Source organism: Meles meles, chromosome 5 (genome assembly GCF_922984935.1).
Source record: "Meles meles chromosome 5, mMelMel3.1 paternal haplotype, whole genome shotgun sequence".
Classification (NCBI taxonomy): Eukaryota; Metazoa; Chordata; class Mammalia; order Carnivora; family Mustelidae; genus Meles; species Meles meles.
In genome coordinates, this window is record NC_060070.1 from 112628714 (window position 1) to 113672279 (window position 1043566).

General features: G+C 36.6%; 1 protein-coding gene, 2 non-coding genes and 1 pseudogene across 7 annotated transcripts; 3 read left to right on the plus strand and 1 right to left on the minus strand.

Annotated features, from left to right (window-relative positions):
* Nucleotides 1-49708: 49708 nt before the first annotated feature.
* Nucleotides 49709-793410, plus strand: ADGRB3 (adhesion G protein-coupled receptor B3). 5 transcript variants are annotated; one of them, XM_046006639.1, is made up of 32 exons: nt 49732-50463; nt 51876-52040; nt 53133-53904; nt 347099-347209; nt 353110-353271; nt 359175-359339; nt 371554-371718; nt 372163-372327; nt 390205-390306; nt 390681-390787; nt 419130-419324; nt 438159-438227; nt 441759-441867; nt 469509-469658; nt 470487-470562; nt 483973-484075; nt 497466-497509; nt 633000-633126; nt 634746-634849; nt 638750-638852; nt 723792-723942; nt 726738-726807; nt 729422-729488; nt 731967-732052; nt 738378-738476; nt 738802-738973; nt 749250-749345; nt 750811-750850; nt 755340-755983; nt 768141-768176; nt 783271-783375; nt 792605-793410. In XM_046006639.1, exons 3-32 carry the CDS (start codon nt 53148-53150, stop codon nt 792791-792793), a joined length of 4569 nt encoding a protein of 1522 aa, XP_045862595.1. In that variant the 5' UTR covers nt 49732-50463; nt 51876-52040; nt 53133-53147; the 3' UTR covers nt 792794-793410. The 5 variants fall into 5 exon arrangements, with proteins under 5 accessions (XP_045862599.1, XP_045862595.1, XP_045862600.1 ...); XM_046006641.1 differs by lacking the exon at nt 49732-50463 and adding an exon at nt 51667-51737; XM_046006643.1 differs by lacking the exon at nt 738378-738476 and having other exon boundaries at nt 49709-50463.
* On the minus strand, nt 579303-579465 carry LOC123942788 (annotated as a pseudogene).
* An 82040-nt stretch (nt 793411-875450) lies between the features above and the next one.
* On the plus strand, nt 875451-875555 carry LOC123942866. The gene has a single exon (XR_006818500.1). It is a non-coding gene; the product is annotated as a U6 spliceosomal RNA (small nuclear RNA).
* Nucleotides 875556-1023494: 147939 nt separating this feature from the next.
* LOC123942834 lies at nt 1023495-1023634 on the plus strand. The gene has a single exon (XR_006818479.1). It is a non-coding gene; the product is annotated as a U4 spliceosomal RNA (small nuclear RNA).
* Nucleotides 1023635-1043566: the final 19932 nt, after the last annotated feature.

Consider the following 1043566-nt stretch of genomic DNA (forward strand, 5'->3'; position numbering starts at 1 on the left):
CAAGGTTTGTTTTTTTATTTCTTCTTCTCCTTAAGTTTTCATTTAAATTCCAGTTAGTTAGCACATACCGTACTATTAAATTGGGTGTACAATATAGTGATTCAACACTTCCGCACAACATCCAGTGCTCATCACTACAGTGCACTCCTTAAATCTCCCATCACTTATTTAACCCATCCCCCACCCAAGTTCATTAAATTTGCATTTATATGAAATTACAATAACACTGAAATATCTTCATAGACTAGTGAGATTTGGGGTTTAATTTTCTGTTCATTCTTTTTTCATAATCATCTGCTCATTTTCTATTTTGGATGCTCTCTTCACTTTAGTAAAGGAATGACTAGCACATTCAAGATACATAGCATCATATTAGTTATAAACAGTGTCTTCTCCTATTTAAGCATCTACAATCTCTTTCACTGCATAAAATCCTCAATTTTTAAATAATCTCAATAGACTTTTCCTGCATGATGTGTGCTTTTGAAGACTGTTTAATATTTCCTCCTGCATTAGTCAACCAGTATTGTGGTGACAATATTTTACAGAAAGATAACTCATCATTAGAACAAAATGTATACTTCTTGGTATGAACAAGGAACTCAAAACAGTATGCTTCCCTCCTCCACTAAGCTTTTCCTCTATTCCTTTTCCCGGAAAAATACATTTAATATAGAGGAGAAATTAATGTTAGACATAGTCCTTTTATGATAATTTGTTTTAAGCATTGCTCCAAATAGTGAAACAAAAGAGATTTTTAAAAATCTTAAGTATCATAGCCAAGTCATTATTTAAGCCTCGACATAATGAGTGAATGTCAGTTTATCTTTGGAAAGTAATAAGCTACATATTTCATCAGGTCAAACATTAAACATTGGCACATAATTAATGACACTTAAAATTCTATAGGAGCAATAAGGCAATAATAAAATCCTAAATTGGCTGAATAGACAAAAAAATTAAAGGAATAGTATTGAATATAAGAAACATCATAATTATTAAATATACTGAAATAATTTTAATGACATTTTATTAGGAGCTAACTTGCTTATATAGCCTCAAATTTTCAATTTATTTTATTTTTATTTGTGCATGTAGGAAGAGAACATTGAGGATAACCATGACTGCTGAAAGTTGAAAAATAGTTTAAATAATTTTAGAAGAAACTATTCCAAAGGTAGATTAAGTTTAAAAATTAAATTAAAATTCATAATTGTAAAAAAGTATAAGGGCAAGTTATAATAACTGGGTATATAGTTTTATTTGTTTTGTCTTTAGTTTGGGAGGAAGGTTAAGGCAGCTTTATAGCCACAGGAAAGATAAGAGCTCTACTTTAGGAATGAAGTATTTCTTTAGAATAGTTACATTATTTCTTTTCATTTTTAATTCCAAGCTAAACATGTTAATCTCCAGTCACAGCCTTACTCATATACCAGATATTTTTAAATGCTTTGTGTGATTTAAAACTTCTTTTTCTATATTGGAAAGTTAGTTTTTATTAACCAAGGAAAAAGCTAAGTAAGTAAAATGATAATTTCCACGTTTTGCATTTTTCTTTTCCAGGTTTCTGTAAGCACAGTATTCCATAGCTCTGTGTGTGTGTGTGTGTGTGTGTGTGTGTGTGTGTGTGGTGCTTTTTGTTTGTTTTTGTAACCTTTGAATCATTCTTCTGGTTATGTTTGAAATGAATGGAAAGGTGCACTTTATACTATCTCTGGCTAATTGCCAGTCCCAGACACAGCTACCACTGTAGAAGAAAATGCTGTCATTTGAAGCTCAATGTGAATAAACATGGCTCCTACTGGTTACTGGGGTTAGTTGATTAAAGACACATGTGAGAAGTTACCGCCTTCTGCCATCACAGGTGCATGTATGTTTTGTTTTCTCTAACTATTTCATCAAAGATCGTGGCCTTTGCGGTAAAGGCAGACTTGTTTGTTGGTCAAGAAACAAACACTAGTTGCAATCCTCTGACAGAATTTTTAAGTGAACTTAAGGAAAACATGCCTGCACCAGCAATCAGATAAAATCAATTGAACCAGATAACCTACTACAGTAATTTCGCATTGCTGCTTTAACAAATTACCACAAAGTTGGCAGATTGGACAGCACAAGTTTATTACCTTATCTTTTGGGAAGTCAGAAATCTGACAGATGTCTCACTGAGCTAAAAATCAAGGCATCATCAAGAGGCATCAGGGCTGTATTCTTTTATAAAGGCTTTTGATAGATATGTCTCCTTACCTTTTCTAGCTTCTAGATGCTGCCTGCATTCCTTGGTTTGTGGGAGCCTTCCTTCATCTTCAGAGCCATCAAAGGTAGAGTCCTTCTCACATACAAACACTCCAGACTCCTCCAGAGTCACAGCCCATCTGATTTGACTGTCTCCTTCTTCCACTCTTAAGAACCCTTCTGTTTCATTGGGCCCACGTGATAATTCAAGCTAATCTTCCCATCTCAATTTCAGCTGGTGAGTATCCTTAATTTCACTGTAACCTTAATTCCACCTTGGCATGTAACAACGTATTCACAGGATCTGGGGACTAGGACGTGGATATCTTTGGGTGTCATTATTCTGCTTCTCATGTCTGCTATATATCTGAAGCTGATATTTCACAAAGTTTATAGCACCTGTTGCAAAATATTGTTGTACTCATCAATATTCATTAATTCAGTAAATTTTATTTCAGACTATTAAGTGGTTAGTACTTGATATGCAGCAGAAAGCAAAATAAACATGCTCTTTTCCCACCCTCTTGAAACTATTTCCTACAACAATTCTCTGCCAAAACAAAACAAAACAAAAAGAAATTGTATGAATGATTAATTATGGGCTGATTATTCTCTCTGCTATACATCTCTGTATATAACTTCAAAGAATTCCTGATATGAAATTTGTAATTGGTAAATAGTATTCAAATAGCAAACATCTCTTAATAAACTATATTTCTTCATTTAAATGAGAATACAGACTAAAAATAATAAAAGTTTTTCTCTATATTTCACTCAAAAAGATCTAAAGACACCCTATAGATTTTAAATGGATATTATATTTTATTAGAAAAGCTATATTTCCTTGAGCTTTCTAAAATCTGTTTTGGATTCTTAAGTGTTAGCACTTCTTTTAGTAAATTGGAAATAAACTATAAAACTCAGTACTTGGAAACAACCTGTAGTCTTGTTCTGAAATTTAAATGTAGTACTTAATTTTTTCAACTATGATTTTCCACAGAGATCCCTTTCCTCATTACAATACAAATAAATGACAAATTCTTTCAGTGGAGCTTCTAAACTAAGAATTTGTTTTAATATGCATAGGCCATTGGACTAGGTAAGGAGGGGAAGAAGATAAATATAACAAAAATAAATTACTTCAAAATAAAAGAGTGTATCATCAAGTAGCTATTGCTATATATACAGCCACAAAATCTCAATAGCATACAAAAATAAGTATTTCTCATACATCTTAATATATCTTAATCCATTTTAAGTTACGATTCCAGATGTGTTGGCTCCTCATAGCCTATCCATCTGGTCTACTTAATATGTTTTCCTGAAGAGGCATAGGATGAAGGAGCAGGCACTACTTAAGAGATGCTTTTTTCATAGGAATGACAGAAAAAACAAGCTCTAAGCCCCACTGTGTAGGCACATTCCAAATTTTGCTTACATCATAACTGCTACAATCCATTGGTCACAGCAAGTCACACGGTCAAACCCAGAGTCAAGGAACACATTTAACCTACCATGGAGCAAAAAGGACACATGGCCAAATCCAACGTATGTTGAGACAGGAGCACATTGCACTCAAAGGGGGAGTAGGAGGAGTGTAAATATTGTCCAAACAGTAACTTAAACTATTACAGCTTTTGAAACAAATACTCAGAAACAACATTCTTACATACTTTATTAGGCACAGGAAAATGAAGACATATATTTATCACTGGAAATATATAAGTTCTGTGATATAATTATTTAATATAAGTTGAGGATATTGATCATGAAGAAGTCCTTGTTTTAATTTGTTTGGTTGCATAACAAAATATCATAAGCAGGAATTACTGGATCATATGGTAATTCTATTTTTAATTCTTTGAGAACCTCCATATTGTCTTCCACAGTGCCTGCACCAATTTGAATTCCCACCAGCAGGGCCTGAGATTTCCTCCACATCATCACCATCACTTGTTATTTCTTGTTTTATTTTTTTATTATTTTACCAAAGAAAAAACAAAAACACTAGTTTGAAAATATATATGTACCTTATGTTTACTGCAGCATTTTTTACAATAATTAAGATACAGAAACAACCCAAATATCTATCCATAGATGAGTGGATAAAGAATATGTGATATACAGGGATGCCTGGGTGGCTCAGTCAATAAAGCATGTGACTCTTGATCTCAAGGTTGTAAGTCCAAGTCCCACATTGGGCATGAAGGTCACTTAAAAATAAAAATCTTAAAAAAAGATGTGATATACAAACATAGATATATAATGGAATGTTACTCAGCCATTAAAAAGAATGAGATCTTGCCATTTGCAACAACATGGATGGGCTTAAATAGATGCCAAGTTCAATAAATCAGTCAGAGCAAGACAAACACTATATGATTTCATCCATACGTAGAATTTAAGAAATTAATAAGTGGACAAAAAAGAAGAGTAAGAAAAAAAAAAAGACAAATACAGAGAAGTGATGGTTGCCAGAGTGGGGGTAATTTAGGGGATGGGTGAAATAGATAAAGGGTATTAAGTATAGACTGTCTTGATGATCACTGAATAATGTATAGAATTGTTGAATCATTATATTGTATATATAAAACTTATATAACACTGTGTGTTAATTATATTTCAATTTTAAAAGAATGAAAAAAATATATATCAGAAGCTGGGTGGCTTAAACAGCAGAAATTTATTTTCTCACAGTTCTGGAAGCTGGAAGTCTCAGAACAGAAGTAAGCATGGTCAGGTTCTGTTGAGGGCTTTCCCCCTGGCTTTCTGATGGCTGTTTTCTTGCTATGTCCTCACATGAAGGAGCACAAATTCTGATCCTCTTCTCTTCTTACAAAGACAAAAATTCCCTTATGAGGGCCCCATGTTCATGACCTCACCTAAACCTAACTATTCTTAAAGGTCCCATTCCAAATACGATCACATTCAGGTTAGAGAGTCAATATATGCATCTGGTGGAGGGGATACATTCAGTCCATAGCAACCCCTAAAGAGAGGACTCCAGAAAAACAAGTATCCCTTCCTTTCCAAAAGTTCACATTAAGCTATTTCACTTTTTAAAAAGATTTACATTAGTTTTTGTTAGCCAAAAGAAATCTGAAGAGGATTTTCACTTTTATGGAAAAAAAGTTACAGGGGCGTCTGGGTGGCTCAGTGGGTTAAAGCCTCTGCCTTCAGCTCAGGTCATAATCGCAGGGTCCTGGGATCGAGCCCCGTATCGGGCTCTCTGCTCTGCAGAGAGCTTGCTTCCTCCTCTCTCTCTGCCTGCCTCTCTGCCTAGTTGTGATTTCTCTCTGTCAAATAAATAAAATATTAAAAAAAAAGTTACAGTACTACTGCAGGTCTTTTACAAAAGCAAAATGTCCTAATGGAGAAAACTGTACCTAAGAAAACTATGTATGCATTTCTCCTTTGACCCAGAGATCTCACTTGTAAGTATTTATCCATGGAAATACACTACCACCTTTGCTGTGAAAAGTCACAATACAAGATTATTTATTGTGGCATTATTTGTATTTTCAAATATTTAAAATATTGAAATTTGGGGGCACCTGGTTGTCTCAGGCGTTAAGCGTCCACCCTCAGCTCACGTCATGATCCCATGGTTCTGGGATCAAGCCCCACGTTGGGCTCCCTGTTCAGCAGGAAGCCTGCTTATCCCTCTCCCACTCCCTCCCTCTGTCTCTCGCTGTTTCTCTCTGTCAAATAAATAAATAAAATTTTTAAAAAATTAAAAAAAACAATCTCAATGCTAATACATAGCTAATTGATTAAATATACTGTGATATTCATTCAACCAGGTACTATGTGGATGTTTAAAAAAAGAAAAAGTAATAATCCATTGTGTGTGTGTGTGTGTATGTGTATACCACATCTTTATCCATTCATAAAAAAAGAATGAAATCTTGACATTTGCAATGATATGGGTGGAACTAGCGAGTATTATGCTAAGCTAAATAAGTCAGTCAGAGAAAGAAATATATCATATGATTTCACTCATATGTGAAATTTAAGAAACAAAACAGAGAAACAGGGGAAAGAAGAAAAAAAGAAAGGCAAACCAGAACTAGGGAAAAAAGAAAAAAAGAAGGGCAAACCAGAAAACACTCTTAACTATAGAGAACAAACCAGGGATTAGAGCAGAGGAGGTGGGTGGGAAAGGGTTAAATAGGTGAGGGGGCGTGGTCAAGAAGGGCACTTAATGTGATGCACACTTCTTGTTACATGCAAGTGGTGAATCACTAAATTCTACACCTAAGACGAATATACTGTATTTTAACTAATTGAGATTTAAACAAAAACTTGAGGGGGAAAAAAAAGAATGAGAAAAAGCTCTATGAAGTGATGTAGAATGATATCCAGGATATCCAGGATCATTATATTTTTTAAAGAGTCAAATTGTAAAGTGTTTATATAATATGTTCCATTTTGTGTAACAAAGAAAGAGAAATGAGGCTATATATGAATATTTGCTTAATTTTAAAAAAGAAATACAGGAAGGATAACTTAGAAATTAGTGTAATTGGTTAGAGTGTAGGCAGTTTGTGAGAATGAAAGGGAAAGGACAAAGAAAAGAATGAAACAACTTTGAATTTGCCTCATTACATTGTGACTTTTTAACCATGTCAAAATTTTATATATTAAAAAAAGAAAATCAACAAAGATGGAGGTAAACATTTAAAATTCAATAGAAACAAAGCCAAATGAACCTAACTGCATATGAATTGACAACATACATGAAATTTTGTATACAAGTACAGATTTTCTTCAATTTTCAGTAGAGTTACATCCTGATAAACCCATCATAAATTGAACATACATTTAATATACCTAGCCTACTACACATCATAGCTAAGCATGCCTACCTTAAATGTGCCCAGAACACTTACATTAGCCTACATTTGAACAAAATAATCTAACACAAAACCTATTTTGTAATAAAGTGTTGAGTAGTTTATGTAATTATTGGAAATGAAAAAATGAAAGTTGTATGGGCACAGAATGGTTCTAATTGTAGTGGTTGCTTACAATTGTGGTTACATGGCTGACTGGGAACTGTGGCTCACTGCCACTGACCAGTATCATGAAAAATATCTCACTATATGTCACTAGCCTGGAAAAAGATCAAAATTCAAATTTCAGCATTAAGTTTCTATTGAATACATGCTTATGTGGCATCACTAGTTTAAAATTTATAAATTTGAACCATAATAAGTCAGAGACCATCTGTAATGTATACAAATAATATTGGCCACAGTTCTCTTACTACACAGGTTTAAGAAAACTAGTGTAAGCACAAAATGAACTACAGAAATATCTGAACCATACTTGGGTGAATAAGTAGTTGTGTTTTAATTCTAAAACCACTTTGTATCAAAACAGGAATGAATGAATAAATATATTAATAGTGTTTAGGACAAATGTTCTCAATGTGAAAGAAGAATGATATAAATAAGAAATGTAGGAAGGAGAGAAAGAACCTAGTAAATGACTTTGGACATGGAAATACCAACATGAATAAGTACTTTGCCAGCTCTAATCACTGAAAGGGTCTAGCAGCAATTATATCTCAATAGCAATACACATATTCAGTGTCCATATTTTGTTTACTAAATGCTTTTCACCAAAAAAAGTGGGGGAGGGGACAAGGATTACTGGAGAAATGGAAGATTCCAGGACTGTGTTATGAAAAGGGCAAGTCCAGTAAGCCTGGACTCTCTTGTTGATATATTGAGAGTAAGGAACTACTCAACACCTGAAGATGATGTATCACAAGGTAGAAGCTGGCTTGGAAGTATTCTTATTTAAAACACTTTGAGCATCAAAAATAATAATGACAGTAACGGAGTATCACACACCAAATATCTGCATGTGTGCGTGTGTGTGTGTGTGTTAACCAAGTCGTTTGAGATACTCAAAAAATACAATGGAGAGGATAAGGAGAAGCTGTTCGTTACAGAAAAATGATGAACAATAAAATTAGAAAGAATGACAGATTAAAAATTCCTATAAACACCATTAAAATAATAAATGATATAGAAAGGAATCATCAGTTGATACTAAAACCATTAGGTAAACGATTGTTGGGAAATAGGATATTCACAGTTATCTCAAAGATTTCATATTAATATATTACTTATTAATTAAAAGGAGAAAAGAGTACCTTAGCAATGAAAAAAACTGTCAGACATCTCAATCAACTCTTGAAATTAAAACTTCCAATAATAGAACATACCGACATTGTGTGTCTCCTGCTTTGATATACTGAGAAGAACACATTCCCTACTTAATGTTATTTCCAAAGAATATTTAATTTGAATATCATAAGGTACTCAGACAAATTCATACTGAGGGACATTCTATAAAACAAGTGGTTTGATTTTGTTTTTAATGCCAACATCATGAAACATACAAAAGGAAGGGAGTGACTCTTCTAGATAAAAAGAGATTGTACAACTAAACAAATTACTCAAACAACTAAACTGCTTCAAATTTCATTAGATTCTGGATATATTTTTTAAAGCTGTAAAGATTATTATTAGAAAAATGCAAATTTTTAAAAATGAAATTATGTTAGATTTCTGTATCAATATAAATACTTTATTCTGGTAAAGTGGTGATGTTACATGTATATTTCCCATCACGGCCAAATATCATGTATTACATATAATATAATGTTTATGAATTATTAAATTCTTGGTAATGTCTGAATATGATCAATAACGTTTTTTAGGACCTATTATATACCAAGGGAATTGAGGGGCATGTGAAAACCTCTATACTTGCTAGCTAAGAAATTAGCTAGTGAGGTAAACAATAGACAATAATATTGATAATATTTTAAAAAATCAAAGTCCATGGTATCAACTAGTGTTTCTTTAAAAATTGTATGTACCTATAAATCACCAAAAATCTTATTAAAAGGCAGTCCCTAATTAAGTAGTTCTAAAACCTGACCTGAGATCCTATATCTCTAATAAACTCTGTCCTTTGGATCACAATTTAAGTAGTAACTATATACTATAAGAGCTTTAGAAGAAAAAGTATTTTGAATTAGGGAAAATAAGAGTCTTCTTGGAGGAAATAAATCTTGATATTTTAACTCTTTTTCAAAAAATGAAGGGCAAAAGTAAAGATTAAAAGGTATTTTTAATAGCACTATTCATGTATTCGCTCTTTACCTTTGGTATTTTCTCAGCATCTAGCACATAAAAGGCACTGTGCACAGTAGTGAGGACAGGGTTTGGATCATTTTGTCATCTCTCACAGAGTCTTCTGTGGAGGAGGAGCTCATGAATATATTTATTAAACTCAATGTAATTTATGGCAGGAAAAGACCCTGAAAAAAGAATTAGAGAGAGAAATTACAGTGATGAAATTGTGGGCTGGTAAAATAAGTAGTTCTGATTTAAGAAGCATAATGTACCTATGTGGATAGGGTGAAGAAAGATTATGAATCATCTTAAAAGATTAGTAGAAGAGAGTACATTTGATATAGTTAAAATTTTCTGAATTAGAGAATGACGTTCTAAAAATCATGTTTTAGGACAATTAGTTTGGCAACAAAAGTAATACTTTTTTCTTCCAAGATTTTAATTAAATTCTAGTTAGTTAACATATTAACATGTAATATTGGCTTAAGGAGTAGAATGTGACTTATCACTTACATATAACACCCATTGCCCATGTAAGTGCCCTCCATAATCCCGATCACCCACCCACCTCCCTCCATCAACCTTCAGTTTGTTCTCTACAGTAGAGAGTCTCTTATGGTTTGCCTCTCTCTCTGTCTTTATCTTTTTTTTTTTTTCTTATTTTATTTTTCCTTCCCTCTGTCTATGTTCATATGTTTTGTTTTTTAAATTCCACATGAGTGGAATCATATGGTATTTTTCTCTGACGTATCTCGCTTAGCATAACACACTCTAGTTCCATCCACGTCATGGCAAATGGCAAAATTTCATTCTTTTTGATGGTTGAGTAATATTCCTGTGTGTGTGTGTGTGTGTGTGTGTGTGTGTGTGTATGTATGCGCGCGTGCGCACGTGCATTTCTGTTGGAATATACATATATAAAATCACATCTTCTCTGGCCGTTCATCAGTTGATGGATATCATTAGGGCTTTTTCCATGATTTGGTTATTGATGATAGTGCTGCTATAAACATTGGGATGTATATGTCTCTTTTAGTCAGTATTTTTGTATCCTCTGGATAAATAACTAGTAGTGAAACTACTGGGTCATAAGATAGTTCTAGTTTTAACTTTTTGAGGAACCTCCATGCTGTTTTCCAGAGTGGCTGTATCAGTTTGCATTCCCATCCACAGTGTAAGAGGTTTCCCCTTTCTCCACATCCTTGCCAACATCTGTTATTTTCCTGAGTTGTTAATTTAAGCCATTCTGACAGGTGTGAGGTGGTATCTAATTGTGGTTTTGATTTGTATTTCCCTGATGATGAGTGATGTTGAGCATTTTTTTATATGTTAGTCAATTTTATATCTTCTCTGGAGACATATCTGTTCATGACTTCTGCCCATTTCTTAAATGGATTATTTATTTTTTGGGTGCTGAGTTTGATAAGTTCTTTATAGACTTTGGATACTAGTCCTTTATCCTATATGTCATTTGCACATATCTTCTCCTATTCCATAGGTTGTTTGTTTGTTTTGGTTTTGTCAACTGTTTCCTTCACTGTGCAAAAGCTTTTTATCTTGATGAAGTCCCAACAGTTCATTTTTATTTTGTTTCCCTTGCCTTTGGAGTTGTGTCTAGCAAGTAGTTGTGTGGACTTTCCTCTCCTCTAGGATTTTAATGGATTCCTGTCTCACGTTTAGGTCTTTCATTCATTTTGAATTTATTTTTGAGTATGGTGTAAGAAAGTGGTCCAGTTTCATTCTTTTGCATGTGGCTGTCCAGTTTTCCCAACACCATTTGGATTTTTTAAAAGATTTTATTTATTCATTTATTTATTTATTTGAAGGAGATCAGCTGAGGGCAAGTTGGGGGAAAGGGCATCAGGGAAAGGCAGGGAGAGAGAGAAGTAGACTCCCCTCTGAACAGGGAGATGGACACATGGGGCTCAATTCCAAGACCCTGATATCATGACCCTAGCCAAAGGCAGACACTTGACCGACTGAGCCACCCTGGCTCCACCCAGCACCATTGGTTAAAGAGACTGTCTTTTGTCCATTGGATATTCTTTCCTGCTTTGCCAAAGATTAGTTGACTGTATAGTTCTGTGTCCATTTCTGGGTTTTCTATTCTGTTCCATAGATCTATGTGTTTGTTTTTGTGCCAGCACCATACTGGTTGATGATTACAGCTTTTTAGTCCAGCTTGAAGTCTGGAGTTATGATGCCTACCATTTTGGTTTTCTTTTTCAACATTCGTTTGGCTATTCAAGGTCTTCTGTGATTCCATACAAATTTTAGACTTGTTTCTTCCAGCTATGTGAAAAAGTGCTGGTGTTATTTTGATAGGGATTGCATTAAATCTATAGATTGCTTTGGGAGTATAGATATTTTAACAATATTGTTCTTCCAATATATAAATATGTAATGTTTTTCCATATCTTTGTTTCTTCTTCAATTTCTTTCATAAATGTTCTACAGTTTTCTGAGTACAGATCTTTTACCTCCTTGTTTAGGTTTATTCCTAGGTATCTTATGATTTGGGGTGCAATTGTAAGTGGGACTGACTTTCTCTTTCTTCTCTTTCTTCTGCTTCATTATTGTTGTATAGAAATGCAACATATTTATGTACATTAGAATTATGTCCTGCAACTTTGCTGTATTCAGTTTCTAGCAATTTTTTTGTGGAATCTTTGTGTTTGTACATAGAGTATCGTCATCTGTGAAGAGTGAAGGTTTGGCTACTTCCTTGCTGATTTGGATGTCTTTCATTTCTTTTGTCTGATTGCTGAGACAAAGACCTACAGTACTATGTTGAACAACAATGGTGAAAGTAGAGATCCCAGTATGTTCCTGACATTAGGGAAAAAGGTCTCAGTTTTTCCCCATTGAGAATGATATTAACTGTGGGTCTTTCATGTACGACCTTTAAGATGTTGAGATATGTTCCTGCTCTCTACTTTGTTGAGGCTTTTTATCAAGAAAGGATGGTATATTTTGTCAAATACTTTCTTTGCATCTCTTGATCCTGTATCACTTTGATTGATTTGGGGATATTGAACCACCCCTGCAGCCCAGTAATAAATCCCACTTGATCATGATGAATAACTCTTTTTTAAAAATTTTATTTATGGGGCGCCTGGGTGGCTCAGTGGGTTAAGCCGCTGCCTTCAGCTCAGGTCATGATCTCAGGGTCCTGGGATCGAGTCCCGCATCTGGCTCTCTGCTCAGCGGAGAGCCTGCTTCCCTTCCTCTCTCTCTGCCTGCCTGTCTTGTGATTTCTCTCTGTCAAATAAATAAATAAAATCTTTAAAAAAAAAATTTTATTTATTTATTTGAGAGAGAGAAAGAGAGCAAGCCCAAGTAGGGGGAATGAAGAGGGAGAAGCAGGTTCCCCACTGAGCAGGGAACACCAATGCAGGACTTGATCCCAGAACCCTGGGATCATGACCTGAGCCAAAGACAGACACTTAAACAACTGAGTCACCCAGGCGTTCCTGAATAATTCTTTTAATGTACTTTTGGATTTAATTTGTTAGTATCATGTTGAGAATTTTTACATCCATTTTCAGCAGGAATAGTGGTCTATAATTCTCATTTTTATTAGGATCTTTGTCTGGTTTTGGAATCAAGGTAATGCGGACCTCATAGAATGAGTTTGGAAATTTTCCTTACATTTCAATGTTTTGGAACAGTTTCAGGAGAATTGGTATTAACTCTTTAAATGTTTTTCGAATTCCCCTGGGAAGCCATCCAGGTATGGACTCTTGTTTGTTGGGAGATTTTTGATTACTGATTCTATTTCTTTGCTGGTTATATGTCTAGTCAAATTTTCTATTTCTTACAGATTCAGTTTTGGTAATTTATATGTTTCCAGGAATTTATCCAGTTCTTCCAGATTGCCCAGTTTGTTGGCATATAATTGCTCATAATATTCTCTTATAATGGTTTGTATTTCTGCAGTGTTGGTTGTGATCTCTCCTATTTCATTTGTGATATTATTTATTTGGGTCCTTTCTCTTTTCTTTTTGATAAGACTAGCAAAGGGGTTATCAATTTTGTTAATTCTTTCAAAGAACCAGCTCCTAGTTTCATTGTTCTAGGGGCGATTCTACTATTTTTTTTATTTTATATATCATTAATTTCTGCTCTAATCTTAATAATTTTCCTTATTTTGTTGGTTTTAGGCTTTACTTACTGTTCTTTTTCCATATCCTTTAGGCAAAATATAGGTTGTGTATTTGAGACTTTTCTTGCTTCTTATAGAAGGTCTGTATTGCTATATACTTCTTTCTTATGACTGCCTTTGCTATGATTGTGTTTTCATTTTCATTAGCTTCCATGTATTTTTTTCATCTCTTTTTTAATTTCCTGGTTACCCATTCATTTTTTTTAATAAGATGTTCTTTATTCCTCATGTATTTGTGGATGTTCCAAATTTTTTCTTGTGATTAACTTCAAGTTTCATAGCATTGTAGTCTGAAAATATGCATGGTATTATCTCAGTCTTTTTGTGCTAGTTGAGGCCTGATTTTTGACCTAGTATGTGATGTTCTGGAGAATGATCCATGTGTACTCAAAAAGAATTTCTGGGTGCCTGGATGGCTCATTTTGTTAAGCGACTGCCTTTGGCTCAGGTCATGAACCTGGGGTCCCTGGATCGAGTCCTGCATCAGGCTCCCTGCTCAATGGGAAGTCTGTTTCTCCCTCTGATCCTCCCCTTTCATGCTCTCTCTCTCAAATAAATAAATAAAAATCCTTAAAAAATATATTCTGATGTATTCTAGCTGCTTTAGGTTGAAATGCTCTAAATATATCTGTTAAGTCCATCCGGTCCACTGTGTCTTTCAAAGTCATTATTTCCTTGATCTTCTGCTTAGATGAGTCCATTGTTATGAGTGAGATGTTAATTAAAGTCCCCTACTGTTATTGTATTATTATCAATGAGTTTCTTTAAATTTGTTATTAATTGATTTCTATATTTAGCTGCTCCCAAGTTGAGGACATAAATATTTACAAATGTGTTTTTTAAAAAGATTTTATTTATTTATTTGACAGACAAAGCAAGAGAGAGCACACATGAGCAAATTGAACAACAGAAGGAGAAGGAAAAGCAGTCTGTCCACTGAGCAGGGATCCTGATGCAGTGCTCAATCGCAGGACCCTGGGACCATGACCTGAGCGGAAGACAATCAACAGGCTGAGCCACCCAGGCATTACCAATATTTACTGTTAGATCTTCTTGTTGGATAGACCCCTTTATTATGATGTAGTGCCCTTCTTTAACTCTTATTACAGTCTTTGGTTTAAAATCTAGTGGTCTGAGGAACACCCGGGGGCTTTGTTGGTTAAGTGTCCAACTCTTGATTTTGACCTAGGTCACGATCTCAGCATTGTGAGATTGAGCCCCTCATTGGGCTTCATGCTGACTTGGAAGCCTGCTTAAGATTCTCTCTCTCCTTCCTTTACCCCCTACCCCTCCTCCATCTTTCTCTCTTCCTCTCTAAAAAAATTAAAAATTTAGTTTGTCTGATGTAAGTATAGCTACTCCAGCTTTCTTTTGATGTTGATTAACATGATAGATCGTTCTCCACCCTCTTAATTTCAATCTGGAGGTTTCTTCGGGTCTAAAATGAGTCTCTTGTAAGTAACGTGTCTATGGAGTTTTTTTTTTTTAATCTATTCTGATATCATATGTCTTTTGACTAAAACATTTTGCCCTTTTACATTCAGAGTAATTATTGATAGATATAAATTTAACGTCATTATATTGTCTGTAAAATCACTGTTCCTATTGATATTCTTTGTTCCTTTGTTGGTTTTGGTCTCCTTCTACATTCAAAGTGTCCCCTTTAATATTTCTTGCAGAGCTTATGAACTCTTTCAGTTTTTGCTTCTGTTGGAAACTCTTTACTCACCTCCTACTCTGAATGAGAGTCTTGTTGGGTAAAGTATTCTTGGCTGCACATTTTTCTCACTCAGCCTGTGGAATATATCATGCCACTTTCTTCTGGCCTGGCAAGATTTTGTGGACAGAGCTGCTGCTAACTTTATGTGTTTACCCTTTTAAGTTAAAGACCTTTTGTCTATAGATGCTTTCAGAATTCTCTATCTCTGTATTTATAAGTTTCACTATGATATGTCTTGGTTTTGACCTGGTTTTTATGATTTTGTTGGGAGTTCTCTGTGCCTCTTAGACTTGAATGATTGTTTTCTTCCCCAAATGAGAGAGGTTCTCAGCTATAATTTATTCAAATAAACCTTTACCCCATCTTCCTGTTCCTCTTCTTCTGGGACTCCTATGTTATGGATATTATTGTGCTTTATGGAATCACTGAGTTCCCTAAGTCTATATTCATGATCTGATACTTTTCTTTTCCTCTTCTTTTCAGCTTCATTGTTTTCCATAATTTTAGCTTCTATATCATGTATTCATTCTTCTGCTTCTTCCATCCTTATTGTGACTACATCCAATCCATTTTGCATCTCAGTTATAGCATTTTTATTGGGGCCTGAAGAGTTTTGGGGCCTTTTATCTCTGTAGCAGGGGTTTCTCTGGTCTCTTCTATATTTTTTTTTTCAAGCCCAGCCAGTCTTCTTATGACTGTTTTTCTAAATTCTTGTTCAGATATATTGCTTGTATCTGTTTTGAGCAAATGCCTGGCTATGATTTCTTCTTGATCTTTCCTTTGGGGAGAATTCCTCCATCTTGTCATTTTATCTAGGTTTCCGTCTTTTGCATCTTATGAAAGTTTGTTTTATTTCCTGTTCCGGAGGGTAATGATATATTAAGAAGGCATCATACACTCCAGGGCCTGGTGCTTTTGGGAAGTGTTTCTGGTGTATGCTGTGTGCACTCTGCTGTTGTGTTTTCACAACTCTTTCCCACAGGTTAGCCCTCTGCAGAATTCCTCCTTGCTTGCAATAGGGAGTGTTTGGACCTTTAACTAAGTGTGCTTTGTTAAAATAAGCCTGATTAAGGAAAACAAACAAACAAAAAAACCCTGATCTAAAGAAAGAGAGGAGAAGGAACAAAAAAATTCAAATGACCAAACAAAAAACTATAAGTCTAATTTCAAAGAAAGAGAAAGAAAGAAAAAAGGAAAAAAAAAAAAAAGGAAGGCTGATCCAAAAGATGAGAAAAGGAAATTAAAAAACAACCAAACCAACAAACAAAAAGCTGTAAACCTGATTCCGAAGGAAAAAAGGGTGGGGGGGAAGGTTCTCTTTCCCCCAGAACTGAAGCTGATGCTTTGGAACACTCTGATCAGTAGACTTGGTACATGGAGGGAGCCTGTATTGGTCCTCTGATGGAGAGGCTCACTGCATTGGCTCAATCATACCTCAGTGAAGATGCCCCTGCAGGGCACAGCAGTATGGGTTTTGGTATAAGTAGCTCCAGCCTCCACTGTTGGTGATGTGCTGCTCATTGAAGTCTGACTGTCCTGGGGGCAGGGTAGGAGGTTGGAAATTGGCATCACCGTACCCTCTTATCCCTTGGGAGAGGAATTCACACCAATCACTGTTTAGGAAGCTTTCACAGAAAAGCAAAAATCTTCCCTCCTGTGTCTCGGGTTTCCTTCAAACCCTGCCCTCAACCTGCCTATGCTCAGTACATCAACACACTCCTGCCCTGTGTCACAGTTCTCAGAGGTTTGGGATTCAAAACTTCAAATCCTAAAGGAGCCAGCAAGGCACAGATCTTCTCCCCTCCCCCAGAGGAGAACCTCACAGTACTGTGCCTGGCCCTGTTCTCTCTCTTTGCTGACTCCAAAGCAGTCACATGACTATACAGGTGCTTGGAGTCTATGATGAAACACAGCAAACCTATGACCAGGTTATCTGTCCTCTGCATGTGCCTCTGTCCCCTGCTATTGAATGACCTCTCAATGACACCCACCAGTCCCTTGTCCTTGTAAGGGCAATACACCCACTTCCAAATGTACTCCAGGAAGGAGAATGTTCTCTCCCAGTGTAGCCCAGGAGATCTCCACATCACACTGTCCACCATCTGCTCCCAGATCTCTACCCACCCTCTCCCCAGGAGGACCATTGCCCACCCAACTTGACTTAAGTTGGCACAGACTTCTAACACCTCAGAGTTTGGGCTCCACTGTTTGAAAAAAAACTTGCCACAGTCAATTCCCCAGTCAATGTGTTTGGGGGAGTGTTTTTTGTTTGTTTGTTTGTTTGTTTGTTTGTTTTGTTTTGTTTTGTTGCATGAACCCAAATGCACTACTCTCTCCTCTTTTTACCCTCTCTCCCTGTCTTCTCTCAGCCAACAAAAAGTAGTCTTGATTGGAGAAGGGCAAAGCGGAGTCCAGTTGGAAGCTGTTGCATAATCCAAAGCAGTCATTCCTCCTTCTAATTTATCAATCTTTTCCTGGCTTCAGTAATTTTCTTTGACATTTCCTCTTTTGTCTATATCTAAGGTTGGGGGACGGGGAGTTATTCTAACTCCAGGACAGTAGGGCATTTGTAAAGGTGAGACCCTCATTATCTTTTCATTTTCCATGCCAAAGTTCTTATATGCACAAGCAAGTTTTTTTTTAATGTTTAAAAAGAGTTCTTTCTAAATTGACTTTAAAAGAACTTAATGTCAAAGCTAAACCACCATGTTAATCATTTTAATCAGTTTCTTTCTTGAATCATTGATAAACTTTAAGTAGCTACACAATTATTGATGTTAGCTTGTTAGGAACAAATATTTAAAGGCCTCTGTGCTACACCTAAGCCTGTTCATAAATATTCACATGTATATTGTGAATAATTTCTCTCTGCCCATGCCTTTCATTTTAATTTTCTTCCTGATATCTTTTGATAAGTAAAATGTATAAATTTTTAAGAATAATGACCCACTTTTCCATCTAAATCTAGTAAACTTGAAAATTGTCTAGGACGTTCTGGAAAATAAATGAAAAATGTGAAATTTTAATTGCCACATAAAAACACATTATAAAGTTGAACAGTTTAAACGTACTGATTCTTCCAAGAGACTCAATAACATATAAATATTTGGAAATGGAAATGTGGCGTTTTAGGTATCTGGGATCTATGCGTAGTCCTGGAAATAAGTAGTAAAGAATATTGGTTATCTGTTACTATATAACAAGTTACCATAAATTTGGTGGCTTTATAAAAGGGAAATAAATTTCACAGTTTCTGAGTGAGAAGTCTGGGTACATGTTATTGGGTTCTGTGTTCAGGATCTCACAAAGGCAAACTGAAACTTCAGCCCAGGCTACTATCTTAATTAATGTTCGTGGCCATCTTTCAAGCTCACTAGTTGTTGCAGAACTCAAAGGCTTGCAGGTATTGGCTGAAGTTATTCAGTTATTGTCTCTGATAAATTACCCTCTCCACAAGATGGCATAGTTGCTAACTCCATGATAACAGGAAAACATGTTTCCTCTTTGAGTCTCTCTGACTTTTTCCATTTCTGACTATTTCAAAGGCTTCACCTCAGTCAGACTCATCTAAGATAATCTTTGATTAATTTAATTGATTAGGAATACTAATTACATCTGAAAAATAATTTCATCTTGCCTATGACCCAATGTAATCACTGGAGTGTTTCTCATCTTATTTATTGATGTCACACACAATCAAGGGTTGGGATTGTATAGGATGTGTACATGAGGAAACTGTGTGGGGAGGAGGGGAAATCAAATAATTAAAGAGTTAGAAGAAAATATTTGTAAATATTTAGTCCATTCTATTGTGGAGTAAAACATTCTCTGTACATTAAAAAAAAAGTGGGGGAATCATTTAATAAAGAAGATAATAGGGACACCTGGGTGTTGTAGTCAGTCAGCTCAGATTTTGATCTCAGTGTCATGAGATCAAGCCCTGCCTTGGGATCCACAATCAATCCGGTGTCTGCTTGAGATTCTCTCTCCCTTTTCCTCTGCCCTGCCCACTCATGCTCTCTCCCTCTCTCTAAAATAAGTAAATAAATCTTTTTTAAAAAGAAGATAATAGATTTGTTAACAAAATTATTCTTAATTATGTAAATTAATTAAAAATATAGCAAAATTTGAAAAACTTGAAAAATATTTTTATGTTTATAATCTAAATAGTTCATAAGCAAATATCTCTTACAGATTAACAAGAAAAAAATAATTTAAATAGGAAAATGGAGTAATTACATGAACAAGAATCTTAAAACATAAAACATCATACTAGCTCATATTCATATTGATTTAACTCTGCTACGTTCTGTGCTAAGTACATGCTTTCTGTTAATCTTCCCAGTGAATTTGCAATGAGATAATATTATTATACCAGCTATAAGTTGAATTGGGTCCCCTCCAAAAAGATATGTTGGAGTTATAACACCCAATACTTCAGAACATAAAATTATTTGGAGATATGATCTTTATAGACTCAATCAAGTTAAAATTAATTCATTAGGGTGGGCCCCAATTCAGTATGACCAGTGGACTTATAAAAAGGGGAAATCTGACACAAAGATAGACATACATAAAAGGGAAAAAATGTGAACAGACACAAAGAAAACAGCCATCTATTAGTCAAAGTAAGAACCATCATTAAGTCTAAATGAGGCCTCAAACAGATCCGTCCCTTATAGCCTCTCAAAAGAAACAAATTCTACTGACACCTTGACTTCAAATCTTTAGTTGTCAGAACTGAAGAAGATATATTTCTGTAAGCTAACCATTTGTGGTACTTTGTTACAACAACTTTAGCAAATAAATGTAAATGAGGAGACACAGAAATATGTCCCAAATGAAAGAATAAAACAATATCCTAGCAAAGACATAAGTTAAATGGAGATAAACAATATGTCTGATGGAGAATTTAAAGTGATGATAAAGATGCTCACTGGACTTTAGAAAAAAATGGAGGGCATCAGTGATATCCTTAACAATGAGATTTAGAAGAATGAATCAGAGATGAAGAGCACAATACATGAAATTAAAAATACAGTACATGGGATAAATAGTAGACTGGATGAAGGAGAAGAAAAAAAATCTGTGACCTGGAGGACAGAGTAATGGAAAGTAATCAAGCTGAGCAGGTGAGAGAGAAAAAAATTATGCAAAATGAGAATAGACTTGGGCAAATCAGCAATACCATCAAAAGTAATAACATTCACATTCCAAGGATCCCAGGAGGAGAAGAAAGAGAAAAAGGCGCAGAAAATTATTTGGAGAAATATTAGATGAAAACTTCCTGAATCTGGGAAAGGAAACAGAAATCTAGATCGAAGATGCACAGAATTCCCCAAAAAAATCAGGCAGAGAAGATCCACACCAAGACATAAAAATAAAGATGCAAATAATAATAATAATAATAAAGATGCAAAAAGTAGTGATGACAGAATTTTAAAAGCAGCAAGGAAAAAAAGAAAAGAAGTTACAAACAAGGGAAACTCATAAGGCTGTGAATAGAGTTTCCCACAGAAATTTTGCAGCCCAGTGAGAGTGTCATGATACATTCAAACTGCTGAAAGTGGGATGCCTGGGTGACTCAGCCAGTTAAGCATGTGACTTTGGTTCAGGTTATGATCTCAGGGTTCTGGGATGGAGTCCTGCATCAGGCTCCTAACTCAGTGGGGACCCTGCTTCTCCCTCTGCTTACTGCTTCCCCAGCTTGTGCTCCTGGTTGTTCTCTCTCTGACAAATAAATAAATAAAACCTTTATTTTAAAAAGTCCTGAAAGGAAAGAATTTGAATACTCTATTCAGCAAAGCTAGCATACAAAACAGAAGGAGAGATAAAGAGTTTCCCCAGACCGACAAAAGTTAAAGGAATGCGTGACCACTAAACTAGCCCTACAGAAATATTACAGGGGACCTTTTCAGTGGCAAGGAAATTAAGCAGGATTAGTGAAAGAAGGAGCACAGAAATGGTAGAAATAAGTATATCTGTAAAATCAGTCAAGGAACCCACAAAATAAAAGGATGGAAATAAAAGAATGTAAATACCTTATATGTGGAAAGGGGAGGAGTAAAGAATGGGTTTAAACTCAAGCCACCATCAACCTAATATAGATGGCTATATACTAAAGATGTTGTATATAAACCTAGTAATAGCCACAAACCAATAACCAATAACTGATATGCAAATATAAAGAAAAAGAAGTCCAAGTATGTCACGTTAGAAAGCAAACTCTTCTTCATAAGAGAGGAGAGCAAGAGACAAAAAGATGAGAGAAAAACTACAGAAACAACTATAAAATAGGGAACAAAATGCAATAACTATATACCTAAATAATTGCTTTACATGTAAATGGACTAAGCACCCATCCAAAGACATAGTGTGATGAAATGGATTAAAAAAAATTAATAAGATCCATCTACTATGCTGTCTACATGAAACTCACTTCAGACTTAAAGACACATGTAGACTGAAAGCAAAGGGAGGGAGAAGCATTTATAATGCAAATGGATGTAAAAAGAGAGCTGGGTTAACAATACATATATTGGAAATAGACTTTAAAACAAACACTGTAACAAAAGACAAGGAAAGACACTATGTAATCATAAAAGGGAAAATCCAAGAAGATAACATAACACCTATATTTGTACACCATGGAGATACCCAAATTCTTAAAGTAGTTAATAACAAACATAAAGGAAGTAATAAATAATAATATAATAATAGTGGGGGAATTTATCATCTCACTTACATCAAGTGACATGTCATCCAAACAAAAAATCAGCAAGAAAATAATGGCTTTGAATGACACATTGGACCAGATGGTTTTAACAAATACAGTCAGAATATTCCATCCTAAAACAGCAGATACACATTCTTTTCAAGTGCACATGGAACATTGTCCATAAAAAAGTGACAATGTTAGGCCACAAAACAAGTGTCAACAAATTCAAAATATCAAAATCATTCCATGCATATTTTCTGACCACAGAACTATGAAACTAGAAATCAACCACAAGAAGAAATCTGGAAAGAGCACAAACTCATGGAGGTTAAATAACATGTTACTAAACAATGAATGGGTCAACCAAAAAAATCAAAGAGGAAATTAAAAAATACATAGAGATCAATGAAAATGAAAGCAAACAGTCCAGCATCTGTGGAATGCTGCAAAAATGGTTCTAAAAGGAAAGTTTACAGCAATACAAGGCCTACTTCAAGAAGAAAGAAATATCTCATATAACAGCCTAACGTTACACTAAAGGAACTAAGAAAAAAAAGAACAAAACCCAAAACCAGTAAAAGGAAAGAAATACAAAAGATTCAGACAGAAATAAATGAAACAGAAACTAAAAAACAAAATAAAATAAACAACAACAACAACAAACCAGTAAAAGATCAATGAAACCAGGAGCTGGTTCATTGAAAAAAATCAATAAAATTGATAAACCTTTTGCCAGACTGGTCAAAAAAAAAAAAAAAAGAGAGAGAGAGAGAGAAAGGATTAAATAAACAAAAGCAGATTTGAAAGAGGAGAAGTAGCAACCAATAATAAAGAAATACAAAAGATTATAAGAGAATATTATGAAAAAGTATATGCCAACAAATTAGACAACTTAAAAGAAATGGATAAATCACTAGAAACATATAAACTACCAAAACTGAACTAACAAAATGCACAACAAACAAAAGTCCAGGACCAGACTTCATAGGTAAATTCTAATAAACATTTAAAGAAGAATTAATACCTATTCTTCTCACATGACTCCAAAAATAAGAGAAGAGGAAGAAAACCTCCATATTCATTCTATGAAGCCTGCTTTATTACTCTGATACCCATATCAAATAATGACACTACCAAAAAAAGTAGGGGGAGAAATAGAGGGCAATATCTATGATGAACATAGATGCAAAATCCTCAACAAAATATTAGCAAAACAAATCCAACAACACATTAAAAACATCATTTACCATGATAAAATGAGATTTGTTTCCAGAATGCAAGGATGGTTCAATATTTCAAATCAATCAATGTGATATCTCATATCAATAAGAAAAAGCATTAGAGCCATATGATCATTTAAATAGTTGTGGAAAAAACTTTTGCTCAAATACAACATTCACTCATGATAAAAACCCTCAAAAGAGTAGGTTTACAAAGAACACACCTCAATACAATAAAACCCTTTTATGAAAAACCCACAAATAATATCATACTCAATGGGAAGAAAATGAGAGCTTCCTACTAAGATCAAGAACAAAACAAGGATATCCATTGACACCACTTTTATTCACCACAGCACTGTAAGTCTTAGTCATAGCAATCAGACATGAAAAAGAAATAAAAGGCATTCAAATAGGTAAAGAAGTAAAATTTTCACTATTTGCAAATGACATGATACCACATATAAAAAATCCTAAAGATTTCACCAGAAAAACTACTAGAACTGGTACATGAATTCAGTAAGATTGTAGGAGACAAATCAGTCTACAAAAATCTGCTCCATTTCTATACACTATTAATGACACGGAAGCAGAAGAAATTAAGAAAACGAGTCCATTTATAACTACATTAGAATAAAATATCTATGAAAAAACTTGACCAAGCAGGTGAAAGGCCCATACTCTGAAAACTGATGAGAGAAATTGAAGACAACACAAAAAATGGAAAGATAGTCCATGCTCTTAATTGGAAGAATGATTATTATTAAAATGTCCATACTACTCAGAGTAATCCACAGATTTAATGCAATTTCTGTCAAAATACCAACAATGATTTTCACAGAACTAGAACAAATTAAGTAAAATTTGTATGGAAACATAAAAGCTCCTGGATAGCCAAAGCCATTTTGAGAAAGAAGAACAAACCTGGAAGTATCACAATTCCATATTTTAAGATATACTACAAAGCTATAGAAATTCAAACAATATGGTAGGGGCACAAAAATAGGGGACATTAAACAATACACTCTTTTTTAAAAATTTTTTATTTATTTCTTATTTTTTTAATAAACATATAATGTATTTTTATCCCCGGGGTACAGGTCTGTGAATCGCTAGGTTTACACACTTCACAGCACTCTCCATAGCACTCTCCCCAATGTCCATAACCCCCCTCCCCCTCTCCCAACCCCCCCTCCCCCCAGCAACCTTCAGTTTGTTTTGTGAGATTAAGAGTCACTTATGGTTTATCTCCCTCCCAATCCCATCTTAAACAATAAACTCTTAACCAATAGGTCAAAGATAAAATCAAAAGGAAATCAAAAAATATCTTGAACAACCAAAATGAAAACACAGCATACCAACAATTATGGGCTACAGAAAGCAGTTTTGAGAGGGAAGTTTATAGTGACAAATGTTCACATTAATTAAAAAAAAAAAAAAAGTCATACAGCCTAACTTTACACCTCAAGGAACTATAAAAGGAAGAACACACTAATCCCAAATGGAATGGAGACTAGAAAAACAATAAAACAATCAACAGAATTAAGAGCTATTTTTTTTAAAAGTAAATAAAATTGACAAAACTTTAGCTAGACTTAAAAAAAAAGAGAGAAGACTCAAACAAAATCACAAATTAAACAGGAGACATTACAACTGGTAACAAAGAAATGCAAAGGGTCATAAGAAACTACTATGAACAATTACGTGCCAACAAGATTATCTATTCATAATTATACATCAACTAGGTTATCTAATAAATTAGAAACAGATAAAATCCTAGAAATATATAACATACCAATACTGAATCATGAAGAAGAGAAAATATGAATAGGCAATAAGGACTAAAGAGATTGAATCTATAAACAAAAATCTCCCAATAAAGGGAAATCCAGACCAAGTGCCTTCACTGGTGAATTCTACCAAACATTTAACGAATTAACATCAATTCTTCTCAAACTAGTCCAAGAAATTTAAGAGTAGAGAATACGTCCATACTCATTTTATGATGCCAAATTACCTTGATATCAAAGCCAGATTTATGCACTATAGAAAAGAAAATTACAGGCCAATATCACTGATGAATATAAATTTATATTTTTTAGTGTCAACCTGATTTTATAGATTTTCTTAAGAGTAGTCTGTGCATCCTGGATCTGGATGTCTATTTCCTTCCCCATATTAGAGGAATTTTCAGCTTCTATTTCCTCAAATGAATTTTCTGCCCCCTTGTCGCTCTTCTTCTTCTGGGACTCCTATAACAACAAATGTCATTACTTTTGCGGGAGTCCCTAAGTCTATTCTTATGTTGCATAATTCTTTCTCTTTTGTTCAGCTTTCTCCATTCATTATTTTGTCTTCTAGGCCACTAATTTGTTCCTCTGCTTCTAGCCTGCTATTCATTGCACCGACTGTTTCCAATCTCATTTATTACCTATGCAAATAAATCCAATACCCGTAAATCAATGAATATATGTAAACTGAGGCACTTATTTGTCTATTAGTATTATGTAGCTGAGTGGCGTCTAAAACTTTTAATCTCTTATAAAGTGTTATAATTTATAAACCAAAGTGATTTAAACATGTATACAATCTGTATTGACATATATTAAATCATAATTTATCTGAAGCCAAAAAAAAATAATAAAGCACATTAGTCTGCTAGAGACATAAAGAGTTACAAAGAAAGAAATCGTGTATAAATATAAAGAAGCAATGGGTGAACATAAAATGCAATTTATTTTCAAGAAAAAATGACATTTAAATAACTGACCTTTATTAATAAGGCAATAAAATTCTTTGAAATTGTCAAGCCATAAACACAGATTGGAAAAGGAAAGTAAAATGTGCTTAATTATCATGGTATTTGTTAAAATGACATAATGAGTTCTATGATAAAAATTCAGATACCTATTATTAATATAGTAAAACCTATAACAATTACCAGAGTACAGCTTCCAAGAGCTCAAGAATAGAAAACAGCTATTAGAGCAGAAGGCACAGTAGAGTCCTGGAACTACTGAATATTTTTATTTGTTTATTTGGAACCTCAATGTTGGTTAGCACAGTTGTCTCTGACTTTATCTTTCATAAACAACCCTTCTCACCTAAGCTTCCTTCTCCATTCCTGAGTTTTGTTTTTGAAAACATTGCACATTCCTATGGCAAAAGTTGCTTAACCTTGTGCTCTTCAGGACTGCTATACTGGCTGTGAAACATAATGCGTGGTATATAAATATGGAGTATTAGTCAAACCTTCTGTGTCTCAGTTTAGACATTTGTAACAAGGTTGGACAAACTTCTGTAAAGAATCAAAGAGTAAATATTTTAGGTTTTATAGGTTATACTTTTCTTTCAGGATACATTGCACTCCAAAGCAGCCATAAAAAAATACATAAATGCCTGGAACAGTTATGATCCAATAAAATTTTATTTACACAACTGGGTAATAGGCCAGATTTAGCCCACGGACCATAGTTTGCCAAATCCTGATCTGTGAAATGGGAATAATAATGCCAGTCCTAACTCTTTCACAGGGTCAATAAATACACAGGACCGGACTCCTTCATAAACTATAAATTGCTATATTCTTGCATGATGTTATTATTAGTGACCTTATAAATTTAGAATTCATTCTATGAGATACTTTTATGTTGAAACATCATATTATGATCCTTCAATACCATAGCAAATAACTTAACTCACATCCATGAGCAGCTTGATTATAAAATCTGCTCTATAATATTGAAATACAAAATCCTAGATTTTTAAATATAATTTTAAGTGTAAAATATCAATGCTTCATCTATGAAGATATATAGCATAAACACACCACTGTACTTAATTTGATTAATAAACATATGAAAATGGATTAAATTATAAAGAGAAATGAAATTAATGATACAAAATTAAGAATATATAATACAACACACTTTTTTACAGTACTACCTTAGAGAAATAGAATGTTCTGAAATGAATTTCTATCAAGAGTCCTAAGAGATGAGGCTATCCATTTAAATAGATTTTAATTCATTCTAAATTATAATTGAAATACAAAGCACATGAGATGACCACATTAAAGAGTCATTGTTGAGCAAGATGGAGCTTGATGGCAGTTTTGCTCTCTGCTTGGGAATGCTGAGCAGAGACAATGGCACTTTTGCTAGGAAATCTGGAAGAGCACATTTTATGGACATCTCTGAGGAGCAATTAAATTAACTGAATTCAATTAAAAATTGGCTTAAAATCAAGAGGATATGAACTTAGCCAGGAGAATAAAGCGATGTATTAAAATTTTTTCTTAAACCCTAGACTTTGAGGTAAGAGGTAGAGCATCGCTCTGACTCTTTCAGATGCTATCTCGAATAAGGTTGTGTTGTTGCAATAATTACAAATCATTTTAATAAGCAAGGACATTCAGGAATTATTTCCAAGTCACTACTTCAAAGGATTAACTAAGAAACTGAGTATGGACCTAGCCAATGTATTTGGTTAGAAATCTCTTATACACCACTGAATTCATTCTGATTACAATTTGTTTGACAGAAGCTAAATGTGCCTTAATCTACCGACGTGATACATATACTTTTCTAAGTTAATTATTTTGATCTAGTTTATTATCATAATTTACATATTTTTTCTACTTTACTCTTTCTTGTGTTAGCTGCATCAAAGCACACACAGACACCCACACACACACATACACATGCAAACGCACATATGTAAGAAATCGTGATTTATGGAGACTATGCCAAGATGATTGTCATTCTGTTATAAACATGTAGGTGAGTAGATAACAAGAATTACATATTGCCTTCTGTTCTTAATGCGAAATTTACTACTAAGTAATTGGACACCAAGGATGATGAAATGGACAGTATGTTTCTCTTCCTAGGCATTTTTATATTTACCTGTTAAATATATGCTATTAATGTTTGAGTTTGATTTGTGGACCCAGTAGAAATGCTTGCTTTTAGTGTAGTCAATAATAAACCATCTTATTTAATATTACTTACAAAATATTATTAAAATAATATAAATGAATAAATATAAATAAATAATTATAATTATTGGATATACTAAATATATAGAAAAATGTTACATTATCACTAATAGTGTAGCAATAAAATATATTGCTCACTATTGTGTGCCATGGGCTATTTACTGTACTAAGCATTTTAGTTGCATTTTTTTTCACTTATATCTCACAATAACTTTATGAAACAAGTATTATTACTATCTCCAACTTATAATGGAGGAACTGGGTATAATAATCAGTACTTAACACTCCTTACCATTAGTCCTACAACGACTCTATTAGGTGAACATTATCCTCCCCATTTTACTAATAAAGAAACAGGTTCAGAAGTTAAGAAACTTGGGATGCCTGGGTGGCTCAGTTGGTTGAGCTGCTGCCTTTGGCTCAGGTCATGATCCCAACATCCTGGGATCGAGTCCCACATCCGGCTTCTTGCTCGGCGGGGAGCCTGCTTCTCCCTCTGCCTCTGCCTGCCACTCTGTCCGCCTGTGCTCACGCTCTCTGTCAAATAAATAAATAAAATCTTTAGAAAAAAAAAGTTAAGAAACTCAAATAAATGATAGTACTACAAATTAAACCCAGTACTCTGATTTCAGAATTCACCTTCTTAGCCAATACAATATGCAAAATAAGATCAGTCATATCAATATCAATGTTGATACTGATTTTGTTATATAAGATTGGAATGATCTTTATAACTGGTACGAGAGCATTGATTGGGGAGGAAGTATCTTTTTTTTTTAAGGTTTTATTTATTTATTTGACAGAGATCACAAGTAGATAGAGAGGCAGGCAGAGAGAGAGAGAGGGAAGCAGGCTCCCTGCTGAGCAGAGAGCCGGATGCGGGATTCAATCCCAGGACCCTGAGATCATGACCTGAGCCAAAGGCAGCGGCTTAACCCACTGAGCCACCCAGGCACCCAGGGAGGAAGTATCTTATTTTGGAAAACTACACTGGTGAGCTGCCTGAGGGTAAGATCTCAATACAGGGGTACAGAGACATGATTGAAAACAAGTTAATTTTTCAGTCACATTTCTGGAGAGGAGGAGAAAAAAATATGCAAGAGGAAGATGGCTATACGATTAAAAGGAATTTTAATATAAATTTCTAATGTGGAATGTCAAATTACATGTGGTGGGGTTTCTGGTGTAATTACTCCACAGATGGGAAATTGGGTTTTAAGCATTTTTTTTTTTTTATGTTAGGCACCATATAGTATAACATTCATTTTTGATGTAGTATTCCATGATTCATTATTTGTATATAACACGTAGTGCTCCATGCAATACATGCCCTCCTTAATACCCATCACCGGGCTAAGCCAAATCCCCAGCCCCTCCCTTCTGAAACCCTCATATTGTTTTCCGGAGTGCATTGTCTTTCATGGTTTGTCTCTCCCTCTGATTCCTCACCTTCAGTTTTCCCTTCCTTTCCCTAATGTACTCAGTGCTATTCCTTATATTCCACATGTGAATGAAAGCATATGATAATTGTCTTTCTCAGCTTGACTTATTTCACTTAGCATAATCCCCTCCAGTTCCATCCATGTCGATGTAAGTCATGGGTATTCATCCTTTCTGATGGCTGAATAATATTCCATTGTATATATGAATCACATCCTCTTTAAACATTCGTCTGTTGAAAGACATCTTGGCTCCTTCCACAGTTTGATTATTGTGGACATTGTTGCTATGATCATTGGGGTGCAAGTGGCCCTTCTTTTCATTACATCTGTATCTTTGGGGTGAATACCCAGTTGTGTAATTGCTGAGTCATAAGACAGCTCTATTCTTAACTTTTTGAGGAAATTCTACACTGTTTTCCAAAGTGGCTTTACCAACTTGCATTCCCATAAATAGTGTAAGAGCACTCCCCTTTCTCCACATCCTCTCCAACATTTGTTGTTTGCTCCCTTGCTAATTTTTACCATTCTAACTGGTTAAAGGTGATATTTCAATGTTGTTTTGCTTTGAATTTCCCTGATGGCTAATGACATTGAACATTTTTTTTCATGTGTCTGCTAGCCATTTGTATGTCTTCTTTGAAGAAATGTCTGTTCATGTCTTCTGCCCATTTCTTAACATGATTATTCGTTTTTCAGGTGTTGAGTGTGAGAATTTTTTTTTAAAGATCTCAGATACCAGCCCTTTATCTGTAGTGTCATTTGCAAATATCTTCTCCCATTCTATGGATTGCCTCTTAGTTTTGTTGACTATTTTCCTTTGCTGTGCAGAAGCATTTTATCTTGATAAAGTCCCAAAAGTTCATTTTTGCTTTTGTTTCCCTTGCCTTTGGATACATGTCGTGAAAGAAGTTGCTGTGGCCAGTCTCAAAAAGGTTATTGCCTGTATGCTCCTGTATGATTTTGATGCATTCCGCTCTCACACTGAGGTCTTTCATCAAACTAGAGTTTATCTCTGGGTATGGTGTAAGAGAATGGTAGAGTTTCATTCTTCTGTATATAGTTGTCCAATTTTCGCAGCACCATTTATTGAAGGGACAGGTTTTTTTCCACTGAATTTTTTTCCTGCTTTGTTGAAGATTAGTTGACCATAGAGTTGAGGGTCCATTTCTGGGCTCTCTATTTTGTTTCATTGACCTATGTGTCTGTTTTTGTGCCAATACCATGCTGTCTTGGTGATCAAAGCTTTGTAATAAAATGTAAAATCAGGCAACATGATGCTCCCAGCTTTATCTTTTTCAACATTTCCTTGGCAATTCAGGGTCTTTTCTGGTTCCATACAAATTTTAAGATTGTTTGTTCCAGCTCTTTGAAAAAATGCCAATGGTATTTTGATAGGGATGGCATTGAAAGTTTAAATTGCTCTGGGCAGCACAGACATTTTAACAGTGTTTAATCTTCTAATCCATGAACATGGAATGTTTTTCCATCTTTTCTTGTCTTCTTCAATTTCTTTCATAAGTGTTCTATAGTTCCTAGAGTATAGATCTTTTACCTCTTTGGTCAGATTTATTTCAAAGTATCTTGTGGTTTTGGTGCTATTGTAAATGGAACTGATTCCCTAATTTCTCTTTCTACAGTTACATTATTAGTTTATAAAAAAGCAACTGACTTCTGTGCATTGGTTTTTTTTATCATGCCACATTACTGAATTGTTCCAAGTTTATAATTTGGGGGTGGATTCTTTTGGGTTTTCCACATAAAGTATCATGTCATCTGCAAACAGGAGAGGTTGACTTCTTCTTTGCCAATTTGGATGCTTTTTATTTCTTTTTGTTGTCTGATTGCTGATGCTAGGACTTCTAGTACTATATTGAACAGTAGTGGTTAGAGTGGGCATCCTTGTTGTATTCCTGGTCTTAAGGGAAACTGTCTCAGCTTTTCCCCATAGAGAATGATAGTCACTGTGGTCTTTTCATTGATGGTTTTTATGAAATTGAGGAATGTTCCCACTATCCCTGCCCTGAAGAGTTTTAATCAGGAAAGGATGGTATATTTTGTTAAATGCTTTTTCTGCATCAGTTGAGAGGATCATATGGTTCTTGTCTTTTCTTTTACTAATATGGTCTATCACACTGATTTACAAATGTTGAAGCACACTTGGAAGCCCAGGAATAAATCCCACCTGGTTGTGATGGATAATACCTTTAAGGTAATGTTGGATCCTATTAGTTAGGATCTTGTTGAGAATTTTGGTATCCATATTCATCAGGGATATTAATCTGAAATTCTCCTATTGATGGGGTCTTTGCCTGGTTTTGGGATCAAAGTAATGCTGGCCTCATAGAACAAGTTTGGAAGTTTTCCTTCTGTTTGTATTTTTTGAAACAGCTTCAGGAGAATAGGTATTATTTAAAATTTAATATTAAATGTAAACTTTTTTGATGATTATTAACAATCTGCTTTCTACTGTAAACACACGGCAGAAATTTAATTTTCTAATTCCTTGGGTTTTATTATGGAACCATTCCATTATACTGTCAAAGTCACATACTTTGAGTGTTTTTCAGAAGGTTATAAGTAATTTGACACTACCTAGAAATATTCATCTCAGGATAAAACTTTATATTCAAAGTCTCATCTAGCAAACTTTTTAATCACACGGATTGAAAAAAAACATGAAAATTGTTAACATGTGTCTTGCATCCATTCTTGTGTAAACCTTAAAAATAAGATAATCACTAAATAATCAAAATTGGAAAATAAGTTTAAGACTACAGTACCAGTTTGCGGGGGGGAGGGGAGGTAGGGAGAGGGTGGTGGGGTTAGAGACATTGGGGAAGATATGTGCTATGGTGAGTGCTGTGAAGTGTGTAAAAACCTGGCAATTCGGGGCGCCTGGGTGGCTCAGCGGGTTGAGGCCTCTGCCTTCGGCTCAGGTCATGATCCCGGGGTCCTGGGATCGAGCCCCGCATCGGGCTCTCTGCTTGGCTGGGAGCCTGCTTCCTCCTCTCTCTCTCTCTCTGCCTGCCTCTCTGCCTACTTGTAATCTCTATCTGTCAAATAAATAAATCTTTAAAAAAAAAAAAAAAAAAAAAAAACCTGGCAATTCACAGACCTGTACCCCTGGGGCTAATAATACATTATATGTTAATTAAAAATTTAAAAAATTATAGTACCATTGTCTTATATGTAGTAAAATTTAAAGAGATATTTTGACAGTTTACTATTTCTTCCATTGTCACTGAAATAAATTTGAGTAACATTTTTCTGAACTTTTTATTCATTTACCCAAGTTTGACTATATAAAATCATTCAGCATAATTAGGAATATATCTGAATGGTGGTATTATACATCACTAATAAATATATGCTATAGTTACATATGAGAACAAATTTATGTATATTTACTGCTTAAAAAAATTCACAGTCTGTCATACAAGAAATATTTTTTAAAAGAATTTAAATATTTTCAGAATTTACTAATACCCAGTCAGACTCCAAGATTTACTGCCTAAATGTTACTATCTCTAGAAAACTGTTTACTCAAATATTTTTCTTTTCTTTTTTTTCAAATATTTTTCTATAGTGGGATTTTTTTCTTTTCTTTCTTTTTTTTTTTTTTGCTTTTCATGGAAAGAAAAAACATATAGCTAAATAAGCTTAAATAATTATATTTTAATAATTAAACCATAGACACAAAGTAGGTATGTGTGTGTATATATATATATATATATATATATATATATATATATATTAGCTATTTTAAACTTCTCTCTGCAGGGTGTAAGGAATGTTTGATACAGCAAGTAGTGTCAAATCTAAATTAAATACAAGTAAATGACAATTACCTTGTGCAATGTGAAGTCTTTCTTCTTTCTCTCTGCTCAGTACTGTGTTCACTGTTCCAGGAAGCTTTTTCTTTGCCTTGAGGGCAAGAAACTTTTATATTTGTCATTATATCGTCAGCCATATAAATATGCTTGTAAACAGTGCCAAATGTTACCAGTCATTGAGGTTCTTCTCATTTTCTCCATCATATTTGACACCTCTCATGTGATCCTTATTCATGAAAATTAAATGAAGTAAGTAGTGTTGTCTTAATAACTAATTTTTTTTTAAATACTGAAACTCAGATGTGAAGTGACTCATCCATGTTTACACAGTCATTAGGAGGCTGACTCAGAATTCAAACGTTAGTCTGTCTTAAAGTTTATCCTGTGCACTAAGACATTTTAGTTATCTTTGCACTGTAGGCCTTGACAATAGTCTCGAATTATTTAAAATACTGTACACATGTTGCTGGAACAAAGGCACAACAAACATTCTTCTTAAATGGTCGCATTAATAAAATTCTATTGGTTCTATGACTAGCCCTCTGTGAATTTCATTCACAATTTTAATTAATTAATTGAATTAATTAATTAATTTCAAAGTGTGCCCATCAAAACTCTCAGCAGTTAAAAACATTTAATCTAAAAAAAATTAAAAGCATTTAACCTATCTAGGCCCAGACAAAATGGCTCACCAGGATAACTCCACATTGTGTGAAAGTTCCCACTCTCAGCAGCTATAATGCAGATCCCAATGCAGAAAGATAAACAATGCCTAGATTTTATCATCAAGTACGAGATGATAATGCTATGTAGTTTTGATGATATAATCTAATATCATAATAAAAACATGTACTTTGGAGAATTAGATGAATAATTAGCTCATTCAGAAATTAAGATAAAAATACAAAAATAGACATCGTTTTGGAAATGGTAAGGCTAGACCATAAAAAACTTAGCATTTCTTCTCAGTTCTGGCTAGATAACAGTGGACAATTCACTGTTGATGCCCATGTCTCAGTTTTCTTATCTATAAAATGAGAATCTTGAACTACACCATTCTTTTCCAAACTTGTCTGATCATAAGAATCACTTGGGGTCATGGTTACAAAAATAGCCTAGAATACCAATAGAATAAAAATCTTGAGGAATGGGCTTAGGATCGTGTACTTAAATGAATACCCCTGTTGCCACTGATGATGGGACAAGTTTCAGAAACACAGAATTGAAGTGTTTCTAGTGTTGGTTATAATTATGAAGATCTATAATTCAATATTATAATTCTGTGACAAGCTTTTATGTGGAAAAATTGAGAGTAGATAAACCAAATGATTGATCATTGCCAATATTTGTGCTTAGATTTTTTTCCAGGTTATAAATTATTTTCTTGAGGAAAATAAAATATAGCTTCATACATATTCTGTTGTTACTGGGGCACTACATGAGAACAGCAGGAAGAATGAAATTTTGAGTACAATAAAGTTGTATGTGTGAAACATGAAATCCTTTCTATGTTTAATGTCTTCAGTTACTCTGAGGGTAACAGTTGTTCAATAACGATGCTTCACTTTTAGCCTATGAGGAAACTGAATAAGCTGATATGGACCTGCATTTTTATATCTTAATACTAGATTAAAGTGAATTTTTTACTAGTTCTCATTCAGTTTGATTCAAGGGAAGCACGGAGGGAAAAGATTAATAAAATCCATGCTGAATCTCCTTCTCTTTCCTATAAAGAAAATGTCTTCTATTTCTTATAAGGAAAATATGAAGATACATTTAGATAACTGATATCAAATTAGTGGTTTGTTTTTCCTTTTAACTCACTGAATAATTTCTTAATAATTAATGTTTTAAGGATTAAAATGTCACCTGAATATTGTGCCTACAATCTGGACAGCATCAACTTCAGAGCAATACTGAGTGGACTCTGGGATATAGAGAAATTATTTCAGATATTAACACTGAAAGAGTCAAATAAGGTGGTTTAAGTGGCTTTTGAAAAAAAGAACAGTCTGAGAATTGTTTACCAATTTTTCCCAAAGTAGAGCAACTAAGATCATAGAAGAGAGTGTTGATATGGAAATGGAAAATTTGCATGAGATTTAACCTCCATAGTAAAATCAAAAGAGAACATATTTTTAAAAATTCCTTCTCAGGACATAGAGAAGGAATTTTTAAAAATAGGTTCTCTTTTGATTTTACTGTGGAGGTTAAATCTCATTTTGATTTTACTATGGAGGTTAAAGTCTCAGGACATAGAGAAGGAATTTTTAAAAATTTTTCTTCATGGTATTAAAAATCAGTGTGTGTATACACACACACACACACAGAGAGAGAGAGAGAGAGAGAGAGACACGAGATTTTGTAAACAAATTGCCCTCCAAAAAACTTTGAAAATTTTTGGGGCGCCTGGGTGGCTCAGTGCCTCTGCCTTTCGCAGGTCATGATCCCAGGGTCCTGGGATCCAGCCCCGCATTGGGCTCTCTGCTTGGCAGGGAGCCTGCTTCCTCCTCTTTCTCTCTGCCTGCCTCTCTCCCTACTTGTGATCTTTATCTGTCAAATAAATAAATAAAATCTTTAAAAAAAAAACTTTGAAAATTTTTATACATCACTTTATCTTTAAGCCGAAATATTTTTTTAAAGTATTAAAAAAATTAAATCACCCCAGATGGATAATCCACATAACTCCTGTTAATTTAGGCCAAAATTCTGAGAGACAGTCAGTTGCATCACTAGGAACTCTGAGACTTAGATAAAATTTTGTAAGGATATTTTTTCTGTCTGTCTGTCTGTCTCTCTTTTTTTAAGATTGTATTTCTTTATTTGAGAGACAGAGTGAGCAAGAGAGAGAGCACAAACAGGGACAGAGAGAGAGAAAGAAGCAAGCTCCCCTGCTGAGCAGTGAGCCCTATAGCTGAAATCCCAGGACTCTGGAATCATGACCTGAGCCAAAAGCAGATGCTTTGACCAACTGAGCCACCCAGATGTCCCAAAATTTTGTAAGGATATTAAAAAGAGAGAAAAATGTCCACATAAAGAAAGATAAAACAAAAAAGCTTAAATATGTAATAATAACAGGAAGTCTGAAGAAAAGTTTGTTCATGGCACAGAATGTTTAAGTATAAAAAAGACAAAGGGAAAGTAACTTTATTCAACTCCTATTTCTATTTCCTTTTCTACCAGAAAATGAATGATCTTTCACTTTAAAAGTACAATCTTGCAAAGTTTGAGAGAGATGATACTCCAGAAATCAAGAAAATAGTAAAAGAACCCTTAGATATTTTATATTGATTCAAATGTCCTCATCTCGAAAAATTGCATCACAGTATATGTAAAGAAAGTATAAAAGTTCTTTTGAAAGCTTTTCAATGATTTTTGAAAAATCTTGGCAAGGAAGTGGGCACAGAAAAATAAGACAGTTTCAGACAGTAGACACTGACTTTAAAAGGGGGAAAGAAGTTATTTCTAGAAATCATAGTTTAATGAATTAAATACTGATCCCTGGAAAAATTATTGAAAAAATTATTTAATAGATAGTTTGTGAAGATATAAAAAAACAAAATGGTAACAAGTAGGAATCAGCCTGGATATCCTAAGCTATGCTGGGATGTTATAAGAGAAGATTGTTGTAGACATAATGCAAATGTTTCTTATTCCAAAATATTTGACATCATCTGGCATATTCCTGCAAAGGGAGGATTAGCATGGGTTGTTTGGCTAAACAGCAAACTGTAACAATTAAAAGACTATCAATTAGTGTACTAGCCAACAAATTTTTATGGGTTGCTGTCCCAAAGGCTAATGCTGTGACATAAGACAATATTCCGGCCCTCTAAAAATGTATATTCTAATAGAAAAGATTCTAGTTGTATGTTACTGGACACTGTATTTAAAAGGGCTTATTTAACACTGTCCACTAACTTGGATAAGCACATAAGATATGGAGGTATCATGGATTATGAAATAATAATTAATGTTTTGAATGACATAATCCACTAAAATGTCCATAAACAGAGTGTGCACCTTGTATCACACATTCTTTATATTCCTTCCATGGACAGAGGTGATTGCATCAGGAACTAGAGACATTATTCTTAAATGCCCCCTCTTCTTCCACAGGCACCTTGAATCTGAACAAGCTTAGTGAACGCTTTGACTAATAGAATAATGTCAGATGTGATACTGTGCCAACTTCCAGACATAGGCCTTGATATACTGGCAGCTGTCTTTTTCTGAATACTGACTCATGGAAGGCAGCTGCAATGCCATGTGTAAGATCGAGTAGGCCTATGGAGAGGCCCATGTGAAGAGGTACAACGGCTCCTGCTGGGCTCCCAGCCAATAACCAGCACGAAATGTCAGTCATGTGAGTAAGCCTTCTTGGAGGTGGATTTTTCAGACACAGTTGAACTGTCTATCCCAGACAACTGCAAGGCATAGAAACAAGTTTTCCCACCAGAAGAAGGTTGCATATTTATGACAAAAGCAAAGGACTGGTATTATTTTATCATGGTCTTAGAGTCCCTTGGGACTCTCTCTTTTTAAAGATTTTATTTATTTATTTGACACAGAGAGAGAGAGAGAGAGATAGCATGAACAAAGAGGAAGGGGTAAGGGAAAGGGAGAAGGGCTCTCCCTGCTGAGCAAAGAGCCCATGCAGGACTCAGTCCCAGGACCCTGGGATCATGATCTGAGCTGAAGTCAGATGCTTAACCACCTGAGCCACCCAGTTGCCCCACCCCCTCACACACACACACACAGGATAAAAAAAAAAAAAAATCCAATTGTTTGTATGTATATACATATATACATATATGTATGAATAAATAAATAAAAACAAAAAAATAAATAAAAACAATAAATAAATAACTCCATCAAGTATTGTAATGACTGTCACTTCTTTATGAGCCAGCACTATACAGATTCACTAATAAATGCCCTTATTCAAATACAGTCATCCTTACTATAGCAAACCATTGACAAATTCTATTGATTTTACCTCTAAATGTCTTTTGGTTACTCTTCCTCCATCTCCACTAATGCCACCATTGTCACTAATATATTTGCCTCCTCACTTGTTTCTTCACATCCATTCTTACCTTCCTCAAATCACTCCTCATACTGAAGTGAGAATGAACTGTCAAAAATATAAATCCAATGTTTGCCATCCTTTAATCAATATTGCTATTGAAGTAAAGACCCATTGGTTTTTATCCTAATCTTTATCAACAAATTCAATTGCCACTGACCCCTTCATTCTTTTTATTCTCCTTAACTTTTCTTTCCTTTTCTAGAATGTGTTCTGTTCCTTCCTGCCTCAATACCTCTGTTTCCCTAGCCTGGAATGACTGGTACTCTCTTACTGTCTTTCAGGTCTCTGATCAAATGCCACTCTTCACATAAATATTCTCTGTCCTCTCACCCCAGGTCTCATATTTTCCTTCTCCCACCACACACACACACTCCACACCTCTCATAGCATTATATCTTTATCCTCTGAAACATATGACACATTGGCAAGTTATAATTAGGTAGTGGCTAACTTTTAATTAGCTATTTCTACCAATAGAAGCAATCATCACAGGGGCAGGGATTATTCCTGTTGCCTCTTAAACATCTTACAATGTGTCTTATGTGGAATATGTGCTTAGTAAATATGTGTTAAATACTTCAACAATTAGTTCATTTCTGGGAGTTGAAAGCTTTTTGTCCTCATATGGAAGAGCATCAGATATTCATCCTTGTAACTACAGAATTTGGCCAACTAGATACCTAGTGAATGTTTATTCGTTTGAACTGAACAAATAGATATTTTTTTGTTTCTATACTGGAAAGTTAAAATATGGAGTTCTTTTAACAATTATGACATCAAAGAGGTGTGACAAACTGAGACAAATCCAATGGAAAACAGCCATAAAGATTAGAGGCTCTGGAGACCAAGTCACATGAGAAAGGTCTGAAGGAAATAAAATGTTTGGTCCAGAAAAGAGACAACTCTAGTTGTGATACAAATATATATTGCATAGTTGCTAAAATTATACAGTTACATAAAATGAATCCAATGAGAAAAGCTAATGCCAGTATGTGTAATTTACCATGTTGCAAATTTTGAGCAAGTCCTTCACTATTTATTAAGCAGTTACAATGTGCTTTGCATTATGTTAGGCAAGAGTATGTTGTGATGGGCCAATGAGGAAAACAAAATAAAAAGCAATAAAAAATTAAAAATGAGCAAATACTATAAAACAGACAAATAATTATCTTGAAAGAGAATATAAGAGAAGAGACCATACATCAGGTGGTTTTAAAAAAAGAAAGCTTCCTTAAAGAAAGAATTTTTGTTAGTGAGAATGCAAACTGGTGTAGCCACTCTGGAAAGCAGTATAGAGATTCCTCAAGAGGTTAAAAATAGTACTATGATCAACAATAATCAAATTATGGAAAGAGCCCAAATGTCCATCTTTTGATGAATGGATAAAGAAAGTGTTGTGTATATATACAATGGAATATCACTCAACCATCAAAAAGAATGAAATCTTGCCATTTGCAACAATGTGGGTGGAACTAGAGTGTGTTATGCTAAGTGAAATAAATCAGAGAAAGACAAATACCATATGATTTCACTCATTTGTGGAATTTAAGAAACAAAACAGATGAGCATAGGGGAAATGAAAAACAAGAGAGAAGGAAGCCATAAGAGAATTTTAACTATAGAGAACAAACTGAGAGTTGATGGAGGGTAGGTGGGCAGGAAATGGGCCAAATGTGTGATGGATATGAAGGAAGGTACTTGGGTTGATCACCGAGTATTATATGTAAGTGATGAATCACTAAATTCTACTACTGAAACCAATATTACACTTTATGTTAACAAACTGGAATTTAAATAAAAATTTGAAAAAGAAAAAGAATTTTCAAAAAGAAATCTGAAGGATGAGAAAAGTGCAGTCAATGAATGCCATCCTAAAAGCAAGGGAAAGAAAGATCATTCCTTATATAGGAAGGTTATATATAGGAAAAAAAATTGGTGTCTTTTAGGCACAGAAAAAACGTTAATACAACTTGAGCATCATAAGTAAGCAGTAGGGTGGCTCAGGATGAAAGGGAAACAAGCATCAGATGATGCAGGGCACTGTGGGCCATGATTAAGGGGTTGGATTTATTATATGTGCCACTAGTAATAGGGTTAAAAAAATGAAACAAAAAGATTTTCAACATTTTTTGAAAGGACCCATTTTTCTTTCCTTTGAACAAAATTGATTGGGAGTAAATTAACAAAGAATATTTAACACCAGGTGGGAGGTTATTACATGGGGCTAGGTAAAAGCTACATGCTTTGGAAAAGAAAGATGGCAGTGAAAAGGAAAAGAATGTTAGAATTGCAATGTATATGTTTGAAGTGTGTTACTGGTTTAGTTTCTTTCCTCCCCAAATTCATATGTTGACTCTCTACCTTTAGTATAATAGAATGTGATTGTCCTCGGAGATAAGATCTTTAAAAAGGTAATTAAATTAAAATGAGGTGTGGACCCCCATCCAATCAGACTAATGTCCATATTAAAAAAAATAAGAGAGAGAGAGACAGAGAGACAGAGATTGGGACATGCAGAGACACCAGAGGTACAGCAGACATATTGAGACCACCATGAGAAGAAATAGCAAGAGCATGGCCATTTGCAAGCCATGAAGAGATCTCAGAGAAAATCCACTATGCTGTCACATTGATCTTGGATTGTAGTCTCCACAACTGTGAGAAAATTAATGGCTGTTGTTTGAGCCATCCAGGCTGTGATATTTTGTTATGGCAGTGCTAGCAATCTAATACAAAGTGGAACAGGTAGCACTCACCAAGGGAGTGAAGGTGAAAGTGATAGAAAAGGAGGCAGAAAGCAAAATTCCCATGTTTATAGGATAAATAATTGCGTGGGATAGTGGTATCATTTCCTGTGATGGGAAGATTGAAGAAGAACACATCTTTTTGGAGTAATCAATTTTGTTTTGATTACCTTAAATCTGAAATGACTGTGAGACTGAGAGATTATGAGACTGTGAGATATCAATCAGATAACTGACTACCTAAAAATCTAGCGCTCAGAAGAGTTTTTCCAGCTAAAGAAATACACATGTGTGACGATGTGTTTGTATGTAACAATATATGCGCATATACATTCTTTTTTGTTATTTTATTTATATATTTATATTTTAATTCCAGTATACTAAACATAGGTTATTATATTAATTTCAGGTGCACAATATAGTGATTCAGTAATTCTTTACATTACTCAGTGTTTATCATGATAAGCGTACTCTTTATTGCCCATCACCTATTTCACCCATCTCCTCACCTACCTCAGCTCTGGTAACCACCAGTTTGTTCTCTAGAGTTGAGTCTGGTTTTTTGGGTTTGTTTCTTTTTTTCTTTGTTCATTTGTTTTGTGTCTTAAATTTCACATACGAATGAGATTATATGTATTTGTCTTTCTCTGACTGACTCATTTCACTTAACCCACTCTCTAGATCTATTCATGTTGTTGCAAATGACAAGATTTCATCCCTTTTATGGCTGAGTAATATTCCATCTCCAGAGAAGACATACAGATGACCAACAGACACATGAAAAGATGCTCAATATCACTCATCTTTAGGGAAATGCAAATCAAAACTATAATGAGATATATCACCTCACACCTGTCAGACTGGCTAAAATAAAAAACAAGAAACAATGGGTGTTGGCAAGGATGTGGAGAAAAAGAATTCATCATGCATTGTTGTTAACAAAGCTAACTGGTACATCTATTGTGGAAAACATGATGGAGGATCCTCAGAAAATGAAAACTAGAATTAGTGTATGATCCAGTAATTCCACTACTAGGTATTTACCCAAAGAATATGAAAACACTAATTCCAAGAAGATATATTCACCCCTATGTTTAGTTTATTGCATCATTATTTACAATAGCAGCTTTATGGAAGCAAACCAAGTGTCCATGGATAGATGAATGGATAAAAAAGAAAAGGTGTATATATACAATGGAATATTACTCAGCCGTATATACCTCCTTACAGTGACATTTGGTATTAAAGGATATATTAGATCACTAAGGGAGAGATAGTAGAGAAATGAGGGAATTAGATTTAACAGTTATCCCTAAGGAACTGGCATTTTATGGTCAAAAAAAAAGAAGTGACTGGAAAGTCAGTGAGATCTAGAAGGGCATGGTAAAAAAGGAATCAAGATGGAAATAAGTGGTATAGGAAGCAAAATAGTGTTAAAAGTCGGGGTAAATGAAAAAAGAAATTTATCTATGAACTTGGCAACATGACGGCCTTTAGTGACCTTGGCCAGAACTTTTTCAGTGGACCAGTGAGGCTGGAAGCCAATTAGAATGAATTGAGAAATGAGAAGGAAGTGAGGAAATGAAATAATTGTGATAGACTTCTTTTTAAAGATTAAAGATGAAGGGGAAATAAGAAATAAGGATTGTTAATTAAAAATTGTTACAGAATGGCCATATTGCTTTAAAATATCTGCATACTGATATAAATGATCCAGGAGAGAGGGAAAGATTTTTGGCTGTGTGAGAAACAACAGAAATCTGAGATACTTATGGAGGGCATAGCTTTTGAGATAAGAGCAGTATCTCTGTAGAGACTATAAGAAAGAAGAAAATGGGCAAAGACATAGGTTTAATGATTTTATTATATAAGATGAGAGAGTTCCCATATGATCACATCTGTTTTATAAATGAAGAATAAAGAAAGTTATCAGAATTGAAGAGTTGAAGGGAAGACTTAAGATTTAATAATCAAGGAAAAGCTACAAAATATTCATTGGGTATAATGGGAGAGTGAGCTTCTAAGTGAAAGTTATGAGTGACAGCCTGTGTGGTGAGGCCATATGAACCTGGTGATTATGAATGCATAGGGGCATCAGATTGCCTAAGGGTGAATTTCTTCACCAGTGTTCTGCTTCATGGGTGTGGCTCAGAGACAGTGGTTGAGTACAGTACAGTGTGCATAGTGATTCAGCCACGGAAATGTAACAGAAAGTTGAAAGTTATAAGTAAATTATTATAATAATTGGCATGAAATCCATAGAATAGGCACTAGTTACCTATGGTTATATAAAAGGTTATCCCCAAATTTAGCAATTGGAAACAGTAAACATTTGATATCATATTGTGTCTGCAGATCAGGAAACCAGGAGCAGCTTAGCTGAGTGGTTCTCATTCAAAGGCTCTCATGAGGCTACTACCAAGATATTGGCCAGGACATCTCACAACCTGACTGGGGAAACTTTCATTTCCAAGCTCATGCACATAGCTATTGACAGGCTTGGAAGATAAGCTTCTAATCAAACTCACCTGGGGTTCTCCATAGGGCTGTCTCGCAACAGGACAAGGGGCTTACCTCAGATGAGTGCTATAAGGGAGAGTGAAAGAGCTCCCAAGATGGAAGATAGTCATTTTATATCCTAAACTTGGAAGCGACATCCTATCACTGCTGCCTGCTCAGTAGAAGCAAGTCTCTAAAGCTAGCTCACTCTCAAGTGGAGATGATTACACAAAGGCATGAATGACAAGAAGTAGGGATCATCGAGGGACATGTTAGAGGCTGCCTATCACAGAATATAAGGAGGAAAGGAAAGACAGGAGAAGAAAATAGTGGGAATGGATTAAAGATCTGAATTTTCTGGAAAACTTGACTCCATGTGGTCATTGACCAGGTGAGTTTACAAAAGTAGGAGACAGTAGGTATAGAATTAGAAAATTAAATTTGAAATATTGAAAGTGGTGCAGTCGTTGGTTATGACCTCTTTAGTTAAAGACCACAGGAAAATGTGGTTGAGCTGGTATGAAGGAAATACAGAAATTGATCTGAAAAGATAGACAGTATGCCATATAAGCCATCTACATGGATGTTGAAAACATGAGAAGACTGGAAGCTGGATGGAGAGAAAAACTGAGTGGCTAAAAGAATGCATGAATAAAAAGTAAAATTTCTAAGTCAGTAAGAAGAGAGCAAAAAGGAAGAGGTGAGGCTACCAAAGGAAAATTATATAATTTATATAATTTATATCCTTTCCAAGAAAAAGGGATATAGTGAGATAAGAAGTAAATATTCAAAACCAGTAATAAACAACAAGGACACAAATCCCATCCACCTATAAACCCTCGTTAATCAGAATATGGGAGAAACATGCATGTTCCACTTGACATGGTTGCAAGAGAATGCCATGTCCTCACAAAATAATGGGCTTTAGTCAGCGGAAGATATAGAGAGAACATTCTGCATCAAGGTGTGTTGGAATAAAAGAGATCTAAAAGTCCAAGCGGGGAATCTGGTGGGAAGAGAAATGGTAGGAAGAATGAGTCAGGACTGGTAAGGAACAGAGCTGGAGAGACCCAAGATTTCAGAAATAATAGGTGATCAATAGACCTCAATCTCTGGTGTTGATTCAGTTAAACAGATATGCAGGTCCTTACAACTTAAGTTGGGTTGGAACACAATCCAAGACCAAAAAAAAAAAAAAAAAAAAAATTGATCACAGCGAGGGAAGGCTAAGAATGTAGTAATGAGTTGTCTGCATTAGCAGGTGGCAGCCAGGAAGGAAGCGTAAAGCTGGTAAAGCTATGCATGTCTTAAAAATTAAGACAGAGTAAAACATTTCCAACGTTTGAGTGAAAGAAACAGTTTTGATTCTTCCTAGCCTAGAATTTTGTTGCGTTTTTCTCTCATTGCTTCCCTGCCTTGTGAGATGCCTTGTTTTATTTAGAAGATATGAAGAGGAACCATAGTCAAGCCCTTTCCTGTTAAGAAACCAAAGTCCAGAGAGTACACAGCTTCTTGTCCATAACTAGATATATAACTAGTATCAGGTTCAGGGTAAAAATGAAGAATCTTCATTTCTAGTTCATTTGAAATCCTACGAATTAAAGGAAGAGGTATAAATATAGCAACTTTTATATAAATAAGTAGATAAAAACAACGACAAGGGAAAAATTTGGGAGTGAATTTATATTTAACCACAAACATATTCTGAGCTTCTGAAGTCATATTTTCCAAGACACTTGTACAACACACACAAGTGACATTATATGTTACCTACCCATGACATTTCCTGAATCCCAAGTGAAGTCTTGGTAATTGATGGCCAAAACCTTTTTACCAATTTAAGTGTTTTACATGTGCCATTGTAGAGGGAAAGAATGGTAAAAATGGAAATTTGATGCAAACGGCCTCTGGTTAAAAACTGCTCTGGCTATGCATGTTTGGGGAAGGTTGTCTAACTAGCTCAGGATAACCATCATTTCACATATTCCTTTTTTCTATTCTACCCCTCTTCTTCCTTTTTTTTTTAAGAACTTCTGTCACATAGTTTCTATTCTGGGATGTCCGATTAGAAAATGGTCAATTTGTTTTTAGATAGGGAACTGAGAAGAATCAGCTTATTTTCCGAGAAATTTCATTATTTCATAATAAGAAGAAAGAAGAAGGGGAGGAAGAAGAGTAAGGGGAGGAGGAGAAAGAAAAATATGGAGAAGTTCTTTCAGTTCATAGTAAATATGCTAACTTTAGGCATAAGGTACGTACTCACCCATTTAATCATGTAGTATTTTGATCATTTATTAACACAAAATATTAATATATTAGTTGACCATAGTAAATAATAGTTAAGGTTCATATCTCTGAAGTTGTTACATTAATTTCCTTTTATTATGGAATTAGTGGTTTTCCAAAGTCTGTGGGTGAGTGTGTACTGGAGACATTAAGTATTGAAAAACTAAAACATATTGAAAAGGAATAATCTACAAACTTATTTGTGCTTTTCTTTATGTTTTTAAATTTTATTTATTTCTTTTTTATTTATCTTACAACCCTGAGCTCAAGACCTGAGCTGAGATCAAGAGTCAGACATTTAACCGACTAAGCCACCCAGCTGCCTGTTTGTACTTCTTAAAGCCTTACTGAAGAAAAGTTCTAAAATTTGAAAGTGGTAATATATTAATATTGCAAGACTATGAGAGAAAAGGGTGAGGGGGAAGAAAATACTTTCTAGAACTAAGTAAGCATATTCAAAACATATTCTTATCATTTGAGTCCAAGAATTGTGCAGGTGATACTAAATTTAGCAATGATCCTGGAGGATGGGGCTCTCTTTTTTTCCCCCAAGATAGAAGGAGAAAACTGCAAAAAATAAAAAGCAATTAAAAAAAAGATTATACTTGGAAATCTCATTTCTCTGAAGTAATCTTTAAAAATGTATAAATAGTAGGAGAGATACATTTAAAAGACTTCAGCTTTACATGCTTGGGCCAATTTAAAATACAAGTTTATATTCTGATGTGTTAACACTGGTTTCTTAATAGTCCTTTTGAAAGTTGGCAAGGAAACTTAAGTGAAAATTAGTTTATACAATTAATCTGGAAGTTTGGGGGTGAGACTACTTTATCACTAAAGAAAATTAAAAAGGAACCTAGGAAACCATGCTTCCAAATACATGTGTAATAACTGAAATACAAATGAACACATTATATATACATGTATGTGTATGCACTTAATATAAAATGTATGCATATGTACACACATGTATACATAATGTGTGTATGTGTAAAATATGGGTCTGTGTTTGTATATATACCAACGTATGTACACAGATACACACAGGCACTTGTGAAAGGCAAATGAAGGCTCATAATTGTAATCTGAAATGGTGACTTTTAAAATGTATTAAAGCGTAAAAACAGACCAATCTCAATAGGGAGGAAAGGACACAGAGAGCCTATAGTGCGTAAACTGCTGCTCTTTTTATTGTTGGGTCAATATGTCAGCAGTGCTTTCACATGGAACGTAGTGCAGACATGAATCAGGGTGGTTCTTCCTTGCTTTGCCTTGGATTGTGCTGTTGTCAGGGTCCAGAGACCAGATTCTCCATATATGATTCTTTTTGTGATTCTTGATTATGACCCCCTGAGGAAGTCAGACCAGCCTGGGGTTACTGGAGATGGTGTCTTGCTTGGCATATTTATCATCCACAAATCATCTGCTATAAATATACCTCAGCAGGATCATCATCAGGCTGGCTCAGTAGCCTGCAATTTATGAAGGTTATGGGAAACAGTGTGAAGGGTGAAGTGCTTTATTAAGGGTGGCTTTCTCCCTGACCCAGCCCTGTGTTCTACTTGAATATAAATGACCCTGGGAATGAGTACTCCTTTCCATTTAGGATTAAGTCTTTTTAAATTGTCCCTTTCAGCTGTTATTCTTATGTCACTATGTCATGACTTTAAGATTTTTCTAAGAAACATCAAAAGCACAGTGTTTGAAGATAATGTGAGAAATTACTAGATGCAAGATAGATATATATCTAAACCTCACATTGTTTCCTCTCCTTGTTCCCATTTTTGAGCATTTGTCATTAATCTCTATATTCGCTTGTGGCAAAATAACAGAACTGATCAAAATGTTTTGCAAATATCATAATTATAATCTCTATGGAAGTTGAAATAGAAGAAATGTGATTCTCCTTTGTATTGCTGAATGTTGTTTGTTTTTAAAAGAAAATGTTTTTGCTTCAGACACAATGTTTTGGATTATGCCCTCGACATAAACCTTATTTTCCTTTCACATTCCCCTAAATGAATAGAAAATATTGTAATGAACCAAAAATGACACAACACCAAACGCCACACAGGCTGCTCTCTCAGCCAGTGAATGTTCCTGGAACATAGTTAAAGCTTGTTGGTTGGGGAATGATTAACTGTTTCCCTTACAGGATGTTATTCTGAACACTTGTCCTAGAAGAGAAAGCCTTGAGGAGGGTCACCCCATTAATATGTATTAAGAAGTAAAGGGCCAATTTTAATATTTCAAACAACTTCAGTGAATAAAAGATCATTGGCACCTTTCTGTTTTCACTGTGGTCCTCTTTTAAAATGATGTTCTTCACTCTCCATTTGCCCCAAGGGAGAGGAACAACAAGAGTAAGAAAAATGCCGAAAGAGTGCAGAGAGAAAATGATGGAAATCTGTTTTATTCCACTTCACCTGCTGCTTAAGCCACTCACCCTTAGAAAGACTGAGACACTTTATATATGAATTACCCCTTGTGGTCTCCCTCACCATATTACCATGCTATTTTGCCACTTGTTTTGCAAACCACCAACTGCGTTTACAAGTAGAGACATAATCAGTAGGCGAATGACCTTTTGCAGCATTGTATCTGAAGCTCGCTCATCAAATGCTTGTCAGCCAACTGTCCAGGGGTCTAAATAAATAAATAAAGATGGGGAAATTTATCTCTTTTTGGCTGCTAAATTGAGAATCTGGTAGCCTTTCCTCCCCATTTCCCTCGTTTTCTTTTTCTTTCTTTTTTTTTTTTCCACCCCTGTCCACAAACCTGTTACTAGGGAAACTTGAAAAGGAATCAGATACATTAAGAAAACAAAAGTTTAGACCCCACAACCACGATCCCATTGCCATGCAGAAAGCAATGCAAGATGCCCAACCTCAGTCGCCGCACCGCGGTCCTGACAAAGCCTGTATCTAGCCAGAACAAATAAGATGTTAATTGCAGCCTCGCTGAGAAAAACTAGTATTGTTCCAGCCAGAGGGACACGCAGCGTTTCAGGAGCCGAGATATGCCCCCTCCGCTGAGGACTGGATCAATTCATCTGAATCCCGGTGATGAAATGACAGTTCTTCAGCTGCGACAAGTTCACGCTGAAAGAAAGAAAGACGATCAAGTCCAGTATTTACTTCCCACCCGGCAGAGTCTCCTTCCAGTCCTCCGCACCCCCCTAGTGAGTTTCTCTTACAGTTGATCGCCGCCAGCCCCAGCGGTGGGAACTGAGGATGCAAAAACCTCCCAGACGCAGAAAATACTGCTGTCGGGACGTGCTTGGTTTTGAGTAGCCGTGACGTGCAGGCTCACCGCGGCCCTGGCTGGAGCACCGAGGAGCCCCCCTCCCGCCCGCCTCTCTCCCGCCCTCCCGCCGGGCCTCCCTCCTTTCTCACCCCGCCGCTTCCCTCCTCTTCTCTCACACACACCCGCCCGCGCCCTCGGGAGGCAGAACTCCGGGAAGGCACCGCCGGCGCGCCGCGCTCGTCGAGCCTCGGGCCGGCCGCCTGGCGCTCGGCACGGGGGCTAGCACGGGGCGCGCGGCGCCCGGGGACGCGCGCGCGCACGAGCACGCGGGAGACCGGTGCGCGCGCGCGCACCTCCTCCCGCGCGCGCGCCCCGGGGAGAGCGAGCGCCGCGCGCCGGCGCGCACACCCGAGACAGAGCTTTACTATCTCGCTCCCTCTCGCGCCCCTCCTCGCTGGGCATTCAAACAGCTTTCCGACATCACCAGCCAAGGATTTTTTTCCCCCCTCTCCTTAGTCGCGGTCCGTCCATCAGTACCTGCGGGGGGGAGGAGGAGGAGGGAGGAAAGCGGAAAGAGGAAAAAGCATAAGCTTGAGCCTTCCGATCCGACCACGAATACTCCTGTAATAAACCCACCGCCCCAACAATCTGCCTTAGCAGCCGCTGCTGTCGCCGGCCACTTCTCGTCTCAGCGCTTTCTTTGCTTCTTGGCTATTCGGTTTGCTGGGGGTGGATTTGATCAAACAAATCCTCGCCTTTAAGCCACTTGCATTTTTTTGTTTGTTTCCTCAGAGTCTCTCTACGGGGGGCTTCTCCCCCGCCCCCCCCCCCACCTCCGTTGGAGGTTGGACTCAGTGGGATACGGCGTCAGGCTCCGGGGTCCTGGAGGCTTTTTTCTCCTACCTGTCCCCTCTTTTGATTGCCCCCTCCATCTTTTGCTTCTCTTAAGTGTGCATTTTTTAAAAATAAATCCTGATTTTTGAAGCTGAGCCGGGGAAAATGGGCAACGGTGATTGGGACCGAAGGGGAGTCTCTCCGTCACTGTTGCTGGGACGCGTGCCTGTGCTGGTGTCTTAGAGCAAGAGCCTCCCTGAGCTTTCGGAGTGGAAGGTAAGGAAGGGGGTCCGGGGTCACCTTCCCTCTGCCAGGGGTCGCCGCCGAGGAGCTCTCCGTCTAGGTGTGTGCGGAGGGAGGACGAGGAGAGGAAAGGCTGTTGCTGGCAGGTGGAGGGGCTGCGAGGAAACCCGACTGTCTGCATTTACTTAAACGCCGCAGTTGAAAAGTTAAGAGAAGTCTGTTTTTCCAGAGATGTGCTGGGTCGGAACGAATAGACAGGCAGACCTAGAAAATCTGGGGGTTGTGTGTGATTGGGGTGATTTTATGGGGAGAAATTTTTAGGTTAGAAGGAAGTTAAGATAAGGGGAGGCAGTGGGTCTTCTATTGGGGAAAAAAAAATTAGTGGAGTGATGGCGCCGTCTATGTTCGACTAAACTAAAGTGTCACCCAGAAAATCAGTTTTGAGAATAGCTAAACTAAATGCTGGTTTGCTTCTCAGCAGGCGACAAATAAATAAATAAATAATAAATAAATACAACATCCTTGAGACCTTGGTAGCCGTCCCTTAGACACCCCCCACCCCATTCTTTCTTTCTTAAAGAGGGAAATACAATTGTTTGAACTGGCCCTGCAGTCGAGGGCGGGGGTGGGGGGAACGGCAGAGTTCAATGATTCATTTTTGATTCTTTAGAATAAAACAAGGCTCCGTATACCAAGGCTTAAGGATTAAAATAAAGAGCATTATGTTGAGGGGGCTCTCTTGAGCAAGCTTGAAAGTGAAATCAGAGCTATTTCCTCACTCTTTCTAATCCTTGACGAGCACAGCAATGCAGACATGCACTGTCAAATAAATGGAAGCAAAAGTACCGGATTTCATTAGGAAAAGAAATACGACCTCTTTTTGAGTTACCTATTATAAAATGAAGCCCCCTTTCATGGATGGAATTCCTAATTTAGACACTTATTGTCACATTGGCTCTCAACGCCTACACTCTATCCTGAAGAACACTGCGCAGACCTGCATTGCCTGCAAAGTGCTACAGCAAAAAAAAAGAGGAAATTATTTCCAAAATTTCCTGCAACTTTACCAATTTTTTAACCTTTAAATGCTCATTGGCTTTATTTTATCAAGAAGAAAATGCATTATTCATTGAGCTGTATGCTTGAAAGAGAGGACGCTGTTTTGATAGTCCCAGCAGTTCTGATGTTATTTTAAACTGCTGCTATATAGAGATTTAGAGTTGGGGCTGTTTTCTCCTATATCAAGACATAGAATTTGAATTATGATCTGGAAAATGCAGATCTATCTTCAGGGACTTCGGTCACTGGTATTTGTGTGCATGCGTTGGTGTGTGTTATGCAATGGGAAGGAAGAGGGTTTTATCCTTTGGTTCAGAGAGGACCCAGGCAAAGACATGAAAACTCTTTAACTGTCTATATGTCTGTATGTCTGTCTCTGTTTACAGAACAGTGGAAGAGACTGCAGCCTAAAGACTTTTATAATTAACTTGGCATCACTTTTCTCAGCTCAAAGGCTAAACAAAAAAGCAGTGTCATTTATTCTAAGAAATAACTTCTTAAAGGTTAAAGCTGAAAAAATTCGAGTTATTTTTGGATAACAACTTACAGAGGTAAATATAATCAAGGATTACTTTATTATGCAAGGCCAGGTTAAAAAATATAAAGAAAAGGAGCTTTGGAGCTCTTGTTGGAAAGAGAACAATTCAGTAATTGAAATCTGCTAGGAAAGAAAATGCTCATGTCTTTTATCTACCATGTGTAAATCTTAAATTACAGTAGATAACTCTAGATAAAATAGCCCTAATTAAAAAAAAAATTAAAAGGCTGAAGCCGGCTCAATTACTGTGGTTCTGGGATTTTTCACTGACATCACCTTTGGATACAGATACTAATACAGTGATCCACTTTATGTATCCCAAGAGGGCATGTCACATTGAAATGACTGCCTTAAATCCTGGTTCTCACTGGTGATATTGAACAAGTCTTTCCCTTGTATCTACCCATCTATGCCCTTTTTCAGATGATGGTTTTAAAATTCTGTTAATCCACATGAATGCCAGTGTTTTTTGCACAGGAATTCCCATCAGTTCACATGGTGGTCCCTGCAAAGACAAGTATGGACATTTGGGAGATGATGTTTCATCCTCAACAAATTATCTTTCATGTTTTTTAAAATTGTGGCTATCCTTTATCGAAATTGCTTTCCATATTTAAAATAAAAGAAATAATGTGATGACAGCTGTTCCTAGATTATCAGATTAGATTTTGTGTGATGATGTTTACTGCAGGCCGAATGAGAGAAAATGTTGTATAGGTTGCTTAAAAATATTTCAAAAATTAAAATTTAGGTTATGATATTTTAAAAAGATATGTTTTCCTCTTCTTTCAATAGAATCATAATTCACTTGGAGGAAATCCTGGTAGATAAATTAGAGCATTCCTGTTAATCATCTGTTAAATATTATTTTTAAATTGCATGTGGAGAATTTGACCATTGTGAATGACCACGTGAGGGCGCTGTTCACACAGCAACAAATAATTTCCTAGCGTTATTAAAAAAAAAAAAAAATTACCTGCCCTTCTTTTAAAAAGGGTTTTTTACTGAAATCTTGAAAACAGCTGGCTGTAATATTAGAAGGAGTTTCTTTTTTAAATGCGCGTAGACTCCTACTTGCATTTTACTTTCATTGCCATTTTTACAGGCCAAATGACATAGGATGAAGGCTGTTCGTAACCTGCTGATTTATATATTTTCCACCTATCTCCTGGTTATGTTTGGATTTAATGCTGCCCAAGACTTCTGGTGTTCAACTTTGGTGAAGGGAGTCATTTATGGATCGTATTCTGTAAGTGAAATGTTTCCCAAAAACTTTACAAACTGCACTTGGACGCTGGAAAATCCAGATCCAACCAAATATAGCATTTACCTGAAATTTTCCAAAAAGGACCTTAGCTGCTCTAACTTTTCCCTCTTGGCTTATCAGTTTGATCATTTTTCCCATGAAAAAATAAAGGATCTCTTAAGAAAGAATCATTCTATAATGCAACTCTGCAATTCCAAGAATGCTTTCGTTTTTCTACAGTATGATAAAAATTTTATTCAAATACGTCGGGTGTTTCCAACCGATTTCCCAGGATTACAGAAAAAAGGGGAAGAAGATCAGAAATCTTTTTTTGAGTTTTTGGTATTGAACAAGGTGAGCCCGAGCCAGTTTGGTTGCCATGTATTATGCACTTGGCTGGAGAGCTGCTTAAAATCAGAAAATGGGAGAACGGAATCATGTGGGATCATGTATACAAAATGCACCTGCCCTCAGCATTTGGGAGAGTGGGGGATCGACGACCAGTCGCTGGTTTTATTAAATAACGTGGTGTTACCCCTGAATGAGCAGACCGAGGGCTGCCTGACCCAGGAACTGCAAACTACCCAGGTCTGCAATCTTACCAGGGAGGCCAAGCGACCGCCCAAAGAAGGTAAGTGCCCAGCAGAGAGGGGGAGATGGGAGGGAGGGGTGTTGGGAAATGGAATTAAGATGTGCTATTTCAACACAAGGGCTTAATCTTTAGTCTTTAACTCTGTCATCTTTGAAATCATTTGATTTGTGATCTTCACTAGTAAAGGTCTCTTAGGCTAGTTTTGGGTTTCAGGATTTTAGAATGGGGCAGTGAAGATAGGAAAGCCCTCATCAAGGTGCCCTGCTAGTGTGTCAAAAACATGGAGCCAGTTTGCAGTGGAGGTTGCTGAGGTGGGGGTGGGGGTCTTTATTGGCTGCAGCCCCTCGGGGAGAATCCACCTCTACACAATCACGCTCTCATGCACACTCCTTCAAAGGGATTTGTAGGATTTCTACTTGATGCTACAGCCCTGTAAAAAGTACACTTCCCTTCCTCTCACCTTTGCCCTCTCTGTCTCACTGTGTCAACCAAAACCCCTTTAGCTGTACTGCCCCAAGTTGGGAAAGCAGGACTAAAAGATGACACGAACTCAGTAAAGTACCTGTTTGGACTAAATGACTTTTTGGCACCTGAAGACAAGGGTGTCCCCCTCCCCAACAGCCCAATAATTTGAAAAAAAAAAAAAAAAAAAAAAAAAAGTGCTTCGCACAATAAATCCCGTGTGAAACCCCACTGGGAAGCGCAGACTCTGGGGTCTCCTGGCTGTGAAGCCACTTGGAGGCAGGGTAGAATTAAAGCACAGGCTGATCCTGTGCAACCTGATTGCTCTCTTGCGTGAATTTTGCTCTCCTTGGTCCCTTGTTGATATACACGAGGAGAGTGGGAGCGTGTCAGAGATGAACTAGATGGAACAAATAGTGCAACGGAAATGCAGAGGAAAAAGAGCAAAGTACAGGAGTGATTTATAGCTTTCTCTCAGTCCCCAGTGGGGGAGCTACTGGAGGATTTCAGATTGTGGATTACGTTTAATAATGCAAGAAAGCTGACATATTTTTGAGAAAATGACTTTCCTGTTTGGAAGGTTAACGGATGTGTTCCATTCCTTTGAGGACACGGCTGATGCGTATTCGTTCTCCCTCCCCAACCCTGCAACTAGAGAGTGTGTTGATTTTTTATGCAGGAAATGTTTTCTGATTGCCACAAAGATCCCTGTCTGTGGAAAGGGACAGCCAAGCTCCAGTCCCTCTTTCCTCCCCCTCCCCCAACAGAAGTTGTCTTTGTGGCCAATATAAAATTGACACGTTGTTGGAGAATTTTCTTTAAGAGTAGCCAAGGCTTTGTAAGGGGTGGGGGTGGGAGGGAAAGAGCGAGAAGGGCTTAACTAGCTAGATGCGGTTTCTCTGCTGAAAGCAATTTGGGGGATGGGGATTATGGAAGAGCAATAGTACATGGGGAGAAGATGTGTTAGAAAATAAATGCAGGCTAATGGCAATGAGAGAGGGTTGAAAACCTTTAAGATTTCTACAGGTCAGTGTTTCACTAACAGCTGTGGCTGAAGAAAACAAAGTGGTTTTAAATTACAGGAGTTCTTTTCTCTGGTAAAAATCCCAGAGAAGCACTTGCAACTGCAGGGATGGTATTTAACACCATTTAAAACTAATTAGTGTCCCCTAGAATAAGAAGCTACAGTACACACAGAAAATGTGATGCTACAAGCTGGCTAATAAGACAATTAACACCAGAAACTGGTATTTGTCTGTTTTATTGCGGTTTTAATAAAATCTAGAATCTCTTTTATCAGTGGTTACAATTCTATCATGAAATTGACTGCCCGTGAGGAGTGGGAAAGTGAATCTAGTTTGGGAAGCTTTTTTTATGAATGGTAGCAAGTCACGAAAACAAAGTTGTGTGCGCATTAAGCATGATTTTCAAAGATTTTGCAGGTCATGATCTTGAGATGTGGGCTGAAACAGTGCTAGGATTTATAGAAGTTGGACTCGATTGTCATTTGTTTTGTAAATGAGTAAGAATATGAGTGATTTTAGACATTCGGTGTATAACACGTGGGACCACGTCTATGTCTTTCGACTAATTAGTTGGCAAAATGAGAAAGGGATAGCTCCAAAACAAATAAGTGATTATATTAAAATTGTTATCGTGTTAATAGAACTGAACTAGGAGGACTTTATATAATAGGGGAAGAATATATGCTGTATCAGTAAAATTGAACAGTCTGTATTCTCTTTATTCTAAATGTGTGTTCTTTAATTTTTGGGTATTCTGAGTCAGAAAGGTAAGGATAAGTAATTCCTGATGACATAATTGTAGCTGATGCATTTATAAGTAGTTCTTATATATTCAGCATTCCTTACCTCATTCAAAGAAGACCTTTTTGACTATGCTGCTTTGTAGGAAAAGAATGTGAAAATCTGTAGACTCTTAATTTAGTAAGATTTATGCAAAATATTTTAAATCTTAAATATTTTATATAAACGCTATGTAAAAACTTATGAAAGAATTATTTAATACCATTTCAAATAAACTACCACATAATGATATTAACAAGGTTAGAGGTTAATAATTACATACAGTTGTGCTACTCATAATTAATTTTATTCCAAAATGTCTTTACTTTATATGGTAACATGTAATCCCAGGTTTTAAAATAAGTCTTTAAAAATTCTACTTACATTTTACATTAATAAATGATTTCCGTTTTGTATAGAAATATAGACTATCCTGTAAGTCATCAAGGGAATAAATACACAATTATTCTCCATAGTTTTTCTTTCTTTCTTTTTTTTTTTTTGGCCATAGTTTTTCTTTACTTCTGTTTTATTTACTGTAGTAAGTACTGAAAACCTTGAGTGGAAATATTTTCTACATCCATTACATCATAGAAGTGGCACAAATTGGACAGAAGACTCTTTACATGCAATAGATGCAATTCTAGCTTGTTTTGTGCGGTGCTGGTGGTGATGGGAATGGTGTACCAAATGCTGAATATTTTGAATGTGTCCATTGAAATCACAAAATCCTATTTAGTTAGTATTTGAGGAAATTATAGGCTCCCAGGACTGGGCTGTTAATTTTGTTGATGTACGATTTCTACTAAAATGTCTGTTAATAATACATTCATATACTGAAGAATTTCATAGCCAGAAAACAGCAAGAAGAAAACTACCACTGTTTGTAGTGATGACACCAGCGATAACAAATGCGATCTTGAATGTATTATAAAAGTAAATAATTGGACTGATGCTTTATTAAAGTATTAATTAGTTAAGTACTAATACATTTAAGTATCTTGTTTTTTAAGTTCATGTTTGACATATTTGAGGATGTTATATGATTATAAAAACTTAGTTGCCATTCCCCAGGTTTTATGTGAAACTTTGAAAACCAAGTAAACCAACAAAATGAAGCCTTTTAAAATAATGAAGTCTTATTTCAGGCAATATTTTTTAAAAAAAAACTATCTACATTTAATGTATATAACTTTTTTTTTTTTTTTTTAAAGAAAGCTCAAATGATATTGCTGTTACCTGGTTTTCAGATGTAAGTCTGGGAGGTATTGGCTTGTATTCTTGAGGCCTTTACTGGATTTTATAGGACTTTTTTTTTTCCTACCATAGATGATTCTGTATTAGTTAAAATATATATAGAAATATTAGTTAAAATATAAGATGTGCTATAAGATCTTACTTCTTACCACTTCACCTAAAATAAGCAACTAAAACAGTTTTGGCAGAAAAATTCTCTATCAGGGTATCTAAGTCACATAATAAACCTTAATGGAACCTTTGTTTCCTACTTACATCAATGGTGCTACTTATGTGAAGGGAAATTGGGATGCCTGTATAGATTCCAGGAAATCTGAACACACATACTCATTTGTCTTTTCACTCTGCCCATACTAATCCTTGATATTCTGTCACCCAAGGGGAAGACTCACTATGTGCCTGTGTAAAATCTAGCCCGGGGTTGTGTGTGTGTTCACAGTTCTAGGTACCTGTTTTATCGTCTAGAGCAATTTGTGTCTCAGTGTGTTTTCATTTCTTTCTACTCTTGCTTTTTTTACCCTCAGAACTGTTCAGCACTTTTCACCTTCCTCTTTACTGTCCTTGGATCTTACTTCCTTTGTAAATGCCATGGTCCCACACACTCTACTGGAATGTAGAAAGGCATATTGAGTCTGTTGTTCCTTGAAGATGCAGAGCCCGAGAGTTTCTCTGCCCCTTGGCTGCATCCCATAGTGCTCTGTACGAACTGTACTTCTGTTCTAGCATTTATCATACTGCGGTTTGCGGTGTATTTTCTGTTTATATTTCTGTCTCCCTCCACTAGACCTGGGAATTCTTCAAGCATAACGAATGGGTCTTCAGTTGTCTATGACATTCTTAATAGAGCTTCAGTAAATATTGAATGTCAAATGATCAAAACAAAAAAAGATCTCAATAGGAAAGATAGCAATACATGGGTTACAATCAAAAGAATAAAACTACCTCATTTGGGGAAAGAGGCCACCTTTTACTTTCTGTTTTTTTTAGGGGAAGATGGCTACCATTTATTTATTTATTCCTATTCCATTAATGTGTTATTTATGCCAGTTTCTGCTCTCAGCATATTATTTAACATCACTTTTTAAACAAGAAGATGGAACCATTAGGAAATATTCTTAATTTATATATATATTTATATATATATATATATATATATATTACAAGACTTACAGTCCATATAACTTTCTGCATTTGACTATCTACAAAAACAATGGTAGGAAAATTTGCCCGTTTCTGTTTACCTTTATGTATCTCTTTTCTGACTCTAGCATTACTTCTACAGTAATGACATTTCCCAGTCCTCTCTAGCAGTTTGATGACAAACATGCAAACTCTTCCCAAGAAAGAGGAAAGGAGGATTTGCATGTCAATTCAGTGCTTCTGTTATTCACACCTATTTAATAATCTGTAAAATGTAATAAGAGTGGAATATCATTAAAATTATTGTCCTGATCAAGTAAAATGCCATAATTTTTACTTTTGCCATTTTTGAATTTTGACAAACAATTTAGGATATCTTATCTATCTATCTATCTGTTAATAAAACAAAATTCCATTATATGGAAACATATTTTTTATGGGCAATAAATTAAAATATTAACATGAAAATTTGTGTGTGGGTATGCCTGGGTGGCTCAGTCAGTTAAGACTGACTGGGTGGCTCAGTCAGTTAATGGCCTTTGGGATGGCCTTTGGCTAGGTCATGATCCAGGGGTCCTGGAACTGAGTTCCTCATCAAGTTCCCTGCTCAGTGGGGAACTTGCTTCTCCCTCTCCCTTTGCCTCCCCACTTGTGCTGTCTCCCTCTCTGACAAATAAATAAATAATATCTTAAAAAAAGGAAAATTTGTTTGTGTGTACATATGTTCCATGCTTGCACACATTTGTCAAGATGTGTCAGTGGGTTTTATGATAGTTGTAGATATATGTACTGTAGGTTGGTTTTCTTCCAAAATTGACAAGGAAATTTTACTTAGAGTTCAGCTTCATGCTTTACCTTATGGACTTCATTTCCTAATAGAAGGAATTTTATTGTTAAGCTAAAGGCTTTTATAAAATATAATATTCTTTAGAATAACTGGTATACATTACCTAAAGTCATGTGGCTGTTGGATCTCAAATCAATGTTCCTTAAAAAAATAAACTTTTCTTATTTTTTCAAAATATCTTTGCTGGGTTTTAAAATCTACTGTTTCGAGTTTGAATCTACTCTTCCACATCATAATTGTTACTCTGTGTTACTACTTTCCCCTTCTCAGATTGTTAGTGATGCTTATTTCTAAGGGTGTAGGAGAACAGGAAATGACATCATGTATTGAATTTGAAGAACCTAATAAAATTAATGGCTTGGAATATTTTAGTTCCTGTCAGCTCTGTGGAAATTTCTTCCTAAATCAATTAACTAATAAAAATCAGAGAGGTATGCAATTTTTCTAAGTATATCACTTCATTGAAATGCAAGGTATTTGGGTGTACACTTGAGTCCTTTGAATGACTCAGCCTCCTGGTAGCATCTGTCAGGTGACTGAGCTTGCTTCATCCATCTTCAGTAGTAGAGTGTTGAATTAGACGAGATTGAACATGTCAAACACTTAGTCCATTGCTCAAGTTATAGTAGGCCCTCAATTCAGTTTTTGAATGTCTTTTTTATTCTTTTGGCTATAAAGGATAGAGGATTAATAATAAATAATGAAGCAGACTGTCATTTAATTATTTGAACTTGTTTAGGAATTTAAGACATTTAACAAAGGCTCATTAAGCATCTTGAATGTTTGTCTGTTTTGTATTAGATACAGAAAAGGTAGCATCTCAGTACCTGTGTGTTGATGGAGGCATGACTAATACGTCAAATAGATCAGGCTAGTGGTGTGTGAGTCATCCTAGGCCTGGGAAGATGTCCTTTGGATATCATTGCTGATAGCCTGCAAATCCATTTAAATTAAACAGTTTCATAAGTATTTTATTCTTTGCTGCGTTATGCAAAATTAAGTTCATGGTTTGAAATGCATTTTGAAAAAGAATTATTGTGAAATATTAGCCCATATTAAACTATTTGGAAAAAAAATAAGATCACTAGATTGTGATCACATACCAGTAAGCCCCAGGGTTCCCCCAAATGCTTATATATTCAGATATTGAAAAGAAAACAAATTTTTTTAGTACTCATTTAAAGATTCTGGTATTTTCTTGAAGGAAAATTACAAAATGTGATCCATAAGACTCCACAAAGTGCCAAATGCTCTATGTTCATTTATCTTTCAACTACCATTCAGAAATTTTGCTCACTTGCAGAGAATGACCTAGCTATCTGTTAAAGGTTAATAAATAATATATTTCTGCTATAGACAGAAAGTATAATAAGTAACAAATTCATAATGAATACATTAGTATGGAGCTGTTTCTCTCAAAATTAAGTGAATAGGAGTCTTTTCTGAAATCTTACATGTTTGCTGATATCCATTTTCACTATAACCACACCCATCCCCATCACATAATCATTAACATTTGGAACACTTTATAGAACATGAAGGTAAAATAGTTACTGTTCGGTTTCTACTATGTTAAATGAAATAACTTGCCTGCCAACCTAATCCTGGATATTATATTATCTGAATATTTCTTCTGGATAATAAGTTTCTTTGGGAGTATTCTGTTGTTTAGGAAAACAGAATAACTATGTGCATGGAAAAGATACTAGAGCACTGATAGAACCAGACTATAATGCAGTTGACCCTCAAACACCAGGGAAGTTATAGACACAGTTGAAAATCTGAATATAATTTTTGACTCCCCCAAAATCTAACTTCTAATAGGCTGCTGTTGACGGGAAGCCCTATCAATTATATAAATTATATAAATAACATATTTTCTGTGTATACACACACACACACACACAACACATGCTGTATTCTTTTAGCAAGCTAGAGAAAAGAAAATATTATTAAGACAATCATAAGAGAAAAAGCATTTATAATATAGTACTCTATATATAAAGAAATCCTAGCATAAGTGGACTCATGCAATTCAAGCCCATGTTCAAGGGTCAACTGATTTAGAATACAACTTAGATATACTTCAACAGAGTAAAAAGCATTAAAACATTTGGGGAGTCAACCTGAGAAGGCTACCTTGATGAAATTACTTTTTAGCAATAAATATGTTTAGGTGATAGAAACATCATATAAATATTATCTCTCCTGGGTAATTCATGCTGGGTGGGTGTTACACGGTATTTCTTTCATGACATTTCTACTGGTATTCCTCACTTTTAAGGTAATTTTAAAGTTTTTTATAATTTTTTAAAAATTAATTTCTATGCTTGTGTATCTAAACAATTTGTTTTCCAGTAAATGTTTTAAAGAGAAGCCTCCTCTAATACCGCTCCTGAGAAAAAGAAGGAAGTAAAGCATTATAATAAGCATTTTATAAATTTAAAGAATATATTAAAATCTAACATTGAGAAAATGCTTTCCAGTTTTCCAGGCTCTGTTGCATGTATTATTTTATTTCAAGAATAATTGTGTGAAACACATATTATTTGTTCCATTGAATATATAGAATACCCTAAAGACTATGGTTTTCCTTTCTCTAAAAATTTAATACAAATTGGTTCAAATGAAAAACTAGAGAAGTTTTCACCATCTTTGGAGTGCTTGAATCTGAATCACAAAGTCTCAGATATATGAGGGACTTTAGGTGTTAGGTAGTCCAAATCTTACCTGATTAATGGATTCCCAATCTGCAAATATATGATGGGAACATTATATCAGCTGAATTTAAGTCTTCTTGGAATTTATATTTAATACCATTTCTCTAACATGAAAGAGGCACAGTCATTTAGGACTGTGTGACAGTTCTACTGTTTGATTAAAAATATATATATATCTGGTATCTAGCCAGGATAATAATCAGAGTATACTTCACTATACTACTTAATACAGAGTAGTCTTTACAAATTAAAGCTTTGATCCATTAGATTTTTGTTCTATGTGGTATATATTATTGAAATAATCTGATGTCAATCTCACAGAATACTTTTCAGTCTAAGCTCCTTAAATTTAAAGAGCAATGTATTTCAAGTTCAGTGTAGATTTACTAAGACGGTTTAGCAACATCTATCTTGGGTTTTCATTTCGGTCTCATTTTCTAGGGAAATCTGTGTTTTGGGGGAAAAGCATGTCTTACATGTTTTAGTTATTCTGTGGTACACTGAGAAATAGTTTGTTGAGGGTGGGAGAAGAGAGAGGTTCAGACTCTCTTGTGTTGACGGTCAGAGCTTCAGTGAGGCAGGCTTACCCTTGGACCTCTGGCAACCCCCTCTCCTCTCACCCCTTTCGCCTATGGCTCTCTGCTGTTTCTAACCCTGAGTGCTGTGCTCTCTCTCCTTAGTTTCACCAAGCACTATCCATGCCTTAATATTTTCTCAAATTATCTTAACTGAGGACACCATTTTACCTTACTGGGACCCTGACTAGTATAGGGGTGTATAATTTTGGTGGTGAAGTGGTTTCTGATTTCTTTAGAGCATGGTCGGAAAACAGCATTTTAAGTTTCGAGCTTTTCTTTTAAGGGGTTAAAGGTCTTACATAATTATTAGCCCTTTCGCAGATTAGCATATAAACCAGCTCAAGTAAACAGGGAAATAATAAGAATTTAAAGAATTGCGTTAATGAAAATTAACATCAGTTGGCCATGTTTTTGGCTCAGTTGAAATGATATTTTTTTTACACTTAAACCTCTCTCTGAATCAACGTGTTTATCTTTATAACTCCTTGAATTTAGGCCCTACAAGTATCTTTGTATATATACTTGTTGGTTTGTGGATTACTTAGCTAATTCTTAAATTACATAATGCATATACATTCATATACAGCATATACATTCATATTCATATACAACATTTTCAGCATTGATGTGACCCCAGAACATTTAAATTGGCCTGGATATTTAAAAAAAAAAAAAAAAAAGAATGGGTCATTAAAAACAAATGACTTCAAGGGGCGCCTGGGTGGCTCCGTGGGTTAAAGCCTCTGCCTTCGGCTCAGGACATGGTCCCAGGGTCCCAGGGTCCCAGAGTCCTGGGATCGAGCCCCGCATCGAGATCTCTGCTCCGCAGGGAGCCTGCTTCCTCTTCTCTTTCTGTCTGCTGCTCTGTCTACTTGTGACCTCTCTCGTTAAATAAATAAATACAGTCTTTAAAAAATAAATAAATAAATAAATAAAACAAATGACTTCAAGATTCCCACATAAGACTTAAAAAATACTGACAGATTAAGATTTTGTTCTAATTTTATATCATTATGATGTAAGTAGAAGTGGAAATGATGGAAAATGTAAAATGAAAATAGAATTTCCGTTTCATTTTGCTTATTGATTTCACTATCCCCCTCAAAGCAAAACAAGAAGGCACACAGAAAGCATGTTCTTTCTTTGTTTCATTACAAAAACCAAATCGAGGCATCTAAGTTTGCCCTTGTAGTTTCATAATAAAAATTACAGTTTTTTACTTTTTTCTCCATGTTAGTCTGTTTGTTGCCTTTCACATCAAGGAAGGATCCCAAGAGGAAAAAAAAAGAAGTACTTTCCAAAAATTATGTGCAAACAAATTATGTTGAAACAGAGCTTTATGATTTTTCTAAATAAGTAATACATAACAAATATTTTTTATGTACTGGATGCTTTTAGAAATGTTTCTTCTTATGTGGCTAGTCATAATAATTGTAATGTGGAAAAGAGGGCACCTTGGGAAGACAAAAATCTGTTTATGTAGTCTTTCTACATAAATCTGGCAAACTTTCAAAGATCTGCTTCTGCACTGTAGACTGAGAAATTTGAGTTTACTTTGGCTTCTCAGAGAGGTCAGCTTTCTTTATAGATATGTCAGGCTGTGGTCAGCTCTCTTTGGCTGGCCTTGGTTTTTGTAACTTGTAGGGCAAACAGTGTGTATTTTTAATACATGTGCCTGAGAAATTAACCAAGCACAACCGCTTTAAAAAAAAAAATTCAGTAGGTTTTACTTTCAAATATGATGAAGTAAATAGCTGGGAAGCATCATTGTTCCATTTGCACAACAGAGAACATTTTAATCCCATTCTTTGTAATATAGTACAGTCTGCTCTCTTAAAAACCTATGGCTTGGGGCGCCTGGGTGGCTCAGTGGGTTAAGCCTCTGCCTTCGGCTCAGGTCATGATCTCAGGGTCCTGGGATTGAGCCCCGCATCAGGCTCTCTGCTCAACGGGGAGCCTGCTCCCCGCTTCTCTCTGCCTGCCTCTCTGCCTACTTGTGATTTCTCTATCAAATAAATAAAAATAAAATCTTTTTTTTTTTTAAAAAGAGAAAAAAACTATGACTTTTTTCTGTCTTAGTGATTTGCCTGGAATTTTCTGATGACCACATTTTGGTGTTCAATTGGTGATAAGGGCATAAATGAGTTCCAGGCATAAAAAATATGATGTGTACTTGCACCTGGCCTCTGGATCCGGAGACCATAGAAACCACAGAAATGGAGCAGAGGAGAGAGTTTGGAGGCAGAATAGAAGTTGATCCACTAAGTTGTTAGAACTGATTAAGATGAAAGAAATAAGTACATGTAGAATGTGAATTAATACAACATTTCCTTTTTCCTTAGCAAAGGAATATTTTTTTCTAAATAAAAGTCAATATTATTTTTAAAAAGATGTATTTATTTATAAAGATGATTTATTTATTTATTTGACAGAAAGAGACAGCAAAGAGAGGGAACACAATCAGGGGGAGTGGGAGAGGGAGAAGCAGGCTTCCTGCAGAGCAGGGAGCTCAATGCAGGGCTCCATCCCAGGACCCTGGGATCATGACCTGAGCTGAAGGCAGCTGCTTAATGACTGAGCCACCCAGGCGCCCCAGGATTTTTTTAAATGGAGCTGTTTTGGTAGAGGTGGGAAGGAGGCCTAGAGCCTGACCTCATCAGTATCCTTTCTTCCTGTGTTGGTCCCAGAGGCAACTCTGCTTGAAAAATTGCTGCTGAACTCTAAATCTTAGAAGACTCCATATGAAGCTGCATATAAGAAATTAATGGCAGAAACTTTCTTCCTCTGAGGAACTAAAATATTTAGTGTTTTGATCACCAAGAAAGTGTAAGAACTGTCATTTTGTTTTTATTGCATTTTGCTTAGAACAAAATTCTTTATTTGTTTGGAATCCATATGTCTGTGGCCCATTTATCCGTGTTTAATTTTTTTCCAACCCCTGCTCCTTCCCATTCAACCCTCTGAAGTTTGCCTGGGTCTAACTCTCCAACCTCAGGAAAGCCCTCAGCCCATTCCATCCTGCTTTTCAGGCATCTCTAATGCCTTGTGGGGATGTTCATAAGTTGACTCTTACTTTTCTGCCATGTGTCGTCCAATTTGCTGGTCATTTGCTACCTTCTGCCAGCCAGTACTGCTTCTGCCTATGCTTTACAGAGACCTCATGTGATGAACGCATGCTGTGTTTAGACCAAAGGTGAGATCCCCACCCCTTCTTTTCTTTCTGTCACACTCCCTGTATGAGACATGTTTATGACCCATTTTCGTGCCTGTCATATAAACATTTCTTACAGAGTTTCTCTGGGATCAGTGAGTCCTGGGGCTCCATGCGGAACTCAGGATGAATGCCACAATTCTTCATTTTTCCTTCTAGTCATTCAGATTGCAAACCTCTTCTACTGTAGGTTCCCAACCCTCCTGCAGATTTGCTTATTCCTGTTATGCCTCTTGCTCACATTCTAGCTTGCTCAGATAAAAATGAATATTATTTTAACTCTTTTGACTCTTTAACTTTAGTTGATAAATACAGAAGCCCCAATTTTAAATCTTTATAAATGTAATCTCTTTGGTGCTATGCATTCTGACACTCTTCCACATTGTTTGGTTATCCCCAAATAGTTCAGTTGCAAACTGTTAAACATCTTGGATTAAATAAGGATAATGGGGTAGTGAAAATTATTTTGAGTTCCATTGATTTTTCACATATAAGGGATATCCAAAACTGAAAACAGCTTATTAAAACAACAGTGAAAAGTTTATTAGCATTGGCGTTCTATCGATATGAGTGGATAATTGAGGTTTCTGGAGGTTCTTCATAGTGCTAGCCTTCTCCTATTCTGGGCACATGGAGGAATTGTGTTTCTGGTTGGGTGGACAAGAACATGAAAATCTCTTTACCTCTGGCATGGGAACCTGTCCTTGAAGAGAAGGCGCACCTCTGTCTTCCTGAGTCCTTGAATGTCTAAAATGAGAGGAGGCCTCTGACTTATGCTCTTACTGATCCTAATATTTGTGAAGCATGAGCAAGGAAGAACTTTTTCTGTTTTGAGACACTGGGAATTTTGGGTGTATCTTTGTTATACAGCCTAACCTAACATATATAACTGATATAATATCTGGTTGTGGAGGATAGGGGAGTAGTTGTGGTGACTGGTGTTGCTAAAAGTTGATTAGGCACATTGGTAACATATATTGTAATTCAAATGTAATGATATGACGGCCATGTCAGTCAGTGATATTTTGGGAGGAGAAACTCACCCACATAGTCCATAATGTACTCTGGGCAGCTGTATTTGAATTTATTGCTGGCAACACTGTGGAACTCATTTTGGATAATATTTATCAATGTGTTACTATTTTATGTTTTAGCCTAATTAAAATTAATACTAAAATAACGACAGTAATTTTATGTTTATATTACAAGAGACCATTCTTTTGTTATTTATTTAAAAAGTTGTTAGATTTTTCTACATTTTCAGACCTACCCAGATCGGAGAGGGTATTGTGGTAGTCTTTTGCTGAGTCATAATTATCATAGAGTGAAGTAAAAAAAAATTTGTTTTAGTATGGCAGTTCTTGCTGAAAGGTAAAACTTGTCTAGCTCTCTGTCCCTTCCCCCTTCCCTCTCTTTTCCCTCCCTCCCTGTTTTTCTGTTACTTCTTCTTTTTTTTTTTTAGATACATAGGCTATGATTTATATATGTTGATCTAGATTCCTCACTGCAGTGATCTGCAAAGAATCTGTTATCAATATATGTGTAAGTGTTTTTGGTAAACAAATATTTCTATGGTAGTTCACGGGGAGCTTGTAATCACTCAGTAAGCATTGCTTCATTAATCTTCACAGTTTTCTTGCGAGTTTAATTATGGAGCAATAATTAACCTTCCCTTTGAGTAGGTGGGGTTTTGTCACGTTGAGAAGTATTCTTAACCTCCCATGAGAGACAAGAGGGGAAGAGTAGGTAGCTATGAACTATGAACAAGCCCGTGTGAGCTCCTTCGTGGAGAGTGAAGAGTTCTCCCAATGTTAGTATGCACCGGCAAGTTTTGCTCTACTGGACTGTGCCTTCCATTATTTTTCTGGCATTCCCCTTCTCAAGAAGCTTGGATTATGGTATGCTCATTAATTGTAATAGACACACTTAAGGATTCAAAGAGGGCTATAGAAGCCATTGCGCAACTGAGAAATTAAAACAGAAGCACGAACAAAAGCTTTCTGGTTTGTTGGTGTGTTGTTGTTTTCAATCTTGTGTCTGAAGAAAATCCAGGGATGGAGGGAATGATCAATTCCCTTCCCACGTGTTCATATTGATAGGCAGCACACACACATACACGTACTCAATTATATGTGCATTTATGACATTAAATGATCACAAGTATTATGTATATGTGATTTGAAAAGATACACATTTTTCAGTAGTTTAAGAATATATTCCCTGTTAAGCTGCATTTACTAATTTAATATTTACTAAAAATAAATCTAACTAGAGTGACTTATAAGGAGATCATAGGAATGATAAGAATAAAAATACTTTTTGCAATGGAAGCTTTAAACTTGAAGTTAATCTGTTCAAAAATTCAGTTGAAGTGTTTTTAATAAGTAACATTCAGAGCAATATTCCATGGATCTCGGATATCAGAAACTGAAGTTTTACTTAGGATTTAAGAGTAAATCATTTGCCAAGCAGGTTTCTAAAAGTTAAAAACAAATGTCAGTTTCAAAAGTAGGGACTCCTGGGTGACTCAGTCCGTTAAGTGGCTGACTCTTGATCTCATCTCAGGTCTTGATCACAGCATCTTGAGTTCAAGCTCCACATTGGTGTGGAGACTACTTAATTAAAAGAAAAAAAAAAGTAAACTATTTGCTTTTACATTTCTGAAAAATTCACAAATATCATAACAAATTAATACTCTTATACGTTCTCTTTACTCATTGATTATTTTCTTCCTTTGGAACTTAGTTACCTCCTAGGTCCTACCCATCCCAGAACTGTAAATTCACTTTCAGATTTTAAATATTTCCCCACAGAACGTAATTGCATCGTGGTTGAATCAGACCTCCTGAGTTCATATCCCATTTTCTCTGCTTTTGTCTTTGTGGCCCTGAGAATTATTACACACTTTTCTCACCCTTGGCTCCCTTTCTCTGTGAAGAGGTGATTATTACAGTGAGGTGACTAAGACATTGAATAAAGTAATTAATGTAAAATACTTAGCATGATTTTTGGACTGTATAGTAGAGACTCAGTAATTGTTAACTTGCGCTAATTAGACAATTCTGGAACTCTTTACTGCGTTAGATTTCTTTAACACAACAAATTGTGTTTCATGATAAAAATAGTCAATTTGTTTCATTGACTCCAGAGAAATGAAAATGCCTCTGGATCATTTAGTCTATAGAAATGTACTGTATTCTGTCTTTAATCTTTTGTCCCTCTGAATATCCATGTTCCTGAGAAAAAAAATCCAAGCTAAATAAGCTACCATGTCTATTCTCCTTTATACCTCATTTCAGAAATGAACCACCTTGTTCATTGTTCACAACATCAACACTTTTCCTTTTAAAATGGACTGGTCAGTGATATTTACAGATTGTTTAACACAAGGTAATTGCCCCAACTGACTTTTTTTCCTGAGGACCCGAATCCACATTAATCAAGAAGCAGTGTTGATTTTGTCCTCCTAAGCAACTCCATCCTCTGAATATTTTCCTGAAAATATGTATGTCCCTTTGGTCTAGTCCTTTCTTCATAATATTATGGTTTAAGTAAATAAACCAATATGAATTTATTGGTTAAGTCAAGTTTAAGTCTATATGCTGATTTCTTTCTAAGGACTGATACACATATTAAAATGAAACAGACCGTAATTTATGTCTTGACCTGCAGTGAATCCCTTTTTCCTTCTGAGCAGAGTCAGATCTCCTGGAAAAATGTCTTGCTTTGCTTCCTGCTTTTTAAAAATTTGTTTTAAGGCCCAATGTAAGACAATATCAACACAATATACATCCATATTATATTTTTTAAAAGATCATACTTTTTTACATTCAATTTTTCAAAAAGATTTATTTATTTAAGTGACAGAGCTTTTGAATGGGGGAGGGGCAGAGGGGGAGAGAGAGTGCATCTCAAGCCAACTCTGGACTGAGTGTGGAGCCTGATGGGCTCTATCCCACCACCCTGAGATCATGATCTGAGCGAACATCAAGAGTCAGGTGCTTAACTGACTGTGCCACTCAGATGCCCCTTTGCTTTCAATTTTATCCAACTTTTACTTTTGTCATTACAAACAAGAGAATTAGCAACATGACATTCAAATTTCTACTGTCTATAGTCTTTTGTATTAGAAGGGCAGTTGGATTGGAAGACTGAACGACTGCCTTCTGGGTGAGATTTGCCACTGCTGTCTGGGTAACTTTAGAAAAGACATGTCACCTCTGAGGGAGCGTCACTGTGCTCAGATGTAAAAATAAAAATGACTGAAATGCCTAGAATTGTGTGGAGAGTCCAACTGTACTATACATGCAGGCCATTTAGAAAAGGAGAAGCAGTGGGGCACCTAAGTGGCTTAGTCAGTTAAGCGTCTGCCATCGGCTCAGATCATGATCCTGGAGTTGTGGCATGGAGCCCCAGAACCCCAAATCCAGCTCCCTACTCAGTGGGGGGTCTGCTTCTCCCTTTGCCCTCACCCCATTTATGCTCTCTCTTTTTCAAATAAATAAATAAAATCTTAAAAGGAAGACAGAAAAGGGGAAGTGGCATCCATAAATGCTCTTATTATTGTCAATGTTAACTTGTAAATGTGATTAGGTTTATTAGTTTAGTTCACAGTATGCATATGAAATAATGGTCTTGTCCTCTGATGATCAGTATCACAAATTGTTGGAGGCATTGTTAGGCTTGATATCTTAGGTAAGACTCTGATCATCTGTCAATGGGAAAACACTCTACTCCCTTGGTTTTTCTTTTTCTTTTCTGTAACAGTGGAGGCAATAAGTTTGAACTTCACATTCAAGCATTTCAGTTTGATTCCCAGCCCTGCTTTCCACTAGCTTTGTAACCTTTGGCCATTTACTTCATGTTTGTGAACCACATTTTCTGTTCTGTAAAAGAGACATCATCTCTATGCCATTTTTAAAAAATGTAGTCCATACAAAAAAACAGTTGTAAGACTAATAATGTGATGGAAGTGGTCAATTCTCCTAATTCAGCTTACGTGATTGAAAACCTTGAATTTTAGGCTGCTCAGAGTAAATTAAAGTATGACTTCAGTTGTGTTCAGCCCTAGCTTTCCTCACCAGCAGATGAAGATCAGAAATACAGTGAATCACTTCATTGTGAGATTCTACTCTTATGTCAATCAGAAAAAGTTAGAAAACAAACACATCTTTTCTTCCTTTTTGTTTCTTTGGAAAGTTGAGTGTTAGCATTAGAGGAGAATGAGGACAGATGAATGCTGGCCAAAAAGAAACTAGGAGAAGGTGTAATCTTACAGAACTACTTATTTTCCTCCAGGACACAAAGGCTACCTATATATAAGCAAGGGTTTCTGTGCCATGTCAAGTAATGAAAAGTTAAATGTATGAATCTTTAAGGAATAATTAAGGAAAATTAGGTAAATTTTGCATCATGTAAATTTTGAAACTGACTGAAATATAAAAACATGTTCATAGACTTCCATCATTCCAGGGAGTGTTTTTGTATCTGTTCTAAAAAGACTACAGATTGGAATCCATTCTTTACAGGTCACAGGTAGGAATGTTTCCGAGGACAAATGTGTTCTAGCAGCCAGCCAGTTTTGATGGGATTACTCATTGGATTTAGTAGATAAAATACCTACAGTTTACTTTTTTTAAAAGATTTTATTTATTTTTTTTATCAGAGAGCCTGAGCAGGTTGCAGGGGAGAGGTAGAGGCAGAGGGAGAAGTAGGCTCAGTTTTGTGCTTTTTGCCAAGCATAGCAAGCTTAATAGGTGGCACTATATTCAGATTTTTTTAAACAAACCTTGCTTAATTTAGGTTCTGTCACCCTAAATATTTGACTTGTAACTTTCTACAACTGGCATTGAACAGTTTAACCCCTAATGTCGTAAACTTAGTTCTGTTAACCTTACAGGGTGGGGAATGGCTACTTTAGAAATCCATTAATAGAAGTTTACCACAGATAGTGGAGATTAGCAAGGAAGTCACTTAGCACGGAAGGCTGAATGATAAGGCCCAGCGTCATGTTGAGAAGGGGAAGAGTTGAATTGGGCTCCCTTCTCTTAGTCCTTACAATGTATTGCCACTCTGTAAAGATAAATACAATCTAATATTTTTCAGTAGTTCAAATGGTGCTTACTTCATGCAATCCTTTGTAACTATGAGATATTTTAAAATAGTGTAAAGTTTTATCTTAAGCTCTCCAAAATACATTTCCTCATGTGTATTTAGTGGTTTAGTAGTCTCTCCTCTCGATGCTCCTCCAACTCCCGGTCTTTCCCAAACTGTAGACTGTGTGTAGAACCTCACCATTAAAGAAGCTTCTTCTTTAACCAAGTCCATTATTTAAGACCTCTTCAATCTAATCTCTCCCAGGGAATTTCCAAGTGATTAAAATGGAAGTATTGATTTGACCTGCTCTGAGACATACAATGCTTATAAAACACTTTTTACTCATAAATATACATATTTTTGAATTTTTACATTTGCAATTAATGTAAATATTCATTTAGATGTAAGTGTAGCTGTTTTTAATATTTTCTTCTATTAAAAATATGAATTTCTTAGGCTTCCAAAGTATAGATGGTAAAGGCTTTGATTTAATTACCTTGAACTTCACTTAGCACCACATTAACACAATAAGGTGCTTAATCTTTCCTATAATTACCATCATAGAAGATCAAAATAAAATTAGAATTACAATGATCTTTTCTTGTTTAAATTAATGATTTTAAGTTGGTAAAATGCCATTTACATTAGATAAAAATAGTTTAGAGTTAGATTAAGCATCTCTAATACTAGAAAATACAGCATACTTATAAAAAGAAACAGAGGTGAAAAGTTCATTCTCTACTTAGGGAATATGTTATTTAATCTTTGTCTTTAAATTAATTTTGTTAAGTTCTTTTTAAATTCTCAACTTTTATTTGCTTAGGCATTGAAAATGAGTGCTATCCAATTGGGAAAAAGAACAGATCCTGATCCATTCTGATTAAAATCATTCTTTGAATTTTCTTACTTGTGATACTCAAAATACTGAAAATCAAGCTGATGCCAACTTTTCTTTTTGAATGGTAGAGATTCAATGTTTTGGAAATGTAAGGGTTTCTTGGGAGGAAGTAATCAAAACAAAATTACTTTTCTTCATAAAAAGAACAGCCATTCCATTTATTCTAAGAAGGAGGATTCAGAGACTTTATGTAGGTCAATGTCAGTCATAAAACAAAAAAAGGAAAAGATAACTGAAAAATAATTATCTGAAAAGTGCAGGTATATTAGAGGATTTAGGATTTATTTCCATTTTCTCTTCATTTATTTTATGTTTTCTCAAATTTCTTTCGCATTAAATGTGCTAGGAAAACATATTCTTCAATAGATAGAATTTTTGTCTGTGTTTCTTATTGATTTTTATACATATTATATTTTTAATACAATACAAGTATACCTCATATTCTGTCAGCTGCATAATTATTTTTATACTTTATAAATTTAAAAAGTATTGTATTTGAATTCCAGAATTCTTTTGCGAACTTTGTAGCAGAACTTTAGGTACATGATTAAAATATTCTAGCATTTGCATAATTTAACAGATTAAGAATTTAAGAAAAACATTCCCAGGCAATTCACAACATCTATCTGGTTAACAGCTGGAGTAATGAAAGTTAACCCAGCAGTAACCATCTTTTACACTGATGCCCCATGTGCACACAAACACCAGGAAGGATTAACTACTATTAATTCTTGCTTTCTTTTGCTATAAGGATTTGCTTAAAAAAAAGAAAAGAAGATTTGAGACTCCTTAATTGTACAGTATCAGCTGAAATATATTTGTAAAATGTACATATCTGATTAATATGAGATTCCAATTTCATTAATAGAAATAGAAAAGAGAAAGCTAACTCTTGATTTGACACAGATAGTTGTGATTGAATTTCTTTGCAATTTATATAAACACATTTTAGGCAATAAACAGTATTATAGTAATAGCCACTTTCATATTTCATACAACCCTAATGTTGACTTGATTACTAGATAAGGGCTGAGCACACACCTTTTAAGATGTTTAATATATTTGTTAGATCACAAAGTTTGTATGTATAATATATAATATGTATCTATAGCATTTTTTAATACTGCAAGTTTTTACCTTTTCAAATGAACCTATTTTTATGTGTTATTCTTTTTTTTTAGATTTTTAAAATTTATTTGGGGGGGGAATGAAAGAGTGAGAGGGAGAGCAAGAGCAGGGGGAAGCTTCAGAGGGAGAGGGAGAAGCAGTCTCTCCACTGAGCAGGGAGCCCTACAGAGCTGGATCCCAGGACCCTGGGATCATGACCTGAGAGCAAGGCAGATGTTTAACAGAGTGAGCCACCCAGGCGCCCTATGTATTAATTATTCTATTTCCACTTAGTATGTTGATAACTTCGGGATGCTTTCATTAAAAATGTTAACTGAGCTTGCATGCTCAGATCCCAGTGGAAAAGTAAATTTTCAAATTTAACCTAAAAGATAATACTCCATTATCAGACAACATCAGAGTTGGTGAATTATCCTTTCAAATTCTTCAAAATCACTCAAATTGATATCCGTCCCTTTAAAATTTTACTCCTATATAAATCTCTAGCTGTATGTAAGGCTTAGTTAATAGAGTGAAAACAAAGATAAAGTTGAAATTTGTGTAAAATAAACCATAATGACCTTCTTTTAAAATGTCTCATCTTTGGGTGCCTGAGTGGCTCATTCGGTTAACTGTCTCCCTTCGGCTCAGGTCATAATCCCGAAGTCCCCTGGCTCAGGTCATGATCCCAGAGTCCTGTGGATGGAGTCCCATGTTGGGCTCCCTGCTCAGCGGGGAGTCTATTTCTCCCTTTCCCTCTGTCCTTCTCTGCACCCATGCTCCTTCTCTTTCTCTCTCTCACTCTCTCTCAAATAAATAAAATCTTAAAAAATAAATAAATAAAATGTTTCATCTCTAACTAAATGCTTTGATAGCATAGCAAGATTAGCAAGATATATTGTTTCATAGTTACTCTCATAGTAATTCTAGTTTTTAAGCTCTTGTCAAGGAATAGGATTGAGTTTTACCAGGTGCTTCTTCTCTTTAGCAAAAAGTTAATTTAGTTCATCCCATACAATGGTTGTAGAGGCATATAAATAATTTATATGTGATAAGTTGAATAATTGGCTGAAGAAAAATCACAATTCTTGGTGTTGTCCTTTTTCTTTAAGATTCTTTTGCAAAAGTAAGATCATATGAGGATGAACGTTTATATAGTTCACAAATATGTAACCACTAGCAGACACATAGGGCCTTAGGGTTCTATAGTGTACTGAGTTCAATTATTTTATATACAAAAATGTTTGTTTTAGAACTTTATTTTCCAAGAAGTATCTCTAGGTATGCCATAAGCAAGAAATGGCAAGCAGGTTGCATATGTTATATCTTTTTTTTTTTTTTTAAGATTTGATTTATTTTTATGACAGAGAGAGATCACAAGTAGGCAGAGAGGCAGGCAGAGACAGAGCGAGAGAAGCAAGCTCCCCGCTGAGCAAAGAGCCCGATGAGGGCTCGATCCCAAGACCCTGAGATCATGACCCGAGCTGAAGGCAGCAGCTTAACCCACTGAGCCACCCAGGCGCCCTGCATATGTTATATCTTGACCTTGAAATTAGACTCCTATAATACAAATTAAGAATATATTCAACATATACTCAAAATGAGAAGAATATTTAAGAATTTTGCAATTAGGGGTACCTGGGTGGCTCAGTGGTCAAGCATCTGCCTTTGACTCAGGTCATGGTCCCAGTGTCCTGGGATCTAGCCCCGCCTCGGGCTCCCTGCTCCGTGGGAAGCCTGCTTCTCCCTCTGCTACTTCCCCTGCTTGTGTTCCCTCTCTCACTGTGTCTCTCTCTGTCAAATAAATAAATAAGATCTTAAAAAAAAAAGGAAAAAAAAGATTTTTGCAATTACTGGGAAGAAGAAAACACTATAAGTAGTTAAAAATAGAAGACCCCTGTGGCCCATGGCCATTAGGATTAGACAGGGTTTTAAAAATGGGCAAGAATATAATTTAGATGGAGCACCTGGCTGGCTCAGTGGGTTAAGCCGCTGCCTTCGGCTCAGGTCATAATCTCAGGGTCCTGGGATCGAGCCCCACATTGGGCTGTCTGCTCAGCAGCGAGCCTGCTTCCCCCTCTCTCTCTGCCTGCCTATCTGCCTACTTGTGATCTCTCTCTCTGTCAAATAAATAAATAAAATCTTTTAAAAAAAAGAATATAATTTAGATGAAGGAAATAGCTTTAACAGAGGTTACATAGGAAGTGCTTATGGACTATTTTGAAAAGTGTAGAAATTGGATTATAAGAGGTATGAGTGCACACAGACTTAAGCGGGACAGATCAGAGGGTTCTTTATTTAGGCTAGGCACCTTGGATTATGATCTGAACGCAGTGGGAAGCTTTAGAAGGAATTTGACAATGGTGCAGTGTGAGGCACCCGAGTAATCAGGAAGAAGGTAGAGGTTAAATGTAAGCTAGTGGAGTTAGATATCTGGGAATGGATCTATGTACCAAACATCTTGGGGGGACTAGTGATGGTACTTATGCAGTAATCTAAAGATAATATGACTAAAACAGTAGTAATAGGAAAATAATGATGAACAACACTGTGATCACTTTGAGATACTTAAAATAGCATGAGGTGATAAATTTTCAAATGAAACACCAGAAGGGAAAAGTAAAAGGCCTGAGTTAGGATGATTGTGGTTTTGGTTCAAGATAGGAATTTGCAAAGAGGAGCTGGTTCAAGTTGAGTAAAGTATGGTTCAGAAGTGATGAGTCTGAGGTTTTGGCAGATAATTAAATTGGCAATGTCCTGTGAAAAAGCAAATAGACTTTCATATTATAGCTCTGTCACTTAATAGCTATGGAACTTGCCACATAAATAATTAAATAAGTGTAAGGACCTTCTTTTAAAATGTCTCATCTTTGGGTGCCTGAGTGGCTCATCCGGTTAACTGTCTCCCTTTGGCTCAGGTCATAATCCCGGAGTCCCCTGGCTTTAGTTCTTTTCATATAATGCATGTTTAATAATTTTGGAGAAAAAATAGTGAATAATTGTAGAAAATAGCCCAAGTTAATTTTCAGAAGAATAATTTGTTTCAGATGATCAAAAATGAAAATTACCTGAGAGAGAGAACTGAGGTCCACAGGATAGGGCCAGATCACTGGGAGCCCTCCAGAGTATCGGGGGATGAGAGGTTAAAACAGGATCCGGAGGCTTTAGAATTTTTGGTAAGGACTTTAAAGCTGTCATCATAGGACATACATTTTAGAAGTTGTATTTTTTTCTCAAAGCATTGTAAAATCTAATGTTGAAAGTCAAAATAGTACTATGTAAGGCAAAAAGAAAGCCAAGAATAGTCAGAATATGAAGCTTTTATATATATTATAGATGTTACAATGTTAGAATATAAAATCTCATAGAAAGTTTGTGCCACAATGTATCATATATAAGAATGCCATTTTATTCTTGTTAAAAATCTTTTATGTGTGAGGCTGGGTGGCTTAGTGTGTGGAGCATCCAACACTTGGTTTTTGACTCGGGTCATGATCTCAGGGTAATGGAACTGAACCCCACATACATCTCTGCACTCCACAGGGAATTTCCTTGAGATTCTCTCTCCCTCTCCCTCTGCAGCTCTTTCTCTCTCTAAAATAAGTAAATAAATCTTTAACAAAATCTGTTATGTATCACAAAGGAATCATGAAAATAGAGCTTCTTGTCTTTCTTTATTGACTGTTTCACAAATTAACAATAAGACCACTTGTCTAGAACTAGTCACTTAAAGGAGAGAATGAAAAGAGAAAAAAACTAACACCTGAGATTTTAAGAATTGATTTTATTTATATTGTGAAGGAAAGTCGCATTTCTTTTCAGATATGATATGATCTTGTTGGTCCAAGAGACAATATTCATTACATCTAGTTCATCATCTTTTAACATGTTACACAAAAACTAAAATGGTTAAGAAAAAATTTAAACAACTTAAAATTGCTTTAGCTTACCTCTGTTATTCTAATTCATTTTTCTAAAGTTTCATAAATAAGAAAACCATCTAGATTTTTAATAGAATTTTGATATTTTGATGGCTTTATTATAAATAGGTTGTAGTTTGTGAATATCTACATAGAACTATAACTGTCATTTCCCTATCAGTTTTATTTTGAAAAGATGTTGGAAATGGTGCTGAATTTTGGAATCAATTTTTTTCTTTTTAGAATTTTAAAACATATGCTTTACAAAAAATTTGCATAATGAATTATGTAGAAACACAAATCACACTTTAGTATATAAAAAAATTGTATTTATGAGTCATTTTAGGGATTTTTTTTAACTTGAGATTGATAGGATTAAATTATCATCAAAGCCCATGCAACCAGTTTTCTGCCTTTTAAATTGCCTGTTTGTTGAGATTTACCATTAATATCCATATGTTCTTCCCATAGAAGGAAGTGCATTGTAGGAATTCAGAGTTATGAAGCAAACATTTTGCCTTTAAAGAAGATAGGATTCAGAAATGCCTGCTTAACATTTTTGCTTTCATTCTTTGGAAGTCATTAATGGCTTTGAATAGCAATAATTTTAAAATAGAAATTCTGCAGCTATCAATGAGCAAATTGCCTTGATTTTAACATGAATTAAAAATGAAGAGCTGAACAGAGTATCTGGCCTTCCACTATTTCTTCTTCATCTAGAAACTTCATTATTAAATACGTGAAAGACAAAGATAATTCAAATATTTTAGAATACTACAGATGTGATCTTTAGAGTTAACATTATCTATAAATTACAAGTAGCCTAACTAAAACATCTGCAGTGTGGCAGTTTCTGTACAATTTAATTTTCACTAAAAGCATTAGAGTCAGTGAGAAAATCACCCAGTCAGCAGAATGAACATAGAAATTCCATTCGTGGAATAAAAGGGTAATTTTAAAATGGAGCAAAATAGGCTGAATGATATTTGTCATTTTGTTAATGATCATTGTTCTTATTTGTCCTAATTTATTTTATTTCCCCTATGGTCTACATTTATAAATTAGAATAATCACATTTTTATATTTTATAATGTCATTAGCTGTGTCATTCTCAAAATCTGTGTCTTTTTAGTAATATGAAAATGTTTGAGGTATGTTTGATAGTAAGGATAAAATATCTTCTCCCATTGTTTTCATGCTGTTCTGGCCCGCATGAGGAAACTGAGGGCAAGATGTTTTGTGTATTGCTCAAGACACCCAGTAGCATAATGGTGTTGATCTTCCCAGAGGCAGTCTATCTCCAGGGCATGTGCCATTCACGAGCATTTCCCTGCCTCAAAATATTTGTTAAAAAATTACATAGGGAGAGGGCATGTGAGTCAGTATTTTGGGGTTGGGGTGTGGTTGCTAGTGAATAAGTTGGAGCAGCTTCCATCAGAATTTATAGTCTTCCATACATTCTTACTGTATCTTTTAAAAAATTCCTTTCTGCTGGTTGCCGGGGATCATGTCTCTTAGTTTTTGTTGTTGATATGCCTAATGTGTGGATCAGATTGGATCTTTAAGTCAAGGGATTGCCCCCGTTCCATCTTCACCAGGTAGGTGTCCCCTCTGCCCTCTCAACTGACCAGAATGCTTTAAGGAACTCTGTATCTTGCCTGCTGGGAGAGAAGTGAAGTACCCCTCCGTACCAACACTTCACATTTCACGATACTTATAAGTTGTCTGTAGTTGGTGTTGAAAATGGAGAGTTAGTATTTCCCTTTAGATGTGTTTTATTGTGTCCATTGGGTTTCAAGGATTGAGAGGGCTTAAGAAAGATGGTGATCCTCTGTAATCTCTAACTGTAGTCCAAAATATTTTTCTTTTTTTTTTCTTTTTAAAGATTTTCTTTATTTATTTGACAGACAGAGATCACAAGCAGGCAGAGAGGCAGGCAGAGAGAAAGGAGGAAGCAGACTCCCTGCTGAGCAGAGAACCCAATGCGGGGCTCGATCCCAGGACCCTGGGACCACGACCTGAGCTGAAGGCAGAGGCTTTAACCCACTGAGCCACCCAGGCACCCCCAAAATATTTTTCTTAAAAACATTTTACCTAGGCTGATATTATAAGATCTTAGTATAATTTATATACTTCCTAGGATAAAAACAAAGTAATATTTATTGCACACACCTGTGTTGAAGTTTAATGAAGCAGGCAAACATGTGCAAAGTGTTTCACCAAGTACCACATACCTGATGATGTTTAGCTGTCATGAATAACATTATCATCACGTAGTTGGGGCTTTTGTGGGGAGGAGGGAGCTGATAGTAAATCTATTTTTGTTTGGATTTCACTTTAAATTTTGAATGATTTTAAATTAAGAACTCTGTTAATACTTTATTCTGAATGTAATACTTGGTGAAATAATTCCAGTAATTTTATTTATTTATTCATTAATTATCTCTCTCAGACAGAGAGACAGTGAGAGAGGGAACACAGGCAGGGTGAGGGGCAGAGAGAGAACCAGGTCTTCTGCTGAGCTCCCTGCAGGCTCCATCCCAGGATCCTGGGATCATGACCTGAGCGAAAGGCAGATGTTCAACCACTGAGACACCCAGGTGCCCCCAGTAATTTACATTTAATCATCAAAGTGGAATTTGCTATCAGTATAGTCACATAGTGAGCTTTGACATTATTATAAGCTGCAGTCATATGGATATAAATTTATATCACAAAAGCATCAATATATTAGTATCTAACTTCTGTATTCTTAAATTGAGCAATGCAGCACAATTTCTTAAAAGCTTACTTAACACCAACTGATAGACATATTCTTAGGCTCAGTCTAGTGTCATTTAATTATTTATGGATATATTTCAGCCCAGCTGGAATATACTTATAGGTTTTAATTATCCCGACCGCAGATGAGACACTAACTTTCTGTGAGTCTCATGTTCTGCATTATTAAATATCTCACAGATAAGTTCTAGAACCATAAATGAGCAGACCTGAATTTGTCTGGAGAAATGTTTTAATGTATCAGCTTTGTGTTTAAGGCATTTCTTAATTTAAATGTTTTCAGTCAGCGCATGGAGTAACAAGTTCTCTTCATACTGTGCCACTCGTTTTTGTTTATGTGCAGCTACTTCATACGTTTATGTGAGGTGTGTGACCACTGAAGGAATTTGGGGTTTTGACTTCTAGACCTTGTATCTCTTCAGTCTCTTCCAGCTTTAAGTATTTGTCTGTCCACGAGACACACATGGACAGTGTTCCTCTTTAGTAGAGAGTTGAAGAACCACCTGCCCCATCCATTATACTCTTTCATGGGTACCTGCAACCGTCATATTCCTTTTGAGGGGAATTGTTGTTCCTGTTTTGATCATGGTCTCAGAGACTAACATATTACAGTTTTTTAACATGCTTGATACTTTACAGTCTGTAAAGATAACTCAAGAAAAAAATGTGTATTATTAATTCACTGTTAAGAAAGTAGCAAATGTTGATTTTATCTTCTCAATGTTGTCACTTGCTGTTTTCATTATATTGTGTAGAATAAGGTATTTTCATTTTTATTAGACTAATTTTTGAACACTTGTGAATTTCAAAACTATAACTTATTTTGAACTTCAGAAGCATGTTTGGATGACTACTCCTTAAAAAAGTATGAATAAAAGATCTTGACATAAAAGTTATAGAATTTTGGTAGGCTAATGATCAAGATAATGAGGTAATTTAAAGGGAAGTGGTCTGTACTTTTTGAAAAAAAGACCCAATTTAATATTATGATTTTTACTATTTTATAAACATGAAGTTGACCAGCTACCATCAGTAGATCTGTTTGGAGTAATTAGAGTTGTGGTTCATAATCGATGACAGGCCTTTATATAGTTAGTCCTTTTTTTTTTCCCCCAATTTGGGAGGAAAAGGAATATAACTGATACATGAGGACCAAACATGGTCTCATTAGCTGAGATCACTTTACAGTCTTAAAATGAGTAAGAATATACTCATTACTTAAAAGGGGGACTTTGATAAGGTTTAACATGGTCATCTGCTCATAGTACAATAATACTAAAAATTCATTATTACAAATTTAAGCAAAACACATCAAACTACTTGGTGGTTTCCCTGTCTACTAAAGCTTGATTTGAATGAAAATATGAAATTATAGGTTGTTCTGTGCTTAAAGTCAGCAGTTCTGTGTCCTCTGTATTATTAAATATTTCACAGATGAGTTCTAGAACCATAAATGAGCAGACCTGAATTTGTCTGGAGAAATGTTTAAATGTGTCAGCATTGTGTTTAAAGCATTAAACGCATTGTGTTTGAAGCACTAAAACAAGGCAAGAGGCTCATAAAATAAACTTTAGGAGACATGTCAATATAAATTTGTATCATAGAACTTTAGAGAGTCAGCCAAACAATTCTTAGAATTAATATGTGTTCCAGATAAATATTTAAATCAATATGATAAAAATTATTTTCACAATAGAAAAATAGCAAAATTTTACAACTGTAGCTACAGAGTTAATAAAAGTTATTAATAAAATAATAACAATGTTATTATTTTATTAATAAATAATAAAAGTGTATTAAGAATATTTGAGGAGCACCTGGGTGGATCAATCAGTTGAGCATTGGCCTTTGGCTCAGGTCATGATCCCAGAGTCCTGGGATCAAGCCCTGTGTCAGACTCCCTGCTCAGCGGGGAGCATGCTTCTCCCTCTCCCACTCCCTCTGCTTGTCCCACTCCTCTCCCTCTGTCAAATAAAACCCTAAAAAAAAAATTGAAAAAAATACAGTATTTTGGTAAAGAATGCATTTTTTAATGGAGAAATATATTTTCTTAGAGGACATATCTAAGAATTATAAAAAATGTTAATTTTTTTCAAAGTTATATTATCATCTCAGTGGATTTTTTTTTAGAGGGGGAGAGAGAGGGAGGAAGAGGGGGAGGGGCACAGAGAGAGAGAGAATCTTAAGCAGGCTGTGTGCTCAGCATGGAGCCTGACATGGGGCTTCATCCCACAACCTAGAGATCATGACCTGAGCCAAAATCAATGGTTGGATGCTTAACCAACTGAGCCATCCAGGCTCCCCATCATTTCATTTTTTAAATAGAAAGTCTTGAAAATTTTATTATAATAATTTTTTTCAGTAAGAACTCTGAGGGAAACTCAATTATTAAGTGATTATAAAGCTATGAGAAAGAATTATATTTATCCAAGAAATGAGATGTCAGTGAAATTTAATATAAAGCCCTAGGGACCCTAGTATAAATTGGAATTTTGATAAGGCAAGTATCACAAACAAATACAGATGGAATTAGCTATTCAACACATGGAATTAGAGAGCTATTTGGAAAACTACAACCTTAATTTTAAATTCTCTTGCCAAATCTTATGCTAAAAGGGAAAAAAGGTCTGGATGGGTAAAATGGGTCATTGGGTTAAATGCATATGTATAATTATAAAATCTGGAAGAAACTGACATTTAAATAACTTCAGGATATTTAACCTTAGGGGGAAAAATTTATGCAAATACAAAATAAATGCTTAATAAAACTGACTACCAAAAAAGAAAAAGGGAAAAAGCATATTAGAAATGTTATAATCAAACTTAAAAGCCAATCTAGTAAGTGAAGTGTTTCTGGGTTCTGTGAGCCGCTGTAGCAAATTATCAAACCTCAGGAGGGAGTCTTAGGAACTCTGATTTATAGCCAGTTAGTTAGAAATACAGATAACAACCTGAGCTTGTGATTGGCACCTCAAATTTGTATATTGGGAACAGTCTTGTGGGACAGAACCCTTTAATCTGTGAGGTCTGATGCTATCTCTGGGTAAATAGTGTCAGAATTCAGGCAAATTGTAGGACACCTAGCTGGTGTTCCAAGAATTGCTTGTGGGTGTGTGGAACCCTCCTCCCACTCCACCACCACTGCCCGCTCCACTGAAATTGGTACCAGAACCTATTAAAAAGGTATAATAAAGGTAGCACTATAATCTGCCATATCTATCTCAGTAAGCATAGGCTCTTTTTTCCTTTTGGTAATTGTTTTCACTTTTGTGAATTTTAAGACTATAATTTTCTATACAGTTTGATAAAGGAATATATCAACATTTATTTTACTTTTGATAAAAGATGTAATCTGTCTTTAAATTCATAATTGATTAACTCAAATACCAAGCAACATAGCACTTATTCTCTAGGACCAAAGTTCCCTGCAATTTTCTTTTTGAAGAAATTTGAAATTGTAAGAAAGCCTCATTTTTACTCAGTCTTTATCTCCATTATCTGCCTAGCTATTGCTAAATTCCTTTATATATCTCAGGGCATACATGAAAGCTATTCCTTCTGCTAAGTTCTCTAGTTTCCCTTCTCCCCACCTCCAAAGTATAATTAACATATACTCATCCTTCAGTCCCAATCCAAATACCACTTTTTAAAAAGATTTTATTTATTTATTTATCTGACACACAGAGAGAGAAAGAGAGAGAGAGAGCGAGCGCACACAAGCAGGAAGAGTGGCAGAGGGAGGGGGAGAAGCAGGCTTCCCACTGAGCAGGGTGCCTGATTGTGGGGTTTGATCCCAGGACCCTGAGATCATGACCTAAGCTGAAGGCAGACGCTTAACCAACTGAGCCACCCAGGCACTTCTAAATATCACATTCTGAGGAAGGCTTTCCTTTATTCCCTGAACTTTGGCAAGGTCTCCTCTTGTAGGCTTGCATATTACTTCATTATGATCTGATGGGGAAAATGCTAAGTCCATTAATTTAAAGAAAAAATAGCTGCCAAAGGGGCTAGCACTATGAAAATACTTAATAAAATTTAGCTGAATGGATGTATAAGGCCTGTTCATATTCTCAGGAGTTGTCATCTTCCTATTTTCTGTCAGTGAAGAATTCAGCTGCCTGGTCTAAGAGGACATGGGGTTTCTGAGCTGAGCTTGTCTTGGAATGGGGTTACTGCCTGTGCATTAGAAACTGTGATGGTTAATAGTATGTGTCAACTTGGCCAGGGAGTGGTACCCAGTTTTTGGTCAAACACCTACCTCAGTGTTGCTTTGAAGGTATTTTTTAGATATGATAAATATTTAAATCACTGATTACTATGCCATAGTGTGGCTGGCCCTCATCCAATCAGTTAAGGCTCCAAGAGAGAAGATTGAGAGGTCTCTTGAGAGGAAGGAATTCTCACTCCAGATCATCCTCAGAATGGAACTGCTACAGCATCTCTTCCTGGTCCTCCTGCCACAGACATGCCCTGCAGATTTCGTACATGTCAACTCCATAGTCCCATGAAGTCCCATGAACTAATTCCTTAAACTGAATCTCTCAATCTCTCTTTCTCTCCTACACACACACACACACACACACACACACACACACACACACATCCTACTGGTTCTGCTTCTCTGGAGAACCCTAATACAGAGAGCAAATGGAGGGAAGCAAAGGAACTTTTGCTTGGATTTCTACTTACTATTAGTTATTTTAATTCCCATAGAAACCCTGGGAAGTTGAGTTTAACTATTATTGTCATTTAGCAGAAGAAAAACTCAGTCCCAGAGAAGGGAAGATGTGCAGCAGTACACAGCATAAAGCCATCCTGAGAACCCCACTGTGTCAGTCTTCAGACACTGCTATTCATAGATTATCTTGCTGCCTGCTCTGCCTGAGAGGAAGGGACTGTAAATCCTTGAGTAGCCAGAGAGGGCAGTTGTCCTAAAGTAAGAGAGCTCTGGGAATAGAAGAGGGCAAAGGATAAATTCTTAAATGTTAGTGGGAACCTAACATGATTGTCACTTGGGTTTTACTAGCAGTTTTTTCCTCTTATTGCCCTGGGTTTCAGAGATGGCAAAACAAATTCCCTGAGGAAAAAAAAAGTAGTATTTTTCTAGACCTTTATTTATTATTATTATTATTATTATTATTATTATTATTATTTACCTATTGGTGGATTGGAAAAGGTTTTTTTTTTCTTTTTTTCCCTTGTTTTCAAATTTATTGTTTCATTCCCTTGAAGCAGGTCCCACACTCTGATACTTCATGTAGGTTGGCCTACAACAAAACTTTAAACTACATGGAGGGTGTTTAGGAACTTTCTACTTATTAGGAATTAGTAACCATTAGTAGACACAATTGCTTGAAGAGTGGCCAAAGTAGGAGTAGCCTTAGGAAGGAAATGTAAAATTACTGCACTTTTTATACTCTAAAATATATATATGTAAAAGGAAGAATTTTCTGATATTAATGTGCCTTCTTTCATTTTTGTTTGGCATTCTGTCAAATATCGTAGATGAAAATATGTATCAGGTGCAGTATAACATGATTATAAAAGCAAATAATTTTAGAAGATGTGAGACATAGAAAATTTGGCAGAAAAGAGTATTTTTTCCTCCTGAAAGAGTTATAAATAAAAAGTTATAAATTTAAAAAGTTACAATTTAAAAACTGCCATTATACAAATAGGTACAAATAAATAGTTGGGGTCACAGAAGGAATTCAAGTAAAATCTTATTTTTGTATTTTTGAAAAGTTTATCATCTATTAGGGATGGAAAAGAAAATATGAAGGACTAGCATTTTAATGCATCTTGAGAGATGCCGCTCTTGGTTAATTATGCAAGGGGAAAAATGATTTCGAGTTTAGGTGATGTGTGAGGTAAAACTTGAAAGACACCTGTGATTTCAGTGTATTTCATTAGGAGAAACCTTTCTAGGCAGTGGTATAGCCCAGTGCAAGGATGGAAGCACAAAGAGCAGAAGGGAGAAGAGAACTACATTCACTGGCACCAGACATGAAAATAGTAGCTCAGGTAAGGACCTTCTCTCAAATACTAGAACCAATGAAGCAAAACAGGCAACATGGGAGTTTTTAGTTTCAGAAAACAGGCATTTTTCCAAAACTGTATTGGTAGAGCGGAGGAACATTCTCGGGGTTCATAGGATTAGTTAGGTTTTGTCTGGGACAGAGAGTATGGATCAAGAGTAAGAGAAAAAGAAATTTAGTTTGAAGTTAAGGTTTTCGATTCTATGTCAGAAGATGTCCTCATTCTGGTTAATTTTGCAAATATTGAGATTTAATATAGACCCGTCCTAACTTTAATGCTGTTTCGTTGCAAACAATTGATTGTCAGGTACTCACTTCTAAACCCATGGTTAGATGCTACGGTAGCTAGGAATAAGATAATCCCCATCCTCCTTAGTCTGACACATTGACATTCCCTCTTCCCAGCTAACATAAAGCTGGTAGTCACTTCAAAACAGAAGAGAAAATAGTGGATGTGAATAATTGACAAATTATTGCTGTGAAATTTGAGTTTAGGCTTAAGACCAGTAACCAAAATAAAATATAAAGAAGGAAAGAGGTACACAAAAGACTTAAGGTAAGAGATATAAAAGATTAAGAGTAGAGAGGAAAAAGAAAAATTATAACAGGGCTTAGAATCCAAAATACAGTATTTGCACACCTGGCTGGCCCAGGCAGTAGAGCATGCAGATCTCGTCTCAGGGTTGTGAGTTTAAGCCCGCTGTTGGACATAGAGCTTATGTTTTAAAAAATGCAGTAGAACTAAGAAAGATGAAAGATAAAAGTTAAAATAAAAGTAAGAGAAAAATCTAAGTGATGTTAGAGGCTTAAACATGGATTTAGGAAGAGAGCGTAGAAAAACTCATGGGAAAAGCTGAAAACCTAGCAGAAGTGAGATTAGGAACAGGAAGAAACAGCAGGAGCAAAGGGATTGAGACCAAAGATCCGCTGAGCTATCTGTGCTGTGGTCTTTCCTCCAGCCAGTGGTGACTTCTCCGATTCATCTTCCCCTACGGGTGCACCTGGAGTCCATCCTTGTGGAACAGCCCTTAGGGACCTACCCCCTTATCTTGTACCCATTTCTTCCTAGGAGAGGAGCATTAGGTGAGGTCTTCAGTCACTTTGTAATTTGGAACTTTTCTAATCACTCAAACCCAATTAGCAGTAATTGAAGAACCTGTTTTATGAAAGTCAGTGCTGCACTCTGATGACTTTCTTTTTTTCTAATTAGATTCATCCTAATTTAAAAATTTTATAAAATTATGCAAAGGCCCATTCTCTTTGCCAACTCACCCTTTTGTTTTCCACTGACCAAAACATGTTTATTTTTCTTTTGCCCATTTTAGCGTTTGTATTAAAATACTTTGTACATATTTATTCACAATGTTTTGACCTAAATAGTACCCTCCTTTAAAATTATTTTCCAACATTTTGTTGTTTGTTCCCTAAATGAAAGTGTGCCATTTTTACTGACAGTGTTAGCAATGCTAATGCTGTAATGAAAGGGTAATAAAACTAACTCATAGCCAAAGAACTGCTGTTTAAGCACCTACCTACCTTGTGAATCTCTTTCAAGCTACATTATTATGCACTTGCTTTTGTTTTCTATGTCTGTAGTCTTCCATTCCCAATTAGATTGTAAAGTCCCCCAGGACAGGGACAGTATCTTACCATTTTTATGCCCTCCATAGCTCTTGGTATAGTGCTGAGTACAACGTGCTTTTTAATGTATGTGCCTTGAATTAATGACAGTGCTTAGGAGCATATAACTTGAGTCACGTGACATCTCTAGGTTACTAAGGACTTTAAGCTTGCTAAACCTGCACTTAAATGGAAAGAGCTTCCTCAAAAGGACAAGTTTTTTCTGAATTCCGGTAGTTCCTAATTCAACGTGCCAAAGTGATGCTGTTCATCACTCAGGAGCCAAGCACTTCAGAATATTGTTTATTCTAATTGCATTTTGCTGTTTGATTCTAGAAACCTTAAATAAATCCTATTTAGCGCCATCTTTTTTTTTTTTTTTTTTTTTTGGCCAGGAGTGCACAGAAAGAGTAAGTACTCCATACACTAAATTTTGGCCAAGAATGCTTACTTTATATTGGCAAGGCTTTGTTGTTTCTTTTATTTAGATATTTGTGTTTCTTAAGAGCCTCACAACAAACCAAAACAGTATGTGTATTATGTGAAACTGAAAGTTTGTTTTTTTATGCTGCATATAGATTTCTTAAATAATAAAAGATGTGCTGTCTTCAGTACATTTCTATTGGCTTTGGTTCAGTATAAATCTTTGATAACTCTCAGTTTTCTGAAGAATTACTTTTTTTTTTTTTTAAGTTATTTTCTTCTTGTCCACAGGGTCTAGTGCAGAATCTTTTTCATGGGCCATCACTACTCTTTGCCTTTTATGTATGTTTCCTCACCAGAATGTTTCAAGGGAGCATTCAGAATTTATTGATATAAATGGGCTACATAAAAAGAAGCTTCCAAAGTTTTTTTTTTTCCTTTTACTTATTCACTACATAAAAATTAAAAGAAAATTTGATGGCATGAGGTATAATACTAAAAAACTAATATTGATAATCTATCCATTAATAAATCCATCATAGAAAAAGGCATCTTGTCTCTTTAGGGCATGCTAAATCAAAGGAAGGGCCAAAGTCTCCTTACTCCTGAATCTTTGCTTTTTATTTTCTTTACCAATTTAAAATATACTCTCAGTTATTTTCATATAAATAGAATCTTTAGAACACACATCAGGGCAGTGTCCAAAGTGTTTGCCTCCCAGTGTTTCAAAAATTAAGCTCATTTCACGTGTAGCTCTGGATTATTATTTTTTCTGAAAAAAAAAAAAAAAATCAAAAGCTTCAGAAACACTAGACCAGCATTCCCACAAAGCTTTGTCTGGAGACTGGAACATGTGCTCCTTTTAGAGGGGCCCTACCCTCCTCCATTGCCTAACAAGCCCACCACTCTCAGGAAGTAGAACCCAAAGGCACGGCTACTCCAGCCTCCTGTGACCCCCTGCTGTAGAACACGTAAAAGTTAGTATATAGAATAAAAAACTGTGGTTTAAGAAAAGAAAGTCTGAATTCGTTTGGAGTGAGGGTGTCCTCAGAGGAAGGTTAAGTGGAGTAAAAGGAGATTGGGAAATATACCCAGGGTCAGATCATTAGTTTCAGGATTCTTGCCTGTTGGATCTAACACATTTTGACTTTATCCTTTTTATGAATTTCTCATTTCATTAATTTTATTATGATTTTTAATATGCAAGATTGTTAGTATCATAACAATTTTAACACTCCATTAATTCCAGGATTCAGTTAAATCTAGAATTAGCAAATTAAAATAGTAATCCTACTAATTCTAAGAAAAAAATCAAAGGAACATTATAATAATAAAAAGAATTTCAAAAGGATATTATTTCAAGTTGTCCAGCGACTTACCTGACAGGTGTTTTGGTGTTAGGCACATAAATGCAAATATTAGCTTTTCTTAACTTGGTTTCTTTTAAATTTATAACCCAGTTTAATTCCATGTTAGGAGTTTTACATTTTCCATGAACCTTCTTTAAATATTAATCCTGGGATTCTCTAACTTTCAGATTGTATGGGAGGCACTTGTATAAAATGAAATATTTGTTAGATAACTATGAAAATATTCAAGTCTACAGGAAGAAATTCCTGAGATTGATAGTAGAGTAGTTTGGGTAACTTTTGTATTGAAACAAACTCCAAAGTTCTAGTGGCTGAACATACAGAATTTCATTTTTTGCTTATGTAACAGTTCAGTGAAGGGGTTTCTTGTTTTGGGGTGTCTTTCCTTCAGAAGGTGATACTAGGATTCATGTTCCTTCCTTTAAGGCTCTGCATCCCTTTGGAATAGGGTGCCTTTTGCATCCAGCCACAGCAAGGGGAAAGCTTGCAGAGAAAGCACGCCTGCTTCTTATGGGGTAGAATTGCTACTTCTGCTCACATATGTATTGGCAAAAATTAGTCTGAAACCTAAGTCTGTACTGATCACAGTGGCTCTGATAAGCAAGGAGTCAACATTATTTTCAATAGAGAAACTAGTAAAAACAACTTGAGGATACATTCAAAAGAAAGACATCATCAAAACACTTAAGGAATGCTATAGCAAATAATGAAAAATATTATTGATAGGTATTTTGTTGTCAGATAATTATAGGAGGAGGAAAAAAGAGTGCAACAAAAAGAAAAGAAAAGTCTTTTCATGTACCTGCTAACATTGGTAAGTTTTCTTTGTGTAAGTATCTATTCAGGTTTTTAGCCTGTTTTTTTAACTTGGTGATTGATTGATTGATTGATATTGAGTTGTTTGAGTTCCTTATGTATTTCGGAGATTGAGTCCTTATCAGATATAGAATTTGCAGATATTTTCTCCCATTTGTTAGTTGTCCTTTCACTCTGTTGTTTCCATTGGTGTGCTTAACAGTTTGATGAAGTCTCACTTGTCTGTTTGCTTTGGATGTCATATCTAAAAGAGTTATTGCCCAGACCAATGTCAAGAACCTTTCCCCTGTTTTCTTCAATTGGTTTACAGTTTCAGATCTTACATCTAAGTATTTACTCCATTTTGAGTTGATATTTATATATGATGTGAGATAAGGGTACAGTTTCATTCTTTTGCATGTATTTATTCATTTTACTCAATACTATTTATTAAAGGGTCTATCCTTTCCCCATTGTGGATATCCATTGACTGTAGATGCGTATTTTTTCTGGGCTTTCTATTCTGTCTCATTGGTCAGTATATCTGCCCTTATGCCAGTACAATACTGGTTTGATTACTGTGACTTTGTAATATATTTTGAAATCTGGAAGTGTAATGCTTCCAGCTCTGTTCATGTTCAAGATTACTTTGACTATTCTGGGTCTTTTGTGGCTCCAGATGAATTTTAAGGTTGTTTTTTCTGTTTCTGTAAAGGATGCCATTGAGATTTTGATAGGGATTATATTGAATCTGTAGAGCACTGTATGCAGTACAGACATTTTAAACAATATTCTTTCAATTCATGAACAAGAGCTATCTTTATATTTATATATGTCTCCTTTTAATTTCCTTCAATTGATATTTTATAATTTTCAGTATATAAGTCATTCAACTTTTTGGCTAAGTTTATTTCTAAGTATTTTATCTTTTTTATTTGTTATTGCAAATGGAATTTTTTTTCTTAATTTCCATTGCAGATAGTTTGTTGGCGAGGATGTAGAGAAAAGGGAACCCTTGTACACTGTTGGTAGGAATGTAAATTGGTACAGCCACTATGGAAAACTACTTGGGAGTTCTTAAAAAACTAAAAAATATAAACACCATATGATTCAATAATCCCACTTCTGGAACTGTTGAAATTAGTATCTTGAAGAGATCCACACTCTTATGTTCATTGCAGCACTATTTACAATAGCCATGATAAGGAAACCACCTAAATGTCTGTTGGCAGATGAATGAATAAGAAAATGTGGAATATACACACAATGAATATTATTAGGGTTATCTTATATTCTTCTTAAAGAAAAAGGAAATCTTTCCATGTGACAACATGGGTGAACCTTGAGGACATTATACTAAATGAAATAAGGTAGACACAGAAAGACAAATACTATGTGATCTTACTTATGTGTGGGATCTGAAAAAGTGGAACTCATAAAAGCAGAGAATATGATGGTGGTTGCCAGATGCTGGGAGTTAGGGGAAATCATGGGAGTCCTTGGTTAAACAAATTTCAGTTGTGTAGGATGAATAATTTCCATAAGTCTGAAGGGAAAACTGGGTCATTCCAGAAGCAAGTGACTTCCTAAATTACACAGGTTGATTTGGACTTAGAACCAAGGATTGTCTGCATCCAGAACCTAAACTCTTCCAGTGACTCCACTCTGATTTCTCATCTCAGAACAAGTCACATTGCAAATCAGTTCATTATTGTGTGGACAAAATGGTGACAGTAAGTTAGAAGGAAGTATCTATGATATATTTTGTATGTAAAGTTCTAAAAACAAATGTGTTTCCAAAGAACTTTTTGGAGAACATATTTTAAGTAAAGTACAATCTATTGACACTTAAGTGAGAAAATTCCAATTTCTTGGAACATTTATATAGATGGAAAAACACATTTCATGACTGCTACATTTATAACCACAGAATCAAGGACTCTGTCAGAAAATAACTATGCATTTTCTCTTGGTTCTTATTTTTTTAATAAACTTTCATATTGAGTTATTTTTTGCTCTATTGGTCTGGGTTCTCCAGGGAAACAGAAACAATAGAATATATAACGTAACATATAAATTTTGTGTATATATGGAACCAATAGAATAGATATAATAAGGAATTGGCTCATGCAGTTCTGAAAGTTGAGAAGTCCCAGCATCTGCAGTCAGCAAGCAGGAGAGCAGATGGTTTAAGTTCCAGTTGGAGTCTGAGTCCAAGAGCAGGAGGGGGAAAATGTCCTACTTTGGAGACAGTAAAGCAGAGAGAACAAATTCTGTTTTTTTCTATTTAGGCTTTCCATGGATCAGATGAAATCCTCTAACATTGGAGAGAACAATCTTCTTCACTTATTCTACTGATTCAAATGTGACTCTCATCCAAAAACACCTTCACAGACACACCCAGAAGAATGTTTAACTAAATATCTGGGCATTATGTGGCCAAGTCAAGTTGACACATAAAATTAACCATCAAAATTTCTAGGAAAATTTGCATCACTACTAGTTTTTGTGTCATTATATACCTAATATAGTTATAAAAATGTATTAAACATTTAACATATATCATAAATATAATTAACCAACTCATTTTCTTTTCTTTTTTTTTTTTAAAGATTTTATTTATTTATTTGACAGAGAGAGATCACAAGTAGACAGAGAGGCAGGCAGAGAGAGAGGAGGAAGCAGGCTCCCTGCGGAGCAGAGAGCCCGATGCGGGGCTCGATCCCAGGACCCTGAGATCATGACCTGAGCCGAAGGCAGCGGCTTAATCCACTGAGCCACCCAGGCGCCCCTAACCAACTCATTTTCAAAGCAAATAAAGGATGGAGTGCTCTATTTCTTTCACCACTTTTACTTAAAAATGCTTTTCTTTTTCAAGATTTATTTTTTCTTTGTTTTTTTCTTTTTAAATTACAAATCTAAGATCAGAAAGTTCATTATAGAAGTTAACTAGGTTCATATACCTTATGGCCAGGTATGTAACTGTAATGGTAACAATCAAAGCAACAATAATCAGGGCATGATCAAACTAGATACAAGATTAGTGCACTTTAGAACTTACTTTAATCAAGGAGAGAGTCTATAGCTATACATGTCAAATGAAGCTATGGACAAGTACCATATTCTTTCTCCCTCCGCAGTAGGCTTTTGTCCCCTCAAGTTTTTATTTAAATTCCAGTTAGTTAACCTATAGTGCAGTATTAGTTTCAGGTAATTTAGTGATTCATAACTTACATACAACACCCAGTGCTCATCACAAGTGCCCTCCTTAGTCCTCGTTACCTATTTAACCCATCCTCCACCCACCTGCCCTCCCCCAACCCTTAGCTTGTTCTCTATATATAGGAGCTGTTTTCTGGTTTACCCCCACCCCCCACCCCATATATTCATCTGACAAGTAACATATTCTTAAACTGGTCCTAGGAATCTATGCCTTTACCCTGTCTGGTGTGATAGCTGCATTGACGAGTTGGTTCTAAGTGAGAAATAGGCACTGATAATATAAAGAAGAGCTAGAGAAGGCAGGCAGATCAAATAGTAGGAAGTTACTGGGAGATTTTTTCAGTCAAGTGAGGGAAGTTCCTCTGTCAAGGCTGACACCAAGGATTTAAGGAAGAAATCACTGGACTGTGTATTTGGGGAACCTAGTGGCAAATGGGTGTCTTTCTATCCAACACTTAACAAGTGAAGCTCTGTTCCCTGAACCCATTATGGGTCACTTATATCTTTACTGACCTTCGGCCACCTTTCACAAGAAATCTCTTGAAAGTGATATTTCAAACACTTTGATGATAAGGAAGTATCTAAAGTGCGTCATTAATGCAGTCTGTTTTACTTGAAGTAATTTTATCTTACCTTGTTTTTACCCCCAACTCAGGAATATCCCTGAAGACAAAGCTATTATATAGATGCTGATAATAACCAGGGTGGCCCAAAGATTGAAATTAAACCTAAGAAAATAAATTCATAACATTAAATTATGTTAATGTTGTTATTTACATTGATAACTTTCTTTTTTTTTTTTTTAAAGATTTTATTTATTTATTTGATAGAGATTGCAACTAGTCAGAGAGGCAGGCAGGGAGAGAGAGGAGGAAGCAAGCTCCCTGCTGAGCAGAGAGCCCGATGTGGGGCTTGATCCCAGGACCCTGGGATCATGACCTGAGCTGAAGGCAGAGGCTTTAACCCACTGAGCCACCCAGGCGCCCCCATTGATAACTTTCTTTCAGTTGTGCAATGTACTACAAAATTTAATTGGCAGGAATAAAAGTTTAGAAACTCATTTCCTACCAAGTACCAGACGAAGTTTCAGAAATATTAATGAGTTATTAATAATGAACATTTATAATAAATAATACATAATTATAAATAACAAGAGACAATATAGTATTAATAAACAATATAACTTCTCAAGAAATTTATGTGACTATCTGGTCTTATCTGGCTTATCTGGCAGTGCTGCTTTTTAATCATAAGAAGCAAAGGAAGAAATCATGAGAAAATAGGTATTTGATTTATATATGGCTCTACAAATTAAATTTTTTTGGTATATACCAGTCACCTTAAATGAAATAAATGACAGATGACACATAAGTAGTTGACTCAGTGGTTTCTAGAAACCAAATAATTAAATATTTTTAAATAACAATATCCAATGCTGATTAGATTAAGGCTTAAGATACACTTTGATAGAATATGTAAATTGCTTTACCTATCTACGTTGTTAAATGAATTGGTTCACATTTCTTTTTTTTTTGTTTGTTTTTTTGTTTTTTTTGTTTGTTTTTGTTTTTTGTTTTATTTATTTTATTTTATTTTATTTTTTTTCCCATTTTATTTATTTTTTCAGCGTAACAGTATTCATTCTTTTTGCACAACACCCAGTGCTCCATGCAAAACGTGCCCTCCCCATTACCCACCACCTGTTCCCCCAACCTCCCACCCCTGACCCTTCAAAACCCTCAGGTTGTTTTTCAGAGTCAAGATGGGATTGGGAGGGAGACAAACCATAAATGACTCTTAATCTCACAAAACAAACTGGGGGTTGCTGGGGGGAGGTGGGATTGGGAGAGGGGGAGGGGGCTATGGACATTGGGGAGGGTAAGTGCTATCGTAAGTGCTGTGAAGTGTGTTCACATTTCTTTTTTGTGTAATTTCTCTTACAAAAATAGTCTGAGATATTAATATTATGTTGGTAGTATTTACTGCTTTGGAAACTGAGTACCCAAACATTGGACAGTAATTAAATTATGATATATCATAAGGCAATATATGACTACTGCAAAAAGAAGATGATGTCAAAAACTTTTTTCTTTTTTTTTTTAAAGATTTTTATTTATTTATTTGACAGATCACAAGTAGACAGAGAGGCAGGCGGAGAGAGAGAGGAGGAAGCAGGCTCCCCGCTGAGCAGAGAGCGCAATGTGGGGCTCGATCCCAGGACCCTGAGATCCACTGAGCCACCCAGGCACCCAAAAAAACTTTTATTGACATGGTAGATTTGTTAACATCATAATTATTACGTTTTAAAAAGCAGAATAACAAAGATATGTGCATTAAAAACCATCACAGTGATTATTTTAGACTGTGGAATTATGAGTATTTTTTCTTTTACATGTTTTTCTATTTTTAAAGTTTTCCACAGTGACTTTGCATCACTTCATATGAAATACATATTTATATTAAGACTATCGGGCGCCTGGGTGGCTCAGTGGGTTAAGCCGCTGCCTTCGGCTCAGGTCATGATCTCAGGGTCCTGGGATCGAGTCCCGCATCGGGCTCTCTGCTCAGCAGGGAGCCTGCTTCCCTCTCTCTCTCTCTCTCTCTCTGCCTGCCTCTCTGCCTAGTTGTGATTTCTCTCTGTCAAATAAATAAATAAAATCTTTAAAAAAAAAAAAAAAAAAAAAAAAAAGACTATTGGGTGAGTCACCGGACTCAAGACTAATTTTGTAGCCTGGCGGCTGGGGTTGTATTGATATTACACGGCCTTTGGTTTCCACTCAGAGTGAGATTTGGCACCGATGGAGGGTTGTGAGCAGAGGAGTGATACTGTTTGACTTACATTTATAAATACTTGCTAACACTTCCTTGCCCTTGACCTTTAAGGTGATTTCTTCTGTTTGTGAAAATATCTCATACAAGGCACAGCAAATGCAATGACCTATACGTATTACGTATTATGCAGGCACAACCCTGGGTGAAGGGGGCCAGGTTTAAGTGTAAGGGAATGCCTGCCTACACTGTATGAATAGTGGGGGCACCAAAAAAGTGTCTAGAGGGGACATCTGCTTCCTAGGTCCAAATGATTGCTGTCATTTGGAAATGGAGCAAGCATGACCTGATCTCACAGATTATTAAGAAAAACTAAAAGTCTAGACTTTCATATTAAAAATTTTGACTTTCAAATTAAAATCTAGACTTTCAAATTAAAAATTTTGCAACATGTGGCAATCCTGACATGGAGTAAGTGCAGCCCTGCAGTGTCGCTTTCAGTCCTTGTCTTGTTCTCATGCACAATGCCTTAGAAATTTATAATGTTCCAGTATTGTTTGTTCATTGCTCTTATGTCAGCCCTCCAGTTTTCTCTGGCTTTATTCTACTTTGTTTATCTACCTATCTTATCTATTGATACACTTTGTTCCTGAGCCCTTACCCAATGCTTTTCCTGGCTATTTGCTTCTTAATTTTAATTCCACTGCATTGCTTGTTACAGTTCATATTAAATCAGTTTTAAAAAGGAAATGAAAGCTCAATCAGTATTTTTAAAATCTTGCTAGTTCAGAGGCAAAAAAAGATAAAAAGAAGGTGTATTTTTTAGACCCTCAACAGCCTGATGCAGAATATGGCCATTTCTTAAGATTTGATCTTACATCTCATAATGGGGTCATTGAAATCTGAATTGAGATGTTTGGCCTACTTTTAATTAGGCCCTCTCTTTTAATATAGCCTTTATAAAAGGGACTTGATTTCCATTGGGAGAAAAATGAGAGCAATGTGATATAAATTGCAAGAATAAGAATGTGAATATAGGGGAATTTTCCAGAAAAAAAATTGAGGATGTGTTTACAGTAGATAAAGACTAGTTATACGTAAATAGATTATTTTTAGTAGTAGAGCTGATGCCATATAACATATAAACATATAGTTTAATTTTAAGTTAATATTTATCATTAAAATCACCATAAAATTCTCTTTTTAATAATCAGTATTTTTTTTTTTAAGATTTTACTTATTTATTTGACAGAGATCACAAATAGGCAGAGAGGCAGGCAGAGAGAGAGAGGGGGAAAGCAGGCTCACTGCCAAGCAGGGAACCCAATGTGGGGCTTGATCCCAGGACCCTGGGATCATGACCTGAGCCGAAGGCAGAGGCCTTAACCCACTGAGCCACCCTGGCACCCTAATAATCAGTATTTTTAAATAGAAGCCTGTAGTCTTAAAAAATAGAGTATACTTTAAAATATAGAAATGTGGGACCAAGGAATGTTTGGACTTGGCTTCCACAGTCATAGGAGGCTGGGATGACATGTTGGACAAACAGGGGATGAAACCACGTGAAGAAAGAGATCATGCTTCCCTCTTTTACTCCACTTGAACACAAATATTGGTACCATTTACATTCTTCAGTGGAAGACTGAACAGGAAAAAACTCAAATGAAAAGGGACGCCTGGGTAGCTCAGTGGGTTAAAGCCTCTGCCTTTGGTTCAGGTCATGATCCCGGGGTCCTGGGATGGAGCCCCGCATCTGGCTCTCTGCTCAGCAGGGATCCTGCTTCCTCCTCTCTCTCTGCCTGTCTCTCTGCCTACTTGTGATCTCTATCGGTCAAATAAATAAATAAAATACTTAAAAAAAAAAAAACCTCAAATGAAAGAGCTTCACATACCTGAATGTTGAATGTCTCTAGTCTGAAAGTTGAATTTGTATTTCTGTGAATCCCATTAACTGGACACTTCCTGCAAAGACAGGCAGTGTTGAGTCAACTGATTCAGTGCTTTACTTTTGCGTAAGTTAAGGAAAACCTCCAGTATTAAGAACCCAAATGAAAGGGAACTCAGAGGAAATGAAGAATTTCAGAGACAAAAGAACATACCAAGAAAGCTATCAATTATTATTCTGAAAGAAATAAAAGAATATATTGCGTCTCTGAAACAAAATGAGAAATATAAAAAATTTACACAGGAATTCTTAGGAATTAAAAACATGAGAAGCAAAATAAAATTTCAATATATGAACTTGAAATATAAAATTAAAGGTGATAGAAAGTTGAAAAAGTACAGATGTGGACAGTGAGGAAAAAAATTAAAAATATGTAGAATCAGTTTGTAAGATGCAATGTTGGATAGCCATTCCAAAAATAGAAAAATATCATAGGCAAAAAAAGAACATTTTTTTTTTTTAATTTTAGAAATGAAGAGTGAAGGACATGGTATCCAGATTTAGTCCCATTTCCCAACATAGTAAATTGTGGGGTAGGGGGGTATGTGAATTACAGGCACATCATTATTAATTTCTAACCTTTCTGAGTAAAAGAAAGGTCTTAAAGTTTTCCAGAAAAACAGGTAGCACATACACAGTAAGGATACTGGGGACTTATAATGTCATTTCATAGAAACGTTATAGACTAGATATAAAATAAATTCCTTCAAATTTTCATGTGTAATGATTTTTCTTGGAGAATCCTATTCAGGGGTTCCTGGGTAGCTCGCTCAGTTAGGCAGTTCAGGTCATGCCTTCAGTTAAGGTCATGATCTTGGCATCCTGGGATCGAGTCCCACATCGGGCTTCCTGCTCATTGGGGAGCCTGCTTCTGCCTCTCCCTCTGCCTGCTGGACCCTGCTGCTTGTTCTCTCTCTGTCTGTCAAATAAATAAAATCTTTAAAAAAAAAAATTTATACCTAGCCAAATAATATTCCAATATAAATGTTGATTGTTGATACATTAAGACCAAAACACTGCAAAAAGTTGCCTCCTGGGGCATCTGCATGGCTCAATTGGTTGTGTCAGACTCTTGATTTTGGCTCAAGTAATTATCTCAGGGTTGTGGGATCGAGCTGGGCATGGAACCTTCTTGGTATTCTCTCTGCTCCTCCCCATCTCGCTCTCAAAAAAATGTAAAAATATCACCTCCCAGTATTCTTTCTTATGAAGCATCTAGGTGGTATAGAGTAGAATGCAATGTAAACCAAGAAAGGGGATGATATGGGATCCAGAGACAGAATTCAGGGAGCGGTAAAGAGATTTTGCGAACTAAAGATAATGGGACGTGCTATATGGTAATCTGTATCACAAGCCTAGCAAGCAGTCAGCTCTGAAGGAAATCCCCAGAAAAGATTGCTCTAAGAGAAGAATACCTTAGTTATTGGAACAAACCTAAAACTGTACAGAATTCCAACTTAAAATTCTAAGACCTAGCTCAAATGTGATTTCCCTCTAATTTTACTCAATCCAGAAACAAATTAGTAACCCCTCATCCTTTCCATGTATTTACTAATTCATCATAGTTGGCCATGTAACACTGGATGGTTTTAAGATTCTTCTTTGTGTCCATACCTAATCCACAGGATTCTAAGTCACTAGAAATAGAGGTTTCATTTTATTTATCCTGACAACTTCAGGGCTTCTTAGAGAGATCATGGTATGGTAGGTCTTTAAAATTTGGCGACATGCTGGAGAGCATGTATTTGAAAAGTGTTTGGCTGTTATTTCAAATTCAGAAAATATTTTGCTGTGGTATATTTAAACAGAGCTCATTTTATATTCATTAAACTAACCACAATAGCTAACTCTTGAATATAAGGCAGATTCTATCTTATGGTGTTAACTCAAAATAAAAAATGTTAATTGTTTCCATGTACCAGTGTATATATAATATAGGTATGTGTATATGGATAAAACTTTGAAAAGAAAAATATGTGATATAAAATTTAAGTATCTTTCTCTGGAACTACTCCGGCTAATAGAATCTTATTTTTTTCTGACTCCAAGTTGGTATTTAGGCTTTTTCTCATATATTTAGACTATTAGAAATTTTTCCATATGTATATGAATATTTTCCTATTACAATATTTTCCTAATGCACATTAGTGTGTGTAAGTATATATGTAACCCCAGTCTACTAAAAGTCACTGAATGCATCTTATGTTTCAGAAAGCATATATTTTTTAAATCACTTCTTAATTTTTAGAGATAGCTTCTTAGATTGTTATATTTCTTGAGAACTAGAATCTTTTTAATGAGAGGATATATTATCTGCACTTCTTCTGCCAGCTATAAATAATTCAAGAAAATCGGAACCGAACAAATAAACTTAGTGTGTGCTAAGTACAATTTTGTTGGTTACTTGGAGAGAACAAGAATTCAGATGTAATTAAAGATTACATTAGGAATAGATGACAATAAAATTTAAAGTTGTTATATAAGAATTGCTATGTTTGAGGTGGAAATTCAACATTTCTGTACCCCTAATTTTAAGGATAAAAAAAATTTTTTTTTAATTTTATTTATTTATTTGACAGAGATAGATCACAAGTAGGCAGAGAGGCAGGCAGAGAGAGTGAGAGGGAAGCAGGCTCCCTGCCGAGCCGAGAGCCCAATGCGGGACTCGATCCCAGGACCCTGAGATCATGACCTGAGCCGAAGGCAGCGGCTTAAACCACTGAGCCACCCAGGCGCCCCAAGGATAAAAAATTTTTGAAAACATTTTTGGGCTAACTGGATTGTGGAAGACTATGGGATTTCTCTTTCTGTAGGTCTTTGAATATAAGATACGTTTTCAGCCATGGATGTTTGTGAAAAGTTGTGCCCATGCAATGGAAGTGAGCTAGCTAAGTCTTGTCAAAGAAAAAAATTATGCAGCCATACTGGTTTTATATTGTTGGTGAAATTCTGCACATCATTAACCAGCATTCATTCACTGATTCGTGAATAATCAACAAACACATACTGTATTGTGTAATTATCGTATACCTCTCCACATGCATCTTACCTTTTAGAGAAGATGTCGAGTATGTAACTTACACAAATTGAAATAAAAGTACAAATTTTGATACATTCTGTGAGGGAGAAAGAGAGTCTTATGAGAATGCAGATGTACTTTAATTTGCTTGATTTTCATGTGTAGAATATCTGGAGTTCCCAAGCTCATTTTCCCATTGTACTAGCATTTATAAAATGGCTTTTTTGAGATACATTTTTCACTAAGGTACACTTATGTTTTAGGGTAAGAACAATGTAATTTTTCACCCTTCCTGCCAAATACATGTAGAAAGAGAAATATATTGTTATCTCTATTTGTCCCTTGGGGAGATTGAGTCAAAGGCAGATTGAGTAACTTATCAAAGAAAACTAAGTTGTGAAAGCTGGAGCTCTTAACATCTGGACCAAGTTGTCAGGGTTGGCTTATGGATAGAGAAAGAACCCAAGAAATTCTACTCCAATCTCATCATTTTGTAGATGACAGAATTTAGATCAGTGAACCTGCCCACACTCAGAAAAGTACAGGAGTTTAACTAGTACCCAGGGGCCTCAGTTCTAAGCCTTGTGTTGTTTTTATGACCTTATGCTCTGATCAATAAGGTTGACTTCATTTTTAATTTTTTAAATATTTTATTTATTTATTTTTTAAGATTAAAAAAAAATTTTTAGGGGGACAGAAAAAGAGAGAATCTCAAGCAGGCTCCCCACTGAGCACAGAGCCTGTCACGGGGGTTCCATCTTAGGGCCCTGAAACCATGACCGGAGCCAAAATCGAGTCAGATGCTTAATTGACTGAGCCACCCAGGTGCCCCTAAAGATTTTATTTTTAAGCAATCTCTGCATCCAGTGGGGGGTTTGAACTTGCAAGCCTGAGATCAAGAGTCGGTGGCTCTACTGACTGGGCCAGCCAGGTGTTCCAATAAGGTTAGATTGGATTAAGTCTGTTAATTTAAAGTTTTACTTTTTCTTTACATTTAAAAATTCCATACTCTAAGAGATGATGATTTTCTCTTCACTTACCTGTGCTTAATTGGGTCGAATACTTGATATTCAACCAAACATGTAAGATCTCAAAAGGCTAAATCCCTAAGATTATTTAGAGTCATGATTTTATCTTTCTCCTCATGATCGGATTTCTATTAGAGAGAAAGAGAATACATACAACTCCACCTATTCCAATTTGTTCTTTCCAAAACACCAAGATATTTCATACTCACTTAAGTTTATAGCTTATATTATCCATTCCACTGATTTTTATGCAGTCACATGCTTCACAGTGTGATTATGGCAATACATCTTTTGTTTCCGTCTTGATTTTCTATGAAGGGCCTGTTCTAAATTTATATCCCTAATAATCCCAGTAAAGTAAACTATGCAGTGGATGTTTATACAGATGTTTACATAGATAGGATGCACTGAACATAAGCACTCAATGTTTAACTTTTAAAATAAAAAACTTTCTTTTCCATGTATTGTTTTCATTCTTTAAAGTTTTAGAAACATAATTGTTTTATTCATCTGAATTTTATTAACATACTATTGTTAACTGTGGGTTAGACATGAGTGCAAGGCAATATGTACTACTTCCTCTTAACAGAAATATATATTTTGTTACTATTAGGGCTAATGTTAACCCAGCTGGTGATCTCAGCTTCAACATTGGCAGGGAAACACAAGGAGAACAAAACAAAACAGGTTTTGTGGGATCTGAAACCTTTACCAATTTTAAAGTCCTTTTTAAAAAGAAAGAATACTGAAATACCACATTTAAGTCAAGGAAACGAATTCATAAGAAAATGAAAATTGCATGCCCTAATCATTATGATAGAAACACAAAACAATACTTTAAAAATTTTAGTAAAGTGAGATAGCTCTTTAAGGCATTTTTTCCCCTAAATTTTTGACTGCATATTTTTTAATCACTTCTTCATAAGACGTCAACTTTATATTTTTTCTCCTAAGGAAAATAGAAAGTTAATTCAGTCCTCCGTCTAGCATGTATTTAATTACTCATAGTTGAGATTAAGAAAACATACGACTTTGCACAAAATCACATTTGTCATTTGTGGTACTTTTTTTTTTTTTTTTTTTTTTTCTCATTTTATTTATTTTTTCAGCGTAACAGTATTCATTCTTTTTGCACAACACCCAGTGCTCCATGCAAAACGTGCCCTCTCCATTACCCACCACCTGTTCCCCCAACCTCCCACCCCTGACCCTTCAAAACCCTCAGGTTGCCCCAACCTCCCACCCCTGACCCTTCAAAACCCTCAGGTTGTTTTTCAGAGTCCATAGTCTCTTATGGTTCGCTTCCCCTCCCCAATGTCCATAGCCCGCTCCCCCTCCCCCAATCCCACCTCCCCGCAGCAACCAGTTTGTTTTGTGAGCTATTAGAGCAATACCATTTGTGGTACTTCTATAGTTTTTTGTTTTTTTTTTTCCTCTAAAAACTCATGTGCCCTGATAAATTCTATTTCATACAATTCTCAACGGTAAGAGCGAGAGTATGTATGTTTTTAAATAAGTGTATTGCCAATAGCCGAGAACTTCTGTTTTGACTAGGCATTGATGAGAACCAGATCTCTACTTGGAGTTTTATATGGGCCTGAAGATTGGGATAATTTCACACAGAACTCACCTCATAGTCTGTACCTTTCCCAGTCTTTTTTTTCCCGACAACCACATGCTTCTACTGCTAGGCATGTAGGAGATGTTCTTAATTGTGATAAAACCTTGTCACAAAGCTGGAAATTAACCAGTAGGAGAGTTCCAGGAATCCATCCTTACCTTGGGGAGGATAGCAGTATTGGATTGATTACATATGGAAATGAGTATGACTACTTAAACAGATTCCACAAAACCCAAACTAAATGGATAGCTGGATCTCAAATTGCCCGTGGCCATTGTATTGACACACAGTGGAGGGGACAATGTGATGGAGATAAAGTCGTCTTGGAAAGAGACAATACTCTTAACTGCTTGCAATTAAGATATCTAAGGTCTGCGAATTTTACTAAAATAAATTACCATACAAACTTGTTGCTAAGTTCCCTCACAAGGCCTTACTGGATCCTTGCAGATGCGGGGCCCTGAAACTTCCGATTCTGAGTTCGCTGCACTGAGCCTCTGGCTTCTGACAGCTTAAAATCAAATTTACAATCCACCTTTATCAAGTAGAAGGCCCTTATTTGAATATAATTCTGAAATCTGATCTTTTCTTTGGCATTATTTACTTCTTCCATTAATGATTTTCCATTGTTATGCTTATTGCTTATTTTATTTTATCGCTTATTTTATTTTGTCGCAATATTTTTTCCCAAAGAACTTTGTATTGAAGTCCCAGCAAAAAAACCAAACACCTTCCAGGTGTTTCCCTGAGGAAAGTTTAAGGAAGGGCATATTTACAGAAGTGTGGTCAGAGTTCATGTATGCATGAGAGAATTAGCAAGAGTGGGAAGTTGTCAACTACCCGACACCTGACAGGGAAAATGGAGGAAGTTGTGCTTTGAAGCCTGAAAAAGTTCAGGCCCAAGCAAGCCCCTAGCCTCTCCACCCCCACCTTAGGTCTCCTGGAGGTGCCTCCCAGCTGACTGCTGTAAATAGGAAGCTAATAGAGGAGGGACTCTGTGCGTTGCGGTTCATAGGGTACAAAGCAGAGCAGACAAATGAATATAGTAGGGAAACAAACCAAGATTAACCAGTGTAGGTCTCATATGCCCTTAAAGTAAGATCTGGAATTACGTAGATTACTATTTGATTATCTGGATACATGTTTATATGCGTTTCTAACACTATGAGAAATCTCTACCGCTAATTAAAACTCCAGGGAAAACTGCTAGAGGGTTTTTTGGGTGGTTGGTTTTGTTGCTTATTCTGTTGTTTGTTTAATGGGGGTTAAAGAAGCAGAACCATCAAAAACAAAAAACAAAAAAAAGTCTATAAGGTGCCATGAAATCATACAGCCATGTGGTACTTGGGCAATTATTGCTAAACATGTTTGTGAAAAATACATATTCTCAAACTGGGGTGAATCCTAATTTAAGCACAACATAAATCATTCTGCAAACAAAAGTTCAGAACAGTTTCCTTGCCTGCAGCGTGCACAAACCTCATCTTCACCATGTATTCGTTCTGCCATTCCGGATCCTTACCCTTACAATCCCTCTATCAGTGACTTCCTACAATCACTCCTTCCACTTCTTGGCGTAGTCCCTGTCCAGCATGTCCGCAGTGGCAGCTTAAGAGGGTTTGACAGTGAAGCCCTTCTCAGTGAGGGAGAGACAGCCTCGCCTTTCCTCCCCTGAGTTTGTGAATCCTGCAAACTGAAATGAGGTGAGCTATTAATGAGGTTATAAAGCATAGCCTTTAGGTGCTACTTAACTGACAGGAGCAATGGGTGGGACCTACCCAGCTCTGGTGGCTGTGGAGAGGTCTGTACCTGAAACTGTGGGGACATAGTACCATGTGCCTCTGTTGGTTTGTGTATTTTGAGGCATAAAAGCACAACTTAAACATATGTTTATGGGCTACAAGTTTCTCTTCTCAAAACTGAAATTGTGAGAGGAATAACGCCTCTTTGTGTCACATGATACTAGGTTTGTAGCTATCGGGATGAACGTTTCTGCCTACTGAAATGCTCTCCATAAACAGGATCAGGTTCCTTTATATTTTAAATATACAGAAAAACTAAGAAGAAAAGTTTGCGTTTCTAACTCCTGAATAATTCTAACATCAGTTTTCATGGAGTTATGGATAGAGGGTAGATTCTTGATTTAGGAAAGCTTAGTTTAGATTCATTTTACTAGTTTTGTAAAATTAAGCTTAACCTGGAAGTCTAACTTTCCACATTTATAATATGAGGTTGAATAACAGCTACCTGGTATAAAGGATAAAAACATTTACAGGAGTTACACTAATTCTGACTTGGTATCTAGCATATGGTTGGCACTCCACATATAACAGTTTCCTTCTTTCATCTTTTCTCCTGCTTTATTATTTTATTTTTATTTTCTTGTTTACTTCATAGAGAATGCACAGTGGGTTACATTTTTCTCAAGAAAAGGAAGAAATTATTCAAATACATAAAAAATACTAATAATCATCTCATAAACTGAGTAGGATATTTCTTCCAGACAACTAGTTACTTTACCCAACAATGCCACATAGTTTTACACATTTTAAGGACTTCATAAATGTGTGCCAAAGTTTTTTTCACTGATTTTGTTTCATGTGTTACTACTGCAAACTTTAGGATAAAATAGATTAAAATACATACAGGTTTAGGTATAATCACGTGCCCATCTTAATACTCGGGGCATCCATCCAGCATGTACTTGATTGGCTTGTAACAAAACTAAATGTGTTTTAGAGAGTACATGGCTTTTTTTTCCTTGATTAACTGCCTGAATTGTGGTAGACATGGCTGTAGGTTTCACATTATGTTTTCTTTCTTCTTTCTGAAAATAGCCACTGGCTTTGTAAGAGTGCTAAGTTACAGCTGCATGAACATACCAGGGCCTTGCAACAAGGACGTGGCATTTGGTCGATTGATAGATGAATGTGCAGTGTCTGAGTTTTATCCCTCTCAGGGAAATTTTAAAATTGATGTGGCTTTGGCTAGCAACAACTTACACACACTGTTGGAAGCTTCTTTATTACCAAGTATCTGAATTAGTAGACTCCCCAGATTGAGGACGTTAAATTTCTTTAAATTTTTAATTTATTATATACCCACCTAAGTGTAAATGATTTTTAATGCATTGATTCTTTAATCGCCACTCTCTTATCTAACAATTTTAGGTACTATGGCAGTCATTGGAAAGACATTAATTTAGTCTTATTTAATTCATATTTCCCATATTTAAAATAAATGTGTAAGTATACATTTCAGATCACAGATTATTTCAGTACATAGCTAGTTACAGGTGTCAATGTTGACAACTCGGTAATAATAGTAGGCACTTAAAGTGCCACCTTTTTCTACTCTGCGTGAGAGTACTATACTGAGCCTTAATTAAAATAACCGTGATTTAAAATATGTAAATAAATTTAGCTTCCATTTTAGAAAAATACACATCTGGATTGCTTATACATTTCAAATGCATTATCTTTTCCTAACAGATACTAATGAATTCAATAAAAGAAGCTAGGTCCTAATTCACAAACATATTATTAGTGTCTAGAGGATTGACAAAAGAATGACCATATTTACACAATTATACAGCTGTGTACATACACATTCATATACACAAAATCTATGATGAATTAATTTTAAGATTTCAGACCATGCTATATGTATGAAAGAAGGAAGATTTCATATCTATTCCTAAAAATAATTTCAGATATATCCCTAAGAAATTTAAAGCAGTATAAACATTTTCTAACATTTTAAATAACTGCAAAATCTCTTGAAATCAGTTTTTAGAGTCCATTAACTTTCATGTCATTTAAAATGCTGTTTACATATGGAATAACTACTTTGATTATTCTCTAGAAAGGCAATTTCGTGTTTAAAGCAATAAAATCTGCTTTCTTCCACATTTAAATTTACAGATGGAAAAAAAGAATACTAGTACTGCAAGCTAGGATACTGAGAAAAGTATAAGTGGCTCAAAGTATATGCTCCTGTCTTCTTTACCTTCTTCCTTCCTTCCTACCTACCTACCTTTAAGAAGTGAGGCAATACTACCTATGTTACACCGTTTCTGGACCTTGGTTTTAAAAAAAAAAAAAAAAGGAAAGAAAAAGTAAAATATACCATGGGTTACTTAAACCTGTATTCTAGGTACCCAAAAGCCCATGAAATACTCATTCACCAGCAGTGGTCCTTAACTAATGCTAAAATTAAACCAGCAAGGGAAGCCTTAGGGATATTTTGAAGTGGTTGTTTGAGACTAATATTGTCTGCTGGAGGTCATTGAACATTTCATTGCTGTGTTGTGTTAGTACAATTCTGAAATTGATAGAATTTTGAAATTCGATATCACTGTTCTAAAAAGTCTATCTTTTGACTCTACTACTTTGAACTGTGGGAAAATGATTTTTCCTACTGCATAGGGGGTTGTAAAGAGAAATGAAAGTGGTAGCTATTAGTGTAGAGAGAGTTGGCCTCTTAAAAATGTTAGTAATGTAATAATGTTTTTAAAAGAGCTCTTAAAATCACACACTTAAAAACATATACTAAAAAAAAAGTTATTGGGATTTCTGTGACTCTCAGCTCTATACAATCAATTTAAGGAAACATAGAAGCTGAAAACAGACAGCATGTTCAATTTTAACTGTGAGCTTAAGGAAGGAAATAATAGTGGGAAAATGCCTGAAGTCATATTTTTCCTAATAGAAATCTCTACTCTGGTGACTTCAGTGAATAATACACCAATGAATATGTTGACCACACTTTTCTCAATATGTCCCTATAATTCCAAATGCAGGTTTTAGGCTTATGAAAATTGATTTCACAACAAAAAGAATGAATAAAATAAATTGTCAGGCCTGGGCTATGGCCATCTTTTGAAACATACCCAAGTCTATCATGATCTAGTGAAGAAAACATTGCACTGCTGTATATTTTAGACATGGTCTTCCAGATTTAAGATATTTCAAATTATTGAAAAGATATTGCTAGAAACTTCCATGTTAAATAACATAAACCGGTTAACTGGAACATGATATATTGTTTTTCCTTGATTCCTTAGTCAGAATTTTAGAATTGCCTAGAAGTAAGTAATGCATGATATCTTATATTCTTAGTGTTTCTTTTCTCTGATGTGAACTTTGATTTTCATGCATATTTATTCCTATGAATTACCAAAACATTTTTTTTCATCCTGAACTTATGATATCAGCAGGACTGGATGTTCTATACTAATTGACAAATTAGATGGATATTAATCACCAGGAACACATGGCATCTACCCCCAAATTTGGAAAGTACTCAAAAATATCATTTGCAAATTTTGGATTGTTAACAAAATGGACTTTTTCTTTGCACAAGGCATGATGCCAGGGACCTGGTGAATTGACATATTGAACCCTATTTATAAGAAAGTATAAAGGATATGAATATCATTTTTTAACTTGGGTGGTAAGACATATATATCCATTTGGAATCACCATTCACAAGAATGACAGAAACCTAATTTCAGTGAATTTCTGATACAACATTTCTCCCTCAATTGCTTAGGATTCATCCAAGTTCAGGGACAACCAGTATCAAAGCACTGTCATGGAGGTGGGGAAGGGGAGACTATGTGTGGGAAAACTACCATCTTGTTTTCAAGTTCTCTGTCTAGGCACATAAAGGTCTGCTGGAATGTCCATCATACCCTATGGCCCTCAATTATTTTTCCTGTAGGTAACCCAAGAGACAGTCTGTGTTCTCATCAGAATGTGCTCTTAAGTTCTGGTGCTCTCTCCCTTTTCATGGTTGGCAGTAATTTAGAAGATTTCTCTAAATTTCTGGATTCTTTTCTACATCCCTATGAGTTTAAGCTTTTAGAAACCAAAGTCAGGAGTACTCTTTCCTTTCCTACATTGGACTATTTTATAATTCTTGTTATGAGACATTAGACACAGTATGCTATCCAATAAAACTTGTTGTGATGATGGAAATGTTCCCTATCTCTGTGGTTCAGTGTGGTAGCTACTAGCCACATGTGGCTATTGAGCTCTTGAAATACAGCTCATGTGATGGAGAAACAGAATTTTTAATTTTATTCAGTTTTAATTAATTTAAATTTAAATTGCCCCATGTGGCTAATGGCTACTATATTGGATAGGACGGGTAGCTGCTTAAAAGAAGAGAAACGACGAACGGGAGAAATATGAAGCTTCTAAAAAGTGACTGTAGTTGCAAAACATCAGAAATTCCTAAAATCGTATCTGGGAAGTATTGGCTGGCATGTTGAATTTGAATTTTACTCATTATAACTCAGATTGCCTGCAAGGGGGAAAAAAAAAAAAACTAAACTAAACTTTCAGGGAAAGATTTTTTTTCTGAGTAAATTTTCAGACTTTCATGAGAACTCTCACCTTTTCTTTCTAAGATGCCATCAGGCTGTGAAAGATGGCCCGTGGATATCCTTTTTGTTGATGGGGAAGGGGCCGCTTGATTGCATACCATGCTTAGGGTCTCTTGGTCTTCTAAAGTCTTGAGTTTGGGTAGTGTTGGGTCCATGGTCAAAGGAACGAGACTGATACAAAGTGAAAGACAAGCAAAGCTTTATTTCGTGCCAAACATCAAGAATCAAACCAACCGTTCGGGGCCACCTCTTACAGAGAGGGCGACCCCTCCCATCCTCACAGACTAACTTTTATAGAGAAAAGGCCATGTGGTTGAGCCTGGCCACACACAGGTGGCCCATGAGATTGCAACACACAGAGAAAGCTGCATAGTCACGCTAGGTCACTCATGGGTGGCCAACTGAATTACAACTCACCCCATAGTAGCTATTTGAACTAGCCTATCACCTTGATCAGAATTGGCGCCCAAAAGGCGGGGCTCACACTCCTTGGTAGCTAGGGAGACAGTATGCGCGCTTTACTGATTGGATGTCTCCACCTGGCCCGACTCATCCCTGCACTCAGGCTCTGTTACCTCCACCTGACCTGACCCACCCGTGTATTTGGACTCTGTTATTAGGGACTGGTCAACCATATTTTACTGGTTTCCCGGACTTGCTTTTATGTAAGTTCCCCGGGTGGGGGGGGGGGGCAGGGTCCGTTTAAGTTTTATTGCATAAACAACAAAATCACTGTTTAACCGGATGGAATCGCTCTGGCTAAAAAGGCCCTTACAGGCAGGTGTGATGATTGGGCAGTGGCTTCACCCCTGCTATTAACAGTTCATGATAAGTGGGACTCCTGGTCTGTTTTTAATGGTTCTTGCTGTGGGTGTCCTGTCCCGGTTTGACCACAATGTTGACAGGATCAAATTGCTGGCTCTGATGAAGATTTCTGACAGTCCAGATAGTTTCTGCTTAATTTCTCAGTGGTTTGGATTCTACAGATGCAAAATAGTTGCCTGTGCCACATTAAATGTGGTGGGGAAAAGGAGCCAAATGCTCACATATTCTTGGATTCTCCATTTGCACATCTGGAATTTCTGTTGTGGATTTTCTCAGCCCCTTGCTGTATTTGGCTGAGCCCCAAAGTGGTAGTCTTTTTTCAGGTTCTGTTTGTTTATCTGAATCTTCCCTACCTCTCCTCTGAAGGCTTTCCATTCCTCTTCCTGCCTGGGAAGAACTTCTCTTAAATCCTGTTATCAATGGTTCACAGTAAGCTTTTATGATCCAAATTAGTCAAGCTTGAATCTCAATATTTAAAAGGGAACTTCCAGAATCTCTCATTTTCTCTTTAAGGAAAGCCTGGCTTTCACGATTATTGTGTCACTTTGGAATCAACTGCCTATTTTTTAAACTAGAAAGTCAATATTGATTTTTTTTCTACATTAAAAATACAAAAAACATATACAATAATGTTAATAATGCCATCTATGAATTTGAGATTTTAAATTTTCTATACTTTTCTGTGTTTTTGAAAATTGACATTTGCTACTTTTGTATCCTAACAAAACAACATCTAAGAGGGGAAATTATGAAACATCACAAAACCGCGCTTTAAAGTATAAATCACAACTGAATTAATGTATTAAACTCTTGGATATGATATATTATTGTTCTGACAGAACAAAAACTCCCTATGAACTTTTTTTAAAGACATTTAAATTTATAACAAGAGTATAATATTTCACATTATATGAAAAATTCTGATTATAAACACATCTATGATCTTTGTTCTAATGATGATAAGTAATTAAGGAGCAGTTTCTAATCTAACTCCAAATAGTCGAACGTTAAATTGTTTTAGAGATCGTTGTGTATGGGTCCCTTAATCTAGAAAATTAGCCATTTTTGTATATTATAGGAGATCAACATGAAGCAAATTTAGTCAAATTTTAGTTAACCTTGTTTGTGCATTTGCTTTAAGGAAGCCTGGAAGGCCCCAGGACTTTTTGATTAATCAAAGGGAGCTTTCTTTCTCCTGTAAATTGATTCTATTATGTAAATCTCTTGTAGGGCAGTTCTTTTTACTCTTGAAGAATTATCACCTGTTCTCTTTAGTCAGATTAGTTAGTAGGAGAAAAATGAAAAAACCTCTGGTGACCAGAATCTTATGAAGTTAACTCTCTGAAGAACTGAGTGAGGGATGGATCAAACCTTGAGATCAAAATGTTCAACCATGATTTTTATGTTTAAACAAATACAGCTTTTAATATTTCTATCTCAGAATTAACACTATTCTTTTTTTGTGGGACGTCATTCTTGAGTTTATATTGACAAAGATAAATTTCATAAAATCACTGTTCCATTCTAATTAACCAGTTGCTTCCTGGTTCATTTTAGAATGGACCTCTTAAAAAAAGATTTTAGGTATTTTTGGCAGTTAAAAATTTTGATATGGTCTGTTTTTGATCATCTTTTATTGTCTATCCTGATCTAAGTGGCAGCTGACTGACTTTTTCTTCTTAGAGCATATAAACTACCACTCACTCACATTATTCTTTTAAAAACTCATGAAATATGTTTCTATGCTGATTTGCTTTTTTCTGTCATTTATTTTTGTTTTAGGAGGTTAAGTCCTTCATAATAACATTCTTTGGTGCTGATTATACTATTTATTTAAATAATTTTTTGACTTTATTTTTTTGTAGAGCAGTTTTAGGTTTGCAACAAAATTTAGAGGGAGAAACAGATTTCTTATTAACCTGCCTCCACACATGCATAGCCCCCCCCCCATGTCAACATCCCTAACAAGATTGATAAATTTGTTATAAATGATGAACTTATATTGGTACTTCATAAACACCCAAAGTCCATAGTTTACATTAGGGTTCCCTCTTAGTGTTGTATATTCTATGTGTGTACATAAGTATCATAGAGAATATATTCACTAGCTTGTGTTCTCTCTATTCATTCCTCCCCCGCCAACCTTGGCAAACACTGATGTTTCTACTGTCTCCATAGTTTTTCCTTTTCTACAATGTCATATAGTTGAAGTCATACAGTATGTAGGTTTGTTAGATTAGCTTCTTTCACTTAATGCTTTTATATTTTATCCATGTCTTTTCATAGCATGATAGCTCATTTCTTTTCAATGTTAAATAATATTACATTATCTGGATCTACTCACCCCCTGAAGGATATCTTATTTGCTTCCAAGTTTTGGCAGTTATGACTAAAGCTGCTATAAACATCTGTGTAAAGGCTTTTGTGGTACTTAAGTTTTCAGCTTCTTTGGGTAAATACCAAGGAGTACAATTTTTGGATCATATGGTAGAAGTATGTTTAGTTTTGTAAGAAACTGCCAAACAGTGTTCTAAAGTTGCTGAGCCCTTTTTGGTTCCCACTGGCAGTGAGTGAGAGTTCCTGTTGCTCTATGCCCTCATTAGTATTTGGAGTTGTGAGTGTTCTGGATTTTGGCCCTTCTAATAGGTGCATAGGGGTTATTTTATTAATAATTTAAATCATTCTAATGGAATGACTTAGCTATTTGTTTCAGCATAGTGGTGATCACTGTTTAGAAAGGATTCCATCTTCCTTTGTCGTCCTCGTCTTCTATTCAGTGAAAAATAGCATGTGGCGTGCTTGTTCATTCTTCTAGTGGACAGTGCCATTGCTTGCCACCTGTTATTTAATCTTTAACATTCGGTAAGACAGATACCTTTCATCGTTTTCCATATTGTCCTGATTCCTAGACACATGACTAGTTCTTTCCTATTAAATATTCTCAAAGGCCAGAGAATTTGCAGGTGGAGGAACTTGAGATTGAATTCTGGCTCCACCAATTAATATTCAAATATTCTGAAGATTAGTTATAATATAATCTTGAATTTCTTTTTCTTTGTCTGTAAAATTGGATTAATAATGTAATACCAACTATTTAGGGTTGTCATAAAGATCAAATGGATATATCGGATCATAGATAAATATGGATATAGATATAGATAGACTGTATATAAATTATTGAGTATAAAATATTTTAACTATTATAAAATATTATGATGCTTGTCATTTGTGTTGAATTTATAACAAATGGATTAATAATTATATTTTAATTTTTCTGAATGGTCTTTCAATTTAGAACAGTTTTAAATTGAAGGCTTTTTATTTGATTGATAGTGAGCAAAACTGGGAAAGGTCAGCAAATCAAAGAAAAGCAAGTCTTAGAGAAAGTTTAAATGAGGCAGTAACCATTTAAGAATGTGAAAGATTGTAACACAAAGAATAGAAACCAGGGGCGCCTGAGTGGCTCAGTGGGTTAAGCCGCTGCCTTCGGCTCAGGTCATGATCTCAGGGTCCTGGGATCGAGCCCCGCATCGGGCTCTCTGCTCAGCAAGAGGCCTGCTTCCTCCTCTCTCTCTCTGCCTGCCTCTCTGCCTACTTGTGATCTCTCTCTGTGTGTCAGATAAATAAATAAAATCTTAAAAAAAAAAAAAAAAGAATAGAAACCAATGGGAAAAGACCAAAAAGAGCTTCAATTACACCACGAAGAATTGAAATAAGTTTTTCACAATAAATACAAAACTTTCGTTTATAGATAAAATTGCCTATTATTTGCTCTATTTTGTTTATTCAATCATCTTAACTCATTTGCTTCATTTATTCTATTCATTTTTTTAAATTTTCTTGTTTATTTTAACTGACATCATTGTCTTACCACATGACAAACATAAAGCATCATCTTTACCTTTCTGAAGGTTAGTGATGGGCACAGGGACATTAAAAAACTTGGGAATAAAGAGAAATGGGATGAAAATATGTTTGAGAGAGGATGCTAGGAAAACAAATAGGAGAGATATTTTGGGTTTGGGTAAGGTTCATTGAGGAGATGATGTAATTTATCTTTGTGATGACCATGTAATACGGAGCAAGAAGGACACAGGGAACTGGGATAGGATCAAAGATGTTGCTTCAGACTTGTTGAGTTGGAATCTTTCATAGGTATTATTTGGTATTATTATATCACATGTATTATTTGTGCAAAGCTTCCCAGGATATTCTGATGGCTGTCAAGTGTTCTTTTTACTTCAACAAAAAAGTCTCTAACTTTTCTGTGGTTTTTTTCTCCAGAAAAAAAAATTCACAAAATGAATACAAAAGTTTTTTTTTAAAAGAAGTATTTACTTGTAATAAAATATTTCCTTACCCGCTATGTATTTTGTACCACAAATCCTGAAAAGTTGAGTCCCATATTATGAAGAAACATAAGTTTTTCCCTATTTAACAGTAACTGGGAAAACTTATTCTTTTAAATGAAGAGTTTCCAATTTGCAGATACTTCAGGCTAATCAATCTTATCAGATTGGTATATCTACTTGTACAAATTACTGCTATGGAGAGAAAAGAACAGCTATGTTAATGAGATAATTTTAAGGGTAAACCTAACCAATTTGTTCCTAGAAATTTTCAGAGATCAGTATTTCAAAAATTTTTATAACATCAAATAGATATTCTTGGTATGTAATGATTTATTCTGAATACTGGTGTAAGGGAATGAAATTATATAGTTTGGCTGATGAGAGTTTTAATATGAGGAATAATTTTAGAAGAAGCTGAAAATGTATTGTCTGCAGTAGTTGGTGGTATTGGATCCCATTTGCTTCTAATCAGAGAATCTCTTCTCTTACTATCCCGTAAGTTCCTTTGAATGGGCATTTCTCATTTGGATACCCAAATCAGACCTGTTGGCATGGACACAATCACAGAAAGAATACAAAATCCCCTGATTGTGTGTTAGAGTGAAAAAATAAGACAGGGAGAGAAAATGATTGCACATCCCCACCCAGAGCCATCAAGCAAGACAGCGGAGCTTCCTACTCTGTACCAGCTTTGAGCTGCCTTCCCAACTGTGGGGACATGAGTAAGACACACCTGAGTTCCCCTCTGCCCAGGGAGGTAGAGTTAGTGTTTCCAGCAGAGGGCAGTCTTCCACACTTGCATATGTGAGGTGCCTCTGGTTTTCAAAGCCATCTGCGCTCTTGACCTGTTACTCCAATTTTTCCTTTATCAACTAATGGTGAAGATAAGATGTCCACTACCATTTTTAGGAAATCAGTAAAATGCACAAATGCACACATACACAAACAAACCAGGAGTTAGAGGAAATGAAGAGGTAAAAGAAAAAGTGTATAAACAGGGTATGATCACCATAATGCAGAGTCAGATGTTTATATAAATAACACAAAAGCCCATACAGGTGTGTGGATCAGAGAGCAGGGACAGAGTGTGGTCCTGAATGAGGGCTTTCGTGTGGAGGCCCAGCAGGAATTCCAAGTTCAAAATATTTGTGCTCATAGCAAATTTTCAAGTAGGCATTTCATAGATATACCACCAAATCATTTATATTTCTTAAAGGCAAATGATACATTTTTTTTCCCTCAAGTAGGTCTTTTTTCAAAACAGAAAATTTCTGGTTTTTACTTACTGCAGTTAGTATGAGAAGAGATTAAAAAGAAAATCTCTGCTGAGTTGGATTCAATTTAGTGTTTCCCAGTCATGGGGAAGTATAAAAGAGATCTGCTATAATTTTTCTCTTCTAACTTCTGCCATTAAAACAAATACGGAACTATAATCAATGTTACTTTGTTTTATTTTGAACGCGTTTGTTTTTTTCTCATCCACCAACATCTAAACAGTTTAGTCAGTATAAGAAAAACAAGGAGAAAACCCTTCTATAAACCAATTGTTAGTTATGAAATTGAGCAACATTTGGATCTTTTCCTCCTTTGTAACTAAGATAAATAGTTTTAACATTTATAATTATATATATATAATATAATTATATAATTATATAATGTTAATTATAATTAACATTAGATAAATAGTTTAACATTAGTCCAGGAATTCTATAAATCAGATCACATGAAGGGAGTAGGTATCCTAATTGATACCTTTATTATGCTGAAGAAGCATGAAAAACATTTTGAAATAATTTGAATAACCAGTGGAACTTCCCATTATGATGCTGTCATTTATATATTTATTAAAGATTTTATTTATTTATTTGACAGAGATCACAAGTAGGCAGAGCAGCAGGCAGGGGGGTGGGGAGCAGGTTCCCCGCTGAGCAGAGAGCCGGATATGGGCTCTGAGATCATGACCTGAGCCGAAGGCAGAGGCTTTAACCTACTGAGCCACCCAGGCGCCCCTATTTATTTATTTATTTTTTTGTCAGCAAAAGAATGGCCTCTGAAATAAATCTTACAGTGTTGAAAAGGGTACTATATTAAAACGAAGAAATCAGTTCTATTAGTTGGATATTTCACAGCCAATGACTATAGTAATAGTCATTGTAATTTCAGATTAATTCATTGGTCGGGATTGACAAATAAAAACAAATCTTTGCTATTTCCTTCCGGCCTTTTTAACCACAGCCATGAGTCTCCACTCAAGGGTTCTTCTCCACCTGGCCCAAATGAGGACCTACTGTCATACTCCAAAGAGGCTCCAGGCTGAACTAGCACAACATATGTAACCTATTCACCTTTCTCATATTTTTGTGTATATATAATAATACTGTCTCTGTATCTACCTGTACATATATAAAATACTATAACGATATCTATGTATATAGTAAAATAATCAGAGGGAAAAACGCCTTTGTATGCAAGATGTTTGTTACTATGATTATAGCTCTGCAACATCTCAAATTAACAGAGATCTCCTTGAAACTTGTTTATTTTATTTAATGATCTCATTTTTACTGCATCTTGGTTCAGGGCTCTTGATGGACTGCTTGCAAAACACAGGTTCATTTTCCTCCTGTGCTTTGAAAGCCATTTAAATTGGCTGTTCATTATTGTTGTTCTGCCTCAAAAAAAGGAAATCCGAAGTTTCCCAGATCAAGTGCCGCAGACAATGGCAACAGGACAATCCTCCTTTTTCACATTTGTTCATTGACACCATCTCTCTTTAAAGATAGAAATAGTGTTCATAAACACTTGAGGTCTTTGGTTTGTGTTATATTTTTCCTGAACTACAGGAAGCAAAAGAGATGAGGGAAAATTGATTCTGGCTTGACAAGATTGATAAATAGTCTTAGAGTCTGTGAAATTTAATTTTAGATACAGTCTTTCAGTGAACTTATTCAACTCATCAAATTATATTTAAACCTCTTGATGATCTGAGTATAGGTAAAGTAGTCTGCAGTCCCTCTGCCCCACGGAATAGAACAAGAGCAGCCTAGGATGGGATCTGACACTTAAAAAGCAAACTAACGAACTGCTTTTTGTCAAATGTTGGAACTTCTTAGTATTTTAATTTCATTAATAAGAATGCATATAAAGCTGAGATAACCCATAATCAACCAAGATAAAAGAACCAATAAATATCTGTGGTAATATTTTGGTCTTTTGGAACCACTCAGAGTGGTTTCTGTTTTCCTAATTGGACTCGGACTGATGCATTTGACTGAATTATAAAACAAGTAGGATTTACTTTTATTTTCTGGATACACATATATGTAATTAGAACATGCATGCCATTTGTATCACTTTTGGCCATTACTTCACACAGTATTTAATTCAGATAGATCTATGATTTTTGAAATACTTTAAACTTGGGCTTTTAGCAATATTATTGAAAATGTTTTTAAGTAGCTGTAAGGTTTTTAAAAATAATTTAAAGATTTGAATAAATGCAGTAAACAGATGTACAATTCAGTATTGTCAGTGTATTTACTTATTTATTTATAGATTTATTTATTTATTTGAGAGAGAGAGAGAGGGGGTGGGGAGGTGCAGAGGGGAAGGAGGGATAGTCTTAAGCAGATTCCATGCTGAAAGCTCAGAGCCCTATGCAGTTCTTGATATCATGATCCTGAGATCATGACCTAAGCAGAAACCAAGAGATGGATGCTTAACTGACAGAGTCACCCTGGTGTCCCACTGTATTTTTACTTTTTTATTTTTTTATTATTTTATTTTATTTTTTCATTGTTCCAAGATTCATTGTTTATGCACCACACCCAGTGCCCATGCCACTGTACCCTCCTTAATACCCTCCACCAGGCTCACCCATCCCCCCCACTCCGCTCCCCTCCAAAACCCTCAGTTTGTTTCTCAGACTCCACAGTCTCTCATGCTTCATCCTCCCCCTCCAATTTACCCCAATTTACTTTTCTTTTCCTTCTCCTATTGTCCTCTGTGTTATTCCTTATGTTCCTCAAATAAGTGAAACCATATGATACTTGACTCTCTCTGCTTAACTTATTCCACTCAGCATAATCTCTTCCAGTCCCGTCCATATTGATACAAAAGTTGGATATTCATCCCTTCTGATGGAGGTGTAATATTCCATTGTATATATGGATCATATCTTCTTTATCTATTCGTCTGTTGAAGGGCATCTTAGCTCTTTCCACAGTTTGGTGATTGTGGCCATTGCTCCTATGAACAGCCCCAGTGTATTTTTAAATGCATCAGAAATAATATGGATTGGTGATTGGTTAGAAAGATTAGTAATGGATAGATACTTATAAAACAAGTATAGTAAAAGATTAATAGTAGAATCAAGGTAGTAGGTATAAAATTGTTTATTGTAAGATTCTTTGAACTTTGCTATAGGTTTAAAAATGTTCCAGATAAAATAATGGAAAAATAAAAAATTTTGTGGATTCCAAAACATTTTTTTGACATCAGAATCAATGATGGAGTGTCCTTAATATTTTTGCTCTTACTAATTTGGTAAAAATTAACAAGAAGCTTAAATAAAATTTAAATAATCTGTCCCATAAACTATCATTATTTATGGGTCATCCAAAGACTATAACTTTGAAATTTTAGGAGCATCATCTTATTGTTATAAGGGCCAGATTCAGACATGGAATGTAAAAAATTATCAATTATTCACTTCACTAATTTTGTAAAATAAATTATGACTATAATTAGGAACCTTTCCTATTATAAAGATTTAACTGATATTTTTACAAAATTCCTAAAATACTAAATACAGGAAGCCTATTCATTAAGATTAGTATATCGCTCTTGAAATACTCCATTTAAAGGAAGCCTTTCCATGAAGCTTGTAAGTCAATATATAAGTCACTAATACCTGTTAATAACTGTTTGATCATTTATATTTTACCATTGAATAGTGTTTCACTATTTTAAGTGTTAAGTTGTTATAAAACCCTGTTTGCATTTATTTTTTTAAATTGGCTTAAATTGACATACTCTGTAACTTTAAGGCGCACAGCATATTGATTTGATGCATTTATATTGCAATATGGTTGCCTTTGTAGGGTTAGCTAATACCTCCGTGGTGTCACGTGATTATTAATTCTTCTAGTCGTGGGAACGCTTAAGATCTAGTCACTTAGCAAGTTTAATGTTTATAATACAGTTTTCTTGCTTATAATCCTTGTGCTGTAAATTAGATCTCCAGGACTTATCTATCACATTTTTATCCATTCATCCACTGATGTACACTTAGGTTGTTTCCACGTGTTGACTCTTGTGAGTAGTGCTGCAATGAACATCAAAGTGCTCATATCTCTTTGATACCGTTTTCATTTCCTTTGGATATTCACCCAGAAGTGGGATTGCTGGATCATGTGGTAGTTCTGTTTGTAATTTTTTGAGAAACCTCCATACTCTTGTCTATATGTCTGCTTTTTTTTTTTTTTTAAGTTTTTATTTATTTATTTGGCAGGCAGAGATCACAAGTAGGCAGAGAGGCAGGCGGGTGTGTGTGGGGGGGGGGGGGGTGGGAAGCAGGCTCCCTGCTGAACAGAGAGCCCAATGCAGGGCTCAATCCCAGGACCCTGAGACCATGACCTGAGCCAAAGGCAGAGGCTTTAACCCACTGAGCCACCCACACGCCCCAATATGTCTGCTTTTAATTTAAAGGTATCCCAAGTTGTTTCTTTTTTTTTTTCTTTTTACAAAATGTATGAAAAATACTACCTGGAATATTGAGGTAAGCATGGTATTATTAAAGCATCAAGTCTATTAAACTCATATGTATCTTTGTTGTTGTAGAAGTTTCGCTCTGTTTTTAGATTTGGGGCATTTAGAGAATAATGCCAACCTGATTATCATTCTCAAGTGAGCTTTCAAGAGTTCATTAAAAGTTAAGAAGAGAACAGCATGCTCTAGGAAGCAGCTATTTTTAACAGCACCAAATTTGAATTCACCTACTTTGAAGCTTTTCCCTGTTTTTAGAAAATATTTCTATCAATAATTTTTAGATTACAAGTCTATTGAGGTCATAATTTGTAGCCTCTTATTGCAATGATCTCACATTTTTGCGTCCTGCAGAATTTATGAGGAACAAATTATTTCACTTCAAGAGCAGTCTAAATAGGGAAGCAGAGTGTACAGGTTTGCTCTGAATAAACAAGCAAAAAAGCCCCGAAATGTTTAGTTTAATTGGGAGTCCACAAGTATGTATACTTACGCATTGATTTGATAAATGACTGCGAAGTATTTTTACTGTATGAAAACATCACTTCATTAAAAGTGAAAGTTTAGGGACATCTGGGTGGCTCAGTTCGTTAAACATCTGATTCTCCATCTCAGCTCAGGTTTTCATCTCAAGGTTGTGAGTTTAAGCTGCATTGGGTTCCATGCTGGGTGTGGAACCTACTTTATTTATTTTTTTTATTTTTTTTTTCCTTTGGAATTTTTTTTTTATAAATTTATTTATTTTTTTCAGCGTAACAGTATTCATTGTTTTTGCACAACACCCAGTGCTCCATGCAATATGTGCCCTCCCTATTACCCACCACCTGGTTCCCCCCACCTCCCACCCCCGCCCCTTCAAAACCCTCAGGCTGTTTTTCAGAGTCCATAGTCTCTTATGGTTTGCCTCTGCTTCCAATTTTTTTTTTTTTTATAAACATATAATGTATTTTTATCCCCAGGGGTACAGGTCTGTGAATCGCCAGGTTTACACACTTAACAGCACTCACCATAGCACATACCCTCCCCAATGTCCATAACCCCCTCCCCCTCTCCCAACCCCACCTCCCCCAGCAACCCCCAGTTTGTTTTGTGAGATTAAGAGTCATTTATGGTTTGTCTCCCTCCCAAACCCATCTTGTTTCATTTATTCTTCTCCTATCCCCCTAACCCCCCATGTTGCATCTCCATGTCCTCATATCAGGGAGATCATATGATAGGAACCTACTTTAAAGTAAAGTAAAGGGGCGCCTGGTTGGCTCAGAGGTTAAAACCTCTGCCTTAGGCTCAGGTCATGATCCCAGGGTCCTAGGATCGAGCCCCACATCGGGCTCTCCGCTCGGCAGGGAGCCTGCTTTCTCCCTCTCTCTCTGCCTGCCTCTCTGCCTACTTGGGATCTCTGTCTGCCAAATAAATAAATAAAATCTTAAAAAAAAATAAAGTAAAATAAAACATAAAATCCTATTAAAACATAAAATCCTATAACAAGCTGTAATCTGGTTTTAAATTAAAGTGAAAAAAAAACAAGTCTTGAAAGATATCACATCTTTTTAGTAATTTAGCTATGTCATAAACAGTATATTTTTAAATGTATGTACAACTCTAATTATATCAATATAAATTATAGAAACACTGGAAAAATATTTTTATGATTACAAATACATTTAAGAATACTTATGAGGGCGCCTGGGTGGCTCAGTGGGTTAAGCTGCTGCCTTCGGCTCAGGTCATGATCTCAGGGTCCTGGGATCGAGTCCCATGTCGGGCTCTCTGCTCGGCAGGGAGCCTGCTTCTCTCTCTCTCTCTCTCTGCCTGCCTCTCTGTCTACTTGTGATCTCTCTGTCAAATAAATAAATAAAATCTTTAAAAAAAAAAAAAACTTATGAGGAAAAAATGCATTTTTGACATATTATGTCTGGAACAGATCACAAATCTCTCAGCTATTGTTTGCCTTATCTAGTATGTTCTTGCCTCTCTTACTTGCCCCCCTACTCTTCACTCCTTGGTACCAGCTTAGTTGTACCACTTCCCTGTGCCTGAAGATTGGCTTAGCTATGTTTCCCCCCACCCCAAGTATAGCGCTCTATAACACTTTCTTGTTATGTCTATGTAAACAAGTAAACATGTTTACTTGTATATTTTCTCCACTAGAATTGAAGCTCAAATCAGGGATGGATTTGTTTTATGGTCATTCATTTGACCATATGGTCAAATTTATGGCCCCCCCATGCTAAATGAATTGGCATAGTTGACTTATTCTTTGAAGCTTCCCTCTCTAAGTGTCATTCTAACATAAATTGACATTTCAGTGGTCTTGAAAGGGAGCAGACTAATTTCAAGGACTCCTTGCCTTTATTTTTTCATAATATATGTGTTTATTTGAGGAATCACAATGCAGCCAGTCTAGGTTAATTATTCTAGGTCTCTGTGTTAGCCAGATGGAAATGTGAAAGTTTCCATCGGAGAATGTTTAATAAATGGGGTTATTTAGAGGAGTGGGCAAGATTAGGTTTACCAGCCTGAGCTTGGAAGCACTTGAGAACTAGTATTAAAGAAAAACAGAGCTGGACAGTAGTTAAAATGGCAAAAACGAATGTTATTGAGGAACAGTTGCAAGAGAGAAAGTGGGACCTCAGTGTGGAACTGGGCTCAATTCCAAATACAACATGGAATTAGTAGCTAATACGCAAGGTGGGTGTCAATGGATGGAAAATTACTGAGTGCGAAAGAGGGTATCTGGCTAATCCGACTCAATGGGATTCTTGCTGAAGGTAGGCTAGGGTGATTAGATCCCACCTGGCGCATGGTGAGGCTAAGGAATTTGATCAGATATCAAGGTGATCAGACGTGGGTAGATTTCCTGTAAACTGAGATTACAGAAAAATTGGTAGAGAAGTCTAGAGGTTGAGAACTAGTTGAACAGAGGGTTCCAGGAACCTGCTACTGGATCATAAGATAGTTCCTCGATAAAGGAGAGAGCCTGCCACTAGCAATAGAGAAACAGTTGCTACCTCTAATACAGAGGCAAAAGGAAAGGATGTTGTAGGAGTGAGAGCTTACAAAATGTAGCCATTGCTAAAATTGTGACCCAGTAAGGAGGGAGCCGGACATGGGGAGGATTGGGCAGTGAAGAATGAATACCCCAATGGGTCAACCCCAATTGGAGGCCATTAAGCAAGGGAGCCCAAGTGTAGAGGTCAATCTCTCAGGCATAGAGCAAGACAGAGGAGGGTAAATGGAGACTGCAGGGATCAATGGAGAATAATCAGCACATGTTCTAACTGGCAGGTACCTACTTTTAAATAAATTACTTATTTTCTCTTAGCTTCTTTTCTCATCAATGAAATGTGAACAATAAAACCTAATCCCTAAGTACAAGATTAAAGGGAAGAAAAGATATAAGCCATGGTATGTTACATTAATATATTCATCCCTATAATTTCCTTGTTCCTGGTGTTCTGGGTGTGGACCAACAAAAACTACATCGCTCAGGTTCCTAAACTTTGAACTTTCTTCTGGTTTGAGAGTTAATATATAAATTGAAAATACCACGAATGAGCTAAAGAAGTAAAAGATATGGCAATGTACTTAAAGCAGAAAAAATTTACTTTGGTGAACATAAAATTTTGCTATACCTAGCCTACAGGGAAGAGAAATTTGTTGTGAATAATGGATAATGGAGGTGACTGTATGTGTTCAGCACTTCTATGTCTCTCTGTTTGTGTGGCAGCAGCGTGTTTGAACATAGGCTGTGAGTGAGGCTGGACATGATCATATTTTGGCTCTGCTACTTACTGTCTTTTTGACCTTGGGCAAGTTACTTAATATCTCTGTGCATTAATTTCCACATTTATGTAATGGGGATAATATTATTTGTTATAGGAGAATATGAGATATATAAATTAAGTTCTGAGAACAAGTCCTGGGATGTAATAAACACTTATTCCATGTTAATATCACAACAGGGATATGTAATTTTTAATGCATATATAATGTTAATAATATATGTAATATATTATTATATTATATGTAGTATATTATTATATTATATATGTAATATATAATTAATGTTAATAATATAATAATCCACCCATAATTTCAATTATAATTACGATTGTGTTGAACAAAGAATTTGCTGACAGTGACTATACCAGTGACTAAAAGCTCATGTTTGTTTTTGTATAGCCCATTTGACCTGATCATCTGTTAGATTTTACTATAATTTGTCTTAAAACAAAGCCAAAATAGAGTTTAAATCACATCTTCTTGAATTGTGTTCCATAGATAATTTCCTTCCTAGTACCATGTCTGCATTATATATCCATATAACTTAAGAAACTCCTTTAGTTAAATATTTTCTGTTAGAGTGAGGTAAAATCATTTGTGATGTCTATATGTATATGTGTATGTATTTAGAATGAAAATTATTTCAAATATATATAATTTATTATTATAAAAATCATACTCAGTGAAGAAATAAATGAGTTTGCTTTTACCCTTGTATCAATTGCTTCCAATTTGAGTGTTCAGTTAATATAACCAATCAAACGGGTTGAAGATTAAAATATAATTTCTTGTAAGTATGAGATAAATTGAATAATTATAAATTACTGAGAAATAATCTTTGTTCTCATTCAAAATAAATTCATCAAGTTATTATAATCACATTAACTAGTACAGTAAATGGAAGGATAAAATGTGGTGAATTATTTTTAGGAAGAACCCCAGCAATGTAAAACTGTAAGAGATTCGTTTGACCTTCCCTCTGCCCTGATTAGAGAGTGGGTCTGCCCAGGGCCTCAAGAGGGATGGCCAAAGGGATGCGGCTGGTAGGTAGGACAACCAGATTAAGTCAGTTCTCTCTGGAGATCTGAACAGGAAGGTTAGAGAGCCTCAGGGGCAAAGAATTTGTGTAAGTGGAAGTCTGTTCAAGATGCAGGAAAGTCAAGGCACAGAAAGAAGCAGAGACAAAAAGCCAAGGTAGCCTTGGAGATTGAGCAAGGGCCAGTGAGACAGACTATCTGGAGGTGTTCTAGTAAGTTTGAGGCCAGTGGTACCTCGTATACTTGAGATCCATGAGATTTTTATGTAAATCTCCAGAGCTGAGTCATATCGTTCTTGTCCACGAGGCACCTTTGACTATCTGGCTCCCTCACTTTTTAACCCCATTAAATGGGGTGAAACTCCAGAGCTGTCATTCTGTCTTTCTTTCTCTGAGAGAGAGAGAGAGATAACCCAAGGTAGATTATATTTATTTTTCTCCTTCTGATTATACAAGAAATTAAAACATTTTCTTGGGTCCCGAAGCCATTTCCCCCCATGCCCAGTGGCTAAGTCCACCCTAACCTGAGCTGCTTCTGTGTATTCTGTCCCCTGCTCACATATCTCTACCAAAGAAGATAATTGACTTCAGTGAGATTTCTAAAGGTTTCAGTTCATGGATGCATATAGTCTGTAAAGTTAATCGAAGTTTAGATCATCTTACATTGTTAGGTCTTTAAAACACACAAACTAAAGATACTTCTAATTAAAAAGGTCTTGAATTTAAAAGATCCTAACCAATGACATCTGTGCCGAATATTTAAAAATATATATATTTTGAATTATTTCAAGAATTGCTAATTAAGAACAAGATAATAGCTTGCTGTTGATATATATCAGATTTGAAGCTTCACTTGATTTCATTTTTTAAAGTTTTGTCTTACAGAAAATGAAGTGAATATTTCATACTTGCAGAAGGTATCTTAAGAACTTCTGAAACTGAGCTTTTTTTAGAGCTTGATTAATGTCAATGCCTATTATCAATCTGTACCTAATGTCATTTTCCTGCTTAATAGCATTGAAATCAGAAAAAAAAAAAATCCTTATACCTCACTCATTGGCACATACACTGGGGTTTTGATGAAAGGAAATGCATTTCACATGCACTGTTTTAGTAAGGATTTGTTTAAAATGTAGTTTCTACTTTAAAGCTCAATGCTCTGGACATTTTGAACCTTTTGCTTCATTAACTGCATTCATTCTAAAATACCTTTCAATTTAAAACAGGAGATAATTGTAATACCTTGAAGCAAATGAGATGTTATTGCAATAATTAAATCCAAAATGAGATGCAGATACTTTAGACCTGCTGCTGTTTCAGCTAGTTAATAGCAAATAACATTTCCATTGGTCACACTGATTTCTTTCTTTTCCAGTTGAGATGGAGTACTGCATACTAATCGTATTCTAATGTGTTTTACAAGAGGTAAAGTGTGTATTAAGCTCTATCACACTATTTCAAATTAATTTAACTTGACAAAAATTATAATAATTATATGACATGATGCTTTCATCCCATACAAATATACATCCGATTTATGAAAATAATTTTACATAACAATAAGATTACTTGAATACTAACTGCATGTTTTTCCATTAATGAATCTGTTGGTCAAATCAGGGAGCTTTTTCTTAGTTCTCTCAAGCTTCAGAAACTTTCAGTGTTTAAGATGTGTCTCAGTGTTTTAGCTGGAAGTGCAGGGCCAGTTGACGCGGTGGGATGTGGGATGGCTGTGTGGAGAGGAGAGAGCAGCTCTTCTCTTTGAATAGCGTGATTTGGGGAGGGGAGAAGAATATCATTTCCAACAAGGACACAACTATATTAAAATACTAAACTGGGGTACTTTATTTGTGTCAAACTGCATACGCAAAGGGAAGTTTCTGTTTATAGAAATGACCTAAATTTACCCTTTTTCTTAAAAAACTTTAAGTAGATGGATTTTTCTTTCGGTGAAGATTATTATGCTCTTTGGTTTCTGAGAAACTGAAAATCACTATGTTCTTCTTTCCCTTTATTTTAGTCCTTACTTACGGTGTTCCTTATTGCTTTTCCCTTTCTTTTATCTTAAGTGTTACTTTTAAATCATAATAATGGTAATAATAGTAATAACTGACATATATTAACACCTACTGAACACTCACTGGGTGCTGGACACTATGCTTAATGCTTTGAAAGATTGCTTAATCCTCACAATAAACATATAAAATAGATGATCTTATCTGTATTTTATAAGCAAAAAAAACTGTAAGTAGTATCTTTTAAAAGTATTTTGAATACCTATACTCTTATCAGAAGAACCAGGGAAACCTCATTTCCTGGAAGTCCCTTTCTTCCCCTGATTCTGTTTAAATATTATGAAATGCTTCTGCTCCAAAGCTGGTGCAGTGGGTTTCCATTTTCTTGCCTCGGGCTCACCATGCTTGTACCTGTACTGTCACATCTTTTATTTTGGGTGGTTCTTGGTATTTTGCTCTTGCCTTTATTACTAAATTTTGTATTAAGTTTGGCATTTTTCAGTGACTAGTGCCATCTGTTATTTGGGTTTACCTGACCCCTTTCTTCGTTGCTGATTTGCTTTTACTGAGTATTTAAAGAAGAACCAGATTCCATTTCCTACATCTACACTATTTTTATAATATTTCTGCCTTAAGACAGAACCTTCTCTCCTCCTGCCAAAAGGAACTTAAGGGGATGCATGGGAAACCGTCCCAGTGCACCACCTTGGCCCCTTCAGCGCGCATCTCCATCTCCACTGACCTTCCTTAAGGTGATTCCTTTGCAGAAACCACTCACTATTAAAGGGTCGCCCTGGCTCCTACCCTAGTTTCAGAGCCTTAGACTTGGAGATAACTATTTGTCCACTGTTTCTCCTCGTTTTCTTAGGATGGTTCAGCAGGTGTTCTATAGGGAAATTGAACTCTGAAGGTGTGCATGGGTAGTTTTGTATTCTTCTGAGGGCTTGCCTCCCACAATAATTTTTTTGGGGGGGCGGGGAGAGATTCCTTTTTTTCCTTCTCCCCTTCTATTTCTTGAACTAAATGCAAGATTTTGGTTGGGGGAGGGAAAAACTATCGTAGTTCCCATTATTCCCTTTCACCCTTAAACTGCTATGAGTTGAACCCCAGTAATTCTCCATATGTGTCTTTCCTTTCTTTGTTTTTCTACCCAGGTCATTCTCTTCATCCTCATGCAATGAGGGCAAGTGATGCTATCTTTATCTTTCCAGATCCCAGATCCACAACTCAAGACCTTATTTCTTTCTCTTACCAAGTATGTGACCTGCTTGTATTTCTCTCTCTCTCTCTCTCTTTTTCACCTTTTATGACACTTTCTTTATCTTGAACTCCTTTCCCCTTCAGAACACTGATAAACTGTAATTTCTAATCCATCTTTTACAATGCAGTTTTCAAAAGCAGCACATAAAGTAATGTCTAATTTGTGTGAGTTTTTATGTTTAGTTCATAGAAAGTAAACAGAATTTGCAAAGTTGGCAGTTAATGACAGTTATGGAAATGCCAGTCCTCTGGTATTGAAGGTTTAATTCAAAATGAAATGGGAGCTAAGTGTGCTTTTTCATCCTGAGATTAGAAATCCCTAATTCCTGAGATTGCCTCTTGACTTTCTGCATGGGTGTTCCCCTGCCAGCCTCTGGTTTTTATCTGGGGTCTCAGCAGACCCAGCAAAACAATGAGATTTTTAGCTCCAGGAAAAGTGAGGTTGACTTGGCTGCTGCGTCAGCTGTTAGCCCACCTGGTCCAGAGAGTGCTTGTTGGCCCGCTTTTCACTCTCTTTAGTTACTCTAATTCATTAATTCACACTCATGGCTTCAATCACCACAACTGCTATCTGCATAGTTACTCATCACATGACCCAAAGAAGCAACTTGCTTGGCCCTAAGTAGGTAAGCCTAATTAACATGGAAGTTTTTTGTGAGCTAAGCACCATGAAAATGCCTTACCTACCTAAGATGAGGTTGTGTGGGAAGGATTGGCTTTTGGGGGAACATAATTTGTTGGGAAGGCATAGTTTTAATGTGACTGTGTCTGAAAGGTTCTGTCAGTTCTTGGCTTGATATATGCTATGGGATTAAAGACAACTTGGGGGTGAATATTCTTAAAAACTAAGAACCAAAACTCAAAAAATAATGACCGAGACCAAAAATATCATGAATAAATTTATTGACTTCCAAAGTACACTAAAATTTTTATGAAGCAGAAGTTGAGCAGAGGCTTAATTTATGTGGGAAACATCATTATTTTGCAACTTATCTGAGTTCAGCTGAGATAAAAACCTTTTAATAAATAAAGAGGCAGCAATTTTTGGTGACTATGAATAAGAAGGCAAAGGGCATAGCTATATTAGCAATTTTGGTCTTGATCTACACCACAGGCATTTCAATAGCTACTATTTCAAATTCATTTTAAACTCCTTTTTTTACATTTTTGCATTTTAATAGCTTTGCTTCTAACACTAGAATGCAAATGTGAATTTTTGCCTGTGGCATATTTTATTCCTACCTTGTCAAAATCACTGGGAATCTACATTCTGATAATAGTACTCTCCTGCTCTTTTCATAGATCAGGGGAAGAAGGAATGTAGGGTAAAAGTGAGAGGTAAGGAAAGGACTCTTGGGAAAATGAGGCCAGGGATAGAGACAAAGAAATGGAAATACAAGAGGAAGGAATAGGAAGAAAGGAGACCCCAGAGAGAGGCAAGGAAAAACAAATTGAAAAGCATGAAAGAGAAGTTCAGTAAATTATGACTTTAGATAGTTAGACCAGCTGATTGGATTTTGCTTTCTCCCATTTGCTTGCATAATAAACATTCTCAGCTTCTATCAGTCCTGTTTGGAATGCTCACTTGTGTGACAGTTAAGAACATTCTTTTCTTCCGTGGAAGGAGCTTGCCACCTTGAGTTTGCAGAGTTCAAAATTTTGATGTTTTTAAAATAAGTCTTATTGAATACTGATGGTTTTGCTAATGAATGAAAGATTTTTATATAACTTTATTGTGGAATTTTACAGATTTTGGTCAATTTATTACACATATTTAAATACCTCTTTGACATTCAAACACTGACAGACGATCTCTTATTTTGTTTTGGTTTAGCTTTTGGATTATTAAGATTTCCTTATACTGAAATAGTTGAAGGTTATACTTTGAATCAGCAGATATTTTGTACTTCTCAGCCTTTCCTTTCAATTCAAACTCAGGTTTATGGTCTAATTAGGGTTGATGTATGGTATGAACAGCAAAAACAAAATGACACCTTGGTGGCACAGAAAGGTAAATGGATTAGGCACTTCCCCACAATTTTCGATTTTTGTGAGCAAATCATTCAAAAAATGTTGTTCTGAATCAAATAATCAGAGTGCCACCATTTGTCTACCTGTTCCCACTATAGACACTGTCAACCTCATATGTAAAAGATTCCAATCTCCTTTTCACTGATATCCTGGAGTTTGTGCTTTTCAATTCTTAGGCATATTTTATATGACAAAATCATTCTAGAGCAGTTTTGTCCGGTAGGTCTTGACCTCTGTTCTGTTTCTCCCTTTCAGTTTCTCTGTCCATTGCTTTCTGAATTAAATAGAAGTTTTCAGTTCTGCCTTAACATTTTCATTTGCTTTGCCAGCTTCACTTCTTCTGTCATTTCCCACTGTGATTTCTTCATGTCTAGGATTCTTGTTAACAGATTGCCTTCTTTTACCCCTATGTTGTAACTTCCCATCTAGTATCTTTTCTTCAGACTGAATACTCCAAGAGTAACAAAAGGTAGCTCCTCTTTTAGTTACTCACATAGCTTTCTACACCCCCCCCTTTTTTTTTCTAATGTGAAAGAGAGTTGGGAAAAGTAAAGTGCAGGCATGAAGTCCTTGAGAGACAAGAGAGAATGGCATCCAGTTCAGCAAGGAAAGAGTCTCTCTCTATCTTTAAATCCAAGTTAAAATTTTATTTTTATTCCTAGAAAGTTGAAAGAAGTATCTCTTTACCTGTAACATTTTATCTATATGTCTATTCTTTATATATATATTAATAATAAATACTATGTAATCATTACATAGGCATTATTAATAGGTATTATAAAATTTGCATTATAATGATTATTTAATTTAATATTTATGATTAATTATAGTTATTCTACATTTAAAATATAAATACTATATTTTATATAGAAGGATCATTATTATTATTATATGTAATGAAGGATCATTACAATTTTTATTAATTAAAAGGGCGGTAAATACCTGGTAGCTGATGTTTTAAAATAGTGGGGTTTTTTTGGGGCAACATACAATCTAAACATTATATACTTTTGTTCTTATCTATAAAACGTAAACTGTTGCTTGGGAATTCCCATGAAATATTTGTATGCCTTGGTGGTTTTAAGTTGTACTTCAGACTCTAATTGCTGATAAAATCTTTTGAATTAAAAAATCTTTAATTATATATTATTCACTGTAGTCTGTGGGTAACCTAAGCAATATTTTTTTTTCATTTCAAAAGACGAGAACATGTACGAGAAAACATATCCAAACAATTAAGAAGTTATTCAATTATGCTAAGAGTTTTTTGTCAGAACATTATTGCACGCACTCTATTTTTCAGTTGCTTCAAGTCATGTGGCATTATTGACAGTGTTTACAAAAGTTTCATCACCATATGGTGGTAGTGGGATGGCTGATGCACAGGGTGCATTGACCACACCGAGGATCATTTGTTTATCTTACCTCATGAATAATATAGAAAAAAATGATGACGAATATTGGCAAGGTAGGAAAACACAGCTTGACTGAATGTTCTATGTACCACAATACTATTGGCATGTTGAAAAGTTGTTTTGAAAGTGTTGTAATGTGAAATGTACATGTCATCATGATCAAGAGGAAAATACTGAAAAGTGTATAAAATGGCAGGCTGTGAGGCTATCAGCTTTATAGTTTCATATATGGCTTGTTTAGGAATAACAATGAGTCATTTCAAAGAAATGAGGAAATATGAAAACATTGTTTTTTTGGAATCCTAAATATCTCCTATTATGATGCAGTGAAGGTTTGAAAATATATATAGACTTTGGAATTAGATTTGAATATTCTTTTTCCTGACACTCCCAACTTTGTAATTCTTGAAAAGTAAATTTTCAAAAATTGAGTATTCATAATAAAATTAATATGATCCGTGTCTCATTTGAGGATATAAGGAAAATCAAATTAATCAATGCATATAAATTATATTAGAAAGTGCAGAAAGTGGTAGTTATCTTTGTTGTCATTATAGTTTTGCATTAAATAATTCACTTTTTGCAGCACCTGGGTGGCTCAGTCAGTTAAGCGTCTGACTCTTGATTTCAGCTCAGGTCATGGTCTCATGAGTCCTGGGATCAAGCCCCTTGTTGGGCTCTGCACCCAGTGGGGAGTCTGCTTGAAGATTCTCTCCCTGTGCCCCTCCCTACACTTGTGCATTTTTTTCTCTCTCTCAAATAAATAAATAAATCTTAAAAAAATCACTTCCCTTGGGGCACCTGGGTGGCTCAGTGGGTTAAAGCCTCTGCCTTCGGCTCAGGACATGATCCCAGGGTCCTTGGATCGAGCCCCGTATCAGGCTCTCTGCTCAGTGGGGAGCCTGCTTCCTCCACTCTCTCTGCCTGCCTCTCTGACTACTTGTGATCTCTCTGTCTCTGTCAAATAAATAAAATAAAATCTTTAAAAAAAAAATCAATTCCCTTTTATTTTTTACAAAACATTAAAGACTTTGAGCTATTTATTTCATGACAGACCACAAGCACTGTGATGAAACTGTAAGTCTGTTAAGAAAATAATTGGCAAGTATTTTAATATTAATAACGATTATACATCTGTACATCGAAATTGCATGAGAGACTTGAATGGATTACCAGGAATTGTAGTAGTTTCTATCAACCTCTAGTTGGTAGCTCCACAGAGGTTTTTTGTTTGTTTGTTTGTTTGGTTTGGTTTTAAGATTTTATTTATTTATTTGACAGAGAGAGAGAGAGAGACAGTGAAAGAGGGAATACAAGGCGGGGGTAGGAGAAGCAGTGTTCCTACTGAGCAGGGAGCCTGATGCATGGCTTGATCCCAGGACTCTGGGATCAGGACCTGAGCCAAAGGCAGATGCTTAACAACCAAGCCACCCAGGCGATGCAGCTCTGCAGAGTCTTTAGGACACATCTGCTGTTTATTTTATCCTGCTTCTAGACCCCTTCTATGTAGGGACTTGTGAAGAAACAGGTTTCCTGATGTTTATCAAGCCCCAGTTGTCTGTGAAATCTTTTCACTTACTTTTCCTTGGTTATTTCTCACATAATAATTTTCATTTAGCAAGTTAGGTCCTTTAGAATAAATGGACAACTGAGGTATTGGAGAAGGTTTGGAATTTTATGACTGGAGTTTCCCCCAGTCATAGGACTAATAAATGATGTACCTGTTCTGGAGCTCATTCTCATTGCATAGCTCATTTTTCCATTAATCTTTCATGCTATTTCAAAGATTATGATTTATCCATCCTTCTAAAATTAGAAAAGAAAGAGACGAAATGACTTAGTGGCTGTGTGGGCAGCTAGTGTACTTGGTTTCAAGCATTCCACTTGGTGCTTTACATATATCATGTTAAATCTCACCTGGACTCTCAGCCTTTTTACTCCTTTTGGTATCCATTAGTATACTATTGGCTACAATTAGCAGAAAATACCTGAACTAAAAATTGTATAACAAAAATGCAAGTTATTTTACAAAATAGTATGTTCAAAAGTAAGAAGAGGAATGGTTATTGGGTTGATAACCTGAAGGATCAATTACTCCTCTTTTATGGAATGTTTTGTTGTGGGGGATGTTGACAGAATTTGAGATTTAAAACATTACGAGCTTCAACTAGGTGCCAAGCATTATCCCATCAGGATTGGTATTATCTAGATTAAATAAATAAACTAAGGTTCAGCTAGGTCAAAAGAGTTGTTTAAGGTTACACAAATCTGGGCATCTGAATCCAGGTTTTTCTGATTTTAAAATCTGTTTTTTTTCTGGCGAACACACAACTATTCCTCCATTTGCTTTGATCTATTCATCTGTTTCCATTAATCTAGAGGGTAGATTTTGACTTGCTCATTTTGTGTATATATATATACACATATATACACACACATATCTACACATATACAGTATGTATACAGTATAGTATAGTATACATACTGTATATGTATACTATATTCATATATGCATGTATACTATGTACAGTATGTATATACTATATAGTATAGTATATACACATTGTATACAAATGTATATATACATATATACACATATATGTCATTTTACAAGAAGATATGTGAGAAATGATATAGATATACAGTGGGGAGATAGATAGATAGTATAGTCTATTTGAGTAGATTCGAAATCTTATTATCCTTCCTGATCCACATTCTTAGTATGTCCATGCTCATTATGAAAGAACCATGAAAATAATAAAGATCTAAAGTTGTGGACCCAGTTATACTGGTCCTGTAATGCAAACTGTTTTTTTTTTTTTTTCATGTTTATTTGTACATGGTAAAATCTGTATCACAGTTAGTTTTCCTTTCTTTTTTAAAGGTGTGGTGGAACCAACTCATACCAGCTCACAGAGCTAGCATTTTTTTCCAAATACTCATTCAAAGACATCACATTGATAGCTTGACGTCACACATAGGAGTGTCTATACCACAGAAGTTGGCAAACACTACATATTAGAGCTTCCTCTTCTCTTCCTTACCCATCTCCCATCTTCTGCCCTGGGAGAACCAGCTGTTACACTTTTTCAAACTCCTTACTGCTTTTAACTCTTAAACTAGGAAGTCTGCTGAAGTATTTGAAAGATTTGTGACAGTATGCATCTAAGCAAAATATTTTACCCTCCTGTTCCCTAGAGATAAGCTCTGACTTTTGCAAGTTATTTACTGCCTCTGAGCCTGTAAACTTAAGATTTAAATATTTTACCTTATTGTGGGATTTATTAATTTTCTCATGTTCTTTATTTCCATGAAGAGACCTTGTGATAGAGCCAGCTCTCTTCATTTCTCACTTGGGTGCTTATCTTTCTCCATGGGATATTCAGCAGTCTTCAAGTTCTACCCAAGAATGTTTTGTTTGAAAAGGCCCTCTTTTTCAAAAACCGCCACTATATTTTATAACATATTTGTAAATTGCTTCAATTTGCCTTGAACAACCTTTCAATAAAGGACAATCTTAAAGGGAAATTTTTATTTCTGCCATATCAACAGTTTTAAATGTTAAGTATGCACAGCTCTTAAGAAGGTTCTTATAGCAATAGACCTTACATAATTCACAGCATTTTTTAATAAATCCAAATTTAGAGCCTCTATAATACATGCTATTATCACCAATTCAAATCATACTCAATAAAAAGCCTTCACATTAAAAAATGATAAGAATTTAGAATGCTGCATCATAACAAATTCTGGTCTACAAGTATCTTAGATTTTCAAGATGATGAAAATAAACGTTATTTTGTAGGAAGTCTGAATGGGTAAGAGAAATAATGAGTTTTAGTTAATGCGGATTGGAGTGTTCCTACTGACAACTCACTTGGGTCTAAGAAAGCTCTTGAACTGGAAAAGGACTTGAAACATCCAGTTTTTTTGTTTGTTTGGTTTGGTTTTGTCTTTTTCTAACTTTAGTTTTTATTTATTTACTTTTAAGTAGGCTCTATGACCAGTGTGGATCCCAATGAAGGTCTTGAACTCATAGCCCTGAGATCAAGATCTGAGATGAGATCAAGAGTCAGATGCTTAACACTGAGCCACTCAGGTGCCCAGGTTTTTGTCTATTTATAACTGACACATTTCTATTGGTAAGAGAGGTCTTCACCTAAAGATGTTAAAAGTAACCTAAATTTTTTCTTATGATTTTATAAATTAATAAAGCCAAAGTGTCTATATGCCATGTTATGTAAACTTCATTAATATGTCTCAAAAAGAAATATGGATCAATTCCATTGGACAGGTGATTTGGTTAAGAAAATGTGAAGTGAGGGATGGATGTGAGTGAGAATAATGGTAAGGGGTTATATATTTCTTCGCATTTCATTCCAGAGGCCCAGAAAAGGCACCAACCAAAGTATAAAAATTCATCAGTGGGATGATGTGGTGATCACAGTCTCATTCTGTGAACTGAAATAAATTAGAATGAAAAGGAACTTCTTACAACCACTTGAAACAGGGAATAGTGAACTTTTGGAAACCTACTTCAAGAGAGGATGAATGCAGAAGACAGGCTCAATAAAAATTGTGAGACAATTCAGCCTGACTTAAATGTTTAGTTTGTTTTGAGTGTTAAAACTCTTCAGCATGTCTAAAATGATTAAGGAAATGTATTTAGAGATAGTTTAATGAACCATATATGTCAGTGGTTCTCAGATGTCCATGTGCCTCAGAATCACCGTGGCACTTGCTCAGAATGGAGATGTCTAAGCAGTATCACAAATCTGAAGTGCAATTTCTGGTGATTGGAGCCCAGGAATCTAAATTTTAAGAAACAGAGATGATACAGCTGTGTATGGACCAACAGGAGAAATCCTGCTTTCTGTTGACGTTTGGAAAGGACAACCTAGTATATTTTTCAAAAGAATGGTTGCCTCCTCCTGATGTGTGTTCTGCTGCCTCTGTCAGCCCCAGTTACAACGATCTACCATGGACTCATTAAACAAGTCCTATGCTGTTGAGCCTTTTGTCTTTTCTCATGTTGTTCCCTCTTGCAGAAATTCTCGTCTCTCTTTACTTATTGAGGTCCTAGTCATCTTTTTAAGACCCACTTCAAATTTTCCCTCTTCTGGGAAATTTTCCCCACTTCACTCATTCAGAATCTATCACTCAACCCTGTGTTTTCGAAGACATAAGTTGAACATACCGCATTTATCACAGTGAATCTTGCATCTATATAGAGTTCTTCACCTGTTATGGAAGTGCTTATCTATCAGGTAGAGCAGAGGTGGGCAAACCGGGGTCTGCAGGCAAATTCCAGCCCATGGCCCATTTTGTAAATAATGTCTTATGGGAACACAGCCATGTCCATTCGATTACACATTGTTAAGACTGCCTTTGTGCTATGACAGCAGAACTGAGTAGTGGTAGCAGGGATGAATGGTTTTCAAAACCCAAGGTATTTACCATCTCGTTCTTTAGAGTTTGCCAATGCCTGTGCTGTATTAACATACTAATTATGTATTAGCACTTAATGGAATATTTTGTGGAGATTTGGTACCCTGTAAATGATATAAAATAATTGGTGGAAGAATGAAGAAGTAGTTGGGAAATATATGCTTATTATACTAATAAAGGAAATATAAATTCTTCCCCCATTCTTGCCTTTGTTTCGAGGTCCTTGTTCCTGATTTTATTCAGTGCTCCAGTAGAGCTTCCTGAGAGGATGGGAAGTCTTCTCAGTCTATGCTGCTTAGTTCAGGAGCTATAGGCCACATGACTGTTGAGCACTTGACATGTCACTTATGTGACCAGATAACTGAATTTTAATTTAATGTTAATTAATATAAAATTAATTAAGATATACTAGCTAGTGGATGCCATATTGGACAATTTAGAGGAAAAAATAGACAGATTTATAAATTATTCCACCTAAAGACAAACAGCATGAAACGAGAGTGAGAGGAAGAGAAAAGAATTGTTTAATAAAATCCGTAAGAGAGTTCTGGTGCCTCTGTTTTGTTAATAGTTATATATTGGATATATATATATATTCCCTAGTTGTATTTTGGCTAAGTGCTCTAAGACTTGAATGTAAAAAATAAAAATACAATCAAAAAGTTAGACTAAAATTTTTACAGATATAAGCTGTTTTTGTTTCCATTTTTTCTCATGGTCTTTCTGTACTTGCATTGATTAATTGGCATTAATGGAAAGAGTAAATAGTCGGGCACCTGTGTAGCTCAGCTGGTTGAGTGACTGACTTGGTTTTGGCTCAGGTTATGATCTCAGGGTGGTGAGATCAAGCCCTGTGTTGGGCTCTGGTGCTGGCAAAGAGTCTGGTTGGTATTCTCCCCTGTCCTTCTGCCCCCTCCCTCTCCTTGCTCTCTCACTCTCTATCTCTGAAATAAATAAATCTTAAAAAAAAAAAGGGGGGGGCATATAGTGCCAAGATACAAGTGAATGAAGAATGAATAATTTATCAGTTCTACATGTGGGCTTGTTTGCTTATGCTGAGGTTGAGCATGGAGTAGCTATAAGGAACAAAGAGAAGGGAGGGAGAGGCTGGCCAAGGGCTTTGGAGGCATTCTCACTGGTAGTGGAGCAGTGGAGGGCGTTTTTGTTTCTCCAACTTATTTGGGTAGTTACCATCAATCCACCTGTGTTTATTGAACTTTAATTAAAACTTCTTGTGCATATGCACATATTTGATAAGAATCCCACAGCTGTGGAAAAGTGCAAATTCAAGGAATTGGTTGTAAATTGAAGTGTTTAAACCTATACACCTGCTTTGGGGCAGAGACACGAGACCTATCTAGCATATGAAGAAGTGGAGTGGGGTGGAAGGGAAGTTGTTTCTGATGTTACCTTGCAGAATCTAAGAGCAGTAAAACACTCATTGACTATTTTGTTTCATTGAGTTCTTAGAATTATCTTATCAAGCAGTGTAGACAAAGCCCAATTTAGCAAGATATTACTTTTTTTTCTTTTAGTAGTCATATTAATGTTTTAAGTAGTTAATTTAATATGGTGCTGAAGCTCTCTGAGAGTTTCCCATCTCAGTATATCTTTATACCTATATTTTATTTATACCTATATAAATTTAGATATTGTAAATATCATAAATATATATAGAGACATCTGTATCATTTGATGTGTGTACACACACACACACACACACATATTTAAAATGTATTTATGTATACTTTTAAAATAAAGTAGTCTGCTCTCCTCTAAATTGCCTAAGCAGAGCAAAGGAAAGGAAGACCATATTTTACTTCATTATTAAAAAAAAAATTTAAGTCTATATTTTAAGTAAATCTATGTACCTGAAGAGGTACAACCCCCAATATTAGGTGAATTCTCCTTTTCCAATGTGAAGATCTTTAAATTGGGGAGGGGAGAAGAGGACAACTGAATAAACGCAGAAATGTAGAGTAAGCATCTATTTAACTTATGGTATTTAATTTATTAATATAATCAAATGATCACATATTTTTCTTTATTCCCATTTGTGAAGCGACTTTCCTCATTCTTTTCATATGCATTTCTACAGCTGTGACTACATCATTACCAGGGTTATTTATATAATGCAGATTTACAGTATTATCACTTCCAACTTAACTATTTAAAATATAGCCCTTTTTAAATCATGTGTGATTTTATTCCAAGCCACAAGTGTTCATTTCCATAAAGCAAGAATTTACAAAATTGATCCTGAAGTTCATAAGTGCCACAAAACATTATTGCTATTTAAAAGGTGAGGTTATACTGCTTGGAATAATGAATGAATTTGTGTTAATTTTTCCCCCTTTTTCTAACCGAATCTATCAGATTACCTCTATATTCCACACCATCATTGCTTGAGTCATTTCAGGCATATGTATATTTCCAAGTAACATTTTATTTTGAAAAATAAAGTGACTAGTGATTACCCCATAATATGAACCAGTGTGTGAAGGCTCAAATATCACTCAACTCTCTCTTTCCTAGGGGATAATTTTAGGGAGTGGCCCCCCATCTTGTCTATATTTAATTGTTACTTATGGTGAGGTTCATTTAGAAATGAGGCCAAGAAAACAAACAAAAATGGCAAGGAAAAAAATATAGAAGTTCCAAGGAGAAAAATGTGTGCAGCAAAATGTTTCTGAAGGCATGGTGTTTTCTAGAGGGTTACTCTGAGGTCTTTTGAGGCTCTCATATGGCAGCATTCTTTCAGTGAACTTTTGCTGTATTCAAATAACAGTGCTTGTAGATATCAAACATATTGTCATATAACCAAATTTCGGTGTTCTGATTTTATGCTCAGTAGCGAACTTCTGATAATTTGCTTCCCATGTAGTTTGCTTATGAAAAGATAACGTGAAGATTTGACTTGCGAAAAGATAACATGTTACATGGAGTCAGTCTTTGTATGGTTAGACCCCACATTTGCCTCTATGACTTTCCCTTTTGCCTATTTTTCCCAGGTTGAGCAACTCTCTCTTAACTGTTGTTTTCTGTCTTCAGAGGTTAATACATTCAGTGAAGTTACAACCAAGCTCTTCCAATCTGGGAAACATTTGGCCCCTTCAGGATGACTTTTTATAGCTTCTGTCTTCTCTGTTAGATGATAATCTTGACAGTTTAAGTCTCAGAAAGTAATCTTATTTTCTACTTAGATGAGGCCTCTGTAATCCCTGGAGAGAAATGATTGTAAATTGTGTTGTCTTTCACATAAAAAATTATATGTATATAATTTTATATATACAAGTGGAACTTGCCTATAAGGAAGTGAGATGATGCTGGTCTTCTAAGTTTACTCAGGAACAAGGATAGGGATCCTCTTCCCTCAGTACTTATGAACTGAATATACCTTAGAACTAAGACATGTAATTGTAAGATTGCTGAGATAGACTACAACATGAACTCTTCAATACTAACACTCATTTTTTTTTTCAAGAAGCATATTGAATACTTACTGGGTACAGATGAGGTGCTATGTGGTAAATATATTAAAAAAAATAAAAACCAAGTTGCTCACCATCTGCAACAGTGGTTCTCAACTGGAGGTTATTTGGAAATTTTTGGAGACATGTTTGGATGTCACATCTCAGGGGAAGTAGGGTTGTTGCTAAACGTTCCACAATGCACAAGATAGCCCTCCATATCAAAGAAATATCCAGTCCAATAGTTCCAATTTGACCTAGATGTTAAAACAAATGTAAGTAATTTTTTTTTGCATGACATGTTAGTGTCTCTAACAGAAGTACACGTGACATGTTAAGGGAGCAGTCTGAGCAGAAGTGTTGTTTTTGTTCAAAAGATATTTATTTTATATGTTGCTTATTACAAACTGCTCTAGGAAATAGTGAAATCTCCGCAAGTGTTTTCAAGATTCATAGAGATGTCATGTTATCACGTTAGGAAGCTCAGCCTCCATACTTTAATTCCTTTTAGCTTTTATTGCACAGATTCCAAATCCTGACTAGAAACAGATTTTAACTGTAGCACAGAGAATATGAAATTAATTTAGAAGTTCAGTAGACCTCTACTGACTTTTGGGAATTGGCAAAATATACGTCAACTACATGTCAGTTCTCTAAGCCTCAATAGTCTATTGTTGTAGGAAGTATCTAATTTAATAACATCTTGCTTATGGTGAAAATAAGCTTTTCTACCTTGTGGATGCTACCAACATCTTTTAAAATAGTGATAAAGGGGCACCTGGGTGGCTCAGCCAGTTAAGTGGCTGCCTCAACTCAGGTCATGATCTTGGGGTCCTGGGATCAAGCTCCACATGAGGTGGGCTCTCTGCTCAGCGGGCAGTCCGCTTTTCCCTCTCTATCTGTGCTTTCTCTCTCTCTGTTGTTCTCTTTCAAATAAGTAAGTAAAATCTTAAATAAATAAATAAATAAAATAATAATAAAATAAAATGCTCCATACCCCCCAAAATCCCACAAAGCTGTATTAGAAGTAAGCAAAAATAAATAACATTAAAATTTTAATCTGATACTTAATTTTAATTTAATTTTAATCTGCCAAAATAAGAGAATTGATTACTGACTTTGCACATCTTTTTGTTTTCTAGATTTGTAATCTTGGTATATCCAGCCTAATGCATATAACAAATAAGCACAAATAAACATGAGTAAATTGTCTGTAAAAACTCGTATCTCTTGATAAGTTATTATGAAGAGCCTTTCTCATTCTTCTCTGTTTCTTTAGCTTTTGTCATTAGGGAGAAAAAAATCCCAGAACCATTTACTTAATTCATCAAGAAAATGCGTAAGTAGTTTATCAGGCATGAGGAATACAAACAAGAGCAAGACATGATCTGTGCACGTGCATTTAACAGAAACACAGTTATAATCAGTATAACAAAGGCACCAATACAGCTACCATACATACCAGAATTTCTAATGCTGTCTTAATGCTTAATGATCTGACCTATAGTCTCCACAAATATATTTATATTTGTCAGACCTCATGGCTGTGCTATTGAGAGCCAGAGAATTTAGGAACCAAAGAAATATTCACAGATTAGGAAGTGGTTGTAATATTCTAGGCAAAAGGGATGGGATGTTCAAGGACACTGCAGTATGAACATACATCACAAATTTTACCAAGAGTAAGTCTGTGCCCTGAGGCAAAAATGGAGTTTCAATCTAGGTTTTGAAATATGCTGCAGGATATATTAGGAATTTTAGGGTGTATCCCATATGCAATTTAGGGTCTTGAGTTTTTAAAGAAATGAGAATTATATCATCAGATTTTTTGGTTTAGAAAGATAATTCAGACAGTAGTTCATTTGATGGATTAGATAGAAGAAAAATAGAATGATGGAAATTAATTAGGGTCCCACTTTGGTAGCCTGTGTGCTGAAGATCCAAACTAAGACAAAAGGTGACACTACCCAGAAGGGTGTGTTTCTCAATAGGTTTACACCACAAATTGAATGGACTTGATGGCCAATTAGATGTCAGAAGTAAGAAAAAACAAGAACTCAGGAATGATGCCCTAGTTCTGGCCGGGGTGACAAGGAGAATGTAGACTGTAGAACTTCTTTGAGAGTAAAGATGGTTTTTTGTTGCCTGTATCACATTTAGGGAGCAGCCTGATGTGATCTTAGGAGAAAAGACAGAGTGGGAGACAAGGATTTACGATTCATTAACAACTACTGATGGTGGTTCTGATTCTGAGGGGATGAGGCTGTAGGAGTCCAGGGCACAGTGAAAAGGGGGATATTTGACAGAAGTTAAGGAAAGGACTGAGGAAAGGTGCCAAGAGTCTGAAATTAATTAAATTAATTAAAGAAATACAGAGTCTGGGAAAGTGTTGTCATAGTAGTCAGAAAGAAGGCAGAGGAAAGCTGGAGGATTAACAACAGTATTAAATTTTGCAGGGGCGCCTGGGTGGCTCAGTGGATTAAGCTGCTGCCTTTGGCTCAGGTCATGATCTCAGGGTCCTGGGATCGAGCCCCGCATCGGGCTCTCTGCTCAGCGGGGAGCCTGCTTCCTCCTCTCTCTCTGCCTGCCTCTCTGCCTACCTGTGATCTCTGTCTGTCAAATAAATAAAAAAATCTTTAAAAAAAAAAAATTTGCAGAAAGTTTAAGAAAGATAGACTGTGAAAGAGACCATCAGTATGGCAACTAGGAAACTATTAATAATATAATTATTAATATATAAACTTTTCCACAAAATATGTGGAAAAGAGCCATAGTGTGGGGTTAGGGTAAATGTTGGAGGGTTGCTGTTTATTTTAATTAGTCCTGGTGAAGATTATTTATCAAATACTGTATGCTATCAAACATTATGTTTTATTCCATGACTTTTTTTAAATCATCTTAAGAGAAATTTTTCATCCAAAGGTATGTACAGCCACATGAAAGAAAGAAGAGGGATACCGGAAAGGGAGTTTGTAGATTATTATCTACCTACTCAATTTAGAGAGAAGGAAATTAGAATAAAAAAGGTTAAGTGTCATACCCAATACATGCACACAGTCAGCTGCAAAACTGAGTCTGGGATTGGTTTCCTGATTCATGGTCTGGTATATTATGCATTACTCAGTGAACAGAAAGATAGAGGTCATTTCTATGCAGAGAAAAACAAATGAGCTGTGCCATTGAAGAAATGTTCTGCATGGTTTGCTGCCATCTGTCTTAAAGCTCAGTCTGGACTCCCAGGAATTGAAACTGCTGAACTGCATTTAGATGGACCATGTGACAGGGCATGGAAAATGTTTTATTAGGAGGGCTTGGTTATTCCCATATGTGGAATATGGAAGATACAAAATACTCAGGGCAAGATTAAGACCCTAGAGCTATGGAATTTTGAGGACTGACTTTGATTTCCTATTATGTAAGATTTTGGACCTTTATGTCTTCTTGTTAGACCTGCCGTATGTATGCATGTTAAAATGCTGTTGGAGTAAAATAATAAATATTGCTTTTAGACAGAAAAATGATAAAGCATACAGAGCACTAGGGTGGAAGTCAGGTAACTTGTATTTTACCCCAAGTGTGATACTTTGTGCCTCTGAGTACTTCACAGTTTCTGAATCTCAGCTTCCTTATTGGGCTAGGTCTGGGTTTGGAACTGAAGGTCTTTTGAAGTCACTTGAAGACTTGTTTGGTCAAGCCCAGACAACTTTTGGAGTTTTGATGTCCTTAACCAGAAATGCTTTCTCTAGGATACCTGAAATCCTCTTAAAGTATGTCACGACCTCGGTAAGCATCTGACTTTCTGAATCCTGATGTCTACTTCTTTTTCAGTTCAGCCATTCAGTGATTCTACAGTAGAAGGATTCAGAGTTGGAAGCTTTGTGGAGCCAAATCTTTGAAGTATTAAATTACTATGTTGAAACTGTCAAAACAAATGCCTTGAAACTATATCTGTGCAACAACAACAAAAAACAAATATAAACCTAGAACTGTTTTCCTGGCTTCTTATTTGTTGCCCATAACTTGCAAACTCCTGGAAAAAAAACTAACCTTTAGGTTAAAGAAATATATATAATTGAATGTAATTAAGATAATTCAAAGATTATCAGAGGAATTGCACCAAGGTGTGATCAATAGGATGTTCTTGGTTGATTGTGTTTAAACAGCCTTTCCAAATTACTTTCAGTCCTATTCTGTAAACTAGGGAGAAAAAGCCAAAGTGGTATACATGGGAAATCTGTGGTGGTACATTCTAACTTAACTCACTCTTTCCAAAATCACCTTTTAAGCTAAGGCATGATTTTCCTCATAAGGAGTCACTGCAATTCTATATTTTCTTTCATAGGGACTTTCTCAATTTAATTTTAAAGGGCTCATAAGAGTTGTTTTATATATGGAACATTGGGCTTTATATTCTATAGAGGCATATGTTGAAAATCCAAATGCCACATGAAAAACTAGAAAATTGGTGCTAAGAATTATTTGTGTGAATTTACTTAAGTGTATTACATCCAGCCTGTTGACAAGTGGTCTTTCTGGGAGAAAATGACAAGTTGTCATCTCAGTCAGACGACAAAAAAACAGTTCTCCAGAGTCCAACTGAACTCCTTCAGCAAGGAGGACTGTTGAGCTTTTAATAGTTTTTGAAAATGAAATAATCAGGCATTTATTTGTCAGAAGCTTAATATAAATATATTTCATTTGATTCTATCTGGGCATTTTTATTGAATCTTACTCGATTTGATTTTTCTGACTCTTCTTTGAGAATGGCTTTTTGCTTGTAAGTTTCACTCAAATTGACATTTTGATGGTTTAACACATTAATGAAATTCCTAGAAGATAGGCTATGTTCTTTGAAAAATAAAATATTGACAGAGAACACTAAAGGGACACTTTAAAGTACATTTTTCTTTCCTTTGCAGCTTGATGACATATTTGCTGCTGTTTGGTAGTTCCCTAAGCCATACTTGCTGCTACAGGTCCAGATGATACTTGACCGTGTTGCAGTACATCTTTCTGTATCTAGATTTATGTATGCAGATTGAGTTCTTGGCAATCTGTGAATACCACCAAACCTTCATCTCCATGTCTAGCAATATGGAACCAAAAAAAGTACTTTCTGAAACTATGAAGGGATCTTTTCTACAGCCACTGAATCTTCCAGACCACACACAGAGTCTAATTAGCTACACAAAATTCTTTAGTTTATTAAAAAAAAAATCCCACAAATGCATACATATAAACACTTTCAGGGCCCAGTGTCAGGCACTCTCCTAAATTATATGTATAACATGTTTCATTTGTTCTAGATAGTGTCCTTATGGTATAGGGTCTATTATTAGACCTCCTTTTAGATGAGGAAATTGAGGCACAGAGTTACACATCCAGCAAGAAGAGGCAGAGGCAGGGTTCAACGAAATAGCTTGCCCTCGGGATTGCTGAACCTAACCAATAAACAGTGCTATAAAGCTCTGACTTAAATGGACAGAATACTACGTAGGACTGTAGTTCTCAGCCAGACAGTATAATTATCAGAAGTTCGTACTCAAGCCAGAATTCTGCAATGTACTATTTATTTTCCATTAAGAAGACATATATAAGCTCTTTCTCTTTTCATTAGTGAGTAACAAATTAAGCTATGCCACTCCGACATAGGCCAAGAAATTAAGAGAATGTAAGGATAGAATAATCCAAACTTAAACTAGTAAGTAAACTGAGAATCTTTTTTTGCATTGTAAAGGTAAAAACAAACAAAACAAAACAGTTTAACAATATAATATTATTCTGCCCACAGGAGTTCTTGTTCTTCTCCCTGGTTGCCCTTCTCTGAGCCATGCTCTTGGATGGCAGAGCAGCTGTGAAAACTCTTCTTGTTAGTTTTGTTGGTGTCACTGATGCTAAATCTAGGGGTCAGTACCCAGGGAAGAACCTTTATCAGGAAAACACGGAGTCTCTTTGGAAAGCGTAATCCTGAATTTAAAATCCTTTCTACATGCTCAAGTTGTCCTAAAAAGTATTATCTAAGTATCAAAAGGCTTCTGTTCTTAATTGTTTTTTTTTTAAGATTTTATTTATTTATTTGACAGACAGAGATCACAAGTAGACAGAGAGGCAGGCAGAGAGAGAGGAAGAAGCAGGCTCCCCGCTGAGCAGAGAGCCCTATGTGGGGCTCGATCCCAGGACCCTGGGATCATGACCTGAGCCGAAGGCAGAGGCTTTAACCACTGAGCCACCCAGGCGCCCTTCTGTTCTTAATTGTAACACACTGTTTATCCTTCTATATTTTTTTTTTAATATTTTATTTATTTATTTGACAGAGAGAGATCACAAGTAGATAGAGAGGCAGGCAGAGAGAGAGAGAGAGGGAAGCAGGCTCCCTGCTGAGCAGAGAGCCCGACGCGGGACTCGATCCCAGGACCCTGAGACCATGACCCGAGCCGAAGGCAGCAGCTCAACCCACTGAGCCACCCAGGCGCCCTATCCTTCTATATTTTTAATAACCTTGACTATACTAAGGAGACAATTCACCATGTGATCTCTCATGCAGATAACCAGTTTGGGAGTGTTCTATCTAGTGTTGGAGAGCACGATGGAAACTGGATAAAAGTCCAAATGACCAGTATGCAGCAGACTCTGGAGGGATTTCTCTGGCTCTTATAGATCTATAGCCTGAATTTTCTATGGGGTTTTTGTGTTCTAGGGCAGGCAGTTAAGGGCACCGAGCCAGGCTGGGGTCATGAAGCATCCCTGAGAATCTCTTTCCCATGCTAACTACTTACAGAATCAGAGCCAAAGTTTCAATGATTGTTGTGTGGTTGTTGCAATTACTGTTGCTATTATGGTGGCACTTTTCAGAACAGTTAACATCAGTGCTGTGCTGAGGGAAGCATAGTCAGATAATGGCCTTTCTCCTTGCTTTATTGATTCTCCATTTATAAATACACATTTTTCCCCCTATATTCTTACAGTATGGATCCACTTCTAGAAGCCAAAAGTCTGTTGTGCCAAGTTATAAACTGGCAAAGCACTGTTCTCAGCCCTGGGAATACAAAGATGAATAAGAAACTGCCTTTGCTTTAGAGTTTAAAATCTAGTAGCAAAAGAATGTTTGAAATATAAGGCAATTGGTATTTGAAAATAAGGCGTATTTTATTCCATTTTTAAAAAAAAATTATTTTACCAGAGTTTTCATATATAGAAATACTGAAAGTTGAAAGTATTACTACAGGGCTTACAGTGAAAAGTAGCAATTTCCTGAGACCCTCTCCAGAAATAGCTATCTTCAGCTCATTTGGCTCTTTATTCTGATGTTCACCTCCAGATTTCTATTTTTTTAATTTTTTTATAAACATATAATGTATTATTAGCCCCAGGGGTACAGGTCTGTGAATCGCCAGGTTTACACTTCACAGCAGTCACCATAGCACATACCTTCCCCAATGTCCATAACCCAGCCACCCTCTTTCTACCCCCCCCTCCCCCTGGCAACCCTCAGTTTATTTTGTAAGATTAAGAGTCTTTTATGGTTTATTCCATTTTTTTTTTTTACTTGTCTGTCTATATGATTAAATAGTGAAATATTGGAAAATGGGGCCACTGTCTTGTTCCCTTTTATATGTACAGGGCCTAACCCATTTACAACCCTTTACAAAACTGAATCAGGTGAACATCTAAGTTCTTATGTTCAATTAAGTGTACAGTAAATTGGGATTTAAAATTTTAGTTAATTTTTAGCCAAATACAATCACGTGGCCTCACACAAGTCTTTTGGCTCTCTATACTTCTTGAAACATCCACAATAAGACAGAGAATGAAATTAATCCCCTAAAAGAAGTAAACTTTTATTTACATATAATATCTGTAGTGCTACACAGAACCTACATATTATCATGTATCTTTCCTCTAGAAATTTGCATTTTAAGAAGGAATTATGACACATACCCAGCAAACATCCAATATGGATGATGACTCAGGCACTGTGGACCTAGAAGAAAGAATTAGAAAATATGGACACATAAATATTGCAGTGATCCACACGGAGGAAATATACCTGCAATTAACTCTTAGTTATTACAGGATTGTGAGTTATAGAGTTACCTTTCGTTTTTCCCACTTGTTGTTTTTGGCCATTTTTGGCTTACCCTTGTAGCAGGTGGACAGGAAAGGAGGAAGTAAAACTTGAAAGACAATTCCATAATTTTTAACAACTCAGTTATAAAGAGAAGTAGTAGCAGAAGATGCTAGAAATGATGGTCTAAATGAAGCTTTTTAATTATATGTAGCTTTCCTTGGTGCATAAGTATTCTTGTTTTCAGTTAATCATAAATCTGTAGTAACTGTTATTCTAAATGTTTATCTGCAGATTGAGACAATGTATTGATCTGTAGCACTGCTACTTGCTTTGAGATCATTCATAGGCCTCAGGGTTTTGGTAGAATGAAGAAAAAAATCTTAATTATCCAGAAAAGCAAGGAAAAACTTCTTTATGGAGAAAACAAGAAGGAGTTAATGATTTTTCTGAACTATGGCCAAACAAGTAAGTCAAGTGCACTATTTCAGCAAGTTACCACAGGTCTATTATATGTTGTATTATTCCTATCAAAAAGAAATTTAACTTAATTAGGGCTTGATTTAAGTCATTTCTATTTGAGTTTTAAATAGGAATACGAAAGATACTTTGATGCAGTAACATAAACCGTAACATAATTATATTTCAGTGCATACCTTAAGCTCCATTTCAAGATGTCAAGATGAGTACAAACCAAATCATACGAAATGAGCCATTGGTCGAAAAAAAGCTTAAAATTTTAATCTATGACCTTAGATATATGATTTACAATGCTGACATTTATATTAGAAAGCTTAAAGTTTAGAACATAAATGTTTTAAAAGTTTGTATCCATCAAATAAATATATTTTGTACTTTCTAATATGTATCATTAATGTTCAAACTCATAATTTTTATACATAGTTTGGATTACTGAGGTTTTAGTTACAGACTAGTTTAAAACATACACTGACACAGTTTATTTTTTTTTTTTTTTTTAAAGATTTTATTTATTTATTTGACAGACAGAGATCACAAGTAGGCAGAGAAGCAGGCAGAGAGAGAGGAAGAAGAAGGCTCCCCGCCGAGCAGAGAGCCCAATGTGGGACTCGATCCCAGGACCCTGAGATCATGACCTGAGCCGAAGGCAGTGGCTTAAACCACTGAGCCACCCAGGCGCCCCGACACAGTTTAAAACATACACTGACATATGGTTAAACCAAATTATTATTATTTGCAGTAAATCAATGAGTCATATTATCTTAATTAACTTACAATATAAAATCATATTTAATTTCAAGGATGAGAAAGAAATGAGATCTCTGCATTTGGATATTACTCATTTATAGATAGGTGGATTATATTATCATAATGTACCACAACTGATCACTGTTGATAAACAGAATAATGGGCTTGGTTAAATTAAACAGTATTCCTTAATAACTTAAATACAAGTATATACACATATGTATGTGTATATAGATATATACATGCATACATATATATATTCAGTGCTTTCAGGTTGTTTTTCTATAATTTTATTGTTGACGAAGTAAAAAAACATCAGTAGTGCCTATATGGGTATATTTAGGTTACCTACTCATGAATGTACTATAGTTTTATAAATCAATTCAGTTTTATTATTACTCCTTATAATAATGAAATAATTACTTATGAAATAATTGGTCTTTTGAAAATAATTTTCTAATCTTAAAATTTTGCTCAATTACTTACAACATTTTAATATTAACTATTTTTAAAAGAAATTTGTTTCTAGTTATAAAAGCTATAACAACTTGAAATTCAGCAGTGACTAAAGAAGATTAAAGACCATGTTCTCCTATCATATGCCCAATGATAAAACTGCGGTGTGGTACTAGAGAGATGATGAGTAAGATGAGGATGGAGGCCTGAGGAATTGGAAAGCAAGAGGTGCAGGATAACTTTGCAGAGGATTCCACTGAGGAGAAGCAGGTTGAAGTGCAGGAGGTCTATGTGGGAGGCGAAGGAGACTGTGAGGTTCCACTCTCATTGTGTATCAGATTTTTTGAAAAACCTAGGGCTCTCACCAAAGATTGTATTCCTATGGTCTGTGCTGAGTCCTAGGTGGCATTACTTAAAAGCCAGATATTTTTTAATGTGCATCAAGGTGAAGGAAAATTATTCAGGTTTTCAACCTTTGGAGAGCATCAAAATCACCTGGCAAGCTGGTTAAAACCAGCTAAAGCCAAAAACAGGTTACTGGACCCCACCCCAGAGTTTCGGACTCAGTCAGGCTGGGCCTGGACCAAGATTTTGCGTTTCTGATATTATCTCAGGTTATGATGATGCTGTTGGTCTGCAGACCCCACTCTGAGAACCACTACTCACTATCCCATGAGAAATTTGTTTTAAGATGTAAGAGAGTGCTGTTCAGTAATTAGAAAGGGTACTTTCTCAAATCCTCCATGAAAGAAGTTATCTTAAATAGATATATAAACATATACACTTGAAAATAATAAACTTATAGAAATATTTTTATGCTAGAATATAGTTAAGAAAGAGTAGGATATGCAAAAATGTCTCATGGGACTTGAGAAGGAAGGACCTGTTCATGGTGCTGTGTATCAGAGAAATACAAATCATGGGTGGAAATGAGCAAAGTGTGGTTTTGAGCATTTCATTTTTGAGCATTCCTTTTCTATTTTCCCTTTTTTGAGCACTGCAAGCCTACTGATTATCTTCTATCCGGTTCTTACTCCCTATTCATAGCTAGGCATTCATATTTAAAAATTGCATTTTGTCCTTTTATCTTGTCTGGACTACCCTTTGGCGAAGGTAGCATTTGGTGGTATTTTAACTTACCAAGAAGACCAAGGAAGTCAAGAATGTGGAGTTCTGTGGTTTTAGGAAATCCAGGGGGCTAACGATCGAAACACTGTGGTGAGTGAAGGGAAATTATTTTTTTTCACATAACAATGTGGGTTAAGTCTTGGGCATGTGTGGAATGAGAAAATACAAGAAAACATTGAATTTGCAGTTATGAAGCTTTGAAAGGGCCATCCATCTTGGATATTAAAAATATATCCAAGGTGATGCTAATTAGAAGAGAAACAGGTTCAGTAAGAACATTGAGAAGTGGCCTGAATACTGGGTGGAGATGCATATAACCAGATGATAAGAACATTCAAGGCTTTAAAAGGGGGCTACTAGGCAATCTGGCTAGATAGTTTTCCCATCTTACAGAGAAAACAGAAAGAGAGAAGAGACTGCTGGACTGCCATTTTAACAAGACAATCGGAACAATGGTTAACTCTGGCAGTTAAGTTTATAGGAATATGGTATGGGAAAATCTGGGTTTGGGATCAGAGTAGGACTATTTATGGAAAATTTGGAGGTCAGTTTATCAGGCCACCTGCAAGATCTCCTATTTCTCTCATACTGATGGAGTCTAACCTGGCCTTCTGCTAGGGTGTTCAGTACTTGAATGAGGAGAATGAAGTGATAAAAATGTAGAGACAAGTACTGATACAGAAATTCAAGGGAAATTTCAAAAAGTTGTGATAGATTGTATCATTGACGATGTCACTCCTAATTCAGTATCTTTAGTTACTCATTGCAAGTAAAAAATAAAGATTAAAGAAGTAAATCTTCATATCTCCACCCTGACCTTGTTCGGCTACTTCCTCATTTGCCATTCTGTATCAAGCCATCTGGAGCTCATTTTGGATACTGAAAGTTCGCCTTGACTTTCCTGCCTAATGGTCTTTGTTCTCTCTGTCTTTTATACTCTCCACTTCACCTCTCTCCGGGACTCTCTTTAGGGTCACTAGTTCTGAGCTCCATGAACGTCTCCTTTATACACTTATCATGCCTGAGATTATTTGCTCAGCTCCTGAGTCTGTCTTACTGTTCTTTATGACATGTCTAGAACATACATTGCATATGATAAAAAAAAAATGCTAGTTTAATGAATGAATGATCAAGGTCTAGAACTTAGGTTGTTGAATAATGTGTAGAATGTAGATAGTCAAATCTCAGACACTTCTCACATGAAAAATAGGTTTACCCAGTTTCTGAAAGCCTATTCAATGCTCAGAACTTATAACTTTTCTCTGATGGAGGATAAAATGATGATTTGATAGCTATCAAAAGGAAATAAACTACATTACATTTATATGCTTGTAAATATATATGATAGAGCAGAAAATAGGAAAACATAGTGTTACAAATTATTGATAGAGAATACATCTATTTGGGGCACCTGGCTGGCTCAGTCAGTTAGGCGTCTGACTCTTGGTTTCGGCTCAGGTATTGATATTGTGACAAAATGAGGAGGGATGAATTTTACCTTCAAGCTGATTCTCTGGAAAGGTTCTAACCTGGCTGGTAGAGTTTACCCTGTCACCATGCCTTTCACGTAACTGTTTTTCAGTGGAGGCTTAAAACATTAGACCGATTTAATTTATAGAGAAAAAGAACTAGAGATTGCATAAGGCCATGTTAGGCGTAAATTCTTAAAGCCTACTTTTTTTTTTTTTTTTTTAATTTCTGTCTTACCACAGATGAATGGTTCAGATTTGGTGAAAGATTTTGAATGAAAGATTTATAGTCTGCATAACACCACTGAATTCTTCTCTCCCCCTAAAAAGGATTTTATGAAACTGTTTTCTCTGAATTTTGCATTTTGGGTAGAGAATGATGTGACTTTAAGTAGCTTATCAATATTTTATAGTGAAATAGACCTATTTAAATTTGGAATCATCATTATGATAATAACAAGGATTATTGGAATCATTATTTCCCTTATCAGAGTAACAGGAGGTTGAAATATAATTTCTCAAAATTGACAACATAAGTGGATGTGGATATCTCCATGAAAATAAAAATATATTAAACCGCTTTAATTCAAACTCCACTTCTCTACAACTGCTGATATCCATTAACAGCAAAGTTTGCTTCCCTACAATTTGAGGGGCTCTACTAATTTAGCCTTATTAATTGCAGATTTGTTACTGTTCTATGTAAATACTGGCAAGATTAATTTAATACTGACCCTAAGGTAAAGACCTCTGGATGGATAAGTAACAGGAGGATGGAGCGGGGGTGGGGGTCAGAACAGAAAGACTTGAGAAGTCCCCAAAACAAAATTAGGATCCTTTGTAGAGGGATTGGGCACTTATATGACTAAGGGAGAATAAAGATTGAGTTATGTGAAAATAAAAGACTGGATATCAAATAAAAAATTTTAGTTGTTTAATTAATATTAGCATCTTTGAATGTATCTACATTCCTTAGGGGAGTAGAAAAATTTTTTAAAAAAATTACTATTAATGTAGTAATTTTTCTTAGTATTTTAATAGTAATAGTAATTATAATTTTCATAGTATTACTTTTAAAGTAGTCCCAACATCCAGAGGCACTCAGCTAATAGTTGTTATATTTTCTGTCAGTCTAGCTCCCCCATTTTAACCATTCTTGGGTTATTCATGTTTAGCAATTTAATACCCCATCCCTTTCAAAAAGAATATTTTTCCTTAGGGGCTCCAGGGTGGTGCAGTTTGTTAAGCATCTGACTCAATTTTGGCTCAGGTCATGATCTCAGGGTCATGAAATCAAGTTCCACCTCAGGCTCCATGCTCAGCGGGGAGTCTGCTTGAGATTCTCTCTCTCCTCTTCCTTTGCTCTCGCTCCCCGCTCATGCATTCTCTGTCTCTCTCAAATAAATAAATATTTTTTTTAAAAAAAGAATCTTTTTCCTTAATACAATATAATAAGTACTTTCCTATATAATAGGAAATATTACAAATGATTATGATTCATTCTGTGAACAAACCATAATTTGCTTAATATTTTAAAAGATGTTGGTTATTTTTTAACATTTCAGTATAACAGGTGACAATGAGTATCTTCATGGTTAAATCTTTACGTGCACCTCAGATTATTATTGCTCATAACTGGAATTACTAGTATAAAGAATGATTAATACTCTTACAAGAGTTGTATCAAATAATTTTCCCTTCATGTGGAGCCAGTTCCCCACAACCTTCATAGCGTGGAGTATTTTCCAATATGTTAGTTAGTAGTGAAAAAATTGTATAAATATTGTTTTGCATTTATTTCATTAAGTGATACAGCACATTTTTCACATGTTTAAAAGTTGTTTCTTCTTTTTCTCAATGAGATTTTTGTTGTCAAATACCATTTGAAATGTAAATGCACTATTTCTTAATAATAAATCTTTAGCTCTATAAGGCTCTATAAGGTATCAAGGTTTGAATTCAGGTATCGAGGCTTGTAAAATAAAAGTTCTTGCTGCTTTCCCCATATGCAATATGGATGTTACTGTCAGGCACTAGACAGAAGGCAGGAGTGGGAAGGGGCACTGTGGAGATCCACGCTGGGAAACTGAGGGCCCTGAAACATCAGGATTCAAACAGAGATTGTCTCTCCTCCCTTGATGACTAGTAGTAATCTTAGAGGTCAAAAAGCAGCCCAGCTTCCTATAAAAGACTCTTTCAAACTAATGCTAAGAAATGTCGAACTGGAAGTCTCTAACAATAAATAATTTATTAATTAATAATATATTGCTATTAGTAATATATCATATTAATATTATTTTATTTAAAATTTATGTTAATTATTATTGATATCAATAAAATTAATATATTAGTTTATGTTTCCTATGGGCCAAGCACTGCTTTAGAGGTTAATGATACCATAGTACAGAAGTTACACAAGAGATAATGGGAGTCCATATTTTGGTGGGTGAGAGTCTACAATAAACACATTCATCAATTATTTCTAGAATCTGCCTGGTGGATGGAGAAAAATAAAAAAGAAACAGAGTTGCTGGGGAGAATGGAATAGAGTTGGAAGAGAGTGTTCAGTGGGCCTGAGTAAGAAAGTGATATGTGAACAAGAATCAGAAGGGAAAAAGGAGGCGGCCATGCTGCTGTTTTGAGGTAAATAGTTCCCATCAGAAGAAATAGTAAATGGAAGATATAAAACAAGAGCATTGCTGGCAAGTTAGAGGAAGCATGGCAGGCCACTTTGGCTTGTACAAACTGAGTGAGGGAGGCAGTAGTAGCAGGTGAAGTCGGAGTGGTAAGGAGAGAGTGAGAACTCGTATCATTACACAGACCACTGTGTCAGCTTTGGCTGTTTCTCTGAAGGGAGATGAAGTATCGTCAGAGGATTTTGTGTAGAGGAGTGGCATTTTCTGACAGCTATTTTAAGTGGATCACCATGGCCGCTAGGCTGAGAAACAGTTGGGAGGACAACACTGGAAGCTGGGAGACCACTTAGGAGAGAGACAGGAGGGTGGGTATTTCCATAACCCAGGAGAGAAAATGACGGTGCCTGCGCTGAAGGGGGGTAGTAGTTACGGTAGTCGGGAGAAGGTGGTGGAGATGGTGACAGATTACTGAGTCTGGCTATGTTTTCAGGAAGGAACCAACGGGATTTCATGACTGGTTAGGCATGGAATTTGAAGGTAAGTAGGTAATCAAGAAGAAGGTAAAAACCTCACTGATCTTGAGGTTTTTGTCCTGAGCAACTTATAGTTGCTCAGTTATTTACTGAGATGAGGAAGACCATGGGAGAAGCAGGTTTTGCAAGATGAGCACTAGTTTGATTTGGTTCATAATAAACCTGAGATATGTATTTCACATTCAAATAAAGGCATCATATATGTGACTCTGGAGTTTAGGAGAGGTCCAAGTTGTGATAAAAATATGGAGGTTTCCAGTGGATATTTAAAATTAATAAAATTGTGTTATCTTACCAAGAAAGTGGTTGTAGATAGAGAAGAGAGCTGAGGACTGTGACCTGAAGAGGTCTGTTTAATCCAGCATTAACTTTTGGACACACAAAAAAGATATAATGGAGACTGAAATGGACTGATCAGTAAGACAGAAAACTAAGAGTGTAGTGTCCTGTACTACATAAAGAAAAGGGAATGACATCAGCAAATGTTTCAGGTAATGCTGTTGGACAAGTAAATGAGGACAGATCACTGACTGATGACTTATCAACATGGTGGCGGTTGATGACCTTCCTGAGATTCTTCACTTCTGTGCATTTTTAAAGGGCAGAAATCTGCATGACATAAATGGATTAGACTTAGGGGTGAATAGAAAGAGAGTAATTGGAAGTAGTCAGTAGAGACACCTCTTCCTAGGAAATTTGTTGGAAAGTGGAGCAAATGAATTGGATATTAGCAAGGTATGTATGGTCAAGTGGGAGCATTGTTTTGATTTGTTTTTAAGGTGGGAAAAGGTTTAACATGCTTTAATATGCTGATGATAATTATACTGAAGAGAGGAGAAATTTGATGACAGAAGGAGCCAAGAGGATAAAAGCTTGCCTTTGAGTAGGTGAGAGACTGATGGTTTCTGGTACACAACTGGAGAACCTTTCTTCAGTGAGGAGCATGGAAGGAGAGGAAGGAAACCAGAGTAGTTACAGATGCGGGTAGATGGCACATATGCAGATGAAAACCCTTGGAGACCCAAGCAGATTTTATTTTATAACTATAAACTCAGTTGTGAGTGGGGATGGGTTGTGTTGAAGGTGAAGAAAGAGAGGGGCTATGGTTTAGTTGACCAGGAATGTGAATTTTCTTTCCTTGTCTCTGAATTTAAAAAAAAAAAAAAAAAAAATCCATAGTGCTAAACATAATTTACATAATGTTTACATATCAAATTGTAGGTTAATGAATAACAGACATTAAGCCATCCCTGTAGTTCACTGTACTTTAAGGTATCAATAGGCATTCAATTTCATTGTCTCACCTACTTGGTTATAACTAACTCTTTCTGCTTTGTTCAACTCTCTCCATTCCTGCTTGTAAAAGATTGTAGCTTGTAAAGGACGATGTTCAGTTAGCGTTTTCAAATGAACGACAATATTCATCAACACAGGCGAAACCATAGGAGATTTATGCTTATTATAGGCATGCGTTTTATTATTGTCCTCCACTTTATTGTGCTTTGCAAATACTGTATGTTTTACTGATTGAAAGTTTGCGGCAACCCTGCATTGAGCAAATCTATCAGTGTCATTTTTCTAACAAGATTTACTTACTTCGAATGTCTGTATCACATTTTAGAAATTCAATATTTCAGAAGTTTTCATTAGTGTGATATTTGTTGTGGTGATCTATGAATAGTGATCTTTGATGTTACCATCATAATGTTTTGGGGCATGAACTGTACCCATATGAGATGGTGAGCTTATTTAATAAGGGTCCTGTGTGTTCAGACTGCCTCACTGTCTTGCAGTTCTTGTCTCTCCCTGTCTCTTCCAGCCTCCCTATTCCCTGATACAAACCAGTATTGCAATGAGGCCAGTAACCTACAATGGCCTCTAAGTGTTCCAGTCAAAGGAAGACTACATGTCTCTCACTTTAAATAAAAAACTGGAAATGACTAAACTTAGTGAGGAAGGTATGTCAAAGGCTGAGATAGGCTGAAAGCTAAGCCTCTTGTACCAAACACTAGCCAAGTGAGAAGGCAATGGAAAAATTCTTGAGGGAAACAGACAATGTTAATTTCAGTGAACTTGAAAATAATAAGAAAGTGAAATTGTCTTGTTGCTGATATGGAGAAAGTTTGAGTCATCTGCACAGAAGATCAAAGCAACCAACATTCCCTTAACCCAAAGCCTAATCCAGAGCAAAGCCCTAACTCTCTTCAGTTCTATGAACTTTGAGAGAGGTGAGGAAGATTTAGAAGAAAAATGTGAAGAAAGCAGAGGTTAGATCATGAGGTTTAAGGAAAGACACTGTCTCCATAACATCAGAGCAGCAAATACTGATGGAGAAGCTGCCCCAGGTTCTCCAGACCTCACTAAGATAACAAACAGAAGCGGCTACTCTAAACAACAGGTTTTTAGTGTAGACAAAACAGCCTTCTGTTGAAAGAAGATACCATCTAGGACTTCCATAGCTAGAGAGAAGTCAGTGTTTGGCTTCAAAGCGTCAAAGGACAAGCTATTTCCATTGTTAGGGTCTGATGTAGCTGGTGAACTTAAGTGAAGCCTATGTTCTTTTGCCATTCTGAAAATTGTGGGGGGCCCATATGAGTTATGCTAAATCTACTCTGCCTGTGCTCTATAAATAAAATAACAACACCTGAACGACAACACATCTGTTCACAACATGGTTTACTGAATATTTTAAACCCACAGTTGAGAACTATTGCTCAAGGAAAAAAAAAAAAGCTTCCTTTGAAAATATGACTGCACATTGATAATGCACCTGGTTTCCCAAGAGCACGGGTAGAAATGTTCAAGGAAATTAATATTTTCGTGCCTGTTAACACAATATCCATTGTGCAGCCAGTGGCTTAAGGAGTGATTTTTCTTTTAAGTCTTATTATTTAAGGTATATATTTTATAAGGTTATAGCTGCCACCAACAGTGATTCCTCTGATGGATCTGAGAAAAATGAATTGAAAATCTTTTGGAAAAGATTTACCATTCTAGATCCCATTAAGAACATGTGTGGGGTGCCTGGGTGGCTCAGTCGGTTAAGCATCTGCCTTCAGCTCCAATCATGATCCCAGGATCCTGGGATGGAACCCCACAATGGACTTTCCTTCTGCTGCTCCCCCTACTTGTGCTCTCTCATTCTCTCTCTCAAATAGATGGAAAAAAAAAAAAAAAAACTTAAAAAAAAATGTGTGATTCATGGGAAGAGCTTCAAGCATCAACATGAACAGGAGTTTGGAAGAACCCTCATGGTTGATGTTGAGAAGTTCAAGACTTCCGTGGAGGAAGTAGCTGCAGATGTGGTGGAAACAGCAAGAGAAGTAGAAGTAGAAATGAATCCTGAAGATGGGACTGAATTGCTGCAATCTCTTGATCAAACTTGAACAAATGAACATTTGCTTCTTATGGATGAGCAAAGAGATTAGTTTCTTGAGATGCAATCTACTGCTGGTGAAGATGTGGGGAAGATTGCTGAGATGACAATGAAGGATTTAGAACATTGCATAAACTTAGAATTTAATTTAGAATATTGCATAAACCAGCTGTGGCTGGTTCAGATGATTGACTCCAATTTTGAAAGAAGTTTTGTGGGTAAAATGCTGTCAAATAGCACTGTAGCCTTCAGAGAAGTATTTGTGAAAGAAAGAGGCAATTGATGTGGCTAACTTCAATGTTGTCTTATTTTAAGACATTGCCACAGCCACATCAACCTTCAGCAACCACTACACTGATCAGGGAGCAACTCTCAATATGGAGGCAAGACCCTCCACCAGCAAAAAGATTATGATTTGCTGAAACTCATATTGATGGTTAGAATTTTTTTTAGCAATAAAGAGTTTTTAAATTAAGAACATTGAAAAAAATTAAAAATTAAATTAAGAACATTTTTTTCAACCCTCCTACACTGTTGGTGGGAATGCAAGCTGGTGCAACCACTCTGGAAAACAGCATGGAGGTTCCTCAAAATGTTGAAAATAGAACTACCCTATGACCCAGCAATCACACTACTGGGTATTTACCCTAAAGATACAAACGTAGTGATCCGAAGGGGCACGTGCACCCGAATGTTTATAGCAGCAATGTCTACAATAGCCAAACTATGGAAAGAACCTAGATGTCCATCAACAGATGAATGGATAAAGAAGATGTGGTATATATCCCTATGGAATACTATGCAGCCATCAAAAGAAATGAAATCTTGCCATTTGCGACAACGTGGATGGAACTAGAGGGTATCATGCTTAGTGAAATAAGTCAATAGGAGAAAGACAACTATCATATGATCTCCCTGATATGAGGACATGGAGAAGCAACATGGGGGGGTAGGGGGATAGGAGAAGAATAAATGAAACGAGATGGGATTGGGAGGGAGACAAACCATAAGTGACTCTTAATCTCACAAAACAAACTGAGGGTTGCTCGGGGGAGGGGGTTGGGAGAGGGGGAGTGGGGTTATGGACATTGGGGAGGGTATGTGCTATGGTGAGTGCTGTGAAGTGTGTAAACCTGGCGATTCACAGACCTATACCCCTAGGGATAAAAATACATTATATGTTTATAAAAAAGTAAGAAATAGGGGCGCCTGGGTGGCTCAGTGGTTTAAGCCTCTGCCTTCAGCTCAGGTCATGATCTCAGGATCCTGGGATCGAGCCCCGCATCAGGCTCTCTGCTCAGTGAGGAGCCTGTTTCTCCCTCTCTCTCTGCCTGCCTTTCTGCCTACTTGTGACCTCTCTCTCTGTCAAATAAATAAAATATTAAAAAAAAAGTAAGAAATAAAAAATTTTTAAAAAAATAACATTTTTTTTCAATGCTATTGCATACCTAATAGACTACAGCTTAGTATAAATCTAACTTTTCATTTGACTTACTTTATTGCAGTATTTGCTTTATTGCAGTGGTCTGGAACCTAACCCATAATATCTGTGAGGTATGCCTGTATTAAAATGTAGTAGATTTACACAAAGCTCTCTGGCACCTGTCTTTTGTCAGTTACTGTACATTTGATTAGGCCAATATTGTGTTTTCTGCATGACTTTTTTTTCTGTTAATCAATAAAGAATTCCTTTCAAAACAAATCTCAGTGTATGTCTAAGTAAGTGAAAGTCTGTGCTGCTTATAATCATACATGAAATTATTTGTTTGGACAAGCTTTTAAAAGGGTTCTGGTTATACTGATCCTTAAAGTGATAAATAGAAAACAGAGACACCTGGGTGGCTCCATTGTTAAGCATCTGCTTTTGGCTCAGGTTATGATCCCAGGGTCCTAGGATCTAGTCCCACATCAGGGTCCTTGCTCAGTGGGGAGCCTGCTTCTCCCTCTGCCTACTGCTACCCCTGCTATGCTCTCTCTCTCTGACAAATAAATAAGTAAAATCTTAAAAAATAAAGTGATAAATAGAAAACAAATAACAACAAATAAAATAGATAAATACAACACATTTTAGAAAAGCTTAATTTGTAGCATTAACTTCAGGAGGTACCGGAAGGGTGGGTTTAGAATTTGATACAGTGTTTTAAAAACATTCCAGTTGGCTAGTGAGAGTGAATCATAAATTTCACGGGAACCATGGCATATATTGGTCACAGTGTCAGTGTTCATTTTAAATGTACTTTCATATTAAAAATATGTCCAATAGTTGCAGTTATCTTTTCACATATTATATTTTTGTAAGACTTAATATTTACTTATATTAGTATGTTTTGAAAAACTAGCTTCAGTCCTTCAGAGGGACATCAGTAATTTCTTATAGAATTTAGATTAGGACCCAACCTTTTCTTTCATTTCTATTCTCATAAGAAGATTGACTTAATGGGAGCTGAGACATGGAGGCTAAATAAAACCTTCACATGATTCCACCTCTGCTCCTACTTGTGCAGAGGATGATCTGAGTTTTAGCTGAGGGAATTAGGAAATTGATCTGGATTATTACAAAAGTAAAAAAAGAATTATTTTGGTTTTCTAGGAAATACTGTTTTTATCCACACAATACAGATTATGAAACTGAGGCAGAAGAGACCAAGCAACCTCCCCAAATTTACACAGCTAGCAGGTGGTGATGCTGATATTTGAACACAGTCTGGGTTTCTTTACCACTAGGTCGTAGTGACTTTTCCATCCAGGTTATGTGGAAAGATAATCTAGTATCAAGCTGGCTTATCATGATGAATTCATGTTGTTAACTCCTGACAGCCCCAAAATATTTGCTTCTGATGAAGCATTCTTTTACATGTTCTTTTCTATCTTCCTATTTTACATTCTTTTCCTTATAATATTTTAGCTAAGTGTGGAAGTTCTCTCATCATCATTCAAAAGTGATTATGTTCCATTAGTAAGAAGGGGAACATGAGAAATTTCATAAAAATTTTGAACCCAATTCTTTTGTTAAGAGTTCAGTTAAAAAACTGAGCACACATGTATCTTATATGAAGAATTTAGCCTGAAAGTGAAGAAAGCTACACCGTGACACTTTCTCTGAAATAAGAGTTGTAAGGGTCAATGATATCTTCACAGAGTATACTGTTGCCTTGTAATTGACTTCTGGAATAATTCTGGAAAATAAATTGCTTGTGTGTTATTTTTTCAGTCTTATCATAAATCATTGCTAATGAAAAGCTTCTTCATGATGTAAAATAGTTTAAATTCAACATCCATTGTAGATTTTCCAACTCTTATTAAACTTACTGTTTATACAGTATATTGCAACATAAATTTCTGAATGAAGAGTCAAACCTTTCCAATAACAGGTGATATACATTTAAAAATAAATCTGGGGGTGTCTCGGTGGCTTAGTGGGTTAAAGCTTCTGCCTTCAGCTCTGGTCATGGTCCCAGAGTCCTGGGATCGAGCCCCTCGTCCGGCTCTCTGCTCAGCAGGGAGCCTGCTTCCTCCTCTCTCTCCGCCTGCCTCTCTGCCTACTTGTGATCTCTGTCTGTCAAATAAAAAAATAAAAAATAAAAAAATCTTAAAAAAATAAAAATAAATATGACAGTTTTCCTACTTTCTCTGGAATTTCTCTCTGACAGAGGAGAAAGAGAAAAATAAAAACAGTATATATGCCCTTCATTCCCAGAAATAAGGTTTTCTTTGAAAAATGAGTTGGTGGGGCACCTGGGTGGCTCAGTGGGTTAAGCCTCTGCCTTCAGCTCAGGTCATGGTCTCAGGGTTCTGGGTCCTGGGATCGAGCCCCGCATCAGGCTCTCTGCTCAGTGGGGAGCCTGCTTCCCCTCTCTCTGCCTGCCTCTCTGCCTACTTGTGAAATATATAAATAAAATCTTTAAAAAAAAAAAAAAGAAAAATGAGTTGGTACAGTTGAAAGACAACAGAGAAGGTTAGTTATTGTTTAATGGGTATAGACTTTCCAGAATTCAGAGATGAAATGTTCCAGAGATGTTTCACAACAGTGTGAATATATTCCGTACTACTCAACTGTACACTTGGAAACAGTTAAGAAGGTAAAGGTTATGTGTGTCTTCACTAAAATAAAAAAGTATTTTAAAAAATCCATATGTGTCCTTCCATTCTTCCACAGGACTTTTGTGCATCACATCTATATATGTCACATATATATTTATCTTACATCAGATATCTGTGTTTCTGTGTTTCTGTCTATGTGTATTTAGAAATGAATTTAGAACATACCTATTAATATAATAACATAATATAAACATAGCTAGTTCCTGTTTTTCCCCAGTGAGGTCTTATTATTTATTTTGTGCCACAGCTGGCCTTTTGCACTTCACAATCTAACACAACTCTCTGACTGTTGCGTTTTTTTATACTTTGTGATAGAAGTGATGTTGATGATAATGTTCCGGCTATTGGCAGCACAGCATTTGTCAGTCACTGCCATTCTTCTATTGTTGGCCATTTTGATTGTAAAAAGTGCTATAGTCAATGACTCTGTATAAATTTTCTCACAGATGCATTCCTGTAATTGGAATTCTCAATCGTGATATGTGTATTTATGTTTTTCCATTTTTTAAAGATCATTTATTTATTTATTTATTTGAGAGACAGCAAGGGAGAACACGAGTGGAGGTGGAGGGACAGAGGGAAAGATAGAGATTCCCCACTGAGCAGGGAGCCTGATGTGGGACTCGACCCCAGAACCCCTGGATCATGACCTGAGCCGAAGGCAGATGCTTAACTGACTGAGCCACCCAGGCACTCCTGTTTTTGTTTTTGTTTTTTTTTTTAATTTTAATTTGTCCCCAAATTAACTTTCATAAAAGTATTCCTTTCTGGTATTGCCTTGCCAACACAGGGTATTATCAACTTAAACAATTTATCTTAAAAAATTAACAATATTTGCTAAGTAATTTTAATGATCGTATTATTGTTTTAACTTACCTTTCCCTGATTACTGGTAAGAGGAGAAGTTTTTCCTATATTTATTAGTGATTTGTATTTTTTCTCCATACCTCTTGTTTGTATTCCTACATGACTTCTCCCTCTTTACTATGATTATTTATGTTTTCTTATTGATTTACAAGAAACTTTTTGTAATTTGTTAAGGAAGAGTCTCACTATAGAAATTGTCATAATATTTTATATAATCAGATAAATTCACAGTGCATAAGCCATAGTGCCTTGTGACATCAGTGTTGTTTCAGTGGCCCTTAAGCATTCTCTTTCTTTGGTTGTGAAACTGTTCTCCTTTATCACTCTTCCTTTCTCGTAGAGCATTTTATAATTCACCTTTGGTCTTTCTATCTTTTATTTATTTATATTTTCTTCTGTAGGTTTTCCAGGCTCCCAAAATCATTCATTTGGGGGCACCTGGGTGGCTCAGTGGGTTAAAGCCTCTGCCTTCGCTCAGGTCATGGTCTCAGGGTCCTGGGGTCGAGCCCTGCATCGGGCTCTCTGCTCTGTAGGGAGCCTGCTTCCTCCTCTCTCTCTGCCTGCCTCTCTGCCTGCTTGTGATCTCTATCTGTCAAATAAATAAATAAAATCTTAAAAAAAATCATTCACTTGATTTCTTTTGTAATTTTTTGAATCTCTAATCCTTTTAAACTAACATTTTAATTTTATTTAATACTCTGAAGATAATTTGATTTTCGTATACTCTAATGTTTCACTTTGTGTTCTTAGTCCTAGAGTCCACTTGTTTTCCCTAGTGGATTGTTGAATTTGCCATTATTGGGTAGTTATGTCTTTTGGACAGATTATATCTGTCAAAAAACAGCAGGCTCGGAGTCATCTTATAGCTTCCCTAAGTCACTACCTTGTTAAGGCTGCATGTGCTAGTGATGGTTTCATGCAAAGTTTGGGTAGGCCTGACAAGAGGCAGTGAGACCCTCAGGAAATAAGAAACAAAATAGTTTTCTGTGAATTAAATTATATAACCACATATAATATTTAAATTAGCTTATATGTAAGTATATATGTATATATGTTGACATTAATATGTATGATATATATTTATATAGATGTGTATTCTATATATATATCATATATATTATATATATGAGAAAATGCTTTAGATATGGAAATAGCCTATCTGAATGAAGACTGTTGTGTGGACAGAAAAATAGGCTCATGTAGATGTTCTGCGCTGCATTGCTTCTCAGAGAGCAACGAATCATCTGTACATGCATGGTACACAGCAAAAATGGTGAAATCACTCAAAGGCAAACATTTATATAACATTCATACTCATGACAGAGTTTGTGGTAATGGACCAATTGATTAAGAACTCCTTGTTGTGGGAGATAAAATTTTTAAAACGGAGAGTTATTAAAACTGCCAGATTCTAATGCAAAATAAATGAGAATGTTGTCAGCAGACCCATGGAACCCATGGACCCAGAGCACTTTAAACCTAGGCCTTGTTGGTATCACATTCTGAATCTCTACCCTGATGGGCTACTGAAATAAAACGGGAATAGCTCAGATATTTTGAATCCAAAACAAGGCTTAAGCCTTAGAGATTTTGGACTTGGGGCCTAAAAACACAGCTCCAGGACCTGGCACAGGAACCCCAAAGACCTCACTTTCCTGAACCATGTATATGGAATCAGGTTTTCTTGAGAGAAACTGTTTTCAACAGGCACAGAGCACAAGAAAAAGCTTCAAACTGATTGATAATGAGCAGAGTAATTGCTAGAAAACACCTCCTTTCCCTCACCACTGAGTACATGCTGGATAAAAACTATTTTTAAAACAGAACTTTTAAATATAATCACGAGTGAAGTATAAATATTAAATAAAATAAATGTCTGCCATACAATCATCATTATTTATTCTCCATGGTTGCGAATTCGTTCCTGCCCTTTATTTCTCTTCCAAATACTCATTTTACTTTTTTTTTTTTAAGTGACTATCACTGGATTAAATTTAAGTCTTTAGGGAGTAGAAGCTTGTGCCACCTACCTTTCTTAACATAAAGCCTCTAGTGAACTCAATTTTTTTTTTACCTTATTTGGCTTTTCAACCCAGAAAGAAGTAACTTCATTTTAAATAAAGGAGGAAGTTGCTTATCCTAAAAAAAGAAAGAAAGAAAAAAAAAAGACATCTCTAGTAGTTTGTAGTCAAGTGGCATGCTTTTTGATCAATTATTCTTTTTATCCATTTGAACCTATAGAATCCTTTCTCAGGCAACAGAAGGAATCTTATAGAATTAACTCAGAATCTGCATATGCCATTCCAATATACTTCAGCATATCTCAGAACTGTACATAAAATCATTTCAACAAGTTGCATTTGCAAATTTGGTGTTAATCATGGAGCACGAAAGAAGGTTGATATGAAACTATGAAATGGAAGAAACTTTAAATAGTTTAGGGGAGGTTATGAAGCCTAGAAATAGAATTATCTAGTTGAGAGTTTTTTTGGCAACAAAATGCCTGCAGCCTTCATATTACCATTTGGCAAAAATTGTCATTAGCAGTATTACTATTTCTTGGGCAATACTGCATGTAAATTAGTCCCATATTGTAATGTGGACTAGAAGTGGTTTCAAATAACTACATCACGATTAAGTTTTATGTCAGCGTGAATCTGTCCAATGACACTGGTTGTCAGGAATAGAGTGTTGTTACACTTCGTAAATCACCATGGTTTAATCACTGTGGTTACGGATTCTATATCCTATTCATTTTTGCAGTAGCTGCCGTGGAGTATTTGCAAGGTACACAAAAAAAGGACTATGCGGAGTCAGGGATTACGACCACTGAGGAATAAGTCAGAATAGTCAAACATAGAGTAAAGCCTTCGGTACCTGTTGTAGCAGTCAGCATTTCTACACAGCTGTCGGGGGACTGGTAGACATACATGACCCTATAATAACACGAACTCCAGAAACATAATCAGAATCCATAAAAACGTAGAATATTTATAACAAATGAGGAATTCACTATTTTAGTTCTCTCAAATTCTTGGATAATTGGTGAGCCATGTACAATATCTCTATGCAAACCAGGATATTTGATTAATGAGATCTACATTGTGACCATACTGGATCATTGAAGACAAATTACACCAAAATTTCAGCAGCTATATTATAAAACTGGGTTTATGAAAAGTCAGCAACTAACAATGCTGCCATCAACCTCAGTATTGACATATTTTGTGGCAAGAATAAAAAGTATTGCTCTAGAAAGAAGTAGCAATTTGTAGTTTTTTTATATTTAAGTTACTATTAAAACAAGGACCTTTTATTAAACACTGGGACTTCTTGTAATCACTGAGTTGTTATAAAAGCTTTTGTATGTTTCTGGACTACACAGTTCCAATCTGTGTGACTAGGGGGTAGGATGGATTTGTGGGAGAGGGTAAGTCGAAATAGGACATATGCATTATTGACTGCACAAGAACAGTGTTTTTGTATTCCTATTCTTTAGAGCCTGTGAATAAATGAATCCATAAATTAGAATACATTAGCCCTTATTTTTCCATATTATCAAGTGTAGTTCTTCTGTGTATTTGCACTGAAGCAAAATATTAACAAGAAACTGGTCAATTAATTTTTAATTTTATCTTGCTTACAACTTTGCATACGGTTTTTTTTTTTCTTTCTGGCATTTAACAACAGTTTGTTTATTCTGCAAGATTTCCATTCATTTCTGCCTTATTTTTAACAACCTCTTTTTCTGTGTGTTTTAAAACCTACCATTGACCAGCAGATGGAGTGGAGGTAGAGGTAGGGACTGACGAGGGGGTGGTATGGGATGACGGGAGATGTGTATAATAGAGGTCAGAAAAACAGCACGTTTTTAAAGCATTTAACTCAAATGTTGCAGACATCAGCCTTTAATGCCCAAGCAGCCATTTGCCTAGATTGCAGCCTTCCTAACTGCAAGAAGTGTGTCCTTTCTCAGGCTCCTTTTTTCCATGTATTTTTGGGAGTCCCCAGGAACTTGTACTTTTCCCACCCATCTGCCTGGGTTGCTCAGACTGTTGTCCTGCTTTTCTGAGGTTGTTTCTTGCGCCTCGAGTGCAGCTTCCCTCTCGTAAGATGGCTTTTCCTCCACCTCGACGAGCTGCTCTTCTAAGCTGGTTGCGCAGAGCACAGCTAAATCCAAGCTTGACTATCACAACAGTACTTACTGAAAATGCCAGACACAGGCAAGAAGGACCACAACTCAATTCTAGATATGACTGTTCTCAGGATCTGTAAGACTAGGTCCCTTGTTGAGCAAAAGTCCCTTGCTTTGCCTTCAACCACATTTGGTAGGCCAGTTTACCTCCCCTAACTAGATCACTCCCAAACAATTTATGACCACTTATCTTCCACCCCATCCCACTGCCCTTAATGTGCCAAAGTTTAGCAGAGGAAAGCAAGTTTCCACCTTACTTCCCTTTTGCGCAGTCACAGACCAGCCTTCATATTCAAATAAAATAAAACAAAGAGGCAGAATTGTAAGTTCATAGAGACAGGAAGAAACCTATTTAAAAATATATCATTATGCAAAATGGTTGTCTCCTAGGTATTATAACACATTTACATAACCAAAAGCTTATTAAATTTTCTCCCATATCAAGGAAGCATTTTGCATGCAAATAATTCAAAACGCAACCTGTTAGAGGAGTAAGAAAGGCTGATAGCTTAAAAAGAAAAACACAAATGTATCCTATCCTCACTCCTGCATCCGTGTGTAGTCATTGTCAAAACTGGGGCCCATTCACTGCTAGAACATTCTGTTTCATAGGTAGAGAGAACATAAGTGAAAGAAGACATGCCTCAGTTACTTTAAGTATTAAATATATATGATTATTTATAGAACACGGACTTTGTGTGTGACACCACTGTAAATCTGGTGTCTACAATAACATAAAGTTCCCTGTGGATGTAATGTAGAAATATGAATGACTGGGAACTAATTATATATTTCCTGTAATTCTGTGTTAATTTGATTCAGTTATCATTAGCAGATTATCCCACATCAGCCCATACCAGATACTATCAAAAATACAGACATTTATAACAAAGGTTCTAAATTTTCAGGAATCTATGATCTAATTGGGTAAAAACTTGTGCATGAAAATTAGAAGTAATAAAATAAGTAATATATAAATAAATTACAAGTTATGCACTGTAAGTATAACAAGAAACGAAAATTGGGATATGGAATCAACTTATTAAGAGATTATAGGAATTAGCTTAGCCCAAAAAAAGGTAATGGCTTTTTAGTTATAGTAGAATATTCCTGAAATATAGAGGCATGAATTAGCACGTCTCAGAAATATAAAGACTAAATAAGGGAAAAACGTGAAATGAGATGATGGATCCAGTTGATAGACACTTTTTTTTAAAAGATTTTATTTATTTATTTTTTATTTTTATTTTTTATTTTTTTAAAGATTTTATTTATTTGACAGAGATCATAAGTAGGGAGAGAGGCAGGCAGAGAGAGAGAGAGGAGGAAGCAGGCTCCCTGCCAAGCAGAGAGCCTGACGCGGGGCTCGATCCCAGGACCCTGGGATCATAACCTGAACGAAAGGCAGAGGCTTTGACGCACTGAGCCACCCAGGCGCCCCTATTTATTTATTTGACAGACAGAGATCACAAGTAGGCAGAGAGGCAGGCAGAAAGAGAGAGGGGGAAGCAGGCTCCCCACTGAGCAGAGAGCCCGATGATGTGGGGCTCGATCCTAGGACCCTGGGATCATGACCCGAGGTGAAGGCAGAGGCTTTAACCCACTGAGCCACCCAGGTGCCCCTTGATAGACACTTTTTAAATGTCAGACTGGGCTGTTGGGGTTAAGTTCAAGAGGCAACATTAAAATTCTTACTCCAGAGGGTACACGCACATACATTCCATGTTTGATTAATTGGTTTTGGTTGATAAAATCATATTTTAGTGAGTAAAGCCAGTGTATGCCTGTGAAATATTTTAGTGATGGAAGAAACTAGAAGCAAATTAACCTCAAAGATTCAGGTAGGCCTTCAGCCATAAAAGAATGGAGTTGGCTTTGGAAATATGTAAGTAGCTGCTGATGGAAAGTAAAGGAGTTGTGTTTACTTTTAACAGAGATATCGTTTGAGGTAGGACACAAGAAATAGGTACGTGTGGAAAATGTTGATGGGGATAGGCCTGAAAACATGACAAGTTATCTTCAACATTTTCATCAAAACCAGGAAGAGTGGCTATGGAAAAGTCACCACCATAGGTGATAGGATGGAGTATGGTATAATATATTATACTTGATTTATAAGGAGACCAAATTTGTACATGAAATATCAGTAACAATGTGAGGGTAAGGCAGTGAAAGTAAAGAAAAATCATTTTCCTAACCTCGGGCATTTTTAAGATGGTATGTCATTGACAAAAATAAAGTAGCCTGGTGCTGATTGGAGGGGCTGGTGAATCCCTAAGATCAACATGACAAATTTGGTTTGAAGTCTTGGAAGGGTACCAACTTGGAAATTTTTGCTAGACTTAGAGATGCAATTATTTAAAAGCACAAGGTCATTTTAAAGTGGGATTTAGAAATTAAATCACCTGAAATAGAAGGACTTTGGGAATCAGAGAGGCTATATTCTTCATCTGAGGTAACAGCTAAAAATATGAAGTGAATATAAATCTAGAGGAAATGTGAGTTCTATAAAGAGCAAGTCCCTGGGGAAGAATCTTAGTGTCACATTGTGGTTTGGGTCACTCATTCAGCTAGGAAGAAGTTCAGCTTTTCTCTAGAAATCAAAGATTAAAACTAAGGATAAAAAATATATAAACTGCTTTCAAGTACAATGTGTATTTGATCTTCATGTTAACCATGGGGTATGCAGGATAGACAGTGTTATCCCCATGTTGGATTAGGAAAACCAGACTTTCGTTGCTCTGTGAACTCCTTCTCCTTCTCTGTCAACCCTCTGGTTAGAGGAGGAGGATCTTGAAGACCGGGAAATGAGAGAGGCAGGAATTTGGATAATGTGCCTATGCAGGTGGACTCCAAAAACAAGCCCTGTGGTTTTTTTTTTTAAAGATTTTTTTTTTTTTTTTTTTTTTTTTTGACAGAGAGAGACCACAAGTAGACAGAGAGGCAGGCAGAGAGAGAGAGGGAAGCAGGCTCGCCACTGAGCGGAGAGCCCGATGTGGGACTCGATCCCAGGACCCTGAGATCATGACCTGAGCCGAAGGCAGCGGCTTAACCCACTGAGCCACCCAGGCACCCCCAAGCCCTGTGTTTTATTCGTATCCTTTACTTCTCAGTATTTATCATAGCACTGATGCGAGATCAGTTAAGTTTTCCTTGCATGCTCACTATCTGCAAAGTGTCGTTCCAAGGGAATTGAAGTGTACAAAATAGAAAATATGATTCCTAAACTCAGGTACCTTATAATCTAAATCTAGATGAGACTCTCTTCATTTGAAATTAGAATGCTTTCCTGTGCGATGTTACTTCTTGTGAGTGGAGAATAAGGAAGCAGAGGGAAATTTGCAAAACTGCCATTTGAGAAAATGTAGATATGAACATGGGTGCTCTTACAGAGCTGCAGAGCAGAAGATTGAGGACTGAGTCCTGAGCAGTATTCTTCACTGGAAGGGTCTTGGGGTAGGGGAAGGAGACACAGGGTGTCATTGTGAGCAAGAACAGCCAGACAAATAGACAAAGTAGTGAATGTGTGGAGAAAAACTAGACAAGTTGAGTATAATAGTGTCAAGCAGGAAGAAAACCCAGAGAGGGTGAGATGTGTGCATGTCTGCCCAGATGAGTTTTTGTGTGTGAGTGTGACTACACGTGTGTGTGTGTGTGGTTGAATGGATCTATAAACATGTCTGCATTCAACACAAATGAGTAGGAGCAGAGGACAGTTTGAAGGCACTAAGGAGAGAAGAACAGAGTCTCAGAGTGGCTACATGAATGAGCAGTAAGGTCAAGTGCATTTTGATGGTAGAGGATGATCCTTCGTCATATGTAGATCTGATTATGTTTAATGACATAAAAGAAGGAGACAGATGAATGAGACAGAATATAGGCTATCATTGATGAGGATAGGTCACCTCAGGAGGAGGAGATGTTGGTCAGGGGTCTGGGAAGTTTTGGCCTGACGGAGAAGGGTGGGCTGTCTCCATTTTTTGACACTGGAAAGGAGGAGAAAGATGGGAGAGGAGAATAGGATAAAGAAAGTATTGGGTGAAGTAGAGGGCAGCTTTGGTAATGAGCTCATGATAGATTTGATGGTCTGTCTGTATTTTTCTTGGAGAATTAGATGGTGAGGCCCCCTGCCTAGGATGAGGTTGATGCAGACTGAAAAGAAAGGAGGGTCAGTTGAGAATAGCCACACTGTGGGAGGTGATCAGTGAAAAACAAAGATAATGGGAGTTTGAAGGGAGCACAGATCAGCCCAGGGGAAATTGAATGTTCAGTATTTGAAGGAAGGAGGGAAGAAACCACAAGGGGAGAGAGAGATTCAAAATATTTATGATAGAGGAGAGAAGAGCAGGAACTGAATGCTTTGTTTGTCAGGCAGTGGAAAGGTCGCAGGCAGGGGAAATATGTTTTTGAAGAATTTACTCGGGGCATCTGCTTTATAATGTTGCACCTAAGACTTTCTATTTTCTGATAAACAATATTTTGTTGTTTTGTGCCAACCATCTGATATAGACGTGGTATAGACGTGGTCCATTTGTTTAGCTTCCCACTGAAATAAAATTCTTTTCAAAACTAAGCACTTTAAAGGACGATAATTCTCTGGTAGAGGAAAAATCCTTCTGCCTTTTTCCAGGCCGTTTTAGAAAGAGCTTTTAGAAAACACTGATATATGTGTTCTCCAAGTCTAGAGTTCCGATTAATGGGCATGTTGGCATGTTTCCGCTTCCTTCACCTGCTGGCTAACTCAGCTCTGGGAAATCTCTTCAGGTCAAATTAAGGGTAGAGGACAGAGTACTAATGCCCCAGGAGATGGCTGTATATAACTTCCATTTAAATGCCACCAATGAAAAAAATTGCTTTGGTATAATTTAAAACATTTGGTTAAGGAGAGAGTTACTTTATAATTAAATAACACTGCTTCCTTCCTATCTACCCCATGGGTATGAGAGTTAAGAACTAAAACAATTTAATAAGATAATATTTCAAGTGCATACAGTACTTCCCTTTCCATATGAAGAGCACTTTAAATCCAAGGGGAATGGTGTGTGCAGAGCAATATAGAAAGCCAGGCTTGTGGAAGAAAGCCATTGCCTAAATAAACACACAAAGTAGCAAATAAAAACACAGTCTCCTTGTTTTCAAAATCTGTTTGATAGAATGGCCATGGCTTATTTTCCTGTAGTGCAGGTGCTTACTTTACTGCAGGCCATATTCAATACAAAAAAAAAAAAAAAAATTCTGAGGGTTTACACAGTCTGCCCATGCTACAGAGACCAGATGGGAGCTTGGGGTTATTTTGTTTATCACATGGCTTTTAATGTTGGAGGAAGTTGCCTCAAGGAAGAGAGACTGTTTAATTCCAAAACCCTTGGTATTCTAATAGTTGCAGATATACTGCTTCTGCACAGAACACATTTTTACATTTATGGAGTGATTAAAATTTTGGGGGTATGGTTTTTCTCACAGTGTGATAATGGACATTTAATCACATAACATGTGCCTTCCATTTGTGAAATATCATGTAGCATTCAGCCAAGTTCATGGGGTTGTTGTTACCAGCTCCGTATCTCACGTCTGTAGCATGCCTTAATTTCCCCAAAATGGCTTTTGCATATCTTCTGGTTCTTCTTACACCTTTGTACTCTCTTCTCCACAGGGCCAGATTCCTGTCTGGGAAATTAGAAAACCATTTGTTGAGGATTACTTAAACTTCTTTCCAGTTTCGTCATCTGTATAGTTTTTATAGTCATCCCTCCCTTTCTTTATTCTTTATCAAAGAGGTATGCAGCCCCTTTCAGAGCATAATCTCTTTTGGCCAGGACCCTATCCTGGTCTTAAGGTCCTATTTCTCCACCTGCCTAGATGTGTGATTATTATCTCTCCTGATTTCCCCATTGCTGTGTTTTGTTCACCTCTTTCAACTTCATATGATCTCTTCATCTGCCTGCACTTTGAAAAATGATGTCATTCTTAGAAACTACCTTTTTTGAAGCAGAGCCTCTAAATTTAGTGCCTGAATCTTGACAGTTCCCTTATCTCTACCCCATTGCTGTAACTAATTCTTAGTCTAAGATTCATTCTCTACCTGACCATTTATTTGAAAATAAAATACCTTTAGTTTCTAAGTCTGTGGCTTTGGCGAGCTTAATTACCAGTGTTTTAATCACACACAGTTTCATTTCCCCAGTGCTATGCCCCTTCATTTTTTCCATATACTCTGGAAATTTTCTTCTCACTTCTTATAGTTTTTTTCTGCAAGCCCTGAAGATGCTTGAGACTTTCCTGTTGTAATAAGCAAAAGAGAAAAAAAAAAATCGGTTGGTTTTGCTTTTTTTCCTTTAAAATAACATCCTGTCTCTCCTAATCTCCCTAAAAACTCCTGGAGGCTTACCACCAATGTTTCAGTCCCTTATAGTCTGGCTTCCGTGGTTACTACTTAGGGAAACTGTTCTCTAACATCACCGACCTCTAAAATGGCTGATTTTAGTATTTGCTTATCATATTTATACACTTGTTACTTGATTCTATTTGAAACTTTGAAAGAACCTCCTCATTATATCCCCGGGCGTTTAGAGTATGTGCCCCTTTTCTATCACAAATAGGAATCATCATGGTGAAAGTCTAAATATATTGGATGCAGATTTGAAGGGCACATGCACATGATGTTTATAGCAGCATTATCAATGATAGCCAAGTTATAGAAAGAGTCCAAATGTCTGTCAACTAATGAATAGATAAAGAAGATGTAGGGGGCGTGTGTGTGATGGAATATTACTGAGCCATCAAAAAGAGTGAAATCTTGCCATTTGCAATGCCATAAAGCTAGAATGTATTATATTAAGCAAAATAAGTCAGTCAGAGAAAGACAAATACCACATGATTTCACTATATGTGGAATTTAAGAAACAAAGCAGATGAACATAGGGGAAGAGAATAAAGAGAGAGAGAGAGAGGCAAACCATAAGAGACTCTTAACTATAAAGAACAAATTGAGGGTTGATGGAGGGAGGTGGGTGAAGGATAGGCTAAATGGGTGATGGGCATTGAGGAGGGCACCTGTTGTGATGAGCACTGGGTATTATCTAAAAGTGATTAATCACTAAATTCTACTCCTAAAACCAATTTAACACTATAAGTTAATTAACTAGAATTTAAATAAAACCTTGAACATGGGAAAAATACATATGAACTGTAGAGCCTTTACAGACCTATCTTTCCATTCTGGCCTCTGATACTATGTGACCTTAACAGAGCTATTTAATTCTTCCAAGTCTCATTTATTCATCTGTGGTAGTTAAATTGTCTCCAGAGATTTGCTATTAACATTAGGGGTAAAGGGGAAAAAAAGATTAGTGATAATGGATATTAACTTTTAGCAAGTTCATGATCCATGTGAAGAACTCACTAAGCAGTCAGTGCTGCGCTGTTTCCTGACATCACTAACTCCACCATCACCCCACAATCACTGCGGTCACCATCACCGTATAACCACGATCATCACCTTTGTTTTCAGACAGCAAGGTCCTCTGTAGGCATGTTTTCACTCAATTATTCCTTTCTTGACACATCTGCTTCCATCAATAGTAGCACAACAACTGTAACAAATAGTGTTGCAAATAGCTTCATTGTATCACTTTCTTTGTAAAATAAAAAACAAAAAACTTCCAGTTATGACCCATTGCTTTATAATATGTCATTTTTGTCATCTGTAAAATACTATTCCATACATGTCTTGTTTCAGTCACAAGATATCACATACGTTCAGTTTTCTGCACCTTAGTTTTTATTGTCCTATCAGTCATTAATAACATATTGTCCTATGTTATTTGCTGATGTTTCCTGCTCATGCCGTCCAGCTGAATTATTATCTCCTTCTTAAAGCAATTTTTATAACTCCCCATTTGGGAATAAATGATTAAATAGTCCTTCTGTTATGTTTATTGAGAACTTTTTACAGTTTTATGGTATACATGTTATTCTGCTTTGTACTATAATGAGTTATTTATATGTCTATTTGACCACCCTTCTCCCTGTTCTGAAAGCTGTTTAGGATAACTACATTGTTTCATTCATTTTTAATTATAGCCAGCTTACCCCTGATTTCTGAGACTGACAGCTTTACATATACCTGCCTGCATATAATTTATACACATAATTTCAAGGGTATTTAAGTATATACACACAATTTCAAGGGTATTTAAACATTGTAATTGTCCAGAATATGAAATTCTGGGCCATGAACTCTTGTGGATATGAAGAACCTGAGAGACGATCCCATTGGAAGAAGCACCCATGATAAAATATCATAAAACAAGCAACCTGCATTGACATTTTCCTTACCTGCTGATAAAATGGTAGATACCTGCATTATATAAGATCTAGATAGTTTCAGTATATGTTACTTAGTGGTTTGTGGCCTGCTTATTGTTATATAGAGTACATAGCTATTCATAGCCAATGAAAAGCCTTTATTTTTCTCTGTATCTGAGGCAAAATGAAAAGAAAATATAAATGGATATAGTCTAAAATATTTAAATTAATTTACTATTCCTTTGTGAGTAAAAAAGGATTTATACATTACTGTGAATTTTTTTGTTTTATTTTATTCAGTTCTTGAAAGATAACTCACATATCCTTCTGAGTAATCCTTATCCTTCCTTACATGGCCTAATTTTATATCAAATAGTGCTCATGAAGTCTTTATATCAAATTGGTTTATTTGCTTCTAAGATGTTTCAAAAAAAAAAGGATTTCCTTAATTTGTATATTCTTTAAAAATACAATTTAAATATAGAATTTTTTTTTATTAATGAAAATCCTCTCAATATGTAAAAATAAGTTTTCTTTCCAGAAAAGTCAAGGAAAATAGGTCAACTGAGAAATGAAAAACAAGGGCTATAGTTGAAGAAAATGAATGTTAATAGCATAAATTATTTCATTACATTATCATGTATTATAAAATTTAACCTAAGAAAATTTTAGTTAAATTCATTGACTAAAGGAATATCTTAATTGTTTGAAATTATTTCTTTTACTTCAGTTTGGTTACTATATCTTTGGTTTCATCTTAAAGAGTTTCTACCTTGGAAAATTATACTTAATGACATAATTAGTGAATTAGGGTATTATTTTTTTATTAAAATGTGATTAAAAGCATAGGAGATAAGCAGAAACAAGCAACTGAGTACATTTGAACATCATATAATGTATATATGTACAGCATTTCATAATAAAAGTCTTTTATTGGTTGAAGATCATGTCAGCTCCTTATTTGGTCAAAGTTGAAGAAAAAAATTTGGTATTCAAGTTATTTCTGAGAAAGGCAATTACACACACACACACACACACACATCTCAGGGACATTTCTCTCGTAGGAGTGACTGGCATATCCTTCAGTAATGGAGACTAAATTCATTGTACTGAGTTGGATAGGGCTTTTCCTAACAGAGAAGCTAAAAGGTATTAAAAGCTAATTAGGAATGTATAGCAGGTTAATTTTCCATGTTAATAAGTCTTATTAAAGTAAGTAACCCATAAAGTATCAAAAGATTGTTTTGGACAGAACTAAATATAATGACGCTACCAAGTTATTGTTTCCTAAAAATAAAGTAGGAGCTAGAAAAAGCAAATGAAGGCAAAAACTCAAGTCCAGCTCATCTTGCTTTTTGTCAGAAGGAAAACAACAAACATAATGTCCACACAACTCTATTAAATAGTGGCTGCTGGCAAAGAATCTGTGAAGTAGCAGCTGTCCATGCAGGTGGACCGCATCCCTTTTAGAATTCTAGCTAGAAAAAATCATGCCATTTGCCAGGATAAATTTTCCCTCAGCAAAACCTAACTGGGTATGAATTCTAGCTAGATTCAATGTCCAATTACTGAGCCTACCACAGGACACTATAATAGCAGTATGTCCAGTTCTCTGAATAAATTTGTCAGCTGCATTCAACGTGCAATTTAGATATATGGCATATAGTAGAAACCAAGAGGAAATATTCAAATACTATAATTTTTCTTTTTGCCAAACTTATAATTTCTCAAATATATTAGCATCATTTTTAATCTTGCCTTCTAGCTAAATGGCTTGGGTTATTTCCCTGCTGGAAAAATAAAGTTGATTCCTTTGACACCCTTTCCTATTACCTCCTACAGTGGGTGTTCTCACTCCTTCTTGGTGGTCCTAGGGGACAGACAGAGCAGCTGCATACAGCAGCAGACAGCGGTGCAACTCCTGCAGTCCCAGTTCAGCTCCCACGTCCTGGAGGGCAGTGACTTCCACACCTCCTGGTCTCCGTATAAGAGGAGAAACAAGAGGCATACAGTGCCCTAAATATTTTCAAACAGGATGCTTTATTTACATATTTGCCTATGTCTTCCCCCTCCCCTTTTGACCTGCCTAGGTTCTCAGTTAGTAACTTCTTGAAGGTAGTCTCTCCTATGCCCAGTTAGTCCTGCAGTGCTGGCTCCTTTGCATCTGAATCAGACTTGGCCATCCACTGGTATTTCTCACACATGTCAGTGTCGCAAGGTTGCACTTAAGCATCCTTGGCAGCTAGGTTCAGTACCTGTGTGGTCTTTGCTTAGTTGTCTTCAATGTCCACATTATGCAGGAGCTACTTTTTTTTTTTTTCCTGTCCTGTCATCTAGACTATAGTTGGTGTTTTATTGGCCTATTTTTTTCATCACCCTTTTCTTTAGGTTCTATTATTTTTTAGGGAAGTACAAACTTGTTTTTCCTTCGATTAAGTTTTTAAACTACGAAAATGCTAATCTATTTTACTGCCAGATTATCTCCTCATCATTATACTTTCCTGTCTTCCAAGATGATAGTTGAAAATGGAAAATATTCTTATGGTGCCAATCAGATAATACTCTTGTCAAGTTTGCATTTATCTGGGAGATATTGTACGTGACCATTATGTTGCATAATATTTTTATATAAGAATGACAGAGTCTCATTATTATTCATATAGTGACTTAAGCCATGACATGGCAGTTAAAGTCTACTTTAATATAAAATGTCCACCTAGTAAATATAGAAAAACATGTAAATATTGTGGAGACTTACTACAGATGATCAAACTGAGTAATGTACAAATATCATTGTTTTCCAAAATACTTTATAGATTGGATGCAATCTTTTTAAGATTGACCTCTTTCCCTTTCTCCCATCTGCTTTAATCCCTTCTCCTCTTCTCTCTCTCCTCCTTGACCTTCTCTTCTCTTTTTCCTCCTTCTTCTTTTCCTCTTCCCTTTCCTACTCACTTTTTTTTTTTTAAGATTTTATTTATTTGACAGGCAGAGATCACAAGTAGGCAGAGAGACAGGCAGAGAGAGAGGAGGAAGCAGGCTCCCCGCTGAGCAGAGAGCCCAATGCGGGGCTCAATCCCAGGACCCTGGGATCATGACCTGAGCCGAAGGCAGAGGCTTTAACCCACTGAGCCACCCAGGTGCCCCCTTCCCACTTTTTTAAAAAAGATTTTATTTATTTATTTGAGAGAGAGAGAAAGCACAAGTGGGGAGAAGGGCAGAGAGAGAAGCAGGCTTCCCACTGAGCAGGGAGCCTCGTGCTGGGCTCCGTCCCAGCACCCTGGGATCATGACTTGAGTGGAAGATAGATACTTAACTGACTGACCCACCTAGGTGCTCCCCCCTTGCTTTTTAAGAACTTTGAAAGATAATACAGGAATTTATATGGAAGGGCAAGTAAGTGAGAAATAGCATATGTTTTGTTTTTTAAAAAGTGAGTAATAATGAGCAACTTGATCTACTAAGTGCTAAACCTTACTGTGAACTCATAATAATTAGCATTGTGCAGTTAAAGCATCAAGATAAGGAAAAATTAATTACCCCATCATTAGCCCAAGTATGAGTAAAACTATAGAGTGATAAGTGTGACCAGAGAAATTGATAAATCAAAGAATTATTCAGTAAGTAGAACTGGCAAATTAATTATTTGAAAAATAAAAAAAAGGAAAGATTGTTTTCACATCATTCACCTAAACACAAAAGCAATGAAATAAATCATAAATATATTTGCATAAATTTTAAGTGCTATAGAACATACTTAAAGTTAAGTAATATTATCATATAGTAACTGATAATTGGAACCCAAATAAAATTTGCAAAGTGTTACTTATAAATAATAAAATGAGAATTCTAGTGATAATGATAACATTATATTACTAATATAATATAGATTAATATTATACACAATTGTAATGATATAGTAACAAAATAATATATAAATAGTACTGTCATTTGCTGAAACCTTACATTCTGGAAAGAATTCTGATAAGTGTTTTGCTTATAATATCACAGTTAATCCTCTATGAATCATACATTATAATCTTTATAATCTTCAGGAAAAGGGCATTGGGTTTAGTAAACTCTGAGTCATAATTTAAACCTTAGCCTGACTCCTTACATTTTGTTGAAAATACTTACTGTGTAGTCATTTAGTTGGTTTCATTTGAGTGTTGTTATACTGCTGAGATGAGCTTTGTGATACACACACACCCATGCTTATTTAAGAGAGAATTATCACTTTTTTTTTAAGATTTTATTTATTTATTTGACAGAGAGAGAGATCACAAGTAGGCAGAGAGGCAGGCAGAGAGAGAGGAGGAAGCAGGCTCCCTGCGGAGCAGAGAGCCCGATGCGGGGCTCGATCCCAGGACCCTGAGATCATGACCTGAGCCGAAGGCAGCGGCTTAATCCACTGAGCCACCCAGGTGCCCCTAAGAGAGAATTATCACTTTAACTGTTGTGTTTTAACCATTGAAAAGAATAAAATATTCTCATTTTATTCATTTAATGTCATATTGATAGACATTCATATTGCTTGTTGATTTTTGCCCTCAACAAATAAATTAGCATGATAATTTTCTTCTATCTCTTGAAACATATTGAAGGACTTCTTTCTTCTAAAATTACTGGATGAAATGGAATGTACATTTTGAATGTTAACTAGGTGTTATTAGAAATGATGTCAGCTACCCCTATATTGTTTTTGATATTCATATATTGTTTTTGACTTTAATGGAAATACATCCAAACATTGACCATTAATCTCACTTTAGATTTGTTTGTTTTCAAGAAGTTACTTATTTTTGTTAGTTGAGGAGGTTGTTTTTATTCTTTTTTAAGAAAACTGACATTTTTAGGGGCCCTGTGTGGCCCATTTGGCTAGGCTAAGCTTCCAACTCTTGGTTTCGACTCAGGTTGTGATCTCAGGTTCCTGAGATAGAGCCTTGTGTCAGGCTCTGAGGCTCAGTATGGAGTCTGCTTGAGATTCTCTCTCTCCCTCTCCCTCTGCACCCCCCCCCCCCGAAATAAATAAATAAATATTTTTAAAAAGCTAATATTTTTTAGAAACAAAGAGGCATGGCTTTATAAAATTTTACTCCCAATTGTTCTCTCATATGATTCTTACAATCAGTATTTAATGCTAATACAAGACCTTATTGACAAAAGTTCTTCTAGTTCTGTTGAATGAAGTCCTGGAGCAAGTAAAAGATAGAACATGTTAGAATTTGGGAGCAAATCAAGATTTAGTTAGAAAAAGAAATGAAAAATACGGTAACTGATCTGTAACATCTCTGGATGCCAAACATACTATTATTCAAAATGAGAGTGAAAAGAATAAAAAGAAGTCTACATAACTCCTGTCAAGGGTATAAAAGCAACTTGAGGATCAAAATCCACCAAGCAAAAGATTGACAGAAGACAAAGAAGGGTGATTAATTCAGCTAAGGTCAGCAGGATATCAGATTGCTGTGGCTGATTCTGAAAGTGATTATGAAATTACAGGGTCAGAATCAAATGAAGATGAGGTCACCAGGAAGAGCCAAAACAGCAGCACTAGAAAAAAATAAATGAATTTGGCACACGTTTTCAATGAAGATGTAAAAGCCAGGATGATGGAGATGAAGCTCTTTTAAAAATGCCCTCTAGTATACAGAAATCTGTTACATCTGTACACTAATAAAGAGGCAGTAGAAGAAATTAAGAAAAAAAAAGAAATTAAGAAAACAACCCTATGTACAAAGGCAGCATAAAGAATAAAATGTATAGGAATAAATTTAACCAAGGAATTAAAAGACCTATAAACTGGGGCACCTGGGTGGCTCAGTGGGTTAAGCCTCTGCCTTCGACTCAGGTCATGAGGGATCGAGCCCCATATCAGGCTCTCTGCCCAGCAAGGAGCCTGCTTCCATTCCTCTCTCTCTCTCTCTGCCTGCCTCTCTGCCTACTTGTGATCTCTGTCTGTCAAATAAATAAATAAAATCTTTAAAAAAAAAAAGACCTATAAACTAAAACTATAAGACACTGATGAAAAAAAAAATAGAAGATGACACAAATGGAAAGATACATCATGTTCATGGTATCGATGAGAATTAATATTGTTAAAATATCCATTCTATCCAAAACAATCTACAGAATAAAAAATTCAACAAAGTTTTGTAGGTAAAAGTAGCAATAGTATTCTTCACAGAATTAGAACTAAATAATCCTAAAGTTTGTATCGAATCACAAAGAACCCAAATAGCCAAAGCAATCTTGAGAAAGAAGAACAAAGCTGGTGAGGGTATCACAATTCCAGATATGCTACAAAGCTATAGTAATCAGTATGGTTCTGGCACAAGAGAGACACATAGATCAATGGAACAGGATTGTCCAGAAAAAAACCCATACTTACATGGTCCATTAATCTGTGACAAAAGAGAGCAATAATCTACATTAATGAAAATACAGTTTCTTCAATAAATGGTGCTGGGAATATTGGACAGCTACATGTAAAAGAAGGAAACTGGGGGTGTATGGGTGGTTCAGTTGGTTAAGGATCTGCCTTCAGTTTAGGTGATGATCTTAGGGTCCTGGAATGAGCCCCACGTTTCCCTGGAATTGAGCCCTCCCCTAAGCAGGGAGCCTGCTTCTCCCTTTCCCTCTGCCTCTACCCCCTAGCCCCCACCCCACCAGCCACTTGTGGTCTCTCTCTTGCTCCCTCTCTCAAACAAACAAACAAATAAATATTTTTTAAAAGAATGAAACTGGGCCACTTTCTTACACCATACACAAACATAAAATGAAAATGGATTAAAAACCTAAATGTGAGATCTGAAACCATAAAACCCCTTAAAATAATTGTGTTTCCTCAGGTAAGGGAAACTAAACAGAAAATAAATTATTGGAACTACGCCAAAATAAAAAACTTGTACATTGAAGGAAGCCATTAACAAAATGAAAAGGTAACCTACAGAATGGGAGAAGATATTTGTAAATGGCATATCTGATGAAGGGTTAATACCCAAAATATATAAAGAACTTACTTACACAACTCAACACCAAAAAAACCAACCAACCAACCAACCAAACAAACAAAAAAACCCAAATAATTTAACTAAAAAATGGACAGAAGACTTGTATAGACATTTTTTCCTGACGAAGGCACATAGTTGGCCGACACATGAAAATATACGCAATATCATTCATCATCAGGGAAATCCAAGTCAGCACCACAATGAGGAATCACCACACACCAGTCAGAATGGTGTATCAAAAAGACAAGAAGTAACAAGTGGTGGTGAGGATGAGGAGGAAAGGGAACCCTCACGCATGGTTGGTGGGAATGTAAATAGAAAACCGAATGAAGGTTTCTCAAAAAATTAAAAATAGAAATACCATTGACCTAACAATTCTGGGTATTTACCCAAAGAAAACAAAACACTAATTCAAAATGATACATGCGCCCTATGTTATTTTAACATTATTTGCCATAGGAAGATACAGAAGCAACCTGTGTCCATCGATAGATGAATAGATAAAGATGTGGTATATGTTTACAGTGGGATAATTCCCAGCCATAATAAACAGAATGAGTTTCACCATTTGTGCTACAGGGATGGACTCAGAGGGTATAAATGCTAAGTGAAATAAGTCAGACAAAGACAGGTTTCACTCATTCGTGCAATCTAAAGAACAAAACAAATGAACACACAAAACACTCATAAGAGACAGGGAACAAACTGATGATTGTAGGGGGATGGAGGAAGTTGGGCAGTGGGGATGGGGATAGGTGAAATAGTGAAGGGGATTAAAAGGTACAGACTCCTGATTATAAAATAAATAAGTCATAGAATGAAAAGTACATGTTCAAAAAAAAGAAAGAAAGAAAAGTACATGTTGCATGGTGACAGATGGTAACTACCCTTTACATAGTGAGCATTGTGCCATGTATAGAACTGTCTAATCTCCATGTTGTACACCTGAGACTAATATAACATTCCATGTCAACTATATTTAAGTAATACAAATTTTTTAAAAAACTGTCCTTTAAAATTATGTTCTATACTTTGTTTTAATAACATTATCCTTATATCACATAAATGTTCTTCTAATAATTCCTGATGAGATTTTGATTAGAATTGAATTCATTGATTAATTTAGGTCAATTAGCATCTTCAAATATTTCAACATGTTACATTACCTCATTTATTCATGTATTTTTTATGTCTTTCAATAAAAATGTATAACTTCATTTGCAAAATGTTTCACATTTTGGTAAGCTTTATTCCAGTACATTTTATAAAATTTTATTCCTCAACTTTTCTGTACTAAAATTTATATTCAATTACTGCTGGTTTAATAGAATGTTATTAAATTGAACATGCTGACCTTTTATCCAGCAACTTTTTGAACTCTCTCATTATTCTAATAGTTTCTCCATAGATTCTCTGGGTTCACATCATGGTCATAAATGTCTGTTTTCTTCAAAATGTGTTAATTTTGACTCTGCTTTATGATTCTTATACCCTTTCTTTACTTTTAAAAGTTTTTTTTTTCCCCCAGACTATGTTTCTGGTATAATGTTGAAAAGCAGAGGTAATAGCTGGCATTAATGCATTGATTCTTGTGGAATGCTTATAAAGTTATACTATTAAAAGATCATATTTATTTTAGATTTGTCTGTTTTGGGAAGAGAGGAGACTATTTTTAATAGATTAAAGAAGTTACTTTCTATTCTGGTTTTTTATAATGCTTTTAGTCATGAATGGGCATTAAAGTTTATCAAATATGTTTTTTGCATCTATTAACATTGATCATATTTTCTGTCCTTTACGTGATGAAATTACATTGGTAGGTTTTCTAAATCTGGACTGTCATTGAAAAAACCCTTCTTGTCTGTGATATATAAATATTTTAAATATACAACTGGAGCAGAAGGTTGGTTAATTATGCTCCATAGTTCACAGTGTGTTATCATTATTGATCCCTGCAAGGTTCTTGTCTTGTTTAATTCATCTTTATTTATAAGTTTGACAAGCTTATAATTTCATTTACATGTGATGCCTTGTAGTCCTAAAATCAAGGTTATACTAGTTTCATGAAATTGGATACCTTTGGATTGTTTTCTATACAGTGTATATAAGGATTATCTATTTGTTGAAATCATGGGAAAAAAAATCTCTGCCAAGCCTTCTGGACTAGGCACCTGTTTTTATTCATAAGTCAGTTCTTATGATTTGTATATTTCTTATATGCCTACATATTTCTTGAAAAGTATTATTTCTGTTAGGTTTTCAAATCTAGGGACATAATTTAATCAAAAATTCCTATTTTAGAATCACATATTTATGTGTGGTTATATCCACTGATATTTTTTGTATTATGTGAGTTTTATTGTATGCTTTTTCAGTCTTGTGAGATATTTTGAGTGTTCTTTTTTAAAAAAAAAACAAAACAGGAAATTATTTTTATTGACCATGCCAATCGTATTTTAGTTAGTTTTTGTTTCATTTATTTGCTTTTTTCTCTTGTTTCTTTCCCAGTACATTTCTTGTGTTTATTATGTTTTTCCTTTTTAGCTTACTCCATTGAATGCTCAGATTATTTATTTTCAGGTTTTCATGTTTTCTGTTAAATTTTTTTTGGCTAAATATTTTTCAGAAGTACTGTACTAGCTGCTTCCTACATAGTATGCACTTTTTAAAGGACCATACACATATTCACCATTATTTTATAAAGACTATCAGTTTATACATACATCAGCTTCATGTATGAAAGCACATGGTTTTTGGTACCACATCATTTCTAGATCTGGAATTATACATCTGAGAAACAATTTTCAGTTTAATGAATAAAAATAATATGTTATTAGTACTTTAATGTGATTGCCAAGTTTTCTTAGGTAAGGCTATTTGGAACATAATTTTATATTTACTTGATTAATGTTTTCTTGATTGTTTTAATAAACTGTTTCTCTTACAGACTATTGTTAAGTACATTAAATAATCCCAATCAGAAGTTATTACATCTTTTTTAATTTCTTGTCCCATCCCTCTTTAGATACTTCATAGTCACTAGACCCTCTTGAAGTCTTTAAAAGATATACATCCATAGGTGTATCTTTATAGAAAAAAAGTTATAGTTTATTCATGATGCAAATATATCCTGTCTGTTAATGATAAACTTACAAAACAACTACTAATACAGAAATCAACTCAATGACATCTGATTAAGGAACCCATGTGTAATACACTGGTTTGTAACACGTCCTCCCAAGATAAATTGTATCAGCACACTCTTCTTCAGGTTCTCATATACATTCTGACTACACCTAGTTATATTTCCTAATGCCAGGTGAAGTAAATTCTCTCTATAGTACTTATTTTCTCCATAACTTTGGACTTTCTTTAAAACTTTTTTAAAGGCTCATTTTTTTTTAGCTTCTTAATTGTATGTTTTTAGAGGCATCAACTGTTTGTTTTAGTATCTACACATCACTGATACAGAAATAATCAGAGTATGTTGGCCCATTTTCCACATTTTATGAATTAGAAAAAATAACATTACAATACTGACTTAGTTGCAGTTAAATCGGGAAGTTGCCGCTTACGAGATTTCATGAGCAAAGTTGTACATCATTACTCCCTTTAAAAGAATAGTGTAATGTAACTTTTTGCTGAAAAACAGGTGGGTTTTAAGTTTAAATTAGGAAATTTAAACTTAGGTATTTGGGCTGTTAACATTTATAGTAAAAATAAATGGCTATCATATTTGGCATGTCAATATATTCTAGTTATTGACAATAAAGGGAAAATAAAATTGGAAAATATTAGTGAATACAGCAGTTCCAGCACGAAGCATATAACATTGAATAAAAGAATAGGTTAAAAAAAAAAGAAGAAGAAGAAAATGCACATCTCTTTCTAGCAAAGTAAGTGACATTAAAAATACTGACTTTTTAAAAAAAGAATAGTTATTAAAATATTGTGCTTGTTATATATTATGATTTCTACCTCACACTAAATTATTTTTATAGAGATAATAGCTGAATTTATTCTAGAATATTTCAAATTATTTTTACATTATGTAAATCTCCTTTAGGTTAAAGAAGGTAAAGAAGAAAGACATTCATTGTCAACACTTAAAAAGCTTCATCTAGAGGCACTTGAGTCGCTCAGTTGGTTATGTGTCTGACTTCTGCTCAAGTCATGATCTAAGGGTACTGGGATTGAGCTGGTTGGGCTCTGCGTTCAGCAGGAAGTCTGCTTGTCCCTCTCCCTCTGCCTCTGTCCCTCCCCATCCTCGTGCTCTCTCTCTCTCTCTTTCAAACAGATAAAATCTTAAAAAAAAAAAAAAGCTTCATCTAATTATAAAAACGAATATGTAAAACACACATGCCAGGTTTTTGTCCTCATTCTAATTTATATGTAAATAAAGTTAATTAATTTAATATACTGCATAAATAAGCTTATAGAAGATATTTTAGCCTGTATTAAGAACTCTAGAATAAAGGTTCATAAATCATTTCTATTATATTATAAGAATTTTGATCTAATATAATCATAGCATTATTGTTTCTGAGAATATTAAATATTCAGAATTAAGTTTCTTTAAATTTCTTTTGCTGTATTTAGGAAATGAAGCTCTGATAAAAAAATGTGAAATTGTGTTTATTAAAAAAGCTTAAGAGAAGCATAGCTATCAATGAGGTAAGGACTTATTTCCAGACTTTTACTCCTCTTACTCAACATAGAGGAAACTGAGAATTCATTGAGAGAATCCCCTAAAGTTTTAATGATTTCCTATTGCAATTAACTGAATCTGAATCATTAAAAACATGGCATGGCTTTTCTTTATGCTTTCAGTATTTTGAATTACTCTGGCTGTTGTTCATTTTCAACTGACAATCACTGTCTTTATCATCCTAATAGAATGAGAAAAAGAAATCTGCATACTTTGTTTTCTGCTGTTTAAACACAAAATTCAGTAATTGGATTCTGAGACTCCGTGCTCATTTTTATCCCAGGGCTCTTATTGATTATTTGGCCAGTAAAACAGGCACTCTGGAAGGAATACATTAAGGGAACAACAACACTGTCTGAGAAGTCCTTGCCCAAATCACTGATACCGTAATTTTGGTAATGAACATCTCTGTCTTGAGTTATAAAGTGGAGAATACGTAGACCCTTTTCTCATCACGTTATGTGTTATCTGTTGTCTTTTTACATCTTATTAGCATCTGCAATGTATTGTGAGCACCCCCTATCAAAATTAAAAATAACCAAAAGGAACTAAAACTTTTTGATAGAACAGTTGGTAGACTTTTATGTTTTTTTACTTGACCCATAACTGCTAACATCATACCCACAAGCAATCTAGATGAAATAATTAATTTTCTCTCCATGTGGGAACTTGTTACTAAACTGGGCTGAGGCAAGTAGGACTTACGTTCTGTTCTTCCTGTCGTGCAGGCATACCTCCATTGTTTTTCTTTTTTTTTTTTTTTTTTGGGTTTCATAGTCTTTCATTTTTTTTACCCATTTTCCAAATTTTATTAGAACATCTGTCATTTGTTATGGCCATTTTTTTTTCCATTTTACTTATTTTTTCAGCGTAACAGTATTCATTCTTTTTGCACAACACCCAGTGCTCCATGCAAAACGTGCCCACCCCATTACCCACCACCTGTTCCCCCAACCTCCCACCCCTGACCCTTCAAAACCCTCAGGTTGTTTTTCAGAGTCCATAGTCTCTTATGGTTCGCCTCCCCTTCCAAATTTTTTTTTTTTAATAAACATATAATGTATTTTTATCCCCAGGGGTACAGGTCTGTGAATCGCCAGGTTTACATACTTCACAGCACTCACGATAGCACTTACCCTCCCCAATATCCATAGCCCCCTCCCCCTCTCCCAATCGCCATTTGCAACGACATGGATGGAACTAGAGCGTATCATGCTTAGTGAAATAAGTCAATCGGAGAAAGACAACTATCATATGATCTCCCTGATATGAGGACATGGAGAAGCAACATGGGGGGTTAGGGGGATAGGAGAAGAATAAATGAAACAAGATGGGATTGGGAGGGAGACAAACCTCCATTGTTTTTCTAAAAGAATACATAAAGGTTTGTTTTCAGTTTTAAGAATATAATGTTGTGTTATTCTTTAGTTCTCATTTTATTATAATTAGAAGAGTATTTATCAAATGTTACCCACCTGTGAATGATAAATAAAAGGAAACTAAAGTTCCAAGAAGTTGAGGTTAGAGAGAGGGCTAGTCCTGGAACCCATATGTTGTGATCCCTGAGAATGGGCATGGGGTAGTGGGTTCATGGAGAGAGCTGAGTCCTTCCTGCAGTCAGACACACCTGGCTTCATATCCTTGATTCATTGCTTTGTGACATTGGGGAATTCATTCCTTCAGCAAATATTTGTATAAGAGTTCCTTATTACACACTAAAAAGTTCGTTACTGCTTCTGAGCTCCCTATTAGCATTCATATAAATTTAGAGAGGGTTATGTGCAGTGTGACTAGCCTAGCATGGGTGGTCAGGAAATGCAATTTCTTTCTCTTAGTCCACAAAACACTAAGTAAACGTTCTTTTATGAACGTGAAGAGTGAAGTGAAGTGAAGTGAAGAGTGCATCCATTAACGGATCATAGTGAACGATCTTAATATTTCATTACACTTTTGTTGTATAAACTTTTACTTTGATTATGGAAACGTTTCAGTTTTCATGCATCAGATTTTGGTGACTTCAAAAACAAAGTGAGCACAGAAAAGTTTTTGTTTGTTTTCTGTTTTGTTTTGTTTTTCCAAAAGGAACTGTAAAGTGAGCAGTAACAAAAATCAAATACTCAATATATGCACAAAATTTGATTTGATTCACCATTTTCTGGACACCTCTAATGTGTCAGAGACCATGCTGGGTTCTAAAGGGGAATATAAAAAAAGACGCGTGACTGTGCTCATATATAGATTACAGTCTAACTGGAGAGATTTAAATGTGTGTATCTGATTGTATTTTAAAGGCTAATATGATAACAGTCCTATTCATCCATTTCTCCAATAAATATTATTTTGGTCCTTAATTGGAGTCTAAGTTCTGAGAATACAAGAATAAATGAAACAAAGTCAGTGTGCTTAGTGAGTTTATATTCTAACAAAGACAGACAGACAATTAACAAGTAAGCAAGTTAATAACATCACACAGTTTCAAGTGCCATGTAGAAAAACATGGCAGCATAAAGAGATTGGGAATGGCATGCTAGATAGGATGGGTGAGGAAGGAGTGCTCTGATTGATCAGCAAGGTGGGGGAGAGACAGTAACACCAAAAACAATAAGTAGAACTTGAGGGAGAAGAGGTTATCTCCCAGGCACGGTTGGTCAGACTGTACGGGGTTTTGAGTTCTTGATAAAAGCGTACGGCCTTCAAAGGCAGTGGGAAGCCCTTAACGGCTGTGTTCATTGCTTGCTCCTGTGTATAAGCAGAGGATCACCGTGAGGAGAGTTGTACTTAGGCATGGAATACTGCTCCAATGGTCCTCTATGGGAGGAATTGGAAGAGCAAAGCCCAGCTCAAGTAGATCTGTTAAGAAGATTTAGCGACTCCCCAAGAAAGTGAGTAGTGAGATTGTAATGGAGAAGACTGATGTGAATCATTGCCGAAGCAAAACTGAAAGTGCTCACAACCTGATGTCCATGCAAGAGGAGGTAGGTGACAGGAATAAAAGCTGGGTGGACTGAAGGTTCTTCCGAAGTTTTGAGCCAGGGTAAGTGAAGGGATGGTGAAGCCATTAAGGGAGATGTGGAGGATGGATAGTCGAGCATATCTCAGGAGTCAGGACAGGCAAGTTCAGATTGGAGCTTTTGAGGTAATGATAGGGCTTTTTATTTGAGATATCCAGGAATCTCATTCAACTATAGGCTGAATTTTGGAAGAAAGTGTGAAATTCAAGACACAGATTTGGGAATGGAGATGTTCAGCATAAAAAAGCCCTATCTGGAACATGTGACTTTAAAACACGCCAGTAATTGATTATCATACTAGTTTCAGTTCTGAGAGATCTGGGCATGAAGATCTGGATGTGAGACAGAGGGGCAAAGAAAGGTTTTAAGGCTGAAGAGAGATAGAATGTTTTGGAACATAAGTGGTAAGTTGGGGGGTTCACATGTAAACTCAAAGAGGTAAGGTGGGGAAGGCGATGGAAGGCCCTGATGTCTAAACTATACATAAAATGATAGAATTAGATGCATTGAATTATCTTTGAAGAAGACAGAGTGATGTCAAATACATTTCAGATTTCTATAATTTTTTAAGTGTGTAAGGCTTATTATTACTATTTTTTTGGACTGTTACCTTGTGTGAACTGAGGATTTCCTTGAATAAGTAAGGTAGCCCTGTGATTCTTCCTATCATGATCTATTAAGTCATGGGGTCCGAGAAAGGGGTGGAAATAGTGGAGAGAGCAGTTAAAAATTGGATTTAATAATTCTGATAATTCATTTCTGTGCATGCTGAAGACTTTTTAGGTAGATAATGCTGAATTTCTCCTTAGCCTCTTTTCCTTTTTGGGGGGGGATACAAAATCACTGCAGTTTTGAGTGAACTCCTTTACTTTCCTTTAAAAGATTTTATTTTTAAGTAATCTCTACACCCAGTGTGGGGCTTGAACTCACAACCCCGAGATCAAGAGTCTCATGTTCTACCAACTGAGCCAGCCAGGCACCCCTTGAGCAGACTTAGTTTAAATGGGTCTCCTCAGGATTGCTTCCAGAAATATATGAATGTAAGCTCTAACAACCCCCAAATTAAAGTAGATTAATCCCCACCTGGTTTTGTTTTTTATACGTATACACATTTCCAGATATTTTAATTGCGGGAGAAGGATCATGTGCACTGGGCATGCAGTGGCATGTGGCCTTTTTATGTTTATTGCTGTTAACTTTTTCACTGATATTCTGTTCAGGAAAAGGTAGGTTCAGTAACATTTGTTTCTGAGAAACATTTCTCAAGATTGGAAGTACAATAGGAGGCCAAGAAATTCATCCCAGTTGGCCCCCAAAATATGTTATTTTGAAACAAATAGAAATTATAGGAGTAACATTTTATCAACAAGTCTGTTTATCCCAGGAGCAAACACATTTCTAGCAAAAACCTGTTCAGGATTCAACAAATGTATTCCAGACACTAAGCAAAATCCTGATCTGTAAATATGCCCTCATCCTGTAAGGTTTTAAGAGGAGGAGTTCTGGAAGAGAACACTTCTTTATAGGCAAGAGGCATTTCAGTTATTTAAGAGAGTAATTGAGCAAAAGATGTGGAGATCTAGGAGATGGGGAGAGGTTCACCTGTAATGTGGGAATAACAGACTTTCGTCGTGAGGGTTAATGAAGTCCCATAAATCCTTACTTACATATCTCTCACAGCAAATTGCTGGGGGGTGGGGGGCGGGCAGTGTTAGTTTCCTTCACTGAACCCACTTCAACGCCAGTCTGCACTTTTCAGTGGCTCCTGACACGAGCTGGAGCTGGGGGTGATCAGCAGAAGTCAAAACGACTGAGGAAGTAGGCAGAGGAAGTTAGTGTCATCTTGCATTTCTTCAACTTGAGAGAACACGACCTGCTGGCCCAGGAGCATAGAATGTGGCCGCCTTTGTGTGTTGGGCACCATTTATGGGCCCCAGGCTTCTACAGGTCACTGGACATGGCCGTGGAGGGTGAAAGCCAGACAGTGCCTTCTTTTAGGGGGAAGAAAGCAAGATTAAAGTAGGAACTTCAACTCCTTTGTGCAAATACCCACCAGACAGGATCTGGCTAGGAAAAACTTGATGCCATACTCTTTAACAGTGATCCCCCCCGCCAAGTCTTACACTTACCCTTGATGTCCAAAGTCGAATGAATGAATATTTATAAAACACTCAGAATAATGTCTGACATGGAGTAGGAGCCATGTAACTGTTTCAAATAGAATAAAAATAAGGAAGCAAGACTCCTCCAAGATTTCAATAACAACACAGCAATACTCCTTTTGTGCCTTACATCTTCTTTTATATGCCCTAGCCACAAACTTCTTTACTTCAGCCACTACCAATGATGACCTAACCATGAGAACCTTCCTCTCTTTTGATCCTCAGTTCATTTTGAATACAGGAGCCTAGTTACCAAAGGAGTTTTTCACTTTCTTTTCTTTTTTTTCTTTTAAAGAATACCTAGCTGATTTATTACAAAAACAGTTTATCCATACAGTATTCATTAAATCATATATTGTTATTTTGGTGTGTTGAGTGGTATTATAAGTAAGAATTTGGAATTCACTGTGGAATTGTGCTTTGTCACGCCAGCACACAATTAATACGGCCAAGTATTTTTCTTACATGCATTATTAGTGCATAGAGAGTGCATATTCAGTGATGATCCAGAGGTTGAGACAAATACAGGCTTTCTGTTACTGCGAGAGCTTCTGTTTATCTCACTCTCCCGTTTATTGGCCATTTCACTGCTTAATCGTACCTCAGTTTTAGTTGGATACAAAAAATAAGGGATAAGGGACTGAGACTTGTTATTTTTTCCTGGTCAGAAACTCTTTTAAAAGCCTTAGTGCAAAAACTCATGCTAAGAAAAAATTTACTTGCAAAATTAAGTCAGTGATGCTCTTCTTAACCCTCAGCAATAGACAACAGAAGAGGGATTACATAATGATTTTTAAAAGTAGGATATAGTTTCACCTGCCTGGAGCGGCTGAAAAATAGACTAGGAACTTGAAGATGGGGCATGGATGGAGTAGTTGACCTCTCTGGCTTCCTTTCACGTCCCTTGATGCCATAATTTGAATGCATAATTTCACATGCATTTATTCAGAAATATGTGCACCCAGACTACTTTCTGCTAAATGCAGACTCCCACTCTTAAACATTGGAGAGAGACGCCAGTTAACTGACATTTCCAATTTCAGGATGGCACCGTGTGGGAGAGAGAACTGCCAATCATTTCTGCCAACATCATTCTCAAGGGGAGTCTAAACGAAGCTAGCTTAGTCCAATTAAAAGCAGCAATTATGAATAATGGAAAGTAAACAAATCTAAGAGAAATGATAGTGCCGATTATAGCGGGTACTCACAATGAAAGGCTATAGTCTTAAGTGTCACCTTTGTTTCTAAAGCTGTTAATCGACTTTGATTTTCTTGAAGATTTTTATGAAATAATCAAAAAGAAACTGTTAATCTTCATTTCATAGCTAAGTAAAATTCATGGTAGTGGAAAAATTAAAAACCTCTTTACAGAGCTTTAATTAGGTCAAATTTCTACATGGCCTTTGGGTTAGGAAAAATATATAAAGTGTTACATCGTGACCCATTTAGGTGCTTGATTATAGAAAACATTGCAAAACAGCCTAGCAGACCTCTGTACTTTTTTTTTTTTTTTACTAAGGTTAAATATAATATGTGAAATCTGCTTTGTGCTGTAATATAATCGAACTATCATAAAATGTAGACTTTGATAAGCTGCATCTTTATGCCTTCCCCTTTGTGCAGGGAAAATGGAAACTTGCATTGTAATGGCTTCTAAGTGTGTGTTCTTATCTCTGAAAGCATGGTGGTTGAGTATTTTTACCATTGTCAACAAACTTTGTGTTAAATTCATTGACCTTAGTTCACTTGCACAATGATGCAATTAACAGATGTCTGCAGACATCAACATTTTAATTGTATTTCCTAAATAGAAAAATATGCCTGCCCCCAAATTTTGGCAGGAATGTAAAAATAATGTTTTCCAAATTATTTTCCTTCTCTGAATATCTCTATAGTTGGGTCATGCAGGATAAATTTATATTAGGGAGCCTAGTACAAACTCATAGTACCTACCAGTGATAACAGGAATGACCAGTGATGAAAGGCACAGGAGCAAGGGAAATGGTGACAAGTGGCTAAAACAAGAAACTCAAGACTTTTTAGTACCGGAAAATTGCTGATGGAACCAAAAGGAATAGGGAGCAGAATTGAGAACAGGGAGCAGAATTGGGAATAGAGGTCAATTAATTGATCTCTCTGGGAACAAAAAAACTAATGATAAGAATGGTTTGCTAACATGTATCTATGGAAAAGATTTTGAACTATCTTTTAAAGATGTTTACAGCTGACTCCCAGCGGAGGGAAGGTGAAGGTCCAGAAGACTTGTGTGCAGAAATGTATACTTTCTGCTTCAAAAATTCTAAATTGAAAGCTGAAGCTAAATTTTGATTTAGCTGATGTCAAGAGCATGCTGAAAAAATGCTATCTTGGGAAGCAAGGTAAAGCAAAATCATCTGATCTAATAAGCTAGCGTATTCTTACATCAATGACGCAACAAACCCTGTTGATGCTAGTTTCAGTAGTTAAAAGACTACAAGTGTGAGTCTACCCATCTTGTCTATGGAACTGGCCATTTAGCCCATCATAGGCATCACATCAGGCATCCTGAAGTAGATGCTATTTCATTAGCCTCACTTACTGCCAGCAAATGACATGGTCTTGGAGCAGAGCCAAGCTACTGGCAGGAGAGTTGTGTTAGTGATTCTGGACTGACTGGATTTCCCCAGGGAATGGATGAGAGCTACCTAGTCTGGTATTTGGTGAGAGATGCTGTGAGAGACAGATGAAAAACTTTACACAGCCCATGTTGTTGGGCAAACCTAGGTGTTTATAAATCCCCTTGTTACCACAGAAAGACAATTCCTTGAAGCTTGTTCGTACATGCGCACACATTCTAACTTAATTCTACCAGCAGTGCATCATCATGCCCACTTTCCAAATGAAAAAGTTGAGGCGGGGCGCCTGGGTGGCTCAGTGGGTTAAAGCCTCTGCCTTGGGCTCAGGTCATGATCCCAGGGTCCTGGGATCGAGACCCACATCGGGCTCTCTGCTTGGCGGGTAGCCTGCTTCCTCCTCTCTCTCTCTCTCTCCCTGCATCTCTGCCTCCTTGTGATCTCTATCTGTCAAATAAATAAATAAAATCTTAAAAAAAAAAAAAAAGTTGAGGCAATTTGTAGCTATGAAGCTGAGGTATATTTAGGATACAAACCACATGCAGATAGTGACTATAATCAGAGATTTGCACACATTCTGTGTTTTGTGGGCTTGTTTTCAACTCTTGCAGTGTCATGGAGCAGAGCTTAGGAGTCATCAAAATATTTTTAATTCAGGCAGTTTCAATTGTTTGCTTTTTTATTTTTGCAGAACAGTTGTGATGAGTTTGTACAAAACACCTACATTTCGTTTCTTACTAAACCAACCTGCGTATTTGTCAGTTTTTCCCATAGCAGAAAATACCAGAATTACATACATCTATATCCAAAATACTACCCACCCCAACCCCTTCTTTTTTTTCCGTCCTGATGCGGGACTGCCATCTGGTGGAACAGGGAAGGCACTTCTGGTTTGGACCTAACCAAAATCGTGGTTTCTATGTGAGGATTCCAAAGGAGCGGTATAGCAAAAGGAAACCCTGTTTCTGGTCTCAAAAGAAGAAAAGCTTACAGTGAAGAGAGGAGGCAATGATGATGATTATAGCAGCTGACAGGCTGGGAGCTGCACTGATAATATTGGGCAATGAATTGGCAAGAAGAAATCACTCAGTTTTATTAGTCCAGTGTTTTTTTTTTTTTTTAAATCATGTATGTGTATATATGTATTTATTCACACACAGTTACACATGTACATGCATTATGAATATATACATACATTATGGGCACATATATGTGTGTGTGTATGTGTGTGTAAAGGTAAAGAGCAACCAAAACAGAAAGAAAGTGGCCCTGAAAGTTGGAGCCGATGTGGTAGAGCTAGCTTTCTCCCCTGACCCTTCCCTACATGCCTCATGCCCACTCCCTAGAGCCCCTGACAGGGTCCCACACTGCCCAATGATGCTGCCTGGGCAATGCTGGGTCTCTGGATAGAAGATGCAATTCTCTCTGTGCTGCAGCTCTATTACTCTTAGGAAGAATGTCTCCATTGCAGAAGACTTAAAATGACAAACCATGAAGTACTGCTGGAAGTACTATTTATCGATATTCGGCACACCTGCTCTCGAAGCAAAGTTAGTGTGACCCATCTGTGGGAAGAAAGCAGAGTCAGTGCCCAGGTATTTTTCTGAATAATATGCCTACGTCTAACTCCCTAGTTTTCAGGAAAAGGGCTTCTCGTGTGCCAAAAAACCATGCCAAATTCATCTAAGCTAATCACAGATACTAGACATAAGGTTCTGTTTTTTGTTGTTGTTGTTGTTGTTGTTGTTGTTGTTGTTTTGTTGTTTTTGTTTTTAATAGAAGGAACAGAGTGGGGGTGCCTGGGGCTCAGTGGGTTAAAGCCTCTGCTTTCGGCTCAGGTCATGATCCCAGGGTCCTGGGATCGAGACCCACATCGGGCTCTCTGCTCCGCGGGGAGCCTGCTTCCTCCTCTCTCTCTGCCTGCCTCTCTGCCTAGTTGTGATTTCTCTCTGTCAAAAAAAAAAAAATAATAATAATAATAAAAGGAACAGAGGGCCTAAGAACTTTTTCAGTTAGACAGCATTCATTTATGTCACAGATGGTGTACTCCGGGCAACTTTTTACATGTGAAGGAGGAAATAAGAGGGAGAGTATATTGACTTTTTACTTTCCCCATTTCTTATTCAGGCTGTGCTGGTGGGACAGAAGTAACCTTTTAGAAGGTTAGAAAGTCCCACCACAGACTCTTTCCTAGCCTATAGAGTGGTTTTCTTATGAGTATGTTTGCTTTCTTGAAAGGAACGTCTTTGAAGTCAACAAATTTCATTCTCTCAAAGAAAAGAATGCATATACCATTTTCATCGGGAGGAAAGTCAAAATGATTGTGTGAAATTACATAATTGCCCTCCCTGGTAGAGCTGGGGTTGAGGTATCATCCTGCGTGACTGTAGGAATCCCTACACTCGGGCTGGAATCATCCCTCAGATAGCTACAAGTCCAGTCACAGACATGCGCAGAATGAAGACGGGACTGTTCTATTTGTCCAGGTGTTTCTTATCCTTCTCCCGCTCAGACAAACCGTACCTATAAACCAAGAAGTAAGTATCGTGAGGAACCGATCAGAGCCTCGTATTTGGCTGATAGTTATATGACCTGTTTGTCATTTTGAAAAGTGAGCTGTGGAGGATTTGGTGACTTGGGTTGTCCTTGGATCTTGCTGGGGGATGACTAAAGCTCAAGCAGAGGAGTTGAAATTACTTCAAACCCATGGCCAGATGAAGGATGGAACAGACAAGAAGACAGAACATCACCTAAATGATAAAAGACATCAGGAGGCAAATGTGACAGCATACCCAGTGCATCATGGCTTGACAGTACATATTTGTGGAGTGATTCTAAAAACGCATAAGGGTGTTAGTTATGCGGCAGAGGAAGAAAGGCATTTCTAATTTCATGCGGAAAGTCCTTTTAAGGCTTCGAAATTTGCACGTCAGCTTTTTCATGGATTTTTTTCTGAAATATTATACATCCTCTTGACATACTAAGCACAGTATTTTTTAAAATTATTTTGAAATAGTTTTGGATTCACACGAAGTTGCAAAAATAGTACAGAAGCGTTCCTAGCTTCCCCCAACGATAAAATCTTATATAACCAGAATACATTATCAAAACAAGAAAACTGACGTTGGTTCACTACTAACTTATAGACCTTATTTGTATTTCATCGTTATGCAGTTTTTAAAAAACATTATTCAACATGTCTTAGGTCTTAATTGTTATCTTAATTATTTTATTGTGAATAATAATTTTGTCTGGATTGTTTTATTTATTTCAGGTATCTGCTCTGTAGTATGTCTTTATTCAGAACTCAAAACTTTACGTGAAAGTTGGAATTTCTTACACAGAGCAAAGCCTTCCTATTTGCATTTGTGTTTTGCTTTTGTTTTTATTTGTGTTTTTCTCAAGTAAATGGGTAATATAACCTGCCATTGCATGAATTCTTGTGGAGTTTAATGTGGTTGCTCATCTGCAAAATTAAGACTTGGAGGAAAGTCTAAGGTGGCTGTCGTCCAAGTGGTTTCTCATCTTCAGTAAAATCATAATTTTCACTCTTTCTATCAATGTCTTCTGACTTATGAGCTCATAAATTCCTGCTATGCCAAACTCAGTTATCTTTTAGACTTTGTCCTCCCCTTTATTCAACTGTGCAAGTTACATGCATGGTGTCATTGGAAGACATCAGGATCCCTTAGAACATTACTGCTATAGGTCAGTGAAGCTAAGTTGTTTCTTTGCAAGCAAAAATATTAAGAGCAAATATTGTATTTGTGTAACAATTTATACTTTCAAAATACTTACATGTCCAGAATTTTCTTTGATCCCATGCAACAACCCTGTGCAATAGGCAGAGCAAATATTTTATCTGCACTTAAACTTTGTGGATCACTAAGACTAAAGGTCAGATCAAAAAAAAAAAAAAAATTCCTGGGTTCAGCCCGAAAGACATATCTCTGCCAGATAAATCAATAGAGGGAATTTAATGTGAAGAATTTAATATGTTAGAATGAAATGGAAGAGCTGAACGGGCAAGTAGAGGAAAGTGAAGCAATCCTAGGGTTAATAATGACCTCATGCTGTCTCCATGCCTGTTACTGGAGGAACAGAGAAGAGGTGTGGTTGAAGACTTGTTAGACCAGCGCCACCCACTGGCCAAACCTACCTAGAAGCCTAAGGGCAAGGAAGTCAGGAAACCGTTTCGTACCCATAGGTGCCCCAAGCAGGGGAAGGGAAGTGTTGGGAACTCACCTGAAAGCAAATGTACTGAATTGTGTTGTGCTGGGCGAACTCATTTTTAAATGCTACATGATGGCATGTTGCAGAGCACGGAGGATAAAGATGAAACGGATATTATCTCTGCTGTGAAGAAATTTCCAGTTTTATAAGGGGAGACGATCATGTAAACAACAATCTCTGTCAGTATTACTGCTGCTAACTCTTACTGAGTACTACTTTTACAGAGGATAAAATTGAGACTTTAAGAGGTCAAGGGTCACAAGGCTGTAGAGCCAAGATTCTGAGGTAGACTCTGCCTCTAAAATCTATGCTCCTTACCCTGCTCCATATTGATTGCTACCCTAAGTATAATAAGTGTCCAAAGGTCTAGGATCACTTCTACATCTAGGACGCAGCATAGGTGCAAAAGAAGAAGCAACCAATTTGCCCAGGTGGCAGACTTCAGAGGAGACCATACACGCAAGCTGAACTTGAGTGAGGAGTGAGGGTTTCTCCAGCTGGACCAAAAGGCAAGCACGGGGAGAGCAGAGCAGAGCAGCAGTATCAACATTGCATAACGTTTTCTAAGAGCCTGGTAAGCATGGCAACTGGCAGGTGATACAGAACTGTTGAGGCGCAGTCTGGGAGGAGGAATTTTGAAAAGAGAAAAGGCAAGGGAGACACGAGTCATGCAGGAGCCCTGTCAGACTCTGGAGACACTTGACGCACAAGACAGTGAGAAATTGTTGACTGTGTGCTGGGAGAGAGTCGTAGCCAGTTTGGTTTTAGGAATGTGACCCTGCCTGCAGAGTTAGGTGGCTATTATGAACTGTTTGTGGAATACATGGTCACTGTTTAGGACACCGAATGAGGACTAGAAGGATGCCCTGAAAAGTGGACTTGAGTTTAAATGGTCCCCTAGTAAAATGAAGTGCCACCAGCTCCATCCTGTCCTTTACCGTTCTTTTTCAACTTCTCAATGATTGAAAAATCGATGTTCTAGATAAGAACTCGGTGATATTTAGGCAGGCTTCACTCTAAATGCCTGAATGGGCCTTTTATTAATTTAATTTAAAATTACAACAATGGTATCTGAATAAATGTAGCTGTAGAGTTGTATACTTCACCACAAAACCTTCACATATATTTTCACATATAGTCCTCAAATAATTGAGTTTAGTGGCATAGCTGTATTTGCTACAATTTGAAGATGAAGAAAGTGAAAAGGAGCAAGGTGAAATTTTTGTCACAGACCTACTAAATAACAGAGCCAAGCCCATCAACCGGCCTATTTGTTCAACCCGTTGTTACTTTTGCATATTTCCACAGTTTTCTTGGTAAGTCAAATTATCTCTCATTATTCTCTCATAATTGTGCTATGTATGTGGTTAAAGGAATTAAATTATTATATAACTCCTCCAATTTTTCTGTGTATTGTTTTCCTTTCATATCCACATACCATTTATTACTTCTCAGTAATAGACTTTATGATAGATTTAATTTTTTCCACTGGCAGTCATCTACCTCTCAGAAATGTCACCTGTCAAGTATATCAATTTCTTCAGTAAACAGAAAGCTATTTAATACTTTTATACGAGCCTTAAACTTAGCTTCACCTGGTTTCCATTATGTTGCAAGGTGCTTTAGAGGTAGAAACGCGTTTTTACTCTGCTCACTAACAGGTGAAAAATTATTTTCCTGCCTTCGATTTTACTTTCTTGTCGGCACTCATTTGAGTTATACATCATCTGTATGAAATGGAGCTAGCTTTGTATCAGCAGAGCAGGAGTAATTTTTTTTTAAGGTTTTTTTTTTTTTTTTTTGACGGAGAGAGAGACAGTGAAAGAGGGAACGGGAGAGGAAGAAGCAGGCCCCAGCTGAGCAGAGAGCCCTATGCGGGGCTAGATCCCAGCATCCTGGGATCATGACCTGAGCAGAAGGCAGACACTTGACAACTGAGCCACCCAGGCACTCCAGGAGGAATTCTTGATACTGAAATAGTCCATGTCCCTTTCTTGTTTTCTTTTCCTTCACAGAGTTTAATAGTGTGTATTGTATTTACCTGAATTTCAAAATTCTCTAGATTACTGCCATGTTTTGTGATTTAAGCAGTTTGGATGAATGGAAAAGAGTAGAGAAGTGGCTGAATTTAATTATGGTTAATAAGTACATGATGAAGGGATGGAAAACCCTGATTCTCGTAGAGCTTCATCACCACTATTTATTTCACAAAATAACTTAGCATTGATGAGTTTGTATTGGAATTGACTTACGCCTGATGAAAGAAAAAAAATCTTAGATCCTTAAATGACAACGTAGTTTCCTTAGTAATATTTCTAACTTGTCAATAGGCTTCATTCAGAAGAAATAGTTCAAATTGTCAGTATCATGATTCTAAAATGAATATTCATTTATGTCTTTCTACACTGTGGTTACGTGCACATCTATTCCCAGAGTGATTCATGACTGTGCAGATAACGACTATACTATTGTTCTTAAAAGGAGTGAAAAGATTGTGCATGTAGATATTTATGTGTGAAATGTAAATCTTTGCAATATTAGTATGATGAAGATATACAATATAAAATCTTAAATTAGTTGATGATTTTTACTCTTCTTTTAAATTTTTTTACTCTTTTGGCTAATGTTGTTTCTCTGGAAATTGACTACTTAGGAAAATTTGGTTTCCTACTGGGAAAAATTTAATGCTGGGCAGTGTACAGACACTGCAGATTCTCGAGTTAGAAGACTTGAGCTTCACTTCTAGCTGTGCCATTAGCAAGCTTCTGGCTCTGAATGATGAAATTATGCCTTATTTTCCATGTATGTAAGTGTGAGCATGTCTTCCCAATCTGAAATGGTTTCTTGAAGATAAAATAAAATAAAGCCCACAAGAGATTTTGATCAACAAGGTAAAAGTATTATTCAAATTATATGTTGGAAATGATTTTTTTTTAATGTTTAAATCAGGTAAATTAGAAGTCAGTTAAATGTGACAGTGTACATTGTAGCCAAGCCCAGGATATTAAAACACTGTTTGTGAACAAATCTAAGTGATGGTTTGGAAGGCCCAGAAAGGCAAGTTTCTGAGTCGAAAGTCTGAAAGCTCACTGGAGGACTGGACAAGAGGTCAACCAGAGCAGTGTTGATATAACCTGTCGCTTAGCCAGAGACATAATCTTTATTAAGAAAGAATTTGGTAAAAAGATAAATATTGCTTTCCTTCTTTGCCATCCGTAGGCCCTAGAATCTTGGCTAAAGGCGTTATGTATGGTGTTCCTGAGTCAGGTATCTCTAAACATTACTTTACAAAAAAACATTTTAAAGGTCTGTGTGTTGGTGAGAGTGACTGACTGAATTCCACACTCAGTAATGATGCGGGAGTACAGCTTATTGGCTGTTGAATCTGTGTGTGCCTTCCTCCTCCCTGAGGAGCTAGCATAGACCGTAACCTACGAGCAGGAGACCTGACTTCCGGTTCCTTGAGAATCCTAACCAGCAACCGGCAGTGCTCCTGTCCCGAGAACTGGAATGCTCGGTTTTATTTCACCTCCCTTACTGCTAAGTCACAGGAGGTGCCTACCTTCTTTTTAAGTGGTCTATAAATTCTGACTAAGGTCTTGCTTTTCGTTCCCTGTGATTTGAAGTGACGGTTGCTCCGTGGTCCTGCAGTCCTCCATCGCTCTGACCTCCACGTCTGTGTCTGTGCTGCCCTGGCAGCTTTATTTGTGCTGTGCAATCAACGTTTCCTCTCCCTGTCAAGAGCCCTGGCATTTTAAACCCCTTTTGGCGGAAGCAGTTTAAGCCTGGAGTCTGCACTGTAAATACATCTCTTGGTGGGCAGAAACAAGGATACTCTGATGTTAATTTTCCCTCAACAGTCAATAACCCCCCACCCATGCTTCCACTCTCACCCTTGCCTGAGCGCTTGTTGCTCTCTGCTCTCCTTTTAGGCCTCTTTGTCATTTAGGAGGACAGGTCAGATTTTCAAGTGTTCTACCCGAAGCTCCATGACCACTAGCATGGGGAGGTGTGAAACGTGAAAATACCTCACTGTGTAGTCCATCATAAGGGTCCGTACATGCTCTCACCTGGGGTTGCCCCCCCCCATCCTGTTCTAGCATTCTTCTTCCACTCGCCCTCTCCTTCTGTTTAGACCCACCACCTCCAAAAAAAACACCCATTTCTGATCTTAAAATGTTAATACATATATACATTGTATAAATGTATATACAAAAACATATATACAATGTTAATACATTAATACAGTTCTGCATAGAGTACTCTTTAATATTAATAACTAGAATACTTAGCTCCCCAGCTGGAAGTGTTTGAATTCAGATACATGAAAAAATGCCTAGGCTTACCCCATGGACAGTATGTAATACCTCCGTCACTGTGAAGACCCAGCAAGGTAATCCTTGTACAAATATCATTCCTCACCTCCAGGAAGAACATTTCTGGCTATTCTAGAAAGCTGCTGCTTTTCCTTTGTTTGTTTTTGTTCCCTCATTTCTTGTTATCAAGCATTCAGAATTATTTCAGGTAATTTTTTTTTCTGTTCTCTTTAAAATATTTGCTTTATGATTCAGTTGGGGTTCCTTAATAAGCTTAACACAAGCCGTCATGGGCACTTACTTGTAGCTAAGTGGAGGGAGTCAGCACAGGTCTTCTGGGCTCTTTGGATATCCCAGTGCTCTGCTGCTGAGGCATTCCACTCTTGTGGGTGATAGCTGGATTTTGATGTTTAGAATTTACTGTATCTTTGGAATTCTTTGTGTGTGTGCATTATATACACTATTTATAGGCATAGATTATCCCTTTATCTATACAGTACAGTGTGAATTATGTTCTTAGCTCTATGCATGCATTTGTTCTTAGGACATCCATAATTTTCTTCAAGGTTATACCCTGTCTTTTAAATTTTTAATTGGATAAAATTATCACCCTATTTACAAATTAGTTTATATGAGTTACCATCTCATTCATCATTGAAATAATCCTTCCTATTTTAAATCTGCAAACTATGTACAGTTAGTGTTATTTACAGCCCTTCCATCCACGACGGAGCGAGCCATTCCACTACTGCTTTCTCAAGATGCATGTAAAGCTGTCTCATTAGAACCCTAAGTGTTAAAAATCGCCTGTGCAGTTTGGGACTTGTATGTGAGAAGCAGTATTTCAGCTTAAACATCTTGTTTCTTACTTTCTACAGGATAACCAAAGCAACAGTGGGACTCCGAGATGGTAAAATTGCTTATGTATATTAGCAAATTTTATGTATCCTTTCAATTTGGAAATGATTCAAAGCTATAGCCAAAGCAAATGTGGCTATCAAAGTATAATCCCTTAAGGGAGAACCATATGACATTAACCCATCTTTATATTTTAAGAGTGTGTATGTGTGTGTGTGCACGTGTGTGTGTTATTTCATACTAATCCATAAATACAGATTAATAAAATATAAGAATTATTAAAGCTGTGGATTCAGTGTGAAATGCAAGCCAACTCATTTTATTCTTCTATAAAATGAGATGCAGTGTGGGGAAGACATTTATGCTGTGGTAATAGCTGCAGCATATTGAGCTCATATCATGTATCACTTTATATGCTCATCTACTTAATATTCACAACAACCATATAAAGCAAGCAGTATTATTATTCCCACTTTACATATAAGGTGAGGCCTAAAGAAATTAAGTAGTTTACCCAAGATGTGGCAATTAGCACATCTAGAACCTGGTGGTCTTTATTTCCTTTGTAGTTTTGAAGGAAATGAGAGCTATAGTGATGCACTATATGCCTGATAGGAATACAGTTCAGTAAGAGGCTGAATCAAGGACTGAGAGCTCTTCTCCAGCCATTAATCCTCCCTGAGAGGTCTGTGTGCAGAAAGGATCATAAAGGTATTGGAGTTCTGTCGCTTAAATCCAGCTTGATTTTGTCCTCTATATGATTGTTAACTGTGCCTAGATAATTCTAAAAGTTTTAATGCCAGGCATTGTTGGAGTCCTAAGATGACAGAATATTGTATTTCCTCTTTCAATTCATGTAGCTCAAACGGACTCTTCTTCATTTCCTGAGGAAGTTCTATGAAGATTTTCATAAATTGTATTATTCTTAACCATAATTATTTTTGTTAATTTTGAGATTATATAAAATGCTGACTAAAGCCATAGGTACCTAGGTGGAGCCAAGTTAGGGTGATTTTTGGTAACATGTTCATGAAAGTGAAAGTGAAATCATGTAGAGCCATTTAAACTCCAGGGCCCCTGACCTGTCAGGTGTATCCAGTGATACTGTTAACTGTTCTTTCATGCATATGCCATTGGAAATTCATGACTTTAACAGTCATACACATCTTAAGTCCTGTAATCAGCCAACGGCATTTCATAAGAAGGTAGATAAAAATATGAAGTTAAAGTTATCTTTTATAAACTTTGGGTAAATGAAATTATCCTGGAGGAAAAAAAAAATATGTCTTGAAATAACATCTATAGTATAGAGAGGCACAGAGGTCCAAAATAAGGGAGATATTTTCTTTCCAAAGGAAAGTTGGTAAGATATTCAAGAAGCTAAAGGTTACTATGAAAAACAGGAGCAATTATATATTTCTTCTTAAAATAATCAGATGCAAGGATACAGTGATAAAAATGCAAATCGTAAGGTGCTCTTAGCTAGCTAGAGGTCAAATCAATGTTTTTCCTCAAATCAAAACATCAGAATTTTTCTTCAGTCAAGTTTTAATTTTTAAAGGTTGAATATTTATGGGGAATCTAAAAGCTAAAATTGTCACAAGTCCTTGGAAAAAGGTTAAGATTTAAGAATTAAGTAAACATGAAATGTTCATGAACGAACTTGAAGGTGTCCATGAACACCTTGAATTAAAATGCAAAGCATTCTGAAAAAGTTTGTACCCTTCATCAAATTCCCAACAGAGTCCAAAAATTCTTAGTAATTATTTTCCTAGAGCAGTATTTTTCTTTTTCTTTTCTTATCTCTCTTCCTTTCTTTTCTGATCCATCCATAAACTAGACAGGTTTGCAGGCTTCATACTTAGTGTGTGTTAATGGCTTTTTATAGTGTAGAATCTTAGATTTGTAGAATTTCAGGTTCCATCCTCATGAATCTCTTCTGGTATGGGTGCCAAGTAAATGATAAGCCTGTGCTTAAGAATCACTGGTGTGAAAAGTGTAAAGAGGAGCTTTGGAGCCAGGAAGATTTGAATTCAAAGTTTCCTCTGCTGCTTGGTCAGGTTTCATAAGCTTCTTGAATCCTATTGTTCTTCACTTTCCTAATGATAATTACATATCATAGGCTGGTAAGGAATTAAATGGATAAGTATATTTACCTCATATATATACCACTTGGCATTAGGTAGGCCTCCTTATCAGTCCAAGATATTTCATTCTGTGTTTTACCATTTATTAGCATATTCTGTACACTACATTATTGACTGGAATCTGCCTAGATGTAATTTTCCTTCAATTTCCTTGAAGGCTTGTATTCATACAAATCTAAATCCTATTCAGCCTGACAACTCCTCCATTCTTTGTATTCTCATTGTCTTTGCCATTCTTTTGAGCATGATGCATATGTTTTATACCAGAGTGTCTATACTCATTCTGCTACCAGACTTTCCAAGTGATTTCTGAGAATTTCCTATTTTGTCTGAAAGCTTCAGTTAAGAACTTTATGAATACAGATCTTCTAGGACTATGTTTGGCCCATCTTTGAGGTTCACTGCATAGGTCTCAGGTTGTCTTGGTGACAGTTCTACTATTATGACCCAAATTCAGAACACTGTGAAATGAAATGTTTGCTTCTATAACTTCTGATACAATCAGTCCAGGGAATACCTTTGCCCATTCATAACAATGTAGACACAATTCCTTCTGTAAATGAAATAAAATAGAATGAATTGCCAGACACTAGGGTGAGCTTTCTTAGGTATCTATTTGTAGGTAGCCTTTGTGGGGAAAAAATAGTGTAGAAGAAAAAGAAAAAAAAAACACATAACCTTTATATACATTTGTATTTGTTCTATATATCCTCCTTTGTAAAATTAAGAGAAAAGAATCTCATAGGTCATGATAGAAGCTATTGGAAAAATATTTCCAGAGACATGAAATATATCTTATTTCTATAAGTTCCTAGGGTTTTTGTTTGTTTGTTTGTTTGTTTGTTTTTGGAGAAAACATTCTATGACTAAAATGTCTACTTTTCTATATCAAGGCCTATCTAGCAGCTGAAGTAAGCCAATACGTGGGAATGAATGAACCATGGTGGTAATCTCTTATATCTGTCATCTCTGTGTTTATTCCACACATATGCATTAAGTGTCTAACATCAGTCAAACATCATGACAGAAGTGTCTGGTACACAGAGGTGGAGAACAACATGACTCCCACTCTCTCACTGTCTAGTAAGCAGAGACAGACATATGAACAACTAAGTTGTGGAAAACTATGTGCAGACATATTCAATGCTTCTTGGGGCAGTAATGGAAACGTTCTGGGAATAGTTTTCATCTGAGTCTCAGCAGTGAGGAGCAGGGACAAAGGAGGGCGTTTCAAGCAGAAAAGCTGCACTTGCAGATCTGCAGAGAGATGCCTGTGCACATGGAGACCTGTCAGCGCTCCAGCCCCACTGCAGTGCAGGGCCCTTGGTCCTTAGGAATCATTTCCCCATGTTACAGAAGTGAGAATGGAGCTTCAGGGTGGTTAAGGGCTTGGCATGGAGGCTCCACTTTATTAAATTTCCTAACTGACTTGGATGGAAGGCTTCCACCTCCTTGTCTACCAAATTCTTCTGCTCGCTTTGGCTATCTGGAGACAAAGCAACCTTCCTTTCCTCAAGTCCTGCTCCTCAGATCTGGATTTGGACTTTTTTTTTTTTTTTTTTTTCAGACGTGTATGCTTTCATCCCTGTTGAACAGTAGACATTAAGCAGAGAAGCTGAAATCATGTAATATAGTTAATTTATTGGTAACCCGTATAGAAGCATTTCAGTTTGGTGGGTTCTAACCAGTCACCAATGTACCTATGTGCCTTGCCTATTCTTATCTTGCTTTCCTTCTTCCTGCTTTCTTCTTGCGATGTTCCCATGGTTCTGATTTCCAGTATGAAGTAGTTCTCTACAAGATGTGCTTTAAAATTAAAGACCCTCTTCCTGCTACCCCCTCCTTAGTGACAGACTGATTTTGCAAGTCGAGGGATGAGACGTTTAAATAAAATTTAAAATAAACTCATTAAAATGGATGATTTATTGAAAAACAACTGACCTATACATAAGTTTATGGGAGTAAATTTTCATTGAGTTCAGCAAATATTCATGTATTCACAAGCCTTCTGTGCTTCAAGTCTGTTCTAGGTCTTCATCTAGAGGATCAGAAGATGAATAAAACATTGTTCTTGCCTCTGAAGGGTTCTCAGGTTAGTAGGAGAGGCAAACATTTAAGGTGATGAATGGGAACACTGAATACAACGTAAAACAGTGGAAGCATGGTTAAAATACAGAAATGATCCTGAAGAAAGAGAGACTCAGTCCAGAGACTAAGCGAAAGTTTCCTGGATAAAGGAACCTCAAAATTGCATTTTAAAAACTGCAAGTTTTCTAGGAGGAGGATGATAATAGGAGCAGGATATTCAAAGTGGAAAGAATATTCTATGCAAAGATGTTAATGGGCGAAATGTCATGTGTGGCTCCAGAATGCTAAGTCCATCGACTTTAAATTTCCAGCATGAAAGCACAAGAGGAAGTAAGGTCCTGCCGGGGATAGGGGTGAAAATCTTTAGACATCCATCTGATACCTCGGACATCTCCCTCTGGGCTCTTGGGAGACAGTGGAGGGTTTAGAGCAAGAAATATAACTGAACAAACGCACAGCATAGAAAACATTGAATACTTTTGGGTAAAGGGAGGGGGAAGGAGTCCAGATTTAGGTAAGGGAGACCAGTGAGGAAGTTGCTACACAATCCAAACACAGGTAATAAAATGTTAAAACAGAAACACACAAACTCACAAGCATAGTCACCATTACAGCAAGGGAGTGCCATAGAGAAGGGAAGAGAAGATTATTTTGGAGGGAGAATCTTACTAGAAACCACTGGCTCATTGGATTTCAGTAGTGAGAAAAACAGGCCACACATTACTTCTAGATTTCATTCTGTGGAGGAAGAAAAGAAGTGGTACCACCCACCAAGACAGGGAATGCACAATAAAGAGGTTTGGGGGAAAATAGTTAATCATTAATTTAACAAACACCGTTGAGTATTTACGCTATGTCAGTATTGCTCTAGGTGCTGTATATACAAAAAATAAAGCAGACTGATTTTCTGTTTACAGTTTCAGAGAAAACAGATAATGTGCAAAAACAAAACAAAACAAAGCAAAAAAAAAAAAAAACGATGTAATTCCAGGTAGTCGTAAGTTCTACTAAAAAAACTGAGGCAGGTAGGCAAATAGAAGGAGGATGTGCACTGGAGATGCTATTTTAGTGAAGACAGTTAGAAACAGGCCTCTCTGAGAGGGTGCTGTTTCATTGGAGGAAGGGCCGAAACGGTTACTGCATGAAGATCTAAAAGAACGTTTTAAGCAGAGTGAGCAGTGACGACCAACACCACGGAACAGAAGTGGTTTGGGTGTGGAACGGAGAGTGTCAAAGGGAGAGTAGGGTAAGAAATGAATTTCAGAGAGATAGGAAGTGACCTTGTGGTAGAGAAGAGTTTGGATTTTATGCCATTTGAAAAGGAAATCCTGAAGGGTTTGACCATCAGAGTGACATGCTCTGATTTGTGTCTTTAAAAGATCATGCTGGCTGCTGGGCATAGAGAATGGATTGTAAGAGGCAAGAGTAGAGGCAAAAAGACTAGTGAGAAAGCTCTCTCAGCATTTTAGGAGGGCTAGCATGGTGTCTTGGACTAGGGAGAGGGTGAGGAGCTGAGGAGTGTTTAGATTCAGTGTGTCTCTCAATAGATGGATATGGGAACAGATTCAGTTCAATGTGTGGGAAAAGATCCAGGAGAAAAACTAGATTTTTGGCCTGAGCAGTTAGAGTATGGGGAGAGCAAAATTTGGGGGGACTATGGAGGAGGGAAAATGAAGAGTTCGTTTTTGGATATGTTTCGCTTGTGATGCCTTCTGGACATTTATATAGGGGGGTTGGGTGTGTGGTTGGTTATCTTTCTCTGGAGTGAGGAGAGCTTCAGCTGGAGGCAATGTGGGAATCATCAGCATATCTTCAATTGAGATCACCTAGATTAGAGGAGGACAAATGATGGAAACACGCAGAGAAACACGGAGCCTGGAGGAATGCTACAAAAATCAGAATCAGGAAAGCACTAGCAAGGAGAGGGAGAAGAAACAGGGAGAAATTTGGAGAATCTTAGCTATGAATTTCAGTAATAAACATTTTACTAGAAAGAGGGTATGGGCAACTATGCCATTTGCTACTGACATGTCAGAGAAGTTGAACATTGTTAGGACAGAGTTTTAAAAAATTAACAGGCTTCTGATTTTGCACTAGCTCAAACATGAATCAAGACTAGTTTATATGAAATTATTGTACAAAAGGAGGAATATCATTATGGGTGAAAATAGCCGTCGTGGGACCAAAGACAGATGTGTGTCTAAACGGAGAGAGGAGGGGGAAGAACAAGCAGCTGACTTCAGAGCCAGAAATGCCTTTGGCCAAGTAGGCTTGCTTACTTACTTACCCCACAAACTGTGTAATATAAATACTTTTTCTGCGACAGAAGCAGAAAGAAGTCTGTGCTGCTGATGAGATCATGACCAAATTTAATTTCAGTTTTCTCTAGCTCCATTGGCCCGTGTGTATAGGCTTAATTAATATGTATAACATTAATTTAATTATTTTGATTGCTTGTTGCCCATGTGTATAATGGAAAAGTCCACTCCTCTGCCCTGGTGTTCCCAGGGCATGGGTTCATCAAACGTTCTGTTCTTAACAGAAATGTTTCTCTCCCCTGCTCGGTGTCGTGCTTTTTTCTTAGAGACTATCAGCATCACTCTCCTTCAGTTTGGGACTTCAAACAGATTCCAAACTCAGCAAAAAGAAAGTCTCTATCCTATCCTTTCCATTTTTGATCTCCCCAATAATTATTAACCAAGCACACAGTGCTCACTCTTTCTTTGTTAAGCCAAAGAAGAATACTCACATGGAATGCATAAATCCACTCCTCTCCAGTCTGTCCCATTAGCTTGATAAATGCGTCCAGACATGTCTGAACCACAGCAGAGGACACAGCCTACGATTAAGCGATTAAGCTGAACCTTTTGCCATGTAGATTATAGGATTTGCAAGACACTGAAAGCCCACAATAATGCAGCAGATTTTTAAAAATGAATGGTATTTTAGAGCCTCAGGCAAGGAAAGCAAATAATCCAGCTCCTTTATTTTTTGCTTGAAGAAATTGAAATACAATAAATTTAACTGATACATCTCAGGGCACAAAACTCAATTTTGTAGAACTTAGACATGTACCCAAATCTCCAAATCTCAGACAATTTCTCTTTCCAATTAAGTAAACAGACACGCACGTGCGCGTGCACACCCACACACATACACAAACACAAATGCCACAGTAACTGAATATGAAATACAGTCTAAATACATTGAGTAGGTGAATTAATTTTACTGTACTCTTGGAAACAAGAACACTACTTGATATGGGAAGCAAACATGGCAATGTGTGGTTGTGTCACATTATGTAAGCAGAAAGAAAAGTAGGATGATGCTTGGTTAATTTCTTTGTGTTTCAAGTTTCAAATTGTATTCGCTTGTAATGTGGAAGCAATGGTTTTGACCACATCTGATTAGAGGATGGGGAACTCAAAAAATGTTAACAGAGAATGTAAAATCTTAGTATTTAATTTCTTAATGTTCATGAGTCTTGTGAAGAATAGCATAGTGTAAAAAAAAATCATAATGATATGTATTTGCTGAAACAACTGTCAGCTGAAACACAAATCTAACTGAACTAATTATTTGATTAATGAATCAACTCAATTGGTTAAAACAATGGCTTTTGTAAAGCATGTTAGAGTTTTTAGAATTTATTGGTGTAAATGGCTGGAAATAAGATTTTCCAGGTAGATGGTTACATAAATACAGTCTCCATCAATCAAGTCTGACTTCCACATTCCTACCAGAGTTACCCTGTTAAAAATCCTCTGCTAATTCAATCACCTTATTAAAGCCTTTCCCCCTGTTTGCCACAGAATGAATTTCACATTTCTTTATGTGGCACTCGGGGTCCTCTCCATCTATCTCAGTCTATCTTTCCGGTGGTGTCTCTTGTACCCTTCTGGACATAATCTTTTTTTCTCTTCTTTTTAATATTCTACCATATACCTTTTATTAGACAACTGCCCCCATATTATTTTGCCTATAAATCTCACATACTTAGTCTTCCCTAGGCCTTTATGTTTATTTCTCTTACTGAAATGCCCTTATCATCTTTCCTTTCTTACTGAAATCCTTAACTTCTTTAATGACCCATATCAAATATCAGCTCATCTGAGAACCCAGTAACTACTATTGACTCCAATACAACTCATAATCTCTGTCTTCATAGGGTCTTCCAGGCTACTTAGCTGTCCCTTTTCCTATCCAAAATGGCATATATTTTCATTGCCCAAAGCAGCCAATTAAAATCTCACTACACCTTTCACTACTACACTTCAATCCTACTACTGTTACCATTCAACTAACTTACTGAAAAACCATTTGTTAGGTGTGAACTCTACCAAATTATATCCCTCAACCTCCAAATATCCCCATGTCCCCTCTTCCAGCTTCTCTCTCTCCCACAAAGTAGTGTCACCTTCCAAATTTTACACCTGTGTTCTCAGTTGCTTTCCTTTCCTCAGCTGGGATTTTGCCATTTTTCTCTCTCATACCTTTGATATCTTCTTTTCCACTGTCTCTCCTTCCTATCATTCTACAGAACCCTTGTTTTTTCTCTTGTTTATTTTAAACAACAGCGTCTTTCAGGATTTCTGCCTCTTTCTCAAACAACTGCCACATTACTCATTGCATGTTTTTTATTTGATGAGCAAATTTTTGGAAATGGTAGTTGATACACACAACTTCACCTTGCTCTGTATCTTCTTCAGTTCCGTGTACTCAGGCTTTTTACTTCCACAGCACCACAGAGATGGTGCTGATGTCCAAACCAGTGCTCCTCATTTTTGTTCTCATTTTCACTGTTCTCCATCATTCAGTACTGTCAAGCACTGTTCTTTCATGAAATATTGACAACTTTTGGTTTTAAGGGTATGGATCTTCCAGTATCCTCTCCTATTTCTGACTTTTTTCCTTGTGTGTTAGGAACTAAGGTTCTAGTTGGACAGGTTTGATAATTCATGCCCTTCATGAAATATCATCAGGGGCACCTCATTACCTACATAACAAACTTCATGGCCTTTCCCAATCTTAATACAATCTAACTTTCATACAGACTTTTTAAAAAATTTATTTTCAGTGTTCTTAGATTCATTGTTTATGCACGTGCCCTCCTTAATGCCCACCACCAGGCTCACCTAACCTGCCACCCCCCCCCAAAAAACCTTCAGTTTGTTTCTCAGAGTCCACAGTTTCTCACGCTTCATCTCACCCTGCAATTTACTCCACTTCTCTTTCCCTTTACTTCTCCTAATGTCCTCCATGTTATTCCTTATGCTTCAAAAGTGAAACCATATGATAATTGACTCTCTCTCTGCTTTTCTTATTTCACTCAGCATAATCTCTTCTAGTTCCATCCATGTTGATATAAACGTTACGTATCCATCCTTTCTGATGGAGGCATAATATTCCATTGTATATATGGACCATATCTTCTTTATCCATTCATCTGTTGAAGGGCATCTTGGCTCTTTCCACAGTTTGGCGACTGTGGCCATTGCTGCTATGAACATTGGGGTACAGATGGTCCTTCTTTTCACTACATCTGTGTCTTTGGGGTAAATACCCAGTAGTGCAATAGCAGGGTCATAGGGAAGCTCTATTTTTAATTTCTTAAGGAATCTCCACACTGTTTTCCAAAGTGGCTGCACCAACTTGCATTCCCACCAACAGTGTAAGAGGGTTCCCCTTTCTCCACATCCTCTCCAACACTTGTTTTTTCCTGTCCTGTTAATTTTGGCCATTCTGACTGGTGTAAGGTAGTATCTCAGTATGGTTTTGATTTGAATTTCCCTAATAGTTAATGATGATGAACATTTTTTCATGTGTCTGTTAGTCATTTTTCATACAAACTTTTTAGTAGCCACACCAGAAGGCCTCCAAAATATCACACACATTCATACCTTCAGGCCTGGGACTATGCTGTTGCATTCTGTCTAGAAGGTTGTTCACACTTTTCAACTTGATAAAGTCATGCCTATCTTGCAAATTATCTCCCAAATGTCATTCCCACTGTGTCACTTGCTTCCTCTGATTATTACATGGAAAATTAGTAACTGTCTCCATGTTGCCTTAGCACAATATATGTGAACTACAATTTGTAGTAATAATATACCATATATGGAAGTAATTTGAAAACTTTTTCTGTTTCCCATTATTCAGTTCCCTCAGTTAGATTAGGGTCTATATCAACCTTTGCATTCACTGTGCTCAGCACAGTGTAAATGACTGCTAAGTATTGATTTATTTGATGATAGTCTTTCCTCCATCAAAGCTTTTGGTGAGGGGAATTTTATAATATTCCTTCATATGACCTGTCTCCATAAAAGGAATTAATGATGGAAATTGAATTAAAAATAGTTTCTCTGCAATTTAAATAGTAAATTTGCAGTAATTAGGGGAAATTATTTATCTTCATAATTACTATAACAAAGTTTAAATCAATATTTTAAAGCATATTTCTCAATGTTTATTTTGCATGTTAAATCATTCCAATTCAATTAATAATAGCTGTAGTTCTTGTTTTTTTATCTTAAATGACTTGTCTTTTCTGACTTTTCTGATTTCTCATTCTATTTTAGTATGTAGACCATGGTTCTGAAAAACTGTCACCTTAAAATGAGTCAATACTCTGAATGCACACTCAACAAGATAGAATGTGAACATTTTATAAATTGTTAATCTCGGAGGCGCCTGGATGACTCAGTTAAGTGACTGCCTTCGGCTCAGGTCATAATCCTGGAGTCCCAAGATCAAGTCCCACATCAGTCTCCCTGCTTAGCAGGGAGTCTGCTTCTCCCTCTGACCCTCCACTTCTTGTGCTCTCGCTAGCTCTCTCTCTCAAATACATAAAATCTTTTTTTTTTTTTTTTTTTTTTAAGAAAGAGACTCTTTTTTTTTTTTTTAATTTTTTATTTCTTTGACAGAGAGAAATCACAACTAGGCAGAGAGGCACGCAGAGAGAGAGGAGGAAGCAGGCTCCCTGCCAAGCAGAGAGCCCGATGCGGGGCTCGATCCCAGGACCCTGGGACCATGACCTGAGCTGAAGGCAGAGGCTTTAACCCACTGAGCCACCCAGGCGCCCCTCAAATACATAAAATCTTAAAAACAAAACAACAACAACAACAAAAAACCACAAAACGAAAACAAATTGTTAATCCCCCAAAACCATTGATTACTCATCTGATAGCTTGTTTCTTTCCTCAGTCTGATTTTACTTAATTTACTTTCTTGAACTCCTTCCCACTAATGAGTGCAATTAAATGTTTAAGAAAGACTTGTATGGGGAAAATTCCATCTTATTTTATATTAACCCATGAACTAACCTTCCATCCCACAAGGAACAGTCTGCAATTTTTGTCCACTGAAGGCCTTGAGGCTGAAATAAAAGTTCATATACTTATGGTCATTGAACTGTTGGGAGAACCAGATCATACTGTTCAGTTGGCAGGGACAGTGTCTTAATGTGACTGAATAAGGAACTTACATGCCAGAGTCTAGCACAATGGCTGTGTATTATGGATGTTTGTAAATGAAATAATGATGCCACAGTAGTTATTTTCTACACTTAAACTCATTATATATTTCTTGTATCTTGTGTAGTTTTAGGATTCTAAGAGTGTTTGCATATTCAGTGTTATGATTGATATAATTAAGGTATTAAGTGTTGATGGATTACTTTTCAACTCCTGGGATTTGCTTTTGTCCTTTTAAAAATATATAGACATCATGCCATTGCCTATACACAAATATAAGTAAAATATCCATATGATTACACTTGTTAACTTTTAATCTAAATACTTAGGCTCATGTGGTCACTGCCCACATTCTAGTTTTATAGTCAGTAATACCTTACCCATAGACCAGACGTTCAGAAATAAAGAACTACTGAATGTGTAAGCATTAGGACAGCCCTTTCATATTTTTAACTATGATTTTGGATATACATACTTGAACTCAGACTTTTTTTTCAAACGGCTTTACAATGGTATTAACATTTAAAATGTTAAAAAAAAAACACACACACACAACAAAACTCAATTCCAGAACCTAGTACTAAATCATTAGTATCAATGTTCTATGTTCCATTCTAGGTAAGTTTTATATCCAAATTTGGACTCTTAGTGGGTATACAATTTTGTGTATTCACATTTTTCCAAACAATTGTTTATGTTTCTAAAATCTTTTAAATCTTTATATTAATTGTGATATTATACTCTAGAGATTTGGTATTTTAAAATTTACACAATACTCTCAAGATTGTTTATTTACAAAATACTCATGTTTATAGCAGAGCTATAAATCAGCAAGCATCCTGAATTAAAAAGAAAAAGTACTTATAATTCCATTTCCCAGACACAATAACTGTTAATATATTAGAATGTATTTTGAATATTTTAAATATCTATCTATCTTCCTTCCTACTTATACAAATGTGCATATAAATCTGTTATGTGTATATTTTTTAAAATGTGACTACATAACGCATAATAAGAGTACCCAAATTATAATCAGACATTTTATAATAGTACATTTTGACCAGTCTTCACATCTATGAGTCAGAATTATCTGTATAGTATTTTCTTCTTGGAATATATCATAGTTGTTGTTTTTTTTTTTAAGGTTTGATTCATTCATTTTAGAGAGAGAGAGTGGGGGAAAGAGCAGAAGGAGAGGGACAGGCAGACTCTGTGCTGAGTGCAGAGCCTGATGCAGGACTGGATCCCATCATGCTGAGATCATGACCTGAGCTGAAATCCAGAGTCAGACACTTAACCAACTGAGCCACTGAGCATTCCCGGAATATACCATAGTTTTAAAGTAGACCCCTACTTTTGCACTTTTAGAATGTATTTAATTCATTGCAGTGCTATGGTGAGCATCTCTGTCACTATGGGTGTTGCCTTTTTAGTTACCCAGAATAAATTTCTAAAATGGTGTCGAAGGTGTGCATATTTTTAAGGCTGTTATTTGTTGACTGAACAACATTTAAAAAATTATGCAGAGTTATACTCCTAACAGCAGTGATGTAACACGACTTAGCCTTTTTGAACATTTTTTTAAACTTTTTTTCTTTTTTTAAGTTTTTTTTATTTCCACTTAACATACAGTGTAATATTAGTTTCAGGTGATCAGTTTTTGTGATTATTGATTCAAAACAACAAGATCATTGTAACAAGTGCCCTCCTTTATCCTATTTAGCCCATTTCCTTACCCGGCTCCCTTCTTTCTAGTAACCATAAGTTTGTTCTCTATTGTTAAGAGTCTGTTTCTTGATTTGTCTCTTTTCTTCACCTATGATCATTTTTTTCTCTTAAATTCCACATATGAGTGAAATCATATAGTATTTTCTTTGACTTATACCACTTAGTATAAAATTCTCTAGTTCCATCCCCATCATTGCAAAGGGCAAGATTCCATTCTTTTTTATGCATGATTAATATTCCATGGTGTGTATGCGTGTGTGTGTGCATGCATGTGTATCTCACCTTCTTTATCCACTCATCAGTCAATGGATATTTGGGCTCTTTCCATAATTTGGCTATTGTTGATAATGCTGCTATAAACTTTGGGGTGCATGTACCCCTTCAAATTAGCGTTTTTGTATTCTTTGGGTGACTATCTAGTAGTGCAGTTGCTGGATGGACTTTTTGAGGAACATCTACACTGCTCCAGTTTGCATTCCCACTAAGAGTGCAGGACGGTTGCCCTTTCTCTATATCCTCGCCAGTACCTGTTGATTCCTGTGTTTTTGATTTTCGCCATTCTGACAGGTATGAGGTGGTATCTCAGTAAAACAAATAAAAAACAACAAAAACAAAACAAAACAAAAATCCAGCTCTTTAGCATAAGTTACAAATTTGCTTAAACGCATTATAAAATATCTCAAATAAAACTGTTTTAGTTATAAACAATTTGAGACAATGGTTATTTTGAAAATATACCTTTCATAGCATATTGAAATGGTCATTAATTTATCTTAACATGGCAGTGACTAGTGGTGTATTCTGTCACTTTATCAGAAATTTCAAAATAAAAGTAGAGACAGTGTGATAATGATATACAGGCAGCAGCATCCCTATTTTAAGTAGCTTGTAGACAGAATTCTTTCAGATTATAGCATTTTAAAAAGGTTTATGTGGATTTTACTTAAGTGAAGGTTCAGAAATCTGTGAAACATTAAGAAAAACAACTAGAGTTTTTTTCTAGGAGATAACGTGCCACTTTATAAGTGCAACCACTGAGAACAGCTCCGTGGTTAAATTTATCATTAGTTAATAGGTGAGATTCGTGGATGGAGAGTTATGAAAACATTTAGTAAGTATGTTACTTCCCATTTGCTTTTCCTGACTTTAATATCTAGTCACCATAACTTAGCTGTGCTTTTAAGAAAGCTCTAAAATATTTTAAAATTAGTTCAATAAGAATATTTCAAGGCCAGATGAATCTAATTTCCTTTTTATCCTTGGAAAAATAAAGCCAAATAAAATTAAATTGGGCTCTGTGGTTTCTAGTATGGTAGTTTCTGACTTGACATTTAGTGGTGTCAGAAGTACAATCAAAGGGAGAAGTGCTTGTTTTGTTGATGTCATTTATCACCTTGTCAGCTGGATACAAAGTAGAGTTTTGGCTTCTAGTCCAGATAATGCTCTGGAACAGTTCTCAGTCTGACAGGCTTATTACCAGTATGCTCTGGTCAGAGAAAAATGCCTCACATTTCAAGACCTTCCATTTGCTAGTTCTAACTAGCAAGTACATTTAAGGGTTTTGGGGGGTTTTTGTTTTTGTTTTTGTTTTTTCATCTAGTTCATTTTCAATACTATCCAGATTGTATCTTTTTTTCCCTCCAAACAGTCTTTATTTTGCACCTAAGTAATTTATGCTATGAATGGATGAAATGCAATATCAAGGTAGTCTTCCAATGTCATAATTATGTATATATTATGGTATCTCTCAGCATACATTAACTTCCAAGAGATACTATACAAGATAACTCATATAAAGTACATTTTGTATCTATTCAATGGAGACTATCATCAGGAAGGAGGGGGGAGAAAGGGAAAGATGAAAAAGAGATGGAAAGGAGACAAAGGGAAGAAAGAAATACAATGAATGCTTAGTGAATAACAGAAGGTCCTTACATAGGTAGCTGCTGTCAGAGAATTAATTAAAACAGGATTTTTTCCAAGTGTGTTCTGAAGACAACCTGGAAGGTAACACTATGGGTTTGTTAAAAGTTGAGCTTCTCCTATGCTACTCCATATCTGCTAACACAGATTTCTTTGGTTGAGGCTCAAGGATCTGAATTTTTCATGAGCATCTGAGAAATGATCTTCTTGCCACTGAAGTTTGCAATCTATTGAATTAAAATGTAAAGTTAATTGAAAATTCTGACCTATGGCCTGATTGAAAAAAATTATATTGGCTTAGAAATTTTATTAATATATAATGGCTTGTCCTTAAGCATTAAGAAGAGTGTAGAACACTGAATACTCTTAAGAAAATAAACTTTTTATGGGGAATCCACTGGAAAGCAGAAACACTGCAGACTTACTTCCCCTGTTCTGTTCACTACTTTTTGAAGGTGCATTCTTAAAACGCCAGCAGGAGAATTTTAGGATAAGATGACTTTTTATTTACAGAGTGATTTTATTTTAAGAGAATCTACATGATGAGTTTAATAACTAATGTTTAAGTAACACAAAAATTAAGCTGCTTAGGTACAGGCTCTCTCTGAATTTCTGAAGCATAAAAATTATTTTACGAATTTGAATGCCAACACTGTTTGCATGCCAACATATTTGCTATAAATCTATTGATGTTGAAACAAATTTTGTTCAGGCAAATACCTATATGCAATCAGAGTAATAGATAATGGTTGGTGCTTGATCATTGTTAGTAGTGATTTTCCTTAAATTAAAAAAATACATTTGGGGGCATATTTTAATTATGACCTCTGAGAGTATAACCCTACTTCTGTATTTATATAATTTAGATACATTTTCTCATTTAAGAAAAAAAATTAGCATAAAAAAGCAAGAGATGAATTCACAGTCCCAAAGGTCAAATGCTAATTTTGGATTTCCTTCATTTAAAAAATATTACCAATATCAGTGTTGAAAATATCGATTATTAATGAAAAAACACATTTCCTATGGAGCTCCTTTTGACAGGTACATTTTAATCTGTGTTAAAAACATATTAATCTCTGCCTCTTTTCCCTCTAATGTTTGAAGTTGAATTGCAACACAAGGATATTATGCAAATCAAGACAATTCTTTTCAAAGCTTTGAAAATTTAATGTCAAAAAATACATATTTTAGCATATATTATTTAGTGAAAAGTTCATTTTTATTTTTTCTGCAAAAGTGCTCTAAGCTTTGGAGTAAGAGAATTTTGTGGGTGCCTGGTTATACCATATGTGTTAGAAGTTTTAGCTTCCTCATAGGTACCCAAAGATGTTAATATTTAAATATTTTCTGGTACCGCACCAATTTCATGTTCATTCTGTTATTATTGTTATTATGAGAAGCATAAATGGAAAATCACTCACGAGATTAGTGACCAACAGCCATCTTACTCCTAGTAGGTAATTTAGGCTGTGTTGGGAGACTGTGGTTCCCGTGAGGAGTAATCACCAACCCCAGCCCATTGACAATCATTGCCATGAACACTACAACAATGATAAGACCTTTAGTTACTTACCATGGACATGGCCTGGCATGAAGTAGGTGCTTATCCAAAAATGACTGAGTTGTAGATTTTTGAGGCTGAGTGGCCACATGATGAAGTTTAGTGGAAGTCAGGAGACTTCCTGTGCCGTTACCACTGTCACTAACACTTTGACTCAGAGGAGGTCCACCCGTCTTTCCAGGCTTCACTTTTCTCCTTTGAGAAGTGGTTTGAGACAGATGATTTTGAATGTTTTCTCCGGTTGCACATTACACGCAAGAATCGAGCCCCACATCGGGCTCCCTGCTCTGCAGAGGGCCTGCTTCTCCCTCTCCCTCTGCCTGTTGGCCCTGCCTACTTGTGCTCTCTATCTCAGTGTCAAATAAATAAAAACCTTTAGAAAAATACAATGCATAGTGATGAGATAGACAATGATAAGATCACAATGAAGTTAAGTGAAAGAATATTAGGAAAGAATAATTAGAAAAATATTATGAGAAGAGTCTAAATATGGAACATGTTTGGGACAGAAATAAAATAGGTAGAGTAAGAACAATAAAAGAAGGGATTATGAAAGCATCTTTAAAAGTATGAAAGGAAACAGACACTGGTAAAAGGGTCAGGTGAAAAAGAAAAAATAGCAGCACTACTGGTAGTGAGTAGTTAGAAAGCAAATTAATAAAATGATATTTTTTAAAGATTTTATTTATTTATTTGACAGACAGATCACAGTTAGGCAGAGAGAGGTGGGGAAGTGGGCTCCCCGCTGAGCAGAGAGCCCGATGAGAGGCTCCATTCCAGGACCCTGAGATCGTGACCTAAGCTGAAGGCAGAGGCTTAACCTACTGAGCCACCCAGGTGCCCCTAAAATGATATTTTAAAAGGTGCTTTTCAACACATCTGCTTTAGGAATTTTAACTATGTTTTTAAAATTATTTGATAAAAATAACAATGTGGATTCATTCTATAGTTCCTCGCCCTTTGCTTTTTATGAGGACTATTTTAAATACAAAGATATCTTCCAAAATTTATTTAAAAAAAACCTCCATTTAACCTCACATGGTCAATAGCTAGTTAATGCCTGAATATACTACTGTGCTCTACCTTAACATCAATTTAACACATATCTGTTTCCATTCATTTGAACTATGCTCTTTTATATAATAATAATGTGGGATAATTTTAATTCCTAGACTCTTGCATTTTGTATGTATTGGAATCCTGTTGAGTTTTCTACATCTATATATGAACAAAGAAAATTACCTAAATTCGTATATGGCATAAACCTATATGATATGGATCTAGCTAGAATTTGTGTTTCATGATTATTATTATTTTTGGTATTGGCCTTATCATCATGACAAATCAGTCCATTTTTTTTTAAACAGTTGCTTAACATCAGAATGGACAAGGCACTTTTCTATATGCTATGGCATAAATGCGATATAATATAGCTATAGAGATAGATAGGTGATGGTAGATAATACACGCAAAAAACAGATGTATTATTAAATATATAAATATTCCTTGAGTGATCGAGTCAGTGAATATGAGTGTAGTTAGGAAGAGATCAGTTTTAGTTGTAGTAGATAAAGAAAGATTATTAACGGTAAAGTTAGAATGATTCAGCTAGTACTTTTATGGCTTGTGGGGTTTGAGCAGATGCAAGAGGTGCAGAGAGAAAGGCATGAGCAAAAGTATGAGCTTGCAATGTGTCAAGTGGTTTTTGGAGACACTGAGTAAATTAGTAGACTAATCTTGCTTTTGCTGAAACCTCACATGGGTAGTGGTATATACATACTACTATCTAACTGGCTGGGACCCAGTTATAAAGACTCTTAAATACCAGACTAGCAAAGCTTGACATTTATCCTGTGGTCGGCAGAAAGCTTATAGATAATAGAAGTATTTACATTATTAAATATGCTTGAGGGTAGCATAATTCTATCTTAATTCTTATTTCTGATTTCACTTTTAAAAAAGAATATCTACTTTGTAAATATGTGTGTTTCAGAGAGTTTAAATACTTCTGTATATTGGATGATTTTATTAATTGCCTATGGTAGTAGAAGAATTTTAAGAACTTTAACGGTACTTATAAATAATAGTAGCACTGTCATAGTTATTTATCCTTTGTGCCTTGCCTAATGTGAACAGTTCCTTTGGGAATGACTGTACAGGACAGTGGCCTGTATAATACAATGAGGCTTATTCTCATTATAGTCATTTATTAGGTGCTTAATTGTGAATGTTGCTCCCACAAGACAATGTACAAACATTGCTGCATAGGGGTTCTTTAAGAATTGAGTCCAGGGAATCTAAATGTTCTTAGCATCCTCAATATAGCACACTACTTCTCTAATCACTGGGCTAAATTGTGCTTGGTATAGCATCAGCTAAATATGTCAGATAGTCACAGGTACAAACAGGCTTCCAAACGTATAGATACTGGACCTGATAAACCATGTAGCAGGTATGTACGCTCGTACTAACTTAAGAGCATGCAGGTGCCAAATAGTGAAAAGAATTGGACTTTCCATGAATAATGGAGTGTTTTTATCGCATCTGTTAGCCTATCCGTAGGCCCCGTTGTTCAGACGCTCTGAGTATTCAATACAGTTTGAGTAAGAACTTAAATTTCAGTTCTTAATCTTTTCCTTTGTTTATGGTAGTCACAAGCTAAATACTGAATCTCAACACACGGGCCTTACTTAGTTGTAAATCTTTTTATCAGGTCATTAGAGCATTGGTTTCATTAGCCAACAGGCTACATTTGTCAAAGTAAACTGAACTTGTCTCATATTTCAGAAAGAAGTAAAACAGCATTCTCTGTAATTTTATTGATTTAGGAGACCCTTCTTATCAGTTTCCTAAAGAGAATATTTAGTTTCTTAGGTATTGCTTTTACTAACCCAGAAATACTTCTAGGACTAAACATTCATCTTTCAGAATATCCACATACGACTGATTTGATTACCATGAATACCTATATATATGTGTGTGGATGGTCCCTGTTTGATACAGTAGGTCCATGAAAACTCTTCCTGAATTATGAAATTCAGCCAAAGGAAAAAAACTCACACGTCTTACACATTTTGCACATATAATTGCAAAAAAATAGATGTTTGTTAAAGATATACAACCAGAAATCTTCCACAAAATTTTAATATTTGCATTGTTTTACATATTTTCTAAAACAGTGTAACAATTTGATTATGTTAGTGCTATATTCTGACACAATATGTAATAATGCATGTATTTATCATACTGAACTTGATAGATTTATTCACCAGATTCTTAAAATCATTTTATATACTGTCTTTAGAGCAATATTAAGCTTTTCAACTACAAAATGTTATCCTCCTCAAAATAAAGAACTTCCAAAGTGTCTTGTCATTTCTCTAAAATTATAGTGGTCCACCATGTCATAATTTTAGACTTTAAAATTCTTTAGAACAAAATATTTTTTAAAAAATATGATAATAGGAGAAAATTGTCTTTTGATGTTATAGTTTATCTAATAAAATTAAGAAGCCTTTAAAATTCGGATCCATTCATGTTTTTCAACTTTCTTTTCTATTTGTTGGAGCATATGTGCTTTGGTTTTAATCTGATTATTATAAAACTGTATATCTTGAAAGAAAATCTTTGATAGTGTGGGCAGATATGGGGAGGAAGGCTTCCAGCATCCTTTCTCCTGTTTTTAGCTTTGAAAGGTCCCAGAGAAATCAATCAAAGATCCATCCCTGGAAGAAGAATAGAATAAAATAAAATATCAAATAAAATTAAATACAGTGGACAAAAGCTTCCATTTAAAAGTATAAAACATTAGTTGATATTATATGAGAGGAAAATAATGTTAATTCATTGATTTTAAATTTGAAAACTAAATTGACTCTGAATAACCAATTTAGGTACTCATTAATATACTGAGATGCATTAAATCTGAAATAAACCTAGAAATATTTAGTTTAGAACAAATAGCCAATGCTTATTGAAATAAAAGTTATGATTATTTATTAGCATGAAAATGATTAAGAATCTGTACTGAGTAATGACACTGTTAAATGGAGAGTTATTAGAAAACATAACAGAGTATTAATATCTAATTATAGAAAATTGATTTGTAATTAGCTCTACAGGAGTGCAAAAATAATTCCTGCAGTATTAATGACAACCAGATTAAAAAGGAAAGCTTTTTCCTCCTTGCTGTAATTAGTTTGGTTTGCAAATTCTTATTTATGAAATAAATATGTTATTTATTTTCCTCTAAATGTTTATGGCTCTCAAGCTACCTTTTCTCCTGCATGAAAGGTTCGGTTGTGTTCTGCTTACTTTGCCTTAAAGTTACTAATGTAATCACACAAAGGGTACACCTAGTGAGAAGAAGAGAGGGCAAAAAACCGGACCCAAAGAGAAACCAATGTGTGAATTACTTCTAAATGTTCTGGTACTCCCTTTAGTACCTTTAATTGTGTATCCCAGTCACCTTCCAGTGTTGGGAGCTTCAGCACCCTCGCTTGCACACCACCCAGCTTGCCCTCCTTAGCCCAGAGCTGGGTTTTGCTTCTCATGACTCCCTGCCTTACCAAAACTCGGCTCTGTCGGATACCATTCCATTATGTCTTTCTAAATTTCTTGTTGGCAGCTCACTACTCTGATGTGAAACTGCTAAATGCTATTCTCTCAAATATTTGGGAAATATGTAGAGAAAATTTCCTAACCCAAAGAGACTTGTGAAGATAACCCTTGGTTTTCATCTCCACAACACCCTAGATCTTGTATATGTCAGTATTGCACGCTTTTCTTCCATGCTAGGCTACAATTTCTGAATGTAGAGCATCTGTTTTACTCACGTCTGTATTCCTTAGAGGCTAACCCAATAGCACTGCCATGTGCTTGGCCACTGTTGGCATTTTATACCTGTTTGTTGAATGAATGAGTAGAAGAAAAACTTAGTACCTAGTGTCAGTATCTCAGTATACAGAAAATGTATTTCAGTAACTGAGATAAATGCCAACAGTCAAGGGATTATTCAATGGTGAGGTAATTAATGATGAAAAGGTACTTACTCTTTCTATTGTCTTTGTGTGAAATTTGTAACTCTATTTCACATCCCTTCCCTTTAAGTCATTAGTTTATTCCTCTAGCTAGCTACCCACCCCCCACCATGTCTGAATACTCTTTTCCAGCTGGTGCCCCTGTACGGTATAAAAAGCCCCTTTAATGTAGAAATGCTACTAGAATGCTACAAGAGTGCTTACAGTTAAAGCATTACAAACACTGCATGTAAGCAATGCCTAGTGTAACGCCCAGCAACATCCCAAATGATTCTGTAAAATGGGCCTTCTAATAATCCTTAAGATGGTTATAAGTTTTGGTTAAAATGTTTGTATAGTATCTGGGATAGTGCCCGGCTTCCATGGGAAGTCCTAAATAAACGGTAGCTGTGATTGTATTTCATGCTGATTTTCAAGCCAGATGCATTTGTGAGCAGCAGAGAGGCAACTAAAAAGAATGGTTATGATCCATGTAGGAAAGTTGTAGGAGAGAACTTTGAGGAATAAACATGATCTGGTTTCACGGTTTTTGTTGTCATGTGCCTGCTCATTACTGTAAAATAACAGTTGTGCTGGTAGTTTAAATGTGTAGTGTCGTGATTTGTGTCTTTGGCTGGAGTTGAAAGGAGATAGAAAAGAAAATGAGTAACCGAATTATTCTCTCTCTTTCTCATTTTACTTTCTAAAACAGCCAATCTGAGGGAGTAGAATAGCTTTTTGTAACCGGGACCAGTTCCTCCTCCTTTGCTATGTTAGGTGAGAGGCTCACAGACCAGAGGGTCCAGAGGAGGCAAAAATGCAAACCAAAAGCATAGCGCTCTGCTGCTCCATCCACCCACTCTCTTTGCAGTCTGGATGGAAAATGAGCACAGATTTGGGAATTAGATACAGTTTGTTGGCTCAGACCTTTAGTGTTACGACACCTTCATGCAGAACGGGAAGCTCCGTGCCCACCTCCTTTAATGAGGATTCAAGGAGCCCGGGACTGATAAACATCTAGCAGCGTTCATGGCCCACAGCAGATCCTCAAGTCCCGCCTCCCTCCTCCTTCCTCTCCCAGTGTCCCATCCAAGGGGCAATGTGTGAAAGCACTGTTGGAGAAATGAAACCACAGTAAAAGGGGGAGATTTTAACTTAGAGTCAGTGGCGTAACTAATGTGAAAGCTTTACTGGAAAGGAGGAAAAGGCTCCAGTCTTGGCTCTGTCCCACCAGCTATGTAATCTTGGCTCTCAAAACTTTTTTGGACCTCATTTTTCTCCCATAAAGATACAGGTTTAATTATTTATCACTTGCAGCTCTAATTATCTGCCGTTCCAGAATGAACTGTCAAGTCTTCATAGCCTCAGGCAGATGGACCCAAGAAATGTTATGATATTTCGCTAATACAAAAATTTGAAATACAGAAAATTCAAGGACGAGAAAGCCTCTCCATTCTTTATTTAATCTTCCAGACTTTCTTTCTTTCAAATTCTTAAAGAAAGCCAACTCTCTGAGGAGAGAGAAATTTCAAGGAAATCTACGGTGTTTCTATAAAAGATTGATAAGTACATGTTTCAGTAGATAAAACATTTGACTTAAAAGGAACAGTGCACATGGCAGATGCTTCTTTATCTAGAAATTTCACAGCTGTCATCTGTTGTAGCAATGATGATGGAAGGAGTGGAGTATTGTTTATTCTGCTAAGGAAATTAGTCAGCCTGCAGTAGAAAAAGACTTCTTTCGTATTTCTCACCTTTATATCTGAAAGCAGTGGAACACACCTACCTTCACTGGTAACCAGCTGCGCATTGCCGGTTGGATATGCTCCCCACGGCACTCGCGCACCCTTTAAAAATCTGGCTTCCACCCATTTCCTTCCGTTAAAACTGCTCATTCCCCTTGCAATGACCATCTAACTGCCTGACCATTTTTCACCTCTCCCCTCCTCAATCCCTGCACTCTGGTGCTTCCTCTGCCCTTCTCCACTACACATGCTCCTTGGAACTCCTCTGCACATCCTGCGTGCACCCTCCCCTCCTTGTCTTCCCTGTTAGCCCGCCCTCTTCTGTCTGGAGCTAAGGCACCCTTAGAAGAGTGCTCCTTCTATAACTCTCTTTGGCATATGCATTCACTCCCATAAACAGAGTTTAGGTCAGCAACTCCAGGGCCTTGATTCTCAAAGCTCTATATGTAGTGGCTGACATCTTGCATATATATGCAGCTGCTCTTGGGTATTTCCGCCTGGAGGTACCACTGGTCCCAAGGCAAAACTCATTGCCCGTGGAAATTTATTTCTTCTTTCTTTTTCTGTTAATAGATATCAGCCCTGAAATTATAAAGCAAAACTTCACTTTCTCCTTCCCTTTTGCCTCTTGCTTGTTTGGGGCTATGAGGTTTTCCTTCATGACTTCTTTTCAAAGTCACTATGTACTTCTCCCCCGACTATCAGTATCCAACTTTTATTGCCTTTATGTTAACCTGACCTATTGTAAGCTCACATCATCTCTTTTCTTGCCCCAATCCATCTATAACTCTTCTAGGATAGAGTTATGAAATATTCAAATTGATTGTATAATTTTTCTGCCAATGTTTCCATTGCCTTATACATTGACCTGGAATGTACAGCCTTCCATGGAAGGGCTGGTCTACCTTACATCCAGTACTCTTCATCTCGTTAATTTAATGTAACTCACTCAGTTCTATTGCAACTGTAAACATTTCTGTATCTTGCTCATGTTTTTCTTTCTTTCTTTCTTTTTTAAATTTTATTTATTTATTTGACAGACAGAGATCACAAGTAGGCAGAGAGGCAAGCAGAGAGAGAGAGGAAGAGAAGCAGGCTTCCCACTGAGCAGAGAGCCTGATGCGGAGCTCAATCCCAGGACCCTGGAATCATGACCTGAGCCAAAGGCAGAGGCTTTAACCCACTGAGCCACCCAGGCGCCCCATGTTTTTCTTTCTTTCTTTTTTTTTTAAAAGATTTTATTTATTTATTTGACAGAAATCACAAGTAGACAGAGAGGCAGGCAGAGACAGAGAGAGGGAAGCAGGCTCGCTGCTGAGCAGAGAGCCCGATGCGGGACTCGATCCCAGGACCCTGAGATCATGACCTGAGCCGAAGGCAGCAGCTTAACTCACTGAGCCACCCAGGCGCCCCCATGTTTTTCTTTCTTTATAAAATTCTTCCTTCGCATTACAATAGTTCATTAAAATAATTCATTCCCTCTTTTCCTTCATTCCTCTCGCACTCCTTTTTTTCCTGTTTTCTTCCTCCTTCCGATCTTTTTTAGTTCAGTTGCCTATCCTTTTATTTATTTCTATGTCCACCTATTTGACAGAAATTTTTTGAGCATTTGTTGTGTGCCTGGCACAGTTTTGGATATTGGGAATAGAATGCTAGAACAAAACAAAGACCACAGTGTATTGTCTCTTAGAGTGGAGACAAAGACACAGACGATGCCCAAATAGTCACATATATTGTGGACAGTCCTGAGAATATGAAGGACAGTAAAGAATGTACAGCTGTCCTTTAGAGGCCTGGTCTCTTGTTCTAGGCTCCCATCCCAGGATTCCCTTTCTAATTACTTGGCTGGGATATGAATTTTATATACCCATAAAAATATATACTTCATTAAGGTGAGGATTTTTTTCCATTTTTAATTTAATTTTTATATTCTAAGCACCTGAAGAAGAAGTCATAGTGAATGCTCTATAAATATTAACCAAATAGATAAATGATTGTTAGGATAAAAGATCCTAGTTTTTTGTTTTTAATTTGTCCTGGGGCATTTATAGTACCATGTTTTATGCCATGTTTATTTGCACATTAATTTTATCCTCCATTCATCTGTAAGCACCAAAAAGTCAGGGACTATACTTTACTTATTTTTCTAATCCTGCGATGGCTGACCCAATGTACAATACTCTGAAGTATTTATTGAACTGAATAAACACTATTCATTCAAAACTATCTTAATTGATGTATTTATTATATAAATACGAATGTTAGTCAAATACTCTTGTACTCATGTATTGACAGTCTCATTTTGCCATTTGATAATATATTTTACAAAGGCATGATTTAATGGCCTCAACTATTTATTTGTTTCTATAAAAATTTTAAGTGTTGAGTGAAAATGACCATGTATATAACCTGCACTTTGCTTTTCTAAAATATTTACAAAAGCCAGCATAGCATCATAGGGCTGGGAAAAGAATTGCTAAGACTAATAAGCTCAAATGACAGCAGAATTGCATCATTTTATTTAAACTTTTGTTGCATGAGTGAAGTTAGGTATAAATTCCGGATATGTATCTTATTAAGAAACAAAAGAATGTTGTTCCATGATGCAACTGGATATTTGAGAAACTGCAGATAATACTAATGCTGTGTATGTGTCTGGCACTGTTCTTAAGACAGGTATTAAACCATTTAATATTTTACAACAACTGTGGGAAATGGCACTGTTATTATTTACATTTATGCATAGAGGACCTGAAATACCCAAGAGTTTATGTAAATTGTCCAACATCAGAGAGCTAGTGAATTCAGTAAGTCTGACTCCAGAGTAACTGCCCTGAAGACCGTTGCTGCACTGGCTGTCTTAGATATGTACGTGCCTGTGAGATGAGAAAAAGGAATGCTGAAGGCATTTAGAAAATAAAGAGAAGAGAGACTAATCTCAAGTATCTTCCTAAATATGTTAAATGCAACTTAACAGACAGCTTCTTAAGTAACCAATTCCATCATCCCCAAAATGATTAATACTAAAATTAAGGAGAAGACATAAAAAGAAGAAATTAAGGGAGAAATGAAATAATTATAATTTGATGCATATAATTTTAGAATTTATCAGAAAACCATGATCAAAAGCAGCCTGGTGAAATCAATTTTTTTTAAATTTTATTTATTTATTTAGGAGAGAGACAGAGAGCATGAGTGGAGAGAGGGACAAACAGACACCCTGTTGAGCTCAGAGCCCTAAGTAGGGCTTGATCTCAGGACCCTGAGATCATGACCTGAGCTGAAGTTAGAAGCTTAACTGACTGAGCCAACCAGTGTCCCATGATCTTTTTGATATTAGAGAATATGGTTCCTTCTTGACTATTTCCTCCTTTTCTCATATTTTGTTCCATTTATAATATCCATTATTTAATATATTTGAAATGCATTGTCTTAAGAGAGTGATTTAAAAGGTTTCTCAAATAGAGCTATTTTGTCCTCTGAAGGCTGAAATTCCTATTGTTTTTCTTATAAAAATTCAAAAGCTGCCATTCAAGATCTGTCTGATGTCTATTTGTATGCCAGATCTCATCATGAAGGAATAGCTGTTCATGTAGAATATATGAATATTATTTTTATATATTATTATATATTATATATATTTATATATAAAAGAAATATATATGTATTTCTTTTATAAGGTTGATATATATAGAGAGAGACAGAGAGTTGATTTTATATGTGTGTGTGTGTGTGTGTGTGTGTGTGTGTGTTGTGTGTGTGTATTTCTTTTATAAGGTTGCAGTTTTAGATCCTTGGACTCTACCTTAAGAAACTCTAGAGTGGGGCGCCTGGGTGGCTCAGTGGGTAAGCCTCTGCCTTCAGCTCAGGTCATGATCTCAGGGTCCTGGGATCGAGCCCTGCATTGGGCTCTCTGCTCAGCAGGGAGCCTGCTCCCCCGCCTTGCCTGCTTCTCTGCCTTCTTGTGATCTCTGTCTGTCAAATAAATAAATAAATAAGTACATCTTTAAAAGAAACTCTATAGTGATCTCCAGAAGTAGGAATTGTCATCCGATCATTTTACGAGGCACTTCATTTTAGACCCTGGATTGAATGGCTTCTCTGGTGACGCAAGTTAGTGGCAATTTGAAGAGGCTACGCTGCCACTAAGTTAAGAGTCTTTGGAAGCATCGTTTTCTTTTATATCCTACAAGAAAGCCATATGGCTTTCCAAGCTAAAGAATATGTCATTCCACTTGTAGGAATCTAACTGGAAGATAGAAACATAAAACACAAACAGTTTTAGACACAAAGATGAGGGCCAAGTCCAGTAATTTGTAGCCACTGAAGAGGTCTTCTAAAGGAGCAAAGGCAGGCAGGTGTTGTTCAGCTGGTGTAGATTATTATGGAGCCGGTGAAATGTGCTTTGTAAAGGTGCTATTCATCTCAGCTGGGAGGCTTAGAACACAACATTCTAGAGTCAATATGATCGTAATTCTGAAAAGTTGTGCATAGGAAAAAACAAAGTCAAGTATGGATACTTTTTATATTTAAAAATTGTTTACATTTTGAGTGAGAAAGTATAGCTTTTGCAATAAAAAAATGAAGTCACTTCCAAATGTTAGAGCAAGTTCTCCCATCTTACTGTTGGGGAGCTTACAGGCTAGATAAAGATAGAGAGGAAGATAAATAGGCACTAATATTCTGTGATTTCTTTTTTTTTTTTTTTAAGATTTTACTTATTTATTCGTCAGAGAGAAAGAGGGAGAGAGAGCGCGAGTGAGCACAGGCAGACAGAGACAGGCAGAGGCAGAGGGAGAAGCAGGCTCCCCGCCAAGCAAGGAGCCTGATGTGGGACTCTATTCCAGGACGCTGGGATCATGACCTGAGCCGAAGGCAGCTGCTTAACCAACTGAGCCACCAGGCGTCCCTATTCTGTGATTTCTTTAATAGTAGAAATGCTTATCACAGTTATGCAGAAGGAAGTGTGCTTTCTTTTGTATGCTCTTGTCCTCATTTTTTGAGACCTTTATAATAAATAATGATGAGCATTTTTTTTCCTGTCATGGTTATTATTCCTAGTTGTACACGGGGAGATTTTTCTTAGAGCTCTTCACGTTTTGGTTAATCTTGATGCAAAACCATTCATACTTGGTGTGTTCTGTAAAATGATGCAAGTAAGTTTGAAAAGATCTTTGGATTATGAGAGTCATGTTATGAAATAGGAAATAGAATTTAGTTGCTTTATGAAACTAAGTAATCATTACTTCTTACATAACCGTCTTTCCAGCACTTACAAGTTCCTTCAGTGAGTTTGTTAGTGGTAAACTTGGTTAGATTTTGTATAAAAATGTCATAAAAATTCCTCATTTCTGTATGATCATTTATTTAGGTATTTGGTTCTATGTTATTTTCTCTGAAAACTAAACATTTTACTCCATGACTTTCTGATTTGTTTTTTCTGTCTTGTCTAATAGTTATTCCTTTCGAGTATTTTTTTTTCTGTCAGCTTTTAATACTCTTCTCATTTGCCTGGTGTGAAGTTTTACTGCTCTATGTCTAGCTGTGGAATTTTTGTATTTGTCTGACTGCGGTAGATTATGCCTCCTACATCTGAGGTGGTTATCAATGATGTGAAATTTGTATCCATTTTCACTTTGAGCATGTCCCATCCTGCATTGTATCAGGTTTATCATTGTGAATCACACGCTCTCATGTTAGAGATAGGTGGGACTTGCCCATTCTCCATGTCCCTTACCCTCTCTTTCCTATTTCCATTTCTTTATATTTCAATGAAGAATTTTTTGTTGTTCTTCGGCTTTATCTTCTAAGTCGCTGTTTCTCATAGCATCATTAACCTACTGTTTACATCATCCTTTGCTCTTTATTTTCAAAATTTTTCCTTTCTATGACTTCCTTTAAGATCACCTTTACTGAGTATAATTTACGTAAAATAAACTTGACTAATATCAAGTGTACAAGTCATTACTTTTTAATAAGTATGTATATCTGTGCAACAACTACCATCATGGAAAACATTTCTGTCAGTCCTTTTTGTTTTACTTCCCAATATTTCTTAACTTTTTTGATAGTATATTATTGCTTTCACATATTTTTGTTCATTATTTTTGTCACTTAAATGTTTATCTTGTGATATACATACAGTTAGTTTTATAATCTGAACCTCTTGTGGTCTAATTACAGTTTAATTTTTGGTTTGCTTTGTTTTTGATAAACTATGCCTATGGTAGCTTTGCTTCTTGTATGTTTAATAAATGTTCACTGTGAGTGCATATTTTTGCACAATTTCATCTGATGATGAAATGACAGTTATTATATGGTCTTCAAGGGGAAATTTGCATTTGCTTTTTCTAGATGCTCCACAAGTATCCAAGACTACTTAAAAGTATTTTTATTGTGTAGTAGCTCACATTTAAGCAGAATTTTCATATATGTAAGGGAATACATACATATATACATGTATGTGTCATATGTAAATGAAACAATAATGAAATACATTTTTTCACTCCCCATAGATTAAGAAAGATAACTTCATATTATCACCTCTTACAATAACTTCTCAGCACCTAACTATATACTCTGGTCAGTTTTCTCCCTATTTTTGTACCAGAAAGTTTTTCTAATGAGGAAACCATTCATTTATATTTTCGGCAAAGAGTTAGTGAATGTGTGCTATGTGTCAGAGATGGTCCTCAGCGCTGGGAATGCATGAGTTGGCAAAACAAAATCCTCTGCCTTTAGAGAGTTCACATTCTAGTGGAAACAAGACAATAAAAATAAGTTACATATATCACATTTCTGATGGCAATAAATGCTATAGAGGAAAAAATTAGGAAAGGAGTTTTGAGAATGTTAGTGGGGGCAGGAATTAGACTTTCAAAAAGGAGGTCAGGGAAGGTCTCTCTGAGGAGAAAGACCTAAAGACGCTGAGGAAATGAATAGTGAAATTATGTGGAAGAGAAGTCGAGGTAGAGGGAACAGTAAAAGCAAAAGTCCTCATGGAAGGGCATGCACAGGGAAAAGTCAGTTTGGCTGGAGCAGAGTGATTATGGAGCTGCAGACCAACTTGGAGCTGTAACAGTGGCCAGACTGCGTAGACATTAAATGAAATTTGGCTTCAGTTCCAAGTGGAACTGGGAGCTTTTGAAGGGTTTTGAGAAGAGAAATGATGTCATCTGATTTGTTTTAATGGGATTTGCTCAGTTGCTTATGAGCTATACTAGAATTGCTAAAAGATAAAGCAGGAAGATCTTCCAGGAGGCTCTTGTAACCCAGATGACCAGGGGTGGTGGTTTGAGGAGGTGGTCAGATTGTAGAGCTATGTTTAAGGTACAGCCTACAAGATTTGTTGATGGACTGGTTGTGGGCTCTGAACGAGAAGAGTCGAGAATGTTTCTGGTCTGAACAACTGCAAGGATGGATTTTCTGCTAGCTGCAATGGGGAAGATAACAGGATGACCAGAATTTGGAGAGGAAGGCCAGTTTTGGTGATGTTAGATTGGAGATGCCTATTGGACATCCTAGTAGAGATTTCAAATAGAACAGTAGCTCAGAAGAGTGGTCAGAACTGGAGCTATACACTTGGATGGCATCACTTTATGGATTCTGTTTAAAGTCCTGACATTGGGAGCACCTGGGTGGCTCAGTGGGTTAAGCCTCTGCCTTCAGCTCAGGTCATGGTCTCAGGGTCCTGGGATCGAGCCCCACATCAGGCTCTCTGCCCAGCAGCGAGCCTGCTTCCCCTTTCTCTCGGTCTGCCTGCCTCTCTGCCTACTTGTGATCTCTGTCTGTCAAATAAATAAATAAAATCTTAAAAAAAAAAAAATAAAGTCCTGACATTGGATGAGCTCCTTGATGTAGTAAGCCTGGAAAAAAAGCTAAATTCTAGCGATTGAGTCTTGGGGAGCGCCATGTTGTGATTCTGGGAGATGAAGAGAAACGAGAAAAAATGGATTGAAATTAACAGACCATTTACTAGACGGGAAACCAGATGAGTGTAGTATCTGAGAAGTGAGTGCCCTGAAGGAGTCATCACGTGTACCAAGTGGTGTTGACAGTGTCACAGAGAAGACTGTAGATTTAACCACAGGACTTGTCACTTGGAGGGCAAGTTTGAGGCTGATTGCAGTGAGTTCAAGAGAGAACGAGAAGAAAGAGAAGTGATTCTTTTTTTTTTTCTTTTTTCTTTTCTTTCTTTCTCTTTTTTTTTTTAGCAAAGCAAGAAAATGGGGCCATGGCTACAAAGAAAAGTCAGATAAAAGGATTTTTTTCAGATGGTGAAAAGAATATCGTGTTGCGGGGGGGGGGGGGTGGTTGGATAATGCAGGAGAAGAAGGGGAAACTGCTGGGGCTTTGCTCTGAATGGATGAGAAAGCACGAATCTAATGCAGCAAAATTGAAGGAATTGGCCTTTGCTAAGTGCCCAGACAGCATTGTGTTTAAAAAGATGTGTTTTGTTGTCATTGTTCTTGTTTTAAAGATTTTATTTATTTATTTGAGAGAGAGAGAGGGAGAGAAAGTGAAAGAGAGAGAACAAACAGCAGGGAGCAGCAGAGGGAAAAGCAGACTCCCAACACCAGATCACGACCTGAGCCAAAGGCAGAGGCTTAACCCGCTCAGCCACCCAGGTGTCCCAAGGTGTTTCATGGATTTTTTTTTTTTTCTTATATAGTCTACAAGATTATCAGAAATGCCCATATATTTTTACAAATACAATGCATCATCTTTGTCAATGTTGCATAAAATGCCTCACATGCTCCAGCCCCTTTCTTCATAGTCCAGCCACAATGCCCCTTCAGTTTCTGAGAGTGTCATGCTTCCCGCTACCACAGACTTTGCACATGTTGTTACACCTGCCTCTAAGGTCACCCTCTCTCTAGTTTCATTCAGACCTTCAGAGCACTTTTCACAGCTATAACTTTAATGCCAGTCTTTATTATTAGGATTTAATCAGTCTTTACCATTAGGCTTTAAGTATAGGAGGCTGAGACTAGATCTCTTAAAATGTATAAAGAGCATGTAGAATATTGAGTAGGAAACAATGACATTCATTATTTATGGATTGACAAGCATGTTGTAAAATAATGAATATATAACACATATTAATATATAAAATATGTCTTTATTCAAAAATATACTTAATTTGTATTTATGTGATACAAAGTAAATAATGCAAGTGCTTTTGTTATTCAGTTTGTCTGCCTAGGTGGTATATAGACTAAGCAGTTACTTGCCATAATTGTGATTAGCTCTCTGCTGTCTGGATAACATAGTTTAATGAGGAAAATGTCTTCTCAAGAGAGCAGCGAGTGGTTTACATTGGAAGGGGATGTTTTAGCACTTTGTTCAAAAGAACGGAATGATTCATTCAGAAAATGGTATTTAGCCATCCCAAAATAGGCTTACATATAAAAACCTTTAATTGGGTTTCTGCAACTTAGAGAGGGCCCTGCATCCAATGTGTTTAATATTTGTTCACTAAAAGAAAGTTCACTGGTCTCTAAAAGCATGTTTTTAGTGGAGTGTGTTGATGTTGAATTTGAAGTTTGGGCAGGACTCTGGAAGCAGAGGGTCGCAAATCAAAATTTAAACAAAATAAAATTAAATCAGTGGCTCCATGTAGATTCAAATGTATATACAATCAAGAAAACAAGGAGTAAAACTGTGCGGCTAAAATGTTTTATCGACACACAAAAATCAAAAGACTTTCGACAATAATTAAAACCTAGTACGGGGCGTCTGGATGGCTCAGTGGGTTAAAGCCTCTGCCTTCGGCTCAGGTCATGATCTCAGGGTCCTGGGATCGAGCCCTGCATCGGGCTCTCTGCTCCGCAGGGAGCCTGCTACCCACCGCCCTCTGCCTGCCTCTCTGCCTACTTGTGATCTCTCTCTGTAAATAAATAAATAAAATATTAAAAAAAAAACCTAGTATCATAAACTATTGCATCAAATGAGGAATCAGATAAAATGAGTGTTTGGTCCTGACTCTTGCCTACTTCTGTGATTAGCAATAGAGTTTAGGGAACACAGTTCTGTAAGAAATCTGTAACAGACGAGGGAGGCGATGGCATCCCTCTGCATATGTGTACTTGTGGACACTGGCGAGTTCACAAGATAGAAGTGGAAATTGCAAGTATGGAGTTCCACAGAAGGACATTACCTACTATTATGCTATAATTTTTAAAAAAGTTTCCATCAATAAATGTACAGCCTCAAGGTCCATATTATCCCTTTTGTGGTTGTTCCAAATATCTCATACTTCAGGTAAAACAGACAAGGTTTTACGTACCTTTCAAATAACTGTTACAAGGTCATATCTGCAGTCCTGAAACGAAATTTAGCCCTAACAGTTTCTGGCTAAAATGAGTGGAGAATTTTATGATGCAAAGTCAAGGGAATGAAGGAATTAAGGTGGAATGAAGTATTGCATAAAATTGCTTGGATCTTTAATGTAATACTTTGCATTATTTTAGCATTAACAGAGCAATGTGGAATTAATTCAGCATTTTATAATTAACATCCATTTTCAAGGATGTGTTAATTTTAGCAAGTCGAATGTTGTGGTGGGTTATGTGCCAGGTTTAATTCTTTGACTTGAGTTGACTCAAAGCGAAGACCATCAAAAGTTCCAAATCATCTTGCTTAGTTATGACTTCTTGTTGAAAAAGAAGTTAATAAGCCATGAGGATGAGAAAATATAAATTATTTAACATGCTTTTGATAGAGCTGTATTAATGTCCAATATCCTACTTTTAGTGAGTATAAAACAGGAAAAAATTTTATTGACACATACATTTAGTAACTTCAGGTACTTCTTTCTTAGGATCTGCTTTTTTTTTTTTAATTATTTATTTATTTGACAGAGAGAGATCACAAGTAGGCAGAGAGGCAGGCAGAGAGAGAGGAGGAAGCAGGCTCCCTGCTGAGCAGAGAGCCCGATGCGGGACTCGATCCCAGGACCCTGAGATCATGACCTGAGCTGAAGGCAGCAGCTTAACCCACTGAGCCACCCAGGTGCCCCTTAGGATCTGCTTTTAAATTAATGGGTACTCAGAAGAGCTCACTTCAAACTCAGATGATTCAGGTTAATTTTTATTAATTTTTCCACATTCATATTTAAATGACTATCACGTAACAGAAGTCCTATTTTGCACATTGTTTAAAATAGAAAATAATGTTCTGAATGGAATTTACTATTATTAGAAGATGAAATGAGATCATCTCATATGAGATAGAACATAATGAGAAGAGTTAGTATTTGAAATAGAGAGCTACATCTGCTTTTCAGACACACTGAGTTTATAAAATTATCAGTGAATAGAATTATTATACATTGTTCAAGAGAAGCAAGAAACTGCTAAGATCTTACTATCACAGCAGAAGTAATGAGAGCTGTCTAAATTTCCACCTTCAAACAAAATATTGGTAGAAAAATTTCATCTTAAGGAAAATCTTGATTTCTTGTGAATCACAAGTATTTCCATACTCAGAGCCAGTTAACAGTCTCTACTAAGAAGTATTGTTTTTAATATTGGCAGTTCTATGATGGTATAGGAAGTGAAAATACCTTGCCCTTCATTGTCACATGGACCAAAGAAATTCTAGATAAAAAAGAAAAAAAAGGAGAAAAATTCAGGTTAACCAAAGTTTCATATTCAAAATTGGAATTTATAATGTGAACCAACTTTTCCTATAATATAATGTTTCAGTTCCAACTACAAATTCCTTTTCTAAAGGAGCTTCCTTCCTACTTCTCTCAGGTACATGTTATTTGCTTTAGGAGATGTCTTAAAGTAATAATGTCTTTCAGTTTAAAGTAAAACAACCAGTGTAGTAACATTTTTAAAAGTAAGGCAAATTCTCTTGCTGGACTTAATTTCATTGAATTTTTTTTTTTTTTTTTTTTTTTTTTTTTTTTTTTTTTTTTTTTTGCCCATGTGGCCAGAAATTATATAGGTAAAAATACCACAGAGCTGAACATGTCAGGAATTGACAGGAAGGGTATATTAGAGAAGGGACAGCTTTGCAAATATTATAGAGGCACAGTTGGAACAATGGTAATGAACTAAATAGGAGTATAAAAAACAAAGTTGCCAAAAATGGACACGAGGCTTTTTCCTCATTTATTAATTGGGCAAATGATGAATGTTAGAGAAGACAGAAGGAAAGACTGGTTTTAAAGATTTTGAGTATGTTGAATTAGAAGTATTCCAGATTTTTATGGAGTCTTTAGATGCAAGGTCATTCAGCAGTTGAAGAAATAAAATGAGTATAGAACTCAAGAGGAAAAACTAGGGTGTATTTATTAGATTACTGAAAACTGTGATTTTCTGTCTATGGGATATGCAGGTCTATCTTCTAAAGGTTTCAGTCATTGAATGTAAATAGTATTGAATAGAGCAGTGGATAAGATCCCCTAGAGAGAGCCCGTGGGCTGAGGCAAGAAGGTAATCAAGTGTGGAACACTGAGAAAACCGTTAGTTAGGAAAGTCATCAGAGAGCTAAGAAGAGAACAAGGAGAAAGAGAGACTTGGAAATCAAGGGGGAATTAAGTTCTGTTTTTGTTTTGTTTTTGTTTTTGTTTTTTTGTTTTGTTTTGTTTTTTGTAAGATTTTATGTATCTATTTATTTGACAGAGAGTGAGAGAGAGAGCACAAGCAGGGGGAGCAGCAGGCAGAGGGAGAAGCAGGATCCCTGCTGAGCAAGGAGCCTGATGTGGGACTCGATTCCAGGATTCTGGGATCGTGATCTGAGCCAAAGCAAAGAGTTAACCGACTGAGCCACCCAGGTGTCCGTAAGTTTTAAGAAGAAATAGTAAAAAGATTCAGATTCTTCAGGAAGCCAAATAGACTGAAAAATAAGTTGTACACTAAAGATTGGGGAATATACTTATCCTAATTATATCCTAAATTGCATCCTCTTGCCTCAAGTGGAATGTCCATCCATCCATCATTAGAGGGCCAAACTCTCTTTCAGAGCACACGTAAATTTTAACTTCTACCATATTTAACACTTTGAGTAGGCCCACAGTGATCTGAGCCCAACGGACGAACTTAATGGACTTAGAGAGCCAGTAATGGCATTTCTAAGAGGATCATGGGCGATGATTAAGTATGAACTTAACGGTTGCCTTTTTTTTTTTTTTAGGTTCCAATACTGAGCAACTTAAATCAGAATATTTCATGTTAATTGCCTATATGAACTTTGTATCTAAAGTATACAGAAATAAACTAAGGTTGAATAAAATTAACATAAAATCTTTAAGTTTATTTGACATAAACATGTTTGTTTTAAAAAAACCCAAAACATCCTGAAAGTATTTTTTATTTTTTTATTCAAATATACTTAATATACAGTGCTATATTAGTTTCAGGTATATAATATAATGATTCAACAATTGTGTACATCTCTCAGTGCTCAACAGGATTACTATGCTCTTAATACCATTTATCTATATTGCTCATCCTCCCCACCACCCCTCTGAAAACGATCAGTTCATTCTCTATATTTAAGAGTATGTTTTTTATCTCTTTTTCTTATTGTTTGTTCATTTGTTTTGCCTCCTAAGTTTCACAAATGAGTGAAATGATATGATATTTGTCTTTCTGTATTTCACTTGGCATTATATCTGTTAGGTCCATCCATATTCTTGAAAGTGGAAAGGTTTCATTCTTTTTCATGGCTAAGTAATATTTCATTGTATAAATATACTATATCTTCTTTATTCACTGATCTACTGATGATCCATATTTTGGCCATTTTAAAATATGCTGCAATAAACATAGAGGTGCATATGTCTTTTCAAATTAGTGTTTTCATTTTCTTTGGCAAAATACCCAGTAGTGGATTTACTGGTTCGTATAGTAATTTCATTTGTAATTTTTTTTGAGAAACCTCCATTATATTCTCCACAGTGGCTGTACCATTTTGCATTCCCACCTACAGTGAAAAAGGATTCCTTTTTCTCTACTCTTCCCCAACACTTGTTCATGTGTTTTTTATTTTACTCATTCTGACAGATGGGAAACGATAACTCATTGTGTACTTATTTGCATTGCCTTGATTATTAATGATGATCATTTCATGTGTCTGTTGACCATCGGTATGTCTTCTTTGGAGAAATGTTTATTCATTTTTAATCAGATTATTTATGGGGTTTTTTGGGTTGTTTTGTTTGTTTTTTGATGTTGAGTTGTGTAAGTTCTTTATTTATTTTTGACATTAAACCCTAATTGGATATATCATTTGCAGATAACTTCTCCCATTTAGTATTGTCTCTTTACTCTGTTGACAGTTTCTTTTCTGCGCAAAAGCTTTTTATTTGGTATAGTCCCAGTAGGTTAATTTTGATTTTGTTTCCCTTGCCTGAGAAGACACATCTTAAAAAAAAAAGTTTTTAAGGCCATTGTCAAAGAAATTATTGTGTGTGTTTTCTTCTAGGAATGTATGGTTTCAGGACTCACATTTAGGACTTTAATCCATTTTGAGTTTATTTTTATGTATGATGTAAGAAAGTGGTCCACTTTCATTCTTTTGTACACAGCTGTCCAGCTTCCCTACAACAGTTATTGAAGAGACTGTGTTTTTTCCATCGTGTATTCTTGCCTCCTTTGTCATAGATTAATTGGCCATATAAGTGTGGGGTTATTTCTGGACTCTGTATTCTATTCTATTGATGTGTATGTCTGTTTTTATGTCAGTACCATACGGTTTTGATGACTACAGCTTTTTAGTACATCTTGAAATGTGGGAATGTGATACCTTGGTTTTGTTCTTTTTTAAGATAGCTTTGGCTATTTGGGGCATTTTGTGGTTACATTAAAAGTTTAGAATTATTTTTTCTAGTTCTGAGAAAAATGATCTTTACATTTTGATAGGGATTGCATCAAATCTGTAGATTGCTTTGTGTGGTATGGACAGTTCAAGAACATTTGTTCTTCCAAGCCATGAGGATAGAATATATTTCCATTTGTTTCTGTCATCTTCAATTTCTTTCATCAATGTTTTATTGTTTTCAAAATACAGATATTTTACCTCCTTGGTTAAGTTTATTCATAAGTATTTTATTCTTTTTGGTGAAATTGTAAATGGGAGTTTTCTTGCTTTTTCTGCTACTTCATTATTAGTATATAAAAATACAACTGATTTCTATATATTAACTTTCTATCCTGTGACCTTACTGAATTTGTTTGTCAGTTCTAGTAGTTTTTGGTGGAGTCTTTAGAGTTTTCTGTGTACGATATCAGGTCATCTGCAAATAATGAACATTTTAATTCTTCCTTTCCAATTTAGATGCCTTTTTTTCTTTGTCTTGTCTGATTACTTCATCTAGGACCTGGATCTGGTACTATGATGAGTAAAAGTGATGAGAGTGGACATCCTTGTCTTATTCCTATCTTAGAAGAAAAGCTCTGAGGTTTTTTTGTTTTGGTTTGGTTTGGGTTTGGGTTTTTTGGTTTTTTGTTTTTTTTTTATTTTATTTATTTGACAGAGAGAAATCACAACTAGGCAGAGAGGCAGGCAGAGAGAGAAGAGGAAGCAGGCTCCCCGCGGAGCAGAGAGCCCGATGTGGGGCTCGATCCCAGGACCCTGGGATCATGACCTAAGCCGAAGGCAGAGGCTTTAACCCACTGAGCCACCCAGGTGCCCCTGTTTTGTTTTTACCATTGAGTATGATGTTATCTCTGGGTTTTTCATATAAGGCCTTTAGTATGTTGAGGTATGTTCTCTCTAAACCTATTTTGAGAGTTCTTATTATAAATGGGTATTGTACTTTATCCAGTGTTTCTGCCCCTGTTGATATGATCCTGTAGTTTTAGCCTTTCTCTTATTAATGTGATGTATCACATTGCTTGATCTGTGACTATTGAAGCACCCTTATGTCCCTGGTACAATCCAACTTGATTGTGGTGAATGATTTTTTAAATTTAATTTTAATTTTAATTTTTTTTAAGAGGAAGAGAGAGGGGTGGAGAGGGGCAGAGGAAGAAGAAGGGGGTGAATCTTAAGTAGGTTCCACACCCAGCATGGAGCCTGACACGGGGCTCAGTCTCACAACCCTGAGATCATGACCTGAGCCAAAATTAAGAGTTGTACAATGCCTGATATTCACCAGAACCTGTTGTTTCATTGGTGTCTCCTGATGTGGACTGCGTGTGCCCTACTATTGTAGCCGAGCCTCATTTGCCTTCAGTTCAGTTGGCAGCAATGGGCCAGTCTGCCTGTTGAGGGCTGGGTTTGGTCCCTGAGCTGTAAGGGGGCCAGTCTGGGGCTGCATAGGTTTGTATTTGAATGGTGTTAACAGTCAGACCAGATGCTTATTCACTGGGCTGCTGGGGCTGCAGTTAATTGATGGTTATGTCCCTCCCTTCCCAGGGTAGGCATTGCTTTGGTGTGATCCTTGCAGGATGAGACTGGGCAGGAGCAAATACAGAAGAACCTGGCCAAATGGGGCGTGTTGAATGGGGTAGATCCGCAGAAGAACACAGGGGTGAGATGCACCATGTTAGCAAGGTAGCTGCAGAGTGTTTGTGCTGGTTTCCACAAGTATCAACTATCTAGGCAGCATGGGTGTGGGGAAGTGAGAATGACACCTGTCAGCTCTTTTGTTCTTGGAGAACTCTCCTGAAGATCCCTACTGCTTCAGCACATGCTCTGAAATAAGTAAATTAATCTCCTTCATGTATATCCTAGATTAGTAAATTAATCTCCTTCATGTATTTCAAACTGCTGCTTCCGTGCTCTATCTAAGAGAGGTTGCTTGTTACGCTTTCTCTTAGAGGGCCAGGACTCAGTTTCCTATGGCTCTCTCAGCTCCCCAAGAGCTAAGCTGGCTGATTTTTTAAAGTACTTGGAGTTAACTCCCTTTGGTTATGAAGACAAGCAAAGCGAAGCTCCACTAATTTTCAAAGCCAAATGTGATGGGGACTTGTCTCCCTAGTGCAGGTCCGCCATGTCTGTGGTGCCTGGTATGATGTCTGCTGCTCTTCTTTCTCTGCCTGTGGTACCCTCCTATTTATACTTCGTTTTGCTGGGAGCTTGTTATATGACTGCATCTTTGCCCTTCCTACCCGTACAGATGTGGCGTCCTCTCTGTGATTAATTGTGGAAAGTCTGTTCTGCCAGTCTTTGGGTCATTTTCTGGATTGGTTGCTCTTGTGTGGCTCTTATCTAAGTGTGTCCATGGGACAAGGTGCTTAGGATCCTCCTACTCTGTCATCTTCTCCAGCAATCCTAGGTAGGATTTTAATGTGATAATGGTGCATTTAAATCCAGCTCATTTGTTAAAAACTATTTATACTTCTATAAACACGAATAAAGTATCATGCTGATTTTGTTTGCTTTTATTTTAAAGTCTTTATCATTATAGTCTCAGTGAAGACATTTACCTTTTTTTCTTTTGTTTTATAATTATTTTACTAGACATTTCACCTTTTCAACTAAGCTCTTAATTTATCTAGTGAGAAGACTCATATCTGACTCATTGTTGAATTTCTCATATTGCTTTGCTTCCAAACCCAGAGTATAAAATTAGAGATATAGTAAAATATCTTCTCAACTTATCATATTGACAAAAATGATATACCATATATCTGGTTTGTTGAGATTAATTTGGGTACTACCTCATTGATAACAGCTCACACTGTATTTTATAGTTCTTCAAATTATCTGGTTTAATGTAGTTTTCTCATTATGTCATCAACTGATTATTAGATTGCGTATAGTATGATACTAATACGATTTACCAAAGGTTTGAATTTAATGTGGAACTTTTCGCTGTCTTTCTCAGAGCCACAAATTCACTCTTAACCTCAGGCACATTTGCAACTATGCAATACTGGTTAAAAATAAAGGGGCAGTAGGTGGACAAAAGTGGGAAAATCATTACAAATCCATTTCTATGCCTGGAAAATGAGTTCAAAGAACATTATCTATTCTCTCTGGATCCGTAATATGTTTCATCTTCAGAGACAGCACATTTTATTTGCCCTGCCTTAAGATCTGAATCTCCTGTATTGATGATCCTTGATATTGACCTGTTGGGTTCCACCCACAGTGCACCTTGCTATGTGGTCTTACCAGCAGAATGCTCAGAAATACAATCAGCCCACACTTAAGGAATATAAGCCTATCTGAGGAGGATTTATAAAAGACATGTTTATTTCTAAGGCTTATGATTTTAAACCAAAATAGCCATCTCCATTCTGTATAGGAAAGAACATATGTAGGCAATTTAAAAATCCAAGATACCCTACTGTTTCTTGATTCAGTTTTATATTTGTAACTGTTTATGCTGAATTATTTCAAGAAAATTATTTTAGAAATGAAAGAAATTACTAGATAGGATGCAAAATTTTTTCATTAAAAATAAATTTTAATGTAGTATGTTTAAAAGGAACTAAGAAAAATAGTGGGTATGGGAGAGAAGCTTGAAAATATTATAGTTATTCACTTCATACTATTACTTAAATACTATAAAGTCCTTTCAGTGTCAAAGGAGCACAGTATATCAAGTCATTCAGTTTGTGGCTTTGGTCAAGTCTAAAAGTTTAAAATCTAATTGTAGAAATCAAGTATTATTACATTATTTGTATTTTCAAGTAGTTAAAAAAATCTGTATTTTAACTAGATAAATATTCTAATCTTTTAGGATTAAAATTATTTATTTAAAAACATTTTTTAGAGAGGGTGGAGGAGAGAGAGAAACTTAAGCAGGCTCCATGCACAGCGTGTGAGCCCATCGATTTTTAAATTGACGTGGGGCTCAGTCTGACAACCCTGAAATCATGACATGAGCCAAAATCAAGAGTCAGATGCTTAACCAACTGAGCCACCCAGGCTCCCCAGGATAAAAAAAAAAAAAAAAGCATTTTTAAGCTTGAATCCTCATTGTCTTTCTATTTTCCTGAAATCAGTATATAAATTGGCTAAATATTGTTTAACTTACTAAAGCAATAGAAATTCATTAATATTGTGAATTTATTTAAAATTGGTAACTTTATCAACATTTAGTCTTCTAAAAGCAATTTAGAAATTATAAATAATTATGATTTAACTCCAGTATTACTGGGGGGGGGGACCATATTCATTACCCTGCCCCCCCTCCAAATTAAAGCAAGTATTTTTCTGGAATTAGAAAAGGTAAAAAAAAGAAAAAAGAGAATGTTAGTTTGTTTGATAGGATAAACAAGTCAAGAGGAGAATCTTTTTCTTTCTATGAGAAGGTAAGCTCTATGCAGACAAGGACTTTTTTCTGCTTTGATCCCTGCAATATCCTTAGCACCAATAATAGTGCTTTTATATACAAATACTTGATATGAATTCTTAAATGAATGAAAAATGAATGTGATAGTCTAGAAAACAACTTTATTTATAAATCAACATAATTGTGCTATACAAAGAAAAGAAGAACATGTAAAATCAGACTACAGAATAAACTCTTTGGTATCATTTTGCACAACTCTGGTCAATATTCCAGTCTATACAATACCCAAAGCCTTATGCCGTTACAGCAGTATCTTGAGGTCCTCAGTGTTCTGCTCTCTTTAATTCTTAATATGTAGATGTCAAAAGTTGGTCTAAACAAAGTATGTGTGAATGAGAACAAAGTTAATAACAAAGTCATATATATAGATATATCTATATCTAGTTGAGCTGAATTCAGAGTTATAGAACAAAGCAACTTGAAAAAACAACACTTAGTGTGAAAAACCAGGAATCTGGGTGATTGCAGCCAAGCTGAAATTCTTCAGGAGAACACTTCAACCCAATATTTCTGTAGTCTTTTCTATCCCCAGTTAGGTTTGCTGAATTTATTCATGGATGCTCCATCTGTTCAGTGTAGGGAGAGTCTAGAAGAATATGTTTATGGGTGGCCTCTAGCTCCAGTCTGATGAGTCACTAAAGCAAGAAAGTACTAAGATCATGCCCAAATTGAGCAGGGTATGTGAAGGACTGTTTATAAAATAAAGTTCAAGACTTTATTTTGAAGAATCTGTGTCAGACCTTGAACCTTTAAGTTTTGGACAAATCAGACATAAATATCTTTTCTCAAACTAAAAATTACTACTTAGTTAATTTGAAAATATATGAGTTGAGAAAAACCAAAATCTAGGTCATTTAAAAACGATCAAACTTATTTATTTATGTAATCTCAGCCCTTAAAATATTTGACATACCCTATTAGAGAAGAATAGTAAGAGAAAGTTAAAAAAATATTGTCATCTCCTAAGCAAAAATATGGGCAGTAATCTTGTGGACATTGGCCTTAACACTGTTTTCCTGGATATGTCTCCTCAGACAAGGAAACCAACTAAAAATAAACTACTGGCCCTCCCCAATGTACCCCTGGGGATAAAAATACATTATACGTTTATTAAAAAAAAAAAAGAAAAAAAAAGAAAGAATGAATACCCAACTTTTGTAGCAACATGGACGGGACTGGAAGTGATTATGCTGAGTGAAATAAGTCAAGCAGAGAGAGTCAAGTATCTTATGGTTTCACTTATTTGTGGAGCATAACAAATGACATGGAGGACATTGGGAGATGGAGAGGAGAAGGAAGTTGAGGGAAATTGGAAGGGGAGGCGAACCATAAGAGACTATGGACTCTGAAAAACAGCCTGAGGGTTTTGAAGGGGCAGGGGTGGGAGGTTGGGGGAACCAGGTGGTAGGTAGTAGGGAGGGCACGTACTGCATGGAGCACTGGGTGTTGTGCAAAAACAATGAATACTGTTTTGCTGAAAAAATAAATTAATTAATTAAAATAAAATACTGGCATCACACCAAAATAAAATACTTTTGTGTAGCAAAGGAAACCATCAACAAAATGAAAAGAGCACCTACTGAATGGAAGAAGATACTTGCAAATGATAAATTCGATAGGATTTAATATCCAAAATATATAAAAACTTCTACAACTCAACTCCAAAAACACAAATAATCTGATTAAAAAATGGGCAGAGGACCTAAACAGACATTTTTCCAAAGAAGACATACAGATGGCAGATGCATGAAAATATACTCAATATTTCTAATCACCAGGGAAATGCAAATCAAAACCACGATGAGATATATTACCTCACGCCAGTCAGAATGACTACTATCATAAAGACAAGAAGTGGGGCACAAGGGTGGCTCAGTCGGTTGGGTATTTGACTTAAATCAGAACTTGGGGTCCTGAGATTGAGCCCTGCATAAGGCTCCGTGCTCAGCAGGGAATCCGTTTCCCCTCTCCTTCTGCCCTTCCCCGCTTTCATGTTGTCTCTCAAATAAATAAATGAATAAAATCTTAAAAAAATAAGAGACTATGGACTCTGAAAAACAACCTGAGGGTTTTGAAGGGTCAGGGGTGGGAGGTTGAGGGAACAGGTGGTGGGTAATAGGGAGGGCACGTTTTGCATGGAGCACTGGGTGTTGTGCAAAAACAATGAATACTGTTACGCTGAAAAAAATAAATAAAATAAGAAAAAAAAAAAAAAAAAACCAACCTGAAGGTTTTGAAGGGGCGGGGGTGGGAGGTTGGGGGAACCAGGTGGTGGGTAATAGGGAGGGCACGTATTGCATGGAGCACTGGGTGTTGTGCAAAAACAATGAATACTGTTACGCTGAAAAAATAAATTAATTAATTTAAAAAAAGACAAAAAAATAACAAGTATTGTGAAGGGAAAAAGGAACCCTTGTACATAGTTGTTGGGTATGCAAATTGGTGCAACCATTATGGGAAATAGTATGGAAGTTCCTAAAAAATTTAAAATAGAAATATTGTATGATCCAGCAATTTCACTGATGTGTATTTACTTAAAGAAAACAAAACATTAATTTGAAAAGATATGTGCACTACTATGCTTATTGCAGCATTATTTATTGTAGCCAAGATATGGAAACAACCAAAGTATTCATGGATAGATGAGTAGATAAAGAAGATGTGACATATATATATATATATGTGTATATATATATATATATATATATATATATATATATATATATACTCCAATGGAATTTTAATGAGCCATAAAAGCAGAATGAGATTTTGCCATTTGTGACAACATGAGTAGACATTAAGTGAAATAAACCAAACACCATATCATTTCATTTGTATGTAGAATCCAAAAAACAAAGCAAGCAAACAAACAAAAGTAGAAACAAACTCACAAATACAGAGAACAGAATGGTAGTTGCCTCGGGGGAGAGTGGTAGAAGGTGAATGAAATAGTTGAAGGAATAAATAGATACCTGATTTATTTATAAAATAAATAAGTTATGCTGATGAAAAGTATAGCACATATAGCCCACAATATTGTAATAACGTGGTGACAGATGGTAACTATACTTATCTTGGTGAGCATTACATAATGTATAGAATTATGTCTAATCATTCTGCTCTATACCTGAAGTTAATATAACATTGTATGTCAACTGCATTTCAATAATAATTTTTTTTTAGTCTGTTAACATCTGAACACTAGATTCTGACCTTATACAGTGGGACTTCAAGATGTTTGGTGTTAGTCTGCTAAAATAAGGAGATATTATTTGAAATACCTTCTGTGTATTCACATACTGCATTCTGATGCATACACTTTGCCAAGCTGCACAGAGGGACCAGCAATTTGGTCATCATGGACCAATACGATTTTCCTCATTCAGCTTGATTTTATATTATTGGCACATTGAAGAAGTTGATCTTCTGTGATTTAAAGTAACCAATCTTTCTATAGAGTTTATATTTAAACAAAATATGTACAAATGATATGTGGTGCTTCCTTACTCTTATTTTTTAAGAAGTGTGTCTTATGGTTCTTTTTCAGTTATCTTAGAAAAATAACTACCCTAAATGTAAGTGAAAATAGTCTAGATGAATTATTAAGGAACCAAACTGCATCCAAAACCCATATAAATATGAGGAATGATCCTATTATCTTTTTTTTTTCTTTTTCATTTTTACTCTGGCTTTTCCAGCTCAAATTTCATCTCTTGTTCATGTATTAAAGAAGTTACAACTTCTGCAATTTCTTAGATTTCAAGGACTGTTTATAGTTTCTTGTCTGTTTACAACACAATTTTCTTCTATTGATTTTTTTTTTATCTGCCTTTATTTTTCATGGCATTTTCTCTATGTGTGTGTGTGTCTTTTTCTTTTTTCTTTAATTTTTGTTTTGTTTTGTTTTGGTTTGGTTTTAGTTAAAATCTGTTTTCTTCCTAAATACTGCTCATCATTCAGTGGAGGTTATCTTTTTGCTAGCCCAGCAATTTTGTACATGTGATGTATGTAATGTAGGGAGATAAGCTGGTGGGGTATTAGTTGATCAGTTCTGGGACTGGACCTTCTTAGCCCTCTACCCTTTAAGGAGACCACCTCTGCTCTTGGTTAGTGAGGTCACTGGGCTAACAGTGACACGCGTTACATGTCACTGTTTCTGGGCATTCCATGTTACTTTTCTCTAATACTCCAAAAACACAGCTGCCTAGGTGACAAATCAAAACTCAAGTCGTATTGGAGAGTCCATGAACATACATTTTCTCAACTGACTCTGTGCTCCCTGTGGCCCTTTAATGAGAGCCTCATGTCTCCAAACACCTCGATTTTGTCTTTCTAGACAAGGGACACTGGCTTGGCCCTGAGCAGTTATATGCTGCCTGAGAGCTGGAGTGAGATGAGTTTACTTTTTTTTTCTTCTCTGGACCAGGTCCAATTTTCACTAGTTTTGGTAGGCTGTCTTCCTAGATCATAGTTCAAGATTGTGGCCATTTTCTAGTTTCACCCAAGATATGTGTTTCCTTCCTGTTTTTGTATTCTTGTTGGTTAGTTTCAGAAAAAAAGATTCAGGCTGGGACAGCCTCCCTTCAGTATCTTCAACTAGAAATTTCAACATTGAATTATGGTCAGTGTCCTTTAAATTCTGATGAACTTCTTGCTGCAGATACTGATAGTTGCTTAATCTACCATGGAAAAGTGATTTTTCCCAGTTTGTTGTGAACAGCAATGCAAACTTCTTCCCTTAGCTTCATGTACCTTAAAAGTCCAGTGTCTTGGAGTATATGTGTGAAGTGAAGGTAAAAGAAGCCATACATGGAAATACGGCGCACATGGGTTCAAACTTCGTTTTTGTTGGATCATGAATTCAGGGTATTAGAAGTCCTTACGTCTTCAAAAAGGTCACCTCCCTTTTGAAGATCCTAATTTAGAGAAATTGAATGACTGTTTAGCTTTCCCCTTCTGCAACTCTCCACTCATCAATCCAGCTACTGACCTTCTCCACCAGCTCTTTCCTAGTCAAACCTTTTTTTTTTTTAAGGGTTTTTTTTTATTCATTTATTTGACAGACAGAGGTCACAAGTAGACAGAGCAGCAGGCAGAGAGAGAGGGGGAAGCAGGCTCCCCGCTGAGCAGAGAGCCTGATGTGGGGCTCGATCCCAGGACCCTGGGATCATAACCTGAGCTGAAGGCAGAGGCTTTAACCCACTGAGCCACCCAGGCGCCCCTAGTCAAACCTTTTGATGGAAAGAAATGCATTACTTCATAGAATCATATACCTATACACCAAAACCCAGGAACTGGATGAAAAATTATTTTCTCTGTAACTTGCTGGCAGTTTTCCTGGGGCACAAGAATTAAATAAGCATTTTGATTCATAAGGCTCATCTTTTTGACACTTGCTATACCATGAGATGGGTATGTATATGAGAATAAATAAAGATGTTTGTAATTCAAACTATGATAGTAAGCACAAAAATAAATAAAAGTAATAGTGGATACATTTTTACATTACATTTACATTATCGAATAATAAATGTGTTTTGTAATTGGCATTAACTAAAATATGTTATTTTCCCAACTATTCAAATATTCTTATAAAAAATGGTAAAATTAATGTGTAATTTGTATGGCATGAAGGAGATAAATGCAATAATTTCTGTAAAGTGTGTATCCTTTAAGTAAAAATGGGTTATTGGTAAAAAGCATTGTTTGCTCTTTTTGAAGACTTCAAATGTGATGGAAACGTATTATGGAGGGATAGCTTATAGCCCTAGCCTGAGAAATAGATATGGGCTTAAAGATCGCCTATCCAAGATGGGATTATAGTCTTGTCATTTGAAAAATCGGTTTGGTGACCTGGGGGTCTATTTCATGGCTTGTGAAGGCCAAGTTTACCTCGTGTGGATTTATCATTTAGAAAGTTACCTATGTATTTAGACTCCCACTCACTCTCTCCAAAGAGAATACTGCTGCCTGAGGATTTAACCAGATTTAAAATCTATTTGTAGTAGCAACTACAGAACAGTAGCTCAAACTGAGCTGTAGGAGAGCAAATCAAAATTAACTTCCATGGCTCTTCTGATAATCATTGCCTTGATTTTGGATCTTAAATTTTCAATATCTAAGTTTAACTTTCACATGAAAAATACAGTCCTAGGGGGAAAGCAGTGTTCAGAAAGAAAAAAAAATAAAATGTATAGGGAAATACCAGGCTGGAAAATGATAGGTAAGGGATGCCAGGAACTCTACAGTTGTTACTAAGATACCAGAATCTGGCTTTAGAAACCAGTCAGTAGATGCTTGCTGTAAAAAGGGATCTACAGTACCATCATGTATTATCAGGGCTCATTTCCCAAAGTCTCCTTAAAACCAAAGAATTAGCATTGGCTCTGTCCATGACAGTTTCCTTTCAGAACAGATCAGAAGGACATCCTAACTGATTAGATGTGCCTGCTCTAACCCTGGACTCCTCTCCCTTTGTGGCTCATCTATTAACCACAACATTTGCAGAAATAGAACTCTTCGGGGCATATCAGTAATTGCCTCACTTTCTTTTCGTCCCTCTTAACACCGTGTTAGAGGAAACAAGCAATAACAAAAACAAGCTTCTGTTCCTGAGCTGAACTGGCTTTGCTCCATTTCTCCTCTTCTCTCTCCTTATTCCACAATGACCTTCTTTTCCAAAGAGTACCAATTTAGAGTGGATGTAACAGTAAATAATAATATATTTATTGTATTTGGTTAATTATTTTGTTAGTAAAATTAAAATTACTACAGAAATGAGATAATGGAAAGAACTTTGGTTTAAGTACGACTCAGGATCCTAAGTTTAGAGTTCTAGATCTGTTACTTACATACCCATACATACATACATACTTACATACCCATCTGGTTTATATGCGTGACTTTACTTCTCCATGACTGGTATGGATAGCATATTGCAAAGTGAATATGCTATTTCCACTAATTCAAACAGTTGTTTTGCCAATTATCTCATGTCTGTGTGTGTTTATTTTTTCACCCTCCTTTATTCCAAAATCTAATTGAAGTGGCATACAGAGGCATATAAAATATAAACGGATAATTACAACAAAATTAAGTAAAGACAAAACATGAGGCTAACCTGGCTTTCAGTGCCTCGAAGTCAACACAAGAAAAAAAACTGAAACGGGTACATGATCTGAAATTCTCCCTGTCCCCTTTGCTCTGAGTAGTCATGAACGGAATGGTTCAAATTTGAAACATGGTTTTCATTTGCTTGCTACTATCGAAATCCAAGTATCACTTCTGTCATTTTCTTTTGGCATTTCAACACCATGTAGCTTCTCACAAAGTTCGGTGAAGTTGTTTTATATTGCTGTCTGCTCTAGTGTCATAGCACATTGTAGCCAAAGTTTATCTGAAACCATGAACTTCAGAATGTATAGCTTCTTATATGATGACTTGATTATGTAGAATGTCAAAAGGCAGCACCATTCTAAAAGGTCAAGTTTACCATTCCAGTGTGAACATCCCTTATTGTCCTGGGGAATGTTTGCACTGTCATTCTTTCAAGTAGTCAGGAATAAGAATTTCTGTTGAACTAACTTTAGATAGACACTATCTTCTAGGCAGAAAGTTCCAATCACCTCTTGATGGTTTGGACATGTTCTATTCATAGCCTTACAATCCCTCTCCCCACTGGTCACTGTTAAAGAATATGAACTCAAAAGGTGTAACTAAAGTTAGGAACTTGAATTATACATCTGAGAAACTAAGTCCAAAGAAGTTATCACCGTAAAATATTTTTTAACAATGTGAGAGATTTGTTAAAATTTGTTAACCACATTGCAAAATTAAGTAACATATCATTAAATAAAAATGAGAAAAAGGTTTATAAATTGAAAGGATTAGAACATTTAAAATATAAAGAACTCTGGAGTGACAACTATTAAAAACAACATTTAAAAGAGCAATAAAGAGAAGTGTTAAACAAAATTCAACTGAATAAACTTGAAAGATCGTACTGGTTTTATTCAGTGATTCAGTGAACTAGGTAGCATCCCATCCAGCGGATAGAAGGTTGCTCCACAGAAAACTGTACAAATGGGAGATTTAATTGGCAAAAGAGGACAGGGACCAAGAAAGAGAAAATAAAGATGAGATCATCTTTATTTGGTGGCAGCAGGGGTCTGTATCTGCAGGATAGATTACCCCACCAGGCTAAACAGGAAATTCCAGATTTACATTTTAAGATTACAGTCCTGGGAAAGGTTGAAACTGCATTCAGGTTAGGAATTAAGTCTGGGTTTGCGGATAATAGAGTTTAGTACAAATGACTCAATTTGGGGCCTGTTGCCTCTTGCTTTTTTTTTTTTTTTTTTTTTTTAAACAGAAGAGTAGGGTGCCCGGGTGACTCAGTGGGTAAAGCCTCTGCCTTCAGCTCAGGTCATGATCTCAGGGTCCTGGGATCAAGCCCCACATCAGGCTCTCTGCTCAGCAGGGAACCTGCTTCCCCCTCTCTCTTTCTGCCTGCCTCTCTGCCTACTTGTGATCTCTGTCTGTCAAATAAATAAATAAAATCTTTGAAAAAAGAAAACAGAAGAGTAAAAGCATAAATCTTCTGTGTTAGATATTCAGCACAAGGCTTTCTTCACTTTTACCTTGCACTTTGGTAAATACTATATAAAGAAAAGACATTTTATTATTCCAATTAACAACAGCAACAATAAAAACTTTCTTCTAAAAAGCAGAGGGAACAATGCTGATCTTCACCCCTAAGAAATATTAACTGGGAAGACAGGTGGAAATTCAAGTTTTAAATGTGTTCATTTAAAATTAGCTTTACCTATGCGTATGTTGACTTTTGGGAGTAAAGTTTTATTTTTACAAACATGAACAGTATAGTGGTTATTGTTCTGAATTGATCTAAGAAACTCGCTGCCAAATACTTTTATTTTTAAAAGGGTCTTTTCTTTCTCAGGTTCATGAGATTTTTCCACCATGTTTTTTGTAATTTTACCAAAACCTCTTTAGGGTTTTTTGCATGTTTTACTAACTCTCAATTTCAAAATCAATAGGGAAAAGAAATATTCTGAATGAGGAACAAAATAATGTAAGTCATGTTTTTTTTTTTTTCCATTTTATTTTTTTTTTCAGCGTAACAATATTCATTCTTTTTGCACAACACCCAGTGCTCCATGCAAAACGTGCCCTCCCCATTACCCACCACCTGTTCCCCCAACCTCCCACCCCTGACCCTTCAAAACCCTCAGGTTGTTTTTCAGAGTCCATAGTCTCTTATGGTTCGCCTCCCCTCCCCAATGTCCATAGCCCGCTCCCCCTCTCCCAATCCCACCTCCCCCCAGCAACCCCCAGTTTGTTTTGTGAGATTAAGAGTCATTTATGGTTTGTCTCCCTCCCAATCCCATCTTGTTTCATTTATTCTTCTCCTATCCCCCTACCCCACCATGTTGCTTCTCCATGTCCTCATATCAGGGAGATCATATGATAGTTGTCTTTCTCCGATTGACTTATTTCACTAAGCATGATACGCTCTAGTTCCATCCACGTCGTCGCAAATGGCAAGATTTCATTTCTTTTGATGGCTGCATAGTATTCCATTGTGTATATATACCACATCTTCTTTATCCATTCATCTGTTGATGGACATCTAGGTTCTTTCCATAGTCTGGCTATTGTAGACATTGCTGCTATAAACATTCGGGTACACGTGCCCCTTCGGATCACTATGTTTGTATCTTTAGGGTAAATACCCAGTAGTGCAATTGCTGGGTCATAGGGTAGTTCTATTTTCAACATTTTGAGGAACCTCCATGCTGTTTTCCAGAGTGGTTGGACCAGCTTGCATTCCCACCAACACTGGAGGAGGGTTCCCCTTTCTCCACATCCTCTCCAGCATCTGTCATTTCCTGACTTGTTAGTTTTAGCCATTCTGACTGGTGTGAGGTGATATCTCATTGTGGTTTTGATTTGTATTTCCCTGATGCCGAGTGACGTGGAGCACTTTTTCATGTGTCTGTTGGCCATCTGGATGTCTTCTTTGCAGAAATGTCTGTTCATGTCCTCTGCCCATTTCTTGATTGGATTGTTTGTTCTTTGGGTGTTGAGTTTGCTAAGTTCCTTATAGATTTTGGATACTAGCCCTTTATCTGATATGTCGTTTGCAAATATCTTCTCCCATTCTGTCAGCTGTCTTTTGGTTTTGTTAACTGTTTCCTTTGCTGTGCAAAAGCTTTTGATCTTGATGAAATCCCAATAGTTCATTTTTGCCCTTGCTTCCCTTGCCTTTGCCGTTGTTCCTAGGAAGATGTTGCTGCGGCTGAGGTCGAAGAGGTTGCTGCCTGCATTCTCCTCAAGGATTTTGATGGATTCCTTTCTCACATTGAGGTCCTTCATCCATTTGGAGTCTATTTTCGTGTGTGGTGTAAGGAAGTGGTCCAATTTCATTTTTCTGCATGTGGCTGTCCAATTTTCCCAGCACCATTTATTGAAGAGGCCGTCTTTTTTCCATTGGACATTCTTTCCTGCTTTGTCGAAGATGAGTTGGCCATAGAGTTGAGGGTCGATTTCTGGGCTCTCTATTCTGTTCCACTGATCTATGTGTCTGTTTTTGTGCCAGTACCATGCTGTCTTGATGATGACAGCTTTGTAATAGAGCTTGAAGTCCGGAATTGTGATGCCACCAACTTTGGCTTTGTTCTTCAATATTCCTTTGGCTATTCGAGGTCTTTTCTGGTTCCATATAAATCTTAGGATTATTTGTTCCATTTCTTTGAAAAAAATGGATGGTATTTTGATAGGGATTGCATTAAATGTGTAGATTGCTTTAGGTAGCATAGACATTTTCACAATATTTATTCTTCCAATCCAGGAGCATGGAACATTTTTCCATGTTTTTGTGTCTTCCTCAATTTCTTTCATGAGTACTTTATAATTTTCTGTGTATAGATTCTTAGTCTCTTTGGTTAGGTTTATTCCTAGGTATCTTATAGTTTTGGGTACAATTGTGAATGGGATTGACTCCTTAATTTCTCTTTCTTCAGTCTTGTTGTTGGTGTACAGAAATGCAACTGATTTCTGTGCATTGATTTTATATCTTGACACTTTACTGAATTCCTGGACAAGTTCTAGCAGTTTTGGAGTGGAGTCTTTTGGGTTTTCCACATATAGTATCATATCATCTGCGAAGAGTGATAGTTTGACTTCTTCTTTACCAATTTGGATGCCTTTAATTTCTTTTTGTTGTCTGATTGCTGAGGCTAGGACTTCTAATACTATGTTGAATAACAGTGGTGATAATGGACATCCCTGCCGTGTTCCTGACCTTAACGGAAAAGCTTTCAGTTTTTCTCCATTGAGAATGATATTTGCGGTGGGTTTTTCATAGATGGCTTTGATAATATTGAGGTATGTGCCCTCTATCCCTACACTTTGAAGAGTTTTGATCAGGAAGGGATGCTGTACTTTGTCAAATGCTTTTTCAGCATCTATTGAGAGTATCATATGGTTATTGTTCTTTCTTTTATTAATGTGTTCTATCACATTGATTGATTTGCAGATGTTGAACCAACCCTGCAGCCCTGGAATAAATCCCACTTGATCGTGGTGAATAATCCTTTTAATGTACTGTTGAATCCTATTGGCTAGTATTTTGGCGAGAATTTTTGCGTCTGTGTTCATCAAGGATATTGGTCTGTAGTTCTCTTTTTTGGTGGGATCCTTGTCTGGTTTTGGGATCAAGGTGATGCTGGCCTCATAGAATGAGTTTGGAAGTTTTCCTTCCATTTCTATTTTTTGGAACAGTTTCAGGAGAATAGGAATGAGTTCTTCTTTAAATGTTTGGTAGAATTCCCCTGGGAAGCCATCTGGCCCTGGGCTTTTGTTTGTTTGGAGATTTTTGATGACTGTTTCAATCTCCTTACTGGTTACGGGCCTGTTCAGGTTTTCTATTTCTTCCTGGTTCAGTTGTGGTAGTTTATATGTCTCTAGGAATGCATCCATTTCTTCCAGATTTTCAAATTTGTTGGCGTAGAGTTGCTCATAGTATGTTCTTATAATTGTCTGTATTTCTTTGGTGTTAGTTGTGATCTCTCCTCTTTCATTCATGATTTTATTGATTTGGGTCCTTTCTCTTTTCTTTTTGATGAGTCTGGCCAGGGGTTTATCAATCCTATTGATTCTTTCAAAGAACCAGCTCCTAGTTTCATTGATTTTTTCTATTGTTTTTTTGGTTTCTATTTCATTGATTTCTGCTCTGATCTTTATGATTTCTCTTCTCCTGCTGGGTTTAGGGTTTCTTTCTTGTTCTTTCTCCAGCTCCTTTACGCGTAGGGTTAGGTTGTGTACTTGAGACCTTTCTTGTTTCTTGAGAAAGGCTTGTACCGCTATATATTTTCCTCTCAGGACTGCCTTTGCTGTGTCCCACAGATTTTGAACTGTTGTGTTTTCATTATCATTTGTTTCCATGAATTTTTTCAATTCTTCTTTAATTTCCTGGTTAGCCCATTCATTCTTTAGAAGGATGCTGTTTAGTCTCCATGTATTTGGGTTCTTTCCAGCTTTCGTCTTGTGATTGAGTTCTAGCATCAGAGCATTGTGGTCTGAAAATATGCAGGGAATAATCCTAATCTTTTGATACCGGTTGAGACCTGATTTGTGACCCAGGATGTGATCTATTCTGGAGAAGGTTCCATGTGCACTAGAGAAGAATGTGTATTCTGTTGCTTTGGGATGAAATGTTCTGAATATATCTGTGATGTCCATCTGGTCCAGTGTGTCATTTTTTTTTTTTTTTAATATTTTATTTTTATTTATTTATTTGACAGAGAGAGAGATCACAAGTAGGCAGAGAGGCAGGCAGAGAGAGAGAGGAGAAAGCAGGCTCCCTGCTGAGCAGAGAGCCCAATGTGGGGCTCGATCCCAGGACCCTGAGATCATGACCTGAGCTGAAGGCAGAGGCTTAACCCACTGAGCCACCCAGGTGCCCCTCCAGTGTGTCATTTAAGGCCTTTATTTCCTTGTTGATCTTTTGCTTGGATGATCTGTCCATTTCAGTGAGGGGAGTGTTAAAGTCCCCTACTATTATTGTATTATTATTGATGTGTTTCTTTGATTTTGTTATTAATTGGTTGATATAGTTGGCTGCTCCCACGTTAGGGGCATAGATATTTAAAATTGTTAGATCTTCTTGTTGGACAGACCCTTTGAGTAGGATATAGTGTCCTTCCTCATCTCTTATTATAGTCTTTGGCTTAAAATCTAATTGATCTGATATAAGGATTGCCACCCCAGCTTTCTTCTGATGCCCATTAGCATGGTAAATTGTTTTCCACCCCCTCACTTTCAATCTGGAGGTGTCTTCGCGTCTAAAATGAGTTTCTTGTAGGCAACATACTGATGGGTTTTGTTTTTTTATCCATTCTGATACCCTGTGTCTTTTGATTGGGGCATTTAGCCCATTAACATTCAGGGTAACTATTGAGAGATATGAATTTAGTGCCATTAGTAGCCTGTAAGGTGACTGTTACTGTATATTGTCTCTGTACCTTTCTGATCTACTACTTTTAGGCTCTCTCTTTGCTTAGAGGACCCCTTTCAATATTTCCTGGAGACCTGGTTTGGTGTTTGCAAATTCTTTCAGTTTTTGTTTGTCCTGGAAGATTTTGTCTATTTATTTGACAGAGAAATCACAAGTAGGCAGAGAGACAGGCAGAGAGAGAGAGGAGGAAGCATGTCCTGGAAGATTTTGATCTCTCCTTCTATTTTCAATGATAGCCTAGCTGGATAGAGTATTCTTGGCTGCATGTTTTTCTCGTTGAGTGCTCTGAATATATCATGCCAGCTCTTCCTGGCCTGCCAGGTCTCTGTGGATAAGTCTGCTGCCAATCTAATATTTTTACCATTGTATGTTACAGACTTCTTTTCTCGGGCTGCTTTCAGGATTTTCTCTTTGTCACTAAGGACTTGTCAATTTTACTATTAGGTGACGGGGTGTGGACCTATTCTTGTTGACTTTGAGCAGGGTTCTCTGCATCTCCTGGATTTTGATGCTTGTTCCCTTTGCCATATTAGGGAAATTCTCTCCAATGATTCTCTCCAATAGACCTTCTGCTCCCCTCTCTGTTTCTTCTTCTTCTGGAATCCCAATTATTCTAATGTTGTTTCGTCTTATGGTGTCACTTATCTCTCGAATTCTCCCCTCATGGTCCAGTAGCTGTTTGTCCCTCTTTTGCTCGGCTTCCTTATTCTCTGTCATTTGGTCTTCTATATCACTAATTCTTTCTTCTGCCTCATTTATCCTAGCAGTGAGAGCCTCCATTTTTGATTGCACCTCATTAATAGCTTTTTTGATTTCAACTTGGTTAGATTTTAGTTCTTTAATTTCTCCAGAAAGGGCTTTAATATCTCCAGAGAGGGTTTCTCTAATATCTTCCATGCCTTTTTCGAGCCCGGCTAGAATGTTCAGAATCGTCATTCTGAACTCTTGATCTGACATAGTACCAATGTCTGTGTTGATTAGGTCCCTAGCCTTCGGTACTGTCTCTTGTTCTTTTGTTTGTGGTGATTTTTTCCGCCTTGTCATTTTGTCCAGATAAGAGGATATGAAGGAGCAAATAAACTACTAATAGGGTGGCAAAGACCCCGGAAAAATGCGCTGTAACCAAATCAGAAGAGACCCCAAATTGTGGGGGGGAGAAAGGGGATAAAAAACAGGTTCTGAAATAAAAAGAAAAAAAAAAAAGAAAAGAAAAGAAAAAAATTTAAAAAATAAAACAAATTAAAAAATATAAAAAAGAAAGAAAAAATATATATATTTAGATGAACTAGTCAAAAAACGTTAAAAAAGAAAAGGGTAAAAGTTTTAAAAAAATTTAGCAGAAGAAGAAAAAAGAAAAAAGAAAAAAAAATTGAAAAAAGAAAAAAAAAATTGAAAAAAGAAAAAAAAATTGAAGTAGCCGCAAGACTAAAGAATCATGGGGAGAAAGCCATGAGTTCCGTGCTTTGCTTTCTCCTCCTCTGGAATTGCTCTGCTGTCTTAGGAATTGAATCTGCTTTCTCCTTGATAGATGAACTTCGTCCTGGCTGGATATTTTGTTGATCTTCTGGGGGAGGGGCCTGTTGTAGTGATTCTCAAGTGTCTTTGCCCGAGGCGGGATTGCACCGCCCTTACCGGCGGCCGGACTAAGTAATCGGCTCGGGTTCGCTTTTGGGAGCTTCTGTTCCCTGAACGCTTTCCGTAGAGTTCCGGAGGACGGGAATGAAAATGGCAGCCTCCTAGTCTCCGGCCCGGAGGAGCCGAGAGCCTGGGGCCCCACTCCTCAGTGCGCCCCCAGAGGACAGCACCCAATCACTCCCGTATCCCCAGCCTCTAGCCGCGCTCCGAGCTCACCCAGCCCGCGACCAGTTCAAGGTAACCCCGAGCTGAGAGTTCAGTCCTCGGCTCTGTCCTTGCAGCCGGTTTCTCCGTTCTAATACCTGCAAGCTCTCCGACACTCTGACACCCCTGATCCTTCTGTGACCTTGCGGGGCCTGGGGCCACGCTGGCCCCGCGTGGGCTTCACCCCGGTTTAGCCCCTGGAGCAATGTCCCTCAGTGGAACAGACTTTTAAAAGTCCTGATTTTGTGCTCCGTTCCTCCGCCGCTTGCCGGGAGCCGGCCCCTCCCCCCGCGGTCTATCTTCCCGTCGTTTTAGATTCACTTCTCCGCCAGTCCTACCTTTCAGAAAGTGGTTGATTTTCTGTTTCTAGAGTTGCTGTTCTTCTTCTCTTCGCTCTCCCGTTGGATTTGTAGGTGTTTGCAATGTTTAGATAAGCTATCGAGCTGATCTCCTGTTACCTGATGTAGTCTCAGGCTGCTACTTCTCTGCCATCTTGACTCCCCGTAAGTCATGTTTTTGTTTGTTTTACTAAAACTGGTTTCCCTTAAAAGTTGTTAATTCTCTCAACCTTTCCATAAAATTTATCCATTTCATATATACTAACATTAAAACCTTCTCCTGAGATGGTATTAGAATCTTGTGAATTGTCCATTGACTTTTGAAATCTGACAATTCAAAGACTAACCCAATTTTTGTTCTACTTTCTTAGCTATGAAAAAAGACCACGCATGCATTTTGCTAGAGGAAGACAGATTGATCTCCAAGGTTGACTAATTTTCTTAGAAAAATGTTAACGTACACTCAGACTTGTGGTGAGTGAAACGTTTGAGCTGTTTTTCAGGAAGGTTTGGAAAAGAATTAATATTTGCTTTGATCTTGAATCATGGTTCTTGAATCATGAGAAAGGGCTACGGGTAAACATCAATGTACTTAAATTAAATCTTTCCCATTGGAAATACTTCATGATATATTTTTATTAACATCATTTTTAAATCTGTATCTGGGGATTTTGCAGGAAAGTCCAAAGAATGACCAGAATGCAGAGACTGACATCTACATTGAAAAGACTGAATGAAAATTAAAATGATCTCTTTCTTAGGAAAGGAAATATCAAGGGATGAACAGCTAAACTGTATACACATAAGTGTTAAGCATACAAATTATCCAAATCAAACCTATGAATAATCTTCATTTAGCATTCAGCTCTTAAAAATTGGAATATTTTGGCGAGAATTTTTGCGTCTGTGTTCATCAAGGATATTGGTCTGTAGTTCTCTTTTTTGGTGGGATCCTTGTCTGGTTTTGGGAAATAAGTCAATCGGAGAAAGACAACTATCATATGATCTCCCTGATATGAGGACATGGAGAAGCAACATGGGGGGGTAGGAGATAGGAGAAGAATAAATGAAACAAGATGGGATTGGGAGGGAGACAAACCATAAATGACTCTTAATCTCACAAAACAAACTGGGGGTTGCTGCGGGGAGGTGGGATTGGGGGAGGGGGAGCGGGCTATGGACATTGGGGAGGGGAAGCGAACCATAAGAGACTATGGACTCTGAAAAACAACCTGAGGGTTTTGAAGGGTCAGGGGTGGGAGGTTGGGGCAACCTGAGGGTTTTGAAGGGTCAGGGGTGGGAGGTTGGGGGAACAGGTGGTGGGTAATGGAGAGGGCACGTTTTGCATGGAGCACTGGGTGTTGTGCAAAAAGAATGAATACTGTTACGCTGAAAAAATAAATAAAATGAGAAAAAAAAAAAAAAAAAAAAAAAAAATTGGAATATTAAGTTTTTCATACACATTTGATTCCAGTTTTTCTAAGATTTTATTTATTTATTTGACACAGAGAGAGAGATCACAAGTAGGCAGAGAGGCAGCCAGATTTGGGGTGGGGGGGGAAGAAGACTCCCTGCTGAGTGGAGAGCCCGATGCGGGGCTTGATCCCAGGACCCCGAGATCATAACCTGAGCTGAATGCAGAGGCTTAACCCACTAAGCCACCCAGGCATTCTGATTCCAGTTTTAAAAAAGAAATATTTCATTATTTTTAGCAAAATCTTATGTTTAAAGAATACAAGCAATACTGAGAATTAAAGATGAAAGATGAAATTTTGCCTGTCTAAAATGATCATCTTTAACATTAGCTGAACACCAGCCCATAAAACTCTCAATTCCCTTCTGTCTGCGCAGACACACAACTAGAAATTTGAATGCATGGGTGGGTAGATGGATGGATGCATACATGGAAACAGTTTATAATTAGGGAAACATAGTATAGATGTATTAATTAAAAACCAATTAGGTAATATTTATTTGAATTTCATAGAAGAAAAATAAATGACATGAAGTGAAGAAAATTGATGTCAAGTAAATGATTCTTCAATATAATATAGTACTTCTTAAAGTTTGCTGCTTGGGTTAAAGGGTTGGGGAGTATTGGAGAGAGGGGAGGGAAGGAAAGAAAAGGTAAAGGAGAAGAGGACAGATTAGGATTGAGAAGAAATTATAAACTTTTTTTTTTTTTAAGATAGGGTCATTTCTCAACACTGCCCATTTCAGTTTTAATTCCATTGACTCCCTGTTTGAAAGAAGGCTACATTAGCACTTTCACATCTTTTCATTTTATTTTATTTTATTTTTTTATATTTTTCTTTAAAGATTTTATTTATTTATTTGACAGAGAGAAATCACAAGAGAGGCAGGCAGAGAGAGAGGAAGGGAAGCAGGCTTTCTGCTGAGCAGAGAGCCCGATGTGGGACTCGATTCCAGGACCCTGAGATCATGACCTGAGCTGAAGGCAGCGGCTTAACCCACTGAGCCACCCAGGCGCCCTATTTTATTCTTTTTAAAGATTTTATTTATTCATTTGACAGAGAGAGAGATCACAAGTAGGCAGGCAGAGAGAGAGAGAAGCAGGCTCCCAGCTGAGCAGAGCCCAATGTGAGGTTCAATCCCAAGACCCTGAGATCATGACTTGAGCTGAAGGCAGAGGCTTAACCCAGTGAGGCACCCAGGTGCGCCACATCTTTTCATTTTAATAAGGTATATTATTATTCTTATATGACATGTAAGAATATGAAACATCTGTATTCTGTTCTGTAACCTCAGATCCCATGCTATTTCATTAACAGTTCTGTTTGTAACTAGTTTCAGCAGGCCTCACCAGTTCTTTTTCCCATGGGTTCTCAATTCCTCTGTATGTATTTTCATTTATTTCTTAATTGGGGGAATTAATCGTTTACTTGTTTCTGTTTGTTTGTTTCTGTTTTATTTTCTCAAGAAGAGCTTCTGGGCATTGCAATATCTTAGTTTGTTCCTGTTTGAGAATACCTACTTAGTGCCTTTACACGTAAGTAACATCTTGACAGGTTATGGAGCTCTTGGGTTACACTGTTGTTATCCTAGAACATTAGAGACATTGGTGTATTAATTACAAAGCACTGAATGCTGGAAATATCTGATGGTAGCCTAATGTTTTCCATCCTATTAAGTGATTTTGTTTTTTGTTTTTTGTTGGTTTTTTTGTTGTTGTTGTTTTTTGAGAGGAAGGATAACGGAATCCAAAGAGTCAGTAGGTTGACTATCTATGTCCTGGCATTGACTGTTCTGTTCTAAATTTATTTGAAATACACTGTGATCTTCAATGTTTAGTTTCAGGTTTTGGGTTTTTGTTTTTTTGTTTTTTGGGGTTTTTTTGCAGGAATTATATTATAGATTTAAAATGTATCTTCTTTTGCATTTGTTGGGCTCCGTACTTCACAGATATACATTATCTTTATGCTGGATTTCCTTTGTCTTGCTTCTATATTTGTTTTGTTCTAATCACTTTATTCACTTACATTAAAAAAAAAAACCACATTTACTATATAAACCTCAATGTTTCCTCAATGTCCTTATTCAATTTTTAGTCAAATCAGTTTTGTTTCTGCTGTTTCTTAATTATGATGGTTATGTAATGGTGGAATTTTGATCCTCCATTTGTTCCTCCTTTCCTCCTTCCTCCCTTCCTCCTTCCCCTCCTTTCTTTCCTTCTTTTTTTCTCCTTCCTTCCTTCTTTTTTTTTCTTTCTTTTTTTTTTTTTTTTAAGATTTGGTTTATTTATTTGACAGAGAGAGCTCACAAGTAGGCAGAGAGGCAGGCAGAGGGGAGGAGGGGAAGCAGGCTCCCTGCTGAGCAGAGAGCCCAATGTGGGGACCCTGGGATCATGACCTAAGCCAAAGGCAGAGGCTTACCCCACTGAGCCACCCAGGCGCCCCTCTTTTTTCTTTCTTTCCAGTGTAGGTGACACAAGATCTTTGACAACACCATACATTATGTTGTGCTCACCACAAGTGTAGTTCCCACTGTTCAGTCACTATACAGCATTGTTAGAACCTCATTGATTATATTCCCTGCGCTGCACCTTTTATTCCTGGGACTTTTTCATTCTGTAACTGGAAGCCTGTATCTCCTACTCTCCTTCACCCATTTTGCCCATCCCTTCCCCTCTGGCAACCATCAGTTTGCTCTCTGTATTTATGTCTGATTGGGCTTTCTGATAATCTGTTTTATTGCGTGTTTTTTTAGATTCCTCATATGAGTGAAATCACATGGAATTTGTCTTTCTCAGTCTAACATTTCACTTAGCATAATACCTCCTAGGACAATCAAGAATGCCTGACAAGGCTATCATTCAGATTTGAAGAAGAGCTGAAGAATTTCGCAGACAAACAAAAGTTAAAGGCGTTTAGCACCACTTAAGCAACCTTGCAAGAAAAATTAAAGGGACTTCTTTAAGTGGTAAAAAGTGGCCATAATTAGAAAATTACAAATAAAGAGATGTAAAACATGACAGCACTGGGGCCCCTGGGTGGTGAGTCTGCTGAGTATTCAGCTCTTGGTTTCTGCTCAGGTCATGATCTCAGGGTTGTGAGATTGAGTTCTGTAAATCAGTGAGAAGCCTACTTGGAAGACTCTCTCTCTGCCTCTCCCCCCATGCTTCTCTCTCTCCTCCCTCTCTCTAAAATAAATAAACCTTTAAAAAGAAAAAAACATGAAAACATAGACATAAAACATGGAGGGGGAGTAAAAAAAAAGTGTTTTTTAGAATTTGTTTGAACTTAAATGATCATCAACTTAATATACACTACTATACACTCAGTTTGTGTTCTTAAGTGTGTGATAGCCATTTTAATTCCGTGTATTTGTTTCTTCTACACCTTTGAGCTCATTTCGGCAGAATGCACATTCTCAGTGTTATTTTATATCATGAAATAAATGACTGTGAGGAATTCCATTTTGTTCCATGAGGTACTTTTCTTCTACCTTAAATACTTAAGTCTTTTTCTTTCTGTGCTTATATTGGCAATTCCAAAGAGACATTCTATCTGCTCTGATAAAATGTCGTTGACATGTTTACTCTCTTCCCACTGCCTCTGAGACCAGTTAGCTTTTCTTTCAAAGTTGCAGACTGGGGGCTGTGCATTTGCTTTTCTATCCATTCTATCTATAGCATGAGGTACTGGAAGAGCTAGTAGAAAGGGAAGGCTAAATTGAGATGGCACACATCACTGCTGGATTTTTTTCTCCATCTGAAATTTTGTCAAATGCTCAGTTCTGGCACTTCTAACATTGGGGGTGGGGGGTATATGATTCCTGAAGAGCTAATAACCCCTGGACTTGGAGTTCAGTCTCCAATTTATTGCCTATCTCCAGAGTCTTCACTTCTGCTCCATTTGACTAATATGGATGCCTGTTCATTTTACTTCTACACAGAAGAAGCACTATTAGTGAGGACTCTCAAGATTTGCGATTTTGCAGTGTAGACGGTGGAGGCAGAATTACATACTAGCATGCCAGAAAGGCCCCATCAGGGAGCATGTGTCTGGTTAATGATTTGTCTGTCCATTTGTCTCTCCCCCGCTCCTTGTTCCTCTTACTTTCTCTTCTTTTCCCAAGTCTTCCTCTGAGTCATTTCTTTCTCCCTGTCTCGATTATTAGTTTTTGAAGATTATCGTATTATGTTAGCCTATTTTGCTTGTCTGGGTACCATTGGTAATTTTTTATATGACTATTTGTTGTTCATTTTATTAGGTATCAGTGGAGAAAATTCGTATATTTTAACCATCTTAACTCAGAAGTCCCTATTTAATCTCTAAAGTTCTGCAAATACATGGTGAAATGATTTTTCAAAGACCATATATAATTTTGATGATCATTATATTTCAAAGACAATTATGCTACATGAACTGTGGCATTTTTAAATATCTTGCATTAAAAAAGTTGTTCTTAATGACAAAATTTATCACAGCATATTGGGGGCGCCTGGGTGGCTCAGTGGTTTAGGCCTCTGCCTTCGGCTCAGGTCATGGTCTCAGGGTCCTGGGATCGAGCCCCGCATCGGGCTCTCTGCTCCACGGGGAGCCTGCTTCCTCCTCTCTCTCTGCCTGCCTCTCTGCCTAGTTGTGACCTCTCTCTCTGTCAAATAAATAAATAAAATATAAAAAAAAAATTAGTGCCTTTATCACAGCATATTGGATGGTCCTTAAGTATATCCCTGGTTTTATTCCCCTGATGATTTCAGGTGGGTAAAATGACTTTTGAAGAGTTTTAACATGGGAAATAGAAGTTGCCTTAAACATACAATTTTCATGGAGACAGTTTAGTCCCTTTTTTGGTATCGTCTACTGATTCATAAACACATTAGCTATTAATTTACATTGGGCAATGAATCAAGGTTTCCTTTCTTACATGAACAAGATACAAGCACATGTTCAAACTATGAATTATTTATTTCAACATTGATTTTTACCCCTATTGTAGTAGATTCTTAAGTCTTTGCACTTTAATCCAGTGGTTACTATGCCACTCCCCTAATAAATAAACAACTTATATTTCCTCTTTTTTAAAAAAACAAGAGCTTAAAAATCATGTATCAAATGCCAGGTACTTACAAATATGTTCTAATCATGAGTGTCCAGATTTATCTACTTATTTTGTTGTAGCATTGAATTCTCTATTAAAAAATTATATTTGTATTTATGTCTTTTATTTCTAATTAGTATGGGCTCTGCAAATAAAAGCATTTTTGTAAAGAGGTTCAGGAGTCTTTAAATAGCTAAATTAGTCTACATTGAGCATATTAAGTGAAACTGATATAGGAAAATAAAAGAAATATCATAATAGATCTCTGATTAAAATGCTCAAATTATCCATATAATTAGTAGAAAACTGAAATAGTATGAACCTAATAACGTGTGTATCTTTAAATACTCTAGATAAACACTTTAATTATTGTCAAAAAGTTAACAAAGGCCATGGATTTCTTCCAGAGGTAAATAAATGCATTTTGGCTTCATTCAACATTTTGATGTAAGAAGAGATCCACCTTTTGGACTTATACCAACACCATCAGTGGCACCTTTTTTAATAGTGTCCCCCAGGTGGGGAAATTCTGCATAAGCAAGATCCATTGTGGTTTTTTTTTAGTTTTAAGCATGTATTTTTCTTTGTATAAAACCATGTAGCTTTCAATGTTTTACACGGTAACAGTACAATCTGTCAAAGTCTGGAGAAGCAATTTAGCTGGAAATGAATTAATGTCATCTTCATCTCATATTAATTTTGTTAGAATTGTGTCTCAAGTAGAAAATGTTGGCTCTGAGTATGGAATAATGTGTGACTTCTTTAGGCTCAATGAACTAAAATGCCAGGGATGGAAACCATGTCACATTTGTGACTAGAAAACGAACTGATGAGCTGTGTGTGTTGCTCAGCATCCGAAATCTCAGTTGGTCATTTTGGCCAATTGCCATACTTAAATTTATCCCCAAAATAATGTATAGTTTGCATAGTATACATTCTGTAGCCTAGATTTTTTTTTCAGAGAGAATTGATTCATTAGTGTATATAATTTATTTTACCCATGGGTAGACTTTTAATCTTGTATGCAATTATGACAAGCCAAAGCAGAACAAATTATGATATATTGTTGTATAATAGTATCTGACAGAAATTGCCCAGAGTAAGTATAAAGAAAAAATTTCATTTGAGGAAAAAAGCAATTAACTTATGTCATAATTGAGTGGAGATTTCATAGTCTATATTGTTTTCAAAAGATTTTAAAGCCTGGTATTTAATGATCATATGTTTGAGATAACTGAACATTTTCATTCATGTGTTTGGCAAAACATTTAGTAGTGTTTTCCATTCTGTAGTGATTCTTATCTTTCTAAGTTAAGAAAAGAACAGTTTATTATGAGAGAAAATCTGAAATCTGAAATGTTATTAGACAGAGAAAAGACATGTGGGCAATGGGGAAAACAACTAAAATCTTACATATCTGTTAATATTTTGAGTAAAAAATGTAATTATAAAAGACTTGTTTTGTTAAACATAGCACTTCTTATCTGCTCAGCCTGGGAATAGTCTCAGCATTTGTCAGCTTGGGATCTATCTCTTTCAAATATCTTTATTTAACAATAACTGATGGTTTTTGGTTTTTCTAACGTGGACTTACAAAATACAACCTAAATGATGTGAGAATGACTGAAATCACACATGGAATATAATGTTTACGATTTATTAGACAGTTCACTGAAATATGAATAAGAATCAAATAGATTACAAATATTATGGCTCTGATGTTTACTTCTAGTCTCTCAGAACCACAGAACTACTGGATTCTTTAGCTCCACATGGGCAAAGGGAATTTTCTTCAACCATGTATTCTGCAGATCTCATATTAATCATCTTAGCTCTTAATTCTGCACCACCTGCTCACTTCTGGCTGTGTTTGTTTTGTAGTGATCTATATAAGGATGGCTACTTCCTCCTATCAAGATGCATTCTAAAGGTTTTCTGTCTTTGCTTAATCAGAAGTTCTGTGTGCACAGACTCTGTCTACTGTCCCACTACAGCACTGATTGTTTCCTTTTCTTGTGCAATCTCTGCAGATCTCTGGCCGTGGCTGCTAGTTTTCTGGAAATAGTTTTTCCCTATTTAGTTTACATCTTTGCAAGTTCAAGAGCTCAGCTTTTTGAGTTCTGCTGGGTGGTGCAGAGAGGTGATCAGCCTGTGCGATGTTATCCTCATCCCTGCAAAGCGTTTGACTGTGGAGAATAGAAATGACCGGTCCCCACATTTTCAGATTTAGAGACTGAACTGCCAAATCTGATTCAAAGCATATTAAACTTCATTCTCTCCAACTCTGAAGCCTAAGCACACTCCTCTCTCTGTTTTTGTTGCTTTGCCTTTCTGATTTTAACTTGACCCAGTTCCTGCCCTCCTCTGCGCCCCACCTCTCCCTCCCTCGTTGCAGGCTTTAGGCCTCTCTCAGCTTCCTTTTGTCTCTTCTTAGGGCAGAAATATTCCTGGAGAATATCCTAGCTCTTGCTGGAACCTGTTTCTCCATGGAACTTCTCTCCCTGTCTCTGCTTAAGGAGCTAGACCCAGGCTGGACAGATTTGGTCAAGAAGGAAATTTCTTCCAAACTTATTACGACATAAAAGAGCATCCCCTGTGCCTCAGGTCATTTGCTGTCTATTGTATTATTAAATATAAACTTAATGAAGGTTTAAGTTTTCTGTTTTCACACTTTTATGACTGCCTCTTACTATATAGAGATGCTGACTATTTCTGAATATCTACAGCCAAGGTGATGGTGGACAAACTTTTTAAAGACAACAAGTAGTAAGTTTAGCTCTAATTTGTAGTGTCTCCAAATATTTTATGTCCACTGCTGGTAAGATAATCTACCACAATAGGAACTTTGTGATCCATACAGTTGATTTCAATACTTAACGTAAAACAAAACAAAAGTAGCAGCATTTTAATTACTAGCTAAACATCTTGATATTATTAGTGATTTCTTAAATGTATCTTGCTCAAAGTATGCCCTTTTTCCCTCTGATATCATAGATTGCTTTTCTACTTGAGATGATCAGATATATCTTATTTCCCAGTGTGTGCCATAATTAAATAAAATAGTTTTATAAGAGTGTGTGAGATGATTACAAATTCTACTCTGCAAAATATAATAGAAAATAACATTGTAGCAGTGCCTGGGTGGCTCAGTGGGTTAAGCCTCTGCCTTCAGCTCAGGTCATGATCTCAGGGTCCTGGAATGGAGACCCACATGGGGCTCTCAGCTCAGCAGGGAGCCTGCTTCCCCCTCTCTCTCTGTCTGCCTCTCTGCCTACTTGTGATCTCTCTCTCTCTGTCGAATAAGTAAATAAAATCTTAAAAAGAAAAAAAGAAAATAATGAAACTCATAGACTTCATAGTATTGCCAAGCTTTAAGAGTGTACTGGATTAGTAACAGTTCCACAGTGTTTATGCAACTAATATAGCCATTTAGAGCCCTTAAATAGTGGAATGACATATTTTTAATTGCAGTGTGAAATAAAACTTTTAAAGATTAAAAAACATAACAAAGCCCTGTACCTGTTACTAACAAAATGAAGGGTAAAAGTGTTGATATTTATTGAGAAGCTAATATGGGCCTGATATTCCCCAAGCTTTTTGGACTCAGAACTACTTTGCATCTTTAAAAATTACTAAGGATTCCCCCCATCGATTTTTTGTTTATGTTGGCTATATCCATCAATTGAAATAAAACCGAGCAATTAAAAATATGCAGTAATCCATTTAAAAGCAAAGATGCTAAATTTGTAACTTTTTTATAAGCAATAAAATATTTTGTGAACAGTAACTGTATTTTCCAAAACAAAACAAAAAATAGTGGGAAGAGTGGCATTGCTTTGTTTTTTGTTTTTGTTTTGTTTTGTTTTTTTAATTTATTTATTTGACAGAGAGAGATCACAAGTAGGCAGAGAGGCAGGCAGAGAGAGAGGGGGGAAGCAGGCCTCCCTCTGAGCAGAGAGCCCAATGCGGGGCTTGATCCCAGGATTCTGGGATCATGACCTGAGCCGAAGGCAGAGGCTTCAACCCGCTGAGCCACCCAGGTGCCCCAACATTGCTTTGTTTTGTTTTGAAAATATCTTAAATGTCTAGGTGTATGGAAAGTAGTTGGATTTCCCTATGTGTGTGTATAGTTCAGTATGTATAGTTTTGACTAAATATATGCTGTATGACTATGATGATATAGCTATATATATGATATATAATCTACATATATTCACATATATATTGACATATTCTATATATATTAGACTATGTCTGTGTAGATATGATGTTTTGACTATATATAAGAAGAAAGTCAATCCTCACACAGGTAGTTGAAAAAAAAAAAGAAAGGAATCTTAATATCCTTTTAAATAACTATAGGGAGTTTTTGGCAATACCCTAAAATTCAACATTGCACATCCCTTACCAAACCCATTCTTCTGTTGTGCACTTCAAATGGATCTTTTACCTACGTATGATTTTGACCTCATGGACCCCTGAAAATATCTTTAGTGCCACATGGAATTCCTGGGCCACGCTTTGAGAACCACTGTGTTAGTCCTTGCTTTTGCAAAGGAAAAGCACAATATTAAATAAATCTTGTTATCCTTTGTTTGCAGATAATGAGTTTGACTTGAGTACAGTGGATACCTAGACTTTATATTTCAGATGTCCTGGGTTTGCAACCCAATTTTACCACTTCCCAACTGTTCAACTAAAATATGTCATGTCCTTATTCCTCAGTAGAACACAGCCATGCAAATATACAAATACTTAGTATTTCATTTTCAAAGAGATCATATCAAAATTAGCTCCCCTCAGTTTCCTTATTAGTAAGTTACTTGATTTTGATTGAACCCCATCTTACGTGATAATTAACCCAGTATAATTCTTAGATAAATGGACTCTTGGAGACCAATTTTCTCAGTTTAAACCCAGATTATGTCATTTTCTATCTGTGTAACTTTTAGATTCCTCATGTACTTTATGAAATTGTGAGAGGTAATATATAAAGTGCTTAGAACAGAGTCTGCCATATTATAAAGGCTAGATTAATGCATGCTAATTTTTTAAACTGTTAGTCCCATTCCTATTACCATAATATCCTGCAGCCCTTGACCATTCTTGCTTTCTCAGAAGTGAGTCAGGCACTGTCCTGCACTGGCTCCCAAACACAAGGAATTTATTTCAAGATCTCTAATTGATCCTGTGGACCACTCAGTACCCCCACCATTGGGTTTGAGAGAAAGAGAAGGGACTCTGACTCCAGCAGTACTTTGTGGGGGGGTGCGAGGAGGGAATGGGGACCTACTATGACACTTTCCAGATAAATGTCTAAGCAAATCCCTCTTCTTCATACTCTAATCATCTTTGATGTCCTTGATCTACCCAGAAGTTAGGACATTGGTTTTCAACCATTTCTCCATAAAATCTGCCTTGGGGATATGCCTCTCACTCACTTCAATCTCTGCTATCTATCCTATAGACCCCATGGGTAAAATAGAAACAGAAGGTATCCCATCCTAATATTCCATTACACAAATAGTAATAATGCAGGAGAAAGCAGGAAGGGACTAAGATAGTTGTGATTGTTGTACAGCAGTGTTAACTCTTTACAAACATCTTCATAGGGACTCTGTGAAAAAAATATCCTATTTGACAGAGGTGGTTTGGGCACCAAAGCTCAGAGAGATTGAGTAACTTGTTGCGAATCACAAAAAGTATCAGAATATGACCCTGTCTGCCCAAGTTACCTTAGCTAAGTCTGCCCAGCTTTGTGTATTAAATTTCCCTTCCCTCACTTTCCTTACTTTTGTTCTTACTGTTGGTTTTCTAGGTCAATATATACAAAACATTGTTCATGAAACAACAATCCCTATCCTTCTCCCCTTTCCATTAAGGCTATCGCTTCTGGGTTTTTTGTTTGTTTGATGATTCATTTACCATTTACTTTCATGTCTTTACCTGACATGTTTGTATCGCTGCTTCTTGAAATGAAACAATGTTCAGAAATGATTTGTTAACTTTCTACCTACAAAAGCTCAGGACTGGTGCTTCTTCTTTGCCTGACAGTGACGCACACATGCACCCTTTCAATCTTCTTCAATAGGATTGGGCCATTCTTTTGGTATAGATGAGTATCAAGGATTTACATTATTAGTAGTTTACATAGTCATGTAAACATTATTCAAATTTATGATTTTTTTTTACTTTTACACACGACTTTTTGGTTTCCCTGAAGTAAATAATTATTATATTTTTCATTTCCTTCATTTTGTACATACTTACCACCATCTCAATCCCCAAATGTTTGCCAGTTATCTAAATTTTCCTATAAGGCATTCTATAAGAGTTGTGCAAATAAAGGAATGTTTTCCTTTCATTAATTTTCACATTCTATTTCCCACCTATTTGGATTTTCAGAGATATTTGAGTGATTAGAAATCCAATTTTATCAGAACAGATGAAAGAAATGATCTTATCTGTTCATTTAAGAAAAAAAAATTTAACACAAATTCTCATTCTAAATATCAGAAGTTAGTTGTTATTAAAGTTGCCCTGTGTTTGTAAAGTAATACAGTCTACAGTGTTTCTTGTTGCATATTGACTACAAGTTTGAGGTAATTTGGAATAGGTTAGCAATTAAGACAAGGCATAATGTTATTTCAAGGTAAAATGAATATATCTATTAAAATGACTATAATCCTAGTTATTAATATTCAGTAAAATTTATAATCCTTTTAAGTGAAATAAAATTAATTTCCAGTCTCACACATTTATAAATCTGTATATCCAAGTATATAGAAGTTGTTTATTGATGAACACACTTAAGAATATGAAATTAAACTCTCATCTATGTAGCTTATCTACAGAATGAATTGTCTGGATAGCTGAGTTTTCCAAAGGCCTGATGATTATTGCCTGTAAGTACAGAAATTAGCTTGACTTATCCACGCCAAAACTGCATTACATTTAACCATGCCTTCCTTAAAAGATCACAACATTTTTGAAAGCTCGTAATGAACTTTAGTTATTATTCCAGTGGTCCCTGTAGGATAAAATGATGAGTGAATGGCATGTGCCTTATACTAAATATTTCTAGAACTTTGTGCTGTTTGAGTTGTCTCTTTTTCTTAATTAGATTTCCTTTCAAGATACCACAATCTGGTGTATTTCCATTTATCATTTCTTTTCCTCTTTCTTGTATTGGTTACTTCTTTTTAACTGTGGGCTTTATAGCCTGTAATCAAAATTGTTTAATCAGGGTAAAAACTGCTATGCAGATATGGAGGGTTTTGTTTGTTTGTTTGTTTGTTTGTTTGTTTTTTAAAGATTTTATTTATTTGACAGAGAGAGATCACAAGTAGATAGAGAGGCAGGCAGAGAGAGAGAGAGGGAAGCAGGCTCCCTGCTGAGCAGAGAGCCCGATGCGGGACTCGATCCCAGGACCCCGAGACCATGACCTGAGCCGAAGGCAGCGGCTTAACCCACTGAGCCACCCAGGTGCCCCGATATGGAGGGTTTTTATGTAAATAAAGTACACCAAGCTTAGTGCATAGAGCCGTAATATTATTGGGACTGCCCAGAATATATTTATTACTTAATTCCTACTATGACTGTATCCATGTGGGGCTAAGCTTGCCATATAAGTGATGTGTTAGCAACTGCTGGTTACTGATTGTCCCCTTCTATAGTCTCTCCTATAATAATAGAACTTTCACTCTCAGCTGGGGCATGGGGGCCAAGAGGAGCAGAGCAGCTATGTGCCTGAGTTCTAGGCAATGAGACGGAGGGGAAATGCGCCATTTTCAGGATGCAGCCTTAAAGGAAGCAGTGAGGCTTTTAGTCCCCTCTTTCCAACTTGCTGCTTGGAACTCAGAACTCCCTCTTGAACCGAGAGAGGGTAAGAGTCACACTCCAGAGATGGTGGAGCAGAGAGCTGATAATGAAGCCACTGAACTAAGAGCAAAATAAACTACTTCTCTTTTGTTCAAGCCACTGTTATTTGGAGTCTATGTTATGTTTCTGCTCATTAATCCTAATTAGTATTAGTGAACAGTTAATTGTGTGAAGACTGCATCTTCTCTGCTCAGGGTACTGGCCAGCTCATTTGTTTTGGGAGCCCTTGGGTTCAGGAAAAACCTTGGTACATTTTGTCTAAATCCCACCTACTCAGGCCCTGCGGTTTGAGACATTAGTTTTCTGAAGATAGTCGGTTATCTTGAGGTTACTAATTTGTAAGGCAATGAAAAAGCAAGTAGTGCCTGAATGAGGTGTTTATTAGAACAGGACTCTTAAACTCCCAGTCTTCGTAGGCTCTAACTCCAACTGAAAAATGAAACAATATATCCTAAATTCTCCTTATTTTAAGCTATTGAAGAATTTGAAGGAATGATGAACTTGCTTGTCTTCTGGTGGCTAAATCTTGGTCTGCAGAGTTAATTGTATTTCTGGTTTCAGCTACCTTTTCTTCAAATATACACTCAAAAAATAAACAGACCAACAGGAACCTGAGCCTAGGTGTAAACCCTGCCCCTTTATTGGGGAGTTTAACTCAGCAAGATGTTTAAATATAAAAGCTTTTTTTTTCCCTTTAATCTTTGTCTTCAGACCCTTTCCCATCCCCTCAAAGTATTTTGAATATGTTACTCAGTTTTCCCGTGATTTGGTTACTAAAACCCCAATTCAGGTAAAAATTTTATTCTGAACCTAATTAAAGTGTTACTTTTTCTTCTTTCCCAAGCACAAACTTGACCATGAGTGAGAGGCCTGAAGTGGGAAGGGAAGGGAAAGATCTGTCTCTTCAGGCCTCATCTTGTTCTTTGGGGTTCAGCTTCTTTATGATGAGAAGATGGAGTTCTGGTGCTCTTGTGAGACACTTACGGTCAAACTGTGGGGGTCCTGCAGGGCATTCCTGCTACTCGGTTCCCTGGTGTGGGAGCAAGAGTCCTTCTGGAACACGACCCTTCAGCCCACTTGCCCTCACCATGGGTGGAACACTTAAACCCTCTAAATGCAGGAGTCCTTTCATCTGGTGAGCTGCTATTTTGGGTGGACTACCAGCAGACTAAGAAGTCCTCTGCCCTCCTCAGTATCCTTGTGGCCCATGGAAACTCACACATCTTTTCATACCAAATTCTGGGCATGAAGGTGGTCCAGTCCTGCCCTTCTGTGTACCCTCCTTGCTGTCTCCCTCTAATTCGCTTTTGCTCAAAGAGGCCTGAGTCAGATGAATTAGATCTATTATGTGAGCAGATACTCAGCCAGGCAACACCATGGTCGGTCTTCGTCCTTCTTCCCCCCACGACAAAGAGGCACTTGCCTCTTATGCATAGCATAAAAATTTTCACAGGACATAATGACTCTTACTCTACCTCTGTTCTTTTTTCATCTGCTTATGAGACAGGGATGGAGTGTGTGTGGGGGGGTGAAGGAACCTGTAATTTCTTGATTCTTAGAGATCAATGGTAGAGAGGTCTGGTACCAGTTATAGGTACTTCTCTTCAGAAGGTGGGTTTCTTTTTTTTTTTTTTTAAGATTTTATTTATTTATTTGGCAGAGAGAGATCACAAGTTGGCAGAGAGGCAGGCAGAGAGAGGAAGGGAAGCAGGCTCCCTGCTGAGCAGAGAGCCCGATGCGGGACTCGATCCCAGGACCCTGAGATCATGACCTGAGCCGAAGGCAGCGGCTTAACCCACTGAGCCACCCAGGCGCCCCAGAAGGTGGGTTTCTTAAAAAAAATTTTGTCCAAGTTTGGCGCTAATCCCAGTCAATATGTTGTTACTTCTAGGAGGACATTCATAGTGGGGACCACAGATCATTTTATACAGAGTAATACAATTTTAAACTGAAACACAAAATGGCTTAAGCAATAAAATAGTAGTTTCACAACACACATTGAAAACAAACATTTATTTTCCCTTGATCCCAAAATACGTTTTTTAAGAGAGCATAAAATGCTGCTATTTTTAGGTTTTATCTTGGAAAATCTAGTTAAGGGAATTGTCATAACCTTGATAACTATTATAATCTTTCTCTGAGATGTTTTGAATAAATATTATGATACACATTTGTACAATATTTCTGTGTAGGCATTTGCCAGATGTGTAATGACATGCTGCCTTGGAACACAATAATACAAACTCCTGGACGAATACTGAGAAGTATTTTATATACTAAATATAGAACTCTGGAGACAAGACTTGGAGATAGAGGTGTGTTTGTGTATGTGTTTATCTCAATGTGTGTGTGTTTGTATGTGTGTGTTAACTTCATTTCTGTATCCCAGCCAGCTCTAAAATTCTGGGCTTTGGTTTTGCTGATGCCCTCTCAATGCACAATGAATCCTTTCCAGAAGATCCCAATGAAACTAAGGAGTTTAACCTTAAGATTTTATCCTTCCCAGCAGTCAACTGGAAGCTGAAGTATATCAGAGAGAAACTAATTATAAAATGCTTGCATTTCAATTATTCTGCATTTATCATCGCAATTACTAATTCCATCTATCTTTCACTTGCTAAATATGGGAAAATGAAAAACAAAGACCCCTAATTTCATAATCCCTTCAGAAATGTAAATAGTCGAGATTCACACTTCTTTATAGATTTATCATTTTAACTATACCTAAAACTGTCTTTAAAATTATTTAGAGGTATTTTCTGCAGAAAGACATTAAGGGTACCTTTAGTGGTTTTAAGTATGCTGGATGCATGGTTCAAATTTAGAGTGATAATTACATCTATAAAAGTTTAAATCTTCTAGACTGGAAAAACGGGGAGCGGAATCACGCAAAAAAATCAAAGATCAATTTGTGCATTTTTTTTTTAAATTTATTTATTTGACAGACAGCGAACACAAGCAGGCAGAGAAGCAGGCAGAGAGAGAGAGGAGGAAGCAGCTTCCCCGCTGAGCAGAGAGCCCTATGCGGGGCTCGATCCCAGGACCCTGGGATCATGACCTGAGCCGAAAGCAGAGGCTTTAACCCACGGAGCCACCCAGGCGCCCCCAATTTGTGCATTTTTGATGAAAAGAATAAAAGCTGACAGTAAAATCTAGTGAACAGTATTTGTATAATCAAATCAGATCTTCCAATTCACAAATATGATGTAAAAGCCAAAATAATATAAAAAAACTGAGAAAAGAATTTATGTTTCAATTCATTTAGAGTTCTGAAATGAGTCCCATATGGAAAATCATAAACTCTACTTCATGTAAAGGACACATAAACACGCAGTTTTGAACAACAGGAAAAATTGTGCTGTGGAAAGCAAACTCATCCATTTAATATGGTTAGCCACATAGTTTTCACTGGATGACCTAGGTTGAAAACCAATGGCTTTATGTTTCCCTGAGAAACGGCTTTAAATATGTCACCACGTGAGTATTATAGATGAGTTTTAGGGCATTGGTTCTGAAAGAAATAGAACTCTTCTGGTTGAGAAATTACCAAGTGTTGGCTCATAGGAAGCATTTCAACCACAGCTGTACTTGGCCTTTTTAGTGTTTTAAACATTTTAAAATTTCACATGGAGAGAGATCTTGATTCTCAGCTTGTTCTGAAAATACACTGGGCTTGTCTAGCCATCAGGTGAAGCTGAGTTAACAACTAGTCTTTTTAGAAAGAGCACATTTCCGCCAGATTTCTGCAGTTCTCACCATCCCTTGTGTCTTACAAACAGTATACTCCATTATTTAGTGCCTGGATAACCTCCAAAGACATTTGAGTTTTTGACCTCCTGATCCAGCCCGTCCTTCTCAGGTGAAAACATTGACATCTCATTAACCTCCTGAGTTTTCTAAACAAGAAAATGCAATAGGTAGGTAAGATTAGCATCTCTGGAATTAGTCTACATGGGTTCAAATCCCAGCTCAGCTATTTCTCAACTCTGTGACCTTGAGCAAGTTATTGCACATTTCTGGGCCTCAGTTTCCTCATCTCTAAGGTGAGAGGGAAAATTATAGCTGCCTCATTATGTTTTGTGAGGCTAGATCAGAAAATGTATGTGGTTTGCTTACAATAGGGGCCTGGCAAATTTTATACTCTAAGTGTTTGATGTTGCTATTAAATCACTCTATCAACAAGGCCCAAATAACATGCTCAAAGGATAAATCCATCTGTGGCCAGGTGTCAAATTCAAGTACTGCTCATTTAGCCCTACCCATTGGATTCTTGCTTTTGGTCCATTCTATTTCAGCTCTTGAGTGTTTGAGGAAGGTGTATGCAGCATTGGTGTTTGTGATCGTCCACTATTCTTGGACAAAGTGATCTTGAATATGAGGAAAGTGCTAAGGTTGGTGGAAAAGTGAGTCCCAGCATATAAAAGATAAGGGGCAAAAGTGATCAAGAAGAATTAAGAATTAATTAAGACATTTATAAGTTCTACCTTCTGTTGTTAATTTCAAGGAAGAGGAAGAATTTCCTTTTTTTCCATTTTTATTTAATAAATGCATTATTTATACTAATGTTTTGAAAAGCTAGAAACAGACCACTCACTGAGGAGGGAAAGGGGGTGTGGCAGGATGATTTACATTCCTTCCCTTGCAAATTGATCTTTAACTTGGTTAGATGAATTTAAATGGTGTTTTTTAGAATTGTATTGATTGCATTGGAGGGAAAAGGTCTTTTTTTCCCTGACTATGCATATAATCAATTTCATATTCAATAAAGAATAATTCCATGTGATTTTGAACAGATATTTAGAGTACATCATAAGTGGTTTTCTTGTTGAAAGAGCTGTTTGTGGCAGAGTTTTAAAATACGTGCTCCCGAATGTCCTTTCCTATATTGTGTATTGAGATTGACTTCTGAACATTAATGTGGAGGCTATGTTCCTCTAAAATGTTCTTCTTTTCTAAGTAAATAATAAAGGATTAAAAAGTTTTTCACATGCACTTGTGTATGCTCTGACAAAAAGGCTTGACAGTCCTTCATATAGAGGAAAATTTTTGTTTTTTGGCTTTTGGGGTTTTTTTTAATTTTTATGTAAATTCTATAGTGTAAATATAGTGTAAATATTCGTTTTAAGTAGAATTTAGTGATTCATCACTAACCTATAATACCCAGTACTCACCACAAGTGACCTCCTTATTACACATCACCCATTTGGCCCACCCCCCTTCTACCTCCCTCCATCCCATCAACCTGCAATTTGTTCTCTGTAGTTAAGAGTCTCTTATGGTTTGCTTCCCTCTCTATTTTTTTCTAAAGGGAAATTATTTATATTCAGCAGATATTTATTGGACATATGTACTGGACATATGTCATCCTCATCAACATGTGGGACCTCCATTACCTCCAGTCAAATTAATTTTTTTTAATTACTCTAGAATCAAGAGAGAACCTTTTTATGGAGTGAGTAATATTTCACTAGAGTCAATTTCTTCTCTTTAATTTTAAAGTCTTTCTTCTTTCCATTAGTTGTTCCTTAATAAGATCGTTTCTGCTGCTTAAGCTTACGCTAAGGTTTTCTATAACAGATTAAATTATTTTCCACTGATTATAAATGGTTTTTATGATTATTTAAATTATAAATGGTTTTTATGATTTAATTAAATTTTATAAATTAGCTTTCTCCTGTGCTACCTTTCATATAAATAAAATGTGTAAATACCTATATGCACAAGGCTCTGGCATTTGGATAGTAATTGGAAAGCATACAATATAATTCAGTTAAGGCAGTATTTACAATATTTGTAAGTTAATGATTTTCTCCAAGTTGTAGGAAATGAGAACATCTTTGAAGATTAAGTCTGTGCCAGTCTTAAGTAGCATTTTTTGGCCTGTGGAAGTACTATGTAATGACCTAGCCACTTGTTGTTTCTTTTATACCATTCAATAGCTAGGTTGTTACTGATAGGAGAAAAAGAAAGAAAATATGGGGAAAGTAAAGATAACAATTGTTAAAAATGTATTATTTGAACAGAAGGAACACCTATGAAAATGATTTTTAATGGGAAATATATGAGAAGAGAAAGTGAATAATAGAAGAGCAGTAAATTTGTGGGATAGAAAGTCTGTTTTTTTTTAAGCTTCATTCCTTTAATTGCCTTAATAACATTATTATACTCCCCAGAGTCCCAAATTATGCGTTGCTATTGTTTAGTGTATGGTACATAATATCCCAGAAAGATTGGTCAAATGCCTTTGGGAACGAATACTTGAGTAATCCTGTGGTTTATTTTACCTTATCATTTAAATTAAGGACATAATTCTTAAAATAGCATACCCATAAAAACTACAGTGCAAGTTGCATTTATGGTTTATGTGGCTATATTTGCTCTTAAGTATAACCCAAAATATGACTTCAAATGGACTTTTTAGTGCTTAACTGCTCTCTGTTGGTATCACATCTGGAGACAACTTGACAAGTTCTAGGATATCATAGAATTTTAACATATTTTATTGTTGTTTGAGCAAGCTCAAACATTCTAGGATCATTTTTATATGTGTATCTCTGTGTATTGGGTATATATGTATATATGTGTATGTTTGCATATGTATGTGTATACACACACACGCACACGCACGCACACACACACACAGTGTCCCCTTCTATTTGAAAGCAGATTAGCAAATTGTTCCTATGAAACTTTTCAGAAGCCAAAATAAAATGAAGAAGCAATTAAAATTAATTTATATGGAAATATATTTGAGCATTCCCAGACCCCCAAATATCCTCTCTTAGGCTTTTCTGATACCTTAAGACCCATGTTGCTAATGGATACACACAGTAAGTGGAGATCAAGCACAGAGCTGCTTGATGCTGAGTGTAGTTCCTGAGGAGGGAGCTAGGAGGGGCCACCCTTGCTGCTCCCGGTGCTTGCTGTCTCTGTAGTAGTTCACGGCAAAACAAGCACTGAACGCTTTTTTTAAATTTTGTCTTCTTTGGATTTCTTTCAGTTAGTGAAAACAGGTACTAATGTAGGTTTTTCGTAAAAACAAAGTGATGCAATGTGATCTGATGAGCAACACTGAATCATTGAACAACAAATGAATCATTGAACACTACATCAATAAAACCAATGATGTACTATATGTTGGCTAATTGAACTTAATAAAATAAAATAAAAAGATTCAATGTGAACTTTCAAAAAGCAGGAGATACCTATATGCATATGTATGTGTACACACACACACACACACACACACACACACACACATCTCCCAAAGAAGAGGGTTTGGAAAGACATGTATTGAATATTTGGGTGTTTGGACTCATAAATGCACTTACCAAATGGCCACAGACTCATTCTTCCCCAGTTTCCACGAACTCAAGACCACATGTGTTTCTCTCTGTCCTTAGCTACTGGAAGACCTGCTGACTTTTGAAAACATCACTACTGAAAATCAAAAGAACTGAGATAGCCATTTATAAATTAAAAGTTTGCAATTACTAAAACTGTGACAAATCCTTCAAGATGTATTAAAATGTATAGTATTAATATGTCGTATAATAAATGCATTAGCTTTGTATAGTTCTGAACCAATGTCAGAAAAAATAATGATGAAAATCATTTCTAAACAGTAGGTGAGTGTATTCTGATTTTAGATTTGGCTACTTTCTATAAGATTATAGTTTGGATTACAGCCATTTTTCATGTATTTTTTTTTCTCTGAAAGCTAATGAAAATCCCCTAGATGTAATGCCATTAATCCGTGGAGTAGAAATAACTGGGACAACATTTAGTCTAACAGATGTGGTTGCTAAGTGCCAGTGATAAGATGGCAGTCAGTTTATTCACAATCAGGATTAAATAAGAAAAGCTGAGGAACAGCGAGGAAAGGTTCTGCCTGCCCTGAGGGAAATTTTGTGATAAAACAATGCCTTCAATTGTTATTTTCAATAATGTAAAAGTAATAATGCATAAGATTCAACCTTAAATTATTGACTATGCATTCCAACAGTGAAAAGTATAAGATACCATTACAAGATCTAAGGTTCTTCACCAAAGAAGCAATATTAATAAAATATTCACTCTTGGGGAGGGCAATGAAAGGAAAGTAAAATTACGATAACTTCATTATACATAGAATTTATATTAAATATTCAAGAAACTGATATTACATTTCTCTAAAGGTAATTCGGTATGTTTCAAAGGACATTTTTATTTTATAAAAATTTAGCATATATTCTGTCTTTATGCCACATTAGTTAACATAACTCAGAAAATTCTAAATATTAAATGAAAGCTCTAAAATTATATTGGTTGTTAAATAGTATAATTATAATGATTCAATACCGAACGTATCTGGATGTTAATATTCCACACATCACAGTATGTGCCGACTCTGAAATTTGACTTAGAGCTTTGCTGCCTGCATATATTTCTTGTGCTGTGACACTGTTGATAATGTTAAGATTTTCTAATATGACGCGATAATATTCTCTGTAATAAATGCTATCACTTATAAGTGTGATTTTGGCAAGTATAAAAATGTATGATTTCACATAAACACGACTGTCACTGTTTTCTTAAAACATGACCTTCTGGGAAATAACATGTTATGCTCTCATGATTTATTATTACATTTCCAGGTAACACCTCAAGTTTCTAGGCCTAAGTCTTCTGACTATAAATTCTACAAAAACACGAATTATGAATTATGGACTATAGACTATACTTTTTAATATTGCTACCTCAAGGAGCATTTAGTCTGGGGAACACCCTGCCTGGCCTCTTAGAAAGTTAGTAATAAATAAAATTTTCTGTTTTGTGAATAAGCTTTATAGGAATCAATACATTAAATTTCATATTTAGGCAAACTTGAAAACACTGTTTACATACCTTATACAAAAACCATATAATTTTAAGAAGATTGAGAAGGTAGATATTAATATTTAGCAATTCAAATGATAGACCCAGATCCTAGCAGAATACCATATATGAAATTCAAATAAAGCCTGTTAATTAATTATTAGCATTGATGACTGTGTATTAAATAACTATTAGTGGGGCGCCTGGGTGGCTCAGTGTGTTAAAGCCTCTGCCTTCGGCTCAGTTCATGATCCCAGGTTCCTGGGATCGAGCCCAGCATGGGGTTCTCTGCTCAGCAGGGAGCCTGCTTCCGCTGCTTCTCTCCCTGCCTGCCTCTCTGCCTGCTTGTGATATCTGTCCGTCAAATAAATAAATAAATAAGAAATAAATAAATATTAGGGACTTCCATGGAATTTGCAACTAAATTGTTAAATTAATCAATCCATATATGAATGTGTCTCATAACTTTGTGATCATGATTCACATAGTACATTTATTGGTGTTTGATCTTCAAAAATTTCTCCTTTTACTGGAGGGGAGGGGGGTGCGGGGTTGGGTGAACCTGGTGATGGGTATCAAGGAGGGCACATATTGCGTGGAGCACTGGGTCTCATGCATAAACAATGAATCTTGAAACACTGAAAAAATAATGAAATTTTTAAAAGTAATAGGTAATTCGAAAAAATTTTTTCTCATTTTACAATGAGGAGCACACGTATAAGTTAAAAGCAAGCTTGATCCCACAATGCCTAATGTTGCTAGGGGAAAAAACCAAATGCTAAGATAAGTGCTCCTGATGCAGAGAGAAGGCACTTCCTTTTCCTTCCAAGCCTTATGCCAGATCACCTCAAGAATCAGTGTGGGCAGATAGGAAGTATTTTCTTTTATTCCTACTTTTTTCTCCAAAGCAAAACTGTAAAGAGGACATTGAATCTAAGCTCTCTTTCTCATTGTTACTTACTTGAATCAGCAGATAGATTTGCTGGAGATAGACGGGAAGATGCTATTGCAGAGAAAGCAGGTGGTTTCCTCAAGATAATGATGTGGTCATAGGATCACATCTAGCAAAAAATGTACATAGAATTGTAAGAATTAGCTTGATTCAATTAACAGAACTTCTTCCTCTTCCTGACACATGCCTGTCATTTACTGAGATTTTACTTTGTTTCAATCATTGTTGTGCTAACATGAGCTTCCCATGAGGATGCGGATGTTATTATTGCTATTTTAAAGCTTAAGAAAACTGTCTTACTTAGGGCATACAGAAAGGTGGGATCTGGGGCATCTGCCTTTGGCCCAAGTCATGATCCCAGGGTCCTGGCATCCAGTCCTGCTGTCTGGCTCCCTGCTCGGTGGGGACTCTATTCTCCCTTTACTTCTCCCCCTGCTCATCATTTCTCTTTCTCTCTCTCTCTCTCTCTTGCTCATGCTCTTTTTCTCTCAAGTAAATAAATACAATCTTAAAAAAAAAAAATCAAAAAAGAAGTGAACGTTTTCCTCAGAATATTTTATTAGACAAGCAGTTTGAGGTTTTTCTTTTAGTGGGAAGAATGAGAAAATGCAAGCTTATTAATGTGAATGAATTTACCCAGTAAAATTACAAATCTATAGACTATAAGTTGAAATTAAGTTGTTAACGTTTCTTAATCCATGCTGAAGCATAAGCTAGAATGAAGCTTAGCACAAGTTATTTTGGATACAAATTTTAAAAAAAATTTAATATTTGAAACACTTCCATTCATATCTAATTTCATAAACAACTAAATAATCTTAAATTTTAAGTATAAAAATTCATTTAGTCATTAAATAAATAAATATGTTGAGTATACTAGGCATTGAGCTTTGAAGTTAAATGAACCAAGGCGCTTCCTATGTGGTGATTGCTACAGACATTCACAAGACGAATTGCAACTAAAAAGATATCAAACCAAAAGGTGACCTACTATTTTGTGAAGGATTCCCTACATAAAACTGTGTCTTGGTAGGCTCTGCAGAGCCTTCCTGGTGGTTCCGAAACTGAACTGTATCCATCTACCTAGTGATGGTCAGACTTTGATAAACACACCCATCTTAACTAAACTCGTAAGAAAAAGATATAAAAATCAAAGCAATATTTTATTCATTTCTGGAAGGTAATAACTTCATAGGAAGTGCACAGGACTTGGAATTATTACTAGAAAATTTGGTAAATATACAATCACAGTTAAGGGATTGAGATACTGTCAACAGATGGATAACTACATTTTCTTCTAGGTAATTAGCTCCAGTCTCTTCCTAGAATCCTTTTTAGTTGGACATAATACTCATATTTTCTAGATATTGTTAGTTTTTATAGGCAGTGATGAATAGATACTGAAAATGCTTACTGTACACTTTTTTCTTTGTGTTTAATATAATTTATTTAATTGGAAGTTTCTATAATTTATTTTTTTCCAGTTTATTGAGATATAAGTGACATATAGCATTGTATAACTTTAAGAATATTGTATTGTATTGCATTCTTTTTATGGGTTACAAAAACCACCATTACAAAAATATTAAATAGGCTAATAGTTACATTTAAATATTGTCTTTCTCTGGATATACCCTAACCATCTGAATTCGACCTGGACATTTGACTCTAGCAGAGTATTTGCAGACTGAGTATATTTAATATTTTTGCATATGGATAAGTTTGCTTTTTATCAATGATTTTAAGCAGTTTACATGAATAGCTTCTTCTGACCTTATCTCAAGATTGGAAATCTCAGTTTGTAAATGGCCCATAATGCATTGACAAAAATGGGTCTCATGTAACTGTTTCTTAATCTGAAAGGTTTAATCAACAAATAAGTACTTAAAACCTTTTAATTTGTAAATTCATCTATATAACATCTCTTTAATTTTTATTAGTCATAGTATTATTAGTGTTGGTATTATGTGGATACACATTTAAGTCATTTTTTATTTGTTTACCATCTTTTGCTAAGGTCATTGATAAAACTTTATTAATAATTTACATTTCTCCTGAAAAATTCATATAGATAAAATAGTTTACAGAAAAATTCAAGTAGATAAACGTATATGTAAACTAATGTTTGGGTATAATGAGATAATTGTATTTTTAAAATTAATTCTTTTCCAGTGTTCCGAAATTCATTGTTTATGCACCACACCCAGTGTTCCATGCAATATGTGCCCTCCTTAATACCCAACCCCCCACCTACTCCCCTCCAAAACCCTCAGTTTGTTTCTGAGAGTCCACAGTCTCTCATGATTTGTCTCCTCCTCCAATAACTGCATTTTTGTGTATCTTCCGGGTACTGTACTTTTTTTGTTTCTAGACATTATTTGTCTGTACCCAACTTTAACCTTTAGGTGGCAGCATTTGAGAACAGTTACATATAGAAAGTTGCCACCCTTTAGAGAAACATGATGAACAATAATAATACGTAGGTTCAAAAGAAACAGTTTAGGTTTTATCATACTTTTTATTAGATTCAAGACAATCCCCTATCAAACCATAGCACAGTGTCATAATTTGGTGCATTAAAAAGTACTTCCTTATCCACATAAAAATATTTTATTCCCATAAAAAGGCCATCATGTTTTTCACTGATGTTTATTCACTGCTTATGTTTTATTGAAGGCAAGGGTACTTGCAAATGGATACTCCCAAGCTGCCTCAGAATATGCCCAGGTTTAATGAGTCTTGGCTAATTAAGCATATCTGAAAATCCTTCTTCTGAAGTTAGTGAAGATAAAAAGAAATCGTTCTGTTTGCAATTCATTGGTTTAGAAATATTTCACATGGATGTATAGCAAGAGATAAAAGGGGAAAATACAGTTGAAAACTAATTTATAGCAAGAATTTGGGTAAATAATACATCTTAGTTATTAACTAGAATAATCATCTAAAGGTAAATTTTGTTGCATAAATGACAACTCCATCGATCTGATCTATAACTCAAATCCTTGTTTTCTTTTTCAAAAATTTGGGTTAAGTAACTTTATTTCACTATTCAAGCATCTAATCAGGATTAGGCCATACGTGACTAACTTCATTAAGAAACAAAATTGGGGCGCCTGTGTAGCTCAGTTGGTTAAGCAGCCAGCTCTTGATTTTGGCTCAGGTCCTGATCTCAGGATCCTGGGATCCAGCCCTGAGTCTGGCTCCACACTCAGCATGAGTCTGCTTGAGTTTCTCTCTTCCTCTCCCTCTGCCCCTACCCCAACTTATGCGCGCTCTCTCTCTCCCTCTGTCTCTACATTAAATAAATTAAAATCTTTTTTAAAAAAGAGATTAAAAATTGGCTAGAATCTATGATATTTAGTTGGATTGTGTTTTTAATATTTCTAGAGGATCATGTTAGCTTTCCCACAGTGACTATAATTCTTGCTGCTATATAAATTTTCATTTTATTAAAACCCAGAATTTAGGGCACCTGGGTGGCTTAGTCAATTAAGCATCTGACTTGGGCTCAAGTCATGACCTTGGAGTCCTAGAACTGAGCCCCGCATCGGGCCCCCCCACTCAGCAAGAGTCTGCTTGTCCTTCTGCCCTCATCCCACTCATGCTCTCTCTCTCAAATAAGTAAATAAAAATCAAAATAAAATAAAACCCAAAACTTATTTGGTTTTCCTCTATTTAGATTTTGATATATTCAAGAAAACCTTTGAGGGTAGCTTTTTATATAATAATTATTTTTCCTTTGATCCTACGCTTTCTTGGAAAATGTTCTAATATTTTTATTTTGGTTTGTTCAAAGATTTTATTAAAAAGTTATTTCATTATTATAGAGAGATATAAAATTTCAAGTAACTTCATTAAAAGCCCAATTTATGTATTGCTGCTCCAGAAGATTAAATAATCTATATCTGTTTGTCTAAAAAATTAAATAATTTTACAGAGCGTATAGTGTTTTCAGTGATGCCCATTGATATTTAGAAAATTGTTTTTTTTTAAGATTTTGGTTTTTTATTTGACAGATAGAGATCACAAGTAGACAGAGAGGCAGGCAGAGAGAGAGAGGAGGAAGCAGGCTCCCTGTGGAGCAGAAAGCTCAATGTGGGGCTCGATTCCAGGACTCTGGGATCGTGACCTGAGCCGAAGGCAGAGGTTTTAACCCACTGAGCCACCCAGGCACCCTGATTTTTAGAAAATTATAAAAAAAAATTCTCCATCACCCTGTAATTATCTTAAAAATTATAGACATAATCTGAACTGTAAATATACTTCATGTTTTAGATGTTCATTTCTGTGTGACTTACACTGGTGAAAATTTGAAAGGGATCTAAAGATCCAAATGTGGGAGAATGGATATTCTGTTGATTTACATTATGAGATGTATAAAGTCTTGTTGAATATAAGATATAAAGTGTAGATAGTCTTTTAGTACTTCATCTTTTATGGGGGTTCTTTCATTTGCATAGTTACTCAAAATGGCTCAAACAAGAAAAAGAATTTATTAACTCAATTAGCTAAAATTTCCTGGGACTTGAATGACAGGATCTAGATGCTCCAACAATAATATCAGAAATCTGACTCTCCATCTCTCTTCTTGTTTTCCTCCTGGTTGGTTTCATTCTCAGTAAATCTGTTCCAGCTGAGAAGTTTCCCACCACTCCAGACTGGCATTTTGGGCAGAAAAACCTTCAGTGTATGTCTTTCTAATGTGCTTAGTGGAAGTTCCAGGGAGGGCTTTCATTGTCTCAGCCTGAGTTACGTGTTCATCTCTGAGATTATCATCATGAGGAAATAGACTTTGATTGGATGGGCCAGGTCCCAGGTCTCCTGAAGAGGAGAACAAGGTTAGCATTAGCCTCATCAAAACTGCATCCACTAAGGCAGGAGTAAATATAGTTCTCCAGAGGAAAAAATGAGAATCTTTATTAGAAGAATGTGTGTATGTATGTGTACATATATATATGTATATGCCAGAGAACTAATGTAATAGACATCCACCATAGTACCTAAAAAAAAAAATTAAATGAGACTATTTTACTAAAAATTCTAAGGTTGTTATCATACCGTCTTTAAAACAGTTTTATCATAAAACCTTTGGAACAATTGCCAACTGTATGTATTGGTATATTAAAAGGCATATCTCAAGATTTTTTTTAAAAGATAGATCACATAAGAATTCTATGCAAATACAATTGCTGTAAAGGGACATAATGACAGAAACAACCCCTAAATTGGGGTAATTTAAGGTAGAATATTTACATTTGCTCTGGATCTACTTTAATTGTAATTGCTATAAAGGTACAATGTTTGTTATGAAACTGTTTTCTATTCAGCAAGATGAAGATAATAATAATACATTGCCGTTATGAATGAGATGGGATTTCAGCACAAAAACTCGCACATTGAGAATGTTCACCTAATAGTCATATATAAATAACACTTCTGTGGTAAAGATCATTAAAATTGTAATATCTGTCTTCTTTTTTTATTATATTATGTTAGCCACCATACAGTACATCATTAGTTTCTGATGTAGTGTTCTGTGATTCACTGTTTGCGAATAATACCCAGTGCTCCATGCAATATGCACCCTCCTTCATACCCACCACCGGGCTCACCCATCCCTCCATCCTCCTCCCCTCTAAAACCCTGTTTTCTTCCCGAAGTCCATAGTCTCTCATAGTTCGTCTCCTCTTCTGATGTGCCCTCCTTCATTTTGTCCTTCCTTCTCCTAATGTCTATCTTCTAAGACTCAGTGACAGAAAAATTAAATGTCATATATTTAGGAATGGAGGAAGATTAGGATTCAGTATATTCTTTTTTTTCCCCCCTTCTCTCTCTCTCTTTAATTTTACATCCCAAGACTTACTTATTTTATAACTGGACGTTTGTATCTCTTAATCCCCTTCACCTATCTCACCTACTCAACCACCCTCCTCCCCTCTGGCAACCTCCAGTTTGTTCTTTGTATTCATAATCTGTTTTGTCAGTTCATTTGTTTAGTTTTTGTTTTTTGATTTTACACGTAAATGAAATCACATGGTATTTGTCTTTGTCTGACTTACTTCACTTAGCACAACACACTCTAGGTGCAACCATGTTGTTGCAGATAGCAAGATCTCTTCCTTTTTATAACTAAGTAATATTCCAAGGTATGTATATCACATCTTCTTTTTTTTTTTCATTCACTTTCATTTTATTTATTTTTTCAGTGTAACAGTATTCATTCTTTTTGCACAACACCCAGTGCTCCATGCAAAACGTGCCCTCCCCATTACCCACCACCTGTTCCCCCAACCTCCCACCCCTGACCCTTCAAAACCCTCAGGTTGCCCCAACCTCCCACCCCTGACCCTTCAAAACCCTCAGGTTGTTTTTCAGAGTCCATAGTCTCTTATGGTTCACCTCCCCTCCCCAATGTCCATAGCCCGCTCCCCCTCTCCCAATCCCACCTCCCCCCAGCAACCCCCAGTTTGTTTTGTGAGATTAAGAGTCATTATGGTTTGTCTCCCTCCCAATCCCATCTTGTTTCATTTACTCTTCTCCTATCCCCCTACCCCCCCATGTTGCTTCTCCATGTCCTCATATCAGGGAGATCATATGATAGTTGTCTTTCTCCGATTGACTTATTTCACTAAGCATGATACGCTCTAGTTCCATCCACGTCGTCGCAAATGGCATGATTTCATTTCTTTTGATGGCTGCATAGTATTCCATTGTGTATATATACCACCTCTTCTTTATCCATTCATCTGTTGATGGACATCTAGGTTCTTTCCATAGTTTGGCTATTGTAGACATTGCTGCTATAAACATTCGGGTACACGTGCCCCTTCAGATCACTATGTTTGTATCTTTAGGGTAAATACCCAGTAGTGCAATTGCTGGGTCATAGGGTAGGCAAGGGAAGCAAGGGCAAAAATGAACTATTGGGATTTCATCAAGATCAAAAGCTTTTGCACAGCAAAGGAAACAGTTAACAAAACCAAAAGACAACTGACAGAATGGGAGAAGATATTTGCAAACGACATATCAGATAAAGGGCTAGTATCCAAAATCTATAAGGAACTTAGCAAACTCAACACCCAAAGAACAAACAATCCAATCAAGAAATGGGCAGAGGACATGAACAGACATTTCTGCAAAGAAGACATCCAGATGGCCAACAGACACATGAAAAAGTGCTCCACGTCACTCGGCATCAGGGAAATACAAATCAAAACCACAATGAGATATCACCTCACACCAGTCAGAATGGCTAAAATTAACAAGTCAGGAAATGACAGATGCTGGCGAGGATGTGGAGAAAGGGGAACCCTCCTCCACTGTTGGTGGGAATGCAAGCTGGTGCAACCACTCTGGAAAACAGCATGGAGGTTCCTCAAAATGTTGAAAATATATCACATCTTCTTTATCCAGTCACCTATCAATGTAAAAAGGCTATAGTGAACACAGGGATCCATTTATCTTTTTGAATTAGTGGTTTTTGTGCTCACTTTGGCAGCACATATACTGAATTAGTGGTTTTCATTTTCTTTGGAAAAATATCCGGAAGTGGAATTGCTAGGTCATATGGTAGTTCTGTTTTTTTAATTTTTTGAGAAACTTACACACTATTTTCCACAGTGGCTACACCAATTTACATTCCCACCAACAGTGTGCAAGGGTTCTCTTTTTTCTATATCCTCACCAACACTTGTTATTTCTTATCTTTTTGATACTAGTCGTTGTGACTGGTATGAGGTGATACCTCATTGTGGTTTTGATTTGCAGTTTCCTGATTCTGAGGGATGTTGAACATCTTTTCTTGTGTCTGTTGGCCTTCTGGATGTCTTTTTTGGAAGAGTATTTTGTTCAGGTATTCTGCCCATATTTTAATCAGATTGTCTTTTTGGTTATGAGTTATATAAGTTCTTTATATATTTTGGATATTAAACCTTTATTGGGTATGTCATTTGCAAATATCTTCTCCCATTTCGTAGTTTGCTCTTTGTTTTGTTGATTGTTTCCTTTGTTGTCCAAAAGCTTTTTAGTTCGATGTAGTCCCATTTTTTTTTGTAGTCCCATTTTTAAATTTTTGCTTTTGTTGCCCTTATCTATGGAGACAAAGCCAAAACATATCACTAAGGCGTATGTCCAAAAGTTTACTGCCTATGCTTTTTTAGAAGTTTTGTGGCTTTAGGTCTTACATTTAGCTCTTTAATCCATTTTGAGTTTATTTTTGTATTTATTTTTGTAAGACAGTGGTCCCATTTCATTTTTGATGTGTAGCTATCCAGTTTTTCTAACACCATTTATTGAAAATACTGTCTTTTTCCCATTGTATATGCTTGCCTCCTTTGTCATTGATTAATTAATCATTTGAGCATGAATTGATTTCTGGGCTCTCTGTTTCATTCCATTGATTTATGTGTCTCTTTTCATACTAGTACAACACCGTTTTGATTACTGAGCTTTGTGGTGTAGTTGGAGATCAGGGCATGTGATACCTCCAGCTTTGTTCTTTCTCAAGATTGCTTTGGCCATTTGATTGCTTTGTGGTTCCATACAAATTTTAGGCTTCTTTGTTCTAGCTCTGTGGAAAATGCCATTGGTACTGTGATAGGGATTGCATTGACTCTGTAGGTTGCTTTGGGTAGTATGGATATTTCAACAATATTAATTCTTTCAATCTATGAGCATGGTATATTTTTCCATCTTTTGCATCGTCTTCAGTTTCTTTCATCAGTGTCATAGTTTTCATGGTATAGGTCTTTCACTTCCTTGGTTAAGTTTAATCCTAGGTATTTTATTCTTTTTGGTACAATTGTAAATGGGATTGTTTTCTAAATTTCTCTTTGTGATGGTTTATTATTGCTGTGTAGAAACACAGCAGATTTCTGTGTATTAATTTTGTATCCTGCAAATTTAATGAATTCACTTGGTAGTTTTATGTTTTGTTTTATTTTTGGGTTTGTTTTTTTTTTTGAGAAATTGGTAACATTTTTTTTTTGTTTTTTAGCATCATGTCATCTGCATATAGTGACAGTTTTACTTCTTTCTTACCAATTTGGATGTCTTTTATTTTTTCTTTCCTGATTGTTGTGGCTGGAACCTTCTTTTATTGCCGTTGAATAAAAGTGATGAGGGTAGACATCTTCTCTTGTTCCTGTTCTTAGAAGCAAAGCTTTAAGCTTCTCACCTTTGAGTATGATGTGAGCTGTGGGTTCGTTATATATGCTCTTTAATATGTTGAAGTATATTCCCTTTATACCCTCTCTGTTGAGAGTTTTTGTCATGAATGGGTGTTGAATTTTGTCAAATGCTTTTTCTGTATCTTTTAAGATGATTTTTATCCTTCATTTTGTTAATGTAGTGTATTACATTGATTGATTCGAAATATTCTTTAAAATATAAACCTGTAAGGACTTTTTTAGACGCATCTAAATCAAACCCCTTAGTTTTCATCTTATAATTGGCTTGTTTCGAATGAAGTCAGTAACTACAGGGTGGCATGTAGGGTGGGGTAGTTGGAAGGAAGAGAGGGAAGGAGGGGAGAATGTGCATGGGGACTCAACTAGATGTAAGTTCCTTTCTCAATGACCTTGTCATTCAGTTACTTGCTTCCTCGTGATTATATTTCCTTTTCTGTATCTATAGCCTTGTATGAAAACATTTAGTTTTTCTGTAGTATGTTACATATATAGGTACTGAAAAATACCAGAAGAATGAGGTAATTAATCAACATGTTTTCTGAGTTCAGTCTGCGATTAGGCCTTTACACAAATTTTAGCTTATGTACTGCCCAAGTCATTTGGGGGCATCAGTTGATCTTCATGCTCAGTAAAATTTGGGGCAAATGAGCCAAAGCAAATATTGAGGCTTTTCACATTCTTTCCACTGGCATTTTATATTCAAAGCATGTCTACATGACAGCTTAACAAACTGTTGATTACAAACCAGTTTCAATAAAATGAAATTGTGTGTGTTGTAACTCCTTTGTAACAGTAGCTAGGTATGATCAGACTGCTTGAATCTCTGTAAAGTAGGCAGATTTCTAAATCAGAGGACACTGTTAAATTATCAGAAGATTTGGTATGCCAAAGATGCTGACTTTGGACTTCCAAATAGCGCAGCCACTGCCTAGGGATGAGGGAAGAGTGTGGTAGGGTGCTGGCTGATAGCTCAACATCATGTGATGTTAAGTATAGCCTACCCCACCTGATAATAACTTCTACAGTGAATGTGAAGCATGGCAATAAGTTGTAGTGTCAGAGATGGCTTGCGTCATCTGTTCCACCTGAATAGTGTCCTGTTTTCCTATACAATTACATAATGTTATCGCTTTAACAAAGAACATGTAAGTCAAAATGTTTCCTAAAGTGTAAAAATTCTTACACAGTCAAAGCTTCTGTTGCATTAAATTATCTTTTTTGCTGCCTCATCATCCTAAGCATCTTTTTCCACTCCATCTAACAACACTTTTATTTCAGGCTTGCTAGGTATGCTGTGAATACTGAGGAAACCACAAAGTTCTCCTAATTTATAGTACAGTATAAATAACTACTAAGTCGATTCTCCTCCAAAGGGCTTGTACTGCCTAGGGAAGAATTTTAAAGGAGATACCAGAGGGGACTTTGCAATTAAAATTCAGTGAGACATTTTTTAGTAGAGCTCCTACAGGAAAAAGAAAATCAAGAGAGCCATCATCCCCCAAAACAAATTAATATAGTTCATTCATGTATTTATTCTACAAATATTTAGTTGTGTATAATATTGTAGGCATGACAGATCTTTTTTTTTTTTCTTTTTCTAAATTGGACTTTTATTGGTTGGAAACTATGAGCAGAATTTTTTTTTTCTTGTTTTTCCACCAGGAAGTATCATATACTAAGAGGGATAATAGGATGGCACTCTATTGCAAGGTGAATGGATTTGGGACAAGAGTTTAATTATATGATAGCCCAGTTTTTAAACTACCGTTCTTCATAAAGTTATTTAAAAGAAATAATAAAAAGTATGTGTTGAATATTTTTACAGATTTAGGGTCAAATCCACAATTTGGGTCTGATCAATCACAAATCTTGCTTCCCTGCACTGGCACCAGGCTTTCAGCTCAGCGGGGAACCTGCTTCCCCCCCACCCGCCTGCCTCTCTGCCTACTTGTGATCTCTGTCTAATAAATAAATAAAATCTCTTTTAAAAAAAAGATGACTGAGACACATTCTTTCTCTTCATGTGGCATTCTGTTTAGTGTCTATGGGCATTTGAGCATAAGTCATGGCACAAATCCTGATATAAGGGAATACCACCGGGACCAAAGTGAGTCATTCATAAACAAACGGTTACAGGGATTTAGTCTCAGAGATCAGAGGTCATGCAACCTCTTGGAGATTAGAGTTCATTGTGGAACACTGAAGGTAGCTCTTTGAATAGCTAGCTTTGCGTTTTTGATAAATGAATAGAACATGGCTTTGTTTCCTTTATGCTTGTGCTTCAGTTTAAAAGAGTAAAAATGATTATCATGTTCATCTCTTTCAAACTGAGGTCAATAAAATATTTGATGTATACTTAAGTATTACTATAATTATAGTTTTCATTTTGTGAGGCAGGTTGCATCCAGATTTTGTGTACGCAGGCCTGTGATTATAATAATCCATTTCTAATTGCTTTTGTGAAATCTATGAATCCTTTTCTTGTACACTGTTGTATCCTCCTAGGTGTTGATAAACTAGATCCATTAGCAATCACTAATGTTCTCTTAAGGTTATTTGACTTTGACTTAGAAGTGTTACATTCCCATTCATTTCATGAATATTCCTCTAATGCTTTTTCTAAACCTGGGACATAATATGGATCTTATTTCCATAGAAAATTATGGATATTATCAGTAATTGCTCTATTACCAAAAGGAAAAAAAATATATTTAGATTGTAGAGTCTCAAGGTATTTCAAAAGATCTTTTGAAGCAGTGATTCAATATTGGTAATATATATAGTTTGCATACAAATAATAGTTATTATACTTTCGTGTATAACATTTAAGCTACAGGATACTGAAGCTCTCATTTCCTGTTGGGAGTTTTCCATGTAAATGTGATTCTGTTCTTTTATCTGAAGAGTTACAAATTTCCATTTATTGTATTAAGCATACAGTGGAATGATAATGTTTTGATGTGATTTTTTTTTAAATTACTATTTCAAAGGTTTTAAAAGAAGGCTCTGCTTCTTTCACATTGCATCCTCTTTTTCTGTTCTGTGTTAATACCCTATATAATTGTCTCCCTAAATTGAAGTTTACTCTGCGGATGGGCTCTGCTCTTTCTTTTTAGTGGCCCGTAGACTCCTCCCTTATCCTATTACCTGCCATTTCTGTTGGGGTTTCGTAAGTCAGATGTGAGGAACCAGCTTGCAGGCCAAGAAAATGTTCATGATGGCAAATTTGTCCTTCTAAGGTGCTCTGTGAGATTGCTCATATAGAAAGGCACATAAGAAGAATTAGTTTTCTGGGGCGCCTGGGTGGCTCAGTGGGTTAAGCCTCTGCCTTCGGCTCAGGTCATGATCTCAGGGTCCTGGGATCGAGCCCCGCATCGGGCTCTCTGCTCAGCGGGGAGCCTGCTTCCTCCTCTCTCTGCCTGCCTCTCTGCCTACTTGTGATCTCTGTCAAATAAATAAAATCTTAAAAAAAAAAAAAAGAAGAATTAGTTTTCTTATGTATTTCATTATCCTTCCTTCTTAAGTGACCATATTATAATCTTTTTCTTTCTTATATTTCTTATTATTCTTATATATCTCTTATATTTCTTATATTTTATAATGTGTCCTTCTGATATACTCAATAAGCTGCTTCGGTGAACCATTATACTATACAGATGGAAATACTGAGGCAAGATAGCTTTAAAACAACAGACATCTTATTTACTTAATTAAAAAGAGATTTAGTGAGGCTTGAACTCAAACAAGAAGTTAGGCATATGCCTAGATTGGTGTTATGTCAATGGATATTTCTTTAATCATATGTTATGGATAAGAATGGAAGAATTAAAAAATAATTTAACGGGAATGCAAAGTGCTTGATTTTAGTCCCTGCTTTGTCTCTCATTAAATGTGGGAGCCAAGCTCTCCCTCCATCTCTAAAATGAGATCACTGCTTTGGTTTCCAACATTTCCAAAATTCATCCAAGTTTAAAATAGATTTCATTTTTGGAATCAACATGGACCTTTTTTTTTTTAAGATTTCATTTATTTATTTGACAGACAGAGATCACAAGTAGGCAGAGAGGCAGGCAGAGAGAAAGGGGGAAGCAGGCTCCCCGCTGAGCAGAGAGCCCGATGGGGGCTCGATCCCAGGACCCTGGGATCATGACCTGAGCCAAAGGCAGAGGCTTTAACCCACTGAACCACCCATGCACCCCAACATGGACCTTTCTATATTCTCTCACTTATTCGGCAGATACTTTCTAAGTACTCTCTTTATGCCAGGCACCTTGCTAGGCACAAGGATGGAGCAGTCCCTGTGCTATGGGGCTCAGGGTCTAGGAGGAGACAAACATAATCACAGAAATAAATAGTCAAGTAGAAATTGTGATAAATGCTGCAAAGACGTCACGGAGGGTGTCCTGGAAGGTGATAAGAGAGTGAACCTAAATCAAATTGAGTTGGGACTTGTTTCTCCAAGAGAGCAAGAGCTTGAAGGTGAAACCTGAAGAAGGAGGAAGCCATAGCCAGGTGAAGAGTGTAGCCAGTATTCCAGATGGAAGAGAGAGTTCATAGAAAAGCCCTGAGGTGTGAAATTGCCCACGGGTCTAGCACATGGTCTGAGATGAAGTTGGAAAGAGGGCGGCACATATATCATGGGAAGCCTGAGGCAAGATTAGGGCTTTCATCTTAAATACAATAAAAATCTGAGAGTGACAGAAATTGAAAAGGGGGGGTAGGTGTGGAAGAAAGATGTGTACAATGTACTGAAGACAAGATTTGGGATGGGTGAGAGGTTTGGCTTTTTCCCCTGTTGTTTTATAAAGATTTGCCTTTTTTCAAAAGGCTGGGGAGCTATGAAATGGAATATGGAATATGGCTAATATGGAATTTAGGAATCTTAAAATGTTACTTAAAAGGCTTCATGTACCTCCCCAGCTTGAAGATTATTGACATAAAAGACAATGCCTGCTCTCAGAGAGTTTGTAATCCAGTTGGATAGAAAAGACATGAAAGTATGAAAAGTTAATTAATCATGAAAGATTTAAATAACCATGCAAGATGATAATAGAGTAACTATTATACGAAAGTCATGTACAATTCCTTAATCAACTGAGTAGACAATGACTTGTCAGAAGCCCATGATATTCAGGGAATTCTTTTGGGATTTTGAAAAACTGACAGAACATGAATGATTTGAAAGGAGGGGTTATGACATCTCAGGACTAACAGTATTGGAGATTATAGAAAGAAAAAAGTGGAAGATATTTTAAGGTGATTGGGATTTGGTGGAATAATCAGAAGTCAGGCAATCTGACTGCAAGGAATATGGAATGCCAGCCTTCAGAATCTGTGCTTTAGTATACAGGTCATAGGACCATTGTAGGCTGTGGAGTGGGGGATGCTGGAATCAAAAGGACATATCAAAAGTATCTAAAAAGAGCCTTAACAAAGAGATTGGAAAGAAGAAATGGTCATTTAGAAATTTCGAAGTCTTGAGTCAGAATCCTGGCCTGAGTCAATAAAGGGCTGGAGTTACAGAGTGAAGAATATGAAAATGGGAAGGAAGAAGTATTTTTGAGAGTTCAAATGAAAGTTAAAAGAAAAGAAAAGACAGGACTGGGTCATCATTTGTATATGGAACTCAAGAAAAAATTGAGGAGTCCTAAAAAGCAGAAATTTACATGTTATAAATTTGGGAAATGGTTTCTATGATCATTTAATCAACTGAGATGTTTGCTGAACTGTAATTCATTAAGTTAGTAACAACATTTTCCAATAAGATATATAGCTTAAACACCAACTGGAAATATTGTCTATTCCTAGCCTACGTTTCGCTTCCTTGTTATAATGGTAGATGAGAGCATCTGTATTTCCACTGTTGCCAAATCCTGATATTTTGACCGGCTATTTATAGGAGGCTGGTGTTTACCTTATTGGCCATTATTTACTCACCCCCTCACTAACTTAATATTTCTCATAAACTGGGAAATACAATACTCATTACTTACTGGCCGTACGTCCTTAATGAGATTTCCCATGTGGCTGTCTTCCAATGAGGTGCAATTTGGGCCGTGATGACCATATGTAATTATTTCTATAACTTTTCTCTGCCCAGAAAGTAAAAATGTAATACTAGTCAGAAGTATGGACACTCTCACATATATTCCCTCTTTGTCTTTATTCAGTAAGGGCCTTTCAAAAATCATAGTTCAACCTAACCATAGTTCATTTCCAAACAAAGAGTTATGATTTAATATAATGTCTACAAGAAAATATCTTATTTATTATTAGAAAATTTTTCAAAGTGGTTTTTAAAATAAATATTTTAATACAATTATTCCAAATTAAGAAAATATTAAAAAGAAAATTAGAATTAAAATTAGCCATAGTCATACCATCTAGACATAACTACTGTTAATGTTAGCATATATTCCCTCCAGCTTTTTTTTCTGCATATACCTAAAATATAACTTCTGTTAAAGAAGTATGATTCATATTTTATGTACTGAAGATGTGATCATTCTATATATACTGTTGTGTGACCTGCTTTTCTGAAGTCATAATTAGCTTGACTAACTGTAATCAGCATCATCCCTATAACGTCTATGAAATTTTATTTCAATGACTAACTGTAATCAGCATCATCCCTATAACGTCTATGAAATTTTATTTCAGTAACTTTCTTCTTTTGTACATTTAGACGGTTCTCAGTATTTTCTGCTATAAACTGAGTTATAAAAATTTGCAGTCATACATGTAGAGATGCAGAAATATTTTATTACAACACTGTTTAAACATATATACATACATACACACAAATATTCACACACTTGTCTGATTATTTTTTAGAGTGACATCATTTCTAAAAGTGACATTTTTGGGGTCAGAGTTTTACAACTTTAAGACTTGTCATACATAAATTCAGACTGTCTTATATCCCAAAGAGAATATGTAAATAGCCATTTCCACAACAATAAATCAATAACCAGTCTACTAGCAAGAACATATATCTTAGTTTGCATTTGGGAGGGGTGACGTGTAGGTGCACATCATATTCTTTATATTGCTGTTGTGTTTTTCCTATTTGAACTGCCTGTTCATATTCTTTGCCCATTTTCATGACTGTTCAAATCAATTTCTTAAATATTCTTTATGATAATCAACCAACACAACCAGTTTTTTAAAATATTTTATTTAACAAGATGGGATTGGGAGGGAGACAAACCATAAATGACTCTTAATCTCACAAAACAAACTGGGGGTTGCTGGGGGGAGGTGGGATTGGGAGAGGGGGAGCGGGCTATGGACATTGGGGAGGGGAGGCGAACCATAAGAGACTATGGACTCTGAAAAACAACCTGAGGGTTTTGAAGGGTCAGGGGTGGGAGGTTGGGGGAACAGGTGGTGGGTGATGGGGAGGGCACGTTTTGCATGGAGCACTGGGTGTTGTGCAAAAAGAATGAATACTGTTACGCTGAAAAAATTAATAAAAAGGGAAAAAAAATATTTTATTTATTTATTTGGGAGAGAGTGAGCAAGAAAGAGAACATGAGCAGAGGCAGAGGGAGAAATAGAGGAGAGAAACAGATCCCTCCCCCACAGAGCAGGGAAGCAGATGTGGGGCTCCATCCCAGGACCCTGAGATCATGACCTGAGCCAAAGGCAGATACTTAACTGACTGAGCCACCCAGGCACCCCCAACACAGCCGGTTTTAAAAGATTACTTGTATGTCGGTCCTTACATTACAAAATAATTTTCTGTACCATTGCAAAAAAAACAAGATACTAAATAGCTGGTATTGTTTAACATTAATAATTTAATGCTAATCTTAATAGTAATTTAGTGCTAACTTTACTAAGCTCTTTATTCACCATCTTAATTAAAATTAATAAAAGTAGTGACATTTCCAACATTATCTTTTTTTTGTTTGTTTGTTTGTTTTTTAATGTTTTATTTATTTGACAGAGAGAAATCCCAACTAGGCAGAGAGGCAGGCAGAGAGAGAGGAGGAAGCAGGCTCCCCACGGAGCAGAGAGCCTGATGTGGGGCTCGATCCCAGGACCCTGGGATCATGACCTGAGCCGAAGGTAGAGGCTTTAACCCACTGAGCCACCCAGGCGCCCCCCAACATTATCTTATATGTTATTTTTATTTTTTTATAAGGACTGTCTTCATAAAAACACCTAAATGTATCAAAAGAGATATATCTTACAAAAGTTATAAAATTAAGTAGTAGCCCTACACCACCACTAAAGGTGAACCTTATTTTCTCCAATATAGGAGCAGGTGGCATAATACAGAAATTTTCAAAGTTAGTTAGTGTGAATTGTCATAAAAATTGCATTTTCCACTCACACACCTGATACGCAAAAGGGACTGAGTTTTTACTCTTCTCATATTGGTACTTCTTCTCAAGTGTTGTGTTTACGGCTTGCCAAAACAATGCCTTTCGGTTTGACACAAAATCTTAGTTAATTACAGAGTAAGAGAATTTAGTCTTCACATAACTAGAGTTATAGGTGGAAATTAAGGGTACAAGAGCAAGTTGAGGTTGACCATGGAGGATCAGATTATGATGGTGTTCATGGATCGATCAGGTAAGAGCAAAGCAGAACAGACAAAGGAGGGTCAGAAGAAAATACTGCAAAGCATGTGTAACCACATTTCCCAGTGTTCACAGGAGCTCAGTGGCAAAAGTGGCTTATTAATGCAGCTTAATATCTTTTATGTATTAATAAGAGATGTGGTAATAGCATGAAATGATTTATTCCATAATTAACAGTTCGATTTATTTATGAACATAAATTTTCTATGTGACTATGGAAGTGGTATACATCATGAGTCTCTATGCATTTGATCATGCATGTTTGAATTGTCAAATATGATCAATTATTTTCGTCTCATTATTTATTCAATTGATGCTTATTTGTCAGATGTCAGACACATTTTGAGTATTGGTTACATGACAAAGAACAAAGCTCCCACCCTCCCCTTGCATTTTAATTGAGAAGTTGATAACACTTATAAAATACATTGAGGTTAATGATATTTTTCTCTGAAGAAAAATAAACCACAGTGAGGAGGTAGAAAGAAAAGGGGGCTTTTATTATTATATGGATGGTCAGTGTTGATTGCTTTTGAGAGAATGATGTTTGAGCACAGTTCTGGGAGAATTTTACAGGTATCTGAAGCAAAGACCATTAAAGCCTGAAAGAACAGCAAATAAGGAGTCCCCAAGACAGGCATATGCTTGGTTCTTAGCACCTTCAAGGATTATTAGGAAATTTTACTTATTAGGAAAGTTACTTCCTCATTTTCTTACTGAATTAATGTTTCTAGAATTTTATTCTGTAATTGGAACTGTAAATGCATTAATGGTTAACATCAAATCCATTTATTGGTCCAAATGGATATAAAAGTGATAATATAACATTTATGTTCATTAAGGGATTTGCTTTCAGACACACTGACTTTCCAATTTTATTTTTAATGTGAGAAATGACTCACAGATAAAGGTTCATTGAGGTAGATGTCAGAGGAAAGATAGGATCAATAAGAATAGGTAGGCCATGCCTCTCTGTCTACTTGTGATCTCCGTCTGTCAAATAGACAAAATAAAATCTTAAAAAAAAAAAAAAAGAATAGGTAGACCAGTGGGACAAACATATAATTTGTTAGTGTATAATTTTAGCAGAAATGTTTTAGTGGTGCAACAAATGACCTATAATCCCTAAATGAATTAACATTGTCCAGTTATCGAAATATTGAAACTAAGATCTGATTCTAGCTCAGCATCTTGATCTCCATGATTTAAGTTATAACAAGAAGAAGAAAAAGTATCATCTTAGAGCAGTAACTCTTCTAAAAATTACATCCACATTTGGTTCTGGGATTTTTACCGATAGCTAATCAGCCTGAGATTATAAGTGTATACAGTGGGTACCTAATGAAACCAGTTATGTATGATATCTTTATTCTAGACTCTGTGCTGTTTCCTGCTCCAGACTGACATCAGATAAGTAACTACTCCTGAGATCTAAATGAAGAGCAGTGGTCATGGAGCATGGAGCTTGACAATAGCACTTGCAGATTAATCCAAAATTTTGGAATACAATTTCCACATTTCTTTGTACTTACATATATGTGTTGGATATATAGCTATATATAAACTATTGAATTTATACATAGATATAAATAAGAAGTACTGTTGTGAAACCCTATACATGACCATCAACTAATTATGAATTTCAAAATATTTCAAATGACTTCTACAAAAGTATATGCAAGTAGTAACACCTCAATGGTATTTTCTGTATAATTTATTATTTAAATAGAGGCATTTATTTTCTTGAAATCCCTTCATTCAATAAAGTCCTAAGGAAATAATAAGGTTATTAGTTAATCAAGATGTCATCCTATCTGTTCTTCATTGCGTGTGCTGCCCATCAAGAGAACTGTGCTAAGAATCCAAGAGCAAATCATGACTTTTACATTCTCAGGCATTCACTTGGGCTAAAGAATTTGAGAATTGAAATCTTGGCAAAGGTTGCTTTACAGGTAAGTATAATCAGTTGAGAATTTCACATATGATGTTCAGTTTATCCTTAGCAAAAAACTTTTGCCCTGACAAAACAGAACATTTTATGCTTCTTTTCACAGGTAAGAATAAGCCATCTGAGTGACTCCAGCGTGATTGCTGACTTCAGTTCTCACTCCCAAACTTTTTTTAAAGGAACATTGTTACACTAGAAAAATCATTTTAAAGACACTTGACTTATTTTGATACTTATTTGATACTTAGATTAAGTCAGGCAGGATATTTCTTTACAGCCACAATAAAATCTGTAATGAATTTGAGATGTTTGTATATTCTATTTAATTCAATCCAATTAACTATAGTAGGTGCTGCCTGGGAGATAAATATGTTTATGCTCTTCTTACTGTAAGAGGTTATACATTATTAAATTCTGTGATGTTGGATGCGGAATGGTAGAGTCAAGAAAAAAAAAGGAATTTAAAAAATTGTACTGGAAATGAATCTGAGAAAATACCAAGTTTTAAATCTAACAGAGAGCAGGTAGTGTTTATGATGAGTCTTAAATAAAGGAAAGTTTGGGCAATCATAAATGGGGGTGAAGTGTCTAATGCATAGGGCTGCTTTCTGGAATAGCAAACAAGCTATGAAAAAAGTAGAAAATTAAAATTAGAAATCCAACATTATTTTTTATAGCAGTACTGGGAAAACATTATGTTTCTTTGAGGAAAACATATCTTTGAAGACCTTGGTTAAGTTTGAGAAGATTTATCTACCAATGCTGATTGGAAATGAATTTTATCAGGAAAATTGTAACTATGGCCTAGGCAAGAATTAACTGGGCAATATTGGAATAAAAAGCATTATGAATAATGCCTTTTTATAAATAATAAGAGGCATTATGAAGGTAGATTATTTATGATTTAGCAACCTGACTGAATGGAAAGGAAGGAGGACTGGTGATTTCAAGCTGGTGGCTAAGAGATTGGTGACACCACAATAAAAAATACAAGAGGAAGGACAAGTTAATGGTCTCAGGGAAAGACAATACATTTATAAACATGGTGAAACACTATGCAGTTGCCAACTTAAGAGCTCTGTGAGGTTGTACAACAGGCTGCCGGAAAGCTATGTCTGGAACAGAGAAAGAGGAAAGGGAAGAGCTAATGAGGAAAGAGACATAGAAGTAATCCTAGAAAAAGAAGAGTCAGGAATATGAGGAATAAGGATGAGGAAGCTAAGTATAACCTTACAGCTAATAGATTATTTAGAAATTGGGAGGAACTGAAGAACGGAGACCATGAAGATATGGGTGATGTTCCTCAGCAGAAATGCCTGGAAGATGTCCCTGAACTGATGGAAATGTCTCTATCTGTGCTGTCCAGTATGATGGCCAGCAAGCGCATATGACTATTGAGAAGCTGAATCTTGTCTAATCTTAATTAATTTAATTTTATATTGCCATATGTGGCTAATGACTATTGAATTGATAAGTCTCTACCATTGTAGAGACTTAAAACACTTGTCTTACCACAGTCACTTTTCCACTCAACCACCAAATGACATCCCTGAAATATAAATTGGAACATGTCCTTCCCCAGCTAAAATTCTCCATTGGTTCTTCAGTGTCTCAGAATAACATCCAAACTACTGAATCATGGCTAAAGGAGGTGTCTCTAACTTCCCTCTCCCCCACCAAAGCTCTAGCTACAACAACCAAGTTCCCCAAATTCACTGACCCTTTTCCAGGTCAATGCCTTTGTCCTTGTTTGCCCAAGCCTTCCTGCTATTTCCTTCTGCTTCTTGTGTACCCACTTCCATTTGGTCACTCATGTCTCTGTCATTTCTCAGAGACGTCTTCCTTGAATCCCTCATCTCTAAATTAGTCAGATGGCCTCTATTATTCTCCAGCTCAGCACTCAACTTATTTCCTATGCCACTGATGGTAATTTGTACTCATGCATTTGTTCTCTCAGCCTTCCTGCTGGATCGTAAAGTTCCTAAGGGCAGAGATCATGTGTGTCTTACAGTTCTCATCCCTATCAGAGGGCCTGGCATATGGTATGTGTGCAGTAATTATTGGTTGAGTGTCGACCAAATATCAAAAAAAAGACTGCCTGATGATGAAAGAATATGTGACTAATAAACACATTGTTGTTTCTGTTGTTGCTAAAGGAGCGCATTTCAGTAAATGAACACTCAGATAAACTTACACAGATTGGTAAAATATATACCTAGAAAATTCCATTTAAACAGCAGAAACTAAAATAATATCAGTTGAAAGACACAATTTGGATAGTACTTATGGGGAAGGAGTTTGCATAACTTTTATACTTTACAAAGCCTCAAGTCTAGAATTCTCAGCTTCTCTGGTTCTACGCAGTTTCTTCCAACCCTAGAGGAAGATTGTGTTTCTTAGCTACACCTCTAATGCCTGCTTCTGATTTATTCTTTGAACTTCTATGACCCTTGAAAGCACTGGAAATGTTTTGCTCAGGGTATTTTCTGGAATTGTTAATAATAATGGAAGGTAGACACTCCTGTTATTACTATGTAGAAAACAAAATAAAATCAAATCTGTGGTTCTCAGATTGGCAGTTTATTAGAGAGAGAGAAAGGATCTATTATAGCTTGGAAACGTATGGGAAATAAGGACCAGTTTATAATCCAGAAAAACACTTGTTTACTTTCATTGTACGAGTGAAATAAAGCAGCTGGCCTGTTGAATTTCTTTCATTACTAAGTAACCAGGGAATAATACTTTCAATAAAATTTTATTTCACTAGGAATGAAATTGATGGTGCAACATTTTTAAGTTTTTAAAATAAAAGATTTTTGTCTAAGATATATCTTTTAAAAGGTAAACATAAAAAGAATTACATATACAAAAATCAGGTTTTTTCCCCTCACCATTGAAATAAGTTTTTCCTCACCCTTGAAAATGAAAACATAAAATAATAATAATGATAATAAAAATTAGTAAATAAAATGAGGGTTCATGTCTGTTAATAAAGAAAAAAGAAACCCTGTCTCCAGATCAGCCAGCTGATATTTTTTTTTCAGTGCTATGCTTCCTGTTCCACTGCTATCATTGTTTTAAAAATAAAATGAAAAAAAAGAAAAAGGAAAAAAAGAGGAAGAAAGAAAGAACATAGTATAACCCAATAGTTTGTATGAAGTGGGCAAGTTTTTACCCCCAGAGTATGAGTTGAATAAATGCTTAATTTATTTCCAAGTCTAAGTTAATAATTAAATTCCATGTACTTAATTTTTATACCAATATATAGTCTTTATGAATATTAAGGGTCTAGAAATAAAGTTGGATTCTAAGAATATATTCTAACTTTAACTTTATTCAAATTCTTATAGATTCCCCTTATAGAGTCAGCAGGAAAATCATTTCCCATACATATCCAAATGGGTGAATACAGGAGTCAGTAGGAAAAACATAATTTCTTAAATGGGCATAGATAATATAAGTATAGATAACATATGTGATTTCTTTTTAAATGATATTTTAATAATATAAAGTTAAAGTTTCAATTATAAAAAAAAAGTTCAACTACAGCTGTCCCCAAATTGTAAGTTTACTCTTATGAATAATACTATAAAATATCTTTTCTTTTGAAATATTTTTCTAATTCCTTCATCTTCTTATCGAATTAAATATAGTCACCCCATAACCCCTACTTATTAGCAGGCTGTGTCTATTAAATTAGATAATCATAAAATTCCCCACATGGAAATACTGCACTTTCTGGTTAATGTCCTACATTAAAGAATGAAAGGAAAATGGGCCTTTGTTTTAGCAATCTGAATGATAACTTGGGACGTAAAAATGGGACATATTGTTTGAGCTATGAAAGGTTTTTCTGATATAATTGCTGAACTTTCAAAATGTCTATTCTGGGAAAGGATTCTTTCTTATATGATGTGAGTTACAAAGTTTATGTCATTAATTTGTTGCTCAAGTATGCTTTCTTCGGTAGAGAATTCGAGAAAATAAAAAGCAGATGACTCTCAAGTGGTGAAAATTACAGCATGAATCCTCAGAAGACTATGTGCTTCCTTTATTTGCCTCCCTTGCCCAAAGGGGCATGTTAGAAAGTAGATAATTACCTTGTGAACTCATGTTGTATACACAGATGGATTGGTTAGTATGGAAGAAAAAATGCATTAATGGCCTGTGAAATGCAGATGAAGTAATTATTTAGATAGCTCCGTCAAAACACTAACTCATTCTGATCTCAAAAATTTAAATGAGTCTAAGGAACATGTGGTGTGCCCCAGTAATTTTGACATAAACATTTCACTTCAAATCATAAGAGTTAAGATACAAGCTTAATTTGTTACTTGAAATAACTATTAATCTGCTTGCTGTGTGAAGTAACATATTTTTTATGTCAGTGTTCAGTGTGTATAATCAGACGAAATTCCATTTATCATTTGGTAATCCCTAACCAACTGCATGCTTTAGGTTATGGAAAGCATCACTTTTGGAGGAAAAAAGAAAACTCACTGTTGTCAAAATCATGAAATCCTAGATAGAAGGAGTTAGTGGAAAGATAATTGCTGTGGTATTATATATACATATGTATTTTAAACCCAGGAAACAAAAATTCTAGAAGGCATCCTCTTCTGCAACAGACCCTATTCATTAGCATAATCCTTCCCAGATGTTAATCTACTTTGGCATCCCCTTTTCCCATAGTTCAGAAAATATTCCATTGGCTTCGCTAGCTACTGAATCTGAAAAGTTTGATTTTTTTTTTCCTAAGTTCAATGTTGTGTGGACTATACTTTTGGAAGTTTCAAATTATTTGAAATTATTCACACTGACTCGAAATGTCTTTTACACTTGCATTTGCCTTTGTTTTAATTTTGCAAGTCTTCTGGAATGGGTGTGTGCTGTCTAGGATTTTGCAAAATTTTCGTGGTGCTAAAGAAGACATCATTCTGAGTTTGAGGTTCTAGAATGCATCAAGCGTGTAGAATTGAACAAACTGGTCCATGCAATACTCTGTAATTTGTAAAACGTAATTTGTACATTCTGCAGGAGGGGAGGTGTACTTGATGTATGCTCTTGCTTAAAAAGTTGACTATCCCACACATGAAAATATTTCATATCTTAAATATGAGTATATAGATATAAATCCTTGCTGTCTTGAAATTTTATATTGGTGAAGGATTAACACATTGCATGGCATGTCAGTTATTCAGATTAATGCTTCAAGTGTTTCCTCAGGATTAAAGTCACCAAGAAGTTTGTTAAAAATTTAAAAAGAATACACACACACACACACACACACACACACACACACACACACACACACACACACATATATATATATATATCAAGACCCACAGCAGATCAATGAAATCTAAATGCCTAAGGGTGGGGACCTGGGAATTTAAGTGATCATCTCTTGGATGATCATCAATTTGTATATCCCTGAAGAAACAGTTTATGTTATTAGCAAATCAGATCTGTACTAGTAGATAGAAAAAAAATATAAAGAGTCAAAGTAATAATTTTTACAAACAAAATACATGATTATTTGTTATTAAAAGAAGTTACAGAGCTGCAGGCAAGAGGCAAAACAACAATGTTATATCTTTGTGTGGGCAACAATTTCATGTGGAGAAGTTAAAGTTCTAATATAAAGACTAGAGTCAAAGACAAGGTTAGTACAGCCTTTTTGTGGAGATAAGAGATTGCTGGAACTAGAATCTTCCTTTAAGAGGAACATATACACTTAATGATGAACAAGAGAAGGATAGGGATTCAAGTGCAAGTAAGCCTTGAAAGCTATACTTCTCTTAGAACTTGCTGACCTGACACCTAATAATGATTTAGTCTTGAAAAAAAAAATGTATAAAAGAATTGGAGAATTTATAATAGTTTCTGAATGTCCTTTATGTCCTGATACATACTATGTAGAGGGAAGACCGGATTAAAAAAATCCAGACTACCTTGGGATCACCGTCAGAGATTGTCATGAAAGGTTGCAATAGTTTTTTTCATGCTCATCCTATAATTGCTCTCAGCTAGTTAAAAACAGAGAGACAGGGTGCCTGGGTGGCTCAGTGGGTTAAGCCGCTGCCTTGGCTCAGGTCATGATCTCAGGGTCCTGGGATTGAGTCCCGCATTGGGCTCTCTGCTCAGCAGGGAGCCTGCTTCCCTCTCTCTCTCTGCCTACTTGTGATCTCTCTCCGCCAAATAAATAAATAAAATCTTAAAAAAAAAAAAAACAGAGACAGAGAGACAGACACAGAGATACAAATAATTAGCCAATATTTTCCAAAAATGACAATTTTAAAGTTATATAGCAAGCAGAAAATGCTGAGAAGATTTTTGCTTTAGTCAAGAATCAGTTTTCTCTCTAACTGGCTACAATTTCTCCAAACTATTACCTTCCTGACTTAATTAGTCATACCTGCAAAGGTAAAATCTCATAGGTGTGTGAGTTTCACGGACACGAATCTGTTCCTTTGAAAGCAAACACAAAATAAGTAAGGAGAGAATCATTTAAGAGGAATGAGAAAGAGATGGGGATTTGAACATCTAATGTTTCACTAAGAATTTTAAAGAGAAGTAACATTCCAAATTGTCACCTGCTACAATCAAAGATAAAAATCGCTGTCCGCTGGCGCGGTACTTAATTCTGTTGCCGTCCGCACTAATACTGTGGCTGAGGAAACATGGTTTCTAACACTTACTTTGTGGAGTCAGAACCTATGTCTTTAAACAAACAAAGCGGGAAAACCCCTGGCCACGCCCAGCAGCCACTTCAGGTAGCTCTTCTAGGTTACAAGATGAACCTTAGGCTTTGTTTTTTCCCGGCTTTTTTGAAGTGTGCGACTTTAATCTCAGCCCTGCTTTACCCATGCTAGGACACACTTAGCCATAAGCCAACCAACGGATCTAAATTTGTGTGGGTGGCTAGTGGGAAGGTGGTTAGACATTGGAAGGAGGATTGCAGAAAGAAAAAGAGAAGCAGATAATTTTATTGTGGAACATCAACACTTCCGGTTTAATATGTCTACTACAAGAAATGTAAAGGAACACATTATAGCAAAACTTCAGAGTACTTGCTTTGAGACAAAAGTCATTTCTGGCACTATTTTAAAAGTAGTGGAAATAGAACATGACTCTCCACCTATTAGATGTGGAGTGCACATAGTGATTTCCTGCCAAAAGAGTACACGATGGAAAGAGGGGAAAAAATAACTTTACTGTGGAGAAACCAATGAAACACTACCTCAGACCAGTGATCAAGGTCAACGACAGTGATAAGTCAAGTTGACAGCATCTACCCTTGATATGATGTGATGAAAATGGCACTTTACCTCTGTGACCTTCCTCTCCAAATCCCGTAACTCCAGTCCAATCGTGAGGGAAATAGCAGGCAGACTCCAACTGAGGGACATTCTACAAAAGACCTGACTAGTACTCTTCACAACATTTAATTGACATTAAAACCAAAGAAAGTCTTTGAAACTATCTCAGCCAAGAGGAACCTTAGTAGACATGATGACTGAATCTAATGTGGTGTCCTGGCTGGGATCTTGGAACGGAAAAAGACCATTAAATCGGACTGTGGTAATAAATTGAAGATTTTTTTAAGTTTTTTTTTTTTAATTTTAATTCTAGTACAGTTTAACATACAATATTATATTAGTTTCAGATGTACAATATTATTCAGTGCTTATCATGATAAGTGTAATCTTTAATCCCCATCACCTATTTCACCCACTCCCCCACCCACCTCCCCTCTGGTAAGGTTCTCTGTAGTTAAGATTCTGCTTCTGGTTTGTCTTTTCCTGTCTCTCTCTCTCTTTTTTCTTCCTGTGTTTATTTTGTCTCTTAAATTCCATATATGAGTGAAATCATATAGTATTTTTCTTTGACTGACTTATTTTCTTAGCGTTATGCTGTTTAGCTCCATCCATGTTGTTGCAAATGGCAAGATTTCCTTCATTTTATGGCTGATTAGTATCCCAGTATATAAATATATAAATAAATAAATACACACACACACACATACATACATATAATGGTGCAGAAAGAATGAGAGGTATTCCATATATCTCTATAGTATAGATAGTATTTATATGTTTATATATGTACATATGTAATGGAAATATATAGCAATTAATGGCATAATTAATACTAATTATAGTATATAATGAAAAATATATATATATATCATTTGCTCTTTATTCATTCATCTATTGTTGAGCATAAGGACTCCCTCCATAATTTGGCTATTGTAAATGATGCTGCAATAAACACAGGGGTGCACAAATCCTTTCAAATTAATGTTTTTGTATTCTTTGGGAAAATACCCAATAACATGATTACTGGATCATAGGGTAGTTCTATTTTTTTTCTTGAAGAACCTCCATACTCTTTTCCATAGTGAGTGCACAAGTTTGCATTCCTACCAATGGTGCATGAGGGTTCCTTTTTCTCCATATCTTTGCCAACACTTGTTGTTTCTTGTGTTTTTTATTTTAGCCATTCTGACAGGTAGGAGGTGATAGTTCATTGTAGTTTTGATTTCAATTTTCCTGATGATGAGTGTTGTTGAGCATCTTTTCACGTATCTGCTGGCCATCTGTATGTCTCTGGAAAAATATCTATTCATGTCTTCTGCCCATTTTAAAGATTTTTTATTTATTTATCTGACAGAGAGAGATCACAAGTAGGCAGAGAGGCAGGCAGAGAGAGAGGAGGAAGCAGGCTCCCCGCTGAGCAGAGAGCCTGATGCGGGGCTCGATCCCAAGACCCCAGGACCATGACCTGAGCCAAAGGCAGAGACTTAACCCACTGAGCCACCCAAGCGTTCTGCCCATTTTAAATTGGATTATTTGCTTTTTGGGTGTTGAGTTGTGTAAGTTCTTTATTAATTTGGATACTAACCCTTCACCAGATATGTCATTTGCAAATATCTTCTCCCATTCAATAGGTTGTCTTTTAGTTTTGCTGGTTGTCTCCTTTGCTGTGCAGAAACTTTTTATTTTAGTGTAGTCCCAATAATTTATTTTTGCTTTTGTTTCCCTTGCCTTAGGGGACATATCTAGAAAGATGTTGTTACAGCTGATATCTGAGAAATTACTGCCTTTGCTCTTTTCTAGGATTTTTTATGGTCTCAGTTCTCACATTTAGGTCTTTAATCCATTCAGAGTTTATCTTTATGTGTGATCTAAGAAAGTGGTCCAGTTTAGGAAACAGTGTAGGGTATGTGGGAACTCTGTATGTGCTCTGTCCAACATTTCTATAAATCTAAGACTAAAATAAGTTTATTTTTTAAAAAAACTAGTTGACAACTACTTAAAACTTAATGTTAGAACCTTTTTGAAAAATATTGTGAGAGATAAAACTACTCCTTAGATAAATGCTTCTGCCATTCTTATATAATTATGATGATATATATACCAAACTGTAGGGTAAATGGACTACACCATTAAATATAAAAAATTAAATATAACAATAATAAGACTAAATTTGTCTCAGCAAAGTATTGTTCTAATGTTTAATGTGTTAGAAAGAAAAGAATTAAATATTAATATATAAATGTTTTTTAAACCTTTGCCCAAATAATGGGAAACATTATATAGCATAAGGAAAAGTTTAAAAAATATGTAAAGAAGTCCAATGAATTAGTATTTAAAAATTAAGAGTTCAACAGATGCATGAGAAAAATACATAAACATATACATATACTAATTTTATGATATATATGTAATTAATAAGATGGCAGTGAAATGAATGTATTCACATATTGTTGGTGACAGTGGAAAAATTAACAGTGCAAAAATAATAATTAAAAGTCAAAAAACAACATTAACTTTGACCTTGTAGTCTAATTTTTGAGAATGATCTTAATTAACCAGAAGTGCATAACCAGAAGTGCAGTTCTACAGAGGTTCATAGATTGTGACTAATGCTTGGCTAGATTATTGGGGACTTGGGAGGAACATAATTGGAAAATTGGTCATAAGGAGGTCTGGGTAAAAGGTATTTGGATAGACTTTTCCAGACAGGCAACAAGTTTGGAGATATTTATATCTCATTTGAATACTGACTAAAGGGTGACTTCAACAGAGGATTTTAATAAACAAGTGATTGGATGACCCATTCTAAGGACTTCGGTCAGTTTCCTTTGCCAGCCACTCCTGTCATTGTCTAATGGGCTCATGGGCAAAGTGGCCAAGGTGACAAGGATAGAGGATATGCATGGGCTCAGTAAATGGGCTTCTAATCCTGGAGAGAAATCTGGCTACTTCCAATGCTGCATGTTCAATCTATTAGCAGTAGAGCCTAACACTGAATCTATGATGTGTCATGATTCTCTAAGAGGCTGAACCAGTTGGACCGCTTCCATTACGGAAGTGGCAGTACTTATTCTTACTAAAATAAACACTTACTCTGGATATGGATTTGTCTTCCTTTCTTACAGCGTCTCTGCCAAAACTATCATCTGTGGGCTTGCATATAGAATGCCTTATCCACTCTAAAGAGCATCACTTCTAACATAGGAATTTGTTTCCCAGTAAATGAAATATATTGGTTTTCCCATGTTCATGGAACTATTATTCTATGTATCCTACATCTGTTCCCCAAGTCTGTATTAGTTAATCTATTTCTGGATAACAAATTACCCTAAAGCATAGCAGCTGGAAATGATGAACATCTATTATGTCAGTTTCTGGGGGTCAGTAATTTGGTTTCAAGTTTAGCTGGGTGCCTGTGGTTCAAAGTCTCTCATGAGGTTGCAGTTGGCTAGAATGCAGTCTCGTCTGAAGCATCAACTGGTGATGGTAGTGGGGAGGGTGGTTCTCCTTCCAGGCTTACTCACTGGTTATTTGCAGATCTGAGTTTATTACCACATGGGCCTCTCCACAGACCCTCACAAAACAGTGGCTGGCTTTCTCCAGGACAAGTAATCCAAGAGAATGTGAGTTCACACTTGGTAGAGGAATCCACAGCCTTATTCTATCCCAGTCTTGAAACCGACATCCCACTATATCTACTATTTCTTTCTTGCCTTGCTTTTGTCCAATGCTGAATGTCCAATCTACTGTCAAAAGAGCCTAACATTGAGTGTATGATGTCCATGATTCTCTAAGAGGCTCAACCCATTAGACTATTTCCATTATGCAAGGGGTAGAACTTATTTCTACTAAAATAGACACTTATTCTTGACATCTGTTATACTCTATTTGGTGAAAGTGACATACTAAATCCAGGGGACTATGCAAGATTGTGAAGACCATGAGGTAGAGGTTATTAGGAGGCATCTTAGAGACACCAAGTAAATAAAAATTTGTTTAAAATGTAGATATCATGTTATATGTACTTGTTACAATAAAGATTTTAAAAAGAGAAAAATATATTTTTAAAAAACATTCTTTTTATCATGACTTATAATACTGCTGTGAAATTTAACAACTTAAATGCCAAGGAATAGGGCAACAAATTCGTACATTAAAATACAAGTTTAAAAAAAAAACACTTAACATAATCATGTATACTACGTAGTATAATGGAAAATTCTTATAAAATGATCTTAAACAGAAAGACAGAAAAGAAAACTATCCAAATATATGTAAGGACAAAGCTTGGAAAGAAAATCACATAAAGCACACCAAAGGGCACCTGGCTGGCTCAGTAGGTAGAACATGTGGCTCTTGATCTGAGGATTGTGAGTTCAAGCCCCACATTGGGCATGGAGCCTACTTAAAATAAAAAATAAAATAAAAATAAAACAAACTTAAAAAGTGAAACAATGTGCTGAGTTAGACTGGTATTATTATTATTGTTAAGGTTTATTTTTCCCCCAAAATGTTTAATATTGTTAAAAATATTTCTTACGTATTTGAAAATGAGAGAAATGGTACTATGCTGGTAACACTTAGGTTAATTTTTTACTTCTTATCTGTAAGAAACATATTATTCATAATATATAAATTCATGTTAGGAACCATTATAAAATGGGCATGACTTAAGAGTATGGATGACTCACTGCAAACCTTTTATCACTATGGCATGAGGTTTTTAGTAACATCATTCCAGTGTGTATAGAATCCACAATTTTGTACCATGTGTTTTCTTATCTATTTTCTGAAACTGGTCTAAATGTAATTTAGGCATTATTCATACTTCTACCTCTCATTCAAAATGGCAGGTACAACCATACATATTTTATTATTTTATCCACTAAAGACTATGTCTATTATCCCACCAAAAAACATTGGGGAGGGGAGGTGAACCATAAGAGACTATGGACTCTGAAAAACAACCTGAGGGTTTTGAAGGGTCAGGGGTGGGAGGTTGGGGGAACAGGTGGTGGGTGATGGGGAGGGCACGTTTTGCATGGAGCACTGGGTGTTGTGCAAAAAGAATGAATACTGTTACGCTGAAAAAAAAAAATAAATATTATTAGTATATTAAAAAAAAAAAAAAAAAAAACATACTAACAAAAAGTGGGTTTGTTCCCTGCAACCTTCTTAGGACACTAAATCAAACCATCTGTAGTAATGTGGTTTTTTGTTGTTGTTGTTGTTGTTTTTCTGCTTGAGAAAAGATCATTAACATATGGCAGTGTCAAATGACTTTAATTTATTTTTCATTAAGCCAGAAACATATGTCATCTCTTCAGTAGCCTGGAGATTGTTTGTCTTTTTCATTATGAATCACTAATCAAAGAATATTACCCACTACTCTTCCCTATATGGTATCAGTAAAATTCAGAAATTCAGACTTGGGAGAAATATCTACATCATTCCCAAAGCCAGTGAATTTTCACTGTTATCTCCTATTGGGAGAACCCCTTTCCCTTTCTTGGTCATAGTTCCCTTATGCTCATCTTTTAATCAGTTCCCTGTAGGTGCTAGCAAAATCGGAACCACCTCCTTTATAGCTGCTGGTAAGGTATACAATCTCCTATTACATTTATTTAGACTTACAAAGATTAGGACCTTTCCAAATTTGTATTTTATTGACTTTTTTTTTTTATAATCCATAGACTTTTACAAAAACTTGTAAAAAAAAGAGTTCAGTGCCAATTCTTAAGATTTTATTACCCTAGCTGATAGACGAATATACCCATGCTCGTTGTAAAAACCCAAAAGAGTACGAGAACACATACTTTTTGACTTCTCCCATCTGACTGCTACAGATATCTGATACACAGTTGATGTGATTCTTCAGAGACATTTCTATATGTGTGCACCCATGCGCACACACACACACACACAATCTCACACACATTTTGGTGAAGATCTGAATAAATGGAATCAGGTGTAAGTTATCTGACACATGACAATGGATCTTGGAGTTCCCTCCAAGCCAATCACATAAATCTGCTTACTTTATTGTTTACAAAATATTCTATATCTTACTTTATTGTTTACAAAATATTCTATTTCTGTTTTTTGTTTGTTTGTTTGTTTAAGATTTTGTTTGTTTGAGAGAGAGGAAGAGAGAGAGCCTGAGCAGGGTGAGAGGCTGAGGGAAAAGCAGAATCTCTGTTGAGCAGGGAGCCTGATGTGCGGCTCAGTGTGGGGTTCAATGTGGGGCTCCATCTCAGGGCTCCAAGGTCATGACCTGAGTTGAAGGCAAACACTTAACCAACTGAGCCACCCAGGTGCTCTGTTTTTTTCCTTTCCTGCAACTTAATTTATTTAATTCTTGCTTATTGATAGACACTTAAGATGTTTCCATGGATATACTTTCAGCCATGGACATCCAGGAGCCCTCTGTTGTGAATTTCTGTTTTTTAGATTTCTCCTGTGATCCTGTTTTCAAATACTGAAACTAATCCTCCATGCCATTCCTTCCCCAAGCACCTAACCTAATGAAGTTTTATTGTGATTTCTATCACTTCAGCAGTGTTAAGACTTAAGAATGTCAGTCTTTCTTCCTTCTTAATTTAGAGTGAGGCATTTTATAAAATTGATGATGTTACCTGGGAATTGAATTTTACCCTATTTATAAAGATGGACATGACCACTGTTTATAGACCATGAATATGAGACACCTCAAATTGGGTGATATCATAATGAAGAAAATGAATGTTTAGGTTGTTGAGACTGTTCCATATTTTATATTATCTGATCAATGTAAAACATCATTATGAAAGAAATATATCTGTACTAACAGTCCCAAATAAGTGCCAAACCATGTTGTGGTTTTTAGAGCTCTATTCCTAAAGATGAAAAACACATAATTTAGGATACACGTCTAAGTGTTTTGTAATTCATCATCAGTTTACTTTGTTAATGCTACTCTTATCCTTCCTCCAGCTGATGTGAACTCCACAACGCCTCTTCCTCAGCCTCTAGCTTTAAGAATAATTGATAATAACTTAACCCTTTCCTCACTATATGACATCTTTTAATTTCCTTTCCATAAGAATTGAGCAAAGAAGTTCTCTTTATTGTGAATTTAAACTATAAGGCTAGGGAATAGATGTACTTTGCAACAAATATGTTGTGGTCTCTTTTAATCACAATAACCATCACAACACTAGCAGGCTTCCCTTTCTGCTTGGTTGGCCAAGCAGACAGTTACAGGTGTCCCACTTGAGAGACTACCTGCTGCAGGCTGGTCCATGACCTCCATCTTCAACCTCATCATTCCACAGCACTGAGCAGAAATGGTGATCACCCCCATGTCTCCTTGCTTCACAGCAGTTCTTTGTCTTCAAACTGTAAATGAGTTTTGCAAATTAGGTTAAAAAGTTTCCCAAATATTCAAACTCTAGTCTTCCCTCTAGCTATTGCCCCAATTTACTCCTTTCTTTTCAGTTACAGAATGAAAGAAATTGACCACTATGTTCATTTTTTCACCACCTACTCTCCTTAAATACACAAATTGAGTTTCTGTCCCCATAGTTTAGAGAAATTGCTAAACACCAATTTTCTCCCTCCCTGATTTTGAGAAATATTCTGTAATCATTGTGGATACCTGGAAAAGACAATGAATTATAAAGATGCAATTACAAAGACACAAAAATTATTTATGATCTTATAATTTATAATGTAGGCCTCTGTTTTTTTCTGTTTTTTGTTTGTTTGTTTGTTTTTTTAAGATTTTGTTTGTTTGAGAGAGAGGAAGAGAGAGAGCCTGAGCAGGGTGAGAGGCTGAGGGAAAAGCAGAATCTCTGTTGAGCAGGGAGCCTGATGTGCGGCTCAGTGTGGGGTTCAATGTGGGGTTCCATCTCAGGGCTCCAAGGTCATGACCTGAGTTGAAGGCAAACACTTAACCATCTGAGCCACCCAGGTGCTCTGTTTTTTTCCTTTTAGTTTTTTTTTGTTTGTTTGTTTGATTTTGTTTTTGTTTTTGTTTTTACTGTGCTTGTAAATGTACAAAACAATTTACTTTGCCATTAAAATTTCCTAGAAAATGATTTTCGGAGAGCCTGGGTGGCTCAGTGGGTTAAAGCCTCTGCCTTCGGCTCAGGTCATGATCCCAGGGTCCTGGAATCGAGCCCCGCATCGGGCTCTCTGCTCTGCAGGGAGCTTGCTTCCTCCTCTCTGCCTGCCTCTCTGCCTAGTTGTGATTTCTCTCTGTCAAATAAATAAAATATTTTAAAAAGAAAAAAAAAAGGTTTTCAAGTACTGCATTAATTTCATTACTGACTAGTTCTTCCTTAGTTTTTAAGAGTTTGATATTACAGGTGACTCTGTAATAAACATTTGATCATACGTGTTTGACCACATCTCTACTATTTTCAATTAGATCCTTTTAAGAAAGTAGAATTGCTGAATCAAAGGATATTGACAATTTTAGAGTTCCTAGTAAAAACTGCCAAAATGCTAAAGACAAAGTTTTGGAATTGTTTAGATTCCAATAGCATTCTTTGAGCACTTATTTCATGATTCTCTTAAAAGTACCGTTTAACTTTTAACTTTTGCTTATCTCACAGATTAAAATAATTATTCTTGGGGCACCTGGGTCAATCAGTTGAGCATCTGACTCTTGATTTTCGTGGTGAGATCGAACCCCATGTTGGGCCTGCTTTGGAATCTCTCTCTCCGTCTGTGTCAACGCCAACCCCACCCCACCCCACCCTGCTCTCACACTCTCTCAAAAAAAAAAAAAAAAAGTCATTCTTATGGTAGTTCATCTTATTTGGGTTGCTAGTGGAGTGAGCATGTTTATTTGTTACCTTCATGTTTTGGGTTTGTTAATGATGTACGAAGGTAACATCACCACAAGTATCTTCTCTGTTTTGTTATTCAATCTTAGATGCTATTTATGGTGTTTCTGATAAATGAAATCTCTTATTATGTATAGTACATCTCTCACAGTAGAGTCTGTCACATCCGTGGATATTTGCCTTCCCAGCAGCACTTTCTCTTCCTCTCTTTCCTTTACTCCATTCGCCCTCTCCCTGCCACCTCACTGTGAGACGTTGGGCAAGTTTTTCATCTTTCCAAGCTTCAAAGCAACATAAAACGTAAACAAAGGATAATTGAAAAGAATAAATAAGATAATATGGTGGGGGCGCCTGGGTGGCTCAGTGGTTTAAGCCGCTGCCTTCGGTTCAGGTCATGATCTCAGGGTCCTGGGATCGAGTCCCGCATCGGGCTCTCTGCTCGGCGGGGAGCCTGCTTCCCTCTCTCACTCTCTCTGCCTGCCTCTCTGCCTACTTGTGATCTCTCTCTGTCAAATAAATACGTAAAATCTTAAAAAAAAAAAAAAAAAAAAAAAAAAAAGATAATATGGTGAAGCAGTAGCCACAGTGTCTGACACACTAATAGTTCTGATTAAGATCTGTAGTTGTGGGCGCCTGGGTGGCTCAGTGGATTAAGCCGCTGCCTTCGGCTCAGGTCATGATCTCAGGGTCCTGGGATCGAGCCCCGCATCGGGCTCTCCGCTCCGCGGGGAGCCTGCTTCCTCCCCTCTCTCTGCCTGCCTCTCTGCCTACTTGTGATCTCTCTCTCTCTGTCAAATAAATGAATAAAATCTTTAAAAAAAAAAAAAAAGATCTGTAGTTGTGCTTCATATGGCTTCTGAATACTTAGTGTTAAATTGTTTGTTTCACACTTTGTTTTTAGTGTGTTTTTAGAAATTATTTGTAATTTACTGTTGATGTAACAAAGTCATTGAGTATTTTTTATCACATATTCAGACATAATGAACTCTTATTAATTCCACCAGTTTTAAAATTGGCCTTTCTAGCTAAGTAATTCTGTTGTCTGCAAATACAATTTGTTTCTTTTCCCATTATTGTCTTTGTATAAATGCTCTGAGTCTAATTGTGTTGAATTGACTTCCAAACCAATATGAAATAATTATTGTTATTATGAACGTCCTTGTTTTGTATTTATTACTTATGAAGATGTCTCCAGAGTTTCATTACTAAGTATGATAGGACTATTGATTTAAGACTTTTTATTTTTCCTAATCAGATTAAGGATTCGGAGTTTTAAAATAATTTTAATTAGGAAAAGTTGGCAAATTTCAGGCTTCTCCAGATCTATTTAAATGCATTTTTTTCTAAAAGATTTCTTGATATGAATACATATTTAATTCCTCGAGTGGACTGTACTTAATGTGAGAGGTTTGTTTTCTTTTCTTTCATGAACTATTGATTTCATCCTAGTATTTTATTTAGGATTTTTCATATAAATTATTTTGCTTTATGGTTTTTAATTTAACACTCTTTGTCATATTTTGCTATCCATGTTTTCCTAATTTTATAAAACAGATTAGGTAGCCTTTTATTATTTTCAAGTTCTATAACTTTTTGTGTATATATCAGAAAATAACTTTATTGTAAGTTTAAGAGTAAACCCCACCCCAATAGTCCTTATTTGCATATAGTTCTTTAAAAACATTTTTTGTTGTCTTAGTTTATTGAACAAAATATTTTTCTCGCTTCTTAAATTATTATTGCTGATCTGAAAATTATTAATTTCAAAAAATCCTAATAATATATAAAATATATCATCTTTAATATTAAAATCAATAAATTATGTAGTTATTAATGTCATTTTAATTTTACTTATATTTTTATTTCCTCATTGGATTTGTTAGAGTCTCAAAGAGACACATATATTGGGTTTATCAATCAATGATCAATTCTAAGGCTTTTCTGTTTCTAATCAACTTACTTCATTTTTATCATTTTGGAAATCATTTGATTCTTGTGGGTCAGCAATTTCCAAATCTCCTAACCTTCTGAATCCCTAAGAGCATTCCTTCTATTCACTGGATGTGTCTCAGCTGGACTTCCCCTGATGAAATGCTTCTAGTTTATCTGTCTACTTTCAGTATTTCTTTTCATCTTACTTTAAAGTTCTGCTTTCCTCTTCCAACCCCAAATGTGGGCTTTCTCCTAAAACAGCTCATGGTCCTAATTTGCCTTGGAGACCTCACCCAACCTCCATCCCAGTAAGAAGTCAGTAAGACTGTACCCTCATATTGACATTCTTAGTTCATCTGCTAACATTTTCATTAAGAAAATGTTCACCTTCACCTCAAAGCAAAGTCATACATTTCTCATAAGGAATTCCATTTGTGGTTTATTGATTGCTGACAGAATATAACATTTCTACTACTCCTAAATCTTTTTTGTCATAAATCCTGAAGTTTTCCAAACATCATCCCCTTTCCTCAGCCGCAGAAACTAATCCTCTCCTGTATTTGTAGTATAGTCTCATAAAAGCATCTCCCCCGGTACTCTCTCTTCTTCATCTGACAGCACTTGAGCTAGCAAGCAAGCCTGATGATTTAAGTGTATGTCCAATTGAGAAATGTTTTATTTTCCCCTAAATTTACCAGTGATTCCCCAAGGAACTCCTCGTTTTCTTCTTTTCTTCTTTTGGGGGAAAAATTTTTTCAGTACTCTTATCCTGGCATGACTGTCAATGGTAAAACCTACCCTTGTGTCCTGGGAGTCATTGAAGATTTTAATCCAGTAAATTTGTTCTCAACTGTGAAATCTTTGCACTATTAGTTAACTGCTGACCTAAGTTCTCAAGAAAATATCATAACATCTTATTCCATATGGAACCCCCCCAAAATGAGTCTACAACTTAGAAAATAATGGTAGTAAGAAATTTTTGGTACTAAGTAGGGATACACATAATATATATTTTTCTGGTGTCTTTATTTTCTATAATGCATTTGAATTACTCTTGTATGGGGAAAGGATACCCTGCCTTTCTGTATTTGCACTTAGTTTTATAGCACAAAGAACATTGGCCTTGAACACAGACATAAGTAATTTTGAAATTCAGCACTTTTATTTATACTATAATGATATTATTACATTTTCCTTCATTTCCTAAGTTTTAGGAAGTTGGGCGACAAAGTAAGAATTCTCATTTCACAGAAATATTGATGAAATGGAAAATCTGCTCTACCAGCAGGTAGTGCCACAGTAGGTGCTAAAGAAGTATTCGTATCAAAACGAAAGAAATGTTGTTATCCTCACTTAAGTACAAAAGAACGGAAATATTGACACACATTTATGTAGACTCTGAGCTTAATTTCATACGACCACAATGGGGTGCCTGGGGGGCTCAGTGGGTTAAGCCTCTGCTTTCGGCTCAGGTCATGATCTCAGGGTCCTGGGCTTGAACCCCGCATCGGGCTCTCTGCTCAGCAGGGAGCCTGCTTCCCCTACCCTCTCTCGGCCTGCCTCTCTGCCTACTTGTGATCTTTGTCTGTTAAATAAATAAATAAAATCTTAAAAAAAAATTCATATGACCACGTACCACTTTATGTTAACTTCATTAATGTATTTGTTGATATCACTTACTTATTCCAGGGTGGGATTTGAATGGTTGTAATTACCTTTTTTCAAATAATCTGCTGCTTAAAGTCTGGAGATTGTTTTTTATGGAATCAGTCTAAGATTTGGAGCACAAAAACCTGAAGTCAAAAGAGAGCAAACCATGTCTTTAGATGTCTAAGTCACTAAATTTATTGAGACACTCTGGATCCAGAATAAGATCTCTCCATCTTTAGAGGAGGCTGCAAGAGAAGGAGGTTTAGAAATTAAAAAGAAAATGTTCACTAGAGTTATCAAAACTGATTCAGCAGTATTGAAAAAGTGATGTGAGAACTGATGGAGCATTTTTACTTTATTTGGACATTTAGCTTCACTAATTTCAATGGTGCTTGTAAAAAAAAAAGGTTTATGGCTAGCAATTTCTTCTTTAGCGGGTGATGCTTTTCATCTGCAAATTGTTTCTGGGAAAGTTTGAATGTTGGCTTTTTGGAAAATGACTTTATTTGCTACACAAAGGTCATTCTTAAATGTCAAACATCATTTGGTAGTTGTTCGTGTTTCATTTTTTAATGTCTGGAAGGATATTTTTTCCAGACTTGTTTTTGAGGTCAATCTAGTGTTTTGAGGTAGTGGGAAATTCTGGTTCTCTGAAACCATAGCGTTTGAGAAAAACATAGAGCACTGTTACACAGAAAAATTAAATTCTTGTGTGATTCAGTTGTGACCTTTACAAGTAATTAACAGATTGCTTGTCTGGTAAAGGAGTTCAGTTCTTTCTCAGCCATTTACTAAGAAGAATTGAGTACTGCTGTGAGAGTTTTATTCTTTTATTAGAATTAGAATCTGAAAACCTTTATAATCTGTAAAGGACATGAAAAGTAATGCCTTTTCAGTTTCAGGAACCTAAGGATTGAATATATAAATTTCTCTGATTTTTCTATGCATGTCCTCCAGAGTGAATCTAATATGGTCTGGTACTCACACTTCTAAATCCTTCATTAAAAATATAGATGCATCTTCTTATTTATGCTCAATAAAGGAAATTTTAGTGAAGGCAAAATTGAAAAGACATCTGTTGCCAAGGGTGAAAACATTAAGGAAGAAGCAATATGATACATTATTCACCATTAACATGTTTCCATCATATCCAACCTCATGTTAATGACACTGTAAGATTTTGCTCTTTTTAGGGGGCATCTTAATATCAACTCATATTGTGAGGCTCTTAATTTAGCATATTTTTCTTCCCATGGAGTATCAAGGAAAACCTACAAAGCAGTCGGAAGGAACCTGTAGCTGAGATTATAAAACCTCTGAACATGTATTAGCCTGATTCTATATTCCACCATGATTAACACCATAAAGCTACATATCCCAATTTGGGGAGGTAAACCATGTAATGTGCAAGGAAATAAAATTAATTTTAAAGTTGTAAAGGGTACTAGTGGTCCTATGAACTACATGGCCTTACACATAAGAACATGACTTGAGGGTGCCTGGGTGGCTCAGTGGGTTAAGTCTCTGCCTTCAGCTCAGGTCATGACCTCAGGGTCCTGGGATTGAGCCCCGCATCAGGCTCTCTGCTCAGCAGGGAACCTGCTTCCCCCACCCCCCTCTCTGCCTGCCTCTCTGCCTACTTCTGATCCCTCTCTCCCTCTGTCAAATAAATAAATAAAATCTTTAAAAAACAAAACAAAACATGACTTGGGCAACAATTAGATGTGATTTTTTGAGTCCCAGACCCAATACATCTTAGCTGTAGTGATTTATAAGCACCATAACCTCTTAAAGTCTCATATTTTCTGTGTCTAAAATGGGTTTAATAACAAACCCTAACTCATGAGGAAGATAGCACCTAATTATAGGCCTAACTCTTTGGAAAGAATTTTAAAGCAACATGGCAGAACGAGCTAATGTGAATGGATCCCAGATCTACTAAAAACTCATGGGAAGGCTGGATAAAATGTCAAGACAGAAAAATGAGCCAAGCTGAGAAGAAAGGGAAATGTATACATGCCCATAAAACACAATAGCAACAATAAGAGATAAAAGATAATACTAAGGGTAAGCTGGGTGATTTTAACTGTTATTGTAAGTTCTAAATTATAAGTTCTAACTGGCTAAGAATTAGGATTTCAGTGCTTCTTCATAGAGTGGAGAGTGTCCTTGACCTATGTAGGTTTGGGGAACTAAATCAATCAAACTACATAAAGCCTGAAGCCTCACAGACTACCCTTTGTTTCAAAGGAGTTCTACGGAGACTTCACTCAGTAGCCCTGGGAAGCAGTGGAAAGGAAGCTTGCCTTCATTCAGGAGTCATGGTTGAGAAATAAAAATTCACCCCCCGCCAAAAACAGAAACAAATACTAGCACATAGCATGTGTGGGTACCACGTGAATTTATACTTTTTGATGTAGCAACCTAAAACCAAGAAATTTACTGCTGTGAAAGGACACTTTTACACTGAGGCCATATTGCAGTTTCACAGGGGGAAAATACTATGTAAGATGAACCCTGAATAGAAATAAGATAAAATAAAACAACATGAACTATAGGAGAAAACAAAGACCATGAAGGAGAATCTGCAGACGCAACGCAAAGAGGACACTAAAAACTGGGAGGGAAAAAAAGTCTTTAAACCATAAAAGATACATTTAAAATGATTTTTTAAAAAAGTAGAAACAATAAAGAGACAATAACAAAGAGTAAAGACTAGTAAAGAAAGAATAAATATAGAATAACATGGAAGAAAATACATTTGGAAAAACTAGAATTACCAAAAGTAAAACATAGTCACCGAAATTAAAAATTCATTAGATGGCTTAAGCACTAATTTGGACATGATCAAGGGAAATGCTTATGAATTGAAAGATAAATCTGAGGAATGCTATAAGATTAAAAAATGATGTCACTCAATAAAATTATAATAATAATGTCTCCTTTTCTTGCTTGTCTCCCTCCCCCACCACATTTCTGTTTTCCAAAGCATTTTTTTCAACCACTTAACAAGGTACAAGATACAGTGATGGACAAGATAGATAAGACTTCATTCTTATGAAGGTCACATTTTAGTGGGTTAATGAATACTATTATTAAAGAAATAATGAAACAAACAAAAATCCCAAAACAGCTATTGATACATCTTGTGCGGACAATTAAAATCAGCTCTTATAAAATAACTGTATAGGTACTTTGTTTCTGGTGGTCAGTGAGAGTCTCTTGAAGAAAGTAAAATTTCAGCTTAGATAAAAATGACAAGAATGAGTCAACCTGCCAAGACCAGAAGAGTTTCCCAGTTAAAGAAATCAATTAGTGTAAAGAAATGAACTATGCGTGTTTAAGAAACTAAAAGAAGGCCAGTGTGTCTAGAACATGGTGAGATGGTGAGTATCTATACTATCACCATCTCTGTGGTATAGTATCTATAGTATCATATAGTAGCATCTACAGTATCACCATCTCACCATGGGGAGATGAATGAGATGATGCTGGAGAAGTAAGCTGTGGCCGATCATACAGGGCTTTCCATCAGAGCCAGAATAAGGAGTATGAATTTTATTCTAAGAATTGGGAAGACATAAAAGGACAATAAGAGGATTTACATTATCTATTTTACCTTTTAAAAGACCTATCTGTTGTGCTATGTGGAAAATGCATTGTAAGCAAGGGAAATGATGGTAGGAGTGGGCAGTGGGACACTTAGGAGATAACTGCAATGGTCCAAGTTCTGGGGGTTAGCTGGCAGAGTGATAGTGGTGGGGATGAAGAGATTTGAATATCTGGAATATGCTCTGGGTGGAGATATGGTAGGAGTTGAAAACTGAGAGGATATGGGGTGCAGGGAAAGAGAAGTGTCACAAACTCAAGAAATCAGGGATAGATCCACATAGGAATTATCTCTACGATATTCATCAGTCACACAGTCATTGCTTATGCATTCCCCATGATCAAAACCCTGGTGCTTCATATGACCACCCATTCTTTTATGCACCCCAAATTGTTACAAAGTCCTTCCTATGCATTTGAGTTCTTAATAAACAATATGGCTACTTTATTTACAATCTTTCTGCTACGTGGTAGATTTCCAAATAATCAAAGAAAATTACCATTTCTTCTTTTATGCAAACTAAATATTCTCAGTTTTTTATTCTAATAAAAATCTATTTATATGGCACTTATAGCATTTATAAGTCTATACTAAAGTTTAAGTTTTCCTTAGCTGTCCTACTAGATTTGATTCCCTGAAGTGTCTTATCATTGGGTTCTCAAAAATTTATTTCTGACATTAAACTATAATTTTTGAGACAGTCCTCACCAATCCTCACGCTTTCACCCTTCTGATCACTCTTCTTTCTACATATTTTACTTTATCAATACTCCTCTTTTTAGAATAATGACGACCACAGCTAAGTGCTAAGCAACCCAAAAGTTCTGAATTCCATACTTTAAAAACTGCAGCCAAAGCTTAAATTGATAATTTGGAAAAACTATTCAACCATGTTGACTCATCAAACATTAGTCATCAAAAACCAGTATATCCATTTTAAAATAACCTGTTAGGTCAGGTGTGTTCCAGCTGGGAACACACATTCCAACACAAAATTCTAGCAAAGGAATAAAATATAAAGAATACATAGATTTGAAGAGAGATTATAATTAACTGGAAAACAGAAGCTAAAGCATTAAAAAAAATAAAAGCTGCAGCACAAAAGAGACATTATTTTCCTTCAGAGAAGAAAAATCATAATTGTTTCTCCCACTTAAGTCTTGGTGGGGAAGTTCACTACAATTGGGTAATCAGAGCTAGAGTTGCCTGTGAAAGCTGGGGTGTGGAAGGAAGAAAACCCCAAAACTGAAATAGGGAAGGATTTAGCATGTAAGAGATGCCATTTTTAACCCCTTTTGCCTGTCCTTGGCCACTTGGCCACTAGCCCCGTTGAAACTTCCACCTATGATAATGAGTAAACAACTTTAATAGACTCCTTGCTATATTATGTTAAGATTAACACATGGTGCTGAGAGTACAAAATCAGCAGAAGGACCATGTTTGATCTACATTACCAATATGAGCTACCTAGAGACCAATTTAAGAATGTCAGCTCATAATCCTGGAGTTGATATCAATGTGCTCCCAAATTCTTCAGCCTTCTGTGGACGATCTTTATTACAATTTTTAAACAAACAGTTGGCTTGATCTGCCACATAATTTAGAACTTGAAATTTAATATCTCCCTAATATTCCTAAGGATTCTTTGAGAGATGGGCTACATGTATTTCTTATATATTTTCCTATTCACAGGTATTTCTTATGTATCTTCCTATTCACATATTTTAGCTATATTATCAACCATTGCTTTGTAGTTTCCTTGTGGGGCCATTCTTTCTATTCTGCTCCCTGCAAATCTCGACATGAAATTAACTTTCTTTTTCTTTTAGCATCTTCTTTTAACTGTCGCTAACACTGGTTAAGTACGCTTTTAAATAAAAGTTGGCTCTCGGGGCACCTGGGTGGCTCAGTGGGTTAAAGTCTCTGCCTTCGGCTCAGGTCATGATCTCAGGGTCCTGGGATCGAGCCCTGCATCGGGCTCTCTGCTCCGCGAGGAGCCTGCTTCCTCCTCTCTCTCTCTGCCTGCCTCTCTGCCTAGTTGTTGTGATTTCTCTCTTTCAAATAAATAAAATACAAAAAAAAAAAAAAGTTGGCTCTAATGGAGAGGTAATTCACCCCCAGCGTAGTATACATTAAACCTTAATATCAGTGCTATTAAAATTGCTTCTGATAGTTCTTCCTCAAGGAATTTCTAATTTCTCCTCTGGTCTTATCCTTTTACCACTTTTATGGATAACTCTCTCTTTATTCCTCTCTCAAGACCTATTAACCTCATCTCCCCTCCTTTTTCTATGGTCCCCTATAAGACTCACCTTTTGTCCTTGACAGCCTCAGTAAATTTCAAACTATTACTGTGTTACATTACTCACCTTTCCAAGGTCTGGCCCTAGGGTCTATCTTTGCATAACCAAACTGGGCCCATCAAGATATTTTGATAAACCTAAAATTTTCTCCAGTATCTGGTTGGCTTTTAGTTTTGTTTTTGCTTACTCATTTGAGAGCTATTTATTTTGAGTACTGTATGTTTATTAAAGATATTTGAAATGCATAGCTAGGAGCAGCTCTCATAAGGAAAATAATTAACTTGTTTCCATAAATGCTAAGTTTGCCAGCAAAATATCTAGGTGACACTGTTGCACAGGTTTCTAGAAGATGTAGATTGGCCCACAGGAGTGAAAGACTGATAGTTGTTTTCCTGAAAGTGATACTTTAGTCTAGGAATAGTTGGAACTTCTGAGGGAAAGAATGTTAATGCAGGAGCTGTGTGAAAACTCACATTAAGGAGTGAAGAGTCACTAAGGCAATTAAGGAGGCAGAAAAGCAGGCAGGAGGGGGAAGAAATTCAAGTTGTCATTTTTGAAAGCCAAGGGAGGTGAGCATTTTAAGAAAAGTTGTGGGATAGGGAAGGGTGGGAGGGTGTCAAATACTGAAGGAATCAAGACGAGTGTGACAGTTTTTAAGAGGCAGCTGACTTTCAAGAGAGCAGTTTCATTCAAGGAAGGAGGTTGAAGTCAGATTGCCTGACATAGTTGGCTGAGTGGGAAGTGAGGAATTAGAGGGGACTCTTTGGAAAGGTTTCTGTAAGTAGGAAAGAGAAGTGTTCAGAGAACGAAATGGAGAGTAGTATGTTGTGCACTTAACTCTTTAAAAATCAGAAATTGGGGGTTCAATTTTCCCAGAGAAATTCTTGGTATGTAGGGGATTGAGATGGAAGCAGAATGTAGCTTGCAGTAACTTCCAAACTCCACAGTGAACATGGAATAAAACCAAGAAGAGGAGAAGCTGGTATAGAAGAGAACAAATACAGTGTGCTCAGCTAAAGTGCTGATCCTTGCAGTTAAAAGGAACAGGGAGTACCAAGAAAACTTAATGGAAAAGCCCAATGTCTAGACACATACTGGTTAAATTTCAAAACTCTGAGGATTAAAAAAAAAAAAAAATCTAGAAAAACTTCCAGAAAGAAAAGCAGATTATCTTACCAAAAGACATCTCAAAGGCAATACCACATCCCAGGATTCAGTGTGAAAGGTATCTTCAAGGTACAATGAGAAAAAAAAATTCTTGACTTTAAATTTCTAGGCCTAGCCAAAAGAAAATTCAAGTGTGAGGGTAAGATAAATCAATTTTAGACCCTCTCTGTTACAGGATATACTGAAGCAAAATTAAAAACAGTCAAAGAAAGAAGATCTACAAAGAAATTAACACAACTAATGGTTAAGTCTAAATTATTGAAGCAGTGTAAAAATATAGCAGTTGGGAAATAAATGATGTGAGTGTCAAAGTAGAGAACAAGTGACCACATACCCAAATTCTTATGTTGGTTTGGGAAAGAGTACAGATACTGATTCACTTAAGATATTGATAGATTTAGAAATACATTTCAGTACATGTGACAAAATTAGTATATAATGCTTGAATAATTGAAGTAAGAGATCTACAGGACAAAAAATTCCTATCAATCCAAAAATATTAGGAAAGGGGAAAAAGGAAGAAAAAATAAGATGCTTGCTTAAGAGAACCCCTAATATGAGCTGGAATAAATGAGTTTAACATTTTAACAAATATAATAAAGGTAAGTGGGTTTAATTTCCTATTAAAAAGAGGAGGATCAGATGGGATTTTTAAAATTCAACTATACATGTTACATATAAGACACACATTTAAAACCCATCTGGAATATAGTAAGGGCCTATTTAATGTTTGTTGAATGACCTGAATTCGTTTATTCCCAGATACCTTTGGAAGCATATCAATCTTCTTTTAAAAAAATCCCTCCCCAGTGTAGATGCTAGCTACAGCATAGATACATATGTTTAAATAAGTATTAGAGCGCTTGAGACCTCACATGCAAAGTAAACCTTGGTTTAGTGCTCAAACATGGATCAAGTTAACTGTTCAACACTGCTTGACTTAAGAAAATGTTTAGAAGCAACTACCACTCTGTTTTATTTAGACTCTAGTGCATGTGAGTCTGTGTACAGACCCATTCATCAAGCTTGGTCAGGTCCTCTAGGCCTGTTCCTCTGCTGAGAGATAGTCCGTATGTTCATGGGCCAATTTCTGACCTGAGGGGGGAAAAATGTAATTTTAGAGCTTAAAAAGTCTTTAGGAATCATGTTCCCAAAGTTCCCTTTTGCAAGAAGCGCAAACAGGCCAAGAGAACTTAAGGCTTGATGCTCTGAAATAAGAGCTGCACCTGCCAGTTGCCCATTGATTTTTCCGTTCTCTGTATTCAGCATTAGCCTATGTTTTAGTGAAAGTATATGAAGCACTGCTTTGAAGAAGCTAAACATTTTTAGTTCTCTATAAAATGCCACGTGGGCTTCAATACTAATAATGATAACTTACAGAAGCAAGTTTGAATGTATGTTCACTAATTTTAAGGATAATTAAATTCAAAACTAGAGAGCAATAATTTTCTTAAAATGTCTAAGTAAATACGTGATTACATATATATATGATATACATAATATAATATACACAAAGGTAACATCTATTAAAAATATCATACTAAAAAGTCTCATTTTTTTAAAGCATAGATTTCATTATAAAAGACTTTTCCTATAAACTTTTTGGGGCATTGGTCTGTAGTTCTCTTTTTTGGTGGGATCCCGAATGTTTATAGCAGCAATGTCTACAATAGCCAAACTATGGAAAGAACCTAGATGTCCATCAACAGATGAATGGATCAAGAAGATGTGGTATATATACACAATGGAATACTATGCAGCCATCAAAAGAAATGAAATCTTGCCATTTGCGACGACGTGGATGGAACTAGAGGGTATCATGCTTAGTGAAATAAGTCAATCGGAGAAAGACAACTATCATATGATCTCCCTGATATGAGGACATGGAGAAGCAACATGGGGGGTTAGTGCGATAGGAGAAGAATAAATGAAACAAGATGGGATTGGGAGGGAGACAAACCATAAATGACTCTTAATCTCACAAAACAAACTGGGGGTTGCGGGGGGGAGGTGGGGTTGGGAGAGGGGGAGGGGGTTATGGACATTGGGGAGGGTATGTGCTATCGTGAGTGCTGTGAAGTGTGTAAACCTGGCGATTCACAGACCTGTACCCCTGGGGATAAAAATACATTATATGTTTATAAAAAAAAAAAATTGGAAGGGGAGGCGAACCATAAGAGACTATGGACTCTGAAAAAACAACCTGAGGGTTTTGAAGGGTCAGGGGTGGGAGGTTGGGGGAACAGGTGGTGGGTGATAGGGAGGGCACGTTTTGCATGGAGCACTGGGTGTTGTGCAAAAACAATGAATACTGTTATGCTGAAAAAATAAAAAAAAGAAAAAATAAAAAAAAAGAAAAAAGAAAAAAAACTTTTTGGGGCACTGAAAATTGCGCTCGTTGCCAACAATTTGAACCCAGTGGTCCAAAGATGTACTCAGCATGCAGTAAGCTATGACTGGCCAGTGTTTTGTGTGTGGTTCTAATTCTTTATCAAGTGGGGGTACCCCCATCCACCACCCACCCAAGCTAGGAGCTTCCAGTAAGCTATCCATCAAACCTTCCTCTCAACCTGGTCACAGTCTTATATGGGCAATTGCAATAGCTTCCTCATCGTTTATACTGCCATAATTTTGTTCACCATAGTCGCTCTGGATTCCTCAATTAACTTCTCTAAAATTCAAATCAAACCATGATTCCTTGCTTATTGCTTGAAGCCCTACAAATATTTCACACTTAGTGAAGTAGAGATATATTCCAGGGTTCTTAGTAAGGCATAAGGGAGGTTTCTGATTCCCTCCCCACCAATCCCTTCAGGAATATCTCGTGGCCCTCTTCTTCACACTCTATCTTCCATTAATAATAACAACTTATGGTACTAAACCCCGAATACCCCGCTGCCTCAGTTCTCCCTATCTCTTACAACACATTTCTTAAGTTCTTAAATCATAGTTGGGGCCAGTTTCCCTTCAGAAAAATTTGGCTTTGCATCACTAGGTGACTCTTTCATTTTTGTCCTTCCAGGAAAGCCTGAAAGACAAGTCTTTTGTCATTTCCAAAGTAGCCTTCCCCTCCATTTGGAAATCCCTACAGAGGATCACTGTACATGTCAGAGAGCTTGGCAGGAGAGCAACCAAGCTCTGTTCTTGTTAAGAAAATATAGATATATTTATCCAGGGACAATTTAGTTTACTTTCTTATATGTTAGATTTCCTAGGATCTTTGGGGGCTACTCTGGCAATAGGATAATTCAAATCTTATACTGTAAGAGTTTTAGTCCTCTGCCAGAGGTGTGAAAGCTCACAGTAAAGCATCTTATTTTGCTACCGATATGCTAGTGTGTTAAATTAAATTCTAACACAGGTCAATAAGAAATACATTTGGCTACTAGTTTACTATTAGAAGTAGAATTGCATTTATCATTTATGTGTTTCTGCATTTATTTTCCTTATTACCAACAAATAAGATATTTTTCAAGCAAATCATTACTGGTAGTTTATAAAAATTCAATAGTTATCTCAAAAAGAGATGAGGTCATAAAATGCAATTGGCTAATGTATAAGAAATATTAACAAATAATTCCTACGTGATTACACACATTGATGATTTCTTACATGGACCGGTGCATCCAATTTACTAACATTTCCCAGAAGAATGACAAAATAAGAATAAAAATGATGATTTAAGGGTTTATACCCTAAATTTCTTGGAATTATTCTAAATAAGTTTTCATATACATATTTGAGGAGATCTAAAAATAAATCCATCATTATATGTAATTATTTCAAAGTTCCTATTTCGAATAAAGGTAAATTAAAATATAACATCATTGTCAAAGAAAATATGCACGAAGTATACTTGAAAATTGCCTCTACAATATATATTAAGTTTTGTAATTTAACAACTTAATTGAAAACTGAAAACTCCTGAACATTTAAAATTTTCTATAAACATACTAGCAGTATGCCCTTTGATGATTCCCTGTTTTGTCCACTTTTAGAAGTGGCACAAAATTACCCATCTACTTAACAGAGTCATGCCAACTACCTAATAAAATTATTTCTATGGGAGTATTTTGAAAAACAAGATTCTACTTTGTTATTGTAAGAAAGAGCCTCTTGGTTCCTATAACCAGGTATCTAACTATGGCAATGGAACTGAGAAATAATTTGAGGAAAAGAATATTAATTATCCCCTTAAATATTAATGATGGCTTTCTCTGATTTCTAATGTTTCTAAATATATCTTAATTTATTTTATTATAAATACTTCTTATTCAGCTTTCTCAAAAATTATTTTAAATATTTCCTGATATTTCCTTTTTTATTATTTAAATTCAATTAGCCAACATATTTCCTGATATTTCTTAATTTCTTATGTAGTTATCATTCTTGAATTCTTTGGAAATTGTCTTTTATCCACATATTCTATCCTTGTTTGGTTCTTGGGGAAAATGAAAATAGTATATTTATAATCAATAGTATTTTTAACCAGTATCCTTTAGGATTTCAACTAATGATGTCTAATTTTAATATTCTTTGTTTCTAACATCTTTGCCAGTCTAGAAATGTTTTTGATATTACAGATTGTAGTCTTTCCCCCAACATTTCTATCTTTGCATAAAGCACCTGACTCTGTAGGCACTCAAATAGGTGTTGAATGAGAGAATACAATTTTGAAGTCTGATCAAAGGTCACAGAACATTTTTTAAAAACTCAGAAAACAGGAAGGTATTGTAGTGACTGATAATCTGGACTGCTCTTCACTGTCTAAATACCTCCCAGCTATGATATGCACCAAATATGTGCATACAAAACAATTGTGACAACTCCATTTGCAAAAAGTGTAAAAATGAATGAACACATTTAGTAACTCATGCTTCTGACAAAGTACAAACTTAGAATGCTTTAAACCTGTTGGATAGTTTTAGCTTCCTGTGAACATTTGTAACCACTGCTTCAATCACGTCCCACCTCGTGCCACCTGCCACTGCGATCTGTCCTTACTTGTGAGCTTCTCCGTAGTGTGCCAGCGGCTGGCATTTTTGAGTGTAGTTTGATATTTTGTAATTGAGAGCTCATTTCAAAAGCAGAAAAAGACAAAAAATATTAAAGCAAGGAAAAGTGTCACTGAAAAAAATATATAATAATCTTATTTTATAACAATGTCTGGTTGCTTCTTAACAGACTTTATTTGTCTATACCACCATAATCCAGCCAGATGATAGAATCTTTCTTGTGCCAACCAGTTATACATTTAATATCCTTACTTGTTATGCTATGACAAATGACTGTCACTTCAAATGTCCAGTTGCATGGCTGAAAAGTTTTATTTTCTCTTTGAGACACATTAGCAAGCCATTCTAGTTAAGGGTGATATTTAGGAAATTAATATAAAAACTGGGTTTTGAGTGGAGCTTCATATTTTGATTAAAATAAATAATTTTATATATACCAAATGTTTGGGTTATGTTTAGTGGATTTGCATGGACTATGAACTTCAGAATAGCGGGGACTACTTTTCATTTATCTTTGTAACTTTAGTGCCTAACATGGAAGTAATTACTAAATGTTTACTGACAAAAATTAAGCTTTGTTTTTAAGGCATTAAAGTATTTTTAGGTTAGTGAGATTTAAGTTTCTTTTAAAAAAAGATAAAATTGCAATTATTTAAATAATAACCTAAATATATTTAATGGATAAAGAAATGTTGAGCATCATGATCATACATGACTACCTTTCAAGTACTTAACTAAAAATTTTATTTTTTCCCCATCGAACTGTTCACCAAGCAAGTTTAAGAAAGGGTTCTAGGCATCTAGAAAATTGCATTTCAGAGAAGCAACTCTTAACATGAATGGTATTTATAACATACATAAATAATGAATCCCAGCTAAGTACAAAGCAGGAAGTGATTTTAAAACTCATAAGCCATATTTCCTTCTCAAAGAAGTTTATAATCTAGTACAAGGAATAAAACAATCTGAAAATTAAAATGAAAGTCCATTATTGTGAAACATGAAATAGAAATTTAGAAAGACAGCCTGATTATGATTGGTTGCTAATTCAGGGAGTGGGACATGGGGAGGTGTTTTACCGCAGGCATGGATAGAAAAATGGGTATTTCATACAGAGAAAGATAATAAGTGGTTTAACCATCTCCAAGACAAAGAGTAGTGCAGGTTGATGATAGAATGTAAGTAAGGCATAATTTTGAGAATTCGTTGAGAAGCAGTCAAGGCCAGGCTAGGGTGGTTTCTATGGAAATGCCAAGGAAAGTTAGTTAACAAGTAAAGTTAGTATTTATATTGCAAAACAGATTGCAGTAACAACTTATCAGATAACCTGATGCACCACTTGCCTGCACATTGAAAAGTAAACACTTGGTAATAGCAAATGGTTGTGTGTATGTTTTCATTTATTGATGACTGTGATTTCATATTATTGTAACCCTTGATTTCCAGACAAAAACTTCACAATGAGTTTCTGACTGTCAAGAGTCAGTTTTCAAGTCTATTTGTTTCTTAATGATCCTCTTACATATTTCTGGCTGGGGCAGAAAAGACATAAAACTATTCTTAAGATAGCAAGTTTTTGAATCTTTCTTTCATGTAGCTTTGAGTAAGTCTTAATTCCAGAGACTACTGTTTTTTTATTAAGAAGCACATTGAAAGATTGTATGAGAAAAATGTGCCTAAATATGAAAGTCATCAGCGGTCATTTGAGTTTTTACATGCATACAGTTATGTACCCACCACTTCATCGATACCATCAATATAAATATATAGGAAATAACCCTGTATTTTCATAAGCCATGTACTGTATTTGCATACACAATATTATGCTGCACATTCCTTCATTTGATCTCATAACTTGCTTTTCATTGCTTACACAAAACAGATCATCTTTTTATTTGGTTATGCTATTTTCCTTGTGTAACTAATGTAGTATATTATCTTTGCCAACTCAGAATCATATGAATATAAATCAACAACCCATGAAGGACTTTTATTAACCAGAGAGTATGATATTCTTAAGGTTTACCTCAACCCACATTCACCACATAAGAAAATGAGAGCAAAACTAATACCTTGTTTTTTCTAAGTTTGGATGATCCAGCTGGCCTTTATTTTCACTAGAAGAAAAGAAAATCAAATCATCATGAAAAGGAGCACTCATGTTTTGAAAATATCCTATTGTGACATATGGATGGAACCAAAACATTTGTTATTAAATCTTACCATTGACAACAACCCTAAAACAAAGATGTATTTTTTTTCAAACACTTGGCACATAAACATTAGCAAAAGAAACTCAGATAATAGTTTACATGATTCACTTACAAATTCAGATTGTTTTAGGTCAGAAACAATTAGGTCTGGAACATTCAAAAAATACCACCATAGTGTTGTTTTTCCACCTGAGAAAAAGAAATAAATAGCACGTCTTCTGCCTTATAGGAAATTTAGAAATTTTTAGTTATATCAAGCCATCCTATTAGTTCTCATGTTTTAAAAGTAGTTTTCCAGATAAATTATATTGACAGAAACAATTAAAATTTTCATTTGAAACCTTCAGTTATACAAAAATACATAATCAAGGTAATAGATGATTAAAGAATTTCTTCTTAAATACTGTAACCGAGTGTTAAGTATCCCAGTATTAAGTAGCAGCTACTAATGGTCACATAACATTGATTTCTGATGATGAGTAGAATTGAGTAGAAGTGGCTACAGTGAAGAATACTGAAATTTAATTTGTATCATACCTGTTTGAGAGATTTAAATCACATTCCAGCTAATAATATGAAATAGTTCAGAGATGCTAATATCTGCTTTTAAGATAAGTACTTTACTTGTGTTTAAACTACAGAAATCATTAAAAATTTAATATGACACTCTTAAAATTATTTCAGCAGTGTCCGCCAACATACTTGGACCTGTAAATTTCAAGATTATAGTCCTCATACGAATAAACTCCCTATTCTTAGAAAACAGATTATAGGCTATTTTCATGCTGTCATTGACTTAAGAATTGTCTTCTAGAACAGGTAATAAGGTTACTAAAAGAAGTTGTAAGGAAAAAAAAAAAAGAAGCAGCAGCAGCAGAAAAAAAATAGTTGTAGGCATAGAAAAAAAAATTTTTTTAATATTCTTTTCCCTCCCAGTGCCAAATCTTTGTTAATGTGACCATTAAAGCCTGCAACTTATTTATGCATACATGTACTCTGACTTAAATGTTCTAAGTGCTAGACATGCACACAAACACAATTTAAATGATATATTCAAGAGAATGGAAGGTAAAACATAATGTTAATAAAAATTACTACTAAATTTCTTTTGCTGTTTCAGATCCCCAAAATTTTCAGTTATATATAATATTTTAAAATATTTTAAAATACTGGGTAGTATATAAGAGTCTAGATATAAACTTTCTAAGCAGTCAATTTCCAAAATCATTAAATGATATGTGATCATCAGATGCTTCTTATTAGCATAATGAAACATAGTTTAGGCAGCCTACATAAATGAATGGAATGAGAGGATGTTGGCGGCAATGGAAAATAATGATGGATTTTATAAGATTAAGCCAACTGACATTTTATGAAAGTTTCCATTTCCTGCCTTGGATTTTATCTAAACTGACAAAAACAAACACACATTTAGTTTTCTCGGATTTCTCTTGGGATGTTCTCTTGGGTAGAATATCTGGAAAGAATTTCTGACAAATCAATCTGTCAGGTGCCACACTTTAATTTTTATGTGAGAACTCACCAGGATGGACAAAAATGTGTGCTATAGTCTTTTCTCCTTACATAAAATAAAAATGTGGGTAGACTTAGTGCTTACAAAACACACTGCTCAATTGCACAAAGTATGTTGTATTGTTTTAGCAGAAGCCTAAAGATTAATTGGAAAAGGTAGAATTATGCATTCCCAAATGTTTATGTTGGTTCTGGCAATATATCTGTACTATCATTAGAACATGTTTTACTCAATCATCTTTGTCATGTATCCAAGTCCTGGTCTTAAGGGCCCAGCAATTGTCTTGATGGAATAGAAACACTGTGATAGCCTGCCCCTCAGGAATCCCCTTCCTCCTACCTTCCCTCCCTCCCTCCCTCCCCTGAGCCAGACTCAACAACTATCCCATAAATTTGGCTTTTGTCTTATTAAAACAGCACTGCTTTACAGCAACAGTGTCAGAAGCATGGAACTCTTGCAGAATTCCAAGCATATGAATTTTTCAAAAATATATTACATGGAGTCTGTTTTTTGTTCAACTTATTTTTTCCTCTTCCCCATTGTCACTGAGTTAGACCCAGATATTTTTGCCTTTCATAGGAAGTAGAACATTAAAGGATGAAATAACAGAAACCTGGAGCCATGCCTTTTTTAAACAGAACTTTTAAAAGAGAAAACACTGTCTTACATGTGGTTAGAAAATGGATGAGCAACTATTTGGACGTAGGTCAGGAGAGAATTAGAATCACTTCAGTATCTATGAGCTTTCAAAGGACATTAAGATCAACTCCACCTTTGGACAAATACTCCATTAAGTGAATGTTTGTTTACCTTAGGAAAGCCAGGTTGCAGGATTATTCATTCATTCCTCAAGAGTAAGTGTTGAAAACCTCAGGGTGGGGGTGGGTGGTTACTACTCAGCAGAGCAAGGGGGTATTATGCAGTCAGGATTCTCTCTCTGAAAAACAACAGTTAACACTGTGGTTGTATTTTTTCTGATGTATTGCTTGGAAACATTCAGAAAAGCGTACACTATTTGTTAATTAAGCTGACTTAAAACCTGATGTGTCATTCTATCAACTGTTACTGTTTCTTGAAACCTTGTTCTTGTTTATAGATTTTTTTTTTGACTTGAGTTTAGAAATATTCCAAGTAGATCAACCTCGAAAATTTAGAACTGTAAATTTAATCAGTAACTTCTAGGTATATGTAGGAACATAATGCATGAGACAGTAATGTAATTTGTGAGAAATGTCTACACACAAGCTTTCATATACCTTTATTCTGTCTTTAGAATTTGGAATGATGGGAGATCATACAATTAAAAGTCAGCGACCTCGATCTGTTCATGAAAAAAGGGTCCCTCAGGAACAAGCTGATGCTGCTAAATTTATGGCACAAACTGGTAATACGTTAGTTACATTTTTCTATTTATTGTTGTTAATTTAATGAAACCACTGCATGTTTTCATAATCTTTTGCTGCACATTTGTCAGTTTTTGGAGCTGATATTTTTTTGAGCCATTTTTTTTTCGTCACCAGTTAAAGTCCATAAATGAAGTAGCTTTGAGTTGAAAAGCGCACCAAAAAAATGTGTAAGATTTATGCTGTTTTCAGTATGGGACATTTAGGATTTACATATTATTATTTACTCATGTCAATTAACTTCTTAACATGCATCCTTAAACTTTTAAAGAAAGTCAACAGTTATTTCATCAATAATTGGTTATTACAGGACTTTTCAGAACTAGAATTTTAAATAGGACTTTAAATGATGAAATTTAACTGTGCAATAGATGTCGAGTATTTTTTCAAATGTCATACATCATATAAATATTAAATGTTAAAATGTATGGAAATTAGAAACTTTTTTCAGAATTTTCTTTATTTGAAAAGAGAGTTTTGCTGTATAAGCTTAATAATAAAATATTGATAGTCTTTATTAGTAAGCCATAAATACATTCTAAACAATTAAATATCAACAAAAATCATTTTCTGGTTGTAAAATTTTTAATCCTAAACTAATTAGATTACTTTCAAATACCTCCCTTGGGGGAGAATAAAAAATATATATATGTATATATATATAGCACAATTAAATGCATTCATATGTTGGTTCATCATCATAAATGGGCTGTAATTCCATCTGTTTACATTGCATGTAGTACATTCTTAGATGAAAATGTATTTAAACTGTGTTGTGAACATTTTTAGCTGTCACTTTTATTTCAGGAAATTGCAGACTAACAGTATTATCTATGTCTTTATAAAGTTTTATACATTCCAATCTGAATGATCTGTTTTACCGTTAATACTGAAGTTGCAAATACTTGACCAGCTTTTTGACATGATAATGACGGATTTTGATGAAATTCTCTTGAAGAATAAATATTTCCTTTAGTAATATTTTCTTACACTATTTATCGTGAACATTAAATTTGAATCTACAACTTAAAAATGCAAATATTCTTAATGGATTGTGCTCTTGGTAATGGGTGAGTAGTAGAGTTTAACACATTAGTTGTAAGTAGGTCAAAGAATTCTTCAGAACAGGAAGAACGTTTACAATAAATTCTACCTTAAGGACATATTTTTAGCTTATTTTAATATATATGTTGCAGCCAGACCCAGAAATGAAGAAAACTTGCTTGTCTGCATTGCTTTTGGTGCAGCTTCTTACTTAACGAAAGGTGACATATTTTTAGTATTTGCTCGAACAGGTCCAAAAGTGCATTGCCAGGGTCAGGTAAATTTTAAGATTCTTAAATGTATTTTTCTCCCTTTCACGGAGCAAAAAGTCTCAAGCACTGACCAGAGATTGGGGAGTATTAGACTCTAACTAGAGGCATAGGGCATGGGCTGATGACTCAGCCTCTTCCCAGTGCCATCTCACAGGGGCATTTCTGCAAGATTATAGATGTTCTTCCTTTTTGCACAAGAGGAGGCAAGCACTGGCTTGCTGAAATTTATTAAAAATGGGGTCATTTGGGAGTGAAATGGTGAGCCACGTTTTTAAATTCCCAATAATATGGTAAAATTAGTTGATGCATAAATATTATGCAGCTTGGCCAGGAGATTTTATATAAATTCAGTTTTTGCCTGTGACATAAACCAAGAGAATTCAGTTCTCAGCCAAAACCTTTTTTGCAGATTCAAATCACAAGGAACATGATGTTTTCTTAATGAGAAATTACTATTTTGTCTTTTCATTTACTTGTTCCTTTTCAAGCATTGTTTTGTATCTAAAATATAATAACACATGATTTGGTAAAGTAGATGAAACACTTCCATGAGGAGCATTAAAACCGTTTCCTTATATTGTTAACAATACTTTAGAAAAGGCAATGATAAATTAAAGTTCTGAAAATATAAAAAATAAAGTTCTGAAAAATTAAAGGTCTGAAAAATCCAATCTTGGATTGATGCATAATAAATACTTATTATTTTATTTTAAAGCAAAAATAGTTTAGGTAAATATAAAAACACATATAATATTTTTTAAAATTTAAATTACTACAATACTGATAGAAGACTGGGAAACTGAATGATTTTAAATAATGTTTAAAATATGTAATTTGACACTAAGCAACTAAACAGAGAGAGGCTGTTTTTTTCCCTTCAATACTTTCTGAAATTATACTCTCTTCAGGTGTTAAGGTAGTTAATCTGAATAAGTGCAGTAAGTAATAAAATCTTACAAAAGTCAAGGTTTACTTATAAAACTTTTCTGTTGGTCTTTCAAATCAGGAAACTGGTGTTACAAATAAACAATGATAATATTTGCTAACATTAATTTGAGAATGAAGAAAAATGTAATAGAGGTAAAATTGAATGAGGAAGACATTAGAATATATATTTTATATTAGTCATGAGGGAAAACGATGCAAAACCTATAAACCTTTATAATTAAGAATTACTTCTCAAAATGAATAACCTGGCCTCTTCAACCAATATGATTTGTAAATCCTGTGTCTGAAAAGCAAGCTTTCTATAAATAATAACATGTGTGGAAATTGTTTTTAAAAGAGTAACATTTGGTAAAATAGTGTTACTTTACCAAAATAACTCAATCATTTTGGTTAGTCCAATAATTGAGGTAAGCTAGTTTAAAATATAACTGAATAGACTATCTCCAATAGACTAGAACACAGTTTATATTGACAGTAAAAAATGAAATGAAGTGATAAGATACAGATATTTAATATAGACATCCAAATTAAATACCAAAAGATGAGTTAAGACAATTTAATTGCACTTACTTGTGCTTTTTAATATCATAGTCATCAAATGATCTTATAAACATGTTTAGGAAAGTGCTCCTGTAATCCAGTGGGGAAAATAGCCTATAGTAGTAAAGTTTAGCATGTTACCTAAAACAGAAATATAAAATTAAAAATATGTTTCTAATTTAATGATTTTAACATACTAGTGAAAATTTGTATCAATATTTTTTGTAATTTAAAATGCAGTCTTATATATTATCTCATTTAATCCTCACATGTGCATTTTGAGGTAGCTGTATTACCCAATTTATTGAGAGGTTCAGAGAAATAAAGTGACTTCCTCAAGGTCACAGAACTAATATAGCTTCCCGTCCAACACAGGTCCTCTGATTTTAATTACAGTGCTTTTCCAGTCCTCTTTCATGTTTCATGTCAGGTAAAGAGCCTTAATAGTGCCTTAGATACTTCAGTGTTCCATACCGTGTTTCACATGCCTTCTCTGTTACAAGCTAAGGAACCAGAGTAGTTTGTGCTATCACCAAAGACACATGTATTAAAACCAGTACACTTTGTATTATGCTTAGCTATTTTAATGTCAGTGAGTTTTAAAAATATACATATCTTTCTTATAAAGTATATGAGGTATTTCTCATAGTTACCCAAACTGCTGGACCAGAATAGTCTTCACACTTTTTGGAATGAAGAAGTGTCAGCGTGGAAATCACAACTAGTTAGTGGAAATGTCGCTTGAAACGATACCATTTGAAATCTAATGAGGTCATTTTGGTAGGTAGGCGGTATTTGAATGGCAAAATTAGATTCACAATGTGAAAGCCAATATGTATTTTATTCATTTGTTTATTTTGTTTTTGATCAAGAAAATGAACCATCAATTTGAGCGAGTGAAGGCCAATTTATAATGCTCAGAAGCAACCCAGATTTTTAAATATTTGTAAGAAATACATTTAAAAATGGATCTTGATCCTGATTCATTGCTCAATTTAATAAAAACATTTTAATGCCATCATAAGGCAGGGTAAGAGAAGGACTGCTTTTGTGGAAAACTATAACTATTTTATGCATAACCTTTATCATTTTACTTATAGAGTTGACATTGTTCAAGGTTTTCTAGCTCTTAATTAATAACATACAACATAATATTTCTACTTCACTTACTCTCATCACAACACAGGTTGAAATATCAAAAGAAAAAGACTTGCATTATATTTTTCCTAACTTTACTCTTAAATTCTTCATCCCTAAATATTTATGTTCATACATACATATATGTGTGGATATTTTTTAACCATTGCCATATTATTGGGTTCCAGAATAACGATTTTTAATTTTTAGAGTATTCTTTAATGTAAAAGAACAAATTATGAGGCCTGCCTTTAAATATTATTCAATGGTCATCCATTATTATGAAATAGTTAAGTATAAATTGGTGAAGACAGAAAAGACTAAAATAATTAGGGTCATCTATAGAGGACTTTCAGGACAAACACTGATCCAGCACTAAAAAAAAGTCCTATTTGATGTAATACATCATCCCAGTTACCACTGTCTGTGCCCTTATGATATGTATTTAATCATAAATGCCTTAGAATCTATGCCTCTAGGTGCATAACACCGACCAATATAAGAGCAAATCTTTATAATGGTGCTATCCAAATTGTAGTTGGTGAACCTGTGCTTATCTGTGAACTCGTTTTCCCAGGACCCCAAGGAGATAAGAGGCTTATAGCAGAATGTAAATTCAACTACTTTATCAAGCACATGTTTTATTTCAGCTAACTTTTTTGTTCGTCTGTTTGGAAAAAAGAAATTCTCAATGAAGAAATCAGCAAGTTGAGTTTACATTCTGGTCCAACCTCCTTCTGTCCTGGAGTACCAGTCTATGGACCAGCTGCCTTGAGCAGCACTGCAAGTAATTTCTATGTCATTTACTAACCTTTCCAAAGAAAAAAAAGATATGGACAAATAAATTATCATATTCTATTTTTTAAAGGATAAAGGCAAATTTTAAGCAGAACTTATAAAATATAAATTGTTCCTTGATTTGTATAGTCAGTGATACAAAGTATTCGGAAACACTTCACCTGCAAACCTTTCCCACAACGAAATAACGAACGTTAAGTTCTTCCCTGCTAGCAGATAAATGCCCCAATTTTGTATTTGGGGAAAAACAACTGCAAGTTTTCAAATCCGTGTTAAAAATCTATCCCGAACCTGATGTCAACAGAATCAGAAATCCATTGTGATGGTCTTAGGAATTCTTGACTTTAAGTCTTTTTTGGACATCACTTAGCTAATAATAGAAACTAGACGTAATTTTAGTGTGATGCTTACTACAAGAAAATTAATGAATTCAGACATTCAATTGGCTTTCTAGGGCCCTATTTTGAATAAATCAATAGAAATTTTTATTCCTTTTGAGTAAAATTTTCCTTCCTTTTGAGTAAAACTCACTCCTCTACATCATCAGGAGAATTGTGAGCAGCAGGTTTCTAAACAAATTATCACAAAACAAATAAGCCGTCATAGGATGAAAAAGTAAGAATTGCACTAGAAATAAATTATAAATGTCCATGTTTAACACAGTAAAAATTAGATATGCCCAAACTCCCACCTCATTCAGCGTTAGAAGGAGGCTGCTATGCAGTGAAGGAGTAGGGAAAAATACGTCCATATATTCCCGCTCCCTGAAGCGAGAGTACATTTAGCAACACATTTTGCTTCCTCTCCCACCCAAAGGACAAAGCCTTAGATCGGCTTGAAGAGGATCCCTTCAGCAATCATTGTTGAAAAATGCTGACTGGTCCCCTGTGCGTGTAGCACAGTGGCTTTGTGAAGAGTAGTTTTGCTTAACAAGGTTATAACAAACTTGGACCTTGCATCGGTGTCATATGTATCTCCCTTTATATCTATTTTTCTCTGAAATGTTTTCTTGTACCTTTTGATGTGATGTCATATTTTTACGTTTAAACTATTCGTGCATGTCATAATGCCAGTTTGGTATGATGCTTAGTAGATGAGTATTCAAAGCGGTATTTCATGTTTCTTTGTTGTCTTGCACACAGGTGAATCTGGTGTGGAAGAGTGGTCCCAGTGGAGCACATGCTCAGTTACTTGTGGTCAAGGGTCGCAGGTGCGAACCAGAACTTGTGTATCACCTTACGGGACACACTGCAGCGGCCCATTAAGAGAATCAAGGGTTTGCAATAACACTGCCCTCTGTCCAGGTAGTGTTAGCAGCAACTACAACTGTGGATGTTATTGAATTGTGTCATGCTACGCATTTGGAAAAATTTGTTGTGTTCGTATGAACTGGGTATAGACATTTTAATTAAAGTGGATAAGTTTAACTCGTATTCAGCTGTGAAATTTTGTCATATGTGTGATGATTTCTGCTTTCAGAGCAGTCAGGAGATTATGTAAGTGACTCTCCTACCCATGGCAACTTTATGCTTGAAATTTCTGTATCTGCGTCTAATAGGATTTTAAGAGCTTTCCTTGTTTCAGGTGGCAAAAATGTCCAATTGAATATTTGAGGAAATGTAACCTGCAGGCATACTGGAAATGTGACCTGTATCCATTGTTTAAGGCAGTGGTTGATACAGTCTTTAAAGCAGTCAGCTGTTTTCTATTACTTACTTGGCTCTATCAGAGAAAATAGTTCCCCTGACCAAAGGACGTTCTGTTAATTTATTTCATTCAGGTGACTGTCTTTATCCAAGCCATCCACTGCATTGTAAACTTTGAAGTCATTAATGGGGGAAAAAATCTTCAATGTTAAACAGGGCATAACCCGGTAGGCTGCCCAGGTGGGGTGAGCTTTTCCAGATGACATTAACATTTTGTTCTCATTTGAGGCCCACATGCATATTATAGGTATCTCCCCTTGAATTACTGACTTTCATGTAAAAATGAGTACAAAAGGAATTTGGACTTTCTTTCATGAAGTCCAAAGCACATGATATTGTGAATATCCTGGTTTATATTTTTGTTCAACTATTTGGTGGGTGGGCCATGGTCAAAACATATTGACCATTGCAATTGACACTGACCTTGCATCCACTAGAGGCCTCCGAAACGGGGTGGGCAACAAGAGAAGGATAGGCACTGCAGCAGGTTTTCATCTGCTACACTGTGGGTAAAAGTTTTCTGATGACTTCCATTTCCAGAGATGGCTGATTTTGCAGTTGCTAAAAGTAAGATTTGAGAGTGGGTGGCATGGGGGAAGGGCAGGGATAGTCCCAATTTCCCAGCAGAATGAGCAAGGGCAACCCATTAAAAGACAGTCTGGAGGAGTTGTTGTTAAATGGGTATAGGGATTTGCAAAATGAGTAAATTCTGGAGACCTGTTTTACAACAATGGGAATGTATTTAACACTACTGAATTGTATACTTAAAATAGTTTAGATGATAAGTTGTTTGTTACGTATTTTTTTTTTGTCACAATAAAAGAAAAGACAATCTGGAAGAAACAAAAGGGAAAGGAAATGGTGGGCAGAATGAGGAGAGCTGATGCATGAGATGGGAAACCCCTTTATAATGGAATTGGGAGATGCCGAGCAGCAGATTCAAGTAGAACTAAAAGCTAAACAGGGCAGAAAACTATGAGGAAGAGAAGACAGAATAAGCCGGAAGCAGCAAAATTTCCAGTGAACACAAGAAAAATCCATGAGAGTCAGTGGGAATTAAACTAGGTGAGAAGGAGCATCAAGTGGAAAAAAAAAAAAATCAGGGAATAAGCGCTTACAGAGGTAGTGGAAGGGGACGATAATAAAAAAAAAGATGACAAAACCAGGGCTGGGAGAGAAAACAGACTCTAGGTCTGTTAGGCAAGAAAAAAAATGAGCTGAAGGTTTTCGAAATTATCAAATTTCTCAGTTTTGTACCTAAAATGACCTCATGAGTAAATGGTTGTGGATTTTCAGCTAGGTGTGGGTATAGTCCATTGTCTCATATTTAAAGCTGGCCCCTAGTTACAGTATCAAAGTTCCTGTTCTGGGCAATGAGAAAAGTGTCACTAGAGGATTAAGCTGTGCTTGTTATATACATTTATCTTCTCAGTATCCCTCTGAAAAATCAAGTTCCCTTCAACATACAAGGGTAGAGTCTAATGGTAAATGGATTCTCAAGTGGAAGTCTGAGAGGGTGCTAAAAGTTTTCTCTGCAGTTCTCCATTCAGTGCTTACTTTCCAGCCACTCGTTATCCACAGTCGTATGGCTGACATATGGAAACTTCCATCTTTCTGCTAGGGACTGCTGATTAATCCCTTCACTGGGCAAGGAGAGCATCTGCAGTGGGACCAGAGTGCTCTCCCTTTCACTCTGTGTCTGACGTTTAGAAAACTGAATAATATTGGAATTGTAAAGTTTTCCTCAATTTCTTAAACCTCCTACCATTATAGCTACTGAAGAAATACATGCTAATCATTAGTTCCTCTTCACCTTCATGTACTATAGGTTTGTCTTTCTAAATTTAGTTACATAATATGATAAGAAAAATGTGTCTTTTCATCATTGTTAGCTCAGATGTTGAATTTTAGAGAATGGAGAGTTTTGTTGATTTCTTTTTAATTTTCTGAAACTGAACACTAATTTGGTAACTTTGCTATTTTAAAAACATAGAATAAGTATTTCACTATAAGAGGTAGGGTATCTTTTAGATGGTTATTGTATTCATTATGAAATATTTTGTATTCAGTATTTTGTTTAGGTACTTGCCATGCCGGTAAATATGCACTTTTTAAAAATATAGTATATCATGAAAACTGTATCTGAAAGTAATTTTTAAAACTTAAATAGTACCTAACCAGTGTAAATATCTTTCTAAAATAATACTTTAAATTCCCAAGTAGAAAATTAGCTCAGAAATCAATAGCCTAGTTGTCATACTATAGATATTCAAGTGTGTTTGGCATTTAATTAATGGAAATGACACAAGGACAAAATGAACGTCAAAGCCACTTTCCATAAAATATATAGAATGATAGAATTTGAGCTTTATTTATTTAACCTACTAAAGCCTAATCTAAAGTGTTATAAATTAGCTGCTTTTCACTTATATTATTCTAATTTCCAAAGAAGGGTTTTCTTAATTAAATTGCATAATAATGTGTTACTTCTAACATGGATCCTAAGACATCCAGCTTTTTGCAGATTGTTGCTTGGACATATAGCCTCTTCAAAAATTTCTATGACTCAGAGCAGAAAATGGTAGAGTTAAATAGCAAGTAAATTGAGAAAGTAAAGAGCTACATTAAATTATGTATTTACTGTCCTGGTTTCTGACTTACAGTTTTATGATCTCTTCCAGGGTTTCTCAACCTCGGTTCTATTGACATTTTGACATGGATAAATCTTTGTTGTGGGAGGCTGGACTGAGCATTCTTGGATGCCAGTAGAGTCCCTCCTTCCCCTGAGCTGTAACAATCAAAAATTTCTCTGGACATTGCCAAATGTCCCCTGGGGGGCAAAATTGCCCCTGGTTGAGAACCACTGGTCTACTTTATATGTGTCCTAATCCCTTACAAGTTTATTTGGGCTAAGGAACAGTTTGATTTTTTTTTTTTTTTTTTTTGGTACATGTCACAGTATCCATATCTATATATTTCATAAGGAAAAAACTTTTCACTTAAAGGAGTTGTTTTATACATCCCAATGTAAATTATAAGGTAATTTGTATGCTTATTTCAAAATCTGGTAATAATATAATTTGTATATTGTATATTCCTCATTTCATCTTTAGATTGCACAGAGTAGGAATGTGATAATATAGCTAGTGTCTAAGTAAAGAAGAAAACTATAAAGTTGGATTTATTTGATTAAAGTTTCTTGGTTTTATTAAGCATTTTTCCAAATGAACTAGATTATTTAGAGATTTTCATAATTTACTGAAAAGTAAAGAATTTATATAATAATTTGTTGATAAAATAAAAATATCTTTATTCTTTAAAATAAATCTTATGAATAGCATCTATAAAATTAAAGATATGTATTGTAATTTCCAACTAATTCAGTAATATCTACAATAAATTATTAATAATTTTGTTTTTTTAAGTATTTTTAAATATTTTTAAATAAATGATTTGGAGGAGTCATGAAATTTCACCATAGAACAATAGAGTGTTAAAAAGTAGGGAGTAACATACTTTTCAGAGGATTCTAGCTTCATGATTTAACTAAACCACCATGATTAATCAACATTTCTTTGAGATTAATAGAGAAAAATCTGCCAATTTAGCAGCTTTTTTTTCTTTTAGGCCTTGTTCATCGAATACAGAACAGTGTGATTTGATTGAGGAGAAAATTAACAGAACCAGCAATATGATCTATAGACTCTAGGGGAAGAAAAGTTTGTTTTTAAATGGAGAAATCTTGGTAATTAAAAATAAATGCAAAAATTGATTAAAGATATATGTTTTATATGACAAGATACATTCATATATAATATTTTAAAAATATTTTGCTATCATTGATCATATATACCTGTATGTAAATATAAGTATATGCATTTTTTTCCTTAGAATTGACTATAGACTCATTATTTAATCTTATGCCAATAGATACAAGGTTTTGGTTTTTCAACCTTAAATGAGAAAAATGTGAACATATTAATTTCTTTCACTCTTTGACTTTTTTTCTATGTAATATTTTAAAAATATATTTTCTAGCAGTTTTCTCAGAAACTTGAAGAATTTTTCACTGAGCATTATACAAACTAAGCTAACTTTTTCAATATTTCACTATATTTTCGCAACCAGTTGGGGCAACTCAATAGCATAAATAGAAGAGAATGGGGTGCCTCATAATTAAGGTATCATATGTTTTTAATATCATGTGTTTTTAAAGTAACAACTTGGTTCACACATACACACAAAACAGTCTAGGTAGACTATATTTACTCACATAACTCCTCTGACACTTTGTATGGAATCTGCTTACCCCTACCAAAGTTTAGGAGAAAATGAAATATTTTTCATCATACATTCTATATTTCTACTCTCCCTTCTCATTCTAGTGGGTGTCCCATCAGACTTCTGCTCATGAACTTCTAAGACCATACTAAGACCAGAGGTTCAACATTAAGACAGGAGCTTTTGAGCCAGAGAGCACATTTTGCCCAGCTTCCTTTTATGTGTATTATCCATAGAGTGTTATTCCTTACTATCCCAAATATTAAAAGGTGGTATGAGCTTGGTGATTTGATTGTGACAAAGAAGGGATCTATACTTTAAACTCTAGTGGACTTTATGTAAAAGATATCAATATGTATTAGGGAGGGAGCACAAATTTTGTTGATATTTCTGATTAGTTTGAATCCATCGTAATGGCATAATTGAAGTGTTAGTGTATGTATACTTATGTTAGGAATAATCCTAATTAGATCATTTGCTTTCTCTAGAAACTTTTGTTTATTAGGAGGATTTCCAGTGCATCAAGTTATTTTGCAAGAAAAAAGAAATCTTCTTATTTGCCACTCATTTTAAAAGAGGACAAAGAGGAGAATCTTATGCGAGTAGATAAGGTTTTTGAAAAGACAGAGTAGATAGAGTTTATTCAAAGACAGTGACTTTAAACACCAACATTTTTAAAATGGCAGAAATACATTTATTTTCTAAAATGTGAAGTTTATAAGCTATTTAAAATACATACCATTAACTTTCAGATTTTTTAAAATTTTTTGACAACATAGAAGTCATTAGTCCTGAAATTTTAAGAATTAAGTTGATCCTTATATATTTAAATGCAAACTTAACTCTAGAAGATCATATCTTTTATAAGAAATTTAGTTTTCTATACTACCTTATAAGTTTATATTACTTGTATTTAAAAAATAATTCATGGCAATTTTACTATGAGGGAGAGAGCTGCGTTTCCATTAAAAAGAAGAACACATTTAAAGTTTATGACAAATAACTGTTCAAATACAGAAAAAATGCACATGTCATATTGCATTATGTTAGTGAATTTTCAAATTAACCTTTGTATTCTTTTGGCAAATAGGAATGTTAACTGAGCTTTTAAAATATCTTAATATTGTCTATTTGATTATTTTTTTCTTTATAATTAAGAAAAAAAATCTTTGACTTTACCTCTCTGCTTTTGTTGTTGAAGCTTCTTTGCTTTATTACAGTACATGGAGTTTGGGAGGAGTGGTCACCATGGAGTTTATGTTCATTTACATGTGGTCGAGGCCAAAGAACAAGAACGAGGTCATGCACACCTCCTCAGTATGGAGGAAGGCCGTGTGAAGGACCTGAAACACATCATAAGCCTTGTAATATTGCTCTGTGCCCAGGTGAGCATATTCTGCATTTGGTGAACTTTGTATTTGTGTCCTTTGTAATGTGGCCCCTCATATACATGGGAAATATCATGAACACAACCTTTATTCAGTCGCAATGGAAAATGTGTCCTTTGGTTACTATTTCTTGCTTAAAACTGGGCACTTGCTTGATCTTATCATATGCAGTGGTTTATAATATTTCCTTGACTGAGTACCAAAGCTCACCTTTCTTCAGTTTCTGTAATTTATATTAAGTATTTCCACTAAGATTTTGTCCATACTCAGTTTTCCCTCCTAGAAAAATTATAAGGAGCCCCAAAGACATAAGATTTACTATTGCCTTGATACTGTAACTAGAGAGACTGAATTAGAGGCAGTCCTTCTCATTGTGAGTCATTGTCTCACATGCATTCAGTTAAGGAGTGGGGATTCACCGTGGATCATGTATGGAAATGACAGATATTTGTTAGAACAGACCTTATAGATTGACTGTTAGATTCATAAGATGGTTAGCTCAGAAATGACATATAAGTTCATGTGATTATGAAGACTATATAGTCTGTTCATAGAGTATATTTGGAATCCTAAATTTTAGTTTCCTTTTGAATGTTTCAATGCTGTTTTACCTGAACTCGATAACTTCACCAATTATTACAGAGAGAAGTCTTTATAATGCTGTTTAGATTGTTGAAACATTCAAACATAAAATAAATACCTAAAAACTTAAGAAGACTGATCAACTCAAGAGGCTTGCAACTTATGAGAGGAAAAACACATAGAAATGACAGAATCTCCTGGGAACTAGCCAAGGCATATTTTAGAGGAAGAGATAGACATGAGTGGGAAATGGCCAAAGCTAGAATGGCTAAGACCAATATAAATAACCATTGATCTACTCCTTGGGAGACTTTTTCATTATCAAGCAACATTGCTGAGATCATGGTAATATTCTCCAAACATATTATCCAGCTTACATTCAGTCCCATTTGTACTCTCAATTCCCCAAAGCAATATCCTATGACATGAATCAATGATTCAGTTTCTCTGGAAATTTTAAGTATCTACAACATCTTGAGACTGAAAGTCCTCCAAAATGTAGATAATATGCCCTGCCCTTTCTCCAAAGATTTGGGCAAGCTTATACAAATTTTAGAGTTTTTTTAAATGCTGAGCTGTAACATTTACAAAGTCAAATATAGTTCATTCTTATTTGTCCATGGAATGTGAAAAAATAGAAAATGTGGGGAAATGAAAAATAATAGCTAACTATAGAATCTCTTTTAATATATTAGTTTTTATTATTTCTTTTACCTTGGTAAATCCCCATGGTATAAAGATAAAAATGGCACTGATCAGTTAAAATGTTATCAACCATGTTTCACTTAGTCTACTTTCCATGAACTTTCTAGAAGTAAAATGCTTGGGGGTCAAGAGATAAGGATGCTGAGTTGTTAGAATTCAGATAAGAAAACTCATTTTTCTAAGTTGATATAATTGTTGTTTTATCACTGAAGTAGTAGTTGTGTTTTAGTTGTGTTTTAAAGTATTGCGCTGTCATTGGAATCACTCAGACCATTAAAATTAGGTCTTTCTTTAATTTTGGAATTTTATGTTTTTATTATTTGTAAAACTGGCCTAGCTCGTATTCTCTCATAGGCAGTCATTCTGGATATATATCAGGTACTTAATTAAATTATTTTTTTTACTATTATTTCCATTCTTGAATTTAATTGTATCATAAAAGATATAAAACTCTTACCATGTTTTATCTCAATTTCCTTACTATTCCAAAGGGAATTCTAATGGCTATGATTAAAAAAAAAAAAAAGGTTTTCTACTTTACTACACATTTTGACATTATGCTTTTGAAATATGTAAGATTTATTTGGTGCAAACATTTGGAATTCTCTTAAAAATAACTGTCTTATGGCTAGATCCAGGTGCCTTCACTATATATAAAAGCATCATCATGTGTCGACAAGGTGTAAGACACTACTGAGAAGAATATATAGGTCCGGACCTCAAGAAATCTGTAATCTCTTCGGAGGATTCAGACATAAGCATGTGAAAAGTTGAATGTAGTTCTGATAAACACGTATAATACTCCACTTCAGTGAGTGGGGATAATTTGAGAATTCAGTGATTTTAGCCTACATTTCTTGTAGCCATCCAACCCGAGATCCCAGAGACATCTTTTTAAGGTGTAAAGCTATGATAGGCAGTATGTTGGTAATGAAGAAAACATGCCAAGACCTATACAATTGGCTCCCCTTGGCTAGGCCAGTTGTCAAGTAGAGACCAGGGGAGAACAGAAGAAACAAGAGAAACAACAAATAGGGTCTCAACTCACCAACTTTACAAGCTCTGACCATGTGCCTTGTGGTGATGGGCAGTGGTATTTCAGGGTGGGATCACGTTGGAACAGCAAAGCAGCATCTAGCATCATACTTTTAAGAAATATATATAACCACCCTAACGAAGTGGATGCTACGTAGGGCTGATAAAAAAAATAATGAAATATGCTTTATTTATGCAAATTTTGACATCAACAAGTAGATGACATCCTACTTTCATCAGGTGCTTTCCTTAGTCAATGTCCAACTTTCTCCCACTTCTTTTGAGGTAAGGGAAAACTATCTGCCTGGGATCCATATAAGGAGAGAGGAAAGAAAAGAAAAGGTATTTCCTAGGAAATGTGGTATTTTCTAGTATGAGTTATCAGTCCCTAATGTGTATCATATCTAAGAACAGGGACCAGTGTTGATGGAAGGAGATTGGCAAGAGATATAGAGCAACAAGAGGGATCCACTATGATTCATTCGCTAACTATAAACATGTTACCCCATTATCCTCCTTTCTCATCTATACCAATAATTAAATGTGATATTCTGGAAGGGTATGCCTATGTATGTGTATGTCCAGTGGTCCTTGTGGTCTGTTTGTCTTATTGCACAAAACTTAGAATTTGTAGGTGTCCATGTTTTCTCTTTTCTCTGAATTTTCATTGCAATCCCTAATCAAACATCAAATTCATCATGGTATTAATTATATATGAGGAAATTCTCTTTCATTGCCTTTTTATCTCTCTGTGCAACTTTGTACTAACAGTATCCAATACATTACTGTTGAATGGGTTTTCTTGATGGACATGTCTAAATTTTTAGTTCTCCTCTGCCCAAAAATATTACAGGACATTTTCTGGGTATATTTAATAATAGATTGATGTGGTATAGTGGAAGCTGGCCTTCCACAAGAGAACACTTATTTAAATTTAGGTATCACCATTTAATACTTGTGTTCCCCCTCTATAAATGGGGACAATAGCATACCCACTTCACAGGACCGTGGGAGGACCGTGTGAGATGCTCTAAGGGAGATAACCTGGTAAACAGCAAACAGTGTATAACTATCGGTATTATTATTATTATTATGTCAGTATCCTAAAGTCAAAGTCCATTGGGATGACACTTATAGTTGAACAAGTTATATTCCTTACTCTTGGCATTGAGGGAAAATTAACATAAGGAACTCTGGGGCATCTTGGTAAGAGGGTGTTAGAAAGACTTATTAAGGGTTTAGACTTCTTTTGGGTGACTTCAAGGAGGGTTTTAGGGAGTGGGGCTTTGCTCTGGATTTAAATGTCTGGATGGGGGGGGCGGAAATCTATGACTGGGTATTTTAATGAATTATCCAGGAGGAGGGAAACTTGCTGTAATTGGTGAACAAGTGACAGTCACTCTTCCTAGCTGAGAGAAGAGAATGTTTGGAAATTTGTGGGCTGTCCTGTGACCACGTTTCATTTTATCTCACTGTATCTCAGTCTCAAAGTGACCTTGTCTGTTGTTCATGTTCTCTGTGATGGTCTTAGATTCAACAGGAGATAACAGCCTTGCTGTGAGCACCGAGCAAGCAGCTAACAGCACCAAATTTAGCTGTGTTAGACCAGTTCCTGGATGTCACCTGGATGGTGATTCCTTGTCTGGAGTGATTTAATCATTTTACCTGCTTCTGTTTTTAATGTTTTTGGTTTTTTTTAAATACTCACACGGAGAAAGAAAAGTGGACTGTTCATATTTTCTAGGTAGGCCCTTTCTTAAAATTATATAGACGCATATCCCCAAAATAAAATTGATACTGCATTTTCCAAAATTAAGTTCTTTAGGGAAATAAAATGTTAAATTCTTACTTCAAAGCCTCAAGGTTTATAGTGATTTTCTTTGTAGTATGTTACTTCAGAGTAATATATATATATAAAGTATATGAAGTATATATTTTATATATATAAAGTATATAAAGTTGTTTTTTGTTTTTTGGTGTTTTTTTTCCCCTGCTAGTTGAAAGACAGAAGGAACCAATGATTCAAGTTCAGTCCTCTTTGTTTCAGCTTTGACAGTTCTTATTCCGATATAATCTGTGTAGTAAAGTACAAATAATATAGCGTACAGGGGTAAGTAGTAATTGAGTGACAGACTGGAATTCAGAAGACACAGATTAATGTTCAGTTCTAATCTTTAATTATCAATATTTACTTAAGCCACATATTCATCTTCTCTGTGCCTCAGTTTTCTCATTTGTAAAATGGAGCCAGCATCCATTTCCCTGCTATCTCAGGGGAGTGTTACATGATTAAAATAAGGTGAAGGAATCCTGAAAAGTAAAAAACAACATAAAGTGGAGGATGTTTATCAGGATTTTTATGATAATATTACTTTAAAGTAAAGGATTTGGCTGGGACACCTGGGTGGGTCGGCTGGTTAAGCATCTTCCTTCAGCTCAGGTCACGATGATCTCAGGATCCTAGAATAGAGTCCCTGCTCAGCGGGGAGCCTGCTTCTCTCTCTGCCTGCCACTTCCCCTGCTTTGTGCTCGCTCGCTCTCATTCTCTCTCTCTGACAAATAAATAAATAACATCTTTTAAAAAAATAAAAGTAAAGGATTTGGAAGAAATAGGTAAAATAAATTCAGGATATGATGATAGTTTTTGGATAGTTTTTGAGCTCTGTTTCTTACAGACAGCCTTAATCATGGACTCAAAGACATTTGTAGAGGAGGATTTCATTTTCCCTTCTACCTTTCCAAGACTTCCAGCTCATTTAAGAATCAAAAGCTCAAAGTTTTATTACGTGATTACGTGTGCGCAGAGGCCCAATAATGAAATTGAGACCTAAAGAAATGACCAAGGCAGGCAGTTTTTGTACTTTTTAGACAAAAACAATAAATCTGTGAGGAAGTGACAGAACAAAGAAAACTTAATTTGGGGAGCTTCAATTAATAAGGAATTCTGAACAGAATTTGGGCCAATAACAAGAGTTATTTTATAGAACCTTCCAGGCTCTAAATTTCCTATCTCTGGTGATAAGGATATTTCTTTACCACCTAATACTGGGAGGGTACCTTTCACCCGGGAGATCTGCTCCTTGCTTTCTGGAGATAAGGGACAGGGACATAATATTCTTCTTGCCTTGGTTGTTTCTTAAGTAATTTTTATTTAAAATATTCGACATGGGATGCCTAGGTGGCTAATATGGTTAAGCCTCTGCCTTCGACTCAGGTCATGATCCCAGGGTCCTGGGATGGAGCCCCACATCAGGCTCCCTGCCTGGGGGGAAGCCTGCTTTCCCTCTCCCACTCCCCCCTGCTTGTGTTCCTGCTCTCACTGTGTCTCTCTCTGTCAAATAAATAAAATCATAAATAAGTAAATAGATAAATAAATAAATAATTGCCATGTCAAAGTGGCACATTTGGGGGTGGCCTGACCTTGGCCCATACAGATTACTTTTGCCTAGTTTGAACTTGGGAGAAGTACACATATAAGGGCTCATGCCATCTGTGGGGCTGAGCTGTGTCTCACTGGTAGTCCTGCATTTGAGAAATGAATCCCTGTGAATCCAGAACCTCATTAGAGAGAACCTGTCAGGTTGTATTTTTCAGGTATATTCATAGTCTCTTACAAAACCCAAGAAGAATGAAAACATCACCCAAGGATAGGTCCTCAGGAACACAGCTGGACCCAAATATCTCTGTTACCTAGAGCAAAAGGCTTCAGTCTCCTGTGGACCTAAAGTCTGATTCCTTAGCAAGTATGAGAGGGTGATGTGCCCACAATCCCTCTGCAGGGAATCCTTTCAATGAGGCTAGTAAGCAGGAAGATGCTAAACATTTGCCTGACCTTGGTTCAAAAGTCTCTGGTTGTCTCTGCATGAGAATGTTATAATTTGAAACTCAAATGTCACCTCATTAACCTGTTCTTTAATTAATTTGCAATTTGTCTTCTTAACCTTCTGGCTTATTGTGTGGCAATTGTATTCACTTTGTGTCATTTCATATCTTGACCATTGTTCTGGTGATCTTCCAGTGTTTATGAATTTTTAAAAAACTGTATCTTTATTAATTTTGGCTTGCTTTCTTTTATTATTTAACTTTTTTTCATGAAAACTTTGTCTTAACTTCCCAACTGTTTTTTTATTGTTCTTAACCTTACCTTAATAACTTGCTTCTATTTTTAAATGATATTTCATTTTGATTTTTCCCCTTTTATGATTTATTTTAAAATGGCAAATGGGAACCAGGTTTATGCTCTCCAGCATATGCCCAAAGCAAGAGGTTGGCTTTTGATTTTTCGGTGTTATACCATCAAGGGGTCTTTCCAGTTCCCTGAGTAACTTCCAACTCAAAAAAAAAAAAAAAAACAAAAAAAAAAAACTGAGCTTCCCAAATTTGCTATCACTAAATCAGATAGCTTCACACCACAGGGCAGAATTCTTCTCCCCAAACTCCTCCCTATTGTTAGTGTCATCAATTAGCAATAATCAACCCGAAAGAGTTGCCAAAATGATAGCTTTATTATCCAAAATATTCATGACTTTATCTTGTGATTGAAGTTCTCCAACCTATTCTATATTGTCACCAGTTATTGGTAAAGATGTGAAAATTGACTGAAACATGATACTTTCATTAAAATGTATCAGAATTTAATTTGGCCGCTGTACATGGCAGACAGGTAAACACAATTGTAACTCTGTATGTATGGCAGGAGGAAGTTCAGATAAAGTAAACCCCAGGAATCTAGCAATTTAACCTTTGCAATTTTAATTATTCTGGGTCCAGAAAATCTAGTAATGTGTCACATTGCTGAAGCGAAACTTTAACTGTCCCCAGGGTGACACTGTGGTTTAAGGAAGCACATTGCACTATGGGAAGACAGGCTGATCTCTCAGCATTCTTCTGCCTTCAAAACACAGCCTTATTGTTCTCTATTCTTAGTCACCTTTGTAGGATGGTTCATAAAGTAATAGGCATTTGCAGTTTCTAAATTGAAAAAATGAGACTATTAAAAAAAATCCAACCGCAAATGTTTATGATGGAAATGAAGAGAAGTTGAAAAAGTCTAAGAAGGTGTTAAATCTTAACCTAGCTGCGTATTACAGAAGAAATTATGTACTTTAATGCAGTATTTACTAAACAGTGCTCCAAAAAAAGGGGGAAAAGAAATGAGAGATGAGTACATTTCAAATACATTTGGGAGGCATAGTTTCAAGTAAAGTTAATTTAATGTAGGACTCCCTGCATCATGATTATAATGCCATCACAAATTCAATGTGTCCATAATAGACATTTTTGATTTCAGGGCTATATACCCCCTGGCCTGTTTGAATCCTGATCCAACCCAGTTCAGTAAAAGGGTCCACTATTTACCCTTCTCATAAGACAAAAATCTACAAGTCAACTGATTGTCTGGTTTTCTATATCCCACTACCAACCTATCAGCTCTACTTCAAGAAAATATCACAAATTCATACACGTCTATTTTGACTGATAATACCATAATCTAAGCCTGTCTAGAATACCATATAGTCCCCTAGCATCTTACAATACTGATTCTTGCCCCTGTACAATCCATTCTAATCACAACTGCAAACTTAAGTGTTAAAGTATAAATTCTGTCCCATCGCTTCCCTACTTTGAACTCCTCTCATGGCTTCTGATCTTACTTGGTCACGCGGACTACAGGGAATTGGCTTCTGCACACTATTGAGCCCATCTCCTGTCACCCTCCCCCCTCCCCCGCCTTTTGGTGATCCCCACAAGCACCAGTCTTTTCCCTTTTCTGGAATACACAACACTTTCTTGGCTCTTGTGTAGGGATTTTCACCGATCTTCACATTTCTGGCCCTCTGGTGACTCAGGACTCCGCTCTAGTGTTTTTTTTCCCTAGAGACGCGGCTGAGCATACACTATCACATTGCTCTCTTCCATCTCATCGCCCTTATAAAACTTCTGGCTGAAACTCTTGCTCATTCATTTATGTATTTGTTTATCATCTGTCCCGACCACTCTCTCAGAGTATATGTTCCTTGACAACAGAGCTCGGCGGGTCTTTATCACCACACTTTTCCCAGACTCTAGTAGGGTCCCGGTGTAGCTTCTTTGTGAATCTTTACCTGGGAGTGCATTAGAAGACTCCAAGAAGAGGTCTGGAGTGTTTCCATTTTCCCAGATTATTGGTAACACTTTTCTGACTGAATGACAAGATGTTAGTCATCTTTCAATAGGAACCCAGATTTAGACAGAACGCTTTGAAGTGTTTTCAGATTTGGGGGTTTGCACTGATTCTGGGGTGTATCTCTGACAAATGCTGGAAGTCTGTGGTACACAGGAGCGGGTGGGTGGTAAGGAGAAGGGTTGATTTTCTCTGTGGTCTCCATACTCAACCAAGTGGAAAGCAAACCTGAATACAAGGGCTGAAGGATGAGGCTAAGCATCAGATAAAAACAAACAAAAAAACCAGTCCCTTCGTTTCTTGTAGTACTTAGATAAATGGTCATAAAAAATATATTAAATAGATCATATGATGAATGGTTTTTATTTTTAAACATCTCAACACTCATGCCTGAAATATAATGTGTATGTCCTTCTTGGAAATGCTTAAATGTCTAAGACAGAACTCTAAATTTCCACTTCTCAAAAATCCTCCACTTTTTCCCAATCCAGTAAAATAACACTACCATTTCCTGAAAGGTCTTTTGGCTGATTTCCCTAAAAATAATACAATTACTGATTTTTTTTAAATTCTAGGATATTAAACTGGAAAAAAAAAGAAATAAAGCAATGCCCCACATTTGGCACTAAAAGACATACTTTCATGTGTATATGTCTGTTGTCTAATGCTTTAAATTAAATTGAAATATCTCTGTTTCTAACTTCTCAATTTTTCATTTTCCCAGTAACTTTGACTTATCACTCTGAAGGAATATTGAGTTTTTCTCTATTTCCTCAGTTACTTTGTCAAATCGAGTTTTTCATAATGGTGCAGTTAATGTTTAATAAAAGGAACTTCTAGTTCTGAGTGTAAAATAGAACACCAGAAACGTCCACTTGATATGTCTTCAGTTTCATTGCGGTATCTTTTCTGTAACTAACTTTATAAGCAAAACCATATGTACCTAATATATGTTTTAGGTACATATGTTTTGTTGATGTTTATGGTCATGATGATCATAAAAGGGACCTCAAAAGGTCGCTCAAATGTCTAACGTTAACTCAATCTTGAACTTTAATCAAAACATAAAATGTATACATTGGCAGAAAGGACTGAACAACTAATACTACAAATGTGTGAATTTAAAATATATATGTATATGTACATATATACATACGTATATATATGTATATGTACATATATACATACGTGTATATATGTATATATACATGTGTATACACATATGTGTATACACATATGTATATATGTACATATACACATTAGATAAATATATGTATATATGTATATGTACACATATGCATATATACACATATATTTATCTACATATGTACACATATGTATATATACATATATGTACATATACACATTAGATAAATATATGTATATATGTATATGTACACATATGTATATATACACATATATTTATCTACATATGTACACATATGTATATATACATATATATTTATCTAATGGTGATGTAAAGTCTTCTTTCAGGAAAAGCCTATTGAGCAAAACACTTTACAAATATTCTCATTTTTCCTAATCTCTTTTCAGCAAGATCTTTTCTTATTCCTCACCAATAATACAATACCCTGCCCAATTATCTTTCTGATTTCCACATATGACTTACTCATACCTGACTCTACATCTTAGCTAGAAAGACTTATCCTGTCTTCTTTGCCAGTGAGTCTGTAACTGTTACATTCATTTAAAAAATTAAAAAGAGGGGCTCCTGGGTGGCTCAGTCGTTAAGCGTCTGCCTTAAGCTCAGGTCATGATCCCAGGGTCCTGGGATAGAGCCCCACATCAGGTTCCCTGCTCCGAGGGAAGCCTGCTTCTCCCTCTCCCTCTCCCCCTACTTGCATTCCCTCTCTCGCTGTGTCTCTCTCTGTCAAATAAATCAATAAAATTTTTAAAAAATTAAAAAGAAAAAATTTTAAAAACTACAAGTTTACCTCAAACCAGAATTCTCAAGTACATCACATATTCCTTTATTCTAGTCACTTAGCATTGAATCAGGTTGAAATCCCCTAATTCATCTTTGTTTATGTGCTGCTTTCTGAATGTTTTCAAAAATTTGAATACCTGTACATTCTTTTGCCAATAGATGTTAAGGTGTATGTTTGAATCTTATTTTTTAAACTCTTCTAATAATGCCTAGGATAGTAAGGTTACATAATGCAAGCTCATTAAGTATTACCTTTGAAAGGCAAAGTTCTGAAATGAAAAATGCACTCATCTCCAAAGCCAAGCTAGAGAAGAAATGGACAATTTATAACATTCCATCGATTCACTATCCTTTTCTTGTTTGTCTGGTGAATGGAATACACGGCCAGTAAGAGTCTATCACGTAGTCTTATAAAGTAAAATGCTATAATTACATCAATGGGATGATTAAATTGGCATTTTGTGATTTTTAATCTCACAAAAGGTTTATTAAGTACAGCTAGATACCTATTAAACAATCTTCTTTTTTAATAGCTACCTGAAAAACCTGAAATTAGGTTGACAGCACTTACATCTATTCTGCCAAGCTTTTTTGTTTGTTTGGATGGGTGTATAGGTTTTCACAGCAGTATTATCTTATGTTGGAACTTTGGATTTATAGTGAATTCTCTTTCAGTGTAAGGAAACTAAGAACCATGGAATGATATAGGAAAAAGCAGACAGTTATATATGAGTGCATTTATAACATATTCTAGTTAATGCTTTCTAAATTGAGTAAATATTTTTGCCCAGTTCCTTTGTGTACTTGCATTTTGTGGTCTATGGAATTATGCCTTTGTGAATGCTGTCTCCTTTGTAAATTGTCCAAATCTCAGCATATTAATCTAGCATAATCACTCTAAGTCATTGTGATGCATCCTCTGAAAGCTTTCATGTGCCATGTTGTTACTGCTTTTAACCTTTTATTTACTTATTTGTGTGCATAATGTAATTCTTCTCCTAAATTACAAGATTTTTGAGGGTGGAATTCATACTCTTTTAAATTCTGTATTTCTCATAACATCTATTACATTATTCCTCAATATTCTGCAAGGCTTATCTGAAACTTCACTTTGTCAAGGAAGACTCCTCAGGCCATCTAATCTCTTACTGTCTTGAAATTATCCTTTGAAGTTATGTTATATAATTTATTTAACATTTAATTAATTGCTTAATTCATTAGAGAGGTTCCTTCTTTAAAACATGAGCTCTATAAGTTCTTGATCAGTATTTACTGCGTTCACTGATCTGTGTACTTCTCTCCTAGCCCAAGGTCTTGCATTGTTGAGTAATCAGTAAATATTTTGAAGCAATAAGTGGCTCAAAAGACTGGTGGGCACCTGGGTGGCTCGCTTGGTTAAGCAACTGCCTTTGGCTCAAGTCATGATCCTGGAGTCCCAGGATCATGTCCCACATCAGGCTCCCTGCTTAGCAGGGAGTCTGCTTCTCCTGCTGACCTCTCTCCTCTCATGCTCTCTCTCTCTCTCTCAAATAAATAAATAAAATCTTAAAAAGAGAGGGAGAGAGAGAGATACTGGATACATAAAAGGAAGTAGAAGTGAGAAAGTAACGTAATAGTTTGGGGGGTAATAAAAAAATTAATGCCTATGAGTTTCCATTGTATTCACTTAGTGTTTCTCGGTTGGGCCTCACCTCTGGGGTTAATTTTACTTTGTAGTTTCTGTACAGTCTTCTCTATTGGAACATCTCCTTACACTGTCTCTCTTTCTGCTTTGGCAGTTGATGGACAGTGGCAGGAGTGGAGCTCATGGAGTCAGTGCTCAGTGACATGCTCAAATGGGACCCAGCAGAGAAGCCGGCAGTGTACTGCAGCGGCTCACGGGGGCTCTGAATGCCGAGGGCCGTGGGCCGAAAGCCGAGAGTGCTATAACCCCGACTGTACAGGTGAGGCCCGATTACTACGTTTAAAGAATGCCTGCCGTTTATTAAATGGATAGAACCAGACAGTCATGGAATAATTAGATAATTATGTATTTCTGGTAAATGAAGCCAGTGGTACCAGAGTTCATTCTACTATATGTTACACTAATAAAGCAACAAAATTCAGGAGATTCTTAGATTAAAAATCGATGAAGTTGATAAGGTTTAGCACTGAACTGGTCCTTTTTACAAGTAAGTTTCAGTGTCTCTTTGAAGATTCTGACAAACTTATATAAACTTGAGTTAATCACAGTACTCTATATTTGACTAACAAGTTGAATGTTTGAATAGGGTTTATTCATAGTGGTAGATTAATAAAAGTTGAACAAACAATAACGGCCCTCAGATTTTAAAATTCTTAAAAGTTGCAGTAGGCTACTGCCATTGACCATGACACATTTCTTTCAGCCAATGGTCAGTGGAATCAGTGGGGTCATTGGAGCGGATGTTCCAAGTCCTGTGATGGCGGCTGGGAAAGGCGAATGAGGACTTGTCAGGGCGCAGCAATCACAGGGCAGCAATGTGAAGGCACCGGAGAAGAAGTGAGAAGATGCAGTGAGCAACGATGTCCTGGTAAGAACGAACTGAGATGATCTCAAGGGAAGCATTTTGTTACCGGAAAAAAAAAGGTTTAAAATTCTCGTCATTAAGGGCAGTACTTCATCCATTGGAGGGCCACTAACAATAATGGGCAATTTACTTTCTCCATAATGTATGGGGTTTCCTCTGTTTATGTGTCATAGACTATTTCTTCCATGGGTTTTTAAGTTATTTGCTGTAAAATCCCATTGAAAAATGTAATAATACAAAAGAAGCCACATTGAACAGGAACATGGCTAGATAGGATTTAAATTGGTTTGGGGTGCTATTTTTTTCACTACGTTCATGAAATATTTGTTTACGGAGAACACAAAACCAGTTGCCTTCTATAATTTACAGTAGAAATAGAAAGACGTAAGTGTTAGATAGTGAAGTGAGAAAATAAAGAGATGATGTTGGAATTCAGAACCTTTTAAATTCTGCTGTTAATTTGTCTCCATGTAGGACTTTGGACATGCCCATTTCCTTGCCCTTGTGCCATTTTCTGCTAGGAGGAACACATCTTGAAATGAAAACATGAGGTCTTAATTAGTAGTGAAAGAATGGAAATGCTGTTACAAAAAAGGATCTTACATATAAACATAGAAAAAAAAGAAAAGTCAAAAATTGCCCAGATTATCGATCATATATTTTTAAAAAATCATTTATGACAAAGATTCCTTCCAAATTGTGCTTACATTTCATAAAATATTATTGACACACTGAAGACTCAATAAATACATGAAAATTAGGATTTTAGAATGATATCATAGGCAAAGTTCCTATAAACATGCTAGAAAAATGATAGGATGAAATTTCTTCTTTTTTTTTTTTTAAGATTTTATTTATTTATTTGACAGACAGAGATCACAAGTAGGCAGAGAGGCAGGCAGAGAGAGAGAGGAGGAAGCAGGCTGTCCACAGAGCAGAGAGCCTGATGCGGGGCTGGATCCCAGAACCCTGGGATCATGACCTGAGCCGAAGGCAGAGGCTTTAACCCACTGAGCCACCCAGGCGCCCCGATAGGATGAAATTTCTAAGTGTCATAGCTGGGTATAAAGGAATGCGGTTTGAAGACCCTATTAGAGTCCTTTTGCTGCTACTAATGCTTTGTGGGCAAGCTAGCTTATCTCTCTGTTTCTGGTTCCAGAAGGTAGGGAGAGAAGAGCTGTTGAGTTTCCTTTTCGGTTCAAAAAGCAATAGATTTCTGCTCTACCAAACATGACTACATCAATTTAGAAAACAACAACAACAAAACAACAATAACAACAAAATAAGGCATTCTGAGAGAGAAACCTGAGTCAAAACTTTGTATTTCTCCATAGTCTGAATTCTAAAGACTTCTCACAGTCCAATGCTAATATCAATAGAAACTGGGCTAGGAGTAACTATATGTCAGTAGAATTTTTTTAGAGCTTAGAAAAGATCGAGAATTAATTTTGTTAATTCTTAAGGCCACATCATTCAGAATGATATGTATGAAGGAACCAACAAGTAGAATTTTGTTGAGGAGAACTACACAAGATAAGTACTGTGAAATTCCTCACAAGGTGCATAAGAATTAAGAATCATTTAAACAAAAACATGTATATGACCAGGAAGAAATTTTATTAGGGCAGTAGTCGTAACTAAATAAGACCCTTTTAATATTTGAAGCTATATAAACTAGTGTGAGCATACCGAGGTTCATAACTGGTCTTTTAAAACTGTCTTTCATCTGCATATATAGAGTTAAAATGGTGTTGCTGCAATCAAATTTACAAAGATTGCCACCTGCTGTTTGGAAAACATTTTACATTTCTATTTACTAAAAGGATGTTATACCTTATACCCTAGGTTTGTTTGCTGGCTTTCATGATTTAAGGCAGTGTGAAAAATTATCATATAAACCCATAATTATTTTTTATATTTTTATATATGTGATATTATATATTGGTGATATATTTTGTGGTATATATATATTTGGTATTAACCTTAACATTTTTATTTTACTGTCTTCAGTAATATGATTTGAAATCTCCTGAAATCACAAAGTATATAAATAACATTTTCTAATTAAAATGAATTACTGAATCAGCTAAATAATTCACAAATGAGTGCTTATATGGGATAAAATGAGTTACTATATTACCAAGGTTGTGAAAATATCCTAAACTGGTACCTTTATATGAATCAGCATTATCCATCAAGAATTATATAATGCTATTAATTTCAAATATGCCTCTGCCTCTTTCTAGAGTGTTTTTACCGAGATGAAGAAAGATTTCCTTTCTATTTATTCTTTACCTTTTCTGTGTGCAATCATCTCATTTCATATTATTTTGTCAAGAGGGCAGAATTTATAAATAACTCAGTTTTCCATAGTGGATTTGATTTATATATTGGCATTCCAACCTCTTGCACAATTGCTTCTCTATAGTCAATATATATTATTTTTGTGTCCAGCATACTGGACTCTGAGTCCAGTGTGTATACTGGTAAGTATACTTAAGTATACTAAGTATAACTTAATTTATACATAAAATGTCCTTTTGGAGTTACGGTTGCTTTATCTGCTTTATCTGAGAGTAATGACATGTCAATAAGATTTTTTGCAGCTTAAAAAAGATCTAAAATTAGTTTTGTTAATTCTTTAGGCCATCTGAATTCAAAATGATAAGAAGCCATCCTAATTTCCATCTTTACATTGCTCCAAATTTACATATTGACAATATAAATTGAGAAAATTTCAAAATTTTCTCAACAGTTATTAAGGCATTTTTCTATTTTTGTCACTGACAAAACCTCAAAAAATATTTCTTTTAAGACAATGTGTTTTTTTTCCTAATATTATTTTTCAAACTGTTTATCCTTAATTTTTCTTCAGATTGTTAGAAACTACTAGTATTTATTTCTATGCTTCACTTAATTTGGATGCAAAACAAATTAATTAAGTTTGCCAAGAGACCCTGTGTTGTCAGGAAGGAGAAGTATAACATACACACATCTTTGTCTGGATAATTAATGAAAATAATGATTAATCATCTGGATTTAATCAAAAGCTGTTATGATGTCTACTGAAAGTGGAAAATGAAAAATATTTTCCCAAAGAGAATAAGATTTTTTTTATTGGAAAATAGATAAAGTAAACGTATGAAGAAGAGCATCATTACCAAAAGTATGATGTTATTTTTGTCTTCATAAGAAAAGAGAATTAGAGGGATGAAAACAATTATAGATGTATACTTTAAATACTGTTACTTGAGAAATAGAATAGCTACAGGGAGGCAATTAAATTGCCTAACTTCTAAATTGGTCAAATTCACCAAATAATGATTTCATTGATCTCCATCACATTGAACATCCCCAGACTTTGAGGGTTAAAATAGTAGGAAGGTAATAGCTTCTCTGATTTTGTGTTGCTACAATGTGAAAACATACTATTTTTAGGCTCTGTGTCCCCCCCCCCACACACACAATATTTCCCTGGTTAATATCCTTCAGAAAGCAGATGTTGCTGACAAATTAGCCTATGTAAACTTGTAGGCTTCCTGGGAACCTCCTTGCTCTGTTCCCAGGGGAGTAGCTGGATATTCCTGGAGCTCCGGTTCTTGGATCTATTAGTCTTTGGTCGTTAAGAGTAATGCTAGTTGGGTCGTACCATTCATGGGTAGAAGTTAAACTTAATTTATACATAAAATGTCCTTTTGGAGTTACAGTTGCTTTATCTGCAAATGGTGAGTAAGGCCTACAGAATGAATGTGCTGAGAAAAACTTGGAAAATAAGAGAGCCATATCATGAATGTACCCAGTAATAGCAACTTACACCAGAAACGTAACAATGATTGTGATATTTAACTCATAAGTATTCGTACCAAAGGCAGTCAGCAGTAATGTTTGTAATCCCAAACTTGTCTTGAACATTGTACTGCATTCATATTTGAATTTGTGCTCTGTAATATGGTGACTATAAACTCCCCTCCCACCCCTGATGCTGCCAATTTAAGAGAAAATGCCATTCTGGGATTTATATTTCTTATCTCTATAAGATTGCTGTCCAATGGGATATGCTTTCTTTGGAGACCAAGAAAGATTTCATTTGGTTTCTGAGTGACTTTTCTTTTATTTAGCTTTGGTAGGAAGAATCACAAAGCTTGCTTATTTTGAGCTCCTGTACTCATTGTCCAGATATGCGCTTTCAGATTTTAGCAGACCTAAAAATCACCCAGAGAGTTTGTTAAAACACAGATTTCCTAAACAAAACCCCCATAGGTTCTGATTCAGTAGGTCCAGGATGGGCCTTCAAATTTACATTTCTAACAAACCCTTAGCAGATTACCCTTTGGGTTGCACTGGCCTAGAGTAAAAATAAGTCAGTGAGTAAATAAATAAACGAACGAATAAAAGCTAGGTGATAAAATTAACAGAAGAGTGGAAGACTGACCTCTGCCTCAGCTACACTGGTCAAATTGAGATATCTCCTGAACAAGATTGCAGAATTTTATTTTGTTTATACCACTTCATAAATACTGAGGGATTGTTCCTGTAATCAATTAATACAGGCAGTCCATTTCAAGTCTCCCTAGCCAACTCATTTTTCAGCCAAAATAAGATCTCTTTATACTTGTCACTTAAAAAAAATAAGACTATTAACTAGTCATTGTGGACAAAATGGGACGATTTACTCATTTTCGGATTTTCAGTTCTTCAGTTCTGTTGTTCCTGTTTCATGGAGAGCAGAGGAAGCAACTTGAATATCACTGGAACACGTTTGATATAAAGTAATGTCCTGCCAGGACACAGACCTTCTGTAGTCCTGCCATCCCATCCCCAGCAACTCTCTCCCTCATCAGGAGGACATTTTCACTGCCTCTTAACCTCCAAGGTTGTTTGCTACTATCTACCTACCCAGGTATATAATATTCAGAGTGGGGGGAACAAGTGTCAGAGAGCAGGATGAGGTCCTAGCTCACACGGACTTATTCTTTCCTCAGTTCCCATTTGGAGGAGTGGTGAATTAATCACCATCGCTACATTTGTCTTTGATAGAGACAAGTTTAGCAAGTTAATAAGTCAGTCTTCTAAATTGTATGGACCACTGTATTTTTAAGGTAAACATAATCCTTATCAGAAACCCAAATATGGGGGCGCTTGGGTGGCTCAGTGGGCTAAAGCCTCTGCATTCGGCTCCGGTCATGATCCCAGGGTCCTGGGATCGAGCCCCACATAGGGCTCTCTGCTCAGCGGGGAGCCTGCTTCTTCCTCTTTCTCTGCCTGCTTCTCTGCCTACTTGTGATCTCTCTCCCTGTCGAATAAATAAATAAAATCTTAAAAAAAAAAAAGAAACCCAAATATGTGAGTGTAAAATTTACATTTCTAAAGAGAAAAAAAAGGATGCTACTCTGTATTGAAATACTCATATACAAATCACATACATTTTTCATTCCAAACCATAAGGGTAATCACAAATAGTGCTTTTAAAAAGTCCGACTCCTTTAGGATTTTTATTTGTCTATCAGATGTCCTGTGTTTATCCTGTAAGGAATTATATTCTTACCTTTTCAGTTTCTAAAGGTTAAGGCAAATGTTTTCACTGGAGATTTTGAGACATAGCAAACAATGTTGCACCCAAGCATTCACGCCAGTCACTCACCTAAAACCAACCTCCAAGTTCATTGTTGACAGCAGGTGGCACTAGGTATTGACTTCTTTCATCTCAGAGTTCTATTTGTTCTTGCCAGGTCACCTCAGATATATTCTAAAAAGTAGGGAAATAAATTAGAACTTAAAGATACCCCATAGGCAAAAGAGATTACCTATTGCTTAATAAATATCTAAGAAAGCACGTGATCCTCCTGAAAAACATGGGTTTTATTACCTACTCCAGTCCACAGTTCTGCAACAAATCAGCTCAATTTTATAGGCAGAATTAAGGAAGAACTACTGGGTTCTAAAATAATCAATGTGTATACCAGATAGTATCACATGTTCATTATTCAAACCTGTTACTATGGAGTTAATAATTGTCATAATTTGTCTTATCGGGTTGCTCATCTGATAAGACTTTGGGAAAACTCTCACAGCTTCTGTCATGGCAGAAACCTAAAAAGCAATTTATTGTAATCTTATATTACCCTACCTGGTCCAACTTAGAAATATTTGGCAACATGCTGATCATTCTCAAATTGAAACAGAAATATTAAGCAGCACTTTTTACTATTTTTTATTTCTTCATTTCATCTGACATTGTTTTAAAATAAAAATAAATGTATGTTAGGAACCACTTAATAGAATTAAAATTAATGCAATTAGTAAAACTGCTTTTTAGGTTCAAGTTTACCAAGACACTATTATTATTATTATTATATTATTATATATTATATATATTATTATTATTATTAGTCTTTGACATTTCTCATCCTCACTTATTTCCCATTCCTTGCATGTCCTGACTTACTGATGACCCTAAGATCCTGCCCCTGGTGCTTTTGGTTGTTCTCTCTCTCTCTCCCCCCTTCCCCTCCCTCTCTCTCTCTTATTCTTGACTTCAAATCTGTTGCTGGGTAATAATTCTACCTACATTATTCATCACTGTTCTGTCCCGTCCCCTCATTTCCCCACCCTGGGGAAGTCCTGGCAAAGTCCTCTCTCTCTCTCTCTTTCAACTATCACTTGTGAGCAGCACCCACAAGTTTGCATCATTAAGTCTCATCTCCTGCAAATACCTGATAGAGCTTTTCAGCTGGGTTAGCCAATCATCCTTAGTGTCACCAGAAGAGCTTTTCTGTCTGACCTCCAAATCCGTCTTGTCATCTGAAGTAATTTCTACTTCTTACCTTTCCTAGTGACAGATTCCACCGCCATCAAGTCTTCCTTCAGTGACCCTGCTTTTTTCTTCCCCTGAACACCACCTGCTAGTGGAGAGGGTCAGTGAGACATTAAGAGCCTGGGATGTAGAGTCAAAGTTTGGCTTTGGGCCTCAGTGTCCTCATATGTAAATTGGGGATAATAAGATGTGCTCAGGTGATCATTTCATGTATAAAATTATGAAATGCTATAGGTAATTAAAATTACTAAATAATTCTAGTCCAGGTCATCTTTGTCCATTTAACCATTTTATGCAGCATCCACCTTTTCTAATCTCTTCCACACAAGTTATATCTGATTCTTTTCCCCTTTTTTACCTTAGTCATGGACTAGTCATGGACTTACTTATTTAGTCATGGACTCACTTTTTGCTTAAAAAGAAAAAATAATGCTATGACTCCTCATTACTTGCCCAATTCAGTGCATATTGGAACCCTTGGGATTCTAGTATCCCCATCTATCAGTTGATTAACTTTCGAGGGTCATCATCCTCTACTCATTTATAGATAAAACATATACAGAACATAACGGATCCCATCCCTGATCCTGGATATGGAAGCACATATTCTGTCCTTACTCTGCTGCTCGCACTTATTCACCTGGGCTCCCATCCTGTCCCAGTCCTGTCTCCACCTTCACTCGCTGACGTGGGAGCATCTTGAGAGCTCAACCCATTAAAAGCTGTCTCCTCCTTTAATCATTCTTATTTCTCCCACAATTGCATGAGTGCTTTCTTCTTTGAACCTCTATAGACTTGCTTTGTGCTTCCCTTTTTACATGTTGTTATTACATTTTATTATTATGTTATTATATCTCTTAGCTAGAATTCCAGCTCATTACAGATGAGTTTTCTATTTTCAGACTCCCAAATCCCTTTCTCTGCATTGAGCTTAGTTGAATGTAGACCACTAGACACATGCTCTTTTGAAAGTTTTTATTCCATATCATAAACATTGTAATGGGACCATTTGTATGAAGTACAATATACAATACAAAATACAACAATTTGTGTAAAAGCATGTGAATGAAAACCTCAAAATGACTATGATAGTAATTCCTTACCTTTTATAATCATTTTATTCCCTCAAAATACTGTTAGTTTACATAAGTAGAATTTGAATAGACATTTTTGCACACATACTATTTTTATTTTGTAGTTACAATTTGTGGCAGGAACTTTCCTTCTTTAGAAATAAATCATTGCAATGTTGGAGGTAAGAAAAAATAAGTATTTTTATAGCAAGTTCCTTGATTTCCCCAAATCTCAGCCCTGCATATACTTTTAGGCCAGAGCTCCTCAAGGCTGTCTCCTAGCCACCTGTCAGGCTAGGACTGGTCCCAGGTATACATAAATAGAGATTCCGAAAGCCTCGGGCAGCTGGCAAGACAGGAGGATGTGGTCGGCAGCCTCCAGCCTACAGTAGTCTTGCCCGTTACCCTAGTGTGCCTCCAAATGTTATCATTTTCTACATGTGCCATGACCTGGAAAAGGCAATGAAGCTCGGTTATCCTCAACAGTTCCTAAGATAATATAGAAAGGCAAATAAATGCAATGCTCTAGCAGCGTACCCAATATAAAATTTGTCTCACTTAAGGTTAGTAAATAGCCACTTAGAACTATTCGTCACAATTAAAGTTAGCTATCATTATTATTATTATTATTATTATTATTATTATTATTATTAATCTTGTTAACAGGTTGGAATTAGAGTGACCTTGTCTGCTAAATTGAAGTACAGGATTAAAACTAAGTTATCAGATTTTTTTCTAGGGTATATATGTATAAACACCATCCAGTCCTCAAACAGGCAATGCAACACACATTGTCTGCTAATGAATTTAAAGTTTGTGGTTTGCTACCTCCAAGACTTAAAGATAAACTTTTGCAAAATATATAAATACCTTGTTTACCACAACAACAAATGCTTGGTGATACTGTAAGATTCTCAGAGAATGGACCGAGAGTCTTGTTTTATTGATACAGGTCTACGGACCACCTCCTAGAGCAGTGATTTTTCTAATGCCTTGGTTTCCTCAAGTTTAAAAAGAGAATAACAATTGTATCTATTTCATTCTTATTATGAGAATGAGATGAATTTAAAAATGTAATGCACTTGGAAGAGTGTCTAAGTCACAGTGATACATGATACGTACATATTGCTGTTACAATTATACATTCTTTCATCCTGACACTGATAAAAACCATTTCTATGTGAGAAACGCAATTACAAAACATGTTCAATAAGCACCCTTCTTTTCCCCTCAGACCTTAGCAGCACCGTGAATTCTTCACATGGGTGTGTTCCCCTGCTGAAATTAGAGCTGTAAACTATGTGAGCACAGAGACCAGATCTATCTCATTCACCTCTGCATTCCCCAGCACGAGGAATTCCCAAAACATAAAAATTAATGAATTGCCAACAAGTGAAATTTGAAATTGAGGTCACGCATAGTGTATGGTTTTTTTCCTCCCTCCTCTCCTCTCCTTTCCTTCCTTCCTTCCCACCTTCCTTCCTTCCTTCCTTCTTTTTCCTGCATGCCAACTCTACAGTGTAGAATCAATTTCGCTTTAATGCTGAAATTCTAGCATAAGGGTGAAAAGTAATTTTCTACATCAAATTGATTTAAGCCCTGTATAATTTTTGCTATTTTTAAGAGACAGAAAATTAGTTTGAATAGACAGATTAACAGCTAATCACTAGGTAATTGCTACCTTGTTTTAAGACAGCATGCTAACTTCATACTTGTGACTCAAGTACAGTTGTATCTTACAAATGGGTTTTTATATCTTTGCACTAGTGATAGCAAACAGTGGGATCTTTCAGCTGATGAACAGAGTTGCTGTTGGCACAAAAAACAAGAGTCATATTGCCCTACAATAATATGTTTTTATTTTGCGCATACAGAGTGATGTGAGCTAATTGTATATTTTCTAATTTATAAAATATACATACATAGCATTGAACTGGGGGGAAAAAAACAAAAAACAAAAAATTTAACCCAAGTCTCTCTCTTTACCTTATCTTTTTGTCTTGAGCTTTAGTTCCATACACCAACTACCTTTTTGATAATACCAAGAGGTGCTCAGATTCTTCAAATTCAAAACCTATTTTCAGCATCTATCCTCCTAACCAATACCTCCCTCAAGTGCTCTAACTGAAGCTGTGGCACAGCAGTCACTCTTCCTGGACACCTGACTTTCATCTTTTATTTCTCTCTCTTCCTCACTTCCTGCATCCAGCCACGGAGCTGAGTCCATTCTCTGTCTTCGATAGATTTTTGAATCCGCTTGCTTCCCTTCCCATTGCCACTTGCGGTGATGTCATGCCCTTTCCCTAATTACCCCATTTAGATTGTCACAGGCCCCACCTTCAGTCTCACTTTCCTTCAATCCATTCCCCAAACTGCATGTATAGCATCCAACACATTATAATAAATTTTCCTTGCCCTTAAATTCAAACTCCTAGTTTCTTACCATTTGTCACCCCTCCCCCTCCAGTAATTACCCACCTCTGCTCATCCCCAGCTTTGTACTCTAGCCATTCTGAATGATGCCCAATTTCTTGGATATACCAGGTTCTCCTTGCTGCCTGGATCTTCCTGCATGTGGTTCCCAAGGCACACTTTCACCTTCCTCACTGGCCAACTCCTAAATATCCTTGGACATCCCTTTTGGAAATCTGCTGCTGCTGTAATCTCCCCCAAAGTACTCTTAGAGCAACCAGGACTTCTCAGATCATAGTGGGCATCCCAGTGTATTACAATTTCTCCTCTTATAGTCTCCCTCACCATCTTGGTAGCTGAGAGACCCTGATTATTTTTGTTCATTTTCTTTATGTGCAATATTTTACAAGGTGATAGGGACATTATGGGTGCTCAATAAATATCTGGAGAATGAATGAATTCCATAAGATGCACTGAGAAGAGAAGAAAGTTTCCTACTACTGAGGACTTCATAAACCTAAGGTGGAAGAAAATAAATTCTTATTTAATATCTAGGCTGTCTTGCTTTTGGTATGAGCATAAATACACCTGTTTTCTGAACTAAACTCTTCAAAGATATAATCTTCAATGGATGCCAAATGACCTTTGTTGAATTATTTAAAGCAGATGGGATTTGACATTACTACTAAAACGCTGAAAATCCTACAGATTTGCAAATCTGAGTGTATGATTCCCTTATCATCTTCCTTTCTTATTATTTGTGTACTGTGTTTCCATCTATAAGAAGTGCAATGAATCCAAAGTGCTGTGAATTGATGGTGGAGAAATACAAATTTGTTGACCTCCTTAAGTTTGAAAAATTACTGTGATATTGTTTGTTTGTTTTGTTTTTGGTCTGGTTGAGGTAGGCCATACTGATTTTCATTAGGGAAATGGAAATTAATAATTGATCACTGTGGTTGGATATATACAGATCACACTGGAGAATTCTGGACAGGGTTCCATGGACTCTTACCAAGTCAAACACAGCCCTACAAAAGTCAACCTTTGTCAATACCTTGTACCTTGGAAACCCATTTTTGTTAATTTTTAATAAACTATAGTAATTTAACCTATAGTAGGTTAGCCTCCCTCTCTCGACTATTGTTAACTTACTGCTCACTTAAACACATACATGCACACACTAACACACTGTCCTCAGTAGTTTGCAGAATCATCCTCATTTTTGTCATCTGCAGTACTGAGGTAATGGAAAAATAGGTCTTTTTAAAAATATATATATATATATATTTATTTATGTGAGAGAGAGAGCGCAAGCACAAGCAGAGGATAGGAGCAGAGGAGGGAGGTGCCGACTCCACGCTGAACAGGGAGCCCTATGCAGGGCTGGATCCCAGGACCTCAAGGTCATGATCTCAGCAGAAGGGGGATGCTTAACTGAGCCACCCAGGTGCCGCAAAAAAAGAACTTTTGAAAGTATTTGGTAATTTTTGGCTTAAAATATGTGAGTGTATCCATAGGCATCCACCTGTTATTTGCTAGACTCCCAAGTACGAAGTGCTCTCAGAGTGAAACAAAACAGAAAAATTATTGTCTATTCTAAGAATAGAATATGTCTTCACATTCTAGTAGGAGAAGGCAATAAATAAACTAACAATAATGATAATAATAATAATAGTACTGCAAAATAAGAAAGCTCGGAAAAAAGACGCAGAAGTTACAAGTATAACAATCGTTTTGGAGAAGAATAAAACAGAGGAAGGTGTAGGAGTGTTTGAGAGAAGTCAGGAAATGCCCGAAAAAGCAAGATTTCAGCAAAGATGAAAGGCGGTGAAGCCAAAAACCATGCAGATATTTGGGCAGGAGAGGGAGAGCTATCCTAGAAAGAAAGAGAAAGTGCACGGGCTCTGAGGTGGAAGCCCCCCTGGAAGATTGGAGAAGCACCAAAGGGGTCAGTGTCGGAGTGGGGGAGGGCAGAATGTGGAAAGAGTGGGGGCTGAGGTAGGGGGCCAAGACTGAAAAGCCTTGTAACTGAGGCTGGTTTTATCACTAAACGTCGTACTTACTGAAAAAGAAGAAATTTTATTTTTCCTCAAGTATCGTACCTTTAAAAAAAAAAAAGAGCTGACCCATATTCCCTAGCTGACAGTTGCTATCTTCCGCCCACCTTAATTTTGAACCTCATCAGTTTCAGCGGCGATCCGGGTGAACATTTCACCCTATTGGCCCATCCGTGCCATCTAGTGGTTAACGCTTGCAATTGCTAGAGTTTCTGACCACAGCCGACGGTGGGGGAAGGGCGTAGGGAAAAAGGCGAACTTTTGGCAGAATAACAATAGGTGTGAAAAGTTTTCTGAGACCACAAAGAGGAATAACAAAGTCTAGGGTGCAAATTGCTTCTTCATCGCTTTGTGTCAAGATTAAATCAGAAACAAAATTGAATGCTCTGGCAACCCGTTTTATGAAATGTATTTCAAATTTCATCAATGGAACTAAGTTTAAAAACACTGAAAAACAGAAAAAAATACAAGTGAAAGGGATTAAAAATGAAGAGTTAATGAAGGATATTTTGAACAGAAGTTGGATGTGTAAATTGAACCCAAAAAAAGATAATTAGGTGTAATGGTACTAATAGGTTAATTGCTGGTATATCTTCATTAAAAATGGGCTAGTTGTTTTACACGGAATTCAATTATGTAATAAAATGTGCATGATGTAGTTTGTGAGTTTTAACATTTATTATGATTTTCCTTTTTTTCATATTCTAAAGTAGTTTTGGTTGACATTTACAGAAACACAGGCGAATGTGACCTCGTGTGGAATATTTGGAGGATGACGATTAATTCTGTGTGGCTGATGCATAGGAGAATAAATAAGAACCATAACTGGAATGCTAGCTTAGAGCTTGCTAGAAGGGCCTTTATTTATCACAGAGAGCAGAGTTATCTTTATCCTGTCAGTACTCGAGAAGCATGGAAAGATTTTAAGCAGCAAGTTATGGGATTAAGCTTCATTTTGGAGATAACTTTGTTAATATGGCATGAAAATTGGATTAAAGGTAGAAGATACTAGAGAATAAATAGTTCCACTTTATACCCAGTTCTTCAGCTCAGAAGAAAGCAGGCATCATCCTTAACCCCTCAGTACTTCATTCGCCACATTATTTAGTCTACTACTTTCTAAACTTATCTTGTTCCCACCTTTTCTTTGTCTTTAATCTAAACATCCTACCCAAAGCCACCATCATTTCATCACTGAAGCACTACGCTCACCTCTTCGATTGTCTTGCCCTACCTACTGCTCTCCGATCCCTGTCACCCACAGAAAGCAAACCAATCTTCTTAAAGTTAAAAATTGAAATATGTTGATCTTTTGTTTAACCCTTCAGTAGCTGTAAGGCCCTGTAGGCACTAATGTTAGCCTGTCTCCCAGCCTATCATCACTCCACACTTCTCTTAAAATTGTTCCCTCCAGCTCCACTGGTCTCAAGCCCCAACCTCTTCTCCACTTCCAGGCTTTTGCAAATATTGTTCACTCTACCAAGAGTGCTTGCTGCCCCTCGTACAGGCAGTCACAATTAAGTATTGCTTTCCTCCAGGAAGCCTTCTTCTGTTCTTCAAAGTTTAGATGGAAGTAACATTCTGTACTTCCGTTTGCAGAGGTTATCATAGTTATACTCAAGTAACGGTACATGTAATTGTTTGAGCTCTGCCTCCTCCCTTTGACTGAAAGCTCCGTGAGGCAGAGAGTGCTGCTGAGAGCACCATTGATTCTCCCTAGAACAGAGCCTGGCATGTGTCAGGTCAATGCCGAACGAACCAATGAAGTTGTTCCCCTCATTCAACTGGAAGAGGATGGTTGCTTGGGTAAACAATGGAATTAGAATCATGGTAAGTTAATGAGAAGAGAACTATCCGTAGAAGATGAATCTGATGGTTTTAGTTATGGGCACAAGATTAGAGACATCACTAACAGAGTTAGGGAATACAAGAAGAGGAACCAAGCAGCCTTATGGAGAGAATGGTAGGAGTTGAAATGTAGGCAGATTGACTCCGAGATTTCTTTGGAACAGAAAGAACAAGCAGTAAGTAAATGTCACTCAGCATTTGGATATTCCAGTCTAAAGTTCAAGAAAGACATCTGAACCAAGGAAACACATATGTGTTGCTAATACACAACTGGAAGCAGAGGATGTACATCAGGGCTTGACTGCAACACAGCAAGTAACAGCTGGGATCAGAAGCCAAGCTGATCACATTCTTACTGTGGCTCCAACATGTGCTAGCTTTTCCTTCTTCCTACTATTTCCCCTTCATTGTCATTAATCTGGGCAACACCTAGCTGCGTAGCAGTGACTGACCTCCCTCCCACAGTCTTAACTCTAGGCTTTGTCTTTTCTTCCTGACACTGTCACCCCTCCTCTCAGGAGACACTTCCCTGGCCTCGTTGGCCATATATAGCAGGAGGTTGGATGGGATAACAGGGCTGTAAGCATCTGCTCTTCGTGGGGTGGGGATCAGACAAAATGGGCAAAGTGGTTCCCAGTTTACTAATCTCTGTGGTCAGTGTGGAAGTGGGTGGTTGCATGTTCTTGGCTGGTGGTAACTGCTGTCTCCCTTAATTTAGTTTTCTGCTGTTTCTATTCTTGCGATATTGGAGGAGGGAGCCCTGTGGAGGGGCTGTCCCTACCTTCTCTTGACTCCAACCATTTTTTTGGTGATTTTTAAAAAATTTTATTATTTTATATTTTTGATTTATGATGACTCCACCTCTATTCATCAGCACCACTCCCAGGCCAGACTCAGTGGCAAATCCTGGTCTTGGGTCCTAGGAAAGTGCCAGGCTAGTCCTGCCCCCCTGGAACAGCCTGGACAGATAACACAAGATAATGGTTTAAACATGTGGACATTTTAGAACTGAAAAGGCCATTGCAGATGAACTATCCCACCTCCTTCCCCTTTACAGATGAAGGCACCAAGGCCCTCAAATAAGAGGCTTATCTGAAGTTGTGGAGGTATCAGCAGGACTAGAGTCTAGAATCCTGACTCAGTAGCCTTTGCTTTGACTTCCTGCGTATCATCTTGGCTACTTCCAATTATTCAAGATAATTGCCCTCATGCTGAGTTAATAGTTGAGGTTCTCATTAAAATATTTAGGCAACAGTTCCCAATTTAGGGGATCTTTGCTTGGTGATGGTTTAGCAGTCGTTTCAACCTTTACCAGCCCCATTTTCATAAAATGTCTCCACCTTACCCCACTGGAGATCTCCTGAAGGCCAAACCTAATGTTCTCATCTTGGCATTACTCACTGGACTGTCTCCGTAGTGCTTTATACTCTGACTTCTCCCTCCTCCTTGAGAATACTTTCTTTGGGGTCCTAGAAAGCTATTCTCTATCAGGCCTCCACAAGGCACTTGGACAGTTTTTTCTTGGTGCTTGTCCTTGGTCTGAATGTCTTTTGCAGAATCATCTTATGACCTGCTTTTTCCTTTGTTAAATACTTTCCCTAGATGATTTCAGTGTATTAATAATAGTAGTAACAGTGAACCCTTATTAAAAGTCTTACATGCATGGACTCATTTAATCTTCCCCAATAATCTTATGAGGTAGAGATTAGTAGTCTCTTTTACCATACAGGAAACAGGCAACAGAGAGGTCAATAATAATAATAATTATTATTATTATTATTTTCAGATTCTAAACATTCTTTTTATTACATGTTTGTTCTCAGGGGGATTCATCACCACTCCTCCCCCTTCAGGAGCCAAGTGTGCCCTTCTGGCCTTTTTAACTCATCCAGGCTGTTGTAGGGGGCAGGACGGCTCAGGCTAGGGACATTTCCTAGGACCCAAGACCAGGATTTGCCACTGAGTCTGGCCTGGGAGTGGTGCTGATGAATAGAGGTGGAGTCATCATAAATCAAAAATATAAAATAATAAAATTTTTTAAAAATCACCAAAAAAATGGTTGGAGTCAAGAGAAGGTAGGGACAGCCCCTCCACAGGGCTCCCTCCTCCAATATCGCAAGAATAGAAACAGCAGAAAACTAAATTAAGGGAGACAGCAGTTACCACCAGCCAAGAACATGCAACCACCCACTTCCACACTGACCACAGAGATTAGTAAACTGGGAACCACTTTGCCCATTTTGTCTGATCCCCACCCCACGAAGAGCAGATGCTTAGAGCCCTGCTACCCCAGATAAAGAAAATATTGTTTCAAGAGTGTAATTTCTGAAATTGTATTCTTCTCCACCAGTAGTTATAATGTATCCTAATGAGCTCATAAATTCTGAAATAAAATCAGTAACTGTAGATTATGATTATCATGGATTAAATAGTATATTCTCAAAGGAAGGACTCTCTCCCTGGGAGTCACACTCGTATATATACATATATATGTATATGTATATACACACATATATATTAGGTACATATATATGTCTACACACATATACATACATATCTATTAGGTACTTTTGGGGGGTCTGTTTACTTATTAAAGGTATTTATATATTGAAATATTGCTTCATTTATTTATTCGATTTTGAACAACTTCTGTGTGCCAGACAGCCATTAGGTTCAAGATACTGAGGTGAGAAGACAACAAGATGCCAGGCAGCTGAGGAACACAAATATATGAGCATATGCGTGGCAGTGCTGTATTAAAAAGTACAAGAGTAGGGGCGCCTGGGTGGCTCAGTGGGTTAAAGCCTCTGCCTTTGGCTCAGGTCATGATCCCGGGGTCCTGGGATGGAGCCCTGCATCAGGCTCTCTGCTTAGCAAAAAGCCTGCTTCCTCCTCTCTCTCTCTGCCTACCTGTGATCTCTTTCTGTCAAATAAATAAATAAATAAAATCTTAATAAAAAAAAAAAAAGTACAAGAGGAGGTGTGTCCAGAGCAAGGACTGGTATGTTCTTTCTAGGAGCAAGGTACGAGGTTTAATGCAGAACAGAGGGTAGACAGACTTTACAAGTCTTTGGCTTCCTATTAAAATATTTCTGGTATACCTCTGTTATTCTTGGGATTCCCTTTAACTTTCTCACCTCAGGAATTAAATTGAGTTTTTGAAAATACGAAGGCCAATAGATCAAATCAGTTAGTTTTCATATGATGTAATGTGATTGACATCATTGCTCTTGTATGAAGAATAAAAAGTTACATATTCTTGCCCTTTATATCCTTTTAACACTTAGAGTTAATAATTCTAATATGGTTTTCAGTTTGTTGGAAGTAATTTTATTTCACAATATTTCAAAACATTATAAATATTGGAAAGATTTTTTTTATATGCTTGAATGTAATGCTCAATTTGTAAGCAAATTCAAATGACTTTTTTAAAAAGTCTCCACAGTAAGCACTTTCCAAAGAAAGAACATTTTTGTGGAGATTTCATAGATAATGAAATGAAACCTGGTGGGTTTTTGTTTATGAAGACATCGCTAACATCTCAGTAAAGAATATACTTTAAAGAAAATGAAAGAGTTCCACAGATAGAGAGATGCAATTGAGGACTGTTTATTGCCAATATTTAGAAAAACAAACACTGCTGGCATTCAAATCCCTCTGTTTTAAATTGCAGCACCTTATGAAATATGCCCAGAGGATTATCTGATGTCGATGGTGTGGAAAAGGACCCCGGCGGGTGACTTGGCATTCAATCAGTGCCCACTGAATGCCACAGGTAAAGTATCACGACCCACCAAAACCAAATTAGGATCGCCATCCACAAACAGCATGCTATGTTGGCTTATGAAGTCATCCTTTTGTCCTATATCCATCAATAAATCTGTCCAATAAGCAATTAATAATAAAGCAATTTTAGTAAAGTGCTTCATAGATGGAGCCAATGAAGAGACCTAGAAATTCTTGCTAATGCAATGGTTTCTCAGTGTGATTCACATGCACTATAAAAATAATCAATGTCATATTTTCGTATGCATGTCTTCTAAGGCAGGAAAATGTACAAACCCTTTAGTTCTTTAGCCTGCCTCTAGTTATGTGATGCCTTCTAGCATCTCTGTTAAAAAGCTTCTCTCTGTTCTTTGTGACGCACAGGCACCACTAGCAGACGCTGCTCTCTCAGTCTTCATGGAGTGGCCTTCTGGGAACAGCCGAGCTTTGCAAGATGCATATCAAATGAGTACAGACACTTGCAGCATTCAGTAGGTGCAAAGCCAGCTTTAGTACTTGCTCTGTTTATTTTTTCCTAATGATCACTGTGTGAGAATTTAACCTTCTGCTTTATAATCGAATCAGCCAAAATCCCTGAAAAAAATGCCTGAAGCAAAAGTGATATGACAGAAAGCTAATTTTTATAAGTCAGTGCCAAACTGCTTCATTCCTAGGGTTTGGGTTTTTATGGTTTCTGCTATTTAAATCAAAGAATTCCTTGTCTAATGCCGACAAGTCGTGAGCAAAATTTGTTATTCAGTTTTTATCCATAGGAGTTACATTATATATCATGATTAACACAGATCCGTGTTGAATAGTATATAAGACTTTCTTCAAAATACCATACATTTTTAAATTATATTCTTTTATATTTTAGTACTTAAGAAATGATAAGCTGTGTCACTTAGGTATCAAATTTCTCACTGCATTTTGACATTAAGATATTGAAAAAATGACAATGTTATTGCACCAGAAAAAATTAATTACTTGCAAAAGATTAAGTGGGCCAAATTTAAAAAAAAAAAAAGCCCCTCTGTTCCCACACATCATTGAATTATTCACAAAACAACGATGTATGAATATTCTGAGCACAGATGAATTTCGCTTGGTATTTTACAAGTGCAAGCCATTGTCATTATTGGAGACTGTTGTTATCTCATCCTGACAATTGGGAGGAACTCCATCAAGGAATAAACATTGAATAAACATTGTGGAGTTTATAACAATATGATCATGAGCCAGCTGGAAAGTTGAACATTGACAGGGTTGATGTTTAGTTAAAAAAAACTTTAACTTTTGTTGTGCTTATGCTTTCTTTTAATTTTTTACTGGCACTCACAAATATGCATAATTCTTAAAAAATAAAAAAAAAAACCCAAAAGAGGATTCTTGCTTGGGGATGAAGATTTAGCTCATAGAATAATAATCCATATTGATGAAGCAAATATATTCGATTATCCAAAAAAACAAAAAAAAATCGTATTAAGAAAATCTGAGGGGGGGCCCCTGGGTGGCTCAGTGGGTTAAGCCACTGCCTTCGGCTCAGGTCATGATCTCAGGGTCCTGGGATCGAGTCCCGCATCGAGCTCTCTGCTCAGCAGGGGCCTGCTTCCCTCTCTCTCTCTGCCTGCCTCTCTATCTACTTGTGATCTCTCTCTGTCAAATAAATAAATAAAATCTTTAAAAAAAAAATCTGAAAACCAAATGTTAATGTGTTTACTTATCAAATCAGTAATAGTAATTGACTTGATGAGTGTTTGACTACTTGGAGCCTTATTCTTGTTATTTATATATATATATGCACAGATACATACACATATGTGTGTTACACAGAAATACTGACATGTATGTCAGTTTATGCTGGCTACCCACAAATACCTCTATTTAATAATATATATTTATGTGTTTATTGGTAATTGATAATATTTCGTTTCACTGAGCCTTATTTCTGTCAAAATTAAAATATATATTTATATATATACAGAATATAATATATAGCTTTGTTTCATAAAAGAAAATATAAGAATATGAAGTTATTTTATTAATAAATGTGAACACTTAGACCAGTATATTTCAGAATAAAGATTAACCAAAAATTTCCTAATGAATTTAATTTTAATGAGTTTTACTTCTCCCTAATTGTAGACATTCGACTTTGTTTACTTAATCTTAATAACATCCGTATTCAATTCCTGTTAATCCAGAGTAATGAATGGGAGTAATTGCATGTATTAAGTAAAACATAAGTCAATCCTTATGAATTTATTAATATGTAATGTCACATTTTTGCAGAAATTTTTTACTTTAAATTCAGTGTTTTATATAGTAATATTTAAATGAGTTTTCATTCTGTGAGTGCAAGTCGTCTGTTAATGGACAGAAACAGAAACACACTGTGAAATAGAAGAATTGATCTCAAATTGTGAATTCCATAGAAATCATTCAATCAATAATTTGACAGCCAGTGTGTATCTGCCTTTTTTTTTTTAAGATTTTATTTATTCATTTGACAGAGGGCTATCACAAGTAGGCAGAGAGGCACACAGAGAGAGAGAAGGAGAAGCAGGCTTCCCGCTGAGCAGAGAGCCCCATCCCAGAACCCTGAGATCATGACCTGAGCCGAAAGCAGAGGCTTAACCCACTGAGCTACCCAGGCACCCCTGTATCTGCCTTTTTGACTGGCATGCATAAATCAGATGCATGATACTGTAGATAAAAAGCAGTCTTAGTGTATTCAGCTCCTACCAAGTACTAGGCACTCACGTGGGCGCTTTGATAAACCAGCTTCAGTGCTCACAAAAAGCAAGGTGGGTATCCCTGCACTGGTTTGCATAGAGAATCTGAAAATCTACAGGGGAACAATCCAGTTTTGTCAGGCAAAGAATGGAAGTTGTGCCCAGGTACAATTGCTACAAAGCTTAATGTATTTTCTAGAGGCCATGTTACCTCCTGAACTTTTGATTTAAAACAATGTGCCCTAGATTCTGGTAGTGAGGGCAGGCTCAAGCTTTGTGTTTTACAGAAAAGTCATATGATCTCAATTCTTAGTTTATTTGAAGTTACTAGCATCATCTTAACATCTCTGGAGATTTTACAGAAGAACAGATGACATACTATATGTTTACAAATTGTAACAAGTTTTGTAACCATGAGGTTAATACCTACATGTACAGAAAATACATTGAGTTAAAATATTATCTCAAAAAGAGTCAAATTTTAGAACTCAACATTTTAATAATGTGAACTGTACATGTGGAAAAATGTAAATAAAGACAGATGAAATAGATAGATGAGTGGATAGATGGATGTATATATAAGATTGATGTCACATGTATTTTCACACATGAATTATGTTTAAACAGACATACAGAAATATACACACGATTGTATATGCTTACATACACACATCTAGTACTTGCCTACAGATCACGTCTCCTATTTGGGAAAGTATAGGACCGATCTGCGCCTTAAATAATGCTTACCTAACACTTCGATTTAATCATGTGTACTCTAACGAAAGTCCATTGGAGATGGAAGTGAAACCAGTTTCCCTCATACTGTTACTCCTGTTGCTTCTCATGCTCTGTCTGAGTAGCAAAGCTAGATAGTGCTTGTGCTAAAGAACAGTTCTGATACCCACAAGTTCTAAAATTAAGTTCTAAAATTTGCAGACTCTGCATCTTCTTCTTTAGTAGAATTTACTATTTCACAATTTAATTGTTCTAGTTTCTTTGAAAGATTTCATTTTGTGCCCCTCTATAATCGGAAAGCTCATTAAATATTAATTGTTACCTACTGCAGAGAATTGTTATAAATAAATAGATCTGTTTTCCAAGTCTTTTACATGTACATATATACATAGATTCCATTATTTTAAATACCCATTCTGTGAAATTATAGTCATAAACTAAGTTTGAAATGACATTTTATCATCAGTTAAAACATTAGTTGAGTATGTTCTATGAATTCTCTTAATTATAACCCAATTGAAGTAGACAGAATGGAGTGGTTAATCAGTATAATATATAAAATCACTAATCCGTTGCACTGAACATTTAGTTTGAATTCTTTGAGGACAGAAACCATGTTGTTTTTTTTCTTTTAATCTTTATTTATCTAGTGACTAACACAGTGCTAAGCATATACTAAATATTCCATAGATGCTTATAAAGAATGACTCTGCCACTTTTCTAATCAGTAGAAGCACACTGGCAGCTGGAGGGTTCTCAGGTGATACACCAGACTTAATGTTCATGAATTTTAACCACGTGAAATTAGTAAGTATTATCCCTCATGTGCAATTTTCCTAGCCCAGAAATATCTAAAAATGTGGAGTGATTGATGACATTATTTTATGAAATTATTTGGCCATAGCAGAAGAATTTCAATAAGGTAATAATCATGAAGTTGTTTGAACCCTTATAAGGTACAAAATTTAACATGATCCAACTGTTATTCATAAAAAAGACAAGTCACAAAAGAATGCACACCATTTTAGAACATTGAGGGTAGAAGAATAAAGTGTAGTAGGATTCTTAAAATTTTCATATTTTCTCATATGTTAATATTTCCTTTCAATTTCTGGGATATTTTCTGAATCTTAGACTAAATAAAGTACAAATAATTTTAGAGCCTATTGAGAAACAGGCACAGGAGTCAGACAAATTTTCTTGTTACTCATAAAGTTCTTTGAAGAAGGATGAATATTGTGGCCAAAGTAGGGCAAGCTCTGCCTGATTAAATAAACAGATTCCCCTGTATCTGGTATACCTGGGCATTCACAGACAGCCTCTTCTTACCCCCATCCCTCCTCTCTGTCTCTCTGTCTGTCTGTCTCTGGTTCTCTCCCCACTCTATTTTACACACATACAATTACATGCTTACACATATATACATGCATACACATGCACACACATACACACCTACTCCTGAAGTGATAAATTGCATAGAACAAGCAGGATACATACTCTGCATGTAGAGTTCTAAAGCAAAATTTGAACCAAGCATACCAATACCTTTTCCTAAGTTCATCAGACGTATGTCATTCCTCCTTCCCTGGAGATGAGTGAGTGATCGGGGATTAAGAAAGGTCAAAGACATTGCTCTAGTAAAAGTCCTTCCGTATGAAGTCATTGTCCCTTAAAACCTCTTTTCTATTTTTCAAACCTTCATTTAACAAACAAATAAATATGGAATTAGGAGCAGTAATCTGGTCATCAAAAGGTTGATTTTGTGGGCAGGGATGTCAAAAAGCTTGAATCCTACTTTGAGGACTTTGTTTCTCCTATTTTCCTCTACTTTTATGGGTGGATTATTAGGATAGAGAGAAAAGTTAGAGCTATCTTCCTTTGGGGAAGCTTGAGGGAAGAGAGTGGGAAAGAGACCCAGAGGGACAAAAACAAAGAGAGACAGAGAATAGATGTGCTTTATTTTTTTTTTCTACATATTCCCTACCTTCAAGGTGATTTTTGCTCCATTGCAACAAAACTCTTCACATGTTACAGTTTTTGGCCAATACCTCCTTGCATAAGTACCCAGCACACTGCCTAAAAGAATAGAATATTTTTTAATTTTTTAATTAATTTTAATTCCAATATAATTAATATACAGTGTTACTTTAGTTTTAAGAGTACTATATAGTGATTCAGGGAGGATAATACATTTTATTACTGCAGCTAATTTAGAGGAAAGGAAGACAATAGCCACCACAGTTTTTGCTTACAACAGATATTTATTGAGCCAAAAAATATGAAAGTCTTGTTTTTTTAAATAAGTAGTTAAGAAATAAAGAACCCAATACTATGGTCCAGCCAGCCAGGAGAACTAGTAGATGATTTTTGTTTTCAAATAGTCATTAATTAAGTGGAGGTAAGTGAGTCTGAGATACAGGAATTACTTGTTCTGCCAGCTTTTTGTAATACAGTATGGTTGGAACACCGCAGATGATGGTGAAAGCAGGGAGAAGAAGCTAAATCAGAAGTTTCCTAATCCTGGGTGAATGTTATAATTGCATGGAATTCTTAAAAACACCAGTGGTGAGGTCACCTTAGGCCAATAAAATGGAATTGTTACCACAGTACACATTTAGTAAATGTGAGCTATTATCATTACTAATGACAATATTAATTCGGTATTCATATACATGTACATATAATTACATGGTCCTCTCTTGGAAGAACGTGGACACCCTCGTTTTAAGTACTAATGACAAGGCACTGGACTTTCTTTTTGTTCTTGTTGCCAGTTTTCAAGGTTGTCCGCATACTCACTCCCAGAGCTCAGATAGTCATTGCAAAACTCAACAATGACAAGGAGAAGCTCAAGAACCTTATTCCTTTTAAGTGGACAGAAGCCTCTTACTTTTATTCAGGATCACATGTTGAAGCTTTAGGATCTGAGTTCAACCTCACAATTCCAGAGTATTTAGCATGTGATCCTGAATAAGATTATGAGTTCACTAAGTGTTTAGCAAATGACAATAACTCACATTTATTGAATCCTGTCTACCCTGAAGGAGCTGATGGGGGAGAAAAGGAAGTAAAATGTTAACTAAATTTTAATGTTCTAAGCAATTCATATGCCAAAGTTCACAGTTTAATATATTTCAAGAAGATAATGATTATTTTAGACTTTACATCCCATGTGGTCGCTCTTCTAACTATTCAGCTCTGCTGTTGTAGCACAAGAACAGCCATAAACAATGAGTAAACATAAGGGTGTTCCAGTAAAACTTTACACAAAAACAAGCAATGGGCTGGATTTGGCCTATAGGCTATATAGTTCACTAACTCCTGATCCAGAATACACATTTGTTAATGGTTTTTTGTTTGTTTGTTTGTTTTATCTTATTTTTTAAGATTTCAACTCTTTTAGAATTCTCCATCAAAGAATGGACCACAGTCATTTTAAATTACTTATCAAAGTGAAATCTAGTATCTGGATAATTTATGAATGGGCTTATTTTATCTGTCACATCATCTGGCATATCTCCTAATTTTTATTAAATGCCAGACATTGTGTAAAACACATGTAGGGTTTTTAGACAATGTCAATGTCCACCAAAAGCGTTCCTCCTTTTTTTTTTTTTTTAATCCAGATACAGTGAGGAGCTGATACTTCAATGCAGTTGAGATTTGATCTGGGTTGAGGTGACTTGCATTTTAGTAAGAACTACCTCTGTTTAGTCCTCCTTCTTCCACTGTGTGTCTTTTTTTTTTTTAAGATTTTATTTATTTATTTGACAGACGGAGATCACAAGTAGGCAGAGAAATAGACAGAGAGAGAGGGGGAAGCAGGCTGCCTGCTGAGCAGAGAGCCTAATGCAGGGCTCGATCCCAGAACCCTGGGATCATGACCTGAGCCAAAGGCAGAGGCTTTAACCCACTGAGCCCCCGAGGCACCCCCACTGTGTGTCTTAAAGACTTTGGATGAAGAGTCTATGTTTGCCTATCCCATCAGCCCTGAGAAACTGTAGAAGATTCAGTTGTCTCCTTCAAGATGTACCAACCAGCTCAATACTCGAGCTTTCTTTCCAAGCAACTTCAATTTTTTTTCCAAATGCATACTTATAAGGATGGAGAAAATTACACTCTGCATTTTAGAAGTTTTCATCTTAGCTTCTCAGCTTCCTACACATCTCAAAAACTTAGTAAAATGTCTCCTGGAGAAAAAATTCCAGTAAGATTTTTAGGGACTCTCAAATTTCCAATACATTTTTCTAGCGCTAGGCAAATAAAAAACGTTAGTTTCTCTTTCTTCATTAGAGGTCCTCTTCCAGGGTTACACCTGCCCCTCACTTCTTGCCCAGATTTAGCAACACCTCTGCCATGACTAAAATTGTTGGCTACCTTAGAAAAGCTCTCCTTTTTCTGGAAATTTGGTTTATCTCATCCATAGTTATGTGATAGTCTAGGGAGTGTGGTTTTTGTAATTTATATGGATCTTTCTACTTTTAGTGGCAAAACATCAACCTTAAAGGAATTACTGTACTAAACCGATAAATTTTAATTGTATTATCAAAAAAGAAAAAAAATCTTAAATACATAGAATAGTGTTTCCTAGGGAATTTTAAGGGAGTCCACTATATAGATACATAATGAAATACTTCCAAAGTTATACTTTACTTCATTTTTTTAAACTGACAATATATTTTTGATTATGTCTATAAAAACCCAAAAGAATTTTGGGATTCTCCCAGGTTACAGATTTAGTGTGACTTAGAGATGAAATGTTCAGGTTAGTTTTAGCAGTTGAAATTCACTGACTTGAAATTTATTCATAAGATGACTTAATAAAATATACTTTATAGTGAATTAGGCTAATGTCAAAGGAAAAAGAAATAAAAGGAAAGTGTACTTTATTATTCAATCTTTCACCTATCCATTCAACTACCCATTAACTTACTCTACAAATACCTACTGACCTTTATGTGCAACAGAATGCAGGGACCTAAAGATAGAACTTGAATGTGACACACACAAATGCAAATAAAGTAGACAAGAAATGATATATAATTACACATTGTGATATGCCAAAAGAAATTAACCAAGTACCAACATAGGAAATAAAGTTTGGGGACTGCTTTAGATAAGAAAGTCAGAGAAGTCTCTATGGAGAAATGACGTTTAAAGCTGCAGCCTGAAAAATGACATGGATCTGGACATTCAAAGAGTGAAGAGAATGAGTGTGTCAGAGAATAAGAATGCCTTCCATTTGAGGGACTAGCATTTGGAAAAGCTTCGAAGTCTTTAAGTAAGTGAAAGATGATCTAGTGGCCAGAGGTATTGAGCAAGAAGAGAATGTCATGAGATGAAGTTGGAGAGCTAGGTAGGGAAAAAAATAATTCTATGCCTTAAAGACCTTTGCTAAGAGTTTGAATTTTATTCTAAATGCAATGGGAAGCCATTAATAATAAAGAACGATGTGACTCATTATAATTAAAGAGGGTCATATGGTGTTCTATAGAGAATAGGCTATAGGGTAGCAGAACTGGAACCTGTCAAGCCTGCTGCAGTAATCCAGATGAGAGATGATATTATCCTTCATTAAGGTTGAGTGAACACATTTGGCTGATGGGAATGTCATTTTCTGAAATGAGGAAGGCAGGACAATAAAGAACAGTGTGAAGCAGGTGTACTTAGGGGTTGCCAAAAGTTGTATTATATTGAGGTTTGAAATAAAGAACTTAGAGTGCAGCTAATCAGTTTAGTTGTGATTTTTCTCCAGCACAGTTGAGCTGCTTGGATGCAGGTGCAGAGAAGGCATTTGGTGGAGCTAAAACGTTTTCCAAAGACCAGAAGTATCCGCAAGCAGCACCTGGGAACTTGTTAGAAATGCAGAATCTGAAACCATGTCCCAGACCACCTTAATCAGAATCTGCATTTTGAAAAGCTCCCTCTGTGACTCATATGTACATTATAGTTTAAGAAGCACAGGGATAGATCTTATCTAAGGTTGAATTTTTGGCAGAGGAATGCAAAGAAGTAAAATGGTAGACAGTGTAAAAAAATTAAAATATAAAGAAGGGAAAGTTTTGGTGGATGAATGCAAAGAAATTAAGTGATTGCTAGCCAGTTCCATACCACAGGATATACCTCTGTTAGGTGATACCTAGTTTTCCTCTTCTGGGCACATGGGAGGATTGTGTTACTTCACTCCTTGAAGTTAGGTATACACGTGTGACTAGAACTGTCCCAACTGGTTGTGTAAGGAAGTGGTCTTTGTCATGTTGGGGCTGAGAATGCTGTTGCCAATGCAAAATCTTTCAACCTCCATCACCCCAAACCCCTTAATGACTATGATGAACAGAGACTTCCTGATGACCTGAGTTAATATATAGTGTGAGTGAAAAATGGATTTTTGTTGTTTTTAGGCACTGATATTTTAAAATTTTTTATTATCACAGCATAATCTATCCCATTCTGACTGGTACAGTGTCACAAGAACTAGGAAATTTAAGTAATGGAAATATAATTGAAAAAACCATAGAGAAATATTGGGTTACTTAATGCTCTGTCTCCCACTTAGGTGGTTCCTGAAAATTTGGGTCCCAGTCTGTGACTATTTTATACAGCTTTGAACTCAAGGAACATGCTCTATCTCCTAGGTCAGAATATTAATAAGAGCTTCAGACTGATTTGATGTTAAGAAAAGAAATCGTATCTACCTATGTCCCTTGCTCAGGAATTGTACTTTTGACTAATTCTAGCCACTCTGAAATTAAAGCTAATTCCAGTGTGTGTGTGTGTGTGTGTGTGTGTTTCCTGTTAGGTAAATTTACTATGTTCTCATAAATTTATAGGTTTTACAGGAAGATATGCATAGTGTATAGCTAACTGACTTTTCTTCATCAGTTTTCTTCATGACTCAGCTTATTCTTGTTACAATAAATTGGAATCCTCAAGTTTATGGCACCCTATCTCTCACTTCAGGAATTCCTGGCGCAAGAAACCAGGGTACCAAATACCCATGGCCAAGGGTTATTTTTCCTGGGTTCTGTGCAGAACATACATAATTCATGCAGGAGGTTTCTGGACTAAATCTCTCCATCAATTTGTCTCCAGACAAAAATTGTCTTTTCAAATTTGAACCTCGAGCTCTAGAACAGCTCTAACATTAATGCAAGGTTTTTTGTACCAGATATAGGGAAAATTAAGAACCATTAATAGAGTAGAACAAAGGGTATGCTTTCTTTTCCATACGGGATGATCTCTCTTTCCTAGAGACACCAGATAGATCTGTAAATAATTTAATACCATCATCTAATGAATGACTTTGGTCTTAGATAATTGATAGTTACGACCTGAAGCAAAAATATATACTTAGATTATTGTTTTATGAAAAGTAGTTTCTTGTATAATTATCTTTTAATTGAAGTCACTTAGAGCTGTGAGAACCTTTAAAATACCTTACAGATGGACTGTAGGAGTTGATGCTGAAAATAATATATAAATATATGATGTTTAAAGTGTGTCATTTGCACAAAATGACTACGATAAAACTTTTTTTAGGATTCACACAATAGAGACAACTGTGGCTGGCAGTAGGAGGCATTGAGTGAAAAGAATAAGGTTATTTCAGAAACACACCTACTCTTTAAACCATGACCCTCACCATATCTATCTATATAAAGAACAAGAAGGCTTAATCCAGAACTATAAAAAGCAACTATTTTTAGACTTCATTTTTTTTTTTTCCTTTTCACTGTCGATCTTGTCAACAGTATTAAATGTGAATGACACAGAAACTTTTAAGACTTGCCCTTTGGAGCAAAGATGGTTACAGAGTGCTGCAGTGTGAGCAGACTAAATTACTGATAATTATAATTTTTAAAGGAAATAACAAAATTATAAACCTGAAGTACTTCAGTGACTAAATTTAAAAAATTAGAAAATACAGTCCCAGGAAATAGAATCCTTGATATATCCATGGGGATTTTTCCCTCTGCTTGAATAAACTACTTACAAAGTCTTTTATAGAGCCACCTGGGTGGCTCAGTTAAGCATCTGCCTTCAGCTCAGGTCATGATCTCATGGTCCTGGGATTGAGCCCACTTTGGGCTCCTTGCTCAGTGGGAGCTTGCTTTTCCCTTTCCCCACTGCTTGTGCTCTCTCTTGCTCACTCTCAAATAAATAAAATCTTAAAAAAAAAAAAGTCTTCTATAGATATTGGTAAATGGCTTTAGGAACATTTACACACTAAATTCCAAATAATGACTATTACGCAAATAATTGGCAGTACCTCAACAACCTGGGAAGTTGCTTCCAGTCTCTTCTTTCTCGTATTCTTTTTTCATATGAAAAAACATGTAAACATATAAAACAAACATGATTAAGAATTATTTCTAAATAAGCATTTGGACAGTTTCTAGCAGTTAAGCATGTAGTGGTTAAGAGCAGGAACTCTGAAATCTACTACTTGAACTTACATCTTAGTGCAATTCCAGAGCTAAATAATCCTGGGAAATGCAGTTCACCACACTAAGTTGATACTCTTATCTGTGAAATATGAGTAATTATGGCACCTCCAACAGTTGTTTTAAAAGTCAAATGAGATCATTCATGTAAAACATTTTGTCCCATACTTGCCAGTTAATAAGCTCTCAATAACTCCTTTATCATAGTTGTAATTTTTGTTATTTTGTTCTAAACGGTAGCAGTTATAGAACTATAACTGTAGTTGTTTAAAATTTCTGAAATCATTTGCCTTTTTATATAGTTAGATATCTTTTAAAAGGCAGTTGTGTCAGGGGATGTAAAAATTCCCCCATTATTATATATTTCATTGTTTTGAGTCATCATGGACTGCTATATTTTTACCTTGTCAGCTAGTGTGCTTGATAGCTACAGAAGGGAAAATCCTTCTGTAGCTTCAGTTTAATTTAGCAAGCCCTTTGAGCAGGTACATTTGTGTGCAGACAGTGAGATAGAAATTACAGGGGACACATAGATGAATAAGAAAGTGCAAGCCCTTTAGGAGTTTATGGTCTAGTACAATAGATAAGATAAGAACACAAACACTATAATAATGTAAGATAGAGCAAGATTACTTCTTTGAGGCTTGAATCCAGAGATCATATCATGATTGCAGTTATCTGAGAAGAATTCAGGAAAGAGGAAGAAACGATAACAATTTAACAAGTATATTTGTAGGGAACACTTAAAGTTTCAGAAGAGCCTAAGTCAGGGAGAAAAGGCAGGATCCATGGACTTTCTTTGGGAAATGGTAAGTAGTTCAGTCTGGTTGGTATTAGGAGCCTGTAACAGTAGTGGAACAGTGGGACAGACCAAGCTAACACTTCATAGATCATACTGACTTTTGTATAAACTACAACAAGAATGTATTTGCAAATATTGCATTGCAGCTTGGCTCAAAAGAAAGATAGGGAGATCCTTAGATACAAGAAATTTGGAAGAAAAAGAAAGTTTAACTCCAGCTGTAGGGGAGAATTGATGATTCAGCAACCTAGGAGAGTTTCAGATTGTATGTGAGTCCTAGGTGCTGGAGCCTAAGATTCTAAAGCCCTTTTGGAGATACTGACAAGACCCCCCTCCCAACAAGCAGTGAGGGGGGTCTTAGCCCCCTAGCCCCTAGCCCCCTGCAGTGAGCTGGCACTTTTTTTTTTTAATTTTTTGAGTGTTCCAAGATTCATTGTTTATGCACCACACCCAGTGTTCCATGCAATACGTGCCCTCCTAAATACCCACCACTAGGCTCACCTAAGCCCCCACCACCTCCCCTCCAAAACCCTCAGTTTGTTTCTCAGAGTCCACAGTCTCTCATGGTTCATCTCCCCCTTCGATTTCCCCCAATTCACTTTTCCTTTCCTTCTCCTAATGTCCTCCATGTTATTCCTTAGGCTCCACAAGTAAGTGAAACCATATGATAATTGACACTCTCTGCTTGACTTATTTCATTCAGCATAATCTCCTCTAGTCCCATCCATGTTGATACAAAATTTGGGTATTCATCCTTTCTGATGGAGGCATAAAACTCCATTGTATATATGGACCATATCTTCTTTATCCATTCGTCTGCTGAAGGGCATCTTGGCTCTTTCCACAGTTTGGTGACTGTGGCCACTGCTGCTATGAACATTGGGGTACAGATGGCCCTTCTTTTCACTACATCTGTAGTAAAGACCCAGTAGTGCAATTGCAGGGTCATAGGGAAGCTCTATGTTTTAATTCTTTAAGGAATCTCCACACTTTGTTCCAAAGTGGCTGCACCGACTTGCATTCCTACCAATAGTGTAAGAGGATTCCCCTTTCTCCACATCCTCTCCAACACTTGTTGTTTACTGTCTTGTTGATTTTGACCATTCTGACTGATACAAGGTGGTATCTCAATGTGGTTTTGATTTGAATCTCCCTGATGCCTAATGATGATGAACATTTTTTCATGTGTCTCTTAGCCATTTGTATGTCTTCTCTGGAGAAGTGTCTGTTCATGTCTTCTGCCCATTTTTCTGACATGATTATCTGCTTTTTGAGTGTTGAGTTTGAGGAGTTCTTTATAGATCTTGGATATCAGCCCTTTGTCTGTAGTGTCATTTGCAAATATCATCTCCCATTCCGTGGGCCTCTTTGTTTTGTTGACTGTTTCCTTTGCTGTGCAGAAGCTTTTGATCTTGATGAAGTCCCCAAAGTTCATTTTTACTTTTTTTTCCTTTGTCTTTGGAGACGTATCTTGAAAGAAGTTGCTGTGGCTGATGTTGAAGAGGTTACTGCCTATGTTCTCTAGGATTTTGATAGATTCCTGCCTCATGTTGAGGTCTTTTAGCCATTTCAAGTTTATCTTTGTGTATGGTGTAACAGAATGGTCAAGTTTCATTCTCCTACACATAGTTGTCCAATTTTTCCAGCACCGTTTATTGAAGAGACTGTCATTTTTCCACTGTTTTTTCCTGTTTCTCGAAGATTATTTGACCATAGAGTTGCGGGTCCATATCTGGGCTCTCTACTCTGTCCCACTGGTCTATGTGTCTGTTTTTGTGCCAGTACATGCTGTCCTGGTGATCACACCTTTGTAGTAAAGCTTGAAATCAGGCAACATGATGCCCCAGTTTTGTTTTTCTTTTTCAACATTTCCATAGTAATGCGGGGTCTCTTCTGGTTCCATACAAATTTTAGGATTGTTGGTTACAGAACTTTGAAAAATGCCGGTGGAATTTTGATAGGGATGGCACTGAAAGTATAGATTGCTCTAGGCAGTACAGACAGTTTAACAATGTTTATTCTTCTGATCTATGAGCATGGAATGCTTCTCCATCTTTTTGTGTCTTCTTCAATTTCTTTCATAAGTGTTCTGTAGTTCCTCGAGAACAAATCTTTACCTCTTTGGTTATGTTTATTCCTGGGTACCTTATGGTTCTTGGTTGAGCTGGCACTCTTCTAACTCCTCTGGTCTCATGGACTAGAAAAACTGTAAGTCTAGGTTGTGTCTAAAAAATATGTAGTTAATACAAGGTTTTGAAAGTAAGAGGAAACAGATGGCTTTTCAAAAGCTGAAACTTCTTGTCTGAGCCATAAGCAGAAGGAATTAATATGAAAATTAGCATGAGATAATTAAGCATTTTGTCTTGCTTCAGGACCCCACCCTAAGAGAAACACACTTAAAACTAGTTTGTAACAACTCTTTTACAAACCAGCAGCTTGGCCTCCCAAACAATAAATGCATCTCACTGAATATGAGTTGATAATAATGACAAATATCATTAGGGAGAATCAGCAAATTAAGATCATTAGCAATGCAAGAAATAAAAATAACAGAAAATATGAAAGAAATGATAACATTTATTTAAACAGATTTAAGAGATTTTTAAAAAGTGAATGGAAAGAACAGTTGAAGAATGGAACAGTATGAAAAATATTACATAAAACTTCTATAAGTGGAAAATATTGTCGTTAAATTAATGAAGAGACCAAATAGCCAATTAGACGCAACTGAAGAAAGAATTAGGAATCCGGAATTTGGTTCTAGAAAAAGATCACTCAGAAGCCGGAACAGATCAAGAAATGAAAAGTAAGAAAGAGAACTTAGAAAATGAAGAACAGAATGAGAAATTTTAATGTATTTAATAGAAATTTATTCTAAAAAGAGACCACAAAGATTTGTGGGAGAGGCAACATTCTATGAGTTAGTATAATAGAATTTTTTTTTAAGTTGAAGACTGATAAGATACTCAGATTGAAATAGTACCAAATAAGTAAAAGCAAATCCAAATAAATGTAATTTGCATTATACTAAATGCAAAAAGAAAAAAATTTAAAGCTACCACTAAAAAAAGGGGGGGGGTAGTAATTTACAAAAGATAAGCTACAAATAAGGCACTAAAATCATATTATGAAAACGGTATGGGGAAAATAAGAGCATCCTTATCTAAAAGATGAATTGAAAGTAAGTATAACAACAACAAAAAAAGACAAAGACTGAAAAAGTTAGCATTCACAGAACCCTACCAAAATAATCACTTAAAGATTAGAAAAAAAGGAAAATACACTCTGAAAGAAGATATTTTAAAAAGGAATGGTTAAGAAGCAATTGTGAATAAACTGGTTAAAAAGTATTGCTAGTTTAAAAAATCAATAATAACAATAATAATAAACGTTCATTTGAGGAACTCAAAAGCAAAGTAGATTCACTTACTAAGTAGCATTAACGATGGAAGAGTAAAACTGAAATAATCACTAACTGAGTAGAAAAAATTGTCAAATAGGGTTGGGTGGATACAATGAGATAAAGGGAGATAAAATATTAGAAATGTGGGTTAGGGTTATACTTGGATGGCCTTGTAAATCAAACAATGGAGAGGATATCTTATTTAATATGAAAATGGATGATTTTTTTGGCAGTTATATTTGTTTTTTGAGCCAAGAAGTGACATGTTCAGAGTTGAAAAATTAGGATAGTTTAGCATGGGAGACTCAGCGATACCTGTTGGGAGACTATTGTGATGAGGTACTGAAGACCTAGACCAGCATGCATCTCTTCCCTGTAGGTAAAAAGGACATGTGAGAAACAATACATAGCTAAGATTCAGAGGGCTTAGAAATTGAAGATGGGAAAATAAGGGCTGTCACTGAATAACTATTATCTAAATATCCTCAGCTTTGTATTAATCCCTCATAACAACCATATAATGACATTTGTTTCTTTTCACAGACAAATCAGAAAATCCTAGGGGAATGACAATTTGTCCAGTGACCTATGTAGTAAATAGTAGAACCACAATTTAAATCTAGGTTTTGTGACTCCAACGGTTCTTTAAACTTAATATACTAGTAAGATTTCCAGAGACAATGCTTAGTAGGTAATTGTTGAGTTTAATTTGCAATTTAAAGAATTGTGGGTTTTAGATCAGATTTCATACTTCTGATTTTGATTTTGAAGAGAAACAGAAAGAAGACAGTAGTTGAAGGGAAAGTAGCAGTATTTAAATAAGATACACTGTGTCAGGCTGTATTTTTATGAGAGGGAAAGACTGAGGAGGATTGGGTGGGATTCAAAATCATAGAACTAACCATAGCCTTCAATCATAAAATCATAGAGATAAAAACAAGACAGGTAAAGTGAAAGTAAAGGACAATTTGAAATGGAGAATGGGTAAGGTGAGCAAGCCCCATCTGAACTCTATTTCTTCATCCAGAAAAGAGAAAAAAACAGTCCAGCAGATAAACAGGGATTGGTCATTCTAGAAATAGCAAAAGTGTAGGCTTAAGGCAAGGAGAGAAACTTCCACAGTCTACTTGTATTGTAGAAGGAAGATCAAGAACCTGGAATTGTTTTTCAACTAAATATGTTCTGGATGGCTATCTGTCTCAACTGAACACTCTTTATACCCTTTATAAGTGCTGCCAACAGTCTACACTCATGTGTACAAATATTACAAGATATTTGTTCTGGGTGCTTTTCAATAACAGTGCCGGGAAGGATACTAATTAGTGCCAATTGTGAGAGCTGGTGGTGTGATGGGGCACCTGTCTGCAAAGGGCTGGGCTGAGAACAACTCATTTCACAGAAGCCTGCTAAGCAGCTGTCAGATGGCAATGACGTGGATTTACTACCGACTCGGGCTGCATTTGATGCTGACCCAGGCATGAAAGACTGCTTTTTTCTAGCTCTGATTAGTTGAGCCATCCACTGCCTTCTGTACAATTTTTATTGCAAATAGAATACGTGTCTAACTGTTTAATTCCTCAAGATTTAAGTCAGTGTTATGTTTTTGTTTGAGGGAAAGGATATGTTAGATCTGTGCAGGTAAAATCCCTCACAGACAGAAGTAGGGGTTGCCAAAATAATGGAGCTGTTATGAAGTAGTTAGATGATGTTTACCTTGGCAGCTGTTACTTACATTCTATTTCTAATGGAGAACATTCAAGTCCTCTGCAGCTCTGAGTATCACAGCTGTGATTTGTACAGCCAGCACAAAACTGAAGACTGAGTTTTATGACTTTTTTTTTTAGGTAGACCCTATGAATTTCATTTCTCTTTGCGACTTTCCTCACACTGTATCTACTGAACAGGACACTTTTCGGGCCAGAAACTACAGTCTCTTTTAGTCAGAAAGTTTATTTATTTCATGCTGTTTGATACCAATGTTTTCTATGTTTTCAATGTTGATAAACATGCTAGCACAGCTTTCAAGTTTGCCTTACTTAATCCTATGACCTAACATAAACATAGAAGGACACTGGCATATTCATTTATTCATTTATTCAACATACTAGGAAGTCCTCTAGGTGCAGGGAATGTAACAGTAAAAAAAAAAAAAAAAAAAAAAAAAAAAATGTCTTTCTTCACAAGGCTTGTATTCTAATGGAAGAGGCCAGAAAACATATAAGCCAAGAGACAGATACACAATGGTTAGTAAGGCTGAGCACAACGAAGAAGGGTAAATTGATTGAGAATGACAAGGAGACCATTTTGTGTAGGGAGTCAGGTAAGACCTCTCTGAGGAAATGACAACAAACAAACAAACAAACAAACAGATGAAAACATGTGGATTTCTGTGGGAAGACTCTTCCAGGCCAAAGGAAATGCTAGTTCAAGGGCCCTGAAGTGGACATGCACTTAATGTTGTACAACAAATGAGGGGACAGGTGTTGAAAGTCTCCAAGAAATAGATCATGTAGGGTACGCTGTCTGTGATTAAGCAAGATTTCCTGTATGCAGTAGCTGTACTCACTGTTATGCTTGCGTGGGTTCATTTGAAGTTAAAAAGAAAAGAAAAGAAAAAAGATTAAAAAGAAATTTTAACTCTATAGGCATATCTTTTCTAATCTTACAGGAGACATGGTAAACTGAGTCTCTGATGTGTTCAATGACATAAATAATAAATTGAAACATTTAAATAAAAATCTAGACAACTATGGCTCCAAAGCCCTTTCCACTGTATTACATTACAAAGGTATAATTAGGACATCATAACTGAAATGCACTCTAACAAACTTTTACTCTGCTACGTTCTAAGGCTGTGAATAAGGCATGGAACCTACCCTCAAGATTCAGAAAGACTATTGGCACAGAAAGACATATAGGCAAACATACTTCAGTGTGATAGCTTGACGTGTGTGTAAGATAAGAGAGCACACGGAATGAACCCATTAACTCTGTTTAGATATTCAGGAGAACCAGGAATAAATATGAGTGGTATATAAACATGGGCTAATGTAAGGGAGGAGGGTGAACGATTCAGTGCAAAAACAAGAAGTTATGGAACACATGACCTGAACAGAAAATTGCAAATAGTTATCAATAGCAGAACTGGAGTTCAACTTGGTAGTATATATCTTCTTGGCAAAAAAGCTGCCTTTTACTCTGAGGGTCAGTCCTTTCTGATCGCCCAGTATCATGGTTAAATATGTGAATGTCATTCCACAGCAAGGTCCATTGAAATTTTAGAGATATGCAAGGGCTAGATCATTATGCCGTCCAATCCTTGGGGCTTTAGTCAGTGGTCAGTCGCTGCCACTGAGGAGAGGTGTGGAGAATAATGAAAGAAGAAAATAAGAAGAAATAAAATGTCTAAATCTTTTATTTTTTAAGCATAACATAATGAAAATACAGTTTATCTCTGAAGAAGTTTATTTTATCAAAATATTTTTAGAGAGTTTTAGAGGCTAAAGAAAAGTACCATCTGAAGTGCCAAGATAATTTGTAACATGTTTTTTTCAAATAATTCATAACTTTTGGATTAGTTCAGATTGATTGCATACTTTAAAGGATTTGTTGTCATATTTCTTAATGGGAAATTGATAATTACAGTTATTATACATTAACCTTTCTATTTCAATAATTTCTGGTGTGTTAGTTCTTTATTATTTCATACCCTTTTGAAAATTTAATCTTATAACAACTTTACCAGTGGAATGATATTGACCTTTTAGTAAACAAATAAAAATATAATGGATCTTTGCTATCTCCTTACCTTTTCTTACTTTGCTGTTATACCACATTGTAAAATGTTGTTCTTCCCTTGAAATGTGAGATAAGCAAATATGATAATTGGTGGCAGATATCTCTGGCCATCAAACTAATTTAAGCTTTGCATCTTAATTGTTCATTCTGCTGCTGAAGATATCACTGACTTTTTTTATGCTATTTTGTTTTATTGTTATTGTTTATTTTTTAAGTAAAGCTAATGTAACCAAGCTTTCCTTTAGAGATGTCATAGTACATCTCTAAAATTTAGAGCATTTTCTTAAGCTAAAATTTTCATAAAAACTTTTTTTGCTATTACCTAAAGATGTGTTTATTTTAAAAGGTAAGACAAAAATTACTAAGCTCAGCTTAATAAATAAAAATGGGTATGTTTTTTGTTTTAATTCCAGTATAGTTAATGTACAGTGTTATGTTAGTTTCAGGCGCACAATACAGTGATTCGATAATTCTATGCATTGCTTAGTGCTCATCATGATAAATGTACTCTCAATACCTTTCACCTATTTCACCTATCCCCCACCTACCTCTGATCTGATAACCATCATTTTTTTCTCTATAGCTAAGAGTCTGTTTTTCAGTTTGTCTCTTTTTTCTTTATTTGTTTTGCTTCTTAAATTCCATGTATGAGTAAAATCATATAGTATTTGTCTATTTCTGACTGCTTTATTTCATTTAGCATTCTACTCCCTAGATCTATCCATGTTGTTGCTAATGGCAAGTAATACACTATTATATAAATATACCACATCTTTATCCATTCATCTATCAACAGACACTTGGGATGCGTCCATAATTTAGCTATTGAAAATCATGTTACAATAAGCATGAAGTTGCATATATCCTTTTGAATTAGTGTTTTCATATTCTTTGGGCAGATACCCAGTAGTGCAATTACTGAACCGTAGGGTATTTCTATTTTATTTTATTGTTTTTTAAGATTTTTTTTTCTTTTGAGAGAGATAGAGAAAGGGAGAGCACGAGTGGTAGAGGCAGCGAGAAAGGGAGATAAAATCTCAAGCAGACTTCTTACTGAGTGTGGAACCCAATACAGGGCTCAATCTCAGAACCCTGAGATCAGGACCTGAGCTGAAGCTGAGTTGGATGCTTAACCAACTGAGCCAGCCAGGTGCCCATGGTACTTCTATTTTAAATTTTTTGAGGAAACTCCATACTGTTTCCCACAGTGGCTATGCCAGTTTGCATCTGTGTTCCTTTTTCTCCACATCATCATCAACACTTACTGTTTCTTGTGTTTTTTTTATTTTAGCCATTCTGACAGGTGTGAAGTGATAGCTCAGTGTGGTTTTAATTTGCATTTCCCTGATGATGAGTGATGTCAACATCTTTTCTATTAACCATCTCGATGTCTTCAATATCTGTTCATGTCTTCAGCCCATTTTTAATTGGATTATTTGTATTTTTTTGCTGTTGAGTTGTATAAATTCTTTATGTATAGAGTTGTATACATATGTATGTATACATATGTATATGTATGTATGTATGTATGTATAAATATGTATGAGTTGTATAAATTCTTTATACAACTGGATACTTGGATAATAACTCTTTACCAGACGTGTTATTTGCAAATATCTTCTCCCATTCACTAGGTTGTATTTTAGTTTTGTTGATTGTTTCTTATGGTGTGTAGAAGCTTTTTATTTTGGTATCATCCCAATAATTTATTTTTGCTTTTGTTTCCCTTATTTCAAGAGACGTATCTAGAAAAAGTTTGCTACATTCGATGTCAGAGAAATTACTACCTTTGTCTCTTCTAGGGTTTTTATGATTTCAGGTCTTACATTGAGGTCTTCCATCCATTTTGAGTTTATTTTTGTGTTTGATGAAAGATAGTATCCCAGTTTCATTCTTTTGCATGTAACTGTCCAGTTTTCCGAACACCCTTTGTTGAAGAGGCTGTCTTTTCCTCAGTACATATTCTTGCTTCCTTTGTCAAAGAATAATTGACCATATAATCGTGGGTTTATTTCTGGGCTCTCTATTCAGTTCCATTGATCTATGTGCCTATTTTTGTGTCGGTACCAAACTGTTTTGATTACTAAAGCTTTGTAGTATATCTTGAAATCTGGGATTGTGGTTTTGTTCTTCCTTTTCAAGATTGCTTTGGATATCTTATGTGGTTCCATACAAATTTTAGGATTATTCATTCTAGTCTCTGAAAAAAATCCTGTTGGTATATTGATAGGGGGTGCATTAAAGCTATAGATTGCTTGAGGCACCTGGGTGGCTCAGTCGGTTAAGGGTCTGCCTTCAGCTCAGGTCATGGTCCCAGGATCCTGGGATCAATTCCCACATCTGGCTCCCTGCTCAGCCAGGAGCCTGCTTCTCCCTCTGCCTGCTGCTCCCCCTGCTTGTGCTCTCTCTCATGCTCTCTCTGTGTCAAATAAATAAAAATCTTAAAAAAAAAAAAAAAGCTATAGATTGCTTTAGATAGTACAGGTATTTTAACAATATTTGTCCTTCCAATCCATGAGGATGGAATATCTTTCCATTTGTGTCATGTTTAATTTATTTCATCAGAGTTTTATGGTTTTCAAAATATAGGTCTTTAACCTCCTTGTTTCAGTTTATTTCTAGATATATTATTATTTCGGGTGTAATTATAATTGAGGCTGTTTTCTTAATTTCTCTTTCTGCTACTTCATTACTAGTATGTAGAAATTCAATGAATTTCTGTACATTGATTATGTATCCCATGACCTCACTGAGTTAATGTCAATTTTAGTCATTTTTTTTGATGGAGTCTAGGGTTTCCTATATACAATGTCATGTCATCTGCAAATAGTGAAAGGTTTCTTCTTTCTTACCAATCTGGCCTTTTGTTTCTATTGTGTTGCTTGATTGCTATGGCAAAGATTTCCAGTATTATGTTCAATAAAAGTGGTGAGGGTGGACAGCTTTGTCTTGTTCTTGACCTTAGAGGAAAAGCTCTCAGCTTTTCACTATGGAGTATAATGTTAGCTGTGGATTTTCAAATATGGCCTTTATTATGTTGAGGTATGTTCACTTCAACCTGTTTTGTTGAGGGTTTTTTAATCATGACTGAATGTTATACTTTTGTCAGATGCTTTTTCTGTATCCATTGAAATGATCGTATGGTTTATATACTTTCTCTTATTGATGTTATGTATCATGTTGGTTGATTTGTGAATATTGAACCATGAAACACATCCCTGAAATAAATCCCACTTGATCATGGTGAATGATTCTTTTTAATGTATTGTCAGATTTGATTTGGTTAGCTAATGTTTTGTTGAGGATTTTTGCGTCTATGTTCATCAGAGATATTGACCTGTAGTTCTCTTTTTTGTCTAGTGTCTTTTTTATGTGGCTTTGGTATGGGAATAATCCTGGCCTGATAGAATGAATTTGGAAGTTTCCCTTCCTTTTTCATTTTTTGGAATAGTTTGAGAAGAATAGGTGTTAACTCCTCTTTAAATGCTTGGTGACATCACCTGTGAAGTCATCTGGTCCTGGACATTTGTTCTTTGGGAGTTCTTTTTTTTTAAATTGCTGGTTCAATTTCATTGCTAGCAATTGGTCTGTTCAAATTTTCTATTTCTTTCTATTTCTTTCTGATTCTGATTCTTTCTGATTTCATTCTGATTCTGATTTCTATTTCTTTCTGATTATATTTCTTTCTGATTCAGTTTTGGGAGTTTATATGTTTCTATTTCTATCTTTGTTTTGTTTTGTTTTTAAAGATTTTATTTATTTTTTGGACAGACAGAGATCACAAGTAGGCAGAGAGGCAGGCAGAGAGAGAGGAGGAAGCAGGCTCCCTGCTGAGCAGAGAGCCTGATGCAGGGCTACATCATGACCTGAGCCAAAGGCAGAGGCTTTTAACCCACTGAGCCACACAGGCGCCCCTCTATTTCTTTCTGATTCAGTTTTGGGGGTTTATATATTTCTTTTTTTTTTTAATTTTTTTTGGTTTATATATTTCTATTAATTTATCTATTTCTTTTTTTTTTTATTTCAATAGATGCTGAAAAGCATTTTATTTTATTTTATTTTTTTTCCCTTTTTATTTATTTTTTTTTTCAGCGTAACAGTATTCATTCTTTTTGCACAACACCCAGTGCTCCATGCAAAACGTGCCCTCCCCATCACCCACCACCTGTTCCCCCAACCTCCCACCCCTGACCCTTCAAAACCCTCAGGTTGTTTTTCAGAGTCCATAGTCTCTTATGGTTCGCCTCCCCTCCCCAATGTCCATAGCCCGCTCCCCCTCTCCCAATCCCACCTCCCCCCAGCAACCTCCAGTTTGTTTTGTGAGATTAAGTCATTTATGGTTTGTCTCCCTCCCAATTTATCTATTTCTTTTACATTGTCTGTTTTTTGATATATGGTTTTATAATATTCTCTTATAATCCTTTGTATTTCCGTGGAGTCTTTTATTTCTCCTCTTTCATTTCTGTTTTTGTTCGTTTCAGTCCTCTCCTCCTCTCCCCTTTTTTTGTGAGTCTAGTTAAAGTTTATAAGTTCTGTTGATCTTTTCAAGAACCAGCTCCTGGCTTCATTGATCTGTTCCATTGGGTTTTGTTTGTTTGTTTTGTTTCTTTTTATTTATTTATTTATTTATTTTTAATTTATTTATTTTTTCAGCGTAACAGTATTCATTGTTTTTGCACAACACCCAGTGCTCCATGCAATACGTGCCCTCCCTATTACCCACCACCTGTTCCCCCAACCTCCCACCCCCAACCCTTCAAAACCCTCAGGTTGTTTTTCAGAGTCCATAGTCTCTTATGGTTCGCCTCCCCTTCCAATTTTTTTTTTTTAATAAACATATAATGTATTTTTATCCCCAGGGGTACAGGTCTGTGGATCGCCAGGTTTACACACTTCACAGCACTCACGATAGCACATACCCTCCCCAATGTCCATAACCCCCTCCCCCTCTCCCAACCCCACCTCCCCCCAGCAACCCCCAGTTCGTTTTGTGAGATTGAGTCATTTATGGTTTGTCTCTGCTTTGATATTTATTATTTCCTTTCCTTGACTTTTGTTTGTTTTTCTTTTTCTAGTTCTCTTAGGTGTAAGATTAGGTTGTATATTTGAGATTTTTCTTTCTTCCTTGAGGTACACATGTATTGCTATACACATCCCTTTTAGAACAGATTTTGCTGCATCCCAAAGATTTTAGACAATTGTGTTTTCATTTTCATTTGTCCCTATCTATTTTTCATTTCCTCTTTGGTTTCTTGGTTTACCCATTCATTCTTGAGTAACATATTATTTAACCTCCATGCATTTGTATTCTTTCCAGATGTTTCTTATGGTTTATTTCTGGTATCATAGCATTATGGTCAGAAAAGATGCATGGTATGACTTCAACTTCACAGTTTTTGAATTTGTTGAACTTTGTTTTGTGGCCTAATATACGATGTCTTTTGGAGAATGTTTCACGTGTATTTGAAAAGAATGTGTATTCTGCTGTTTTAGGATGGAATATTCTGAATATTAGAATGATCAGGCCCAAAGTGTCATTCAGAGTCATTGTTTACTTGTTGATTTTCCGTGTGGAACATCTGCCCACTGATGTAAGAGGGTGTTGAAGTCCCCTACTTTTATTATATTTCTATCAATTACTTCCTTTATGTGTTTTTAGCTTCTTTATGTATTTGGGTGCTCCCATGGTGAGTGCGCAATATTTGCAATTTGTTATATCTGCTTGTTGGATTGTTCTCTTTATAATTATATAGTGTTCCTTTTTTGTCTCTTGTTACAGTCTTTGTTTTAAAGTCTATTTTGTCTGATACAAGTATTGCTATCTAGCTTTCTTTTCACTGCCATTTGCATGAAAAACGTTTTTTCATTCCTTCACATTCAATCTGCATGTGTCTTTAGGTCTGAAATGAGTCTCTTATTGGCAACATATACATGGATCTTGTTTCTTTATCCATTCCATCACCCCGTGTCTTTTGATTTGAGTGTTAAATCCATTTGCATTCAAAGTGATTATTGACAGTTATGTTCTTATTGCCCTTTTCTTACCTGTATTATGGTTGTTATTTTAGTTCTCTGTTCTTTTATTCTCTTGCTCTCTTCTCTTACAGTTTGATGGCTTTTTTTTAGTGATATACTTGGGTTCCTTTCTCTTTTTCATTTTTGCATATCTATTACTGATTTTTAATTGTGGTTACCATGAGGTTTGTATATAACATCTTCTGCATATAACACTCTCTGTTAAGTTTCTATTAAATTAAATGAACTTAAGTGAACCCATTCTTTACCTCTCTCCCTCCCACATTTTAGATATATGAAGTCATACTTTACATCCTTTTATTTTGTGACTCCTTTGACTGATTTTTATAGATATATTTATTTTTACTGCTTTTCTATCTCTTACTTTTCTTATTCTTGCTTATGGTCTTTCTTTTCTACTCAGAGTCCTGGTTAACATTTCTTATAGGGCTAGTTTCATGATCATGAATTCCTTTAGCTTTTGTTTGGGAAACTCTTGATCTCTTCTATCCTGAATCATAGCCTTACTGGATAGTATATTCTTGGCTGCTGTTTTTTGTTTGTTTTGTTTTGTTGGTCTTGTTTTTTTCTTTCAGCACTGATTATATCATTCCATTCCCTTCTGACCTGCTGAAAAGTCAACTTATAGCCTTATGATGTCTACCTTGTATGTAACTTTTCTTTTCTCTTGAATGTAACTTTTCTTTTAGCTTGCTACTTTAAAAATTCTCTCTTTATCATTAATGTTTGCCTTTTTAATTATTATGTGTCTTGGCATGGACTTTCTTGAGTTGATTTTGTTGGGGGCTGTCTGTGCCTTCTGGATCTAGATTTCTGTTTCCTTCCCCAGATTTGGGAAGTTTTTGCTATTATTTCTTTAAATAAATTTTTCTGCTCCCTTTTTCTCTCTCTTTTTTCCTCCTAGAATCCCTATAATGTGAAAATTATTATGCTTGATTGTGTTGCTGAATTCCCTGTCCTTTACTCACTTTTTAGTATTTTTTTCTCTTTCTTGAGTCTGATTGCTTTCCATTGCTCTCTTCTTTAAGTCATTGATCCATTCTTTTGCTTCCTCTAGTCTATAAGTTATTCCATTTTGTCATTTTTTATTTCATTTATTGAGTTCTTCATCGCAAATTGGTTCTTTTTTATGTTTTCTATTTGCTTGTTGAGTATCACTAAGATTCTCCACTCTTTTATCAAACCTCGTGAATATCTTTATGACCATTACTTTAAATTCTCTATAAGCATATTACTTATCTCCATTTCATTTAAGTCTCTTGCTTTGCTTTTGTCCTGTTGCTTTTTGGGGGACATATACCTCTGTATCCTCATTTTGTCTAACTCTCTGTGTCTGTTTCTATGTGTTAGGAAAGTTAACTATTTCTCCTCTTAAAAGTAATGGCCTATATAGAAGAAATCCTATAGTGCCCTGCATTGCAATGTATCCTGTTCACTAGAACCTGGAGCTTCAGGGGTATTTCCTATGTGTGTTGTATGTGCCCTGCTGTTGTGGCTGAACAACTTGTATTTCAGTCCCATCATCTGCAATGGTTCTGTTGCCTGTTGGTTCCTGTATTATTAGTGGGCCAGTCTAGGGCTGCCTTGGGGTTAAGTGACTCAGACCAGGCACTTGCCAGAGAAGCAGTAGCACTGAACTGCTGGAGAATGTGGATGTGGGGCATGTGGTGCCAGAAATATCCATGCTAGTGGGAAGGAACCTGCAGCTTCTAGTGACCAAGGCAGGCTCATTGGTTGGGTGCATCTACACAAGTGTTCAGCTAGAATGCCTGTGTCAGCAAGGTTGTGTGGTTCTACTATGGGAGGAACTTTGGAGGGAAGGCCTGGCAGGAGGAGAATGCATGTCTATGGTGTACTGTTAGCAAGCTGGGTAATGAGTGTTGGCCTGGAGCTGTTTCCTGGAGGAGTGTGTATGTTTAGATGGGGCAAGGGAGGGAAATGGAGCCTGTCAGCAACTTTGTTCCTGGAGAAATCTATCCCTCACAGCACAAGATCTGGGATTAGTATACAAATTTTTCTCCCTCCCATATATCCCAGGCATTTTGCAAACTGCTGCTTCTATGCTGTATCTCCATGGCGCTCTTTGTTGAGTCATTGTCTCTTTAAGAACAGGAACTCAATTTCTTCTCACCCTCCTGGCTCTTCTGCTTATTTAAAGTTCCAGGTTTTAAGGTTGCTGATTGTAAGAACTCCAAAAATGTTGCCCCTCTAGTTTTCAAAGCCAGATATTATGGGGATTCATCTTCCTTGTGTGTACCCCCTGGTGTGACTATCTTATTCCTCCCTTCTTTAACTGCAGCTCTCCCCCTCCCTCCCACCAATAGTCCCACATCTCTACCCTTCTCTTCCTCTTTGATGTGGCCTCTTCTCTACATTTAGCTGTGGAGAGTTTGTTCTGGGAGTCTTTGGGTCATTTTCTCAGTTATTTACACTAATGTAGGTTTTAGCTAATTGTATTCAAGTAGCAAGGTGAGCTTAGGGTCCTGCTACTCCACCATCTTTCCTGGAAGTTAGAAAAATCGGTATTTTGAAATGTTTATAATCTCCTGTCTCCGATCACATCTTGCTGAATTATCTCACTTGTTTATCCCCTGCAAAAGTATTTTTTAAAATTTTTATTCCAATTAAAAACCCAATGTGTTCAACTGTGTGTTCTGAGTACTGGAAAGGACAAGACTGTCATGCCTGCCAAAGTGTATATACTCATTAGTATTTGTGTGCTGGATGTTTATCCATCTGAGTGTGAAATACACAAAACTTACAGTTTTGCAATGCTATTTTAAAGTTGACTCTGCAATTTTAAATAATTTTTTGATAAAAATATGTAGATTAATAGTAATGAAGATTCTGATGTTTGTTCTGTTCTTTTGACCATCACAGATCAAAGAACACCTTGCTAAGGGGCAACGGACATTGGCAGGTGATGGAATGTCCCAGGTGACCAAGACACTGTTGGATTTAACTCAGAGGAAAAATTTCTATGCAGGTGATCTTCTGATGTCTGTGGAAATTCTCAGAAATGTGACAGACACATTTAAAAGGGCAAGTTACATCCCTGCATCTGATGGTGTCCAGGTAAGAGACAATCCCCTGAATGAAAAGATTAGTGAACGTGCGTTCAGGTTTTGGCCCTGAGAGGCCGGTGGTGCAGCCCTTTGGAGACGTTCTGGCCTGGAGGGAGAGAGCACTTACTACACTAGGGGACATATTCGGGTTGTACTTAGTGTGAGCTCTGGAAATGACCTCAATTCCCTTAGTCATTGTACACCTCAGGGTTCTCAACCATAAAATGCATATAATACACCTCAAGGAGATACTGAATGAGAATGTGTGTAAAGTGTTTTGAGCCCTCAGATAAAAGGCACTATAGCAAATTCAAGGTTGTATCATGGATATTTTATTCCCACATTTAATATCACCATCTTGCCATAAGAGACTATTAAAAGTACATTAAGCATAATGAAAGTACATTAACTATAACATGCAAAGAAGATATAGTTTAAGTTTTGTTGGGGTTTTGCTTTCAGAAGGGAGAAGGCCATTTTTAATTTTGTGGAACCCTTGCCTGAAAATATTGGACAAATAGAGAATTGTTCTGGATAGGAAAATAAGAAATTCAATATCTCCTCACAGCGTGTTTTTCTTGTCATGGAAGACTTCTAGAGCAACGTCGTTTATTTCCATAATAAAGTTTAAGTACTCACCCAATTTCAGTATTGCCTTTGCCATTAAAGCAAAGCATGTTGAATGGCAAACAAAGCAAATTTAATACAACTCCTGTTTGCATTTCAGATTAACTCCTTTTGTGCTGTAGGCTAAAATGTACTCCTGCCAAGAATGCTGACTTGATTTCTGCATTTCCAGTATAATGCTCTTTCTGTATCTCCCCATAAAGTTCATTAAAATAAGGTTTTGGCAAAACTCCCAGATCAGGTAGTTTTCTTTCAGCCTACTATTCATTTGGGAGTTTTATTTGCGTTTCACTTGGAGAATGCAGAGGGGTTTTTTTGTTTTGTTTTGTTTGTTTTGTTTTGCTTTGTTTTGTTTTAATCAGCTATTGAAAGAGGAAAAGAAGAATTTTTGAAATCATGGAATTGTTCATAAATAACACTGATGTCCTGATTTTTATAGAGGAACATATGTTACTTAAATTATGTGCAAATATTGCTGAAAGTAACTGAAATGGGAATTATTGATGATGCATTTTATATTATATCACCAGTGCCCAAGATTACAGTTTTAATTGTAAAAATATGGGGGATGGATTGTTACTGTCATTTGAGCATTTCAAGAATTCTTTTTTATGAAAAATGAAACAGTTTTCTGATTTTAAGAACTTGATAAAGTAAGCCAAGCTGATATTTTCCCCATAGTTCTGAAATACTTCTATCCATTAGAATTTACATTAAAAAACTAACTGAACTGCCTGATGCAAAATACAAGTTGTAATTTCAAAAAACCTCAGATACTGATGTTCACAGTTGAAACATCAGGTAGAATGATTAAATAATCTCTAGGCCCTCCTTTAACCCTCAAGAGTGTAGGACTTTAAGATTTTTAGATGCTGAAACTGAAAAAATTAAGATGACCAGGTTTTTGATTGAGTTACATATTTTGATTTAGTTACTTATTAGAGTGCATTGGCTCAATGAGCAATTAGTTTAACCAAAGGTTTAGTCATGGGGACATTAGCTGGTTTGACTTATTAAATAGAGCAGTTTTGCTGATTATTTTGTTGTCATTTTGGCATAGTCAGAAATTTCCTTCCCACTCTCTTATTAATCCTCCACACTACACAAAATTCTCAGCATGCTGGTGTCCTAGTCATCCCTCCACAAACAGGAGCTGAATTTTTCTATTTCATTTTCTTTACTGGTGTCTTTTCAGGGCTCTGGAATGCTTTGTCTTTTGGAATTCTTTCCTCTTCCATTTCTGTCAAAATCATTAACCTGGATCTAGCAAGATTTCTGAATGCCAGACCAGCAAGTCCCAAACTCCATCTGAAAATGATCTTTTTCTTTTCTGAAATCCCAGACAACTTTGCTTTTATTCTACTTTCCACCACTTTACAGAAACATTTTATATGTATTTATCATCTTTGCTTGATTATAAACTCTAATTTATAACCTTACTCAACATCACCTGTACCTTACTTAAACTTTAGTCCTCTATTTTCAAGGACTCTGGGCACTTTTGATTGGGTGGCACCTCAGGATTAATATGGCATAAACTAAGCTTATCTTGAATTGCAAGTTTTCTTGCATATTATACTTCTCTTTGTAGAACTAGTAGTCCTTAGGCTGAAATTATAATGTTATCTTGAATTTTCCTTCTTTTCCTTTCTTATAGGCTATGCCTACAATTGTATCTTTTCTATCCATTCTTTCTTCTCTTTTCCCTTTGCTGTTATCCTAATTAAGCCTTTAATTTCCTCAGCCTACATTATTTCCATGGCTTCTTTCCTTTAATCCTCCCTCAGAGCTTTACCTACATCTCTATTCATCTTGTACATCACAGTGCTAGTGGTTATCCTAGGACAGCTCTGATTATATCACTTCTTAGATCAGAAACCTTCACTGGAACTCCAAGTCCCCTTGAATGACAACTCAAAGTCTTTATGTTGTTTTCTAGTACACTCCACAGTATGTAGGTTACCTATCTTTACAGTTAAATGCATGAGTTACTCCTCCTCTTCACAGACTTATGTCAAATGAATTACTTCCTGCTTAAAAAAATTATTTTAGAAGGAGAGGAGGGGCAAAGGGAGAGAATCTTTCAAGCAGATTCTCTGCTGAGCACGGAGTCTGACATGGAGCTTAGTCTCACCGCCCATGAGATCATGGCCTGATCCAAACCAAGATTCAGGTGCTTAACTCACTGAGCCACCCAGCTGCCCCACCACGTTCTGCTTCTTGAGTGCACTCTATGTTCTTAGCTCTTGGTTTCTGCCTCCTATGTGCTCTTAGACTGGCTTGGTTTCTCCCAGTCTCCTAAGGTAATTTCTTGGTACTCTGGGCCTCTGAATTCTAATGGTACTTTCTCTCCTATATCTCTTTATATCTCATATTATTAGCACTAATCAGTTATCCTTGAAAAAGAAGACATTTTCTTGATCCATCTTTGGATCCCAGTCAAGCTCTAGGATATCCTCCTCTTCAAATAAGATTTAGTGTGGAATCTTAACCCAAAATTGGTAATTACATAGGTACCACTAAGTTTTTTTTTCATTCTTTTTTCTTAAACCGGGAAGTGAACAAAGAAAGATTAACTGAAATTATTTAAGAAGAATGCATTCTTTTCAATGTAGTTATGTGCAATGCATTTTAGTTAAAATGCTTACTAATGCTGGATTCACTAAAAGATTGATTTGATGCACTGATGAAAGTGAGCTGCAATAGCTACAACCTATTAAAGTTGGGGGAAAATAAAGTGTGGTTGTATGTCTTAAAATGATAAAGCATAATAATAGTTTTATTTTTGGAAACTGTAGAAAAGATATTCCAAAAGTCTTTTCCCTTCTGATACACTCTTTTCCAAACTCGGGGGCTTTGTCATATCTCTAAGTCTCTCCTTGTTAGTTCTCTAGTTAGTTAATCCTTCTTGTTTCCAATCTGATGCAAGTTCCTTCCAGATCCAGTTAAAAAATCCCTTCTATTCAAGTCTTCTCATAAAATCCCAGGCAGAATTCAAGTTTTTCCTAATTTTCTGGCCTTTTGAAACCTTGTAAATATCTCTGCTTCTAGCATATTTCTTATATAACATTGTAATATCTCTCATAATATTCTAATTATTTGTTTCTAGGTCTGTTTTCAGCAATAAATTTTAAACTTGTTGAGAGATGATTATATCTTGAAGCATAGTAGACACTCCAATATTTATTGAAGTAATTAATAAATGAATATAAATAACATAGTAATTTGGGGGAAATTTATCTTGTTTAAACACACACACACACACACACACACAAATAAAACTCTGAACATCCAATTTAGAGAAAGAAAGGGAAAAAGAGGAAAAACACAACAATTTACTTACTTTTTAGCCACTGGAAAAATTTGCAGTCAGTCATTCTATCAACAGAAAATTGAATTTGCAACACGCTGAAACTTCAAGACTTGACAGAATTAAATCAGACATATGCAAGTTGAAATCCCAGCTTGACTAACTATCTTGGTGTCTTCAAACACGTTACTTAATATTTCTCTACCTTATTTCTTCCTATTGAAATAAGAAATAAAGGAGACATAGAAGTATGGTCTCTTTTCGTAACTCATGGTAGTTATATTGTGTAGATTTGTGGCAAACAATAAATTAATGAATACTGAACCATTTACTCCTAGGGAAAATACAGGATGAGGTTCCTCTGAGAATTTGTTCATACCATTTTCATTAACCAATTAATATATGACCTTGTTTTATGTGTGTTACCTTAAAAGACATTGTTTTTAAGGTATATGGTTAATCATTAACTCTGAACTGTGTGTTACTTTAAAAGACATTGTTTTTAAGGTATATGGTTAATCATTAACTCTGAACATGCCAGAAAAAGTTTTCCGAATACATATGTTTTCTCTGTAAGGCACATGACAGTCTTTTTGAGTTTAAGAATACTAGATAGTCCTTTAGCACTGTGCAATGGGACATTTAAAAATGTGAAATCACCAATAAAAAGCACACACACACAAAAGAAAACAAACAAACAAAAACCAATGGGGGGGGCATTAAATTGGCTATGAAAAGGAACAGGTTTTACAAGTATGTGAGCTAAAACAAAAAGAGCATTGTCATGTTTGGCATCAGCTGAGTACATGTGCACTGGGTGACTCAGACACTCTGCACACAGTCCATGTGATGAAGTTCTAGAATACAGGTGAGGTTCCATGGGGTGAGGTCGGGAGCCGATGACCAAGGAGAAATTCTTGAGACATCTGGTGCAAAATGGTGGTTTATTAAAGCACGGGGACAGGACCCGTAGGCAGGAAGAGCTGCTGCCCGGGGGTTATGAGGGGTGGCAGGTTCCATACCACACAGTTGGGGGAAAGTAAGGGAAAGGGAGGTTTCAATAGAACTTTCATATGCTAAAGAGGATGACCTACAAGACTCAGGATACCAGAGGTCTTGCCAGTGCCTGGTCATTTTGCCCTCTAGCAAGGTATTAACATTAAGATGGGTGGGAGATTCCTAAAGAATGTCACATATGTCCCACCCAGGAGTGGGGGTGGGGGAAAGTTGGAGGGTGTCAGCTTTTGCTATGTCCTCAGCCAGGCTTCTGTTCCCTCACCACATGAATGACTGTATAAGCACTGAGCTTTGATTTGAGGGTTACAAATAAATTTTAGCAAGTAATTGATTTGCAAATATGGAATCCACGAAAAATGAAGTTGACAATAACTCTTTTTCAGAGTTGTCATGAAGCTTAGAAAAAAATACAGGTTAAATACATAATAATCCATGCATAATGATATTTGTGAATTTCTGGCACATAGTAGGTACTCCATAATTTCATTATTGCTAGTTTTGTAACTCTTAATATAACAGTACAAGATAAGCCTTGTTCTCAGGCCACTTACAATATAATGGAAGGGGGAAAAAACACCTTACGGATGAGGGTAGACTGTGGTAATGAGGAAGAGAGATAAAGTACCATACGTCTCACTTCTAGGAATTCTAGAAGCATAGAGAGCTGAAAGAGAGCTGAAGTGTAGTGGTAACAGAAGTGTAGTGGTAACAGAGAGTTAGGACCTGAGACAGAATCTGGAGAAAAAAGCTGGGCACAGAGACAGTAGTCCAACTGTGCAACCAAAGACATGAAAGTGGTATGAACATGGCACATTCCAGAGACCAAGGTTTGTAGAAAATGTGATACATGGGGAGCCTGGGTGGCTCAGTCAGTTAAGCCTCTGCCTTCGGCTCAGGTCATGATCTCAGGGTCATGGGATCGAGCCCCCGCATCGCATTGAGCTCTCCGCTCAGGAGGGATCCTGCTTCCCCCTTTCTCTCTGCCTGCCTCTCTGCCTACTTGTGATCTGTCTCTGTCAAATAAATAAATAAAATCTTTAAAAAAAAAGAAAAGAAAATGGGATACATGTTGGAAAATGCAGATCATAAAGACAGGAGAGTCAAGGCCAGAGACGAGTTAAGACTTCATTCTCTATAAACGGAGTAACTAAATGTAAGTGTTATTTTTGGAAATGGTCCAGCAGTGGTAGATAATGTGAATTAGTGAGTAGAGGAAGACTGGGGGAAAGAACCCCATGGAGAGACTACAGCAGTGTTCTGAAGGTAAGGAAAGAAGAAAGCCTGCTTTAATGGTACTGGATCAGAAAAGGAGGAGTAATCTCTTAACGGAATGAAAGGGAGGCCCTTGAGATAACATACATTTGGGAAATAAAGAAAGAAAACATTGGAAAGAATACAAACATGGAGCATGCACAATATGCTCATCATTGTGTACTGTGCCCCTTAAATTCTCGGAAAGCAGAGACCGATCTCTATTCAGGCACCTTTCTGTTTCCTGATACAACTGTTGATCTAACTTTGCGCAGTGGCAGTATCGTAGCCAATGAGGTTTATCCAAATGCTTTTGACTGTGACCCACTGCAGGATACACAATTTACATCCGTATAGAGTTGAAAACCATAGTTTCACAAAATAATAGTTACCTTGAGTGTGGGTAATACACTCAGGTATTTTCTATTCTTTTCTATTTTGTTATGAGAAGTTGATCATGACCCTCCATCAGGAAAACACTTAATGTTTGAAAATAACTTGCTTTTCTAATACATTCCCTAGGCTTGAGGAATTTATTTCCCAACCATTGAGATGAAGCAGAAAACTCAAACCTTGGCTTCCAGTCTCTTTCTTAAATGCAAGCCATAAAATAAATAAAAATTTCAGGGACACCTGGGGGGGCTCAGGCTGAGCATCTACCTTTGGCTCAGGTCATGATCTCAAGGTCATGGGATCAAGCTCTGCATTGGGCTCCCTGCTCAGCAGGGAGGCTTCTCTCTCTCCCTTTGAGCCCCCCCGCCCGCCTCATGTTCTCTCTCTCTTTCTCTCTCTCAAATAAATAAATAAAATCTTTAAAAATTATTCAGCATTAACTGGCCAAGGAATTAAATAAAAAGCATAGTTAGTGATTTCAGGTAAGCCAAGCGTCTTCTCCCTTCTCCCCTAAAACTCTGGACAAGCAAATTGTTTTCAAATTTTTCAGGTTATTTTCAGACATTAAGTGTTGACCTGATAGAGGGTCGTGATCAACTTTTCATTTAGAAAAGAATAGAAAATACCTGAGTGTGTTATGTACACTCAGACATATGTGCTTCACTGTGGACCTGCTTCATGCTGCCCCTCCGTGGTGGCAGGTCACCCAGCGAGAACCTTGGGCATTGTTTCTCCTATGGTCTCAGTGTGAGACACTTTTACCTTTGCGTACAAAGAACTAGATTGATCAATGTGGAAGCAACTATTGTATGATAATATAATGCTATTATGCACTGATAAGCCTCATCTGTGCAAATAATCTAATACTTTTGACTAAATAAGATCTAGTAAAGGCTCTTTAGGTTTGGAATTATGAAACAGCATTAGCATTCAAGATACAGCCTGGTGCCTTGAAATCCTTTGCTTAAAGAACACTGTGCAACTAGGAACATTAATAATTTCCTTGGACATAAGTACGAGAGTTAAGAAAGGCAGTAGAGTGTGATGACTAAGAGTACCTGCCTTGTAGTCTGAATCCCTGGCCTCAGGTCACAGCTCACAAGCTATAGGATGCCAGACAAATTACTTGACCTCTCTATGACTCAGTTTCCTCTTCCATCACATGGGGATAATAGCACCTGCTTCATAGTTACATAGTACCTGCAGTATAGTAAAAGCTCAAGAAATGTAGCTACCCTTATTATCTGAGAGGTGAAATGCTGTTGAAGCAAAAGCCTGAAACATCTCTGGATCATAGGTCCCTGCTGCCAACGCCCATAAGTACTTTGGTATCTCTCCGCAAAGAGAGGAAGGTCAGATGTGCCTCACGGCACCAACTAAGGAAGTATATGCACTTTTTAAAAATCACTTATTACAGAAGAGAAGGGTAGAAAATGTGTCCAGGAAAATAGTAGTCAGAAAAGAAGCATTAGTTCTTTTTTTTTTTTTTTTTAAGATTTTTATTTATTTATTTGACAGAGAGCACTAGTAGGCAGAGAGGCAGGCAGAGAGAGAGAGAGAGAGAGTAGCAAGCAGGTTCCCTGCTGAGCAGAGAACTCGATGTGGAGCTGGATCCCAGGACCCTGAGATCATGACCTGAGCTGAAGGCAGAGGCTTAACCCACTGAGCCACCCAGGCGCCCAAAGAAGCATTAGTCCTTAAGGTCAACATTGCAAGGCCATTTTAAAGATAGAGAGCAAGGGGACATAGAGAATGACTTACATAAAGAACTAGGATTTCTAGCTCAGTGGGAACCAAGTTGTGGACAGGACCACAACTCCCAGCCGGTAGTCACTCCAAGTCGTAAACGGCTACTATGTTCAATGCTTAACAGTTTGAGAGGATTTCCTATGGTTTCTCTGTGGCAGAGAGAGCCCTGTACAACAACAGCTCTTTCTAGGTATTATTTAAACCTTGCCCTTATTATAAAGGTAAAAATAAGAAATTCAGCAACAAATGATTTCCTTAAATGGATGAGATATTAAGCAACAAATCTTGTTTCCCAAATCAACATGATTAAATCCTATGAGAGCAAACTTTAGAAGATGGCTACTGGCTGAGGGACACTCACAGTCTGCACGAGAGAGTGCAAAGGATGTGCAACGATCAGGAGGGAAGAGGAAGGGAGGCTAAGAAGTTTTAAGAATATGTGTAGTACTGTCTATCGACTGGTAAATGCCATGTAATGTAAATAATTTTTTTCGATTGGGTCTTAAAACTATAATAAAACATCTGTTAGCTTTGTCTCTTTCAGAATTATTATTTCTTTTGGAGTCAAGAAAGTACTGAGACTTGCATTAGCAAAATATACAAGTAGTTTTCTATTGTGATTCCACTTACGATCGAAGATTTTTCTTTTCTTTGTGTATTTTCAAAGATTTATTTATTTATTTTAGAGAAAGAACGGGAGAGCAGGGGGAGGGGCCGAAGGAAAAGGAGAGAGAGAATCTCAAGCAGACTCCCCCACTGAGTGCAGAGCCCAACTCAGGGCTGGATCCTGTGACCCTGAGTTCATGACCTGAGCTGAAATCAAGAGTGGGATGCTTACCAGACTAAGCTGCCCAGGTGTCCCTCGAAGATTTTTCTTCTAAAAAATTACTGGAGAATGCATTAGTTTGCTAGAGCTGTCACAATAAATACCACGGAGTGGGTGGCTTAAGCAGTAGAACTCTATTTTCTCATAGTTCTGGAGGTAGAAGTCCAGGATTAAGAGGTCAACATGTTTGGTTTCTCCCAAGGCCTGTCTCCTTAGCTTGCATCTGGCTGCCTTCTTGCTTTTCGCTGTGTCCTCACAGAGCCTTTTTATCTATGTGCGCAGGCTCCTGGTATCTCTGTGTGTCCTGATTTCCTACTCTTTTTTTTTTCTTAAGATTTTATTTATTTATTTGACAGACAGAGATCACAAGCAGGCAGAGAGGCAGGCAGAGAGAGAGGGGGAAGAGGCTCCCCGCTGAGCAGAGAGCCCGATGCGGGGCTCGATCCCAGGACATCGAGATCATGACCTGGGCTGAAGGCAGAGGCTAAAGCACTGAACCACCAGGCACCCTCTGATTTCCTACTCTTATAAGGATTCTCATCAGATTGGATTGGGGTCCACCCTAATAGCCTCATTTTAACTTAATTACCTCTTGAAATGTTCTTTCTCTAGATACAGACACATTCTGAGGTACTTTGGGACGGGGTGGGGGTGGCTGCGGTTAGGGCTTCAACATTCAGATCAGGGATGGACACAATCAGCCCATGATGATGAATCTTGAAGGACTGTGAGAATTTCCTTTTAGCAAAGAGGCATGTGCCAGGCATCTTACACCAGGACAGGACCTACTATGGCTGCTGCCTGTAGTGTTGCCAGGGGTAAACTTGGGAAGTGTACATGCTATTGGCACCTGATGGCTCTTCAGTGTATCAGCCAGGCCTGCCCAAACTTTGGTAATAGATCATTATATCATTCCTTGCTTAAGAAGAAGCCCCTGTCTGGATTTGAGGATGATTTTGCCACACTGAGTTCTGTTTATGTAATTTTGGCTGCTCTGCCAGGCTACCTCTGGTTAATAATCCTTAGCATATTTAATCATATTAGTATCACTAACTTTTTCACCTTCCTTTTTCAAATAAGGACCCTTGAGTTGTGCCGATCTCATGCTTGAAGACACTGAATGAAGGTAGAATAGCTTCCTTTTTTCACTTAGCCTCCCCCATCCACAGTCCTCAAAGTACACCCTCTCTGCTGCCTCTTGCTGGAGCCGTGGGTCCTGAACTTAGCCTGAAGGGACTGGTAGCATTGAGTGAAAAATCGCCCATCCAAGCTATTCAGAAATTCCACAAGTTAAACTGTCTTACATCATGGCAGAGCAATGAGGTAGTGTGAAAGACAGCCAGTGTTCCCGGAATTATGTTCTGATGTCGTTCTCAACATGAGTCAAATGAGTCAGAGTTTCTGTGAGATTTGTGATTAAAAGAAGAAAAAAAAAAACAAAAAAACAAAGATATCTTTTATGAATCTGGCTTTTTTTTCCCTCTAACCCAGTGAACTGTAGGGGTATTTGCTTCAGTAATCTGCTCTTCTATTCCTCTAGATCTGGCAGGTTATAGTGATCAAGCTGGGACAGTCCAGCTCTGCTGGCAGGAGGAGTCTTCTGACCACTGCTGACCTATTCACCTTGACACCCTAATCCTTTTGGCCCCCAGTTCATCCCCTGGTTTTCCAGTAGCTCAGTTTCTTGTCTCCTATTCCCTATATATCTTGGTCCCAGAACCTGCCAAGGGCCAACCTGGATTATAATCTCCTACTTTCCTGAACCTTGACAGTTTCTCATTGTCAATAGCTACTTGATGTGCTGCTTGGGTAGGTATTCTAGTTAAAAGATTTAAGCCACAGTATCATGACTCTTCACCCTAATTAGTTATGAGTTATTTTTTTCTATTCACCTGTTAAAAAAAAATAAGTTCAAGTACTCTTTAGGGGTGGTTAGTTTTTTTAAAAGTATGTTAGAACACACCCAGAATTATTTGTATAATGATGTTTCCAATTTCACTCCCATATGTTTTTTTTTAAAAGATTTTATTTATTTATTTGACAGAGAGAAAGATCACAAGTAGGCAGAGAGGCAGGCAGAGAGAGAGGAGGAAGCAGGCTCCCCGCGGAGCAGAGAGCCCGATGTGGGGCTTGATCCCAGGATCCTGAGATCATGACCCGAGCCGAAGGCAGCAGCCCAATCCACCGAGCCACCCAGGCGCCCCTCCCATATGTTTTTTTGAATAGAAGATTAAGAAGTAGAGTCATAGCCAGGTCAGAGGAAGTTGGGCATATGTTATCCATGTCTTCATCTATAATCTGACTGCATTCATGGTTTTGTATATCCTACATGCATATGGCAGTGGCCAAGTGCATAGAGGCTGAAAAAATACATGAGATGTACAGAACTGCGCCTTGAACCCTCTTTGGATTTTTACTCTTGTTAAATGCTTAGTCTGTCTCCTCCAGATTAATCTCCCCAGTCCAGTGTCTTCTTCCCGAATTTATTTTATTCTGTCACCTTTAAATCCTGCTTCTCTTCCGACCTTCTTATCTCCCATCGCCCATCTCTCTCACTTATTCTTCCTATCTAGTCTGCCACCAATGCTTTAACCTTGACTACATCCCATTCAGCTCTATTCCTGGTTCTCCTCCCCTCCCCACCCCAAAGTCTCCAGTTCTCAACTAGAACTAATGATTCAGAAATATTTACCTTTTAAGCTTTCAACTTTTAGCTAAAACAGCCCGCTGGGCCTCTTCTCTTAAATATATTATAGACCCTTCATGCTCAAACTGAACAAAATGAAACTGACTGTCTTCTTTTGCAACACTGCTATTTCGTCTTTGGTATTTAGCGTGGCTAACTGTGTCCTCATTCTAAACTGCCTGAGCTGGGAGCCAAAGGCTGATCTTTGATGCTCTACTTTCCCTCCTGTGCAATCTGTCGCCATGTCGTATTGTTTCCCTAAACCAGGCTACCATCATCTCCGGCCCCAATAAGCAAGACAGACTACTTTCTGACCTCCTTATTTTTCCTCCTCTGCACTTTGTTTTCCACTCAGCAGCCAAAGTCAGATCTTTAACTCTAATGAAACTCACATCATGGAACGATAGCCTGGGATCGAGACATCACTTTCCTTGACCTCTATCTTCTCCATCCCGTGTTCTTGTTCTCCCTCCTGTACCACATCCAACTCCTGTTTTAAGACCGCGACAGCTATACTGGCTTTCTCTCTGTTTTCTAAACTTGTCCATACTGTCCCCTCTAACCTGGGAAGTTGTACTTGCTCTTCCCATTTTTCCTGGAACTCTTTTCCTCAGGTCTTCCCAAGGCTGCCTCCTTCTTACCACTCTCTTTTCACCTTAAATGTCACCTTCCTGCTGAATATTCAACCCAAAGTAGTCTCGCATAAACAGACACACACCCCTCCCAACCCAGTCACTGTGTTATTTTTGTATTGCCCCTGAAGTCATTATTTATTTGTTTATTTATTGCTTTCCAGTACCCATTATAGTGTAAGCTCCATGAGAGCAGGAACCCTCATGTGCCTTGTTCACTGCGGTATTCGCAGCACTTACAAAACTGCCAGGTATTTACTAGGTGTTCAATAAATAAGTGAGTAGATGCATTTGTGCTTCTCAGGTATTTTCCATGTCTTCCCTCACCTTTCCGTTCTCACACCTGCTGCTGCCCTTTAGGTCTTCGTAATTTCTCTTTTGAGCTATTGAAAAACTTACCTACTGAGGTTCCTTTCCCCAGTCTTCTTCCTTGCCAAAGCCCACTATGCTTTGCTGCCTGGGTTATATTTTTATAACTTTCTTGATTCCATTCTTTTGCTGAACAAAGCAGCACTTCTGTGACCTCTGCATTTTGCCAGGGGTGGGATGGTGGTAGTTGTAGGGCTGGGAAGGTTTGCTGTGTTTGCCAAAGAGTGAGCTGTATTTTTGTTTTTTTGTTTTTTAAAGGTTTTTTATTTATTTGTTTGACAGACAGATATCACAAGTAGGCAGAGAGACAGGCAGAGAGAGAGGACGGGAACCAGGCTCCCTGCCGAGAAGAGATCCTGATGCAGGGCTCGATCCTAGGACCCTGAGATCATGACCCGAGCTGAAGGCAGAGGCTTTAACCCACTGAGACACCCAGGCGCCCCAAACTGTATTTTTGAAAGAGGAGATCTCTTCATCAGTGGATTTAAACCTGAGGACCAGGGTCAGCTATGCACAGCTCCTTCCCATTCATTAATTAGGCCCTACAATGTCTCGGAACTGTGTGCCTGTGCTTAGAATGGTCCCAAGACTTCAGGATGCCATTTTCAATAGGAAGAGTTTGAGTCCGTATTCATTCAAGATAACCAGTCTTCTTATCTGTAAAAGTAAGTGTTACATCTCCTTCCCTGGACATAGTGAGGAACTTGCTGGCATTGATATATGGCAGAGGAAGGTGTTGATTTGGAAAAGAGGTAGAAAATTAGGTGGGGGCCATTTGTTAATTTTTTTAAAATTCTTTCAATGTCTAGCCCATTGTTTTACACACATTTTAAAATATTTGAGTATTTACATTTTCCTTGTATTATGCTGTACACTAGGGCATAAGAGTGAAATAATCCCAACGAGGTGTAAGCTGGTGAAGGGAAAAACCCCAAACTGATCATTATACAAGTACATCATAATTAAAAATGATGATATAATTGAAGAGAAGACTACACAACGCAACTACAAGTCAGCATGTTTATCACCTTTTAAGTGGGTGCTATACAATTGGATGGATGCCTGTGTTGCTATCCTCTCTTTTATGTTAAAGTCAAGTGCAGTTGTTCTCCCTGGGCCAGTGCATGGTAGTTCTGATGAGTCAGTCAGGCAGGGTGTAGAGATGGACTAGAGCCAGCGATGAATACTTATTCACCATATATTGGGGGAAACCGACTATCAGGACAGAGAACAGGGGCCCCTTATATAACCACGTCCTTTACATCATATATTTATAGTTGATTCCTTCTATGAACTGATAGTTTCCTTTGTCCATGGATTTTTTGGTTAATTTTGAATGAAGAAGATATTGGTAAATGAAAAATAAAAATGTTCACTGATTAAAATCAGGAAAAAAAAAACCATGCAGCCCCTGAAAACTTAGTGTGGTGGTGATGATCTGATAAAGCCCTCTTGAGGAAATTGCATATAGATGTAGACATGAAGGACAAGAAAGAGTTATTCAGGTGAAGAACAGGAGATAGAGCCGTCAAGGAAAGAGAGCAGCATTGTGCACGGAAAAGTTTGGGATGCATGAAGAAGTCTAATGAACCTGTAATATAAAGACTGTGGTACAGGATAGCTTAAGGCACAGCCAGAGCTGTAAGAATGGGCTAAATCATGCATGGCCTTGCAGCTATCAATATCTCTCCAGATTGGAGAGTCAATGGCCCATCCTGCTCTGTGCATCCTTATCCTAATGGCTTGTCCCTGACTCCTTGTTTAGCCTTTATGTCTTTTTATGGTCCTCCCATGTTTCTAGTCAGGACCATCACGATTCCTTAAAGACCATCATGAATCCTTAAAACTTTCAGTTCTACATTATTAAATCTATTCCTTAGGGCCTGTCTTCGTCTCTCAGTGCTCAAGCATTTTGTTGATGGGTTAAGAGAAGGAAAACAGGGGCGCCTGGGTGGCTCAGTGGGTTAAAACCTCTGCCTTTCGCTCAGGTCATGATCCCAGGGTCCGGGATCGAGCCCCGCATCGGGCTCCTTGGCGGGGAGCCTGCTTCCTCCTCTCTCTCTCTCTCTGCCTGCCTCTCTACTTGTGATCTCTATCTGTCAAATAAATAAATAAAATCTTTAAAAAAAAAAAAAAAAAAAAAAAGAGAGAAGGAAAACATGTTTCCCAGAGCTCAGCTATCTCAAATCACTAGCTTCCTATACAGCTCTGTTCCCACAAGGACTTCAGCAAAATCTAAATCCTCATATATGCTTCAGTATGTTTATAGAAATTTTATAGAATACATGAGAAATTTGTCAAGCAGAAGCCAATCGGATGTAAAACAAATAATTAGTTACCACTTTCCATAAAATAGAGTGGCTTTTAGTCTCATGTGGCCAAACCTAGGACTTGTACTTTGAATGTGGCAGAAACATTTATGGCTTCTCTTCATAACAGACATTTACTGCACTGATTTTCATAAAACTCGCTGCAAAGAATAAGTGAGGAGTCGTGACCCCAACCTTTGTGTCCAGCAAACAATTGTGCAATGCCTCTCACGTAGTAATTGTCCGATAATAACAACACTGAAAACCCTCCCAGCTGAGTACATTTCTTAGGAAGGAGAGCTTTCTCCGGACAAATGATAGGCCCTGAAGTTAGTGGTGAATAAGCTCTGTGCTCCCCAGACTGTCTGGAAAGAAAGAGGCTATAAAAGAGAGAAGGAGAGAGCACCCTGGGTTGTGAGAGTCTGTAATAGCCTTATGGGGCAGATTTGCCGTCATGTGGCCATAAATACAAATCATGCCACCAGTCATAAAAAAGATAACACGGAGGGAATAAAACCATAAAGCTGCCATATATTGAGCACTTACCGTGTGTCAGATTGTGTGCTAGGAATTAGCTCTAAGTTTCACTATGGCTCTGGCAGGCAGGCATTATCTCTGGTTTCTATTGTACAAGTTAGAGAAGGAGTGCAGAGGTGGGCAACATTCGCCTAGAACCACACAGTTAATGAATGTGGGGGGACATTGGAGCCAGGTCTGCCCTGCTGAAGCTCCAAACAGCTTTGGCCAAGGACACTTAATTTTTCAGAACAGTCTAGGTCATAGAGATTGGGGCTGATAAAAGGAAACAAAGCAAAAACCTCTTGTCATTTGCAGCTCAGGGTCTAACATAAGTGACCTGACCCATAAGTCACCAAAAGAGAGATCTTGCCAGAATGAGCAGAGTTCCTGAAGAACTCCAGCAAGCCATACATCTGCTCTCAGAGAAGTTGCCTCAGACTTTCCTCAAAAATTCAGTCAAGTGGGGGCGCCTGGGTGGCTCAGTGGGTTAAAGCCTCTGCCTTCGGCTCAGGTCATGATCCCCGGGTCCTGGGATCGAGCCCCGCATCGGGCTCTCTGCTTGGGAGGGAGCCTGCTTCCTCCTCTCTCTCTCTCTCTCTGCCTGCCTCTCTCCCTACTTGTGATCTCTGTCAAATAAATAAATAAAATCTTTAAAAAAAAATTAGTCAAGTGCCTAAAGTGTTATATGTCTCCTTCTCAAAAAATACTGTTCAGTTTGATTCTACTCTTTTTTCGGTCTGATCTTTGAGCAAATGTCAAAGTGATTTGATAGAGGGATGAGAGCAGGGTCCGCTCAAGGGAATGATGCTTGAGTTTTGTTCTAGAGCCTGAGGTGTAGTGGCCGCGTGACTTCATTATTTCCTTTAAGTTAGGGCTCCATTAAATACCGGCCCAGGACAAGGCATTGTGTGTACTGAGGGTACACTGAGGAATAAGAAAGTCTTCCCGCAAGTGCCCCCCATCCCCCTCCTTGGATTTTCAGGCTTAGCTCACTGTGCCCCACATGATTTCATGGCAGATCATTTCCCGTCCAGGCAACAGGGAGAAAGGAGAACTTTATTCTGTATTTCTTTTCCACCCTGATTAATGAAGTCCAACATATTGCCTTGGAAGGTGATACAAAAACATGTCTTATACTGTTTGCCTAGTTGAAGGTATATTTTAGTAATTTGTATTTTTCATATATGCCCTTTGGCAATTTAAGAAAAAAAAATTGAACTCTGATTATATCGCTTTGGTCAAGGAGTCATGTCTGTTCCCTGGCCTTCATATACAGCGCAGAGCCACTGACCCACTATCAGGAAAACCTGCTTTGTGAAATGTTTTCTCAGAAATGGATACACATCTGCACAAATTGCTTCCCATTCTCTTGGTGTCTCTTGTTAGTGGTGGCATGCCCGTGTATGAAAGCTAGCAGGGGTGAGGATGCAGACCACAGCCGCGGACCTCACCACCACTAACTGGCATGGACAGGGATGAAATCTACAACTTTTGCCTCATTAGCAGCATGTCCCCTACTGAGTTAAGCAGCCATAGGCAATTGGAGAACACCGAAGGTTAATTCTTTCTGCCCGTAGGTAGAGTTACAGCTCAATGGACTAAGCCCTTCAAATGTTATCACTCCAACCAGGAAATTTTAAGTGGAAAAAAAATGTCTGGTAGCACGAAAAGGTTAAACGAATTGAAAACAGGTCTAAAACAGACTTGCAATTTGTTCCAGAGCTGCGTAAAATATTCTGTAACTTTTATAGAGGTTATGACTTGAAACATGTTTCAACCATGTGATTACTGAGAACTATTAAAATAAATAGCACAAATAGGGCAATTAAATATAGATACTCACAGCTTCAAAGCACAAGAGAAGAGGAAGTGAAGCAGCTTTGTTTTTCTTCTAAAAACAGGTGACTTTATTTGGAATTTGAAGAAAGACCTTCTTTGAAAAGCTGGATAGGGAGGGAGGCTGATGAGGCTAAAAAATTGTGATTATTTCCCCCTCAACGGGGTCTTCTCCTGAGCTGATGTATCAGTATGAGGCATTGCTCCTGCGAAATTACATACAAGCCAAACAGAAGAGACGGGCTCTGAGGACACAACAGAGGGGCCGCTATCCATGTAGCTTAAGATAAATGTCACGGCTTCACTTTGCACTTCCTAGGTCGCCTGTGACCCCAAGTCACTATTCATTTTCAACAGGCACTCTGATCTTCACCTAGCCTCTGAGTTTTGAAGACATGGTGTAGCGTGGGAGGGCAGAAAGGTCTCTCTCTGATCAAGATCCCTTGTGTGTCAAATGGGCACTAACGCAGATGAACTCAGCTGAGTCTCTGCCTGTGTATGAGAGCCCAAACACACCTGTCTGCACGGAAAGGGAAAACCAGAAACTCATCAGGGATACTGCTAGACTAAAGTCAAGCCAATAGGTCTTCAGCAGTTAGCCCACAAGGATGATGACTAGGATTTGGCCCTTGAATAGGAACTTGCTACAGTGTCTATTCCTTCTTCCATTTTGGCTTGCTGGCAAAAGGCAGAATAAAGAATGATTATTTGAAATAGCTAGGATTTATTGAGCATATAACCATGTGCTATATGCCAGGTACTTGGAAAATCCCATGTCATCTTTGTAAGAGGCAATTGTAAAAGTTAAAGAAAAACAACCAGGAAGTGCAGACCCAGGATCCAACTGAGGAAGACTATCACATGCCTCAGCCTTTCCCACAGCCTGTGTCTTCACTACAGTGTTCTTCAGAACAGCAGTATAACTAGCTATCATGGTTCACAATTAACTGGATAGCTTGTAATTAGACATACACAAGGGATTTTCACTTCCAAAGGAAGAAAACTCATTTGCAAGGAATAATTTTATGATAGTACAACAGAATACAATACAGAGACTATAATGGAAGATATCGTTGTAATTAAACCCAAGTATTTTACCTATTCTGGTGTTTTCTGAGGTGTGTATGTGAAGTGATAGAGAAATCCCAGAAGTATGGTACCAAGGAAGGGCCTTCAGAGATCTTCTAGAATAGTATGTTAGGGTTATAAAGCAATATGACAAAGTGTTTATACCCTTACCACACAGTCAGTTCAAATGGATGTTCCTGAAAAGTGGATTCCTCATGTAACATTAAATCTCTTATCCAATTTAATTTGCAGAACTTCTTCCAAATAGTTAGCAACCTTCTAGATGAAGAAAACAAGGAAAAATGGGAGGATGCACAACAGGTAAGTCTGGAGCCGTTTCAAAACTTAAAATTGGTTAAGGAAAGCTTAAAAAGTACGTGGAAAATATTTTAATATTTCCTTAAAAAATAAGGAAATGTTAAAAAATATTAATAGTTTGCTGTCCCAAGAACATAAAAGGAGGCATCTAAAAGTCATCTTAGGAACACCTGGGTGGCTCAGTCGTTAAGCCTCTGCCTTTGGCCCAGGTCATGATCCCAGGGTCCTGGGATGGAGCCCCACATCAGGCTCCCCGCTCAGTGAGAAGCCTGCTTTTCCCTCTCCTACTTCTCCTGCTGTGTTCCCTCTCTTGCTGTGTCTCTCTGTCAAATAAATAAATAAAATCTTTAAAAAAATAATAAAAGTCATCCTAGATTACATTATACTAATTTTAAAGAAAATAAGTGATCTCTTTTGTCCTAACAATCAGTGGGCTGAATGATGTTATAAATGTGGGAAAAACTGAACAGGCTGAGTAATTTCTCACTTTGAGGTAGCAATACATAATAACTATATGCCTTAGCAACCAGTTTCTTTCCTGCCTACAGACTATGGGAGAAACAGCAAATCCAAAAGCATACATTACAAACCAAACTATGGGGTAATAAGAAGTAAAATCCCTTGCATTTACTGCAACACTATGTATAATCTGGATCAAATACACAGATGTGCATTTGGATTCAAAGCCAAGAGTTGTAAAAATGAGTTCTCATAGAAAATTTGAATTCTGCTTTTCTTCTCTTCCTGCTATGCATGATCAGCATAGCAAGTGGCCTTATTGGTTTAATTATTCTTTTAAAATACCTTTCACTGCCATTTGTGCTATACTAACTATGTATGGTTAATAACACTTTCCCCCCACAAATTACAGAAAAAGTGGGTTAGAGGTTAAGAGAGGGAGAATAAGCATGTTTTAAAAACTCTTGTGGAAATTTAATATAACTGTGTATTAAAATTCTTTAAGTTTTCTACTTGACCTTTGCTAATTCTGAGAGAAGAGTGCAATCTTGAAAATAATAATATTTTCTGAGGTTCAAGTGAACCATCTATCCCTTTCTCCCCTTATAATCATGTTCTTGGCCTTCAGGAGCAAAGCATGCCCTTTATTCCTGTTATGATAGGGGCTCTAAAAATAGTCCAGTGTGGGTCTACCTCATTATCAGGTGCAAATTCTGTGCTTCTGGCCATAGGAAGAAAAAAGAGCACTCCTCAGTGTAAGACCCTGAATCTATCTTTTTCTGCTAGCTTGAATTATATATTTGTCCTTGGCTTTCTTCTAGAGGAGAGCCTCATTCACTCACTGGAAGGAAATGGTGTCTTTTCCTAGAATACAGCTGCAGAGGCTAAGCACATCTTTCCAGAATGCAGGAGACTATTAATTATGGATATATTTAGAGTAAATGTATAATCCCCTTTTTTAAACAAGACTGCAATTCATCGGTGGCATTATTTACTGTGAGGTCCCAACTTGAACGAACAGCGAGTAGTGTACAACTCCTCGTCAATGGAATACCCTGAATCCCTAATCCATCCCTTTACTTGTGATTTTGACTTACTTATATTCTTACCTTTTAAATATTTTTTTCAGTAGTGATAATCCTTAATGCATTTTTAAAGACAACTGCTTGAAAAGAAGTAAATAGAGGTAACTACTTGAAGTCAAACAACAACGACAACTGTTTTATAGCTTTTACTGAAAGGTATTACTACAATGGCAGCCACGTGGTAAATGAGTCTCCAGGTTTGTGGCACAAAGGGCAAACCCCATTTGCCGCACATAGTTCATCTTAAATTCAACTGGTAATGGGGTGACCACTTGTTAGTTAACTGGCTTTATCCAAGGAGGGGAAAATAAGCTTTTTCTATCTTCATGCAGGTAGTTTCGCAGCTTAGAGCGAGGTGCCTGCTGAAAGTTAACGCTCCTCCCCTCCCATAGAAACTGAGAGGTAGAGACCCTGTCTTCCTTGTTACCACCTCTCTCTCTCTCTGAAAGACATCCCTAGGTCTTCCCTGTAAGAGTCTATTTAGCTTTTTAAAAAGATTTACATACATTTCAAAGAGACAGAGAAAGAACTTAACAATTACTATTTTTCAAAAGTAAATGCTTTAAGAAGAAGAATGAAGGATATGGAGCTGGGAGAGGGAGTCTCTCATTTTCAGCAGGGAGAATTAAGACTCCTTAATCTATATTTACCCTTACACAACACATAGTCATATACACCTACACAGAAACAGCAGAAAAAATACAGTAGTAGCAGAAAGCTTGGAGCTGATGGAAGTTTCATGCAGATTTTTGGAGTGATAATGACAATGAACTCTCAGAATTCATATTTAATGATTGGAAATAGATAAGAAATAACATTTCTCCCCAGATTTTCCCCAAATTAAAAAAAAAAAGTACAAGTATCCATGCTACACATTTCTAAGTGTAATAGCCACGGTTCATGTCTGCAAGTATATGTACCTATATGATGCATTCTCAGTGTCTGAATTTTCGTGGGCGCAGCCACAACCTCCTGTGAACATTACACACTGCACCTGCAGTTCACCCTGCCCAGCGTGGCTCCCTTTTACTCCAGTTCCCTTCCACCTCTGACTGTATACTTCTCTGCTAACCAGACTGTCTTTTCCCCTCCTGCACCAGCCTTTGTAAAGACAAGGCCACTACAATTCTAATCCACTTCATTTTTTCATGACTCCAAGGGGGCAGTCGTGCTGAATGGCTAAAAGAAATGAGCCTAACTTCAAAAGACTTTCTGCTCTAATGTCATTCTCTAATACAGGTTGACTGTCTAGGATAATGCTTAGCTTCATGTTAATGGATGATACAGAGTAACCTTCATCTGACCTTCTAAATGACCTTCACTTCTCACACCCTGGGCCAGAATCAGGGTGTCTTTGAGCAAAGACTCCTCCGTTGGCAGCGTGTAAGGCGGCGGTGGTGTTAGGTTTGCTATGTGCACGTACCGGTGAAGCACCCACACTACAGCTATTATCATGATCCTGGAATTATTGCCAACATTGTTATTCATTCAATAGCTATTACAGTTGTAGAAGTAAATGTTTCTCCCAAGGTACAAAAACTACTTTCCAGTGAACTTACTAGTTTTTCAGTATTCTCATGATGGCAATAATAATTGCTTTTTTCTTTCAGTGGCCATCATATAGATGCTAAGTAAAAAATGTGAAAAGCCCCCAAATGTCAGTGTTTGTTCTATGCTATATTTAAGTGGGGAAAGGATCCTGTCAAAAGTAAAGATGGGCAGTTTCTAAGGATACAATCTGTTAGATATTTTTAGTTTCCTTAGATTTATGGAGGAGTAATCACTACATATTACCTTCAAAGTTCTTGCCGTGTGACACCTGGTATCGTTCTCAATTAGTGATTCAAAAATACAACTGCTGCCAGTTGCAGAAATTCCTTCAAATAAATCAGAGCTCATTTATGACCACGTTATGTACTTTTTCTTATTCCAGTTACATATTCCATTATGTAGACTTTTTATTCCTTCCAATCTTTGCTTCTTTTTGTAGATTTATCCTGGCTCAATAGAGTTAATGCAGGTGATTGAAGATTTTATACACATTGTTGGAATGGGGATGATGGCCTTTCAGAATTCATACTTAATGACTGGAAATGTAGGTAAGAAATAGGATTTTTTTCCCCAAATCTTACTGAAATTAAAAAAAATTGCAGGTATCTGTGCCATATATTTCTAAGTGTCATATCCATTGCTCATATCTTCAGGTATATGTAAGTAATGTATTATGGATACTTACTGTCTGATTTTTAGATAGGCCCAACCACATACACATTATACACACACCTGCACACGCACACAGAGACACACATTTGTATGGATTCCTAGGGTGTTTATCTTGTCTGTATTTGCACATGTACATGTAAAGGGGAATATGTACTACTTTTTCCATTTGCCAGATGTTCATTGGTGTCTGACCTAATGTTGAAAATATATAATGTATATTCTTGAGTGTTTGTTTGTTTTTTTAAATGGGTCTTCATAATCTTCCATACATTGCTCATGAGGATGCCAAGTTACTTTTTTGGTAGGTATCCCAGGGATGTGCTGAATCAGCACAGGCTGTAGCGTGTTTCGGGATACCTTCCAAGGTCATGGTGCTCTTGCTGCTGCATTAGTTTCCTGAGTGACTCCCAGGCACAATGACTCTCTCCCATCCCTCTGTAGCGAATTCTGTATTGCCAGCGTGCATCAGTAATAATCAATAATTAATAATTGTCTCTAATGGGGAGGAATTACACAGAGGAGAAAAACCTACACACATTTTTCAGCACCAGAATTACACTGAGCCAACAACAGTAATGTTAACCAAATAGCAGATTTTTACTCTTCGTAGTAAAAAACATGATGAGAGTACCGAAATAGTCTTTCAAATATTAGATGCACTGAGCTGATATAGGTTTACAGTTTTTTCTTTTCTTTAGAAGTTTCCTCTCATAATGCTGTTGTGATTCAGATTTTCTGTCATTTTTCATGTTTTAGTAGTCTTCACCTAAAGACCACTGAAGTATAGATAATGTTTTTAAATAAACATAGCTTGCCTCAGATTCTTATTCATGACATGTTTAAGCTTTAATTTTGGATCAGGAAGATACCTAACTTTTTGGAGTGATTAACTGGGGGAGTTCAACTACTACAGAACACATAAACATATTATATATTTTATATATAATATATATAATATATATATTAAGGCTTTTAATCATTCACTTCACACTTGGTTCCTTCTGAAGGTATTTTAGTCCTATAGGGACTCATAAGATCTCTCCCCTCCTTTGTGTGTGCTTTCTCTCTCTCTCTCTCAAGTAAATAATGGAAAAATCCTTAAAGAAAGTATCAAATTGATACATAGCCTTTATTCAGTTTGGAAAAAGAGCTGTAAAAAAAGGACTGCCCATCTCAAAGTCAGTAAACTTCAATTTGGACTTAAGCACACTGTTTGAATAGCAGTGTATGAAATCCTCTACAGTATAGTATAATTTACTACAAAAATTCTGTAAATTATAAACATTTATTACTTTTTACCTTCCTTTCAACTTGCCAAAATTATGTATTTGAAAACTTTGTGTATTTTTTGCATTAAGATTCTCTTTTCTAGGTTTGCCTACTTCCTTTATCATTGCTAAACTTTAAGACGTGTATTAAATATAGGAACTCAAAGCAATTTAGTACTGCAGGTAAAGCCAATATTGTCCTATACTGTCTTCAGTCTTGCATAAGGACAGTGTGATTTGGTCTTCTGATCACTTATGTATAACTAATTATGTTTTTTAAAAAGGTTATATTCTGTGAATAAATACCCCAAATATTATTATACAATGTTATTATACAAAGAGATCTTATTTATTGTTGATTTCCTTCCAATACTTACCCAGAGACTGACTTATCATTTAATGACTAGATGAAGGTTATTCTCAATAACATGTTGGACTTTTCCAAAGTGTATCCATATATTAGTTAGGTTCTCCAGAGAAACAGAACCAATAAGACATAAGCTGATATATAGGAAGAGATTTATTTGGGGGATACTGGCTCATGCAATTATGGGGGCTGAGAAGACCTGTCATCTGTTGTCTGCAAGCTGAAAGTCAGGAAAGCTGATAATGCAGTTCCATGCCAAACCTGAAGGACCCTAGAACCAGAAGCACCAATGTCTGAAGGCAGGAGATAGATACCCCAGCTCAAGGAGAGAGCAAATCCACCCTCTGCCTTTGTGTTCTTTTCAGCTCTCAGGTGATTGCCCACCCGCATCATTGTTGGCGATTTTTACTTGGTCTATGATTCAATATTGATCTCCAGTAACATCCTTATAGACACACCCTGAAATAACGTTTCACCAGTTATCTGGGCATTCCTTAGCCCAGTCAAGTTGATACATATAATTAACCATCACAATCCACTACGATCAAATTGGATAATACAAATAATAATTACTAACTATTCATATTCTTCATGTTATTCAATTTGGGGCTAGCATATGTAAAACATCATTATATAGTTTTGTCTGATATTTCAGAAGTTTTTGGACAAGGACACACACAGAGGATACAGTAGCAAATTATGAAATGTGAGAGTTGTCATTTGTCTTACATCCTAAGTACAAATTTTAATTACCCAACATTAAGCTTATTATCCTGAACACACACACACACACATGCTGATTTGTGCACACATTTAAACACACATGTACACACAGCTAATGAATAATAAATAGATACTAGGTAACTAAGAAAGGATGCTTATTCTTTATGTTTATTTTCTACAGGGTGTGTTGGATTAAGACTATTTAAAGAAAACCACAGGAGATCATCATGTCTCTTAAAGAGATATTTTTTTCCCATAAAGCCTAGATGTATTGCCACCTCACTTTTCTGGGATATAGGTGAGCTCCTGAAGAAAGACAGAGTTGAATAGCCAAAAATAAGTATCATAAAGACCATAGAGTGTAGTAAGAAGGTCTCAGAACCTTGCTGATAGTCTGTTTTATTTCAACTTTAAATATTGCTTCAGCATTTCTGTTTTCTGGTTCCTGATTTAGATAGAACGAGTTGGAAGCAGAGATAGTGTTGTTAGAAACACATGTATAGCAAATATAATACTGAAATGCTGAAACAATAAGGACAAAGCTATATTGAAATAATGTAGCAGATTATGGAGCCCCTGCTGTAGGAACAACCAGTTCTAAGACTTAGAATGACACTTAATGTCTAAAATCATGGCCTCTATTCATCAAGATAAAAGTGTCTATAATCTAAGTAAGATGGCAAGAAAATGAATGACATATCTTAGAAAGATTTTCTTCAGAATTAGTTGAAATGAAGTTTTAAAGTTTATTTTTTTCTGAAAAATGTCCCTACCTGCATCAGCTTCTAATAAATGAAATGCTATTTTATGCTAAAAACCTATGAACATTTTGGTATAAATGCATTCATGTTCATTTTTGGAGGGGGCAGGTCCGTAACTTTGATCAATTTCTCAAAAGACTTATGGTCTTAAGAAAGTAGAAAGGTAATACAAAGCTTGAAAAATTATTCTATGAACAAAGATATTAAATAAGCTAAGAATTGTAAAATATACTGGGTATTTATAAAATAATTGGGCTTAAAGCAGAATACTTATTTTTCATATTCATGTATGCATATGACATTCAAAATAGAGATATAATTATAATAAATGAAAATTAATGAGCACTTACTAAAGACTAAACACATAAATAGCTTATATAGTTATTGAATAAATGAATGAACATGAAAAATTGATACGGTACAAAGAGATTCCAATTTGTAATATGTCTCAGTTTATTGCAAAATTGTATTCTACATGTTATAAATATACTGCATAAGTAAGTGGTTTTTGTTTTAGTAAAAGACATGAATTTGTTGATGTATTTTTTAAAAATATTATTGTTATCAATTAGGTCAGGGGGACTATATCTTAATATTATTTAATATAAGTTAAAGTTGTTTTTCTTCAACAAAAATATTCTTTGAAGAGTTGTTTAAACTTACTTTCTGTTCTTTCTCTGTAAGCATTTTATCTTCAGTCCCTTGCAGCCCTGTGTTTCTTTCAACACGTCCCTGAAACTCCTGTCGGAAAAACTTTCTGGAAACTCCTCCTGTATTTTAGCCTTCATGTTCCCTGTGTCTTGCTAACCACTATCTCTTTCTTAAAACTGCTCATTCTTTTACCATTTTAATATTTATTACAGTATAAACTAGAATCAAAGAATAGCAATTAGACTTCTGCAAAAAAGATAAGATTTTTGGAGGCAGTCACGTAAAGCAAAGAAAGTGAACACTGAAAGTGAAAAAAAGTACATTATTTCTGGCCCAGCATTTTGTGTTCCAAGGCAGACTAGAATGTGTGAGATCTGCCATGATTAGAGCCATGTGGCTCTAATGGATTTCCAGGATTCTAAAAATTTGTCTAACCCTTTAGCAAAGTGTTTGATAATTTTTATTATGCTTTTAGCCATCAATTTTCCACAATAACTTCAAGTAGCCTTTATATCTACTTTATTTGTTGGTAAGAATAGATTGTTCTTTAGAAGTTAATTGTTTTGGACTTAGAACTTGAATTGTATTCATCTAACTGAATTCAAGGAAGATAGTAATGTGTTACATGTTGCTAGCCCACTGACTCTGTTCAATTAAAATCAAAAGAAAATTATCTTTTACTATAAGCAAAACCTTTAATTAGTCATTAAAATAAATGACTAATTTCTGGCTTGCAAGGGGACTGCAGCCTCATTTAGGACATAAAAGAATTACATTAATAAATAAAATACACTTCAGGTCAGGGGTGGGAGGTTGGGGGAACAGGTGGTGGGTAATGGGGAGGGCACGTTTTGCATGGAGCACTGGGTGTTGTGCAAAAACAATGAATACTGTTACGCTGAAAAAATAAATGGAAAAAAATAAATAAATAAAATACACTTCGGTATGTGTCATATAAACCAAATGCAGAAATTCCTTTCAAGAGATGTTGTTCTGTATTAAGGATCTAGAGATTATCAAAGAAGGAAGCATTTAGTGTAGATTTTGAAGGATGACTGGATTGTTGACAGTTCAACATGAGAATGAATGGCAAGGAGATGGTTACATTCCAGAACAGTCTTTTAACAGAAACAGTATAGAGTTTCAAAGTTGAGATTGTGCTTAGCAGATAAGTGGTTTATTTTGATAAAAATACATATGTACAGAAGTAAAGAAAAATGAAATAAAATTGGAGAAGTGTGGTGAGACATGGTGTAAGATGGTTCTGAATTCTGAAGACAATAGGGAGCTACCAAAGCTTGACCTGATGAGAGGTGGGCTTGGTAAGAGATTATGTTAGAGCAGAAATAGAATTTTCTTTTTGAGAAAGACTTAAAATGTGGAAACTGGAAGGCCTTTTACAATCCATGTAGGAAATAAGGAAGACTTGAGTTAGTGGTAGTAGGAATAGAAGCCAAATCATAGTTATGAATTTGAGGTCTGAGGCAAAAATGATAATATTTCATAACTTAAGGTGTCAGAAAGAAATGTGATTATATTTATTCAACAAATATCTGCGAGGGTCTTTCACATATTAATGTTTAGATGTAAGTGTAACCTTCAAGTGAAAAAATGAAATGTGGTCTTTGGCTTTAGTAGAGGAGTCAAATTTATCATATATATATGTGATAATCAACTGCATATAAATGATAGTTAAAGCCATAAAGATTTTTTTTTTTCAACTATCAGAACAGTAATAAGAAAGAAATGGTGTAAGATGTTGCCCTTATTTAAAACAAAAAACTTATAAATACATGTGGTGATAGAGGTTAACTAGATTTATTGCCATGGTCATTTCACAATATATAAGTACCAAATTATTATGTTATGTACCTGAAACTAATACAATGTTTTGTGTCAATTAAATATCAGTTAATTTTCTGTTATATATGGCTATGGAGAGATCTCTAGGTACAGCAATAAACCAGATTAAGAAATATATTTTGTGTTCAAATAAAACTTAGATGTTATTCTAGATGAAGGTTTATATAAGTTATAGAATAAAAATTAATGTTGAGGGGGGAAAAAAACCCCATAAAGATATAGCAAGTGTGGGGCGCCTGGGTGGCTCAGTGGATTAAGCCGCTGCCTTCGGCTCAGGTCATGATCTCAGGGTCCTGGGATCGAGCCCTGCATCAGGCTCTCTGCTCCGTGGGGAGCCTGCTTCCTCCTCTCTCTCTGCCTGCCTCTCTGCCTACTTGTGATCTCTCTCTGTCAAATAAAAAAAAAAAAAAAAAAAAAAAAGATACAGCAAGTGTCAGAGTAAGAATAGTCAGAGGTAGTAAGCATAAAGAATCCCAAAACAGGGCAGAATAAGATCAATGACATATAATTACTGGGAGAGAAAGAATATTTCAAAATGAATCCTATAGCTAATATCTATTGCTAATGAAGATCAGAGTTATTAAGACTTATGAGAAATCCTTGGTGATTGCTGATGATATAACTTAAAAGTTCTCCAGGAAAAGTTCAGACACGATGAACAGGATCTAAAATTCTGAACTCTTTATCTGCTTTCCATGGATTAGTCCCTTGTCATTTTGATATAATTATCTCCAAGGATTTAGTTGGCATAGATGAATGTTGATACACCCACTAACTACTGTCTCACAACTGTTCTTTAGGAAATATTCCAAATTGACAGTATCAAATAAAAAGGGAATTTTTTCAGACTAATACTATCTCAAAATACAGAATGTTGTAATTATAAGCTGTAAAGGAATTTCAAAAGTTGTCCCTCTATGGGGCACCTGGGTGGCTCAGTGGGTTAAAGTCTCTGCCTTCAGCTCAGGTCATGATCCCAGGGTCCTGGGATTGAGCCCCGCATCGGGCTCTCTGCTCAGCAGGGATCCTGCTTCCCCCTCTCTCTCTGCCTGCCTCTCTGCCTACTTGTGATCTCTGTCTGTCAGATAAATTAAATTGAAAAGAAAAAAGAAAGTTGTCCCTGTGTATAAACCTTAAGAGATATGATTCTGGAAAGTAGTTTCAGTTCTTCCCCAGTAATCCAATAAAGCTAGTGTCTTGAAAACATTAAAGTTAAGACATTTTTCTTTGCCAAGCTAAATATCACCATCTATTCTTGGTTTAGAAATACAAAATACTGGGCTCTTCAGAATGAACATTCATACTTGATATTTTCTGAAATTGAATCCAAATTCAATCTGAAGAATGACATAATACAATTCTGACATCTCTTTTCTCTCCACAATGCTGTCTCGTCAACATCACATCTATATTATTTCTTAGACTCACTAATAAATATAATCATTTCTGTCGTAGAATATCCTGTTCTTCAACTGAGAAACCAACCTTCAATCTGATGATATATTTATACAATAAGGTGGCTTCTCTTTTCTAGACTTATTTTCCTTTCGGTCACTGCTCTGTTTTGTGGTTCATATGTCTCTGTCACTTGTTTAACTTTCCTTAAAAATCAGATACTTGTAGTCAGATGACACCAAGCCTGAGGAATACACACAATTTACTGTCTTTTTTTTTGCTTATCTGTAGCACCTGACGTTAGTTCAGTCTGCTAGACTTGAGTCTGACAGTGTCAGATCCTACCTCCTCTATCTGGCTCTCTACTGCTCTTTCTTGCTAGACACGTGAAACAACTGGGGTGTCTTTATGTAGATCACAGAGAAAAACTAAAAATACCTGTTTTTTTAAAAAAAATTCTTTTCTTTTTCTTTTTTTTTTGGTTTTTTTTGTTTTGTTTTGTTTTGTTTAATGGTACTCCCTTGAGAAGATAAATAGTTCGAACATAGTTTTAAACTATGATTTGGAATGGAATGCAGCACTATGAATTCTTCGATTGCTTCTCATTTAATAGATATTATCTCATAATATTTCCTATGATCTTCTTATTCCAGAACACTGGAAGGGGGTGGAAGTGCTGGGGAGATTACTGACAAAGGCTGTATCCAAACCCTCTAGTGGTAAGCAAGACATACGACTCAGGGGCCCTCTTCCACCCAACTGAGAACTCTATTTTAGGTGCTTCCAAGTATCATTATAATGGTCTATGGCTTTAAGAGGCCTTAGACATTTCTTCAATAAAAATGTGCTATGTTCTGTTCTACGTTCTGAGAATTTCTCAGGGAACAAATCAGACAACATTCTTGCTCTCATGGAACTTATGTTTTGTTTTGTTTTTTTAAAGATTTTTATTTATTTATTTGACAGACAGAGATCACAAGTAGGCAGAAAGGCAGGCAGCCGGGGGTGGGGCGTGTGCTGGGAAGCAGGCTCCCTGCTGAGCAGAGAGCCCGATGTGGGGCTTGATCCCAGGACCCTGAGATCATGACCTGAGCTAAAGGCAGAGGCTTTAACCCACTGAGCCACCCAGGTGCCCCGGAACTTAGGTTTTATAGTGGAGACAGATGTCAAACAAGTACCATCTAACATGTCCAGTGGTTAGAAGTGATATGAAAAGAAATAAAGCAATCCACCATGGTAAGGGGATAGAGAGTGAAGATAAAAAGAGTCATTTTAGACTAGATAGTCATGGAAGACCTCTAATCAAAGTAGTGATATTTCAATATAGACCTGAGTGCCTTGAGAGCATGAGGCACAGTTATATGTGGGGACAGAACATTTCAAGCAGAAAAAACAATAAGTAAAAGGTCTTGAGGCATCCATTTCCTGATATCGTAGAGGCACTAAGGGAGGTGGTGGTGAAGAGGCTGCGGTTGGTTCTGGGGAAGAAATGAAACCAGAAAGGGAGTGGGGAGCCAGCCTGTGGAAGGCATATGACTGTAGGTCTGAATGAGATGCAAAACCATTGAAAAATGTGAGCAGAAACATGACCTAGTCTTATTTATGTCCTAAAAGAACAATTCTGAGTGTGGAGTGGAAACTAACAGGCCACAGTGGGGTAGAACTGGCTATACAGAGATAGCCAACCAGCCCAGGTTGGGTATTCATTAAATTGTATTATTGTATCCAGATGAGACAGCTCATTGGTTTAGACCAGATGCCAGTGGAAAGAGTGAGAAGACGTCAGATCCTGGAGACATTTTAAAGCTTGATCTTACAGAGCTTACTAATGGTTAGAAACAGGATGTGACAAAAAGAGAGAGCTCAAGAAAATGTCTCCAGTACATTTCCAAGAACTCAACTACAAAAATAAGACAGATTTATCTCTAAATCTGTATCCTATAAAGTCAAAAACTTATTTTGGCAAACATTTAAATGTCTCTAAAGCTTAGAATCCAAAGCAAGCTTGTCTTATTTATTTTTTCTTTTCTTATTCTTTTTAAAATTTTTATTAAGATGTAGTTGACATATAATATTGTATTAGTTTTAGGTGTACAACATAATGATTTGGTATTTGTATATATTGGGAAATGACAACACGGTAAGTTGAGTTAACATTCATCACCACACTTAGTTACATTTTTTTTTTCTTACAATGAGAACTTTTAAGATGTTCTCCATTATGGTGTGCCTGGGTGGCTCAGTTGGTTGAGAGTCTGATCCTGAATTCAGCTCAGGTCATGATCTCAGGTTCATGGGATGGAGCCAGGCTCTGTGCTGAATGTGGAGCTTGCTTGAGAGTCTCTCTCTCTCTCTCTTCCTCTGTCTCTCCCATTCCTCTCCCCAACTTGCAATCTTGCTCTCTCATAAATAAATAAATAAATATGTTTAAAAAGATCTCTCCTAGAAACTTTTATCTTTTTAAAGATGCTTTTATTTATTTGAGAGTGAGAGCAAGAAAGAGGGAGAGCAAGAGGGAAGAGCAGAGGGAGAGAAGCAGACTCCCCACTGAGCAAAGAGCCTAACATGGAGCTTAATCCCAAGACCCTGGAATCATGACTTGAGCCGAAGGCAGCCACTTAATGACTGCACCACCCAGGTTCCCCTCTTAGCAACTTTTAAATATTTAATACAGTAATCTTAACTATAGTCATCATGCTGTTTATGTTTTATATATCCTTGTTTTTGAGTCCAGCAGACATCCTTTCTCCTGCAGTATAAGAAATTTTATACTGTGAAGGCATCAGCCTTCTGTCATCATTCTACCATCTGAATCCCTGGAAAAAAGCTAGAATGAAATTGTTCCTTAAAATGACTTCTTAAAGTTATAACTCAGATTGAGTTGCTGGTTTACAAATGAAATAAATTCTATTTTCTCCATCATTTTAGTGTGTCTTCCATTTATAAAGTCACAGAAGCTCAAGAATGGAAAAATGTTTAGGAGTCAACCAAGTCCAGCCATAACTGGTCAGCTCTAAACTATTTTGTGGTGGTTTTTTTTTTGTTTGTTTTGTTGTTGTTTTTTTAATAAAAGTGTGTCTTTAATTAAAAAAAATACATTGAAGTATCTAAGTTGGAAATGTCTCTGCAAAGCACCTTTATCTCTCTAGCTTAAAAAGTGTTATTTGTAGTAGTACTAGTATCATGATTACAACCTGGACCTTAAGCAGAAAATACAGATCATATTATAGTGTTTCAAATAATCAGTAGGCCTGTGTTCTTCTAGAAGGTAACTGGAGTGAAAATAGTTACATAATATTTTTAGGCTTATCTAATCTGCTTTATACAGTCTATTCAAGGACACAATTATTCATGTAGTAATTAAATAATGATTCTTGTCCCTAAAAAACTCAAACTAGAACACATTGTTAATAGCCATTATTTCTCATTTCAAGTAACCCAGATGCCCTAAACTTTTCCTCCACTATTCCTATATTATGCCAATTCCTAGCTCTCATTCTAACTACTTCTCTCCTGTGAATTTCTCATTTGGTCTCCAGATTTTTATTTATTTTTTTTAAAGATTTTTTATTTATTTATTTGACAGAGAGAGAGATCACAAGTAGGAGAGAGGCAGGCAGAGAGAGAGGAGGAAGCAGGCTCCCTGCAGAGCAGAGAGCCCGATGCGGGGCTCGATCCCAGGACCCTGAGATCATGACCTGAGCCGAAGGCAACGGCTTAATCCACTGAGCCACCCAGGCGCCCCGGGTCTCCAGATTTTTAAAAGTTTTTGCTTCTTATCCTATCTTAAATACAGTTACAAGAGAGTAGAGTCTACATTTTGCTACTTTAGAAGGCTTTTTTTCCTACTTCTTTACATGTACAATATTTGAATGTATATTTTAGTGAAAATTTCCTAGTGTCACAAAGGGGCTATTATTCCAAGAAACTCTTTTCAGAGGCACCCTATGAGTACAATATATAGGGAAATGTGTTTGCTTTTTCTTTTGTCACTTAGGCTTTCAAGAAAAAAAATTTGGTAAGGTATCCCTTATATTAATTATACAGCATTTCCCAAATTAACACTTTCACAAATATTCATGATCTTATTTACTCCTAACAACCTTGCTGCCACGGTGTTAAGGGCACCCACACAATTTGTCCTACATCGATGCTTCCCATTCAGAATCAATGCATTTTTATCCCTTTGCATCTTAGTAATTGAAAGTTAAAGATTTGTTTCATTATCTTGTTCAGCCAACCACACTCTAACCTACTTCTGTTATATAAAAAACTTCATTGTGGTTTTATTGTGACTCTGGGGAAACCTTACTCATGCAGTCTATATTTTTAGGTCAAGGTAAAATGACTTCTGACCTTTATGTTCTTTTGTAGTGATATTTTTCATATATATCTACTTTATTAGGAATCTCAAAATTGCTTTCTGGACAATTACACATTTTTTAAAGAATACCTGATTACCTTAAATAAACCTTTCATAACATTGCCTAGCCAGTGAAAATTTTGTGAACTTGTTACTCATTCAGTCTTCGTTATTTCAGTAACTGTCCAGTGGAGAATGTCTAGATAAAGTCCAAATCTTGGGCTCTAAATCCTATTATTTCTTTTGGATTTTATATTTACTGGGGAAATGTTCATGGTCTGAGGAAAACTAATGAGGTCACACGAATTTCAGCTGGAAATGTACACCATAGAACACATAGTAATTCTCAGCAACACTGGGACATGAATAGGAAAAGCAAAAGAGATATTGACTCCTCCCCTCACTATCAATACCTGTGAGAAAGAGTTTGCAGCCTAAAGAATGAAATGCATGTAACACAGATGGTGAAAATACATGCTTTAGAGGTATATCTTGAACACAGCTTGTAAAACTTGTCCTGAATGGAAAAACACAATTTCAAAACTTCAGGTGAGAATATAGACAGAATTCATGGGTTCTGACATGCTGACTCATAATTCAAAAACGATTTTGGGCTTGAGTTTTCTTAATTACTCTCTATAAAGAACATAGATTTTTTTTTTTTTTAAGATTTTATTTATTTATTTTGAGAGAGCAAGAGAACGCAGGAGAGAGAATCCTAAGCAAAGTCGACCCTGCGGAGGGCTAAGTCTCACAGTTCTGAGGGCAGGACCTGGGCCAAAATCAAGAGTGGGACACCTAACCTACACTTAACTTACAATTAACTGACTGAGCCGCTCAGGACCCAGAGCAAAAAAACATGACTTTTTGCAAAGAAGTTGCTCATGGCTTCTGTGCCCTATGGAAGCTCTGGAGAGGAATTTTGCATAAAGGGACAGTGCTTTCCCTCTGTTCAAGAGACCCAGAAGGGTGGGGCACCTGGGTGGCTCAGTGGGTTAAGCCTCTGCCCTCGACTCAGGTGGTAAGCTCACAGTCCTGGGATCCAGCCTCACATCGGGCTCTCTGCTCAACAGGGAACCTGCTTCCCCCCTCTCTCTGCCTGACTCTCTGCCTACTTGTGCTCTCTCTCTCTCTCTGTCAAATAAATAAAATAAAATCTTTTAAAAAAAGAAGGAGAAGGGGAAGAGGACTCCAACTAGGGGAAGACTTTTATTTATTTTTTTAAATTAGTTATTTATTTATTTTAAAGATTTTTATTTGTTTATTTGACAGAGATCACAAGTAGGCAGAGAGGCAGGCAGAGAGAGAGGAAGAGAAGCAGTCTCCCTGCTGAGCAGAGAGCGGGATGCAGGGCTGGATCCCATGACCCTGGTATCATGAACTGAGCTGAAGGCAGACGCTTTAATCCACTGAGCCACCCAGGTGCCCCCGGGAAGACTTTTAGAGACGGGATTAGCATAAGGGCTACTGAATCCCTGTTCCCTAAAAACATTGTATCTAAAGCATGTTGGAATGATAGCTCCTCCCAGTGTGCCTACATTCTCCTGTTGGAGGTTAATTCCTTCAGGATCTGGTAGATATTTACAGACCAGAATAGAAACAAAATCTGAAACCAACTGAAAACAAAATTTGACTGTTATAATACCTCTGATCTCTATTGGTTTATATAAGCTTTTGAAATTACTAAAATTGTCATTCTGTATGCCTTCTTTTCAGTGAATTAGAAGGAAGTTGCTGTGAGTTTGTATGAATACGAAAACAATCCCATTCTAACTGTCTCTATGGCAATAATTGCTTTTCTCTCTGTGGCAATAGTGGCCAGCCTCTGTAACAATAACCAGTGAAGAGAAAAGAGACACTGATTTTAATTTTTTTTCTATTTTTATGGATTCAGTTTTTCAAAAGTCTTGTTTTATTTGGTTATACCAAGAATTCTATACTAAATTATTCCTCTTCTCCATTGCTTCCTTTGCTAAATTCCAAATAAATAAATTCTCATCTGAATTTGACAACTGAAAAATATGACTCAGATTAAAGATTGGTGCTCTTTATGTCAATGCTAGCAGGGATGCCATTTAGTATCTAGGAAAACATGCTGACTTTGGAGCTAGATTTGGCTGCAAACCTTGATTATACCACAACGTTAAGCTGAATTAAATATCCAATAATAAGCTTTAAATCCTATAGAACTTTATATACTAGAAAATATTTTATTCAAGTCTTAGCTGATAACTACAAAATAGAATGTTAGAGTTGTAGGAACTAAATAGTTCATAAGGGAATGATTTATATTGGATAATAAGTTATAAATCCATCTATATTCTGAAATATGGCTCTAAAATGCAATAGGAATATAGAAGGATATAATTGAGACTAAGACACTGAAACATTTTCTTTGCCTCTAAAAATGTTTTAATAATTATCTTCAATATCCATTTGGGCTACTTTATTACATTTGGAATATGAACCTTCCTCTTTTCGAAGAATCTGTCTTGTTATTTAGGAATATTAATCCCTGTTCCCCTTTGTTCTAAGTAGTCTCCTTTTACTTTGCCCAAACTCATTACCCAATTATCTTTAACTTTCCCTCTTTCCTTTTTTAAAAAATTTTTCCTAAAACATAATAATATTCTTACTAAAGAGGGTAACCTCTACCATCTTTAAAACTTATTCTAAAAATCTTTTATTTATTCTAAAAAAAATCTAAAAATATTATTTCAAAAATACCCTGGCATATTAGAAATATGGAACATTTACATTTTAAATATTAATTCCTTAATAAAAAGTAAATATGTTAATATAATTTAGACAACGTAGGTGAAAGAAAACTAATTTATTGGTATGTCTTTTTAACTACATATAAATTCTAATGAAATAGGGCACTCAATTTAATCACAGAGTGTGTGTTTTTATGTGTTTGTGCTTGCATGTGTGTGGAGAGGAAGAGTAAATTATTGTTTGCTTGGGAATTTTTTGTTTTTTGTTTATTTGTGTTTTTGGTTTGAAAATCCAAGGACATTTTCTGGCCTTGATGAGAAAAGAGTATCTGTATCACAGATATCTGTATCTGTATCACCGATAGAGAGCTCATGTTACCTTTTTCAGCCAGTCCTTCTTTAGTTTGTTTATATTCTGACTATGAACTCATGAATCATTACTATAACTCCATGAAGACTAAGGAGTGTTTTTGCAACATAAGGATCCAAAACTAGTCTGCAAAATGAGATTGATTGTATTTGGTTCAGAGTATGTTGTGGAGCCAAGTGAGGTAACACACTATTGCTGGTATCTAACGCTCAGTAGATGGTCTCTTGTTACTGCTATTTGTTCCTGCTTTTTCTTCAAAAAATTACATTTGGTTGGGCACACATGTCTAACTTCTGTTCTCCCTATTTTGAAAAAGGCATAAGACCGGGGCACCTGGGTGGCTCAGTGGGTTAAGCCACTGCCTTCGGCTCGGGTCATGATCTCAGGGTCTTGGTTGGGATCAAGTCCCACATCAGGCTCTCCGCTCAGTGGGGAGCCTGCTTTCCCCTGCCTCTCTGCCTGTTTGTGATCTCTTTCTCTCTCTGCCAAATAAATAAATAAAATCTTTAAAAAAAAAAAAGAAAGAAAGAAAGAAAAAGAAAAAGGCATAAGGCCAATGGTTTCTTTTTGGTAAGGTGAAGTGGCTAAATTTCTCTCTCTGTCTCTCTCTTTTCTTGAGGGGGCATTATTTATTTACTTGAGAAAGAGAATACACTTGTGAGCATGCACAAGTTGCAGGAGGGGCAGAGGGAGAAGGAGAGAATCTCAAGAAGATTCCTTTCTGACCACAGAGCCCTACAGGGGGCTCAGTCTCATGACCCTGAGATCATGACCTGAATTGAAACCAAGGGTCAGATAGTCAAGTGACTGAGCTACGGAAGTGCCCCAGAAGTGGCTGAATTTCTTTCTTTTTTTTTTTTTTTTTTTAAAGATTTTTTTTTTTTTTTTATTTGACAGAGAGAGAGATCACAAGTAGGCAGAGAGAGAGGAGGAAGCAGGCTCCCCGCGGAGCAGAGAGCCCGATGCGGGGCTCGATCCCAGGACCCTGAGATCATGACCTGAGCCGAAGGCAGCGGCTTAACCCACTGAGCCACCCAGGCGCCCCGAAGTGGCTGAATTTCTATGAACAACTTGAAATCACCTCTTTGTTCTTATTTGCATTTCTTAGAGTCATGTGCTTAACCTTGTCCAGTCCCCTTTTCCCAGTTAAAATTAGTTTTTTGCTCTTCATTTCTTCTTTCATTATATTAAATCAATATTTATTAAGTGACTGCCAAGTACCAGTCATCTTCTGGGCACAAAAAGATGAGCCCAATATGCTTGATCTTTGTCCTTATGGAGGTTACATTCTGGTGGGGAAGATATTAAGTTTTTAAATATGAAACTTATTAGATGAATGAATGAATATATAATTTGTATTATTGTATAAGGGAAAATAGAAGAAAAGAACAACTTTTAAAACCAAAATGCATATAGGTAAATAAATAAATTCATAGACATATTTAAATTGTGGTAAATGATATGAAGAGAGACTAACCAAGATTTCTCACTTAGGTATGGTTCAGTGGTTGCTCAGTGCTAGAAAGTTCTTCTTGGCATTCAAGTTAAGACCTGAAAACAGTTCAAGCTAAGACTTGAATAAGAATTAACCAATGGAGGGGTTGATATGAAATGAAAGAACATGTATGACTGGACAGCAGTTGTAAATGGAAAAAGTCATGAGCTAACATTGACAAGAAATCAGGTCATGGAGACCCCCAGAAGACTTTTGTATCTTATACAAGTGTAACAGGAACTCATTAGGTAGTACATGATTCAACTCTGCTTCAAAAATCCTCTCACTGTAGTGTGATGTAGGAAAGGCACAAGAATGGAAGCAATGAATATAGTGAGTTTTTATTTAAAGATTTGATAGAAGATTGTGTAGCAGTCAAAACAGAGATTTAAAAAATCAACTTTAAGGTGTGTTTTGGAAGAGAAATAGCAAGCGCAGTGATGAATGAGATTCTGGGGATGAGGATATGGACATGTCATGGGTAACTTCCTGTTTTCTGTCTTGGGGGAAGGTTGGATGGAAGTACACTTTATAGCTATGGGGAAGACTATATACGGAAACCATATTTAGATGAAGGGTGAGTAGAAATCAAGAGTTAAGCTTCAGATGTGCTACATTTAAGATTCCTAAAGACATTCATTTGAACAGTTCAGTAGAAAAGTTTGGAGTTCAGAAGAAACATTCTTATAACCCATTCTGCTCATACTTAAGATATTTGTCTGAAACAGATGTCTTACTAGATTGTAATCTCTTTCTATGTAAGGACTTTTCCTGTTTAATTTTCCACCATATTTTACACAAGGCAGAGAATGGCTGAGATAAAAGATAAAAGGGAATTGACATAGATTGTGTCTTACTATGTCTAGGGAATGAACATCAGCATAATCCTCACGAAAGACTATGGATTTTTACAGATGGTCAAACTAACGAGCAATTAAATAACTTGCCAAAGATCGTGAAATAGTTAGAAAACTAAGTCTTTTTGTTTTAAGGGCCCAAAGTTACCACATTAAACCCCAGTTTCCTCTATTGAGTCTTTGGTAAACTTCATTCATTAAAAAAGAAAGAAAGAAAGAAATATGGGGGTAGTTGTGTTAGACCTACTGTATGTTAGGATCCTATCATACCGTGGTAAATATGGAAAATACTTTTCCTTTGAGAGTTTATGGTCTAGTATAGGAAACATATGATAAACACATGGAGTACATAAGCTAGACAATGTTCAACTGTGAATAGGGCCATAAAGAAAATACACAGGGTGATATAATAAAGAGGAATGATGGGGGGCCGGGTGGATTTCTTTAGATAGGGCAGTTAAAACAGATCCAAGTTAGCAGAGACTCAAGGATAAGAATAGAAAATACTCTTTTAGCTAGAAAGGAAAAGTCCTGTGGTGTAAAAGAAAAGACCTGTACAACTTGATCTGGGTCAGTAAACAAGCAACTATGTATAATGTGACCACAGAGAGAGGCAGAAGCCAAGCCATGCAAAGCCTTGTAGGCCATTGTGTAAGATCTGGATTTTATTCTAAGAGCATTGGCAAGCTATTGAATTATTTCAAGTATGGGAACAACATGATCTGATTTTTTTTTTTTTTTACGATTACTCTAGTTTCTGAGAGAAGCAGCAATTTAGAGAAAAAGAGTGGAATCAAGAAAGCCAGTTAGACAGCTCTTGAGTTAGCTCAGTTTGTAGATTCTGGTAGAGGGTAATGGAATGGAGATGGAAATACGGGAATTTACTACATGTTCTAGAAATAATACTGAGAGGATGTGTTGATGGATGGATCATAGGAGGCGAAAGAAAACCAGAAGTAAAGATGGTCTTCAGGTTTTTGGTGTGAACATTTGAATAGACATTGGCACCTTCTATTAAGGTGGGTGACCCTGGGGAAGAAAGTGCTTTAGTGTTGGGAAATCAAGAGTTCTGCCCAATAAACATTTGTGGAATTAAAAAAACACAATACTGGTCACACAAGACATTTTCATTACATGATTAAATACCACATTTCCTTGCATGATCATTTATGAGTTGTCTGTGGTTGCTTTCATATCACACCAGCAAAATTGGGTAATTGCTTGGCCCACAGAGCTGAAAGTTTTGCTTTGGGGCCTTTTGTAGAAAAAGTTTGCCAACCTGTGCAAGACAGCATGGCCTGAAACTAATCTTAGAATATGGTTTCAAACCAAATCAATGGCTCGTCTTCCTAATCCTTATAAAACCTTTGACTCTGCTTAAAGATACTTTCTCCTTGTTAACATGCAGCTCTCCATTCCTAAGTTAGTTCACTATTGCAGTCTTCTTCTCTTTCTCCATTTATTTTTGGTATCTTTCTCTTTACCCCCTTAAAGTGAGGCTTTCCTAAACTACATTTCTTAGCCTTTTTTTTTTCTGTCATCTCCTTAATATCTGCACAGCTCACCATCTCACTTTTTACAGGTTACTGCACAAATGCCAGCTAACCAAAGAAGCTTTCCTTCCTTAGTAAAAATTCCCAACCCCACTCATTATTTCCTAATCATATCTGTTATATTCTATCTGGTTGTATTTGTTCCTTGTCTGTCTCCCCCAGAGATACCACACCAGTCCCATGAGAGCAAAAAAAACTTTAACTTTTTTGTTCACTGGTGTATTTTCAGTGCCCATAACTGTGCCTGGCATGTAGTAGGTGTTCAATTAATATTTGTGGAATAAATTAATCTGCCCTTTCTATTCTCTCTTCAGGAGGACTTATCCATGCCAACATTATCAATTATTGCTTATAGTTAGAAGGCATCTAATATATATCTTCAAATTCTAAATTTGATCATGCTTCAGCTCTCTTAGCCTACAATATCATATTTAGCTTTTTGTCTTACTATTTTTCTGTCTAAACTTTTTTGCCCTAATAGAAATATTACTATTTCTCTAGAGAATGTTAAGTTTCCTCACCTTGTGCCTTTAAAGATTCATGTCATTCCTCCTGCCCAGAAGCTACTATTCCGACAGTTCTGGAACATTACAGGCCTTTTCCAGGCTTTAGGTTTGCACAGGCAGTGTCCTCCTCCCTGTCAAACAACAGCCAGACAGCGCCTCTTCAAAGAAGCCTCTTTTGCCAACCAATCATATTCCATCTCGTCCTTTACTTCTTTCATACTCTAACAGCCTAGCCTCATCTGGAGATCTGCTCCCTTATTAATCGTGTGTATTCCCTACTAGACAATGAGCTCTTTCAAGGCCAAGACTTCATGTCTCTTGCTCACTTGCTAAATCATCAGTAGTAAGATGGATCTTGGAACATTCTCAGGGCTCTATAGATGTTTGTGGGATGAATGAATTTCCAAAATGAACTTGTGAGTCTATAGTGATCTCTTTCCCCTTATCACCCCTTGACACTGGTCTTTGCTTTACTTTTCTGGGAATAGATGAGTCACTACCTTGGAAAGCTCTTGGATGGTTGGTTTCAGTTGCTTTTTGCTGCCTGCATTGGTGCCCAATTCCTAATAGGTCCTTGCCTTAATTTTTCGCTAGTAAGATTGAAAACCCCTTACATTATCAAAACAGTGTATTATAAACACATATGCATACATGTGTATGTAAAGAGAAAGAAGTCAGTAACGTTGCATGTATTCTCTCTCCTCTCTCTTATTCAATACTTAGTTAATTATCATCTGATGTTCCTTCCTCTGGAGGAATTCTGTTCTCAATTTCTCTATTTGAAGAAGAGGGGAGACTTTTTTCCCCTAAAACATTTTCTTCTTTTTAAAAATATTTATTTATTTATTTTATTGGACAGAGAGAAAGAGAGCACATGCACGAGCAGGGAAAGGGGCCAAGGGAGAAGAAAAGAATCTCAGGCAGAGTCTGCACTGAGGGCAGAGCCCACATGGGGCTGGATCTCATGACCCTGAGATCATGACCTGAGCCAAAACCAAGAGTCTAATGCTCAACCAACTGAGCCACCCAGGAGCCCCACTAAGACATTTTCTATATCGTTTTTCTTTTTTACTATTCAGGTATTCATGCAAAAATGACTTCCCATATCACATTTTATTTTGCCTTTACATTAGTAGTAAAATCATGAACTACTTGGGTAGAGAGGATGGACATTTATAAAAAGTATTTGTCTCTTAAAGACCATAAAACATACTCTGAAAACTGAAAGAAAAATGGTGTAATCAGCTTCAATTTCCCCACAATACTCAGCATAGCCTTGAAAGAAAAAGTAGGAAGAACATACAATAGGTAACAGAATTAAGTACAGAAATGCATGTTATTTTCTGAATGTGTTTCTCTTTAAAGAAAAATTGTACTATTTTCAAGTAACTTCTCCATCACATGTCTAGAACAGAGGTAGGCACACTTTTTTTCTGCAAAAGACCAAACAGTAGATATTTTAGGATTTGTGGACCATTCAGTCTTCAGTGCAGCTACTGAACTCTGCCATCATCGCATGAAAGTGGCCCTAGACTCTAAGTGAATGAATGGGTGTGGCTGTGTTCCAATAAGACTTCATCTGTAGACACTGAAATTTGAAATTCATATAATTTTCACATGCCCAGAAATATTATTCTTCTTTTGATTTTTTCCAATCATCTAAAAATGTGAAAAACCATTTTTAGCTTGCAGACCGTACAAAAATAGCAGATAGGAAAGATTTGGCCTGTGGGATGTAGTTTGCCAGTCCTGGTTGAGACAGTTCAGCTTCAGCGAGAGTTGTGTGTAGGCTGTGGACGTACCCTGTGCATAGGTATGACTACATGTTAGGGAAGTAGGAGTGACCTGAGAAGACGCCAAGGGAGTCCTCCATGGAAAGCACTAAATTCTGGCAGAAATACCATGAGCAGCTATAAGAATGTGCCTTTCTGTGCTGAGACTGCCAGCCTTGGATTAAAAAAAGCAGCCAATGGATAAGAACAGAATTTGAAGTTAATGATTCACAAGTAATTTACACGGATGCTGGAAAGGATTATGTAAAATGGTTAATTATTTTGTTTCAATATACATAATATGTTATTAAAAACTAACAAGTTGAAAAAATATCCTCGATATACCACATAGTTACTTTTTTGCCTAGTTGGTCCACTTTTAAAAATCAGGATCCTAGGAGCGCCTGGGTGGCTAAGTCTGTTAGAAGTCCAATGCGCTATCCATTGCGCGACGGAGCCACCTGTGGCTAAGTCTGTTAAACAGCCGACTCTCAGTTTCCACTCAGGTCATGATCTCAGGGTCATGGGATCCAGCCCTCTGTGTCAGGCTCTTTGCTTCATGGGGAGTCTGCTTCAGGATTCTCTCTCTCCCTCTGCCCCTCCCCCAACATGTGTGCTTTCTCTTTCTAAGAAATAAGTAAGTCTTGGGGTGCCTGGGTGGCTCAGTGGGTTAAAGCCTCTGCCTTTAGCTCAGGTCATGATCCCAGGGTCCTGGGATCCAGCCCCGCATTGAGCCCCGCATCGGGCTCTCTGCTCGGCAGGGAGCCTGCTTCCCCCCCTCTCTCTCTGCCTGCCTCTCTGCCTACTTGTGATCTCATCTGTCAAATAAATAAATAAAACCTTAAAAAAAAAAAAAAGAAAGAAGTAAGTCTTTAAATAAAAATTTTTAAAAAATTAAATTCAGAGGATCCAATTTTTTTCTAAAAAAGAAACACCTGTAATTCCTAATGAGAATAATTTTTCTCTTCTAAATCTCTGTGTCCTGGTCCTGGGACTTGGGGGTGCTTCCCTCTGCGGTGATGATGGTGGGATGGGACTGTGAGGGAGCTCTTAGAGCACTGTGGTCCTTGCGGACGCCCTGGCCTAGTGGCTCTGTTTCCTGGGAAGTTATGGTTGCGCACTATTTTCTAGCAAGCCTTTCTTTCTCTTTGGCCCTCCATGTTCAAATCTTAGCCTTTTAGGAAAGGAGACAGAGTAAATGGAAGAAATAGGGAGATGAGAGAAGAACAACCAAAATCTGTCCAGCTGACTGTCTGAATATTTCCTATAAACCACTTACTGTGGCAAAATCCTAAAACGTGACTTTTTGTGGAGATGTTAGAACATAGAAATTATGTTAGATAAATTAAAATATTTGTATATATCCCTTTTTGATAATCACCATTCTTCAGTGGTATCGAGTTTTGATCTCCTGTTGGACAAGTGAGAATAGTTTTATTTCCTGTCATTGAATCATTACACCTGTCTTTTATATTTAGTGCAAAGTAAATTTGCTGTTAATTTGTTGGGGTAAAATCAAACTGCACCACAAAAGTTCAAAATCATATACTTCTAAGTTGGCAAACTGAGACTTGAGTCATAATGTTACCAACTTAACAGAGTCTACTTCCTCATAAAATGAATGTAGGGATAATGACAATGAGCATACTGATAATAATGATGCCTCCTAGGGTTGTTTTAAATATTAAATAAGGGTTGTTCTATATATTAAATAAGATAACATGTGTAAAGGACCTGCCTAAGTGCTTTGCTAAAAAGAGTGTCTAGCTCAGAGGATACATTTGATACACACTTGTTGAATAAATTAAGGAATGGTTAACAAATGTTGAGGTCATGTCAAGTGTTCAGTAAATGTCCCTGTCCTTCCCTTCCCTTCCAAATGTCCTCAGTATTTTATAAGGCACTCAGCATTGCTATACAAATATAAAAACCTGGCTTTTTAAGCTGCTGAATGTGAAGGGATCACATACAATACAGGATTTTCTCAGCCCCTCTGGGCTTGCTATTGGTACACAAGCAAAACTAATAGTTGCTTTCTAACACACTGTCGCAATGCAGAGTTCCTTCCCTGCCTCATTTTTCTTACAGAATTTCAAAACTGTGGGGGTGACCCTCCAGTAATATTGAGTGATGTTTCCACAAGCAAATCCATTTTGATAACTAGCCAGTTTTCTAATATTGATGAGTCAAGACCCAATTTGTAAGTTGTTCTCTCTGAATCAACATGAAAAATGGTGCAAACTTTAAATATTTTGGAAACATCAATATCTCTCTTAAGACACCTCTTAAACTTCTATTTCTGTATCCACCTCTACTTTTGTTTGTGATTCTAAGGTGCCTTCGCTTGGGAATTTCCTCTACTCATTTATAGACTGTGAGTTGCTGCGCTAAGCGCTTAGGCCACTGCATAGAAGTAGTGCTTTTGAAGTTCTCTTTGCAAACTGTGGCCTTGGTTGCAGTGGTAATACTGAATTTGTCATTGAGGATACAGTGATTTTCCCTTTCAGTAGAGAATTTTAGCCTGGCTGACTTTGGGTTCCCAAATAACCAGAGAACCCAACCTGTTCCGTTTGGCAGAGTCTATTGGAAAAAGGAAACGGAGAGAGAGAGAGAGAGAGAGAGAGAGAGAGAGAGAGCCAGAGACAAAGACACACAAAAAGATGGGGTGGAGGAGGAGGAAAGAGGAGAGAGAGAAAAAAAGAAAAAGAAGATGGAGGAGGAGGAGAAGAAGGAGAAGAGGGAGTGGGAGGAAAAGAGGGAGGAAGGAAAGAGAATGAGTAAAAAGGAACCCTCAGCTCCCTGGGTGGAACATTTAAGCACTAAATGATAAGCTCTATTTTAAGTGCAAGTCCTGCCTTTGGTTATGTATGTATTCGATATAGAGTTTTAAATACATAACCTCGATTATCCAAAACAGCAGAGGTAAACTGGGACTGGCCCGAAAAAACAAAAACAAAAACAAAAAAACCCAACAGGACATTATAGTTACCCTAAGATACCAAGATTTAAATCCCAGGCCCAGATCCAGAGTCCACACTTGAGCCATTGGCCTTCATTTGTCCATTGTGCTGATTCCTCCAGCATTCACGCATGCACCTTGGCTCTCTCGTCTTTTCCTTCTACGTGCATTCCATTCTTGTCCATGAAGCAACTGATGCATCAAATTAACTAACTCCAACTTTTGTATGTAGACCATTCACATTGCCTGACATGACGTTGCATGACAGAGCTGCCATTCTCCAGGACGTCAATTAGGGTTAAGTGCTAAAACCTCAATGATTTTCCGCAGGAACAAGTCTAGAAGCTCCACATTGACTGCTTTGCTGAACCGAAAGCAAAACAAAAACAAACAGAACAAAACCCAGCCCCTATGCCTTTAGACCCAACTCCAGGAATCCCTTATCCTTTCTGATGAGAAGGAATTTTATGCCACATATCCAAATTCAAAATGAAAGTTTTAAAATTGCAAAATGAAAGTGCAGCTGGTTTTGCTCCAAGGCTTATCAGTGATGAGTCACCTATTTTTATTGCATAAGAAATCAGATCTAGTGTTGTTGTAATGAAAACACGATACAGTGAATTTAGGATAATTCTTGGAGCAGACGTGCCTATTTGTTCAGGGACATTGTGTTCTCTAAGGTTTCTTCTGAGCACTTTGCTCTTCTGTAAGAAAGGCATTTTCTCAGGTTTTGAGGAAAGATGGTCTATTATCTAACCACCCACAACGACTGGTTTTAATGCAGCAATTACTGCAGAAGCAGAAGATGGAGATTGTGCACTTATGTTTTGCATTTATGTTCCTTTGTCAGCGCTGGACACATATTTGTATAAACTTGGCATACTTTAAAGCATTCATTTTTAATCTTACCTCTTTGGTATTCACTTAACATTCAAGCTTCCCAGCTCCCTAAAGACTGCGTCGACGTTTTACTTAAGAGCCTTGGATTGTTAAACCTGGTGAAGGAGGGAAGGGATTGAGGTTTGAACTGGTCCAAGTGTTTGGTACAGGGACTGAAGGGAGAAAATAAAAGTCATCTTTAAATTATTTTTGCTAGGGGCGCCTGGGTGGCTCAGTGGGTTAAAGCCTCTGCCATCAGCTCAGGTCATGATCCCAGGGTCCTGGGATCGAGCCCTGCATCGGGCTCTCTGCTCAGCAGGGAGCCTGCTTCCTTCTCTCTCTCTCTGCCTGCCTCTCTGCCTACCTGAAATCTCTGTCTGTCAAATAAATAAATAAAATCTTTAAAAAACAAAACAAACAAAATAAATAAATAAATTATTTTTGCTAAATGGAAATAGGTTTTCTTGTTAATCATCTCAGGGTCACGAAGAACCACAGTGTCATCTAAGCTATCTTCCTAGATAGCTCTAAGGTTAAGAATACTGTTATGCTGAAAAAATAAATAAATTAAAAAAAAAAAGATGTACAATTTTAAATACTTCATATTTTAAAACCATGTATACTCATAATTTGAAGGCTAGCATTGGAGTCTCATCAGTCTATGAAGCCATATCCCTTTTGATAATGCATTTATTGAAAGTATCATCTTACTTTAAGAACTACATTTCTAGGGGTGCCTGGATGGCTCAGTGGATTAAAGCCTCTGCCTTGGGCTCAGGTCATGATCCCGGGGTCCTGGGATCCAGCCCCTCATCACGTTTTCTGCTCAGCAGAGAGCCTGTTTCCTCCTTTCTCTCTCTGCCTGCTTCTCTGCCTACTTGTGATCTCTGTCAATTAAACAAATAACATCTTAAAAAAAAAAAAAAAGAAAAAAGAACTACATTTCTACTAAAATCAATGAATAGGTGTTTGTTTTTATGTCCTCCTTATGCTCAAGTCTGCAATTCAAAGGACTTTTTGCACAAAATAAATAGTGATCCTAATTGATTTTTATATTTCTTTCATCTAGATTATGTTCAAAATTACAATCTAATCTATATAGTCATAACTTAATAGCTAAGGTGCCTTTAATTGAATAATGAATGCATTTCATCATGGGATATACAAGCATGTATAATTATATCATTATTGTGTATTTAAGGGTATAATATTAGACTAGAATTTACCCAGGATAAAGTGATAGAGTTGGTACAGAATGTGCTCCCTCCACTTGTTATTTCTTCTTTTTGTTCATTTGATTTTTTTGCTTTCTATCCAAGGTATATAGAAACAGATGAATTATTAGACTTCAGGGTCCAACAATTTATCTCTTGTTTATTTTCCTTTACAACAGAAACCAGTTGTGTGGCAGTCAGAAAAACCTTCATTTCTTTTCATCAGTTTTTAGAGCAAAGGGGTGAAATAAATTTCATCCAAAAAAGCCAAAGTTAGAATCAAGGGATTTGGAAGCAAATGAACTTAGTTTTGCAGCTTGAATAAAGCTTATACGACCCTTAAGAAAGAATGTGCTGCCAGTTTGCTGACCTGTCCATCTGTCTGCAGTGGAGGATTGGGACCCTTCAAGGACATGTTAACTGGGTTATTTATGTACAACAAGGACTATATTGTTTGGAAAATTAAAGAAACTAAAATAATTACAGCTGTTATCCAAAAACAGCATTTAACATCCATAATGAATGTATATGTTACTTAGCACCCTCTTTCCTTCAACATTTAGAAACAAATCCTTTTTTAAGCTTATTATGTCAAATTACAGGCCATATGAAATTCCATCCTATGCTGATAATGGATGTCTATAACAGTCTGAAAGAGCTTTAGTAAAGTACAATAATACATAACCATTTCAATTTGGAACTAGGCCAGCGGTGCAATATATTCATACAACTAATATTGTTAAATTCTTAATTTTCATTCTCTGGGTTTAAATTACAAGCTTCTTCAGAGTGAAATTCATTTATGAGGAGCTGAATGGTTTCTTACTTTAGCTTACTTTTATAGTAGTTTTTATAGTTTTCTTCATTATCTTTCTGTTTAAATCCTCCGTGAGACACCTGAAGATTTAATGTAGAACAAGTATGGACCTGTGTAAAAGTTACACAAATTTCACTTCTTAATTGGAAATGTATATGATCAATAAGCGCTTAAGTATTTATCATTATAGTTTTATGACATATCTGTGTGTGTGTAATTGTTACATGTAACAAAAAATACATTCAGGCATTACCAAACATCATTCATAATATTTTTCCAATATATATTTAAAATACTTATTGCAAGTAAAGATACGATTCTCCAGTCAAAGTATACATTTATTACTTTCAATTGTGGCAGATGTTTTCAAAGTTTTGTGTTATTGATCTATTTGATGAATCTTTCGGCATATTGTATGGGCTCTGTGGTTATGGCATTACTAGTGCTCTTATTATTTGGATTATGGCAGTTCTGCTTCCAAGAGCAATCAATACAGCTTTGCTTTCCATGCTTTCATGGTATCCCATTTAATCCATGAAAAATGTGTTCCAAAGATAACATTCAGATGTAAATGCAGAAAATGTGTTTGGAAGACAAAGTTCAGATTTAAGTGCAAATTTCTGCCTCCGGACCACGAGTGTTAATCAGAATATTTAGCAAAAAGTACACTATGGACTTCTGACAATTGGAATGGGCGTCAGCCATGAACAACCAGTGGCAGTACATGCGGGTCCCCTCAGAATATACTGCATTGACCGTCAGTTCCTGATTCTTCTTGGAAAGCAACAGAAACCTAGATTGTTGGTAAAAAAAAAATTGGCAACCCTCATGAATATTGTCCAATAATAGGAAATAAGTCTGTTTTGTAGTTCTGATAAATACAATTTTGGCTCAAAATTTTATTTTGAACATCCTGCAAGGTTTAATTTGGTCAATTTTGATTACACCGAAAGATCTTAGTTAACATTATTACTTCTTTCCTACTAGTGGCTAGCATTCAGAAGCTTCCTGCAGCCTCTGTTCTAACAGACATCAACTTCCCAATGAAAGGACGAAAGGGAATGGTTGACTGGGCAAGAAACTCAGAAGATAGAGTAGTCATTCCAAAAAGCATTTTTACTCCTGTGTCATCAAAAGGTAAGTATGTGAAGTAATTTGAGCTTTGAACAAAATATTTCTAATAAGTTGGTTTAATAGTACACTAGATATAAATCTGCTTGTATCAAGCAACTTAGTAACTGTCTACGATCGTGATTGTAAACTAATTTTATAAATATAGAAAACTGACACTTGATGTTTAAATCTGAATTTATTGGAGGAAAGGATCTATTAAAATGGGAAAAAAATACAAGTGCAAATTCTAGACCTGAGCTTCGCATGATTAAGTTTCAGGATTGACAGTTTTATCTCAGTGTAAAGTATGTGGAATAATATTTTAATTTTAGGTATGGAAATGTGTTGCATTTTTCACAGCGATTTTTTTTTCTTCCTCACTTTTGCTTTGGTTTGTAGATATTATTTTGGTATATGAAAACAAATTTAAGAAAAAAATTAGTTTTGAGAACATCTTCAGCTGCCTCTAAAATTAATGGCTACTTTTGACAGCTACACCGTAGTCTTGCTTTTTACCTTGGAGATTTTGACCTTCCTGCTTAGAGCTCCAAAAGAAAATAGTCTCTCTTTCCCCATATCACTGGGAATTGAAACTCCTTAGCTGCAACTACAGTAGCCTCCTGTCTCAGCCTGGTGAAGGAAGGTTACTTCATATGACCTGTATTAGTGAGCTACCATTAATATGTACAATGTGTGGGCTAATCTGCCCCATGCATGGTTAGGAAGGCATTTCTTCTACTCAGCTTTGCATCAGCAAGTATCGGAATCCCCTCATAATGAGCAGATTAAAGTTTTAGAAGACAGTATTTTTCTTGTAGTTTCACTAATATTTTTAATTTCATTTTTTTCTAGAATCAGATGAATCATCAGTATTTGTTCTTGGAGCAGTCCTGTACAAAAACTTAGATCTAATTTTGCCCACTTTGAGGTAAGCTACGAAGTAATAAGCTGTTATAATCTTTGCAAATTATTCCAAAAATGTGACTCTAGCTCATTCTATGAAAATAGTCAAACAAGCTTTGTTAATACAAAGGGATTTTTCTTAAATTAAATAGAAAATACTCATTTAATGAACAGCTTATTAGCATATTATGCACTTCAAAACAACTAGAAAAGACAATTTTGGTCTCTGATTATACCCCTGCAATTCTTTTGTAATTAGTCATGACTTGCCTTAAGACTAAGGAAAAAATTAAGGAAAAGAAAAAACTCAAGTCTCTGTAGTAGAATGGGTTGTTGTAAAATTAATCTGTCTTCTCTCTTTATTTGCACTTAATGGTACTGTTCATCAACATTACATGAAATTAAAGGAGTGCCATGATGACTGGGAATGCATGCTTTGTTCTTCATTTGCACAAGATCTCAATTTGCCTTTAAATAAATATTCAATTATAGCTACATTAAGAAAAATGCTGTTGTTAAATTAGAAGACTATTTTTGGAGGAAATCCATTGATTTCTTTCCTCCCAGACATAAAAAGAAACAAGTACACATAGTAATTCTATAAGCATTAATGTATTTGCTCTATTGTCTTAGCTACTTTACCTGATCTCACAGAAAACATCATTCACACCTACTTGGATAGCGGTGCTATCACTCATGAAGACCTGTTTCCTCCACCCCAACTCCTGGATGACGGAGACCCAGTTTTTTTGCTTTTTGTTTTAGTTAAACATAGCCACATTTGCAGTGAGCTCTTACTCACACCCTTATGAATAAAGCTTCAAGTTTTTAGGGAGGAAAGACTGTGAATGATGTGTACAGTTATACCAGGAGCATAACAAATAGTCTCATGAATAAACACAATTAGAGTTCAGTCCAGCAGAAAAAAATGCCTTGCAATGAAGCAACCAAGTTTTCTGCAGCGGCAGTGACTAGTCATGATTCTTTGGAGAAAATCTCTCCATGTGCAGCAAATTATTAATACAGTCGGTAAATCTCTAGCTGCAAACGCAGGCTCTCCTTCAACCAAAGAGACACCTCTGGAAGTTGAGTTTTCTTTAATTCCCTTCTTCTCTGGATGGAATCTGGGCTTTCTCAATTTGAATTGGTCTGTGTTTGCTTTTGTTCTACCAATAACAGATTTTCAAAACTAATGAGTTTACTCTGAACTTTTCCACTGCTTTTGTTAAAAACACATTGGTGTGCACAATTACAGATAAAATAGATTTATACTTACACGTCCTCTAACTTTGTGTATGCTGTTCCTTTGAAAAGAAATGTGTTGAAGGCCAATATATACAGACAGTCAGAGTTAGACCCATATTTTCATAGGGGGTTCATTTGTAAGAAGCTAATCTTTCAACAACTCTAGATTAGACATTAACTTAAAATCAGAGGACTTGGATTTTAATTCTAAGTTCACATAACAAAAAATTTATAAACTTATCCAGTCACTCAGAAATTGTCTGCCTTCAGGTCAGCCTTAAAATATAATCACAAAATAAATAAATAAATAAATAAATAAATAAACACCTCAATGTGCAATATTCACCCTATTTGCTGCTGAGGGATATAGTGAATGCAAACAAAATATTCAAGATAACATACTTTAGATTATGATTAGTTTTTCTCCCACATGCCTAATGATTAATCTTGTTTTGCATAATATTATAGAATTCACTCGCACTTAGCCAGGTTATTCCATGTTTCATAAATTTGTTAAGTCAAGGGTGTTGAAAATTTATTTAGGGTAGACTAATAGGTATATTGGGAATGATTTAATGGATAAAGTAGAGAATAGTCCAGAGCAGTGGCTCCCCTAGTACGACCTGGGACACAACCAGATTCAAATTTGGGGGCAAGTCATTGACTTTTTAATATGTATATCGTACGGTTGAACTCAAAGTTTCTTTCCAACTTCAAAACTTCCTTGTTTTTATTGTAGTAAAGTAGAATTGTGCAGTTCTGACATATTCTTTTGCTTAAAGCCTTTAACAATCTTCATATAAAATCTATGAATATGTGTACCCACTTGTACATTCTGTGTATAAAGTAATTAGGTAAATGACTATAAGAAAACAATATTCACATTTAGACCAGAAATAATAACAATGGAACACTCAGAATGAAATGTTTGTTTAAGTACTATTTCAAAGGAGAAAAATAAGCATTTACTTCTCACTTCCTTTTATTTTATACAGTAAAATGATGTAACTAAGCATTCTCAGGCTTGTTTTTTTCCTTCTTCTTTTCAAAAAATTACTCCATAAAGTTGAGTTAGTAACTGTACCAATGATAGATCTGTTAAATAAGAATAAGCCTTTTAAAGGACAAGGTGATGTCTTTGTTTTAGTCACTGAACAGATATTTACTAAATAGCAACCTGGCTAACTTTATTGTCTGAAATCTTTTAAATCTTTCCTACTGTTGAAACTCCAGAACAGTGCTTAATAAGTAATAAAGGTTCAAGAAAAGTACTGGAATAATTAATTGTCTTATCTGAAAGAATAGTCTACATAAGCCATTTTTATAAAATAGTAAGGTACATAGAAATTTAGTGTACATGCCATAATTAGAGAGTAATAAAATACATATATCTTATTGTTTTACTTATTAATTAGACTATGTGAATTGAACCCCGTAGGAAAAAGAGTATCTTCCAATTCAATGTGCAAAAATACACAGATTTGCTCTTTATGTTTAATTATTTACCAAATTTTCATGACACATTTTCCTGAGTGATCATTTTACTAATTGTCTGTTGAAACTATTGGAGCCAAAGTTCCCATACACTGAATAATGTTAGGCTTGCTATTAATTTTCCAGAAATTTTATATTTTGATATAATCGTTTTCAAAATAATACTTTGCATAATTTCTCTCATGGGGACTGAGAAGGAGAACTTGATGTAATGTTTGAATAGATATAATTTAGAAATTTCCCTTCATACATAGGCAGAAATAACTTTGCATGTTGACTCTTTCATTTAGAGATTTCTTTTCTTCTCTTGCCCTAATATGCATTCAAGTATTGTTCGAACTACAATTTTTATTTTGCTGTTTGATTGTCTTCCCTTTTACAGTTAGGTATATTCAGATTGTTACTTCAACTGAAGTAATGTGCTCTACTTAAGTCCAAATTAATATGTGCTGTTCTCAGCCTTCCACTTTTATCCCTCTTAGAATAATTTTCAATAGTCAAAATGCGTAGAACCAGGATATTAGAGCTGCAAGGTCCTTTAAAGGTTAGTACCATCTAGAATTCTAATTTTTCACATGAGAAACTGACCACCTTCTCAGTTCAGTGACCTACCCAAGATTATGTATCCAGTAGATGACTGAGTTCTAATCCAACTCAAGTCTTCTGTGCCAAATGTAGGAGTATTCTGCTGTCTTGCTTTCTCTATCATGCTAGTATCGATTCCTTTGAGTAGTACAAACTATGCACTTCTGTGTCAGTGTGAATACATATTGCTCTTAAGCCTAAAATCTCCTAAGGTCAAGGAGAAGGTGACCAGGTATGAGCAAACTCAAGGATACTTGGGGGGTCAACTTGGTGGCCCCAACCCAACCTCCTGACATCAGGGCAGGAGGCTATCACTCTTCCCAGCCCCTCATGACCATTTTGGGGATGAAGGCTGGCCAGCAGAGGCCAGAGGGTCTTTTGGGAGAGCCAAAGCCTCCCACACACACCCGCAAATCAAGTAAAAAAACTAACAACCACTCACAGCCTGAGAAGCTCCCAAACCACTGAGAAGAATTTTTAACTGTAATAACCTTTTAGAAGGACAGTTCGACAATATCAAGAGGCTTTAAAAATGCATTGTCATTGATGCAGCCACTTCTAGGAATTTATGGTACAGAAATTATCTCTAAGGGGGATAAAAGTGTATCCAATCATACACTAAAGCTAGCATTTAAGAAACAGTTGTAAACAGTCCATTTTCTGATTCATTTAATAGTCAGATTCCAGTTTTATAGGAAATCACAATACTTTTGAATATAAGAGTACTGTGTAGTTTTCCTGTAGGACATGTGGAAGATATAGTCATGTTTAAAAAAAAAAAAAAAGATCATTTTAATGTAGCTATTAACATTCATGACATTGTAAAGGATCTAATGAAAATTATATGCAAATTCCACTATAGTATTAAAATGCAAGGCAAAATACAGATGAACAAAAAGAACTACATTCTCATAAGCTAGTAGTGGTTTGAAAATTATCTTTTGAAAAGGAAAAAAATTTCAATAATGCAAAAGCCCCATAAATTTGCTGTCAAGTGCACCAACCTAATAAAGATAAATGGCACGGAATTTTTTTCATATTTAGCAAATGGAACTCTTTGGAGTTCATATGTTATAGGAATTACAGCAAATGGGAAAAGCAATTGAACTAAATTATATTAGAAATAATCAAAAAATGAAAACATAATTACTTTTAAACCTATATATTCTGAAGGCAATCAACCTGAAATTGTTGAGTCCTCTAAAGAGCACCTGTTCTTCAGTTCAAGACCTAACCCTTGGATCTTGCCTCTTCATTCCGAGTTTCCAGTGACATATTGTAGTTTTGCGATATCCTGTATCTTTTTATAATTTCCTATTTTGAGGACGCTAGAAATTACAATTATCTATGGGAATAACAAATTTGCATAACTAATATTATGAAGTATTATTACACATCAGTATATTACTTATAAAAATCTGAGTTTAATTTGGCCATGCCTTAGAAAAGTGAATTTATATCTCTGATCACTTAGTTTCTTTGTAGTTCTAGGTGTTACATCCCTTAGTAAACCTACCTAAAATTCTAATTTGTTTTAAAGCTCTAAATTAGCCCAATCCTACTTTTTAACAGCCATCAGCTGATTTTAGTTTTAAAAACAAATATATTTAACCTAATATTTTGATGAAGTCCCAGTTCCTAGTGTATATGAAGTCATCTATTTTGTTTTGGTTTTATCTAAATTGGGGAGCTGGTTTTAAATAGTTATGAAAACTCTCAATTTAGAAGCTACATGAGCTATAATTCTAAAAATGGAAAGAGGCTACAGTAATTTTAATAATTTTTATTAAACCATTAACACCTCTTTACTGTACCTTATCTGATTATACTTTATTTGCGCAATAAGTTCCACAGTCCTCTCCACTGATGTTTATTTGTAACACTGCAGTGCATTTTCTTTAATGTGGTAAAAACCACATACCATGAAACTTACCCGTCTTAAGATGGACAGAAGAGTAGTGTGCCTTATTGTGCAGCAAATTTCTAGAACTTTTTCATCTTGCAAAATTGAAACTGTATACTCTTGAACAACAATACCCTTTTTTCACATCCTCCTAGCCTCTGTAGATTTTCTGTTTCTAAAACTTTGACTACTTTAGGTACCTCATATGAGTGAAATCATGCATTACTTGTGTGTGTGTGAGTGTGTGTGTGTGTGTGTGTGTGTGTGTGTGTGACTGGTTCCATTTAGCATAATGTTTTCAGTGTTCATCTTTGTTAGAGCATAGGATAGAATTTTCTTCTTTTCTGGCTGGATAATATTCCACGATCTGTATATACCATATTTTCTTTATGATCTATCGGTAGATATTTAGGGTGCTTCCACTTCTTGGCTCTCATGAATAGTGCTATAATAAACAAGGGTGTGCAAATGTCTTTTTGAAATTCTGTTTTCAGTTCTTTCAGATATACGTCCAGAAGTAGGATTTCTGCATTATATGCTAGTTCTATTTTTGATTTTTTGAAGAATCTTCATACTGTTTTCCATAGCATTTTACATTCCCACCAACAGTGCCCAAGGCTTCCTATTTCTCCACAACAATGTCAACACTTATTATTTTCTGGGTTTTTTTGTTATTGTTTTGGTAAGTTTGTTTGGATAGTAGCCATCCTAACAGGTATGAAGTATCTCATTGTGGTTTTGAGTTGCATTTCCCTGATGATTAGTGATGTTGAGCATCTTTTCATATACTCGTTGGCCATCTCTATGTCATATTTGGAGAGATATCTAAGTCTTTTGCCCATTTTTTAAAACCTATTGTTTGTTTTTGTTTAGTTTTAAGATTTCTTTATATATTCACAATATTAACCTTTTGACAGATATATGGCTTATAAATATTCTGTCCTATCCCATAGATTGCCTTTTCACTCTGTTGATTGTTTACTGCGCAGAAGTTTTTAAGTTTGATGTGGTACCCTTTGTTTAGTTTAGCTTTTGTTGCCTATACTTTTGGTATCATAGCAAAGAAATCATTGCCAGATTCAATGTCATAAAGCTTTTTCCCTATGTTTTCTTCTAAGAGTTTATAGTTTCAAGTCTTATGTTTGGGTCTTTTAATCTATTTGAATGTTATATAGCATGATGTAAGTGTCCAATTCCATTCTTTGCCTGTGGATGTCCAGTTTTCCAGCATCAATTGAGGAACAGATTATCTTTTCCCCATTGTGTGTAGCCGTGGCACCATTGTCAAAGATAATTTGAGCCTACATGAGAGGGTTTATTTCTGGGCTTTCTGTTCTGTTCAGTTGGTTTATGTGTCTATCACTTGTCTTTATTCCAGTACCATACTGTTTTGGCTTATTGTTGCTTTGTATGTGAAATAAGGAAACATGAGGCCTCTAGCTTTGTCATACTTTGCAAAGTTTGCTTTGACTATTCAGAGTGTTTTGATAATCCATATGAATTTCAGGATTTTTTTCTATTTGTGTAAAAAAAGTGTCATTGTGTTTTTTTTGTTGTTGTTGTTGTGTTATATATGTGCTTCTTTATTTTTTTTCCCATTTTATTTATTTTTTTCAGCATAACAGTATTCATTGTTTTTGCACAACACCCAGTGCTCCATGCAAAACGTGCCCTCCCTATTACCCACCACCTGTTCCCCCAACCTCCCACCCCTGACCCTTCAAAACCCTCAGGTTGTTTTTCAGAGTCCATAGTCTCTTATGGTTCGCCTCCCCTCCCCAATGTCCATAGACCCCTCCCCCTCTCCCAATCCCACCTCCCCCCAGCAACCCCCAGTTTGTTTTGTGAGATTAAGAGTCATTTATGGTTTGTCTCCCTCCCAATCCCATCTTGTTTCATTTATTCTTCTCCTATCCCCCTAACCCCCCATTGTGATTTTTTATAGGAATTGCAGTGATCTTTAGATTGCTTTGGATAGTTCAAACATTTTAACAATATTAAGCCTTCAAATTCTTGAATGTGAGACATCATTCCATTGAATTGTGTCTTCTTTGATTTTCTGTCAGCAAGGTTGTTTGTTTGATTTCAGCTTAAAAGTCTTTCACTTCCTTATGTTCATTCCTAAGTATTTTATTCTTTTTGATTCTGTTATAAATAGATTTTTCCCTTAATTTATTTTTGGATTGTTAGTGTATAGAAATGCAACTGATTTTTAAGTGTAAATGTTGTATCCTGTAACTTTGCTAAATTTGTTTATTAGTTCTGACAGGGTTTTTTGTGGAATATTTAAGGTTTTCTACGTATAAGATCATTTCACCTTGAACAGAGATAATTTTGCTTCTCTTTTCCCATTTGGTTGCCTTCTATTTCTCTTTCTTGCCTGATTGCTTTGGTTAAGAATACAATACTGTTTTGAATAAAAGTGTCAATAGATGGCATCCTTTCCTCATTCCTGATCTAATAGTGAACACTTTCAGTTTTTCACTATTGAGTATAATGTTAGCTGTGGGTTTTTCATATATGGTCCTTATCAAGTTGAGATACGTTCCCTCTACACCTAATTTGTTAAGAGTTTTTATCCTGAAAAAAATGAATTTTTTTCAAATGCTGTGTCTGTGTCAATTGAAATGATCATGTTGTTTTTGTCCTGTGTTCAGTTAATGTGGTATGTTAATTTGATTTTCATATGTTGAACCATCCTAGCATCCCAGAAATAATTCCCATTGATCGTGTTGTATGATATTTTTAATGTGTTGGTGAATTTGATTTGCTAGTATTTTGTTAAGTTTTTTGTTTGTTTGTTTGTTTTTGCATCTCTCTTCATCAGGAATATTGTCTTGTAGTTTGTAGCTTTCATGTCTTGTATCTTTTTCTGATTTTGGTAGGACAGTCTCATAAAGTGAGTTTGGAAGTATGTCCTCCTCTTCAATGTTTTGGAAAAGTTCGAGAAGAATTGATGTTAATTCTTCTTTACATGTTTGATGGAATTGTTCCAGCAAAACCATGTTCTTGGGCTTTTCTTTGTTGGAAGGTTTTGATCACAGATTCTATCTCTACTAGTTATAGGTCTGTTCCATTTTTTAATTTCTTCATGAATCTTGGTCTTGGTAGCTTTTATGTTTACAGAAATTTCAATTAAGTTATCTAGTTCACTGGCATGTAGTTGTTTATAACAGTCTTATTGTAATCATTTTTATTTCTGTGGCATCAGTTGTAATGTCTCCTCTCTTCATTTCCGGTTTTTGTTATTTTAGTTTTCTCTTTTTTATTAGTTAGTCGAGTTAAGAGTTGGCTGATTTTGTTGATTTCTTTTTTCAAACAACTAATTCTTATTTTGGTTGATATTTTCTATTGTTTTTGTATTCCCTATTTCATTTGTTTCTGCTTTAATCTTTATTGTTCTCTTCTTTTTACTAACTTTGGTTTTAGTTTTTTTTTTCTAGTTCACTGTGAGAAATAAAAATAGGTTGTTGACTTGAGATCTTTCTTCTTTTTAAATGGAACCATTTACCACTATATATTTCTGTCTTAGTTCTTTTGTTGTATCCCTTTAGTTTTGATATGTTGTGTTTCATTTTCATTTGTCTCAAGATATTTCTAGTTCTCTTGTGATCTGTCCTTTGGTCCATTGATTGTTCAAGAGTATTTTATTTAATTTCCACATATTTGAGAATTTTCCAGGGTTTTTTTTTTCTTTTTTGTCTTTGATTTCTAGCTTCATTCCACTGTGGTCAGAACAGATACTTAGAATGATTTCAGTCTTCTTAAATTTGTTAAGACTCTTTTTGTGACATTGCCTGTGATTTATCCTGGAGAATACTCTATATGCCCTTGAGAAGAACGTATATGCTGCTGTTGTTAGGTAGGGTGTTCTTATATATGTGTTAGATCCAGCTGATCCTTAGTGTTGTTCATGTCCTCTGTTTCTTATTGCTCTATTTTGTGGTTGATTTATCTATTTTGAAAGTGGGCTATTGAATTGAAATCTACTATATTTGTGTTACTGTCTATTCTGCCCTTTCATTCTGTCAACAATTGCTTCATATATTTGGGTGCTCTGCTGTTAGATGTGTATATGTTTATAACTGCTATATCTCCCTGGTGAATTGGTCCATTTATCAGTATTTAATGGTCTTCTTTGTCTCTTATTATGGTTTTTTATTTAAAGTCCATTTTGTCCATTACAAATATGGTCATCTCTGCTTTCCTTTGGTTACCATTTGAATGGCCATCATTTTTCATCTTTCACTTTCAGCCCGTGTATGTTCTTATACCTAAAGTGAGTCTCTTGTAAACAGATACATTCCATTTTATAGTCACTTTTTTACTCTCTTTAGGATATGGTTTATGGACATGAAGTACATTAAACCTTTTTAATAATTGTGACTAACAATTGTGTTATAATAATATTATATATTATAACAATATATTATATATTATAAAATATATAATATATGATACAATATTATAATAGCAACTGTGATAACCCAATAACTTGGATCTCCTTTGAATTAATAACTCTACACATTTTAAAATGTTTTAGCCAAACTAGCAGAAATCTCAAGAACAGAAAAGAACTTTATTATTTTAGTCATGAAATCCATTTGGCTATGAGAGTTGCCTTCCTAGCAGTGAATATAAATGTGTACCCAGCCAGGAAGCATTAGTAGATCACAAAGCCTGACATGGCACATAAGGAGCCAGCTACTCACTTATGCAAATTAGAATAAATTGATGGAATAAATTAAAGATAATTTTACACGCTGTACACTTTTTTAAAAGAGACCCACTGCACAGTGTAAAATTTGCTTAATTTTCTTCATTAAGCATTTTTAATGCCATGATAATGGATTACATTTTAATTCAACTTGATCCAAAGTTTGATATTTTGGTTTATTGTGTTTATTTAATATGATATTTAAACATATGTTAGCACTAAAATGTGTGAAACATAATGCAAATGAGGATATATAAATGCTAGATACAAATCTTGCCCTCATTGGACTTATAATCTTGTAGAAGGAGACATACATATCATTAATAGATGTTGTGTTAGAGATCATTACACATTAGTAGGACAAGGTGGGGGAGAGTACTCACATGAATGTGATGAGAACATCCGTCTGCATAATTATATTGGCATGCATCCCTTCCCAGTTGAATTTTAAATAAGTTCACACACATAGCAGAAGTCATAAGGTGGGCTCTGTCTTCTAGGGGGTCATCTCCACAAGGCCAGATGAAAAACTGGTAAGCCTGACCCAGAATAACATACCCTACAGAAAGCAGCTCATCTTAGCTACTTTGCTTTCTATACCCCAGTTTCCCAGGATCAAAATTCCCACATGCCCAAACACACAAACAGAACTTCATAAATATCTCGACAAAATTATAAATTCCTGTTTGGAATCCTCACATCTGTATCTTTCAGTAAATGAACCACTTAGGCAACTTTAAAACAATATAAAATGTTTGTATACCATCAAATTTCACTAACATTTATGAAATTAAACTTAGCAGTTGAGCTAAATTAACATGGATTTTATTTATAGCAAAGAAATGAGATTATAAATAGAACCAGAATAAAGAGGCAAATAGAATTAAAGTGACATGTAAATATTTTTATTTCGAGGTAACCAAACCAGAAATCAAACATACTCAGGCTAATTTGGGAAAGGAACTTGCATCTGTGTGCTCAGGACTGTTCCCTGGGGGAAACCTCCATAATTTTTTTTGGTGGCAACAGACAAACAGTCTCAACCTGAAGTTATATACACCTTGTCATTCTCTGAGAATCCTGCCAATCTGCTAATATATCTGCTAATATAATTAATTGCCCAGCATCACCTCACAGCTTTGTTAATTCCATCTATTCTCACCTGATCCCCTGAACACTTTTACTCGGAGAAATAGGGAACAATAAATTTGCAAAGGGAACTTGGCATTTAGAGCTTATCTTCATATCATTCTCAATGCAACTGACCTTCAATCAGTATTAAATGAAATAAAGTACAGTTAACCAGCCCTCTCTGTTTGCAGCTACCTTCCCCTAAGAAATATAAAGGCCAGGGATGCCTGGGTGGCTCAGTTGGTTAAGCGGCTGCCTTCAGCTCAGGTCATGATCCCAGCATCCTGGGATCGAGTTCCGAATCAGGCTCCTTGCTCGGTAGGGAGTCTGCTTCTCCCTCTGCCTCTGTCTGTCTCTGCTCACTATCTCTGACAAATAAATAAATAAAATCTTTAAAATATATATATATAAAGTCCAATTTATACTTAGTTGTTCTTTACTTTTTACTGTTAGGCCAGATACCATGAAGCCTCCTGAGTGTTTAAGAACCCGTTACTTGACATTACTGAATACATGAGAGATGGGGTAAAAAATGTTATCCAACACAAAATATGTTTGTAGTTCCTGTATTACTAAATATAGTAAATTCTTCATGGTGGCAGAGTCAGCATTTTTTTTTTTCTGGTGAAATATCATGGCAAAGACCATCCCATTAGAGAAAAGATTTTCACAAAGAATGTGAGGTTCAACATTGTTCTACAATATTAGAATTATACAATTTTGATGGGATAGCTATTTCTGGAAACAGTGTGACATTTATGCAGAAAATTAAACATGATTTTACCACATGATCAAGCAGTTCTACTCCTAGGTATTTACCCAAAACATATGAAAACACATGTCTATGTAGAAAGTGTGTATACCAATTATTCATAATAGCCAAATATGAATAGGACTAGTCATAAAAGTTAAAAATCAGAAGTAACCCACAGGTTACTTAATTGATGAATAGGTCACAGACTGTGTTATAGCCATATCATGGAATAGTACTCACCTTATAAAGAGAAACAAAATGGATGCATCTCAGAAACATCACGCTAAGTGAATTAAGTCAAACACAAAGGTCTTTGTACTGTATGATTCTATTTAAATGAAATTCTAGAAAAGGCATGATTATAGTGGCAACATGTTCATTGTTGCCTGGAACCTTGGGAACAGGAGGGGATCAGATGCAAACAGCTCAAGAAAAACGTTTCAGGGCAAGAGATCAGTTGTCTATCTTGATTTGGGGTGCTTTCATGGTAGTATACAATTACTAAAAGCATTAAACTGCCCACTTAAAATTGGTGAATTTTATTATCTGTAAATAACACTTTAAGCAACAAAAAAGAAGGGAAAATTAAATTACTTCATCTTTGATACCTGTTACAAATTCCCCAGGACAGTTCATGTTCTGTGGAAGGACATGCTCTGTTCTTTGTTTCAAATCAAAAAGAAGGGATAGAAGAAATATATATAGCTAAAAGCATAATAAAACTTTAAATCTCTAAATAAGAGATTTAAAACTTTAAATCTCTAAATAAATCTCTAAATAAAACTTTAAATCTCTAAATAATGCATTTTATACATGTTAAGTAAAAATCGATATGTACAAGAAAGAGTTGGTTCCGTTTTATATTTATGTTTATGGATAATTCTTGTATGTCGTAAATATATTTAAAACTTCTTTGTGAGTGAACTGTAATTGGTAAGATATTTCAAAAGGCAAATGTATTCCTTACATGGAGCATATTGAGATAAAGAAGTGGCCTATAAGTCTCTATTGCTGAAATGAATGATGGTCAATGATTAGCAACAGCATTTATTTATATTTAAACTCTGCTTGTTTTCACGTTAAACCACATCCCAATCATTCATCTTAATGAATTTTGAGATAGTCTAAAAAATGCCAAGATAGCACTTTACAAGAAGAATATTTGGTCTCCTGGAGAATAAAACCGTTAAGTCCACCTTGAGATAAATGGATTATATTCATTTAAAGATTGCCTGAAGGTTTGAATTCACAATCCATCTCTCTTGGAGGTGAATCAGATTTAAGTAATCGAAAGCTTGTCAGTGCTGCTGGTTTTTCATCCTCCCTGCACCTAAAATGGTATAGTCAGCACTAGCTTTCCACTCCCCCCAAAGTTCTCTAGTTCCAGATAGGGTTTGTTTATAAGAAGAAATGAACCGTAGCTTTCCATGAGAAGTTCCTTAGTATCATGCTTTAAACCCATTTGCCCAGTTTCTCTGTTTTCCTTAAGATAAATTAGGATATCTTTATTTATTTATTTAACATGCGTCCCAACATGTACCGAGGAGTAGGAATTCATACTTGTCGTCCATCCTTTCTCCTTTTAATCAACATTACTCTGTTTCAGAAATTACACTGTCGTTAATTCCAAAATCATCGTGGTCACCATAAGGCCTGAACCCAAAACAACGGATTCATTCCTGGAGATAGAACTAGCTCATTTGGCTAACGTAAGTATCATCCGTGTGGCACTGAGTTACTTATAGTATTTACCTTAAAAAAAAAAAAAGGTTAACAGTCACTCACTTGTTTAGATCAGAGTACATTTTTCTAGACTTTATTTGGGGTTGTAAATGAAGTAATTTGTCATGAGATATATATTATATGGAAACAAAAGGCCAGGAAATACCAAGTAATGTGCATGTATTTCTGATAACTCTATTTCTGGTGACTATATAGTTTGAAATACTGTTTTTATCAAGTTTTATAAAAATGCAGAATTTTGTTTACAAAAAATGCCAGATTATCCTATGCCTTTTTCTGTAATAAAATTCCCTTCAGTTTATCTAGGATAATAATTATTAAATTGTTTATCTATGTATATGTCTTTATTGGGCTCTGAGTCAAACAATGGAGGAGACCAAGATGAATAAAAACGTGTCTCACCACGTGGTGGGGGAGACTGCCACGTAAATAACGTAGGTTTAAGATGCATGCAGCAATAGAAATTATAAACATAATACAAAGGGGAGTAATTAACTTCTGAGTACCCCAGGGTAGGAGAATGGGTGGGATGGCATTTGATTGTGCTGGGTCAAGGATCAGGGAAGACTTCTTAAAATAGCTGGGTACACCAGTAATCCAAACCTAAACCTCTCATTTCAGAATGACAAGAACCCTTTCTTGAATCCATCCAACCACAACTGGAATTCTTTAAATCTTGTTCATTCCTTCTGTAGAAATTTAAAATTTCTTATACTTTACACATTCACTTGAAATGCTTCAATCACTGATGAGTAGGGACAAAGAAAGTGATTCCTATTAAGGCTCTGCTGATTATACTTTGATATTCCCTGTATTAAAGTAAGCCACTCTCGTGGGTTGCATTACACAGGTTTTTTTTTTTTTAATTCCTTGCAAAATTTCTGTGAAGCTGATTTTTACATACAAATAACAGAAGCGCAGAATGTCATTTTCCCAAATTAATAAATTAAATGAATGGCAAAACAGAATTTATACTCAAATCCTTTGGTTTACAAAACCCATGCTTTCTCTCCTATTTTATAATTTCTGGTTTCCAAAAAGAAAACCAATTTTGGTTTTATAAAAAAGTGACAATTATCTTCCCTTCAAACCACTTTTTTCTAAGATGCTTCAGGCTTCCTAGATTGTTTAATGAAAATCTCAAACCTCTTAGTAATGACTTTTAAACATTACAACTAATACTTAAACTATTGGATCTTTTTCTGCTTTTGCCGAATGTGACCGTACCAGTTCTATTTAATTTTAAGAATGTGTTTTATTTCTATAAAATCTACCTCCTTTATACTAAGAATAATCTCATCTCTACCAAATCTCATCACTGCACTGAACACTGGGAATTCCTTTAACATTGCTTTTGAGTAAGAACTTATTTTTTTTGTACGTTCAAAATTTGTTTAAAAATATTTATTTACTTATGTGTTTCTTTTTTATTGTTTTTTATGATAATGTCTACCAGTTATAAGCATCAGTGAAAAATAGGAAGAGATTACTAGTTCCCAGAATTCTTTGCTAAAAAGAAAAAGCAATACGATGTCAGAGTGAATATCATATTATGGAGAAAACACTTATGTAAGTGGACATCAACAAAAATTTCCTAAATAAAGTCACTATTGAGAATTTAGAGAACATATTAATTAAATGACATTTTTTTCAGAAGTTGAAGAAAGAGTAACCGAGTAACCTCAACAATAGTGTTGATGAAACCATCTCACTAATGTTAATTCAGTAAAACTATTTGAAATTAACAGATTTAAACTTCTAGTCAAACTTCTCTTCTGGGGGGATATTTTGCCAGCCAATTTACAAAGGAGATAAACCATGTACAGAAAATTACATTTTATCTATGAAAACCGGAGTTTATCATCAATACATTTTTTTAAGCACCAGGTAGACAGTTGGAGTGACAGGAAATGTCAGAATGTAAGAATGAGATAATTATCACAGGTCACTTAGAACAAATTCTGTCTTTCAATATTTTGAGCATATGAGTTGACCAGATTTTCGAAACAATATAATCTCCCCTCTAAAAAACATCCATTCAAAAGAAAATAGACAAATCTGTTGAAAGGGGTTCTGAGGGAGAAGGAGAGGAAGAAGAAAAGCTTACGCTGGAGAAGAAAATATTGCCAAGTATTCTCACACGCTTCTACTATCCCCTTGCTTGCAGTGCCCAGCTGCTCTCAGAGGCTACCCAATTAACAGCTACAAGATAGAGTTTCTCTAGGTGGCGGGATCCCTCATTTCTCCCCTTTATTTTATAAATACCTTTCACATTTCTTCCATACAATACATACAGTCCTTGCTCTCTTGAATTTCTAATGCTTATCACCCAAATTAGAGTTTGTAAAAAACTTTACTACTCACTGAGGGAAGGGATATGTAACTGATTTGTTGAGTATGCCAGTATTTATTACCAATCTTATAAAAATATGCTATATATATATATATAATTTTAGCTTATTTCCATTGAAGAGATCATCAAAGAGACTATAGTGAAATATAATGACCTTCATTAAATGTGAAAAAAGATACATCTTAAACATGAAAATAGACATTGATTAGAACAAGCTGAAATTTTATAACTATGTATATAATCATTGTTTCTGCCTTTAAAATTGAACTATTTTAGATATATTTCTAATATCAAGTCCACTTTCACCTATTTTCTTAACGTGCCACACTTTCCTGAGCTCAGAAAACAGTAATGACTTGCAAATTTTATCTGTTTCGTATACCATGTAGAAAAAAATGAAGAATGAGAATTAATAGTTATAGTGAGTCTAGGGAAAAGCCTGTTAACATTTCCTAAACGAAATGTGTTCTTTTAAAAAGCTTTTTAACAAATAGCATTTAAAGTATGTTAGATATAATAGGGCCCTTGGGAACTGGTAGAAATAGTTGGTGGAACATGGAATCTTGAAATTCCAAATTGTATTTAGCAAAGCCAATTGCAGTTTTACCCAGCTCATAAATCATTAATGACTAAGATGCTATTTTTAGTTCGGGTTTGGGGGGTTTGCGGCTTGATTGTGATGACCTGTAGAGTTGGGGTCCGTAGTGTTTAGGCATAGCAATTACTTACTTTTAAAAAAATATCAAATTTGCTTTCCCAGGAAAAGAATTTTATTTTTCATGTTACTTAAGATTTCTTCATTTGTGAGATTGATGGTTATCAATATTGTTAGATTATCTAATGCATAAGGAAAGTTACTAATTTTATTGAAAATAATTATTGAGTCCTAAATAAATATAGCAGATTGATCATACATACATGCATGCACACACACAGCATTAAGATGCCTTGGATCTGACAGCTCTGAGCCTGCTATAGCTTTCCAAGGTGGATAACATCTCCATCTTTAAAGATGAGTTAGAAGAATAAGAAATTAAAAGCATTTTAGTTAGTTCATGCTCTATCCACTTTGTTAGCCTGAAGATAAATTCTTTTGCCAAATGTAAGAATATTTTTATGTAGTTCCATTTCTAGTAGAAAGACAGATTGGACTATGCTGGCCTGCAGTCTGCAGTCTTGCCTTTCTTTTTATTTCTTCCTCTGAGTAGTGACTTGTGCTCTAGGTAACATGATTCTGCTGTCTTTCAACAGTGAAAAAAAAATCCACAAAATTTATTCGTAGTTCTCAACTTGGTCATATTCACACACACACACACACACACACAAAAAAAAAAAAAAATCTCATGGGAATTTGGGCTTGTAAGTTTTGTTTTCTTTGCCATATTTGCTTGCATACTAACAGGATCAAGCTAACAAATGAAGGAGTTTGTTTTGTGTGTATACACTAAAATTAATCATGAGCTACAGCCTTTGTAAATCATAGCTGAAAACACAGTGAAAGACTATAATGAATATGCTTGTTAACCCTTAGATAAGCATGAGAGACAATGAAGAGATTTCAACACTCATCAGTGAGTATTTTGCTGAATATCAACGGCTGATAACAACCTAAGGAATTAAAAATCACTTGGCAAAGCTTAAGAAAGTTGAGTCTGTGCATCTATAATTTCTACAAAGGGGTGTTTGTATCCCTTTACTTTTTGAATTACTTTTCTTCCTAACTTTTGTCCGTTTGAAAGAGATTTCTGATTTCTTTTTCCCCGTGCTTAAAGCTCTTGGTAACTTTTAAGGAAAAGTCTCGAAATACCAACTAAACAAGCAGATTGATGCCTCTGTCATTGGCAGAAATTGAGTTAGAAGTTGTTTCCTAGCTACAGTTTTGTGTGGTTTTTTTGGTTTTATCCTAAATTCCTCAGTTTGAGTAAGCAACCTTCCCACTTACATTCCAAATTCAGTTTATTTTGATTCATAATATATAGTTAATATTTTTCAAAAAGATTGAGAATAAGTACACTATTTTTGGAGCAGCAATTAGCAAACTTTTTCTTAGAAGTCATATAGCAAATATTTTTAGATAAGTGAGCCATAACGGCTTCTTTCCCTTCTACTCAGTTCTGCTGTTGGAGCCTGAAAACAGCCGGACAGTATATAAACAAATGGGTGTGACTCTGCAATGAAATTTTTTTTTTTTTTTTCTTGTTTTTTTTTTTTTTTTTTTTTTTTCATTTTATTTATTTTTTCAGCGTAACAGTACTCATTCTTTTTGCACAACACCCAGTGCTCCATGCAAAACGTGCCCTCCCCATCACCCACCACCTGTTCCCCCAACCTCCCACCCCTGACCCTTCAAAACCCTCAGGTTGTTTTTCAGAGTCCATAGTCTCTTATGGTTCACCTCCCCTCCCCAATGTCCATTTTATTTACAAAGATAGGTGGCCAGATTTGGATTCTACAGTATAAAGTTAGTCAGCTCCTTTATGGTACACAGACTCATGCTCCCCCTTCCCCCAAAATGCCTATGTCCTAATCTCCAGAACCTCTTGTGTTACATGTCAAAAGGGACTTTGCAAATGTCCCTTTGCAAAAGGGACATTGAGGTGGGGAAATTTTCTTGGATTATCTGGGTAGATCCAATTTAATCACCTGAACCATAAAAAGTGGGTAACTTTGCCCTATAGCTGTGGTCAGAAATACAACATAATACTCAACTACCATTGCTAACTTTGATGATGAAGAAGAAAAGGGCCTCAACCAAGGGGTGTAGGAAGGAAATGTGGACCTCAGTCCTACAACTGCAAGGAACTGAATTTTGCTGAAACCTGAATGAGCCTGAATATGGGTTTATCCTTAGATCCTCCAGAAAGTATTGTGATCCTGCCAATTCTTTCTTTGATTTCAGCCTTGTGAATCTCTTGAGCAAGAGATCCAGCTGATCTCACCAGACTTCTGACCTACAGAAACTGCGAGATAATAAATTCATGTTATTCAATGCTGCTGTTTATGGTAAACTGCACAGCAGCAGTAGAAAACTAATAACTCTGCATTGGAACACTGCAAAATTAATTTTAGATTATGAAGATAATATATATGTAAGCATTAATAGTGCCATTTTGAATGAGACATAATGCAATACTGATGATATATTATTCAATAAGAATTAATTAGCAACTAGAGATTAAATTCTGTCCTGCTGATTATCATACCAGCGCTTTAGGAACCTGATTAAAGGAATCACCAGACAATGAGATGGCAGCTGTGAAGTGGCTGTGAGATGTTAAGGAAAATCAGAGGATGTCACAAGACAGCACCACCTAGGCAGCCATGGGAAGGGCCTTGTGGAACCAGGTGCTGGACATCAGGGGCAACTCTGGCATGTGTAGATATGTTGCGCTTTTGAAGCGATTTAGTAAAACTTCTCTGCTGGCAGCTGATAAATGGGAACAGTGCAAAACACCACTGTTGCCCTTGCCTCTGCTACAATCCTATAAAAGTATTATTAAGATACATTGTAATATCCTCTTGTCTGTAAAAGGAAAAGACTTAAGCTGTCTGTTTCATCTGCATGAAGTCTAGTTATTTAACTATTTTTTTTAAAGTTACTGGCCACTCCAACTCATACTTGAAGAGTTTCTGCCCCTAGGAAACCCATGTGTTCGTTGGGAGGTACACCAGACTCCTGTGCAGATGTTGTTGGAAATGATGTAATCGTATGTAAGACACTCTAAGATACCTACATAGAGGCAATGATTTTCTTTGAAGAACACACATACAAATAATCCCTGATAGTGGCTCGACTTTTTACTGTTTTCCATATGTTCAACAGGCAGTATTCATCGGGAAGTAATGTATATTCAGGTTAGTGATCTATCTCAGAAATTAGAGAAGCAAGCTGTTGTCACATTCACAAAAATAGTTTCATCTGGTTAATGTGGGCCAGTGAGTAACCATAGCAGAAGCTGAATTGAATATATGCTCTTTATTTATGTCCCAAATGAGTAGCTGTGAACTCCTCAAGAAGACCTATGCAACAGGGATGGGACTCATCCTGATAAAACAATATTCTGCATTTCTCACTTCAGTGGTCTTTATGCCAGTCTGCCTTAGTGAAAGCCAGCTCCTTCTTTTCCATATTGACTGGTTCTCAATGAGAAGCTCTCTACAGAACACTCATAAATCTATCCCCAAATCCCTTTATATCCATTCTCCTTTTAAGTAAAATCACAGTATTGTAGTTTCAGTGATGTTCTTTAGACTTCAGGTGTATGTCAGCTACCCTTTCAGAAGGGAAAGAAAGAAAGAAAGAGAAAAAAAAGAGAGTGTGTTAAAACCAGACTTAGTTGTTTTTAAATATCATTTAAAAATATGAAAATACAGAACTGTACTTACCATAACCTTGAAAAAGGATATGGAGAACATTCAAAAGATCATTTTCTGTTGTTGAGTTTCATACAAACTTTTTCAACCCTGTCGTACTCCTGGGTGGTATATTACACCTTCCGGAACTACAAAGCCATTTATTTGTTTAAAGAAATACTCTCACTAATCAGTTTTTAGGGATCTCTCATAGATTTGACTATGGAAAAATTTACATCCACAAGCTCTTACCTCCTCTAGCATGCATTCTTTAGGCTTTTTTTTTTTTTTTTAATGTGTCTTTTCTCAGGTAGTATTAGAATTATACACAAGATATAAAATAGTCCTTTGTGGGTCAGGTCAATCATTTTGGAAATGCTCTCAAGAGATTCCCAAAGTCTTTTTGTACAGTTATATAATAACTAGAGTTAAGCTTTAGTAGAGAAAGAAAGACAACATAAGCTTGGCCAATCCCAGGTATTTTTAATGCAATACCTTTATGTCTAAAATTTTGAAAATTAAAGAGAGACAATGAAATGTCCATTGAACAATCTTCCTCCCATCTACAGTCAAGAAGTCAATGTACAGTGCACTAGAAGATGGGACAGGGAGAGTCAACCTGGAACATCTGAGTCAGAAAACTGGAAATGTTGATATAGTTGTGATGAAGTCCCTGCCCTTCTTCATGACCTTAGATGTGTCATCTGCTTGTTTGCTTTGCCTCGATAGACAAGAGGATATATTGTTTTAAAAGGACTATGAAAGGTACAAGAAAGTTAGACATTTCCCGACTTGGAAGTTGTGATGGCATCTGAGCACTAAGCATTAAAAGCTTGAAGGAAAACGGGATAAAGAAACCATATAATTTCTCTTGCGCATGTCTTGAGCAGTGTTCTTCAGATTTGATGTGGATAAAAACTATGTGGATAAAAACTATGTAGAGGCAGTAATAATTAAAATGCACATTCTTAGGGATAGCCCCAATCTCAAAATATGTGGTGCCAAGGACTCTCCATTTTTAATAAGCACCCCAGCTGATTCTAGAGTAGGTCCAGAGAAAACCATTGGAAAACACCAAGATAGCAGGAGTGTAATTAGCATAGCATGTGGATTGAATTTACTCAGAATGGAATAACACCAAAGAAAAATTGGAGAAACTTGGTCTTCATTCATTTTTATTGTGACTTTACTCTTATCTTTTCTGTGATCAGCTTCCTTCAGATCTCTGCTCAAATATCGTCTTATTGGTGAAGGCTTCCCCGTATAAAATATTGCAACTAATTCACTTCCCAGTCTTTCCTTTTATTGTGATTTACTTCTCGTCATAGCACAGATTACCATCCAGCATGTTATATATTTATGTGTTTATTTTATTTGTCTCTCTCCCTGCCCCCTTCACTATAGGTGAATCTATGAAGCAAGAATTTTGTTTTGTTCACTGCTGTATCCTCAGTGCTTCAAAGGGTACCTGGAATATAATACGTGTTTACTAAGTGATTTTTTTTGTATGAATGACTAAATGAAATTTATCATAGTGAGAATAATTTACCATAGGGAGAGTATTTGAGTATTCTATAGGGAAAAAAAAAACTGACTTGGAAGAGAGTTTTGAAAGAAGAGGGGTGCACTTATGAAGTCATTCAGGAATCACTGAGAGCTAGAACTAGAAAGGATGTCCAAATCCCCTATTCTGTTAAAAAGAAAGAAAAGAAAGGAAAAAAGAAAAGTTATGCAGATCAAAGGAAAAGAGAACCACTTATAGAAATACATTGACAAAGCCAGTGATATATTATACTGTTAAATAGGTATATTGGTTTGTTGATGTGGAAACAGGAGCGAAGTAAAAGAAGTAAAAGTAAAAATAGCAAAGACTATTAAAGACACTTGAAAGCGGTATATTGAACAACTATGGTAATGAGGAAATTTGGGTCATGGTACATTTTTTAAATGCCTTAAAATTGGGTGAGTAGAAATATTTATTTAACTTGAGTTCAACTATTCTATTTTGAATGGGGTTAAGAAAGTTTTTTGTTGTTGTTTGTTTCTTCATTTACTTGTTTTACCAAAAATGTGTTTTTCAAGAATAGAGCATCCTTTCCAAAAGTTTCCAATACATGCAGTTTTTATATTTTAAGTGTCGATGAGATTGACAGCTACGTAAATGAATTTTCTTAAGCACCCTTGTCTCGTTTGGTTGAGAATTGTTTGCTTCCTTAGTTTAATGCTTTTTGTTGTTGTTGTTGTTGTTTATTCAACAGACAGAGATCACAAATAGGCAGAGAGGCAGGCAGAGAGAGGGGGAAGCAAGCTCTCTGCCAAGCAGAAAGCCTAATGTGGAGCTCGATCCCAGGACCCTGGGATCATGACCTGGGCTGAAGGCAGAGGCTTAACCCACTGAGCCACCCAGACACCCCAAAATGCATTTCTTTAATCTACTTCTATAGGCTAGTGCACAGCTCACCCATTATCCTCTTGCTCCTGTCGTTACGTTTTGTTACTCTCTGTTGGTTTCACCATTTCCTGTTATCGATTTCCTGTAAATTCCTCATAACAGATCTTGTAGCAGAGTACCTTTGAGAAAAGTATTTAGAAATTATAACAAATATTTAACAAGTGGTTTCCCAACAGAACCTTTTAGACAGTTTTTTTTTCACGTTTAGAATTCACTCATCATTGATGTTTGCTTTATGTTTTCCATTGCACATTCTTTTTCTTTAAGCAACTAGTCTATCCAGATACTAAGATTCCTTTAATTTGTTTGTTCTGCTTATTTTTCTAAACTTCAAGTATTTAAATAACTGACCTCAGCTCACAGACCTACGTATTGGTAACTGCAGAAGAATGAACCCTCACAGATGGTGTCTGTCGTGTAAGTTCCAGAATGTAGAGTGAAACATAAAGTTGAGTGGTGCATTTTTGAACCTATAATAATTCTCAAGTGGATACTTTTAAAATTTTCACAAGGACAAGAAGAGAGAGAATTATGAGATAAAATTGCAGAGATGAGGGGTGAAGAAGGTAGAAGATAAAACTAAGGTTAACGATGGCATGGATTAAGAGTAGAATAAGTATTTCTCACCTTTATACTTTTATCTGAAAATGGCAATCAGTTTCATTAGGGGAGTTAAAAAAGAAAGATATCCAAACAATTAAGGTTGTTTTATATTTCTTTTCGAGTATTATTTTTTTGTTTTAACTTGTTACGAATTCTAAATATGAAATAGTAATCCTATAATCAGTATCCTATATTGGTTTACATAGAAATTTAACTTCACCTAACTCATACATTACTGAAAGAAGTGAACTAGATGCAGAAGAACTATTATCTCAAGTTCTTCACCCATAATTAGTTTCTGTAGTCATGAAATATATACTCCCATACCCCTCATTGTGATATTTCAAGGATAATTTATTTTCTATAAAGTGTTCTGAGATCTTTTGAACAAATTCCCTGATAAAATGTAGTATAGCTTTATGATGCAACATTGTAGCTATGCTAAGGATTTCTTAGAAAGTCACAGACTGAATGAAAATTTTAACTAAAACCAGATAGGATCTCATGGGACAGAGGAAGAAAGCTATTTGGAAAAAAAAAAATGGAAAGAATAGAAAAGAAAACAGTTTGAAGCACCATTCCCTTCTGTGACCTTCCCTAGATCTATACCTCATGTAAAACCACATTAAGACTCACTTACTTGATGAAACTTGATCTAACACAAGCCACGATGTCCCTCATTTCTCCCTTACACAGTATATTATGACAAGTGACACTTATAAAACCATGTCTCTTTGTTGTTATATGAATATTAACATATATAAACATATAAATACATATGTGTGTTCCTCATCAACCTCCTTGAGGCTATAACCTTCTCAGGGAAGGAGCATTTTTATGCCAAGAGCATAGTTTATAGGTATTAGCATTTGACAAGAAGAAAGATACCTTGGATATGCGGTATTTGAGAGATTTTGGTAATGGCGTTAAAATATTGGAATTAGTCAAATGTCCTAATTAAAATGAAAAATAAAATTGGGATGGATTTCACAAATTTTAGAATCACGATTTTTAGTGTTTATTTCTAGTTAAATTTTTGAACAGATCCAGTAAACAGCACTTAGAAAGGCAACATTTTACAAAGAGCCTGCCTAGACTTTTTTTTTTAAATAACGATTTTATTTATTTATTTGACAGAGAGAGAGAGAGAGATCACAAGTAGGCAGAGAGCCTGCCTAGACTTTTAAAGAAGTTGTTTTGCTGGATATACCTTGGTGATTATCTACTAAAACAAGACTGAGGTGTAGGGGTCACAGCCAGGGAAGGAGCATGTACACCTATGGAACAGAGCCAATAGCTGGTTTTATCTGCCTTGACCTAGTCATCATTTTTATTAATGACTTGGTTCAATGAGGGGATAGACACCATGCTTGTTTCTTAATCCTGTAACAATTAGAAAGTTTTGAATCAATAGCGAATGTGTGGGATGTCAAAATCAGGATTCAAAAAGTCTCTCCTAGGAGATTTAATGTATAAGTAGTCAAGGTGAGGAAGAGATTCCCAAAATATCTGATACGGTCTTAGCTTGCATTATTAAGAATACGGCAGCTTCGGGTCGTGATCTCGGGGTCCTGGGATCGAGTCCCGCGTCCGGCTCTCTGCTCTGAAGGGAGCCTGCTTCCCTCTCACTCTCTCTGCCTACCTCTCTGCCTACTTGTGGTCTCTCTCTGTCAAATAAATAAATAAAATCTTAAAAAAAAAAAAGAATACGGCAGCTTACAGGGGAGGGACAGTAACACCACTTTTTTCTGCACAGGTGGGACACATATGGATGGTTTCCCTAAACACACCTCAAAAGTATGTGCTCTAAGAAATGAGTGATGTGGAGAATGAGAGAACTTGAAACCAACAAAGTACGTTTAATAAAGAAGAGGACTCTTCATGGGTAGAATAGCATCATATAAAGGAGGAATTATTAGGCTAGTTTCAAAAGGGCAAAATAAGGCCCAATGAATGTGACAGACAGACAGAAAGAAAACACTTAGACGATTAGTACTCTTTAAAACAGAAAGCACTTCCCAAGATCATGAAAACCTCATGGAGTCATCCCGAGGGCCAGGGGGGCTACTCATACCTATACAATTATTGAACTGAATAAAAATTTGGTACTTTTTTCTTTTTACATATTTTCATTAGACATGATTCTATGCAAAGATAATCTATTGATTAAGAAGATATTGCAAACCATGATGTATAAACTTGTCTAACCGCTATGTTAGACCCCTGAAACTAATCTAACATTGTGAACTATTTAAGAAACAACAACAACAACAGTAACACTTTGCTGTGGACTACATGTGGCCACATCTGCATTTTCTCTCAATTGATTTCAAAAGAATGAGATGGTCTTTAAACAATAACAATAGCTCTACTGGGACTTGAGCGTTTTTATACTTTAGATTAGACTTATAGGAAGGAAATGATTAAACTTTATATTTCTTTCCAAATTCAAAAAAACATCCCATTTTATGCTTCCATCTCCATCTTCACTCTATAGGTATGACTATTATAATTAAGAAGACATACAAAGGGGTTATTAAATAGTGGATCTGGTTTAGTTCATACTAATTGTGAAATGCACCCCAAGAGGGCAGCCATGAATGACTTGCTAGGGGGAGGCGACACAGTGGGGCAGAGGAGCTTGCGTATCATGTACAAATTTATACTTGAAATCCCTTTTAATGACACTTATGTTCTTCATACTTTAAGGGAGAACTAACTCAGAGAATGCTGTGATGTGCATCCGTTTTTATTTCACTCATCGTCATTATTGAATAAAATGGTCTTTTTAAAACATGCAGCCATTAATAACCCATTTTTAGGGCGCCTGGGTGGCTCAGTGGGTTAAGCCGCTGCCTTCAGCTCAGGTCATGATCTCAGGGTCCTGGGACTGAGTCCCGCATGGGGCTCTCTGCTTAGCAGGGAGCCTGTTTCCTTCTCTCTCTGCCTGCCTCTCTGCCTACTTGTGATCTCTCTCTGTCAAATAAATAAATAAAATCTTAAAAAAAAAACAAAACCCATTTTTAGAAAAAAAAAAAAGGAAGAAAGAAAGAAGAAGAATCCAGCATGCTCTCTGGAAATGGACCGTTAATGTAACCATCTCTTGCCCCTAGGAAGGCGACCAACCAGAGACTAATAGGGGTGGCAGTGGTGGTGTTTGTAACGTGTGCGTAATACAGAATGTTTCCCCGTGATTTACGTTGTGTAGGTACTTTGGTCTTCAGAAAGGAAATAATCCAACAATTAATATTTTACAGGTAAAAAAAATGAAATCTTTTAGAAATTAGGTAATTTCTAAATTATCAAAATATGGACCTTGTGCCAAATGAGAGTTTCGCTTTTAATTTTCAAAAGAAAAACTAAATATAGGTTATGACGTTTGTAATAAACATTGTTTTCATGATCAGAATTGCATGAAATGCATCACTAAGGCTGAGAAAGGACAAATTTTTTATGCAAAATAAATAGAGATGGAATCTTTCAAGCATCATACTGCAAGATAAGAAAGCTGCCATTCTGTTTGCATTTCAGATAAACCTTCCATTTTTGTTGTATGTATTCAAGAGACATTTCTTCTTTCTCTGCTTATTTTTAGGGTACTTTGAATCCCTATTGTGTGTTATGGGATGACTCAAAAACGTAAGTGACAGATGTTTTCTTATATTACTCTGGGTTAAATATTCAAAGCACATTAAGTTATTTCAGCTGCCTGCTAGTCAACAGGAATATGATAAGTTAGTGGGATGTGAGTTACACTCAGAAGACATTCTCCTTTTTGCATCTGCAAGACAGGATGATGAATGTGTCTGTGTGTGATGATGCCATCAGATTACGTCCCAAGATAGAATTGCGTTACCTAATATGTAAGGCACATTGCAATGCAAATTCCATGAAGATTTTTTAAAAGCTCTAATATTTTAAAATCATAGAAGCTCAAATGCTCTAGTCATTCAGCTTAGCATTGCAGAATAAAATAGCAATCTCTGTGGTCACTTAGCCAATACATTACTTGCATGACCTTGAATCTATTATCAGAGTAATGTGATATTTATATGGCCCTTCCAAATTGTTTTGTTATAAAAACTTTGAGTGACATTTAATTTTCTTATTCATATATTTTATGAATTCATGAAGACAAAGGAAAACAATTGCAATAAATAAGGATTAATAATTCTTCGATGCATTCCTTTGTACAAGAAATTGCAATATATCTTGTCAAAATCATCTTAGTCTTATCAGTAATTCTATGGGATTTTAAGAATAGTCTCACAGAGCAGAAAAATCCTGATTAAGTGTTAATTAGACTCTTATACTTTAAATACTTAGGTACATTTATTTCCAGATTATACAACTGTTTTGTTTTGTTTTGTTTTGTTTTGCATGGAGGGGAGATAAATATCAATCAATCCCAAAGACTAATACTGTCATGTGGATGCTGTCAGATAGGGTACCATGATATTGAGTTCGAGGTATTCTAAGATTTTCCCCAGTGTTCTTCACCCTAAATCTGATCTATAGCTGAGCAGTATTTACTATGCTACTTCCATCACACCAGTAGCTGTACTGGAGAGTCTAGAAGGAGGACATAATTAGAATTGTAGGTAAGGAAAATATCTACTGGATATGATTATTTCTAGGATACTGATATACATATACATTACAGTATTTATGTGGTTGATGAATCAGTAATGTGGGGCATATTATTTGCTGTAGATTCTGATATTCTAGGGATCCTCTTCTTCAAGGAATTTTAGTGCCATAAGGAGAATCCACATTGCCATGATGATAACATGCACTGGATGTCCTCATAGATGTCATTATTTTTTCCATTTGAAACACACGAATACATGTGTTTTGAAACACAATACAGAAATCCATGGTAGTAAAAGCTTTGCAAGCTTTGCTCTCTACCATTAGCCAGAGAAGACTCGAGTAGTATATTCTGATGCACTGTTTAGTATGTTGTATAGTCAAGGGAAGAATGAAATGCTACAAAAATCTAATTGAATATTTTCTAATTAGGAAAAATATGCCATCTTAAACTCCTGATTATAGCTACTTGCATATCTTTGTGAATAATAACCAACTTTGATGTAGTTTTATTATCTTTTTAGTGGTTAATGTGCTTCAATGTTAATCCAAACAGAAGTGTTAGTTTTTCCTAAAGACCTTTGGAACAGTTAAAGGAGTACTATGAAGAAACAGCATTCTTCTATTGTGTGACTCTCTTGGTTTTCTTTCACAGAAGGTCTAAGCTTTTAAGTTTAATGTAGAGAGATATTGGTGTTTGAGGTTAGCACTAATCTTGGGAATCAATCATACTCTTTCTCCAACATCTGCTAAAACATCACTCTTATCCATGACAGAACAAACAAACAAAACCACAATGTCTTAGCTTTACAAAAATCAACTTTTAAGTTGTCCTTGAAGAAATCTATTCAGTCAGAAGTGTGGTTATCTGCCTTTCAGAGTAGATTATCTGAAGAGATCAGTGTAATTCCTGTTTCCTTGATGTACCTGAAAAGTAATCAAAACTGACAGAACTGTCCCATCACACTTTTTATCAGAGTGTTTTATCATTAAGTTGTTTTTCTGGGTGAGTTTTAAATAATGAAGGTTAAGACAACTTTATTTATTTTTTTCACATTTATTTTATTTTGATCATGGTCATATATAGACATAATAACTTTACCTATGCAGTGATTTCAACTTTGAGTACAAGTACTCTAAGTATAGTTAGTACTGAAGAGCTATGGCTACTAATTTTTATACAGAAAAGAGTTGACTTAAACAATTTTTCAAGACTGCATTAATAAAGTTGAAATGTAATTTTGGTTTATGTTATCAGACTGTCTTACCTTTTTCATTGAGTTACATTTGATATATAACATTATATTTGTCTCAAGTGTACAATACAATGATTCGATATTTGTATGTATTACAAAATGATCACCACAATATATCTCGTTAACATCCATCACACATAGTTATATATCTTTTTCTTGTGATGAGAACTGTTTTTACTCTTTTAGCAGCATTCAAATATGCAACACAGTATTAACTATAGTCACCATGCTCTAAATTATATCCCCATGACTTGTTTATTGTATAATTTTGTGTAACTGGAAGTTTCTACCTTTTGACCTCCTTCGCTCATTTTGTCCACCTCTTACCCCCCTCCCCTCTGGCAACATCAAATTGCTCTACTTTTAATTTTTAATTAATTTTTATTATAAAATTATTATCTGAGTATCATTTACTTATAGAATTTTAAAAATAACTGCTAAGGCAAAAGTCCCCATTAATCATCACCAACTTGGGTGTCTACATCCACTCATCTCCCTGAGGTCACTTCTACTTACATTTTGTTATGTGTAATTTCAGGTATCCACTCATGCATTGACATATGTATGCAACCATAGAAATTAATACAATTTTTACATAAAGAATATACAGTATGTAACATTGGCATCATCAATTTTTAATTTCACAATATAGTGTGGAAACTTTAAAACTGTACTACATATGTTACACTGTCTGGTATATACTACATTATAGAGATCTATCATAATTGATCTAGTATTCCTAATATTGATGGCATTGAGGTGATTTTCAATTTTTTTAATGGAATGTATTGTGCTTCTGTGTACCTCCTTGTACATCCCTTTTTGAGGTTGTCTCTGACCATCCGGTTTAAAGTGTTATTCTCTTATTCTCTTTATATCACCCAATTTTATAGTCTTCACAGCATGCATTCCTACTTATTTATTTTTGTTTGCTTATTGTCTATCTCCTCCACTAGGAAGTAAGTGCTGTGAGAGAGATACTTTATCTTTCTTATTCATCACTGTACTCTTAATGCCTAAGACATCTGCACACAGTATATATTCAACAAGTACTTCAACCCAATTTTTGGGTTAGTTTTGCCCAAGAATAAGTATTTGCATAGTTCTCAGGTACTGTTTCTCTTTAAGAATTATTTCTATTTATGTTTCATCTTATTAGTTCCATAACAATTAGATCTAACATTAGAAGTCTTAAAGGGAGAATGCTTCATCTTGGTACAATACTCAGGTCCATTATAAATGGTCAATTTTATTTCTAATTATAATTACCCTGATGATCCTAAGCAAGGATATTTTTATTTTAATCTGATTGGGTACAATAGTCTCAGATAATTTCAAAACATATGTTCATCTTGCTTTGGCTAACGAATTGATGGGATGCAGAAAAGTTTCATTATGGGTGACCCATGCAATTAATTGAAGTGCTTTTTCGGTTAGGAGAAGAGTTTCTTTTTAAATGTTTAAACGTTTTTTTTTAATATAGCTTACAAAGTTATCATTAAGATAATAATTTGCACATTCTTTGGGGTACTCTAAATTTAGATTTTGTGTATTAGATCATTTTCTGGAAAACCCATAAACCTACGGTCTTTTAATTAACCTGTGGTCGTTCTCCATGGGTCTGAGTAACACCATCTGATGCTATCAGGTCTGTGAAGGATCATGTTTGTTTTCAGAAAATGTTTCAGAGTGTCAATCATGTGAATTTCAATTATAATTTTGTAACTATTGCTAACCAGTTTTATCAATCCATTTATAACTTATGTGCCTCCCTTGTGGTCCAAAACAAGAACTTTCAATGGGCTTTCCATATTTCTACATTTTGAATTGATTTATTGCAGTTGGGAGTAGCAGTAGTCACATTCTGTTTGAGACTGATACTGGCTTGTTTTATCTCAAGTAATTGAATTGAAGTGATTCCTCTCCTTTGCTTCTGTTGGCCCTTATTTCTTCATCCCTGGGACTTTTCCCTCTCTTTTGTCATTTATATTGGTAGTCACCATTTCATATACCTGACAATATGATTCCTAAAACTATAAAACTAACCCTCTGGCCTCATGCCATCACTCCAGAGGTGTCACCATCATTTTCTTTGCTTTTTGGGCGACTGACATACTCATGCCATTATGGAGAAATGATGTCATAACTTCAGGGACATACACTTAAAAAAAGATCTGTTAGCTTTTAGCAGTTCACCACAATTACTCAAAGCATTACTGTCACTGGGTAACCAACCTTTCCCCTCCATGTGATAACCAAAGGATAAAACTCTTTCATAAGGCCCTATTCACACTGTCAGACTCAGCAAATTGATATGGACAAAACTCAATATCCTTAACGATTATTATAAAGGAGCAGAAAGAACAAGGGAGAGGTCTTGTTGGGGACTTAATTTATACAAGAGTTAAGGAAAAAGTAGCAAAGAACAGCTATGCAAAACAATAATATCATGGTCCTATTGTTTTAGAGGACATCAGAAGCATCCTTTACAGACCTGCAATTGCCTAACTGAAATCTTTTCTTGATCAGCAGTGAAAAAAAGGAAGTCTGTATTCAAAATATTCAGCATACATCTAGCCATAGATTCCAATAGAACACTATTTCTGGAATTTCTTAGTGAATGAAGTAACCAGACATAGGATTTTAAAACTATTTAACTGCAAAAAGTGTTATTATTTTTATTGCATAGATTGCTCTGTTTAAAATACTTTAGGGGTGACTGGGTGATTCAGTCAGTTACGTGTCGGACTCTTGATCTAGGCTGAGGTCATGACTTCAGGGTCGTGAGATCTAGCCTGGTGTGGGGCTCCTCACTCAGTGGAGTCTGCTTGAGAGCCTCTCCCACTGCCCTTCTCCCAACATGTGCATGTACACACACTCTATCTCTCAAATAAAATAAATCTTTAAAATATGTTAAACTATAATGGAGTACATCATGGTAGTCAGTACTTTGGGAATAAATTACATGATTATATTACAAACATATGGCTGTTCAGTCTTCTAAATTAACATTGTTATGTGCAATTTTCAATATGTCCAGTATACATCTTTGGTATTAACATGTTCATTTTTACTGGACAGTCTAAAGTCATGTTTGCCCTTCTGTAGTGAGAGTGGTAAGAAATAAAAAAACTATTTCTGACCTGCATTTTTATAATTTTGTCTCAATTGGTATATTCTGAGCCCATATGGTTCCAACTGCAGAAACAATTAAGATGTCAGGATTCCATGGATTTTTCCACTACCCATTCAGTGATCAATTCTTAAATAATATAAAACTATGTTATTACATTATATTTCCTTTCATTATATTCACACTGACAGAAATAAGAATATTAGACTTTTATGTTATCAAAATACTAGTCCTTATAAATTAAAATTGGCCAATTTCCAATAATTTAAATATTGTATCATGGATCAAAAATAACCACACCCAAATTCGTAACTGTTATTTGTTTTCAGGTATATCATTGATAAAATGTTGCTTTTGTTTGCAAGATAACTGTGCTTTTTTAAAAGTATTACAAAATCAATAGAAAAACCATAATACTTTGAGAATATAGGAAGACAATTAAAAATTCCTTGATAGGAAACTAAATGGAACTTTCTTTACTTTTCTGTCTTAGACTGTACATTACTTTTTGAAGTTTTCTGGTATCCACAGTTGTGTGTTGCCTCATAAATCCATTATAATTCAAAATGACCTTGCTTTAGCTTTCTTCAGAAAACTATTTCTTTTTCCTCCCATTAAAATGTTTTAAATCTTCTTGGGGGACCTGGATGGCTCAGTTGGTTAGTGTCTGACTCTTGTTTTGGACTCAGGTTATGATCTCATGGTACTGGGATCAAGCCCTGTGTCAGGCTCCATGTTCAGCTGGGAGTCTGCTTGGGATTCTCTCTCTCCCTCTCCCTCTGTCCATCCCCCCTGCCCCTGCATAATCTGTCTCTCTTTCTGTATTTCTTTCTCTCAAATAAATAAATCTTTAAAAAATAATAAAATAAAATGTTTTAAATTCTTCAGAATGTTTTGAATTTCATAATAGATTTTACGGTATTGAGTTAAGTTTCCTGAGGTATTTTTTGTCTTTGTTAGTGTACAAGTAATTCCTTTTTAACTGATATAGTCTAGGTACATACCTCTAATATTATTACCAACTCAGTATGTCCAATAGTGTGAGCAATAAAGTTCAAGAAACATTGCATTATGCCTTCGACAATGTATTCTGAGAACTGATATTGGGAGGAAAATGGAACCACATATTTTTATTGTAATCCATGCCTTGATCCTCTAAAGTAAAGGTTAGGAAACTGTAGCCTACAGACTGTGGAACAAATGCAGACTGATATCTGTTTTTGTAAATAAAGTTTTATTGGAAAACAGTAACATCTATCTGTTTACGTACTATTTGTGGCTGCTTTTGTCCTACAACCATGGTATTGAGTCATTGCAACAGAAACCATATGGCCCACAAATTTTGCAATATTTACTATCTGGTTCTCAACTGAAGAAAATTGTTAACACCTACCCAAAAAAACATTGTTTTCCAGCATTTTCCATGTCCTGGTATACATAGAGAGTAATTTTAAAGCATGCTGGGGTAAATGAATGAAAATGTTTGCAAGCAGAAACAAGGTAGGTTGTCCCAAGGGTAGAGAGGATCAATATATCCATTAGTTATGAAAAATTCTCAATCATTATTTTTTCAAACATAGACTCAACTATAATCAGTTTCATCTTCATCCTGGAACTCTAAAGAACATTGTTTTGTATTCTCCTGGTATCATAAACCCTCTTCCAGATCTTCTGCTTTTTTTCCCTTCTCAGTTACAAAATTATCTTTTAACCTTCAGTTCAGTATTTCTCTCTTCATTTTTTCTAACCTGTTATTTAATTATTTGTAAAGTTTTGATTTTAAGTTGTCAATTTTTCATCTCTAGAGTTTCCTTTATATAGTTTTTAAATCTATTAGATCATATCTTGGAGTTTCCTAATTTTTGCAGGCATTTTCAAGCTTATGTTTTATTTACTTTAACTTAGTAAGCACAATTGTTTTATAATTTGTGGTTGATAATTCCTGTATTTGAAATTTTTACAGGTCTGTTTTTGCTCCTTTTGTTTCTCTTAATTCTCATTTACTGTACCTTATATCCTAGTTTACCAGGTTAGGTCATGCTTATTTTCCTTAATGTATTATTTGTGAGGATTCTTGGATGTCTGGGATAAAGGTATGTTCTTCCAAAGATAATTTGTTATTTGCTCTTCTGACCACTCGGTGATATTACCACCCCCACATCCCTTAAAATAAATTCAGTCTGGAGGTTACCTGGATTGACCATATATTTCAGCAATTCTACTAGTATTCAAATGCGAGGACTAACCTGAAAAAAAAAACTTATTGCTAAAAATAGGAAATCTAAATCAGTATCTTCTCGCACCTGTAATTCCTGAACAGCTCACAATATCCTATAGCATATCTGTGGAGAAGCATTGCTATACCATATTTTATGTCTATAACTTTGATAACCCTTATGTTTTCAGCCTTATGTTTTAGTAATTTGATATTCCTTTCTAGATTTAAATTTTGGTAACTGAGAGTGTGTCACATTTATCTTTGTAAATTCTGCTGTGCTTACCAATAAAATTCGCAAATAGATCTCTGTAAATTCATTAATTCAATCATTCTCAAGAATTCATTAATTCTTGAGAACCTGTTGTTCTTCTATTCAAGGTACCTGGCACATATATTAGTGAACAGACAAAAATACCTGACTTATGGAACATACATGGAGGAGGAGTGCAGGGAGAGTCATCAGAACATAAACATAAAAGATAAATAAATTATATAGTGTGTTGAAAGGTAAAAATTTCATGGGAGGGCAGTTGATCAAGATAGAAGAATAAGGAATTCCATTTAATTCAACTGATTTATTTGTACTCCTTTGATTGACTTATACCAAGGTGCCACCATTCATTTATTCAACATTTACTTAACAGATGCCCAAAATGTGCAAGGTGTCACTTCAGTATTCATCTCTGGTTTTTTTCATGTTTGATCAAATGCTTTCCTATGCTACCTAACAAGTTTTTACATTTGGTAATAGAGTTCTCTTCCCATTCCACTTAGCTTTCCTTAAGTGTTTGGCCATCCATATTCATCTATATTCTGTCTAATAGCTAAAATGTCTGTTCCTCTGGCCCCACAGTAGTCATTATTCCACCTATCCAATTAGATTTTATAATGCCTAGAGAAATGTTAGACATGAACTATGAAAGTTAAATATTTTCTGAAACTGAAACAGCTAAAAATTCTAACCTGAAGATATTCATATTATATAAAAGGAAAATGTTTTTTAAAACAAAAGCATGTGTTTATTAAAAAATTAAAGAGGCAGTCTGTTCTTTAATATTAACTTTCTACATGCTCTTAGAATTCAGAAATTAAAATTCATTTACCTTATTCATAGATATTTCTAAATCCAAAATTTTACTAATGATATTTAGGTTTATAATTTTCTATAGATAATTATTTACCAGATAAATGATAATCTGGAAAGTCCACAGATTTTGGAGGAATAATATGGTACAATATTCTTCTTTATATTTCAATGAAAATACTGTAAGAAGTAAGAGCTTTCAATTTGTCATCGGGGTTGTCTGCTTATTTGAGGATATGAAACTGAAAATTAGCTTCAATTTTTTAATCAGTAGGACAGAAAAAATGTGATAATAAAAGTAACTCCAACGTATCTAATCACTCTAAAATCTAGATTTCTTAAAAGTCAAAATGGTCATAATATTACCTATTGCACATGATGGTCATAAAGATCAACAGAAGAACAGCTCCAATAAACTTGGCCCAGTGACTAAACATGGCAGATGTTTTAAAAAACATCAGTAGGGGTGCCTGGGTAGCTCTGTTGGTTAAGCGACCGACTCTTGATTTTGGCTCAGGTTATGATCTCATGGTGGTGAGATCAAGCCCCAAGTTAGGCTCCATGCTCAGCAGGGAGTCTGCTAGAGATTCTCCCTCTCTCATTCTCCTCTGCCCTTCCCCCCAATAAATAAATCTTTAAAAAAATAAAAATAGATTAAGAGTCACTTATGGTTTGTCTCCCTCCCAATCCCATCTTGTTTCATTTATTCTTCTCCTATCCCCCTAACCCCCCATGTTGCTTCTCCATGTCCTCATATCAGGGAGATCATATAATAGTTGTCTTTCTCCGATTGACTTATTTCACTAAGCATGATACCCTCTAGTTCCATCCACATCGTCGCAAATGGCAAGATTTCATTTCTTTTGATGGCTGCATAGTATTCCATTGTGTATATATACCACATCTTCTTTATCCATTCATCTGTTGATGGACATCTAGGTTCTTTCCATAGTTTGGCTATTGTAGACATTGCTGCTATAAACATTCGGGTACACGTGCCCCTTCGGATCACTATGTTTGTATCTTTAGGGTAAATACCCAGTAGTGCAATTGCTGGGTCATAGGGTAGTTCTATTTTCAACATTTTGAGGAACCTCCATGCTGTTTTCCAGAGTGGTTCTTAATCTCACAAAACAAACTGGGGGTTGCTGGGGGGAGGTGGGGTTGGGAGAGGGGGAGGGGGTTATGGACATTGGGGAGGGTATGTGCTATCATGAGTGCTGTGAAGTGTGTAAACCTGGCGATTCACAGACCTGTACCCCTGGGGATAAAAATACATTATATGTTTATTTTTAAAAAAAAATTGGAAGGGGAGGCGAACCATAAGAGACTATGGACTCTGAAAAACAACCTGAGGGTTTTGAAGGGTCAGGGGTGGGAGGTTGGGGGAACAGGTGGTGGGTAATAGGGAGGGCACGTTTTGCATGGAGCACTGGGTGTTGTGCAAAAACAATGAATACTGTTATGCTGAAAAAATAAATAAAAAAAATAAAAAACACCAATAAATGCTGTGGCGCATGGGTGGGTTTTCTGGTTGATTGGTTGATTAGTGGGAGATTCTTTTTTTTTTTTTTTTTTTTTTTAGGATTTATTTGAGCGATTGTGTGCATGGGCATGCTCATGTGTGAGCTGGGGTAGGGACAAAGGGAGAGCATGAGAGAGAATCCTCAAGCAAACTTCTGGCTGATCAGAGAGCCCAACATGGTGCTGAATCCTCGGCCCCCAAGATCGTGACTTAAGCCAAAATCAAAAGTCAGACTCTTAACCAACTGAGCCACACAAGCACCCCCAGTAGTGGGAAATTCTAACAGGGAAAGATGGCTATTCATATTCCCTTGCCTGAATAATGGTCTCATGTATCTGGAAAAATAATTTCTTTTATATCAAAAGGAGATTTTTAATACATATAAATAATAATTCTTTGTGGCAGTAAAGCATCATCATAGATTAGTTAGCAACAATTTCTTCCATTTAAACTCATTAAATAATGGTTCTTCGTATAGCCAGTGGTATCTTAAGATTTATTGATGTGCCAGTAGTATTATCCTGCATATCTGGCAGTCTTTTATTCTTATTGAAATTTTGGTGGAAAAGTAATTTTTTAAGGTGTCAAGTACCTTGAGTATGAAAAGAAAAAAAAAAAACCTGGACAAAGGCCAAAAGCTGCTGACCAAGTGTCTCCAAAGTGCCATAGAAAGCCCTCATTGGGATTTATGCATGATAGAAACCTTGCCCCATGTAGACCCCTTTCCCGTCCTCATCCTCATAAAGGCATTGAGGTTACCTTTGAAAGTATTTACTTAAACTAAATGTTTTAAAAATAAATAAAAGCAAAACTGGGAATTCATCCAACATAATTTATACTGTTCTTTGGGGCCTTGGGATGATTCCAAGAGATCTTTTTGATGGGATTTTTAAAATTATGTTGTTAAAATATTAATGGGTATAGTATTAATAGGAGCAACCTGGAACTGGCTGGTGAGGATGGGCCCTTGTTGAACCTCTCTTAATTTGCTAATGTATGTGGTTCTATTTCAGAAAAGATCCAGGTTTGAATTACTGAGGATATGTATTAGATAATTTTAGAACTATAATTTTTCAATTCTTTCAGTAACTCAGTTAAAATCTCACCCTACTTATGTCTACTCTAAACAAATATCTGAAAGTTTTCCTTAATATTTATTTTTCTATTTCCTCCTCTTTTTTTTAATGCCTCAAAAATTCTCACTTGTACCATAGTTAATAACTATGCACAGCTTTGGTGTTAGAGATATTCAACCATTTAGGAAAGGTAGCTAATGTTGTCTTTCCGTAGGCATGGTTAATCAAGCAATTCACCAGGCATTTGTAAACATCTATTAGACCCTACTAATATTCTCTTGCAAATTATTTAAAATATAGATTTATGTGAGCATTAGTAAGCTTGAGGTCAATGGGAAGAAAATTACTTCAAGTTCAGTAGTAAAGATGTAAGTTATAGATTTAACTGTGGGGTCCACTGAGGAAAAGCAATGGAACAAAAATCGTTATAGTATTAGTAATGATTCTGACTTAAAAAATTAAGCCTACTCTTTAATAATTTTATTGGCTTGATATAATGGACATAAGCAATTATACTTGGGAGGTATAAATCAATTAATAACTATAACCACTATATCTTACAAATTATATTTGGAGTCAAATTGAGTTCTCATTGCAAACGACATTATTTTGTGAAGATTGAAAACAATAGAAGTTGTTTTAAAATATGTATAAATATGGTCTATAAAAAAGAAGTAAAGTTGGAAATCTGCACTAAAATAGATTAATATCTTCAATATAAAACTAAAACACTATATTGCCAATACCTAAGTTACAAAAGATTGTCTAGCTGTTCTTTCTACTTCCTACCAGCAGCATTTTTAGTGTGTACTCATATTATGTGACTGCTTTTTAATGCTATTTGTAGAACTGGGCTTTGGTAAGAATTGGGCAAGTTTCGTTTCCCTGAATTTTCACCAGCATCAATAGCTGATGGTAAGGAGGAGGAAGGAAATGAGAATAGCACTGAAGAAAATCTTCCAATAAGATGTATTTGAAATCATCCTGAGCATCCCAGTGGCAGCTACCACAAAAGGCTGTGTGGATGCCTGTGTTCTTGAAATATACATTCAACTAAGTAGATTCTGAAATTTTATTAACCCAGCAAGACCCATCCCCTGGTTCCCTGTTCTGGTCTGCAAGGAATACTTTGCACAGTCTGAGCTATTTTGTGAGAAACACAGTTGTAAAAATGTGCTGTGTCACTTCAAATTCAGTCCAACAAAAGTACTACATACCAAAGTTTACAACTACTCAGCTTCTTTTGGGAATCGGGCACATATATGGATCCTTTACATCTTAGAACTTGAGCCTAGGCTAAAATTAAAGCCAGAGAAGTCAGGGGTGCCTGGGTGGCTCAGTGGGTTAAGCCTCTGCCTTCAGCTCAGGTAATGGTCTTAGAGTTCTGGGATCAAGCCCCACATGGGTCTCTCTGTTCAGGAGGGAGCCTGTTTCCCCCTCTTTTTCTGCCTGCCTCTCTGCTTACTTGTGATATTTCTCTCTCTCTCTCTCTCTCTGTGTCAAATAAATATTAATAAATAAATAAATAAATATTTTTATGTCAAATAAATAAATAAAATATTTTTAAAAAATAAATATTAATAAATATATAAATAAATAAGTATATAAATAAATATTTTTATGTCAAATAAATAAATAAAATATAAAAAAAAAAAAAAAGCCAGAGAAGAGGCCTAGACCACATCCATATCCTCTACCTAAAAGGGGAATCTCATTTATTTTCTTTAATTTTGGTCAACTTCAAGTCTCAGGACAAGATAGCTGAGATTTAGAGGGTAGAAAGTTTAACATCTCTGTCCTAAACTCATTGTCATCTGCGTCTCCTATGTTAGAAGCGTGTGGAAGCATGGTTATCCAAACAGCACTGCATACTGAACTGATGCTAGGAAATCAAAAGAAATTATGCAAAAGATATAGATAGAGAAAACTGGAAAATAACTTAGAGGGATAATTAGCCCATGCTGCAGGTAAAAGAAATATAAACCCCTTTCTTTGGAATGACCTTAGACCATCCATGAGTCTATGTCACAGATGAACAGCTATCCTTTGAGTAATTACCATAACTAAAAGACATTTATACCTCAGCTCAGTGTAGGTCCTGTGTTGATAGGATTTTTCAGCCTGATCTGAGTATAGATCACAAGAAGCCAACATGTAAGATGGCCTTCAAAAAGTAAGTTTAGGGAAATATATATTCTCCAGTTTCAGGCAAAACTTAAAAATTGTACTGGATGCCATTGGTTTCTTCAGGGAGGCTCTCCTCCTCCCTGTATTTCTGTGAATTCCCTTGTTGTCTGACTCCTTATCTGTTTTTCCAGCACCTAACACAGTTCCTGGAGCAGTGTAGGTATTTAATAAGTATTTACTGAATTAAAATTGAAAGAAGTGTTCCATTTTATAGTTAATTTGTATGGGTTATTTTCTTGTCTATATAGATATATTGCACAAAATTGTAAGTTTTATATATATATTTATATTTTTATATATGTGTATATATACACACATTGTATACACACATATGTATATACATATATACACATAAATTATAAATTACTATTTTAGTGTTGATAGGTCATTTAGTGCAATGCATACCATACAGCAAACTTATATGTTCCTGAAAGTTAAAATGTTCTTGTTCCTTTTTTTTTCTTCAAGAGAGAAGTAAGTTCTTTTTGCCACAGAAAATATAAAATGATTCAGTGTTCATGGGAGGAATTCATAATTCAAGCTCTTATTTTCACACTGCCTTTCAAAACACCTACGCCACCCAGAATAATAATGTGCTAAGCTGCAGTGACTGCAAAGTATTTTAATAAAAGAAGGAAATTATTTTCATAATTACTGATAAGTTCTTAATTTGTTCTACTGAAGGGTAAATCAACCACAGTTGGTGAAAGAAGTGATTTTTATATGTTGATATTAGAGGTTCAGAAAAGGAGGCTTACAATTGTCTTGAAATGCTAGGGAGTGATAATTTCATTTTAAGGAGATAAAGGGTTAATTAGTAGAAATTCTTTGAAACACTAAAGAGCAAGTATTATATTGTTTTCAGATACTGAAAATGCTCATTAAATTCATTTACAGAGTTCTATTATTCAAAGTAGACAATAGTATTTTTTTATTTAAGAGTGTTGTAGGATGTCAGCAGGACAGGAATCATTTCAAACTTGTCAAAAACTATTAATACAAGATATTTATTGAGACTTATCCTGAACATAGGCATAATCATTAACCATATAAAGGTATACTACTTTGGTTTTTTTTCCTGATATATGTCAATTAGATAGTTAATGATTACATATTAAAAGGAATATTTGTTAAATGAGTGAACGTTTACATTGTTTCTTTTCCTGAGCTAGTCTCCCCCCTTGAAGTATACCCGGGAACATCAGGAACTCTTCCGAGTCGCTATTGTTAGGGCTAACTAAATTAGCGATTCACTGACACCTCATTTATCCAGCGTTATTGCAAAGTGACTGCTCCTGGTAAAGGAATTTGCCGTTAAGTGAAGAACCAGTGGAAAGTCCTGCTCACTTAGTCTAAATCTTTCTTGGCTGTACTTCACCTCCTCACATCTGTCTCATGGGTACGGTCCAGGCTAAGATCGTCTAGCTGCCCTAGAGCATTGTCTCCCCACCAACTGACTGCGTCTCTCAACCTTGGCACCACAGGATATTTAGCGGCGTCACTAGCCTCTGCCCACTTGATATCAGCGACACTACATTCCCTTTTTGCTGGAGCAAGCAGAAGTATCTCCAGATATCAGCGAGTGTCCCCAAGGATGGGCAAGGGCAAAATTCTTCCTGGGTTAGAACTACTAATACAGGGCAACTTACCAAAAATGCAGATTTTTTCTCCAACTCCAATCTCCTCAATCTGGGGGCTGTGTAAGAACTGCATCTTTAAGCAGATTAAACTTCTTTGGTGCGTTTCACACACAGTAAGTTTGAGAACCACTGTTCAGGTGCCCTTAAAACTTTCCGATTTCTAGGTTTTATACATACCAAAGTGATGGGTGATATCTCTGGACAGACCATTCTTTGGATAGAAGTACACTATGGCCATGTCTTCCATTACTTGTGAATTTCCTTAGACTAATCAGGTAAATAGCAACCTTGGTGGATGGGGCATAACACCCATTCATACATTCACTGATTTGCTAAATTATTCAGTTATTTCTTTAATACATTCATGCATTCATTTATTCAAGAACTATTCATTGGGCACCTACCATTTATTGAGCACTTGTCAAATACTAGAGGATACAAATAGTGAGCTAGATAGGGAACTTGCCGTCTCTAGGGGAAATGTGAGAGATGTAACCACAAAGTCAAATAAAGCCTGCTCAACCACTTGAAGATTAAGCCTGTGCTCTTTGTCAGCAAAGGGCTATAACTGAGCTAGCTGGAGAGGTGAGGTTAATTAGCAACTTATCTATGCAGTGAAAGACATAGTACCCTAATTGTCTGGAAAAGATAATTTAGTACTTAATGTTTGCTCCACTCACAACGAATATCATAGAGGAAATTAGCTCAACAGTATTATGAAACATATTTCCTGTTTTCTTACTACTAGGGAGAGGAAATTTTCCTGAAATTTAATTAAGTTAACATAATAGTTCGATTCTAGACATAAAAGGATGTTAAAAAAATAGTCTTCCATATCTCCCATTAATTTTAAATAAAAGAATCATCATGTTAAGTTTAGAGTATTTTTGGACAAGATTAGAAAACTGTGAAAAAGGTAACTTTTATGTATGATTAAGTTTGTCTGGAGCCCATTTCTCTTTAAGCAGCCTGTGGGCATGGCCCCCTCTCCTGGGCCCTGGATTCCTTTTGTCTAGCTTCTCCCAGGACTGAAGAGTTCTAGCAGTTATATCTTCTCCTCCCATTTCTTCATTTTTGCCCTCCCCACAGGCTTTTCTCCTTTGCTAACAAAGACCCATTCGCCTTAAAAAAGAACTCCTATTTAAATTCTGCAGCCATCTTTACAGGCTGGAGTTCTAAGTCCTATTCTATCTTTCTTCAAGATCCTTGACTTACCTTAATGAGCTTCAGAAACATCCAGCCCTTTATATTGGCTCCAGTGTTCATTCTGGAAAGAGATAGAATCATTAAAGCTGATCCCGTATCTTACATTCTTATTGAATTGTTTATTTGAAGTACTGTTTCTAATGAACTTTTCATGAATTTACTTTTTTAGCCAACTAGATTATGAACTCCTTAGGGATAGGGTCTCAATTTTATTTACTTCTCCACCCATCTCTAACTCCATCCCAAACTCTTATCTGTCTTTGCATATAGTAAATGATCAAAAAAAGTCTTTGGAGTTTGATTTGTTGCTGATGCTTGCAACCAACACATATGAAATATGTTTGGTGTGCAAGTCACTATTCCAGGCACCAGAGAACCTACGAATTAATAAGCACAAACCCTATTGTCAAGAAGTTACAATTAGGGATACCTGGGTGGCTCAGTCGGTTGAGCGTCTGCCTTTGGCTTAGGTCATGATCTCAGGGTCCTGGATTGAGTCCCGCATTGGGCTCTCTGCTCAGCGGGGAGCGTCCTTCTTCCTCTGCCTGCAGCAACCCTTCCTTGTGCTCTCTCTCTCCCTCCCTCTTTCTCTGACAAATAAATAAATGAAATCTTAAAAAAAAAGAAAAGAAGTTACAATTAGTGGTGAAACCAGAGAAATGACTATGTGAGTATAGTTGCTAAGTGAAAGAATGCATATAAAGCAGAACCTGTCGGACTAGGGGATTCAGAGAAGGTCCCTCAGAAGAGATGGTGTCTGGATGGATTCCTGAAGGGTTTTGGCTGTTAGACAGACAGGGGAGTGTTGGTGGGTGGTTGGGGAGCAGAGGGAGGAAGTTTCCTAAACAGAATTAGCAGCAAATATGACAGTATGGAAGGGGTTAAAGTAACTACCTTGCTGAGAATGCTTGCAGCCTAAGCTTGGAGGAGGGACCTCCAAGAATGAAAGGTAGTCAGGCCAGAGAGAGAAGAGCTGTGTTTGCCTTGCTACAGAGTTGGGGCTTCTTCTTAAAAGAGATGGAGAGCACGAAAATTGTGTAAACCAGAGACGTGTACAAAGAAATGCATTTTTTTTTTTTTTAATGTCGATAGTAATGGAGACAGAAACGGAACCGGTGGGGTCATGACTGTGGGCTAGAGGCCTCTTCAGAGGCTCCTACAGGAATCCAGGGCAGACAGTAAGGAGTTTAGACAGTGGACGTGGGATGAAGAGGTGTAGACAGACCAGAGAGCTGTTGTGAGCAAAACCCAATAGAGTTTGGTGACCCACTGGCTGTAGGGCAGAGAAATGGAGAAGAGGCGAGAATGACTCTTAGCTGGGCCAGGCGTGGGTCTATGCAACACCCTGCCTGTGTAGCCTCTTCCTCTATTTTGGAAGGAAATGTTGATGACTCTCTCATGCTCTGACCTACTAATTGTTGAAATGATTAAAGATGGTATTCTTTTCAAAACTATTCACTTATTAGTGATTACTGCTTACTAACAAAGTTGCTGGTGGTGATATTTATTCAGTCAAACTATTTTCTGATTGAGCACTAACAGTAGATTAATTAATATTTGGCCTTTGGATACATACATGCAAATTAAATGGGCACCCGGAAGAGAAAAGATTGATTTATTCAGCTGATACCGAAATCTGTATTTCATTCTGTGTTTGTAACTGTGGTTATCAGATATTTGCTTTCATACTCCATCAAAATATACTTCCTTTCTTTTTTTTTTTATATTTTATTTATTTGACAGAGAGAAATCACAAGCAGGCAGAGAGGCAGGCAGAGAGAGAGGAGGAAGCAGGCTCCCTGCGGAGCAGAGAGCCCTATGTGGGGCTCGATCCCAGGACCCTGAGATCATGACCTGAGCCGAAGGCAGAGGCTTTAACCCACTGAGCCACCCAGGCGCCCCAAAATATACTTCCTTTCTTATGTATCATTCAAATATTCATGGTTGACTATCTGTATAGAATATAATATTAAAATTTTTTAAATGGATTAGTTTATATAAGATAAAAAGTCTAAATCTCTAGTCAGATATTGTGGCTATATTTGGATGCCTTCCCATTTGCTGAGAAACCACCAATACCTAGATCAATCCTATCTAAGGTGGATAACTTATTTAGAACATTTTAAGATTCAAGTATCAGACTTTTAAGAGGGCTTAAAATAATGCAGATCACAAGCTATCTCTGACTTATGCAATGTGAAGAAAACCAATGCTATGGACCTATTGGACCAAACATAAAGCCTTTATGCTTTAGGACTTTGTACGGCACTGGCAGGTTTCATTAATTCCCTCCCTCTTGGGCGTGGTTCCTTTGTTCTAAATAGTTCAAGTCAGAATTAATATACCCAGTGTTTTTGAATGGCCTTATGATTTTCTGTAGGTTCCTTTTCACATGTGACACCTACCATGTCAGCAGGCTGTTCTAACATTCAAGAAGAATCTGGATAAAAAGACAAGAATAAATAGAAGAGTGGTAGAGTTACTGAATCAGTTTTGCAAGTCCTAATTGTTTTAAAATAACAGTAAGAATGCAAAAACTTGATCATGGAAGGCTTTCAGCAGAGAAGAGTTAAGAATTTTGGGAAAGATCATCCACAGGTAGACAGGACCTCAGAGACATGGTTGACAGCAGCTTATCCACTGAGGAGCGATAGTCAATTACTTCAAAGGCACAACCAACAGAGTGAAAATAATGATAAGTAGGGTAGTAAGACAAGGAACACTGGTTAGTGAAAAATCTTAAAGTCCAGGCTAAGAAAATTGGGTTTAGCAATAAGATTTTTCAGTTTGCCTAGATGTTTTAATAATTTGTCTGTCTAGAACGAAATGCAGTGCTTTGGGATTTTTCTTCCTTCCTCCCTTCCTTCTTTCTCTTCCTTCCTTCCCTCCCTCCTTTCTTCCTTCCTTTCTCTTTTTCTTTCTTTCTTTCTTTTTACTTCCTTTCTTTTTACTTTTTAGTCCATGAGTTCTGGGCATATGAAAGACATTTATTTAGCTTTCACAGCAATCACAAAGTGGTTTCCAGAACTAGGCAAATAGAGATGCCTATTGCAATTTATTGCTTCAATATCATAGGATGGTATCACACACACACACACACACACACACACACACACACACACACATATGCACAGGTGCTTGTTTGTACCATTATTCTGCATATTGCTTTTTTTCTTTATACATATTCTATATCACATTAGTTTTTATTACTTCTTTGTTAAGATGGCATACACACACAGGGCAGATATAAATAATGAACAGTAATATCATATAAAGATCGAGCATCTAGAACACCTTTAAAGACAATTAAAATCAGCACCCTATTCATTCTTCTGTCACAGATATTTCTGTGACTCACACTGCATTTTTTAGTAGAGCTTTCCATTTCTTTCCGGAAAATTTTAAAGACTCCAGTTGAAGTGTTTCCAATATGAGAAAGTCCAGAAGCCCCTTTAGGTTATAATTAAATATTTTAGGTTTCCTAATTTTTCACTACAAACTGTTAATAGTCAAAAGTTTAAAATTTAATTTACCATTTTTATGTGATGGTGCCTTGAATCAGGATGTAAAACCAACCCAAGTCTCCAAGTTATGAGAGCTTGCTTTAATTGGAAACAACTGTATTCTGTTCAAGAAAGAGGATTTCTTACCTTTCCTTGTTTATTACCTATTAAATTCGCCAGTTATTATATGCGTCTATTATGCACATCCAGATTTTCCTTGAAAGTAAGAGAAGCATTAGCAATTATGTTAACTATTTGATGCCACTAGACTACTTACAATTTTTTTTAAACTCTGACTATTAGCTCTCCTGTTGCCTTATTTTTAAAAAGTACTTAGGTTCTTAGCTTTTTAAACTTAAAATGTGATATTTTCCTAAAATATGTTTACCTTTCTTTATAAAAATCTTAGCTCAAATCATTTCTACTCATGACCCTGCTCTCATAGCTGTTATCCAGTTTTAGAAATCATTGGTGCATCCTGTTCGAATACATTAAATCTCAACTTCAACTTTCTGACCTCCATAAGTGCCTCATTTAATCTCAGGGAACAGTTCAGGCACCCAAAGGTTTTGCTCTCCTGTGTTTTAACCACGCTACACAGTACATTTCAAATGAAATGTTTAGTGAACCTCAAGGTCTCTCAGGAGTCCAAGTGGAATTTGCATGGAGTCTGAAAGAAAGTGAAATCACATTCTCTCTGTGAGTTAGCTATTTGAACTCTTGCTGTATATAAATACTAGAAGCTGACCCAGGTGTCCTATGGTGTTAGAATAAAAGAGGACACTGAGAAAGTGATTTCACTTTAAAAGCTGTAACTGGCAATGAGAGTCAAACATCACATTCTGTTTCATTTTATCTTTGGGGCTGTTTAATAATTTTTAAAGATAGTCATGTTGATGCCACTTACTACATTATGAGATTAGAATATCTGGGATTCAGCTTAAACTATACACGATGATCAGCTTAATAAGAATAATACAAATCAATCTATGGATTAAACATTCCAAATGAATGTTTTAAACCAGATGACTCACTTAAAGAACGTACTTTTCAAAAATAATTATTAGATCATAGGCTGAATTAATCTTTTGCTGAAAGCACATTGTATTTTTTGTGATCTCTGAAATTGTTAAATGAGAAATATTTCCTGCGTAGTTAAATGTATACCTAACCAATCATGTCTGTAGGCTTAAGACAACATGCCTCAATAGATACAACTTTTCTCTACACTAGCAAAAGTAATTCTAAGTTCCAAAGCCATCTCTAATATCACCACATGCTTTTCTTAAGGCTGCATGTTGGAACCATTTCACTACAAAATGATGATTTTGTGTGTGTATGTGTGTGTGTGTGTGTGTGTGAATGTGTGTATGTGTGTATATATACACACATACTGTAGGCTGCTGCAGATGTTAGAAAAATCTGGATATACCAAGCACTTTGGAAGTGTCTCCTAAAATTATTTTAATATACCATAGTTAAAAAATTCTAGTCTTTCCTCAAAAGACCCTAGAAAACAGATGAAAAAGTTTAATTTAAACATTTATGAGGTTTTTAAAAAAACTTACTAATTTTTTTTAAGAGAGAGAGAGTGAATGAAAGAAAACACAAGCAGGGGAGGGGCAGAGGGAAGATGGAGATGGAGAAGCAGACTCCCAACTGAGCAGGAAGCCCAACTCAGGGCTCCATCCCAGAACGCTGGGATCATGACCTGAGCCTAAGGCAGATGCTTAATGGACTGAGCGACCCAGGTGCCCCAAGAAAGAGAATCTTCAGCAGACTCCACACCCAGAGTGGAGCCCAATGTGGAGCTCCATCTCACAACCCTGAGATTGTGACCTGAGCCAAACTCAAAAGTCAGTTGCTTAACCGACTGAGCCACCCAGTTATGAATTATTTTAAATGAGACAGTTGTAGTAATCCATATAAAAAGGAAAAGGAAAAATATAATTATGGTAGCATTAAAACCAGATATTCAGTGGCTTCATTTATATATTTGGATTTAAATCATTTGTGTAAAATAGGTTATTTTCTTGAATTACCCATTGAATGGCTTCTGACTTTAATAAACTATTCCAACTTTATCAGTTGCTTTCCAGTCCCTTATCTTACTTCACACACACACACACACACACACACACACACGCATACACCCGCAGACACGTACTCACGTAAAACTTTAAGTAGGAGCACAGCCTCCTGAGTTTTACTAATTTGAGTACCAGCATCACAGCTGAAACCAACCACCTAGTGCAAGTATTATTAACTTGGGACTCTATGAGGACAGAAAAAAAATTTTTTGAGAGTGAATGAATCCACAGTAGGAAATATACACTCACAATTACTTTGTATTAACTTGGGATGTTATGGGCTACCAACAAATGACTTTCAACTTCTTTCTTTACTAGAAAAAAAAAAGTCCAAATAAAATGTCACGTTATTACCATAAGGACATTATAGAAAGGACACTTTTCACATAAAATGGTAACTTTTAAAAATGTAATTAAAAATTATAAAGAACATTTTCATATGATGAAAGTCACTATGTTGTCTTTATTTTTTATTATTTTATCTCATTTCAGTGAAAACATCAGTGCCAATGGTCTCTCTGAGAACTGTGGTTTGGGAATCTTTTAAGTAATTAAAATGTCTACATAAAAATAGGGTGTGTGAAATTTTGATAACATCAGGTTCCTTCCAGTGGTTCACAAGTGGGGGTAACTTTGCATCTCAGAGGACATGGGCAATTTCTGGAGACATTTTTGGTTGTCATGACAGGGCTGTGCGTACCACTGGCATCTGGTAGGTAGAAGACAGGAATACCACTACAACCTACGATTCACGGGACAGTCTCCCACAGCAAGAACTATCCAATCTAAAGTGTAAATAGTGACGAGGTTGTGAACCTCTTTTAAAATATAACTTAAGGAACTGGTGAAACCATATGGTTAAATTATCTAAGAGGGTAACAGCTTGTATTCTGATTGAGCCTAACTATCTCTGCTTTCAGAGTCTACTAAGACTTACGTCTAGTGCTGATTTCCTTCTGTATGGCAAATGTATTTCCTTCTGTATGGCAAATGTTATAAGGACTCCTACCATGTTATTTGTTATTAGCAAAAAGTCCGCTTATGAATTAGTGCAGAGTTCCTTTTAAGTAAACCTTTCTTTTCTAGTATCCTGGGGAGGGGGCTTTGCTTCTTTTCAATATGTTTCTAAAAAGGATGGCCTTCCTATGCTGTACTTGCTCCTTCTAAGACTTTATTCATTAACACTCCTCAAAACATACACCTTCCGCATTCATTTGTGTTTACCAAATGGGTGTTTGAGGTAAAATGCATCGCTTTCATTCCCAAGAGGCGGAAATGTGGTCTGTGTCACCAGTACAATGTCATTCCAGACGTGGGTGAGATGGTCCCAAGGCTGATTCTGCTTAGCCGTTCCTGGCCCAGTAGCACATAAGCGAAACTAAGCAAATCAGGCTTAATCACATCACTCATAAGGATTTACATGTGGAAAATGCAATATTTTTTCAGTCTTTTGTTTCCTTATATAAATGTTTGTGAATTTTGCATAAATATCCACAAGGTAGGAAACAGTGGAGTAATTCCAAATGTAGAAAATACTCTTAAAGCCAAATTTGTAAACCTTATAATTAGATTTAGACATAGAGGTCATTTACATATGAGCAAGTTAAGTAATCATGTTTCCCATGAGAAACAACTCCTACTGGTCTCCCTCCAGATATTATCTTAACTTTTCTTAGAGATATCCATTTGCATAGGAGTATGTGTAAATGTGTTTGCCTCTGTTGGGGTACAGAGTCCCCTCTAAATCATTCTGCGTACATCAATAATTTTTAAATATATCTCATATATTAACTTTTTCTCTTAATCTTCCTTACTTTTTGGTTTTGATGGCTTTCATCCTTTCCATTCTGTGAAACACACATATTATTCATTATTCACCTGGAGAGTTGTAGCTGGGTGCAAAATAACAACAACAACAAAAAAAACAAAAACAAAACCAAACCCAAAAAACAAACAAACATTTGTTCCAATCCATAAATGTTCACTGAGAATATAGTGTCTTCAAAATAACACCCCAAAAGTTATTGATGCACAGAAGCACGGATAACCTTCAACAAACACTGGGTATTTTATGCTTCTGTTTATTCTGTTGTACAACTGAGAAGTACATCCGATTTAGTGCAGCGTATATCAGCTTCTTTACACTCAAAGCAATAACCAGGAAGACAGCGGTATTCACAGCTATGAATATCCACATCTAGCATAAAAGATGAAAAATGCATGCTTCTCTAGACTAATATTTTTTTCTGTGACTCTGATGCCTAAGAAAAGTTGCTTTTGTTCTAAGAGGGATAGAAAGAAAGACAAAATCTAAATTCTCCCATTTTTTAATTAGTAACCAGAAAGTTACTCAAAACAGTTGACTTTCTCCTGTATTAAATGCGTTGAACCTGTATGGGCAAATGAACTTGTATGAGCCAATGGGAATTTAAGCAGACCTATCATGGATTACACACGGGCTTCTAATTTCAAATAAGATCAGGCCCTGATACTATTCTAGTTGCTAGAACTTCTTCAAAAGATATCTTAAGGGGCACCTGGGTGGCTCAGTGGATTAAAGCCTCTGCCTTCAGGTTGGGTCATGACCCCAGGGTCCTCGGATTGAGCCCAATATCGGGCTCTTTGCTCAGTAAGGAGCCTGCTTCCCCTTCTCTCTCTGCCTGGCTCTCTGCCTACTTGTGCTTTCTGTCTGTCAAATAAACAAAATCTTAAAAAAAAAAAAAAGAAAAAATCTGCATTTTTAAAATAAGTAAGTACAAAATTTGCATAGTCAGACAGTTTGAAGCCTTCACATTGGAATAATTTGGATTTGCTATAGTGAACTACCGAAAGTGGTACCAAATAACAGAGTAACACTCATTCTGAAATTTTTATTGAGGGTTAAATAAGTCAGTATGGTGAGTGTCTTAGAATAAGGCTGCAACAATATTTCAAATATGTGTGTTTTTGTACACTTTAAATGTACATACAAAACTCCTTTCAAGAAACACCAACTTGTTTCTACAACGTGTTTTAGCTTTCAAGAAGCAGCCATCTAAATGCATGGTGTTAGAGAGGTGTCTGGCCTTGGATTGAGGCCACGGTCACTGGGCTAACAGGAAGCCTAAAGCATTCATGTCACCATGAGTATAAGGTGATGTTAAAGCGTGGATCAGTGAACAGCAGGGTCACAAAGGCACACTGGTGGAAACCCAAATGGAAAATGGAGCTTCAGTGATTTTGTACAATTACTTGGTAGGAAAGAATCTACCTGGTGCCACATCTGATTTATGGAACAGATTGGACCCGTAATGAGAGTCCAGATATAACTGACCTCTTTCAAAGGAAGTCATAAACTTTTTTTGATATACTTCATGTGTGGGCTCATGAATAAATTATCACTGAAGTTTTTCATTTTATTCTGGAGCTCATTCTTATGTTGAGATTGATTCAAATATGTCCATGAGAACAGACAACCAGAGAATCCAAAGTATAATTCATTTCATTCTTTTGCTGGTCTTTTCCTACTGAATTTTTTTGTTAAAGAGAAAAAAAAGCGTTGTGTTATATTGTGTATTTGTTCTCATGACAACAGTACCAACAGGAAAAATATGTTTTGAATGAACTCATTTCCATGGTAATTCTCAAAATGAAAATTTCGCAGTGCTCAGATGTCGTCCTCAAAAAGCTAGCAAAGAAGCTGCTGACCTCAGTAGGGAAGATGGCATAACCCATGTTGGGCCACGTACATATGAAATTCAGCTATAGTGAACTTTAGAGAGTCCAAATGTTTCAAGTATACTGAAATTCTGTTTCATTCAGTTGAAAGAAATGGGTTGTAACTATGAAATTGTTACAGTATTTGCCGAAATTAAATGTAGACCGCACCAGTATATCAAGAGAAGCTAATTTTTGTTGAGCAAAGTAGGTACTGAAAAACTATTTTATGTAGCTCCACTTAGATGACTACATTAAACAAGTTATTTTTCTAGATTTAATTATACACATTATAAGTAGTGTGCCAATTGTCCTAACCTTCTGTCCCCATAACTATATTTTCTTAATCTGTTGGTTAAGGGAGTGGGGAGACAAAGTCTCATTTGGCAATGAGCTTTTGGATATTTATTAATTATGACAAATTAATGGCTTTTATCCAATTTTTAAAAATCTTCGATCATGACATGGGGCACCTGGGTGGCTCAGTGGGTTAAGCCTCTGCCTTCAGCTCAGGTCATGATCTCAGGGTCCTGGGATCAAGCCCTGCCCTCTGCTCAGCAGGGAGCTTGCTTCCCTCCTCCCTCTGCCTGCCTCACTGCCTCCTTGTGATCTCTCTCTCTCTCTCTCTCTCTCTAATAAATAAATAAAATCTTAAAAAAAAAAATCTTTGATCATCTCTTAAAATGACCTGAAGTTTTTAAACCATTTTTCCTATATGTGCCATCCTTAGTTTCATCCTGTAGTGAAATGTGTAAGTAGGGAGGAAGGGTGATTTCATGGCTCCTTTTTCATCTGCACTCAGAAAAGCTCTCTTTGTCATCTAGATAGCAAGCGAGTTTGTGCAGAATATGTTTACAATTATAAAGTGGCATACATTAAGGTGGAAGAATTTGTGTTAAGAATTATCAGGTGGTGACAGCGGGGGAATTTATAAGCAAACTAATTAACAGTCTCAAGGCTTTCATGGACACTGGCATTAATATTTAAATTATACATGAATATGCCAGGCGCTGAATAATAATATGTTGTGAGGTTGGAATTTTTTGTTTGTATCCTAGATTCTCTGAAACATCATATTTTAATTTGTTAAAGGTCCAGGACAGAACATAAATTCTGCTAGTAGTTAAATTTTAGTTTGGGATTTTTTTGTTTGTTTTATTAGATTTCTTGCAGCCTTTTGATTAAAAAAAAAGTAAAAACATAATAGAATTATTATGTGAAGAATGTTCTGCCCTTTTCTTTAATATGATAAAGAAAGCATGTGGAAAACCCTAACCAACCACATTTGTGGTAAAGAACCAAAGAATAACACTGAAAACATAGTATTTGTTTCAGTAAAAGACCTAGTTGCTTGATAATCTAGTATTTCATTGTTTCATTTTTCCATTTTTTTGGTAACTCAGTTTTGTGGACATTTCCAGGAATAATTCATATTTAAACAAGTCATTTGTGGCCTGCCTCAAAGAAATTTGAACAAATACGTACATACCCTTTTACTATTTCATTATCTATTAATTTCATCTAAAAGATATTTTTTCTTTTGGAATACCTTCTTATTGGGAGTCTCCAAATCAGAATCAGCATATAATTTTTTTATGGTTCTCTTAACACTTGGAAAATGCATTTGTTCTAGTGTTGTGGTTCATATCAAATGACTTGAGAATGGAGCCTCAAATTAGTGAAGTAGAAAGTTAGTAAATACGAATGGGTATAGTAAGTGATATAGGAATTGTTACATGGTGGATGTAGTCTGTGTACCACCAACTCTAGATTGCAAGAAATGTCTCATCATTTATTTTTCTCAAAATTAAGTGTAACCTGACTCCAGCCCCCTAGCCTACTGAGTCCCCTGGAAATTCAGTCAACTGTTATTATACTACTCTTTTCTTTCTCCCAGACTGTCCTTCTGTTTATCCCAGTCCCTAAGGGTCTCAGGGATCTACTGAGGACATCTGGGGACTTCTGCTGACCTTGACTTCACTTTGGCTACCATAAATGAGTAGCAGTTTCTCTACTACTTCTTTTGCCCTCTGGGCATGGACATCCTTTCCAGTGGTTGATCTGGGCACTGAAGTACCGTGCAGCTCTTCCCTTAACTTCCTGCCCCCTTCTAGCAGTGCTGTGAGTGAGCCCTCCTCATAACTATGAAGCCCTCTACCTCCTTATTCTTGAGGAATCTCTCTTACTCTTTAGTCCAGGCTCAGAGTTCATCACTTTCTCTTTTTTTTTTTTTTTTTTTAATATTTTATTTATTTGTCAGAGAGAAATCACAAGTAGGCAGAGAGGCAGGCAGAGAGAGGAGGAAGCAGGCTCCCCACGGAGCAGAGAGCCCAATGTGGGGCTCGATCCCAGGACCCTGGGATCATGACCTGAGCCGAAGGCAGAGGCTTTAACCCACTGAGCCACCCAGGTGCCCCTCATCACTTTCTCTTAACCCTACTCTCATTCCTGGCCTCATTTTGTTAGACCTCCTATTCCTTCTCCACGAGTTTAGACTTTTATAAAAGAAAAATGATTTAATATTCAAAATAACCCTTACAGTGGAGATCTCTTATGAATAAGAAGACTGAGAACAGGAGGACAAGACAAGTTGAGTAAGGTGTCCAAGGTCACCCAGCTAGTTAGTGGCAGAACTGAGATTTGGACACAGTCTAGCACTAGGGAGATCTGGTGAGACCTCACTGAATGGAGAAAGAAGAAACCCAAGAACAAGAAACAAATCAACATCTCAGCAAATTATTGTTATATCAGGATTTCTCAACCTCAACACCACTGACATTTTAGGTTAGATAATTCTTTTTTGTGCAAGGCTTTTCTGTGGCACCATAGGATGTTTATCAGCATCCCTGGGCTATACCCACTAAAAGCCAGTAACACCTTAATTATGAAAATAAAAAGTATCTCAAGTCATTGCCAAATATTCCCCAGGAGGCAAAATCACCCCCAATTGAGAACCACTGCTCTCTCTATATGTGCACATAAAATTAACTGTGAAATCAATATGTACTTTTATTTGTTGTGTAGGGGTCAGTTTAGTATAATAATCTTTTAATCTCTTATTGCAAGCCTATCGCGGTAAGGTATTGTTAGGGTAAAACAGGTCAACTGGGATACTGAATTGTCATCTTCTAACTGAGATCTGTGTGTCCCATAGCACAGCTGCTAAATAATCTAAGGTTGGCTTCACCATTCATCAGCTTCCTAACATGCACTTGTTTTCCTGGCAACATTGCAGTTTAGTTTGCAGAAAATTATGTACCTCATTTCCTTTTTGCTTTTCTTGACTACACAGTTGATTTTTCCCTAGTTGCCGAATATACTATGAAATCAGTTAATAAATACAGAATGAAGTGATCTTTATCTAGAAAGCATGGAAATAGTCATATCTTAAAAAAGAAACACAGATTACCATGATCACAATAAGAATTAGACTTTCCCAAAAGCTTTCTCCCCCCCTCAATCAACTACCTGAACCAAAGGCATCTGAAAAAGTTAAATAGGCCATGATCGTATTGTGGTTAGTACTCTGTGTTGTGTGAAAAAGTTAAATATTGTGTCAAAAAATAATAATGACCTAAGGATATTATTTTTAAATAAGGCTCAAACTTGGTAATTCGTTATTTTTTGAACAAATTTAAACATTTTTTACATTTCATATTTTTACACTTTTTATATTATTTTGCCACTGTTATTTGACTGAGGTGTGCCTGTCTACCCATGCACTTCCAAGCATGTGCTTGTAAAGAGGTGTAAAGTGCCTTTAATGGATAGTGGTGTGCATAGCCTGACAGGCCTAGGTTGAAGTCATACTTCTGCCACATATTACTTCTATTGGGCCTTATTTTTCCTGTCCCAACTAGCACTAAAAACGTGAGAAAATATGTTTGCATTTCCTTCCCCCTCCCAAGAGGAAGTATCTCACCTTTTGAAGAGTATCTAAGTAAGTTATTTCAATGATCGTCATTGGTCGGAAACTTGTGTTTGCCAGGAGAATTCAACAGATTCAGTAGTTTTCCAAGGCTTTAATTATATTCTGTATTGTGAAGTTAGAAAGACACTTTCCTCAAGGTACTTGTGTTGTAAAGGCCTGTGCTTCTGAGAGAACAATCATTGTGAGTTGTTTGTTCATGCCTGTGCTATTTGGTAATGGAGAGATAACCAGTGTGCTAGTGGCCATGTAAAAGACAAACCGAATGGGTAAATAACTGAAGGCAGATCACCTCAGCATTTAAATGTGCTTTGAGTTTTCCACTAGGGAAGCATCATAGTGTAACTGTGGATTCTGCACAAATTCAGCATGAAAAAATTTCCTGTCAGAAAAAAACAAAATGGAAGCAATTTTGATCTAGTCACCTTAGCACACTTGAACATAAATCTGGCCCAATATATACTCTGGTCTCTAAAAACTTTATTACTTCAGCAAGGATCTTCATGCTACTCTTTACGTAAATCTGTTCAATAATTATCTTCATCAAAGAATTTCTAAATAAATCTCTGATGTTCTTTCTAAATAAAACAATAGACTCTATGACTAATCTTTGTTAACCTTCTGTAAGAAAATTACATGGTGTGTGTAAGTGTGCTTTTCTTATTGATTAGACTTTTTTTAATAGCAAATCCTTAAATATATTTCAGCCTTATGAGCCAGAGTCTCTAAAATCCAGGTTTCTTAAAACTGATGTTTCTTTCTTAGTACACTGAATATATACATATATAAAGATCAGTTTCAACATACATTATTTTGATATATCACATTAACCATACATTATAATGTAAAAAAAAATTTATTTAACAACAACTAATTGTTTTTACCATGAGTCAGGTATTATATAGGGTTCTAGGAATAAACAGTTTTTCCTTCTCATATCCCTTCTTAGATTGTAGCTTTGTCGTTGTGAGAAATCAACCAAGAGTGTGTGAATTATTAGCAGTCACAAAATATATTGATACTTATTTATTATTATTATTATTATTATTATTATTTTAAATATCACTGAGCTAAAAAGTGGCAGCCAAGGAAGAAGGAGCTGTCTCAGTTACATGTATCATGGAGTAAGTTGGATAAGAAATGTGAATTCTAGCTTCAGGCCACACTTTTTCTCTACCCCTTCTCTGTTAGAATTTTAGTTGAATTAAATCAAGAGAAACAATGATTATTGCACACACTGTACTTGTCACACTACATCTGTTAGAATTCCCATTCCAAGAGTTGTTTTCATCTTCACCATCATCTTGAGTCCCCATTCTGTATCTTCCCCTCCTGTTTAAAGTCGTATCCCCACCCCCTTTCTGCAGCACTCTTTTCCTGACTGGGTCCCTTTTTTCTGAGTTGCTAGGTGATGAAAGATTTGAGGGTTCTTTTTTTTTTTTTAAGATTTTTTTTTTTAATTTATTTGACAGACAGAAATCACAAGTAGGCAGAGAGGCAGGCACAGAGAGAAGGAGAAGGAGAGATAGGCTCCCCGCCAAGCAGAGAGCCCGATGCGGGGCTCGATCCCAGGACTCTGGGATCACGACCTGAGCGGAAGGCAGAGGCTTTAACCCACTGAGCCACCCAGGCGCCCCAGGTTTGAGGGTTCTGACGGTGCTGCTCTCACAGAGGTTTGGGCAGGAGGGTTACTAAATAAGTAGTTGTTGCGGTGTCTGGGTGGCTTAGTCAGTTAAGCATCTACCTTTGGCTCAGGTCATGACTCCAGTGTCCTGGGACTGAGTCCCACATCAGACTCTGCTCAGCGGGAGTCAGCTTCTCCCTCTCCTTCTGCCTGCCACTCCCCCTGCTTGTACTCTCTTTCTCTCTCACAAATAAATAAATAACTTTTTTTTTTTTAAACGTTGCTAATCAATCTCCTGATGTCAAGGAATGGGCAAAGGACTGTCCCCAATAGTATCTGAAAGTCTCCACGGAAAGAATGTACCATGGAGGTAGTTGGTCTTGCTGGCAAGAGTAGCACTGAAGAACTTGGGGCAAATTCTAAGTCCAATAATTTCTTTTTATAATTTTTGGTAAATTCCAAAAAAATTTTGGTAGATTTTTGGTAAATTTTGGGGGAAACATGGTGGCTAAAAAATTACCTCCTTTTAGGGGGGGCTGAAACTGCTAACCTTGGCCAAGAGATCTCTTTTTAACATTATAATTTCTCTACCCACTGTAATTGAGTAGAGCAAAATGGCTGAGTATTTAAATAAGCGATCAGATCAACATGGTCTAGGCAAATTTATGGTATATAAAGTCAAATGAACTTGTAACTAACTGGTAAGCTTCTCATTTTCTTGAATTTCATCTCTGAAATTAGGATAAGAATGCTTACACAATGGTTTTGAAGGAGATAGAATTCAAATACCATACGCAAAACAGCTAACCTCTTCAAACTTACCATATTGAGATGAGATGAGAAAGACATACCCTAAACACACGTGTGTGTGTGTGTGCGTGTGTGTGTGTGTGTGTAATGTCAAATTGTGGTAAGGGCTAGATGGTAAATAATGAGATGTTAAAAGAGAGAAGAGTGGAGTAGAGGTCAAAATTTAGTTTGGGGAAATCTAAGAAGGATTTTTTGAGTAAATAAAAATCAAACTGAGGTCTGGATGACTGGTAAGAATCATCCTGAGAAAGATTTGGAGAGTTCTAAGAGGGTTCTGTGTGGATGGCCTTCAGACAGGAAAGAGCTTGGTGCCCTCAGGGGTTTGAAATGCTTATGATGTGGTATGGATGGGAGTAGGATGGGAAATAAATTGCTTCTCACTTGAAGAGTGATTAAATAACTTATATTCTGCCCTGGAAAACCCACTAAAGAGTAAAGGTGGTAGGGAAGGGACCCTGATCATTATGAAGGAACAGGAATCTGAACTCAAGGGACTATCCTGGGCACATAGGGCTGCTCAGGTACCCTACTGTTTGGCCATGTCAGAGAGCTTCGATTTTGTTCTGAGTGCATTGGGAAGCCACTGGAGGGCAGTCAGTTAGAGGGTGACATTATCTGATTTTTGTTTTAACAAAAATGACTACTGTAGTGGCCCCAAGATTATAAGGTTGAAATGTTTCTCAGTATAAACAAACAAAAATCAGTTTGATGACATATTTTAGACAAGGCTGGATTTCTTTTGAAATTATTTATCATTAATGATATAAATGGGGAAGAGGAAGTGTCTCTTGTATCTTCAAGAAGGATGTAGAAGTTCTTTTACTGTTGCTTAGTATTTGAATATGCTTCTAAAATCATTGGCGATGAGAGTTATAAAGTCAATACTCTCTGCCAGTTTTGCCCATCACAACCTCTCATTTTCCTTGTTCCCTTATACCTCAATATATTGTTCTACTAGGCCCCATATAACTCAATAAGAGTAAATAATGAAAATAGTAATAATGGGGGGTGGGAAGGATGGGGTGGCTGGGTGATGGACATTGGGGAGGGTGTGTGCTATGGTGAGTGCCATGAATTGTGTAAGACTGATGAATCACAGACCTGTACCCCTGAAACAAATAATACATTATATGTTAATTTTTAAAAATGGTAATAATAACAATAATAGGTAATATTGATTACAAGAAAGCATGGCTGTGGGCTTCACATTCAATGTCTTATTTAATTCTTAAATTGTGAGATAGGTATTATTAGCCCTATTTTATAGACGAGAAAACAGTGCTTTATAGAGGTCAACTTTACGTATGTAGCAAGTGAAGAGTTGAAATTCATCCCAGGTTGTCTGATAGCAGAGCACCTGCTCCCACTCTATACTGGGGATGGTAGGTCAGTGACTATTCAGAACTCTGTTTCCATGACTCAGTGGGGGTCAGAGGGATAAGATTAACTTCCATTTGCTGGACTTAGTGTAGCAAGTCTAATTTCTAAGGCCAATTGATGTGTAGACAGAGTTACAGGAAATTTTTGCTGCCTTAAGTTGTCATTATCACTATTGTTAATAACCAATAGCCATGATGTTTTCAAAATAGAAGGACTCAGTGACACCATGATTGCCTTCTTTATCTTTTTCTTTAATCTTATAAACTATTGCTACATTTTCAAGTCTGTAGTACTAAGTCCAGAAGGTCCCCCATGCCTACTATAAAATTAAAACATGCCATGTGTTGAGTTAAAGATGGAAGAAGGCCATATTTTGGACTTAATATCCCTAACAAGAGTGGGAAATTATGATTGCCTAATCACTCTAACTTTGTTGAAAAAGAATTTTAAAAAGGTATCATCATTGATATAGGAAATTGCTGCAGAAAAAAACAGAACTTGCTATAAAGTTTAAAAGTCTCTTGTGTAGATGAAATCTCATTGATTGTTGTAAAATTTATTTTGGTAATGAGTTTGTGATCAAGTCCTTAACATTCCTCCCAAAAGCTGTTTCATCCTTATCTTGTCCCTTTTCCTGATTAAAATGATAGAAGATAAGAAATTATTTTTAAAATTAACAATAATTTTAAGAACCCATTTATTTTGTATAATAACACAAAGCCCATCAAAAGTGATAAAGTATAAACAATTGGTACATAATTTCCAGGCTGTTGATAGTACCAAGAGTATATAAAGGAAGCAGGAAAATTAACAACCTTCTGAATATTGATATTTGTTATCTTCAGCTTCCATATGGTGAACATTGTGAATCTTGGTCTTTAGATTCCCAGTGGAATATGCATGATTAGGCTTTCCATTTGTGGAAATGTTCAACTTTACAGAAGTAGAACACATTTAGGAATTTTTTTTTAAATACACATATTTATCATTACTCAGAATATCAAGTGGATTTTTTTTCCTGATGACTTAGTTTTTAGTGGAATAATGTTGTGGTATAAAAATGTTCTCCTTTATCAACATATAAGATGGCCCTCACATAGAAACATTATTACAATCATATCTCATTTAAGCATATCAGAATCACTTAGGGATCTTCCAAATAAACTGGGGTTAAAATATATTACATGATGTTTTGCTGCCCAGCATATATTTCCATTCCTCCTGGGAAGAATCACACAGCTTTTTTAAGGAAATCTCATTCTTCCATATAAATCTATGTGTTTTGTGTTAAGTTTGATCTCATTCCTTACCAAAGCAACGGGATATGTTGACTGGCCTAAATCATGGCAACCTAATAGGTTTGGGGTAGACATATGATCTGAGGCTGTCCAATAAAACCATACTACATGGCTTTGTCTAAAACAGCAAATCCCTTGTGTGTGTGTGTGTGTGTGTTTTGAATAAGATAGTACATAGCCCTCGTCTCTACCTGTAGCTATCTTTTGACCTTGGGGAACCAGCAATAATATAATAGTATCAACATAGAAAAGCAATGTGGAAAAACAGGAAAAATAAAAACATATCCTTGGTGTTGTGGATCCTCTGACTTAAGTCACATTTTAGCACCTACACTGTGTTCTTCAACTAAGTAACTCAACATGTTTGTCTAATTGTCTCATTTGAGTTTTCTGTGACATGAAACCAATATAATTGTAATTGATGCAATCAGTTCTTTTTTAATGAAAATTTCACTTCAGTTTAGACTTGTGAAAAGCAGAAGAAACAGGACAGTTGAGCACGTATGAGCCCATCATGTTCAAACACCTTTCTACAATAGTATTTATAGAAATTATGAAAGAATTATTGTCCAGATGGATCGTATACTGGGTATGTTGAGGTATGGGTCATTTTCAGTTGACATGAAGTAATCAGATCATTATAGTTCTAATGATTTGGAATACTTTCATGGGCAGAAATTATTCAGACATTTGGGACCAGGAATCTCTTGATTGCTAATGGGATATGTGATAGAGAGTAGAGTAACCCACTATAACAACAGACCTAAAAATCCAGGGGTTCAAACAAGGAAGAGGCTTCTTTTTCTCTTAACAGTCCGTGAATATGCAGGCAGATCAAGAAGGGTAGGTGGTTCTAGTCTACATGGTCACCTGAGGACCTCCTCTTCCCCCTTGGTACTAATTTGTGATCCTTTGTTTGGCTTTCATCTCTGGATCAAAGGCAGATGCTCTGCTAGTAACTCTTTCCCAGCCAGTAGAAATAGGAAAATAAGTGGAGAGTAAACAGTATAAAATGTGATTTGGTAGGTGTTCATATTGCTTCCACTCAATTCCTTTTGACCAAAACTTAGTCAAAACCAGGTACTCTGGGATCTCTGGGTGGCTCAGTCAGATGGGGCATGATTGATTTTTGGCTCAGGTCATGATCTCATAATAGTGGGATGGAGCCCTACCTGGGGCTCCATGATCAGCTGGGAGTCTGTTTGAGGATTCTCTCTTCCTCTCCTTCTGCCTTTATCCCCACTCATGCTTTCTCTCTCTGTCTCTCTCAAATAGATAAATCTTTAAACAAACAAACAAACAAACAGACATGTGTCCCACCAGTTTTCAATAAAACCTGGGGAAATGTAGTCTCTAACATTCTCTAGGACCCTAATGCTATAGGGATAAGAGCAGTAGAGAAAAAGTATGCACCACAAGCATATTTCTTTATATTTCCACAAATGCTCTTCTTATACATATAGTTATCTATATACCCATATCTACATGTGCATTATACTATGTATATTTTACACATAATATACACATGTACACATTCACATATGCATTCCCTTCCAGTTACTCCCCAGAGAAATACTTTTTTCTAATTATTATGTGACTTTACAAATTAATGGAAATTCAAGTTCTAAAAAAATAAACCCCAAAAAACAAAATGAAGTTATAATTAGTAACCAGAATAGAATGCTTAATTCCAGTTCCTTATAATTCTAAGTAAATTAAGTGAGAAAGCAAATTTTCATTTCAGTAGATTATAAATATTTATATGAAATGACTAAATATAGCAACATATTACCTAAGTTCAGAAATTTATATTATTTGTTACATTTCCTGGCATGAAAATGTGAGAAGGATAAACTAACATGATTGAGGCTATTAGTCAATTATTTTGCTTCTGGGAAGTGATTTATTCAAAGCCTTTTTGTGAGCAGCAGTAGGCATAATTTTTATCTTTATGACTTTCCCTAATAATGTTTTGCAGTATCAAATAATTGAATGACTATTACTTTAGGTCTGACTTAGACATTAATCACATCACCTGAATCAGCCTCTGTGGTCAAATTTATACAGCCTGAGGGCTCTCTTTCAAGTGCAAGGTAAAACAGAGATTTTCGTTACTTGATCTCTTGTGCTCCCCATGTATAAGCCCTGCAGTATTTCTGGTTCTTATGACAGGAAAGGGCCCAAACAATGACATTTTAGGAGGAAAGCTGGAGTGTTCCAGTAGCATCTCAACATGGATCTCGTCTTTTTTTTTTTTTTTTTTTTTTAAAGCCACTACTTCCTGAGCGCTCCCAGGCACTGTCCTAAATGCTTCACTTTTAAATCCTCACAACAGTGGTTAGGCAAGTGCTATTATTACCAGTTCAGCGATAGGAAACCTGCAGGGAAGAAAGAGAAAGAGAGAGAGAGAGGGAGGTGTTTTTTTTTTTTGTTTTGTTTTGTTTTGTTTTTTGGGTTTTTTGTTTGTTTTTGTGGGGTTTTGGGGGTGCTTTTTGTTTGGTTGGTTGGTTGGGTTGGGTTGGGTTGGGTTTTTGCTATGTGGGAGGAGTAAGTGCAGTTCTTGAAGGAGGGGCATGGAGAGGAATGGCTGGGAGGAGCTGTCAGGGGCAGCTCAGAAACCAGCAGAATTGGGCCCTGGGCTCTGCCACTGACAAGACTCCTCCCAGTCCCAGAGGAAGCCTGATCTCAGGAAATCTATGGGAGTAACAGGTGACTCCTGGGACCAGAAACAGCTGCGTGCTCCACAGTCGGAAGTCGCTCCGCCCACATTCTCGTCCTTCATAAGGAGTCAGCCTTATTCCACCCGGCTGGCAAGCCCCAGGCCTCGTGGATGAAGTTTGGGAGTTCAGGGTAAGGGTTGATGTTCCAGTCTTTTTTTTTTCTTCAGCAACTTTCAAATGCGCAATACAATATTATTAATTGTGGTCGACATGTTTTACAATCCTGTAATTTATTTTACAGTTGGAAGTTTGTACGTTTTGATCGCTTTCACCCATTTAACCCACCCCCACCAATCTTCTAACACCCACCAATCTTTTTTGTATCTATGAGTTCGTTTTTGTTTGTTTGTTTTAGATTCCTAAGTGAGATCATTGGGTATTTGTCTTTCTCTGACCTATTTCACTTAAAATATTGCCCTCAAGGTCCATTCGTATTTTTCCAAATGGCAAGATTTTATTTTATTTATGGCTGAAAAAAATATCCCATTATGTGGAATATACCACATCTTCATTATCCATTTATCTATTGATGGACTCTTAACGTTGTTTTCATATCTTAGCTATTATAAATAATACTGCAGTGAATGTGGGGGCACATATATCTTTTCAAGGTAGTTCTGTCATTTTCTTCAGATAAATACCCAGACGTGGAATTGCTGGATCCTACGGTAGTTTTATTTTTAAATACCACTACTTTTTTCTGTAGTGGTTGTACCAGTTTACATTTCTACCAACAGTGTACACAGTGCACAGGGGTTCCCTTTTCTCCACATTCTTACCAGTGCTCTTTATTTCTTGTGTGTGTGTAGATAATACATAGGTGTTATACACACACACACACACACATATATATATATATATATACACACATATATATATAGGTGTTATAGGTGTGAGGTGATATCTCATGGTGGTTTTGACCAGCATTTCCCTGATGACTGGTCATTACGAGCATCTTTTCATGTACCCATTGGCTGCCTGTGTATCTTCTTTGCAAAGATGCCTAATCAGATTCTCTGTGCATTTTTTAAATAACAGTTTGTGTGTGTGTGTATGGTATTGAGTTATGTGATTTCTTTATATGTTTTTCACAATAACTTAGCAGATATTTGATTCGCAAATATTTTTCACCCATTCCGTATACTACCTATTCATTTTGTTTACAGTTTCCTTAACTGTGCTGAAACTTTTTAGTTTGATGTAGTCCGATTGTTTAGTTCCCTTTTGTTATCTTTGCTTTTAGCGTCAGATCCAAATGTCATTGCCAAGACCTATGTCAAGGAGCTTAATGCCTGCTTTCTTCTAGAAGTTATGGCTTCCCTTGGTCTTACATTCAAGTCTTTAATCCATTTTGAGTTTATGTATAGTAAGGTCATGGTCCAGTTTCATTCTTTTGTGGTTGTCCAGTTTTCCCAACATCGTTTATCGAACAGACTGTCTTTTCCCCATAATGTAACCTTAGCTCCTTTGTCATAATTTAATTGACCATATGTGTGTGGATTTATTTATGGCCTCTGTTCTATTCCATTATCTATGTATCTGTTTTTTATGACCACACTCCTGTTTTGAGTTTGGGTAAGGAGGGAGTTCTCAGAATTCAGGTAAGAGTTGATTTGTAGTTTTGAGTTCAAAATCCATAGGCCAGGCCATCAGATTGGACTCCCAGCCAGGATTTCTATTCAGGCTTGAAGCAGAATTCCTTATTACTAGGAAACCCAAGTTTTCTTTCTTAAGGCCCTTAACCTATTAAATGAGGACCACCCACATTATGAAGGACAATCTGATTAAAGACAACTGGTGATAATTTTAATCCTATCCACAAAACACCTTTACAGAAACATCTAGACTAGTGTTTGACCAAACAACTGGTACCATAGCCTAGCCAAGCTGACTCATAAAATTAACCATCGTGGAGGGTTTTCAGATAACACCTCACACATGCTTACTTTCACCCCTGAGTATCCTTTTATGCATTAAGGACACAAAATTAAAATTTAAGAAACTGTCCTTAGGTTTCCTGCAGCTTTGATAGGTCTATCCCCCTGAAAGTTATTGGGCACAAAAGTTATTTTTCAAGACACAGACGAGGCCCAAAGTTGCAAGAAATAAAATTTTCTTGGATGATCCCCATGTAAGCTGGAAGAGGAATCAGGAAAATAAGGGATTGTGGATGATTATTTCCACTGATTACAGTGAAAACTGAAGGCAGTTTCTTGCCCTAGGAGGTATTAAGAAGATGGAGCTTCTGAAAGCTGTATATTAAGCAGCAGTTGTGACTTCTTTAAGGTTAACACTGCTAGAGTAAGATGAAGGTATATGGTTTCCAGGAGAAAACTTTCATTAACAAAAGGACTGTCCTTGGGCAGGTGGCTTATTGCCTGGGGCAGAGTTTTGTGAAAGCACATTACAACAGTAAGCATGCTGCGCTTACTAATGTTCCTCTCCTCCCGCATAGGCATGCTTCATTAGTGCCTGTCAAGGGGGACTTAACTACCCTTGGCTGGTGGGCCCTGTACAGCCTCTTCCCTAGCTGCCCCTCACCTCCAGCTGGGCCAGGCTGACTTCAGAAGTCAAAACCCAGGGGATACTTCCAACGATGCCCCCCCCCCCAACTATCTTTTTCTTATTACAGAAACAATATGTAGTTCCTGAATAAAATTTTTAAAAAATGTATGGAGGAAAAATTATTTTTAATCCTGCCATTTATGTTTGTGCATATTCTTAAACCTTTCAATTTAGCATGGATGTTAATGTGGGACTGGCTTTGGATCTAGGTAGAATATAGTTACAAAAATGGGTTTATGCTTTACATACTGTTTTATGCCCTTTTTCGTTTATTGTATCATTAATATAGTTCTGTGTTAGTAGACATATTTCTACAAGGGTTGGTAGGGCTGCCCAGAATTCCATTATATTTATGTTTTCTACTAATGTTGAAGTATATAATCCACTGTTAAAGTATAAAGTATGTTATTCCACTGGAACACACATTCCTCAGAGTTTTGTAATTCTCAGGCTAGCGGGCATAATTTTTTTCTGTCTTTAAGCAGGACGAAATAGAAAAAGATATAGTAGTATGTTCTAAATTGTCACCCTCTAGTAAGTAATGTCACAGCCATATTACAGGAGGCCAAATTCTTGTAGGCAATAGGTAATAATATTTCAGGAGTAAACATTAGTTTAAAATTTAATTATCTCAACAAGTTCAGAACTAAGAGTGGTGAATCAAGGACAGTTTTTAAAATTTTTCATTATCTTGAGCTTTAAGGCAGCAGGCTCTAAACCCAAGACTGATTTTCAGAGCCCTCTAACTATTATTGTCTTACCTTGAGTTTGAGTATGATGTGTTTTATTGAATTAGATTAAAAATTAAGTTTGGGGGCTTATTATAAATAGCAGTGGTCTCTAAGGAGCATACTTTCTCCTCACTGCTGCTTATTGTAGGTATTGCTGGTATCCACAGTGCAAAGTTGTATCATTCATTTCTAGAATGTCTGGCTTAAAGTGTGTAGATATGTATTGTTATCTGATTACCACATCTTCCCTCCCTATCTCTCTGACTCTTCTACCAATAAATGCATTTCACAAAGTTACCAAAGGAACAGTGTAATAAGATTAACACGTTTAGGCCCAGATCTATGTGAGTTAGCGAGAATTACTTTGCACAGGTAGGCAGGGGCCCCTGGAGTCTAGATATGGCTCTATCATCAGTTGAATTGAGAAAACAGCTGGCTCCCACTTTCATTACCTATTAAATGAGAAGGTTGAATGAAATAAGCATTGAGATCCTTCCCGAAATGGTGTAATTCTGGTATAGTATACCCCTGTAGAGATCAAAAACTTCTTTTAACTTGTGCATTGGTGACTAAGTATCAGTCTTGGGATTCTGTACTGGCCAGACTCAAATTGCCAAGACAGAATTCATTCTACCAAGGTTAATATATGGTATTAAGTGGCTTTACTGAATTGACAGAGCTGAGTTTCTAGAAGAGACCCCAAAGCCTCAACCCAGAATGCAGGGGGCACCTGGTTAAGTGCTGCTATTGCCATAATCCAGAAGCTGCATGAGAAAGAGAAAGTTTCAGACTCCCCATCTTGGTCCCCTGCTGCTTTTCTTATTCACCTCAGTTCTAAAATTAGCCCTCAATCGGGGACATGTGATTGGTGAAACTGAAGTCACATTCAGAACCCTAGCTGCAAGGGGCTCTGGGACATGTCATATTTTAGATTTCCAGCCTCTGCAATAGAGGGCATCAAGGAGTCTGATCACAGCCTCAGATGTTCCATATCTGAGTGCTGCCAGAACCTCATAAATAGGCCACTGTTTTTTATCAAAAGAGTGTGTGCTTATGTGTCAATAAGGAATATGCTTATTTTAAGTGGGAATATGTTACTGTATAAAGCTTTGAAAGTGATTATTTAATAATTAATCAATTTCACAATTGGTCTATAATTAAAAATTTTTTTGGTAACAGTATTCTAAATACTGTTTTTTTCCCTCTGAAATGTAGAGTATAAGATAAATATGCCCTAAGAGAATATAATATGAGTTAAGCTATACTTTTGTTCATATTTTATTCTATTCAGAAAGAATTAGAGCTGCTATTGTAATGGACACATACTGGTACTTTGCATTGCAGATTTCTCAAAGCTGACATTTGTTATTAATAGTAGTTTGGGTCCACATGCCTTTCTGCTAGTTAATCACTGTCATAGAAAATTTCTGATTTACATAGAAGTCAGCAATTATTGATAATTGTGTTTTCTTTATCTAGCTGAGCTAAAAAGTTCAGAGAGAATATTGATGAATGACTGAGTCTAAGATCAGATCGTTAGCATGGATTTATCAGACGGTGATGAAATGCTAGGTGAAAAGGCATTCACTCACTCATTCATTCAGTAAATATTTATCTGTGCCTACTGTGTGTGAAGCATTAGTAGGGATTTGTTCACATCAGTGAACAAAACAGATTCCCGTCCTCTTGGAGCATATAATTCTCAAATGGGTAGACAGACAAGAAATATGAGCAAATTACATTACAGAAGTTAATACGTGCTGTGAAGAAAACAGAAAGAGCAAGGTGATATGGGTGGGGATTGTGGTGAGAGGTGGTCAGCATAGCTGTCATTGAGATGGAAGATTTGAACAAAGAGGAGGAAAATGAGAAAGTTTATTCATGTGACCATATGGAGAAAGAGGATTTCAGCCATGGGGGGAGAGCTGGGGGAAAAGGCATGAAGTAAGAGAGTGCCAGGTTTGCCCAAGGGAAAGTGCGAGCACTGGAGCACAGTGAGGGAGAAGACTTATCAGGAGCTAAGCTCAGAAAGCTCTAAGGTCCTCATTATATAGGGCCTCATACCTTTAAAAGGACTTAGGATGTGGCTTTGAGGAAATGAGTCCTGTGAGGGTTTTGAGCAGAAGAGTGATCTATAAGCCTACAGTTTGCAGGTAGAGGCCCCTGGATGGCTCAGTCACTGAGCAACTGCCTTCGGCTGGGGTCATGATCCCTGGGTCCTGGGATGGAGCCCCGCATCAGGTTCTCTGCCCAGCAGGAAGCCTGCATCTCCCTCTCCTGCTTCCCCTGCTTGTGTTCCCTCTCTCACTGTCTCTCTCTGTCAAGTAAATAAATAAATCTTAAGAATAAATAATAAAATGTGGTAGCTACTGCATGGACAACAGGCTGTGGATCGGGAAGGCTATCAACAGGGAGGTCCAATACCAGTCCATCGCAGTGATCTGGATGAGAGATGACGGTGTCTCTATGAGGTTGGTGTCGGTAGAGGTTGTAAGAAGTGGTCAGACTCTGGATATGGTTAGAAAGATTAGATTTAGAGTATGCAGACAAACGGGATTCAACAGGGACTTCAAAGACTTTGGTCTGAGCTACTGGTGGAATGGAGTTGCCATTAACAAAATGGGGAAAACTACACATGGATTAGATCTGCTGGATAGGAGCAGGAACTCATTTTGTTAATGGTCAGAACATTTGTATTTGTATATTGCAGTGAATATTGTATATTCCCAGAGTATGGTTCCTGGATCAGCAGCATCAGCATCACCTGGGAATATGTTAGAGACACTTACCTTGAGCCCCATCTTTGACCTTCTCAGTCAGCAGTCTGTCCTTTAGCCAGTTTGCCAGGAGATTCTGGTTTTTTTTTTTTTTAAAGATTTTATTTATTTATTTGACAGACAGAGATCACAAGTAGACAGAGAGGCAGGCAGAGAGAGAGAGAGAGGGAAGCAGGCTCCCTGCTGAGCAGAAAGCCCGATGCGGGACTCAATCCCAGGACCCTGAGATCATGACCTAAGCCGAAGGCAGAGACTTAACTCACTGAGCCACCCAGGCGCCCCTGCCAGGAGATTCTAATGCAAGCCCAAGTTTGAGATATATGTGTATCATCTCCAAGAGTCAAGAACAAGAGACCACTTTATGAGAATGAGAATATTGTGGGTTTTGACATTAGAAGACCTGGATTCAAATCCTAACTGACTTGGGCAAGGTGGTCCTTCTACCTGAGCCTTAACTTCTATACCTTTTAAAGTGTAGATAATGATACGTGTGTCACCAGATTGATATGAGCAACCAGAAAAAACAATGCAGGTTAACAAACTGGGCAAATAAAGCACCTTACAAATACTGAGGATAGGAGACAAGAAGCTGGAGATGGGGAAGGGAAGGTCCTAGAATTTGCCCTATTTTTCTCTGATAACCCCCTGCTTTCAAGAAGATATAAAAGTGATTACAATTGGAAGGTACTCTGATGGAAGATCAGAGTTTCTCTTGAAGTTTTGCTAGACCTTTAAAACACAGGTAATAAAGATGAGTGCTTGGCAAATAGATTGCTGATGCTACTTGTGTGATTCAGTATAAAGAATGGCTCTTTAGTTTAATAATTTATTTATTTCACTTGGGTATAGAAATAAGAGAAAACTTTTTCAATATGCATTTTCTTCTCTAAGTGTATGCATTTATCTTTTTATATTTGTTTATATTTGGTTTGTAATCTTTAGGTTTCATTTTTCTACTTTTCCACAAAGTAGGGTATGAGGTTTATGAATTTTACAGAAGTCTGCAGATAATTTAAAAATAAAAGATGTAGTCTTGGAACGGCTTGTCCAGGAAAACTCATTATTCTTTCATTTTGTTACAAGTAAAGGTATTCAAGCTATTTGCTAACACCAGGTCTCTGTGGTGGCAAAGCACTTTTAAGGAATAAAGGACTTGTTACATGGTATGAGTTTTTACATTTGAGGTCACTAACATTTTGTTTTATCTTGCTTGTTGGGTTTTGTTAAAACGTTTCAAACATGTTTGACACCAGCTTAGTTCTGCTATAGTGATTTTCAGACAAAACTGTCACCTAATATTTATGCTAATCGTTTATCTAGGTTTCTGATTAAAGAGCTATTATGGTCTACATAGAAAGGATTAAATTTTCAGAATATGGACTACCTTTACTGGTCTGAGAAATTACAAGTTAACTGCCATTACATATTTTTATACATTGAATACAAAGTGAAGGTAATATATATGGGATTAAACAATAAAGTAAAGTTTAAAAGTCTTGCTTTATATAAGTACAACTTAAATCAATCCCCACGTGCCTGTTTTGGAAAGTTTTACTTCCTGTCTCTGAAATTCTCTAGTAATATTCTTGCAGATTGTTCGACATTCATTCAGCAAATATATGTTGAGCATCTATCTGGATGTTTTGTGTGATGTAACAGTAAACTAAACAGATAAACATTTACACCCTCCTGTAAATAACATTCCAGTGGATAGAGGTAGATAATAAGATAAATTATTTATTGTATGATACATATGTGGTGGAGGAAGATAAAATGGGGAAAATATATTAATAGCATAGAGGTGAGGGAAAGATAATTTTACATAGAGTGCCTAGGGAAGGAATCACAGAGAAGGTAATATTTAAGTCTAGACCTCAACAGTTGTGAGAGAATAAGCTACGTAGATATTTGGGGAAGAGAGTTGGTGGACAAGGGACTGCAGAGGACTGGTGATGGAGCGCATATAGGAACAACAAGGTGACCAGTATGACCAGAGAGGTGTGATGGTAAGGCTTAAGAGATGAGAACGAGATACAAAATATAGAGAACCCTGTGGACTTTTCTAAGAACTGAATTACGTGGAGTGAAATAGAAATCCCTGGAGAGTTCTGGCACAGGGCATACATGATTTGGCTTCTATCCAAAGATCTCTTCTTTTTGCATTTTAATTTTATTGAGAAATTACCTAGAAATAAACTTCTAGGATTAAATTCTCTCTCCTATAAACCTTGGAGTCACCAACCATGCAGCATTGCATGTGACTGATTTTTGTTCTTTAGTAGATGATAATTTCAATCCTCTGTAATGTTTAGAATTTCTCATTGTCTTCATGTTTGACATAGAGTTTGTGTCCAGGTAGTTGTTTCTATCTTCTTTTTCCAAAAGTTGTTCTCTTGTAGCTAAAAAATCTGATCTGTCTGCAACCCAATGAATATTTCTTCTTTTTTTCTTCTTCTTCATTATCTCATCTTTTGTAACATGCCTATAAGATAGATGATGGGCTTTCTGGATCTCCCCATCTCTCTTAACTTTTCTTTCTCTACTTTCTATATATTTATCTTTTTTCATACCAAACGCTCCAGAGTTAGAATTCTATTTGCCACTTACTTATTCTGTGACCTTGAGCTAATTACTCAATCTCCATATAGTCTGTGATTCTTCATCTATGAAATGAGCATGATTGTAATAATAATACCTACAGTATCGGAACATTGTGTGATGGTAATGACTTATTAGGGGATGATAAATCAATGTTAGCTATTTATCTTCCAGGTCACTAATTAAGTGTTCAGTATCTTCACTCTATTATTGAACAGTTCCTCTGATTTTTTTTTAAGGCAATTGTAACTTCGGTTTCCAAGGATGTTTTCTTTTTGACTCATTCTTTCTGCATAGCAGCCTGTTCTTTTTCTCGTGTATACAGTATGCTATCAAATTTCCCTAAGGAAAACAATTAGAAAAAATGTGAAGTTATTTTCTTACCCTAATTATTTCCATTTACCCTAAATTCTGTCATTCTACTTCTATTTACTAGTATTTTTCTTTTTGCCATTGGTTTTCTTCAAATGCCTTGGGAAGCTCAGTTGTCAGTTCATATTAATGGAGGAAAGATGTGGGATTTTTATTCTGTTTTTGTAGATAGATAGCTGACATAGAGGAATCCTTTATATATTGTAAATTTTTTCTTCTCCAACTCCATGTTTTGGGTGGAAAGGCTCACTGCAGGGTCTGCAGTACCAAATAGAGGTGGAGATAGGCAGGCTTAAGATTCATAAGCATTGAACAAGCAGGTAGACCAGACAGTTGACAACTTACTCTCCCAATTAGAAGGTACTATCTCTCCTGTGTGTAAGCTTCTTCCATATCATATATGGAAGTCCAGACCTCACCTTTAACCTGCACTCTGATTCTTTCTTTAGCTCTAAAACCCATACTAGGAACTCTCCCCACACAGATCAGTTACATCCTTTGGGGACTTCTCTCTTCTCAGTTACAGAGGAGGAGAGGACCTAATTAACCAACAATTGTCTGTTTCTTTCCTTAATGACTCTGAAAGTTTTCTGGTACTTCTTTAAAAAGAACAATGTTCACCTCTCTTTGAAGGCACTTTTATAGGCTTTGGTTTTTGTTTCAATCTAATTCTGTCTGTATCTGTATTCTCACGATTTCTACTTGGCCCTTGGGTCTTGTCATAAGAGTACATTTTATGTAGGAGCATCTCGGTGGTTCAGTTGGTTAAGCACCAGACTCTTGATTTTGGCTCAGGTCATGATCTCAGAGTTGTGAGATTGAGTACCTCATTGGGCTCCATGTGGAACATGGAGCCTACTTAAGATTCTCTCACTCTCTCTGCCCACCCCCTTTGTGCTCCCTGTCTTAAAAAAAAAAATTAAAAAAAGGAAAGGAAAAGAAAAGAATACATTTATGTCATTTCAGTGAATTGGGGAAGCAGCAAGGAGATGAAGAAGCTTGTGCTCTGTCCCACATTTTGGCCCAGGTCAGGTCCATATCTTTTAATTTGTACTCCTGTGCTTTTTGACTCAGCAACTGATTCTAAATATGGAATAGAAGACTAAAGCCTAACACAATAGATTGCTGTGGGAGGAGGTGTGTATCAAGATTCCCTTCCTCCTTTTCCTTTAGAGTTTTACTCTTTCAACTGTAAGATGAGTGGGCTGGATTGCTGGAGAGGAATCTCTGAGACAGAACAATAGAGGCTAAACTCTTCAGCTCCTAAATTAACCCACCTCATTCTCCTTAGTCCAGGTTTTCTTCTTCCCCAGCTGAACATGAGGCAGAACAGATATGCTGGAATTTGCTGCCAGGAAGATAAGAGAGTTTAGGGAAATGAGATTGGGTTGGAGTCTGGAGAGAAGAAGAGCAAAAGTAAGACACATTCGTCTCCCCTATTCCTACCCATAGGGATGTGTACTGGACATTTCAGGATTTCAAGTAGTAAGGGGAAATAGGACCAAATTCCTTGGCTAGAACTTACCTGGTTGTACGACCTCTTCATCTACTCCCATAACATCATGAAAGGATGGTAGAGAAATTAGAGACCGTTAAAATAAATTAGAAAACATCAAAAATCTCCCTTCCCCAATTTTTTGCAAAGTCAAAATGAACATGATGGGAATTCATTTTTGTTTTTTTCTTTCCTTACTGTTTCCTCCTGTGTGGTAGGAATTCTGTATGTATATGTTTGCATGCATGTATTTATTGTGGGCCTAGAGATGACCAAGGTAAATAGCTTGGACTTCCATGTTCTACCCAGTGATGTAAAGGACCCTATAAAGGTTAGGGAATATGCTGACCATTGGAAGTGTCATCTTTTAGAAGGATGCATGAAGTCTAGAAACTATACATGGATACTTAGCTGAATGCCCCAAAACCATCGAATAAGCCATCTAGTAGTCAGAAGTTGGATCTGCTCACTGGACAGATGAAGTGAGGACTGGCCAGTAGAGAACTGGCCAAAACCAGACTCACAGTCTGTCATTAACTTGTTCAGGTAACTGAGCTCCCTTTGTACAAATATTCTTTGGCCGGTTCTGGGACAGATTTTAATCAGGTTCTAGAGTCAGAGAAAGGGGAATTTGGAAAGAATGGAAACGAGATCTTGGAAATGTTTGAATATGACTATATTCACCTAAAAGACACTATGTTTGAATCTAGACACGATTAAGAAAACTCTAGGACTAGAGTACTGTTTACAAGATTGAAGCGAATTTAGTTTTCCTGTTGAAAATCACTACAGATTGAGATTGGGGCCATGTTAAAGAAAACAAAGAACAATTCTAAAATAAATACATGAAGGATTGCATGTTCATTTATAGTTGACTGCTAACCATGTTATAGTAAGGTGCTTTACCAGTGTTGTCTAATGAAAATACTCAACTTATCCTTAATAGCAATTGTGTTTCATTTCTAAACGATAAAGGACTCGACTGTGTATTCTGAGATTGGGTTTAGGCACTGTCATGGCAGTTTGTTAATGTTCTAGCAATCTCTAAGGCCCAAGGATAGTTATCACATGGATTGATCATGTCACCTATGTTATGCCCCAAACCATCTGCCCAATACTCTTAAAAACTGAAAGGAAAGTTAGAAACTGAAATTCCTCTTCCATTCTCAATCTTAAAAATTGAAGCCCAGAAGTGACACTAAAACGTTCACCACAAGTCCATCAAGACACATCTTACTACTTTTGCTTAGACTTCTATACCAGGTTCTGTCTTAATATATTTTAGGAAATCAGTTAATATTGATTCAGCACTAGAGGAAAAGGGATAATGCAGTATTTATGGGATCATTTACTGTTTGACATCCTCATATTAATTATAATTTGCATATGGGTTGATTGATATAAATTTGAAATGAATCACATTTTGTGGTTTTTTTTACCTTTGTACTTGAATATTTATCATTGAAGATGATATTCCTAATTTCCAAACTGGGTTTTTTGCCATCTGTTGTATGAAAAAAAAAAAAAAAGATATAGCACCCCATGTAAATCTCTTTTTGGTTCAAAATTACATGGTTCCTCTCTATCATGACAGTTCCTGAGCTGTGTTCTTTCTCTTTATAAGTCTATTTCTGATTTCTGACTTCTGTTAAAATTGATCCTGTACAGGTCAGTCTGACCCATAAACCATACAAAATTGTTTTTGAGGTTTGAAGCCTTAATATGAGATAATGTCTAAATTTGCCATAAAAATTTGCCTTGTGCTTTTTGTTCCACACATAGTAATTACTGCTTTCATAATCATATTCAAGTCTTGATAGGCTATGTTGCTTTAAAAATACCAAGAGAAAAAAAAATTAACCACATAGTTGGGTTTTTTTTTTTTCCTTTTGGAAATTAAATACTGGCATCTACTCCTAAATGAAGACTTCCATAATTTTATTTTCTTTTTTTTGTCCTAAAAGAAATGACTACTCTTGTAAATTTATGTTGCTAATATGGTTCCCTGGTTTCTCATAATTGAACAACAGTATGAGAAGAGTCAGCCATAATTAGAAAAATCTCCCCAATATCTTAAAACACATGCAGTCAGTCAATGTGACCCTTTCTTTAACCGTCAAGTGAGGTTATGATGGTCTGGTTATTCCTAGGTTTGAAACTACAGACTTAGCCTCTAATCCAGTTTCTACTCCATCATTGAGTAACTTTTTGTGTCTGTCTTTCCCCTGTTATAAAAGTGAGGTTATAATATCAACTACTCAAAATATATTGAATGCATATACAAAAAACAGCTGCATCATGGTTAGTATTAAAAAGCACTTAAACAAAAGAGGGGTGCTCCTGGGTGACTCAGTGAGTTAAAACCTCTGCCTTCGGCTCAGGTCATGATCTCAGGGTCCTGGGATGGAGCCCCATATGGGGCTCTCTGTTCAGCAGGGAGCCTGCTTCCACCCCTCTCTCTCTGCCTGCCTCTCTGCCAACTTGTGATCTCTGCCTGTCAAATAAATAAAATAAAATCTTTAAAAAAAAAAAAAAAGAACTTAACAATCCTGCCTGTCTTTGTACTGCAGAAATCCAGTTTTTTCCAGAATAGATCAACTTCTTATTTAGATCTCTTTTTCTAAACCTCTTATTCAGACCTTCCTTCCAAAAACTCTTAACACTTAGAACACCTTAGAATCAGCTACCTCATGTTAGGGTACGGAGTCGACCACCCCTCAATTAGACAGAGAACACTCTCAATACTGCAAGTCACACGGCGAGGTTTATTTCCAGCTAGCTGGGGTCCAAGTATCTGCCCGGCACAGTGGGTTTCAACAAGGACCCCGAGCGCTCAAAGCCAAGGGTTTACATAGCATTTCTTTTTTAAACATCCAACTCACAGTAACTTTCCATCACTTCAGAGACCATACACACTTTTGGCTTGCGCCCCCCTGGTGGTTTAGTAAGATAAACTCTCTTCAATATCTGGTCCCCGTGCCGCAACCACCTAGCCGTCCTGGTGGTTTGAGCTGATTAGCTGCAGCCCGGGTGTTGCAGGGTGGGGTACTTTCTTGGAACTAAAGCAGGGAGGGGGTCCCTGGAACTAAAGCAGGAAGGGGTTCCCTGGAACTAAAGTAAAGTAGGGGAAATTTCAGCCCTTGGGCCTGAGATGGCTGCCCAAGCTAAGATGGCTGTACTTATGCTAACGCACTCTTACATTCCCCCTCCCCCCGTTAGTTGCTCATAATGAGGAATCTTGCTCATTTGTAGGGCAGTTGTGCGGGCCCTCAGGAGTGGGCAACTTTTCATATTGTTGCCTTAAGACCAGGAGTTGGACGGTATTAACATGGTCCTTTACAAAATTAATAAGTTTGTTTAGAATGCAGGGGCCAAAATTTAAAATGAGTACAATCTTACACTCACAGCTCCAGAGCCCAGGAATTTGTGTGAGGCAAGAGCCCACAGAGCAAAGCTACAGCCAAGATTATAGTGTTCTTCTGGCATGACAACTGGACACAGAGGCCTTTGAATGCCTCTTTCATACCCACCCTCTAAAGAGATACCAGAGCTGTCTCCCTATAGAGAAAGGAAATCACATTCTAAGAATTAGCATAATGTGTTCACATAGGGACAGATTCTCCATTTAAAAAAATAAAACAAAAACAAAAACCAGTTAACTCTCTTTCAAGTGAGAAACTTTACCCAGTCTGTGAAGGGTGTAAACTGATTGTGAACTCTCTATGCTTATAATCAGTATTTAAGACACCTCTACTTATACTCACTATAACCTGTCTGTTTATAAGAGAAAGTATCCAAGAGCTGTCCCTTTATTTGAAAGTCAAATGTATTTCTCTATCTTTGCCACATCAGTTTTACTTAAAGACTTAATTCCCCAAAGCGGAAACAACAAAATCTACAGGTTAGGGTCGTTTTTTTTAAATCTGAATCCTCAGTTTAAAAGAAGAGAGCTGTTAGAGGATCCTGTGGTCTATGATTTGAAGATAATTATTGATTCTGCTGTAATGCTCATCATTTTAAAGTTTCCTTCTTTGCCTTTAATATATAGTAACTGTAACCGTAGAATTTCTTAAGTCTTTTTCTGCCATTTGGTGAATCACATAGTAGTTATAAACCCACCCCAATCCCAAAGGAAAAGGAGAGAAGGAAGCTCCAAGAATCATTGATCTAGGCTTGAAGCCAAGCAATCTATTTTTAGTACTTTCTCAACAAGCTACACAATAAAAATGTAAATGGAATGGTGCTACTCTCTTCTCACACCATTTTTCAGTGTGTAAGTTTGAAACTTTAAACGGTTGATATTCAGATTGTCTATAAGGAACTTAGTTATTCCAGTTTTGGAGCCTTCCTGTATCCATTTAAAGTTAATCATAATTTTGAGGGCACCTGGATGGCTCAGTGGGTTAAGCCTTCGCCTTCGGCTCAGGTCATGATTTCGGGGTCCTGGGATCGAGTCCCGCATCGGACTCTCTGCTCAATGAGGAGCCTGCTTCCCCCCTCTCTCTCTGCCTACTTGTGATCTCTGTCAAATAAATAAATAAAATATTTTTAAAAAATCATAATTTTTGTTTCTTATAGCCTTACGATACCGGACCTTTATAAAAATCTAAGGATCAGTTTGAGGTGTCTTCTTTTTCCACGTTGCTGAATTTACACTCAGTCAACTATGTCTCATCTAAATCTTTTATCACTGGGATATAATTGACCTAGGGCATTTTGCAAGTTTAAGTTGCACAGCCGGTACTTATATACTGCAATACTATCACACCTTAGCTTTCGTCAACACCTTCCTTGTGTCCCATAATTAGCATTTCTTTTTGTGGTGACAACGTTTAAGGTCTAGTCCCTTAGCAACTTTCAATTATGTAGTAGAGTATTGTTATCTATTATTGACAGATTTTTTTTGCGTAGGGCCCCCAGGCTTATTCATCATATAATTGGAAGTACTCTTTGGTACTTCCCATTTCCCCCACCTTCAGCTTCTGGTAACAATGATTCTACCTCTGTTTTTATGAATTTTATGAATTTGGCTTTTTTCAGATTCCACATATAAATGATAATGTATTTGTTTTTCATTTCCTGACTTGTTTCACTTAGCATTATGTCCTCAGGGACCACCTATCTTGTCACAAATGGTATGATTTTGTTCTTTCTCATGACTGAATTATATTCCAATATACAGATAGGTCTCAGTTTATTGCACATCACAGATACTCTATTTTTTTACAGATTTAAGGTTTGTGGCAACTCTACATGGACCAAGCCTCTCAGTGTCATTCTTCCAGTAACATTTGCTCACTTCATGTCTCTGTGTCACATTTCTGGTAACCCTTGTGATATTTCAGTTTTTATAATTATTATATTTGTTATGGTGATCTGTGATCAGTGATTATAATTTGCTGAAAGTTCAAGTGATAGGTAGCAATTTTTAGCAATAAAGCATTTTTTTACTTAACAGCATTGGGGATTTTCAAACATTGTTGTATGTTGTTTTTTAGGTATAATGCTATTGCACAGTTAATAGATTATAGTATTAACAGACCTTTGATATGTACTGGGAAACCTAAAAATTAATTGAACTTGCTTTATTATTATATTTGCTTTATTATGATGGTCAGGGGGACTGAACCCACATTATCTCTGAAGCATACCTGTACAGTGTATCTTCTTTATCCATTCTTCCATTCATCATCTAGCCATTCTTCTTGATGGACACTTAAGTTGTTTCTGTGTCTTGGCTATTGTGAATAATGCTGCAATACTTTTGGAGACCAATTCTTTTCAGGTTATGAATTGTTTTTCCATGTGGCAATCATTTTAGTCAACCTCTTCCTAAGTTGCTGACTTACCATTTGATGATGAATTCCCTATGAACATGTAACCATATTGGAACTTTCTGTGTACTAAACCAGTGCCTTGAGCATATAATAATCATAAAATGCTGACTGTATGTCAGGCTCTGCCCTATGCTCTTTACATATGTTAATTTATTTAATCTTAACAACTTAATGGGCATTACTGTTATCTTCATTTTACAGTTGAGTTAATCTGAAGTTAATCTGAAATGCAGAGGTTCTGTGGCCAAACCCACACAAATAGTATGTGAGGTAGCAAAAATCTGAGCCCAGGCAATGCAAATCCTAACTTATATTGTCTATTAGTGGAGGATAGGAATTAAGTGCATATGTGTAAGATTTAATTAGCTCCTATGGAACCTAACAGAACCTTAAAAAATTATATATGATGCAGATGGGGTAAGAACAAAAATGTGAAAGAGAATGGGGTGCCTGGTGGGCTCAGGCATTAAGCATCTGACTTGGTTTCAGCTTGGGTCCATAATCTCAGGGTCATGGGATGGAGCCCCATGTTGGGTTTTATGCTCAGCGGGGAATCTGCTTGGGATTCTGCCCCACACTGCTCTCTTTCTCTCTCTTTTTCTGAAATAAAGACATAAGTCTTTATTTTAAAAAAAAAGAAAGAAAAGAAAAGTGAAAGAGAAAACAGTAAAATAAGGAAGTTGGAGAGTAGCACTAAGGAATAGGGATTAAGAAACCGTGAAGAAAAAAAATGAAGAATTAGCTTAAATGGAGGAATTCATGGTGAAAATGGGGGAAAAGAATTAAGAACCTGCTTGGAAGAAAAAAGGAAAAGAAAAAAGAAACAGGAACATTGGATGAAGAGGGTATAATATAATAAAAGTCTGAGAAAACATTATTGGTGGGCAGAAGAGAGTATCACAAATTGGAAATGTAAAATTTTAAAAAAGTTTTATTAAATAGTTACACACTCACTGTTAGATTATTACTTCCAGGTTACACTCATTGTAATCTCTCAGCCTCCCAGTCTTGGTCCCATGTGAATCTATAGCAGACACCAGTTCAGGTCAGATGCTAGGAGAGTCCTTTCACTGAACTGCTACTGTTGATGGCCTTTTACTATTCACTGAATCTTTGTATTCTACAGAATCAAAAAAAGAGAAATTTATAGTAAGAATTTTTGCTGGTAAAAAATATATGATCAATCCTCATCTTGAATTGTTTCCCTATGCTCTGTCTCCTTACGTTTTCCCTTCCAGTAAATCTACGGTATTATTTTGTAGAGATTGGTTGGTCAGAAAGATGCTGGGAAAGCCTTAGTTATCATTCTTGTGGTACATTATCTTGACCAACTAACATGCTCAATTCACAACTCCTTTTTACCCAAAATCTATTTGTTCTGTTAAAGGCCCCATATCACTTATTGGCACTAATATCCGTCTAACAGAGTAAAAGGTGCTATTATGAATTAAGTAGATTTGCAAGTGTCCCACCACCCCAGGCTTCTCTTTCTCCCTCTGTATTTTCTTTTGGATTATTTGAGGCTTTTTAATTCTCTTTTTCCCACACCTTCTCTGGTTTCAGAAATTCTTTTAATAGTTACCCATTATTTTTAAATGATAAACTTGATTTAACAAAGTCTAATGTGGATCTGTATCTCATCCCTTTTTTTTGAACAATTCAAAGATTTGAGACTCTTTAACTCCCTGTCCTCATGCACGCCTCCCTCATTCATTACTGTTTTCCAGACTTTTATATCTACCTTGTGTTTATACTTCCCAAACTTAGTCATAGTTATCTTTGTTTCAGATGTTTGTGCTTGTTAAATTTTACCTGCATGTCATTAGTAAATTCTTTGTCCATCATTTCTTCTTATATTTCACTCTTTCCTACTGTATCAGTTTTCTTCTGCTTGAGATTTTAATAGTTCTTTGACATAGCAACTCTAAAAGAAACTTTTCTCAATCTGTTTCTGAGCATGTTTTCTTCTTTGTGCAATATTAAATGATATGGGACATAGGTTTGGTTTTTTTCTCTTATTTCCTCTCAATTTTTAATCATTTTTTTGTGAAAATAAAGTGTCTATATGAGAATTAGGAAGCATTAAATGGAATGATGTTCTGAAAAGAAACAATGAATTTCAAGTGTTGAAAGATAGCCATTAATTATTTCAAGATTAAAACCCAATATAAATTAGCTGGAAATGAGAAAAAAAAAAAGAATGTTTAACTCAAAAGCTTTTCAGTATAAGACCATTTAATTAGAAACCATGGACTTGTCATGGAGGTCAAATAGTAGAGTACTAAAAGCTAATATTGGAAATTAACTAAAACAGGGTAGAGAGATAACAATGAAAATTCTCATTATGTCTAGCACTGAACGGTGTTGAGGAAAGAATTTTTAAGTTTGAGTACAAGTTCATGGTGTGTAATTACAACATGCACAGTTTCCATGCATGACTTCACGGTTGAAATGGGGATTTACAATGGGACTATTTCAAATTGTCACTCATGCATGTGTTCTAAATAAACATTCTCCCCATAACCATCCCCTCCAGCATCCTTTCTTTTGCTATCATCATTCATGCTCTCCACTCTTCTCTACCAGTTCAACTCTTATCTTTGCTGAACGCTCAGGTCAAGTCCCCTAAAAGTTTTTCCTCTTCAGCCTAACTTCCTGTAACTTTTAGAGCACTGATTATTTACTGTGGCCAGTGATACACTATATTGTTTTCAGGTAAAAGCTTTTCCTCTTCAGCCTAACTTCCTGTAACTTTTAGAGCACTGATTATTTACTGTGGCCAGTGATACACTATATTGTTTTCAGGTAACTTCCTGTCCCCTATTTCATCTGTTGAACTGTGAGAACATACTTGAGACTAGGAATCATGCCTTTTTGCTTCTCTGTAACCACATGGTACTTTGTGTGTCATGTTGCACATAGATGGTTCTTCTTACATTGTTTTAGTATAGTAGTAAAACTACCCCGTTCAGAAGAAGGAAGACAGGAGGATACTAGTAAATCAGAATGACCATTTCTGTCCCCATGAGCCTAGTAAAGCGAGTCCTCTAATTGAGGGGACTTATATACGTATATACCTAAAATAATTGGAGAGCAGTTTGAGGATCATACATGAGTCTCCGGACAATAAAGAAATACAAGCTAGGTTTGAAAATTTGAAGAGTAACATCTCTATAGAATACATTTAGTCAGAGAAGGTTGACTACATAGGTTTTAATGTGTATGTTTTCTAAATGTAAATTTCACCTTTGCAAACAAGCAGTCCCTGATGAGAGTGTTATCTTTTTCTTTTGTGGAAAGATCCTCTCTTTTCACAGTATTTTCTGAGGAGTGTAAATTTCAATACATTGAGAAATTCATTTAAGAGGAGCCCTGAGACACTCCCTGGACACATGAAGGACCATTTACCACATAGATGTTGAAATAAGAAGCTTTTTGAATTCCAAATAAATAACAGAGCTTCTTGTGCTAAGTGGTGACCTTTGTTGTCCATTATAGACTTCTTCTCATGTTTTCTTCCAGAAGTAGCCAAACAGATGCAAATACTATCCAACAAAAATCACAAGTATATTTTATTTGTTAAGGATTTTAATGCATTACATCAGGCCTCTTTATGTAGAGTGTTTTCACATTTTCACCTGATGACATCTATTTCAATAGGGCCCATAAAAATGTCTTCTATAAACTAATTCAGTGCCAACAAAAATATAGTTCTCTTTTTAAAAAAAAGTTCTCTTAATTCAACGGAACAAATGTACTGTCATATTAAGCAAGGAGAAAGGCTATACATGAATTAATTTTTACATATAAATTTTGAGAGTACAGACAACATGGCATTTATACTTTCTATGTCATTATTTAAAAAAAAAATTCTTGGCTCAAAAATCCAGCAAGTTAAAGTATGTAATTGCTAGAAATTTTCAGTCTCTCGTGTCTCAATGATACCAAAGGACCAATTTCGACTCTGACTTGGAAAATTCAGCAACTCGTGTTTTTGACTTATGATTATCAAGAATCTGCCGAAGGATAAAAAGGTCCATAATAAACAGGAAAAGAGACTACAGGGACAATTAAGAGAAGAAGAAAAAACGCCAAGTGTTGAATTTGGAAAAGCCATAACAGGTTTGTCTGTAGCAATAAACAGAACGTAAAACAGAAAATGTTCTCTCTATAAGAGATTCCCTGTGTAATTGAAATGAAATACAAGGAAAAATACCAACTTTGATTTAAGCTTACTGAGAAAGGAGGAAAAGTACAGGGACCAAAATTAAATAATAACTTGTGATTTCTTTTTTAGCATATTCTTTAATGAAAGGAAGTAGTTTCAGAAATATGTTCTTAGTATGAATATACATATATATGTATACATGCATATATGTAAATACATATGCACATGCATACACATGTACACATACATGCGTGTGTATACAAATATACATGTGTAATTATAAATGAGGTGCAAACTTAGGCTATTAAAAAATATTGGGACATAAGAAATGCCATCCTGAGTAAAACATTTTTTTTCTTATATTCTAGAAGTAACACAGGTGTCATAAAATAATGCCAAGGAAAAAAGTTATAAGCTATGATAACCTCAAAAAATTTTGGAATATATAACTAACATCTATTTTTCTTTGTGAATATATCACTTATAAATGCAAATAAGCCCTTCTTTAGGTGTTGTTTAGCCTATACTAAATGCTTCCAATGCTTTTTGCTACAGAAATATACATCTTACTATATTGAAAAGTAATTACTTTGATTTATTTAATATTAAATTTCTTGTCTACTTCTGTAAGCCTATAAATTTGGAGTTCCACAATCAAATGTGTTTGCTTCTAAAAATTCCTTTTATGATTGTATTCCTTTTGGTTATTCTCTACCATGTTTTATTTTTCCCATCTTCAAAATGAAGAATTCTTTTTTTCTTCTGTCTTTAAATTTTTTCTTTGATCATTTTATTTCCTCTTTGAACTGTCTTCATTTCCTTTAGCCACACTATAATTAGAACCCAGAACTTCACGTAACAGCCAAATTTGTTTTTATGTGTAGATGAGTATTCATCTACTTTGAATAATGCTCTTTGTGGCACTTTCTGGTTGTATAAACACATTAATTACTATGAATAGATAATATCTTCTACAGGGCCACTGGTTTCATAGAGTAAAAAACAGATTTAAATCTCTCATTGCTAGTGTTCTTTTTTAAAAAATAATTTTTTCCAATAAAAAATGTTTCCTCTCCCTACACCACCAATGTAGTAGTGTTTGTTTTTCATGGGGTCTCTTTGAGCCCAAATGTGAACTAAAAATAGCCAAGGAGCTCCCTCACACGCCTGCATTCCGTGAGTGTCAGGTATGGAATCTTAATGCAAAAGTTCACCAATGCCTGTACTCTCCTCTCGTCTCTATACAGACTTGCTTATTCTCTCAAATGACTGTTATTCAATTGGTCATATTCAGTGATTATATTCAATTGTTTTTAATTCTTTGCCAAAGAGCTCACCAATTCATATAATGTTAAAATTAACCTATGAAAATACATTCCCTGTGATTAATGGGATTCTAGATGGACTAGCTTATGCTATAGTAAATTAAAAACAAACACAAATCTCTGTGGCTTAAAAGAGAAGTTTCTCAAATTGCAGTATTCATTGTATTATAATATACTAGTTTCTGTAAGAAATTGTTCCTTAATTTGCAAATGATTCAAACACAGTAGAGGATTTTCCTAGATACATTAATGTACATCCCCATGTACATTAATGAATTATAATGAAGAATGAGAATATTCCATTGTAAAGCTGCCATATAGACTAAGAGGGTGAACTATACAATGAAATTCATATCATAACTTAAATGACTAAGGAAAGCCAAGGTTATAAGAAGAAGGATGTTCATGGGAGAAAAATTGCATTATGCCCACCAAAAGATGTTTCCTAGTGAAGTACGTAGTAAGGTTGGCAGAATGGCCTCCAAGCTGTCATTCATCAACCCACGTGATGGACACGTTTCCATCTTCAACATGTCTTCATAGGTCGCTTTGGGGCCACGTCCATTCCATACAACAGAAAGTAGAGAAGAACATGGAAAAGCAATTATGGGAAGTTGTAATGACCCAGCCTAGAAAGGGTCTCTATTACTTCTATGTACATTCGGTTGGCTAAAAGTGTATCCTACCTAATTAAAAACAAGCAAGTACGTAATTACTATACCTAACTATAAGGAAGAAGCCAGAATGGCTGTTATACTGTGTTTCCAGGAAGAAGAAGAGAAAAGCGTTCTGGAGAATGGTTGGCAAACTCTGTCACATCCACTTTACTCAGCAGTATTGTCCCAGAATCAGGACAGCTGTTGTAGAAGACAGTAGCTGCAGGTGGTGTGTAGTTACCTATTTCAGGATCTTCGTGTGTTCCTGAAGTATATTCAGCTGCCAATTTCCAGTGTCATTTTGAGGCTCAAGCATAGCTATGTAATGGTTCTACATGATACCATCATCCTGTCCTCACAGGTTACTGTTAAGCTTATTTGTGGAAGACACAAGTGTTCACAGTGTAAATGTGCCCAAATGGAGTGAGATTTAGAACAAAACATAATGACCCGAAACCTCCATATACACATTGACTAGTTATTTGATTCTGTCGTAAGTTGTTGTTTTGGAGAAAGGAGACTGGCCCAGTGACATTATTTGGTGTTTAAAATGAGTTATCAAGTGCAATGAATTATTTTTTTGTTGGAGGTTACTATTTTTTATTCCTGGCATTCCAAATTAATGATATTTACAATATTTATAAAGTGCCAGGTTAATACATTATAATGAAGAATGAGAATATTCCATTGTAAAGCTGCCATATAGACTAAGAGGGAGAACTATACAATGAAATTCATATCATAACTTAAATGACTAAGGAAAGGAAAGGTTATAAGAAGAAGGATGTTCATGTGAGAAAAATTGCATTATGCCCACCAAAAGATGCTGAAGGAAAATATTATTTTCCTTTAAAATCAACGAGTGCATGGCCCTATTCAGAATAAGCATCTTGATTTGTGAGCTTACTCTAAGCCAAAGAATTTCTGGTAAAAACTGACCAATACTGGGGTGCCTGGGTGGCTCAGTGGATTAAGCCGCTGCCTTCGGCTCAGGTCATGATCTCAGGGTCCTGGGATTGAGCCCCCGCAGGGAGCCTGCTTCCTCCTCTCTCTCTGCCTGCTTCTCTGCCTACTTGTGATCTCTGCCTGTCAAATAAATAAATAAAATCTTAAAAAAAAAACTGACCAATACTGAGAAAAATGACTCAGTATAAGATAAGTAGTTCTGTGTCTGTGGTGGTTGGGAGGTGGGGGGGAGAAAGCAGTGCTTAACAAAGTCCTGTCACTCAATATATAGTGACCCAGGGATTTTGGAGCTGTTTAACCCTCTTTTCATCTTTTCCACCTCCCCCTTGCCCCATACCAGATACCTGGTGATAACTGACAGTCCTGGGCTTTCTTAAGGTAGGGCTTTACAGTGTGTGACTTTATAGCCTGGACCCATATGGCTCACCGCTACTCAGCAGTTTATTCCCCCCATCCCCCACCCCAACCCCACTGGCAGGGCTCATCCTCCCTGGCAGAAGCCTTACTAGAACTCATTAAACTGGCAAGCAAATGCCAACAAGCACCCATGCAACTCGGTACTATTAGGATGGATTCTTTAGTGCCTTATTAGTATAAAAAGTAACTGCTGATACAGGAATTTCAGGTATTTTGCACTCAGATTTTATTGTGGGCATATCTTCACTTTCCCTCAAGTTATGTTGGATAAGGTTGCATTTAGTGTAACAAACTGTTTTTATTTGTGCATTACTAATGCAATGAAATGATTTATATACATTAAATATGTAGGAGTATGCAGAGAAAGAGATAATAGCTAACATTTCTTACTATTCTGTGCCACTCACTTACGTTACCTGAATTAATCCTCCCCAAAATTGTTTCTGGATTTTTATTCTTGTTTTACAAATGAGGAGCTAAGTTTTTAAAGCTATATTCATTGCACAAGCTCATCAGAGACAACACGGGTCTGTCCAGGGCCGGTGCTAATGGGGTTACTAACAACTAATTTATCTTGACTTCACGTAGATATTTTTCCACTTTGTCTCTCCATATGAAGTGAACCCACTAGAAACATTTTATTTTTTGAAGGAAGCTTAGAGATCATTTTATCTAAAGCGGTTATTATACTGAGGTCTATAGAAATGAAAGACTCCTATTGCAAGGTGTCTCAGTTGTGGAGCCCCACCACAAAGACTAGAACTGGAGTCAGTATCCGTGCCTCTATCACATGTTGCCTCCTGCACTCTAGCCTAGATGACTCATTGAATGTGCCATTTCAGAAACTGATCTCTGTCAAAACTTGTCAAAGGCTTTTAGCAACTTAGCATCTTAGATGCAAGCACAGCATCTTGGAAAATGTGTAAAGACTCTAAACTTAATAGCAACATACTAATTGGCAATATTATATCATTAAGTTTATGCTCTGGACTGAAAAGCCTCTAGTGCTTGCTACATATGATTAGAGTAGAACAATTAATGAAAACTGAAGTTGGACCCAGCCTTTCAGGGAGAGCACCGAGGGAAAACAAACAAAATGCACTCTTATTTGATCACATCCCAGATTAGAACATGTACATACTCCCACACAAAGGGACCCACTGAGAGAGAGATGCTCAGCAGAGGCCCCCGCAGACACGAGGAGACATTCACACCGAGAAACAAAATTGCTGCTCATCTGCCTTTGTTGTCATGAGCCAGGGAAGTAACCAGCTTTCCTCCAACTCAAGACTAATCGGTGGCTTGCCTGTGAGTATTCAAAGGATGCTGCTGACCCACTATCAGTATGGCATGTGCTCTGAGTAATCTCTTTTCCATCCCCAGGGATGGACTTGGATGGCTCTGTCCCTCTGACCAAGGGCATGTATTTTCAAGACAGCTGGTCATGGTTTGGGGTGTACTCTGCAGCTGTGATGGGGCCAGGGTACAAGCCTGCATAGGGAAGAACTCCTGCTCTGGTTTAATTACCTTGAAGTCTTAACTGAGCTAAATGGCCATCCAGCACTTTCCTGTGAAGCCCTGTTTATCTGTGCATGAACTCTCATCTCCAACTGTAGACAAAGACAGATACATTTTACAGATGCAAATGACAGAGGACCATCATATGTCCCCTAAACTAATTTTTGAGACCACTTACGTTAACCCCCAAAGTAAAAAAAATGTCAGCGCAGCTCAGTTTAACCACTTGACATCTCTGTGAAATTTTTGTTGCTCCATTCAAAGATACTCAATAAATGACATACTTGCTAAAAGTGAGATCAAAGCATAATGTTAGTGAATTCCATTTTCTCCCCATGCTTTATTAATTCAGTTGGTCAGCTTAGGGTCACTGATTTTAAACTCATCAATACCAATCTCTAGTCTCCTTAAAACTAACACATATTTCTTCCTGAACCTGTGAAAGTCGTGAGACTGCATGTGTGATCTAGTTAGACTTTAGCTTCAAGTTCCAACCCTGCTTCTTACTAACTACCCATGTGCTTTGATTTCCTCATTTTGAAATGGAGTACATAAGCTTATCCATAACTCAGATACACTAGTTTCTTATCAAATTTTACAACACACTTTTCCCAACAAAGTTCCCCTCTGCCCAGACTACTCACACACCTCTGTACTATTAACCTTCAAGGTTCTTCTTCCCTGATTACCTTTCCTACTGCTCTCTCCTTTGTTCTCTCCATTTCACTCTGCCCCCCTGCTTTTCTTCACACCAGCCACCCTCAGAATGGTCTTTGTGTGGCCTAAAATGCTTGCTCCCTAGAGACCTGTGAGATTTGCTTTCTTATTTCTGTTAGCTGTGTACTCAAGTATCACCTTCTTGAGGAGACATTTCCTGTCCACTCTTCTGAAATATCAACTCCCCTCCCGCCCCCACACTGACTCTTTCTGTCTCGCTTACCTCCACGTCATTTACTCTTCTCAGCACTTACTGGCCAAATACTGTATTCTTTTACCTAGTTCTCCTGTTTGTTACTTGCTCCTCTCCCACAAGCTCCATTAAGGGAAAGATTTCTGTCTTTTATATTCACTGCTATATCTAAAATAATGCCTGGCGTAGAGGAGATCCTCACTAACTGTTTGACTAAGTGAATGAGTGAAATTAATCTTTTTCTTGAAATCCTGTTTAGGGTCTCCTGCCCATGTATTTTTCATGCTTTGAGTGGTTTGGCTTGTTCGTTATATTATTTGACAGGGCCCAACCAAATAATCACTAATTCATTTTAATTTTGTTTTTTAAAGCTGATATTTAGGGGTGGGAAAAGAATAATCTATTTCTTTTCAAGCTCTAAATCTGATTTTTATGTGTCAAAAATACATGCATTTTTCTACCCTTACCCCTCAAAATGGATTTATCTCAAGTAGCCATTGTTTCTTGTAGCTTCCACAGCATCCAGAGAGAAATCTTGAAAAGATGGTGCTTAAATTCAGGTCCCAAATGTGACTCTCCTTAATGCAAATTGGGTGTGAATTTATTAGAAACCATTAGTGGGATAAATGTTCTCCTATTATGTAAATCTGTATCTTTAATCTGAAATGTGGAACTCAAATTGCTTTCCAGAATATCTAATCTGTGATTCTGTAATTAGACAAGCAGGTGGTTAATTACAGGTGCTGTTAGTGACTCGCCCCTCATCACAGGAACACAGATAGCTAATTCTATGTGTCCCAAGTCACTCATAGGGGCAGTTATTTTGGCTTCACAGTCTTTAAATCCACAAGTGTGTTAAGTGCCTGAATCCGTAAGCAGAACTGGGCATGTGTTTTTGTTTTATAAATATCAACGTTGACCCTTCACAACTGACACACATTTAAGAATTTTTTAGTGACATATTTATATTGATTTTCTGTAGTATTTTACAACAGCATTTGGTTGTCTAAGAAGCTAGTGGAGCAGGTAGAGAAAAGACTTTTTTAAGTTTTTCATACTATACTCTAACAGTATTTGCAAAGTCTAAGTAAATTATGAAAGAGGTCATTTTTATCGATGGCTAAATTGAGGGTCATGGAGCTTCATGGAGGCACTCGATTTATGGTCTTATTTTCTAATAAACAAGTCAGGGTTTAGGAAAAGATTATAAAACATTTTCAGATGCTGAGCTTGGAGTCCTAACCAACAACATATATCCATAGTAGTGAATTCTGCATAAAATATACTCCCAGATATTAGAAAGACTGTTTCTAAAATGTAGGAAACCCAAGAAACCCAATAAAGAGTTGGATTTTCAGTTTTGTTTAAAGGCAGGAAACATTCACAGAAGACAGAGGAAGCACAGCGTAGAGACAGATTGACTCATGGCAGGCATGGCATAGAGGAGACCATTTATAAAGTTGTCCTGAAAGAGTCATCCTTCCCCCATTTCTGAACACGTAACTTTGAGAGCCACGGAATTGTACTGCAGTCGTTTTTCAAGCTTGATAACTCTAAAGGAAGATGGAATAATAAGCCGGAGCAGAGAAGAGTGGAAAAGCCCCGGAAGCCCTGTCGAAGAATAGGTTGAAAAAGTAAATGGAGAGAACAACAAAGATGACAGGAGTTGACACTTTGACTCCCAAAATGCTGTAATTGGCTTTCACAGAAGTGTGAGGCTCTTCAACAAAGTATGACACTATAGCCTGTCCTAAAGAAGAGTAAGTCAAGTTTAATGTCATGTCTATACAAAAATGTGGGAATTTTCATACAAAATCCATCAGATAAAGATCATTAAGGTATCTCAGACTCCCCCCAAAGAGGTTAATATTGGGATTTTTTAAGGAATAACTTAAATTATATTAGAGATGCAATAGTGAAAGTAGGTCTTGCCTAATTTTAGTAAAACAGCATGAGCTGTAATGATGTAATAATGAACCCAATTCCTGCAGCTACACATCCAAACTGATCTCTGGCAATTTTACAGTCCCCTTTTATACATGCACTTCCTTTGCCCACAGTTCTTTGCTTTTTCATTGTCTTCACAATAGATCAATGTCAGGGTTTAAGGACAGCCCCTACTTTTCAGGTGATGATGAGAGACCTGTATTTATAATACAAAAATTGCAGTAAGAGACGTGATTTGACCCTTGGTATTTGGATCTGGAATCTATCTTCCATTTTTCCACCAGAATATTTTCTCTCTTGATGGCTTCCCAACACCTCATTAGATAAAGTGCAGACTCTCCAGAATGATCGATGAAGCCCTCCATGATCCAGCCCCATCTCCCATTGTTCCTTCTTCTCCAGTACCTCTGCCTTGTCATGTCAAGTAGTCATCCATTTGTACTCCCCCCACCCCCTCACCCCGACTCACCACACTGTCCACACCTTGTTTTGTGCTTCTCCATCTGCCTAGAGCTCCCTCCGTATATTTCATCTCTGCCTGGCCTGTTCAGGTCACAGCTTCAGCCCCACCTTCTGTTTTCCCAAAGCACCCTTCACTTAACCACTTTCTTACCACATGACATGTGGTCATGAGCTTCTGTTAGTGTCAGTCTCCACCCCGGAGGGCAGGTCTAAAGATTGAAGACTTGCCCCTTCAGTTGCATTTCCTTGGCACCTAGCACAGGCTCTAGTTCACGTTATATGCTCATTACATGTTGAGCTTAACTGAACAGTATTTGTGTCTGCCGCAGAATAGTCATCTGTCCCTCTATCCGTTTATTCAAACCACAGGTATTGGATTTCCCCGTTTTTCCCAAGGTCCTTGCTACTTACTGAGATCACATATATTCTTTATATGTAAAATGATCAGCTTTTAAAAGTCTTAAAATTGCAGTAGGTTTGACAGGCTAAAAGTGATAAAAAGAACAGAGAACATTGAAAATATATTTTCCCTGCATCTGTTTACTGAAGTAGCACTAAAACTCTTAATAGTCTTTACAAATACAGGTTCCCCCTCTATCTGGAAGTTTGCTTTACGCCACTTAGTTTTCACAAAAGACTTACACTAGTAATTGTTTTCACTGACTGAAAGAAATCAGAAGAGGATTGTTGCTTTTACAATATGATAATTACTTCTCTTTACACTCTTTAGCTTACAAAAGGTTTCATATGTGGTGGGGGACCCTATATTCTAACATTTAAGACCTGACTTATTAAATTGGGTATGAGACCTGATTTTCTTACAGCTAATAACCTAAAATGACAAATTTTCTCTTGTGGAAGAATATGTACAACATTGTTTAGAACAGGAGAGAAAAGAATAAAATGAATACTTCACACCTTGGCATGATTGTCCTTCCCACCATATCTCCCAAAATAGCACCTCTATTAACTTTTTTTTTCACGTCCATTAACTTCAAATATCTACATTTTGGTATAGACCACCAGGCAGCTTGTTTCTATCCACCAAAATAGAAATGACAATTCACAATGTTCTGTTTGCTTCTGAGAAAATAAAATACAAGAAATACAAAATTTGATATTATGCCATCATGTACCTCAGTGAATATCTTTTTGTTTTATAATGTACCATTAACAAGGTACATTATAAATTCTTCATTATTGCAAAATTTAAGCCAATAGTGATTTTTTTTTAAAAGATTTTATTTACTTATTTGAAAGAGAGAGAGAGCCATCACAAGTAGGCAGAGAGGCAGGCAGAGAGAGGGGGAAGCAGGCTCCCTGCTGAGCAGAGATCCCCATGTGGGGCTGGATCCCAGGACTCTGAGATCATGACCTGAGCCGAAGGCAGAGGCTTAACCCCCTGAGCCACCCAGGCGCCCCGCCAATAGTGATTTTTAAAGGATTATTAGATGCAGGAAGTTGAATCATCACAGGGTAGGGAATTAAGAACAGCCAGATCCCTTCATCAATCCCAATCAGTTAATTGGCTGTCACCTAATATGGGAGCTATTTCTAAAGCAGATGTTAAGTACAATAATTTCTATCATTTGAAAAATTTTCAAAGGCCGACTTATTTCTAAAAAAATACATAAATTTTCACTGCTTAAGTAGAATGGAGAAAGATTTGTTTCTTCATTTGGAAGCTGCAAGTGAGGGAAATCACATGACTATAACTATTTGACTACTGATATTTAGATAATAGTAGGTAATCCCCCCCCCCCCCCAAAATTAGTCCTTTTCACTGATCTGGTGATCTGACAGTGCCTTTGTATGTCTTTATGTTTATAACAAATATTTAATAAAAACACAAAATAGAAGACTACTTATTCATTTAGTTTTACATATGCCCCTTCATGTAATTTGAAAATGTTTGCTTATGAACTTATTCTCAGTTAAGCCCCAAAGTACTTTGATTGTCTTACCCAGAAATGAGAAGCTCCTTTTCACCGACGTATCATTATTTTAGGTGTTGGTTTAAAAAAGTGGGCATGGTTTTTTCCTTCCAATTAATGAACAAAATGATTTCAGAAAGTGGAAAAATGCTGTGAAGGGAAGAAAGCAGGGCAGTGTGATGAAGAACAACTGGGTTAGTCAAGGGGCTGAGGGGGCCCGAGGTGGATGGCAGGTCAGCAAAAGCCACTGTGAGGAGGTGATGTTTGAGTTGAAATCTGAGTGAGGAGGAGCCTGTAAATTGCTGGGACGAGAGGACTTGCTGCTGGGAACAGGACAGTGGCCCTGCAGCAGGAGAAGCTACATATGGCAAAGCATAGGAAGAAAGTGCAGGTGGTGGGCCCATCGTTGGTACGAAAACAGAGATAGTCTGGGCACAGATCCTTTGGGGTCTGGAAGACATTATAAAAAGAGAGAGAGAGAAGTCATAGGGGGCCCTTTAAGGGAAGCCCTTAAACCAGGATGGGTTTAATTTTTAAAAGATTTCTCGGGTTGCTGTGTGCAATATGGACTATAAAAAGACAAAAATGCAAACAGAAGAATAGTGTTGTTAAGAAAATAAGAGTCTGACTTTTGACTTTAGTCAATGCTACTTTAGTTACGGTCAATTCTGTCACTGAATGTTTAAGAGGAACATTACTTCAGAGGTCATGCTTTTTTTTGAGGTTTTGGGGGGTTTTGCTTGTTTGCTTTTGTTTTTCTTCTTCATTTTACAGAAGAAGAAACTAAAGCTCAGGGTTCTTAGGTAATTCAATCAAGCTGTGTCATAACTATGGCTATTAATGCTCAAGATAACCAGCTTCCTTCCAGGATGTGTGAGTTTGCAAGCGAGAACAGGTACCACGTTTCCTTAAGCCGCTGGGGAATTAGCACAGCCAACTGGTAAAGATGCCCAATCTGGATCCAAATGGCCTGTTTTTCATATCCCACCTCGCACTTTACAGATTGTGTAACCACAGACTAGTTATTTAACTTCGCTGAGCCTCTATTTCCTCATCTATAAGCAGAGATGATAATAACCCTACCCACTAGGGTTGGTATGAGAATTACATGAGTTAATATACATGAAGTGCTAAGAACAACACTTGATAAGTACTGTAAAATGGCTACAAAAATATAAAAGGGTAAGTCACTGAAGCATGGAGATGTAGAATATTGCAAGCACCAGATACCAAAGACCAAGGATGGGGGCATGGACAGAGTGTGGAGAGATTTGTATTCCAGTGGAGAATTTGGGAGGGCATCGCAGTAGGGGGATGAGAAGGCTGATGAATATTATACATTGCTCAATGAAATTACTTGAGGGGGTGATATTTCTGAGAGCATCCAATATTGTTTTCCTACTCAGCAGCGATTTCCTTTTTTTTTTTTTTTTTTGGTAGAGCTCATGTCTCCAAACAAAAGCTCAGATGTCAAGATGTCACACACATTCTTTCCCAGACTCCATTTCTGGGCATGGCCATCTGATTCTAGCTAAGGAACATAGGGCAACATGTGTGTGTGTAGTGGAGGATGAGGAAGGGCAAATTTCTGATAACAAATTAACAAATTATCTTTTCAATGAAAAAAAAATCCTTCTAGAAAGATTCCATTTCCCTCTCCATGATTTTGAGTATTTCTGAGTGAGGAACTATTGTTTGTAATGGTAGCAGTCAACTTGTGATGATGAGGAAAAGTCCAAGTGTATTACAGAATGGCTAGAGTCCTGTAATCATCGAGCTACTAAATTCTTGAACTGTAGAATGACCTATATCTGAGGTTCTTTTTTAGTGAAATTTATTAATAAATTCTTTTTTTTTTAAAGATTTTATTTATTTATTTTGACAGAGAGAGATCACAAGTAGGCAGAGAGGCAGTCAGAGAGAGAGAGAGAGGGAAGCAGGCTCCCTGCCGAGCAGAGAGCCCGATGTGGGACTCGATCCCAGGACCCTGAGATCATGACCTGAGCCGAAGGCAGCAGCGTAAACCACTGAGCCACCCAGGCGCCCTATTAATAAATTCTTAATCTAGGCTTCTTTGGGCTGGTGTTCTGTTACTTGGAGTAGAATCATTCTGTCTGATACACTTTCCCAAATCATTCATCTTATTCAACAAACAGGAACTAGATTTGTTTAATGCCATCACTTGCTTCATCTCAGCCTTCAAATCTGAATCCCAATAGGATTTATGATGCTTTTTTAATTTATTATTTCCTTCCATGACTCTTCCCTACTGTATTGTAAATAATTTGAAGTCGGGGATTTTGTGTTATTGTTGTTGTTGTTACTGTTTTTGTTTGTCTACTCACTCCTTCACAACAGTTAATGAAGTTCTTTGGGGACCAAATGAACCTGATTAATATTTATTGAGTTGTACTGAATAGCTTTGAATATTTGAATCTTCCTGCCCTCTCATCTCTTATAGCTCTAATTTCATAGACTCTAAGGTGATTAAACTTAGATTGAAAAATACATATTACAGGGGTGCCTGGGTGGCTCAGTGGGTTAAGTCTCTGCCTTCGGCTCAGGTCATGATCCCAGAGTCCTGGGATCGAGCCCCACATCAGGCTCTCTGCTGCGCAGGGAGCCTGCTTCTTCCTCTCTCTCTGACTGCCTCTCTGCCTAGTTGTGATTTCTCTCTGTCAAATAAATAAAATATTTTTTAAAAAAGAAAAATACATATTACATTATTAAGTTTCTCACTCTCAGCTAAAATTCTAAGAAAGCAATACCAAGAAAAAAGGAAAAAAAAAGTGTGAGCAGTCTCAGAATTAATATGAATAGATGAGAATTGCTCTAATTGAAAGATAATCTGGCTAAGGACTATGCTTCATTCAAATTAAAGATAAATTCATAGAAATAGGAAAACGAAAAATAAAATTTATTTTGAATATGCATTATTAATAAATTTTTTTAAATGACACTGTTCATTGAAGGATATTATAGGGGAAAAAATGTCCCTTTCTGATAAGTCTCTCAGCAATGCTAAAGTGTTGTGACAGCTTTCTCTGAAAACTGCTTGAAGACATTATTTTTTTCATTTGCTTCCATTCAGCTTTTTCTCATCTACTTCAAAGTGAACATAAGAGCACTTTCCAGAATGAGCTAGTCTTCTCCCAGTTCCGAAGTATACAGTAATGTGGACTATAATTTCATTTGATTATCACAATTTTTCAATCTTTTTGATCTGAATAAGGCAGGATCGAACTTCCAATTCTAGTTTTCTTAGAGCATTATTACCTTTTCTCTTCTCTCAGGTTCCAAACCCCCTCCTCTCTATTATGAAATTATTCTCAGGTTTACTCAGGAGCAGAACATGGAGAAAGTATGGCTTTAGTCTAATGTCTGAAGTTTCAAGATGTCCTTTGGATTCCTGTGTAGAATCTGAAATGCAGACACTCAGTAAACTGGATCTCAACTCCCTCTAATGTATCTCCTTTCATTATTTCTGACATTCCTTCCATACTCTGGCCTCACTTCCTTACCCAAGTTTAAGTTTTATGTCCTAGTACATCTTTGATGATGAAATAAATTTAAAGATTCCAGACTAAACTGAATGGCCTTCCTTTATAGCCCATATGGTCATCATATTCTGAATGGACTATAATTGATGGACTATAATTTTTGTCTTACTTTCCTACCTCAGGTATTCATTGAGTTCATTATAGTTAACGGACTATTCAAAAAACATGGATTAAAAACCTATTATATGCCAGGTACCTGGAATGGAAAGATGAATATAAATGGGTCTTGGCTCTGTGCGTCTTGTTTTAGTTGTGGAGAGAAATGAACAAGCAGACAAACCAGGTCTAAGGTTTAGCTGGTTGCCCAGCATATAATATATATTTGCCAAATGTTTAATAAGATAAGAGAATGAGAAAGGGCTGTATTTGAGTATGCACGTTTATTCAAGGAGTCGATTTTAACTATTCATTCTCTCATAATCTCATCTAGTGTCATGTTTTTAAATATTGCGTATTGACGGATTCTCCCAGATTTACATCTCTGTCACCAGTTGCTCCTCTGATTGTCTTTGTATGTCTGATTTCTACTTGGACATCTCCATTTCAATAACCTACCACAAAAACTTAACATTCCAAACCCAAATTCTTGAACTTTCCCCCTCAGCCTACAAGTTATACATTCTTCCCTATCTCAGTTAAAGGACGACTCCATCCTTTCAGTTCAGACCAAAAAGGTGACTCCTTTTCTTCCACATTCCATGTCAAATCCTTTAATAAATACTGTCAGCTCTGTCTTTGAATTATATCCAGGATTTAATCACTTCTTTGCACTTACACTATTACTATCTTGGCCCAAGCATCTATGATCACTGATCTAGACCCTAGATTATTGAAATAGGTTTCTAACTACTCTAACTGGTCTATGTGCTTCCATCTCTTCCTATATTGTCTCTTCTCAACATATCAGCCAAAGTTATCTGCTAAACTATAAATAAAGTTGTGCCCTTCCTTCTATTCAACATCCTTCAGTGATTTCCCATCCCATGAGGAGAAAACTCCAAATTCTTTATGATGGGTTGTAAGACTCTTCTTGATATCTCTCTTCCTTTCTCTCTCTAGCCTCATCTCCTGCTACCTGCTCTTTAACTCAATCCACTTCAGCTGCACTGGTCTCCTTGATGTTTCCCCAGTATGGCTGATACTCTCCTACCTCAGGACCCCTGCACTTACTTTTATCCTGTCATGATAGTCTCTTACCACAAACTGCCTTCTTGATCTACATCAGGAATTTAGTCAGATGTTATCCTTTAGCTTGGGGTTCTCTTAACTATTGTATTTAATATCGGAAGACACTTCCTCCACCACTACCAGATTTTCTATATATGTTCTCTATGTTATTATAGGCTACTTTCTCATTGTCATCTAGAATAATTATTAGTTTTCAAGTACATCTTTTTAAGTGGTCTCCCCAACACCCAAATAGAATATAAGCTCCAATGCAATAATTTTTGTTTGTTGGTTTATTGTTTTCTGCTAGTGTAAATTTATAATATCTGGAATGTTTTCAGGCATATAATAAGCTTTCAGTAAGCATCAAGAGTGGGCATGTAGGGGCGCCTGGGTGGCTCAGTGGTTTAAGCCGCTGCCTTTGGCTCAGGTCATGATCTCAGGGTCCTGGGATCGAGTCCCACATCAGGCTCTCTGCTCGGCAGGCAGCCTGCTTCTCTCTCACTCTCTCTGCCTGCCTCTCTGCCTACTTATGATCTCTCTCTGTCAAATAAATAAATAAAAATCTTTAAAAAAAAAAAAAAAAAAAAAAGAGTGGGCATGTATATTTGCCAGAGAGAGTGGGACAGTTTCATAAAGGCAGTTACTCCTGAACTTAGTTTGATGGAAGAGGCCTTGAGACCTAAGAGGACACAGGGAGCTGAAGGAGCTGCAGTCTGTGTATTCCGGGAAGCACACTTTGCAATCAGATTCATTCCAAATCTTGACTCTAACAGTTCTCCATGTGATCTCAGGCAAGTCACTTTATCTTTCTGAAACTTGTTTTCCTTAGTTTTAAAATGGATGGTAATACTATAGTTTTCATAGAGTTTGGCTAGCAAATTTTTATGCGACATTATACCGAGAGTGACCTGTTATGGAGTCTGTACTCAAGTGGTATCTATCATTACTCTTCTAATTATTAATAGATGAGGTAATATATATAGTTAGCATAGCCAGTCGGTGACTGGCTAATAAGCCAGTCGGTAGTTGCTAAAATGTGTTCAGCTGCAACTGCTGCTGCTGAAATGAGTTGGAATGGAAAATTCTTAAGGATGAATGACACAAGATGAGGGAACAAAAGCTTAAAAAAGAAAAAAAACGAGAGCCATAGATTGGACCTCATAGGTTCAGCTAAGTGTGTTAGACTATCTTATATAAGTTAGTATTTCTCAAATTTGAACATGCACCAGCATCACCTGGAGCTTTGGTAAAACATTGATTGCTGGGCCCTAGCCCCAAAGTTTCTGGTTCACTGGGATTGGAGTAGATCCTCATAATTTGCATTTTTTTCAAGTTCCTGAGGATATTCATTGTCTATGGCTACATAACAAATCATCACAAAACTAGTTCGCTTAAAACAACCAACATTTATTGCCTCAGTTCTTGGGTCAGAATCCAGGTGAAGATTATAGTCAGGAAGGTATCAGTTAGGGCTTTGGTCTCATTTGAGAGCTTGACTGAAGGAGAAACTGCTTCTAAGATCACTCATGAGGTTATTGGAAAGATTCTCTTATCCAGACCATTGGACTGAGGGCCTCAGGTCCTTGCTGGCTGTTAGCTAAAGACCTCTGTCAGTCCTGTGCTATGTAGACTCTCCACAAGGCAATTCACAATATGGCAGCCAGCTTCCCTCGGAGATGGCAAGCAAGAGAGAGGCCCCAAGATAAAAGCCACAATCTTTTTTGTAACCCAATTTTGAAAGTGACATCCCATTATATCTGCCTCATTCTGTCGGGTAGAAGTGAGTCACTAAATCCAGCCCACGTTCACTGGGAGGGAACTACGTGAAGGTATCAATACGAAGAGACAGGAATCAGTGGCGGCCAAGGTGATGTTGGTGGTGCTGATTTGGGGATCATAATTGGAGAGCCATCGCTGTAAAGAATTTTAAGCAAGTGAGTGCCATGAATGGATCCAGCTTGGAGAGGTGCTGAAAATGGAGGTGAGACTACTTAGGAAGCTGTTTCAGTAATCTCTGTGACCTTTATGTTTAGATAATTAATATTCTTGTATGTTTTGAGAATTGATATTTTTATTTAATGAACACATTTAACAATCATACCTCCAAATTTTGCTCTAAACTTCCTCTATCGATGAAATATTTAAAAAACAGTTTTCAAGGGGGGCGCCTGGGTGGCTCAGTGGGTTAAAGCCTCTGCCTTTGGCTCAGGTCATGATCCCAGGGTCCTGGGGTCGAGCTCCATATCGGGCTCTCTGCTTGGCAGGGAACCTGCTTCCTCCTCTCTCTCTGCCTGCCTCTCTGCCTACTTGTGATCTCTGTCTGTCAAACAAATAAATAAAATCTTTAAAAAAAAAAAAAAAAACAGTTTTCAAGGTTTATAAAAAGATCCGTGAGGAGTTACATTACAGTAAGGACTTCAATATCCTCTTGTCTTTTTATTTGTCTTTGAGCATATATTTAAATCAAGAGCAGCTTCAGCCTGAACTATTAAAATGGATACTTTGGGCTTGGCCACTAACAGTCTTCTGAGATGAAGGCAATGGATCCTTCTAAATATGGAAGTACAGACATTCAAGTATCATATGGTTTCACTTATTTGTGGAGCATAACAAATAACATGGAGGACATAGGGAGATGGAGAGGAGATGGGAGTTGAGGGAAATTGGAAGGGGAGGTGAACCATGAGAGACTATAGACTCTGAAAAACAATCTGAGGGTTTTGAAGGGGTAGGGGGCGGGGGTGGGTGGGAGCTTAGGGGAACCAGGTGGTTGGTATTAGGGAGGGCACGTATTGCATGGAGCACCGGGTGTGGTGCAAAAACAATGAATTCTGTTACACTGAAAAGAAATAAAAAAAAAAAAATGTGGCAAGAAAAAAAAAAGAAGTACTGACATTCAAACACAGATCTCTTTCTGTCTCTCTCTCTCCCTCAATCTCTCTCTCACTCTTTCTCGGATAGCTTAGACTAGACTGCAAATTAAAAATATAATCAAAAACACAACTGTTAAAATTGCTAGAAAAAGCAACATAAAAAATAGAGCAGGGTTTCATAAAATGAAGAGAAAATTAACTTAAAAGTAGAAGTTTTAAAAGTGTGGGAAATTGTGTAGTATGAGTAGATGAGTAGACTAACGTTATTTTAAGGATTATTTTTGCATAGAAATACATGGTGCTGTAATTATTTTCTTTTTTTTTTTTTTTTTTTTTCTGAAGCTTGACAGTTGGGTTGAGACTATACACCAAGAAGCCATCCTGTTAGCTGGGGCGGGCGACCTGCTGGACCCCATCAGCCATTCCCACCCGAACTCTGGGGTGGGTGAAATCCAGTTTCAATAGCAGGTTTTGTATTCTTTTGCCAGGGCAGTAGAAGGCAGGTTAGCATCTCTGGCTGGGGATTCTGTTCCCTTGGCCTGCTTTTATGTCTGCAGTCAATTCACTTGCTTCAACCTGCTTTCACCTCCTGGTTATTGATTTTGGCTGACATTTAGTTCAACGTGTTATCAATTCTCTTAATCATTTCAAAAAGAGAGAAGGGAGCAAAGATGCCCCAACCATTACCCATCACCTCAGCCCAGGACAGCTTTAGGTCATTCGTTCCACAGACAGGGGCCCATGTATGAATAAGTGTTTTCCTTGACATTACTTTAGCCATAGAAGTAATAGAAAAGTTAGCTCACGTCTCTATAAGTATATCAAAGACTGGATTCTTTATTTTAATCAAGCAATTTTGTCTGCTTCTACTGCAACCAGGTGCTTCCCCACCCAACCCATATTACCGTGAAATAATTAATGTTTAGAAAAGTACAAATGGGCATAATTTTGAAAAAGCTAAATATTACTCAGAAAATTAGCAAGTGAAACCCTTTAAAAGAGGCAGAGGCAAGTTGCATTTTTAGTTTGGCCTTAAAAATGCTAATCAGTTCAGTGAGGGAATCCTAACGGACTGCTCTGAAGTGACCCAAAGCCCAGGTGAAATAGGATGGATAGGCAGATGTCTGTCACCAAGACCACCTGGGGGTAGTTGAAGGAGCTGGTTGAATTGTAAATATTCTGTAACCTTTTCACTCAAGTAGTAAGGGTATTGCATTATTTGAGTAAGGAAAGAAGTACATAAGCTGAAAAGTATTACATTATTTGAACCATTGCACGTTTCAACCGTGACTTTCCCTAATTTCTTCTAAATTCTAGATCAGTATTCCTAATTGCCTCTTGAGACAACTTCCAGGTATGAGCCTGTTCCTCCTACATTATTCCCTGCCTCTTACCGGCAGAATTGTCCGTGTTGTTGTGAGATCCTTGAAGGCAGAGGTAATGTCTATGTCAACTTTGTATCTCCAGTATTTTTCCCCAAAATAGAAAGGAGGCGAGCAGATATAATCACATATCCAGCACCTGGAATATTTCCTTGAAGGAATGAATTTATTATTTTGTAAGTTGTAAACTTTAGGTTAGCACAAGGTTTGTGTCACAAAGCAGGATCCCGTCATTGAAAGATAAGATAGATATTGGCACCACCCTGGAAACCTGTTTATATATCTTTATTGTCAGGGCAGGTAATCACTCAGAACAAGTCACCAGGCTGGGATAAATTGAGATCGCTATTCTAGTAGATAGACATTAATCGAGTACTTCTTGTGGGCAAGTTACCGTTAGAAGATAGATGAGTAAAACATAGCTTCTGAACCCTGAAAATTTCTTTTTAAAGGGACGCCCAACACTAATCATTGCTATAATTAGATAATTTCCATTGTTCCATTGTCTGTTTCCTCTGTTCTTGCAAAGCTCTGTGAAGGGAGAGGATTTTGTATTTCTGGCAGATAGCACAGTGCCTGGCACACATTAGACAGCCCACAAATCCTTGTAGAAAGAACAAGTCATTTCGTTCTGTTTTATTTTATTTTTATTTTTTAAATATTTTATTAATTTGTTTGACTGAGAGAGAGAGAGAGAGAACAAGCAGGCAGAGTGACAGGCAGAAACAGGTTTCCAGCTGATCAGAAGCCCAATGTGGGACTGGATCCTAGGACCCTGGGATCATGACCTGAACTGAAGATAGACACTTAACTGATTGAGCCACCCAGGTGCCCCAGAACTAGTCATTTTAATGCCAAACGGAGAGTGGTCACCCTTACTTACCTCCTTTTCTCCCCTCCCTCAGTCCCCTCTGCCACACCTTTATCAGTGTCCTCAGACCTTACTCCAGATCTCTCCCAGCTAGCCTCCTTCCACACTGTCACCAGAGGGACCTTTCTAAAACCAAGCCTGGTCAGGCTTAAAATCCTTACCATCCTCTCCAACCACTAACAGTGGTTCTTGGCTTTAGGGATAGAATCCTTTTAAAACTCTGATAAAAACCATGGGACATTTTTCCCACTTAAATTTGCATCTACACGATCTTATACTTAATTTGTAGGTGTTTGTGGTCTTTCTGAAAGCCCATTTCATAAGCCCAATAGAGGTTTAAGAACTCTTACTGAAGAATTCCAAGATAAAATACAAACTGTTTAGTAGGACCTAAGACCTGTGTCATCTTTGTGTCCTTTCCTGGACCTACCCTCTCCCCAGTAGGCATACCCCAACCTTCTCGACACACCAGCTCTACCAGTTTAGTTTACCCCCCAAAATATGTCATGTTTTTGCAGACACCACGTACCTTCGTGGAGTCCATGTTCTCATCTCTCAAACCCATCCCTTGTTTGATTAGTGAATCTCATCCTTCAAACCCAACTCACAGCCTACTTCTTACAGAAAGCCTCCTCCAACAATAATAAAAGTCATTTCTTATTTCCTTGGGCTACTTCTGATCTTTCATATACATATGGGGTTGCTTATCTAACTATAATCATCTTTATTCACATATGTCTTCTCTAAACTCTAGAAATATTACTACCAAGAACAATAATGGCTCATATTCTGAGCCTATCATTGCAGGAGGCACTGTTGTAACCACTTATACATATAACATACTTTAAATCCCGCAAGAATTCTGTGAGGTGTTATTTTTTTTCAAAGATTTTATTTATTTGAGAGAGAGAGAGAGAAGCAGAATTCCCACTGAGCAGCGAGCCTGGCAAGGGTTCGATCCCAGGACCCTGGGATCGTGACCTGAGCTGAAGGTAGATGCTTAACGACTGAGATGCCCAGGTGCCCCAGGTGTTATTTTTATCTATATTTTACAGTTGAAAAAGCCAAGGTGCAAAGAAGCTAAGTTGAATACCTTGAGTCAAGATATTTATCTGAAAACATGCTTATTAAAATGTATTGAATCAAGGTACAGTATTAGCAATATCAGCAAATTGCTGAACCAAGGCTTACAATAGCTTCTATTTGCTGAGAGCTGAGTACTGTCACAGTGTACTTGGATTTTTACCTTAAGTTATCACTAATACTCACCACACTTCAGCAAAGCAGGTATTAGTTTCCACCTTTAATAATGGAGGAAGAACACCCTCTGTTTAATCCCTTGACAGATTGCTTTGTGTGCAATCTGAATACAGAAGAGGGAAGCCATGGGAAGACTTTTCGGAGGGGCTGGTCCGTGGGTGAAGATGATGAAAACCCGAGTTTTGGCAGTTCTGTAGCCTGGAGAATGTGTGCGCTGCATTACAGGCATATCCAAAGTGGAGATCACTCAGTCTCTCAGAACAGTCCCCAAAATGAGGAGAACTGTGCTATGGTCACGTAGTCTCAGCCTGTAGATCACATGGTCTCACTCTATGTTCTGTTGATTTACAAACTTGAATATTAGTGCTTCCTGGGGTCATCAATTTCTAAAAGACTGACTCAATTTAAACATAATGACTAGAATCATGCTTAGTGAAATAAATAAGTCAATCAGAGAAAGACAACTATCATATGATCTCCCTGATATGAGGACGTGGAGATGCAACATGGGGGGTTAGGGGGATAGGAGAAGAATAAATGAAACAAGATGGGATTGGGAGGGAGACAAACCATAAGTGACTCTTAATTTCACAAAACAAACTGAGGGTTGCTGGGGGGAGGGGAGTTGGAGAGGGGGAGGGGGGTTATGGACATTGGGGAGGATATGTGCTCTGGTGAGTGCTGTGAAGTGTGTAAACCTGGCGATTCACAGACCTGTACCCCTAGGGATAAAAATACATTATATGTTTATAAAAAAATAAGAAATAAATAAAAAATTAGAGAAAAACTGAGCATTGCATTTGAATCTGCTGATATTAAAAAAAAAACATAATGACTAGAAACTAATGTATAAAAATTGAAATGCTTTATTAGGCCCTAATCTGTTCATGGATAAGTATATCCACTCCTTGTTGCCCTATCTGTATGAGAAATTAACATCGCAATTAAAAAGATTGCCAGGAACACAGAGATCAGAACTGTGGGAGTTGATGCAACTTAATTTTCCAGCAAATGCTGAGTATATCTATATGCCACTCATGCACTGAGGGATATAACAGTGGTCAAAAAAGATGAAGATTCTATGCTCACAGGTATTAAATACTAGTGTTACCTCATTAGGTCCTGTAATTCTGTCCTTCCATCTGCATTGTAGGCGCAACCCCATGCTGTTCTTGCAGTGAGTACAAGAAACTCGCCTTTGAGCAGTACAGTCAACTCCCAGTACATGCTCCCTGACTGCCCCTTCCCTATTGATAGTCTATATTGATAATAAATCTATTGTAGATTTAAGAAATTCTTTCTTGAGTGATGTTTGTTCTAACAATTAGATTATTTTCAAGTCTTGGTCTGATAACCTTCCATCCCTGTAAAAAGACTCTATTTTCTGTTCTGATACATGTTGACTTAGTTTAACTCTCAGAGAGCGGGAGGCCTGGTTTCTCTCATCCCATTCGTGGTACTTCGCTGCTGGTTTTATGCATCCACTCTGGAGATGAGTTTGAGTCGAAGTATGCTTCTGTACTTGCCCGCAAATTGGCAAAGAGATCATTGTGTCTGTAGCTTGTAGTATAGAGAGAAAATGTAACTTGGAGCGAAATTAGGAGGATTTGGGGGAGTGGGAACTTTATTCTTTATTTAGTAGAAATTCATCTCATGTTTTATTAAAATAAGTGACCTAATCAGGTACAAACTTTGGGACAAACATTCAGATAGAAAAAGAAAGCACTTATCTTGTCTAAAAGCTGATCCTAATTTCAGTTTTGTGCCTCCCTTCTTCTAGTTCATACAATTTAATCTGAATTGGTTTAGGGTCTTCCTCCGCTTCTTCCTGTATTTCCTTGCCACACATAAAAACAGTGATTTGGCTTTTCCCGGTTGTTTTGTTTTGTTTTGTTTTGTTTGTTTCCATGCCAATTCTAAATAATGTTTTCCTGGCTAGGGGGGGAAATACATTTTCCCTGATATATTTGTGAATATAAGAACAGAAGGGATGTGTGCCACATTCCTGAAGAGGGCCCAAGATACGAACCAGCCCCCAGAGTTTTCTGCTCTCAGCAGGGTGCGGAAGCTGCATCATGGAAATGGCCAGCCGGCCTGTCCTGGAGCCTCGCAGAGTTCAGTTGCTAGTGTAAGGGGCAGGGGTGCTAGCATTAAGATAGTTAATAATGTTCTTATGAAACCTCAGTGAGTTTCCCACAGCAATGGAATTTTTCCTGTGTGCCCAAGAGGAATGGGGAAGTAGTCAAGACGGAGTTAGAAAAATCTAAAGAGTGACCTCGCAGTCCAGAGGTGAGGGACAAGGCATGATCTGCTCATACTGAGAGATTATTTAAGTCCCAGGATCCTAGATGAAGAATTAAGCCTCATATGAGAAATTAAGTTTTAGAAAGTTAAATAATTTTACACATCTTTTATACCTAACTACTTGGCCTGAAATTCTGACCTCTGCATAGTTTCAAATCCAAAATCCATGACTATCAGGGAAAGTTGCCTAATCAATAGAAGGTTAGAGTATGCTACCAGGTAGGCGAGAACAGGGAAAATACTGAGTTTAGTTTCATCAGTTAAAAAGCAGTTTCAGGCTAACACGACTGTAGCTCTCTGAATAACTCAACATGGAACTAAAAAGCAGAGTTCTAGCATGGGAAAACAATCTATGGAGAAGCAACAAATAAAGTTAATTGAACTAGTTGATGTAGGGATATACTAATTACCCAAATATTCCCTGAGTACCCAAGTTATGATGTTGATGGGGAACCAAAGGTTAAAATAAGGAAAATATTCTCCTATTAAGTAATGTTCTATACTTGATCTTAGCCAAAAGGCTGAGAAGCGATTCTCCTATTAAGTAACGTTCTATAAAACTAGTCACCTACCCAATTAAAACACCCTATGCAATTCACCGTAGCATCTTCTCACACCAGTGCAGTCAAAGCTTTTTAACAGGCCCTCACTGACAGTAACTCATATAAAATACCCAACTTAGAATTCAAATGCAAATTGAAATTTCAAATTTGACAAGATCTGATTTCCTGAAGTTTCTGTAAGCAATACAGGATTACTCGTATCCTACCAGAATTACTGACAGAATGCCATTTTTTCCTATCTTAATTTTTTTGTTGGAAAAGTCAGAATTTAATTCAGTCTACAGTTGCCAAAAGAATTGATGCACAGTTGAATTATAAACTAAATTTATTAAAAACCAAGCATATTATAAACTTTTTTTTTAAACTTTAAGGTAACATCCCTGTTTAACATGGTTTGTTTTAGAGATGTGGTGTGTTTTAAAGGGAGAGAGCGGGGAGGGCAGAAGGGGAGGGGGAGATAGAGAATCCCAAGCACAGATGCAGAGCTTGATCTCATGACTCTGAGATCATGACCTGAGCAAAAGCCAAGAGCTGGATGCCAAACCAACTGAGCCAGCCAGGCGCCCCTTTCAGTGACTTTTTCTAATAAGGAGTATCTCCTGTACTAAATAAAGCATATGGAAGTGCACATGAGCAAAAAGATAGTTCCTCTGGAGCCATCCTGTCTAGAGGACAAATATACCTTAAATGGGAAATACATAGTGATAGTGGAAATCACTAGATCAGATTGACACATGATGGCCTGGCAACCAAATGGCCACTTATCTTAATTCCTCATTTCTAATTTTACAACTGAGTACTGAAAATGCACTTATTTTAAAATATGTAGCCCACATTTAGCAAGTATGAACACGCATGCTATGCTCGATATAAAGTCTTACTGGAGTTTACGTTTCTAGCCTTACTTCCTTTGCCTATTTCTCTTACATATTTATGTTGTACAATGCTGTAGGCTATCTCAAACAGTGTAGTTACAAAATGTGGTCTAAGTTAAATACAACAGGTACGAAGGATCTTGCAAGAAGTTTGCAAGGTGAATGTGCTGAAGATGATAGTTTTGACTGTAAATGTAAACAAGATTTCTGGAGGAAAAAACTAAAGAAGATTAGTATTCTGTTACTACTGGTTTCCAATTTAAGAACTTGGGAAGAGTCAAGCTTGTTTAATGTGGTGGCTCATGAACTTTTTCGTGGGAACTGTGGCCTGCTTAGATGATAGTTTAAAGCTGACCTTGAATTAGATTATCATGCATAGCCTTTGCTCTGTTTTAGCAGCCTTGGGGTCCTTGGCTCTCTTAGTGCAGAAAAATTTAGAATTGGCTAGAAGGCTCTCTGGTGTGCTCTTGAAACCTAATAATTCTACCAGGAAGTCAACTGAAGAAGATCATTCAGGCTTCAGGAAACATTGCAATTTCTGAGTACCATTAATGAGGGAAGTTGACCCTCAGGAGAAACTTTGGATAGATTTTTCTTTACCTCTGTTCTCAAGGGACCCCAGAATGCTGAAATGTCATGAACATTTTACTACTGTTTTAGACGGAATTGCTTTGAGACACTCAAAAGTAATTTTCCAAATTTTTATAGTAAGGCCAAATCTAAGATGATTTCCCTCGAACCATTTTCAGTTCAAGTGCATGTGGGCGGGGAAATTTTTTGTTTGTTTGTTTTGTTTTGTTTTGTTTAAAAATGCCCCTAGATCTAGAGTCTTTGAATGATGTGGATTCTAAACTGCATACTTTTTGCTTTCCTAGGAAGAGTTCTTTTTCTTTATGTCACACAACTGGTATTTCATCACTTTCAAAAGCCCTCTGGGCCCTTGCTTTTTCTCTAGCACATGAATTCCTCAGCCTTTCTTCAGAATAGGCCTGTCTGTCCCTTTTGTTTCTCAGAGCAGCACTATTTATCCTCTTATCCACAAATATTTTGTTTACCTCCTATCACAGCCAAGGGGTTAAGGGAAGACACAAAGATTCAGAAGCAAAACCTCTGCCCAGAAAAGAAAGCATGAAGTCTAGAGAAGTGTTAAAACACACAAACAGCTCACTGTAATATAAGGCAGAGGGTGTTCTCTGCCATAAATCTGCACAGGAAGAATTGTAAGGTAGTCAGAGAAGGGGAGGATGTGACCTCCAACCCGGAATGGACCATGGTAATGCTCTATGGAGAGATGGCAGTGTGATAAGTAGGGAGTGGGATCAGGGGATGCAGTTAGTGTGTGAGTTTAGGTTTACTTAAAGGTAGAGGAAATCAAGGTAGATCTCATGTAATGTAGTCAGTCTCTTAGAAGGCAATAATTTTTTTTTTAATATTTTGTTTATTTGACAGGGAGAGAGGGAACACAAGCAGGAGTGGGAAAGGGAGAAGCAGGCTTCCCACCAAGCAGGGAGTCCAATGAGGGGCTTGATCTCAGGACCTTGCTTTTATGACCTAAGCTGAAGGCAGATGCTTAAGGACTTAGCCACCCAGGCGCCCCTGGCAATAAAATTTTTTTTATTAGTGTTGTCCAGCTGACGTATAGTAGGAGCCACATATGTAGTTATACATATGTAATTACATATTACATATGTAATTTTTCATAGCCACATTGAAAGGTATAAACAAGTAAAATTCTAATAATACCTTTCATCTAACCCAATAGACCTAATAAATTAACTTTTAACATGTAATCAGTATAAAACTTATTAAAGAGGTATTTCTAGTCTTTTTTTCATACTATGTCTTTGAAATCCGGTGTTGCATTTTATACCTACAGAACATATCAGTTTATATTAGCCATCTATGAAATGCTGAATACTCATGTGTGGCTACTGATCCCATATTGGACAAGTGGGAGTTCTTGACCTGGTTTTAGTTAATGAGAAAAGGAAATAAAAACATAACTAAATTAAAGAAAACTAGGAGATAACAGTCTTGTTCTTGTGATATGTTGTTTGATTTGGGTTGAAAAACATGAGTAATCCCCAAAATGACCCACTCGTCTCTTCCTGCTCTTGGTAATTATTCTATTGTTAATCAGGTATCCCCAGTGTCTACCCACAGTCCTTTTGCTTAAGGGTTAGGTAACTCAATTTCTGTTGCTATCAATGTACAGGCGACTTAGTCCAAAGCTAATTAGTTTAATATACAGTTGTTGATTTAGTTATGACTAGTGAGATTGAAGGAAACATATTCTTGGGTATATAGGAAAGATGCTTCCTCTCTCTATTGAGAAAACAACCTGAGGTGTGTCTGTCTGTCTCTTTCTCTGGATGTGAACAAAGAAATTTTAGGTGGAGATCATGAGCAAGACTGAAGGAAGAGTGGAGAGACAAAAAGCCTTTGGTTACATTAGTAAACCTCAGAACCTGTCTAACCTGATATCTTGTGGGAGAGATTACTACCCAGTACCCATCTTTTCCTTTTGCCTTGGTGATGGGTCTCGATGTGTGATTCTGGCTCATTCCCACACAGAATAAATACCATATCTCCTGGCTTCCTTTGAAGGGAAGGATGGCCTTTTGACTCATTCTGGCCAGTGAGATGCACACTTAAGTGTTACGTATGACTTCCACGAAGTCTCATACTTCATGGCTTCCACTATAGCAGCTTCCTTGACCATGGTATGATCTTGGAGTTTGGAGGTTGTATGCGGAGGATAGAGGAGCAGAAAAATTGGAGCCTAAGTTTCTAGGAAGATCATAAGGCCTCCAAATCACTTTTAACCACCTAAACCTACATTTATTTTATGTGAATGAGGGATAAATATCTGTTTTTCTACAACCACTGATACTTTAATTCTTTTATGGAATGGCTAAAACTCTGTTGAAGCAGGGCCTTCTTTTGGTGGTTGCATTAGTGACCTAACATACACAAGCCCCTGCTAGCAGGAAATTGATCTCTTATTGGAGGAAAAGAAATAAAGAAAACAGGTAAACAAGTGAGAGAGAGACTTCCCAGTAGAGATAGGAACAATGAGAGGAGCTGTCCTGTGCATTCAGGGAGGCCTCCTTGAGGAGCAGGCATTGGAGCTGTGGCCTGTGGGGCAATAAGGAGCCTTTCACAGAAGATCTGATCCAGGGACACCTGGGTGGCTCACTGGGTTAAGCCTCTGCGTTTGGCTCAGGTCATGATCCCAGGGTCTTGGGATCGAGCCCCACATCGGGCTCTCTGCTCAGTGGGGAGCCTGCTTCCCACTCTCTCTCTGCCTGTTTCTCTGCCTACTTGTGACCTCTCTCCCTCTGTCAAATAAATAAATAAAATCTTAAAAAAAAAAAAAAAAAGAAGATCTGATCCAAGCACTCCAGGCCAAAAGAGTTGGCAGACCGAGTGGCCTAAGATGAAAATGGAAGAGATGCCAGTGTGCCTGGGATGGATGGACTGAGGGTAGGGGATAAAGAAACAGAACTCTCAGGCAGGGTCCGGATTAGATAGGACCTTCTAGACCAGGAGAACTATTTGAACCAGGAAGCGCCGGATAATTTTTTAAACAGAAGAATAAATGGTCTGAGTCCTTACATTTTATTTTTATACTAATTTATATTTTTATGATCACTTAGTGGATAAGACAGTAGAATTATTCATGGTAGAAAGTGAGGAACAATAGTAGCTGGGACTAAGAAGGTAGCAGTGGACATAAAAATAGACACATGTATTTTTATTTGATTAAAGCACTAGGGAAGTAAAAGGAATATTCCAATAGTTAATTAACCTTATAGCATTGATCTCTTGTCTTCTGTCTGATTGTAGGTCATTGCTATTCTTTGTCCTTACCTAGGAGAGAGGAGGACCTAGGAGTGAGAGAAATGCTGAAAAATAATGGCAGGTGGATAAGAAAGGTCAGGAAATGGAAACGTGTGCAAATCAGGAGAAAGCTTAAGGAGGCAGAGCAAAGGAAACAATGTTGGGAGCACCCCAGACATTTTCACAAGCCCCTAGATAAAAGATGATAAAGCAGAAAGGAAGGGGAGACATGGAGGAATGGGAATGTGCTCATTCCAAAGCTTCATTTAAGCCCTTTTTGCAGAAAATACTTTAGCCTATAGAATGTTTTCAGAGAACTGGGAAAGGGATTTTTTTTTTTAATCACTTACTGGTAAATAATACAACTCTCTTCATTTTATTTTATTTTATTTTAAAGATTTTATTTGTTTATTTGACAGAGAGAGAGAGATCACAAGTAGGCAGAGAGAGGGGGACGCTGAGCAGAGAGCCCAATGTGGGGCTCTATCCCAGGACCCTGGGATCATGACCTGAGCCGAAGGCAGAGGCTTTAACCCACTGAGCCACCTGGGTGCCCCAACTCACATTATTTTAAATGAAATGGCTCATTTAGTTTTGATGTTTTATTCATAATATATATCCTTCATATTTACGCTTCCTTCATAATATTGCTATTTTTTAAAAGATAATATTACATTTTGATAGTCCTATAGAGTTCCTAAACTCATTTTTTTAGTTTAAATGATTTTTTAAAAACTTTTAAAGATACTTTGTATGCATTACAAAAAATACCTAAGATGTAAAGATGTGCAGAGTTGAAAATATTCTTAATTCTGTTAACTAATAGGTGAATTTTTTTGAAGATTTTTATATAGTTAAGATTGTACCATTTTTAACTTTGTTTTCCTTTATTTCCTAGACATATCACGTGAATATAGTCCAATGTTTTAAAAATATTTTTATTAACGTATTTTTTTTCTCATTTTATTTATTTTTTCAGTGTAACAGTATTCATTCTTTTTGCACAACACCCAGTGCTCCATGCAAAACGTGCCCTCCCCATTACCCACCACCTGTTCCCCCAACCTCCCACCCCTGACCCTTCAAAACCCTCAGGTTGTTTTTCAGAGTCCATAGTCTCTTATGGTTCGCCTCCCCTCCCCAGCGGGTTATTAACGTATTTTTAAGGAAACGTATTTCATCAAATATTTTTAAATTTGAATATTGAACAAATACTTTAATTGCATGGTCACCACACAGTTTTCTTATTACTTCTGAAATCTTGAATATTTAAATTATTCTCAATTTTTCACTATAATAAATTATACTGAGATAACTATCTTTGTCCATAAATCTCTATCTTCATTTTAATACTATCTCCTTAGATTTGATTCCCCAAAGAGCTATTAGACATGTAGTTTTTTTTTTTAAGCCTTTGTTGGAACTATTCTTAACTCCGTGTTTTTCATCCCTTTTTAAATTTGGCTGATAGCTAATTCCTGTAAATTCTGTGTCTGTCCTGGGCCTCAAAGCAAGCCTACCTCCCCGTTCCCACTGCTCTACTGTAGACAAGAACTGAATTACTTGTAGATCATAATTCCTGCAGTGCTCTCCTCTCTGGACTGCCTAATTCTTCCTCTTCTCACTCAAATCAGTCCTATATACACACTGCTGGTAGAGGAGCCTTTCTCAAGTATGTCCCTGATAACCACTTCTCTGCTCAGAAACCTTCGCCACGGCTCAGCACTGACTGCTTAACTAAATGAAAACACCTCACCCTGACCAAAAGGCCAATTGGCCACCTGGTAGATGCCCCAGTATTCTTGCCAGGTCTCCTATATGCAGCCTCTATATGACACACACGTGGTCTGTTATACCTTGCTTCTGTCAAGAACTATGAAGAATGTGAGATTTTTCCCCTGTTGGCAGTCTACTAGCCTCATGGTTTCATGGATGCTGGTAGACCCCATGAGACTCCTGGAGCAGAGTCAAAGGACAGTTTGTTACACAAAAACAGGAGCCAGCATGTCAGTGTTTTTGGTGCCAGTTCCTCAAGCTCCACTTCACACAGGTTGACAGAAAGGGAGTGGGACGATACCAGTACTCACAGTGGGTTGTGAATGAACACTGAGCCTGGGACACTGGAATCTTTTATAAAATGAATAAGGAGAATTCCTGGCCCTTGCTCCAAAGGAGTATACTATCTACAATTTGGCATAGATTCCAGAAAAAATTGTCAGTCTGTGACTTGCTCCCAAGATGTGGAAAAATGTGATAGATAATTATCCCCAACAACTCTCAGATCTTCTTTCTGATTAGAAAGTCATCTTTTTCAATTTTGTGTTATTAATAATCTATCTGTAGAGGCCATTTTTTTAATACTTTATTTATTTGAGAGAGAGAGAGAGAGAGCAAGCTAGCGAGAGAGGGCATGAGCAAGAAGAAGAGGTGAAGGAAAAGCGGGCTCCCCGCTGAGCAGGGAGCCTGATGTGGAGCTCAATTCCAGGACCCTGGGATCATGACCTGAGCGGAAGGCAGTTGCTTAACTGACTGAGCTGCCCAGGCACCCTTACTAAGACCATTTAAAACTATTTACTTTTAAAACTGCCTTCAGGGAGCCAGAAATAGTCTCCCTTTTTACAATGTCCATAGCACTGTTTTTATACTTCTTCTATCTACCTTGTTCCTTTTTTTACTGTAGTACTTTAGTAAACTAGATTTTCTATAGTCAAAAACATTCATAATTTCTTGTGTTAGGGATAATCTTACTTGGCATTGTGTTTCGGTTAATATCTGGAGAAGATACACAATAAACAATTAAATTCTACAATATCCAGTGATTTCAGGAGGACTTTCATGGATGGTGTTTATCACAGAAACTGGCTCATGAGATTTCCTAATCACCATAATTTTGGCTTGGAAATATGGAAAGAATCAAGTATTTGTCAGCAAGCAAGGACTAAAAATGAAAGAGATGTGCACATGGGGCAGGAGGGATCTTAAAGCAACATGCATAAAACAGACTTGTAACTAATTCAAAATCATGAGTAAACGTAAGCTATGACAGAGAAAAGTTGCAGAGTAGAGTTTAAAGAAGCAGCTAATAGTGGGAAGAGAAGCATGGAGTTGCATATAGAAGCAGAAATCTGCCCAACGAGTCCCAAGCTACGATATTACTGCTGAGGAACCCAATTGCCTTGGATTCTGAACCACTGACTTTTAAGTTGTCATTTCAGTGATGCTCTTGCTTCCTCACTATTTGTTTCTTGACTTGGGACTCCTCTTGACTGAGAGTCATTGTCCCTTAGTCTTTCAAAACCACCATTATCCTCCCCATGATTTCAGGCAACCAGAGTGAGTCACTGCCCCTTAGAACTGGAAGATCCTAGCAGAGAAATTGATAGAACAAACCGGTAAGTAATAGTATACTAGAAAATGTTTAACAACTGACTCTTAGGAGGCGAAGGGTCTAACTGGTAGTATATTTCCATTTTGATGGCATAAATACTCCTACCATGACTTATTTCAAGCTACCAACATGTTTCAGAACAGTACAGAATCAGGAAGAGGTATACATGACTGGTTCTCTTGAGACTGTATAAGTTGACCCCAGTATAACACTAGATGAAAAAATTAAACTTAAGGATACTGATCTAGTTCTTTTTTTCATCTTTCCTTATAAAAGTCAGTAAATGTATTCTGTTATGACTTTTAAAATCTGATACTGGGTTGGGGGGCAACTGGCTGGTTCAGTTGGTAGAGCATGAAACTTTTTTTTTTTTTTAAACTAAGGGAGGGGGAGGGGCAGAGGGGGAGAGAGAGAGAGAGAGAGAGAGACTCTTAAGCAGGCTCCATCCCCAGCACTTGGGGCTCCATCTCACAATCCTGAGATCATGACCTGAGGTGAAATCAAGAATCAGAGACTTAACCAACTGAACCACCCAGGTGCGCCCTGAGTGTATGAGTTCAAGTCCTATGTTGGGCATAGGGCTTACTTAAAAAGAAATGTGATATTACTGTTACATGAATGTTTACCCCTCCCATCCCATTATTTTTTGCCACTTAATTTATAGGACATTTTAACTCCCCTGTATAGTTTGGAGGATACATGTTATTTTGTTTATATTTTTCTCTTACCGTATGCACCCTATTTTTGCCATAGTTTTGGTTAAATTTGAAATCACTTAGTGCATTTTGAGTTGTTACATTATAAAAACTGCTTGACTTACTTTCAAATTGAAAAACTTCAAGTGAAACAAGAAAACCCATAAGTACTTCAAAGCCTTAAAACTGTCCTACACTATATGTGGTGATTTGAAATTATTGTGGTACTTTCCTTTTGGTTGTAAGTACTGCTTTTTCTAAGTAGTAAGGACTCTGAACTTACAAAGTAGAAAATAATTTAAAATTATTGGAGTGCTTCAGGTTTTTAGGAGACCTTCATTCTTTCAAATTGGAATTCCAGTTTGTGAGGTTCTTTAATAAGTTTAAATTGCTGAATGCAGTAGACTCAAGATTCTGGTACAGAGTGAGTTCCTTACCAAAGCGTTTATTTTACATTAAAAATCATTCAGCACATTCGAAGAGGACATGGCCAGTTTATTAATTTATTTTTTCCTTTAATCGGCAATTAAGAACTTAAATGATATATGTGAAGAATAAAAGTAGATCCATATTCATAAATGTTAACTTATATCTTTACATTTTGACCCGTCTATGATAAAGAGGTTTGTATTAGACTTTCTGAAACACTGTGGACTTGAAAAGATGTGAATGAAGATAAATTTCATAGGTCCAAATGAACTCATTTTTATGGAAAACACTCTAATACTGTTTCTAGTGCCTTATGGGATGGACAATGGAAATAAATTGTGACCTTAGATTTCAGCATATTATGGTAATAGTTATTATGAAATTAATTAGTGCAGCAGTTTTATTCCAGTTGAAATAAAAATAAATTTTACAAAAGCTAGTATAGTAATTCTAGAAAATGTTAATTTATGTAAGCAAAAGAGTAAAGCTTTTTTTTTTTTAATCTTTATAAATCAAGTAACAACTGAGGCTGGCGGCCATGGCAGTTTATGTTTGTCCATAAAGAAATGGATTCAACAATTTCAAAGCACTTCCACCTCCTTAGAGCCTTAGCAAGTCATGACTGAAGTCAGTGACTCTTTGTAGGTCCATCCATTACAAAGAAATGAGACCCCTTCCTATGGCTTCTAATGCCATTTCCATCACTTGGTACATACGTTTCCTAAATGCTATAAGAAGCAAACAAATTAATGCAATAGTTTGCCTTTTCTCCTATGATTTGGGAAAAACATAGATGTAAATTTCCTTCCCTCCATCCTAAAAAAAAAAAAGAAAAAAAAAAAAACAGCTATCATCATGGTAGCTACTATCAACACCAATAGAAATTGTAGCAAAATGAAAACAAAAAAAAAGACAGAATACATAACTAATCTGTATGTACATTAGTTGTACATGGAGTTTAGTAATTTTCTAGCACAGAATTTGCCATCCTAAAACATGTATAAAATCCAAAAGCAGGATTGTTTTTATTTTTAAAGCTATAAACTGATTTGACATTACCTCCTTCCTGGAAGAATTTGACCTTTTAAAATATTTTATCTTGGGGCACTTGGGTGGCTCAGTTAGTTAAGCATCTGCCTTCAGCTCAGGTCATGACTCAGGGTCCTGGGATTGAGCTCTGTGTCAGGCTCTCTGCTCAGTTGGGAGCCTATTTCACCTTCTTCTTCTCCCAACCTATACTCTCTCTCTTTCTCTTTCTAACACCTAAATAAAACTTTAAAAAATATATTTTATCTTATTTGTTTCTTAAAAAAAAAAGTACATTCAGATCTGTGAAAAGAATAAAAGATATTTTCATATAAACCCAGAAGAACAATTCCTAATGGAAGGGAAAGTGTTCTGAAAAAGTTCCTTGTTGGGGTGCCCAGGTGGCTCAGTGAGTTAAGCTGCTGCCTTCGGTTCAGGTCATGATCCCAGGGTCTTGGGATCGAGTCCCACATTGGGAGGGGGTGTCTCTGCTCAGCAGGGAGCCTACTTTTCCCCCCTCTCTTTCTCTCTGCCTGCCTCTCTGCCTGCTTGTGATCTCTGTCTGTGAAATAAATAAATACAATCTTAAAAAAAAAAAAAAGTTCCTTGTTATCCAAAGTACAGTTTTTATGGGGCATATTTGTTGGGGTGGAAAATAATGAGCCTTAAAACTTACTTGACAATTACTTGAGAATTTATTTGTTAAAATGTCTCATTTTAACATTTTAAAATTACTATTATTAATTTTTTTTTAAGTAGGCTCCATGCGTGGTGCCCAACATGGGGCTTGAACTTATGACCCTGAGCTGAGATCAAGAGTCAGCCCCTTAACCAACTGAGTCACACAGGCACCTCTTAAAGTTTTAAATTATTAAAATCCAATCGATGGAAAAGAATGTTCGCTCTATGATGGTTTTCTATTGTTGTATGTGTGTTTTTGTGTGTTTTGTTTGTTTTGTTTGTTTGTTTTTAAAGATTTTACCCATCCATTTGACAGACAGATCACAAGTAGGCAGAGAGGCAGGCAGAGAGAGAGGAGGAAGCAGGCTTCCCGAAGAGCAGAGAGCCCGATGTGGGACTCCATCCCAGGACCCCGGGATCATGACCTGAGCGGAAGGCAGAGGATTTAACCCACTGAGACACCCAGGCGCCCTTGTTTGTTTGTTTTTAAATTAAGCACAAGAAGCCACCCATGCATATACACACCTGAAATTAGACTTTTTAAACGGTTCACATCCTTAATTTTTTTTAATGTTACATAAATTATTTTATAATCTAAAATAGGCTTAGACGGTTTACAGGAAATCCCTCCTTAACATATGGAAAGCAACATATACAGAGGAACATAGACAGTAAGCGTGCCTTCACTTACAGTGCTGGTTTGGAAGCTAGATTTAACGAAAATTCAAGAACATATAGTTGTACCATCCATATAGCCTCCCTCATCTAACTCCAATATTGATAAAATGCAGGTAAGCTATCCAGAATAGAGAATATAGCCTGAAAACTCAACTTACAGATTTACAGACTTTTAGCCACTGATATATTAAGAGTTTGACTGTAGCTCCTTTCACCATTGGACTGGTAAGAAAGCGTATAAGCCCTTTCACATTTTTCATGAACAGAAAACTACTATATAACCAAAGCACCAGATTGACCAGATCCAGGAACATTTCCAGCACAGAACAGAACATGGCATATTGGTACAAGGAGCAGGGTATTCTTTCTTAGAATTTCTGCTTTCATTTTATCTGCCACTATTCACACTGTAAGCTCTCTGAATAGCAAAATGCTTTCTGAACTTTTAAAGGACCTCACTCATTTTTATCACTTCTTTTACAAGGAGCATATGTTGATCTTATTTCAGGAGGCACTATTTAGGTTTCTATTCATGTAATTGAAGGAAATAAAATATGTGTATGTGCCTTATCTCTCAAAGGCAGAACCTACTTATCATTGACTTTTAAGTTGCAAAGAATACAAGATGACTCCTGTATGCTCTTAGAAGCAATTAGCATATTGTGAATTCCTAAATGTTAAATGACAGCCTTATATAAGAATCTGGCATCTGATGCATTTTGAATTTATATTTCCAATAAAATATCTGCATGTTAAGAAATCTCTTTTTTAGTAGCAAACACATCAAGTCATAGTCCCTAAGGACCAAAGTGATGGAACTGAGTAAAAGAAGGGAAATTAGAATTCTAGGTTTTGAAATACACCTGGTAGGTGTGTGTGTGTGTTTGTATGTGTGTGTGTGTGTATGCATGTGTGCATTTTTTTTTAAACTAAGTCATGCTATTACCAATTGCTTTGGCCTCTAATCCCCTGTATACTCCTAGCAAAATGTTTTTAAGAAGGTACATAGCTGAATTGATTTTTCAATGTCCAGGTTCGGCTGTGAGATAACAATAATTAGGATAGTAAAAGTAACATTAGAAATGCAATTTTTTTCCCTGAAATTATAAGAGAGGACTCAAAAACAATACTACTTTCTTCATAGTATTTATACTGTTTTGTGTTTTGCAGTGTGTGTGCCTATATGAAGAGAGGGGGCTGGGACACGGACATAAGATTGAGAGAAAGGGAAATCATTTTTGCTTTTAAGATTTTTCTAGGTAATTTACTTAACAATTTTAAAACTCAAAAAAAAAAAGCATATTTTAATGTTAGATCTGGAAGCCTTTTGGGCGAGAGAAGATTTTTACCAGATATGAGACTTAGGGTCATAACAGATGCTATCATTTCTCTGAGACTGGCGATCCACTAAAATTGCAGGAGAACATCTGTATAACGATGGTTTCTGATGGAACTAATGAACTATAACCTATATTATTAGATCAGGTCTTTATTGAATGATATTCTTACCTTTAAAGGGAAATTATGTGATTCCTGTAATACTCAAATTCAGGCAGTAATGTACCATCAATAATAATTCCTTGTAGCACTGTTCATGTCATGACTTATCATCCCCTTTGAAGTTGTTATCTGATGGGTTTTGTTTCCTGGAACTTAGCCAATTTAAAAGCAGAATGGAAATTAGTTACTTCATTTTCAGCACAAATCAAAGACAGACATTGTCTAGGTAGATGTTCTACATACAGGAACTTTGAAAAGCCCACCTTTCTTTGAAGCTTCCATAGCTTCCGACAAAGCTGGCTCTTGAAAGGAGATTGGAGACACAGTGGAGACACAGTAGCGGCTAGAGAAACTGAATGAGCCAGCACTGGCTGGTCACCAAGTTCTGCTTGCCCAAAGAGTCCTGAAATCAGCAAAAGTAAAAGGACCCAGAGGCTGTCAAGCCCCTTTAATTTGGGGTCATTTGGGAAATGAATGATTTTATGGCTTGTCCAAGTGATGACTAAATTGCTGGTAAACTAAAGATACTGGTTCTTTGCAGAAATCATGTTGAGATGTGATTTCTTTTGTAAGAGGACTCTTTCTTAAGTTTTTGTTCTCAGCTAGCTGATAATGTGATCGATAGCACCTTGCTCTAGATGTGGAGAATGGAGTAAGAGTATCATTTTAATAAAACTATGAGTTTGTTCCTAGGGTTTCATTTCAGTTTTTGGCATTTTTTTTGTTTTTGTTTACTTTTTACCATCATAGAAAAAGGAATATTCTCCATAAAATGCCTTTTGCTCTGGGAATTATTACCCAAGAAATATTTGAAGGGCATTTTTATTACATCTCCTCCTGGAGTCTTTTTTTTACTAGGTTTATGATTCAAGACTTTTTACAACAGATACATTATTTTGGTCATTATGTGTCCAAGACTTTAATATTTAAAAACATAAACTTGGGGCACCTGGGTGGCTCAGTGGGTTAAGCCTCTGCCTTCAGCTCAGGTCATGATCCCAGGGTCCTGGGATCGAGCCCTGCCTCAGGCTCTCTGCTCAGCAGAAACCTGTTTCCCCCCCTCTCTCTGACTGCCTCTCTGCCTACTTGTGATCTCTGTCAAATAAATAAATAAAATCATAAAAAAATTTAAAATAAAAATAAAAACACAAACACATTTTAAAATATCTTTGTGTCTGAAGTTGATCATTTTTAAAATTTTTGAATTACAACAGCCAGATTTTTTGGGGTGTGCATGTCTGGATAAATCATTTGTCTCCATTTATCTTTATTGGACTGCACAAGTAACTGAAGTTGAATTATAACTGCCACTTCATATGTGGTCAAACTAAGTGTATGTAGTAAGATAAAATAAAAATAATATCACAGATGCTCTCTGGTGTTTTAAAGTAAAAGAGAGATTTTTTAAACTGAATAGAACAGGAACCATTTTCATGTTCTTCCTGCCCGTAGTCACTCTGTGAAACGATATCCATTGAAACTAGCATCATTTCTTTGGGAAAGTATGTGTACTGTAACAACACTGGGAAGTAGAGGCAAAACGATAGTTCCACAGTTTGGGAATAACACATGTCAAATTTCTCCGTAACCTATTTTCTCTAGTGGAATCAGAATTGTGACATGAATGGTTCATCAGTACTTGACCCAGTACTTCATGGTCAATTCCTTTGGGAGCTAGAACTCAAAAAACGATGACCAGTTCAAGTATATTCCGTGCTTAGAGTTCTTACTGCTGCTTGTCCACGATGGTGCTGTTTCATAGTAAAGATTTTGTATCAACAGTGAAAGATTTCAGGATTTACTATTGACTCAGCACAAGAAGAGGCATAAACATCCTTTATTGCTTTATTAGAGATGTTATTAATGTGACAGCAACCAGAGTTAACACATATTAATATTCACATTCATTTTGTGGAGAAGAATTCTGTCTGGTAAAAATACCATTTACTTCGATATGATTCTCCTCAGGGAATCTCTCAGAATTATAAATAGGCACATCTATTATAATTTAGGCCAATTTCTGCTAAAGTGAGTCAGCAGTTGACCTTAGATTGCTCATCAATAAAATTCTCATCTCTTTACTTTGTAAGATACATGCAGCTTATTCAATCTTATTTACTAATAGCTTCTAATCTTATTTTAGGATAGAGAGGTCCTTTGCAGAATATAACCATAATAATGTCTTATATTTTTATGATGCTATTGAGTTTACAAAACACTTTCATATACTTAATTTCTTCTGATTCTCTCAACAAATATTACCTCCCCCTTGGAAATGAAATAGTAGCCTCCAAATATTAAGAATCCTCTTTGAGGGGCGCCTAGGTGGCTCAGTGGTTAAAGTCTCTGCCTTCGGTTCAGTTCATGATCCTAGGGTCCTGGGATCGAGCCCCGCATCAGGCTCTCTGCTCGGCAGGGAGCCTGCTTCCTCCTCTCTCTCTTTCTGCCTGCCTCTCTGCCTACTTATGATCTCTGCCTGTCCAATAAATAAATAAAATCTGAAGAATCCTCTTTGAGGTTACACAGTAGTAGTGGTGAATCTGAGACTGGACCCCACGGCTCCTCACTCCTAGGTCAATGTCTTTTCTGCTCCATTTCACTGAGTCAAAAGCAGCAGGATGAACTATGGGGCCGCTGTGAGTGACTGTCTTTAAGTTTAGAGAAGGGAATTAAAAACGAAGTTTGGTTGGGGGGTTGGTGAGGGAAGGACAACTTGGCAGGCAAGACCCTGGTGATCTAACAGTCCTTAGCTTTAATCTGAGTCTTGTGGATTTGGGCCTATCAGTTCTCTATTATTCACAGTAGAAAATGGTAAAGTGGTTCTAAAACTTGGAGTCCGTCTTTCAGTGATTTTATCAATTTCTTTGTGTGTGGGTGTAGTGCCGACCTCTTCTTATGAGATCTTGCTTGTATTTTGAAACACTTAACCTGTATTTTACTTCATAGTCTTTAACTTATTAAACAGAAACTTTGGAGGGCCTATTATGTTCCACATTAACGTAGGTAGGAGGGATACAACAGTGAATAAGACAAAAACATTCCCAGCCCACTTAGAGCTTTTATCTGCATCTCTTTATCATAGTTTTTTGCTGTTGACCACAACACTTTGCTGCAAATTCAGTTAGTTTGGGGAGGAATCATATACTCGAATAAGTTATTATTTTCCTAAAATTTATATGGGGAAATTGACGTTGATGATCATTCTTTTTCTTATGTTTCGATATCGTGAGTTCAAACCTCAAGTTGCCTTAAACTAGATTTCTTTTTGCTTTTAAATCAAGGCTTAAATTTACTCTCTTGAGATTCTTGGGTGAGGTGCTCTGCCAGTTTTTCATCAAGCTGCCTGCTCCTATCTTCCACATTCATCCCACCCCATCCACAGCCAATTTCACCCTCCAGATCTTGTCATGTCTTCTTCTGACTCAGCATTCCATCTTCTGTTGGCTCCCCTCTTCTCAGAGATGAGACAGGCAGGCTGTGAGGTAACCTGATAACTAGATAGGAGGTACTTGCCACCGTGAAACAAAGTCCCTGAAACAAAAACTATGTTCTATGACCTTTTTGAGTCTTTTTGCCTTTGTTGTCTCAATGAGAGAGACTTTTATGAAGGGGAATAACATCTATTAGTGAGTACAGATGTGCTTCATTCAGTGTCTGTACTTTTTCCTCAGGCCTCTGTTCTCAGTTCAATCTTACACAAAATCAGGAAAGGAGGAGAGAGAGAGAGAGTGTGTGTGTGGTGTGTGCGCGTGCGTGCGTGTGTGTGTGTGTGTGTGAAGATATCACAATGCTGAGGACTAAAAGAAGTAGATTTAGTTCACCTTTCCTGACACTGTGACCCCACAGAAGAGCACACTGCAGAGGCAGTATCAAGCCGTAGAAAGAACACCGAGTTTGTAGTTAGAGCACCTGAGCTCTGCCACTGACTAGCTGTGTGACCTTTGCAAAACTATTTAACCCTCTGAATATTAATTTTCTCACCTCCAGAGCAAAATAATAACCTGCTCTGAATATGTCATAGGGCTGTTCTATGAATTAGGGGACAAGAAGTGCCACGTGAACTCTGAAGTATGGCATAAATTAAGATGGCATTATTTCAGGACTTGAATCATGGGAAACCCAAGGCAAGTCTCATAGGGGGAAAAAATAGAGCCAGGAAAAGAGAAAGCTCTAGTTTACTCCAATACCTGATACTTGGTATTCATTTTCTTTTCTCCCATTACTATTTTCTCCCTCATCTGTCTTCCCCATCCACTATATTTGTTTTCATTTCCATAATGTTCCTTCTCCCTGTCTTTCTCATCCTTATCACTTCTCTCTGTAAATCTGTAAACTAGTAAGATCCATTTTGAAATTTCTGTTTCTTATTTTTCCATTTACCTCAGGAGTTGCCATAAACTTATAAAACAAAATAAACTTGGATTCATTTTAATTTTTTTAAATGTAAGTTGTATGACAGATGGTGAAGGAAATGGGAAGGAGGCTTACTGAAAATCAAAGAGCCGTGGGATACAGCATCTCCAGATAGCCCGGGTTGAGGATGCATGGGGTTTTACTTAGCTGTGCCTTACACAGCAGTTAGTACAGTGCTCTATGGTCCTCAGGGGGCTTACCTGTATCGGGTAATGCTGATAAGGGCTGGGCTCTGCCACTGCTGAGAAGGCTTTTATCTTTGAGGCTGGATGCTATAACTTGATCCTCTTCAGGTTTTCCAGAAGCTCGGCAGAATTTTTTAGTGCCTTTCTGGTTCCTTCTTGATAAGGGCATAGTTTGACAGCTTAAGGTAAATAGGTGAATTAGTGCTGAGTTCTGTTCTCTGTTGCCAAATACAGTTTTTTATTGTATGCGAGTGAACCTAGACGTGAGATGCATTGGCTTCTAGACCCAGTTCTGCTATTTATGAATCATGTGATTGTGATCAAATCACTTAACCTCAAAACCTTGCTAGAGAGATTTTGGTGCTCAAAAATAGAGGTTTTTGTTTTTTTTAAAAGATTCTATTTATTTATTTGACAGAGAGAGAGATCATAAGTAGGCAGAGAGGCAGGCAGAGAGAGAGAAGGAAGCAGGCTCCCCGCAGAGCAGAGAGCCCGACGCGGGGCCCGATCCCAGAACCCTGAGATCATGACCCGAGCCGAAGGCAGCGGCTCAATCCACTGAGCCACCCAGGCGCCCCAAAAATAGAGTTTTATATTACTAGAACCTATACTGTTTGCTGTTTGAGTGGATCTTCTAGGTCTACACTGGCTGGCTTTGAGATCAAATCTATGTTTATTGGCTGTGTGGGTCTGGGCTCTTAGTACCTCTCACCTGAGTTCAGCAAAGTGGAATAATAGTACAAGATTATGAGACTTTAATGTGCTGATACATGTAAAGTGCTGAGAGCAGAGCCTGGCACTTGGCATGTACTCAGTAAATATGAGTTGCTAATGTTTTCGTATATTATGTGGACCAATGGCTGAATTTCAGAGATGGGGGTGTTTCCACAGAGAAGTTAGAATTGGCAGACGCATTGTTCAAGTGGTAGTGAAACTGGAGAGAAAAATACCCCATATATCCTAGGAATTAAGGGACAAGCCTTCCCCTGCGTACCTACTTTTCACTGGGTTGGACTTGACTCCTTTCAGTTTTCAGAGTTTCATTAACGGAAATATCTCAAAGCTGTACAAACTGCAGAAACTACTCTCTGAGACTGGCTGGAACTTCACAGTGCACGAAGCAATTGAAAGCCCTGATTCTACCCATTATTCTCCTATACTTCTTCCCACATCTTTCCTAGCCTTCTGTCAGGGTTGTTAGATTTTCATTTATTGGCTTTATATTTGAAGAAACCCAAACACAAAGAGGTTTCATACATACAAGGCCAGACAAGACCAGACGGAACAGTACAAGGTGTATTTACAATCCCTTTCCCTCTCCCTGGACTACATCGTGTTTCTAAACATCAATTTCAATACGATTTTTTTTTCTTTATGCTTCACCAAAGCATAAATATGTCACAAGGTCTTATTTATCTCTTGAAATCTGGAGTTCAGGAAACAACTATTGATTTCAAAGGAAAAATGAATATTCTATTAGGAAAAGTTGTACTACCCAGAGAATCTCAATTTACTTTTAAACTGAAGTTTCCATTCACCGTATGATGTGTATGATATAATACACAAGTGAATAACCTCATAAACTTTTGCATAACAAGAATCTTCCCTTACCAAATTTATGTGAATTAAAGCCCTAACTAGAGTTCCATGTGATAATAGAGACATCACATTGGTCTCCATAAAATGTCAAACAGGTCAGCCTTATTGCATTAATTTATTAGGGCCGTGGTAACATGATACCACAGGCTGCTTGACTTAGACAACAGACAGTTATTTTCTCAGAGTCTGGAGACGAGAAGTCCATGAAAGTGTAACCAGATGTGGTTTCTCCTGTGGCCTCTCTCCCTGGCTAGTAAACAGTGCCTTCCCACCGTGTCCTCCCACGGTCTTCCCCGTGTGCGTGCACGCAACCAGTACTTCTTCCTCCTCTTAATAGGATGCCAGTCCTATTAAAAATTAGGACCCCGAAGGGCCTCGTTTTAACCTAATCACCTCTTTAAAGACTTTGTCTTCAAACAGGATCATACTCTTCGATACTGGGGTTTGCAACTTCAACATATGAATTTGGAAGGTCAAAAACAGTCCATAACCCTTACATAATGGAAGAGCACAGCAAATAAGGTGTCTGGTGTTAATTGTTTTGTTTTTATTTAAAAAGAGGCTTCATTGGGGGCACCTTGGTGGCTTGGTTGGTTGAGCTTTTGGCTCTTGGTTTCAGCTTCCATTGTGATCTCATGGTCCTGAGATGAAGCCTGTCTCTGGCTTGCTGGAGATTCTTTTTCTTCCTCTCTCTCTCCCACTGTGCTCCTCTCCCCCCACCCCCACCCATGCACGCTCACACTCTCTCTCCCCCTCACTCTCAAATAAATAAATAAATAAATAAATAAAATATTTAAAAAAGATTTAATTTTAAAATAAAACCTTGAAAAATTAAAAATGTAAAAAATAAAATAAAAACAGACTTAACTAGACGTATTGTGCTGATCATTTCACGAACATCGAATCATTATGTACATCTGAAATGAAGATGTTATATGTCAATTATAGCTCAATAAAAAATTAATTAGTTAACTAAAGTGTGTTTATAGGAGGTCAACAAACTATTTTATATGTCTGGATATATATCCCTAGAGGGAAAGGAAAGTAAATGCATAAATATAAGATAAGTTCTTTAGTGGATAGTTAAAATATAAAGGGTTTGATTGTTTAATTCTTATACAACTCATTATGCACCAAATTCTGCTCTAAGTAGTTCACAAATAGGAGCACACAGAATCCTCAGGATAGCCATATCTATCGGGCCGTTACTGATTGGTCTCTTGCTTTCAGATTCAACTTACCTCTCTAATCCAGTCTCTGATCTTATCACTTTCTGACTCAACACGGTTCAATAACAACTTTCTATACACAATAAAATCCAATCCTTTTACTTTGGCATAGAAGAAAGACTCTACACACCAGTCAGTCATGGAGAATTCTTTGCCACAAGCAAAATTCTCTCCTACAGTTTTGCGCTTACACAAGATATCCCTTCTGCCTTTTATTATTTAAAGAGAAAGAGAGATAATTCTTTGATTTGTCACAAAGGGTGGTTTCTCATCTAACAAAAGTCCGTGAGGCAGAGTGGATGAGGCACAGATTCAGACAGATCTGAATTGGGGTGCCTGGTTGCAGGCAAGTTACTGGACCTCTCAGAACTCTGTATCTCCTCTGCAACGTGGAATTGATACTACCCCCCTGCCAGGTTGTCGTGAGAAGTAGAAATAATTGCATTTTGCACCCTGCTAGCCTTATCTATGCATGTATATGTGTGTGTCTAACAGCGCTTGTCATTATATTATCAATAGCAATACTGTCGACACTGGTATTCCTTGAGTGTAAGCCAGAGGTTGAAGATAAAAAAAGTCTGCTACTCTGCACTGAACTTTCACTGTTCAATTTAATACTCTGTTTTCTCATTTAGTAGTGTTAATATTTAGGTAGTTTATTTGCCGCTTCCTCAAATCAAAAATATTTTAGCATTTTTAGTTTTTAAAATGTATGCATTTTACATATGGTAATTGTTTATAATGTTACATGTATGTATACTAAGTAAACATTGAGTATTTTATGAGGTATTATAGAACTTGATGCATTTGGAGGTTAGTATAAACCTATCATCACCATCATCTATGCCATGAACATATCTGTCACCTGCAAAATTTTCCTCCCACCCCAATTTATTATATTTCTGTGTGTGGTAAGAATACATAACCTAGATCTACCGTCTTATGATCATTATTCTAATGATTATTTTTTTACACTCTTGGAGTCTTCAGTTACCCACTTATATACTTAAGTGAAAAAGTGTAATAAAATATTGACTCATGTCAGGGCTTCAAAATAAGATAATGTACACAACACATCCACATCTTCTGCATGCTATTTCATGGAAAATGAATAAATATGGCACATCAGATGCTCAAGTTAAATTCCACTATTAAAACTTTACATCTCCCTCACCTCTTCTAAATGTGGGACTCCTGGTTCCCTCTGTCGTCTAATTAATTTTTCACAACTAAGGCATGGGAAAATTTGGTGTCAGGTGTAAATTAAACCTTCATATTACAAATTGTATCAAGTGTAGGTGTTTTATTGATGTGGGTAAAATGTCAACCAAAGGTAAGAGGTTAGACAATTTAAAGGCTGGGAGAAAATAAGACCGTCTGAAATAAAGAATGGTTCATAAAGTACTTTGGCAAAGATTTAATCTCAAGTGCATGAAGATTCCCCCCTTTCGTACACATCCATCCATCCCATCTTCCCTTATTTAATTCAAAACTTACTTCCTTTGATTCCCTAGTACTCTTACCCCTCTCTAATCATTGCTTTGCTTTTTCAGAACATTTGACTCTTTTGTGTTTATATGAATGATTGTAAGTTCATTGGTAGGATAGTATTTTCTACTTCTGTGCTTCTGAACCTCTTAACAGACGTATGTACTATAGGTACTCAGTTTATGAACTCATTACCATCTGACATAATCAATGATCATTATTTTTATATTGGTCTTTACCACCAGGATATTAACTCTGTGAGAGCAAGACTTTGTCAGTCTTATTTATAATTATATCCCAGAATCTAGATACCCAGGAAAAACTGGGCACTGAAGCACATGACACTCAGGGCACTGGAAATAGAGATGTGTGAGTGTGACAAAGCCTGTGCTCTCATGAGTTTATATTGTAAAGTAGAAAAACGGGAATGAACACACACACACACACACTCACACACACACTCACACACAATGGCAGCAGTTAGGGTAAGTGTGAAAGGATGGAGAGTAGGGCGGTGGTGGAACGGAGTTTTAGATAAGGTGATGAGGAAGAATTCTGGACTCTTGGAAGAAGTGACTTTTGAGCAGACAGCTGAATGAACTGAGCATCTGAGGATCGCAGAGATCAAGTCATTCTGCAAAGGTAGCAGCAGCTACAAAGGCTTCTGAAGCAAGAATAAAATGTTAAATATTTAACAGGAAAAAAGAAGGAAATAAGGGAGCACAGGGGAAGGCTGTAGGAGGTAAATCAGGGTGATTAACAAGGGCCAAATCCTGTAGGGCCTTATAGTCATCTGGAAGTTTGAATTTTGAGTATGCCATGAATCCATGGAATTAATGAATATAAAGTAAGTGAGTCAGTGATATCCAAATATCATGTGATTCAAATATATTTACTTAGGATCAATTAAGTACTTAAGTGCTAGGATATCATTTTATACATACTCATCACACCATCTAACAAAATCCAAAAGAAGTTTGATCATTTAATATGAATCCAGCTCAAAGGCTGAGGCAAATGATGAGAAGGATAGAGCAACTGAATGTGTGACCAAATGCAGACCCATTCCTTGGTGCCACCAAAACAGGCCGCGTGTGCCAGTGGAGGTCAAACCAAGGTGTACTGACAGATGATGCCTTTCCTGGCAGCTGTGGATGTGGAAGTAAATATCTCTAGAGTGGATAGACATATTCCCCCTATAACTTTATTTCCCTCACTTTTCTTTTTCATTGCTCAGCACATCTCTGCCAACAGTTCTGTAGGTGCAACAAGACTATTCTAGAGGAAAAGCTTTCTCAAAAGACCAGTTGCATTCCAGATATTTTAGCTGACAGGTAATATGCACAGAGGTTAACCACACAGGCTCTGGAATGGGGCTGTTTTTTAAGCCAGCTGGGTGCTCTTAGACAAGTTAAATTGCCATGGCCATGGTTTCCACATTGGTAAGATGGGGATAATCCTAATAATCTTCATAATATTATTCTGATAACTAAATGAGAAAAAGCATTTAATAGAATTCCCGGTGTGTGATAATTGTTCAAGAAACTTGTACTTCTCTTATTATAACCAGGAAAAGACAGAATTTTCCCTGACATTCAGCCTTACCAAGATTACTTCAAGTTTCTAAAAGCTAAGTTTGGATTAGCCTTTTTTTAAGAGAAGAAAGGCACATCCTGTTCTAACTTTCAGTGGCTCAGTACAAAACATTACTGTGATAGAAGCCATGAACATTCTCAGCAACAGTACACATGACTTGGCGGTAATGTAGAATTTGAGAGAGATCTTGAGGTCTGAACCCAAAATGCCTGGGCTTGCTCCTTAGCTGTGCTACCTGCTTAATGGATGACCTGATGGAGCTTATTTGAGCTCTGTATTCTTCATAGTCTTGGCTGCAAAATGAGGGTAATAATAATATCTCTTTTGCATTGCAAGACTTTTATATGAATTCAGAATGATCATGTATACACATGTCCTTTAAAATTGTTACAATCCTAATCAAATATTAATTTCTTTGGTATTAAAGTTTTTGAGCCTTCAATGTTGATCAAAACAGGATTTCTTAAGATGAAAAGGTGCATAGTTCTGGCATTTGTTTTATGAAGCAGAAGTAAAATGTTGTTTTTATATTTAGATTGCTAGACCTTGGTGTCATCAGTTCTCTGGTTTATGTACACTTTTTAGAGCAGAAATGAATTTTTAATTAGAAAAATAGAAAAAAACTCTTTGGGGTCTGGTATTTTCATGTTCAAGGTGTTGGTTTACAATATGAAGTTTAAAGAAACCAAGAGGGGGAAACCAAAAGATAAGAGTGGTACTTGCATTTTATAAAGATAGCAATTTTGGTAATGATAACTGAAGAAAATCTTGAGATACCCTATCCTTGACATTAGTTTGGCAAGCATATAGCACAGATGTGGCAGAGAGAACATTATGGCTAATTTTATAACATCAATCTGTTGTCATCAGTATACAAATGAAATTAAACCCACATTGACAGATCAGATTACTAAAGAGAGACACGTGTTGAGTTAGAAGGGAGCAAAGGGCTGAGAACACAAACCCTGATGACACCTGAGACTAAATGTTGAGAATCAGGGTCTAGACCACCAACAGGGCATTGTCTATATGTAACGTGCAATATTTATTTCACTGAAGAGTCTAAGAAAAGTTAGGAACTTCTTGCTCAAATCCGAAATCTAAGCATCTGTAGAAAAGCAAGTGGCCTTTATGACCTGAGGAAAGAAGCTGGGAGATCCGTGAGGCCTCTGCAAGTTTCTATGGTTGCATTTCCTTGTAGGCTCACATGGCTTTCATGAGTGACATACCACCACTGTGCTACAGACTGGAAGAGAAATCTGCAAGCAGGTGGTTTTTGGAAAACTGGAAGAAACCAACTCCTAGATCCATGAAGTAGAACTTTAAAAGCAGTCAGAAATAAAAGAAGCAATGGAAGAGAAGTTTATCTAATCCAAACCTAGGATCCATATGCAGTTTCAAAAGGAAACTTAGAGCATGTTTCGCTATGGTTATTGGTTCACTAAAGAAATGCCAAAAAGATACATTTATTTAAATAACATGAGATGACAGAATGCTTCACAGAACATATGACTTCATAGCTTTAACATAGAAATCACCACTCTTGTTCCATTCTGTCTCTGTCCTCCTAGGGCCCTGTCCCATAATACTTAGTTTTCTTTCTTTCTTTAAACACTTCCATCCAGTTTCCTTCCCTCTGAAGAAGTAAACAGCAAATAATCGCCATAATTATTTCTCCCTTACCTTACAGTATTTTTCTGGTTCTCTTGAAGTGACACTTCATTTCTTGACATTCTTGACTAAAATATCTTCACAGGATGGTTTACACTTGCTACCCCCTCATGCTTCCCACCCTGGCCGGATCTAGCTTCTTCTTCTGCTTCCTTAGAGTCTCCAGGACTCGTCTCAGATGTTTGTTTCTGGACCACCTCTCTCTGTAACATTGGCGCTGTTGACTCCCTGCTAGATTTTTAAATTATCTACTTTTTTTTTTTTTTTCCAACCTCCTCCTTTTGTGTGTATTTTTCTTGCCCCATTCTTCTTATTTTCTCTGACTCCTCCCTCCTTCTCATTTTATCTTATTCCTCCAATTTCTTTTGTTCCTTAACTTCTAAAAGTGACCAACTCCTGAAAGTCTGTTTTTGACTCCCTTCTTTTCTATACAGTTATCCTTTATGGATTTAAAATATCAGGAGTAGGGATGCCTGGGTGGCTCAGTCAGTTAAGCATCTGACTCTTGATTTCAGCATGGGTCTTGATCTTGGGGTCGTGGGTTTGAGCCCCATGTTGAGCTCCATGCTGAGTGTGGAGCCTACCTTAATAGAAAAAGTCAGGAGCAGACACTTTCATCTATCTTACATGCCTGTGTTCTTAACTTTATCATTCTCAGCATCACCACTCTCTTATCCATTTCAGAATTATAACTACACAGTCCCATTGACTTTAGGTCCATCCTACCTTGTGTCTCTCCTTCCACAAGACCTTTTGTGTACTTGAATTCCTACTTGGACCCTACTCTTTCCCTGAACAGACTACTTCAATCACCTTTAGAATATTCCCATCACTCTCCAGTCCCATCTGTCATTTCATCAAACACCCATGTCTTTTATTATCTATCCTTTGTGATTTAAAATTACACAAATAAAGTATCTGGTAATATAGCATCACTGTCAGTGTTCAGAGATCTTTCCCAGTCAAAAGCTGAGTTCTGCTATACAGCTCTTTGTCTTTGAATTCTGTTCAAAGTATGCCAGTGGCACATGATTCCTACTTGTCAACTTGGTCTCCCAGTGGTTTGTGGCCCTTTATGAGTATTCTGTGTATCAGAAGTTGAACTTGGGTTTGTTTTGAGGAGACCTTGCTTGTTAATTCACAAAAGTTTAATCTAGTGAGACTGTGTTTTAGTTACCAATATTCTTTTTTTTAAGATTATTTAGTTCGGTGGGCACCTGGGTGGCTCAGTCAGTTAAGTGTCTGCCTCAGCTCCGGTCATGATCCCAGGGTCCTGGGATCGAGCCCCACATCGGGCTCCCTGCTCGGCAGGGAGTCTGCTTCTCCTTCTCCCTGTATTGATCCCCCTGCTTATGTTCTCTCTCTCTCTCTCAAATAAATAAATAAAATCTTTAAAAAAATTACTTATTTTGGAGAGAGAGCGAGTGCACCAGCAGGGGGAGGGGCGGAGGGAGAGGGGAAGCAGACTCCCTGCTTGGTGAGGAGACCCATGTGGAACATGGGGCTCGATCTCATGGTTCCAAGATCATGACCTGAGCCCTAACCAAGAGTAGAGCCCTTATCTGACTGAGCCACCCAGTTATAAATATTCTTGTTATAAATATTCTAATGTTGATAGGCAAGTTGTCTCATGAAATTTGTTTTAGGTTTCTATCTTGCTCTTTAAAATATTAAGAATAATTTTGAGATCAAACCAATGTCTAATTGAAATTTTCTGTGATATTTGTGACAGATTCCAAAAACCACTGTCCTTTTCCATATGCTGAAATGGATCCTGACTTTTCTCTTGCTTCTAAGGGATAGACACTTAACCAGTTGCATTATCCTACTTATCATAAATTCTGTAATGTTCCAATCTATACTTTCCATTCCATTTATTGTTCAGATAGATAGATACACTTTCCCTCTGCTTGTCTCAAAATCATCCTATAAGCCACAATTTATACCTGCAGTATTAATAGACATTCTCATAGGCGGAATTGAAAGTATTCTTCTGTATATCTGAAACAATAAAGTTTCCTGCTTTGGATTTCAAGTACTATTTAGAACTAAGTTAGTCTCCAACTAATATATGTTTGAGTATATAGGCAGCTGAATTTTTATAAACACCATTTCTTTCAACTGCTGAATTAAAAAAAGCTGAGTATGAAAACAGAGGGCGTTTGAGCAATCAGATTCTTTACTGGCAGCTCCCAGAAATAAGCACCTACTTGCTTCAGCTTCACTGGTTAAAAAAGCGATAAAGTCCACAGAAGTCTGAGGAGTTGCCAGAAGAAAGCCTCTCTCTGTCAGAACAGGCAAAATGTGATCAAATGCTTTAACAGGATGTTGGAGTTACATGACCTTCAAAGATAATAGCCAAGTAATAAATTAGTCTTCCCAGCTGCTAGTGCATAATTATAACAGCAAATATTATGTGAAAATCAACACCATGACAGATAGCAATCATGGAACAAAACATATAGATCACAGCCACTAAAGGGTATAGTACAGATGCCTGAAAAGAGCTCAGGTGGTAATATAGATATTTAATAAAAAGCTAATTGTGAAATCAGGACAGCATTATTCAAGGAGATTGTGAAAACAATTTTAGATCACACCTTAATCCTGGAAAGTACAAAGTCATTGTCTACTGCATAGTTTTATAGTCATTATCATTTGAGCAAAGACACTTTGTTATCCACATTATTCATTTGCAAAAGAGGCATTGTCAGGACCTTGGCGGTAGCATTCAAAAATGGCAGAGGCCTTTCTCTTGTCCTTTTTTTTTTCCCCCTTCCCTTTACTTTTCTCACTTCTGCCCTTTCTTTTACTCATAGTTCATTACACTAAGATAGCACACCTGTTAGGAATTATTGGCGTTGGTAGTATTGTTGTCCCCTCATCTACAATATAAAGATGGGTGTTGAAAATGTGGCCCTTACATGCCCTCAGGAACTGGCTCCTGGCCAGCGCTCCAGCCACCTCATCTGTTATTCTTTGCCATACCTATCTACCTTCATCTCTCCTTTCATTTTTCTTCAGACCTAACGGATTGGTGTTGTCATGCATAACTCATACCAACTGAATGTCATACACCATTCTGAAGACCCGAGAATCCCTTTAATGGGATGCACCATTGGCAATCTCATGATTTAATTTTCTTCCATTCTTTACCAGAATTTTGCCTGTAAATAATTCCAGTGATCTTTGTTCTTAGGGTCGGGGGCCACGAGGATTACTACCAGTTTTGCATATATTTCACCTCCGATTTTTTGTGTGAAAATTTTTTCAGTTGTCCTTACAATAATTAACTTTTCTGATAAGAGAAGTAAAGCTGCCATTAATCTAACTTTCCCCAAACTGTACCCTGAACACATTCAGCTCTCAATAAATGGTAGAGTGACCAACTGGCTGGCCAGCGGATGATCTACTAAGAACAAGCACTAACCTTTATTTCGGACTCATCAACCTAAACTTTCTAAGCCTCTCTGAAACTTTCAAGCCTAAATAATCTGTGCAAAATAAAGAAGCCCAGAGCTCTCAAAGTAATTTTCTCTTCTCCATGAGATGAAAATGTTTTCATTAGCCACTACCTTTTTTAGTTGACACTTAAAATTCTTATTTTCCTGAAATGATAATGAAAATGATTAAAATTTTACCAAAAAAAAAAAAAAAAACCCAAAGTATTTAAAGACCTGAAAAAACCTTTTGTACAAAATCGAGGCACATATATGTACCCATAAGATAACTCAATATCTTAAGTGTTCCTTGTTCTTTAATTCAGTTTTCTGAGGATGATAATAAGATCTGGTTTAATAAAATTCATCTACTTGGCTGTTTTTTTCCTAGTCCTAGTTCATTTTTTTTTTAACAAAGCAATGCACTTAGTAATTAGAAGAGTCAATTTCCAGTTATTTCTCCTTGAGCAACTCTTTTAACCTTCCTGATCCCTAGTTTCCTGGACTGTAAAATTGTGGAATTTTATAAATTATCACTAATTTCTTTTATAACTCTGATACTAATGAACAAAGAACACCTAAAATTAGATAGTAGGTTTTGTGTACTTTATAGAATTTTCAATTTCTAAAAATTTTGGTGTACTTATTAACATGTTCCTAATGTAATATTCAGCAAAATATAGTATAGTACAACTGGGTCATTTAATACTAGGGTAAACATTTTTTTCATTATATGCTGTTATATATATTCTCTTCATTTAAAACATAACCCAAGTAAATGCTAAATAATTTGTAAAATTCTTAACATATACCAAACCCAGCTAGAGATAAAGCCTCATTAAAACAGAACTGTGTAGGTGGAATGGAATATTGCTTAGCACTCTTATCATCAAAATATTGACTCAAACAAGCAGCTAATGTCCACTCCATAGAAGAAAACTTTATTTAATTCCTCTCATCTGGGGTCCTCATTGTTGCCACATTTCTCTACCCTCAAAGATGTTAGGAGAATTTCAAAGCTTCCCGAGAAAGAGACTCTTCCGCCTGAGTTCTTATGTAAAATAAATCTTTTCAGATAATGCGGGCCTCATATATTTGAGACAGCGACTGTCACCTTTATTCTTCCCTTCTTTATTAAAAAAGAACTCTTTTCATTTTTAGCTGAAACATAATCTTATGGTTAAAAAACAAACTAAAAACTCTACATGTCCCAGCCCTCCTTTCACCTAAGTCTGGCCAAGTTATAGTCCTTGACCTCCAAGCACAAATACCATCTATGACTTTCAAGAAATACCCTTAAGGAAAGGGAGGGCATTCTCTTTCCATTTATTCCTTCGTACTGACTGGAATGGAGTAGTCTGCCAGGAGTGGGATCAGTCATATTGGTGCTTGAACTGGAGGTCACTCGTGATAAAGCGATAAAGCAATAAAGCAATAAAAGAGAAGAAACCCGGGTCGCTGACACAGTAGAGGATCACACCAGGCCACTCTCTTTCAGATTCTATATGTGAAAGAGAATATCGTCTGCAGTTTTCTGACAAACCTAATCTTATAAATCCATTATATTTTCTTTGAGTGCATCTAAGTGTCCCCCACTGCCTAGGCATTGTGCCTGCGTTATATAATTTCCAACAACTCTATCAAGTAAGAGATAATAAAAGAGAAACTGAACTTTAAAGAGGCCACCTTGCCCAAATAGAAGCCCCTGGCCCTCCCTGACACTGACTGTGCCCTCACCCTCCTCTGCTTTATATTATATTAGATATTTATTGGTTTGGGTTTTTTTTTTTTTTTTTTTTAATCTGCTTCCCAGTCCAGTGTATGAGCGGGAGTGTTGTTTTGTTCACAAATCCTCAATGAGTCCTGGAACAATATTTGTTCACTTGAGTAAATGGCTCAAAAGCCTTGCCTTAAGCACCAAGTTCTATTGCTCCCCACTCTCATGACCAATTCTATATATGTTACAACTAGGCTACCTGTTTTTTGCATGTATTAGAAAGTACATGTATTTTGTGTACTAGAAAGTACATAATCTGGAGAAACGTATCAAGAGAAGGAGAAAGAGACTCAAGCGCATGTTTTATTTAGTGGAACTATTTTTATTCTTAAACGTAAAAGGAAGTTTAGTATTTTCTGACCTCTGTAAATCCTAACATAGGAATACAGTTAATTTCCAGTATTGACATAGAGAATTTGCAAGAAATCAAATAAGATTGTAGTAATCACACTTACAACAATAAAGTGTCTGAAAAGCAACAAAACTCATTCTACTTGTTGCTTATTTGCCTGGGAAATGGGAGTGATGATGGCCTTTTCCAATATTGCTCTCTAATTAGCTTTGCTGAATTCGTAAAAACATAAATCACATGCAGCTACATTTAAAAAATTAAAGTGGGAGCAATTTAGCCTGAAGTGGAAGAAGCCTGAGCCTTTACATTTAGGAATAATTCAGACCACACTATTTTGAGTTCCCATTTTGTGTGGAATACTGAATTTTTCAAAAGGTGACCTAACAAGAGAGCTAATTTACAACATTTCAAAATTAACTTAAGGTTAAAGGTGTCTATCTGTTGTATTTTTTTCCATAAAAGTTTTATTAAAAAAAAAAACAAAAACTCCCCAGTAGAAACTGAAATACGCCCTTTTCTTTTATTCCTCCAGACTAATGAACATTCATAAAATTGTACTCCTTGACTATACTCCTTCCTTGATTGGGTGGGCAGAATGTTTGAAATATTTAATTGGCTAGTTATTCCTATTTCAAACCCCATTGTATACAATGAAACTACTAATTTGATAAGAAAATTTAATGTGTTAGAAAAAAAGAATGGGTAATGTTTGATTAATGGTCTTTGAGTATAACCTTTATCAGCAAGTCTGAACCAGTTTTTCGTCATGCTGATTTTAGAAACTTCTTGTTGATTTGTGGGCCTGAGCTGCCTCTTTGCAGCCATAGGTAGGTGGTAGGAGGTAGCAGACATTATTTTAGTTTTAAATTTATAAAGAAGTAAGAGAGGAAAATGATATCATCTTGTATGACAAAGCTAATAATTTGACAAAAGTGTTTCTGTAATATGAGCAAATAATGTTTCTATTTAACCCACTAATCTAATGAGGTACCCGAGTGGGTAAAAGCAATAGATAAAGTCTTCATTTTACAGAGAGTTCACTTTTTTTTTCTTTTTTTTTTTTGCATAATGAATGCAGATACTTAGCACAAAATTAAAGTGCATGCACATGAACAAATTCAGGTATTTGTTCAGGTCTCACTCTCCCATTGCCCCTCGAAAAGCTTTCAAGTGGACATAATTTTCTTCCCTGCGTATTTATTAATTCTAAGAATGAGAAAAATCCAACACATAAAGTTAATTTGCTGTTAACTTTCATACTGCATTTACCTTAAAAGTAATAGGCCCCAGTTCCCAAGGAGCTTTGTTCCAAAATCATAAACGGGAGTGAGAGGTAGGTGTGCACTGCTTGAACAAACCTTGCCTGGCAATCACTTCATACTTTTGCATGATTTCAGATCATTGCTGTGTTTTGTTTTTAGAAAATAATTTTTATCATATATTGGCTTTTGGGTAAATAAATCATCACACAGAACATTTTGTCACTGCACAGCATGGTCCCTTAGTTTTAATGACATTTTTGGAATTTTTTTTTCATATTTATCATAAGGCTTAATTTAGATTCAATCCCTAAAAAAATGCAGGGCATTATAGTGTGAACTTTGCTTGATAGACTCCTGGCTCTTCCTTCCCACCTCACTTTTTCATATCTCTCTTTGTTTAATATTATTTTATCTCTCATTATGTATATTTAAATGTCACCTTAAATCTTTCAATAATCGTAAAGGTAAAGCAAGATTGGCTAGACGATGGATCGATAAATAGATCAGTAGAGAAGAGAACACGATACAGCCTTTATGAGTTTAATATTTTTGAAATTTGTAGTTCATTTGCTCAGTATTTACTGTTGTATGTGTTCCAAGTAGAACAATGTAGTATGTGATATTGAGGACCTGAAAATTGATTAGGGATGAAAGACACCCCCCCCCCATAATCAACCACTGTACAGTATGCTATTTGCTCTAAACAAGTGTAAAGAATGCTGCCAGAACAGAAAGAGCCAGAACACCCAGCAGCCCTGAGATGTGATGTATCAAGGAAGAGTTCACAGAGGACAGGGCAGATGACCTGAGCTAGTGAAGGAGGAATGTTCCATGAAGCAGGGCAAACGAGGGAGGAGAACCTTAGCAAAGACACAGAGACATGGATATGCATGATGAATTTAAAAATCTTTACTTCTCTTTTTGTTCCAGTTGTCAGTGGGGGTGATATTTCACTGGCACATCAGCTTAATAACAAATGAGTAGTTATGGGTCCTGACAGGGGTTCTCAGGAGCCCTCGAAGACTACAGTCAGTGCTGCTTGCCTAGGTACTGAGTTAAAGCATCCTCTATCCCTGATGATTCAGATCCATTTTATTTTTCTGCTAAGCAAAAGAGACTGCCTTTATATTGTTGGGCCAGGCGGTATATTGAAGAGCTCAACTGAAATTGTGGAAAGAAATTCTGGCAAAGATCAACCTATAAAGTAACTAAACAGCAGCCAGACTGGTGACATTGGCTATATAGACTTGACTCCTAAAATCTGTTAAGGTTTAAAATTAAGAGAGGCCTCTCCAGTGGAGTCATCAGGAGGTGACTTTAAGGCATACTAATGTCTAGAAGGAGATGAGACATTTCTATCCCTATAAGAGGTCGCCTAAAATATCACCCATGTCTTAATTTCTAACAGACTGCATATCCTCAGAAGAAAATACATTTCCTTAAAAGATATTTCCTTTTTTTTTTTTTTAAGATTTTATCTATTTGACGGGAGAGAGATCACAAGTAGGCAGAGAGGCAGGCAGCAGGGGGTGGGGGGGTGGTGGGGGAAGAGTCTCCCTGCTGACCACAGAGCCTGATGCAGGGGTTCAATCCCAGGACCCTGAGATCATGACCTGAGCCTGAGGCAAAGGCTTAACCCACTGAGCCACCCAGGTGCCCTCAAAAGATACTCCTTAATTATAAATGGAAGAAGTGGGAAAATACAGTAAGTACAGTCTAACCAAGTAATCAGAGTCATCATCACCAGGAGTAAGCCCTAAGCATATCCTGTATCTCCTGATGTGTCATGTACCAAATAAAGGCAAAACATCATTTCTGTTACATTCCTGTCAAAAATGCATAACCTCAGTCTACACTTATGAAAATGCAAACACATTTAAATTGAGGGCTATTTTACAAAATAAGTGCTCAGCACTCTTCACAGTTGTCAAGATCATGAAAAACAAGAACTGTCCTAGACTGAAGACTGAGGGGACATGACAACTAAATGCACTGAGGGATTCTCGGTTGGATGCTGGATCACAAAAGGGACATTAGAGGTACAATAGGTAAATTTCAAATATGGTTTATAGATTAGTTAATAGTATATGCTAATGTTAATTTCATCACTTAGATTGATTATACTGTAGATAGCTCAGATTAAGATGTTGGAGACAGCTGGGTAAGGATAGACAGGAATTATTTACTATTTTTGCAACATTTTTATTTCTAAAATTATTTCAAAAAGTTTGAAGAGAGAACATATAAATTATGATTCTTCCCATTTCCCTTTTTTCTTAGTGCTAGCTTCAAAAAAAGGGTAACGAAATGAACATAAACATAAATATAAACATATTTCATTCAAACTTTTCATCTTATGAAATGTTCATTGCTTTCAAAAGTCAGGTATTTTCTTTTCAGGAATTTATTAACTGCACTTAAGCTTTTTTGCTTAAATAAAGAGTTGTAAGACCTACAAGACAACTAATATAAACTCTCCCTATGATTCTCATTAGAGACATTTTAAAGCCTTCAGTGTGGGGTGCCTGGGTGGCTTAGTCATTAAACTCTGCCTTCGGCTCAGGTCAGGATCCCAGGGTCCTGGGATTGAGCCCTGCATTGCACTCACTGCTCAGCAGGAAGCCTGCTTCTCCCTCTCCTACTCCCCCTGCTTGTGTTCCTTCTCTTGCTGTGTCTCTCTGTCAAATAAATAAATAACGTATTAAAAAAAAAAAAAAGGACTTCAGTGGGTGGAAAATTGTCAGAACTTATTAGTAGTTGTCTTGTCTAGTCTCTCATTGTAATATTCTTAGTGCTGATTTAAAGACCTCTTCCCACCATTAAAATTTGTTTCATTTTTATTCAAGGGAGGGGAGTGTGAGTATCTGTCTTTTACACAATGAAATGCATTTCTCAGGTCCTGGTAATCTTCAAGCAGAATGTTGTTAACCCTATAATTCTTTACAGTTGACCTAGATTGTTACAATGAATTCAAATCTGAACTGATTCAGCTGCCTTGACTGCTTTCTAGAATGCAAAGATTATTTTCTCAAAATTTCTACTGTCATAGGAGACTATAATCAAAATAAACGTGTGTTGGGAGCCTGGGTGGCTCAGTGGTTTAAGCCGCTGCCTTGGGCTCAGGTCATGATCTCAGGGTCCTGGGATCGAGTCCCGCATCGGGCTCTCTGCTCCACGGGGAGCCTGCTTCCCTCTCATTCTCTCTCTGCCTGCCTCTCTGCCTACTTGTGATCTCTCTCTGTCAAATAAATAAAATAAAAAATCTTTAAAAATAAATAAATAAATAAATAAACGTGTGTTCTCCCCTTCATATTTTTAAGCTGCTTCTAAATACTGACCTCATTTCAAATAGTATAATGGTTTCAGCATCAGAGTATCTTTTTTTTTTTAAGATTTATTTATTTTTTGGCAGTGGTGAGGGGAGAGGGGGAGAAGAAGAGGGGGAGAGAGACTCTCCAGCAGACTCCCTGCTGAGTGTGAAGCCCTGAATCTGGGCTCAGTCTCACAACACTGAGATCCTGATGTGACCCAAGCTGAAATGAAAAGTTGGGCGCTTAACCAGCTGAGCCACTCAGGCACACCCTGAGTATTTTTTCATTTTCCCTAAGGTTCAGTAAATGTCTGACAACAGTAGGCACTTTTTTAAGAGGATGTGTGGAAGGCCCTAAGCTAAAGAACTTGCTTGATTGAGAGGCTCTAATGGGTCTAAACAGAAATGCTTTCCATCTCCAAAGACTGTGGTCTGGGGTCATTTGCATTTGAATACCTAGGGTTGGTGAGAAAATTTGCTAAAGACTGATCAGGGTTCCTATTGAGAAGCTAAGTAATTCAAAGGGCTTTTAACACCTTGTTAAAGGAAGAGTCAACCACAGCACTTCTTGGGATTATCAGTGGATGTTCCTAATGCCGTCCTCTTAGACAAAGGAGATTACAAATGTAAGTAAGGCTGAGCTAACATTCAATGCAGTTAACCTGGTAAGACAAGGACAGGGCAACAAGCCCATAATCATGGAATCTACGGTAAGAGACCAGAGGAAAAAGAGGACACTGGGATTTAGAGTCCCCTGAGCAAGGCCATTCCAAGTACACATGAAATGAAACCCCAGGGTGTTGGTTCTATAGAAACAGAAATGTAGCCTAGATAGACCTAGAAAAGTCCTATGGAGTCCCAAAACAAAGTATCTGTATGAACCAAATAAGTAGAAAGAGCCCACACATTGCTTATGGAGCAACAGTGATCAGAATTAAAGGACACGTGGGGTGCATGTGTGGCTCAGTTGGTTAAGTGTCTGACTCTTGATTTAGGCTCAGTCGTGGTCTCAGGATTATGAGATCAAGCCCTGCCTCAGGCAGGCTCCATGTTCAGCAGGGAATCTACTTGAGATACTCTCTCTAGCTCTTCCCCTCCCATGTGTGTTCTCTCTCTCTCTCTCAAATAATAAATAAATAAATAAATAAGAATTAAGGGACAGAAGATCCCACTGGCTTTGATGTTTAAATGATGCTCTTAGGTGGATAATATCAGCTCTCAATCAGCAGAGGAACTGAATGCTGTTGGGTTTAGAGATGAAGAGAGCACAGAGCTGCCAACCTTACTACCACTTGTAGCCTCTCTTGTCCTGAAACCATGAAGGTGCTGTTAAAAAACAAAATTCAACCGACTAAATTAAAAAATCAAGTTAGCTTTATTCAGTGATTCATGAATCAGTCAGCATTCTATTTAGCAAACAGAAAGGAGCTCTGAGAAGCGGTGCAGTCTGGAAGACTTCTGTAGACAGAAAGCACAGAGGTCCAAGGGAAGCATCAATTGCATCAGGCAAACTCACTCTCCTTTAGGGAACAAAAAGGGTCAAGTGTATTACATCACTAGTGCCGACCAGGAAATTCCAGACTGATGGGTTAAGATTATATTCCTGGGGGAGATCAAATTTGCAGTTAGGTTAGGTATTAAGCCCCGTGTTGGTGATGTGGACTTAGAACCAGTTAATCTGTTACGGGCCTGTTCTGTCTTTCTTAGCAGGGATTATTGAGGAAAAAAGGAAAAGACATTCAAGTGGTGTGAATCTAATTCCTGGAACAATAGAGGTACTTGAATTGATGGTGCCCCCTTTCAGCCACTGTTTCCAGTACAGCTTAACGACTATGAGAAGAGTGTACCTCAGCTTCTCTGAGTCTTGAGTGGGTGAGATAGATTTCTCATAAAGAAGGGGTATCCCTAAAGACTTCTCTGGAGACAGCACCAATATGGTCCTCATTCGTGTGGTGGAGCCCTCTGGAGGCCTGGAGGCAGTCACTGAGAAGAGAGGGGGCTTCTCAGTGCTGCCGGGAAGGCCTAAGAGAAGGTCTAAAATAAGAACTGGCCTCTTTATCTCAAGGCTCTAAAACGCACCTATACAATGATTGCAATTAAACCTGTATAGGGGAGAAGTGATCTTTATGAAGTAATAGGCAGCACTTAGAAAACTGGCAAAACCCAGCCTGGAGCATCTGTTTTTCCTGTCCATTATTCCTGAGTGTTGCAGTCATAAATTATCTATAGTTCAGTAACATGGCTGAGAAGGAAAGCTGTGGGATACAGAATGAATGCAGTGTTTTGTTCAAGGTGGCCTGGCTACCAGGGAAAGAAGCAGTCTGTCACCCACTATCCCATGGGCTGCAGCACTTCTTAGCTCTGGTCCCACAGAGCCTTCAATTTGGCTGAAAGATGCAGTGGGAGATAGATGATTTGGTGCTAGCATATTTTCTCTTTTGTGCTGCTAAGATGATTAAAGACCCCGATTTGCTTCTCTTCACAGCCCCCTCAGCTGCCAGGTGGAAGATTTCTCTGTCCTTGAATCCTTCCTGAGGTGTATCTGAGAGTAAGATTTGAATCTGGCAGAATTAAGAGTAGTGTGGTTATAGCCTCTCCCCACCTTCATCCCTTTGGAGCTAGATAGGTATTTAATTAAAAAAAAAAAAAGTGAGTGGCTCCTAGGTGGTTCAGTCAGTTAAGCATCTGACTCTTGATTTTGGCTCAGGTGATGAAGTCAGGTCATGATCTTAAGGTTGTGAGAGTGAACCCCGCGTCAGGCTCTGCACTGGGCATGAAGCCCACTTAAAATTCTCTCTCCCTCTCCCTCTGTCCCTCCCCCACCTCTAAAAACAAATAAAATAAATAAATAAAAATAAAAGAATGTGATGCAGGTGATGGGGAATTCGGTTCGGAGTATCTCACTCTTAACACAGGGACACAAGACCCTTTAATATCCAGGAGATGGTCTTGAGTTACTTCTTTTTGTACTTAACATAGTATATTTGGGTGGGAACATAAAAACCCTATCTCCATGTGATAAAAAGATCAAGGTCTTTTAAGCCTTACATTGTAAAACAAAACAGTCATTGTTCTTCTATTGATACGAAAGCTTTTGTCCAAAGTTGTTAATAAGTAATTGCTGTTGAATATTTGAACCCTTTAATGCCATGACTGAGTCTGGTACCCAAAGAAGCAACTCATATTTTAATAACAGTCCAGTCTTAGAATCCACTAATAATATCTTCCCCATTCATGTCAGGATTCTATATACACTGCAGCCCTAGACAGTTTATGTCCCAGTATAGATGTATAAGCAGGAATCACTTCAATCTGTACTTTGGCTCTCTGGGAAGAAGGAGGAAAAGAAAAGAGCAGCTGAGTAACAGTGAATAATAGTCTTTTCTGTCCTGTCATATAAGATTTGAAAGAAAATCTAATTCATAAGGATACGACTAAATGAACTCGTTTAAGGATATCTGTACTCAGATCCTAAAAGAAATCACACAGAACTACTGGAATATAGGCAGGGAACTCCAAAAAATCTCTTTTTCCTATTCTTTTGTGCCTGACTTTCCATAAAGAATCTATTGCCTTTATAGGAGGCTTTGTTCAGCAAGCCTGGTAGCAAAGGAGCCTAATTAGGCGAAGAGAGCTCAGAAGTGGGGAAGAACTAGCACTTACTAGGAGAAGTTGGAGACAGTGAGAATTTGTGGGGTCACCCACAATGGATTTTCTGAACCATCTACTGAGTTATTCAATATTTTCTTCAAGCAGCACTTAGTTCGTGAAATATCCTTACTTTCATTTGGAGGTGCCGTGGATTTCTATCAGCATTTGTCTCCTGTATTAAAAGGTCCTGAAGCCACCTTAATAATATAAAACTGCTACTCTAGAATGTACCTATTATACTTCCCAGGACTGTTGTTGAACCTGTGTTTGTCCCTGGGAATGGCTACAGTTAAACTCTAAAACACTGAAGATACATTTACTGGCCTGGATTAGAGAAGTATTAACATAAGTAATTTGTTTCTTTGTGTTAAAATTGCAAAGTTGGAAATTGTGCAGAATAAATTTTACCCCACACCCTGAGAATAACCAGTCTTTATGCCAGTCTTCCCAAATGTATCCTCAATAGGAAAATTTTTCTTATTTCCTGGGGTTTTCTATGTATTCTAGGTAGTCGGCTACAAAACTAGGTTATTTATATTGTGGAACATTATGTTGATGTCTGATTCTCTTTAGAGAACTTGAAGTCCTCTTCTTCACTTGAAATTTACTTCAGTGGTAGATAATGTGTAACAACTATTCTTCGTAAATTAATCAACTAAATATGGCAGACATATCTATGTTTTAACTTTTTTTTATATGCTTAACTATGGTTAAGAGAAAAAAGCACAATAACTGAAGGATAAAATGAACACAACTGCAGTCTGCAACTTTGCTAAAAGATTATGTAACTCATAGGTAAATGGCATGATGTCCTTGGTTTTTATGACTGAATCAGTAAGCAAAATTTAAAGAAGTGGTTGAACGCCTTCACTATCTATGTGGATGATTAATGTTCACATCTTAAGAGATAACTTGAGCTATGCTTTCTTGCCACCAAGAAATAAATGTCAAAATTCCCTGAGATTCTGCAGCCTTTACCTAATAAGAATAATACTGTAACATATATTGTGCTATACGTATAACGTACATTATAGTAATGGGTCTGCGGCAGTCAGAAATGAGATATGACGATGGGAGAGGAAGCCAGGGTTTTATATTAGTGAAGCTATATTAATTATGACAGAGAAGGCTCTTCTATTATAAGCTTCATTTTTAAGATGCTTGAAACTTTCCCACAGGAATTTTTCTCATGACAAGTTTTTTTTTTTTTTTTTCCTCCTAGTAATGAAAATAAGGAGATTGGTTTTTAATGTTTTGAAAGATTTTATCTGGGAATAAAAGTGTTTTTCTATCCATTAGAACTTTTTTTTAGGTACTTTACTTTCTGAAACCTCAAAACAAATAGCTTTTTAATGACCTTCAAACTTGTCTCCAATGAAGAAGTTTAGTGCCTTTGGTGTGTTAGGCAGTTTGATTTGCAAATAATTAAATTACAAGCATTACCCAATGCTTCCTCTGCAAATTTTTGTGTCCCCAAATAGCAGTTAGCCCACTGCACCTTACAAATGAGGGGAATTTGCAATTAGTTGGTCAGTTACTGAAAATTAGCCATTCCTAGAATGTAAGTGTTGTGGGTACAGTTTTTATACATGCTAACGAGGAAACGAGAGCTGAAAATTAGTTGTTGAATACTGACATGGCACATTCAAATATAAGTGAGTTCTGCTAACAAAGGAGAGCAGTATCAAGCTGAAGCAGTGACCTATGTGGTCTACTTTTGTTTAACATCTCACTAAGACCAAGTCACCTCATACTCTGAGCTCAACAGATTGAGATCCACTCAGGAGACACAAGGTTGAGATCCAAAACAGGAAAGGCCTTGACTGCTCATTAAAATGTTAATTATGCCATGGAGGGTTCAATGCTGTCCTTCAACCATGAATTTTCACTGCTTGCCTTATTAATGTAGGAAGTAACCATAGTTCCACAGGAGCAGCAGCATGATAGGAAGATAGAATGCACATTTCTTCAAATATATGGCAACATGTATTTCTCTAAATGCCAGACTTTTGAGAAATGGACTCATGTCATTCTTTCCTTTGTCACCACAGCACTAGCTACACACCTACAGTTTCTAACTGTGTTTGAGGTTTTGGAATTTTCTTAATTAGGGTGGGGATGGACAAGTTGTATATTTGTCTCCACTGTACCTGAGGGCAGAGACTATGTTTGTCTTTCAATCTTTGAAATCTCTATGCCTCATACCAAAAAGGCAGGAAAACATTTTATATAAATTTACCAACGTAGGTTAAAGCAGAATTTCATATTCTCCAAATTATGCAAGTCAGTATTTTAGGGTGTCTACATCAGTACCTACCTATAAAACCCTAATTTCACCTACCCATAAACTCCTAGAATACTGCCCTTTCAAATGTATTCATGAGACTTTAGATTTTTTTTTTTTAATTTATTTATTTGACAGAGAGAGACCACAAGTAGATGGAGAGGCAGGCCGAGAGAGAGAGAGAGAGAGAGGGAGAGAGAGAGAGAGGGAAGCAGGCTCCCCGCTGAGCAGAGAGCCCGATGCGGGACTCGATCCCAGGACCCTGAGATCATGACCTGAGCCGAAGGCAGCGGCTTAACCCACTGAGCCACCCAGGCGCCCCTATTCATGAGACTTTAAAAATCCACTTAAGGGGGTGCCTGGGTAGCTCAGTTGGTTAAGGGTCAGACTCTTCGTTTTCTGCTCAGGTATTTATCTCATGGGTCATCAGACCAAGCCCTTGTCTGTCCTTTGATCAGCAGGGAGTCTGCTTGAGCTTCTCTCCCTCTGCCCATCCCCTGACTCATGTGGGACCATGCTCATGCTCTTTCTCTCTAAAATAAATAAGTAAATCTAAAAAAAAAAAAAAAAAAAATCAACTTAGGCATTATCGTTATTAAGCATTGAACTTTAAAAAGTCGTGTTACATAATTCACTTAGAGACACGCCTGCTTCTTTATTAGCCTTTATGCATGAGCTCCCATTGAGGAATTAAAGCACAGACTTCCCTTTTCCATTGCTTCTCTCAGCTCGAGTTGCCATGTAGTCAAGAGCGGATAGCTTGACAAATAAATGGTATGAGATGTTCTTCTTAGAACAGTGCTTTTTCTGTGAATATTTGTCAGCCGTAGCAGCCACTGGACCCTCACTTACCTAACATCTATTTGTTTTGTGGGGGGTGGGTAATTTATGGCATCCCACAAAAGACCTCCATCTTCTAGAGGTTTGCAGAAATCACTACATTTTTGTAATTTCATATATTATTACTTTCCACTATGCTTATCAGAGCATTTATTTTAAATGTTCCTAATATCCATAGAAAGTATTGGAAGATTTTCATTGATAATTTCATGGTAATGGCAGTGTTTTGGGAGATTGGAAATATTACATCCTTTGCATTTCATGTCAAAATATGACATGTATTCCTTCCCTGGTAATATGTACTTATCTTCTTCATATTTTATTAGCCCACCCACCATATAAAATGTGATGTAGCTGTTGGCCATGTGGTTATATGATCCCAAAGGTTTTGTAATCTCAGGTTCTCTTTCCAGTTCTTACAGTCTTTATAGTAATAGCAACAACAAAAAATTCATGGTGAAAATCAATTCATACCATCTCTTTCTTCTTCATAGAGGACATTAGTTACTTCATTTCTTTTAACTTTGGGTCTTCCAAACACAGACTTTGGCATTGCCTCTTAAACCTAGAAACATTATGGTGCCACGATAAGAGATAATCTTAAATAGGTAATCTTCTTCATGTCTCTTGACTCCTCTGACATTGTTTCTTGTCAGTAAAATGGTATATGTGATTATCACAATATATTTCATTTATTTAGGAATCTTAACTTTTAGAAATATGATTTTCATCTCCATTAATAATGCCTACATCATACATCCACTAAACAAATAATTGATGAATATACTCATTATCTTCAGTTTTATCAACACAGTATCTCTATAAGATTGGTAGAACGCACAACTGTCTAATTTTATAAATGAGAACACTGAGTCCCAGAGTAGGCTAGGGGTTTCCTCCAGATAAGAGCACTCTGGTGTGGCACAGCTGAGACAAGAAACCAAGTTTCCCTTTGCCATATCTATGACTTAAACAAACAAACCCCCCCCCCACACACACAATAAAAACTATAGGCAGGATAAAGATCATTGTTTTTCCATAGATTCTATAGATGATGTAAAAGGGGAGGAAAATTGGCAAGCTCTTTTGAAACTTGTCACAAGCAAATTCAAAGTGTAATTTTAATTAGAAGGAAAAAACCTGATGAAAGTTATTGTAATACTTACTGAAGCCGTTATTATAAAGCATGTACTTATCTCTGTCATCGTGTAGATACAAAATGTTTGCAGCATGGCTTTTATTGGATGAGCTTTTTCACTTTAAACACTGCAATGCTGGGGGCACCTGGGTGGCTCAGTGGATTAAGCCGCTGCCTTCGGCTCAGGTCATGATCTCAGGGTCCTGGGATCGAGCCCCGCATCGGGCCCTCTGCTCTGCAGGGAGCCTGCTTCCTCCTCTCTCTCTGCCTGCCTCTCTGCTTACTTGTGACCTCTCTCTCTGTCAAATAAATAAATAAATAAAATCTTTAAAAAAAAAAATAAATAAACACTGCAATGCTGGGATATTGATTAGTTTTTAAAGAATTCAGTAGTTGCAAATGAGTGATATTGGATCTGGTACAAAGTTACTTGAATAATTGTATGACTATGAACCACTTGGTTGTTAACAGATTATTTTCTTAGTTTATATTTTAATTTAATCCAGTTTTTCATATGCAGACCAATTTATTTCATTTCTATGTGTTTGTATATGGTAATACTTTGTTCTGTCACTCCAATCATTTCCATTTCCTTTCTACTAATATCCAGGTTCTCAAATTGCACAGAATACATGGAGGAAGTGAGCAGAGAAATATTACTATAATATTCTAGGTTCCCTGTATCAGAGTTCTAAGAATATCGTGTCATCTAAGTAGTCATTTAAACTATATATATGTCCAAGGATTTTTGCATTTTTCTACATAGATAGTGATGAATCATATTTTTGAAGTATGATTAACTCTTCTAGATCTAAAATTTCTATTTTTTGAAACTAATAATTCTGATATCAAAATCACATATTCCCAGCTTTATCCCAGAAACAGCATTGGGATCTTGAGTGACTTAAACGTCAACCTCTAATAGGTGTTTTAGTTTCCCATCTGAACAGTAAGTTTTTAAGATCTATCCTTCTCATTTGGGTCAACATTACAGACATATGCTCAAATTTTTAACTTAAAAAACAGCTAACCTGTGACCCAGTGCCAGAAGTATGGCTAGGTCAGTTTATAGCCAGGCCACATCATAATTGTAATTTCAAATGGAATGGGAGGAAAAAGCTTACTCAGTGATTCTGCTGTTGAATGTTTTGTGCCAGAGTTTTAGCCTATAGAAAACTGCTGTGAATCATAGGTATACCCCTACAGAGTTTTAGGAAATACTTTTGGCAAATATAAGATGTTAAGATCTATGGAGGAATTCACAACTCTTATCATTTCTTCCCAAGGTATTATTGTGGAGGAAGACTTTCCTCTGCCCTTCATGGTCTTTTTAGCTGGACTAAGAATCAAATAGACATGAGACAGATTAGCAGGAGAAAGTAAAATATAATTTCCTCTGTACGGGGATCCACACAGACATGGAATTCCAAAGACAGTCGGCAAAATGAGGTATCTGTATAATCCTGAACTACAGAGAAGGGGGAAGGGATCTGGGACTTCAAAGGGAAGGTACACACTGCACAGGAAGACAAAAAATAGTTAATGTAAACAACTGTTTGCTGGGCAACTCGGAAATAATGGGCCATAAAAGACTTTGAGATTTTAATACTCAAAATGTGGTCACCATTTCTGAGCACTGTTCCTGCATGTTCTTAACTCTGGTTGTGTGCTTTCATTGTATCTGCCCCTCACTGAGAGAACAGAGAAAGAAGAATAAGCTTTGAAGTCTTGTAGACTTGGGTTCAATTTCTGGCACAGCCCTTTACCAGATGGGCAGCATTAGCATAGCCACAATCTCTTGGCTCCATTTATTTCTATTAAACATATAACAATAAAGCCAAAGGTAGGCAGTCCAGAGCTTGCGTGATTGAGATATCTAGGCAACTTCTAACCCCAGCTCTTATGGTTCTAGGGTCCTTATGACTCCAGAGGGAGGCATTAGGTCCATTTGTCTCAATATTCCTACCTGGGAAAATCACAGCAATATCTACCTTGATACTTTGGATTTAGGATTTAAAATATATATATATATATATATATATATATATATATATATATATAATCTACTATAGCACCTAACATTGAGTTAGATACTCTATAAACATTAGCTGTTATTTTCATTATGTGATTATTATTTGCTTATTGACTAATTAATGATGGCATCTAGCATGTTGTAACCTTTAATTATTAATAAATCATGGTGAAAATATTTATACATATTTATAACCCAGTAGATTGGTCTCCTTAATGTTATTTCTTCCCATACTTTTTTTTTCTACTCTTATTATTTCCAATTTTAAAACAATAGCAAATAAAGATTAGTTTGCCCACTTTATCAGTTTTGATTTTGCTATTGAGGTATAGGAATTCCTTATGTAGTTAGGATTTTTTTTTAAGCTTTTATTTATTGATTTGAGAGAAAGAAAGAGAGAATATAAGCAGGGAGAGTGGGAGAGGGAGAAACTGGCTTCCCATCGAGCAGGGAGCCCAATTTGGGGCTCGATCCCAAGACCCTGGGATCATGACCTGAGCTCAAGGCAGCCAGTGAACTGACTGAGCCACCCAGTTGCCCTGTATTTTGGATTTTAACCTCTTACCAGATCTTTGGTTAGCAAGTATTTTCTCCCATTCTATAGGCTGCCTTCTCACTCTGGTATTTGTTTCCTTTGTTGTGCAGAAGGTTTTTAGTTTGATACAATCCACTTGTCTAGTTTGGGTTTTGTTGCCTGTACTTTGGGGATGGTAATTGCCGGGGACTGTGGAGAGGAGGAGGCGGAAAGTTTCTATTTGACAGGTATTAAATTTCAGTTATGCAAGATGAATAAGTTCTAGAAATCTGATGTACAACATTGTGCCTAGAGTCAATACTATACTGTGCATTTAAAAAGTTAAGAAGATAGATCTGATTTTAAGTGTTTTTACCACAATATAAGAAGTAAATAAATAAATATAAGCTATTACTGGCAATAAAACTGGTGCTACCATTCTTGTAAATGATGTTCAGTGACCCTTAAGGGCAACATGTTCTTGGTTTTAATGTGTATTTTATGACAAAGAGGCAGGGACACTATACCTGCAAGATAATTTCCACTGAAGCTCTCCAGCTCCAAAAGACAAAGGACAAATCTAGTATGTCCACAGAATAACCGAGCTCGGTGTCTGCATCATATTCGATGCGGAATAAATATTTGTTAAGTTAAAAAAATGAATTAATAGTGTAGAAAAGTCCAACTTTTCTAGTCCAAAATCTGTACTGGGTATTTATTCAATAAATCTTTATTCAGTATCTAATATGTATCAGACACTCTTTTAGGATCTGGGAATACTGAAGTAAAAAAAAATTCTAATAAGCAAGACAAGCAAAAAATGAATTAAAAATATGTACATAATGTATTCGATGGGATAAGTGTTATGACAGGAACAGAACAGGGTAAAGACAAAGGGAATATGAGAAATTATTAGATGATGCATCAGTTATTATATAACAAGCCACCTCAAATCTTAGTATCTTAAAACAACAACTATTTTATTTGTTCACAATTGTATGGCCCAGCTGTTTGGTTGAGTTCAGTTGGTTGGTTCTGCTGGTTTCATCTGGTGTCAGTCATGAAAATGCAGTTCTCTCTGGCAGTTCAGTCTGGGGTTGAAAGATCTAGTAGAGTCTCCCTCACGTGTCTGGTAGTTAGTGCTCTCTCTCATATTTAGTGAAGCTCACCTGAGTCTACTGCACATGATAGCAGAAAAGATGATGAGTGATGAGTATAGAAACTGTAAGTTCTCTTGGAATCAAGGCTCAGAAGTCACAAATCATTTCCATTGCATTCTTTTGATCAAATCAAGTCACAAATCTTATGAAGATTCAAAAGAAAAAGAAATAAACTATCTTTTAGTGGGAAGAGTTATATAGAGTTCATGGCCATTTTTAACCTACTACTGATAGGGAATTACTACCTTATATTGGGTAACTGGTGACAACCTTTCTGGTAGAATGACAGTGCAGCGACCTACATGATGTGAGGGAGTACGCAATATAATTATCTTTGAGGACTGCATTCTGGGCCAAGGCAATTCCCAGCATAAAATGCTAAGGTGAGAGAACGAAAAGCTCACTGCCTTTGGAAATGATGGGCAAAGGCAAGTAGGAGATGAAAGTAGTGACAGACCGGATATTACAGGTCCTTATAGGTCATTGTAAGATATGCGTCTTTTACTCCAAGTGAGATCAGGAGAACCACTGACAGATTTTTGAACAGAGTGACATGAGTTGACATATGTTTCAACAGGAGCTCTCTGGCTACTGTGGTTAGGTGGCAAGAATGGAAACAAGAAGCCCAGTGATGGGATTTGCCCAGACAATAAATGATGGTTCTTAGAATAGAAGGGTAGAACTGATAACATTTTCTGGAATAATTTGTAATAAAGCAGAAAATGTACTCTTGGATTTTATATAGTCTTCCCAACCATACTGTCCCTGTGTCAAAAAAAGAAACATTATTATTTTTTTAAATGCATCTTCTATGTTAGCATTTGAAAAGCACTCTCTAAAACTACTTATTGACTGGTTGGTTAGTGAAGATTCAGGTCTTGCTGCTGAACATAATCAATATAGCATGCTGAATCTTTCAGAATTTGTCATCAAATGGTGTTTGAAGACCAAAAACTAATATATTAGCCTGTTGATACACTTCAGATTATATTTCTACTATATGCTGAAGAACAACAAATGAATTAGAGCTAAGATGTTTGTTTGGATCCATCAGTAGTAACAGTCATTGCTTGAAGTGTAAATAATCATTAAATTAACTAAACACACATCATTTAGTACCTACTAAGTGAAAAGCAGCATGGCAGAGATTCAAAGGCAAACAACATACAGTTCTCAAAAAACGCTGGTATTCTAGTATGGCACAGAGAGTGTTAATTTTATAACTAAAGAAAGTGAGGTGAATTTATCAACCAATATTCCTGTGTTGGATGGGAAGCATTAGTAGACACAAAGGATTGTTGAGGGGAGATTTAAATATAGAGTATTCCTGAAACTACTTCATTTCTCTATAACAAATTGGAAATCTACTGTTTTGGTATAGAAGGGTCACTATTAATTCCAGGCCCAGCACAGTGGATGATAAGTGCTCTTTCTGGTCGTAGCAAAGTACCCGCTTCTAAATTTCATCCCAATGAATGAAATGTATATGCTTTATGTGGGTATTACTCTTCATTTATTATTACATATATACACACACATACTATAGCATATATATCTGCTATATACAGATATCATAACTGACGTAAAAATAATTTTGAATAACAGTCTTCCATTGAATCACAATACAGAGAATATCATTTTTAGAAGGAAAAAAGAACTTAGAACTTTTGCCCATTATTCTGTTTTCAGAATTTGGAATTTAAGCTTTTATATCACACAAAACAGTAAATGATCTCACTATAGGGACAGGAGATGTTTTATGTCATGAACAATGGGTATAAAATCAATTTTTCCTTTAATGCATCATAGGGTATATTACTTAAATATAAGATATAAATGATACAGTGTAACAGTCTACCTACCCTTTGCTAACTTTATCCATTGATAACTCAGTTTGCTAAAACTTTGACACTAGTACCACAATGGCTGCAAGTGTAGAAATGCATGACATTCAGATATTCTTACAACTTCATAAGACATGTTACATTCTGTTTTAAAAGATATTGCAGTTAAAACTTAGCATGAAAAATGTCTGGTATGGAAGTGAGAAGCCCAACTTTGCTTCTCACTCTGACTTAAAACAAGTCTCCTACATTAACTATACTTTGCTTTTCTTATCTATAAAACTAAGTGGTTGAGATAGATCAGTGACTCTCAACCCTGGCTGCACACAGAATCATCTGGGGAGCATTAAGAGAGTAATAATGCCCAAAGCCCACCCCAGGGCTTAATTTTTAAAGGTCTCCAGGTAACTTTAATGTAATCAAGTGTAGAAAACCAATGGGCTAGAAGCTCACTAAGGTTACTTCTAGCAAAACTTTCCAATTATTTATTCACTGTGTTTTGACATAGTAACAGTTGCTAGAGATAACAATAGTTGCAATATTTGCAATGTTCTAAAAAGTAAGAATTACGCTCAAATACTACTTTAACTCAAAATTGAGAATTTTCTGTACTATGGGAATAACTTATACCAAGAGCCATATACACATCATTTACTTGGGTGTAATATATGCATTAAAAATAGTACAGATTCACCTAATTTTTAGAAATTAGTAACTATTATCATGGGGAAAACTTCCTTTCAGTATACATACATGGTAAGAGAATGTACTCAGAAATCGTGTGTAAATTTTTTGAATTGCCATTGTAGCTATTTTGATTTTGAATAAGTAGGCTGTTAATATCCTAAAAGTTAATAAACCTCCTAAAGTGCATAGCTTATTCCTAATAAATACTTTACATATTGATTTATTATGAAGCAGAATAGACAGTTTTATAAAAGAATGATTCAAGTGAAATTTCTAGTTGTATTTGTATTTCAAAAGATAAAAGTTTAGTTTCTTGGAACAGTTTTGAAATGTGTCACTGTAAGTTTTTGCTACCAGGTTTTACTAAATAACTTTTTGTCAAAGAGAACAAATAATTTTTTTTTCTGTAATTGTAAATACTAGAGAATTTAGTCACATCCTATATTATTTAAAGCTCTCATGAAATCAGGAACCCAATGATATCCTCACATCCAAAAAGAAACCAGGTTAGGAACGAAACCCAATTAGGAAATTGGGGAAAGCCTCAAATAAATATTAAGCTAGAAAGTAATAGACCTTGTGTCTTACATTTCTATGCTTGTGGGTATGTACTGTTGAATACTTGGGATAAGCAGACTCTTCTTCTTTTAGCCAGCCTAATAATAGGAAGAAGGAGAAGAGGTACAGATGACAGCTAACATGGGTGAATGTAGGTGTAACCAACAAAGAATGTTCTGGCTGTATAGAATTTCTGCAGGCCTAGTTATTTTTGAAAACTATTTGAAATAAATTTTAATGCCCAGAAAAGATATTGTGAGAAAGAAATAAGTGATTTTCAATATAATATGTATATCTGTATCATCATTCTGTGTTCTCTTCTGACATTGTCAGTCTGTTATTCTTATTACATCTTTAATGTTCCTATATATTCTGTTGTGTTTGTTTGCCTTATTGATGACAACCTAGACTTAATAAATACAAATAATTCACAGATATACCATTAATCATAGCCTGCAAAAAAACCCTCTGATATTGGAAGAATAATATGACTGCTGCCATAGTCCACATGTTTCTTTACAGACTGGAGAAGCTATTTTGCTTCACATTAGCTGTACCAAATATCAGTTTGCTTTACAAGATCTCCCTGAAATCAATCTGACACATGTACCATGCTTTTAAAGAATTTTGTGCAGTAGGAATAAGCTATGAAGTGTTTAAAAATATAGATGACACATACTATAGGTTTTGTAATAATAGTGACATGTATGCTTGTGATTTAGAAACTAATTTTAAGAGTTTATATGGTTTTAAAATAATGAGGTTTCTTTGAAACAATATAAAATATGGTTTGAGAATGGTATCATGTTTATTGCCCAGCTCTTGGGATTGGCCAAATATAGAAGTTGGTAGTTAATCTCTTACCTTTCAAAATCTTCTCTACTGCTCATCTGTTCCAATTTCTGATGTTCTTCTATCAGATGCATTATTTTGTGTTTTATGCCTTGTTTTAAACTGAGAAGAGTACATCGCACTATATTCACTCATGTTATTATATTAGTTTAATCAGATAAAGTCAACAAAGCAATAATAATTCCAAAGAAAGGTAGGGACACAGACTATGTAGCCTCAGGAGGGTACAGGTGGAAAGGGGCCCAGAAAGATTTAAAGCATTTCATTCTTGGGGGCAGTGAGACCCATGTCACTTTCCAGTTCTGCCTGAGGCTGGGTCAGGTCAGCAATGCAATCATTGTACAACAAAGTAAAGCAAATTGACCTACTTTTCTAAAGATGTCATGTAAAATTTACAAGATCTTCAGAGTCCAGCATCATTATATTGAACACAGACTTAATATCTGATAGCCAATGTTTAGTGATGCTAACATTTTCTTAATTACCTGGGTATAAATACATAATTTTGTCTCAGATGAGGTCTTATTTACAGTAAAGTTTTTATTCCTTATTAAGACTTTAATTGGTTTATTGATCATAGCTACATAATGTGAAAAGTGTAAGTACTAGACTCCATCTTGAAAGCACAGATACTGCATTAAAGTAGAGCTGCCATCCAGGATGAATAATGCAGATATTATGTTTTAAAACATGTCAGGTTCTCTTAACTATATCTTTCTTCTTTAAACTTTAATCAACTAAGCTAAATGTTTTTCATTTGGCCGTCACTGTTTGTCTCAAGAAGATAAGACACAGCTTATGAGATAAACTGAAATGCTGCTATGGTTAGGTAGAAGTGGGATTTAATACTATTGCAGTTGGTTGAAGGTATTACTGATACATATTTTTAAATTTGACATGACTGCCTGACGTCATGAGACGGAAAAGAGACCTCCTAATTTTGAACTGGTGATACTTAAAAGTATTTGGGTAAACTTAGTTAATTTTTTTATGTGGCCTTCCTCAAATTCCTCACTCAAATATTCCTTCTTAAAAGAACTTGTAATTAAGAGTATTTTGAGTCATAAATATTAATGATACAAAATCACATATATTAAAAACATTGTTTCTAAATACCAAAAAGGATAGTGTGAATTATATTCTGTAGCTCAACTTGGAAGTCCAACTGTCACAGAGAAGCTTCTCTCATTGAAATCTCTCAGAAATAGACTGCATGCATATTTAACCCAATAGCTTTAGGCATTCAAGGATGGAGTAGGTGAAATCAAAAGTACCACATTCAAAATTAGGTGTTATTCGCTTCGAATTTTAGAGTAATTTTTAACACAGATAATAATGTGGTTTGAAATTAAAACACACACAAAACCAGGTTTTGCTAGTTGGAGAGTTTCCATACCTGGGGGAGGGGAGGGGAGAATTGGTGCATTCAGTATATAACATGTGTAATGCTAATAAAGTTGATTGGTTGAACTCTCTAGCTTTTTTTTTTTTTTTCCTTTTCTTCCTCTTCCTGTAGAGTAGTTCAGCTGGGGGTGGAAGGGTTCTCCCCCATCTTACCCTCCCCCACTAAGAAAGCGTAGGTTGATACCATTTTTATTGTTCTGCTGGGGTGGGAAATAAACCATATGCTTTAGAATTTTGAATGGCTATACCAAAGAGAAATTGAAGCAGGCCCTCTTTCCCCTTCCTACCGGACTTTGGGGTAGGATTATTCTTCCAAATGTTCTAGCAGACTTGGTGTTAGCTTAATGTTTCTACTCCAGGGCAGAGACGCAGGTCAGGGGGAGAAATGTCAAGGGCTTCAGAGGCAGGCGTGTTGGGCTGAATGAAGTGTGGAGTGGGAAGCTCATGTCTGAAACCTACCCCTCCCCTGGATACCAGGCAAAGGCAATAAGAGTCGTAACCAGCTGATGCCGCTGCTGCTGCTTCCCGTTTCCAGGGTGAAATTTTCACAGCAGCTAATTCTAAAGGGAGGAAAAATCCCTAACCAGCCGCGGAAAAGATCCTATCACCCAACCCAAGCTATATAACCTTTTAGGCAGGCTTTTCAGAGAAATCCGCATTTTAAAAACCAGCATTCACGATCCAAAAATATAAGACGAGAATCAGAGCTGGTATGAAAATCTGAAAAGCCTCTTTACACTCTGAGTGTTTGAAACGATCCGATGAGCATAGGAAGTGGCTGCCAACGCTCTGGCGGCTGCTCGTGCTGCCACTGCCTCTGCCGTTCTTCGCAGAGGGCTGGACAGAGCTAGTCCCGGTTTCAGCACCTCCGGCGCTGGACAGCTCTTTGCACGCTGCACCCGCCCGCTTGCTTTTTCCAAACACTCTCGCTTTGCATTACTGGAGATGCATCTAAATTACGTTCTGTTCAACAACAAGTAGATTTTTTTTTTTCTTGAACGGGAATTACAGTAGACGATTCTCTCAATTAAACTGCATTTTCTTCTTTACGGATTTGGCCGACAGGCGTATTTATCCCGATCTCCCCCCACCCCCCTTTGCAGGAACGAGTCTTTGGGAACGTGGTCCACCCAGGGATGTAAAACTGTGCTTACCGATGCATCCCATACGAAATGCTTATGTGATCGTCTCTCTACCTTCGCCATTTTGGCTCAGCAACCTAGAGAAATAGTAAGTAACAAAGGGAAAACAAGGCTTTAATGCAAAGGCAGGGACATTGTGGAGAGTGTTTCTCCAGGGAACTGCATTTTAAAAGGGGAAATGGAAAATGTTGCAGGGTGGCAAAATTGGGTTCGTCTCCTCCTTAGCTACAGTAGCTTGGTAAAATGAATTCTAGTTGGTGTGCTGTAACTAAATTCTACTCAATTTTATGTCTTCTAACTTGAAATTTCTGCAGCATAGTTTTGAGGATGTACTCCATCATATTACTAATATGCTGCAAACTTTCAAATAAAAATAATTGCCAACTTAACCTTTATTTTAGAACTGTAAAGCTGGTCTGGGGAATTTGTGAGAATACTGTTGGTAGTAGAATGAGGACCCCAGACACTATAAGCCAAACATATTGCATATCTGCATTGGATATTTTCAGTACAGGTTTTCTGGGGGTGTCCTTGGATATTTATTAAAAAAAAAAAACAACAAATGAAGTTTTCATGAAAGCATGGACTGTCTGAAACTGTAAAATCATTCCTTAAAAGTGTAGGCTTGTAAAAAAAAAAAAAAAGAAACTAGTTTCTGAAATAGCTGCATACACTGTCTAAGAGAAAAATAATATCCTCATCAACTGCATTTTGAAAAATTATTTACAAAATATTGAAATATAGAAAAATAATTACTAAGATTAATGTGACTTTTTGTCTAAATTTGGCCTAAATATGCCTCACTCTTTTCACTTATTTTGATGACAAAAATACATAATATAATTTAATGTGCCTACCTAAGGTTTGGAGCACACTTGATCTTAAAGTATTTCTTCAAACTTTCAATATTAAAAATAAGAAAAACAACAGATTTCATTAGTTAATATGATGTTGGGTCTAAAGAAAGAGATCTCTCAGGTCGGTAACTGCTTATAATCTTGATATATGTTTTAAAATATTTAAGGCATACTTGTCAAGGTCATGTATTTAGGGACTGATACTGGTATTGTGAAAATTATTTCTGCATACTTTGTTAATAGAAAAAAACCCCACAAAATATGTTGTAAATTCTTGCGTTCAAAATCTGATTTTCTTTTATAGCCTTAGAGGCCAAACAAGTGAAATTAAATAAGAGAATACTTGACTTAGAACAAAGTTGTCAAAAGTCAGAAAGTTTGAAAATTTTTCAGTATTTAGGTACCAGGTTGGGGTTACAATGAGTTATAAATGGGAAGATCAAAGTAAATTTTACCAAAAAGCATGCTATGAAATAATTGAAATATAGTTGTTGAAAAAAACCTGAATGCTCTTTCAAATTTCAGCTAGAGAAAATTTAACATGTGAATATTCACCAAGTTTTAGTTATAGGTATTTATTGTAAGGACAGTGAGTAATATGCCATAATCAAGCATTTAAAACTCTAAGGCCTTTATTACTTCACAGTGGGAGAGAGGGGGGGAGCTAGAATTAGTCACTTTAGAGGTTGAGAATATATGAACAAAGTGATCACTGGGTAATTATCTGGTAACTATAACAACTCTGTTGGCTGTTTTTGAGTATTAGGATAGTTTTGCTGAGTTTAGAAGTTATTTTCATTTATAATAAAAATTATCTCTCCTTTTTGTGTTTCTTTTGTTTAATTTACAGATCATGGAATCCTCTGGTACACCTTCAGTTACCCTAATAGTAGGCAGTGGCCTTTCTTGCTTGGCCTTGATCACCCTCGCAGTTGTCTATGCAGCATTATGGAGGTATGTAATCAATTAATACACTTGAAATAGAATGTTCTCTTATTCAGATTAAAGCTGGCAACATGATAACCATTATGTCTCCTTTCTTTTTAACTTACTGAAAGTATTTTTAGAACAAAGTTATAATTGTTGTGATTGACCTATAATAAATGAGCTCAATAATAATAATAAAATACTTATCTAATTTTCTTGTATTTTCCTATGATGACAAAATAAACAAAACCACATACTTTTCTTCCCAAATCAAATGGTGATAACTTTCAACAAGTTGCTTACCCTCAAACATGGTTTTCTTATCTCCATAGTTCAGTCAATGTTTGTTTCTATTTATCCCAATTGTTATTGAGCTTGAGAGTTTAATTGGTACAATCAAACTAATTTCTCTGCTATAGAAATTACAAATTCTTAAGTTTTCCAAATTCTTAAGTCTCCAAATTCTTAAGTTTTAAGTTTTAAACTTAAGAATTTAAGCGCATGTTTTCAGTATATCCCAAACAATGAGTAAGTCTTCTATATTATTAATGCATTAACATAATACCTAAACGCTATAGGAAAGACCTCTTGGTCGAATCTTCCCAAAAAGTCAGATTTTGACAAATTAGTTAAAAGAAGTAAAAAATACATAAATAAGGAGATGTGATTTAAAAACTTTGTTCTATATATTTGAAATGCATCTGCTTGATAGTACATGAAAATTTAGTATTTCCCTAAGATTTCTTCTATTAATAAAAATTACACCTGTATAGTGTAGATATTTTATTATGTCTACTCACATATTGATAAACAGTGCATAACCAAATGGCCAAACTTCCTAACGGATTTAAAAAATATTAAGTGTAAAACATTGTATATTCATCTGGATTATTAAAAATGTTCCAAAATGGTTATTATACTAATAAATAGACAGTTGTATATTATTTCCTGAATATGTTCAATATTAAAATTGCAAAAGTAGCTAGTCCTTGTGTTTTACTGTTACTTAAGTTAAAAAACAATTTAGTTGAAGAAGTAATTATGATTTACTAAAGAAAGGTCATTTGATTTAACTTCCTTTCCAAAAAAAAATGTTTTCCATTATATTTTTTAACTCTTTTGAGATAAGAATTAATTGTCCAGGATATTAAAGTGTCAACAATATTAAAATTTTCATACTTCAAAAAAATATGTAGACATTCTTATCCCATTGACACAGGTACATAATAGATGTTCTGCCCTCCTGGGAAGGAGTTATCTGGTTGTAAACCACTGACAGAATGAGAAAATCTGATAAAATATGGCCAATCCCATGAAATGAAAGAAATGTTTGGTCTAAGCATGGCATTAGAGACAATAGAATCCAAGCTTCATGGGTTAGTCAAGCAGACATTGCCCTGGGAATGGAAGAGCAAGATGGACAAAGGCTGGGAATAAGACTACTTTGGCTCCCATAATTGTCTAAATGGCATTTTTGGAAAACGAGGCAGTGTTGAAGGGCCAGAACTTCAGGCAATCTCAACAGCATCATAATTTATACTCTGAAGTAATTAGAACTAAGTTCCATTTCTTAATCCTTAGGGTTCAGGCACCAATTCCACCTTCTCAACCCCTCAACACCTATGGCTAACATTAGCACCAACATTGCCAATATAAATGGTATGTAAAGAAGCACAAGATTAATTGTCCATAGTAAATTTTCTTTAATCCAGAAGATCCAGGGAAATCACCTAGTAGTTTTCTACGAATTACCCAAACACCTGGAAGGATCTGTATTAGTACCTGGTGTGAAACACAAGTGTAGAAGAGAGTACCAAGAAACAACATAAATTTTGATTCCTAACATTTAGTAGCTAATCAACTCATTGTCTACAAATAGAGAAATTGAAGTAGCATTAATAATTTTATAGGAATTCCAAGATTCCTAAATTATTAAGTGAATCTTATGGCATGACAAATTTAATGAATGTTATAAACATGAAATTTATCTTATAGTATTACTGTGTGGTATTGCCATATGGTAATACTCATGTTAGGCCCTTCCTGCCTTTTTTCCTAATTAAAAAGTCTAGATTTTAAACTTTTTAATGATTTATGAAATATATGAACATCAGAATTATTTTATATATAGTGTAGTATTTTGAAAATTGTTCATGTCCTTTATAGTTCATTAGAAATGTTCGTCAAAATATTGCTATGTATGTTCTCTTCATCTACAAATATCTTCTGTAGAGGTATTAAATTAAAGAGCAACTGAGCATATCTTTTTAATCTATGTATTGAAGTGATGTATTTTCAAGTTTTGTTTAAAACCTCAAGTATGTTTATAAAAAGTTTTGAAAGTTGAGATGTTTAAGGCAATAATGTGACTCAGTATAACGAGTAATAGAAATATCTAAAGAGTCTTCAGGGTGGTCAGTCTGGGTCTTTTATCAACAGGATTTTCCTACTTACAGAGCAAATGATATCACTGAAATCCTTTTAGTAATGTCATCTGTGTGCTTGGGCTGTCATGAAGCCATTAACATCATATAAAGGGTCAATTTTGTGTAGCCCTTAAACTTTTTATGTGATAGCTCCCACTCACAAAAGAAGAAATGACTTAATATTTGATGTTGTCTTTAACTTCCCAGTGTGTGGTTTATTATATTTTTAGATACTGATGATGTAGGGACAAGGTTAAGCAATACTTGAGGGCATTTTGTATTGAGAATTGACCTAGGTTATTCCTGTTTGGGTTTGTTTTGAAAAGAAAGGAAATTTTTTTACTCGAAAAAATTGCTTTTTGTATTTTATTATTACTCCTGTTTTTATTTTGTGTTCTCTTCTGAAATATGTGATGGAATGTGGGCCTAAATATTCCTCAAAGACAGAGATAGAAAAAGAACTTTGATAGATTTTATTTTCCAAAGAGTGCCTCCAGATCTCTGGCACCCCACCTAACCCTGCACAGTAAACCCACGCCTGCTGTGGAAAGTGATTCCATGTACTAATACAAATTGAACAGCCTCAAATACACAGCAAGTACAAGTATGTCTTTTTTGTTACTGTCACTCAGTGATTTACCACAGGGTACAGTAAAGCAAAATAACCGTTACCCTTTCAGGGTAAACAGCTGGTAGAACATTTGATTCTGAGCAGCTTTCTCTATGACTTACATTCTTGATGCACTTAAAAGTTATATAGCAGACTGTATATAAACATTTCTTCATAAGGTTGAAATATGGCAGACACCAAGTAATTTTCCAGCCTAATGGCAAATTATCATTTGTGGATTGGACTAGTTTTTAGAGATGAAGTTCCTTTTTTTTTTAATCTTTCCTTTTTTCTTTCTTTCTTTCTTTCTTTTTTTTTTTTTTGGAGCAGTTAGGAAAAGAAAAATAAAAAGAGTAGCAAACTATATAAAAATATTTGAGTGTATGAAATGGTGGATGAGTGTTCATGGTTTCATGAAAGTAATAGTTGCTTTCTAGTATACAAGGATATTTAGAATCTGTGTGGGGTTTTTCCTTTGGTTTATATTGATTTTATATGATAATAAATGTATTATATATATTATGTATAAAATATATATATACATAATGGTAATTACAGTAATTGTTATATTTCCAAGAAATTTTATGTTTTAGTAAAAAAAGTTATGTTGATAGCAATTACAACTTCAATTCTGTCAGAAATGCCATGTTGTCCATACTAATGTCTAAAGAAAATAAAATTCTCTGAAGGACAGTAGGACATACCATGTCACTATAAAACTGGGTCTCTAAGAATAATCTTTATTAAAAAAACATTTTTCATATATTTTCTTCTATAAAGGATATATTGTAATGTTCCTTTTCTGGATGAATTTCACCAATTTGCATAATATGGAATTCTTCTTCTTTCTGCTGAATTTTAAAATTGGACACCTTTTCTCTCTCTGGCTAGGTACATACGCTCTGAGAGGTCTATAATTCTAATTAACTTCTGCCTGTCTATCATCTCATCCAACATCCTCATCCTGGTTGGACAGACTCAGACACATAATAAGGTATGACTGGTAATTATTCAATTTGTGTGTTTATGTTTTGACATAAAGCTGATTATTGATAATCTAAACATTCTACATAAAATGGAGAACTTCTGACAAAAAAAAATTTTTTAAATAAAATTATTTCATTAGTTTCTAAATAAAAGTATTGGCTAATCTACACCAGAAATACATTCCTTTGGCTTAACTTCCTGGGGATTGAGAGGTTGTTTATAATAGTAAAGATATGTTTATTAAACATTATATCAAAGCTCTATGAGTTCAAAGCCTTGGAACATCAAAAGAACAAATTTTGATTCATTATCCTAATTGTAAATAGAATTGCTTGTGTTTTGGTCTACTTTATTAACACACTGATTCCTAAAAGTCAACTATAAATTGCTTACAAGTATAACATAGATCATGAAAATCTACCCCAAAATTGTCTGTCGGCAATGACTGCAGAGAGTACTAGGTAAAAGCAGCAATAGATTTTACTCTTTTCAAAAACTTGTACTTCACCAAAAAGCATTTCGATACTGAACCAGCATTTTGGTTCTTGAACTGCATAGTCACTTTGAGCAGAGTGTAAAAGCCGAAGTCCTATTCATACAAATTGAATTGAGTTAGATGACCATGTTTTTTCCACCAATGACTGTCAGTTTTCTTTACTTAACTACTCTGACTGCATTGTATGAAACCCATACTAGCAATCTTAATTTATCTCAGTCTCAAAGGAATTCCTATAAACATTGCTTTGATAACTTTTGTTGATTAATCTGGTTCTGTTGTTTTCTCAACTTTTTTACTCTCAAATACTAATTTTTTTTCTCCCAGAAGCTTTCATTTAAAAAAAAAAATTAATGTGCTTTTCAGTAAGTCCTTCTGATAGACTAATAGGACATGTATCAACGTCAACGTAGTCTAATTTTGCTAACCCATGCTCCTAAGACTGCTGATTACCACCCAAGGAATCTGATTTTGGATCTGGGTAGTTAGGGTCTAGGAATCCATTTAGGTGATTCTAGTGAAGATTTCTTCTTGAACCATATTGGTCTTGGCCAGGGGGAGAGTCCAAGGGACAGGTCATTAACCCTGAAGGACCAAACAAAAACAATTAAGATCCAGTAAAGAGCCCTGTGGAAGTAAAAAGAACTTTCCTGTGTTTGAATGTTTTGTTTTTTCCTATTTATGACTATGTAACATAAATTAAAAAAAAAAAAATTTAAAAAAGGGGGGGAAACCAGGAAGAAAGAAGAAAGACCAAATGTTGAGGAAGATGCCAGTTGGAATTAGGAGGGGAGAAAGAAATGTACAAATAACCAACAGCGGAGAAAATAGGGGTAAACATTGGCACAAGCTGGGAAGGAAAAGGGAAATGACGGGAAGTTAAGTAGAGATGGAGAGGAGATGGGACTGTAAACCCTAAAGAAATACTAAATTACTTATCTCACCCTAACCTTTTTGACTTTTACCTGGGCGGGGCTTCAGATACCTTAGAAAGATTCATTTACTTATTAGTACCTATTCACAATTCTTGAACTGTTTGTCTTTGGAACTCCAGGCAGAAGAGGAGAGCTTTTCCTCTGAAATAGGAATTATTTATTGGGTCTAGCAATGAGAAAAAAATCAAGCTAGAGTAGCTTAAGCCCATAGTTTAAGTTTTTGGATTTTTTGTTTTTGTTTTTTTTTCACCAAAGCCCCCTTTCCTGTCTTTGTTTACCCTCCAAACACTCATTAAAATATGGAAAACTATGTGACCTTCAGTAGGAAATGTGCTCTTAAGGCTGTTTCATGCCCTATGGCAAAGTTTTTACAAGTTCTAAACCAGATGGTCAAATGGTAGAATTTTTCACAAGGTTTACTACATATTACAGTGATTATTGTCTAAACCATCCCCGTACAATAGAAATATAATGTAAGCCAAAAAGGCAAGTTACATATACAATTATAATATTTTATTAGCTATAGTAAAAGTGAAAAGAGACAGGTGAAATTAATTTTAGTACTATATATAACTCAGTATATCCAAGAGATGACCATTTCAACATATAATTAATATTTTTAAATGCTAATACAATATTTTATAATACTTTTATTAAGTCTTCAGAATTGATGTGTATTTTATACTTCCAATACATCTCAGTTCAGACTAGCTACATTTCAAGTGCTCAGCAGCTACGTCCAGCTGGTGATTACCATATTATATAGGTCTACATAGTAATATATTCAGAAACTAGTCTTAAGAAATTACATTCTTGGCCATTTTGCTTTTCCCAGCTTTTCAGCGTCCTTGTTTTTTTTTTTTAATGGAGATGCCTTTTTGATATCTGCAAATATTAGGAACATCAAAGGCACGATAAGACAAGTCTGGTTTTACTTTTCATGTCTGACTTAAAAGAATGGCTGGTATGGGTTTAGAAAAAAATATTAGTCTCCCCAGGTAATTATCTATGGAGTAGATTCCATATGGTTTTGAGACCATAGTAGTTCTGTTCCAGATAGCCTATGCTAATTTTTGCTGCTACAGTTCGTGGGGAGGAACATTTGGTAGGTGGTAGTAATGGTGAGAAAATGAGAAATTATTGGTTTCTCTTATGCTATGTTAATTTTGCTTTACTGGCTCTGAGTAGATGATTCTGCAAGCCTAGGAAAACTGACTATAGCATTGTGACTAGGAGGGAAAATATGAACACTGGGATTTTATTTTTAGTCATTCTTGACAATATCAAGTTTCTGGGGAAAACGATCATATATTTTATCATGATGTGCTGAATTGAATTAAATTGGCTGTACTCATTTTATATGTGAAATAGCAGTATGTGAAAGCTATACCTTTCTGACTATATTTGGGATTCATGATTTTTTAAGAAAAAGAAAGAAAAATACAAAATGTATCATCTATATAAACTTATCTGTATAACCTCTAGGAAAGTATTTTAAAAAGGTAAAATATTGATCACTGGCTATAGTATTTTATTTAGGTAGTGTGTAGGACCCCATTGTGCTGTGGGCATTTTTTTTTTTCCTTTGGGCATTTTATAATTGACCAGATTCTATCTTTGACTTCCCTGGTAAGTTTTGATTGATTCTTTAGTATTCCACATTTGGAAAAATAGAAACGTGAGAAAGCTTCTTGATGAACAAGCTTATTTGGTACTGCCTCTGAGAGTTGTCATGACTAATTTGTGTAAAAACAGGTATTTGGTGCTGATGTCCAGAATAGTTTGGAAGTGTCATATTTGGATCTTTCTCAGAACTGCTTGTTGAAATATAATTGACTCAGTTGTCTCACTACTGAATATTTCTTTTGAGTAGGATAGAAACAAGCTGAAATTCATTGTTTAAGTATGAGATATTCAAATCTTTAAGCTACACATTCAATTGCTAGAAGCAATGTAGGGAATCACATGCATTTCTTATATCTGTTAAGATACATTTATAAAATCTACTGATAACCCATGCTATTATATTTCAAACATTCTCATAAAGGGTCATTGCCCTTTGATATCTTTGTGAATGGAACCAGGATGTTCTTGTATCACTGGAATGCTGTTTGTTTGTGAAGAATTTGTTTGTGAAGAAGTACGCAGTTTTTTGTTTTTTGTTTTTTAAGTATGTAGGCTATTTTGGTCCTACTGTTTTGCAGAAAACAAAGATTATTTTGGAAACAAAAGTTCAGAATATGGTTTTCTTAATCACAAAATATATATCTGCTTCTTCTTAAAAGACATTGAAATGATTTATCATATTAAAGACTTCATAATATGCTTTTTAAATGATGAAAGCCAAATTTGGCAAACTATTTATTTATTTAGACAATAGTAGTCACCCAAAAAGTTTGAAATGCTAAGTGATAGCTTCTCTCCCACAACCTCACTACTGGTTATAATGAAAGCAGTCAAGTCCAGATTCTTTATCACACAGTTAGATATTTTTTAGATAAATACTTATTAGCATATCAGGAACAAATCTGTTTTATAAGCTCAGTGAAAATCCCAGATCTTTATCATTTTAGATACTTTGACCACATGTTGTGTGCACATTCACTTGAGGTAGACACAGCAACACTTCAGAAGCATCTTCTGGGCCTTCCAGTCACCATGATGCAATCAGAAATCCTCCTACTCTAATGTCTGGACAAAGAATGACTGGGGATAACATTGTGGGCCCCATCTGTAGGACATGCTGGATATAGGCTTCAATGAAATCTTTCATATAGTCACATCAAGAGTGAGAAGTATTTAACTATATGTATTAGCTAATCCACATATCCTTAAGCCTTTATTTTCATCAAAGGGAACCCATTGATACACCTACTATAGTATTTACCAGACACAGTTCATAAATAAAAACCAACCTTTTATATTCCGCTTGATGAACAAAGTGTTAAGTGTGGACAAATCTACCTAGGTCAGAAGGACCTGGGAGTTGCTCCCTAGGGTGTATGGCCATTTGGAATATGGTGCCAGCTGACCAGCCTGTTCTGTGCTTTCCTGGAAAGGTCCTAGAATTAAAGACTACACTAACTGACACATACAGAGTATCATTCTGAGAATACCAAAGTGTTATGGAAGAAATTATAGGCATCCTAAAAAGACATCCTAAAAGTTACATGAAAAATAATAGTCAACTGTGAGAAGGCAAAGTTAGATACTAACTTGAGTCTTAAGAGACCCAGCAAAAGCTCCCATTGACATATCAAGGGGGGCTTCCCAAATTATTTCAAATGGGCAAACATTTCCTTAGGACTGTTTAGAAGGAATTTATCTCATGTTTCTTTATGTGTATAATGAGCTATGTCTTTTAATTTGGTCTTACAAAAAACAAAAATTCTCTATGTTGGAGCACTTTTTAAGAGTCCATCCTCTACAAAGTTTGTTTTTCCTACATCTCTTGTTTATTCACCTTTTATAAAATGTTATTTTTGTCCTGTATTTGTATCGAGATAATTAGGAAAGATAAGTCAAGCTAAAAGGCAGTGGTCATTCTCATGAAGGTTGTTTTTGTGTTGTCAGGATGATTTTTTTTAGAAATAAAATCTTGAATTTGAACACCTTCAATTGGGTGAAGCTCCTTCTGATGCACCTGTTTCTTCTATCTACGACTTTCTTTTACTGGAGGCCCAGATTCTTCACCCATTTACCTACATGTGTGGCCTCTGAATGTGTATGTGTTCAGTTTCCGAGGAGGAATATTGACTGTGTTTCAGTGACCTGTTGTGCCTCTGCTGGTGCCCTCTGTTCTGTCCCTCCTCTTGAGATTCAGTGCTTTGCATGCTGCCCTGGAGAGAACCATCTCTTGGGTGGTGATGGTTGAAAGGCATTTTAAGCCAGAGAGACCTGAACACTCTAAGCCTGCCACTTCCTCCTCCTATGATCTTGAGGAGGATATTCAGTCTCTCTGGACCTTAACTTCTTGTTAAGGCCTCCCTTAGAGTGGTGTTGTCAAGGTCACATGAGATGGTACCTATGAAGGGCTTTAAAGCACCCCTTAAACAATAGCTGTGATTATGGTGATAATGATCTCGATGACTCCCAGATGTGCATCTGATATATGTTTCTCTTCTGAGCTTCGTATTCCCTCTTGTCCAATCTTCTGCTCACTACCAAAGTCATCACTTGTGTCCCTGCTCCACAATCCAACACATTATATATAAATTGAACATATTTCCTGTGGGCTCCAACCCAGTTACATAAGCTGGGATTCTGGGAGTTAGCTTTGATGTCTCCTCCTCCCTCACATAGTAGATCCAATAAGTCACTTCCTCCACCCCCATGCTTGTTGCACCCTCACACGCTTCTCAAAGCCACCTTTTCCTCTGACATGTGCTAATCATATTCAGTGGTCTACCACTGTCAGCATCATTAAACACGCTTTCTACTTTGTAGCCCAAGTCATGGAGTGAAAATTCAAATCTGATCACTTCACTTCCCTATGCCTTTGTTGCTATTGTCTCACCTCCTCACAGAAGTCATTTTCAAACTGTTCAGACACAAGCAGTGAAAAATATTTATCTATGAAGGTTTCTATTCACTGATTTTCTTGCATCAGTATATTGGGGCTCAGAAATAAATTTTATTGAGAAAGAGTTCTGTAGCTTATGAAACTTGAGAAACCTTGAACATGACCTTTGTGGACCTCTTCATTCTCATTCTGTTTTGCTGACTTTGATTGCACCAGAAAGAGCAAACTCATTATAGCTTGTCAAAATTATTTTATGGATTCTTGGTCTTTGTTACCCTTGAACCGGAGCACTGTTACTCTTCTTCACCCCACCTGATTTTCCAAATGTCTTCATCTAGCTCATGCTCATTCTCTGACACTGCTCAGTCCTTTCCTGTGTAGGAAACCCTTCTCTATCTTCTACTCTTAGGTACACTTGGCTATGGGGTTCCATGATTTCCAGTGCATACTTATAGTCTTTTATTAGATTACCTGTTTCTAACCAGACTATTCTTAGGGCAGGACTAGGTTACATTTATTCTTAAATTTATTGCCAACATATAGTCTGAGTGCATAAAGTGTATAGTATTTATTGGTTGAATGAGTACATGCATTTATCTGAGTCCATCATTTGGGCCTATACCTCTGAAGCTAATAGTTGTAGTTAGTTTTATAAGGATTAGGGTTTCCCACTGTAGACAGAATCTAAGCTAATACAGTGATAAAGACTATTTTCCTGGGGCCTGTTTGAAGCTCTAAGTGATTGATGGCATATTTAAAGGAGATCTGGTTTTAGTTAAGGAGGCTCTGAAACCTAGGAAATGTGAAACTTCTCACTTGATAAGTCATGTAAAATAAGGTTCATAATCTTCAAAAGAAATGTGCTTATTTGTAATTCCTCTCATAGAATTCACTTCTTGCCGATAATATCCCAAATGTATGTTTATTATATCTCAAATATGTGTGTGATCCTAATGGCTGAAGATAAAGCTTCCTATTTAGATTTATTAAAATCTAATTTATCAACTTGCTATGATGTTTGTAAAGGGTTTGAATGCAATAAGCTTACGTGTGATTCATTTGAGTCCATTTTGAGGCATCTTCCTAATTCTGCCAAGGCTTTTCTGGATTCCCGAAAACCTTTATCTAACCAGGGAACAGAATGGTTGGTTAGTTTCCTGATTTTCCCAGGCTCCCAGCAATAAAGGACTATTTCGTTCACAAAATGACAGTGCGCTTTAGCCTTCTTATCCCCTGATTATACATTTCTAGTTTTGTGTGGTAGGAATCAAATCACATTATCAAAGCCAATTTCAAAATAGGGCAAAAGATCAATATGAAGGATCAGTTTGAAACAAGCAAAGAAAATGAAAGTGGAATTATTTGACAATACAGCGTTACTAAAATGGTTTGAGATATCAGGTGCCAGATAACCATGAGTGCCAGTTTACACACTCAGTGTGTGTTCTGAGGTCAAACTACAAAGCTGGGCAAAAGTCCCAGAGTGAGCATTCATTCAGCAGGGGAGAAGTAGATCATAAGTCTCGGGCTTCAATTTTGGTAGTTGCTTTGAAGATGCCAGGCCTACTCCTTTCTCTCTCTCTCTTTTCTTTAAGCTTTTATTTATTTATTTGAGAGAAAGAGCAGAGGGAAGGACAGAAGGAGGGGGAGAAGCAGGCTAACCAGGGAGCCTGGCTTGGGACGCAATCCCAGGACTCTGGAATCATGACCTGAGCTGAATGCAGGTGTTTAACCGACTGAGCCACCCCAGGTGCCCCATGCCAGACCTACTCTGATTCTTTGTTCATTGTTCATTCACCTTTAAGCAGCAGGACTGTTCTCCAGGCAATCTAAAGAGACTCCTTGATGTGGCCAATTTCTAGTCTCCATCTTCGTTACCCCCACTTTAGAACTGGCTTTCATGATTTCTCAGTTGGACTATCATAACTACAATAACATTCTTCTAACTTTGATCTGCTCATTTAGATTTTGTTTGTGTAATCTCATATTTCACATTACTGTGAAAAATACCTTAAATTTAAATAAAAAATAAATACCTGATTATGCCATTCCCCAGCTTCAAACTCTACAGTGGGTCCGTAAGACTCATGAGATTAACCGCATTCAGATCTTTCTCTCATACATAAACTGACTTCATGGGAAATAAAAGAGCGTTCCTTCTGGGTAGATAAGTTATAAAAATATCCTTTTCTCTCCAGGATGAGACAGCCTCTCGAAGGGCTTTTGATCTTCCATTTCTGCTCTCTGCTGGGGGAGAGAGCTGTCTCTGTGCTTTCCAGGGTATCCCCTGTCCACTGGAGTCACTCTCACCCTGTGCCTCTGTACTTATTCTTACTTTGCCTAATAAACTCCTTTTAGGAGTTGGCTTATGTAAATCATCTTAGTGAAATCTTCCAGTACTCCTTTCTGCTTCCATAGTCCATGGCATATTTCCCTGTTGTCAGCACCAAACACATTATTCCATAACTATTCATTTTCTGAGCAGGCTTGCCCACTGTACTCCGATTCTCAAAGGTGGTGTTTTTCCTCTTGTTTCTAGGCTTTGAAGCCACTAATATTAGTATTTGTTTTATATGTGGTATAAAGTTAATAAATGTTGAATGAACGAATGACACGGCTGTGGCTCTGTTAAGGGAAGGATAATATAACAGAAGTACAGCCACTTAGATAATTAGGACCCTGTTTGATATAATTGCAGCCTAGGTCAATCTTTTTGTGTTAATATTGTTGTTTCATGATGAGTGAAAGGAGGAAAACACTGATGACTTACAGAACACTTTGAGACCTCCTTTTGATGAGAGAGGATTGAATTGAATTGGATTTTATCTTGATTCAAGATATTTTATCTTGATTCAGAATATCTGAAAGAATTTGAGAACTTAAATGACTCTCAAGGAGTCTTATAAAAAATGCTGAAGATTAGCTGTTTTTCTCCCCTAGAATCAAGCCAATAGAGAAATTAAAAATTTCACTGTATGTGTATCTTCTTACCCTCCCTCTTCTCAGTACATAATGTGAGCTGGTCAGAAGTTTGACTAATGGCAAGAGAGCCATGTTGTATGATTAGAGCTGATAATGTTTATGATAATTCTGAATACATGGTAAAGTACCAAAGTGCTAAAAACAAAACAAAACAAAAAACAAACCCACACAAAGTGAATTATTTTAAATCACATACTGCCACAAAAGTCAAAAGCCCTTGAGATAAGATTATAATAGAGTTTCCAATGGCCCATTAGACTTAATTTTGAGGCTATACCTCTCTAGGGTGAATATGGGATGAAGAGAGGAGGATTGGGCTATTACTAAACAACACTGACCAAGGCAAAATTTGTCTTAGTGTGAGACTGGTGGAGAGTGTATTTGAGAATTCCTTTCACAAATACTTCAGGGTCTAATTCGGGTTGGCAAGCTTTTGGGGTAAAGAGTTGTATAGTGAAGACTTTAGGTTTTGTGGGTCATACCATCTCTGTCACAGTGACTCAATTTTGCTATTGTAGCTCAAAAGTAGCCCTAGACATGAAGACTTGGATGTGGTTGGATTTAGAACTATAATGTAAGGTGAGAACAGGCCATTTTTAGGCTGATGGCTTTATTAAAAATGACCTTCATTCTGAAGTTGTCTACCCAAGTTTTATTTCTGTGTAGTCTACAGAACTAGAACAGGGACCTTTGCAAGTTTCTGAAAAGGCTTCTGCAGAGATAAAAAGGAAGCGAAAAACACTTTGAATTCCTTCCTTGGGAGAAAGAACTAAACAGAATTTCCTCACGTATGGTGACTATTAGTTACCAGTGTATAGAAATTAAAATAAAATATGAATCAAATCACTCTCCACCACGCAGGACATTTTATGAATTGAAGAAGCTAAAAGCGGTTAACAAATGCCCAGTACATGAGACAGCAAAGCTGGTTCTCTTTGTGGAAGAAAACTACTTAAAGTTCAGTCATAAATGTTAAAATCCCTATTAAAAAAAAGTCTCTCACCTGGGCAGAAAAGTAACATTTGACACAGAAAATAGGGATGGCGGAGTTCAGCTAATTCTTCACTAATGTCACCCATAGAACAGAATTGGGGTGGTTGTTTTGTTTTGTTTTGTTTTGAGTCTCTCAGCCTCTGGTCCTCACTCTTCCTAAAAGCTGGATTATTGTTATTATTATGCACATTCTATCATAGGCATTGCTATGGTAAACTTTAAGAACTAAAGCGCAAACACTAATGCCTATTATCAGAAAAAAATAAGCATGTTTGAAGATTAAATTCTGGTTTTCACTCCTCTTGTGATGCTAGCCTGTTAATTTTAAACTTTAAGCCTTAAAGAAAGAAGTAGGCATATGACTGAGTTGAGTCTAGTTCTTAACTATGAAATTTAAGATGTATGAAATGCAAAGTGAGTAAATTAAAATATTTATATTTATAGTCATCCTAGGTTGTGAGTGAACTGAGTTAAAGATTAAGGTTTCAATTGTAATGTAAGGAAGAAATGATTAACAGGAAAATACAATGATAAATTTTAATCATGAGTATTCATAACGAGGGCCTGTTTATGTGTTCTGTGTTAAACTACAATATGCATAGTTTTTATGTATCTCTGTAGTTGGATGTGTCTTTGGTACATGATACATCAGTATATACACACAGTTTGGACTAGAAAGAATTTTTTTTTAATATTTTATTTATTTATTTGACAGAGAGGTCACAAGTAGGCAGAGAGGCAGGCAGAGAGAGAAGGAGAAACAGGCTCCCCACTGAGCAGAGAGCCCGATGTGGGGCTCGATCCCAGGACCCTGAGATCATGACCTGAGCCGAAGGCAGAGGCTTAAACCACTGAGCCACCCAGGCGCCCCAGGACTAGAAAGAATTTTTAATGAATCTTTATGTATTTTACATTCTCGTTGTTAATGACATTTTACTTATATTTCAAAGTATTTTTCCTAATATATAGGGATGCTATATAATGGCTTTTACAAAATATGAATTAATTCTATTTTTCTGGCTTCTTTCTCATTTACTTTTAATTTCTTTCTGTTCAGAAACTTTTGTTACATATTCTCCTAACTTGTGAAATAAAGTTACAAAGTAAATCCTCTATACCTAAGAAAGATCACCCTTTATAGAAATGGGATAGAAAATCTGTATTATCTATTACTGCATAACAAATTACCTCAAACTTAGTGCCATGAAAGTAAATATAATCCTCACAGTTCCTCTCAGTCAGGACTTTGAGAGCCGTCTACCCAGGCAGTTCTCTCTCACTGTCTCTCCCAAGGCTGCAGTCCAAACGTGAGAGTAATGTCATCTGAAGGCTTGACTGGGGCAGGAGGATCTGCTGTAAGGTGGCTCAGCATTCCCGGTGTAATGGGATTGTGGCTTATTCTAGATGAGGAGGTTTTAAGCTTTATCATTTATTGGCCATGTACCACTTGTCAACTTATTTAACCATTCTCCACACACCAGCCTAGTGATCTTCTTAAATTCTTCTTAAATTATCAATCAGATCATGACACTTCTCTGCTTAAAACCCTTCAATTAAAATAAGTGAAGTTTCTCTTACACCTGTAATGAAATCCAAAACCCATAAGATGGCCCACAAGTTCCTAAATGACCTGCCCTCTAAGTACTTCTCCCACCTCACCACCTCATAGTCATTACTTTTCCTTTCACCGTATTCCTGCCATGCTCGCCTTCTACTAGAATCTCTGTAGAAGTAGCTAATAAGCCATTCATCAGGTGACCATATGGCTGGTTTGTGCTTCTTATCCTGGTGCAATTGTTAGCAAGGTCACTTACAAAATTGTCCCATCAGTTACATGCTTTGCCTAGCATACAACTGTTTCCCTTGCCTCAGGGTTTTCTCACATATTCCTCTCTCTGCCACAGTTTGTCTTTTTTCATTCTTAGGCTAGTCTAGTTAACTTACATGTGTCCTTTTCAGAGAAGACTCCCCTGAAATCCCATTCCCGCCAAGTCAAAACACTACAATAGTTTTCTCATTACTATTTCTTAAGGAATCCATTATTTTCTTTATAATCACTGATTCAATTTGTCATCTTATTTTTATTTAAATTCAGAAGGGAAGGGACAGGGCGCCTGGGTGGCTCAGTGGGTTAAGCCACTGCCTTCAGCTCAGGTCATGATCTCAGGGTCCTGGGAAGCCTGCTTCCCCCTCTCTCTCTCTCTGCCTACTTGTGATCTCTCTGTCAAATAAATAAATAAAATCTTAAAAAAAAAAAAAGGGAAGGGACATTCTCTACTTGATTTATACTACTTAGTGCCTCGCTCAGAGCCTAGCACATAGCAGCAAGCACCCATTAAATATTTTTCATTGAATGAAGGAAATCTCTAACTCTCTGTTATTATTCTTTTCTAATCTAGCACTGGGGAGGTGGATGTTATGAGGATCAAGTAAAATTATACCTAAGACATAACAAACCAACATACAATAAATTTTTAATTGAGGTAAAATTTACATACAGTGAAATGCACAATGAATCATGTGATGAGTTTTGACCAACATGTACCTATGTAATCAATACAGCAGTCAAGATATGAATCATTACCATCACCCTAGAAAGTTATCTCTGCTCTTTCCCAGGCAACTCCTATCCCCCATGGCCATCATTGCTCTGATTTCTGTCCTCCTACATCAGTTTTGTCTGTTTAGGAATTTCATTTAGATGAAGTCATATAAGTACATTTGTGGTCTGGCTTTTTTCATTCACTATATTTTTGAGGTGCAACTATGTCATTGTGTGTCTTCTCAGTCAATTCTGTTACATTGCTGTGTATTATTCTCTTGTGTGAATGTAACACAGTTTGTTGATCCAAACTCCAAATGGTAGGGCTTCAGATTCTTCTCAATATTTTTGTTACTGTGAATAAAGCTGCTTTAAATTACATGTACAGGGGCACCTGGGTGGCTCAGTGGGTTAAGCCTCTGCCTTCGGCACAGGTCATGATCCCAGGGTCCTGGGATCGAGTCCTGCATCGGGCTCTCTGCTCAGTGAGGAGCCTGTTTCTCCCTCTCTCTCTGCCTGCCTCTCTGCCTACTTGTGACCTCTCTCTGTCAAATAAATAAATAAAATATTAAAAAAAATAAATAAATTACACGTACAAATTTTCCTATGCTCATATATTCCTATTTCTCTTGGATAACTACCTAGGAGTAGGATTACTGGGTTAAAGACTAGTTAGAGTATTTTTTTAAAAATTTTATTTTGGTTTTTCAGTGTTCCAAGATTCATTGTTTATGTACCACACCCAGTGCTCCATGCAATATGTCCCCTCCTTAATAGCCTCCACCAGGCTCACCTAACTCCTCTCCCCCCTTTCCTCCAAAACCCTCAGTTTCTCAGAGTCGATAGTCTTTCATGGTTAGTTGGTGTATTTGTAACTTAAAAACAAAACAAAACAAAAAAACTGAACAGATTTCCAAAATTATTGTACTGTCTTATGCAATAACCAGCAGTCTGTGATAGTTCAGTGTTCCATATCCTTGCCAACATTTTAATTTACATTTCCTTAATAGCTAATAAGGTTTAGCATCTTTTCATGTGCTTATAGGCCCTTTTATGTTCTTTGTTCAAGTCTTTGTTCAAGTCTTTCCTTCCTTAATAACTAGGATTATTTATCTTTTTATTACTGTTTTGTAAGGGGTTTTTGAAATGTGTTTGGGATACAGATTTTATATATATATATATATATATATAGAGAGAGAGAGAGAGAGAGAGAGAGACATTATACCTACACTTTTTTCTCAGTCTGTAGCTTACCTTTGTATTTTATTAATGGCACCTTTTGCTGAGTAGAATTTTTTAATTTTGTGAAGTGTACTTTATTATCTTTCTCTTTGTGTTTTGTGAGTTCTCTATAAGAAAGAGATCTTTGTTTACTCTTTAAGGTCAGAAAGACATTCTTCCATATCATTTTCTGTAAGCCTTATAGTTTCACCTTTTATGTAGATCTGTGACATGTCAAATTATTTTTGTGTGTATGATATAATGATGGGTTGGGATTCATTTCATTCCATATGGATATCCAAGTGTTGTGACACCATTTGTTGAAAAGACATTTTTTCCCCATTGAATTGTTTAAAAAAATATTAAGTCTAGATATCAGAAAATTTGAATTCTCTAACTTCATTCTTCTTTTTCAAGATTATTTTGTCTACTCTAGATTCCTTGTCTAGAACCTTTTGTCTAGAACTGATACCTGCTTTCAATAACTGTTAAGTTAGTGGCAGTGGGTAAGGCTCTGCTTCATGAGATAGAATCATAAAGGTTTTATGACCAATTAGATAAGGTTACTGAGAAAGAAGGGAGCATCGCTAATTGTGGTGTTCCTTTGGGCTATGACATAATGCTCCTGTTTCAAATTGAAGAAAAAGTGGAAGAGAATCAGGAGTCCATAAAGCAATCCATATCCTTCTCTAGGGAAAATAGTCTGTTGCAAGCAATTTCTCCTTTCCTTTTTGTTGTCCTATAATCCTTCACTCTTTTGGGGCTTTTTACCTGAGTAGTTCCTAAATAGGTTTTCTTTAAAAAGTGGAACTTTTAAAAAATGCTATATATTTCTGTCAGAACATACACAATTACAGACTTCATTTATTTTCTTTAAATTTCTTGAGCTTGTTAATTACCAGCTGAGAGCAAAATTGTGTCTAAGATCAAAAGTTCAAGGACCACATTCTCTTCAGGCATGTAGCCCTATCTCTTTATATTCTGTATGACTGGGTATATACAAGACAAGTATTTGTAGAGAGTTAGAAAGTAAGCAGCTGTGCTCCTCTCCAGGAAATCAGAGTCTGGTAGCACACTTCTTATATGGGAGCAAAAAGTATTTCTCAAATGAAGAAGCAAAAGCACAAGGAACAGAATTTAGGCCAAGCAAACCATCTCTGACTTCATGTCCAATGAATGAGAGCAAGTTTTAAAACCCATCAGTGAATATTCTGTCTAAAAACCATTTATGTCTTAAATTTCAGTGACAAGGTTTTTCGTTTTGTTTTTTTTTTTTCATTTTTTGTTTTTGTTTTGTTTTGTTTTCATATATAGGCAGTATTCTGTGTCTCGCTTCCTTTAAATTGGTCAACACCGAATTGTCTGAAAATAGCCTCTCTTTAGCCTGTTAATGCAAACATAATGAAAATTCCTATTCAGTAACTAAAATAAGACATTTATCAATGTGCATTTAATAGACCCTGGTCCTTTTTAATAATAAAGTAATAGCATGGTGTTTGTTTTTTGTTGTTTTGTTTTGTTTTTTCAAATACTGAGAACAATCCTGTTGTATTTACATTGTGTTTTACTCTTAAAGAGCTTTCCTAAACAGCCTTGGGAGCCTGTATCACTGACATGGAAACATGAATATATGTAGCATAATTATTTCTCTTATCTTTTTTTCTTTTAGTTTCTATCTTGTCAGTAAAAAGTGGTGCATTTTTGATCATTAAATCCTAAAGTTATAAATCTTTTAATCATTTCCCAGATTTTCTTTGTTGAGTGTCTTATTCAATAAGGACTGATATTTTTCCCCCTGAAATGTGTTTATATTCTATCCTGTATCCATTTGCATCTCTACAAATCCTGCATCCGGCAGTCCTCTCATTTGGCTTCATTAACTATCCATTGTAAATAAAAAGTGCCATCTGAAGTAAACAAAATACTGTTTACCTATTTCCACTGCTCGTAAATGGTGATAAAGTCAATTGAAAACAAATGGCAAAAATGCAATACACAGATGGGGGGAAAGTTAATTATTTTCCATTTTGTCTGCTGATCATGTTCAAGATTTAGCTGACTGGTCTGCATTAGGGCCTCAATGGGAGATGGTGTGAATTTTGTGAGAGAAGTACATTTTCAGTGTACATTCTCCCCTGGATACCCACTTGTAATTTCTTTTGGTGATAATAGAGCTTAGCTATGCACATCAAGGGAAAACTAGATTCTTCAGGGTATCATGCAGGGTAGCTCCTCACAGTATCTTTAATGCTTGTTGGCAGACCTATCTATTTGTAGAGATGTGGTTGTAATTCTATAGTGGAGATGCTGGGAATGTATTTGTGCAGCTTCCCCAATTTCATGGCCAGCTATGAAGAGGATCCTTGTTAAGTTTCCAGGGCCCATTTGCTGGAAAAGAGAGGAATTTGAATGAAATCTCTGTAGCTAGCAATATAAAGAATATGCTTAAGCTCCATCTTCAGAAATGGAATTGTATTGACAGAGAAAGACTAAAAAAAGTCAATATTTCTACTAGTAGGGAGAATACTAAGATCAGTAAAAGAATTCCTGCGGATCAGAGGAAAGCTAGCAATTTTCAGAGTTAAGAATAATGTTGACGGAAAGGAGCTGATTTTTCTACTTTTAAAAATACCACACTGCCATGATTCTTTCTTTCCCTTGGAACTTGAAAGAAGACATGAATAATATGTAATACTAGTGTCCTTTTCATGGATTATTGCTAAAAGGGATAACTTGGCAATGTAAGAAATATCTGCATATTGAATCCACAAGTATATAGAAGTGAAAAACAGTTGGAAATTGTGCTGAGTATGAAAATACTAGATAAAGTTAATGCATTTTAACAAAGGGGAAATTACAAAGTCATTAAAGAAATGAACTGCCTTTAATGTGTCAAAAATGTTAGCTCTCACAACCGTTTTTCTAAAGACTAAATGGTATAGAGTCCAGGGTCCCAGAGTAGGAATTATTAAATTGTTATAATGGGATAAACATTTTTAAAAAGATGACTTAAAAGGGAAATATATTTAAGAACAAAAGTGCATATATTGGGAAGCCATACTAAGGCAGTAATTGTTCTCAAGCAGGATAAAGGAGACAGGCATTTAGAACCACATGGCGAGTTTTCAATCTACTTTCCCCACACCCCCCTCCAGATTCTACTATTCCCTCAGGAATTGCATGACTTGATTGAAAATACTCCACAGGTGATTCTGATAAGCGTCCTGGTTCTTGCAACAGAGAATGGAAGGGTGGGTAGAGTAAGAAATAGAAGGCTGGAGTTTGCCTGTCAGTACTTGTCCTTGTTAGTCTATTTTCATGTAATCTTCTACTTACTTTAGCTTTACTGTATGTCAAATAAGGATAAGAATATGCCACAGCAATGTTATGAAGATTAATATGAAACTCTTTGACCTTCCTGGAGAAAAGCACAAGATATTAAGAGAAAGAAATCTTGCAAAGCCAAAAATACCATATCATTTCAAATTGCTTAGTAAGAAAATGAGTCAGTACAGTGTAAATTAATGCAAGTTCTTAGCTCAAAGCAGATGAGATTCAACAAGAAATGGGCCTGAATGGGGAATAATTTCAAGTAATAGATAGCTTACAAGTTTTCAGTAACTAGCCTTGTTGCAGCCAATTTGTCAGCTCTCCAACTGCACATCTTTAAGGGTTTCTCTCGTGCCTGTGTTCAAGAACATATGGTTTGTTTTAACCTTGTAAAGTTTAAACAAGAGCACATTGACTGTTTTTCCCCCCACTCCTCTATTTGCAATAGTACCATAGAGTATAATCCAGCAGACATTATATATGCACATTATATTAATAGAATCAGATGTGAAGAAGGCATCGAATATATCTCAGAATAAAAATAAATAACGGAATTCTTTCAGCTGGGTTACTGTTTTCCTGTTAGGTTATAACAAGCCATAGCACAAAATGACCGTGAGAGACTGGAAGAAAGTTAGCTAGAAGTTAGAAAAAAAAAATTGTTTAATTCAACTTCACATGACCAAGCATCATCTCTTCTATAGGGCTTTCTTTTATAAAGTATTTTTTAATACACAAAAATTATATATGTGTGTTTATGCGTGTGATATGGTTTGTGCTCAGTTACAGATTTTTTTGTTTTTATAATTCTTTTATGGTGGGATAGAAGATGTGAGAGAGGAACGTATTGAAAGTCAAACTGAATTTTTAATGTATCCTGTCTTGTTAGTGCATAGGAGGCCAGACTGAATGAGTATAGCTTCTGGGAAAAATATTTTGTATTTGTTTTTACATAGTGAAGCTAGTATAATCCCATACGTCTCACCAGGCTTTTGTGTCCTATCTTCCCAAAATCAGTAATTCATACACACATGAGTAATAGGCCCCACGCTACACGTACATTTACCTTTCTTTAAGGAGTACAAGGGGGAGGAGAGCAGCAGTCCTCAGAACAGAAATACATCCATTTACTTTGTCTCAGTATTAAGACTTCCTTCTGGACTCTATTTCAAGTCAATTTGGCATAGCACAAGGGTCCTGGTCTCAAATACTAAACGTGTCACTGAACTGCAGATGGTCATAGGTAAGCCATTAGCCCCTCTCAGCACCAATTTTCTTAACAGCAAAATGCAAATATATGTCTATATGTTTGGTGGAAGTTGGATGGCTGAGGTAGAGCAAGGGGAGTGTTGGACTCCACTTGGAGGGATTAAAGAGAAATCGTCTTTAATTTCTTTATAGCTTTGAGTTTAGGATTCTGATCTAGAACCAAAAAAAAAAAAAAAAAAAGAGGATTTTTCTTTCCTTGTCCAGTATTATTTTGCAATTTCCAGAAACTCCATCTTAGACCAGAAATTTTTATTCATATACTCTAATTTCCCTGGGCCCTGTATTAAACTGTGGACATTAACAGTAGCTATTGTATTTTCTCCCAATAATTTAGTGATGATACATCAGCATACCAAAGATGTGAATTATTTTGTTTATTATACATCTGAACCAATCTAAACTGTATTTAGGAATATTATCTTTCTGCAAATGGACCAAATCTGCCCTGGTCTCTCACACAAAAATCCTTCCTAATGGTAATTGTCAGTAAATACAGTGAATAACAAAATTGTGTCTAAAGTCATAGCAGTTCACCCACTCTTTGGTGATTTTGCCATCATCTCCACATTCTTTTACAACAGGCTTTTGTATTTGAATAATTACATGCAGTTGCACTACTGAACAGAAAATTGTTACCAAAAAAAACACTTTACAAGGAAAATGGTAGCAGCAAGGCTAATCTATAGCTGTGGCCTCTCTTAATGAGTGTTGCTGGGAAACTTTTCAGAACCCTGCAGGGAAATGCATGTTTTTGTAAGAAAAAGGTTTCAAGCTGTTAAAACTGATAGACTTTCAGAAATGCCTTAAATTCAGCTTGCAGTAGATTTGTAGGTTTTATGTGCACAATGAAAAAACTTCTTTAAGGTGTTCATTTAGAATCAAAGTTCATCTAGAATGAAGAACTATCAATGTAGAGCACTGAAAATAGGTTTGACCCTAAAATATACATTCAGTGGCTGCTGATTATAATAGAAATTGTATAAATAGGCTAATTTCTGTATGTTTATTATATCTATTAGAAAATTATAGAGCTTAGAGAAATCACTCAAGTATTTTATTCAAGAGCCCTTTTTATTCTTTGATTCAAGTGCCACCTAAAATGTGAAGGCCCTAAATGAATAAACATATATGTACATATGAATTCATGTTTCATGGGATGGAATTATCTTTCAAGCTGTTATTACAACAACAGCTAATATTTTAGTAATTCACGGTAAATCCTTGGTTTAGGTTAGGTAGCATTTCTTTCAGTCAACCAAACTGAAAATCACCAACAAAGACCAAAGCATTTTACACTTTTTAAAGATTGATTTATTTTTTAGAGAGAGAGAATCCAACCAGACTCTGCGCTGGGTGTGGAACTGAATGTGGGACTTGATCTCACAACCCTGAGATCATGACCTGAGCTGAAACCAAGAGTCGGACACTTAACTGACCGTGCCACCCAGGAGCCCCAGCATTTTTACCTTCTAAGTAAAGGAAAATTCTATAGCTTGTACTGAAATATGGCCAGAATTGGAAAACTCTGTTAGTTGAGAATTCTAAATGCACATTGGTATTTATTTATTTTTTTAATGCTGGAATATATATAGTATTATACTCTGTTTTCTGAAACAAGGTAGGTCAAATTAGAGGGCCCATCTTTATTAACAGGTTATAAGCCTTTACAATCAGTGTCAGCATCCCCTGCCTATAATGCATTTGCTATCTCCTGTGAGTACATGTATAAGGTGGGAGTAACTTTTTGGGGGGAAAAAAGTAGCATAATATGCTACGAAAGACCAAGAATAGCCAACCAACTTGTTCTTGTCATTAAGTCGATGTACTTTGGATGGGATCCGGGACACAATGGCCATATATCAAATTCTGGCTTCTGCTATAGAAAATAGTATTTATTTAGAGTTATCACTGTGGTCCATGAAGATCCTACCTTAAAGAAGCAAGGATCATTTTATTTGCCTGCTTACTCCTGACTCTTCATTTTATTTCATTTTTAAAATGGAAATATATAAATTTTTGGCACTTTAGCAGTAAGAAGTCCTTCAGTAGAAAATACGGGCAGTCTTGGAAGGTATGTGAAAGACAAGTACTTTTTAAGGAGGAGTTTTTACTTTTTCTTTACCCTTGTTCCCCTTGGTCTTATTAATATCAGTTCTTTACTTACACAAATGGTTTTGTCGGTGGGTGGTTAGAACCATGGACAAGGTATGTTATTTTCAATTTCTTCTGTGTTTCAAAAAAAAAAAATCTACCGTTTATTGGCAGTTCCTTAATTTTTCTTATCAACCCCTATGAAAATTCCAACAATTGGGTTTTAAATATATAATAGTGTATCTGAGACTTTTCACACAGCGTTTTTCTAATACAGATGTCACATTTCTCCAAAAAGGAGTCATTTTGGATTTGGTAAACTGGAAGAGTTTTGGGAAATATTATGAATCTATTTATTGAAAAATAAAGGCTAAAGTTAGGGTTAATTTTAGATACCATTTATCTTTAGTAAACAATAGCTCTTGGGAGGTATTAAAGGAAGCCACAGTCATTAGTCTGCTAACTTTCTTCAGTTCACTGCCTGTAAGGCAAGGGGAGGAAGCAACTCTCTTTACATACTAACATGTGCAGAAGCATGGCTGACATCAGTAAATGTTCCTTATGCAAGTACTGATGCCCATAGGGGACACGAATCCTCATTCTCATTCATCTGCTGTATTTAAGATATATAATTGGCTATGCTTCAGAAAAATCTCAAGTGTTTCTTTGAAAGATCATGACGGTGAGAAGGAAGATTTTTTGCATGTGATAGCACCTAAATGACTATTGCATTTGACACAAGGAAGTTGAATGACTTATGAGTGGAGTCACTGTTTCTCTCAAGCAGCATTCACATTTTCTAACAGCACAATGTTAGACAGTCCCCTCTGGAAGCATTCTAGCAGAGAAACTCGTGTCAGACTTGCTTCATATGTAAGTCTGTATGTTCACTCTGTGCTTGGAAAATGAAGCTAAACTTTAAAACTGCAACCCTCAAATTTTCAAGTCTGTTTTAAAATACAGGTGGATCAGTTGTCTGCTTTTCGATTAATTTGGGGAGGCTTCTACGTAAGTGAAATTTCAGGCAGATTAAATGCTAAGGGAGATGGATGCGATGTCCTGTAGGGATTCATATAACGTCTTAACGATTAACTTCAGTCAAGACCCTCACTTTACAAATGGAAAATGCAGGAAACTGAGACATAGTAGATCCAAGGAAATAATGGGCAACAGAAACAGAACAGATACTCAGCTTTGGCTGATTATTTGATGCCCAGGTGAACCTCATTTAGGTCTCTTCTGTGTAAGCAAAATATTACTCTCACTCCATTTATATACTAACCTCTCATGGCAGGCAGTCCAGCTTCAGAGTCAGAACTGTAAAAGCCCACAGGAGCAGTATCCTTCGACACGGAAATAGGGACATATATTATGGAGATAGGGACATATATTATAATCCGTATTCACCGCTTTTCTCCATTTTTTTACTAAATCAAAGACAAACACTGTGTGAACACTATATCCAATTAAGATTTCTTGAAAAAGCCAATTTACAAAGTGAGGAGGAATCTCTCTAGGGAATTTATTTTACTCAAAGTACAAGAGTTAAATACAAATAGGGTATCTGTGATCTATAGACACAGGACACTTTATAGACACTATAAAGGAGATTTACACCTAGAAACCAACCAGAGCTGTTTCAAGCCCAGCAGGGCTTTCCTTTCATGTGCTAAAAACTCTGAGTGTGATTAGTCTTAACTGGAACTTTCAGTCTTAAAAATCTGTTCTTTCTTCTAGCTTTATTACTGTATCTTCTTAACTATATCTTTCATCCTTTTTGTTTTCTATGTATCTTTGTTCTAAGATCATCTTTCTCCCCAGACAAGCGTGTCTTCTTTCTCTCCCTTTTTCTTTTGGATTGCTGTAATAAATTGTGTATTTTGTTCCAAAAGTCACATGAGTGCTCCTGCACTGTCTCACTTTCCAGCTTGAACTCCTACTTGCATGGCCACTCTGGGTCTTTTCAAAACGTGCCTGTTCGTAGCACTCATCTGAACTCTCTGCTCACACTCACCAAGCTATCCTGTAGGATACAGAGTAACAGCAGTGAATTGTACTAAGAGTTGTTTTCAAGATTAAAAGGCATATTTTTACACAGTTCCCAGAAAAATATCTACTTGTTTTCAAACTAGCTGTCCTACAGCATTCTCAGGGTCTTGATTTTTTTTGTATTTTATTGCTGCATGATAGTTCCAGAAAGTCTGGATCATTGTTCAAAAAACACAATCCCATTGGTTTCTCTCCTAATAAGATCACTATCCAAAATATAATTAGTCATCTTACTCTCTTTCTCCCTCTCTTTGTCTCTTGTGGAAGTCCAGATAATAGCCTTTCGGCAGAAACAAATAAACTGGAACAATGATTGCCAGATACAGGAGTTCTCAACCTTGGCTCCTCATCAGAGTCACCCAAAAAGATTTTTAAAGTTGGGAGTCCTAGGACTTACACTGTGAAATTGACTGAATTAGCTCCTCTGAGGGTTGAGCCCAGGAAACTAAAGTTGTGGAAAAAAAAAAAAGCATCACAAGCGGTACGGATATGCAACCAGGATCGAGTCACATAGTTTATAATACACTATGTAAGATGACAAGGGTGATTGACATGGGCGAGACAGTCAGTTGTCCATAGAGCAAAATATAAATATCTTTATAGAGCATCACCCAGCTATGCATGGAATTTTTTGGTTTTTTTTTTAACTTTCCATAAGAAATCGCTTCATTCGTGTGACTAAAATTTCTTACACATTTGATTCTTACAACAAGCTTGTGGATCCTGTTATTATCCCCCATTTTCCAGGTGGAGAACCTGCCCAACATTATATGTTTTTCTTAAAAAGCACATCTTCAAATTTGATTAAAATTTAACTTTGTTATGAAAACATCTCTAAATTGAAAGCAATTTAGATAAAAATTACCAAATTACATGTTCCAAAAATGTAATAATTTTGGTCCAACTTTTTAAACAAATCTGAAATACTATTTCTCTACTTAAATACCTCAAAAACCCGAGGTTATTGGTTAATTTTAAAAACAGTAATTGCTTCTGGCCACATTCTTTCTATTTTCTCCAAATGCTGACTCCTTATGTGTCCCAAAGCACATTTCAATTAGCTTAACCCAAATCTATGAAAGACTGAGGTAAGTGAATTGGAAAACCAGCTCATCTACAAAAGACAAATGACTCCTTCAAGGCAAATGTGGTTTTCTTACCTCAGTCCTTGTTCCTTTCCGTGGTCCATTATTTACAGTCCTTTTTTTTTTTTTTTTTTTTTTTTTTTTTTTTGGTGGAGTGGGGAAAGTTCTGTCAGAAGGACTTGGGCCCCCATTATTTACAGTCTTAATAACTGAAAAAAAAATTACAGAAATATTTCAAATTGTTTGAATCCTATCAGAAAATATATTAAGAAAAGGAGTGTTTTCAAAAGTTTTCTTACTGTCTTTGGGGGAAAGGGCAGTGTTTTTTGTTTTTTTTTTATATTTTATTTATTTATTTGACAGAGAGAGATTTCAAGTAGTCAGAGAGGCAGGCAGAGAGAGGGGGAAGCAGGCTCCCCACTGAGCAGAGAGCCCGATACGGGCCTCGATCCCAGGACCGTGAGATCATGACCTGAGCCGAAGGCAGAGGCGCAACCCACTGAACCACCCAGGCGCCCGAAAGCGCAGTGTTTTTATGTCAGTAGTGTTTTTACAAAATTTTTCTGCCAGATTATTTCAAATAAAAAAGAGAGCAAAAAATAAAGAGAAATACGGTTCAGAGCTACTGACACGAAATGTTTATTGAATAATTAAGGGTAATAGATATTTGTGTGTGTGTTTTCAAAGGACTATGTAGGGTATTAAATGTCTCTTGTCAACAGTAGTGTGTAAAACACAAAATCTGAATGTATTTGTATGTTTCCTTGGTTTTTAATTCAAGGATCTTTGTTTTAGTTTTTTAGTATTTATATGTACTTTGCAACAGCAAGGGGAGCAGCTTAAGTCTCTTGAAGCATTAGTTAGATATAGATAGAAAGTTTTCCCTTGAGGCCCAATGCACATTACTTTCCCCAGAGATTTTGGCACAAAAGGCTAATCTCAGTCTACAAACGATTTATTATGACAAATAGGACACAAGAGTCATTTGTACATGTCGGGATACTAATCTGTTCTCCAGTTTCAATGTTACATTTTAGTAACATACCCCAAAATCTTTTCCTATTAGACTGTTTTAAAAAGCCACATTATATACATGAAATTTGATATATCAAATAAAATACTTTTATATAGGAGCTACTTGAAGCTTAAAAAGTACTGCTATAATGAAATAAATATTATTTAAAACTGAAATGAAATTGATTTTGGTTCCATTTAATTTTCAGTGAGACTTAAATTAAGCAATTTGCAGCTAAGTTTGGGAGTCCTGTTGTCCTGGAGTCAATGTGTGATGCTGACTGGCCACTGGGCAATAAATCCATTGGCAGTATTCCCATCATTCACTTTGACAACTACAAAATCTTAAGTCCAGCCCTGAAAGTCATGGCATGAGGGCAGTAATGTTACTTTTGTATAATGGCTCATTCATCAGTAAATGAATTTGGATTTGTTATAGTTGTGTTTCTGATTTATATTAAAATATTCATGAATGTAGAATATATGTATTTGGCAACCAGAAAGCACACTCAACTCAAAAATATTTTTATTCCCAATTTGTAAAATATGAAGATTTGAAGATTCCTTTTTTTTAAACTAAACTAAAAAGCACTTAGAATGTTTTTTACAGTTTTACATGGCTGTATTACTTTTTTCAACATCATGGTTTTGTTAAAAATAACATTCAGACAATAAAGGTAATCAGACAATAAGGATTTGGACACTATAGTGATAGTATTTGGATACATAACTACAGAGATATGTCATAGAGTTTTTCAATGTTTTCTACAATATGCCATTATAATTTTAATAAATTTTTAAATATGTGCATTTATAGATTTAAAGTCCAAGTTCATAATAGAAGGATTTAAAAGCTAAGGGATGATTGTATCTTATTTTCTTGAGCAATATTGAACTGAGTACTCCAAAGAGGCTTCTGCTTTTTGGCTAGGTGAGAAGTCCATTCCAACGTATTACATTAAACAGTTATGACATTATATCCAATTGAATTTATTGCTATTCCTATTAGATTCCTCTCTAAGTAATCACCGTTTTGACAAGATGACCCCACTAACATTTTAAGGTAGCCAGAGGGTTGATTTGCTTTCAGCTTTCCAAGGCATTGTGGGTGTCCACACAGAAGTATTGACACATCCTGTCTTACAGGCCTGTGCCCTTTATTCCTCAGGCTTCCAGACCCCTCGTTCTCAGCTTGGAAGCATTTCTGCGGATGGAAACTTCATATTGATTTTCTGAGCGATCAATACAGTGATTTAACTTTGCTCTTCTGTTATACGAGATTTCTCTGTTCATTAGAGAAAAGCCTCATTTCACCTCACCTTTAGCACTACTTTCTCTGTGTTACCCACTCCTAAAATGGGCTGGCAAGGACTCGAGGCAAACCACTTAACAGAACAGTTTACAGGAAGTGATAAGGCTGATTTGATGGGGTTGTCACTGAAGTTCTCTGGGCCTCTCCAAAATAAGACGAACAGGTGATCATGGGGATTCCTTTTGGCTCAACTATTTCACATATGCAGTTCATAAATGAATTTTTTTATATTTTATTTATTTGACAGAGAGAAACCACAACCAGGCAGAGAGGCAGGCAGAGAGAGAGGAGGAAGCAGGCTCCCTGCGGAGCAGAGAGCCCGATGCGGGGCTCGATCCCAGGACCCTGAGATAATGACCCGAGCCGAAGGCAGAGGCTTTAACCCACTGAGCCACCCAGGCGCCCTGACATATGCAGTTCAGACTGTTAGTCCCGTTATTTGAAATCATCGTCATGAGTATTATGATACCCGATATTTATTGAGCATTTACTTTCTGCAAAACATTATATCAAGCATGTTTTATAAATCATCTTTACTCCTTAAACAATTCATTAAAATAGGTTCGTTTATTTCCCCCACTTTAGAAATGAGGAAACTAAAACCTACAGATGTTAAATATTGTGTCCAAGGTCACACAGTTAGTATGAGGCAGAACCAAGTATCAAACTCAGGTTTGTCTAATTCCAGAAATAATAGTCTTAGCCACAACAGAATAAAGAATTGAGAGGTGTTTATTAGAATGTAAAGAAAAATTATGTATTAAAATTGTCTTTCTTGAATAAAGGTATTCCTTGAGACTTCATTTGAAGAGGATAAAAATATTAAAAATCTCCATCATTTAAAAATGTTCTAAATGTAGGGATGCCTGGGTGGCTCAGCCAATTAAGCATCTGCCTTTGGCTCAGGTCATGATTCCAGGGTCCTGGGATTGAGTCCCGCATGGGACTCCTTGCTCAGTGGGAAGCCTGCTTCTCCCTCTGCCTGCCACTGTCCCTGCTTGTGTGTGTGTGTGTGTGTGTGTGTGTGTGTGTGTGCTCTCTTTCTCTCTAATAAATAAATAAAATCCTTAAAAAAAGTTCTAAATATTTAAAAAATCATTTTAAAGTAATACATCCTCCTGTAATTTGAACTAAGCTGATATGTATATTTTGATAAGTAGTTTATGCTTATAATTGTGCATTCAAAATTATTTCAAGTGGTTCTCTTAGTTAGAATTTGAGTTGCATCAATGTGTTTCTATCAAATTTTTCTATTTCCTTAGCACTAGCCTTATATTTCTAAAGGAGTCAGTACTAACCCTAAGTTATTTACATTTCAGATCCAAGTCAGACAATATCATTGACTGATGCACTCACAGACATAATCATTTTGTAGTATCATATGAGTTTGGGGTAAAGACTCAGAAGTGATCCAAGAAGTAAAATTTATAATGTTTCAGTTTTTAGCATACCATATTTTTGGTACTTTAGGTTTACCCAATAGGATTGCCTATATTATAACTTCCTCTTGAAATTTAAATAACAAATGTTATGGAAGCTACATTATCCTTCACTGTCTCACAGACTTCTTTTACCAAATATAAGACATATTTGTAGTGCTAACAGACTAGTGAAGACAATAAAGATTTGAAGAGCAAATTTGTTAATTAAGGAACATTTTCTATAACACAGAGGTATAAAGTGGAATGTCTCTCCTCTTTATACGTATACTTGGCTCATTAGAGTTCCGTTCATGACTATGGCAGTTTTTGAAGTTTGTCATGGGTTTGTTATACTTAATGAGCATGAGTCTTCCACTGTGGCTGACATTTTGATGTTAGACTTCCAGCAGTGAATTCCTGTCAGAGATGGATTTTAGATCACTAGGCTTTCCATGATTAGAGCTTTTTGTCAAGTACATTCATCAGTTAAATGAATTGATTGTAAATGAGCATACTGTTGGTAACACACCAACGAGAAGAAAGACTATTACAGAGATAAGCCTTGGGATCTGGAATACTTCCTCTGCTCTTTGTGAACACCAGTTCTTATTTGACCAAGGTCTCTTGAGTGAACTTTAGAGAGTTTGGTTTCAAAAGTAGGTTTATGGGCTTGATGAAAATTAAATGAGGGGCACTTGGCTCAGTTGGTTAAGCATCCAACTCTTGATTTTGGCTCAGGCCATGATCTCAGGGTCCTAGGATGGAGCTCCTCATGGAGTTCCATGCTCAGCACACAGTCTGCTTAAGATTCTCTCTCTGGGGTACTTGGGTGGCCCAGTCAGTTAGGCATCTGCCTTCGGCTCAGGTCATGGTATTGGGGTCGATCCCCTCCTCGGGCTCTGTGCTCATCAGGGAGCTTGCTGCTTCTTCTTTCTCTGCCACCCCCGCTGCTTGTAAACTAACTCTGACTCCCTCTTTCTCCCGGCTTCTCCCTCTCTCCCTCCCCTCTCCAGCTCCCATGCACTCTCTCTCTAAAGAAAGAAATAAAATCTTTAAAAAAAAAATAGAAAACAAAATGAAATGAAAAATATTTTTAACAATAAAGTGTGTCAATCTGTAAGACTTCAATATTGAAAAAAGAAATTAAGGTTATATACTATTTTGAAAGAATCTTTAAGAGCAATCACATTATTCTTTTAAGAATAGATAATATATATATTACTGAGGAGGAAATTAAAGCATGTAGAGACTGAGTTGATGCAACTCAGTCCATTAGTTGACTTAATTGAGTCAATCAAATTTCAGTAACAATTTAAATTATAAGCCATAATCATATTGCAAATCGCAGGAAGAAAAGGGATTGGGATTTCAAATTCTCCTCACTGCCTCACTGTTTAAGAATGGCACCTTCCCCACATTACACAGGTTAAGTCAGTGATGTAAATAAATTTAAGGTGATTTTCTATATGTTTTAGTTTTGTTTTTATGCTACTTTTACAGTATATGTACTAATAATATTTTAACATAGAAAAATGTATAAGAAGTAGGCATTGTTCAGGCAATTCAGTAAATTGATAGTATGACAATTTTCTCTTCATTGGCCTTAGATCAATTGACAATATTCTTCAAATGATAATTTGTCATAAAGGGGTGTACATATTATGTACATATACACATATATACACAAATTTTATATATATATGTTTATGTATATATAATTTGCATTAAATCAGGGAAGCTACACATTGTGTCATTAATGGATGAATTTTCGAGTGTTGTTCTAGTAAAAACTAGATTGGTACGCTTTCCCATAGGAGGGATTAAAAGTGAGAACATGTAAATATGAAATAAACTAATAGGGAAAATGGATGACAGTTGACAGTGTTTAGATTGGGTTACTGTAAATTGAGAGAGTCCAGAAGATTAAGAGGACCAGATGGCTGTATATAAAGTATTTTCAAGGTTCTATCTTTTGTGTTGGGTGGTTGAGTCATGGTATATTACATTATTAATATATCAGTGAATGAGTGGATGAATGAATGAAAATAGAGAGCCATGTATAGATAGATCAGTCTGTGCATTTCACACACCAGAGATTAAGATTAATCCAATACTTGTACCGCTGAGGTCCAAAACTAAATTTTTTTTAAATGCACTCACCCGATTCATTTGTATAAGTAATATTTTGAGTTCTGTGTAGTTCAACAAGAAAGCATCAAACTTCCCTTAATTATGTAGCATTTTCCTGAATTTTAGTTTTCTCTTTAAAGCCAACATATCATGTAAAACATATATAGCTTGTTTCAACTCAGAAATATACACACCTCTCTCTCTTCTTCTTCTTCTTCTCCCTGGTCCCTTGCTCTCTCACTTGCTCTTGAAAGCTTATGCAAATGCAAACGCCCATCCTTCCAATAACAGGAGGAAATACTATAATTAAGATTTCAGACTGATAATCAGAAAGACTTTTTGTTACAGCTTTGTTATTTAGTTTTTGCTTTCTTAAATATGAATTCATTCCTAACTTGGGAAGTATGGAGTATTAAGAACACCTGAAGCTTTCCTTGCTTATTCACAAAAATCACAAAGGCATCGTTCTTATTGCTGTGTATACCATAGGTCTGTACTTACCTGAAAGGTAAAAAGTAGTTCACATATAAAAAAATCCCAAGCAAATTAAGAATAAAAACAATTAATACTAGAAATTTTTTATAACTATTTTTTTATTTCTTTTCAGTGTTTCTTATGCACCACACCCAGTGCTCCATGCAATAGGTGCCCTCCATAATACCCACCACCAGGCTCACCCAACCCCCCACCCCCCGCCCCTCCAAAACCCTCAGTTTGTTTCTCAGAGTCTATAGTCTCTCATGGTTCTTTTCTCCCTCCAATTTCCCCTGACTCGCTTCTCCTCTCCATCTGAAAAGAAATTGTTTAAATGATGTAAAACAGGAAAGGCAACCATGTACACACTGCATATGCACACACATATATCCTGGCTGATGGGTACATATAGGAAAATTGGTTCCAAAAAAAAAAATTTGTTCAAAATAGCTATAGAAATTCCCAGCTGGATTTGAAATATGTTCTGAGATATACTGTTGTAGCTTTCCTTTCTTTCAGGTGCTAGGGGCGCACAGACAAATGGGTTTCAGTCCCTGCCCTGGAGGCAACAGGCAGGTCAGCAGATAATTAGGGCACAGTGTGGTTATTGTCTAGCTCAAGAGAGAAGTCAGGCAATAATTCTGCACAGCAAATGTAAGAAAGGAAAGGAGAAATTAGGGAAAGCTCCATGGAGGACATGGAATTGGAGAGAGTTGACATATAAGTAGGAAATCTATTTATATCTTTGCCAAGAAGAAAAACAGAATGAGTGGACAGTGCGGCAGTGTGGCGACAACACAGAGCGTGTCTGGATAGAAAGGAGGGGAGCTGGAGCTGGATTGAGACGGGCCTCAAATGGCATGGGCACGATGTTGGAAGAGAATGGTACTTACGTAAAGTGGGCTGCAGTGTGCAGGATGAAGTCGAATGAGGAGAGCTTAGAAACAGGGAAGTAAAATGAAACTCTGTTACAGGCAGGTAAGAGATGAGCCCCTAGGTAGAGTAGCTATAAAGGCATTGGTGACTTGAGGGGCCAGAGGAAGAGAAAAGATTTGACATCAGACCAGCACTCTCACCTGTTTCCCTGCATCTAATAAGATCTGGAACCGGGTGTGGGGGGTGGGGGTGTGGTTTTCACAGGGAGAAGAAGATCTGGGCCCACAGTAAATAGTTTTTAAATCTTTCCATGTGTTTGTTTCCCCTCTATTCTAGAATCTTGATAACTATTTGCTTTATTACCAGTTTTAAAATAACTATTTTCTGTAAAAATTTACTTCTGTGAGTATTGATTTAGTTGGGCTCTGCTATTTGAAGTTCATGCTTGTATATGGGAATGTAGAAAATCCATTTATCATACTCAGTTTTCTTGAAAAAAAGACTACCAAGAAGAGCAATTTTATTGGCTATTTACAGCATGATTTAAAAAATAAGTGCATGCACTCTAGAAAAATGGAAAACTTAGTTCCTTTTTTTATTATAAACGTGGAAATCCTTTGTGTTGGCTGTCTGTAGTACTCAAGAAATTGAAAAGAGGACAGGTGTGTAGAAGATAGTGGATGGGGGTTAAGAACAGTAACAGTTAAAAAAAAAAAATCCTCTCCTTGGTTTTGATCATTTTCTTTGTCGATCTGTTTAAGGAATGTTTACATGTTAAATACTTAAAAATAATGTGGCAGCTTTCAGCTTTCTTTGTGTGACTCTATAAAACCACTAATGCTGAGGAAAACACCAAGACGACCTTGAGTAATTGTGGAATGCTCACAAAGATTTCAGATGCAGTGTGTTTCTGCTGGTGATGGAGGGGAGGGCCTGTGGTCTTCTGGACTTTTCCCTTTATCAGACGAACTACGACTATGGGAAACAAGGTGATCCTGGGGATAAATTCTCATCAGTCACCAGCTACCTAAATGTAGCTAATGCATTGAATCGAAATAGAAGAGACGGCTCTGGAAATTAAGCTGTGTATATTGAAACTGGTGCTGGGGTGTGGTAGGGGCAGATATCTTTAAGAGGTGGGGTAAAAATGTGAATAGAGACATCCTGGGTCAACAAATCTGTTTAACCTAAAATGGGCATTTTGAGCAAAACAAGTTTGAGGGGATGAAAAGAAAAGATTACTCATACACTGAAGTAGTTGTAGTTCCAAGTTGCATTTTAAAATGTCTGAGAAGGAAGAAACAAAAATCAATGTTTACTATGCTGGTACACAAAACTTTCACCTCTGGGTAAACGCTTAGGTTCTAAGCCAAACCAATTTTGTGCGTTTTCCTCTTCAATTCCCAGGTCACATACAGCTAAACATTTTTACCTGACTTGCAGCGTTCATGCCAAGAAGCAAAGAACTGTAGAGTTCATTATAGAAGCAGCGTGCAGCAGTGTGGGAAATAACATGTTTGAGAAAGAGATGGTCTCTCGTGTTGGTAGTTGTATTTCTTTTTTTTTTTTTTAATTCTAACCAAAATAGAAAGTTAAATCCAGTTGGACAGATGAGGCTGAGCTCTGAAAGAAGCCAGTCAGGCAGCAGAAGGGTGCTTAAAATCCTCCTTATATCCTCTCTTGGCATCTTCTTCTGACTGAAGGAGGCTCTGGACAGGGCAGGACTAAAACGCCCATGAGATCCTCAGTCAGGGAAAGACACTAATGGACCAGTGTTACTGCTCATGCTCCGCAGCCCATCTTATCCCCAATTTAGCATTCTTCATTTGATGGACTATATGATTAATTCTTACTGGCTTAGAGAAGATTTGTTTTTCTTGGCTGGGAAAGAGAGGAAAAAGACTTAAAGTGACCAGTTTGGGATCTCTTGGATTTACGAGGAGAAGCTCCCCAGCTCTACAGCGTGGGCTTGGGAGGCCAAGCGTGTTGCCATCTACTGTTGCCTCCTCCCAGAATCCCACACGGCACGATGTTGAATAGGGTGAACTTCTTTTGTGAAACCCCAAAGGTGCTTTCAGAGCTTAAGTGGTCATTACCTTATAGTTTCTTCATCCACTGCAATTCTTGAGGAAAAAGTGCTCATGAGTTTAGACTTAGGTTTTTTAGAAAGTGAAAAATAGGAAGGGAGCAAGGATGGAAGAAATATTACTGTTTAGGAATTGTAATAACTTGTTGGCCTAGAAACCCCAACTCTAGCCTCTATGCAAGGTTTTATTTTTTAAGATCACTTTTTTTGTGGGGGTGGGGCAGGAGGAGGGTGGGCAATAACTGTGATTATGTTACATATGGTCCAGATACTACTGTTGAACATATTAAGAAGAACTTTTCCTATAAAATACATGAAATGATCCATTCCTGCATTGCTTTTTGATATATTTTGGCTAAGGAAGACCCTTAAGATAAAAATGATTATAAATTAAATAATGCTCAGGACTAGGTATAATTCTACAAAATTCAGTAGACCTGTAGCTAGTTTCTCAGCACATGTGATTATAAGAGAATATTTATGATGATGTCTAAGTATTTTGAAGTTGATGGAAAAATTTCTCCTGAGTTTAAAGGCCAGTACTTTCTGGGGAAAAGAGACTCCTTCAAAAAATAAGAAAACAATATATTAAAATACATATGCTGTAAAGTTGCTTTTTTTTTTTCTGTGTCATTTCACCAAATCCAAGTAAGTCCTAGCCATTTTTTCTTTCCACTTTAATTGTGGCATCCTCATGGTAAGTAAATATTAGTCATGGTATTAAATGATATTAGTAATAAAATCTTACTTCATTAAAATTTGGCATAGACACTGGGCTTCCCCATAAGGTAAAAAATATGGACAAGGTTGTAGAAAACAATAATGGTAAGTTACAGACAGGACTCTCCTTGATTTCTATCGCATCTGGTGTATTTACCCTATTTCTGTGAAGTATCTTCATTTATGCTTAGGAAGAGGGACTGGATGTCAATAGAAAAGTGAGAACCATTTGTTTTTTTAAGATTATTTATTTATTTATTTGACAGAGAGAGATCACAAGCAGACAGAGAGGCAGGCAGAGAGAGAGGGAAGCAGGCTTGCTGCTGAGCAGAGAGCCCGATGCGGGACTCAATCCCAGGACTCCGAGATCATGACCTGAGGCGAAGGCAGCAGCTTAAACCACTGAGCCACCCAGGCGCCCCGAGAACCATTTTAATTACAGTCACAAATGACAATAACTATCGAGATATTAACGAAAGGGGCAAATGGAAGAGGAGGAATTAAAATCAGCAGTCTTACGAATTCAGACTGCAGTCAGGGGACATGGAAATGAGTTTTGAAAAGGAAGCAAATAAACAATCTCTCAAGCATAAGTCATTCTAAATCAGAATCAAGCTAAAATAAAAAATACCCCAAGGCAGGTAGGGAGAAAGGAAGTCCCTGTATGAGAAAGATCGTCAAATAAAATAAATCCTGTCAAAGATTTGTTTTGTCAATAAACATATATAATATTATGTGTAGGGCTTCTAGTTTTAACGCCTATTCTTCTGGGGCCCAGAAGGGGCATCCCAAGATCTTTTCATCAGCCACCAGAGGAGGATGTAGGGGAGAAGAATTGTCTTCTGAGGAGTAAACTGACAAGATACAGATCATGTGATTCAGCTTCTTCCACTCCCTTTTCCTTTGTATGGTCAGCTCGAAGACCTTCCAGACCCATGGACACTACTTATCTACAGGGTGCTTCAGGAACACAGAATCATTATTACAATCTCAACCCCCCAGCTCCACCCATTCACCTAAAAATGGATTTTTATAACACTGTTCTACCAGCCACTGTCTTTCCTAAGCAGAGTAGCCCATTGTCTTGCATTTTATAAGATCCAGCATAAACACATTTGGTATACTGGTAAAGACAAGACACCAGATTCCGTCTAGCAGTCACAAGCCTGGCACAGCTCAAGCAGGACCTGCGGATTTGTAGCGTAAGCCTTGGCGAAGCGCTTCAGCGGGGTTTACAGCTGCCCTTGCGTAAGTTGCCACAGTAGCAGGTTCAGGTAACATCATTAGTAGCATTTTAGATTTGTGATCTTCTACTAATAATTTCTAGAGAAGTAAAGCTCCTCTCACCCCCCATTATCACCATTGTCATCACCAGCATCAGGAAATAGAAGAAATGATGGCTGAGGTCACAAGACCAGGAGTATGGCTTCCTGGCGACACCACTTGCTCTGAGACCTTGGGAAAGTTATTTTGTCACTCTGGCTTTAGCTTCAGAATCTGTAAAATGGAGGTGGTGATAAGAGTGCTCCCTCATTGTGTTGCTGTAAGGGATAGAGATAACATAAGGGGAGTGCTTAGAACTGTATTGCACGTGGCAAGGATTTGATGGATGTTAACTATTTCTGTTATTGCTGCTTAACGATTGCATCGTATACTGAGAATAATGGTCTGTCCTTGGAAAGAACTGTGCTACATTTTGCATACAAAGTGTCTATTTTCTAATTTTTTAAATTCGAGTGTAGTTGACACCAAGGTGTCTTTTTTTCTTAATGATGTTTTATGAACATGTCTTTCAGGGAAAAGATGATTTTATTTATTTCTCTCTTCAAAGAATAGGGTCCTGAGATACAAAATTCATAACCACTTTCACAGAATTCTAATGTCGATGTGCCATAGAGACACAGTGGGGGGAAAAAAAGTGGCTGGTTCTTCTGTACAGTATAGCATCCTGGAAAAAGGGTTTTAATCTATTAATACAGTAAAAATATTTATGCATTATTATCAGTTGCTTTCATGAGAAAGCAAGAAACACTTTGCTGTAACTTCACCCTCATTTCATCAAGGCGTTTAAAAAACAGGTTAATCCTCACAGGTTTTAATTTAGTGAATTCTGATAAACTCTTGATGATGCACAGCAGTAGTATATTAGTGATGAATTAATTTGGTATAACAATTGAGATATTAGAATTCCCCTATTATCTCATGAATATATTCTCCTCCCATTGTGTGATACCTTGTATCTTTCTTCACTTTGCCCAATTTGTGTTTTGCTAAATAACAGTGACGACTAATTAATTAAAGTCAACAAATTCTCTATTAAACCTTCAGCATGTGTAGCACTTAAGATATGGCAACCAGGGGGACACCTGGGTGGCTCAGTGGGTTAAGCCGCTACCTTCGGCTCAGGTCATGACCCCAGGGTCTTGGGATCCAGTCCCGAATGTCCTCCTTGCTTGGCAGGGAGCCTGCTTCTCTCTCCACCTCTGCCTGCCTCTCTGCCTGCCTGTGTGCTCTCTCTCTCTCCCCTTCTCTCTGATAAATAAATAAATAAAATATTAAAAAAAAAAGATATGGCAACCAGGTTTACAAAAAATTAGTAAACACTTATTTATTGTTTGCTGCAGAATCAAATCAGCATCCTGAAAATATCGGTCTCCCAGTTCAGTTTCTTATGTCTGTTGCTTTTCTACTCTGATTTGACCTCAGTTTCCTCATCTATAAAATGAGAGTAATAATATTGTCTGTCTTAGAGGGTTATTTGAGGATTAAAGATAATATGAAATATATATAAAATACATAGCAGGCCCTGGCATAGAGAAAACTGCTCACAATATTTAAACTATCAATAATATCACATTTAAATCACATTCAGAGCTAAGGAATTCTTAGAAAAGAAAAAGAAGGTTTTTAATGTCCTGATTTCACAGCCCTATAACAAGAATTCTGTTTGAAGAATTCACTTATTACTTCCCTTCCTGTTTTCCTTGATATCTCACTTGCCAGTTCAAAAAAAATTATACACACACACACATTTATATATATATATGTATATATATGTAAAAATATATCCTATATTTATAGGATGTATTTATTTTTCTAGATGTTTCTTAAATGTTTTCTCACCTACATTTAAAAATTGATTCTGATTCTGAGCTATCATGTATTAATTCTATATACATTTTTGCATATCCCAGAAAGACTAATTTTGAAATTTTGGAGAAATATGCTTCATCCTGACATTACCAATTTCAAGGTTAGTAATACCATAAATGATTCAATTAAAATGTGGACCTCTTTTGGCCAAAGAGTAAAATCTTGATGTCTATTTATAGAACCCAGCCTACTTAAGAAGAGATGTTAAGTTTTTCCCATTGGTTCACAAACTGGCCCCATAAACAAAGGGCAGGGAGAGACAGAGAAAGAGACACACCACTCCATAATGGTACATGGAAGGGGTTTTTTCTTCTTTAAGGATTTTATTTATTTACTTTTGAGATAGAGAGCACAGAGGATGAGAGAGAAGCAGATCCCTGCTGAGCAGGGAGCCTGATTAGGGCCTTGATCCCAGGAGCCTGAGATCATAACCTGAGCCACAGGTGGATGCTTAACTGACTGAGCCACCCAGGTCCCCTCACATGGCAGGTTTAATAAGCAAGGGAAGTTACTTAAAAGGCTTGTTTTGTGGTCTCAAGACAAGTAGATCTCTGCACCCACCTGCCAGAATCTTAAAAGTTTATAGAGCAACCTTAGCCAGGTTCTATCATGTATACCTTCCAGATGGTCTCGATGCCACATTTCTTCTTTTTTTTTTAATTTTTAAAAACTTTTTATTAACATGTAATGTATTATTAGCCCCAGGGGTACAGGTCTGTGAATTGCCAGGTTTACACTTCCCAGCACTCATCATATCACATACTTACCCCAATGTCTATAACCCAACCACCCTCTCCCTACCCACCTACCCCCGGCAACCCTCAGTTTGTTTTGTGAGATTAAGAAGAGTCTCTTACGGTTTGTCTCCCTCCTGATCCCATCTTGTTTCATTTATTCCTTTCCAACCCCCCAAGCTCCATGATGCCTCTCAATTTCCTCATATCAGGGAGATCATTTAATAATTGTCTTTCTCTGATTGACTTCTTTCGCTAAGCATAATACCCTCTAGTTCCATCCACATCGTCGCAAATTCAATGCCACAATTCTATTTCAAGGTTGTAGCCTAGGGGCATCTTCTGGGAGCAGGGAAGGCAAATAGAACCCACATTCCAGGGACAGGGGCAGGAGAGAAGACCTTCTGATTGCTGGAGTCCAGCTCACTGGTCAACGGGTGGTCATGTCTTCTTGATGGCCTACCCCAACATTTTATTTCTCATAACCTGTTATTATAATCTTTTACATCCCCTTTCTTTGCAGTGTACACTGGGTGGTCAGCAAAGGGTTCCACTAGCATTGTGGTGGCTCCTTTGGTGGCTCTCTGGCTGCACTGAAGGCGGAGGCCACAGCAACAGTACAGGTGCACGCAAGAGAAAACACAGATTAAAGCAAGGATTTCCCAAATCAGTAATAATTTTTTTTTTTCACTAAGAGCCCCATAATCCAAACCACTCACTGAGTTATTAAGATTCCTAAGCTTAGTTAGATCACTTGGGGCATTCACTTGTGTCCTCATGTGATTTAATAAAGATAGCACATTAATAGATTCATGAGGTATGAACATACAGCATTCTGTTTGGATAATGACACAAGTGACTCCTTGAGAGATGGTGATAATATCTGAGACCATTTATTTTGGAAGGCAGCTTTACTCATTAGAGATACTTCAGTGTTCAGTAAAGGCAGGCTTTGCTGGCTAATATTTAAACTTGTTTGGTGGATTTAGTGGGGCTTATGTGTGTGTTATAACATCCTCCAGGCCATGGAGGGAACAAAGATAGTGATGTAATGATCTCCCTAAAGATTGTACCAGTGGAATACGGAATGTTCCCCCCGGCCTCAAGGAGAGGGAATTTGGCAGCTTCAGGAATCTGGCCTGGGTGGCATACTGTACGTGTTGACCAGGTGAGACAGCACTGTCAGGAGTAAGACATGGACTCCTAGGAAGACATAGCAGACCAGAATTCCTACCTTTCCCCTCTTCCAGTGGGGTGTGTTCCATGCCAAGTAGAGTTTTAGTAGGTGCGGCTTGCAGCAGGACAATAGGATCCCAGTGGAGACTGAGTAGATGTACTTTGCTCATGGGTACAGGTACTCCTCCATCCTGCTGGGACATCTTATTGCAAATTCCAGTAGGTCATGCCTTTCATGGGCGTGATGCGGCTTGCTGCTCTCAACAGCACACACAGTGATCCATGGTGAGGGTCAAGGCAATGCTTCCCTCGACTTCCATACCTTCATGGCACTGGGTGTTTTGGCCATGGTCCCTGGTGTAGACTGCACAGCAACAGGACTGGCTGGTTGATCATTCAAATAGATGTATGAAATCTTGGACCAGTACTTTAGTCCACCCAGCCAAGGTCATTTACCTATTAGTAATTTAATCTGTTTTAATATTCCAGTTTTCTTTTTTTACCAACCCTGTTTGTGGGCTATAGGGGAGATTGAAACCTCCATTTAATGTCCTGTGGGACATTTTTTTTTCTTTTTTTTTTTTTGCCCAGTCTTGCATACCATGACTTTTGAAACATGACCTTTGATCGTTGTCTAGTTGATGAGGGTATGTTTACATGGTACTCAGCTTCTTTAATTTCCTGATGGTCATGGCCTGCTTTGTGTGGTGACCAGAAATCCTGGGTTGGGCTAGACAGTGTTCACACAAACCAGGGTGTTTTTAGAACCCTCACTCCGAGGGAAGGAGCCAAAATAATCAATTTACCAATCCTTCACCAGTTGAAAACTCTGGTGAATGTCCCCAGACTCCTTTGTCCGTTGCCTTGGGCATTGTTGAGAGCACACAGGACATGCTGGCACTGCATTAACCACGTCACTAGATTTCAAGGACAATCTGACATCTTTGGCAATATGCCATCTCATCCAGGTGCAACAGTGGCCGCTCTTCACACGCACCCGACCTATTCTACAGGCACACCTTAGAGATACTGCAGGTCTGGCTCCAGGCCACTGCAGTAAAGTGAATATTGCAATAAAGCTAGTCAAATCAGAGTTTTTGGTTTCCCAGTGCATATAGAAATTACGTTTACACTCCTCTGTAGTCTATTAAATGAGCAGTAGCCTTATATCTAAAAAAAACAATGTATATACCTTAACTAAAAAATACATTATTGCTAAAAAAAAAAAAAAATTCTAACAATCTTCTGAGCTTTCAGTGGGTTGGAAACTTTTTGCTGGTAGAAGGTTTTTTGTCCGTGTTGATGGCTGCGGATGGATTGGGATGGTGGCTGTTGAAGGCTGGGGTGACTGTGGCAATTTCTTAAGATAAGACAATGATGAAGTTTTCTGCATCAATTGACCTGTCTTTCATGAAGGATTTCTCTGTAGTGTGTGATGCTCTTTGATGGCATTTCATCCATAACAGAACATCTTTCAAAATTGGAATCAGTCCTCTCAAACTCTGTTGATGCTTTATCAAGGAAGTTTATGCAGTATTCTAAAGCCCTTGTCATTTCAACAGTCTTCCCAGCATCTTCACCAGCAGTAGATTGCATCTCCAGAAACCACTCTCTTTGCTCATCCATAAGAAGTAAGTGCTCATCTGTTCAACTTTGATCAAGAGATAGTAGCAATTCAGTCCCATCTTCAGGCTCCACTTCTAATTCGAGTTTTCTTGCTGTTTCCACCACATCTGTAGTTATTTCCTCCATGCCTGAAGTCTTGAACCTTCAATTTGTAAAAACAAAAACAAACAAACAAAACCAGTGTCTGTGAAGTACAATTAAATGAGCCATGACTGTATCTCTTGAAGGGCTGGCCAGTGGCTAGGGCTTGTACCCAGGATAGTGCAGCCACTTCCAAATTGCCAAGGGGGTATCACTGCCCCCTGAGGAGGGATGTGGGAAACCAGGAGGACTGCCTCAGGCTCTTGCAAGCAAGCCCAAATATCCCCTATAGATCTTGACCCCACCAGGACCCACTCAGGATCATCCATCCCTTGACTTTGTAATGTCCATGCCATAAGTTAACCTCTGTAGAACAGCCCAACTGTCGCTGCAGAGGATTAACAAGGGCTAGGGCTCTGAGCCATCACCAGCCCATCCGCTCTGAGCTCAGCCCACTGGCTGCTGCAATTTGCTCCTTCCAGACGGCACTGTGTACATGGCTAGGAACTGTTGCTCTACGAGGGGATATAGGTTTCTCTAGGAGGGCTCTGAAGTTTCTGCCCCCTTCCAGAGCTGGGACCCAAATCCTAGTGGTAACTCTCTCCTTCTGTTGTTTTCATCAGAGCACTGAACCCATACTTTCAGGAGTCACAGACACAACTCCCTTTTTAAACGGTAGTCCTGCTTGAGAGATGCCCAGAGCTTTCATATGCATCAACAGTACTTTTGCCTTCTCAATGGTGGCTTGTTACTCTGATACCCTGACCCACGTGTGCCTTTTCCTTACCAGGCAGAGAAGGGGATGGAGGCACTGAGCCAGGTGGGGACTCAAAGTCCTCCCAAACCCCCAAATACCAGCAAAGGCTCTTTCTCTTTCATGTTCTTAAGGGTTGGTTAGGCTTGTATGTTATTAGTCATGGCATTGGGATAACACATTGGGATAACCTGACCTAATGACTGCCTGAACTTTATGGTGGTGCCATAAAACCTTCAGTGCTCTGTGGGTTCACTGTCTGTATTTTCCCTCGCAGATATTCCAGCAAAGCCTGCAAAATGTCCTGCAGTACAGGCAAGTCTTAACCTGTTAACCTTAAATCATCAATGTGATGAGCCTGTTTCACTGAGGGGGGAAACAGGGACAGCTCTTGTTGTCATCTCGTGGAATTCATTCTTACTTGGTTCGGTGATTTTAGTTAGCAAACACCTGTATTCGTCAGTAGTTTCCAGGAATCTCCTTGAAGATGAAGCCTTTCTCTAGGAACAGTTTTGCAAAAGCATCAGAGTAAAACAGTAATTGTCTGATAAAAGGTCATTACAGTGCAGTCGACAAGGGAGTTTGGTGATTTCTGTTTAAAATTACGTTATATCAGGAGGGATCAGATTTTTAGGAATTTCCTATAAATAGCCTTTAAAAAGGTTGAGCATCACTTCTTATTTGATAGCATTTCCCATGAAATTGAACATATACACAAAGTTGCACAGGTGTAAAAAACTAGTGTTTTTAATAGAGAAGACTCAGTTTCTGTAAGTAATCAAAGACTTGATAAAGATAAAACAGAATTGTTTTCTAGGCAGATTACATTAAAGGTAAAGAAATTTTGTTTGCTGTTTTTTAAAAGACCAATAATCTAAGAAAACTTTGTCCTTTTAACTGAAAGAAAACCAAATTTTAATTTTGTACCACTGTATCTTCGATATTAAAATTCTTCTTTTTTTCTTTTTAACTTAAATCCATTTTAATCTTAGCTTGGCTACATATAAATGACTTTCTCATTATTTCTTTTTCACAAGCCTGCAATTTTCTATATCCATTTAGCTTTTGTTCTGTCTTTTTTTTTTTTTAAATCCAGGAACAATCATTTTATTTTAGAACAAAATTACTTTCTTTTTTTCTCTTTAAAACAAAACATGTCCCTCATGTCTTTCTTTATCCCCCCACCAAAGAAAACATTCTGTTTTCCTTACCCACTCTTTGTAGACAGACATTTTCTTTCATCCTTATTTCTAGCAGTTTTGTGGTGGGCAGGACGGGGGTGCGGTTGGACGGGGTTGGGGGGGGGACCTTAACTCCTTTAGGAATCAGTTTTCACAATACCCTTTAGCAGTGACAGAACATTACACACATAAGCACACTGACATATACAAACAGACCTATAGCTTTCATTCCCAAACTGTAGCTCTTAATGAGTAACCTTATGGAGACTAGGGACTAGATTTGGGGGCAAGGGAGTTTCTCCAGCAGTCTGTATTTAAAAAAACCTCTTTCCTCCTCCTTTTGTTTACTTCAGTCCCTCTAGGCAGTGTTTTGGTTATCTCCTAGAGTGCTAACAATTTCAAGGGATGGAGAAAGACTGCAAGGTTTCTCTTAGGGGTTTCAGGGTGTATTTCTCTCTTATCAGAAGTTTGGTGGGGGCAGGGTTGCCTGTATGGCTCAGGGCACAATCCCAGGGTTCTGGGATGGAGCCCCGCATGGGGCACCCTGCTCAGTGGGGAGCCTGCTTCTCCCTCTCCTTCTGCATGCTGCTCCCCATTTGTGCTCTCTCTCACTCACTCGCTCTCTCTCTCCCCGTCAAATAAATAAGATCTTTAAAAAAGAAAAAGAAGTCGGGGTGCCTGGGTGGCTCAGTGGGTTAAAGCCTGTCTTCGGCTCAGGTCATGATCTCAGGGTCCTGGGATCGAGCCCCACGTCGGGCTCTCTGCTCAGTAGGGAGCCTGCTTCCTCCTCTCTCTTTCTCTCTCTGCCTGTTTCTCTGCCTACTTGTGATCTCTTTCTGTCAAATAAATAAAATCTTTAAAAAAAAAAAAAAGAAAAAGAAGTCTTGGGTGATTGCTATTTCAAGTTTTCCTTTGTATTCCCTATACAAAGGGAAATGGGTCATGGTGCACTCTGTCCATTTCCTGTCCATTTCTTCTCTGTCCACTCTGTCCATTTCCTCATCAAATCACCACAACACCCTTCTCTTCATTTTCATCATTGTTTTTCAGGGATTAACTCTTTTCATCCCAATCAGGTTGTCACAACCATTTGGGCCATAGTCCAAGACAATCTGTTCTTTCCTAGGTTTGCCAATTTACACGCTAAGGTCTTCAGTTATCCTGCTCTCCCACCTTGTCTGCTAGCCCCAAAGCTAGCAGAGTAGTGGACCACGTCCTTCTTTAGTCTTAGCACTTCTCACTTTCTTTTTTATTTATTTATTTATTTATTTGAGAGAGAGAGCATGAGAGGGGAGAAAGGCAGAGTGAGAAGCAGACTCTCCAAGAAGCAGGGAGCCTGATGTGGGACTCGATCCCGGGACTTTGGGATCATGACCTGAGCTGAAGGCAGTCACTTAACCAACTGAGCCACCCAGGCACCCCAGCACTTCTCACTTTCTAACTTGCGCCTCTAGTTGAGCCTCTGCGTCTGGTTGAGCTGTCCACAGACACCAGCCCCATGTGGCCGCCGTGCATTTCTCTCTTTGCCGCAGTGCTTGATGCAAAGTTCCTCAAACGAGTGCATGAGAAAGCCTGCATTTTCAGGGCATCCCCATATTTATGTGGCCATCCACAAGCATCTGACATATGCCTACCTCCCCCTCATAGAGGGCCATGGCCAGCGTGGGATTTCCCTTTCAGATGCCTCTTTCCTAAGATCCATTTCCTCCCTCCCCTGGCTGACTAGACAATGGTTGGTTTTCATACTGGCCCTGTACACAGAGGGCAAAGGAGGGAACGAGGAAAGAGGCAAACGAATCCAGATTGTCAGGTGGCAAGTTCAATGAGCAAGGGAACTGACTTATGAGGCTTGTCTTGGGCAGCTGCAAGACAAGTAGATCTCTGCATCTGCCCGCCACATTTTAAATGTTTATACAGAGACCTTAACCGGGCTCAGTCACGTATACTGCCAGATAGCTCAAGACCAAATTTCTGTCTCAAGGCTGTATCCTTGGGGCAGCCTCTAAGGGTGGGGTACAGAAGTGGATCACAGGGTCCAAGGGCAGGGGAGGGAGTGAGAGGACCCTGATTGCCGGGTCAGCTGGTGGTCATATCCTCTTGATGACCTCTCCTCCAACATTTCCTTTGCCGAGAAACTAAGGAGAGGCTAATAGGAGAATGGGAAGGTCCTGTTCATGTGCATTAAACTGAAACCATCTTTCCCTTTCGTCTTTTTATACAAGGCAGCCACTACTGTCTCTTTGTATCTTGTCTCTCCAACAAAACCTCCAAGGAGGAAAAAACTCTATTAGAGAAAAGCCTCTTACTGCTGTCAGCTGCTGTAGTTATCAGCTTCCCACAGTTGTGGGGCATCTGTGCTCCTGATTCCTGGACAGGCTCCCCAGTAATCGTCAGGAGATACATTCTGCAGAGGAGAGCTGACAGCCGGAGCCAGGAGGAAGGGCAAAATAGTGGGGCTTTTAAAAATACATGTTCCTGGTTTTCACTTTTGCTCTCTATTCTGCTGAAGCAGAAAAATATTCTTGGTTACAATAGAAGAACAAGGCGAGATGGCCTGTGGATCTCACTGGACAAAGCCACAGAACATTTCACCTTCACAGATCTCAATGCTTTCCCTGAACTCACCAGGTAGCATTGCCCCACCCCACCTTGACCCCTGCCTGCAACCAATGGGGGTGTTGTTGTAGCTCGACCCTGTGAACCCTGCCATGCAACCAATGGTGGTGTCATGTGTTTATCTCTGGTCTGCATCTTCCTCTGAGGTGGTATCATGATGAAAACCAAGGACCTGGGCCTCAGCCTGCCAGATTTCTTGCCCATCTCTATCACTGCTTAGCTGTGTGACCTTGGGCAGGTGTTTCAACCTCTCTGCATCCTAATTACCTTTTATATATCTTGAGAAGAATAATACCTACTTTACATGAATATTGTGAAGATCAAATGAGTAGGGGCACTTGGGTCGCTCCATTGGTTTAAGCATCTGTCTTCCACTTGGGTCGTGATCCTGGGGTCCTGGGATCGCGTCCTGTGTCAGCCTCCTTGCTCAGCGGGGAGCCTGCTTCTCACTCTGCCTGCCGTTCTCCTGCTTGTGCTTGCTCTCACTCTCTGTCAAATAAATAAAATCTTAAAAAAAAAAGAGTTAATATGTGTAAAGCACGTAGAAGAGTGCTGGTACACATGACGTGCCACCCTAGGCTTTGTTTCACATTCTTGGGGGTAGAGGACAGGTTTTAACCAGTGCCTCTAATCTCAAGAACCAAGCGTAATGACTGGCATATAATAAGTATCTGATGTAGTTCTCAAAGACAAAGCTATCCAGTGTTTCCAAATGGCCAAGACCCCAGGTAGGCTTCAATGGCAAAAGAAAATTGTATATTCCTGTAACTTCAGAAAAACAAAATATATAAGAAACACAATGGGAAAAAGAGAAAAGAAAAAAAAAAAAAAACCCCACCAAGTTTTCTGTAACAGGAAACAGAATCTCAGTGGGATCTCCTTTCTATCAAACTAAAATGTCCTAGTAACCAGTCTTTCAGAATCCCCTCCTGAAAATACAGCAGCAGGCCAATTAATTAGTAGGAAAGCTTAGTCAAAAGGACAATGCTACCTGGAGAACTAAGCAATTCAGTCAGCCTCGCAGCATTTAATTAAGCCACAGACCAAGGAACAACTTTGTTTGGTAATTTAGAGCATACATTTCCACTGGAGCGTGTTTTCTGATTCAGGCCTTCTATATGGCTGCTTTTCTGCTGCTCGGATGTGCTCTGAAACAGAGGAGAAAACAGCATGCTCTGCCCACACAGTGGGTCCGACAGGGATATACGGCCAGACTCTTACACGTATTTATTAGGGAATTGGAGCCTATTTTCAGACACAGATACTGATTCATGGAACATTAGCACTTGTACTCGCTTTTCAGGAAACAGTCAATAGAATAAATGGGAAGCTAGAAGAAGGACCCCTTTGGTCGTGTGGGATTGCCTTACAAAATTTGGCAGCCAGTGGGACTGTTTTTGCTGCTTCTGGAAACATACCCGAGAAGAGCCGCACCCCAGGGTAAAGCAGCTGCTTCTCTCTTTGCCAACCCTGGAGGCCCGGCCCCGGTGTGCGGGGAGGGTCCACAGCATTGTAGAGGGCCTGCTGCCCATCTGCGCCTGTGCACCTCAGCCCACAGCGCTCCAGGTGCTCCCAGACACGAACTCCCACGGTACCTCCAGAACCTCTCTGGATCAGAGCACAGCCTGTCCTGCCAAGGTCCAGAAGGATTAGATAAAAGTGAGGCCACTGAGAAGGGTTCATTTTGAAAGAATCCGCTCTAAGGCAAATAGAAAGCCTTACTCTGTGTTGGGTGCCGATTGAAACTCCACAATGGACAGCTATGACAAAGAATGAAATTTATTAAATTTGGTGCAGCATATCCAATCCCTGGAGGAAAAGGTAAATTCTCTGGTGACAGGCAAAACGAGCTTCCTTAAGAATTCATGGGCATCCTAATTCAGATGTCGTCACGGGAGGGGGAAAGAGGAAAGCCTCAGTAGGGGGATCTCCCATAGTTCACTGACTAGTGTGCAAGACTCACAAAGAGAAGAGTGTGGCTCATGCTGTGCTTCTGCCAAAAGGCCCTCCCTGTGTACCCAGAGCTTAGCTGGGAAATCGGTCCTTTCTCAATCCCCTGAAGAGTCTCGCTTCTACCTCCCACCCAGTTTTCTCAGGAGAAGGAGTGCCCAATGAGAATCACTTGGCAAAGGGGATGAATATCAGGATGGGAACATCTGATTTAAGAAGAGGCTTATGTGGAAACCCACCCACTGTTTTGAGAAGCCATAAGACACTAGATATTTATTCCCAGAACCAAATGATGAGATGGGCTTTGTGAGTCTAAAAGGATAATAGATGCCAAGATAAAAGAGCAATAAAAAAAAAGTCCCAACCGGGACATCTGGGGGGCCTAGTAGGTTAAGCGTTTGCCTTAAGCTCAGGTCATGGTCCCCAGGTCCTGGGATCGAGTTCCTCATCAGGCTCCTTGCTCAACAGGGATCCTGCTTCTCCCTCTCCCTCTGCATACCACTCCCCTGCTTGTTCTCTCTTTCTCTGACAAATAAATAAAATATATTTTTAAAAACAATGCCCCAACCTATAAATTAAGAAAGAGAGAGAGAGACTTAACGAAGGCACTGGAAAGTCTAAATTACTTTTGTAAAAAGTGAATTGAAAGGCACTTAGACCTCCATATAAGTAATATAATTTTTCAAAATTTGATTTTTTTTTAAATCTCAATTTCAAAATGTACTTAAGGGACTTCAGTCAGAGTTATGATAGTTTGTTGTCTTGCGTTCTGTTTTGTTTTTTTCTCATAGAGGACAGATGGGAGGGTGGAAAATATATAAAAGCATTAATAATGGGATTGTTGAGGATTAAACTGACTAATATTTATTGGGTGACCATAAGCTGTGTAGAACTAAATCTGATTCTGTAGGATGGGAGCTTAGCAAGTGAGTTCATTGTATTAATGGTATTTAAGCACTAGGTTAGATAGTAGGCAGTAGAAAAACAAGCATAGCACAACACTTGTCCCTACAAAAGTGAAGTCATCTTAGCATTCAAAGTGCTATAAGATATGTGAAGGTGAGGGGTGCCTGGGTAGTTGATTCCATTAAGTGTCTGCCTTCAGCTCAGGTCATGATCCCAGTGTCCCAGGACACAGTCCCACACTGGGCTCCCTGCTCAGCGGAGAGCCTGCTTTTCCCTCTGCTTCTGCTCACCCTGCCTGTGCTCTCTCTCTCACTTGCTCTCTCATGTAAATAAGTAAAATCTTAAAAAAAAAAAAAAAAAAAAAAAAAAAAAAACAAGATATGTGAAGGCTAAGAGGTTCAGGTAGAGTTCTGTGAGAGCACAGGGAAGGACGTCAGTGTAGATTAAGTGCATTTGAGCTGCTTAGCAAGGGACGTGCAGATAGAAAAATAGATAGAGGGGCGCCTGGGTGGATCAGTGAATTAAGAGCCTGCCTTTGGCTCAGGCCAAGATCCCAGGGCCTGCTTCTCCCTTTCCCTCTGCTCCTCCCCGCTCTCATACAAACTCTCGTGTGCATACTCTCTCTTTCTCTCTCTCTGAATAAATAAATAAAATCTTAAAAAAAAAAAAAAAGGAAAAGACATAGAAATAGACTAATGAGGAAGCAAGCATGCAAAGGAGAAAATCAAAACAAGAGCAGAGAGATTGTTAGCAGTCAGGTGGCTGCTCCAAAGACAGGGTATCAGAAGTAGAACGGAAGGAGAAGAGCCTGGGAAAATAATCAGAACTTTATTCTCTAGGAAGGTACCAAGGGTACTGAGAGATAAATTAGAAGATATTTGTTATAGTAGAAGATTTTTGCTTTTGTTTTGTAACAGGGTAGGGACACAATTAGAAAATGCTTTGAGCGAGAGATTCGATTGTTAATGGAAATCGTATACCAATGATACCCCAGAGAGCAGCCAAGCCCAGAAGCCTACAGATAGTTCCATGCTTCACCCCTTTGATCTTGGGTTGGAGAGGGAACACCCTTCCACCCCTCTGACTGGATAACAGTTGCCATGTTTTCTGGAGAGGTCGTCATGTTCTTGATCAAGTGGGAGGCCGGGCTTCTTCATACCACTGGAGTAGACCTCCCGAAGAAGCTGAATATTGTTTTGAACCTCTATTCAAATCATGGCCATTGTTTTGAACCTCTATTTAAATTCGAACTTGGGCAAGTTACCGGACTTCTGAATATCTCAGCTTTCTTCTCTTGTGAAGAAAGTTCAGCACATTGGTTGGCATGTGGTAAAAAGACAACAGCTAGTAGCTATGATTACAAATAGGAATTATAAAACAGTAAATTCACATTGAGCCCATGATTTTTTTTTTTTTCAGTAAACCAATGTGTAATTTGATATACAAACAGAGCTATTCACATGAATTTTAAGGAAGTCTTACCACAAGTAGGTAAAGCATTCACATTTTAAACATTGCCTTAGACCAGCTAAGCATATTCAGGCAGGGTGACATCACCTACAAGACTGAGCTTTGCATATATTCCCCCATCAAAATGCAGCACCATGAGATACTATAGTCTGTAAGCCCTTCCCTGAAAAGATAAAAAACAAAACAAAACAAAAAAACAAAAACAAAAAATCAGCAATGACTCATGGGCTGCTGGTTTATTATTCCACAAAAGGGGACCTGGAGAGATGCCTTTTTCTTTTACCCCAAATTACTCTTGCTACTGTTCAATGTAAGTAATGAAGAAGCTCTGATCCGCATTGTTCTTAAGATTTATATTTGGAGGCTTGTCAGAAGCCAAGCAGAACTGAGCGTGTATCGCCATGCGTCTTACCCGGCATTGCTGGCCTGCAGCAGAGCCCCGAGACTTTCTTTGTTGTCCTCATCCTCCCACCTACCCTTCCTCTCTTCTCTCTGGCACACTGCCTCGATGCGTATACTTTACATGTACTCATCCTATTTTTTCCACTACATTTGCAGTCCAGCTCTCCTCTGGACTTTACCAGGCAATGAAAATAATTGATCCCTGTTGTATTCTTGGTAAAGGTCAGAGAATGGAATCCTATCAGCTGACTCGATCTGCTTGACTATGAGCATCATGATTCCCCACACTGGCAACTTGAGAGGGGTGCAAACTGTCAGAATTCAGACAGTAAGCTGGTCTGGGCATTCAACAAAGACCCGATAGGCATCACATAAAATTGGGCATGGAGCCCTAGTGACTGCTTTTCAACATCTGGCCCCTTCTCTGAATCTTTCCAAAAGGAACATAAATGCAAACCAAAGCAGGACTTCTTTCTCCTGACACTGTGTAGATTGCTCTCAACAATAACTTGGGTTTACTTTGATTTATATGAACATTGTCTTTTAACCTGATAGTTGCCTAAAGGAGCTTCCTGAAATGTCTGGTCCTTGATATATAACCAGTTATTTATGTGTTCTGACTTAATCTTCTTCATTAAAAACGTGGAGAGGGGATGTCTGGGTGGTTCAGTGGGTTAAGACTCTGCCTTCAGCTCAGGTCATGATCTCAGGGTCCTGGGATCCAGCCCCGCATCAGGCTCTCTGCTCAGCGGGGAGCCTGCTTCCCTCTCTCTCTGCCTGCCTCTCTGCCTGCTTGTGACCTCTCTGTCAAATAAATAAATAAATAAATATCTTTTTAAAAATTTTAAATTAAAAAAAAAAAGTGGAGAGAAGAAGAAGAAAGAAAAAAAGATCATTATACTAGTTTATGGTAGCTGCAGAAAACCAGCAGGGAGGATTGAGAACTGTAAGAAAAACACTAAAGAAATAAAATAAGGCTTGGATTTAACAAATGAAGTTGGCAGGAAATTGTAGAAAAACAGCATTAAGAGTACAGTTATTCATTGAAAATGAAAAAAAAATGATTAAAGTTGACAATTAAAAAAAACACATAACACCTTTGGGGAGTAGTAAGATGCTCAAAGAAAGCTTTAGAATTTATGAGTTCTTACTTTGGGTTTGTTTGCCCAGGAGGCATAAATGTTTAAATAATCCATAGGGATTGAGATCTACTAGTTCCCAGTATGAAGTCTGGAGAAGAAATTCTGCCAGAGGAAACAGAAACGACTTTGCTCCTATAGAGAGTGTTAGGAGAGAGAACATAAACTAGCCTCTGAGCCTGACTGTTGAGAAGTTCATTTGTGGTCCAGTCCCCTTACTGGCTCTACGAGCCTGCCTTCCTGCGGCAGCCTCACAGTTGGCCTCTCCTTCCAAATCATCCTCCACCCCATTCATGTATCTTCTTAAAACAGTACTCTCTTGTGACACTGCCCTCCTCAAGAATGACTTTCATGTGTACTCCGAGATTCTGTGTGATGTCTCCACGCCTTACCCCTGTCCAGCCTTAGCTCAGACTGTTTGCCACTCTGACCTATTGGAGTCTGGCCTCTCTTTCTTCTTATCTGTTACCTCCAGGCAAACCAGCACAGGTCTACTAGGTTTTGGGAAAACAAGATATTTAATTAAATGCTTCCCCAATTAAAGGAAGGAAGCAAAGGAATCCTGCCCCTGCGGCCCAATATGGCTTCTGCCTAACACGGTGTCTCAGTTCTGAAATTTGGGCCTTCTTGGTACCTTGGCTCATTCTTGTTCCACTCCTGCTTCTATAAAAAAGGCTGCTGAAAAACAACAGAAACAAATAAGGATGAGTAAATCAGAAACGATTAGCCTAGGGAAAGGCTAGCATTAGATAACTTTTCTTGACAATTCGTTCTTAATCATTCTCTTCTTTTCCTTTTGCGGTTCTAGAAATTATGATTTGCCCCTTCCTTCCCTTCCCTCTCTCTCTTTTTAAAAGATTTTATTTATTTACTTATCTGAGAGAGTGAGTGAGAGAGAGCGAGCACAGGAGCAGGGGCAGGGGGATAGGGAGAAGCAGACTCCCATGCTGAGCAGGGGAACCGATGCGGGGCTGGATCCCAGGACCCTGAGATCAAGACCTGAGCCGAAAGCAGATGCCTAACTAACTGAGTCACCCGGGCACCCCTCTTCCCTTCTCATAATCCTTTTTTGTGTTATTATTATTATTATTATTTTATATCTTCCTCTGTTACATATCTATCCTATTTCCTCCCACATTAATTCTGGAGCCTCTTGCTTCCTACTTTCAAGTGCTCATTCTGACAGCATTGTAGGAGCTCCAAGTTACAAAGGGGACGCTATTTACCTGTCCCTTTTTAATTGTCTTATCACCAAAAGCTGTGTGTGCCAGACATCCCAGGTGCCGTGAGACCAGACTGTCAAATGGGGCTAGAATGAGCAGCACATCCACAGATCCAGAGGAAGTCCTGCCAAGAAAATAACTTGGGATCCAAGTAGAGAATGTTGCCATCACAAATATTAGACCAGGAAGAAACTGAAGAGCTTTAAAAACTGGAAACCTATATAAATACTATGTGTAAAAATCCCCCATGTTTAAATCCACAGTAAAAACCCATCCAACTCTTGATTTGGGAGCAGCTTATCATAAGAAAAGAGAATCACAATTCTAACTCTTAAAAAAAGAAAAAAGGAGGTAGAATCAAGGTCTTTAAAATCATCACATTCTCTTCAGGAATTAAATGACTATATAATATCTATTGCTATTAAATGCATGGCATGTTTATGACCAAGCATGTTAGCATCTCTGATGAGACTAATATTAGCACGACAACACACTGCTGATTTTAACTTAATACTTACCAGTCCCATCTAAGGCACAGCGTTCTATAGAACGTGCTGAACCATTTCACACTGAGCATCCATGTCAAGATTGCAGCTCTAGATATCCTGTACTCACACGATACAATATTTTGTCCCCGTATTTTGTTCAAAACATAAAGGTATAAGTAGATTTAAGGAAAAAGTGAAGATAGCTAGAATGCTCTAGTTGTTTGAGGACCTGTGTACAGTACATATGATAGACATGCGTGCCTGTCTTACCTCTCCCCTTCAAGGTTATGCTGCTTGTTTTTCAGTTTCTTAGGGGACTTTGTGCCTGTATTTTTAACACTTACCTGCAGAGTGGAGAATGACAGCTAAGTGAAAAGGGATGGCAACACCCCTTCAGTTCCCAAATGAATTAAGATTTCCTCTGGGTTGAGGAAATAATGGGAAAACTTCTAAAATGTGGATTCTGTTTTAAAAATGAAATAAATTATGTCAGCATTCAACAAGAAACTACTGCTGTAGGGAAAAACAAAAACAAAAACAAAAATGAAAACAGAGCCTATCATGTAGCAGGGATCAAGCTGGGTACCTTCACAAATGTTGATTAACTGAAACTTCGCAACAGCCCAGAGACAGTGTAATTGCCCCCCCCTTTTTTTTAACTTTTGAGAAAACTGAGGCTCACAAAGGTCTAGGCCACAGAGTTATATGAAAGACTCAAGATTTAAGCCCAGCTGCCCCAGACTCCAGATCCCATACTCTTTTTCATGTATATACCTCTTCGAATACAAACTTGTGTCAATTTCTTCTCTAGTAAACCAAACTGTTCTTGTGGATGAAAGTGATTTATATGATTGCCTATCTGTTTGAATCTTTTCTATAACTGAGAAATTCCAGTTAATATATGTCCTCTCAGGGATTCTCAATGCAGTGATTCTATTTTCTATTGTTTAGGGAAGGTAACTTTAAAGCACAGAGGAACTGTCAGAAACTTGCCTGAAAAAAATAAGAGGTGGAGATTAAAAGTCTCAGTGTGTTCTGTTGCTTGGGTGGCTAAAACTTACAGTAGCCATTAAACTTAGTTTCTGACAGTACTTCTTATATTGTAACGGAAACCTCCTTCTTTCCTCCAAATCCATTGCTTACCATTCTCCAGCAACAGACTTTTCACTCAGATTTTTTTACATTGTTACATCTTGATAGATTGGTTTCAGGGTGGACAATTCAATGGCAATTCTTACAGATATGTCTCCCCCAAGGGAGTCATTAGCTTTAAACACTAGTATACTTTCTGGATAAGTGTTTGGTTTTAACTCTCCCCGTGTAGTTGTTTATTTATTTGTTTTTAATTAAAGACTTTACCTTCAGGGCTGGTGCACAATTTCTGCTGATAATAATGGCACCGCTGTATGAGAAATAGTTTTAAAAAAATCATTTCTGTCAAGTTTTCTTTATATGTCAAAGTAGCATTATTTTTACAAGCAGAGTCTCTCTTTGTACTCCACACTACCTCCTCCACAATATGCCGTGTACACACACATCCCCTACCCCTCTAAGTGAAATGTTTCCATCTTAGGTTCATTCCTTTTTTTGTGGTCTATTTGTATCCCCCTCCTCCTTCAAATAAGAAGAAAGAAAAGGGGGGGGGGGCGCCTGCGTGGCTCAGTGGGTTAAAGCCTCTGCCTTTAGCTCAGGTCATGATCCCAGGGTCCTGGGATCGAGCGCCACATCGGGCTCTCTGCTCCGCAGGGATCCTGCTTCCTCCTCTCTCTCTGCCTGCCTCTCTGCCTAGTTGTGATTTCTGTCAAATAAATAAAATATTAAAAAAGAAGAAGAAGAAGGAAGAAAAAGGGAGTTAGCTAATGAAATACTAAAATAACTGGTGAGGGGCGCCTGGCTCAGTCAGTAGAGCATGTGATTCTTTTTTTTTTTTTTTTTAGATTTATTTATTTGACACAGATCACGAGTAAGCAGAGAGGCAGGCAGAGAGAGAGGAGGAAGCAGGCTCCCCGCTGAGCAGAGAGCCCGATGTGGGGCTCGATCCCAGGACCCTGAAATCATGACCTGAGCTGAAGGCAGAGGCTTAACCCACTGAGCCAACCAGGTGCCCCAAGCATGTGATTCTTGATCTCAGGGGTTGTGAGTTCGAGGCCCATGCTGGGTACAGAGTTTACTCAACAAAACAAACAAACAAAACTGGAGAGGAGGGCCCTGTCTGGGGAATCACTGTGTAACACAAGGACATTTCAGAGGTGACCTCTCAAAAGAGTGTCGAGCTTTCCACCCAAGAGAGTGTCACTAATGATATGCATTGAAACAAATCACAAAGGAGGTAGGCAGCCTAGCATGGAATAAAGAGATCATTTTGGAGTTATAGAGCCTGAAACTGCCTTACACATCACATCTCTGAGAAAACCACTGAAGTAATACCTGCACACACCAGAGGCCCTAACACAGCTTTCACTCACCGGAAAAGATGTGGGCCTCGGTAAAGGCCCATTTTGTCAAAATAACCAAAATCTCAGTGTAGCCCTTTTAGTGACTCTCTGACAAAAAAGCAAAAACAAAACCCCCAAAACAACAACAAAAAAGAAAAAAAAATGAAGGTCAGGTATTGTTCATTGCCCCTCCCCCTTTGTAATCCCGTAGGAACTGATTTCCTTTCAAGCCTTAGAGTTCAGCCCAGACTTTCCTCTGCAGCCACAGCTTTCACACCCAGCCCACTCCATTCTCCCGGCTACGTTCTTTGCCTCTGTGACACCTGACTGTATTGGCTGTGATGCGAGCTTTGGCTAGGTTTTGCAGCTAGGACATGCCAGGCCCTGGGGTGTTTGGATGGTGATGAGTGGAGGTGTGCTTTCCTGTCCCGGTAAACCTCCTCTCTGTGGTGCACTCTCACCCTGGCTGCAAAAGGGGACCTGAGCAGCCTGAGGCCCGGAAAGCAGTTTCTCTGGCTCGTGGCTATGCCTTCCCAGGGTGTGTGCCACTGGCTAGGGGACTTGCAGCTTGCTGCATCTCACTTGCCGCCATGTCACACGGTGGGCAGCCGGGGTGGTGTGCGACTATGCAGGGCCCAGCCATTCTGAGAATCCCTTTGTCATCTTGCCAGTGCACGCAGCCACACTGGATTTTCTTAGTTTACTTCTGCCGGTTACTGATATTTACACACCTCGGGACCACAGTGGGGGTGGGTCTGGCCCAGAGTTGACGATTTCAGTGGCACTGGCTAAACTCGGAGGATGAATTGTGCTGGATATGATCAGAATGAAAGGTGGATGGTGGGGAAGGGTTGAGTCATCCTCATCATTAATGTAAATGAGTGATTATAGACCCTTTCCCAGGAGAAAAATCAGTTAGTAACCGGCCACTGAAATATAAAATAGAATCCCAAAGAAGCCTGGCACGAGATCTGTGCTTTGTAGCTAAAAATAGCAAGGTTAATTACAGAAGGGAGTGACAGCAACAGGAAGCAGCAGTCGCGCAGAGCAGAAGTTGCTAGAGCACAGTTCTGAAGTCATTAGTAACAAGGGCTGATGGTGGAGTCGTCAGACATTAACCCTTGTTGGCTTGGCTGGAGGTAGGGGACGATGAGAGGAAATGGAGAGACGGCCATACAGCTTCCCACCCTACCGCCACCCACCCCTCCCCCACCCCAGCCAAGGTCACTTGTGGTTTCAGTTCAAGTTCTCCTGATAGGGCAGTAATGAAGTCTAACTGCTTATTTACCTGAGTCAGATTTGAAGTCTTTAATTATATTTGTCGACATATGACCAAAGCTCCTTAAATTCAAAATGTGTGATGTTCAAACATACTTATGCAGTTCTATCTCATTGTTATTCTCTAGCAAGCCTTAAATGCTATAATAAAAGCAGAGTCTTTATTTCAAACGAATAAGTAAATGAATGTCATAGTAAAAGTCTAAAACCCTAGATAATGAATTTTCTAGCCCAAGAGTCTACCATATAAAACAGTGCCCTAGGCAGAATCTTATGAAATTACTTAAGAAATTAAGAATTTTTTAAAGCTACATTAAAGTTTAAGTTAATACGAAAATACCTACAACAAGAACGTAAGATTGACCTTTACTCAAAAGAAGTTTCCTGAACCTCAAGCATTCTTTTGTCTTATGAAAATTCTAAGCCAAAGTTTATTATCTTTACCAGAAGAATATCTGACATTCGTTTGTGTTCAGCTTTCACTTTGAGTCATATCTGATTATTTAGACAGAAAAATATTGGCAAAAGCATGAAGGTTAGCAGTGAGGAATAAAATATTTAACACTCGAAATGGGTTTCTAAAGGCAGCTTTGTCATCCTCTCCTTAATGTTTTTTGCATTTAATTTTTGTGAGAATGTCTTCATTTGGTTTTCTGGAAAATAGAAATGAGGGCTACGTTAGCCCTGTGGTTTTGCGTCCTCCCTCGGATGAGCCTCCCCCTTCCATCAACGCTTGCTTACCTGTGATTATCATCATCGTGGTTATTATTAAGCACTACTGAAAGCATCGGCTAGATGACAGACATCTGCTAGGGTATTCACACCTCTGAATTATAACTTATAACTAAAAAGGTTGATACTATCATCCCTCTTTGAAAGAAGTGCAAGAAGTGAGAACCGGACAACAGAGTTCGAGAATTTCACTGAAAGAAATACAATGTCCACTCATAAACAGCCAAACTGAGATTCCAATGTAGAAATTTCATTTTCTCCAAATACTCTGGTGCTGCTTAACTAAGGTTTTCGTAATTATTATTATGAATTCCAACTTCCTTAATACCATTAACATTAAGCAACCACATTGTTTTTAAGATTCAGAATGGAATTACACAAAACAGTATTTTCTGTATTTCCTAACCTGAAGCTCAGTTTACAGAAGCTGTCAAACTTTACGTAGATTGTGGCTTCTTCAGTGAGTAAGCCTGTAGCAGCCCCTGACCTCTTGGCAAACATTTTCTAGAGATAGTGGGATGAGTATTATCGAAAAACATCATAGAGGTTGCAAATTTTCCCCCGGGTCACCCCAATTCTTTGTCCCTTATTTAGAAAGCGATTGATCTATAAGACAAAGACAGGTACAGTACGCATTTTTTTCTCTCAGAGTTTCTGAACCAGCTAAGTGGAGAAGTCCCCCCTTATCCACAGGGGACACATTCCAAGACCCCCAGTGGATGCCTGAAACTGTGAAAAGTGAAATCCCAGAGATGGGAGGACAATGGTTTGCAACCGTTGAGAATGTCCTCATTCTGCAACAGAAAGCCTTCGTTTATTTATTTGTTTTCTGTGACATCCTTCTTTTATCTGCTCTTATTTCTATTCCAGGCCCCTTTCGCTGCTCTGCTCTGCTCCAAATTCCAGGGAATTATTTTTGTCACACTCCACTGCCTTCGGGCTTCTGGGCTGGCTCTGCCAGTGGGATGCTGTGGAGGAGGACTGGAGAGAGGAGGTGGTGAGAAGTCATGGTATTTCTCTACATACCGAGACTGCACCCCTCTGAGACTCTGGTTCCTGTTGGACTGTCCCATGACCCACTCAGCGGCTCCCCACCAGGAGTCCAGCTTGGAAGGTTCTAGTAGTTGGGCTTTGTCCAGCCTGTCCTATAATTGTAGAACTCAGGGTGAAGGGACAAAAGAAGGCCCACATATTCATGTCCAATATTTAAAAGTTATCAGTCAAACACAGACAGTTCAAGTATTTTCCATTTTTCTGTTTAGACAAAAATACCTTCATGATGACAAATTAAAAGGAAAAAAATCACTTGTGTGGAAATCCACAGGATATTTATCTACCCATATTTTCTTACTTAGTAGCTCTCATTTCCCAAACCCAAGGCTGATCTGCTCATCTACCTATCAATCTTTTCTCTTCCCACTGTCTAGAACTGTGAGAATCCTATGACTCTAGCCAGTCTACACCAAGGATTCTCTGCCCACTGTTTCCCTTACCTCACCACCTACTTGGTGTTGACCCTTTAAGTTCCTCAAAGGAAACTAAGGCTGGAAGTCTATGCTCAAATTTAGGATTCTCAGACCCTCAGACCTCAGACTTGCAGCACAACCCTCCTCTCTTTTTTTCTTGTCTCCTTTCCAGACTCTAAGGAGCTGGGTGCACTCATTTGGATACTCTAGGCCACACCTAAGCTCTATCTGCCACTATTACCCATCCCTTTTTGCAAATGACTTTGGCCTCCTCTGGGTTCTAAGGATCTGTGCAGCCCACGGGTGGATAGATCCAAGGGAAAGGTCCTGTCAGGCCCTGGGAGATAGACTTCTTCCACTTGGGTTGGGAAAGCCAGGGATTTGTATATCCAGAGTGTCGTCTGAAAGGGGGCAGGGCATGGAACCTGAGTATATATGTCCTCTTGATTCAGAGGTTTCTTTTCTCTGGAAGGAAAGTTCTTCCCAGCTAGGAAGGAACATAACTGAGGAGCAACACAGCGTGACCTTGAAGTGGAGAGCCCAGAGCAGGGTTTCGTCTTGTCCGGATCTGAGGTCACCTCCCCAAACACGGTGGCGGTGCTATCTTGCTACGTTGCTCATCTCCAGTTACATCCCCGTCCTCCCAGCAGTCCTCTCCCTTCTTTAACCCATTCCCTGTGTTAAATTTACTCTTCTTGAAACACCTAGACTGCTTTCTGTTTCCCTGACTGCTCTGTGATTGATGTAGCTTGTTTAAAACCTTTTTTAAAAGCAGTAAGATGGCAGGGCCCGATTGGTCATTCAGTGTATTCATCTGACCTAAAGAGAATAGGCCCCGTTTCCAAGATAGATCTGGAGGTATCAAATGTTTTCTGAAAAGCTAAATCTTTTTCTAACCCATGCACATTTCATAAGTCATATTTCAAAAGGCATTGTATATTTAGCTGTACCTAAATTTGCATGTGGAGTTACAAGGTAAATAGGACAGATGGAGAAAAATAGAAGTGGAATATTTCAACATGCCAAGCAGAGGGACAGGAAAGTGATAGTGATTTGACTAAATGCTGTCTCTTACCTAATATAGAGCCTTTGATGGCAAGCTGCAGCCTTTGGGTTCTCTACAATCCGCTTCGACACTTCCCACATTGAATCTTTTTCACGTGTCATTCTACTAGGGACAGTGCAGTGCTAGCTCTTAAAATAAGACTTACACATATGGTACTTATATAATGAAGATAAAACCTGTGCAGTGGGGCTGGAAATGTTCACATTTGGGCTCTTGATAACGCTTCAGGAGAGATACTGCCTGGATTATGTAACGATTCAGTTCCTAGGTTAGCCGTTTTTCTCGTTCCTGGAAGGCACAGGAATTTGACATAAATTTGACTTCTGATCTCCCCCCACCCACCCCCCACACTCTCCTTTTTGTTTACTAACAAATAAGATTTTTTTTTTACTAACAAATTTTTTTTTAATTTTTATTTTGGTGCTGAAACTTCCATTGTACATTCTGTATATCACCTTATCCAGTTTAACACTGAAAACGTAATTACTGAGAAAAATCAAGGATCTGTTCAGTGACGTTTTGTCACTCCTGGCTTCTGTACCTTTGCTTGTAGCTCTCTGACTGCAGCAAACCTGCTCCGACTGACCTGGCAGGCAGTGTCAAGATTTGGCAGTAGAGGGGAAAAAGGAAAGTCATCAACTTTACTGCCTGATGTTACTAAAAAACTGCAGCCAATTTTCAATTATCTATGTCAGTAGATGCAAGGATCTTTGAGATGAAGATCTAATCTATAAATAACAAAGCAACAACAGAAACACACCAGTGGAGCTTCATTTGATCAATGGTGGCAGCCTCCCCCTGTTTTTCTGTCAGGATCTCTGCCTGTCATTGTATTACCTTCCCCTTGAGAAAAAGCCTTAGGTCAGGATTGCAGCTAGTGGGGCTGGACTAAGGAACTTCCTCTTCAGGTAAACGGGCCTCCTGCGCCCTTTCTCCTCCCCCTTCCTCAGCTCCACACTGGACTTCCTTTCCGAGAACGATGCAGGAAGAGCAGCTGGAGAACTGAGGCTTCTCACCAAAGGACCACAATCTAGTGCATTCAGGGAGAGTGGCAGGTGCTCCAAAGGCTGAGAAAAAGGCCATACTACCTGGAACAATAGTGTTTCACACTTTGAACCACCCAACAGAGAGAGACAGGAGTGAGGGTGACTGCAGGTGTCCCTGTGGTAATTCCTCCATCCTAGGAAAGGATGCTCTCTCATGCAAACACCCGTGCAGGGAACACAGTCCCTAACACTTGCACCTGACTGGTCAGAGGTGCAGTATTCCACGTTTATTTTTGACTATAGCTACCATTCTTAATGGAGTCAAAGAAAGAAAGTCAATAATCTGCAAACTGTATAATCAACCGTAGTGCCATGAAGGGTCGACTGTTTATGTTCATTGCCTTCAGTTGTTTGTTCTGTTCCAAATGTTGGCATAGTCTCCTCAGTCACGTGTCCAGGCAGACTAGAATACGTTTGTGAGTCAGAAAATGTCTTTGACTTGGGGGACAATTCGAGAAATTTCCTACTTCTTAGACTAGTAGCATTGTGGTTACATATGTAAAATGCCTTATAATATTTTACAGCTAGCCTGAGGAGTTGTGTTATCCTCACTGCTTCTGTTGACATTTAAGCCAAACATAAAATTGCACTTTGTTGGTGACTCCCACCAAACATAGAACGTTTTGTTCTAATTTCCATATGAACTCAAATGATGGATGTCCAAAGTGAGATAGGATTATTATTGTTAATAGAGGTAGTAAGTACAATTGACAGAATTGCACTAAAAATTTCAAGGAATTAAATAGATGCATGAAGGTTAATCATGGTAAATAGCCAGTATGGATGGTTATTTCCTGAAATAACAAGTTACAAATGAGAGACTCCGCAGTGTTTCCCGTCTCTTCATTATTTATTCACTTATGTTATCCTTGCTTGCTTATCTTACTTTTCCCATCTCCCAAGTGCACATTTTGGGACATGGCTGTACTTATCAGCAGTTAATATGAATTGATGTCTTCCTTAAAAATAATTAGAGTGCTACGCATGTCAGAGAATTATGAGACAGAGTATCTTTCAGCTCAAGTAATGTTCCAGGGCAGGAGGCAGTGAAAACGTATTATCTGAAAATTACTCCATATAAAGCAAAGAGTCATGTTCTCACTTGAGTTCTTCAGAAACAGATGGCCACTCTCTTAGTAATAAAAATAATTCTCCTAACTTACCAAGCTTTTATTTCAAAATACATTCACTTGAATTATGTCATATTATCCTCAGACCATTCCTATGAGGGAGATAGAGACCAAGACATGATGCTCTATGGAGCCCTCAGCAGAACAGTCTGAACCCAGACTCTGAACTTGTCATCACCTTCAAGGGATCTGCATGGCTCATTGGACTCCATGCTAGGACTATGATTGAGCCATTTGTAGACATTGTTCTTTCTGAGAAATCTGCTACTGCCTGTTTAAAAGATTGAGGACACCAACAGGGTAAAAGCAGAGTTTGGCTGTATCGTAGGCTTCTGTTGTCATCTTGCCACAGTAGAGCAGCTTGTAGGCTGACTCCTGTCTTTCTCAGACTTTCACTCAGTAATCAGTGCAGCTTAACTGATGCAAAACCGCATCTGTGCATCAATGGTAGAAATTTCAGGAGTCTGGTCAACAAGCCTTGGTCCTTTGAATTTTGTTGCGGCATTGATAGTGGAGGTCATGGTTTTTTCCAGTGGAGCTTGTCAATGTATGAAGTCCAAAGAACCAGTACCTACCAACCCAACAAAGGCTGGGGAGACCCCACTCTGTCATCCTTATGCTTTTCATTAATTCCATTACAGATTAAGGAACCTCTATTTCAAGAAAAGACACCTCTAAAGTACTCTCATTCCCTATCATTAAGATACAAGGGAGGCAAAGGAGGTAACTCTGAACTTTTTCCCCCAGCAGTCAGCTTACTAAAGCTGGTATGAAGGGAGGGGGAATGCCAGTTTCCGAGGCCTTGAATGAAAGGAGAACAAAACATCTCTAGACGATGGTTCACAAATTGTACAAGATGAACTCAGAAAGAAGGGCTTCATTTGGTAATTTAAGGAACACCTTAAAATGGGAGAAGCTGCCAAGCAAATGAACACTAAAAAGGTACTATTTCAAGTTGCACTCAAAATAGACATTTTAGTTTTGTTTTGATGTGTGATTATAGTAAGAAAAATATATTCAAAATCAAATTCTGTCAAATTTCTTTTTTTACATGTGTTTTTGTGTTTTTAGCTTTTTCTTTTACATAAAAAGTAAGAAGAACTTGGCCTTACTGAGAAGGAGCTCATAGTGTGAATTCCTATTCTTCCACTTACTAAGTATATTTACTTTGGTTGCTTGACTCTTGGAACTTGTGTCCTCACACCATTATGATGAGAGTCATGTAGGATCACTTACGTAGGCACTCAGTGGCACTAAGCTTATTCCTCTTGTAAAAGAAAAGTTGCACTGGACACTTGTTAAAAATGGTTTAGAAAAATGACAAAGAAGACGTTTTATTGCAACAGAGAAGAAAGACAATTACAATAGGGCAAAGAGATTGAACTCAACTCTGCAGAAACAAAAAGAGGGAGGATCGTTAAACTCTGGGGCTGACTAATGGGAAGTACTGGACGGTGATGGGGGAAGGCTGGTCAATGTGATTAGGCCACCCATGTTTGCACATGTTTGCTTATCCAAATTTGGCTCTTCCCCTTCTGCAGAGATGGGGAGACAGGGACACCATCTTTTTGATGAGTACATTTCAAAGAGACAGTTTTTAGCTTCTTAAGAAAGATATTCCTAGGGGCACCTGGGTGGTCCATTCATTTAAGCATCTGCTTTGTTTGCCTTCAGCTCAGGTCATGATCTCAGAGTTCTGGGATTGGGCTCCCTGCTCAGCAAGGGACTCTGCTTCTCCCTCACCTTCTGCCCCTCCCCCTGCTTGTGCTCACCCACATGCTCGCTCTCTCTCTCTCTCTCTCTTGCATTCCGTCTCTCAAATAAATAAAATTTAAATAAATAGATAAATAAGATTTTTTGGGCTGTAAAAGATTTACATCTCAAAGTGGCCCAGAAAAAGTTTATAATTCCAAGCTTTTTCAAGTCAGTACTGTAAGGAAAGGAGGTGGCCTTGTTTCAGGAAGAAGCCTCTCTGAAGTTAGGCAGGTTGCCCTTCTCACCTGTTATGTCCTGCAGTTCCTCACTCAACACATCCCTTCTTACAAAGTTCTGGACTATATTTACTTCTTCTCATATCATCTGATCCTTTTTGGAGGCCATCTCTTCTCAAGCCCTGCTTACTTTTTATGCTCATTTTCACCCTAAGTCTTCTCTCCTACACAATAGGAGACACTGGTGTTTTTTGTTTTGTTTTGGTTTGATTTTTTGTTTTTTTTAATTTCACATGAAACTAATCTATCTCTGAAGGGCTTTTTGTGTAATGAGAGGCCTGGAAAAGTAGCTTTTACATTTCTAGAGTTTAGGGTTTGGTTTAGTCACAAAATAGAACCCCATCATCAGCTCCGTAATAACGGTCTCCTATGAATTATGACTCTCCTATCGAAGCTGCTGTCCTTGACCTCAGAGTGTTCTCCCTGCTCTGCAAATGCTCTCGCAGCTCTGCCTCTGTTGCGACCCACCATATACTTTTCTCTCCTTTTGACTTTTCTTTCTGTTTTGTTCTTCTTTCAATAATTTCCAAAGCAAAAATTTCCACCAAATCATAAATTTTTAAAAAATGAGGCTGTATATTTATTTTCTAATAGCCAAGTTGAACCACAATTTTAACACTCTTGGCTTATAACTGAAGAGCAAAGCAAGTTGACCATTTTAAACCTTGGGTTGTCGATGTTGTAGGTTTTCTCCTTAGAAATGACATTTCATGAATAATTAAATCTTCATGGAAAATCCCATTTCTTTTCTTCAGACTTTGAATCCAAACAGATATATAACATGCACAGAACCTGAATATATTAAAGAAGTTTAAACTCCTGATTCTAGGACTTCAAAGACTTTTTCAAAAAGAAAAAGATTTTAAAAGAAAAAGTTAAAATGTTCTTTCCTCTCCTGGATAATATATTTCTTAGATTCTTTCCTACTAGCAGTGGGAGTATGATAAAAATAGCTACTGGATGTTAATAAAAATGAAACTAGATATCTTCGATGCTGCAACTTTATGTCATCTTTATGTTTTAGCTATATTGATTTGGACTCTTAGGTGCCTTAAACTCAAGTAAAAGTTACGTTTTTGCTTCTTTGGTCGTTCTATTTTGTCAGTCTTTGTATGTCAATGCTGTGTGTCCAATTGTGTCTTCTACTTTGATCAGATGGAATGCAGCACTTAACTCTATAGAAGTTGGTAATGAATTACATTCTTGACTCCCACGTTGACTCCCATCTCAGAGGCATCATATTTCTTTATTTTTCCTCAGTTTTTCTCCTCTAGACAGGCTAGTTAGGTCTATCGACATTTTCAATTTTGAAGGTATGTGCTAGTCTTTCTGTTTTTAAAAAATGGTTTGCACGGCACTTGGGTGGCTCAGTGGGTTAAGCCTCTGCCTTCGGCTCAGGTCATGATCCCAAGGTCCTAGGATAGAGCCCCGCATAGGGCTCTCTGCTCAGCAGGAAGCCTGTTTCCTCCGCTCTCTCTCTTCCTGCCTCTCTGCCTACTTGTGATCTCTGTCTGTCAAATAAATAAATAAAATCTTTAAGAAAAAGTGGTTTGCAAATGATGGATTGTAACTAATAGCATGTGTAAATCACCAGGTCTGTTGTGGATCAGGTGTGAATCTGCAGTTTTCAATTATTTAAGAGGAAATATGGAGTCACACAAGAGCATGGGTTGAGGAGTTCAGGGAGTCTGGATTTGAATCCCAGCATAGTTCTTTACAGTAGGGGGCTTTGATCTTCTTGCTTAATCTGTTGGAGCCTCATTTTCCTTATTTGTATATGGTTATAGTAATCAATGATAATACTTTCTGGAGGGACTGTTGTAAAGGTTAAGAGTAAAGCAACTAACCACTTAGTTCAGTACTTGGCACATAGTAGCCATTCAAATCGAAACAAAACAAAAAAACAAACAATACAAGAGGAATTTTATTTATTATTTATTTATTTATCTAAGAGAGAGAGAGAGAAAATATGAGTGCACTCAAGCAAAGTGATAGGCAGAGGCAGAGGAAGAGGGAGAAGCAGACACCCTGCTGAGCAGGTAGCGGATGCGGGGCTCCATCCCAGGACCATGAGATCATGACCTGAGTTGAAGGCAGATGCTTAACCAGCTGAGCCACCCAAGTATTCCCTGAAAAGGAATTTTAATGCTCATTAAAAATACAATCACCTTAAGCCAGATCTTGACAAATGTGACCACGCCCTGTGTTAACAAATTCTGTGTTAAACCTCTCTAGGGGCACCTGGGTGGCTCAGCGGGTTAAAGCCTCTGCCTTCGGCTCAGGTCATGATCTCAGGGTCCTGGGATCGAGCCCCGCATCAGGCTCTCTGCTGACCAGGGAGCCTGCTTCCTCCTCTCTCTCTGCCTGCCTCTCTGCCTACTTGTGATCTCTGTCTGTCAAATAAATAAATAAAATCTTTTAAAAAAATACAATTGCCTAAATTGTATTTATCCTAAATATATTTGTTCCTAAAACAAAGGAACATTATTTAATCCCTTTCGGATTATTGATCACAAAATGTTCAAGTTGTGACAGTTCCACAAGCCATTATTGCAGCAATTATTACTGTTTTCACAAAGTTTACTTTTTCTGGTCAATAGAGATTGGTAGAACATGAGTTACTTCCTGACTAGAACTGTGAGATTATCTTTCATTTATAATGTTTCTGCCTTTCTGCTATGAATGAGATGCTCCTAACTCACTTTAATCCTTTTTTTAGTATTAAGGGTCAGATTTATGTCTTTCTGCATGTAAGTGCCTTCACGGTTACTCTGGGGCCAATTAAGATGAGTGTGTCAGAATTTGTGATGGGAAGGATGGGAGGAGAGAAAACCCATGAAATCAGTTAGCTCAATAGGCACCAGCCCCAGGGCGTGGTCACATTTGTCAAGATCTGGCTTAAGGAGGCCATCTGGTCTTAAGCTCAGGTAAATAATCATTGGGCTGTTTCTTTGACCACAGAGCTTTCTCTTACTCTTCAAGCCCCTGTATAGTCTTTTATTATTGATTCTAAACATATGTTCATGTTATCGTGGCGATTAGTAAATTAATATGAACTTTTTTTTACACCATAGAAATTCAGAATATGTCATGAATTATCTAGAACCATCCTAATACTTTCTACCTAAGACCAATGATGTCTTGGTGTATTATCATCCAACACATGATTTCTTTATAAAGCAAGATCACTAAGATTTATCTTTTGTTTTGATTTTATCTGAAGTCTCTAGCCTCCATCATGTAAAAATATAACATGTTACCTCCTTTTACTCACAGGAAAAACAAGAACAACTTTTCATTTGTGAATCATTGATAACCCATGTGCTGGGCAAAGTAACATATAGAAAAACTAGAACTGCTTTAGGAAGCTTACATTCAGGGAGATAACTAGGCACGTTAATACAGCTGTGCAAAGACAGAAGCTGCTCCTTCATTCAGTGTAATTCTCTCACTCATCACTCATTCATTCAGCACATGAGTGTTTTTATTTCTTAACACAGGTCAGGCTCAGTACTCAGTTTTGGGGTTATACAATGACAGCAACAAAATTAAAGCAAATGGAAGCTCCCTCTTTGATACTTCAATCCTATTGTGTGTCAGGGCGGGGTGGGGGAGGGGGAGGAGTGTAGAGACAAACAAGTAAACTATAATAATGCAATGTGAAATGAGCTTATGGTGCTGATCCAGTAGAACTGGAACCAGTGGAATGTATGAGGGCATATCGCAGACTTTAGAGATCAAGCAAGATCTCCCAGAGTGTCCCATAGTGTTTTTCACACTCACCTGGAGATAATAGCTTCTTGCAATAGACCCTATCACACTGCACTGCGGTTTGTGGTTTACGTGACTGAAACCTTCTCATTCTCCTCTCTCTGTTTCTTTCTCAAGACACTGTATTAGTTATGTTTGTAAAAATAGCCTCTTTTGTCACCAACAACATTCTTGCTCTCCTAATTAGGCTCCTACCCTAGTTTCAAAGTAGAGTCTGAAGCAGAGCTGCATTGCATTCTCGGTAATGACTCCTTTTTATCGACATGTATTTGATTCTAACAATTTATCTTAATGTCATTATCCTTTTTAAAGTCAGGATACTAAAAAATCCATCATTGCAAAATACAGCTGCATTTCTCAGGGATTCCAGAATCACACTTGTGCAAGTGCTGCATTTTAAGCAAGGCTAAAAGTTATCTTCATTCTTGAGTGATCCACATTAAAAATAAGTCAGGTTAAAAAAAAAGTGAGAGTGGTTTTTTTGGTTTTTTGTTTTTTGTTTTTTGTTTTTTTAATATTGGTATATTTTGAGTTCCTGCAACATCCTATTTAAAATATTTAAATAGACATTACATTATTGCCATATCTCCTAGATTCTTCTAAACCTTTCTCAGACACTTTTGCAAGTACTGTGCTTGACCTAGTTCTGCCTTTATTTATTGAAACAGGTGGAATATTTTTTCTCCTAAGCCCTGTCAGTTTCTGGATTCAAGATCTATAGTAAACGATACCAGAAGGATCACATACCTAGTAGTTCTCATTCATCATGGGCCAACTGGACATCCTAATGGAAGAAGTAGGGGAAGTGGTCTTGCTGATGAAGGAAAAGTTGGGATGTGTGGCTGGCACACATGTTAACTGTGTCTTTGCCACAGAGCGCCCAATCCCAAATAAGGGTGTGAGGTGGTTCATTCCATGTTATGTATTAAATTTTAAACTCGAGTGTAAATTCTGGTGGCAGTGTCACATTTAGGACAATATGAAACACAGGAATCTTGACATGCATATGCTAGAAAGTCAGGGAGGAACAAGGTAAAAATTTTGTTTAGTGAGAAGTTTTAGATGTTTTGTGAGAAGATCTGCTCTAGTATAATAATTTTAGATGATATAGGTCATTTCTAATTCAAACAGATCCACTAAAATCATTTGGTATGAAGGAAAGTAAATGAGACCTGAAATAAATCAAAAGACATGACTTTGGATCCTTACTGTGTGACTTTAGGAAAGTCTCTCAGCTTCACTGGGCATGTTTTGTTCATCCATAAAATTAAGATTACAGTGATTATATCTACTTCTCCTGTTAGATATAAGGATCAAATGAGATAGAATTTTTTTTAAGATTTTATTTATTTATTTATTTGTCAGGGAGAGAGAGGGAGAGAGCACAAGCAGGGGGAGCAACAGAGAGGCAGAGGGAAAAGCAGATTCCCTGCTGGGCAGGGAGCCCCCTGCTGGGCTCAATCCCAAAACCCTGAGGTCATGACCTGAGCTGAAGGCAGGCTTAACCCACTGAGCCATGCAGGCATTCTGAGTTAGGGAGTATTAAAGTTCTTTTTAAAACTTATTGCACTTTACAGATATTATTCCTAAGTGAAGGGGATTCCGTGGAGTTGAGGAATAAATGGTTCAGAGCGTATTAAATGAAGTGTGAATATTTGGATTGATTTCAGAGCTTAGAAAATAAGTATAAATTTATTCCAGTTGGTTCATAGGTCACATTTATTTAAGCGTAGTATATAATATTTTATCAAGAAAGAACATGATGAAACATGTCTGTCTTTTATGTATTGATACAAATGTAACCATTAGGCTTAACTGAATTATGGGAAAAACCCAAAACAAGAGTGATATAGAAAAGATAGAAGTTTATTTCCTGTTCACATAAGTGTAGGCAGCTCCCTGGTCATAAGGGGCCCATTTCCTCCTGACCTTATTCTGACTTGAAATTTCCACCTCAGTGTCCAGGATTACTGTAACTGACTCCAGCCGTCATGTAAATATTCCATCTGATAACAAAGGCAAACAGGGAAAGAAGAAAAAGATACTTTCCAAAGTTTCCCATACTATAGTCAATCTTCTATTGGCGAGAATCTAATTATATGACCTTAAAGGAAAGGCTGGGAAGTTCAGTTTTTATTCCTGATCCCCATGTGTTCAGAGATTACTTTTTTTTTTTTTTTTTTTTTTTTTAAGATTCTGCCATGTGGGCAAGGACCGAGCAAGGATTGAGAAAGCTGGTCTTTTCTACAGCAGTGATGAAGAATTCCTCCACATAATTATCACTAAGCAAGAACATATATATTCAGACCAAACTCTCCTTTGAAAGTATTAATAATAGAGTTATTTTCTTAATTTTTTTCATATGATAAATATTTACTGGATAAAACTTATGTGCTAGGTATCCCACTGGATTTAATAAAAGGAAAACAAACCTGACCCTAGGAAGCTATAATCAATGAAATAAGCATAAGAATAGAAGTTTCCAACAAATAATAGAATAAAATAAGAGAAAGTAATTTTGAATTCAGGGAGTGAAAAAAGGTGTTGTATTATTCAGAGGTACAATCATTATATGCTATAGTCCTGCATTAAATAGGATCCTAGAAACCTGAAAGAATGTGTATTCTTCTCGAAGTGCTTCATTTACTACAAGGGAATATTTCATGCATTGAGAGTCTGTAATTGAGAACTGAATATGAATCATAATCTGATTCCTTTTAGAAATATACGCTTGGCATATTCATATTGAGCTGAATAAGATAAATAAGTAGGTACTTAGAAAAGACAGATATTATTTATATAATATTAGCTTGATTTGAAATGATTCAGTTATTTATAAAGCACTGTATTGGGTTCATTTAAATCAAGTCGATTCTTCACAAAGCTCTCTTCCTTGTGGAATCCTGGCATTAAGACATTGTGGTCAAAGTAGGAGGACAAGTTGTTAGATGTAATTGGATTCTCTTTCTTCTCTCTTTCCTGCTCCAATACTAACTTTGACTACTGCCACGCCTCTCCTCAGAAGGCAAAAATGTATGGAGAAGAATAGGAGGCAAGGTTGGAGGTGGGGTGAGAGGAGCAGTCTTCACCCTCTTAAAATGAGGAGAATGAAATTATAGCTCTTTAGAGAAGACTGGGAACACATTTCAACTCGCTCTCCTCCCCTCCTCACCCTCTCCCCGTCAACCTTGGGCCCAGATCTCTTTTTCTCTCCCTACACTACTGTTATACTTGTGAGTAAAAATGGAGGGAGTTTCTCAGCTCATCCACATTACTTTAAACTGTATAATTTAAAGTCGTGGTATAAGAATAGAAGACTATACTTAAAATATTTGATAAAATCTATTTTTGACATAATGGTCTTTGGGATTTTGCTTCTATTTTCCTCTTGACATTTTTTACTTGGTTGTAATAAAAATCTTAAATATGATAAGAGGAAATGGTATAAAGCAGGACATGTCATACTTAAACCAAAGGCGCTTTGTAACAAAGCTGTGCTCAACCAAGAAACATTGTGATCCAGCTGTCACCATTTCTAAACAAAGTTTGAGGGTATTACATAATACATTACTAATTTTTTAATGTTGTGAAAATAAAGTAAAATAATGCTGTACTTCCTGGGGCTCCTGGGTAGTTTAGTCAGTTGAGCTTCCGACTCTTGATTTCGACCCAGCTCATTGATCTCAGGGTTGTGAGATTGAGCCCCGTGTTGGGCTCCTCATTCAGCAGAGAGCCTGCTAATGACTCTCTTCCTCTCTGCCTCCCACAGAACTCCCCCCTCAATATAAATTTTTAAAAGATGTACTTCCTTCCTCCTTTCAACCAACTTTTGCTAGTCTTGATTAGACTCTGGATTTAAAAGTGAACTGTACTAATAAAATTCAGTGCTATTTTATAGTGATAAAAGAAATCAAATAATTTTAGGAATCTGCCTTATCAAAAAAGTAAATTTAGAATATGAAGTACCATTATCTTCCTGACTTTACTCATTATAGTAATCCAACTTAACACATGCATATGTCATAAATGCTTACAAGTGTGTTTTTACACATATGTAATTTTTATGGTTTTGTGTAAAATGTTTAAAACTTGCCTCATGCCAGATTTTTCAGGCACTGGGTACTCTTTAGTTATTCTTTCAGTAACTATTCTGATGCTAAATCTTTCAATGATAAAATCTTTTAAGACATGGTAAAGGAAAAGATCACTTGGGGTTTTTGTGGACGAAACTGTTCTTTTCCAATAAATGAATGTCTTCCAAAAAGGTATTTATAGCCGTTGCTTGTAAAAGTAATGGTAATAGAAATAGTGTTTTGCCATCTGTTATTTTTGTCCAATCTGGATTATAGTACTCTGACTGTAGTCATCTGTTCCACCTGCTGAGAAACTGAGAACCTTGCCTGGTAGGTTTCTAAACTTTCAAAGGTAATTGTTTATCAAAAGATAAGAAGCTTGAGACACTTCTTTGATTTTGCTTCAGTGTAAGAGATTTATTACATTGTGACTTCAGCATTTCCCAACCAATGGACTAAAATCTTGATTTGTTCTTGGTAGCAGCTAGCTTCCATTGTTTCCATAGAGCTGGTTTGTATCTTCTTGGACATAATAGTAAGGAGTGCATCATGTGTAGTCAAAGGGGGAAGAAAATGGAACCATATACCAGATGGTGCATTAAAACAGGAACCCAGAGAGGCTCAGTGGGTTAAAGCCTCTGCCTTTGGCTCAGGTCATGATCCCAGGGTCCTGGGATCGAGCCCCACATCAGGCTCTCTGCTCCGTGGGGAGCCTGCTTCCTCCTCTCTCTCTGCCTGCCTCTCTGCCTAGTTGTGATTTCTCTCTGTCAAATAAATAAAAAATATTAAAAAACAAAAAACAAAAAACCAGGAACCCAGAGAAAACCCCTCCAGAAAAATAGCAAAACTAGTATTTCTTTACTTTTGCAGGGGACTAGAATTCATGATTTCAGAGGTGAACGGAGGGAGGTCTGTGCTGTATAGTCTTTGGTTTTGGAGCTGATAAATGCATGATTACTCAGCTCAACGTAGCTTCAATGCTGCCTGGTGATTCTATGGTACCTGGTTTTCCAGTTCTCAAGAGAATTTCTGATTTGTTCAAACATATTCAAACCACTGATCTCCTTTCTACATCTTTAGCTTTAACAACAGACTCGACTTCTACTTTAAAAAGAATTTGGTAGCCATCATGTTACCTTCCCATCATAACGTATGCTATCTTATCTACATTTTCACCTAGTCTTTGTTCCTTCCTGCATGCTTTAAATCAAGAGAAGACTTTCTTCTTATCAAAGGCCAGTTCCTCTCATGTGCTTGAAATTTCATTTTTATCAGATTTCTCCTGTCCTTGTACAGTTTCTTTATTTGATTCTTCACTTAACATTTAAACATACTTTAGTATTTCTCATTGTAGAAATAAATCTTATATTCAGTTCCTTGGAGTAATTATTAAAATACTGGTAACTATGAGTAATATTTATTTAGGACTTAGTATGTGGCAGATATATTCTAAGATCTTTCTTTTTTTTAACTTGTAGAGGGGAAAGAATAGGAACATCTTGTCATACTTAGGTCTAGAGCTTCACTTCATTCCTGCCGAAGTGAACTGTGCTCTCCTCACAGAAATCTCCACTAATACTTCAGGAGAGAGTGAGTGATGGCCCCATGTAAGGTCATAGAAATAGAGAGGTCAGTGAAGTCCATACACAAAAGGAGAATCTAGCTTAACAGGGAGGGTGAAAAGTTAATTTTTAGACATATCGGGTTTGAAATATCTTGGGTTGGGTGGCTCAGAGATAAGCAATTCAGGATTTGAAAGGTAAACACAAATGGAACTATCCAAACTCAGGGTTGACATTGGTACTTTGGAGTAGAAGTTCTTTGAGATCTCCCTAAATCAACATGCCCAGAGTCCTAAAACTGGCCCAGTGATCACATTTAGCATAATTTAAGACCAGCCTTACTCTATTGTGCTTCCCCCCTCCCACACCCTTCATTGTTAGCTATTGGCCTCTGTTTTCATAGCAGAATCTATAAAGAAGTCTATCCGTTCTCAAGGTCATTCTAAGTTCAAATATAAATACATAGCAGAGGACTCCACCTTCATGACTCTTTCCAGAACTTTAGGAACTGCCTAAGACAAGGTAAGTTAGTCTAAGGTATTGTGAATTTGCATGAATGGTCATTACTGTTTAATACTTTTTAGAACCCTCTGAGAACTAAGCACTTTACATTTATTATGTGTAATCTTAAAATAACCCAATGTAGTAAATACTTTAACTCTCATCCAACAGATCCAAGACTTTGAGGCTGTGGGAAGTGAATAGTTTGTGCAAGGTCACACATTTGGTAGCTTCCATGGCTAGGAGTCGGTCTGTGATTGTTCTAGTTGCTCATTGTGAGCACTGGCTGCCCACTAGAATCACCTGGGGAGCCTTAGCAATGCGGACGTTAAAGCTCCGCCCTCGACTGACTAGATCAGAATCTTAGGGGATAGCGTTAACAGTTCTGCATTTTTAGAGCTCCCCAGGTAATGCTATGGTGCGACCAAAGCTGAGAAATACTAGCCTGCCTCTGCAGACTAGGACCTTTTCATACTATGCCACCTCTGAATCAAAAACTGTTTGCATTCCATATTGAAATAGTTTTGTGACACTAAGTCAGACTGGTGATTAAACTTGATAAATGGAATAAACAAATGTCTTTTTGATATAAAAGTTACTTTCCTTTGCCCTCGCAATCCTTAGAGAAACATTTTGTCTGGAAACCTCAACAACAAAGCTACAAAATTTTGTTTTCTTTGCTTGATACAAGTTGAAGGCAACTTTGTACTTCCATTACTATCATCGTTTTTTGAGTGACCCTAGATGGTGCTTCATTACATTGGAGGGTATAATTCCACTCACAATTGATTTTTTTCTCTTCCGTTATAGAACACAATGTAAATCAATTCTCAGAGATATCTTAGAGCTTATAACACATTTTATAAAATTTCTAAATTATTGGTGAAGCTTTAGCTGAACTCTTGGCCTTATTTAGCAAGTGACTTAATTATATTTCATTTTGAATAAAATTGTCATTTTCTAAGCCTGGAGATAACAGTGTATAATGAAGCATCTGCTGTGTACGATGTACAAATGTTTAGTCTCCCAAAGGACACATTTCAAAGACTCAGATTTTCCTGTTATGTGTGACAAACTTTCCAAGGTCTTCAAAATATGAGCATGTTTTCTGCAAGATACATATTTTTGACATCTGTGAAGCAGATTTTTATCTCTATTGACATCTATCTAGCATTTCTTTCCTTTTTAATAGTACTGCTTCATTTTAATATGAAATTATAAAAGTCTAGCAAATAAGAATTGTTATTGTTTGAGGTTCTCATATTTAGCAACTGTGTGTGTTTCTTCATTCATTTATTATTTCATACCATACATGACTTTATATTAGCAATTTCTTCTGTTTTCCAAAGTGTTTTTTTTTCCCAAAAAGATGGATCAGAGAGATAATAATGTTTTTTTATCATAGCTTTATGCCATAGTTTTTAAGGAGGCATTGCAACTTTTTAATAGTGAAACAAGAGTTTCCAAGAGAAAACTAAATCCTATAAAATCTCTTCTATTGATATTTTCCACTATATCCAAGAGGAGGAATGCACAAACTAAGTATTTGGATCTATGAGAGACATTTGTCTGTTATCTACAAATGACATAGCTGTTGATATAAGCATGTCACAGCGGCTATGGAATGAAGGAAGTTGAATGAAGTGGCATTAACGGAAAGTTTTGATGGAATTAATACCATAAAACCTTTAATTATGAAATGATGAAGCTTGTAGTCACAATTCCCACTGGACATCTCATTGGGATTTGCTCTGTCCAGATAACCTCAAATTATGTTTGTACATGTGTTGATGGGCTCTTCATAACCAAAACTATACTTTTAAATGATGCATTCTATTATTATTATTATTATTATTGTCATCATCATCATCATCGTGTTCAGTTAGCCAGTGATGCATTCTTCTTTTGGTTGTGATTTGGGAAAAAAATGTCATTTTTGTTTGTATATCGTAGAATCTATTTATTTACCATCTCCATCCTGCTATTGCACACCAATTTGCACTGGCTTGAGATAATATAGTATAACCATAGAAATATAAATATGTTAGCAAAGGGCAACATGTGGTAATGAAAAGAACATTTGCTCCTTCATTTGTTACATGTGTAACTTCAGATAAGTTACTTAACCTCTCTGAGCTTCATCTCCTCATATAGAAATATTTATCTTACAGCATTGTTACAAAGTTGATGTTTAAGACAGAGTAGGTGCTTGATAAGTTAGTTTTTTATCATCCTTTAAAATGTAGTCTCAAACATTTTCAGTTACGTTTGTTATGCCAAATAAAAATTAATCCATGTTTTAATTATGGGTTAATTAATTATGCTTTTCATCATGACCTTATTATTAACAGCTATTATTTACTGAGCACTTACTATACATGGAGTTTTGTGTTATCTTGTGCAAGCGCTTTTTATCCATTAACTTATTTCACACTCACAGTAATTTATTTTTAGTCTGTAAAAACCTCTTTTTTGAACAATGTAAATAGTTATTAGTGCAACCTTTTAAGGGTTGTCTTTGAAATCACTATAGTGATGAACCAGAATTTCTTCCCATAACATCATTCACTTGTAAGGAGTTACAGGTGCATCTCAGAATTAAAAGGTTATGTGTCTTGAACATGTTTTATTCCACATAAATATCAAGATACACGCATTTATAATTTTTCCAGTTTTATTAATAAATAACTGACATACATCACTGTATAAGTATATGCATTCAGCATAATGGCTTGATTTACACATATTGTGAAGTGATCGCAATGGGTTCAGCCAACATCATCCATTTTTTCATATAGTCACAGTGAAAAGAAAAGAAAGAAAACAAGAAAAAATTTCTCCTTATGATGAAAACTCTTAGGACTTACCCTCAACTTTCCTATATGTCAAACAGCAGAGTTAACTATAGTCATCATGTTGTCTATTTATTTATTATAGACAAACTAGTGTGAGAGTCGAGGAAATTATCTAAATAATTCAAATAAGAATTGCTTCATATGGAGGAATGATTCCAGCTCATCTGAAATTGTTAAATTTTGCAGTAACTTCAGTGATTCTTGATTTCCCCATAAATGCTTCAATTAAAGTATGCAGATATTGATACCATTTCAGAGTTTCTAAATATTCTACTGGTGTTTCATCTCAAAATTCTGTTTTTCATATTTCTAGCAAAAACAAGCTTCTCTACATTCTTAATTCCTTGGAAGTTTTTGTTTTAATACCCTATATCTCTTCTCAAAAGCATTTTCTCTTTTGCTTTTTGAAATAGTTACATAATTGGTGTCAATGATTGCTTATTTTTAAATGCTAACACCCTTTGATGTATTTGAACACTGGGAATAAGTTAAACATAGTTTGTTTTTTTCCTTAGACTCCTTGAAAGTCTGCCAAATGAAAAGAATAAATAATTATATTTTACACTTTAAGAAATTCATCTTGGTATTAATGTAATAATATTTTTTTAGAAAATTGGACTTACGGAATCATTAAGATTTGAAATAAATTAGTAAAGCAGGCATCTTTGACCAAGAAATAGGAAACATAGATAAGCAACCTTACAAGCAAAAAAATAGTATTTCTTAAAATTTATGAGAACATTATCTACAATCACATAGTAAGACATTGGAAAATATAAATGAAATGGATAATTTGTGGTAAAATATAAATTGCCAAAATTAATTGAAAAAATGAATAGCTCTGTTAGACTTTTAATTCGACAGTATTCATGCTATTGTAGAATTTTAGAGCTAGGGAAAACTTTAAAGACCCTATGAGAATGTTAAGGTCCAAAGTCTTTGTGGGAGACTTTAAAAAAGTTCCATTTGTTAGATTTGGAAATTAGAAAGTCATAGGTGATTCCTGTAAGAGGGAAACTGAGGGGAGATGCTAGAGGGAAAGAAAATGTGTAAACATGTAGTAAAGAAGCTGATGGATAGCTTAACCTTTCAAGAAATTTGACCACAATTGGAAAGAGAGAGAACAACCCAATGAGAACCACTGTGAATAAACCTATAAAAAAAAAAAAGGTTGATTGGTTGGTTATTTGAAGATAGAGATTTGAACAGATGTATAGGCTAAGAAATTATGTATATAGGTATACAGGAACTAACTAAAGGAGATGAGTGTATAGTTGACCAAATACAGGATCAAGCATGGTTACTATGTATCAAACTTATATATATCATGCTCTTTAATTTTTACAAAAGTCTTATGAGGTAGAAGCTGTAATTATTCTCATTTTTTTTTATGAGAAAAGAGAGGCACACAGATTTTAAGTAACAACCAGTAAATGCAGCAGTCAGTGTGTGAACCCACAATGCCATTCCAAGGGTTTACCTCTTAACTCTATTACACCACCTCCTGGAAGGGGAAGCGCCTGATTTGGAAAGGAGGAAGGGGGTAAAGAGTATAGGGAATATGAAGATATCAATAATATGGATAGTCTGTGTCTCATCTGTAATGTTGAAGGCAAGGTTATCTGATTTAGGAATAAGAAGGGACATTGAGAGGATATAAAATGTTGTGAGTATTAGACTATGGATGTGCAAAAAAAAAAAAATTGTCAGAAAGCAGTGTGACAGAGTTAAGGAAATGCACAAGCCCTGGAGTCAGAGACCATGTTTTAACTCCTCCTCCTAACTCATTAACCATGAGACAATGGCCAAGTAACTTAGTCTCTCCGAACCCTCATGTGCAAAATAGGGATGGTGATCATCTGACTACGTATTATTCTGTTTTATGTCATTGGGAAAACCCTGTATGCTTCTTTCTTTTCTTTCTTCTTTTTTTTTAAAATTTTTTTAGACTTTCTGGACTGTTCTTTGTATTTGATTTTCTCTATGACTTAGAATTGGCTTGCCAAACTAAAAGAAGAAAATTAAAATTTGATGGGAATTATATTGAATATATTTATCAGTTGGGGAAAGATTGAGATTTATATGACACTGATTCTCCAATTCACATATATAATGTATTTTCCCATTTAATCGTGTCTTGTTTTGTGCCCTTTAATTAAATGTTGTAACTTTCTACATGAAGCTCCTGTTGAATGTATTTGAGTTGTTTTATAGTTTCTATTATCATTATGAATAGGACCTTTTCTTTCATCTGATAATCTTTCCCTAGTGGTTTTGTTTTGTAGGTGCAATTCATTTTCTCAGTTTCCAAAACTGCTTTTGAAGTTTTTATTTTTCTGTTACCACCATAGTTTCTCCTCACTCCCCCACTTTTTCTGTTCTTGACCTTTTTTCTTTTTTCCATGTTGGAAGATTTTTTCATTTATCTGAATATCACTGGTTGTGTATTGTGTATTGTGAATATCACTGTTTGTGTATATATAAAAGCAAGGCCCCAAAAAGTGACTTAAAGTTCTATATGGGTAGATAGACTTAATGAAAGATTTCACAGTATCTTAGTGAAGGATGAGCCAGCATCTGAAGATTTCTTCCCCCTTGGGGGTGATTTTAATTTCTGACCTGCTAGCATTCTGGGAGCAGAAGTAAGGAGAAAATGAGACGAGGGTGCTTAAGAGTTAATATTTACACATGTATCCGCCTTGTACACCTACCCATTAATGAGACTGATACTTGAGTTCAGAACACAACCCATTCAATTTTGCAGAGACTAGACCTCCCTCTTGACAGTACAGGACTTCACTGAGTTGGGGAGGAAACACAGAGTTTCAGCTATTCTGTATATAGATTTTCAACCAGCCTCTCTCTCTTTCAGCCCCATGCAAAGTCTTTCTTATGTTTCTGGTCCCTACTGTCTCCAAGTATTAAAACCTTTTGAAGGTCTGCAGAGTCAGTTGGGTCCATTATCATCAATATTTCCATTACCAACTCCCACACTCTATAAGCACTTAGGTGGTAACATTCTTTGTCACTCTAAGTCAGTTATGCCTTCCTTTCTCAACATCTGAACTGACGCATCTTGAGTTCACTGTTGTCTACTGCCTGTTCTTTTCCCTGTGGCTTAATAATTTAGTAATGCTAACATGGTTTGGGAGGGAAAAGAGATAAAGTTGTCATAATTAATTATAAATCTTGTATTACATTTTCAAATGGATATTGATGGTGTATAAAAAATAAATTTTATTTATTGATCTCAGTGTACAGGAAATATAATTTTTATGCATTTATATTGTATCTAGCCACTTTGTTGATTCTCATTATTATTTCTAACAATTTAAAAATAGATACTCTTGGGTTTTCTAATGAGATATATTTCATTTTTTTCTAAATTTTTATTTAAATTCCAGTTAACATACAGGGTAGTATTAATTTTGGGTACAATATTTACATGTAACACCCAGTACTCATTGCAACAAGTGCATGCCTTAATCCCCATCACCTATTTAACCCCCCACCCACTTCTCTGGTAACCATCACTTTGTTCTCTATAGTTTAGTGTTTGTTTCTTGGTTTGCCTCTCTCTTTTTTCTCCCCATGATCATTTGTTTTGTTTCTTAAAGTCCACATGTAAGTGAAATCATATGATATTTGTCTTTCTCTGACTGGCTTATTTCACTTAGCGTGATACTGTTCAGGTCCATCCATGTCCTTGCAAATGGCAAGATTTTATTCTTTTTCATGGCTGAGTAATATTCCACTATATACCATTTCCTCTTTATCCATTCATCTGTTAGTGGACATTTGGGATCAATCAATTGTCCTACTAGGAATTTTCCTAAAAGATACAAAAATACTAGTTTAAAGGGGTACATGCTCCCAGAAACTTATAGTAGCATTATCAACAACAGCCAAACTATGGAAAGAGCCCAAATTTCCTATAAATTTCTGAGAGCTGCATATTAAGTCTTTCATTATAAACTTAGTTTTGACAGTTTATTCTTGTAGTTTTCTGTTTTTGTATCACATACTTTGAAAAATTCTTATTAGTTTCATAGAGACATGTTCCTTTGGAAACGTCTTTATGACCTGCTTCTTTATCAGCATGAAAAGTCCTTCATCTCTTTTAATGCTTTTTTTTTCCAATATTAACATTGTGACACCTGATTTTTGCATGTTAGCATTTGCTTAACATGTACCTCTTTTCATCTCTTTATTCCTAATTTGCCTGTGTCATTGGGTTTGAGGTATATCTCATAAAAACATTACTAGATTTGGGGTTTTTTTAATTCAAAATAAAAGTTCTTAACTTTTAACTAATGACTTTAAAACATTCCCATTTCCATAATTTCTGATATGTTTGGAATTATTTTTGAGGTTTTTTCCATTTATCATATTTTCTAGTTTATCTTTGTCCCTTTGTCTGCCTTTAGTTAGGCTGATGAATTTTTTCTTTAGTTCTGTTTTTCCTCTACTATTTTATAAATACATTATTTGTTTCTACTTTTTGTGGTTACCTTAACATCATTAATGTACATATTCAAACATATTCTTCTAACATCTAGAGCTAATTAGTGTCTCTAATATTCCTGAGAACAACAACCACCAAAAGGCTTAGCATACTTTTATTTTCTTCTAATCCTTTGTAACTTTCATTTCCCTCACTTCTTAACCTTCACTTACATTATTTTTAAATTTTATATTTAAGTGGTTGTATCTTAAAAATTAAAATGTGTACATTTAAGCTTTTAAATAAACATTTATGTAGACTTGGTGTATTTTATTACCCTCTTTGCTATCCATTATGTCTTTTATCTCATTCCTTCCTCCTGGATTTCTTCTTATTATTAGTTTATATTGTCTAGCAGTTCTTTCAGAGATAATCCTGAGGTAGTAAACTTCAAAGTTCCTTTAATTCTAAAAATATCTTTATTTCTGCCTCTCACTTGAATAATAGCTTTGGTGGATGTAGAATTCGATCTTCAAAGTTATTTTCCCTTAGAATGCTCAATTCTCTGTCTTCTTGTATCCTGGGTTGCTCACAAGGAATCTGATGTCAATTTGATGCTTCTTCCTTTGTAAGTAATCTTTCTTTTGACTCTGACAGCTTTTAAGATTTTCTCTTTATTCTTGATGTTCACAAATTCCATCACAACATATCGAGGTGTGTGTGTGAGTGTGTGCACGCACACACTCTTCAATTTATCCTTTAGCCCAGAGGATCTTTGAAGTTCTGAGAAGCTTTTCCATAATCTTTCTTTAAATGCTGCCTTCCTTGAAAATTTCTCTATTTTTTCCTTCCAAAAGTAGTTTCAAACAGATGTTAGAACTGTGTGTCATCTGTGTATCTTAATCCCCTATTTCCATGTCTTCATCTCTGCTTCTAATATCCTGCTTTGAGCTGGGGATTCCTTCAGTCTGCACTCGTCTGTCTTGTGTTTTAGGTATTTCTCACTGACTCTAATCTACCACAGTTTATACTTCTTTTCTCTCGTTATTTCATGAAATCTTTTTCTGTTGTCCGTAAGGACTTGAGGTAATGGTATACATGAGGGTGACAGGAATGAACAGTGCTCAGTTTGCCAATTTAATACCCTCTCAAGTTTTGTAATATTTCTCAACAACACTCATCAGTTGTAAAGGACCCAACTGAGGTTCAGTAGGGCAGGTGTAGCAGAATCGAACCATGTGCTTGAGGTACTGGTGAGTCTTGGGTTTGAAATGACAAGCTATCAAGACTCAGCTGTTGTTTTGGGGTGCCTGGGTGGCTCAGTCAGTTAAGCATCTGCTTTCTACTCAGGTCATGAACCCAGAGTTCCAGGATCAAGTCTTGTATCAGGTTCCTTCCTCAGCGGGGAGCCTGCTTGTGCTTGCTGCCCCCCCCCCCCCCGACAAAAACAAAAACAAAACAAACAAACAAAAACTCAGCTATTGTGGGAGTCCAAACCAGACACACACATGAATAAGGAGAAGCTATAGATCTGGACAGTGACAGTGGACCCAGTAGTCGGCAGATTGAGCATATGACAAGGTGTAAACCTGTTTATATAGACAAAGTGACTTGGGAGTTTGAGATTTATAAGTCTAAAAATCTATAGTACTGAGGGGATCCAAGAGATGGTTGATCTTTGTGGGTTACTGACATGGGATTTAGATTATGTGGGGAAAAAAATCAAAGAATCTTGAGCCCTGAACATTAGAATGGCCACCCTATGGAAACTGAGATGACAAATGTGGAAAATAAAAGCATTTATTTGAAAATCGCTATTATAAAAGTTGTATTTTTAAAAGACAGCTTAGCAAATGTATCAGTAGAAAAATTGTGTGTTTCATTACGTAGAGTATCTGATTTTATACTGATTCTTCATATGATAATGAGGCAAAGTGTATCCCCCTTTCTTCATTTTTCAGGAACATATATTTTGTTATACTTTTCATGTATGATTAGTTTTGTGTCTTTAGACATTTTAGTCCATATATACATACATATATATATATATATATATATATATATATACACACATATACATTGTTTAAGTTGAGACAACTTTCCTTCATAGTAAGAGAACTTGCTATATATATATGAATATGCATCTGATAATATTAGGCTATTGGTCATAGAAATGGTTCTTACTTCTCTAAAGTCTATACCTTTTTTTCTACACATTGTGGCCATATTCGTATCCAGAGAGACATGAATTATTGCAATAAATGTCAGTAGCCCCAAATTACATGTATTTCAATTTGTATTAGAATCAAAGTACATATCAGAAAGTCCCAAGGCAACAAACATAATAAAGAAAGAGCAAATTAAAAGTCTCTGTATTGACATATTGAGCGTTTTCTTATTTCTTACAAAATTACAGTGCATCCATTACTTAGCATTTAACATTTCAACATTTTTACATTGTTTTATATAACCTTATACTGATAGTTTAAAAATGGAGAAGGAATAATTTTGCTAGCACATACAATTGAGATGAGACAAACTGGTGGAAGGAAGTGACAGGTGAATTAGAAAGTGTAGCTAGTCTTCGGGTATTAAAGGGAAGAATTATTTTTGAAATTCAAATTGGGATCAGGAACTGCAGATCAGGAGTGAGCAAAGTAGTCAGCTGTAGATATTTAAACCTTAGCTTGGAAGAAAAGTCTCAATGTCTCAAGTATGGGAGCGATCACAGTTGGTTACAGCTACTACATTATGCCTTAAGCAGGAATAAAGGTCTGAGGAAGTTGGTTTAGGAAATCCATGACTTTATCACACAGCAAATTGGCATCTTTATGAAAATAAGTCCTACGTAATTAAGTATATTTAAGTGCTACATGAAACAAGGAATCACATGCCAAAACCTAGTAATGCTTGTTTTAGTACCATTTGCAAAATGATGATGATTGGTGGTCATAATCACAGGCTATATGCTTGCACACTGCTACTCAGCTTCTGGACATTATCTCTGAACATTAAAAACAAAACAAAACAAAACAAAACCTGGTGAGATAAACACGGGAAAGTTCTTTATATAGGATGGAAAGAACTAAAAAGCTGAATTAACATCTGGTGAATTTTAATAGAATAAACAAATAATAGGAATAGTTTGGGCCAAAATTCTAAAAAGCTATTCTGCTTTAGCAGTATACTGGAGTGGAGGCGGGAAGATGAGGGTTGTACTTTTATTTCTCTGTTAACGAGTTTATTATTATTTTTTTCTAGTTCTATGTTTGCTCTTTTCAGTTTCTGGAAATAGCAAGATGGAAACTGACAGAGGAAGAGAGTAGTTTAGTTACTGGTTCTGCTTGATGAAGACTTGGTCTTGAACAAGATTTACACAAAGAAATTGTGCCAGTAGTGAAAAAAGTAGCAGCCCTTACCAAAATGAACCTGCTCACCTTTGCAGATGAGTCACAAGTAACTACTGCTTGGCAGCAGTGAAGTAAAATATCTGTGAAATCATGATTCAATTAACTTTTCAAAATGATTTGATTAGGACACACATTGTAATGTAATAGTACAAAACAGTGTATTAAGGACTTTAAAATACACATGTTATTTTTGTGCTAGGCTATTAGCCAAATCTCATTTTATACTTTGCTCTTACACCAGGAATATCACACTTGTATAAAAGCAATTTTGCCTTTTGGATATCTGTTGGGATGTAATCTTAACATCAATACAGATAAAAAAACAAAACAAAGAATTATCAGCTAGAATGGAAGAATAAAGGATGTAGCCAAAAGAATTATGCAAGCTGTCTGTAACTTAAATTAAACCAAAGATAGGACCATTCCCATAATTACATTTCAAGGAAAAAAACTTCAAGTAAAGTAGTAATTGTTATCTCCCTTGGGTTTTAATTTACATTCAGCCTTCTCCTCATAAAAAATTGAACATGCAAATGGAATTAGGACATATATTTTTTCTATCATAGACATTGTATACAGCATAAAGACTGCAGGTTTCTAATTTCTGTAAATAATTACACTGTCACACAGGAGAGGTAGATATTGGAGATAAAAGCAATGAGTTGAAGATTAATGATCCCCTGGAGGACACGTGATTCTCCCCCACCATATTCAATGTGAGTCTTTTTTGTTTCCACAGAGCATCTGTACAACTACCACTGCATTTTTGCACTTTTTCTTCCTGGCTTCATTCTGTTGGGTTTTGACTGAGGCGTGGCAGTCATATATGGCTGTAACTGGAAAAATTAGGACACGGCTTATAAGGAAACGTTTTTTGTGCCTTGGATGGGGTAAGCATATTAATATACCCTTTCATGCCCCTATTAAGATGACTTTGAAGACATATTGAAGCAGTAGAGTGTGATTATCCCCAGGCTACTTTTCTTTGTGTCCAATTTGATATGTGGAAGTGGAAATATATGAAACTGGTCAGTTTTGAACATTGGGCATTTGGAGCTTTAAAAAGGAGTAAATATTGGATGACCACGTAGCCAGTCAGTGAAGCAGTGGTGTAACAGGAGTCCTGGGATAGCTCTAGGCAGAAAAGCAAAGTGTTCGCTGCTAATATGTCCTGAAAACACAAAATGTTCTAAAATGTTTGGGGCTCAAGACAGGTACATGTTATAGTCACTAGTCATGTACTCCTCATAAGAAGACTTTGAGAAGTCCTTCCAAGAGAGCTCAAAGCAAGTAAGGACTACAGCTATTCCTGTCACAGGAAGAAAGTCATGTAGAGAATGGATGAAGCCTGACAGCTGGTCAGGGGTGTCCTCGAAGGAGAAAAAGAATTGTTGACAGACTGAGAATTAATTAATTTTTTTCCTTATCTTTATCAGGAAAAGTTTCCCTCAAATTGCCTTATGAAATGGACATCTTGAAGATTTGTGTTTTTCATAAGGCCAGTTCTAATGCTTGATTAGAATTAATTAATTAGCTTAATTTAATTAGAATTAAGAATCTCGTTTAGGAAACCTCGGGATTTTGTCATTTGCCTTTGTGTTTCGAAAGACTTGAACTAAAAACATGGGGAATTTGGGGCCAAATATACAGCAAATACCTACTATACTGGTAGGCTAGAGAATAGGATGCTTGATGGAGTCTGAAAAATTACAAGTAAGCAGACTTATTATAATAGCAGAATAATTCATACTGGAAAAATTAGGATCCAGATTATTTAAAGATTATCCATCAGGTCTCAACAAGGTTCTGTCATATGTAATTAACATATTAGGGTTCTTTGCACAGGCAAATGGGAAAGCCATTAAGAAGAAATTGGAGAATGTATTCTACTTACAGTTTTCATAAAAATTTTGTCTGGATTTTATGCCAAAGACCTTCTAAAGTTAGATTGGTATTGAATCAGGGAGCATTTTTATCATGAATTAGTGTCATAAATCTAAGAAATATAGAATCCAGGTAGGTGACTTCCCTTAAATATAAAGAGTGGCAATTTTCTGGATTGGTAAATAGCTTATTTAATAATATCTTTACCAAAGATCTTGAGGAGAGAGCTCACAGCTGGTCCCCAAGTTTACAGATAATATTGCTGCTACTCTAAGTAGCAAAAAAGCTAAGTGGATGGTGCTAGACTATCAGGAAGTCTGAGTTGGCAGATTAGTGGTATATCAATTTCATTATAGCAAAGTGCAACATAATAAATTTAGAAAAAAATAAATTGTACAAAATGAAGATTATTAATGCTTTAGCTATGACCCAAGAAAGAATATTTTCTACTGAATTTGGTCTAGTCAATCAAAAAGTCATATAGGGGCGCCTGGGTGGCTCAGTGGGTTAAAGCCTCTGCCTTCGGCTCATGTCATGATCTCAGCGTCCTGGGATCGAGCCCCGCATCAGGCTCTCTGCTCAGAGGGAGCCTGCTTCCCCATCTCTCTCTGCCTGCCTTTCTGTCTACTTGTGAGCTTTGTCAAATGAATAAATAAAATCTTTAAAAAAAAAAGTCATATATATGTGTATACACGCACACACACACACACACACATGCATGTGTGTATACAGGGTGGAGGGAGATGCATATCTGTTTAAAACTATGATGTGTCCCTCTGAGATGTTCCTCATAGTTTTTGGTCATTAAACCTCACGAAAGAAAGTGATGTCACTTAAAAAGACTCATAGAAGAGAATAGCAGGAAGGAGAGGAAATGATAGGAAGAAAGAAGATGGGCAGAAGATGATTAGATGATGGATTTTTCTACCTGAAAAGGCAAACATCATATTCCTGAAAAGAAGTCATGATCAAAATGAAAAAAAAAAAAAAGAAAAAGAAAGAAAGAAAGAAAATGTAAATAGCATAGATTAGACTGAACTCTATTCACCAAAACACAGGGGCATGCCACTGAACTTGGTAATGAGGTAATGAGAGTGTGAGTCATATAAATATAAACTGAAAGATGTTAGGTCAGTATTGGCACAACTATGCAGGCAATTGAATTCCAAGAGGGACTGAGTGATGTGTGGAGAGATACCTACCAAGAAGTCCATGAAGAGAAACCGTTATATATGTTCTGAACTTTGTTCAGGATTGTTAAAAAGGAGGATAATCGGGAGGCCCCCAAATTAATTCCTTAGAGCCCTTAACCTTGATCCTACATTCTCGTTGTAATAAGTAAATTGTAAAGAATTATGTGCTATGATTTATTTTTTTCTCTTATTGTAAGTACAACCTGATGTGGATCAATACGGGCCAACTGAATGTTCCACTTCTGTGATATTCCATCGCAGCACAATATCCGTTTTTGCCTTTCTGATTTTATAACTATAAATTTCCTTTATAACAGCATAAACCCTTAGGGAAAAAATAACTTAAAAGATAGACTAAATCTCTGTTATTAATTTCCTTTAAACCCATGTCAAATGTGGTGGTAACCTAGCAACATTAGAGAAGTGCACTGAGTTAAAGACCAGCTGTCGCTCTCATATTTTTGTACTTGAAAGAAATTTTGTAATGGAAGAATTAAAGCAATGGTAGTCCATCCAGTGTAAGCATTTTGCGTCTGTCCTGGCTTTCTTGAGCCAGAGTGCACAGTGGTTACTGCTGAATGTGAAGTGTGGCAATGCTTCTCTTGCAGGTTTACCAGCATTAGTAGTGGCCACATCAGTCGGCTTCACAAGGACGAAAGGATATGGCACTGATCACTAGTAAGTCCATCCACAGGGATACATCATGTTTATAATTAAGTAAATCATCATCTATGCTTCATTACTCTTGGTTGGCACTGCTGATGGCTTGCATTTTGTCTCCGAGTCATTAACTAGGGTAGAAATCGCATTAGTGTGGAATGAGGTAAGGTAGCTTAAATGCACAGAGCTTAGGAAGTAAATGCCGGAGCCCTGTGCAGAATCCTCGTTTCAGTTTCCCACTGCCTCATAAGACCGGTGCATTTCAGAATGTTTCAATATTTATTTTGTGTGTTTAATCTCAAATATGTTTTTTGGGAACTGAATAAACCGTGGTGGTTTACCTTTTAACATAAGATTCTGATCTGAACTTCTGATTTCTCTGATGATAATATATATTGGCATCGACCAAGTTGTGTCATGTTAGTTCAAGTTTTGTTGCTATGTTTTTTTTGTTGTTGTTGTTGTTGCTATGTTAAGGTAATACTAAAACTTACAGATCAGGGGAATCAGTACAATGTAAATACAGGTTAGAAAATGCCTAGGCTATGGGAGAAATTAGAGGGAAGAAATAGGGCATGGTATCAGCCCATTCTAATCACAGCTATAATACTGATAAATTCTATGAGAGAAGGTATAAGTAAGGTTTATGTTTAATACTTAAAATGTAAAACAATACACTTTCATATTTTCCTTCATCTGCTCTTTCAAGCTGAGGAGGCAATTGAGAAATGGAGAAAGAGATGGGCACATCTTATTAGGAGCATAAATTTTTAAAGTGAGATTTTCTGTTCGTCGTCAGGTTCGAGGTAGGAATTAATGCTAATTAGACCTTCTGGTGAATTCATCCAAATGGAGATTGTGCCAAAAGACATCATGTCACCTGCCCATCCAAAAGAAATTTCCAAAGAATTTAAAGAACTCGTGTCATTAGAACACTTGTTTTTCTTCTGCAACCTGTATTATAAACACACAAACAGGCAAAACTCCCTGATTGCCTGTTGTAGAGTAGTGCTTACTACAGCGCAATTACCTTTAAGACATTACTTTTTACAGCAGTATGACTCTTTTGGAATAAACCCAGTATTTGAAAGCCACTGTATTGGGGATATAGAAAGAGATAGGATTATAGATGATATGGTTCCAAGTTTCAAGGAGTTTGTGATTAAGACAGAATACAATGTAATGAATAATGTATCAGTTTGAAGATTACCTTGCACAAAAATATAGTTATGTAGTGGCAGTTTGAGAGACACTGACTACAGTGTTGCATCAAACTAAAGGCTTTTTCTCCAGTTATTTTATTTAAAAAAAAAAAAAAAGATATTCAATTATCACCCCCAAAGTGAGAAAGTAGAATTTTCTGTGTCCACTCCTGTGGTGAGGAGAAATAATTACATGCAGGCTTTGAATACATACAGGCAGACACGTTTGTGTTATGTATACATCGATGCATGTATTGGTATGTATGCATGGGTAAATATATAAATGTAAATAAATATATATGTGTATATTTATAAACACACACATATATATTTTATTTATAGAATTACTAGGTCAAAATTTTTAATTGAAGTATAATTCATGCACAGTAACATTCACCCTGTTCAATGTATAGTTCTGTGAGCTTTAATAAATACTTAGGTTGGGTAACCACCACAACAACTAATACAGAACAGTTTATTCTTAGAACAGATATAGGACCGTTATTGTTAATGGTTCTTAATTTTGGAGGCAGCATGTTCATTCTGCGGAGGTAGAAGGAATATTGACAGGGTCAAATGTCAAAACAGGTGCATGAAATAATGGGCATGACCCATTGCACCAGCAGAGATAAAACATTTCCTGGTGTTTTCCTTATATCGACTCTCCTGGACTCTGCACACACACATGGGCCACCTTGCAAGCCCAAGTTGTACCCCGTGTTTTCTTCATGGCCCTCTGCTGTGAGAAAACAAACGTTCTCACTCAAATGGGTTACCTTGTCTCCACCACGTCTCTAGCAATTTAAACCTGCATCTCTTGGTGAATTGAGTAATCGAAATAAACACAGCTGCCCTTATTTTTATTCAAAAGCTTATCTTTAGTGAATTTGCTTAGTAGGCTGGGATAAAAGTAAAATCAGAGCTAAAAAAAAAAAAAGCATAGAAAATATAGATTATCCATTCTCTGCAATGATGGCTTTTAAACCAATTTCTCCCAATATCCCAATGGCCTCAAGGAAGAACCCATAAATGACATATGCAAGACTGAAAGCACACTGTTCTTGGTATTTGAAATTTTTCATAATGGATATAAAGCAGCATTTTACGAAACTTATGTAATAGTCACCTTTGTACTGAAAGTCAGTATAAAAATCTTACTGCAAGAGTAATTTGTCTAAAATGTTTTAACTGCTTGAAAGCAAGGCCTTATAATAAAAGTTTCTTTTCTGCGAAAGGTATATATTTCTCACACATGAAATGCTCTAATTTTAGCTTTTTCCATATCTCCTAGTGCATTTTGTTTAATTACAAGCCTTTGAAATGTGCCAAAAATTGAATGCTAAGTACATAATTCAAGTAATTTGTATCATACTTCATGGTTTAACACTTATCACTAATTTCTGTTAGTTTCTATCTGATGTTATTTTTAGCTGTTGGCTGTCTCTTGAAGGAGGACTTCTCTACGCTTTTGTTGGACCTGCAGCCGCTGTTGTCCTGGTAAACATCAAAGTCAACTTCTTCTGTTTTCTTAGTCAAGAAAGCCTGCCTTGCTTCAGTTAGAGTGATGGTTTTGTATTTGTTTTGTAGAAATTTCAAAGTTCAATGTATTATTACTTATCAGTTATTACTTAAATTTGAATATCAAATGCTATTTAGTCCCTTATTACTCTAAAATATTCTTATTTTGAAGACTGGAGACATAAACGTGGGAGTGTGGGATTTCTCTTACAGTAATTTCACATTTGTGAAGAAGTTCGAGTAAGTTTCAATAAATTCTTCCTCGTTCGTGTACCGAATTTCATCATTTATGATCATACCACCTTCTACTATTCTGTATGATCTACGTCATTGTTAAGATCTCTTAATTTTGTAACTGCTGCCTGCTGTCAAATATCAACAAGAAAATACCTATCCAGATGTCAGACTTTCTCAGCCTCAGTGCTACAGACATTTTGGACGAGATATTTCCTTGTCGTGAGGCTGTCCTCTATATTTTAAGATGTGTAGTGGCATCCCTGGGCTCTACCTACTAGACACCAGTAGGAATGTCAAGTCAGTAAAAATAAAAAATGTTTCCAGACATTTCCCAAAATTCCCTGTGGACAAAAATCACCCCCAGTTGAGAGCCCCTGCCATATTTTATGCATAAGGATTTGAATTGTTTCTTTTTGGAATCTTGCAAACATGAAAATTTTCTACCAATTTGCCTTTCTTTCCCTCACTCTGATATTATTGATTACAAATTCTTCTTTTCTAATAAATCTTTAAATGAAAATGTAAGGGGGGAAATGGTCTGAATTAAATGCGAAGATCCACATTGCTGGGCAATTAGAGTTCTAATTGAAAATTACCCTTTGGTTTCTTGAACGATTCATTCAGTATATTAGAAGCTAGCCGTATCTTTCTTAATAACTCTGTATGACTTTTCCTTTCTTTAAAGTTTGCTCTCCCTCCTCTAAACTACAACAGGGAGCAGAAACTGTGCATGATTCACAAGAAAAAAATCTAGACATGAGTGTTAGAGAAGAGCATAGGGAAATTGAAACTATTAGACACATTTTTGTCTGCTGCATTGAATTCTTATTTAATCAATTGAGTTATTTCCCTAAGCTACTAAGTTAATATACATATAACCCTAAAATGGAGAAACAAAGAGTATGTGTATAATTGAAAAACCAAAGTTTGGTCTTTGGAGTAGTGATGGATTCCCTCATGATTAAATTGTAGATTAATAGAATCCACAGAATACACTTTTTTTCTCTTAGTTCATGTAATGAGAAATGTGAAGATGAGTAAGTCTTTCTTTTGATCCAAGGGTTGTCTTGCCAGGGAAGGTATGACGAGTGACAACTCCTAAGACCTTACCTAAGAGTTGCTTTGGATCTTCCTTATACCAGCAGTTAAACAGATTTCAGCTTTATGTTTTGTCAGGCCAATGTGCTACGGAAATGGAATCAATCTATCTTTCTTTCTATTTCTTCCTTTCAAATTAGTCATCCTGTTTAATTTAAAACAGATTTTTGTGAACTGCTAGTTTTAATGTTAAAGACTTCACCATTTGCATTGGGGGATGCACCGAGATTCTGTTGATCATGGAGGGTAAGGGGCAAAAAGGCAAAACAAAGAAAATATTTTTCCTTGGCTATCTTGGTTTCAGCGTTGGACTGGATTCCTTTTATCAGGAAGCACTGGTAGGTTAGAGGATTGTGGGTGCTCGTCATAACAAGCTGCTACAAATAGACCACAGCGATCTCTACAGCTTTTTACAATTTTACTTGAGAAAGAAAAATATGTGTGATTTCATTTCAGATGTATTATGCAAAAGACCTTTTAAGTGAGAGTAAGAGAGTCTTAGAAAATGCTGAGCAGTGTTCAGTAGAGCACATTATAAGAATTGGTCTTAGTGTCCATCTCTTAAAGGATTCTGGTAAGTTGAATAGGCTTTCCCCCTTTTTCTAGAAAAGCATGGGACATGAAAATGTGCTCCACCCACAGGAGGAATGGCCACACCTCCTGAGGAATGCAGGTCTTCTGTTCTCCTTACTGGGGACAATGATGAATCCTTAACACCTCAACCTAGTCTCACACTGTGAGACTGAAAATCTTTTGACTCTCACAGGGTAAAACTCAATTTGGCCAATTGATTTTAATCAGGGGTGACCTAGAATGCCAGACTGGCATAGTATGGCACCTTTTACGTTAGACAATTAAATGGTAATTTCCTTAGTGTTAACTGCAAAGCATGGAAATGAAATGTACTTAACGTACTTTAAAACTTTAAAGTAACACACCACTGTTAAATTGTTCTGTTCCGATATGCATTATGAAATATTTGATAGGTGATTTATATCACTGCTATTGTGAGTTCAGAATTCGGAAGTGGTTATAATTTAATAAAAGAGGGTTTTCAGGAGAAAGGGGGACCTGATTCCCTTCAATATCATTGAAAGGTCAACCTTTGTTTCTGTTTGACAGGTCAACATGGTGATTGGCATTTTGGTATTTAATAAACTTGTTTCCAGAGATGGGATCCTAGATAAAAAGCTCAAACACAGAGCCGGGTAAGCTGCAATTGGTGGATTTTGAAGGTTCTTTACCAGTGAATCCCATACTCCAATTCCAGTTCATCATTGACTGCATTTTGACTGTGCCTTGAATTTTGTTCCTGATGAACCAGTGTGTTTGGTAGATTCTGCCATTCAAGTTTTCAATGTGCTATTCTGCAGTAATGTGACAAATATCTAAAAATAATTTGAAAGAGCATTAAGAAAGTCTGGATTTCTTTGTGCATATTGCCTGTTTGTAAGATACGAAGATTAAATGTTAAGGCTGGACTTTACACTATTTTTTTTTCTATTTTTTTTCAAGTTCTCATTTAAATTCTAGTTGGTTAACATACAGTGCAATATTGGTTTCAGGAGTAGAATTTAGTAATTTATCACTTAACATATAACACCCAGTGCTCATCACAACAAGTGCTTTCCTTAATGCCCATCACCCGCCTAGCCCATCCCCCCACCCACTGCCCCTCTAGCAACCCTCAGTTTGTTCTCAATACTTAAGAGTCACTTAGGGTTTGCCTCTCTCTCTCACTTTTTTCCCCCTCCTTTCCCTGTGTCCATTTGTTTTGTTTCTTAAATTCCACATATGAGTGAATTGGTATTTGTCTTTCTCTGACTAACTCAGTTCACTTAGCATAATACTCTCTAGCTCTACCCATGCTGTTGCAAATAGCAAGAGTGCACTCTTTTTTTATGGCTGAGTAGTAGTCCACTATGTGTATATGTGTGTATCTTCTTTATCCATTCATCGGTTGATGGACATTTTGGGTCTTTCCACAAGTTGGCTTTTGTTGATAATGCTGCTTTAAACATTGGGTGCATGTGCCCCTTTGAATCAGAATGATAATACTTATTCTTAGGTGAGAAAGTCCCCTTCGTTTGTGTCACAAAGGACAGGAGGGTACTGAACATAATGTCAGTGTGTGACACAGCTCGAGACAAGCAAACCATACTAGGGCAAAAGTAGTACATTTTCTTTGATTAATTGTATATTTCACAAAATTTCTTCACAGGAAATAATCACTAATGAAACACTATTTTGTCATTTTTTTCATTCTTTATGATGTTTTGACTATAACTTGCTAGGAAGATTTATTCATAATTTTCACTTGCACATTTTAACCACTTACAAAATTTAGAAAAGCATCTCCTTTGATTTTACTGTCACTATGATATCACCACATTTAATGACTCATAACATTTCATAAGTGGGTTGATAGTGCCTTGTAAGGTTACATGGTTACCTCATCATATACGCTTGTAAAAATTTGAATGAAATATTAATGCTTTGAATTTCCCTTTCTATCTCTTCTTGAAAAACTTTATATCTTCCTCCTTCCAATTTAACTATACTTTGATTCAAAACTTACCCTACAATTGTTATTTCTTTAATAACTTAAGTTATTATTTAATAGTCACAAAACTTGATCACTGATCAGTGAGAATTTTGAGTGCTTTATGTTTCTATAATCTATGTAATGATTTGTATGGTATGGTAATCTAGGTATTGTTCCCTCTAGTAAAAGATTAGTAAAATGTTTTGAATACAAAAACTTTATATCCTTTGTATCAAGCTTTAGAACTGCAATGGTATAATAAAAACATCATTGGAGGTTCCTTAAAAGGGGGACATCACTTACCACTTAGAAACTTTTTTCACTTCAGATGAGTCTTCACAGCATCCTTAAATAGGTAAACTTGAACTTGCACACTGAACTTTCTATACCATTTGAACTTGAGGCTTTCACACTTTTGCTCTTGTCTGCCATGTATGATTGGAATTGGAACAATAGCTTCAGTATTTCTGCCCAGATTAATCATGTAAGTATAAATTGATCATACTGAATATGGGGTATAGAAACTGCGTTCTGCCTCTAGTGGCATAAACGTGTGTCTGTGTACACACACACACACACACACACACACACACACACACACACAATTATTTTTTAATTGGGGGCTGGGGGTTTAGTGGTTAGGATAAAGCCTTGAGGTAAATATGTTTGAACAAAGCCATATTTAATATCTAGCTCTGCACTTACCGGCTATGTGTGTCTTTGGGCATGTTACTTAGTTATTCTGGAGTTCAGCCTTCTAACTTATAAAATGGGGATAATAATTTTACCTCATAATAGAGTATATGAAATATAATGTATACAGAGGATTCATTAGAATAGCAAATAGCAAACACTCATTCAACAAATGGTGACTATTGTTATGACACATTAAAAGAAGAAAATAGATTGTTTTCAAGTGACCCTGACTTCTATCAGTCAAGCATCTGTGATTCTGCCATTCATGACATTGAGGTCAAAAAAAAAAAAAAAAAGAGGAGAGAGAGATGACATCATCAGAATGAGTATAATGCTAAGGATTTATTAAATTTGCTATCAGTATTTTTTTCTCACTTAATCATTTTATATGTTGTATCCAGTTTGATTTACATAACCTACATTTAAGAGAAATAACAAAATTGTCACATTATGAATTTAGAAATTTCCACTTCAATCTACACATTAATTTTAAAACATCTATTTATGAAAAAATTATTAGAAGTTACTTCTGCATTTTACTTGCAAAACAGAATCTGTATTTTTCCAGTTCAAAGGCAACCATCAGAGAAATAGAAATGTTGTTAATATGTGTTATAAAAGCAGAAGGATGGTTACAATTTAAAGCAGAAAAGAATTATCAACAAGTTAATGATTCTAGGCTTTAAGAACTTTTTTCTATAATATAAAATACAGCTTTTGCCTAATTATGTGTAGATTGAAATTCACTATTTCTAAGTATGATTGAAGGAAATTTGTAGAAGATTTTAGTTCACAGAGAATCCATGAGAACAGTCATAAAGATTTCAGTGAACAGGGGCGCCTGGGTGGCTCAGCGGTTTAAGCCTCTGCCTTCGGCTCAGGTCATGATCTCAGGGTCCTGGGATCAAGCCCTGCATAGGGCTCTCTGCTCAGTGGGGAGCCTGTTTCTTTCTCTCTCTGCCTGCCTCTCTGCCTACTGTGACCTCTCTCTGTCAAATAAACAAATAAAATATTAAAAAAAAAAAAAAGATTTCAGTGAACAATAAATAATCAGAATTAACTAAAGAAACAGTGAGCAAGAAGCTAATTAATTCAAAAGTTGATGCTAATCATAAATTTTTCAGGTTGAAAATATCTATATATCAAGTGTTTTTGGAACATTGTTTATTATTTAGAATCAACATGTTCCCTTACCAGTTTTTTGTTCCTGTTTACTCCTTTTTATAATTATTAGAAACTGCCAAGCAATAGTTTATTCAATCAATATTTATAACAAAATGAATGAATGTTTAAGAAATAACATAGTAGCTTGACAAGTATATAATATCCAAATTATATTTTTTCTAATACATGAAATATATTTACTAGGGAGGGATTGATTGTAATTAATACATTTTATACAAAATAATTGAAAAGAATGAAAAGATGAAATGGCATATATATTCAAATATGAATATTTTCCTTGTTAATAAATATTTCAAGCAGAATATTTCATTTTTTCCTATCTTTTTTGCAATGGAACTTTCTTATCTACTATTTTAAACTGCTTTATCTCATCTACCTGAAGTTAAGGAAACTACCAGGGTCTTGTACAAATATCATGAGATTTTTTCTGAAGGAAAAGGGAGTATTTTTTTTTCCCCAAGGAATTTTATGTAGTATCAATAATGAACCAATCAGACAGGTTTTTGTTGTTGTTGTTTTGTGTTTGTTCTTGTTTTTTTCCTAAGCAAAAGAAAAAGAAAATCGAGAAGGGAAGCTTGTAGACTCAAGACCCTGCAGGAATAACCTGATACCCTGGTAGATATGGTAACATTTGAACTTACGGGAAATTCAATTTTTTTTTTTTTTTTTTTTTTTACTGTTAGCACTTTTTATTTTATAGCTATATCATTTCCCCTGTAACAAAGAAATAAATTTTTATTTCCCTTGCAGCAAACCTGTTTAGCATTTAGACTATGTATTCTTCATACTATATTAACTTCTGTAGTGGTCATACAAACTAGGGGAAAATATCCTATCTCCCTGGGTAACGTATCTCTCCTCTGCCCCATATACGTCTAATAATAGAATTCCAAAAGTGTCCAACCAGTTAACACCAAGCTTAGTTTGCAACAGTTGTTAGCTCTGACTAAGGGCGTAGGCCTTTTAGTCAATTACAAATCAATCTCAAAAAGAATACTGGCTCAATACTTTCAGGAAAGCCCATACCTAGATCAATTAGTTTTTCTTAGGGCTAAAATACTTGTTTATATTGTGTACTAAACTAAAATTAGTTTTTTTTCATCTTTGGCTTTTCAGTCTTGCTTTGGAGCCTAGAGACAGTGCCTTTAAATTGAGGAAGATAGCCACATGTGTGTTCAAAGCACAAATACCACATTGCGCATCTCCTCTGATAAAGGAAACAATAATCAGTCGTGCCTTTTTAATATTAATCTGACGGAGCTTAATAAAACTGAAGATAACTCAGATATATAGTTAGGACAGTTGTGTGCATTCCTGCTTTAAATCAGAATAATCTCTGGGGCTTCAAGAAACACAGGTGCCCAGGGTACCTAGGTGACTCAGTTAAGCATCCAGCTCTTGGTTTCAGCTCAGGTCACGATCCCAGGGTGGGAAGATTGAGCCCCATGGTGGGCTCCAGTAGAGTCTGCTAGAGATTCTCTTGCCCTCTCCCTACCCCTACCCTCCCTCATTCCCCCCCCTTTCTCTTTTTCAAATAAATAAATAAATAAATAAATAAATAAATAAATAAATATCTTTTAAAAAGAAGAAAAAAACACAGATGCCTAAGCCCCACTGAACTGGAGTCTTTGGTGTTGGGTATATATATCTGAGGTGGCGCCCCTGTGAGAACACCGCTGTAGATAGGCACTCCTTTGGCAGTAGTTTCAAACACACTCGCAGGCCCACTTAGGCGCTCGTGATCCAACTGGATAGACCATTGTTTACTTGTTATTGTGAAAAGTATTGTGAAAAGTTTGCTCTCATGTGCCAGGACATAGGTCCTGGGTTGAATCTGTAAGATGAACGATGGAGTCCCCTATTTCCCACCCTCACGTCTAACTCTAACTCTAACTCTCCTGGGATTTACTGGTCAATCAGTCTACTTATTTAATAGCTTTCAGGTTTATTATCTCATCCAAGCACTATCCAAAAATGAGTTCACTTCTTTAAAAGAAATGAGACAGTCTGAAGTATGATGATCTTAGGATTTTTCTCTATCCTGCCATTTTTATTACATACCTGTCCACTAAATATTATTTTGAAAACACCTACTGAGAAAACATCTATTTTAGACATTAGCACCACAAGAGAATAGACAAGAGAAGTATACCACAGAAAATCATTTCAAGATATTTTGAACTTCAAGTAATTTCTTTTTGGTTTTTCATGAGAGCATTATGTTCTAATAAACCAGTCATTTTCAAGGCACTCTTTGCTAACGTAAAATGTGTACAAAGCTTTTCTGGATAGCATGACTTTGCTTCTATGATATAAGAGGTTAAATCTGAATTATTTGAATCTGAATTTGCCTGCGAAATCCTCTGGATTAGAATAGACCATTTAAATGCTGTTGGATTGGAGTTTATGAAAAAATGTTTGAAAGACTATTTTGAACTTAATGTTAAATGTGTTTTATTAAAGCATTAAACTATCACCCTTTTATTATAAACTAATATTTCATCAAATTTCATCAGCCCCTATATTCAGATCATCCTAAAATGTGGATAATACATTGATGCTGTGAGAAATTTAAAAATATGAATCTGTTGAGATAAAGGCTACATCGCCCGCAAATGATTAAAGCCCTAAAATATATATCTTCTTATACTGGACTTCTGATAGACATGTTTACATTTCAGAAGGTTTTAACTGATATCATGTGCCTTCTGCAAATGACACTGAAAATCTTTGAAGCTGGGAGTCCTGATGTGTTTGATAATCAGGGGTCTGAATAAAGGGTTTTCACTGTATGTCTACACAAACACATGCTTATGTTTAACTCAGTGTATTGGACAATTTTGAACTGTAGACACCGGGCCATTTATGATGTAATTGATGGAAATACGCTTTGCGTGCAACAAAGGCCCATCTTATTAAAAGGTAAATGTTACAAAAATAATGTGTAGTGTAAATGCATCTTTAAAACAACCCAGAGCATTCATCTTTGATAAATAAACTTTTCTGCATGAAATCGTATTTAAAAGCTAACTTGCAGCAGCAACGTCTTTTTTTTTGGTGACAATTCAATATTTTGTTCTTTTTGTGGGTGTTCTGTTTGTTTGCAGTCAGATGAGTGAGCCTCATAGCGGTTTGACGCTCAAATGTGCCAAGTGTGGAGTAGTTTCAACAACAGCTTTGTCAGCCACCACCGCCAGTAACGCCATGTTAGTCCCAATCATTTACATCTTCTTGTTACAAATCTTTTACAGTGCATGTGAGAAAATGCTATTGTGGAAAAAAAAAAAAGTCGTGTTTGCTAATATTGGAGCTAAGAGCATACTTAAATATTTATAATTGGCAACTGCCTTTATAACTATTGTGGGATTGGCTATAAAAAATAAATAAAACTATCCAGTGTTATCTGCTTTATGGTTTCCAAGTTAACGGTCTTGGTACCACATCCAAGAATGCTTTGTTGAACGGGGGTTTGGTTATTGCCTGGGGCGTGACACGCAGCTACGTAATGTTGCTCTCTCTGTCTCTCAACAGGGCGTCTCTTTGGAGTTCCTGCGTGGTGCTTCCTCTTCTGGCTCTGACGTGGATGTCTGCAGTTCTAGCCATGACAGACAAACGCTCCATATTGTTTCAAATACTTTTTGCCGTGTTTGATTCTTTGCAAGGTTTTGTGATAGTCATGGTCCACTGCATTCTTCGGAGAGAGGTAAGAAAGAGAATTCCTCTGGCAGAGAGGGATGATGGTTAGATGAATATTTTCCTTGTTAACAAATACGATCATTCATTTTAATACCTTGGGATTAAAATCATCTCTTCTAAAGGCAATCATTTGGAAAGTCAAAGCTAAAGGAGAAGCTATAAGGCAAATTTCAAGAGGGTTCTTTGGACCCTGAAAGTGACAGTTAAAACAGATGGGACTGTGCAAGAGAAGATGCTTCCAGGGTTCCCAGACACCAGGGAGAGTAGAGTCAAAAAAGGTGATAGGTGGAGAGAAGTCTGTAAGGGACACTGGTAGATGGGGGAGTGGGGGGCATATTTTTAAGAGGCATAGTTCATAAACGTAATACAGTGATATCTCTTAAAACCATTCCCAGCTGCTGCTGCACACAGCATATCCCCATTCCTTCATACTTAACTTATTACATTCTAAATAGAAAATGTTGAGTATTACTGAATGGTTTTTGTGTCTATACTAAATTAAGGTTGCTAAAGGTGCATGATTTTGAGATGGATGTTTATACTTTAAAAATGCAAAAAAAAAAAAAATGTACAAAAGCAACACAAAAGGCGGTAATTGTCCCCAGGAACCACAGATCTAAAATCACAGCATTTTTCCAGGTCATGGTTGAGGTTTATTGTCAGCAGTGAGGAAAACAACTCCTCCTTCATGAGTCGAGACACTAACCTGTGCTGAATCCACTGAGCAGTGATAGATATCGGACGTGATTTGTTTTGCGAGAAAATATTGCTTTCCAGCCAGTGCAAAAATTATGCTGAGTGCTTGTAAGCACTGACACAGTGTTTACAAGGTTTATGAGTCATTTTTGTGTTTACTCTGGGGACAGTGGCAACTAAAACACAATGACACAGTGCCATGCTAGTAATTTTGAGGAAACGGCCTACACTGTCATTTCTCATTATCCAGCTTGTTTGAAAACTTTATTATGATGTGCACGTTGCAGAAAGACTCATGTGTGTATGACTGCACACCACACAGTTTTTATAGTGATATGTGAAGGTAACCAAAGGTTTTTAACCTGATTTACCAGATGGGGAGAACAATATTTCTGAGCTGCTTCAGGAAGGTGCAGATGTCAGCAATAAACCCCCATGTGTATTCCAAGAACATTATATGGTGAAAAGAAGAGTGACTTCACATTGCAAAGGAGGCAATATTTCATCATCTAAAAATATGATTTAGCTTATAGTTGCCAAGCCTTTTAATTCCTTCGTCACAAATTTCTACCTAGAATATCAATATTACAAGTATTCAATCTTTTGTAGACCCAAATTAAGTAAAAGTTAAGGGGAAATTGAATGATTTAGGGCTGTGTAATTCTCCAACGATAGCTGCCTTGTGGGTCTTCTGCATTATCTGTAATGTGTTTATGTAACAAAACTGTTCTAAGCAAATAGACACAGGATGCATTTTTGATTGACAATTAAGGATGAACAGTTGCGGGTTTTAAGCAAGATACATAATACATTTATGCAGTTTTCAGACGATAATAACACTGTAGGTGTTAAAGAGGAGAAAAGTATCTTATCTCTGAAAAAGCCTCTCTTTTTCTTCAGAAATAAGCTTTGGAGATAGCCCTAAGCTATGTTAAAAATATTCAGGTTTTAAAATGACAGATATTTTGATGGTTTATTATCAAATTTTTGCTCCTTACTGAAGAAAAATATTTGGCATACAAATTTATTTCCATCGGAACTTTTCCATAGTTACTAATTGGACTAATAACCGTCAAAAACATGATTTAAGGGTAATTAAATCAAATCATATAATAAAAGCTTCTGCTAAGTAGATATCTGTAAATACATGTTTCCTGTTTTAAAAAAGGGAGTAAAAATATGAATATTGGCCCTGTTATTATTGCATTTTCAATGATTAGTTCAAATTGAATAGTTTTATAGCTGATAAATTAATGGCAGAGTGTCATCACTCTCATTTCCAAAAACTGAAATGAAGAATCATATATCCATTCTTTTTGCATTGACCTTAAAAATACCCTGTAACACTGCTGTAAGTACACAGAGCAGATGTCAGTTATAGGGCAAATCTCTTTCAGAATTTCTCCAAGGATGTTTTTACTGAAAAAACAAAAGAACCTTGTTTAAAAGGGTTTTGCAAATCCCAAGGACCAGATCAAAAGAAGGCCTCACTGGGTTCAGAGAAACTCATCTTGACCTTCTAACTGCGTATGGCCTAACACACCAGCAATAAGTCTGTCTCATATTACCTGTGATCACACTGTGCTAACTTTAAGCACAGTTCAGGAGAATAGGAGCATCTTCCCATATCCTCAGTGTCTCCTCTGAGCAGAAGTTCCATAAAAATACACCAAAACAAATGGTCTAGATAGCTACCTGTAAAATACTGAGTAATGACGCCTATCAAACTACCTGATAATCCCATAGGAGAGTTTAGGAATACAATTTTACCTCTACTGCCTTTTTCACTTTAAAATATTTTTTACAATAACTCAGGATGATTTGTATGGATTTTTCTTTGTTAAAAATGTATAAGCAGTGTAAGAAATGTTTCCTTCAACTTAGAGAGAGACTGGATACAGATACACTTTTTTTTTTCTGTGTATTTTTGACTTGCAGTAACATAATTTGGTCATTTATAGTCTTTAATGATTCTTCCAATATGAATTCAAAGCCTTTTCCTATATTTACTTTTGTAATCTTCCTGTGAAGGAGGTGGGTGTACACAAGGGAGGAATATGGCCTTGCAGTTGAAGAAAGAGAAAAGAAACAAAATAGTATAACGGGCATTTTAAATGTGATGTGTATGGGGCTTGATTTATTCTAAACGTGCCTTTGCTTTTAGTGGATTCAATTTTAAAACCAAATCATTTCACATCAGAAGGGAAGAGAAAAATGATCACTTCGGTTCTGGCAACTCAATTATATTCCACATTAAAAAAAAAGCAAATTGATTATTTGCATAACAATTTGTTGCAACCTCCAGATTGACATCTCAATATATAAATTTCATAAAATTTGTATTCTTGAAAATACAATTTTGTCTTCTGGAGAACTCTGTCTATTGAATTGCTTTGGTAGATGCTTCTGACAAAAGAGAAAACAAAAAAAGGGAATAAAAGAAAAAAAAAATGATTTATCACACATCACTTGCAGCAACAAAACATAGATCTTGGAAGCTAATATGTATAATACCTAATAAGACAGGATCTAATAGAAAAAATATAGATGATTTCTTCATTTATTTGTCATTCCTTGATTAGAATTCATTTGCATTAAACACATAACGACATCTACTATTTACTATTCTCCACATTGCTATGGAAATTCAAACTACACAAGTTATGAAACCTTTGAAATAGTTACTGTTGCTAGGAAACACTTTCTTGGTGCCTGCACATTCTTCTCATCTCTCCTGTCTCTGGCTGTGCCTGGCTCTAAGACAATCTTACAGCTTAATGTCAGAGGGGGAAAATAACAAGATTGTGATACAAAATAAGCTACAATAAAACCCTTTCACTAAATGGAAGGAAAGAGGCAAGTGCTTAAATAGATGACTTTGTTGTATCAGTGTGTGAGGGTCCGTGGCTGCTCTGTGTGGCAGTAGAAGGGCCAAGCTCCTCTTTTCTCTTTCCCCAGCACAGGCAGGAGGTCTAGGCTGCACCAGATGAGGTCCCAGAATCTTCATCCAAACCCAGGAAGCAATTTTGTAACAAAGTGCTTGAAATAAACATGAACAGCTTTCTCTTTCTTTCTTTCCCTCTTTCTCTCTTTCTCTCATTCCCCTCTGCCTTTTTTTTTCCCCTTCCAATTTCCAATTTGGTCTTATTTCCATAAAGAACACAGCTAAACAAAATGATTTACAAGCACATGACTGTGAATATGTAAAACAAACAAGCATCCTTACCGATCTCATCTAAAACTAATGTTCTCCCCCAAATCATTAAAAAAAAAAAAATAAATGAAGACAATAGCAGTGAAATAACTAGAGAGCAGTTGGAGAAGAGGTCATACTGCATATAATATAGTTCAGATTGAGAGTTGCATGAGTCTCCTAGCCTGACTATTTACAGGGAAATTAGGTATGACTCATCATTACGGAAGTGCTTACGGAAGCGCCTATCTGTGCCTGCCCTTAACGAGGGAGAGCAGGAGTTTCAGTTGGTCTCTGGAGATGAGGGAGTGGGTGATAGGAGACTTCAGAATGCAGCGGGTCCTGAGCAGAAAAATGGGGTCTGAGGATTAAGGAAGTGAAAGTTTCATGTAAGGGAAGATGGAAAGAGATTATTAAGCATGAGGTTTCCATGGAATGGAGCCTACGGTGAATATAGAATAGTCCTCTCTGAGACCATCTGGGATACATGGAGGCATGAAGCAAGTGATGTGATCCTACATACTAGAGTGATTAAAAAAAAAAAAAAAAGGTTTATAACTGCAACCCCAAGAGAAAGACAGTACTGACAACATTTGAATGCATAGCATTGATTAAGTGATGTTTTTAGAGCTTTGTCATTGGGCTGTTTAGTGGCCATGCTAAGAGGCCACTGTGTGTCATGTCATGAAGAAGTTCAATACATTTCATAGAGTTAGTGAGTGGTCCAGGGTGGGAGGCTCAGGGTGCCACTGATTCTAAGATTGTCAGTTGCTCAGAAGGATAAAGATTTAAGGGAAAAGGGACTGGATTGCTAAGAGCCTTTTCTTTGTCAGGCTGAATTCAAAGTTCAAGAAGAAATACACTTAAAGATCATTTTGTTTCTTGTGTTTGTTTTCCGGGAATGGGAGAATGGCTCACGGTACCGCAGTGAAGCTGAATTTTATCAGAACAGAGAATGGAAAGCATGAAGAGTGCCTTTAAATAGGAACATGGATGTGACATACACGAGCAAGCATCGTATGCTTCTATTCCTATGTACTTACTCCCAGAAATCTCCAGCCTCCCTTATTGCATTTCTTATAAATCCTACCTCTCCCTCCAGATGAGGCTTTCCTGACCTGAGCATAATCACAATTATATTATGAATATTTTCACCAGTCTTAATCTGCACCTGTGGTTCTCCAAACCCAGGCAGAGATCTAGGAACTTTAACCAGAGCATGAAATCAGACGAGTAAAGTGGCATCCGTGACCAAATTGGGACACGGAGTGCATGGCAGAGATTGGCAAACTCAGGCATGTCTGCCAGGTGGCATCCAACCCGGGCTTGCTTTACTTAAAATTATTCTGAGTATCTGGCCACAAGGATAGGCAAATCCCCCTTCCCACTCCTCCGGGTTCCCTGGGATCCCATCTTGCAAAACTGTTAAACTGGTGGCAGTAAGTTGAATGTGTCTGGAATAGAGGTTTCAAATAAATATAAGAATAAAGGTCAGAATTAAGTTTTCATTTTCTGCCTTGAAATGGGTGGCATGAGGCTAAAATTAAGTATCTTCTGTAAAGACCTTAGTGGGGGTGTCTGACATAGACCTTCCCTTCCTCCTTTTCTCATTTGCATGCTAAAGAAACGGTGCTCCATTTTTTCAGATCATATATGTGACATGTCCTCTAGGGAAGCTTACTGTTACCCCCAAAACTGGTACAAAACAAGGTAAAAAGCTGCAACAGTTTTGAGAGTGGTAGATCCTTTAGGTGTTCAAAAATTCCAGTAGACGAAAGTCATTAGGACTGAAATTTAGGAGTAAAGTCCCATTTTTCCTTCCCTATAAAGCAAAGGACAAACCATTTTTATTTCCTTTGCTATCAGAGAAGTCATGTAATACTTTCATAATGTGAAGTCATTTGTGTTATTTATGTCAGCTGGCATAATACACATGAAATTGAGAATAATCTTCCTGGTTCATTTAATGATTAAATTATATGGAATTTGATATGATTAAAAAGAGCTGAGTCATTTATTTCATATGAATCAATAGAAACAATAGTAGACATTAGATCCAGGAAAAAAATAGAATGCATAAGAACCCCCCCCCCAACAAGCTAACAATCTCAAGTAATTATAAGAATGAAACTTAATTTCTTTGCTTGTCTTAAAATGATCCTCACGAATAGAAAATCAAGAATAACTGGAGGTAAAATTGCCTTCTTAAAAGATAAAGATTTGGGGTCTGAGCTGCTTGGTAGCTAAATCCAGAGCCCGTTTCAAACAGTGCAGCTCTTGCCGTGAGGTTTCTCTCAATTGCAACGCTGCCAAGCACTGCTCGGTGCTCTTCCCCAGCAATCTCTAAATCTGGCACCAACTTTCACAGTGACACTCTGCCAGCTGCCTTCAGAGTGAGGACCAACCGAGAAGCTCTGGGCTTGCGTTCCTGAGAGGAGGCAGACCGCCGTTCTGTGGGGGGTGGGGGGACACTGAAGCGAGACACACCCTGGCAAACATCTTTGAATTCATGCCTCACCCAGGAAACCATCCACAATAAAAGGGTGTGTGGGTTTGCAGGGGTTTTTAGAGCAGCCCCGGCAGGACCCAGATGGGATAACTTTGGTGGTGCCCCTGATGGATACTTGCAGAAGACAGCCTTGATACCTTATTCCTTTCCCCTCACCTTGTTTTGGACATTCCTTTTTTTTTTTAATTTCACAACATGACATCAGATTTCCTTAAAGTGCCCCAAATAGTCAGAGACTGTTTACATACCTGTTCTTTGCTACTCCCCCAATACTTTTTAACCCTTGTCTGGCTGTCAGTTAAGGTTAAAGACCTACTGGAAGAGTGTTGTAAGAAGAGGACATTTTGGAGGCTAGATTTTAATTGTGCCATAATATGTCAGACATTTAATTGTTCAAGACAAGTTTATTAAAAACTGTATTTACTGGGATGCCTGGGTGGCTCTGCCAGTTGGGTGTCTGCCTTTGGCTCAGGTTATGATGATCCCAGAGTCCTGGGATTGAGTCCCGCACCGGGCTCCTTGCTCAGCAGGGAGCCAGCTTCTCCCTCTGCTCTGCCTGCCACTCCCCCAGCTTGTGCTCTCTCTGACACATAAACAAAAATCTTCAAAAAATAAATAAACAAAAATTGTGTTTCCTGGTCTTGTGTAAGTTTTTAAAAAAAAAATATTACAAGAGTTATATAAAATTTTTTAAATTAAATTGCTACCTAAAATAAGTGGCTTGTTCTCCGCAAACAGTTAAGTCAGGTGAATGAGTTTAAATGATAAATATGTGAATCTTCTAACAATTGTTTTTCTTCAATCTTAACTACAAGGCGAGAAACACCGAAACTAGTATTGTCCTGCAGTGTAAATATGACAATTGGCACAGAAGATTTTAATATCGGGATGGGATAGCCAAATATAGATTCTGTCTTTATTTTTTATGCTTTCTTGTTGTCTAGAATTAAGGTCCTTGCAGACTTGCTTTTTAAAAAATTCCAGTTGTTCTCCACTAGTACAATTCACATCGATTCACCAAAGATAGATAAGTCTTTTTGTTTACTTGATAGAAAATTCAATTAATTATCAAAATGTTTCCAAATAGCTACAGATAAATTTTCCAGGTACTGTCTCTCCCGAAACCCTTTTTTCTGTGATGAGGAATATGCCTTATGAAATCTAGCCTAATCATTCCTCCCTGACTGTGTTGGACAAATATTTAAGGCTAATTCATCTAGATTGCCTGAATACATTTTTAAGATTTTGTAAAAATCAAACAGAGCATTCGGAAAATCAAGTAGAATTTTTCCTGCAAAGCTCTCTGCGTTAGAAGTAACAGAAGCACTGAAAGTGTCAGAGAATCTAGCCCTTAAATTATGGCATTTATATGACTATTAAAGTGACTTTGAATTTACTGGAGAATTTTTATGCTTTTCTGTTTTATGTTTCTTCCGAATAGCATTGACTGATTCACAAAGCTGACATCATTCTCTAGGGTAGAAATGCCCTTAATCCATAACATATTTGGGAATTTGGGAATTTTGAAGTATTGATTTTGTATGTGTATGTTATGAAAAAGAGATTTCTTTTTTGTCTCCTTTAAGCGATAGGGTAGTAGATTTTGAAGGGAAACTTCGCAGAAGTTGCTTTTCCATATTTCATTATCAGACAAAAATATCTGACAGCTAGACTCTGAAGGTCTGAAAATAGAGTGGTAACGTGGACCAGTTAAATTAATGTTTGGTATTACCAAGTGCCATTTTCCTATGTTAGATATGCTAGTATTTAGAAATAGATTTGAAAAAATTTTTCATGTGACAAGCTCCTGGAAGGCAGTATTTCTAACATATGGTTTAGCTACCTTTATAAATTATGTTTCTTATCAGTCACCTTGGGGCACAAACAGAAAATTAGCACATATCTATTTTTCTGAGGTTAATTCTTTGGACTTTCTCTTTTTTCTTTCTTAGTGTTTTTCCCCAATGCAAATTTCTGTGTAGCAAACAGTGATCATCTGACAAACACTAGACTCATTACCAATTTTTGATTATTAATGTGTCACTCATGACTCATAGCTATTACTTCTTAACCTAAAAAGGAGGATCCTGAAAGTACTTGCATCTAAAGAATCTAACTTTCCCATGTCATGAGTCCTTCAAGGGAGAAGCTGGAAGGTTGAGTTCTAAATATTTATCTAGTTCTTCAGGAAAAGATGATGAGACTAGATTTCCCTGAGCTTATACTTGTATTGATGTGTTTTTTTTTTTTTGTTGGTTTTTTTTAAGATTTTATTTATTTATTTGGTAGATAGAGATCACAAGTAGGCAGAGAGGCAGGCAGAGAGAGAGGAGGAAGCAGGCTCCCGCTGAGCAGAGAGCCCGATGTGGGGCTCGATCCCAGGACCCTGGGATCATGACCTGAGCGAAAGGCAGAGGCTTTAACCCACTGAGCCACCCAGGAGCCCCTGTATTGATGTTTTTGAAGGAGGAAAGAAGAAATTATCTTGCTTATTAATAGCAGGCAACTCCTCACTCTTTTTTGCTAGTAAATCTCAGGTTTAGAAATACGAGAAGCCGAGGACAGAAAAGAGGTGAGAGAGTGTCGAGTCCCTCCCCCACTCCCTGAATTCACAGACATAGTGGCCGCATCACCAGAATTAGAACCTGAGGTGGAGAAAAAGAGGTAGACAGAGTCTCCTTACTGTACTGGTTGGCCAGGGCTCTGTGGTGGTGACTAAACCCCATGTCACTTTCCACATCTTGCAATGATAACTTAGGACATGGGTGAGAGGGCTCGGTTTTCTTCTGGCCAATACGTACACTGTACACATCTCACAGCAAAACAGTGACAGGATATTTTATGTCCGTGCTTTTCAGAAGTAAAGACCGTTCATTATGTGTTTACTTTGGTTGTCTGTGTGACGACGCTTTGGTAAAAACGGGATATGCAACATCATGTCTGCTTTGTTTTTTAATCCAATAAAACAGATCATAATAAACTAGATGGAGAATATCAATCTTGTGAAGTCAAAACAACAAAATAGGAAAATGACCTTGTCATTGACTGGGATAAGAAGCTACTTGTGATAATGCCTATCAATAGCTTGTTAGGAGCCTAATGAGCCACAGGAAGTGGGAAGGACACGTTACTGTGACGGCATCATGTGATCAGAATAACTATCCATTGATTTATGTGTTTGCTATTCATCGATTCATGTTTAGTCACTTAATAAAGGATTTAATGTACTTCAAATTTCCTTATGATATGTGTTTCTTGACTCAGAATCCAATTATGAATGCTTATGAGGGAAATTTGTCTTTGCAAAGTGATCTTCTTCCCTTTATTTTTTTTTAAGACGGCCAGGAAAAGAGTCTTTCATTAACTTTTTATTTCGTTGTGTTTTGCTTTTACACCAGGGCACATGGTACTTGAAGGGAGACGAGAAATAGTTGCTCCAATATGATCCCTTCCATGAGACATAAAGGGAAAATCCCAAATCAGTTCCAGTCAAAAGATCATGGAGTTATTTCAATTCTGTGATGTATAAAGCTATTACGAAGATTATGCTGTAGCAAATAGGAAATCCCCCTTGAAAGACACACACATTGTTTGTAACAGTGAAAATAAATCTGCCTTCTGGCAAGAATTACTGAGTTTTCAGCCAGACGCAGCCCTGGTGAGAACTGAGGAGTTCCCAGCCCCTCCCCCTACAGATGATGGCGAGTGATAGATGTGGTTGGCATAAAGTCCAGGGATACTAGCGTATGTATTAAGAAGTAAGCAAAATGGGTATTAGATATAAAACAATGATAGTTATCATTTCTCAGTTGATTGCCAATATAGACAATATCGGGTCATTACCCAGAGAGAAGAAAATTGATGGGTTTCTGCTCCCCCCTACAGGTTCAGGATGCATTTAGATGCCGATTGAGAAACTGTCAGGACCCGATCAATGCTGATTCTTCAAGTTCTTTCCCTAATGGGCATGCTCAAATAATGGTGAGCTTTTATTTTCCTTCTGACTGTTGATTAATTCAAGATTTGTGACAGGAATAAACAAAATATTCTTACTATTAAAATAGTATCCAAGTCCCATGTCGAGTGACTTTGGCTTTAGTTCATGAAGATATTTAGAGCTATCAGATAAGCATTCCGTCTGGAATGCTTAGGAGTCCTGGATCTGTTATGGGCCCCCTGGTGTGTTGAGTGTGGGGTTTCTGTGCAACACCAGAGAGTATTTTCATCCCTGCACAGAATGAGGGATAACAGTTTGTCCACAGGAACATGTTTGTTTACAGACCGGAACACTATGGACCTGCACTTCTGGTCGTAAAGCAGTGGTTCTCAGCCTTGTCTGTGCGTTAGAATCTGCACTCCAGACCAGTGAAATCAGAATGTCTGGGGTGGGAACCCCAGGTATTGGCGGTTCCAATATGCAGCCTCAGATTAGAACCACTGCCCTAAGGCAGAAGGGTATGGCCACAATGCCAATTAAAGGTCAATCATTGTACTGGACTGCTGAGATTAAGGGCTCCTATAGGCAAAAGCACTTTGATGTCTTTTAGAAATGATATAAGATGTAAACTATGACTCATTAAAAACAGGGCTTAAATAGAGACTTCTTTTATCATATATTCAATTTATTATGAGTGTTTTTGGATTACACAATATAAAATAGTCGAAAGGATATACTAATAACTAAGGCTTGGGAAGGAATTACCAATTCTCTATTAAAATAAATAGATAAATACTGAAATTTTGAATTTAAAATATTAAAATAAATTTTAAAAATTCTAAATAATATCTTCCAGTATATGACTAGAAGAATTTAATTAAGACAGGCTAATTTAATTTTGTCATTTAAAAAAAATTAACTGATCTGTTTGGGGGTAATAAAGGGATGAAAGTGAACTCTAGCAGGTTGTAGACCAGATTAATGTTGTTTAATCTTCAATTTTAATTCCCAAATCTCCAAGACTTTTGTCAATTTGAATGAAAATGGATCATTAGAAGAGCCTAGTTTGACTATTAAAGGTTTGACAAAGCTATCTTATATGATACTACATTATAAACAGTATACTCAAAGTGAATACTTTATAAAAAACAAAGACATTTATTTAAGTATGTTCATAATAATACACATTATTTGTGTGTGTGTGGTTTAAGAAATTGTCTTGAAGCTCTATCCTCTTATAGATGGTGTCAGTCTCCTGACTGAAGATGACAGTGGGTAGTGTATTGCTTTATTAAAATTGTATGCCAGTTTTCTACTGCTTTAATTCAACATTTGGTCTCTAAGAACAGGCTTGAAAACAATTTGATTATTCCTCAAGAAACTTCTTTTGCACAAAACAATAATCTAGGACTGCCTAGTCAGGTATCTGTAAACTTTAATCTAGTTAGTAAAAGTCACTCGTGGTCTTCATTAAAGGTTGATTCTATGCCTTATGATTTGTTGTTACAGACAGACTTTGAAAAGGATGTAGACATTGCTTGTCGATCAGGTAAGAATATTTGGATTTTGAAAATATCATTAGGGAAGTGAAATCACTTTTATGATTTTGATCTTAATGAAAATGCCACAGTTTACACATCACATATTCATGTGGATGAATAAATAGAATCTTTCAAAGGGAAAGCATTGTAATAGCAGAATGTGGTAGAGGGGGAGGAATGGGGGGTGAAGGGAGAATGAGGATTGACAGAGAAACTAAGAATGGTTCATAGGAAGCACACTGACAACGGGAAAGCATGGACTTGGAGACCTAAGACTTCTATTCCACTGCTTCCTGGTTGTCAGGGGTAAGACCAGTCAGTTTGGCCTCTGTGTGCCTCACTTTCATCGTCTGTGGACTATGGGTTGTTGCCAGGATGAAATACATTGTGTGTGTTTGTGTATATTGTAGCTGCTGCCATTGCTACCTGCTTAGCAGAGCCCAGAAGAAACCGTGCAGTGCTCTCTGCTTTAGAGAGCTAGGGTCCCATGGATGGTGTCCCTTATGGTTATCCTCAACCTGGGGCTAAATTTTCACCAGGAGTCGATGACTCAAGAGTTTCAAAGGAAACTACGTGTTCCATTTTTCGGATAATTCCAGTTGTTGCAAATGTTTCTGTATATTGAGATATAGTAATATACCTTATTTTACGTTGTATTCATTGACTTTAGTGCTGCCTTCTAAAATTAGAGTGGCTATCTACTTTATCCAAATATCCAGATGTTTGGAAGCAAATCCCACTTAGTCCAGTCCAAGCCCTTTTTCTCCAGACTAAACAAACCATGGTTCCTCATTCATTGCTCAGAGTATCCTCCCAGGCAGGCACGGTGCCCATGGAGCCTCCAGTCTGTCAGTAGATTTTAAATTATGGTGCCCAAATGTACACACTTATTCAGCATTTCTCACACTTGGCTCTTTACTTATATTAATGTTCTCTACATTTGCATTTCATTTCATAACAACTGGCGCTGTTACTACTGTCACCTTGTCAAGACTTCTTGTAGTTGTCAGGACTTTACCAGTAGAGGATGAGGTAAAAGTTCTGGGTTTTTTCCTTGAAGAAAAATCTGGCCTTGCATTTATCTCTGTTTGCTATTTTGCTAGTTTCAGGTTAGCATTCTCTCCATTTGAAATTTTTTGGCCATTGAAGTTTAAATAGAATACCTTCTAAATATTTATTCAAACGGTCAGTCAGGGAGTTGGATGGGAAGAGAATGGGTGTAGAACCCTGCTGTGTTCAGTAGGGCACCTCCCACCACCCTTTAAGTATACTTTCCAGATTCACCTCATAACCATGAAACATCTTTTCAGGTTGTAAGATCCCAGAGTTATCATAATCACAAGAACATGAGAGACTAAGTTCATAGTCTTATTTCTGAATTCAGTGAAAATACTCTGTGTAGCGTATGGTCATAGCAGAGCAGTAGAATAACTATCATAACTTGGCAACCCACGTTGGGTCTGGGGGTAGGGGATTAGGACTCACTCTTTCTTATGGAATATCTAACAAAATATTGCTAAGAAACAGCCTCATTAGTGTTTTGTTTCCAAAGTCTGCCATTTCTGTTTTTGGACAACTGATAAAACGTTTTCCCTTGCTCTGTGTGCTTTCAATAATTTCTCAAAGATCACTGGCTATGGCGCCATGTTCTACATCTGTGTTCTAAGATGGATGTGATCTGTCTGGGTTCCAGAAGCCCGAGTTTCTTTAAAAATAATTAGTTATTCATTTAATTCCTATTTCCCAACATTTAGTTTAGCTTCCTTTCAGCCTTTTCTGGTGTACCCTTTATAGTTGTCCTTGATAGAGAACCAGGAGAGAAACAAACTAGTTTTATCTAGACCAACCTTGTTAGCATCATCTCGGAACCTGTTCGAAGTGTGCACTTTCAGGCCCTACCCCAGATCTACTGTGGGGCGGGGTACAGTTTTCCGTGTTCTTGCCAGCTGTCCCGGTACTCTAATGCATGCTGATGTTGGAAAACCGCTGTACTAGACCATCCTCCCCAAGCCTTGGTCTTATCCATCAGTATTCACGTGCTCTCTTGTTAAGTTACCCTTTTCCCCCAGACTTCATGCATTCTGGGATATAGTGTTCCTGAACCATTATTTTGTTGGAAAATATTCTTGTAATTTTCTTTTTTCTTTTTGTCTGTGCCCCTTTTAACTCAGCTCATCAGGAATTTGCCTCAAATTTTCCCTAGAGGTTTCTGTTCAGTTCAGTTTTAAAGTTTCAATTCATGGACTCCAAGTAATCTTCCTCTAAATTTGGTTGAAATTCACTTTCCCAAAGGGTGAAATACGTATCTGATTATGCAAAATACTTAGGTGCTTTTTGTTTTGCTGTGCTGTATGTATGTTTTGCCTTTTACAATACAATTAATTTCTCGTAAAAGTCCCATCACTTTAACATCATGTTTGTAATGTGTAGGTGGTATGCTTTTGTTTATTTTTCCATTTGAAATTTGGATATCCATTTTAAGCAAGTCTAAGAGGCAGAAATCTCTCTCATATGGAGTAGACACACTTCATAAGGACTGTCTTTCCTCAAATATTTAAGATACACAATTTTTCAGTAAAAATGGCTGTATCATGTCATAAAAATATGGGAACTATAACTACAAATCATATTAATTGATATAAAGCTAAATGAATTTTGCACAAATGCAGATTATAAAATCAATATTCAGTACAAAAATTTCCTTTATAGTTTCTAATACATTCATAAAAGTGTAAAGCTATATATGCCGACCAGTTCCCATAACTTGCCTTTAAATTGTACTGCTATAAATTTTGGATTCGTTTTTACATGCAGTTAAAGATTAAAATTATTCTTCCCTGAATTTGGAGATTTTTTAAAGTATTTTATTTAAAGTGTCATTAAGTCTATTAATTTAACATACTTTGCTCCTTAATGTTTTTATGTAAATTTTTCCTGGCAACCACAGTTCATTACTGATCTGAGGTTGGGAAGTAACTTTTTTAAACTGAATTATTCTACATTTTTGTATAATAAATACAAGAATTTACAACCAAATGTGGATTAATAAAAATTTATATGAAGATACAGATTTAATGTGATTGTTAGTGTCTGAAATAAAGAGACCTAATACAATAATTAAATACAGTATCTCTAAAGAAAAAGATATTACATGAATGATGTGTTTTTTTTTTGAATGATGCATGTTTTGAAATAATTTTGAAGGCTTCTCTTCTTTGTAGTCAGGAAAGACGTAATCTTCTGGTTTTTAACCTCTGCTTTAATGAATAATCATTATGGTGCTATTTGAAAATTGGATAAAAATGGGTAAGTTTCAATATATCTGCAACTTTTCATGAGGAAACAATGAACCAAATATTTTACAGTCATCTCTGCCTAATGAAATTTTCAATGACAATTGCTCTGCCTTGTAGGTAGAACAACATTAAGTGCACACATTGAGCCAACCTACAGTGCTCTTCTGTGTGTTTTCAATACCAAAATTACCAAGAGTATTTTTCAGAATTTCATTCTTTCCTACCTCAAAACTGACATCTGTTTACAACTAAGCATGTTTCAAGTCATTCTGCTGCTATTACCCATAATGTGTGACATTCTTCTTAGATAGAGACAGGAGAAAAATGATAAAATACATTTTAATTAAAAATTCTGAATTCTTTCATTGGTTTGTTTTTGTTTGGCTTGGTTTATGTTTTCATTTCTTCCCCTCTCTTACTACAAGTCATTATGCATTTTCAATTTTTCTAAGTCATTATTTTGCAGGCTTAAAATTAAACTGAGTTTTCAGAGGCTCATACGGTTTTTTCCTGCTTAAAGTCAGTGGCAATTTTAACACTCTCCCCCCACCCCAGGGGCATTCGAGCATATGGATTGATCTTGTGAAGAAATTCTTTTTTTTTCTCCACATGGAACTGAAGATGATAAAAACTTTTGTACCCTGTATCTACCTTGACCATATGGACTTCATAGATGAATGCTCATTAATTTTCAATATGCATAATGTTGGAGGAATTTCTAATGTAGTATGATGAAATTCTCATTGATTACCTCTTTCAAGAAGTATTTTAATGAATAGAACTTATAGAATTCCTTAGGGGAAGAGCCTTTGAGAAAAATTCAAATTTATGTGAATTTATCCATGATTTCATAAAACTCTTTATAAAAGACTGGTGGAGAAACTTCTCTGGTGTCTGCCTTTCCCCTGAAAAGCTATGCAGAGTTGTTTAAGAATAGGGTATGGAGATTTTTGAAAGTCCATTAATCAATTTCCAGATGTGTTTAGCTATGGACTGCTGGAGATCTATAAAAGCATATCAGAATCAATAAAGAGTGATTGAGTAATCTGGACCATTCACAAGCAATAGATATGTAATTTTTTTAATATTATTTTTTAATTTGATTAAAGATATTGTTTCATAGAGCGATGGCAGACTGCAGTAATGAAAAGCTAAAATCTCACTAATTCTCTTCTGTGAATTTTTGTTTCCTAATTTACAGTTCTTCATAAGGATATCGGTCCTTGCCGAGCGGCAACAATAACAGGAACGCTCTCTAGGATTTCTCTAAACGATGACGAAGAAGAAAAGGGAACAAACCCTGAAGGGCTAAGCTATTCCACACTGCCTGGAAACGTCATTTCCAAAGTCATTATCCAGCAACCCACAGGTATGCACATGCCCATGAGTATGAATGAGCTGGGCAATCAGTGTTTGAAAAAAGAGAACAGTGAATTGCGAAGAACTGTGTACTTATGTACAGATGACAATTTGAGAGGAGCTGATATGGACATGGTCCATCCTCAAGAAAGAATGATGGAAAGTGACTATATCGTGATGCCCAGAAGTTCTGTAAATACTCAGCCATCAATGAAAGAGGAAAGCAAAATGAATATTGGCATGGAAACCTTGCCACATGAAAGGTTATTGCACTACAAAGTGAATCCCGAATTCAACATGAATCCCCCTGTAATGGACCAGTTCAATATGAACTTAGATCAACACCTTGCACCCCAGGAACATATGCAGAATTTGCCCTTTGAGCCTCGCACAGCTGTGAAGAACTTCATGGCCTCTGAGTTGGATGATAATGCAGGACTATCAAGAAGTGAAACTGGGTCAACGATATCAATGAGTTCGTTAGAGGTAAGCAACGGAATAAGCCTTTCCTTGATACTTGAAATATTTGATATTTGAGAAGTTGATCCATAGACACTGGATGGAAGGAGAAATGTCACATTACCTTTTGCAGTTAGGTACCATACAAAAATTTTTGGCATGTTGGGGTTAAGATTCTAGACATATTTTTCCCCCCAGTAGTACATCAGAATGCTCTTTCTCACGATCATGTTTTGAAAAGGGGAGCGCTCTATGTTTAAAAGGATATGAATCAAAATTCTTTCATAATGGGAATCAAGTAAAGCACTCATAAAGGAAAAAATAGAAGATCCTCCTGATGTTTCTCAGGTACCAGAGATCCTTTTGGTGGTGAAAGTAGTTCCTGGATGGCGTTACAAACTTAAACCAAAGTCTGGATTTTCTGTTTGAGGGCATCCATTAAAAATAAAAAAAAATTGGAATGTTTCTGTGGAGTCTTCCATTACACTGATTATAAACTCTACTTTTATGTTAGATCGATATCTTTCAGAGTAAGTGTTTTGCTCTCCACTCTTGTAGAATGATGACCACTAAAATTTTTTATCTTAAATTGTGAGCTCTCAGGAGGGATGTACATTAATCAGATTAAGAATCAGGACTCTGGGGTGCCTGGGTGGCTCAGTGGGTTAAGCCTCTGCCTTCAGCTCAGGTCATGACCTCAGGGTCCTGGGATCGAGCCCCACGTCAGGCTCTCTGCTCAGCAGGGAGCCTGCTCCCCCCTCTCTCTCTGTCTGCCTCTCTGCCTACTTGTAATCTCTCTCTGTCAGATAAATAAATAAAATCTTTAAAAAAAAAAAAAGAATCAGGACTCTGAGGTCCAACCACATGGCTTTTCTATAAAAGCAAATTCTCCTCGGCTTCTTTTCAACTCATAAAATGAAATACAGAGTAATCAACTGTTATCAATATCATTCATCTTATATTACAATTAATCAAGTAAGACCTAAGAAATGTGTGTTTTTTTTGTTGATATGTTCCATGTTACTGTTTTATCTGTGACTTTTATATCTTGTACCTTGAAACTTCGCTATAAACCTACTGCTGATATATTACGTATTTTAGTATACAATGCAATACATGTACTCTTTTACATGATTTTTAATATGATAGGTCATTTCATAAGACACTACTAAGAGAAAGACACTATAACTTGTCACTTACACTTTTCATCAGAAATATGCTGATCATCATATGTTCTTGTGTTCAGAAGTGGACAGAGATAATTGTCCCTCCCTTTTCCCCACAAAGTCATTCCTTCTGCTAGGTCAGCAGGAAAAGAGATCCTGTGAGACTAGAGTAACTTGATGAATGGTGTGATTTTGAGAATTTTTTCCCAACTGGATCAAGGAACTTCTAGATGGGGATAATGGAAAATTGTATGGGATCTAGAATAAACCCCTAGATTCTAGATCAATCTTAAACAGACTAGGGTTTCTGAAAAGGATCATCCCTTACAACCAAACGCATAGGGGCAGTGAGACCAAGTTAACTGTAGAGGGGCAGGAGCTCCCACTACCCTGGGACAAAAGTGTTCTGTCCTTCTGAATTAGCAGACTCGCTACTATTTCTCTTTTTCTAACTTGTGTATCCCAGAGACTAGCAGGTCACCTCCAGTACAATCACATAAGCACAAACTACCAAATATGTATGCAAAATCACAAACATTTCAAAAGGATTTTCAGTGAGTATGCATGTAATAATATAACATAAGTAATCATAATTCTGATGTACTACTTGAAAATCATAATGACCATATGAGTCCTTTCTATAAAGGGGCTCTTTAAAATGTGCTCAAGGGGTTAGAATGGAATTGCAATAAAATATCTTATTATAAAAATGCTTTACATCGAAAAGCCTAAAAACATCGCTGGGTTTAATGTTGTACAGGTCATGTGTGCTTGAACAATAGACTACATTTCCAAGTGTTGCTCTGTTCAGTCTGTAATTTTTCCAAATCTCCATATCCTTATTATTAAGTATAAGCATCATATGTAACTGTGATTCAGCCAAAAGATCTGCATTTAAATGACTTAGAGATCATAAGATTTACATCTTAAAAAGGAAGAAAATTCAGGATTCAAAATGAAAATCCACTTCCTCATTTTCATTCTTTGAAAGAGTTTAATAGTAATTGCTTATGGTGACCATTTTAGGAGACAGCTGAAAGAGAATATATAGATGTGGGAATGAATAATAAAAATTAGCATTTATATAGCGTCTTTCATTAGTAGATCCTCAAACCACCTTAAAAACATGAATTAATTAATCTTCGCAACACCTCTGTGCAATGGATAAGTTGTTATAATCCATGAAGTAAAGTCATTTATTCAAGGTTACAGAGCAAGTGCATAGCACATCTAGGAAAAGAATCTTTCTGTCCTGATCAATTTTGTGCTGTCTAAAAGTGACAGTAATGTGTCTGGACATTAGCAGGAGAGCAATTTAAAGTTTGTTTTAACCCTTGACAGACACATGGTCTTACGGTGAATAAAGACATGAAAGGAGTAAAGTTTAGGTATACACCACTAACAGATTTTGGAGATAGGACTTTGGCCCATGAAGATAAAGCTGGTGGTGTGGCTTTCCTGATGAGCAGAATGGTGCGTTGTCAGATTGAGTTATCAGCTCTGCTAGACTGTATCTGCAGGGCCAACCAGTGAGGAAGATGATATCCTGACATTAGAGAAAGAACCAGAAGATGACGATCTCCGCAAAGAGGGGATTGATGGTAACCAGGAGGTGCCTGGAGTCTTTTAGAAGACAATGTGAAGATGCAAGTGGGTGGATATGTAGATGACATGAGGCCCAAACCATGGATCAGTTTGTGTTGTCTCCCGCTCTGAGTGAGAAGGAAGATCACAGCCACGGGAACTCCCAGCCCGGGAAGCTGCAGCAGCAGAGGAAGGCCAGGTGCCTTAGGGTCCTTTCAAGAATATTATAAAAACAATGTTTATGTGATTTCAGGAAGTTTCCTCCAGAGGAATGGGTATTCACAAACTGCCACCGTGGGAAGAGGGGTTGGGGGAAGAAGGAGGAGAAGATGAAAGCTACCGGTTGTAGCACAGAATGTGGTATGCGTAAGGAGAAGAGAAGGCAAGGAGAAACACGATTTAAGGGGAGGAAAATGAAAGCCAGAATGGGTGAGTGTGTAGAAGTGTTTATTCAAATAAGCAGGAGGCAACAGAAAGGGATGGAGGCCCCCCAGCCCTGAAGGTAGTGCCAGCAGAAAAGGCTCCAGTCTCCAGGGGAGTTTGTTTAACTAACTCCTAATTCCCGAGTATAAAAAAGTTTGATGAATGCATGAAGTTTCTTGGTGTAAAAGCTTATCCAGATTTTCTCCCTGCCTCAAAGTACCTTCTTTTTTCTTATAATGTATTATCTTCCATCTTCCAAACTGTATCCATTCTCAGAATGGGCTTGATGAGCAATTCTGAAAAGTTTAGTTTCTGAAAGATTTAGTTTCCACAACTATGTGATACTTACAATTTTAATATGGTAGAAATCCTCACATTGGCTCCAGCCCTCGATGTCCTCTAAGCAGTTTAAGGTCAAGAAGAATAAAACTGTCAGGGCTGTCTGGGTGGCTCAGTCAGTTAAGGATCTGACTCTTGATTTTGGCCCAGGTCAGGATCTTGGGGTCAGGAGATCGAACCTCACATTGGGCTTCGCGCTCAGCAGAGTGTCTGCTTGGGATTCCTTCTCCCTCTCCTTCTGCCCCCTCTAAAATAAACAAATAAATATGTTTAAAACAATTAAAAAAAAAAGAAAAATGAAACTGTCTCCAGTACTCAAATCATTCACCTTCAATTAATGAAAAGAATGTGTTGATATTTGGTGTTTATATAAAGCAAGTAACCACTGCGTGCTATGGAGCAACTGGGGAAAAGATTAAGGTATCATATAGTTCTTAAGCCATTTTGATATCTATGAAACATAGTTTAAATTTTGGATTGTGGTTCTATTTATTTTTTTTTTTTTTTAAGATTCTAGATAATGTCATTGTAAGGTCAGAATTTACTTTGAATCTTTGGAACAGTGATATTTATTCCATAGCCTGTAGCTGTTAGATCGAAATAATAAACACTTCCTTACTCAGAAATCTTCCCGGTTTGTATGTATGTCCTGGGCCTGTTTGGCACAAGGTCCATTCTTCACCCTTTTCACCGGTGTCACTCAGGGCCAGTGCAGGTTCGGTGCACTTATTCCTGAGGAAACCCGTAATGAGTAATCAGAGTTAGATTACAACACGATTTTATCAAGACCAGAAAGTTCTGCTACTCCAGCTTTTCTGACCATTTTGGTATAAACTTAACAATATATCTGAAAACGTTGTCAGATAAGTCTCCCTCAATTCATAAATGGGTAGAAAGGGATGCCATTCTAAGCTCCTTTTTTATACTCCCGTTTTCTGGACATGAATTACAGAGCTCTCACCATAATGGGTTTTAAAGGTAAAACATGTTAGCTATAATGTCACATTACAGTTGCCTCCCATAAAGCTCTTGTGAGGATCAAATTAGATAATGATGTGCAAACCCTTTGAAACTTGTAAGAAGCATTTCACATGTAAGGTTGTGTTATTATTTCATTACCATTATATCTTGAATTTCTGTGAAGAAGCTTGAATGCTACATTAAATCAATATTTACGGCTTTAGACAAAATATTATGGCCTCACTTGGGAGCTGGGAGACTGTCACTAACAGATACCATTATAAAACTGACCTTTGAACAGAAGATACTTTTTCTTTTTTACATTTTTTTTCTCACATACCTGTGCTGAAAGGAAGGCTTGCTCTTCTTTACTGGGTTTTTTTTTTTTTTTTGGTTTTTTTTTTTTTAAGATTTTATTTACTTATTTGATAGAGAGAGGGAACACAAGCAGAGGAAGTGGGAGAGGGAGAAGCAGGCTTCCTGCTGAGCAGGGACCCTGATGTGGGGCTCAATCCCAGGGCCCTGGAATCATGACCCGAGCTGAAGGTTAATGACTGAGCCACCCAGATGCTCCCTTCTTTACTGTTTTGTTTTTGCTCCTAGGTTAGGGAATTTTGTCTTTTCTGAAGGCATGCAAACAAAATCAGCTGAAATAAAAGTCATTTTTCAAAATTAATTATCCTTGGGTTTTATTTTCACAGATATTTTGAATGGATTTGGTATCAAAGATTTCTCCTTGAGTGTGTTCATGGCTCACTCCATAATAAAACTTTTAATGGTAGTCATATTGCCATTTATTAATCACTGCAATTTATTCCTTGCAGTGAATTTTCTAGTGTCTGGTCCAGTTTAATTTGAAGTGACACAAACAATGAATTATCCCCTCTGAGAAACTATTTATTACTCTAGAGGATTTAGATATGGAGAGATGCCTCAGTGCCTATACTTGCTAAGTACTCCTCTGCGTAGCTTTTTTACTCTTAAATCATCCTGAACTTTCTTCCCTTCCATTAGTGATAAGCCTGCCTTCCCCTCAATTGTCTTTTAATTGGCTGTCAGTTAATCCATTCATAATGGTTTTCTTTGTGTATTTAGTCTGTCTGCTTATCCATATTCTCCCAAAGAATGAGAAAAACAACAAAACAAAAGCAAGAAATGAGTCACATTTTGGACTTGTTTAGCTGCCGTCGTGTTACCTCCTGCAATTATTCATCAATAATTTTGTGAATTATTGGGCCAGGCCCTTTGGTAGATGCTAGGGATATAAATGTGATCAAGAGATGTGGATCCTATCCCTGTGGTGAATAAACTGTATGGAAGAGAGAACTAATTAACTGGTAACAAATGAACAATCTGTAAGTGTGTGCTAGGCTGGGTCGGGACCATGGAATGTGAGGGAGAGACTTGAGGAGAGGGTCAAAGACTCCCAAAGTGCTGTATGGAATGAAGTTAAGAAGGAATATGGCTTATGAGGCTCTGTCTGGAGGTTGAGAGGATGTTTTAGGCAAAAGAAAGTGTAATACAGAGATAGGAAGGAGTTTGGGATACTTTTCACAGGATTGGAAGTCCTGTGTAATAGCGGGTGAGCTCCTTAAGATCTCATTGGCATAGGAAGAAAAAGCCAGATTTTGGAGAGCCTTGTAAAACAATTGAAGCAAACAAGGACTGTTAAGTGAAAGATGGGCATGATTTCGCCATCCATCCATCCATCCATCCATCCATCCATCCATCCCTTTGATGGTTTGGAGGGAAAGATTAGGATTCAGTGATATTAGGAGAGGGGATAGAGCAGAAAGCTGGAGGACAGTTAGGGAGCTACTGAAGTTATCCAGACAGGACAGGAGAATGCCTTTGACCACAGACATGGTAGTGAAGATGGAGAAGAGTAGATGGATCAAGAGAGATTTCAGAGGTGGAACAGAAGCCACTTGCTGGTGAATTTGATATGCAGCGTGAGAGATGGGGGAAATGAAAGGTGACTCCTAAGCCTCTGACTGGACCAACTAGATATCTGACACTTTCTGGATGGGAAAGACATGAAGAAGAAAAGAGTGGAACTTAAAAGTGTTATTTACCACCATGGAATGAATGCTATCATCTAGGAGAGAAGATGAGAAAAAAAGAGAATTCAGGAACTCAACACTTAGAAGATAGTGAGATCAGGAAGAGCCAGCAAAGCACACTTGAGAATGAGCTACAGCAAATAGGAAGAGGAAAAGGAAAAGCTAAGATCATGTGTTTTATTGGGGAAGTGGTTAAATTTCAAAAGCTTCTGAGAGTCCAGCAAGCTAAGGACAGAAAGTTGACCTTGGAAATTGACCAGATGGAGTTCATCAGAGACTTTAAGAAGAAGAATTTGAATGGAGTGTTAAGGACAGAATACAAGTTACAATGAGTTCTAAGTGGAAAATTAGGAAAAGGAAACCACATAGAAGATCCGAAGATATTTTTGTATCCCTTACTATGACAAAAAGGATTCTTTGTATTAAGTTATTTGAAAAGTTGAGGATACAGAGACAGAGGGAATCTGTGTCTTCATAAATTATTTTAACACCACCCTGGCTTATTTTAAATTTATATCCAGCAGTCCTTCAATTGTCAACTTTATCAGAAAAATTGTTATGATTTGATCACTTTTATTAATAGATTTTCATTTTTTAAAAGATTTTATTTATTTATTTGACAGACAGAGATCACAAGTAGGCAGAGAGGCAGGCAGAGGGAGAGGGGGAAGCAGGCTCCCAGCTGAGCAGGGAGCCTGACACGGGGCTCAATCCCAGGACCCCGAGATCATGACCTGAGCTGAAGGCAGAGGCTTAACCCACTGAGCCACCCAGGCGCCCCTAGATTTTCTTTTTTTTTTTTTTAAGATGTTATTTATTTATTTGACAGAGATCACAAGCAGGTAGAGAGGCAGGCAGAGAGAGAGAGGAGGAAGCAGGCTCCCCACCAAGCAGAGAGCCCGATGTGGGGCTTGATCCCAGAACCCTGGGATCATGACCTGAGCTGAAGGCAGAGGCTTTAACCCACTGAGTCACCTAGGCGCCCCCTCTAGATTTTCATTTTTTAAATGTATAACCACTCTTTCTAACTACTTTTGTACCTTACAATAACTTCCCAACGAACTCAGAGGGACATTTGAATAAACATGTAAGTCAGTCACAGTTGCCATGAACTTGAGTACTTTCTGAAAGACTTTCCAGCATATTGCATGTATACCAAGGATAACAGAACTGAACACTCTGGTTCTTGTGACAACATGGTTTCCCAGTGCCAGATATCCTCTTTAAGATAAACTAGATTTTTGCAGTGGGAGGCACATCATGGAGGTGGAGGTCAGCTATTACGTGTTATTGTATGATTGCGGATAAAGTATCCCTTGTTCGAATGGTTTTTAAGTTATTGTAGTTAACACAATTCTTTTATATTGCCATTAGATTTTCTCTCAAGAAGTAACATGTTGAATGCTTTTTTTTTTTCTCTTTTAAATATAATTGACAAGTAAAAGTTAATCTGCTTGAACTTACTTTATGGCTAGAAAACATCTCAGTCCCACTGCTGTCAGTCTTGGATTGACTGGGTCCTCCATTGTTACTCTTGCTTAGTTCCAGTAACAATCAACAAAAGTATCACAGGCATCTTGGCTACAAAATATTACCTCTTTTATCCCTAAGCAAGTAGTGAGGGACAGTGGATAAAACCCAGGGTTTAGAGTCAGAAGACCTGAGTGTGAATCCCAGCTCATTTGCTCACTACCCAGTTTTTAAGTGAACAAGTCATTTTAACTACACTGGTCTTCAGTGTCCCTCATTCATAGAATAGATGTTAAAAAATGATACTTTCCTGACCATCCCACAGGGCAGGTAGCATGTTCAAATGTGAAAGCACTTTATAAACTATGAAAGGTTGGTACACTTGGTCAGTATTGTGGGGATATGAATTATAGGACACGAATTTTAACCTCCCATGGGCTCTTAAAATCTGCCATATTTTTCCCATTCTCTAGTTTTTTTTTTTCCATTTTATTTATTTTCTCAGCGTAACAGTATTCATTGTTTTGGCACAACACCCAGTGCTCCATGCAAAACGTGCCCTCCCTATTACCCACCACCTGTTTCTCCAACCTCCCACCCCTGACCCTTCAAAACCCTCAGGTTGTTTTTCAGAGTCCATAGTCTCTTATGGTTCGCCTCCCCTTCCAAATTTTTTTTTTTTTAATAAACATATAATGTATTTTTATCCCCAGGGGTACAGGTCTGTGAATCGCCAGGTTTACACACTTCACAGCACTCACGATAGCACATACCCTCCCCAATGTCCATAGCCCCCTCCCCCTCTCCCAATCCCACCTCCCCCCAGCAACCCCCAGTTTGTTTTGTGAGATTAAGAGTCATTTATGGTTTGTCTCCCTCCCAATCCCATCTTGTTTCATTTATTCTTCTCCTATCCCCCTAACCCCCCATGTTGCTTCTCCATGTCCTCATATCAGGGAGATCATATGATAGTTGTCTTTCTCCGACTGACTTATTTCACTAAGCATGATACGCTCTAGTTCCATCCACGTCGTCGCAAATGGCAAGATTTCATTTCTTTTGATGGCTGCATAGTATTCCATTGTGTATATATACCACATCTTCTTTATCCATTCATCTGTTGATGGACATCTAGGTTCTTTCCATAGTTTGGCTATTGTAGACATTGCTGCTATAAACATTCGGGTACACGTGCCCCTTCGGATCACTATGTTTGTATCTTTAGGGTAAATACCCAGTAGTGCAATTGCTGGGTCATAGGGTAGTTCTATTTTCAACATTTTGAGGAACCTCCATGCTGTTTTCCAGAGTGGTTGCACCAGCTTGCATTCCCACCAACAGTGGAGGAGGGTTCCCCTTTCTCCGCATCCTCGCCAGCATCTGTCATTTCCTGACTTGTTAATTTTAGCCATTCTGACTGGTGTGAGGTGATATCTCATTGTGGTTTTGATTTGTATTTCCCCCATTCTCTAGTTTTTAAGTCTTCACTGCTTATCCCCACCACCACCATCTTTAAGCTCTTTTGATTGAAATCTGTGTGCTTCATTTGTTTATTTCTTGTTCTAATCCTTCTAGGCTGCTGGTTATGATATACCTTTGTGTTAGAATTTAATTTTCACAAAATTAGATAGAAAAGAGAGAAATGGGGGGTGCCTGGGTGGCTCAGTGGGTTAAAGCCTCTGCCTTTGGCTCAGGTCATGATCTCAGGGTCCTGGGATTGAGCTCCGCATTGGGCTCTGCTCGGCAGGGAGCCTGCTTCCCTTCCTCTCCCTCTGCCTGCCTGTCTGCCTACCTGTGATCTCTGTCTGTCAAATAAATAAATAAAATCTTTTTTAAAAAAGAGAAATGTATTTATGAAAATATATCCATTTTCTTTTTCATATTTTATATCCACATAGGTGCATAGGTGACATCAGCTGTCAGTAGCAGAATCTCTTTCTGGTATTCTTCTAGGTTCCCATCTCTTGTTCTTGTTCCTAAAATATGGGGCCTGTGGTAACATGTGTCTATCAGCATTTCCACTTCTTAGGCTACACAGCTTTGCATTCAGAAACAGAGCAAGGTACAGTTGTTACGACCGTTGGCAACAGAGAACCCCTCAATGCATGCAGCAGAAGGGCCTCTTACTTGGTGGCTAGCGGACCCTTTTCCATAAGATCTTACTATTTAATTTGCAAGTGGAACGCAGAGCTCGTGATTAATGTTCTATAATAACAGCTTAAAACTGTTCCCATGTTTGCATTTTGCTGTATTAAGGGAAGAATTTTGCTTAATGTATAGTTACAAAAACGTCCTGCTGAGTCACAGCGCCAAGAAGGCAAAGCATTCAAGAGCAGAATGGAAACACTGACATTCAGTCTAGCATACGGCAGCAAAGTGTGATGCGCTACACTGGAGCCTGCTTTCTTTCCCTAGACGACACTGTTACAGAACAATAGTGGCAGGAGATGGCAAAGGAGGCCTGGGTTAAACGCTTTCCTACACACTTTTCTCCTTCTGGGATGTCACCACGGCTAGGCTACAGTGATGCTGGCGACAAGGACCTAAATGACATCAATGTGCCATTTCCATTTAATAAAGCCATCTCCTTCCTATTGCTCTCCATCATCATACTTGAAAACTGGATTCTATAATCCAGCTCCACCAAAATCAAATAATTTCAAAACTTTTAGGCTTTTTTTTTTTCTTTTTAACAAAATCTTTCTTTTAGTATATCCCCTTCTGTCTAGTAAAGTGTGCTTTGGGGAGTTGGTTACATAGGGAGGCTCTGGTTCTACAGTGATCTTGTAACTCTAGCTGCAAAAATGTAGACAGGTGGGGCGCCTGGGTGGCTCAGTGGGTTAAGCCGCTGCCTTCGGCTCAGGTCATGATCTCAGGGTCCTGGGATCGAGTCCCGCATCGGGCTCTCTGCTCAGCAGGGAGCCTGCTTCCCTCTCTCTCTCTCTCTCTGCCTGCCTCTCTGTCTACTTGTGATTTCTCTCTGTCAAATAAATAAATAAAATCTTTAAAAAAAAAATGTAGACAGGTTTTTCAGTAAACTATGTTAGCTCCTGTCTGTCTCTCCTATTTAGCAGTTACAAGAATCAACTATCGTGGGTAGGATTCCCTGATAGGTTTTTGAACTTAAGGTAAGTATTGGAATAGAAGAGAAAGAAACATTTTAAAAAGTTTATCTAAAGGTTTACATGATATTCAACTGCCTAAATATTACTTGTTTTTAATATTTATTTTTTGTTTTACTCCCACTTCCTCCTGAAATATCCAAATAAAAAAAAAAAACAAAAAACAAGCCTCATATTGGAAACTTGCTTTTGTTCTCTAAAAATTTGGAAGACCCTTTCTACATTTACCAGATATCTCCTTCAATATCAAATCCCTCTGAGCATATGCTAAGCGTACCTTTCCTATACTAATATTCAGAGTCACTTTAATTTCACTTAAGTAATATTTCCTAATTTTATCAAGCTTATTGCCTAATTATTTTATTAATACATGTTGATCTGTAACTAGAATTAGGAGCTGCTTAACAGAGTCAGAGACACAGAGGAACACTGAGATATTGACATCTACATTTACGTTTCTCTAGGGTTGGACAATCATCATTATTTTTTTATTAAATTAGAATACTTCTGCTTTTAAGAACTAGCAGTTAGGAATTTCCTATCATGGAGAATTGTCAAATACCAAAAAACCTGTGGTTGAGACATACAAAACTTTAGGACTCAGAGGGCCAGAGAGATTTTGGTAGGAATGAAGCCTGGAGATAGGCTGCTGGAAGTCTTGAGATGACTAGATGATTTTTTTGTACATAGCTTTTAATCCTTTGTGTCTCTAAAGTAAAAAACATTGTTTTGCTATAGTAGACGTAAAGTGTCCTTCAAGATTGAATGTTTTATGTGAATTTATATTAAAAAATTCTTACTGAAAAATTAGAGTTAAGAGGTCAAGATGAGAAGTACTCTGTATTTTTATATTCTTCCATTTTAAAGGAAGTTCAAAATAAGAATGAAATCACTGGGATGAAAGAGATGAAATCATAAAAATTTCAACATACTCTTCTGTGAAGGAAAACTTGTAATACAAAGATGCGCAGGACGTTTTATTGAAAATAATTTTCTTTTTATTTGAATGACTAAACATAACTTTATATTGGTTTTTCTTTTTAAAAAAATCTTACAGAGAAGAAAATCACGATATTCAGACCTTGACTTTGAGGTAAGTTTCTATGGATTTTTAAAATAATTTTAATTGCTTGAATTCAACATTGACATATAATTACTTAAACATATCACTCTGCAGTATGTAGGAGCTCTATTTTAAAAAATTAAATGAGAAGTCAAACATTTTTTATTCGAGTTCATACTGTAAAACTACTTGTAGAAAAACATTTTAACTTCTAATTGACTTAGATGTATGCTAAACTGAGATATTCCAAACAAGTAATCCATTTTATAAATACTAAGACAAATGGGCAATTTGTGGTAAGGACTGAATTTGATCAATCCACTTTGTTGTGAGGTAAGAATGTTGCTTTGTTCATTTCTCACATTTACAGCAATTATATTGGTTTTACTTCAGTAACTACCTGAAAAGAGAGCCTCTGAGAACGCTTTGGCTGGTTAGCTAGGCTTTCTCCGGAATTGCCTTGTGTACTGATTCCTGTTATTTAGGTTCTCTGTGATACATTCCAGATTCTTTTTTCCGATAGCAAGTGTTGGTTCAATGTGCTCCTGTGTTTTTAAATGCCTTTTCACAGATATAAACAAGATGAAGATGTTCATTTTCCAATTTGCATTGAATTTATATTGATGTTGTAATATCGATGCTAGAAATTACTGAAATCATACCATTTGAGGAGCTTATGCTAAGCACAAAATTAATGATGTTTGAGTGTCACATAAAAGGCACTTATGCATCTTGATAATTGGATATGATTCACAGCCCGCCGACATAATTGGATATAATACATTATAAATGTCTCTAGCATATTTGTACTGTTTTGATGCTTACATGGAACTTGATAATTTTAGTTGATATTCCTAAAATTATGGAAACCTTTTACTATACGGAAGCTCCTAAATCAATCATTTTGTGTATGTAGATGAATGTTGTGGCTCAGCAATATACATCAGGTATCAAAAGTGAGACAACTTTTTATTTACTGCATTGGTGAACACACTTTGATTTTATCCCAAGGAGAATTGGCCTTTTTTAGTAAAGCTTCAGAGTACAAGAAACAAAGTAACAGTAAAGAATCTGACCTCCATGATTATGTGGCAAAATTTCCTACTGATGCATCTCAGTTGTAGCAACCTGGCATGGGATAAAAACTTCGTTCTATTCTAAGTTTTAGGGTACAAAGAAAAAACATTGGGCAATCTTTTCTTTTTTCACTTTTTACTGCCTTGTAAGGGACAAATAATTTGTTTTCTATTCTTTAGGTTACCCAAAAATAGAGGATCATTGTGTATTTGCTTTTATGTCCTAAAAGCAGTAAGTTGTGTTAGTACAAAGAAAAGGAGGTGGGAATTAATCCATGAGGCATCAGAGACAAAATATAGTAAAAACCTAGATCTAAAATTAGGTCTCAATGCAACCAACCAAAGCTATGTAATCACAAGCTCTGAAAAGAAAACTAATCATATTGGATAACTTGGAGCATTAGAAAAACTATTCCTTTTTCATATGTTCTTTATAGAGACTGATAGCAGATTCCTTAATCAGATGCTTTTCCCCCACTGCTTAGTATCCCCAACATGTAACCGTGGTGTTACCAAAATGTTGACTGGTAATGGAAAGATGTTGCAACACAACAAGCCTGGGTAGTTAGCTCTTTAATTACTCTAGTTATCTCATGATTGCCAGAAGTATAGAATTGGGAGCAGGGGACACTTCGAGATATTACATTTTCTTTACAAACTTTTTAGTACCACTCCCCTGAGTCTGTGTGCAGCTGTAGGTATGTGGCTATCTTACAGATGGCACTCAGAAAAATTACTGCCAGCTTTAAATGATAAATTTTAATACGATATAATTGTGCTTTGTGGATGGTCCTTGGAGAAGAGTCAGAGTTGCCTCTCCTTTAAATCAGGCTGGATAAATTTTGTTTATATCAAACTACTTGCTAGTCCCCCAATTCCCATCCCATAAGCTTTACCACACAGTAGCCAATGTAGGCATTTTGCCACTGACAAGCAGATTTGTCTCCTAGGCTCCTGAAGATATCTTCCCTTTGGGCCAAAGACACTCCCCAAAGTCTATACACAATAACCATATTCTCTCAACTCGTCCATCCATAAAACATTGGCAAGTAAATGTTATACCTGGGGAAAAGTCCTTTCATGTTGCCAATCTCCAAGAAAATACTGCATTTTTAGGAATAAATAGAGCAAAGTGTTGACTAGTCAAAATGATGTAACATCAGTTGTTACTTTTGGGAAAGTATACAGAAAATACTATAGTGATATCCCTCTATTCCCCTTCTGTCTCCTTACTGGATTTGCATTCTCAGCTTCAAGCAGAGATCTAGTATTTAGTGTCAACCTTAAAAATTGAACAAATTACAAACAAAGGTTATTATGCAGCAAATGAGTTAATTTGGGAATTGCAATTCAGGACATGCAAGCCTGGAAAAGAAAAGAGGAAGTTGGGAGGTATTGTTTTAAGCATTCCTTGAAAGCATTGCCCATCAAGAGTCAGGTTTTCTGTATTTAGTGATTTTGTCCCTTGGTGCCAGGAAGGACCTTTGCTGGTTGTCATGTCCCACTGTGCAAGGAAAGAGCATGGTTACTGGAAACCATTTAAGGCCACATTTGTGTAACAACGGATAGAAAGGAGAACTCTCAGGCATTTCCCACTTAAAGACTATCTTATAGAGGGTGTAAGCATTAGAGATCATCTTGAAAGGTTGAGACAACATCACCCTATTGGATAGGTTATTTCTGCAGATGTTTGACAGACAACAGGCACAGAATTTTTAAATGATTATACAACACAAGAGAGGCAGAATAATAAATCTAGTTTATGGGGGCACCTGGGTGGCTCAGTTGGTTAAGCATCCCACTCTTGTTTTTGTCTCGGCTCAGGTCATGATCTCAGGGTTATGAGAACGAGCCCCACATCAGGCTCCATGCTCTTCCTCTCCCTCCTCCTGCTTTTGTTCTCGCTCCCTCGCTCTGTCTCTCTCTCTCAAATAAATCTAGTTTGTATATCGTCTTACATCAGAAGCCCAAACCTGAAAGTAATGAGCTATAAATAGATGAGGCATCAGGAATCAGTTAGGTTTATTTTCTCTTAGCCTGAAAAAAGACAAAACAATAAAAAAATGTTTTAAATTCCAGAGTATATCCCCCTTAACCACAGCCTGGGAGATACAGGTGATGGTTTTATTTTTCTAGGCCAATGCCAAAGTAAAGGAAAGAAGGAGGGAAAGACCTTTATGTTTAAAGTATGAGTCTTGATGTGGTGTCTTGAGTGGAAGTAGTCTGCCTTGATGTCTGCTACTTCTTTTCCATTGATCGAAAAATCTCCAGGTTTTGTACAAGACAGGATGTCAGGTGCAGCCATCTTTAGCTGTGGGATGTATGTCCAAGATTCAAACCCCTGAAGTCTGCTGTCATCTGGGTGATGAGGAGGAGCTGGTATAGTTTCTTTCAAAGAGGTTCAGGGGCAGTCTTTGTTCCAAATCAAAAGCATGGGAAAAAATTGGAAATGTTAGTTTGGAGAGTAGTAGACAGATATTTGAGAAAAACAGAAGAATTCAGGATCTAGTACAGTTTAATACAGGGTTAGAATCCAATACAGAGAGAGATTCAAACATAATTTTTCTCTCTATACTTACACTGCTATTTATCAAAGATAATCACAGTAAAATTAATTTGTGTGTCTTAAACTTGGCCTGACTACTTACACAAGTGTAGCAAGAATAGCAATTGGCCATATAAGCTCTTTTTAAGACTGTTTTGCTAGAGGGATGCCTGGGTGGCTCAGTTGGTTAAGCCACTGCCTTTGGCTCAGGTCATGATCCCAGGGTCCTGGGATTGAGTCCTACATTGGGCTCCTTGCTCAGTGAGAAGCCTGCTTCTCTCTCTGCCTCTGCCTGCCACTCTGCCTGCTTGTGCTCTCTCTCTCTCTGACAAATAAATAAATAAATAAAATCTTTTTAAAAATTAAAAAAAAAAAGAATTGCACTCATTCAGTAAATACAAAAAGCAAAAAATATTAAAAAAAAAAAAAGAGAGAGAGAATGCTTTGCTAGAACCTTGTAAGCAAGGTGCCAAGTTGATTTTTCTTAGGAGATTTATTGTCTCCACAAAGAAGCCTTAATTCCTTAAAACCTGTCCTGTCAAATCTGAGTTTATGCACATCTCTCTCAAAATAATCCAGAACCTTGGTAAAGTAGCCAATATTTCCAATTGTTATTACAAGGAGAATAGATTCTCACTGAATTTATGTAAATAACGATATTGCCATGTGAAAAAATCCTCGAGTTTTGAAATTCTGGAGGGATCAGGTAGGGAGAAAAAGTAAATTTTTCATCTTTGTTTACAAAGATATATTTTACCGGGTGCCTGGGTGGCTCAGTGGGTTAAGCCACTGCCTTCGGCTCAGGTCATGATCTCGGGGTCCTGGGATCGAGTCCCGCATCGGGCTCTCTGCTCAGCGGGGGCCTGCTTCCCTCTCTCTCTCTGCCTGCCTCTCTATCTACTTGTGATCTCTGTCAAATAAATAAATAAAAAATTTAAAAAAAAAAACAAAAACAAAGATATATTTTACCAAACATAGATAGCTTTAAAGAAAGCAGTAAAAGGGGTCCTTTTAATGTAGCAAGCAGAATATTAAAGGACCAGTAATGTTGGAAAACTAGAAGTCATAAAATTATAATCATCTTCCTCCATTCATTCAATACCATGTTATTCTTATTATGCCTGTATTTAGTTTTTACATTCGTTTGGGAAATTTTTACCCAGTTCAGTTTATTATCTCAAAGTTATCAGAAACCTGCACTTTTTTGAGCTCTTTCCCTGAATCTTTGAGGATGAATTACTTTTGTAGGTATACTTTTGTAAAAGTATCAGAGTAAAACCAAAACTCCCTGTAAATGACAAAAGATTTAAAATGCCCATTATTAAAGATCTCATGCAAGTTCATTGTAAAGGAGTTGACAAGAAAATTTGGTTTTCTGTATACTTTAAGATAATAACGGGAATTATGGCTAATAACATTATACCAAGACATCAGATTTCTAGGAATTTCATATAATTTCTAAAATATTTATATTAATAACATTCACCTGCATAACATAACCAGGGTGGTTTATCACCACTTATTGGAAAATGCTTCTCATGTAATTTAACATATCAAATAACCCTACAGGGCTTAATGTCTCTCTTTTTGTAAGGAGAAAGAACAAATCTATCGAGATGTTTTAGGGACTTCTTGGAAAACCCAAAGTTAGTTCAAGGTCAAAAAGACTATTTAGAATTGGATTTGGGGAAATTTGTCAAAAATATCAAAAGGTTTTAAAGCTCTTGGTCAAATAGGATTGATGAAATAATAGTTATCCATTTAACCATGGAAACAATGGAAGATGTTAAAAGGCAAATATAGAAAGTCACAGTTCCAAGTTAAAACACATAATCAAAGCCCTGCTAAAGACAGCAAGTACAGAATATTACTTTAACAAAACACAGAATCCTTTTTTTTACTTTAAAAGAAAAAAAGGAGACCAATAGTCTAAGAAAAATTTGTTCTTTTAGCAAATAAAAGAAAAATTGAAGTTTAATTTTACATAAATATACTATTAATTTTAAAGCTTATTTTTAAACCCTTATAAAAAATTTTATCTAGCTTGATCATACATAAAAATTTTTTCCCAATATTCCTTTTTCACAGACCTGATATAGCTATGTCCATCTCAGTCTGTCCTTTCTGTTCCCTCAACATAAATGGATCTCCATACCTCATATTTTTTTAATACCTTTTCTAACCAAAAAACATACCTTACTTTCCTTGTATAGAGTTACTTCCCTTATTATTCCTACTAGCTTTAATTACATATGTTAATTAGGATTGTTAACACTTAGAAACCTTAATTAGAATTCTTAACCCTTAGAAACCTTAATTTTTAGTGAAAACTAAGCAAGCAATTATGAACTTTTACATTAGCATTTTTTAAGGTTGGCAATTTCATGAATACATTTCATCATTTCGAGTATAATTTTTCAGTGTGGTACAAAACATGTTCATTAATAGACCCAAATATCTTTTGTCTCTCTGTATAAAAAGAAGCCAGAAATGGATAAACCTATGTTCAGTAATTAAGGTGTCCATCTTCTACCTTATTTAGAAATGATGTATGAATATCCATCATTTACTTTAACTTAGCAAAACTTTAAGGTAAACTAAAAGTTTACCTAAAAACCTTTTATCTTACTTACATTTATTTTAACTTATTCTTAAAATTATGTTTAGATTACCCACAAAAACTTAATGAACTATTAGACAACTAGCTGTCAGCCCAAGCTATTTTCTTCCTCACAAATTTTTTAAAAGAAATAACATGAACTTATTGCACTTTAATAAACCTCACTAGAACAAAAGTTTTATATTTAATGCTGAGAACTCTATAATGTTGGTTCATTTTCATTGAACCAACAATCTTAAACTAGCTTTTAGACCAAATATTTTCCCAAATCATGTGAACCTGAAAAATATTTGGGTGAGTGTCTATTAATATTTCTGAGACCTTAATCTGTAAATGCTTCATTTTCAAGCCAGTTAAATAGAGCTCTTTTCAGAAATTAATTGGCAAGTTACCCAGAAGTAGAAAAATACCATATCTGTAATAGACATACATAGACATTCACAGACACACACAGAGATGCAAAAAAAGGACCCCAGAAGACACCAGGAGGTTTTTTTGTTGTTGTTGCTGTTGTTTTAATTTACTAATCTCAGTAGGTAATCCATTTATAAAAACTTGAGGATCTTCTCTGGGTTTAATAAATTCTTTAATTATGATCCATAGTTTGATAGATGAAGAAGTGGGGTATACAAGAGGTGGGGTGGTGCAGAAGGGAAAGAAGAAGTTGGTAATGAAGACAAAGAGGACAGGGAAGGGGAAAAGTGGCCTCAGAGCCCCTTTTGTCTACTTTGAATTGCTTGTATGTCTTGGGTAATTTAAAAACCTGATTTTGCAAAGAGGTGATTTTAGAGTCTTGGATACATTTGGAAGACTCCGGGTACCAACTAAAACAGGCTTCCTATTTAGTCTGTTTAATTTTAGAGCTGTGGTCTTCCAATTTGGTTCTGAGAAAGACAAGTTTGGGAGGTCAAAAGTTTTCCATAGTGACCATTGGAATTCTATATTATCTTCGGTTGAGCTGGTCCACTTGGTTAAGAAAGTGCATGAAGAAGGGCCGTAATTTTGAAAACAAAACTGGCCAGGCTCCCAGAAGGAGGTCCCTTTGTAAAGAATTTAAAGGATTGTGAATCCCATACTTTAAAACCAGAGGCACAGCAAACAAATGAGCAGTCACCAAAAGGCTGATGCCTTCAAGAATAAAGTCAGCTCAACCAAACAGAAGAAGCTTAACTCTGAAAAGAGGCTTACCTTGCCAAAAGGAAAAAAGATGACTCACAGAGGTGCACGAGGCTGAAGTGACTACCATACACAATACCTGGGGTTGTTTGTTCATCCAGGTTCATCGCCTTCAGGTCCCACTTCTGACACCATATGTCAACCTTAAAAATCAAATAACAAGTATTACTGAGCAGCAAATGAGTTTATTTGGGAATAACGGAGGAACTGCAATTTGGTACATGCAAGCTATGGCAAACAGTAAGCAAGTCCAGATAACAAAGAGAGACAGCATCCTTTTGTAGAGGAAAGGAGGAAGTTGCAAGAGGTTGTTTTCAACAAAATTTCATTGGAGGCAAAAAGGAGTTCAAAGTGGTGGCAGCTTCTCATTGCCTGCAGGCAGCTTGCTGCTGCCAGGCTGAGAGAAAAATCTTTCTTTTTCCTGCTGGTTATGCAGACTGTGATGAGTGGAAGTGCATGAGAGCTCTCCCTTCATGGATTCCTCCATTTTGAGTGAGGATTCTTTTATTCATTTTCACAATAGTAGGCATTTGATAAATTATTTTGTAAAGGATGGTTTAAAATTGAAATTAGTCTAGTTTGCTTTAATAAAAAGTTATCGAGCAGTATGTCTGAGTTGGGGCAGAGACCAGTATAGAAAATGGACTAGGGAGTTAACACCTCAAAAAGAGCCATACTGGACATCAAAGATATTTACATGCTATGCAACGTAAGGAGATGAATAGCAGGTTGAGATTCCAGGAAGAGGAAAAGTATGGTAGTTGGCTAAGGTATGGCATGTTTGAGAAACCAGAAGCAAATTAAAATTCACTGAAACATGAGGTCTATAGATAAAAAGAGGAAGAAATTGAGAAACCATATAGTGAACAGCTTGTACCCCAAGGAAGGAGTTTTTACCTAATTTGTTACTAAAAGCTGCTAAAACATTCTGTTCTATTATGTTCTGTTTGTTTTTTAATGAGGAATGATTTGCTCTGACCTGGAATTTAGAAAGAGGACTGTGGCAGTAATAGAAAGGAAAGATTGGAGTAGAGTGAATGAGGAAATTGAAATACAAATTTGGAAGTGACTAGTCCAGAAAAGAAAAAAGAAGTGGTAAGAAAGGATAGGAATGAAGGGACATGGCAAAGTCAAGATCTATGGAGTTTGGTCCTTAACTAAACATAGGAGAGGATCCTACAGGTCTGAGCCTGGATTTCTAGTGGTATCATTGACAGATGTAGGAAAATCAAGCAGACATCTAGTTAAGCCAAGTTGCATTTTAATACTTTGGGGATTAAGGTGCCTAATAGGATGTTAAATCAGAACTATCAGGCAGGTAGTTTAAATTAGCTTTCTTGAATTGAGGACAAATCTCAAGGAATGCTTAGGAATGCAGGAATACAAACATCTCAAACTGCAATAGACAATATTATCCATTCCGTGTTAAAAAAAAAAATGTTTGTCTAGAGAGGTATTTTTATCTTCTCTTGAAAAAACATGGAGATAAACCTTGCCACATTCTTCTATGGAATGATGTAAGCTCTTAAAAACACCTTAGAACAATACTTTGAAGTCCCTAATGAACCCCACACATCCAGTAAAACCATGCTTTTCAAACTGAGGAGAGGTGATAGTGAGCAGAGAGCACAAGAAGCCATCAATCCAGGATAATTTTGCCCATCTTTGTGGGGACATGAATTTTTAGTAGATTTGGGGCAATATAAATAGGATAAAATATTTTATATTAATTTTATATTGTTACGAACATAGCTAAGCTATGGCATAGAAGATAAAATTTCTATTACTTCCTAAATACAAAGCATATCTGTTCCCATCCCCTGCATTAAGTGCGCTCTGTTAGGCAATCAGTACACTTTGAGAAGAAACATTTGAGCAATCCAGTCCTATGCTACATCTGTCTTTTCTATAATACTAAATTAAACTATTGCAAGTATTTGCAGCCAAATATATCCTGGGATGACAGTGACAAAAAATAATACATACCTTATTCATTTTTTTAGATCCTTTGTCTAAGTCCTGGATATATATTTATTCAAATAGAAACATACTTGAAACATAACTAGACACTAGTAATGTCAGGCAGACCATGGGGCTCCAGGTTCTGTCTTAGGGATACTCTGGGTCTCTGGCCAAGGGAAGTACATAAATCATTCCCTTTTCACAATACAGCTTCAAAAATCAAGATTAATTCCTGCAGTGTGTGTTGCTTCCTTAACATTAGTTTTCGTTCACTTCAAACTAGTATTCAACAACCCACTCTGGATTGAGGACTCTTATGCAATGCAAAAAAGAAGAAAAATAAGCATAGGTTTATACTGGTAAATATGAACAAGGAGAGCATAGGTGTCTATATTCCTAAGGCTAGAAAAGGTAATTAAGGCAAAGTGCTTTCTAAAGTCTATCAACATGATTTCCAGGCCCCATAATCTAAAATTTATAGCTGTGAGATTCTCCAACTTTTCCTAACAGGCTTCTCTGTTCCTAAAAATCTGCATATAGTAATGCCTACCTTATCTGTAGTTCCAACTTAAATCCTAACTCTGTCATTCACACTTAATGAGTTTAGAAAAAGAAACTTCCAAGCAGTTTGTTTCAAACCCACCTGCAGGCCCTTTATTAGCCACTTGTATGGAAAATAAGAGAGCACAATAGGATCAGAATAGGAGATAGGGATCCTGTCTGGGGCCAGTTAAAGAAGTCTCTTCTTCAGCTGGGAGACCCCTTAAATAGGAGAGAAGACAAGATTTATGAGAGCCTCTTCCGCATTGTAGGCACCTTCCCTGGCCTACATACATATGTCATTTCATTTATCCCATGCACATTTGTTGAGCATCTGCTAAATATCAATCATTGTGCCAGGTGTCAGGGATACAAAGATAAGTCACTGTCCACAAGGTGTCCAGAGACAAGACATGGAGACCAGCCCTTCAAAACATAATGGCAGTACTATGGGATAGTTGCAGGGTGATCAATATCCAGGTTATGGGATTACTACAGAAGGCAACTAACCCCTTGTTTCTCTCACCAGCTTTTCCATCTGAATAGGGCATAATCACCGCTTGAGTAACTGAAAGGAGGGTGCTCCCTGAATATGGGATGTATCCAAGATAGCAGCATGCAAAGAAAATTGGCTTTGGATTCAGAAGGCGTTCCAGCTCTCTCACCACTGATGGGAGCCTGGGAGATTTACTCAGCCTCCTGAGCTTCCAGCTCCTAATCAGCAAAGTGAGATAATGACTCCTACCTCCCTGGGTTATTGTGAGGACTGAGAAAGATAATAATGCCTACCATTTCTTAAGTGGCTCTTACATGTGTCCTCCAGTGATAAGTGAGTGTATTCCTTTTTAAATCTTCAGAACAACCCTGTAAGGTTACTCTGAATGCTGAAACTGGAGCTACAGGGAGATTACACTTTGTGCCTCTGACCACATAATTTGAAATTGATGGAACTGAGATCTAAATCCAAGTTTTTTCAGTCTCAGAGCTGTTAGATTTGACATGTCTCAAGCATTTAATCTAGAAGAGTGCCTGAGATAGAGTACATGCTCAAAAAAAGTCACATCCTGATTTTCTCTCAAATACCTGACATGTCATGAAAGTACTATAAAACCTATCACCTTTTCTCTCATATCAACAATTAAAAGCCTCCCTTGAGTTATAAATATATAAAATGACAGGTAAGAGTATGAAGCTATTTCAGGAGATATTTTTGTGCAGTTAGGTTGCTGGTCCTCTCAGGATGGGGGTTCCTATGCAGCTTCAAAGAATGATGTCATCATAACCGAGTGGAAGGTAATATTGCTAAGCATTTCTCTTTACTGCAAAAGATGCCGATGTTATTTGACAGGAGTTATAACTCAGGCAACCTGAATTCTATATATAGTGTCAATTAGAATATATTTGCTTACTTAAAAAGAAAATCTACATGAGTTATAGCTTTATCATCTTCCCAAGGTTCTAGAAAATTGAGTTTTTCACAGAAGTCAATTTCTTTGGGACACAGGATGTTTCAGTCACAAAAGAAAGAAAAAGATAAACAGATAAAACCCTAAGGTGAGTAAAATCCAAAAAGAGATTAAAATGGGCCAGTAAGATTTATAAGCACAAAAACTTCTAATTAGATAGTTAAGACCATCAAAGGCATGAATGCTGCAAATAGTTACTCAGACAAGTAAACAGATAAAGGGAAACCATATTTATTTGTGAGATCTAAAACCACAGCTACTTTTTTTTTTAATCCCAAAACATTGCCAGTTTGGAAACTCTCCCGTTTATTTACCATAATGCTGGCTTCCATGTCAATGGAAGCTTCCCCGACTGAAAAAGCTGAAAGGTGTACTTAAGTCTGTGAACATGCATGGAAAATCAGACTGAGCCCTGACAGATAGATGTGCTCTTGATTGGCAGCTCTAATGTGGTACTTCTGTCAGAACCATCAGGCCATCATTGCTATGGTGATTTCTGGCTGTGCCAAGGTGACAATTTCAAATTAGAATAACTATCTGGCACGCAGATGGATTTGCAAGTAATGTTTCTGGTTAGGAAGAGATTTCAGCACCCCAATTTTTAATTTCTTTCCATCTTCTTTGTGGCGTCCGTGAGCTACTCAGAGTAGCTTTTATAAACCTATGTAGAACACTGCAGAAGGTTTTTTGGTTATAGAACATTTGCATTCACCATATGTATTTTTCTTTAGTATGTTCAAACAATGTAGGTCCTCCAAATAAAATTCTGAGTGTTCAGAATCAGCTGCTACCTATTCAATCAGAATATGACGATAAAAATTCCAATCAATTAATATACCCTCATTGCTATGGGATACATTTAACACTTTGCTTCATTAACATGCTTTATCCAATAGAAATATTTGGTTGCACGAGACAGAGAGTGACTTTGACTATCAACTGAAAGAGAACTTTTGGGAAGGATATGGAAAAGCTGACCTTTTGGCCAGTAGACAGTAGAGACCTCCATTGACATTTCTGCCACCACTGGCAGGCATAACTCCCCAAGGCAAAGTCAGGACCTTGTCATAAGATGAAAGACAAATGGAGACTGCACAGACAAAAATCATCACATGCCCACCTTAAAATGAGGAAGCTGTGCCAATAACATCAACTATCTTACAAGAAAATGAGCTCCTTGTCTTTGGAAAGGAATGATCTCACTGAGAAAGGGCACAAAAATAAGAATTACACCAGAAATTCTCTGAATTTTAGAGAATGGAAGAGAGAGAACAAACAAGATGATGAATAACCGATTTGGGAATTTTCAGCTTCAAAATGACTATGTGAAAACTTGGAAATCTGCCTCACTTGCATTTATCTTAGTGACTTCCCCTACCACTTATTCACATAGACACGCCATTTATTTATCTCAGTTCTAACATAATGTGTATTTGAGTTCTTATGTGATTAATGCCTATGTCCTCTATTCTGCCTTGAGCTGTAAGAGGGGAGAAGCTCTACTGGATTTGGCACACCATTGTCACTTCAGCATCTAGCACAAGATATGGTGCTCATGAATATTATTAACTGATAGAGTGAAGTCTTTAAAGAAATGACAGTAGTGTGACTTTAGTCCTACTGCAGCCCAGCAAAAAATAACTACCTGGTAAGATTCATTACTATGAAAAACACCATTCAAAAGTTAGAGCCTGGGGCACCTGGGTGGCTCAGTGGGTTAAAGCCTCTGCCTTCAGCTCAGGTCATGGTCTCAGGGCCTTGGGATCGAGCCCCACATCAGGCTCTCTTTTCGGTGGGGAGCCTGCTTCCCCCTCTCTCTCTGCCTGCCTCTCTGCCTACTTGTGATCTCTCTCTCTGTCAAATAAATAAAATATTAAAAAAAAAAGTTAGAGCCAGAGTTCATATTCTGATGACCATAGTTGTTGTTGTTGTTAAGGTATTTCTTGTAACACAAATCAGTATTTTAATCAGTGTCTTGGGCTCTGGTACTGCCTGGGAATATTTGAGTGCCCAGAGATAGAATGTATTTCATTATGTTTGCCAGCTATGTGGTCCTCAGAATCCCTCCACTGAGTTGCTTATGCAAATCCTCCCTCTCATAAATCTCCATCAGCCATTGCTAGTCAAATTATGTTTGCCTGGTGTTTCTCTGTAAATCCTGCAAATCTGTTTCCTGTACTCTCCCCCAAACTGATGGGAAGTTAATCGCTCTGTAATTGCTTGCTATGTTTCACGTCCTCATCATGAGTAATGTTGCCATGTTCTCATCCTCAACCACCTGATTTGTTAACAGCCAACTCCTAGAACCAAGGGAGCACAGATGAAAATAATTTGGTTAACGCAAGACTTAAAATGTCAGAATTCTCTCATAAAAGTAGGCTAATGAAAATAGAAGAAACTAGCTAAACAAAGTATTACCAAAACACAGATTCATTAAATACAGGAAATTAAATTGGCATAATAGAATAAGGCTTTTTAAAAATATGTTGAAGATTTAATTTGCATTTCTCTTTTGCTTACCCCCCCCAAGGAGATCATGTTCTTTTCAAATGTCTTTTTAGAAGAAAATTAGGCATTGTATATATTTCTTCCCCAAAGATGTATTTCTATTCCAAAACACGTCCTTACTTTTGAAAATATTTGTTAATTCAAATAGGCCAAATGTTGAAATCAAAGCTTAGTTATGAATATAATATACACCTATGAAGCCCACATGAGCAAATCATGATTTATGAAGCACGTGCTTTAAAATACTATAAAATCTTGCACAAATATGGAGGCGCAATCTTGGAACAATCACCGAAATAGTGATTTTTAACATTTAAAAAAATCAAAACTGAGGAAGGTGTTTTCTCCCTTAAAATAACACTTGTAAATACAGGGGATTTATTATCTTCTCTGTTAAACGTTCTGTAATAGAAAAAGATTCAGCCCATGATACTTACCCTGGGGTCATTTTTATTTAGGACTCTATTTGTTGAGTTATGATAAAGTTGGGAGAAAAGGATATAACCAAGGATAAAGAGTATTAATATATTTGGGGGGGAAAAAGATTAATATATTTGTACTGGTGATTTGAGAAGCTCATCAACCACACATTTATGCTCTGAGCCCTAATTGTTAAGATTCTGTACCATCTCATAAATAAATATATGAAGCCTCTGGGTCAGATTTTCCTTCTGAAAAGCTCAGTCATTATTCATGGAAAGTATAAGATTTTAGATCTCACGTATCTTTCAGACGCTTCAGTGCTTTGAGTCAGACCTAAATGGCAGTGCCTGGGATTTTTCTATCCCTTTAGGATAGCCAGCTAGGATTTTAGTGTTTATGGAAATAATACATAAAAAAGTAGTATTTCCCATGACAAACATTGAGAGACTTGGGTGCTTTACAAGTCCACATTTTTAAACATTTTCTTATAACAATTTTTGTAAAACAGCTTTAACTTTGAATGATGAAAATCCTACACAGGAATGACTGCTACATTTTTAATGCACTCACAAGAGAAAACTGTTTTTTGGTTATCTCGTAAGTGGAAATAAAGCCAATTCTTCATGTTCAAGAAGTGCTGACTATGAAACAAGGTTTAGCAGCTTATGTGCATTTTTGGTGTCTTTTGGGACTTCCTGATTCCTGCCAAACTTGATTTTCCTTATTAGTTAAAGTGAAAATATTAAATCTCTTTTTTAAAATGTACACATCAAATTAGAAACGAGGGCCATTCTGTTCTGTTTTGCAGAAGGTCATGCATACAAGGAAGAGGCATATGGAACTGTTTCAGGAGCTGAATCAGAAATTTCAAACTTTGGACAGATTTCGGGATATACCAAATACAAGCAGTATGGTGAGTATGCATTGTTGCATCAGTGCCGAGTACCACACTAATGACATGTCCTGTCAGCCATCATCCTTGCCCTCCAGGAGCTTTTCATTGTCTTGTGAACACAGAAGTGGCATACGTAGAAAAAATAAATAATGCTCCACAATGTATTTGGAATGTACTAAGAAACAAATTAGGAATGATAGACTCTTTAAGCATTTTTGTTCATGTTTTAAATGTTCTCAATTATAAGCTTTAAGTAGAATTAGTTATATATCAAAAACGTATTAGGTTCACCTGACCCTATTATCATCATTAAAAGTCCGTTAATTCAAATACCTAAATAGATGACTAAATTTTTCCATTTGCATTTGAAAGTCTGACATTTTAAGGTCATAAGATATAATTATATATCTCTTTATATTATGCATATTTATAAACATATATGTACATACATATATACATTTGAATGTACACTTTGTTACCTGAAACCGAAGTGATAGGTTTTTGTCTCCCAGAGCCTCACATGTTTTGTGAGAAGAGTTTCGGGAAACACTCTTTTCCCAAGAGTTTGGGAAACTTCAAAGGCTTTGATTATTCATCGGGCCATTTTCTTTTCATTCATTCACACTACTACGATCCTAGCATAGGAATTCATCAAATGATAGTGTGCACTTACCATGTCCATGGCCTAATCATGGCTCCAGAGAAGGCTACCAAATTATTTGTGAGGGCCCTGGATCAAGAATACAAAAGTCAACCAGATCTATCTGGTCTTGAGGAAGTCACTCAGCTTCGGTTTCTAAATCTCAATTTTTCCTAAACTGAACAAAGAAAACGGTAATTAATAAATAATGCTTTGATTCTTCTAACACTTTCCAAAGCAGGTAGGGCACACAGATGTTAAGAAGCTGAGACTTGGCAATGAGAGACAGAGAGTTGGGACTACCACCTGACTCCACTGTTCCTCACTCCAGATAGGGTGCTGTTGCTTTGCCTTACACCTTTGCAGCCCTGCCCCTCCTCCAAACATCTGGGGTTCTTGGGTGTGTGTGTGTGTGTGTGTGTGTGTATACATATATATGTATATGTATCTATATGTATCATTCTAAGAGATAAGGTGTTTGATCACCTAACTCCCGTGAGTCTTGGATATGTGTGTTGTGAGTCTAGTCCTAGCTTCCTGATTAGTAACATCAGTTTATCAAGAACAAGAATTTATGTACCTTTGTTTTCCCTGTATTCCTTTCAGTACTAGTACACTGCTGGTCATGGCAATGGTCTGTGTTTGTTAAATCAAGATTATAAGAAATATAATAGACCCTAACTCTTAATTGGTCTGTCAGTAATTCATGTGTATGTCAACATATTTGCCTCCTTACAGCAAGAATCATGCATTATTTATTATCATCACCACAATGCTGGGCAAATAGAAGACACTTATATGTAGTGCGTGGGTCTTTCTTATCTACTCCTCCTAATATTGGGCTGTCAATTTTTAGTTCACCAGGCAAATGAGAACTGCACCATTGAGATTAGACCTAAACACATTAACTACTCATTCTGGAATACTGAGAGCTAACATTGAAATAAATTGAAGAAACTTCATTTATTAAAAAAAAAAAAAAAGGAAAGGGTTATGTTTATAAATCTGAAAGTCTTATGCAACAGATACAGCTGACTGACTGCTATAATATGATTGTAATTTCTCCTTGTTGTATGGTCTGGGTATTAAATCATTAATGACACAAATATCTGTATCTCAGCTCCCTGACAACCAAAATAGCCTACTAATTATACCACATCTCTGCAGCAGCACGCCTTTTCTAGAAAAGATTTATAAATATTTATCATTTGGGAGGTTAAGAGTGGGAAGGATAGAGTTGTCATTGCTGCTTGACTATTGTCCTAAATATCCGAGAACAGAAAAAAAAAAAAGATCTCCTTATTCAGTTTTGATTAATAATGAACATGTGAGTGAGTTCATTATCCTTAATTCAATCATAATTCGTGTAGCACATTGCTAATGAAAAATCACATAATTGGATAGAGAAAGACATTTTCAAAACAAAAATCTCAAAGTCTTTTCCTTTTTTTCTGGCTACTAACTCACAACACCTGCCTAGCACTGCAAATGATGATAATTATGTAGAATTTGGGTATCAAAGGGAACCCAAAAGACCATTTAGTCCATTTCCCTGCTTCCAGGCAGGACAACATCTAAATCACACTACAAAGAAAAGGCAGTGTTGAAAGAATTCTCTTACTCTGAGCGCATCTCACAAACTATTCTCCATCAAGATCCCTTTTCGTCAAGGAGCTTCTCCAAATTCTTGCCCTTTTACAATATAGAATAAACAAATTCTCATTCCCTGGTCCTCATCACTGCTAAGTTGGAAGAAGGAAAGAGAAGAGAGGGAAGGAGAAAAAGAAAGAAGGATGGATGAAGGGAGGGACTGGTCTGGAGGTAACAGCTAGCCAGCTCCTAGACCCATGAACTATGGGAAATGATCAGGTGGTAAAGTCCAGGTGTCCCTGAATTCTCATATTCAGCTAATATTCCACTTCTGTGTATACAGCCGAAGACCAAATTAGCACCTTTGTAAACTTCATGCATGTTGGCTTATATTGAATTTATAATTTTTTATGATGATACAATTAACTATTAATTATGGTTTGATATCTGTATATACTGCAAAATGATAACCCAGTTAATCTATTTTCTTCCTGTCAGCATATAAAGTTATGTAATATACAATATTATTGACTATAGTCACCATTCTGTATATAACATCCCCATGACTGACTTGTCTTAGAAATGTGTATCTTTCAATCTCCTCCCATTTCACCTTCCCCTGAAACCCCCTCCCTGCTGGCAACCACCGATCTATTTTCATTTCCGAGTTTTGTATTGTTTCTTCATTTGTTTTGTTTTTTTAGATTCTACATATAAGTGAAATCATACGGTGTTTTTCTGACTTAATTCACAATAAGCATAACAACCTCTAGTCTACACATGTTGTCACAAAAAGGCCAAAATTTCATTCTTTTTTATAACTGAGTAGTATTCCATTGTATATCTATATACCACATCTTATCTATTTGTCCATCAGTCATACACTTCGGTGGTTTCCATATCTTGATGTAAATAGTGCCAAAGTAAACATAGGGGTGCATATGTCTTCTCAAATCAGTATTTTCATTTTCTGTAGATAAATACCCAGAAGTAGTATTGCTGGATCATATGATAGTTCTATTTTTAGTTAAGGAACCTCCATACTGTTTTCCACAGTGGCTGCACCAGTTTACGTTGCCACCAGCTGTGCACAAGGGTTCCTTTTCTTCCACATCCTTGCCAACACTTTTTATTTCTTGTCCTTTTGATAATAGCCATTTTCACAGGTGTGAGATATTTTACTGTGGTTTTGATTTGCCTCCTTTGTTTTAAATTTATTGACCATATATGCATGAGTTTATTTCTGGGCTTTTTTTTTTTAATTAGCCAAGGTATATTACATCATTGGTTTTTGATATAATGTTCAATGATTCATCAGTTCAGTATAATACCCAGTGTTCATCACATCACATGCCCTTGGAAAGGGAGGTGGGGGGTGGTAATTGGGTGATGAGCTCTTTGTTTTGTTAGTCTGTTTTTATGCCAATACTATGCTGTTTTGATTACCATAACTTTGTGATGTAGTTTGAAATCAGAGAGCATGTCTCCGGCTTTGTTCTTCTTACTCCAGATTGCTTTGACTATTTGGGATCTTTTCTGGTTCCATGTAAATTTTAGAATTTTTCTATTTCTATGAAAATTGCCATTGCTATTTTGATAGGGATTGTATCAATCTATAGATTGCTTTGGGTAATATATTTGGACAATATTAATTCTTTCAGCCCATGAACATGGTATATCTTTCCATTTATTTTTGTCTTCTTCATTATCTCTCACCAATTTCTTTAGTTTTCAGTGTATAAGTCTTTTACTTCGTTGCTTAAATTCACTCCTAGATACTATATTCCTTTTGGTATAATTGGAAATGGAATTGTTTTCTTGATTTTTCTGATAGTTTGTTGTTAATGCATAAAAACACAAAAGAGTTTTGCATATTGATTTTGTATCTTGCAAATTAACTGAATTTATTGGTTTCAGCAATTTTTTTGAGGAGTCTTTAGGGTTTTTTACACATAAAATTATGTCCTTTACAAATAGGACAGTTTTACTTTTTAAATGTTTTTTTTTCATTTATTTCCTTTTCTTGCCTAATTGCTTCAATAGTGTATTGAATAAAAGTGGCTAGAGTGGGCATCTTTGTCTTGTTTTTGATCTTAGGGGAAAAGCTTTCAGCTTTTCACCACTCAGTATAACATTAGCTGTGATCTTGGCATATGTATCTATTATATCCATCTGGTTTAATGTATCATTTTAGGCTTATGTTCGAATTTCTGTCTGCATGACCTATCATTGATTTAAGTGAGGTGTTACAGTCTTCTAGTGTAATTGTATCATTATCAATTTCTCCCTTTATATCTGCTAATATATGCTTTATTCACTTCTATGCTTCTAGGTTGGGTGCATAAGTACAAATTTATATCTTCTTGCTGGATTGATCCCTTTATCATTATGTAATGCTCATTGTCTTTTATTAGTCTTTGTTTTAAGGTCTGTTTTGTCTGACTTAAGTATAGCCACCCAGCTTTCTCTTGGTTTCCATTTTTATGGAACATCTTTTCTCATCCCTTCATTTTTAGTCTGTGCGTGTGTTTACAACTGAGGTGAGTCTCTTATAGGCAGCATATATGTGTCTTGTTTTTTTATCCATCCAGCCACTCTATGTCTTTTGATGGAAGACTTTAGTACATTTACAATTAAAGTAATTATAGATAGGTATGTACTTAGTGCCATTTTGTAATTTGTTTTCTGGTTATTTTTATAGTTTTCCTCTTTTCCTTTTGTCTTCTCTTGTACTCTTCCCTTGTGGTTTGATGTTTCGCTTTTTTTTTTTTTTTTTTTTAAGATGCATTGTTTATGCATCACACCCAGGGCTCCATGCAATACCTGCCCTCCTTAATACCCACCACCAGGCCCTCCCAACCTTCCACCTCCCCTCAAAAGCCCTCAGTTTGTTTCTCAGAGTCCACAGTCTCTCATGGTTCGTATCCCCCTCATTTTCCCCCAATTCCCTTCTCTTCTCCTTCACCCAATGTCCTCTGTGTTATTTGTTATGCTCCACAAGTAAGTGAAACCATAGGATAATTGACTCCGTCTGCTTGACTTATTTCACTCAGCATAATCTCCTCCAGTCTTGTCCACGTTGATACAAAAATTGGGTATTCATCCTTTCTGAGGCAGCATAATACTCCATTGTATATATGGACCATATCTTCTTTATCCATTCATCTGTTGAAAGGCATCTTGGCTCTTTCCGCAATTTGAGACTGTGGCCATTGCTGCTATGAACACTGGGGTACAGATGGCCTTTCCGTTCACTACATCTGTATCTTTGGGGTAAATACCCAGTAGTGCAATTGCAGGGTCATAGGTAGCTCTATTTCTAATTTCTCAAGGTATCTCCTCACTGTTTTCCAAAGTGGCTGCACCAACTTGCATTCCCACCAACAGTGTAAGAGGGTTCCCCTTTCTCCACATCCTCTCCAACACTTGTTGTTTACTGTGTTGTTAATTTTGGCCATTCTAACTGGTGTAAGGTGATATCTCAATGTGGTTTTGATTTGAATCTCCCTGATGACTAAAGATGATGAACATTCTTTGCTTTAATTTTATGTATTTACTATAGGTTTTAGCATTGTTGTTACCATGAAGCTTGTATATCTCAGCCTATATATATGCCAATCTATATTAAGTTGATAGCAAATAAAGTTTGCACACATTCCAAAACACTACATCTTATCCCCCCCCACATTTGATGGTTTTGATAACACATTTCACATCTTTTGTGTACCCATAACTAATTGTTGAAGCCATTATTTTTTTACTACTTTTATATTCTTGATTGGGATTTTTGCTTTTAGTACTTTGAATACATCGTGCCACTCCCTTCTAATATGCAGTTTCTGCTGAAAAATCTGCTGATGTACTTATGGAGGTTCTCTTATGCATAATAAGTTTTTTTGTTTGTTTGTTTCATTTTGTTTTGTTTTGTTTTCTTGCTTTTTTTTTACCTGCTGCTTTTAAGGTTTTCTCTTTAACTTTTGACATTCTAATTATAATGTGTCTTGGTGTGGCTCTCTCTGGGTATATCTTATTTAGAAAGCTCTAGACTCCCTCGACCCATAGACCTGTTTCCTTCTACAGGTTTGGGAATTTTCAGACATTGTTTTTTCAAGTACGTTTTCTGTCCCTTTCTCTCTTTCTTCTTCTGGGACCCCTAAATATTGCTTTACTCAGTAATGTCCCATAGGTCCCTTAAGTTACTTTCACTTTGTGTGTGTGTGTGTGTGTGTGTGTGTGTGTGTGTCACTCTGTTTGGCTGAATTCTACAGCTGGGTGCAGTAGTTCTTTATCACTAAAGATGCTTGGGCCTCAGACCTAACTGCTGTCCAGACATTGAGGAACAATGGCAAGAACCACAATACTACTGGGAATACCATGGGAGGCCAGAGGAGATGAACAAGAAAGCCAACCTTTTTAATTATATAACCTCTCAGAAATTCAGTCAGTCACATCCTGGCAGTAATACTGTGAAATTAGAATCTAGACATTCTGATTTTAAAAAGTTTAAAATTGGCCATTTTAGTTCACAGATCCATGATGCCTGATCTTCAATATAAATGGAAAATCACATCTGTTCCAAACATAATGAAACCCCTATTTTCAAAGCAAATGTACAAATAATTTACATATCCTGAATCCTTTTAGGATTGAACTAATTCAACTTTTTCAGACTAAGGATTTCCAGAAAGCTCCTTTAAGACATTGCCTTTGTCTAAAATGGATAAATCCTATCCATGGCTTGAGGCAGCAGAATTCACACCAGTGAACCTTTCAATCAGTGATTGATGATTCAGGTCACTGTAGTGCCCTGAAATCTTCCACTATTCCCCATTGCCTACAAAATAAATTCCAAATTGAGTGTCCTGGCATACAAAGTCCCTTATGATCTGGCTTTCAATTCACCTTCTGCCTATTTATTCTATTCTTTTTCACTCCAACTGAAATAATTTGGTTATTTTTCTCAGAGCTGTCCTGTCCCATCTGCATGCTCTCCAGATTTTTACTTCTCAGTATGCTTGCCTGTTCAGTCACCCAGCCTCTAATCACATGTCCTTATGACCACGCTCATTCTTCTATGACAATTCTAGTATCACTTTTCTCAGAAAGGTTTAGATGCTTTCCATACAAGGAAGCCTTATCTCCACCCTTGTCTATATCCCTGTCAGTACTTCTCCTAGATTATAGACACAAATATAACTGTATATTTATACCTTCATTTAACTATAAGCATCTTCACAACAAGTATGATTACTACCTAGTGACCATTTATTAAATACTAAGTGTTATGCTAGGCCCCTTAACTTTTTTATTTTTGCAACCCCATAATGTAGGTAATCTGCAAGTGTTGCCAGTTCCATTGGCCCCCCCAGTACAAAACATGTCTCCATTTTGCAAATATTAGGTTTGCAAATATGAGGTTCATAGAAACCAGGTAAATTGCTCAGAGTTACATTCATATAAGATGAAGCAACTGGAATTTGGACATGCATGTACCAGGCTTTAAATCTTATGCTTCCTACTGAACCATGTGGCTTCTCTGGTTCATCACTTTATCCTCCCTAGTGCCTAATATAGTGCCCAGCACAGAGCAGCTGATAAATATTAGTTGAAGAGACCAAGGGAGGAAGGGGGGATGAAGAGTTTTAAGACTATATAGTTCATAAGAGTTTAGGATATTAGACTAAATCAGACTAATCTCCTGCATGTATCCTAAAAGTTAAATTTTATCACATCTTAACTCTTAGCTATTGTTTTCTTGTATGTCCTCATGATTAAGGCTAATAAGTGTTAAAAACATCTAATTCATTGAGGATTTTAACAATTTCTAGTTATGGTACATATTTCTATCAGTTGTCTCTTTTGTTTATCTATACTTGAGTGATTTTTATTATTGTCAATGGAACCCAGATAATAACTGCAGTACCTGTTTTACGTTCCCCATACTAATTAATTATAAGCAGTTGAAGGCTAGAATTTAGGGTGAAGGGGAAGAGATAAAGGGCATATTCAACAATTATAGTTGTTTAAGTGCTTTAGCTTAATTTGTTCTAAAGAGAATTCAGTCATGATTTCCTTCTTGTTCTTTGATGTTACTCAACACAGTCTATTCCATTCAAATTCCCTCATTTTACAGAACTCTTTAAACAGTTTAAAATAAATCAAGTTCACTGCTAAATCTTAGCAAAATATCAGGCTATAGCAACTTTGAATAATGTCTACACATATTTATTGAGCCCCTACAACATGGAAGGTCTGATGGGTGGAGTCATAATTAGGCAGATCTTAAATCTTAAGTAGATAGAGGGTATATACTATGGAATATAAGGAATGCTGGCTGGTAGACATTCTTTAAAACCCCTTATATTGCTGGATATATTTTTCCAAAAGTTGTGCTCTTTGAAGGGAAGAATGATTTTTGCTGAATTAGTGTGCTGCCCAAAAACATAGAAAATTGTGGGGAATAGACAGCAGGGAAAAAATAGATTACACAAGGGACACAGTAGCATGTTAATGTTCTAAAAAGGATAATTTCCTAAAAACTAAGCAAAGTTAATGAAATCCAGCTTTATGAAATACGACCAGTTTGGGGACTGTTTTTATTATTACCTAACATGCCCCCTTACATATCTTCAAATTTTATTTCTCCAAAGATTCTGCCCAAATACTTAAATTTTCTACATTTAGTCTTAGCAGGAACACTCCTTTCTACCTGAGAGAGCTATACTGACATTTCACAAGATACCCGAAACAAAACATCATCTACTTTGCCTTCCATAAATTATTCAATTCCTTTGGTTGCTGGAAAATTTTAGGATAGCATAAAGAAGGTGTTCATCAGTTTGTTCAGTGAAAGAAAACTAAAATCAAAACCATTTCCTGCAGCTGCCCACAATTTCAAATCATCTCTGAATCATGTAAACTGGATTAAGGTCACAAACATGCTTGCTTCCTGGGAACTTCAACAAGCAGTCAGCCTCGTCATCCAATTATGACTCTCTTCTCCTCTCTTCTCAACAGGAAAACCCAGCACCAAACAAGAATCCATGGGACACTTTCAAAAACCCCAGTGAATACCAACATTACACCACAATCAATGTCTTAGATACAGAGGCAAAGGACGCTTTGGAACTGAGGCCAGCAGAGTGGGAGAAGTGTCTGAATTTGCCTCTGGATGTGCAAGAGGGTGACTTTCAAACAGAAGTTTAACAGAATCAAAATGGACTGAGGTGGATATAAAACAATTTATTGCACTGACACTTAAGACTTGGGAAGCCTGACATTTCTATCTGGACAGTGTGACTATCCTATGTCAGGACCTTCATGTGCCAAATGTCAGTGGTGTTTCCATATGGTAACTTCTCACTAGTCAGGCTAGTGGAGAGAGGACCAGGTGTACAGTTCTGACCATCCTGTGTTGTAAGTACCCGTGGAATGGATTTGTAAGGTAATCTTTATAGATAAACCTCAAGCAACGATTCATGTTGTAACCGCTTCATATGGTTTAGTTTTCAAAAAACTTCACCATGAAGCACAATGTATATATTTATGCAGTTTTTAAAGTTTATAACAGTCTGTTTGGCCATTACTACACTTTTTACTTTATAATATAAAAGCAAAGTTTTTGTCATTAAATGAATGTTTGTTGAGCTACATTCTTCATTGCTTTAAATGCAATAAAGTAATAATCTCACTTTTATATGAATAATATATTTCACATCTTTATTATTGCAGTTTTCTCCAGAAAGCTCTGAGTAGCTTTCTCTGCTGCAACTGTGTATAAAATATTTAAAATGTTGTATGGTGTAAATAAACTTTTGTCTACATATCAGTTTTTTAGTGCATTTTATTTTGGATTTGTTGAACAGGAATTTACATATTTATAAAGTTTTTTTTGAATACAGATACTGAAAATGTATTCACAGTTTTAATAGCATACCGTTATTACTCCTTTGAGGCTAATGATTTCTCAAATGTAATAGTAGGTTTGTATAGTGCTTCTGTATTTTCTACTCAAGCATCCTTTGGAACAATGTAACATGTAAATGGGGCTTGTCAGAAATCTGCCATCATAGTCTTACATAAATATTATTTTTTTCCTATCTTGTGGCAAAAAGACAACTACTAGTAGAAAACACTAAGTTGCCATACAAAAAATAATACAGGGAAAATGTTTATTATAAGTAATGAAGTCCATTGCATGTTTCACAAAAGAAACTACTTGTCCTATAGTTCTTCATAGCATACAAAACAATGAACTTATTCAGGATTTTTAAAAAATCTTCTCTGTATATTCTCTAGCAGAAGGAAAAGGGGAGTGGATATATTTGGTAGATGCTTTCTCTCTGGTTTGAGAAATGGGAAGTCTGAGGTGAGCCGGTCCCTAGTGTCCTCTGTAGTGGAAAGCCACACCAGTGAAGTCTCCTGCTTTCTCAAAGCTTCATTAATGAAACACAGTGCAAAGGGTTTTGGCTATTTTGTTGGCCTTTCAATGGATGATGAGATTGTCTTTCAATCTGAGGGGAGTATAAAGAGTGGAAAGGAGAGGAGAGTCTTCAAAACTCCTAGAATGTTTATTTAGTTTGTTGTTAGACCTAAGCTGCATGGTCTTGTGTAGTCTGTCAGAAACTCAAGTGAGCTGGCTCCGGCTACCCATGACCTGGGGGACCCGGCCCCACAGGCCATGAGTCCAGGCAGAGACAAAGGTGCTTCAACACTCAAGTGCACCCCGAAGCTAGAGCCTTAAAAACTGCCCAGCTCAGGCTGAACTGTCAGATACTTATACTGTTCTCAATGTAAAGATGTTAAAAAATATATTTTTAACCAGATTTTAAAAATAAAAGCAAAATCAAAATATAACATAACTAAGGAGTGATTTTTCTATAGAATAAACTTCATGCTAATTATAATGTAATTCTAATATTAAATGTTTATTAAATTTATAAGAAGACTTTCTGGTGATAGGACTATTTAGTAAATTTCTCTCTCATTCTCTTTCTATATCCATGTATCTACAGATACATACATATGCATATATGTATGTATGTGTGTGTATATATATACCTACATATGTAGGTGTATATTTATATACACCTACATATATATATACACATGCTTAGCTCCATCACAGTAACCTATAAAGTGAATGAAAACCATGTAGGGAGTTTCCCATTTCAAACTGTAAAATCTTGACTGAAAAAAAAAAAACCCTCAATAAGCTTATATTTAAAAACATAAATTCTATGTTTAAAAACCAAATTCAATATATTAGAATAATATTTCTTGTAAAACTACAATAGTCACTGCCATAAAATGAAATCTTATATTTTTTTCAACTCTATTTTTCTCTAGTTCTAGTAACTCAATACCAGATTAATATATGAAAGTTAACCAGAAATTGCATACTTGAAAATGTTAGGTACACTTTTTTTGTTGTTATTTTACAAAGGATGCCAAGTTGTAGTGGTGCTTTTCATTTGTTTTTTAATCTATAAGGAAAACAATGCAGGCAGGTCAGTAAGTACCAAGGAAGCATAATTTTAAGGAAGCTCTCATTTTAGTCCATTTTTTACAAGTTTCCACTGAACGTGCACACACGTGTACTCTGCCAAAGCTGACTTGCAGTTGTCCCCTCCGACAGGCCTGGGCAATTCTCTCTGAGCCCACGGTACTCACGACCTGCCAAGAATTCTGTGCCCTTAGACTGGTAGTCCTTCCCCTCCCACCACATCTAATTTTATCTCTGCTTCAAGGTCCACCTCATATTTCATCTTCACAAAGTTTTCCATGATTTTCCAAACTAGAAATAATTTCTCCTGTGAACTCTTATGGCAATGCTTCTGTACCTCTCTTAGGACTTTTTTTTTTTTTTTAAACTTCTACCTTGTTATTTATACACGTTTCTGATATCCTCTGGTGGACTGTAAGTGCCTGGAGGGCAGGATTCATGTCTGATCCATTTTTGTATCTCTTAAGGGACATAGCACAATAATGTTCACACAATAAATGTTTGTTGGATTATTTGTGGAATTTATTTTAGTATTGCTTACAGTCCTGCATTCACATCAAGTTACACATCCAAAAGTGCTTATTGAATAATTATTATGTATTTACTTGTTTATTAGGAGGATATAAGACCTATGTTTTAGGGAGCTCACAATCCACTAAAGATGGAAAATACAAATGTAAAAGTGATAATATTATTTAAATATTATAAGCTCTTACTACCCTATATATATATATATATATATATATATATATATATATTGCCCTTACGATTACCACATGAGGCAGGAATTAATTATCCTTCAAAAATGGAGACTCAGAGAGGTTAAGGAATCTAAGGTCACCATAAGTAAATGACAGACCCAATATTAGGGCCCCCATCCTCTCACTTGTACTGGGATCATTCCCATGATACCATAAAGTTTCTACTGTTCCTTCTATATTATTAAGTCCCCAAACCAAATAACCAAAAATTCATGGAAATGTTTTTCAGGCTAGTAGTAGAGGCATAAAACAGTACATGCATCATCAGCTGCCATGGGGGTGGTGAGGGCAGTAGCTAATTGTAGCAGAAAAGCATGGCTGATCAAAACAGCAATGATCTTAAATAGACTTGGTCTATTGTGCACTAGGTGGTTCTATTTGCGCCACTCTACTTTTCAAATCCTCTTCAAATGTGATTGCTGTTTCACTATTTTTGTGATTACTTGCACCTATACAACAGGAGACAGAAGAGAGAGGCCAACCTGAATTTTCAGACTGGCTTCAGACACTCTCTAAAAACTAACAGCCACAATTTTTAAAAGTTGCAGTCAGTAAATCACCGCTTGAGAAAATTTAGATGGAAAATTTCAAATCATTCTCAGCTTCTTAGAGAATGTTTGCTAGTTTTCGTTTTCTCTCGTTATCTATGTTAAAATCAATTAATTAATGTCTACAAATTTATATTACTTTATGGAAGAATACGAAAGCAAATATGTCTCCAGCATCTCAATCCGCACAGTTTTCTATGATGACAAAATCATCTTCCCCCCACACACTTCCGTAGTTAAATTTGTAACTGAGGTAGTAACAACAGAACTGAGACTCCCAGAATGTCTGAGGTAGAAGACATTTTGTCAGTCAACGAAAATGGCAATTACATTCAGGGGTCAAAAAACAAATCCATACTTAGGTAAGGAGAGACTTCATTTGAAAAGACTATTGTACTAAGGCAAAGGGACTATTGCAATAGGGAAGACACTCCAAATGTAAACTCTGTAAGCATCCCAGATGCCAGGCAGAAAGGGCTTTTCTTTCATAGGGGAGAGTCAGCAAGACTAGAAAGAGTCAGACGTGGGAGAGTGAGGTGAGCAGATGTGATTGAGTAGTTGAACAGCAAGTGTCTTTCTTTGTGGCCAGCCAACCCTGGGAGAGATGGTTAGGGGAGATTATTCAATCTTCCAGTGCTTAGCTCATCTCCCACACTTGTTTAAACTAAAGGATGGGCCAGAATTCAGAGCCTGGGGAAAGCAAGACACCGAACTGAAGTTTGGTGAAGTTAAGCTAGCAAGTATTTTGTTCAGATTTGTCAGGGAGGATAAGCCATTCACTTACAAATTTATGAGACAAAGGATAGGAATTGGAAGGGTCTGTGTCTGACTTTGTCATAAGTATACAGGAGGTTCACCTGAGAGTCTCAGCCAATGTCAGAAGGGTGGTTCCTTTGCAATAAGTTGTTTCCTAGAACAAGGAAGGGTGTGGGGATTTCCTGACTATTGCTGTTTTCCAAGCACCTAGGGCTCATTCAACACTGTCATAGGGGAAGAATCGAAGCCCACTGGAAATGGGAAGATTTTTTCAATAATGTTCAGCCAACAGTGTTTAATAGAAAGGATTTTCTAATACTAGACAATAGCTATGTGTTTTGTTTGTTTGTTTTAAGATTTATCTATTCATTTGAGAGAGAGCGCATGTGAGCAAGGAAAGAAGGCGAGGAAGAGAGAAAGAGAAAAACCTCAAGCAGATTCCCGCTAAGCACAGAATCTCATGCAGGGCTCAATCATGGGACCCTGAGGTCATGCCCTGAGCCAAAATGAAGTCCGATGTTCAGCCAACTGAGCCATGAAGGTGCCCCAACAGTACCTATAGCTTTTTAAATAAAAATAATTCCAAAGTGAAAATGGTAAATATTACAAGGTAGAAGAGAACACTTAATTTTCTTTAATCTGAGTTTACCAGTCCTCCCTTGGTTTGGATTCCTGCTTATACATTTATACCATACAACTTGCTAGTCAGAGTCTAGGGGCCAAGTGAAGACACCACCTGTCTAACGTTAGGCTGAGGGGAATATTTTGACCTTCTTGGTGACAGAATAGATTGACACCTGAAAACCAACTACACTGATAAGATGCATCTGTGTGTTTAACCCATTAGAATCACCTCAAAACACCTGCCAGTATTTCTTACATACAGACAAACAATTCATGGTGAAAATGATTCTTCTGAAAGCAACCACCTCTGAAAGGCATAAGAACGTTTTGAGGGTTGTCTCTGAGTACAACCATCCTTACCAAAACCACAAAACTCCAGTAAGAAGGCCAGCTCACTTTTAGTAAGTAATTCTCAACCAAGAAAAGAATCACAAAGATTGGAATTGAAGGTCAGCATTTCAATTCCTATTCTTTTAACCACTTCAGAGTTTTGTCAACTTTCCAGATGAATGCCTAGCGTTCTCTAGTATCGCTTTTTCTCCTAAATCTAGAATTTCATTTCTAAAACTCGAGTATTTTATATAGACACTAGAAGATAATCTTTGGGAGTAAGAATGTTGTGCTTTTCTGAGGTAGAACCAAGATGTTTATAAAAATATATACAGAATTCAACAAATACTTATTTAGAACAATTAACCATCTAGATCCTGTATTAGGAGGTGGTGAATCAACAGCAAACTAAATTTGATTCCTATTTGCAAGGGACTTTGCATCTTTGAACAGACCAGCAAACATAAATACAATAACTTGATGGATTTATAAGGAAAAGAAAGAAAAGCATGTAATGGGAATATCTGGAAAAGGCACTGATTATATAAATTAATAAATAAATTCCTTAAAATGAGCGAAGACAATCAAGGTGACACAGAAACTAATGTAGTACCTGAAATGTGTGCCTCAAGATCCTAGGCTCCTGTCTGTAGTGTAGGAAATGATGACTCTGAGCTTCTCAATGACTAATGCACACATAGAAACTGCAATTAGTTATATAGTTTGTAGTGTGCCAAGATAAAAGCCAGCATTTCCTTTACAGAAGCAGAAGATCAACCAAGAAGTGCCTCTCACAAAACCTCATGCTGAATTACATATTGAATTCTTTATCAACAACCTCCTTATAAAACCTCTGAGCTCTACAAAGGTATTTCTTATGTCTTTTGTTGAAACACCAATCTAGGTGTCACTGTGAAGTTTGTTTTTTGTTTTTTTTGTTTTTTTTTTTTTAGGTGGGATTAACATTTAACTCAGTGGACTTTGAGTAAAGCAGATTACACTCCATAATGTGGGTGGTGAGCCTCACAAAAGCAATTGATGGCCTTAGGAGAAAAAAAGGCTGATGTTTAGAGCTGCAATATCAAATTTCCCATGGGTCTCCAGCTGCTAACCTGCCCTCCAAATTTCAGACTTGCCAGGCTCACAATCACATGACTTAATTCCTTAAAATAAATCTATGTATGTACACACACACACACCCTATTGGTTTTGCTGCTTTGGAGAACCCAAATACAAGTAAGTATTTAATACCCAAATACAATGGCCAGAAACATTTTTAAAAGAGTCAAAGCACTGTACTTCAAGTACAAAGCTACCCCATGAACTGGCTGAGTAAAAAAAAAGAAGGAGAAGAAAAGGAGAACATTGTACTTCAAGAAATTGCCATGAATATGATTTCCCAAAACAAAAGTTTTGGAAATAATTTTAAGGTCTGAGTGTTATGAAACCTTGTAAATATTTATAAATATTCATTTAATTTTCAAATTAGCCTATAAGCAAGTGCTATCAATATTTATATTTTACAAATAAAGAAATTGATGGGTCCCTAACTTTGCCAATATCATACAAGACAATAAATGGCAGAGCCAAGATTCATCCTTACAGTTTAACCCCAGAGTCTAAGCTCCGAATAATTCTGCTAAAAACTGAATAGTTTTTTGGCAGCATAAAGTTCAAGGTTAAACTCACGGGCAAGTATTTGGGTTGAAAAAAGGGCAGATCTGTAGGATGAAGGAGAGAAGGATGGGTATCCAGAGGCAGAATAGTGCTGCGGAAGAACCACCAAGAACTTGCTCAAAACACAGAGTTAGGTTTGGTTCAACACAAGGGCGTATGAGAGGCAGAGATCCCAAAGATCTACATCATAGAACATCAAAATGATGACTTTTGTTTAGAGAATATTATCAACAGGTTATTGAACCATATTATGTTCAATGAAGTATTTTTTTAAGTTTGGTATGTAAGAAAAATCTAACTTTGAAGTGATTTAATTTTCCAGTGATTCTTATAGGATTAAACTGGCTTCAAAATCTAATCCAAAGTAATAAATTAGTATTGATGAGCCAATCAGACATTTACTAAAAATTGCAATTAGGGCTTTGAAATCGGGCACTTAAAGTCATGCTTGCAGATAATGATCACATCAGAGGTTGACATATCACTTATTTTATGATCATAGTTATATTATGAGGGGATACTATGAAGATTAATTATTATCTTTCTGTTCTATACGTTGGGAAGGAGAGGTGGTAAGATACCCAATTCATCGAGAAGTGGTTTCAAGTCATTAATGTGAAGAAGGAGCTAGGACACAGCCTAGTTTTATCCCACTGTAAACTGTCTGACCTTTGGAGAGACAATTACCACAAATTTTGACTCTCAAGGGAAAAATTAAGACACAGGTTATATATAAACATCATTAGCCAGAGAGTCATAAAGGTAAATAAAAGCTACAGATAATCTTACGATTTACGCTTTTATCCCCTCAGAGAATTCCCGTCAAAGTGAAAAAGAGCATAACAACCATCAAAGGAAGATTAGCTTTGTGTCCAAAACTTACTAAAATTTCTCTCGATTAGTGGCCCAAGAAGACCAGACTTGTGACTTTTTCCCTGTAGCAAAATGTCATGAATTTTGAGCAAAACATCTAGCAACTAACAGTTTTAATTATGGGAGGAGTAACATGTTGTTCTTAAAATAATTATGCCAGACCTTTTTAACATTAACCCATAGCAGGATTAATAATTGTGATGATACAAATGTCAAATTGGCCAGGTATATTTACAGATGCAGTTTCCTATCTTTACAGATTTATAATGCACAGTTGTCATTTGAATTATGTAACCAAACCAATTTGAAGAATTTTAGATACATTTCAGTACAAACTCTGACCATCTAATGTCTTTAAATAAGAAGTGCTAAGTACATGCTCAGTGATTCTCATGTCTGAGCCTTGGTGGTGTTGGCTGGGGATGGTCCCAGGCTTCTACATGGTGGCTCTTTGCTAATCTTCCTTTTCATGGGAGCAGAGGGAAATTGAGCACTGGAAGGAAGTGACCTTTTGGTGCCTAACCTTGCCAGTGATCCAAGAATCAGGAAAGCAGAATTGAGAACAGAACAAATTCATGGCCAGGCCTCCTCCTCCCTCAGAGTCTGGCCATCTCCTCACTTCAGAAGACAGATTCAGCTGCCACACTTCCCAAAACTCACTCTGAACAGCTAACCTCCAGCATGAAGCTGTTCTACTGAGGACTTTTCTTTGGTTTGGGATTTTAGAGTGTAGCCAGCTTTCCGGCAACTATTTATTTCCTTTTCACTTCCAGAGATCCTTGGACCCAACCTCCAGACAGACAAGCCATATCAAATGGCTCATTGGATGGGAGACTTGGGATGGAGCACTTAATTTGCACAATCTCATTGTTGGTCTTTCATCAGACAGGTGACAGCTGGACCCACTTTCCCTCATGGGGAGGTGCAGAGCTAAAGCAGTCACTTAACCAGGCTTTGTATTAAAGCTCCGCAGTTACTATAACGGTCCTGCAATTTTTTACTTCTCTGGGTCCTCATTTGCTGGGAAGCTCTTTTCTCCAACTACCTTAAAGAAGGAAACATGAAGGTGCGTGTGAAACTGTGCTGAGGCTGACTGACATAGAATGGTGCTTGATGAAACACCAGCCTCAGTGTGAGCAGAGTGCTTTTCTTTTGCTATCGAAAGGCACAGAGGAACAGTCCAAAACAAGCCCTATCCCTGCCAAGTTTGGTGACAAATAGAGAGCCCTTCATAGAAATCCATTCTATGACCTCCTGGACAGGGACCAGGCATTTGTCCTCAGCACAGTTCTTTGGACTGAGCACATCATTTATCTAATGAAAAACTTTATTAGGCTTTTAAAAATACTTGAATTGTAATTAGGGTTGTGGTCTTTTTCCTAAATCATTTTTATGAAGGTATCAGAAGAGAATCATATCCTAGAGATGGTTTTGTATATAAAATGATAATTCTTCAAGTGCTTTTGGGGGATAGCCAAGAAATTGTTAATAACCACATTGTATTCTGATTTCTGAGGAACCCAAGCAGAGACCCTCTGCCTGTGTTTATCCGACGTGTTTTCTGGGACATCTCAGAGCTGAGGTTGCACATCTTTTCTGTTGACATCGACATTACGACAACCATGTGTTTATATAGCCGGATGCTACCCCTTGTCCACAATTTCAGATGCTTCACTTCACCACAGCTGTGCAGAGACCTTCCTGACCCTCTTTTAATTAGTATAATTAACTTCCAATGTTATAATTCTAGCATGGTAGATATATTTTCAGGATTTATCATTGACACTCAGAAAAATCTTTGAAAATTATTTTATTGCTGGAAGAAATCTTGTTTCCTTTATGCATCTAAGAAAAGCTAGTAGGCATTTACAGGCATCTGCCTAGTTCTACATCATATTCTGGCAAAACTGTATATATTCACATACCCTCTAGTCAAGCAGGGCTGTCATAGAAATACTTGCTATGTTGAGGGTGAAGGCGGCTGAGCAATCCATTCTTCTTCTTTCTTACAACCCCATATGCAGAAATTGAAGTCATTTAAAATGACTCCCTTTTTTCTAAGTTTCAAGTTATACTTACATAAACCTAGGTGTTTCAAATTTCTACATATCAAAGTTTTTCTGTTGATAAAAAATTTATAAAAAGTGGAAAAGAAGTGTTCAAAACTATAAATAAGGGAATGAATATCAATTTACTACTCTCTATGGTGATCACTGTTTTTCAGCAATAAATAGATTAAAAATACAATCATTATTTTTAGCTGTGGTGGATGGGGGAGCAGAGAGAAAGAGGGGCAGGGAGAAGGTAAAAAGGAGGGAGAATGAGAATACGAATTGATAGCTACATTGAGAGACACACAAAAGGCATATATGCAGACCAGGAAACAAATGTGTGCTTCTCTGTTAGCCAAAAGCATATAAGACTCATGGGGATTATAAAGCATCTAGTCCTTGGGGAAAACACTGTGCAAAAAAGAAGGACCAAGAAGCATTTTAAGTGGAGTGAATGGCAAGGTATGGCAAACACTGAGAGGGAAAGAAAAGTAGGTAAGTGGTGGAGATGCTGATGCGACATGGATAGACCAACAGGATTATTTAGCTACAGGGTACTTTGTAAAGACTGGTTTCCCGCGGTTTTCCAGCTGCATTTGGTTGTTGGTATGAACAATGAAGCTTAATTTTTTTTTTCCAATACAGGTTTTTTACCCATGTGTCTAGGGAAAGTTGGATCTCCAGTAAGTGATATAAAATCATGGGGGAAATATATTTATCGTACCAAAGAAATATTGTAACTAGAGACACTAATGCTGCTTTTTAATCTGCTTAAAGCCCATTTTTATATTTTACCAAAGTACTGATAAAGATTAAGAGTAAGACTTTTTCTGTTCAAGAGTTCATTCACCTTCAGCTATTGACTGGTGGGAAAAAACAAACGCGAGCTATTCCCAGAGGTCCAAAGGAACAGCTGTTCTGATTACTTACGGTGAAGAGATGAAAATCTATTGGATAAGAAAATATGACAGAGGAGAAAAAAATAAGAAGAAGGAAAGCAGGAGGAAGCATTTGTTCATGGACATAATTATTTTTCTAGTTATATAGGAAGGATAGCAAAGTAGGACTGTTAATAACTTCACTATCTGAAGGAGAGACTGTTGAATCTGATGTCTTGAGGTCTACTCTATCTTAAAGAGCCCATGATTCCAATGAAAGATTTTGACCTAGAAAATGTAGAATACTGGGATTAGTCATATTGGCAAAATATATGAAGTAATATTGGGGAAATATATGGCAGTAAGGAAACCATGTGATTCTGTATTTCACAGCAGAAGTTTCTGGAACATGAACCCCTTTTCCTGGATGCCACCTTATTATTAGCCCATGGCTTGTAAGTGATATTAGGCTGTTCCATGCTTCTGTCTGAGGGGAGAAGTTCATGTCTCATTTTGCTATTTGATAAAGAAGACTGAAAATTTACATTTTTTTGCTCTCACAACATTTTTAGCAAATTAGTTTTTTTTTATTTTTTTTATTTTATTTTTTTAAAGATTTATTTTTTTGACAGGTAGAGATCACAAGTAGGCAGAGAGGCAGGCAGAGAGAGAGAGAGAGGAGGAAGCAGGCTCCCAGCCAAGCAGAGAGCCCGATGCGGGGCTTGATCCCAGGACCCTGGGATCATGACCTGAGCCGAATGCAGAGGCTTTAACCCGCTGAGCCACCCAGGCGCCCCTTAGTTTTGTTTTAAATTTGAGTATAGTTGACATAAAATATTTCATTAGTTTCAGGTGTACGACTTAGTGATTTGACAGTTTTATACATTATGCTATGTTCACCATTAAGTATAGTTACCATCTGTCCCATTATATATACCACATCAATAAAACAAAGAACAAAATCGCACGATAATCTCAGTAGACTCAGAAAAAGCATTTAACAAGATTCAACATCCATTCATGACAACAATTCTTTTTTTTTTTTAATTTTTTTATTTTATTATTTTTTTGACAGATAGAGATCACAAGTAGAGAGGTAGGCACAGAGAGAGAGAGGAGGAAGCAGGCTCCCCGCCAAGCAGAGAGCCCGATGCGGGGCCCGATCCCAGGACCCTGGGATCATGACCTGAGCGAAAGGCAGAGGCTTTAACCCACTGAGCCACCCAGGCGCCCCCATGACAACAATTCTTAAAGTGAGATCAGAAGAAATTTACCTCAACATAATAAAGGCCACATGTGAAAAACCAACAGCTAACATTATACACAGTGTTGAAAATTGAGAGCTTTTCTTCCAAAATGAGGAATAAGACAAGGATGTCAACTCTCACCATGTTTATCCAAGATAGTACTGGAAGTCCTAGCTACAGCAATCAGTCAAGAAAAAGAAATAACAGGCAACCATATTGGTAAAAAGAGGTTAACCTGTCACTATTTGCAAACAGCATGATACTATACATAGAAAAATCCTAAAGACTCCACCAAAAAACTACTAAAAATAATAAATGAATTAAGAAAATTTGTAGGATACAAAATTAATACCCAGAATAATGTTTCTACAAAGTAATAATGAAGTAGCAGAAACAAAAATTAGGAAAACGATCTCATTCACAATTGTGCCACAAGGAATAAAATACCTGGAGGGGGGTGACGCCTGGATGGCTCAGTTAGTTAAATGTCTGCCTTTGGCTCAAGTCATGATCCCAGGACCCTGGGATTGAGCCCGCTATCAGGCTCCCTCTACCTGCTGCTCCCCCTGCTTGTGCTCTATCAAATAAATAAGTAAAAATCTTTAAAAAAATAAACTAAAGAGGTGAAAGGCCTATATTCAGAAAACTATAAAACACTGATGAAAGAAACTGAAGATGACAAAAATGGAAAGATATTCCATGCTCATGGATTGGAAGAACTAATATTGCTAAGATGTCCATGTCACCCAAAGCAATCTACAGATTCAGTGCAATCTCTATCAAAATACCAATAGCATTTTTTCACAAAACTAGAACAAATAATACGAAAATTTGTATGGAAACACAGAAAACCTTGACTAGCCAAGCAACCCTGAGAAAGAAGAACAAGGCTGGAGGTATCACAATACCAGATTTCCAGATACACTGCAGAGCTGTAGTATCATAACAGTACATTACTGTCACAAAAATAGACACAGAGATCAATGGAACAGAATAGAGATCCCAGAAATAAACCCACAATTATACAGTCAATTAATCTAGGACAAAGAAGGCAAATTTTTGTTTTTAATGAAGTGAAATCATGAATGCTCCCAAATCCTATTGAAAGAAAAGAGAAGAAAGTTAGAACTTTTGGTCCATCATTGCATACCACATCACAGAACATAGGATGGAGTCCATTGTTGTTTTGGTAACAAAACTTAGTTACATACTATGATAGGAAATGTCCTATGAAAATATTTTCTCCAGGGAGTGTAAGAGGTATTGAAATATATAGTAAGATTGACCTGGCCCAGCATAAAAGCCCACCAGCCACAATAATTTACTCCTTTTTCTGAGAATAAAGAAATTTTTTTCTTTTCTCACTAGGATAACAAAAGCAATTAAGAACTAAGTTATTAAAAAGTAGATTATCAGCTTGGAGACTCATGTCCTGATATAATCAGTAAAACTAAGAGGGTATTTTGGGATGTCAATAAGGGAGCATTTGAAGTGAAATACATCACTAATATTGGTTGATGAGAGGGTACACAAACCCTTGTGAGGTGTAATCGCTTATTTATTTTGCCTCATCTATAAAAGGTCTTTTCTCCCTTTGATTCCAAGCTGAATCTGGCTTCTCAAATCAATTTTTCCTAACATAAAATAATAGTGTTCAGTAAATAATTATTTTTTACCTAAAATCAGCTCCTGCTGAATTGAGCCTTGCCTAAACTTTCTCCTCTGCAGAACTCTGACACTCACCAGGGTCATAACAGCAATCTTCAAACCTTTTCTAACCCTGAACCAGAGCCTCACCTTGCCTACCATACCAAGTCTGGGAACATTCTAGAAAAGCTTCTCCAGTGCAGTGGTTAACGCTAGGTTATCAACACACAGTGGAACATTTGCAAAGTATGAAGCAATATCCTGTTTTATTGACCTCAGAGTTCAATCTGTTATTTTTAAAAGAAATACAAGGATACTTATTCCTTAGAAAAAGAACATTATACAAAAAGAAAAAATTGCCAATGTTTATTGAAAATACATCTTTATATAGACTTATTGGATCCTGAACTGCTAAAGTAATATAAAAAATTCCCTTTAGTTCTTTACTGTCCCACAATGAAAGACGGTGAGGACATTTAAAAATGTTATCTAACCATATAATAATAATTATTGAGATAGCTTTAATCTCACTCATTCCATGTAAAAAACACAGCACTTTACCTGCAGTCTAGACTTTTCCAGAACACTTCAAAAGATCTTCAGATAATAGATTTTTTTTTAACCACAACTTAATGTTTTAAGTTCACAAAGAAGAGATTTGAATTAAATTATTAAGATAGAAGAGGGATTGTATTCAGATACTGTGCCTATAATGTCACTGTCAAAAGCACTGAGTATGTGAGAATAGATAACTAACACAAAGTAATTTAGTTCTCTGGCAAAACATTAAGAAATATTTGCCCTTTACAAAATGTGGTCTTCATTTAGCAAGTTTCTTTTCATCAAATGGTTGAACTTAGAGCTTCATAGATACTGTTTGACCACAATTTTATGATCAGTGTGGGCCCAAATATAATTCTCCAATTTCCAGAGGAAAACAAATACATTAATTAAGAACTCAAAATGCTAGCTTCACTACTTATTCTAGAACAAAAACTTTCCATGGCATATACCCAAATTTCCCTTATCATCAATCATGTATTTGAAAAAATAAGAAGGAAAACATGCTGACAAGAAAATTGCTTCTGAATTATCATGTACTACAGAAAGAAAGATATTTTTAAATATTAAAGGATAATTAAAGGTTAAAAAAATTCTGACAAATTGATTTAGATTCCTGCTTTGCTTCAGCCTTGGAGTCAACACACACCAGGTGTTTGATCCATATGAAGCCATATAGGATACCTGGAGCTGTGGTTGCCAAAAGTGACGGGGACTTGTGTCATGATTTGCTCAATTCACAAATCATTTTCAGGTTTCTTAACAATCAAAAAGTTCCTCTCATACCTAAAGAACATTGAAGTACCCCTTCCTTTGTGCATCATCAAAAGAGAGTCAACATTTCTTGCAAGGAATTCTCAGCAGATGGAAAGAAAGGACTGTGGGGCTATGAAGAGGGGAAAATCATCCCTAGGTATACTGCAGCACAGTGAGTCACAAATTTTTCTTGTGCTCAAGACATCTACACATTCTTTTTTTTTTTTAATTTATTTATTTGAAAGACAGAGTCACAAGTAGGCAGAGAGGTAGGCAGAGACAGAGAGAGAGGGAAGCAGGCTCCTCGCCGAGCAGAGAGCCCGATGTAGGCCTTGCTCCCAGGATCCTGGGATCATGACTTGAGCCAAAGGCAGAGGATTTAACCCACTGAGCCACCCAGGCACCCTGACATCTACACATTCTTAAAAATTATTGACTATCCAAAAAAGTTTTCTTTATAAAAATATTTAAAATATACAAATATGGAAATGCAGAGTGCTAATTTTAAGTTTTATTCATTTATTTTAAAATGTTAATGTTAGGGGAGCCTGGGTGGCTCAGTGGGTTAAGCCTCTGCCTTCGGCTCAGGTCATGATCTCAGAGTCCTGGGACTGAGCCCCACATCAGGCTCAGCGGGGCGCCTGCTTCCCCCTCTCTGCCTGCTGCTCTGCCTACCTGTGATCTCTCTCTCTTAAATAAATAAATAAATAATCTTTAAAAAAATGAAATAAAATGTCAATGTTATACCCATAACCCATGAACATAAATAATGTATTTTAGGAAAAAAATCATTTTCTAAAACCAAATAAAATTTAGTGAGGAGAAGAGCACTGTTTTATATTTTTTACAGATTTCTTGAATGCATAGATAATAGGAGCTGGATTCTCATGTCTGTTTCTGTATTTAATGTGTACTATGGTATGCTGTTTTGGTTGAAATATATGAAGGAAATCAGATTCCACACACGTATGTAATTGGGGAAGGGAGAAGTCTTTTGATAATCCCTTTAGATAATTCTGGATTTTCTTCTTTGATATTACAAAAATGTAGCAGCGGGATTATCTTAGAAGTTAGTTGCAATGCCAAATTTGAAACCATATTAATAAATTTTTCATACTCTTTTACATAAAAATCCATTGGTCTATCTTGTACTTTGAGTGGATCTTTTACTCTGCACAATTTTGCAATATCACACTTTGATCATCTGGAAAATGTCAGTTGAGTTATACAGATCTTCCAAATGTTAAAACATTTTATTTTTAAATATCAAAAAATCACATTCATGCTTATCAATATCCCCCAATCTCATCAAAAAAGTCTTTAAGTGTTGGGAAGTATATGGTGGCAAACAAAAGTCTTCTAAAATTCTAATTTTCATTTAAATACTCAAATTTGGGGGATCGAAGTAATGCTGGCCTCGTAAAATGTGTTTGGAAGTTTTCCTTCCACTTCTATTTTTTGGAACAGTTTCAGGAGAATAGGTCTTAATTCTTCTTTAAATGTTTAGTAGATTTCCCCTAAGAAGCTGTCTAGCCCTGGGCTCTTGTTTGTTGGGAGATTTTCGATGACTGCTTCAATCTCCTTACTGGTTATGGGTCTGTGCAGGTTTTCTATTTCTTCCTGGTTCAGTTTTGGTAGTTTATATGTCTCTAGGAACACATCCATTTCTTGTGGATTGTCTAATTTGCTGGCGTATAGTTGCTCATGTTTATATAATTATATTTCTTTGGTGTTGGTGGTGATCGCTCCTTTCTCATTCATGATTTTATTAATTTGGGTCCTTTCTCTTTTCTTTTTGATAAGTCTGGCCAGGGGGTTATTCATCAAAAAAGAAAATAACAAACCAAGATCCCTGATGAACACAGATGCAAAAAATTCTCACCAAAATACTAGTCAATAGGATTCAACAGTATATTAAAAGGATTATTCACCATGACCAAGTGGGATTTATTCCTGGGCTGCAAGGCTGGTCAATCAATCCATGTGATACAATACATTAATAAAAGAAAGAACAAGAACTTGTTGATACAATACTCTCAATAAATGCTGAAAAAGTATTTGACAACGTACAGCATTCTTTCTTAACCCAAACTCTTCACACAGTAGGGATAGAGGGTACATACCTCAATATCATCAAACCCATCTATGAAAAACCCATAGTGAATATCATTATCAATGGGGAAAAACTGAGAGCTTTTCCCTCAAGGTCAAGAACATGGCAGGGATGTCCACTCTCACCACTGCTATTCAACATACTACTAGAAGTCCTAGCCTCAGCAATCAGACAACAAAAATAAATAAAAGGCATCTGAATCAGCAAAGAAGAAGTCAAACTATCACTCTTTACAGATGACATGATACTTTATGTGGAAAACCCAGAAAATTCCACTCCAAAATTGCTAGAACTCATACAGGAATTCAGTAGTGTCAGAATATAAAATCAATGCCCAGAAACCAGTTGCATTTCTATACACCAACAGCAAGACAGAAGAAAGAGAAATTAAGGAGTTGATCCCATTTACAATTACACCCAAAATCATAAGATACCTAGGAATAAATCTAACCAAGGAGACAAAGAATCTGTACTCAGAAAATTACAGAATACTCATGAAAGAAATGGAGGAAGACATTAAGAAATGGGAAAACTTCATGGATTGGAAGAACAAATATTGTCAGAATGTCTATGCTACCTAGAGCAATCGACACATTTAATGCAATCCCTATCAAAATTCCATCAACTTTATTCAAAGAACAAATATTGTCAGAATGTCTATGCTACGTAGAGCAATCGACACATTTCATGCAATCCCTATCAAAATTCCATCAACTTTATTCAAAGAAATGGAACAAATAATCCCAAAATTTATATGGAACCAGAAAAGACCCTGAATAGTCAGAGGACTGTTGAAAAAGAAAACCAAAGTTGGCAGCATCACAATTCCAGATTTCAAGGTCCATCACAAAGCTGTAATCATCAAGACAGTTGGTACTGGAACAAAAACAGAGACATAGATCAATGGAACAGAATAGAGAGCCCAGAAATGGACTCTCAACTTTATGGTCAACTAATCTTTGACAAAGCAAGAAAGTCCAACGGAAAAAAGACAGTCTCTTCAACAAATAGTGTTGGGAAATTGAACAGCCACATGCAGAAGAATGAAACTGGACCATTTTCTTATACCACACACAAAAATGGACTCCAAATAGATGAAAGACTTCAATGTGAGATAGGAATCCATCAAAATCCTTGAGGAGAACACAAGGAGCATCCTCTTTGACCTCAGCCATAGCAACTTCTTCCTAGAAAACATCACCAAAGGCAAGGGAAGCAAGGGTAAAAATAAACTATTGGGACTTCGTCAAGATCAAAAGCTTTTGCACAGCAAAGGAAACAGTCAACAAAACCAAAAGACGACTGACAGAAAGGGAGAAGATATTTGCAAGTGACATATCAGATAAAGGGCTAGAATCCAAAATCTATAAAGAACTTATCCAACTCAATACCCAAAAAACAAATAATCCAATCAAGAAATGGCAGAAGAGGGGTGCCTGGGTGGCTCCATGGGTTAAGCCTCTGCCTTCAGCTCAGGTCATGATCTCAGGGTCATGGGATCGAGCCCCACATGGGGATCTCTGCTCAGCTGGGAGCCTACTTCCTCCTGTCTCTCTACCTGCCTCTCTGCCTACTTGTGATCTCTCTCTCTCTGTCAAATAAATAAATAAAATCTTTAAAAAAATAAATAAATAAATAAAAGTCAGAGTAGTGGGGTGCCTGGGTGGCTCAGTTGGTTAAGCATCTGACTCTTGATTTAAAAAAAAAAGAAAAAGAAAAGAAATGGCAGAAGACATGAACAGACATTTCTGCAAAGAAGACATCCAAATGGCCAACAGACACATGAAAAAGTCAACATCACTCAGCGTCAGGGAAATACAAATCAAAACCACAGTGAGATACCACCTCACACCAGTCAGAATGGCTAAAATTAACAAGTCAGGAAACAACAGATGTTGGCGAGGATGCAGGCAAAGGGGAACCCTCCCACACTATTGGTGGGAATGCAAGCTGGTACAGTCACTCTGGAAACAGTATGGAAGTTCCTCAAAAAGTTGAAAATAGAGCTACCCCACGACCCAGCAATCACACTACTGTATTTACCCTAAAGATACAAATGTAGTGATCCAATGGGGCACATACACCCTAAGGTTTATAGCAGCAATGTCCACAATAGCCAAACTATGGAAAGAACCTAGATGTCCATCAACAGATGGATGGATAAAGAAGATGTGGTATATACACAGTGGAATACTATGCAGCCATAAAAAATGAAATCTTGCCATTTGCAACAACGTGGATGGAACTAGAGCATATTATGCTAAGTGAAATAAGTCAATCAGAGAGAGACAATTAGGGGCGCCTGGGTGGCTCAGTGGGTTAAAGACTCTGCCTTTCACTCAGGTCATGATCTCAGGGTTCTGGGATCGAGCCCCGCATCGAGCTCTCTGCTTGGCAGGGAGCCTGCTTCCTCCTCTCTCTCTCTCTGCCTGCCTCTCTCCCTACTTGTGATCTCTATCTGTCAAATAAATAAATGAAATCTTAAAAAAAAAAAGAGAGAGACAATTATGTGATCACTGATATGAGGAATCTGAGAAACAAGACAGAGGATCATAGGGGAAGGGAGGGAAAAATGAAACAAGATGAAGCCAAAGAGCAAGACAGACCATAGGAGACTCTTAATCTCAGAAAACAAACAAAGGGAGGTGGGTGGGAGGGATGAGGTGGCTGGGTGCTGAATATTGGGGAGGGTATGTGCTATGATGAGTGCTGTGAATTGTGTAAGACCTGTACCCCGAAACAAATAATACATTATATGTTAATAATAATAATAAATAAATGTCAGTTCCATGAAAAAATAAAAATAAATAAAACAATAAGTTTTTAAAAAAACACACCTTGAATTTTATCATTGGCAACAAACACTGTCAGTTGGTTTCTTTCAAGTGGCCAAGTCACTTTGTTCAGTTTCAAGAAATTGTCTTCTAGCTACCCAAGGGAGGTGCATATGCACTCTGTTGTGTAAATATATTGCTCCATGAAATAAGTAGCTCATTCAGTTTATAACTCGACTGCCAGTGGTTTTTCCTGAGACAACCATAGTACTTCAATAGATAGCAGAGGTGTTTTATTTGTATTTCCTATTTTATCTCACACAGTACTAAAAGACTTGCACTCAAGGGTTGAGATTTAACACAATTAACAATTTTTACAGATTCATTAATGCCATTCTTATATGAAACTGGCTTTGTGCTGTGCTTTGTTTTTGTTATTTTGTACTGAGAATGCTTTGCATTTAAGAATAATACAGTGACTTTTAGTAAAGTACATTGCCATACTGCTTTTATTTTTTGAAGATTTTATTTATTTCTTTAACACACACACACACACACATACAGAGCACCCACATGTAGGGAGAGTGGCAGGCAGAGAGAGAAACAGACTCCCTGCTGAGCAGGGAGCCTGATGTGGGACTTGGTCCCAGCACCCTGAGATCATGACCTGAACCGAAGGGCAGACATTTAACCAGCTGAGCCACCCAGGTGCCCTGCTACACTGCTTTTGTTTGTAGTAACGGAACACCTGGGTGGCTGAGTCAGTTAGGCATCTAACTCTTGATTTAGGCTCAGGTTGTGATCTCAGGGTCCTGGGATCCACACTCAGCACAGAGTCTGCTTGGGATTCTCTCCCTCTGCCCCTCATCCCATTCATGTGCGTGCACACGCTCTCTCTCTCTGTCAAATAAATGAATAAATCTTAGAAAAGAAAGAAAAGAAAAGAGTAAAGAAAAGAATAGAAAAGAAGAAAAGAAAAGTAGAGAAAAGAAATAGAAAAGAAAAAAAACGAAAAAGGCAAATAGTGTCTTGGTATTATTGTGAAAGCAGTTTTGAATTTGTGGACCCCCTAAAAGGATCCTGGGGACCCTTAGAACCCAGGCACCACACATCAAGAACTACTAGGGTAGCAGAACCTCCATAGGAATCAATGATGAAGAGAAAGTATACTACACAGATCAATTGTGAATAGCATTTACATGGTTATAATAATGGAATCATTGATGTTGATATAAATAAAATTATAATACAACTATATTGGGAAACGGGGAGGGGTGAAATGTGCATTAATGGTGGGTAAAGTGAGATGAAAGAGTTAAACCGCATCATTGAAAATGGGAAGAAATAAATAAAAAATTAAAAATCAAAATTAACAATATTCCTATTTGATCAAATATGCTTAATAACAATAGAAACTGCTACAAAAGGTGTAAACTATTGTCCTGACTTAAGGTATTCTGCATGGTTTACCCCTGCCTTACCCACCTATTCTCATCTCTTCCTCTACCTTTTTCTGAGCTTCCATACCAGCTTCCTATGCTTCCTTGTATACACCAGTCATTGCTGCCTGCTTCTTTGTTCCGTGCTGTCTGGTCTGCCTGGACCACAGTCTGCCCAGATATCTGCATACCTTTTTAAAATTATTATTGTTAATTTATTTCTTTTAAATTCAATTAATTAACCTATGATATATTATTAGTTTCAGAGGTAGAGTTCAGTGATTCATCAGTCTTATATAATACCCAGTGCTCATTACATCACGTGGCCTCCTTAATGTCTATTACCAGTTATCCCATCCCCCCACCCCTTCCCCTCAAGCAACCCTCAGTTTGTTTTGCATGATTAAGAGTCTCTTATGGTTTGTTTCCCTTTCTGGTTTTGTCTAGTTTTATTTTTCCCTCCCTTCCCTTCCACTCTACTGTTTTGCTTTTGAGAAACAAATCTGAGTTTCCTCATTTGAGAGATACATCTGCACACCTTAACCACTCATTACTTCAGCTCTTTCTCAACAAGGTCCATCTTAAGAATTCTGTCTGCAATTCCTTCCCATGTTCAGGATTCCCTTTTCCTTACTCATTTTTTTCTCCCCCACAGCTCCTACTACAAACAAACATACTATATAATTTACTTGTTTGTTATATGTATTGCTTTTTGTCTGTGCCTCCCTGGTCTGACAGAAGTCTATGTGGACAGGGATTTTTGTCTATTTATGTATCCCAAGCACCTAGAGCAATGTGTGGCATATAGAAGTTGCTTAATGCATATGTGTTGAATATACACTTAAATGAAGAACAGGAAATGGTGAGGCGTAACAGATTGAGTCTGCTATTTCTCATAAGAAGACTTATAGAACCATTTGAATTTTCAACTTGTGTATATGTTATCTTAATAAACATAAAAGACAGACCCTGAATAAGTAAAGCAATCTTAAGAAAGTACAAAGCTGGAGGGGCCACACATCCAGATTTTAAACAATACTACAAAGCTATAGTAATCAAAACAGTATGGTACTGGGGCACCTGGGTGGCTCAGTGAGTTAAGCCTCTGTCTTTGGCCCAGGTCATGATCTCAGGGTCCTGGGTTAGAGCCTCATGTCAGGCTCTTTGCTCAGCAGTGAGCCTGCTTCCCCCTTTCTCTCTCTGCCTACCTCTCTGCCTACTTGTGATCTCTGTCTGTCAAATAAATAAATAAAATCTTAAAAACAAAATGAAACAGGATGGTACTGGCACAAAAACAGACACATAGATCAATGGAACCAGAGAGTCCAGAAATAAACCTATATTTATATGGTCAGCTAATATACAACAGAGGCGGCAAGAATATACAATGAATATACAAAGAATATAGTCTCTTCAATAAATGGTATTGGGAAAACTGAACAGCCACATGCAAAAAAATGAAATCTGACTATTTTCTCATGCTGTAAACAAACTCAAAATGAGTTAAGGACCTAAATGTGAGACTTAAAGCTATCAAACTCCTAAAAGAAAACATAGGCAATAAACTCTTGGACATTGGTCACAGCAGTGGTTTGTTTTGTTTTGTTTTGTTTTTGTTTTGAATCTTTCTCCTCAGACAAGGAAAATGAAAACAAAAATAAGCAACTGGGACTACATCAAACTGAAAAGCTTTGGCACAGCAAACAAAACCATCAACAAAACAAAAAGGCAATCCACTGAATGGGAGAAGATATTTTAAAATGATGTCCAATAAAGGGTTAATATCAACATGTATAAAGAACTCCTCTAACTCAATTCCAATAAAAAAAAATCTGACTTAAAAATGGACAGGGCACTTGAAACAACATTTTCCCAAAGACATATGGATGTCTAAAAGACATATAAAAGATCTTCAACATCACTAATCATCAGGAAAATGCAAACCAAAGCAACAATGAGATATCACCTCAAGTCTGTCAGACTAGTATCAAAAAGACAAGAAATAATGAGTGTTGGCAAAGATATGGAGAAAAAAGAACTTCTATGCCCTGTTGTTGGGAATATAAATTGGTACAGCCTCCATGGAAAACAGTACAGAGATTCCTCGAAGAGTTCACAGTAGAATATTGTACAAGCCAGCAGTTCTACTTCTGGCTATATATCTAAAGAAAATGAAAGCATTAATTTGTAAAGATAGATGCACCCCTATATTCCTTGAAGAATTATTTACAATAGCCAAGATATGGAAGCAACCTAAATGTTTACTGGTACATGAATGGATAAAGAAGGTGTGAGATAAGATGTGAGAATGGATGAAGAAGATAGAAACATATTATTCAGCCACAAGAAATAATTAAATCTTGCCATTTGTGACAACATGGACGGGTGGTGAAAGAGGATATTATGCTAAGCAAAATAAATCAGGGAGAAAGACAAATACTGTATGATTTCACTTATGTGTGGAATCTAAAAAGGAAAACAAAGAGGACAGAAACAGACTCAAAAACACAGAAAACAACCATGTTCTGGTGGTTGCCAGAAGGAACAGGGAGAAGGGATTAGGCAATGAAGGTACAAAATCAAGAGGTACAAACCTGCAGTTATAAATAAAGTCACCAGAGATAAACCATAGCAGAGGAAATATATTCAATAATACAGAAATAATTTTATATGGTAACAGATGGTAACTATATTTATCATGGTGAGAATTCTGTAATGCATATAAATGTCAAATAACTATGTGGTATACCTGAAACTAACATAATATTGTATATCAACTTTATCTCAATTAAAAAATAAAAGATAAATTTATAGAAAGAAATATATAATAATGTCAGAATTAGTAGAAAATATAAAATATGAATTTGGGAGAAAGGAAGACAGAACAGAAGCTAAGAGGAAGAATCGGGAGTTTTAAGAAAGTCAAAGAGCACATGGCAGGAGCAGCTGGAAGTCATGGTGGGAGAAAATCTGATTGAAAGCCTCATGGGAAAGCAGGACTGTCTATAGCATTGCCTCTGACCTTTATGCCAACTTTGCACAACTCAGAAGAAAAAACACCCTTTCCTGGGTGGAGGCATTACCTACACAGGACACATGGCTTGGAAAGCAAGGCATGAACTAGATTTCAGTCACATAACATCTACTTGACCAATTGTTTTTTTGCAGGAAAGGTCCTGCACAAATGATCTTAAGCAGCCCCGAGAGCTGAGTCCTAGAGGAAGTCCATGACAAGATCCGTTCTTCTCACCCTCCTTGGGCCCTGAGAATGTGTTAACAGCAGCTCTAGCCAGTAAGATCACAGCTCCCTCCTAGAACAAAGTTTAAAAAAAATGGAGGGCGAGGAAAGGCAAAATAACCAGTCTCAAACCCATACATCTTTTAATAGAAGGGGGCAGATACTAAAAGTGAGAATGTTTGAAGGTGAGAAGATAAAGGATCAATAGCAAGAGGAGAACATGGCATAGAAAGGGGAGATTGTGATGAAACTAAGTATAAATATCTGGTGGCAGCTGTTTCCCTGTTTTAATAGAAGCGAAGACGTTTGAGGGTAGGGAGCAGAAGGGGACAGAAACAGAGCGTCAAGGGACACAGAGAGGGCACAAAAGAAGCTTCACAGTTTCGCTTAGAGTCAGCTCTGTTTACCAACAAGTGCATGTGGCCAAGCAAAAGCTGCAACAGACACACTGTTGCCTGCAGGTACACACAAAGACCAGTCCAAACACATTGGACACCTTGCTGCCACATCAGCTTTAGATTTGCTTTAACCTCACCCATCTTATCACGAAAAAGCTTCAGTCCTAAAGGACTCATAGAGCCATCCACTCAGTCAACAAATATTATTGTCTCCTATGTGCCAGGATCTGCTCTGAGAGCTGGGGACACAATGGTGAAAACAAATATGATCCCAGACCTTGTGGAACTTGCAGTCTATAGTACAGACCACTGTTAGCCAGTAATTCCTAAAAAAAAGTGTTCCAAGGAAGAGAAGTGCTAGTACACAGTACCATGAGACGCATAAAGGGAGGATCTGACCTAGTTGCAAACCTCATGAGCATATCCATAAATAATAATAATTGAGCATCAATGTGATGAGGAGGTATTACATGTTACATGGGTGAAAAGCAGTAGATTAGGAGATCAAGCATATGCAAAGTCCTTGTGGTGAAAGGGTAAGACAGAGAATGAAGTTCCAAATAGCCATGTGCTGAAGAACACACAAAAGGTTGAGGCTTACCAATGGCAACACCAAATGGAGCACTGTAGATTATCTTATGGAACTCTTTAGCCAGAGAAAAAAATGAGGAACTTTGAAATATTTTAAACAAGAGAGTGATGCATTCTGATCTGCCTTTTGAAACATTACTCTGGACAAAACTAGAGGTGGGCTTGGTGGGGGTAGTTGAGAAAGACAAATCAGAATGTGGCAAAGTAGGTGGAGGGTGACAGTCATCTGAGATAAGATGGCGGCTCAAAAGAGGAAGAGAAGCAACTGGATTTAAGTGCTAGATGGTAAAGTCAGCAGAACATAGATTGTGTTGAGTAAGTGGAAGGAGGAAAAGAAAGGTATCCAAAATGGCTACTGATGTCCAGATTCTGCAACCAGATAGATGTTAGTGACAATCTCTGAATAGACAATACCTGAAGAAAGTCTTAGGGTGGAGAGAGGAAAGAGGAACATGAATTTAACTGGGGGCTTGTTAAATTTGAGACGGTTTGGGGAAATTCAACAGAAGTTGGGTAAGGAGATGAGCAATCAGTCTACAGCTGAGAGGAAATATGTGCACTGGAGAAGTACACGTGTGGGCAATCTGCCATTAGGTGTCAACTGACCTTACAGAGTAGACGTCACCTCCGAGAGAGTAGAGTCAGGAGATACAACCTAGTAACTGTGATGTTGAACATCATAATAAAGGGGTAGAGGAAAGAGAGCCCTAGTACTGTCAGAGGAAAAATGGCCAAGGAAGGAAGAAGTAGTGGGATCCTGGACAGGGACATCCTATATAGCAATTTTTTTAAATAATCTTTTTTATTGTGTTATGTTAGTCACCAGAAAATACATCATTAGTTTTTGATGTAGTGTTTCATGATTCATTATTTGCATATAACACCCAATGCTCCATGCAATAGATGCCCTCCTTAGTACCAATCACCAGGCTAACCCATCCCCCCAACTCCCCTCCCCTGTAAAACCCCAGTTTGATATCTGGAGTCCATAGTCTCACATGGTTCATCTCTGATTCCCACCCCACCTTCATTTTTCCCATAGAGCAATTTTATTTGAAGAATATTTTTCCATGAAAAAATGGGAGTGCACAGGAGACACAGTAGAACCTACAGGTATGATTATTTTAAAGTTGCTTTTCTCTCATGACTTGTTCTCCAGTGTTTGCCAATGCAAACAGGAATTACTCCATCTCAGAGATCATAAATCTCAACAAGTTAATATGAAGATCAGGAGACTCTCCCTCACCTCCAATGTCCCTGACTCCTATAAAAGACTGAATGAACTGTGCTGAGCCAGAGACAGACCTATCTAAGAACATCTTGTGGTGAGATAAGAAGCAATTATGAAGGTGGGCAGCTAATGGAAAGAAGTGTAAGAATGGAAAAAAAAAATTACATTCAAGTTCAGAGAACAAGGCTGTTTCCAATCAATCCTAAACAAATTATATCTCTGATAAGTAGAATATAAATTCAGGAAAGACAATATGGCAAAGATAGCTGGTTGCCTGCCAGGAAACCATTCTTCTCTTAGCTTAGATTTTTAATCAGTCACAATGTTATCCTGTTAGAGGACCACATTTCCCAGCCTCTCTCGCAGCTGTGCGTGGCCATGGGCTGTGTTGCATTGGACTTCTTAAAAAATCCCTCTAAAAGGGAAGATCGCGCTTCTTACTCCATCTTGTTGGCTGTAATGCCAATGCAAAGGCTGGTACTGACAGCCATCGTGGGTGGTGAAAGCACAAATGGGCAGCAAGAGAGAAGGTAGATGGGTCGCTGCTGACTCTTGACCAAAACTGGAGTCCTGGGCTGCCATGAGACATCCTTTCACTTGTGAGAAATAGGAATGTCTCAACAGGGTAACCATTGTTTTGATGGGTATCTGGTATATGCAACTGGACCTGGTCCTAAACAGCTTTAAGTGATGATCTGAGAAAGGTAAAAATCCATGTGAGACTTTAAGGGTGAGGATAGGTAACAGAAATTAGGAGTTTAAAAGAATAATGTTCTTTCAGAACATTAAATAGATTCAAAGAAAGATTCCATTCTCTATAAAATTAATCAGCTTTGGAGTGTGAAATTTAATATAGGCAGATCAAAGAACTTTTGTGTTATATATCCTTTTTAATTTGATTTCTAGGTTTTGAAATTATTTTCCTGTAATATTTCCTATTTCATAAAGTAGAGTTGAGATCACTTCTAAGATCAGTAAAAAAATCAGAATTTAAATTTCAGAAGAGGCACAAGGAGATGGTGATAGAGCACCCAGCCCTTTGAATGGACATGAGCCTCAGGGAACAGATGAATGGTATGTAGAAATGCTGGAGAATAAGCAGAAGTGAACTCAGAGCCTCGTGGTGTATTCACCGAGGGATAACAAAGCCTGGGAAATGTGCCAGGGGTGAGATGGGCAAACATCCCAGGAATTCCAAAAACTATAGATCAGTGAGCTTAATATCCATCTCAGGCAGAGGTTTAGAATAGATTATTAAATGAATGGCCTATGAGCATTTTAGGAAAAAGGGAGTAGAATTGATGATCCCCAACTACCAGAGTAAAATTTCCTTCTTATTCTCATCCGCCAGTTCTCTTCTTCCTTATGTATTGTTGTTTACCAGGAGACAATCATCAGGTCTGCTGACTCCACATCTGTCTCACTGGGATAACTCATATACATTCACGGCTTTAAGTACCACTATTCAGCGGGAGCCAACCAGACAGTGAAACCCCCAAAGTAGAAGAGATTGTGAAGCATGTTAATACATTTATACAGGAAGCATTACAGTGTGTAAATATCAGGCCAGTGGGGGGAACTGTTTCTAATTTGGACACAGTTAGGGAGTTAATCTGCCCGTGAAACAAAGGAGGGAATGCTTTCTTAATTCTTTACGTAATATTCTCAGCTCCTCTTCTTCCTCCCCTTGGAATGGAATACAGGGTACATGAGGGCAAAATAAAGAAGATAGTCAAGTTGAAGGTGGGGGAAACAGACCAGTCATATGGGGAAAGAAGAAATTCCAGGATTAATAACTGAGAGCACCTATTTAGGATAAAACATGAAATGAGGAAACTCTGAATACCATAGTATTGGTTGTGTTCTAAAAGCAAGATGTGAGCATTACAGATAAATTTATGACCAGCACTTTCTGGTCATCATGGGATATAGAGTTAGACCTTCCAGGAGAACCTGGAAGAAAATAATCTTCACCACTTCTGACTAAATATTTTCACCAGTTTCATGCTATAAAAGGTCCAGACTTGGGTGTGACTGAGTGCCACTACTTGTTGGAGATTTCCCATCATTCAGTTGAACTTAACTGTATTTACTTCTAATTCTTTAGGTAGATTCTCTTATTTTCAACTCATTCTTCTATAATCTTCCTAAAATCCTGAAGAAAGACCTCCTCCCCTCATAGGTGTTGTTATAGCTGAAGACATTTGGTAAGGTAGTCCCCACCTGATAACTGCCATTAAGATTCTGCTGTCAAGAGTGAGCAACCCAGGTAAACAGCACAGAACACTGCCTTTATAAGATTCATTCAGGTCCATGCTGGTAACGATGAAATCCATTGACAGATTATACCTTCCCCATTCCCTACTATGCTTCGGTTTAACAAACTCCCATGGGAACAGGATTGAAGACTTTGTCTTCCCCAGCACTGTCCTCTACCTTAGTCAGGGGTCTTCCCACTGTCATTCATCCCATCTAATCAAGCTACATGCCTCAGAGTCACCAGCATCCCTCTCTGTCCATGTACCCTTCCTCCTTTCCATTAAGTCCTATTGATACCACCTCCAAAATTCTCTTGTATCAGTCAATTCCATTTTCTCCTTCCCCTCTGCTGCTGCCCTAGTTCAATCTCCTATCCATTCCTGTCTGCAGTTATCTTTCTAAAACAAAAATCTAATTATTTCACAGCCATACTTTAGAAAACTTTATATGGTTCCAATCTGTAGACCGGATGAAGGTCAGCTCTCTAATAAAGCTTTCAAAGCCCTTAAGAATTGAGTTCTACTTTTCCAGCTGCCTTATCTCCTACCCCCTCACTTCCTCCTTCTCTTCTTCCTCCCTCTCTTAATGAAGACACACACACACACACACACACACACACACACACACACACACTCCTATACTAGAATCACCAAAGGCTAAGTTTTCTAAATATAAACAACAAACATTTACCTTCTCAGAGCTATATCACAAGGCTTTTCCTCTGGGCCTGTAATTACCATAGCATTGTTTTCATAAACACCATTAACACCAATTATAATGCTACTGATTCTCAAACCCAGCTCAAATACGACCACTCTGATAAGTCTGTCCTGATTCCTGAAGGCCAAATTGGTAGTTGTTTCCTTTGAGTTTCCGTAACAATTTGATTGCAATGCTGGCTTCGTTCGTTTTTGAGTGCCTGCAATGTACCAGGACTGTTCAGAGCCCAGTAGAGTCAAGACTGGAAGAAATAATATAGGTCTGAGGTCAGGTCATGTGGTGAGAGTATTAGCAGTTGGGCTGAACATTCCAGGATTATAACTCAGAAGGTGAGAAGTAGTGTGGGGGCAGGGAGTATGGAAGTATGGAAGCCTAGAGAAAGGGTTTCCATTGGCTTGGTTCTTTGGTCTTTGTTCTTCATATTCAATATTTTATCAGTGGCTTTGATAAGACAGAGAAGGCACATCAAACAACTCAGCAGATGATGCAATATAGGGAAAATGCCCAAGATAGTAAAACACAGAATATGAATAAAATATATAGAAGTAGGTGATTTCCAAGGTAAGCCAATGAAATATAGAGGGATAATCCGAAGGTATGCACTTCAAGTTCAAAACACAGCATAAAAACCAGTGTATTAGGAAGAAAAGGGGCTGATTTAATAGTGATTCATGTAAATTGGGGCTACTTGAAAAAAAATAGTTAATATTTACTGACTATAGATTTTGTTCCAAGTACAGTAATACTTTATTTACAGTGTCCTTTTTTTTATGCTCATAACAATACCCATCCTCATTTCACAGATGAGGAAACTGAGGGATAGTGTTTAGTTTAAGGCATATAGGATATAGGTAGAAATGATGGACCAATATTTGAAACCAAGACATCTGACTCTGAGCCTTCACAGTTAATCACCAGGCAAGGCTGTTTAGCCTGAGCAATGCTATGACAGTTTCAGGATATGACTAATTTAAATGGCAAATGCAATATTGGGTTATATTAACAGGAATATAATGTCCAGATTAAAGGAGGTAATTTTTAGCTGTAGCTTATTGCTCACTAACCAACTCAAGTATGGAATATTGAATTTACCTTTTGAACTACATTTTTAAAAAGATTTTTAATTTTCTTATTTGACAGAGAGAGACAGTGAGAGAGGGAACACAGCAGGCAGAATGGGAGAGGGAGAAGCAAGCTTCCCGCTAAGCAGGGAGCCCGATGTAGGACTTGATCCCAGGACTCTGGGATCATGAACTGAGCTGAAGGTAGATGCTTAATGACTGAGTTGCCCTAGCATCCCAGAACTACATTTTAAAAAGAACATAGACAAACCTGAAAGGACTCAGAGAAAGATAGTTAGGAACCTATATGTCCTGACATTTAGATATTTGACTTAAAGTCTGAAGATAGCCTAGAAAGAAGAAAATTCATAAGACAGATATTAGCTTTCTTCAGCTGTTTAAAAGGAACCAGTCACACAAAAAAGGATTATATTTATTTTGCATTGCCATAATAAGAAAAATTAGGACCATAGAAGAAGCATCTTTTGACTCAATATAATGAAAAACAATAATACTATTTAAAGTTGTGAGCAAATAGCTCTCCTCATGAACAAGTAATCTCCCTATGGTGGAAATACCAAAGCGGAATCTAGTGGCACACGGGCAAAGTAGATTTTCCCTATATTATGTGGGAAGTTAAATCAAATAGCCTCTGAATTCCAATCTACTCTACCTACTCTAAGGTTTGCTTTTCACAAGACTAATCTGAAAATACTAGAGTTAAGTAGAATGATGCATAACAGGTTTTTATATAGAGCTGGAGAAGGCAGATGCTCAACAGTTATGCCTTTATGGTCTAGTTATGGGTATTTATATTCAGAGAATTTCCAAGGTCAATATGATATATTGATATATTTCTGTAAATAATAATGTCATTTTAAAACATAGTCTCAAAATTCTTTGAAATTCCTCTGATTGAGAGGTTGAGTCTATGTCCCTACCCCTGTACTCTGTGAAGACTTGTGCCTGCTTCAACCAATAGTATATACAGTGTGGGTGATACAATGCAACATCTGAGACAGGGCCATAAGAAGTAATGAAGGTTTTGGCCTGTTTGCTAGGATACTTGCACTTAGATCCCTGAGCCATCACATGGCTTGGACCATTCTGAGGCCGCCATGCTGTGAGGAAGCCAAGCCACATAAAGAGGCTACTTTGCCAGCACACTGGTTGCTAGTTTTAGCCTTGGAGGCACCCAGCCTGGACGTATGAATGCAGGAGCCTCCAGATGAGTCATCAGCCAGCCATGGAGTAATCTCCAACCTCGGAGTCCTCCCAGCTGAGGCTCCAGACTTCATGGAGCAGAGAGATGCCATCATTGCTATGCCCTATCCAATTTCCTGACCTGCAGAATCTCTGGCCATAGTTAAAGGATGGTAGTTTCATACGACAGAGTTTTGGTTTCTTTGTTACACAGCAATAATAACCAAGGCAGAGAAACCTTTCACATGCAAATAAAATTTCTAATCTATGTGGGAGAAAAATCCATTGCTATGGTAGAGTATGTGTGAAAGAAAGGTCATAACTACTCGTAGTCAGGAGGTGCTGATGGTGTGGGAACAATGACATTTGCAATGACATTTGGGTTACTACAGACCTTTTCATGCTCAAGAAAATCTACTTTAAGGTAGTCCCCAGTGGCAGGACTGTCCTGGGATACTTAAACTACATTAATCACTCATTCATTTGACATCAATTGACCTTGTGATTTCCCACAAGGCAACTTGGATATTGCAAAGATGTGAATATGAGTGAGTTTGTTGCAGTAAGCCCCTGTCCTATATAAAAACTGCCCAAAGCTATTCCTAAGACTGGGAACAGATGTTAGGTTATTCTTTTATTCTCTCTCACAGAGTTTCAACGAGATAATAACTTTGACTGCTTTTGGAAAATTATACATTATATGCAATTGTTAAAAAGACACATGAATGGTTTGCAATTTCTAATTAGCTTTTACCTTTTTATATTTTTTAAAAGATTTTATTTACTTAGAGAGAGAGTGAGCGAGAGGGAGAGAGAGAGAGAAAGTGCATGAGCTAGGGGAGGGACAGGGAAGCAGACTCCTCACCGATCAGGGAACCCGATGCGGGACTTGATCCCAGGACTCCAGGACCATGACCTGAGCTGAAGGCAGATGCCCAACCACCTGAGCCACCCAGGTGACCTTTATCTTTTTATATTTAGGTGTACTATTTTTATCCTCTTGTTAAATAAATATATAGAGCCACAGTCCAGGACTTGCTTTCTTTACACCACCAAGTAAAAATGTGATTGCAGTGAAACAAAAAGCCAGTCCCCTTGATGTTGCTGGCTCTTGTGGGCCAAGGCATAAGAGATAGTGTAAGCTTTTGAAAAGTTGAAAAGTGCCCTCTGGTCTCCCCTCCTGTGAAGACAAACAAGTTACCATCAATCACCATCTATGCGTACCCAGTGGTAGAGGGTAGGAACTGATAGCGTACCAAAAACAAGTGTCTACTGAACACCTACTGTGTGCTATTATGTGGGAGGTACTATGGCAGTTATGAAAGTCTAGCACTTAGGATCTTTCAGAGAGATGGGTTGGGCACATAACACAATTAGAGATTCCTTACAGACTCATTTTTTTCCATTCTTATGAAGCACACTCTAAGTTCCGAGACCCAGGGATAAAAAGAATAAGACAAAGCCCCTGCCCAAGAGAGGCCTGAATTATACTTTAAGAGAAAGATGTATAGTCATATAAAGCATCACATTTTAATGAGGCAAGTACTCCAGGAGAGAAAGGAAACGCCGTGGGACAGGGAGGACAGAGGAGGACAATTTTGCTGGGAGACTGAAAAAAACACCTACAGAGAAATCTTGAAGAATAAGTTTTTCAGGCAGACTAGATAGAAGGGCAAAGACACAAACATAGAAGCCAGGGGCCTGTTGGTTTCTGGTTACGGTGGTCTCTGTGTGGGAGAAGTTAGGCTGTTACACCAAGCAAACTCTAGCTGTACTGCAAGAAACAGACCTGAATGAAGAGGCAAAGTTCAGTCCTGCTCTTTTCCTCTAGAGGAGTATAAGAAATGGAGAGGTCAATGCTTTATAAAATAGGTGGAACCTAACCTAAACCTTTTTTTTTTTTAACCTAAATCTTTTTAAAGTGAGTAAGCTTAATGGGTTCATTTAAAAAAAAAAAAAAAAAAAAAAGGAGACAGTCATTCCAGAAAGGAACATGCTATGAACAAAAGCATACAAAAGAAGGAGGCAGCCCATGCTCAGAGGAGTGGGAGTCAGGAGGCTTGTCTGAACTGGAGAAGAAGGCAAGAAATACACAAAATGGGAGCAAAGTGGGCTATTTAGGAAGCTGGTCCCAGAGAGGCAACCTCATTGTCAATTATAAACTTGCAAAATAACCAACATTGATATTTCAAAATATCATTAAGATAATGCTTTACTAGCTTTTCTTCCTTTTGAAAAAAAAAAAAAAGGTGTATTTTTTTTCTCAGTGGAGGAGGAGAAAATACAGATGCCTAAATCTACCAATCATTATGCTAAGACATATTAGAATTAAATGATTCCATTTAATTCTCAAAATAGTCCAACAATGTTGTTGTTAGAATCCTCGTATTAACAATATGCAACCTAAGGAAACTCAGGAGTTAACCAATCAGTCACAAACTCAAGGTTGTAACCCAGATCTGTCCAGTTTCAAAACATACCTTCTCAGGAAGAGGGTGAGATGAAGGCTGAGAAGAACAGAGGGAACACCAGAACCTAGCCTCTACAATTTCGTCAAGTCTTAGGCCAATGTGCCTTAGATTATTACTATTTTATTTTTATGTTAAGATTTTATTTATTTATCTGACACAGAAAGAGAGAGAGAGAGCATGAGCAAAGGTGAAAGGGAGATGAGGGGCTCAATCCCAGGTCCCTGGAATTATGACCTGAGCCAAAGGCAGACACTTAACTGCCTGAGCCACCCAGGTGCCCCATAGATCACTACTACTTTAAACACAGAAATGAAACAAACCATGCACAAACATTTTATCTTCTTCCATCTCCTGATGCTGTCATTAAGATGAGGTGCACTGTTCAGCCATATGGTGAGGGAAGAGAGGAAAGGACAAGCCCAAGATGAGTAAGGGCTCATCTGACTTCAACTCTGAGCTCAATAAGCTTCCTGGCTTGCGACACTCGGTGTCATTTCGTGTAGGCACTGTGTCAAGCGGGTTTGCCTTAGGGTGAGGATATCTAAAAATATCAAATCTGAGAGAGCTGAGGCAAAAAATCTAAACCAGAACAAAACAGAGCATTTGAATAGGAGACCAGATGGCTGAATGGAGTCCTTCTCAAGGGCGACAGGCTTATTCAGCGCTGTTATTATACAAGTTCATAAATAACTCACACATTCCTCCTTTAACCCCTCTACAGGGTGTGCACCATATTTACTTAGGTCCCCAAGAGTTTAACCTTCCTTTCAGAAACTTTCAGTAACCAAAAGCCAGATCCACTTGCTGTAAATAAAAACCCGAATTGATTTCATTTGAACCATCTCCTTTTTGTCCAAATTTAGGAAACCATCATAAAATCTGTCTATCCCCTAAAACCATCAACTTCCTGGCAACTAAGTTAGTCATCACTTTTCTTTAATAAACGTGTAAGCTGTTTCCATGGGAGTGGGGTACATGGCAGACATCATCATCCAAGGCAGAGATACACTTTCCTCCCAAATAGAATATTTATTCTATTGAGTCTTGCATAAATACTCTGCGTAAGAGATGATACAACACCGTAGCTCCACTTCATTAATATTTGTTTCATTATTTTACTAGAGGATGAAATAGACTTAATAGAAGATAATTATATTATTGGCTTTGGGGCTCCAAAGAGAGAAAGAAAGAACAGTATTACATTTGCTACTTCCTAATCCCCTAACTCTTTTCACAAATTCAAAAGATAATTGCCTGTAATTCAGAAAGTTCATGAGTTAATTTAGTTAAGACCCTAGAAACACACATAAGACCCAAGGAAGACCTAGGGACACCATCTATAATCTTTTCTGTAACAGGATTATTAAAGACAAGATGATTCTGAAGATGCTGGGCTAAAATGATAGGATTTTTTTTTTTTTTTTTTTTTTTTTTTTAGTTTGCGTGTCTGCACAAAGCAGAAATGAAATAATATATTTAATAGCCTTGGTACTAAGAAATATATGTTTTAGCATTTTTTTTATTATGAGAGAAATATATGTTTGTGATTCTTTTTTAAAGACAAAGGGGTTTATGGTAAACAAAATATCCCTCTTTATCCTACCTTCCAGCATAATCTAAACATTTTCTCAAAAAGTAACTGTTATAGGGGCGCCTGGGTGGCTCAGTGGGTTAAGCCTCTGCCTTCGGCTCAGGTCATGATCTCAGGGTCCTGGGATCGAGCCCCGCATCGGGCTCCCTGCATAGCAGGGAGCCTGCATTCTCCTCTCTCTCTGCCTGCCTCTCTGCCTACTTGCGATCTCTCTGTCAAATAAATAAATAAAATCTTTAAAAAAAAAAAAGTAACTGTTATAAAAGCTTATATCCATATATAACATTTATCCATTCGGGTTTTTCTTTATATTATCTTCTTTAAATTTTTTCTATATAACAATATGGCTTGGATATATTTCCTACAAAAATGTATTTATAATGGTTCCCCAGTATTCCATTTTATAGCTATACAATAATTTTATCACTAGTATCGTATTAATGGACATTTAGGTTACCAGGTTTTTGCTCTTATAAGCAACACTGCACTGAGAGTTCTTAACCCTACATGTTTCCATATATCGGAAGCCTAGTCTAAGATTAACTCCTACTAGTGGAACTGCTGGGTCAGGAGGTATATGTATTTTTTTAATTACGCTAAATCGATTATGTGCTTTATATCCACGAGGATAAAAATACCAATTTATAGATGAAATTTATAGCAAAATATGAATTTGATTTTATGTGAAATGAGCCAAAGGCTTATAATTAATGATATGCCTCCAAAATATGAGGGATCTTAAAATGAACTCTTTTCCTTTATAACAAAAGAGGTTTCAATTCCTGGCTTCAACATTCCACAAAAGGACTTCCACACACAATAGGACCTGGAATTTATTTTAAAGAGATACATTTCAAATGGTGTTTCATTTTTAGGTATTTCACACACTCCAAGAAATAAATAAAATTTGTGAACCAGCGTAGAAAAGGAATACTTCATAGGAGTTCATTATTTGCACCATAACAAAAATAAAATCTCGTCCTCAGCGGATGAAAACTCTCCTTGCTAATTCAGACTACTGGTACTGCTTGGCAATGCGAGCACAACATGTAATAAGTATGACAGCATGTAACACAGTGCACAGAAACATGTAGTTCCACCTGTTCAAATATTCAAAAGTCATTTCATGGTTGTTATCTTCTAAGATAAATCTCCTTGGACATGCCTAGTCATGCATGCATTGCACATGCCTCTCAGCCAAAATAAACCCTATTCCATCTGAAGTGGAAAGCCAAAGCCCGCGGTAGGTCCATTTCCAGTCTTGTTCTTTTTCCAATACTCCTTTTTGTCCTTCCTTCTCTAGATTCTCGCTCTCAATTAATACAGGGATTTTTCTAAGGAAAGTTTCTAACTATATTATATATAGTAGTATGATATATATATGTATGTACATATATATGTATGATATATGTATTCATTCTTCAAATGTTAATATGTAATTCCCCAACCCCCCGCCCCCACCCGGGATAGACTTTGGTCTCACTGTTAGAATTGCTAAATAGGAAGGCACAGGCAGCCTGTGATGGCTCCCTTGTCAATCTCAGTGGGCATGAGCAGTCGCTGGAGCTCGCAGTATCAGTTGCTAGGCAACCTGTTCATCCGCTGAACCTGATATTTCAATTCGGCATTGGTAAACGTCTGCATGTTACAGCCTTTCAGAACTACCTTCGTTACATAATATCTACCATTACAATAAAGGGGCTCCAAATGTTGAGGGGTGTGAGGGTAGCAAGGAAAATCAGTGCAGCTGTGGCACTGAGATAATGTCAAACGAGACTTTCTGCATATAAAAAGTATAAAATGATGACATATTTAATTCTCAGTCCTTCCTGGCAAAGCACTGACAAAGCATCATGCTGGGGCTATTTACTTGATGGTATCAAATCAAATCTTGTCACCATTCTAGAGAAGTTGGGAGCCGCCATTATGAAGAAGGTAAAGCAGCAACGACTTAGAGAGAGAAGAATATTAATAAATCAGGCTAGTGTACATAGCAGAGTATTTGTCCAAAAGACGATTCTTGGGAACAGACTTTCATGGAACTTCACTGAAGTCTGAAAAGCAGCAGCTATGTAAATATTTCAGGTTGCCAACTTGCTAAAACATTTTGCTAAATAAATGTCTGAGTTTCTAGTACACTCATTGGAAAGGAAACAAATAATTATTGTAATAAGATGGCACAAGGCACAGGTTTGTTCACTTATCCACTCTGAGTTGAAGTTCTCCCTAATTCTAAAACAGAAGTATACTAATTACAACGTGGGTTTGGTAACCAAAAACCCCAAGCAGTGCTGTCTTAAAGACAGAAATTTCTTCTTCTCTCACATAACAATTTGGTCTAAAAGTCCAAAGCTGATAGCATTCCTTCTGCCCTTGATGTTTCCACGGTCAACCTGGAGTTTGGATCTCACGGGGTGAGACTCATTCTAGCCAATCAAAGGCTAAAAGGAAAATACACATAAACTCCTTCCCTTCAAGAGAACAATCGACAGGGGCGCCTGGGTGGCTCAGTGGTTTAAGCCGCTGCCTTCGGCTCAGGTCATGATCTCGGGGTCCTGGGATCGAGTCCCGCATGGGGCTCTCCGCTTGGTGGGGAGCCTGCTTTCCTCTCACTCTCTCTGCCTGCCTCTCTGCCTATTGTGATCTCTCTGTGTCAAATAAATAAATAAAATCTTTAAAAAAAAAAAAAGAGAACAATCGACAATTAAACCTATTGCCTCTGCTTACATCCCAGGGGACAGAACCTGGTCACACCTAACAGCAAAGGAAACTGGAGAATGTGGTTGTTAATTGAGAAGACCTGTGTCTGTCCAGCTAAAACTCAGTGTAGCTATTAGAAAGGAAAAGCAGAGGTGTGGCTATTGGGGACAGCTTGCTGTCCCTGCCATAAGAAAAAACATGAACAGCCCTCAGCAGTGCTGTCCAGAAGAAGTAATACCACTATCTTAAACTACAAAAAATCATTTTTATAAGTTATAATAATACCCCAGGAATGGAAGGAGACAGAGGGAATAACTACAACAACAACAACAAAAAACAGAGTTCGCTCCTTAACTCACTTCTTTAAGGGCCTGAAGAGAATGGGCTTGGAGATCAAAATGCAATTCCAGGGTGACAAAGAGGTCCATTTTCTTGATTTTAGTGATGGCTTCACGGGTGACCACTGAGGGGATTCAGAATAAGCCTACCTAAAATGTGTCACTTGGGCATGTGGGTTATTTTGAGCTGAAGACAAGTTAAGTCCCAAAACACTCAGGAAGAGCTTTTTACTCCCCCCTGAACTGCCTCAAAGAATTCAGATAGAGGTCCTGGTCCAGGAAAAGAGCTACAGCAGAGAGAACCACAAAAGAGTGTAGGCTAAGTGCAACAAGCTGGGGCAGCTTACAGGGCCTGTTTGTTCAAATTCCCCTCTGTGTCTCACCGTCTCTCCTCGGCACCACAAATATTCCTTTACCAAACATCTGCTCTTCTCATCTTCCTGTGAATTGTTTTCCTTTCTTCAAAGCCCCCACCTCAACTACTTCTCCTTAGCCCAGGAGGGCATGTAGGCCTCAACTGCCTATTTCATGACTTCATTTACATGCAAGGTTAAATCTGATTTTTCCTACTAATCTTATGTCAATTTAATTAATACATCAGCCCAAAACAAAACAAAAAACAAATAAACAAACAAAAAAAAACAGATGAGTAAAGAAAAAAGTTTCCTCTCCTGTAATACATACTTCAAAACTTAACTAATTCTACACTTTAAGTACATGTAGTTTATTGTATGTCAATCTTCCCACAATAAAGTTTTTTTTTTAAAAGAGCATTTAATGTGAATAAAAACACATTTTTAAAAATGCTACACCTTTCCTTAGGAAAACAGTTGTCAAGAGGTTTCAAATTCGAGGAATTCAAGGTGATGTTTTCATCAATAAACTCCCCAGAAGAAGCAGAAAAACCCAAAATGTGACCCTTTGCTAATACAGAGAATATGGAAAAAACAAGAGGATTTTAGCTGGAAATGGAGTACTGAGAACACTTGAGCAAAACTAGATTTGTTCAGAAATTATATATATGTATATGTGTATATATATATATTTTTTTTTATTTTATTTATTTATTTGACAGATAGAGATCACAAGTAGGGAGAGAGGCAGGCGTAGAGAGAGAGAGAGGAGGAGGAAGCAGGCCCCCTGCCAAGCAGAGAGCCCGATGCGGGGCTTGATCCCAGGACCCTGGGATCATGACCTGAGCAAAAGGCAGAGGCTTTAGCCCACTGAGCCACCCAGGCGCCCCTATATATATATATATATATTTTTTTTTTTTCATGGTATCTCCTGGGTCATCAGCATGAGAAACTTCTAGGTTCAGGTTACGGTCAAGATAATTGTGATGAAGTAAAGGAAGAACAGTCTTTCTGGGGGAAGAATAAGTAAATAAATAAAAATTAAAAAACAGGAGAATATGCTTTTTTTTGGAACAGGAATCTGGACCTCCAAGCAGCAGGTAATGGGGAAAAAAATAAAAGTGAAGCAAATGTGCTTTATTTTTCTGTAAATATAAATAGTAGATGGAGGAAGGGCAAGGGGGACTAACCCCTTCCTGTTTATAGCATCTCACATTGAGAAGGCACATGTGTAAAGAGCCACAAACTTACCAATCTCTCTGCCTGGTCATCGACACTTGTCCTAGTCTCAGTCATTCTTATTCTCATCTTTACATACTTCATTCTTTCATTCAAAAATTTGAGTACTGACTTTATAGGTTCTAAACACTTTGCTAAGTGGTGGGGATGGGCGGATGGATAAATTCAACCCTAACAAAGAACTCCAATATGGAAAAGAGGCAGAAAAATAATCTCTCCAGCACAACTTCTCCCTTTATTTCAAAGTTTTGCTATGCCATTGCAAAAATATAAATACTGATTATTTCAAGCAAGCCCAGAAGAAATAAGTGCTAGAAAAGTGGCAGAAGACTGCTTTGCGTCCTAGAACCAGAATTCCTTTCTTCGGTGCATCATCAGGAATTATTTTTTATCTGTATTTCAGAATATCAAACTGGGTGCGCTTGGCCTCTGCATATCCTTGGCATCTTCTCTTTCCATGGTACGATAAAATATAAATAGAAGAAGACAGATTGAAGAGTAGAGAGGCATGCATAAATTTTGCAAGTGAAATAAAAACTAAAACCTTTGTATTAGAGCCAGAAGAACAGTGAGATTTAATGTGAAGGAATGATCTGTAACGAGTGTTTTATTGTATATTTCACATGTTGTTTTACATGTTACTTTAGCTTTCATCGTAGATGGATAAACAGATCTGAAATGTTACTTACTATATTAGATGATTTGTCCATAATAGCTCCACACCTTTAGAAATATAACCCTATCTTTTTTTTTTCTTTTTCTCCCCGGAAGGGCTAAGCAATTTGTCCTCAGAAACAGATGAGCTCAGGGTTGACACTCTCTGCTTCCTAATGGGGTGACACATTTCGGATCCATTATATTTGGATGGAAGATGAACAGGTGGGCTTCTAAAATGTGGTAGGGTCAAGCTCTACCATGAGGGGAGTACAAGGAGAATGTCTAAATGGTACTGGTGACAATGATCTAGGTGGGAACAGTCTTACGTCATTACAGCCAATCTATAACAAGCCCAAGTTTTCATAATGTTAATTAAATTAATTTATGTAGAAAGGGTGATTCATAATTTTAATTTTGTATATCTCCTTACCCACGGTACATTTTCCACGTCATCAAAAATTTTTCTAAACTCTTTCTAAACCATGATCTACTTAGTGCTTTCAACATCTTTGTAACCTGTTGGTTGAATATTTCGTTTTCATTTTAATACTTTCATTGAATCAACAGAACATATGCAGAACAGTTGGGCTTTGCAGAGCATTCACCATAAGCTGGAGGAGATTTTTAAACCTTAATGGCATTTTCCTGATTAAATAAGGCAACTGAATTATAAAGTAGTAACTGTGCTTCTGTAAGCAGACAGGAAAATCTGATGTTCAGACGGGCTATACATTCTGTCCTTCATAGCCAAAAAAGTAACTGGAGTGCTCCCAGCCTTTTCCAAATTACCAACGCTGCCGTGAAAAATTTGAGTGCTCGAGGAGTAAACACATTTTTCAAAGGCAAAACAAGTCTTCATCCCATCTATCAAAGTCTCATCTTCACTACTGATACCAAGTTTTCAAAGAAGTTAAATATAACGAAAAACTCATAACACAAAACTCCAAAGCAGTACTGATACCCTTCGCTTATAAGTTTTCTAAAAACTGATGATGATTATCTTAATTTGAAATAAGAGGTAAATATTTTCCTTCCCATTTTTTTTTTTTAAGATTTTATTTATTTAACAGACAGAGATCACAAGGAGGCAGAGAGGCAGGACGAAGCAGGCTCCCGGCTGAGCAGAGAGCCAGATGTGGGGCTAGATCCCAGGGATCAGGGCCCGAGCCAAAGGCAGAGGCTTTAACCTACTGAGCCACCCAGGTGCCCCTTTTCCCTCCTCTTGATCTATGGTTGTTATCGCCCAATTAACAGCTGTGGATTCACAAAAGAAAAAAATCATGCTTAGGTTTGCTATTTTGCAAATTCTATACTCTTGAATATATTACATATTGGTTACTGTGGAGTCTTTTTCCACAAAGCTGTGGGTTAAGTGTTGCGAAACCTATGTGCATTACCGTGGACCCTTGAGTGGCACACTGGAGAAAAACACTGGGGGGACACCTTGACCCTCTAGCTCAGATTCTATCCTTTGGGAGCTAATCTCAGTCTTGGAGATTATTAACAGTCAAGAGTTTATTTGCATTTTAATAGGGGACTCTTGAAGGAAGTCTTTCAAGTCAATAGAAGTAAACTCAAATGATAGATTAGGGTTTATGTTTTAGGAATGTTTGTTAGACATACCTCAATTAAATCACAGAGATGATTGCTCAATCTCTAACATATAAAAGAAAATATTTTAACTGAAATTACATATGCCTGAAAGAAAAGAGTGTGGCCAGATAATTTCCAAGGGCATAGATCACATTTTGGCAACTTCTGTATTTCAATGTTGCTAACCTCCTGCACATATCAACCCACATACATTAGTAAAATATTTTTATTGCTTTATTCAATTTATAACCTTCATGTCATGAGCTCTTCAAGGTATAGGGACTTCAGTAGAGAGCGAGACTGATATGGTCTTCCAGACCACTCTAGAAATGGTCCAAAGACTAGTGGCAAGGAGCACAGAATTTCAGAGGAAAAGGGCCAAAAAGAGGCCTGAACAAACGAGGCCAGAAGGAACTGTAAGTTAATTCATCAAATGAAACACTGTTGGTAATTACTGAAAAATTACCCCCAGATACCACAAAATTCTCCCTAAATCTCCCCCACCCTGTTTCCAACCCCGATTTTCACATATGTATGAGATTTAAATCGCACAGCAGATGTTTCTTAGAGCACACATAGTGTGTCTTACTCAACAGCAATACTACTGGAGTACAATCAGGTGAAATAATAAGAAATAACAACAACACACCCAAAGCCAAATCTACTACACCAACATTTGTCAAGCACCATGATTACGTTTCACTACCTGGTCTAGTAAAAGTGTCACTTTCATGAAGCATTACATGTTATATCATAAAGATTGGAAATTGAAAAGCCTTTATAAATCATGTTATCTTGCCCCACTCATCAGGGGTGGCAGCCCTAGGAATTTCTCAGTGTGCCAAATTACCAAGCAGGTGTGCAGTAGAAAGTGCTCACACAATTCAATCTCAGCTTATAGGCCCCCAAGAACCAAAAATTCAAACATGTCCTTTTGCCTTATTTTGAGCTGATAAAGACTGGTCATTTTGGAGAGAGAGTACCTCCCCTCTTGTGGAACTGGGGATGAAGTCGCCAAAATATCCAGGGTTCCCTGTTGATGGTTTTGTGTACCTCTACAAACTGGAGAAGTAAAAATTGGAGCCTCCTTTGTATCTCCAGAATCAACTAGCTTTTTCTGAAGCTCAAGTCTTGCTTGTCAGGTGACAAAGGATGGTTGTTTAAAGATTCAGACCACCCCAGCTGAATGGTTGTGATCAGCAGATCAAGCACACAGGAGAAGGCTGGTAAATCAGTCAGGAACAAGAGCTGACTTTATGCTTGTTGTCCTAGCACGATTATTACTAGCACCTTCTTTCGATTTCCAGGGATTCCTACTTTGGAAAACAAATTACACAGTTCCCTTATAAACAAGAAAAAAGGCTGGTGACTTCACCCATTTGACCAGGGCTCAATACATCTGCAAAGCTGGTATTCAGGTACAAGTGCATACCCAAAGGGTCTTGCTTCCATTGTAACATTCGTGATGTGAAGTCTGCTTTTGTACCTCCATTGTGGGCAATACAAATTGCTTGTGCAAGAAAGATACCACAGATACAGTATCTAGAATAGTCCCCTGGTACAGGACAGATGCTCCATAAATACCCTGAATGAATAATTCAAGAAATCAACAGCAGCAGGCACCTGGTTGGCTCAGTGGTTTAAAGCCTCTGCCTTAGGCTCAGGTCATGATCCCAGGGTCCTGGGATCAAGGCCCCCGCATTGGACTCTCTGCTCGGCAGGGAGCCTGCTTCCCCGCCCCCCGCCAACCCCCTTCCTGCCTTTCTGCCTACTTGTGATCTCTGTCTGTCAAATAAATAAATAAGATCTTTAAAAAAAAAAAAGGAATCAACAGCAGCCTTTCAGGACTCCTCGGTAGACCACGTTACATGGGAATATCAAAAGATACTACGTTTCTTTTACATAGTTATTGCTCTGTTGTTCTAACACCCAAATGACCATGTCACCATTTTAACTTCAAGAAATCAAACATCCTTTCTTCTGGTTTTTTTTGGTTTGTTTGTTTTGTTTTTTTTAACCCTGAGTCTGATAGGGCTTTGTCTAGAAACCATGAGTCTTCCAAAGAACTAAATTTACTCCAACAATAACATTATTTTTCATTACAGAGAGAACCTGCCTAGAACTGCATATGAAAACTATAGCTGTCCCTTCCCCTATGTTTAGTCACTTGTGAGAACTAACACGGATCTTTTTCCAGATGGGGGAGAAATATGGAAACAAAATAAAACATGTTAGTGATGCTCATTTATTTTTACTTACTAAGATTCAGGCTTATTATCTCTGAAAACAGCAGAGCTGACACCTTCAATATCAAACGTATTTTTTTTAGAAAAAATGAAAATTCAAATCAGAACATTATTTAACTAGATGTTGGTGTTCTCTTTTCCTTCCCAAAGTTTATATACCATTCACTTTCCCACTGTGTTCATCCCATAAAATCCCTCTAAGGATGGTGCTTCTCAACAAAAGGCATTTTTCACTTAGAATGTTTTTTTCAGAATTTAAAAAAAAAATGTCTGGAGGACCATAAAAAGATCTAGCATAGGTCTTAACTACATATAACAATGGATATTCGCCAAAACTATGGATCATGGTCAAGGTCAGCAGGGTCTGTCTTTTAAATATACCCCTCCTCCGAACCATAAGAGACTATGGACTCTGAAAAACAACCTGAGGGTTTTGAAGGGGCGGGGGTGGGAGGTTGGGGGAACCAGGTGGTGGGTAATAGGGAGGGCACGTATTGCATGGAGCACTGGGTGTGGTGCAAAAACAATGAATACTGTTACGCTGAAAAAATAAATAAATAAATTTAAATATACCCCTCTTCTATAACTCTCCTGCCAGAAACATGATTTATTTTCTTTTTATCATTTTGTCCCCAAAAGACTGGGATGGTTACCCGCAGAGGAAAGTGAATGTGTCTCTCAGTTTAGAATATTTAGTTTCTCTGTGACAAAAACCTAGCTGGAACTAAGAAACTAAGATAAACTAATGAATTCTCAGAATCTAAGGAACAGCTGAAGGTCCAAACTCTGGCAAAGGCAGAGATAAATGAGGCCTCAGGAACGCTGAGATGAGAATCTTAATGGAGACCTCATGACACAGATTCCATTTCTAACCCTCTTTTATAAAACTTGTTGGCTTAATTCTCCTTTCCGGTTACCAAGGGATTTCTCCATATGGAACGGAAACAGAACATTGTTGTAAGGGACATGGAGTACTCTGACTGGATCCAGGTCATTCATATACACACATAGCCAGCCCTATGATTAGGTATTTCAACAAATCTTATCTCTAAGGATGGCAGACTGGAGTGGGAATACAGCTATTGTCGGTAAAGAAGTAACAGTCACTCATACAAGAGAGGGTGGGACGTTTGGTATTTTGTAGCCTTGCACAGTGACCTTTTGTTCCCCTTATTCTGGTCTTAGAGTAACTTTGTCTGATGTTGATGTTCTTTGAGATGGTTTATGCCCATAAAAGAACACCATGGTCTAATTGTAAGAGTTAGACCAGTGTGCAGTAAGCAAGACCTAGCTGTGATTGCTTTTGGATACCAGAAACTACTTTTTTTTTTCCTTTCTTTCTCAAGGTTTTGATAACAAGGAAATTAGTAGAGATGTTGTGAGTCGCTAATGGTTGGGAAATAGCCAGACCTCAAAGGACAGAGTTTGGCATAATTAGTGAGTAAATGGGTATATATAAACTTAAGAAAAATTGGCCTTGAAGGGAAAGAGTGGCCTTGAAGGAAAAAGAGAAAACTAATGGCATGAAAACACCCAGAGGCAGGTGGATAGGAGTCAGTGGAGTAGGATTTAATAAACACACAAAGTGCCCGAGGGAGTGAGAGGGAATGAAATAAAGAAATAAGCCCTTATCTGCATCAGAAGTAAAGAATATGATGAATAAACGCAGAAATTTTGAAATGAAAAAGAGAAAATTTTAAAATAATTTATTTGGTGGATCTCACCATCATAAGATACTCTGCCTGGTAATGGTTATTTATCCATAGGTTTAAGATTAAAACATAATACTGACATTATAATAATTTAATTTTTAGACAAGGTTGACTCCTTTTACTGTTTCTTCTAAAACTAGACCTGAAGTATTACATTTTGGGGAAAAAATTCTATTTCTTTTTTGTCCCAGGGTGCCAAAAATCCTACTATGCTACTATTTCTATATTTTAATCTATAAATTTTTATCTGATTTGGTAGATTTAAGGAGTTTCAGAGAATTGTAGGAATATACCCAAATTCCAAATAATTTTGTATTACTCCTCTGGATCAGCTTATAAATAAGTGTTGTTCAGTTTCCTCAAATATGAGTTATGAGCTAGAAAAGAAACAGATGAAGATTATAATAACATGACTTGACATGAATCCACTTAATTGCCAATAAGTCAGATTTCCTATATTCTTTATCAAATTACCACCACAGTTCTGCTCACATGCAATAGGAGACATATTGAATCAGGCAGATTTTCTGCTTTGCTAGTGGCTGCAGATATAGATCAGGTTTTACAGAACAAACACTCGAAGTTAATTTGACCAGATTATGGATGTTGTATAGTAATGGACATTATTTAAATCTAAAAATCTAGTGTTTATTACTGAGAATTCAGCCCAATAGAGATTTTAAAACTTGATTGAATCCAGAACCTAGATGTCCATCAACAGATGAATGGATAAAGAAGATGTGGTATATATACACAATGGAATACTATGCAGCCATCAAAAGAAATGAAATCTTGCCATTTGCGACGACGTGGATGGAACTAGAGCGTATCGTGCTTAGTGAAATAAGTCAATCGGAGAAAGACAACTATCATATGATCTCCCTGATATGAGGACATGGAGAAGCAACATGGGGGGGTAGGGGAATAGGAGAAGAATAAATGAAACAAGATGGGATTGGGAGGGAGACAAACCATAAATGACTCTTAATCTCACAAAACAAACTGGGGGTTGCTGGGGGGAGGTGGGATTGGGAGAGGGGGAGCGGGCTATGGACATTGGGGAGGGGAGGCGAACCATAAGAGACTATGGACTCTGAAAAACAACCTGAGGGTTTTGAAGGGTCAGGGGTGGGAGATTGGGACAACCTGAAGGTTTTGAAGGGTCAAGGGTGGGAGGTTGGGGGAACAGGTGGTGGGTAATGGGGAGGGCACGTTTTGCATGGAGCACTGGGTGTTGTGCAAAAAGAATGAATACTGTTACGCTGAAAAAATAAATAAAATGGAGATCAAAAAAAAAATTAAAAAAAAAATAAAATGGAAAAAACAAAACAAAACAAAACAAAACAAAAACTTGATTGAATCCATTAATTCTAAGCTCTGAGTCCTGTCTTGCTTTTGAAATCTCTAAACCTGGTAAGTGAACTCTCCTGGGTAGAGATAGAGCTTTTACAATTTGCACAGAATGTTGAGACTTTGAAAGGCAAGGCCTAAATTCCCTCAGTCCAAAGAGTTTTATTAATTCAAGTTTTGAAAACCTTGAACCTACCTAATACCAAAGAACAAATTAGTCCTCTTATGATTTTAACCATGGCATCTTTTGTGTCTGATAATAGAGCTGATCATTAAATAAAGTAATAACAGCCAATTACCATGAGGAAAAGAAAAAAATTTTTGATTCCTGAAAATGAATTAAAAATCAGTTATAATTTCATACTGTTCTCATCAGAAACCTAAAAAATCCCAAATGAAAATGTAATATGACTAATATTTCCTAGAGTAGATTATAAGATCTCATTTGAAGACCATGGATTTGATAAGCTTTGATTTATTTCATATAGGTCCAGGGCATGACCAAATCAAAGGATCAGGACATCTCTTATTCTGACTTAGCCTCTACATAAAACTAGTTTTACCACACTGCCAACATCTAAGGCAAGCTCATAAATTTAAAACTGTTGTGACTTTTCCTTACAGTTTTCTTCCTTAAAATTCTTACTTTAATTTTAGTTCAATGTTAATTTAAGCTAACCAGATTAAATTCACTGGAGTCTGAGAGGGGCAATTTTAATTAACTGTTCCAAGGAAGGGAACTAAAGCTGCATGGCGATTTCTGCATGGCTCACTTGGGTCATTGTCTCAGTGCACAGCAGCTTCAGATGTAGGAATAATTGTCCTGCTTTTGGAGCAATGGTTTAAAAAATCATTCACATTAGTTGAACAGAATATTGCCTTAAAGGGCACCGATGTATCAGAAAATAGAAGAAAAAACCCAGAAACAAAAAACAAAGATGAAAGTCAGAACAAAAACAAACCCACAAACTGAGATTTAAGGAAAGACTTCTATTCAAAAGGATTATTTCAAGAGGGGAAAAGAGACTGTTGCAATACGGAGTCCACTCTAACTGCTAAGACCTGAAGCCTCTCCAAGTTCCATAGAAGGGGACTTCTCTTTTAAAGGAGGAATAAACAGGACTAGACATAAGGAAGAGGGGAAAGGCCTGGGGGGCGAGAGTGGGGGGGGTGGTTGCTGAGACAGGACAGTAGATCAGAGAATGTTTTACCCTGAGGTGAGCCTATTAGAAGAAGCTATATGCTGATTCAGACTGAGGGTGGCCCAAAGTTCAGGGGTCTCAGGGAAGGAGAGGAGTTTAACTAAACTTCAAATCAGATTTATGGGCATTTTGTTTCCATTGGTTAGTGGAGACAGAAGAGTTTTGTTAATTTTATGAGCCAAAGATTGGGAATTTAGAGGGTCTTTATCTGGCCTTTCACAGATAAGCTATTTTTTAGCATCTCAGGGTTTGAGTAAAGTTCAAAATAGTTGATAGAGAAAAATTAAAAAATAAACAAACAAACAAATTAGTCTATTATATGCAAGGCAACAAAAATTTCACAGAAGCTTCTCTTACTCAGTGATGGGCAGAATTCCAACCTGACTCCCAAGATTCCTGCCTCTTGCTATACATGCTTTATATAATCCATACCCCCCCCCACTTTGAGAATAAGCAGGACTATTAATAGGATGTAATATCACACCCATGATGATGTTATATTGTATGCAAAAGGGATCTTACAGATGTAATTAGGTTTATAATCAGATATCCTTTTCCTTTCAGCAGAAAGGATGCAGAAAGCCTTTCCATCAGTCATATTTTCATGTAAATCTGTCTGCTAAGCAGACCCGTATCCATTTGTCTACTCTGCAGGGGCTACACCACATAACATCAATACTCATTTAGTGCTGTAGGATATTAAATCACAACTAGAAAATTGAAAACCGAATAAACTCCTTGCTTCACCCAGCATTGAAGAGTCCCACCCTGAATTGCCACTGAGCCACCTGTATTGTAGAACTTCATTGACAGAATGAGTGATACAGGTTTTTTAAATTCTTGAGCACAGAGCTACCAAAAATGGGACACAAAGGGAGCTAGCTGGATAGAGCAGAGCTGGTTGAGTGCGGGTTCTTCAAAACTTTCTTCTCAGGCTGCATGTCTCTAGGCAAGTTCTGAATTTCTCTGTGCCTCCCATTCCCCATTTGCTAAGTAGGAACAATGATACTATACTCCCAAAAGCTATAAAAGCAAATGAGATACCGCATTTCAAGATATACCACAAAGCTATCGTAGTCAAAACAGTATAGTCCTGATACAAAAATAGACACATAGATAAACAGAATAGGATAGAGAGTCCAGAAATAAACCCATGTTTCTATGGCCAATTTATTTATGACAAAAAAAGACAAGGAAATGCAATGAAGGAAAAACAACCCCTTAATAAATGGCACTGGGAATACTGGACAGTTATATGCAAAAAAATGAAACTCACCACTTTCTCACACAGGCACGAAAATAAACTCCAAGTGGATTAAAGATCTAAATATGAGACCTGAAAACATAAATTCCTAGAAGAAGAAGAAGATGATGATGATGATGATGATACTGCCCATGTCGTCTTCTAGGAATTTATGTTTTCAGGTCTTGGACCTGAAATCTTGGACCCTAGATTTAGGGTCCAAGATCTGTCTCCCCTGACAAGGGAAACAAAAACAAAATAAAACAATTGGGCATACAACAAAATAAAAAACTTATGCGTGCAAAGGAAACCAGCAACAAAACAAAAAGGCAACCTACTAAGTGGGTGAAAATATCTATAAATGATCTATCCACTAAGGGGTTTATATCCAAAGTATATTTAAAAAAAGACTTATACAACCCAACACCAAAAAACGAAACATTTCAATTGAAAAATGGACAGAGACATGGGTAGACATTTTTGCCAAGTCATCCAGATGGCCAAATGACACATGAAAATGTGCTCACCATCACTCATCATCAGGGAAATGCAAATCAGAACCACAATGAGATATCCTCTCATGTCTGAGGGCATGCTAATATAAAAAAGATAAGAAATAACAAGCATTGGCAAAGATGAGGAGAAAATAGAACCCTTGTACAATGTTGGTAGAAATGTAAACTGGTGCAGCCTCTAAGGAAAACAGTACGGAGATTCCTCAAAAAGTTAAAAATAGAACTACCATACAATTCAGTAATTCTACTATTGTGTACTTACCCAAAGAAAACAAAAACACTAATTTGAAAAGATATATGCACCCCTATGTTCACTACAGCATAATTTACACTAGACAAGATATGGAAGCAATCTAAGCATCTATCACTAAATGAATGGATAAAGAAGATTTTATTTAGCATAAAAAGAATGAGATCTCTCCACTTGCACCAACATGGAAGGACCTAGAGGCTTTATTCTAAGTGAAGTAAGTTAGATAGAGAAAGACAAATTCCATATTATTTCACTTATATGTGGAATCTAAAAAACCACAAAAACAAAAACAAAAAAACACCAAAAACCACCACCATCTCTACCAACAAATGGACAAAGAAAACCAGAAACAGACTCATAAATACAGAGACCTAGTGGCTGCCAAAGTGAGGGGTGCCAGGAGATAGATGAAATAGATGAGGAGGATTAAGAGGTATCAACTTCCACTTATAAAATAAATAAGTCACAGAGATGAAAAATACGGCATATGGAATACAGCCAATAATACTGTACTGACATTATATGGTGATATATGGTAACTACATTTATCATGGTGAGTAGTGCACAATGGATAGCACTGTCTAATCACTGTGCTGTACACCTGCAACTAATATACTATTTTATGTCAACTATACTTTAATAAAAATTTTAAAAAATAAAAAAGAATTAAAAAAGAATAAGTGAGAAATTCTGTTTCCACATATAATAATTATATTGCTTAACTGGCAGAATAACTGCTAGTTATATTTACACAAAGTGTAAAGAAAGTGATAAATGATTTTAGTTTTGTTTTTGTAGTTTCTATTTAATTTTCTGTCTTGACAAGAATGTGCCCTTAGTTTAAAAAATCTCTGAAACTCTGTTACCTTTTTTGCTGGTGGTGGTCTTGGTTGTTTCAACCAGTTGTTTTTGGATTTTTGTTTTTTAATTCCCGTAGAGGTATAAAGAAAAAGATTTTAGAGTTAGAGGTTTACTTGTCAAACCATTTCATGTGTAAAATGCTGCTTTGTGCAGAAAAAAAGAGGGTGCTCTTTGTTTAGAGGCAGTAACAAGACAACCAAAGAATCTGTCAAGTTGCTGAGGGGAATTATATTCTGAGAAAAAAAATACAACAAGTCTTAATACTAGAAGAGACTGGATTTGAATACCTTGGCTACTAAGGCAAAGTAGACATAATTGCTCTTATAACTGCAATTTTGATTGACTTAAGAGAATAAAGTAAAACTTGAAGAAACATTTTACTTTAGAGACCAGAAAAATATTTACCCTTAACTTTATTCTAGTTTACTAATCACGCTGTTCTTTTTCCCTAAAGTGGAGGAGAGTGGGGTTAGAGATTAACTGAGGAAGAAATTTTCAAGTGAATTTGTGGGTTCTGATTTGGTTTTCATTGGCTATATTAGCTTTGCTGTTCAGTTAAAAAAAAAGTTATTCATCTATTCAATTTTCCAAATGAACATAGGAGCAATTATGGGGTTTTTTGTTTGTTTTATTTTGTTTTTGTTTTTAAGTAGGCTCCATGGAACTCAGGAGCCTGAGATCAAGACCTGAGTTGAGATTAGGAACTAGACACTCAACTGACTGAGCTACCCAGGTGCCCAGAACATAGGAGTAATTGTATAGATGTTAAAGAATGGAAACATTTTTGGATTTTGTCCTTGGCATTAAATTATTGCTACCACAGCTGGTTCTTGCTTGGCCATCAAAAGCCTAGGAAACACTGCTCATTGAAGGTTAGATCTATGGTCTCAAAAGAAGCACAGAAATCCATTTGTCATTGATGAGTTCTCAGTTAATCAGAGAATAGCAAAATGTAATGCATAAGAGTTTGGAGATTAAAAATAGCTAGCATCATATATGTTCTTTGGATATCCAGATGTGTGTGTGGTGATGGGGGGGACAACAGAGGGAAAAAGGAGGAGGAAGGAAAGAAGAAAGGACCTATTCCTTGGGAAATTTTCGGTTTTAGCTATAGAGCACCCTTGCTCCTCCTGAGAGAACACAACTCAGGGCTTTACCCGAGAGAGTCTTCATAACATCACACTCTCCATTTGTACTCAAGATGGATTTATGCTTATGTACTCTATCTGTGATTAGAAAAAGGGAATCCAATGTTACTTCATAAGGAATGGAAATATTTATGGGCCTTGTTGTCAAAGCCTATTTGCATGTGTGTGTGACAATATCTATGATATTCTGGCCACAGAAGCTCTGATCCCAGACATTTCATTCCAGTGTTTTCTTGCCACAGATGAGATATGGGTGTAGGGAGGCAGAATAATTTATTGGGGATGACAAAACCCTGATCACAACATATAATGCCCAGGTTTATTGTCTATGCAGGCAACTTTAGTTATTGTTATGCAGTTTTAGAGTACTTTATAATTGAATTTCAGATTAAAATCCTTGTGGAAATGATTCATCATCTTACTGAATGAAATTTCCCTTTTGTTTTTCTTTTCTTTCTTACAGTTCTTCAGTTTCTACCTACCTATGTTTATTACATTACCCACTGCTATAAACTAATGCTCCCAGTTCATTTTTCAGCTGTTTCATTAACTTGGTATTTATTCCTTATTCAGATTCCCTAATAAAAATGCTAATTATGATCATATCTAATGGTGACTGCTGAGGCACCCCACCAGTTCCTTCCTACCTCCAACTGGACCTACTCACATTTATCATCAGGCTTTGGTTTGTCAGCCAGATTGCAACATTCCCAACTGCTCTTCTTCAAGCCTGCTAAACCCAGTTTGGGAAATCAATCCAATTCACAAGATACTCTATCAATTATTCTAGCATGCCTCAGAAGCAGAGCCACATTCTGTTTATTTACTAATGGAATACCATTGGGAAAGAATAAAAACTGAAGATGAAATCGAATTTATTCTTACCTGTTCTCATAATCACTTTACTTATCGTTCCTATATGTACAGGTTTTTCTATGATCATCTCTCCTAACATTGAAGTTTCCAAGTTTACTTACCTTTCATGAAGCTGCAAATATCAATTCTATGCTGCACAGAATTCTTTTTTTTTTTTAAAGATTTTATTTATTTATTTGACAGAGAGAGATCACAAGTAGACAGAGAGGCAGGCAGAGAGAGAGAGAGGGAAGCAGGCTCCCTGCTGAGCAGAGAGCCCCATGCGGGACTCGATCCCAGGACCCTGAGATCATGACCTGAACCGAAGGCAGCGGCTTAACCCACTGAGCCACCCAGGCGCCCGCTGCACAGAATTCTTGCCTCTTACAATCTCCAATCCTGATTCACAAAATGTATTAAAATATGAATCTGATCTCTTGACACTATTTTAATATTCTTGAGCATTCTTATTATTTTTCTAAAAGCTATTGTGACAGATTCTTTCATCCTCTAAAATAGAAAGATGTTTTTGTTAATTGATTTAAGGAGCACAACTCACTTTTAAAAAGTCTTCATGTTCACTACACAATCTTTGCCTTATTAGAAACGCTTCTTCTTTCAAATTTTACTTTTGTCATTCAGATATTAAGTTACCTATTTCATTCTTTAAAAATATGTTCTACTTTGCCTGATATTTAGACCCTGGAAAAAGAATTCACCATGCCACAAAGGAAAGAAAACCATAGAAGTGTTTTAATGTAATTAGCTTTAACAATGAGGGGTCCTTGTGGAAACCCCCGTCTTGTTGAAACTAGACTGTCTCTACTTTTCTTACAATGTTCAGAATCATTCCACCACTTTTTTCCAACTTGCCTTATTTCCCTCTGATATCCAGAGACAAACAATTCCACAATTCCACCAACGGACTCACTCTGAATGTCAGTTTTGGTCTACATCAGCTGTACGCCACACATGTATCAGCTCTATTAATGCAACCAAGTCCTTTGGTTTGTGCTGCCATCACAGTGATTTGTTTTTCAGCTCACAGCTACATATAAATAGTTCAGAAGAATTTTGCTGCCAGAAGTTGAGAAGCAGCTCTGGTTTTCCCCACAGGACTCTGTCTCCTCTTGTCTAGGTTTTGAGCACATAATTCTAATTCAGTACCATCCTCGCTTTACAAGACTTCTAGTTACCACAGCTCAGTTAAATAACAGCAGTTCCCCAACAGCACAGTTCAAATTTCAGTTACCATGTTACAACAACTGTGAGTACAAACAAAGGTAAATAAAAGATGTGTTTCATCATCAGTGACCAATCACATCACTTCTTTCAAAGTCTGTCAGTGATTAGTTACTGCATTTCCCCCTCCAGTTCATTCATAAAAAAGTTCCCACTTGTGATGCCTCCTTGCTTCCCAGCTGTAAATCCATGTGACTTATTATAAAAATGGATAATCAAAGAGGGAGTTGGCCGACAAAAATGAAAGTGCCACAAAGAAACCAAAAGTGGTAACACCAGAAGACAGATTTGAATGGAACCCAAATGGAGTCTTGGTGGACAGGGGGCGTGGAGGGGGGTGGTGTTGACACTGCTGCTTTGAGGATGATGTAAGCAGCCAGAGGACACAGTGCAGGTGAAGCTGAAGCTGGGGTGTACGCGAGGAAAGAGGTATTGAGGAAAAGGACAATCATGTCCCAGAAGAAGTGACACTGGCAAAAACTCCTTTACTAAAGGAATTCTTGGAGATTCTTCAGAACGTTCAAAGGGCAAAGGATAAAATGTGGAAAGCTGATCCAAACTTAGAAAAGAGTAGGACAATTGGCCAAGCCATGGAAGCATGCTCAGGCTGTATTATAATCTATCTATATGACAACAATAAGGCAAAAGCTGTCCCCCGTAATTGTTTTTTAATTTTATTTATTTATTTATTTATTTATTTATTTATTAATATTCTTTATTTGACAGAGAGAGAGGGAGCACAAGCAGGGGAAGCAGGAGAGGGAGAAGCAGGCTTCCCACTGAGCAGGGAGCCTGATGCAGGCCTCGATTCCAGGACCCTGGGATCACGACCTGAGCCAAAGGCTGATGCTTAACTGACTGAGCCACCTAGGCACCCCAACCTCCATAATTTTTAAAATGAAACACTTTAATTATTGTTTCTAATATTTTAAATGTCACCAATAAATATGAGTTTCAGTATTTAAAGACATTTTCCCGTATAGTTAAAACCAACAAATGAGAGTTTTTAATGTCTAGGCAACTATTTCTAATGGCCACAGATCATACATTTTTTTCATTTATTAGTAAGCTCATGATATGTGGTTTCTGGTTCCACAGCCATTTAATGCTCCTGCCTACTGTGCAAAGCAAAGACTGCCTATAGTAACAACCATGACAAAAATCTTTGCTAAGAGGGGCCTGTGGCTTCCCACTAGAGTCTTATTTCTAAACTGGGGAGACAGGTAAGAACTTTACTCATTCACTGGGCTTTCATTATACTATAAACATTCAATTTTAATACTTCTGTATCATATAGCATATTCCCAGTTTAATTCTGTACATTTCCCCCCCCCCATAAGCTTAATCTAAATGCTGTGCAGGTTCTGATTTTCTTCCTTCCTGTACACAACTCAAGTAGCTTACACTTCTGATAACAGAGTTGTGTATTGTTCTCACATGAGTGCAGATGTCTACATCACCCGGGAAACCAAAGATGTAGTTCTAAAAGGAGCTCTCAAGGACTTACAATTGACTGAGTTGCATTGGATGCTGGTGCTAAATTGCACTGAGAGCTTTGTGTACACGTTTGATCCCAACCATGGCTGTGGAAAAGACTGGAAGAGCTTTAGCCAACTCGAGGGGAAAAAGAGCTCACAGGGAGTTGACGGAATATTTTTCTCAAATTTGCAGATTGTCTAAATTAAACTTGCCACTCAAAGTATGAACACAGATTGTCTCTTGTTTATTCAGACTCATAATGGCCCCAAAGAGCAAGTGATTGCCAAAGGGACAGAGTGACTAGAACAGAACATGAAGTTCCTATCCTACAATACTTTTTATTCCAAAGGATGTTATTTGAAACCTCAAATACACTTGCGACTACTGTCAACATTATACATGGTGGACATGCCAGTCTATAGAAACCTATTTAACCCAAAGTGCAACCCAACTGCAGTGCTAATTGTTATATGGCAGTAACCCTTCATTTCTCTAAAGATTATTTTATTCAACATGCTTATGGTAGGGAATATAGCCAGAACATAGGGAGGATATAAAAAGTCTACAGAAACTATCTTTAACTTGTATCATTTTGATTAGGAAACCCAGATAAACAATTTTAAAATATCACTTATAATTCCATCACCCATAGATAACTGTGTTTAGTATTTTGATGCATATTATCTGAGATTTGTTTCTGTACAAACACATATGTATATGAATGTGTGTGATGCTAATTTTTAGCAAAAGTATAATTATACTATGCATTTTAAAATAGTTTTTTCTTCACTTAACATATTATAGATATTGTAGCAAGAAATCTATAGCTAAAATATAATTGTAAATGGCTTTACTCATTAAATAAATGAAGTATAACTTGACAAATGCCTTTATTTTGGGCAATTAGATTGTTTCTTTTTGCATTATAAATATACACATATGTGTATCACTGAATATCTGTCTTCACATATTTGTTTCCTTTGGATAAATTTTGACAATTAAAATGTTAAGTCAGAGAGAATGCCATATTTAATTTTTATATATTGTTCCACAAAACGCCTTCGATAAAAGTTGTATTATCTTGCATGCCACCACACAATGTACATGCCCAGTTCCCCACATTGCCATCAACATATTTTGTAAACTATATAAGCCTGCTAATCTGATAAGCAAAAAATGTCATCTCCTTTGTTTTCAACTAATTTCTTATGGCAGCTGAGATGGAATATTTTCCACATTTCCCAGCAATCTGTATTTCTTCATTTATAAGGTTTTTTTTTTACCTGTTTGTGCAATTTTTCTATTAGAAATTTGACTCTATTAATGGATATCTTTATATTAAAAATGGTAACACATATGGTTAGAGATGCTTTTCATGCTTGTATTTTGATGGGGGTTATTCATTTTACAATAAAATTATTTTGAGGTGGAGGTCATTCTCAAAATGATACCAAATGTACAAACTATTTTTTTCTTAGGATTTTATTTACTTATTTGACAGGCAGAGATCACAGATAGGCAGAAAGGCAGGCAGAGAGAAAGGAAGGGAAGCAGGCTCCCCACTGAGCAGAGAACCCAATGCGGGGCTTGATCCCAGGCCCCTGGGATTGCGACCAGTGCTGAAGGCAGAGGCTTTAACCCACTGAACCACCCAGGCGCCCCCAAACTATTTTTTATTTTATTTAAAAAATTTTTTAAGATTTTATTTGTCAGAGAGAGAGAGAGAGAGCACAGGCAGACAGAATGGCAGGCAGAGGCAGAGGGCGAAGCAGGCTCCATGCTGAGCAAGGAGCTCAATGTGGGACCCGATCCCAGGACGCTGGGATCATGATGTAAGCCAAAGGCAGGTACTTAACCAACTGAGCCACCCAGGCATCCCCCAAACTATTTTTTAAAAAGAGAAAAATTTATAAACCATTATGAATACATCAAAATAAAAAGCTTCTGCACAGTAAAGGAAACAATAATACTAAAACTCTGTGAAATGGGAGAAGATATTTGCAAATGGCATCTCCCAGTAAAGAATTAGGATCCAAAATATGTAAAGAACTTACAAAACTCAATACCCCCAAAAATGAATAATCCAATTAAAAAAATGAGCAGAAGACATGACGTTTTCCCAAAGAAGATATACAAATGGCCAACAGATACATGAAAAGATATTCAACATCACTTGTCATCAGGAAAATGCAATCAAAACTACAATGAGGAATCACCTCACAACTGTCAGAATGGCTGAAATAAAAAAAAACACACAAAACAAACAAACAAACAAAAAAACGAAAAACAAAACAACAACCAAAAAAACCCCACAAGAAACAACAGGTGTTGGTGAGGATGTGGAAAAAAAAGAACCCTCTTGCACTGTTGGTGGGAATGCAAACTGGTGCAGCCAAAGCGGAAAACAGTCTAGAGTTTCCTCAAAAATTATTAAAAAGAATTACCCTACAATCCAGCAATCGCACTACTGAGTATTTACCCAAAGAATGTAAAAACACTAATTCAAATGGATACATGCAGTCTTATGTTTATAGCAACATTATTTACAATAGCCAAATTACGGAAGCAGCCCAAGTATCCATTGATAAAGATGTGACATCTATGTGTGTGTGTGTGTGTGTGTGTGTGTGTGTAGTGGGGTATTATTCATCTATAAAAAAAGAATGAAATATTGCCATTTGCAAAGACATGGATTGAGCTAGAGAGTATAATGCTAAGCAAAATAAGTCAGTCAGAGAAAGACAAATACCGTATGATTTCACCCACATGTGGAATTTAAGAAACAAAGCAAAATGAGCAAAAGGGAAAAGAGAGAGAGAGAGAAAGCAAGAAACAGACTCTTAATTACAGAGAACTGATGGTAATGAGAGCAGAGGGAACTGGAGGAATGGGTTAAATAGGTGACAGGGATTAATAAGTCCACTTGTGATGGACACCGAGTAATGTATGGTACTGACTGATTCACTACACAGTATACCTGAAACTAATATGATACTGTATGTTAACTAGAACTAAAATTAAAACTTCCAAATTGTAGAGAAAATTTTATGAAATAAAAAATAATGGAAATATTAGCTGTATTTTTGAAATACTTTATGGCTTTTCTTTTAGTACTTTATATTTTTATATAAATATTACATATTTTTACACTTGAGTCATATTGTCTGCCACAAAGTATCAGGTGGAAGTCTAATTTTCTTTCCCCCTCTCAAACAGTTGTTCCTGTACCATTTATTAAAAACATACAGTTAAGTTTTATTTCGGATTTTTTTTTTTAGATCTGGGATTTACATTTAGCTTCTTTTTAAACTTTCTATACCTTTCTTGAAATTTATTTTTTCCCATTATTTTTACCTTTTTCTGTAGATTCCTTAATATATTGCTATTTTAAAGTCCATGTCTGCTAATTTCATGGTCGGAAAAGATCTGTTCTGTTTCTATTAATTGTATTTTTCTCTTGACTATAAATCATATTTTGTTTCTTCATATCTCTAGATTTTTTCCCTATTGTATACTAAACATTGCAAATGATTCACTGTAGAACATTTTTTTTTAAGCCACTGCTATCTGGAGGGTACCCTCCTGCCCAGCTGAATGCAACGGAACCTAATACAGTATGTTTGTTTGGGCTTGTTTATGAGCTTTTCCATTCTATTGATCTATTTGCCGCCCCCCACCCCACTTGGACTCCAGTACAGAAGTCTGTTATTTTTCTCTGAAGAGTACGGAGTTTTGTTCCAACAAACAATTACATAAGCGGAAGAGCACTCCGAGCGTGTTTCAGGCTTTGTTAAAGCAGGTCCACTTCCGTGTGCCCCTTACACTTGAGACCTGGTTTTTACTCCTAAGCTATGACCCTCCAGGTTCTATGGACAGTTTGAAGTATTTTCCAAATACCACTAAATTGGTAGGAATTAAACTGCAAATTCTGTCTTCCCAGCATTCAGACAGCTGCTAAAAATCTCTGTGCAGCTCTGCTGTTCTCTCTGGGGTGGATAGGGAGAGACCGGGTGGGGGGTAGGGGGTGGCAGGTGGGAGACGGGTAGAGGCTTGCTCCAAACACATGCAGTTCAAGAATCAGCCAAGGATTTAAGACTTCATAGACAGATTTTGGGGCTCCCCCTTGTGTCTCTCTCCTTTCTAGGATTTTTTCTAATTTTTCATTAGAATTCTTCTTTGTGTAATAATTGCAGGAGAGATAAGCAGATAAAATACTTTGAGCTGCTCATCTGCAAATGTCTTTCTTACTCCTCTAATGAACAACAGCTTTTCAGGGAATATATTCTTCCTACTGTAACTGTGTTGACATTTCTTCCTCATCTTCTAGCATTTAGTTTTGCTAAAGAGAAGTATGACAAGTGATTTTTGGCTTTTAGAAGTTTTTCTGATTGGACACTTAAGGAGTTCCCTTTTATTTGTGAAATTCAATTTGTTAGAATATGTCACTTTTTATTAAGTTTGCTTGGTATTTTATGGACCCTTTTATTATGAAGATAAGTCTTTTTTCAACTCTCAGAAATAATAAATGTGTATGTATTTATTTTTACATTTTCTTTTGAAGTAAGTTTGATTTTTTTCTCTTTGTTTGTGGCAGTGTTTCCAAAAATGTCCATATCATTACAGTCACTTAATGTTCTTATTTTGAAAAATACATATGCCTAAGTACAAACTCGAGGATACTGGACTAGTGATTTTGAGGAGGGGGCACAGGAAGCAGAAATTTTACATCAGTGTGCAGGAAGCTATTACATTCAAGCACATTTGGCAAACAGTTTTATGTATTTTTATAATGCCTATATATGATTTTCTGGATTTATCCTCTATGTTCTTTATACCCTATTCCTTTACTTTCTTCCTCTATGTTCTCTGATAGAAGAACAGCTCAAGAAACTAATTCACTGACCTACTTCTCTGTGGTATCTAATGTGGCTCCAATGCCTCAAATGTTTTTTTCAAATTCAGTAATCATGAGTTACTAGAAATAAAGCTTTCCTAATTTCCAATTCTGTTTGTATAAATGCAACATCACCTTGAGTCTTGGTTGTTTTTTCTTTTAAATTTGTCATTTTTCTTAAAGAAGTCAGGTCCACAGGGACCGTCTTGTCTGATTTGTCTTCTCCCTTTGGACTACTGAGTCATTTCATGTATACACTGATTTCGTTATACTTACAAAACCAGACACATGGACCCCTCTGCTTATTACAGAGGATATGTTTGTGTCTTTATGCAGACCAAAAGGGAAAAGAAAAACATTGTTACTTTCTATAATTTTACCTGCGTACTATGGTAATTATTGAATGAAATGACTAGCAAGGACCCTTACATGTTATTTGATTTGTAATCAATCTTCCTTTGAGGAGGAGGGCTGTATCCCCACAGAGCTTTGAGATACCCTACAAATATTATCAAGAACATATCCCTTATTGGGGATGGAAGGAAGCTGGGGGTAAGAACAAAATTTCTTAGTGTATACCTCTTGTTACTATTTTAATTTCTGAAGCATATGAAAGTACTGTTCATTCAAAAAAATGAATAAAATAAATGTAAAATAATATACAAAGTCTAAAGGCATAAGGTAGGAGCAGTGGAGGCAGCCCCGACCAAAAGTATTTGGTATTTTTAAATAATAAAAATTATCTTCTTTAGCAATGGAACTGAGTGATCAACTCAATTTTAGTTTGTTGAGGTCTTTTAACCAAAAATCAGCTTTTAAATAAGTGTCTCTGAAAAGTCCTTTGGGATATTCTCTAATTTGTTTGTTCTTTATTGAAGTAACTATGCCCATTGGTACTTGTACTGCTTTTTTAGGAATCCATTTAGGTTTCAGAGAAGTGACAAGGTTAGGCAAAGGAAAATCAGAGACCTTGATCAATACACTTCGAACAAGCACACCAATTTCTAGTCCCATGTTTCCCAAAGAAAGAACTTCAATATATATGTTTTAGTATTACCCATGCCAAGTTTCACACATCATGATGAAATTTTCAAATAGTCATACATATTCTTAAAAAACAACCTTCCCCAGATGGTAGAGTGAAATACTGCTACATAAAGTCCTATCTTGCTTCCAAACTGTATAAATTAAGGGAATATTGATCTTAAAATCCTGGTACAGTAAATAATTGAAGCTTTAGCCTGCAATGCCACTGGCATTGTTAGGGGGTTTGTCTTCATAATGCCCTTCCAAGCAAGCACTTAAATAATAAAGCCCATTAGCTCTTTATAGAGATCAACTCTGTCAACTTATCGACAGATTTCTTTAAGCACAGATCACTTTCTTGAGTCTGATCTCTCGCTGTGGCATAGTGATGACAAAATGCACCATATTATCCGAACACTCATTTAAAGTAGCTATAAACACCTGCCTACGAGATGAATGCAGGTACAAAAGGGGCACACTCTTACCTTCTCTTACTTTTCTGGTACACACACTAGTCTGAAGTAAAAAATATTGAGTATTCTTTGGAAAAATGGCAGGACATGAATTCACTGATTTTAATTGCCACAATACCAATACTACCAATACTTCTCCTCTTTGACAAATTGGAAATAGTCTTCATTTTGTAATATACTGTTTAAGAAGATATTTTATTATTTTTTTTAAAGATTTTATTTTATTTATTTGACAGATAGAGATCACAAGTAGGGAGAGAGGCAGGCAGAGACAGAGAGAGGAGGAAGCAGGCTCCCTGCCAAGCAGAGAGCCCGATGCGGGGCTCGATCCCAGGACCCTGCGATCATGACCTGAGCGAAAGGCAGAGGCTTTAACCCACTGAGCCACCCAGGCGCCCCTAAGAAGATATTTTAAACAAAAAAGTTTCAACATGGGCATTAGAGTTCTGCAGGAGAAACACTGATAACTGCTTCTTATGAAAATATTTGCAGATTTAAGTTGAAATCACTTAGTAAAAATAATAAGAGTATCTTGGTGAATATAAGGTGTGAGCATTATTTCACATTATCTAGCATGAAGGAAAAAATGGTTCTTTTGGTGACAGAAGCTTTCTCAGGTATTTCTGTTTGTTTGTTTTGGGGTGTTTTTGTTTTTGTGTTTTTTTTTTTTTTCTTTAGAAAAAGCACAGGACTGGAAATCAGGAGGCCAAAGCAAACTGTCCAGCAGGGCCTGTGCATAGCAACTTAGTAAGAGTTCATTAAGTCAAAATCAGAATTGGGTTCTGAATCTGTCATTTACCACTTTGTGATTTTAGATATTTTGCTTCTCTATCACATAGCTCTCTCATCTAATGTAACAGAATATTTCTCACAGAATAAAATGTTACCACATACATAAACATTTGAATTGTTTAAAAGGAGCATATTATCACAACATTTTACTATTTGCTTCACTTAGAAATTATTGTCTTATTTTGAGACATCAGAACCATGTTGGAACAAGCCTAATACTCAGCTATTTGCTCAAATTTACATGCTTGTGTGGACAAAACATTAACATAATTGATAAGATTCCATCATTTGGCATTATGTAGATAGACTAAAAACAAGCTGAATTCTGCAATTTTCTGTTTATTCAATGATCTCAAGTTCCAGCAACAGTTTCCACATGCCCATTCAGCCTTCCTTGTACTTGAGCTGAATATTAGAAGTAGAATGGAGGGCTAGTGTTTCTGCTAGGATCTAAACCTGGGGAGGGTTCTCTGCGTCCCGTACACACAAAGCTGAATCTCCCTTCTTTCTTCAATGCTCCCACCTAGTTTTTCTTGATTTTCTAAGTATTTTCCCAATTCCATCCACTGCTGCAATCAGTGGATTACCCTGAGCCCCAGTCTTCTTGATTGGGGTCCTGACATCCTGACTAGTTCTTACTGGTATCCTCCCAGCAAAATTCATACTCAATTCTCTTTACTCACCTTCCTCTATTCTCTATCCAGTCATGCACAGGCATTGGCTGGAGACTTGATTCAGCCTGAACTAAACTTCTGAGAGCTATCTCATTACCACCTGACTACGACCAATAATTACCCCAAACTCACCTTCAGCTTTTGACCTTGAGTCCTACCTCACTGATAAAACTGAAGCAATTAGAAGAGGACTTCCAGATCTCTACTTGTATCTATACCTATATGCTCTGTCTGCCTCCTTGCCTGTTACTAGAGATGAATGATATCTACTTCTTTCTAAAACTGAGCCATCCACACGAATAATGGATTCTATCTCTTCTTTACTACTCAAGGACATCTTTCTAGCAATGCTCTTCTGTCTGTATTACATCAAGAAGCTTTCTCTGCTATTAACATATAAATGCAGTTATTTCTCTCATACTTTAAAAAAAAAAAAAGTCCTTTCTCTATTTACTGCCAGGTAACACTATATTGCTTTCCTTTCCTAGACCAAAATTCCTTGAAAGCATTGTCTATACTGTCTCAATTGCCCTCTTCCCATTCTTTCTTAAACTATTAAATGTGTCTTTTATGCTCAACTTCACCAAAACTTGCCTAGGTCACCTGTAGCATCCACATTGCAATTATTTCTCAATCCTTATCCTCCTTTGCTTATGGACAGTATTTGATAGGCGAGAGCCCTTCTCCTTCTTAATACACCTGGCAACTCTACTCTTCTGCTGTAAGAGTCATTCTTCATCTGGGATAAGAAAAATCCAGGAAATCCCTTGGCACCGCCCTCCAAATATACCCAAGGTCTGAAAACACACATCACCATGCATTGCTAACCCAACTACAGCCATCATCATCTCCCTTTTGATTATTTATTTTAAAGATTTTATTTATTTTTTTGAGAGAGAACACAAGCCAGGGGAGGGAGAGGAGACTCACTGCTGAGCAGGGAGCTTGACTCTACTGACTCCAGGACCCCAAGATCTTGATCCCAGGATCCCAAGATCTTGACCTGAGCTGAAGGCAGATGCTTAACCAATTGAGCCACACAGGCACCCCTACCTTTTGGATTCTTGCAATGATCTTCTAACTGGTCTTCCAGTTTCTATCCTTGCCACATTACAATCTCTTTTCAACATTTCAAGCGAAGGCAATCTCTTTAAAATGTAAATCATTTACATTTATATGCCCCCCCTTCAAAATCTTCCAATGGCTTCCAGTTTCATTCAAAATAAAACCAAAGTCTTTAAATCACTTAAAGAGACCTGTAGGATAGGATCACCAGTCCTCTCCCCTGAGACATTCCCCTCATTTGTTCTGCTCCAGGACACAGTCCTTTTTGTTTTCTCAAACGTACTGCCAGAAGAACCCTTCTCCCTTTATGGTACTGCTCCCCTGTCACTGCTCATTTATGCCTCCAAGTTTTCTGTGGGTGTATCTGCTTGGTGGAACCTAAAGACGCACAGAACCCCAGCTGCAAGGGAGTCTCAAAGTGTAACGTGTAGAAAGCTCTTTCTGTAATGTAAGAAAGCCATATAGAAGATGGATGAAATGATGCTGAGTAGGACAATCTAGTTTCTATGTTACAGCAATGAATAACTAGAGTTTAGTGGGGAGAATAGGTAGTGGAAATCATAATTTACTTTGCAACATGCATGAAAATAAAGAGGCTGCCTTTGGGTATGAAATCAACAAAATAGCATACTTGCATCGAAAACAGTAACATTAATTATACATGATAATTTGAATAGTAAAACAGATATATCTTATGTAAACTATTAAGCAGAATGCCAGATTTAATAGGTCCTTTATAAATATATACTGTCTCACTGTCACAATTTACAGAGGTGAAATATAAAATTTCCATTTCAAAAATCTAACAGAATTTTAAGAGCCTTCTCTGGTGAAATTTTTAAATAAATGTGTTACTTCTGGTATAAAATAAAGAGATACCTAATGACTGGTTCAGTACCACAGGCACAACCATAGATAAATCCAAGAACTTGGTATCTCTGTTTATAAGACCGTTTTGATTCTGCTTTAAATTAAAAGATGTGGTTATTTGAAATAAAGTACAAGAAGAGCTTGTTAAATGAAAAGTGGGCAACATACATTAGTCATCTCTTCATGGCAAGTTTTATAGTTCAATAATTCTGAAATCCAACAGGAATATCAAAGGACTGGCTTGTTCTTACTTTCTGCTACTGCTGCATTTCTCCCACACTATCATGCGAGTCTTTTCAGATTCTCTTTAGTCACTGCTCAAACTGCCAATCCAGCTCAAAAATGCTTTACTATTGGATTATTTCCAGGATTTTTGTGGCCCTTTTCTTGGAAACAGGTTTGCTATTCTATCTAGTTTCTCCTACACATTCCAGACCATCATTATCCACAATGCTCTACTTTAGGTTTATTTCCAATATTCATTTTCCTGGAAAATAATATAAAATAATACAAATAATTTCTCCATTGTTTTCTATGGGCTAGGATGGCAGTTCCTTTTGCTGTACATTCTTACTAAATGCTATTTTATACATTTTATGGTTTCCTAAACATAGTTAATTGAATGAATACATATTGGTGTTGATAATGGGGTAACGAAGAAGACTGCTTTGATGGCTTCACTGAAGAAGATAGCATGCAAATAAACGTGATAAATTCTTCATCTCAAGATTAGCATCCGTCTAAAAGTAATGCTCCAACAAGCTTTCTCCCTTTTTACCTGGTGATGGTAGCAACTGCTGGTTGTTAAAGAAAGCAGTTGACAAATATTCTGCTTTTACTAAATAAGAAGAATAGTTTGGGTAATAAGAGATTCAAATAGTGATCATTTTGTTGTAAGTTATAAATATATAAAACATACCGTTACACTTTAATATCGTAGTGCAGTACATATCTAGGAGATGGAGCAACCCCAGCTGGGCATTAGTCTTTTTTTTTTTAATATTTTATTTATTTGACAGAGAGAAATCACAACTAGGCAGAGAGGCAGGCAGAGAGAAAGGAGGAAGCAGGCTCCCTGCGGAGCAGAGAGCCCGATGCGGGGCTCGATCCCAGGACCCTGGGATCATGACCTGAGCCGAAGGCAGAGGCTTTAACCCACTGAGCCACCCAGGCGCCCCAGGGCATTAGTCTTTGCCTGAGTGTAGCTTATAATTTATTCTGGGAGACATACTATGATCAGATAATAACACAAATAAATACAAAATACTTCAACGTATTTCAAAGGGTAGAGCATGCTTGTAACTGGGGGCTTTGACGGAGTAAGATTAGTGACGGAAATTTCAGGTAACACTTGAGCTTAGATACGAAAGACCAGTTGGAATTAATCAGGTACAAAGGGAAGTAAGAGGGGTCTAGTCAGAAGATGCAGCTAATGAAAAACCTTGGGGTGAGTAGAGCACATCAAATAGTAGACTTTGAGAGAAGGTCAGTGTGAATGTAGAGAAGGGGGGGGCCAGACTATGCAATGGTTTATTAAAGAGACTGGTTTTTATCCTAAGAAAAACTAGAAGATTATTTGAAGATTTGTATGTAGTTGGGTAAGAGCCGCATTAAAGAACAAACACACTGGCTATAGCAAGGGGAAATAAACTGTAGGAAGGCATGGAGAAAGGTTCAAATATAAACATTGCTAATAATACTACACTTTATAGAGAGAGAATATGTGGGTGAAATAAGATATTTAACACCTCCTAAAGTATGTTTCATGAAACACCAATGCAAAATACCCACAAGGCCAAGTGTTCCATGATCCAATAACTTTTGGAAAGGCTGCTTATTATTGCCTCTTCTGAGATCTGCAGCAAATGTAGATTAAAGGCTTATGTTGTGAAAGAATACAGCTAGAAAACAAAGCACGTTTAACTTGGTGAAACCCATAATAGCATGACTGAATCTAACCTTAAAATTTACTGCACACAAAACACAGATATGAATATAGACTATCTTCTATAGATACAGCTATCTCCTCAAAAGACACAGAACTAGATTTAGTAGATGACTCTAACTTTTCAAATTGCTATTATAGAGAAATATTTTCCCCATAAGTTTTTAGGAATAATATCGGAGAAAAACAAGAATATAATTTAAACCATTAGACTACAGCAAGTATATAAACATGAAATAATTTTAGAAGTATTTAAAAAAACTGAATAACAGAGATAGGTTTACTTCTGTTGTGAACTGTTGTGTGGACAAAAAGTAATTTAAAATGCACACATTTTAAAATGATAAAAATTATTACTTACCTCTAAAAATATGAAATAGGTGTTTGAGCAGTAGTGAGCTTCCAAGCTATTCATGATGACCCATGATTCCTTTAGAAAGAACCAGAGCAAGGTATTTCTCCAATCCTGATAATCAGCATCAAAAACAAACAGGAGTTCATGTTTAAATGTGAGTATCTAGACCCACCACAAAGAGTAATAATATTTTTAAATTTTTAAATCCCTTTTTTATAGTATTCTTTTTGTCTCAATTGTTTATTTAAATTCTAATTCAGTAACATATAGTGTAATATTGGTTTCAGGAGTAGAATTTAGTGATTCGTCACTTACATATAACACCCAGTGCTCATCACAAGGGCCCTCCTGAATACGTATCACCCATTTAGCCCCCAGTGCTCATCACAAGGGCCCTCCTGAATACTTATCACCCATTTAGCCCCACTCCCCTTCCCCTCCATCAACCCTCAGTTTATTCTCTATAGTTGAGTCTCTTATGGTTTGTTTCCCTCTCTTTTTTTCCATTTCCCCTATGTTGAACTGTTTTGTTTCTTCAGTTCCACATATGAATGAAATCATATGGTTATTTGTCTTTCTCTGGCTGACTTATTTTCCTTAGCATAGTATAGCTTCATCCATGTGGTTACAAGTGGCAAGATTCATTCTTTTTGATGGCTGAGTAATATTCTAGTGTGTGTGTGTGTATACACATATATATACATACACACACACCACATCCTCTTTACCCATTCATTGGTCAATGGACACTTGGGCTGTTTCCATAATTTAGCTATTGTTGATAATCATACTTCTTGCTATTTACGCCCTTGTTTTATACTATTCTATGCTGAATCATGCTATTGTTGACCAAGAGAATGTAGTGGGAATGAATTTCAAGGTGAAGTAATAAAGAACACTACAACTTCCACTTTGGGTGTTTGGGTTCTTGGATTGCTTACTCTGGGTGAAGTCAGCCACTATACCATACGGATGCTCAAGCTACCCATTGGAGAGACCTAGGTGGAAGAAGCTGAGGTCACTGACACCAACAGTCAGCATCAAATTGCCAGCCAACTGAGTGAGCCACCCTACAGCAGATCCTCCAGTCCAGAGCATACTTTGAGATGACCACAGCTACTTGAGAGACCCCCAGGGAGAACTGCCTGGTTGAGTCCTTTCCAAATCTCTGGCCTAGAGAAACCTTGAAAGACAATACAAGATTGTGATTTTAAACCACTAAATTTAGGAGAATGTTTAAGAGCAGCAGTAGGTAATTAGCATACAGAGTTCTTGTGGAAAACAAGATTGTTCTAAGTGGTGCTTTGTCAAGAGCTGTACATTACCCATTAAGCATTAATGTTTGTGAAAGCATTTTACCTGCCTTCCTAATTAGGTTACACTATGTTTTTCAGAATGAAAGCTCCAAGAATATCACCTGCTAATAGGCAGACAGGGGATGGTTGGGGTGGAAAGACTCAAAATTTCATGATATAGGGGTGCCTGGGTGGCTCAGTTAGTTAAAGGTCTGCCTTTGGCTCTGATCATAGGGTGTCGTAGGGCTCCCTGATCAGTGAGGAGTCTGCTTCTTCCTCCCCCTCTGACCCACACACACATGCAAGCTCTCTCTCTCAAATAAATAAAACCTTAAACAAAAAATTTCACGGTATAGCATCCCAGATGCTAATGTATAACCCTTCCTCTTTAGTAGAGGCAAATTGTCACAGAAGTAGGTCTTTAAAAGGCTGTCAAATCTTGAATAGGATAAGCCTTCTCTGATGATGAATATGACAAAAAGGCTTTGAAAACTGTTAGCCACTGCGAATGAAGTGAAATTTTTCACAAGGTGAACAGAATGAATCTCACACTTTTCAAGGTCTTTCCCTTAATAACACCCACCAAACTCTTTGCAGTCCTATTTTCTATATAGCCTACTCAGTTAGGTTTAATAGTGGCCTGAGAAAGAATATAATTCATTTCCACAATCCCAACTCTGCATTTTATCTCAGTTTCATGCCTCGCTGCTTACCTTATGCTTCCAACGGAGAAAAACACGTCTTAGGCTGGGTTTTTTCCCCCGTCTTCTTTCTTCCCCACTCCCAACTACTCAAGTAAGTCTTATTTGACCAAGAGCATTGCTCCAAATCAGAAACACCTGGAGGAAAATGTGACAAGGCACAGCTACAGACAATCTATAATTAAAATAAGCCTTTGGATAAGTAAGGTTTGGCTACTTTACTTTTCAATATATTCATTTATATTTGTTTTTAAACCATCTTGACTAAGAAACTCTGAAAAGTCCATCATCATTGAAATTGTTAAATACAAAGTCTTACGCTTTTATTTACAAGAAAGATATTCAACTTCTAGTTCCCGCTAGACATGTAAAAAGCTTGGAAGTAGTGACACTGATTCTTACATGAAGAAAAAAGCTGGACAAACTGGAAACCGGTGACTTTTCTTGGATGGATTAGAAAACTGAGGTCACAGGGCAAACTCCTACAAATCTGGAGAGATAAATTGAATACAGAGAATCACATACAAGATCTGTTGGAGTCGAAGCTGCTGGATCCATAAACTGGTGGAAACACTTAAATGGTAATTTTAGTGAATTGCTAGAGGCTGAGTCTGGACTAATTTGAGAGTGAGAACACCTGAGGGTACTGTCTTGGGGGAGGGCGGGGCACATCTTTAAATATTTTACTCCCAGCAAGTCCACCAGGTTCTCAGGTGAAGATCCAAAAAAAGCCCCCTCAGGGTTCTCCCAGCGGGAGAAGGAAAGTACGCTTTTGAAATATGCCCTGAGTTTTTCTCCATAACAAAGGGAAGGACTTTATAAAATCCTTATCTTACTTGGGAAAAGTGTAATTATCTAACTCTACTCCCTTCCAGCCTTCCTGTCTCACCTAAGAGAAGGGGGGTGGGGAGGGCAAAGAGTTACTTGTGAAGCTTGCAATTCAGGGGTAAGGTCTGCAGAAAGACTGAGTCTTAATCGCAACATTGTGGACAGTTTCCTCTCTCCCGCACTTCACCACCAGCGCAACAGAGCTCCTGGATATCAGCTGAAGGAGCTAATATAGGAAAGCTACTGTGTAAGAGAAGTTACTGGGGAAACAAGAGACAGAAGAGGGAGGGGGAGGAGCCAAAACAATACTAGAGGAGTTCTTGACACCTGCAGCTACAGCAAACAGGAAACAAAATCCAGCTCCTAACCACATTAGCATAAAGCCTCACAGTTAAAGCTTATACATCTTAGATTCTATTATCTATACATCATACTTGACTTTAAGTAAAACTTCATATGCATGTTAGGGTGGCTGGGTGGCTCAGTTGTTTAAGCCTCAGATTCTTATTTTTGGCTCAGGTCTTGGTCTCTTGCAAAATGAGATCAAGCTCCCCTTCAGGCTCTGTGCTCAGCAGGGAGTCTGTCTGAAGATTCTCCTCCTCAGCCCCTCTACCAGTCACATTGCATACATCCCTGCTCTCTCCCTCAAATAAATAAATAAATCTTTAAAAAAAAAATTTACAATGCTGCTAAAAGGCAAGGAAAAACTATTTGAAGAGACAAGGCATCAGAACCAGACTCAGGACACAGATTTTGGAATTATCAGATAAGGAATTTAAAATCATGATGATTAATATGTTCAGGACTCTTCTAGAAAAAGCAGACAACAGGCAAGAGCAGATAGATAATGTAAGTAGAGAAATCGAAACTCTAAGAAAGAATCAAAAGGAACCACTACAAATCAGTAATACAGTAACAAGAAATACAGAATGCTTTGATGGGCTCATCAGCACATTGGACATGGAAAAGGAAAGAAACTGTGAGCTTGAAAATATGTCAATAGAAACTTCGAAAACTGAAATGCAGAGATAAAATAGAATCAAGGAAAAAAGAAAGAACAGAATATTCAAGAACTGTGGAACAATTTCAAAGGTATAAAATATACTTAGTTGAAATTTCAAAAGGAAAAGACGGGGTGCCTGGTGGCGCGGTGGGTAAGCACCTGCCTTGGACTCAGGTCATGATACCCTGGTCCTTGGATGGAGCCCCACATCCAGCTCCCTGCTCAGCCGTGAGCCTGCTTCTTCTTCCCCACTGGTGCTCTCTCTCTCTCTTTCTGTCAAATAAACAAATAAAGTCTTGGGGAGGGGGGAAGGACAAAGAGATGGGAAGAAAGAAAGAATATTTAAAGTATTAATAACTAAGATTTTTCCAAAATTAATGATAAATACCAAACCACAGGCCAAGAAGCTCTGATAAAACAAATATAAATAAGCAATATAACAAACAAAATAAAATAAGCGAACCTAAGTATATTATATTCAAACTGTAGAAAACCAAAGACAAAAAGAAAATCTTGAAAGAAGTCCGCAGTGGTGGGAGAACATCTTACCTACAGAGAAACAAGTATATGAGTTACACTGAACTTCTTTCTTGAAAATATGCAAGCAAGAGGAGGGTAGAATAAAATATTACATTGTGGAAAGAAAAAAATTCTATACTAGTGAATTTACCCTTCAAAAATGAAAGAGAAATAAAGCCTTTCTCAGACAAACAAAACTACTTACAAGAAATGTGAAAAGTCCTTTCTGGAGAGAGAAAAAGTGTATATATGTATGTGTGTATATATATATACATATATGTGTGTGTATATATATACATATATATGTGTGTATATATGTATATATATATATACATATATATATAGGTCAGAAATGTGGATCTCTGTAAAAAAAAAGAAGAGCATCAAAGAAGGTAAAAACAAAACTTAGATTTTTTATTTTTATTAATAATTGATCCAATAGAAAACTTTGCTTTAAGGTATGTGTGCCAATTTGAAGTGATATATTTTTATTTGAAAGTTGACTGAACAGCACTTTGAATTCTATAGATCTAATTGACATTTATAGATTACTCCATCTGGGGAAACCCCTTCGGGTCCCCTCCCTCCTCAGGAGGTTTTTGCTATCACTTTGCTATCACTCAATAAACCTTGCTTTGCTTCCCACCCTGTCTGTCTATTTCTTCATTCTTCCAAGTGGTGTGACCAAGAACCATGGGCCCCCACAGGAAAAAAAAAATCCTGCAACATTTGTGGGGGCTTGTCCAGGATATCCTCCATCATTAAGGACAACTAACTGTGAGTAGTGGGTAGCAAGTCTCTCTCTCTCTCCATTTTGTTTGTGGAAACAATAGGCACCCATTGGCCATGTAAGAGCAATTAGCATGGCTGCCATTCTCAAGTCTCAGATGGCAAGCTCCGTGGGCTCCTTTCTGACTGATCCCACAACAGAAGTTGGGAATGTCAGTTTGGTGAGAACTCAGAACTCCTTTCAGGGAAGATCCCTGGATGGGAAGAACCTAGGGAGAACTGAACAGCAACTGAGAGGCCTGACCAAGGCTACTCTTTGCACACCTGGATACTCTTGGAGGGACCTGGTTCCCTACTTGCCCATCTGGGCACCTAGAGAGAACGCCTCTACAACCTTTTTCCTTGCTGATTCCTTCCCTAAGAGAATGAGTGGGAAAGCCCAGGATGGTCCCCCAGACATTCTCTTGTGAGTGGTTTGGGTGACCTCCAATGGATCCTGCTCACAGTTCCCTGTTATGGTAAGGAACAGTCTCCTCTTTCTGACACCCCTTGAACTGGCTACACCACCTATATGAAGGGATGGTGAAGCAGGGCAAAAGAACTGAGATCTAAGGGATCTCCCAACATTTTGGTTCCACTGGGGCTAATATCCCAGGTAGATTTCCCCTCCCTGGGTGCCCTGTCTTGTCTCTCCCTGTGGCTATGCCAGACAGAACAATTTTACTAAAAGATAATTGGGTGTCATATCAGATAGAATAATGCCACTAAAAGAAGGCTGGTGTATCCATTGACTTCTAAGGGAGTCTTAAGAATAGGAAAACCAGGGTCACTCTCTGGAAGTAGAGGCAAGCCTGGGTAAGTGTAACTCCTCCCAGCACGTTTGACAGGGGGTCTGGCTGTCAGTCACCTGAGTAGCTAGGGCCACACATCAGGAAAACATGAGGAGGAACTGAGGTTGGGGATGCCTTTTGTTCTTTTCCCAAGTCTCCTTGATCATCTATAAGAAACTAAGGTAAGAGATGTCTTTTCCTCTCTTCTTGTAGGCACCACCTTGCTGGTGCCCAGATATTTGGGAAAATACTGCAAGAGTTGGCCGTTGGCCCCAAGGGGACCCTAGAAGAGGTCTAATGAGCTGCCAACTGGGTCTTTTACAGTCAGGACCAAGAGGAGAGTGAGGAACAGAAGCTAAAGTGATGTCTTGAGGCTTTGGTTGTGGCCTTGCATGCCATTGTCAGCTTGGCCCCCCAAAGCCCTGGCACCAAATGACATCTCTGTGGACACCCAGGACATCGGAAGTGAGAATGCCCCCAATGGCAAAAACTAAGGCCCTGTAACCCTTGTCCCACTTGTGGAAGGGGACACTGGAAATCTGAATGCCCTCAGGGACCTCAATCTGTGAGGGGTCAGGTGGCCAGTGCCCCAGATGGGGACTGAGGGGGCCCTGGGCTCTATGTGATGGCTTCTCTGAAACACTCACCATGGGGAACCCAGAGCCTCAGGTAATTTTGGCTATACAAGGAAAACCAGTCCATTTCCTTCTTGACACTGGAGCCACCTTTTCTGTTCTACTCTCTGCCCCAGGGCCAACTGTTCAATTGCCCTGTTGTCATTAAGGGCATCACAGGGTGACCCATAAGCCAAATTTTTCCTTCCCTTCTGGGATGCACCTGGAGAGATCCAATTTTCTCTCACTCTTTCTTAATGCCTAGGGGCCCTACACCTCTCTTAGGTAGAGGTATTAATTTTCATATTGATAGTCCCTGGGCAGACCAGCAGTTGCCTCTCCTTAGTAGAAGCTAACATTGATCCCCAAGTCTGAACAACTCAGGCTGAATTAGATCAGGCCTTAACAGCAGTGCCTGTTCCCACACACCTTAAGCACTCCACAACTTCCCTTGCTGGAAAGGTTTTTTGGGCACAACAGGACACTATTGCTTGTGGATACCAGGATACAGGGAAATAGCATGCCCCCTCTATTGGCTGATCAAGGATACCCAGATAGCCAGTACCCATCCTTCATATGGGATCCAGAGTTAGGAAAAAAATCTTTTAAAAATTTCAAGAGGGCCTTGCTCAGTGCCCCAGCTTTAAGTATTCCTACTGGGAAGGCTTACAACTTGTATGTGACAGAAAGAAAGGGAATGGCTTTGGGTGTCCTAACCCAGACCCAGGGGCCAGATCAACAACCAGTAGGAAGCTACAGAACTAACTCTGGGACAGGATCTTACTGTCTACACCCCTCATAATACCCAAGGCTTCCTATCAATGGACAGCAGTCATTGGCTCATAGACAGCTGCCTTCTGAGAGACCAGGCACTCTTCCTGGAAGGCCCAGTCATGCAAATGAAAACTTGCTCAACTTTAAATCCCACCATCTTTCTTCTAGAAGAAGGCACAGGGTCAGAGCATGACTGTCAACAAATCATAACCCAAACCTATGCTGCCCTGGAGGACTTCAAAGAAATCCCAATAGAAAATCCAGAATGGACTTTATTTTCTATTTCATTTGTTGAACAGAGCACCCAAAAGGTTGGATTATTTATTTAGTTAGTTAATTAGTTAGTTAATTTTTTTTTTGGATGTGATTTTATTTTAGTTTTGCTATAAGCATACTATTTTATTTTATTTTTATTTTTATTATAATTTTATTTTATTTCTTAGTGTTCCAAGATTCATTGTTTAGGCACTACACCCAGTGCTCCATGCAATACGTGCCCTCCTTAATACCCACCACCAGGCTCACCTATACCCCCACCCCCACCCCTCCAAAATCACAGGGAGAGACGAAGCATGAGAAACTGAGGGTTTTGGAGGCTGGATCTTTATATGAAACAATAGAGAGTAACCCTCTCCCACCTGGGTCAAATGTAAAACTGGCTGACCTGAGGGCACTCACCTGACCTTTTAGTAAGGACAAGAGTCAGCATATATACTGACTCCAAATGTGCTTCCCTGGTTTTACACACCCATGGTACAATATGGAAAGAGACATTTTCTAACTGTGTCAGGTTCTCCTATCAAGTATCATCAGGAAATCACACGGCTTCTGCAAGCCATAAATCAACACCCAGAAACAGCAGTTGTACATTGCAAGGTACACCAAAAAGGAGCAGATGACGTATCAGAATGGAATAGATTGGCAAACGCGGCCTCAAATTCATCTGCCAGCTCAACTACCCCTGTGGTTGTCCACTTAGTCTGGGATGGTTCCATAACCCAGGAAAGACCCTGATATTCAGTTGAGGAAAGACAATGGACAACAGAACAGGGATATACTCCCCAGTCTAAAGGCTGGCTCCAAGCAGAGGATGTTAGGCTTCACCTGCCAGCCACTAACCAATGGAAGGTCCTAAAAACCCTATACCAAACCTTCCATTTAGGTCAAGATAAAACCCTACAAATGACCCACAAACTCTTTATAGCAGAAATTTAGATAGGGCTATTAAAACATTTTAAAAACGTAGGAAGCCTGCCAGAACAACAACCCATTCTCCCATTCACAAATCCCCAGAGGCATACAGCAAGTAAGAAGTTGCCTAGGGAAGATCAGCAAGTGCACTTCACACAGGTCTAAAATGCATGGATATAGGTACCTCCTGGTTTGGGTAGATAACTTCATGCATTGGATTGAGGCCTTCCCCTATAAAACCAAAACAGCCTCAGAAGTGATAAAGGCACTGGTAAATCCCTTGGTTTGGACTCCCCTAGGCCCTTCAGAGTGATAACAGAGGGAGTAGCCAAGGTTTTGGACTTTAATCATTTCATCCCTCTTATAAGGAGCTTCCTAATTCCCAGCCCCAAAATAACCAACCTGTCCCATTTTCACCCTGGGAAGCAAGTGCTTGTTAGAGCTAGTCTGGGAAGGTCTATATACGGTGATTTTTAGCAACTCCAATAGCAGTCAAAATGAAGCCTGGATCTATCCCTTCAGAGTCAAACCCTAGTCCCACATTGGGGGGACAAACAACAAGGAATCAAAATCCCTCTGTGAACCCAGAGAGGACTTCAAACTAGTCTTGAAGTGCCTTTTGCCTGCCCTCTCCTCACAGTATTTGGGGAGTTCACTAAAACATCCTCTATCTCTTGCCAGACTGGCTGTATTCAGTCTTGCACTGTGCTTTGGGTCTTGCCTCCTAAATGCCCTAACCCACTTTATATCTTCCCAGAATAAATGTCATCAAACTCCAAATGGTGGTGATTCAGATGGAGCCTCACATGGCAGTCAAACTAGACATCTACATGGGGCTACTTGATAGATCTGGATGAAAGGAACCCTCACTGTTTTCCCTTCCAACACCCCTGACCAGCGGGAAGTAGCTATGATTGGTCATCACCCTTCTACCCTAACAGCAGTTAGGGTTACCTCTTCAGAGGGGGAATGATGAAAGATAACTAGAAGGCAGGTAGGGACATGGGGCCTCCACCCTAAGAGGAAACCACACCTAAAAGGATTTTACACTGCCCTAGAAAGAGCTCCCCACACTTTTCCATCTGATAGGTAAGAAAAATCTGATTGGATGACAGGTGCAAGAAAGGTTAATCAGATTAAAACAGTGGGCCAACAAACCCATAAAAACCCCTAGACTTAGAAACTCTGGTGGCAACCCCTTTGGGTCCCCTCCCTCCTCAGGGTCTTTTGTTATCATCTTGCTATTGCTACTCCCCCTCCCCAAAATGAATACTCCATCAAACAACAGAAAAACATACATATTATTCTCAAGCTGGTATTGAGTATGGCCCAAGATAGACAACATTCTGGGGTATAAACATACCATAAGAATTTTTTAAAAATAGGAATCATACAAACTATGTTCTTAGATATCAATGGAATTAAACTGGAAATGCATAAAAGCAAGATGGCTTGAAATCCAAAAATATTTACAGACTAAATAGCATATAAATAATTCATGGACCTAAAACAGTCTTAAGAGAAATTTTAAATATTTGAACTGCATGACAATGAAAATAAAACATTAACATTTGTGAAATGCTGCAAAAGCAGTGCTTAAAGGGAAATTTATAGCATGAAATTGTCTATATTAGAAAAGAAGAAAGACCTGAAAACTGGTAATCTAAGTTTCCTTCTTAGATGATTGAGTAAGAGAGAGAATACATGTGTGTGTGTGAGAGAGAGAAGAGTACTATAAGCCAAAAACAGGCAGCAGAAAAAAATAATTAAAATAAGAGCAGAAATTAGTAAAATTAAAATCAAGAAATCAATATAAAAAGCCAACAAAATTAAAAGCTGGTTCTTTGAAAAATTCAATAAAATTTATAAACCTATAGGCTAACCAAGAAAAAAAAAAAAGAGAGAGAAGGCCTAACTTACTAATATAAGTAAAAGAAGGCTCATCACTACTGATCCTATGGATATTAAAAGGATAATAAAAAAAATTTATGAGCAACTCTATGTCTCCAAATTTGATAATTTAGATGAAATGGACCAATTCCTTGAAAGATACAAACTACTAAACATGATACGAGGAGAAAGCGATAACTTCAATAGTTGTATATCTATGAAAGAAATAAAATAAAAATACCAGGTCCATATGGTTTTACTGATGTAGTTTACCAAATATTTAAGGATGAAATGATACTGGTCCTCCACAGTCTTTTCCACAAGACAGAAACAGAGGAAACACTTTCTAACTCATTCCATAAGGCCATTCTACTACCAAAACCAAATAAAGTAATTGGAAGAAAGGAAAACTGCAAACCAATATCTTTCATGAACATAGATGCAAAAATCTTCAAAAAACATTAGCGAATCAAATTCAACAATATATAAAAATCATTATATAACATAGACCAAGTGATATTTATAGCAGGCAGTCATGACGGATTTAACTTTGAAAATCAATCAATATAATCCACCACATCAAAGGCTAAAGAAGAAAAAAATATATGACATCAACAACTGATGCAAAAAAGTGCATTTCACAAAATCCAACATCCATTCACAATTAAAACAAGAAAACAGACAAACAAACCTCTCAACAAACTAAGAATAGAGGAAAATGTCTTCAGCTTGAATAAGAACATCTACAAAAACCCTACAGGGAACATCATACTTATGCTAAAAAACTGGATGCTGTCTCCTTAACATTGGGAAGAAGACAAGAATATCCCTTCTCCCCATACCTATTCAATGTTGTACTGGAAATCCTAGCAAGTACAATTAAGATATAGATAGATGGAGATGGGGGCACCTGGGTGGCTCAGTGGGTTAAGCCGCTGCCTTCGGCTCAGGTCATGATCTCAGGATCCTGGGATCGAGTCCCGCGTCGGGCTTTCTGCTCAGTGGCGAATCTGCTTCCCTCTCTCTCTCTCTCTGCCTGCCTCTCTGCCTACTTGTGGTCTCTCTCTGTCAAATAAATAAATAAAATCTTTAAAAAAAAAAAGATATAGATAGATGATTGATAGATAAATAGATAGATAGATGGTAGATAGAAGAGCTACAGTAGTCCTTTTCTGCAAATAGCATAATTGTCTACATACAATATCCCAAAGAACTGACAACAAAACTCTTGAAACTAATATGCAATTACAGTAAAGTTAGAGGGTACAAGGTTTATATATGAAAGTCAATTGCTTTCCTACATTTGAACAGAAATGAACAATTGGAATTTGAAGTGAAAAATACAATACCATTTACAATAGCACCCCACAAAAGTGAAGTACATAAGAATAAACCTAACAAAATAGGCAGTTTGTATATTTGTGTAAAACCACAAAATTCTGATTAAAAGAATTAAAAATATATCTAAATATATGGAAAGGTATTCCACAGTCATTGACCGGAAAACTCAATATTGTTAAGATTTCAATTGTTCCCAATTTGACCTATAGATTCAAAGCAAATCATTATCCCTGCTAGCCATTTTATGGATATGAGCAAATTGATTCTAAAGTTTATATGGAAAGACAAAAGACCTGGAGTAGCCAACAAACCAATAAAATAGTAGAAAGTTTCAGGACTGACACTAACTTCAACACTTACTAATCTACAGTAATCAGAAAAATGTGGTATTGGCAGAAGAATAGACATATAGATAAATTGAAAAGAACAGAGAGCCCAGAAACAGACCCACACAGATAGAGTCAAACAATCTTTGACAGAAAAGTAAAGGCCATTCAATGGGGAAGGCAGTCTTTTTAACAAACAGTGCTGGAACAACTAGACACCCACATTGAAAAAAAGAAGAATCTAGTCACAGTCTTTATACCTTTCACAAAAATCAAATCAAAAGGGATCAGAGACCTAAATGTAAAGTACATTAGACATTAGACATTTAGAAGAAAACATAGGAGAAATTTTAGGTGTTCTTGGGCCTGGCAAGGTATTTTTAGATGAAATACAAAAGCACATCCATGAAAGAAAAATGTTGAACTGTATTAGAATTAAAAATTTCTGCTCTGTGGAAGATAGTACTAAGAGAATGAAGACAGGCCCCAGACTTGGTGATAATACAGGCAAAATATGTATCTGATAAAACACTTATATTAAAAATATACAAATAAGTCAAAACTCAACAATAAAAATACAAGCAACCCAAGCAGAAATGGGAACACTATAGGGAACAAAAGGATGACAAAGAAGCATATGCAAATATGCTTAACATCACTTGTAATTAGAGAATTGAAATTAAAACAACAACAATATATCACTACATACTTATTAAAATGGCTAAAATCCAAAACCTGACAATACCAAATACACAGTTACATATTTAGAATTAAGAACTATAGACAAATTTCTTACAATTTTTCTGTTCAAACAAGTGAACATTAAGAAGGGGCTGAAGAAGCAGCTTAGTGAGGAACTTCATTTTTCTCTGAAAATTAAAAAAAAAATTATTTGTATCTAGGGAACAAAAGCAGGTATGGAATGTACTTGGTTATAGTACTGGGTAGAGAATACACTCCCAATTTCTGTTTATCGGATATGGGAAGTATGGATTAAGCAATATATTTTGAACCAAAAGTAGCAAATAGATACTGCTAAGCAACAAAAAGCCACAAATTCTCAAATCTTCTAATGCCAAAACTGTCAGAAGGCAATAAGGCCAACCATTCAGAACATAAGATGTGACAAATAAATTATGTGGTTGTGTGAAATGACCAAAGGGGCATTAAATCATTCATGGTTCTCCTTTTCCCTCCTTCTAAGGCATCATTTTCATTCAGGCTTCCTGGGGTCCTTTAATTCCCAAACTAGGACTAATGGATGAAGAAATTTGGAAGGTCAATATGACCTCATTTTAGATTTTAAAAACACATGGAAAACTGGATAATAAAAGTAAGAACTTGTATCCATCAAAAAAATTACTAATAAGAGTATAAAGGTAGTACATGAAGTGGGAAAATTTATTCATAAAAGAATATTTTTAAAAATCTATTCTCATGCTCATTTTGGCTGCACATACACTAAAATCAGAAAGATACAGAAAAGATTAGCATGACCTCTGGGCAAGGATGACACACAACTTCAAAAAGCATTCCATATTTTTGAAGGTTGCTAAGAGAGTAAATCTTAAAAGGTCTCATCACACAAAAAAATTTTAAGTTCTGTAACTGAGTATGGTGATGAATGTTTAAAAAAAAAATAACTACCTTGAATATATAAAGAGCTCCTATAGATCAACAGGAAAAGAGCACACAAATTCAGTACAAAATGGGGAAACAATGCTGAACAAAAACTTTACAAAAGAGGATATCCAAAAAGCCAATGAAGATCTTCACCGTCATCACAGAAATGCAAGTGAAAACCAAAAAGAGGCTCCGAGACAAGATGGTGGGGAAGTAGGAGGAGGTGCCGTTTCAACCTGTACCCTAAAGTGAGCTGATTACCTACCAAAGAACTCTGATCACCCATGAAATCAGCCTGATATTAGAATTATACACATCTGGGTCTCCACAGGGGCAGAAGACGCCAGTGGGCAAGTAAAGTGGAGTGGGAACGTCGAATTGATACCAGAGAATAAACAAAAGGGGGAGGGAGCCACCAGAAGCGACCAACTGGAAAGTAATACCCAATACGAGAGTGCCCTGCAACCAGGGACCAGCACTAACTTGAAGTCTGGTTGAAAGCACTCAAAAAGAGCAAAGGATCGCGGGGTGGGAGGGGGGGAATTGTGGGAATCGGAGCGGTTAGGGACAGGGGCTTAAGTCCCCAGACCCAGGACAGTCACCCCTGGCGCTGAGCCAAAGAGAGTGGGGCAGAGAAACCAGGTCTTCGTCCCTGAGCCACAAGTGCGCCTGAGAATGCGTGGGGTCCGGCTCCCGTGAGGGGCAGAGGCTCACCAGCTGGCAGAACCAAAACCTTCTTGCAGTTCCCAGGTGCACGCCACACTGAGCTACCAAAGTCTGAGTCTTGCCCCACACCCTCCCCTGAGAGAGATGCGTGCAGGTGCTAGCCCAGCGCTCTCGGCGCTCTCGGACCGGAAAGTCTGAGCACTCCCAGCCCAGGCCAGCAGGAAAATCTCAGTGTGCAATCTGGAGGTCTGGAGCTGCCCAGACAGCCACCGCTGCTGTGGTTTTGGATACAAGCAGGAGTTCCTGCATCCCCAGGGACCGCGACTGGGAATGTGCTCTGCCAGCGGCCAAGGGAGATCTTATGTGCTCTGGAGCACCCAGCGGGGAACAGACTGAGGCTTTTTTTTTTTTTTTTTTAAAGCATTTTCAGTCTTTTTTTTTTTTTAAGATTTTTTTAATTTATTTATTTGACAGAGAGAGATCACAAGTAGATAGAGAGGCAGGCAGAGAGAGAGAGAGAGAGGGAAGCAGGCTCCCTGCTGAGCAGAGAGCCCGATGCGGGACTCATGGACCCAGGACCCCGAGATCATGACCCGAGCCGAAGGCAGCGGCTTAACCCACTGAGCCACCCAGGCGCCCCTGAGGCTTTTCTCTGAGAGGGAGGTCTGGGTGCAGTTTGCTTTCCTCTAAACCTCTAAAAACCATCAAAAGCTGTCAAGGTGAGAGAAAACAAACGAACAAGCAAACAAAAAAACCTCCAGAGAACAAAAGCCTGAAAAACCAGTTTCCTCAGAGCCCACCCCCTTGAGGGGGGCAGGAGGACTTAACTCAGGAAACACTGCCTGAAAACCCACGCAGCAGGCCCCTCCCCCAGAAAGCCAAGGGTGGGGGGAGACAAGAGAACAACCACCACTACTTCATAGATACAACTTTTATTTTTAATTTGTTCCCACTATTCTGGTTCATTTTTTTTAATAGATAATTTTTAACATATTTACCATCACAGTGAGATGTCCAGTACATCAAATTCCATATAACCTTTTAACCTGAACTTATTGATACATATACCCCTGTTTTTCTTTTGCTTTTCTATTTTTTAATTTTTTTAAATTTTATTTTAGTTTAGATTAGTTTATTCTTTTTTTATTTTTATTTTTTAGTATTCATATAGAGTTAAACTTCAAGGTAATCCCCTTTCCCCAATCAATGCTACCCCTATAGGTAAACCATTTTTAATCCCCCTTTATCTTAGGAAAGTTGAGTCCCTTAACAAAGATATCAAGATACATCCAGGAAGAATCAAAATAAACTTCCTCCCCCACACTGAGAATTTATAACCACTCTCCCATCTTTTTCTTCTGCCAGTGTTTCTGTGTATTTGTGTTTGTCCTGATAGTATATAAATCTTATACTTGAGGTTCTTTTTGACGAGGTTCTTTTTTTGCTTTGCTTTTCTATATATACATTTTTTTTTCTCTTGTCATCTACTTTTTTTTTTAATTTCTTTTCAGCGTAATAGTATTCATTGTTTATGCAACACACCGAGTGCTCCATGCAATACGTGCCCACCACCTGGCTCCCACAACCTCCCACCCCCCCGCCCCTTCAAAACCCTCAGATTGTTCTTCAGAGTCCATAGTCTCTCATGGGTTCATCTCCCCTTCCAATTTCCCTCATCTCCCTTCTCCTCTCCATCTCCCCATGTCCCCCCTGTTATTTGTTATGCTCCACACATAAGTGAAACCATATGATAATTGACTCTGTCTGCTTGACTTATTTCACTCAGCATAATCTCTTCCAGTCCCGTCCATGTTGCTACAAAAGTTGGGTATTCATCCTTTCTGATGGAGGCATAATACTCCATAGTGTATATGGACCACATCTTCCTTATCCATTCGTCCGTTGGAGGGCATCTTGGTTCTTTCCACAGTTTGGTGACCGTGGCCATTGCTGCTATAAACATTGGGGTACAGATGGTCCTTCTTTTCACTCCATCTGTATCTTTGGGGTAAATACCCAGTAGTGCAATTGCGGGGTCATAGGGAAGCTCTATTTTTAATTTCTTGAGTAATCTCCACACTGTTCTCCAAAGTAGCTGCACCAACTTGCATTCCCACCAACAGTGTAAGAGGGTTCCCCTTTCTCCACATCCTCTCCAATACACGTTGTTTCCCGTCTTGCTAATTTGGGCCATTCTAACTGGTGTCAGGTGGTATCTCAATGTGGTTTTAATTTGAATTTCCCTTATGGCTATTGATGATGAACATTTTTTCATGTGTCTGATAGCCATTTGTATGTCTTCATTGGAGAAGTGTCTGTTCATGTCTTCTGTCCATTTTTTGACATGATTATCTGTTTTGTTGAGTTTGAGAAGTTCTTTATAGATCCTAAATATCAACCTTTTGTGTATACTGTCATTTGTTAATATCTTCTCCCATTCTGTGGGTTGCCTCTTTGTTTTGTTGACTGTTTCCTTTGCTGTGCAGAAGCTTTTGATCTTGGTGAAGTCCCAAAAGTTCATTTTTGCTTTTGTTTCCTTTGCCTTCAGAGACATATCTTGAAAGAAGTTGCTGTGGTCGATATCGAAGAGGTTACTGCCTATGTTCTCCTCTAGGATTCTGATGGATTCCTGTCTCACATTGAGGTCTTTTATCCATTTCGAGTTTATCTTTGTGTACGGTGTAAGAGAATGGTCGAGTTTCATTCTTCTACACATAGCTGTCCAATTCTCCCAGCACCATTTATTGAAGAGACTGTCTTTTTTCCACTGTATATTTTTTCCTGCTTTGTCGAAGATTATTTGACCATAGAGTTGAGGGTCCATATCTGGGCTCTCTACTCTGTTCCACCGGTCTATGTTTCTGTGTTTATGCCAGTACCATGCTGTCTTGGTGATCACAGCTTTGTAGTAAAGCTTGAAATCAGGTAACATGATGCCCCCAGTTTTCTTTTTCTTTTTCAACATTTCCTTAGCAATTTGGGGTCTCTTCTGATTCCATACAAATTTTAGGATTATTTGCTCCAGCTCTTTGAAAAATACCAGTGGAATTTTGATCGGAATGGCATTAAAAGTATAGATTACTCTAGGCAGTATAGACATTTTAACAATGTTTATTCTCCCGATACAAGAGCATGGAATGGTCTTCCATCTTTTTGTGTCTTCTTCAGTTTCTTTCAGGAGTGTTCTGTAGTTCCTCAAGTATAGATCCTTTCCCTCTTTGGTTAGGTTTATTCCCAGGTATCTTTTGGTTCTTGGTGCTATAGTAAATGGAATCGATTCTCTAATTTCCCGTTCTGTATTTTCATTGTTAGTGTATAAGAAAGCAACTGATTTTTGTACATTGACTTTGAATCCTGCCACATTACTGAATTGCTGTATGAGTTCTAGCAGTTTGGGAGTGGAGTCTTTTGGGTTTTCCATATAAAGTATCATGTCATCTGCGAAGAGAGAGAGTTTGACTTCTTCCTTGCCAATTTGGATACCTTTTATTTCTCTTTGTTGTCTGATGGCCATTGCTAGGACTTCTAATACTATGTTGAACAAGAGTGGTGAGAGTGGGCATCCTTGTCGTGTTCCTGATCTCAACAGGAAGGCTGTGAGCTTTTTCCCATTGAGGATGATATTTGCTGTGGGTTTTTCATAGATAGATTTTATGAAGTTCAGGAATGTTCCCTCTATCCCTATACTTTGAAGTGTTTTAATCAGGAACGGATGCTGGATTTTGTCAAATGCTTTTTCTGCATGAATTGAGAGGACCATGTGGTTCTTCTCTCTTCTCTTATTGATTTGTCCTATCACATTGATTGATTTGTGAATGTTGAACCATCCTTGTATCCCAGGGATGAATCCGATCTGATCATGGTGGATAATCTTTTTAATGTGCTGCTAGATCCTATTTGCTAGGTTCTTGTTGAGAATCTTAACATCCATATTCATCAGGGATATTGGTCTGAAATTCCCCTTTTTGATGGGGTCTTTGCCTGGTTTAGGGATCAGGGTAATGCTGGCTTCATAAAAAGAGTCTGGAAGTTTTCCTTCTGCTTCAATTTTTTGAAACAGCTTCAGGAGAATAGGTGTTATTTTTTCTTTGAAAGTCTGGTAGAATTCCCCAGGGAATCCGTCAGGTCCTGGGCTCTTGTTTTTTGGGAGGTTTTTGATCACTGCTTCAATCTTGTTACTAGATATCAGTCTATTCAGGTTGTCAATTTCTTCCTGGTTCAATTTTGGGAGTTTATAGTTTTCCAGGAATGCATCCATTTCATCTAGGTTGCTTAACTTATTGGCATATAACTGTTGATAATAACTTTTGGTGATTGTTTCTATTTCCTTGGTGTTAGTTGTGATCTCTCCCTTTTCATTCATAATTTTATGAATTTGAGCTTTCTTTTCTTTTGGATTAGTGTGGCCAATGGTTTATCAATTTTATTGATTCTTTCAAAAAACCAGCTTCTAGTTTCATTGATACATTCTACTGTATCTCTAGTTTCTACCTCATTGATCTCTGCTCTAATCTTGATTATTTCCCTTCTTGCATGTGGAGTTGGTTTAATTTGTTGTTGATTCTCCAGTTCTTTAAGGTACAGAGACAGCTGGTGTATTCTGGATTTTTCAATTTTTTTTGAGGGAGGCTTGAATGGCTATATATTTCCCCCTTAGGACCACCTTTGCTGTATCCCATAGGTTTTGGACCGAAGTGTGTTCATTTTCATTGGTTTCCATGAATTGTTAAAGTTCTTCTTTGATCTCCTGGTTGATCCAAGCATTCTTAAGCAAGGTGGGATTTAGCTTCCAGGTGTTTGAGTTCCTTCCAAACTTTTCCTTGTGATTGAGCTCCAGTTTCAAAGCATTGTGTTCTGAGAATATGCAGGGAATAATGTCAGTCTTTTGGTATCGGTTGAGCCCTGATTTCTGACCCAGTATGTGATCTATTCTGGTGAAGGTTCCATGTGCACTTGAGAAGAATGAGTATTCTGTTGTTTTAGAGTGGAATGTTCTGTATATATCTATGTCATTCAATGCTCTTGTTTCTTTATTGATTTTCTCCTTGGATGATCTGTCTATTACTGAAAGAGGTGTGTTAAGATCTCCTACTAGTTGGGGGGAGGTGGGATTGGGAGAGGGGGAGGGGGCTATGGACATTGGGGAGGGGAGGCGAACCATAAGAGACTATGGACTCTGAAAAACAACCTGAGGGTTTTGAAGGGTCAGGGGTGGGAGGTTGGGGGAACAGGTGGTGGGTAATAGGGAGGGCACGTTTTGCATGGAGCACTGGGTGTTGTGCAAAAACAATGAATACTGTTACGCTGAAAAAAATAAATAAAATGGGAAAAAAAAATTGAAGTATAAAAAAAAGATCTCCTACTAGTAATATATTCATATCAATATGATTCTTTATCTTGATTAATAGTTTCCTTATATAATTGGCTGGTCCCATATTGGGGGCATAGATATTTACAATTAAATCAACTTGGTGGATAGTCACTTTAATAATTATGTAGTGTCCTTCTGTATCTCTGACTACAGTCTGTAGTTTAAAATCTAATTTATCTGATATGAGAATCGCTACCCCGGCCTTCTTTTGAGGCCCATTGGCATGAAAGATGCTTCTCCATCCCTTCACTTTCAGTCTGGGTGTATCCTTAGGTTCAAAATGGGTCTCTTGTAGACAACATATGGATGGGTCCTGTCGTTTTATCCAATCTGCAACCCTGTGTCGTTTTATGGGCGCATTTAGGCCATTCACATTGAGAGTGATTATTGAGAGATAGGTTTTTATTGACATCGTGTTGCCTTTGAAGTCTTTCTGTCTATAGATTGTTTCTATATTTCTGTTCAATGATATTCTTAGGATTTTTTCTCTTTTATAGGACCCCCCTTAATATTTCCTGCAGTGTCGGCTTGGTGGTTGCATAGTCTTTTAAGCCTTGCTGGTCTTGGAAACTCTTTATCTCTCCATCCATTTTAAATGTCAGTCTTGCTGGATAGAGTATTCTTGGTTGCATGTTCTTCCCATTTAGTGCCCTGAATATATCTTGTCAGCCCTTTCTGGCTTGCCAGGTTTCTGTGGACAGGTCTGACGTTATTCTGATGGGCTTTCCTCTGTACATAAGGAGCCTCTTTGTCCTAGCTGCTTCCAGGAGATTGTGTCTACAATTATGATTTCTCAACTTTATTATCAGGTGCCTTGATGTTTTTTTAGATTCTATAATCTTGGGGGGAGACCATTCTGCTTCTAGTACATGAACGCTGGTTCCATTCACGAGATTGGGAAAATTTTCATGGAGAATTTGTTCCACTATATCTTCAAGACTGCTTTCTTTCTCCTCCCCTTCAGGGATTCCAATAATTCTGACATTGGAACGTTTCATGGCATCATTTATTTCCCTGATTCTGTTTTCATGGTTTCTAAGCTGTTTGTTCCAGACTTCCTCCTGATCCTTTCTCTCTATCTGTTTGTCCTCCAGATCACTAATTCTATCTTCTATCTCAGTTACCCTAGCTTTTAGAGAATTGATATTAGATTGGAACTCATTGAGAATATTGTGAACATCATCCCTGGTGGCTTTCAGTTCTGTCCTAATCAATTCCATTTTGTCATCCATTGCTTTCTCCAACTTAGCTATTGCCTGGATAATTTAGCCTGAATTCCCTTTCCAACATATTGTCTATGTCGATAGCCATTAGCTCTGTTGCAGAAGGCCCAGCCTGTGAATTTTTCTTCTGTTGGGCATTCCTCCTCCTAGTTATTTTGGTGAGAGATGGCTGAACAGATGTAGCTGGATGTATGAACCATGGTGCAGTCGAGGTGCACCCTGGAAAGCTTCTGAGCAATCAAGAGTCCCCACCCAAACAAAAGAAAAAAGAAGGAGAGAAAAAAGAAGAAAAAAAAAGAGAGAGAGAGAGAGGGAGAGAGAGACAGGAAAAAAGAAGAAAGATAAAATAAAAGAGAAGGCCTAGCCCAAATGGGTCCCAAGGTAAGATTTACAAGGTATACAAACAAAAACAGACAAACAAAAAGACTGAAAAAAGTAGATGACAAGTGGCCAAAATTAGCAAGACAGGAAACAATGTGTATTGGAGAGGATGTGGAGAAAGGGGAACCCTCTTACACTGTTGGTGGGAATGCAAGTTGGTGCAGCTACTTTGGAGAACAGTGTGGAGATTCCTCAAGAAATTAAAAATAGAGCTTCCCTATGACCCTGCAATTGCACTACTGGGTATTTACCCCAAAGATACAGATGGAGTGAAAAGAAGGACCATCTGTACCCCAATGTTTATAGCAGCAATGGCCACGGTCGCCAAACTGTGGAAAGAACCAAGATGCCCTTCAACGGATGAATGGATAAGGAAGATGTGGTCCACATACACTATGGAGTATTATGCCTCCATCAGAAAGGATGAATACCCAACTTTTGTAGCAACATGGATGGGACTGGGAGATTATGCTGAGTGAAATAAGTCAAGCAGACAGAGTCAATTATCATATGGTTTCACTTATTTGTGGAGCATAACAAATAACAGGGAGGACATGGGGAGATGGAGAGGAGAAGGGAGATGAGGGAAATTGGAAGGGGAGATGAACCCATGAGAGACTATGGACTCTGAAGAACAATCTGAGGGTTTTGAAGGGGCGGGGGGGTGGGAGGTTGTGGGAGCCAGGTGGTGGGCATTAAGGAGGGCATGTATTGCATGGAGCACTCGGTGTGTTGCATAAACAATGAATTCTGTTACACTGAAAAGAAATTAAAAAAAAAAAAAAAAACACAGAGAGGTTTCACTACACATCTACCATGATCATGGAAAGGAAAACAAACCAACAACAATGGAAAATAAGTGTTAACGAGGATGTAGAGCAATCAAAATGCTCATATATTACTGCGGGAAGACTAATTAGTACAATCATTATGTTAAAGCTGTTTATGTTGAGAGGAAGGAGTTAAAACAACTGGGTTTTGATCCAATCACTACACCAAGGAAAAGTCCTTGAGAGAAAAGCTCTTAGGGTAATCCAGTCTAATCTTCTTCATAAATGGACTTGTGGATAAATAGACTAATGATATTTCTAGGAAGAAGTGACCTTATCTCTGAAATACCCTGCTCAGGATGTCTTAGTCAAGAACTATCTATAGAAAAAGAACCCAGGGTTTATGAGAAATGGCCCTCTGGAGGATTTCACCTAAGCTACACAGCTCTCTGGCTTCACAATTTAAATGCTCCTGCTGTGTGAAGTGACTTTGCAGATGTTAACATAGAGATCTTATCCATTATTCTGAGCCATACGTTGGACAGAAAAAGACAGGTCCTGGGAAACTACCTTTGATGCCCTAAACCTCTCTCTGCTCTTCCTGAAATTTTCAATTGCCTTCAAATAGAAATTATTTAATAAAATTTGCTAAAGGATAAGATCCCTGTGATTTATGTGGGTCTGACTGAATAATTCCATCCTGTGTGTTAGCTTACACAATTAGACCCAATAATCCTACTCATTGATAAACAACAAACAGTAATCATTCACATGTTTAGCTAAGACCCAGAACAGTTGTATTTATCCTTAATGCCCACAAACTGGAAAATATCTGAATGCCCATAGAGAAAACCGTGTTATGTTCACACAATGGAATGTTATTCAACAACTAATAACTTCAACTTCGTGAATTAGTATGGATGCAACTGAGAAACATAATGTTGATTGAACTAATGCAGACAAAGATGTGTGGTACATTTCTAAAAGCATAAAAACAGCCAAAACTAATCTAAGCTGTTAAGTCAAGCAATATTACTCTTGTTGGGGGTCAGTCTCTCAAGAGACTTCTGAATAAATTTGCATAACTTTCAGTTTTTTTTTTTTAAAGCACATTATTTATCTATTCAATGTGACAAAAGGTGGAGATTACTGATGAGATGGGAACAAGAACATACTATGATTATCACTGAAAGAAAAAGCCCTGAAAAACAGATATAAGTGAAAACACTTTAGATATGGCAGATTATCTAATTGTTGATATTTGTAAATTTTGGTATTTTGGCTTTAAGAAAATGTTCTTGTATAGAGTTTCTAATAAAATAAGATAAAAACAGAGAGGTAGGCAAACCATAAGAAACTCTGCAGTTAAGAGAACAAACTGAGGGTTGCTGGAGGGAAAGTGGGGAGGGATGGGCTAAATGAGTGATTGGTATTAAGGAAGGCATTTGTTGGGATGAGCGCTGGGTGTTATATGTAAGGGATGAATCACTAAATTATACTCCTGAAACCAATACTGTACTATATGTTAACTAACTTGAATTTAAATTTTTAAAAAAGTTGATTCTGCCATATTTTATCCCATATTGTTAGCAAATACTCAACTTTATTTTTTAGTATCTTAAACTGAAATATTATTAAATAATGTTTTATATTATAACACTATTATATTTACATTATAACATTATTATTATGACATTATTACATAACATTTATAACATTATTATTATATTATAACATTATTTTAACATTATTCAAACATTATTGCTAAATTAAGAATTCCAAATATATATTCCTCCCTTCTGTAATAATAACAGTGGTGATAATGATGGTAATAATTGTAACAACAAGTATGTCTTAAACTCTCAATCTATAAAATACTGTGGCTAAACCTTCTAATACTAGGGTTCTCAATTTGGAGTCCAGTAAAACTCAGGAGCTCATAAATTTAAATGAAAAAATTACATTTTGTCAATAACCTTTAACTGAAAGTTAGCACCTCTTTCAATAGAAATTTAGCATTTGCTTCAAAAGAAATCACAAATATTTTCATCACACATTGCACTTTACAACATATACCTTGAAATCATTGTTTAAGTTCATTACTACATTGAAATTATGAATTATTAGACTCAGCATCAGATCTTGTTATTTAATGTGTAAAGAATCATATATACTACTATATCACATGACCTTTAATAATTTGATAACTCTATTTCAAAATTATTGGTTGGCTTCTTTATGATTCTATATGTTTTATTTTATAGGTTGAAAAAAAAAGTTATTTTCAATTGCACCAAAGGGGTCCATGACAATCAACAGTTAAGAACACCAACAATAACTCATTTAATTCTTACAACCTTATGATACTGATATTATCATTCTCATTTTAGAGCTAAAGGAAATGAAGCAGGGCAAGTTGAATGATGTTCCCAAGTTCACAAGACTAATAAATCCCAGAGTTAGAATTAGAATGTAGATTGTCTGCCTTTAGAGTCTGTCCTTTTCACCTTTGGTCTGTATAGCCTGTTAGGAATTTCTAGCACAGTGACTTTCAAACTGTTGTCTATAGAGGTCTGAGGTTGTTTGTATATGCCCCAGGGTATGTCATGAGAAGCAGGATTGGCCAAACTTCAGGGAGAGTAGCTCTTGGTTGATAGCTTAGTGCTCAACTTAAAATTTTGCATTTAAGCAACTATTAACAAACATAAAGGAAGGAATCAATAGCAAAGCAATAATAGGAGGGGACTTTAATACCCATTTATATCAATAGATAGAGCATTCAGACCGAAAATTAAGAAGGAAACAGTGGCTTTGAGTAACACAGTGGGTCAGATGGATCTAACAGATATATTCAGAACACTCCACTCCAAAACTGTGGAATACACATTCTTTTCAAGGGCACATGGAACATTCTCCAGAAGAGAGCACATGTTTGGCCACAAAACAAATCTTAATAATTTGAAAAAGAATGAAATCATATAATGCATCTTTTCTAATTACAGTGGACTGAAACTATCAATCCATGACAAGAAAAAAATCTGGAAAGAATACAAATACATGGAGGTTAAATAACATGCTCCTAAACAATGAATGGGTCAGCCAAGAAATCAAAGAGGAAATAAAAACATACATGAAGAAAAATAAAGATGAAAACACAATAGTCCAAAATCTTTGGGATGCATAAAAAGCTATTCTGGGAGGAAAGAGAAATACAGGTGTACCTCAAGAATCAAGAAAAATCTTAAATAAACAACCTAATCTTACACTAACATGAGCTAGGGAAAGAAGAATGAACAAAATCCAAAATCAGTAGAGGAAAGGAAATAAAAAAGATTATACCAAAAATAAATGAAATAATGGCTAAAAAGCCAATAGTATATTTCAATTAAAACATTTAGCCAGACTCATCTAAAAGAGAGAGAGAGAGAGAGAGACAGAGACAGAGAAACAGTGAAAAAGGACTCAAATAAATAAAATGAAAAATGAAAAAAGAAATAATAACAGATACCACAGAAATACAAAAGGTAGTAAAAGATGTATAAGTAATAAAAAATTACATATCAACAAACTGGACAACCTAGAAGAAATGGCTAAATTTCTAGAAACATATAGCCTTCCAAAACTTAGTCAAGAAGAAATAGGAAATTTATTTTTTATTTTTTTTAAAGATTTTATGTATGTATTGGACAGAGAATGCACATGTGCACAAGCAGGCAGAGCAGCAGGCAGAGGGAGAGGGAGAAGCAGTATCCCAAATGAGCAGGGATCCAAACATGGGGCTCGATCCCAGGACCCTGTGATCAGGACTTGAGCCAAAGGTAGATACTTAACCAACTGAGCCACCCAGGTGCCCCTGAAATAGGAAATTTAAACATACCAATTACTGGCAATAAAATTGAATCAGTAATAAAAAAAAAACTCCCCCAAAAACAAAAGTCCAAGACTAGATACTTTCATTAGTGAGTGTTACAAAACATTTAAAGAAGAGTTACAAACCATAAGAGACTTGTAATTTCACGAAACAAACTGAGGTTTGCTGGAAGGGTGGGGAGTGTGGGCATGGGGTGGCTGGGTAAGGGACACTGGGGAGGGTAGGTGTTGTGATGAGTGCTGAGTGTTAAGACTGATGAATCACATAACTGTACCCCGGAAACAATATATTATATGTTAATTAAAAAGAAAAATAAATAAATATAGAGTTAATACCTATTCTTCTCAAACTATTCCAAAAAATAGAAGAGGAAGGAAAGTTTCCAAATTCATTCTATGAGACCAGCAATTCTCTGATACCAAAACAAGATAAAGACATTACAAAAAAATGAAAATACAGGCCAAGATCTCTCATGCAAAAATTCTCAACAAAATATTATCAAACCAAGTACAAAAATATATTTTAAAAAATCATTCAGCACAATCAAGTGGGACTATAAAGGGGTTTGAAATTTGCAAATCAATCAACATTATTTATTACATTAACAAGAAAAAGGATAAAAACAGTGCTTATCTACTAGGTATTTACCTTAAAATACAAATGTAGTGATCTAAAGGGGCACATGCACCTGAATGTTTATAGCAGCAATGTCCACAATAGCCAAACTATGGAAAGAACCTAGGTGTCCATCAACAGATCAATGGATAAAAAAGATGTGATACAATGGAATACTATGCAGCCATCAAAAGAAATGAAATCTTGTCATTTGCAACTACATGGACAGAACTAGAGGGTACTATGCTAAGCAAAATAAGTCAATCAGAGAAAGACAATTATCATATGATCTCTCTGATATGAGGAATTTTAGAGGCAGGGCAGGGGGTCATGGAGGGCAGGGAGAGAAAAAATGAAACAAGATGGGACCAGCAAGGGAGACAAACTATAAGAGACTCTTAATCTCAGGAAACAAAATGAGGGTTGCAGGGAGGAGGGGCAAAACATAGGGTGACTGGGTTATGGACATTGGGAAGGTAAAGCACAGAGTGACTGGGTTAGGGACATTGGGGTGGGTATGTGCTATGGTGAGTGCTGTGAATTGTGTAAGACTGATGATTCACAGAACTTTACCCCTGAAGCAAACAATACATTATGTGTTAATGAAACAAACAAACAAACAAAACAGAGCTTATCTCAGTAGATTCAGAAAAAGCTTTAGGCAAAGCACAATATCTATTCAGAATAAAAAAAAAAACTCTCAACAAATTAAGTTTAGAGGAAATATAGCTCAACATAAAATCAACTAAAGATCATATATGAAATAACCACAGCTTATATCATATTCAATGGTCAAAAGCTGACAGCTTTCCCCATAAAATCATGAAAAAGACAAGGATGTCCACTCTCACTATTTTTATTCACCAAAGCACTGGAAGTCCTAGCCCCAGCAGTCAGACAACATAAAGAAATAAAAGGCATCCAAACTGATAAGGAAGAAGTAACACTTTCAGTATTCACAGATGACATGATACTATATATAGAAAACCCTAAAGACTCCACACCAAAAACTACTAGAACTGATAAATGAAGTCAATAAGGTCACAGGATATAAAATCAACACACAGAATACAAGTGTTGCGTTTCTATACACTAATAATGAAGTAAACAGAGAAATTCTGAAAACAATCCCAATTACAACTGCACCAAAAAGAATAAAATACTTGGGGATAAATGGAACCAAGGAGGTAAAAGACCCATACTCTGAAAACTTTAAAACATTAATGAAAGAAATGGGAGATGAAACAAACAAATGGAAAAATAGCCCATACTCATGGATTGAAAGAAAAAATGTTGTCGAAATATCCGTATGACCCAAGGCAATCTGCAGATTTAATGCAAGCTCTATCAAATTACCAACAGCATTTTCCACAGACTCAGAAAAAATGATCTAAAAATTTGTATGGGACCACAAAAGACCCTGAATACCCGAAGCAATCTGAAAAAGAACGAAACTGGAGGTAACCCAATCCCAGATTTCAAGATCTATTACAAAGCTGCAGTAGCCAAAACAGTATGGTACTGGCACAGAAACAGACACATAGATCAGTGGAACAGAATAGAGAGCCCAGAAATAAACCCACAACTATACGCTCAATCTATCTTCAAAAAGGAGACAAGATTATGCAATGGGGAAAAGACAGTCTCTTCAACAAATGGTGTTGGGAAAACTGGACAGCTCCATGCAAAAGAATGAAACTGGACCGCTTTCTTACACCACACCCCAAAATAAACTCAGAATGGATGAGAGTCCTAAATGTGAGATCTGAAACCATAAAAATCCTAGAAGAGAGCTCAGGCAGTCATTTCTCGGACGTTGGATGCGGCAACAGTGTTCTAGTTGCATCTCCTTTGGCCAGGGAAACAAAAGCAAAAATAAACTATTGGGACTACATCAGCATAAAGAGCTTCTGAACAGCAAAGGAAACCATCAACAAAACTAAAAGACCACCTACGTAATGGGAGAAGATATTTGTAAATGGCATGTCTGATAAAGGATTAGTATCCAAAATATATAAAGAACTGTAAGACTCAACACCCTAAAAATGAATCATCTAATTAAAAAATGGGCAGAAATCATGAACAGACATTTTTGCAGAGGAGACATACAGATGGCCAATGGACATATAAAAGGTGTTCAATATCACTCATAATCAGGGAAATGCAAATCAAAACCACAGTGAGATATTACCTCATACCAGTCAGAATGGCTAAAATCAAAAACACAAGAAACAAGTGTTGGTGAGGATATGGAGAAAAAGGAACCCTTGTACACTCTTTGTAGGAATGAAACTGGTGTAGTCATTGTGGAAAATAATATGGGGTTCCTAAAAAAATTAAAAATAAACTTACCATATGACCCAGTAATTCCATTACTGAATATTTACCCAAAGAAAGTAAAAATACTAATTTGAAAATATATATGCCTCCTTATATTTATTGCAGTATTATTTAGAATAACTGAGTTATAGAAGCAGCTGAAATGTCCATTGACAATTGAATGGATAAAGAAGATGTGGCATACACACACAATGGAATACTACTCAGCCATTAAAAAGAATGGAATCTTGCCATTTGCAACAACATGGATGGATCTAGAGGGTATGATGTGAAATCAGTGAAGTAAGTTGGCCAGAGAAACACAAACATCATATGATTTCACTCATACGTAGAATTTAAGAAATAAAACAAATGAACAAAGAAAAGAGGAGACAAACCAAAAGCAGGCTCTTAATTATAGAAGACAAACTGATGGTACTTAGAGGGGAGCTTTGTGGGGGGATGCATGAAATTGAGGAATAGGATTAAGAGTAATTTATCATGATGTGCACTGAGTAATGTCTTGTATTGTTGAACCACTATACTGTATACTTGAAACTAAATACTGCATATTTGAATTTATTTTTTTTAATATTTTATTTATGTATTTGACCAACAGAGATTACAAGTAGGCAGAGAGGCAGGCAGAGAGAGAGAGGAGGAAGGAGGCTCCCTGCTGAGCAGAGAGCCCAATGCGGGGCTCAATCCCAGGACCCTGGGATCATGACCTGAGCCGAAGGCAGAGGCTTTAACCCACTGAGCCACCCAGGCGCCCCTGCATATTTGAAATTAAAAAATAGGTAAAGCACAGAGAGTTTTTAGAGTGTTGAAAATACTCTGTGTGGTATTATAACTAGGGAGAGATTAATTACAAATTTGTCCCAACACACAGAACATATAACACCAACAGAAAAACCTAATATGTACTATGGACTTCGCATGGTAATGATGTGGCTGTGCAGGTACGTCAGCTGTAATAAACATAACACTGGGTTGGAAAACATTGTAAAAAGAGGTTGGTACACAAGTGTAGCAGCAGAGGATGTATGGGCAAAGTCTTCCTCACAATTCTGCTGTCAACGAAAACCGTTCTAAGAAAAATGAAGTCTTAAAAAAGAAAAAAAAACAAAATATAATTTTACTTTTAAAATTTGTATCTTCTAGTGCTAAAATGGTTCTAAATTGTTGTCCTAAAATAACACAAAAATATGCAAATCTTAGTCACAAATCAAACTTTTAAAAATCATTTATTGGGTAGATATTTTTGTTACCAGCCAATTGAGTCAGCATCTTCTTCTTTTTTTTTTTTTTAGCATCTTCTTCTTAATCTGAGAACCCAAGTAGGTTTTTTCCAGACCCGATGGAACATCTTCAGCCTTGACTCTAGAAATTCAACTACAGAACAGAAAGAACCCCAGTACTTCCCGAGATGATACCCACCCCCTCCCTAAACTCAACATAAATTAACCCACGATCTATACAAGATTTTCTATTCGCTGGTGGAATTGGCTATGCTGAAAATATCTGATAACTGGCCACATGCTAGACTTTAATGTAGAATCTTTTTAACATACAATCACTCCAGCCTTATTTTTATTTTATTTTTGTCGTTAAATTAAACTGCCTGGCTTGATTACTTTACCTAAGATTTCTGTGAGTTTCATGGAACAATTTCAAGATTACAGATTAGGCAGAGTTTTAGCTTTGAGTAAGAGGCACCCAAAAAAGCAATGAATTTTTCTTTTCAGGGATATTATTTAGGTTCAGAGGAGTAAAAGTGGGTTAGGAAAGAAGTCTTTTTTAAGATTCATCTCTTTTGTAATGGGTCAGAAGGAAATACGGAGACTGACTAGGTCAGAACCGAGAAAAAGCAGCTGATCCAGTCTTGTTGTTTTTGCCATTAAATGTATCAGAGTGAACAAAAAAGACATCACTCAACACTATTAACTTCCCCAGCAAGTACTCAGTGGATCTTTGAATGTCGTATCTGAGTGAATCAGAATATAAGGAAGTGAAGGAGAAATTACTTAGGAAACAGATGCTGGTAGATGAGTGAGAGAATATGATAAAATCAGAGAAAGATAGAATCATAGTTGTGGAGCACGCTTGCCCAAAAATCTCATGAGTAAAACAGAGCATCTCTGATCCTGGCTTTCTTATAACTTCAACAAGTAGAGAAGGTTTTTTTTTTTTTTTTTAAATCTCTGCCTCTCCAGAATCCTACAGTTCAGAGGAAGATCTCATTACTTTGTAATCTATCCTCTCCAACCCTACAATACAACACCAAGAGAATATAAATGATCTACATGTAGTACTGTGTACTTTATTTGACACTTTAAGCACAGATTAATCTTCATAAACTATAACGATGGTTATTACAGAAACACAGTATATGCACTAGATTTGATTACCCAAGCCACAACTTTCTTTTATAGATTACCTCTGATCAATTATTATCAACCTTAAATGGATAAACTGTTCTTGCTCTCTCTCTGTGCCACATAAACATATCAGATAAATATTGAAGGAGAGACACAATTTAAGCAAACATCCAAGTCACAGTGAAAAGTCCAATAAGTGCTACAGTCCTGAGTGATGGACACAGGAGACCGGCAGGGCCAGGGGCAGAATTGCAGTAATGAGATGGGGAAGCAAAAACCAAGCCGCTAAAGGAAACATAGTACAGCGGTTCATGACTTGAAAGAAAAGTACCTCAGGCTTCCCTGTAACATAATCAACATCATGACCTCCTTATGATCTATTTCACCCTCTCAATATCAAAAATTTTCTAGCTGTATCTTTCCTCTTTCATATTTCGCCAGCATGTTCTCAACCCTGAATTGCCACAGAATGACATACCCAAAATCTCCTTCTTTGAAATGGAACCTCTTTATTTGCTGGGATAGACCCAGAGCCTAAAATAGTGCCAGGCACACCGTGGGTTCTCAATGTCCGTGTTGGATGATGATTTATGACTCCCTCAGTATAACTTGTTTATTTCTCTGAGCGACTCGATACTATATGAATCCTGTAGTGAATCATTTGTAAATGCACATTAAATGGGGAGATATGTACAGATTGTTCTTGTGGGTGATGCTGTTAACATGAACCCTTTCCTGCCAGGGCTTACAATCTAGATGGAGGGAAAGATATTCCTACTAACAAAATAAACCATGCGACTCAGCATGTGGTATTTGTTGAAATAAATTGTATGCCCTTTATGTATTTATAAGAGAAAACCACCGCAGATAAATGGATCCAGGAAGGAAATCTTTATGATAAGAATAATAATAACAATAGTTATTCAGTTTTTAAGCAAGTACTTTATGTATATTACCTAATTCAAAATGTTTCCTACCACCTTATGGAGTATGTACTCTTTTTAAAAAATTTTATTTATTTGTTTGTCAGAGAGAGAGCACAAGCAGTGGGAGCATCAGGCAGAGGGAGAAGGAGGCTCCCTGATCAGCAGAGTTCAATGTGGGGCTTGATCCCAGGACCCTGGGATGATAACCTGAGCCGAAGGCAGACACAACTGACTGAGCCACTCAGGAGTCCCACGGAGTATGCACTCTTAATATCTCCATCACACGGATGAGAAAGCTAGGGATCAGGCAAGTGAAGGAGCTTCCCTCATGTCACAGCTGGCAAATGGGGACCCAGCTCTGGAGCCCATACTTGTAATGACTACGCTGTACATAAAGGAGTATAGGCACATATTTATTAGTAGTAATAATGGTGATAGGTTCTAATATATATTGAGTTCTTTCCCATGTATAATGGGAAATTTACACTTAATGCTTTACATATACTATTTATTTAATGTACACAATTTCATTTATTTATTTTTAAAGATTTATTTATTTGTGAGAGAAAGAAAGCGAGCAGTGGGGAGGGGCAGAGAAAGAGAGAGCCCCAAGTGTAGTCTTTGCTAAGCACAGAACCAGATGCAGGGCTCGATCTCATGACCCTGAGATTATGACCTGAGCTGAAACCAAGTCAGCCACTTAACTGGGTGAGCCACCCAGGTACCCCAATCCACGAAATTTTATAAGGTAGGCTCAATTGTGGTTCCCACTTTACAGAGGAAGCAACTGATACTGAGGAAGTTTCAGTAATCTGCCCAGATTTTACAGGCAGTGATGAAACCAGGTACTAGATGAGCCAGACTAGCTGGAGAGCCTGTACACCTAACCACTATGCAATAGAGACCAGTCTTCTGTAGCAGGGAGCTTTAGAGATTAAACCATTCAGTGGCAAAAAGTACGGTACTATGTGAGCATTTAAACCAACTATATTTTCTGCCCCTTTTAGAACAATGTAAACTTTCTGAAACTTCTGCCTGAATGGATACTGTTCTCTGCAATTGAAAGAAAGTGATTTTGGGCTGTTAAACAGAGATCTCTTTGATATGGAATTCATTGTTGTAAGAGATTCTCATTGTGTAGGTCTGAAATCTGGGCCAGGAGAGTAAGCAGAAGTCTCTTCAGAGAGCAATTGACCTACCTCGAAGCAGGTACCTGTCAGCTAAAGAAATAAATACCCCTCTCATGGCACGTACTAGAGCAGTCATATGAAAAATAAGAAACCACAATGAAGAGACCAAATTACACTATCTGATAAGCACAGAAAGCAATGCATAAAAAGGTTCCACTCTCATGTAGCATGTCTTACCATTGTTGAAATCACTAACAAAGTGTCTCTACCTCATCTGTCAATGAAGATAATATTGCCTACTCGTCAGAGTTGATATTAGGATTTAAATGAGATAATATCGCTTAGGTTCTTCATACAGCACCTGGCACAGAGCAAACACCCAGTGAATGCTGTGTACAAACATGTATAATTGATATTACTATAATCCAGCACAGTCATTAGTGATAATAATCACATCATCAATTATCATGCATACTACAAAAACAAGAGGTCCTACTGTTTGAGGGAAGGAAAGGCAGAAGAAAATGATTCTGGGGAGCAGAGTGACTCACGGCCACTATAAGTCAGAGAGTGAGGGAGTGTAATTCAGAAGAAAAGAATCACAAGTTAAAAGCAAGTATGGGGTTTGGCCCATGGAAGATACATATTCACCTTCTGAAAATTTACTAGGATATAGTATTTAATAAAATACTTAGACACTAGCTGTGGATTCTTACTGCTCCTCACAAAAGAAAGAACTAAATCATGATGGTGGGGAATGCTGTGTAAGTATTGGGACGAGAGGTAAATGTAATTCATGTTCAATATGGCTGGGAACTTAAAACTACTCTAAAAAATACAAAGGGTCCAAGTATTCAGATGTTATGTAAAGCTTATGGGAGTATACATGGATTTTTTTTTAAATGAATATGGTCAGGATTTTGTAAAAAATTCAAGATAGAGAACAAAACAGTTAAGCTCTTACTGTTGTTCTTCTTCCTACCTATTACATAGTCTGAAAATAATTTATGATTTTTTTGGTGATCTTTATCTGTGTATTTTATGGAATCGTAGGTCTTTCAGATTTTGCAAATATTCTTTTGAAGTTTATCCTTACAGGCCTCCCATCCATGTTGGAAATTTTCACACACTGATGCTGCAATATCTTAACACATCAACAAAGCATTATATATTATACCAAAGTAGCTCAACTCTCAGAGTCTCTCCCATTAATTACTTGGTTTTATATGTATAGTGATCTGAGCTTTTAGAAAAATTTCTCCCAGATGCCTCTTCTCATGTTATGAGAATGAACCTAAACTGGGCCAGAGAATTTGACAAGACTCATAAAACCCATATGTTGATGCATCAGCTGCATCTCCTTTCGAGACTTATGCAATGGCAAAGAATTCTTGGTTCCTTGAGGTAATAAAATTGTATATCCTATGTGAATCTATAGAAATGTTTCAAGATAAGAGTTTCTTGAGTCTTATCTTGACTCTAAGACTCTAAGACTCTAAGACTCTAAGACAGTTTGGGTTCATTTCAATAATGAAGGAATGGGATGATCATGGAAGGAATGTGGAACATAGCTCTCAAGGCTTGAAAAGTCCTGACTATCAAAGAACAGTTGGGAGCACAAATATGGTTTTTCAAGTGTACTTGATGCAGAAAAAGCACTTGACAAAGTAAACTTCCATTCATGGCAAAAACCCTCTACCAAGTAGGTTTAGAGGGAACAGACCTCATGTATGGTATCCATACATGAAAAATCAAACTAACATCCTCCTCAAACTGAGAGTTTTACCTTAGGGTCAGGAGTAAGTCAAGGATGTCCACTCTTACCACTTTTATTTAACATGGTACTGAAAGTCCTAGACAAGCAATCAGAAAGCAAAAAGAAAAGGCATCTGCAGTGCCTGGGTGACTCAGTCGGTTGAGTGTCTGACTTTGGCTCAGGCCATGATTCCAGGATCCTGGGATCTGGCCCTGTGGGCTCCCTGCTTGGCAGGAAGTCTGCTTTCCCCATCTCTCTGGATCCTCCCTTGTGCTCTCTCTAGCAAATAAGAACAAAATCCTTTTAAAATGTATTTAAAAATAAATAGGAGTGCCTGGGTTGCTCAGTTGGCTAAGCACCTGCCTTTGGCTCAGGTCATAATCCTGGGGTCCTGGGATTGAGCACTACATCAGGTTCTCTCTGCTCAGTGGGAGCTGCTCACTGCTGTTCCACCTGATTGTATTCTCTCTCTCTCTCTCTCTCTGTCAAATAAATAAATAAATAGAATCTTAAAAAAAAAAAACTTTAAAAATAAAAGGAAATAAAAGCATCCAAACTGGTAAAGAAGAAGTAACACTTTCAGTATTCGCAGATGACATGATACCATATATAGAAAACCCTAAAGACTCCACACCAAAAAAACTACTAGAACTGATAAATGAAGTCAGTAAGGTCACAGGATATAAAATCAACACACAGAATACAAATGTTGCATTTTTATACAATAATAATGAAGTAAACAGAAAGAGAAATTCTGAGTTTCCTTCACCTCTCTTGGTTTTTCCCTTTGCCACAAAACCAGCATGTCCTAAATTTGGGCTACGCCTTCATCCTCAGTCCTGGAATGGCATATGCAACCACCAGTATTAAAATAAATATGAAATATATACTTTGGGATTATTTGTTACTACAGTAAGTCTAAGATTCATCTGTGAGGGATATCATAGAGGTCATTCTCAAGAAGAGAATAAATCTGGACCTAATTAATTCCATGTGTCTTTATAAATAGAGACTTTAGTTCCTATTTGTGCCAACCTTCCCTAGACTATAGTTTGATATATAGTTTCAAAACTATATTATATATATATATATATATATATATGAATATAGTTTCAAAACTATATTATATATATATATACTATACTATATACTATATACTATATATACTATATACTATATACTATATATATATATATATATATATATATATATATATAGTATTATTACTGACTAATAAGCTAGTCAGTAAAATCCTGGGGTTGGTTGTCACATCTACTATTATCTTCAATCTCATATCCAGATGGATCTACACATGTGAAGGCCTCTTAGCCTTCTGATCAAAAGTGAGAAATTACCCATCCTGTGGCAAAAACATTAAACATTCATTGTCACAGGAGTCTAGCTTTTATATAAGCAACACAGGTATGAGGTTGAGTGACTATGGGACTTTACTTGTGTCAAGAGGCTGAAAAGTGACTGTGTTGAGTAAACAAGAAAATTGCCTGAACCAGAGAAAAGTACACTTTCCTCAAGGAAGCCTGAAAGGAAAACTCCCCTCATTCAGCTCTTCAAACCGGCTGACAGACACACATGTGAGATAATAACTTTGGCAGCATAGAGAAAGAAGTGCTGCCAACTTCATTGTCAAGCCACTGAATTAATTTTTTTTATGTTAATTAAACTGATGATTACAACCTTACACTAAGTGTAGCTGTCCTGTCTCTCCAGTATTTCCAGGAGTGCTAGAAAAGGAAATACGCTAGCCCACAACATTCCATGCCATCAATTATGTACGGAAATTTGCTAGAATGGGCTCTAATATAGATGCTTTGCTTATACCTACTCTTTGGATTTTATGGTTAATTCTTATGTTGGTTGGAGCAGGGGTGCCTGGGTAGCTCAGTGGGCTAAGCCTGTGCCTTCAGCTCAGGTCATGTTCTCAGGGTCCTGGGATTGAGCCCCGCATCGGGCTCTCTGCTCAGCGGGGAGCCTGCTTTCCTCTCTCTCTCTCTCTCTCTCTCTCTCTCTGCCTGCCTCTCTGTCTACTTGTGATCTCTCTTTCTGTCAAACAAATAAAAATCTTTAAAAAAATTAAATTTGTTGGAGCAGTAATAACACCTTTTTAAGAAAACAAATTCCTGAAAGAAGCCTCAAACTAGAATCTACAGATTTAATGTTTAATATATTAATAATCAGATCATCTGATTCATAAACTTTGGTAGGTAATCACCATTTACTAGGGCCTTGTGAAATATCTATCTTATTGCCAATCCAATATATACTGTTAATATTTCTCTTGTTCTTTATTACCAACCTTAGAGTTTTGCAACATATTAATTACATATTGGGCTAAGTAGCAAAACCATATATCATAAAACCTGAGAAAAATCACCTTTCATCTTGAAATGTAATAATATACATTTTTAAATGCTCTAGAAGACCATATCATACAAGTGTTTGTGTCAATTGTATCTCTTCATTGAGAATGGTTTTCATTTTACTGTGTACCTAATTTTATGCATGCTGCTAATGAGCAATTCATTTATATTCATAGTTATAGTACCTGCTTCATCATCCAAAATGAATTTCATATTTCTAGAAGAAGCTTCTCCCACAAAGCTAAAGATGTTTCCCACATAAACTGAGAACGACCATGAGGTGCTTAGCAGTAATCATCATCGTCAAACTATACTCAGGGAAACCAAACGTAGAGGTATGGGTGCTTCAACTAAATGAACACTCTCATAACTAAGTAAGTGCTTTTTTATAAAATTAACGTTGTCATTAGTTTTTTGTTTTTTTTTAAGATTATTTGTTTATTTGACACACACACAGAGAGAGAGCATAGGCTGAGGGAGCTGCAGGCAGGGGGAGAGGGAGAAGCATGCTCCCCGCTGAGCAGGGAGCCCAATGCAGGGCTCAATCCCAGGACCCTAGGATCATGACCTGAGCTGAAGCCGACACTTAACTGACTGAGCCACCCAGGCGCCCCAGTGTTATTATCAGTTCTAAGCTTCATTTGTCTTTTTATTTCTTTCTGGGTTTTTTGTTTATTTGATTTTTGTTGGTGTTTCCTTAATTAGCCCTTAGAGTCTTAACTGTGTTAATAGTTTCTCAAGGGAATATGAAGGAGAATCCTCAATTTTCTGTGCATCCTAGATAATGACTTAGCACTTGACTTTGAGCTAAGGTTCATGACAACACAATTCTCTTCTTGGTCAAGATTATGGCTCCATAGGAAAATAGTATTTATTTACTTCTCCAGAGAGCTACAAATTGTAGTTAATGCTTCTAAAAGAGCTTTTGACCTCCTTGAGCACGTACTAGCCCTCGTATAATGACCTCTATTTTTGGTTCGGACATATTTTTAAAATTACTTTCTTGGCAGTATTACAATAAGATGTTAGGTAAGTTAAAATTAAAAGCCTACTCAATTTAATGTTAGACCACATTATATCACACATAAGAAAAAGATGCCCTGTGACCTTCAACAGGGATTTAACGGAAACCTAAGAACTCCAACATCTTGAAAAAGTACTCTATCTGCTTGGCATTTCTATAAAACACTGCTCTCTGTGACCTGAATTTTATCATTACCAAAACAACTGCATTCCGAGGTATTTTTAAATGCAGATGGTATGACTGTTAAATAAAATCTGTCATGATTTTTATTCTTTAACTCAAATATTACTGCTTTCCCATAAGAATTTAAGAATAGGAAAGAATTTCTTAACCCCCCAATCCATAATATGGGCATGTTTATGAAGCTAATGCCTCAACATTTAAAACCATCATTTTAAAATGTTGGTTTCTTGATTTTATGCCCACCTTAGCTTTTTTCATCACAAAGTCAATATCTGCCTCAAATAATTTTCTTTTATATCTAGACTTCTATCTCTATCTTTTTAATGTTTTGTTTTCTTAAACAGTTTTCCCCTTATCTCTTTCTAAATATTATGGAGAACAACTATAAACTAATATTATGGAGAACAACTATAAACTAATATTGCAAACAAGACAATCAGCTTTAATTCTAAATATAGATATTTATATAAATGATACAAAAATCAATAGAAAACAATTATGTTGCCTATTTCAACTAGTTCATACCCGCTGTTTACTTGTCTCAATCTTCAAGTTATATATGCCCAGGGTTTACATTATGTTCTCTTTCAAATTATGTAGTTATGAAGTACATCAAATATACAGAAAATATAGAAGACCATAAGAGAGATACTGTGCAGTCAATTCCTGAAGCCAGCAAATACTAATATTCTACCACAATTTACCCATTTGATTTTATTACTCCCTCTAGAAGCAGCCTCCATTTTGTCACAGTTATTACAGACTTTCCATCCATGCTCTCATATACATACATTTCCGTATACAATATAGAGCAGAAGTCAGCAAGCTAAAGTCTGTGTACACAATCCAGACTTAGCCCATTCTTTTTTTTTTTTAAGATTTTATTTATTTATTTGACAGAGAGAGAGAGAGATCACAAGTAGGCAGAGAGGCAGGCAGAGAGAGAGGGGGAAGCAGGCTCCCCTTTGAGCAGAGAGCCTGACGTGGGGCTTGATCCCAGGACCCTGGGATCATGACCTGAGCTGAAGGCAGAGGCTTTAACCCACTGAGCCACACAGGCACCCCCAGACTTGGCCTGTTCTATATGGCCCATGGGTTCTGATAATTTTTGTATTCTTAAAACATTGAAAAAAAGATGTATATACGTCACAGAGACTGTATGAGGCCCACAAAGCCTAAAATATTTATTATTTGGCCTTTATAGATAAGTTTACTAATCTCTCATATGGAGTGTGTTTTTGTGTGGTTTAAAAATTTACATAAATAATATATTAACGAGGTCTTTTGCAACTTTTTTTTTAACTCACCATCGTGTGGCTACACATAGGTACAACGCATCCTTTTACATTGCCACATACTTAAAATATCACTAATGATCCCACAATTTATTGTATAATACCCCTACTAGTAGACATTTATGTTGTACCCAATTTGGAGTCATTAAATGTAGATCTGAAGTAGATGTCCTCATACACATCTCCTCGTCCGTGTGTGCAACATCCCCTCCAGCATATACACCTAGAAGTAGCATTCCATGCTCTAAGGTATGCCCACCTGCAGCCTTGCCCAATAACCAACTCTTCTTCAATAGTTTTGTTGATCACATTCTCGCCAGCACTGCATGACTATTCTCATTCCCACACATCCTTGACAATATCGGGTTTTATCACACCTGTTTGCTTTGTCAGTGATATCTCTTTGTTATTTTACACGCATTTTCCTGATGACCAGTGTGCCAGCATCAATTTACTAACTCTTAACTCCAAATCTACCCTTTTTTGTCCAGTTCTGTGATACTGGAGCTGTACCCTATAAATAACTGTCCTTTTATGTCAGGTTCTGTCAGTAGAGGTCACTGGAGGGAGTGCAAAGCCATGCTGAGAGGAAGAGGCAGCTCTACCTCAATCCAGGGTCCTTCAGCACAGCAGCCAGTGAATTAATATGCAACAGACCCGGTAACATACACTCACCTCAGTGGCCTGCGCAGTCTGACTCCAGACTACCCACGTGCTCTGGGAAGCTTCTCAGCCACCTGGCTAGTTGCTTCTATGGATCCATTCCAGCCCACGTCTTCTTACCATTGACAGAGTATCTGAGTTCTTTATTCTTTTCTGATTCATTCTCCCTCAGCTTAGAAAAAATAATTGTTTTCTGTGTTAGCAACTGCAGTACACTTAGAGGGTTTTGGTTTTTTTTTTTTAGCTTCTTTTGGCAGTTTACCACTTTTTATTAGTTAATTTTTTATATTAAAATCTCCCTGTTCAAAATTGGTATGATTTGTTTCTTGAGTAGATCCTGACTGGAACAATGAGTGAGGTTGAACATATTTTTATATGTTCATTAGCCATTCAGCATTCTTCTATGAATCATAGGTAGGTAGGTAAGTAGGTAGAGAGAAGGAGACACCCCCCCACACACACACCCAAAGAGAAAGAGAGAAGGGGAGAGAGAGAGAGAGACACGTGCTTCTTTTCTTGGGAGGGGTAGATATTCTTTATGTGTTTGGGATATCAATCCTCTGTCATATCTATGGTTTGCAAATATCTTTTCCAGATCCACAACTTACCTCCACAACCAATGGTATCTTTTAACATAGAGAAATTGATTAATATTTTCATTCATGGTTTGTGCATTTTGTTTCTTATTGAAGAAACTCTTCATTATCCTGATGTCATAAATATGATCTCCTAATTTTCTCATGGGACTTTTAGAATTTTGTTTTTTTCTATATGTCTTTAGTATGCCTGGAACTTTTATGTAAAGTACCAGTTGAGAGTATTATTTTAGTGATTTTTGTCTCAGCACCATATCTTGAATAGATAGCCTGTCTCCACTAATATATAATACAGACTCATCCTTTGACAAGTTATTATAAACATGGGTCTATTCTTAGATTTTTAAATTCTGTTCAGTTTGGCCTGTTTATCTAATCTAGTACCAATATCACTGTTTTAATTCTGATGGCTTTATAGATTGAACTCTGGTAGGATAAATAAACATTCTTCTATCTCCTCTTCTTCTCCTTTAAAATTATCTTCTATTCTTTGCCTTTCACTCCCCCATCCAAATTTAGAATAACTTTATCAAGTTCCAAGAAGAGTACTTCTGAGATTTATTAAGAACATATTGAACTTACTAATTAATTTGGGAAAAATAGGAACAGTTACAACATTGGGTCTTTCCACACATGGTATTCCTCTCTGTTTATTTAGATTTATCTTCAGTAAAGATTTAAAAGTTTCTCCAAAATAGAACTGAATGACTTTTGTTATATTTATTCCTAGATATTAGGAAAGTAATTAAACAAGGAGGCCATGAGACTGGGGTGGCTCTAATACTCTGGTAGCCTACATAATAACCAAAACCTAAGGCAGAGAAAACAAAACTTAAGAACCAATTACAAACAGCCAAATAAGGCTTTCCCAAATAAGGGCAACTGCTTAAGTCACAGTCAATCAAATAATTTCCTTGCTTGGCTTCCATATTTTCTCTATAAAATACAAACTCTCCCCTCATTCCTGTTGGTTGAGCTCTTCTAACCACTTCTGGTTGAGTGGTGCCTGATTCCACCTGATGTATGCTCAAAAAAATTTCTAAAAAATTTAACATGCTTCAGTTTATCCTTTAAAAATACCATACAGGTTTGGCGTTCTTTTTGGTTTGGTTTTGTTTTTGCTATATTGAATAAGCTTTAAAAACCACATACTCTAATTAGGTCTTGGTGGACTATAGAAATGTTATTAATTTTTGTGTAATGATTTTTGCATCCAGCAAACTTGTTGATCTCATTTCTCAGTTCTAATAGTTTTAAATTTCTTGGATTTTCTATGCAGTTAATCACATCATGTGTGACATTTTGCTTTACATTTTGCTTTACATGGAAGAGTGGAACATTCACTACTAAGAAAATATTCATCTTAACATCTCTAGAAAGAAAAGTTTCCTCCAAAAGAAAGGTTTCCTCCAAAAATGAAGTTTAGCAGCATTGAGAGCCCTCATGTGGAAGCAAGTCCAGAAAAACCTCACTTATATATTTTGTTTCTAAAACCAGATCAGTCCAAAATTTAACTGATTTATTGACCCTTATCAGCTTTTAGTTAAGCTGAAAATTTCTGAAGCTTAATTTAACTGTGTTTTAACAGAACCGCAAGCTATTAGGCATGGGCTAGGTGTCCATAAAGATATAGAAAGAGACTTTTCAGCCTCTCTAAATTTATACCTACTGGCGACTGTATAAAATTTCAAATATCCAGACCAAAAAACAAAAACAAAAACAAACAAACAAAAAAAAAAACACAAAGAAATGGAAAGGATCAATAAGCACATAAAAATCAGCTTCATTATTAATAAAAAATGGAAATTGTAGTATTTTCTTTAGCCAGATAAAATAGTTACAAATTTTGAATTGGTGTTGGTTTGGTTTTTTAAGGAGTAAGGAGAGTAAAGGGCATTTTTTATATTGTTTGGGTTTGGGGGAAAAGGAACTCTCACAGATTTCCCATAGGTGATGTCAGTTGGTGAGCAAGTGGGCAATATTTACCAGAAGTCTTTAAATTATAAATATCATTTGATTCAAGAATTTCCTCTCCATATCTTTATTTTAAAGAAAGAGTCATATCTGTGGCAAACATGGAAATGAAAGGATGTTGGTTGTGGTATTATATTTATAATGACAAAATAATACATCTAATAAGAAGGAATTTGTTAAGTTGTGATACATTCATATGACAAAATACTATCTAACCATTTAAAATCAAATCATAAAAGACTATTTTATAGACTAGAAATTATTTTCCTAAAATGTTGCTAAAGTTTAAAGAATCATTTTTATAGTATAATCTCAATTTGAATCAGCCACATGTACATAAGAATAATAGTTTTCATTTGCCACATGCCAGGCATATACATGTATAGATTTATTTAATTTTCACCAACAATCCTATGAAAAATGCTATTATTATCATCATTTTAGAGATGGAAAAGCCAAAACACAAAGAGATTAGTAATTTGCTCAAGATTGGGCAATAAATGGCAAAGCTGGACACACACACACACAATTTAGGCCCGAAAAAATAACACAGATCTCTATGTAGTGGGAGTATGGGTCATTTATGTTTTCATATTTTGCATGTTTTATATTCTTTAAATTTCCCAAAATGAGCACTTGTTACCAAACCCAATAAATTATATAACTATAAAGATGCATATTAATGTCTATTGTGAGAGCTGAAGAAAAAAATGCCTACTGAATCACATGTAATATGAAGTCATACTAATCCTCTTCATATATTTTTTTTGTGCCAAGTTCTGGAAACTGAGCCCAGCCTCTGTGTTGATTTATGTTTTGCTGTTCATATAGTTTCTATGAAAACAAAAAAAAAAATAGTAAACAATTTAAATGCAGTAGCTTTATTCCCGCTGTCAGTTACATTTAATGTTGGAAGGCGGAGGGAATGTCCAAGCCCTCACACCCTGAAAATAACTGATGTCAGGCCACAGCTCTTCCTGCGTTCTCATTACCCTTAGCCAGAAAGCAATAGGTTCTGTAAGGAAAAATATTGCCCCATTAAACAAAGTGTCATCATTGAAGAGCAATCATTCTTTTTTTATTTTTCCTGTGAGGTTATCTTAATAACTCACTCATAACAGTTATCTCCCAGGAAACATCTAGTTCATAGAGTAAGACTGTTAAACAATATGAATCTGGTCCAAATAGCACAGGATGAATGTTTCCAATCACGAAGGGTCTGTATTTATTAAACATCTGTATGAGGCAAAGACCACTGCAAGCTACTGCCTCTCTTTGGTGGAAAACTAATTTAGTCTTCCTTTCTTGGAGCTTTTCATTCCTCCATAAGCAACTTGTCACATTAGAAGCTATCTTTGATCACAAAAAAAGAAACAAAGTAAAACCTAATTGGTAAACCCAAATTTGATTTGTAAGACTGAAGATTTGCATGAAATAATGAGTAATTGACATTTTAGACAATCACTATTTTAGTATCACTGGACTATATATAATTCTTTAATGAGGTGAGGCAATCCATTTTATTGCCCTTCTTCCAACACGGGACTGGCAGGAGAATTTCCAAAGAGAATTCCAGTGAAATCTTGGCAAAATATAGCTTTTTGTTATTATGGGGACTCCACACTCATACACATACACAGAGGTTTATGGGATGGAGCACTAACTCAAGTGACATAGGGCCAAGGCTGTATATAGTCTTGTTACATTTATTGCTTTCTGCTTAATTACCATTTGTTTATAAAACAGACTTACTGACAGAATTATCATTGAGGTCAAACACCAATTTTTACCATTCATTGTAGAGCAAAAAGAAAACGCTATTGGAAACATTTATCAAAAGTTGGTACTTCACAAACCCTGAGCATGGGGCTCAGTGCACAAAGCTTGAAATAATTCATTTTGGATACCAGCACTTCTAAATTTACTGTATTTTATTTTTTCAGTTTAATACTAGTTTTTCATTGATGAACACTTTTCAAGAAAGGAATGAAGGCTATACAAAGGAAAATAAATATATAATTGTTTATCAATCACCTGATTTAGGGTGGTTATTTATATTTTCCAAAGTAGGGTTTCATTCCACTTTCTTGCAGATGTTAGGACTAAGATTTGCTTTAGTTATCACAGTATATTAGTCATCTATTGTTGTGTGACTAATCACCCCAAAATACAGTGGCTTAAAACAACAAAATGTATTATCTCACAGTTTCCGTAGGTCAGGAAAGCAGATGTACTTCAGCTGTGGCTCCTTCTTCAGGGTCTCTTATAGGCTGCAATCAGGGTGTTGGCTGGCTGAGGTCAAGGTCCACCTAGGGAAAAATCCACTTCCAAGCTCATTTTTGAGATTGGTAACAGGAATTAACTCCTGTGAGTGGCTGGACTGTGAACCTTCCTGGCTACCTGTTGGCCAGTGACCACTCTTGGTTTCTTTCCATATGAGTCTCTTCCACATGATAGCTTACTTCACCACAATGCAAAAGCCAAGAATGTGAGAGAGAATCTTCTAGGAAGAGAAAGTACCCTACCAAGGTGAGTGTCAGAGTCTTCGCTAACTTAATCATGGAAGTAACATTCCATCACTTTTGATGTACTCTCTTAGAAACAAGTTCCTAGGTCTAGCACATACTACAGAAGAGGGGGTTACAGGGGCGCCTGGGTGGCTCAGTTGGTTACACAACCGACTCTTGGTTTTGGTTCAGGCCCTGGTCATGTGGATTGTGAGATCAAGCCCTACATCAGGCTTGAATATTCTCTCCCTCTGCCCCTTCCTCCACTCAAGCTCTCTCTCTCTCTCAAATAAATAAATATTTAAAAAGAAGAAGAAGAAGAAGGGATTACACAAAGCCATGAATACTATCTTAGAAGTCAGACCACCATATACAATTATAAACTGGGAATTAAAACATGCTCAGGGGGCACCTGGGTGGCTCAGTGGGTTGGGCGTCTGCCTTCGGCTCGGGTCATGATCTCAGGGTCCTGGGATCGAGCCCCACATCGGGCTCTCTGCTGAGCAGAGAGCCTGCTTCCCCCTCTCTCTCTGTCCGCCTCTCTGCCTACTTGTGATCTCTGTCTGTCTAATAAATAAATAAAATCTTTAAAAAAAAAAAAAAAAAAAAAAAAAACATGCTCAGGGGGCACCTGGATGGCTCAGTCAGTTGGGCATCTACCTTCTCGACTCAGGTCATGATCCCAGGGTTCTGGAATAGAACCTCACATCAGGCTCCCTCTCAGCCAGATGTCTGTCCTCCTCTCCCTCTGCTCCTCCTCCTGTGCTTTCTCTCTCTCTCTCTCTGCCTCAAATAAATAAATAAAATCTTTAAAAAAAAATAAAGCATGCTCAGATTAAGAAGTAATATAAACTAAATCCTTATTTCTTTAAAGGCTATTTTTAAAGTAATTTTCATCAGAATCATATAGTGATTTCACATTATTACACACACACACACACACACACACACACACACACACACAGAGTGAGAAGAAAGGGGAGAGAGAGACAAAGAGATCAACTTGGAATTTAGAGTTCCAAGAGCAGAATAAAGCATAGCTTTATTAATATTATATTAAATATCAATATTAAGAATATTGAAAATATTTTTTAAGTGATGCTTAGGATAGAGATAAAAGCCACCTGACTTTCGTAACTGCTTCCCTCTGCCCACTTAGGCAGTTTCACCAACTGGCTCAGGGGGCATCCTCACCCAGGGATTGATCCCCATGGTTGCTGCATCATTACTGCTTCCCCGATTCTAGGCTTTACATTCCCAAGGACAGGAGCTGGCTCCATGAAAAGGCTGAGGTGAGAGTGAGTATGTGGGTCAGAGTCTCTTTGCAGCCAGTCCTGGAGGGTTTTTACTTTTTCTCCCAGTGGGAGGAACATGCTCCTGGTCTATTCTTTTTTCAGTCTATTGCTCAAAGTTGCATTCGATAACCTTTCTTTCACAGATATGGATCCCGGCATTCGCCATTAAGAGTGTGGGGTTGGGGGCACCTGGGTGGCTCAGTCGTTAAGCCAGTGCCTTCAGCTCAGCTCTTGATCCCGGAGTCCTGGGATCAAGCCCCGCATGGGGCTGCCTGCTTTGTGGGAAGCCTGCTTCTCCCTCTCCCACTCTCCCCGCTTGTGTTCCCTCTCTCTCTCTGTTAAATAAATAAATAAAATAAAATAAAATAAAGTAAACTAAAGTAAAATAAAATAAGAGTGTGGATAGGGTTTGGTTTGGTTTGATTTTGGAAATCCAAAACACATTAAAATGTTATGTTTTTTCTGATTACTGTGTCTGCTTTGAATTAAAAAAAAAGAATCCATTTAGGGCCTTAAATTTTTTTGTTCTGGTATCTTTGGGCCCTCACCTGTAGCAAAGGCCACTCAATAGGCCAGTACATAAGAAAATAAATGGGGTCAGAGAATTCTTTAGTTATTAGTTCAGAATATTAATCTAATAGATAAGTCTGGGTTTGAGATATAAGATCATTTTTAAACTTCCCAAATAATTCTGACCCACATTCATGTTTGAGAAGCCCTGATTTTCAAAAGCATCTATTTTATGGCTAGTAGAGTGAGTAGCCCTTTGGGTTTAAATCAGTGCCACTAGTGAGAAACACTGGGCAAGTTATTGTTTTAAATCTTAATTTTCTCATCTATAAAATGAGAATATTTTATGTAATTTATATGTTTATTATTGGAGTGGATAAAATAATACATACTAAGCTCTTACCTCAGTCCCTGGAACATTATGAACACAAAACAAAGATGGAGCTAATAATTGTAAACATATATTGCAACATAATATACATCAAATATTTGTCATTTATGATTTTATTTAAGGTACATAATCTATCCCTGACAATCTCCTAGGATTATTTTGAGGATATCTGTTACAGTACTACTGAAATCATTTAAGTACAGGTGACCTTTAAATGATGTAGGGGTAAGGAGCACCAACCCCCCTGCACAGATGAAAACCTGCATCTAAGTTTGGACGCTCTAAAATCATAACTGCTAATAGTCTCCTGTTGACTGGAAGCCTTGCTGATAACATAAATGGTAATTAATACATATTTTGTATGTTCTATGCATTATATACTCTATTCTAACCTAAGGTAAGCTAGAGAAAAGAAAATGTTATGAAGAAAACCATAAAGAAAATATATTTACAGTACTACACTGTATTTATTGAAAAAAAATCCACATGTAAGCAGATCCACACAATTCAAAACCATGTTGTTTAAGGGTCAACTGTACTATATAAATAAAAGAACATATTTTTATTTTATTCATTTGTCCATTTAAGCACAGTTCTGGGCACTGGGGATACAGCAGTAAGCAAGACACACGAGGCCCCAGACTGCAGAGAGTCCATGCTCTGGGGAGACAGAGAGTAAACAAAAAGCATTTATACTATGCTGCCAGTTAGTGGTTGTTTTATGAAGAAAAGTAAATCTGGGCATAGAGAAAGACAATGTAAAGCTGGGGGAGCGGGGCGGGGGGGAATGTTGCATGTCCTTAAATAGGATGAGGATAAAAGGTTTCACGGTGAAGGTCACAGCTGAGCAGAGACCTAAGGATGGAAATTTCTGGGAAACAAACAATGAATCTTGGAACACTGAAAAAATAAAATAAAATAAAATAAAAAAGTATTCCAGACAAGGGCACAGCAGTAGAAATAGCCCCAAGAATCACTGTGAACATATTCAAGGAGCAGCACAGAGGCAAGGAAGGCTACAGCACGGCCAGGCAAAAGCAGAAGATGGTGAAATTAGGACCAGAGGGTATGCAGGGGCCCGGAATCTCACTATCTGTGTCCTTTGGGTCTCACTTCTTTCACTTAGCATAATGTTTTCAAAGTTCATCCATGGTAACATAAATCAGAATTCGGATTTACATTTTTAAAGAACCCATTCTGGTTACTATAGTATAAACTCACAGTAAGAGTGCAAAAGTGTAGGGGCACCTGGGTGGCTCAGTGGGTTAAAGCCTCTGCCTTTGGCTCAGGTCATGATCCCAGGATCCTGGGATCCAGCCCCACATCGGGCTCTCTGCTCCGCGGGGAGCCTGCTTCCTCCTCTCTCTCTGCCTGCCTCTCTGCCTAGTTGTGATATCTCTCTGTCAAATAAATTAAAAAAAAAAAAAAAAAAAGAGTGCAAAAGTGGAAACAGAGAACAGAGACAAAGAGAATGCTGAATCCTGGTCAGAGATAATGGAGATTTAGTTCAGGATGACAGCAGGAGAAATGCAGAGAAGGGACTAGATTCATGATCAGTCTGTTCACTTAGCCAGGCTGTTAGCAAAATGGTGATTGATTTTCAGTGATTTTCCACTTGCACTGCTGTCCCAGGATCCAGTCCCCAAATCTCACACATCTTCAGGCATCTGATAGAGCCCAGGAAGTATAATGAGAATTTTAAAATGTTATCAGTGAGAGCATTTACCTTGGAAAAAGTGTGGAACCTCCCAAGATGACTGACAATATTCATTTGGGTGTTTAATTCAGGTTTTACTTAAAACATCAGTCTCATTTCTTTATTTAGACAGACTTTACAGCATGAACCCTTCTCTGCTCACCTCCCAATAAGTATTTCTTAATAAATAAGACAGGGCATGGTCCTTGCCTTCTAATCTAGTTGGGGGTAGAATGCATACACACATAAGACAATGAGAAAATAATTTTAAGATAAATTTAAAATTAAATCTGGAACATTGGATTATAAATCAGCAGATTTTCTATAAAATGTTAAAATACTAGTGTGTTACAACCCGTTGTTAATATCATTTAAAGCTATCTCCATTGTGACATATTGTATTTTCCAAAGTTGTCTGTAATAATACCTCTTATCCTACATCCTGTTCTAGAATGCTGCCACACTCTAACAAGAATAGCATTTATATTCCTTCCCCTTAAACCTGGGTAACTTTTTGAGACTGCTTTAACCAGCAGAGTAGGGAAGATTGATATTAAGTGACTTCTGAGGAAAGGTCATAAAAGTGCCATGTACTTTTGCCTTGTTTTCTTGGGATGTTTGCTTTTGGAAACCAGTTATCACCTGTGCAAAAACCCAGGCAGCGGACCAAGAGCCTCACATGGAAAGGAACTAACACTTCTGTCTCCCAGCTCTGGCTGAGCTTATAGCCACCAACCAGCGCTAATGTGCCAGCCGTATGATTAAGCCATTTTGGAAGCAGACCCTTCAGCTCCCCACCGAACCACCCCTACTGACACCAAATAGATCCATTCCACCAAGCAGTGCCCAAATTACACATATGTGAGCAAAATTAATATTACTTTGTTAAGTCACTAAATTTTGGCTGGTTTGTTTCTCAGTAATAGATAAATGAAACAACTTAAAATACCAAACTTCACTTTCACTTGTATTGCTCTTAAATAGGAACAAAAAGGATAGAGCTACATTAACTCTGGAAAATGAATATACCCCACAATCTGTTTTAATTAAGCCCAATTGCATAGAGTAAGTGTTACCAGTGTGTCATTTATAGCTACTCAATACATTGTAAAATAATTTTATAAATACTATGCTTGCAGACCCGAAAATACTTCTCTATAGTTCTGTCAAGATCTGTGTATACACAGTGGGAGTAGGTCTTGAATGTTTACAACATCCATCCTGCTGAATAAAGGGAATAGATCTTTCAAGCAGCAAGTTTAGAGAAGGGGAAAATGAATGAGAGTCAGGGTACTCAGGGAAGAAATGCTCAAGGATGTGGAACTTGGGCTGCATGTTGAAGGAGGGGTTTCATTGGAACAGCCAAGGTGAAACATGCCAAGTAAGGGAAATACCATGCGTGGGTTACAGGCTCTGGGTCTTTTCTGGACCAACTAGTCTAGAAGAGAGGAGAAACCTTAAGAAGAAGCAAATGAAAAGAAAGAAAAGGCCGGATTGCTTACAAAGCTAAAATGTAAAATCCTTTAGCCCTGGTTTTAAATCTGGATGGCAGTTTTAGTAATTGCTGTCAATTTGCCTGTTGTATTTATATGCATTAATTAGGAGTCCAAATAAATCTCCTTTTCATAGATTTTCTTTCTTTGCCTCTGAGATGTACAAGAGCACACTTTTTATTCAAAAGAAGTTAACTATTTTTCTCAAACATCTCAAAATTTAAAAAGCATATATTAGTTTAAATTCAATATTTCTATAACATAAAGAGTCTATTGGTTTAAATTGAGTTCTCAGTCATTTCAGTCTTTCCTATTAATCCTAATAGCTTGAGTAAACGGTACTAACAACCCCATGCATCAGCTCATAGGCAGTTTCAAAATTGTGTGAGGATAACCCCAAGTTTTGGCTATAGTAAACCAACCTCCGTCCCCCATCCCAGTTCAGAATCCTATTCCAAGTATCAAGTTAGACCTTCTCATACTTTAGCATTTACACACTCATTCATTTATGCACTAATTAATATGTTCTAAGCACTCTTCTAGTCACTAGCATTTGTGACCAAGTCTCTGAAACAATGATTTGTTAGTTCATGGGAACAGATATCCATTTTCAAGGTCTTTGAGATAACCTGATAAATAGTTCTCCTCTTACTGTTCACATTCTGAACCCAATAAGATCAATATATTTCAGGTCAAAATATTACCCAGATAAATCTCAACTGAAAGACGTAGTTTATGTTCGTGGACAAGTCAATTTCCCAATACTGATATCCAGAAATCAACAGATATACTTTGTATGGGACCAGAGAAGTTTCCTTTGATACATAGTGTATCACATCCCCAGGCTGGCAGAGCCTTTCTGGAGGAACAGTGTACTGTGTACTGAGTGTACTCCTAGCTCCTGAAAGCAAAGGGAACAGAAGGGGTACAGCTACACATGCCCAGTTTCTCCCTCCAGACTCTCAAACACAGTGACAATGTTAAGAGGTCTGAAACCTTATTGCTAGAGAACTGCTTGCACATAGCACAGGAGTAGGCAAGTTATGGCTGATGGGACCGAATTTGGTCCATCACATGGCTTTGTATACATAGCCTGCAAGCTAAAATAGTTTTTACATTTTTAACTGTTAAAAAAAATCAAAAGAAGAATAATAATTTGTGATACACAAATATCATATGAAGTCCAAGTTTCAGTGTCCATAAATACAATTTTATTGAAACATAGCCAAGCTCATTTGTTTACCTTTTGTCTACGGCTGCTGTCACACTCCAGGGACAGAGCTGAGTCATTGTGACAGGGACTGTATGGCATGTAAGGCCTAAAATATTTTGCTGCTTGGATTTTTTTTTTTTAAAGATTTATTTTTTTGACAGATAGAGATTACAAGTAGGCAGAGAGAGAGAGAGAGAGGAGGAAGCAGGCAGGCTCCCAGCCAAGCAGAGAGCCCGATGCGGGGCTCGATCCCAGGACCCTGGGATCATGACCTGAGCCGAAGGCAGAGGCTTTAACCCGCTGAGCCACCCAGGCGCCCCGCTGTTTGGATTTTTGTAGAAAAAGTTTGTTGACCCCTGACCAAAAAAAAAGGAAAAACCTGGGCTGGGGAATAAGAATCTCCTTGGGATTTTTACTAGTGATGGAATTTTCTTCTACATTTCTGTCTTTGATGTGGGACCAACATCCCTTCAACCCCCCTGCTCAAAACCTGGCAGGCACTTGATGACGATCTTTAAGCCCCTTGTCCAATGAATTATCATTTGTTTTCTGTTTATTTTTCTTTAAAAATGTCTTTTAAATTTTCTTTCTATTTTTCCTGTTATTGCCGCAGCATCACCATTTCACACCAGGATCCCTGCAAAACTTTTCCATTTAGATATCTTAATTCCACTATCTCCGCAGTCTTTTAGAATTGAAAATAACTTTAGAAAGTTTCTTTTCAGTCTTCTCATTACCAAAATGAGGACACTTGTTATTCTGTGAGGCAAATGACTTTCTTAAATTTGCAAATCTAATTTGTGACAGTCTGGGATTGGACCCAAGATCTTCCAAACAATAGCTCAGTGGTCCTTCTACCCTGGCATGATCTCTCCTCACACTGCCCTTCACATGAAATTTTCAAAGACTCTTATTGATCAAATCAAGTTTATAATCTAGACCAGGAATCAGAAAACTATAATACATGGCCAAATTTTGCTTTCAATCTGCTTTTTGTAAGTCAGGTCTTATCAGGACACAGCCAGGATCCTTTATTTATGGTCTATGGCTACTCTTATACCACAACTATGTAAGAGTTAAATAGTTACACCAAAGACGACACGGCACACAAAACCCCAAATATTGACTATCTAGCCCTTCACAGAAAAAAAGTTTGCAGAATCCTGATCTAGACTCATTCAAAGTATTCTACCCTTTTCCTCGTCACCTTCAATGGCACTGATGACTAGTTCTTCCCTATATCCATTCTTACCTTCTGTAGTAATAAAACCTCTAATTATTTTTTCAACTAAACACATGACAGTCTGAAATGAAGACTACATTTCTTGGCTTTCCTTGCATCTTAGTGTAGCCAATGAAATCCATGAGAATCCCATGAACTTGTGTATACAACACCCAGGAAGTATCCTTACAGGAAAGTAGTATGTTAAAGGAACGAATATGCCCTTCTCTTCCCTGTGCCTCCTTCTTTCTAGATAGAATGATGCCAAGATAACTGGAAAAGCCAACATGTGATATAAGATGGTTTGGGACATGAGTTAATATGTAGTCAACCAATGAAATGGAACAATACTGGGTTCCTGACATCAAAGTGTTTCTATTATCCTCAGACCACATACCTCAGGATTTTTATATGAGTAAGAAACAATTTTATGTTAAACAAAATCCTCCATTAATTAGGATTTGTCTGTCACAATTCATCGTAAGTGGTATGCTTCCTAGTAGGAAACTTCTTTTGTGGAGAAACTAGTATCTTTATAATTTGCTGAACTGGCTGTGATTATTTCCACACCTTCATTCTTTGCTAGCTCATGCTGGACCACCCACTTTCTCCTCCTCCATTTGACCATCTTTTATAAAGTATTCAAAGCAATTGACATTCAGTCCATATCCTGAAGCATGTTTCTTTTTTTCACTATCTAAAATTAACTGCACTATATTAAAAAAAACTTAGATTGCCTATTGTATTACATTCTTTGAGTCATGTATTTTGAACCTTTATGCTCAAAGAGAGTACAGATGTTTAAAAGACTGGGATCATTGATTTTTTTTATTTTATTTTTATTTTTATTTCCAGGGTCCTCATACTATACACAACCACAAAATGTCTGATGGATATATGTGAATAAATTTGGGCAAAAGCAAGCCACACTTACTTATGAGATCACAGATTCTCATTTTTAAAACACAGAATGTCTTCCAGTGCCTGAATCATAATGTATAAACTGAGCCAAAGGAGATCTGTCCTAGAATAGGTCAAACAAAGGTTCATATGATGGACATTTAGGCAAAGAGTTATGTGCTACCTAGGAAAACCCTGATGAGACAATGCACATTACCATTATGTATGATAAACTGAACAAATGTGCCATGCTCTCACTGAAGTAAGTGGATCTAATTCTACTTTGAGATTTTTCCTCTATTATTTATGAGACGCTCTGAGGCTCTGGAACTTACACCACCATACCCTCTGCCTAAGTCCTAGCACCGTAGACAGATATATTTAAACTAAGAAAGGAAAAGTTTATCAGGTAATGTTTATACTTGTTCTAGTTCATGAAACAAACAGCATACTGGCTTGTCAGGACTCAAACATCAGAACTCAAATGTTTCCTGAACCAACATCCAGGCAGGTTGCTCTCTGTGGAACTGCAGGCATGGACTAAATCTTTATCCACAGAGTGTGGGGCAATTTATGTAAACCCAGCCTGCAGTTTTTCAATGGTGATGTGTAGTCTGTCTGTTCACATTAACTTACAGAAGAGCGCTTGGAACATTCTTACAAATGAACTGATGCCAGTGGCAGGCGAAAGTCTACCTGCAGGTAAGTATCAGGAGCAGCTGAAGGGAAAACTGAATGAGAACCAGATGAGAACTGATTTTTGGAGCACATGAAGTTTGCAGGCTCCCAATTCTTTGCACTTCCTGTTTGAGGTAGCTCTATGGCCAGCCTCCCCTGGGGAGGCAGACAGTTGCCTGTCTGCAGAGGGAAGTGAGATTACGGAAGAGGCAGAAAACTGTCAGATGGCATGGGAACAGAGTGGCTCTCAAATCTTCTGTTTGTTTTAGTTAAACTTTTCCTGTCCATATCTCCAAAGACTGATTCTTCTAATTTCACTGAACAATTTTTTTTTATCTTTTTGATTTCTTTGTCAGTTGTTGTTACTTTTTTGAAGTACTGGTCTGAAATCTTTTTCTTAGAGATAAGATTTCATTAAGTTATAACTTTTTGCATGGCTTCCATCAGCCTCTGTTTGAGACAGAATTCTTACTCCTTCACCCGGCTTCGCGCCATCAGTCCAGCCCTCCCTGCTTTAGGAAAGCCACAGCCTTTAGATGCCTCATTCTTAGACCTCAATCCCAAAGGTAACTGTGAAAATAGGGACAAAAGTCACTGACTTTCATTTTAACATAACTGTTCTTCTTAGATATCTTGGGTCGCCTGTACGTTTCTTCCCCACGTACTCTTAAATACTCTACTACAATCTGCTTTCAGTTATTTCTCCTCCCTGTCTTCTTCAGAACCCACTCCAGTCAGTGAAATTTATCTTACTCACTATGAACACTCTTCTCTCCTTCATGAGCCCTCCCTTACGTGATTATGTTGGGGAAATACAATTAAAAACAAAATCTTGCAACATAGAAATGCTCTCCACAATGGTAGTAAAGAAAGAGAACTTTGACTATTGAATAAACATTAAACTAGAATGTGATGTGCACTGAACGGTCTGCTTGGGGATTGCAAAGACAGAAGGAAATCTCACCCTTTCATGTAGGTGAGCAGATACAATCCATTCTATGTGTATTTTCAAGATAAATAAACTAGTCCTTAAGTAAGAAGTCTTGACAGCAACATTTGTCCCATCCATTTCCTCCTAACTTTATCCGGTAATTAGAATGAGCATCTGTGTTAACTAATTGGCGTTATCTGGAGGAAAAACAAACTTGTCATATTTTTATGACAGGAAGCAGTTTTGCAACTTGGAACAAGGCACCCACGAAAGTTAGGTTTCTACCTCCCACAGCAGCTGGGAGATAGGGGTGCTTTCTCCCTTGATGTCTACATTTCAAAGAATGGACTCCAGGTCCTTGAGAAAGACATCCATAGGTCATAAGGATGACAAATGGCCTATGCGGTCTCCAAAAGGATTTATAAAATCTTAAAGAGAGGAGAACATATAGTTATGAGTTTTCTTAAGTAAATGTTCTAAAGAAAGGAATGGGAATAAAGTTCTTCCCTTATTTTCTACAGGGAGAACTAAACCTCTTATTTTTAATTTGTCTTTGTTCTTACAATTACACTTTTCACTTCAATCTCCTGTTCCACCTATTGTAATCATGCATAATGAGGAAGGAGAGGTTTGGATACCACTTATGGAAAAACTCCAAAAAAGGAGGTTGTGGAGAGAAATCAAGGAGAAAAGGAGTACAGACTTTGCTGTGAGGTCAGAGAAAAATATGATTCTTGAATGTAGTTCAGAAACACTCATTGGTTATCACTCAGAGATAATAAGTTTGGTGGGATTCCTGAACCCCACCCCAGACATTCCCATTCAGCAACTTTTAGGAACTTAAGTTTAGGTCCAGAACATATAATTAAAAAGAAACTTTCCCAAATGATTTTGATCTCCAGCCAGGTTAAGGTACCACTGACTTGAGGCATGACAATGTGAGTTATTGCTCTCATTTCCCTAGTCAGTCCCAGAGAGTCTGTCTTAAGATCTTGGAGAAGAGGAGAGAGAAATAAATGAAATATGTACTATTAGTAGTTTACTAACAAATAGATGAATAACAAAAGGCCAATCCACTCAAAAGTTTTTTTTAAAAAAAACGGAATTGAGAATTCTTGTCCTGCTATAGAAAAGAGAGCTACTTTTATTAGATTCCACATGTGATATCATACAGTATTTGTAGAAGCAGAGAGTGGAATGGTGGTTACCAGGGAATCAGGGGGTGACAGAATTTGGGAGATGTTCAAAAGATACAAACTGGTAGTTAGAAGATGAATAAGTTCCGGGGATCTGATGCACAGCACTGTGATTATTGTTAACAGTAGTGTGTTATATACTTCAAAGTTGCTAAGAAACTAGATCTTAAATGGTCTCACCACAGAAAAGAAATGAAATTGTAGGACTTGATGGAGGTTTTCGCTAACTGCTATGGTGGCAATCATATTGCAATATACAAACACATTAAATCAACACATTATAACCTTAAATGTACACAGTTATATGTCAGCTATAACTCAATAATAATAATAATAAGAAGAAGAAGAAGATGATGAAAATGAAGAAGAAGAAGAAGAAGAAAAGGAAGAAGAAAGAGAGATGCTGCACATGGTGCCTACTTTCCTCCTACCTATGTTATGGGGTTTGAGAGCTGGACACCAGGCAAGGCCCTAGGGCTTCAGGAAAGGCAAGGAGAGATAAGAACCATGGGAGTCTATAAGAGTCACAGGGAGAGATGGGAAAGATTTGAGCAGGAAGGGGACATCCAGGGATGTCTAGGAAAAGACTCAAGTTAGCCCACCGTTATCGTTATCCTTATCCTCTTAGGTTTTAGATGAAAAGCCAGAGATGAGCACACCATTTCTGCTGATAGAAGACTGACAGCAATAATTAAGAGCAAAGCTTGCTTGATAGCTGGACTTTCTGAATAGCGTTTGAACCCTTGGGGATGATAAAATATGAATTTCTCAGCACCTGCCGATAAACTGGAAAGTCTACAAAAGATGTTTTCAAGATTTCCTGGTAGGGAGGAAGTACTGTTCAGCAGCAGTGTTCTGTCTAAAGAACAGATGGTCTAAAAGTGTCTTGAGCACAATGGGGATGGGTGGAGAGATGGGAGGGCAAGATAAAAGTGCATGGGGATATTTTTATAAAGCAATATGATTGAATAAACAGAAAAGGGGGAAATCAAAGAGATGTGATGTCTAGTCTAATAAAAGGATTTAAGATGCAAGATGGCCTAGGATCAGAGATAAAATTAAATGTAAATGCTTTTGGAGGATACTGCAGGTAATATGAATCTTTTATAACCCTATACACTAAGTAGAAATATATCCCAAACTGTAAAATTGCACTGTAATTGCACTGTAATATCCCAAACTGTAAAATACCAGCTTATATCACTTCAGTAATGAAAATAAGAGAAACGGTAGTGACTCCTGCTCTCAAGTGAAATTCAGCCTCACCTGAGAATAACGAGGGTATTCAGTTTCCCAAATGATGACATCACGTCAAGCAAATCGACCAGTGAACATTTGCATGTGAACAATGTCCTAAGAAACCAGTCACTTGTGGAGTACCTATTCTGTGCCAGGCAGAATGCTAAGTACTCCACACATTTTCTCAGAAATAGTAGTCTCAAGAATTAGGTATTGCTTACATTTTATGTACATTTGAGTTTCTGAGAAATAAATTGCCCAAATTATATAGGGAATGGTGGAAGCAATTGAAACTGGGGACTGCTGGACACAAAGCCCTTCACATTTTTACTCTGATTTCCAGTATAGATTCTGGATTGCTCCCCATAGGTTTCTGCCTATAATTCATCTCAAAAGGGTCTTGAGACAGAGGAGCTCTCTGGTTAGTCTTTTTCTCATTCAACATGCAATCACTGGATGACTTTAATCACCCAATTATCTGCAAAAGGGCAATCTCTCATTCTAATTTCCAAATCAGCAGGCTCCAAGCTTCTTCTATAATGTTTTCCTAGCAGTACAAAGTTTTTGGTCATACAGTACCAATATATCCATATTTATTTATAATTTTTACTAATACATTAATATATTATATGCATAACACTTATTCAAAGATAGAAAAATTGTAAGTGGAAGTTAATAAATATTTCTGATATATTTTCAGTACTTTTAAGCTTTATCAACATTGCCCAAACATATTGAGTGCAATGTGATTGAATTCTCTGCCTTATTTTTGAAAACCTTAGTTTAATATTTTGTTACACATTAATTAGATTCTAGGTCAGTTTCTAAGTTAATTTTATTTTAAAATTTATGGGAGTCATTTTCATTTGACTGTGGCAGTCATTAAAAGCAAATCCTTGACTAGTAAATATACGTTTTCCCCGATTTCAATCAACTGTCTTTTAAAACTCATTGGACAGTGTTGCTTGTTTATGTTTTTAACAAGTGGGTCCAAATAACCAATAAAATATGAAACATTTTAAAAGTATCTAGAGAATTCTGTTTCAAGTTTCTTAAACGTGGTGTGTATATGTATGTGTGTGTATATGTACCTGCACACACACACACATGTGATTGTGTGTATGTATATATAAATATAAAAAGCCCTCTATCACTGGCTCACTTATTGCTGAAATGATGAGAAGATTTCCAAATATCCATTTCCAATAAATTCTTTCCATAATACGAAAGACAGTCATTTTCTCACTCACTGTTAATATAAATTTTTTTGTGGATAATTGTGAATGTATTTGGTGGGCCCTGTCAGATCTGAGCAGATATCATTGCCTTGAAGATGGAACATTGCTGACAAAGAGCACGTGGGAAAAGTGTCAGCTCTAACAATTTTTTTTTGTGGTTCACATGTGGTTATAATATTGATATGTTGGTTTTTTTTTAGTGATTTTTTTTAATTTGTTTATTTTCAGCATAACAGTGTTCATTGTTTTTGCACAACACCCAGTGCTCCATGCAGTACGTGCCCTCCCTATTACCCACCACCTCGTTCTTCAACCTCCCCCCCCAACCCAAAACCCTCTGGTTGTTTTTCAGAGTCCATAGTCTCTCCCATATTAACATTGAAGGCCTTTTCCCATTTCCTGAAGTATATTTCATTAAAACCAAATAATAAATTCTGTGATTTCCCCTTATCCAATAATGTCCAAGTGGGGCAGGGCCCCGATGAGACACGTGAGGGTGTCAGTGAGCCCACCCTCAGTGCAGAACTAAACTCTTTTTGCAGGAAACCTCACCGTGCATAATAAATCCTGATACAGAACCAGAGACCACATCCCAAGGCCAGTTTATACCCACAGAGTCACTTAGCAAAGCTTAATTTCTTTCTTTAAAAATTAAAAATAAATACAAATGGAAGTTCTAATATCTTCTTCATACAACACAATGAGTGCCCACACCCCTCTCTGGAGACTGCTATGGAACAACTCATGTAAAATACCCTGGACCAACTTATCCAAAACAGAACACCTGTCCTTTATTTTCTCCTAAAACCCAAATGGATCCCTTTCTTGTGTTCCAATCATTAAATATTAAAAGAAAAGTATAAAGAATCAAGGAACATTTGTTAAGTATTTACTAGGTACCAGGCAAGACAATGTAAATTAATACTAAAATGTTAATATTCCTTTTTTTAAGATTTATTTATTTATTTTAGAAAGAGAGAGAGTACGCATGTATGCAGGGGGAGGGGCAGAGGACTAGAAAGAATCCTCAAGCAGATGCCCCACAGAGTTTGGAGCCCAGTGTGGGGCTAATTTCTACGACTCTGAGATCAAAACCTGAGCAGAAATCAAGGGTCAGTCACTTAACTGACTGAACTATCTAGGCGCCCCTAAAATGTCAATATCCTTAATCTCTAGTGCACTTTTATAAACTTATAAGAAAAAGGTGATGGTTTTCTATAAATGTGTTAAAAAGAGTTTATCTCATTAGTAATCAAATTAACACAATTTGTAAAAAAAAAAAAAGAGATCACTCTTTATCAACTTACACAATATACTTTAAATGGCCATATTTTATATTAGTGACAAAAGGAATGTCCTCTTTGGAAGAACATTTGACCAAATATACTAAGAATTTTTAAAAAGTTTAAACTTTTTAAACCATGATTAATAATGTCATTTCCATACATTTATTATAAAGAAATAATCATAGATGTATAAAAAGATTGATTTAAATATTAGTAAGAAGTTAGAGACAATTTAAATATCCAATAATTGGGGATTATATAAATGAATTGCAGTGACTCCAAAGAAGAGACCACTATGTGATTATTAAAATCAGATTCTGGATATGGGAAAATGTCCATGATGTAATTGTAAATGAAAAAAAGCAGGTATAAAAGAGTATAAAGATGATCTCAATTTTGTAAGAAAAATAAATTCTTAGAAAATAAGAAATGGAAGGAAAAATCTTAACAAAGGATGTATCTAGGTAATGGGATTATAAGTGGTTATTACTTACTTTTTTATACTCTTTCATATCTAAAAAAATGTCCATAGAGTATGGAATGCGTGTGTGTATGTGTGTGTATGTATGCATGTGTGTATATATATATATCTATGTCGAGGGGGCATGTGTGTGTGTGTGCGCCTATGTGTACACATCTATTCACTATAGACATTTTTGAAAATATGAAATGTATTTAGATTTTCTATGATATGCAGCCCTCCAAAACCCTGTATATATGTATTATGGTATCAGATTTGGCTGTGCATCATAGAAAATCCAAATACATGGCCTAAGCCATACAAAGGTTTATTTCTCTCACTTAACAGAGGTCTAGCAGCTCCAGAGTTATCAGTGACCTAGGTTCCTCATAACTTTCTGTTCCACCAGTAGAACATACCTTCCTTCTTCAGGTCACTTTACAGCCCATTTTATCTGCATTCTAGGCAGGAAGAAGAATAAAAAAGGGTAGACAAAAGCATCTGTCCTACCACGTCAGGCCCCTTAGAGAAGCCTTCCTAGAAACCCTACCCAACAACATATGATTGCAACCACACTCTGCAACCTGGGAACTGGAGATTCTACTTGCTGCTTGGAGTAAACGTCAGGTTTCTTTCTAAGAAAGTAGGAAAGAATGACATGGAGTAAGCAAGTAGTAGGCTCTGCTACACTTACAGTAATAAAACAGCCTTAATTTTTTGTTTTTAAAGAATGATAGTGGCAGAACAACAAAAAAGAATCTACATAAGAGAAAAAGAATGGAAGAGAAAATAGGAAGTGCAGTTAAGAAATTATTAATTATGAAATCAAAGAAGATTATTCTGATACCCATAAGAAGGGAAAAAGAGCTCAACAATCGATTCAACTATAAGCAATTTAAAAATTTAAATATACCTTATATCACTTTCCAAAAAAAATTTTTTCAAGGAAAACTTGAATTCAAAAAAGTGAAAGAAAAATATGATGGACTATAATCCTGATATTCCATTCTATTCACTCTTCTTACTTCTTTTCAGGATTTCCAGAAGTTAAAGTAAATCTTTGGAATAGAGTAGATATTGGCAATTAGAGTCTGGTTCCTCTGTTTCTCCCTGTGTAAGACAGAGAAGTTTAGAATTCCCACAATGTATAATTTGTATCTCAAATAGATCAGTGTTATCTGTTCTCCTACTCCATGGGGTAAATATTTCTGTATAATATTTGCCATTACATAAATGTCTTGCTCTTCATGTGAATTTGCTACATAAATATGAATATCAACAATACTTAAACATATATGCAATTTTAAAAGATACATGTTTTAAATATATATTAGTATATATAATTATTTTTAGGTGTTATAAGCCATTTTTCACAATAAGTCTCAAGGGTAAATTATGTAATTATTAAGGCAAAAGAATCTTAAATTCATTTTAAAGTTAAACTCTACACCAGGCACATGATTTTAGAAAAGTTGGAGCACAGGAACAACAAAAAGTAGAGCTTCCCTATGACCCTGCAATTGCACTGCTGGGTATTTACCCCAAAGATACAGATGTAGTGAAAAGAAGAGCCATCTGGACCCCAATGTTTATAGCAGCTATGGCCACGGTCGTCAAACTGTGGAAAGAACCAAGATGCCCTTCAACGGACGAATGGATAAGGAAGACGTGGTACATATACACGATGGAGTATTATGCCTCCATCAGAAAGGATGAATACCCAACTTTTGTAGCAACATGGATGGGACTGGAAGAAATTATGCTGAGCAAAATAAGTCAAGCAGAGAGAGTCAGGTATCATGTGGTCTCACTTATTTGTGGAGCATAACAAAGAACATGGAGGACATGGGGAGATGGAGAGGAGAAGGGAGATGAGGGAAACTGGAAGGGGAGGTGAACCATAAGAGACTATGGACTCTGAAAAACAACCTGAGGGTTTTGAAGGGGCAGGGGGTGGGAGGTTTGGGAACCAGGTGGTGGGTAATAGGGAGGGCACGTACTGAATGGAGCACTGGGTGTGGTGCAAAAACAATGAATACTGTTACGCTGAAAATAAATAAATAAATTTTTTTAAAAAACTAAATAAATACGAAGGATTTTGTATTTATCCAGTTATATAGCTAAAGAAGTCACAAGAAAATACAAGACTTCTATGAAAGCTGTAGATTAGCTAATTTTAAGAATTTAGCACTTCTGAGTAAACAGGATGGACAAAAAATTCAAAGAAAATTAGATACCTAGGTTTAAATGGAAATACAATAATTAGAAGATGCTCAAAATGAAAGCATAGAGATCTTCTTTCTTCAGAGCTGAAGCTGAAATTTATTATCACAACATTACTTTCCATGCCATCCCAAGATTTGAGATTTTTTTCTCTTTTTTTTTATTTGAAAAGTGTAAGATTACGTATATATTTGCAGAGAGCTATTTTGCAAAAGAAACAGGAATAAAAATATCTATGAATGCTGGTGACATATTCCATGATCAAGAGGATCTTTATGCTGTTCCCTTAAAAGTGACAGCCCCCTCCTATTCTAAGCTGTCAGATCCATTGTCAGAAACCCACCCCTATGGAACACAGAACTGTCTTTATTTAATTTCCCCACTTAATGTCAGTAGTAAATTTGGTTAAGACAAGACAATACCATTTTCAAACAACAGTTAGCAGATCATTGAAAGGCTATTAAATTATGCCATGGAATCTTTAATTTATTACTGCTTTATATTCTACTGACTCATTTATCTGTGGCACCAGAAAGCTCCTAAATTCTGAATCCTTCTCATTTGATTGTTCAAAATCATGCAGTTGAACAGCATTTAGGCATATTGTGCAAGAGTGGGATCTTTACCAAGAAACTTGTGTACAAAATATAGTTCCTGACCTCTGGAAACTTTCTTTGTGAAAATAAGAGTTTGCTAAAAATTTTAAAAGAGCTTTAAGAGTTGCCTATTGTGTATTATTCCTTGTCTTGGTGTTGTACTACGTGTGTCACAATAACCCAGCAAAGTGGCACAATTATTATCCTCATTCTGTAAAGAAAGAAACTGAGGCTCAGAGAGGTAAATTACAAATTACAAATTGTAAAATACAAATTACAAAACTAATAATTAATGACAACAGTTTCAAACATGACAAAAAAAACAACACTGTCCTGAGCCTAAATGGAGCATAAAAGACCAACTTACCTAAACTGTACATCATCGTAGCATGACTGCTGTACATTTAAGAAAGGGTGTTTATATGGATTTGCAACATAAATATGAATATGTTTTATAGACATATGCAAAAAGCAAAAACAAAAACAAAAACAAAAAAACCAAACCCAAAACAACCCTTTAAACTGAAACAAGTCAATCCCAGATGAGCACTCCCCTCCATCAAGAAAAAAAAAACGTGAAGCAAGTCCACATTGTTTAACTTCATTTAATCAACAAGGTTGAGGCAAGGTTTTTCAATGTTTTCAATAAATAAGAACAACAACAACAACAATAATAAAAGCGATGTGCTCTTAGGGGCAATTGCATAATATGAGGAGTGATGAGAGAAGGGGTTTCCGGATGATCACTCTCTTGCTTTGAAAGCCAAGTCTCAGATTTTAAATACATGATGTTTCCTTCCCCACAGATGTCACTTGGCATCTAGAGTTATCCAGCTTTATTTCCCCCCAAAACATGTAAAAATTAAAAGTAATCTTCTTTCTTTACTATGAGACAGCCAGATATGACAAGACCAGCTGTTAATGCAAAAAGGCCTCTGCTTCCTTCATCACCTAATACTCGACTAAGTTTCCTAAACTTAGGAAAGAAATTCCTTGGGAATATATCCCCCACCCCGATCTTGTCTCCTGGGTATCCCTCAGTGAATCCTGGCTGTCTCTACTGCGTGTACCACAATCTGCTTTGCTGAGTACGTAGCAAGTACATACGATTAATAGAATAAATGTCAAGGAGGAAACGTAAGAGCACAGTTATCAGCTGTCATGGGATCGACTATATTCTTCTGAATCTGAGATAGCTTTACCCAACATAACAATGTCCAGGATACAAAATATAGCAACTAAATTACACTCTATATTTTCAAACCATGAAATTCATCACTAATGTAAAAAAATTCATCTAACTTAAATAGTCTCTATAAATCGCCCTCCATCACAATTTCCAAAATAAAAACAAAAGGCAAAATACAGCCTCTAGTCTGAATTTATGGCTTGTCCATGCCATAAGTCAAGAAATGTATCCTGACAAGTTCTTTGAATTGTCCGTTTATTATACTGCTGAGCCTTTCAAGTGACTTATCTTCTGGGTATAAGGCCAATATTTGCATCTTGACTCTTTTTTATAGCCATGTTACTGGATTGTCATGACCCAGAATCCAGTATATTGGTATAAAAACAATAAACTCTTAACCTTGTAAACGTTTTATTTCCATTCCTTCAGAACAACTGAAAGGTGCTAACTCTACAAGCTTTCTTTGTACAGTACAGGTCACATATACTGCATTGGACTACCGAAGTAAATGAAATATTTTGGAGTTTAGATATCAAAGGTGTCAAAATACTGTACTGACCATGTTTATATATTTTATGCAGTATAGTATTAGTTTATTTTCCTGGAAAAGGATTAATATTTATGTTTAAACAAACACAATTAAAAATCAACTTGTAATTGTCAGCTTATACCAAAATATTATGATTTAAGATGAAAAGAAGCTAATTTCATAGACTTCGATTCAACGATTTCTACTTCAAAATATTTAATGGCCAGTGAAATATTGTTTCACTAGTTGAATTATAGCCAATATGTAGATGTCTTTAGAGATAATGTATGCAAGAATACTTATACTTGGGGCGCCTGGGTGGCTCAGTGGGTTAAAGCCTCTGCCTTGAAGCCTCCCAGGGTCCTGGGATCAAGCCCCGCATCGGGCTCTCTGCTCAGCAGAGAGCTTACTTCCTCCTCTCTCTGCCTGCCTCTCTGCCTACTTGTGATCTCTGTCTGTCAAATAAATAAATAAAATCTTTAAAAAAAATACTTGTACTTTATAGCTTCTTTTGATTTTACAGACATTGTATTTTATGATAATACATGGAAAGGACATATGGATTAATATATTAATACATGGATTTTAAATATGAATACGAATTCATTTTTCTTAGATTTAATAGTAAATGTTCAAATTTCTAATCTCTATTTACTAATTCTATCTTTCACTAGAATCTAAATACTTCAACAACAACATGGGAATTGTAATAGTTTCTTTAATCTGACTAATGGTATGGAAAAAACTTAGTGGGATAAAGGAACAAAGGATGGGTTTTAGATTTAAACAGACTTTGAGAAAAAGAGGAAGGAAGGCAGGCAGGCAGGAAGGCAGACGTACATACATACATATGTAGAATATTTTGTCATTATTCTGTGGATTCTATTCCTTCATTTACCTCTGATAAATCTTTGATTTATTCTTTTGATTTTAAACGTAATTGTTTTAGCTTTATTTTTAGATTGCTCTATTATTTCCTATTCTTTGGGAACAAATTCTTCCTCTCCTGGTGTGGATTAGTATTGTGTGCTTTGCAGTTTTGCCTGTGAGCTCCTCTTTAACAGATGCACATTCCTGATTATAGAGGTTTCCTAATGACCAATTTTATTCTGTTTTAAAACTGAGGTAAAACAGAAAACATAGCAAAAGATATAGAATGTTTCCAGCATCCTTTTGGCCTACACCCCCTGAAAGGTATAAAGTATATCTATACACTAGTTACCTTGATATAGGTAACGAATAAGTTAGTATTCATATGTTTCCAATTCTGTTCTTTGGTAAGATTGCCTTTCCTATTCTAGGTCCTTTGAATTTTGACCTAAATTTTAGAATCATCTAGTTAATACCTACTAAAAAAACTGTTAGAATTGTGAGTGTGATTGAACTGAATATACAAATCAATTTATGGAGAATTAACTCCACAAATATTAAATTTTTAACTTCAAAAACATGGTAAATCATTCCATTGATTTGGCATTCTTTAATTTCTCTCAGCAATATTCTCTAGTGTTTCATAGTTATACTACACTTATTTTCCCTATATGATTTTTAGTACTATTGTAAATTATATTTTAAGTTAATTTTAATTGTTTGTTTCTTATAAATACAAATATGGTTATTTTTGTATATTGACCTTATATCCAGCAACCTTACTAACTGCATTATTTCTAATATTTGTAGTTTTTGAAAGCTTTTCTATGAATGTAATCATGTTAGTGGGAAAATGTGACAGTTTTCTTTCTACCTTTATAGTTGTTATACTCCCCCCCCCCCCAAATGTTAAATAGAAGTGATGAGAGGAGGCATCTTTTTCTTATTCCCAACTTCAGGGGAAAGAATTCAATATTGCATCATTAAGTATGTTGCTTTCTGTAGGTTTTTTATATATACCCTTTGTAATATTCAGAAAGTAGTCTTTATTCCTAGTTTTCTGGGAATTTTCATTACAGACATTTAGTGAATTTTAGGAAATGTTTACTATATTTATTGAGATGACCATATCATTTTTATCCTTTAATCTATTAATGTGGTAAATTCTATTTATTGATTTTTTAAAAAACTATTAAATCAGACTTGCATTCCTGGAATAAATATCTGTGGTAAAATTTTAAATAAGCTGTGTTCATAGCTCTATGGAGTTCACTGTTTCCAGATAGCTTTTTACATTACTATCTCAGGAACTATGGTAGTTCAAATGAGAACTATACATAGTAATCTAGAATCATTCTGTAGATAGATTAGTGAGTAATATAATGGATTTCTATTATTCTGATCATGACTCACTTCTCTAAACAGAGGTAAGGAGCTTAATAAAAAATAAATAAATAAATTAAAAAGTAGCCAAAATACATTTATATGCCCTTAAAATTTGTGGATTTTCTTATCCATTGACTTAGTCTGATGACATTAAGAAATAAGTAAATGAGGAAGTTAGGAAAGAGTTATAGGCCGGAACAGGGAAGGAGGAGGAATGAAAGCAGATCAAGGCAAGACTACAGCTGTCTGTGGCCCTCTTGTGGAGAGATCAGAAGACAAACTCCATAGCTTCTGGGATTGGGCCTCACATTATTTGTGGTACAACAGCGAATGCTTATAAAGATGATCCTAAGTCACCTACAAAATATTAAATTATATTTAGTCTGTTCTAATTAAGAAGATGAAAGGATTTTTTAAAGATATTTTATGTAAAATGGTTGACATTCCATATCCGATAAAGAGACAAATCTATACCTATATATAAAATTCTATATAAAGTTATATGTAATTGTATACAATATATAAACTCATCAATGTTTATATATTATGTATATAATATATAAGTATGTGTACATATATAAAGTTTGTATATAGTTATATACTTACATAGATGTACAGACTGTAGTTCAGCTATCTTGGGATTCAGTTTCTCAGTCTTTAGAATAACTGAAGTCAAACTTTCCTGTGACCATTCTTTGTCACTCTCTCGTGTTTGTTTGTTCGTCATTCTGTTTTGAAAAAGCAAATGCAATGCACTCACCGGTTAAGAAATTTCAGCCGGCAAACAATCTCAGTGATGGTTTGAATAAACACCAGCTGTCATAATGGCATGGATTTACCTGTTCTTCTTCCATTCTCGCATCCATAAAATCATTTCCTTTTACCCAAGAGTGTACTGAGGAGTAATCGGTGTTTTTAAAAACAGTTTGAAGGTATAAAATTACTCTAAAATGTTAATCTTGATTATTATTATAATAGCGAAAAGCATACAGATGTCCTCAACCATTTGTGGAAGGAGTAACGAAAAAAAAATCCTCTGGGCCCCACTGCAGAAGCAAGGCAGCAAAGGCAAAACTGATGACGGCTAAAGTTTTGCATTAGAGAATCCTAATTAGATTCTCTCACCTTTTGCCTGACAGAACACAATCTTCAAAACCCATTAAGCTGGCTGTCTTCAAATACATCCTGAAATTCTCACAAAACTCTGTTTAAGCAAAATTGAGCTAGGTACTAAAGCCCATCGTAGAGTAAAATCTAGAGTTTATATGACCTAAGTTATCAACGATGGTAAATTTAGCTTCATGATAAAATATATTTGCTTTTAGATCCTGGATATTTCCCATCCACAGAGTAGGTATAAGCTATGCTAGGTGTGTCCATATGAACATGTCACCTAACAAGTACATGCTGATAACTTCCAGATGTATAGCTATAATTCGGACATCTCTTCTGAACTCCAGACTCACAAGTTAAGCAACTATTTGATATCTCCAGTTAGATGTGGTATAGGCATCTCAAATTTCATGTGTCTAAAAATTAGTGCCACTAATTCTCAGACATCCCCACACATGGAATCAGTATTCACTCGGTTGCTCAAACCTGAGGACTGTTTTTTTTGTTTGTTTTTGTTTTTTTTTGTTTTATTTATTTATTTGACAGATAGAGATCACAAGTAGGCAGAGAGGCAGGCAGAGAGAGAGAAGGAAGCAGGCTCCCTGCTGAGCAGAGAGCCCGATGCGGGGCTCGATCCCAGGACCCTGGGATCATGACCCGAGCGAAAGGCAGAGGCTTTAACCCACTGAGCCACCCAGGCGCCCCCTGAGGACTGTTTTTGATTCCTCCTTCTTGTCATCACTCATATTTAATCTACCTCCAAGCCTTGTCAACTCAAATACAAAAATGTCTTGACTTCCTTCACTTCCCTTCACCTTAACTGACACTGCTATAATGAAATCACCTCTTGCCTAGATGACTATATCTTATCCATGTATACTCCTGTCTACTTTGCTCCATCCATTTTCAATACAGTCACCAAAACAATCTTATAAAAGTGTAAATCTTGCCATGTCACAATCCTGTTAAAAACTCTCCAGTGACTTCCCATTTCACCTAGAATAAAATAAAACACTTTAATATGGCCTACAAGACCGCACAGTCTGGGCCTGCCCCATGGTTGACTGTTCTTTGCTCTTCTGGCCCCTCACATTCCAGTCACATGGACCCTCTTTAACAACATCTCAAACACACTAAATTCTCTCCTTCCTTAAGATCATTACAAAAGGCTGTTTTTTCGACCTAGAATGCTCTTTCCCCTGACTGCCAACTTCTCTGATCTCATATCTAACTTCAAATACTATTTCCTCAGGGAAGCTTCTAGTAACATTCTACTCTCTAGAGTGGTTGTCTCATTCCCTCCTCCATTTCCCAATAGTCTCTCTTACTGTACACTGCTATCTCCTCTTTGTAGCCTGCAGAACAATGTGTAAGGTATTTGCTTATTTGTTGACTTTCTTCTTTTTGTATTCCTCTCCAAACTACAAGCTCCATGGGAACCAGAACCATCACTATGTTGTTGACATTGTAGATAGAGGACCATGTAGTTGTAGCATACATGTGTTGGAATGCTGATGAGTTTGTGTTATGGAAATAGAGACTCTTCAGTTGAACTTATTCCTCATTGCACTTAGTTCAGAGGCCTATTCTTAAGTGGGGAATTTAACAGTGGGAAGCTAGACAGGGTTACTGGAACACTTTCTAATCAGGTTGAATGTTCACCATATGTGAAGTCTTTTCTTTACTATCTGTATTGTATCTCTCCTTAATTAGCAAGAAGCTAATTCACCTTCCTTTGCTGCTGCAAAAATTATCTTCCTCCTCAAAGGATTTCAGTGGTGCTCTATCTTGCCTTGCCAAAAAGTCTGGGTGTCCACATCTCCCCAGTACGCCTACCTACATCACCTCCATCATATTCCCCACCTGCTACCAGCATACTAATCAAGAAATACCACTCACTTTCCCTTCTGTCTCTCTCCTTCTATAGATGCTTTATAGGACAGTTTATGCTATTTCAAAAACCTAGAACAAACTCCCATCTGCCATCTGTTAAAACATAATTTCTCCTTCATTAAAAATCTTTCTTAAACTCAAGCTCATTTCAGAATAAGTATGAGTCTGAAAAGAAGTGAGATATCTCATATTTAGACTCATGTGTCTGGCAATGTACTTTATGTCTACCTTGATTTTCTTAATAAGAAAAAAAGGTAAAAAATAAATTCTAAAGTAGAAAAGCAAAATTATAGTATTTATGTATTTTGAATATATGTGACCATATTTATACAGACACATATTCTATGTGTGATATGCTGCAGTGTTGCAAAATTATAGGAAACCAAAACTAGGCTTCCCTTCTACACACTGCCTAACACACTGTGGAGACACAATAAACATACATATGTGTTATCATAAATGTGCTGTTGTACAAATTATAGATAAATATATATGAAGTTTCCAAAGAGTTTCAGATTTTTTAAAAACAAAACTACTGGCATACTTCTACTACTTGAGAAGGTACCTCTATATAGTGATGTCAGGGTAGTCAACCAGTAAGTCTCCTATTCCTGAAGTATTTAAATATTTTGTGTTCTTAATGAGGCTATCTTTACCAAAGTAGGATAAAGAAATTCAACAGTTCCCCAATGGGATACAATATGAGTATGGGGCCAGAAAAAGGGATGATTTCACCATGCATCCTCAGTCTTCTGGATCTTGAAATGAACATTATGCCAGTTGTGGAAATCACTGGCTGGAAGCAGGACCACATCTTTAAAAAGTGGGAACTGATAAGAGACCATGAGTTTATTATGAGTCAAGACTGAGTTCTTTAAGAACTCAATAGTTAGGGGGCGCCTGGGTGACTCAGTGGGTTAAGCTGCTGCCATCGGCTCAGGTCATGATCTCGGGGTCCTGGGATTGAGTCCTGCATGGGGCTCTCTGCTCAGCAGGGAGCCTGCTTCCCTCTCTCTCTCTCTCTGCCTGCCTTTCTGTCTACTTGTGATCTCTCTCTGTCAAATAAATAAATAAAATCTTAAAAAAAAAAAAAAGAACTCAATAGTTAGAAGAGTTGGTCAGAGGAGAACAGGCATACTTGTTCTCCTATACTTGTATAGGCTTAATGTTGACCTCCATATTTTAAAAGCAATTTGAAGAATTTGAAAAAACAAAACAAAACAAAACAAAACCACCTGGGAATGGCATGCCAAAATGATGGGTAGGATGATAATAAAGACAACAAAGAACAAATAAAGCATTTAGGGTCTTTCAATTTGCAGAAATGAAGGTAATGGGATGATAACTACTTTAAAAAGCAGAAAAATGTTACATAAAGTGTATTTCCCAGCTTCACAAAGTCGGTAAAGTGGGTTTAAATTGTTATTGAAAGGAGATTTACAGGGCGCCTGTGGCTCAGTGGGTTAAAGCCTCTGCCTTCCACTCAGGTCATCATCTCAGGGTCCTGGGATGGAGCCCCGTATTGGGGCTCTCTGCTCAGCAGGGAGCCTCCTTCTTCCTCCCTCTCTCTCTGCCTGCCTCTCTGCCTACTTGTGATCTCTGTCTGTCAAATAAATAAAATCTTAAAAAATAAAAAAAAAAAGGAGATTTACACTAGGAAAAGGGAACTTGGTTTGATAGACATTATAACGTTCAAAAAGAGGCTTCTGCAAAAATGAATAGTCTCTATCCTCAGAGAACCTGAGAATAAGATGCATGGTAATCTACCTCATGTTGCTTTGATGTTGGAGAAAATTGTCCAGTCAGTTCACACTTAGGTGTCCCTGAAGAATTAGGGGTCTTCCATTCTACTTTCAGTGACTCTGAAAACTTTTTCCTTAATAATAACAATTGTATACAAATAGTTTATGAAATACTATTTTAAGGCACAAATGTTCATTACTAGAAATTTCTACAGTGTGATAAGAAGGCGAGATGTGAAACTGAGGAGATAAAAAGGGAAGTAACTTTTCTGTGATCATAAGTTAATTTGAAAAAAGCACATCTCTTTCTCGTTCTTCTCTCCTCCATAATTCTGTAGGTCAGTTCTGACACAGTACACATCCCAGGAGTGAGGCGGTGAGCAGGTATAACTAAATTTAAACTGTAGGAAAGTAGAAGATGGGGAACATCATAAATTGAACATGTTACAAATATTGTATGTTGAAGAATTGGCCTTAATTACACACAGAAGTGTCCTCATTACCAATTTGGAGTACCATTCAAGAGTGATGGGGTCACCCCTATATCATGGATATAAATTCTACTACCTTCTGTCGGGTTCTGACATTTTCCTTCTGCAAAAAGTGCATCATGGCTCAGTTCCAGCCCAACCTTTCCTATAATGGCACACCCAAAATAATATCTGCAATCACAACAGGAAATTCCTGAGCTTGACCTTTACCTATCACAGGAAGGAGATTGTGTTATAATAGTACTCTTTGCAAAAACATTATACTTGTGAATTGATAAACTTTTCATTCACAAAAAAAAAACAACCACTATTGCTTCAGGCTAAGTCATTAAGAATTACAACGAGCTCTTAAAACCTAAATAAAGACACTGTCAGCACTAAACAAGTGCAATTACGCCGCATTACCAAAAATTTCACCCTATTTATGGCAGATATTTTACAATTATAATCAGGATGGGTAAAATAAACACAAATGCATTTATCTAGTTAAGTTTTTCAATTTTGCTGATCTTCTGTTTTTCCATTTAGAAATTTGGATTACAGTTGATTTCTGAGAACTTTCCAATTAAAAAATTTTAAGTCTCAATTCAGTGAGTTCTTTTTGATTAACATAGGAGTCAGAGAGCACAAAATGCCTTCTCTCATAATACTCATTTAAGTACTCTTTCTTCCTGCTTTTAGCCAAAAAGTTCATTCAGGAAACTGATCTGTAATACAAACATTGGAACAATGAAAGCAACACACCCCACAAACAGGGCCCATCACCATTATCTCCTCTCAAAATCAAGGTATTTCTCCTAAAGAAGGGGGGGAATATAAAGCAACAAAAAGATTACCTCTAGTTGGCTTAAAATTTCTAGCAATATTTGGAGTAAGAGGATGACCGACAAGGGAAATGTTGAAAAATAGTTATACACATTGTCTGTAACCTATCTGAATTTTAACAAAGAAAAAAAATCAATTATTTGATTATCTACATATTTTTAGACATCTGATTTTGTTTCTAAAAAAATACAAATAATTGATAGAATCAAGCTTCCTTTTAAATGAAACTATGAAGTGAGTGGTAAAAGGTAATCTCAGAATTTATTTATTTCAAGTTTTTTTGAAAGAATTAAACATAATTCTTTTTCTCCTACAAACAATTTCAAAAATTTCAGTTTAAAAGATAAAGCTTGACCATCACCTAGATTGCCAAATAGAAAAAATATCCTAAGAACGGCTGTCATTAAAAAATAAATAAATAAAAAATAAAAAATTTTTAAAAAGACAAGGATGTGGAGAAAAGGGAAACTTTATGCACTGCTGGTGGGAATAAAACTGGTGCAACCATTATGGAAAACAATGCAGAGGTTTATTTAAAAAACTAAAAATAAAACTACCATATGATACAGCATTGCCTTTTCTGGTATATACCCAAAGTAAATGAAACCAGTACCTGAATGAGACATTTGTGCTCTCTTGTTATTTGCTGTATTATTTGTAATAAACAAGATGTGGAAGCAATCTAAGTGTCCATCAATGGAGGAATGGATAAAGAAATCAACGGATGAATGGATAAGGAAGATGTGGTACATATACACAATGGAGTATTATGCCTCCATCAGAAAGGATGAATACCCAACTTTTGTAGCAACATGGACAGGACTGGAAGAGATTATGCTGAGCGAAATTAGTCAAGCAGAGAGGTCTCACTTATTGTGGAGCATAACAAAGAACATGGAGGACATGGGGAGATGGAGAGGAGAGGGAGTTGAGGGAAACTGGAAGGGGAGATGAACCCATGAGAGACTATGGACTCTGAAAAACAACCAGAGGGTTTTGAAGGGGTGGGGTGGGGGGTTGAGGAACCAGGTGGTGGGTAATAGGGAGGGCACGTACTGCATGGAGCACTGGGTGTGATACCAAAACAATGAACACTGTTATGCTGTAAATAAACAAACAAACAAACAAACAAAAAAGAAATTACGGTTTTTATATACAAAATAGAATGTTATTCAGCTTCTAAAAAAGGAGATCCTGTCATTTGCAACAACATGGAGGAACTTGGAAGACATTATGCTCAGTGAAATAAGTCAGACACAGAAAGAAAAAAACTGCATTGTCTCACTTACATATGATATTGAAAAAAGTTGGATACATAAAAGCAGAGAGCAGTACAGCGGTGACCAGGGCAGGGAGATGGAGCAAATGGGGAGATGTTGATCAAAAAGTATGAGGATGCAATTATCCCTCCTATCAGGTGTATTTTCTGTCCTTTAATCCAGAGCTTCTCTGGGTCAGCTGCTTCGAGAATAACCTTCTGTTCTTAGCGGGGATGTTGCATATTGATATGAGGTGGTAGAGGTGACCTAGAGGGTACAATGATTCTTACTACAAACTTTCAACCTGTTGAAATTACTAATAAATTGATTCCTATTTTCTACACCACTATTCACCCCCAGCCTTCATATGTTTATGGTGTCTTTAATTGTTAAGAACTATGAATGATATGGGACAATAGTAATGTCTTTGTTGCATGTTCTTATTATCTTAGAAAAGACTGCTTACCAAATTGCTTTCCCCGGTTTCTGAGTTTGCTGGAGCTGCTGTAACAAAGTACCACCAGCTGCGTCACTGGACCGACGGAAATTTTTTGTCTCACAGTTTTGGAAACTAGGAGTACGAGATCAAGGTGTCTGGCCAATGCCTCTCTCCTAGTTTCTGGTGGTCTGCTGTCCATCTTTGAGTGACGGTGTTTTTCAGTCTTTTGTTTTTGGGGGTTTTTTTGGTTTGTTTTTTGGTTTTTGTTTGTTTGTTTTTTGGCTCATAGATACGTTACCTCATCTCTCCCTTGGTCTTCACACTGTGTTCTCCCTGTGTGTGTCTCTCTCTGTGTCCAAATTTCCCGTTTATAAGGAAACAGTCCTATTGGATTAGCACTTACTCTAATGATCCTATGTTAACTTGATAACCTGCAAAGACCCTATTTCCAAATAAGGTCACATTCTGAGGTACTGGAGGTTAGAAAGTCAACATAAAAACTGGGGGGCTGGGGAAGAGAAGAGACACAATTCAATCTATAACACCCATCTTAACATCATGTTGAGAAAAAGAAAGTCTGGTGATCTTAATAAAGAGTGGGGAGTAGACTAGGCCTAGAAGCTTCCTGTAAAAGTGGTCTAACAGAAAGCACCACGATGAGGGAATCCAGCTCCCTAGGCCGGAGAAGGAGGAACTTCACCAGGAATAAGGAGGGGAATAATCAAGAGATAGGAAAAGCTGATGTCTATCTCTCAGTATGAGGGGATTTTATGTGGCTGGACCTTACTGTTATGTATAATTTGCCTCTTATTTCTTATTTCTTTTTTCCACAATTGACTTAATCACATTGCCTTCTCCCTAGCCAGAAGCAGTCAAATTTTCTCTCTCACTGAGGAGGGGGGGGAAGGGGGAGACTCAAATATTACCTGGTCCCTTCAACTACCCCCTGACTCCAGGACTAATAAGTAGTATTCTTCAGCAAAGGAGCTGTCACACCCACTAAATTCCTAGTCCTAGACGTATCAGCAAAGAAGCATAGATTTCACCTTAGAATTGTCATCCTGTTCTTCCTAAAGCAATCATTAGATTTAACAATTACCTTCCTTGGATGGACAGGTAATAGTTTCTTATCATGCTGGTGCCAGCTCAGAATCTATGTTAACAGTAATAACCTACCTGTAACATTAAATTCTTTGTCACATCCAACTCTTAACTTCTTCCTAGGGTCTTAAAGGGAACCCATTGTCTCTCACCAAGATTTGAAATTTCATCATTAGAATTCTGGCATCCATCCAAGTGGTTCAACACTATCTACTTTCACTAGTGTTGTAGATTAATAGTACATAGAGTCAAATAAAAATAACACAAACAATAAGGGTGGCGATAGTTTAAGATCATTGTTAAATTAGTATTTTAAGATTAAATGAGTCAATTTTCAGGGAAGTAGAGAAGATTATTACCTGTTACTGGTGATAAGGAAGAAGATGAGTAAAACTAATAACTGTACATCATAGTAAGAGTTGAAAATGCCTGTAGGCCACATTATTCAAATTCATTTTATTTATGTGATATCTTTCATTGCCACTCCAGATATCTTTTTCCCTTTTTCAAGCTCACAAATTATAATCTATGAACCCACCTTCTACTTCCCTGAGATCCTTTCCTGTTCCCTTTGGTCCTCAAAAAGGACTGGCACAGTGTGATGATCTGGCTAGCCAAGAGGACTAAAGTCCGAGTCTTGAAATTGCATTTACAAATAAGCACATTGGTTTTCATGACATCATACTGTTTTGGACCAATAAACATAAAATATTCTAAAGGTCAGGTGGGGTTATGGGGTTATGGACATTGGGGAAGGTATGTGCTATGGTGAGTGCTGTGAAGTGTGTAAACCTGGTGATTCACAGACCTGTAACCCTAGGGCTAAGAATATATTATACGTTAATAAAAAATAAAAAATTTTAAAAAAATATTCTAAAGGTCATTTATTCACATTTTAAATAACATTAAGAAAAAGTAAATCTTCATTGTAAAGATGATGATGATGATTTGTGGTTATTTTGGTGATGATTCTGGAGGTATGTGGACAGGGCTAAAACTATTCCAATCCACCACTGATATCCTAACGTTTCTGTAGATTGCTCCTTTTTCCTATTTATCTCTCTCTGCCAAAGAACTATGTCCTGCCTCCTTTTCAAAGTTGTGTCCTTAACATCCTAACCTCTGTCTATAGGAATTTAACTCGTGAATTATCTTCTTTTCCATACTTGAAGTATATACCTTTATGTATAGTCTATATTCTGGGAGATCTACAAATAATAGTCTTTTCATTGAGATATAACCAGCATATTAGTTTCAGGTATACCTAATGACTTGGTATTTGAATAAATTGCAAAGTGATCACCACAATAAATCTAGTTAACATTCATCACCATACATAGTTACAAATTTTTTTGTCTTGTGAGAACTTTTAAGACCTACTTTCATAGGGGCACCTGGATGGCTCAGTTGGTTAAGGCTCCAGCTCTTGATTTTGGCTCAGGTCATGGTCTCAGCATCACGAGATCAAGCACCGTATCAGGCCCGTGCTGGGTGTGAAGCCTGTTTAGGATTCTTTTTCTCCCTCTCTCTCTGCACCAGCTCATGTGTACTCTCTCTCTAAAAATAAAAACAAAACCAGAAACAAAAACCTACTCTCTTAGCAACTATCAAATATACAAAACAGTATTATTAACTACAGTCACCAAGCTGTACCTTACGTTTTTATGCTTCTGTAAGGGCAAAGGCAATTAATTAGTGGAGTGGTCAGGAGGAGACCAAGAGGCCAGGGCTCCATCTAACCCCCACCCATCACTACTAACTAACCAGACCATCAGAAAAGCTCTTACACATCTTGGATTTGAGGTTTCCAGTACAACTTTTCTGAAAAGAAATTTTGGCTGCCAGGAAGAATGTTAAAGAAATCCCTGACAAACAAATATGCTTATATTTTCCATATACCATGAGTTCTTCCCTATTTAATAAGATTTTCCCAGGGCGCCTGGGTGGCTCAGTGGGGTAAAGCCTCTGCCTTCAGCTCAGGTCATGATCTCAGGGTCCTGGGATCGAGCCTCGCGCATCGGGCGCTCTGCTCAGCGGAGAGCCTGTTTCCCCCTCTCTCTCTGCCTGCCTCTCTGCCTACTTGTGATCTCTGTCAAATAAACAAATAAAATATTTAAAAAATATTTAATATTTTCCCAATTAGAAGCCAACATTTATCTTCCTTTCACCTCCAAATAATCTATAGTCATTATCGATCACTCTCTATTACTATTCTTACTACTTTTTCTCTCTTCTTCTTCCCTCTTACTCCTCTGTTTTTGTCTTCCTCTCATTCTTTTTTCTTTTTTACAGTTTTTTGGGTCACTTTCTTCCCTCAGGAATATAAGCTCCATGAGCACAGAGATTTTGCTGTTTTACTCATTAATTATTACCTCATGCCTAGAATAATAATTGGCATGAAGTCAATATATAGTTGCTTAAAAAAGTACAAAATATTGGAAAAACACAGAAAATTTTAACAAACAAAAAGGAAAGACACTACTAGGTATTTACCCAAAGGATACAAACATTGTGATCCAAAGGAGCACCTGCACCCCAATGTTTATGGCAGCAATGTCTACAATAGCCAAACTATGGAAAGATTCCAGATGTCCATCAATAGATGAATGGATAAAGAGGAGCCTTAAGAGACCTAACTATAGGAAACAAACTGAGGGTTGTTGGGTGGGGGAATGGGGTAACTAGTGATGGGCATTAAGGAGTGCTTGTGCATGTGATGTAATGAGCACTGAGTATTATATGCAACTGATGAATAACTGAACTCCACCTCTGAAACATACACCATATGTTAATTAACAGAATTTAAATAAAATAAGATAAAAATTTTTTAAGAGATCACAAATAATCTCACTATCCAAGCTAATAGTTATTAACATTTTAGTGGGATCCTGTTTTTTGCAAATATATACCATATATTCTTCCAGGAGCTCTCAGTATTTTTGAGGAGACAGAGATATAAGTTGTAATATAAAATGCTAAGTACTATGACTGAACAAAATGCTATGAGGCAGAAAAGATAGGTAATTAATTCTGCCTGGCAGAGTAAAGGAGTATAACAAAAGCTGAACTTAAAATATGAGTACAACTTGCCAGATTTCTATGGGAAATTTTAAAGAAAAGCCCTAATTCCTATTACTCTGCTATAAAATTATTTTATTTTTATTATTATTTTATTTTATTTTAGTATTTTATTTATATATTTATAAACGTCGTTGTTGTTCCAAAACAGGGCATGTCAAAGATTATAGCACCCATTTCTTTTTTTCTGTGAGATGTGTGCCTGTTTACACTAAGGAAGGAAGACCAGTACATTCAAATTTCCCTTCCTCAGGTTCCATATTCCAGGTTAAAGGGCTAATCACCTTCTATTAGTTTAAATATTTTTAAAAACTTTGCTTACTGACTAGAATTAACCCTCAAAGATGATGTAAATAAATTTTATCAGCACCCATAACTTCTGCCCTTTTAGCCCCTAAAAATAGAGAACAAGGATATCATCTCCAGTTCCTGGAAGTGAGAACTTGTAATTCTCTCCTTCACTACATACAACGTATTCCAGGACCCAAACAAAACCAAACAAGATCTAGACCTAGGATTGTTCAGTTTGCTACCCTTTAATGGAAGACCAAGAACATGGAAGTAATCGCTAAGTATGTTTTGAGCATCTTTTTAATAAGAAATAAATGAACATGAAAACTTTTTGCTCTACTTCTGATCTTGAAGACATGAAATTATTATGCTCTTGAAATGAAATGAATCAAGATGATATAGAATCTGGACCACAGAGTAATGTCACCTCAAATTTTGAGTAGATTCAAAGACAGAGATAGTAATGGTGAGCAGGAAGGTCCAGGTAGGAAAGCGGATGGATTAGGCAAACCATATACTGGGGAAGAATGAGAGCTCTGCTATGGCAGAGACAGAGGGTACAAGACAAGTAGATATTAAAGATGAGACAGGAAGAGTAGGTTGGGAAAAGATTATCAGAGACAGTTTATACTAATGTGAGGAGTATGGAACTTACACTCTCCATCATCATAAATGCTGGTTTTATTGCTAGACAGCAAGTTGGCAATTCAAGTGGCTTCTATCAGGTGATAGTGAGGCTCAATAAAAACATTAGAGTATTGTGACATGTTGGGGAGTATTTCCTAAAACTAATCTCACTTCCGTCTCTACCTTTACACTTTACTAAAGCCTGGATGCAGTCTCGTGGGTTTTTTTTTTTGTTGTTGTTTTTTGTTTGTTTGTTTTTGTTTCTTTAAATTTATTTATTTTTTCAGCGTAACAGTATTCATTGTTTTTGCACAACACCCAGTGCCCCATGCAAAACGTGCCCTCCCTATTACCCACCACCTGTTCCCCCAACCTCCCACCCCTGACCCTTCAAAACCCTCGGGTTGTTTTTCAGAGTCCATAGTCTCTTATGGTTCACCTCCCCTTCCAATTTTTTTTTTTTTTATAAACATATAATGTATTTTTATCCCCAGGGGTACAGGTCTGTGAATCGCCAGGTTTACACACTTCACAGCACTCACGATAGCACACACCCTCCCCAATGTCCATAACCCCCTCCCTCTTTCCCAACCCCACCTCCCCCCAGCAACCCCCAGTTTGTTTTGTGAGATTAAGAGTCATTTATGGTTTGTCTCCCTCCCAATCCCATCTTGTTTCATTTATTCTTCTCCTATCCCCCTAACCCCCCACAGAAAATTATAAAGTACTCATGAAAGAAATTGAGGAAGACACAAAGAAATGGAAAAATGTTCCATGCTCCTGGATTGAAAGAATAAATATTGTGAAAATGTCTATGCTACCTAAAGCAATCTACACATGTAATGCAATCCCTATCAAAATACCATCCTTTTTTTTCAAAGAAATGGACCAAATAATCCTAAAATTTATATGGAACCAGAAAAGACCTCGAATAGCCAAAGGAATATTGAAAAAGAAAGCCAAAGTTGGTGGCATCACAATTCCGGACTTCAAGCTCTATTACAAAGCTATCATCATCAAGACAGCATGGTACTGGCACAAAAACAGACACATAGATCAGTGGAACAGAATAGAGAGCCCAGAAATAGACTCTCAACTCTATGGTCAACTAATCTTTGACAAAGCAGGAAAGAATGTCCAATGGAAAAAAGACAGCCTCTTCAATAAATGGTGCTGGGAAAATTGGACAGCCACATGCAGAAAAATGAAATTGGACCACTTCCTTACACCACACATGAAAATAGACTCCAAATGGATGAAGGACCTCAATGTGAGAAAGGAATCCATCAAAATCCTTGAGGAGAACGCAGGCAGCAACCTCTTGGACCTCAGCCGCAGCAACATCTTCCTAGGAACAATGGCAAAGGCAAGGGAAGCAAGGGCAAAAATGAACTATTGGGATTTCATCAAGATCAAAAGCTTTTGCACAGCAAAGGAAACAGTTAACAAAACCAAAAGACAACTGACAGAATGGGAGATATTTGCAAACGACATATCAGATAAAGGGCTAGTATCCAAAATCTATAAGGAACTCAGCAAACTCAACACCCAAAGAACAAACAATCCAATCAAGAAATGGGCAGAGGACATGAACAGACATTTCTGCAAAGAAGACATCCAGATGGCCAACAGACACATGAAAAAGTGCTCCACGTCACTCGGCATCAGGGAAATACAAATCAAAACCACAATGAGATATCACCTCACACCAGTCAGAATGGCTAAAATTAACAAGTCAGGAAATGACAGATGCTGGCAAGGATGTGGAGAAAGGGGAACCCTCCTCCACTGTTGGTGGGAATGCAAGCTGGTGCAACCACTCTGGAAAACAGCATGGAGGTTCCTCAAAATGTTGAAAATAGAACTACCCTATGACCCAGCAATTGCACTACTGGGTATTTACCCTAAAGATACAAACATAGTGATCCGAAGGGGCACGTGTACCCGAATGTTTATAGCAGCAATGTCTACAAAAGCCAAACTATGGAAAGAACCTAGATGTCCATCAACAGATGAATGGATAAAGAAGAAGTGGTATATATACACAATGGAATACTATGCAGCCATCAAAAGAAATGAAATCTTGCCATTTGCGACGACGTGGATGGAACTAGAGGGGATCATGCTTGTTTTGTTTTTTATTTGCTTGTTTTATTTTTATATTTTTTAATTTTTTTGCACAAATATGGATAGAAATAGGAACAATGGGCTTGTCCTAATAAAGTTAAGACCAGACTGAAAACAATTTTGCAGAGCAAATACATGTAACTTAATTATTTGGGCTGAAAACTTCTAGCTGAACTAGAAGAGAGTGAGTTGGCAATAAAATACATTGATTTTTATAAATTAAGAAGGATATAGTAAAAAAATTATTACTGTGATGTAAGGATCAGCAAGTTTCCTTGAAAAGGGCCAGATAGCAAAAATTTAGACTTGGAGAGCCATATGGTCTCTTTTGCAACTATCGACTCAGCAATGATACCATGAAAGCAACCATAGACTACATACAAATTCAATAAAACTTAATAGAATTTGAATTTTATATAATTTTACATGTCACAAAATATCATTCTTTTTTTCCCAAACACTTAAAAATGTAAAAAATATTCTTATTGGGACACCTGGGTGGCTCAGCTGGTTAAGCAGCTGCTTTCAGCTCAGGTCATGATCCCAGTGTCCTGGGATCGAGTCCCACATTGGGCTCCTTGCTTAGCGGGGAGCCTGCTTCTCCCTCTGCCTCTGCTGCCACTCTGTCTGCCTGTGTTCGCTCACTCTCTCTCTGGCAAATAAATAAATAAAATCTAAAAAAAAATTTTTTATTGCCCATCATTTAGCTGATGGGCAATTCCTCTTTTGGCTGTTTAGGGAAACCTGAGAGGTAGGTGACAACAGGTAAGGCTACTTTGACAACATCCTTTCTGCTTTATCCTCAGTCCTTTTCCTTTGGCCTTAAAAGTAATTTCTTTTTCCTAAACATGAAACAAATATAAATGAAAAGCTTAGAAAATACAGGAAAATATATTTTTATGGTATATCTGGTCATTTAGCATTTTATGATTCAAAGGAGTTCCTTTCAAAAACTGAGAGGGAAGTTTTTTAAAACTGTAATAAAAAGTAAATCTTTAATCACGATCTCTTTTAGAAACTTATAATGTAGCAAATACATATATTTTAAATGCTGGTGATTGTTTAGATCATATTCCCTGTCATTATGTAGCCCTTATCACAAGAGCACTCAAATACCAGACTACAAATCGGGTCAGCTGAATATATTCTATTTTAGTGCAGCAGGAAGAGGCAGAGATGTCCCAGTTTAGTCAATCCCATTTTTGGTTTTGCAGGTCACACACCAGCCCTTCAGTTCATGAAGTTTCTCTCTATTTCTGGAATAAAAGCATCTCTTGCCTGTAGAGCACTTCAACCATGTCAACTCAGAAAGGAGAGAGCTGATAGGACTGAGTTCTCTGCTGGATGTTGTGAGCAGGACGGCGTGACACTGACAAGCTTAAGGATTCAAATGAAATATCCCAATTAAAGTACAGTTGAAATGTGAAGACCAGTACCACTAGCACAAAAAGAAAAGAGCATAACTGTGACCAATGTTACACAAGAAAAGAGCATGGGGAAGGCATTTCAAATGAGGAGTTTTCTAACTCTAAAAGGAGGTTATAGACAACAGGACAGAGATAAGAGATAATATAACCCTGCAATAGACATAATGCACTTCACTAATGAGATAGAGCACTGCAGTGTTTAGGTTCACACAACCTCCAAAGGGAAAAAGAGGGAAGGAACAGCTTCTTTGTAAGATTTTCTGATCATCTCAGAACAGTACAGTCATATTCTATTTCAGTGTGCTTCAGATGTCCACAGCTTCTCTTTCTATCTCTGTCTTTCCCTCTTTCCCTCCTCTCTCTCCTTTTCAGATGTGCCTATTTGTCCTTTTAAAATCAGAAGAAATGAGTGAACAATTTAAATTTCAGTTAGTTAACATACAGTGCAATGTTTGTTTCAGGAGTAGAATTCAATGATTCATCACTTACATACAACACCCAGTGCTCATCATATGAAGTGTCCTCCTTAATACCCATCACCCATCCAGCCCATCCCTTGCCCATCTCCTTCCACCAACCTCAGTTTGTTTCTCTATCTTTAAGAATCTCTTATGGTTTATTTCCTCTCTCTCTCTTTTTTCCCCTCTCCTATATGTTCATCTGGTTTGTTTCTTGAATCTGCATATGAGTGGAGATCATGTGGTATTTGTCTTTTCTGACTGATTTATTTTGCTTAGCATAAGATATTCTAGGTCCATCCATGTGGTTGCAAATGGCTAGACTTCATTCTTTTTGATGGCTGAGTAATATTCCATCGTGTATATATACCACATCTTCTTCATCCATTCATTAGTCGATGGACATTTGGGCTCTTTTCATAATTTGGCTATTGCTGATAATGCGGCTATGAACATTGGGAGGCATATACCCTTTCAAATCTGTATTTTTTAATGCTTTGGGTAAATACCTCATACTGCAATTGCTGGATCTTAAGGTAGTTCTATTTTAAGTTTTGGAGGAACCTCCATACTATTTTCTAGAGTGGATGCACCAGTTTTAATTCCCACCAACTGTTCAAGAGACTTCTCCTTTCTCAAAATCCTCACCAACATCTGTTGTTTCCTGTGTTGTTAATTTTAGCCATTGTGACAGATATAAGGTGGTATCTCATCGTGATTTTGATTTGAATTTCCCTTTTGATGAGTGATGTTGAGCATCATTTCACTGTCTCTTAGCCATTGGGATGTCTTCTTTTGAAAAGTGTCTATTCCTGTCTTCTGCCCATTTCTTAACTGGATTTTTTTTTTTTAGGTGTTGAGTCTGATAAGTTCTTTATGTATTTTGGACACTAACCTTTTAGCAACTATATCCTTTACAAATATTTTCTCCCATTCCATGGGGTTTTTTTGTTTTGTTTTTTCATTTTTTAATTTAAATTCAATTAGCCAACACATTAGTACATTATTTGTTTCAGATGTAGAGTCCAATAATTTATCAGATGCATATAACACTCACTGTTCATCACATCACATGCCCTCCTTAATGCCCATCACCCAATGCCTTTTAGTTTTTTTGATTATTTCCTTTGCTGTGCAGAATATTTTTATCTTGATAAAGTCCCAATAGTTAATTTTTACTTTTGTTACCCTTGCTCTGGTGACATGTCTAGTAAGAAGTTGCTACAGCCAAGGTCAAAGAGTTTGCTGCTTTAGTTCTCCAGAATTTGATGGTTTCCCATGTCTTACATTTAGTTCTCTAATCTGTTTTGAATTTATTTTTGTGTATGGTGTAAGAGAGTGGTCTAGTTTTATTCTGTATGCTGCTGTCCTGTTGTCCCAATTTATACAACATTTAAAATTTACTTAAGTTAGTTACCAATATTAACAAATCTGGAGATTTTATAAAAATACAATTTGCTGATTCACTTGGGTCTGTAGTTAATCTTGGCCCCTCTAGCTGAATGATCTGGAGTAAGTTACCCTCTGTGCTGCGTTCTCTCTTCTATAAAATGGAGACTCACTTAATAGACGTTTTGTGAGGATTAAATGGCAATATATTGAAAGTACTTGGAACACACCTGGCACAATGCAATTATATAATACGTATTAGATATTAGTAGTTATTGTTGTATTTGACAAACTGACCTTTGAAATCTTGAGGCAAGCATTAAAAGAAACATAAGAAAATGACTTAAAATTGATCAGGAAGACATATTTTGTGTAACAGATAAACAACTGCATTATATAGATTCCCAACATGATGGTATGTTTTAAGAGAGCATTGCCTGTGCTCAGTGACATGAAGAATCCCTTTCAAAGCATCTTCCATCTTCAAAATTCTATATAAATTGAAGTAATTGAACACAGGCAGCAGAAATTTCATCTTGTAATGAAATAAACATACTTCAAAATATGATTGTCTTATTTAAGTGAGTTCTTAATAAAAGAAATCATCCGAAGCAACATTACAGAAGCAAAATGTCCTTTTCCCTCAATACAAGTTTAAGACAACTTCTAAAACTTACATAAAACTTCTAACAAAGACTTTTTATTTTACTTTATTTTTAAAGATTATTTATTTATTTATTTGAGAGAGACAGAGCATGAGCTGGGGAGAGGGGTACAGGGAGAAGGAGAAGCAGACTCCCCACTGAGAAGGGAGCCCGATGCGGGGCTCAATTCCAGGACCCTGAGATCATGACCTGAGCCAAAGGTAAACACTTAACCAACTGAGTCACCTAGGTGCCCCCAAAGAGACTTTTTATAAACAAATTTCAAAACAATATGCCACTGTAAATTAATACCCATTTTAGTCATATTGTTTTCTCAAATCTAAAAGGAAGCAATATATATTTATATAGGCATTTATTTATGTTTATGTAAACATTTATATTTATACAGCTATTTATATGTTAAAAAAGCAAAATAGAAAAATGATATATAAAAATCCAGTGTAAGTATGCTATATACATATATTTTTAAAGTCTAGGAGAACTTTTAGATTATTGAATATTCATTATACTAGATGACAGTTAAAGGATTAATAACCTTAACACGGTTAACTTTTGAACAATGCAAAGCTTGGGGTACTGACCCTCCACATAGTCAAAAATCCACATATAACTTTTGAGTCTCCCCAAACTTATCTACTAATAGCTTATTGTTTACTGGAATTCTTACCAATAAATAGATAATTTAACACATATTTTGTAAGTTATTATAGGTATTATATAACATATTCTTACAACAAAGCAAACTAGAGAAAAGAAATGTTATTAAGAAAATTATAAGTAAAATACATTTATAGTATCATACTGTATTTACTGAAAAAAAAGGAATAAATGGACCCAAGCAGTTCAAACCTGCTGTTGTTGTTCAAGGGTCAACTGTATATAATGTTGTTGTTCAAGGGTCAACTGTATATAATGAGCATTTATAAATCCATAACAAAAAGTCAACCATCATAAAATAAAAAGCAATTTAAGTATATAATCATTTTCTAAAAGAATAAATACAAGTGAAACATTTTTATCTCACTTGCAACTAAATAAATATAAATTATACCACTAAAGTGATTATATATTTCACCTGCAAATTGGAAGAGATTTTAAAAATTTAACAAGGCATCTAGGAAAGGGGACTTGACTCTCATCTATTGTTACTAATTTCTACAAATTATGGATTATGGTATATGAATAGGTATCAAAGGCCTTAAAAATATGTCTATTCTTGGATCCAAAACTCCACTTTTAGCAATTTACCAAAGAAAAGAAGTTATCAAGTGGGATAAAAATGGAGATTATATTTCATGGCCTATGGCTTGGACAGTACAACAGCAAGAAGCCTCATTTACAGAGAATACTAAGCTTAAAAAAAAAAAAAGAATTCTAAGCTTATTCTCATGTGAGATATACATATATATCTCACATGAAAATATATATATACATATTTTTATATATGTACATAAAATAATGATTGTCTTCCTCTATCTCAATTACTTTAATCTTCTGGTGGCATGCCTTAAAACTTATTAAATTGGGTTGGATCACTATCACAAGTTGAGCGTATTATTCCTAAGAGAACTTCATTCTCTTGAGCTCATTCCCAAATAGCACACAGAAGATCCAGAGAGCAATAGATGTGATCTACTGGCAAGCTCATGATTCAAAAGAAAAGTCAGAAGCTAGTAACAAATCTCACAGAAAAAAAAAATTAATTTGACCACATAGCAACTTTAAATGTCTGCATCACACACAAAAATTCACAAGCTATGTAAGAGACAAATGAAAGATGGGTAAATTTATTTGCCACATATATGTCAAAGACCAAGTATCCTTAATATTCAAAAAGAGCTTACAGATCAGTACAAAAAAGACCGTATCGCCAATAAAAGATGGCAGAAGATATTCATTGCTACTCAAATAAAAATAAATATATGTTTCAAAGCTTTTCAGAAGAAATCAACCTAAGCCATACAAATTTGTAAATTTGCAAATGCAAATTAAAATTGTGAGAGGCCACTCTCTACCTCTCAGACTAGCAAAGACCAAGCTTCATAGACCTTTGTGTTAATAATAGTGCATTGACATAGAATCTATCACACATCACTGATGGCTGTGCAAGTTGATACAGTATCTGGGGAGGTCAAGTCAAAAAGATTTATTACTATTTACTATGAACACATGCTTTCATTCAGCAATCCCACCTTGAAGAATTGATCAACAAATACACGCGTACGTGCACATAAAGATGAAATAATTCATTGCAACATTGTTTGTACTAAAAAAAGACTGGAAACAATCTAAATATTCATTATCAATAGACTTTCAATAAATAATAATACATCTAGGTGCCTCGTTAGCGCAGTAGGTAGCGCGTCAGTCTCATAAATAATAATACATCTATATGATGATGTCTTATGAATTATTTAAAAAGAAAAGGTAGGTGTATATATGTATATACTCATGAAGAGTAATCTTGATTATTTTTTTAAAAAAAGAGGTGCAGAAGCATGTACACAGCTTGCTTCCATTTGTTTGTGTAAAGCACATGTGCTTTTATCTGCATGGACTCTCTCCAGAAGTATTCCCAAGAAACTTGCTAGTGATAGCAACAGCTAAGTTTTACAGATCACTTAAAATGGTCCAGGCATTGTTCTAAATGGTTTACTTATGTTATTTAATGATCAAAACCATTCTATATGTTAGGTGAAATTATTATCCCCATTTTCTGAATGGGGAAACAGGCACAGAGAGGTTAAGCAATTTGCTAAGGTCACATAGCTAGCAATTGCTAGGTGTGATTTGAACCCATATAGTCTGTCTCCAGAACAGGGTTTATAACCACTAAGTAATTTGTCTCTGGGGAAGAAAACATGGGGGTCAGAGTTCGGTGGAACGCTTTCCACTGTATTCTCTCTTGTTTTGCCATGTGCATGTATGTTTTCAAAACATAAAAATAAAAATTATTCAAAATATCACCCAAGTCCTAAAGCATATCTGGAAAAACAGGAGGGAAAACTCCCCAAATTCTGATAATGTGTAATGAAGGAGAACTGGCCCCACCAGATGGTAATGCCTGCTCTAAGCATAAAAAATTTAAACAGTGAAGAACTGACAGAAGAATTAGTAGAAAGATCAGTGTAACAGAAAAAAAAAAAAAAATAGCCTGGAAGTCAATCCTGGTAAAATAGGATTTAAGATTTTTAAAAACATGAAAAAGTGGAAGGATTATTCAATTAATATCACTGGGTAAATTGACTAAAATTACCTGGAGGAACATTCATTTATGGTGTCATCTGACATAATATGCTAAATATATTACAAATGAATTAAAGAAATAAATGTAAAACTGAAGTATAAAAATCAAGAAATTAGATAGATAGATAGATCTGCTCCCTGAATAAGGAGGGACTTTTTTTTTCTTTTTAAAAATTTTGTATATTTATTTGACAGACAGAGATCACAAGCAGACAGAGAGGCAGGCAGAGGAGGTGGGGGAAGAAGGCTCCCTGCAAAGCAGAGAGCCCAATGTGGGGCTCAATCCCAAGACCCTGAGATCATGACCTGAGCCGAAAGCAGAGGTTTAACCCACTGAGCCACCCAGGTGCCCCTACCATATTAACTTTTAAAGAGAAACACCATCAGGTTTTATCTTGGTCACAAAATTGTTTTAAATAATGCAAACAAATGACAAACAATTCAAATTAGATATTGCAATTATTTTTAAAATTTTGGTTTCTTCTTGGTAATAATACATACCTAGCAATGCTTTTGCAGGTTCAAAATTCCTTAGGTAGTTATTGGTACTCAGTCTCTGCCTTCCTGAGAAACGTCTATATAGACAGAACAATATTCAGTCTGAAACGTGGTTAGTCTTTTCCCACTGAGACATCTACACTTGTTTTTCCATTTGTACTCCCCAAACACAAACTCTCACAAGAATACCACTGGGCTGTTTCATTAGGAAAAGTGGTAAGGATATATCCTTAAATTGACTAAGTATAATAACATTCTTTTGAAATAACTTAGAGAAGCTACCAATTCATCAATTATATGCATGAAGCAATGTTTTCTTCAGTCTTACTTTTGATAGTGATATACTCTTACAGTTGTATTGTGTGTCTTTATAGGGATGTACATTGGTATCTAGAGAGTGGAGCTTCGGGATTAAGAGTAAGGATTTCAGAGCAAAATACGTTTGTTCAGATCTCAGCTCAAGACTTACTGTCTGTGTGACGTTGGGCAAGTACTGAATCTCTGAGTGTCAGTTTTTATCTATGAAATGGTAAAATAATTATATTCACATTACAGATAGAAGCTAATGAGTTGTGTGTTATTTGTATTTTTCTTCTGTGCTTAATTAATTTCTTTTGCTGTAATTTTTTTCTGGTCAAATATTTTAATGTTTTATTTATTGATTTATAATAATAAATGCTAATAATTTGTTTGTTGTGAACAGTGGTTCCCAATTCATAGCCTTGAATTCTGCTTATGATATTTTAAATGAGCAGTTTTAGAATTTTGGTATCGGTAAAGTTGCCTTATCCTCTCCTAAAGTATTTCTTCCATTATGCTTTATGTTAAGAAAGTATAATGGGATTATAGCCCCACATTGGGCTATCTGCTCAGCAGGGAGCCTGCTTCCCCCTCTCTCTCTCTGCCTGCCTCTCTGCCTACTTGTGATCTCTCTCTTGTCAAATAAATAAATAAAATCTTTTAAAAAAAAAGTTAATATGGTAGGAGGGATACAGTGGCTGGGTGATGGACATTGGGGAGGGTATGTGCTATGGTGAGTGCTGTGAATGGTATAAGACTGATGATTCACAGATCTGTACCCCTGAAACAAATAATACATTATATGTTAATTTAAAAATAAAAAATTTTAAAAAGTTTATATCTAGGGACACCTGGGTGGATCAGTTGGTTAAGCATCCAACTCTTGATTTTGGCTCAGGGCATGATCTCAGGGTAGTGAGATCAAGCCCCACTCAGGCTCTGAACTGGGTGTGGAGCAGGCTTAAGATTCTCTCTCTCCCTCTCCCCCTACCCCATTCCCCACAAAGAAGAAAGAAAGAAAGGGAGGGAGGGAGGGAGAGAGAGGAAAGAGAGAGAGAGAGAGGAAAGAAAGAAAGAAGAAAGAGAAAGAAAGAAAGAGAGAAAGAGTTAATATCTAAATTCTGAGTTAAATCAGCCTCCTTGTCAAACCATGGGCCCAAAGTGCTAGTATTGCTGAAGTCAACCAACCCCTAGATAAGGAAAGGTAACATCAGCTTTGGTAGCAAAGGTTATCACTGAAGCTTCTATAAATTCTTGCCAGATCCAAGATCTATTTAAGTTGAAGATATCTGTAACTCTGCAAATGGCTCTCTTACGCTTCCTCTTTCATCTTTTCCAGTTTCCTTCAGCCTGGAATTCTCATCTGCTCTATGCCTCCTGTTGCTTTCCTCTGTAGCTTCACTCCATGGTGACATATATTTAGGTATTTAAATGTATCTATTCTCTCTCTCTCTCTCTCTCTATATATATATATATATGTATATATATGCACACTATAACACTGACTATTCCAAAATTCCAAATTCATAGGTGGTATTGGGAGGGGTCATCATCTTTACACCCGAATCTACCATGAATACTACCTTTTTGAAAGAGAGAAAGAGAAAGAAAGAGACTCTGTGGATGGCTGAACAGTTGAGCCCTACCCACTAGGACTCAGGTAGGATTATTTGTGGATAAATGCCTGGGGATAAGAATAGAGAAGAAGCAGGTATTAAGTGCCAAATTTCAGCTTCAATGATAACTATTGCTTCCAACTGGCATGATTTCAAATATCCCCTCACCCAACAGGTGTCATGAAAGTTTTATCAGTGGAAAATAAAACACCTTTTAAAAAGAAGTAGATATTAAAGAGTTGAACCTGGAAGTTTACATGGGTTTTATCTCGCAATTACACCTCCACTAATAAAACTCTGCAGAATATGGAATATTATTAAAGCACCCACCTAGCTAGTATGTTTTAAGTACTTTAGATCAAGTTCTTGAAATATACTATGAATATGAGAGTATATATTTTTACAGACCAAATATACCAATATCATATAAATAAGAGTTCAAACATAAAATAAAGAGCCATGTTGGATTTATTTGATTTCAGTACTAGAAAAATTCAAAGGAAATGGAAAAATAGAAATTATGGAAAGCATAGGCATTTTAATTCTTAAACCAATGCACAGATATGAATCCTATTAAAAGTTATCTAATTATTTTCTGTTCTCTTGGGTTCCTTAAAAGATGGTCCAAATGCTCTTCTTGTTGCTGTAGGTTATACTGTCTTTTAAACAATCAGTATTTTGTATATGACCTTTTCATCCGTTCCACAAATATAAAACACAATTCTGTTCATCATATGTTCATAGCAATGCCTTGGTAAGAAGTGGACACTAGCAAGGGTTGAATCTTAGCAAATGACGTGCTGGGTGGCACAAAATGGTCAATTTCAGAAGCACCAATGGGTTATGATAGCACTTGAGCCCTCATCACTGGGGATTTTTTTATTTGTGCACATTTGGTGCTATGTTTTAAATACCTGCCATTTGTAGAAACACTTACAAGTGGTCGTATGCTATGCAAAATAATAAAACAGATGTTGCTGCTCGCTTACAATATGCCAAAACACACTTGGTCCAAGTAACAAGGGCCAAATTTCACCCTGGAAAGTCACAAGCTGTAGGGTTCCTAGTATTTCAGGATTCATCCAGGCTAATTACTTACCTCAATTCTACACTCTACCAAATGGAGAGTTTTAGGAGTCTATAATTTTCATTATGTTAAGGCTTGGATAAAAAGAGCAAAATGAATTTTAAAACCAGATAGGCAGAGTGAAAAATCAGCATATAAAAAGGTGTTTTTCATTTTAAATATGTTGATTTTTTTTAAATACAAAAATCAAAATGTCCTAATGTAATAGGAAAAATAACCACCCCTCTCCCCCCCCTTTCTCCTTTGCCATCAGTTTCTTGTGGTTTTTTCCACAGTTATTTTTATGTTTAAGCAAATGGATATGTAATTTTCTTTTTTTTTAACCTAATAGAGCTTACTATATGGATTAGTCTACACTTTGCTTATTTCACTAAACTTTTTTCAAAGACTGTCAAAGACAACTTTCTTTTTTCATTGCACAATAGTCAATTGTATAGACATCCAAATAATTATTAAAATTCCCTGTTGATGAATATTTAGATTGCTTTCCATGTGATATCATTATAAATAAAGTGATATATAGAATACTTCCAGCCTAGGATTCTGCTTAAGTCCTAATCTTTTTAAGTGTTTAGCACAGTGGCATACTGTCATACTTGAAACCATTTCATCTGGCGGCTGTATCCTTTATACCCTTCCTAACTTGAGCTGCCAAGTATGACAGTAATCTTCAATAAACGTTAAGAATGATGTGACATATTAATTTTTATTAGAATTCTAAATGGCATTACCAATCATCAGAACATTGCTTCCTTGGAGGTATTGTTTGACCCTTTCTTTGTATTGCCTGGGTGAAAGGAGGAAGGAAGTAAACTACATTAGTTTTGGATTTGTGACATCAAGCTCTGACTGACTTTCCCCATTTCATAACTCTTTAGCATCAGTGTTTGGTGGATTAGCATTTAACTCCTCCACATTACTCTACAGAGACCTTAGCAAGCTACTAGGGTTCAACTTTGGTTCACTTAGGCAGTAAAATAGTTCATAGTACTGAGGGATTATTAAACTGTCTGAGGGACAAGGCCTGGAAAACAGAAACTAATGCCACTCCAAGAGGAACAGAAAGCCAAAGAGTATCAACAACACACTGTCACTACTGCCCCTGAAGACTCCCACAGCAGCCTCCAGTGAATCCCCATCATTCATCAGCAGCATTTTTCAACCTTTCTTATCCGTATCCCGCACCAAAGAATAGATTTATATTTTATTCTAGTATGTCCTTACACGTATAACTAAACCCATTTCATTACAACAGGACTCATCCCATTGTGCAACGCACTCTACTATCATATATTCCCCTCTTCTTTATTTCTTTAATGCTGGTTACAACTTACTAAATCGATTCAAGACCCACTAATAGATCGGGACCTCCAGGTTGAAAACCACTGCTCTAGAGAGATTGATTTAGACAACAGTGTCGCTGTTGATAAGTGACGGCAACAAGCTTGTGGAGGAGGTAAAGAAAATAGAAGACCCGTTTGTGCTTGGACAGGGACAGGGTAGAAAGAATGGCAAATGAAGCATGCACATAATCCTTTATCAGCAGAATGAAACAAGCATGACCCTCATTTAATACAATGGCAAAGATCAACCCAGACACATTACCTCTTAGCACGGAAGCAGTACAAATCATGGTTTTTCAGACCAAAAAAAAAAAAAGGGGGGCACGGGGAGAAGGAAGGAAGGAACAAAGGAACAAAGGAAGGAAGGAAGGGCAATACTTTAGCTTTACATGCTACTTTTTCATATAATCCAGGAGCTCAAATTCAATATAACTGCTCTGAAAAATCTTCAATTATTTCAGAGGTAATACTTGTTTTCTTCATGCCCTTTTCGGCTTCACTTTACAAGCGTCTTTCCCCCACCATTACTTAGGTTGGAGTCTGGTTGTCTGACATGAGCTGTCGATGTACTAAGAGTCATAAAATTAAAAAGAGTAACCTTGTAGGATCCAGCTGCTTCTACACACATTCATCTGGATCCTAGACTAAATTCTTGTCATCCTGATACCCTGACATAAATCTAAACTCAGTGTTGAAGATATGTGTTGGGGCCCATGATGCACCCAACATTGGGTTCAATTGGTGATCTGTGGATAGATGAAATTTTCCTCAATCTCTCCCCTTGTTCTCATCAAGTGTGGAACTACCACTTTTCTGGGAACATTCAGCCTTCCTGCAAGGTTTCAGCCTTGGCATTTGTTCCACTACAGCTCTAAAGTTAGTAGAGAAATAGAAACATTTCATTTCCTTGATTATGCCTCCACTCTTTCAAATTACTCCCAGGAAATGTCAATGCCGGAAGAAATATTTTGGAGACTGTGACTGAATTAAAATTGTGCAGAAGAGTGGCCTGTCTTAATGAAATTATCCAGGACACCCACATTGGCTGGTGAGTCCCCTTAGCCAAAGAAAAGCCTTTCCTCACTGGCTTTCCTGCTCAGAGGATAGTCTAACCCTTACTGGCTGTCAGTCCAGGAAAGGCCAGCTGGGATATCTATGCTCTGTGTGGCAGGGGTTGCTCACTATGATTTCTTCAGCTTTGGAGAAAAGCCCCTGTGTTCACATCTATTTTTAGTCACATTTGTAATAATGAAATGAAAAATAAGTGACTTCTTGAACTTCTGTTACATGTCAGTCAGGGAGAACAAATATAGCTCACTCTGACAGTTACTAAGCTGGAGCTAAAGAATTTCTCAGCAGTTCAGGGGTGTGAATTTGCACATTCTTTAAGCTGGTTGTTTCCTGGGTGCTCTGTCTCTGCAGATAAAATGTGAAACGTAGTGTGGAAGCGTATTTGGCATTCACAGGTGACAATCGGATTCTTGTAAGTCTAATAATAGCATAAAGGATTATCAGCAAAGGGCTGGATTCCGAAATGTAATGGGTGGGGAGGCTGTGTCATCACCATGAAACTTCCCCCTAACTTCACCTCTGTCCCAGCCCCATAAACCCCAACCCCACAGTGAGGGCTAAAAGGACAGTATTACAAAACACAAAAATTATCAGACTTTGGGATCAAAAAGAAAACAGCGGGGCACCCGGGTGGCTCATTAAGTGTCTGACCCTTGATTTCATCTCAGGTCATGATCTCAGGGTCATAAGATCGAGCCTGCTCTGAGTTCGGTGATGGGAATGGAGCCTGCTTGAGATTCATTCTTCCTCTGCCTCTGCCCCTGCTCTGGCTCACATGCACCTTCTTTCTCTCTAAAAAAAGAAAGAAAAAGAAAACATGGTACACACAAAAAGTGTTTTCCTAAAAAAAGAAAAAAAAGTCAATAGATGCAAATTGCTTCTAAATGTCACCTTTGATTCTTCTTTAAATCCGTAAGTAAAATGTTAAACCTATTGTTTCCTGATTTGATTTTGTTTTGCCTAACATTCTTTTATGTTGTCAACACAGTCTGATTTCCTAAATATCAGTTCTTCTATTTTACTTTACCAAATTATTTTGAATGAAATAATTCAATAGGCAGGATTTTAAAAGAATAATTAGTAGCTCATAATAAAGATCTCCACCTCATGTCAGGGAATATCTATTTTGTAATGATGATTTCATTACTTCTATTGTACTTGTTTAATACTCAATGTTCGAGAATCTCTAAGATATGATACTTGTATGACTTTTGTCCACAAATAGATGGTATCAAATTTTGTCTCATATTATCAGATTCAAATTCATTTTTAAGTCCTCACCTCTATTTATTATTATCTCTCTTTTAGCCTAGTAAGTTAAATACACAATTTTCTTTTTTTAATTTAACTTTATTTTTTCAGTGCTCCAAGATTCATTGTTTATGCACCACACCCCCAATGTTCATAAATACAAGATTTTCTATGTTTAAAGATTGAAATGCAAAGATAATCTTCATTTAGTTTTTGTCCTGAAGAAGCTTTGCAACTAATCCTATTCTTTACATCTTTATTTACCTCAGTCCAAGACTTCCAGGTCACCTTTTATAACTTGTAATAATTATACACATGTCTATAGACCCCCTAATCATATCTAATCTTCTACCCCTCCAAAACATTCTAAGCAATGCTACAAAGGACCCCTGGAATGTGCAGCTTAGCATCAGTAAAATATCCTTCACCTTCAAACTCGTAACTGAGTATTTACTTCACTTTTTGCTGAAACTGAAATTGGGCACTACCCTGAGAACTATACCTATAGCTTGTTTAAGTGGTGGACTTTTTTTCTCCAATGCCGTATATACTTCACGATCTGGAAGGAGGATAAGTGTTCTCCTTGTCTGGGGTATTAAGGGTACTGGGTATTAAGGCTTTAGCATGAATTTGGGAGTGGATAGAGTTTAGTTCATAACAGTGGTCAAATTTAATGTTACCAATAATGGAACTAATTGATAGTTTATGCCTCTTGATGGGATGCACTAAAAGGACATATCACTTAGGTAGCCTTTTTGCCCCAAGCGGTAACCAAATTAATCATGAGGAATCAATCAGATAAACGAAAGTGAGGAAGATTCTAAAACAACTGGTTGTGTTCAGCTCATGAAAGAAAGGGAAAAAAAAAGGCCGAGGAAGCTTTGGAAATGAAGGGAAGGCTTCCACAGTAAACGGCACTAAAGCAACACAACAACTAGTTACATTTTAAGAACCTCAGCTTCCGGCATTGTTGGAACCATTAGCTAAGTTTGAATACAGACTGTCTTTTAGATAATAACGTCCTATCAATGTTATAACAATGTCAAATTTCCTGAATTTTGTAACTGTGTATTGATTATGTAAGAGAATATGCTGTTTTTGCAAAACAGATGCTGAAATAATAATATGCAATAAATACGTAGAAAGATAAAGCAAATCTGATAAAAAAGTTAACAATTCATAAATCTAAGTAATGTTCTTGCAACTTTCCTGTAAATTAAAATTTTTTTTTTTTTTTAAAGATTTTATTTATTTATTTGACAGTGAGAGAGAGAGATCACAAGTAGGCAGAGAGGCAGACAGAGAGAGAGAGAGAGAGGGAAGCAGGCTCCCTGCCGAGCAGAGAGCCCGATGTGGGACTCGATCCCAGGACCCTGAGATCACGACCTGAGCCGAAGGCAGCGGCCCAACCCACTGAGCCACCCAGGCGCCCCAAATTAAAATTTTTTAATATAAACAGTTTTTGACACCCCCCAAATATTTATGTAAATATATATTTAGTAAGTAAATGTAAAGTAAATAATGCAGGCAGCTTCACTGCTCTGTAAAATCCACCCAGGCGCCCCAAATTAAAATTTTTTAATATAAACAGTTTTTGACACCCCCCAAATATTTATGTAAATATATATTTAGTAAGTAAATGTAAAGTAAATAATGCAGGCAGCTTCACTGCTCTGTAAAATCTCACTAGAAATTATTTTTAAATAGTATAAATCCACAAGGACAGAGAGATCCACACAAGTAACAGAACTTGGGAAACAGAGAAGCAGATGGATGCATAGTGATCGACTGAACAGATCCAAAATGCTGAATCTTAAGCCAGTGATGGGGCTGGCCAGCTACTTTATACTACAGAATTGCCCAAAAGGCCCAGACTTTGGCAGTGCCAACAACCTCTGAGGATGACACTAAACAAAAGAAGTGGCTATGTTACTATTTAAGAGCCTGGGTGGCTCAGTGGGTTAAAGCCTCTGCCTTTGGCTCAGGTCATGATCCCAGAGTCCTGGGATCAAGCCCCTTATCTGGGCTCTCTGCTCAGCAGGGAGCCTGCTTCCTCCTCTCTCTCTGCCTGCCTCTCTGCCTGCCTGTGATCTCTGTCTGTCAAATAAATAAATAAAATCTTTAAAAAGAAAAAAAGGAAGCAAATCGGCAGTTCTCTTCTCTATGTCAGCCCCCTAACTGCTTCTCTCTCACCTAGCAGAAGACAAAGCCTTTTCCCCTGGAAAGGACAAAGCAGAGGGTGTCTGGAGTGGAAATTCCAAGCACTCTGGGAGCAGGAAAATGTTACTAAAACAAGAAAGAGAGTAAGGAAAAGTTGATATGCATACAAGTCTTTTTATCTTCAGGCTGTGTTCCCGGGACAGTTCATTACATTCTGACTCAGCACCCTTTTTGAATTTGTTCAAAATTAAAACAAACAAACAAACAAACAAACAAAACTGGAAGAAATCACTAACCAGAGAAGAAACAATTTAAAAGCATTACCGGCAACTCTAAAAAGTCACTAGATCCACAGAATTTATTAGTAAATTTTGTTAAACTTTAAAGTGACTGTCATGCTACCTAAACTGTTCCAGAATGTTTATTAAAAAATGAGTAAAGGATTTGAATAGAAATTTCTCCAAAGAAAACATACAACTGGTCAAAAGGTAGATTAAAAAATGCTCAAATTTAGTAAGCATCAAGGAAATACAAATCAAAACCACAGTATTATCTCACACCTGTTAGGATGGCTATTGTTTGTTTGTTTTTTTAAGATAACAGGTGTTTGGCAGAATGTGGAGGACTCTTGTACACTGTTGGCGGGCATATAAACTGTTGGGGTGAAAGAAAATAGTATGGAGTTTCCTCAAAAAAAAAATCAAAAATAGAACGGTCATATGATATAGCAATCCCTCTCTGGGCATGTGTGTGTGTGTGTATAATTTTATTAACATATAATGTATTATTTGCTTCAGGGGCCTCTCTGGGTATTTATCTAAAAGCATTGAAATCAGTATCTCAAAGAGATATTTGTACTCCTAGGTTTATTATGGCATTATACATGATAGCCAGGATATGGAAATAATAAATGTCTATTGATGGTGGAATGGATAAAGAAAATGTGGTATACACACAGTGGAATAATATTTAGCCTTAAAGAAGGAGGCAATCCTGTCATATGCTACAAGATGGATGAACCTTGGCATAATGCTAAATCACATGATCCAATCACAGAAGGACAAATGCTGTATGATTCCACTTATATGAGTTATCTAAAATAGTCAGACTCTTAGAAGCAGAGAGTAGAATGGTAGTTGCCAGGCACAGGGAGGAGGGAGAATTGGTGTAGCTATTCAACAGGTATAAAATTTCAGTTACGAAAATGAATATATTCTAGAAATCTGCTGTACAACATCATATCTGTAGTTACTAATACTGTATTATACTTGTTAAGGGTTTGATCTAATGTTAAATATTTGTTAAGGGTTTGATCTAATGTTAAGTGCTCTTACTACCATCACAACAAATATCATAAAGTCACTTGAGTTTTATTTTACCAAGCTGGTATAAACTAAATAATAACAATTTAAAAAGATAAAATAAAAATAAAGCCAGAACCCATTATTACCATAAACATAGTTGTGAAAATAAACCAAATTTTATTAAATCAAATTATTTGGCACAATATTAAAAGAATGACACCCTTAGCAAACAGGACTTATTTCATGAAAACCAAGATGGTTTAGGAATGGACACTTATTAATATAATGATCCCTATTAACAGGTCAAAAAGAAAAGTTCAGACTAATTGGGTTGACGTGTCTAAATTCATTTGATAATTTTCAACAATTACTCCTGATTTTCAAGCAACTGATTTCCTAATAAAATAATAAAAGCAGAATACTTCATACATATATTTTTTTAAAGATTTTATTTATTTATTTATTTATTTGCCAGAGAGAGAGAGAGAGAGAGAGAGCACCCAACCAGGGGAAGCAGCAGGCAGAGGGAGAAGCAGACATCCTGCTGAGCAGGGAGCCGGACTCGGGACTAGATCCCAGGGTCTAGATGTTTAACCAACTAAGGCAGATGTTTAACCAACTAAGCCTTCCAGTTGTCCCTATACAGAATTACTTTAAAGTCAGGGACAATGTACAGATAATATGCATACAGCTACTGCTATTGCTTGATGCTATCTGGAACTTTTGATGACACAGTAAAAAAAAAATTTAGTGAGAAGTTTGATGAATTGAAATGTTGTCTACCTAGAAAATTGAAATGAATCAACTGAGGAAAAACTTTAAAGTGTTAATAGACTACATGAATTGGGACTGTTACAAAAATAATAGCCTTTTTAAATACAAGGATATCCATTTAGAAAATGTAATAGATGAAACTTTATTAGCACAAGAAAATTTAGCATATGTAGGAATAAATATTTGAAAATGTTTGCAGGATCTATATTTTATAAATGACTAAATATTTCTCAGAAACATAAAAAGAACCTGACTAAATGGAGAGATTTAATATGGTAATTTTCTAATCTCTTTTCAAATTAATGTGTTATTCTAATTAATTTCAACTTAACCTCTGGTATTTTTTTTTAATTGAAAAAGTGATTCTTAAGTTTATAAACTGAAAAAGCAAAAAATTTATATGAAAGTAATGATGAAATTTTTTTCATCAGTTAAAACTGAGTACAAATTTAGTAAATAACATGAGGACAGACAGAATAAGTGAACTATCACAGAAGTCAGAAACAGACAATACTGTAAGTCAGAACTAAGCATAAGATAATAGTGGAATTGTGAATCAGTAGCAAAAGAGCATTGTCTCAAGAATGATGGTGGAATAATTATCTAATGTCTAGATATTTTAAACTAGTTTCTCATTTTACAGCCTCACTCAAAACATAGTCCAGATAAGTTAAAGAACTGACAGTATTAAGTGAATAAAAATAAAGAGATAAACTTATAAAAGTGGTCAGTGGAGAGGCGCCTGGGTGGTTCAGTGGGTTAAGCGTCTGCACTTTGATGTGTCTAGCAGAACTATCTACAGTAGCCCAGGTATGGAAACAGCCCAAACGTTCATCGAATGACGAATGGATAAGGAAGATGTGGTATACACAATGGAATATTACTCAGCCGTAAAATAGAATGAAATCTTGTCATTTGCAACAACATGGATAGAGCTAGAGTATGATGCTAAGTGAAATAAGTCAGTCAGAGAAAGACAAATACCATAGGATCTCATTCATGTGGAATCTGAGAAATGGAACAAACAGTAAAGGGGGAAAAGAAAAGAGGCAAACCAAGATACAGACTCCTCACTACAGAGAACAAAATGAAGGCTGCCGGGGGGGGGGGGGCAGTGCATGAAATAGGTGAAGGGGGTTAAGGAATGCACATATGGAGTGATGTATGGAAGTTCTGAATCACCGTATTGTACACCTGAAACTAATATTACACTGTGAACTAGCTGGAATCTAAATAAAAACTTAAAAATTTTCAGGTACCATAACTTCCTGCATGAACGTGGTCAAGTCATTTAACTTCTCTAAGCCTCAATTTCCTTATCTGTGAAATGGAAAGAGGAATTGCACTTACTCATGTAGTATCATGAGGATTAGAGACAATACACTAAGTACTTAGAATAACTCAATAAATTGTATATATATCTGACTTGCATACAATATGTATATATTATTTTGCAATTATGTGAAATGTTAAAATTTTACATTTGAGAATTTCATAAGCTACTTTCAATATCATAGGAAAGTAAAATTGTCTATTAGTAAATATCATTTTCAAGAATTCAGTCAATTCTGAGGCGCATTGAGCTGGTCCAAAAAGCAAAAATTATATCTGATTTTAAAGAAGCAATTTCACACACTGTTAATGCCCTTTTCATTCAGAGGAAGAAATCTGGAGATGTTTTTAATCTCAGGTGAAAGCTGTGGACCTTGAGCTACTAGCATATTGTCTCACTGGTAACTAGCAGTCAGAGTAATCTGGCCTAAGGCAGGGACATGAAATGTTCACCCAGGTTAAGAGTTTATGTCCTGGCAGGAGAGGCATCTGAAAACAAATCAATGTGACCCTCGCTTCTTATTTGAATGAACTAGTAGATAGAAGCAGTTTTTCTAGGATTCGAGTCCAGAAATGTTCTTCCTGCATGCCAGACTTCCTTTGTCCCTGATTATGCTTTTATTTAAAATCAAGCAATCTATCTCTCCAGTCTTCCTGGGATATCTGAGGGATGAGCAATTAAAACTCAAGTAAAATCCAGGGGAGCAACCTAACGTTCCAGTAACTAGTTTCCAGATCCCTCTCACTGGATAGCCTTTCTCCTCCTCTCTTTTCTCTTCTCTCGCTTTCTTATTTTCTTTCTCTCTCTTCTCTCTTTCTCACTCAGGACTATTATTTAACCATTGAAATATTAAATATCCATCCTAATATGTTTCATTCAGATCAGCAAAATTTCTGCATTATAAATCCATACTTCTGCACATCACAGCTATCTTACTCTCTTACTCCAGAACACTGGCTTTCTTTCAACTCCATAAACACTCCAAGCTTCCAAGCTTCCTTCAAATCATTCCTTCCCATCATAGAGTCCCAACACCTGAATTTGCTGCAACAGTGCAGACATGCCACAGATTCTGCAGTCAACACATCTGTCTGAGACTTTAATTTAGATAGTAGTTTAGAAAGGAGGTAAGAGAATGAAGGGCCTCCATTTAGCTGGGGTGGGTGGAGGGAAAAGCAGTGTGATTGGGGGCAGTCACAGCAATTGTTCCATGTTCTGTAGCAACGACAGCTTCTTGGCGCAGCTGTAGCAACAGCTTCCTCTCCAGGGATGGTTTTGTAGGTGTCTCTGGGAACCCCAGCCTATAGTCTTTTCCTCTAGCTCTTCCTGTGGTCCTTCCTGCCATGTAAATCTTCCTACACACAATGACTGGAGGGGATGCTTTATGGTCTCCACAAAGATTCTTCCTATGACTCACCTGACAAGGTTTTGTTTGCATTTCTTGGACACTATTCACAAGAGATTTGGAAAAATACTGAGAAGTTTTAAAAGACTGTATCAAGTCCAGCAGAAAGAATATGAATGGCAGAAAAGGCCATTATAAATTTCCCGTGAATTTTGATATGTCAGTGTAAGTTATTGAATTGTAACAGATGTACCACTCTGTGGGGGATGTCAACAATGGGGGGAAGCTATGCATTCCGGGGAGTAGGAAACATATAGGAGTCCTTTTTACTTTCCTTCAATTTTGCTGTGAACCTAAAACTGCTCCAAAAAAGTCTTTTTTTTTTTTAGATTTATTTATTTATTTGACAGACAGAGATCAAAGCAGGCAGAGAGACAGAAAGGAGGAAGTAGGCTTCCTGTCAAGCAGAGAGCCCGATGCAGACTCGATCCCAAGACCCTGAGATCGTGACCTGAGCTGAAGGCAGAGGCTTAATCCACTGAGCCACCCAGGCGTCCCAACTGCTCCAAAAAAGTCTTAGGAAGAATTCCAGTGAACTGGCACGACATTTATCCAACATTGCTTTTCACTGCCACGTCTGAGTATATTGAACTAGGTTCTAAAGACATAAACATGTATAAACATGGCCCCATAATTACAGGTCATAAACACAAAAAGACAATACAAATCATAAGGATAATTATATATCACATGGATCATCTCACTTAGATTTTAACTGACCTTGTAAGGTGACTACTGTTACTTCTGTATTACTGATGAGGCTTACAGAGATTGAGGGACTTGCCTACAATCACAACGCTAACAAGGGGCCATGATAGGGTTTAAATACAAATTTGACCACAGTAGCCGAGCTCTAGACACAACACAGCAGCAAATCACATGGAAGTCCATTTACTTAGTCAATGAATAGTTATTGATTCTGTCAGTTCTTATGCCAGGATCTCAATAATAGTTTAACTCACAAAAATAGGAAGTCAGAGAAACAAAGGCATGGCCAGTGACTAGAGGCAGAAGTCAGGCATAAGTCAATGTTCCATACACATACAAGGAATTCAGTGGAATCAAATATGGTCAAGGGCCTCTAGGCTCCAGACATTTTGTTTGGAGTTTAGGAGAGAGAAAAGATCCAGTTCTACCACTGTCTGTGTGTTCGTCACTTGCTGTGGCCTCCGCACAAAGCCTCCAATGTATTTGTGCGAGGAAGGGAGAAAGCAATTTCTGAGATAATCCCCTATGGTAAATTTATAGTAGTAGAATGAATAAATTCCATGCAGGGGGCATCAGAAAGGAGTAGTGAGAGGTCAGAAACATTTCAAAGAAAAAAATAACTGAGCCTTGAAGAACGAGTAAGCTTTTATAATGAGTTTTTTAGATCAATCTGCCCTAGTTATCCTACTTGAATTTCTTGTCACAACACTGTATTTTAGGAGTCTCTTAAGGTTCTGAATCTATGAATACAATGCAAGGGTGAATATTGTTAGATAAATCTTTCAAAACTGGAAATTCTTATGTATGTCTTTCCCATTTTGCTTCATATTTATATAAAGTACTTGTTATATGTGTCCTCATTCTATGAAGCTCAAAGTATTTTGTGTGTATATATATACATATGCATAAGCATATACATACACATATACACATTTAAATATACATATAAGCATGCATATGCATTGCATTTACATATATATTTACATACACATATATACATGCACACATAAACACATACATAAGATTATTCCAGCCTCAGCATTTTAGCAAAATGTCAGATGGCATTGATAATACCAATACTAGTATTAAATGTGGAAGCACCTAATAGAGAAATCGCCCCTCCTCGTCTGCTTCCAGTCTTGGTTCCTTTGAGGCAGGCATTGCCCATTGTTATTCCTATCATTTCTAGCATGCATGCCCTGCTCACTTTCTTTCTTTTCACCCAAATCTTGATAGAAAATGATTCCAATAAGCTGGGACTTGGAAGACACGGTGACAGATGAGTTTTCACACACATGTATACAGAAATAGTTTTCTTGTTTCCTTGGGAAAATATATATTGGACATATTTTTCAAAGAACTTGTAAGAATCTCCACAGCTAGTATTGAATCCTAGGGAAGAATATAATGGCAGACCATCCATCCCCACTTCACAGATGAAGAACCAGGCGAGGAGAGTTATAGCAATGGCTCAGAATCATGCATAATGTCAAGAAACTGGGAGTGGGGCCCATCATTCCCAAATCCAAGATTATCCCTTTTTCTCTCTGTTATCAAACACTAACTTTTGAGGTTGCTAAATATATAGATAAGAAAAATATTTTGTTGCTAAATTCATGCTTTACTTGACAGACAAATGTTGAAAATACTTGACTTTTTTTTCTTTTTTTTGCTTTTGATACAAGAAGTTATTTTAACTAGTAAAGGCTTAATCCCAGGTACTCTGTCCTTTGTAAACTTTTATATTGATGTAAAGGACCAGTGAGTTGATTTTGTCAACTTCAGAAAAACCACTGCCTTGCTTGCTCGTGAAACTATGGTAAATCTTTGGAAATATTTTTTTTTTGCAGCCTTACTTAATATTTTTATGACAAGCAATAAGATATTTCTTAGGCATTTGTTCCATCTCACATTAATGAGTCATATGCTTATCCTAGGTTCTGTTACTTGATGTTCCTCCATGTGGAGCTTTAGGTTATCTGATGAATATATAATTATCCAGGCAGACTTGACTAGGAAAAGATGACACCAGATTGCAGAACACCTTGGTAGTGTCAAAAAAAGTTTGCCAAGAAGATGAAAATTACAAGATTGATACAAGCATGTGGGACAGGTTACCCCCCTCACTCTGTTCAATGAGGGCTGATTTGGGAATGGTTCCCATATTGCCTAGTATATTAATTTGTAAAACAAAACAAAATACCACATAACAAAATGCCACAAACTGGGAAGCTTACACAACAGCAATTTATGGTCTCACAGTTCTAGAGGTAGAAGTCCAAGATCAAGGTGTTGGCAGCACTGGTTCCTCCTAAGGGCAGTGAGGAAAAGATGTGTTCCAGGCCTCTCTCCTAGCTTTTGGCAAAGCTTGGGTTTTGCTGCACCACTCTGATCTCTCCTTTCATTTCTGTATGGATTCTCCCCATGTGTGTGTATCTGTCTCTAAATTTTCCCTTTTTATAAGGATACCAGTAAAATTGGACTAGAAGGTCCACCCTACTCTAGCATAAATTCACTTTAATTAATTACATCCACAATGACCCTATTTCAAATAAGGTCAGATCTTGAGGGAATAGGAGTCAGGGCTTTAACATGTGAATTTTTGAGTAACACAATTCAGCTTATAATAGCTAAGGATAGAAGTCAGTTTCCAAACAAAATGCCCAATAGATGTGACTTAGGTGTTGGCTGAATTTTTCCCCAAGTCTACAAAGGAGGCAGGGACATAGATCAACTAGAGTTGTGCCAGGGGATCAACTAGAGTTATACAAAAGGAATTTAAAAAATGCCTTGAGACCACAATAAATGTGTGGCCCTGGTCAGTTTAGGTAGATGAAATAGCATGTAGACAATTTAGCAGGTAACATCCTCACCATCGGAATTACCCAACTGTATGACCTCTTAAAGTGGTTCAGACCTCTTTTATTTATAGGATAGAACAATGTTATTGCTGCTTAGAGAGCAGTCTAAGTCTCCTGATTAGATGTGAAGAAGCTGTTCAGAATCCCTGGAGCAATGTGCTTTTCAAAAATGATGAATGGAGATTGTGCCACTCCCTCATCTTGGTATCCAGCAAAAGGATCATGTGAATGAGGCCAACCATGTGGTAAATAAAAATGACACATATTCTCCTTTGAATTTCATAGACTTTAAATGTACAAATCTGTATTTGTTTTCTATTGCTACATAACAAAGTATCGTCTATTCAGGAATTTAAAACACTACTCATTTATCCTCTTACAGGTCTATGAGCCAAAAGTCCAGCAGAGTGTGCCTGTGTTCTCTGTCCAGGGTCTCACAGTCATTGGCCAGGGCTGCAGTTTTCATCTGTGCTCAGGGTCCTATTCCAAGCTCACTGGTTGTTGGCAGAATTCCTCTCAGGCTTCCCACATGGCCTCCTCCATCTTGGAGCAGGCAACTGTATATTGAGTCACCAATGCTTTGAATTCCTCTGGCTTTCTCTGTGACTTCCTCTTTGGCTTCTAAAAGACTTCTGTGATTACACTGGGTCCACTTAGAAAATCCAAGGTAATCTCCTTATTTTAAAGTCATCTAATTAGTTGCCTTAATTAAATATCCAAAGTACCTTCATAGCAATACTTATGTTGGTATTTGAATAACTAGAAAATGGAAATGATGGGGGACATCTTTAAAATTCTGCCTCCCACAAGATCAAAAAATCACAAACCAAAGGCATTAATATGTAGCTAAGTCATGCTCAAATTTGTTTTAAGCAACTATGGAGAGAGGATGAAATATATTCATAAAAAAACCTTTTTTAAAAGACTGAAAAAACTGCTAAACATCTTGATTTTCGCCTTGATCCTGGTTTTAATTTTTTTTTAAGATTTAGTTACTTTAGAAAGAGTGAACACAAGCACAAGGGGAAGAGGGACAGAGAATTTCAATCAGACTCTGCTCTGAGTGCGAACTCAATCTCATGACCCTGAGATCACAACCTGAATGAAACATTTAACCAACTGTGCCACTCAGGCACCCTGACTTGATCCTGGTTTTAAAGTGCCTTAAGTGATGGACTGAAGGTTAGTTAGGATGAGAGTTTAGATCTGGAAAGTCTTTACACATAATGGTGCTAATTGGGGTAGTTAATCTAATCATTGAGCCTCAGAAAAGTGAATAATATTAATGTTTTATAGGACGGTTATGAGATTCAAATGAGATCATTTCTAGAAAGTGTTTTTGTAACTGTAAAGTCTAAAACACATGTGAATTATTAAGATTATCACAGAAAGGCTTAGTTTACTTCTGAAAGAACCAGAATTTCCAAATATTCCTTCTGTGAAACTGAATAATCACCCTAAAGGGTTATGAAATCTGACAGTCAAGAAATCTAAACTTCAGTAGAAATTTGTCTAACATCGATGTTAGGATATTTCTGTGAATGCATAATTGTGTGTGTCTGTGTGTCTGTGTGTGTTTGGGGAAGATATGCCATGTTGAAATTGTACTATACTAATTCAGTGGACAACCTATTAAGATTAGAGAACATCCTGATGAAAGATATACAACACTAAGTCTTTAAAGAAAAATCCAAAGACTTGTCTTGAACCAAGCAACTGGAGGTGAAACGTTCACAAAGGAAAGGAGGAAAACATTTTCAATATTCAAGAAAATCATTCTATGTCATGTTGTGCCTAGAAAACCTTTGTAGACCTATCTGGTTTGGGTCAGCTTCATCTGATAAACAGATTTAAGTCATCACATAAATCAGTGTTCAGGCACTTGCTTCTACATTTCTATTATACCTCTGATCATCCATCTCATGGAACATTATCATTAACATTTATTTCTGCCCAAAATGATTAAATCCTAAGAATTCTTTTATTTATGCACTTAACTAGCTCTTATATGTGTTATATGCAAGGCACTGTCCTAAATTCTTTATTAATATTAACTCATAATGGTGATTCATCTTGATAACAACCCTATAAAGTTGAAACTATTATACTCACTTATTAAACAAATAATAATTTGTTACAAAATATTTTTCTTCTTACAAAAAGGGGGATGTTTTTCCTCAAATGTTTCCCTCTCCTCTTTCTATCATGTCTACAATTTATATCAAGAAAAGACTTAAAATGTAATTGCTAAAGACTTTATCTTAGTAAAAATGACAAAACATAGGCTGATTTCAGTAAAATTTTTGAAGTGAACAGATTAGCCACACACAAAACACACCATGATTAAAGATGACATTGAGATTTTCTAAATAGTGTCAATTTTAATAAGTAGCATTCCCTCCCCACACACAAAAGGCACTAACTGGTCTTTTTTTAATTACTGTTTCTTGAGCAGTGCAGTGCTTTCTAGAGTTTAAAAGTGCATACAGTTCAAAAATGTTTTGATTTTATTCTTACTACTTTCTAATAAACACGATGAAAATCTGCCATTTCCTATTCAAAGCAGGAAAGACATGTTCTTGGTCTATTTTCTTACATTTTATTTTTTCAGCAAAATTTTCTACAATTTCTCCCCATTTATTACGCTGTTTCCGGGTTTAAAATAATCAGGAAAAAAAAAACATTGCAAAGCCGTAGTCTGCTCTGCCTTACTCTCACCTTGTTAAGCACACAGTTAACCCAACTGTGACACTGCCTAGTAAACCACGCCTGGGTCTAAGCTCAGACTGCATAACAAAATATCATAAAATAGGTGGGTTATCAGCAACAAAAATGTATCTCTCACTGTGCTGGAGGCTGGCGATCTGAGATCAGGGTGTACCAGCACAGCCAGCTTCTGGTGAGGACCCTCTTGCTGGTTGCAGACTGCTGACTTCTCTTTGTATCCTCACAGAGGATACAAACTCTCTCTCTAATTCTTTTTTTTTTTTTTTAAAGATTTTATTTCTTCGTTTGACAGAGTAGGCAGAGAGGCAGGCAGAGAGGAAGGGAAGCAGGCTCCCTGCTGAGCAGAGAGCCCGACGTGGGGCTTGATCCCAGGACCCTGAGATCATGACCTGAGCCGAAGGCAGAGGCTTTAACCCACTGAGCCACCCAGGTGCCCCTCTCTAATTCTAATCCCATCCTAATCCCATTCATGAGGCCTCCATGTTAAGACCTCATCTAATACTAGTCACCTACCAAAGGCTCCACCTCCTAATACCATCACACTGGAGTTTGGTTTTCAACATATGGAATTTCAAGGGACACACAGGTTCAGTTTGTAACACTAGGTTTATTCTGAAAACTCACAGGTATAAGTAACAGAGAAAGCAAACAGCCAGGGGCAGGATTGATACCTTTTACGTAAACAGAAAGGCAGTTCTGAAAAGAGTTTTGGTAAATTTAAATTTCATTTTATAATTCTATATTTCAAGTTTCAGAGTTGTACCAGATGCTTGAAATTCACATAACATTGTCATCAACATTAACATTAATGTTAATTAACATTAACATTAACATCAACATTTAACAGAAGGTAAAAGTTTATTGTAAACAAGAGCACGAAGCATCTAAGATCAAATCTCCTTCTTTGAGAAATTAATTTGCCTGGTTCTGAAACTAGATACATTTTCTTGATGAGTTCAGGGGAAAGACCATTCACTGAGAGTTAAGCTGTGAAAAAATATGAACATTTTATGAATTTGTCTCTCATGCAAAAGTATTTGAGGTTGTTCTTACGACAATATTTAACAAGCAACTGCTACCACAGTCTTAAGACAATCAGCTTTAAGTGTGGCACATCAAGACCAGCCCCAGAGCTGTGAGTTACCAGGGCCCAGATGAAGATTGCCTTAAATGCTTAATTTGAGAATTCATTCATTGGTCCTATTCCAACCAGCCTCCAAGATTTCTGATAATGTATGCAGGTCATTTTATAAATGTAAATCACCATCTGAGTGTGAGGTTACAGAACTATAGAAATAATAACAGCTAATGTCTATTTTATGTCTACAGTGTTCCAGACATGTTGATAAGCACTTTACAACTATTATTTATTATTTTTGTTATTTAAATGAGGAGACTGAAGCCTGAGAAGTTAATCTGTCCAGGGTCGCAGTTGCTAGTAAGTCAGAAGTGGAATGCTGGCAGTCTAGTTCAGGAGCCTATATTCTTTTTTTTTTTTTTAAGATTTTTATTTTTTATTTATTTGACAGAGAGAGATCACAAGTAGATAGAGAGGCAGGCAGAGAGAGAGAGAGAGGGAAGCAGGCTCCCTGCTGAGCAGAGAGCCCGATGTGGGACTCGATCCTAGGACCCCGAGATCATGACCTGAGCCGAAGGCAGCGGCTTAACCCACTGAGCCACCCAGGCGCCCCAGGAGCCTATATTCTTAACCACACAATTCTGAATCAAAATTCTACCTCTTACATAGATAATGAAAACTCCTTTCCCTTAGAAGGTACACTCAAACCTCCCACATACAATTTATAGCAGTCATTAAATAACTCAGGGGCACATGGGTGACTCAGTTAAGTATCCAACTCTTGATTTCAGCTCATGTCATGATCTCAGGGTTGTGGGGTCAAGTCCTGCATTGGGCCCTACATTCAGCAGGGAGTCTGCTTCAGATTTTTTTCTCTCCCTATCCCTCTTCACCTGCTCATGCTCTCTTTCTTTTTTTCTCTCTCTCTCTCTAAAATAAGTAAATAAATACATCTTTAAAACAAACTCACCCCTGAATATTTATATGTTTGTTATATATTGCTGCTTAATGAATTATCTCAAAATTTATCAGCTTAAAACAATAAGCACACATTATCACACAGTTACTGGGGGTCAGGAATTCAAGATGAGGGGTCTGGCTCATGGACTCTCATGTTGCTCTCAAATACTCATCTGAGGGTTTGATTGAGGCCAAGGATCTGCATCAAGATGCTTCACTCATTGGGCGCCTCAGTGGCTCAGTGGGTTAAAGCCTCTGCCTTCAGCTCAGGTCATGATCTCAGGGTCCTAGATTGAGCCCCATATTGGGCTCTCTGCTCAGCGGGGAGCCTGCTTTCCCCTCTCTCTCTGCTTGCCTCTCTGCCTACTTGTGATCTCTCTCTCTCTCTGTCAAATAAATAAATAAATAAAATCTTTAAGATGCTTCACTCACATTGCTGTTGGTCTCAACTTTTTGTCACACATACCTCTTCATAAGGCTACTTGAGTGTTTCCATGACATGATAGTTGGCTTCCCCCAGAACAAGTGATCCAGAAAGAGAGCAAAGCAGACACCATGTGTCTTCTATAACCTAACCTTAGATGTCACATACCATATTTCTGTTTTTGCCCATCATTACAGGTGAATCACTAAGTCCAACCCAAATTCGAAGGGAAGAGAATTAGGTTTCACCCTTTGAAGTGAATGTCAAAGAATTTTGGACATATTTTAAGCCCACCACTTACATCTCTCTCATTATACATAATTTAAATAATTCTGGCTCTGTGACATGTTTTCCTCCTACTATCTTGACTCCATTGCAACGTACCAAAAATGCCTAGCTAACCACTTAGCCTAACATGCTCTCAACTTGTCCCAGGTCAACATTCATACCTACTGGGAGGGACTCCATCAGAAGAAACACAAAAGGTCATTTATGTAAGCCCTGCCCTGCAGCCATATGATGCTCTGAATATCCTATTTCTGTCACATTGACAAAATTGATAAATAAGCAAAGTTTATCTCACACTGTGGTTGTCAGAAATTTTTCCTGGATCACAGAATCCTCCTTCCACCTGCCCTGGGGCAGGTTTCCCTACTCAAGTATGCCTGGTAAGTCATTCATCTCCTCAGAACCTCACTCTCAGCTGGCACTGAGTAGACTGATTCAATGTAAGCCAGAGTTTCTCAACTCTGGCACTATTAACATTTGGGGCTGGATAGTTCTTTGTTGTAAAAGCCGTCTTGCACATCATAGGATGTTTAACAGCCTCCCTGGTCACTACTCATGAGATGCCAGTTAGCACATCCCATATGCAATTAAAAAAAAAAAAATGTCTCCAGACATTGCCAAATCCTCTTGGGGGGAGGGAGGGATGGTCACAAAATTACTCTTGATCAGGAACCACTAATCTAAGCTATTATGACTGAACTTGGCTGAGGAAAATATGTGATAGTATCACCATCAGATAAAACATATGCAGAAATATCCCATGTTTCATCTACATGAAGTAATCCAAGATACTTGGAATTAAGGAAGAAAGATTTCAGTATGACTCAATTATTTAATTTAGGTAATGTCTCTCCAGTTGTCACTTGGCTTTCCTTCTACTAGCTGATTTCTGGGAGAGAGAAGATGCTCTATAAAGCAGGTTATGATATGTTATCTCAAGGTTACAAATACTAGAAGAAACTGGAACAGGATAGAGGGTAAAGAGAATGAGGGAAAGTACAATGAGAATAAGGGTGGTAGTAAAGATAACTTATTATTTCCATGTTCAAATTCTTTTAAGATATCTATTAGATGGTTGCCTTCATGGGCCATGCCTTTACTGCAACCATGGAAAAGTCACTTCACTAAACATTTTCTCAAAATATTAACTAATTTAACTTTTCAACAAATCCATGCAGCAGATACTATTGTTTTCCTTTTGACACACAAAGAAGTCTGAGGCAGAGTATAAGTTTTAAAAATGCTTCATATCTCTCTCCCACTCCATGCTCCCTCAGGGTTCCATTTTTGTTCCACACATACTTCTCACTCTTCTCTACAGTGAGTCACACCAGCATTGAAAACTTAGAAAAAGAATCACAGAAGTCCCCAAGTACATCTATCTCTCCATTATCTGGAGGGAAATTCTAAATACTGGAGGGTTAATACTTCCTATTGATCTAGAGTCAATAGGAAGAGAAAGGTAACCTGACTGGAGATGCCAGTGCTAGGGTGAATGGAAATTGGCCTTGTTTTCAAGGAGGTTGGGGGAAATAGGCTGAGCCAAGCCAACAGGAGATCAAGATTGGAGGGTGATTTGAGGGAAGACAAAGTAAAAAGAGGTATTTTTGTAAGGCAGAGGACAGATACAGTTAAAACACAACTTAGATTTTAGTAGAAACTTAACCCATGACCTTGAATGAAAATAGGAACTAATCCAAGGAAACCGATGTCAGTATTAGAATGTACCTAAAAATAAAATGTGGTCCATGGGATGATATCATGAAAAACGGTTGAGTACCTACTTTTTGTGTCCAGTCATGCCCTGGGTATTACCCTCCTCACTTCCTCTTCTCAGAAGTCTTCAGCACCTCTCTACTGTCTCCTTAAGCTGGTGTAAAAGGTCTTCTATAATCTTACCCTATTCTACCTTCTCAGTCCATTGTCCCTGAAATGCTTTCCCACCTCTAAACTCAGTTACCTCTACTTAAAATGCCTTTTCCTTAGTGTCTGCTCTCTTAAAATTTTACCATCCTTCAGGGCTCAGACAAAATATCCCCTTCTACATGACTCATCTCTAATTAACTCCAGTTGAAACTACCCTCTCACTTTGATTCCTACAGTTCCTTGTTTCTACCACTTTAGAAAAGTTTGGAATTTACCCTGTATTAGAGCTGTGGGGACATCTGGGTGGCTCAGTCACTTAAGCGGCTGCCTTTGGCTCAGGTCATGATCCCAGGGTCCTGGGATGGAGCCCCACATTGGGCTCTCTTCTTGGTGGGGAGCCTGCTTCTTCCACCCCTGCCCCCTCGTGCTCTTTCTGTCAAATAAATAAATTAATTAAATATTTTTTAAAATTAATGAGCTGTGTATCTGTCTCTCCAGCTGCTAAACAGTGAACCTCTTAAGGGGAAGGAAGAAGTTTCATTCCTCTTCATCTACAAACTTTGAAAATCACAGTGCTCAATAAATATTTCTGGAATTAAATTGAAATCTGAGTGTTTGACATGTTCATTTTTAAAGATTAAGTAAAAACTAAGCAAGCAGAAGAATTTCTACTTCCTGATATACACTGCCAATGTCTTAATAACATTGGCTTTTGTAGAACATTTTTTATTTCTGAAGTGCTCTATAATTAAGCACTAGTTAACCTTCCAGTAGCCCTGGCCTTGTTGTATCAAGTAATAGGGGAATTGATACCATACCCCTTAAGATTACACTGGAGAGACTTTCTATGAAGGAGTGAAGTTGGATGCTTTTCAGAGCACAGGGAAGCAAGAAACCAGCAAATTCTAAAAGCAATGATCTGTGAGTCACCACCCAGGGGCTGAAGTGAAGATAAACACAATGAAGGTAAAGACTTTGTTTTGTTTCTCATTTTTCTTTCTTCTGTAGATGACATTATATTCCTATGTCTCTGTGCTTATTTTTATAAATCCTAGAAAATAATTCAAGTTCTCTCTAGTCTAAAGGAAAAGTATAAGTTACTATGTATGGTTGTGTTAGAGAGAGACAGAGAGACAAACAGACCAAAATAACTTTGTTAAACTCAGGAGAGAGCATAATATCACAGACATAACTAACTTGAAACCAAACCATTATGTAAACATCTAGATAAAAATCAGACATTGTAAAACACCAATTCTTCCTTTTAATACAAGGAACAATGCCTGTTCTCTCTACAATGGCCATTAATTCATAAAAATATCAGATTCCACATAATTTTTCAGGAACATATTTACTAACTAAATTAGAACACATGTGTATATAGATTTTGAGAGTTTGCCTACCTGAACAGAATCCTCCATATGTTCATTGTATTTCTAGGGCTTATGTTTTGGCATCATCCATAGCTGCAGCAGACCTTCCTTGAGAGCCTCCACTCCCAAGCTTTCAGTCAAGCTTTGCCCAGAGTGGTCCTCTTGTGGCAGAAGAGTTTAAAGACCAGCTGCTGCATGAAGCTTTCTCCAGTATTCTTCCCAATAAAGAATACTCACTCGTTCCCCTGAGAGAACGTAGAATCATATTTAATAGAGTTTATCTCAACATATTAGTCAAACATTTGCTATGTGTTAAGCACCATACATCCATTAAACCTCTGTGATATTCTGCCTTATATCATAATTAAATGTGTACACAGTGTTTCTAAGAAATTGTAGGCATCTTAACCAAGAACTAAAACATTATCACCAAAACATTGTTTGAGGAACTTCATATATACTAAAGCATTTATTATTTAAATTGGATAAGACTTGAACTCATTTTCCCGTTGAAACGTTAAGTCCAGTAAATAGTCCCACATCAAGACATAAAGGTGTATTACGTTGGCCAAGGTAAGGAATCAAGCTTTCCCTTCAAAATCGTTTGTCATGTTTTAAATTCATTTTTAAAGAATGTCTGAATTTGGTGATAAATACATCATTCTTACAAGAAAATTGTGCAAAGAAGTTTGTATAGTGAAATCTAGACTCATGTATAACATTATAAGTTAGAAGCAACTTATATTTCCAACAACAGAAAATTAAATAGAACAGTAAATTTTGTTTTGTTCATACACTAGAACACTATAAGCCATTAAAAATTATGTTACAAAATTAGTATATTGTGAAAAAATATTTACAATATGCTATTAAGTGAAAAAAAAGTATGAACGCTTTAGAATTTGTCTCTCACCCTAATATGTCAGAGCTCATTTTTATGACAATATTTTACAGGAAACCATCAGTATAATCTTAATTTGTCCTAAGTACTGAGAGCTCAAAACCAGCCCCAGGGTGTGTGTGTGTGTGTGTGTGTGTGTGTGTGTGTGTGAAGGGTCCAGATGAAATAGCTTTTAATGCTTGATATAATAATTGATTCATTAAGCTATTACTAACCAGGTTCCTGACAACATACAAAAAAAATGGTTTGTAGAGAATAGAAAGAAGAAGCAGGAAGGGAGGGAGAAAGGAAAGGGGGAGGGAGAGAAAAGGAAGGAAGGAAGATCTAAGGAGGTAGAAGAAAGAACTTGAAAAAGAAAAAAGCAGAAATAAATAAAATATACAACAGAAAAGAGAAGTGCTGCCTCAATGGTGCAGTTGGTTGAGCTCTGGCTCTTGGTTTTTAGTTCAGGTTGTGATCTTGAGGTCCTAAGATTGAGACCTACATGGCGCCACACTTTGTTGCAAACTCTTCTAGGGTTTTAAAAAGAAAGTGCAATTTCTATGATGCCAGCATAACTTTGATATTAATAATTGGTAAGAATATTACAAGGAAGTGGCACCTAGGTGACTCAGTGGGTTAAGCCTCTGCCTTTGGCTCAGGTCATGATCTTGAGGTCCTGGGTTCGAGCCCCACATTGGGCTCTCTGCTCAGTGGGGAGCCTGCTTCCCTCCTCTCTCTCTGCCTGCCTCTCTGCCTACTTGTGATCTCTCTCTGGCAAATAAATAAACAAAATCTTTACAAAATAAAATAAAATGTAAAAATAAACAATTATATGTATTTTAAAGAAATTAAAAGGAATGAAATAGAATTATATATTTACAACGGTATTTGACATTTCTGATGTTTTTTATTCAAATTACCACCACATTTCTCTAAAATAGTTGTACAGAGATTACCAAACAACAACATTTGGCTCTTACCTGGCATGAATGCATAAATTACACATTAACACTGCCCTAATCTTTTCTCTTAAGATCATGATAGTTAAAACAATACCACTTGGCACCAAAAATACCAGCCACCTAGGACTTAATTTGAGATATATGTAAATTAGTACAGAAAAAAAATAAATACAGATTTTACAAAACCAAAATAAATGGAGTGACATACCTCTCAAGGATTGAAACTTCAGTAGTTTTAAGATACTAATTTTCTTCAAATTGCTCTATAGATTCACTGAAATCCCATTCAAATTTCAGCAGGAAATTTGGTAGAAAGGGACAAATTGATTCTAAAATTTTTATGTAAATTCGAAGGGGTAAGGATAGAGAAGACAATCTTGAGGAAAAATAAAATTAGAGGACTTCTACTAAACATTAAGACATTACACTACAAAATATTAGGAGATTATAAAGCTATAGTAATTAAACAGTGTGATATAATGATAAACAAATAGACTGTTGAAACAAAATACAGAGTTTAGAAATAGTCTAAATAGTCATTACCTAATTTGCAATGAAGGTGAACAGCTATAGAGTTGAAAAAGGAATGTTCAATAAATGGTACTGAAACAAATGAAAATCCACATAGGAAAAATAAATAAATCCTAACTCCACCTACACCACACACATCTCAGATAGATCATAGATGAAAAATAAAACAATAAAGCTGTTAGGTAAAACATATAGAAAAAGACTTTACAATCTTAGGAGGCAAGGATTGCTTAAACAAGAAGAAAAATGCAATAACCAAAAAAGGTAAAAAATAATTCAGACTTCATTAAAAAGCACATCAATTCCTCAAAAGACATCAATTCCTCAAAAGACATCATTAACAATATAAAAAAAAATCAGAGAGAGGAAAGATGGCAGAGGAATAGCAGACTGAAATGACATCAGATCCCAGGAGTTCAGCTAGGTACCTATCAAACCATTTGGAACACCTACAAACCCAATAGGAGATAGGAGAGAAGAAGAGAAGCTCTTCTAGGAACAGAAAATCGACCACTTTCTGAAAGATAGAATTTGCGGAGAAGTGAATCCAAAGCTATAAGAAAATTGACCGTGGGGGGGAGGGGCCAGCTCCTGGCAAGCAGTGGAGCAGTGGAGCACAAAATCAGAACTTTTAGAAGTCTGCTCCACTGAGAGACATCACTCCAGAAGTTAAGCAGGGGTAGGGCTCTGGCAGGGACAGTGTGGTCTCAGGTCCCACGGGTTCACAGAAAGTTTGGGGATGTCTGAGTGTGGCAGAGCTGCCAGGTATCAGAGCAGGGAAGCTGACTGCAAAGACAGGGCCAAAGACTGGCCTTTCAGATCGGGGTTACTTTAAACCATGATCCAAGGCACAGTCAGGCCACTGCTCTTTGAGCAGGAAAACCACAAGTGGTAGATCCAGGGAGACTCACCTTCCTGCTCCAGGAGGAGCAGCATGATGGGAATCTGCTGGGTTTGGAGAACTCCAAATGGGGTTGTGCATCAGAGATAGAAACGCTTGGTCACAGGCTGAGTGAACTCGGAGTGCGACCGGAGACCAGGGAGACAGGAGTGATAGACTGCTTATCTCTGAGGGCACACTAGGAGCAGGGCCCTGAACTCTTGGCTTCTCTACGCTGGAGATTGGGAAGCAACCATTTTCATTCCTGTCCTCCATAGTGGTATGGAAAGTGTTCAGGAAACAAAAGCTCCAAGAGCGAACCAGAGCAGATTATTTAGCCCGGTTCCTAGCAAGGGCAGTGCAATTCCTCCTCAGGAAAAGACATTTGAGAATCACTGCAACAGGCCCCTCCCCCAGAAGATCAGCAAGAACACATATCCAAGACCAAGCTCACTATTCAAGGAGAATAGCGGAACTCCAGAGCTAGGGGAAAGCAACAAATACAATCTATGGGTTTTTCCCCATGATCCTTTAGTCTTGCAAAGTAAATTTTTTTAATTTTATTTTTTTCTTATTCTATTTTTCTAACTTTTCCTCTTTTAATGTTTGTTAACTAGTTTTTCTTAATAATAACTTACTAAAAAAAATCTTTTTAAATCATTGTTATAGTTATATTTTATCCCTTCATTGTATTTAACCTTATATTTGTATACATATAGTATTTTTTTCTTAAAAATTTTGGGATATAATTTCTTATAAAAGATCAAAATATATCTTAATCTAGCACATGGCTTGGTTCTCGTCTCCAGTCTGAGCACATTCCCTCCTCTTTTTTTTTCTCTTTTTCCAACCAACTTATCTTATCATATCCTTTACTAGAATTTTTTTAAAAATTTTCATCTTTACAGTCATATTCCATCCCTTCATTGTATTTATCCTTATTTCTGTGTATATATAAGTTTTTCTTTCTTTAAAATTTTGGGAAGTAGTCTCTTCTAAGGAACCAAAATACACCCAATATCAAATGGGTGGCTCTGTTCTATTCATCAGTCATATATATATATATATATATATATATATATAATTTTTTATTTTTTTTTTCCCCTTTCTTCTCCCCCTGGTTTTGGGTCTCTTCTGATTTGGTTAGTGTACATTTTCCTGGGATCTTTTCCACCCTTTTAGTATTTTATTCTCTTCTTCATATATTCTTATCTGGATAAAATGACAAGGTGGAAAAACTCACCACAAAAACAAAAAAAAGAACAAGAGGCAGTACTGATGGCTAGGGACCTAATCAATACAGACATCGGTAATATGTCAGAACTAAGTTCAGAATGACAATTCTCAAGGTACTAGGTGGGCTTGAAAAGGCTTGGAAGATATCAGAGAAACCCTTTCTGGAGAAAAAAAAAAAAAACCCTTTCTGGAGAAATAAAAGAACAAATATCTAACCAAGTTGAAATAAAAAAGCTATAAATGAGGTGCAATAAAAAATGGAGGCTCTTACTGATAGGATAAAAGATGCAGAAGAGAGAATTAGTGATATACAAGACCAAATGATGGAGAATAAGGAAGCTGAGCAAAAGAGAGACAAACAACTACTGGACCATGAAGGGAAAATTTGAGAGATAAGAGATACCATAAGACAAAACAATATTAGAATAATTGGGATTCCAGAGGAAGAAGAAAGAGAGAGAGAGAGGGGCAGAAAGTATATTGGAGTGAATTATAGTAGAGAATTTGCCCAATATGGCAAAGGGAACAAGCATCAAAATCCAGGAGGCACAGAGAGCCCCCTCAAAATGAATAAAAATCAGTCCACATCACCTCATCCAATAGTAAAACTTACAAGTCTTACTGAGAAAAAGAAAATCCTGAAAGCAGCTCAGGACAAGAAGTCTGTACCATACAATGGTAGAAACATTAGATTGGCAGCAGACTTATCCATAGAGACCTGGCAGGCCAGAAAGAACTGGCATGATATATTCAGAGCACTAAATGAGAAAAATATACAGCCAAGAATATTATATCCAGCTAGGCTATCATTGAAAATAGAAGGAGAGATAAAAATCTTCCAGGACAAACAAAAACTAAAAGAATTTGTGAACACTAAACCAGTCCTACAGGAAATATTGAAAGGGGTCCTCTAAGCAAAGAGAGAGCCTAAAAGTAGTAGACCAGAAAGGAAGAGACAATATACAGTAACAGTCACCTTACAGGCAATACAATGGCACTAAATTCGTATCTTTCAATAGCTACCCTGAATGTAAATGCCCAATCAAAAGACACAGGGTATCAGAATGGATAAAGAAACAAAACCCATCAATACGCTGTCTACAAGAAACTCATTTTAGATCAAAGACACCACTAGATTTAAAGTGAGGGGGTGGAAAACAATTTAGTGTGTTAATGGACATCAAAAGAAAGCTGGGGTGGCAAACCCTATATCAGAGAAATTAGATTTTAAGCCAAAGACTATAATAAGAAATGAAGAAGGGCACTATTTCATATTCAAAGGGGCTGTCCAACAAGATCTAACAATTTTAAATATCTATGCCCCTAACATGGGAGCAGCCAGCTATATAAACCAATTAACAACAAAACCAAAGAAACACATTGATAATAATAAAATAATAGTAGGGGACTTTAACACTCTCCTCACTGAAATGGACAGATCATCTAAACAAAAGATCAGCAAGGAAATAAAGGCTTTAAATGACATGCTGGACCAGATGGACATCACAGTTCTATTCAGAATACTCCACCCAAAATCAACAGAATACACATTCTTCTCTAGTGCACATGGAACATTCTCCAGAATAGATCACATCCTGGGTCACAAATCAGGTCTCACCCAGTACCAAAAGATTAGGATCATTCCCTGCATATTTTCAGACCACAATGCTCTGAAGCTAGAACTCAATCACAAGAGGAAAGTTGGGAAGAACTCAAATCAGCCTTTCTCAAGAAACAAGAAAGGTCTCAAGTACACAACCTAAACCTACACCTAAAGGGGCTGGAGAAAGAACATCAAACAAAGCCTAAACCCAGCAGGAGAAGAGAAATCATAAAGATTAGAGCAGAAATCAATGAAATAGAAACCAAAAGAACACTAGAACAGATCAATGAAACTAGGAGTTTGTTCTTAGAAAGAATTAATGAGATAGAGAAACCCCTGGCCAGACTTATCAAAAAGAAAAGAGAAAGGACCCAAATAAATAAAATCATGAATGAAAGAGTAGAGATCACAACCAACACCAAAGAAATACAAACAATTATAAGAACATATTATAAGTAGCTATACGCCAGCAAATTAGACAACCTGGAAGAAATGGATGTATTCCTAGGGATATATAAAGTACCAAAACTGAACTAGGAAGACATAGAAAACCTGAACAGACCCATAACCAGTAAGGAGATTGAAGCAATCATCAAAAATCTCCTGACAAACAAGAATCCAGGACCAGATGGCTTCCCAGGGGAATTCTACCAAATATTTAATGAAGAATTAATACCTATTCTCCTGAAAATGTTCCAAAAAAAAAAAAAAAAAAAGAAATGGAAGGAAAACTTCCAAACTCAGTTCATGAGTCCAGCATTATCTTGATCCCAAAACCAAACAAAGACCCCACCAAAAAGGAGAATTTCAGACCAATATCCTTGATAAATACAGATGCAAAAATTCTCACCAAAACTAACCAATAGAATCCTACAGTACATTAAAAGGATTATTCACCATGACCAAGTGGGATTTATTCCAGGACTGCAAGGTTGATTCAACATTTGCCAAATCAATCCATGTGATACAATACATTAATGAAAGAAAGAACAAGAACCATATGGTACTCCCAATAGATGCAGAGAAAGCATTTGACAAAGTACAGCATTGTTTCTTGATCAAAACTCTTCAAAGTGTAGGGATACAGGGTACATACCTCAATGTCATCAAAGTTATCTATGAAAAACCACAGCAAATACCATTCTCAATGGGGAAAAACTGAGATCTTTTTCCCTAAGGTCAGGAACATGGCAGGGATGTCTACTATCACCACTGCTATTCAACATAGTACTGGCAGTCCTGGACTGAGCAATCAGACAGCAAAAAGAAATAAAAGACATCTGAATTGGCAAAGAAGTCAAACTCTCACTCTTTGCACATGATATGATACTTTATGTGGAAAACCCAAAAGACTCCACTCCAAAACTGCTAGAACTCATGCAGGAATTCAGCAAAGTGTCAGGATATAAAATCAACACACAGAAATCAGTTGCATTTCTATACACCAACAGCAAGACAGAAGAAAGAGAAATTAAGGAGGATTCCCATTTACAATTGCACCCAAAACCATAAGATACCCAGGAATAAACCTAACCAAAGAGGCAAAGAATTTGTACTCAGAAAACTATAAAGTACTCATGAAAAACTTTGAGGAAGACAGAAAGAAATGGGAAAACGTCCCATGCTCATGGATTGGAAGAACAAATATCGTGAAATTGTTTATGCTACCTAAAGCAAGTTACACATTTAATGCAATCCCTATCAAAACACCATCCATTGTTTTCAAAGAAATGGAACAAATAATCCTAAAATTTGTATGGAGCCAGAAAAGACTCCAAATAGCCAGAAGAATGTTGAAAAAGAAAGCCAAAGTTGGTGGCATCACAATTCCAGACTTCAAGCTCTATTACAAAGTTGTCATCATCAAGACAGTATGGTACTGGCACAAAAACAGACACATAAATCAATGGAACAGAATAAAGAGCCCAGAAATAGACCCTCAACTCTATGGTCAACTAATCTTCAACAAAGCAGGGAAGAAGGTCCAATGGAAAAAAAAAAAAGTCTCTTCAACAAATGGTGTTGGGAAAATTGGACAGTCACATGCAGAAGAATGAAACTAGACCATTTCCTGACACAACACACAAAAATAGACTCCAAATGGATGAAAGACCTCAATGTGAGACAGGAATCCATCAAAATCCTTGAGGAGAACATAGGCAGCAACCTCTTTGACCTCAGTTGCAGCATCTTCTTCCTAGAAACATCACCAATGGCAAGGGAAGCAAGGGCAAAAATGAGCTATTGGGACCTCTTCAAGATCAAAAGCATTTTCACAGCAAAGGAAACAGTCAGCAAAACCAAAAGACAACTGACAGAATGGGAGAAGATATTCACAAACTATATATCAGATAAAGGGCTAGTATCCAAAATCTACAAAGAACTTTTCAAACTCAACACCCAAAGAACAAATAATCCAATCAAGAAATGGAGGGGAAGCGAACCATAAGAGACTATGGACTCTGAAAAACAACCTGAGGGTTTTGAAGGGTCAGGGGTGGGAGGTTGGGGCAACCTGAGGGTTTTGAAGGGTCAGGGGTGGGAGGTTGGGGGAACAGGTGGTGGGTAATGGAGAGGGCACGTTTTGCATGGAGCACTGGGTGTTGTGCAAAAAGAATGAATACTGTTACGCTGAAAAAATAAATAAAATGAGAAAAAAAATAAAACATAAAAAAAAAAGCTATGTACAAAAGCCCACAGAACCACATCAAAAAAAAAAAAAAGAAAAAGAAATGGGCAGAGGACATGAACAGACATTTCTGCAGAGAAGGCATCCAGATGACCAACAGACACATGAAAAAGTGCTCCACATCACTCGACATCAGGGAAATACAAATCAAAACCACAATGAGATACCACCTCACACCAGTCAGAATGGCTAAAATTAACAAGTCAGGGAACAACAGATGCTAGTGCAGATGCAGAGAAAGGGGAACCCTCCTACAGTGTTGGAGGGAATGCAAGCTGGTGCAGCCACTCTGGAAAACTCTGAAAGAAAAGAAAAAAATGTTTCTCAAAAAGTTGAAAATAGAGCTTCCCTATTACCCAGTAATCGCACTACTGGGTATTTACCCTAAAGATACAAATGTAGTGATCCAAAGGGGCATGTGCACCTAAATGTTTATAGCAGCAATGTCTACACTAGCCAAACAATGGAAGAACCTAGATGTCTATCAACAAATGGATGGATAAAGAAAAGGTGGCATATATATATACAATGGAATACTATGCAGCCATCAAGAGAAATGAAATCTTGCCATTTGCAATGACACGGATGTAAGTAGTGGGTATTATGCTGAGCGAAATAAGTCGATCAGAGAAAGACAATTATCATATGATCTCCCTGTTATGAAGTATTTGAGAGGCAGAGTGGAGGGCTTGGGAAGTAGGGAAGGAAAAAATGAACCAAGATAGGATATTGAGGGTGACAAACTATAAAAAGACTCTTAATCTTACAAAACAAACTGAGGGTTGCTGGGTGGGGGTGGGTATGGAGAGGGTGGTTGGGTTATGGACATTTAGGATGGTATGTGATATGGTGAGTGCTGTGAAGTGTGTAAGCCTTATGATTCACAAACCTGTACCCCTGGGGCAAAAAATACATTAGATGTTAATAAAAATAATTAGCAAAAAAAAAAAAAGAATATAAAAAAATCAAGCCAAAGCTCCAACATGTAAAGAACGTGGAAGTCATCAATTTCATCCTTAAAGAAACAAATGTAAAGAAACTGAATATAAACAAATTTGCCTAACCCATTAGAGAAACGGGATTGCAGGGCAAACCACCATTCCAAAATCTGGTGAAATAGGCACATGCAGAGTATTATAGCAACTGAGGTCAGCTTACTTAGAGCACAAGTCACCAAAGCCACAAATTTGTAGAAGCACTTAAATGGTGATTTGGAAAAATTAATGTAGAGTATGACAAAGCGATCTAAGTATACTAATTTATGAAACAACTTCCCTGATGGAGATGGATATTCAATAAGTAGCTCTGGAATGAGTGAAGTCTTTAACACTAAAGGCAAAAGAAACTGTATTCTATTTGATAAAGTTGTATCCCTCAGGTGTACTGCATTAAAAATTCTGGAACCACTATACATGTATACTGGAACTGAACAATTAAGTGAATGGGTGGTATATGGTGGGAGCCAGATTTTTTCAGTTAGACTGGAAGGTTATTGATAAGCGAGCAAAAGAAGCTAGGTCCATGAAGGATGGATTAGAGTCTGCATATGAATTCATTTAGCCAAATATAAATTCATCAGTGTGAACTCATTTAACTAACATAGAAACAAATGTTTACATGTAGAAATATGTATAGGTGTATGTGCATGCAGGTTAGCATATACATATACATTACCTTGCTCTATCAGCTGAGAAGGCCTAGAAGCAATATTCCAGTAGTGATGAGCCCACCTAGTGCCCCGATCTTGGTTTATCATTCTCCAGTAAAAGGAATCAGAGCTCCTTGAAGAAACAGCTGATTCAAGGACTTCAACAAGAATTCTATGAGACTAGAGCATCTTTCTAGTGCCAGAAAGTTTCCAAAAAAAAAAAAAAACCCCACAATATTTGAGGTCCATCAAAGTACACAGGAGCCACTGAAAGACCTCCTAACAGGCAAAACTGGAACAATTGAACAACAAAATAAAATAGCATTGGATTATAATTCAAAATATAAAATAAAATATCTTTGAGTTCATATTGATGTAAGTTGAGTAAATTAATAAATTGGGGAGAAGAGACAAATCTTCCATGGATAATATTTCCAAATAATTTATACAGATACTCTGCCTTCAAGGATGGGGAGCAGAATAACATAACTCTTCACTCCTGAAGTGCAGGCTGAAGATGGAGACTTCCTTCTAAAGGGTCCAGTATATAAATGGAGAAAAAACTTTTTGGAAGAGAAACCTGACAAGCACTGCCTCAACCAGGCGGGAAGGGTTAACATCTGCAGCAACAAATCATGTTGACAGTTTGTATTCTTGATATCATGTGATGAAAATGACACTTTACCTGTATGGCATTCCTCCTAAAAGCCCATGATACCAGTTTAATCATGAGAAAAACATCAAATTCTGATAGAAGAGCATTTTACAATATACCTGACTAGTACCCTTCAAAACTCTCATGGTCATCAAAAACAATGAAAAAATCTAATAAAGTGTCACAATCAAGACGTGGTTAAGAAGACATGATACCTAAATGTAATGTGACAACCTAGATAGGATCCTAAAACAGAAAAAGAACATTAGTCCAAAACTAAGAAAATATGAACTTTAGTTGATATTAATGTATCAGTATTGATTCATTAATTATAACAAATATACCATACTAATGTCTGATGTTAATAAAAGAGAAAACTGGGTATCGGGTATATGGGAATGCTGTGTACAATCTTTGTGACTTTTCTGTACGCTTAAAACTGTTCTGAAAGCTTATCTTTAAAATAATTTTTAACCCAGAATAGGGGTAAATATTTGTAATCCAAGACATGACTCATATACAGAAAACATAAAGCACAGATTTGTCCAGAATGTATTAAAAGAAGACAACCTCACCAGGAAAAGAGTCAAGTGAATTTACTAGGTATTTTACAAAATAAGATGATACAAATGATCAATAAGCAATATGTTCCATATCATTAGTCACCAAGAGAAAGTAAATTAAAACTCTAAGAAACCATTTCTCCCCCACCTGAGTGGTTATAATTAAAAAAAAAAACTTACAATATTGGGTGTTGGTGGGATAGGTATCAACTGGAGGTCATAATTACTGCTGTTAGGAACGTATATTGGTACAATTGTGGAAAATTAATTGTTATCTAGTAAGGCTGAATGTACTTATATACTAGGCTGAGTGTTATTCACAATATCCTCAAACTAGACACAAACAAAATCCCATAAACAAATAGAATGGATAAATAAATGCTGGTGTGTCCATATAATGGGGTATTTTATAATGAAAGGGGACATTTTATTGCTAAATAAACAATATGGATGAATCTCATAGAAATCAACAAAATGAGCTATGTACAGAAGAGTACCTACTCTATGATACCATCTACATAAAGTTCAAAAAATAGGCAAAAAGAATCTGGGATAGTAGAAGTCAGATAGGTGTCACCTAAAGGAGGAGGTAAAGGACTTAAGAGGAACATAAGAGGGGCGCCTGGGTGGCTCAGTGGGTTAAGCCTCTGCCTTCAGCTCAGGTCATGATCTCAGGGTCCTGGGATCGAGCCCCACATGGGGCTCTCTGCTCAGCGGGGAGCCTACTTCCTCCTGCCTCTCTACCTGCCTCTCTGCCTACTTGTGATCTCTCTCTCTCTGTCAAATAAATAAATAAAATCTTTAAAAAAAAAAAAGAGGAACATAAGAGAACTTCTGAGATAATGGCAATATTGTCCCTTGGTTTGGATAGTGAGTGCACATGTATATTCACTTCAGAAAAATTAATGATATCTATATATTAAATTTCTGTACTTTACTGTATGCATGTCATACTTCAAAAAAATAAGAAGCAAGTACACTATTATTTTTTACCAACAGTTTGTCAAAAATTCAAAAGTTTGACAATGTACTATGATGATGAGGTTGCGAAGAAAGGGACCTTCCAAGCAGTGTTTGTGGGAATGCTACATATCACAACCCCTATGGAGAATTTGACACTGTTTTTGGCTGCATTGTGTCCTCTCAAAATTTATATGCTGAAGCCGTAACCCCCAATACCTTAGAATGTGACTATATTTGTATAAGGAGATAAGGCCTTCAAATAGGTGATTAAGTTAAAGTGAGGCCATTAGGATGGTCCCAAATCCAAAGGAGACACAAATATATGGGTGCACAAAGGAGATATGCAGTCAGGACACAGCAAGAAGATGGCCATTTGCAAGCCAAGGAGAAATGTCTCACAAGACGCCAAACCACTGACACCTTGATGTTGACCTCTGGCCTCCAGACCTGTGAGAAAATAAATTTCTATTATTGAAACCACCCAATCTGTGGTACTTTTTTCATGACAGCCCTGGCCAACTAATACACTAATAAGTTATAAGGGTAAGTCTTAGAGCAGTTTTAAGCTTTATTAACTTCAAAACTATAAATACTGTAAGCTTTCAGAAAAATTTGATCATATGGTATCTTTAATTTTTTGAGGAACATCCATGCCATTTTCCACAGTAGCTGTATCAATTTAAATCCCCACAAACAGTGCACAAGGATTCCTTTGTCTCCACATCCTCACCAACACTTGTTGTTTCTTTTCTTTTTTATTCTACCTATTCTAACAGGTGTAAGGTGGCATCACATTGTAGTTTTGATTTGCATTTCCCTGATGATGAGTGATGTTGAGCATCTGTCATATGTCTGTTGGCCATCTGGATGCCTTCTTTGGAAAAATGTCTATGGGTCTTCTGCCCATTTTTTACTGGATTATTTTTGTGTGTGTTCAGTTATATAAGTTCATTATGTAGTTTGGATATTAATCTTTTATCAGATATATTATTTGCAAATATCTTCTCCAACTCAGTAGGTTACCTTTTCATTTTGCTGATGATTTCCTTTCTTGGGCAAAGGATTTTGGTTTGTGTAGTCTCAACAGATTATTTTCCTTTTGTTTCCCTTGCCTTAGGAGACATATCTAGAAAAATGTTGCTATATCCAAAGTTGAGGAAATTACTGCCTATGTTCTTTTCTAAGAATTTTATGATTTTAGGTCTCACATTTAGGTCTTTAATCCATTTTGAGTTTATTTTTGTGTATGGCATAAGAAGGTGGTGCAGTTTCATTCTTAATTTAAAAATAAAAACACCATATGATCTAATAATTTCACTACTGGGTATTTAGCCAAAGAAAAACAAAAACACTAATTCAAAAGGATATATGTACTCTTACATTCATGGTAGCATTATTTACAATAGCCAAGATATGGAAGCTACCCAAGTGTCCATCAACTGATGAATGTATAAAGAAAATACGATACATATATATCATATTATACATATATTTCATTATGTATATATTAAAATATTACTCCGCTATAAACAAGGAAGAGATCTTGGCATTTGTGACAACATAGATGGTCCTAGATGGTATAATGATAAGTGAAATAAATGACAGAAAGACAACTACCATATGATTTCACATATATATGAAATCTAAAAAAACAAAACAAACAATTGAAAGGCAGCATGAGACCTATAAATACAGAGAACGCATGGTTGCCAGAGGGGAAAAGGGTGGGAGGATGAACACAGTGGGTAAAGGGGAGTGAGAGATACAGACTTCCAGTTATAGAATGTGTAAGTCATGGGAATAAAGAGTACACTGTAAGAAATACAGTCAATGGTATTGTAATAGTGTTTTATGATGACAGACGGTAGTTACACTTGTAGTGAGTATGGCAAAATGTATAAAGATGTTGATTCTCAATGTTGTAGACCTAAAACTAATGGAACATTGTGTGTCAACTATACTCAAATTTAAAAAGAAATAATTTGAATGTTTATTTATATTTCTCATATACCTATTTACTGTTGCAAATTTTAAGTAGAAGTTATTGTTTACTTTTCACACTAATTGAATAAGGTAAATATTAAAATTATTAAGAATAAAAATTATTTTTTAAAAAGAAACTATTTTTCCAAACTCACGAAGTATGTAAATAAAATTTAAACAATTAGGGGTGCCTGGGTGATTCAGTGGGTTGGGCCTCTGCCTTCAGCTCAGATCATGATCTGGGGGTCCTGGGATCAAGCCCCGCATTGGGCTCTCTGCTCAGCAGGGAGCCTACTTCCCCCTCTCTCCCTGCCTCTCTGCCTACTTGTGATTTCTCTCTCTGTCAAATAAGTAGATAAATCTTTAAAAAAAAATTTAAACAATTAAATTGTCAAATGATATGTTTTTATAGGTGTTTCACATTTATATTTCTGACATTGTATATGCATTTACCCTTTGGTCCAGCAATCCTGCCTCTCTCTATTCCAAAGTTAGACTGAAAAAATATGAAAAGATAAATCCAAGGAGTTTTGTATTTCAGCATTATTATAGAGAAAATAGAAATAGAAGCTAGATATTTAAAATTTTACCTTGTTTTGTATATTTTATTTGAAGCTTAAAGTTAAATTTTATCTTTTTCAAGATTATTTATTCTAGAGAGACAGAGAGAGAGCATGGGAGGGGTGGGGGGAGGAGAAGCAGAGAGAGAAAGAGAGAGAGTCTGGAAATGACTCCCTACGAAGTGTGGAGCCCTACAGAGTGCTCAGTTCCACGACCCTGAGATCATGACCTGAGCCAAAACCAAGAGTCAGACACTTAACCAACAGAGCCATCCAGGCACCTGAAACTAAATTTTAAAAGAGCAATCCCTAAAATCTGAAATTAACATTAAAAAATATACTGTGTATCCATCCAGCTGACGTAATAATCATACAAAGTGGCACTGATCCTGATGACGTTAAAGCATAGTCACATGACTCTATATCCTTGTATGTGTACCCTTAAGAAAAAATGCAAACAAAAGTTTAACTGTTATAATAATCATATTAATGATGTTTTCAGTGGTAATATTGTTATTTTTATTCTGAGTATTATTTTCTTGTGTTAGATAAAGAAATGGACAATTATGTTGGTGTCAATGAACTGGGATATGGGGGGACACAGTGGAATAAAGGAAAAAATGTAAGAGCCACAAAGTAAAAACCTTATTGCTCTGAATTTGAATTAGAAATGTCTAAATCAATTTATTGTTAGATTTTAAATGTCCACTGAAAACACTGGCTGGGATACAATAGTCTATGGGTGTCTCACAGTTGCACAACTTGCGAGCAGAGGCTTTGACTAGGCTTTGACTGTACTTTGCTCCCAACTATAATCTTAAGTATATCTGTATGGAGAGCAACCTTGGAAGATCAGTATCTTCCCCCATAGCAAAGGGCAGACATGCTTATAGTCTATTAGACAATATCCAAGTTCTCTAAGCTCAGTGTTCTCCTATAGTATTCCCACCTCATGTGCAAGTATCATCTGGCCCTCCTTGTGGGAAATGGGGTTTGAAATATTGATGCAAAAATGCTTATACTCTGGCTACTTTCACTGAGTTAAATAATAAACTTTTTAATCTTTGTCCTAGGAGTCTCTGGTCTTCTTCCAATATCAATGAAACTATGTTAGGGGAATTTATTAGCTCACTGGGTAAAATCTCAAACCCTTCATAGTTCTGAAAAGTACCTAGAGGGGCACCTGGTTAGTCAGTTAAAACTGGCTCAATCAGTTACACATCCGACCCTTGATTTTGGCTCAGGTCATGATCTCAGTGTCCTGGGATCCAGCCTTGCACTGGGCTCTGCGCCTCAGCAGGGAGTCTGCTTGGGAATCTTTCCCTCTGCCCCTCCCCTGCTAGTGCTCCCATGCGCTCTCTCTCTCTCTCTCCATTTCTCAAAATAAATAAATAAATCGGGGCACCTGGGTGGCTCAGTCCTTAAGCTCAGACCTTAAGCATTTGTCCTCAGCTCAGGTCATGATCCCTGGGTCCTGGGATTGAGCCTCACATCAGGCTCCCTGCTCAGCGGGAAGCCTGCTTCTCCCTCTCCTACTTCCCCAGCTTATGTTCCCTCTCTCTGTCAAATAAGTAAATAAAAATCTTTAAAAATTTTTTAAAAATAAAAATCAATCAAGCAATCTTTTAAAAATGCCTAGAAACTGGATCCTGCCTGGAAGGACTAGAATAACTAATTCTGTCTGTTACCCTGATTTTCTCTAAATACCTTTTCCCACTGTAATAAACCAGGGTTCCTTAGAGAAATGACTTATTCCAGCTCTGGGGCAAAAAATGTATTAGAATGATCCTGGAAAATCTTAGTATCCCTGAAAGGAAAACCCAATAAACCTAACGAATATCATTAGGATCATGTCAAAAGAACTCAGGAATCAACATGAATAAGTTCCCACTCAAACACTTGGAGCATCAGAAAGGATAGAACTTACAATACATGACAACAAACAAAATATGTTTAAGTCCATGGGTACATACTAATACATTTTTTGGAAAATTTCATTGATCACCTTTGAAGTATTCTCAGAAACCAAAACAAACCAAATTTTGAAAACTGGTAAATAAAGTGAAATAATCCAGCATATTTCTGCTCCCCCTACATGCACTATACCACAGCATTAGCAAACAATTAATGAGGGGAAGTTTCTCTTTATATAAGTAATCCAACTATTACATGGATTTTCATATTACCATTTTACAGTGATCATGATATAAAAAATAAATAACTAAACTCTATATACCTCCTGATGGAAGTCCTCAGGACCACTTATGAAGTAATTTTGCCAAAGTAATTAGACCTAACTATGATGAAGCCTCTAGCTCTATCTATCAATTTATAGGAAATAAGGGCAGGAAAAGATGTAAATGATAATACAGGAATGCGATTCACAAATTTTAAAGGTTAAATATTCAGTTTATTAACAGCAACAAGGAAAAAAAAAAAAAAGGATGAAACATCTCCAGATAAAATAACACCTTGTTTTGATGCCAATTCAAACAAACTACAAAAACAAAATTAATATTTACATAATGATAGGGAAATAGGAACACTAGATATTTGAGGTTAAAAATTATTATTTACTTGGGGAAAAGTGTGATGATAACATAGTGGCTAAAGGAAAGTAAGTCCTAGCCTTTCAAATACAGTCTGATATTATATACAGGTGAAAGATGATGTCTGAGGTTTATTTTTAAATAATTCCACAGGGAGAGAGGAAATAGAGCAAACATTGTGATGATGAGCTGTGGATCCCTGGAAATTTATTATAATATTCTCTATTTTTGTGGTTGTTTGATATTTTCTATACTAAAGAGCTTTTAAAAACAGAGTAAATTTTTCACCATCATTGCGATGGTGAAATAACCAAGGGAAAAGAATTCCTAAGGGGAAATCCATCCTGAAGTGTGGATTCTCAATTGATTTTTCAACTCTGCCATTGACTACAGAAAAAATCTTCCCATCTTTAGATGATGGTACGCTGAAATGAACTAGTCTCTTTAACAATTTGCTTGCAGCATTTAAACCGCTGATGGGAAACACTGCTCTGGCATAATTCACTTTATAATTACCCAGAAGCAATTCATAGTCCAACCTAGTCTAAATTCATAGGAATAAGATACCGAAGGAATTAATTACCATCCAATTTATTACTTCTTCATATCATCTAAGCTCCTGAAGAAACTGGTTACCTGGAAAATTAGGTATTTTTAGAATGCCTGTCAAATTTAATTTAGGTTGAGTTAGGCAGAATTAACAAGCATTTTCCTGTTTCTTGTGCCTAAAGAGCCATAGGTGTGTCTTCTACAAGGACAGTTAATGGTAATTAGTTAGAGTAATCCCACTCTCTATAGCTGTGCCATCAAGGCTACTAGAGTTTAATATCTCAAGGGACATAACTGCAGAAATCTCCACTGAATTTAGAAGCTGTCAACAACTAATTGCCTGGAAGCATACCGGTTTTCTCATATCATGGCGACTGATTTGAGATTTGGACTGAGACATGATGTGTTACATCAAAATTATATGCATTCCTAAAAGCAAGACCTGTATTTAAAAAAAAAAAAAAAATCAAAGTCCCTTCCATTTTCTTTCCCTGCCAATTTAGTAGGAATAAATTTGGTTGTCCTAACACTAAGAAAGTGATCTCAGGAGGTTCACAGGGTGCCTTTAAGTTTTATGTCAAAATATAAACCCTGATATTCAAATATTATCTTCTGAATTCCCATTAATTTGCCTCATTTAAGTTTTGCCCTCTCATGGCTGCCATACAACAAATAAAAGTATAAGGTGGGGGGGCCTGCGTGGCTCAGTTGGTTAGGCGGCTAACTGTCTGTCTTCAGCTCAGGACATGATCCCAGGGTCCTGGGTTTGAGCCCCATGTCTGGCTCTCGGCCAGGAAGCCTGCTTCTCCCTCTCCCTGCCACTCCCCCTACTTGTGCTCTCTCTGTGTCAAATAAATAAATAAAATCTTTAAAAAATATATAGGACACTCAGTTAAGTTTGAACTTCAGATCAACAATGAATGTTTTAGTATAATTATGTTCCATGAATATTTACGATTTAAGGATGTTTCATACAATATTTGGGATACGCTTATACTGAAAAGCATTTCTTGTTCATCTGATATTCAAATTTATCTTTGTGTTCTGTTTTATCTGGCAACCCTCTCCCTCCCCATCATTAGAGACTAGCTTCTGAAATTTATAAAGGAGATGAGCCTTTTTACATCATTTCAGATTGTTCTATTCTGATTGAATGGGAAACTGCAATCCTCTGATGTGATGTCTTAAGGGATCATTGTTGAGGGACAGCCAACTGCACATACTCTTTCAAACTCCATCTCAAGAGCAAATTTTCACCTGAGAAACAAAATCATTAGAGTAGGTTAGTAAGTTCCAAAGGTAGATTCACTTGGAAAAAGAGTTAAAATTCACTCTTGGGTAACCTGGCATTCAAAGCAAAGTATATTCTAACTTTTTTTCTGTAACTTGGGGGGAAACACCATCTTGCTGAAGAAATCAATACTTTACTAGGGAATTGCTTCTCAAACTTGAAGAGTATGCAAACCACTTGGGGACATTGTTAAAATCTTCATTCTAGTTCAACAGGAATGAATCCTGCCTCTCTAACAAGATCTCAATGCTGCTTATCCATATATCATAATTTGAGAAACGAGGGACTTGAGTAAAGCAATCTGTATAAGAGAGGCTGTGGAAATTTTGAGACCAAGAGAAGCTGCGAAATGTCAAGGACCCAAGTCTCAGGAAGGCCTTGAGAATCAAGGTAAGTGAATTACGCTTAAAGTTGGGAGTATAGCCAAAATTTGATTAAATAATGACTGAGAATGTGCTGAAGACATCTCTCATTGTATATAACCCTTGCCTAAGATAAAGTAACAGAAATAAGTAATAGAAACCTGGATCAGAAAACTGATATTTATGGAAAATGTTTTGAAAGGTAAGTAGTCCATACACATCTAGATCGGGAACACTTACTTTGAGATACATAGGATCTAAATGGTACAGAAACATATTTCAGAGAAGCTTAGGAACTTCCTGACATTTTACACAAAGTTGGGTGTTAATCTGAAAAACAGATGGAGAGTTTTAGAAGGGAGGATGGTGGGGGGATGGGTGAGCCTGGTGATGGGTATTAATGAGGGCACATATTGCATGGAGCACTGGGTGTTATATGCAAACAATGAATCATGGAACACTATATCAAAAACTAATGAAGTGCTATATGGTGACTAACATAACATAAGAAAAACAAATAATGCAGGGCTGATATTTAAGATTTTTAACCACCAGTATATCTTAAGCACCATCCAGTAAGAATGTAGGTTTGACCAGTCCAAAGAACTGCCAGCCAGTATTAACCGTGCTGTGTTCCAGGTGAGTATCAACACTATTTACATGTTTGTCTACAATTTTGAAAACTTTCATCAGGCTTTCAAAGGTGTTAGTGATTCAAAAACTGTCCTAAACTACAGCTATCAACAAATTGTATCAGATGATAGAAAGCAATACACATCAGTAATTAGATGATTGATGAATGTTAGTGTATGGTTATTAGCATAATTTTTAAAAATTGCTTTCACTGAGTTAGATTTTAAATTATCAGTTTTTACTGATAATTGACATAGAGTTTCATGAAATCAGTTACTGAATTTTCCTAAAAACTGTACCTATTACACCTCATTGTCTGGCTTACATGAAACAGTTGTAAATCAATTTACTGAAAGTCAATTCAGTGAATGTCCAATATGCAAGTTTGCTTTTTAAAAAAACAACAATGAAAACCTCTTAGTTTCCACTGACTAATGTCTGTTTTGTTTTTATAACATCATTATGAAGAATAATGAAGAATATATATCCACCTTAGCTTCATACTGTTATAGCAGGTTTGAGGGTCAGAGGGGATGCTCAAGTTCAAGCACTTACCCAGAGCATACCTTAGTGGGTATGTATCATTGGCCTTTCCCTCACCTTTTCTTATTCCCATCTTTTCTGTCCCTGTGTTATCTTCCTTATTCTCATAACCTAAGTCTCAGTCTTGTTAGATCTGTACCAGGTCTTCACTATGTTCCAAACTTAGACTGGTCCTTCTTTTTTATTTAATTTTTATTTAAATTCCAGTTAGTTGACATACAGTGTAATACTAGTATTGGGTGTGCAGCTTAACAATTCAGCACTTCCATACAACACCCAGTGCCTATTACAACAAGTTCACTCCCTAACACAAATCTAACCATGTTAAAAAATTTCATGAACACTGGACTTCTACTTCTGGGAAGATGGAGTAAACAAGCTTTTCCCTGTTGCCCCTCTAAGTACAAATAAACCCCCTGTATGTTATATATAAAGCAAACATGAAAAAAACTGTGAAATGTAGAGGGAAGAAAGCAGTCTGATTAGGAAATTTGGCTTGAGAAATGACAGTGGTAAGTGCCTTCGATTTTCTTTTACCAAATATATGCCAGACCAGGTCCTGAAGAAGCCAGTAACAAAGAAATGCCAACAGAAAACAAAACAAAACAAAAAACAAAAAACTAAAACTAAAACCAAAAACCTCTAACAAAAGTCTGCTCTCTCTGGTCAAAGGACAAGGAAAGGTAGAATGCAGGAAGGTAGAAAACTTTTAGACAATAACTGCCCTATTCCAGACAAACACCACAGATATTATCCCATCTCCATATACCCCAAAATAATGAAGTGGAAGCCTAGATTTCTACCCTTGAAGGTAGTAACAAGGCATCCCAACACTCCCACTGGTGTTTTGTCACAAAAGTCAAGTAGGGAGCCAAGATACTCATACCCACCATCTGGTAACGCCCACCACTTACATTGTCAGTGGAGATTACACAGCAGCCTGGAGTTTTACTCCCTCCGAACAGAAATGAGGTGCCCCTCTCCCTCCCTCCTGGATTATTGTCAGAGGAGGCATAGTAAAGAGTCAGGACTTTCAATGTTGCTCAGTATAACACAGCCATCCTAAACATGGTGTCAGTGGGAACCATGTGGGAAGTAGACACCCTTACTCTTGTCCAACAGTAATGACGTATCAACAGAGTCTGAGTGAGATACCTGGACTTATAATTCCATTTGGTGACCACCTCCTGTACCACTTCCCCTGCCAGACCAGTTTTAGAGAAAGTCAGCTAAAATGAAGTTGATTTATAACTTTATATGAAAATGTCCAGTTTTCAATTAATAAAAAGAAAGAAAACCAGGGAGATCTCAAATTGAATGAAGAAAAGATAATAGATGCCAATACCAAGATGACTGAGATGATAGAATTGTCTGATAAAAGTTTTAAACAGCTATGATAAAAATACCCAAGCAAACAATTACAAACACACTTGAAATGAATGAAAAAAAAATTAACAAAGAAATAGAAGACATATGGGAAATGGACATTTTAGAACTGAAAAATGCAGGACTAAAATTAAAATTCAGAGCCTGAGCTCAACAACAGAAAGAAAAAGATAATGGGAGATGTCTAGGTGGCTCAGTTGGTTAGGCATCTGCCTTTGGTCATGACCCCAGGGTCCTGGGATCGAGTACCATGTTGGCTCCTTGCTCAGCAGAAGCCTGCTTCTCCCTCTGCCTCTGCCAATCCCCCTGCTTTTGCTTGTTCTCTCTCTCTCTCTCTCTCTCTGACAAATAAATAAATAAATGAAATATTTTAAAAACAAAGATAATGGAAGAATCAGTGAATTGGAAGGTAGAGCAACAGAAATTACACAATCTAAACAACAGAGAGAAGAAAGATTGGGGGGAAAAAAAGAAAAAAGACCCTCAGGGGACTGTGGGACTATAATGAAACATCTAACATTCATGTCATCAGATTTCTGGAAACAGTAGAGAAACAAGGTGGAGCTGAAACATACTCAAAGAAATAATGACTGAAAATCTTTTTAAAGCTGGAAAAGACATAAACCTGCAGATTCAAGAAGCTGTGATCAAATCATAAATAGGATAAATCCAAAGAAATCCTTACCAAGACATCAAAACTAAACTTCTGAACATAAAGACAAAGAAAAAAAAATCTTAAAAACAGAAAAACAATACTTTACATACAGGGGAAATAATTCAAATAAATGGCAGAGGATTTCTCACTATGAACAATGAAGACCAACAAGACACTATATTTCAAGTGCTGGAAAAAAAAAAAAAAAGAAGTTTCGACTCAGAATTCTCTATCAGTGAAATGTTACTAGTTAAAAATCGACTCTTAAGTTCTGACCTGGCATGAACAAACTTACTAAATGATAGAGAAATATATCTCTGTTAACACAGTCCTTGACATATAACAGGGCATATCTGTAAATCTGATGCTGAATTAGCTTTCTTAGGTCATTATAACTTTTTATAAATGTTTTCTTTTTTTTTCATTCCTTTTAAATATATAGATAGAGGGATAGATAGATAGATCTTTTTATTAACATATACTGTATTATTTGTTTCAGGGGTACAGTCTGTGAATCAACAATTGTATACTATTCATAGCACTCACCATAGCACATATCTTCCCCAATGTCCATTACCCAGCCACCCTATCCATCCCCCTGCCCAACAGCCCTCAGTTTGTTTCCTGAGATTGAGTCTCTTATGGTTTGTCTCCCTCCCAGTCCTATCTTCTTTCATTTTTTACTCCCTTTCCTCCACGAACCCCCACCCTGCCCTTCAAATTCCCCAAATCTTGCCATTTGCAACAATGTGAATGGAACTAGAGGATATTATGCTAAGCGAAATAAGTCAATCAGAGAAAGACAATTATCATATAAACTTTTTATAATTTTATCTTTAAAATTATTTCACTAGGGTATACTTTCATTTATATATATATAAATGTTTACATATATGTATATACTTTCATATATAAATATGTATGTATTTATATATGTATATATACTTTTATTTATATGTATACACTTTCATTTATATGTTGTGTGTGTGTGTGTACACACACATACTCTTGATAGAGGTAGAATGACATTGTATAGGTTGAAATCTTATAGAGATACATGGTGGTGGTTTGTTATAGAGGGGAAATATTTGGAGAGCACTGTTGTTCATAATTAGATAGAATGCTTGACCTTCTTAGCAAAGAATACAGTCAAGTTTCCATTAATATAACAGGTGTAGGCCTTTGATTCTGCAACATTTTAATGACCAGAAGTTGGAACCAAAATATCAGAAGAAGCCATTAAGATGATCAAAAGACAGAGATTGCAATCAATACAACTTAAATATTCTCCAAATTTTATTCAAACTTTAAGTGCTCTAATTGCAGAAATATGACAACTCCAACCTATAGACCTTTACTTCTGAGTTATAGTCAGGGTTTTCCTTATGCAAAACTAAATGGGTGTTGCTAAATTGGCTAGTTGTTTACCCAATGCATTTATCTTCCGGGGCAGTCAGCTAGACTACATTTTCCAGACTTCCTTGCCTTCATCCATGCCACACACCGAGTTCCAGCCAATGTACTGTGAATAAAGAGCTGATTGACTTCCAGGCCTGGACCACTTCACACTTAATCTCCTAGGTTCTTGTCCGCTCTCTAGTTTGATTTAAAGTAGCTTAGAAGCCACACATTAAAGATGGCAGGGCCATAAAATGGAAGGAATCTGGATCCCTGAATCATAGCTTGGGAAAACAGTTACTTGACAATCAAAAACACTTGTTTTGGACTTCCTGTGAGCAAGAAATACATTTTTCTTGGACTAAACAACTGAAATTTGTAGGTTTATCTATTACAGCAGCTAGTGCTATACTAACAAATGCAGTAGGGTTTATCTTCCACACCTGTCTCCTGAAGTCCCATTTCCCATCCATTTACCACTCTTTTCATGGTTTTCCCTCCTCAGTTCCCTCTTTCTTCCTTTTATTCTCACATACATTTCACAACAGTCTCCAGCTCCTAGGCCTACAACTGGCTTGAGGACAATACCCTTTCAGTCCCTACACAGAGCTCTCCTTTTGCAACACTGTACATGAGGCACCATTAGAATAGGATCCAGTCCTTGCCAAAGGAGAATTTAAGCCTAGCTTGAGCTCCTGAGAACAGAAAGTAGAGCAGAAATGGGAAGGGTGGTGACCCAGGTTCCCATATGCTCACTGAGGGCTGGAGGCCAATCTGCACACATTTGAGATTGCAGTACAAATGCTGTAGGGGGAGGTCTGCCAAATCATCCAAGCAAGGAAAAACCTAACTCCTGTAGCTCAGGTCAGGTCTGCTTCTTAAGACAAGGTTTTGTTATTGTCTGTGCCCAGGGCTTATGATTGCTGCAATTTCCTTGTCCTTTTTTTTCTGGGAACCATCTTGCCTACCTCCTTTTTGTGAACTTATGAAAAGAAAAACACAAAACAAACAAACAAACAACACACCTCTCTCCTACAGGGTAACCCAGTCAACCTTTAAATTAAAAAGCCACATGCTTCCAGTAGTCTGCTTCTGACTATTCTGCATGCAGCCTGACTGCCTGCTGATAAGGAGTGATTCAGAAAGTCTACCGTAAGAAAGAAGGGTCTGGAACAAAAAGAAGCAAGGGATATAGAGAAAACACAGTGGACCATGAAAAGGAGTTGGGATACAAAAAAAAAAAAAGACACAGACTTACGTGCATCACAAATATCAGGTTGAATGCAGTTTTTCAGTAACAGTTTTGAGGAGAAAGGTGATGTGTACTTTCGTAAAGAGTAGCTGATACACCATAGGTGCTCAATAAATTACAAATGAGAGACTCTCAAAAAAAAAAACAGGCAATTTTTTAAATAAAAAATGGAAGATGGCTACTGCTCATATGACTACAAGACATTCTTTAAAATCTTGAAAGAGTGATGTCAATGATATCTTTTTATATAAAGAAATCTCATTAGGCCATGTTCAATATGGGCAAATTTATTTTAGCACCATTTAGTTCATCAATCAGAGGTTGGACTGGCATAGAGGTGATTCAAAATTCATAATTAAAGCAGATCTGGCCTGTTACCCTGTAGACTGAATAATCTTCCTTTCCTCATGTAGCTAAAATAAAATCCTTTTGGTCTAGTTTCTCTAATTTGTCTTTGGTGCTTTGACTGAAATCTATTATTATTTCTTCTATTCTTCTGCCTTGTTACAGGTTCTTACCTGGCCTCAACCCCTTGGAATATAAACCGATTTCAATCTGAAAGAGTAAAGAAGGAATACAGCTTTGCTTAGTCAAGAGGCAGAGGAGACTGACTATCAAAGAAATAGCATAATATTCTAGTACATGTTCAATATTATTCCACAGCAGATGCAATAGTACCCACATTAGTATTGCAGACCAATGGCAGGTCTAGGCAAAACCAAGGCAGACTGCTGTTGCATTCTACACCCATCAAAACGACCCCTGAAATATGAATAGTGAAATATGAACCACTGTGATACTACTGCTAAATTAATAATAACTGAATAATGGTGTGACCCTGGGTTAGTTAGCTCTCTGCACCTCAATTCCTCATTTGTAAAATGAGGAGTTTTGCTAGGGTTAAAGGGCCTTCTAGTGAAGAGTGTTGACTCGACCCAACTTGGACTTTGAGAACTTTTTCCTAAAACAAAAATACTGCTCCAACCACTGACATATGAAGCATTTTATTTGCTTGCTCAAGATTCCCACAAACATTTGTAGCCTCCACGGTGTCATGAAAGAGAGATTTGTGGAAAATTATACAATGGAAGAGGCAGAACATACGCATTTTCTCTCTGCATTGTGAGTGCTCAAACTTACAGCATTGGAAAAGTCATGTTAATTTTTTTTGCTGTTAACATAATGCTAACATGTAACATATGTTAAGTCATATAGCATTCTAATTGCATTCTAATTTGCTTTCTCCCTTACCTGTCCATTTTCCCTTCCTTCCTCATGTAATTATGTGACTAGATTCTCTAATATGTACTGTGGAAGAGGCCAAAAATGATTTAGACAAAGGCTCACCTTTAAAATATTTGTAGCTGAGAAGATTCGTATATATCCATGCATATACATACATATTATCCATTTTTATATGTAAATATATCTTTTACTTGGTAAATACATTATATATTTTTTATGCTTATTGAATATTTTATGTATGTGTGTATCTGTGTGTATATATGTATGTATGTACAGAGATAGATATAATTGCTGGGCAAAGATACAGTGCTGTGGCAGAAGAAAAGTATTCTTTATAGCTGGATAAGTGAGGGAGAAAGACAAGAGAATTTGAGTAGTTTTTATGAAGGAAATGGCATTTAGTAGGATAATGAGGGTCGAATTCAATCTGTGGAGATATAGGAGAAATAATATTTATGATGAATTAATTTGAACTCATATTGACTTTAAAAGGGTTTTATTTTTTAGTGGGTATAGAGTGACAGATACTTTTTTTTTAATTTAATTTTTTTTAATTTGTTTATTTACAACATAACAGTGTTCATTGTTTTGGCATCACACCCAGTGCTCCATGCAGTACGTGCCCTCCCTATTACCCACCACCTGGTTCCTCAACCTCCCACCCCCCCCGCCCCTTCAAAACCCTCTGGTTGTTTTTCAGAGTCCATAGTCTCTCATGGTTCATCTCCCCTTCCAGTTTCCCTCAACTCCCTCTCCTCTCCATCTCCCCATGTCCTCCATGTTATTTGTTATGCTCCACAAATAAGTGAGACCATATGATACTTGACTCTCTCTGCTTGACTTATTTCGCTCAGCATAATTTCTTCCAGTCCTGTCCATGTTGCTACAAAAGTTGGGTATTCATCCTTTCTGATGGAGGCATAATACTCCATCGTGTATATGGACCACATCTTCCTTATCCGTTCGTCCGTTGGAGGGCATCTTGGTTCTTTCCACAGTTTGGCGACCGTGGCCATTGCTGTTATAAACATTGGGGTCCAGATGGCTCTTCTTTTCACTCCATCTGTATCTTTGGGGTAAATACCCAGTAGTGCAATTGCAGGGTCATAGGGAATCTCTATTTTTAATTTCTTGAGGAATATCCACACTGTTCTCCAAAGTGGCTGCACCAATATGCACTCCCACCAACAGTGTAAGAGGGTTCCCCTTTCTCCACATCCTCTCCAACACACGTTGTTTCCTGTCTTGCTAATTTTGGCCATTCTAACTGGTGTAAGGTGGTATCTCAATGTTGTTTTAATTTGAATCTCCCTGATGGCTAGTGATGAAGAACATTTTTTCATGTGTCTGATAGCCATTTGTATGTCTTCGTTGGAGAAGTGTCTGTTCATATCTTCTGCCCCTTTTTTGATATGATTATCTGTTTTTTGTGTGTTGAGTTTGAAAAGTTCTTTATAGATCCTGGATATCAACCTTTTGTCTGTACTGTCATTTGCAAATATCTTCTCCCATTCCGTGGGTGAGTGACAGATGCTTTTTAAGCATGGTGAGGAATAAGGTCAGGGATATGTTTTCAGACCATAATCTGGCAGCATTTCAAAGGGTAAGAATAGGAAGAGATTAGAGACAAGGAAAGCAGGTAGGAAGTTATTTCCAGGTGAGGAATAAAAAAGATCTTAACTTAGCCTGATGACTGTAGCAATGGGAATGAGTCAGCAGATATGGGATAGATTCTATGGTGTTCAACAGCAACTGATTTGTTCCCTATGGCAAAGTGAATAAAAAGTGGGGGAGGGGAGAAAAATAACCACTGTTTGAGCCCCCAGTGCTCAATAGGATAATGGAGTCCCTACTGGCCCTAGGAGAATGGTTATGTTTAAAGAAACATGATGAGGTCAGGTTGAGGGGTAGTATACTTGAGGTACATACACAGTGGAAAGCATAGACAGAGATGCTCAGAGGTAGGGAGATCTGAGCACTTCCATTCCCACTTCCCTTCCTTCTAGTATATTACCCAATGGGAAAAATACCAAAATAGAGTATATGTAAAAAAAATTTTCTATGAGCAATTAATGCCTTCAGTACACACCATAAAATTGCAATGACTGTCTGTATGATCTTGGAGATAATATCACAATGCCTAATTTTGCAGTGGAAGAGGAAGCCTTTAGTCAATTCTAGAAATGGCCAAGAATGAAAGCCTGCATGTGATAGATACTGTGGCTATAAGAAGCAAGAAAGAGTGTTGTCTGAGGAGTTGGGAAAGCAGTAGTAATATATTTAAGTGGTTGTATTTAAATTTAAAATAATTGGGAATTGACTTTAAAGGTAAAGTTGACATTATTATCAAAAATTTTATTACTTTTTATAAATTAGTTTTTATTTTATTTGTGGAATTACTTTTTATTATAATACATATTTATAATGGGTATATAAAACACTATCCCTTGAGAAATACCTTCTAAAGACATTTCCACCAAATGATAATCCCAGATGCATAATGAAAAATAAGATATGCTGTTGTTAACAGCAGTCAAGACCTATCAAAAATTATATATCACTCTACTTAAAGTTCACAGTACATATTGGAATACAAAGTGTCCTGAAAAATCTACCTTTTATCGAACTTACATTCTGTGAAGCCCATGCTAAGCTCCTTAAATGATCTTACCTGACCCTTAAGAACAATCCAGTGCCACAGATGACATGATTATCTCTATTTTACAGATCAGGAAATTGAGGCTTAGAGATGTCAAGCAAATCGCCCAGGTCTTAAGGTTATTGAATAGATGTAAAATCATGTTTTTCCTCTGAACATCAATTAACTTGAGAAATGTTGCCCAGAGCGGATTGGTTTTCTACTCCCAAACCCAGTCATTTCGACTTCTCTGTACTGACTCCCCACTCCAAATACGAGGCAGTGTTAATTTTTTTTTTTTTTTTTTTTTTTTTTTTGCAGGGCTGGGGGTGTAGGGGGGCAAAGGGAGCTAGAACTGAGAAAGCACTGAGGTCATAATACAAGAAGGCATTAACTACCAACTCAATTCTTACATTCCCAAATCCTCAAAAGGTGAATTCAACATGAATTTCCACTTCTCCAATAAGACATTCTAGGTTTATAGGTTATAGGTTTAGACTATTTCTGATTGTTTTACAGGGGCTCACCACTTTGGATGCACCCAGTTTAACAACTAGAATAAAAACTACATAAAATGGGCCCACATTTAACTTTTTTCTAGCCAGCTGCACACATATAAAGAATTGTCCCTCAGAGGAAAAAAAAACAAACCCTATGTTTAAAGAAGAAAATTAATGAATTCTCTCTTTATAGGCCAAGTATAGGAAGTCCAAGCAAGACTACCCAAATCCACAGTTTAATTTGCAGTTGATTAATTAGAAAACAATAAAATGGATCCTAAGTCACCAGTCCAAACCCCAGCTAAATCTATCAGCTAGCAAATGATTCTAATTATTCTAGAGGAAAGGGTGGATGTGTGTATATGGGCTAAATACCTAACAGAAAATAAATCCTTGATCAAAAAAGGAAATGTTAACAACTCAGAAAAGCATATAAGAGCCTTATGATGAAAAAAGATACAAAGAAACTGCAGTTTTCTCAAAATTGCTGTCAATACCAGCTGCCTGGCAAACAGTAAAACCTAAGAATAGAGAAAACAATGTAACATTCAGCTTTTAATCTCTATCCTCTCTTTTGTTCAGAATATATCAAAATAATACTTTGTTTTATATTATAGAAGAGTAGTTTCTTGAAGTTTTAAGAAGGATATTAAAACTTGGATGTCATACAGCTCATTAAATGGTGAACTTTTACTTCCATACCACAGAATAACTTTTAAAATTGGAACCTGATATTTTTATTAAGGAATTGTGATCTTATATTTTAAATCCAAAGTAATAAATGTGTCCTATATAATAAAAATAAATTTTATATTTTTCTGGAAGTATTTTTTGTGCTATAATTATATAGAATTAAATGTACTTACTGTTTGCATAATTGTGAATTTTAGAAAGAAAATTGAGTCAAATTGTAGGCTGACATTTTAAAATATGTAGTATATACAAATTGCAAGTAGAGTAACACATACTTTTGTATTTATTGAGCTATAGTCTTTTGTATTCAGGGCAGGAAATATATTTGTGTGTCGCTAAAAAACAATACCATGCATGTTGTCAGTTCTGTAGATATAATAAATTCTGTGCACATTTATGCCAAAGTTTCACTTGTAATTCACATATTTGGTTTCCTAAAATTTCCCAGTCTAATTATAATATGTTTAACACCTTGACTAGAGCAACATTTGATCCTACTTTTTGAAATTCAAGAGGTTTTAAATATTGATAACTAATTCCACTTGTAGATCCTTAATTATCTTTGTTTCTCTATTCATTCTCTGACTTGTTTAATCCTCCTTCCCCCACCCTACTTCCCACTCTTACCTCATGTGGCCCCACATCTTGATGAGCACACATAATTCTTGGTTTTTGTGGTCATTATCCTCATGGTGGTGTCCTGTGTTTGTCCAGGAGAAATATGATCCTAGTCCCTGAAGAACTTCCTAAAAACTTCTAAATTAGAAGAAAAAGGAGTTTAATTAGAGTTCAAAAGACTGAGGTAAGTGAATTCAACAAAGTCCTATAAATATTTATAATGACTAAAAAGGCAAAACAGATCCTTTACACAAATTGGCAATTGATACAATTGCTATCAATCTACCATCTATTGTTGGATCTTAATCTTTATATTCTTTCAATGAGATGTTAAGAAACAAAGGCATTTTTAGCTAGCTGCTACAGTGTAGACTTATACTGTATATATATATATACAGTGTAGACACATTTCAGAATCTATTGGTTCTTTTAAAAATTGATATGTACATTTTTTCATGTGTCAAATGTTCATCAGCACTAGCCATCAGGGAGATTCAAATTAAAACCACATTGAGATACCACCTTACACCAGTTAGAATGGCCAAAATTAGCAAGACAGGAAACAGTGTTGGAGAGGATGTGGAGAAAGGGGAACCCTCTTACACTGTTGGTGGGAGTGCAAATTGGTGCAGCCACTTTGGAGAACAGTGTGGAGATTCCTCAAGAAATTAAAAATAGAGTTTCCCTATGACCCTGCAATTGCACTACTGGGTATTTACCCCAAAGATACAGATATAGTGAAAACAAGGGCCATCTGTACCCCAATGTTTATAGCAGCAATGATCACAGTCACCAAACTGTGGAAAGAACCAAAATGCCCTTCAACAGACGAATGGATAAAGAAGATGTGGTCCATATACACGATGGAGTATTATGCCTCCATCAGAAAGAATGAATACCCAACTTTTGTAGCAACATGGACAGGACTGGAAGAGATTATGCTGAGTGAAATAAGTCAAGCAGACAGAGTCAATTATCATATGGTTTCACTTATTTGTGGAGCATAACAAATAACATGGAGGACATGGGGAGATGGAGAGGAGAAGGGAATTGAGGGAAATTGGAAGGGGAGATGAACCATGAGAGACTATGGACTCTGAAAGACAATCTGAGGGTTTTGAAGGGGCAGGGCGTGGGAGGTTGGTGGAGCCAGGTGGTGGATATTATGGAGGGCACGTATTGCATGGAGGGCTGGGTGTGGTGCATGAACAATGAATTCTGTTATGCTGAAAAGAAATAAATCCAAAAAAATTTGATATGTACAAAGACTTTTATTTTATAATTGAGAAAAAATTAGCTAAAATCCAGATATATGTACATCATTGATCTCTGGGTTAACATTCTACAATGTCTCTTAGACTTCTAGAATGTTAGTGGACATACTTCACAAGTGGGCATTTGCAAATGCCTAAGTAGAGGAGCCAAGAAAAAAGATTTCATCTCCCTGTATGGAATATGAAAAAATGCTCCAAGGAATCGTAGACCACCCTGCTCCTTCCAGCTGTTGATGGAAATCGAGACCATGGCCATGAGTTTCCTGGGAGTACTATTTAATTTAGATGACAGCATCATGATCACTGGGACCTAAGAAGAGCCTGAAAATCCTCTCTTTGTGGCAGTGGACTTCCTTGGATTTGTCCTGTGACAAATGTCCATTTTGCTAAGCCTCAAGCAAAATCTATAACGCATTAGAAAGCTGCAAAAAGAAATAGCTTCAACTCAGAAAAGATAGAGCCAATGCATTAATTATAGATAATTAAAGGTAGTCCTGGGTCCAGTGTCTCACAGGAAGACATTAATAAAAGAAAGAGGAAACCTCAAACCAGAATTCCAAAATAAAGACTCAGGATAGGTTCAGTTTAAGTTCCTATAGCTGTAACTATTAACCAGTAAAATAATATTTTATATAATTTTGTGCTAGTTCTGAGGGCTTAGAAACTATATCATATCAAGACACTGACACATCAAGAAGAAGCCTATAGTAAGGGCTAATATTTATTAAATGCCAGGCATTCTTCTAAGCATTTTACACATATTAATTTATTTAGGTTATTTAATCCTCACAACAAATCTCTCTGATCCTATTTTACCTGTAAGACAATTGTAAAGACACTGGCATTCAACTCCAGTCGCCCTGCTTCGGTGCCCTTTTTTTAAAATTTTTTAAAGATTTTATTTATTTATTTCACAGAGATCACAAGCAGGCAAAGAGGCAGACAGAGAGAGAGGGGGAAGCAGGCTCCCTGCCGAGCAGAGAGTCCGATGTGGGGCTCGATCCCAGGACCCTGAGACCATGAACTGAGCTGAAGGCAGAGGCTTAACCCACTGAGCCACCCAGGTGCCCCTCCAGGCCCATTTTTAATCAGTATACTTTGCTTTACTAGCTTTTGCCAGAAAAGCATTTTTAAATTTTTTATATTCTAATATGTGTGTGTGTGTGTGTGTGTGTGTGTGTGTATGTATATTTATTCACTTATTCATGTATTTATTCAAAAATATTTGCTGAGTACTTCCGTGTGCTAGGCACTGCACCATGTACCAGAGACGCTGTCATAAACAGGATAGAGGAGGGTCCAGCTTTCATGACGCTTATAATTTAGTAGGCAGAGATTTTAAAAAATATATATAATCAATGTTTCTCTAATTTTGATAAATGACCTAAAGAAAATAAATCAATATAGTGGTATAGAAAGCAACTTCTGGGTGAGGGGATGCTACTTTCAATAAGGTGGTCAGGGAAGGCCTCTTTGAATCTGACATGATGCGAAGGACATAGATAAGCGAAGAACTGGAGATGGAGCATTCCAAGCAAAAAGGGACAGCTAGTACAACGACCATGATGGAAGGACATTTTTGAGGAAAGGAAAGAAGGCAAATGTGGCTTATCATGGTTAGAGATAAAGCAAAAGAGGTAGAGAGGGCCAAAATTATCTAGGACTTTGTAATTCTATAGTAACTACTAAGTCTTTGACTATAAGAAAAAGTTAAGGTCCCCTATCATTAATTTTACACAGTAAATGTATGGAGGAAATCCCCCTGGAGAGAATCCAGATAAGGGGAGTGATCCAAGAGAAATCCTGAGGACTCCAGGCAGAAAGAATTAATGCTTTTTTCCAAAGCAGTGGAGCTCTTGTTTCTAGCTTGTCATAGACCAGGACTGAAGATGGGAATTTGGGAGGAACAAGAACAATGGTTTATTCCAAGAATATCATCCCATGGTCCTGAGAGACAGAGAAAATGCTACAACTTGTGTTTTTATGCATCTCTTTTCTTTTATTTTGGATTGGATCTAAGATAGGTAGAAATTCAAATTTGAGATAAAAATGCATTCAAAGAGGTTTTTTTTCCTATATCTGTTCCTACATCCAGATTTGCAGTACTTTTCTGATTTGACGTCTCAGTTATGAACTTGCTTCTCTTATACTCCAGCTTATTGTCTAAGATACAGAAATGCAGAGTAACCTGCTTATTAGCCAGAAAGAAGGAGGATTTCAGATTAAAACTCTGGTACAAAGGAATAAGGGTGTTGCTGAAATGGGAAATGGTTGGCCACATCCTACTGAGCTCAGAAACTAGAAAAGGCAATTTAAAAGGAAAGCAAAAGTGGTCAAAGGCTGAAAGGGCCTGTAGATATTCTACTACTTGCACTGATTTTTATTCATTTACTGATATCATCAGTAGGGGAGAGGGCTAGTCCCAATTGTCAAATGTATGGTATCTCAGAGCAATAGACAAATAGTGAATGATGGGGTGACATTTTAGATATTTGGAATATTTTAAAAGTTATTTCTCAAGAGTCCTCTCAAAACCACATAGATATCTAATAGCTTAGCTGTCTCCATGATAACATCCTACCAATGCTGCTAAATCTGAAATCAGTTCTAGGACCTTCAGTTTCCTTCATCTTGCCAGGACTGTGTTAGGAATACCGCCCCCCTCCCCTCCCATTTGCTTTGCTTCCATTTTCTACTCACAAGTTTTCATTTGTCTTTTTCAATGTATCTCAAAATTGTAATGAACACTAGTCCAAAAAGGGTATAATTTAGTGAAACGGCACATACTGAAATTTTGTATAGGCAAACTCACTGCTGTGCAGGTGATTTTTAGCTCATTACAAATTATAAGGTCAAACATCCTATAAAAGATCATCATTATTTCCATGTATAGGAATTCCTCAATTTTATATAGTCTTCCCATCCTTTCTACGCTACCCTCGTCCGTATACTCAAATACCAGAAGTTTCTTAATAACTTTTTGATACTCAGTCTCTTTGATACCATGTACATCAATTTCTATAGGATTTATTTGCTTTGGCATAATGCAGTAACTCACAAGACAAGTTCACCCAAGATTGAGACAGGAGCAGCCTTTCATAGACACTGTTATTAATGAACACATTATCAATCACTTTGTCTCCATTCTGAGGTTTGTCACCCTTTATCTCCCAGCTCTTCATACCTCTTTTACTCCCTTTTCTTTACTTTTTACCACATCTTTTAATAGATCTACTTAAGATCCCTGTCATGCCTGCCCAACTGGTTGACATTTCTGGGTGATCTGCTTCATGTATTTAGCAGGTGATGTAACTTAGTAGGCTCACTAAGCCTGTATTTCATTGCTTATACAATCTCTGAAGGAATAAAAGAGAAATCTAAGTACCAAAATTTGATCTTGGTTAAAAACGAATTATTGGAAGGTTGTTTGGAGATACAAACATAATTAGAAAAGGTTTGATAACCTTTGGATTACTTTCTTGAAAATTTATGTATCCGTAAGATATAACCCCTCTATTAATTTAATTTCTGAAGTAAACCTAACAGGTTATAAGTGGGAACAACAAAGATATCATTTTTTATCATCCCGAACTATTTTTAGTCTGAATAATTTGACAACAGAAGTAAGGTGGGGCCAAAGCCAGCTTGCAAACCAACCATGTTTGAGAATGATAGATAAATGTTTTCCTCTCCTTATATATTTAGTTAAAGTGAATCTCTACATGTAGAGTTTACTTTTGTAGCAAGAACCATCTGTATAATGTGAGACTAGGCTATCAATTTCATTTCATATAAGTCACTGGACAGGAATAAGCAACCCTGATTAATTTAGTTTCTTTTTTGCTCCAAGCCAAACACTTCAAAACAAAGTAGTTCAAATGAACAACTAGAATATTCCTCAGTATTATCAGACAAGCAGGAAATAAAATAAGCCCATATCCATTTTGAATAAATGTAAGTGGATATTTTGCAGGTACTAATCAGTTTTTTTATTCATGATAACTTGAGAGCATCTACTGAGGATAATCTAGTTTCAAAATTAGTTAACCATTGTTATTTGAAGGGGAGTTTTAGAATGTAGAATTATAATAATGATTGAAAGAACTTGTAAAAATCATAAGATACTAATTGTGATGTGTGGAAGTGGTCCTACCTTATACAGATTTGGGCAATTCAAGGGACAGTCAACAAAAATAATATTGTTTCTTCAAGGAGCAATCATCCTTTACAAAAATGTTGGAATATTTATGTAAGTTTGTGGATTTGTCATGTTATGCAGGTATGTATTTCTCAAAAGTATATAAGCAAGCAAATAAGCAAAAATTATAGGCACATCTCCATGTATGTATACACACGTACACATATATGTGTTTAAATACACACACACACAAAGATCATTTTCAGTAGAAACACAAAAGTTCCACAGGTTAAATTCAAGACTGTGTTAGTATTAAAAAAATAATCTGTATCATTGAAAAACTTTTGTAACACTAAAGTAGAGCAAAACTGTGGGAGCTCAGAGATAAACATAACCCCAAAATAGATTTGCAGCAAGAAGATTTTAGAAAAGGGATAAAATCTATTCTCAAAAGATAAAAAGGGATAGGACATCTATTAAACAAGAACAGTCCAGGATAAAGTAAAAAACAGAATGAAATCTGTAATAGACCAAATAAAAGCACTGTTGGAAGCAGCCAAAAGCTGGTTATTATGGGGAGCTGTTGTATGATAGAACAAAGAGAGTGTGAAAATTGGAGTCCAAATATCTGATATTAAAACTGGCTTGGCTATTTATTCACCATATGATCATGAGAAAAATCACTCAACCTCTCTATGTTTCTCCATATGTAAAACAAGGTTAATGGTATGTTCTAGGCTACTCAGAAACACCCAACTGTACAATCCTGAGGACTATAAAGTAAATGGTGTCCTGCAGTTGTATAACACAACATGCTAAAGTTCTCCAGTGGAAAATACTATTAATATTGAGCCTATTCCTAGTACACAGTAAGCATTTTGAACATGTTAATTTTGCCTGAAACCATACAAAACCAAGCTCATGACTGAATGTTGAATCAGTAAGATAGAAGGTGAAAGTGACAACCATAACCTTGTCACTGAAGAAATAACTATATATATTATAAACTTGCAGAAAGATGACCTTCAGGGAGAATAAAGCAAGAACTCTATCCTAAAAATGATAGCATTATCCTAAGAACACAGGATGAATGGATGTTGGCATCACTAATAAAATATGTAACTTAAAAAAATTTCCATACATAAGTAAAATTGTAACTTGGAAATAGGCATCATCATGTTTCAGGTTTTAAAAAATAATTGGCTACAAGTAAAAATGATTTTCAAACATATAATTTGAAAGGGGTATTATATTAAAGTAGTCAAAAATAAAAAGTCAGAAAGACATTTTTTCTCCTCTGGCCAGAACAAAAGAGTTATATCTGAAGAAATGTCATAAATAAGCCAAAAAATGAATCAAGGTATTATTTGTATGGAAAGTCACTAATATGACATTCTCTGGTATGCAGGGTATCTGAAAATGTATTAACCTTTTTGAAGGAGCCAAGTGAAGACATGCTCCAGAATACTGGGAATGAAGATAAACTTTTGAATGGAGATGATAACATTAAAAAAACATAATCAACACTTGATATACATTGAATTTAATGAAAAAAAATAAGGCATATGAAGAATAATTATTTGAAAGTATAAAGAAAAATAATCTGCAACTTGGAATTCCAGGAAGATAATGACCTGAATGCAGTGTTCTTCTTTTCCAGCACCAATTTCAATCATTTGGTCCCATTTGAGTCAAATGGCAACTAACAGGCAACCAAATGAAGTGAAGCTTTGGATCCAGTGGACCGCCTAGATCAAAGAAATGGTGTGAGGCTAACTGTTGCAGTAGGGTTAAAACCTGGAAACCAGCACCAGAAAGCCCGAGGTGGAGGATGATAACCAGGTTCTTATGAATCCCAGATGGAAAAGTCAACAACAACACTGGGCAAGCATGTGAAGACTCCCTGGCCCTGAAAAGACCAGGGAGGAGCTAAAGTGAGGGAATGAGTGATCTTTGGCCGGAGCATGCAGAGTATAAAGACAGTAGAAGGTAGGCAGTCTTCCTCCAGGTATCTTGATTAGGAGACTTAGAACCTATCTGCTTTTCCATGGCTGGATTATAGATAGAGATAGCTGTACATTGTACCAGTTGTGGATTTCCCAGTGAGCTGGCAAGGGAAAATAATGACACATCATGTAGGACCCAGCAACCAGAAAAAGAAGTGTATCAGTCAGGACAGAATGTTCAACCGTAAAGGAGGCACAGGAAAACATGAATATAGTAATAATAAGCACACTTAAGGATACTTAAGAGTGCACACAAAAAAAGAATTTTTAAGATAGTGGAGTAAGAGGTTTCTAAGCTCACTTCTTCCCACGGGTATACCTAGATAACATCCACATCAGTGCAACTCACCCCTAAAATGACCTGGAAATGGGCAAAATATACTCTCCATCTATTATCATAGAGAGGCTGTCATATAAAAAATAGTAGAAGGACAGAGACTCAGTCAGGAACCAAATTCCCAGAGAGACTAACCATAAATGAGAGGGACACCACAAGCACAGAGAATAGAGGGGAATGGACCCTATACTAGGCACACCACATACTACAGCCTAGACTGTGAAACCAAGTCCCATAACATTTGGTTCTGAAAAACAGCAAGTCTTAACTTTGTGAATTTTTGCAATTAGTGGGACTTAACTCCAGGTTAAAAATCAGCCAAGGGATAACACCCCACTTACATCAATGGATAGATCATCCAGCTGAAAATCAACAAGAAAACAGTGGTTTTGAATAACACATTGTATCCCATGAATCTGACAATTATATTCAGAATATCCCATTCAAAAACAGTGGAATATACATTCTTTTCAAGTGTATATGGAACATTCTTCATAAGAGATCACATTAGGCCACAATACAAGCCTCAATAAACTCAAAAGCATTGAACTATATTGCGCATCTTATCTGACCACAACAGTTTGAAACTAGCAGTCAATCACAAGAAAAAAATCTTAAAAAGAACACTAATATGCAAGGGTTAAGTAGCATTAAAAAAAATGAATGGGTCAACCAAGATCCTAAAGAAGAAATTAAAAACTACATGGAGACAAATAAAAATGAAAACACAGTGGTGCCAAATCTTTGGGATGCAGGGTAAGCTGTTTATAAAGGAAGATTATAACAATACAGGCTTACCTCAAGAAGTAAGAAAAATCTCAAATAAACAACCCAACTTTAACCTAAAGAACAAACAAAGCCCAAAGCTGGTAGAAAGAAGGAAATAATTAAGATTACAGCTGAAAAAAAAAAATTGAAACTAAAAATAAAATAGAATAGGTCCATGAAACAAAGAACTGATTCTTTTAAAAGATTTTTTAAAAATTGATAAACCTTTAGCCAGACTCATGGAAAAAAGAAAAAGAAGGAAGGGATTCAAATAAGTAAAATGAGAACTGAAAAGGGAGAAATAACTGAAACCACAGAATACCAAAATATCATAAGAAAATATGCCAAAAAATTACATGCCAACAAATTGGACAACCTAATAAAAACAGATAAATTCCTAGAGACATATAACTTTCCAAACCTAAATCAAGAAGAAATAGAAAATTTGAACAGAATGATTATTAACAATGAAATTGAATCAGTAAACAAAAACTCCCCACAAACAAAAGCCCAGAAGACAGATGGCTTTACAAGTCAATGTTATCAAACATTTAAAGAAGAGGTAATTGCTATTATTCTTAAATTATTCCAAAAATAGGGGCACCTGGGTGGCTCAGTCAGTTAAGCATCTGACTCTTGGTTTCATCTTAGGTCGTGATGTCAGGGTTGTGAGATCAAGCCCCTGTGTCAGGCTTCACACTGGACACAGAACATGTTTAAGATTCTCTCCCTCCCGGGAGGAGTCAAGATGGCAGAGGAGTGACAGACTGAGATAACATCAGGTCACAGGAGTTCAGCTAGATAGTTATCAAACCATTCCAAACACCTACAAACCCAACAGGAGATGGAAGAGAAGAAGAGCAGCAATTCTAGAAAAAGAAAAGCGACCACTTTCTGAAAGGTAAGATGTGTGGAGAAGTGAATCCGAAAGCCACAGGAAGATAGATCATGGGGGAGGGGCCTGCTCCTGGCAAGCGGAGGATCAAGAGAGCACAAAATCTGACTTTTAGAAGTCTGCCCAATGGAGGAACATCGCTCCAGAGGCTAAGTGGGGGTGGAGCCTACATGGGGATAGTGTGGTCTTAGGTCCCATGGGGTCACAGAAGAATCATGGGTGTAGCAGAGTTCATAGGTATCAGAGCAGGGAAGCCAACTACAGAGAAGGAGTCAAGGAGTGAGCTCCTAGCTTGGAGTTACCTTAAACCATGATCTGCAGCACAGTTGGGCAACTATTCTTTAAGCAGGGACACTACAAGTGGTAGATCTGTGGAGATCCACCTTCCTCCACTGAAAAGCAATACAGCAGAAATCTGCTGGGTTTGCAGACTCCAAACATGGCTGTATGCCAGAGAAAGAAACGCTTGGTCACAGGCTGGGTGAGCCCGGAGTGTGGCCGGAGACCAGGGAGATGGGAGTGATTGACCACTTTTCTCCAAGGGCACACTGAGGGATGCAACTCTGAGCTCTTGGCTCCTCCAGGCAGGAGATTTTCTTTCCCGTCCTCCAGAGCTCTACAAAAAGCATTCAGGGAACAAAAGCTCCTGAGAGTAAACTCGAGCAGATTACTTAGCCCAGCCCTCAGCAAGGGCTGTGCAATTCCACCTCACGGACACATTTGAGAATCACTGTATCAGGCCCCTCACCCAGAAGATCAGCAAGAACATCCAGCCAAGAAGAAGCTCACTGATCAAGGAGAAGAGCAGAATTCCAGAGGAGGGGAAAGGAAAGAATGGAATTCATGGCTTTCCCTGATGGTTCGTTAGTCTTGCAAAGTTAATTAAAATTTTTTAATTTTATTTTTTTCTTATTCTAATTTTTTTAACTTTTCCTCTTTCCTATTTTAACATTAACTAGTTTCTCTTAACAATACCTTTCAAAAAAAAACTTTAAATCTTCATTATTATAGTCATATTTTATCCTTCATTGTATCTAACTTTATTTTTTGTTTACATATAGGGTTTTTTCTTTTAAAAAAAGTTTTGGGACACAATTTCTTCTAATAGATCAAAATATACCCTAAATCTAGCACAGGGCTTTGTTCTAGTCTCTCTCTCTCTCTCTCTCTCTCTCTCTATATATATATATATATATATATAATTTTTAATTAAAAATTTTTTTTAAATTTTTTTTACCCCCTTTTCTCTCCCCCTGATTTGGGGTCTCTTCTAATTTGGTTAGCATACATTTTTCTGGGGTCCTTGCCACCCTTTTAGTATTTTATTCTCTCCTTCATATATTCTTATCTGGATAAAATGACAAGGCAGAAAATCTCACCACAAAAAAAAAAGAACAAGAGGCAGTACTGAAGGCTAGGGACTTAATCAATATGGACATTGGTAATATGTCAGATCTAGAGTTCAGAATGACAATTCTCAAAGTGCTAAATGGGCTTGAGAAAGCATGGAAGATATTAGAGAAACCCCTTCTAGAGAAATAAAGAACTAAAATCTAACCAAGCTGAAATCAATAAAGCTATTAATGAGGTGCAATAAAAAAATGGAGGCTCTTACTGCGAGGATTATGAGGTAGAAGAAAGAATTAGTGATATAGAAGACCAAATGATGGAGAATAAAGAAACTGAGCAAAAGAGAGACAAACTACTACTGGACCATAAGGGGAGAATTTGAGAGATAAATGATACCATAAGATGAAACAATATTAGAATAATTGAGATTCCAGAAGAAGAGAGAGGGGGGCAGAAAGTATATTGGAGTGAATAGTTGTAGAGAATTTCCCTAATATGGCAAAGGAAACAAGCATCAAAATCCAGGAGGTGCAGAGAATTCCTCTCAAAATCAACAAGAATAGGTCCATACTCCCATCATCTAATAGTAAAATTTACAAGTCTTAGTGACAAAGAGAAAATCCTGAAAGCAGCCCAGGAAAAGAAGTATGTACCATACAATGGTAGAAGTATTAGATTGACATCAGATCCACAGAGACCGGGCAGGCCAGAAAGAACTGGCATGAGATATTCAGAGCACTAAATGAGAAAGATATGCAGCCAAGAATACTATGTCCACCTAGGCTATCATTGAAGATAGAAGGAGAGATAAAAAGCTACCAGGACAAACAAAAACTAAAAGAATTTGCAAACACCAAACCAGCCTTACAGGAAATATTGAAAGGGGTCCTCTAAGCAAAGGGAGAGCCTAAAAGTAGTAGACCAGAAAGGAACAGAGACAATATACAGTAACAGTCACCTTAAGGCAATACAATGGCACTAAATTCATATCTTTCAATAGTTACCCTGAATATAAATGGGCTAAATGCCCCAATCAAAAGACACAGGGTATCAGCATGGATTAAAAAAACAACAACAACAAGAAAAAACAAGATCCATCAATATACTGTCTACAAGAAACTCATTTTAGACCCAAGGACATCTCCAGATTTAAAGTGAGGGGGTGGAAAACAATTTACCATGCTTATGGACATCAAAGGAAAAGCTGGGGTGGCAATCCTTTTATCAGATAAATTAGATTTTAAGCCAAAGACTATAATAAGAAATGAGGAAGGACACTATTTCATACTCAAAGGGGCTGTCCAACAAGAAGATCTATCAATTTTAAATATCTATGCCCCTGACATGGGAGCAGCCAGCTATATAAACCAATTAATAACAAAACCAAAGAAACACATTGATAATAATAAAATAATAGTAGGGGACTTTAACACTCTCCTCACTGAAATGGACAGATCATCTAAACAAAAGATCAGCAAGGAAATAAAGGCTTTAAATGACATGCTGGACCAGATGGACATCACAGTTCTATTCAGAACACTCCATCCCAAAGCAACAGCATACACATTCTTCTCTAGTCCACATGGAACATTCTCCAGAATAGATCACATCCTGGGTCACAAATCAGGTCTCACCCTGTACCAAAAGATTAGGATCTTCCCTGCATATTTTCAGACCACAATGCTCTGAAGCTAGAACTCAATCACAAGAGGAAAGTTGGAAAGAACTCAAATACATGGAGTCTAAAGAGCATCCTACTAAAGAATGAATGGATCAACCAGAAAATTGAAGAAGAATTGGAAAAATTCATGGAAACAAATGATAATGAAAACACAATGGCTCAAAATCTGTGGAACGCAGCAAAGGCAGTCCTGAGAGGAAAATATACAGTGACCACCAGCCTTTCTCAAGAAACAAGAAAGATCTCAAGTACACAACCTAAACCTACACCTAAAGGGGCTGGAGAAAGAACATCAAACAAAGCCTAAACCCAGGAGGAGAAGAGGAATCATAAAGATTAGAGTAGAAATCAATGAAATAGAAACCAAAAGAACACTAGAACAGATCAATGAAACTAGAAGTTTGTTCTTAGAAAGAATTAATGAGATAGATAAACCCCTGGCCAGACTTATCAAAAAGAAAAGAGAAAGGGCCAAATAAATAAAATCATGAATGAAAGAGGAGAGATCACAACCAACGCTAAAGAAACACAAACAATTATAAGAACATATTCTGAACAATTACATGCCAGCAAATTAAGACAATCCTGAAGACATGGATGCATTCCTAGAGACATATAAACTACCAAAACTGAACCAGGAAGACATAGAAAACCTGAACAGACCCATAACCAGTAAGGATATTGAAGCAGTCATCAAAAATCTCCCAAAAAACAAGAGCCCAGGGCCAGATTGCTTCCCAGGGGAATTGTAACAAACATTTAAAAAAGAATTACTAGCTTTGTGCAGTAGCAGTATCATAGCCAATGAGGTTTATCCGAGGTGCAATTATTGCTAATTAAAAAAGAATTACTACCTATTCTTCTGAAACTGTTCCAAAAAATAGAAATGAAAGGAAAATTTCCAAACTCATGAGTCCAGCATTACGTTGATCCCAAAACCAGACAAAGGTCCCATCAAAAAGGAGAATTATAGACCAATATCCTTGATGAACACAAATGGGAAAATTCTCACGAAAATACTAGCCAGTATGATCCAACAGTACATTAAAAGGATAATTCACCATGACCAAGTGGGATTTATTCCTGGGCTGCAAGGTTGGTTCAACATCCACAAATCAATCAATGTGATAAGTACATTAATAAAAGAAAGAACAATAACCATATGATACTCTCAATAGATGCTGAAAAAGCATTTCACAAAGTACAGCATCGTTTCTTGATCAAAACTCTTCAAAGTGTAGGGATACAGGGTACGTACCTCAATGCCATCAAAGCCATCTATGGAAAACCCATATTATTCTCAATGGGGAAAAATGAGAGCTTTCCCCCTAAGGTCAGGAACACACCAGGCATGTCCACTATCACCATTGCTATTCTGCATAGTACTAGAAGTCCTAGCCTCAGCAATCAGACAGCAAAAAGAAATAAAAAGCATCTGAATTGGCAAAGAAGACGTAAAACTCACTCTTTTGCAGATGATATGATACTTTATATGGAAAACCCAAAAGACTCCACTACAAAACTGCTAGAACTCATGCAGGAATTCAGCAAAGTGTCAGGATATATAAACAATGCACGGAAATCAGTTGCATTTCTATACACCAACAGCAAGACAGAAGAAAGAGAAATTAAGGAGGCATTCCCATTTACAATTGCACGCAAAACCATAAGATACCCAGGAATAAACCTAACCAAAGAGGCAAAGAATTTGTACTCAGAAAACTATAAAGTACTCATGAAAAACTTTGAGGAAGATAGAAAGAAATGGGAAAACGTCCCATGCTCATGGATTGGAAGAACAAATATCGTGAAATTGTTTATGCTACCTAAAGCAAGTTACACATTTAATGCAATCCCTATCAAAACACCATCCATTGTTTTCAAAGAAATGGAACAAATAATCCTAAAATTTGTATGGAGCCAGAAAAGACTCCAAATAGCCAGAAGAATGTTGAAAAAGAAAGCCAAAGTTGGTGGCATCACAATTCCAGACTTCAAGCTCTATTACAAAGCTGTCATCATCAAGACAGTATGGTACTGGCACAAAAACAGACACACAAATCAATGGAACAGAATAAAGAGCCCAGAAATAGACCCTCAACTCTATGGTCAACTAATCTTCAACAAAGCAGGGAAGAAGGTCCAATGGAAAAAAAAATAGTCTCTTCAACAAATGGTGTTGGGAAAATTGGACAGTCACATGCAGAAGAATGAAACTAGACCATTTCCTGAACACAACACACAAAAATAGACTCCAAATGGATGAAAGACCTCAATGTGAGACAGGAATCCATCAAAATCCTTGAGGAGAACATAGGCAGCAACCTCTTTGACCTCAGTTGCAGCATCTTCTTCCTAGAAACATCACCAATGGCAAGGGAAGCAAGGGCAAAAATGAGCTATTGGGACCTCTTCAAGATCAAAAGCATTTTCACAGCAAAGGAAACAGTCAGCAAAACCAAAAGACAACTGACAGAATGGGAGAAGATATTCACAAACTATATATCAGATAAAGGGCTAGTATCCAAAATCTACAAAGAACTTTTCAAACTCAACACCCAAAGAACAAATAATCCAATCAAGAAATGGGCAGAGGACATGAACAGATATTTCTGCAAAGAAGACAACCAGATGGCCAACAGACACATGAAAAGTGCTCCACATCACTCGGCATCAAGGAAATGCAAATCAAAACCACAGTGAGATACCATCTCACACCAGTCAGAATGGCTAAAATTAACAAGTCAGGAAGTGACAGATGCTGGTGAGGATGCGGAGAAAGGGGAACCCTGCTACAGTGTTGGTGGGAATGCAAGCTGGTGCAACCACTCTGGAAAACAACATGGAGATTCCCCAAAAAGTTGAAAATAGAGCTATCCTACGACCCAGCAATCAAACTACTCAGTACACAAATGTAGTGATCTGAAGGGGCACGTCCACCCAAATGTTTATAGCTGCAATGTCCACAATAGCCAAACTATGAAAATAACCTAGGTGTCCATCAACAGATGGATGGATAAAGAAGGAGTGGTATATATATGTAATGGAGTACTATGCAGCCATCGAAGGAAATGAAATCTTGCCTTTTGCAATGATGTGGATAGAACTAGAGGGTATTATGCTGAGCGAAATAAGTCAACCAGAGGAAGATAATTATCATATGATCATCCTGATATGAGGAATTTGAGAGGCAAAGTGGAGGGTTTGGGGAGTAGGGAAGGAAAAAATGAAACAAGATGGGATCAGGAGGGAGACAAACCCTAAGAGGCTCTTATCTCACAAAACAAATTGAGGGTTGCTGGAGGAGGGGGTATGGAGAGGGTGGTTGTGTTATGGACATTGTTGAGGGTATGCGCTATGGTGAAGTGTGTAAGCTTGACGATTCACAGACCTGTACCTCTGGGGCAAAGAATACATTATATGTAAATTTAAAAAAAAGATTCTCTGTTTCTCTCTCTCTCTCTCTCTCTCCCTCGGCCCCTACCCCTGCTCACACATGCTTGCTAATGTAATTATATATTAGTTATACTTGGATAGATGGATGGATGCATAGATAGACAGATATTTTAGTAGGAAAAGTAAGAGACAGACTAATGTTTTTGATACTTGAATCAAAGGCATAAAGAATCAGCACAAGAAATATCTCAAATCATGGTTTAAAATATTAAAAATCAGTCTATTAATTTATCATTGCTGTTGTAACAAATTACAATAGACCTAATGGCTTAAAGCAATACAAATTTATTATCTTATAGTTCTAGAGGTATTTAGAAGCCTACACTAGGCTATCAGGGCTATTTCTTTCTGAAGGCTCTTGGAAAGAATGTGTTTTACTGTGTTTTCCAACTTCTAAGTATCACCTATATCCTAATTCATAGCTCCCTCCTCCACCTTCAAAGCCAGCTATATAACATCTCTTTTATAACATCCTGCTTTCCTTAAAAAAAGGAAGATCCTGCTGGGTATTTACCCCAAAGATACAGATGTAGTGAAAAGAAGGGCCATTTGTACCCCAATGTTTATTGCAGCAATGGCTACGGTCGCCAAACTGTGGAAAGAACCAAGATGCCCTTCAACGGATGAATGGATAAGGAAGATGTGGTCCATATACACAATGGAGTATTATGCCTCCATCAGAAAGGACGAATACCCAACTTTTGTAGCAACATGGACAGGACTGGAAGAAATTATGCTGAGCGAAATAAGTCAAGCAGAGAGAGTCAAGTATCATATGGTCTCACTTATTTGTGGAGCATAACAAATAACATGGAGGACATGGGGAGATGGAGAGGAGAGGGAGTTGAGGGAAACTGGAAGGGGAGATGAACCATGAGAGACTATGGACTCTGAAAAACAACCAGAGGGTTATGAAGGGGCGGCGGGAGGGGGTGGGGTGGGGTGGGAGGTTGAGGAACCAGGTGGTGGGTAATAGGGAGGGCACGTACTGCATGGAGCACTGGGTGTGATGCCAAAACAATGAACACTGTTATGCTGTAAATAAGCAAATAAAAATAAATAAATTAATTTAAAAAAAAAAAAAAGGAAGATCCATATAAAAGGACTCTTGTCATTACCTTGGCTCAACAAAATAATCCAGGATAATGTCCTTAAATCAAGATCCTTAACTTAATTACATCTGCAAGGTAACATATTCATAGGTTCCAGGGTTTAGGATGTAGACAACTTCCAGAGGAGGCATTGTTTAGCCTTCCCCAGAGAGAATGATGGAGAAGATAAGAGTTGAATGAGAGAGTTGGGAGATATAATATGAAAATCATAGTAGTTTCCATTGAAGACAAAAAAAAATTACAAAACCCACAAGAAGATGAAAAATTATTTAAATTTTTGATAATAATAAAATGCCTAGAGTGAAGACATCTTTAATTTGTAGATTCAAATGACTTGAGGAGTTCAGGCAGGATCCAGTAGAAAAGGAGACATCTAGGCATATTCTGGTATATTATGGCATATTTCCAAACTCTTAAGATAAAGGAAAAATCTAGCCTTGGAACAGAGCAGCAAGGTTTTTGTTTGTTTGTTTGTTTGTTTTGTTTTCATTGTTTTTTTAAAAAAGATTTTATTTATTTATTTGAGAGAGAGAGAGAGAGCACAAGTGGGGAGAGAGTAAGAAGCAGGCTCCCTGCTGAGCATGGAGCTCGATGCAGGGCTCCATCCCAGGACCTTGGGATCATGCCCTGAACTGAAAACAGATGCTTAACTGAGTCACCCTGGCACCCAAAATAGCAAGTTATTTAGATGAAAGAGGACTCACGTTAGCATTGAACTTCTCATATATAACACTGGTAGCTGGAGAAGGTAGTGAAAAAATCTAGGCTCTGAGAGTTCATGCCTTTCCTGTCACCAGCATTGCTTATGAAATCCAATGATAAATAGACTCTTTTTCTCCAAATAAACTGTAAGAGACAACTAATGGGAAAAAAGTATTACAATCTAAGAATTCTATACCCAGCCAAAAATACTACCTAAAAGATTTTTATATACATGTAAGAAGTTAGAGAGCATATCACATACTCCAGTTGAGTACAATACCTAGAAAACAATTTCTACTCAAACTGTAAAAAAATAAAGCAAAACAGAGACCTCAAGATGGAGGTATAAGAAAGAAATAATGGAGAACATTGATTAGGGGAATAGATTAGACCTTCTGGAAATGTAAAATATATATAATTCTAATATATTGTATATTTTGTAGGTGACATTAAATCATATTATTATTAATGTTAATATTATTTAAACATAAAACAAGCCCCTAAAACAAAGTAGTTTTCTTGCAAAGAAAATTAAATGGAAATTCTAATCGTGATCTAGAACTAAAATACACAATTGGGGCACCTGGGTGGCTCAGTGGGTTAAAGACTCTGACTTCAGCTCAGGTCATGATCTCAGGGTCCTGGAATCAAGCCCTGCATCAGGCTCTCTGCTTGTCAGGGAGCCTGCTTCCTCCTCTCTCTCTGCCTGCCTCTCTGCCTACTTGTGATCTGTCTGTCAAATAAATAAATAAAATCTTCAAAAAAATAAATAAAATAAAATACACAATTAATATACCAAAACCTAAGATTTACTATAGTGGAAAGGATATAAGGAAAGTAAAATTTTCCAGATATTTCATGTATCTGGGAGTGACACAGAGAAGAAGCCAAGATATTACATGGGTCTCACTTAATAAAAGTTCTGAGCAGGGGAAAAAAACCAACTAGGTAGGAAAATAGAACATCTGAATAGACAAAATAATTGGCAATATATTTTAAATAATAGCAGAGAAATAGACAACAGATTATGAGTGCCAAGAAAAGCAAAGTAATGATTCATGAGAAATGGAAAAGTGTAGTTGAGCTCCAAATTAACAAAGGAAAAAAACAGCGAATTGATGCAAACTACAAAAATGAAGAAGAGGAAAAGGCAATGTAAAGCAAATCATTCAAACAAAACAAAATAAGACAAACCATCAAATAAAAATGTTTCAATCCTGGGGTGCCTAGATGGCTCTATTGGTTAAGCATCTGCCTTCAGCTCAGGTCAGGATCCTGGGGTCCTGGGATCCAGCCATGCATCCGGCTCCCTACTCAGCAGGAGGCCTACTTCTCCCTTTCTCTCTGCCCCTCCTCCCCCTCATGCTCTCTGTCTCTCTCACTCACTCTGTGTCTCTCAAACACGATAAAAATAAAATGATAAATATATATTATAAATAAAGGGAGAAGTAAAGAGATTCCAGTCAAATGCAACAAAAATAAAGGTGTTATAATATTAATTTCAGACTAGGTACAACTAAACTTTAAAGGACCAAGTAGAACTAAAGAAGAGTATATAAAAGTAAAAGGCACAATTCATAAAAATGTTACAGTAGTCACAAACTTACACATGAAGTTTATATATTAAAAATGCAAAGAGAACAAAGTGAACAAAGTCCTTGCGTGATCAGGGCTCTGCATTTCTTTCCACCCTCATACAAAAACAATTCTTGCTTTCCCTGTTCATTTAGTTATTAGAACACATCTTTTCTTAGTTATTAGACTATATCAAGCACCTTTATTAGAATATATCTTTTATTAGAATATTAGAATATATCTTTTATTAGAATATTAGAATATATCACGTACCTTCTGTCTTGACTGTGGTTATACTATTACAGGCAGGTTAAAGGTTATAATCCAGGTCATACCTGGTTCTAACCAAATTGTAATTACAGGGGCCAGATTTACCTTCCAACTAAGACAACTAAAAAATAAAAATAGATAAAGTATTAACAGTTTTTAAGATATTGAGTACCAGGCAATGAAAGGCAGTGATCCCCACGAACCAGGAAACAAATGAGGATAGCTCTAGAATCGAGCCATCTCACTACCTTGGGAGAGAGTTTGGTAGTGGAACCTTATTTTTTAAATGAAATTAAAACTCTTCATATACGTTAAACATCAGATTAGAGATCTGGATTAAGGTATATAGTGATTCTGGAGAAGTTATTCAGAATGAAGCCCAGAGAAACAAAGAGAAACAATACTATGAACAGAGATTTAAAACCACAGAGAAGATTCTAAAACACATTTTACTGGAATTCTAGAAAGAAGGTAAAGCCTAAGAATCTCCCAGACTTTTTTTTTTTTTAACAATTATAACCCTCATTTGGAAGAAGGCCAGTGAAGTCCAAGGGAGAATGACGATACTGCATCCTCTGATTGATTACTCCCATCCTTAACTCTCCACCGTTTCTCACACTCCACATCTCATCTAGTAGAAATCCTCTTGGTCCTACCTTCCAAATGTACCCAGAATCTGAACACATCACCATTACTGCTGCAACTTCAATCTAAGTCACCATCATCTCTTACCTGAGTTACTGTAATAAATTTCTGTACTTCTTTCTGCTTCTCCTTTGCTTCCTAAAACCTATTCTCAACTTAGCAGCTGGTCAGTGGTCCCTTTAAAACAGGTGACTTCTTGTCACTCCTTTGCTCAAAATGTTGAATAAATATCCAGTCCCTACAGACCCTGCATCATGTGCCCTCTGTACTTCTCTATTGTTTCTTCCTATTGCTCTATCTCATACTTGCTCCATTCTAGCTCATTCTAGCTACACTGATCATGATGTCATTACTTCAACACAATAAGAACATTTTGACCTAAGTGTGGTTTTTTCTTCTGCCTAGAATGCCTTTCTCCACGTGTCCATTAGCGAATGTTCTCATTCATGTTTTCCCTCATTAACTATCACCTTCTTAATGAAGCATACTCTGACCACCTTGTTTTCTGCTGCAGTTAGAGCCATCCTCTCAGAAATCCTGGTTACCTTTATTTACCATGATCTACATTTCCCCCATAGAACATATCTAACATATTGTTCATGAGGTTTATTTTTTTATGTCTCTTCCTACCCCCACAGACTATTAACTTCCTTGAAGGTTTTTGTCTTCATTCTTCACTGATGTATCTGTAAAAAGACTATTTCCTAATAAAGACACATTCATAGATACTGGGAGTAAGAGCTTCCACATATACTTTTGTGGGGGCACAATTCAACTCACAATAGTCTGTGTCTTGATATTCTACCTTCTGGGCTGTTGGCATTGGAGGAGGCTCCAGCCTCTAGGCAACTGGTGGCAGCTCAGCATCTAGTTTTATAAAGTTTCACTGGCACACCACCATATTTATTTGTTTATTTAGTGTCCATAGCTGCTTTCATACTACGATGGCAGAGTTGTAGATGGTGAATGATTCTATGACCTGAAAAGCCTAAAATACTTACTATCTGCCTCTTTACAGAAAAAGTTTACCAATACTCTGGTACTAAAGATACTGATACTGACTATAAAGATACTGACGATATCTAGACTTTAAATTCCCAGAGTATGAACTGAAAAAATAGGAATAGAGATAATTCCCAGTGCAATACAGCTTGAGCAATTCAAAAGAAGAAAAGAAAGGAAAGAAGGAAAGAAGAAAGGGAAAAATGAAACTAAAAAAAAAATCAGGATAAATAAAAATCTCAATAAAATACATAAGAAAAAAATCCATGAATAATCATTGTTATATATATGAACAATCATTGTTAGACAGTACTGAGAAATCAACTAAAAATCCAGCTATACTGAGATTACAAGGGACAGAGAAAGTCTGAAGTAAATGGATAGCAAAGATATATCAAAAGATTGCCAATCAAAAGAAAATTCATAAATCCAAAGTAATATCAGATGAAATAAGTTTTAAAACAAAAACACTGTCTTAATGTTAATATGTCATTTTCATTCAAATTCAAGCTATATATTTAGAGATTCTAGAAAAATATTCTAGAATAAGAATTTAGTGAAAAAAACTGTATACTATCAGTAACTTTCTAAAATTTCCATCCCTAAGCATTCAGAAATAGAAATTTTAAATATCAAAATATGAAGCTACTATAATAATGCAATATGGAATGAGCAGTTGTATTTTAAACACTAATCAGCTTCCAGAAATATTTTAGTGTATATGACAATTAAGATGATCATTTTATAATATAACTCAGTGGGAGGATGAATTAGTTAATAAACGGCTGCTATTCCAACTGAGTATTCATCGGGGAAAAAAATAAAATGTTATCTTTCTCTTATACAACAATCCAAAACCAAATTTCAGATATATTAAATATTTCACTGTATAGAAAATTAAGAATTATAACAAAACTAATGTTTAGGAACTATATTAAAAAATAAAAGCCTACAAGTTTTTACAAAATTGTGTATTAGTCAGGATCCAATAAGGAAAACAAGAAATGCATTGATTATTTCAATGAAGGGAATTTAACATACCAAACTGGGTACACAGGTGTTGGAGGGCTCAGTGAACAAGAAGACACTGAGTAACCCAGAGAGAGTAATTGCACGAAGAAGTGCGTGCATGTGCACTCTCACTCACTCACTCACACAGGGCTGGGAGAAAGAGGGAATAGATTGGCGTTATCAAAACCTGGACCCCAGGGGTCCTACAAGCCTGGTCTCAGACGCTGTCTCACACCCAACAGAAAGCCAGCTCCAAGGAGAAAAGTGGTTTGCAGAGTCTTAGCTCCAACATTTGGAATAACTTTGGAGCTAAAAAGAAAAATTTAATAACTGGTACAGATAGAGTTGACTACATAATCCTTGAATGCTTTATATGGCAAAAAAAGATCATAAACACAGTCAATAGAAAAACAACAGATTTTCAATAAGGACAAAATCACCATTTTCTTGGCAATCTATCATACAATATGTAGGAACATCATGGAAAACCACCTCTGACACCTTCCTGCATATAATAATTATAAATTCTGAAAAAAAATGTAATATTAAAAAAGTATTTAAAAGCAATGGAGAATGACCAGAAACAGGCAAAAACTGGAAGGGATTCAAGCTTTGAAAGAATGGAAATGCATGGTTGAGACCTATGTTTAGGCAGCCTTTTTCCCCTGAGGGCCCACTTTAACCCAAAAGGAGCAGAGCCACTAGAACAGAAAACACTTTATTTGCCGAGATGTCAAGGATAGAATTTGGGGCTACCAGAGTGACTGAAAATTGGAGGAAAAAAATCCTCAAAAGGAGCACCATTCATTGGAAGTAGCCCCAAAATCTGTGAAAACAAACAAACAGACAGACAACAACTTTCAAATCACTGGATAATATCTAAATTGAACTTGTTTAGGGAAGACTCCAAAGTCAGTAACAAGAAATTGTCTATTGAAAAATTTAACTTCTATAATAATTATGTAATTTTAATTAAATTTAGTTAAGTGGTTACATATTAAAGTTTAAATGATCATATGCTAAATATGTTAAATCATTTAAATTATGTACACACATTTTTCCTAGAAAGTCTGTTTTTGTGTTCTAACGTCATCTCTTTTAAGATTTATTTTCAGTTCTTTTGTGTCTTCACTTCCTCAAAGGGAATGCTGTGTTCTCTATGATCCATTTGGCTTTCCTTTTCTGGGGTTCCACAGTGCCCTGAAGTGTACTCTGATTTTGATCTGCTTGCTCATGGTACGTTGCTTCAACATTCAGATTGCTTGGCACCCTCCATCACTGTCCCCAGGGAGTATCTGTTTTGGTGGATCAGTGGTGAATCAACTGACCAGTTCCAGGAGAGAGGGAGCCTCTGTGAAAGGGGGCAATTAAGTCCACCAGGTGGTTCCTGCCCTGAGCTTCCCCTCAACCAAGACTGCTAAGAAGTGGCAAGCCCTCATAAGACCAACGACAGCAAGCAAGGAGATCCATTCCCATTCTGGGTCCTGTGCTTCCTCAGGGAACCACAGAAACACCAACATTCTTGAGTCCTGGAGGAAACACAGGGCCTCTGAGCCACCTTTGGTACAGCAGCTGCTTCAGTCATCAAGGAAAATAATTTCTACACCTACCTTCTCCACTGGGGATCATGCCACCTCAGATGTATATGCTACCCTCTACCAGTTTGTCAGCCTTCTTGTCTGAGTCCACCAGAGAAGAAAGGGAAGGGAGATACGACAAACTACTAGAAGAACTGTATTTATTAGATGACTTTACTAGTTCTAATAGTTTCCTTAGCAAATACTTTTATATTTTCCATGTACACAAAAGTATAAGCCATATGTAATAACATTTTTTTCTTTTTTATGAAAAAGGGCTGAGTCATTCATTTTATTACTTTTCCAAACAACTGTGACTATTAATTCTATATAATTTAGCTTGAACTCAAGCTTTGGCACAGATTAACCACATCATTACACTATGAAGGAAATGGAGACACTGCATTGTATTTCCTTGCAGGGATCAGATTTAGGCTTAAGTGTAAGAAAAGTTTAAGATATGTTTCAGGAGCTTTAGATCCAGTTCAGAAGCCATAAATAAAATTTTAAATACCACACTGCTAGAAAAGAAGAAAATACCTGCCACTAAGAGAAGTCTTTCCCTACTAAGAATTGATTGAATTGGTTTATGATGGAAGTAATAATCCCTTATTTTATTTCATTTTTATAGCTCTTTTTAAAATGTTGTTTCTTTTTTTTTTTAATATATACAACTTTATGAAGTACAACTGCACTACATAACCTCTCATGTGAAATATTCCTCCTGGGGCTGTGTCCTGTAGCACCCCTGGTCCACATATAACTTTATGTAAATGTATACATGTGATCATGCATGTACACTGATCACAACTTAGTGAAGTCTCTCTGGGTACCCCTCTTGCTCAGCTGAACTCTATCTCCCCTTCATCTCTTTCTTTTATTCTGTTCCCTACCTTTGCAAACCACAAACCATGTAATGACCTACCATGTTAGAAACCTCTTATATTATTCCATGTTTAAATAACCATGTTTATACTATATTTAAGCAATTATAGGTAATCTACAGAATCCTCTTTTTTTAAAGATTTTTAAATTTATTTAAGAGAGAAAACACAGAGGAGGAGAGAGAGGGAAAGGGATGGGGATGGTGGGGGGGGGGAGCAGACTCCCTGCTGAGCAGAAAGCCTGATGCAGGGTTTAATACCCCCTGAGATCATGACCTGAGCTAAAGGCAAATGCTTAATCAACTGACCCACCCAGGTGCCCTCTACAGAATCTTTCATTTTAACCTTTATTTTATAGAAGATATTATACATTTATTTCTTTATTTCCTTATTTCTTTACTGGTTGTATGAATCTCAACAAATCATCTGGCATATCTCTATTTTCTTTTTAAAAACGTTTTCTTTTGTTTATTTTACATCTTAAAATTATTTTTCAAACAAAACTTGCATCTGTGAAATACACAGATCTTAAATGCTTAATCTTTAAAAAAATATTTTATTTGAGAGAGAGCATGAGAGAGAGCATGCACAAGTGGGAGCAGGGGCAGAGGGAAGGGAGAAGCAGACTACCTGCTGAGCAGGGAGTAAAACGTGGGGATTGATCCCAGGATTCAGAGATCATGACTACTTGAGCGGAAGGCAGATGCTTAACTAAATGGGCCACCCAGGCGTCCCTAATTTAATGACTTTTGACCCTATACACACATCCTTGAAACCAACACCCCAATCAACACCTTCCATCATCTTGGAAAGCTCCTGAGTGGCACCTTAAAGTCTGGTTTTCAACTATCACCAATAAGGTTGCTACAAACATTTGCATACAAGTTACTGGACAAATGAATTAACTACCATGGAAGGATTAAAAATAGCTAAAACTAAAAGGATGGGCCAACATGAAGTGTTGATGAGAATGAAGAAGCAAGTGAACTGTCATGAGCTACTGGTGGGAATGACAATGATAGTCAAATTAGAAAACAGATTGCTTCTTTAAAAGCTAAATAGGCATTATTGTATGACCCTGCCATTCTATGTTAGATAGTGTTGAATGAAATGGATGCATCTGTCTTTCCTCCAGGACTCAAGAATGTTGGTGTTTCTGTGGTTCCGTTAGGTGGCAGAGGACCCAGCATGGAAATGGATTTGCTTAGTTGCTATCTTTGATCTTATGAGGGCTTGCCACATCTTAACAGTCTTGGTTGAGGGGAAGCTCAGGGCAGGGACCACTTGGTGAACGTAACTGCCTCCTTTCCCGCCCCTCTTGACAGAGCCTCCCTCTCTCCCAGAACTGGCAATCACTGGTCAGTTGATTCACCATGATCCACCAAAACAGACAGACAAGGGGGACAGTGATGGAGGGTGCCAAGCAATCTGAATGTTGAAGCAACGTACCATGAGCAAGCAAAGCAAAATCAGAGTACACTTCAGGGAACTATGTAACCCCAGAAAAGGAAAGCCAAATGGATATAGAGAACACAGCATTCTTCAAATACAGAGAACAAACTGGTGATTGCAGGGGGTGGGGGGTGGGGGTGGAGGAGGGAATGGGTGAAATTAATAAAGGTGATTAGGAGGTACAGACTTCCAGTTATGAAATAAGTAAGTCACAGAGATGAAAGTACAGTATTGGGAATATAGCCAATAATATTTTAATAATGTTGTATGGTGACCACACTTATCATTGTGAGCACTGAGAAATGTATAGAATTGTCAAGTCAGTATGTTGTATATATGAAATTAATATCACTTATAAATTAATTATACTTTAATAAAAAAAATCCAAAGTATTCTTTTTGAGGAAGAAGTGGAGAAACAAAAGAATTAAAGATAAATCTTATAAATGACATTAGAGCACAAAAATAGACTTGCTAGGAAAAATACGTATGTTACTTAATTAAATGATTTTATTTAACATTTGCTCACTTAAACTTTAATATATAATTTAACTAAAATTTAATTAAAATAATAATTAATATATAATTTGTGTATAATTAGTAGTTAGAAATTTCAATAGACAAACTAAAAAGGAAGACAGTCACAGCTGAGAGCGGGTTTACTAGTCTGTAACATTAAGAAAAGTCTAAAATATAGAGAAAAACACGGTGCTGAAAAGGACAGAAGGGACAAGGGAAAGACTGCTCTGGAAAGCTGGGAAGTGTGGGGGTCTTTTCAGGGTACCATCTGGATAAATCATCTCTATTTGAGTCTCCTTCTCGCATCACTTTTCTTGTGATGCTGACGCTCCTGGTATGGGAGTCACACTTCGAGAAAAATGAAACCAGAGAAACCAGAACACCAAACAAGTTACCACAAAGGCTGTCTCTTCTGCCTTGTAAATAAAACTTATTTTTTAACAATTGAAACTTCAAAAAAAAAATCGAAACTTCATCAAAAAATGTATAAAAAGTAAAAATTTAAATATATTTAAAGTGAGAAAATCATAAAAATAATAAATTTCACCATACTAACCAATTCTTACATTTTGTCCAAAGTGAGGGTACAGTACAAGGAATTTGACATGAAAGATTATTATCCAAGTTGGCAAGATTCTATAACTTTTTAAGTCAAAATCGTAAATCTAATGTTAATGCATACACCAGATTCATCTCCTTGCACAGCTTAAAATAAACCTCCAAAAAGTTATATTCATAGTGAATTTCTGAAAACTAAGCTTTCCTCACTGACCGTTTTTACTTTTAAACAGGAATGTTTCCCTTTCAAAAATAAATGGATATCCCAAGACTTAATAAGAATGAAAGTATAAGATTGAACATGTAGGTGAAAGTGTTTTTTTGAAAAATCAATTTGATTAATATTTTTAGTATGGTTTACAACAAAGTGCAAACTACAGTGAACCCAAATCAAGCCTTTGGGCTAGAGAAACATGAGAGGGAGACAACACAGAGGTCACAGCACTGTTTCTAATCTCTCCAAGTATAGGAATGGAGCAGCCTGCTTCTCTCTGGTATGAAAGAATCTATTTACATGTCTGTAAATATTTATTTTTAAAATCTCAACATCATAAATCAAACCCCAATATTAATATTTCCTAATCCTTTACTTTTGACAGGGTGTTTACCTAAAGATTTTTGTATTTAAAATGATCCACACCTTCAATTTATTCATTAAAAAGTCTGACTTCCTTCATGCTCAATGACCAGTAAGGTACAATAAACAGCCACAGTTGGTATTCTGGCCAGAAAAAAAATGATAGGAGTATGTCAATTACTAGCTTGCTGGGAACAGTTAAGAGTTGAAACAGAGGTACACACATGCACTGTATAAGATGTGTTCTAGAATGCCTGGTGATTGATGGAAAATACCATTACAGATCAAGTGGCTTACAATCAAACAAAAGTTTTTAGCAAAGTCCACCAATTATTTGTGGAGAAGATGTTGGAGGACTTTGGAAACAATGTCTATAACTAGCAATGTCCAGCCAAAGGAGGACAGAAGTCTTGGTGATGCAGACTGCCTCACACACTGTCATCTAGAGTCATACAGTCTGGTTTTCTGAGAGCTTCAGTGTAAGCCCATTTGTGAAATGTGACTTCCTCAAAGGTGTGGAAGGATTTTGTCTTGCAGGTTACATTTGTCTTTGTAATCTCAGCATCTCCAGGAGTCTGGCACACAGTAAAAGTTCACAACATGTTTCTGACTGAAAGAGCTTTGCATTTGGAAGTCACCATGACTCTTTAAAATAATTGCTGCTCTCTGGCAAATAATGTCATAGGAATGCTGCTGTAAATGTAAAGAAAGATGCATCTTGAAATGTCAACATAGCTACAGCTAGATTACCTTCTCAATATCTGTTAATGGAGGGTTGAACAAAAGACTAAGGTCTCTACACTTTCAAAAATTATGTAATTCTTGAAATAATTGCACAAGTTCCTTTTCACAGAAAACATCTGCTGTGCCTACATGCCTAAACATTCCCAACAGGGATGACTTTTATCCAGGGATGATGGGGGAACGTGGATGGATGGAATCAATTAGCAAGTCATTATTCCAGCTACAAAGACAGACAGACTGTTGGGAAGGTCTAGCTCTGTTTGCAGGAATACCAGTGTGTAAAATAATGGCAACTACCTTTTGTTGAATGCCTACAAGTCAGGTATCACATATGCTGTCACTAATGCATCGCAGCAAGCTGCCCCGATCCCAGAGTTAACAAGCAACTGGGCCAAATACAAGCTCAGGATCTGCCAGAATCCCAAGTCCGTATGTTCAAGTTGGTGGGCTTCTCTAGGGGCTGTTCCAGCAAAGCCAAGGTGCAGGGGCTTGAAAGGGGGGATCAAGCAAAATTGCTGAGCAGCAGCAAACAAAAGGTGGGGTAATAAGCTGAGACTGGGTGGGAAATCAGAAGGATGGAGACTGAGATGGGGGGCTCAGAGGAAACCACGTCTGAGGAGAATGACAAGGCAGGGTTATTCAGTTCTCATTAAATATCAGTCAAACTTCAGGGATAGTTATGTAAATGATGACACAGAACTGGAAAGCCCTGGGGGGGGTGGTTCCTAAGGCTATAGCCAGGGCCTTCCCCTTGACCCCACTTTCTCTTTTGTGGAGTCATCTGGAAATTTGTAGATTCCAATCATTTTACTTTTCTTTAATGATTCTAAAAGTGCTTTATCTAACAAATGCTATTTATATCTCTTTTTCAAAAGGATAGTCAGAGCAGAGTATGTAACTTTGATGTTGCTATGATTTTTATGTAGTGAGAGCAAACTGATTTTTGTTTGGTTTTTGATTACTTCATTTAAAAATTTATAGCAAGGGAACAAATTAATATCTAGCTTTAAAATGTGTTGAGTTGTTTAGGTGCATTTTTCAAAGTTTTAATATATACAGGGGAATGTATGATGCTTTTACATAAGGACAACCTAGATCAGGGCAAAAAATTTGCAAAAGCTATAAAGAAATTCGGGAGGAAGAGTTGACTGTGACAGAAAAAGTGAGAAATTTTACCCTATATTCCTGAGTAGAAAAATAGTGTCATGCTGGGAAATGTGGAGCCTCCACAGTTGAAATTTCTTCTTTTTCTGTCAAATTAGAGAGAAGAGAAAGATAGTTTTGAAAGGGAGAAACACAAAATCCTTGGAGATTACTTCAACAACTAAATAGGGAGAGGCTGACATAACAGACAGCTACCATGTTGAGAAAGGCTCCTAGGGGTCGTTCATCTTTGATAGTATGAAGCTGTATTTTTACACCAAAAATTGACACTTGAGGTAACATAGGTGAAAAATTAGAGTTCAGTCTTTATTTTTTAATTTTTTAAAAGATTTTATTTATTTATTTGCGAGAGAGAGAAAGAGAGCAAGAGAGAGAGCGAGCACAAGGGGAGGGCAGGTCAGTGGGAGAAGCAGACTCCCTGCTGAGTGGGGAGCCTAATGCAGGACTAGACCCTGGGACTCTGGGATCATGACCTGAGCAGAAGGCAGTCACTTAACTGACTGAGCCACCCAGGCACCCTAGAAGTTCAATTTTTAAAGCTTTAGGAAAGGATTAAGACTAAGAAGACATAAAGGTGAGATAGAAAATTAATTCACTATGTTTTTGTATTTACATTCCTTCAAATATTGCCACACCAATTTGCCCTAGTCATAATATACTACATAATTTTAATTCCAAATTTCAGAAACTTAGAGCATGTATTTGCTATTGGGTTGGAAGTATGGCCAATTGGAGAATATATGCCCCACCCGAAAGTATTCTTACTCATTTTAGGTTTAAAACCTGTGCCTTCCTAGGGCTGCAGATATGCACAATAGTCTTTGGTGACATTGAGTGCCTACTCTATGGTGGCTGCTTTGAATTCTTTTGATAACTCAGAAGGGTGGGTAATGGGAACCCATTTTACAAATGAAGGAATAGGTCTATAGAAGGGAAATAACTTGCTCAAGTTCACCCAGCTACTAAGTAACTCAGGTTGGATTTTGATCCATGTCTATCTTTTCTACTTTAACCACACTGTTGATGGAAGCAAGTTTGTTGGAGGTGTGAGTATGAGGAAAAATCTTATGTAATAAATTGCAAAGTCTAGCCTCTAAAGTGACAGCAAACATTTCATTTCACTGTGTTTTTGCACTCTGCAATGATGGTACATGTATAGTATTTTATTCACTGTAAAAGAAAAAAAAAAAGCTTTAGAGTGTTATTTTTTTAATTCACAATGTTCCCATGAGGAACTGAAGAGAAATTCTTCCCTTTCTGCATTTAAGTAAACAGGAAAAAAAAAAAAAACACAACCCTACAAGACAAAGACTATAATGTAATCTTTTCAAAGCAACCCAGCAAGGGAGCAAATGAAGAAGGCAGAGCACAATGGCTTGGACTTCCTCATTAGTGCTCTAACTACAACACACCACTGCTATGCTGGAAATAACTGGGACGTTGCATTCTTGAATTTCATTATTCGGAATTTTGAAATACAATTTGAAGAAAGTAAGATCTCTTTAAAAAAAGAGACCTTAATAGTGATGAATTATATTTATAAAAGTTATTTAATGCCTCAAAAATATTTACTCTCTAGGGTTTCTTACACTCTGAGCTTTCATAATATAATCAAATGCTTGTTTTTGAATCTATTAGGTACTTGGCCTATAGGCCGAGGTAGAGGATCATTTCTCAAAAGTGTGTGGAGATTTGATAATTAAAGAGCATTACGAAATAAAGGAAACCATCTTAGAAATAACAATAGCTAAGAAATACTGAAGGCTAACCACCTACAAAAGCACTATACTAAACATTTCATACTAATTTTGTGCCTCCAATAACCCCACGAAGGGGATAGTATTATCATCCCAATTTTACAAATGAGGGAACTGTGATACACACAAAAATTACTAGTACAATTTTCAACCCTGGAGTCACATTTATAACTCTTTATCACCAAGAGAAGAATAGTACACAAACATTAGAAGTGGAAGGTACCTTCAAGGTACATTCATGTGGTCCATCATTTCTTCCACAGGGTTCCATGTAAGAAGATGTGGGTCAAACAGATTCCTGGTCAAATAGATTTGGAGGTCACTGCCTTCTCCTCTCTTGGTCAGTCACAACTTCAGATTGTTTAACTTCTTTTACAAGTTCACATCACCTCACAATAAAAGTTAAGTTTATTCATTAAAAAAAAACTATGAAACATGCTAAAAGCCTTTGAAAAAGTTATTTTTTATATATATTAACAATCTCCTTCTATAATTTTATATTTTGTATATCATTAGCCAACTTCACTTTGTTTAGCAAAACTACCTTAAGCAAAATAATTAATTCAAGGTTGGCACACTACAACTACGAATCCAAATCCAAGAGAAAAAAGTTTTTAAGTTTTTGTACAGGTTATAAAAAGAAAAAAGTAAGGAGAATATATAATAGAGTCCTTATGTGACCCTGCAAAGCTTAAAATATATAGTATCTGCTCCTTTGGAGAAAAAGTTTGCCAACTCTTGGAATAATCAAACACCAAAAGGGGAGGTACAGTCTAAGGAGGCTTTTTCTTATATGATGTAAATATGAGGTTGTCTTCTCTATTCCACTACTGGAATAACTAATTTACAGAATTAAGTAGCATTCAAACCAAAATGTTTACTAAGTGTACTTAGATTTGACAGGCAAAAATGTTTTTAAAATTTTTTTAAGATTTATTTATTTGAGAAAGACAAAATGCGAGTGGGGTGAGGGGCAGAGGGAGAGGAGAAAAAGAGAGAAAACCCTCAAGTAGAGTCCCCACCAAGTGCGGAGTCTGAAGCAGGGCTCGATTCCACAACCATAAGATCATGACCTGAGCCGAAATCAAGAGTGGGACACTCAACCGACTGAGCCACTCAGGTGCCCTGAAAAACACCATTCTGAAAACTCCGGAGTATAAGAATAGAACTTATTTCTGTAACAACATAATTTCTACTTCTCATTCTACCCAGGAGTTGAAAGTTAATGCCAATTTGGAATTCCCTTCTTTTTCCCAGGGTTGAGAGTAATTTTGAGAGGACATTCGGTTATAAAGTACCACATGGGCTACTGCTGAGACAGGCCTTCCCTTTTCTGCTTCTTGATTACTGGTCTGTCTTACCTCTATGCAGCCTTCCTTCCCACTCACATGGCCTTTTCAAGATTTCCCCACAGTTACCTCCTTACTATCTAAGGCCAATATAACCACTCTCTTTCTGGTTGGAGAATTATTGCCTGTAATTGTTAACACTTGCTTGTCTCAAGTCTCAGGCCTTCCCTAAGCTTTAGAAGATACCACTCTTAGCTTTACTATATTCAGTAATAACCTCTCATAGCATTTGTTTACCTTGTAATTACCTATTTTTTAATTTGTTTGCTCCATGGCTTCTAAATACCCTTTGAGAATAGGCACCATTTTTTTTTTCATTCATGTGTCTCTTGTTCATAGCAGTGTCTGATACATAGTAGGCCTCAATTATTGATTCATATTAATGAGTCACTAAAGTCTCTCCATTATAGAGGACTTTTCAGACTTCATCATAGTTTGGTCAGCATTTGAGTTACTGTACACATGAGTAAACATTACATTTCCCTTATTCTTCT

What these genes read in the sequence shown, in the direction of transcription:
- ADGRB3 (XM_046006639.1), top strand. Translation starts at nt 53,148, where the DNA reads ATGAAGGCTGTTCGTAACCTGCTGATTTATATATTTTCCACCTATCTC. An exon ending in ACCACCGCCAGTAACGCCAT is followed by an intron (nt 738,477 to 738,801) that starts GTTAGTCCCAAT and finishes GTCTCTCAACAG; the next exon opens with GGCGTCTCTTTGGAGTTCCT. An exon ending in ATTCAGACCTTGACTTTGAG is followed by an intron (nt 768,177 to 783,270) that starts GTAAGTTTCTAT and finishes TCTGTTTTGCAG; the next exon opens with AAGGTCATGCATACAAGGAA.